Source organism: Sceloporus occidentalis, unplaced genomic scaffold, assembly GCF_023333645.1.
Source record: "Sceloporus occidentalis isolate IW3139 unplaced genomic scaffold, rSceOcc1.0.p SCAF_3, whole genome shotgun sequence".
Classification (NCBI taxonomy): Eukaryota; Metazoa; Chordata; class Lepidosauria; order Squamata; family Phrynosomatidae; genus Sceloporus; species Sceloporus occidentalis.
Genome location: NW_028316983.1, coordinates 53,439,315 through 54,592,747, shown reverse-complemented (window position 1 = coordinate 54,592,747; position 1,153,433 = coordinate 53,439,315). Strand labels below are relative to the sequence as shown.

Genomic DNA, 1,153,433 nt, shown 5'->3' with positions numbered 1-1,153,433 from the left:
GCTCTGCCATTAAGGACAATGGGACTTGAGCATCCACAGATTTGGGTATCTGCAGAAAGGTGTGTGTGTCTGGAACAGATTCCCCATGGATACTAGGGGCCAACTGAGCTGTTTGCACTCTGGACTTCAAGAAAAGCTGATTTTGGTAAGCTTAGGGAAATAGTGGGTGAGATCTCATGGTCAGAATGCTCAAAGGTAAGGTAGTTCATGTGCATGGGGATGTTTTAAAGGCAAGATACTGAAGGCACAGTTGCAAACAATTCCAAAGAGGATGAAAAGTGGGAGGTGTCTTTAAGGAGAACTTTAAGATGAGATGAGATTTAAATGAGACATGCATCAGAAATGGAAGAAGGAGGGAAATGCCAGTACCTACAAGGGAGATGTTAGAAAAGTTAAAGCTTAGAATGACTTCAGGCTTGCCAGAGAGGTTAAAAATAATAAAAAGAGTTTGTTTTTTTGTTCAAGAGGAACAACAAATAAATGGTAAGTCACCGCATAGTGAATATGGTGAAATGCTAATGGGACAGAGCGAAGGTTGAACTGTTTAATACCTTCTTTGCCTCTGTCTTTTCTCAAAAGGAAAACAGTGCTCTAACTGGTGAAAATGGAACAAATCATGTAGTAAAGGGACTCGAGATGAAAACAGGTAAAGAGGTCGTAAATGAATATCTAGCTATTCTAAATGAATTCAAGTCTCCAGGGCGAGATGTGCTGCATCCAAGAATACTAAAGGAACTTGCAGCTGTATTCTCAGAGCTACTGTCAATCATATTTGAGAATTCATGGAGGACAGAAGAAATACCAACACATTGGAGGGCAAATGTTGTCCTCATCTTCAGAAAGGACAAAAAGTAGGACTCAAGCAAGTATTGACCTATCAGCTTGATATCAGTACTGGGAAATACTCTGGAAATGATCATTAAACAGTCAGTCTGAGCACACCTAGAAAGGAATGCTGTGATTATTAAGAACCAGCATGGGGTTCCAAAAATAAGTCATGTCAAACTAATGTTACTTCTTTTTTTAAATGGAGTTACAAACTTGATAGATTGGAAAATGCTGTGGAAATAGTATATCTTGATTTCAGAAAGGCTTTTGTCAATGTCCCCCATGATATTCTTTCAAGTAAGTTAGTGAAGTGGGATACAATTAAGTGGGCCTGTAACTAGTTGACAGACCAAACCGAAGGAGTACTCACCAATGGTTGCTATCCTGAAGAGAAGTGGCTAGTGGGAGGTGGGGACGTGCCTTAGGTTTTTGTTCTAGGCCTCGTGTTGTTTAACATCTTTATAATTGATTTAGATGATGGAATGGAAAGCATGCTTAACAAATTTGCAGGTAACATCAAATGTGAGGGTGGGGGTAACTAATACTCCAGAAGAGAGGAACAGGAGTATTCTCTTCTGGGGAACTGGGCCAAAACTAACAAAATAAATTTCATCAGGAATAAATGAAAGATACTATATTTAGTCAGGAAAAATAAGATGCACAAGTACAAAAGGGGTACACTTGGTTTGAAAGCAGTATATGTGAAAAGGATCTAGTGGTCTTGGTAGACCACGATCGAAACATGGGTCAACAGTGTGTTGTAGATGTCAAAAAAGCCAATGCAATTCTGGGTTGCATCAACAGGAGCATTATGTCCCAATCAAGAGAAGTATTAATACCACTGTGTTCTGCTTTGGTGAGACCTCATAAGAAATACTGTGTCCAATTCTGGGCATCACAGTTCCAGTAGGATATTGACAAGATGGAATGTGTCCAGAGAAGGAAAACCAAGATCATCAAAGGTCTGGAAAGCAAGCATTATGAGGAACAGCTCAGGTAGCTTTGTTTATTTAGCCTGGAGAAAAGAAGATTAAGAGATGGCATTACAGCTATCTTTAAATATCTTGAGGGGATGTCAAGTAAAAGGTAGAGCAAGTTTGTTTTCTGCTGCTCCAGAGACTCAAACCCAAAACCAATGGATTCAAATTACAGGAAAATAAATTCTAACTTAATATTAGGAAGAGATTTTTTTTATTTTAAGAGTTATTCAAAAGTGGAACAGATTGCCTATGAGGGTGATAGTCTCTCCTTCATTGAAAGTCTTTAAACAGGCTGGATGGGCATCTTTTGAAATTACTTTAGTTGTGTATCCTTGCCTGGCAGGTGGTTGAATTACATGTTCCTTGTGGTCCCTTCCAGCTCCATGAACCTATATAATATTTTCACAGACAGTAGTGGCAGAGGTGGATCAAGCACAGGCCCCTATAGATATCTCTCCAGCAAACTTCAACTTCCAAGTATCTATGGAAGCATAACTGTGGGTCTATATGTATGTGTCATGAAGAATCCTCCAGCTAGATGTGGCAGTGTTTCCAGCTAGAAGAGAAGAATGTGTTCTGTACATCACAAATGTTCACTTTCTCCAAAAGCATGGGTTATACAATGTAAGAAAGCACAAGCCTATGCATGTTTACTCATTTAGTCCCACTAGATTCAAGAGGAACTTGAACTCATATTTAAGTGTGTTTGTGACTGCAGATAAATTGCACTCACTTGCTGAAGTTCTGGAATCCAGAAAGGCCATACTACTAATTTAACTGTAATTCTAACTGGAAATTTCTCTTATTCCAACTACCCTTTTATATATCCAGTTCGAAAATATTGGGTCACTATTTACACCAAGAATTTCAATAAAAATATTATAACCTCAAATGTACAATATTAAAAACAATATTTTACATTATTACTTTTTTAAAATGAGGAGAGTAGAACATTCTTATTGGAATACCTTGAATTAAGTGGAGATCTAATTCTATATCAGCAATCACCCAACTCAGGGCTATGTACAGTGGTTTCAGGCCAGACACAGTCTTGCTTAGAGCAGGTCCATTGAAATTAATGGGACATGTTAACTATGGTTAACTTAAGTCATACTGATTTCAAACTGGTCCTTTCTTAACATGACTAAATGTGAGTACAGCCCAACAGAAACAGACCTTTGTACATGTATACACGTAGATAAGAAACTATGCCCCTAATCATCCTTCTTTTCCTCCTATCTTGTCTTGGGGAACAGAGGGGTGTGGATCTTCCAAGGGGGTAAGGCAGTTGATCTTGGACTGATTGCCACCAAAAAATGGAGCTCACTTCCTGACTTTGTAGATGGATTTCTGATTTATCCTATAGCCCTAGGATGCTATCTCTAGGACTACAAGTTCAACTAATTCTTCTGCATGGATTCTTCTGCAAGATTCACTGGATTGCTTTCTATCAAAAAGGCCTCATTTATATGCTCAAATGCTCCGTGTTCTTGTACTCCTAAGTTTTACTAATGTTATCACTTCAAACATTATTTCATATTAACAGAGATACCAAATGAATGTAACCAAAATTTACCATTGGTGACAACTGTGCTGTTGCTTCTAGATCTCCACATCATGTGCTGTAATTCTTGCTCCTAGAACACTGATTTCAAATGGTGCTAGATACAAAGATGGAAAAATCTAAGCCACCATGTGAAACCAGCTTCCAGAGGAAGACAAACACTTGCATTGGTAACATCTTCACAATCCATGTGTTTAAAAGGAAGCTGTCCTTCGTGTATCCTGGAAGGAAATGTTTGATATTGGTTTAGCACTATTTTTATTACAACGAAGAAAGGAACATTGAAGCTATGTACGTCTATGCTAACATTACATTCTAGATAAAACCTGAAAAATTCAGAACATTAGAAAAGATTAACATGCTAGTTTAAGAAAGTTAAATAAAATAAATGCATGCACAGGTTTGCCTCTATTAATAGGAAAAGTTTGCAAGTTCCTCCTTTAGCTATTTATACGGCGAGCACATAAATAAAAGTTAGTTGACAGTCCAAGCAAGTCTCTTATTTTGTATTACCACCTTACCATCAGGGACTGAGCACGCTCACCTTGATCTGTCACCCCTTTCTCTCCAGAACCCTTCTGAGGAACTGTTGTTTTGAAGGAGATTGCCTTTGAGCAGATACTGACAAAGATGGCCAGTAGTTCTTTGGAAGTACAGTACTCTCCTGCAGCCAACTAAATGTAAGTACTAAATGTAGGTTTAGGAACAATTTTCGGCTCTTAATGGGACTCAGCCTCTCACTGAATATAGACTGAAGAATTGTGCAGTGTCTCAGACTTGCAAAGGATACAACTGTGGATTTCTTTGCCCATCTTCCCTATTGGGAAGAGGTCTGTACTGTTCTAATAAAGAGGAAGTGAAGCTTTCCTTATTGCTTTTTTATAGCTCCCTATTTGTGCTAGTGCATTTCAAGGACATGGGCATTACCTAGGCAATTGTTAACCATAGTGCGTGGCAGTCATTTTAATATGTTTTTGGGGGGTGTGGGTGTGCGTGCTCATTTTATAGTTTTATATTTTGGTTTATGTGCAGTTGCTTATTTTCTGCCACATTCTATAACTTGTTGGGTGATCATCTGTTTTACTTTTTTGCTGCTAATGACATTGTGCTTATCTCCAGTCTATTAATTTTCTCCCTCAGTGTTGCTTCAGTTCCACATCATTTACTGACATCTTTTAGTATATTCTGCTGTCACTGATTAAGTAAGGCAAGTGTTTTACCCCACCTTTTTCTAGCCCGGTTTCTTTCATTTATTTTTTTTACTTTGTTAAGACGTGGAATTCTTCATGTGAGTTACTTCCACCATGCCTTTGTTTAGGCCTCTTTTCCCACTTAACCATGTTTTCTTTTCTCTTCCTCTTATCAATTTCATGTTACTTTTCTTCCTTGAATATCTTTGTTTGAAGTACTCATCCTTTATAATCTTTTCATCTTTGCATTATTGATGTTTGCTACTCTCCCTGCTCTTGTTCTTTGTTTTTGGACACAATTTTGAGTCCAGTTCTGATGCAGATGCAGAGAAAAATTAATTCCATCCCCATTTTTCTTGGTCATTTTCATCTTCATGTAGATTATTTAGAGGATTCTCTTGATAAATGTTGCTCAGTTTTGCTGCTAGTTCTTTATGCCTGTTTCTTCATGATGTTAATGTTCCCATACCAGTACAACTCATTGGGGAGAAAATGTAGGAATCTTGATTCCTGCCTTACTGTTGAAGAAACGCAGTTCTTTGGGATGTAACTGGCCTGCTATACTACATAGTGGCAGAGCTCGTAACTGGAGCCAAAGAGGCAAAAGGGATGGAGGCTTGATCATGAGGGAACATAAGCTCCCTTCCCTTTCTGTCTGCCCAAGCACATTCTGTTCTCATTGTGGGTCAAAAGGCATGGAAAACCAGCTGCGAAATGAACAGGGATTCTCATGGCCTGAAAAAACCTTTGGGACCGTCTTTTTATTCTTTGAACCAAGAACAACTGACAAAAAGAGGAAACTGCCAAGGTAAAGCATAAAGATATCAATGGGGGAACTGGTTTTCACCAACTTTTTTTGGTTATTTCTCTCCCATGATTATTGTTTTCCCAGAGTAACTAAGATTTTTATTTAGCTGAAAGAATGGGTGAATCCTTAAAGAACTCCCCTTTTACCAAAGTTCCTATAAGTATCCTCTCATCATCCATTCTCTTACTCATTCCTTGATGGAACTGCAAACACCCAGCTAAATGTGCTCTATGACAATACTTTCTTGATGATGATTTCTTCGTTGGTAATTTCATTTAAATACTAAATGTTTTATGGTCAAATATTTATTCTATTTTTAGTACAGCTGACCTCACAATTCCTCCTCTTGACTGTCTCCCATTTTGGTTTTCCACTCTTCGTTTCTCAATTGTTTGTAATTTTTAATTTGCATTGTTCATTTCTTTGTTAAAATCCTTTTAAAAATCATCTAGATCTTTCTGTTCTTAAGAAACATTTTCCCCCTTAAACACGACCATATTTGGATCCTATCTTCTCTTTTCACTTCTCATGTTTCTCTTACAATTACTTGAGACAGGCTGGTCATTCTCACTTCAAACCATGTTGGAAAAGAATTTAAGACTTCTGAAACCTTTTCTGCTTGCTTCCTATCCTCTTCATTTTTTGGAAACCATACTTTGTACACATTATTATTATGTATCTCCAAGTTGACTCTGACTAATGGTTACCCTATCACAGGGTTTTCTTGGCAAGAGGATTACCAATGTTTTCCTTTTAGGTTGAGAGGGTGATTCACCCAAGGTCACCCAGTGGATTTCCATGGCTGTGCAAGGATTCAACCCTTTCTGGAATTCTAGTTCAACTCTCTAACCATTAAACCATGCTGGAATGTTGTAAAAATATGCACGACTTACCTTAACATTATGTTGTCCCTCCTCTCTGTTCTTATTATTGGTTCTTTATAGTGTATTTGACCCCACAAATCATTTCATCCTTAGCTGTCTCTTCATTCATTTTCTTTAGTTCTGTCATTTCTTGTTTTCAGACTTAGCTTACTTGTATCTTTTTTTGTTAATAATTTGTTGGTTGTTGGTATATCTCAAGATTTTGTTTTGGTTTTCTTTTTTTAATGCAGCAACTTTTTTTTATACAGATGACATTAAATTGCCTCATCCGTTCAGCCTATGTCTTATTCTTCAACACATTCAGACTGATATTGTCTTAGGAATACCTAGCTCTTATGGAATTAATTAACCTCCTAAATCTTCTCTATGTTGGTCTTCCTAACTCATTTTGCACCAAGGACCACAGTATTGGGAATTATTTTGACATTTGTTGTTCCTCAGTGATATGATTATGCTATAACAGGAGAGGGCAAATTGCAACATCTTTTAAATATATCACATCCCCTGTGTAACATGAACCCCCTTTTTTCCAAAACCAAAAGTGAATTTCCATTTACTTCAGGTTTTAAAAAAAATTATTTTCAAAATTTGCAGTTTACGACATGTCTCAGGACAGAAAATTGTTCAGGCCCGTCAAAATTGTCCACTCTCATGCTCAGACATGTTGATTTTCCTGTTTCCTTTCCTACAGTTTTGTTAATTCTTTCATTCCCAGCTTTAATCTCATTTGATGAGCTGACTACTCTGTCATCTCCATCTAACCTCCATCTTCTTCATCAACACTCCACCTCAAAACCCATCTTTTATATAAAATTTCTGGCACCAATCCTAATATACTATTGATACTAAGACTATACATATACAGTCTTGTCCATAGCTACTCAGAGGTAAATCCCACTTAGCTCACTCATGGTTTACAGCCAGATGTAAGTAGATTGTAGGCTAATTTAAAGGAACCAGTTGTTTGTATTTTTCTTGTTCATACTTCTCTCTATCTTTCATTCTTTCTTCTATTAGCTTTGCAAGAAAAAAATTACCTTATGAGCTTCTTGAACCACTGGTTGCTCTTCTTGTTACCTGGTAAAGTGCCCCGAACACAGACTGTACTGCATTAATAATATTGCATCGTAAAATAATATTACTTCCTTCACAGTATTTCAACATCTGTCCATTATGAACCCTTGATAATTATTTTAATAATCCTTTTTCTGATTCCTCTATTTCCTTTATTTAGGCATTAGTAGCTGTCTTGAATTCATTCTTCATCTTTCTTAACTCTCATTTGACCTTTCCTTTTTTTTGCATTGGCTTTCTCTTCTTCACTGGATTAAATTTAGGTATCTGTTATTTGTCTGGAATTGTCTTCATGGTGCCTTTATCTTTCATCCCGACATCCTCTTTAGCAGTTTTTCCATTCTTCATATGGTCATTTTCTTCTTTGACTTCATTTTTCAGGCATTGTGTTTCAACTACTTATCTCTCTGCTGCATATGCCTATAAAGTTTCTTCACCATCAGTGTAAACGGTTTCTTCAATTCCTAATTTTAAGAAATTATTAAAAACAAAAACAATTATTATTAATTAACAAAGTTATTTTCAGTTCTTGCCTTTTCAGAATGACTGTTCTCAATATTTTCCTTGACACTGATTACACCATTCCCTCTTCATTCTCTCTTGTGTATTATATTTTTACAAGGTTGGACAAGCTAGTAAATCTTTATAGTAGTTATATTGTATGGAAGCATATGAAATTCTGTTCAGCTAAATTCCTGCTTTGACTCTGATCTTCAGAATTACGTGATTATATTCACTGAGTGGCACTGATAACTTGACGAACTAGTGTTGTTTCACCCCAGATCACTGCACATGTAACATTTACATCAGTTCTCAATGGTGTTTCTTCCCTTCCCAAGGTGCACGAATGCCATAAATAATGATGATAAGACCTTGCAAAAAGCAATCTTGATATAATGACAATATGTATTTGGAGGGAACAGAAACTCCCATCTCGTGCAATTACTCTATGCAGGTGATCTGAGTTGTGTGTAACTACTGAACTCCAGATCTAAACCCAAGTAGACATCTGTCTTAGACAAAATGATTTACAGCATCTATAAGCCTTTGAAAAAATAGACCTATTTACTTTAATCATAAGCTTGTTTTCTGCTGCTCCAGAGACCATAACAAGAACCAATGGATTCAGATAACAAGAAAAGAGATTCCACCTAAACGTTAGGAACAACCTCTTTACTGTAAGAAGTGTTTGACAGTGGAATAGACTGCTTCAGTCAGTGGTAGACTCTGCTTATTTGGGAGGGGGGTTCTAAAGAGGTTGGATGGGCATCTTTCACGAGTGCTTTAGTTGTGTATTCCTGAATGCCAGGGGATTTGATTAGGTGGCCCTTCCAGCCGCTTTGAACTGAGGAGTCTGTGATTCTGTGAGAATGCTATATTGGGATACAGGAAATTGGCAATTAAAGCATATGATTTTTACAAGATAAAAGTAACAGCTCACTTCCAGAGATTCAAACTATAGAGTCTGTGTTGAGGTGTAGCCAGGACAAGGGGAAATTGCCAGTGTATAAGCTGATGTATGTCTTCAGTTCATTTGAATGGCCATCTCTTTACCAGATCTCTTATTTTAGCTTGATAAAATTCATGGGGTCACCATAAGTCAACAGGCACACACAGTTCTTTCACCCCATGTTCTTACTCAGAAACACAAACCCAGTCTGAGGTAGCATGCATCAACATGTGGGGTAGCTAGGATTTGATATAAGATGAGGCAGGCTTTTCTGTCAGCTACTCACCAGTACATTCATCTTTCTGTGTTAAATGTTCATTGAAAAAGGATGACTTCCAAGTACACCATTCACAAACAGAAACCAACTAACTCTACAAAAGATTGCATCTGCTTTCAGTTTTGGGTATAGGTGGTTACATGAATGCCCCATACATAGATGGCTTTAGGTTCTTGATCAAAATGTGCTACTGAGTTCTTTTAAAATCTCACTTCTCTGTATTATTATTATTATTATTATTATTATTATTATTATGCTTCATTTATATAGCGCTGTAGATTTACACAGCACTGTACATACCAACAATAAAATAGATAAAGTAAATCTGCCCATGGCATACAGTCTAAGAAGTAATAGCATAATACATATAAATAATACATAACAGCGCTGTGTAAATTTACAGCGCTTTATAAATAAAGGTTAATAATAATAATAATAACACAGGAAAGGGTACAGTAAAGTAAAGCAGGCAACAAATTAAAAAGTCAAATAACAAATAATAGTCACTATTTAGGCTATGTCTCAATGCTATGGAATTCTGGGATCTGAAGTTTTGTGAGATATTTAGACATTTCCGGCAGAGAGCTCTGGTTACATATCCCAGGATACCATTGCACTGAGCTGTGGCACTTAAAGCACGGTCAAACTGCATTATTTCTGCAGTGCAGAGGTAGGCTTAGACTGTTGCTGCAGCTAGGCTCTATCATTTGTGCTTTCTGGATACAGATCAAGCAACAGCCCTTTGTTGAAGAAGACAATATTATATTTTTCCCTTCAGTTATGCTTATAGCATGTGCACAAAGAGTTCTTTAAGTAGAAAACAGCAGATAAATAAAGGAACTAATTCACTTATTTACTGAATAATTATGAAGAGACTTCCCTGAGCTGGCTGTAATTTGGTTGCCTTTAGGAACATTAGCTTCTTTTGGAGTTAAGAAACTTTAATAATTTCTTATAAATTTACCACAGGGCTATATGTCTCAATTTTTGTGTGGCATCTTGATCAATGCATCTGAGGAATTAGACTAGCCACAGACTAACATAGCTATATATTTGGAATCTTGTTCTAATGAAAGACAAATGGTAAGTGTGATAAAGAGAATTCAAGTATTTTATGACCAATTGTTCTGATCTTATCCTCTGAACAAGTGTTTTTCTTCATAACCGAAAGATACATTCTCTTCTCCTACTTGGTTATTTTAATATTCTCAACTAAAATATCTACAAGCTATATGGTCTCACTTAAGTGGAGATATGCTATCTAATTCTTTGTCAATTCTACTGTGTGTGTGTGTGTGTGTGTGTATTGCAAAATTGTGAACACCAATTTGATACTTACTGCTGGAGAAAGAAAACATCCTTGTATATCAAGGAAATATCTATAACCTACATGAAAGTGGAAGAGCAAAATTGACATGCAGTCCAAGATGTCTTCTTGTTTATACACTTCAGCAAAACGTCCTAATGATAACTTTCCATCAGAGGTCATCCGTGATATATAGGAGCAAGGTGTAACCACTCTGTGGAGTAACAAAGAATCATGGCTATTATGACTTTTGCTAAACAGCACTATCAAAAATGATATCTGAAAAAAAGCAATAATAATTGATAACTGAGCAAATGCTGCCTGGTTTGGTTTCAGTTTCAGAAAAGGAAAGAATTCAGTCCTAGAGAAAAGCACAGGATTACAAACAAAAGAAAGCACCACAGGTCAGCCTTGGCCAGAGGTACCTCTGAGCCTGACATGGAGGTAAATTGATCTATTTATATATATGGATACTTTTACTGAACAGTCCAAACTGTTATGTACTGGATATACTCTGGTATCAATTGACTTCAATTGATAATCAAGGACAGATTTGGGGGTCAAAATTATGGATTTTGATATGCCCATAGACACATTGAATATAAAATCTAGAAGCACATAACAAAGGATGTTAAGGACAAAGCAAAAAAAGAAAAAAGATCCCAAAGAACTTACAAAATTCTGGCAGGCTTAACTATGTTCACCCTCATGGCTGGGTGGATGAGGAGGAAACTACAGTAAATGATGGCTGTGTGCAATGTGTGGGGGAGACAGCATGGCATGGATGGGGTTAAGAAAATGCACACATGTCTAAAAGGATGTAAAGATGAAGCAAAGAAAATGGTGGCTATGTTAGCAGTAATTATAGTCTTTAACTTTGATGTGATAACTTTGCCTGATTTTAACCCAGAAAAGCAGACAAACATACATAAATGTTTTATTCAAATCCTTCAAAGCCCGATTCCTCTAGGATCTCCTTTGAGGGGAAGTACCAAAGAGCCCCAGTGTCCTGTCCAGGCATTCAAAAAGGCCAAAAGTGGTCTCACAGTGGAGAGAATAGAGGGGGTTGGTGCTTCTTTTAGGTTCTCCCAAGATGGACTATACTCTCAACTTTTGCCTCTCTACTCCAAAGAAGGGGATGGTTCCTTTTATGGTAAGAGTTAGGGTGCAGTACTTACATTGGCCCATGGATAGGTCGACCAGGTTTTTGGGGTCAATTTTTTGAATAAAATTTCTCTGACTTATACTTGAGTATATATGGCTATCTACCATCCTTAGGAAAATAATAATAAAAAACCTACAAAGACTTTTTTAGATTATCTATGAAAATAGAATCTTACCAAATGGGTAAAACACTGGAAAACTTATGTTTCTTCTATATATCCAAGAGACATAGGTATACCAATTCTGTACTGCCCTCAAATTATTATTTTTAGAAGTTGCTGAATTGCAGCCTTCTAAGAATATATATAAATAATCCATCCCATTAATGATTGCACTGTATTTCAAAAGTCACACATGCTATTATGGGAACCCAGCTTTTTCAAGGTCCTTAGACTCATGTATCTGAGAATGCAAAAGTACTGTATGTGCAGAAAGCATATCCACTTCTTTGGATGGTGTTGTGGAAAACAATATTTTAAGCACATTTTTCCAGCAACAATAATGTGAAGAATGAAGAATGGTTGATATTTTAGCTACCTGGAAAATGGAGGATAGAACATTCATTGGAAGAATTATAGAACTCTGCATGAAAACAGTTCAAAAACAGAAAGAAGCAGCCCAATGAAAAGCAATATAAACACAGTAATAATTTGTACTCTTGGGGAAAGAATAAAATGAGATTTTTTTTAATCTCGTGGATTTAAAGCCAGAGGACTGACAGGTCAAGATGTGTTTGGCTTTATGCAGCATAATAAAAGTTATGGAGAAGAGATGCTTTACAGAAGTATATTAAGCCTAGTACGCGGACTTGAGCTTACACGCTCAAGCCGCTGGGCGCACGCGGGGTGGAAGGGGCAGCACGTCCCATTCAATTGAATGGGTGCACACCCATTGCTCACCGCTGTGCCGCTGTGCATGAGCCCCATTGTTTCCAATGGGGCTTGAGCATAGGCAGAATTTGCCTTACGCGGAGGGATCCGGAACGGATCCCCGCGTAAGGCGAGGGCCGACTGTAATTGCTTTCCTATAGCTGTCTTGAACAAGCTAACATTGAAAGGTAATTTATAAATATAGAAAACAAACAAATAAATAATAAGTGTATTAAGAAAGGTAACCTGAAACTCAAGGAGGATTGCAAGAATTAAAACAAAAGTTCTAACAAAGAGATAAGTAAATATGTATGTACAAGTTAAGTTAAATTGCAATTAAGCTATCTACAGAATTAAAAATGTTTGAAACAAATTGATTAATCTTTAAACCTCTTGTCATGAAACACCCCTCTGGCATAATATGTTTTATCAGGCTTCTCATCATTACTGGACATAGCATATAAGGCATTTATTAGCTGGGGAAAAAAACCTATTGTTTAGATAGATGGTGTTTTAAATGAACCAAATAATATGTCCAGTTTCATGTTGTCAGCTACAGTTGTGAGCTAATGGCCTTATTTCTTACTTTTCAATAAATAGAGCAAACACCCTGTTCTGTCTCCTCCCCACATCCTTTTAAGGCCATGTAAAAAAAATGTCAAAAAGAAGGAGGCACTGGTGCCTTCCTGGACTCCTACAACATATGCAAATCATCATGCTGCCACGTAAGATGTTTTGCAACAGCTAATCTGTAGTACTGTACTTCATTTTTCCTCTAATTGAAATAGGACCAGCTGAAAAGGTTACGAAACACAAGCAGTGTGTGCTCTGTTCATTTGTTTGTGACTGGAAGCCACCAGGAAAAAAGAAGTCAAAGTAGCTATGCATCCATGCTTGCCTCCTGTCATTCCTAGAAAAAAAAAAACACTGTTCTGTGGCATGGAAATGCTGAATAATAAACAACCTTTTAAATTTTTTTTTTAGTGTTCACAGAGACAACGCCTGGTTAAATCCAAATGTCCCTCAATTATGAACTTAGTATTCAGAATTCAGTTCTAAAGCCAAACTGCTTTCTCTCATTGGGTTTTAAAACAAAACAAAACAAAACAAAACAGGTTGTCTTTTAACATTTCCCCACTCCATGCTCCATAGAGTTTGTTCATGAGTTATCTAGACGAGTTATGACTTTCCTGTGGCCGCATCCTGTATTGTTCCAGTAATGCAAGTCATGGGAAGACCGTAATGGGAGAGACATAACATGTGGTTATTTCCTATGCCAACACTATCCCATTTCTAAGGTTGGAGGCCAAAGTGTGGGAAGTTAAACATACAATACTTGCCTTCCCTCCAGTGGTGCTGGAGAAGAGTGCTAAGGATTCTGTGGACAGCCAAAAAGACAAACAAATGGGTCCTAGACAGATGAACCCAAAAATCTCCCTGGAAGGCAAGATGACTAAACTGGGTCTATCATACTTTGGTCACATCATGAGAAGGCATGACTCACTGGAAAAAAAATAATTATACTAGGAAAGGTGGAAAGAAGTAGAAAGAGAGGAAGGTCACATGCTAGATGGATGGGCTCTATTAATGAGGCCACAGATATGAAGTTACAGGAACTAAGCAGAGGAGGATGGGGATTCTTGGAGATGTCTCATTCATGGGGTCGTCATGGATTGAGATCGACTCAAGAGCAGTCAACAACAATAATAAACTCCTCTCACATATTATTCTCCTTGTGACAATAATTTATTTGTAAAAATGTATATATTGTATTCACCCAAATTCCTCCTGATTGCTGCACAGATGCCTGACAAAATTTAGTGGCATCACTAGCAGGCTGCAGAGCACATGCCCTGCACTGGGTGACACCCTAGAATAGGGGTGACACCCAGACAGGCCCTCCCCCTGTACCATACTTCTCCTCACAAGGAAAACGATGGGGCAGCCATGAGGGAGGCTATGTAAGCTCCCCTCCATGCCATCATGTCCATTTCTGCACATGAAGACCGATGGGGCAGTGTGGGGAGAGGCTATGTGCACCATCCCTGGAAGCCCTGCCCCTCCCCCCCCCCCACTGGATGACACCAGGAACGGGGACTCCACTGAGCAAATTAACACAGTCAAATAGTTGGGAGGGAGGAATGTTACCCTCACTACATTCTGTTTTAATATTATGTATCAGACTAACCTTGTGATAGGTTTGCCGTAGTGATGGGATAGGTTGGAAATGCCTCGAAGGAACAACAACAACGGAAATAGGCCAGGTGGGGAAAAGCTGTGGAATAATAACTACCAAAATAGATGGCTTCACTTTCTTTAGTCTTTAGAAACTTCTTGTGGATCAGCTAATGCCTGCTAGTTGCTTGTCCCTGGCTAGGTTCCTGGATTAGGTGGACCTTGAGCTTGATATGATCGAGTAAGGATTTTATCGTATATACTTGACTATAAGGCGATCTCATGTATAAGTCGAGGGCAGGTTTTGGGGCCAAAATTATGGACTTTGCTATGACCCGTGGATAAGTCGAGGGTAAAACTTAGGGGCATATAGCAAAGGATCTAAAGGATGAAGCAAAGCAAAACAATGTCAAAGAACTTATAAACTCTATGTGCTGACTCTTAAGGCTGGATGGATGAGAAAGTAGAGGAGGTCAGTGCTTCACATATTATACTCTTGCTTTTCATCAGGAGATGGTTCCTTCTTTTAAATAAGAGTTAAGATACAGTATTTACATTGACCCGTGGATAAATCGAGTCAGTTTTTTTGGGTCAATTTTTTGACCTAAATTTCTAGACTTATACATGAATATATACAGTATACTCAGGAACATATAACACAGATTAATTTCTGTTTCACAAATTTAATACACAGGGATGTAGCTTACTGATTGTAGTAATGATTTTTAGTGTATACAGAACTAAATAAATAGGAGCCCTGGAGGCACAGTGGTTAAATGCCTGTACTGCAGCCACTCACTCACAAACCATAAGGTTTCAGGTTCAATACCAGCAAAAGGGCTCAAGCTTGACTCAGACTTGCATCCTTCCTAGGTCACTAAAATGAGTACCCAGATTGTTGGGGGCAATTAGCTTACACTTTGTAAACCACTTAGGGAGTGCTTAAGTGCACTGATAAGTGGTATAGAAATGTACTTGCTATTGCTATAAGTCTGATTGACATCATTCTCTCAAGGAAAAGGAGGACACCATACTTAACAGAGAGGTGGCATAGTTTTTGCCTCTTATCTTATAGGTCATAAAGTGCATTCCACCCCATTTGCTGAGTCCAAAGAAATAGAGGTTATTCAATCACTTTGCAGCTGTTCTTCCAGCTATAATTTACTAAACATGTCATGGGATGCTCTACACAGGCTTCTACCTGTAGGTCAGTTCATGTTTGTTCCTACTTATAGCAGGATAATGAATTCAAGGTCATTACCTTTGCCTAAACCTAAGAAATAGTTCACTTTTAAAAAATTTATAGTTTACAGTTGAATAAAAAAATTCTTTCACAATAAAATATTTCATAATGAGCAGCCAAAACATAGCACTCTTCTAACTTAGTACCTTTCAACTGGTGAAACAGAATGACTTACCAAAACCTTGCTAAAAGGTCATCATCAGATAATAAAGGGTGAACTCAAAAGGACTCGTTCAACCAAAACAGGATTTAACTCATGGACCCTATTTCATAGTGCAATGCTGGGAAATAGCTGATAGAACTGTTATAATGTATGAATATTTTTCTAAGTTGGTTTTTATTTTATTTTTATTTTTTTATTTTTTTTGCTAATTGTAGTCTTGCTTCTATTCCATCTAAAAGTGATCTCCAAATATTGCATTCTACTGCATCTAAAAACTGTATGTAAATAAAGCAACAAAAATGTAAACAAGGTCAAATGGATGCAAGGCTTTAGAAAGCAGCCAGATTTTGTATTGTGTGTAATATCTGCATGTGTGCCTTTTTCTTTGTAATGGTATAACTAAAGTTCCTTCCCACACACTCAAAAAATAAAATAAAATTACAGAACTATAGAAGAAGGCAGGAGTTGCCTTTGTAGTTTCCTAGCAATCGTCCTTGTATTACAGTTGTTCTCAGCACTTGGGGAAAAAATTGAATTTCTTAGAATACAGATCAGTACCAATTCAAGGTGTGGGAAGTACTGTTTGAGCACTCATGATTAATTCTCTCTGTTTTGCTTTAATACCTCTTGTTTTCCCTACCACTCTATCCTATCTTGATTTTCCTGGGGTGGCCACAATCAGACTGGGTACCAGGTAGCACACACTGACATTAAAAGGCAAACAAAATCAATACTGGACTACCTTGTATTTATTCTTAACTTTAATGCCATGTAGCCCAGTAATTGCAGCATTATTATTTTATTTAAATATAAGTGTAGCAGTTAATGAAAGTAACGAAATCCTTCTCATAACTGCATCTACCTGAAAAGGCATCTATCTGTACAGATGCTGTTCAAGAACAGACTTTGGGAAGCCCCCCCATTATTTACCCAGAGATCAAGTCATTTTAGGCTAGAACTGTATCAGCCATTTTGCCCAGGATATAACCTCCAGCATAATACAAATAACTGGTGCAATCTGCATCACATTTTACATAAAGTCCCTTATGAGTGCCAGTTATGGTTATAGCTCTAAGGGGTGCCTCACCCCAAATTGTAAGATAAGCCTGGAGGTACTACATTTTCCCTCTTTGGAACAGACAAACAAAATGTAACAAATGCAGTTTCCTCTCTTCATAACTTTTTGTTGTTATTGTGTGCGTTCAACTCTAAGGTAAACCTATCATGGGGTTTTCGTGGCAAGAGTTTTTCAGGGCTACTTCTATAATTCATAAATATACCAGTCTACCCAAGATAAAAACACAAAACAATAGATAGACAGAGCAGCAGAATAGGAAAAGATCCATTTAGTTTGTGACTCATTGCTCCCCACGGATCCTGTATTTTTGGAGAGTGTAGTCAAACTTATACTATAGTTACTATAATAAACTATACTGGATTACTGTAATAAATAATGCAGAGAAATAGATGACAACAACAACAACAACAAAGGAAGAACAACAGACCTCTTTCATAAGATCTGCTAACTCAATGGAGAATTAAAACCAAGGGTGGGGATGATCTATGATCAGAAGAAGAATATGCTGAATGATCCAGATGAAATAAAAAGATGATGGAAGCAATACACAGAAGAGCTATATAAAAGAAACAAAAAATGAATGATACATGGAATGAAGAACCACATGAACCCTGAATTTTGGAAAGCAAGGTGGAAGCAGCACTTAGAAAAATGGGAAAGAATAAATCACCAGCAACAGATGATATCCCAATTGAACTGCTACACATAACACAAACAGAATCAATTCCTGTGCTAACCAAAATATGCCAACAAATATGGAAAACAAAACAGTGGTCGACAGACTGGAAACAATCAATATACATTCCCATCCACAAAAGAGACAGAAAAGGCTTCAGCAATTATACGACTGTTGTATTAATTTCCCATGCAAGCACAATTATGCTCAAATTTCTGTAGCATAGCCTCCAATCATATCTGGAGAGAAAATTGCCAAACGTCCAAGCGGGATTCAGGGAAGGGAAAGGCACTAGGGATCACATTGCAAACATACAATAGATAATAGAGCAAGCTAAAGAATTTTAGAAGAAAATTACTGTGTATACTCAACTAGAAGTATAAGTCGAGGACAGATTTGTGGGCCACAATTATGGATTTTGCCATGACCCATGGATAAGTCAAGGATAAAACTTGGGGGTTCCTTCAGTGTGTGTATGTGTGCACACAGCAAGGGGGACTCATGAGGCTTTTTGCTTCCACGTTTAAACTTTGGTTTCACCCTTGGCTCCCCAGACAGCAGCGGCCAGTGTAACAGCATTCAGTCACCAATCTCTCTCCCAACCACATGGGGAAATCTGAAAGAGCTGCTATCGCATTACCATACTGACTCATAAATAAGCTGACCAGGGTTTTTGAGGTCAATTTTTGGGCATACATTTTTAGACTTATAGATGAGTATATATGGTAGCATGGGCTTTATAGACTATAACGAGGCCTTTGATTGCATAGATCATGAAAAGCTATGGAATGCTCTTAAAGAAAAGGAAGTGCCACTACATCTGATAGTCCTAATGAGGAATCTGTACTTAGGACAAGAGATTACTGTAAGAACAGAAAACAGAGAAACATAATGGTTTCCAATTGGCAAAAGGGACAGGCAAGGATGCATCAACTTGTATGCAGAAAATATACTTTTATGCCAAAGTAGCAAGGACTGGTACTATATTTCTGGCTACAATTGTTTCTTCCCTTTCTGAAAACCTGCCTAGGGACTGGCAAGCCACTGGCTCAGAGATTAGCACTGGTCCAGGGACCACCACTTTGAGTAGCACTAGTACAGTGTGTCTCTGCCCTGCTTATTTTACTGCCTTTCTTTTGATTATAATGTTTTTATTGTGCTTTATGGTGTGGAGAAAGTCAATGAAGAGGCAGCCTAATTTTAAAAGCCCTGTGGCAAGAGTGATCTGTCTTTGGTCTGCCAGCCTGCTGGGCAGAAAATTAGGGGTTGAAAAGAGAATGCTGACCTCCATTCCAATTCAGCTCCACCCATCACCATCATGTAATCAACAGGTTACTCCTGAGGGAATATAGCCTTCAAGAGTAAGAAGGATCCCCACCCTTACTATAGAGGACTGGATGATTTCAGGGTTTTCAGGAAATGTATACAACATGTTTTTTTAATAATAAGTATTTTAACATGTTGTGCCCAATGGCTCTGCACAGTATGTTCATTGATGGCTCTCCCCCAAATTACACCTGAAGCCCAAATGTGAACTGTTCAAAAATGATTAGAAATAAAGATTCTTTTCTAAAAGTATCCTACTTTTGAGAAAGACACACCAGTTAATACAAAGTGAGAATGATTCATGCATTACAGATTACAAGAGGTATTATTGAAAGGAATCTGCCTCCACAGGATTCCATTTTTCTTGCAGGAAAGTCTGCCAAATTCTGCTCAGCAAGTAGCGGGAAAATATATTCCATTGTTTCATTGGCAGCACTTCCCCAACCCAGCAAGAAATATTTAAGTATGCCTGCTAGACAAGATAGTTTTTCCTTGTTAACCTCCTGTGAGCATTGCTGGAGGTATTGGCTACATAAAATTTGGATCTCACATTGCACAAACAAAATGGTTGTCATGCTAGTCTATATGCAACTGTTTGACCAGAGTAATATGGACGAAATACAGTAATTCTAGTAACAAATATAATAATAATAATAATAATAATAATAATAATAATAATAATAGGATTTATTTATATACTGCCCAATCACTGGGAATCCGAGCGGTTTACAACAGAGGGGATAATAGACAGTTCCCTGCCCTCAGGCTTACAATCTAAAAAGACACGACACAAAAGGAGAAGGGGATGGGGGGGGGGGGAGGAGGAGATCAGGTCCAGTATTCTCTCCCTCTGAGGCCTGGACCAAGGCAGATGGACTGGAGGGAGGGCTCTTCTTCTTCCAGGCAGGCCTGTTGGAGCTAGCCTGCCTCTCTCTCACTTAAGATGGAGGATGAAGGGAGGGCTTGTCTTCTTCCAGGCAGTCCTGTTGGAGCTAGCCTGCCTCTCTCTCCCTCAAGATGGAGGATGAAGAGAGGGCTTGTTTTCTTCCAGGCAGGCCTGGTGGAGCTAGCCTGCCTCCCTCTTGCGTAAGATGGAGGATGAAGGGAGGGCTTGTTTTCTTCCAGGCAGGCCTGTGGGAGCTAGCCTGCCTCTCTCTCTCCCTCAAATAGCCAACATGGTATACTGGTTTGAGCATTGGCCTAGGACACTGGGAGACCAGGGTTTGAATCCCAGCTCAGCCATGGAAGCCCATTGGGTGAACTTGGGCAAGTCACACAGTCTCAGCTTTAGAGGATGGCAATGACACACCTTTGAAGAAACCTGCAAAGAAAACCCCATGATAGGTTCAGTTCGCCTTAGGGTCTCCGTAAATCAGAAACAACTTGAAGGCACACAACAATAAACATATACCTCTATTAGTTACTTGTGCCCTGAGATCTTTATTAGAGGCTCTACTCAAGAATGTCACTGTGTTCCAAGATGCAAAGAATGGCTATTCACTGAGTAGATATTCCCAGTGAGCAGCCCCATTATAAAATAATTCCTCACACAGAAATCAGCTTGACACCTATCTTAGTATTTTCAGTGCCAGTCAAAGACTTTTTTTATTCTTTCAAGCTTTCAAGATTGTATACTCTACTTGGCTAGGTGCATCTTACAATGCTTTTATTTGTGTGAAACGTTTTAGATCTTCTTGTGTTTGTTGCCTGTAATGGAAAATCTCTACTGATGTGAAATAGTTTATTGTGCTGCTTTTGAGGTTAAACTTGTATGTATGTTGATATTTGTCTTATAGCTGTTTTTATGTAAGTTGTCATGAGAACAATTTGTTATACGATGACTAGTGAACTGAAGAATGAATGAATGAATAAATAAATAAATGGGTCACAGAAAGATAGCAATACTGGTCAACGGCTTTCTAATTTCCTTATGATACTATGCTCCTAATGTTATGTAAGAGAAAAATCAAGCAATTAACTCTTCTTCTTGCTCAGAAAGAAAGCAAAATTGATGTCACACATAACCATTTCTGTTTTGTTTTTATTTACATCTACTTTGAGATATTATTTGAAACATGACAATCCATATATAAATTTATTTAAAAGATAGATAGATAAATAATTTAAATATTTAGTATCTTGTTTATACAATGAAAGATGCCTCCTACCAAGGAAGAGATCCTAGAACGCAACTATTTTAATAAATTTATATTCAAGACTGAAACTGATATTGACTTTCTGTCATGTGAGCTATATGTCAAATCATAGAGCTTGGATCAGCTTCTGCACTTATCTAACTTGTGCACATGTATGTAATTTTGTGGAGGAAGGCTGGCTATTAGTCTATTAAAATATACATATGGAAATTTGTCTTCTCCTGATTGAATTTGCACACCTTCTTTAGGAAAAATAATATGTTGAATTACTTCCTGTCTGAGAACATCTTCCCCCATCTCAGTTGCCATGGGGAACAGCTGTGGATAAAAGTGAAAAGAGGTATCACACCCACATGCTCTGATACTTATCCAGTCATCCCAGAAGTAGAGCTTGTAGAAATATATGATAGGGATCATGGCATAGCTCCCTCTACTAGGGAATTAAGATGATAAATGCCAACAGAAATAGAAAAAAATATGGTTGCTGGGAAATAAGCAGCTATCAGAATGTGAAGTCGAAGGCTTTCATGGCCAGCATCCATAGTTTTTTGTGGGTTTATCGGGCTATGTGATCATGTTCAAGAAGAGTTTCTTCCTGACGTTTCACCAGCATCTGTAAAATTCCAGTCACAGATGCTGGCGAAACGTCAGGAAGAAACTCTTCCAGAACATGGTCACATAGCCCGAAAAACCCACAAAAAACTATAGCTATCAGAATGTTTAGGGAAATCCCAAACATACAGAAATGGAAAAGAATGCCAGAATCCTAGGGCACATTCACACTACAAAATAACCTGGTTTGGAAACCAGGTTATTTGTGTGGTGTTCATACTCACCCTGACTGCACTCTGTGCAGTTTGTGGGGGAAGCGAGAAAAAACACGTAACCCTGTGCAAAAGGTCCTTTACCATGTCTTTTTTTGGTGCCACAATGATCCAGATCTTCAGTAGTGAGAACATGCTACTGGATCAATCCAAATAGTGTGGAATCATTTCCAGAAATGGAGGCACCTCCATTTGGAAACGATTCAACGCCAGTGGGAATGCCAAACTGGGATTAAATGCCATGGAGAGATCCAAGCATTTAAATTGTAGTGGGAATGGTGACAAAGTATTGTGTCATGGAGGAGATCCAGATCTCCCCAAGGCAAAAAGGCAAGTGTGAATGTGCCCCTAGATCAGCTACTTCATTATATCTGCATAACTAAATAACATCTCCTGGCCCAGCCCGCAGCCCACCTTACAAGCCAGTAACTGGATTGGGCAAAGGAGGTCCAATTCATCTTCTGATCAGGATATGAGGGTGTTTCCACTCTTTTCCTGACAGCAAGTGAAGCTGTAACAAGACCATGCATGTGACAGGGTCCTGCTTCCTCCTCAGTGGGAGTGGGGTGGAAATATCCTCCTCCTTCTGCCCTGATTGGAAGCAGAACTGGCCTCCTCTGCCCAATCTAGCAGCTGATTCTTAAGGTAGGATGGGGTGGCTTTTATAAGACTACACAGTCTTACTGAATACAGATCAGTTATGGATCCATTATTTTAGGTTATGAATCCATAACTGCAATATTGAATAACAGCCAAAGTCTCGTATCCAGAGTCATAGTCTAACCAGTACACCATGCTAACTCACACAGCTGAGTCATCCAGCTTCAGAAAAACTGCAATTAATCTTAATAATGGTGAGATGAAATACACTAACTCCAAAAGTAACCATAGTTAATATTAACTACACTTCATCTAAAATGGATAAGTTTATCACACCAGTACCTGTAACATTCCCATAGAGTCCCTATAACGTTCCGTGGAGAAACAATATGGGAATGGGTGTTACTGCATTCATTATTTTGTAACATAATTGTAACAGTATGAGAACACATTTTATTGCACTGCATATACTGTGTTTCCGTTCCAAGCAGTTCTTCATTTGCAGATGGGTACTGTTCTAGTGAGGATTTTAGTAAGTGATGTCATCACTCTATGATCTTATCGCTTCATGGGTCTGATGAGATCGGGCATGTTCAGGGTGGTATGGCCATCTGACACACACACCCCTGGCTCTCTGGAGCCACCCATAAAGACAGACAGACAGTGAAAGGAAGGGAAGATGGAGCCAAAGTGAAAGTTGCGGCGGCGGCAGCAGTGGAGGAGGAGGAGGAGGAGGAGGAAGAAGAAGAGAGCTGGCCAGGGGACACCTCTGTTTTTGGGGGGAACCTCGCTCACCCTGCTTTTTGGGGGAGCTGGTCCAAGGTGCCGAGGTTGGAGGGAGAGAAGGGCTGTGACTCGGAAAGTTTGGAAAGCGGGAGGCTGCAGGGAAACACACACAGGGAGAGGCCTGCCTGCTTGCCTACCTGCCACACACACACACACACACACACACACACACACACACACACCTGCTTGCCCTAATGGGCTGTTCCCTTTCCCTGGCTTCTCTCTTGTCTATTAGATGCTCAGTGTACGAGGGAAAAAACGTTCTCCATCCAAAAATATGCTACGGAGATGTTTACATCCTAATCATTCTTTTTCTCAGAAAAAAAGTATTAAATGAATAAAAATACAATTAAATTTTAACACTACTTTTGGTGCCCTTCTGTCAAGGAACAATAGAGACTGTAGAATTTATTTCCTTTGCCTTTTTCTTCTCTTTTTTTCCTCATTGTTTCTTTTTTCTGTATGCATTTTTTAATGTATATCATTTTCAATCAATCAATAAATTACCAGAGAAGAAATAAAATGTTTTAAGTCACTGAGAGGTTCAGAAGAACCAACAAGTTGAAATTCCTTCTGTAAAGCTCTCAAAGAATACAAAATCTACAAAGACAATCAAGACTGTTTCTTTCTCAAATCAAACCTGAAGCTAGATTGAAATACATAGTTCTAGATAATCAGTACTTAATGGTCAGTTACCATTACATGCTCAAGCTCCTTATTCCCCAAACTCTGGAATCCAAAGATGGCAAACTGTTGGTTTTCTTAGGCAGGATGGAATAAAGTCTTCACATAAAAAATAGTTGACAATATTCACCATCAATCAGTTAGCCTTTCATTAGATTTACAAGACAGAATGGGCAACCAACTCCAAAGTGTGCCCAGCCTGATAAATGGGGCATGCCACACTTGATTCGGTGACTCCTGATTTCACCCACCCCATGTAGAGAGATCTTGTAGTACCTTTGAGACTAACTGAAAGAAATTTCAGCTAGTCTCAAAAGTGCTGCAAGATCTCTCTACATACTAATTCCATAGTCTTAGCACAGCTATATCTTTGAATTCACCTACCCCATGACCCTGTGGACAGTAGTCCCCTAGCACTAATATCCCAGGAATCTCCAAAACCTTGTCAGAAATTAACCTGCCCAGATTTGATGTAGAGACTGTTAGGCAACAAAGTGGACTATATACTAATAGAGTCAATGTCTTGGATAACCAACATCATTAGTGGCAATCAAAATCTGATAACTAAAAAGCAGAGGACCCAGATAGGTGGATGAGTTTACAGTAAATTATTATAACCTCTCCTTCTTAAGCCTCTGCTGATAGATTTTGAAAGTTTTTGGCAAAGCTGAAAAAGGTCTTTGCTATCTGGCCTATTCAACCAGGTGTCTCTAATATATATCAGAGTGGCTTCCCCATTGGTATTACATCTTGAATAACCATGGTCTTGTTATTAACTGATCTAGAATTAATCAGAAACACCTTCAAACTGAAGGGATAGCAAACCAATACCAATCTCATCAGGGCACTAAGAAGGATCAGAAAAAATAGGCAATCACACTATCTTCTTCCAGTCACCAACTGAAATAGCAGCACCCTAAACCACCCCATCTCTTTCTGTTAACTTGTCCTGGTAGCCCACTAGCAATTGTCACTAATGTCAGTAATACCACCAACCAAGAAAACAAAACACACTCATGCAAAACAGTGATACAGTTCTTCATCTCTGCTCTCAGGCCTACAGGCAGCTACACGTTATTGAGGAATGAAGGTTAACGCGAAAAACCAACCCTCTTCAGGGTTGTAACTTTTGTTAATTTGCTGCTATTATCACTGTTTCCTCCACAAACCAGTGCAGTCCATTCCACATGGATTTCCACAGGCCTTGAGCCACAGAACAAAAGCCCTTTGGCTCTCGACCTTCAGCTTCCACTGTAGGCTTCCTTCTTCAGCACACTAGCATCTTTACATTACTTGTAGACCTAATATCTATGGAATCTTAATAGCTTAAACAAACAATAGTTCTGATGCAATGTGCCATCTTAGCTCGGTAGCAGTATTAGAGCTACTGTATACTGGTCCAGTACCAGCTTCCCTACCAGTTTTTATGGCCCTGATATTCTCCAAACTGGAGACAAAGGGCCAAATCAGATGGCCCAGAAGGAGCAGCCAGAGGATGCTCCAGCCCTGATTGGTCTGGGACTGTGGCAACTGCATGGCCTGCTCCTGAAGTAGGCCGCAGTGGCGGTCCTGAATGAGTTGCCAATAGGAGTGGATTAAACCTGCTCCTGAAAAGTATGGCTCCTACTGCCTCAGCACAGGTTTGGAGCAGCTGCCAGCTGTTTTGGGGTGTGTGTGTCATCTGAACACCATGTCCCCAAAGTGGCTGGAAGCTGCTGCTTTTGGCCCGTCTGTTTTGGGCCACAGTTAGGCCAGCCCTGAAGCTGGTGTTCATTTCTGTCATATTGGAACTGATGAGGGAAGGAAAGGATGCCCAAAGAAGAAACAGGAAGTGGGGGGTTGTAAAAGGGCATGCCATCCATACATTCTGAGTCCACCTGGGTAAAGGAAAAGTAGTTTGTCTTCCTCAGACTTTTACTCTCTTCTCTACAGAATTACTTAATGCAGAAACTTTAGGTTACAGTCCTATGCACATTTTCCTGTAAGGTCCACTGAATCTAGTAGGCATTACTTCTGTATGATGGATTGCACTGTTAATAAATTACTCATGAGCAATTTTGCTGAATAATCTAGCAATTACATTTGCATAACAATAACAGTATTTTTGAAGTGCACTTTCTCTGTTTTTAGATGATGCTCTGATTTTAGAAGAGATATTCTCTTATATGAGAGAGAAAGGAAGAAAGAAAGGGAACTGCTTCTATGTAAAATGGTGCTTTTCATCTGCAGCTTTTTACAAGGACTTGTATGTAAAATAATGTATTTAATACATCTGCTACCTGGTTAAACATAGAATCTTTTTAGTAAATTAGAACGGGATATAGACGGCCTTTGGGGCGGCCTGCAGCCGCTCCATTGAAGCACAGATTGGGGACAGGGCAGCCACAGCGGCAGCCCAAAGGCCCCAATCTGGCACTTTTTGGGTCCCAAAAAGGGGTGTCCTTGGGGCTTCATGCCCCAGGACACCCAGGAGCTGCTCAGGAGCAGTGGGAATGAGGTGTTCCCCCAGAAGGAGCTCCGTTTCAGAGCTCCTAGCACCATGCCTAGGCCACCGTAAGCAGCCTGGAACGGCACAAGGGCATCACACGCGTGCTGCTCCGTTTGGAGGTGGTGCGTGTGTGACGTAATCATGGTGGCCCTCGTGTGGACAGGAGGCCGCCATGATTGCGCTCTCGTCATGTGCTAGTGTTAGGCCTCATGTGGGCGGAGCGCCCTGAGGCAACCCTAGTATGTGACGAGGACATCATGTAAGGCTCATCTGGAGAGGGCCTAGGAGTATTTTTAAGTAATAGTTGGTGAACCCTGGGACATCTGTCACTTAGGTCATTCCCATTATATGTGACATACACTATGGATCTGATTTTTCAAATATTATGTAATTTTACTATAGAAATGACAGATATTTTACTTACACTAAGAAGTGAGAACGGCCATAGCTTTGGTCTGTCTTTACCATATATCCAAGATGGTGAAACCCTGGCCTCTTACAATCGGAATGAACCTCTTACAATAGTAAGTGGACCCTGAGGATGTACACCACAGGATTATTTGGTTTTATTAAGGGATTGGTTTTAGAGAATTTAAGTTTGCCTGTAAAGTGCCATGCCATCTTCACTCACTAACGGTAGAATTCCCTAAGCATCAGAGAGGAAGCTGATGACAAACATTTCATATTTATTTCTCCAGAAGGCCTAGACAATTTCATGTGGCTCAGAGGCACAGTAAGGAAAACAGTATGCTGGTTGTGAATGCTGCTTCCCTCTTCAGGGCCCTCAAACACTTGAAAAAACTAAATGAGAGAGAGCAAGCAATGCTGTCTGGTGAAAGGGCATGAAGAGAGTGAGCAGTGGGAAAGGCTAACTGGACAACAGGATAGAAGGAGACAAAGACCCAGCAAAAAAGGGCAAAGAGAAGTGAAGTAGAAGGGAAAAGAAAAGGAAAGACCACCGAGGAGACACAGAAAGAGCACCTGGTGGATGAGGGAAGTGAAAGAAAAAACCATCTAGATGGGAAGGGAGAGAAAAGGAGCACTTAGCTCTGTGTCAAGATGAGCATTGGTATGAATGGGTGGGTGATGGGAAAGGAAGACTGCCTGAATGACTGGATGAGTGGGAAGAAAATGCAAGCAGCTGGGTGGAAGGAGCACTGTAGCAGAGAGTAAGAGGTTTCCAATCTATGCAAAACTGGATGCTTATGCTAGTTTGCAATAAATACATAAAATGTTAATAGGTTAACATAACCTATAAACTTATGGAAAGTCTAGCTGGCTTGGACTACATTCCAAAGCCAAAAATGTACCTGCTTCTGGTTCATACCTTTACTCCTCTCTTCACTTCCTCCTCACAATCTTACTTTTACATTCTCAAACTCCTAAAACTATTCCAAAATTACACCTTTCAAATTAAATTAAGGAAATAACTATTACTGACATGATTTATTCATAGAGCAGATTTTCAGAGCATCTTACTTAAGGAATATAACTTCAAAATTTAATGTGATTAAAAAATGAAATAAAACAAGGTGATCTACAATAGCAACATACATTGCAACATCCAGAACAGAAAGCTGCTAAAATATATGAAAGACAAATGGAACAAATGGAGTAATATTCACAGTGAATGAATGGAAGCCTTAACCACAAAATGTACAATTCATCCTTCCACTTCTGCTCAGATGAAAACTACTTGTAGTGTTTAAAAAGAGGTTACAACTATTTCTTCAATCATTTGTGGGCGAGTAATTTGTAACTTAAACCAGAGCTTCTCATGATGCACAGCTCCTACTCTGAGAGCTCTTTATAAACTTTATTCACTTCTGTACTCAGATGAATGCCACTAAAGTTCAAATCACCTAACTGCTGCAAAGAAAAGCTCAGAAAATAGCTCAAATTTCCAGTTGCTATTGGAACACCAGCGAAACTACTTGTCCTACTCTTCTTGTGCAATTCTGCACTTGTTAAAAATCTGTTCCACCAAATTTGAGGATGTTGCTGAGTCAGTTTGCTAAATGCAGTCTCAGAGGTGGAATAGATAGTGGAAACGTTTTTATTGCAGTAAAGTTAAACAGAAGCACATAATGGCGTCATCTGATTTTGACCTCTGGAAAGAGCTAAAACATATTTAAATGAATGAAAAATGCAAGAAGAACCTATTTCTCATTTTTATAACTTGCATCTGTCTGAATTAACCTATCCAGCATCAATTCAGGGTGCAAGGTAAGTAGCAGCAGGTAACAGAAGAATTGAGGGGGGGGGGGAGAAGAGATAGGACAAATGATTAGAGCAGCTGAAATACAGGAGAAAAAGATCTGATGCAGCAAGAATAGAGCACTGAAAACATCAAAAGCTAATCATTTCTTTCCATATTTTATTCTGAATGTAAAGCACAACATGCCTAAATGCTGAAGTAATAGTTTCAGCAGTCCAGTCTTATGCAAGATTACTCAACATCTCAGTGAGTGCTATGCAATTTACATCCCAAACTGAAAGAGCTGCATTGCCGTAACACTCTTCCTTGAAACTAGGATCAAAATATGTGTCTTTCTGTATCCTGGTACATTCTGATCCCATTCCCACAACTATGAAACTGTATTTAAATACCTGGACTGTACAACTGTACTCCGTCAGAGCACCTGAAGATGTGAATTCATAGAAGGTCATGCTGAAATAAACCAGTTAGTCTCAAAGGTCCTACTATAATCTTTCTTCCCACCCCCCCACCCCCCCATTTTCTCTTTTATGCTACAACAGACTAATATGGACATCCCTTTGGAAACTATCCCAATTATATTTTTGCAGACAATGGGAGTCTTGCAATAAATAAATTTAATATTAACAGATATAAAGAACAGATTGTCTTACAAGATTCTTACGTCTAATAATTGAACACATTTTCACAGCAGACAAGAGAGGAAATTTTTCACATGTAGATTTGTTCTTCAGTCTCACTCAATTCTGACAGACTTGACTCTAGGTAAATGTTCATACCACTACAGCTTGAGAAAAGTAGGAATATGTATACACACACACACACACACACACCGCCGCCATTGGGGACATTGGGACTGAAGCCAAGCCGAAGCCTTGGAGGGGAAGGGAGGGGGAAGGAAGGAAGGAGGACTTCAGTCCAATTATTCCCAATGGCAACGTGGCTGCATGGCCGTGCCACCATAGGGGTCAGTTGGACTTGAGCATCCACAGATTTTGGTATCAGTAGGGTGGTGGTGTCCGAAATGGACCCCCCATGGATACTGAAGGCCAACTGTTTCTTACACTAGGCAGAGCTGATGAGTCATATTGAAGATGACTGCTTATAAGGGCAGCTGCTCTGTATGTAGTTTATATGAGCTGAATACGCTTATGAACTTCTACTAAAATACCACAAAAACATCCTGTTGAATTAAATTTTAGTCAATTATGAACATCTATTTCACAAATTAATTATATGATTCTTACTGCATTCTTTAAATGATAAGGAATTACTTGTATACTCCATTCCTTCTCCCAACCCACAACAGATAGGGATTCCAGGTGCACCTAACCTGTAGAAATAATGCAGTTTGACATCTCTTTAAGACAGTGCTGTAGCTCAATGGAATCCTCAGATATGTAGCTTTACAAGATCTTTAGCCTTCTCTGCCAAAGAGTGCTGGTACCAAACTACAAATGCCAGGATTCTGTAGGATGGAGCCATGGCAGTTATAGTGGTGTCAAACTATATAGTGTACAGTGTAGACGCACTCAAAGATAATCAGGACAAAGGCTGTCTCCAGTGAATCTTGTGAGATAAATCTAAATTTTAAGTCATGTATGTGCTTAGTAAATTGTGGTTTCATATCAATTTCTTTGGTTATTTTTGGCATAATACTGTGGCTTTTTCTTAGCCAATTCATAGACAATCTTCAGAGGACTTAGCTTGAAATAAGTACAGGGAAATGAGGACAGGGATGCAGACATTAACAGCAAGTATACAGAAAAAGACACAAGATTATTTTCTTGCCACTTTGAGGTCAACTAATATAAAGTATGTGCTGAGAATATTGAGAGAGCCTGTCCTTTCCAGTTAAGTTTTTTACACAAGTATTTTGCAAACCACTCTTTTCCAAAATTAGTTTGATGCTGTGGGATGTGGGATGTAAACACACTGCCAGACCAAGCATCTAATACTAATGCACACAGCTTAGTCACAATGGAACAAAGAAGCAGTTTGTTGTTCGCTGCCTTCGAGTCAATTCCGGCTCATGGTGACCCTGTGGATGAGACATCTCCAAGAATCCCTATCTTCCACTGCCTTGCCCAGATCCTGCAAGCAGTAGTACTTATATTTTATAGAGGCTCAAGTGATAGGACAGGAGTCCAAAGCAAGATTATGCCACATTAAATTAATAAACCATTTCAAATCTTTTCACTGGTGGTATGGAAATATTCTGTTGTCATAATTCTTCACAAAGAAAAGCTAAATAGTATTCTGTGGTTGGAGTTGTCATAGGAAACTGTGGCAAAATGATTATGTAGATAACTTGAAATCTGCATGTGTAATTTTCAGTTATTAATTAATGGCCCTATTTTCAGCATCTCATGTTGGAACAACAGGCTTCTTTCTAGTGGCTGACTGTCTAATAGCTATAGACCTCTCCTTCAAAATTTAGGCCAGTCTAAGATTAAGAATGTAATTTTTCACTAATTTCATTCTCAAGGAAAGCAGTATGTAATTTTAGCAGTTTTGTTCCGCCTGTGAGAAAGGCTTCAAAAATTGTGCACTTTCTGGTGACTGTTTGCAATATATGATTTATTCTGCACAAAAGCCACACATTATTTTGTACAGATAGCATTTTCTACAGAGAAAATAGTATTTCATAACAGAAATATTATTTTTCGGGCAGGAAATCTTGTTTTCTGGGTAGAAAATGTGATGATTGAGGATTTATTCTGCACAAAATTCACCTTTTTTGCAGACAAAATAGTATTTTCTGTGCAACAGCACTTTCTACTCAGAAATTAATACAGAAACATGATTTTCTACATATAGAAAATTGTGTTTCCTGTGCAAAAATACCATGTGCAAATTTTGCATGGAATAAGCCCCAAATTTATCAGTTCAGGAGTCTTCTCATCAGGTTTTCTGACACTTGAGAAATATATTTTTGACCATTTTAAAAACATTCTTTCCATCCCTATGTAGTTGTTGTGTGCCTTCAAGTATGGCAAACCTAAGGTGAACCTATCATGTTTTTTGTTTGTTCAGAGGAGGTTTGCCATTGCCTTCCCCTGGGGCTGAGAGCATGTGACTTGCTCAAGGTCACCCAGAAGGTTTTATGGCTAAGCAGAGAATTGAAACCTGGTCTCCAGAATTGCAGTCCTATATTTGAACCACTATGCCATGCTGGCTCTCTATGTAAGACACTTTTAAACCACAAAAATCAAAAGTCACTGATCTAAAGTCTTTTGGTTTGATTTCTCTAGTCCCTTTCAGAGTAGATTCATTAAAGCAGCTGTTGAATGGTGAGTGAACATAAAGACAAATCACACTGATTCAATAAGTCTACTCTAGTCATAACAAATAATAGGATTCAGGCTCATCTGACATACATTCTCAATTAAGAGGACCAGGGGATAAATAAGACATACATCAACTTCTTGCCTGCTTCCAGTGGACATCATTCCAGATGGTGTTACTGATGGTATATTTTCACAATGACCTGATTTCTTAATAATGGTAGGAATGATTATCTCCAGCTTTTGGCTTCATTTGTAGCTCTATGTACCACTTTTCTACAGTTAGCTTCCAAAATTGGGCCAGCCCTACTATTAGGGAGTAATATAACTGCTTCAGGCAACAGAAATAGGAGAGCACTAGCAGAAGTGCCTTCTTTTTCTCCCAAACCCCTGTTCATTCCTCTTTGTTTGAGGGCAGAGTTGTGTGTTCCACACAGACTGCACTGAACCTCTAACTTGTCTTAACTCTAGCAGAGGACAGTGTGCAGTCATCAGAGTTGTCTTGTCAGCTTCTATACATGGAACATCTTATTCCAAGACAGAGCTTGGTTGCTAGGCGTCCCTGATTTTTTTTCACCCATCTGTAGATGTGAAAAAATGCATCTCCTTTCATTTAAAGTGCCATTTTGTTTCTAAAGAAGATATATGCTTCCCATCTGCCTTAGTAGTAGGTTCTTGGCAACAGCAGCAGCAGCAGCAGAGTACAACCTGCTGTGGGTTGTAGGAGGCAGGGAAAAGGCCCAGAACCCATGACATTTCTGTTTCCAGAATGTGAACAGTGACTCCCCAGCTTCAGGGGAGGGTTACTATTGGCCATTCCACCACATTTGATACACTTATCATACTCCTCACCTTTTTTTAAGCCCAAGGAGACTATAAAGGATATAACTACTGGTGTGCAAGGTCTGAAATGACAACAGGATCAAGGTTTACAAATAGAAAATATACAGCACAGTCTTATGCATAGTTCAGTTTAACTGCTAATTATTTGCGAGAATTAAATATTTTTGTATTTAAGAGGTTTAGTTTCAGGTAAGCAAGTAAATAAGATTTTGCTTATTAACGTGTAATTTACAGACTGGATTGTATCATTAAAGGTCCTTTCACTATCTATTCTGATGTACTTGTTTCTCATTGTAAATAGTGTTCCTTCCTATCCTCCTCTCAAAAAAAAAAAAAAAAAAAAGAAGGTTCAGTGTTGTGTTGAGAAAAATTAATGAAATCTGTGCTTACTAATGTGTTATTTTAATGGTTTGTATTTTTAACATTATACAGTGGACCCTTGTTATATGCTGGGGTTTGGTTCCAAGATGCCCCGTGAATAACAAAATCCGTGGATGCTCAGGTCCCATTAAATATAAAGGCATAGCAAAATGGTGTCTCTTATAAAAAATGGAAAATCAAGGTTTGATATTTGAAATTTATACTTTTTTTGGAACATTTTCAAACTGTGGTTGCTTGAATTCGTGTACAGTAGAGTCTTGATTATCCATCCTTTGGTCATCCGACATTCCGGATTATCTGATGTTGCAGCTGCTTGGGGATGTGGCTGTAGGCATTTCCATGCCCCCAGACATGCCCCCAAACATGGCGGCTGTGATGGGCAAGGAGAGAAGGGTGAGTGAAGCCTCGCCCCAAAACATGGTTCCAAATGCGGCGGCAGCGAGCAGGGTGAGTTTGCAATTCATAGTGATTTCAAGGCTTTTCTTGGACCCTCCGGATTATCCAATATTTTCGGCTATCTGACTATCAGCCCGCCTATTTATGTCAGATAATCGAGACTCTACTGTATAAGAAGGGCCGACTGTATTTTAATTTATAACTGCTTCAACTCTTAAAATTGTTTAATTGGTTTTTAAATTTTAAATTTATATATTTTAATATTGTTGTACTGTTTTTAAATTGTATTGTTTTTACTTGTTGTTCACTGCCTTGAGTCCCTATATTTTATTTATTTATCTATCTATAGAGTCCCTATATTGGGAGAAAGGCGGGATATAAAATAATAATAGTAATAGTAATAGTAATAGTAATATTTATTTATTTATTTATTTATTTATTTATTTATTTATTTATTTATCTATAGCCTGCTTTTATCTCATGCAGGACCCAGGGTGGCTTACAGCTTGGGAACATTCCACTCTGGAAAATAAATAACCTATTTCCTTCAGTTCTGAAAACATGACTGTGAGTTGTAATGGACTGCAATTTATCAAAAGTGGGGTACATTTCTTGTGTTTATTTGGGTGGACTGTGAACATATCCATGTCCAGAATTTGTTTTAGGGGACTATATACAGTATGTGGCCTGAATTCCCTTACTTTTTTATGAGAACAGCTTTACCACCCTGACTCTGGTTTTACACCAGAAGGAATAAAAAAACCAGGAGCACATCTCTTTTGTATACTTGTGTATAGGTTAAAGCACCAGAAGATTCCATTGATGTAGAGTGGGACCTTATTATCCACTGGGTCTTGGTTCCAGGATCCTCTGTGGATAACAAAACCTGTGGATGCTCAAGTCCCATTAAATATAATGGCATAGCAAAATGGTGTCCCTTATGTCAAATGGCAAAATCAAGGTTTGCTTTTTGGAATTTATACTTTTTGCGGATACTTTCAAGCTGTGGATGCTTCAATCCGTGAATAAAAAAATCCTTTGATAAATGAGGGCCGACTGTACTCATGGTATGGAATTGTCTGTGGGCAATATTTCCTCACTTAGGCGTTCAGATCCAACTGAAGGATTCTTTTCGCTTTGTAAATTTTCCTCCTTTTTAAAGGTAGGAAGGTACAAATAAAAGGTTATTCTTAATAGTCTGCACCGTGCACTTGGTCAAAGCACATACAGAGACTTTGAGTTTTCAGAAGGTGGCCTCAGCAGAAATGGAATGGTTCCCAGTCTCTTCCACTTTGAAAACATGGGGAAACCTGTTAGGTATTACTCATGAAAGATCCCACATGGAGTGGGGGAAGAACTGGATGAAATCCTGAAGTGTAAAGATATATAATTGAATACTGAAGTTAGGATTGTCTAGGCAATCATATTGCCCATTTCTGTGTATGGTTGTGTAAGCTGGACAGTGAAGAAAGCTGGTACGAAGAAAATAAACTCATTTGAGATGTGGTACTAGAATTGTGTTGATACTGTGGATGAAATGAGTCCCTATGAGTCCTTGAGCAAATCAAATATGAACTTTTTCTAGATGCCAATGACTAAACTGAGACTGCAGTACTTTGGGCAGTATCATGAGAAGACATGGCTCACTAGAAAAGACAATAAAGCTTGTGAAGGTAGAATGCAGTAGGAAAAGAGGACCACATTCCAGATGGTTAGATGCAATCAAGAAAGCCATGGTCCTGACTCTGCAAGGCCTGAGCAGGGCAGCTGATGATGGGGAGACTTGGAGGTCTCTCATTCACAGGGTTGCCTTAAGTCAAAGTCAGTTTGACAGCAGTTAACAACAAAGGGAGATGGTGTCCTGCTCAAAACTTCCTTCCAAGGTCAGAGGTTTTCTACTCCTACTTGACAATTCTGCCTAGTTTTTTAGAAAACTGTAAGTTTTACCCTATAATTGCTAGTCCACAATGTCCATTTGGTTAAAAGCACAAGTAAAGATTTCTGGTTCTCAGAAGGTGGCAGGAGTGAGAAAGTCTAGCATTCATAAATAAAATACTAAATAAAAGGCTTACCAAATAGGAAAACACTTTTATGGGGAAATAACAATGAAAACCCTATCTATAACTATGCAATGGCTAGAGTGTATAAACCGTTGAAGTTGTAATATATACAGATTTACATAGGAATTAAGTCTGACCAAAGTCAGTGGGATATGTCTTCGGGATGGGAGAATGGGATGGGAAAATATCTCTGTTCCACTTCCTCTCACCTTCAGTTTTTTTTTTAATGTCAGGTTCCTTCTGCCCAGAATAGGAATAACTTTACAAATTTTATTGAAATATAGAAATGAAATTTTCTTCCATTTGCATAGGCAGATATAGCCTTGTTTAAATATTTGAAGGGATGTCATATTGAGGATAGAGCAAGCTTGTTTTCTGCTGTTCCAGAGAATAGGACCCGGAACAATGGATGCAAGCTAAAGGAAAATAGATTTCACGTCAACATTAAGAAGAACTTCCTGACAGTGAAAGCTATTCAACAGTGGAATACACTCCCTCGAATGTGGTGGAGTTTCCTTTCTTGGAGGAAGGAATACTTTGATTGTGATTTCCTGCATGGCAGGGGGGTTGGACTGGATGGCCCTTGCGGTCTCTTCCAACTCTATGATTCTATTATTCTGTAGGTCAAGTTCAACAGATACACTGAATTCAAGTGTGGGGACAACTATTTTATTTCTAACTGCTATAAAGGCATGCTAAGATGAGGACCCTTTGAGGAAAAAGAGATCAGAATTCTAATTTAGCACTAGCAAGATTGAATACATATAGATTCAAGCCCAGATTATTAAAAATTAAGCACTCTGACCCCTGGGCCTGGGTGGATGGATCTGTCAGTTTTAGTTTCTCCTGCATTTTAAAATCCGAAGTTCTTTTCACCCTGAACATAATGGCATTAGTGAATTTTGGTTAATTCTTCTCAAAAAAGGCAGAAACTTTACACATTTCTATTGAAGCCAAGATGATAAAATTGCTGTTGTACTTTGGCCACATAATGAGAAGGTATAGATCACTATAAAAAACAATAATGCTAGGAAAGGCAGAAGGTAGAAGGGGTCACAGGCATGGGTTTGCAGGAACTGAGCAGAGTAGAGGAAGAAAGGGGGTCTTGGAGATGTCTCATCCATAGGATCACCATGAGTTGGAACCGACTTGAGGCCACGCTGTTTTTGGGTCATCTGTCTCGGCCCTATGTTCCTAATCACTTGTTCTGTTGGTGAGCTGGTGATGCTGCCTCCTCCTCTTCCACAGAGATACTTGTGCCTCATTACAGTATTAGCTACAGTTACACCTAGTAACCATTTTCTTTACAACAGTTAGCCTTATCACATTATTGTTTTTTTACCCTCCCTCCTGCCTTTTTAGAGAGGCATATCTTACTTACAAATTGCATTGAGACATAAAAGAAATGGTTCTGGGCAAAGATGTGATCTAGCATGTTGAAATGTCACACACCATTCACAAACCAAGTACAGACTAGAAGCATCAACATTCTAAAATAGAAATAAGGTAATAGACCCAGTGAACTAATAATACAACAGCATAATTAAACTGGGATGAGGGAGGAGAGGAGAAAGGAAAAGAGATTGTGACTCTGTAACAAAGGACATTTCAACTTTCCATAGCAACCAATAAAATCACCTTCCTCTGCCACTTCTAAATGCCATCTGACTAAAACAGGAGCATCCACATACATTTCAAAAACCAAACGGGAGAATACCGCACAGCGTTCTGAGAATGTTCTGGGAACCTGATGGGAATGGAATGCATTTAAGTATACCGCACGTATGTGTTCCCATTGGGTTCCCAGAACGTTCCCAATGTGTTCCACATGTGTTCCAGGGAGGGGACAGATTAGATGTGTTCCCAGCGAGCTGTAACGTTCTCAGAACGTTCCAAAAGAGGTCTGTGCAGTATTCTTATCTGTTCCCAAATCCGTTCTCTCATTCCTCTGTCGCCTGATTGGCTGAAAGAATGCCCTTCTCTTTAGTCCTCCAAAGTCCTAGAGCATGCAAATATGTTTATTGCTCTCCCAGGTATGATGCGGCACCCTCTTTGACAAAAGTAACATAGCTTTTATCCTATTTTCTACAAACATATGTCAGCATATCATGCCCCAACATTTTATAGGGGCTTGCCTTCCTTCCCTCCCAAGGGAATCTTCGGACTCCCTTCGGAGGGAAGACAAGCTCCGGCGGGGTCAGTGAGGCTGAGAAGCACTCTCCCGGCCTGAGTCCCTAGGCTTACTGAAATCCCCCACCTCCCTTCCCCATAGGAATCAATCCAAAAATGGACTTTAAAAGGAGCAGAGGAGAGCCCTATGGGTCTGCATCTGGGAGAGATTTTAAACTGTGTTTTTGGATTGATTCCTATGGGGAAAGAGGAGAGAGAGAGAGAGAGAGAGAGAGAGAGAGAGAGATGGCAGGGCATCCCCATAGCCAAGCAACCTCTGCCTCCCCAGATGCAGACCCATAGGGCTCTCCTCTGCTCCTTTTAAACTCCGTTTTTGGATTGATTTCTATGGGGAGAGAGAGAGAGAGAGAGAGAGAGAGAGAGAGAGAGGATGGCAGGGCATCCCCATAGCCAAGGAACCTCTGCCTCCCCAGATGCAGACCCATAGGACTCTCCTCTGCTCCTTTTAAACTCCGTTTTTGGATTGATTTCTATGGGAAAGGGAGGTGGGGGATTTCAGTAAGCCAAGGGACTCAGGAGAGGTGAGCTCCAAGCCCCAAGTCTCCCTTTTTTCTGTTTCCTGGGAGTAGCGCCAAAGTTATATGGAGTCAAAACAACCACAGAGTGGAGATGTCATCAGTACACAGCCCACAAAACGGAATACGCATGCGCTACAGCAAAACGTTCTGGGAACGTTCTCAAGAAAAAGGGACGCACTGTGCGGTAAAATGCGTTCCCATCACTTTCCACTTTCCTCAATGCGGTAATATCCATTCCCAGAACGTTCCGTCTATGCATCACCATTTAAAAACTGTACATTTTTTCTCAGTGTAGTTGTGGGTAAAACAGAATAGTAATACAGTGGATCCTTGTTATACGCTGGGGTTTGGTTCCAAGATCCCCCGTGTATAACAAAATCTGTGTATGCTCAAGTCCCATTAAGTATAATGACATAGCAAAATGGTGTCCCTAATAAAAAATGGAACATCAAGGTAAATTTATACTTTTTTGGAACATTTTCAAACCGTGTATGCTTAAATCAGTGTATAAAAAATCCGTGTATAAGAAGGACCAACTGTACCTGTAATAATAAAACCAAAAACAAATAGTGCCAAGAGGAATCTGGCTTTGAAGGATGTGATTAAGACATTTGCATATGTTTGCCAGCTTTTCTTGGTTAAAATCAGGCAAAGTGATCCCATTTAAGTTAAAAGTTATAATCACTCCTAACACAGTCACCACTTTCTCTGCTTTGCCTTTTCATCCTTTTTGAAATGTTTGCATTTTCTTAGCGCCAACCATGCCTGGTCACCTCCCACACATGTTGCATAGCCACCATTTACCATAATTCCTTCCTCATGCATACAGACAGTTATGCCTGTTGGAATTTTGTAAGTTCTTTGGCACTGGTTTCCTTTGTTTTGCCCTTTATATCCTTTGTTACATGCCCCTCTGTTTTACCTTTGACTTATCCACAAGTCATATTAAAATTCATAATTTTTGGCCCTAAAACCTATCCTTGAATTATACATAAGATGAAATGATACATGAGTATATACAATACATAATGGTTTTGGCCAAACACCTGCCCTCAACCTATACATAAGGTCAATTTATAGTTGAGTATTACAGTATTTTTGCTCATCTTCAGTCCAACCAAAGTCCTTCCTGCATGGTTAAGGCTGGAACAGGCTGCATTTAATAAAGGCAACCCCAGCGCCTGAACAAATCAATACTCCATGGTTACTAAATATTGCACATTCACCAGTCCACATGTAGTAATCTTGATAGAAAAGGAAAGAATAGGGCCTGGCCATCATTGCTGTTGCAAACTATTCAGTTTATGGGATCATGTGTGGCTGTCAGGTCCGGGGATAAGGGACAGATAAAGCAAGGATGAAATGTCTTCTGCTTCCCTCTGTTTCATTCCCCTTACTACCCTATTTCCCCACATCTTTTAAAAGTCTCATAGTTAAGACAATTCTAACAGAAAGGCTGCAATCCCAGGCACACTCATTTACTGGAAATAAGCTCTACTGAATGCATAGTTCTTATTTCTAGTAAATATGCACAGAACTGCACTGTGAGTCCTACATTTGAAGCCTAATAAAGATAATCAGAATAAACAGGAGTTTAGTTCAAAGCTTTATTAAGGCAGAAGCACAATCACATGGAAAATAAGACTGGAAAGATCATGTCATTTATGGGACGCTTGGGCTACAGGTTCTCCAAGTAGTGGGTGGTGAGTGGGAGATTTATGTTATCAGGAGGCCTTATAGTCTTGGACTGGTCTCTTACTAGCGAGGAAGTAGTTGGAAGCTTATGCTACCAATGTCTTTCTCTCAGTTAGTTTCAAAGGTGCTACAAGATCCCTTTGTATACTGACCTAGACTAATATAGTGATGTCCTTGAAGCCTTTTTCAAGGCATTCCACTGTCTCATTCACTTCTCTGGGGCTTCAGTCAATAAGAAACTTTGGAAATCAAATTGTTTTCTTCCATCAACAGGAGTAAAGGCAAAAAGTTCAGCTGGAGCTACACATTAATCATTTAGAAACTAGGAATCTCAGAAACTCTTGCAGTGAATCAAAATTAAGATGCCAGCCTGATGTCAAAATTCAACTACTTTCACTTTTTTTAATTTAAAGAAAAATATTCTGCTGTAATTAAAAATAACCCCAAACATCTACAGTCCAAAGTAGCAAATACAACATAGTAAATCCCATGAAGAATGTGCCCAGGATATAGTTGGGAGACATGTAGCGTAACCTAACGGACAAGCGATCCAACAATTGTTAACAATTAACGTAGTCATCAACAGATAATTTTTGATTGCTATGTGCCCTCCAGTGAACTCCCAACTTATGGCAACACTATCATACCTTTTTCTTGGCAAGATTTATTCAGAAGCAGCTTGCCACTGCCTTCCTCTTAGCCTGAAAGTGTGTGACATGCCCACAGTCTCCATGGCTGTGCTGGAATTTGAATGCCAGTCTCCCAGAGACTTAGTGCAACACTCAAACCACTGACTCCAAGATTATGCATTTGTTCTTCCTTTCATAACTGAATTCATTTTTCTACTGGTTCTGTCCAGGATCAGTAAGAATCTATAGCGTACTCTTAAAAAGCAGATCTAATTTCATAAGAAGCAAGTAAGATGGTTATATACCCATCTGTGCCTTACCACATCAGTTTTCAATGGTGCCAGTGACTGCCAAATGTCATTTTACATCAGAAGATACAAGGTTCCAGCTATCAAAAGTAATTATCTCCAAACCCCATGTCCTATTTGAGTGATTATCCATTAGGTAAGATGCTGCTGGGAGAGGAAAATAAAACTAGGTTAGTATTTATTCAGAAAACTTTGAGACATGGATTTATACCACCTGCAAGTGAAAACCAAAACCACAGATTTCTATCTCTTGTCTTAAATTGCTGTCTTAATTTGCCAGATTCTTGAATTCCTGAGTCATTATTTTCAAAAATTCCTCTCTATCATTAAAGGGCCAAATTATTTTGAAATAAAAGGAAGTTACCATCAGTTAGTGTCAAACAGTTTCTGATAAAGAATAGAGGTGGCCTTTTACAATAATTGAGATTTCTAATCACACTTGGGGCTGGGGCTGGACATTTAGCAAATCTCTCAGTTTCCCTTTACTTCCATTGCACTATTCAAGGTTCTCCAAAGGTAGCAGCCTGGAATTTCTGATGCATTGTGGAGTGTGGCTAGTTAGTTTACTTAGGGGCAAAACAGATGGGCAGGAAAAAGTGGCTTGAAGCTGCCTTTTCTGAACCCCACCAACTGCACCACTGGCTCCCAAGGCAGCTGCAGTGCTCATGTCATGACCACATGATATGGCTTCAAGCCAGGAAGAAGTGGAAAAAAGCTGCTTCTTTTTGAATTGGCTTTTCTCTGCATAAGGCGCCTAGAGGGCACTTTCCTGCTGGCTTCAAGGCATGTCTCATCTAAATGCCACACCGTCAAGTCAGCCTGAAAGCACCTCTTTTTGCCTGTCTGTTTAGCCCCTTAGTATTTGTAAAAGGATTCTTTGCAGAAACTCATCTCCACATTTTCTGGAACTAGAGAATGAATTGCAACAGCCTTTTTGTAAAGCATGGTAGGAATTGAGGGAAAAAAGAAAGGAAAAATAAAGGAGCAGAACTGGTTCTCAGAAAGGTACGGCCAGTGTGTAGTGGTGTGTGTGTGTGCACGTTTAGGATAAAACATGCCAATTCTTCACCTCCAGTAACTTTTTTTTTTAGTATTACATGGTTTCTTTTTACATGGATTCTGAAAGCCACTGAACTTACTCAGTCCTTGTCAGACTGGTATACAGCTCATGTAAGGTGATGGTTAAATTTACAGGATGCACAACCCTGGTCTCTATCCCCCCCCCCCCCCCGCCCTGTGTGGATGGATCTTGGTCTAGCTCGTTCTGATAATTGTTGTTTGCCTTCAAGTCATTTCTGATTTATGATGACTCCAAGGCAACCCTATCATGGGGGTGTCTTGGCAAGATTTGTTCTGAGAGGGTTTGCCATTGCCTTCCCCTGAGGCTGAGAATATGATTTGCCCAAGCTCATCCAGTGGGTTTCCATGGATGAGGAGGGATTTTAACACTGGTCATCAGAGTCATGGTCTAGAGCTCAAACAACTACAGTGGACCCTCAACATTTGCTGAGGTTAGTGGGGCAGACCCCTGTGGAAGTGGAAAAATCACAAATAAAAAAACCCTTCTTTTTTTTAACCTCAGAGAATACCTCTAGAAACTTTTAGATCATCCAGTGCAATTCTGTGGTCAACATCTGGCAAAAATTAACCAAAGAATAGTGCTGGGAGACCTAAAAATGCCTAGAGAAGTGTTATCTATAGGAACCTCTAGGTCCTTCCAGCAGATATTGACCATAGAATCATGCTGGAGACATAAACATTCCTAGAGGGATCATTAATCAGATCAGCAAATAATCAAAACAGCAAAAGTCAAAGCTGGAAATGTGGAGGGCCAACTGTACACCATGCTGGCTCTCCAGTTATTATTCTGATAACATCAACCTTGATAGTTTGGGATCTTTTTTTTATTTTATTTTATTTTTTTTGAAATTTGTCTCAAATTTATTAATATCAAGTCATTCTCATATCTTCCATATGACAATGACAAATTGAGTTTTCACATTACAAAATGGCAAAATAAATTGTACGCTGAATTTTAAACCATCATAAGAATATAAGAAGACTCATGTTGGATCAATCTAGATCAACATTTCATTTCCCATAGAGCCTTTCCCCCTCTAAAGACTGCACTTCTGCATACTCCCATATTTACCTAAAGCTGACATATTTTTGAGCATGCATTGTTCTGTTTTGGCTGCATTAGATAGGTACTTGAAGAATAAGCTCGTTGTCATGATATGGGATTTAAAAGTTGTATAGATTTAAGTTGTATAGTATGTGAGAGACCAAGTCTATGAAGGCTTATGCTACAACTTCTTTTGCACAGTTAAATCTCAAAGGTGCTGCAAGACTGCTTTGCATAGTGGGATCTTTCTGTCTGACAGTAAAACAGAGTTGTGCACTCTGCATTTGTAAACATTCACATTTGTATTTTTTTTAAAAGTCCCCCCTCCATAAAACCAGCTTGATGAGGACTGAGCAAGTTCAGTGGCTTTCAGAAACCATGTTATTAAAAGACATTGTTCCTGGCAGTGCAGGATTGGCATACTTTACCTTGAGTCGCAATATTCTGAAGCTGTGGGGTGGAGGAGGAGGTCAGGAGGATGCATGACATGAGATTGTAAACAATAACTGAAACAACATTCCTATTCTTATACGAGTAGATTTCAGTCAAGGAGAAAAAAACATCTTTTCCCTCTCCAGTCTTTCAGAAAGCTCTCTCCCATCTCTCATTTAGGGATGGGGTAGAATTTCTGTTCAGTTCATTCTTTATCAGAATTTTCCAAAGTGCACAAACATCTACATATTTGGAATGGAAAGAACTTAAAAGTAACAAAGAACCAAGTGAACACAAAGAAGTTAAAACTGACCAATTTGCCTTTCCAGGGCTTGGATTGCTTAATTCTTAAAAGTCTAGATTTCAACCCCTGTGTGTTCAAAGATTTTCATACTGAACTAGGGTTGCCACATCTTTCTGAATTAATGAAGGATGAGAATTTCATTCCAGTACATATTTGAAGAATTTACCAAAATTCACAAATCACATTCAGAACAGAAGGAATGTGGGGTTTTAACAGAATTCAAGTGCAAGAGAAAGCAAACCTTTCATATTCCAACCCCATCTAGTGTTGAAACTTGGCTTTAAGATTGGGGAAGGTTTCACATGGCAAGCAAGTGTCCTCCCCCACTGCTCTTTGGAAGCCAGGACAGCACTACCAATCTTCTGTTCAGAGTCTTGTCTGTGCTCCCTGTAAGGCATGCCACGATGTTGAAGGTTCTTGCATGTCTTATTTTCACTGCAGGTCCCTGTTTCCTTTTTATGATAGTAATGCCAAAAACAGTTCTCTTGGAGAATATTCTAAATGAGCCATGTTCTAGTAGGGGTGGGAAACCTAAGGGCCTCCAGATTCTGGCAAACTACCATTCCCATCATTTCTCATCACCAGCCAAACTGAAGGAAGTTTTAGCCAGGCTCATAAGTGCTTGATTGTAGCTCCTCTCCTTCTGGTGACTCTACATGTAACATCATCAAAGCTTCCTTCAGCTTGGCTGGTGGTGCGGGATGATGGGAATTGTAATTTGTCAGAACCTGGAGGACCATAGCTTCCTCATTCCTGTTCTAGAACAAAGGACTTACTGACAAGAACAGTCACGTGTCATTAAATCACTTATGACCCCCCCCCCCCCTTGAGCTGGATTGCTTTTTTTACACTATCCAACGTCCTGCATAACGGAGGTATGTAAATCCAGACTTAAACTGGAGCCCTGGTTGTGCAGTGGTTAAATGCCAGTACTGCAGCCACAACAATGTGAGTTTGATCCCAGAAGACTCTGAGTTGACTCAGCCATTCATCCTTTTGTAGGTCAATAAAATGAATACCGAGTTTGTTGGGGGCAATTGACTTACAGATTATAAACTGCTTAGAGAGTGCTGAGTTCATTATGAAGTGGTATAGAAAGGTAAATGCTATTGCTAAATCCACACCGAGTCCCAGTTTCAAGCCATGGTTAAAATGATACTCCCAGTTTAGTGCTTGATCATGATGACAGCTGGTGTTCAGCATTAGTTCCAGATTTCAGGGTCCACCGTAATCCATCCATTCACTTGCCCTCCTCCTTTTAGCAAATCTGCATCTGGTGGAAACACCTACTCTTCCTCTTCAAATTGAGGAATTTGAAGCATGAGGGGATAGGGAGGCTTTCTGAAGTACCAACAGCAAGGAATATGTATGTATTGTACATACAATACATGCCCCAAATGCTAGAAGGTACAGAAATCCGATCGCCCTCTAACTGTCACACCGAAACTTTCACTGCATCAAATGCTATTATATGCCACTAGAGATACTAAGGCAGCGACAAGTACTTTCATACTGGAAAATAAAGACAAGAAAGTCCTTCTTTATATGGGGCACCAAGAAGAAACGAGTGGCATGGACTACAGTGGTACAAACCAGACAGTATGTGGCAAAAGACCTGCTATTACTGATTTAAAGAAGAACAAAGCAAGACTAGGGGTTTATACCCCTCCTTTACTCTGGCCTGCTACAGTACATATGTATACTCTTAGGCATCATCTACAATCTAAATTTAAAATATAATACATGGACAATTTGCAACAAGCCAATTATATTTAATAATGACAAGAAACAATGAGCTAGGAAGGCTACAAAAACTGTTTAGGCATGCACAGGTGCTTGGGCACATATTGTATAGGGTTTCTTCTTCCATGTTAAAGAAGATTTTTTAAAGTTGTCTTCATTTCAAAAACCATTTGCCACATGGAATTCAAAGTCTACTTTTCACAAAAAACAAACAATCAAAAATGAAGTTCTGAATCCCCTGGGACACATAGGCGGGTTATAAACCACTGCTTTGCGGCGATCTGCCGCCGCCGCTGTTTGCTCCGTAAGGGAGCCACTGCAGCCAAACCGCGCGGCTCCGTTACGGAGCAAAAACGAAGCTCCAAAATGGAGCTTCTTTAAGCGGCGCCTCTATGATGTCGTGAGGCGCCAGGGGCGGACTCGCGACGTCATAGACGCCGCGACACGTGCGGACGCACAGCGTCCGATACATAAATATGGCGGCGGCCGTGTGGAATGGCCGCCGCCATATTGTACGTACAGAATACGTACTAGGGTTAGGGGGGTGCGGAAGCACCGCCCCTTCCTAACCCTAGTACGTATTCATTACGTACTAAATGGCGGTCTGTAACCTGCCATAGAATGTTGACTTTCAACCTGATAATTATGAAAGAAGTCTACTTCATTTATTTTCTAATGGACTGAAAATTTTAAAATGCAAGCCTGCTACGTCCCCAAAAGTCTTGTACTGTCACTATAAATCTTATACTGTCACTATAAATAAAAAAGCAGTTTAGGCCCTAAGGCTGTGATCTGCAAAGGAAAAGTATTCAGACCCCCCTCCCCTATTTTGCCAAATGGATAACATGCAAGAGAGAATATCATGAAACACTTCAACCCATGGGAAAAGAGACTTGAGAGAAGCTCAAGCTAGATACTCTCTTGCTATAGCCATGGGTGTCTGGACCAGGGCCAGAACCGCATGCACAGTGAATACGCCCTAGTTGGAATGATGCAACGGACTTCATCACTAGGCCATCTACAAAACACACAGTGCTGAAGTGAATGCAGTTTTTTTAAAAAAATATTACTTCTTTCAACTAGAGCTGACTTTCACCTCTAGCTGTGAATAATTAGCAGGAGTGGTTTATCCAGCTCCCTGAACAAATAAAAAATGCACCAAGAAAACAAGTAGTAAATATTTGAATAATATGCATCATCCTGGTCAGCACTAAACAGGGGTAGCTATGTTGGCCATAATGTAAAGTACAATAACATCCACAATCCACAAAACAGCAATACAAAATCTGGGCCAACCAAAATGCACAAAATACATGATGCAAACTTTTGAAGCTCTACTGGCTTCTTCATCAGGCAAAGGTGTTAAAAATCATACCGGGGGGGGGGGGGGGGAGGATATGACAAGTTTAGAGTCACAGGCCTACATTTTCTCAAGATGCTATTTTTGTAAGTTAAGATGGTATGGAGGGATATTCATGCATTTTGGTCGGCCCAATAAAGGTATACCTGTTTTGTGGATTTTAGAACAAACATTATACTTTATGTTTCTCATTCAATTCAGTAGAACTGAAATTAGCTACAGTCAAATACAAGCCCAACAGTGGCTAGACAGGACTTCTCCAAAACACGGATACTCAGGCAAGATGCTGTGACGCATTTAGATTAGAGATTTTCATCTACTAGTGCTCTGCAGAGTCAAGCAACAATAAAACTAATAAAGCAGTTTTGCCACCAAGAGCATCAATGGACTGGTGTAGGGGCAAGAGATCCAGTCATTTCACAAAACTATGAAAAACAGTAGTGGAACTAAGTTGAAAGGATGAAAAAATTATAAGATGTAGGGGCATCTCTGTTCTTTGGCAGGGGAACTATGAGGAAACAAAAGAAAATCAAATGATGGAGAGGGCTCTGTCCTTAAAAAGAGCATAAAATAAATAAAAATAAATAAATATGATAATGGCAATCATGAAGGAAAGCACCTTCAGATTCATAACATCTATGTAAGAATACAGATATAAGTAAAAATCGGCCCATAGCTACAGTAGTTGCTATTTGAAAAGTCTGAGAGACTTTCTGCTTGTGAGTAGAAAGTTCAGCCGTTTGGAGATCTAACTTTGGGACTTCTATTTAATTTTTTGAGAGACTCAAACATCCCCCCTCCCCATACTTACTTTCTTCTGTTTGCATCAAAATGTTAGCCCTGAAATCCTTAAACTCTCTGCTATTCCCAGTGTCATTTCATGCAGACTACCAATTTCTGTTATTCCTTGGGGAGTCCTGCTCCCCCACCTTGGATTTATTATTGTACAATCTAGATCAAGGAGAATGTTTTAATGTGACGCAGGTAAATAAGTTGAGAGAGAACACTGCACATGATTACATCTGGAATAAAACTATGGTCCTTCTGAGCTCCCTATCTATTTAATACCCGGCAAAGTAAACATGCAAAATTGCAGAAGAAAGTACAAGAAACTGCACAATGTAGATAAACAGTTATTCAAGGTTAATCTGATTAATTCAGGCTCAGGCAATGATTACATTTTTGTAAGACACAGACTAGAGTCTAACCATAATATGACTTTATAATATCCACATGGTTCTGAATTCATGCTTGGGTTCAATCTTCTACAGAAGGGAGAGTTCATAATAAAATCAAGGCACTGCTCCTGGGCGTATGTTTCTGAATCACAAGTAAATATAATCTGGGGTTCTGGAATACGCTAGTGGTAGATGGTGATGCAGCAAAATGGCTACCCAAGCAACTGCGTGGGATCACTCTTATCGTAACAAGCAGTTGTGTCAGAAGAAGCACTAGTTCTAGGATTTTGTTGTTAAATCAAATTAATCTACTTATTTTTTTATTTTTAAATGTTGATCAACCTAACCTACAAAGAAACAATTCTCCATTGCCATTCACCTTCCAAAAACACCAGTGATATGCAGCTCCTCTAAACAAACATTTAATGTTCACTCCCACCCATGTATAATAACCATAACAGATTCTCTTTTCTTATTCCTTGCTGTTTGCATTTGTGTGTGTGGGGATGGATAATGGCAGACAGAGGCCACACCCAAACCAACAAAAAACTACCGGATATCAGTATAAACTCTCTCAGAGAGATTGCGTTGTAGGGTTGTTGTTGTTGTCTTTGGCTAGTGGGCTCGAGACAAGGGATCAAGTTTTTTACGCAGAAGGGTTTCGTGGGTTTGGGGTTTTTTTTTGGGGGGGGGGACAGACTATAGAAAAGAAAGGTGGGAAGGGAGATCTCAAAGCTATTCGCCTTCCAACATCAGAAAAAGCTAACCCAAAATCCACTGTTGGGTTTTTAAAAAATATGACATGGAAATCAACAGCAGCAGTGCTGCAAGCTCTGAATCTACTCTGCCAAGAACAAAATGGCCAGAGGTGCCATTGCATCCATCTATATTCTTCGGCTGTTAGCTGGGGTGAAAATAACATACACAGACACTACAACCGTGCTTCACATGTTGTTTTTAACAAGGACTTTTTTAATACTGATCTCTTCCGCCCCCAATACCCCTCTGTTTTTGTTCCCGTCTTCCACCTCCTCAAGGAAACAACATAGTCAAACCCAGCTGCGTCACAACCCAAAACTGGTGGGGGGACCAAAATGAGGAATCATGTCCATCTGCTTCTTTAGACAGTACCAACAAAATCATATAAACAAAAATTGATTCTGACTCATGTGGGGCTCAGTATACTTCATCCAAACTGTGGAGAATTGATGCAGTGGAATGATCCCAGGGCTAATAGGGAGAATTTTGGCCCGAGAAAAGATGGTAGTGCTTCTTCGTAAAATAAATAAATTAATAAAATACCCTACAGTTCTCAACCTCCCTCTGACGCAGATCTTATCACACCCACTTTGCGGAAGAGAAAACAGAGGCAAGCAAAAATCAACAAATTAGCACAAGGTCACAAAGCTGAGCCAAAAACTGGAGCCACACAAATTCTGTTGGTTTCAATCCCACTTTTAGCCAAGCTCATTTCTCGCTGATGCCATTGTATTAATAACTCCATCTGGACAAGCTGGGCAATCTTGTTTCTCACATGAAACAAAAGAAAGGTCATACCTCTCTTATTCCTCATAGTTTCCCCATTCCAAAGATTCAGATATCCCTGCACAGGTAGCCACTGCTCGAGGTAGTAAGTGTTAATGAGAACTAATCCGGTTTTTAAAAAGCATCAACAGGACTGGCAAGCAAAACAGAAACCAGGAATAAATCTGCAAACCCTTTCCTAGGCATTCAGAAAGTTACTTACTCCGTAGACTCAAGAAAGGCAAAGTAATGCTTCATCTGTATTCCTTGTTTACAAATCCAGACCACCACCCCTCCAAATATAATAAGGTACGCCATTACGAAGCACCAGGTGTTAAGCAGCAGATATGCAACCCCTAGTGGCCATATCTAGAAGACACAAAGATATTTGACTAGATGGCGTCGGTTAAAATGAATTTTAACCCAGAGCACTGCCAACCTACCCAGCTGCGTTGCATTTTCCATGTTCCATCCATAAGCAAGCATGATCTCAGCATGAGTCCCTCGTAGCCATTATGGTTGTGTCTCCTGCGTGTCCTCCTCTGCGGAACTTGCACTGCAAAATGCAAGACTGCTTTGGGAGGAGAGAGATCTGCAGAGCAAGGGCTCACAGTGGCAGTGGGGGAAGGAAGCCATTGCACCTAAAATGAGAGAATTTCAAATTAAGACAAAATGCTCAGCTATGGAGAGGAGGAAAGAAACATGGAGGCATGTATGAAAAGAAAGAATGGGAAGAGTCTATCTACCGTATCTCTTTGCCTTCATCACGTCTGTCTCTAGAAATGGCTTCCTGGTTCTTACTCCTTCCCTGTTTGAGCTGGTACACGAGAGCAACAAGCTATGCGCATTCACTTTTCTTGGGGCTTTGAAAGCCTGCTAGCAAATACACATCTTATAGCAACACTTGAGAAGGCAGAGTACTCTTGGAGAAATCAAGATGGAGAATCAAAATGCATCTGATCTGGTTCCAAAGCCAGCAAACTGCTGCCGAACGACTGGCTCCATACTTGACTCTCTCGATGCCGGTGAGTCACCCACATGAATCCTTATACCATCATAAACCTTTCAGCTCATTGGAGCATTTTATGAGAAAACATCACAAGAAATGCATCCCTCCCATGGTATGAAATAACCAAAGTTATTTTCAATTTCAATGTAGGTTCCAAAGAGAACATAGACCCTAGCTTCTAGAACAGACTCATTTCTTCTGTCTTTTTCCCTACTGAAATTGGCTTTGGGAAGGGCCAGAATAAAGAGGGGGGGGGGGCATGATTAATCAAATGGTTAAAAGAAACACCAAGTCTCTTTTCGACTTTCCTCCTGCATGCCAAATGCCTCCTACCTCCTTCCCACCTGATCTCATTTTATTCTATTGAAATGTCCAGCTATCTTTTGCCAGCCATCTTAGAAATCTTTGTTGCCTCATTAAAAACAAAAATGCTAAAACAGAGAAGACAATCCCAAAATATCTTACCACTAAATTCTGTTGCCATTCGGTCCAGTAACAGCTCTGACTCTGAATTTAAACGGATGTAAAGTAGGACACATTGCAGTGTACAGCTCTGTCTGGATGTTTACAGATACACCGGTGACAGGCACTCTCCCTACCCCAAAGAGTTTGAAATAGGAATATATTGCTTGAGTTTCTCCACTCACAGACAGAGGTAGACACCCACCGAAGTCTCTTTCTGTTGTCTCCCCTGAAGCCTATAATAATGTCACGTCATCGTGGCTTGTCTCACAGCAGCCGGAAACACGCCTGTCACTGATGCAACTTGAGTCACAGAATATTTGTTTTTCCTCCTGCGTCACTTGCACCAGTAATAAACTAAACTAATCCACAATAGTCAAGTTCCTGCTATATATTTGTGTGTATGTGTATGTGTATGTGTGCTTTCCTTTTTAAATGGCCAGCTCTAAGAACACAGACACACATTCCAAAATGCCTGCTTTGAGAGAAAAGCAAGGGTGGGGTGGGGGGCAGAAATAGCAAAGAGACAATTTTTTTTAAAGTCACAAACTGTTCTGAACCCCTTTTAAAGCAAGAGCAATGGAACATTTAGATTTGATAGCCTGACCCCAGCCAATCTGAGGCAGCATTTCACCTGCCAGGGGCTCTTCCTCCAATAGAAACGTGTGTTTAAGAAGGAGAGCCCTCCCCAGCCAATCATGTGCAGGCTCAGGCACTCAGTTAATGATGCAGCAGTACAGGGAAGACTATCACATGTGAGCTGGAAGGCTGCCAACATGGAGACACGGAGAGAGCAAGGTAAACAACTTTCCAACGCCAAAAGGATGACATTTAATTCCTAAAGGCTATCTCCACTGCTTAACCCAAGGCTGTCTCAGCTGCTCTAGGGATCCACAGGGTACCTGTCTCCTCTGATGATTTCAAAACCCAGAGAACAGACTAGGAAAGGATCACTGCGTCATCATTTGCCACTTTCTGAACTATGCAGATACAGGCTCCCCAGATTGGAAAATTCAAACTTGCCTGGTTAAACCTCCTGCCCCACTCCTTGTTGTTCCCAGTGTTAAAAGTGGGCAAAAGGGATGAAAGGGGTAGTGATGGTCTCAGATGGCAGCCACAGCAAACTCCTGTCCTCCTTGCCTTCTCTCCCCAAATCTGCATTACAGCTACGCAGTGGCATTTTGCAACCTGTGCCTTCATTCCATTGGTCTGACGCAGGACGTAGCAACAATGTTTAGACAGAGAAAACAATAATTGGAGAGAAAGTTTGGGTGACAGGGAACCAAAAAGAGAAAAAAAGAAAGAAAAAGGAACCCCCCCCCAAAAAAAACCCCCCCACACATACACACAACGAGACAATCAGTCCAACCCTCGATTCAAAAGATACATACGTAAGGGACAAGGAACCATAAGCTCTGTTCTTCTACACCTGGGCAGTCCTCAACCCTCTGCTTGCTCCGCCGCAGCCCAGAACATTCGAGAATTTTCCTCCTATTAACCCTTCCTACATCTGCACCCCCCTTCTGCCCGCGGGATTAACTGCGTTGCATCTTTCCGGTATCGTCAGTGGACGGAATCCGGCAGTATCGAACAAGCTTCCAAATAAGACTTCTTCTCTCTTTTTTTGTCTTTTGCAAAATAAAAGAGAAAAAGAAATAGGTAAAGGAACCATGCTTCCCAATGTTGTTATTACTTCTCTGTGCTGATTTCTCTCTCTCCCTCTTGCTGCAGCAGGGCTGTTGCTGGTAGTCCTATCGACAGAGCTTGCTCTCCTTCACTCACTCACTCTCTCTCTCCCCCCCCCCCCCCCCCGAGCTGTGTGACGCAGCTCAAAATTCTCCAGGCTGCTCCTTGTGTTTTAACAGCAGAATTGCAGCTTTCCCCAGAGAGCCGATGCCAGCAGTACCAAGGCTGGACAAACCAAGAGAGAAAGTCACTCCCAGGCTAAGCACCCAAGTTATTTATATCTCTGTGTTCCCTTCCTCACCTTGGCTTCTTTGCTTCAGTTCCAAGCTTCCTTTTCCCCCCTCTCATGTTCACCTCATCAGTTTCTTGCAGCTTCCCAATTGTTAACACTTACTATGTTAACTCTTTTAGGGTTGGCAGACAAATGGTACAATCATTGGGGAGGCACAGCTTTAAAACAGATAACAAATATGTGTGTCATTTTCCCTTCATCCACTTATACAAGCAAACAACATGAAGGATTTGTGTTTTCCCCATTTCAGACCTCAAGGAAAGAGAATATGCTGTGCAGCATGAAAGAGAGGTGGGGGAAAAGGCACTTTAGTTCTGAAAAAACAGTGGCTCTCTCTCACACACTTTTTACTTTTCCATTACTTGTGTAACCTGCAAATATCTGGAAACTTCCCTATTCTGCTCAGGCTCATTTTGAAAAAAGCAGTCACAAAGGGGAACGGATGAAATGTATCTCTTCCCAGGGAGGAAGCAAAACTAGAATGTTGAGGCCTGTGACTCTGCAGGTCTAGGGCATTGGCAGTGCTGTGGTAGCCTTGGGAGATTTTTTTTTAAAGAAACCCAACTAATAGTCACTTAAACCAACGTGGCAGGACCTGAGAGCGGCAAATGCTTTTCCCTCCAAAATGTTCCCAAAGCTTTGGATATTCTACCCCCTGAGAGAGCAAGAAAGCTATATGTTAACTCTTTCTTGCCCATTGGTAAATGTACTATGAGGTTAAAAGGGCTGCCTAAAATTAAAAAAGAAACCATTAGGAACACTTTAAAGAGACTGATCGTGACAAAAGGATGTAATTTGAGGAAGAATGAATGAGAACCATGACACAAAAGACCACATACTTTGCTCTGTAAGTAACAAGTGAGAGAATGAAAATACCCCCCCCCCATTAATATGTATTTTTACTTTGTTTACAAATTTTGTTATTGTATATAGTATCTTGTATGCTGTATTTTGTTGTTCTTATGCAGACCATATTTATTATAACTATAAAAATATTTATCCTCTCATCCCGCACCCTGTGAAGATCACCCTTAAACAAAAACACAGGACAGTCTTAAATTTGCAGTGGAAGTCTTTGACAATTCTTTGAGGATGATCTTTGTTGTTGTTTGACAGAGCTGAAATATCTAGTGATTCTCCCCCATTCCCTCCCCCCATCATTTACAGAACTATTTTAGAATATTTCACTGCCTGAAAATGGCATCTGTTGGGCACAGATGCATGTAAGAACAATTTCAAAACTTCCAAATACTAAATCAGTGTGCAGAGAGGCAGAGCTCAAAATGCATGGGAGGAAAAGGGAAACAAGAACTGGTCAGGGATACAGTACATGGCACTTCCAAGACTGTAAGGATTTTGGTGGAACTTTCTTGAAGTCTTTGTTTAACCAGCATTTCTTACTGGTTGTTCTTTTTTTCAAATTTCACTCACTGCAATTCATGTGGTTCTGCCTTCGTTGTGCCAAATAGAATGCCTAATGAGTTCAGGTAAGGTATTACTACATTTGGATGTCTAGGAGTCTGTATTTTGCTAGGGAAACTTGTATTAATAGCATTTTACAGCACCAATAAACCAGAACAGCAAATAAAATGTAATAAGAATTATTAATGCTACCAAAAAACAACAACAACAAACCAACCCGTAGAAAACAAAATAGCAATGCAAACAAAACCTTGAGGAAAAAGAGCTGAAGTACACAAGACACCTCTTGAATAGAACTTGGATCCACAAACTTTCAGCAAATATGGATCGCTCCAATACTGATCTCAGAGAGAACAGCTCTTTTTAAGAATTAGAACGTCACAAGTTTCCTGGATCCACCATTTGAGGACTAGAGCACGTCTACGCAAGAAGAAAATGACTGCCGTGCCTTCACATGTCTTACAAGCACAAACTGTTCCCAAAATTGAAATGTGCCCACATATTTCTTTATTCATAACTACAGTGCAACCTGTAATGTACAAATTATAGGGTAAAAGGTACTACAGCGTTCCCTTGAGCTGTAACATGGGAGAATGCCAGTAACTGTATTGGTGGAACAGTATTTAGAAAGAGGAATCTAAATAAATATGTTGTGCTCATCTATGACCAGAATTATTTCAGGCATTCAAATAAAGACAAATTTGCACTTGGCCACAGAATGTACATCCATGTACTTCTCAGTCGCTATTGGAGAGGCTCCTATCTCTGACAAGGTTCACATCAAACTGAAGCAGTTTGGTACTAAATTACCACTGGGAAGTCCAGAAATAGTTTATTATTGTTTCCTTTTCGAAATCTAAAAGGAGACAGTGCAGACAGTTGTGCAGTATAATTGCTTTTGTTCTCCTGGGCAGAAACAGTTGGGTAGAGTGCTGTTTTAAAAGAGTATCTTCCACACACCCTTACTCAGTGTTATAGAATGTCTACTTTTCTTCCCAGCATGGAAGCAAAGTCAAGAGGAACAGCAGTAGTTTAATGCCAAAAGTGCAAGCATTACAGAAGTGGAGTACTTTATTGCTGAAGTTAAACAGAGAAAATGAACCACTATTGTTTTAAAAAAGAAGACAAGGATATATGAAAATTTCGCACAAAAGCTATCTCTCCGAACTTTTTTCAATTTTTGGTCTTCATCACTGTCAGACAGGTATGGAAACCACCACAGTATGACCTGTTCAGCCACAAGACCCAGTAGCTTCAGAAAGGACAGAAGGCAAACAATAAACAAAAATGTTTATTGGGAGCAAAAATAAATGCATCCCAATCTTTTTGTTGTTTGTTATATGCCTTCAAGTCATTTCCAACTTATAGTGATGCTAAGGTGAACCTCTATCATGGGGTTTTCTTGGCAAAATTTGTTCAGAGGAGGTTTGCCATTGCCTTCCCTGAGGCTGAGAGCATGTGACTTACCCAAGGTCACTCAGTAGGTTTCATGACTGAACAGGGAACTGAACCCTGGTCTCCAGAGTCACAGTCCAACACTCAAACCAATATGCTATGCTGGTTCTCTCCAAATCTTGACACTGGTTAAATAGTGAAACTAGGCAATACAAGAAGCCACATGCTAACACAGAAGCTCTTTGCTGCATGAGCCACACTGACACAAGGTTTTGACTGCTTCTTCTTCTGTGATCATAGAGCAGAACTGGTTAGTTGGCAAATAAAATCAGATAATGATTCAATATCGTGTATGTTGGGCCAAATTCAAAACAGTATCAATTCTACAAGTGGCACAATTACCTAGCAGTATGCTTACAAAAAACAGCTTAATAACCATAGGGATGCAGAAGAGGACTGCCTACTTCTCAAACACTAGTGCAAGCTTCAGTTTACATAGTCTCCACCACAAGTTCCTTGTAGGTACAGGAAATGACAGTGGTTAACATCATGCTGAGGCCCATCTTTAAACTGAACTTAAAGCTCAAACAATATCAAGGGTATGTACAACATCAAACAAGTTCCTTCCTGGGAATAACTGATTTATGCACAACCTCCATGGCATTTTGGTCTGGGACATCACTAGTTACAGGTGTAAAGCATACGGAGGCTAAGAAGGATGTTTTATAGATTTTTTTTTAAAAAAATTAACCATTATACAACTACTTTAATCTACAGCACCGTATATTTTATTTTAAAAAACTTTTAAGAGAGTGCCACTCCAAGTTATGATCCATGGGCTGGTGACAGTCTAAGAGCCATCAGCTGCCATTCCCTGAAGATTTTCCAATGTACCCAATGTAATGTAACCAATGGAGATAAAAGATTATTCCTGCCCCTGTACTATTTGGGAAAAATGCTAGACCCCCACATCAGATAATTTAAAAAGTACTGTTTTAAGATATGTTCTAGTTAACTGTTACTGGTGTTGCAGGTAGGGTTATCAGTTTCTTAAAGAACTCATAACATGGAAAATGACTAGTTTCTAAAAAAAAAAAATCTGTGATGTATGCAAATCCATGGATTTCTTTTGTACCCATCCAATCCAGGGCCGGCTCTAGATAGTTGGCTACCCTAGGCAAGAAATATTTTGCCCCCTCCCCCTGTAGCCCCTCAAAGTGTAGGAAAATGTAGGACATGATGTAGGACAAAATGTAGGACATATTGCAGGATGTTCAAAAAATGGAGGACACAACCAACTACTAAAAGCCAAAAACATTAATAAAAAACAATATAAATTCATGTTTCTCAGTCATGTTCAAAATGGAGGACATGGGATGTAGTACTCTGGAGACCAGGGTTCACTTCCCTGCCTATTGGGTGACCTCAAGCAAGTCACACACTCTCAGCCTCCTCAGGGGAAGGCCATGGCAAACCTCTTCTGAACAAATCTTGCTAAGCAAACCCCAGAAAAGGTTTGCTTTAGGGTCTCCATAAGGTGGTGAAACAACTTGGAGGTATACAACAACAAATAATAACTGAGTACTGTACCTTTAAGTGCAGTGGAGGGTCCAGCATGGTGTAGTGGCCTGAGTATTGGACTAGGACAATGGGAGACCAGGGTTCAAATTCTAGCTTGGCCATGCAAGCCTATTGGGTGACTTTGGGTAAGTCACACTCTCTCAGCCTCTCAGGGCTTCCCTTTCCTCCCTTTCTCCTCTCTCTTTTCTCATTCACCCTGCCTTTTTCTTTCCTCCCACCTTCTTCCCTTCCCTTCTTCCTTCCTTTCTCTTCCTCTTCCTCTCCTTCCTCTCTTCCTTCATTCTCTAGTTTCTCCTGCCTTCTTCACCTTCTCCTCCCTCCCTCCCTCCCTCCCTCCCTCCCTCCCTGTTTTGGTCCAGGGCTGCCCACCCGCCACTCTCCACATGCTCAGAGGCCCTCTTGATCACTCATTCCATGACCGAGGAGGAGGGTAAGTTTCCTGGGAAGGGGAGGGGGGACCCCAGAGGAGGCATCTGTGATAAAGCGGTGAGTGGGCAGCCCTGGACCAAGGCAGGAAGGAAGGGAAAAGAGGAGGAAGGCAGGAGAGGAGAGGAGGAAGGAAAGGGCTGCCCACCGGCCTCGTTGCCACAGGAGCCTCCTCTGGGGTCCCTTCTCTCCTCCCTTCCTTTCCCCTCCCCAAGAGACTTACCCTCCTCCTCAGCCATAGAAAGAGTGAGCAGGAGGAAAAAGGGAAGGGAGACAGAAGAAAGAAAGAAAGAAAGAAAGAGAGAGAGAGAGAGAGAGAGAGGAGAAGGAAGTAAACCGAGAGCTGCTCTTCTCGCCTCGTCCTCCGCTCCAGCCACTCTCTCTCTGGCCTCCCAGCTCCCTTGCCACCCTGCCGAGCCAACACCCCCTACAGTTTGCCGCCCCTAGGCAGCCACCTAGCTCGCCTATATGGGCGGGCCGGCCCTGATCCAATCTAATCTCAGAAGATCTGTATCCAGTGTTTGAAAATTTGATTGGTCTAGGACAGACGTATGTAAGCATTTTTTGGTGGTGAAAGCTATGGAACCCCTTTCCAGAAAAATACATACAAACAAACAGTGTGCACAAAATGTTACATTTTTAAAAGCTGTACTGGAAACTGATTTCCTTCACATAGATTGGAATGAAAAAGCTACAATGAACAGTTGGAAAGACTAAATTTATGCCTCCAAATTCACTATGACCACATTTGCACTGCAAAAACAATTCAGTTTGACAGCACTCTAACTGCCATTGCTCAATTCTATGGAGCTGTGGGAACTATAGTTTTTTGAGACATTTAGCCTTCTGTCAGAGAGCTCTGGTGCCACAACAAACTGCAGTTCCCAGAATCCTATAGCACTGAACCATGGCAGTTAAAATGGTGTCAAACTGGATTATTTCTGCAGTGCAGATGCAGCGTATGATAGGAAAAAAATAGAAGTTAACAGGAAAGAAATGGAAGGGAAAATATTTTCTACACTTTTTTTTGCACAGACTTCATATAGGGACTTCCTAATGATCTTTGGATCCCATGTTGAGAGCCAGCTAGTTCCAGTTGGTTTTAGTGTTCATTTTGAACTTTTAAATCCTCAGTCCTATCCTATGTGGTCCCAAAGTTTCCCATGTGAAATTATCAAACAATGAAATCTGCAGAGGTTGTTCTCCACATGCTCCTGCTATCTGAAATCTGATAGTGGCCATGTGGAATAGGGCCTTTCCAACAGTAGCACCAGTCACAGAATTTTTTTATTGCTGGATTGCTACTTTGTCATTGCTCCCCAGCCTTTTTGCCATAAGGCCAAGGTTTTTTTTTTTCACTGCCTTTTGACTGTAAAATATGGATGCTGTTTTATTTTACAAGTCTGTTGGCTTTTTATAGCCACTTTTGAAAAACTTTGCTATACGTCAGCCAAGAGTAAACAGCCATAGTGGATGGAAAGGCAGGATACCAGTATTTTGAATAAATAAACACAATGTCATTGGTCAATTGTTCATTAACTCCATTCAGTAGTTGTATCAGAGCTATGGAAAATTATTTTTCTACTACAATTCCCAGAACCTTCAAGTCAGCTTGGCCAGGGCTATTCCAGGAGCTGTCGTTTAACAAGAAACCTTTCTGAGTTAGGACGGTACCCTCCGTATGGAACTCTTTACTCAAGGACTTTTCAGAAGCTCATTAAGAGTTTCTAGTCAGAACTTCTTTCCTGCTTTTTCAATTGCTCTGTTATTGCTGTTGTTTTTATGTAGCTTCAGGTTGTTTCCAACTTATGGAAATCCTAATTGCTCTACTACATAAAAAACTTTCAGCAAATGTATCTTGTTGTACATTGGGACCTCAGTACCCATGGACTTGCCATTCACGGATTTGAGCATCTGCGGATGGCAGGCCTGCATTGTCCCCAGTGGCGGTGCAGGTACGTAGCTGTGCCACTATTGGGGACAACCGCACTGAAGCCCTCTCTTCTTCCCTCTTCCTATTTTCCTTCCTTCCTTCCTTCCTTCCTTCCTCTCTCCCCCACCCTCCTCTTCCAAGGCTTCTGCCCCAGGCTTGGCTTCAGGGGTGGTTAGGAGGCAGAGGCTGGATCTTCGTCAGCCAGAGAGAGCTGGGGCTGGAGCTTGGGTCTGGAGGTTCTGTCCCAGGTGTTGGGCCTGGGCTCTGAGACCCAAGTCATGACTCCAGCCCCAGCTCCCTCTAGTTTACAAGGCTCCAGCCTCTGACTCCAAACCACCCTCGAAGCCAAGCCCAGGGCAGAAGCCTCAGAGGGGGAGGCAGGGGGGAAGGAAGGAAGGAAGGAAGGAAGGAAGGAAGGAAGGAAGGAAGGAAGGAAGGAGAGAGAGAGAGAGAGAACAAAAGGAAGGAAACAAGGGAGGGGACTTGAGTGCTTTTGTCCATATTGGCGGAGTGGCTATATAGCCGCACCGCCATAAGGACAATAGGACTTGAGCATCTGCAGATTTTGGTATCTGTGGGGTGTGTGCATTTGGAACAGATCCCCTGCAGATACTGAGGGCCGACTGTACTGTTTTGACAGCTCTTCTAATGCTAGGAAGCAGAACTTAGGTATTTTTATTTACAAATGCCTATATAGATAGCCGACATAAATACCCTAAAGGCACCAAATCCCGTCTGATCCTGGAAACTAACCAGGGTCAGGTCTGGTTAGCATCTGGGTGGGACACCTTTAATGACTACCACTGAGAATTGAGAAAGCCACTTCTGAGTATTCCTTGCCTAAGAAGCCCTATGGAATTTGTGGGATTGCCATAGATTGATAGGTAACTTGAGGGCACATAGACATATATACATAGAAACAGAGACTTATAGACATACAGTTAGCACTCTGTATCCACAGATTCACAAATAATCAAATCTGCAAAAGTCAAAGCTGCAAATGTGGAGGGACAACTGTACAAGAAAAAATATATACTCTGCTAATAAATTACTGTAACAAAATCTTTATTTTGATGTCTTCACTATCAATTTTAATGTTATTTAAATAATCTCTGATTGTTATTTTTTCTTCTTCAAAGCTTTAACAGCTTTTGCATGGTCTTCCTTGATTTTCCTCCAAAGATGTGAGCCTTTGCTGTTTCCTGCTATTAATATTGTATCATCTACATATCTTAAATGTATCTGAATGTCTGTTTTTATTTACTTTAACTTAAAAATTGCTAATAGGTGATCCTTCATATGACAGTCAGAAGACTGATACCTTAATGAGATTCAACTCCAGTATAGTAGAAGCTATCTTTCTATATTAAATTAAGCATTTGTAAATGCTGATACTTACTGTTCAAGATACATAAGCTTGAGTCGCTTGGCAGTATCAAAATAGTTTTCAGCATGCAGACAGTGTGTTTTATAAAGCGTGTAGATTGGATGGCTACAAAAATGCTTGCACACTTATTTTAGCAAGTACAAATAATTGCACACACAGGAACAAACTGTGATAAAACTGAGGAGAAGAACTAAACAGCAGGCATTAATACAAAGAACATGAAGTTCTAACAATGCTCAGACAATGCAACTCTTCAGCCCTCCATTTTAAAGAGGGAACTATACAACTGAATGCTAGAATTAACTGAGGGTTTTTAGTTGTATCCTGTGGCATCATAGTATGCTGTTGCTCTTCATTTCATTTTAGATATACAATATAAACAAACTGTAAGTACCTGCGTATGATGGCTTTTACAGTATCAGTAATGGGAGCTGCTTTAAGATACTGGCATGAACAGTGACATGATAGCTGCTCACTCTGCAGGAATGTGAATGACAGGAAGCTGATAGCCTCCATAAGCACTGAGCTTCTGAATCTGAGAAGCCAGGAAGGCTGAAAAAAATTGTTTCCATGATTAGATGCTAAGAACATAGAGCACAGGGGCGCTCACAGGCATACCATGGAGGTCCCCTTGACAGCATAACTGAAGGCACCCAAAACTGACTTAGTGACCCTGAAACAGCTTTCCTCTGTTCTTGGCTCCCTGTTCATCATGAGTCATGGGAGTAAGACAAGAGGAAAAGTTATCAAGAGACAAGCACATGTTACTAGGCATGTCTCCAGAGGAGCATAGAAAGGGCCATTTAATATTTAATTTATTGATTAAATATTATTCAAAAATTTCCCAGAGTATAGTAACAGTTTCTCAAACACCAGGACCCCAGTAAAATCACTATCAAAACAAAAAATAGAAACAGTCTTCAAAAATAGGGATGCCAGCCACAATCACTAAGTCTCCCATTTTATTGAGGTTCTCCAAATCCCACATGCATTTCCTTCCCATTTTTGTTTGTGTCATATTGAAAGATATTCTGTATCTTGGGCGGGAATTCAACAATTGAAATGCTTCTTGAAAAACTATCCTCTTGGGTATCTGCCAAAAAATACTTCCCAGAGTGATGAGACATAGGTCCTCCAATGAAGATCTAATTTCATGCAAGCCCATATGATATTAGGCAGTCTTTCAAACTACCCGGCCCCAACCTGTTAAGTACTTTATAAGGGAAAAACATCACCGCGAACTGAGTTTGAAAGCAAAGTAGAAGCCAATATAGTTATTTCATAACCTGTGATATGAGGTCTTTAAAGTACCTTTTGGCAGATCTTATCAACTAGGATGGATAACAGTCTAAAGAATAGGCAGTTGGCCTCATTCCACATTATGCTAAGTGCAGTAATTTAAGAAGTACATATAAAATCTTAAGTAATGTTCATAGAATCATAGAATTGTAGAGCTGGAAGAGACCACAAGGGCCATCCAGTCCAACATGCAGGAACTCTCAAAGTATACCTGACAGATCTTCATCCAGCCTCTGATTAATGATCTCCAAGGAAGGAAACTCCATTACACTCCGAGGGAGTGTGTTCCACTATCCAACAGCTCTTACTGTCAGGAAGTTCCTCCTAATGTTGAGGTGGAATCTCTTTTCCTGTAGCTTGCAGCCATTGTTCCAGGTCCTAGTCTCTGGAGCAGCAAAAAACAAGCTAGCTTCCTCTTCAATATGACATCCCTTCAAGTATTTAAACAGGGCTATCCTATCACCTCTTAACCTTCTTTTCTCCAGGCTAAACATCCCCAGCTCCCTAAGTCATTCCTCATGGGGCATGCTTTTCCAGACCCTTCACCATTTTAGTCGCCCTCCTTTGGACATGCTCCAGTTTCTCAATGTCCTTTTCAAATTGTGGTGCCCAGAACTGGACACAATATTCCAGGTGGGGCCTGACCAAACCAGAATACAGTGGCACTATTACTTTTCTTGATCTAGACACTATACTTTTATTGATGCAGCCTAAAATTGCATTGGCCTTTTTAGCTGCCGCATCACATTGTTGACTCATGTTCAACATGTGGCCTACTTGGATTCCTAGATCCCTTTCTAGCCAGGTGTCCCCCATCCTATATCTATGCATTTCATTTTTCTACCCTAAGTGCAGTACCTTACATTTCTCCGTGTTGAAATTCATTTTGTTAGCTTTGGTCCAGCTTTCTAGTCTATTCAGGTCGTTTTGAATTTTGATCCTGTCCTCTGGAGTATTAGCTATTCCTCCTAATTTGGTGTCATCTGCAAATTTGATAAGTATGCCCCCAATTCTGTCATCCAAGTCATTGATAAAGATGTTGAATAACACTGGCCCCAGGACAGCACACTGTGGGACCCCACTGGTCACTTCTTTCCAGGATGAAAACGAGCCATTATTGAGCACCCTTTGGGTTCGGCCAGTCAACCAATTACAAATCCATGTAACAGTTACCTTGTCTAACCCACATTCTACAAGCTTGTTTTCAAGAACATCATGGGGAACTTTGTCAAAGGCCTTACTGAAATCAAGATATACTATATCCACAGCATTCCCTTCATCTAACATGCTGGTCATTTTATAAAAGAAAGAGATAGGATTTGTCTGGCGTGATTTGTTTCTCTGAAACCCATGTTGACTCTTTGTGATTATGGAATTGCCATCTAGATGTTCACAAACTCTCTTTAATGATCTGCTCTTGAATCTTTCCTGGTATAGATGTCAGACTAACTGGACGATAATTGTTGGGATCCTCTTTTTTCCCCTTTCTGAAGATGGGGACAATGTTTGCCCTCCTCCAGTCTGCTGGGACTTCTGTTCTTCAGGAGTTCTCAAGGATTATTGCCAATGGCTCCAATATTACATTTGCCAATTCTTTTAATACTCTTGGATGTAGTTCATCTGGTCCTGGAGACTTATATTCATTTAGATTAACAAGGTATTCCTGTACTATCTCTTTACTTATTCTGTGCTGAAATTCCCCTATTCTGTCCTTTATTCTCAGGTTGAGCACCCTTTTCCTTTTCCTTTTCTGAGAAGACTGAAGCAAAGAAGGTGTTGAGTAATTCTCCCTTTTCTCGGTCTTCTGTTAGCATTTTGCCATCTTCTCCACGTAGTGGCCCTACCATTTCCTTCTTCTGCCTTTTGCTGTGGACATATCAAAAAAAGCCCTTTTTATTGTTCTTAACCTCTCTAGGAAGCCTGAGTTCACTCTGCATTTTAGCTTTTCTGACTTTACTCCTACATGTGCTTGGTATTTGTTTGAATTCCTCTTTGGTGATTTCTCCATTTTTCCATTTCTTATACATGTTCCGTTTAAAACTTAGCTCAGTTCTTAGTCATCCATCCTGGGTTCTTGCGACACCTCCCGTTTTTCTTTCTCACTGGAACTGTTTTAATTTGTGCCTTCAGTATCTCCCTTTTGAGAAACTCCCAGCCATCCTGAACTCCCTTCTCTTTTAGTATTCCTGACCATGGGATCACCCCCAGTATTTCTCTAAGTTTACTGAAATCAGTTCTCCTAAAGTCTAGAATGCGTGTTTGACTATGCCTGGCTTCTCCTTTCCACTGTATAATAAACTCCAGGAGAACATGGTCACTTCCACCTAATGATCCCACCACTTGCACCCCATTAACCAGGTCATCCTTGTTGGTTAGGATCAGATCTAAAATAGCTGACCCCCTTGTTGCCCCTTCCACCTTTTGGAAAATGAAATTGTTTTCGAGGCAAGTGAGGAATTTGCTAGGCCTTGAGGATTTGGCCGAGTCTGAATTCCAGCAAATATCAGGATAGTTGAAGTCACCCATCACTAGGACATCTCTCCTTTCTGAGTGTGTAGTCATCTGTTCTAGAAAGGTGTCATCAAATTCCTCCATCTGACTGGGGGGGGGGGGTCTTTAGTAGACTCCCCCTATAACATCCTTGTTGTTTCCCTCCCCTTTAATTTTTATCCAGGTGCTCTCCACCTGGCTTCTATGATTGATGTCCTGGATCTCTTCACTGGTTTAAATATCTCTGATATAGTGCTATTCCTCCTTCTTTCCTGTTTAGCTTATTTCTCTTAAAACGGTTATACCCCTCTATTTCTATATTCCAGTTCTCAGACTCATCCCACCAGGTTTCAATGATGCCTGTTATATCATATTTGCTTTGTTGTACCCACTTTGGTTAGACGCAGCTCAATCCCATGTATCTTGTGAATCTTATATACTCAGATTCTGCTGTGTCCACTAAAATTTAAACCCAGATAAACATGTACAAGTCTGTGGCCTTGTATTTCTCATTACATCCTGAATCACAATAAGAATTCTACGGTCCTACTTCATTTGGCGATGAAGTGGGCAGTCTGTGATTTCTCATATCTGTCCCATACCTAACCATTCTTACCAGATCTGTGAAGTCCATTTTTATAGTATACTGGAACTATTTACATCTGTTCTTATGCTGTCACTCATGCAACTGCATAAATTGCCTGTTTCATGTAAAGGACTCACATTGTCCCCCCCCCCCCACCTACTTTCCTTAAAGGTGTTCTGCAAGTATAAACACAAGAGAAAATGAAAATTTAGTGGATTTAATGCACAATTAGACAAAATTACATGATGCAATTTGATATGATGGACAAGCAAAGCAAAACAAAACAAAAATGAAGATGCAGTAAAATTATTTTATTCTTGTCACAGAACAAAAATATCTTAAAAGTTACAACTAACTAAGAAAATCAGGAAATATTCCATCTCTATCAAAAACATTCTGTTGTAGCAAAATTGAAAATTTCAGTGCCCATCAGCAACTCACCATCCACTGTCCATTTTAAACAAAGTTAAGTTTCCTTAGCACTGAACAAGTGACAGCATTGAGCAAGTGATTACATTAATTGACAAGCTGTAACAGTAGTTCTTACTAAATATGCCACACAAGTTTCTTGGACACTTCTTGCAAAATATGGAACTTGCCTACCCCTGAAAGTCTCCTTCTTTGCCTACCAGCTTTGTACATACACAGCACTAACCTACCATAAATAATTTGGGGGGGGGGGAGAGGGGATATGACATATTCACTCACCCCATCCAGAGCTTCAACTAGATCCTGACACTTAAATCTTATTGCTAGTGCTAGTCCCACCTTAAGTAGAATAGTTGAATTATTTATAGAATAATAAATCCACATTAGGTAAATTTCATGGATTCAGTGGATTTACTTCTGCTGGGAGCACAATTATGAGCAAAGTGTCACTTTCTAAACGCCCCTGACCTTTCTAGATTCTACAAACAGACTTTTTTCTGATTGCCAACAAATGATTAATCTCCTCTGCTAGAAGCTAGCAGAACAGCATCTCACCTTGCAACGGGTTGCAGCCCCCTCCCCCGCTCCGTACTATTTAATATAACCTTCTTCTTTTTTTCAAAACTAGAAGTTGACTTTTGGCCTTTTCTAGTTTTTTTATTTACCTCTGGAGGATTTCAGGGGAAGACCCTCCCCAAAGGCACACCCCTGGCTTACAAAGCCATGCTTCTTAAACTTTTCTATGTGAATCAGCATCCCTTCCTTGGTTTCCCTTTCTTCTTACTGCTACTTAGTTAACTCAGGCCTGTTACAGACAGCCAAAATAAAGCTGCTTCGAGCCACAGTGGAGGTATGGTGTTTCAATGATGCAAGAGTCCAGAAGCCACACCAAAGCCATGCTCCAGTCCTTAGGGCTGGAGCGTGGCTTTGGTGCGATTTCTGGACTCTTAGGACGCATGCATCATTGAAACACCATACCTCCACTGTGACTCGAAGCAGCTTTATTTTGGCTGTCTGTAACAGGCCATAGTGTTACAGTAAAAAAGACACCCAGGGAGGTGGGGCTCAACTCATTCACATCTATTCCCCTACTCTGGAAAATAGTCAGGCTATGAGTACCCACCTTATTGAGACTCACATATTAACCCAGAAGAAACCCAGAAACTGACTTTGGCATTTAATTGTCTGCTATGCTTTTATAGGTGGCATTACTAGTCTCAACAAGTTACAGCCATCTTATTTTGGTAGCAATACACTATCCAGTGTTCCTGAACTTCTTACCAGTTAATTTGCTCTACTCACCACATCTACAAAAATAATAAAAAATATAAATGAATGAATTACTTGATTGTTATCTATTCAGAAATTTTCCAGTGCAGATATGGACTACTGTAAAGGTAGTGTGTAACATTCCTGTTACTTAAAAGCTAAGATAGTACAGGCTTTTAAGAAGAAAGAAAAGTTAAAAGGAAAGGAGAAGTTAGTGCAGTGACAGATAGAGAGGGTTAAGTCAGAATTATGTAACACTTCAGCTGGGACATGGACAGGGCAGCAGACAGCTTGCTGATGGACTAAAAATAGAATAATCCCAATTACAGCCACACTTCTACTTTTTCAAGGTTTCCTGTTTCATGTGCTGAGAGAAAGCTCATGAATGGAGCGGGTGGGAAGAAAGAGACATATATCCCAAGAGCCTGTTTTATTTTTCTTTTAACTGAAAGAACACAAACTTTTGACAAAACTAAACAATAGAACATACCCCCCTCTTCCCTACCCAGCCTTTGAGTCATCAAGTTCCCACTCTGGCTGACAAAATTCAGATGAAATACTTTCAAACCCTGTACGACCCTGAAACAAATTACGGGCACGAAATGCAGTATACAAGGAAACGGAGGACCCATAATTCAGGTGTTAAGTCTTCTGCTAGTTAGTCATTCAGTTATATGCAGATACTAAATATCCTTCTTTTCCAAAGAACTCTATAAAATTTAATGGAGAAGTAAAACCTGTTCCAGAAGGTGGACAAACTATAAAACAAGTCTTGTCCACTATTGCATTTTACAGGTCAGGTCCAGAAAATGTCTACAAAGAAGTCTGCTTATTTTTAGTATGCTAGATTTTCATTCACATATCTTTCCAGCATCTGTTTTATATAGAGTTTGCTCTTGGACCTTGTGGGGGATCCATTCTGGACCACCCACGAGTTCCAAAATGCACGCATATTCAAGCCCCATAGGCTTGAAGGGGGCGCATGCATGTGGGGTGCATGCCATGGACATGCGCCCTATTCACGTTAATAATAATAATAATACAATTTATTTATATTCCACCTTTTCCTTATGGAATCAAGGTGGATTACAAAACAAAAGCATCAAAAATACAAAATACACCTCTCATCAATAACATCAAAGCAATATTATAACAATAAAGTAATTATACAAAAAAAATAAAATAAAGAATACAGAGTACAAAATCCAAAATACATAGCACAATACATAGCATAATAATGATGGTCACCCCTCTGCGAATTTATTCAGCACAAGTGTGAACAGGATACGGATTGGAATCAATTTCAATTTGCCCTTTAAATTTGCCAGCTGGCTGAAGAGGGTCCATTTTGAATTTATTCATTAGTCAATGTGAACAACAAGTGGGTTATTTTACAGCAAGAAAATACGATTGGGGCATTATCTAGTGAGTTTAGGCTTGCTGGGACTCAGAACCTCTGCAGGTATGGGAGACTGATTATGATGATCTGCCCCAGGAGGTTAAAGGATTTAAATGGCTTTCTGTTGCATCAGTGTCCTTGTGGACCTCAGGAATGGGAATTGGCCGGGCAGGGGTAATGGACATATTTCATCCTGAGTGTCTTTTCTCATGGAGTGGAGGCAAACCAGCCCTTGGTTTCCACGAGTGACACATGCTATCTGGAGGCCTGCTTTATGGCAGTAAAGACAGTTAAAAGCTCTGGCACCATTGCATCTGTATAGAGCTGGCCAGCAGAGCTGTTTCAAGTGGTTAGGGGTCTTTTACACAAGACAAGAATCCAAATCACTCAACAACCTGCTGTGAACAACTTCCCCGGCACTTTGTATATAAAATTGCTCAGATCCACTCTGACCTAGATGCAACTGATCCCTTGGGTAAAATCTTGGCCTCAGCTTGGCCAGTGAAAATTGATACTTTTTAATTTGTTGAGCCAAAGGTTGTGGATTGTTTGAGAGGTGAGAGCTACCATGTATGTGTTAGACTGCTGTCTTATTTAAAAAGCTAGAATGGGACTGGCTGATTGGGTAGAAGGAGGAATCAATCAATGCTTCACTAAAACAAGGCAGAGTTCTATAATTCCTAAAGGAGGTTATAAGACCATTGTTGAAGAGCCCACCCTCGATCTCACTATACTGGTTCTGCTGGACCTTTTAGTACCATCAGCCATGGTGTTCTTCTACTGGGAAGGGGCTTGGGAATGTTTTAGAATGGCTCTGTTCCTTCCTGGAGAGGCAAACCCAGAAAGTTGTTGAGGGCACACCTGCTTGTCTCCTTGGCCTCTGGGAATCACTCAGGGTTTGGTTCTGTCCACCACACTATTTAACATATACATGAAACTGCTTGGAGTGGTTGCTTGAACTCTAGTCTCCTTCACTCCTACTCCAGCACTCAGTCAGCACACCACACTGGCTCATCCAAGTTATCCAGCTACTTATTGGGGGGGGGGGGGTGTAGATCTCTTTTGAAAACCAGGTTTGCCCATCAGAAACATATGAGTACTTATACTTCACAGTTATTACTATTGATATTATTACAGAAGACATTTTTGGAAATTTACAGGCAATGGTTGCATCATCCTAATTTGTAGGTGAGCAATGCGTTTATGGCTTGGAAATAATATTGTTTGACATTTTGGAAACAGTATTTTAAACAGATCTTGTTCTTGTAGCTGATATGGAAGCCAAGGCTTAGGCACCTCCTCTTACAATAGCAAAATAACAGAAGAAGATAGAAATTCTTGTAAGATGTAGTTATTAATAAAAACTGAGCATTAAGAATTAAGATTGTAATTCCAGACATAGAAAGCAGAGCGGAATAAGCTAAGCTTAGCAAAAATAATAGCCAACTTGTATACTAAATATTTATAATTTCCAAAAAAGGCTTCTGTAATAATATCAACAGTAATAACTGAGAAGTCTGAGTACTCATATATTTCTTTGGAAGTTTTTAAGTGGAGGCTGGATGATCATCTGTCGGGGTTGATTTGACTGTGTGTTCCTGCATGGCAGGGGGTTGGACTGGTTCTTGAAGTCTCTTGAAACTCTACGATTCTATCATTCTAAGCTCTGGGAAAACATATGTGCATCATCTAGATTAAAAATAGTTACTTTTACTTAAATTATCTCTGCATTTGTCTAAAAGATATATATCTACTCCCTTTGGTACTTTCAGATGAAGGCCAACCTGTATATTTGTTCAATTTCTGTTTACCTGTTACAGCTTTTAAACTGAATGGTGAAAAGTTCCTATGTAAAAGGAATCCAATTACACAATAATTATATTTTTCAGGACTGCAGAAAAAGACATACAGATGCAGACATGTATCAAATATCACTAACTGCTGGAAGAAACTAATAATGTGTATGCCAGAAGTCAGACCCCCAAGATTCTGATTAATTAAACAGATTAAATCAAAATCCATAAATCAAACCACAAATTTCAGAGGCATATGCAGAATATTCATAAATCGCACCACAAATTTCAGAGTTATACACAAGTTTTGCAGCTCATTATTTTCCTCACAAGGGGGATACCTAGTGCAAAACTGAACTTAAAAATAGGATGAAAGACAAGTTCAATATGATCTGTCTTTTGTAGACAACCCCACAACACAGTATACCTTGGTATGGTATACTGAAGTACAAACATAGATTTGAAAATTATTTGATATTAACAAGTTCACTTCAAAGATACCCCCTCCCCATTTTAAAAACATTTTGATCACTGCCTTTTGTTATTTTCAGATAGGTATGGGTAAAATGTTCCTCTATCAAGGTCAGCAAGGAAAGTGGACACACCATAATCAACTGCACCTTCTTATGTTCTGCTGGGTAGTTATTGAAAATGTTAGAATTAGCTTTATTTCTGAGCTGTTGAAAATTCTACCACCAATAAAAATAAGTGCCTCTGTGAATCTTTATCTTAACTTCATTAAGACACAACTTCATTTTGTTGATGTTCATGTACTTGATCCAGTTGACTATATAACAGCAATTAACTTGGATTTGCCTAGTTACTCTTATGCTGCTCACTTGATAGAGTCACACTTTTAATTACCTGACTCTTCATTTCTTCTTGTGATCTTATGTCACAATGCTTTTGTAATTATGCTATGGTCCATGGCTGAGATAAATAAACATGACATATTGAAATCCAGCACTTTTAATACTATATGAAAGCCTATTTTATACTCAGTTCTATGGCACCTTGCCAAATAAAACCTGTTTAACATATTTATTTTAAGTTAACTGATTAATGAGGAACATGTTCAAATCCAGCACTTGAGTTACCAAGTTTTTTATATTCTTTAAACTAATCACAGATTGATTTGTCACCCCCCTGCTCCACTTTTATTTATACCTGCTTAAAATGTATATTTTGTTCCTCTCATATATATATATATATATATATATGTGTGTGTGTGTGTGTGTGTGTGTGTGTGTGTCCCCTATATCTGAGTCTGAAGATACATGAACTCCATCCGGGAAGAGATTGATTACAGTATAGACATTAAACAGTCAGAATAGTTCTGGTTCTATGAGAAAAGGTGGGAAATAAATACAAATAAAGATTGTGGTGGTAAGTATGTATAGCTAAAGAAAAGGGAATGTATGGTATGGTATGGTTTTAAGATTTGCAGCTCTTTAATGCCTCTTTTGTTTGTTTGTTTTTTAGCTAGGTTGATATAATCTGTTCTCAGACCCATTCTTTTACATGAATACAGAATACATATGATTAATTCTATACAGTATGTTCTAGGAAGTCATCCTACAACTGAAGTACGGTAGGAACTCGAAATATAGAGGCAACGGCACGTTATCTCAGCTGGTGGAGAGAGACGTGAGATACTGAGCTTCCTGCTTCCATGTCCTCAGTTAACCCAAAGTCCTAGTTTCTATAGGTAACCGTAGCAACCTGAATTCTCATAGCAAGGGGCCTGTTTAGCTGGTTACAATGCAAACACGTATCCCTTAGAAGCATATCCTTAGTCATCTATTGTCTTCTGAGCAAGAATCTCCATATTCCGTGTTCCCAAACGGAAAGCTGTCTGCTTTTGCTTTATAAATCAGATTAATTAAGGCAAGAAACAGAAAATGGAGTAGAGAGCCAGGAAGAGTAATGAGGATGCCATAGCAATATGGATTCTTAGCAATATGATGGGTTACTTGGCAACCACAAAGAGGTGTGTCAGGGGGAAAAAGGGGGGTTGCAATTATGCAAGTGGCGGCTTTGGCAGCCCTCGGAGTAGGCTGGAGAGCAGAGTTTCAACAAACGTTATCTCAGCCTGTCCCTAGGGAGGTCGGCAGCAAATATCTAGATATGGACTGCCTCCTTACCTGCCTAAATGAGGTCCTGTGAGGCTTTAATACCTACATATGGGTATGAAAGTAAGAAGCCACCACTGCCTCCTCCTCCCCAAGTGATCAGAGGAGCCCTTCTCAACCTGGTATGGGGGACTGGCAATTACGGTCTTCCACTGTGCCAGCATCCAGAACAAAATGTGTGCCTATTGGGTACAATTGTTTCTTCCTTTTCTGGAAATTTGCCAGGGGCCAGCAGCCAATGGTTTGAGAACCAACACCAGTCCAGGGACCATCACTTTGAGTAGCACTGTACTAGAGCAGCCTTTGAATGTGGTCATGGCAGGTACAGTGAGCCCTTGGTATTTGCTGGGGTTTGGTCTCAGGATCCCCCATAGAAACTAAAATCTGAGGATGCTCAAGTCTCACTAAATACAGTGGCAGAGTACAATTATGTCATATTAAGTGGCAAAATCAAAGGTTTGCTTTTTGAAATGCATTTTTAAAGTATATATTTTCAAACTGTGGATGGATAAATCTGTGGATAAAGAATCTATGGGTATGGAGGGCCAACTGTATACCTTGACTTTTAACCAGGGTTGGGGAAAGTTTAAAAAACCCCACAAAACCTTGGTTTTGGGGTTTAAACCAGGTGTTTTTGCATTATTGTGTAGGACTATATGAATATAGGGCTAAATCCGAAAATTAAGCAACAAAATTCAGTTCAGATGTCATGGCCAGTAGGCTAAACAATAATTGTTCATTTTAAAAGTGCTCTTTTAAAGCAAGCTGTTTTGGTTGAATGTATGTTAATTGAAGGATATTTGTCTAAATGACATTTCTTGCACTATATAATAAATGATTTTAAAAAAACCCACTGACACTGGATACTGGTCTAACAATGAACCACTACTAATAAACTGTTAAAGCTAAAATTCTGAAATTCAAATAACCATTGTTGTTCCAATAAGAGGGCTAGAAAATAGTAATAACAACTAGACTTTTAAGAAAAATATGAATAATCAATTTAAAAAACATGAGTTTTTATAAAGGTGTTTTGTTTAAACCACTCCTGCCAACCCTGCTTTTAACCTCTCTTTGTTTTATCTTCATTTAAGATTATCTTCATTTAAGAGGTAAGAGGCATCCAGACATTAGCACAATTATCACAGTCAAGACAAATGTGTATTTTTACACCAAGAAAGTTAGGGTTTCTGTGCACACTTGTGCAGAAAGTTGGAAATTTTGATATGCATAGCTTCCTTTGTTGTGACACTGGAATATTAAAAAAGCTAACATTCAGTCATTATAATATCCAGGTTTTCCATGTTCATTACACAGACATTTGGTTTGATTGTAGGCTGTATTCTTCTACATGTTAGAGATGTTTGACTGGAGTAGAATCTATCTTGGAGCAGGAACCTTCTTGTCTGAGTATCTTCTGCTCTTGAATGTTTCAAAGAGTGCTACGTAATCTTAATTTCACAAACACTTTTCTTAAATAACTCTGGCGTTTATCACACTGAGGTTATTGGAGCTAAGATCGGGGTGACTGCGGATTGAACGATGTGAATTGACGTTATAACGTGAGTGTTTTATCACACCTGGTTGCTCTTCCGTTGTCCTTCTGAATCGAGGGGGAATCGAATCCAAGGCAAGTCACGTGATGTGGATTCAGGCAAAGCAGAGTGAGTGCAAATTGTATTACCACACGGTAATACATACCATGCATACCATGCGGATTCAACGATTCGAATTGGGACCCTTGCGCATGCTCAGTGGGGCTCTGGACGCATCCTGAACCTTTGCACTTGCAGGGTGAAGAAGGGAGCCTGCTTCCACTTTCATGTGAATGACAGCTTCACCTTTCTTCCTCCCTTCTATTTTCCCATCCCTGGCAGTCAAATTCAAAGGGGTCCTCCGTGTCAGAACCCCCATCCATTTCAGCCACGTGAATGATAGGGAATGTCACCTATCTCTATATGCCCTCTGCTTCATCCAAATGTATCATCCACCAGCAAAATTACTGTTGTTGTTGCTGTTATTATTATTATTATTATTATGCTGCATTGAAAGAATTTTATTATTAAAATAATAATAATAATCAGTGTAGAAACTGCAGTTCTACTTGGAAGTAAATCCTGCCTCCACCTTGCCCCCACTTTGGAGGATGTCCTGCCCCCCCACCCCCAAAGAGTCCTTTAGAAACTTTACTAACCCCACTCTCTCTCTTTGCCCCCTTTTCCCTCTCTCTCTCTCTCCCCCGATCTCCCCCCTCCTCACCAGCATGTCTCCTGTCCACGTTAAAACGTGAATGAATTCATTCAGGGGGAAGCAACGGAAGCAAATGGGGCAAAATTGCAGCATGGCATCATGGGAAATTTGCAACCCGGAGGTTTTGCAGTGGTGTTCCAGAGCACAAGCAAAGTGTCTTTCCACACCAGACCAATTCGCAGTGAATTCAAAGCGAGCCTCAATGCGAATCCTGTCAACTCACTTATTTAGCGAATTCTCCCAAATGAGGAGCCAGTAAGGATTCTGTCCAGAAGCACTGCGGAAGCCCCACGGGAGGAGCTCCCATTGAAAGGAACCAGGTGTGAAAATACATTAATGTTATAATGTGAATTTGCATTGCTCGATTTGCAATCACCCTGGATCTGAGCTGGAAAACCCCTATTTGATAAACGCCTCTGTTGCTTTCACTGTTTTTAATACCCGTACTGAGAGGCTGAATAGATTGAAAATAAGAAGTATATGTAAATCTTGCCTAAACAAAGTTCTTTTAAGAAAAGGGGGATCATGCCCCCATTGGCAAATAAATTCACTTCCTTCTGATTCTTCTAGGTACAAAACACACTGCAGAAATAATCCAGTTTGAGACAGCTTTAATTGCACTGGCTCAGTGCTAGGGAATCCTGGGAATTGTAATTTATTGTGGTACCAGAACTCTCTGACAGAGAAGGCTAAATGTCTCACAGAACTACAGTTTCCAGAATTTCCTAGCATTGAGCCAGGACAGTTAAAGCAGTCTCAAACTAGACTATTTATGCAGTGTGTTTTGGACCTAAGATTTATCTGTAACACATATGTGTTACAAGTTCATATTGTAAAATCCATTTTCATTGGCATTTCAAGTAGTAGATTCCAACTACTATTTATTTTACAATCAATACAAAATATTAATTTAACATTAAAAACACCTATAAGAGAAACTTTTTAAAAAAACAACCACAGGGTAATATGCTTTGTAGCTGGCATATGGCCAAGAGTAAAATTGTGCACATTGTCCTGATTCAATTCTGAGCACAATACGATCCAGATCAGTCCAAACACAATGCAATATAGGCCCCAAATCCAAACCCAAATTCAGCAATCTTGATAACCAATAATCCTGCATTAACATACACTGAAAAACCAAAAACAGCTATTTTTGTCAATTTTTTCATTTAAAAAACAACAACAACAACAAAATCCAACAACTTTTTTTAAAGGAGACTGCTCAAACTTGGCAATTCGTGCTGTTTTTGTCCTAGCACTGTTCCACTGAACTAACAATTAACTAAAACTATTAATATAATAGCACGACAACTCATCTGAGGAGAAGTTTGTTTTGCTTTACACTTTTTGAGGGGAGAGAAGCAGGCAAGAAACAACAGGCCTCTGCCTGCCAAGAAGAAGAGCCCTCCTCCCGACCATCATCTTGAGGGGAGAGAAGCAGAGTCATGATGTGTTATGTATTGTTAATCTGATATTGGAAACCGCTTTGATCGTCCACGGAAAAGCGGTATACAAATAAAGCTTATTATTATTATTATTATTGTAGTCCCACTGATGAGATTCAGAACATACTGTAATAAGAGCGGAGAATGAAAAGAATCTCCTTGTTCCACCTTAAGGCATTTGGCAATCTGTCATGGTACTGGTGGAAACTTTCCTCTCATGGTCCAATAGTTAACCAACCTCCATCTCTTTCGGCACTATCTACCTAGGATAGGGATGGGAGACCTTGGACTCCTGCTGTAAGGGGATTCATTGTCCTATATTCTACTCTGTGGATGTTGTCTTGCTCCCAAGTTGTTGGGACTTTCTTCAAGACCACTTCTTTTTAACACTTAAGATATTGGAGGGATGCTAGAAATTCACCCCTCATCCTTTGCCACCTATAGTGAAAGTAAATAGCAATACTGAGGTCCCGTCTAACCATCTTTTCTGTGTTGGTTATTCAGACTACATTTTTTTGAGCTAGCATCTAGATGAGAACAACTAGGGTCAATGGTAGGGTGCTCATGTTCAAATCACAAATAAGACATATGGGAGATTGAACTGAACTATTCAACAAGACAAAAGGAAATTAACAACAGAAAGACTAAGAACGACCAATTTAGATGGCGATCAACAAATGCCCACTCCTCACTATGGCTGTTTCATGATCTGTTACTAACACAGCTAAATTTATCGAATGAAGAAATGTCAGGGAGATAACTGATATAACTTTAATTACTTTGCATCATCCCCCTCCATAAGAACAACAATTAAAGAGTGTTGTTAAAATTCTTCCCCCAGATTACATCACAGAGTTGTTAATGAGTAAAACTCTTTTCCTCTCTCTCAACATCTCCCCTCCTTGATTTTTTCTTTATATGTCATGTTTGAGATACACTGCCTGGTTTTTCCCCTGCTTATTTTTAAAGTCCAGATTGCTAGATCAACCCCAAGCACTTTGGATTGTGATTTTCTGCAGCAGAACTGAACTGGGCCAATCTGATCCAACCTGGAGTTGGTACAAATTGGTCCAGATCATCCTGATTCACTTCAGTGCTTGGGATTTAAATCAGTTGCATAGCCCTAGCCAAGACCATGACAAGCTTTATCATTCAAAATATTAGGCAAATACAATGACAATAAGTTCTGTAAACATCAATTAAATCTATCATCAAAATAAATAACAAAATTTAGGTTCAGGATAACAACATCAAGATTGTATCCTCTCTGCATCTGTAAGTGTCTTCAAGTTACCTTTCAACTTATCGTGACCCCATAAATTTCATAGGGTTTTCTTAGGCAAGAAATACTCAGTGGTGGTTTTGCCAGTTCCTTCCTCTGAAATATAACCTACAGCATCTGGTACTACTTGGTAGTCTCCCATCCAACTACAAACCAGGGCTTGTCTTCCTTAGCTTCCAAGGTCAGATGTAATTTGCTGCCTTTTTGGTATTTAGGCAGTGTGTTCTAAATAAACTGTGTCCTGAATTATAACCAATTCTTTTCCCACATGGATCACATAGCCAAAACAACACCATTCACCTACAAGAAGGTTTCAGCAAGCTCAAAGAAAACACACATTTGGTGGAAGTATATCATAACGCCCAAAATTGGGGGTGGGGAGATGGATACCAGTAAAACAGCCCAATGAGTATGGAACATGCTCTGTGTTCACAGAATGCCTGCTAAACTGTGAGTTATCAGAAAATAGGGATCTCAAGAGGAAGGATTCTGAAAAAGGGCTTGGCTGACTCCAACCTGAAACAGGAGGTCCATTGATAAGAATTATTAAGAAAATTATCTTGTTGTCCCTTAGGCATAATATGAAGATTTTTAAAATCACATAATTCAGAGATATTTTCACTGTTATGAAAAGTATTATGAACAAATCATTCTGAAAACTGAGAACATTCTAGCACACAGTAGTTTATTATAGACTCCAGAACCTATATTTTTAAATTAGGGTTCTTTGCAGACAAGTAGACACTTTTACAATTATTAGAGTGAACAGCAAGCAATCATTCCCAAAACCAAAGAGTCAAAAAGTTTTGAGAATTAAAATGTGTCACTTAATGACTGATAGTGTATTTTTTATTTTATGGGGTGGGAATGTTTCATTCTCTCATAATATATGCTGATAGCAGCAAAGCAAAAAATCACAATTTTTTTTAAAAGAAGTCAAAAAGACTAATAATGAAGGTAAAAAATTCATACACATTTTTGCAGATTCTTCAACATGTGGCTCGCAAAATTGCTTATCTTTTCTGAAAAACCACCACAACCTAGAATCATTAGCAAGGGGTATTTTTTTTTAAGTAAGTGTGGAATTTGCCAACATACATACTTTTCTTTATAATCAGGAAATACAAATCCATGTACTAATTGCAACAGGAATAATACTCCATATATTCCAACATGGTATAATGGTTTGGGTGTTGGACTAGGACACTAGTGATTAGGGTCTGAATCCCCCACTCAGCCATGGAAACCCACTGGGCAAGCATAGGCAAGTCACACTCTCTCAGCCTCAGAGGAAGGCAAAGACAACTCCCTCTGAACAAATCTTGCCAATAAAACCCTGTAATAGTATCACAGTGACCCAAAGGCACACAGCAACAGCAGTATTTTGGAAAATCAGTAGGCAATATGATATTCATCCTGTCTGTATAAAATGGAAAAGATGGCAAAACATTCTAACATTTTCCACAGAGAAAAGAAACGTGTTAATGGAGCAAAGAAGGCTTGATGGGGCATCTGAAGAGGCACTACATCATCCTTGAAGAGCTAATGCTTTAACAACACTCTGATCATCATCATCAGGTGAAATCTACATTCTACAAGAGCTCATACCACAATCAACAATATAGTCTCTTTAGTATAATATGGGCTACTTTTGTCCTTCCATATTATGGCTTGCACAGTTCCGGTGGCAACACAGGCATAAGTAACATCTTGCCTGCCTGTCTTTTTGGTTGCTGCAGAGATTGCTCTCTTATTTCCTCCACAATAACCACTTCCCTCTTCCTAAGTCTTGTTGTTTAGCCACTGCAGCCCCCCTCCAAGCTGGTGAAGAGCAGGAGGGAATCAAGGGTAACTGGCTATGTCCCTGTAGTCAAATGCAGAATCTTCTGCTGAGGCCTCTAGGGCAGGTATTCCCAACCTTTTTGACTCACAGAGCCCTAAGGGCTCCATGGAGCACAGGTTGGGAACCGCTGCTCTAGAGGACTCCCATGGATATTAGTGGGTGAGGTAACCATTCTTCATCTGGGTACAGGGACATAAATTGTGGATTTTAAATTGTGGATTAGGGATTGTGTTATTATTTTACTGTTTTAATTTTGATTGTAACCCGCCCTGATCCTATGATAATAATAATAATAATAACCATAGCATCAGTATGTATAGAAATCTTGTAGTGCCTTTCAGACCAACTGAAAGAAAGAAGTTGGTAGCACGAGCTTTCCTAGACTTAAGTTTACTTCCTCAGATGCATTTACTTAAGTCTAGGAAAGCTCATGCTGCCAGCTTTTCTTTCACTAAGGGGTTTATCACACTGGGGCTGATTTTGACATTAAAGAGAGATTAAAGCGCATTATTTCTGCAGCATGTGGATGCACACAACATACTGCAACTCCAAGAATCCCACAGCATGGAGCCAGAGCAGTTAAAGTAGGGTCAAACCACATTATTTCTGCAGTGTGGCTGCACAACACACTACAGTTTCCAGAATACCATAGTATGGAGCCAGGGCAGTTAAAGTGGAGTCAGAATGGATTATTTCTGCAGTGTGGCTGCACACAACACACTACGACTCTATGGCAAATTTATCATGGGGTTTTCTTGGCAATTTTCTTCAGTGGGGCTTTGCCATTGCATCCTCTGAGGCTGAGAGCATGCAACTCTCCTAGTGAGTTTCATGGCTGAGTGGGGAATTGAACCCTGATCTCCAGAGTCACAGTCCAGTACTTAGACCGCTATGTCATACAATGTACACAGTCAGATGATGTGTGTAGGCCAGATCTGCCTGCAGAAAGGCAAACAAGAATGGACCTTGGGACTAAATGTTTGGGTCCTCTCGACTAGCTCTCACAGATGAGTGGCACAGAACCAAACAGGCCCAGTGCCAGGACCTAGGCCAGTATGGATGTGCTTGGGTAGTGCTATTCATTGCAGCATCCCTTCTTTAAATATAAAAAAAGTAGGGGCTGGTTTACAGTGTACAAGCTTACAGCTGCTCATTTTATATATTATCTGTTTCTACAACAAAGTAACACTTTATTAAATGTGTTTAGCTAATTCCATTTTACTCCATGACAGTGCTATGATACCAGTGACTTTAAAATGCAAAACTGTGCATGCTGCGAATATTTGTTTCTTTTCAATATCAATGTTGTCAGCCAAGGCTTCCTCCCCTCTCCCCCGCAGCTCTAATATATAGTGAATGGGGGGGAAGGTGTAAAGCATACAGTGCCTGAACTAAGACAACACAGCCTTCCAAGGGCAGGGTGACCAGATGTCATAACCATAAAGGAGGACAAAGCACTGCAAAATGTAAGACATTAAAGAAAAATGTAGGACATGGCAAAACAACAGCTCAAAACACTAATATAAATATAAATCAATTTCATATTGTTTATTTACAAACTATATTACAAGTACTGTATTTTATTATCTACACAACCAATCATAATATGGATATGCCAAAGGCACACCAAAGAAATGGGCAGTTTCTTTGATGGTGGTGGGGATGTGTTAAAAATAATTGCACTGGGTGTAAAAAATGCTGAAAATGGAGGACATGTTGGAATTCCTCCTGGAAAGAAGGTTCAAATGGAGGACATGTCTGTGAAAAGGAGGACATCTGATCAACCTGATTAAAAGGCCTTTCCATTAAAATTACTTATAGGTCTGCCCGGCAGATTTCACACTCTTAGGTCCAAAATCCAGTTTGAGACCGCTTTACTTACATTGACTTAGTGCTAGGGAATCCTGGGAATTGTAGGTTATTGTAGCACCAGAGCTCTCTTGTAGAGAAGGCTAAATGTCTCACAAAACTACAGTTCCCAGAATTCCTTATTGAGCCAGGGCAGTTGAACCAGTCTCAAGATGGATTATTTCTGCAGTGGGTTTTGGACTTACGACTTATCTGTAACACATATGAGAATTAATAGACTGGAAATGATCCTAGCAGATAATACAGCTCAACCATCAAGTTCACACTATTATTTTTGTTAATATTATTGCTGTTTTATGGCACATGGTCTTTTCCTGTTGTCTTATTTTAGCTTTATTTGAAAATAAAATTTCATGTTTAAAGTAAATAGATGTCTGATGTATTCTGTTCTGCCTTCTGTCTTTCAATAAAGATCTTCATCAGATGCCCTTCTCCAGGTTTCAACCTCCTGAGTTTAGCTAGAGACTAAACGTCCTGCATCCACACTGTAGAAGTGGTGTCAAAGCAGTTTGACACCACTTTTATTGCCCTGGCTCAATGTTATGGGTTTCTGGGAACTGTAGATTTGTGAGACATTTAACCTTCTTTATCAGTGTTCCAGTGCCACAACAAACTACAATTCCCAAAATCTCATTGCATTAAGCCATGGCAGTTAAAGTGGTGTCAAACTGGGTTATTTCTGCAGTGCAGATGCAGACCAGAAGGGGGGATTTGCAGTGATAGCAACTAAACTGAAGAATTTTGTTCTTAAACACATGTGCATAAAGCCATGTGATTTTGGGTTGCTAACAGAGGCCTTTTTTGTTCTCTCAACTTTTAATGGTATTAACATTTAAAAGACAAAGTATCTATTTCTTCTGGTTTATACTTGATTTTTTAAAATCTGAATTTGTTGATTTTATATACTATCTATGACTGCTCATAATTCATTTTAATGTTTTGATTTTTTAAATTCATTTATATGTATTCAGTGTCTTTTTATACTCTCTCATCATAAGTGTCTGTGAAACATCTATAAATATAAGAAAAGATCAATATCCATAAACAATTTTCCCTCTAAAAATTACAATTATATGTTCTTCAGGCTGCAGAAACTGATACATGAAAATCAAGCCCTGAAAGCTTTTGAAATGAAAAGTAATTTAATGAAATATGGACCTATTTATTGGCTGTCAACAGTGTATGAAGAGCCAGCCTGTTACACACTCTAGTTTTTGGAAAGATGCGCTTTGTCGTTAATGCCAGTCTGTGAGTTTTTATTCCAAAGTTGGAAACTACTTGAAGGCGCACAACACACGCTCACACATATTTTAAAAAGTGCAATTACAGTCACCCCTCCGTTTTCATGGGAGATCTGTTCTGGATCGCCTTGCAAAAATGGACAATTGCCAATTTTCTAGCCCCATTGGCTTGAGTATTGGGGTGCACCCCATTTTGTCCCCCTCTATTTGCCACCCACAAATGAACAAGGGATGTGGACTCCAAGTCCGCGAAAATGGAGGGGCGACTGTATTTAGTAATAGTAATCTGAATATCTCTAATAGTTTGTATGTATAAATTATTTTATTATTAATATTTCTTACCTACCTTTTCCTACAGATTGAGGTGGGGACCAACAGATGAAAATAGAATCATAGAATCATAGAGTTGGAAGAGACCACAAGGACCATCCAGTCCAACTCCTTGCCATGCAGAAACTCTCAATCAAAGCATACCCAACAAATGTCCACCCAGCCTCTGTTTAAAGACCTCCATGGAGGGAAACTCTGAAGGAGCGTGTTCCCTTACTTTCAGGAAGTTCCAACAACAGATGGACACATAATGTCATTATTATTATTATTATTATTATTATTATTAACATATCCCACCTTTCTCAAGGTGGCTAACAACAAATTTAAAACTGTTCAGTTTAAAAACAATACAAAAGCAATTAAAGTATAAATATAAAGTTTAAAAAGCAATTAGCAGATTTAAAGAGTTAAAACAATTATGCATTAAAATATTAAAATGTATTAAAAACTATATACAAACATCAGTTAAAAACATGTAACACCAGTTAAGATGTGTAAAAGCATAACATCAGTTAAAATAGCATACATATTAAAAATAATCAATTTGGAATTTAAAAACTCATAATTTTAAAATCATCTGGATATCCATCTTATCCAGCTGTCTAATCTCTTCTGGCAAGCCATTCCACGGCTTGCTATATTATGTACTAACTTTTTCATATTTCTTTAAAAAAAGAAAGATCCTATTGGTAAAAATTATACTTAAGGTTTGTTTTTTATTTGGATGTGAAATATCAATACATTGTTTTTCATTTTCAGCAGAATCAGTGAATATAGTCACTGATCTGGAAGGGGCTGGCAGGAGAGAAGGTTTTAGTTTGTATTCTGAAATTACACTAAATGGTGTGTCCTGTAGTATCTTGTGAACATCAGGACATTTTTAGACTTTTGCATACTTGGAACAAGTGAGACTGTCAGTGCTAAGATGTCTGTATCAGAGCTGTAAGTTACAGTTCCATAACAAAACAAAATAGATTTAAAAGAAAGGAAAACCATGCTACATACAATCTGATAGTAGTGAAGATGCTATTGCATTATGTAAGGAGGTTCTCTCTCTTAAATTTATAAGCTGACCTTCTGATTATGCTATAAATAAGCCTTTTTGCTCTGAATGAGTAGCACTTCCTTGCTCTAGCCTACTGGAGATATTTCTGCTGCTGCTGCTGCAAAAAAATGTACACTGCTATTCATTTGCTTTTTACAAAAATTGTATTACTGACAAAACTAAACTGACAACATACCTTCAAGCATGCAAATGAACCAATAAACCAATCAACTATACATTATATTGCACAACAAGAGGAAAATGTCGCTTAATTATGCTTTCTGTAATAAGCCATTAAGACTGTTGTACAACTAATTCATCTATTAATTAGACACCTTATCATCCCTTCACAGGATAGTATATTATCAAAGAGGGAAAATGCCTCTGGGTTTTTAGAGGATATAAACAATCAAAAGGAAAACAGGACTGAAAGTTAAAGAAAATCACAAGGAGAAGGCAGGGTAAAGTAATATGCTCTGTTGCATGATTCTTGTAGTAACATTCAGATAAAAGAAAGGCATTTCTTAGAAAACAAACCATTAAAAAGAATAGGCTAATGCAAAAACCACATATTTAAAGAATTTCCCCCACAACATTCACAGTTGGCTCCTTCTTGGAGTTTGCAGGGAGAAGGAAGGAGGAAAAATAGAAGGGAAAAAAGGATTGAAATGCAAATATTACCAATTCCAGAGCAAAGAGAATAAAAGGGGGAGTTTTTCTTTGATGTTTGACATGATCCAAGAGTTTGTTTTCATGACTAAAACACTAGAATTTAAGGGACCATTAATATTTATTTCTTTGCTTTGAAATATTTATCTATAATTTTGCTGCCTGCTAGATTGAGATAAAATGCAGATCAAAACAAAATACAACTAATAGTATGATTATGAGATCACTAATAACTGTGGACTAGGTTCACTAGGTTTCCTCTTCCTCAAAGTAAGTTCTGAGAGGCAGAGGCATCACTAATGGATATGGGGGATGTGGGCCGCACTAGATGACAACCTGCAAGTATGCCTGGGGGTGCTCCTTGACTCGTCGCTCCACCTTACATCTCAAGTGGATGCAACAGTCAGGAGCACCTGTTATCAGCTTCGGCGGATACGCCAGCTGCGTCCCTACCTGGGCCGGAGGGACCTTGAAACTGTTGTACATGCTCTGGTAACCTCTCACTTGGACTTCTGCAACGCGCTCTACATGGGGCAACCGTTGTACCATACCCGGAAGCTGCAATTAGTGCAGAATATGGCAGCCCGACTGGTCACTAATACATCTAGGGCCAGTCACATAACACCAGTGCTTAAAGAGCTGCACTGGCTGCCTATTCGCTTCCGAGCGCAATACAAGGTGTTGGTCGTTACCTATAAAGCCCTAAATGGCTTGGGCCCAGGGTATCTGATGGACCGCCTCTCCCCATATAATCCGCCCCGCACTCTCAGATCATCTGGGCAGCAACTTTTAAGAGTTCCGGAGGCCAGGTTAGTTTCCACCTCCAGGAGGGCCTTTACGATCTCAGCCCCCAGCCTCTGGAACTCGCTGCCCACAGAGTTCCGCGCAGCCACCTCCCTATCCCAATTTAAGAAGGGGTTGAAAACCTATTTATTCGAGCAGGCCTACCCCTGAATACTTCCCCCCAGAATGTTTACTCACCTCCCCCCCTCCCTCTGCCAGCATCATAGACTGGCATGAGTTTGTAATGTTTTTAATATGTCTAGGCTTTTTTACTTGTGATATGGTCTTCTGTATTTTGTATTTGCTTTGGTGTATATTGTATTGTATAATTTTGTTGTGCACCGCCCTGATTTGAAGAAGGGCGGTATAAAAATAAAACTTTTATTATTTATTATAATGTGTGACACCACTGCTCCCCAAACATCTGCTTTTTGGCAGAAATGAGCTATGGCATTCACTTCTGTCCCTTTAAAATACTGAAGAAATACATGGGGAAAGACTCAGTGGGAGGAGAAATGAGAGGCCCAAGGCTTAAAAATTTAAAATTTTAAAATGGTTATTTTTTTAAAAAAGTAATTTTTAAAAAATGTATTTTAAAAATACTTTTAAAAATTATTTCAAATCTATTATGATTGAACCCTGAAAATGTTTACCTCCTAGGGATGATGTGCACATAGATTGTAATAATAATTTTATATTGTTTTATAATTAACCAGTAATCAATATATGTATGAAATTGTGAGTTGTGATATTTATGCACTGTAAAGCTGATTTTAGCTGTTGTGCTCCCACCTCGATCCATGGGGAGAGGTGGGAAATATAAATATAGATTTTATTATTTCTTTTATTATACCAAATCATCACTTTAACCACATGTTAACTACATTTAGGCTGTATATATAATGTTGTAATTTAAAGGTATAATTTTAATTTTGGTCGTTGTTATGTCACAACTATTACCACTAAATTCAGTGACATATGGGAATTACAATTTATGAGCAACATTAGTACAAAAAACATTACTAAGGATTCTGAATGGTGTGGTATGGGAGGAGGTCAATGGCAGTGTGTGTGTGTGAACCATGAGTTTTGGATGATGCCAGCCCTAGTGACGCCACTGCTGAAAGAGGCACAGAAAAGTGATAATGAGGAACTGAAAGCTCATAATGCTTTTTAGGTCCTCTGATTCTCACCTCTCTGAGCACAAAATAATAAAAGGAGTGAGCAAGAAAGAGGCATGGTAGGGATCTGGCAGGGTGACCAACTTTCCATAGGGACAAGAGGCCCTTTCACACTATGGATTCCTCTTTGTTGTTATGTACCTTCACTCTGACCCTTACTTATAGCAACCCTATTGTGGGGTTTTCTTGCAACATTTATTCAGAAGAGGTTTGTCATTGCTTTCCTCTGAGGCTGTGGGAGCATGACAAAGTCACCAAGTGGGTTTCCATATAAGATTTCAACATTGTTCTTCCAAATTCCTAGTCCAGCATTCAAGCTACACCTCCACATTGGCGATAATCTGCCAACTCTTCATTTTGCCCACCCCTGGCACAGAAAATGTTTAGATTTTCTGTGCCAAGGGTGGACAAAGTGCAGCACCACATTCTTATACTTAAATCTCTTTCTTCAAGGCACCTCATATACTTCATTGCAATAATAACTTCATTCTCTTCTCTGCCAAACAATTATTTGAGAAATTAGATTTGCAATAAGTAGTGATTCAACCAAAAATTTGTGGAACTAACCTTGTACAATGATAAACTGTTTAATGTACCTCCTCCCTCAATGCCCCCTTATTCATTTAATTATTTAGATGCAAATTTATTTGGAAGTATCATTTAATTCAGTAGGCCTTAGAGATACACAGAATTTTACTGTTAGATTGTAATGTTCTCCACCCTCCCCATAGTATAAGAAGCCTTTTAAACCCTTGGGTTTACTTTCAATTAAAGCATGTTTATTTTTCAGAGGGAATTCTCATTTATTCTTATCCATTTTCCCTCAAAATTACCAAAGCAGTCCATTTTGATGTGAGTCAAATGCTTTGAAATGCTCAGTGTTTTAAAGCTCTAATAGAAACTTTTCTGCCAATTTCACTTCAATCATATTAGGGCTCTCTCTAGGACAGCCACAGAAGCAGGTGTGCTGTGTCATTTCCACAAGTATTGTTGCACAAACATCATCTTTCAACATCTCCCCCTCCTTTCATGCCCTTTGAATCTTAACTGGGAGCCAAGTTTTACAGATGGTGCAAAGGCAATTTTCATTGCAACACAAGTCCTCTCAAAGATATGTAAATCTTCAAAAATTTTGTTCTCACAGGCAAGAACCAATAATTATGATTTTTTTTTACCGTGAGACATTTGTCAAAAACAGCACAGTTTTCTAAGACAATCTAGAGTCTGGAAATTATTCAATGCAGAGAGAGAGAGAGAGATGCAATGTGGATTTGTGTGTGTGCGCGCGCACACACAGAAAACAGATTTTCCTTGCCAATGTTCAGGGAAATCCATCTTCAACAATTTCTTTAAAAAGCGAATATTCTTTCAATTGCTACCTCTCACAGAAACAAGTAGTGAACTTTGTTGTTATTAACTGTATTGATTCCAGCAAGTTTAGAATGGAGAGGGTGATAGCATAGGTAAGAAGATAAAAAGATATCCTTCTAGACCACATTAAAGACTTAACTAGTACATTTTGCTCAAGCATTGGCCAAACAGTTGTCTGTGGGAAGCCCACAGGCAGGACATGAACCCAACTTTTCCCAAACAACTGATATTCCAACACTTACAGCCACTGATAATGGGGGTGTGGGGAGGTAGCATATAGCTATTACAGCCTACAGCTACTGCTAGCCTTATCCTCCATGAGTTTGTCTAATCCCATTTTAAAGCTACCAGAGTTTATAATGATGCTCCCTACAATTTGTACTACATGAAGATGTTAGATCTCCAATTATTCAGCAAATTTGGAATTTTAGAAGTTCTGTCCTGCTCTCATGCTCTAACAGAATGGTGAGTGCCATCAGTGCAGTAGATGAAAAAACAAGCAGTATCCAATGAGATACAGTGTAGGGTCAGAAGCTGTGTATCTAAGAAAAGTCCATGAGTAGCAAGATAATAGTAGTCAAGAAATAGTCTAGGGTTGTAAATCACAGAGTCATATCTCACAGTAGACACAGGCTGAGAGAGAAGCCAAGTTTGTTTTCAGCAACTGAAAGAGGGAAAGACACTTGACTTATAAAGACCCCTGATTCAGCCCCACCCAACTTGCAGACCATATTTTAAGAGGGTGATTCCCAGCTGGTGTGTGCAGCCTTTCATATCACCTGCAGGAGAGAGACTGGGTTGTGCCAGATGTCAAAGCCTTCACCTTCCCTGAGCACTTGGAGCTATCTCTCCTACCTCCTCCTCCTGTGGCATACTCAGGTGGCTGTCAGGCTGAGCTGGAAGGCACACCCATGGCAGGTCCATTTTGTCTTCAGAACCTGAATTCTCAATGGTAGGGGCTGGGGACATGACAAGTTCTAATATTTTGAGAGAGGGAATATGCATACTATGTATACCACTGTAAGGCAGAACTCTTTAACATATTTATTGTAAGCACCAAATCAGACTTTCAATAATTTTCTGCATCTTTTCCAACAGTAAAGCATCATTTTTGAGGTGCAATGATTAGAAACTGTCAAAGTATTCCAAGCGTGATTGCACCAAAGATTTGTGTAATAACAGTATAGTATTAGCAGTTTTATTTTCAATTCCTTTCCTAATGATCCTTTAAATTAAATTTGCTTTCTCCCCATAGCAGCTGCACACTACATCCACACTTTCATTGATTCACCAATTCATTTTCCACTGTCTTTTTCCTGGTCACTTACCTCCAGATCTGACTCTTTTATTATGTAAGATACAAGATTTCCCCACCCACCCCACAAGTGTATGTCATTTCATACTAGTTTATGGTGAATTACATTTGCAATTTTAATGGGCATTTTCTCCAGTTTGGAGAGATCCTTCTGGGGCTTTTTACCATTTCTTTACCATTTCTCTTGACATTTGGTGTTGTCATTAAACATAAATCTTGCTGCTCACCCCAACTCCAGATAAGCACATAATTCCCAATAGACCACTGAGAGATCCCATTGCTCGCTTATTCCCACAATGGGAACTGTCTATTTATTTCTGCTTTCTCATTTTCTATAACCAGTTACTGATCCATAAGAAGACCTCTCTTATTTGAAATCTGGTGCTGGAGAAGAGTTCTATGGATACCGCGGACAGCTAAAAAGATCAATAAAGGCATCCTACACCAAATCAAGCCTCAACTGTCCCTAGAAGCAGTGGTGTAGCTTGCGCTGGTGTCACCCAGTGTGTGTGTGGGGAAAATTGCCTTGCCGCCCCCCAGCCAGGGTGAAGCAGCCACCCCCAGCCTCAGCAGTCCCACATGGCTCTGGTCACATTGGGCTTCAAAGGGTGCTTCTCCCTCCAGGCCTCCAGAGTCCTGCGTGGCTTTTGCTGAACGGGCCTCCAAAGGCCGTTCCTCTCCCCAACCTCTGATGTCCCATGTGGCTTCGAAGGCTTTCATGGCTGGCATCCATAGTTTTTTGTGGGTTTTTCGGGCTATGTGGCCATGTTCTAGAAGATTTTCTTCCTGACGTTTCACCAGCATCTGTGGCTGGCATCTTCAGATAATGCTTGCCTGGAAAAAAGTGGGTATATATATATATATATATATACTGTGTGAGCCTGGGAATGCAGGAGTGATTTGCATGTGTATTGTTCTGTGCTGATGGCTGGTCTCAGGCTGGGAGGCTAATGCAAAAGAGGAGGACAAAGGCATCTTACCACTACTTTGTGATGGTAATCAAGGACTCAGATGCTCTTCACGTTTTGTATTGAAAAGGCATGGCCTGCTACTTAACCATTACTGATATGCAGTTGTCCCTCTTAACTCGCAAGGGATCCATTCTGGACACCCCGCCACCACGAGTTAGGAGATAATCATGCCCCACTGAAACGAATAGGGCATGCTCCTGCACATGAGCATAGGGTCACCCCTCTGTGGGTCATCAGATTTCAAGTCCATGGACTTGGAGGGGTGACTGTAGACTCTCCAGTCTGTATGTAGTGTATTCAGAATTATATATACATCTATGTCTTCATCCACACTTCAGAAATAATCCAGTTTGACACCATTTTAACTGCTATGGCTTAATGCTTTAACTCAGTGTTTTAACTATAGAATTCTGGGAACTGTAGTTTTGTGAGACCTTTAGTCTTCTCTGTCAGGGAGAACAGATTACAGTTCCCAGAATTCTATAGCACTGAGCCATAGAATTTTTAAATGGTGTCAAATTGGATTATTTCTGCAGTGTGAATGCAGTGTACGTGCAGTTGGCAAACGAGAATCTGGGCCTTATCACAAGTGGGGTTTTGCAGCTCAGATCCAGAGTCACTGTGGGTCCAGCCATGCGTATTCATGTTATAACATGATGTATTATCAGACATGATTGCTTTCTATGGGGGGTCATTCTGAGGCGGATCCACAGTCAATTCGGAATGATTCCTCATTTTTGTGAATTCAGTAACAAGCAAATTCACAAAAAGTGTTTCCAAGTTCACTTCGAATTGGTCTGGTGTGGAAGATCACTCCGATCTCACCCCCAGTGACCCCCTGCAACCTGTCCCATCATCCCCTGCCTGCTCCTTCACCCTGATCTCATCCCCTGTGACCTGTCCCATCACCCTCTGCCTGCTCCTTCACCCCGATCTCGCCCCCAGTGACCCCCTGCGACCTGTCCCATCATCCCCTGCCTGCTCCTTCACCCCGATCTCACCCCCAGTGACCCCCTGTGACCTGTCCAATCATCCCCTGCCTGCTCCTTCTCCCTGATCTCGCCCCAGTGACCCCCTGTGACCTGTCCCATCATCCCCTGCCTGCTCCTTCACCCCGATCTCACCCCCAGTGACCCCCTGTGACCTGTCCAATCATCCCCTGCCTGCTCCTTCTCCCTGATCTCGCCCCAGTGACCCCCTGCGACCTGTCCCATCATCCCCTGCCTGCTCCTTCACCCCGATCTCACCCCCAGGGAACCCCTGAGACCTGTCCCTGTTAAGAAATGACATGTATGTGACCACAAGATGGAGCTGTAGCGGAACCTATTACAGTTCCAGTGACAGTTGACACTTGCATTATGGAATATTGATGCAGTCAGTGTTCTTCTGTGTGAGAGAGTGTCAGTTATGACAGTTGGTGTAAGAGTAACTGCCTCTCTGTTTTTGTTGTTATGGTTGTTTGGTTGGCAAAGTATTTTATTTATTAAAGTAACTTTATTATTAAAGCCCTCGTGTAGAGTGAAGGCTTGAAGTGCTCTTGTCGTTATTTCTCAAGCTGGGAGCTCAAGGCCGTTTGCAGTGGTGAAGGAATATTTTCCTTCTTGGCCTGAATACCTTTGCAGACATCTCTTCAGATTCCTTCTCCTTGGCATCCTGTCGACATGGTTCAACTCTGCAGGTGGTTGTGGTGGACACAGCACGTCTTTCTATGCCCCAACAGTCCCATCATCCCCTGCCTGCTCCTTCACCCCAATCTCACCCCCTCTGGCAGCCTACCACCTGTCCCATCATCCCCTGTCTGCTCCTTCACCCCGATCTCACCCTCAGTGACCCCCGGCAACCTGTCCCACCATCCTCTGCCTGCTCCTTCACCCCGATCTCATCCCCAGTGACCCCCTGCGACCTGTCCCATCATCCCCTGCCTACTCCTTCATCCCGATCTCACCCCCAGTGACCCCCTGCCACCTGTCCCATCATCTCCTGCCTGCTCCTTCACCCCGATCTTGCCCCCTCTGGCACCCTGCCACCTGTCCCATCATCCCCTGCCTGCTCCTTCACCCCGATGAAGGATGACAGCTAAGGAGGGGGCAGGGAAGGATGACAGCATCCAGAGCCCCACTGAGCATGTGCAAGGGTGCCAATTCAAATTGTTGAATCCATCTGGTGTGGTAATACAATGTGCACTTGCTCCGTTTTGCCCAAGCACAGACCACAATTTCGTTCCTCAGGTATGATAATACATCACATGAATTGCCTTGGCTCTGAAGTGACTCCTCTCTCCCCTCGCTTCGAATTGGAGTGCCTGTTTCATGTGTGATAAGGCTCTCTGAAAGAGAATTGAAATAGTGTACAGCTAGTGCCTAGGCTTCCAGCCCAAAGGACCCAAACCAATCGCCCTTGAGACAGCATTTCAGCCTTGAGTAGCACTTCTTGCTGACTTGGCTCTTTCCATTTTCTTTTGCAATAATTACTGTAATCTGGATAATTGTAAATTTTACTAACTTATTGGAAATTTTACTCACTTATCTTAGGGATCTTTTGATTCTGGGAAGAACCCTTTCTTAATGCCTAAATGACCATCAGCTCCTAATGGCCAAACAGTATTTTAAACTTGAGTTATGTTATGTACCTAAATTATCTATAGTTAACAGCATTCATACATCACATTTCCTTAAATGCATTTCTTCCCTTCTGTGGTAGAATCAAATAAAAATACAATTTGCTATATCACATTAATGAAAATATTGCATTTCAGAATTAAATTAAAACACCAAGCAGGAATAATTCTTAATGTGTTAAAATTGTTAACGTGCAATGATGTATATTTTTGATGATGAACTGTTTCAGTAAATAGTGCAGGCAGTTCCTTGTGGTCATCAGTGCAGGTATAGGCAACCTGACATCCTTCAGATGTTCTGAATTCCAGCTTACATAATGAAAGCCCTTTGGCTGTGCTGAGTAGCAGTGATGGGAATTACAATCCAGGACATTGCAGGAAAGAAGGACCAAGCTACGGTCCTAGTTAAAGAATTTGGTCTTTGAGTCACTAAACAAGCTCGAGAAGTTAAGTTAGACAACCCATCAGCTGAAGAAGGCCCACTAATGGCAAGTACTTCATCAATCCTTTTTCATGCTAGTAGAAAAAAATAGTGGGCTCATAACTTAGAGCAGCACATATGTGGCATGTTAGGCAAATAAAGAAATTGGGTGCTGTTGCCCATTTTATTGAGAGTTGAAATCTAAAGTAAGCATCAATTTTTAATGCATATTTACTAATGTAACCAATTGCTCATTTTCCTACAATTACCTTCCTCCAAACAAACCATCTGTGCAAAATAGGGGTTGGCAATTCCTCAGGGCTAATTTCTCTCACCATGGACCTAAACCACCTGACAGCTCACTGACATAACTCCTCTGTCCGTATGCCAGCCAAAATGGGAACCAGAAGTAACACTGGGTCACCTCTGGTCACCACTTTAGGTGAGATGTGCATCAAGAAAGACGTATTGAGGAGGCTTTATGGTGGGATTTGATCTGTGTGAGGGAGGATGTTTTTATGTGTGTGGTGGGGCTTTTGGGTGATTTTCTCCTGAATATTTCATTGAACATTATTGAGGTTACGAGGGTTGGAGGACTGGAAAAATCCTTCAGAGACCACAGAAGTGGAGCCCAGGAGTTTCATCTAGGTGATGGACCACACATTCTCCACTCCTAGTGTGAAACGTTGTTGTTGTTGTTGTTTTATATCTCGCCCTTCTCCCAAGACTGGGACTCAGAGCAGCTTACAACATTAAAAAAAACAGTACAATTAAAGACATACAAAATAGTACATTAAAATAGAATTAAAGTACTACAATAATTAAAACAAATTACATATTAATAAAAATGTTTAAAATACATTAACACAATATAGCACCACAGGCCATTCTTTAAAAGCTTTCTGTTTTGAAAGCCTGTCTGAAGAAGAAGGTCTTCATCTGTTGGCGGAAGGGCATCAAGGAAGGGGCCATTCTGATCTCCCTGGGGAGGGAGTTCCAAAGTCCAGAGGCAGCCACAGAAAAGGTCAATCAACTTTTAGTAAAGTTAATTTAGCTCACAGTAAAGTTTAGTAACGTTAATTTAACTCACAGTTGGATGATTTTGATCTTTCCTATTACTGGGGGAGAGAGAGAGAGTATTTCACCTGTAGAAGTTTTCAGTGGACAATGATGGTTCCTTCTATTACACTGGTCATCAGCTGGTAAGACCAAATACAGGATTGTTGGGTGGGGATATCAGGGTCAACGGGGAATCCACAGTATCCAAGGTCTTCTGATTCCTCTGAAAACCCTTTCTCACAAACTATGCCATCACATGGCTGGAGAGGGAAATCTATCTTCTTACCTAGTTGGTGTGATGGCAAGGAGTAGGAAGTGGCAAATCCTCCACCATAGACATTCCCCTCATCATCACCTTAGGATAAGCCTGCCTACTGTTTTCTTCCTCCTTTCAAAAATTGAAACAGCCATGTGTTACCCAAACACACCCAGAAGATGGCAGCATTATTCCATGCAGCAGCTGGTTTTCATTTCTTAAAGTTGTTTCAAGCAAATCCATGCATACCTCTGGAAAAAATGATGCTGATTATGAGTGACTAAATCTAATATTCTGCTAAGGCTCTATGGGAATAAAGAATGTATCTCATGTCGCTTTTAATGGATTATCTATACATTTAAATCATTTATTAGAATGCCTGAAAATATGGCATTTAATTTACTATGATTATAATTGTTTTGTTTTAATAACTGACAATTTGTTTTCTTCTATCATCCAATCTTGGAAGTTAAGCTAGGTCAGTTCAGTCCTAGTTAGTATTTGGATGGGAGACTACCAATGAATAGCAATTGTTGTAAGGGGGCACAGGAGTTTATTGCATACATTTTCAAGCCCGATCCATGCACAGGATGGGATCAGGCTAGAACGGAGAGAAATGGGTTTTACTGCATACAAAATTGCTGCTGTGCTGCCATTTGACCAAGATCCATCTCCAAGCATGCACACTGCTTACTGCACACAATTTTGGTACTGTGAAAGCTTCCCATCTTACCAAAATCAGCCTCCACAGCACTGCTTGGGGATGGATCTTGGTCAGATGACAGTGCAGCAGCAACTTTGTGTGCAGTAAAACCCGTTTCTCCTGTTCCAGCCCAATTTTGTCCAGTGCATGGATCAGGCTGGAAAATGCATGTGAAAAACTCCACAGAGGCAAAAACTGGTCCCACTGCAATTTCACCCTAGGTACAAAGAAAACATATCCTTTGATTGTCCTGATTTTATAGGGGAAATCATGATCAATTCTCTGTTGTCTCACTTTTTCACTTTCCCGCCTCATCCCTGATTTACTTCATTTGCTGCAAACAGCGTTCAAAGTGCAAAGGTAAATTCAGTGGGAGAGAGGAGAGGAGAAGAGGAGGAAGAAGCTTCCCCTTCCCAGTAGCCTCAAGCAAAAGCAAACTGCTACTAGCTTCTGTGTTCTTCTGCAGTAATAATTTTTTGTCATTTTGATCACATTCTGATGTTCGTTGGCTACATCTGTCCTGGGTTTTATCTGCAAAATGTTGAAGCATATGAGAAAACCAACTGTAGTTTAAAATAAAATGATAGTGAAAATGCAAGAAAGATCCACTGATGCCTTATTCCTTAACAGTTATTACTGTTTCAAATTCAGGTCAAAGTGGGAAACAACAGGGATGAATATTTAGACAATGCATATGGCAATTCATTTTGGTCCATAGACTTTTGATGAACTGTGGGCATTAAAGCTTTTTCAGATTGCTTTGTCACTCCTCTAGGTGGGGACTATTTTTGCCAAGACATGGGCATTGTAATAATAATTTATTTGTAGAGGACGATTAGTATTGCAGAAATGGTATAAGGATGATAAAACATTGAATGAGGTGGCAGTAAGTATTAATGATGGCTAGAACTGCCAGGTGGCCAAGAAAAACAACAACAAATACTGCTTGACCTGCACCTGCCTCTATAACAAGTGGTTTGATCTGCAGAAATCAGCAGGTGAAGACTTTAACGGCATGGAGCTAAGCATTATTACCTGATAATTGTTGCAATTCAAATTGTTGCTGAAGGCACAGCAGCAGGAGCCTGTTCAAGAACGGGCAACCCTCAGTGTGTAGTATATTTGATGCATACAAGACATGTTTATCAGTTAGAAGCTTTAGGGCACTGTTTTCTGTTTTTCCAGTCCTAAATTAATTTGGGGGAGAAAAAGTCATTCAAATGGGAAACATAAAGAAAGATCTTTTTGCTGATACTCTGTTCTTCATCCTGACTTTCACCCCATGATCAAACTGAACTGAGTTCTTTGCATTTGTCACACCAAAGGCCTGGCAGTTTTAAAGAACAGCAATTTAATTAAAAGTTATGGTTGCCATATTCCAGATTCTGAAATCTGGACTTCCCATTTGCATACTAAGCAAATATGAATAATGTGTAAATTAAGCATCTGGATTATTGCATTATTTTCCTACCAGAGTATTCCAGGCTTGATATGGTTTTTATAATAAGCTTTGACCTCAGAGAGTCAACATAGTATAATGGTTTGTTAGTATACCTGACAACCCCATGCTGTATATGGGGCCTCATATTTTCATATTTTTCATATCTGGAGCCAGGTCTGTTTTAAGAGGTCACAATGGCCTTTAGAACACCAGGAGGTTTTCCATAGGAAGGACATGTTGACCCAAAGGACCCAGGTAATACCAAAATAAAAGTTAAATGAGTTTGCTGATTGCTCTTTTTCTTCCCAGGCTTTCTGCACATGCTCTTGCCCTGGAGACAAAACCAGTCCCATTGCATTAAGGGATGCAAAACCATATCTCCTACCTACCCCCACCATGTTTCCAACCAACTTCCCTATCTATGTATTTTGGAATCGTCATAAATCCAATCATTTTTTTTGTTAATCTGGAGTTAAAACCATTAACTGGGATTGCCCTTTTTGTCAAATCTATGAGAAAGCACTCAGACTCTTTGTATTTCATGTAAGAATGTTAAGTATCCCAAACGTGCTCAGGGCCCCAAACATGTCCAGTTTGCAATTGTGGTGAGGAGCCATCCAGAGCTACTGTTTCCTGTATTGCCCTTAGATGCCCTATGAGCCACATTTTCCATGGATTTCTCTTCGGGACTGGTAAATATCACCCTCTCTACAATCCTAAGCTTCTGCTGTCCAACATCTATACCTCTGTTTCAGCTAGCTTTGTATGGTGCTTTGAACCGAATTGCTATTGTGTATTTGGTTGAACTCCTGCAATTTCTAAATAAAAATCTTCTTTATTAATTAAACTTGGAGTCCTGCATTTACTGCTGGTATACATAGGTGAAAATAGTCCCTTAGATCACCCTGCCTCTTGCAGGCCTCCTTGAGCTAAGCAATTTCCCCAACATTTCTATCAGGTATCTAATGGCCCGGGACAGACAGACTGCCGGCGATCTATTTTCCTCCACAGGGACGACACAGCTCCCAAATGGCGTGCTGTCACTGCAGAGGAAAAAGAACCTGGTATTTCCAGGTTCTATTTTGGGTGCCACAAGGACGCGCTGTGCGGTGCCGTGCAGATGCTGTGCAGCGCTTATGTCACAATGGCAGCGCCCGTATGGATGGGCTGCTGCCATTGTTACAACACCACTGCATACTAGGGTTAGGGACCATGTGGTTGCCATGCGGTCCCTAACCCTAGTATCGGTGCCAGTACACCGCTTGTTGGCGGTATATACCGGGCCAATATTTGTCTCCTCCTTAAAATGATGTTACTTACCGTGTGGTGGCTATGAGATGATAGACTACTATAACTATAATACATCCTCTTTATAAGGGATATAAAAGGATTGAGATTTATAACAGAATGAATAAGAGTTGAAGTTATTTCCCTTTTCAAAGTTTTAAAGTATTGCTTCGAGCTGCTTCCCCATCTTCCTGGTACATAATGCCAATTCCACTTTTTTCTTGCAATACATCAGCTACAACGGAGGTTCATTGTGTCTGGATCTGTGTGGGCTGCAAAGATCTGAAATTCTAAATCTGACACATCCATTGTAAATTGTGAGTTAATGTTAGGGATGCAAGTGATGTTGTGCTTGAGCTGGTATCAAAGTTCAGGAGATCAAAAAACCTGCCTCAAAGGAAAAAGATAAGCTTTTCAAGCAATCAAACTCTTCTCAAACTCAAAATATAGTCCAGAGAAGCATATTTTGGACACTGACAAGAGTGACTTGAATGCACTCTTTTCCCAGAAGATGTGTCTTATTGTTCTGCTTCTTAGAGCCTTTCACAAACACAGAGATCACAAGAATCGCTCACAGCTTTACTACCTCCAACACATTGGGTCGTTTGATAACACCTTCTGCAACGCAGCCACAGTCCTTTTTCTCTGACTTTGGCCCACGGGCCGACAGAAGTTAGTGCTTCTGAGGTTTTTAGGCAAACAGGAAAGTTCAGAGGAGACCCAAGGTAACTGAATTTTGTGCTCAGCCCACAATGTTTCCATTCAGCAAGAGAATGGAAAAATGTAGACTACCTCAGGCACATGAATCTTTTGATTTGAACATACAAATTGGTAATACTAATTCAGGGTGAGTATCCAATATTGGGCTTGGAAGCAGTTATGAATCTCCCAACCAGCATGGCCCCTGGGGATATTGGGAACAAGGTAACTTTCTCCAAGCTCTGAATGAGTATTAAAAAGACCCTGAATGAGAAGATAAAGTGTGTGTTCCCCAGAATCCTAAACCACATATGTGGCTCTCCAGATAAATCTAATGATTAATCCCAAATGGAGTAGATCCACTGAATCAATGGAACTTCCATAAACATTGACTTAACAAGATCCGATCACTATTGTGATCAGGTTTGGACTAACCATTGGATATACTATGTGGTTAGCTGTATTTATAAAGCCACTCAGTTCCACCTGATAATAATTCTGCTAGGGAAACCCTTCTAAATGACTATAGCTAAATGGTATTTTAAAAGTTGATGCAAGTAGGCTGCTAATCACATGGCAGGATACTGATGTAACAATGGCGCGGGACAGACCATCCAAAAATGACAGTCTCCTGGCGCCTAGCTTTGGTATGTGGATCATAATGGCGCTGTAATGTGCGGACGCTAGGCATCCATCACGTAATGATGGTGGCACCCATGTGTACAGGGCACCACCATTTTGGCGCCTTCATCACATGTGAGGGGCGAGGGGTGTCTAAAAGCGCCGCCCCTCCCAAGTGATGAGAGCATCCTATTGCACCTGTCTGGACCAGGCCAATATTGGCTCCCAAAGGCCTGGTACACACTGCCAGGAAGTGGTGTCCTGGCAGTGATAGTAGGGCTTGGGATCGCACACCAACTGCATGATCATGAGCTCTATTACGTGTGGGTGGTGCCATAATTGCATGGCACCACCCACATGGGGGGCATGTATATGACATGTGGGTGTCTGAGCACCTACATGTCTTCTACAGGAAGTGCTGTCATAGGGCTGCATTGCAGCCCTTAGGAAGGTGCAAAAAAGGAGCCGCTTTAGGCGGCTCCTTTTTTGCTACACAGCGGTACCATGCCATTTGGTTGCTGCGGTAACACTGAAGAGCCATCTGTCTCGGTCCATAGCTGCCACGTGAATATATGTGGTTGGTAAATAAACATAGTAATATAGCACACCACATACATAAACTATAACATGTTATGAAGGGATGAGTGCAAGTTCAAAGCTGCCCTAATTTCCTCTAGATTGTCTGTGCTTGGACCACTGTAGTCCTCATATTTATGAATTGCATGACTTGAAACTAGCACAGAGACTTCAACTAGCCAGTCCTCCCAGCCTAATCACATTTTGTTCTCATCTACATCTGTTAAGAAAACCTCTTGACTCCAAACGTGCTCTTTATCACTGTGCAGATGTTGTTCTAGAGCAGTGGTTCCCAGCCTGTGGGTCGGGACCCCTTTGGGAGTCGAACAACCCTTTCACAGGGGTCGCCTAAGACCATCGGAAAACACATATTTGCATGTAGCGATGAAAAACAATTGTATGGTTGGGGATCATCACAATATGAGGAACTGTATTAAAGGGTTGCGGCATTAGGAAGGTTGGGAACCACTGTTCTAGAGATACAGCCCTCTTTGTGGCTGGTTCAGGCTTCCTTTTCCAAAAGGAAAAATAGACTCACATGCTCCTTAATGAAAAGCTGAATTTCTCCAATATTCCCTATTTTAATATGTGAAGGTGGAGAAAGCTGGGACACGAGTAACTTAGTAGCTGCCCACAGAAAAAAACCAAGGGCCAACCAGACAGGAAAAAGCCTTTGGTATGACATGTTGTTGTGTGCTGTCAAGTCATTTCTGAATCATGGTGACACCAAGATGAACTTATCACAGGGTTTTCTTGACAGAATTTCCTTTGAGGCTGAGAAAGTGTTAGGTTTATCGCACAGGGCTCCTGGCACACAAATGGAACGGTACAAAAGGGACTGGGAAGGGAATGGAATGGGTGGGGGATGCAAATCCCCATTCTATTCCGTTCCATTCCCTATCCGTCTCAGAGGAGGCAATTTTTGAGAACTATTTTGAACAGTTCTCAAAAATCACCTCCTCTGGGACAGATGGGGAACACAACAGCGGTGGCATTCTGGTGTGCAGTAAAATGCGTCCCCACCCATTCCGTTCCCTTCCTGGCCCCTTTTGTACCATTCCATTTGCATGCCAGGAGCCCTGTGTGATAAACTTATGTGACTTGCACAAGTTCACCCAGTGGGTTTCCATGGCCAAGTCGGGACTTGAACCCTTGTCCTTCAAGTGTAAATATTTTTTCAAACCACTACACCACACTGACTCTGATTTCTGTTTCTATTTTTAATGAGCTTCTGTTTTCTCTTCTTTTCCTCTATTGTACATCCCACCATCATGATAGCAATTAAATATTTACAGCTTGATTGGTCCCTAAACTATGAACTTACCTTTATCAGCACCCCCCCCAAAACAGGGCTACTGCTTCATTAATAATTTCTGTGTTTATAAAATCAAGTGAAGACTATATTATTATGAGTTGATTAAAAAAAAAGCAGCACTTCAGTTCCTCTGAGTTAGGTAGCTGCTAAAAATATGGGAGGCCCACCAGGACAATTTTTCTTTGGGGGGGGGAGGGGCTCTATTCAGACTTCCCAAATAATAAGCAAAGTGAAACATTGGATCTTCAGCACATTTATTGGACCACAATTACTAGAAAGCAACTAGAGAGCAAATTTTATCAATCTGGCACTTGGAGTAAACATGCCGAGGGGCCACTTTATAGATTGGAGACCAGTGGGCCCAGATGTTCTTGAATGTTATCTCCCATCATTCTTTGACAGCTGTCTGTCTGGGGCTGATGGGTGCTGAAGTCCAACAACTACAGGTGTTCCGCTCTTGCTGTACTCCTACCATAGCATCAAAATGATTTCATGCTGTGGTGAAATGATGAGAGTAAAAATTATCACAGCAAATGAGGGGACGGGGTGACACAAAACCTATGCAACTTTGAAGACACATTGCATCTTCTTGCTAGCAGCTGTCATATAATGGCAAATTCTGACATAAAGAAGGTCATCATGGGAGTCCCCATGGTCAAACCACTAAGGAGAGTCCAGAAATATAGGCAGATATGTTGAACCATATTACCAAACCAGTTTTATTATCTTTCACTTCCATTCAACTCAAAGCAACTATGGTAGGGATGATTATAATATTCAGAGGAAAGAGTCAGTGTGGTATAGTGTATTGAATGTTGCATTAGGACTCTGGGAGATGAGGGTTCAAATCCCCACTTAGGCTGCATCTACACTGCAGAAATAATCCAGGTAGACATGTCTTTAACTATCATGGCTCAGTGCTATGGAATTCTGGGCATGGTAGTTTGTGGTGGCACCAGAATCTCTGACAGAGATGCCTAAATAGCTCGCAAAACCACAGTTCCCAAAATTTCATGGCATTGAGCCATGGCAGTTAAAGTGGTGTCAGCCTGGATTATTTCTGCAGTGTGGATGCAGCCTTAGTAATGGAAACTGGGGTGAATTAGGTCAAATCACTCTCTCTCAGCCTTTGAAGAGGTTGTGAGAAACTTTCTCTGGAATTGCTTGAAGGCACATAAAAATAATGATGATCTGCTGTCCACATGACAGCAGATTCAAAGCCATCATGGCTAAGAGTCCAGCTTTTATAGGCCCAATGGGTCTTAACTATCCATTCAAGAAACATGCACATTTATTAGGGGTTAAGTTCTAGTATTATCAATGGGACTTTCTTGTAAGTAAACTTGAAAACGGTCTGTGCCATTCTAACAAGAAAAGTAACAAGGGCAAAACTCAGAAAGTTACTTTTAAAAAATAATAATAATAATGTGTTCCAAGTTCCCAAGACATAAACCTGTTACAGGTCTTATTGTGATAACCTATCACATTATTTAAAGTTACAATACTCATTATTTTAAACATTATTTTTTTGACTTAAAACTTAGGGGGAAGTCCCTCAAAGTACCTCTTTTAGCAATCCAAAAATTATGAGAGTTTTAAAAATGGGAAAAAAGTAATGAAATTATGTTGCTTTTCAAAAAGCAGTCTGTAATTACATTCTTGCTACTGACTCATCCTTCAAACAGATAACGTTATTACTAGTTATACATCACTTCCAAGTTCTGGCTAAGGCTAAACAAAATGGCATTTGCAGCTTTATGAGCCTGTCTTATGGAAACACTGGAAATCAGCTTGTTATTTTCATATGAGAATCCCAGCCAGACTCACTGTTCACACCAGCAAGGGGTGGAGTGCAAGTGAACTGCCAAAAACCACAGTATATTAATGAATTTCAGACTGAAAATGGTTCCTTACACTGTGTTATTAGCAGCTTCTCACAGACATTCAGTTACACCCAGCTGGGAAAATCCTAATAGTTTTCAATCTCACCCATAGGAAGGATTATTAAGCGTTTCCAAAGAACAAGAAAATCAACTCATTTTTTTTAAGAAAAGGAGATTTGAGTTAAGCTCTTTTAATTGTTATTGTGACTTAAATCCATCTGTAAATATTGACCATTTATTATGAAAGTTTTCCAAGGTTAGAGAGGCGGGTTATTTGCCATCGTCTTTCAAATTCTACTGTACCTTGACTTTGGTTGATGAGGAGGAGGGTCAGGGTGCATTTACACTGTAAAAATAATTCAGTTTGACACCACTTTAGCTGCCATGGTTCCATCCTACAGAAATCTGGGATTTATAGTTTCATGTGGCACTAGCACTCTTTGGCAGGGAAAGTTAAAGACCTTGTAAAACTACAAATCTCAGGATTCCATAAAATAGATTTACAGCACTTAAAGTGGTGTCAAACTACATTATTTCTACATGTTGATGCACCTTGTTTGCTGTTCTGCCTCACTCATCATTTGTTTAAATTTTATTAATCTATATAGTACAAAATACACTCACTTAAAATCATTTGTTGATCTGCCAAAGACAGAGAAAACTCCATCTCTCCACTCTGCTGCTTAAGATTCCTTGACTGGAAAGACATGGATTGAATCTGGAATTCTCTACCTTTATGATCTCTCTAACTTGAAATGTTACTTGTATAAAATGGGATGACAATCAAATCTGACTAAAACCACCCGATTAGAACAATACTTAGGTAAATGTGTTTCATGCATGCAGCAACAGGTTTGCACAACATTATTCTTCCCAGTTCCTTTAAATGAGGAACCAACCTCTTGTCCTTAAATACACACACACACACACACACGAGGGAGTGTGTCTAAATCCATATGGGATAAAACACTGAATTGCTTCTGTTATGTTCTCATGGAAATAGAGAAACAATTAGGGATTGAACAGGGTTAAATTGTTATCACCATGACTTTCAAAAGCCAGAGATTAAGCTGGAATTTTTACAAGGAAGAAATGAATGTAGGTTGATAAGAAAAGAGTAATAGGGCCTTCAGTGTTGCCTTTGCCAAATTGCACTGTGTTTACACACTTGGGAAAAACTTCCTGCAGCTAGGAGCACAGCCTTTCCGGACTGGAGTTCTCTTATGTTTTGCACCTCTGCTGGCACGATGTCTTGTATTTCCTTTGGCTTCTGACAGTTTGGGAACAGCCTTTGTTTTCTTACCCTGTTATAGATCAGGGCGTGCGCATATATATATATATATATTCTGGTCTAGAAAGTAGCCAGAGGAGGGACAATGTTGTGTCAAAAGGTTCACTAACTAGGAACTATATTTATCTTCCCACAATTACCTTATTTTCAGCCTTAATTTCTGGAACATGTTAATTTGTTCAATAGCAGTTCCTAAATGCCTTTCATTAAGATTTGCATTAGGGTCAGCATAAATCAGAAAAGACTTGACGGCACACAACAACAAATTATTTAGGGATGTTGTCTTCTCTAATTCCCCCATTAGCAATATGGATAGCAAGTAAGTGGATGGGTTGGACAAGTAAATGTGTGGAGGAAAAGTGAAGAAGTATATCCTACAATCCCAGGAATCCCAGGGGCAATGCAACACAGGAAAATTCTGCATTTTTGCAGTAACTCAAATGGAACGAGGGCTGGAAAGAGCACCATAGCTGCACTGCTATAGCTTGGCGGCTTCCCTTTTGGTTTCGGTGGACCTCTCAGCAGTTTTCAATACTATTGGCCATGGCATTGTGAGTTGCCTCTCTGGCATAGGGCTTGGAGGTACTGTTCTATGGTGGATCCATTCCCTCTTGGAGGAGCACTTTCAAAGGATAGTGTGTGGGGGGGGATTCCTGTTCGACTCTTTGGCTAACTGCCTGTGGAACCCCACAGGGTTCACTCTTGTTCCCTATGCTATTTAACATGTGCATGAAATGTAATTTTTTTCTTACACCTGGAGGGTGTGGAGCCTCCAAATGTAGTGGAAGCACAATCCCTGCTCCCTAGAGGCTATTTTGAGGCATTTTTGAGCAATAAAAATGCAAAGAAATTTGTAAAAATATATAAATTTTTGACCCAGGAAGACGTACTGACACAAAAATGACCCCGGGGGCCCTATCTGGCCCACACATTGCCATGCCTTTTCTATATCTTAGGATCTGACACTACAGCCAAAGGACCCTGCATTGCAACACATGCATTGAGGCGAAGCTCCAGATATTTGATAAAACACGGATAATGATTTAATGGAGCCCTGGTGGCACAGTGGTGAAATGCTAGTACTGCAGCCACAAGGTTGTGCATTCAATCTCAGACAGGGCTCCAAGGTCCACTCAGCCTTCCATTCTTTCATAGTTTGGTAAAATGAGTACTCAGCTCGTTGGGGGCAATTAGTTTACAGATTGTAAATTGCTTAGAGAGTGCTGAGTTCACTGATAAGTGGTATAGAAATATACATGCTGGTTAATAATGGTTAAGTATTGATATAGGGAGGGATGAAGATAATGAAAGGTTTAATCAACTGTAAACTATAGGGGTTGGAAGTTTAAGAGTTTTTTGGTTTCTTTTCTACAAAAGCTATGTTTAACAATGGTGGTGGGTGGGTGGGGTGGTGGTGCTTTGTATTTTTTTCTTTTTCCTCTCTTTTTTCCCTTTCTTTTCTTTTTGTTTTAATATGTGGATGTAGTTTCACTAATGTTATTATTGTTAGTTAAAAGTGTGTTTATTCATTAATAAAATTATTAAAAAAGAAATATACATGCTGTTGCTATTGTTATAATGCTATAATGACTGGAAATAAATGGGGCAAACTGTTAGAATTAGCAACCTTTGCATACTTGTACTAATTGCTGGTTTGCATGCTTGCTAATTTCCTGTTAGTTTGCTTTTCCTGCATCACTGTAAACTGCACCAGTTTCCCTCTCTTCTCTTTCCTCCACTGCATCATGTACAGTGGGCCTGCTGTCTTGGTGGGCTATCCATCCATGGACTCAAGTGTCCACGGATGGCCCAGCCTGATTATTAACAATGGTGGCATGTCCACATGGCTGCACTGACACAGCTGCATACACATCACTGCACACTGATTATAATGGGGCTTGGGCATTGATGTTTTTTTTCTTACCTGAGGAGGACTGAAACCCTATGGACAGGAAGGGCGTACTGTACAGTAGTTGATTATGAATAATCATTGTAAGTAAAACTACTCTGGTATGTTTCATAAAGAAGATCACACTTTTTTGTGGTAGAGCCCGTATGAACAGGTTGTTCTTTAGCTTTTGCTTTGTCAAACTGATCATTGTGCTTGAGAGATCCACTGTTATCTAATTATTTCTCAACACAAACAAGGATGGAAAAACACAATCAATTCCATATTATAAGATGTACTACTCAGCAGCATGTATAGCCTTTATTCTTCTTTTGCATCACTTATCCATGTATCCTTTATCATTACTATAGTTGTGTATTCCTGCATGGTGGGGGGTTCAATTTGAACTCTATGATTCTATAATGATTCATTTTGAAGCCTATTCCTATTTGTGTGTTCTGTATTCTAAAACAACAAATCCCAGATTGGCATTGCACACTAGGGTGGGGAACATACTTTTTAGGATTGAGAAAGAAAGGGGGCAATGGCTATATGAGGTTCAATTGATCCATAGAAATTGAAACACCAGACATGCTTTAAACCTAAAACTTGGGTTATATTTTTAAATGTTTTGAAAGAAATTCAGAAGCTTTAATCCAAAAACAGTTTATTTTATTTACAACATGATTCTATGGAGTTCCTAGGGAGTTCCCCATGGAGTTCAAATACCAGGTAATTAGCTATAGGACTGCACTCTTAGGAGACTTAACAAGCCAATTAATTTAATGTTGACTGATTTGTCCACTGAATTTAATAGAACTAATTTCATTTGGACTGAAGAGAACAGTCTTAAGTCTTTCAGCTTACTTTATATCTAACATCCGGGTGCTCCATAATAGTACTCCCCATTGCTTGTTTTTATATAAACAATAAATTGAAAACAAACCCCCTGGTGAGAAATGTTGAACTGTCAGAGCAAATGAGCAACAACAGTAGTTTCAGGCCGGTTGTTCACTGCAGTCTCATGTTGTTTATGAAGGCTTGCCCTCCATATTCAATAATGTTTTTCAAGTGAAAGTCCACCTCGTCTTTCTGTGCAAAAGCAAATCTATGTTGTTCAGGGACTGCTAAATGGTATTTCAGAATGTTTTTGAGTGTAATGCAGACATGAATGCATTTATAGAACAACATACCACAAAAAGAAAGTTTGAGTAGGATGTAATAATGACAAAGGAAACCCTTACCTCCATGCCAATCTCCCCAAACAGCACTAGTGAACCTCCTGAACTCTGACAAGCAAAGCTTCTTTTCCTACTTGGTTTACCTTTTCCGTCTTTTTAGTATAGTGAACTGGTCTAATATATGTAAGAAATGCACCACCATGTACCCAAATGGCAATTCTGATATCCTGAAACCTTAAAAATGTTACTTGAACTAGTATGGGGAACTAGGATGGGTGCATTCTATATGGTCACATATTGGAGCATTCACAGAACTGATTGCTTTGTACATGAATCAGCACTTAGACTCTCCATCAACATCCCATTGTTCATTAAAATCAGGGATGCTTACACTGAAGAGAATTTCCCTTCACCTAAAAGCATTGGAGCCTTTAAGCAAGTTCCTAAGAATAAAAAATAATAAATCTACTCTAACTTTCCATGTAATATTCCTGTTGGGGACTATTACATTTCATTTTGGTCTGAGACAGAGAGACCCTCCCCCCAAAAGAGTAAAAACATTCCAATCCCATTCAAGTAGCTTGCTAAACAAACAAAAGCACACAGTTAAGTTCTTTGGCAGCTCTTGAAAACGTGTGCCTTAGAATGGGATGTTTTAGCTCACTGCAGAAAATAAAATGATTATGAATCTGTTTATGACATTCTTGCACCCTAATTCTTCTGTATTTCCAATCTGGTCTTTCAAGCCACATTTACAAGGCTTTGGACCAGAGACTTTTCACAGTTCAGTATCTGCAACAACATGTGGCCTGGTTGAGTGTCCATTTTTTGAAGTTGGCTGGCTGGTCCCATTTTCCCGAGCCCCTCCGTTGAGATTTGGCTTATCCTGCAGATCAGACTGTTCATGAGAAGCCACAGATATCGCAGGATTGCCATGGCTACCACTTTCTGTGTAATATGGATCTTCACCCTAAATGAAGGGGGCATAAATAATAACAAAATGCAGAGTTAGGCAAGAGCATCTGATGGACAGCACTTTGGTTTAAAATTCACACAGAATGGGATCAATTATCCTTTTAGTTAGACACTCTCCAGTTAGGGAAATAGGTATGTGATACTGATTTCTGTGAAGAAGAAGACTCACAAACCTGGCTTCTGTGCTATGGGCTCCTAAACTGAATGTAAAATTTGTACTAAGTTTTGGACTACATATTTGGTATCTAATATACAAAGAACTAAGTTTAGAACATAGGAAGCTGCCTTGTGGTGAATTAGTTTATTTGTTCATCTCACTCAATATTGTCTGCTCTGAGTGGTATCAGTTTTCTAAGGCCGAGATTTTCCCCATCAGCCAATCTTATTAACTGGAAATGCCAACATTGAAATTGGAGCTATCTACATGCAAAATGTGTACTTTATCACTGAGTTATGCTATCTCCCCTTGGACTGTCTTGCTTTTAACCTTTTAATCTTATGACATGATTTGTGTACAATACTATATGCATCTATGTTTGCTGTCCATAGTATTGTATTGCCGATAGTATTGTTTCTCCCCATATGTTGCAGTGGAAGGATAAATGCATTAAATTTCTTAAAGCTGACCAATTCTTTATAAGGGCTTTATATGAGAGGCTTCATTTGAGGCTTTCAAGGAGTTTAATACATTAGAGAACAGGTATTTTTGCCCTTCCACTGGGAATGTATTTTCTCCAAAGTGTGATTTTATTCATTTATATAACTTATGTGAATGGAAAAAGAAAAGTGGATAATCATTTGGCGAAACCCCCCTTCTGTTTTGTAGCCCAACTAAAGCACATTCCAGTAATTGAGAAATGGAGCAATTGGCCATTTCCTAGGCGGGATACAGACCGCCGCTTTGCGACAGTCTCCTGCCGGCGCCATTTGCTCTGTGCGGGAGCTGCAGCAGCCAAACCGCGCGGCTCCCGCGCGGAGCAAAAAAGAAGCTCTATTTCGGAGCTTCTTTTTGCGGTGCCTTTATGACGTCGCGAGGCGCCGCTGGCGCTATGCGTCCAGTACGTAAACATGGCGGCCCCCAGGTGGAAGGGGCGCCGCCATGTTGTATGTATTCTATACGTACTAGGGTTAGGGGGGTGCGGAAGAATACGTACTATATGGCGGTTTGTATCCCGCCCTAGTTACATTTGGGGTAGTAATGCTATCTCAGTTTCAAAAGAAAATCAGCCTGAGCTTTACAGATTATAGCAAAGCAATAGCAATAAAAATGGATCACTTTTTTTTAAAAAAAATGTGTGTGCCACAGCATTTGGTTGTCCTGATGCATAACCTGTACTCAGGACAAGAGCCTACTGGTGGAGAGAATACAGAGACAGAATAGTTTTCAATTGGCAAGGGGGTCAGGCAAGGCTGCATCTTATCACCCTATCCATTTAACCTGTATGCCAAAAATATATGTAAAGAGGACTGGACTTGGAGGAAGGAACATGAACAATTTAAGATATGCAGATAACATCATACTACTAGCAGAAAATAGCGAAGACCTGGAATGATTACTGAAGAAGGTCAAGGAAGAATGTGCAAAGGCAGGTATAATGACCACAGATGGTTTATATAACTTTAAAATAAACTATAGGACATTGAAATAGTTCAAGAGTTTCCATATCTTGGCTCAGTCAGTAATCAGAATGGAGACTGCAGTCAAGAAATCAGTAGAAGACTATGACTTGTAAGGGCAGCTATGAAAGAACTAGATAAAATCCTCAAGTGTAAAGATTTATCATTAAATACTAAAGTTAGGATGGTCCATGCCATTGCATTTCCCATATCAATGTATGATTGTGAAAGTTGGACAGTGAAGAAAGATGATAGGAAGAAAATCAATTAATTTGAGATATGATGCTGGAGAAGTTTTGCGGACACATGGACTGCTAAAATGACAAAAAACAAACAAACAAAAAACAACAACAAAGAGTCCTAGAGCAAATCAGGCCTGAACTCTACCTTGAAACCAAGAGGACTAAACTGAGGCTGTCTTACTTTGGCCATATCATTGGAAAACATGACTCACTGGTAAAGAGAACAATCCTTAGGGAAACAACAGCAGGAAAAGAGGAAGACCACATTCCAGATAGATAGATAGACTCAATCAAAGAAGCCATGGCCCTGATTCTGCAAGATTTGAGTAGGGTGGTTGATGACAGCATATTTGGAGGTCTCTTATACACTGGGTCACCGTGACTTGACAGCAGTTAACAACACCCACTTTCTCAGCCTCAGAAGAAGGCAAAGGCAAACATCTTCTGAAAAAAATCTTGTGCAGAAAACCCTAGGATAGGTTCACCTTAGGGTCGCCATAATTTGGAAATGACTTGAAGGCACATAACAACAACAATGCTTTCCAATTAATTGATGCTATATAGAAAGAGTTTTTACCCGAGGTTTGCGGAAATATTATGTAATGAGTGTAGGGGCCCTTGTTCAGATAGAAAAATACTTTGGGGCTCTACAGATTGCCCCTAAGGGGTGGCAGGAGGCCTCCTCTTTCCTAGCCAGATTGGGGCTGCAACAACCTCATGCTGCAGCCCCAATCCAGCCTCTGGAGGGTACAAAAGGGAGCCGCAAAAAGCGACTCCTTTTTGCGCCCTGCAAAGGATGCCATAGCCACAGCAGTGTGGCTGTATGGTGCTCATCTGGTGCGATATCATCTGGATGCAGTGCTGGAGGCGCACCGTGATGCCCTGGAGTGGAGTCAGGATGTCCATTGTCAGGATGCTGCACCCTGACTCTGGCCACAGGCCAGCATTTCTGGCCTGTCTGTATAGGGCCTTTGTCCTTAAATACAGAAAGCATGAGAGTAAGCTTTCAAAAATACACTGGGTTAGAAGCTCTTCCTAGACTGTATTCACTATACTATTTATCAAAACAGAAGTCATTTCTGACAGGCCTTTGTTCATGCATAGGGCTCATGTTCACAACAACTCAAGTTTTTCACTCACTATCTGACAATGTGAAAGAAATGCAAGAAACTCAATTACTGCCCTATCTCTGTGGGAGAGGTGGTTTTTTTTGTTGTTGTTGAAAATTAAAGGGCAAACTCAGCAGGGATTTTTTTTAAAAAAAATGGGATGGGGAAGGGAACTGAAGTAAAAAAGCAGCAGGTGGGGAAAGAAGGAAGTACGTACTCTCCCCTGTCACTTCCCCACTCCATGTTGCTTGATCCTGAAAGCACTTTGTCTTAAAATGGGAAGCCTTCAGGGTAATGTGTAGTTAAGCCAGTTTGTGAGGAATATTTGTATACATGAAAATATTAAATTGTAACAACAGCTAGAGTTGCAGCTGGAACTAACTGAAAAAATGTAAATTTGACATTTCAGAAGGGTTCAAAACAAACAAAAACAGGGAATAAATAGAAAGTGGACAAACAATTCTATCAAGGAAAAAAAGGATTGTTTTTCTTCACATCCTTTATTGTTAAAATTTGTCTGAATCACAGTACAGCAGAAATACAAGGTGAGTGTATAAACTTGGATTTAAAGCATAATGAGGTGGATGAAATATGATTCCTTATTGAAGAGTATTTAAGTTACACATGTATATGGCTAAGTAAACAGTAATGAAACTGGAAATAGTAGTGACATATTTTCAGTAAATGAATAACCTATGTTAACCTGGAAAAAAAAAGGAGGATTGCATCTCATTTATTCCACATCTAGGATGTAGGAGATTATCACACAGCAATTCACCCACAGGATAGATGCAGGATTTCTCCACGTTTGAAAAATTGCATGAGAATCCTGGAGAAGCTCGAATTGCATATGGGTTGCATATTGCTTGTCTACAGGACAGGACAGTAAAATCCATCTTTGACTTTTAAATTCAATGTCTATCTTATGGGCAAATTGCTGTGTGATAATCTCCATAGCTTGGTTGTCTCTCAATCACTGGCTCTTCAACTTCCCTGGCTTAACAAGATGGATTTATTGTCATAAAATTAGACTTTTCTTTCCATTTCCCCTGAATCCCATGAGCAGACACTGTATTTGGAAGCATTAGGCTACCGGGATTTATAGAAAGTTTCTGTCATTGTCTTTCACATTTCTATCAATCTTGGGCATCTCTCCACTTGTTTTGCCATCTATAAGCACTGACCAGCCTCTCTCCCATGGGGCTCCAGTTCCGTCGTTTCATAAGGTGGTATCCAGCCAATCCCAGAAATGCCAGCAGCAATCCAGAGGTGACCAAGGCAATAAGAGTCTTCCGAGAATAGTCCTTGTGACTCTCAATGGTCTCCTGTTTGTGGGCTTTTATCCCCGCCTGGAAAAATAGAAATCAGAACCAAAATAGCATTAAACAGGAAACATAGGCTGTTCTGTTTTTACCCAAGATATTTAATTCAGTTTCTTTTTCAGTTTTCATCTGAGGAAGGATGGAGGCAGAGAGGGGACAGACAAATGTGGATAATGTTTCCAGGTCCAAAATTCAAACTCACCATTAAGGTAATAACTTTTTGTTTGCTTTGTTTGTTTCTTTGTAATAACTTTTTATTCTGCTATCTCTTCCTCCAGATCCCTTCACTAGAGAAGACCTCGAAAAAAGTACAGGGAAAGAAGCAGTGGCTGGGAAAAACAGAAAGTCTGTTCCTCCTTGCAAAAGACTTGTTCTTAAAGCCTTTATGTTTCCATCATCCGTTGAAGTTTTCATCTGTGAAATGTTGAGGGGCTGGGGGCGTCAACTGTGACTTGCTCAGGCACATGCACTCTGGAGGCAGCACTTACCCTCTTCCTGATTTATGCTTTCCATTGCTCAATGCACTTGGTCTGACACCAGTGCTCTCCAGTAGAGAAATCTAAATAGTTCATGAACTTGCAACCCTCAGGATTCTGAAGGACCCATGACAGTTAAAGTCCTGTATCAGAGTGCTATATAGGGGTAATTTGAAAGAAGTCCAGAGTGCTATATTGTGGTAGTTGGAAAGGCGTGTTATTAGGATAAACTTATTTTTAAAGATATGAGTCACAAACATATGGACACAAAGAGGAGAATGAGACACTGGAGAGCCATGGTGGTATTTAAACATTTTGCTTTGTGTTATTTTTTGATGAAAACTGATTAACTGAAATGGCATTTAACCAGTCAGAGAAGATTTCCTTAGATGTGAATAAGGGCCACATGTGAATGCTTTTTACAAAAATTATAAGAGGCCAGTTTAATTTAAAGGTATCCAGTGTCTTATTTAATTTGGTTTGTAAGTAATGGAGACTGAGAATATCAGGATCCAGCTACAAAGATAGGTAACAGTAGGGTATCCTTCCTTTTGGGGCAAATTTCAGTTTTGAGGATGGAGGGCTGAAATTAAACCTGGAATATATCACATGGGAATTGGTGAAATCTTAATCCTCTGCACTGTACTTGATCCCTTCACCTGCTTCCTTTGATTTTAAAAACAACATAAGGCAATACTGATCATAGGTTTCCACTGACATGTTTAATTTGACCTCCACCAGACGTGAGCCAATGCTGAAAATTTTACAGTGCTTCACCCATAATCTGTGCTAGATTATTTTTAACTGTAAAAAAGTCTCCCAAGAACCTTTCCACATAATCTGCAAGAATCAGTATGGAATTAGAAAGTGGGCACTGCTAAATGCTTTGTTTTGGTGTTTGTTTGTTTTTAAAATAACCATCCAGATCTCTGTTTTGGGATTTTTAATTTCCCTTGCTAAACTGACACCCTTGTGTGTAAAAGACCTTTAGGGCTCACAATTTCCAATTTCCTGCACCACACCCAATTTTTCATGATCCCCAACAGTTTCTTTTAACCCTTGACAAGAGCCTTGCTTCTCTGAGATTTACTGCATGACAACCCCAATAGCCATGGGCCCATTTAGCTTTTCAGTGCTATTTTTACAGGTGCCTGGAGTCCAGTTTTACAGGCAGAGAGCTGCATCACTGGAGACTAGTGAGGAGTAATTAATTAATGTATGATCATGCTTTGAGGATGTAAAGTGCCAAAAAGTGATGTAAATTTCAACTGGGGACCCTTATTAGAAATACAGTACTACAGGCCTAGAAACATAATTGGCCAATCTGCTATAGCATGCACTATTACATTTTGAAAATAATTCTGAATTTAGAGGTGATAACTGCAGAATACTGTAGCATAGCCATTGAATATATTTATATATGTTTCATTTATGTAATAGGATATGTATAAAAAAATGCAACCTCCCTCCCTCCCCTTTTCCAACTCTCACACACTCTATATTGCATGTATATGCAAATTATATGTAGATGCCAGAGACATGGCTATGTTAGTATGGAATATCAGCATACAAGGGGATCTTGTAGCACTTTTGAGACTGAGTTGTAGCACTGGCTTTTGTAGATTTCCATCTGAGGATATACACTTGGGCTGCATCCGCACTGCAGAAATAATCCAGTTTGACACAACTTTAATTGCCGTAGCTCAGTGCTATAGAATTCTAGGAACTGAAGTTTGTTGTAGCATCAGAGCATTCTGACAGAGAAGGCTAAATGTCTCATAAATCTACAATTCCCAGAATTCCATAGCACTGAGCCATGGCAGTTAAAATATTGTCAAACTGGATTATTTCTGCAGTGTGTATGCAACCTAAGTCTAAGAAAACTCCTTTTGCTCAGTTAGTCTCAAAGTTGCTACAAGATCCCTTTATATATATATAGATGTACAATGTCTTGTACATGAGTGTACGAAAGAGGAGAAAGCAAAGAAAACATAGATAGGTTTCCTGTGTTTTGAATGCCCAGCCAGAGGGTGAACTGGAAAAACCTGATTTTCAAGTTTCTCTAAATTACCTTCTGCAAATCATGGCTCTTCTCTTCTAGAACCTTATCCAATGTGTCTGTGCCTGCAGTTTCCAAAACAACCAGAAGATGGAATAATTAAACAACAAAACTGGTATCCATTTTTTTCTTTGTTATCATTTATTACAAAAACTGAAAGAGGCTATGAGGCCATCCTATCTGAAACTTTTCTACATGAAACATTTTTGTACCTGTTTTTTTTCATGCAAAAGATTGGCTTTTATATTACAAATTGATATTCTGGGCAACTGAAACCAAATGAAGCAAGAACTGCTTTAAGCTGCATGTTTGAAAATGCCCATAGTCTTTTTTTTCCAGAAGGACATGTAAAATTCATGATGAATTATCAAGGTACTTATAAAAAACAACTGGAAGGGAGTATAGAGGGACGAAACTGCTTGCTCATAACATTCACAGCCATCAGCCAATTTTAAATGAATATTAGGATTTGTTGTACTCTGTGCTAGGCATGAGATATTGGTTGGGAAACATGATTGAGGCAATTCAGTGCCTCATTTTGTAGGATGTTATGTTTCAAGACAGGTGATGCCACTGAGAAGTTACAAATATGGAGAAAAACTAATATACTCTGGGATTATTTATTTTTAATAATTCATTTGAAGTAGTTATTTATTCAAAGTACTTTACTTTAAGCCCTTCTAAGGCAGCTTACCACAGATAATTAGTATCATATATATAGTGAGAACATTGTATTACAGTGGATTGAGTAATAAATTTTGATGATGTTGATGATAGTAAGAGTATTACGTCTCTAAAAGATTTATATTTATTTGCAATACTTCCAGTGCAGGCCTGAATTATCGTTCTTTTACCCACCAGCATCTAATCCATTGTATTTTGTCTTTCCACAGAAGTCAAACTGAAACCATATGTCCCCCATCCTAGGTCAACTTTGGATGGACCAGCATCTCAGGACATGAAACGTTGTTGCAGGGATGAAAATATTTTGAATTTGAACAGCATGTTGTTGATGGATCTCAAAGCTTAGCCTTTTGTTTCCAGTATTCGTGATGAAGAGAAAGGATCTCAGGATGAGAACTCTTCCTTGAAAGTATATTTCCTGTGTCTTGTGTTCTTATGTCAAGGAAGTAAGTGTCGTCCTTGAAAATGTATATTTCTTATTTATAAGATTTTTTTTTAAAAAAATGATGTATTCTTTGCAATTGCGGTTGATGTATTGTGGTTAATTACATCACCTGCACTGTTCCTCATAACATCACCCTTGTAATATCGCTAGTGCTCACCCCCCAGTGCCAACATGAGGAGTCCTCCTTTATGGCTCATGTTTTGGCTCTGAAATCTTAGGGTCTGTGATAGCTTCAACTGTCTTGACATTCTCTTTCTCCAAATCCTTCTCATCTGCATGGCAGGCAGTTATTAAACATGGTGCTGGATTAAGGCAGAATGGAAGGGCATCTTCTTCTTTTACTAATAGCTTCAGCAATGGCAGCTGGTAGCTGGAAGGAAGGCTCTCAGCAGGAATTCTATGCAGGCTCAATGGAGGGATGCCTGACTGCTGCTTCCTCTGGTAGCCTCAGCAATATTACTTTCTTAGCACCTTGACTCAACACTCACCCACAGTGTTGGCACTCACAAAGGCACACAGACACACAACACTAACCACTCCAAAGGTAGAGAATCATGTAGAGTCAAAGCACATTCAAACATGAAACACCCAAACTGAAAAAAACCACTCAGCCAGAACTATCTGTACAAAAAATCAGGATCTTTTAAAAACAAAACAAAACACCTTATTTGTTATAAAAGTTATATAAATTGTCTCAACTGACCTTTATCACTAACACGAACCAAGAGTATGCACTTTTTATTCACATCGGATTTTGCCAGTTGGATGTGGCACGTATCATTTGTTGCACAAAGCGCCTTTCCCAGTGGCTCTCTTTTCTGCTTTATAAACTGTTCCTGCAAGAAGCCAGAAAAAAAGGGGGGGGGGGGAATCAAACAAATTTTATCTTCAGATCTCATTTATTATATCTGTATCAATATCAGTTAGGAAATTGACTAGCACAGGTTTCTCTGTAGCTCAAAATCTTTCTGAAGTGAAGCAGCTTAATTCTTTCTTACAGCTGTCAGTTGTATGTCTGCCTGATGACCAGAAAATGATACAGTACTGTGTCTGGGAAACTATTATCATTTAGAAAAGTTTGATAAGAAATTGAAGAGCCAGGGACAACAGCTCAGTCACCAGAGGCTATGGTCCTGACTATGAATGCCACGGATATGCATTCTGTGTTTCATTCAGTGGTATGATTTGCCTTAAGTGTGAAAAGGAATATTGCATAATTTTGCATTCTTGGTGTGTGTTGTATCTGGTGCATGCCATTTTTATTATTAATAGCAAATGAGAGGGAATGGCATGGCTTAGATCTTAGGGGAGACTATGCTTTAGACCAGTGAGTCCCAAATTTTGGTCCTCCTGATGTCTTGGCCTTCACCTCCCAGAATTTCTGACCATTGGTCAAACTGACTAGGGTTTCTGGGAATAGAAGTTCAAACCTAAGTTTGAGAAACTGTGACTTTTGAATATTTTTTTACTACAAGCCCATGTAACCTCACTACTGATTATGTTGTTTAGGGAGTTCTGGACCAAAAAACTTCTGCAGGGCCACAGGCACCCACCACTGTTTTAGAATCTGTTTTATTTGTGTCAGGTAAAAGGCAGTAATAAAAGAGGAAGACTACATTCCAGATGGATAGACTCAATCAAGGAAGCCAAGGACTTAAGACTACAAATCCTGAGGGTGATGATGAGTGTGGTGATGATAGTGTGATCTGGAGGTCTCTCATTCTTGGGGTCTCTATAAGTTGAAGTTGACTTAATGGCAGTTAACAACTACAAAGTTTCAGTTGATGTACTGAATCAGGGATCCAGTTATTGATAAAATACATGCAAAAAAAAAGAGAGGAATGTTTGTTGGCAAATTAATGTCTCTGAATGTCAACAGATATTCTGGGATGAAACACTGATAGGAATGGGGGCTGCAACCAGGAAATCAGAAGAAAATTAAGAATGAGGAGGGTGGCTATGAAAGAACTAGAAAAGATCCTAAAATGAGCATAAAAGTTACAATCATACAAGCCATTGCATTCACTATTACCATGTATGGATGTGAGAACTGGACAGTTAAGAAAGAAGATAGGAAGAAAATTCATCTGAGATGTGGTGCTGGAGAAGAGTGCTGAGGATTCTGTGGCTAGCCCAAAAGACAAACAAATGAGTCCTACAGCAGACCAAGCCAAAAATCTCCATGGAAGCCAAGAAGACAAAACTGAGACTGTCGTACTTTGGACACATCACGAGAAGGCACAATTCATTAGGAAAAGCAACAATGCTAAGAAAGGTGGAGGGAAGTCGAAAAAGAGGAAGGCTGCACACTAGTTAGATGGACTCTATTAAGGTGGTCATGGGTATGAGTTTATAGGAACTAAGAACAGTGGAGGACAGAGAGTCTTGGAAATGTCCCATCCACAGGGTGCATGGGTTGAGAATGACTCAAGGGCAGTTAACAACAACAAATATCAACAGCATTTTTTAAAAAAAATGGAGTGAAATTTTCTTAGCCGTGTCCTCTTTAAGAAGTGAAGAGTGAAACAATACAAAGCAGCTTTTATTGTTTTGCAGTCATAAGCACCATCTCCTTTTTCATTGTCACTGAGAAGGAGATGAGGGAAATAACAAACAAATGCTTGACCTTCCTGTTTAGGAAATGCCTTGAGTATTTCTGACAGTTCTTTCAGTGCACGTTTCGCAAGGGATAAAATCTTCCCACACAGAACCTGAAATAAAACTATCCCTTTGCTTCCAACAATTGTGACTTTGGGGTGGGAGGAGATGGGGGAGAAAGTTTGGGGTACTGCAGCTTTTTCCTCCTTTTGGTCAGTTTGTGCGTCAAAAAAGTCAAAGAGGATGCAGCTTCTGGAATCCACTATATATAATTCCTGTTGATTGGGGTCAGGGCCAGACTTTGGTAAAACACAACTAAAAATATACTGGATATTCAAAAGGCACACAGTGCTTTGCTATAGACTTAATTATTCTCATGGAAGGCAGAGTTTATATGCCTAGTATTACTGGTTGAAAACACCTTTAAAAAAAAAAACTACTGGTAAAAATTCATTTAATGAATTAAGACCTCTCTATGTTGTGTGGGCATTTCTGGGGTTTCTTCAGAAAGTCTTTGTTCCTAGATAAATGTTATATCTGAAATAACTTGTTATAACCATCTCTTGATCAAGAAAGTTCCTTGGAATAATTTTAGCCAATTCCTTAAAAGTGGTTGTTCCAAAGCAAACAGGTAATTTGGACTGATATGAAATATAATGAGAAGAACACAGCTAGATAATAACAATAGTGGGATACAGACTGCCCAGAAAGGGTGGTCTGCCGCCGCCCCCATTTCCACTGGCAGGCAGCCTCAGCTGCCAAATGGCGAGGCTTCCCGGTGGCGGAAAAAGAACCCGCAAAAAGTGGGTTCTTTTTGCGTTGTGCTTGCGACATCCGAGTGCTCAAATGGTGCACTCATGACGTCGCCAGTGCGACGAGACTTGCGGACACTATGCGTCTGTCACGTCAAAATGGCGGCGACCATGTGTACAGGGTGCCACCATTTTGACACCCCTGTCATGTGCTAGGGGTGAGGCCAGTATGGACGCTGTGTCCTTGGCCAATCCCTAGCACGTGATGGAGACAGTGCAAAGGCCTGTTTAAATTGGGCCAATATTCCCCTATTTCATTGTTAAATACAGTGAATAGTCCTGTTCATTCCATTGCAAAACTTAGAAAACTGTACAGAGAAAATAGGTACCATATATGAAAATGATGTTATATATTTTTACTGAAAAAAACAGAACAGGTTACTGTCTGAGGTATGTTGTTTTGCTACACAGGTGGTATAGATAATTTGATGTCTGCTGAAGGCTATTCATTTTTGTAGCCCACCCCCCCCCCCCAACTTTCATCTAACAGAGTTCATCTTGGGGATACTCTCAGGAAATTCTGGTGGTCAGAATTAGTGATGGTCAAAAGTCTGGTCTTATCCAATAAAATATTCTACACAGAATGGAGTCTATGTATGTTTAACCTCATAACTTATATTTAAACTCAGATGATAGTATGCCTGCTTAAAAATATGTCAGAGACAGATATTATCTTCATTTGCTAATCATATAAAACTTGTTAAACATAAGTGAGACCTTGCTGTCATGAAAGTTAGTGATGAGAAATCAAACCATCCACAATGTAAGAGGTGAGAGGAACACTAAATATGAAGTTATGTAATTTGTCTGGCATGTCAAAGAGATTCTAATTAATAGCATAGGTGGCATTAAGAACTGATATATCTCAAAATCCAAATGTACCCAATGCTGGAAGTCTTGTCAGTCACATACTTTAGGCTCCCCAGAAGGTATATAAAAGCCTAGAAATTATGCTAGAACTCCTTTCATAGCTTGAAAAAACTATGTATTGCACCTATGTGCTAAGGAAGATCTGGTAAAAGGAAAGGAAGATATTGCTTTTGGTGTATCCTTTATAGGGCCTTAACTACTGATGTAGTTTCCATATATCCTTGTTTTATTTACTGAATCTTTCTACTTTATGAGTGTTGACTGTATAACAAAATAGCAGTTTTAGCACCTTCCTGGAAGCAATGATGGATAAAACAGTGTCCTGATGAAGTTTTACATTCTTTTATAAGATCCAGGGCCCAAGTCGCAGAATCCAAGGGAGCTCTTTTGCAAATATCAGGAAAAAGTACCTCTTGACGCAAAAGTAGCATTCACTTATTCAGATCCAGAACCCACCTCTAATTCTAATCTACCATGTGAGCATCATCCCCCATCTCAAACCCATTTACAACATATGCCCAGTCCTTTTACTTTTTAAATTTCCTTGTTCCATGGCTCCCAACCTTCTGCTTTACTTTCTACCTTTTCACCAAGTAATATGTTAAAGAAAGATGCTTGTGACACACTTGAATTTAGCTGAAGACCAATGGTGTAATTACATTGCCACCATCTGGAAGGGGAGAGAGAGGCAGGAGAGTTCCAACTGCCTTCCTCAAAGAGGACCAGCCCTCCCTTCAACCACCATCTGGAAGGGGAGAGAGAGGCAGGAGAGCTCCAACTGGAGTTTGTTGGACATGGCTTGTAATCGGCTTGGTGAGTGAGAGGGGGGTGCGACTGTGTCAAGTGGGGCTCCCATTGGAGTAGTGTGGGGCAAGGGGAGATATAGCGGTAGGAGAGTGGAGTTATGTCGTAAGGGAAGGCGGGATCGATGTGTAATATCTATCTCACCTTCCATCCACTCTTCTAGCCAAAGAGGTCTGAGGGTCAGCCCAACTATACCACAAACCCTCTCTCTGCTCCTGTGCAATGCCAGGTCAGTTAAGAACAAGTCCCACATAATATATGATCTTGTGGAGGATAAGAACTGCAACCTGGCTTGCATTACTGAGACCTGGCTTGGGCCTGAGAGCGAAGCGGTGTGGGCACAGGCCCTCCCTGCCCGGTACTCAGTGAAGAATCAGATCAGGGCAAGTGGGCGGGGGGGAGGAGTTGCCTTGATCTATAAGAACACCCTTTCCTTGACCAGAAACCATGTCCACCGGACAGACCATATCGAATGTTTATACCTGACCCTAAAGGCCAGGGACAGTATAGGGATTCTGTTGGTATACAGGCCACCCCGTGCGTTAACAGACTCCCTGGCCGAGCTGACACAGCTGGTCTCGGAGCTGGTGTTGGAGTCCCCTAGGCTTCTTGTCCTGGGGGACCTCAACATCCCCTCTGAGGCCGGTGTCGTTCCAACGGGTGCGGCTCGGGAGTTCATGGCTACCATGACTGCCATGGGCCTGTCCCAACTGGTCACAGGGCCCACGCATTCCGCTGGTAGGACACTCGATGTTGTCTTCTGTACAGACATGGAGTCTCTGTGGGCTGAGGTAACCAATATCTCTACCCTGTCATGGACAGATCATTTCCTGGTTGAGGCTAGTATCAAGGCTACTGTCCAGATCCCCCCCGGGGGTGGCGGACCTATTAGAATGGTCCACCCTCGAAGGCTGATGGAACCCAATAGGTTCCAGGAAGCCTTAGAGGGCTATCTGATTGGAGCTGACGGCGATTCTGTTGATGCCCTGACTAACACCTGGGATACTGATCTCTCCAGGGCTATACACAGTATCTCTCCCAAGTGTCCTTTCCGGTCTGCTTCCAATAAAAAGCCCTGGTATACGGAAGATCTCAGGGCGATGAAGCGGGCTGTGCAACGACTAGAGCGAAAATGGCGGAGACATCGGCGCTTATCCGACAAGACACTCCTCGAGTCTCTTTTGAAGGATTATGAAGTGGCAATTGGTGCAGCTAAGAATTCGTTCTATGCTGCACGAATTGCATCTGCGGAGTCGCGTCCGGCAGAGCTATTCAGGGTTGTGAGAGAGCTTACTCAATCGGCTCCCCCCCTGAACCCACTATTGGTATCATCTAAAGCCTGCTGTGACGAGTTTAACAACTTCTTCGCGGATAAAATCTCTCGGCTAAGAGCCGATCTCGACGCTGTTATTAGTTCAGAATCGAGAGTAGAGGCGTCCAGAGCTTCCGTGGACTCAGTTGTACTGGATCAGTTTGAGTCTGTTAGTACCGAGGATGTGGACAGGATCCTTAGTAGCGTTAGGAAGACGACCTGCTCTCTCGATCCCTGTCCTTCATGGCTGGCAGTTCAAGGGGGAACAGCGACAACAGAAATGTTGCGTCGTATTATCAATTCATCCTTCAGGGAGGGCCTTTTTCCATCTAATCTCAAAACGACCATCGTAAAACCTTTACTAAAGAAGCCCTCCCTTGACCCCCTAATTCGAAACAATTATCGGCCTGTATCTCTGCTGCCATTTTTAGGGAAGGTGATCGAGAGAGCGGTTGCCTCCCACCTACAGAGGGTCTTGGAAGATACGGATTATCTGGACCCATTTCAAACCGGCTTCCGGACGGGCTTTGGGGTTGAGACTGCCATGGTCGCCTTAGTCGATGACCTCCGTCTGGGCATGGACAGGGGTAGCGTGTCCCTGTTAGTGCTCTTGGACATCTCTGCGGCCTTCGATACCATCGACCATGGTATCCTTCTGGATCGCCTGGGGGAGTTGGGCATCGGAGGCACTGCTTTGCAGTGGTTCCGTTCCTACCTCTCAGGCAGATTCCAGATGGTGGAGCTGGGGGACTGTCGCTCCGATAGGAGGGCCCTTACATCTGGGGTCCCTCAGGGAGCGATTTTGTCCCCTATGCTATTTAACATTTACATGAAGCCACTGGGAGAGATCATCCGGAAACACGGGGCGCGATGTTATCAATACGCTGATGACACCCAAATAGTCTTCTCTATGTCTCCGACTGATGCAGTGACTAAGGATGGCATCTCTCCGCTCAATGCCTGTCTGGAGTCGGTAATGGGCTGGATGAGGGAAAACAGACTCAGCCTGAATCCAGAGAAAACGGAAGTACTTGTGATAGGTTCTCCTGGTCCTGGGACGGAGGTTTGTCCACCAGTCCTGAATGGGGTCACGCTCCCTGTGAAGGACTCAGTTCGCAGTTTGGGGGTGCTTCTTGACTCCTTGCTTCACCTGACTCCTCAGGTGGATGCGACAGTTAGGAGCACCTGTTATCAGCTTCGGCTGATACGCCAGCTGCGTCCCTACCTGGACCGGGGGGACCTTGAAACAGTAGTACACGCACTGGTAACCTCTCGACTCGATTTCTGTAATGCGCTCTACATGGGGCAACCCTTGTACCAAACTCGGAAGCTGCAGTTGGTTCAAAATATGGCTGCCAGACTGGTCACTGGTAGCTCCAGGGCCAGCCACATAACACCTGTACTAGCAGATCTGCACTGGCTGCCAATTCGCTTCCGGGCACAATACAAGGTGTTGGTTGTTACCTATAAAGCCCTAAATGGCTTGGGCCCAGAGTACTTGAAGGACCGACTCTCCCCATACAATCAGCCCCGCACTCTCAGATCTCGTGGGGAAAAACTTTTGAGTGTTCCCAAGACAAGATACGCAGCGACTGCGCAAAGGGCTTTTTCTGTGGTGGCCCCGCAGTCTTGGAACGCTCTCCCTGAGGAGCTCCGCTTAGCCCCCTCCCTGGAGTCATTTAAGAGAAACCTTAAGACTCATTTATTTCGTCGAGCCTTCCCTCACATGTCCTGACTGTTTTGCTCCTGCATACTATTTATTGTATTTTTATATTGTTTTATTATTTTGATTGATTAATGATGGATTTTAATAAATAATAATAATAATAATAATAAAATCTTTATTTATATCCCGCCCTTCCAAAAAGATCAGGGCGGCTTACAAATGCAACAAGTGCAACAGATACAGGTTAAAAACACATCAACATCAATACCAATACAAATTTAAAAATAACAATAAGAGCCCCGTTAGCCCATCCTCATGGCCACGGAAGAGGAGGGAGGCCCACAGGATGTTTAGTCGGGGAATGCCTGCTTGAATAGGAAGGTCTTAAGATCCTTCCTAAATTGGGCCAGGGTAGTAGATGAGCGGAGCTCGGTGGGCAGCGTGTTCCAGAGGGCAGGGGCAGCTGTGGAAAAGGCTCTTCTAGAGGTAGAAGCTAGCCTGGCCCCTGGCACCTTCAGCAATTGCTGCCCAGATGTTCTGAGGGTGCGAGGCGGATTGTACGGGGAGAGGCGGTCCTTCAGAAATCCTGGGCCCAAGCCATTTAGGGCTTTATAGGTAATAACCAACACCTTATATTGAGCTCGGAAGCGGATAGGCAGCCAGTGAAGATCTTTAAGTACAGGTGTTATATGGCTGGTCCTGGTAGCACCAGTGACCAGCCGGGCTGCCATATTCTGTACCAATTGAAGCTTCCGAGTTTGGTATAAGGGTTGCCCCATGTAGAGTACATTGCAGAAGTCCAATCTCGAAGTTACCAGGGCATGTACAACAGTTTCTAGGTCCCTCCGGTCCAGGTATGGGCGCAGCTGGCGGATCAGCCGAAGCTGATAACAGGTGCTCTTGACCGTCGCATTCACCTGAGCAGTTAGATGAAGCGACGAATCAAGAAGCACTCCCAAACTGCGCACGGAGTCCTTCACAGGGAGCGTGACCCCGTTCAGGACAGGTGGAACCACCGCCATTCCCGGACCGGGGGAACCTATCACTAGTACCTCCGTTTTCTCTGGATTCAGTTTGAGTCGGTTTTTCCTCATCCAGTCCATTACTGACTCCAGACAGGCCACGAGAGGAGAGACGCCATCCCCAGTCACTGCATCAGTCGGAGACATAGAGAAAATGATCTGGGTGTCATCAGCGTACTGATAACCCCGCGCCCCATGTCTCCGGATGATCTCTCCCAGCGGTTTCATGTAAATGTTAAATAGCATGGGAGACAGAATGGCTCCTTGAGGGACCCCAGTTTTAAGGGCCCGCTCGCTGGAGCACACGTCTCCCAGCTGCACCATCTGGGACCTCCCAGAGAGGTAGGACCGGAACCACTGAAGCGCAGTGCCCCCGATCCCCACCTCCGCCAGGCGCCCCAGAAGGATACCATGGTCTATGGTATCGAAAGCCGCTGAGATGTCCAAGAGCACCAACAGGGACACGCTTCCCCCGTCGATGCTCAGACGGAGATCATCGACCAAGGCGACCATGGCCGTCTCAACCCCGTGACCAGCCCGGAAGCCAGTTTGAAATGGATCCAGATAATCAGTTTCATCCAAGACCGCCTGAAGCTGGATCGCAACCGCCCTCTCGATCACCTTCCCCAAAAATGGTAGCAGCGAAACAGGCCGATAATTATTATGTACCAGGGGGTCGAGGGAGGGCTTTTTTAGGATCGGTCTTACGATGGCCAATTTAAGATCCGATGGAAACTGCCCATCCCTCAAAGAGGTGTTAATTATCCGGTGTAGCAATGTCGTTACTACCGGTCCCCCCTGGGCCGCTAACCACGAGGGGCAGGGATCAAGAGAGCAGGTCGTTTTCCGAACACTTCCGAGGATCTTGTCCACATCCTCGGTACTCACCAACTCAAACTGATCCAGTGTAACGCAGTCCACGGAGGCTCTGGACACTTCTACCCTAGGCTCTGCATTAACATCGGCGTTCAGACCTTCGCTTATGCGAGAAGTTTTATCCACGAAAAAGTCATTAAAAAGGTCACAGCAGGCCTTAGAAGGTTCAAGGATCTGGTTCGGGGCAGGAGGGAGCTGAGTTAGCTCCCTGACCACCCTGAACAACTCTGCCGGACGTGACTCAGCGGACGCAATACGAGCACCATAGAACGAATTCTTTGTTGCTCGTATTGCCTCTCCATAGTCCTTTAACAGCCGGTCTAGGAGAGTCTTGTCGTTTAAGCAAAGGTGTTTCCGCCAACGGTACTCTAGTCGTCGCAGAACCCGCTTCCTCGCCCGGAGATCTTCCGTATACCAGGGCTTACGATTGGAAGCGGGCCTGAGAGGACGCTTGGGAGCGATTCTGTGTATAGCCCCGGAGAGACCGGTATTCCAGATACCGGTAAGGGCATCAACAGAGTCGCCGTCATTTCCAACCGTGAGCCCCTCTAAGGCTTCTTGGAACCTCTGAGGTTCCATTAGCCTTCGAGGGTGGACCATCCTAACTGGTCCACCACCCCCGGGGGGGATCTGGGTAGAAGCCTTGATTTCCACCTCTACCAGGAAATGATCCGTCCATGACAAGGGGGAAATCTTAGCAATTTCCACCCACGGATTTTCCGCCTCCGTACAGAAGACCAAATCGAGAGTATTACCCGCACAATGCGTAGGACCCTGTATCAGCTGGGACAGGCCCATGGCCGCCATGGTCTCCATGAATTCCCGAGCCGCACCGGGTGGAACATAGCTGGCCGTGAGGGAGATGTTGAAGTCGCCCAGGACAAGAAGCCTGGGCGTCTCCAACATCAGCTCAACGACCAGCTGTGTCAGCTCGTTAAGGGAGTCCGCTAATGCACGGGGTGGCCGATACACCAACAGAATCCCTAGACTGTCCCTAGCCTTTAGGGTCAAGTAAATACACTCGATATAGGTGGTCTGTCGGATGTGGTTCCTGGTGAGGGACATGGTGTTCCTATGTACCAAGGCCACACCCCCCCCGCCCACCTAACCTGCGCTGGTCCTTCACCGAGTACCCGGCAGGCAGGGCCTGAGCCCACACAGCATCCCCTTCAGGCCCCAGCCAGGTCTCGGTAATGCAAGCCAGGTCACACTTAGAGTCCTCCAGGAGGTCATGGAGGATGTGGGACTTGTTGTTAATAGACCTGGCATTGCACAGGAGCAGCGACAGGGTTTGTGGCACGGTTGGAGAGACCCTCAGGTCCTTTAGGTTGGGAGGGGGACAGGAAGGCGGGATAGATATAATGCATCTATCTCGCCTTCCCCTGGAACGCAAGTCCCTTCTCCCACCGCCATACCTCCCCCTGCCCCACACTACCTCGATAGGAGCTCCGCTCTCCCAGATGTCATCCCTGGCCCTGGCATCCCCCGCGTCCCTAACCTCCCCCCAACCCTCTATGGCGGCTAGTGGAGCAGAGGGCAGCCACTATAGGCATCCTCATGCTCCCCGGGCTAAAACAACCCTCCCACGCCCTGATCGGAACTGCGCAGTTGCGCAGTTCCGCAGCTGCGATGTTCCCCAAGTCCAAGGGCGGCACTCCCGGGGGCGGTGCGCAGCTGCGCACCTCGGAAAACCCCGGGAGGAGGCCGCCCGGCAAAGGGGTGCAGTCCAGCGGTGGCGAGGCGACGGCGGCGTCCGGCGTGAAGGCAGAGGGGGCGTGTCGGGAGGGTCCGGTTCCCCGGCTTTTATCCCCGCCGCTCTCACCAGCGGGGCTCCTCCCAAACTTCCCCCCAGATGGTCCTTAAAGGGCCCTCACGCCCAGCTGGCCGCCAAACGCCAAAGCCAGACAGTCCCGGTCTCCAAAGGGGATGTTCCCCAAGTCCAAAGGCGGCACTATATATAATGATATATAGTAGTATACGATTTTTTTTTTATGAAGGACTTTAGCTGTTAATTTTGGTTTTTAAACTCTGATTTTTATTGTATTATATTTATAACCTGTATCGTATTGTATCTTATTCTGTTTGTAAACTGCCGTGATCATAGGAACAGCGGTATATAAATAAAATTTCAATCAATCAATCAAAACATTGGGGGATTCACTACCACATAATCCAGTGATGGCCTCTACTTCAATCCTCATATGCACAAAGTGGGTGAACAAGTAACCTATTTTACTTCAGGCTGCACTAGTCAGCAGCAATGACTTTTTTTTCCGGGGGGGGGGGTTCCCCATAATATAAAGCAACCAAAACCTCCCTTTAAGTACAGAATAAAACTTTTGTATATCAGGGAGAAATGTCCTAGTCTACCTCATTCCATGTGAATTTATTGTCTGAATGTAGGTAGGCAACACAAGATAGACAAAAGATTTCCAAACATCATATGATTTAATGCTATCTTCAGCTACACCTGGCTTCTGCAAAATCTTTGTCATAACTTTTTCAACTGTAAAAAATTCAGAATGTTATCTATCACAGAAAATCTTATGCCTGGGAAAATGGAAGGTTCAAAATAAAAATCCAATCAAATATTTCCATAGACATTTGTTTGGTTGGAAGAAAAACACTGTTAAGTAGATTTCCCTTCACTGTGGAAAAAACTCTTGAGAGAATGTCAGAGTTTCCTTTGTACTGAACAGAGATATAAAATGCTTTACTGGAAAAGCCCAACAGGAAAATCAAGAAGGCACTCTTGTCCTTTCTGTCTGCTCACAACTCAGACACAGTTATCAGTTCTTTTGAAAACAACAACTGAGACACAATGAACAGCAGTTTGTTTCCCCCAAATAAAGAATAGTGTAGAGAGACGTTTGTAACTCTCATTGACTTACAGCAAATATTTTTAATTACTGAGAGACTTCAGAGTGATAAAGGATGGTAAAGGCATTTCAGTTTATGCCCAAAGTGAGAAAGATAATATGCACTCACACAAAGGCATCAATTAAAAATATTCGTACATGTAGGATGGCCCAATAGGATGAAGTAGAATGATCCCAATGTAAATTAACTTAAGTAAGCCCCACTGAGTTCAGTGTGATACATTTGCAAGCGGTTTGAACACAGTTTCAACATTTAAGTTTGGGAAAGAATATCCATATATTGCCATAAATTTGTGTTTAAAAATATAGACCAAATTTAATTCTGCTTTAAATTGTTTTGAATGATAATTTGTTCTTGAATTTCCCAGCTTCCAGTTAGAAAATGTTGGAAATACGATTAAAAGGAGAATATGTTGTCCTATCAATTTACATGATCAAGCCATCATCAAGAACATACTCATGGTCAGCACATACTGTCCGATTTAATTAAATATAATGAACATGGATGGTTTACATAATTTTAAAGTACATAATGAAGACATTGAAATAGTTCAAGATCTTCCATACCTTGTCTCAGTCATTAATTAGACTGGAGACTGCAGTCAAGAAATAAGAAGAAGACAAAGGGGCAAAACAGACCACCTCAAAGGGGCGGCTTCAAGCTGCCCCTTTCAAAGACAGATTGGGGCCACAGCAACCTCATCTTTGAAAAGCCTCTGGATAAGCGTGGCTGGGATCTGGGCTGCATACCTGTTGCATTTGCCTGGACTCCAGCGAGTGCAATAACAACTGGTTTTAAAATTAAATGTGCCTTTATCCTATCAGGTATATGCTGGTTTAAAAACAATGTGATAATCTTAAAAGGGCAACTATGAAGGAACTAGGCAAGATCCTGAAGTATAAAGATTTATAACTGAATACTAAAGTTAGGATAGTCCATACCATTGTATTTCCCACATCTATGTATAGTTGTGAAAGCTGAATAGTGAAGAAAGTTGATAGGAAGAAAATCTACTAATTTGAAATATGGTGCTGGCAAAGAGTTCTACAGGCACAGTGAACTGCTAAAAAGACAAAGAAATGGGTCCTAGAGCAAATCAAGACTGAATTCTTCCTAGAAGCCAAGATGACTAGTTGTACTTTGGCCATATCACAAGAAGGCATGACTCACTAGAAAATGTGATAATGTTTGACAAGACAGAAGGCAGTAGGGAAAGAAAAAGACCAAATTTGAGATGGATAGGCTCAATGAAGAAAGCCACAGCCCTGAATCTGTAAGATCTAAGCAGGGTGGTTGATGACAGAGTAACTTGTAGGTCTCTCACTCATAGGGCTGTCATAAGTCAAAGATGACTTGATGGCAGTTAACAACAGCAACAACAACAACTGTGTTATACATGTAATGCACAAAGTTTCCTATTCGTAATGGGACTGTGTGTTTCTAGAGATAAGCAGATACAAACAAATATTTAATGTTCAGAAATAAAATTTGACTGGCACAATTAGTGACTACCACCTTCCCACACACCTTCATATGTATATGTCAATGTAAATTCATTTAAGAATTTCAGAACAAACTCAGAATTAGTTACTGAATTCAAGCTTGTTTTCTGCTGCTCCTGAGAATAGGACCCGGAACAATGGATGCAAGCTACAGGAAAAGAGATTCCACCTCAACATTAGGAGGAACTTTCTGACAGTAAGAGCTGTTCAACAGGGGGAAATGCTCCCTCAGAGTGTGGTGGAGTCTTTGGAGGTCTTTAAGCAGAGGCTGGATGGCCAGTATTTGAAAACTGTATGTCTTTTTTTAGACCCTGTGAAGGACATGTTCCATATCTCCTTGTACCACATTTGACTCTCGTTTTGCACATGGAGGTTCTGTGGAACCTCCACACTCTAGGGAAACCGCTATGGCCAGTTACTGACCAAGCAGGAAGAATGGTAGGATGGATGACCTGGCCACCTGGGAGAAGTGAGCTGATGTTACCACCCTACCACTCCTGGGAGCCCAGGAGAACTAAATTTGAAGACACAAAGATTTCTATTGTGGAATGTAAACAAAAACAAAAATTTTCTCTCAAACCACGAAACAGTCTCAGATTAGCACTACCTTTCCCAAACAGCATCAGACTTCTAGAGCAATAGGTTATCTCCTAAATCCCTTTTCATGTTTCCCACCGTAGCAGGTCCCTTGGTGTTACTTTTGTCTGCCTTGCTTTTTACTTACACATGTGGTGGTTCCATTGAGCTCCAAGCATATGACTTTCGTGTTTGTCACTTCCTTGATATTCATACATGTGAACTGGAAAAGAATTGAAAGAAGAACAAAGTCATGTTGCTAAGAAGAACAGATGCTTCTCTATAACTAATTCTTTTTTTTACTAGACTTTACCACCTCATTTGTATGCCCCCCCATCAACATGCTTTATGCTCTCTGTGCAGTTGACAGACTCACTCGCAAAAGCACTAATTAAAATGCAACAACAAAGGCAAATAGACACAGAATATTTCTCCTTTTCCAATAGAGGAAAATAAAAATAAATGTATAAACCAGATTATTAGAAATACAGTACAAATCAACTTCTGAAGCAGGAAATATTTACCCAAGCCCACTACTTTCCTAATCACTTTGCAACAATTCAAAATGCTTCATAATTGTAACTGGCAGCTGTTGTAGTTCTTCCCCCCCCCCTTTTAAAGATCACTTTTGTCCCCAAGGAAGTTGCTATGTTGCCATTCAGATATGGATAAAGGATATATAGCTAAATATCACTGAAGGCAGACAATACAGATTTATAGTTTGATGAGGGTTATTTTTTTTGGCAGTTTTGAGACTTATTCTACCCAAAATCATACATGGTTTGTTTTGTTTTTTTGCACAGAAAACAGCATTTACTGTGTATGAAATGTCCCTAGGTGAAATCAAGTTAAAGCAGGAAACCACACTCTATGTGGTTTCCTGCATAGAAAGTCCTGTTTTCTGTGCAAAAATGTCACATGCAAATTTTGCAAAAAATAAATCCTTAGTAGTATTTGAAAACTACACATATTCTGAAGACTTTCTCATAGTGGCGAGCAAGCTGCTGAAAATAAAATAAATTCTGGCTTCCTTTAAGAATGAAATTAGTCAAGTATTACAGCCCTAGAAGACTGGAGGACAGGCAGCACTGTATCACCCCTTGAATACAGTGGAACACAGTGGAAATATGACAATGAGAAGAGGAGCCAAACAGCATGGTTGAACAGACATGCTTTTAAGACTTAAGCATTACTTGAGGAGGGAGGATCCTCTCAGTCTAGAAACAGGATCATAATTTCAGTTGACAGAGACAATAACAAGGTTGATAGAGAAAACGACTATGGCACTGCACTTTACAGGCATTTCCCCAAGATGGAAATAGTGTACTACTTAATTAGTAGTTAGGATGGATTATAGGGCTAATCACAGATCTAAAACAATTGGGTGCAATGAAACTCCCTTTCATTGCACCTGAACTAGCTGATGAAATTCTTCACCATTCTTACCATCACATGACTATCCTCAGCTCTGGTTGTGTTAGGTGATGTGGTGACCTCAGATTTTGTCCTCACAGTAGGAACAGATGTTAGAGGTCTTACTGTAGTCAAAGTTTCAGTTGTTTCATTGCTGGTACCATGTGACATATTATGCTGTGTTGGAGATGTCTGCGCTATTCTAACTGTAGGACTGAGTGCTGGTGTGGATGCAGGGCTGCTGTTGCTGTTCTTTTCGGATGGAGTGGAATTTTCCAGTACTAGAGGTACTATAAAGATAAAAAAGAGCACAGAAACATATATGAACAACAGAGATCTCCCAGAACCAAACCATATCCCTTCTGTTACTGCCAGGCAATAAGAACTTGTCTTAGGCTGCTGCCACACTGCAGAATTAATGCAGTTTGACACTGTTTTAACAGGCATGGCTCCATCCTATGGAATCCTGGGGTGTGTATATCACTAAAAGGATTCTGGCCAAATAGTGTTTAATGCTTCCTTAAGAGCATAGAAGTGCTTAATTGGGTGTGTGTGTGCGCTAAAAATAATGTGGTTTCAAAACAACAACAACCATATTTTAAAAAGGCAAAATTAATTTTTATTACAGTACTATAATTCTCTTTCATAAATGCACTATTTCAGTTATTCACAAAATAGTCTGAAAAACATTTTGGCAGTCATTAGAACATTTATTTTTAAATGGAGTGATAAATGATGTCCACCGGAAAGGTTACACACTTGGGCCTCAATCCAATACCCCCTTAACATACATAAGCATACACATAATTTCATGTGATTAATGTGAAAATTTGATAAAATGTGATGTTTTTAAAGAAAATTTTTATTTAGGGCTTCTCCTTTCTCCTACCACTAAGACTTACCCCACTTGCACCATCTCTTCAGCATTTTAAAGTCTATTTCTGCCCAAAGGCAGATGTTTTAGGATCAGTGGTATCACCCCCCCTTAGGGTGTCACCTGGTGCAATTCGCACCCCCCTCCACTGACTGAACAATATACCCGTCTGATCTACTGTGAAGTCTGAAGCCACCTCACATACTTTGCAGCTATTAGTCAGGATTTCCCATAGCCAGATGCACAATTATGACATCAGTGCTGAGATCTATGGGAGTCTTCAGGGACCTTAGTGTTTCTGTGAGTATTGCATCATTCCCCAAAAAGAAGATCTACACTCATAAGAGTGGATTAAACATGTGGATGTCTCTAAGTGGATTTTGACCTGAAAGAATGTTGAGTGATGATAGGTTCTCCACTCCACCCTATCTACCATTGCTAACATGGATACCATGTCTCTTTGCTGCTTCCAGATGGAAAGATACTCATGCTAACATTTAGATGGCCCTGTGCAACTATTCCATTTCTTTCTCCTTAACAGATTTTCCATTATAATTCATTGCACCTATTAGAATTCAGGGAATGAGGCAAGGCAAAAGAGCAACTCATATAGTGTAAAGTGAGCTACAGTTCCATTTCCATTTCTGGTACTGGGAAAACAATTGGATAGCAATTGGATGATGGCATCGTATGGATCCCATTTTAGGAATAGACGGGACAACCATACTACTGTGGGAGCACTGTAGGTATGAAGCCAATGGCAATGCCTTTTACCTGATGTTGTTGTAGTGGTAGTTGTAAGGGGGTCTCCAGTTGATATTTTTGTGGTGGGTTTCACAGAGGTGGGTTTCATAGTGGTGGGTGTGTTCGGTAAAGTTCCTGAAATTGTTGTTTCAGCCGCAGAAACATGATTTTCTAAAAGAAAGAAAAAGAGAGAGAATTTACATCTCAAAACACAGTGAAACATTGTATGAGTCTCTGAAGGGAGTCATCTTAGCAATTATCTAGTGAAGAAAATTCAATTCATAAATGCATTTTAGTTACTTTAAGTGAGTGATAATTTGCATGTGTGGAAGAACTGCCTGGCTGGTCTGAGGTGAAGCATTAAAACAGCATACAAATGCAGATCAGATTCAAGGAGACTATAGTAATCAAGGAGAGAGATGACCTAAGCCATCTCTAAAATGGACTAGAGTTTTCTTGGAGAAATAGAAAAAAAGAGTTGTATTGATGAGGGTAGAGGATTTTTTTTTTTTTTGCTGAGGGCCACATGCTGCAATACAGGAGTGCTTGTGGTTTGCATGTGAGGATGAGCCAATGAACTATGAACCAGAGCCAGTGATGGGCATCGGGTGGACATGCCCACTCACTTACACACAAACACACACCATTTGTGCTCTCTCTCTCTCTCTCTAGTGGGTTACAGACCGCCATTAGGGACGTCCTGAGGACGTCCCAGTTTGAAAAAGGGGCGTCTCTTCCAGACGCCCCAACCCTATCACGGACAGAGTCCGTGGCAAATGGCAGCGGCCGTTCCACACAGCCGCCGCCATATTGACGTAGCAGATGCTGTGCGTCCGCATGTCGCGCCCTGGAAGTGACACCACGAGTGCGCGACTAGTGCCTCGCGGCGTCTCTTCCGGGGCCCAGGAAGGAGCGCGATTTCCATGCTGAAAGCGGAGGTGGAGCCAGACCGCTGCAATCTGGCAGTCTGTAACATGCCTCTCTCTCTCTCTCATTCTCTCTCTCTCTCTTACACACAACAAACAGAGTTCCTCCAGATGAGAGGGAAAAAATCTCTTAAAGTTTCAGTTTATGTTCCTGTGCAAACCAATTTTATTCTGAAGCTCCACATTACATTCTTTTCATATCAAATAATTTCCTGGGAACTCCTGGCATTATTAAGGACTTTTCATTTCTTTTTCCCAGGTCAGTTTTACACAGCATTTTCCAAAGTGACATGTATTGAACCTTTGCAGCCTTATTTATATTATTCTGGAACTAACTAAGATGGCTACCACCAGTAGTTTCCAGGACATAGATTCAACGGAGAGCAAGTGAAGAGAAAGAGGAATGTTTTTATCAAAACACAATTATTCTAATGCTTAATTAGTTTAATAGTGCTACAATGTTTTAGCACTTTGACTGTTGTTACTGTTGATAACTGCCTTCAAGTCAAGTAAAGATTCATTGCGACTTCATGAATGAGATACCTCCAAGCCCCTCTGTCCTCATCTGTTCTCCTCAGGTTACGCAGGCTCAGCATCATGGTCTCTTTGATTGAGTCTATCAAGGGTTCTGTCTTGGGTCCAGTGCTATTCAACATCTTTATCAATGACTTGGATGAAAGAATAGGGGGCATGCTTATCAAATTTGCAGATGACACCAAATTAGGAGGAATAGCTAATACCCCAGAGAACAGGATCAAAATTCAAATTAACCTTAATAGATCAGAAAGCTGGGTCAAAACTACCAAAATGAAGTTCAACATGGAGAAATGTAAGGTACTGCACTTAGGACAAAAAATGAAATGCATAGATATATGACGGAGGACACCTGGCTTAATGAGACTATTTTCACATGGCATTGTTATATTGTTCCTTTATCGTCCCAAAGTGTAGTGGAATCGTGTTAACAGATAGATGATTCCAAAAGATTTTCACATGAGGCTGTTAGTGTTCTTAAATCATTGCTAAATCATTGCTGTGTCCAGTGTGTGAATGTAACTGTTTTGAAATTGTTTTGTAATCATTTATTGCTGAATTCTGATATATCAAGGATTAAAGAACACTAACAGCCTCATGTGAAAATCTGTTGGAATCGTCTGTCTGTTAAGATGAGTTCACTACACTTTGGGACGATAAAGGAACGATATAACAATGCCGTGTGAAAATCTTCTATGTGCGAAAGGGATCTAGGAATCTTAGTAGATCACTAGTTGAACATGAGTCAGCAGTGTGATGTGGCAGGTAAAAAGGCCAATGTAATTCTAGGCTGCATCAGTAGAAGTATCGTGTCTAGATCAAGGGAAGTAACAGTGCCTTCTCATGATGTGTCCAAAGTATGACAGCATCAGTTTACTCCTCTTAGCTTCTGGGAAGAGTTCAGGCTTCATCTGTTCAAGGACCCATTTCTTTGTCTTTTGGCTGTCCATGCTATCCTTAGCACTCTTCTTCAGCGCTATATCTCAAATGAGTTGATTTTCTTTCTGTCAGCTTTCTTCACTATCCATTGTCTCATCTGTACATGGCGATGAGAAATATGATGGCTTGGATGGTCCTAACTTTGGTCTTCAGTTTTATACCTTCACAGATTGACATCTTTTCTAGTTTTTTCACAGCTGTCCTTCCCAATCCTAGTCTTCTGATTTCTTGACTGCAGTCTCCATTCTGATCAATAGGAAATCCTTAACTATTTGAATTCCTTCATCATCTAGATTGAATTTCTGAAACTACTCTGTGGTCCTTGCTTTTATTTTCTTAATATTTAACAATATTCAGCTTGCTTTGGCACTTTCCTTTCTGACTTTCTTTAGTAATTGGTTCAAGTCTTTGATATTTTCTATTCGTAGCATGGAGTCATTTGCACATCTTAGATTGTTGTTATTTCTACTTCCTTTCTTCACTCCTCTTTCCTCTACGTCTAAACTTGTTCTGCATATATTTTCTCTGTACAAGTTGAACAGGTAGGGTACACAATGATTAGTGCACAAGGTCAAAGAAGTCATTCTGTCACTTTGGCTGTAACTCCTGAATGAGAAAAAGAAGGCTATGTGGAAATTGCTGAAAATAAATTTCTGGAATATTGCCTGAGTCTAAGGAGATTATCAGATGGAGGGATAAGGATGGGAGCAAAGTGGATTGCTCCTGTCTCATTCGTGCAATTATCACACACAGTACACTTTTCCTGTCCTTCTGCCATCAGTGAAGTGTAATAGCCTTCATTGATGGCAGAAAGATGGGAGAAATGCGCTGTGTGTGATAATCTTTGCCCTGATTGCACGAATGGGATGGGAGCAATCTGCTTTGCTCCTGTCCTTATCCCTCCATCTGATAATTTCCTATACATGACAGATGATGGATGGAAGGAGTAAAAACAGAGGCAACATGGTTGGTGATAGGCTGGATGGGTGGGGAATGTGTGTGGAAAGGAGAAAGAAGAATCAAGGGTAAAAACTGGATTTGTGCTTTATTGACTATGATGTGGTCAGTGGGTAAGGAGAGAAATTCTTGGGAGGAAAGTTCAGAACTTCATTTTTGTATGCACTGAGCTTGAGACAATAATGAAGCATCCAAGCAGAAGCAAAGAGCACCATCTAGAGATGCAGTCTTGAATAAAGGCAGAGATTCATATCATTTGTGCAGGTAATACTGAAAGCAGTGGTATACGATGATGTTATGTCACAAAACTGTGCTGTTACCTAATTTCTCTCTCTCTCTCTCTGTGCATGTGTGCAATTATAGGAACCAAAACATTCAAAGAAATTATTAATTAAATTGGAAAAGAGCAACTGCAGACCTTTCCAGGTTGATTTAAAGAAGTGTGAGTTCCCATAATATATTTTTTTGGACTTTTTTTGTGGTTTTGTTGATTGCTGTCACCTCTGCCTCCACTCATTACATGCCTTTTTGGGCAACAAAGCAAAGCAAAACCAACCTGGGGCATAGTTTACTGAGGTGTGTCCTAAGTTTGGAATGACAAATTTTATCTCCTATTTTTTTAAAGTGTTTTTTGTAGTATCATTGAGTTGCAGTTCAAAAGCACTATTTCACTGTTACACATTATCCCTATATTGCTAATGTAAAAATATAAATGTGAAGAAGAGATGAGAACGGCGGGATACAAACCGCCATATAGTACGTATAGAATACGTACAACATGGCGGCACCCCTTCCACATGGGGGCCACCATGTTTACGTACTGGACGCATAGCGTCCAGACGTGTCGCGGCGCCTATGACGTCGCGAATGCGCCAGCGGCGCCTATGACGTCGCGAATGCGCCAGCGGCGCCTTGCGACGTCATAAAGGCACCGCAAAAAGAAGCTCCGAAATGGAGCTTCTTTTTTGCTCCGCGTGGGAGCCGCGCAGTTTGGCTGCTGCAGCTCCCGCGCGGAGCAAATGGCGCCGGCGAGAGACCGTCACAAAGCGGCGGTCTGTATCCCGCCATTATATTCTTCCAATATATCTGAGAATTAAAAAGGAACTCATCTGAGAGTGGAAATAAAGCATTGTAGCTGATGCCAGGGTATGGCAGAAAATAATCTGGGACAACAGAAACATTGCTTAACAATTTGTCAAGCTCTTAGGAATGCATAAGAGCGTCTTACACATCCATAACAGATCCATATTCATGGTCCCTGGTGTAGTGGTTTGATCATCGAACTACAGCTTTGAAGACTAGAGTTCAAATCCCTGGCTAGCCATGTAAACTCACAAGGTGACCTTGGCAAAGTCATACTATCTTTCCAAAGAAAGTTGGAAAGATAGTGTGACTTTGCCAAGGTTACCTTGTGAGTTTACATGGCTAACCAGGACTTTGAACTCTGGTCTTCAAAGCTGTAGTCCAAAGAAAGTTGGAAAGGGGCAAAGACCAAGCTCCTCTGAACAAATATTGCCAAGAAAACCCCATGATATGGTCACCTTAGCATCACCATAAGATGGAAACAGTTTGAAGGCACTGAACAACAACATAGTAATGATCATGGCATTGTTGACTTGCCACTATAGCCCTCACACTCCAACTTTACTGGGCATCAGCTATGTGGAGAGAAAGGGCTCCATTCTGCTGACAATCATAGCATGGTTGGATGATGTTTCCACCTTCTCTTGCTAGGCATCAAGGCTGCAACAGTGAGAAGCAAGAGCTGTTGCACTTACTTGTCAAAACTTCACTGGCTGGCAGGAGGGGGATGGAAATGATCTGATCACCAGCAGAATGGATACCCTTTTCTTCACATGTCTGATGACAAGTAGTGTTGGAATGGTCAAGCCAGGAGCTGTTACTTAGCTATGCAACTAAGGCAGTTATGTAACTAAGTACTGTGTGTAGAATTCTAGCCATTGCTTGGATAGTTTAAAAATATCCCTGCACTATTTTGTCATAACTCCTTGTTACACTGTGGCTTGACAGAGGGAGGGGACCAGATGTGTCATTCTTCAGCAACCTACTCATTAAAGCTGCAGAACTCCTTTGGTTGCTGTTAAGGTTGGTTTTAGGGGGCCTTTGTGATCTGGGCATTGGTGCCATGATCATAAATGTGAATACCAAAATTTATAAGGCCATTAGTCTAGCTTACAACTATGAAAGTACTGAATAGGATGTCACACTGCTGACTTAGCAATGCTTTGCAGAGGTAGCAGGCAATGTGCCCTAGTCCTGGGAAGATACCCACCCTTGTTATAGGCACTTGCTATTCAATTGCTTCTCAAACCTGAATATTGTTACTCAAAACTGACATATTTGGCAGATATGAGTTTTATTTTGTCCCTTAAACAAGACTTATACGTTGTGCTAGATTTTCTTTTAAAGCAGGAACAGGTTTCTCTTGGATACAGTGAGCTGCTCATTTTGGAGACTGGACAAAAAAAATAAAATTTACTTTTCATTTCAGAAATGCTGCTTTTTTGATATTTTAAATGAAAAGGTGAACATTCCAGAAGTACCTTACATTGTGCTCAACCTACATCATAGTGATTGTGATGTATGCCATGCTTTGTCTATCTTAAATATAAATTTTGTATATTCTGTAGCAATTTTGTTTTAAAGGTGAAGATAGTTTTGAAAGAAATTTTAATTAAGAATTATCCCCCCCTGCTTTTTCAGGGTAGAAAGAGAATAAGAAATCAATTATTTCCCAGTGTTTGGGTGACTTGTTTTTTTATACCCACCACTTTATTAAAAGAACATTCCGTTGTGCAGGATGATATGCTTTCTCTGCCAAGAATCCTGGATTATCTTAAAATTAATCTAGAACAAATATTCAAAACCAACTGTCTGAAATAGCTGATTGATGTCTCATATGACATTACCCAGGATGTGTATATTTCATATGGATGTAGTAGCAACTTCACCACAGAAGTGGGCACACCTTGGTTTTTCTCCACAACGTGAATATTCACACACATATAGAACTGGTTACAGCAATGACTGTTCATACAGTGGGATCTGGGTATCTGCTAGGGTTTGGTTCTAGGACTCCCCCTGGATACAAAAATCCATGGATGCTCAAGTCCCATTAAATGCAATGGCACAGAAATGTTGTTGTTAACTGCCCTCGAATTGGCCCCAACTCATGGTAACATTGTGGATGAGACATCTCCAAGCCCCCCTATTCTCCACTACTTTGCTCAGGTCTTGCTGATTCATGCCTGTGACTTCCCTAATTGAGCCTAGTCATCTGGTTTGTGGTCTTCCTCTTTTTCTGCTGCCCTCCAACTTTCCTAGCATTATTGTCTTTTCTAGTGAGTCATACATTCTCATGATGTGGCCAAAGTACAACAGCCACAGTTTTGTCATTTTGGCTTCCAGGGAATGGTCTGGCTTGATTTATTGTAGGACCCATTTGTTTTGGCTGTTCTTGGAATCCTCAAGACGCTTCTCCAGCATCACATCTCCAATGAGTTGATTTTTTTCTTGTACATCACAGAAATGGTGCCCCTTATACAGAATGATAAAATCAAGGTTTCCTTTTTTCAATTTATATACATATCTATTTAATATTTTCAAACTGTGGATAGTTGAATCAGTGTTTAAGGAATCGGTGGATACAGAGGGCTGACTGTACACCTACATCTTAAGTATCCAACATATGAGAGCATCTGAATAAGTCCAGGGTGGTGATCACACATTTGCTTGTATGCTCATTCACTGTATTATTTATATAGACATGGTTGTATGAACTGTAGGATGTGTGATAATTATAGACTCATTTACAGTTGTTTCTGGTATTATATCTGACATCAGGCGCATCCTGAAAATGTTTTCATGTTTTCTAAACAGACAAATTTGTAATTATGATAATTTGACTGATGCATATTCAAAGTCCTCTTTTTCTCTCAAGCATCTTGTTGTCAGTCTCAAAAAACATTAAAACATTAAGGGGGGGTTGTATATATTGTATTTTTTAAAGGTTGTACGCCACTTTGATTGTGGAAACAAAAAGCAGGATATAAATTTAAAAATTTAAAAATTATTTTTTAAACCAAACCTTTCATTTTCTGGGATACAAGAAGACATAGGCCCTTATCACAAAGAGGCACTTACATGGGTAAAACATTGTTGAACTGTTGCAGAAGTGCAAAGGTGGGATTGTCTGTCATGCTTCTAAAATGTAATTGAGACTTCCCGCTTTTCTTCCATCGATGAAGCACTTCTGCAACAGTTCAGCACCGTTTTACCCACGTAAGTGCTTGTGTGCGCTAAGGTCCATATTTTCCCAGTCTACCATGCTATATCCATTAAACAAATGTACTATTTATCAAGCACTTTGAGAAAGAAGCTATGGGCCAAATTAGATTCTGTGATCAGATCTCCTATGATTGCTTAAAGGCAAACATAGCAGGCAAACCTCCAAGACATATTAGAACCACAATAGCGAGAAAAGTAGAGCTAACCCTTTCTTGTTGAATTGTTTCCTGAATCCAGTTGCTCCTCTGCAGCTGCTGTTTATTTTGCAAGACAAATCATACCAATACTTATAAATCTCACATCACCACCATGGAACACATAGCAGTTTGGGAGAAAATGTTTAAACATTTACAAAACACCAGGAGAGAAAATGGTCAACTCTCAGCAAGGTGGAATCAGACCTAGTCACATTGTATTTGCACTTTTTAAAAGAGTCATTTGAGCTGTGATTTTGGTTCTCTTGCCATTTTATCAAGTTGCGCCCTATAAAACAATATTATTATGTGCTACATGCTGAAAGGAAAATAAACTTGCACAGAATCTAGCCACCATAGCTCACAGGGCTTTTCTCCAGGAAAAATAATGTGTAATTGATAGGAGGATTTGCTCCAAGAAGAGCTGCCATGTTTTCTTTAGGGAGCAATGACTTCATCCTGAAACTTTGAAAATGGGCCATTTGTTCTGTCTTATTGTGAACAAAACTGGCACAGGTATGGCTAGAGATGACACCTCATTTCATCATCCACTAATAAGAGAAATGCCATTAAGCACTATTAGGGCTGCTTAACATGCAAAGCAGGTGAATTACTCTTGACCAAATGAAATCTGTGTGGAAATGGTCCCTCAATTGCCAATCCTGGGTTCTAGAGGAAGTGGCAGCTATATCAATAGGATTCGACCCATTCATAGGAGCTATGGAACAGAATTATTGGAGTAATGTTTCACAGTTTCTTAAAGAAGAAGAAAAAAGAATGCCAGGAATATTATAGTATAGACTAAGGCCAGAGTAAGACCTGGTACCCACCTCTGATCTATATTTAGGTTCAGATTTAAAATAGCACCCTGAGAACTCTATCCTGTCTTAAGTACAGAGTAGAAGAAAGCCTCAATGAATGAGGTGTTGCTGCAAGAAAGACATTATTTAAAATAACTTTTGACAATAACAGGAGTGTAGTAAATGTTGGATGAAATAGGACTTTAATCACAAGTCTGTGATGGAGTGGCTATTCCTGACTTTGTTCACATAGCACTGCTGTATATTCAGGTTTCATTCACCACCCATTTGGGGAGGGGGTGGTGCAGCTTCTGGTGAATTTCAGGGGCAATGAATTGATCCTCAGCCCCCAGTGCTTTCCCATTCTTGGTATAGATGAACAAGAACATAAAGGAGAAGAAGAAATATTGTGTCACCCAATAGGCCAAACACTAGTGTCACAATAATTTCCTAGTGCCACCTTCTAGAACCAGACTTTGTTCCATGAACAAAATTATTAAAATATTATGTATAAAATTACCTCTGGGCTATCTATATAAGGTGAATAGGAATCATAAATGAATTTCATGTTTAGATTTGGGTCCCATCTCCAAGATATCTCATTATGGATATACAGTTGTCCCTTCTTATACACGGAATTTTTATACATGGATTCAAGCATCCACGGTATGAAAATGTTCCAAAAAAGTATAAATTTCAAATATCAAACCTTAATTTTCCATTTTTTATAAGGGACACCATTTTGCTATGTCATTATATTTAATGGGACTTGAGCATTCATGAATTTTGTTATACACGGGAGATCTTGGGACCAAACCTCAGTGTATAACAAGGATCCACTGTACAGTACAAATATTTTCAGATCCTTAAAACACTTTAGGTCTCTAGGATTTTAGATAAAGGAGACTCAACCTTTACTCTAATGGTCCTGTAGGAATAGTAATAATAATAATAGTAGTAGTACTAATATATTTTTGCAAGACATGGCACTATATAGTCTAGATTAATTTACTTGAGGTTGTCACTTTATGGAGGATGATTTAAGATATTCCTCATGTGGTTATCTCAACATGGTACCATTCCACACCTAGTCTGCTACTCCCCAGTTCCTTTTTTTTTTTTTTAAATAAAAAAAGATATGGTAGATTGTAAGACTTCTGAGGAGGAATTATTGGAGCAGGGAGTGTTGAAAGAGGAAAAATCTCTCACTTATATGTATAAGTGAGGGAATTTTTTGTCTTGCAATACTCCCTACTCTAGTAAACCCCCCTCAGAAGTCTTACAATCTACCATATCTTTTTTAAAAAATAGATACTGGGGAGCAGCAGACTAGGTGTTGGGAACATATTATGAGAGGCTGGGGCATACACTTCCTTGGGTCTGAGTCTGGCTGTGCTGAATACCTGCTGAATATGAACTAGAGTTCAGTCAAAACTGTAATGGAATGAAAAATGACCACATGGTTTTAATTCGCTCCAAAGCAAGCAGTGAAGAAAATATCCAGATTTTTTCCAATAGTTCCTAAAACTACACAATACAGATATTAAGTGAATCAAGATTATGCGTTCTGGTCCTAAACTGTTCCTTTGCATATAAAGCACATGGCCAAACTTTTCTTTCAAAATGTCGGGTACAGAGCTGTACAATCTATATCTGTTTGTTCTGTGTACAAAATAATGATCTATGATCCTGTTGAGACCCTATGCCAGTATTACTCCTTACAAGCTTGTATAAAGAAGTATCCACTCCTGCCCAATGTAATCATTCCTACTCACAGCAGATCATGGACCATTCTCTTGCAGCAGAGATAATGTAGCTGAATTAGCACATGGGATTGGCACATGGGGATAGCTGTATTTCCCCAAAGCCATAATTTCCACTGTGTAGCTATGGGGCACACTGGAAACCCACTTACCAAATTGCGTCTTTGACCACCCTTCCCCAAGTAGTCTGCCTTTATTTTTTTCCTGTTCTCGATTTACTGTTTTTAAATTGAATTCTGGGCAACTTTATGGTGGTGAAAGCCAGAATCTGACACCACAACCTTGGTGAATCTGCCACGACAACCTCCCCTACATGAGTTGATTTCATGCAGTTTTAGAGGGTCTGAAAAGGATACAGAATGCATTATACAAGTGTTGCATCTTATCAACAATATCATCTTAGTCTGCAGATTTTGTAACCTTGCTAAGAATATTCTCTAAGTAAATCTAATTCTTCTTCTTATTGCAAACGTGTTTTTTAAACATTGGTTGCTTAAAAAGTATTGTAAAGCAGTTTAACTTCAACCATATCCCCAAGGAGAATGAGCACAGATAATGGTAGGAGTAACAGCAGAACAGCTGTGTGTGTAGCTGCCATAAAACTTCATGCAAGAAAAAAAGCAATTCATATTTATTTGTTAGCCAGTACACAAAGCTATTGTAAAAAAATAATTTGGAAAAACTAAGCCAAATCCACTGGATATGTTAATTTAAACTAAATTAAGGCAACATGTATATTCCTGTTTAATTAAAAGTAAGTGATTTCTCTATCATGTATAGTTGTCTCATTTGGTTTTAGCTGTGCTGCTCTAGATGGTTTTTGGAAGAGAATGATGGTCTGGACCATTTCATTCTGGTTTCAGGACTTATGTCTGTCATTCCTGGTTGACCAGACAGGAGTCCAATGTTGGGAGAATTACAGAAGGAGTGTGATCTGGCTATTTCTCCTGGACATATCAGTAATATGTTACCTTTCTTTTTTTAGTATTTCCTGGAAACTTTGCTCTTGAGAACAAACAAACAACTTAGAAATAAGCCCACTGAATTGAATGGGCTGTTGTTGTTATTGTTATGACATGCCTTCAAGTCATTTCTGACTCATGGTGACTCTAAAGTGAACCTATCACCGCGGTTTCAGAAGCAGACAGTGTATGACTTGCCCAAGGTCACCCAGTGGATTTCCATAGCTGAGCAGAGATTCAAATTCTGGTCTCCAGAGTCATAGTCCAATGCACAAACCCATGTTGGGCCTTAATGCCAAGTAAATTGATACAGAATTGTAGTCAAAAGCCAAAATCCTATTTGATGCTGGTAGAGTGTAAATATCTACTTATGTACTTAGGATAATGGATATCTGGGAGGACAAAGGCTGCTCCTTTTTCCCTGTCTCTGCAAGAGCTGCCAAAGGGTCAAACATTTTATGAGTAATTGATGCAATTATCCATTATTTTGTCATGATATTCTCATGTTATGTCTTTTATTTGCTTTAAACCTTTTACATTATATAGTTGTTTGGTTATTAGCAACTTTTGGTATGTGTTATTACTTTGTGCTATCAAGTCAGGTTTGAGTTATGGTGACCCTATGACTGAGAGACCTCCAACAGACTACATTCTTAACAGTCCTGCTCAATTCTTGCAAACTCAGGATCATAGCTTCCTTGATTGACTCAATCCACTTGTATTGTCGCCTATCATTATCTCCCCCCCCCAAAAAAATTAGTCACGTTGTCTCACAATATATCCACAGTAAAATAACTTACATTTACTAAGTTATATAAAAATAAATTAATTAAATCTAACAAAAACCTCAGTGCCTGGAAACTATTTTATAAAGTGCGCCCACTCCAAGTGTGGGCTTGCCATCCATGATTTGAGCTTCCGCGGATAGCAAGTCCTGGTTATTTGAATGGGCGCATGTGCATGCAGTGGTGAAAACAGGAGCACGCACCCATTGACAAGAATGGAACTTAAGGGCCCATGTTTTTTTACTATCTGCAGGGGCGGGATAAGGAATGAATCCCCCATGAATAGCAAAGGCACACCATAACTTGCTTATTATTTCACCGTTTTAAAAATTAACGTAAGAATTATTGAAATGGGTAGAGGGACAATTTTAAAATTCAATTGTTTTTAAGGCAACTTGAAAATGCAGTTATTCAGCTGATAATTCAGTTAAAAATATCTGAAAATTCAGGTTGTAGCAGACAAATGTAGGCTGTTTCCTGTTCATAAACCCTAAACCTAATCAATATGCAGCCAGGTTTTGCAAAACAATAAGTACCTTATGGTAGCTTGCAGAAAACCCCAAAGTTTGCATAAGACTCATTTCATACAAACCTTATCTTTCTTCTCTTCTCTTAAAAAACATAAATTAGTACTAAGATCCTCAGTGGAGAACTGTAAGGGGGTGTTCCCACTTGGCAGATAAAATGGATTATATTGGCGCGATTCTGATTCGGATTATGTTCTGGGAATAATTCGAATTTTTTCCATCGTTTCCATTACGAAAAGGGGCAAATTACCTCGATTCATTTAGACCCTGTTTTCATTCCCATTTATTTTAAATCGCTTTATTTTAAAGCGGATTAACTTGCTTCCCGTTCCCATTTGTGTCTGCAAGCTGTCAATCAAGCGCGTAGGCTTCAGACGTCACAAGTCTTGGGTTTTTTTGTTTTTTTGGTGGGGCAGCTGATGAAAATCGGCTGCATCCAAGACTCTTCTGTTGTGTCTCCCCAAACTAGAAGGAGCCTCTATTCATCCTAAACCCCTTGCTCTTCTGTGTCTCCCCATATTAACTGCCATAACTCAGTGCTAGGGAATCCTGGGAATGGTAGTTTATTATGGCACCAGCACTCTCTGGCAGAAGAGGATAAATGTCTCACACAGTTCCCATAATTCCTTAGTATTGAGCCAGGGCAGATTAATAGGTCTCAAACTGTATTATTTCTATAGTGGGTTTTGAACTACAGATGAATTTTTTTCATAAATTAAAAAAGTTGTTACTTTATCATTTAATACACACACACACACACACACACACACACACACACATATAAAACCTACTGTTTCAGTGGAGAGAAATTCTGCATCCAAAGCCCAGAGTTGGAATACACACACACACACACACACACACACACACACACAAAACCTACTGTTTCAGTGGAGAGAGATTCTGCATCCAAAGCCCAGAGTTGGAATAGACACACACACACACACACACACAGAAATATAAAACCTACTGTTTCAGTGGAGAGACTCTGCATTCAAAGCCCAGGCTTGGCAAATCGGATCAAGGGGGAAAGGCAGTGGGCTTCAGTGGGGAGAGACTCTTTGGGGAAGAGAGAAAAGAAGGCTCGATCCCCTCCCCCCTCAGATCCCTGGGTGTCCAGGCTCTCCTGTGTCTTCCCATAGTTCCTTTGGGAAAGAGAGAAGGAACCTCCATTCCCCCAAATCCCTTTGCCTCCCCCATTGCTCCCTGGGCTGTCTGGGGGGCGATCAAGCAAGGATGTCCTGCAAAGCTCGTCTGCTGCTCAGGGGCTAAGGCAGAGGCAAAAAAAGAAAAAAATAATAGTTTAAAATGATGTTCAATGGCTCTCCTCACACATCGGTCTATGAATGAGGAGCAGAGGGGAGGTTGCAATCCACCGGGGCAAAGGCTATGCGAATGGAAGAAAATGGTGCTGGCGATGCAGAAAGAGAACAAAAAGGGTGACACCCCCAGGCCAGCCCCTTGAGCGCTGCTCCTCCCATCTCCAGGTTCCCAAATCAGACACCCTTGTCGTTCCCATTCGGATACCGCGAATCGGACCCCGGGAGCAAAAATAATCCGCTTTAAAACCTACTGTTTCTTTTAAGCAGTTTATAGGCATAAAATCCTGATTATACAATAAAACCTGAATCAGATTCGAAACGGAATGGGAATGATTCTGGGGCAATGGGGATCAGATTCGGGGTTAAATGAGAACGATGCCCCCTTAATTTGCATCCTAATCCACGTTTTAGGCCAGTGGGAACGTCACCTAAGAAATACTTAAAATCTTAAAGTGAAGTTTATTAGAATGAAATGAAATTGGAAAGGAAGGAGGTAGGATTACAGAGAATACAGTACATAAAGAAAATCTAACAATGGTATTATATTTCTGAAAGAAATGGTGACAAATATGTTTGAATATAAAATTATTAAAATAGCACGAACTGGAAAAAAACCTCACCAAAACATACTATGAATCCAGGTTACATTGAGATGAACAATGTTACAAAAAATTATGGATGGCCACCATCAGATATAAAACATTAATACAAGTCTTCTTGTTTCAAGACCTTTTCAGTATGCTGCATGATAAGACATGAGAATTCTTTAACCTACCAATAACTCCTTAGTTATGCATACAGTTGTCAGGATGCTAGAAGCGAGACTTAACTTGTAACGTTTATTTGGTGTGAACCTGAAGTGCTCCAGCGAAGGAAGCTATTTTTTTCTGATGCATACCTAAACAAATTACAATGCATTCTGCAAAGTATTTATTAAAAAATGAATTGCTAAGACTTTGTTCTCCAGTTACAAATTTGTTCAAATCAACAACAGGAGACATGATTTTATCGTAAAGGAAAAGTGAGGAAGTCATTGCTTCCATTAGTGTTATGTGTGTAGTTGTTTATGTGGGCAGAAACAGAAAACCTTGCCAGATTACAATGGCCTAATTCCTCTTACTTGCTTTCCACCAGTGCACAACTACCCAAACCATTTGTTTTTGAACTTTCCAGATTGTTTTAAACAGAACTCACTGGCAAAAATTCTCATCCTAGTGTACACTGATCATTTCTTCATGGTCTTGATCCTTCCTACTTCCCCCATCATGTCCCTACATATATTTTTATAAATACTGTTGGAGTATAGCCCAAGGGGATCCCTAATAATCTGTTCAAATAATCTGTGACATACTGGTTTGTATGTTGTTTGCTCAAATGTGCACAGTTTTCTACATGGCTTGTTTTTATTTGTTTTGGAAACTGAAAGAATACATTAGCTCTGAGTTTGCATGCTGTCATTGGAGCCAAATGGATACAACAAGCATGATGTAACTGGTGTCTGGGAAGACAATTCATGGGAGAGTTACATTTAAAACACCCTATTTTAAATTCACTGATTGTTAGAGAGGTGAAAAGAATGGGTCAATTTTTTTTGCCATTTTAATGCTACATTCATCCCACCAGCTCTTATCAAAATATCATTCATTTATAGCACTGGGCCTCTTTGGCTTCCTGAAGGCAAATAACTACTTGACAGAACTATTTGTCCCAAGTCAATTAGCTGGTGAGTAACATACAGATCTCTTAAGGGATTTGTCCTTAACACAGTCAAAGAAAATCCTACATCATTACCTTTCCTACTCAAATAACAGATTGATCAGAGGCAAATGGAAAGACTTTAACCTTTTCTGGGTAAAATTGTAAGCCTTGAGGCTAACAAAGGAGCTAACAAAGGGAAAGTATTTAGCTTTCTCTTTATAATCAGTTGTGAGTTCACCATTCTTAATACTCCCTGTGAGAATAACAGCCTCCATAACTGACAGTGCAATCCCATATATTTCTGCTTAGATGTAAGTCACATTGAGTTTAATCAAGGTTACTCCCAGGCAGGTGGGGAGTAGGATTGCTGCCTTAACATAGCATTTCTCAGTTGTAATATGCTGTATAAACATGGCTAAAAGATGCAAACATGCACAAAACTATACACTTCCCCATTAAAATCTTCCAGGCAAGTGCATCATCGATTGGCATTATGGGGGGATTCGGAATAATAATAATTATATACCTTGCAGAGTTGTTGCCAGCTTATGACACTTTGAACACTATAAATGTGCTACATAAATGTTAAGAGCTATTATTCGCTGTTAATAAAACAATTCACCTTTTAAACTATGTACAGTGTCTAAACCTTAGTGCTTAATAAAGAATAATACTCAACTTATATTTATTACTGCCTCTTATACTGCCAAGCATCTTCTTTTGGTGACAGTAAAGTGGCATGGGCCAAAAGGCCTGCTCCCTCTATTCTGGTTGGACATAACCTAAGCCCTGGTTCTGGTGTGGCACGTCAGGCACCAGAACTGGGGCCTAATTCTCGGAAGATCCAGAGACATTTCCATGCCATAGTGGTTGTCTGCATAGGAATCCCACTGAGTCGCTCAGTGCATCTGCCATCATGGTAGGTTGCTTGTTATGAGGTCAAAACAAGGTGCCCAGGATATGACCATTGCCAGACAGCTGCATGGCATGAAAACAGAGGCCAAGGTAACAGGAGTAGGTCAGTGAAGCATGTTAAAATACAAAACAAAATTAAAAACACATAAACCCACAGTTAAGATACAGTACTATAAAACCATTTAAATACAGCCATAAGAGCTCATATACAGATTAAAAAGGCATGATTTAAAAGTGACTGGGTAGGCCTGCTGGAAGAGATATGTCTTTAATGCGGTTTTAAATTTAGTCAGCATTTTCAGCTGTCATCTCTCTTCCGGTAGGTCATTCCACAGTCTGGGGGCAGCAGACAAAAAAGTCATTTAGGAATCCTTTGCCAGTCTAGTCTTGGTTAGTTGGAGCAAAAATTTCCCAGAGGACCTGAGTGCACAGAAGACTGTATAGGAGAAAGTGATCCTGTAGGCAACCTGGACTCAAGCCATGTAGGATTTAAAGGATACAATGGGCTTCCCCTCAAGTAGCCTGGCCAGCGCGGACAAGCATGGAGACAGATAATGAATAGAATGCATTCACAACCTTTGTTATATTCAGCTGAATAAACATCAGTTTGGACCAGGGATAAACTATGTATGTGTGTCCCTTAAGCGCTAGGAGTACAAAATATCTACCTGAAACTATCACACACTTTAGGGATCTTTAGGGATCTTCAGGGATTTTCCTCTTTTCTCCACTATTTCTCTTCTGCTTGTAGGATGAAAAGTTACAGGTGAAACAGCACAATTTGCATAGTATTACCATCTTGGAGTCTAGAAATAACTAATTATGATTAACTAGTTACATGTTATCAATTCTTTCCCCAGTAACAATGGTGTCATTATGGTACATAAAACTGTATACTGGTAAGGGTTAACGTCACTCCTCTTTCAGTACAATCTATTTCTTTCTTTCTTTATTAAAATAGCTCTTTATCAAAAGATTAAGAAAAATCAATGTCAACAAAATAAAATAATTTAAAATAATAAACATAGTTTAAATACACATTAAATATTAAATGTAACTTTGAAAGGCGCGGTACAGACCACCCCTTTGGGGCGATCTGCAGCTGCCGCTTTTATCTCCAGGTTGGGGAGAGAGCAGCCTCACTGGCAGCCCTGTAGCCCCAATCTAGAGTTTTTCTGAATCACGCTACTCCGTGGTGCAAAAAAGAGGTGTCCTTGGTTGCTGCGTTTGGTTCCTGCGGGAACGATGCAGCTCCCAAAAGGAGCTCCATTTTAGAGCTCCTTCCCACGCTGTGCCCAGGCCGCCATAAATGGCCTGGGGCAGCATGGAGACGTCACACATGCGCCACGCTGTTTGGACGTGGCACATGCGTGACATAATCATGGTGGCCCCAGTGTAGATGGGAGGCCGCCATGATGATGCCGCTGCCACGTACTAGGGTTGTGGGGTGTGCGGATGCTCCACCCCAGGGCAACCCTAGTACATGACCAGGCTAGTGCAAAGCGCTGGACTGAATTGGGCCAAAGTTTCTTTTATTGTTAGAGAGATATGGGGTCACTAAATGATCGAGGAGGAATAGCTCATGTTTCAAGTGCTGGCTCATGCTGTGCCTCATGCTACTGTCTCATGTTCTGTTGTGGGTGTTGAGGTATCAGTGAAGTGGATGGAAGTATGTTGTGTACTTTAGGGCCAGTGGCTTGTGGAAAACAGCTTTTAAAAATAACTAAGGCTGCATCTGCACTGCAGATTTCCCACACTAAAGAAATAGTGCAGTTTGACACCACTTTAACTGCTATGGCTCAGTGTTATGGTATTCTGGGAACTATAGTTTGCTGGAACACCAGAGTGGTGCTCTGGTGTTACAACAAACTACAATTCCCAGAATTCCATAGCATTGAGCCATGACAGTTAGTGCTGTCAAACTGCATTATTTCTGCAGTGTGGATGCAACCCAGGGCTTCCAATTTTAGTTATATTTGAGGAACAGGAAAGTAAATAAACAATTACAATAGACTTGTAAAGAAAGACTATCAACTTTTTTCAACATTATTTTTATTAATATAATAAAATAACAAAATCAAGTACCAGCTAATATCAACACAGTTCACACCTCAAATCTCAAATCTGAGCATCACGTACAGTACAATAACATACTGTATCAGAAACAATAGTATTAATAATAAATACTAATATTCACACTATACAGCAGTTGATGTGTTAGTTAACTATGTTCATAAGAATAGCTAACAACTTTAAAGCTCTTGACATTATAGCTGTAATGAAGCAATTTTAAAATAATTTTCTAAACTCTGTACCATCTCTTTTCCCAACAGTCATTTAGAGAAATTGCCTTGTGAAGAAGAGGAGAAAGAAAAGAAGTGTGTAAGGTGACTATCTGAGAGTTTGGAACAATTATGGTTTTGGACTACAAATCCCAGTGGCCATGCTGGGTGGGGAATTCTAGGAATCAACATTGCTAAGTTGTACTATGACCACTGTTGTTGCTTCCGCATTTGATTCTTCCCCTCCTATAAACCCCTGAAAAATAAGAGAGACTGGTTTCCCCCTTCTTATACCAGTTTTTTGTTTGTAGTCTGAAAGTGTTTGGTGGTGGTCATGGATTACAAACAACTGGCATGTTTATCAAAGATCCATGCATTAGCAGAAAGGAAGTAAAAACAGACAAGAAAGAACAGAACAGTTTTCTCTTCCTGAGTAGAAACACTTATCATTTTTTGAAGTTTGTCCATATTCTCACATTAAATAGAGTTGGTCCTGTCTGCAGACAGTGATACAGAAGTTTTTGGTAAAATTGTTCTAAACTGCCCAAAGTCCATGGAACATAGAGGGATAGGTGTGTGTGTGTGTGTGTATGCACATTATAGTGTTAAAATGTGGGAACACAACGTGTATACGAACAAACCAGACTCCACTGTTTATGCCATAAACCATACCGTTTTGTAACAGCACAAGAACAAAATAAGACACAAATCATACAGTTGTATAGCAAAGAAAAATAAGCACAAACATAAATCCTCCTTGTCTGAGAAGGCTCATCCATAAATACAGCTTAATATTTATGATCTTCTATGCATGGATATATTTGTGGGAGTTACCCCAGTGCTTAATGACATAAAGAGAAAATGTATCCCAAGAAATATTGTAGACACATCTGTTTTTGAGAGAAGATCTATGAACTCTGGAATCACTTTCTGAGGCTTGCTGTTCACAAGTCGTCATCCAATAATGGTGCTTCACATTATTTTTTTATGGACATTGTCATGGCTTTTAGAATAGGTACTTGAAACTTTGCAATGCAATGTGAAAAATAGACCCCAGTCCCTGACTTCTGAAACAGGAGAGCCTTCTACATGATTGCATAATTATAACCAAACAGTATAGTGACAAAGCAACAGAGAACGCATTAAAATGTGAGGCAATGGAGAGCATGTTGACTGGTCCATCACCTCATGCTGCCAAAATAATATTACATAAATACTATAGTATGCTGGGAACAGTGAAGCTCTGGTCTAGATTTTCATGTGCTTGATGAAATGGGGAAACAATTGCTCTGCCAGCAGTTATAATGAACACCACCTTTGGGGACTCTGAGTTCCTCATGAATCTTTAGCTTTGCTCTTCTGTAGCCATGTGGCAGGAATTCAGAAGGGTGGAGTTCTCTTCCCTCTGGAAATATCTGATAAAATTCTACTCCTTCCCCCTCCCAGGCCCTTTTTCCTCTTCCACATGGCCCCAGACAGGATAAGGGTGTGGGCTTCTGCAGTCACGAAGGATGCAAAGAAGAAGGCGAAGAGAATGTGGGAAGGAGAGAGGATGGCAGCACAAACCATTACATCATCCTGTTAAGCAATAAGCACATTCACCTAATCACCATTCAGCCCTGCTTGGACACAAGTGATAAAAGGGATTTTTTTGCTCTGGCTGAAAGCCTGCTGCATCAATAGTTCATCTTTCTGCCAATGGATTACACATAAGAAAATCTGAGTTTTTGCAACATTTAGAGTTTTTGCAAACTTTGAAATGTGACTGTGAAAGAAAATAGGATGTAGTTGATCAAATAATAATAATAATAATAATAATAATAAAATTTATTTGTATACCGCTATTCCTATACAGATCACAGTGGTTTCCAACATTAAAATTCAACAAAACAATGAATTACAACAATATCCCAACAGTGTACAAACCCACCCTCCATACAATCAAAGAAAAACAACATGAACAAGCCAAAACTGTACAACAACCACAACAGATTAAAACCATAAAAAACCATGCAATAGCTGGATTGACAGTATACATCATCGAAGGGGGATTAGAATAACATCAGAGCTCATGGGGGGAAAGCCTGGCTGAATAGGAAGGTCTTCAAATTCCTCTTAAACACATCTAGGGAGGTGACAGTGCGGAGCTCATTGGGCAAAGAGTTCCAGAGCTGTGGGGCTGTGATCGAGAAAGCCCTCTGAGATGACATGTATCTAAATTTAGGAACTCTAAGTAGATGTTTCTCGCCCAATCTGAGAGTGCGGGGTGGATTATATGGGGAGAGGCGGTCCTCCAAGTACCCTGGGCCCAAGCCATTTAGGGCTTTATAGGTTATAACCAACACCTTGTATTGTGCCTGGAAGTGCATCGGCAGCCAGTGTAGATCTTGTAAGATAGGTGTTATATGACTGGTCCTGGAACATCCAGTGACCAGCCTTGCTGCCATATTTTGAACCAATTGTAGCTTCCGAGTTTGGTACAAGGGTTGCCCCATGTAGTGCGCATTACAGAAATCCAGCCGAAAGGTTACCAGAACATGTATTACCGTTTCAAGGTCCCCCTGGTCCAGGTAGGGCTGCAACTGGCGTATCAGCCGAAGCTGATAACAGGCGCCTCTGACTGTCGCATCCACCTAGGATGTTAGGTGGAGTGACGAATCCAGAAGCACCCCCAGACTGCGAACTGAGTCCTTCACGAGGAGTGTGACCCCATTCAGGACAGGTGGAAAAATCTCCTTCCCCAGGCCTGGAGAACCTATCACGAGTACTTCCGTTTTCTCTGGATTCAAATTGAGTCTGTTTTCCCTCATCCAGCCCATTACTGACTCCAGACAGGCATTTAGAGGAGAGATGCTGTCCCTAGTCACTGCAGCAGTCGGAGACACAGAGAAACATATTTGGGTGTCATCAGCGTACTGATAACACTGCGCCCCGTGTCTTCGGGTGATCTCGCCCAGTGGCTTTATGTAAATGTTAAATAGCATGGGGGACAGAATGAATCCTTGAGGGACACCAGATGTAAGTGCCCTCTTATGTGCACATGTCCCCCAGCTGCACCATCTGGAATCTACCTGAGAGGTAGGACCGGAACCACTGGAGCGCAGTGCCCCCGATTCCCAACTCTCTCAGGCGTTCCAGAAGGATACCATGGCCAATGGTATCAAAGGCCGCTGAGATTTCCAAAAGCACTAGCAGGGACACCCAGATGGAGATCATCGACTAAGGCGACCATGGCAGTCTCAACTCCATAGCCCGCCCGGAAGCCAGTTTGAAATGGGTCCAGAAAATCCGTCTCATCCAAGATCCCTTGAAGCTGGATGGCAACCGCCCTCTCGATCACCTTCCCTAAAAATGGCAGCAGTGAGACAGGCCAATAATTATTCCGAATTAGGGGGTCTAGCGAGGGCTTTTTTAACAAAGGTTTTACGACGGCCGTTTTTAAACTAGGTGGAAACTGCCTTTCCCTGAAAGATGAATTAATTATGCGACGTAACATATCTGCTACAGTCGCTCCCCCCTGAAGTCTAGATGTTTGTTGTTGTTGTGTGCCTCCAAGCCATTCCCAATTTACGGCCATCCTTACGTGAACCTACCTCAGGGTTTTCTTGACAAGATTTGGTCAGAGGGAGTTTGCCATTGCCTTCCTCTCAGCCTCAGTAAGTGTGACTTACCCAAAGTCAACCAATGGTGTTTCATGGCTGAATGAGGATTCAAATCCTGATCTTCAGAGCTGTAGTCCAGCATTCAAACTACTACATCATGCTGACTCTTCTAATGTTTATTAACTATTAAATCTCTAATACCTGATGGCATTATGAATTTTCTGCTCCAGGCTGAATTTAATGAATATACCATCAGGTTCACACATTTCAAATAAAACTAATTTTTATATCTCAGAATCAAATCTAGGATACACATTCTATATTCTGTTGGGAATTTCAGGAACTGACTAATTATCCAAGTAGGCACTGAATCTTACTTGCCATAGTCATTTTAACTTCTTTTGGCAATATTAAGACCACATCAGAAATATATCACAACCTAAAAGGTAAATCTACCTTGCATATTAATTTTCTAATAATGTAATGATCTTTATTTAGTATGATTATAACAATTGTTAATCTCAGCTAGAACAAACCCATTGAATTAATGGGTCACATGTAAATCTTTAATTACCAACTACCCATCAATTCAGTAGGTGTGATCAGATCTGAGCCATTAAAAAAAAGTTTCCACAAATGCAATGAACAACTAGAAAATCTGGACTGAATTCCTGAAAGTTAGCCCCATGCAAAATGTCAGTCTTTCTATATAAATAGTACCCTGTAGTTTTCTCTTGTAAGATCAAACATGCAAATGATGTATAGATGTTTGTTAGATTATCACATGTCACAGCCTACACTCAGTTTGGCCTCAAGGCAATATGACGTTCTGTCAGAAGTAGACCTGTAGAATCAATAGCCTAATAGTCAATCAAATGAAATGTAAATCCCATAGTTTCAGTGAGTCTACTTTGTGGGACTAGCAACTGGATTTAGGCATTTGTATGGAGGGATGCGGTAGCTTAGTGGTTAAGACACCAGTTCTGACAATTGGAAGATTGGAAAGTTTACAGTTCAAGGCCCAAGTGCTGAATGATGGGGTGAGCTCCTGTCACTTGTCCTGGCTTCTGCCAACCTAGCAGTTCCAAAGTGTGCAAATAAAAGTAGATAAATAGGTACACTTTGGTGGGAAGGTAACAGCGTTTGGTGCAGTCATGCTGGCCACAGGACTACCTGAGCAGTCTTTGGACAATGCTGGCTCTTTGGTTTAGTAACAGAGATGAACACTACCCCCTACAGCCGGTTACAACTAGACATACCTTTACCTTTATTACCTTTACCTGATGTCCTCCTACCTCAGCTGATTTCTCATATTTGGAAACTCTCTTGGGTCTGCTTTATACATTATGCAAGACAAAATGTGCCCACATGCCGATATTAGGGCTGGGCGCCCTATGTGGACACCCAGCCCTACAGAACCCTAATTTTGGCCCCTTGCTGGTACACCAGGTTCTGTATCAGGCCTTAATTAAAATAGAGTGAGTAAAGTGCCTCTTAAAGAACATTAATTTGGTTTTCCTGTGATTTGCTTCTTTGTGTTCCCAATCTAGTATTCTATCAGCCCATTTCTCCTTCAGTTTTGGAGACAGGAATGTATGTAAAAGTGCACATGCATGTGCACCCATGCACATATTTATCTAAATGAGATTCTCAGCATTTGTGCAAGATTATCTGTATCACACATCATCCAATCTGTAGTGTCATCTTTGAAATTTGACATAAGTAAGATGCTTTCACAGCATATTTCTTCTTCACAGCTTGGGAATTGTCACCCCCAGTGAAGATTTTATTCTTACGCAAATCAGTGGGAGATTATAATCTTGGCATATCACCTATATGTTTAGCAGGACCAGATCAGTATATGACTGAATGTGGAAGATGTTTCCACAATTAAAAAATACCTGCCTAAATTAAAAACAATCACATCAAGACTATGAAGAACAAGAAAACTTGAAGTTGCTTTCCATGTGATAAGCATCTATGTTCAGAAAGCTGAAGATATGCTGGGAACATGTGCCAGAATGATGTGACTGGAAGCAATCTTGCAAATGCACGTCTACTGTATGTTTGGAGGTACATAGCTCTCTATTATGCACTTTATGCCAAGAAAGACATACTTGATTTTGAAAGCAAATAGATAAAATTCAGAGTGGAATTTAGTAAAAGGTTTACTGCTTTCCCAAAGTTGCCATCAAGGTTACATCTTTTTAACCATTTTAAAATCAGACCTTATTTCATATCCTACATTGCCTCCCACAGGGCTGTCCGCAGTCGCTCCATCCTATCTGGCAATATGCATGTGTTTTCTGTGTCAGTACCAACAGAAAATACGCTCAAACATTAAGTGCCAGCTCTCATTTTTGCCTAGACAAGAATATAAGCTTAGCACCAAGATAAGGAACAAGTAATATTTTAGATGTTGTTGGACTGCATCTCCTATAATCCCTCACGATTCTGTCTTCCAGCCAAGGTTGATAGGGATACTACAGTATTAGGGTCATTTGTTCTGTACCCAGCTTCATAGTAATGCATAGAAATACTTGAGCCACTTCTAATCCACCCTCAGCTGCATTGGTATCTTTCTCAGATGTAGTAACAATGTACTGATCTTTCCCAGCCAAATAAAAGCATTAGGCATGTGGTTAACATGCTGGAATGCTTCCATGATAAACCAGCAGCTGATCATTTACACTTGTTTTCATTGCTTCAGTTAGAAAGATTTGGCATGCATGCGTTTATCAAAATAAAACCAACTAACCAACCCTCCTGACATAGAAATCCAACGTTAACTGATGAAGATGCATCTAAGAAGCTAAGCAGACATCCTTTTAAAGTCTGCATTCCAATACTGCTTTAGCTATGATACAGTGCTTCTCACGTTCATATTTGTAGACAATAGGCCAAAGAAGGTAACATATCATTAACATATGGGAGAAGACAACAAGGCATGCAAGTATTACAAAAACGTCATTGAAAACAATTGCCAGGTGTGGACAAGAGTTCAAAACAACATATTTCGTACTATTTCCAAATGGTAAGAAACTGACTTGTTGGAAGATCTCTTTAACCTTTGCATTTTAAAAAGGATGTGGAGAAACTGGAGTGTGTCCAAAGGAAGACGACTAAAATGATGAAGGGTCTAGAAACCATGCCCTATGAGGAACGACTTAGGGAGCTGGAGATGTTTAGCCTGGAGAAGAGAAGGTTAAGAGGTGATATGATAGCCCTTTTTAAATATTTGAAGGGATGTCATATTTAAGACTAGGACCCAGAACAATGGATGAAAGCTCCAGGAGAGGAGATTCCACCTCAACATTAGGAGGAACTTCCTGACAGTAAGGGCTGTTCGACAGTGGAACACAGTCCCTGGGAGGGTAGTGGAGTCTCCTTCCTTAGAGGTCTTTAAACAGAGGCTTGATGGCCATCTGTTGGAAATGCTTTGATTGAGAGTTCCTGCATGGCTGGGGGTTGGACTGGATGGCCCTTGTGGTCTCTTCCAACTCTATGATTCTATGATCTAGCTCTAGGTAAGTATTTAGTAGCCCTGGGTAAACATTCTCATATGCAATAGAATCTGCGTCCAGTGTAATATGAATGAAAATTAAAATCGAGATACAAATGAACATCCAGCTGCAGTGCAGCCACACACTTATAAATTTTCTTCTCCCTCTCTGAATCAAAGGCAATTGTATGGACTGAAGCATGCATTCAGGTGAACATTTTAGATGGCTGGAGAATTAAGTTGCTCTTAGCATTGAATGGAGAAATTTCAAAATATTCTGATACCTTTCCATACAGTGTTTGTGAACAATGCACAACAGTTCTAATTCCACAAATGATGGAGAAAATGAGGGGGGAAACCCTGTGTAGTTAGGATGACTGTTTGCATGTCATATACTGGCAATAATTTCTTTTTCCTCAATATTTCCTTCAGAGATATTAGAAAGTACACATTATCTCTCTATGTAAATGCTCTTGGCATTAAAAATAGTGTGTTAGTTTGGGATTGGTGCTACATATTCCCACACAGTATATAGCATGTTCAACTTTAAAAATGACAACCTAACATTTCCTGTTGATCATTATACATTTCATGCAATTGTCTCTAGAAAGACAAAAACCAATGACTTTTTAAAAAAAGTAATTTGCATATATTAATGGTTTGTATATATGATTAATCCTTTAAAAATAAACAAGCGAACAAACAAACAAATAACACCATGAAATAAAACCAGACAACTTTATTTGTTATTATAGAGTTGTCAAACACTAGATTGTATTGACCCCCTGCTGTGGCAAGATTACTTATATAAACTTATTAAATAACTTTACTGTTAGCTACATAGACTGGGATTTTATGAGTCATAAAAAGAGTGCACACTAAACTTAGGAATCTTGAGGGATGCTCCAACTTTGGAGATCTCTGGTATGTATCACTGCAAAGCAATGTACAAACTGTGCATATCTCACATGCTTCTCTACCCCATATCTGTATGGCAGTGGCTGTATAACACTAAAAATTTGAGAATTTACTTCTAAATACAATTGACTTGGAATTGGTTGGTAGTGTGTATGTATTCTCCTCCCTTCTTTCATTATAAGCTATTGTTGCTTCAAATATTCCAGCAAACATGAATTACAAAATGTAAAACTTTCCTTAATATTTCAAGGATTATATCATAGGCAGGATTAGATAAACAATTTTCTTCAACCCCCCCCCCCCCCCCCCGGGGTCTGTGTAGAACAGCAGGGTTTTTTTTTTATTCTTTTCATAGACTACTCACCCAGCAGGCTTAACATACAAAATGCTGTCCAGAAAAGCTGCCTCTCCTTCACTGCTTGAAAAGTCCACAGTAACATCATTCCCAGTGGTGACCTCTTGAGTGCCTATGATAAAATTGAATGTCTTTCTGAGTTCCTCTTGCCTGTTAGTTTTTCTGCAGCACTGTTGAAGCTTCAGTGTTACTTCCTTTTAGCTCAAGCCTTTTGAGGTCAGTATATTGTGGGATAGGATTCCCTTCTAAAATACGTGTTTGTGGCTCAAGTTTGGAAGGTGGAGTTTTCAAAAGTCTGATCTCATAGCTTTATATAGTTCAGAGCAGTCTCTCAACATCACATTGTTAAAGTTCCCCCCTGCTGTATCACATCATCTTAACTCTTTCCTGGAAGTTGCTTTGTTTCACTGTAGAAAGGTCATCCCTGGAATTTAAAACTACATAAAAATGTGAGAAGCAGCTCCTCTAATGTAATTTTCTCTATGGTGCATACAGACTTCTTGTATGCAGTAGCAGCATGGTTCATGCCAACAATGTAAAAGCTGAAAACAGACAACCACCACTGGACAGCAATGCAGCAGTGAGAAAACTATGATATAATATACAACTGAGATTCCAGTTCTGACTTCCAGTATTACAGAATCAGCAATGAGAGTGTGACAATAACTTCATGTACATTTGAATCAGTTTACTTTAGGATGGAATGCTGCCTGCAGTGGGAAGCAGTCTACAATTTAAGGTCAATACTTCAAATGAGTAACTTACAAGCAAAATATCATTTGTAAAACCAATGGCACAAGCCTTATTTGTTTGAGGTTCAGGACAGGTAACAATTTCTCATAAAACAGATAGCTCACTGTACCTGTATTTCTCATATTCTTATTCAAGCAAGATAAAGGGCACTCAAAATATTTGAGTGCTAGCTCCTTTCTAATGTTGTTAGCTTTTTATAATATGATGTTAGGTCATGTTTTGCGTGTTCTTTATGCCTGCTACCATTCTGCATGTTAACTTGTACATTTATTTGTGATCTATTATGACCTTTAACACAAGTCCAGTTTTAGAATATATTTATACCTACCCTGAAACAGTGTGTGAAGATTAGGAATAAAGGCGGGGTACAGACGGGCAGGGGAAGACGTCTTGGAGGTGTATTCTGCTGAATACGGAGCCTCCAGACCGCCCGCCCCGGGGGCGTGGCTCAGGTGTATGGGGCTTCCACATGGGGGGCAGTGAAGACGCCTCACCTGGGGCCGTTTCTGACCCGCAGTTTCCATACCGCCACCTCGGAGGACGCTGCAAAGAGAGAGGCAGCTTCTGCATGGGCGGCCAAAAACGGGGCTTTTTTTTTTACTTTGCCGGCTGGCGGATGCGCAGCTGCGCAGCTGCGGTGCACAGCACCGGCGGCAGAAAGCCTATGTGCACATTTAAAGCGCCCAGGCCCCTTTAAACTTTTTCCCTCGCCCTGCCCAAGAACAATGGTGGTCTCCTGCCAGCTGGTGATCAGCTGGTGTTGGCATCCTTGTCCTCTTGCACTTTGCCAGTGTCACCAGCATCATGGATGCCTCCTCTCCTTTGGTCCCCACGCTCTTGCTGAATCTGCAATGCACAGCCACAGCTGTCGCCGCTGCCACTGCTGTCCCCCTGCCATCCCCCATCACCTCCCTTGTACTAATGTAAATATTTAAAGTTTTAGGGTTTTTTTATTGTTAGGTGAAAATGGCACAGGAATGTGTGTAGGGGTTCACTTTAAATTCCAAACTTTCCCCAATTCTAGCAGCGCATGCGTACATGTTGCTCTAGGGTTAGGGTTAGGGTTAGGGTTACGAGCATTAAAATAGAGTGCAGCTGTACTGCAGCTTCCACATCTGCATGGCATCTGACGCTCTAATTAGAGCCTTGGTGCAAACTGCGCATGTTCCAGGACCCCGACTCATTATGCGATGCAGCAGACACGGAGCTTTTAAATGGGCAACTTAAATTAGCGGCGTAACAATTCTGGCGTACCGGTGCAGCAGCTTATAGACGGAGATGCACAGCTGCGCAGTATATAGAAAAGAAGCGGGGAAAAGCAGCACCTTTTTAATGCCGCTTCTTCATGCTTGGGGCATGCGGGCGGTGTGTTCATGGCGGCATTCAGGTAAGGGCCGTCTGAAGGCTATACCTTTATGACGTCATGAACACACCCCTTTTTGCCCGTCTGTATTCCGCCAAAGTCTAGTCTGCATGTTTAAAATACTTTGCATTCCAGTCAAATAGATTGTGATCTGGCTACACAAAATTCACAGGAGTTTGGGCATTTTGTGCCCTCCTTGAGAAACTCTTTAAATTCCATGGGAAAAGGTATTGTGGTCTTTATCAGAGTATTCACTGAAATTTTCAGAAATGTGCATTATCACATATGTGGCTGTTTGTCTGCTTTGTATGCATTCAGATGGCTAGGCATTTTCAGCAAAGAGAGAGTGTGAATAGATGTGAATTTGCACAGCAAACAAAGGTCAATTAACCATTAATGCGAATGTGTGAAAATTCATTCCAGTTTGCATAATACACTTACATGTAGACTAGTCCTAGGTTAACCCACATGAGCATATGAAGTGGCTTTATCCATTGGCCTATCTATCCAGTGTAACAGTTGAGGTGGCTTACAATTAACAGGAAGACATACAATATCCAATACCCCAATTGTTCCCTCCCTCCCCTAAAACATTATTAAACACAAATACATTAAAATAGTCAGAGATAGATGTGTGGGGCTGCAGAGCACTGAGAGAGATGGTGGATTCAATTCAGTTGGTGGCCGAGTTGTTCTTAAGGAAAGGCCTGCCAGAAGAGATCCGTCTTGACAACCATTTTAAAACTGTCCAAGCTGGTAATATGAAGGATCTCCTCCGGCAGGTCATTCCATAATCTGGGAGCAGCTGAAGAAAAGGTCTTTTGGGTAGTAGCAGTTAATCTGGTCTTTATAAATTGCAGTAAATTCTTCCCAGAGGACCTAAGTGCGTGGAGTGGATTATATGGAAGGAGGCGATCCCATAGATAGGTTGGACCCAAGCCATGTGGGGCTTTAAAGGTCATTGCCAATACCTTGTACTGTGCCCGGAAACTAATAGGCAGCCAGTCAAGTGATTTTAAGATAAGTGTTATGTGGTTTTTTGGGTTTTCCCTTGACTAACCTGGCTGCCATGTTTTGGACTAAATGAAGTTTCTGGACTAGGCACAAGGGTAGCCCCATGTAGAGGGCATTGCAGAAGTCGAGTCGTGAGGTTACCAGCACATGTACCACAGTTTGCAGGTCCCCTGGTTCCAGGAAAGGACGCAGCTGGCGTATCAGCCGAAGCTGATAATAAGCACTCCTGACCGTTGCATTTATCTGATTTGTCATCAGGAGCAACGAGTCTAGGAGCACTCCCAGACTGCAGACACAGTCCTTTAAGGGGGTGTGTGACCTCGTCTAGGACTGGTGGGTGTATCTCAATACCTGGAATAGGGGCCCCCACTGTGAGTACCTGCATTTTGTCTTGAATCAGTTTTCGTCTGTTTTTCCTCATCCAGTCCATTACCACTTTACAGAGTACATAAAAAAGTGGGTTTATATCCACAAAACAGGCCATCTATGTATTTTCAGATTTGGGAATCATCTAGCTGTGAAGCTGCCATCTTGTTGGGATTTGACCCATATCCTACCCACCACTGATTCCAGACCTCAGCTCAGTACTTGCCCAACCTTTCCTGATTCAGATGGGACACAGACATAGAACTTGATTGTCACCAGCATAAAGATGACATCATGTTCCAAATCCTTGAATAATGGTTACAGAGGCCCTTCCCTTATTCGTTTCCGTTGAGAAAATAATCCCATGTGGACAATGCATTGAGTGTGGAGACCTAGTCTTGAACTGGAATGAATGATTATGTGCCTTGAATGGGGAAGCTTCCACACCTGCAGTGAATCACAGGCTTAGTGTATAGATTTTTCCAGGTTTTCTTTACTTTACAAAGCACAATGATCTGAAACATAAATACAAATCAAAAAAATGAAACTACGGTACTAACATTGTAACCCTAAGCAAATTAACTGAATTAACTAAATTAACTATAATTAAAGGTCTATTGATGTTATTTGTATATAACAATATTTAGAATTGGGTTGTAAATATTTCCCTGTACCAGTTACCACAACATAGGAATAACAAACTAATTCAATTAAATGAATATGAAGTCATAAAATGCCCAGAATAATTATAGAAATTTTGTTAATGTTTGTCACTTTTTCGTGCTTGTTAACATATTTATGCAATAGATGAATCAGAATTTCACTGTGCCATAGCTTTTTATGGGGGTAAGCATGTAGAAAACCAGAAACTTTTATTCACCAAAAAACTTTTTAAATTTATTGAAAATGACATGTTGGTTGCTGTGGGGAATCCCCCCTCCCATTCATAGCAAAATGATGTAAAGTAGCATTACACTTCCCAAGGAAAGTCAGTCCTTAGCAAAATAATGTAACACCTGCAGCAGATGCAAGAAGACTATGCTGCCAAACTTCCTCAGTATCTAACCAAAAAACCCTCTAACTCACTGAACACACAGAGGATGTGAATAATTCAAGAAAAGTATACAAAACTCATCTGATAAAGCAGCCTGTTTCCTGTGAAAGGAACCAGTTACATCCTAATCCAACAATCTCTCTGGTTATGCATCGTGATCCCTTATTGGAACTTCTGCACTAGGGTGTGAGAATTAATTTACTGTGTGTGTACAAAGGAATGCAAATCTAGATTGGCTCCGTTAAATATAATGATTAGGATTTCCTGTATCAAACAACAGTTGGATCAGCGTATTAGTCTTGAAGCCACAGAGGCAAGAGAGGGCAATGTGGTTGTTTTTGCAGTCCTTAACCTGTGCAGGCTTCCTGGATTGCCCTTCTTTGGGGGAAGAAAAAGGAGGGAGTATCTGGCTCTTGTGGAAACTTCCAAGTGTGACAGTTCACCTTTTCAGCAGTTTGGAAAGGTCCCATTTTAAAAACTACTAATTAGAGCTTCCAGGTAAAATAAGGGACAGGGCTCCTGTACCTTTAATAGTTGTGCAGAACAGAGAATCACAGCAGGTGTTCTTGTCATGGAAGGAAACCCTGCTTTTGCACAATTAAAAGAAATTTATGCTTCTGAATTTGTCTGCTTTTGTTGGGGGGGGGGGATTATTTCTTGTCATTTTGGATCTGACTCTGAAGTGTCTCTAAGGTCAGAAAAACTGCCCCCATGGGCAGTGGAGTTACTAAGGGAGGGGGTGCAGGGAGTGAGGGCTGCACCAGGTCATACCCTAAGGGGGGTGACCCCACTGCTCCCCAAACAACTGCCTTTTGGCAGACACAAGCTGTGGCATCTACCTGTCTCCTTTCAAAATGCTGAAGAGATGGTGTGAGTGGGGCAAGGCTCAGTGGGAGGAGTAAGGAGTTTTTTTAAATTAAATTAATTATAAAAATGTTTTTTAAAATTAAATTCAAAATTTGTAAAACTTTAATTTTAATTTTAAAAAAATTTCTTTAAAACATCACTTTTTACAAAATTTTCACTTCAAACACATGAAACTATGCATATGTAAGTGAATTTAAGCTGTGCATATGATACTGCAATTTAATTTTTAATTTTGCTAGTTGTCTATGTTATAATGATGACTGTTAAACTCAGTGATATACAGACATTATGATTAATGAGTAACATTAGTACAAGAAAAATTTACTAAGAATTATATATGGTGTGGTTTTGAAGGAGGTCAATAGGAGTGTGACACCATGAGTTACTGCACCAGGTGACTTTGGTCCTAATGACACCACTGCCCCAGGTCTGGCATGGTTGACTACCCTGGTCTATTTATGTTACTTTTAAAATATTTAATATCCCACTTTTCTCCTAATTTGAGACTCCAAGCACTTACAGTGCAAGTTAAAAGAGAATGTAGTTAAGCAAGTCATAATACAACGGTGGGCATCCTGTTAGTGAATTATGATAGCATAATTTAACAACATATCTGTGTGAGTCTGGAGTATCAGTATACAAATGGATGTTATAACACCTTTGAGACTAACTGAGCAAAAGAGGTTGTAGCATAAGCTTTTGTAGACTGAAGGCTGAAACAGACGGCTTTGAAGGGGTGACTTGAAGGCACCCCCACCCGAGACACCACAGGACTGTGTCAAGCATACGCCACAGTCCCAAAGGTGCTTTCTACCCCTAACCCAAATTGGAGCTGAAAAGATTTGCTCCTTTTTTGCCTGGGTTTGGGCAGTCTGGAAGCAGCTTCAGTGCAGTTTCCATGCATCTTGAGGGTGTGCATTGTCTAATGGTAACACCCAAAACCCAAAGCCACGTGGAAGCCAGCTTTTTCTGTTTGGGCCCTGAGTCTACTTGCTCAGATGCATGGAATGGACATGGACTAAGGCATTGAGCAGATGGAGGAGAAACGCTGGCCCACCTCCAGATTTTCCCAATTTGCTGGGAGAATCAACTGACCATGCCACCAGCTTCAACAATGGGCTGAACACCCACAGCAGCCCACACTGTGTTTAGAGATGCTACAGCATTCTTTGTCCTTCTTAGAGCAGGGGTAGGCAATCTTTTTGAGCCGGGGGCCGGGTTGCTGTCCCTCAGACAACTGGGGGGGCTGAAGCCAAAAAATAAATAATTAAATAATTTTTTAAAAAAATTAAATATATAAATAAACCAGGACAAATGTAGGACAAAAATTTCAAATGGAAGACATTTTTTTTAAAAAATGGAGGACACGCAAAAAAATTGCTGATTTTTTTAAAAAATGTTAATATAAATGCATGTTTCTGAGGCTTCTATAGACAATTGCTCCCCAAAGGCCCCGGCGGCAATCGGCGGCAGGACCGGGCTGGGGCCGGTCCCAAGGCCTCGCCGGGCCGCAGGTTGCCTACCCCTGTTCTTAGAGTGATTCAGAAATAAATTGCTAAAGAGCAAATTAAACAAGCTCTAATATATACTCTATTGTCATTTAAAATATTTGAGGTCACATTCAGACATTATTGAGATTTCTGGTTGACCATTTGCCCTGCCCAATTAACTCTGCTTGGCTCTGCCGGGGCAATCATACACTATGCTCTAGCTCACAGCTCCCAAATGATGAAAATCTAATTGTGACTATTCAATATATCTGAATATGTATCTGGATATGTATATCTGCATATATAAATTTGTTCACCTATTTTCACAGCTGCAACTGACCAGGACCAATTTCTTTCAAAACCATGGGATTTCAGTTGGCTATGATTAATTTTTCCTCTAGGTGTAATGGGACGTAATCACATTACCTGAATTGGGTTACATAGTATTGAGACAATTAAAGGAAAATTGAATGGAAATAATTTCTTACATACAGACAATGAAAAAAATGTAAAGCTGTATCTGAATTATGGCTATGAACAATTTATCAACATCAGATACCTATTTTAATACTGCTGCTTTGACATAAATCCAAAAGTTCCATTGGAACCTGGTGACAATCTCTGTATTGCTATAAAATTAATATGAAGATCCAGACAAGTTTCTTTATGATTATGATTTGAAATGGATGTCAAATGGTGATTGTATAAATTTAATCCAGTTAAAGAAAAATTACATGAAACACTCTTTCCTACAATAAAATTTATACCTTAACTGGGATTCCCATATATTTCTTCATTATCTAGAAATGTATCCTCATACTCTTCTGAAACTGAGAACATTGCATTATCATGGTATATGAACATTAACATTAAAAACCATCACATGTTTCATAGAAACATAGTAAACAATTACATTCCTAACTAGATTTTTAAATTTATATTCATTTACTGGCAAATGTAGCTTATTTTCGCTTAGAACCGGAAACTAGCACTTCAGGGGAAACATCTGTTGCTATGCTGCTTTGTCCCAGCTTTTTTTATATATAGAATCATTTATACTGTCCTGTATTTTTAAAAATTAGCTGGCCTGGAACTACAGGCATAAAAGTCCCAAAATAAAGTTCTTTAAAAAAATCTGTTATAAACAAAAAAGTGAAACCTTTGTCTTCAGGATGTGTTTCAAATGTTTGTCAAGTGTGTTTGGGAAATGCTAAGTCTTATGCCACTTGTTTTGAAAAACAAACAAACCCAACACTGTTTATTTTAAATAAATCAGAAGAAGGGTCCTGAGTACTACATTTAAATCTTAATTCATGTGGATCAGAAACAAAATATTATTGTGGCTTTAAAACTAGTGGAACTTTGAATGTCCAGGTCTTCCACTTATAATTCTGTTTAAATAAATCCAAAGTTGCCCTGAATTTCCCCATTATGTGCATATTCCAGAGTGAAACCTGGCAATTGTCTGTTCAGAATCCACCTGTGCCACTGCCACTGCTGTCACTGGTGCAAGTCAGAGGCCAGCAACAAGGCTGGGCACCTGCTTCTTGTTGGGAAAATATGCAGAGATAAACGCAGAGTGATCTTGGAAGCTTGTGAGTAGATAGACAAACTGGTAGACTGAAGCTTTGCCAGGAAAAACAGCTGCTAGATTAAAACACTGTAGGCTGGCTTTTCTCCAAAGAGGCACTGTTTATTCCTGTTGCAAACACACATGTGAGAACAAAGCTACACAGACAAACTCCTCCTACTAAAACCCACACTTTACAATGATGATTTGAGCTTATATACACTTTTGCCATGTGGCAATCAAGCTCAACCCCTTCCTGTACAATTTCCTGTGTTACCTAGATTACTGTCCACCATTCCAGATGATACAGCATATTTACATAAGTGCTACATGCTGCTCTCTGGCACACTCTGCAACCTTGGACAATCACCTGCTATCTAGATCCACAGCTGCAACCAATATCTGGTTAAGGACAGTGAGTGTCCATTAGCTTCTCTGCCACATCTGAACATTTTCAATGCTGCTCCATACCTCAACAGTTCTGACCTCAGAGGAGTGACTCATGCAACTATTGGTGGTGGCACAGTGGGACATTGTGTGGATGGCTTCCGGCATCACTTTGGGATGCTCCAGATTTGCTGGTTAGATTCAGACCAAAAAGTTTGGTCTGAATCTAAAAAACTGCATTAAGGGATACATGGCCCAGATTTGCTGTGGGACAGCCCTTCCTATGTGTGGACAGTCTGCAGCTGAAGTGGGCCTTTGGCCCTGCACCATCTCAACAGAGTGACATAAGGGCAGGGGAGAAACTGGGTCATTTGCCCTTGGTATCTAAGTGAATGGAAAAGCCTGTTTTTGCTACCTATGCCCTTTTCAGCGATGCCTGATTTTTGAAAATGAAATTAATTTCCAGTCAGTTTTATTTTGATTTTTTGGCACATTTGGCAGTCAGTGTGGCCCAAAGAGTGATTCAATTGGCTTACACATTGTAAACTGCTTAGGAAGTGTTTGTTCACTGATAAGTGGTATAGAAATGTACTTGCTATTGCTATTGTACTTGCTATTCAAGACCAAAGAATTGATTCCCCCAGATCCTCCCAAAGTTGCCGAACTTTAACATAGGAGGCAGTTTTCAGATGTTTGCAACTGGGAGCACAGTTCTCCTTTGAGGCATCCAATGCTTAACTGGTTGGGGCAGAAGGATCTTTTTAATGGAATGTGCTCTATTTTTTACTATGGGTTGGAACAGAGGGGCACAAAAGAGCAGCCCAAGTCCTCTCCAGCTGGAAGTGGGTTGCAGCCCTGGTGCCCACATGGCTCATTCCCCTGGGCTGACTGGCACCACCAGGAGTCAGACTATCCCAGCTCCTTTTTGTTCTGGTGCTGAGGCATGGCTCTGGCATGGGTTCTGGCCACTTTGAAGGCATGCATTTAATCAGCATACCTCCAAAGCAGCCAAAAGCTGCTTCATTTGGCCCATCTGTTCAGGCCCTATATTTTGAATGTGTTTTTAACAGTTTTACATTAATGCCTTAACTGGATTGTTTTTCATGGTTTTTAAGTTTTGTATTATATATTATTTTGTTGCTATTTTAATCCAGTTTATATTTTAAACTGTCTAGGGTCCTATATTGAAAAAAGGGCGGGTTATAAATTAATTAAATGAATAAATAATGAAAACCTTTTATTGAAATATATAAAGCCCCAAAGGAAGAGATGCACCCATATCATAAGGGGAAAATAATGATCTCATGGTAGCAGAAAGTATATCCTTGACAGCGACATAATGCATCCTGTTGATTTAGTAAATGTCAAACACTGTGTTTGATACTTTTTTTTTTTGTATCTTTCATAAAATATCTGCTGGAGCTACCCATCTATTCATTCATTCATTCAAAGTACTCCTATTTATATTGCATAGGTTATATTATAAAAGCACCACCATCATTTCAAACCACCCACAGCATGAATTTAAGACACTGGTTTTGCTATAAGCACTTTATAGATTTCCTGTTTTTGTACTGTAGGATCAGTGAATGGGAGTGGGGGGGGGGGGGGTTGGGTAAAACTATTAGATCTCTCTTTCCCACAGTCTCCCTGTGTACATAACACAAATGTTCATGATTTGGTGTGGTACATGCCAATAGACGGCTCGCCCTCCACATTATCAAGTGACACCCTCTGACATCAGTTTCCCCACATAAAACTTGAAGCCAGCTATAGCTCATGAATTTAGATCAGTTTATTAACACAACATTAGAGCTGTTGGGGTCAGCCAACAAAACCCGGTCTATGGATTCTTAAAAGCCATTTTGGTGTTAATCCATGTCTTTTTCCTGCTTGGCTCTGCACAGTGCCTAGGATGATAAAACTTTCACCATGTGATTAGTGGTTTTAGGTATTTGCAGCATATATATTTTATTACAGTCTAGTACAATTTTAAAACATAGCTAAGAAAGAAAGAAAGATACAGTTTGTTTATATCTATGAAATATTCTGGATTACTTTAGGGAAATATCACACCTTCTCCCTTGGGCAGGGGAAAATCTCTGCCCAATTGGACATGCCTGACAGCTAGAATTCACAGCTCCAGACCTCGGATTTCTATCATAATAGAGTCTACAACTTTAGTGTAGAGTAAGTCAAAATGTATACGAGACTAACTGTTGGTGTTCAGGAGCCCTGTTGGCCTGAGTACTTCGCATACTGCATCATGCTTGGGTGGGAAGAAAACCACAATCAGAGTCCAGAAATTACTTAAAGAAGGGAAACTAAGGCACGAGACAGACCGTCCGAAAAGGACTGTCTCCTGGCGCCTAGTTTTGGTCCACGGGGAAGCCGCAGCCTCCAGACCACGGGACTTCCCCACGGACCAAAAATAACCCGTGAAAAGTGGGTTCTTCTTGTGATACCATTATGACATCGCAGTGTGCCAATGGTGCACTGGCAACATATTGGTGCTGCAATGTGCGGATGCTATGCGTCCAGCACGTAACAATGGTGATGCCCATCTGTACAGGGCGGTGCCATTTTGATGCCCTCATCACGTGCGAGGGGTGTCTAGAAGTGCTGCCCCTCGCACGTGACGAGGGCATCCTATCCCGTCTGTCTGGACCGGGCCTAAATTTACTGGCCTGTGTGGACACAGAGACACTCACAACTGTCAATGGCTGGAACATTTAATGTATCAGATATAGAAATGAGTAGAGGACCAAAGTGAGAGCCAGTGTAATGTAGACATCAAAAGAAAAAGAAAAAAACCTTTGAAATTTTGAAAGGATTTGGAACTAAGGAATGGAGCAGATATCTCCCCATATCTCCTCTTTCCCTTGCTATTCCCAAGTAGCCTGATTCCCTTTATATTTTTTCTATTTCTTTTTTTTTATTTCAAAAAATCAAATTGCAGTAGCAAGGTTTCAGAATTCCATGAAAAAATGAAAATAAAAATAAATGAAAACAGAATATAAAACCTGAAAGGTATGCTGGGTAGGGCATAGGGAAAGGAGGCAGGTTAAGGGTGAGACCGAAAGAGAATGTGATTGCAGAAATAGCCCCAGTCACAGATTTATACAGACATGTGATTATGGCTGCTCACAAGAAAGTGCAATTCTTTAACAAGTGTGATTGTGGCAAGAATGAGGGTCATGTCCCTAGAGTAAATTAAGCCTGACTTCTCCCTAGAATCCAAAATGGCTAAACTGAGGCTTTCGTGGACATATCATGAGAAGAAATGACTCACTAGAAAATACAACAATGCTTGGCAAGGTGGAAGGCAGTAGGAAATGAGGAAGATCCTATTATAGATGGATAGGCTCAGTCAGGCCACAGCCCTGAGACTGCAAGACCTGAGCAGAGCTGCTGATGACAAGGTGACTTGGAAGTCTCACATTCGTCGGATCACCATAAGTCAAAGTCAATTTGACAGCAATTAACAACCAAAAGGATTTTACTAAAGGACAGTGTTGGGACTGGCACTTACTAACATTGGTAATAAATGACCCAGTGATGGGTGTGAACTAAGAGATAGTCACATTTTCTAACAAAAATGTTCTGGGGGGAAAAAAGAGGTGTGCAGAGTTGTAATACAATAACAATTTTGGATTGGTACAAGCAAGTACCCACCTCCCAAATTCACATATATTACTGGGGTCTCGTCTGGTGATGATTGACTAGAAACGGTGATAGAATGTTGGTGATTCAGTGTGAAGTAGTTTCTGAACAAAAAACAAATCCAAAAAGCAAAGTCTTCAGAACCTAATGATGTAAACCAGTGTATACACATATATGATCTTATATTGTTTTAACCAATATGGTGTTGGAAATGACTTGAAGGCAAGCAACAACAATCATTTGACCTCAACTTTTTAAACAACTTAATCGTTAAATAGGTTTTTCAAATGTTGAAATTATTTTTATTGTTTTAAATGTTATTGTCCAACATTTTGAATTGACCTGCTGGAGGAAATTCATTAACTGGATACAATGAAAGCAGCAATAAAGACCAATCTCTTTTGGCAGGTCTATCCAGACTATTTTAAATTGTGAATTTTAAAATATTTATCAATTAATTTTAAAATGCATTGGCTTTATATGCTCTTTTAACTGATGTTATGTGCTTAAGATGTCAGACAGTGCTGGATTTTTCTCTGTTGTAAAGGAGTGGCATTCTCTCAATGCCCAATTTCTTCAGTGGAACCTGTGGTTGAGCAAGAAGGTTCTGCTGCACTCACAATTTACAGAGCTATTGCACATATGTTTGTGGAAAATTTTATGTTACTTTTGTTAACACAATATGTTAATAAAGGAGAAAGGAGAATAAGCACAATTTGCAAATATTTTGTACAACAATATGTTTTATTTTAGTTGTTTTCCATTCAACGTCTTCTGGTGTGGTGAAGAAATCTGGAAAGATGTCTTTTTGGACAACCAAGTTGGCAAGAGAACCTGACCTGCTGAAATACATGGGGGACAGATGATATTGAATATATATTCATCCATCAATTATGAATATAAAGTTTCCCTGCACAGGTCCTTGGCCTTATTTCAGCTGACAGAGGACTATGGTTCACCGTCTGAATTCCTTGAAGGTATGGCTAGCCAGGCATATGCTGATCCTTCTGATGGAGGCCAGGATAGATTTTTTTTTTAAAAAAAACCCCAACTGTTGGCACAAGAGTTGGCTTGTTTTTCACCTTCCTCCCAGATTGTCTTTATATATATCTCTGTGGTTTAGTGCATATTCATTGTGGTCAAAACGTTTCAGCTACCTCCTTCTGTGAAACAAGGAAGCACTTCTTCACACAGCATATAAACTGTTGAATTAACTAGGTAATGCAAGATGGGGTGATGGCCACCAACACAGATGGCTTTAAAACGGGATTAGACAAATTCATTGAGGAGAGGATTGCCAGTGTCTACTAATTATTATGGCTATATGCTGCTTTAAAGATCAGCACCAACCTGTTTTTAAGTATCAGTTGCAGAAGAACAACAGATGAAGAAAATGACATGTTTGTGGGCTTCCCATAGGTATTGGGTTGGTCACTTTGGTGAACAGGATGCTGGACTTGAAAGTCACTGGGTCTGATTCATCTGGGCTCTTTCTATATTCTTGGGAGGAGAGATTATATAAATTGATGTTTTGGGGTGGGACATTATGCTGAACATTTTTACTAGTGTTGTAATCTTCTTTTGCTCTTCATATATTACATTTTGGGCAATTCCACTTTTAACTATATTATATTCCTACCCCCCTCAGTTAATTATGTATGAGTGGAAGCCAAATGTGAGCAGTGAGTTCTGTCAGGGCAACAGATGCAAGATTATTATTATTATTATTATTATTATTATTATTATTATTATTGCAATGTTTTCATTGACATGTTGACAGGATTAAAAAATATGCAATACTGAATTTGTTAGAAGAGAAAGCTAGTGACTTTTGTGTCAGCAGGGCAGTAAGGGGCTGTACAAACAGCCCCGAAGGGGTGGCCTCCAGCCGGTCCTTCTTCAGCTGGATCGGGTCTGTGGCAAATGTACACCGTGGCTCCAATCTGGCATTTCCAGGGAGCAAAAAAGAATGGCAAAAAGTGGCTCCTTTTTGCACCCTGGAAAGGGCATGATAGCCATGGCGCTGCAGCTATATGGTGCTCCTTTGGTGTTGCATCATGCAGATGCAGTGCCAGAGGTGCGCCAGTATGCCACACATCATGTGGAGCATTACGCGGCATCAGAGCACCCTGGGGTGTGTGTGGAGTTGGAGCGTGCATCATGTGGATGTGATGCCCCAACTCCATCCCTAGGCTGGCCTTTCAGGCCAGTCTGAACAGGGCCTAAGTGTGTTTTGTTTTTTTAGTTTGAATTGTTAAGGACATACTGAAGGGTTTAAATTCTATTTACACCTGTGGCTAGCCCCTTTAAAGTCTGATGTAAATCCTGGAAAAGAATCGCCAACCCACTGACATGGAAGTCACCAGCCACCTCTCTTCATTAGTCATTAGGGTGCTACAGGAAACCTTCCAATAGGGACTACATATACAATATGACCCTCATATCCATGAGGCATCTGTTCCCATTGTTATTGTGGATAAGTTAAATTGTGGTTAACAGTGAATGCTATATTTCCAGCAGAGAGACCTTCAGGTGCCCTTTCTTCCCAGGCATGAGTATGTTATACTGTAGTTAATGATCCCACAAACAGGGAGGCCATATACTGTATATTCTACATCTAAATATTAGTGGCTTCCATATGTATATAACATATTATTAGTTCACTTTATCTCCCTCTCTCTTTCTTTCTCTCTCTCTTTTAGTGATTTGCTACTTATTCTACCTCACACATCAGCTAGAAAGCAACTCCAGGTAAATATTTCATTTCTGTGGAAACACAGAGGATCAATATCTATTGGTGTACCTCTGTTCTTGCTAAGATTTTCACTTAAACTATTTTATCTGACCATTTTCCAGCTCACTGGCTGGCAGCTGTTATTAACCCACAGGTAATGAGGAAAAGCCAGGGAATTATCATCTGTTTGCTGTTGTGTTTGTGGAATTGCTACTCATGCAACTTACTGTAAATTTCTCCTTGAGAAATTATTAGATGTTTGTGCAGAGTGAAAATCAATTCATTTTCAGAAGAACAGTCAGGTCTTAGGAAAGGTGACTGCACAAGTAGGTTTTAGGGAAGGATGATTATTGTTTCATCTTTCACATTTAATTGCTAACAGTCTTTAACTCAGAAAGTTCACATTGATTGGAGGGTATGTTCCTCATAAATACAGACCATCTCTAGAAGAAAGAATATTTCACTGGTATTGATCTGCACGTTATTGCTGCTGTCACAAGCTGGAAAATGGGATAAAGGTGAAGTAGTCAGTCTTGCTGGTGAAGAAAAAGGAAGTCATAAAAATAACAAGGAACACACCACAGTGCATTCTAGGTTGATTCCTAGGTGAAAATGTGGACGGACAGATCTTCCTCTAGCACTTCACCAGTATTGGATGATAGCACTACCCTTGCTCTGTTTTCTGTCCTCTGTTAAGGACCAGGACCAGGCCAGCCTTGCCAGAAAACACACTCTTTACAAACAGAAAGAGCTTTTAAAAGATTTTTTAAAATTAATAAACAGACATATATTTCCAAAGGATGAATAATTTAAAATGATGTAACTACTAGTTAACTCCAATCTCCCACCTCACACAAAAGTGTACTTTCTTGGGATGTGTCATTTTAGCAAATGCAAGGAAAGTGACTATAGCTTTAGATTCAGACCAAGGTACAACCAAAATTTCTTGAAATTACGATGTATTCCATCCAATAAAATTCTCACCATTCCAATATACTCCAGTAAAAGCTACCAAACCAACAGTAAAAAATACACAACATGGCACATAATAAAATTAATGCATAGACATTATCATTACAGTTGTTTTGGAAAGTATCTTACTGACATTTTGATGAAATCATATTTGTTGCTCATGATGTAGTACTTAGGTGGCTCAAAGCTTCAGATGATAAATGCAGTAAGAAGGCAGATTCATGTAGCAAGAGGCAGTCCTTCATATAACTTCACCCAAGACCATTTAAGGCATTATGGGTAATCACCAGCACTTTGAAATGCGCTCAATACACTCATATACCCTCCAAGTGGACAGTAGAATAACAGGTTTTTCTGGAGAGTTTATCAGACAAGGGGAATTGGAAGCATTCTGAACACAATCATGGGGTTTCACGTTATTGCATGATAGACTGCCACATGCAAATTTGGGCAATGGCATGCTATTTTTGGGCAATGGGGAACCAGTTTGAATGCAATGCATATTCACGTAATTGCGCGAAACTAGCAACTTCAAGTGAATGCATTCTGGCCTCACTTTCTTTTCATTCGAATTTAAAAGAAATTCCTCCCATTTGAAAAACTCCTAAGAGTCTAGCTCATCTCTGGCTTTGGCAACTTTAACATTTTCATGTGAATTTGATTGGCAAGATTTAGCTTATTTTAGAAAATTGGTTGCTGAATGTTATGGCCCATTTTGCATGGTACCTGGTGTGAAACTTTTAGCTTGTTTTAGAAAATTGGTAGCTGAACATTTTGGTCCATTTTGTGTGGTACACGATGTGAAATAAAATCTAATAAATGTAGATAGTGCTAGTGAAGATTTTGTTCCATACATATCCTAAGTAAAATCATAAACTTGGACTATGTCATCTAAATTTTGTGGTCCCCCCTCTCTCTCTCACACACACAATAAATATGGGATGATCATTGTAGAAAGGAAGGAGATTTAATCTGTTTGATGCAAATAAGGTTAAAAGTTCATTTTGTAAAGGATGTATCAACTGTGTAGGAGGATAAAAATGTCCATGCTAAGTAAGCATGGGTTTGATTATCTTTTTTTCTTAGCTGGACTCCTTCCTTGCTTGGATGAGATACTTATTTTCAAGTGAAATGTGCATGTCAGGTAAATCATTTTTCATTCATATTGACTCCTGTTTTCAATTTGGAATTTTGAACTACAGCTTTATGTGTTATATCCAAGTATGCTAGAGGCTATTTTCCCACATGATGTTTTATATCAAATTGTTTTTAAAGGTATCCTGTGATCCTTTACATGTGGAACCACTACAACAAGGACTATTCTGTTCACATAGCTTTTTGACAACATTGGGCAGGAGCCTAACCACATCAGAAAAAAAGGTGCAGTTCCCATACAGTGTTCACCATAATGTTGGTGCTCATAGAATTACTTCAGAATAAAATCTCAGGGAATACAATAGTATATCAGAATGACCTCTACATTTTTAAAATAGGGCGTGTGTGGTGGATATGGGAACTCTGAAAGGTGCTTAATTCTGATTTCTCTCTCATCAACTCCAAACAACTTTACAACTCTAGCATCCATCCACAACTCCTTCCAAAGGTCTTCCAAACATCCACATTCCCATGTACTAGGGATGCATACAGGGATGAAAAATTACTGTAATTCCCCCCCCCCCCAATATGGTTAGAAAACCAAGTATTTCTCCACACCATTCTCCCTGCATCCAAACTTCCTGAAGTATTACAGAGGAACTATCCTGCTGAGAAATACACATTTTTGCACACAAAAAACACATTTTCTGAATACAGAAACATGCTTCCTGCATTGGAAGCAGCGTTTTCTGTGAAAGAAACCTGTTCAGCTGCTGATCAAAACATAAAGAGGAGGATGTTTACACTCCCCTCCCACCAGTGCATGAAGTTGTGGGGCTGTCTGCATGAGCCAAAAGGGGCTGTTTGGATGACACAGGACAAACTCTGGGGCCAGTATTGGGCTGGATACTGTCAGACCAGATGTGGACCCAGTGGATCCAGCCTGATCCTGGGGTAAACAAGCCTTAACATGGGTCAAATTGACCTGCCATTTGCTGTCCAGTTTCCTGAAAACTCCATGGCAAATTCTGGCTGATTAGATGGCCCTCCACACTCCTTACATTCCATCTGGTAATGAGTGCAGCCAGGCACTCCATTTGTGCATCAGATATCATAGTAGGAGGGCTTCTCAGTAGGCGCGACAGCACAGGCAGTTAAGGAACACGCACTAGTAGTGGGATGGGTGTGTAAACACCTACTTATTGCACACTGGCAGGGACAGATCTGGGTCATCACTTGGGCCACTGCTTTCCTGGCCTGTCTGTGACAAGAAATTGTAATAGGGTTCCTGCTTCTGATTGTTGCCATCTTGCTTACTGGTGGGATGGATACAGAAAAGTCATCCTCCTTGGAGGCTGATCAGCAGCTGAACAGATCTCCTTGTTCCAAAGGGACTGCTGGAAGTTAAAGTGGGGATTTACAAATCTGTGACTTCAGTACAGAATACCAGTCAATGTATGTATTTAATGAATTTTAAAATTACAAACAAACAAGTTTCATTGTAGGTAATTATAATTGCTATTTTAATAATGTGGAATGTTTTTAGCCAATATTTGTGGAATTAATGGGTATTGATGTGTATTTTTAATATGTCATTTGTTTTGTATTGTATTTACCTCTATACTGTACACTGCTTTGATCCTGGGAAAAGCGGTTTATAAATAAACAATTTATTATTATTATTATTATTATTATTATTATTATTATTATTATTTATATACCACTTCATACTGCTTTAGACTAACTTTCTTCCCATGGAGGACCAAAAGCAAAATGTAAATTAAAACAAAAAAGCTAAAAAACAGCATGTGGTCCAAAAGTTTTAAAGCGTTAAAGAATCAATCCAGTTAAGACAATAATTAAATTTTTAAGAAGACACTGAATACTTACTTTAAATAAAAACAACACAGCCATTGCACATCCACCTACACCAACCAATTAAAAGCTAAAGATCTTTTTCAATTTGGAAGGTCTTTGTCTGGTGGTGAAAAGAGACCAAAGACCAGATCAAGTATGGCATCTAAAGCCACTGTTCTAATTGTCTAATTTCTTTGAGTTTTATTGTTTGTTTTTTGTCTTTTGTCATTGATACAACTGCCCTTTGGCACAAACTAGCCACAGAAAATAAAGCCTCCACCTACTTTTGGTCACACAGAGCTGCCAGTTGCTTTTCCTGAGCAAGTCATTATCATCAGAAGCACCCTTACATTACCTCTCCTGTCTTCTGCCAGGCACACACTGCAGCTGGACTTTCAGCCAATTCCTTCTTTGATCCAATCTGCTTCTGTCCTCTCCAGTACTGATTCTGGGGTGACAACATTGGACCTTATCACACAGAGGTTTTTGCAGCTTTTTGCAGCTCAGATCCGATGTGACTGCGGGTCGAACGATGCAAATTCATGTTATAATGTGAACGTGTTATCAGACGAGATTCCTTTCTATGGGAGCTCCTTCTGTGGTGCTTCCGCAGTGAATCTAAAGTGACTCCTCATTTTGGTGAATTCGGTAAAAAGTGAATTCACAGAATTCGCATTCAAGCTCACTTTGGTCTGGTGCGGAATGCAACTTTGCTTCCGTCCCGGTATACCCTCCCAAACCTCCAAGGTCCCATATTTCCCATGATGCTGTGCTGCAATTTTTCCCCATTTGCTTCTGGTACTCCATCTGCTTCCATTGCTGCCAAGGGGGAAATGCCGCTGAGGAAAGGGCAGAGAGCTACTGGGGAATGAATGTATTCACGTTTTAATGTGGACAGAGCTGAGGGTGGGCAGTGGGTGATGGTTTGAATGCAAAAACGGACTCCAAAACCCATAGAAAAGGGTGCTCTTATAGATGCCAAAATGGATTCCAAAGCCCAGAAAAAGAGTGCTAGTTTGAGTGCCAAAACGGACTCTAAGGCCTGTTACAGACTGCCAAAATAAAGCTGCTTCGGGTCTCTTTGGAGGTATGCTATTTAAATGATGCATGGGTCCTATGAGTCCGGAGGTCGCGCCAAAGCCACACTCCATTCCTAATCACTGGAGTGCAGCTTTGGTGCAGCTTTATTTTGGCAGTCTGTAACAGGCCTAAAACCCATAGAAAAGGGTGCTGTCATTCACGTGAGGCTAGCATTCACGTGAAAGTGGAACCAGGCTCCCTTCTTCATTCCAGAAGTGCAAAGGTTCAGGCACCAGAGCTCTCTGGCAGAGAAGGCTCAATGTCTCATGACACTACAGTTCCCAGAATTCCATACCACTGAGCCAGGACAGTTAAAGTGGAGTCAAACTGGATTACTTCACAGTGCAGATGTAACCTCCTTCAGATCCAAAGGATTTACTTCCAAGTAGACCTGCAGCTTCTACACTGATTATTTTGCAGTGAAAGAAATGTTTTATTATTATTTTTAATAATAAAAAATATTTCACTGCAAAATAATAATAATAATAATAATAATTATTATTATTATTATTTTGCTGGTGATACATTCGGATGAAGCAGAGAGCATTTAGAGATAGGTGACACATTCGGATGAAGCAGAGGGCATTTAGGGATAGGTGACATTCCCTATTATTCATGTGACGCTAGCATTCACGTGAAACTGGAAAGGGATGGAGGGAATGAAACCAAGGGTTTCTAGATGACAGGTGAGAAGGGAATGAAACAGGAGGCTGGAGGGAGATGGGAGCAAAGGAGGGTGCCACCGGAGGCTGGGACAGACACTCCAACTCCCAGAATTCCATAGCCTCGAGCCAAGGACCCCACAACAAACTCCAACTCCCATAATAATAATAATTTATTATTTTTAAATAATATTAACAATAATGTATTATTTTAAAATAATAATAATGATATTAATAATAATTAATTTTTAAAATAATAATAATAATAAGTTATTAGTTTGCTGAGGCACCAGAGCTCTCTGGCAGACAAGGCTCAATGTCTCATGACACTACACTTCCCAGAATTCCATAGCACTGAGCCTGCACAGTTAAAGTGGAGTTAAACCGGATTATCTCCCCAGTGCAGATGGGTAACCAGGTGTGATAAAACGTTCACATTATGACGTGAATTCACATAGCTGAACCAGGAGACACCCTGGATCTGACCTGCAAAAACCTCCGTGTGATAAATGCCATTGACTCTTCTGTAAATAAATAAGGGAAAGCATGAGAGCAGGAGGAGGGAACTGTTGACTCTGCATTTGAGGATGGGGAGCTGCAGGGGGGCAAAATGAAGACATTGTTTTCTAAACAAGAATCCATTTCACCAGAGATTAATTTTTCTTTCATTCCTTAAACTTCTAGCATTCCAGAGAGTGATACACTGAAAACCGGTCCTACTTACTATGCCAAGAAAGAGCTCTCTCTTTCAAAAAACAAAACACAGACTCAGGTGAGGAGGGATGATGGCCAAATAATTTTCCCTTTACACACCACCAGTCAGGGTATTTGCTTACTCTTTGGAGTCTGTTTTCATGAGTGACTGTGAAAAGCTAGATAAGAGAAGACTACAATTTGCATATGCCAGTTTGAGCAACTTCCACTTTAAAAGAGAAGGGAGATTGTATAATTGTGATGGAAAATCTGTTTCTTTTATTTTCTTTCTCATTTGAATTCTGTCAGGTTTGGAAAATTCTAGAGACCTTTGCCCATGTAATAAAATTCTTACCCATCTCTAGAGGGCAGTAAAATCTCAGGGCTTCCCCCCACTCCACCATCTAAATTTTGCAAGATTTTTCTAAATTCAAATTAAATAAATAAACTGATATCAATTTTCCATCTACTTCTGCAAGCAGTGCAAAGTTTAAATTCCCCTGAAGATGACAATTTGCCTGCAGCATATTTATTGTTCATGGCTGTTCATCTAAACTAACTCATGAAATTAACTTTCTGTTTCCTTTCCTGTTCTTAGATTGCTCTAAGTCACCAGAAATTTTATCAGGTACTCACAAAACTGGAAAGCATCTCAAGATTCATCTGGTTCAACTTTCTGAGAATTCCAGAAATCAACTACTGTAACAACCTGATAGGCAGACAGCCATTTTCTACTTAAAAGCCTCTAAGTAAAGGGATTCTAAGAGTCAGCATGGTGGTTTGAGTGTTGGACTATGACTCTGGAGATCAGGGTTCAAATTTCTGTCTCAGATTCCTTCTGATGCAATGGCTTTCACAGCTTGTATGTTTAAAAAGTTCTAAACCCATTTTTCTTGTGACATTTTCTGCACTGGTTTGGGCCCTAGCCTTTTAAGCAACACAAAAAATAATATGCACTATCACCTATGTATCAGCACTTGAAATATATATTTTCATATCACTTCATAGTGTTTTTATTTCAGGCTGGGTTGGAGGCATCTGCATTCGCCAAATGGTATGTGACACTCGTCTAGGACATTGTACTTTTGTTGTGGATACAGTGTAAAACAGAAATCGTTCAGTGTTCCTACTCAGTTTAAGGTGTGGTAAAATGTCTGGCTATTTTCATTCATTTATTCATTCACTCATTCATTCATTGAGAGCCAGCATGGTTTAGTGATTGGACTGTTGGACTATGACTGGGGAGACCAGGGTTTGATTCCTGTTTGGCCGTAAAACCCATTTGGTGACCTTCACCAAGTCACACTCTCTCAGCCTCAGGGGAAGGCAATGGCAAATCTCCTCTGAATAAATCTTGTGAAGAAAATTGGATGATAGGTTGCAAGTTCAAGACCAGCAAAAGGGCCCAAGCTCGACTCAGGCTTGCATCCTTCCAAGGTCGCTAAAATGAGTACCCAGACTGTTGGGGGCAAATTAGCTTACTTGCTAATTAGCTTACTTGTTGTTCACTGCTATGATCTTTGGAATAGCGGTATATAAATAAAACAAATTATTAAATTATTATTATTAGGTTCGCCTTAGGGTTGCCTTAAATTGGAAATGATTTGAAGGCACAACAACAACAAGAAATTTTCATTCAAACCTAGAAGAACAAGTTCTGAAATTGTAAGAATAGTTTTGCATGTTACATTTCTTTTCTAAACACTGTATTGAAGAACTATATAGTATCTGAGCAATAGGGCCTTGCCAGTTGCATGTGCTCCAGATGTAATCAGATGACATCAATTTATTTGGACCAAATGGGAGCAAGTCAATTTGTACAGCAAAATGCTTCTGGCCCAGGCACTATTGTCTTTGAAAGTCAGTTATTCTGGAGTAGGTAAGCAAAGAACTTATTTTCCTGTTTGGAATCAAGAGAGAAATTGTAGCTAAAGGAGCTATTCCCAGTTCAAGGTGAAATGAGAGGATCATTATAGAATTAGGCAGATGGGATAAAGACCACTTAATCTGTTTTACCTACTTCAAGTCAGATGTTGGATGTAGAACAAAAGGAGTACCACAATGACTAGGAGGAAAGAATGAAAATTACTGAATATATAGACCCCCTACAAAGTCTTTTCAAGTTGCAGCAAGAGATCAATCCTTGGTAATTTTAGGCGGGATACAAACCGCCGCTTTGCGGCACTTCCCCGCCGCCGCCGTTTGCTCCGCGCGGGAGCTGCAGCAGCCAAACCGCGCGGCTCCTGCGCGGAGCAAAAAAGAAGCTCCATTTCGGAGCTTCTTCTTGCAGCGCACTGATGACGTCGCGAAGCGCCGCTGGCACATTCGCGACGTCATAGGTGCCGCGACACGTCTGGACGCTATGCGTCCAGTACGTAAAGATGGCGGCGCCCATGTGGAAGGGGCGCCGCCATCTTGTACGTATAGGATACGTACTAGGGTTAGGGGTGTGTGGAAGCACCGCCCCTTCCTAACCCTAGTACGTATCCTATACGTACTATATGGCGGTTTGTATCCCGCCTCCATTTCGGAGCTTCTTCTTGCGGCGCACTGATGACGTCGCGAAGCGCCGCTGGCGCATTCGCGACGTCATAGGTGCTGCGACACGTCTGGACGCTATGCGTCCAGTACGTAAAGATGGCGGCGCCCATGTGGAAGGGGCGCCGCCATCTTGTACGTATAGGATACGTACTAGGGTTAGGGGGGTGCGGAAGCACCGCCCCTTCCTAACCCTAGTACGTATCCTATACGTACTATATGGCGGTTTGTATCCCGCCTTGGCAAACCTAGGTGAGCTGGAGATTTGAACATACCCTTTTTCTCTTAGCCTGGAATGGAGATAATCAAAACTACAAAATTTGCACCCTTGTCTCTCACCTGATGACCCATGAAAACTGGAGACTCAGGGCCAAGTCCTGAGATCTGGCAATTTTGTTCTAACTATAAATGAAGTCCCACCCTTTCCACATCCTGTCTGTACAGAAAACAGAGGGTTGAGCTGCAATAGTTAAAGCAGTATCTCCTCCCTCAGAATTGAAGCAGAGCCATGGCAGCAGTATAAAATATTTCTGTGTTGTCAGTCAAAGTCAGGGTGTCGGCCATTTAAACATAAAGTTGCATTCCACAAAGCAGATGCAACTTCCTGTCTTTAGCAACAAGAATAAAGATGACTACTCCATGTTACTGTCATCTTGTCTCTTTTTCCTGGCTAACCTCCCCAGTTACTGAGATTTTTCTCCTGTCCATACTGCCCAGTTTCCTGCTATTCTCTCTCATTACGTTGACGTGTGGGCTTGAATGAAAGAAAAGAGTATGCCCATCCGGACTGTGGCTACTGACCTTGACTCGCCTTTCCTAAAAATAAAAAAAAAGTGGGGAGGACTAAAAATAGTGCATCATACTAAAATAGGCTAGCATTCTACCTACAGGGCTTTTGGGTGTGGGAACCTGAAAAGTTTTTCATTGCTAGTGGAGATTGAATTCAGATGTAATATTCTTGACAAAATTAATATATGAATAAATGAACAAGAGCTGGTGTTCACTTGTTAGAGCATGGGGCTTAGAAGCTACCAATGGGAGGAAGGTGCCAAGGTCTCTGCACAGAACAATTACGCTCTGCATGCACCATCTAAGATCTTAACTTTAAATTTAGACCATAGCATTTTGCAATTAGGAGACGAAAAGGTTTCTGTTCATTCTTTCTATGATTTCAAAACCTTCTAATGCTTGGTTTCTCTTCTTTCTAAATATAAAAAGCCCCCAATTAAGGCTCAATATTTTCCAGCAGAAATATGGCCAAGGAACATCCAAATTTTTCTAGGAAGTGATTATATGCTTTTAACACTAGGAGACAGTCCACAAGAGTATTTGCAGGAGGTAAAATTGAATGCCCATGCCTTTGTGAGTAATATTCCTTCAAACACATTAGGATTTTGTCCAACTATCTAAAAGTCTATTTGATTTCACAGTGAATGATGCAATGGACATATGGTTAGGAACATATCTGCCAGAAAACATGTTTTGTAGAAGTATCATTGCTGAATTCAGCAAGACAGATGGTGGATAATAGTTCTGGACCAATCATTTCCCCATGTGAAAAAAAGGTCACTGCTTTGGAGACATTAGCTCTTCCCATACTCCCTAGGCCTGGGAGTTATTAGTTTTCAGATGGAGATTGTAAAGCACTGAACGGGGGAAAAGAACAATAGATATTGTCCTATTTCAAGAAGATTAACCATATGTTTTTATGTCATTCGTATGTGAATTAGCTGAAAGGTATTTTATTTGGCAAATGGAATTGGAGCAGGTGGATTTTTCCAAATGAATCTATACATACATTCCTCTGGCCACAATACAACTTTCTAAAGATTTCTCTTCTAAAAATCTGTGACTAAAACTAAGTGCAGGAAGACATAAGGCAGGGACTGAGAAGGTAGCAACATCTTTCTGAGAGACTGAGGAGGTGTGAATTCCTCAGCTTTGCAACAAGACTTCTTCAAACACACTGAAAAACTCAAACTGGTGTTAAAAGGGAAAAGGTGGTCACAGAGAAGGAATGTCCCTGGTGAATTCTTCCCTCTTATGTTGAAGGAAAAAAAAGCTGTTTATGAATTCAACTTGAATTACCTGCAAGCTAACCAATTAAAATCTCAGGCAGCAGTTGCTGCCTTGGTTTATCACACAAACCTGATCCCCACCCCACTGACTAACACTAATACAGTTACCTATATACACAAGAACCAACACTCTATTGAAATAGATACAGGTCTGCTACTGCACCCTGTGGCATTCAGGAATGTAACCACTACACCCAAGTGTAGTCATATTTCACTGACTCTTTAAAGAAACAACACTCTGCACTGGCTGCCTATTTGGTTTGAAGCCCACTTCAAGATCATGGTGCTTTTCTTTAAAGACTTAAGAGGAATGATGCAGATATTTGTTTATTTTGTCCTTGAATGCAACAGAACATGAAGATTTCAGAGTTTTCAACTTCCATTTACATTTCAAAAAGTCTTTTGGGCATTTTGTGTGTGTGTGTGTGTGTGTGTGTGTGTGTACGTGCAGAAATGCATATCACCTTTTTCTAAAGAAAAACATGGAAGATTTTCACATGACATCGCTATATCATTCCTTTAACGTCCCAAAGTGTAGTGGAATCATCATAATAGATAGACAATTCCAAAAGATTTTCACATGAGGCTGTTAGTGTTCTTAAATCGTTGAAACATTACTGTGTCCAGTGTGTGAATGTAACTGTTTTGAAATTGTTTTGTAATCATTTATTGCTGAATTCTGATATATCAATGTTTTAAGAACACTAACAGCCTCATGTGAAAATCTTTTGGAATTGTCTATCAGTTATGATGATTCCACTACACTTTGGGACGTTAAAGGAACGATATAGCGATGTCGTGTGAAAATCTTCATGAGGGTGGGGGGCTTTGCCAGAAAACAGCATATTTTGCCCTCAGAGACTTTGGAGCTTATCAATGAACTTTAAAACCATCTCAAGCATCCCAGGCTTCAGCCAGGACACAGAATGAAGTTGTGGATTATCGCTATGCTAAATCGCCACCCGCCATCAGCCCGGGTCCCAGCTGCGCTGGAAAGCTTCTGGCCTGGCTTGGACCCAGGCTGATGGCAGGCTGCAATTAGGCAGCGACTTAGCATGTGATAATCCCCACCTCCATCCCACGTCCTGACTACAGTCCGGGACGCTTGAGCTGGTTTTAAAGTTCAAGCAGTAAGTTCCTTCCTGAAAAATGAATAATCTTGTGGGTGTTCTGGTCTCCTCAATGGAGTCTCTGGAGTGTCAGAAAACCTTTCTTTCAGTTGTGAATGAATACAAATGAAGATTTTCTCCATTCCTACTTGGGACCTAAATAACCAAAAGAGCATCTCTTCCTGTACTTAGCCTGGAGGCTTGTCTCCAGGTTAAATGACATGGGACACAGCTGTATGTCTTACTGCAACCTCACTTGTGGAACACTCTTTCCATGGAGGAATAACCACATCACTATATTCTATTTATTTGACCTTGCATTTTACTAAGCTGGCTAGTGTACAATGTATATTTTATGTATTTTAAAATTTAATAAAGTTCTTAAAAAGTATTTTCTATAAGTGTAGCTGATGTTTTTTGTATTGTCTTTGTATTGTCGTGTCGTATTAGATGTCATCAGTTACTCCAGGCATTGTAAGATGAAGGGTGAAATGCAAATATTTTAATTAATAAATCCAGCACTTCCAAACAGCCTATTAAGATAGCCTGAAAAGCCTTGATTACTGCAAAGATCCCATTGCAGCACACACACACACACACACACACACCCCACAATGTTCAAAAGCAGGGATTTAAAGTGTACCCCAAAATGATTATGCTATTATCACATTAACTGGTAAGCTGAAATCTGCTACACAGATTTCATGCAAGTTCTAAATATGGTGATTCTTAGAAAGATGAAAATAAATATGGGAATTTTGGAAAGCATTTCTCCAAATCAGAAAACATGGATGGCACTGCTGAATGATTAACCAATCTCTTCTGAAGTGGAGTATGTACATTGTCTGAGATAACTTACTTTATATACTCAACAATAAGTCAATCTCATGGATAGGTCAAGGGTACAAAGTCATGGATAAGGTTTGCATCCAACATCATATAATTTTCTATGAAACATGGATAAGTCATGTGAAAAAATTAGGGGCATAAAGGAAGAAGCAAAGAAAGTGGTGACTATATTAGCAGTGATTCCAGCCTTTCAGAGTAAATTTTTAGACTAAAATTTCTCAACTTAAAGTTGAATACATAGGTAACTACCAGGAAAATCTGAAAACTAGGTGAAATAGCACAGAACACATAACCTCAACTGTTCCAGTTTAAGGTATTGCCCTCTCACTGTTTCTGTTGCTTTAAAAACGTCCCAGTTTCTCTGTCCTCCTTCCACTTCCCCCTTTGTCTTCAGCCTAGTTCAGCTGGTGCAATCTGAGTATACTGGGAAGGGCAAGATTTCACCCCCTTTCTCTTCTCCCTCAGCAGTTGATTCACTGCAAAATACTTTTACAGTACAATTTAAACTCAATTTACTACTAATTGAAGTAAGGTTAGGACAAATAGGAAAAGTGAGAAGATGAGAGGGAAACTGGAATATTTTAAAAGCAACTGAAAAAGCTGAATGACAGAGGATTAATTGGACAGTCTCTTTCAAATTAGGACAGTTGGAGGACATTGAGTGTTATGCAGATTTTGAGGAATATATACAATACACTAGTTGAGGTCGGAATTATAGGCAGGCAGGTATGCCTGACTTCATTCTGTATGATCTCATCCTCAATCAATTGATTAGAAGGATTTCATTATAGATGGACCTAAGTCTGCAGTCTGAAGTGGTACAGACCTGAAAACCATTTCATCTGCTGTTTCTTTAGCCACATGATGTAAATCTGTTTCACAGTTTTACCATTTTCATGTCAGACTATGAGTATACACTCTTCAGCCAGTATTTTTTAAAAAAACATTTCTTGTTTGAGACAAGAACAAGGAGTCTCAAATAGTAAAATTCATCTTGATTCTGTGGTCTCAGCTAGCTATATAAATGTGCAAATAATGACATTTCATAGATTTGTGCTCATGTCATTTTATTCTCATTGTGCCCTTTACAGGGTCCTCTCTTCTTTCAAGTAAATGAGCATGACTGCACATGTTGTATAGGGCAGTTGGAAGATTGCGTGGGATGGACTGATGTAGAAAGTAGCACAGTCAGGTGGCTTTGAACAGAGGCATCTAAAGAGGTTCTGGAACTTTTTCTGTATCCTCTTTCATTCCACCCACTAAAAACAGGTGGCTGACAGGACAGCAACAGGAACTGCTTAGATGAATTAAAATTCTCATAAGGGATTTTAAAGCATAATTTCCTCCGGAGTCCATCTCTTAAGATAATCCAACTATATCTTAAAGAATTTGGTTTTCCTTGCTATTCATAACCCCAGACTCCAGTCCTTCTGGCAAGACTAGAATCACTGTAGGCTTCTCCTTCTCTCTCTTCTATAAAACCCAAAACAAGTGATGAAGGGAGAAGAGCAATAGGCTGAACCAGCAACTAAGCAAATGATAGGTGGACGAACTGGGTTTGTATACTGATTTTCTTGAAATTCAAACTGCTTCTGAGACAGGGCTGCAATTATGTGAATACTAAGTTGAACATGAATCAACAGTGTGATGCGGCAGCTAAAAAGGCCAATGCAATTTTGGGTTGCATCAATAAAAGTATAGTGTCTGGATCAAGGGAAGTAATAGTGCCACTGTATTCTGCTCTTGAGTAGATAATGTGCAGTGACTTCCAGGCATACAAAACTCAGCAATGCATCTTTACCAATGCTTTTCAATGCTAAAGGTATTTAAAGAGTAGTTAAAGTTTAAATTCTCTTAAAGACCCTCTTATATCCAGACACCAAGGAATACCATTATACATTCAGTTTCTGTAAATCAAAGGTAGCAATTATATAGCCCATAGGCCAGGTAGGCTGTGCAGCCTTAGGGATTTCCAGTGAACAACAAAACCTAACTCACAAAATTCCCAGGATAAAACAGGAAGAACAAATAAAAGCACTTAATTATTTAAAAAAAGAAAGAAAAAAAGAAAACCAGGAAGAAAACAGGATATTCTTCAGCCAGAAAAAAAAAAAAATCTCACTACAAAGTATGCTGAAACATGCCCCACCCCTTGAGCACATATACACACAGAAATAGGACTACAAGCAACTGGAAATGATACTTCACTTCCTGTAACATGAAATGCTGGGCATATCATCACATTGCAGCCCTCTTGAGGCAGCCAAAAGGAGGTGAATCATGGAATCATAGAGTTGGAAGAGACCACAAGGGACAGCCAGCTCTGCCATGTAGGAACACATAGTCAAAGCACTCCTGACAGATGGCCATCCAACCTCTGTTTAAAAACCTCCAAAGAAGAAGACTCCACCACGCTCCAAGGCAGCATATCCCACTAGTGAACAGCTCTTATTGTCAGGAAGGTCCTCCTAACGTTTAGGTGGAATCTCTTTTCCTGTGGTTTGCATCCATTGCTCTGTGTCCTATTCTCTGGAGCAGCAGAAAACAAGCTTGCTCCACCCTCAATATGACATCACTTCAAGTAATTAAACAGGGCTATCATATCTCCTCTTAACCTTCTCTTCTCCAGGCTAAACATAGCCAGCTCCTTCAGTTGCTCCTTGTAGGGCATGGTTCCAGACCTTTCACCATTTCAGTCATCCTCCTCAAGACATGCTCCAGCTTGTCAAGATCCTTGAATTGTGGTGCCCAGAACCGGACACAGTATTCCAGATGAGGCAAGTAGTATTCCAGGTGGTGCAGCTTTAGGCTCTAGATGGTGCCCACCCCTGCACTAAATCAATATATTATGTCCAGAGTGTTCTTCATATCTTAAACTTCCTACATATTGTATCTTCCAGATTTTTAAATCTCAGTATGAACTAAAGGCATACCTCAGTTGACAAAGCCTTTGTCAAAGCAGCTCCCTTTTAGAAATTCTTTTTATGGTCACCTGATCCTCACCATTTTCTCATTGTCCTCTGTGTAGTTGGGTATTTTTAAAAGCAGTATCAGCATTGGTGAAGGGTAGAGAAACAAAGATTTTGGGTTATCACATTGCAGCAGTGTAAGTAACAATAAACAGTACAATAAAGCTTAAGCTGGGAAAGAACAGTATTCTCCTTTAGCTGAAAGCTGCCTCCAAAAGGCAAGATAAACAGCTGCCTCCAGAATCCCATACTGAGAATGTGTAAAACAGAGACAAAAAGGAAAGTAGAGACGCCTGCCTCAGAAGTTACTTTCGGCATTTTTTTAAAAAAAACAAACCCAAACACCTTAGATCTAGAAGTTTTACTAACAAAATAGAAATCATAAGAAAAGTAGAGGCTGGTGAAAGGAAGAAAAAAATTATCCCTGAATACCCTTTGGAAGAAACTTTCAGGCAGTCTTTAGAAGGCTCAAAATGTTTTTGTTTACTTACACAAAACTGATCCGCCCTGGTTGTTTCATTTCACATATGTATCATGTTAGTTTTACACAAAATGTATGCTGAAGTAGAGTGAATGGTTCTTATTTTTTGAGGTGCAGTATCCTATCTCTATTCTTTCCATGTTATTTTTTCCCCTGGTACCAATTTTTTTTTGTTAAAGAATTAATGAACAGGAATATATTTGCTTCATTAATTGAGGTATACAAATGTGGTGAGCTATGGGTACTGAAATCAAGAAACTCAACCAATCTGACTTCCAAGAGATGTATTTCAAGGCCATGTTCTAATATGAAATACAAATTAGGCAGACAACCATAACATAACATTGTGAGGGAATAGTCACAGAGCTTTTTAAATTGTGAAAGTACAAAAATACACCCTACACATGCTATAAAACTATGTTTTATAATTTTAGCATGAACATTCATGAAAGGTCAGTGGTTAAGGTCCTCTAGGGACAACAGCTCCAATTGCTCCAATGCTGCAGCTGGACAGATTTTAGAATTCCCTCAGAAAGAAGGATTATGGGGCAGCCATTGTTTTTCCAGTGACACCAATTTCCTATTTCTCGGGCCGCAATGGTTTGTCTGTTTGCTCCTGTTCACTATTTGCAATTTGATTTCACCCAATCCAAGTTAATGAAGATGACAAAAATGCTGAAAGTCCAGTTTCCCAGGTCCATTAAATAGCCCCATAGAATTTGCTTATGTTTTCTCCCTCTCACAATACCATTTTGTAGGGAAGGAATAGGCAGGAGGGGGGAACTCCTGACAATAAAACACATTCCCCTTTGTGCATTTAACACCAGAAAGGCAATTGCTTCAAGATGATTTTATATATGGCCAAAGCTGGCCTTTATGTTTCCAAAGCAACAGGAAGTGGACCTTTGAACAATAACTAATCACCGGAGGTTTCTTGCCTCCCAAACAGATGCTTATCTCCTTCTCCCAGGCTACCAGATGAGGCTTCCGGAGTTGGTAGAACATTCAGACAGATTTGTTCCTTTGTGTGTGTGTACACACACACACCAGACTTGCCCTGTGACAGTTGTTCAACTGGCGAATATTTTTAGAACTATTTATAAGAGTTTCTTTAAAATCCACAGGGAAAGCTGGAGATTTTGGAAATGTTACTATTTTAGACTATAATTCCCGGGAAAGTCCAGAGGTGCAACCCATGCCCCTGGAAACTTCTCCAAGCTGTTTCTTGGCTGCAAAAGGAACAAAGATAATAGGCATCTCAGATACGAAGGGTCTTACTGTACCATGACCTACTGCATGTCGTCACTTGGGTTGTGGTGTTGTCCCATATTAATGCCATTATTAAACGTGCATTTTTGCATGCTAGAAATATTTCATTAATGATCACCTTTTGCATCACCAAACAGTAGCTTTTTTGCTGCAAGATGTCTATTCTGCTTCCTTCTGCGACAACTCTGTTACTAGGTAGCTTGCATCCATTGTTGCATGTTCTAATCTCTGGAACAGCAGAAAACAGGCTCACTCCATCCTCAATATGATGTTCCTTCAAATATGTAAACAGAGTTATTATATCATTCTCTTCTCCAGGCTAAACATTCCCAACAACCTAAGTTGCTCCTCATAGGACATGGTTTGCAGACCTTTCACCATTTTAGTGGCCCTCCTTTGGACATGCTCCAGCTTGTCAACATCCTTCTTCAATTGTGGTGACCAGAACTGGACACAATATTCCAGGTGAGGCCTGACCAAAGCAGAATAGAATGGTACTATTACTTCCTTTGATCTAGAAGATACTTCTATTGATGCAGTCTAGAATTTTATTGGCTTTTTAAATTGTTGTATCACACTGTTGACTCATATTCAACTTGTGGTCTACTAGGATTCAAAAGATTCCTTTCACATGTACTGTTGTCAAGTCAGGTGTCGGCATGAGCTGCTAGTGTTCTGTATGATGTTCCCCTTGTGGTAAAGCACTGAACAGCATGTGGTAGCTGTACAGTATCTGCAGCAGGCCCTAAATTGACTCTGCCCACCCAAAAAAGCAACGGGATCCACTAGGACATAGGAGAACCAAAGGATCTGCAAAGAAAAGTGGGATACAAATAAACAGTTTATTATTATTATTATAAAGTGCTGCAGCCTTGTATGTTCTTTTTCATTAATTACTCTTGACATGTGGACCACATTCTGATGTTGCTTGGCTGCACATGTTCCAGTTTTAATCTGTTAAAGGTTGGAAGTTATGGGCTATAGTTGATGAAAATTCATAATATAATACATTTGTTAGTTTTCCATATGATTTCCTTGTTGTTTGCAACCCAAAGGCCTTTGTTATGATCCACTCTCTGATGCATCTCAGCTGGGACTTATTTTTATTAAAAGGTTTTTCATCCATACATAACTGCACAAAACAAAACAATGCTTAAACATCTAAACTGACATGATACATTATATTCTTATTAACTAACTACACATAAAACATATGTACAAATACAATGACTTCCTTTCCCTTACTGCTGAGTATTTTCAAACAAATTTTTCTCTACAACTTTCTTATTTTTACTAAATTGTTTTACTAAATTGTTTTCCTCTAACATTTCAAATTATACAGGTTCTAATTGTGCCTCCCTCTGTTATTAATATTTCTTTTCCTGACATTTCTTCTTCTTCTCAGATTCTCTATTAATATAACATATCACATACCTTCATACCAACTCTTTCTATTCTATAATGTTGTATCTTATGTCTTATTCTATTAAACCAATTACACTTTTCTCTTCATTGTGTTATGATATTTATGTAATGCTGTCCATTCTTTCTCGTGTTTTTGTGTTTTGTGTTTCTTCCCTTAATAAAGAGGTCGGTCTATTTCCATAATGTCATATAATCTGATTAACCATTCTTTCATGGTTGGTTATTACTCTTCCATTTTTTTGCAAATCTTATCCTTGCTGCTATTATCATGTAAAAGATGATTTTCCATGTTTTCTTTCTATCACTTCATTGATCATTCCCAATAAATAAGTTGGTGGTCTAACTTCATCTTTGCGTCCAGTATCTTCTCCATTTCAGTATGTATTTGCTTCCAGTATTTTTAGCTCTTTTACATTCCCACCGCATGTGGAAGAAGATACCGTTTAAAGGCTGCACCAGCGATGCAAATCCTAGAAGGAGCTCCGTTTCGGAACTCCTTCCTGCGCTGTGAAAAGGGCGCCCTAGGCACCCTTGCACGGCATGAGGATATCACATCCACGCCGCCCCGTTTTGAGGTGGTGCGTTTGTGACGTCCTAATGGCGGCGCCCATCTAGAATGGGTACCACCATTTTGTACGTACTGTGTACGTACTAGGGTTGGGGGCATCTGGAAGAGACGTGCCTGTGCAACCCTAGTATGTACACGGTACATACTTTAGGCGTGTCTGTAACGTGTCATAGTTTTCTTTTATATCATACACTTAGGGTGTATTTTGGTCTTTTTCTCCATGTTCTCCCTCATTTTTTAAAACTGGGATTTTTCAAAACTGAAAAATGCTTAATTTGTTTTGCTCTTGTAGGCTTCTAAGAATGGTTGTTTTGCCCCAAAAAGGGTCATGCTGCACCCAACCTACCAAGAAATGAAACAGGGAGTACACCTCCAACTTCATCAAAGCTGCTTGTTTTTGCCCTCCATTTTTCTTGCAATTTTGTGGCTTGTTAGGCCACAAAGGTAGGCACTAGGGTGAAATCTGGCCCTCAGTCCACTGAATGCTGTCCAGTCCTACTTTTGCATACCAGGGAAGCTGCAATGTCTAGACTATGTAAGAGTCATCAACTGGAATCCTCTCTGTTTCAGTATGGCTATGTCTCATTATCTCATTACTCTGTGAGCTACTGGAAAAAGTCAAAGTATGTGACACAGATAAAAAAATTTGTGAGAACAATAGCACCAATTCATCCTTTCCAGTCCTAGCTGTGGCTATCACTGATGACTTTAGCTCTGGAAAATAAAGGAAATATTTAATGTGTGAATCATTCCCAGAAGTTAATAACTAAGTTGAGGAGCTACAGCGTATAGTAATACCAAAACAAAAATTAAATTTATCTAGATTTGGATCAGCAACTACCTGGGGCCCAAGGCTGCATATGCCCTTCATTGAATCTTGGAGGTTCACTTGCTTGCACGATGCTCCCCACTTCCAAATTCTTTTAAACATTCTCTCTCTCTCTCTCTCTTTTATACTCAGAATGTCCTTTGCATCTTCTAAGATATGAGAGAACAATTTCACTATGGTTTGGGGCACCCAAAGGCTTAAAAAACAGATGGTTTATGCAAATCTGAATCAATCAATCAATCAGAATTAAACAGAAGAGGAGGAAATGATATCAAGAATGCTTCTCTGCAATATTGATCTATTTTAAGGAACTAGAGTTAGAATGGAATGTGTGTATCTAAGAGAAAGCAATGAAAGAACATTTGGTGCACAATTCTGGGGATGTTGTAATTTGGTAGGGATATTTCTATGGAAATCCTGTCTTTACTGGCAGGGATCTCACGTTCTCCTACTTGTTACAAGGGCCTGTTACAGACAGCCAAAATAAAGCTGCTTCAAGTCACAGTGGAGGTATGGTGTTTCAATGATGCATGTGTCCTAAGAGTCCAGAAGTCACACCAAAGCCATGCTCCAGCCCTAAGAACTGGAGCGTGGCTTTGGTGTGGCTTCTGGACTCTTAGGATGCATGCATCATTGAAACACCATACCTCCACTGTGACTCGAAGCAGCTTTATTTTGGCTGTCTGTAACAGGCCTTTGATTTACAGAAACTGAATGTATAATGGTATTCCTTGGTGTCTGGATATAAGAGGGTCTTTAAGAGAATTTAAACTTTAACTACTCTTTAAATACCTTTAGCATTGAAAAGCATCAGTTTGCAGCAATGAAAGTAAACCAAGGAGTAAGGTGAAAGTGGAAGGAGAAAAAAAACCTGGGAAATTTTAAAAGCAAATGAGAAACTGGGATGATAGTGGATTACTGGGACTGCTTCTGCTAAATTGAGACAGTGGATGGTATATAATCCAGGTAAATTCATCACTCTGTTTACAGTAATTAAATATCTAGGTTTATTTACAACTAATAATGCCAGATGTAATGTCCTCAGTATCAGTCATGGATTTTTCTCTTGTTATTTTTTAAATTTGTTTGCAGACTGACCAAGGCATACTAAATTGACAGCTAGAAGATTCAGCTGTGATACGGGCTTATGCACAACAGCACACAATTTTTCCTTTAGACTTCAAGGCAAGATCTATGGTGCCATGCTTATTATGTGCACATTTATAACTGAGTTTTAACCTGACAAGTCATGAAATGGTCATGGGAATCCATGACAGGGATTCATACAAATAAGATTTGTATGGCTTTCTTCTCCAGTTATGTTAACAGAAGCTGTCCCCAAATCAAGATACTTGGGGATTTAAACACTTTATGAATTTGAGATCTCCCACACAGTTGCATGTTTTTGTGCACTCACTTTGCTGTACCCACAGCACAAATAAGCAACGTATTTTACTTATTTGTTGTGTGTTCTGAGTGCTGCTCATCTGGGGCCTGAAAGAACGCAACTGAGATCCTGTCTCAGTACTAGAGAATGTCCATGAAATGACTACTATATTCCTATCAGTGTTTGCTTTCCAAGTTAGTAGTGAAGGATTTTGGCACTGTCTTCCAGTGTTGCCAACAAGCCTTGAAGATATTCTCCAGAATGTTTTACTAAAATCCAAAATCCACGGAATTCTCCAGTATTTATTATTATTATTCAGTCAAAATCCCTTGAAAGAAATTAATTAAATTCCCTGGATTCTGGGGAATTCCCCAGAAATTGGAAACACTGCTGTCTTCTGATATGAAACATTCAAGCTCAGTTTGGCTTACTTACTTCCCACACCCTGTGCCCAATTTAAAGTGATAACTATAAGTCAGAAATAATGTTTTCCCCATTAATCAGTATTTTATTAATCAATAATGGATTCTAAAACTCAGTTCACAAATTACTAATCTGCACAGAAAATTTGTAGCTTTATTCTCAACAAATATATGAAACAGTTCCCAGAAATGGTGTCCAATGGCGCCCTCTGGAACCCGATGGGAACGCGATGGGAACGCGATGGGAACGCTTGACGGTGGCGGCATTCCCTGTGTGGTAAAGTCGCATTCTGGGCCCCATCGGGTTCCCATCACGCTCCGTGTGCGCCCGCGCTCGTGCTCATTGTAACGCATTGGGGAATGTTTTATCCCCCGTGCAGTAAACTTCTTAGTGTTTAGCCTATAGCAGTTTCCACCCTAGCATGATGTTACAGACTTTCGTATAATCAGCTGACCATCTCATATGACCAAGATATGATGAGTTATTTACTGTGGCTCCTCATTTGTGCCTAAGCAATGAAGAGAAAAGCATGATAGATCCCATAATGGCATGGTGTGCTTGGGAGCTTCCAGGGAGCTTTTGCATTTACATGGGCTCCCAAGAATGGTGTGAACAGCCTGTCAATCAGGAGCAAAATGATTCTGCTGTCTGAAGGTGGGGCTGAGCAGGCCAACCTGAAATTCTAAGGTTTCAATCTGGACCCCTTGCTCAGCATGAAACCATACTGGGCTAGTTGCTTCATTCAGTTTTGGAATGGCCTCCTTAACATGCACCCCCCCTTCCCTCCCTTGGTGCTTACATCAGATCTGGTTGGGTTTTCAAGGGGAGGATCATCATTATGATTTTGTCATAACTTTGATGGGTTGGTCATGGGGCCAAATAAAACTGGAGAGAATGGGCTGGGGCCAGATAAAATTATCCATACCCATAGTATGCTTTTCCCCGCCTGGCTTGCCTCCAACAGTCAGCCTTGTGGGATGTTTGCTGGACCAAAGGACAGGTGTTTTGCCCAAACTCAGTATCAATACTCAATGCCAAGCCAACCTTTCTCAGCTGCAATCAGTAAATGTTGTGGCTCATTTAAATCAAATTCATTGTGTTGGTCTTTGGCATGTTTGATCATCCATCGCTGTTGAAGGCCACAATTCACTCACTATCTATCTTATGAGAGCCAGAGAGTCAGTCATGCCTCATTTTCTGTCTTTCAAGGGCCAGTTAAAAATGTATTTGTATGTACATGCCTTTGGGGAACAAGCATGTACTTGATATGTCTTCCACTTGCTTGTATTGCTTTTAGCCTATATTTTAAATGTATTTCTGCAGACATTTGTCATTTTTTCCTGATAGCTGTAATTTGTGATGTTTAATGTAGATCGTTAGCCATCCTGAGTTCCCATGAGGAAAGGCTGAATATAAGCAGTAACATTTTATTCATTTAATTTTACCTCACCTTTCTCTTATAATATAGGACCCAACACTGCTTACAACATTTTAAAAAATGCAGCTAAACCCCATAAATTATAGCATTAAAGTGCAATGAAAAACCCATGGAGTTAAAAAGCTCTGGCTCATTTTAAACATATAACAAAGAATTAACTCCCCCAGCCCCAAACACTCTTACATAGCAACCAGTTAGTAGCCAAAGTCCTATCTGAATTGAAATGTCTTTCCACAGGACTGCACTACTCTTATAGTGCTACTATTCCACTTTAACAGCTCTCACTGCCTCCTGTTGCAGTGAATGGATTCAATAAAGCAGTGGTATTACTGTACTAGGCTTGGTGCCATCCCAGTGTGGGAACTCGTGCTGTCACCCCCAGGGTCATAGTCATGAAGCCAATGGACCTTCAGGAGTAGACCAGGACTTTTTATGAAGGAGAAAGACTCCAGTTTACTTGCTGCCACCAACTGGTGGACTGGGACACCTGAAGGGACTGCCTGTGTCTCATGCCATTCCAGTCTACCTGTCTTCTTTGCAAATCCCAAAGGGGTCCAGGCACCAATTAGCAAAGGGAGAGGTCTCCAGGAGTTAACTGTGGCATGCTGACAGTGTTCTGGCCAGCCTCTTTGCCACCTCCAGATGGGTGGACTGGGTACTTCCCAGGACCTTCAGGCTCCAGGAGTACCAGTCTACATGAAGAGAGGCATGGTGGTACACTCTATACTGGAAGGCAGACATTCCCCTCTGAGGTGTCAACAAGTGTGGTCTGCATAATCCCTGAACCCCCATGAAACGCCCCTACAACAAAGTGGTTTTTTAACACTGTTGAGACTACAGCCTTTGTCCTATGTGGCTCTCAATCATTTAACTCATAAAGGCATAATATTTTTTGTTCTTTCAGATGAATAGAAAAAGGCGTAATTAATGGGGGGAGGAAGGCTTCACCTCCAGGACTTATCTGGCTGCAGGGGTGCACCCAGGTGCTGTCTATCTCCCCTTGCACACGCAGAGAAGGAGGAATAGTTTTCCCCCTCCCCTAGGTGAGGACAAAGGCTGTTCTTCCTCTTCTGGGTATACAGGGCAGCCAGACAGTGCCCAGGTACACCATTATAGCCAATCAGTGGTGGTGGTGGAAGATGGCCCAGGAACTATCTATGTTCTCCTAATACCTAACTAATACCTCCTTGTAGAAAAAAATTAAATTGCTTTAACTCTGCACTGTGACTCTAGAGATCAGGGTTATCCTGGCTTGGCCATGTAAACCCACTGAATGACCTTTGGCAATTGACACTCTCTCAGCCTTAGAGTAAGGCAATGGCAAACTGCCCTCTGAAGAAACTTGCAAAGAAAACTCTATGATAGGTTCACCTTAGGGTCACCATATACTGCAACTGACTTAAAGGAATGCAACAACAACAATGAAGCTACATAAGTCACCAATAGGAATTTGGTCTGGGTACATATGCCAAATAAGAGGATGGCATTTGGGTTTTTTTGGGGGAGGAGGCAGCAACAACGGTTTAAAAATATCCATGTTCCTGGACTAAAGAGGCTTATTTTTTATTATTGCTGAGTATTTATACCCTTCTCTTCGGCCACAAAGGCTCTCCAAGTGTCTTACAAATTCTTAATTTAACAGTTCCCTGCCCTCAGGCTTACAACCTAAATAAGATAGGACACATAAGGGAAAGGGTATGGCAGTGGGAAAATGGGATTTAGTCCAGCAAATACAGCCAAAAGCCCCCTGTAGATTTTGAGAACTGGGCACAGCATCAACTTGAATATCTGGTATCTATGTTCTGAGTAAAACTCTTGGGGTGAAAAATTTGGGATTGTGGGACAGCTAGAACAAAAGACCTCTCCAAAAATGAAGAGCAGAGAGGTCAGATTTAGTCAAAGCATGCCCACAAAAGGTCAATATTGAAGGTAGAGAAGCCAAGAAGAAAAGAAGGGCAACTAGAGATGGGGGAAGACAAAGATTAACTGGTCAGAGAAAGTTTCCTAATAATTTATTGGTACATTTAGAAGGTGTCACAGCCCCATTAACCTGGTTGGTTTCATTGACTGCTCTCCAATGCCTCACTGTCCAAAGTACTTAACTATAATAAACAGCAGCACAACAAAACACCAATAAAAATCATTAAAGCATAAGCTTCATAATTTAGCACGCTGCTTACCCACTCCATACTTGATGTGCAGATTGCTGATTGCGATTTATTCCACCCGTTTATGGTTGTCTCTATGAAGGCATGCACTAGATTTATTACTGAGATATTTCATCCATCAATAGTCTGACTGGCATAAATGGGCAGTTACTACCAGAGATAGATGCTGAGTGTTTAATGTAATCTTAATTTTCAATAAATGGGTTGTTTGCCACTACATATATTTTAAGTATTTTTTTAAAACTGGCAATTTTAATCAAGATTTAAACCATAGCATATTGACACATATCTTGCACTTGACAAGCAACAGATTTGGATTCAAATATATGAATTGCAAATGTCATAGTTAATATGAAACTACTAAAGATGTACATATATAAATGTCATATATTATAGCATGGAGAAAAATATTTTGCATTGGAATAGAAAGAAATGACACTCCAAAACTCTAGGTCCAGGACTAGGATAAGAAAAAGTGAAACAGAGCACAAAAAGAATCAATAAAACTAGTACAAAATAACTATAAATTAGGACATACCTTAGAAGATGCTTTGGAAAGGGTGAATGTTAACAATACTAAGGTGGTTTACATCTGACATTCATAACTGTTCAATTCCCAGCAATTAAAAAGCTCAATTATCTTTTACCATAATCACTCATTACTTTAAACACTTATCCCTTGTTTGAACAGACTATGTAGCTTATCACATGAACTTTAAAAGTGTTTCAAGCCTCCCAGGCTGGAGCCGGGGTGCAGGATCGAGGCAGGGATTACTGCATGCTAAACCACCTTCTAATTGCTGTCCATCATCAGCTTGGGTCTAAGCTGGGTCCCAGTTGCACACCACCTGTGGAGCATGGTTGGGTCCTGGACTGATGGCCCGGGAGGCTTGAAATGCTTTTAAATTTCATGTGATAAGCTCCTATACTGTATGTTGATATTTGAAATTGTTACAGTGGATTGTATTCAATGACTCAAGAGGCTGATCTATTTTTATATTCCCCATCCTCTTTGTCATGTAATTTTGTCTCTGACCTGGAACAGATGGGACAAAAGAAACGGCTTCTGGCTGCTTCGGGGGCATGGCATTTACATGATGTATGCCCCCAAAGCAGCTTGATGCCACTCTGGCCTAATGCCACACTCTGGTTCTTTGGTCCAGAGCAAAAAGGAGCCAGGATAATCTGGCTCCTGGTGGCATGGGTTGGGACCTGCAGTAGAGGCATGAGGCTGCTCCTTCCTGCCCATCTGCTCCGGGATCATCATTTAAGTCACCACTGAAATAAGTTGCTTTATTTTATAACATATTTTTTTCATAGATATTTACAATTCCTGTCCCAGGAAGTGTGTGTATGTGTATCAGCTGGTATGATCTAAAGGTCCGCTGTAAATTAAAACTCCTTATCTTGCATATTTTTCTTTGTATAAACTTCCAATGTATAGTTCTTTATTTCACACTTACTAGTTATCTGCTCTACTAACCAACTCTGATAATAATTTCCAATAATTTCTGTAAACCAGATTTAAATCGCCAGCATTTCATTACCTGCTACTTAGCAAGAAATGCATAAATGTGATGTACTGTAACAGAAATGGATGTGACAGGGTTGGCATAAAGACATCGATTCTATCTCATATAATGGGGGGGGGGGGGGTGAGGAACTTCAGACCTTGCAAACAAATCTCCCCTCTCGTGGTCCCAGTCCAACCTCCCGGGTTTCCCCAGATAATCCAACCTCCTTAACTGTAACACCATTATTTGGTAGCTTGGTTTGTTCAGTTTTTTTCTCATTCTAAAAAGTGGAAATGTAAATTAAGGTTCAGTTATTGGCAATAAGAACATAAAGTTAAAGTATGCTTCTATTTCCCCCCCTTTGATTTGGTCTGCAACTGGGTTGAGGCCCCTCAGCACCTCTTTGAAACTGAATTTGGCACTTGGGCTGAAAAAGATTCTCCCTTCTTTGTATAAATAAAGAGTGAATTCAATCTCAGTTATGATTCCTAAGTAACCAAAATGGCAGCTTCTGTAACAAAAGGGGAGCTAACAGCTAGCTTGGAAGATTCCCAGGGTTTGAACAAGTGCCATAAACTTTAGGTATGGAACCACCAAAGTTGCCCAATGAGGCCTGAATATACTAACTGGCCAATAAATCCTGATATGAGGTGTGGAGGGACTGAGTATCTTTGAAAAGGTTTATGGCTGGCTGAACTCCTGAAGCAACACTCCACAGTGCAATATTTTGTTTCATGGCCTACTCCTCTCCCCCTCTCAACTGCTCAAGTTATACTCTCAACCTGCAAGACAGACTTTTCTTGGGGTGAAACAACAAGTGATGTTAAGTTAGTCACTTGCTGTTGCCTTTATGAATAGTTACTGCCTCCTTTCACTTTTCAGTGGGACTGCAGTTCCCTGTGTTTCAAAAGGTTTCTTTTACACTCCCAGACTTCTCAGACAGCAAGAGAATTCAGTGTCCAGTAGTATTAAAAGTAACATTCCCAAGCTCTTTTAAAATATGTTTATATAAGTTATAATTATTTTCTCCTGAGAAATGAGACTGTGGATAGATATCAAATAATGTGACAGATGTCAAGTTTAACTACTGATTGAAAATGGTTGCCCTTTCATCCCTCCCCGATGAGACAGTATCCTCTGCATTTTTCAAACTTAAGATCGGGGAATAGCAATATATTTTCTGACGGTTAATTTATTGCAACAAAATAAGCACAACCACACGTTCTTTCCTATAGAAATGTTTACTTTCACTAATGAATTTCCACATGAACAATGAACTTGGATGCACACTGAAACAGGAAACATGCTGTACCAACCATCTTCATTTTCAAGGCTCTTTCATCTGCTTGGTATCTTTTAGAATGAGAATTATGTGGTGCAATACTTCCCTCTTGTGGCAGGTGTTGCTATTATTTCAGTGTTCACTATAAAAAGGTGTATTATTTATTAGCTTTCCACAAGTGGTCATAAGAAGACACAGTAAATAACCAGAACACCAAATAATCATGAGACTATTGTGTCAGTCAGATGGGATTAATTTTGTGCTGGCTTTGTCCAGTCTCATGTTCTCACTTTTGGAAGGCTTTTCATGTTCAATCATGACTACACATGCTTTCCTTGATAGAAAGTAATTTTTTAACATGGAGTGGTGAAGTCAAAGATAAGGGGAGGAGGGAGTGGAATGCCCTTGATGATATTGGCAGTAATAACATCTGATATTTAGCAGCACATAGCCCTCATAACATGTTAGTGCCTATTAATGACATAAATGGAAGGCATATGCAGCAAACCAAACAGGGCAATACAGCAAATCACCCAATGTTGTATATTTGCCATACTGTCTCCAACACCCTGCAGTTCAAGGTTAGTGGTAGTGACAGGTATAATACCATCATCCTAGTCTTCTACTGCATGTATTGCTGCTGCTTTAAACAATGAGCAAGTGTTGAAGGAGGCAATGACAACCATGAAAAATTGCTACAAGGTCTAGGACGTCTTTAGGAGAGGGAGTTAACCTGATATACCACCACAACAATCTGGGTTTTACATGTAAGAACGCACATTGGCTTGAATCCTATAGTTATTCCCAGTTAGAAGAGCTCTAAGGTATCACTGGGATTCACCTATGGACTTTAGCACACAAGGCCTGAAAAGTGAAATTAGAACAGGACAGTAGTGTCTGTGGCCATATCTTATCACATAATGCTGCGTCTGTCCAGTGGCTGGTCTGTAATCCATCTGTTGCTCCTTTTCATTGATGGGCAAAACCTGTCAATGCCTCCCAATCATGCTGCTTCTCCACTGTAGTTTACATTTGATAAGTTCTCCCAAAGCAGTTCTGATACGCAAACAATTATGTGGTGCGGTTGGGATTGATTCTACTCCCCTTCCCCCTTTCATTTCCAAGCAGGCTGGGTTTTTAAACATAATTAATTTCTTTTTATCTTTTTTGTTACTTAATTTATTGCCATGATTACACAACTGTACTAAAAAATAAAATTAATTTAAAAAAAATATAAACTGAAAGGCATGCTGGGAAGGTAATAGGGCAGGGAGGCAGGACTATGGATGCTGATGTGCAGGAAACTGAGGCTGAGACAGAACCATTGCGATTTTGGAAGAGCTATGTGAAAATGACTGTCCCTATCCTGAAATGTTTGCCTCTCTTACACTAATGTGATTGTGGTGCCTTATGAGCCTGGTGCGATAAAGTCCTATATATTACTTACAATTCAACAATTGATTCATTGGACCTAAACTAGTTGATGCTAACTAATAGTATTCAGGTCATTGTCTTACAAGCCCTGTCCCTGATGCGCATCCAGATGTTCAGCATACATTCGTAGAATACTAAAAATAAATAAAAGATGAATATAAATGAATTATTTAATTGATTTAATTAAAAGGGAAATTAAATATTAATTTTAAATGCCTATACTTCCTTCTGCCTGGTTTCAGATGGTGGTTATGGAAATGTTTGGAGCAAAGAATTCGAGCTGTTTCATGAGCAATGCCTGCTCCTTCTCAAATGCTGGGGAAGCAGAACATATTTTCTAGGAGGCAAAGTTAAGATACCATTTAGTTTAATTTTGTTTTAAAAGCTGTATCTGTTTTAAATGTTGCATGCTGCCTTGAATAGCAGATTGGGAAAGAAGTAGAAAATTAACAAATGCTATCATTATCACCTATATGAGGCACACAATGAATTCAGTACTATCAGTGTTACAAGACACCAACATGTACTTCACAGGGTCAGCCATTGCAACAGGGGAGTTGGCTAGTTAGGAAGAACCACAGTAATTGGAGAATGCTTGTCTTTCCTTAATTGTGTGTCCCAGAGGGCAGACCACTGATCACTACTTAAATCACAGAACAGAAACACAGAACCATATGGCAGATGGCAACAGAAAAATGAAAAGGCAGATGCCTGAAGTTGTTGCTCATCTGCTCCCCATTGATATCCTCACTCTTTTCCAGTCTCTGTAATCTAATTTGAATAATCTCTGAGTCCCTAACACTGGGAAATCCCTTTTACATCATAGGGAAACCATGGGAAAACTTTTCACAAAACTTCCATTTAATTCCTGCTGTTTTTTGTACCACACAGAAACCCTCTAATCTCTTTATTCCTCTTGTAGGTGCTATAGCAATCCCTTAAACCATGCTCCCCACTTCTAAGCACATTTTAGGTCTTCTATATATGGAACCATAAATAAGCAAAATGAATGGACTTTTTCCCCACAAGATTCTCATTTTTAGTGATCAGGTAACATGTACCCTCTGACATTTCACAGATGAAAACTGGGATTTATGTGGTCAAGCAACATCAGAGTAGCATCAAGATGGCAAAGGTTATTAATAAGGAAGAAAACACAAGATAGGAGAGTCTGCAACATTTCGCTTTTGCTTTCTACTGGGAAGGGCAGGATTCTGCTCTACCTTTCCTTTCCTGCACTGAATTAATTGAGTTCAAATTATGAACTCAGTTTGGAGCAACTGAAGTAAGTTTAGGACAAAGGAGAAAAATGAGAGAAAGCGAAAGAAACAGGGACATTTTAAAAGCATCTGAAAATGTTGGATTTCAGAGGACTATCCCTGCTAAATCAGGTCAATTGAAGTGTATGGGTAGAAGAAGATACACGAGACTGACCCTTATGTTTCCCACTTGATTTTGCTATTCACATTGGCATCACAGCAATATCAAATCATTCTCATACTGTTGCACTTGAAGGAGGATTAATTCTTTTCTTTATTTATTTCCTCCCACCATCTGCTACTAAAGTATCTCCCTCCATAAAACATCCCAGGTGAGATGAGATTAACAGACTTAAAAGGAAAGCATGTTGTCACTAAGTAGGCCCCAAAATGATTCCTAAAACATGGAGCCCTTAAATGAAAGTCAAAAATCTGGCCATAGTGAATGATTAAGTGATTAGCATAATTTTAAAAGTAAGTTTTACCCTCCTTTTAGCTGAGACTAGAAACCTTGAACACACCAGATCCTGTATGATCTTGAAAGCTTGTAAGGATGACTGCTAAGGAATACCAGGTCATTGAATCATTGAATCACAGTGTTGGAAGAGACCACAAGGGCCATCCTGCCATGCAGGAAATCCAAATCAAAGCATCCCTGACAGATGGCCATCCAGCCTCCATTTGGAGACGTCCAAGGAGGGAGACTCCACTACACTCCGAGGAAGTGTGTTGCACTGTCGAACAGCCCTTACTGTCAGGAGGTTCCTCCTAATGTTGAAGTGGAATCTCTTTTCCTGCAGCTTGCATCCATTGCTCCGGGTCCTAGTCTCTGGAGCAGCAGAAAACAAACTTGCTCCCTCTTCAATATGACATCCCTTCAAATATTTAAACAGAGCTATCATATCACCTCTTAACCTTCTCTTCTCCAGGCTAAACATCCTCAGCTCCCTAAGGCGTTCCTCATAGAGCAAGGTTTCCAGACCTTTCACCATTTTAGTCGCCCTCCTTTGGACATGCTCCAAAGGTGCTGTAGGCCATGTTCAGTGGAAGGCAATAGAAACCCATCTCTCAATATTCACTGTCTAAGAAAATGCTATGAGTTGTGAGGTCACCATAAGTCAATATGTAACTTGAAAACACCTACTACTACTACTAGTGCTACTGCAATATCTTGCCCACCCTCTTCCAGAGTATATTATTACAATGAACACACAGGCTATTCTGCCAGTAGGTAGAGTGACCAGGATGCCACAGGGGTAGGTACTGAGAGTTGGCTGAAAAATGTTGAAAAAGAAAACCTCTGTGTCATGCATCCTGCTCTGTGCTCCTTAAGCTAACTTTGCTGCTTTCAGGTGCAGTAGAGCAGGTGCTTGTTCCTTTACCAGTGATGAAGGAGCTTATCCCATGGGGAAATAAGCCGGCTTACCTCTTCTGGCTTCAGTTCTGGATCCAGGATGCCCCCAGATGTTATCATAACTAACTCGCCACTGATCTAGCTGCGATGCCACTGCCCGGATGCATCCCAGATCAAAGCCTTACTCAGCTGGCCAATTTTTGAAGTCAGACGCTCTCCAACTTTGAAAAAGTGCGGGCTGAGTGAAACTTCAACCTGAGATGCATCCAGGCAGTGGCACTGCAGCTAGATCAGTGGCAATTTGGTTATGATAACATCCAGGGGCATCCTGGATCCAGAATTGAAGCCAAAAGAGGCAAGCCGGCTTATTTCCCCATGGGATAAGCTCCAAACTAAGATTCAGCTTTCAATACAGTTTGCTTTTGTATATGAAAAATAAAAGGTAGCAATCTTATTTTTTTCCCCAGGCAGCCAAATGTCTTGGAGAACAACCCTAGGTTGTCCCAGGTTTAATAAGAGAAAGGACCTTAGGGCTGACAAGCAACACCTACTGAAATTCTCTGTTTTACAGAGACATTGAATGGACAGGAGCCCTGTCCGTTATTAAACTTGACACACATAGGCAACACTGGCAATTATGAGCAGCAACAGCATATATGAGCATAAGCATTGCTATTATGGATAAATACCTCATAAAATAAACTAAAATCTGAATTTCAGTTGTTGCAAGCTCTGTCTGTTGGAATATCTCGCAACATGAGCTGTCTAATCTTTGATGAAAAGGAAGGTGTACAACAGCTGGAACCACATAATGTTGGAGTAATAAAATACTACCAAAATAAAGATGATGCCCAGGAAGGGGTTAGCCTGTTCTGCCATGGATATTAGGTAGCTTGTCCTTGATCTTCCAATATTGCAATCTGCCAGTATTAGGGTGATTTTAAAGCAAATATCATCAACTACTGATTAAAAAAGGAACTGTAGAGGGTGCTAGAATCCCATCTCAAATAACTGGTGCTTTCTCTTGTTAGAGTTGGGATTATCAAAATTATTTGTGAAAGCATATGTTAGCTCTAGTAGTCTTGTTCATAATATGTAGAGGATTTAGAGTGCTATCAGTGCTGAGAAAAATTTATTAAAGGGAGCAAAACCACCTCTTCATTTATCTTCTGTGTTTGAAATTGTTTTGTTATGACAAGCAATAAGAAATGGAAAGGTAAATTTCCAGAACAAAGGGGTTGCCTTAAATCAGTTAAGAGGATGGCTGAATTCTGTTGGTGTCCTATCCATATACACGTTCCCCTACACAAGCAGTGGGATATTTTTGTTTGATACAGAACATCCATGTTTAGTTCAAGACTGTGTAAGGCTGAGTTGTATGTGCAGTCCCATTGTCTATATAGATGTACATTTGGCTGAGCATTCAGTCAAGCAATGTTGCCATTCAGTACAAGAGTTTCCAAGCACAATTACTTCACAATCCTGCCATGCTGAAATTTATGTTACATAATGTAGGATCTTAGTGTGTTTGTCTATCTAGTCCTCTGTTGTTAGCTTTGACTGGTGGCAATGGTTTCCAGTTTCTCAGTAGGGTGGCCGGATAGAAAAATGGAGAGACTTCTTGTACCTTTAATATTTATGTTGAAGAAGGCCCTCCGTTCTGGTAGTCAAGGTCTGCTGTCTCAGCCCAGGATTTCCTCTGCCCCATCCCGTATTCGCCCCCTTTTCACTTGCTGCCCCCCACTCCTGGAACCTTCTTCCCCCACAAGCAAGAGCCATCACTTCTTTAACCAGCTTCAAAACGGAGTTGAAAACCATCCTGTTCAGAGTAGCCTTCCCAGGCATTGCATAATTGTTGCTTGCTATTTGGTGTTCTTTTGTTGTCTGTTTATCAAACTATCTCCTGTATTGCTATGTACTGTATATGCATTATCCTACTTGAGAGTATGTATTTTCCCTGGAAAATGATTAACCATCCATTAAGAACCCAAGCACTCCCTCCAATCCATCTGCCTTGGTCCAGGCCTTGGAGGTGGAGAGGAACTGCTGGACCTCTTACCCTTTCCCTCCACCACTCTCTTCTCCTTATGTGTCATGTCTTTTTAGATTGTAAGCCCGAGGGCAGGGAACCGTCTAACTAAAAAGATTGTATGTACAGCGCTGTGTAAATTTACAGCGCTTCATAAATAAAGGTTAATAATAATAATAATAATAAGGAATTCCAGCAGGTATTTATGTTATCTAGTTGTATGACAAATAACACTTGCTGAAATTCTTCTATCCAACCTTTAAAGGTGTAGAAAGTAGTTCCAGTTTTCAGTCCTAGTTCTCAGGTACCTAAGGGGCTTTCACATCATCTGCTGTTTCATCCTTTCAACTGGGAATGGTGGGATTGAATTCGAAGCCTTCTACATATAGAACCCTGCTCAAGGCAAATGGCTTTAGGGTGTTTAGGTGCAAAAGAAGACATGCATCTGTCTGCAGGGATGGTTTTGAAGCAGCATAAGAGGCCCCTATTGACAATATTAAATTTTCAGCACAAGAGTTCCTGTAGTACAACTTCTTCCATTGTGGCTTATACCGGTTTTCGGTCTTCCCCCACATACATAGTTTTGTTCTTTTGATCACAGCCATAACACTGGAAGAGAGTATACATTATTATTCATCACACCAGCCCCTCCAAAGATCAGTCTATATAACCCAAGATACAGGATGCTACAGCTGAGATCTGTCACAGTGCTAAAGTGCCTGTAAATCAAACAGCTTCACTGAAACAGAGGAGACCAGTCATATGTAGTAGGGGTGTGTGTTTGGTTTTGAGAATTGAAATCTAACCAGCATTTATAATCAGTTTCACCTTAAGTGTAGCAATCAATGAGCTTTTGAATGTAGATAAAGAAATAAATCTTCATGATATATTAGGATAGCAATAATCTTGTCTTTACATATTAATGTTCCCAGTGCCAATCAACAGAACTTGGGAATGTGTGGGCCTTGGATTGTAACTTCTGACAGCCTGATCAGCATAACAAGTGGAAAGTCAAATGTCCCCATTCTTGCCATAAAGAAATGGCAGGGAAATGGTGAATATGTGTACACATGTACATGCACACATGCACATGTGCACAGATGTTCAGGTGTGACCTCTTAGAGTTGCCCTCCCTCATTGTTTTTAAGAAGGGGATCTTTTCAAATTGTCCTTTTAAACTGTTAATTAGTTCCTAATTTTAATGATTTGATTCTTCAGTTGCTTTAAGTTATTGATTCATGGTTTCATTGGCACTGGATAGACGGGCCCTACGGGGTGCCATCATGACATGCGAGGGGCAGAGCTTCCAAACGCGACTCGCCCCTTGCATGTGACAAGGGCGTCAAAATGGCGGCACCCTGTACATATGGGTGCTGCCATTTTGACATGAGGGACACGTAGCATCTGCATGTCCTGGCACCTTTGTGATGCCGCAAGTGCTCCATTGGCACCTTGCGGCATCATAACGGCACCGCAAAAAGAACCCACCTTTGCGGGTTCTTTTTGCTGCGCGAGGGAGCCATGTGGTTTGTCCGTTGTGGGTCTCTTGCGTAGCAAACCAGGACGGCGGCAGACCGCCCTTTTTGGGGGATCTGTATCCCGCCATTGTTTATGTTTTTGTTCATGATATTGTTAGCTGCCTTGAGTGCTTTTCTTAGTGGAAAGACAGGATAGAATTTAAATAATCAATCAATCTGACTACTGCAAAATAAAAGATCGCAGTAGAAAACAGTAAGCCATCCTTCTTAATACATCCCATTCAGTTTTGAAAGCCCTAAATTGTTTTGCTTTCATATTGTTTTGTTTTGCTTTCATATTTATACCCCTCAAAGAGCTTTTGTTTTCTTGATGTAACATCTGGCTGAGATTCTGCATTGGGAGATGTAGCTATGGCAATATACTTATGTCTTGTACCTACATCTCCTAGTCCTACTCCTTAAAACTTACCTTTAAATACATATGTCTTGTAGCTACATCTCCTGGTGCTATTCCCACAAGCTACCTTTAAATTTGCCTCCCTCCCCCCATAATGCACCCAGGTGCATTTGCAGGAAAAGGCCTGAATGTGTCATTGTTTCCCCCTGTTCATAGCAACCTGGAAACAGCCATGCTGTGTTCGTGAGAGAGGGCTGAGGGGCTTTAATGGTAAGTGAGAGGTCTTTGGGTTGTTGTGTATGCAATGACCCATACACATGAACTATGGTGTTATTAGGCAGACTTATAACATTGTAATTACTGAACAAAATGCCAGCCATGTCTGATTACCATCAGAAAGCAAGAATATCAAGAAGAAAGTTTTAATCTAATCGTACTGTACTTGTATCTCTCTTTTTGATTGCTATTGTCTTAAACCAGTGCTGGAAACTGTGCAGACTGTGGGCTGCTTGTGACCTGCTAAAATCTCATATACTCTTCCCAAACATTCCCATTCTAAAAAATATTATTTGCAGCACTAATATGACCAATTATACCCCCAAAGTCTTCAGGGTGTGCATTTGACCATTCAGAATTTACACCTTCCCTTCCTGGGGCCTGTTGTAGGTTTGAAATATCCCTTTTCATAGCAGAATATTACATAATGTTTAGGGCAGATTCTTGCTGGTTCTGAAAAAACATAAAAACTATTGGTTTTGGTTCTGAGATGGGTATAACTCGTTCAGAGCCAGGACATGAAAAAGGGAGTACATTCCCTTGACCCTCAGTATCCACCTACCCCTGTCTTAAATGTTATGTACTTCTTTGCATATAGTGTTATGTGCTTGACTTGAAAAATACATGAATATTATTCATTCATTTTAGGAAGAAGATACAAGTCAGATCTAGTTATTCTGCATGAATTTGCAGCATTTTATTAAGATATACCCCAAATTTGCCACCAAATGCAAGTTTATATTCTTCTTGGTGTATGCTAGAGGTCACGGATTGAATACAGGCCAGTACTGACATGGCAGAAAAATAATTGAACCAGGGCATGGATCCGCAGGGCTCTTCATGACTTTTACATGAGTTGCCAACAAAACCCATATCAAGTCACAGGTTTGATTTGGACACAGAGGTGATCAAAGATCTGATAATTATCAAGATGCATGCCAAAGACATATATTCTTGCAACTGATAGCCCTTGTGGTTCATGTATTATCTTATGGTTAAAACCACTTTATGATGCTGACAGTAACACACACACACACACACCCCTATTGGAGGATGTTGTATACAAAAATGCATATCTAAGTCATGACTTAAAGCTACTTGAAGCTTCAGGATGGCCCATTTTACAGTATCCCTGCTTTCTCACACACACACACACACACACACAGTGAAGCAGCCTGATTGGGTTTTGGATTCAGGATTCATCACTAACATATACACACCACTAACATATACACATACAGCTCACCTTTTCTAGGCACAGGGATATGCACATCCCATACAGGCTTCTGACCCAGAAATAAGTCCAATTTCATTTGGATTTACAGTGCAACTCTGTACAGCTCTACTGCAAAGTAAGTCCTCTAGTATTCAGTAACCTTTGTTGTTTGCTGTTGTATGTCTTCAAGTCATTTTTGACTAATGACAAAATTTGTCCAGATGAGATTTGCAATGGCCCTCCCCTGGGTCTGAGAGCATGTGAATTATTCCCAGGTAAATATGTTAGGTTTGCACACACTTTATTTTCTAATATTTACTATTGCAAATTATCATATAGGTATAAGATCCCTATTCAGGGATTGACTCCATAAGTAAGCCTACTACCCAGGACACCAATATGGTAGCTAAGTCCAATTTATTCAGTGAACATCAAATATAATTAGCACTAGGTTTTGCAGGTTTAGGACCATAGACTCTAAGAAACTGACACTCATAACGGAATTTTCTTTCTTGAGATTCATTAGAAAACTCAGGAAATAGAAGAGATTGGCTAATCTCACCAGTATAGCAAACACAGTGGAATATAAGTGAGCAGGAAACTAGCTCTTCTTTATCTCCCAGCCCCATGTGTCCCCAAATTAAAACAGAATCTCTAGTTAGAGTGAAATAAAACAAGTTTACTTATAAAAATCATGTGTATGAAGACACAAGTCTAACTTCATGTTGCAAAGAAAATGAGGTAGAAAAAGTTGACTGTATGCTTCTGAAGAAAGTTCATTTCAGCATGCAAGGGAGGGCATGCTTCTCTAGACAAGAACCAAGAGAGAAGAGAGTTATCTGAAAGGACAAATTGTAAAGTGTGCTCTTAGTAAACAGGATATGAGGGGAGGCTGTTAGTAAGCAATAAAACTCCCGTAGACATGCATATATATTTGTAGAAGGTCTCGGCATGTGAAGTTGCTATATATCCCAACACATAAAATCTCTATACAAAGATAAAGCAAGTGTCACATTTGCAAACAAATATATAACAAATACTCACTCTCCCAGATATACACAGTCACACCCACAGAATACTACTACTCTGTACAGATTATATAGTGAGGAGAAGGGATGCTTTAAAAAGGAAGGAATGTTTTAAGATCCAGTTTTACCTTGTGGTGATACTCACTATGAAGTATACTGGCATCTGCACAGCATTAGCACAATGTTTCCTCATCTTCTTTGTTTATATCATGGCACACTGTCAAGAAAAGTCTTGCAAATTTTGTATGTTTTCCATCCTATCACTGGTGAGAGCCATGAAAAAGATGATTGTCCTGCCAAAATTTATAGTCCATGGAGGTCTATTCACTGTGGACCACCCATAGCATTGTGGGATATGATCCAATAATCTTTGTGTAGCTGGAAATTCTCTTTCTCAACTGTACAATAGCCTTCTGTGCTTTGGATTCAGCTGTGGAAACTGTGGTGTTACACCAGGGGCACACTGACCTTGGCGTGGAGATCTCCTTGTGCTTATGCATTTGAATCTTGTATATGGAACCTGTGGTACTACTTGTGATGATGATGGTGGGATGGGAATCCATAGGTCACTGGCAGAGTACATATTTTGTGTATATTATTATTATTATTATTATTATTATTATTATTATTATTATTATTATTATTATTATTATCTGTTTCTCCCCCAAATTGAGACTCAAAGTGCCATGCAATTTAAAAGAACAAGACAATGAAAAGCATAAAAATAGAATTAAGCTATTCATACTATTTAAACAATTCAACCTTCAAGTTAAAAGAATAAAACGCAACTTAAAAAGATAAAGATATTAAAAACAGTTCTGTTGAAAACAATATACCACTCCCTATCCATTGCTTAAAAACTTTCTGTTTTAAAAGCCTGTCGAAATAAAAAAGTTTTAGCCTGCCAACAGAAGGATGGGAAGGAAACCATTCTGTAAGTTTCAGAGTCTAGGGGCAGCCATTGAGAATGCCCTCTTTTGTGTCCTACCCCTCAACCACGCTTGATGGTCTCTGGATCATCAGGAGAGGCCACTCTCTTAGTCCCACCACTACTGGCTCATACAGATACAATCTGCCAGATAGCCTGGACCTGAGCCATAGAGGGCTTTATAGGTCATAACAGCATTTGAACTGTGCCCAGAAACAAACTGGCAGCCACTGGAGCTGTTTCAACAGGGTCATTGTGTGGTCTCTGTAATCTGCCCCAGTTAACAGTCTGGCTGTTTCCGAACACTATTCGTCCAAAGCACGGCACAGTCCAAATGTGACGTAAACAAGGCATGTAGCACCATGGCCAGATCTGATGTCTCAAGGAATGGGCATCGTTGGTGCACCAGCACTCCTGGCCTCTGCAGAAACCTGGACCTCCAGGTTCAAAGTTGATTTCAGGAGTATACACAAACCGTGAACCTGTATCTTCATGGGGAGTGTAACTGCACATAACACAAACTGAATCCCTATTTCTAGATCTTTCTTGCCACAGACCAGGAGTACCTCTGTCTTGTCTGGATTAATTTTCAATTTGTTCTCCCTTACCCAGTCTATTACTCAGGACAAGCACTGGTTCAGAACCAAGACTGGATTGGAATAAAAAGTAGTAGTGGAATTTCTGTCATCTGCATATTGATGGCACCACACCCCCAAACTCCAGATTACCTCTCCCAATGGTTTTGGGTATTGGTTAAATAGCACAGGGAACAAAACAGATCCCAAGGGACCTCACAGGCTGACAGCCAGGGAGTCAAACAGGATTCTCCAGCACCACATTCTGGATTCACCCATCCAGGAAGGAAGGGAGCTACTGTGATATGGTACCTCCAATGCCCATCTTTGTGAGGCGGCTCAGTAGGATACTGTAGTTGATGGTATCAAAAGCTGCTCAGAAGTCCAGCAGAACCAACAGAGATACACTTTCCTTGTCCAGTTCTCTGCATACGTAAGTCATCCACCAAGGCATCCACCAAGGCATCCAAAGCTGTCTCCATTCAACCTGTAACCAGATTGAAATGGATCTAGAAATCCATTTCATCCAGTAACCCCTGGAGCTGGGAGACCATCACATACTCCAATTGTTGTTGTTAAATGACTTCAGGTTGACTTAGATTTATGGTGACCCTATGAATGAGAGATCTCCAAGTCACCCTTTCATCAACAGTCCTGCTTAGTTCTTGTGCATTCAAGGCCATGGCTTCTCTGATAGGGTCTATTAATCTGGAATGCAGTCTTCCTCTTTTCCTATTTCCTTACATCTTGCCAAGCATTATTGCACCATATGTTCTAGTGAGTCATATGTTCTCATGATGTGACCAGAGTAGGCCAGCCTCAGTTTAGTCATCTAACTTCTAGGGAGAGTTCAGACCAGATTTGCTCTAGGAACAATTTATTTGTCTTTCTATCCATCCACGGTATCCACAGAACTCTTCTCCAGAACTACATCTCAAATGAGTTGATTTTCTTCCTATCAGCTTTCTTCACTGTTCAGTTTTCACAGTCATACTTAGTAATAGGAAATATGGTTACATGGAACATCCTAACTTTGGTATTCATCTTCTTTATACTTCAAAATATAGTCTAGTTCCTTCATAGCTGCCCTTCCAAGTTCTAATCTTCCAATTTCTTGACTGCAGTCTCCACTCTGATTAATGACTGAGCCAAGGTATGAAAAATCTTGAACTATATCAATGTTTCCATTCTGTACTTCAAAATTATGTAAATCATCTGTAGTCATTATTTTAGTTTTCTTTATGTTCAACTGTAAAGCTGCTGTTGTACTTTCTGCCTTGACTTTCTTCAATAACCATTCCAATAATGATTTTCTGCTAGTAGTATGGTGTCACCAGCATATCTTAAATTCTTGATGTTCCTTCTTCCAGTTTTAACACCTACTTGCTCTAGATGTAATCCTATTTTTGTATGATATTTCAGCATACAAGTTATGGTGATAAAATGTAGACCTATCTCACCCCCTTGCCAGTTGGAAGCCATTCAGTTTCTCCATATTCAGTCTTAACAGTAGGCTTTTGTCCTGAGTGCTGGTTATGCATCAGGACAATGACATACTCATTTCCTTAAGAGTGATTTCTAACTTTTTGTAATCTATACAGTCAAAGGCTTTGTTATAGTCTATAAAGCAAAGAGATCTTGTAGCACCTTTGAGAATAACTGGGGGGAAAAGAAATTGGAAGCATGAGCTTTTGTAGACTTCAGTCTACTTCCTCTGATTTTCTTTTGAAATTCTTTAGTGAGTTCCATTATCCAGCATATGTTTGCAATATGATACCCAGTGCCTCCTTGTTTCTGGAACCCAGTTTGGACATCTGGTGTTTCTTGCTCCATATATGATAAAACTCTTTTTACTGCTCTCCAATGCCTTGCCTAAAAATGGTATGTTGGACACTAGCTGACAATTATAGAGGGATTCAAGGATGGCTTTTTCAAGAAAGGCCTCACAATTGCCTCCTTTAAGATTCTTCTTCTTTTACCTTCTTTAGGCTTCTTCTTCTTCTTTTAAACTGTGAGGATCTTTGATTCCCACGTTTGATTCTGACTTTTGAAAGGAAAACACAATGATAACAATAATAATAACAACCTGTATTCATGTTTCTTTGCCTGCAGTAATCTTTTAGATGTTCAGGATTGTAGCTAAATTAGTCACTGCAGACTCACCATCCTTTCTGAACAACATTTAGGGTTCACAAGAGCAAAGAAAGCTTTGGATATGGTAAGCTACTTGTATTGTTGCACAACTACAACTCATATATGAATATAATTTTTGACAGTGTGGATTGCAGTGTGGAAACAAAGAACAGTGCAACACCAGCATCTATTAATGTGGAGTCAAGGGTAGAAATGCAAACTCTTTTCTTTTTTTTTTTTTTTAAAAAGTGCCAAGCTATCCATCTCTATGCTGATGTGTTTTTATTACATTCATTAAATTGAGGTTTTAGTCAGAAGTATAAAGGAGCTGTCCAAGATGTGAAACTTGTTTTGGAGCTAGAGTTCAAAACCTTAGGCTTGCACTAATATTCAGAGTGTATTTACCACCTCACTGACCAGAATCTGTTTATTAAATTCAACTTAAAAGAATGCCTGAATATTAACTGCAGTGCAAATTACAGTGTAGCTACAATCTGAGCAATAACTGCAAGACCACCTTACTGTCTTTCCTTTCATTTTATTATGAGGTACCTGTAAAGGTACAAAAGCATCTTTAAGAAGATATGTCATCCACTCAGTACCAGCAGCAAACACCCTGTACACTGACTGCCCTTTGTGACTGACCTTTCTCAGATCCAATTGCTGAATAAAAATCATTTTTTGAATAACCTTCTGAAAGTCAAGGGGCATATGACTCTCTTGCTTCTGATGAAGCATGGTGGTGAAAGAGTGCAGGCTGTTCATTTAGCTTGCAAATGCTTGCTGCAGACTGCAAAACAGTTAATTTAATACTGCATGTGCATTAAAAAAGGGAAGAAAATGGCTGAAAAAACCCAAGCACTTGAATGTGCTATTGCTTGTAACTGATCATTAGGCCTAATTGGATCGTCTAAGGCATAGTCAGAAAAGTAACATTAACAAGGATTAGGGGGTGAAAAATACCCCTCGAATTCCGTTGCTCAAAAGGGGAAAATCCCCTCCAGCTGTAGTTTATTTAAAGTAAGCAGAGTCTAAAGGCAGAAGCAATATCTTTCAACAGGAAAGAAAGTATGGTTGTTCTACAACAGATTTACTGTCTGGAATAGCTTCACTGTGAAGTCACGAACATTTAGAGTACAACAAATTGGTGTTTATGTAGCTGCACTACAATGAATGACAGTCTTTATGAACCTTGCAAGCAAAACCTAGTAGAAGCTGACAGTACTTGAAAGGAGAGAAATGCAAAGTTATTGGCACTGGCAGCTCTGTAGGAAGCAGGACACCATGTTGCCTCTTAGTGCCAGACTGAGCCTAATGCCAATACAAAATTATTAAATTGGTTGTCTTTTCACCATGCCAAATTTCCACTGGTATCCAATTTTTAAACTAGCCCAGCAACTCCAGAGCTTCTGTACTCTTACAAGAAGTAGCCTAACTGAGAAACAATAAATAAATAAATAAATAAATAACAAATCTATGTATTACGTTGCAGCCTAAGAATATGGAATCAATATGGGAACTGCAGTCTGTGGTAAGAGAGCTGATGAAAGCCAATGATCACCTTTATTGCAGTATCACGAATCCTACCTTATACATTTTTTGGTGTATGTGTCTTTTGTCATCATGATGCTGTCAAGAGAATTGGAATTACAAGGAACTTAGATTTGCTATCTGTGGCACCAGATGGCTGCCATAATAGTCTACAGTTTGGGGAGACTTAATCATTCCTAATTAGTGCAAGCTAGAAACTTACATCTTTGTAGTCATTTAAAGTATGCAGGGCAGGGCAGAGACATTTTGTTGACTCAAGCAGAGGACAAGATGGCACCTCCCAAATCCAGGAGACTCTTACTTCAACACTGGTGAGGGGACAGTTGTGATTGAGGGTGGCAGGCCAATTTTGAGTATGCAGGACAGGCAGCCAGGCATACACAGCTCAGTCCTTCAACACCTCAGTGCCCATTTTTGCCCCACAGCATCTGCTGCCTGAAGTGGCTGCCTCACTCTGCTTAGGACCAGCTCTGTAAATATGGCAGCTGTTTTAACAGCCTGGGTCTGTTCTCTGTCACAGAGCAGGGTGAATGGATAGGTGTGTGTGTGGCACAAAGTTATTAGTTGTTACTATGCACAGACATTGCTTCCAGACCTTGTTGTTCCAACATAGCTTGCATAATGACAGAGCTCGGAATGTTAGCTTTGAAAATTAATGTGATAATATTAAATGTAAAAAAAAGGGAAATGGATTCATATCCATCAGCGCTAGTAACTGATATGGGCTGGCACCTTATTAGGTAGTTATGATGTAGTAAGTGTTAGGGCGTGGAAAGACGCGCTGTGTCCACCACGACCACCTACAGAGTTGAACCACGTCGACAGGATGCCAGGGAGAATGAATCTGAAGAGATATCTGCAAAAGTATTCAGGCCAAGAAGGAAAATACTCCTTCACCACTGCAAACGGCCTTAAGCTCCCGGCTTGAGAAATAATGACAAGAGCACTTCAAGCCTTCACTCTACATGAGGGTTTTAATAAATAAGTTACTTTAATAAATAAGTTATTTTGCCAACCAAACAACCATAACAACAAAACAGAGAGGCAGTTACTCTAACACCAACTGTCATAACTGACACTCTCTCTCAGAAGGACTGACAGCATCAACATTCCATAATTCAAGTGTCAACTGTCAACTGCCACTGGAACTGTAATAGGTTCCGCTACAGCTCTATCTTGTGGTCACATACATGTCATTTCCTAACAGTAAGCTAGTCTTATGACCTCATGGCTGTTTTGCGGTGACTGCAAATACCTCTATAGCCCACCTTAAAAGCCAAGCAGTAGTACCAAGTGAAGCAGTTCTGTGGCGCTAGTGAGCAGTGTGCTGAAGGATGACATGCCCAGCCCCCTGTCACCACTGAGCCATAGTGTGATGAGTTGCAACAGGACTCTATAGAGGTCCCTGCTTCTGCTTATCTTGCCACGGCTTGCTAGTAGGAGGGGGCTGGACTTGTCATCCTTCAGTGGCCAACTTGAAAGCACTGCTGAACTCCTTCCTTTGTACAGCTACCTGGCTTTGAGAATGGGTTTTCAATGTGGCATAGTGGTTTGAGTGCTGGACTAGGACTCTGGGTTCAAATCTAGGCTTGTCCATGGAAGCCCACTGGGTGATCTCCTTGGGCAAGTCTCACTCTCTCAGCCTCAAGGAAAGGCAATGGCAAACCCCCTCTTAAGAAACTGGCCAAGAAAACCCCATGATAGGCAAACTTCAGGAGAAGGATTAAGAGATACAGTGTAGCTATGACATTGCAGCCCTGTGTCCCATGTAGGTTCTTGAACTAGGTTTGAATAATTAAATTATTATTAGTAAACACATTGATTAAGCTGTTGTCCTGGGACACACCATTCCATTTTGCTTTTTACCCCCTTCTTCTTTTTACTCATACTGCTTTAAATATACAATATGGGTAAGTTGTATGCAGAGAACAGTGAGTATGTTAGATACCTGAACAGCTAAACTGAATTTGAGATCCTTGGCTTGTCCCTGCAAAGTATGTCTCTCTGGAGTCCACACTTCTTGACTGGGAATGGGAAGCAGGGAAGATCCACTGATTCAGTTCTGTATATACTCAGAGTCTGTCAAAATATTTCTGATAAAGAATTCTCCAGCCTTAAATCACTACCCAATATCTCTGTAGACCTCTCTTTATTGTTGCATTTGTTGTTAGGATTGCCAGGTTAAATACAGGACAGGGCTTCTACATCTTTAATAGTTAGCACATCCTGGAGCAGGAAGACAAAATGTACATTTCTGCTAGGTGTAACTATGTAACATCCCCCCCTTACTTTCTCAAACCATCCTTACAGCTTCTAATCCTCCCCCAAACACTATGACATTGGTGCTGTGTGCCCAAATAAAGGAATCTAGGTGGATGCATCTCTGGCACTCCCTCTTCTCAGTAAGACACATCAAGTAGCGGAAATTAGACCTTCCATGAAAAACAAAGGATGAGGAACAGTATACAGACAACACAGAAGAAAAACTAGTACTACTAACATCTGACATTCATTATAACACTCATTGCTTGCTGGTATTATTATTCTCTATCAATGTTGTCAAGATACTCAACTTACTTTAACGGACTTTCTGCACTTAAAAAAAATCAATCAGCTCACTCTGCTTTGATTATAGAAGTGAGAAACGTGAAAGCATTCAAGCCCTCTGTTGGATGACCTGAAAAAAAATGTATGTGGCTGCAGTAGCAATTATGAGTGTGTTATTAAATTCAGTTGCTGCTTATTTATTGATGTGCTTGTATATCAGAGGCAGCTAGCCTCTAGTATACTTTCTGACTGCTAAAAACACACACAAATAAATGGGTCCTAGAGCAAATTAGAGCTAAACTCTCCTTAGAAGCCAGTTCTCAAACTGCAGTTCTCAAACTGTGTGTGTGTCTGTGTGTGTAGACTTGTTCAAGGGGAGTGTGAGAGATGGAGGCCCTGATCTCTTTTCCTTCTCTTCCCAAACCTTTTATGTGTAAATTTTTCATATGTGTTGAGTTAAATTTTGAATTTATTTAAATAAAATTGTTCTAATTTGAACAATTTTCATTATAAAATGTTAAAATAAGAATATGCATGAATGTGTGAATGAAAATACATACACTAAATAAATAAAATAATGCATGGTAAGGTAGAAAGTAGTAGGAAAAGAGGAAGATTGCATTCCAGATGGATTGATGAAGGAGCTGTACAGACTGGCTTGAAGCAGTGGCATGGGGGTGTGGCATTTGGATGACACATGTCTAGATGCCACCCCCACACTGGTGACATACTGCATGCCTGTCAGCCCGGCAGGTGGCATCACAGCCCTCCTTTGTCACGGCATTTATATGACACTCTGAAAGGAGCGCCGAAAAGTGCTGCCGCGGCGGCAAGGGTGCCTTTTTGCCAGCTCTAAAAGGAGCAGCATTTTGACATTTCTTTTAGAGCCGACAAGGCGCTGGATTAGAGCTGCAATGTGAAGTTGCCCTCACCCCAATCCGCTGCTGAAAGGCACGGTGGGACACTGTTCTATTGGGGTAGTCTGTAGAGCCCCTAAATCAAGGAAGCCGTGGCTCTGAGACTGCATGAACTGAGCAGGGCTCTTATTAACCTGGGAGATTAGTACACCTTTTTTAAAGCACCTTATCCCCAATGGGATAGAGGCGCATTTAAACTTACAAACGGGTTTTATTATATTCACCCAGTGGCTGGGCGAATGCAGCCTATCTATAGTCTGGATGCCAGCCAGGCTTATTCTGATGCTTTTCAAGAACGGGAAAATTAATTTTTTGAAAAGCCACAGAAAAAGCCTGGCTGGCATCCAGGCTGTATATGGGCTTCATTTGCCTGGCCGTGGGTGAATGCAATGAAACCGATTTGTAAATTTAAACATGCCTCTATCACATTGGGGATAAGGCACTTTAAAAAGGGTGTGCACTAGGCGGTCTGCCACCACCTCCATTTCTGCCGGCTGGAAGCCTATGATAGCCCTGTTTAAATATTTGAAGGGATGTCATATTGAGGAGGGAGCAAGCTTGTTTTCTGCTGCTCCAGTGACTAGGACCCGGAGCAATGGATGCAAGCTCCAGGAAAAGAGATTCCACCTCAACATTAGGAGGAACTTGCCGACAGTAAGGGCTGTTCGACAGTGGAACAAACTCCCTCGGAGTGTAGTGGAGTCTCCCTCCTTGGAGGTCTTCAAACGGAGGCTGGATGGCTGTCTGTCGGGGATGCTTTGATCTGGATTTCCTGCATGGCAGGGGGTTGGACTGGATGGCCCTTGCGGTCTCTTCTAGCTCTATGATTCTATGATTCTATGAAAAAGAACCCGTAAAAAGCAGGTTCTTTTTGTGTTAATAATAATAATAATAATAATAATAATAATATTTATTTATGTTTCCCCTCCTCTCCTGGTGGATCGAAGCAGGGTTACAGACTAAAAAAGCACAAAGTGTTTACATAAAAAATCAATTAAAAGCAGCTAAAAATAATAAAATATACAACATCATACAGTAACAATAGCATCAACAAACAAGGCAGGGATCATACACAGATAGGGCAAGTCATTCATATCAGGGGGGTATTCATATCAGGTGGGGTATGCTTGGCTAAAAAGCTCAGTTTTAATCGCTTTTCTGAATGTTTCTAACGAGGTCGCTGAGCGGATCTCCTCATGGAGACTGTTCCAGATTCTCGGAGCTGTTGTTGAAAATGCTCTTTGCAAAGTAGCAACATACTTAGAGGTTGCATACTTAGAGTGTTGCGCTTGCTACGCCTGAGTGTGCAAATGGCACACTCATGACGTTGCAAGTGCGACAGGATGTGCAGATGCTATGTGTCACGTCAAAATGGCGGCACCCGTGTGTACAGGGCACCACCATTTTGACGCCCCTGTCACATGCTAGGGGTGAGGCCGGTATGGATGGTGCTTCCTTGGCCAACCCCTAGCACGTGACAGGAGCGGTGCAAAGGTCCATCTAAATCGGGCCCTAATCTCCCAGGTTAATAAGAGTCCTGCTCAGGTCATGTAGTCTTTAAAAAGAATGCACTAATCTCCCTGGTGTCTTGGACCATAAGGATTGCAATAAGTCAAAGTTGACTCGAAGGCAGTTAACAACAGTAAAGTATAGACACCTTTCTGATGACACATAGTCCAAATTCTGACAATAATTGATAGGGAAAAAGCATGCATGTGTCTGCATCTGTGTACATCTACACATACACCCACAGAAGGTTCGGTGGTAAATAAAACGAACAACCCTCCTGCAACAATCAACCAAAATGCAGAAAGATAAATAAAAAAAAACATTTAAAGAGAAGAACAAGATGCAGGACTTCCTAGCAAAGGCAGCTGTTGGTGCAAGGGGGTGAACATAAACCTGAGACTTTGAGAAGGAAAACAGAGACTTAAATGCTTTATTGCATTTTTATTGATTTGTTTGTTGCTTCCTTTTTTTATTCATTCAGTTTATGAGTCACCCTCTAGCAATAGTTCTCTGAGTGGCTTTTTGTTGTTCCATTTTTCTATATACTAGTTGTGAACTCTCTGCAATCCTCCATCTCTTAATCCACTCTTTTTGACCAATGGATCCCCTTCCCTATCTGTCTCACTTCGTAGATCTTTCCTTCATTATAAACTGACAGGATTTCCAGACAGGTCCTTTTAATATTACCCGTTTATTGGCAGTTTTTTGCTTCCCTGTTTTTTCCCTTCCTTCCCAAGAAACTCTTGACCTTCGTTTTAGGGATGCTATCTGCTGCCTTTCATGCCTTCCTCAAATCTAAATGCTGCCTGCCCTTACATTTTTTAAACAACTCCTCCCTTTAATATCCCCCTCTCCTTCTGTTCATCTAAAATAGGTTTTAAGAGTTCTATGCATGAGCTATGTATTTTTGTCCATTATACAATGGCTAGCATAGTGATGGCACTAGCTAAATGTTAAGATATAAAATATAAAAGTAAAACAGTGTCTTTATCAAGAAAAATGGCACACCAGGAACAGGCAAATATTAAATGAAAACAAAGCCATTCCAGACTACTATAATTACTAGATCACCATTCACATCTGGGACCATAGCACCAATAATTACATCAGGGACAACAGCACTAATAAAGCCATCAGAGTGATGGAGGAGCCTTTCATTCCAAAGACACATCTTTTTAAGAACTGGAAAACTGTAGCATTCATTCACTTCCACTAGGCAGAGTTAGCTTTGCATTTGTATACACCAGATGAAAACCAAGGCCCCAGTGAAGTTAATACAGTTTGGACAAGGGGTGGCCAATTGTCCAAAGGACCATTTTCTGGCCCTGTGGCTCTCCCACACTCCCAGCTGCACAGGGTGCCAAATGTCCCCAAATGTTAAAGAAAAAATATTAATGGTTGGAGGTCCATTTCTGGTTTTAGAAGATAACATACAAAACTCCAGTATTTATTTAATGTTAACTGTGTAGGAGACTGCTGACATGGGTTTAAAAGGAGTGTTAATTCAGGAGTGGAGATTCACCCTTTTTCACCAGGAGAGTCAGGGCTGCCAGTTTTATATATATATACCCTGTTTTTCTCCCTATATAAGATCCAGTGAGGCTTTGGGTTCAGCTGAGGTCTGTAGGCCATATCCCCCCCCCCCCACCCATCTTAGATGGGAAGACCCAGCACTATCTTGGGAATACAGGAAAAAGGGTATTTGCAGGTGCAAACTGCAGTTTTGTATTCACAAAACTTGTTAAAAAGAAGTCTCCCCATCTTCAAAACTGCATTTTTGCAATTTAGATTTTATCCACATCACTCAAGTGATAAGAGTTTTCAGCAGGGGTTTAGCCATAGGGTTGTGTTTGTGCAAAATGAGGACAAAACAAAAAACAAAAAACCAAAAACAAACGAACAGTTACCCTCTCCAGATAAAAATTCTGCTGCCCCCCCCCCCCCCCGGAAATTTTCCTTCACTCCTCAATTTTCTAGTATTCCAGAGAGAAAGATACTGATAATCTTTTACAACGAGATCTATTTTATTTACTGTGTTTGTATGCCCTTGGTAATTTTGTCTGCCTCTTTTCTTTGACTGCTTAAACTGCATTTCTAAATGTTCAGTTGAAGCTTTAAATTACCGCAAGGCTTGACACTCGGGGAACAAAGGATAAATCCAATTCAACGATAATGCTCCTAGGCTTAGGTTTCCTTTTCGAGAATAGAGAAGATTATGATGTTTTGTAATCTTTATTTATAAATTTGCAAATAGAGGGTGTAAAAAACAAACCAGGATAAGCACTTGCAGCATATCCTCTGTCCCACATCAGACTTGGCTGCATGAGCTTTCATAGACTTAAGTCTACTTCATCAGATGCATCCAGTCACCAGTTCCTAGACAGAGTTACCTGCACTGAGTGCACAGTCAGAAGACACCTTGCTCTGACTCTATGGACTCTATGATGAAAGATGATGGCTTTTAATTGCTGTGCTTGAAATGTTTATTCCACTCTCATTCATCGCCATGAATTTTCATGAGGAAAGGTCTGTAATAAATAAATAATTGTTGTTGTCACGTCACAATATTTTATTTCTTAGCTGAACAATGCATCATCCTTTCATGTTTAATTTGAAAATCTGGGTGCCACTGTGAAGAAGGCTATGATTTGCATAGCCACCCATCTATCAGATGATGAAGAAATATGGAGCAGACTGTCTCACTGATCCAAGAGTGTTTCCAGGCAAAGGTTATATTGTGCAATTGCCTTATTTCAGTCCTGAAGTTCATGGAAGAAATTCATCTTCCTCTGATAACACTCTTATGTTTTTCTCATTGCTTCACCCATTCTCTTTACCCTCAACACCTCCTTAGCACACACACACAAAAATCTTCTGAGGGGAGAAAGACAGAATTGGTAACATCTGGAGTTGTCTTCCTGGAAACATTGTGAATGGGTAAGTTGTATGGGTGAAGGTGTCTTGAAATCATTCTGACCTTTGATCCAGAGCTTGGAAAACTTACTTTTCACACTACAGCTCTGAACTCCCCAAGCCAGCATGGTCACTGATTCAGGATTCTGGCTGTTATAGTCTAAGAGTAACATTTGAAGCTCTGATTAGACAACTAGAGCATGGGTGGGAGGCAGGTAAACTTCTAGAAGTTTTGGACTGCAAGTCCCAGAAGCCCTAGTTTAGCATAACAAATGAGGATTGCAGTCTAGGAACATTTGGAAGCCACATGATTCCCCACCCCTGATAGAGAGCTTTAAAAGTTGAACCCAGCACATTTATTTATACCAAAGTAAAAGACAGTTTAGTTAATGTAAAATTAATATAAGCTACACTGTGAAGAAATACACACAATACTACAATGTTTTGGACCATCTGCAATTTCTAAACAGTTTTCAAAGAATTTTCCATGTTCCATGCTACATGCACCACAATACTCTAATGTGGATATTTATCAGGGCATCAGTAACTGTGACCACTACTTGTCATGATACAAGTAATATACTCTAATACTATGCATATGTTATTTACTGTATATACAAGCAACTAATTTGTTCTGAATGTATGCATAAGAGCTTAGGGCTAATCCAAATATGCATGCACATCACTTTGTATCTCATCAGTCTGTGTTTGATTGCTTGATGACTCTCAGATCTGGCATAAATTCCTCAGAGAAAAGTGTAAAACTGAAATGCACTGTGTGATAGCATGAGACCATGTGAAGTGGTGTAAAGTTCTGTCTTTGATGTTTGATATGTGATCACTATTTTACAAATTCCTGTTATTGCTTGATCTTATTAGTGAGAATCAAAACTGATTATATCTTTATCTCATGTCTTGAAGTGGTCTGTTTGTAAATGATGAAAGACATCTGATTGTCCTGGCACATGCTTTCCTTCAACTTTGTATCTTGCACTTTAGGTGCTTTGTTTGATGTCTGGTCATTGGAAGATAAACAGAAGCTTAATTTGCAAGTATGACTGCTGAGAAATGTAGCCTGAGGAACACATATTAGTAGAAGGAAATATGTGCGAACTGCTGAAAATACACATTTCCCTTAATGTCTAGGTTGATCCTGACTGAAGAACACAATATAAACTGAATTTGATACTTTAAAATTTACATCCTTTTTAGTTTATGTCTTTCTATTAAAGGATATTTAAATCTATAATATAGATATTAGATATACTCCAATATATCCACTCTTTCAAAAAAAATTAGTACACAGAATTCCAGAGTGTTCAGAGCCTGAGTATATAAGAGGCTGACATAGGAGTAAAGATCCCACTGCACTTTGTCTTATTTCTGTTTACTAAATTTTTGAAAGAATGGATATATTACAATAGCTTATCTGTTGTCAGGGACAGCATTTCCACTGCAGAATTAATGAAGTTCAACACCAATTTTAACTGCCAAGGCTCAATGCTATGGAATTCTGGGATTTATAGAATTTTTAAAGATATTTATCTTTCTCTGTCAGAGAGCTCTGGGGCCACAATAAATGACAAATCCCAAGATTCCATAGGATGTGTTACCCAAAGCAAAATCTTCTGAATTTTAGTGTGTGTACATTCTCCCTATGGCCCCAAATGGACTCTATACTCTGGGCAGCCAAGATCTCTGCGGCAAGTGGCCCACATTACCCCATAAACACATTGAACAGAAGAGTTTGAGAGTTGCAAATAAGAAACTTTGGCCCTTTCCAAATGGGCCTTTTAGTACGTACTGTGTACGTACTAGGGTTGCCCGGGGGCATCTCTTTCAGATGCCCCCACCCCTAGTATGTACATAGTACGTACAAAATGGCGGCGCCCATTCTACATGGGCACCGCTATTAGGACTGCACCGCCCCCAAACAGAGTGGCGTGGATGTGATGTACTGGTGCTGCAGAAGGGTGCCAGTGGCACCCTTTCCGTGGCGCAGGAAGGAGCTCCATTTTGGAGCTCCTTCTGAGTTTTGTGTCGCTGGCACAGCCTTTACACGGCTGTGCCAGCGACACAGAAGACAAAGGGGCCAAGCTGCCCCTTTCTTTTTACCCCCGCCGCTGTTTGGGTGTCCTTGGGGCTTGAAGCCCCAAGGACACCCCTTTCCAGTCCACGAGAAGCAGCCTTTTGCTGCTTCTTGCAGCCTGGAAAAGTGGCGGATCGGGGCCTCAGGGCTGCCGCTGTAGCAGCTGAGTCCCCGATCCGCTGGGGAAAAGGGCGGGTACAGGCCACCCCAAAGGGGCGGTCTGTAAACTGCCTTTGACACCTCTGAAGTAAGGAAGATAAGTGATTTAGACAGGATGTCCCTTAGCTCCTGTGTAAGTGTGCATATATGTGTGTACTTGCATTAATGAATCTTTCCCTAAAAAGCCTAGTTTGTGAAAGAATTCAAAGCTATAGCCATGTTAGTCTGTACAATCAATACGTAGAGAGATCTTGTGGCACCTTTGGGTTGTAGTTGTAGAATGGGTTGTAGTTCATTGATGATGCACCTGTTGGGAGCTGTATGTAATGGCTAGTGGGGTTCTGTCATTTTCCCTCTTCAAATTGTTCTATAATAGATCAGTTCTAGGTACACGTCTTGCCCGGTTTATTTTTTTTCTTCGCTTCATGTGCTAGGTGCTGTAGTTTGAGAAATGCTTGTTGTAATTCCTTGAGTTTGGCATCCCGTTCTGGACAATAATGCCACTCTTTCAAGGGCTCTTGGTGGTGGACTTTTACTTACCTACAGACAGCCTCCAAACCTCAAATAGGTACTCAGCTACAGGACAACACACGACACAGATGGTGACACAGGTACTAAGCCTTGCCACAAACCAAGATGATTATTCTGTTCACCCATTTATCCAGGAAATGTCATCACAAGACCTAATGGTATCACCCACAATATCAGGGGGGCCTTCATGTACTCATCCTCTAATGTGATCTATTCTATACTGTGTCAGCAATGCCCTTCAGCACTCTACCTTGGGCACACAGGCCAGTTCCTGCACCAGAGGATAAATGGACATAAATCAGACATTAGGAGTGAGGATACACAAAAACCAGTGGAAGAATATTTCAATCTCCCTGGCCATTCCATCTCAGACCTCAGAACAGTGGTCATTGAACAAAAGAACTACAAAGGTAGATTGGAAAGAGAAACAACAGAACTGGAATTCATGCACAAACTACAGTCCCTCAGCAATGGATTGAACATAGACAATGGTTTTCTGACTCACTACACACACTTCAACACTATCCTTATTCTCCTCTCCACAGGCTAGTCCCATTGCAAAGCTAGAGCTGCCAGTTCATCTCCATGCACAAAAACCAATTTCCTACGTCTTTGTGCACTAATGACCACAGTTAAAACTGGATCTGCAACTTCATTTCCATACACAAAGGATTGTAATTTGAATTGACATCCTCACATACCAATGGCATATATATGTCTGTCCCTGGTTTCAATTCCATGAAATGCATCTGAGGAAGTAGACGGAAGTCTACGAAAGCGCATGCTACCAATTTCTTTCTTTCAGTTAGTCTCAAAGGTGCTACAAGCTCTCCCTATAGCCTAAAATGTGTATGTGTGTGTCTTCACATTGATGCCCCTCTAAATAAAAGTACAGTGCATTGGAAGAATTTTGTCTCTGCTAATTCCATCATCCTCCATAAAAAAAAATACGGATGTATCTTGGGCTGAAGTGACCCAGCCAAATTAATTGAGCTAATTAAAATTCCCCAAGGCCAGTGTAATAGATGGAACCACGACATTTAAAGTGGTGTCAAATTGCAATAATTTAGCTTTGCAATAGCAGCGTACATGATAGACTTAAACCACTTTTAATAGTAATCTCACGCCCCAGGGGAGAATGTTAGAAATGGCAGTTCTATAAAAGGGGTTAGGGATTTCAGGAACTGTAATAATAATAATAAATATAATAAAATCTTTATTTCTATACCGCTTTTCCAATGATATCAAAGTGGTTCACAAATTCGAGGAAAAAGTATACAACACATCATATTACAATACAGTTACACTCACAAATATATTTCCATAAAACATCGAATAAAAACAGTTGAAAAATCAAAATCGCAGGTTAAACATCTTGAGGTACAATTCGATAAGGGATAACTTTCTCTATAAAGGGTCAGGAGGGTATGCTAGGCGGAAAAGATAGGTTTTCAACGCTTTCTTGAAAGCATTCAGAGAGGAACTGAGTCAAATCTCTTCAGGGAGTTTATTCCAGCACATCGGAGCTATTGCTGTGAATGCTTGTTGGTGAGTTACAGCCAATCTCACCCTGGAGTACTCAAGTAAGTACTTTCCTGTTGTTCTGAGAGTGTGGGGCGGATTGTGTAAGAAGAGGCGTTCCGTCAAGTAACTCGGGCCCAAGCCATATAGGGCTTTATAGGTGATAACCAACACTATTGAGCCCGGAAGCTAATTGGCAGCCAGTGAAGAGATCTTAATACAGGTGTTATATGGTCCGACCTTGGAGTTCCAGTGACCAATCTGGCTGCAGCGTTTTGAACTAGTTGAAGCTTCCGAACCTGATACATAGGTAACCCCATGTAGAGCGCATTACAGAAATCCAAACAAGAGGTTACCAGTGCATGTACTACTGTTTCAAGGTCCTTTCGGTCCAGACAGGGACGCAGCTGGCGTATCAGCCGAAGCTGGTATCAAGCACTCCTGGCCATCGCATCTACTTGGGATGATAACTGTAGGGATGAGTCCAGGAGTACTCCCAAACTGTGAACGTTGTCCTTTAGGGGAAGTGTGACCCCATCCAGGACTGGATGACAAATTTCTCTGTCTGGATCTGGGGTACCTATTACAAGTACCTCTGTTTTCTCTGGATTCAGCTTGAGTTTGTTTTCTCTCATCCAGCCCATTACTGACTCCAGACAGGTATCCAGAGGAGAGATGCCATCCTTAGTCACTGTGTCAGTCAGAGACATGGAGAGATAGATCTGGGTGTCATCAGCGTACTGATAACACCGTGCTCCATGTCTCCAGACGATCTCTCCCAGCGGCTTCATGTAAATATTAAACAGCATGGGGGACAGAATGGCACCCTGGGGGACACCAGATGTCAGTTCTCTTTTCCAAGAGCAACTGTTCCCCAGCCCCACCATCTGGAATCTTCCCGAGAGGTAGGAACGGAGCCACTGGAGCACAGTGCACCCGATACCCAACTCTTTCAGGCGTTCCAGAAGGATACCATGGTGTATGGTATCGAAGGCCGCTGAGATGTCCAAGAGCACCACCAGGGTGCTCTTCCCCCATCAATGCTCACACGGAGATCATCGACTAAGGCGATCATGGCAGTCTCAACTTCGTATCCCACCCTGAAGCCAGTTTGAAATGGGTCCAGATAATCGGTTTCATCCAATACAGCTTGGAGTTGAAAGGCGACTGCCCTCTCAATCTGTCAGGGATGATGGGAGTTGTAGCTCTTCACCTCTGGCTCTAACTCACCACCTTGTTATGCAGCGGAGCTGACCAGCTTTGGTCAATAGTTAATGTTTTTCCTCCAAAGCAGCAGAGTTTCAGAGAATAGGCTGAAGACCCTGACAAACTCTCCAAGCCTTCTCACTCTTCTTACTCTTCTTCTTCAGATGTCTCCAAACTTCTCCAGGATTCTGCTGGCTCTTGTATCTTCACTCAAGACACCAGACAACTCAGTAGTCTTATATAAAAGATCTACTTTATTCTACTATATACAAATACTATATGCCCTCACAATCTCCAATATCTCCAAACAACTCCAACTACCCAGCAAAAAACATTGGCAAACATTGCAATTATTATAGCCATTGTTAATCACCACCCACTAGTCAGTTTCCACCCAGTGGGTGTGTACATTCATTTTGATTGGTTCACATAGTTCAACCCACACTTAAGACCAACCCAAGTATTTCATCATTTCACCTTGTACACTTAATGAATCTCAGGTGTTTCCAATTGTACATTCTATAATTCTGTCCTTGACATTCAAGACTTCTAAATTACATTAGCTTTTTCACCTGTGTAGCTTCTTAATTGCTCTTGCTTAGTCATTGTGACTTTCACATACATATTTTATTTCTATTACTGTATGTCCCATGTTGCACTTTCCTTAACACCTTGCCCAAGAAAGGTAATAAAGAGACCGGTCTATAATTACTCATCTGCAGGGATCAAGGGAGGGTTTCTTCAGAATTGGTTTCACTTTGACCTGTTTTAAGGCAGATGGAAATATATCTTCCTGAAGGGATGTGTTAATTATAAGGAGTAATGAAGTTGTTATTACATCCCCTCCCTGAACGGTCAACCAAGATGGGCAAGGGTCGAGAGGGCAGGTTGTCCTTTTTACACAGCCAAGGAGCTTGTCCAGGTCCTCGGTATTCACAAACTCAAAGTGATCCAGTATAATCTTGTTTCCAGAGGCACTGGATACCTCTTCTCGTGGTTCTGCCAAAAGACCAGCGTTCGAGATCAGCCCTTATCTGAGAGATTTGATCGGCAAAGAAGTCATTAAAAGTGTCACAGTAAGCTATAGCTGGCTCTAATAAGGGGTTCAGGGTGGCCGGTGGTTGGATTAATTCCCCGTAGATATATTGTCATGTTGATTTTAGAATGTACAGGTGAACTCTCACAAAAATAATTTGCATAATGTTAAAATAGTGTCTGGCATCCTGTTGGGAATATATGACAGTTCAGAATCTGCACAGTTTAGAATTGTGGTGTTGTGCAACAGTCATATTTATCCCAAACGTGTGTGTGTGTGGGGGGAGGTTGTCTTAACTGTTCCATCTGAACCATTGCACAAGAAGAGTGAGCAGCATGACTGTCACACAGTGATCACAGTATACAACAGTATGTACTTTATGGCACAGTCTGCCCATGTGCAATGACAGCACAAGGGGAGGGGGGAGCTTTTGTTGGCTCACAACAAAACCATGAGGCACTGACAATCCATAAAGAGGGGCAGTGGAATGTTATGGATGTAATATTTATTGTTTTTGTGGCTGCTGTGTACCTTCAAGTCTTTTCTGAGTTATGGCAACCCTAAGGCAGACCTATCATGGGTCTTTCTTGAGGTGAGAGTGTGATACTCATCCAAGGACACCCAGTGGGTTTCCATGGCTGAACAGTGATTCAGGGTATAAATTATTATTATTATTATTATTATTATTATTATTATTATTATTATTAAACCCTGGTCTCCAAAAGTCCTAGTCCAATGCTCAAACTACTACACCATGCTGGCTATCTAGAAAAATATTTCCCCTTTTGTAGTGCCTCATTGTGTGGTGGGAGTGTCCATTCCACAACAGAATGTCTTGCATGGTGCCCATTGTGCATTGAAGCAATTTTCTAACATGATTGCATATTATATCAGCAATGTAACTCCATCATTGTAAAGCTGCCCACCACAGCTCATGGTGCAGAATCCTGACCAGAGTTAAAAGTGGTTTGCATGGTAATGTTCAGATGGTATTAAGCAAGCATTGGTTTATTTTTGTCTGGCAGACGTTGAGGCGTATGTGGCCAAGCATCTTAGCAAAAGCCTTCCCCAACATGCCTTCCCATTTCACACACCTTGCCTTCTTGAGCTAGATGAACTACATTCTTCTCTGACAAGTATAAATACTTACAAAAAATCTAGTCACAAGAGGGGAAAGGAAGGAGATGTGGGAGAGAGCCTTGCCTTGTTTACACCTCAGAATAAAAGAAAGCTATTTCGATAATGGCAAAATGGAGTAATTTGAACTGGTGTCAGTAAGTGAAGTGCAAAAGTATGGGAGACCAAGAGTTAAATTTAGTAAGTGGCGGAATTGCTTTTACAATGTAGGCTTTTAAGTAGGACATTATCACAAAATCTAGGCACAAAAGGACTGTGACTCTTGCCTAGTCAGTCTCCTCTTAAATAGTAATCTGCATACATAAAATCCATTTTGCTGGAGTCTTTTGAATCATTCTCTGGTCCAGCAGCTTCTAGGTTAAGTGAGACCATCACAGTGTGCCAAATATTTTATTATAACAGGATATGGAATTTGTGAATGCTGGAATAATTTTGCAATAAAACAAAACATTCAGGGCCTGTGCTCTATAATGAGACATATGAAGTACCATTAACTTGTCCTGTTCATCTGGCTGCCATCTATCTTGATGTCCCATGGCCTTGAGGTTAACTATATTTGCAGTGGGTGAATATAATAGGCACATTAGGAATACCCAAGGTAGAATAAGGCTCCCCAGCATAATGAAGAATTAATGACTCCTAATTTGTCCAGAGATACAGGATGGATGTCAGATCTGATAGATGCTGGCTGGGTGAAACAAATTTGTCCTTCCTTTGCTCACATTGGCACCTTGTCAGCAGCTAAACAAGATTAAAATCAGACTGGTACCAAGCACCCATGGCAAAACAGGATATATTTTATTGATGTTAGTATTCTGCGTTCAGTACAGGTTACAGCGATGAATAGATATCGGCAAGGCATAGCTTCCTACAGGGAAAAGGTTAATTGTTTTGCTATATAACCTGACTCAAGGGAATTTTATTCTTGACTCATTTGGAAGTGCCACATCTCATGATGCAGCTGAAGGCTAGCCAGATGTTTCTTATTTGATAGGACTGCTATTGATTCTAGAACCCTGTAGTTCCTTAAATAAATGACCCTCTGTTCAAAAACTACAGCTTGGTGGGGTCAATGTCAGAGATGTCTAAATGTTCATATCTTTTGAAATAGTGAACAAGCATTCCAGGCATGTCAGCAACTTGGAAATGTTAGTATTTTAAATTTATAACTCGCAGAATCCTTGAGTCTGCATAGATATTGGGGATTCTTGGTGCTGTTGTCAAAACTTCTAGAAGTCCTACTCATGACAGTGGACTAGCTGGGGCCCATCAAGCTAATGGGAATTCTCTCGCTATATATGCCAGTTGATGGCTTTGACAAGCCTGCCAAGACCTGTGAAAACAGGAAAACATCAGGCTTGTGGAACACTAGCTCACAACTTGTACATGTCTGCAATAGATAGTTGCTTGACTAATGCAACTATGTCAAAAAGGACTTCCATCACTACTCATACTTGCTTGTTACTCACTTGTTTTCATGTGTGCAGAGTGGTTCTATATGATACTGTGTTCACAGCCAGTGATAAAAGTAGGCCCCTTCTTCAGATGAAGGCTAAGCAGAGGCATTGTCTAAACCAGAAAGTAAACAAGAAAGGTGGAGGAATCTTAGTTTTCCCCACCCCCCTCTAATTTTGTTGGGTATTGAAAAACTGGGTGGGGGGACTCAAAATGGGCTTTATTGGGCTGCACTTTGCCCACCCCCAATTAAAGAGGAGATAGAAGGAATTTGAGGAGTATACATAGGGCTAAATCCAATTACACTCCACCTACAGTAGACCCATTGAAACAAGTCCTTGAAAGGTAACTCAGGTGGTTTACAGACCGCCCTGGATTGGGGCCTCAGCTGCCACAGCGGCAGCCTCTGAGGCCCCAATCCTCCGCTTTCCAGACCATGGGGAAGCAGCAAAAGGCCGCTTCTCTGCGGCCTGGAAAGGGGTGTCCTTGGGGCTTCATGCCCCAAGGACACCCAATGGCTGCGGGAACAAAGAGAAAGGGGCCACTTGGCCCCTTTCTACTTTGCGTCGCAGATGCAGCTGTTTAAAGGCTGCGCCAGCGACGCAAAGCTGGAAGGAGCTCCGAAATGGAGCTCGTTCCGGTGCCGCAGAAAGGGCGCCCCAGGCGCTGCCATTTTGAACGTGCTCGGCACGTATGAGGGTTAGGGCATCTGGAAGGGATGTGGAATGCGCCTCAGTATTGCCTAAATCTGATTGATTCACTTGGTCTATTCTAATTGGGTCTTGGATTTAGACCATGGGTCTTGTAATGGAATTTAGAACATACTTTGTGGTTTTGTGGGTGAAAGCAGAAAGGAAGATGTAGACTGTTACTCATCAAAAGGCTCTGATCCTCCAGATCTAAGGCCTGAGAAGGAATCCACTTAAAGCCACGCAAATACTGATGGAGGAATAGAGGAACAGCAGGAGATTTTGGAAGGTGAGATGGAAAGTTGTTAGGGATCTGAGAGGCCGTGCCCTGGGCTCCTGACATACTTTGTGTACCTTATTATAATAATGAGGAAACATGAGACAGTTTAAAATGTAATAAACAAAAGCCATGGTTCCTGATTAGAAGGAAATCTGGTATTTAATATTTATCTTCTGTTTCCTATTAGAGTAGCATGCGTAGAGCAAACAAATGTGCCCTTAATTTTCAGCCTCACTGGATAAAATTTGACTTGATTGTTGACCTACCAATTAAACTAGTCAAAATTAGCCGTTCTATGAAGGACCACTAAGGCTTTGTGTGTAAACTTCTCAACAGCATCACACTATACTGATGAAAAATAATGTCAGATCTACATTTTGTAAAAGGTTAATAACAGTAAGAATGGTTGAGAGTGAGAACTGTCTGAAACAGAATTTGGAAATAATGCATAGAAGTAACAGCTTACATATTAGTTACATATTAGTTTGTGGGGGCTAACAAGGGGACACTTCTATGCAAAATAATATAATGACTGGTGACATCATTAGTGTGTGAATGTGTGACAAGCAATGTTTTCTGTATTTTCTGGTGTATAAGACTACTTTTTAACCCAAGAAAATCTTCTCAAAAGTTGGGGGTCGTCTTATACACCGGGTATACGCTTATACACTGTCTTATAGGGCAGGTGCTGAAACCTCCAAGCCAGACTGGAGAATCTGCGGTTGCTGCATATGGTGGTGCGAGCTCAAAATGGCTGTGGCTGCATCCCCACCGTATGTGGTGACTCACCAGGATTCGTGGAAAGAAGTGACTTAACGCAGTCCTGATGACAAGGTGAGGGGTGCCTCACCGGGAAGGTGTAAATGAAGGGCGGAGCAAGCTGCAGGCGTCCAGGACGCCCAGAGTATGGAAAAAAGAGCTGTGTTTGCACTACTGCTCTGATAGTCTTAGAGACAGGGAGGGCTAGGCAGGCAGGGAGAGCTGACCAAACCAAGCAGGCTTCGTATACAACAAGTTTTCCTGCTAAGTACCTGCATGTCATAAACATTTCAATTAAAATTACTATATTGAAATCAAATCTCATGTTTTTTTAATTTTTATTTGGTGTGCATTGGAAGAGGGGTAGTCTTATACGGCGAGTATATCCCAAACTCTATATTTTAAGTGGAAAAGTTGGGGGTTTGGGGGTTGTCTTATACTCCCAGTCGTTTTATACGCTGGAAAATACGGTATATATTACTTTTAAAGTGCTGGTTTGGGGACTATGTTGGAGGGCTTGTGGTTTTTTTTGCAGGCTTTTTTGGCAGTTTTTAGGTATTTGTTTTTAAAACGAAATGGAGAAAACAAATGCTAGTTATTTTTTAAAAAGCAAGAGTAACATGCTCCTAACATGTTCCTAACATCTGTGTTGCGGAGCACCAACTCCCAATACCCAATATAGAAAATCAGGAGTAATGCTTGAGATGTTAGTTTTTTTTTAAAATAATGTCCCAAGTTCTAATATGGCAAGTGGAAAGTTGAAGTGATTGACATGTATGACTCACTGGCTCAATGGCTTTAAGCAAGCCACTGTTTCTTATTGCTGTGTCTTTTCCATAAATGTGGAAATGGGAACCTGCTTCAGAGTTATTGTACATGCAACCAGAATATAGATACACTACAAATGTAAAGTAGCACATTTTTACAATGTCCTTTCACACACACGCACACAGAAATACACACGAAAGGACATGTAAGTGCTCAGCATAAAGGAATGCCTCTTATAATTTTCAAAATGTATGACATCTGTCCCTGAAGGCCAACTACAAAAAAAGCTCACTCAGGTTATGGGCCTTATTGTTATTCTTCCTTGCTTTAAAACAGAGATGGAGACTTGCTGTTGGATTATAGTTCCCATGAATCACAGGGAGGATGACCAATAGTCAGGAATGATGGGTCCCCCTCAGTGTTGCTTTTTAAAAGTACAACTGTGGATGCAACAAAATCAAAACAGGGAGGTCAGCAAACACAAAATGTGCTGACATTAATCTCAGAATCATGCCTCTACTTGATTTATGTTTAGTATGAGAAAAGAGATGTATACCTGTCTTTTATTTGCTGGGCAAAAAACAGCTTGGAGATGTTATAGCAGCGAAATTTGCACAAGTGGAAAAGGCTAAGTACTTTTTCTCAACTACACACTCATCTTCTACTTTTAATTTTTAGCCCCAGTAAGTGTAGTTAGTAAAACAAAATAAAACAAAAAAGACCAGAAACTAAACAACACCATACTAAGTGTCAGGAACCCAGAGTTAGTTACTTTAAAAGCCCTGGGCTATTTCTTCCTTGCTTCTTGATTTTATTGAAAAAGATGAAGCATATGGCTAGGGGGGTTCCAGTTGTTCACTTGAAAGAAAATAACGGTTCTCTGTTCTAGGAGACCACAAAGGATGAAAATGATACAAAAACAAACAAATGTGCATTAAAAACATATTGCTGCTTTACCTCCTTTTTCACTTTGCTTGCCAAAAACACCCACCTGAGCATGTTAGCCTGTTCATTTTCATGTACCACTTCATGTTAAAATAAGTACAAGCATGGATGTGGTACGCTCTACTGCACAGGGACCTGGAGTCCATTTCTACAAACCTCTGACCTGTTGTTGTAAGCTATCAACCTCCAGTGAGACTCAGGCTACACATATTGTTGCTGCATAGAAAGAAGAGGGGAAACCCAGAACACATGTATATTTCTCCATGGGGACTTATGGATGGTTTGCCCCAATGCCACTCTAAATAGTAATCACAATCCATTCCCTTCCATCCTCTGTCCATCTCCACCCAGGTTGGGCGCATTTCTTCTCTCTCTCAATACAACACCCCTTGTTACTTCTGGCAGGGCTGTGAACTAATTGGCTAGATGGCTACTGATGTGACTGGGAAGGGGATGGGAGAGTGCCAAAGAGTGTTTTTCTTTTTTTGGTGGAGCAGCAAAACATCAAGCTATGCCTGTGTTTTGTGGGCATTTGTAAGTACTACTTAATAATGTAATTTTAAGTTTCTTACTTTCTGCATTTGATTGACCTTCCAGTCTACAGACTCGCCTTCCCCCCCCCTCTCTCTCTCTATATATATATATATATCTCAGAGAATGAGACAGAGTATGAAAATGAGAATGAAATACTGGATGGCACTTCATGCATCTGATGCTACAGTCCACAAAATTTAGTGCTGTAATAAATGTGTTATTTAAAAAGGCTTTCTTTTGCATTGTGTAGTGGTTTGGGAGTTGGACTGCAACTCAGGAGACCAGGGTTTGATTCCTAGCTTGGCCATGAAACCTACTGGGTGACCTTGGGCAAGTCACACTCTCTCAGCCTCAGAGAAAGGCAATGGCAAACCGCCTCTGAACAAATCTTGCCAAGAAAATCCCATTATAGGTTTGTTTTAGGCTCACCACAAGCTGGAAACTATCTGAAGGCACAGAACAACAAAAATACACAGGGAATGGAAGAGAATTGTCAGCAATCTTAATTGCTTTTGGTTGAAACAAGAGCCTTTCCACACCACCCAGATTCCACTTTAACTGACATAGTTCCATACTATGGAATCCTGAGGTTTGTAGTTTGATAAGCCAGTAGAGCAATCTGGCTGAGAATTCTAAATATACCCCCCTAAACTACAAATTCCAGGATTGCATAGCATGTTGCATTGGCAGTTGAAGTGGAATCACAGTGCTGTAACTGTGTAGTGTGAAAGACTCCAGGATTACAAACAAAAATAACATCAATTGCCTTCTTTCAAGTGAATTTGAAACAGTCGCTTTCATGGGCCCCATATATTTAATCAAACCACAACCAAAGATAATAACAGGCAGTCTTTTGCTTGGATGATAATCAGGTTGTGTATTTGCTACAAGAGGAAGAGAGTCTCTCTGATGTTGATGAGAAAAATTTGAGAGTGAGTGAGATGTGCCACATATTGACCACTGTGGCTTGCCTAGATATCAAGGGATTTCCTGTTTTGCACATCACAAACATCTGGAAGTGTAGAGGGAATATTTCTCATCTTCAAAAGATACAGAAGAGAGAAATGTCAAAAGGTAATCTGGAAGGGGAGCATATTTTAATTCAAACAGGAACAAATGGCACAAAAGCTGCCTTCTTCAAAAACAATAATATACTATTTCCACCATGGCCTCCAGTAAATTCATTAAGAAACTTTAATAGCAAGCAAGGGACAAACAAACTCAGTGGCTTGAACACACTATAATGATTGCTGCCATTCGTCATTTTCCTTCCCCATTGGTTGAAACATACTCTGGATCAACTGATTTACAAATCCATCAGAAGAAATCTGCTCTCTCTTTTTAGTTATAAGTAAAAGTAAATTAAAAGTTTAACACCGAGTGTAATCTTGGAATATTTTGGAAACAATACATTCAAATTCTGTTCAAACCAAAGCTCAGGCTTAAAATAAACGTATTAGCATTCAGGGTATTAGACTTCTTTGTTGTTGCTGTTATGCTAAAACAGACTAACAAAGCTATCCCTCCAAACTGTTCTTTTTAAAAATCAGAATCCTGTTGGGGTGTTATGCCAATGGGTGTACTTTTTTATACATTTGCATAAGCCCATGCCACCAAAATCAGCAGGCAGAGCATGCCCAGGGGATGGTTGGGTGGCAGTGCAACAGCAATTTTCTGTGTGATAACACCCATTTTTCCCCGTTCCACCCGATTTTGTCCTGTGCATGGCCAGAGCAAAAATAGCCATGCAATAATCTCCCCAGCCTTACTCAAAGGAGGTAAAACATATTAAAATGTAAATACAGGAGCGTTACAGACCGCCGCTGCTGTTTGCTCCGTGAGGGAGCCAAACCGCGCAACTCCCTCGCGGAGCAAAAAGAAGCTCCAAAATGGAGCTTCTTCCTGCTGCGCGGTTATGATGCCACGAGGCGCCAATGGCGCACCCGCGACATCATAAGCGCTGCGTGAAATGCGGACGCACAGCATCCGCTACATCAATATGGTGGCGGCCGTGTGGAACGGCTGCTGCCATATTATACGTATTGACTACGTACTAGGGTTAGGGGGGTGCGGAAGCACCGCCCCTTCCTAACCCTAATACGTAGTCAATACGTATTTTATGGTAAATAATAAATAATAATAAAAATTTTATTTATATACCGCCCTTCTATAAAACCAGGGCAGTGTACAGCATTCATAAAACACATACAGTTATCAAATATATAACACGATAAAATACAATAAAAACATTCTAGCCAGCGTGTCGCTGCTGACGTAGAGGGGAGGGAGGGGTTAATCGGGGCTTGCATCTGGGAATGCTTGTTTAAATAAGAAGGTCTTCAGCCCCTTTTTGAACTGGGCCAGGGAGGTGGCCAAGCGGAGCTCAATGGGCAGGGAATTCCAGAGGGTAGGGGCCGAGATGGAGAAAGTCCTTTTTGAGGTAGAGGCTAGTCTGGCCCCTGGAACCCTCAATAGCTGCTGCCTGGATGTTCTGAGAGTGTGGGGTGGATTGTATGGGGAGATGCGGTCCTCGAGGTATCCTGGGCCCAAGCCATTTAGGGCTTTATAGGTAATAACCAACACTTTGTATTGCGCACGGAAGCGAATAGGCAGCCAGTGCAAATCCTTAAGCACTGGTGTTATGTGACTGGCTCTGGGTATGCCAGTAACCGGTCGGGCTGCCATATTCTGCACTAATTGAAGCTTCTGGGTATGGTACAAGGGTTGCCCCATGTAGAGCGCATTGCAGAAATCCAAGCGAGAGGTTACCAGAGCATGTACTACCGTTTCAAGGTCCCTCCAGCCCAGGTAGGGGTGCAGCTGGCGTATCAGCCGAAGCTGATAGCAGGTACTCCTGACCGTCGCATCCACCTGTGATGTAAGGTGGAGCGACGAATCAAGAAGCACCCCCAGACTGCGCACTGAGTCCTTCACGGGAAGCGTGATCCTGTTCAGGACAGGCGGAGCCACCGCCATCCCTGGGCCAGGAGAACCTATCACGAGCACCTCCGTTTTCTCTGGATTCAGACTGAATCGGTTTTCCCTCATCCAGCTCATTAACGACTCCAGACAGGCCACGAGAGGAGAGATGCCATCCCCGGTCACTGCATCAGTCGGAGACATAGAGAAAACTATTTGGGTGTCATCAGCGTACTGATAACCCCGCACCCCATGTCTCCGGATGATCTCTCCCAGCGGTTTCATGTAAATGTTGAAAAGCATGGGAGACAGAATGGCTCCTTGAGGGACCCCAGATGTAAGGGCCCTCTTATCGGAGCACACGTCTCCCAGCTGCACCATCTGGAACCTCCCGGAGAGGTAGGATCGGAACCACTGGAGCGCAGTGCCCCCGATTCCCACCTCTGCCAGGCGCTCCAGAAGGATACCATGGTCTATGGTATCGAAAGCCGCTGAGATGTCCAAGAGCACCAACAGGGACACGCTTCCCCTGTCAATGCCCAGACGGAGATCATCGACCAAGGCGACCATGGCAGTCTCAACCCCGTAGCCCGCCCGAAAGCCGGTTTGAAATGGGTCCAGATAATCCGTTTCATCCAAGATCGATTGAAGCTGGATTGCAACCGCCCTCTCGATCACCTTCCCCAAAAATGGCAGTAGCGAAACAGGCCGATAATTATTATGCATCAGGGGGTCGAGGGAGGGCTTTTTAAGCAATGGTTTTACTATGGCCAATTTTAAGCTTGATGGAAATTGCCCGTCCCTCAAAGATATATTAATGATCCGGTGTAACAATGAAGTTACCACCGGTCCCCCCTGAGCCGCTAGCCATGAGGGACAGGGATCGAGAGAGCAGGTTGTCTTCTAAGGATCTTGTCCACATCATCGGTACTAACAGACTCAAACTGATCCAGTTTAATAGAGTCCACGGAGGCTCTGGATACCTCTACTCTAGGTTCTGCCCTAATGCCGGCGTTAAGACCTTCGCTTATCCGAGAGGTTTTATCTGCGAAGAAGTTGTTAAATTGGTCACAGCAGGCCTTAGAAGGTTCAAGGATCTGGTTCGGGGCAGGAGGGAGCTGAGTTAGCTCCCTGACCACCCTGAACAACTCTGCTGGACGCGACTCCGCGGACGCAACACGAGCACCATAGAATGAATTCTTAGCTGCTCGTATCGCCTCTCCATAGTCTTCCAAAAGGCGGTCTAGGAGAGCCTTGTCAGCTAAGCATAGGTGTTTCCGCCAGCGATGCTCTAGCCGTCGCAGAACCCGCTTCCTCGCCCGGAGATCTTCCGTATACCAGGGCTTTTGTTTGGAAGCAGGCCTGAGAGGGCGCTTGGGACCGATACTTTGTATAGCCCTAGAAAGACCGGTATCCCAGATACCAGTCAGGGCATCAACAGAGTCGCCGTCATTTCCAACCATGTGCCCCTCTAAGGCTTCCTGGAACCTTTTGGGTTCCATCAGCCTTCGAGGGTGGACCATCCTAATAGGTCCACCACCCCCGGGGGGGGATCTGGGTAGTAGCCTTGATTTTCGCCTCCACCAGAAAATGATCTGTCCATGACAGGGCGGAAATATTAGTTATTTCCGCCTATGGATTTTCCGCATCCGTACAAAAGACCAGATCGAGTGTATTACCTGCAAAATGCATTGGACCCGAGACCAATTGAGACAGTCCCATGGCCGCCATGGTATCCATGAATTCCCGAGCCGCACCGGATGGAATGTAGTTGGCCAGGAAGGGGATGTTGAAGTCACCCAGGACAAGTAGCCTGGGTGTTTCCAGCATCAGCTCCGAGACCAACTGTGTCAGCTCGTTAAGGGAGTCTGTTAGCGCACGGGGTGGCCGATACACAACAAAATCCCTAGACTGTCCCTGGCCTTCAGGGTCAAGTAAATACACTCAATGAAGGAAGTTTGACGGATGTGGTTCCTGGTGAGAGACAAGGTGTTCTTATGAACCAAGGCAACAATCCCCCCCCGCCCACCTAACCTGGGCTGGTCCTTCACTGAAAACCCAGCCAGAAGGGCCTGAGCCCACACAGCATCCCCCTCAGGCCCAAGCCAGGTTTCAGTAATGCAAGCCAGGTCACAATTACTATCTGCAAGCAGATCATGGACGATGTGGGTTTTGTTGTTAATGGACCTGGCATTGCACAGAAGCAGAGACAGGGTTTGTGGCACAGTTGGAATGACCCTCAGGTCCTTTTGGTTAGGAGGGGGACCGGAAGGAGAGATAGATATTAAGCATCGATCTCGCCTTCCTCTGTAACGCAAGTCCCCACTCCTACCGCCATACCTCCCCCTGCCCCACACCACCTCAATAGGAGCTCCGCTCATGCAAGAATTACCCTCTACCTCCCCAGCCAAAGCATTCCCCACATCCATATCCTCCCCCTCCCCCTACCGAACAACAATAAAAAGGGAGATATGGCACTTCAGTCATTCTCTGTTTAAGTGCTGGCGAGGACACGTTCCTCCTGCTCTTGCGCCGCTGCAAAAATGCGCAGCTGCGCAGTTGCGGAGCTGCGAAGGTCCCAAAAGCAGTCCGTGGGCGGCCTCCCCTGGCCGGTGCGCAGATGCGCACCTCCGACAACCCGGGAAGAGCCACCCGGCAGCAACGCAGCTCTCAGCAGAGTCCGGTGGCAAGGGGAGGCGTGACAGAGGAGGAGACCAGACAGGCTGGCTTTGTGCGTGCCGCTGCCCCGACACGCCCCTCTCTCCGCCTTCCCCCCAGGTGTCCCAAATTCAGCTCACCAGAGCCGCCGCCGAGATGCTGAGAAGGTAGGGAGTCCCAAAAACAGTCCGTGGGTGGCCTCCCCGGGCCGGTGCGCAGATGCGCACCTCTGACAACCTGGGAAGAGCCGCCCGGCAGAAACGCAGCTCTCAGCAGAGTCCGGTGGCAAGGGGAGGCGTGGTTTGTAACCCGCCACAGTGTCCTTTCCACGCAGAAGATGAAACAGAAAGAGTTGTTGTTTTAAATATACGTAGAGGGCACACAGTGCAGAAGATAGAGACGTCGTACCAGTGTACTCTTGGCCAGAATGTTCATTTTAAAACCAATAGCTACAAAAATTATTTTAACAGTGTTCAATGATGTTCAACATGAACCTAACAGCATTCAACAACATGCAACAAAAGTACCAGGAGTAATCAATTGTGATTGAAGCAAATACATATTAAATAGATAAATAAATACATAAACCCCATTAGCTGACTAAAATATTTCATGAATATGCACATGTTTGCATATCTAAACACACACTAAATATTATTGATTACTGATATAAATAAAATTGTAGTACCCAATTTACTGTAGATGATATTGGCATTTTAATAACTAACATGAGAAATTATTTTAAATGCATATGATTCCTCTATAATCAATTTCACCATTTTATTAAAGAACCTACGAAGTGCAACATGCATTTCTGAAATCTCTGAGTATGATACTGTTGGTCTGATTACATGTTGTCTTCGTTATATAGTGTGCAACTAACTGAAAGCTTCATGAAATCTAAAATAATTGTGCACATTCCTAGTGCATGTTGAAACCCATACACATGGGTGAGGAGATTTAATCCTTCTTTCCAAGTATGGGAGAAGAAATTTGGCAGTAGAGCCAGTTTATTAAAGATACTGGACTGCTCCATGTTGGTGATGCTCTCATAGTTCCGAATCTTCTGCACTGATGGAAACAATTCTTAAAATATTCAAAAAACTGATTGAAAAGCAGATTTTTCTGTGTTGGGAAATCCTGATGGGAAGAATCCTATATGGGTAAGAATATTTGCAGCTCAGGACTTATTCTGCACAAAACATGCATGTGGATGTTTTTATGTAGAAAATAGCATTTTCTGTACAGAAAACAACATTTGTGCAGATAAAACAATATTTCTGCATAGAAAACAAATTTCTTGACTAGAAAATAGCAATTCCTGTACAGAAAATACAGTTTTCTTTGCTCCCATGCATTCCTTTGCACAGAATAAGTCCTAAAACTGTATTTTCAAATGACTTTCTTATAGCTAAAAGAAAAATGGTAAAATTATTCATTCCTGACTAGGAGAACGAAATTTACAAAGATTAACATCCCTAATTTTTAACACTGAAAAAGATATTTGGCTACATGGACAACAAGACTTTCTCAACCTGTATGATTCCATGATATTAAATAGATCATTTTCATAGGAAAGAAGCTACTGAGTACAAAAATGTTAGAAGCAGCAGAATCTTTTCAGTTAGGAGCCTACAGAAGACACAGGGAAATCAGTAATTAGATTTAAGTCCTGGGTTTGTATTGAATGCTTCTAGAGCAGATATATAGACTGCACGTATGAGAGGTCAATGGCTGCCCTCCCGCCCACAGCAAAATGGCAGCCATATGCTTCTGACATTCATCCCTATGGCCAAGCGGTGGTGAAGTGGTCTGGATGGCAGAGATACTCATACTCAAAACACCCTCCCCCCATTTCTGTGTATCAATTATGTATGTATGTATACATCTATGGTTTTCCATGTTCATGGGTCTCTCTGATCAATTATGGAGATGACTTGTTTGCCTGCAGTTTAAAATGTGATTAGGATTAAACTGCCCACAAACAGATAATCTGTCATCATTTTGATATACTGGAAACCCTGGAGATTTACTAGGTTGCTAAAACATCTGCTTTATTGGAATTATTTATAAATCGAATGTGTGAATTATATAGTGGGATTTAGGAACAGATAGGATGATGTGCCCCCCTCAAAAAAAATTAAAATGTAAATTATTCCAAATTGCCACATTGGAAGTTTATGCAAAAAGGAAAATGTGAGACTAATAATTAAAATTTACTCTTCATAGGTCCAGAAATTAATAAAGAGCCTTCCGTTATAAGACTAAAGAAACAGAAATAGTTTCAGTGATTATAGCTAGACAAAGCCAATCCTTCTGAAAGCCTGCTTTAAACTAACCTCTTAATCCTAATCCCTAAAGAAAACATTGAGGACGGACATGCCAGTGAGGACAGGTTCAAGAGCAGAACAGCGATATTAATGTCCCTTCAGTCCCACTGTTCTCTACTAAATAATAGCAGAATTTAGAAAAATTACTTTTTTGTATTGGAGCTCCTAGCACTCCCCAGCTAATATGGCCCATGATTATGTGGCCACAGCAGAACTGTTTGGCAGGGGGATTCTGAGCGTTGCAATTAATAGTGACCACATATTGTAAGAGAATGGAAGAGGCCAGAAGAAACACTAATTTATCTTTTTATACCCAGAGAGAAGATGCCAATTCAGGATGTTTGCTTACTTCTGGATGTAGCTAGTTTTCTCCCATTGGAAGAAAATAAATATATCTGGCTTCCTCCATGCCTTGTTTTTCCTTTTCATCTTCTTTTTCTCTCTTCTTTTCCCTTCCACATATCAATTCAATTTTGTGGAACTCTTGCCACTTTGGACATTTATCATTCTTGTCCATTCCTGATGCAAGACGTCATGATGTCATGTCTCTCTTTGCTATAAACAAGCATAAATTATTCAGTTTTTCAGTGTCATGGGCTCTGGCACATTGACTTGCATTTAGATCTGAGGGGGCAAAAAAAGATAAGTTGTATTTCATCCACTGTTCATTCTGACCAATTAAGTGGGGTTTCAAGAAGTTAAACTGAGCTGTATATATGTTAATCCATACCTTTATTTTCTTCATGGCCAGCCTGTCCATTGGACAAGTTACATATTTATTGTTCATCCTGGCATTTCATCCTGGCATTAGTATATACCCATGTATGCACACATACATACACACATACACATTCCATCATTGAAAGAACATGCAATGGTAGAGTAAGTGAACATGATGTGTAAATTGAGGCAGAGAAGAAAAACTGGAGTAGAACTGAGCCATCAGGAAGGCTCAGTTCTAGATAAACAGTAATTAAGTTATATTATCCTATCTTTTGCTTGCATGTGATTCAGCACTGTTTTCAAAGAGTGTTGTCATGAAGAGATTTGAGGAAGCAGTGGAAGTGCCAACACTACATGAAACCAGTATATGAGACATTTGTTGCTCAAATGAAAAAGGATAGGGAAAACAATAGATTGCATTTTGTCCAGGATTGCTCCATTTTCATGGAGGAATTGTTGGGAGCTTCTTTTTAAAACAGACAGAGATCTGGTATGTTTACTTTGGGCTGAATTCATAAAACATGAAGTGAGAAGGTGGTTTTGTGGATCCCTGAAGATTTTTATACTTTGTTAAAATGTAAAATTCATGGACAATTTGGAATGGGATTTGTTTCTATTTCTTTGTATCTAGAACTGCAACTCCTGCACTTTGGAATGGTGTAACAGTTCTGTTTTTAACTAGCTCGAAGACCATTAAGATGAAAAATTAAAAACAGAAAAAAATTACTGATCCAATTAGAACATCCAGCTACTTAACAGTACATTTTTCACAGTAGTCTAACACTAGAAGAACACACACACACACACACACACACACACAAACACACACAGAGAGAGAGAGAGAGAGAGAGAAGATATGGAAGGGAATGAGCTGCCCTCACTTCTTTTTGCTCACAACATAGACTGGTGATGATTTTGAAATGAAGAGCCTCTGCTATTTGTGGATGCTCTCCAAATATGCCAGAACCCTGGAAACTAGACAGGGTCTATACAGAAGACATTCATTAAAGACTTACCACTCTCTGCTCATAGGACAACTAGGGAAGGAGGGGGCTAGGATTGATACGCCCTATGGTTAGCACTTTCTTCAATGTCCCTTTAATGTCCTTGAATGATCACCAATGCTCAACCATCTCATTAGCTGACAAAAAACAAAACAAAAAACCCTTAGTTTTATTCTACAGGAAATAATGCCTGACTTCCTGTTCGTAATGGATGCATGTATACCTTTTGGGTCATGTTGAATGGAGGAATTCAGCACCTCCATCCTCCATAACTTTCTTCCTAATCGCCTTGTCTATTGTCATGTAGCACTCCCCATATGGTTGTTGGCCATGAGGAGGGAATGTTGGGAGAGTGGTCCACCACCATGGGGACATATTCAAACCTCACAGTACACTTTGCGTTGTGTGCCTTTGAATTATATTTGACATATGGTGACCCTACTGTGAATCTATGGAGATTATCACACAGATGAGGCAAGCATCCTTCTCCCTTCAAACTGTGTTAATTGCGTGATCAGGGGGGAAATTATCACATCCCGCACACTTCTCCCATTCTTCTCCCATCCGTAAACAGTAATGGACCGGTCATTTGGTATTAATGGAAGTTTCTGTAAATATCAAATGACACATCCATTACTGTTTATGGATAGAAGAAGAATGGGATAAGCATGCAGGGGTGTGATAATCTTCCCCCTGATAGCACAATTATTATAGTTTAACAACAGGAGAAGGACGCTTGCCCCCCGTGTGATAATCTCCTATTACAGGGTTTTCTTGGCTGTATTTGTTCAGTGGAGGTTTGCCATTGTTCTCCTTTGAGATTGAGAGAGAGAGAGTGGCTTGCCTGAGATCATCTAATAGGTTTTGCATGGCTGAGTAGAGATTCAAAGTCTGGTCTCTTGGTGCCCTAGTCCAACACTCACACGGTTACACAATGCAGGCGCAGTGAAGGGAAGTGAAATGTAACATGAATGCACTATCAAAAATCCTTTTGAGATGAGGAACCCACTTCCATGAAAACAATTGATCAAGTTGTCTGGGCACCAGTGCTCAGCACTGCACACACTGTTACTTTTAAGGTTTAGAACAAACTCCAAACCCTCTTTCCTAGTTTTTTGTTGTCACCATCTAAACCTTGCAGCTGTGAAATATTAATCGTCTCATTTGAGGCCTGTCATAGCTGTCAGAAAACATCAAGCTGGCATTCACTGGGAGCAAAGCCATTTCCAAACATGATGCTGAGATCACCTTTTGCATCAAGGGAGGAAAATTGCGGCTTTGTTTAGAAACCTTCATTTCCTCCGCTTGTGCCTATATGCAGCTGAACTGGCCTGGGAAAAACATGAGTGAAAGGGGGCATTTAATCATGGCTGCGGTCAAAAACTGTATGAGGCCAGTTATGATGCTACAGTAGGAATCCAGCCCAGAAGGCTTTGCCTTCTGGGCAGCTTCCAGAGAGCAAAGGGTCCTATTTATTCTGTTTGTTGCTCTCTCCAGCCACCTTGCTGTGAGCACAGCCGAGCATGACAATGACGGCTGATGAGCCCTGACTGCTACAGAGATTGTCAAGAGCCAGGTACAGGGATACCAGTGAGATATTTCTGGGCAAAGTCAAGAGTGACAGGGACAACTTGCCGATCTAACCTGACCTTGCAGTGATGCCAAATGACATTTGTATGTCAGAGATGTGCCATCCGGGAAAGGCACTGAAGCAGAATAGCTTTTGCTTACAAAACTCCTGTGGATTGTGGATTGCCTCTCTTCTTTTCTGCTCTCAGCTCTGTGTAGAGCATAGTAATAAACCAAAAACTGTTGATACTGATACAGAAAATTTGGGCATGGGAGAAATGGCTCCTTAACAAATACGTGTACTTTAAAATAACAGAGCATGCAAATAGTGTTTGAATTACAAAAGAAGCATAGGGAGAGGCTTAATGAATTCCACAGATTTTATGCCCCGAGTCTCCACAATTTTAATCAAGCTACCATGTCCAAGTTAACTTCCTTAAATAGCAGTTAAGGTATTCTTAAAAGGCTTCTAATTTACTCTCCACCCATGAATCATAGATTCAGAGCTGGTCCAAGATGTTTCACTATCTAGGGCAAAGAACAGGATACTCCGAACCCTTCCCCTCAAGACAAGCAGCTGAGTCTTACTTTGGAGTTGGTGATGGAACACCATCTTCCACTGCTTCATGAAGACTGGTAGATAGATTTGTGTGAATAGAGCAGGAGTACTTTAGAAATTTGGGAGGAATGGTAATGTGGGACTGGCATTTCCAGTATTTGCTGCCTGAGTCAGCCACCTAATTTTTGTCATGGAAGGGCCAGTCCTATACTGTCTGCAAAGGCATTTTCAGATGTCTTGCATTTTCCAGGCTTCAAGAGTAAATATGTATTAAATATGAATACAGTCAGCCCTTCTTATACACGACACGGATTCAAGCATCCACAGTTTGAAAATGTTCAAAAAAAGTATAAATTTCAAATATCAAACCTTGATTTTCCATTTTTATAAGGGACACTATTTTGCTATGTCATTATATTTAATGGGACTTGAGCAACTACGGATTTTGTTATCTCCGGGGGATCTTGGAACCAAACCCCAGCATATAACAAGGGTCCACTGTATGTACTTTACAGCCTGAACAAAGCAATAAAGATGAGGGAACACACTTTCTCTTCACCATGCGTGTACTAAGCCTAATAAATCTCTACTTATACTTTGCTGACCAACTCAATGAATAATGAGACCAGACACAGAGAACTGGGTTATAAAATGGGAAACTTTATTTAACTCAACTTATTTAAACTTATTTCTTTGAGAACTGCAAAAAACCAGGGGGGAGAACCTTGTGTAAGAACAGCTGGCGGATGGTCTGCTCCAAGACCAATTCCCCAGCTTCCAAAGGGCGAAAATACCTGAGCCCCAAGGGCAATCCGTAATTGGATTGCTCCCCGGCCGGCATCCGGAAGGCCAACCCAAGACTCCCCCACTTAACTTGCAAGACTTAAATGAGGGTTTAAATCTCAAGCCAGCCCCAAGGCAAGTCTCTTTCCCTTCATGTTTACTTGCAAGACCTAAACGTTAAGTTCCAGAGACTTACCTTCACCCTTTAGGAGGGTGTTGAGGTGTTCACCAAAATGTCTATCTCCTCCTGCCTATGCGTGGAACCTATTTATGACCACACCCATGCCAATTGTCAAAGTCCTCAACCAACAGTGTGGGGTAGGCAAAAAATAAAATAAAATAAAATAAAATAAAAATAAATAAATAAATAAACAAACAAACCCTTGGAAAGGGGAGAAAATTCCTGCCCGGCCCCGAAGCAACCAGAATTAATTTTCACACTGATGTCGCATCGGGAGGGTGGGCCAGCGTTTGAAGCCAAGTGAGAGGAGTTTGGGCAGGCAAGCCTCAAGCAGACTAAACCCCTCCTCTTCCTCTCCCAACAGCCGGCAGAGCATGCTGTTTTCCTTTAAAATGCTGGTCTCCCCAATGAGAGGCCAGCAAAATCTCCTCCCCAGCCCAGAAGGTCAGGGAGAAGCATTCTTCCCACATGCAAGAACAAATAATTTCAAAAATTCTCCACCTGTGAAGATTTTTGTGCAAATCTGAAAACTGCACATAACCTTTTGATTATTTTTTCATATTTGGGGATATTTTTCATGAAAAACTTGAGTTGGCAGAATTTAGTTTTGCACAGAAAATTAAATATTTTGTGCCCAAAAGATTTTTCGCAGATAGATTTTTCACAAAATTCAAAATAAATAAATTTACACCCCATGGAATTTGGCCATTTTCTAAACATGGTGTCTCAATGTGTTAAGACACTTGTTTTTATTTGGAAATGTTTCTTGCACAATCAACAGTACATCAGAAAACATCTACTCAAAGATAGCGAAAACGAATCCTTGTTATTTCTTAAACAAAATTTCTCTGGGATTTTCAAAATGGTCCTATCCCAACATTCATATTCAAGAGTACATGAAAGTTAGGATCTTGCTAGATCTCACCCTCCTTCAGAATGGCTACCTACTTCTAGTCTCAGAGGAGAGCATCCAGGTGACATTTGAACCAGACAGACAGATGGAGGAGGGTTCATTTTCTCATGCTCCTGCTAAATTGCTGAGCACACAGATGGGATTAAAATCTGACTTCATTGAATTAGGAAGAAAAACAAAAATCAAATTAAAACAAACTATCCCCCCCCCCAAAAAAAAAAAAAAAAAAAAAAAAAACTTGGTGTGGATAGCAAAGCTTTTCCATGACTTTTGTGCTGGTAGGAGGAGGTCATGAAATAACCACTTATGCAGAAAATTTCTCTCCCATGGGAAAAAAGGGACATAGTACAGAAAACTGAGAATCCTATCATTGGAAGCTGTGGAATGAAGAAGCATGTTGGGAATGTGTGCTGGTTACAGCTGATCTTCGTATGCACCAATTTCAGCCTTAGCTGAAGGAAACCAATAGGCCAATGACTTCTTCCTTCCATTTATCTGGTAGCCATTTGTACAACAGCACCACTAAGCACAGGCTAGGTTATAAAAATTAAACCAGCAGTGACTTGATATATCTCATCTGACTGATATTGAGATAAAGAAAAAGAATATGGTTTTAGAACATGCAGCATGAAGCTTTTAGAATGTGAACATGAAACAACAAGCTTTTACAACAAGAGACGTGCTTTGTTCCTACAGTACAAGATAGGAAAACCTGAGTTCATTTCCCTACTGTGTCATTCAAATAGGGATGCAGGAAATTGATTCATGTTTCTGAACCAATACATCAGAGTGGTAAGGTGTCAAACCACAGAAGTAACATTTCTGGTGGTTGGAAGTAACTTTTTAAAACTCTTTCATGATGCTCCCTCCAACAGTATTTACAGCCCAAACCCCACCACCAGATGCTGTTTGCAGTTGGAAAGATTAAAGATTCATTTTCATACAAAAGAACTGTTCTTGTGATGGGGAAAAGTTCTAGTTGATATGGATCAACACAGGAGACTGCATTTTTCCTTGAAGAGTACTGCTGAGACCATCCTGCACAAGCACATCAAATTTTACTACTAAACCATTGTTGCTGTTGTGTACCTTCAAGTCATTTCCAACTTATGGCGAGCCTAAGGCAAATCTATCACATGGTTTTCTTGGCAAATTTCTTTGGGGTGGTGGTGGTTCCATTGCCAACCTCTGAGGCTGAGAGAGTGAGACTTGCCCACAGTTTCCCACTGGGTTTTATGGCCAAGTGGGGATTCAAACCCTGTTCTCTAGAGTTGTAGTCCAGTGCTCAAACCACTATACCGTACTAGTCCTCTATTTTACCTTCCTGCATACTATAGCAGTGATGGTGAACCTTTTAGGAAATGAATGCCCAAACTCAAAGGCGTTCTGGCACCAGGTGTTACCTGGTGTTGGGGTTGGGACTTCCACCTTCAGGGAGTGGGACTTCCTTGAAGACAGCTAAAGCCCCAAGAGAGTGGGGAGGAAGAAGAAGAGGAATAGGCGCGTGCCTGTTCTGCCTCTTCCCCCCACCCTTCCGAGCCTTCAGCTGTCTCTGGAGAGGCAGCTAAATATACGAGAGTGCAGGGAAAGAGGAGGAACAGGCACGTGACTGTTCCTTCTCTTCCCCCACCCTCCCATCTCTCTGCATGCCCTCCAAAATGGCATGTCAGAGAGGGCACACATGCTGTAGGTTCGCCACCAGGATACTGTAGCATATAGCTTCCTCTGTTTTGAAAGGATAGCAGTTTCATTTACCTGTTTTCACTATTTTCTTTGGTTACATTGTTGGCTATACTCCCCCTGTGTGATCTTGATAGGGCAAGCATTCTACCTATTCTGTTTCATGGCAATAGAATGCTGAACATAATTAAATTATATAGGATGCCTTATGAAAGCAGATTAAACACTATGTGATATTTGGATCCTAAGATGATGAGATCTACCCAAACAGATTTACCTAAACAGCTCAGATATTAGCTGGATGCTCTTCCTATCTGAAAATATTAGGACTTCATCCATATATGCTAATGAACATTAGCAGTTAGCAGTGTACAGTTCTACAGACATGCTTGTGTGCTATAATCCCTCCTATTACTTGTTCATGGAACTGGAGGATATTTCCATAAGATGAGCCTTCTTAGTCTCACCTGCTTTCAAGGATATTTAAACCCTAAAACTGCCTTGATATGGTTGCTTGTTTCTTTAAAGTCTCATTTAAAGCTAGACAGCAAGAGTGGGACCACTCTTTCACTTTTCAGGGACTTTTCATGTGCCAGATTTTTTTCTACGTTAAGATGACCTCTTTATAGGATAAATAGTATGTACTTATAGGCACGAGCAAAGTAAAGGGATGTCATATTGAGGAGGGAACAAACTTGTTTTCTGCTGCGCCAGAGAACAGGACCCAGAACAATGGATGCAAATGACAGGAAAAGAGATTCCACCTCATTAGGAGGAACTTCCTGACAGTAAGGGCTGTTCGACAGTGGAACACACTCCCTCGGAGTGTAGTGGAGTCTCCTTCCTTGGAGGTCTTTAAGCAGAGGCTGGATGGCTATCTGTTGGGGATGCTTTGATTGAGAGTTCCTGCATGGCAGGGGGTTGGGCTGGATGGCCCTTGTGGTGTCTTCCAACTCTATGATTCTATGACTCCCCTTAATGTCTATTTGACCCTCAGTGATTTCTGAGACCAAGAAAGATGTTGTTATTTACAACATTCTCCAGTGTTAGAGTGCATGCCCCATCACATCCACAACAAAACAGAAGGCAGCAACAATAAGAAACACAAGCCAGACAAATACTAATTGATATTTATCCTCTGTCATTTGTGAGGGTACACTCCATAACTACAAAAGTAATTAAAATTACAGTGCAATTATCCCTTGTTAAGTTACTACTGAAAACCAGTGTGAAGTAGTGGTTTGAGTGTTGGGTTATGACTCTGGAGTCAAGAGTTTGATTCAGAAGTCATGCCAGACAAATCTACTCCTTTTTTTTTTTGATAAAACTACCAGCTTGTTAGATGAAGGGAATGATGTGGATATAGTATATCTTGATTTCAGTAAGGCTTTTGACAGGGTTCCCCATGGCAAATGTGGGCTAGTGAAATGTGGGCTAGACAAGGTAACTGTTACATGGATTTGTAATTGGTTGACTGGCTGAACCCAAAGGGTTCACTCCCTCCATGATAACTGTCATCCTTTGGCCTGAGAGGGAGTGACCAGGCAGGCCCAGCTCCACCAAGGCTAGCCTGAAGAAGAAGAGCCCTCCCTCCATGATAGCTGTCATCCTTCGGTCTGTGAGGGAGTAAACAGGCAGGCCCAGCTCCACCAGGGCTAGCCTGAAGATAGAGAGCCCTCCCTCCATGATAACTGTCATCCTTCAGCCTGTGAGGGAGTGAACAGGCAGGCCCAGCTCCACCAGGGCTAGCCTGAAGATAGTGAGCCTTCCCTCCATGATAACTGTCATCCTTCGGCCTGTGAGGGAGTGAACAGGCAGGCCCAGCTCCACCAGGGATAGCCTGAAAAAGAAGAGCCCTCCCTGCAGTCCATCTGCCTTGGTCCAGACCTCAGAGGGAGAGAATAACCACTGGACCTCATTCCCTTTCCCACCACCGTTCCCTTCTCCTTTTGTGTCATTTCTTTTAGATTGTAAGCCTGAGGGCAGGGAACTGTCTAATGAAAAATAATAATTGTAAGTCGCTCTGATAGCCATTAGGGCTGAAGGGCGGGGTATAAATACCATAAATAATAACAACAACAACAACAACAATGGCTGCTTTTTATCCTAGAGAGAAGTGACTAGTAGGGTCCCAAGGGGTTCTGTCCTGGGCCCAGTGCTATTCAACATCTTTATCAATGGCTTGGATGACAGAAATGGGGGTATACTTATCAAATTTGCAGATGACACCAAATTAGGAGGAGTAGCTAATACCCTGAGGACAGAATCAAACTTCAGAATGACCTGAATAGATTAGAAAGCTGGGCCAAAGCTAACAAAATGAATTTCAACACAGAGAAATGTAAGGTACTGCACTTAGGGCAGAAAAATGAAATGCACAGATATAGGATGGGTGACACCTGACTGAACAAGACTAAGTGTGAAAGGGATCTAGGAGTCCAAGTAGGTCACAAATTGAACATGAATCAACAGTGTGATGCGCCAGCTAACAAGGCCAATGCGATTTTAGGCCGCATCAACAGAAGTACAGTGTCTAGCTCAAGGAAAGTAATAGTGCCACTCTATTCTGCTCTGGTCAGGCCCAACCTGGAATATTGTGTCCAGTTCTGGGCACCACAATTTAAAAAGGATGTTGAGAAACTGGAGCATGTCCAAAGAAGGGTGACCAAAATGGTGAAGGGTCTGGAAACCATGTCCTGTGAGGAATGACTTAGGGAGCTGGGGCTGTTTAGCCTGGAGAAGAGAAGGTTAAGAGGTGATAGTTAAAGTTAACGTTTATTGTACTAGCCAAAGGCCATGACAAAATGAGCTTATCAAAAAGCACAAAACATTTAAAACAAAAGGCAGAGAATACAAAGGACAAAAACTGTCCCAGCATTTAGTGTGCAGTTAATACAGTTAGCTGTTAAAAAGGACAAAAGGAAAAAGAGACATCTTTCCTGGATATTAGTAAACATATACAATATAATCATGAAATCTAATTAATACTTGTTGTCTCCATGGCAATTTATGGCAATTTTATTTAACTCTCTGTTTCTAATCTTTTTTGCAGCAAAAAGAGCCACTCTCTGTGTTACATAGGCGGGGTACATACCGCCACTTTGCGCCGCTCTGCCGCCGCCGCCAGTAGGTCCGCGGGGGAGCCGGAGCCTTCACACGGCCCGACTCCCGCGCGGACCGAAAAAGAAGCTCCAAAATGGAGCTTCTTTTTTCGTCGCGTTTGCGACGTAGCGAGGCGCCAGGGGCGCGCTCGCTACGTCACAAGCGGCGCGACACGTCTGGACGCTGTGCGTCCAGTACGTCAAGATGGCGGCGCCCATGTGGAAGGGGCGCCGCCATCTTGTACGTATTCTATACGTACTAGGGTTAGGGGGGTGCGGAAGCACCGCCCCTTCCTAACCCTAGTACGTATAGAAGACGTACTAAATGGCGGTATGTATCCCGCCATAGTCATTTGTATCACTCAAAAGGAATTGGACCGAATCAGCAGTAGAGCTCCCACTTTTGTTTATCAGCAAGTGTGTTAAAAATTTCTTTCTAGGATCGCTGTATAATGGACAAATTAGCAAGTAGTGAACAATATCCTTCACCTGAGGCTGACTGCAGATACATAGTCTGTTCTCAAAAGGCACTTTGTTGTAGCGTCCGTCTAGAACTGCAGTAGGCATTACTTGAAGTCGTAACTCAGTGAAGGCAATTCTTAAAGTAGGTGACTTGAGTTTAGTCAAATATCTGGCTCTAAAATGTTCAGTCTTCAAAAAGGAGAACCAAAAGGAAAATTGTGAGGTCCTAATTGACTGCAGATCTTTTCTTGAATCAGTCCATAAAAGGAATTCTCTTAATTGCCTCTTATTCATGTCAATAACAGCGTCCATCTCAGAAAAGTTATATTTTTGTAAAAGAATTTGAAAACTTGGTTTCCAGAACTGGTTGTCGCACATTTCCAAGTAACACAATGCTGGGAGACGATTAGTTGGTAGGGTAGCAATACGTTTAAAATATCTTATCTGTGTAAAATCTATTCTTGTTTTAACTGAGGGGCAGCCAAATTCAGTGCGCAAAAAAGGTGCAGGAGTTCAATTTGGTAAAGTGCAGAGTTTTCGGAGAAATTTGTTTTGTAATATTTCCAAGGCTTTGCCAGTGTTGATATCTGATCCCCATATTTCTGCACCATAAAGCATCTGGGCAATGACTTTGCTGTTGAAAATTGTTAAGGCAGGTTCAATCAACTGGCCTCCCTGGTTGTAATAGAATTTCAACAGGGCTCTGACTGTTTTGTCAGCTTTCAGTTTTACTGCCTCCCTTTGGTTTTTCCAAGAAAGGGACTCACTGAAAAAAGAGGTGATGTAATAGCCCTGTTTAAATACTTGAAGGGATGTCATATTGAGGAGGGAGCTAGCTTGTTTTCTGCTCCTCCAGAGACTAGGACCCGGAACTATGGATGCAAGCTACAGGAAAAGAGATTCCACCTCAACATTAGTAGGAACTTTCTGATAATAAAGGCTGTTCAACAGTGGAACAAACTTCCTCTGAGTGTGGTGGAGTCTCCTTCCTTAGAGGTCTTTAAGCAGAGGCTTGATGGCCATCTGTCGAGGATGCTTTGATTGAGAGTTCCTGCATGGCAGGGTGTTGGACTGGATGGCCCTTGCAGTCTCTTCCGATTCTATGATTCTATGAAACCCACTGGGTGACTTTGGGCAAGTCCCATGCTCTCAGCCTCAGTGGAAAGGCAATGGCAAACCTTTTCTGAAAAAATCCTGCCAGGAAATCCCTATGATACCTTTGCCTTAGGGTTGCCGTAAGTCAGAAATTTCTTGACGGCACACAACAACTTTAACTACTGGAAAGAAATGCGCTTATAGTTATGTTTTGGGATAAATATTTAATTACTAATCATTAGTTATTTTTAACGTGATACCTCCAAGCTCTGTGTAGGACACTTAGCTGCATACAATGTAATTGACATACAACCGAGGATATACAAAATGCATAGTGTGCGAGGCATATTGAACTATGCCACTATGAGGAAGGAAGGGAGAAAGAGAGAAAGATCTCCTATGTTTTAATACAAACATGTTGAGGTAGGCAGTGAGTGTGGGGAAAATGGTGCTTGCATTTTAACAAAAAATTTCAACAGGGTAAGATAAAACAGTGAAGAACCTCCAGGAATAGATAGATTCTCTAGTTTGAGAGACGCCTCTATAGACATGAAAACGTTTTCTGGTGCAAGCCAGCCAAGATGAAGCCAGATGTTTTTGTTGGAAGATAATTTCCTTGTGCTTGGCAGCTAGTATCCTCTCCTGCTGGTGGACTTGGTTGCTGGAGAGACCAGTGAATTGAGTAAGAAGATGGTCTTCTCATAGGGTTTTTATTATTTAGAGACATGAAATATTCAGTATCCCAACATTACCTGGGGAAAAATTGTTGCCTTAGTAACAACAGGAATTATGAAGGAATTGTATTTTTATCAGCTGGGAGGTTACAGCATGGCTCATGCCTATTGTGTCTTCAGAGTTCACAGGCTATGGAAGTTATTAGTTGAAGGAGTTTAGAGTTTTCCTCTCTGGGCCAGGGGCTACACCCTGATCAGAAAACATGCAGAGAGACACAGGTTTTGTCCAGTTGTTTTTGTCTGTTATGAATCTCTCTGTCTCTTTCAGTATAGCTGTTTACAATTTTGTTTTTCAACCCAGTTGCCCCTTCTATGCTATCTCACTTCACAGGTTCATTTGCAGAAACTATTTATATTTTGGCCTGTATAAAAGAAGTCTCAGGGAGCATATAATAAAATCAGCTTCATCCATTAAAATACAATTTAAATAATAATAAAAAATTTATACAGCCTAGAAACACATTAAAAAGTTAAAATTTAGAATAAGCTTTATTTTATTTTTTTTAAATCTGATGTTATCATGGATTGGCTAAATTACAGGTAAGTTATAACTGTTACATGTAAATTTATAAATACTCCTGTCACAAAACAGGATGGCTAGCAGGTGAAGTAGTAATAGATACATGCTTCTATACAGTGACCACTCCCATATACTATGGACAGATTATGGACTATATTTGGTTCTGCCCATTGTTAATGTGTTTTTAATTGTTTAGTCATGTAATTTTAAGTCTTAATTAGTTTAATTCTTTTTAAAGGGGATATTATGTATATATTATTGTATGTTTTTAATATGCTATACGCTGCTTTGATTGTTTTCACAAAAAGCGGGATATGAATAAAAGTGGTGGCAGTGGCCATGTGCCTTCAAGTCGTTTCTAACTTATCATATGGCTTTCTTGGTAAGTTTCTTCAGAGAGGGTTTGTCATTGCCACCCTCTGGGGCTGAGAGAGTGTGACTTGCCCAAGGTCATCCAGTGGGTTTCCAAGGTTGAGTTGGGATTTGAACCCTGCTCTCAAAGTGTCCTAGACTCAAACCACTACACCACACTGGCTCGAACATAAACACGAACACAACAGGCTATAACTGGCCATTACAGACGTAGCCTTGGGACAACAAAGGGAGGGGAAGCCAGTACAAATGGCTAGAGCTTGCAGATCAGCCCCAAATCACATTTTTAAAATATCTGGTGAGTGGTGAGGCCCTTCTGTCATGAAGATGACTTGTGCTCATTCTTCTTGCTGTCCACTTTACAGGTCCAGCTGACTATTGCACATAGCCCATTAGGCAGGTCTTGTGAGAGGAGGTGTTGTGAGAGGAGTATCTCCTGTGAGAGTTCCAGATTTGCATTAAGTCTCTAATATTTTGGGAGCCGGGGACTCTGGAGAGAGACCCCCTTTTGCCAGATTTGAGGGAGGCTTTATATGATACTGTCTTATATGTGCTGGCCAGTCTTGAGCTGGCCTGGCAATAGCGAAAGCTTTCCTGCACTGTGGTTTCAAAACTTGGCAACCTTAAGTAGTAGTAGTAGTTGTTGTTATGGTGACCCTAAGGCAAACCTATCATGAGGTTTTCTTGGCAAGATTTCTTCAGAGGGGGTTTGCTATTGCCTTCCCCTGAGACTGAGCACATGTGATTTGCCCAAGGTCCCCCAGTGGGTTTCGTGGCCAAGTGGGGAATTGAACTCTGGCCTTCAGAATCATACTCCAATGCTCAAACCACTACACCATACTGGATCTTTATGGCTCTCACTTTCTTAGGTAAATGACCTGGGGGAAACAATTCACCAGGCTCTGGATCTTGCCTTGGTAACCTGGCCTTAATGTATATCTTTTTTCTTTCATTTTTGTACAGGATAAGCTAAAGAAACCCATGTACATATGCTTTAAATAATATGAACCAGAACAACACAAGATAGGTGTCATGTAACCTGGAATGTAGCCATGGAATTAGAATGTCATTACGGACCTGTCGATGTGGACCATTTTTGTGTGTTCCCTTCCTCACTCCACTCTGCCTGAAACCTAAGTTCTCCAATGGCTTGTACAAATGCTCATAGGTGAAATGTGCATGTAGTGGCTCTAAAAATTTGATCCTAGAAGTGTTTTGAACTTAGCTCCCAAAACCTCTGACCATTGTCCCAGATGTCTGGGGCTTATGGGAACTGAAGTCCAGAGCCAATGTTTGAAAACCATACTTCAAATATACATCACACACTATGAGACAATGAAATGCCTGCATTTTGGGGTTATGGCAGTCTAGGACAAGACTGTTATTCAAATCCTAAGAGAAATTTGACAACATGGTAAAATGGAGCAAGTGACCATGGGGGACTCCAGTGTGTGCACTATGCAGTTCTTTTTATTGATCCTGAAACCCACTTTCAGGAGGTTTTTCATTTCATTTCAGAGCTGATATTCTTTTTGATCCTCATAGGTGCTGCAGCTCACTTGCTATATGCTCCCAAATCATTATTTCACAGATGTACTATTTTTTATAAAGCCTCCCTCTTGCTATCTGCATTTCAGTAACAATGGTATCACCTCACTGTTCGCTGTGGGGCAAAAAGGCATTTTGTTTTTTCTGGTTTTACTCTTTTAAAAAAACCTTGTTCAACCCTTGTGATTCAACCTCTCCATTTCGGTGCTATTCCCCTCTCCCCTTCTGCCTCTGGTTTGCTTAGCAGGTGTGAAATATTAATTGCTACACCAGGGACTGGGCACAAAATCTTCGGCATCTGACTTAAATATCATTCTCCATTGCTAGTATAATTATTGGGAGAAGGAAGAGAAAGGCCTTTGCATTTTTTTAAAAAAAATCTTCCTGCCTGCCTCTTAATTAAGAGCCATGCTTTGCTTCATACTGAGATATTTTGGCTAATTGTGAAAGGAAGGGGGTGTCCAATTTGTCACCTCTTTTGTTTTCATTCTGCCAAGTCTCTCAGGGACAGTATCACTGAGATGTGATATATTGTTCAGCTGACAGATCCAGATGCTCCCTCACAAATCAGGAGAAAGCTGGCATTCAAAATTCAAAATTATGGGTTTTTTTGAAGAAAAAAAAGAATTTATATATTTTTATACACAATACCTAAAATCTGCTTCCATTTGTCTGAAACCCCCCCCCCCCCCAACACCGAGTGTCCTGAATAATGCAAAGCAGGGTATCACTATACTTTCAACATGCTTGATCTCTCCTGGGCACTGTTTCCTTTAGGGAACTTATGAAAATTCTTGAGAAAACGTGGCTATAAACCATCAAACATTTCATCTGTTAAAGCAGGCTTTAAGTAAGATGATACAATTTTTTAAAATCACAATTGGCATTGCTGCAGAAGTCTGGTGTCTTGAAAACATTAACCATTTTTTTCTGGTTGTTTAATTGTTTTAACTTTTGTATCTTGTGGTTTTAAACAATTTTTTTATTTAATTGTTTAAAGTTGCACTGAGTCCCAATACGGTTTGTCAAGAAACTACCCAGAACACATAGTGTCAGATGAAAACAATGAGAAAAGTATTTATTTCAGCAAATTTTTGAGCAAGGAGAGGATGGGCCTTGATATCGCTACTTAACTTTCTGATCTCTTCATGGAATCCCTTCCCTTTGATGCTTTAATTCAAGTTCCTGTTTACTGATATTCTTATCCTAGTTGTCCTTTCTTCACAAAGCTCTCTATTTCTTGGGGGGCGAGGAGGAATCAAAGATGTTTCCAGACAAGGCTTTTTATAGCACTTGTTAGTGCCTGCTTATGTGACTCTTTCCCTACCTCTTTCTGGGTTCTATGGGGCCAACTATCATTGAATATTGCAAAAACAATAACATTACATATTTCTATAACAATGCAATGCAATGCAATGAATTGTCTATTGAATCGAACACATATGCACATTGCACAGTCCAAAAAGTTCAGAGCATTCAATGAAGTGCCAATGAAGAACTTCACAGCAGGACCTTTTGGTGTGTGTTGCTCAACTTGTTGCAACATTTGGATGTAAATCTTAAAGCCCTAAATGAAAAACAGAAAATAGAAGCAAATGCAATATAGCAACTACATTTTGTTCCCTCCTAAATACACAACAAAAATACCACTAGTGAAAAGTGCAAAGCACCTTAGCCCTAGCAACTTCAGCTCCAGCTGTTCCTCTCCATCTGAACTTAGCCAGCAAGTACAAGCCCTTCCTTAAGGTTTCCCTACCCACTAGGCCAAAACAATGCTCATAGGGGTTATATTTACTTACACCAACTCCTTCAAGGAATGTTACATCATGGTCAGATACTAATATCTTTTACAGCCCTCTTATGTTTTTGCAACTGCATCCTCAATTTTTTTTAAAAAAGATAAAACAGATGGACAATGTCTTTTCCATCTTAGTGGAAGCACCACAGAACAGAGCTTGGGAAAGTTACTTTTTCAAGTGGCCAGACAAAATAAAGGTTATGCTGGCTGGAGGATTCTGGGAATTATAGTCCACAAAAGGAACATTTCCAAGGTCTGTCCCAGACGACTTGAAACAGAACCTAAGGAAAACTTTTGGCAGAAAGGTGTGTCATAAATTCACTCACTTGATAAAACATCACTTAATGAGATCCAGTCAATACTAAATACTAAGTGTATGCAATATCAGCATATAATAATCACAGGTATAAAATTATCCAACTTGCTGACTTTGGCAAATCCTGAGGACTTTGTTTTGTCCTCTATACAAATCTTTGCATCATAAATTATCAGGGCATGTTTGGGTCAAAACCACGAACATTTTTAGTAACTCATTATCACAGTACCATAGAATCAGAAGGGGCCCCAACAGCCATCTAATTCAACCCCTTACAGTGCAGGAATCCATTGCTAAAGAACCTCTAGGAGATGGCCATCAACTTAAAACCCTCTAATGAAAGAGAATTTGGCACCCTTGAATCTGTCTATTCCATTACCATACAGCTTTTATTATTCATACGTTGGTTAAGGCTACTAAAATGGCAATTGCTTGCTAGGAAGTCCATGAAGAGATACCTTGTGATAGGGTTGCTACTTGACTGATTACTGGCTGAGCTACTCAGGTTTTCAGTTTCTGGCTGGCTCCCTGACAAGGGAAGGTTCACTTAAAGGGGAAATATGTTTTACCTTCTGCATTGGTCTTCCTGCATGAGCAAAACTTGGACACTCCTAGGCTAACCAAATGGGAATAAGGAATCTGGTTGATGGATGGAGCTGCTTGTCCATGCCTGTCTTTCATAAAGCAGTGGGGTGGCAGGGGTGGTGGTGATAGTGGATGAATAGCATTAGAAATTCTGATCAGGCTTTGTTACAGCACTTGCATTTATCAGGGGGAGACTGGAAGACTGGATATCTCACACCAGCCCATAATGAAGGTGCAGGTGACTGGAGCAAAACTTGCCATCCTTGTCAGTGGGGCAATGAATCTAGCTGGGTTTTTACCATGAATCAAGGGAACTATTCAAACTGCTGAAACTATTGGGTTCAGCACTTTGGACAACTCCTCCAAAGCTTGAATGAAAGCCCAGAGCAAATTTATCATTTCCATTGACTTAGAAGCCACCATATGCTACAGACTACTTGGGATGGCTCTTGAGATTTTTTGCTCTGTCTCCCCATCATTTATGCACTGATTGATTAATTATATTTCTTTCCCCTTAAAAACTGCCCTTCATTCCCTTAGGTCTCATCCACATTATGGGTGGCCTGCTGTGGCTGTGCAGTACATAGCACCTATCAAAAGGAAGATAGTTAAGAACCTGGGAAAAGTTACTTCTTTGGACTACAACTCTGAGCCTTCCCCAGCCAAAATCTGAGATATCCACTCACTCCATTTTACTTGGCATATCAAGCATGCAATAACTTTAAAATGCATAGAAAAGAAAGTCAAAATCTTCCACTGTGAAAACCATATTCAGAGGCAACATTATCACAAACTACTAGGTTACATTATCTTCAGACTAGCAGGAGGTTGTATATCACCAGTTACTAGATAAGGAATGTTGGCCTATGACAGAGCAATTCCTCCCAGCATAGTCCTGAACATATCATCACTTCTTACCAGTAGCTTCAGGCTTTAGCAGTTAATGCAATGGATAAGAAAGTATCATTTTGGGATACACAGGGTGGTGAGTATTAATGATTTGATAAAAAAATATATCTGAAGGCATCAGAAGGCAAGCGTACTGATAATATACTATCTACAAAAAATATTATATTATATATTTCTTGCTACAGCCATGCTCTACATTAGAGTCAGGTGTTACCCTTAGCTTAATAAGCTAAAATGAGTTATATGAAGTTGTTTGCACCAGTCCAAATATTAAGATAGAGAAGATTAGGTCAATTGCTCTACAAAGAACAAGCTCTCCCTAAACAAAGAAAGCAGGCTTAACTCAAGTTATACTGGACACTTCCTGGCTGGATTACTACTATTCTTTTTTCTCCCTCTTTGGAGCTACCCTTAAAGACAACTAGTAGATTAGGGTTAGGGATTCACCTTGTTCCAGATGGAGTTACATTCCCATTGAAGTGTCAGGTTTGGGCAGTAGCCAGGAGTGCCTATGGATAGTTAAAATTAGTATGCCAGCTGTATTTGTTCCTGGAAATGTCTATAGTGATGTGGCTATAGTGACACATGCCTTGATTACATCCAGTTGGAATACTGTAACACACTCCATAGGCAACTGCCTCTGGAACCTGTTTGGAAAATTTCTTATGTCCAAAATGTTGTGGCCAGGCTGTTGACCATGGGTGAACTCTCCTCTTGAATTACCTCCTGGTAGATTTCTGGGCACAAATGAAAGTGCTGGTTATGACTTATAAAGACATATATGTATGGCTTAAGTCCAAAATATCTGAAAGATTGTATCTCCCAATTGCAACCTGTCTAAGTTCTGAGATCCCCAGAAGATGGCTTTCTTTTGGTCGAAGCAGCATCACAGGTATGTTTTAGTGAGAACCTGGTAAAAAGCCTTCTCAGTGGCTGCTCCCAGGTTGTGGACTTTCCTTCCACAAGAGTTCCAGTTGCCCCCCTTTCTGCCCTCTTCCCACAAGCAGGGAAAGACCTTTTTGTTTTAGGGAGGCATTTATTCTTAAATCATATGGTAGAAAGTTTGAAAGTGGTGTGTTGCACTGTCATGTTTTAAATTATTTTAATGTGTTTGAAACTGATGTGTTTTAAACTTCTTTTATATATATAATTGTATAATTAGTTTTTAACTTTTGTAAAAAATCCTATATTGCATTTTTATTTTACATGATTGTAAGCCACTTTGGGTCCTATGCAAGGAAAAATAGATATATTAATTAAGCTGAGAAATGGCCACTGGTTCAAAATGCATCTATTTGTATGTCTGTACATGCAAAGCAGTATGGATCATGCAACATATTTCCTACACCAATTAGACTGTTTCTCAGTTTGTTTTTGAGATTGGCTTACAGTATTGGTTTGAAATGTTATACAGTCTGGATCCTAGTTATCCAAAGGACAGCTTCTGCCCATGTCATATCCCCCAATATTTCACAGATGAAAACCAGAACATGTGTGACCAAGCAATATTGGAGTGTTCTGAGGATGGCAAAAGTCATCACTGAGGAAAAAGTAACAAACTAGGGAGTTTATCACACAAAAGAGATTGGGAGTTTATCCTGTGAATATCCCAGAAAAATTGCATAATTACAATAACAATTTCATATGATGTTGCACAAAACCAACCATTAAAGTGGTCACAGGAAAGCATTAATGTACATCTCTTTACTTTTGGGATTTCAGCATCAATGCATTTTCGGTATCACTTTATTTGCGCAATTGCATGTGATAATCATTTGTGCAATTACTCACCATTTTTGCTTCATTTGCGGGATGCTTTAAATGCGCTTTAATCTCTCTTTACTGTTGAAATCAGGCCCAGTGTGATAAACTCCTAGGGTAGACTGCAGCAGTTTGTGTTAACCCCAGCCTATATGGAATGGCAAGATTCTGCCCCCTGACTTCTCCTCTCTGCTGAGTTGAGTTCAAACTATTTTTGCACTTTGAACACAGTTTGAAGCCACCGAAACAAGCCAGGAATGAGAAGTAAAGTGGGAGGAGGAAAAAAAATCTGGAACAGTTTAAAAACTGTTGAAAAAGTGGGATGCAGAGGGTTAATTGTGACTGTCCCTAACTGGCAAACTGGGACAGCTGAAGAGTACATCATATGGATATACCCGTTCTTTAAGATCCTACTTCCTGCTCTCGCTTGTCCTATTGAAACATGTTGATTTCTTGAGTACTGCATCCATAACCTTTTTGTAGAAGCACCCAGATTGTGAAACTCCTCAAGGAAATCTGGGAAGCCCATTAACTCTGCTTTTTACAAAAAATGTCTTTATTTAGGCAGATCTTTTATGGCCAGCTTTATTCTGGATACATTACCATGGTTCTTAAGACTTAAGACTTAAAACTAAGGTGTTTTATGTTTTCTACATTGTATTTTGTTAAATACTGAGGTCTTACTGTACAGTTTTTATTGTTGCACTATTATTTCAATGCAGGAGTAGGGAAATGTGTGGCTCTCCAGATATTACTGAACTCCTGGTTGCCATTCAGCCCAACCAACATGGCCAATGGATAGCAACAACGAGGGCTGTAGTGTGGAGGACCAGAGTTTTCTCACCCCTGATTTATTTCTTGAAAGACTTTGTAATGTATTTTCCTAAAAGGAATTACCCTAAACACCATGTTTATGAAACAGACAAAGAAATAAATCACTCTCAGATTGAAATGGTTAGTTGGAACTACATTTTCAAAACTTTAAAAAAATGTACAAGTATATCAATACAACTTATTCTATTCTGTCTACTGTAAAGTGCCATGTAGTTTCCACTAAAAATAGCTAATAAAAGGTCACTATGAATGTGAGTGCCTTGGATAAAGTGGCTTATCCATTGAAGTCAGAGCAACCAACCATAAAAAAGTGTATTTTTAAAAACCTTCGAGACAAAGATGATCTCAGCTGGATCGCAGTAATGCTCCAGGCAAACCATAATATAAAAATCTGTGTACTGAGAAACAAGGCAATAGGCTTTAGTTTAAGGTCTGGTGCTTCCTTTCTCTCAGTAGCTGGATTTGCGTGTAGTAGAAGGTGGACTTGCTCTGTCTCTATTGTGCCACCCACAGCCCTTCTTCATTTCAGAAACCTAATTGTTTTTTCTCCCCATGTTTGTGAATAAAAAAAGGATTAGCAACAGTGTTTTGCATTAAGGTGCCGTTTTGTATAAGGCTTGATAATTATTTATGAAATTATCCTGCATTTCATAGTTTCCCGATAACAACTCAAATTGATGTATTAAACAGGCACAGTAATTATTTTAACAATATTAAATGTCTCTGTCAAATAATCATTTCATAAATATGAAGAAAGCAATTCTAAGTGGCGCCATCATTTAAGACGTTACTGGATTAGTGACACAAAAATCCTGTATCCTTTTTCTTCAAGACAGATGGAGCTCCTTATCTGGCTGTGAGCTTCCTATTTTTTTAAAAAAATGAAAATGAATTTCTAAATTAAAAAAAATTATATATTATAGAGGCAATTTTGGCAGCGAACCGGAAAAATAGAAAGGAAGATAAAAGGAGGTATTTCTTTATCCAGGAATAAATTGTGCAAACCTTGTTCTATTACAGACAGGCCTCCAGGGTCTAAAGGAATAATTCATTTTCTTTCGTCTGTTTAAGACTCACAGTTCAGACTGGGTGTATTAGCTAGAGGTGTCTGAACCAAAAAACAAACCAAAGAACTCCAAAACCCATGAATTTAAATAGCCCCATTCTTTGGGTGAAACATAAATGGTAATGCTGCCTATAGCCTGAGGATACTCTAGTCCAGATGTTCACAACCGGAACAGATATAGAGTTTAGAGGTTTCTCACCTCCCTCTTGCTCCCCCACCCCATGCCTTACATTAAAAAACAAGAACTCAGTCATTCTCCCTATCTCTTACCATTACTTTTACTGGAGAATATACAATTACTTACTTAGAGGTGGGTATATGGAATTTATTGTTTGAAACAGTCCTTCTTGTCATTGCAAGGTTTTACTTTCAGCAACATTGCAAGGGCATACACTTTGTCTTACAGCACTTAAAATATAGTGTTTTACTAAATTAGGATGGCTACATATCCTACATTGAATAGGGAAGTCCTTTACCCGAAAAGCTATCAAGAGGACACTATACAATTTCCCATCATTTTCCCACTTTAACTGCCATGGCAGCATCCTATGGAATTCTGGGGTTTGTGGTTTGTTGTGATACTAGAGCTCTTTGGCTTAATGACCCTCCCTTAACTGCAGTGCCATGATTCCTTAGATTGGAACCATGGCAGTTAAAGTGGAATAATAATGCTATCATTCTTCACTGTGAATGGGCCCCTGGCCAAGCCTTTCCTTTGGCAGTACTAATATGCCACAGCCATATTATTTTCAGTTATAGTAATTCTATATTTTCAGTTTAGCTTATAAAATGTTTATGCAAATATGTGTCTATTATTATTTTAAATGCATTGTTGTCTTTTGTGGTGACCACCTTCTACCAGATACTTCCATTTAAGCACTGGAGGTTTGCAAAGTATAGGGATATTGAAAACTACTGAGTCACAACATTGAGCCATCATGCTCAGTATTGTTTAAGCTCTTCAGGGTTTTAGGAGGAATTTCTGGAAGTGAATTCTCACCATGGAAATGTCAGGGACTGGAATTGAGATTATTGATTTGGAAACCACGTACTTTAGACTCCACCATCACTGTGCAACATCAGTTTCTGTGTCTGGGGTGTCATCCATGGCTTTCACAACACCTGCAAAGACTTCACGCCCAACCTTACAGCAGCCAACCTGCACTAGAATATGAACTGTGGATTTTTTTTTTAAAATAGGCCAAACCTTGCTTGCCATCATTATCTTTCTGTCCACTTCCCAAGCAATTTTTAGAGGAAAGGCATGAACTTTACAATCTCTTTGCAGCAATGAGACATTTTTTAAAAAAATCTTTCTGAAATATTGAAGCTGTAGCTCATTATCAGGGAAGAAGTGACTCTTTATTTTCAGTTAAGTGGCATGAGCGTGGGGTAAAAATGTCAGCATAATGATGTTAGGTGGATCAATTATTTCATCGTGATGGGGTAGTATAAAGTCTAGTACTTTGATAACCGCCCAGGATTTTTGATGGCTTTTTCTCCCTCAGATTAGAGAGTAATAAATCTTTGCTGAGAGGATTTCAAGGCTTGTGTTTTGTTCTTTTTCCAGCTGAGAATGGCTCCATGCTGTATGCCAAAGGATCATGGTGACTATATAGATATCTAATGGTGGTTCTAAAAAAATAAATATGAAAGTAATTCATAAAAGCTGACATGTTCTGTCTGGTTCTAACTTTGGTTACAAATGCTCAGCAAACCACTGGTCAATAGGAAAGTCAGCAGAAAGGAATGAAAATATCCCCATGGCTATTTTAAAAAACTAACAGTATCAAGTCTGACTTTGTTCAACACACTCATCCTTTCCAATGAGTATGTTTCTATTCTTAGAGGAGTAGTGGAGGAAGAAATACCACCAACAAAAACACCTCAAAGCAACTTTATAGCTTAGGCCCTAAGGACAAATGATCCCCTTTTGCCAAGTGACTAAAAGAAAACAGCCTCATTTGTTTTGATGTAGCTGTTTTTCCTTCAAGTCAGGTATGAAAAAAACAAAGGGATACTTGCCTGTCCATAAACACGGACTTCAGCTACTTCACAATTTTTGTGACTAGATAGTCTTTGTGCTAGGATTAGATTTCCCAGCTCTCCTAAAAACCTTCATTGTGATTATTACTGTATGCTGCCCTTTCCCCACTAACAGGACTCAAGGAGGCTTACAACATATTAAAACCAATGCAGATTAAAAGCTGTACAAAAATTTCAATAAAAAGTGCAAGTATAAAAATTAACTGAAAGACAAACAAACAATTCATAAAGTTAAAAAATAAAATGTATTAAAAGAATGTCTATAAACCATAAAACAGTGCAGCACACAATTAAAGCACATCCCAGTCAGTTTCTAAACACCTGATGGCAAAAGAATGTTTAGACTTGCTAGTGGAAGGAGAAACTCATCTTAGCCTCCATAGGGAGGGCGTTCCAAAGTCTGGGAGCAGTCATCGAGAAGGCCCTTAAATTGTTCCCACCATATGAGCCTAAGAATGTGATAAGAGAAGGGCATCTCCAGAAGATCTTAAAATTCTAATGGGCTCATAAAGAGAGATACGATCCTTCAAATAGCCTGGGCGCAAGCCATTTTGGAGCACATTCCTTTTTCATTTTCATGAAAGACAAGGGAGGTGGCAATACTAGATTTCTCACCCCACTGGATCAAACTTTTCATAATGTAATAGTAGTTTAATTTCAACATGTGCCAAGTCTCCTATTTTCTTTAATGTGAGGGTAAATTCACTGTGCAGAATTATGAAACATATCAGCAGGAGAAAGGGAAAGGTAGAGTTCCCCCTCTTCCTTTTGTGCAAAATAAGAAGAGTAACCATTCAAAAATATGTTCAGTTAGAAAATGGTTAGTTAATTAGTTAGACTATTTGGTCAGGTGGCACACCTAATCCTAACACTAAAACTGTCTATTCACCTAAACTGGGACTAGCTAAATGGTGAACAAATGGTAGGTTGGATCCAGACCTCCCTTCTGCTAATGGAAGGGCTCTGCTGGCAGGAGTTTCCTACTCCCCACACCAATGGGGTGTTCACTTATCTCCCAGCTACTCACCATATTTAGTATTTTAAGGCACTAAAAGGGCTGCTGGAGAAGGATTGAGTGAGAAATCTGTTTCCTCCAGCTCAATTACATTCACCTAAATCTGGATTCTGGTCTAAAATAAAACATTGTCTGAGTATGTGTTTGCCTGAGGGGGAAAAGTCAAGGGATAATTTTTACCGAGGGCTGCGTTGGCTGGAAATACTTGGGTTGTAGTTTAACAACCATCACTATAGGCCCTTTCATGTTACACAGTCATGGCACTATGATTTCACTATACAGTCGCCCCTTGAAATTCACGGGGGAAATCAGTTCCGGATCCCCCCGGAAGTTCCAAAACTCATGAATATTCAAGACCCATAGGCTTGAATGGGGCATGTGCCCCATTGGGGTTAATGGCGGTCGCCCCTCCGCAAATATTCAAGTCTCTGCACTTGAAAGGGTGACTGTATTTGCTACAAACATTCTGTGGAATCCAAAGCAGTTGCAATCTGGTGAGGCACTAAAGCTCTCTGGCTTAGAAATCTACACACCCATCCCTAAACTGCAAATCCCAGGATTCCACATGATGAAACCTGTGGAGTTAGAGTGGAATCATAGTACTATAACTATTTAGTATGAAATGGCCCTAGTTTGGGGGAAAGGGTGGGCTAAGCAGATGTTATGTTAAATACATCTTTGCATTTAACTCCTGTCATCCGGGGTGGAGGATTTACAATTATTGCCAGCAAAAACATTGGGAGACTGGGGACTGAACCTTTTCCTCTTCTGCTACACTCCTGGAAAAAATCACCCATTTGAAGCTCTATTTGGCATTGATAGGAAAACTTCCATTGCTGTCCATAGTGGGATCTCCATTTTAGGCAGACAGGACCTCAGAGAAGGGATTTTCTTCAGGACCATTGTAAGGCAGAAACAGGTTAAATTCCTCATCCTTCCTTGCAGTGATTCCTTTCATTGTGATCCCCTCCACCTTACTGACATAATCTCCATTTTGCCCTCAGTTAAATCAAGCCATATTTAAAAGATTACAAATGCGGTTTTCTAGAGCAAACAAGAACTCGTAAAACATTTTTTTCCTGAACTGTAGCTCATGTAGGACATTCAGCAACCAGATTTTTTTATGTTGAGACTTTTGTTGTTGTTATTGTTGTGTGCCTTCAAGTAATTTCTGACTTATTTCTGATTTTCTTGGCAAGAATTGTTCAGAGGGGGCTTGTCATTGTCTTCTTCTGAGGCTGAGAGATCATGACTTGCCCAAGGTCACCAAGTGGGTTTTTGTGGCTGAGTGGATATTCAAATCCTGGTTACCCAGTATCCTAGTTGGTTTCCTAGTGCAACACTCAAACCACTACACCACACTGTCTCTTACCCAACTATATTCAATAAGCATATTACATCACAACATGCTTGCTGAGAGAAATGAGTATTAACTGGCAATAAGATTACCTGATAACCAATCTGAGCTGTATTTTGGAGATAATGGGCCTTTCCACACTCTACAATTATAACATTTTGATTCCATTTTAACTGTCATGGCTACCATACTATGGAATTTTGGGGCTTGAATCATAGAGTTGGAAGAGACTTTCTGGCCAACAATTCTAAATACCCCTCCCTAAACTTCAAATCCCAAGATTTCATAGGATGTTACCATGGCAGTTAAAGTGGAATCATAGCGCTATAATTGTGTGGTACCCAATCTCTGATCTGTCTGTGAGCCAGTAAGGATTACAGATATGTGGTGTTCCAGCCTCAAGATTAAAACTTCTGCACTATACCTTCTGTCTTACTGTCTTTTGAAGTTCCTCAGCTCATCATGAAGGCTCTGTATTGATGTTAACTGTATATGCTATTACAGCTATAGGCAATATATTTAAAAACAGTTTTTTTTAAAAAAAACCTATTAAAATAAGACAATATGGCTGCTTAATTTTCAGATGGAAAAACAGAGATTAAGACCTCGTACCTTGTTCAATGAATCCATAGATGAACAGTCACTTTAATCTACTTTTACTATGAGTCACTGCTACAGAATTCTGTCTGCCATCTATCTGATTTGTTTCATCTGCTCACCTACAGTTCTAGAGTCTTTTCCCAAGAGGAGGCAGTTATGCCACATGAAAAAACAACAAGTAGAAAGTTAACTGCTTTTCACAAACATAGGTTATCAGTCTAGGTAAGAGAAGATCTCATTTCAAACTATACACATTTTAGCATGAACGAGAAATCCTACACTTTGCAGCAAAGAATTCTTTTAATGATGAGACAGGAGCATGCCTCTTAGACGGTGATACATTTAAAAGCAGAGGTTGAGTTATCATTCTCTGTTACCTTGTGTCAACAGAAAAGCTCCCCCTTTTTAATACTGCCGTTCCTGCCCTCCTTTAGGTTTGTGTGCATGCCACTTTGCCCACATTATATGTCATCATGAAGCACTTTGCAAGAGTGACAGAACTTTCATCTGGGGAAAATTTAAGCTTTAAGTGCTTCAGAAATGAGTGTGCCACTCATCTCAAATGTTAGCACTTCCAAGAGACCTTTTCTTTCCAATTTGTGAAATATTATTGTAAGCTTTTTCCATTGTTCACTCTTTTAAAAATGTTATCCACCCATTAGATACTCCCCGCCTTTCATTGCTATGAAATATTATTGTAGGTTCTTCCCATTGTCATTGGTTTTTTAAAAATCTTTATTCTGTTGGCAGCTTTGCAGAAGCCACATACAGCTTTCCACTTCTGTCCTTCACAAGACACCTCTACTGTATTGACTGCAATTGTATTCATAATGGGTTCACCCTCTGCCACAAAAATCGCAAAGCAGAAGAGCAATAATGCACAACTGGATGTAGAAAATATTGAAACAAGAAGTAACACTGCACAACAATTTAGACACAAGAATCAAGAACAGATATGCTATTCTTTGAATTGCTACATACTTCTTTTTCTTTTCTGATGAGACCCCTAAATCAGCTGTTAGGCAGCAGCCACAGTATAATACCCTGTTTTGCAGTTCTACAAGCAACTACATCTTTGCTTAGATCTACACATGTATACATCTCAATTGGAGATGGCAATACAGAGGAATCTGCCCAATTTCTTGACAATTTCTACTCTGTCATCATGATGATTTGTCCCCCCTGCCCCCTTCTCCTTTCTCTTCTGCTTAACTTAGGGGCAAAACAGACAGGCAAGAAAAACCGGTTTGAAACTGTCTTTTCCAGAAGTGATCCAAGTCCCCACCAAATGCACCACTGGCTCCCAAGGTGGCTGGAGTGTGCATGTCCTGACCACACAGCATGGCTTCAAGCCGCGTTGCTGAGTACTTTTTTTTTTACTGTTCCCTGTACACATTGGTAGGAGCAAACTGCTGACAACTGTCAACCCATTGGATGGCCATCCCTGTGAACCTGCACATGCAGATGCCAGCAAGGTACAATTATGCCCCCCTTCACCCCATGCCCCTTCTTTGACTGTCTGGTTTGTGCATGAGAGGTGCCATGCTTTCTCTTTTGGGCATTGCCATCACAACCGCTTGGGTACGGCAGCTCTGTCCCTTCTAAATGCACTCCTGCGATGGGGCGTTTATATACACAATTAGGGTTAGGGTTTGGAAAGAGCACCCCTTTAGAACCACCTTGGCATCAATGCATTTATCCAGCTTTAATCTGGCTTTCCTCCCTTTACTTCAGCTTAAGAATGGTTTCTGGTTGGCTTTGAAACATATGTCATCTAAACTCCCCACCTCAAAGCTGGCTGGAAACCTGTTTATTTTAACTGTCATTGGCGGGTTACAAACCACCATATAGTATGCGATGAGCGCGTACTAGGGTTAGGAAGGGGCGGTGCTTCCACACCCCCTAACCCTAGTATGCGCTCGGCGCGCACAAAATGGCGGCAGCCGTTCCACATGGCCGCCGCCATATTGAAGTAGCAGACACTCTGCGTCTGCACGTCGTGCCCTGGAAGTGACATCACGAGTGCGCCCTTTGGCACTCGCGGCGCTTCTTCCGGGGCCTGAGAAGGAGCATGATTTCCACACTCCTTCTCTGCAGCGTCCGGGAGCCACGCCATTTAAAGGCTGCGGTTCCCGGACGCTGCAAGCGGAGGTGGAGCCAGACCGCCGCTTCTCGGTGGTCTGTAACCCACCATTGTTTCAGTTCTTGATTGCATTTGGCTCTCTACTCATGGTCCAATGAATGTGCCTAAAAGCAGACAATGGGAAAATCTTTCAGTTCCATTTTTTCCTTTCAATCACATATTCCTTTTCATCTTGAGTATGAAGAAATGTGTGAATTTTGGCAAATTCTTCAAAAACTAATTGAAATGAAATTCTCCCATTCGCATAGTCCTGATTCAACAGCTGTTCCAAGCATGGGACCTTTTGTACGACCTAGTGAGAAGAGAACCCTCTTAGGGGAAAAATGGATTTTTAAAGCCTGAAGATTTTTTTCCAAAAAGAAAATGAAGACTTTGCATTAAAAATCATCCTAAATTACATTCTTAGTCAACTGTTGTAGGGGGTCTCTTCAGTCCTTTCTTTTCAGTGGACAAAGTTGAGGGTTTCATTAGACAGGAGTAAACACATGGGAGATGGGGTTGGTGCCTGTTTGTTGCATACATATTCCTTACTTACTAAAAGGTAAGGGGCTACTAGTGATTCTCTGGGAATAATACAAAGAGACGGAGGTGTGGGAAGCCCGCCCCTAACTGAAATGGTTGCTTATTTGTCCCCAGTGAGCTTTTATTCCACTGATTTTTGATTGTCTCTTCTGATGCTTCAGCAAAGACTTCTTGTAAAGCCATGGCTGCCATCCAGAGAAGCTTTCATTAAGTACTGAGTGGAGTTTATCTGTCACACTGGTGAAATATTTATGCTTAGGCCCATTTACTAGTTGATTTGCTAAAATATTGATACCACAGCATAATGACATGGGTTAGGTCCAAAAATATCTGGATAATTATAAGGACAGGCCTCAAAGTTTCCAAAGCAATGTGCCTTCTAACTGGCATTGGAGAGCCTGCTGATCACTTATGCATGAAATGTGTAAACTTACTGGGACAAATCATAATAAACCGATCTCTGTAGTAAACAGAATAAGGTGTTTTTTTTTGTTCCAAATATTCCAGATAAAGACACATGCCCTGTTCAGTCTTTCTTTAACTGCATTAAAGTTATTATTTGTTTTTCAAAAATGGTTGCTTTTATTTAATGAATCAGATAGAACAATGTCCCTTTCAGACCCCCCCTTTAAACATTAATTTTAATTTTTTTCTGTTTACTTGCAATACCAGCACAAAGAGATAAACACAAAACAAAAAGATAAACACGAATACACCACCATAATAAAAAAACAGATTATATTTAAAAGGAACCCTTTCAAAGATAGAGTTTTCCAGCAGAGTAAAAATGTATTTTTATATATTTTAAGCATACCCTTTTCAAGCTAAAGATATTACAAAAGATAGTAGAGGTAGACATATATTTATAAAGTGCTTTCTAGCTAACAGTCCTATTATAATTACAATTCTGGTCAAAACATATTCATGAAACCTCTATTGAGTGAGTTATTTGAGTTTGCTATGGGTCATATCATTCTTTCTAGTGACACTAATACAATATTTGAAATAAATTTAGATAGATCTTCAGGGTCTCCCAAGCCTTCTACATCTATGAACAGTGTCCTGATGCAGCTTAGATCTTGTAATATTGAAGATGTTGGAGACTTAAATTTCCAAGTATTAAAGATTTTACATTCTATTCAGGTTGCATCACACACACACACACACACACACACACACACACACACATGTGTGTGTATTGAGTAACTATTTGTTTCAAATCAGCTTTTAAATCATGTTAATACAATAGATATTCTTCCTTGTATTATTTCTGAACATTTACCACTTATTATGACTTTAAATATAAATATCACTATTCCTATAATACTCTATATAGCAATAGCAAAGCAAGTACATTTCTATACCACTTATCAGCGTACTTAAGCACTCCTTAAGCCGTTTACAAAGTGTAAGCTAATTGTCCCCAACAATCTGGGTACTCATTTTAGTGACCTCAGAAGGATGCAAGCCTGAGTCGAGCTTGAGCCCTTTTGCTAGTATTGAACTCGCAACCTTATGATTTGTGAGTGGCTGCAGTACAGGCATTTAACCACTGCGGCACCATGGAGACTTAACCCATCTGTTCTATTAAAATGCCATTCCAGGAGGAATGTAAATCAAATATTTTGGAACTTTTGCAGAGAAAATTCTGCTCCAGGTGGTCCTGAAACCACTGCATGATATGGACTGAAGGCTGTACTTTGTGGCTATTTTTATAAAAGAGGCTAGCCATGTTTTTATTTTTTTAAACAAACAAACAAACAAACAAACACTAGAGAAAAAAGAGGTTATCAATGATATTGGATCTCTGACAAAAGAGCACCAAAAATTAGGGACAAGGAGTCTAAAAACAACTTAAATTAAAGAAAGTGGTTAGTGGCTGTTGATTTGGCTCATAGTCAAGAATCCCATGTGTTTCTGAGAGAAAGAGATCATGCATTTACAGTGCACCCATGCTATACATGGACATGCCTTATACATGGTGCTAGACGCCAACGCGCTGTCACTAGCACGAGTCCCATTGGCTTTAATGGGGCTTGAGCTTATGCAGAATTTCCCATGGGGGGGGGGGATCCAGAACAGATCCCCTGCATAAGGTAAGGGACTACTGTAGTAATAAAAAAGTCTCATCTTTTGTCTAGATTAATTTTTTTAAAAATCTAATGAATCAAAATCTTAAATGTATGATTTAGAGCAGGAGAGGCCTGATCTTAAGCTTTCCTAAAGATATTAATTGGGTATTTAAATTATTTTACAGTAAATTATATTATTCTAATTCTCAATCAAAGGACTTTTTTAAACAAAATTGACATCTGTGTGTCAGTCTTGCTATCCATAAGTCTATCCATCACAATACGTCTGAGTACAAAAAAGGCTCACTCAACTCTAGATTCAGAATTAATAATATGCTTTTTTTTTTTTTAAAAAAAATCACTTTTGACACCAGTTTTTCTCTGACTCATTCCTAAGTATATATCATTAACCTACATCCACTTATCAGACAGATAGTTTTACTGAGCACAGTGAGATTTACTTCTGAATAAAAATACTTAGGATCATAACCAGACCTGGAGGAGGCACTTACTATAAGCAGTGATTGCAACATAGCTTCTTTCTTTCTTTATACCTTTTTCTTCTGCTACTATCACTGCAACCAAGCCACTATTTTCTATTCTCCACAGTGCCCCAGACACAGTATTGTACCTGGTCATTACATGTGAGGAGAAAAACATTGCATACAGACATTGTGGAGAAAATCCTGCAAAGTGCTCTTCTTACTCTTCTTTAGTCCAAATAACACTAGTTTAACTCACTTTTTTTTTAAAAAAAAATATTTTTAATGTCTTTATTCAAGAAACAATACACCACAAATACATTTACACAGTACAATTAATCACAGAGATAGCATTTTCAAATTAGAGATAATTCTTTCACACTTCTTTTCCTTACTCTTTCATTCTGTTCTTTATTCTCTGTCACTCCTCATTCTCTAACTTAACTTTTTATCTCTCGCTTCCTCCTTTCTTCCCTCTATTTCTGCCACACCTCTTTTTTCTAATTCCTTTCCATTCTTTTCTCCCCCATTCCTTCTAATCCTCTTCCACTCTTCTATTCCTACCTTATCTATCCTTTCTCCATGTCTTCTCCTTTCACACTTCCCCTTATTGTCTAACACTTCCTCTTATCATCTTCCACCTGCACATATCTTCTATTACTTCCCATTCTTTGCCTCTCCTGATTTTCCCATTTTTACTCTGACTTCCTTGTCTTTTCTACGATTTTCTTTACTATCGCTTTACTATATTATCTTTACTATGAAGTTGTCCCTCATCAGCACTTGAACTGTGGACTGGGCAGCTGGACAGTTCACTTGGTCACAGCCTACCCACAATGGAGAGAAGTGTTCATTTTATTCATTTAAATTAATAGTAATTATTTTCTCAATTGCAGCTATATTATAAATAAGCACATGCCTTTTTTTTTTTGCAAATTTGTATCACATTTAGCTTCTTCTTTTTTTTTTTTTTGAATGGCAAGGCATGGGTTCTCTCTTTTGACAATATATAAGCAACCAAACTAACCTTCGTTGACTCATGCCTGGAAGGGTTTATGCGGTTCTTGAGAACTGGAGTGTAGTTGCAATTATAAGAAAGACTTCAGGGTTCAAGATTCATTTTGTGAAACAGAGTATCAAGATCTCAAATGCTGGTAATCTGTTTGGAGGCTTTGCCCCCCAACATCCACCTCTGGCTTTGAGGAGAAAATTCAGAACTCTGTACACATTCAGTGAATTTTGATATTCCTACTGTCTCTGGTTTTATTTGGGCAGAAACTTAACAATCATTGGAGGAATGCATAAATGATCTCCATAATCTCTTTGTGGATGAGCTGTACTGTATTAATCACTACAGCGTGCCAATTATCCCTCCCCCCATAGCTTATGAAGGGGAGTTGCTACTGCCAATCAGCCCCATTGCTAGTGAATTAGCTATTTCTTTTTCCCTGCCCTATGTTTCTATTCAGAATTTGTTTGGAAGCAGGATTGGGCAGTGCTGTGCAAAATGGCAGTAATTAACCCAGCTGTAGAATGCAGCAAGCTGAGAAAATCCCTATCATTTTCTGGAATGGGGGCGTTGGTGGGAGCAGCCTCCTCCTTGCAGCCCTTTTCGTATTGTAATTGCAATAACAGATGCTGAAGGAGAGTTAATTTCCCCCCCAGTCTTGGGCCTCTCTCTCCTTGTTACCACCTGTGAGGACAGCCACTTTCACCCCTCAAAAGCTAGTGTTTAATAAGCCTTTCTCAGTGGCACGTATCAATTATTACTCAAGTACCTTGGCTCAGGCTGGGTAACTGTAAAGCTATTGAGTTAAAGAAATAATAAGTGGGAAGCCAACCCTCGCCATGGGGCAGCCACAACAAACCAGGGGATCTGTTGTTAAGTGAAATTTGCCTTTTTCACGCTGGGCTTTCAGATCTGAAACCTGTAGATGCTTCCCCTCCTCCCCTTTCTCAGCCATCTGCAGCATTTCAGATGGCTTCTTTATAAAATGTGTGGTGAGAAGGAAATTAAAAGCCCAACTGTATGTAAATAGGAACCTGAGCAAATGCGCTCAGCAGCTCTGGGGAGTGAGCAGCTGTGATTTGCCAAGCCAACCAGAAAATTAAAAAGATTGTTTTACAAACAGGCAAAGGAGGTGTGTCGGAACATGAAACTCTAGGAGCACACACAGCTTACTGAAGGAAGCTTTGTGAGGATTTCCTGTGATTTAAACTCACTTTCTCAGCCTCTTGGCATGAGCCAAACCACTGTGAGAGCAAGATTTACCAGGGGCTTATCCCCTTGAAGAACCCTCCCTCCCCACCACATTCATTTGTGCTTTATCTTCTATACTGTGAGAAGAAATGCTGCCAAGTTCTTCTGGTTCCAAAGACGGTGGCTATCTAAGCCTTAGGCAAAGAACTACACAGCAGGTTGGGTATATGGCAGGTTGGGCCTATCACAACTCATCTCAGCCATAGGTTTCCACTTGGATTTCCAAGGAGACTTCTCAGACCTTTTTTGCAATGTTGAATCTCTTGTTGATAAATCTTCTGCTTGTAGAACCATTTGCTTGGGTGCATTGAGGGCTGTATTTTTTTTTTTTGGGGGGGGGGGAATAATGTGTTCATACCCTCCAACATTGCACATATGAAAACTAGTATATATGTGCACAAGCAACATCAGAATGTGGCCAAGATTATTAATGGGGAAAAGTTATTAATGGGGAAGAACACACAAGCCAGGAGAGGCTGCAGAAGGTTGCTTTTGCTTGAGTTCACTAAGAAAAGCAAGATTCTGCCCTCTCCTTTCCACTCTCCTTGCTGAGTTAACTGAGTGCAAACTACTTTTGCACTTTGAACTTAGTTTTCAGCAGTTGAAGTAAACTGAGGTCAAAGAAGGAAAGTGGGAGGAAGAGGGCCTTTTAGAACCAGGACCAGGACATTTTAAAAGCAGGCGAACAAAGCAGGATGACAAAAGATTATCTCGGACTATCTCTGACAAATCAGGTCAATTGGAGGGTATGTCTGTTTGAAGAATGCATGTTAGCTTTAGGCAGGGCAAAACCAAGTGTCAGGGTAGACCACAGCCAGAATTGGTAATGGTGATCTTTTTATTTCTCTTCCACATCTTCTCCTGAAGTCACTGTCTATCTCTGATACACCCTTTATGCCCCCCTCTCCCTCCCCATGCAATAAGGTGCCTACATCAGGCTTGCTAGATGTCTGAATGTCTCACTTGAACAAGACTTAGAAATTAGGCCATGAGAGATATGTGGCCTTTGATAAATAGCCTAAGGGCTGCAATTTGTCCACTCCTGTGATAAATAAATGCTGTTAGAACAAATGCCCAGTGGGGATGTCATATTTCCCACATTGTCATTGGTGGGAAGGCCAATGAAAGATTTCTAACTTACTCCTTTCCAATATATAAGAAATCAGCTAGCAATGTTTGGTGCTTCACAGATTAGAAGCTAGAGTTATAGAAAACAGAATGGAAATACAGTAACATTAAAGAGATGTCACAAATTTAATAACTAACTCTGGAATTAAAAGGTGAGGTGGCTAAAACGTATTGTATAAATACTACAAGTAAGCTCTAATGCAAGAGCCCTACAGTTAACCCCAAGACACATGCTAGATCAGGAAGCTGAAAATGGTGCCAAGGTAAAATGCAGTTCAGCCAAACACTTGTACAGAACAAACACTTGTTGATGACTCTGACATAAACTTAAATGCACATTGGGAATTCATAGTACAGAATCAAAACACACAGGCTCTATGGAAGGATAAGAAAGTGGGACTAGCAAAACCCTTAGTCAGTAAAAGCATCCCATAATGACAGCCAAGCAGGCACCTGCCAGATGAGGCATAAAGCCAAGATCATACTGTATAGAATTCTCAAAGTAACATCTGTATGTTTGTGTATGTGTGTGTGTCCAAAACATGCTTTGTATGACACAAAGGAACATTATAACTACAACTGCTACAACTAATGATAATGATAATGATTATTATTATTTCTGATATTGTCAAGAAAAGAGGGGCCTTCAGCTTTACAAGTTCTGGAGAGGATAGATTCTTCTGATAACAAAGCTCTACAATAAAAAGGTTCGGAAACAGGAACCAAGGTCAGAATTTTTCTAATTAGAAATCTCCATGGGGCTTGTGCTATTGGGTATGATAAGAGGTGTTGTTGTGCTTATACAAAAATATATTGCGTGTGTAACTCTGCTTATTCTTGTTGTGCTATGACTGAATCACTGCATTTTAAACTCAGTGTTGAATTTTGTTTCACACTCTAAGTTACTTTATAATAAAGAAAATAATGAAGAGTGGTTTTACTCAGTTTAAAAATAATTTATGGTACATGTATACTCTGGTAGGCCATAACATCTGTCCAGGAGTGACATTAGGAGGTGGAAGCTTCCACATGCTAAGTTGACTGCCTAGCATGGGGCTTGCAAAGTACAGAAGGCATGTTTTGCAGAGAATCTACACAAAGAGGGGTTCAAAAATATCCCAAACAAATACATGCATCAACCACAGTTTAGAAAAACCACCTTTGGGGACTGTATCATCTGCCTGGTAGTGATATTTGATGATGGGATAGTCCGACTCCCAATTGAATCACCCAGTTTAGGATTAACAAAGTTCACACGTCATGTTTTTGTGTATCAACCACATCTTGGAAAAATATGTCTTTGGGACTATAACACCCAAGATCCCTCAGGGCTGGGACATTCTGATAACTTGTCTAAAAAATGGTACTTGCTGTATATCCTGATGTCAGCCTGGGCAAAAGAAGACTACCACAGCACCACAAATAGAAAGTGGCTCAAGCATGTCTCTGAGAATTCCTCTGTTCACTGTAATACTAATTGGTTATTGACATGGACCTGGAAAGGGGAGCTCAACTCCCTCTAATATTTAGGGACAACTGGACTACCAAGACTACTATTTAATTTTCATCGGAAGTGTACTAAATGATCAAGAAAACACACAGATATGGTAAAGACGGTTATTGTAACAGAAGCATCTCAGGAATTCCAAAGGCTGCATTATTATTATTATTATTATTATTATTATTATTATTATTAACCTTTATTTATGAAGCACTGTAAATTTACACAGCGCTGTACATACAATCTTTTTCGTTAGACGGTTCCCTGCAGGCAGCCTATCCTGTGTGCATTTACCTGGGAGTAAGCTACATTGGACAATGGAGAGGACTTGTACTCCATACACTGTGTTGTAAGAATCTTGATACCTAGATATAATTGAATGATAATGGATAGAAGTAATTTTCCCTCTTCCTGACTATGATACCTTTTGGGATGGCCCAACTGGAGAATCCAGGGGCCCATCAATACTACACAATTATAGTGGCATATTCAATTTGAACTGCCATGGCAACATTCTAGGGAATCCTTAGTTTTACATTTGAGAGAGGGTTTCTTACAACCCTACTACCTCCTCCAACTACAAGAACTCTACTACCTCCTCCAACTTCAAGCCTTATAATTCTGTAGGATGTTGTTATGGCAGTAAAAGTGGAATATAGCACAATAATTGTTTTTATAGCACAACAGGCCCAGTATTTGCTACCCTCAATGGCTGTTAGGCATCATCTGATCTCTCTTGAAGATTTGGTTTGCTGAATTGAAGGTGGGCCTATCTCCTGAAGAAGGAAAATAGGGCCAAGAAGTGATTGTTTTGTTTTGTTTTACTTTGTGCTTGATAAAAATCTGAAGAAAAATCACCTACTACAGTATTGTGACTCAGCCATCCTTAAGTATATGGCATCCACTAAGTATGGTTTTCTTGGTAATTTATTTTGGTACAGTACATACAGTCCTAGAAAGGAGTGGGAAGTCCATCTTCAGCAGCTCACTAACTAGATCAGGAAGAAATCTACACGACTTCCCAAAGCTTTGCTTCTGCATAAGCTATATTTTTCTACATTCTTGATTATTAAATTTAGTTTTGGGCTGATATAGGAACATAAGAAGACCCATGCTAGATAAGATTGATGAACTATCTAGTCCAAAGTTTTTTGTGGGGTTTTCGGGCTATGTGGCCATGTTCTGAAAGAGCTTATTCCTGATGTTTTGCCAGCATCTGTGGGTGGCATCTTCAGAGAATTCTGGCATGGAAGTGAGTGGGGTATGTATATACTGCGTGACTCTTGGTTGAGAGGTAGTGTTTTACATGTTAATTTCGGTGTTGATCTGTTGTTGAATGGCAAGGCGTCAGGGTGTCCATCTAATTAATGATCCATTGTCTGCAGGGAAACCCCCTTATCCTGGGTAGTTTTTATTTGCATGGGCTTGGTCTTGATTTTGGTGTTTCTCAGGACTGGCAGCCAAACTTTGTTTACTTGAAGGCTTTCTTCTTTCCTGGTGAAGTTGTCCAGGTGTTTATGAATTTCAATGACTTCCTTGTGTATTCTGACCTGATAGTTGTTGGCATGGTCCAGAATTTCAGTGTTTTCAAATAGCATTTTATGCCCTGGATGGTTTATAATGTGTTCCCTTACTGCTGATTTTTCTGGCTCGCCCAGTCTGCAGTGTCTCTTGGATGCTGTGTTTGGTAATTGCTATGTAGACCCATCCGCAGCTGCACAGTATGTGGTGGTTGTGTTGTGGGTGGTTGTTTGTCTTCACTCTTATAGGTTTTTCTGGGTCTGGCAGCCCTTCTGATGTCTGAGATAGAGTAACCATTAGCCTGTGGAGCCCAATGTAGGTGCTTCAATTCATCTTCCACTCAGGGGCTGTTCAGATAGCCCCTAAGGGGCAGCTTGCAGCCAGCTTCAGCTGTGCCGGATCAGAGCCATGGCAATCGGATGCCATGATTCTGATCAGGCCTGTCCAGGGCGCAATAGCCATGGCACTATGGCTTTAAGGAGCTCCTTTGGCACTGCGTCATGCGGACGCAGCACCAGAGAAATGCCATGATGTCACGCTGCCCTGGAGACAGAATTGGGGTGTGCATCATGTGGATGCCACACCTCGACTCTGCCCCCAGGCAGGTTGTAATGGCCATGTGCACTGCCCCTCAGCCTTTCATTCAAATGAATACCAACCTTGTTGGGGGCAAACCTTACATGTTGTAAATCACTTAGGGAGTTCTTAGTTCACTGATAAGCAGTATGGAAATGTACTTGCTATTGCTATTTTGGGAGTCTTGTGTGTGATCCTGTATCTTCTAACATATTCCCACAGCTGTTTCTTTTAAAGTGATGTAGTGAAGAAGAAAATGTGTAAGGAGGTTACAGCTACTTTTGCATTCACTTAATAAGGTCTTACACTTTTCACTCCTTTGTTTGACATATTTTGTTTCTTCCATTTTTAAAGTTACATTTTATATTTCATGCATTATTTTGCTATAGCTTTCATGGTAGTCATATTTTTATGTGCTTTTATGAGTTGGTTGTCATCTTAAAGTCATGGCTGAGGTCTTGCATCATCAGATATAAATACAATGGACCCTTGGTATCTGCTAGGGTTTGGTTCCAGGACCATTTGTGGATACCAAAATCTGAGGATGCTCAAGTCCTGTCAAATACAATAGCATAGTAAATGGTGTCCCTTATGTAAAAACACCAAAATCAAGTTTTGCTTTCTGGAATTTATTGAGTATTTTGAAGCCAACTGTATTATGATGTAACTCCACTATCATAATTAATGTGTCAAAATGACATCTTCAAAAAACCTACCTTTCTAGTCTGGCAGCACCACAGTTGAAAGGGTTTTGAAACACTGCAGATTAGGATGCTGGGAAATTATCTCCGTGGTGCTCTCCTGGTCATGAAGAACATTAGGGATCTAACTTTTCACTTAATTCAGTCTAATTGCTTTTGAAATATATGAAATATATTATAACTTTTGCATTTTGTATTTATTATTATATATTTGTTTTACATAGCTTTGTTCTGGTGCCATGACAGTAACATTGAGCCATGACAGTTAAACTGGTGTCAGACCAGATTACTTCTGCAGCGTGGATGAAGCCTAATCCTACATATAGAATTTCACACTGAGTATACATCCACACTAATGGGTATGGCACAGTTTAGTGGACACAGACCAAAGAATTCACATGAGCTTGGTATTCCCCCCCCCCCCAAAAAATATTTTAAATAATTTATAAACATATACCAATGAATTTTAAGTGCATTTTATTACTTTAATAATGCAAAAATGTAGAAGAAAATATGAAGTAACTTCCTTCTCCCTCTTTCAAGAAACCTATGGAGATACAATGATGGTGATCAAGAACACTGGAAAGAAATATTTAAAGAAATATTTTAAAATTGTACTGAAATATTTTTCATTTATTTTATGTAGATTTTGATTTTTTAAAAAGAGGTAAAAAGCTTTAAGTAAAAGATTGCTCTAAAAACAAAGCTGAAATGGTGTGAACTAGAAAGATGATAGTGGAGGTGAACCTCTCCAGATGTGGTTCAGAGGCTTACTCAGCTGATATGCTGCCAAATACATCAAAGGAACGTCTTCTTAAAAAGAAAGAGAAGAGTAGTGCTAGGAATGAGAAGTTGATTGGGTCTAGTTTGACCTTTCTGCTTCATTAGGAAATCCAATTTATCCTGTTTATCAAGAGTGTTGATTCTACTTTAGTTTAGTCTTTCATCAGAATATCCTAAAATATCACATACAGCTGGGAGGTGGAGAATTTGCCCTGAGGAATGCAATGTTCCACAGCCCCAGGGATCCTCTGTCAACCTCCACTTCTTGGAACAAACAGCCTAAGATCCCAGAAAACCTCACATTTCCTCCCTGGATCTGTCTGTGATGCTCATTTGTTCTTGTAAATGACAAGGATAGTGCTCTCTCTGCCACAGCCCCTCTGACCTATACCTGCCTGCCAAAGGCTAAAGTGCCATTTGAGAGTACTTGTAAAATATGCATTGGGATTCTTGACCTAGATGATAAGCTCCTGTACTGCCGGAGGCAATGCCTCTATGGTGAGTGCAGGTTGACTGTGGGTTCCAGTTGCAAAAATCAAATGACTCTCTCAAAAGAATGTTTAAAAATCTAATTCAGGAGCATTCCCCATTTAACTCTTCTCCCCAGCCACCACCCCCTCCCATCCCTTTGGAGAAGCTGAACAAGGCTTGGGGAAAAAAGAAAGAAAAAGTGAACCTAAGCGTTTTATATCTTCCCTTCAAAGCCAGATCTAATTGAGATCTAACGAGGGAGAAAATGCTTTCCTCTTTCTTTCAGAAACCAGCAGCTGGACCAGAATTGCAATTTGGAGAGCATTAAGGAAACAGCCTCACCTGAAAGAAGGAAGGAGGTTTCATACATGAGGCTTAAATAACCTTTGTGGGTTTTTTTTATTTTTTTTTTAAAAAGCAAATTGAGAATAAAAACATTTGCAATTCTGATGTGCCGACCACAAGTTTCTAAAATTGTTCTAGGTCACCTGTTCTATAGCAGAGTAAGCCCCAAAGTCAGAAGCAAGTTTCACAAAACTTAAAAGGTTTCTGAGTTAGTAATGACAGAAAGGCATTATTGTCCAAAACTATAAATATGCAGGAGGTCACAATAAGTTCCCCCAAAGCCTAAGGAAGAAAACATTGGAGATGCTGAGAAAATAGCACCTTCCTCAACCTAGCTGCCATGAGAACAGGGCCTAACAAACCCTGTGGTTAAGGGGGAGGGGGATGAAGGATAAGAGGAACAGAAACACACAATGCAATGCAATGCTGGAATTACAGATTGCCACAACTTCATTAGTGGTAGCATTTAGAGCCTTGGTAAAGCATAAGACAGAGGGCCAAGCATTGGATGATTTGCTTTTTGGGCAATGAAACCTCTCAGCCCAGTTCACCTGTTGGGGGAAACCATGATATAGCAGAATATTGGGTTCCACATGGGTGTAAACCACTGAATGATTTCTGCATTGGATGTGAAAGCCTGAAAGCTTCCAAGCTGGGCTTGCCCTGATAGCTTTCACCTCAGGCTCCTATAAGGGGATCCCCAAAGAGGAGAAGTCAAACATATGGGCCACATCTCCAATTTCCCCCAAATCTCCCACAGCAGCAACTAAGGGAAGAGTTCATCGCATATCTCATGAAGTTAAATGTTGTTGTGTGTCTTCAAGTCACTTTCAACTTCTGGTGACCATAAGGGGGTCCTATTACAGGGTTTTCTTGGCAGGATTTGGCCAGAGGGCTTTCCTGGAACCTGAGAGAGTATGACTTGCCCAAGGTTTCCAGTGGGTTTCCATGGCTTGGTGGGAATTCGAACCGTGGTCTCCAGAGTCATTGTCCAATCAAACCCTGGTCTCCAGAGGACTGTCCAATGCTCAAACACCATGCTGGCTCACATAAATGTGCCTGTAGTCTAAAAGAGGGATTCTATTTGGACTGAGAGAACACCTCCAATCTGTATTGGGTGACACAGACCACACTTCTGTTATAAAACGTCCCATAGCACTCCTGACCTTCTTTCTGCCCTAGTTAATCCTTGCCTTTTTGGTGAGACGGGTAGGGGCAAAGGAGAAACAAGTTCTATTTTTGTTGCTGAATGCACAGCAATAAGTGATGTGCATCCAGGGAGTAAACAGAACTGGGCTCCCCTCCATGCCCCTCCCCTTACTCTCTATAGGCAAGGAAATGTATCTGCAAATAGCAAAGGTGGAGATGAGGGAAGACAGGTATCTTCTTTCAACTTGACAGAGCTTTACAGTACTTCATCCTGCTCCACATTCTGTTAAGGATGAAAGTTCCAGGAACTCTGGCCTGGATTCAGTCTGGCAACCTTACTTTAGTCTTGGACTTACAGATGATCAGTTCAGACCCTGACACAGCCCTCAGGCATGTTCTTACTTAGTGCCCCAATTGAAAGATTTTGATGAATGTGAACTGCTTCAATGATGGATCCAACAGCTATACCTTGAAACTGAGAAGGTCTCACCAAGCTGCCTCACTATGAAATGTTTCATCATGTCCAGTGGCCACAGTGTCCTCCAGGACTTGAGCACATGTCATAGGAAGTTGGGCAGGCTCTAGTCTCACTTGGGAGAGGTTAACCAGATCATCTCAATAAAAAAAGTGGGTCCAGCAAAGCAGTTTTTGAATATGTACTCCACTTCAGAGATGATCAAATCTCCCCAAGAGACTATTGAAAAAAATAGCTTCAAGGCCAGAACAGATCTGCTCCTCCAACCCTATTCCTCAGGTTGCAATTAGGTAGAGCTAAAATGTAAATGACCTCCAACCAACAATCTTCAGATGCCTCACCAGATTCCTCATTCAAAGAGAACTCATCTGAGGCTTCCTCACTCTCTGATTTTTCTCTGCCATCTAGACTCCTATCATTATCTTCCAACATTTCACAGATAAAAACTAAGATATGTGTGGGCAAGCAACTTCAAAATGTGGTCAAGATGTCAAATGTTATTAATGGGGAGGAAAATACAAGCTAGGAGCTGCATCAGTCTGTTTTTGCCTGAGTCTAATGAAAAGAGCCAGATTCTGCCCTCTCGTCTCCACTCTCCCCTGCTAGGTTAATTGCATTCAAACTACTTTTACACTTTGAATTCAGTATGCAACAGTTGAAGGAAACTGAGGACAAAGGGGGAAAGTGGGAGGATGAGAGGGATCTGATGTTTTTATAACAGCCGGGAAAGTGAGATGACAGAGTATTTCTTAATGATGACTGTTGCTGCCAAGTTGGGACAGCTGGTGATACATCGTATATTACATTCACCCTCCCTTTCAGATCAGATAAGTGTCTGGACTGTTCCTATTCCTTGATTTCCAATGACTCCATTCATTTGATTTGTAGGTCTTAGCTGAAGCTTTTCACAACATTAAAAAATGGATATGACAGGCATTAGAGCCAGATTTAGAGAAGTGCAACTCTACTCTTGCCCTCTACTCCTTGTATTAGTCCATCCAGTTTCCTGGCAGTTCTTCAAAATTTCCTGGAAGTAAGAGCCCTTTAACTTAATGGGTTGTTCCTGTGTTGGGAAGTATGTATAAAACATTAACAATCTTGGTCTAGCAGTACAGGGAAAAACGTTTATTTCAGTGGGGTTAGTCACTTCTAACTCTGTTTAGGACTGGGCTTTGAATGAAAGAATATGAAATTTTACAAGTTAGATGAAGAGCTTGTGTGTATGTTAGTTGTGTGTATGTTGTGTGTATGCTGTATCACTCACATGTTTTTAAATGTGTTATAAAAAAAACAGAAGGTGGCTATTTAAAAAAATAAACATGCCTTTTAATCAATACAGATATATCTGAGGCCCGATACAGACTGGTGCAAAGTGCCATGCTGGGACCGATTTTAGGGTTTGGTAGGGCTGGGCGTCCATATACGCTTAGTCCTACCAGTGGTGCCTGTGTGCCATCTTGCTGTGGCCCCACCCACAAGTGTGCATTCGTGCGCCCAAACGGGTCTTGCTGGAAGTGATTGCGTCAATGCACAAGATTGCCATCATGGCGCTCCTAAAAAGAAGCCGCTCTAGGCGGCTTCTTTTTAGGGTGCACATTGGTGCTGTGCACAGCACTGACGAGGGGCAGAAACGGGCGCCATGGAGCCGCCTGTCTATATTCCCCTTGAGTTAATGATGCAGATATATTCTTGGGATTTACTTCTTTAACAGAAATGTAGGTACCAGAGCTCTTTGGACTGGAAGTCAGTCTGAAGAAAACGGAAGTTCTTTACCAGCCAGCACCTCAGGAAGAACACTACCATCCCCACATCACTGTAGGCACATCTGTGCTTAAGTCCGTCTAGCAGTTCACCTACCTGGGAAGCATCATCTCCTCAGACGCCAAGATTGATAAAGAGATCGATCACAGACTGGCAAAGGCATATAGTGCATTCGGAAGGCTTCACAAAAGAGTCTGGAGTAACAAACACTTGCGGCGAAGCACAAAAATCAGTGTATATAGAGCCATTGTACTGTCTATTCTCTTCTATGGGTCTGAAACATGGGTCACCTATCGCCAACACCTACGACTCCTTAACGCTTTCATCAGCGCTGTTTACACACAATTCTAAGTATACACTGGACTGACTATGTGACAAATGTTGCTGTCCTTGAGCAAGCAGGGATCACCAGCATTGATGCCATGCTATTGAGGATGCAGCTGCGCTGAGCAGGACATGTTTCTAGGATGAAGGACCATCGCCTCCCAAAAATAGTATTCTATGGTGAACTCGCCATGGGTCAGCGTAAGAGGGGCGCCCCAAAGAAGAGATACAAGGACTCCTTGAAACAACATCTCAGGCTTGGCCAAATTGATTACCAATAATGGTCTGCCCTGGCCTCACATCGGGAGGCATGGAGACGCACTATCCACGATGCTGCAGCCTTTTTCGAAAGCTCACGGCGAATGAGTCTCGAAGAGAAATGACAACGCAGAAAGAACCACAACCTGGAAACATCACCCAAGGAGACTTTCCACTGTGCTTTCTGTAACCGGACCTGTTTATCCCGGATTGGCCTTTTCAGTCACCAACACGCTTGTACAAAGCGCGGGATGAGTCCTTCCTGAATCTTTGTTCGCGAAGCAAAGCCAGAGAGAGAGAGGTACCAGAGGTAGGAATAACACAGGAAGAACAGGGATAGGTCCCTACCCCGCAAAAAAGAGGAGCAGTTCAACATGTTTCAGGTCAAAAAGCAAACTTTATTCAAAACTAACATTATGCACATGAGAAATGAAACAACCAGGTCAGGTAAACCTTGCATAGGTAAACAAAAACATTTTGAATTTTCTATAGACCACCTGAAATCATCTTCCTAAATGCAGGATTTTTTTTATTATTATTTTTAAATATTTCCATTTTGGTGGTGAAATTTAATAGATTTATGCTTTTTCAACTTTCCCGAGTAACTGGTGAGGCAAGCTTATCTGCTTCTCCCTTTTCTTTCTGTGTTGCTCTTCACACATGCTGTCATGCCCAGCCTGGAGGATGGCTTGAAGGACTCAGAGGATGAGCTAGAGCCCCTGGGACCTGAACCTGTAATGGAGGAGCCAGAGCCCCTGGGGCTTGAACCTGTAATGGAGGAGCCAGAGGCTGGCCCTAGTTCTGCTGGAGCAGAGTCTATGGCCCCTCCAGAGATTCAGCAGTCAAGTTTGCCTGGTGCCGAGGCTGTGGACACGGAGGAGGATCTGGGCAGTGTGCCTACCTTCAATGAGTGTCGAGCAGAAAGAGAGGGCCTTCGAAGATCTCGGAGGCTTTATCAGAAGCGTCTTCGCAATCAGACACAGCTGAAGGCCGGCTCCTTGCCTTCTTAAGCACCTAGAGCATGTGTGGTTCTTTGCCAGTGGATATCTGACTCTTTTAGAGGAAAGACTCTGTCTCTGGCTCCTTTGGCTTCTTGTCTTGACTACCCGGAAACCTTGACCTTGGACTGCTTTATCGACCTGCCTATCTGTTGCCCTGAACCTCGGACTGTCTGACAATTCTCTTGGTAATCCCTTTTGGTAGAACTACTGTGAATCTCCAGGACTGTGTAGCTTACACTGACTTTGCTGTGCTGGGAGGGGGTTTGTTTGTTTGGGAACTAGCTGCCTTATCAGCCCTTTGGCTGCTTTCCCGGACACATGCTCAGTAAGTGATTCTGGAGGAACTTGTCTACCTTGCCTATTGTACATAAGCACATAAATCAACAGTGAATCTAATTCCCCCCCCCCCCCCAGCTCGCTTTATTGCATTTTTTAAAACCACAGACATACTGCTGCTAACCAACACTAAAAGTCTGACTTGCTCCAGCCCTCCCTCACATTTCCCACATGCCAATGCTGGGGAGAAAACACCCACTCATACCCACACATCCCCTAAAACCTCAAAGCCCCTCCAGCTAGACAGCTATAATTGGAAACATGGGTCTGGACTTGGCTCCCATAAAATGACTTTGTAAAAAGGAGATTATTTATCAGAGATTTTATTAATTGAGGTATGTCTGTATAGTGTTCTCAATCATTTTAAATGCTGTTATCTCATCTCCTGCATCTCTTTGGAAAATACACTCAAGAATTTTGCTTGACACTCCAGACTGATTGCCTCATTCTAAAACTTAAAACAAACTAGCTTCACAGGAGCACCTGTAATCTATCCAATGGGTCAAAAGTGGAGTTTGGTATTTCAGATCTCAGTGATTTAGCTATGTAACTACTTTAGGAGATTATCGCATGTGAAATCCACGCTGGGTTACATGTGGGATTTTTCCATTCTTGAAAATATGCCAGAGAAAACTGGGTTGGATATGGGCTGCCTACTACGTGGGCATGGAGCAATGTGATAAGATCCATCACTGACAGTTACAATCCATGTGTAAGCCAGCACGGATTTCGCATGTGATAATCTCCTTAGTTATGTAGCTAAGTAGCAATTCCTGGCCCAACCTTCCCCTGATCTTGACTTACTGGGCAGCAGCCACTACAAGTGATGAGGGGAGGAGGGTCTGTATCCCTAGTGATTGGGATGGAGCAGACTGACATTCCCACTATCCAGCTATCTCTGGCGCAAGAGCCAGAAGCTGTATCCCTTTTGCAATTTCCCCCCACATGAGAGATCACTGAAGGCAGCGATGTGGGAATGTCAGCCTGATGTATCCTGATCATCAAGGAGAACAGATCCCTGTTGCTTGCACTGGCTGCTTCCTGATTAAAACAAGATTGGGTAGTCATGTCCCACACTGAGCTGTCACCTGGTGCAGTGGGGGGGGGGGGGCTGGGCCAAAAGGGCAAGCCCTCATCTCCCTGCCCGGCACAACCTTACCACAAGTAAAGCCATGCTGGGCAGGGAGGAAGGGGTGTCCTGGGCCTTTCTTTCCCTCCCCAGTATGGCTTTACACACGAATAAACCTTCCCCAGGCAGGGAGGAAGGGGTGTCTTGGGCCTCTGCGAGCCACAGGGAGGTGTGCCCCCCCCCCGCTCAGCCGAGTGTCACCCCTCTTCTGGAGTGTCACCCAGTGCGGTCTGCACTCCCGCTCTGCCCCCCCCTCCCCCATGATACCACTGGGACTGTGGGATGTTTATGATTCCTATGTATTCCCTACACTATTGGATAGGCAAGGATGAATACTAATCAGTTAATAATAATAACATCTATTCATAACTTCAGTTGTGAATGCCAGCTGTAGTTTTTGGTGAGTTGATTATAATCAAATACATTTTCATATCAGCAGGGCTTAAATATAGGGCTTATTTTTTCCCTTTGCGGGGATAATAAAAGGATGGCATAGTTCTTTCCACAAAATATCTTATAATTAAGTAAAGAGGGATGTCCATTCATTAGAAAGAAAGCTAATCTCAATATCTCCCCACCACATTTGAAAATTTGGAATACAAAACATTTCTTAGTATAATGAAAACAACAAAACTTTGGAATGCAGCTGGTGTTGGTGGATACAACTTACAACAATTCTGCAGGTGTCCTCATTTGGAAATGTAGCCTACTGCTTGGCTCCTGAATTCAGAGGCCATACAGAGGCTTTCTTTTGCTGTGTTGGACTAACTGCCTGCTATGGCAGTGTAGTGCACTTTTTGCTTAGTGATGCAAGAAAAAATTGCCATTGCCCTAGAGACAAGAAGGTGCCAGCTCCTCAGCAGCCTATTTCTGCATGTCCAGCTTCCAGGTGGGGTCTTATGGCCAGGATATTCTGGGAAGGATGAGTGGAAAAATCATCTGTCCTACACAGAACAGGTGATTTTCCAAGCCAGCCCTCCCAGATTGTCCTGGCATTGAGTATCTATCTTGAAACCAGATATTAAAGAAATATACTGTCTGAAGAATGGAGATGGCTTTTGACCCCCACAAAAGCTGCACTCACAAAAAAATGGTCTTCTTAATCTTGCTGTCACTTATATAGGATAATTGTTGGCATAAGGCACCTAAAGGATCTCAGCCAGAGGCATTTTTATGCTGGCACCTCATCTATGGAATTCTGTTTCCATCCAGAAATGCTGGTCTGATGGTAGGCTGTTTTAGGTTAAGGTCAGGGTGGGAATTTTTTTTTTTGGGGGGGGGGTTGACCCACTCAGCAGAAATTGTTGCATTATACCCCAATTTTTTGTGAAAAAATATAATTGTTTCCCCAATGTCCCCAGGGTGCATGGGGCATAATCACCAGGTTTTTGATACCCTGTGCTCCGTCCCAGGCAGTGGAGAAGCTTTTTTTCAACTGGAAGTGACTCAGAAGTCAGATTTCATGCCACTTCCTGTTGTCTGGTGTCCTGATTTCTGTAACCCAGACAGTACCAAAATGTGCCAAAAGATTTTTCTATGACCCACCCCCTAGCAGGCATTTGTTGGCACAACATTTTTCTCTATTCCTCCACCCCATTTTGGACCTTGCAAAGGCTCCCAGGGACTAAATGCTTCCCACAGGCCTCACTTTTCCCATCCCTGCTTTTAAGTATTAGGTTGAAATTATTTTATAACCCGCACTTCAACAGAGTGATAATTTATTTTTACTGTTGCCTTTAAGTTTTATTGTGGTTCCTTATATTTTATGTTTGTTTTTCCCTGTCTTCTGCATTTTAGTGTTTTATTCTGTAGATTGATTTTAGGTTGTTTTTAATAATTCCTGACTTTTGTAAGCTGCTTTAATGTTATCAAATTGAGAGGATAGAGGCTTGTGAAATAAATAATCCCACACAAGCCTCATTGACCTCAATGGGTACATACAAGAGTAATTAAAACGTGTCTCCATCTACAAATTAAAATCAATTAATGCTTACAGCTTTGAAAATACCTTTGGAGAATGAGAACATTGATTTTTCTTTTTTAAAAAAATCCAGATAGTGGGAGACCTACATTTAACTTTATTACCATTAAAACAGAAATATTTTGTAGTCACTCATGGAATTCATTCTAAAAAAATTCTCATGTACATATAATTGCATAACTACAAACAGTCTCATATAATATATAGAGCTAACCAAAATAGCATTTTTTCCCAATAAAAACTTATAATGGATGCCTCATTGAGAGTTATCAATATTAACCCTCTCTGTTCAGCATGTAGTCATGGAAAAAACACAATTTTCAAGAGCAACAAGGGCAAAATAGCACCCATTAAAATCCAGTGACCAAATGCAAAAATAATAGCCCAGTTCATGAACACAATGACAAGCTAATGGGGATGTCTGTCTTAATTATCAGAAGGAACCATGAATTTAATTTTAATGCAATGTTGTTTGGGCTGGTCATGCCTTCTAAGTTATAGTCATTTTGCTTTGGGGTAACTTTGTGAGTAACTGAAACTAAATTCTATCATTAAGGTTAATTATAAGGGCACAATACACTGTTGACAGCTTTCTGTAATGCTTCTATTAAACTATAAAGTATCCATTACTTTATGGGGAAATTCCTTAGATAAGGAAGGGCGGCTTTTAATTTTAACATATCACCATTGTGAATGATTCCATTTTTCATACATGCTCTACAAAGGGAGCAGCACACTTACAGAACAAGCCTGTGCGTATTTACTTGGAATAAGTAAGTCTCATTTGGTTCAAAGGGGCTTGGTGCTGTTGTGTGCCTTCAAGTTGTTTCCAATGTATGGGGACCCAAAGCAAGGCTATCATGGAGTTTTCTTAGCAAGATTTGTTCAGGGGTCATTGCCATTGACTTCCTCTGAGGCTGAGAGAGTTTGGCCTGTTACAGACTGCCAAAATAAAGCTGCTTCGGGTCTCTTTGGAGGTATGCTATTTAAATGATGCATGAGTCCTAAGAGTCCGGATGTTGCGCCAAAGCCACACTCCATTCCTAAGCACTGGAGTGCAGCTTCCGGATTTTTAGGATGCATGCATCATTTAAATAGCATACCTCCAAAGAGACCCGAAGCAGCTTTATTTTGGCAGTCTGTAACAGGCCTTTGATTTGCTCAGATACCCAGGGGTTTCCATGGCTGAGTGAGGATGTGGACCCTGGTCTTCCAGAGTCCTAGTCCATCACTCAAACTACTATACTATGCTTGCTTTCCAAGAGTGCCTTCAAGTTGCCCACTGACTTATGGTGTCCCCATGAATATCATAGGGTTTCCTTAGTATACTCAGGAATACTCAGAGGTAGTTTTGCCAGTTCCTTCTCTCATGTAAATTTGCACATGTTTTTCAGTATTTGTGTTAGTGGGTTTTTCCTGAGTTCAACTTCCACCAGTCTAGAACCTAGTGAGTAAATCCCATCACATTGTCCAGCCCACATTTTACCAGCTTTTTTGCAAGGATATCATGGTGGACTTTGTCAAAGGCCTTATTGAAATCAAGATATGCTAGATCCACAGAATTCCCTTCATCTACCAAGCTTGTGACTCTGCCAAAAGAAAAAAAGAAAAAGAGAGATAAGTTTAGTCTGAATCTATTAGCTTAACAAAAGAGGTGAAAGCTACTAGAAATGGTTTGTTGATAAGAATTAGTGCTGCTGCCTGCAATTCTGGGTTATGCTTAGAGGTGTGGTTATGGGTGCCACCATTATGAGTGCTTGCATTTCCAAATTTACCACTAAAAGATAGAGTACTGGGACCTTTCCCCTTATACAGATGTTTATGCATTATTTTACCAGTATAATTCTAAAGCCAATCATTATATACAGAACAGTATGGGAATATATCCCAGAAGATGAAGAAAATTGCATGAACTGATGGTAATGTTCCCAGGCTCTAGTGTCCTACAAGTCTTTACTTACACAGCTAGAGACAATCCTGCTCCTGCTTCAAAGAGGAAACAGACAACATATTTTCCAGGATGTCAAAGGCAATTTTAGGGTGTTAAAGACAATGTTAAAGGATTGCTTTTCATGTATTTGTCTAGTTATCTCACATTTGATTCTGTTAATTCTATTAAGCTTGGAGGGCTGTTCAGAAACTGACCAATTCTGTCTGACCAGAAATGAAATTGGGACGAAAGTAATAATAATAATAATAATAATAATAATAATAATAATAATAATAATATATTTATTTATATTTCCCACCTCTCCCTGTGGATCGATACAGAATTACATCCAATAATGTATTTATATACCATGAGTAATGAGCAAGTAATTTCCAACTCTTTAAAAGACTGTGGCTAACGTGACTAACTTCATCTCATCATTATTATAAAATGAGTTTGAGCTCCAATGCCTTGTCTGTGTCTACTTTACATTTCAAATGAATGTATTATATTCCATTTTTGTCCAGATATACAGCTCTGTGGTTTGGGAGAGCTTCTTTACGTGAAATCTCTCTTCCCCCACCCTAATACTCCTAGCAAACAACAATACATGAACCAAGATTTTGTCGGTCATGTTATAAACATATATAAAGGCCAAATTATATATATACTGTCTTCAAAGTTACAAGAGATCAAATTTAGTATAACTCTAAGAGATAATATACAGTGTGCCCGTGCCATACACGGGTGCACTATATGCGGCTTCCTGCTTATGCAGAAGCCACGCAACAATAAAAACAATGGTGTGCACACCTGTGCGTGTGTGCCACACCACCGCTGCATGCACATGCCTCATTGTTTCATATGGGGCATGAGCCTACATGGATTTTCCCTTATGCAGGGGGGGGGAACAGATCCCCCGCATAAGGGGAGGGCCCACTGTATTACATTACCCATTTGTATTCTTTCCTTTGCAAACAATGGCTGGACTCCTGTTGGGTACTTAAGTCTTTGTAAGTGGACTTAAATTTGCAGGAATTAGAATTGGACAGTTCCATAATATCCATATTCAGTAAAGAGCTACTGTGAGCCTTATTGCATGAGAAAACAAAGCTGAAATGGAGCCAGAGAGTAGTGGCTGTAAAAGCATGTCTTTTGTTTAGATGGAAAAATCCATTCAACAAAAGACACGCTTTTACAATTATTTCCCATGGGAAGAGAACTGAAACACTACGGTGTAATGTGATAAGACACGAAAAAAGCTGCTACTCTCTGGCTCTGGTTCACTTTCTTTTCTTGTGTGACAAGGCTTTTTATTACATGGGGAAGTCAGTAAAGTGATCAATGCACATTGGGAACAGTGGTGCATTGGGACTTAGCTGGGGATGTTCTTGCTGGTGTTCTATTATACATTTTTGCAATTCACTGGCAGGGTTTTTTTAATACCTCTGCTATGTAGATAGGTATATGTAAAGTTGGACAATGTACACTGTGATAGAAGACTCTGGCCTTTAGTTGTTTATGTCATTACTCTATAGTCCCTCCTTACTGGTTCAGAGCTGAGGATGTACATGGATTTTATTTCAGTTCATTTTTGGAAATAAAGTACCAAAATTTGCAAATCTCTTCATGTTTGGGATGGAAAGAACTTCAGATTTAAAAAACAAAAACAAATGTGAGACAAACTGACAGATTCATACATTCTGGTCCAGGGATGTTCATGCTCAGCTCTTTGAAAGTTTGGATTTGAATCAGGTTTATTTAACCATGTTATTGCTAAACTAAAGTTGCAATTTTTGAGAGGTCTCTAATTTAAACACCAAAAAGGAACACAGGTTCAACATGGTCCTTTGAATGTTGGAAACATTTGTTTTACTAAATGTGGTGGAGGAAGCATTTTTTCCTTGAGTTCAGTGTTGAAGAATTTGTCACCATTTATAAAATTAGGAGGAAAGAATTTGAGGTTGTTTTTTTTAAAAAAATGATGCAGCAGAAAACAATTATGAAAGAATTATCCATTGTTATAAAGACAACATCCTGTCTAGCTAACAGGAACAGCTTGGAAATGTTATAGTTTGGATTGCAACTCCCAGAACACTCCAGCCACCTTGGCCACTGACCATGCTCACTGGCAGACTCCTGGGAGCTGTAATCCCCAAAAGTAATTATTCTTAGTTCTGCCCAGGCTTGGGAAAAGTTGTAAAGAAATCTCTTTTCCATCCTTCCAACCTACAAGGTAAAAAGGCATCCAATCCTTACCTGAAATACACAGTTGGAACAGTGCAGTCAAAACTATTTCCAGTTATAGGGACTCCCCCCCCCCCTCCGCCCCATGCATTCATATCATAGAAAAAAATATTCTGCTCCTTCTGTTAGGCAAGACTGCATATGAAAACTCCCCTCCCCAATTCCTGGAAAGAGACTTGCAAGAGTGAAAGGAAAATCATGCAGGGTAAGTAGGCTTTTCCTCTTTTATTGCAAAGTAATCCCTTCATATTCTGAGAAAGTATTTCTTCTGATATTGTCTTAAAGCCTAGTGTTTCCTGGGTGACAGATATCGTATTAAGCAGCCAAATGCCATAATCTTCTGCCACAAAACCTCTGCAGATGCAACACGCTTTGATGTACATGGGAAAGTGGGAACATCTGTTCAGTGCTATGTAGAGAGAAGCAATCACCTGTTCTGAGTCACAGAGGGGTGTGTCTCTGTGTGTGATTTTCCCAAAGTCCAAGAGAAAGCTTCATCTATGAGAAGATATGCTAAGTAGAAGAGCTATATGTGTAGTTTTCATGATTCCATCAAGCTTAGGCTCATGCTTTCAGCAGGAAAAATACTTGAGACTTCCTTATGCCTGAAAGAGATATCAGTGTTAATTGAAGGACAATCATTTCTAGAGCTGAACTGAAACCAGGGTTTGGAAAGTTACTTTAAAAAGTAATTTGTTCATGTTATTGCATACCATGTTACTTTGTTGCATGGAAATTAGCCATACGCTTAATTTTACTAAAGTTGGTACTACTGGTCTGTCCTTCTGCATTTATCTATATGTTATGAAGAATGTTTTGAGACCATGTTCAAGAGACTGTGGTCTATCTGCACTGTAGAAATAATGCAGTTTGACATTACTTTAACTGCCAAGATTCCATCCTACAGAATCTTGGGATTTAAAGCTTTGAGAAAAAGGAGCATTCTTTGTCAGATAAGGCTAAAGACCTTACAAAACTATAAACCTCAGGATTTCATATGATGGAGCTACAGCAGGTAAAGTGGTATCTAACTGCATTATTTATACACATAGATCATCCACATTTTTTTTGTCTAAAAGACTGAGAGAAACCTATACAAAGGTGCTGTTTGTAAAAAAACAAACAAGGTGCCTCTTTATTGGCATGCCTGTGTTGTAGAAACCTGTGAGAGGAAAGCAGATGACACTCCTAAAATGACAAAATTCAATTTTATCTCGGCTTGGAGTGTCATGTCTCTCATTGGTGGGTGGAGAGAAGAGGCTTGGACTTCCTTGGAAAATGAATCCAAAGACAGCTAAAGACCAGCCAGTTGTGAATTCACCATCTAAACTATTTACAAGTAATTAGAATTACATGACAGTGATGACACAGGGGGCCTCCCCTACTTGAAGGATTCAGAGCAGGATTTTAAGGATGCCACATAAGGAAGCCAGCATACCCATCATACCTAATGCTGCAAACAGAACAACATCCAGTGGGAAACAGCAAAGTCAGAGAGGACCAATTTGAAAATAGGGAGTAGACTGATTTTGCTGACCTTATGGATGGTTGAATCCACCACTGGGTCCTTGTATGCTATCAGAGCGATGCACGTAATTAGCTGAGTGCTGCAACCAGATGAAGATGATTGGACTGGTTTTCTTACAAACTCTCTGTGGGATAAACAAAAGCACATTCCCATCATCTGACTCTCTTGTTAATGATGTCCTCAGTTGCTGAATCAGTCTGGGATTGCTCATCTGGGGAATACAAATAATCAAATTCCATGAAAAAGTCATTTTAGCTTGAGTTGGAGAATTCATTCATTATGTCTCAGGAGAGGCTCACATGTTGGCCCAAAAGCTAAACCCATGATTAGGAGAATAAAATATTCTACTTGTGAACCTTTTCCAGCAGAAGAAGGTAAGCTCTGAAGATCAGTGGAATAAAATGGAATACATTGAGCTGCCTGTCACTACTAGTCCATGGTAAATTTAAATTTCAAATGCACAAACCAGCTATACATGTTGGCTCAAAGGAATATTTATAGGCCAAAAAAAAAAGCCATTGGACTTTTGTGTTTATTATCATCAATTTAAAACAACCATCTGTGATTAAATCCAATTACATTATCTTCTCTAGTGAAGTGTTTGTAGAGGTGGAAAGATGCTGGGATTTCAAGAACGTCAGGTCAAAATTAACATAGTGATTGTGTTTGATCATTACAAATGCCATATGCATGTCCATATCCAGGCAGGAAGAAACACAGAAATGTTTGTGATATAATGTGATTTAGAACTAAGACAAATAAAAGCTGAGATTGGAAACACAGATACCAACTGAGATACTTAAGGGGTAAATTTAGATGATATCAGATGTAATGAGAACACAAAGTCTCATGGCATCTTTAACAATAACTAGCTTTTATGGTATATGAATGTTATTCGCCTAGTGTCTACACCTCTAGGCTATGAAAACACATGCCTCCATAAGTCTTTAAGGTCTTACAGGATTCTGCTTCTGTGCCAAAATTTAGTAAACGTATTTAGTAGCACAAATTTCAGGTTGGTAGTATTTTATAGAATGCATGAGCATGTAAATGAGCATCATCACACATGCCACCAAAACAATTTGTTTTTGTGTATTTGTAGATAGGCAGCAAAGCTTAGAAGGAGATGGATGCAAATTGAGATGATGCAAGATGGTAGCTGGGTCAGTGGTGAAACATTACATGGGATATCATACATTATTGTATTCAAACCTCTTATCCATGTTGTCACATCAAATTTCTGTCACACTTTACACTAGAAGTGTAGTAAAATAGAGGAGATGTATCAAATCCATGGAATTCAGAAAACTGCTGATTCAGCAATTACCCATTAAATCAATGGATCAACTCAAGTCAGGCCAACAAACCAGATTTAGGCCAGAGAAATTAGATCATCAAGCAAAGCAATCATCTGAGCCCGAACAGACAGGCCAAAATAAAGCTGTTTCGGGTCACTTTGAAGGTATGCTGTTTAAATGATGCATGCGTCCTAAGAGGCCAGAAGCCACACCAATGGACTGGAGCGCAGCTTTGGCACAGCTTTTGGCCTCTTAAGATGCATGTGTCATTTAAGCAGCATACCTCCAAAGTGACCCAAAGCAGCTTTATTTTGGCTTGTCTGTATGCTCCTATCTGTTACAATAAACCTTTTCCTTGAGGGGGTCTACAAAATCACATTTGAAAACACATTATTTATATAGGTAGGTTATAAGAAAGATGGTGGGAAAAAAAATGGAAAGGAAGGCCAGATTGAAAATTAATATTTTCTATATCTTGGATTCTTCAGAATTCTTGTGTGGGCTCCTCTATATAATTATATAATATCTGTACACTTTAAAAGAAGAAATATGATCTTGTTCAATCAGAATTAACCATACTCCTTAAATATGAAGAAAAAGTTAATTTCCATAGGTGCCATTTCATGTTCCTTCAGAAGCCCTCTGGATGCAGGGCCTGGGCTGGCCATGTTAGACAGAAGAGCCTGATAGGGCGAGGGTTTTGAGCAGAGTGTGCTATCTGCATTTTATATTAACTTTCCTAAGCATCGTTTGACCTTGTCAGTGCAGATAAAGCCCTGTGAAGTGCATACCAGACAAAATGTAATTTTAATTAAGTATAGTTATATGCGGCCAAGGTGGCATGGAATACAAATGACCCTGCCACCACTGAATCTTTCCCATTCAGATTGAAATTTCTTTTGTAACCCATAAAGCTGAAAGAGACAACAGTTTCCCTAAGGAAGGTTTTGGAAAAGGAATTCTTCGTCTTATGGTATCTGATTGCCTGAACTACTGAGATGTCCCTGAAACCCACTGCAATGTCTTACTTTCTCCATAGCATTGGACTACAGATGCTTCCATTCAATTTTCTTCACTTTTATCTCCTTTTCAGAAAGACACTCCACTTTCCAAATTTGTTTGGCTACAATGCAGCCTGTAGAAGGCCTTGTGTAACAATGGATTGCACATTCTTACACTGTGGTGTCTGTGTCTTGCCCAAAGAGAAGTCTGTGTGGGGAGGGGAGATGGGGTCAAATGTTGGGGAAATTTGATTTGTAAGAGGCTTGGGTAACTGTTGAACTGTTTGCACCTGCTTATTCCAGTACTCACTGAGGAAACACCAGGTTTCGGGCGAATTGAAAGAGTTTTATTTAGAAAATATTCAGGGGGCAATCACACACATACAATAGCAATCCGCACAGATACAGCCTACAGAGCTAACCAAAATGGAAATATGGAACTGAGATAGTGGAATTTGCTGGATTTTCAGTGAACAGATAATTACCTGTCAAATGAGTATACTATGGAGTAGAAGCTGGAGTGATTCAGATTGGGAAGTCTGAGGATGACCCAGAATATACAGAGTGTGGAGGTTTATGGCAACTGTGTGTGCAGAGATTATTTTGTTTGTTTTTTATTTATATACTGCTATTCCAAAGATCATAGCGGTGAACAGCAAGTAAACTAATTAGCAAGTAAGCTAATTTGCCCCCAACAGTCTGGGTACACATTTTAGCAACCTCGGAAGGATGCAAGCCTGAGTTGAGCTTGGGCCCTTTTGCTGGTCTTGAACTCGCAACCTTGTGGTTTTGAGTGAATGGCTGCAGTACAGGCATTTAACCACTGCGCCATCAGGGGTCCAACACTGTACTGGAACCAAATTTATACCTAAAATGTAGCCCCAAACAGTGAGCCAGGTAACAAAGGCTGCATGTCCTTTCCAAGGAATTGACAAAGGGATTCAAGACTGGTTGATGGCTTTAATTTTATTGTGACAAAAACAGTGATAGAATCAGGATATTCACAGGATAGATGAACAGGGAAGTTTGACTAGGAACACAACAGGGAATAGGCAGGGAGATTGGCTTACTGCTTTGGGTACAAGGAGATCCTTTGTTTCAAGTTGCAAGAGGAAATACAGATGACTTTAGGGAAGTAAGAAGCAATTGATACACCCATCTGGATTGTCTCGTTTACCTGGATGTGCACATGCCATCCTGGGACATATTCCTTTTGTCCTAGGAACCTGACCTAGTGTTCCTGAAACGTCATCCTCTAAAAACATGCTATCTCCAGATATGAGATATGAAATATGGGAACCCAAAAATACAACATGGGCTATGCAGGTTGTACTAACTGGAGATGGGGCAGCCATACCCTGCATGATCCAAAATAAGAACTATCTGTAAAGTTAAAGTAGTAAAATCAACAAATATAAACCCTGGTGATGCTTTGGAAGATTTGTTTGCTGTCACCAGATGACTCTTGATTATGCCTGAAATTTTCTTAGAAGACTGGTACTAAAGGGCATTTTACTAAGGGGTACCAAGAACTGTGGTTTTGCAATCTACTATGATTGTAAAAAGAATAGAAAGCCACATTGATCAAAATGTACATTTTGTTTTTAAAAATGGCTCTCTTCTGCTCTCTGTACTTCACCACTAACAGGATATTTTATGCTTGAGGTTTGTAAGCCAGAGATTTCCAAGACTTGTAGAAGTATTTAAGATGAATCCATGGGTACCTCAGATTCCATTTCACATGGATCAGCCTAGAAAATTCCTGTGCTAGGCATGGCATCTAAACTCACAGGGACGGATTGTATTGCACAGCTCCATCCTGTACTCAACCAGGGCTTCTCCCAGACCTTTTAAAGAATGGGAAACCCTATTCCTTAAAAGGTCTGGGGGAAGCCTGGGTGAGGTATGGGATGAGTACTGCCCAGGGATGGAGCTGTGCAATACAGGAGATTATTGCATGTCATTTCTGTCCTGATCTGGGCATGGGTTGGGAACAGGCTGGAACAGGTGAGGTGTTACTGTACAGGAAAAAAAAAACAACGCTGCTGCTGGAAGTCCCCAGGCTATCCCCCAGCTGCACTTTGCCTGCTGATTTTAAAGGAAAGAAATAGCAGCACCAGGAATGAGAACATAGGAAATATAAGAGTGCTAGTTATGAAAGATTTTCAACATTTCACTTTCTTCAGTGCTAGAAATTTGGGGAGCCAGAAGCTTCTTTCAGTTAGCCTCAAAGGTGCTACAAGATCCCTTTGTATCTTGATACAGACTAATGTGGCTATGTCTTTGAGCAACTTAGGGAGTGAAGGAAAATTTCATTGAGGAAGGGAACAGCTTTCTCATTTTGAGTGCAATGGCTTCATCCCCCCCGCAAACACCCCAGAGTTAAACCCCTGGATCAGCATCTGAAGAGGGACTGAGAAGTTAGGCTGTAGTATAAAGTCACATGTGGACCTCCCTCGCTGTGTCAGGCAGTTCCCTGACTACTCTTTTTATCCTTGGCACTGTCACATGCAGTCCACAGCATTAGAGATACTGGGTGGTGGTTGACAGAAGAAGAGAGACCTCTTAGATATCTATCCTCATTGTGAAGGGAACAGAAAGAGTTGTTGATAGAGTAGCCTTTGGGTGGGATTGCTGGGTTTATGACATGGACCTGACAATTACAAATACATTTATAGAATTGGGGTAACCCCCTTTTTCTGGCCATTTTTCTACTTCTTGTTTTTCCTCAATAGTTACTGCTGCTTCCAATCTGAATTGGCCCAAGTGGTTACCATCTCCTGATGCTGGACTGCTTGTAGGCTTTAAAGTTTATTTTCCAGACAAAGTCATTTCTACACTGTGTACACTGAACCATATCTTTCAATAAAAGTAGTGTTCCGATCCAGCAAGGCCACTATCTTTGCACTGTTTTCCACAGTCCAAGGAGATGTTTTCCTGTTTAACATATAGGGCTCTCTGCATTCCTGAAAAAAGTCAGAGTTTCTTTTGGAGCTGAACAAATGACCCCACCCCCTCCATCCTTCTCTTGGATTATCATATTTCCTTTCTGTAGTCCCCAAAGGGTCTCCATTTCTCTGTCTCTTCTCATCACCCAGAGTAATTTGGGGCTGTTAGGGAAAGTTCATTGCTGTAATTGCAACCAGATTGGTAGTTAAAGTTGATAGACAGCTGTTGAGAAAGTTGCTCATTGATTCCTGCCACTCAGCTGCTGCTCCCAGGGCAATCTCTGAATGGCTGGAAAAAGCAAAGCACAGCCCTTTAACTTTCAGGCTGAAATCATTTCTGGAAGGAGAGAGTGCTCAGAACTGCATTCTTTGTATGTAAACAAGGGTCATGGGCACCTTCTCTAAATCAAGCCAGACTATTCTGCAAATGAAAGAGTACCCTGCAGCTCTCTCTTATGGCTCACAGGTGGTAATACATTTTAGAGAGATAACACTTTACCCTTGCAGCTAAAACAACCATGTAACATGCGGGAACTTTAGGAACATAGGAATACTCTGCTGTGTGTGCAAGTTCTGAGACTTCTGGTTGACTTTCCTTTTGCCCTATAACTACTTAAAAACTTGCTCCTGTTTAGCAAGATGGAAATAGTGTGCTCATGCCTTGCCTTCTCCTTTCCAGTGACACTGAGGTTTGCAAACAGCAGATTAATGATGCATTTTTCATTGTTTTATGGCTTTGGAAGTTATGGCTTTAACATGATAATAAATGGCCTGGAGTCAGGTGGCTGTGTTTATCCATGCCACCAAGTTAAGTCTAAATTTTAAAAAAAAAGGAAGAGAAGGGGAAAGATGGTTCCAATATGTCACAGAATTAAAAAGAAACCCTTTTGAACATGGGAATAAAATGCTGCAACTGATGCCAGGAATTACTACAAAATAGTCAAGAACAACAAAAACATCATTTGGATATTTACCTGCCCCCTAATGTGCAGAAACACATATCAGAACCTTAGATACTCTTGATCCATCTGGAGGAGTCAAAAATTATAGATTGTATGGAGGAAGTAATGCTAGAGGCCAGATTCACCCACTGAATTTGAATTAAGGGAGATTAAGAACAGATAAGAAATGTGTTTTCACATAGCATATAGTTAAGAGGCTGAATTCTACATCACAAGATGTAGTGACAACTGTCAACTTGGAAGGCTTTGAAAGGGAATTAGACAAGTTATGTATCTTTTTCATTGTGTTCTACCAGGGAGGAGTTCCTCTCTGTCTCATCACTGGGGGTAGCACCTCTTTGGAGAATGTTATACCCTTGGAAGCCTGAAATATTCGCCTCATTTTGATGCTGTATTAACACTTGACTGTTCACCCACATCTTAGGAACTTAGAGATCATAGGCCTGTTACAGACTGCCAAAATAAAGCTGCTTCGGGTCTCTTTGGAGGTATGCTGTTTAAATGATGCATGCATCCTAAGAATCCGGAGGCTGCACCAAAGCTGCACTCCAATGCTTAGGAATGGAGTGTGGCTTTGGCGTGACATCCGGACTCTTAGGACCCATGCATCGTTTAAACAGCATACTTCCAAAGAGACCCGAAGCAGCTTTATTTTGGCAGTCTGTAACAGGCAATAGTTTGGTTTTTGATCCATTGGGCTGTTTTCTGTTTTGATTTTGTTTTAAATTGTATAAAGTAGTGTTTCAAATTGCACTGCACCCTGATATCTTTAGATGGAGGATAGGCTAAGAATGTTTTACTAAATAAATATATGAAAAGTGAGGCTGTCAATGGCTACATGTCAGAGGTTGTACCAAAGTTTGGGGCAGGATACCTCTGAATGCCAATTTTGAAGGAACATGAGTAGGAGGGTATACTCAGGTCCTGCCTATGTGGCACGAATAGTTAGCTGGCTTTTGATCCAATTCAAGAGAGCTCTTCTTATGATGTCAACAAATTAAACTACTAAAAAGCAGTGATAGAGCCTAGGCTTGGATACGGACTTATTTGAGTCACCCATGGGTTCCCTATTCTGTTCACTATAACAGCTAGGAATTTTTCTCCTCCCCCACTGAAAAACTTCTTCTGAGCAGGGGAAACTGGATGTTGCTGCAGTTCGCAGGGCTCAACTCTGGAATACTATTGCCACTTTGGGAGGAGCACCAGTTGCCATAGATGTTTGAAAACATAAGCGTTCCTGTTATAAAAACAAGTTCACATTCTTCAAACATAGGCTATCATGTCCAAAGGAAAATTCCGCCTTTCCCCCAGTCTCAGGTGGAATGGAACAATTTTGGAGTAAAGCACCATGATAGGTGTTGTTATGTAGGTTAAACATATTTTGTAGCAAATTTAAAATTGTAGCTTAAAAACTGAAGTTCAAGGTAATGACACAATCAAGCACATTGTTGTTTTCTGTCTATGTCAGAAATAGCACCTGTGCCCATGTAAAGGGCTGCAGTTATGAAAATTGGCTGAAAATGGTCCTGAATGTAATTGGAGGATACTTCTGGTTTATACTACCAGATTTTTTAAACTGAAAATTGGTTGGTTTTCTATTGGGCTAAATAAATAATGTCACTTCAGCTGGTGTTTCATGGGTAACTGGAATGGGAAGAGGGGATAGGAAAAGATGGTTGGGAGCCACATAAGGACAGTGACCACACCTTTCCCACCCCTAGCATGTACCGTCTATTGACAGCAGGAAAGCATGGAGTAAGATCTTGCTGGATAGATCCTTCCCTTAAAATGCTACAGCAGATTTCCAGGAGCCACTTTTCTACTTATCCATCTCATAACAATTGTACTATCCATTAGTCTAATTGTTGGGCCACCTACCAAACAGTTATGCCAACTAGTGCAAAAGGGCCTTTTAGATTAGTCTTGTCGTAAAATATTATACTAACACCATGGGAGAACACCACAAAATTTATGACTGAAAAACTAGTGCTATAATAACTAAGTGCATTGTGGTATTTGTGAAATGGAGAAAAAGCGTGGCAAAGTGTCAGGTATAGTTTTAAGAAACACGTTAAAATTGTGACATATTTTATGGAAAGTGATGGGTCATGGTTAGGTGTGGTGCATTTTGTGGTGGGTGGGTGGCAGGGTGGGTGCTTAATTTTGAACATAACCTAAAACCAAAGCTTGCCAAAATTCATGCTCCATCTGGGAGACTTTGTTGAAGTCCATATAGCTAGTGGATGCTTGCTTGGCTAAAGATTAAAAGGTTATGTAGAAAAATGTTTAGTAGAAAAATGGTAAGCTAGATGAATATGTCTTACAACTTTCCTGAGAAATTGGTGGAGGGAGCAGCCACTAAAGTTCTTTGCAATTCTTTCTTTCTTTCTTTAAACAAAACCAAATGTATAGAACATAAAATCCAATGGCAGTATGCAAAACACTTAACTGCAAGAACATATTTTGCAATCACTGCTGGCCATCTTACAGGCCAGAATTTTAGTTCTGAAAACACTGCTTTACATGTTATGTCAATTGGCTAGAGACCATTTGAAACAGCCCAGTGTTTCCCATGCAATGTATATTGTTGTACTACCTTTTTTTTTTGTCATTCTGACTCACTGGGTTGACAGTTTTCATGCCACCATTATAGATATTCTTTGGGATACTGGAATGGCATCATACTGTTGTGACATGTTTTGTATGCTGGATGTAGCATAGGGACTAGTCCTTAAAAGAGAATGTCCATTGAATTTAAAGCAAATTCATTATACAAGAAATTTCTGCAGAGTTTTCATTTGGTGGGGGAAACTAAGGGGTGAAACAGATGGCTTCTGGACACTTGGGAAGTATGTCAATTAAATGATGCACATCTCCAAAGCAACTGGAAACTGCACTGAAGCTGCACTTTGATCCTTAAGACTGGAGCAAAAAGGAGCTAGGATAATTTGAGTCCTGGCAGTGCCAGTTGGTCCCTGTGTCCACTGCCTGCCTTGGCAGCAGCCCGTGTGACCAGTGGGCTTCCAACCCACTTCTGCTGGAGCAAACTTGGGCTGATCCTTTGTGCCCATCTGCTCCAGCTCTAATTCAGCTTCTCAATTTTTGGCTGTAGAGCTTCGGAAGCTTGCATCGTGTTTTTTGTTCATTTGGTTGTCTGAATAAAGGTATTTTTACTGTTTTGTGGATTTTGAATGTCATTGTACTTTGCTGTATGGCCAGCACGGCTACCCCTGAATATGTTTTCTAGGAAATCATATTGGATCAGAGCAAAAGAGAATGTCCATAGAATGTTCAAGTCCCATTAACTACAGTGGCAAAGTAAAATTGTTTCCCTTATGTAAAATGTAAAACAGCACAATAAGGTTTGCTTTTATATATATTTTTGGAATATTTTCAAGCAGTGGATGCTTGCGTCTGTGGATAAAGAATCCATAGAGTTGGAGGGATGACTATTACTTGGCCAATTTGGTGGCAACAAAAGAGGACAAGATTCTTGCACCTGGAGTATTTGTGTGGAAGAGGAAAGTTCACCAGCATACCGCTGCTGTTGAAATTTCGTCTTCCCCATACCTATCAAAGGTACAGGAACCTGTTCTTCCCCCCCCCCCCCCCCCATAATGCCATGGTAATAGCCTGTGGAATCTTGCCTGCTGTTTGATGAGGTAGTATATCTCTCTGGCATAAATATCCTCCCCCAAACTTCAAATACCTGGATTTTACAGGATGGAACCAGAGCAGTTAAAGTGGAATATGGCAGTACAGTCAGCCCTCCATGAACACAGATTCTTTCACCATAGATTCAACCATCCACAACTTGCAAATATTACACACACACACACATATTCTAAAATGCAAACCTTGATTTTGCCCTTTTATATAAGGGTCACCATTTTACTATGCTATTGTATTTAACTGGACTTGAACATTCACATTATTTTATAATGCCCTACATTGTGAGGTGCCTTGCATCCCTTTGCAGTTATGACATCTGGTCACCTGGAATGGGGAGGTCCTGGAACCAAATCCCAGCAGAAACTGCAAACTGCAAATATATAATATTTGGATCATGTATCATTCTCCAAATTGAACATTAATTTTCTCTCATTCACTCACTTAATAGATTTTTAAAGTAAAAAACAAACAAACAAAAAACTCTCGCACAACTTATTGCTGTGAAAAAAATCTTCTTTGTAAACTCTCTGTCTGGCTTTATTAGTCCCTAAAGCTAGATGGCAGTGTTTAACCTTCTTCATTCTTGGCATGTTACAAAAATTAATTGGGGATTAAACGTTTTTGAGGGATCTTCTATTACTGATTTATTACCAGTGCAATTTTGCAAATAAATATTCCTCACTGGTTTAGGAAATGCATGCAGTAGTAAATCCCACCTATTAAAAGCCAGGCCCACTCAGGCACTAGATAGTAATATTTTTTTTTATCCAGTAAACTTTATTTATATATAACAACAGTACAAAGTGAGTCCTTGGATTGCAAAATAGGAGTGTTTCATATTTACAATAGGTACACAATAATATATTAGAATAATAACCAAAAAAACCCTTTCCCCCCATGGAACATTTTTAAATACTTTAACTTTCTTACATTCCCCCCTCCCCACAACACTTGTAAAAACAACAAAATCCAGACAACCATCTTAAAAAAAATATAATACAGAACTCCAGTGTGTCAAGTATAAAGGAGAAGGAAGATGAGAAAAACGTTCAGGGTAATCAGGAGAGTTTAAATGGAGACCTTGCTAGCCTCCTGAAGCAATTCAGTTCCTGGATAGGGACAAATTAAGGGGAGGGGGAGCCCTTTCTCACGCCCTTCAAATCTTCTTCAACTAGATCATTATTTAAAAATCCCAAAAGATTTGGGTCTTATTATTATTATCATCATCATCATTATTATTGATATTAGTGAACCTGCAGAAGCAAACACTGAATAAGAATTTGTCATATTACTGCACTAGGAAGAAATCCACTGGACACTACTTCTTCAAGGTTTCCATCCATTTCCACAAGACATGATGGCAACTGCTTAGTGGATTCCACCCTAGTAGTCTCAGAACACATTAGGTGGTGTGAATAAGTCTCAGTATATTACCAGGCTCAATGAACACTTATGGACAAGACCAGTGTCATGAGTACAATAAATCTGGAAAGTATTTTGACAAGTTCAAAACAAAAGAACCCATTCAGAAAGTGTGCAAAGTTTATTTCCTGTAAACATTGTGAAATCATCTATTGGTGTTACCAGGACATTACATAAGCAGAATGTTGACACCAATTTTGAAATGTCAACTACTTCCACTTTTTAGACATGGTAAATCAAATCTGGAAATAAAAACTGGCAGACACCAAAGTCCCCTCCCACTTTAATTTATGAACGGGTTCTAGAGTCTATCTTTGCATCTCCTTCCCCTCTCCCATTTTGTAGCTCAATCCACAAAAAAATCCTTCACTCTTGGGTCAAGAGTTTTTAAAAAATTGTATGAAAAGCTGTTTTTAAAATGTTGCTGACCTCTCTGGAGCACCATTTATTTTGTACACAAGACAAACAAACAAACAAAGAAACTGATATGGAACGTTTTGTGAGTCTACACCTCTGCTTGCTCATTGGGGTACCTATTTTTCCTCATGATTTTTCTGTGAAGGGACAGGTGGCTGGGAATACAGAGAGAAAAAGGCAATATAGACACAACATAAGGGAGATTCTGGTCAAAACCAACAGACAAACACAAGACACCTAAACACTAACAACATTCAAAGCAAACGGTACCTCATTTCAGTTAAGTGACTTGTTTTAATTCATAGAATATGTTGAGAAATAATGCCAATCTCAAATGACCATACAAGGCGAACTGCCACTTGTTTAACAGTGCCCCATCCCACCCTGATGCTCCATTTGTTGTTGAACAGGTCTGTAAATTCACTCCCTGCCTTACACTTGGAGTAGGGCACACACGTATTGTACAAAAAAAGGCTTCACATTTGACAGCGAAGCCTTTTTGTGCTGTTTCCTTGTAAAAGCTTTTTCTACAGGGTCACCATATATGAATAATTGTTTCTGGAGACAAATAAAATTATCCCATGGGCTTCTGGTGTTGTGTTGTAGCCTAATTTCCCTGGAACTAATCTTCCACTGTCATGATTGTTAGGATGGCTTTGTGGTAGGTGGAAGCATTGTAAAGGGGGGGGGGTGTCTCTTTGTGCTTTTGGTATAACTGGGGTTGTCAGACTGAAAATTGGAGATACCTTCTGTACCTCTAACCATTGCACAGGAGCAGGAATTTCAGATGATGTTGCTTGTAAACTTTTTGCACAACAAGCAACACCCACTGGTATTCCCTCTTCTACACAACCAAGATTCTGGAGCCCTCTCCACTTTTCAGTCTCGCAACCCTAAATGTAACATATGAAGGGGACTTTGTGTTCATTCCTCTGGGGATGTACTTATGTTCCAGACATATAAAGAACCATTTTTTCTTATTGCAGGGCAGTTTGAAAAGGTTCCCATTTTCATGTTATATAGGGAGTGCAAAAAGAGTGATGATGGTTCACTTGTGTTTCCTCTTTCCATACTCCTTTGTACTGCCAGATAAAATATTTGGAGTGGGAGAGAAGAGTGAACCTACAGAAAGTATAAAAAACAATGTTGCAAAACACCTCGAAATCCTTCAATGATACATTTACTAGAAATTAAAAAGAAATATTTCCCCTTCTTAGGAAATCTTTCAAAAGAAAATACATTCAAAGGAATTTTTTAAAAAATAAAAAAAACCTCATTATAGTTCTGAAACTGCAATTTCTAAGGCTAGTTTGTGTTTTGAACAAAAGTAAAATCCTTTGATTCACACTATTATCTAAATAAGGCATTTGCATTACACTGGCATGGAATGGCTTCAACAGTTGTCTTACATTGGCCGGCTCTACACTGCCAAAAAAGTACATGCTCAGCATGTACTAGGGTTAGAAAGGGGCATCCTAGTACATGCCAAGCACGTACAAAATGGTGGCACCCATTCTACATGGGCGCTGCCATTTTGACGTAGTGGACGCTTAGTGTCCGCACGTCTCGGCACCATTGTGATGCCGCAAGTGCGCCAATGGCACTTTGCGGCGTCATAATGGCGCCGCAAAAAGCCACTTTTTGCGGCTTCTTTTTGCTGCACGGAGGAGTCACACAGTTTGGCCACTGAGGCTCCTCCGTGCAGCAAATGAGGGCGCTGGCAGACTGCCCTTTTCAGTGGTCTGTAAAGCGGCATAGATACGCTGGCAAGGGTGTGTAGTTTTGCTGAGAGATCTAGAAAATTCCAGCAGATATAATGAAAGAGGAAAGGTCTGTTGGGTCTTTAGCCATTTAACCTCCAATGCAGAGTTCATTGGTGAGTCTGGGGCAAATGGGGAAAAAGCCAGTGGGACACAGGATGGAGAGGTAAAGAAATTGCCTCTGGAGGCACATTCTCTATACTTAGAAACTCAGACTGCTCACCTAGTTCTAACTAGCAAGTAAAAAAAAAAAAATACATATTCAGGTTAACCTCTCTCTGTGTTATTACTGCTGTGTGGTCTATAATATAAATGGAATACTGAAATCTGATAAACTCTAGCTGGACTGGAGTTTAAATGTTTCTTTCATCTTGGTTCTTTATCTTTCTCCCACTGTTTCTGTCATTGTCGCCCTTTTCTCCAAGCGTCTGTCTACACTCAGCTTCTCTTCTCTCCCCCAAAGCTTATTCAGGGTGGGTTTTTTTTTTTTTGGTTTCATCTTGAATCCCCCTGACAGGTGAATGTAGATAACACTGAAGCCTAAAAGGAGAACTGTTGAGGAAATCATGGCACCTAAGTGCTGGTAATAGGAAATGGGAAATGCTCTCATTCCAACATCACATTGAAAAGAGAGCCCATTCCCTCTCCAGCTGCTATAGCATATGAAATAGCTTAACAAACATTGTCTTTCTGCTATGTTTTCACATGGTGAGCCTGAATTTAAATGTAGATTGTTCCTGCTTGAGAAGAAACTAGCTCTTCAGTATTGAGTTTTTGCTCTCTGTACAATAAAACAGTATTGAAGACAATAAAACAGATCTTGTTATTTTCTAATGCTTACTTTAAAAAAATCCAAAGTGCTGCTGCAGGCAGTCATTCTGGTAGGTTTCCTATGGCTCCAGTTTTTCCTTACTGCATCAATTACATATCGGGAGCATCCAGTCATAGGAGTTATTAGGCATAGTCCATTCAGGCACTATGCAGATGACCAACATGGGCCAGCTATGCAGGAATGAAGCTGAATATAGGTGACACTAAAGTAGTTCTTGTGTGTGAAGGAGGTCTTCTGAAGAAGAGAGAGGCTTTGACTACCAGGCACATTTCTAGTGAAAATGGAATGCACTGAGATTTTAGAAAGCAAACCTTTGTTTGGTTAGTATAATTTTGGGAAATTCCTTCACAAGATACAATTTAAAACAATTAAACTGTATTGAACTCAGGTGAGCTAGTCAGATATTAGTGAATTTTAACTGAGTAGCTCTTGCTGAAAAGACATTGCATCTCTTCTACCATTCTGGTAGAGACCAGAGAATAGTTGTCCACATGGGCAGTTTTCTAGCTCGATAATTTAAATAAATAATTTAATTTATAGCAGCATAAAATGGGAGGATACTTTGATAAAAATACTTACTTTGTGGTGTGAAAATGTAACACAGGTCCAAAACACACTGCAGAAATAATCCAGTTTGAGACCACTTTAACTGTCCTGTCTCAGTGCTAGGGATTCCTGGGAACTGTAGTTTTGTGAGACATTTGGCTGCCTCTGTCAGAGAGCTCTGCTGCCACAATTAACTACAGTACCCAGGATTTCCCAGCACTGAGCCAGGGCAGATAATTCAGTATCAAACTGGATTATTTATGCAGTGTGTTTTGGTGACCATAGATGCTACACATAACACTGGATTTCCTGACAGGGCATCCTATAATGACAGGGACATATTGGGAGTTTGCTAATCCACATCTATGATTTCCTGGGTAAAACTAAGACCTTCACCATTCTGAGTGATGCAGAAAGATTGCAAGTGTCCCAAAGGTATTTTCAACCAGAAAAAATAAAGCATTTTAATTTATGACAGTTTTTTTAAAATAATTTTTGTTAGTTTAGCTAGGTCACTTAAATTTGATCAGTGGGGGTTTAGCTATTTATCCCTTCCACTACTTTCCAAGTGTTCATGGAACTTGTTTGAAGAGAAGTTACATAGACAGTGAGGCCACTTTCTCTGGTGACTGAAGTGGCTGCAGAATTTTAGTTCTAAGAGGAGAAAAAGTACAGCAGAAGCAGGCAAGCATGCTAACAAGATAGAATTTTTGAAATAAAGGCCTTCAAAGGAAAGAAGCATTTGATTAGCACATCACTACCCCTTGCAGTGGGCTCTTTGATGGCTCTGGATAGCACTCATCAGTGGAAGATTAAATGGAATTATTCAAACAGTGGTGCCAGGCACAGAAATTCCAGAAATGACGTCTCTCGCTTTGATGTGAAAGCACCTGAAACATAACAGGCTGGGACTCAGACATCAGGGGAAAGAGGTACTGACATGGAGGGAGAATGTCACTTAAGGCAATCACCACAATGACTTCTAAATGTTCAAATCCTTCTGGTATCCAGAGAAACTAGGCTCATAACACTTAAGGGTGTCATCGGGTGTATTCAGCCACAACTGGGTTGTTTGGTTTAAAAACAACAACAACAACAACAACAACAAAACAAAACCCACAACCCTCCCCATGGATCAGTAATTGTAACATAACTTCAATACCTGGTTTATCTTATTGTAAGATCTATTAACAAGAGTGCAGAAAATACTACATATTGATAAGAAGAGTGAATCAGTTGCCTCCTGGAATGCTATAGGGGTTCAATAAGAACATAGAGAACTGCCATCTGAATGCAAGGGGATCTTGTAGCACCTTTGAGGCTGAGAGAAAGAAATTTGTAGCATGAGTCTTTATAGACTGTTTCTATTTTGTCAAATTGTCTTAGTTAGGAAGGCTGAAGCTATAGCCATATAGTCCATCTCACACAGCATTAAAAATTTAAAAGAAAGAAGGAAAGAAAGAAAGAAAGAGAAAATGAGTGCTAAAGGAGACCTAACACAGTCCAATTGTGAAGTGCCTGTGAAGTGGAAATTCCTTTAACAAAAATTGGTTGTTAAACTTACCACCCACATCAATTAGGTTTAGGAACAGAGGAGACAAAACTGCCTTTGCAATCAAACTCACTACATAGCTGAAGGGTATAGAGGTAATTCTCCTGAAACTGGGCTGCCCTTCTTAGATGCTTCCTGCATTTGGTTTTTGGTCCCTGCCTCTGCCAAGTCAATGTAAATCAGAACCTTCTGGCTGCAAAGCTTTGGCTGCTGTGAATGTCAAAGGCTTTGGCTTATTGTGCAAGGTCAGTCATTAGTATTTCTTTCAGGCTATTAATAGGGCCCAGGGAAACTTATGAAAGTGAATTATCAGGGGGAAAGTGGGTTTGGCACAGCTTTAAATGAATTATAATTAAAGCAGCAACTTGCTCCTTTCCTTTATCCTTTTGCTTGCAGCATTAAGGATAATGATTCAAAAAGTAAAAGATGCTCACAGAGTAGGTAATTTAATGTACAACCTACTCACCCATGGCCTTTTGTGGAAACAGTCCCCTCTTTTGTTTGAGGGAAATAGAAATGGTGTGTACTGGAAGTGAAGAATGTGGGATTATGGTTGGTACCATAATGGCTGCACAAACCATTAGTGCCAGGAAATCCTCTCTGCTAGATAAGTAACCTCACCACTAGTTCTTTCTCTGAGGTTGTAAACTACTTTGTTTTTCAACAATATCTGAAGAGGGAAGCTTATAAAATGTAGAACTTTGCCCACATTGCCTTTCAAGTGGTCCAGAATTCTAATTGTGTCTGGTTTCAGATGTCAAACATCCACACTCAGTGCAGTGGCACTGTGATAGGATCCCAGATGTAGAGTTTGGAATGTGGAGTCTGCAACACAGAATTACTTCCTGTTAATCACATGGAGTCCTCTTCATGCATATAATGTGTGAAAGAGACAGTGGAAAATGGCCTCTAGGCTACCTTTTAAATGTGAACCCTTTAGGTTGATGTCTCTGAATATCTGAAGGATACATAGGTGCTGGAGATGCAAGGCAGGAGCAAATGCTATCGTTCTCCTCATTCCTGAGACTTCCCTCTCCTTCCGTCCAGTTATAGAATACTAAATAATGTCTATCCTAAACAATATCTATCCTCAAATATCTTTAGTTTTTCTGATAATTTATACTCAAGAGATGATAGAATTCACTAATTTCATTCAGAACATACAGATAATTGAAAATGTTATACACTCCAGGTAAACTGTGCCACAGTCTGAATCATCATTCAACTAATGGTCTAACCATCCCCTTCCTAAGCCTCATTTTTTTTTTTTTAAAAAAAGACCAGTCTGCTTCTGTTAAATCTGACTTAGATTCCAGTCATGGGATCTAAAATCATCTGGTCGATAGCCTGTCTTCCATTAAGCCTAATCACCTTGCCCCTTCATCGCCCCTCTTAACCGAAGTCTGCACAAATATCAATATTTATTACTGAGAGAAATATTTACAGAATCCCACCTGCTACTTGGCACTCTTGAAAGGGACAAGGAAGCTTTGGTCTTTTTCTTTTGTAAAAGAACAACTCACAGACAACAGCCTTCCACTGATCACTAGAAAATGGGTTGCTAGGGTCAGCTAAGAAACCTAGCCCAAGACAAGACACATGGACAAAGACAAAGACAACAACCATTAACAGGCATGTAGAGCATGCCATTTTCCTTTTGTCCAGAGAGAAAGTCCCCCTCAGCTGACTCTCCCAAAGGACATAGAAGTTTTATGCTTGACCTTTGTAGGACCTTGCATATGGTGTGAGAAAAATGCAAATGCCATTTGCGCTGATCACATAAGCATCACTGAATCTAAAGAAGGAAAGTAATAAATATCTTGCCTTGCTAGGTCTACACTGTTCAAGTATTGCCTTGCTGTAAACACTTTTTTTAAGCTGCAAGAAATCACATAGTGACTAGGAAAGAAATGAAAAGAACCCAAAAGCTAACCTGCCCACATACCAAGGAACTAAGAAAGCCAATCAGCTTTTACACAAATTGCGCACAATACACTAGTTTCAATTTAACCCACCATACAACCTCCTTAGCTTCAAAAGGACAGGACTTTTCTTAGGAACATGGTTGTCAAAAACAGGGAAGAATCTTTGAAATGGGGGTGGGGAGAGTTTTGTGTCAAAGTAGAAGAGGAATGAAGGACTTCCATATAACCATAGTAACCCTTCAATTGTAAATAAAGAGTATTAAAAAAATATCTGCACTCTATGAATACATTGCTGAATTTGGATTTCAAGACAGATGGGTTGAATGACAGGATGACTTTTCCACTCCCATACATTTCTCTTAAGTGCCTTTTGCAGACTGCTGGGCTTTCCCCCCAACTTCACTGTAAAAAAGGTTTGGTGCAAATCCGTGCTTGTGGGGTTTTCTGTATGTTCCCAGGAAAAGGAATAATGGAATTTTTCAAACAGTCCCAAAGGCATGAGAGTCCACTTACAAACCATCCATCTGAGCCACAAACAATGGGGACCTCATGAGATGGGAGGGGCAGTGTGTGCAGTGGAATCTTTTCAATGGGATATTTGATGTGGCCACTGTGGTGTTTGTTACATTTCATTTTTTCTTCTTTTCTTTTTCTTTTTTTAAAAAAGAAAAATTTAAATAGTATTTTGTTATCTCCTAATATACATCAAACAACTTTCATGCAAAGCAGCAGTCATGGAGGAAATCTAGGTTTCCCAGGATCTTTCTAGGTTGCAACTTCAGGAGTAGAACTTCTTGGCAAATCCAGCTGGTTTTTGAGATGCACTGCTATTGGTTTTCTCCCATACTTTCAACTCGAATCTGATGAGAGAGTTTTGAGCTAAATAGTTGGACTAACGTTCACTTCTTTTTGGAGGTTGTCACAGTACTTTGGGTATGTTCCCTGTCACCTCCTTTCTGGTTTTACTCTTAATTCCAAGAAGTCTTTGCAATAACCACTTCCTATTGTTCTAGGAGTTCCTGCTCCTTTCTTCAACTCTCCATGGACATGGCACCAATAAGCTGTTCTACTTTGTATGCCAAGCGCTGCCGGCGCGCCTGCTCGTCCTGCTCCAGAGCCCCAATGATCTGGAACCAAAAGCAATACCAACATCTTAGAAAGAGCAGACAATAAAATGAGTTAACAAAGTGATGAGGAATGGTGAGAGGAATGGTAATTTCTGTGTCTCCACTAGGGATAAAAGGATATTCACTTTTTTTGTCCTTGAAAAGAAAAGATCAAGACATAATATCAAAAATGGTCACGTATTGCAAGATTTAAAAACTCTGTATGACAGTGAATTAAACAATCCATTGATCATCATCACAGCAGCAGCAACAGCATCAATCCCCAAAAATGTATTTTAGCCCCAAATCATTGGCCAGCATCCTAAGTGTATGCAAGTGTCCTTTTTTGAATGGGGTGCCCCCTGTAGTTGCCAAGTCCTGTATGACTGTTGATCTGGAGGGAGTGGAAAGGAAGGAGGAAACTAGACAGTTGGAACTCCCCATCTGTTCTCCTGCAGTTTGCATGTAAGAGAGGCAGGGAAAGGACAGCATAGTTGTTCCTCTGCCTTGTCTCTGTTACAAACTACAGGAAAATTGAGAGGAAGGCCCAGTCATCTCCCTCCTCCTTTCTCCACAGCTTTTTAATGGCAGCAGCAGTGCCATTTTGGGGTTAGTTACTGGAGAGGGGGAGGGAAGGCATGGAACTATGTGCACTAAAATTAAGCTCCACATGTGCTATGTAGGATCTCAGCCATTGTATTCTGCACCAAAAATTGTGAGGTCCCCCCCCCAAAAAAAAGAAATATTTTGTGAAATTTTCACAAAACAGATTCTGGAATATGAAAAATACTTTAAAAATATCCTAAAGCTCTTGTAATCTTTCCCAGTGGGATGAAAACTTTAGAATTTTTCTTCTTCACATTTGTGAACAAAATAGGTGTTACATTCTCAGCTTCACATATAGTGTTAATGATAAAATATGAAACCTATTCCACTGCTCTGATAGTTAGGCCTTGTTTTGTTAATACAGTGGACCTTCGATTTATGTGGGGATCCATTCTGGCCCCCCTCAGGTAAAAGAAATACTGTGGGACATCAAATCCCATTGTTTTCAATGGCGGTGTGCTCCTGCGTGCCATGCTGTGCACATGCCATGGGTGTGCACAGCATTCATTTAATGGAGATCACCATCTGTGTGATATCACGTTCGCATATGGTGAGCCCACATATCGTGGGTGCACTGTATAGTTCTGGTAAACCTGTAAAATCTTTTCTAGACTGAATGCTTACGCAGAGATTGTTAGCTTAATCCTTAAGTGCGTGTTCTTAGGAAAAATCTTAAGGGATAAAAGGAAGGCAAAGCAGAAGTGCCATTGCATTCATGAGTCCATAACTATTTCTGTGTTATTGTATTGGTGTACATTACTAGCAAAAAACACAGTCATATTCTGGATTCTGCATTTCCTGTATCATTTAGCAGGGAAGTAATGAGGATTTCATGTCTAATCGGCAAACGGCTGTTGCACAGTGTCATACGCTCATACACACAATTAAATGACAAAAGCCTTGGCTTTAATGGTTGTAATTGCAAAATAGGCTTTTCTTGCACTGCAAATTAAAGGGCTGAACAGATGGTGTGAACTTGGTTTCAAGTGATGCATCCATCAGAAGAGCTCATGCTGCCAGCAACACTTTACAAAATAGATCGTGTTTCAGTTTTGACATGCTATTTGTTTCTGGAGAGACAGAGGATAGTGGGACAGCTTTACAGGTCAAGACGGTTTCTAAAAGCATTCAGAGAGGACTGCAGCTCTTCAAGAATTGACGAAACACACATCCTGTTTTCTCTGAAGGCTATGATCTAATTACATAAAGATGAGTAGTCATCAGTAAGTCACTAATTCAATTCTATTTGAAATAAATTTCAGAGAATGTTAATGGTAATGGGTTGGATACAAGATTTTCCTCCAACTGGCAGAAGGGTTCCCCACATGGTAGCTGCCTGATTTTCAGAGAAAACATGTGTTTTTTTCTTTTTAAAAAAAATCTCAGAGGGGTGCTGATGTCAGGTCTATCTCAAGCACATGAATTGAGGAGATAGTACCTCCGTCATACATGTAAGTAGGCTCTACCACCATAATCTCAGCTATTTTGAAGTCTCCAAAGGTTTGCTCTGTGAAAGAATAGCTTCATATGTGTGATGTACTGAGACCACAACGAAAAATAACTATCAGTTACTAGGATAAGGCTTTCATGGGAGTAAAAAATATGGATTTCACGGTTCCACTGGCATATAAAGAACCAACTGCCATTGATAAAATATAAGTGTAATAAAGCCACAATATCCTTTCTACCAATGGGGGTGGGGGGGATGATAATATTTGATAGCATTTGAAAAAATGGTCAAAATGTGTATCTTGAGTGTTGGAAAATCCTGACAAGTAAACTCTTGAAATGATAACAGTCTTTGCAATGTGGGATGTTTACACACAGTTCTCACTTTTTTGCTTTTATCAATGTGCATTGGCATCCCTAACTAGTGCCCCGATGCTCAATGGGACTGATGCACATCAGGAATGATGCACATTGGTCCCATTGTTCATTGGTCCTGTTTTCTATCAGTCCCAATGTGCACCAGTCATTTTCTTGATTCCATCATATAGTAATGCAATAGCTGCCCCTTGCTGAATACAGACCTTAGGGAACTTGCCCATTTTAATTTTTATAGACCTTAGTTTACTTGCAAAGACATAAATAACCAACAGGATTCAAGCCAAGATGCAAATTTTGCGCAGAAAAGGTTTCCAAATACAGCAATTTCAGTGTGGGAGACAGCATTTTCTCCACAAAAATATTGTCTTTTTTCATGCAGAAAATCCTGGGGTTTTATTCTTGTGCAGAAAAAAACAACAGGTGTACAGAAATAAGTCCTGAACTGTGAAAATTGCAGTTTTCAAACTTTTTCACAGCAAGAAAAAAAATGGTTAGAATTACCTGATCATTCCTTTGGCAATAAAATTACATCTCTTTCCCTACCAAGATACTGTGTTTCTCTGAAACCTTGTTATGGTGGCAATACTCAAAGAAATATGAGAAAAATGGTCCAAAGTATCCCTCACCTCCTCACTGTATTTGCTGACATAGGAATAGATTTCATTGAGAGCACTCAACATGTTGAAATCAACAGAGTGCAGACGCGACTGTTCTGCGAGGTAGGCATTCATGTCCTGGTCACTGATGGCTGAGAGTTTTGCAATGTCTGCATAATACCTGCAAAACAAATGGAGAGAAATATATGGTGTGGGTTGGATCCAGTTTTAGGCATGTAGAACTTGGTTAGTTGAATGGACTTCCCTGCCCTTCTCTACTTGGCAATTCCTCCAGGAAATGTTATGCAGAAGGGTGGAGAATCCAGCCGAATGCAGTGAGCTGTGGTGCAGATGGGGAGAAGTCTTGAAAATCTATGAGATTTGTCCATGGATGGCAGATACTAGATCTGACACGTGTATAATGCTAATGTTAAATAGGAAAGAAAAATAGAAGGCAAGTATGAATCATGCTAGTCATGTTCTGTAGAGAAGGTGTGACACAAAAAGAGTTGAAGAACTAAAGAAATGTCAGGCAATTCTTGTAAGAAACATCATGATCCTTAAAACAATGTATATTTTCCCCTAGTGATATAGGTATATAGGTATCACCACATACTATCTTACAGCCATTATGTGCTTAACTGGCAACAATTATGTAACACAAAAAGGCAAAGAAAACAAGGAATTTCACTTGTAAAAATGCTTTTGGAGTTGGAGAACAGGAAGAAATCTCTAATGGTCAAATACTGAAGGATCACTAAAACAAAACCACTAAACATAATTAGATTTAGATTTTACAACTACAGCAAGAAAACAGAATGACTATCTTTCTGTCTCTGCCATAGCTTCAATACTGTGAAACCTAGATCACTGAAATTTGGCATAGATTTTAGGGGGACCCTAGGAGTGTGCATCTTGTAAATGGTTGGTTTTAAAAACGGGTTTCTAAATTCTGCAAAGCTGGAAATGTCTGCTAGTTAGAAAATAAAACAAGACCTAACTACTGATAAAATGTGGTATAAAATTGTAGTGTTGTTATGTAATACTAGGTCAGCCTGAAATAAGTTTTCTATAATTTACAATTTAATAGTGGATGATAAAGCTGCTCTGACATGCATCACTGAGAAGTGGGTAGCACTGACCTCACAGAACTGTGCCCACCTGGGTATTTGGCACAGAACCAACACAGGTAGGGTTGCCATAATTCTCTACTAAAAACCGGGACAAAATGTAGGACAAAATTTACACCTCCATTTTTATTAAATGTCCTACATTTTGGGCTAAATTTTATCCTACAATTGCCTTATATTTTGGGCTAAATTTTGTCCTACATTTTGTCCCGGTTTTTAGTAGAGAATTATGGCAACCCTAAACACAGGCCTGAGGATCAAGGGCTGGAAGTCACTGTGAAACAAAATATCTTGTTCCTTATCAGGAAAACTCTCCCTTCTGACTGGCTATGAGGCAACTATAAGTCACCAAGAAGAATTGTTTAGCCTTCAAGACAACTTCAGCTATTCCAATCAGGTATGCTTTTGGGTAATATGAGAGGCTGTACATATATTGGAACTAGATCAAGGTTGGGATTGAATACAGTGACAGAGAAGGGCTAATAAGCTGAAGCTAAATACAGAGTTATCCAAAACATAACCCTGGCTAAATATCATAAAGGCTCCAGATCTGATCTTGGAAGGTAAGCAGGCTTAGCCCTGATAACTTGGATGGGACACTCTTGTTAATGAACACCAGGTGCTGTAGGTGAATTTTCAGAGGAAGAAATTAGCAGACTACCTCTGAGTATTCCTTGCCTAATAAAATCCTATTAAATTTATTGGATTACCCTAAATGGACAGGTAAACCTAAGATAGATACACATATACACACAAATCTTTACGACAGAGGCACTTTAGACAAATGGTTCACTGGCTCAAAAATTAAAAGAATAAAGATGTCTAGAGAGGAGGCACTACCTCAGAAGGAACAAATTTGCAGTTTGGGGAATGCCCCTGGGTCTATTGCTGTAACTGAAGTTTCACACAGCCTCCATGGGTAGGAGCACCAGAGCAAATATAATCTGACACTATGATCTATGCATCGGTAGCCTCAAGACTGGATTACTTTAGTGCCATTTATGGAGGAGCTAAAGCCTGGATTAGAAATTGTGGTTAGGGCAAAGTGCAGTGATACTAGTCTGTCTTATCATGCCCACATTACGCTTCTGTTAATGGATCAACACTAGACCTGTGCTAAAAGATCTGCCACTCTGCTTGTGAGCTAGATTTAAAGGGTGATCTTAATATCCAAAGTCTCATAAAACTGCCATATACCAATTTTCAAGGCCACTACGATCTTCTGGAGAGGCTCTATTTTCTGTGCTATGGACTACAGACTTTATGTTTAACAGGTACATGGATACAAGACTTCTCTGTAATGCCCTGTAAAATGATCTCAGTTCTGTGGTATGTAAGGCCTTCATGTTGGCTGCTGTGGGCATGTACTGAAATGTAGCTTTTAAATTTACTGTATTTGCCCTTTGTTTAATGGTCCAATTCTTTGGAGAGTGTCTTATACAAATTCATAAATTTTGATCTGAAGTGTGGCCCCTGAGAAAAGGACAATTTTGATAAAGGGTGAAATGTGTTGAGCTTTTTAAAGTAACAAGAAAATAAAGGTGTGACCACCTATCAGTATGTGGATCTATCAGTATGTGTATCAGTATTCTGTTTTTACTTTTGTTGGAATAAATGCTTATCATTTCTCTCCTTTGGATAATAATTTCCCCAGTCATGACCTGTTCTAAATTGCCTTGAAAATTGTATTGTGTTATACTTCTTGTTTTATTGTCTTATGGTATTGTTGTAAGAGAGCACACAAGGCATAATGGTTTGAGTGTTGGTTTATGCTTCTGGAAACCAAGGGTTTGATCCCCAACTCAATCATGAAACCCACAAGCCATGAAAATCGCATGCTCTCTGTCTCAGGGGAAACCTCCTCTGAACAATGGCAAACTTCCTCTGAGCAAATGTTGTCAAGAGAACCCCATGATGAGTTCAATCTTAGAGTCATCATAAGTCTGAAGTAACTTGAAAGTACACAACAACAATTGATGTAAACCACTTCAGGAACTGTGCATAAAAATTACAACTGTGCAATCCCTTGATTCCCTAGGGTAAAAATATTGTTTATTTTAATTTTGTTCTTCTAAAAGAACAACACACAGAGAAACACACACATAAATTAAAGACGACACCGGGGCCAACATTTTTCCAGTTTGTTCAAATGTAAACAATTATAGATATAGCAATGGGGGTAGGGAAACATACTTTCCTATTTATTTTAATTCAACCCAGTTTCTCTCAGTTCTTATATTGAATAAGTACAGTAGCTTAAAATTTAGGGAAGCTTTGAAGGAAGGACAGGATCCAAAAGTGGCTTATTAATCTCCATACTGACCTTTCCACCCAGCTCTTATAGCTAGGTATGTCCTTGGCATACAGCAGCTTATTGGAGGGGGAGTCCTTGCCTAGTCGGTGCTCTGAAGTAGAACATGAATCCATAAAGGTCTGGGCTACGACTGATAGGCAGGCGTCTGTGATACTTCCTTTGTGGATGTCGAAGACAAACTGTGGGTTTTTAATTACATTCACCCAGAAGCGAAGAGGAAGACTACAGAAAAGGATGTAAAACATACATTAGAAATCTAAGAAAGAAATGGCTATCATTATTGTCCACTTAACTGTGTTTGCGTTCTTTTCACAAAATGCCATTAAATGGTCAGAATATTCATAATAGTAATACTATGTGTTTGATTTTTTTAAAGCTGCAAGTGGAGCAATCATAAAAGAATGAGAGTCAGATTGTACTTATTACCCAACTGCAACCAAACGAAATATTCTTTCTCTCAGTGATATTAGGATAGATACATAGAATATATGTGGAACATAGAACATAAAACATGTGGCACACAGAATCTATGTGGTTTATGCTGGATTTTAACTGGAGTGAAAATATCTTAAAGTCAGTTTTATTAACTTCATATTATTTGATTTCTTTCCATATTGATGTATTTTTCTGTTTAACATGTTGATGAGCATCTGTTATGTGCAGTGTGCAAACAGAATCTTTCCATGGGGGCAACAGTATTATGTTTCAACCTACAATAGACAACTATTTAAATCTGAATCTGTTTTACTGTCTAGAGTTCTCTTTAATCTTAGGAGAGCCAGTGCTGTTCTGTTACAAGGCAGTCAGTCACTAGGTGCCACTGTTTGTTGCTTTTGATTGTAAAGGACAATGTTATGTTCTGAGAACAGAAAGAACAATAAACACTAACAAGCAAAAATGCCACCTTTTGTAACTCAATATATGAACGTGTGAAATCCAGACAGTAAGTGACAAAAAGAGAACCAGGCATATTGATTATGTAAATCAGGTGTGGATCACAGTGGCTCTCTCCAGATACTGCCGAATTAAAACTCCCATAAACCTTCACCACTGGCTGTGCTGTGCTGTACTGTTATGAGTTGCAGAGCAACAAAAACTGATGAAGAAGCCAGTGGAGCTTTGAATGCTTGCATCATGTATTTTGTGCATTTTAGTTGGCTGACTAAAGGCATCACTGTTTTGTGGCTTTTGGATGTTAGAACTTTGATCTAAATGTACTTGTCTGAAATGTGAAAAACATGGTTGTTTCTGGTAATTTCTACTGCTATTTGTATTCATGGATGAGTGGATAAAATTATAGCCAATAGCTGTGAAATAAATGCAGACAGTTTTCTTAAAGCCCTGTATGATTTGGGTCTAATTTACCTGAAAGACCTATATGACTTCCTGGGAGAGACAGGACTGTAGTGTAAGGCTGACTAGGAACCAGAAAGGAGATGTGATAGACCAGTCAAGACTGTCCTCATGAGGCTGCAGTGTTAACTAGTGTAGTGCACTGAGCCAAGAAACCTTTGTGTTAGTGGATTGGAGTTTGTGGATATATTCCAATTCTATATTAACTTTGGCCAACTGAGTCCCAGGGCTGAGGAAAATGAAAAAAAAAAAGTAAATCATGTTAATAATGGTGGTGATGGTGATTTTTCCCTTTGCATGCATAATCAGATTCCACACTCAGACATGTTTCTGGCGCATTGTACATAAAACATTGCTCTTGTCCATGCATCTCAAGATTTGCCCCATCCATTTGTATATCACAAAGTTATAGGCACATCTTGTTATAGGCACACATCTTGCTGTTTCCCACACATCTTTCACAGAAAGAACAGGTTGCTCACCTGTAACTGTGTTTCTTCGAGTGGTCATCTGCGAATTCACACAAATGGGTTTATTCTGCGCCTGCACAGCAATCCTCAGAAACTTCTAGAATCTCCAGGCAGAAAGCGATGTATCTTTCTGCAACTTTTTGGCGGTAGCCCCGCCCACCCATATATAAGGCCCCTGGTGGCCCGCTCCTCTTTAGTTCCGAATGAGCCGCTAACAGTGCGGCAACAAGCATTGTCAAATGAGCAGACACTGAGGGGATGGATGGGCGGGTTTGTGTGAATTCGCAGATGACCACTCGAAGAAACAGTTACAGGTGAGCAACCTGTTCTTCTTCGTGGTCTCTGCGAATCACACAAATGGGTTTAGACTAGCGAGCTGTAGTCTGTGGAGGATGGTATTGGCCACCCGGGGGCACTCTCTGTCCCGTGCTGTCGGTTGTGGCCTTCTCTCTGGGGAAGGAGAACGAGACCTGGATCTGTGTCTCTGCAGAGACAAGGGGACATCAGAGTCATGGAGTTCCCCTTCAGACTCAGAGTCTATGTCCACAATCTGCAAGGCGTCCGCCAGTGCAGACAGATGGGTGGTGAGAAGGACTCTGGGCTCGAGAGGCACCATCCGGGAGGCAGCCGGTACAGGAGTCGGGGTCTTCACCGGCTCGGTGACCGGGGTGTAGACGGTACTGGCCTCGACTCAGGCGGAGGCACTGAGACCGTACTTGGAGGGCCCTTCCAACGGCTCTTGGCGGGCGGCGATGACAAGCGAGCCCGCTTCTTATCGCGGTCGGAGAGCTTGTCCCTTTTCCTCTTGGGGGCTTTGGGGGCATCCGCATCCCCAGAGGCTCCAGAACCGCCAGGCTGGCTCAAGACCTTTTCATAGAGCGCAGCCTTAAGTGTCCAGTCCCTATTCTTGAGGGCCTGGGCGGACATCGCCTTGCAGTGGGGGCAGTTGCACGGAACGTGGGACTCCCCCAGGCAAAGGACACATCTGTCGTGGCCGTTGGCCTTGGGATTTTCACCCCGCACTTAGTGCACTGCTTGAAGGAGGCCATGGTAAGAGAGATCCGTTACCAGTCCGTACGTCAAGCCAAAGGTCAGAAGAATGGTCAAGCTGATTAGGGATAGTCCGAAAGAATGGTCAAGTGAAAGTCCGAAGGTCAAAGCCAGAGATTCCAATACACAAGAGCAAGCGAAATGCTAGTGAAGTTCCTCGAGCTGCTTAGCGCGGCGGAATGAAGGAACTAAAGAGGAGCGGGCCACCAGGGGCCTTATATATGGGTGGGCGGGGCTACAGCCAAAAAGTTGCAGAAAGATACATCGCTTTCTGCCTGGAGATTCTAGAAGTTTCTGAGGATTGCTGCGCAGGCGCAGAATAAACCCATTTGTGTGATTCGCAGAGACCACGAAGAAGAAACAGGGTATTGGCTGCCTATTACCTATCAATTTGGAAGTTGCATCTTAAGGTTTCCTCCTAAATCTCAGGCATCTGCAGTCAAAGAACAATTATGATTCACTTTTCTCTATGATGGGATCAAAAAAGTACTGCATCTTTCAAATGTGTGACAAGACATCCAGCCTTAATATGGAATTAATTCATACTTTTAAAAAAATGAACTGCTGGTATAACAGAAGATCTCTCCTCCATTGTTCCAGTTCATCTGGCTATTGTAACATGCTTTCCCTCATATGGTTCCCATCACAGTAACCAGCCTTCTTCTCAGTCTCTTCTAAGCCACTTCTCTTGACTGACCATAAAGCATCAGAAAAATGCCTGTAATTTTACTCATAGGAACTCCACGAAGCTTAAATTTTTCAATGTCATTGAGGGGTAAAAGTAATCCCTTCTACACTGTATTGACAGTTGCTGGTCAAATATGCAGAGAGAAAGGATGGTGTAAAGTTAAAGCAAGATATTGGTGCTTTGGAGCAACCACTGTAGCTTATGCCATGTATGCCCTTTAATCTTGGTAAGTGGAAATTCCCATTTATTGCATGGAGATAACAGTGCCATCCTACCATGCTACATATTTGTTGGACTTAAGTGGATTTAAGAAAGGTGTATTGTCAAATCCTACAGAAACGATAAGGAAGAACTAAGTTAATTTTTCTGACCACCCTTGGAGAAAGTGCTTTTCTTTCTATAGCAATTAGATTTTATCTGTTTTAACTTTCTACTCATATTATATATTTTTATTTCAGCTACTATCTAGCTCCACAGTTCTGAGCAACAACTGCTCACCCATTCTCTTGCTTCAAGGACTCATCTAGGAACTAATTCAAGTAGTAATGCCTGAGGAAGTATTAATTTTAAAATTTTATCCTGATTTCATCTCTTGGGTAAATGTACAGATTTGAATTTTGCTACTTAAAAGATAATGCACACCACTGAATGTGGTAATGCCATTTAAACATATGAAATATGCATTTTCAAAGGTACAGATACTAAAATTGTGGAAAATATGGAGATTGAGCAAACTAAAAATATTTCAGATTAATGTGGAACTGGATTAAATTTATGGATATGCATAACATGCAAAAATAAGTGTCATGGGTTGAAGGGAATACAATTGGCCCTCCATAGCCACAGATTCTTTATCCATGGATTAAAAATATTCAAACAAATATAAATTCCGAAAAGCAGACTTTGATTTTGCAATTTTATATAAGGAACTCCATTTTACTAAGCCATTGTATTAAATGAGGCTTGAGCATCCATGGATTTTGGTATCTACTGGGGGGTCCTGGAATGAAACCCCAGTTGGAGATGAAGGGCCCACTGTAGAGTCTATAAGGTTGCATTCAGACAAATTCAACTAAATTTAGTTCCCACTGAAAATCAACAGGCCAAATATGAATTTGATTGGACTTGGTTTAAGATCAATTGATTTCAACAGGAATTAAGTTTTATTACCTTAGTTTGGAGCCAACCCAAAAGAAAGAGGAGGAAGATGTTGCTGAGATTGATGGACAAATGATATGACTTACTACAGGACAGCTTTGTGTGTTTCTATTATTAGAACTAAACAGGAAAGACTGCGTGTAAAGGCTTGGGTATCTGTCTCTTCTTTTAGGATTCTTTTTTGGCATTTGTGTATAGACATCAGCAACAGTTGGGAGATCTCTGTGCAAAAAAACCCATGTTGGTTGAATGAAATTGGTCAGTGACCAATACAAAAAGACAACAGTAAGGAAATACCTCAGATGAGGGTTATCACATATCACGAAGAGTAATATTATACATCAAATTTTATCAATAATTCAAAACCTAGATAAATTCTAAAAACTGCATAGTAGAAAACCATTCAAATAATAAAATCATTAAAATTAAGATTAAGACACCATCCTGCATCAGTAAGCTATTGCACCAATGCAAAAACTTGCTACCATGGCATGTTGGTTGGATAGCCACAGGTGGCAAAACTCTTTCCTGATAGGCACTTCTTGGCAGCTTTAACAAGTGTCATTTTATTTAGGACTGCAGTATTTTATCTTAATAAGTCTGCCTCTAAAGCTTCTGTTAAATTGTTTTTAGCTTTCTGCAGCCTTAGCAGGGAATCTGGCTTTGGAAGACAGGATGATTAGAGGCTTTTCAAACCACAAGGGATTCAAGAATGAATGAATGAACGAACGAACAGATACACGCACATGCACACACACACACACTCACATACAGAGGCTGGAGTTAGTAATTTGTGTATGTATGAGGTTTTATTCTTCATTCCGTGGTAAATTTTAAACCCAGGGAACTATTAATCTTAAAATAACAGCCAAGAAAAAGATGTAACAAACGCAATTGGTCTGAAAAGTTAGAAAATGATCTGCTCTGTGTGACAACTGTATGTGTTTGAGGGATAACCACTTTTCATCAGTCTCTTCTATGCATGATTATTGCTACAACTAAGGACACAGTCCTCTCAATCCAAGTCTTGTTTTCTTTTTGTTATAGAATTGTAGAGTTGGAAGAGACCACAAGGGCCATCCAGTCCAACCCCCTACGATGCAGGAAATCTTAATCAAAGCATCCCCGACAGATAGCCATCCAGCCTCTGCTTAAAGACCTCCAAGGAGGGAGACTCCATCACACTCTGAGGGAGTGTGTTCCACTGTCAAACAACCCTTACTGTCAGGAAGTTCCTCCTAATGTTGAGGTGGAATCTCCTCTCCTGGAGCTTGCATCCATTCATCCAGGTCCTGTTCTCTGGAGCAACAGAAAACAAGCTTGGTCCCTCCTCAATATGACATCCCTTCAAATATTTAAACAGGGCTATCATATCACTTCTTAAACTTCTCTTCTCCAGGCTAAACATTCCCAGCTCCCTTAGTCATTCCTCATAGGTCATGGTTTCAAGGCCCTTCACCATTTTAGTCGCTCTCCTTTGGATACGCTCCAGTTTCTCAATATCCTTTTTAAATTGTGGTGCCCAGAACTGGACACAATATTCCAGGTGAGGCTTGACCAAAGCAGAATAGAGTGGAACTGTTACTTCCCCTGATCTAGACAATATACTTTTATTGATGCAACCTAAAATTGCATTGGCCATTTTAGCTGCTTCATCACACTGTTGACTCATGTTCAACTTGTGGTTTACTTGGACTCCTTGATCCCTTTCACACGTAGTTTCATTCAGTCAGGTGTCCCCCATCCTGTATCTGTGCATTTCATTTTTCCACCCTAAGAGCACTACCTTACAGTTCTCCGTGTTGAATTTCATTTGGCCCAGCTTTCTAGTCTATTCAGGTCATTTTGAATTTTGATCCTGTCCTCTGGGGTATTTGCTACTCTTAATTTGGTGTCATCTGGACCAAATTAGGATATTAGGATATCACATACTATATATATGTAAAATTTGTTTAGGGAACCTTGGATTCTTGCTTTTTTAATAAAAGTTTTTGAGCATTTGGGATGTCATAGCCCAAGCTACGAGAAGGTCACAAAATCAGCCAAGTGGATAGTCTAATATATAGTTGATATTGTTTATGAAAGCCCTGCCCTAGCCTCTGTAAGCAGTGGCAAGTTATCACAGCTTGTCTCTCAATTACAGTTACAGGTACATAAAGAGTGGTTATATGATCAAGAAATATTTGGCTAAATCCTAGTTACAACTATATTTGTATATTGCCTTCAAGTTTCCCAAGCAGTTTCAAGAAACATGAATTGCATTCTTGGTTGTACCGACTGAATGCATCACTCAGTCAGCTCTAGATGTGATAACACTATCAAGTAACAGAATAATGAATAAGGCTGGAATAATTAATGAGAGAGCAGTATGAATAAGTTGCAAGGCACCGTCCAGAAAATACGTGGTTATAACACAAGGGAATCTGAGGTCAAATAATACTACACATACCTAATGCAAATCTTGTTCTTTCCTTGAAGTGTTAGATTTTATCACTGTCAAATTCAGTTACAGTGAAACAGGCCCATTTGCTGGATAGAAAAAAATCAGTGTGTCCTATAGAATTGGGATTGTCTCTTCTCATTAGTTCAAACAGTGACACACTTCCCTAACTCAACTGCTCCTCCATTTCCAGATTTTCCACATAGGTTGCAGTACAAGATGGTCACTGTAGTTTCAGATGTACTGAGCTGCTACCAGATTGAATCTTTGCCAGTCTCCCCTTCAACCAGAATATGGCACTGAGACAGTGGAGTGTGGCCATGTGAGCAGTATAGCATAACATCAATAAAGTGAAATTGTACCCTACTATCCTAAAAGGGCTGTCCTGTAGCTTTCATAGCACTGATAATAAGATGTTGGTGATGTGACAGGAAAATATGACTAGTGTTTATAGGACTGCTCTTGAGTAAATCTGATCCATTCAAGTTGATGGAACAGTTTTAAACATGCCACACAAGAATCTTCACAGGACTGCACAACCATAAATTTGTGTTACTATCTAAGGAAAGCAGGTAGTGCTAAACTGTAAAACTGACTAGTCAGGAAATATTACTGAAAAAAGTTGAACAGCACCAGCAAATATCACCCTAGAAAGGAAGCTAGACACAATAAAATCCACTTTTTATAAAGGAATAACTGAAAAAATATTTTCAGGAATACTTAATATAATAATACTTAATATAATTTTCAGTAATAATTATTTATTTTGTTTTGCTAACAAAGCCTTTTAGAAAATACAGACTAGAGGACAGGAACTGGCATCTTTGGAATCTCTCATGGCTGAGGTCTGTTCTCCTGCACTAAGACATTAAATAATGCATTTTCATGCCACTCAGGTTCATTAAGAATTGTCCAGCTATATCTGGCAGAGCAAATTCTGCCTCAGTTTATCTTCTTATCTCAAACAAACACCAGAGGCAGTCAGCAGCTTCCCTGATGCTACACACTTAGAAAGTAACCAGATGTTAAGAGATTATGATTTTAAATAAGAAGGGAGAAAAGCTTTATGGAATGCTGTGCTATAGGGATATCCACTGTGGCAGTGTGTATGCTTTTGCAAGCTGCTGTGCAGCTGTACTGGCATAGCTATCGCCATGTCACTGAAACTGGGGGGAAAAACAGTGCTGAAGTACTGCAACTTAAAGCAGGACTGAACTTACATACGGATGACAGAGCCTATGATTTAAGGAATACATAGGACATAGGGGGATAGGAAAGCAGAAACCGCATAATATGGCCAGGTCAAAAGCTGAATGATAGTCAAAGCAACTACATGGAATCTTCATGAGTCTCAAAGCAAAGGCTGTTAAGATTGCAGAAGTCAGATATTTATAGCAGAGTTGACCCAGTGGATGCACTGTAAATGTAAAAGGTTCATTGAATTTAAAACATCATATAGTACTTCTAATTTTTTTAAAATAAAATTGACTGCATCAGAGTGCATTTATTTATTTACCTATCAAAAGCCAACTGGAAGCCTTCCTGAATGTTTCACACTAGGCTCAGTCGGACGTAATTTATACAAACTCCATTTTGACTACAAGACCTTCAAGACACATTCCCTCATTCAGCTCTTTTTCCACACCCATAAACCCTGACCCCTCTCACCAGTTGCTCTTCCATGTGTGCCTCACGTCAGTGTCATGGATGCCATGCTTATCTGCTTGTTCATCCAAGAAATCAAACATATATTTGATAGCCAGTGGGAGAGCACTGCCTCGGTGCACAGTGCTGAACAAAGTCTCAAACAAGTCATCCACAAACTTTTGCAGTGTACCCTAAAGGAAGCAAGAAATGAAAGTGTGAGTATACATGGCTACAAAATCCCTGTAGTGGGAGGGATTGCACCATTTGATTACAAACAGAGTGGAGAATAGGCTTCATATCATCACAACTGCATTTGCAAGCTCTGACATTGGTCTTCTTTTGTTGATACTTTGAGGAGGAGGAAGGAGATAAACTAAACAAAGTTCACACACTGCAGAGCAAAGGAAAAAGTGTCCCTGACATCTTGAATTCCTTTCTGGTGGAAAGGTGGAGTTTCAAAGACTTAATACATTCATGAGGGTAACATTCCTCCCTGATCATGCTGCCATTGTTGTTAGTGTGGGGCAGGTAACTCTTCTCAGCTCTATTCAACTTCTGTTATTACCTCACTTGTAGAATGATCTTCTTATTTTAAATTGTTGAGTTTATTATTTCCATACAAATAATATAGAGCAATAGTAAATGTTGGTGTGGTCATTGTTATCTACTACTTTGAGCAGATGAAAGTAGTAGATCAAAGCCCTAACATTACCTTTGTAGCTAGTAGCCTTGTTAGATAGATCTCTGACACCATCTTACTGCCCCGGTCACCTTCTTTCTGGTCACCATGATCATGGTTCTTTACTAAATGCCAGACTTTCACCCCACTCTCTAGGTCTGGAGTAATCATAGGTGCTCTGGAACGTAGGCTGTCTGGGCTTCCTGTGTACCGAAATGTTGAGTCTGTTCAAGAGGAAAAAGAACGCACAAAATGAAAATAGGATTGGTTATACCTTTTCTCACTTCATCCACTAGCTCTCTAATGGTAAACACATCTGGAACATCATCATCATCATCATCATCATCATCATCATCATCATCATCGTCGTCGTCGTCATCATCATCATTTATTTATAGAGTGCTGTAAGGTTTGCACAATGCTTTACACAGTAGGGGTAAAAAAAAAAAAGATTTAAAACCTGCCAAATGGCATGTAATCTAAAACAACATTACATGATTAAAATATTTCTAAAATAATACTAATTAGTAGTCAATAAAAACAAAGTAAGCAGCAGATTAATAACCAGTAATTTTGGATGCCTCCCTGAACAAGAGTGTCTTCAACTCGACCTTAAAATGAGCCAAGGAAGTAATACTCCTTAATTGTGTGGGGAGGAGATTCCAGACATGAAGAGCAGCACAGGAGAAGGGGCAGATTCGACCAGGGGAGGAGGAGAGCCTTGGCTGGGTCAGGAGACTGGTGTCATAGGATCCCAGTGCGAGTTTATTCCTGATGTTTCACTGGCATCTGTGGCTGGCATATTCAGAGACATGCAGCCACATAGCCTGAAAAACCCACAAAAAACTATGGATGCTGGCCATGAGAGCCTTCAACTTCACATTGTTTAAGAACTTGCCAGCCTAGACACTGGCACATGAAGCCTTTTATAGAAGGGAAAAAGTACATGATGGGTAATTTACAAAGAACTGTTAAGTAAGAAGGATAAAAACCAGAGAAGAATTAGAGATGGAAGTGATTAAATGCTCCTGGTACTTACATATGCATTTATATGAAAGATATAGGATGGATAAAAAATTAGGTAAAACAGACTTGGAATTCACAGAATTTGAATGAATAATGTGTGAAGATACTGATCACACAATTGAGAAAATATAGAAATTGTTGTTAAACCATGTGATAGAAGAGGAAACTATAAAAGACAATATGGTTAAATGCACCCAGAACTGTGGTCATACAATCCAGATAGAGAAGGGGGAAAGAACATTCAATAAAAGCTTGAAATTTACAATAAGTAATAGGTTAAAAGAAAATTGGTACAAAATGTTTTACTGATGGCATTTGACACTGGCCAAATTAGCGAAGATGTAAAAAGGGCAAAACAATACAGTGTGCCTGCATCACACAAGGGCACATTATAAACGACTTTCAGCATATGCTGAAAGCCGCGATGGAAGAAGTGGCGCTGTGTGCCAGAAATAGTAATGACACGTGCGCCCATGGTGTGCGTTTTTTGCTGCGCCGCCACACCACTGTGGGCACAACCCCCTTTGCTTTAAGTGGTGCTTGAGGATATGCGGAATTTCCCTTATGCGGCAGGGTCCAGAATGGATCCCCTGCAAAAGGGAAGGGCCAACTGTACATGTTGGAAATGTAGGAAAGAAGTGGGGTCGTTTTACCTTGCATGGTGGACTTGCCAAAAAGCAAAACAGTTCTGGATAGAAATGCATAAGATAATGGTTGAAACAGTACAAAACAATTTTAAATTAAAAGCAGAAATATTTTTATTGAATATGTTGGAAGGCAAGATGTAAAAAAGTAAGGAAAGAATAACACACCATATGATTACAGTTGCCAGATTGATATATGGACAATATTGGAAGAGGATGTAGACTTGAAGAATGGAGGAATGGTTGACCAAACCCCTTGAGTTAGAAGAGATGGACAAATGAGGATGTTGAAAAAGTAAAAGATAAGCAATTATGTAAAAGAGTGGGAAACAGTAATGAACGGTATAAATAAGAAATGGGGAAATATTTTTCCATTGGTGTTCAGTGGTTAAAAGGCTTAAAGATAAGTAATGGTGAAAAGAGACAACAAAAAGGATTATAAAGAGAAAGTCTGAGAAGTTTGTTTTTGATCAAGATGGTACAAATGTAAATGGTGTGTTAATGTAATAATTAAACCAAGTGGTTAAACAGTGAGAAATTAAGAAAGATTTGAAAGCAGGAGAACAAAAATTATATAATGGAAAATTTGCAGAAGCCAGTAATAGCGGAGAGTTCAAATTCCAATTCCTCTGAAAGTGGGAAGAAACAAGGGGTAAAATGTATAGCAAGTAGAATCAAGATAGGAAAATTACATTTTTATTTTAATAAGAAGGGTTATGTCTATGGTTGTATGTTAGTATGTTTTTTTAAAATATAATAAATAAAGATAATAAAGATAATTTTAAAAAGATGTTACTTGGAAGTAGTTACAAAGTTACAAAAACAGTCTGGGGGGGTTACAGACCACCCCAAGGGGCCGGCCTGCAGCCACCCCTTTTCGCGTCAGATCGGGGCCGTGGTAACCTCATGCCGTGGTCCAATCTGGCCTTTTGAGGGCACAAAAAGAAGCCATTGTAGCTCCTTTTTGCAACCTTGAAAGAGTGCCATAGCCGCGGTGGCACAGCTATATGGTGCCCCTTTGGCGCTGTGTCATCTGGATGCAGTGCCGGAGGCTCGCCATGATGCCATGCACCATCTGGAGCAGCGTGCGGCATCAGGATGCCCTGGGGGGCAGAGTTGGGCATGCATCATCAGGATGTTGTGCCCTGATTCTGACCCCAGGCTGGCCTTTTAGGCCAGTCTGTAAAGGACCTCAGTCACATTCAGCAGAGATTGAAGAAACATAAGCCTTAATGTGACTAGCTGAACATTCCTATTTTACTTACAATACAGATGGTGTTCTGAGTTTTTGGATTTTCATGGGAAGCTGGGAGTCTGGACCCCTTTGTCCAGCCTGTGACCAAGCTTCCCTAGGAATGGTGAGGCAGGTGGCACATTTCCATCAGTACCAAAGTCTCTCATTCTCTTGTGCCTTGTGGTACAATGTTTTATAACCTCTCATCTTGGAAGCATTTCAAAGTTCCACACTTGTCCCCAAACTGGTCATTATCACTGAACAATTCTCTCTTGTGATCTATGTTGCTCCTATTTGATGCTGACCCCCAATAAATGTAACTTAAACCATCACATCATTAACCTTTTGTTCACCTGGAAGAAAGATGATGCCTCTTAGCTGTGTTAGCCAGATAATGAGGGAGCCCATTATCATAACATCTTTAGTAGAGAGTAATGGCATAGGACACACACAATCAAGTCATAGATTATCTCAGAATGTTTCTTTCTAGTCCAATGATTTAATTTTGGGAATGATGCAAAATAGGCCAGGCATTTTATATACTTTATGATTAATTACTGTGTGATATTTACAATACTATCCGTAAGTATCCTTGATCTTCAAGACACAATAGTTCTTGGATCAAAGAATCGGTCCTGTAGAACACAGCTGACCATCAATTTAGAATGGACAATGTGACATAGAAATTAAAAAGAAAGACCATTTTGTCCAGTGACTGCCTACGCAAGGTCAGTAGCTTGGTATTACCCACCGGGGAACTTGAGCAATTCTTCTTTTAGCAAAGTCATACTTGTGATACACTTTCCCTTTATTTGATCCTTCAGCCTTCCCATTCTCAAGCAAATGCTTGTTTTTCTGTGACCACCTCAGACTGGTTTTTTAATTTGCCACTCTTCCCTTCTGGGTGACAGTAGGATTAAGGGGATCCCCATAAATTAGTAAGGGAATGAGTGAATCATTACCATTTTTTCCACAGCTTCACTCTTGATTAATACTTAGATAAATATGAATATTCCTGTGGATGTAATTAAGGGGTGAGAGCACTGAATTATTCTATTTTTAAACCAAGCTCTACCCTGATATATAATGCAAATGTAGAGAGTAAATATGCAGCTTCATTTACATGTCATCTACACAATCAGAGATATCAATATCAATGTTAGCAATAACTGTGTAGACACACTGCTGGGAAATGCTCTTTTGTCAACTTCTTCCTATTCTGAATAGAACTACACAGAAAGTGCCTGTTAAAACAGCTGTTTTCTATGTGGAAAATGGGTCTTTGCTTGCAAGAACTTTCAAGGTGGGATGATTACTAGTTAGTTTGCAAACAAAGAGCTGTTGTTGCAGAAAACTATAATAGAAGTCTCTCTACAAAGTAAAAGTTATTCTTTGGTGCTTTGACAGAGATGCTTTGAGAACTACAGGAACAGAGTTGGATTGTATATAGATTTCCTTCCCTCACAAACTAGCCTGCATAGTGAAAATGTTAAAAATTCATTCTGCTTGGAACTTCAGCAAAACATATTGGTGTGTTATTACCAGACATATGGTACAACATTTCTTCTGACTTAATACATTTTTTTACTAATAATAAAACATAAAAGCAAACAATTCCCATTTCTCAAATTTAATATTTGATTTTAATCCCAGTTTGTTTTGCGATAAATTAATTTTACCCCAGCATAGTCTTTTCCTAATTATTATTTGTTTTTAATATTCAAACATCATGAAATAGGAAAAAGGAAATACATGATAACAAATGACTAAATTCTACCATCAATCAAAATGAAAATTAATTACTTTGCAAGGATGATACAATTTTCATGAAGAAAAGAAGGGATAATAATGGTAATTTAAAACCAGCAATTTTACAAAAATGGGTATGGCAGTCCCATTTTTACTGTAAAATATCTTTGCGACTTTCGATAACATATCTATTTGCAAACCAGTTTTCAGACTGGTCCACTAGTTTTTGTATAATGCTTTAGTGATTTAGGTTTAAGTGGAGAAGCCATAGACAGCCTTGGGGTGACACAATTACTTTTCAGCAGGTTTGTGAAGTAGAGATCAGAAGCTTCCACCTGTATTTTAATTTAATTGTTTTAGATAAAGTTTTCTACATTTATGTCTCCTCAGACTAGGGGAGGAAAGTATATTAGCTGTTATTTGCTCTTTGCCACCATCCCATCAACATTTGGTCTGGAAATTTAAGACAGAAAAAAGAATTTTGCATAGTTTTCATTCAGTATTCACACATCCTGGAGTGTTTCAAAAAACTATTCTCTGAAGAGAAACATGTGGTAATTTTGCACAAAAATTACAGTTTCTGTGCAAAAAAAAAAGTTATTCACACACAAAAAAAATACTGTTTCTAGAAATAAGTTTTTGTGAATAATTGCTGTCTTTATACAAAAAACAAACACTAGTTCGGCACCAAAAAGTGTGTTTCTAGAAATAATGGCAGGCATCTTTGTCCTGAATTATGATGGCAGAGATTGGATTTACAGCACTGCAATCCACTTTTTCCTTATTACAACGGCTGCAATTTTACACTGAGCACACAAATAGCCAAAATACACTCAAAACCTGAACTTGTAAGGAGGGCAGCTGTATTGTCAAAGAATGGTGGGATTAGTCTGCTAGCCAAAACTGCTGGACATAATTATTAGAATAGTTGATTAATCTGGAAAGAGAAGGAATTAGAATCTTTAGTTTGTACAGTACAACTTTATTTCTTACCATATCTACTTATTGAGGTCCTTGATATGCTGGCAGAGGCAGGAATGTTGTAGGAAGAGGTCTGCTTGGGAACAAGGGCCACTACAGAACGATCAGACACCTGGTGGAAGAAAAAAGATCCCCCCCCCAAGTAATTAAATGGAACATCAGAAAGAAATCCTATACTTAAATATATTCATAAAGCAGAGCTAACTAAAAATACTGAATGTTTTAAACAGAACAATCCTGTTTGGCAGAAACAAATGGAATGATATGTAGTTCCAGAAGGCCATGTAAAATAAAGGGAATATTTCTCTGTTGGCTTGTTCTGTCCCAGAAACAAAGGACTGGCAAATGAAAAGACATATTGAAAGCATTCTCAGTCATTTTGATTTAGGATAACTTTTGATCCAATAAAAACGGAGATTCCCAAGAATTGTAGCAACCCAATTAAAGTAATAACACACTGGGAATAAAACAGCTATAATAATGTTATGGACCATAAAGCATTCCTATTAAACATTTTTTATTTTAACCATTTTTATGAACTTTAAAAGTTTGATTTACAGCAGAACAAGTCATAAAATCATCTTTCAGGATTTTAAATGCCCAATCCCACAATTGCACCAAAAAAGAGGGAGGGGGATTAAATCTGGGGAACTCAAACTATAAATGAACATTAACACTAACGAGATTTTGTTATAGCAGATTTTAGTGGTAGCGTTTAATTTTACCCTCCCTATAAATCTAAGAGTCACAAAGTTTTTAACTTATCTTCATTAACAGACCTTTATATCGCTGAGATTTTTTATTAACAACCTCCTAGTATAAAATAGTTGAGGGAATTGTAATGGCAAACTCTTCTGGCTGAGAAAACTCTCTGACTTGTGTTTTACTTAATTGACTTTGCATGGGTGCTAACCCCTTCAAATCATTCATTGCTGGTGTTAAATTCTTAACAAGCTGTTCATTTTGTAGGTGCACAATATTTAAACCCAGTCTAGTAAAGCAGATAAGTGTGCACATAATGTTGGAGGCACAAGTCCCTTCCTTGAAATTAACAAGCCTAGGGATAAATTCACATTTTATGGGATCAGGCCAGAACATACATCTTCTGGAATGAAACATGCCTTCCAAGTTTACCTCCCAGGGGAATTGTGTCATCAATCCAACAGGTACATCAACTAGAGTTAAAATTGTTGCCTAGGATTTCTTGTTCACTTTACTGAATCTTAATGCAATTTGTATAAAAACAAACAGTGGGTGTGAGGGAGTGATTTTTTTTTTTTTTAGCAGTAGACTAATGGGATCTTGCTAAAAAAAAGTGCTCTTTCAGAAAGTCAAAACCTTTAGGCTACTTAGGCCAGAAAAGCAGATTCTCCCTAACATGGGCTGATAGGAAGGTATCTCTGTCATTTAGTGCATGCTGATAGATTGTGACTCTTCTGTAATTTCTTCTCTATTGACTGTTTCTTGCAGTTAGTTCTATGTATATACTGTAGTTGTATAACTTAATTATTATAAAATATTATTTGGGATGAACCCCCCTGCACTTCTTTAATGTGTTACACAGTGCTAAGCACCTGAATTATTAAGCAAAAAGGTCTCCATATTTCCTTTTCTCTTGGCTTTTCACTCCTTTTTCCTAATCCTTCCCATTCCTCTTTTTTATCCTCTTCACCCATCACTAGACCTGGTCACTTCAGGGGATTTGGTAAGGTTAGAGCTTGGAGCAAAAGGATAGGAGTATCAAAATTCATGACATACATGTCTTTCATTTTAAAAATATATTCTCATGTAAGTTTTCTAAGGTAAGGATAGGATTACTCTGTTCATTTATAATAAACCCAGTTCCCCCTGATAATCCAACAGATAAATTTTTAGGTTTTTATGGTATACTCATGCCTTTGCATAGTTTAGTCAGACTAGTTCTTAGAGCCAGGACTCATTAATTCAAAAAGTCTTAAAGTATGTTGTGTGTAAGGAACAATAGGGCTTGTTAGCTTTGTGATTTTTTTAAACTAGAGGGGCCAGAAACTGAATTTGGGATTCCTGGTTTCTGCATGAAAAAATGTACTCTCCTAATGATCTTAGCTTCTTGATGGAGAATAGGGAGACAGAAAATATGCACTTGTGCAGAAAAAAAATCTGCATATGCTCTGAGACTTGCAAATCATTCCTGATTAAGGCTGCATCCACACTATAGAAATAATGTAATTTGACACTGCTTTAACTGTCATGGCGTCCTGAAATGTGTAGTTTGTTGTGGAACTAGAGCTCTCTGAGAGAGAAGGTTAGATATCTCACTGAACTACAAACCTAGAATTCCATAGCATGAAGCCATGACAGTGGAACACACTCCCTCAGAGTATGGTGGAATCTCCTTCTTTGGAGGTTTTTAAACAGAGGCTGGATGGCCATCTGTCAGGGGTGCTTTGATTGTGTATTCCTGCATGACAGAGGGTTGGACTGGATGACCCTTGTGGTCTCTTCCAACTCTATGATTCTACGATTCTAATTTTTGAACTGTGCACCATAAAGCATTTAAAAATGAAACCCAAAGCAGAAAATCTATTTGCAGTCCGCCCACCAGCTTCTGAAATTTCAAATATACACATGTATTTAAAAAATCATGGACAAATATTTAAAATCTTTGCCACCAAAGTCTGATTTCTCACTTCCTGGACAACCAAGCACTCAGAGGTTTCTCTGGCACCATTTCCACCTGAGGCTTAGGTAGAATGTGTTTTCTTGTCAGCTAAAGTAATTTCTGATGTAAAACACATTTTTCTTCATTCAGATTCACACATATTACATTAGGACTAAACATGTAGGAGTATCGGGTAGATATCTTTTTAATTTGATCTGCATAGCTTAGCAAACTCCAAATATTTTGATTCAATGAGATAAATTTATCCCAGCTGGACTACACAGTGCATCCCTGCTTCTGACTTGAGCAATATAAAATTACAACACATTAAGAGGAATGTCTAAAGTAATGTCTCCTAAACTTTTGCTTAACAGTATCCCATTAATGGATGGTGTCCATTTCATATGCCACATGCATTAACAATTCTATGGAACTTGTTTGCTATTGTTACACATCTAAGCATTTCCCAAGCTTATTAGCCCATTATATTTCAGAGTTATATGAAACAATTCACACAAAAGGCCCCAGTTATTCACTGCTAAAGTTTTCTGCTGATTCATAAATTCTGATCTTTCTTGTAATCCAAGGTATTTTAAAACTGTTTTATATTGTTTTCATTATGTTTCCAATGTTCCTTGAAAGGCAACAGATATATTTCTTAAGCAAGTAAGCAAGCAAACAAACAAAAACAGAAACTGAAGATGATTTTTTATTTAATTCATATGAATAGAACAATGATAATTGGGTGCTAGACAAGGCAAGAAAACTGTTTTCATTTGTATTCCTTATTCTTCTCTACTCCTAATTTTTAATTGGAAGTAGACTCTAATCTCTCATTCCTTGGCTCTTTCAGCTTTCCCATGGCTTGATTTGCTGCCTTAAAATTAACTTTATAAATGTAATTATACATTGTTCCTTGTTAAGTTGAAGGTAGGGCATACATGCAAAAGCTATATATTCCCCCTTCAGTTTTCTTAAACCTTTAAATCTGTTTTCACAGCACTCATATTTTCAGTTTTGTTTATTCCAAATTGGTAATAAATGGTGTAGGTTTTAAAGGGATGCCAATCTGAAAATTAAATTAGTAGGCATGCTGGGAATGGATGGCTTTTGGGAACATCACTCCCTCAGAGAGTGGTGGAGTCTCCCTCCTTGGAGGTCTTTAAGCAGAGGCTGGATGGCCATCTATCAGGGTGCTTTGATTGTGAGTTCCTGCATGGCAGCGGGTTGGACTGGATGGCCCTTGTGGTCTCTTCCAACTCTCCAATTCTATGATTCTATGATCAAATGGGAATGTAGTAGTGTTTATTATGTGACTCAACAACATGTTAGCATATTTGGGTACACATGTATTTAAGGAAGCTGCTCAATTAGAGACATATTCCATTCTGGGTTATTCCATGCTGTAAAATGTTTTATTTCAGCTGGACAAAGGTCATTCAGCTGCATTATAGACTGCATCCTATCCTTCTGTTAGTTACAAAGCTGGCCATTGACTGTAATAAGAGAACCAAAAGTGAAGAGATACAGTAGCCTTGTGAGCATCTAAACAACTCTCAGTTTTGATTATGCCCTGTTGTCCTCCTAACAAAATCCCAGCCAGCCTTACAAGTGAGCAGTGCAGTCAGAATCTTTGGCCCGGTACAGACTGCCCCAAAGGGGCGGCCTGCACCCACCCCTTTTCGCGCTGGATTGGGGCCAGGGCAACCTCACTGGCAGCCCTGTGGCCCCAATCTGGCGTTTTTCCAGGCTGCAAAATGCCGCTTCTCTTTGGCCTGGAAAAGGGGTGCCCTTGCACCTTAGGTGCCCACTGCACCCCAGCACTAAAGAGGATCCTTGGTGCAGCCGTGTAGTGGCTGCGCCAATGATCCACTGCTAGGAAGAAGCTGCTTAGAACAGCTTCTTTTTTGCGGCATCATAAGAGCTGCAATGCAGCCCTATGATGCTGCTTCCTCTGTGCAACTAGGTTGGATATAAAATACGTACATGCAAACATATATACAGAGTGTTAGTTTGTGGGAAAGCTAACTTGAAGTTGGGATTGCAACCTGTCCTGGATATTATTGTACTGTGGGGATGAAAATGGTATTCAAAAATATTCATAAAATTTTCCAAAATGTGTGTCAGAAAACTGTGATGAAGAGAAAGCTGGACTGATGAGAATCTTCAAAGTGTGGGACTTATTCTGATCAGTTTGTTGAAGTACCATTCAACAAATTCAAAAGCTGACCTTTGTGTATTATTGCTGCAATAGCAATTAACAATAGCAGCTTCATTTATATTTAGTTATTTTATTTATTTCTAGGATTTATATCCTGCCTTTCTCCCACAGTGGGATTCCAAGTGGGTTATATACTGCTTCATACCACCCTAAGCAGTCTCTAAGCAGTTTACAACTGTAAGCTAATTGCCCCCAACAAGCTGGGTACTCATTTTGATGACCTTGGAAAACATGCTAATCTGAGTTGACCCTGAGCCCCTGGCTGGGATTGAATTTATAACCTTGTGGTTTGTGAGTGAGTGGCTGCAGTACAGGCATTTAAACCCTGGATGACTGTGGGCAAGTCACACTCTGCATCACCAGGGGTCCTGCTGCAGAGGTTACTAATATGAAGGTTATCACACCATGTATCATGGTGATCGGGTAGCCTGTTCTAATCTAATTCTGATATCTAAAAATGTTCCCGGGGCATTTAAAAAGAAAATGTGTTGGACAAAACCCCTGCAAACCTCTGACTAATGTGTGGTAAAGTGTCTCTTAGATGAGAATTGTGTTGAGGAAGGCCAGATGCTCTCTGCAGCTTAAACAATCTTGAGCTGGGCTTCTAAACAATCTGGTACATACTAGGAAAGGATTGTGCACATTTGGCAGCAAATTATTTCTTTTTCAGGCTCATGTAATAGAAACAGCTATTACTGTCAGTTGGAGCAAGAACAGTTGGAAAGAACAAATGAAAAGCACAGCTAAACACTAGCATCCCTGAAATACATGTTCTAGGCAGTTGCTCCTGAATACATGTATATAACATTACACATTACCCCACATAGGGGTGGGTATCACATGGGAAAAGAAAAAAAGGCAGTTAAACTCTTTATATGGTACTGGCAGTATTGGTGATAAGCCTCAGATATAGACTAACACAAACACTTTTCACATTACCAAAAGGATTTGGATATTCTTATTTCCAATCATTTTAAATGGAAGCTGGGATTTTTGAAGTGAAGGGAATTTGTGTGTTTTAGTCATTTAGCTACTTGTGAAAATCCTCACTTCTCCACTCCCTTTAATAACAGTTGAGATGGATTTGCAAACCTTAGCCTGCATATGTATTATATTATACCAGTCTGTAAACCCAGGGCCACATGTCTGCATTTTGATCTGTAGGCAAAACCTGGGTTTAGACAGACAGATAAAAGCCCAAACCCTGCTTAGCTGTGAAGATCAAAGAGTGAATGCAGGAAAGTCATGATCTTTCAGCTTTACCCACTTTGTAGAGTAGTTGCAATGATAAATGGGAAAACGCTTCGCATCTTGAAATGTAAAGCACTTTGTGTTTTGAACAAAATGCTAGATTTTTTTTTGTCTCCTCAGAAGAATTATATGATGGGACTGCTTCCAACAGTATGATTTTTATACCTGAAAATGCTTCCAGCATAGAAAGACTTTCCCTAGTTATATCAAGAATCTTGGAAGTATCTCAAAACAGTTACATCTGACTTAAGGTTATCAAAAGTGGAAGTCAGAAATGACTTGTGGTGGCATTCCTGCTGGTGGTGGTAGTAGGAAAGCTTATACTATGGACAGGAATTCTTAGGCCATATTTGTACAGTGGACCCTTGTTATACGCTGGGGTTTGGTTCCAAGATCTCCCGTGTATAACAAAATCCGTGTATGCTCAAGTCCCATTAAATATAATGACATAGCAAAATGGTGTCCCTAATAAAAAATGGAGAATCAAGGTAAATTTATACGTTTTTGGAACATTTTCAAACCGTGTATGCTTGAATCCGTGTATAAAAAATCCGTGTATAAGAAGGGCCGACTGTATAGTAGCATCAACTGGCAAACCAAGAGCATATCTAGCTTGAACAACCTGTATCTAGGTTTCCATGCTGTTCATCCAGGATAAAACATCTGTAGTATTACAGGACTTGTCATCAGTCATTGCATTCTTTCTACTCTCACCCCAAATGCACAAATTATTCTTCCTCGTACTTCATCCAAAACAGAAATGTGACAAAGTACAAAGTAAGAGAACATTATACATATAGAATAAGGTGACTTTTACCATGATCTCATAGTAACCCGAGATCAAATAACCATCAATGAAATTTTCTAACTGAACAGAAGTTAATGGGATTAGCTTATGCTAGCGATTTGTGTCAAACTAGAACAAAGATTACCCTACTGACAAAGGATCTGTTCCAGTTTATCAAATAGTGGCAGTCTTCATATATGGGGGTGAGTGAGCCTGAACATATCACATCTTTCTTAGAAGCATCCTTGTTGCAAAGAGGAAACATTTTTTTTCTCTTGATAATAATTGCAACACTTTTATTCCTAGGAAAATAGGACCCATTTGCTGCATACTGAGTTCTCTGTGGTAATTATAGGCACCAACTGGAAAATGGTGATGAATACTTTCTTACTGTTTGGTGACCTTTTATAAATGGTTCCTTTTTAATACATCTGAACCCCGTGCTGATTAAAAGACTGGTACCCTCCACTGTGCCATACAAATGTGGAGGGCTCAGTGAGCTCATGACAACAAATCAAATAGTGAAAAACAGTACAGTTGTGCCCTTATCTACAGAACTGTCCGCCACTGGGTAAGTCGTTCAACTATTTTTTCCCAATATTGATTCTATCCCTCCACTCCACATCTCTAACTGCCTTAAAATTTCAAGAACTGTGAACCACTTTTGTTTTCAAAAGTGTGAGAGTATTCAGTTTCCCTGTGGGGTCAAAAACAGTTACCTGTTTATGATGTTCTATTTATGGATGCTCATTGTACAACCCCCCCCCCCAAGATGGCTTACAGAAACCCCTTGGGAGGGCTTAAAGAATCTATAAAACATCAATAATGCACAATTAAAAGTCAATTAACAATTCAATAACTAATAAAATCCAAATAGTAGGACTAAAACTAATCAAATTCAAACATGAAAATCAATCACACACTAAAACAAGTTCCATTAAATAGCCCCACAAAAGTGTCACAAAAAGCCAATGTGTTTAGGGCTCTTCTGAAGCACTTGTAAAGCATTGGCCTGATTTAACCCACCTGATAACTGGCCTTGGAATTAAGAGTCATATGAAGATGAACTCCAAATTCTAAAAAGTGAGGTGGAAGCTGCAATTAGAGAAATAGCAAAAAACAAGTCTCTGGGAACAGATGATATTCCCATCAAACTGCTGCAGTCCACATTGACAGAGTCAACTCTAGTGCTAACCAACATACATATGTCAACAGAAAAAGAAAACAAAATGCTGACCAACAGTTTGGAAACAATCAATATACATCCCCATCCACTATAAACAGGAGACACAAAAGACTGTAGCAACTATAGGATCCATAGCACTGATCTCCCACGCAAGTAAAATTATGCTCAAAATTCTGCAACATAGGCTCCAACCATACATGGAGAGAGAAATCCCAGAGGTCCAAGCAGGGTTCAGGAAAGGAAGAGACATTAGGGACCACACTGCAAACATACAATGGTGGGAGCAAACCAAGGAATTCCAAAAGAAAATCAGCATGTGATTTATAGACAACAGGAAAGCCTTTGACTGCATAGATCATGAAAGTCTATGGAACGCCCTTAAAGACATGGGAGTGCCATCACATCTGACAGACTTAATGACGAATCTGTACTCAGGACAAAAGGCTACTGTGAGAATAGAGCAGGGAGAAACAGAATGGTTCTTAATTGGCAAAGGGGTCAGACAAAGCCTACCTGTTATCACCCTACCTGTTCAACTTATATGCAGAACATATTATAAGAAAAGCAGACTTGGACACAGAAGAAGGAGAAGCAAAAATAGAAGGAAAGAATACCAACAATCTGAGATATACTGACAACACCATAATACTAGCAGAAAGCCTCACAGGCCTTGAACAATTATTAACGAAGATCAAGGAAGAAAGTGCAAAGGCAGCCTTATTGTTGAATATAAAGAAAACAAAAATAATGACCATGGAGAACTTACATAAATTCAAACTAGACAATGAGGAAATAGAAATAGTAAAAGAGTTCTTATATCTGGGATCAAACATTGATAGGAATGGGGACTGCAGCCAGGCAATCAGAAAAAGATTGAGAATGGGGAGGGTAGTTATGAAAGAACTGAAAAAGATTTTAAAATGCAAAGATATACAACTCAGCACAAAAGTTAGACTCATACAAACCATTGTATCCCCTATTACCATTTATGGATGTGAGAACTGGACAGTTAAAAAAGAAGATAGGAAGAAAAACAATTCATCTGAGATGTGGGGCTGGAGAAGAGTGCTGAGGATTCCATGGATAGCCAAAAAGACAAACAAGTGGGTCATAGAGCAGATCAGGCCAGAAATCTCCCTAAAAGCCAAGATGACAAAACTTAAAATGCTGTACTTTGGACACATCATAAGACATAAATCACTGGAAAAAAACAATAATGCTTAGAAAGGTGGAGGGAAGTAGAAAGAGAGGAAGGTTGCATGCTAGATGGATGGGTCCTATTAAAAAGATTATGAGCATGAGTTTGCAGGTGTTTGGCGGAACAGTGGAGGACAGGGAATCTTGGGAATGCCTCATCAGCAGGGTTGCCATGGGTCGAGATCGACATGAAGGCAATTCAACAACAACAACAACTAGGGTTTTTTAACTGCGATGCAGCCACTTAAAAAGCCCTGCTCCTTATGCATGTAAGTTATATTGTTCTGAAAGGCACAGAAATCAGTAAGGCTTTGGCCAATAACCTCAGTGTATTGACAGAATGATGGAGGTACAAATAGTTCTTCAGAGAGCTTGTTTCTGAACTGTTTAAAGATTAAAAGTTAACAATACCACTCTAAATTAACTTGGAAGCATAATGGCAATCACTGCAACTAGTGAAATAAAGGTGTCACATCATTTGACCACTTTGCACCAACTTGGTCTTGCGTGACCATATTCTGTACTAGCTGAAGTTCCTGAACCATTTCTAATAGGCAACTGACATAGCATCACTGACATTGTATCATTTGAACATATCTGATTATTGATTTCCAATTTCTGCCTGCTCCCAGTTGAACTATGAACTGAGAGACAAGGGTTGGAGCCTCCTCAGTGGTGTTGCCTAGGCTCTGGAACTCCCTAAGGATGCTTTATTTGCTCTTTCTTGATGATTTTCTACTCCGGGGTGGGGGGAGGGGGGATGTGTACAACCCTGATATTGTTGGACTATAATTCCCAGCATCTGTAGCCAGCATAGTCAATGGTGGGGACTATAAGAGTTGCAGTTCAACATTATCCAGTTCTGGGCGCCACAATTCAGAAAGGACATTGAGAAACTGGAGCGTGTCCAAAGGAGGGCGACAAAAATGGTGAAGGGTCTGGAAACCATGTCCTATGAGGAACGACTTAGGGAGCTGGGGATGTTTAGCCTGGAGAAAAGAAGGTTAAGAGGTGATATGATAGCACTATTTAAATATTTGAAGGGATGTCATATTGAGGAGGGAACAAGCTTGTTTTCTTCTGCTCCAGAGAACAGAACCCGGAACAATGGATGCAAGCTACAGGAAAAGAGATTCCACCTCAACATTAGGAGGAACTTCCTGACAGTAAGGGCTGTTCGACAGTGGAATGCACTCCCTCGGAGGGTGATGGAGTCTCCTTCTTTGGAGGTCTTTAAGCAGAGGCTGGATGGCCATCTGTCAGGGATGCTTTGATTTGGATTTCCTGCATGGCAGGGGGTTGGACTGGATGGTCCTAGTGGTCTCTTCCAACTCTATGATTCTATGATTCTATGAATATCTGTAGGGTAGTACAATTTCCATCTATTCTTTAGTTTGTTTTTTCTGTAGATGTACCACAAAAGTACATTGTTTCCCATGCTAGCATTTACATATACTAGCCCTGGTATGTAAGTGTATATGTATTCATAAATGTATTTATGTCCTTGCTTTTCATCTAAACTAAAAGACACAAAGAAGTGCTTGAAAACTGATCAATAACTTGAATACCCAAGCTTCTGCAGCTGGGACAGAAGAAACATTTCCTTTTAATTTAAATGAAAACCATGGAAAATAGCAAGTAGCAGTAGCAGCCGTAGCAGCCGTAGCAGCCGTAGCAGCAGTAGCAGCAGTAGCAATAATAATAATAATAATAATAATAATAATAATAAGCCAGCAACTTATATCAACTCAGCCAGGATAATTTAGCATGGATTTTTTTTAACAACAACAAGGTAAATGATCTTGGCTGAGTCAATATATGTTGCTGGCTGAAACTGCAAACAGCATTTAAATTTGGTTTTATGAGTGGATGGGAATCAGTAAAAAGGTCTGCTGGGGAAATTTCCAAGAAGAGTTCTGAGCTAAGTGGGTGGCTAAATGAGGGTCTCCTGCAAGTCTATGCCAGCAGCAATAGATGTGAATGAAGAATGCTAGATTTCTAAAGCAGACATTTGCTTCAAAATAAAGGGGGAATGCTGAATGTATTGTGTGTTTTGTTTAGCATACAGACTCTGCCTCACAATGGTAATGTTATGGGGCATATTTTCAGAGACTTTGGGAAACAGCGTTGAGCAGAATGTTCAACAGAGATAGGCTGAAACAGGTATAAAGCCACAGTATAAGGGATTTTCTAACAATACAGCACCAGTGTTCCTAAGTCCAAACCTTATAGTATTTTAATAATAATAATAATAATTTGTTTTATTTATATACCGCTATTCCAAAGATCATAGCGGTGAACAGCAAGTAAGCTAATTAGCAAGTAAGCTAATTAGCCCCCAACAGTCTGGGTACTCATTTTAGCGACCTCGGAAGGATGCAAGCCTGAGTCGAGCTTGGGCCCTTTTGCTGGTCTTGAACTCGCAACCTTGTGGTTTTGAGTGAATGGCTGCAGTACAGGCATTTAACCACTGCGCCACCAGGGCTTGACAAAAGAAGGCGTGTACTGATGCTCTTACTGAGAAGGACAGGTTGGGTAGGAGTGAAATAAGTCTAGTTGGTGGAAAGGGGGGAAGACATCGCCAGAAGGAAACACAGAGAAGGTTATCGCATGGGGGAAAAAACGTTCCCCGATGCGTTCTAACGAGCACGAGTGCAGGCGCGCAAGGAGTGTGATGGGAACCCGATGGGCCCCAGAATGCTAGTTTACCGCACGGAATGCCGCCATCGCCGCCGGGCGTTCCCATCGGGTTCCCAATGTGTTCCAGGAGGCGCCATTCTGGGAAAGCTTTTGAAACTGACCCCAGAAATGGCGCTTCCTGGAGGACATTGGGAACCCGGTGGGAACGCCCGGCGGTGATGGCGGCGTTCCGCCGTGCGGTAAACTAGCATTCTGGGACCCATCAGGTTCCCATCACGCTCCGTGCGTGCCTGCGCTCGTGCTCGTTAGAACGCATCGGGGAACGTTTTTTCCCCCATGCGATAACCTTCCAAGACACATAATTGGAAGAAAAAGCCACAACTTTATTGAATACAGCTGACAAGTAGGGTTGGTCCACATGCATGGGTCTGGATATGGCATCAATCAACCCACCTGTTGCTCGATGAACCATGTTGCCCATCACGGCCAGGCCCTGGGATGACAGAAGGGGTTAACCGACATGTCCGCATCTTTGCCCCTTTGTCACCGAGGGACGCTGATCAGGAGATGCCCCCATAATGGCAACACCTTCTCACTCCTAGCACCTCTAAGTCCCTGTGGGACTCCCAGTCCAGTGCTCTGCAGCACTGGAAACCATACCCTCCAGATTCACAGCCCATGCTACCACCCCTGGAAAGTTGTGACAGCAATCACAAACCTCAAACCAAGTAAAGGGTGGGAGTGTGGGGAGAACCAGGCTGGAATGGCAACCGCCCAAGCCACGTTGCCTTAAATAGGCCAAATAACGAATAGCAAGAGGGGAGGGCAGAAGTCCCGCCTTCCCCTGGCCTCCCAATCAATCAGGGAGGCCCCTGACCATGCCTGGGGGAGAGACTTCTGGCTGCAGAGGCTGCTGGTACATGTAGTCTCCCAGCAGCCACCGGATGTCCTGCCCACAAAGGCCCGGAAGACCAATCCTGGCCCAGGAATGGCCCCAGTGCTCAGCCGGAGGAGGAAGCTGCCACAGACAGGACACCTCCCTCCCCTCGCCAACTGGGCTGGCCTGATGAATCGGGCTGTCCCATTTAGTGGATAGAAAAATGCAGTTACAAGACAATGAATGGATCTGACTGAAAACAAGTCAGATATCTGGACTAGTACTTCATAGCCCATGTCTGGCAAAGTTCCTGGTACTATTACTCTTGGATTACAGCCACTAATTTGCAGTGAGAGGGAGGGGAATGAAAATGGGTTCTTCAAGATTAAATCCCTAAGAAATTCCAATATCTCTTCTGGAAGGCAATAACAAGTAATTAGGGACCTGTGGAAAATGAGTATGTGTTTGAGTGAACTTTCAATCAGTTAAATGAAACTAAGTAGAAAACAAAACAACAAACAATATAATGCACATAGCTAGATTTCAGGGCCTTTGGGTGGAACAGTAAAATATTCCCATTCTCTTAGGGATGAAACAGATGGGCAAAGTAAAGTGTTTTCCAGCTGCTCTTAAGGCAGGCTGTTTAGATGAAAGCCATGCTCCGAGTTAAAACCAGAGCAAAAAGAAGATGGGATAGTCTGACTCAAGGCTGAAAATATGCATTTTTACAGCTGCAAATAAACACCATGACATGAGTACAGGACTTCAACAATGCAAAGAAATGAAAGTATGACAACTCCAATGGATGTAATTATACAAACCAGACAGTCCAACAGGGGGGTATGTAGGGAGGCCTCCATGATTGTGCTTTGCCAGTTCATTATTCACACACCAATGTGCCGATGCCTAGTATGGGTGGAGCATCACAAATGTTACTATGTGGCTGATCAAATGGGCAGTCATGCAATGGGATTGCATCTGAGCAGGATATGAGAGGTACTTGGAGGTCACAGGTGGTGTGTTTGTGTGACAGTGCACATATATGGTGGGGAGGTAACAAAAAAGTTTTAGCCAGTGGCACAGCTTGATGCTGCACTATGCAGCTGGCCTGTGCTTATTTGGACTGCCTTGGAAGAAGGCTGTGTAGGCTCAACCCACATTTGGAAAATGTGGGTTGCCTGCTTGTCTGTTCCAGCCCTTAGAGACAGCCCAGGCTGGAATTAAAGGCAAAACAATTTTAAGTATTTGTTTGCCTCATTTGCATCTTCCCCTTTCTCTGAGGAACTCATGACAACATACATGGAGTTTCTCAGTCTTCTCTCCCTAATGCTGGAAAAATCAAATCCTGCTTAGCTTTATGAAATATAGTTGTACCAACAACCATTACAGCACTCTTCCACATTATTGGGACAGTCTGAAACCAATCTAGTAGAGAAACTGGCTAAAGCCAGATGAGAGAGACTCATCAACAGATTCCTTTGTAAGAACATCTTTCTTTTTTCACAAGAAAACTTGAAGCAGTTGTGAAATGTTCAACTACCCTCGGGTTTAATCCACCCCTCACCTGTCAAATATTCCAAACCATTGGTTCACTGGTGGTAAGCGAGCCCTATCTTGACAAGGGTTAAGTATACTCTCAGTCTGATGCATTCTCTATTTCACCCTAATCAGCACCTGCAATTGAAAATTCATTGAATTCCTCTGCCATGCAATTCTTGTCTGGACAATGTCATTTGCACACATTACAAGGCTCAGTCCTTTGGGGAAATGGGGTTATTGTATTGCCAAGGGTTGCAGAGGATGCCAGGAGCTGTATCTAAGAGCCTGGCTGACTTGTTTGCTGACTGAAGATAAATAAATGGTTTTTATATATGACATTGATAGTATCTGTGGCCCCAGGTATACCTGCAATGGACAGAGAATTAGCACTAAAAGCAAGTAAGAATAGTTTACCTGTAGTAGTAGAATAGTTTACCTAAAGTAGGAAAAGCACACATAGGACTACAATGTAAGGAAGTGTCTCATTTAGCTAAATTGAGCTTATTACTTCTGAGAGAAAGATACTTCTGAGCAAAACATACTTAAAATTGCACTGGATTCATGCATGTACCTTTGAACCACAACACAGTACAGTGAGCCCTTGGTATCCACAGGGGATCTATTCTGGATACCCCCGTGGATGCCAAAATCTATGGATGCTCAAGTCCTATTGACCTCAATGGTGGCGCGGCCATGCAGCCACAGCACCACTGGGGACAATGGCACTTCACTATTCTGGCCACCCAAAGCCTACCTCGCTGCTTCACTGGAGGAGGATGGAGGAAGGAGGAAGAGCAAGACAGAAGTATTGGCAGGGAAAAGGAGGAGGAGGGGGTGGTGGTGGAGTTGCTCCTGGGCAAGAAGAGGAGGATGGAGGAAGAGGAGGATGAAGGTGCAGTCAGGGTAGAGGAGGAGGGAGGAGGAAGAGGTGGTGGGTGAACAGGAAGAGGAGGAAGGGGCAACCTCTTGCCTTCTGATGCGGTGAAACAGTGAGGTGGGCTTTGGGTGGCCAGGGTGGCAAAGTGCCATTGTCCTCAATCTCCGCTCCTGCCTCTTCCTCCTCTATCCTTCTTTTCCTCCTCTGCCATCCCCTCCACCCATAGACTTGCCATCTGTGGATGCTGGAATCCACGGATGGCAAGTCCACAGATATGGAGGGCCTACTGTACTTTACATGGACAAATCCACATGGACCATGGGTAAAGAATTAAATATACATTCAACACTTGGACTACACAAATTTGGCAAAATTAATAATAAATGTTGTTGAATATTGCAGAGTAGCATGTTCCTGCCAGGCCTTTTGTATTACCCAAGTTTAAATCTACATGCATATAAGCCAGTTGCCATATTTAAGTGAACAATACTCCTGTTGAAAGGAATGTGTTAGCAACTTCATTTATGATCTCCCATAAATCTGCCATGTGCTCATCTGTCTGGTTTTTAGGGCACATGGTTATCTCAGAAGCACAGTGTACTATGGCACATAATGTCCAATAGTAATAAGAATTAATAGGAAGACTAGTGCCAACACAAAGCAAGATGGTAATCCAAGGAAGATGTATAACTTCACTATGAAAAAGGAGATGTTTGGGGGTTTTGCTTGTTCTCAGAAATTGTTCAGAAATAGCAATAATGATAGCCTTTACAAATTATACGAGCTTAGGGAAGGGGCAGTGGGGCACCTGGTGTGTGTGTTGCTTGCCTTCAAGTTAATAATAATAATAATAATAATAATAATAATACTGTTTATTTATAGCCTGCTTTTCCAAAGGAAATCAAAGCGGGTTACAACAAGGATATAAAGCATTATAGAATTTGGACAACAGTATATAAACATCATAAAAACATTCCAAAATTAAAAACACAATAAAACCACAGAGAATAAAAACCATAGCCAAAAGACAGAACTAGCTGGAAAGCAGCATATATGATGGGGAACAGATGTCAAGACACATGGGGGAAAGCCTGTTGGAAGAGATAGGTCTTAAGTTTCTTCCTAAACAGGTCAAGGGAGGTAACAGAGTGGAGCTCGTCGGGAAGAGAGTTTCAAATCTGCGGGGCCGAGACAGAGCATGCACCACAGTTTCAAGGTCCTCCCAGCCCAGGTAGGGTCGCAGCTGGCGTATCAGCTGAAGCTGGTAACAGGTGCTCCTGACTGTCGCATCCACCTGAGATGTAAGGTGGAGCGATGAGTCCAGAAGCACCCCCAGACTGTGAACTGAGTCCTTCAGGGGGAGCGTGACCCCATTCAGGACAGGTGGGTAAATCTCCTTTCCCGGGCCTGGAGAACCTATCACGAGTACTTCCGTTTTCTCTGGATTCAGACTGAGTCTGTTTTCCCTCATCCAGCCCATTACCAACTCCAGACAGGCATTTAGAGGAGAGATGCTGTCCCTAGTCACTGCATCAGTCGGAGACACAGAGAAACATATTTGGGTGTCATCAGCGTACTGATAACACCGCGCCCCGTGTCTCCGGATGATCTCTCCTAGCGGTTTCATGTAAATGTTAAATAGCATGGGGGACAAAATTGCTCCTTGAAGGACGCCAGATGTAAGTGACCTCCTATTGGAACAACAGTCCCCCAGCTGCACCATCTGGAATCTACCCGAGAGGTAGAAATGGAACCACTGGAGCGCAGTGCCCCCGATACCTAACTCCCTCAGGCATTCCAGAAGGATACCATGGTCAGTGGTATCGAAAGCCACTGAGATGTCCAAAAGCACTAACAGGGACACGCTACTCCTGTCCATGCCCAGATGGAGATCATCGACTAGGGCGACCATGGCAGTCTCAACTCCATAGCCCGCCCGGAAGCCAGTTTGAAATGGGTCTAGAAAATCCGTTTCATCCAAGATCGCTTGAAGCTGGAAGGCAACCGCCCTCTCGACCACCTTCCCTAAAAAAGGCAGCAGTGAGACAGGCTGATAGTTATTTCGAATCAGGGGGTCTAGGGAGGGCTTTTTTAACAAAGGTTTTACAGTGGCCAATTTTAGACTGGATGGAAACCGCCCTTCCCTGAAAGATAAATTAATTATACGGCGTAACATAATAGTTACAGCTGTTCCCCCCTGAGCTGCTAGCCATGAAGGACAGGGATCGAGTTGTTGCCAATTTATGGCGACCCTAAGGCAAACCTATCACAGGGGTTTGTTGGCATGTTTCTTCAAAGGGCATTTGCCATTGCCATCATCTGAGGATGAAAAAGTGTGACTTGCCCAAGGTCACCTAATGTGTTTTCATGGTTGAGTGTGGATTCAAACCCTGCTCTCCAGAGTCATAGTCCAATGCTTAATCCCTGCTCATTGTGCTGAAGACCATTTCCTGCAGCTAAAAAACACTTCTGATGTTTAAAATTTGGGCTCTCTTTTCTCTTCTTTACACCCATGTTTTCATGTGCATAAACATAATTGTACACCCCTGCTACCTGATAAAATAAGTGATGTGATGGTGTTTACAATGTAGATACCAGATAACTATCACTGCCTGACTTATTCCAATGCATAGTTGTGTGGTTAACTAAATTTAACAGAAAGTGATAGGATGGGTGTGGGGGAATCCAAAAGACACAATGATGAGAAAATCTTTTCTACTCCAGAAGATACTGCATCCAAAAATTTTGTAAGAATCATATAATTTTGGACCACAAGGGACTAATAATAATTCCATTAAATCTCTCACATAATGCAAACCTGATAAAAATCAAGATGCTTTTCCTGAATTAAATTCCAAGCATCTGGCTATGCCACTGTCAATTTTTCATTAGTTTCTGGTGAATAATTAGAATAATTAGAAAAAAGGGCCAGGCTGAGAATTCATTGTGTTGCATCTCCAACTGATAGATCTGCAATTCATACTGGTAGATCTGTTACCTCTTTAAAAAAAAACAGGTGAAGCCTTTGGTTGCATGGTATAGCAAATGGACTACAGTGTAATACTTTCTTCATTGCCTCTTTGGCAGACTGTTTCTGTGGTATAGAATTGAGGTCAGATAGTCACAATATGAATGGATGTGATCAATGGCATACAAAATGGGGCAGTTTTCCTAAAAGTGGCTGTAATATAGGTTTGTATTTGAACTGGTAGAAAAAAAAATGCCCATACAGCCTGATATTCTGGTTATGGCTATGACTCCAGCTGCATAATCTTCAGCCTACAGCCTCTTCTTTGACAACACACTCCTCTGTTGCACTCCAGACCTAGGTTTCTAGCATGCCAATTACTATATTGGCCCCTTAGTGCTGAGAGCTCAGCAATATGCTGTCTGTCTTATGAGCACAGCTGACATTTTTAATTTAGTCAATTTTCAGCTCTGCTTGTTGCTGTGAGATGTATGTCAAGGCTATTTTCTCCTTTAATATCTGAACACATTGAACTATCTGTTTTATCAAAAGACTGTGACTCTTCCTGCCTGTCTTGTTAAGAAGAGATGCTGAAGAATTACATTTCTGGGCTTTTAGTGAGGTTTCCCCCACTGTCTTCCATTTAGTTGGCTTCTGTGGGCTTCATGCTAGGTTTTGCTCACTCACCTGATAATGAATCAAGGTGTTTAGTCGCTTCCAGTCACCTTCAATCTTGGTAGTTATGTCTTCATCCTGAAGAACCACACGTGCTATTCGGCCCTGGCGCCACTCTGCAAGGGAAAAAAAGCATGTAAGACAGTCAGTGTCAAAAGCACAAATATTAGCACTTCTCTGAAATGCTGATTTTTAAGGAAGAAATAACGGATTAAAATATTATTCTCCTAATTCCTGAGCAAACCCAATGGCTGATGCTAATGCAGATTGGTTCCTTATACAGTGGATCCTTGATATCCATGGGCTTGCCCTCCATGGATTTAAGCATCTACGGATGGCAAGCCCTGTTGCTTTCAATGGGGTTGTGTGCACTTCACATGTCACATCTGCTATTGAGGACAATGAGAATCAAGGTCACATATTTTTCCTTATTCGTGTGTCTGTGTATGTGTGGAATGGATCCCCTGTAGATACGAAAGGTGGACAGTAGGTGAGGTGAAACTAATCCCAAGAGTTTGGGGCCATATTGCTTGAGCTGCCTTTTCTAACCTATGCAAAGTGCTTACTAAGGGGGGTCTAGAAGATAAGGCAACCTAATGAGTTAATATCCAAAGGCCACACTGTTTAGGAGTGGTGGAGGAAGGAGGACCTGATATCACATTCACTGAGAACATTGCAAAGGACTGGACCAGCCTTGGGCTACAGTAATAACATCCCTAGAATTATATATATCACAATACAAATAGATACAAGCTCTTTTTGTATAAAATATTGAGTTCCCATGTTACTGCTTTACACAGGAAATGTGGTAAGGAAGAATACTGCAGGTATATAAAACTAAAAAAGTTTGCTCTGGGCATCTAACATTTTATACTATGCATCTGATGAAATGGATTATACTCCACAAAAAGCCTTGTTATAATAAATTTGTTAGCCTTAAAGGTGGTACATAACTCGATGTCATTTTTGCAGTCAAAAATTATTCTCTTTGACTATGATAAACTTCTGAAAGGCACATGTCAAGGCCATCTACAAATCTCTCTAAACAAGGATGTTCCTACCCAGGTCCATGTCGACAGCTCGTGGCCTTTGTGAGTATGGAACATTTTTATATACTGCATCCAGAATCTTCTCTTTGACTTGAGTGATGGTGTCACAGTTCAGCACCTTCACAGGAATCTCAGGACTGTTCTCATTGTCAGGATTCACACAATTCAAGATCTATAAAGAAAAATGAATGTGAATATTAAACTGAATTCAGAAAATATCATGAAGGAAACTATCTGTGTGTAGCCATAATACTTTGCACCATAAACTGGATATGTTATTAACAATGTTGTTCCCATAAATATCTCGTTCCTGAACCTTAATATATTTTAAAATGGGAGAATAATTTTGGACAACACAGAAAGGATGTAGAGATGCAGACCTGGCAGTATCAGGGGATATTTTCAGAACAGTTCAACACATATACATGCACAAATCTTATAGGTGTGGTTATAACTTACACAAGTGGATAAAGCCAGTAAACATGAATCAACTCACATAAAGAGCCAATAAATCATGGAACCAAAGCAGCCACAGTACTTAAAGTAAAGTTATGAACTAACTGGTACAGCTAAAAGTTATTTCCACTAATATTTATTATCCTTTTCAGTGTGTGCATGGGTATGTGTGTTAGTAACAGAGAAGACAGGAGGAGAGCCAGGCAGTAGTATGTAATGATTATAATGTTGGTCAGGGATTTGGCAGATCCATGTTCTAGAATCATAGAATCATAGAGTTGGAAGAGACTGCAGTTCAACCCCATGCCATGGAGGAACCTCACAATCAAAGCATCCCTGACAGATGCCATCCAGCCTCTGTTTAACAACCTCCAAGGAGGGAGACTAAACCACACTCCAAGGGAGTGTGTTCCACTTTTGAACAACCCTTACTGCCAGGAAATTCCTCTTAATGTTGAGGTGGAATCTCTTTTCCTGGAGCTTGCATCCATTGTTCCGGGTCCTGTTCTCTGGAGCATCAGAAAACAAGCTTGTTCCCTCCTCAATATGACATCCCTTCAAATATTTAAACAGGGTTATGAGCCTGTCTTTTTCTCACAGGGTTAATTTGAGCATTGGTGGGGGGAAAGAGCCATGTTTGCCACCTTGATCTTAGGAATATTTGGAAATAATTGTAAACCACAACAATACTAATTTGTGGAGCATATCAGAGCCCTATTCTATCTCCAATAGGTAGGGCAGATCTGGGATTATTGGGACATTCCTTCCACAGGTGGAAATGGAGTAGAACATTGGGCACTGTATACTGATCCAAGGAGGAGGCAACCAGAAATGTTCCAGGAGTCCTGGTAAATCTGTACTGCAAGCCAGCTAATGTAATGGACAGGGAAAGACCTACCAATGAAATTCATGTATCAACTAAAATATTATAAAAACCAATTCTCTATTTTTATTTCTCCCCAGCAAGGCATTCCTGTCAGCTGGCCCCCTCATTGTTTCCCAGGAGGCCTCTCTGGCTGTATACATGCTCAGAATTTTCATTATACAATGATTATCTTTGAGAAGATCCACCATTATACAGAGGGACTCACAGAGGATAAAACATTTCACATAACTTTCCAGTTTAATCCATGCCCAGCCCTGGTTGACAAGTACTTTGCATGTTCCCCATGACAGCTAATGGCTGTTTAGAGAAGGCACCCACTCACTAGAGTTTTGTACTCAATCTGCTGCCGGATCAACTTGTCCTCACTTAGGGAATAACGGGCCTCCCCTGTAATAGCATCAATTGGCCCTTTCTCCATCTGTTGCTTGATGGCACAGTACAACATGAAGAGTGGCTCTCCAGCACATTCCTGTTGGATGCAGAACACAGGACAATTCCCACATTAATAAAGACAGAAGTTCTCCAAGACAGACAATAGGTGGCAAACATGCTCAGTTTTAAAATGTCTACACAACTCTGCTGATCTTTAATTAATCTACCCTCATAAATGATGTGGGTTGAGCTGAGCTGACACATTTTTGGTACCTACAGATTATGTAATGTGATATAGAAACAGCCACAGTTTCTAGATGAATGTAAGTTTGTTTTTTGCAACATTTTGTGAGGAGAAAAAGCAACATAATAATAATAATAATAATAATAATAATAATAATAATAATAAGTTTATTTGTATTTTCCCGCTTCTCCCAAAAGATTGAAGTGGGATTACAACCAAAAATCTCCATACAGATAACCATGTCTAAAATACATATCATAAAAATATCACAAAGTATAAAAATTTCAATTACAGTAATCGCAGGGCAGCGCTCAGTTATGCTGTTATGACCGGAAGTGGGGTTTCCTAAAGTTCTTTATAGAAGGTCAGGTGGGTATGCCCGCTGGAAGAGATCTGTCTTTAGTGCCTTCTTAAAGGCATCTAGGGTTGGGATGAGACGGATCTCCTCCGGCAGATTGTTCCATAACCTGGGGGCCCTAGCTGTATATGCTCTTTCGGAAGTAACTGTTAGTCTGACCTTTGGGTAGTCTAACAGATTCTTCCCTGTTGTCCTGAGGGTGCGGGGCGGATTGTGTAGGGAGAGGCGTTTCCTCAAGTAACTCGGGCCCAAGCCATGTAGGGCTTTAAAGGTAACAACCAACACTTTGTATTGCGCCCAGAAGCGAATTGGCAGCCAGTGTAAGGATTTTAGGACAGGTGTTATATGATCTGACCTGGAAGTTCCAGTGATCAGTCTGGCTGCTTCATTTTGAATTAATTGAAGCTTCTGAACCTGGTACAAAGGTAGCCCCATGTAGAGCGCATTACAGAAGTCTATGTGAGAGATTACTAGTGCGTGTACCACCATTTCAAGGTCCTTTCGGTCCAGGTAGGGACGCAGTTGGCGTATCAGCTAAAGCTGGTACCAAGCACTCCTGACCATTGCATCCACTTGAGATGATAACTATAGGGATGGGTCCAGGAGTACTCCCAAGCTGCGAACTTTGTCCTTAGGGGTAAGCGTGACCCCATCCAGGACTGGGTGACAAATCTCCATCCCTGGACTTGGGGTGCCTATCACGAGTACCTCCGTTTTTACTGGATTCAGCCTGAGTTACTTTTCCCTCATCCAGCCCATTACTGACCCCAGGCAGGCTTCCAGAGGAGAGATGCCAACTTTAGTCACTGTATCAGTTGGAGACATAGAGAGATAGATCTGGGTGTCATCAGGATACTGATAACACCGTGCTCCATGACTCCGGTGATCTCTCCCAGCAGCTTCATGTAAATGTTATATAGCATGGGGGACAGAATGGCACCTTGAGGGACACCAGATGTCATATCTCTCTTTGAGGAGCAGCTGTCTCCCAGCATCACCATCTGGAATCTGCCTGAGAGGTAGGAACGGAACCACTGTAGCGCAGTGCCCCCAATACCTAACTCCCTCAGGCATTCCAGAAGGATACCGTGGTCAATGGTATCGAAGGCCGCTGAGATGTCCAAGAGCACCAACAGGGTCACACTTCCCCTGTCGATGCCCAGATGGAAATCATCGACTAAGGCAACCATGGCCGTCTCAACTCTGTATCTCGCTCTGAAGCCAGTTTGAAATGGGTCCAGATAATCAGCTTCGTCCAAGGCTGCTTGGAGTTGGGCGGTGACTGCCCTCTTGATCACCTTGCCCAAGAATGGTAAAAGGGAGACAGGTCTGTAATTGTTTCTCAACTGGGGATCTAGGGAGAGCTTTTTCAATATCGGTTTCACTATAGCTTGTTTTAGTGAAGATGGAAAGATCCCATCCTGAAAGGATGTATTTATTATGAGTTGTAATGACATTTTCATTGCATCACCTCCCTGAACGGTCAGCCAGTTAAAATGCAACATAACATAGCATTAAATATTAAACATTTACAGAGACTGTATTCCTCTAAACAACTATGAAATTCAAGAAAAAATAAGCCATTATAGCAAATATAGAATCTTTGATTTTTCTGTTTTCTTTGCTGCTCACATTTAAACAACCCCAAAGCTGTGATACACTGTATTCTGTGATATTACAAATATTCACCATTTCCTTCTGAACTCTCTGAATATAACACTGGTTACAGTGAGGTGGCTAATGTGATTGCTGCATTCTTCTTCTTGATCTTCTTCTTTTACTTGTCATTCTTCTTCCATATCTATAAAACTCTCTTGACAAAATTATTTATCGATCTAAGAACTCAGAACACGTTATAACCCTTCCATAGCCCTCCACTGCCTTCCTGTTTTATTCCGTATCTAGCGTAAGCTATTTGTCCTCCCCTTTAAAGGTTTCCATGGCCTTGCCCCATCCTACTATAGGCCTTTCTTCCTTGTTCTCTTCTTTTCCATAAATTTTCCACCTTCAGACCACCTTCACCTAACAAAAGGTCTTTTGCCTTCCAACATGACTCCACACATTTTCTCTTGTTTCCTGTGCATGCATAGAGCCCCTTTTCTGATCATGTATCTCTGCTGCATCAACACACTCCTCAAAATTTGTCTTTTTCACAAGGCCTTTGGTTTTTCCCCTTAATCCATGTTTCAGATTTCAAGCATATTGCACTTTTTTCATATTTATCCTTTCCTACTGTTGTCTTCTTCTTTTTTCTGTTTCCCACATTTTTTAAAGTTTAGATTGTGTGCTCCTTGAAGACAGACTATTTTCTATTTTTACACCCGGGGAGCTCTGAAAAGCATAATGTACAGTGAAGAGGCCACATAAGCAATAATTACAACACATATTATAGAAAGGGTATAAAAGTCTTTCAGCATTGTAGAATGCCACAAAATCAAATGGGTTGACACTAGGGTTCCCAGCTCAGGATTGTCCCAGGCCTTGAGATTTCTAGGCCAAAATCTGAGTCCTAGGTATGACCTCCTGTTATATCATTAATAATTATGCATTAAGTACCAACCACAGTCATTCACAGATTTTCATTCAGAGAAAGTACAAAAGAAAGAGACTGAGAACAAGAGAAATTGAACGCATTTTCCTGTTCGGAAATTGTGAAAGAAATCTTTCCAGATCAAGGTGAAATGAAGAGATCATACCTCCTCACATCCTTACGTAGATGGAACAAGGAACAGTTAATCTAGCCTACTCGCTCCTAGTCAAAAGGTGGATGAAGAACAGAACAGAGGGTAAGCACTGGCACCACAATGATTAAGAAGGGAGGAGGATGCAGACTAAATAAAAACACAAACTTCCTGGAGAGTCTTTGTGAGTTGCAATAACCAATCCATTAAGCCTTGCAAACACTACTAGAGTGGCATGCTGCTGGTCTACTAGTGGAGTTTGCACAGAGATGAGGCCACCCAAACTGGTGAATTTACAGACCTTACCGTATTACCCCCTGGGACATTATGAGGGCGTGATGAAAGGGAGTGGAATGAAAACAGAATGGGTGTTATCACCCATTCTACCGCACAACAGAATGCTGCCACCGCTGCCGGAAGTTCCTATTGTGTTCCGGACCCATCCCAGAGGAGGCGATTTTCAGGAACTGTTTAGAAGCTTTCCTGAAAATCGCCTCTTCTGGGATGGATCCAGAACACAAAGGGAACTTCGGGTGTCGGCGTTCTGCTGTGCAGTAGAATGGATGATAGCACCCATTCTGTTCTCATCCCACTCTCTTTCATCACACCCCCATCATGTCCCAGGGGGCAATGCGGTAAAGTCCTACATCTGTTTCTTCTGCCTGGAAACGGCCATGAAAACCAGAGACTTAGGACTGGGCCCTGAGATCTGCCAACCCTAACTGACACATATCTTCCAAAATTTCAAAAATGAAAAGTAGGACATGTGTGGGCTAGCAACATCAGAGTGTGATCAAGATGGCAAAAGTTATTAATGAGGAAGAACATATGTTAGGAGAGGTTGCTTTTCTCTGAGCCTACTGAAAAGGGCAAGACTGTTCTTTCTTGTACTTTCCCTCCTGCTGAATTAATTGAGTGCAAACTACTTTTTTTTTTTACTTTGAACTCAGTTTGCAGCAATTGAAGTAATTTGAGGATAAAGGGGGGCAGGGTTCACCGCCTTCAGAGCCCTTGTGGGCTGGGAGGTGATACAAATTTATAACAAACAAACAGATAAATGAGACATTTTAAAAGAAGCTTAAAAATGGGACTTGAGAAGACTGAAACTGTCCCTGCCAAACTGGGACAACTGTTGACAATTAGAATGGGCATTTGTATTCTCCATCCATCTGAATTAACCATAGAACTGCACCCAACTGTTAGTCTCAACTACAGTAGACCCACTGATTCAACCATTATGTAAATTGTACTGATTCAGTGGATCCACCTAAGTGAGACTAACCATTTGACTGAGGTCATAAATAACACCTTATGTCCAAATGTAAGAGAAATATTTAGCTGTGCAGAATGCATTGCAAAGTACATGAGGTATGAATTTAACTCAGCAGGCTTGGGAAAACTAGTATACTATTTTTCCTCTTCTCTTGTCCACTTGTAATCTTTTATATCTGTTTCCCTTGATGCTGCTTTGTTTACTACTGTATGAAATTTACTACTGTCTGAAATTTTAGATTTATAACGTAATCTAGAAGACCAAATGCTAATGGAATAATTGTTCAGTAATCTTAAATCATCCTAGTTCCTCATAAAGAAGTCCTGACAGAGTATTAATATTATTTTACAGAATTCTGACCACCACCATCAATAAGCCAGAATCCATGGCTGCAGAACAGTCAGGAGAGACTCACACTTCAAAATCTCAGACAGGCAAAAAATTAAAGCTGCATCTGTTCACGCTGTTGTGATCTGGCCTCTCTTCATACTCCCCTGGCCAGTAGTGTTCCTGCACTGGGTGGGACTTCTGTGGGTGGGGCTTCTTGGGACAGTGCAGAATCCCTCTTGCCTGCAGGTGCGAAGGAGTGGTGCCCATGGGGGGGAAGGAGAGGCAGATGCGTGCGGGGCACCAGGAGGTGCATGGGGGGAGGGAGAGATGAACGTGGCATGTGCATGGGACAAGGAGTGGTGCATGCACACCCAGACAGTGTGAGATAGTGCAGAAGGACCTGACTGGGTCTCACCCCACCCCCTTTCTGGAGTGCCACCTGGTGTGGTCTACACACTCCGTATCCCCCCAGTGACACTACTTCCCCTGGCTGATATTCCTTATCTGTTGATTTGGCTTGCAGCAGCAACTTAATAAGTCAAAATAGAGTTCAAACCAGAACCCAGGAACATGGAACAAAGGAAATGGGCTGAGGGATGAAGTAAGTGGTTGGCCCTTTACCTTTAGGAATTTATGGAGAAGAAAAGCAAACCAATTAGTCAGCATCTTCTCAGCCACTGATTCGGTCCTGCAAAGAGATTAAAATGTGTTTTAGAGATTAAGTCAGCATTAAGCATATCAGAGATTTACTCTCTCCTCAGTTTTCACTACAGATTAATAATAATAATAATTTGTTTTATTTATATACCGCTATTCCAAAGCTCATAGCGGTGAACAGCAAGTAAGCTAATTAGCAAGTAAGCTAAAAACAATGTGAACAAGGAGTAAAAATAGAGGTTTATTTCTGCAGCAGGAAAAGGTACATACGTTGTGAAGTCCAAGAACAACAAAAATAAAAGATGAGAGCAATTCTAAAATAATCATCCCACACTGACTAGTTTAATGTCTCTGTCTTGCATAAATTGATAAAAAATATCTGATTGCCAAGAGTTTGTACCTTTCACATTGGTTGTCAGGGCACAATGCAATGCTAAATAAGTATAACATGAAGAGAAGTAAGATGACATGGCATTCCATCATACTGAATGTTTGTGCATCTTTTGTCTTTTTATCAACCAAGAACAACAACAACAACAACAAAAATCAAACCACAGTTTGGCTTCTTGAGACAACCAACAAGAACTAGAGCAGCAGACAATGTACTAAGAGAACGCCATCTGTTTCACAAAAATAGTTTACACAAAAATAAATATATCCCCCACCAGGTAGAATCATAGAATCATAGAATTGGAAGAGACCTCAAGGCACAACCAGTCCATCCACCTGTCATGTAGGAACACATAATCAGAGGACCATCGACTGATGGCCATCCAGCCTCTGTTTGAAAACCTCGAAAGAAGGAGATTCTACTACATTCTGAGGGATTGTGTTCTACTGTCAAACAGCTCTTACTGTCAGAAAGTTCTTCCTAATATTGAGGCGGAATCTCTTTTCCTGTAGTTTGCACCCACTGCTCCATGTCCTAGTCTCTGGAGAAGCAGAAAACAAGCTTCCTCCATCCTCAATATGGCATCTGTTCAAATATGTAAACAAGGCTATCATATCACCTCTTAACCTTCTCTTCTCCAAGCTAAACCTACTTAGCTCCCTAAATTGCTTCTGACAGGGCATGGTTTCTAAACTTTCACCATTTTGGTCATCCTCCTTTGGACACACTCCAGCTTGTCAACATCCTATTTGAATTGTGGTGCCCAGAACTGGATGTGGTAATGTGAGGGCAAAACCAAATGTGAGCTACAATGGGAATCTTATTGCAAAACCTATAGCATATCTATAACATATGTGCTATTCCCTAGCAAGATGCACATTTCAGGCCAAAATCCAATCACTAATCACTGCCAAAATAGATCCACTACATCAGTAGCTGAACTGTACAGCAACACATAGTCCCTCTGCTTCAATAGCTTTTCTGTAGTTTGCACAGGATTGCACCATCAGTCAGTGAATCAGCTGGACATGCTTATATAGCATGTTCTTATATAAGCTAGTGCCTTGCTGCTGTCCAGAAGATAGCCTAGTTGGGTGTGCTACTACTGGCTCCTTGGATGGTTAGCTAATGTCTGAAAATCTGATAAAGCCCTGCATCATGTTATAAATAGGAAAATAGTATGTTTCCTGTTTCCAGCAGTTCCTCAAAATCTGCTGTGTGATCTCCAAGTTTCTCCCTCCTCCCCCCACTTTCCCCCTTTTCCCTCAGCTTACTTTAACTAATGCAAAATGAGTTCAAAGTGCAAAAGTAGTTTGCAATGTTAATTCAGTGTAAGCAGCAGACAGGAGGGGGCAGAATCTTACCCCTCCTGGTAGGCTCGAACAAAAGCAAGGTGTTGTAGCCTCTCCTTGCTTGTTTATCCTCATTGATAACTTCTGCCATATTCATCACACTCTAATGTTGCTTGGCCACATGTGCCCTGGTTTTTATCTATGAAATGATGGAGGGTATGTTATTTTGTGCGCATGGGAGCAGGGAAGCTTGCAGTTTTAATCTAATTTTAACTGGATGAGTGACAACATGTACATCTAATACCTGATATATAAAAAGTAAAGATAAAGGTAGTCCCTTGACATGAATGTCTAGTTGTAGCCAACTGTAGGGGGTGGTGGTCATCTCCGTTACTAAGCTGAAGAGCCATTGTTGTCGAGGACTGATCTGGTGGCCATGTGGCCAGCATGACTGCACCAAATGCTATTACCTTCCCACTGAGAAGTGGTACCTATTTATCTACTTGCAATTGCATGCTTTCAAACTGCTAGGTTGGCAGAAGCTGGGACTAGTGACAGGAGCTCATCCTGTCATGTGGCACCCAGGCCTCAAACTGCCAGCCTTCCAGTCTTCCAATTGTCAGAATTGGTGTCTTAACCGCTAAGCCACCACAACCCTACTGATATATACACAGTTCAATTTCTCTTACTAATATTTGGATATGGAAAAACTGTATACCAAAGAATGATAAGCCTCAGGGCATTTTGTGAATCTGGAATGATTTTTCTTAAGGGCTAATGCTTAAAATAGATGTGTCTGTGTGTATTCATTCACTATTCAGTATCAAAAATGATGCAAAGAATATTCATAATGGTTTTCTACTCTTGATGAGAAAGCACTTTTCCACACAATGAAGAAATGGTTAATCCCAAAAAGTGCTTCCAGAGTTCTAGTATTTTTTTTAAAAAAAATCTTATGTGCTGTAAACCGTACGGTTGGCACAAAATGCAATATTTTTTGTAGAGACAACAGCATGTTTTGTGCACAACATATTTTCATATAAACCGGAGTGTGTGTGTGTGTTACCAAACAAAATTTTCATAATAAATCCTGAAAAGTGAAAAATGTACCCAGAAGCAAGAAAACTTTTGAAATTTGGTGATGGAAAAAGAAAGCAATGATTAATATCCCTAGTAGCAAGCAGCAGCTATTATGTTCCAGGGGCTCAATCTACAGCAAGCCAGACTCAGATTTCTGTTCAGCTGAGTTGCCTTTGGACAAATTTTCTCAAGCTACCCTAACCTACAAGGGCTGCTGTAATGCTAAAATGCCACAATGAATTCCTTGGGAGACAAACAGAATATATCATCATAATAATTGTTAGGAAATGTCTATTTCCTGCCCTCTCAGAGTCTCTGAAAGTGTAGCTGCAATGTATTCTAAAAAGGACAAAATAGTTTTAATGCTATAGCTAGTGAATACTGGATGGACACACTCTTGATTTTTGATCAACTAGAATTAGGAAGTCAATCTGGTGCTTTTGGCCCCTGCCCTGCTCCTCCCACATTTTCAAGGAAAGAAGCAAATATGATTGTTCATGAACTGAAAGTAACAAAGCCCAGCTGACAGCCCATCACCAGCCCCTCTGAGGGGGGATGCTTGGTGGAGCTGTAACTCCCCACACGTGGTGCAAATTATACCCTGTGGTTCAGTAAATCACTGGAATTTGTGGCTGGTGGCAATCAAGGACAGCAGAGTGACAATGGTAGAGGAAATTACAGCTTTTCTCAAGGGCCACACCCAGAGCCAGCTCCCCCATTGTACCCAAGATTATCTCTAATTTAAATACAATGGTTCTTAATCATAGTTTTTAATGCCTGCTCTGCTGGATTGTTGATTTCTCCCTAAGAGGGACACAGCTTCATTCCCAGGAAGTGAGGAAGATTTTGAAAAATATATCAATGAAAGGCGTACAGCTCTTGTTCGTATTCAGTGCAGAGCAGCTGCAGCATTGAGCCAGCCAAAAACAAATGAACCTTTCACAAGGTCCACTGATGATATTCTCTATACTGTAACTTCTATAGACTTTCTCCCAAAGAAGACTGGTCAGCAGCAGTGCTTTCCCCATTTCTTTCTTCCACCACATTAGCCCATCCCGCACCCATACTGTTATGCATCATTCAGCTGCACACTGTTTTGAGATGCACATTGAAATGGTATGTTAGGACACATTTTTCTCAAATGACAAGAAAGGATGCAGTGATGTACTAGGAATCTTTTCTGTTAGATTAACTGGTCACCAGAGATCCAAACCACCAATCTCTTTTCCCAAGCTGATTTTATATAATTTACAATGATATATGCATTTTTTCCAAGCTGTTTCATGTAAAGTTCCTTGTTACATGGCTGAATATTTGAAGGAGACTATTTATTTAGAGAATATTTAGAAACGTGTCTTATTTATTTTAGAAAATGTTAACATGCTTTTAAAAATTGGGAAAGCAGTTTGCAAAAATAAAATACAGCACAATAAATTAGTAAAAGACAACAATAACATGGTAAAATAAATAATTTAAAATGACAGGGGGATGCTGGCAGTGCTATCAGATAGGGAAAGGTTTCATTAGACATGTTTTCACTTGCTGACTGAAGCATTTCACATTACGAGTCAGCCTGGAGACTTTCAGTCTACACAATTATAGTGTAGGTGTCTCTACTTTGGTATCTGCCTACCTATATCATAAGATTATTTTTAGGAGTCCTTTCATATTACAGTAACAGCACTATACGTCCTCTTTAACTGCCATGGCTGTGTCCTATAGAATCCTGGGGTTGTACTTTGGGGATGCACTAAAGCTATCTGGTGAAGATTCTAAATAACCTTCCCTACATAGCAAATCCCAGGATTCCACAGGATGAAATTGTGGCACTTAAGGTGGATTCATAGCACTATAATTGTGTACTGTAAAAGGACTCTTGGTCTTAAGAGGAAGATCATTCAACTGTATACATATCACAGTGGAGAAGGACCACTTCCACAACCAAACAAGCATCAAAAGGCCATGATACAACAATCAAGCCAAATTCACCATGATTGTAAAGAGTGTAAAAGTCAGATAGGTTTATAAAGTGAAAATACCTGGGATTTTATCAGATAAGGGAAATTGGAAGTATAATCCAATGGCAATCCGAACGCAATCATGGGGTTTCATGTTATTGCGTGATAGACTACCACATGCAATGTCGGACAATGGGAAGTCAGTCCGAATGCAATCATGGGGTTTCACGTTATTGTGTGATAGACTACCACATGCAATTTCGGGAAATGGCAAGCTATTTTCGGGCAATAGGAAGTCAGTTCAAACGCAATTTGAATTCACGTAAATTTGCTGAACTAGCGAATTCACATGAATGCGTTCTGGCCCCACTTTCTTTTCATTCGAAATTAAGAGAAATTCCTCCCGTGTGCTAAACTCCCTGGTTTCATACTGATTTGCTGATTTAGCAAGGAAAGTTCTGGTTAATTCTCTCTGCACTTTTTCAGCTGCTCTTAAGCTGCCTTTCTCCCAAATCCCCTTTCATCTTCTGTTTACTTAAATCAGTGCAAAGTGAGCTCAAACTGCAAAAGTAGTTTGTTCTCAATTAGCTTAGTTGTGGGAGAGGAAGGATGAAGGTGGAATCTTGCTCATCTCAATAGGCTCCAGCAAAACCAAACTGCTGCAGATTCTCCTAGGCCTGGTCCAGATGGGCCCTTTAGCATGTCCTGCTGACGTGTTAGGGTTGCCTTGGGGTGTCGCTTACAGACGCCCCGCAATCCTAGCACGTATTCCGTGTGTCAAAATGGCGGCACCCTGTACAGATGGGTGTCACCATTTTGACGTCATAATGGCACTGCGAGAAGAACCCACTTTTTGCGGGTTCTTTTTGCTCCGCGGGGAAGTCCTGCAGTCTGGAGGCTGCAGCTTCCCCGCGGAGCAAAACCAGGCACCGGCAGACCGCCCTTTTTGGGCAGTCTGTACCAGGCCCTAGTTTGCTGCAGACTCTCCTAGTTCTACCTCATCAATAACTTTTGACATCTTGACCACACTATGATCTTGTCTTGCCATGTGTCTTGGTTTTCATCTGTGATATCTTGAAGGTTATGTGATTCTTAATGAGCCACTGTGGTTTAGTGGTTTGAGCACTGGACTATGACTCTGGGGACCAGGGTTTAAATCCCTGCTCTTGGAACCTCAGTGGGTGACCTTGGTTGAGTAACAGTCTCTTAGCCTCAGAAGACAGCAAAGGCAATCCCTCCACTCCCCAAATGAAGCTTGCCTAGAAAACCCTGTGATAGATTTGCCTTAGGGTCACTGTAAGCCAGAAACTACCTGAAGGCATACAACAACATATGTGATTCCAAACTCTTTAGGACCTTGGAAATTAATAATAACATTAATAATAATAGTGAGGTCCTAAAGAGTTCAGAATAACATTTGGTGCTGTGTACCTTCATGATGTTTCTAATTTATAATGAATTTGAACATGGCTGATGGTGAATTAAGAACAGGGCTGGGCAAAACAAGGCTTGTTGGTTGCATTTCCTCTGGTCTGTTTCTATGGCCCCATTTTAGAAGATACTTATTATGAAATCACTGCCTTTGCTGGACAGTGAGGGGGTCTTAACCATTCCTTGAATTCCTCACTCATAACAATCAGTGTGTGTGTGTGTGTGTGCGCGTGTGTGTGTGTGTATTCTATTTATATATACAGTGATGTGTGTGTGTGTGTGGGGGGGGAAGGAACCACCCTACATCCAAGTGTAATTATCCTTCTATGATTCCTGCATTCATGGCTATAACTGTTGCATATTCTTGTATGATAGCATGCTTGATATGTATCTTCTCTGTTCACCCCTCTGTCCAGGACTGTCATAGCTACATGGATTATGCTGTAGGTTCTCTTTGCCAGCAACTACAGACCTGCAAAATAATTCCTATAGCTTTTCACTGCCACATGGGACAAACATTTGTAAAATTTATGGAACTGTGGACACAGAAGACTCTCTGAAATGAAGCAGCTCTTACTGAAAAGTTCCTTGTGTGAATACATCTTCCTCACTTCTTCTCTGTTTAAATCTATTTCTATCATCCAATCAACAAAGGAAGTAAAAAGCAACATAAAATTTAAGTAGTGATACATCATGAAAGAAGAACTAACAATTAAACATGCCCATAAAAGAAAGTTTATTTATCCAGAACCCTGGACAAGGGCTTTAAAAACACGTTAAGAAACAGCTGGACTCAACCTGCCAATGGTTTGATTCATGTAGGCCAAAATTAATTGATGTCTCGAGCCAGCGAGGATAAAACAATATGAAAGAGAATGAAAATTGGTTATCATCCGGGAAAGAATCAGGAACTGGTTGGATATGCAGGGGAGGGCTACCTCTGCATGTGCTCCCAGGCACTTGTGTTTAAAAAAAAAAGATAAAATATATCAGTATCTTTTCCTTCATAAGTTTTTTTTTAAATCAGGTGGAGCAAGAGAGAGTGGCAAAATGTCCATGAGCGTAAAAGATTCCTTTGTTCAATTTTACAAAGCCTTTTCAGGCTACTATTGGTTTCAAACACTGGCAAGAGATCCACATGATTTCACTTAATTTGGACCTAAGAAAAGTGCTAGCTGCCAAACACCTAAAAGCTCAGATCACTTCCAATCAAGTTTTCAAGTGTTCTTCAATAAATATTGATGTTTTCCTCACAGTCAACAGGAAGTAACCATGCAGGTATGTGACAGACTCCTAGCTGTTCATCTTTGCAGAACATGCTGTCATACTTGCTGACTCTGAACCATCAAAAAGGAATGTTTCTTTAAGTATTGCAAGTCTGCATACCTGCTATAACTGTAATGTGTGACTTGCTGAAAACTTGTTGATGATGAGCAAAGTTGAGCTCTGGAGCTGGGGTTTACACATTACAATACGTTAGACTGTGCAAGGAAAAAAGTGACAAGTTTTAAGTTTCAAGCTTTCTTGATCTCATCATATGACATAGTTATGGCTCATCCTTCTCTCCCTCCCAGTACTATTGACATAGATATGGTTCATCCTTCTCCCCCTCCCAGTACTATTGACATAGATAGGATTCATCCTTCTCCCCCTCCCAGTATACAGGATGTTGTCATTTTGTCCTTTCAAGTCATTTCTTGACTCTATGGTCAGGTTTATGGTGACCCTAAACTGACCCTGTCATGAAATTTTCTTAGTAAAATTTGTTCAAAGGGTATTTGCTATTGCTGCCTTCTGAGGCTGAGAAAGGGTAAGTGGGTAAAGTTACCTAGCAAGTTTTCATTGTCGAGCACTGATTTGAACCCTGATCTCCAAGAGTTGTAGTCCAAGATTCAAACCACAACACCACACTGGCTTTTCCAGTATACAGGAGTCCCCCCCCCCCATATTTTCTTATGTGGCACCTCCTTGCATTATGTTTGAATGTTGTCTGGCTGAGTTGTAAAGCTGGATGTAAATGGGTTGTTACTGAACATTCTTGGTAGCTGTGTCATGTCAGAATGTCTCACTGGCTGGACACATTGGTCCATTTACCTTAGTGAGGGACAAGATGTCACTGTAAACTCTTCTGCCTGAGCATGACCATGATTCAGTCTCTTGCACACAGCACACCATTTAATTTTGGGAAATAGCCCAAAGTACTAAAGCAGTTTTTTTTTAAAAAAATGCATGGCACTACCTGTTTACTCAGGCCTTTGGATTTTAACTGTCTGTTGTAGAAAGTCTTTTAATTGGAATGTGTTGTAATTTGCATTTGTATTATAATTATATTTCAACTGCTTTTGAAAGATTACTTTTTAATAATTTTTTAACACAAACAATCTAATTTTCAAACAAAATGATATACAATAAAGATAAAGAAACCTGAGTAAGGGGGGAGGGGGGGAGAAGAAGAAAAGAAAGAAAAGAAAGAGAAAATACAAGAGGGAGGGGGGAAAAGACATACAACTAATACATAGTAGGGCTTTCTCATATACACCCCATCCTGACTGTGATGAAATGAAAATAAAAAAGATTAAAAAATATTATTTTACCTTTACAGTTCCAACTAAATAATCCTACTAAAATTATTAATGGCCACAGATTATTGCATCATTGGATTTCTTATTGCTCCAAAAGTCCATAAACAGTTTCTAAATCTTTCAAAACTTCTTCAGTTGATTTATTCTTTAGAATGCACATTAAATTTGATCATTTGGGCTAACCCAGCAACCTTAACAATTCATTCTTCCATTGTCAGTGCTTCATTTTAACTGGCTTTTAAAATTATTTAAAATTAAATGTTTTAATATGATTTAACTGAAGTGTGAGCTGCTTGGGTCCCCTATTGGGAGGAGGACATTGTAAATAAATAAAGACATAAAATGCCTGCATTTCTGCTTTTGCATCCTACCCTAGACTCACTTCAGGAAACCACCTGAGCCTGCTTACCTACTTTATTTCCTTGCTTAAGACTTTCTCTGCTCCTGGGGATGTATGTGCTTTTGTGCCAGACTGGGTTTGGTCACCTTTCTGTCAGAACTCCTCCAAGTCCAACTATGTACATGTGGAGTTTGGATTTCTCCCCCAGATCAGTGGGTATGGGGCAAGGGTTAAGCAGATCCCTAAGCCAAGCTTCAGGGTTTCAACACACTATGCCTTCTGTTCTAGGTGGATGAACAGGCCTGAAAATGAGCAAAATCTGTATGGACTTGAGACATGGGAAGAAGCTTTACCATTGGTAGTGAACTCTCTTTCACTGCCTCTAAAAGAGAAGGAGGAGGAAAACAATAGCAATGTTAACTATTCTCAGAAGCTAATTTCCTTCGCCCCGGTTGTCATCCTGCCAGACTAATCAACATACTTTGGCTATTCTTTTTTTAAAAAAGTAAAATCTATCCTGCTTTTCAGCAGGATTGAAAGACATATTAAAGACCAATCTATTCAATATACTGTGGCTATTTTAAATAAAAAAAAATCCCCCAAAACTATCCTGCTTTTCAGCAGGATTTAAAGACATATTGGGCAGGTCCATGCAAGTGCAGGATTCAGCACACTGACTCTTTTTCCCATTTTGTATTCAGCATGAATTCTCTTGTCTTTTAGATTATAATTCTAAAAGCAGTGTCTGTCTTTACTTTAAATGTATAGTCTATGCAGCTTGGTCGTATTTAACTTTACTCAGAAGTAAATCCCTGCTGTGTCCAATGAGGCTTATTTAGTGAACATAGGGGCTCTACAAACTGGCATTTTGTGCTGGTGTAGCATCCACATGCTGGATGCCATAACTACACCCCATCACATCATGATGGCACGCGGCATCATGGCATGGCCCTGGCACTGCATCTAGAATGCGGCTGCTGTGGCACAAATCCAGCCATTAAAGGGGTGGCTGGATGCTGCCCATCTGTCCAGCCCCATAGTTTCAGTTGCATATGGGATAGCAATTTAGAAACTATCAATATTAGCAACCCACCAACCCATGAAATATATTTTGTGAATTAATGGAGCCTTTCTCGTACATCCCCTCCCCCACTCTGCAAAAGCAAACTGCTTTGGTAAAGAGTTTCTAAAACAGCATGTTTGTTGGGTGGGTGGGGGGAAGAGTGTCAACCATCCAAAATATAATAAACAGCCACCCTGAGTCCCAGTTCTGGGAAAAGAATGTGATACTACTACTAATAATAAATTTGATTGGGTAACACAAGCTTCTTGAGTAGGTTTAAGCTGATCTCTGAGGACAGGACTTCTGAACAGACAGATAGGCAGAGAAACATGTTTGTGCTTATTATCATCAATAACTTTTAAAAAGCACCACTCAAATTTGTGCTCTTTCTCTAGTTCAAGCACGGTATATATAACCATCATTCAACACAGCCCCATCCCTTTACACTCAGTTCTTGTGGCATGTTTTAATCCACTGTGTATCATTTTGCCACCCACATATCGTTGTGGTTAACTGTCTCTGAAATTGCGCCTGCATGGGAGGTCCCATAAGTCGCATCTTAACACTTGCCTGCCGCGTTCCCAAGGGACCTCTGCTATTCTTTCCTCTGCTAAAGAGGGCTTTCTGATCTGCAAAGATAGCTCCTTCACGACACAGCATTGAGCTCCACAGCAGGTATGCTTTTTGCTCCAGAGATGCTGAAAAGACTGCTATAGATTTGCCTCTAAAAATATTAAGTAAGCTCCCAAAGATTAAAGCAGCAGGGGACCATCCCCAGACTCAGTGAAAATCCTTTTCATATTGACCACATAATGAGGGCAAAGCACACTCCAGAGATGAGCCAACTTTCCAGAGAGAGAGAGAGAGAGAGAGAGAGGAACAGGAGGCCTGACGCCAGAAACCAAAGCCTTCTGGCTGGATAGATGCAAGGGGAATAAAACTAAGCCAAACAAAGGGGTTTAGGAGATCCCTGGAAAAAAACAATATGTATTTTATTAATTTTTCTTGGGGCTTGTCTGTAGCTCTGAACAGCCTGTCTGATTCTTGTTCTATTGAGAGCCATGGCAATTTCATTTAATATCAACTTTCCCCCAGATTCCCAAAAAGGAAAGTGTAAGATGAGAGACAGAAGGGAGGAAAGAGAGTGCCAACTAAAAAGCATTTCCATGTGAGATCTCAAAAATAAAATAAAATAATCTTTCTCTTTGTGGCTGCTCATTCATTATTAACTTAGAACAAAATGTTCCACCTCACAATATTTTGCATATTAAATAAAACTCAAGGAGTCTGCTGATCCACAGAGTTGGAACAGACCTTTATTTGTAGCTTTCTGTCTAAAATGTTTGATCTTCACACAGAGAATCAGGCTTTCAAGTTGTTTTGCTCTTCTCTCGGGTTCTCTCCTTGCGTCTTTGCCTTGCCTTATGAATAAATGCTACTTCTTATTAACCCTTCTAAGGCTACTACTGTGGTTTGATCACCCCACATAGTTCCCTCCTTTCAATTTCTGCAGCATAGCCAGTATCAGTAGTTCCTACTATCAGTAATAAGTAGTTACATGGGGAAGAGAGCAAGTGCTGCATTTTGGCAGCAGAGCACAGGATCAGAAGTGTAAAATGCAATATATTGTGCTCTGGAGTGCAGGGGAAGGAGGACTATAAGGAATGTACATTAATTTGAAAACGAGACCTTCAAGAATCACCTAGGGCTGGCGTATTGAGGAATCCGCTTTCTTCATGGACACTGAATTCTACATCAGATGAAACCCTAGCAATAGAACACTTTTCTAGCACAATGAAAATTATACTCTACTTGCATGCAAGACTGGAATCCACTGCAAAGGTCAAATGCCACATATTTGCCCCCAGGGAAGAAAATACCAAGTTCTTAATAACAAAGGTTCATATTAGAACCTTACATTCTTGGTGGTATTCTGGTTCTGCTGAATGCATGCAAAGCAAAAGAATGTACAATGATAACTTTCAGCACAAAACTACTTGAATCTAAGTTAAATTGCAGATCTCTATGTTATCACATGAACACCTCCAGTGCAAAACGGTGAGAATTGTAGACACACAACTTAAGATAAAGAAGATGGTTTTTTTAAAAAAATTATTATTTGGACTTTTGTCTGGTCCTTTATTTTTGGACTATTAAATCTTATAAGATATATTTTTAAAACTGAAACTTGCATAGCAAAAGGAAATAGATGAGAAATTGGAGGGATTGGGGCCTAAGAAATGCATTGTGTAGGCTTGACCTCCTGTCTCTCAATCTGTTTTCAAATGAAAACAGATGTCTGAGGACTAGCAGAGGGGTTTAAAACTCAACTGAGACCCTGGTTTCCTGATATTAACTTCTTGCTCAATCTTTTTAAATGTTAGAGGTTTCACACATATCTTAAGAGGAAACTGCACACTGTGATAAACTATGAAAGACTTGCATTACATTTGCTCACCAATGACATTTAGTATAATTTACCTGTGTCCTGACATAGGGTGTGAGGGTTCTCTGGGTCCCCCTCCCTTCTCTTGCCTGAGCTGGATGGGACCCCATGAGATCACTTTATATCTAAAGAACTTGCCCCCCCCCCCCGATGATTGGACTCCTCCCTCTTTAGCAATGGACTGGGTTGTTGCTGGAGATTCCCAGGCACTTTCATTGAAGAGATGCTTCCCTCTCTCTTTCCACTTTTGGAGAAGAACTAGATCTTGCCGTGCTAAGGCACGTGAACGAGGCCGTGTGAGAGTAACAGAGTACTTTTAAAGAAAAGCTTTATTCTAGATAAGGAAGTTCTACAGCAAAAGGATGTTGTTCTTCATGAAGAACAATCTTGTTCTTCAGGCACAGATAGAAATTGCAAGTTACAGAATAGAATAGATACTTTCAGCCAAATCAAGAAAAGAATCAAAATATCCTAACACAGCTGGCTAGTACATTCCCTTAATCTTATTCATGGAACTGTTGGGATTTGTAGTCATTGATGCTCATAGGATATCTGGGAGCCAGGACACCATTTTCCGGCTTCCAGTTCTCCATGGTCTGTTTTGGGAGGGCCCGAGACAAAGAGCCCTTCGGCTCTTTATAACCTTTGCTCAGAATGATCTTGAAGGTTCATGCTTCTACCCAACAGCTCTTCTCATTGGAAAACTGCTATCTTATCAACTCTAAAATGTCCTTCCACATTTAGCCCTTTGTTATCAGAGAAGACAACTCCTAATATCTTGCATCTTGCATTTTGATACTCCAGCACCATATTTTTACATATCACCAGCAGAGAAGCAAACATACATAATGGAGCAATACTGAGTGGCAGTTGTATCATAATTATTAGTTTTTGACAACTTTCTTATACACCACATCACCTATTCCTAGCACTGGTTACATCAGGAGGGCTAAACTGCTTATAGCAGCTTTTTCAAAGGTGGTATTTTACACCTAATATTTTTTATGTAAATGAACAACAAATACCAACTACAGTACACAATATATGTTTGCTATCCATGCAAACAATTCTGACCATCATAGACCACAGAAGGGTATTTCTTTGTTAGGTTGAGGACTATTGCTCTGTCCCAATATAGCAGTTCTTATTTGAGCTGCAGTAGTTCTGTTCTCTATAGTATAAATCTGAGTTTGGTTTCCTAGTATCTGACTCAGCCACAAAAAAGGCTGTCAAGAATCACCCCCCCCCCCCTTTGCTGTACACATTCTCAGGCCAGCAAAACATCTGCTTCTGGCTTAATTCCTCTCTCCTTTCAGCTCAAAGACGCCTTCCCAGATCATAACTGGATTCACTAAAAATTCTGGGTTTGGCAAAGAAAAGTAAAATAAAATATGTCATGTACACTTAAAGCAAGAAAGAGAAAACAAGAACAGCACTACAGCTTGCCACACACAGCTTCTGTGGGTCCCCCCCACCCGCGCTTTTGCCTCTTGCTCCCTCTTTCTAGGAATCAGGCTGTGGTACTGCCAGAGTAGCTCTGATGTGGTGCACTGGATTATGCAGAAAATCGAGTGCTGCTGCTGCTGGTAAAACACAGGGAAATAGTAAGATCATGTTTTCTATGTTCCTTTCTCTGGCCCTGCAGACATTAGTTTCAAACTGTGACATGAGATCCTTTTTGGCAGCCTAAATAAAATAAAATAAAATAAAATAAAATAATTGTACATAATAACAGAGTAATTGGATTTTGGGGCGGAGTTTGTGCCTCTAAGAAAATTACCAGATATATACCAGTTTCATGCCAAGTTTATTGCCTGTTCCTATTTAGACAATCATCTGCCTAGATAGGTAATTAGGTGGGAATGAACAATAAGAAGACTTGGGCTTGAATACTTTTCCTACCTTCTTATCTCTGTTTGCATGCAAGAGTGAAAGTGAAAGTGTCCTGTCATATAAAAAATCCACTGATATGTTTATTGGCCAACCAAAATGCACAATATACATGTTCCAAGCTTTCTAAGCTTCATGTATATTGTGCATTTTGGTTGGCTAATAAAGGTATCACTGTTTGGTGGATTTTTGATTGGATTTGCTAAATGGCCAACACGACTACCCCTGGATGTCTCCTGTCATACACAGAGTAGCATCATCCTCTCATATGCAGAGCTGATGTACCTAACCATGATACAGGTTATGTCTCTACAACCTAGTGCCTTCTATATATTTTGGATTAATGAAACCATGTCAGCATCTGCCTGCAAGTCTAATGGTTAAGAAATTATTGGGATGGTAGCCCAAAACATCGTAGCAGTTTGGGAAAAGCTGGCTTAGGTAATAGTTTTTAAAAGGCCACTGAGAGTCTAGATAAGCTAAAAACAATGGGAGTTTCTAACAATGACCTCAGTGAATTGCTATCTGGATATCTTAGTTACTAAAGTTTAGAATAAAGTGAACCCCAAATATTTTAATGAGTTGGCTGCTACTCATCATCATCCCTTGACTTTTTGATCTGGTGTTTCAGACATTCTGTATTGTTGAATGTTCTTCATAACACTTTTATTATGGTGAGCCAGCCCATTATACCTTATACTGGAGTATAATCATATTATATTCATATCGAAGTAGGTTTCTGAATAGAAACAGTTCATTTTTCAGGGAGGTTTAAAAATGATGTTGCTGTCTTCAATTGAATCATTTAGAACATTCTTAATCTACAATTAAAAAAAACCACTTATGTAAACTGGCCTTTGGTAACCATGAGCAGAGAGCAAAAGAGATAATGACTTCCCTCACATACAGAGCAATTGCAGACAGAATCATTCAATTCCAGATGCATAGATTCCCACATCTATAGGAAATTCGTCCTGTAAAACTTGCAACATCAATCACAGTTACCTATAGATGGATAACATTATTGGAGTTATGCACTAGGTACAGCAGGAGTGGGAATTATTTCTCAGTTACAGGAGCCACTGAGGATCAAACAAAATTCTTTGAGCTTGTCTAGTTATATACCAACGTCAAGCACTAACACAGTCTAGTATTGTGCTCTACCACTAAAAATTAAACCTGCCTGATTGTTTATGCTATTTCATCTCTTTATTGTTTGAGCAGGAAGCTTGCAGTGCCAGAGAAAGGAACACAAGAAAACAGATTTTAAATACCCAAAGTTATGTGTGCTGGTCCATACATTTATTTCTGCTCTGTGTCATTTCAGGAACCTGTGTGTTTTGCCCAAGGCGAGAGAGAGATCTGAGCAGTGGCCAGCCGTTATGTATTCAGAATGCATGCTATGTGTAACTTAACACATTCAACACCAGCCAATGGCCAATTCATTCAGTTTTTAAATCTGTGATGAGGTGGAGTTGCATCTCCACTGAACCTGATACCAGTTTAGTTGCCGTGGCTCCATCCTATGAAATCCTGAGGTTTGAAGCACAATTTCTGCAAAGCACAATTTCTGCTGGAGAGTTCTAGCCAGTCATCTGAATGACAACGCTTTAGCTCTCTGGCAGAGAATTCTAAACACTTAACCAAACTGAACATTCCAGGATTCTACAGGATGAAGTTATGGTAATTAAAGTGGTACATAACTGCTATAACTGTGTAGTGTGGGTACCACCCTGGTCATGGCTTATTTTTCTTCCTCAACTATATCTTTAAATGCTACCTAGCCTAGAGAATGGAAAAGCTTGCAGAGTTTTGTAATATTTTAGATAGTTTTAATAAAAATACTGCCTAGAGACAGAAAGAAATCAAGCATCTTGAAATATGATTATCCAAGTCAAAGACACAGAAGGAACCTGAGCTTCAGGGATTGATCTAAAACTGTCTCACTTTGCTGACTTTGGCATTTAAAATCCAAACAAATGTGAATTCAAGGGCTTCCATATTCTGCTTTGAAATGGATGGATGGTATTAGGAATGGTTTTACTGAAAAACTGAAACAACTACTGTTAAGGCAACCAGTCTGCACTGCAGCAAGAGCACAGGTCACTTGCTCTTAAAATTAATGTCACTCCTTTTAAAACAATTATGCCATGTGGATATAGTGGCTGGAATTCTAAAGCCTACATCCAGTTCTTTGTTCCAACTAATATCATGCTCCAGCTTGGTATATTGAATCAATTGGAATTTGGTAAATCAACACTTACATTGATTCAATTGTTGTATTCAAGGTAGGGATTAACAAGTAGCTTTGGACCAAAATATATAACACCCAAGTTACTCTGTTTGGGTTCTTGCATAATGTATAGTTCTTTGGGAACATCAGAACAGAATTTGCTTTGCACTCATTTTGTGTATCCATTACAGGCCATTTACACTTCGATTAATGGTCTGTTTTTGTCTCCTATGCATTCACATACAGTTGAGTGAACAGAAAATGGCAGAAGGACATAGAGCAGGAGTAATGCCAGGGTGGAACTTCCTAACTTGACTACACTGGTATCTTTTTTCTCAGGGACTATCTTTACAATATTAGTTTTAGTATAAAGTACAAAATCTTATTGAAGAAGCACTTGTGTAAAGCACAGTATAAAGTATCCATATCTCCAAAAGGAAAGCTAAACAGAATGTAGTCTCCGATTTAAATTCTGATGCACAGCTTTTTTTGTAATATGCACAATACTTATCTTTAAAACTGCTGTTCAGATCTGCATAGTCTAACTGAAAAAATAATATTCTCCAATCTTACCCAAATTCTGGTTGTTCAAAGTTGTATCTGTAGTCCACAAATCAACAGTTCTTTGGCAATGTAGCAACACTGCAAAGATTAGGAAGGGGGATAGAACTGACCTTTCCTCATTTAGGGATTTTTGCATTTGTCATGATACTGGGTAAACATAACTTAAAGGATTCCTATTTGAGGAAAATATGAAGGGCAACATGCCTCTTAGAAATCTTGCTGTCTTAGAGCAGTTGCCATGGAGAAAATGGAAATATATTCATCGAAGGCCCTTTTAACTCTGTGAAAGCTCTCTTGTACTAAACTATATTAATATATTATTGCATAATATTATTAAATGGCATAAAACAAAGCTTGTTTTTGAAGCTGTTATATGTGGATAGATTGATATAAGATGATTGCTGAAGGGGAAAATTAGCCATGTGCTACAGTTCTATGTTAAGCAGGCCAAGGAAACATAATACCAGCTAGCTTTGTCATAATGTCTATGTTCCTTCAGAGATTCAGCTAAATTTGGTGCATTGAATCCCTGACCTGTCTGTCCCCTCAGATTAATCTTCTCTCTGTGTCTAACTTCCTGTATACTTGCCCTCCATCTTGTTTCTTTCCTTTTGACACTTACTCCCTCACCAGTCCAAAAGAAGATGAAATTGGTTGGAGAAAGGTGGAGACGGCAGTACAAGGCAGAATATGATTAAATATCTGACACCCTAGGCTCTGTATAACTTCATGACACCAGTGAGAATGATGGTTCTGTAGTGATTGCAGACCATGGAAATAAAGTCCTGTATATTCGAAAGCACAGAGCTCATTGAGTTAAGTCTGACTGCCCCCCTTCGCAAATATATCATTAACCTCTTTAAAGCTCAGCAGCTGGTGCACTACAATGTCCTGGTTGTACCTTACAAGGCTGGTGGTAAAGCAAAATACCATTCCACATCAGGGGCTGTGATCAGATAATTTATTTCTCTTTTCTGACTCCAGTAACATGAATTTAATTCTATCATATCATTTCATGGGTGGCTGTGCAAGGCCTTAAATTGGATAGAAGAGAATGTCTGCCTACAGCAATCCTCTGTCATGACATAGGAAGCTGCCTTATACTGAGTGTTCCATCTAGGCCTGCATTGTGAACACTGACTGGCAGGATTGTCAGCTTTCAGACAGGATTCCTTCCTGGATACACTAGCATTCCCTGGTAGCCTCCAGCCCCATAATAATGTGGTCCAACTTTCTCCATTTCCAAAATTAAAGGAGATCAGGTGTGCTTGGGGTGATATGGTGGTTTCACATTATTTATTTAAATATTTCTACCCACCCTATATCAAAACAAACAAACAAACAAACAAAAAACCTCAGAGCAGCTTAAAATAACATTTAAAAAACAGGTTAAGCAATTTAAAACAATAAAAAAATTCAAGTAATTAAAAATGTATTAAACATTTAAACATAACTGTCATCCTTCAGCTTGGGAGGGAGAGAATAGGCTGGCCCAGCTCCATCAAGGGCTAGCCTGAAGATAGAAGCTCCTCCCTACATAACTGTCATCCTTTGGCCTGGGAGGGAGAGAATAGGCTGGCCCAGCTCCACCAGGGCTAGCCTGAAGAAAGAGACTCCTCCCTCCATAACTTTCATCTTCTGGCCTATGAGGGAGTTGACTAGGCAGGCCCACCTCCACCAAGGGCTAGCCTGAAGAAGAAGAGCCCTCCCTCCGGTCCATCTGCCTTGGTCCAGGCCTCTGAGGGAGAGAAGAATGCTGGACCTGATCCCCTCCCCCCCCCTCACCATTCCCTTCTCCTTTTGTGTCATGTCTTTTAGATTGTAAGCCTGAGGGCAGGGAACCGTCTATTATCCCCTCTGTTGTAAACCGCTCGGATTCCCAATGATTGGGCGGTATATAAATAAATCCTATTATTATTATTATTATTATTATTATTATTAGTTTAAAACATTTTAAAAGATTTAAACATTTTCAAAACTATTTACATCAGTTTTGAGATGAACAGACATGTTTCTCTTGGCATCTAAATGAAATGAGTGTTGATGCCAATGAGGACTCCGAGGAGAGGGCATGCTACAATTGCAATATCACATCTGAGAAGGGCCAAAATTAACATCCAACACAATGCATTGATCTCCCTACATATTGATCTCACTGTGGGACAAAAGGTGGGCTCCCTCAGTAGACCTCAATCCTCAGGCTGCCTCAGTTTTCAGGGTCCCAAAATGTTTAGGGCTTTGTGTCATCACAAGGACCTTGATTTCAGGCCGGAAGGGCACTGATATCTGGTTGAATTCTCTTAAGACTGGCTGCTTATATGGCATTCCAGTCAGTTGACTGCTGCATTTTACACTGCCTATAGCTTCTGAATCGTCTTCAAAAGCAGTGCCACATAGAATGCATTTGTTGTTGTGTGCCTTCAAATCATTTTTTACTCATGGTGACCATAAGGCAATCCTATTATAAGGTTTTCTTGGCAAGATTTATTCAGAGGGAGTTAGCCTGTGCCTTTTCCTGAGACTGAGAGCATGTGACTTTTCTAAGGTCATCCATTTCCATGGCTGATTGGAGATTTCAACCCTTGTCTACAGTCATAATCCAATACTGAATTTACTACATTATGGTGGGTCTATTAGAGTGCATTACAGTAGTCTAATTGGGAACTCTGGTGCTTCATGGAATGCAACCTTATAGCAGTTAAAATAGAACCATAGTGCTATAATTGTGTGCATGGATGACTGAGGCTAGGTTATCTCTGTCCAGGAAAAGCTGTAGCTGGTGCACCAGGCAAAGCTGGCACAAGACACTCTGAGCCACAGAGTCCTCTTGAGCCTCCACTGACAGGGTAAGAGTACTCCCAAGCTACACACCTGCTCCTGCAGGGTGGGTGTAATTCCATCCAGGACAGGGTGCTTATCTAATTCCTGGACTTGAGATGGACTTAAGAATCAGTAGTCCACAGAGGCTCCATCTTATCAGGCTCTCAGCCACCCCATCACAACATCCAAGAACTAGTCCAGCACCTGCACAAGGAAAAATAGCATACTGATGACACTCCACCCTAAATCTACTTATGACCTCACCCAGCAGCTTCATATAGATGTTGAACATCTTGCAGGATAAATTCAGAGATGTAGGAGCTGTTCTTACAGCCCCGAAGGGGTGGTATGGAGCCGCCCCTGTTTCAGCCAGATCGGGGCTGCAGCAACTGCACGCTGCACTTCCAAGGAGCAGAAAGAAGCCGCAAAAAGCAGGTCCTTTTTGCTCCCTGGAAAGGGCGCCATAACTACATTGCTGTGGCTTGGCAGCACTCCTTTGGTGCTGCATCATATGGACACAGTGCCAGAGGAGTGCCATGACATTGTGCACTGTATGGAGCAGCAGCTGTGTGGTGCTCTGGGGGGCAGAGTTGGGGCATGTGTCATGTGGACGCAACACCTCGACTCTGACTCCAGGCCAGCCTTAATGGCCGGTCTGAACCAGGCTATAGCTATGTTAGTCTAGAATATCAGTATGCAGAGGGATCTTGTAGCACCTTTGAGACTAACTGTGTGAAATAAGTTGTACCATAAGCTTTTGTAGACTTTATCCCCATTCAGACAGGGCAAAACAAAACTGCTTTGGGTCACTTTGGAGGTATGCTGTTTAAATGACTGGAGTGCAGCTTTGGCGCGGCTTCCAGATGCATGCAACACTTAAACAGCATACCTCCAAAGTGACCCGAAGCAGCTTTATTTTGGCCTGTCTGTATGGGCCCTTTGCTTACTTCCTCAGTGCATGGAATGAATTGGTGCCCAAGAAAGACTGGATGGATAATATGGAATCCTGTGGCACTCCACAGCTTCATAACCATGCAGCTGAACAGGTATCCCCAATATTCTGGAACTGAACCTCTAGACAAGAGTAGAAATGCTGAAGGACAGTGTCTTCTACTCCAATCCCACAAAATTGGTCCAGTAAGATATCATGGTAAAAAGCCCCTGAAAGATCCAGGAAGATCAACAGGGTGGAGGCCATCAATCAGATCAACTAAGGTCATTCCAGGACATATCCTGGCCTGAAACTAGACTGAAGTAAATCCAGATAATTTGCTTCCTCCAAGAATGTGTGAAGTTGCCCAGCCACCACACACTAAAGCATCTATATGACTATATTGTTTAGAGAAGCATTCCCAGAGGCGAGCCCCTCTCTGACCCAGGAAGCCTCCTTTTAACCATCCATTAAGAAGCCAAGCCCTTCCTTCAGTCCATCTGCCTTGGTCCAGGCCTCGGAGGTGGAGAAGATCTGCTGGACCTGATCCTATTCCCCACCACCACTCCCTTCTCCTTTTGTGTCATGTCTTTTTAGATTGTAAGCCTGAGGGCAGGGAACTGTCTGACTAAAAGATTGTATGTACAGCGCTGTGTAAATTTACAGCGCTTTATAAATAAAGGTTAATAATAATAATAATCTTGTCCCAGAAAGGGATATTTCTAATGAGTCTGTAGTTCTGATAAATCTCTGGATCCATTGAGGTCTTCTTCAGGAACAGGTCTACTATTGCCTTCTTCAAGGTGTACCTCTGATGTAATAATGTATTTATTTATTAGAGTACTTATGCCCCACCCTTCAGCCCTAAAGGCTATCAGAGTGGCTTACAATTATTATTTTTAATTAGACAGTTGCCTGCCCTCAAGCTTACAATCTAAAATAAGGCATTTACCGCCCCATGGACCTATCCGGTCAAACCATCTCTGTTAGAATTTAACAGTCAAGACATGTACAGGTCAAGCTGACATGTGGTGGGCCAAAGTGCTGGGTCTTCTCCATATTATGAAGCCTCAGCAGGAGCCAGAGCAGGCAGCCCTTAAAAGCTGTCCTCCAAACCACCTGAACTCCAAAGCATCGGAGGAGGAGCCAGAGCAGGCAGCCCTTAAAAGCTGTCCTCCAAACCACCTGAACTCCAAAGCATCGGAGGAGGAGCCAGAGCAGGCAGCCCTTAAAAGCTGTCCTCCAAACCACCAGCACCCCAAAGCAGCAGAGGAGGCAACCCTTAAATCCATCTCTCCCCCTGCCAGAGGCCAGAGGACACTGGCCAGGAATGCTTCCCTTCTCCCATCTAACGGCTCCTGAGGCGAGTGAGCATGATGGGAACTGTTGGGCGTGGCTGGGGGCGCCATCTTCTTAAGGACGCTCCAGCCCCACCCACCCCCTGACCATCTCTCCCTCCACCAGAGGTCAGAGGATGCCTGTTAGGGAAGCTATCCTCTTTTCACCATCTCTGGCTTACCAACAGTACGACGGAGATGTTAAATTAAGATCTTTTTTCACTTTTATAAGACAGTTATTAGTAGGGCTACTATTGTCTTTTTCTGTCTTATTTTTAGATAGATCTATGGCAGGGCTCTCTGAGGTAATTAGATATGATCAAGATGGAATTAATTTAGACGGAGAACTGGGGGAGGCAGGATATACTGATTATGGAGCAGCTATAAAAGTAGTGAGGGGGAATGGGAGATATGGCTCGAACAGGGTGAAATGTCATTACAGAGGAAGGAGAGATCGGTGTTTATTATCCATCTCCCCTTCCATTCACCCTGTTATCCCAATACAGCTGGAGAGCACTCCAGTCCAACCACGGAATCTTACTCTGCTCTTGTACAATGCCAGGTCAGTCAAAAACAAGACCCAGAAAATGTACGATCTCTTAGAGAATGAAAAGGCTGACCTGGCTTGTTTTATAGAGACCTGGCTGGGTGATGATCGCTCATCTGTCTGGGCTCGGACTTTACCAGCCGGGTACTTTGTCAATTAGCAGGTAAGATGGCGTGGGTGAGGGGGAGAGTGGCCTTGGTCCACAAAGATAATCTTGCCTTGACCAGGATACCTCTCCGTGAGATGACCCACATCGAGTGTATTTACCTTGGCCTTAAGACTAGGGAAAGTTTGGGGATTCTGTTGGTCTACCGTCTACCCTGTTGCCTAACAGACTCCCTAGCCGAGCTGACACAACTGGTCTCTGAGCTGCTGCTGGAGTTGCCTAGGCTTCTGGTCCTGGGCGGCCTCAACACCCCCTTCAAGACCGGTTTGACAAATCTTTCAGGTGCAGCTTGGGAGTTCTTGGTTACCATGACAAACATGGGCCTTTCCCAGATAGTCTCTGAGCCCATGCATTGTGCAGATCATACCCTCGATGCGGTCTTCTGTACGGAGCAGGCACATCCATGGGTGGAGGTAGTTAACATCTCCGCATTGTCATGGATGGATCATTTCCTGGTGAAGGTTGGGCTGAAGACCACTATTCCACCCATCTGGGGTGGAGGACCTATTCGTATGGTCTGCCCTCAAAGGCTGATGGAACCCACTAGGTTCCAAGAGGCCCTGGAGGGTTCAATGGCTGGCACTGTGGGCGATATTGTTGAAGCCCTGGTTAATACTTGGAACAATGACCTCACCAGGGCTATAGACACTATCGCCCCCAAGCATCCTTTCCAGCCTGCTTCTAATCGTAACCCCTAGTATACCAAAGATTTTAGGAGAATGAAGCGGGTTGGACAACGACTTGAGCATGACTAGCAAAGATCTCGACTCATATCTGACAGGACACATCATAGGATTTATCTTAAATCCTATGGTGTGGCAATAGATGCAGCGAAGAAGTCTTTCTATTCTGGATCTATTGCATCTGTGAAGTCTCGTCCGGCAGAGCTATTCAGGGTGGTTAGGGATTTAACTCAGTTACCCCCACTCTGAATCTTTTGTTAGAACCTAGAACAGCCTGCTGTGATGCTTTTAATAGTCACTTCGCAGACAAAATCTCTCAGATAAGAGCCGACTTGGATGCCGGCTTTAAAACTGAATCATTAGGAGAGGTATCCAGCACCTCCGCCTATACTGTTATTCTGGATCAGTTTAAATTGGTTATTAGCGAGGATGTGGAAAAGCTTCTTGGTTGTGTGAAAAAGACAACTTGCTCTCTCAATTCTTGCCCATCTTGGCTGGCCATCTGGGGGAGGGGGTGACACATAATCAATGCATCTTTTAGGGAAGGCTACCTCCCACCCTGCCTTAAGGAGGCAGTGGTTAAACCATTTTAAAAGAAGCCTTCCCTTAATCCCCTTGACAGAAACAACTAAAGGCCTGTTTCATCGTTACCATTTTTAGGCAAGGTAATTGAGAGGGCAGTCGTCATTCAACTCCAAGCAGTCTTGGAAGAAACAGATTTTCTAGATCCATTTCAAACCGGTTTTAGGGTGGGCTACAGAGTTGAGACGGCCTTGGTCGCCTTAGTCGATGATCTCCATCTGGGCATCGACAGGGGAAGTGTGACCCAGTTGGTGCTCTTGGACCTCTCAGTGGCCTTCAATACCTTTGACCACAGTAACCTTCTGGAATGCCTGAGAGAGTTGGGAATCGGAGGATCTGCTTTGCAGTGGTTCTGATCCTACTTCTTGGGCAGATTCCAGATGGTGTTGCTTCTGGACAGTTATTTGACCAAGAGGGAGCTTGGGTCAACCGTCCCTCAAGGTGCGATTCTGTCTACAATGCTGTTTAACATTTACATGAAGCCGCTGGGTGAGATCATCCAGAGACATGGGGTGGGGTATTATCAGTACGCTGATGACACCCAGATATATTTCTCTATGTCGCAGACTGACACAGTGACTAAGGATGGCATCTCTCCTCTGAATGCCTGTTTTAATGCAGTAATGGACTGGATGAGGAAAACCAAACTCAAGTTGAATCCAGGTAAGACAGAGATACTTGTAATAGGAACTACCAATCCAGGAATGGAGTTATGCCAGCCAGTTCTGGACGGGGTCTCACTTCCCCTGAAGGACTCTGTTCGCAGTCTGGGGGTGCTCCTAAACTCATCTCTCCATCTGATGGCTCAGGTGGATGTGACGGTCAGGAGCACTTGCTATCAGCTTCGGCTGATATGCCAGCTGCGTCCCTTCCTGGAGCGGGAAGACCTTGAAACATTGGTACATGCGCTTGTAACCTCTCAGCTCGACTTCTGTGACGTGCTCTACTTGGGGCTACCTTTGTGTCAAGTTTGGAAACTTCCATTGGTACAGAATATGGCAGCCAAGCTGGTTACTGGCATACCTAAATCTGCCCACATCACACCTGTTTTAAAATCCCTTCACCGGCTGCCTATTAGCTTCTGGGCAAGATACAAAGTGTTGGTTTTTAACCTTTAAGGCCCTACATGGCCTGGGTCCTGACTTCTTGTGGGAGCGCCTTCTCCCATATCATCCTCCTCGCACTCTCTGCTCAGCTGGGAAGAATCTGCTTCAATCAACCAAAGAGGGCTAGACTCTCTGCAATGACCCAGCGTTCCTTTTCGGCAGCTGCTCCTAGACTCTGAATGACCTGCCAGACGAGATCCATCAGATTACCAACTTGGAAATCTTTAAGAAGGCTAGTAAGATGGATCTCTTCCGGCAGGCCTTTCCAGACTAAAGAATCCTTGCTGACCTGCCTCCCCCCTCCTTTTTCTCCCATTATCCCCCATCTTTATCTTTATTCTACCCAGACCCCACTTGAAACTCTTATTTCATTTTAATTGTAATTGTGTATTAATGTTTTTAACTTCTTTTCTTGGCTTAATCTCCTTTTAGCATTTATTTATGTTTTTATGACTGGGGGGAGGGATGGGATCTTGGAATTTTTAATGTATTCTCTTTTAACTGTATTTTGCTTTACTGTTGTAATCCGTTTGGATTCCCAGAGATTAAGCAGAATATAAATAAATATTATTATTGTTATTGTTATTAAAACTGATCCCTCGAAAATTGGACAGCTCCCTCAGCTCTGTAATAAGTGTGGTGTCAGGTTCTGAATGAATGTGAGGAACTCCTTCCTCAAAGTATCAAGCAGGTTTTTCACAGTAGGTAGCTATGGGTTCCGTATTTGGTCTCTGGGTATATATCCAAAAGAACCCTCACCACTTGAAATAACCCTACTGGGAGAGATTGAGGATGCAATTCTAGTTGTGTGATATGTTTTTTTTTTTTTTTTTTTTTTGGCCTGCCACACTGCTAGTAGACTAATATTTCCTGTTCTTTCTGCTTTAACAGAGACGACAACACATTCATAGCATTTGCTATCTTCTTATCAGGAAAAACAAACAAACCTGGGTGTGGATTTAAGTAAGACTTTGGAGAAAGCCAACATTATCAAGAATGATGATTCCCTAAAGGGAAACTAGCAGTGAGTTTGAAACTCCCCTGCTCAGTATGTTCAGAGAGAAAGTAGGGAAATTTTCCGGCAGAAACATAGTATGCCAATGCAGACACTGCACCTTTTGCCACATACAGTTTACAATTCGCAGTATTTCAATTTACCTTTTTCAATAATTTGGACAAAAAGGGAATCTGCCCTAAGGCCTCTTTCATGTTACACAATTATAGCACTATGGTTCTACTTGAACTGCTATACATTTGCACCTCATGGAATCCTGGGCTTTATAGTCTGGTGAAGCACCAAAGTTATCTGGCAGAGAATTCTAAATACCCTAAACTCCATGACTCTATAGGATGGAATCATAAAGTGAAATGATAACACTATAATTGTGAAAGGCCTCAAACTTTAGAACAGTTGCTCAGATGCTTGCAATAACTGTCTGTGTTAACACAGAGACATCTGAGCCCACATAAAACATGACTTATATGGCTTAATCAAATAATTAGATTTTTATGGGGTGGGGGAGAGAAATTAGGTACATAGGGTAGAAGTGGTGTGAACCTACCCCCCCCCCAAAAAAAAAACAAACCCTGACAGCTAGAAAATGTAGAAAAACTGGCTAATGTCCCTGTAGGTCAGGGTCAGGTTGCTGGTGCTGAGCAATGCATTTAAACTGTCAAGCTGTCAAAACCTCCATGCCATATTCTTACTTATTACTGTCACCTAGGGTCACCCCGCATGGAGTTGCTCCTTGACAATACATAGACCTCCAAGCACTCTTGGTGCAGGTCAGGTGAAAAGCTTGGGTAAGGATCTCTAGCTCAGTTTCACAGAAACTAAAGGCAGCATGAAAACGTAATTAGCAGAAGATTCAAAAAGTTTCATGGCATCTTGCTCTGGTTTTGATACCTCTTAGCAGGCTGGGAGTTCCCTGCTCTTTAATGCTGGATCCCAGATACATGGGAATGCATTCAGTTGGTGGACATATGTAACAGCTAAAGTTCCAAATTCATAGGCCACTGGTGTCAACTTCTCTATATGCTACTCTTCAAGCAGCCATCTGGAAAGAACAGTGACAAGAAGCTGGGATATTAGACATTCTAACTTCTAATTGGTTCTTCCAAAACTTAGTTCTATTCAAAAGCCCAGTGAATTAATCTGGTGAACTCAACAGCACTAGGAGCCTAACATATTTTTATCTACTTCTCACATTTGCCCAGCTGGGAAATTTCATTCTTGAACCACATACAAAGTGCCAGACTCCATTAAACCACTTTTTCTCTCCAATCCTACCTGCGCAAAAGGAGTTTGGGGTGATTTTTGTTTTCCAGGTTCTTTTCAATCAGATCTGACAACAGCTGCTTCAGAACATCAGTGGCATATTCCAGCTTGCCTTGAAGACCTGTCATAATGAGAGAAGCCACATTGCCCCGATCACGCATGGAGAAACTTCGCTGCATCTCAAGGGTACGGATGAATGTCAGCAGAAAGACCTTGTTGTTTATCAGCTGGGCAAAGAGTTTCAGGGCCTTTTCAACATTCTGCTGTCCATTCCCTTGGACCTGTAAGAAGCAAAGAATATCCAAATAAAAAATCCAGTAACAATATCTAGATGGGAAACATCCAGATGATTAGGTAATGTAGAAAAGATATTCTAAGGTATTTCAGATGGAATGTTGTATCACTGAAGTGTGATACAACTGATACTTTTTGATCTTTCATACACTGAGCCTTGTAACATTTTTGTGAACATGGAGAATGGAATTTTCCCCATCTGGATGAAGAATGAAACTCAGAAACCAATAATCACTAAAACTTAGTCTGCCTTATGCACTAACAATAGGAAATATTTTGAACCTCAGGCCTTAAAAATTTCAGACAGCATGGCCAATGATAATGGGTTATGGGCTTTGTAGTCAAAAACATCAGAGGGACCAAAGTTCCCCCATATCTGTTTTGAATTATGAATGGAAATATGCAGTCTATGAGCCTTACGTGAGACAGCTAGTGTTTTTTTTAAAAAGATATATGAATCTGGATAAGGCATGTATGTAGTAGGCCTGCACTCCTGCCAGCCTCTTCAAAATTACATTATTGTCTTGTTCTGTACTCAGAAGACTATAAGCAAAATGACATCAAGTTACTGAGAGCTTTTCATATAATACTGTGTATTATTGCATACACAGAACAATGTTTGCATTGATAAAGAATACAAATGAAATCACATACAAAATTGCCCATATTAGTCTAACTTTTGCTTAGGTGAGTCTGCGATCAGCCTGCTTCACCTCTGTGCATGTTTTTGACATTTTATACTAGTTTGAAACTCTACTCCTGCATGGTGAGAAGATTGGTATGTATGTAGCTTGACTGACAAGTAAAACAAGAAGTATGGTATATTATCCTTCAAGAACATTTCCTAGAGGCAGGCCCACCAAAATGAAAGGGAAGTTACACAAAACAGCATTTTGATATTCTCAGGCATTGCAAAAATGTTTGTTGGTAACAGCAACATTGAAAATGATCCCAAAAATATACAGAACACAAAATTCTTTCACTTAAGTTAGATTTGGCCTTCCAGCCCTGGCATCTAAAGTACATCTACTTGAGCTTCAAACAGTAGCTGCCAGGTTTGTTTTAATTAGAGCCCTAGAGAAGAAACCCAAATCTTGATCAATAAATTACATAGCTATTGGCAGAATATTACAGTTGTGTATACTATGCAGCAGGATAGAAACGTTTTTAGTCCACCCTGTAGGCAGACCTTGGCTTCTTTCTGCCATCATGTGCCACATCTTTGCAAGCTGCATGGTGGAAAGAGGCATGGATTGCAGTTTTTTACCTTTTACAGCAGGAGATTATTAGAAAGAAAATCGAAAAAGACAAATGTTTGCACATTAGCCACCAGGGACTAAAAATGGAATTCAAACTATATCAGAGAGGGCATCTCTGTGGCTTGCTGAGCCACAGATATGTCCACATTATTACTCCCACACTGACAGGATATATAAATAATGCACAGACATGCCACTGATGGTGTAACCCTCTCTTATGTTTTTGTTTGGTGAAATTCCAACAACAGCATTTTCATACTGGAGAATGTGTCACATCTGTTCCTGTTGTTGTTTGAACTATATGAGAGCTACCTCAAAAATGAGATGGCACAGTTGGTAAGCTCAGCAGGCAGTGCAGACGAAGCTGAAGTGATGTGACCAAGGTCTCTCTCACACAAAAGCTTTGCCAAGCAGAGGAAAAGATGAAGACTACTTGGCAAGCTTCCTTGCAAAATGAGAGGCTTGTTCCCCTTGGGGCAGCTGAGTGCAATTTTCTCAATTCTACCCCCCTCCCCTTTCTCCAAGCGGTTTTCTTTTTCACAAAGAGAGAATTCAAGGCACATTTTAACAGTTGCTAGTAGCAAATGCAGCTGCTTTGTTGCTGGACATGCAGGCCCTGTCACAGAGTGTTAGCAAGAGAGAGGGGGGTTAAAAATGGTAAACAGCAGCATACAGAAGAAATCAAGAGGAGGCAAACTACATGTAAAATACATAAAATACAAGACTTTTGTTATAATGAACTTCAGCGTTCATTGTGCTTAGCCCAGCACTTCTAATAAGATTCAGCGTGGGAGGCAGAAAGGTACTTTCACAGCTGTGTGGGTTTTAATCTCAGCTTCCCAGAGGGGACCTGGGAAACAACAGCCGCAGCTACCTGATGAGACAGAGATGGAGAGAAGGTGCAGCTACCCTTTTACCTCTAGTTCACGTAGGACAGGGTGATCTTCAATGCCAGGAAAGAGGACCCTCATTGCATATGTGCGATAATCAAGGTATGGGATCCCAGAGCGATCCAGGTCACTGGTTAACTCATTGATGTCTGTCTGGAGTTCTGCAAAAGCTATTAGAGAAAAGGAGGGTGAAAGACAGACAATCAGAGAAAAGCACAGGAAACAGAGGTGGTGGTACAAGCAATCAAGGACTGCAAATGAGCCAACTCGGGGAAGCTCATTTACTCTAAACCTTGCTGTGTCACTCAGATGTGCCCTCAAGCTGGGAGCCACTTCCCCAGCATCCTAGAGAGAGAGAGAGAGAGAGAGGCGTGAGAGAGAAAGAGCACACACAATGCAAAGAACAGATGCTAAGAACAAAACACACTTGCTAATTTGTATGCTGTTCACACCTTGTGTGTAAGCACTGAAAATGCCTTGAAAGGCAATAGATAAAAATAAAGATCCTATTTTTAAATCACTGTGCCATGCAGCTTTTTCTCTCTCACACTAATTCTACCCCCTCCACTCCCTGTGCTCTTTTTCTGTGGCTGGTACAATTAATCTCATCTAGTGTTTCTTGATTTAAATGGCATTATCTAAGGTCCAGGAAAACAATGATGCTTTCAAGGTAGGGGTACAGAATTTCATCAAGATGCATGTGTCCACCAGAATGGACTCTGGATGTACATGGTGGGTGAGGATAAAACTCACAGAACCCACCATAGTTGTTAACAAGCACTGTACGGAGCACTGTATAGATGACAGACCATTTGTCACCTTTTGCATTGAGAAAGGATTCCATGAACACTGAAGTCATACAGCAGCATCTTATGTCATGTCTCCAGCACACTGTGTTAGAGGCATTGTGGCACAATACAGTTGTTCATGCTACATAACATACATACTGGAGATTTGTTCTTATGAATGCACAAATTGACAATAGGACACCTCACCATGCATTTGTTTGTAAACGCACCAGTTAGTCTAGATTAGATTTGTGGGATCTAGCTCTCCATATGGCACTTATACATGAGCCCCACTTTCTGCTCTAGCAACATTCTAGCAATTTATATACCCAATAAAATAAAATTAATGTTAAAAAATCTAGAGCTGAAATCCTGATGCTTGTCAGTTTCAGGACTCAGAAGTTACTTGACTCCAGTTCCAGGAAATTCCTACTCAGCATGTGGCCATTTTGATTAGAGGATTCTGGGAGTTGTTTGCAAAGTAATCTTTACAAGTTCCTGTCAGTTTTTAGCCAAGTGCCTTTGCACTCACTGTAACCCTGCAAGATAGAAGATAGGATCTCCACTGCCCTATCTCGGATTTGTCCCGTTTCACTTGCTGCCCCTAACTCTTGGAACCTTCTTCCCCACAAACACAGATCATCACTTCATTGACGACTTTTAAATCTGAGTTGAAGACCACCCTGTTCAGGGAAGCATTCCCAGGCACTGTGTGACTATTTATCTGATATTTGATTAGATAATAGATGTTGATGTTTTAATTGTAGCCTGTTTTTTTAACTAATTCTATTTTATATTACTGCCTACTGTTTATATGTATTTTGTAGATTGTACACCATTGGCAGGTTTTATATTTGTATTGATTTGATTATCTGTATGTACAGTGCTGTGTACATTTACAGCACTATAGAAATAAACTGTAGTACTACTACTACTACTAATAATAATAGAAGTAGGAGCTTATGTTTCTGTTAAGTCTCTATAACCCTGCTTTGGAGAACATCCTCATATTATAGTGAGAAGTCAGTGGATGATTACACAAACAAGTTTTCATAATCCAAGGTCCCAAAGGTATTTTAGAGAAAGGTGTCTAGGTCGTGCCTTAATCATAACTACTACAGAGAAAATTTAATTTCTGATCTGCTGTTGCACTGCCAGGAGAAAAATGTCTTGATTCTTAATTGTGCTTTTTATCCAACATGATTGCTATGGTTCTGAGCCCTTTTTGCTTTTACTGTTTTTGATCCCACAACCTCCAAAAGCAAGTCACACATTTTACAACTTTGGAGTGTGACATTCTCAGATGTATGTGTGTCCTGAGTACATAGTTACAATAATTCCTTTATTCCTAAGGATGCAAAATCATGCTGCTGCTCACCTTGAAAGGGGTCAAGTCTTCAAACAACACTCTTAAAAGCTTGAACTATTTTAAATGTCTGTAGCAATGGTTGAGAGGGGATAGCTCTCTGGGGTTTACAAAGCAACTTCTGTCACTGCCCTCTGTTCTATTGATCATCAGCATTAACTTTCATGGATTAGCATAGAATAGGAGAAGGTGGCCAGAGGGGGAATGCCTATTCACTAAATACCTGCCATTAACATTTCCCCTTCCCCTTATCCATGCCATTTTAACACAGCTACCCTTAAAACAAGTGCAACATATAGCTATATACTCCAACCATTTTCCCTTCACCTAGGATATAAACATTTAACATTTATTAATTACTTCTTTATATACTTCAAGCACTTCGGTATGCTCACACAATGAGTAGATACAAATTTATATGGTAAATTTTCCTTGGAAGGCATTCAAGAGCCACTGTAGTGTAGTGCTTTTAGCACTGGACTACAATTCTGGAGACCAGGGTTAGAATTCTGATCATGTAAATTCACTGAGTGACCTTGGGCAAGTCTCACTCTCTCAACCTCAGAGGAAGGCAAAAGCAAGTCCCCCTTGAACAAGTCTTGCCAAGAAAACACCATGATATGACCTTAGGGTCATAATACTCAGAAAATTGCTTGAAGGCACATAACAGAAATTGCTTGAAGGTACGTAACAAAAAGAAGAAGAAGAAATCATTCAGCTGTGAACAGTGATCATATCTTATGCAGCATCTGTCTAGAACCCCTTTCATGCCACACCATTATATCATTATGCTTTCAATTTTACTGCCGAAATATTGTATGGAATCATGGGGTTTGTACTAGAGGTATTATAGCTCTCTGGCTGAGAATTCCAAATTGTTGTTGTTAATTGCCCTTGAGTGAGCCATGACTCATATTGGCCCTGTGAATGACAAACTTCCAAGGCTCCCTGTTCTCAACAGCCCTGCAAAGGCCTTGCAGGCTCATGGCCATGGCCTCATTGACTGAGTCTATCAATCTGGTATGTGGTCTTCCTCTCTTTCTACTGCCCTCCACCTTTCCTAGCATTACTTTTCCAGTGAGTCATCTTTTCTTATGGTGTGCCCAAAATACAACAGCTTCAATTTAATCATCTTGGCCTACAGGCAAAGTTCGGACTTGATCTGTTCTAAGTGGTATTTTTTGGGGTGGGCATCCACAGTATCCTTAACACTTTTCTTCAACATTATATTACAAATGAATTAATTTTCTTCCTGTCCACTTTTTTTACTGTCCGGCTCTCACATCCATACATGGTGATGGGAAATATGATGGCTTGGATGATCCTAACTTTGGTATTCAGCTTAATATAAATATAAATATAAAAATAAATAAAAAATAAATATCTGTGCACTTTAATATCTTATCTAGTTCTTTCATAGCTGCCCTTTCCAATGCTAGTCTTCTTCTTGTTTCTTGACTACAATCCCCATTTTGATCCCTGATTGACTCAAGGTATAGGAAATCTTTAACTATTTCAATTTCCTCTTCATCTGTATTTAATTTTTGGTTACCCTTCCCTAAATTTCATAGGCTGTTGCCATGGTAGTTAAAGTAGAATCATAGCACTAATGTTGTATATTGTGAAATGGCCCCAAGGGGTAAAGAGTTTACCACGTTGTAACTTATACAAATACTTGACAGAATTTATGTGGGAAGCCTTTTACTACATAAGATATCATCTTAGATTACTCATATCACATGCTGGATCTATTTACTATGAAATAGTTATTATCTGGCAAATGTTAAATTTTTATTTACTTAATAAAATGCTTAAACAAGAGTCTATGGAGTTTATCACACAGAAGCAAATTGCTGAAATCCCATGCAGAAACAGGATTTAAAAGTATAAAAAAATACCCACAAAAGCAGGTTGTTTTTCAGACGTGTTTGTGTAAAGGTGATATAACACGACATTAACCCAAACGGAAAGTCACCAAAACCCACTCTTTTTTACTTTCGAAAGTTCCCAAAAGTACAAAGGAGTGGATTTTGGTGACTTTACATTTGGGTTAATGTCACGTTATTTCACTTTTGCACAAACGTCATCTGAAAATCTACCCGTTTTTGCAGGTTTTTCTCATGTTTTGTTCAGGTTAACGACCAACATTGTTTACAAATATACCCGCTTTTGTGGGTTTTTTCCAGTTTAAATTCAGTTTCTGCACTTGATCTGTCCTGTGTGATAAACTCCCATGCGTCGTTTTTCCTCAATATTTTGCTAAGGGATAAACTGAGAATATATAATAATGTGTGGGGTGTGAGAGTGTGAAAGTGTGTTTATTTTTATTTTTTAAAAAAAGAAGGCAAAAAATCAGTTATCACCAGGTTGTGAGATCGGTTTAGTTTTGTTTTTTATTAGAACTCAAGAGCCATCAACTGGAGTCAGGTGCAATTGGAAAGAGAGAGACAGACAGATGATGTAGAAAGAAAAAAAAATATGGACGTATATTTCAGTATAAAGGCGCAGAATATCTCCCCCCCCCCCCGCATTTAAAAACTGAGTCTGCAGTTCTTTCACATAAAAAGCTATCTCTGTTCTTCCTAATCTTTCTATTTTAGCAGAACACGTTCTGTGTTGTTGCTTTCCTTAAATGATTGGGAGGCAGTAATCCTTGCTGATCTATTGCAAAATCACTCAGATATGCACTGATATATTCTGCCTGCCTTCATTCTCTGCTTTGCCATACTACATTCAGAGCTGGGTGGTCTGTGACACTACTCAATGTTCTAAGGTTTATAATGGACAAACACTCCAAACTTACAACCATTAAGCAAGGGATGCACATTTTCTACCTGGGTCTGACTCACACCATGCAGCACATGGATCTCCTAAACATCCACATGAAAACATTTCCCAAAAAAGGTCAGTCGACAGCTAGGCTTAATGACCTGGCACCGACAAATTCGATACATGTCGTTTAAATAGGATCAAGTGCTAATCCTGTTCTCCACACGCTAGTCAGAGAAAGGATACTTCTTGTATCTAATACATTTGTTACGGTCTTCCCTCACTCACAGGCTCTCATGGGAGAGAGTTCTCAGCCTCTTCTGTCTCAAAGGAGGACATTTATGAGCATGTGTGTTCGAAAGAGAGTGACCAAATTTTTATTTGACAGCTGTACGTGGGCTAAGGCCCTGTTAAATTCATAACCGATCAAAGGCAACAGGGTAAGCAGGAGGCGGTTACCACGGAAACAAGACTTGGCATTGCTAGTACTAGAGATCTGTTCCATCAACAGGGAAAAGTTATATTAGGCTAGCCAGGTGTGCACTTAGGTGTATGTGCGTATATATGAAACTGATCAGTTCTGGATGAAATGGTCATTTGTAGCTCTTGCATTCTGATTCTATGAGTATTCGTATTTACTTAGAAGTAAATTCCACTATGTTTCGTGGACTTTGCTCCCCGTGTACTGTGATTGCCACTTCAATGCATTATTTTGACTGTCTTTCTTCTGTTCCTATGTTGTTCAAACCAAATTCTCTGAATTAAAGGCTTTGCAGTAAAAGTTGCAGTGATGCAGACTCAAGTCAGTTGAGTTATACTGGACTCAAGTGGCTTCAATGACTCAACTCGGATTCAACTCAGCAATAAATGATGCACTGACTCGATTCAAGACTTGTATATTTTTAGTGATCAACCTGTTGGCATCATTCATTTCAAGCAGTAAGCAAGACCTGCCTCCAGAGTGCGGCATGCATTTCTCAGAGGGGAAAAAGCATCTCAAAGCTTTTGAAATGATTTAGAGGGCTCCTCTGATATGCAGCAGGAAGGGACAAGCTGCCAAGCAGACCTCAAGCCCCACCACATCCATTGCCTAACATGTTTGCTGCTCCCCTCTAAGAAATGTGCCCTGGGGTTTTTTTCCTATTCAAGTGGGCTCCCAGACTTCAGACTTGACTTGAAAGTATCTGGCAGGGACTTGAGACTCAACTTGAGACTTCAAACTTGACTTGAGACTTAGAATAAAAGACTTGACTACATCACTGAAAATTTGCACATGGTGTCAAGTGAGAGAGAAGTGGGTTTAAGAAATGTGTTTGATGAAGCCCGCCTGGGTGAAATAAGAGGCATAGTGTTAATATTGTCATGAAATGGAATACATTTCTTTATGGCCTCCCCGCTCTTGTGTTCATCAGCAAGTAGCCTCTGCTGTAGATATGCTTCATTCAAACTAACTCCCTGTGTGGGGTAATGCAATTTTTACCATTGTGATATTGAACAATATGAAAGTTTTCAAAATACAGAAGGTTTTAAAGGAAAGGATTTTCACAGGGTGCTGTGCTGTTTTAAATTGTATTGCTTTCTATTCTTTTTTTAACTTTAAGTGCATATGTTCAGTTGTTTTAATCCTTTTTCAGAGTGAAAGCCACTCTCAGTGCTCTGGAACTGGTTGGGAATTGGCACACACAAAGGGTCTGGCAAAGACCTTGAATCAGAACAAAGAAGGCAGGGCTACCATACTTCTTAGTGGCTGCTCCCAAGCTTTGGAACTCCCTCCCTAGAGAGGCCAGTATGGCTCATCCCTATTGTCCTTTCAATGCCAGGTAAAGATGTTTTTTTGTGCAGCCAGGCCTTTTAAGTGGATAAGGGCGGGTTACAAACCGCCACTTGGGATGTCCGCAGGACGTCCCATTTTAAAAAAGGGGCGTCTCTTCTAGACGCCCCTGGCTCTAGTACGGACTCTGTCCGTACAATATGGCGTTGGCCGTTCCACACGGCCGGCGCCATCTTTACATATCGGACGCTGTGCGTCCGAATGTGTTGCAGCGTCTGTGACGTCGCGAATGCGCCCCTGGCGCCTCGCGACATCACAGAGGCACCGCAAGAAGAAGCTCCATTTTGGAGCTTCTTTTTTGGTCCGTGCGGGAGCCGCGCGGTGTGGCTGCTGCGGCTCCCGCACGGAGCAAACAGCGGCGGCGGCAGACCGCCTCAAAGCGGCGGTTTATAACCCGCCAAGGATTGGGTTTTTAATGCTGTGCTATATAAATTTTAATAGTTTGTATTTTAAACATGTTATATTTTAACTTATAACTGTTTTAACTCTTAAAATTGTTTTTTTTTAAATTTATATTTATAAATACAATATAACTTTTCCCTGTTGATTGCATTGTTTTGTACTTATTTGCTGCCTTGAGTTCCTATATTGGGAGAAAGGCAGGATATAAGATGATGATGATGATGATGATGATGATATATAAATGTATTTATCATTGTTTTCTGAGCCATCATTTCTCTTTCAGTTATTTTCTTACCTAACAACAGCTACAATTTTATTCTTTTATTTTTCATTTATTTTCTGATCCATCATAATTTTCTGAACCATCATTAGTACTCTCAAATTACCACCCATTGTAAAAGAGCAGGTAAACTTTTCTTTGGTCCAAAACACACTACAGAAACAATCCAGTTTGAGACTTCATAGCTGCCTCCTCCCTCCCTCCCATGTCTGCTGGATGTATATGATCAGTGATGCTTTGCTCTGACCACAACTGAGTATCTCCACAAGGCCACCTTTTTAAAATGGGTGTGAATGGAGGTGTTGGTTTACATCTTGGCTATCACACCACCTTTTTCATGGCTGTTCACAGGAAAAAAGAATAAATAACAGTCATGGCTATAAAGCAGACTTTTCTAAGGGAAAGAGCTGAGCAAACTGAGCAGCAACTCAAAGGCTCCAGTGTAGGATTTGCAGAATGAAAACTGGAGACAATTCCTGTGCCTTCAAAGGATATGTAGATGAGGGAATTTCAGCAGGTGTTGCTTGTTATCTTGTGTGACATGCTGAAATTGCTTCTTTTACACAGCCTTGAAGGATTCAGGAACACTCCCATTTTCACTCTGGCAACCTTCCTTTAAAGGCTTCTCCTCACTAGAATGCAGTGGTCGTGACACAGAAAATCTGTTGAGATGTTTTTTGATGGCAAATTTTCAGCAGGGCAGAACACTTTGCAAACAACGCCTTGGTGGGAGAAATTTGTGGCTCACAAATCTCTGCCTTACACAGTGTAGACCATTTACAGGCTTGTGTTAATGCAATAAGAAAAATCCCCACATATTTCATAGCTAAAAAAATAGCAATCTATCCTAAATCCATGGTGCTCTAATCAGTTATATACAAAGTACTGGGAATAAACTTTTTGAAGGCTATATGCATACACTGTTGATTCAGTGGTCCTCTCCTTGAAAAGATCTTATGCCTTGTTTTACATTTCCATACCAGTAGCCCCAGCCTCCATAGATAGTTGGACTGACCTTCCTTGCATTCAAGGGCCACTCGAGACTCCAAGTTGTCCATCTGCATCTGTAGCCTCTTGAGGGTGAGGTCATTTTCACGAGACTTGCGCTTGTAGGCAATGAGGACAATGATGACTATGATGAGAAGAAGGCTACCTCCTGCTGCAATGCTGACAATAGCTGGCAAGGTCAACAGGCTATCTGAGATCACATTTACTGAGCCAGGTGAGAAGACAATGCCACCCACGTGCACCTATCCAAACAAAAGACATGGGGTTTAGTCATCAGAATTCACTGCAACACCCACAAAGACTGAAACACCTGGTACAATCAACCAAAAAGAAAGACCAGTACTAGAATTGGGACTACCATTGAAGAGACAATGTGTATATTCCTAATACAGGCTCTAACTGTCTCTCTCTCTCTTTGGTTGCATTCCCATGTCAATCCATGAAAACAAAGCAAAATTAAACCACACCTGCTATTTCTCCTCCAGCAGTTTTCTTAGCAGGATTTTTTTAAAAGCAATTTATGACTTCAAGGGCTGGTGCATGACAGGGATCTCTTGCTCATGTCACTACTGTTCTGGAAATCATTCCCCAAGTATCAGAGTGTCTTTCAGAAGACACAGCATGCCGTTTGACTGCCAAGTCATAGACAAGACCATGCAAACAGTGTCTGTCTTCAGAAAGAAAGGGAACAGCCTACTTGAAACACAGGAAAGCTTCAAGTTGTGACAAATACGTCATTCCAGCACTATCTCTGGCTTTGTTCTGATTATCTGATGGCTCCATTTGACTTTCATTTCACAGCTTCCTTTTGTAAACCATGGACATTAGAGACAGAATGACAATTTCATTGACACAGACGTTTAAACTGGAAGTAGAAAAGAAGAGAGAAAAACAAAAGAAGCTATAGAATGGCAGGACCAAGGGGAGACCTTGGTATTGCCATGGAATAAATTGACAGACAGCTAATGACAGACTAAGATTTTTCTATACATTTAATAGTCTATGCTAAATGCAAATATTAATACAGAGAAACTAGTGAAACAGGGAATCGTTATCTCTAAATACCAGATAGCATGGCATCCATGTAAAGCAATAACTTTTACCAAATTCCCAAGAAAACAGACTTTGAAAAGAAAGTTTAATCAACTTCTTCAGAGGAAAGAAGTGTAGGCACTCAAGCTTCATTGGGTTCTCTTTTAAATATACCGTTAGCCTGCCACATTTGCAGTTTTTCCTTTTGCATATGATTTGCAGATATGATTAATATGTTCTTTCTTGGAATCTCTAAGTCCTCCAGAGCAATCCTATGGTCATTGTCTACCACAGAGTCATGCTGGAGGACCTAGAGATTCCTAGAGAAGTGTTCTCTCAGGTGAAAAAAATTAGCATTCACAATTGTTATTTATATTTATTTATATTCACAGGTTTTTCACTTTCAGAGGGGGGTGATAGGGGTTGCCCCAAAACCTGTGGATGTGGCGGTCTGACTGTAATGACAAACAGACATAAAAAAACCTGATCCAATAAGACACCTTTCTTCAAGGTTCAATTCTCTTCAACAAGTAAGTTTTGAAAAAGGGATCAGCAGCTAAAGCATCATCCAAGTTTGACTGAGGCTCTTCAGAAATTGTCCTTCTGAACTCCAAACATACTGTATGCATCTAAGAAAGTGTAATCTATGAAAGCTTGCACTAATCTTTTTTATAAGTGACACAAGACTCTTCTTTATTCTCCCCCCCTCCATTCTTTGTATGTTGTTCACAGAAGAAAGTCTTTTAAATGGAGTGTTTGCAACAGTACTATTTCCGCAGTATCTCCTGGCTTACTTACTTTAGGCATAAAAGTGTACTTTATAAAAGCACACAAGGAACTTTACAAAACTACCATTAAAGCTTAGGAGGGGGAAAAACCCTTCTGTAACCCTTCTATAAACTGCCAGCTAAAACCTCCTGGATGCACATTAACTTACAATGGATTATAAAAAATGACACATCTTTTCCTAAAAAGTGACAGGGTGACAGGCATAGAAGCAGACAGCTCACTGATGTGAAGAAGTGATTCACCTGCAGCAGAGTAATAGGAGGCACACTACCACAAGGATACACTCAGCCACACAACAAACCACAATACTTCATCTACACTGTGGTAACATTATCATGGGAACTAATAAGTCCATTCAATGTGTTAACTTTCACTTGTGTGAAAGTTAATAACACACTTTCTCATTTGTAAGTAATAACCTGTGGTGATATAAATTACTTAAAAGTGACATTCCCCTAAAAAAAAAAAAGAGGAACTAGAGCTTGCAAATTATTTGTTTTTTTAAAGTAACACATTAATATTAGTTTTTTAAATTGTTATTTTCCTTTTTGAAACCATGTTACCCCATTACTTATTTCTTTATAAGTAATGTGTTCGCAATACATTAATTCCTTTTTTTAAAAAAAAAAATGGTTAAAAATAAGGAAGTGACAGCCAATTCCCTAAGATGACCCTTCCAAAGCAACTTTTTTAAAAGTTCTAATTAAATATTATTCACTAATTTAGTTCATTATCTACTTATTCCATTTATAGCTGCCTTTCTTCCAGAGTGGGACCCAAGGCAGCTCACAAAGCTAATAACAAGATCAGCTAAAAACCTGATAATAAAAATTAAAATGCAATTAAAAATAATCACATTAAAACCATTATCACACACACACACACACACACACACACAGAACCATAACAGAGTTAAAAACAGAGCACACACATCCCATAAAATGATTGCCTGCAAGATATATTCTATTTGTTACATTAAAACAATTCTGATATTGCAGTTCATGATGTTACTTCATAAAAATACTCTCTTTATGTCCTTGTTACTTCCAAAGTAATGTGTTACAGTTAACACCATTACATGTTACACATTCCAAGTAAGCTCCAAGAATAAGTAACCCTAAACTGAATGTGAAGATAAGGGAGCATTTCAGACCTTTAGAGCAATACACCTCTAATACTTAAACAGAATGTAAAAATATAGTTGTCCCCCACATTTCAACAGGTTAGGGAGCAGAGCACTGTTGATAACTAGAAAACATCAAAATGTACAACCCTGTGTTTAAGATGGCTGGGGTGGTGGCAAGGTTGCTATGGGCATGACAATCTGCATGAGTGGTTAGAACATATGGGAAGGGAAAAGAGGAGGAGTGAGGGCAAGCAGGATAAGGAGGAAAAAAGCTCCAGAATGAAGTACACCTGCATGAATCTCACAACAACAATCCATCCCCTTTTCCATGAGGACATTTCTGATTAGGGGAGGTTTTGAGAGGGACGGGCTGGATGGAGTAGAGGACAAAAGGAAAGCAGAAGACACCTATACATAGAAGAATTAACCTGTGTGTCCACACTTCTTTCCTTGTAATAATTTTCTTTACTTGTCTCTCATAATATTTCATTTATTCTGGAATGTATCTTGGGTAGATCTACCTTTATATAGCTGAGATGTATAAAATCTGACAGAGAGCCTTATCCTGCTTTCAGCTGTAGCTTTCACTACTACAAACTGAGACAAGGTGTCTGCTTCCAACTGTGCTGAGAGTCTTCCACAGCTACTTACATTTTCTACCATCTAGAAGAACTCTTGCTACAATAAATTAGTTAAGCTCAGAGGTGTGACAGCACTTTTTGTCTTTTGACAACTGAGGATTTTTCCCCTTTCCAACGAATAATTTAATCTGCTTTAGCTGCTGCTACTAAATAGTCTCATGCAAAATTCATGCTGGGCTAATGTGTGCTTGTGAAAATGCACAATTATAGACAGATGTTAGCGACAAATGTTCGATAAATATATTACTTGTCTAAATCATTCAGTGGTGAGCTCTATATGCTTTTATGTGTTTACACGTATATGTGAATAAAGCATTTTTTGTTCTATCAATTTATTAAATGCATCTATTTATTTAGAAAATATCTCAGTAAACACTGAAGATTATGAAGACATTCACTTGGATTTCTTGCATTTCTAGAAAGTCTGGGGAACTGATTCTCCTAGATTTATAGTCCCTTTACACCAGAATCCTGACTACTCATCCTAGTTTCCATCTTACAAATTAGAATGGGAACAAGTGCAAAGAAGGGGTGTAAATTTTCATTTATTTCATTCTCGTACACAAAAAAGTTTTCTCCTGTGTGATAAGATTCCAAGACTTTTGGCTCATTTTCAATAAAAAAAAATTTGCTACATTTCAAGTCATTTGCACAAAAACAGTTTCTCTTATGCATAATAATGCGCTTTTTAAAAAAATGTTTTTACACAAGTGTTTTCCCCCCACAAAAAATTCTCAAAATAAAATAAATATATAAAGGCAAGCCAACAACAAGCAGTGGCTGACTATCCTTTCTCTTCAAGGATAAGAAATTTGTGAATATTCTTTACATCCCTAATGTAAAGAGGAATAGTAGTCCAATGCTTCAGCATCAGGAAATAGAAAAGATGGATCAAGAAAAGTCTGATACTTTGGCCTTACCAGTACTTTGTGTTGCCCGGTGAGGTTTGGAGGCTCACACAGCAGTTGGGTCTCAGAGACGGTGACAGCACAAGGAGTTTCTCCAATCAGAACAGTGTAATTCAGCTTTGCTCCACCAGAGGCAGGAGGGCACAGATTTTTACCCTGCAGGAAACAGGGAGAAAAGGCTCTAATAAGATATACTATACAGAGTTCTTGGCTTTTTCCTTGAGCAAAAATTCAGCATATCACAGGGGTCAGTGAGGTTTAGCGGTTTGAGTCTTGAACTCTGGAACCGGGGTTCAAATCCCAGTTTGGCCATGTAAACCCACTAGGTGACCTTGGGCAAATCACATTCTCTCAGACTCAGAGATGGCAATGGTAAATCCCCTCTGAAGAAACATGCCAAGAAAATTCTACCATAAGTTTGCCTTAGGGTTGCCATACATTGGAAATGACTTGAAGGCACACAACAACAACAACAACAACAACAACAATACTTAAATGAAACATTGTCACAAACATCTCTGTATTATTTATTCCCAACAGCTAGTCCCAATAGGCATTACTTGTACAGGCAACTGCTCAATATGATGAATGTAAGATCCATGAGCTGGTGCTGTTTCAAGGAATGCATCTGCTACATTTAGGAGTGTATATTTATATCCCCATATGGCTAACCATGTAGCATTGCCAATGGTAATGTGTCTTCTGTACCTTCAATCTCATCTTTGCTATTAGCCACTTCTGCAAATGTAGGACAAGACCAGCAGGATTCTCAGCAATTTATGGTTTATTTACTCAAGAGCCAGGGAATCCAGTAATTGCTCTTTTGGCTTAGAATTTCACACCGCTCCTTATTCCATTAAATTATAGTTGGGAATATAATGCAAATAGTCTAGGTGGCATAGAAGGAAATCAAATACTAATATAACACTACACTAGAGGCACGAATTTTACCACCTTTCAGACGTTGCTGAAAACTGCAACTCTGAGAAACTCTAGCTGACATAGCCAATAGTAAAGGAGGCTGGAAACTGAAGTTCAACCACACCTGGGGGGCTGCAAATTTCCCATTCCCGCACTAAAATGAACTACTGGTTTACCAAATAGTATACTAAATAGTCTAAGGCTGCATCCACACTGCAGAAATAATCCAGATTGATACGACTTGAACTTCCATGGCTCAATGGTATGAAATTCTGGGTATGAAATAGTATGAAATTCTCATATAAATGTCTGTCTAGTCAGCAAGCAAAAATAGGTACCTGCCACAACTCATTGGGAAATCATGGTAGTTGTAATCCAAATTCCAGTGACCATTTCAAGCTGAAATTCCAAAGAGTTGGCATCCTAGAACCAAATAGGGGTGACCCCACAACTCACTGGGATTGTTTTTGTTTTGTTGTTGTTGTTGTGTTGTTGGTTTTTTAAAAGGGGGCTAGAAAATAAAATAAGGCTTTCTGGTATCAAAGGAAAGTGGTACTGCTGCTAGGGTTGCCATAAGTCAGGACCTCCAAACCGGGACAAATGTAGGACAACATTTTCAAATGTAGGACACATTTTTTAAAATGGAGGACATGCGAAAAAGCATTAAAAGCACCAAAAAAACACAAAAAAGACACTTTGAGGGAAAGGGAAATAAATGGGCACCCACCTCCTCCTCTTCTTCCTCTTATTTCTTCCTCCTCCTCCTCCTCCTCATCATCATCACTTGAATTTCACGCCTGGAAATGGCGCTTTTCCCTCTACCTGGCCAGATGCCTTGGTCCTCCTCCTCCTCCTCCTCCTCCTCCTCCTCCTCCAAAGCTCACTGGCCAATGGCAGACTGGGGCTGGAAACAGGCCAGCCCCCGCTCTTCTGCCATTGGCCAGACAGCTTCGGGGATGCGCATTCCTTTTTAAGCCCTGTGCGCGGGTGCGCAAGAGGGGCTAGCGCGCGCTGCTGCCAGCCGCTGCCCGGGCAAGTTCTGCAGGTGGCGCAGCAGCTGCGCAGAAGAAGGAGGAGGAGGAGTGGAGGAGGAGGGCGGCACGGCCAAGGAGGAGGAGGAGGAGGAGGAGGTGGGTGGCTGGCCAGCGCCAGCCGCATTAGTGGCCGCAGCAATGGCCGCATGAGCGGGCCCGGCCCGGAGGCCGGGCCCAAACCCAGGATCTAGGGGAAACTGGGCTGGGGTGGGCCCGGTTCCTCGATTACCCCGGGAGTCGCCGGGATATGGCATCCCTAACTGCTGCTAACATGGTGTGTGTCTGGATAGACAGGCTATCAATAATTCAAAATTCTCTAAATGGTTTAGATTATATAAACTGGACCATCAGATGGCCATCTATCTAGGAAAGCTTACATTTCCAAAGCTTAGGCAGGCTTTTACAGCTCTCCGTTTTCAAACAATGCCATCAGCCATGATTGATGGCAGATATTTACACACACCTAAGGCCTCCCGCTTATGTATCTGCGGGGCACCAGAAATCGAGGACCTGCCCCATTATCTGCTTTTCTGCTCTCTTTATATTGACCCAAGGACTAAATTTTTGGGATCTATCTTGTCCAATTTACAGTCTAATACTATTACTGAAAAGATTTTTTATCTCCTGTCGGATATTGATACCAAGGTAACCTATAAGGTGTCATTGTTTACCTCAGCAGCAATCAAAATTCGGGCTAGAGTCATAGCAGACATTGCAGTTGATTGCCATGGGGACGATCTTATCTAATCCATCAAGTTGTTTTTAATGATGTTTTAGCTAATCGTTCGGAATTGTTTTTTTAAATCTAAAGTATAAGATTCGGATGTTAATTATTTAATTAACTGATGTAGTATTTTGTAATACTGAAATTTTGTGATTGGTTTTAAATATATGTTATGCGAATGGCCTTTGGCTTAAGCATTAATAAACTTATATATATAACTGCTGCTAACATTCCTGAGGGAGGGAAATTTTCAGGTAAACAAAAGAGGGATAAGATAGTACTGATCTGATTTCTGAAGTGGAAAAATGGTAGTGGACTGAGGTACTGCTCCTGCAGTAGTTGGTTTTGTTTTCAAAATGGTAGGAAAACTGGAGAGCCTGTGCCATGTATGAAGTACTGACCTGGGCAATATCAGGTACAATTTTCTAAGACAACAAAAAACCAGGGACTCTCTGAGGAACTGCTGGTAAGATTGTTGAGGAGATGGAGGTGGCCAGAAGAGGAAAACAGGAGAGATCTTTTCTGAAGTACTACTGGTAAGATGTCCAAGATTTTTAAAAAAGTGGGGAGTGGAAAAACAGGATGCTTCATGGATCCCTTTTGTCATATTATGTACGGACCAAGGAAACACCAGATGCACTTCAGGTAGTATGTGTATTTTCATCAGACTGTATCCACTGGATCTCATACTTAGTAATTAAAAAATAAACACTAAGCATCTTAGTACCACCTTCCAGTATGTTAAACATCACACTTAAAAGGACACTGTGCTAGCAGGAACAATTGTGATAACAGGCAATGTGGGAGGAGAGAAGTAACACTGATGCAGTGACTGAAACATTGTGCTCATACAACATTAGAAATTATTCTGAGTGTGGGTTTAGATGAAATTCACATGTCAGGTTCTTAAAGTGGAGTGTTCTTCAGAGGCAGAAAGCAACAGTTCATGCTAGGCAAGTTTATTTATACAAGGAGGGGACACAAATATTCAGTGATAGAAAATTTCTAAGCCCTGAGTATTTAAAACTTTTCTGAGCCATATTTAGATAGAAGTACAAATACATCAAGAATTTTGTACCTTTGGGTAGCTCAGAATGCTATTCTGACTATAATAATTATCATAATGATAATGATAATAATGCCCATTTCACACACCAAGTAGAGGAAAATCTGGATATATTCAATAGTGATGCATAGGATTTCTGCAGGCATGGATTATTGTGTTATAGAAATACATGTGTGAGGTAAGGATGGAGGAAAACCTGTGGTTATAATGATGGAGACAAATGTGCAGTTAGGGTTGCAATCTTATGCTCATTAATTGTATAAAAATATAAAATTTATAAAATATAAATTAATTAATATCCTTCCTTTCTTCTGGTATCAAAAAATTATTGCTACTTATCAGGCAAGCCCCATAGAACTTTATGCAACTTATTGATGAGTAGAACTGCACTGTAAAAAGTTTTGAAATCCCATCATGTCAAGTTCTGATGTTCTCATTAATTTCAAATCTGGACCAGGCTCTAGGACATCTAGTGGAATGTGTTGCCTTTCAAATATTGCTGCAATGCAACTCCTACGGTACATACCCAATTGTTAGGATGCTGAACATTGGCCCAGGATCCTATATAGGGAAATCTCTCATGGAACAGATTATTCTAGGAATGGTTTGACATTTTTGCTGATTTCTTGTACAGGAGAGTATCCAAATAAACAAACATAGGAACAGCAATGAATGACTTGGTAGCAACAATGGCAATGCCTCAGAGAAGATGGCCCTATGGTCCATGCCTCTCCACATATGCTACCTTATTTACAGGTGCTTCCTTTCTCAAACTTGGAAGGGTGGCGTCAGAAATCATTTGTTGAAAAGGCACAGGTCATTTTTCAGGCCAGCCCATATTACTCACATTGCCTTGTCTGCAGAGCCAGACACTGAGGGAAAAAGTAGTCATAGATACAGCCAGGCCAGTCCAGGAGGCAAGCACTGGCAACATGGTGGTATAACATTGGCAGATCATTCTGCATGACAAACAAGGGACAGAATCCTGGCTTGAAGTCAAACAATATTTGGAAAGCTGCAGATTTACCACTCCAGCTCTATGAGAAATACTTACAATTAAAAAGTATCCCACAAGTCTTTCTATTGTTGCTTACCCTCTGTCCCTTTTGAAAGGTACAGTAATTGATTTTAGCCTTGAAAAGAAGTGGGACGTAGCAAAGGCTAACGACAGGGGAGTGTTTCATCTAATTGGTCTTTTCAAAGAATGTATCCACATTGGAGAATTAAATGAGTTCAACACCACTTTAACTGCCACAACTCTATCCTGTACAATCCTGGGATTCATAGTTTCGTGAGGTATTCAGCCTAGTCTGTCAGAGAGCTCTGTTGTTTCCCAAAACAAATCCCAGGATTTCACATAACAGAATAATGGCAATACAAGTGGTGTCAAACTGCTTTAGTATTGCAGTACTTCATCCAAACTTTTCCTAAGGATGTTTTTTAAAAAAAACCATACCAACATGCCTACTTTTTTTAAAAAAAGAATTTTATGGTAAACTTTTAAAAAAATCAGACTTCTAGAAAGGAACGTGTAAATATCTATTTTTTGAATTAATATTTTACCATTTTGAATGTACACTTAAAACCTTCTGGGTCTTCCTCTTTAAAAACATTAGACACAGGAACGTTTTTCTAATGAGCCCAAATTTTTCTAATGAGCAAGTTTTCTGCTGCTCCAGAGACTAGAACACGGAACAATGGATGCAAATGATAGGAAAAGAGATTCCACCTCATTAGGAGGAACTTCCTGACAGTAAGGGCTGTTTGACAGTGGAACAAACTCCCTCGGAGTGTAGTGGAGTCTCCTTCCTTGGAGGTCTTCAAGCAGAGGCTGGATGGCCATCTGTCGGGGATGCTTTGATTGTGATTTCCTGCATGGCAGGGGGTTGGACTGGATGGCCCTGTGGTCTCTTCCAACTCTACGATTCTATGATTCTAAGACTTTACATAGATTACAGTGCTGTCCCAGAAGATAATTATTCCAAATAAACTGGGTTTATGAACTCAAAAAAATTACTTGCTCTTACCTTCAGGATAATGGGTGAGCCTGGTTTCTGATCCAAGATACCACTAGCACTGAGAAGCTCAAAGGTTGGGTTTGGATAGTAGATAAACTTGGTGTCATTATAAATCAGCAAGGACTGAACATTATTAAAGATGAAGCCAAACTCATCAGGTCGTTCAACAGCATCCAAGCCAGGTCGGTATTCTGGTGTGAGAGAGGGAGCCAGGCAAGTCAAGGTGGTTGCGTTCACAACTTTACAGACCTGGAAGCAGGCAAAGAAGGGTTATACTTTCAATAAAATGTATATTTCTGTGGGAATAACACAGGTGTCCATTCAGTCCTTCATCCAAGGTCATTGAGTTTGGGAATATCAAAGTAATGAGACCATTTCCCAATGGATGTACTGCCCTGCACTGATAGTCTTTAGATGCAAATGATGTATGTGTATGTGCATGTGACTGGGTGAATCTAGCTAGAAAAGTAAACCATTTTCATTTCTAGATTTGTTAGCAGTTTTTTTAAATGTCTCTGAAAGGCCTGAAAAGCTAACAGAAGTGTGTGATGCTGGAAAATTTGGCATAGCTTCAGCATATAGGAAATAGTGCAAAAAGTAGTTTCTGTATCACATACCTGGTTTATGTCTATCCCTTTCTCCATTCTATTATGCAAGGGATTTAGCAAAATAATCTAATATCAATTTAGTTCTCTTCATACAAAGATACAAAAATATGAGATAGATAAGAGAATATACTATAAAAATAAAATGCATGTTAGACTCCATGGAAGCTGGTAAAACTGAAGCATAGCATCTTTTTGCATTCCACACACTGGTCACTCAAGAAAGAGAAAGAAACAAGCAAGCAAACAAAAAACTTAATGAAATTATTTAAAAATTATAACATATTTTGAAGCTTATAACTCCCTCCTCCCACTAACAATTCCTAACACCTTTCTTCTTTTTCTTAAATGTGCACACAACTGCATTTCATTTAGGACATAGCATTTTGCTAGCATGTACTTCACTTTGATATTTAAAAGTTCTAACATAAAAGACATAATCTGATGAGCTGAGAGTTTGCAAAGCATTTTTGATAGATGCATTGTATATACTTGGTATGGAATAAAGGCTGAAGCAAAACAACAATAGGTTAAACCCGTAATTAGCAAGTGCAATTTTTTTAAATAGATGTCCATAGCATCCTAGAAAATGTGTAAAAAAAAGTCTTAAGTTGTTGAAGCAAAACTGTTTGCAATACGTTAAAAATGCTAGTTCAGATGTGCATCATTCTAGTTTATTCTCTCAAGCATCAGGGCATTAGACAGTACCCCAAATAGAAAATAACAACAGAATTTGAATTCTTAACCAGATCCTCATATAGCTGTAATCTACACTCATGCTTTGTTATTGTCTGCCAAATATACCTTAATGTCTGGTTCTTATGACAAATCTACGCCATTTCCCCATTCCAGTAGTATAAAATAATCAGTTGGTCACAAGAGATCTGGGGTAAAATGAAGGGTACATGCTACTGGTAAAAAGTTGGCTGTCCAGCTTCTTTATCTCCTGCGAGAAGAATTAGGGGCTATACATACCCCCCCTTTCCCTTTCCTGGCCAGATTGGGGCCATGGTAACATCACTCAGGGGCCCCAATCTGGCCTCTGGAGGGTGCAAAAAGGAGCTGCAAAATGTGACTCCTTTTTGTGCCGTCCAAAGGGTGCCATATGTGCATCATGATGGCGCACGCTGTCTGGACATCATGGTGCCATGGGGCAGAGATAGGGCCCGTGTCATCAGGACACTGCACCCTGACTCCACCCACAGGCCAGCCTTTCAGGCTGGTCTGGATAGTCCGTTAGTTAGAAAGCATAGTAAGGCTTCTACTGATGGAGTTTTATTTAGAAACAAGGTCCTATTAACCACCATGAGACATTTAATTTGGCCTCACTTTGCAAATGGGAAATTTAATTTTCACACACATTTGTGCATTAATAACATTAAAAATTATTTGTAAATCAGAAAAATGAAAAGTGACAGCAAGAATACAACTGCAAGGTGCTGATGCCCTTCAAAGGCAGGTTTATAAGGGGCATGCATCTTCAGAATGGGACTTTTGAATTTACTATTTAAAAAACAAAAGCAAAACAACCAATAGCCTTCTACCATAAAATGTGCACTGAAACTATGTGCCTATCTAATTTAATGGCAATAGTAACCTATCAGAATGAAAATGGGACTCAGATTTACAAATGAGAGCTCACTCACAGAAAATAAGAAATCTATTGCTTAAATACAATTGCCATTCCTCAAATAAAGCAGATTTATTGAATCAATGAAAATGATATAACTGTTGATTTACCAAGTTTCAATGATTCTACTCTGATATGGACTAACAATTAGATTTAGCTGCATAACTCCCGCTTCTTTATCTACTGAACCATGGGGTAGAAACTGGACACTAGTGAAGCTGTGAGTAGAGTAAAGAGACACGAGGCTGCAGCACTTCTTACTCCAGTGCTCCAATACATTTCCCCTCCCTTTCCCCCTACATCCTATGACAATTACACAGCAGATTGACTCACTCCTTCACAGCTATAAAACCCAGAGACACAAACCACAGAGATAAACTACTTGCCTAGCTAATTCATACTTGCTGGTTATGGTATTAGCAGGGAATATTTACGCAACATATCACTTAAGGAGGGTCTGGTCAGTGCCAAGCAGAAAGGCAACAGCTATCCAGCTTAATCTATTAAGCATAGGCTGTATTCTGGGTTATTTCCTGATTTTGGTTGTATGGGACAAAGCATCATTTTTAACTTCTTGATTGGGATTTCCACCTTGTGTAGTTTCAGAGTCATTCTCAAACTGTGTGTGAGAAGCAGTGTGTGCATGCATGTACATTTGTGCTACAGCCTTTGACTACAGAACTCTACATATGTTGGGCAGAATCCTGTATGATCCACTGTAGTGTGGTAGTTCTGCATGTGGAACTATGCTACAACTGGCCACTGATTGATCCCTGGGCTCACTGTGGAGCTGCTTAAGCCCCATCCCATGCCTGGTGGAATGCCATTCCATGCCTAGTGCAATCCTCTGGTGGTTTTGTGAATAATGTAATCTATTAATATCTAGCTATGTGGATATAGCCAGGTACATCTCATCCCTAGCTTTTCCCCATGCCTGGAAAGGCTATGGAAGGGGCTGCAGTGGATCTACAGTAACTGGGGGCAGAGTTGGTTGCTACAGAGAGGAGAAGGGGAATACCAGCCACCACATTGACCAAAACAACAACAACAACATAGGTTTGTGCATGCAATTAACAAGATGCCAACCATATTGTCCAGCTGGAATATTGAAAAGACAACAGCATTCCCTATAAAGCTGAGGACATCTGAAGTGTTCTGTTCCCACCTGGACCTTTAACTGTGGCTGAAGCTGGTATTACAGGTTAAAGAAGGGTGGTAATCAAGCAGCCCTCCATATACTGCTGGACTCTTAAGTTCCATTGGTTTTAACCAGCAATGTTGAGGAAAGATGGGAGCTGCAGTTCAACAATATCTAGAGGGCTTCATGACTCCTACCCCTTGGTTCGATTATTTGATCAAAATAAGATGTACAGTATTTCTAATGCTGGTTTTTTTTTTTTTTTTGCAAGTTAACAGCAATGGAGAGGGCTTGGGAGAAGGAATCATGCCAATTCTGCTTGCCTGTTTGTATTCAGAAGTATTCATACTGAGAACTTTTTTGACCTTTCACAGCATCCCTAATGAGAACAAATGAGGAAGAAAGAAAGCTCTGCCAGCAAACATCAAACCATTTCAGAATATTGCTCTGTAGCTGCCATTTGTCTTAAATCTGCACCAATTGGAGTCATGAGAATTTCAGCTGCAATGTTGTGTACAGTTAAATGCACTTAAATTTCATTTATATTAATGGGATTTGAGTGCAAATAACTGTGTGCAGGAATTCAGCCATCAGTTTTATGGTTCAGAATCCTAACAGTTTCAGAGGATTGCCTCAATAGTGAATTTTAAAAGGGAAGTAATCAGAAGCTACATTTTCTCAGATTTATGTGGTTCCTCCCTGCAAAATGGCAGGCATCATAAAAGCACACAGCTCATCTATATAGTATCCCAGGAATGTGTATCTACACGCCCTTCGTCAATCTGACAGTTTGCTTAGACTTTCCCCTGACCTCCATAGTCAATATCCAATCCTATCTGAAGATCTTTTTTTATCAGCTCCAAACTCAGAGTGCTGCACAACAAACTCATGTAGCCATGCTGTAAAACGACAGTGTTTCCATGCAGAACAGCTCGTGAAAGTCACTAAAAGGCACTTATAAATTTGATTGGTGTATGTTATTTCAGGGTCCTTGCAAAACAACAATATTCAACAACGTAAAACATCCAACAGAATCACAATTTAGGGAGGTAGAAGGTGTGTGTATATGAACTAGTGAGGGATAGAGATAGACAGATGGGGACAGAGAGACACAAAGACAGAACACAGATCTCAGATGAATGCTTGGTGCTAGTCAATTTCTGCATTCTTTGTATTAGGCTTTTGACAGCATCAACAGAAGATTAATATTAGTTTTGGGATTGAAACTTCTGAGTGTAAAGACAAAACAAGCATGTGTAAAAACTGCATCCCAGTGGACAGTATCTATGCCATAGTGTAATAATAATAATTAATAATAATTTGTTTTATTTATATACCGCTATTCCAAAGATCATAGCGGTGAACAGCAAGTAAGCTAATTAGCAAGTCAGCTAATTTGCCCCCAACAGTCTGGGTACTCATTTTAGCGACCTTGGAAGGATGCAAGCCTGAGTCGAGCTTGGGCCCTTTTGCTGGTCTTGAACTCGCAACCTTGTGGTTTTGAGTGAATGGCTGCAGTACAGGCATTTAACCACTGCGCCACCAGGGCTCCAGTGTACTGAGTGATCATGTTCCATGCCAACTTCTTTAAGCTGTTGTGAGCCTTAAAGTCATTTCTGACTTATGGTTACCCTAAAGTGATCCTAACATAGGGTTTTCTGGGTCTGAGAGTGGTTGACTCAACCAAGGTCATCCAGAGTCACAGTTCAATGCTCAAACCACTACACCATCCTGCCTTCTTGTATTACTCTTCAATGCTCCCTCCCCCAATATTATAAAACACAAACACTAAAGTATTTTTTTTTAAAAAAAAACAGGTTAAAAGCAACATATGGAAGTAAAATTGTATCCAAGAGGTTTAGAAAATCCTTTCCCTGGTACTTAAGGGAAAAGAATGTAGGAGTTTATAAAACAGGAGAAATTTCTCTTAAATTCGAATGAAAAGAAAGTGGGGCCAGAACACATTCACTTAAAGTCACTAGTTTCGCGCAATTACGTGAATACACATTGCATTCGAACTGGCTCCCCACTGCCCGAAAATAGCATGCCATTGCCCGAATTTGTGTGTGGCAGTCTATCACGCAATAACGTGAAACTACATGATTGCATTCGGACTGACTTCCCATTGCCTGAATTTGTGTGTAGTGGGTTATCAAGCAATAATGTTAAACCCAATGATTGCATTCAGATTGCCATTGGATTATACTTCCAATTCCCCTTGTCTGATAAACTCCGTAGGTGCCAGGCAAATTCTGGAGTAGGCATTCCATAATTGGGTGCCATCACTGAGAAGGGCCTCCCCCACAAGACACTCATCTTGTCTTAGTCTGGTAAAGAGCAACAGCAGAAAGCCATACACTGAAGATTTTAATGTATAAGGACATCATGTATCAGTGAAGTTCTAAGTCATAAAAACTTGTGGAAGTTAAAAACAGTTTTAATTGATTCCTGGAAATGGATCAGGAAAAAGTGCAACAAGTGTAATACCACCAGTATAACTGGATTGTAATGTCCCATTCCAATCAGTCATCTATCTTCTCCATTTTGCACTACAATCTAATCCTAATCCTAATCTAATCTAATCTATCAAATCTATTTAGTTGTTGTTGAATCAAACTTCATCTTTGACAGTCTGAAGTTTTTCACACGACATCATTATATCATTATATCATTCAGCAATTCACCTGTTTTGAAATTGTTTTGTAATCATTTATTGCTAAATTCTTATATATCAATGATTTAAGAACACTAACTGCCTCATGTGAAAATCTTTTGGAATCGTCTATCTGTTATGACGATTCCACTACACTTTGGGATGATAAAGGAATGATATAACAATGTTGTGTGAAAATTTTCACTATCTGGAGTCAAATATCATCTGTACATCATCATATAATTTTCAAACTCCAATTATTGTGGAGTCATAGTCTAACACACAAACTGCTACACCACACTGGCTCTCAACTCTATTTTTTTAATTATTTGTGGTTATTTATAAAATGAAGATTGATTATTATATTGTTTTTTGTGGGTTTTTCGGGCTCTTCTAGAACATGGCCACATAACCCGAAAAACCCACAAAAAACTATGGATGCCGGCCATGAAAGCCTTCGACTTCACATATTATTATATTGATGGGTGGGAGGTCTTTGGGAGACTGGCAGGGTCTGGGACCATGTGCAGGCCACATTTCTCCACCTCTGAATTAGACAAACAAACAAACGATGTTCTCTTTATCTAGGTCTCCAAGTTCCAGAGAGTGAGAAAGAGAGCTCTTTTGAGAAATCTGTTAACTGGATCAATACATATTTCACTAAATGAATAAGCTGAATGAATGTAATAAGAAATCCAGAGTTACTTGGATACATTAAGTCAGATGGACAACTTCTTTTCTTATTACAAATGTGCATATCTGGGCATTATACATAACAAAAGCACTGTTTCTGGGTGTCCTGACTGAGATAAATCATTTAAACCATCTGGCAAGCATACACAGCCACTGAGGTCAGAAAGCAATGGTAGACTTATAATAGCATCATAGAGGCTTCCTCAAGCTGGCACAGTTCACATGTGTTGGACTACAACTTGCATAATATATAGTCAATATGGCTTAGCTGTTATGACTGGGGTTGTTACCAAATACCTGAGGAAACTAGTGAGCATTAGACTGCCTCTGTGTACAGGCCATTGTCTTGTTTTACTTTCTTTGCAGGCTTTCCTCTTTGAATCAGTGTGTGAATACTATTCAGAGGTGCTTACATAAATTATTCACTTTCTTATAGGATGGTCATAAACACCAGGGGGTTTTATAATTAGAGGCAGCTTCGTTTCTTTTGTCTCACAGAGATACTTTTTGTTATTGGTGCTTCAATACCAATCATGTTTAAAATTTTGCCTGGTTTTAACCAAAGCAACTCAATACTACACTGGGAACAATAATTGAACAAAAGTGGAAACTTTGGGGAACTTTTCTAGAAGTTGTCCATAGCCAAAGGATAAGAGAGAGCTTGAACCTAAGGAATTATTATGAGTTTACAGATACAAATGAAAGCACACCTCCAGTCAATGATCTGCCAGAGCTGAGAGTATGCTAGTAGCAAGCAAGTCACACTCCTTCAGCCTTGTCAGTCAGAGGAAGGCAAAGGAGGAAAAAAAAAACCTCTTTGAATTAATCTTGCGAAGAAAAACCGCATAACAGGTTCACTTTAGGATTGCCTAAATTGAAAACTTGGAGGCACACAACATCAACAAGAGATAAAAGGGGAAATATAAACCTCTAAGCATACACTTGTAAGGCCCATGGGCTTTTTCCACACTGACCTGGGGCAGCGCAATGCTTTTATGAGGCATTGATAGTTTAACACTGGCCTCAGGACAGCCCCATTGTCATGAAACAGGTGCTCAGGGAGTAGACTCAGTGAAGACATCAGTTCCATTATGTTTTTGTCAAGCTTTCTTTGACTGTTTATTTAGCACACCTCTCCCTTCTGCTGAGTCTTTTGTGTGTGTGCCTTGGATGATATATAGTAGGGCTTCACAATGACACAAGTGCCATATGCTTCCATTGTCCTTGCTAAATGAAGTGCTTCCAGATAACAGAGTTCCTGAGGTTCTAAAGTGGATTAACATGGGACTGGAAAGAGGCTACTCTTTAACACTATGCACTTTAACATTATGCTGAAGATTCAGAGAAGGCAATCTTGTACAGTGGACCCTTGTTATACGCTGGGGTTTGGTTCCAAGATCCCCCGTGTATAACAAAATCTGTGTATGCTCAAGTCCCATTAAATATAATGACATAGCAAAATGGTGTCCCTAATAAAAAATGGAACATCAAGGTAAATTTATACTTTTTTGGAACATTTTCAAACCGTGTATGCTTAAATCTGTGTATAAAAAATCCGTGTATAAGAAGGGCCGACTGTAGCATGGTTATAGCTCCCAATCTTTGGGGGTCCATTTGTTTTCAACTTCAGATCCAAGAAACCTCAGCCAACTTGGCCAATCGTCAGTAATTATGGGAGCTGAAGTCCAAAACATCTGGAGGATCAAAGCTTCGGAAGTACTGCTCGAGCACCATAATGAAACAGGTATGATGTCAAGTAATTTCCCCCCAAGACACACAACTCTGCTTACATAGACCTCAGAATTCTAGATGATGCAGCATCCACCATTTTGCTTGAGCCACTTTTCTTTCTTTTTACAATTTGTGATTTGAAAAGACTCTCCAGCCTTTCTTGGAGAGATGCTGAGTGGGTGCATATTATCCTGGAAGAAGGCCACATGTATAGATAGATTCCCCTCAAGCAGTTGTCTGCATAGAACCTCTAGGTCCTCCATCAATTCAAGAAAAAGTGGCCTTGTGCAATGTACAAGGGAATTTTGTTATAGCTAATTCTTTCCTCTTCTTTCAGAAACATCAGCTAGTGCAACATATGATGGCTAGCCTGTTTCCTGCCATGCATTTTAAAGACTATACATGTTTCCATCTAGAGAAGTGTTTTTGACTTCATCTCCCAGATTCCCTCAACCTTGGCCATGCTGGCAAAGGCTTCTGGGTGCTGAAGTCTAAAACAGCTGGAGGATCAAAGCCAGTTCACGGCTTTGACGTATAACATCCTAAATTTCTTGTGCCCAAGATATTTGACTAACTGCATCCTCTCATATCAGCCTGCTTGTTATCAGAGTCCTGATATATGACCTACCACAGAGGAACTTGGTTGGCAGGCACATGAGAACTTCATTGAGAACTTGGTTGGCAGGCACTTTTCAATAGCAGCACCCTCAGTGTAAAATTTTCTCCCAAGGAAAGTCAGAATGGCTCCATCCTTAATCATATACAATATAAACTACTTTGCTTCACCAGATCTATATTTTTAAAAATGACTTTGATCTGTTTTTTTCATATATCTTTTTGTTGTTATCTTACTAGATTTTCTGCAATAAAACATCATATTTCAGAACTCCAATGAGCAGGAAAATATAAATATTTTAAAGAAATAAATCTTGTGAACAGTTAATTTTTTTGCTCCAAGTGTATTCCAACCACCCACTGAAATGATCAGAAGATTTTTTGATTTGCATCATTTGAGCTTCCAGAATGTGGTCACACTGAAGTGCAATAACCATGGTGACAGAAAGGGTGCTCTGTGATAGAAACATATACTGTATGTTTACAAATGTGGCCAGTAAACCTGTACATTTTTGATCATCTTAATAAATGTAGAATCACAAAATGACCTTTAGTCATCATGTTGGTGATCCTGCCCCCGCTCCACAAGAATGTGAGGTGAAATTATCAATGACTGTTCATACTGTTTGACTTTGTTCACGAAAATTCATTTTCCAAAAATAAATTTGGAGTTTCTGTGTAGAAAGTGCATTTTTTGGAAACTCTGGCGGGTTACAGACCGCCATGAAAGTACGGACTCAGTCCGCACTAGGGTTAGGAAGGTGCGGTGCTTCCACACACCCCTAACCCTAGTACGGACTGAGTCTGTACAAAATGGCAGCTCCCCTTCCACATGGGGGCCGCCATGACAACGTCACGACCACACCGCCTCTATACGGGGCGGTGCGGACGTGACCTCGTCGTTCCGCGCCAGGGCACTTAGTGGCGCTGCTTTGCGTCACTGGGCGCAGCCTTCAGACGGCAGTGCCCAGCGAAGCAAGGGAGAAAGGGGCCAAGTGGCCCCTTTCTCCTCCTCCCTGCCGCCGTGGGGTGTCATTGGGGCTTGAAGCCCCAAGGACACCCCTTTTCAGGCTGCGGGGAAGCAGCCTTTTGCCGCTTCTCCGCAGCCTGCAAAGCGGCGGATCGGGGCCTCGGAGGCTGCCGGTCTGGCAGCTGAGGCCCCGATACACCGGGGAAAGGGGTGGGTACAGCCCACCCCAAACAGGCGGTCTGTAACCCGCCACTATGTTTCTGCACAAAAAGCAGTATTTTTGCTCAAGAGACAATGGATTTTGTGCAAAATGCACTGATTCCTGTGCAGAGAACATGCTTTCTGAACAAAAAAGCCAGGATCAAATTTTCACAATTTTTCTTTTACCAACAAGAATGAATAACTCATGCAGTTTTCTCTGTAAATGAAGAAGACACCCTGAAAACTAAAGTGGTATTTTCAAGATGGTACTTATTCTGCACAAATAACATGTTTATTTCATGCATAAATTGGATTTTCTATCTAGGAAACCTATTTTTATGCATGAATAAAGGGCTTTTCCTGCACGGAAAACCAATTTCAGTGCAAAACTCAAATGTGATGAATTCTTCACAGGCAACATAATTTCATACAATGCATTTCATTGTATCCAGGATGATCCTTGTTGGGGTATCCCAATGTTCAGGAAACACCCTTTTTCAACAATGGGTCGAATATTTTTATGATTCTTTCCATTCCTGGGGTGGGTGAACATATTTTTCCACAAAAGACTCCTTTTTCTGTAGAAAGCATCTTTTCACCCTGACAAATCACATTTTTAATATAGAAAAAAAAATCACATGTATTTTGCACAAACAATTTTTTCTCTGTGAACTCCTGAAATGTAAAAACTCTCATGGCTTTCTTCTTTTTCTGAGCAGGGTATCTTAGACTTTGGGGTACTCTTCTTTTATCAAAGATGTGAATATTAACCTGTATTATTCACATTCCTAACACGGGGAAACATTGCATTTATGAAGGTGTAGGATTCACCCCCATGGATCTGTAAAGGCTGCTGGACTGAGTAAGTCAGCAGCAGCATATGGAGTTCGTAAATGGTTAAAACAACCAAAACAAAATGGACTGCACCATATTATGCTTCTGTTAACAAAAGGTTAAAGGTTACCTAAGTTAATAGCCTGTCCTGTCGATCCCTTTTATTAAAACAGCAATCTATCAACAAGCACAATAAATAATGCCTTTTCTCTCTGGCATTGATGTGAACAAGCTTACCATCTCTACACTTTGGAATGCTGTCAACTGAGACCTGAGTGTTCTTTTTTAAACATCCAGTTTTAACAAATAAATCAATGCAAGTTTACGCCTTTGGCCACTGAGGCATTTTTATTCAAAGGGCCATGCAAGTCTGCAGTTCTTAAGTGAGTTCAGTTTAGTTTAGAATATAAAATCAGAAAATAATGAGAAGCTTTTTCTTGCATTACCAGAAAAAACTGCATCACTTTTGGAGAAAATAAGAGTGAATTGTTAGGTTAATGGTGTGTTTGAAAAGGTTTGCTTATATATGTTCAGAAAAAAGAAGAAAGACAGGAAGTATTTAAGAAAAAGGGCATCCATTGCTCTGGTGACATCCAGATCTCACTGCTCAACTCCACTTTGCTTCTCACATACAGACAGCATTAAGATTTACAGGCCGTGGTATTGAATTAAGGATTACATCATTACAACCAGCTTTGCTTTAAACAGAAAACAACCCAGTCATGCCCTCAATGTGTGTGTGTATGTGTGTGTGGAGAGAGAGAGAGAGAGAGAGAGAGAGAGGGAGAGGGAGAGGGAGGGAGAGGGAGAGGGAGAGGGAGAGGGAGAGGGAGAGGGAGAGGGAGAAGAGGGGGCATCCAGTGTGAGGTAGTGAGGTAGAGCACAACCAGCTTTGCTTTAAACAGAAAACAACCCAGTCATGCCCTCAATGTGTGTGTGTATGTGTGTGTGGAGAGAGAGAGAGAGAGAGAGAGAGAGGGAGAGGGAGAGGGAGAGAGAGAGGGAGAGGGAGAGGGAGAGGGAGAAGAGGGGGCATCCAGTGTGAGGTAGTGAGGTAGAGCATTATATTGCAACTTTGGAGACTAGCGTTCAAATCCCTGCTTGGCCATGGATACCTACCAGGACACAAAGGCAAACTCTCTCTGAAAACATCTTTCCAAGAAAATCCCATGATAAGTTTATCTTAGAGTTGCCATAAATCAGAAATGACTTGAAAGCACACAATAAGAACAAATAAATATATGTGTTTGTGTATATTTATATACTTATTTTTTATTTGTATTCAAAAAGACAACAGTCTGTATGAAAAGTCTATCATAAAATAGATATCTTGGAAAGACACAAACAGGCAAACCATTATCATGATGAAGTTTAGTGGGCATGACTGCATAGTTATCTATGAGTAAGCCCATGGAACTGTGTTGAAATGCATTGTGCACACAGGATTGTCTGTGGTGCTTTCACATGCTGTTGTTTATGGAAAGCAAAAGTGAATGTGTTAAGTGATTTGTTACCGTCATGATAAGAACATTTTTAATTACTTCATTGTCAGTGTTCTAGGAATGTAATTCTTCCCTAAGCTCTAAGGAAACAATATGTAATTTCAACAGTTTTCTTCCTACTGTGAGAAAGTATTTGAAAACCATGCAGTTTTCAAGTCTAATGAAATGTCATTGTTTTGCACAGATAGCAGCATTGCATATACAGGAAAGAACATATTCTGCAGAGACATTAATATTTTTATGCAGAAATATTCTCTCCTATAAAGAAAATGCTGTTTCCAGCACAGAAAAATGTTTTCTATGTAAATCAACTACATGAGAATTTTTGCACAAAATAAACCCCAAATTATAGTGTTTTCTGCATAGGAAATAATATTTGTTTGTAGAAATAATATTTTCTGAACAGTTTTCTGCACAGAATAACCATGTACAAATTTTGTGCAAAACAAATTTGAAACAGTGAAGATTTTTTTGTCATTCTCAGATTCTTCTTGTCAGGATTTCTCAACACTAAAAAAAGAGAAAGTTTTCTAACTCTATTTTTGAATATTCTTTCCATTCCAACAGTGTTCTTATGTATACAATGGATATATGCAGAAGGTGGACCAGTATCTGCCGAATACCCTTTGTTTTGAAAACAAAGTCTTTAAGGATCTGAGCACACTTTCATAAGGGGAGAATAAACAACCAATTTCATACTTGCTCATGAATCTAGTAATAATGCTCTCATAGTTTTTTTGTGTTTGGTTTTTTTTTTGGTGGTTTTTTTTTTTTTTTTTGGCTGTGTGGCCGTGTTCTGAAAGAGTGGCTGGCATCTTCAGAGAATGCTGGCATGGAAGTGAGGTATATATACTGGGTGGTCCTTGGTTAAGAGGAGGTGATTTACATGTTAATTGGTGTGCTGCTTTGTTGTTGAATGGCAAGATCTCAGAGTGTCTATTTAATTAGTGATCCATTGTCTTCTGGGAAAACCCCTGACCCTGGGTCTTAATTTTGGTGTTTTTCAGGACTGGTGGCCAAACTTGTTTACTTTAAGGTTTTCTTCTTTCCTGTTGAAGTTGGCTAGGTGTTTGATGATTTCAATGGCTTCCCTGTGCATTCTGACCTGACAGTTGCTGGCATGGTCCAGAATTTCAATTTTTTCAAATAACATTTTACGCCCAAGATGGGTTATAACATGTTCTTCTACTGCTGATTTTTCTGGCTGACCCAGTCTCCAGTGTCACTCATGTTCCTTGATTCATGTTCATAGAATCATAGAGTTAGAAGAGATCGCAAGGGCAATCCAGTCCAACCCCCTGCTATGCAGGAAATCTAAATCAAAGCATCACCGATAGATGGCCATCCAGCCTCTGTTTAAAAACCTCTAAGGAAGGAGATTTGTTCCACTGTCGAACAGCCCTTACTGTCAGGAAGTTCCTCCTAATGTTAAGGTTTGAACACTGCGTTTGGTGGTCCCTATGTAGACTTGTCTGCAATTGCACCGTATATGGTAATGCCAGCCACAGATGCTGGGGAAATGCCAGGAATAAACTCTTTCAGAACATGGCCACATAGCCCCAACAACCCACAAAAAACTATTGATGCTGGCCATGAAAACCTTCGACTTCACAATGCTCTCCTACTTTATGCTTTAACAAATATTATTTTTCTGCACTACACTGCATATCCCCCCCTCCCCAAATAATTATAATAGAGACATTATGGCAAGGAAATAGTTTCCTGCATACTATGTCTCCAGTTATGAATACACCAGTAACAACTTGTCCAAACTGATTATCAGATCATTACAGCAGAACATGGACCATATCTTCAGTAGTAATTATCAACCTTGATAACCATCTTATTGAATGCTCCTTCAATTCATAAATCTATGAACACAGAGAGTAACAGAGAGAATGACCAGCAATGTCATTTCACTAAAATGACCACCAGCAGCTCCTTCTACTACAAGAGTTAATTCTCCCTCATACCCCTAGTAGCCTCGATTGGAGTTTCAGAATCCTAAAAGTTGGTGGTTACAGCTCTGGGTCTTCCCACCTGAGATAGAATTAGGTATCTTTTTTTGGGATGAGGAGGTGCATATCCTCCTCCCAGGTTAGTGAAACGAAAGTAGTGGCATATAGGCTGTCAAAGTAGAACAAATGGCAACAACATAGGGAAGGGCCATTTTCAAAAAAGCACTATTAATTATAAACAACATCTATTTTTCTTTCTTTCTCTATATCTTAATTATCTTATTACATTAAACCATTTTTAAAATATAGATTCTCAGGATTGTCCTAAAAGTAGACAAATGGCATCAGTTGCATCCAAATGGTCTGCTATAGAATTTTTTTTGTTATAATTTCTTTTGCTTTTTTAGTACTACAAATGGAAGCATATGAAAAGGAAGGTTATACTTTGAAATGTGAGTATGACATAAGTCAGCTCTGTGGGCTGGCAACATGAGCCAGATAGATATTTCTGACCCCTTAAACATAAAAGGTCTAAGAAGCTTGAACATAACATGCCTATCCTGTTAAAGTTTACTGGGAAATATTTTGTAGAGGATGTTTGTTTTTCCAAGAAAATAAAAACACTTTGAACAAAATCAGACCCCTCAGAGTCATACTTTATGATGGACACTGATATCCAGAAAGAAACTGTTCTCAGAGTGTCTGGACTTTTTATGATGTCCAATTGATTTTGGAATTTGGGCTATTTTGTTATTGAACACAACCAGGTTTTAAAAAAGCAGGTGCAAAAATAAATACAGCAAAATATACTTTTGCTGAATAGATTTTACAGCATAATATATTCATTACAGAAAAGAAGTATGTCTGTAGATGCCTTGTGGTATAAGAAAAATGCTTTGCTGTAGACCTGTACATACTCCAAAACATTTTAATGTGTTTTGTTTATGAGTTAACATTTTCACACACTTGGAATCTTAGAAAGTCTTGAATCAAAATTTTGGAGAGAAGTGAACACAATAAGTAATTCAGGCACTCTGGGAACTCTTTCTTTCTATCTACCTTTCTTGGTAGTTATCAAGTGCCTTGCCTTTTTCCTACTTTCATATCCACACAGAAACTTGTACAATTGGGTTAAGGTAGGACGAAATCTTTAGCAAAATCAGTAACTTACATTGACAGATTCCTTGCCATTGTACTTCACTCGTATCCTGGGTTCTTGTATGACATCCAGGTTCGACCCTGTGATAGTCAGAGGTGTGTGGCCACTGAAGGGAAACAGAAGACTTTGGGTTAATGAGGTTTGGCAAGGGGAACTGGGGCAGAGCCCAGTGCCTATGTTTCTGGCAAATACAAATGCTTGTTGAATTCAGCAAGATGTTTTCCACAGGCTGTATTGGAATGAGGTGACAGAGTGGATTAATATACCAACACCCTGACTCTGGCTAGACCTGTCTCACAAGTTAATTGGATTTTCTGGTCTCATCTGTCCCCCTAGTGGGCAGTTATGTCTTTCATGTAACATTTCCTGGAGCTGGCAGGAGAAAAAAAATAAGACCCAGGCCAAAATAAATAAAGACAATAAATTAGTCATGGTGCTTGATGGTTTACATAATGATGCATGCTCCTAAGTAAGGGAATCTGGGAATTATGTAGATTTTACAGGGAACAGACTACCATTTTGTAAACCTCCTAAAATTATTACATATGGGGCAGAGATTTAAACAGAAAAATGGATGCCAAGGTAATGAAAAGAGAGGGATAATGGACCAAAGCAAGTAACAGTGAAGTTGATCATCATAGAACTTGCAGTCATTTCATTCTTACTATCTCAAGATAGAAAAATTCATTTGAAAATACAGTTTCTTTCTTACCTTCAAAGTGGCAGATGTCAGAAAGGGGTATAGGATTGTGGTTATTTAAGAATTGGAGTGGAAAAGAGTATAAGGCCTACCCAGTTGGCTGGGGAAGTGGACCAAGAATGTACATCAGAGAGAGCAAAGTTCCTGTTGTAGTCTATAGTGACTGCCTGAAAGTGATGTTAAAGCACTCCAAAAATATCAACAGCTGTCCTGTTGCATTACATTCTTAACACTTCAGGAGTTCTTTGGATTATTTCTGATGTTCACTCCAACCAAATTTGTAAGTGTCATGCCACCAACAGAATACTCTTCTGGAAGGACAAGTCAAAGACTCTTGAATCTGAGGATGGAATGAACTAATTTCCCCTGTGGACTCAAGACTATTTGGAAAGCTACAGCCCTGGAGCAGTTGTGGACAAGGAATCACATGAAGAGAACCCTGCCAATTCACATGAGTGATATGGAGTGAAGGCAGGGCCTTGGGTTCAGGTAAACAGGAGTACTCAGCTCCAGGGGAGGTTTCCTCAAAATATCAAGTGAAGAGTTCCCCTTCCAGGTAGATTTAAATCTGAAATGTCTAGAAGGGAGCTCAGGATCAGGGAATCTGATAAAGACTGCATTTTTAGCTGCACTTTGTCAGCTATTCCTGCATTTCTTGCATATATGCACTCTGTATATGCAAAGCTTTCAAAATCAAGGGGTTCAACAGACTGCCCCAGAGGGGCGGCCTGCAACTGTCCCTTTTAGTGCCAGACTGGAGACACAGCAACTACATGCCACAGCCCCGATGTCACTTTGCCACAGCACAAAAAGGAGCTACAAAAAACAGCTCATTTTTGTGCCCTGGAAAGGGTGCCATAGTCTCTGGTGTGCAGTTTTTCCACACTCCTTTGTCACTGTGTCATGTAGCTGCAGTGCCAGAGGAGTGCCGTGATGCTGCGTTCTGTGTGGTGTGGTGCATGGCATCATGCTGGCCTGGGGGCAGAGTTGGCCATGCATCATGTGGACAACATGCCCTGACTCAGTCCCCAGGCCAGCCTTAATCACCAGTTTGTACAGCTCCTAAGGGTCTGAGCTTGGACTGTGTTTGACTTGGCATATAGAACCCTGTCTGGGTTGTTGTTTTGTACCTGAGTGGCTTCAGACCCTGGATTCTGACGTTTGATCTCCCTCAACAGATTTACCCAACATGCTGAAAGGTTTTCTTGGTCTGACCTCTGCTTTGTTCACTAGTCCTACTTTTGGATTCTCTTTGCCTTGCTTATTTGCTTGTGGTGTAGGATCATATCTGAATTATCCTTGGAGAATTAGAAAGATATGAGTGACTCTATAATTTCACATATATCTTGGATGTCTTCATTGGATCACTTCCCCTAAATCATTGTTATTCTGGTTTTGCCCTTTGGTAAATCTGAAACGTGTCAGAAATCTGCATAGTCCAAATCCCAAATATCTTTCCACATTCTCACTCTGGCATCCATGGAGTATCTGATTCAAATCAGTGAGAAAGGGAATAACGGAAGATGGCTGAATGGAATGTCCATAAATGGAAGGAGAAATTAATGCATGAATGTGTTTGTGTGAAGATGGAAGAGTGTAAGGATACTGCCTTACACTGGTATGTATTCCCAAAATATTAACCCCAAGCTGAGGGGGACATATTATCCTATCTATAACTTCACTTTCTACCAAACACACACACACACACACACAATTTTGTTGTACTTGAATCCAGGAAACAAGAAAAATCGACATGATCTACAGAAGCACACTGAGATACAAAGTGGGCAGCCTAGAAAAACAGGACTAACAAACTACTGAGCACAAAAAATAAAGAGCTTTGATGCCAAAGATAGCAGGAACTGTGTTCTCAGGCTCCATTCCCACTCCCTCAGTATCTTGTGCCAGTCAGTCTGAATACAATACCTTCAGGGATTTTTACAGCCATGTCATAATCTTGTTTTAAAAGTTTACCTCTGTCCAATTTTGTTAGAAGCCTTTTCATCTCCCAGCGGTCAATTTGTTTGCAGCATGTGGAATTACTGCACAATTTTGTCTTTTGTATGTAACTTTATAAGAGTCCAAACAGTTACAGTGGTGAAGACACTGGTCCAGCATTTTAGACAGTAGTCAATCAAAACCTGTACTTTAGAACACACATGGGGAAGTACACCTTGGGTGAATAGATTATCTTGATGAGCATCGGCTTTTTAATGCATTGGTTGTCACTGTTTTTGTTCTATTCCTGATTCTCTGATGCTCTTAAGAGGAAGTCTTTTAATGAGCAATTGTGCATTTCTTCAGCAGATGGGAGTGATCACAGGGCTTCATTTGCTCTCCCGGAATCTCGTCAGAGGTTGCCATATTTGTAATTGCCTCAGTAATTACAACTGAGTTAATAAGTCTGATTTTCCAACTCAGGGAACAGAGATGCTCTAGCTGACTAGCAATGATGAATTTGGATGGGCAGCATGCTATAGTTTTCCCTTTTACAATATACTGAAAGGGATTGAGATGTTTAAGAGGGGTTCCTTAACTTGCACAGCTATTATTCACAGGCCAAACAAATTCAAACGATTACTGCCAGTAGGTAGGGATTTCTTCAACACTTCTGAACCTAGAAAATCTACAGGAATAGAAGTCCCAAACTGTGCGTTATGACTTATCCATAAATCTCCGGTATTTACACAGGTGAAATGACTCTTCAAGGACCTTAGAAGATAGGTGTTGACAACAGAACAAAGTAACAGAATTACAGATAATAGCTCTTTCTCCCACAGAGAAGACTTGGCTCTCCAGTGATGAGTCACAAACTATGCTGTCATAATTTCAAAATGCATTTCTAGAATTTGTGTTTTTAAAGACATTACTTTCATCAGAAACTTTCATTCAACTCTTTTTATCTTTCAAATTTTTAGGAAGTAGCAGTTATGGAAGAAATGGATACAGTTTTTCTTTCAGTGGTGGTTGTGGAATTGGCCTGTCTATAATTCAAGTTAACACCTATCACAAAGTATTTCAATTGTTCTAACAAGATGAAAGATTTTCAGCTGTTTCTAAAAAATGTGTAAAGAATTCAGCAAAATGGCTTTTTAGCTGAGTAATATCTATCTTTACTGCATCTACAGTTTTATTGGTGTGGACAGGTATTAGTTGTGCCTTTTATGTGTAACTGAGAGAGCAGACACTGTAATACCAATTCTTCTCCACCACATGCCTTGTTTTTAAGCTTCATGTGCTTTTGGAGTAAGAACAGGCAATAACCTAACTAGAGTTAAATAATAATAATAATAATAAAGTTTTTATTTATATCCCGCACCTTCCTTCGATCAGGGCGGCTTACAGTATAAAATTTCTTTTTTTTTTTATTATACAAACATATAACATACAAACATACAAGTAACACAAATCGATTACAGACATTATTTTAAAATTACAATTAACATAAATTGCACTTCCAACTGTGGGAATCTCTATTTAAATGTATAATTTTCCATTTGTATTATCTAACATGTCTTTTCAGGTGTTTCCTTCACATAAGGAGAGGATGTTTTCATTGACTATATCTATATATATATGTTATCATTTTCTCTACGCATTTATTTACCTTAGTCTTTTGTCTTAATGAGTAAATTTTCCCCTTATTTTCAATTAAATCAAAGTAATCATTAGCATCAAAAAAGTGTACAATTATCTTAATTAAATTTAATTAACTATAGCAATTTGAATTTCCTGTTTTACAGTCATCCATCCCTTTTTTCCATTTACACTCTCTCTTAGAAATACTATCTTATCCAAATGTTTCAAGCAGATTGTTACTTAGATCTACATTTTCACAGTATAAAATTTCAAACAACAATATATACAATAAAATCCAAAATACATCACATATAAACAATAATAAAAAATACAGGCAAAAAAGCCCCAAAGCCCTTCCTCTTGGCCACGAAAGAGGAGGGAGGCCCACAGGATTTTTAATCGGGGAATGCCTGTTGGAACAGGAAGGTCTTCAAATCCTTCCTGAATTGGGCCAGGGTGGTAGTCGAGCGGAGCTCAGTGGGCAGCGTATTCCAAAGGGCTGGGGCAGCAGTGGAAAATGTCCTCCTTGTGGTGGAGGACAATCTAGCCCCAGGCACCTTCAGTAGCTGCTGCCCAGATGTCCTGAGGGTGCGAGGCGGAATGTACGGGGAGAGGCGGTCCTTTAGGTAACCTGGACCCAAGCCATTTAGGGCTTTATAGGTAATAACCAACGCCTTATATTGGGCCCGGAAGCGGATAGGCAACCAATGGAGATCTTTCAATACCGGTGTTATATGGCTGGTCCTGGGAGCACCAGTGACCAGCCGGGCTGCCATGTTCTGAACCATTTGCAGCTTCTGAGTTTGATATAAGGGTTGCCCCATGTAGAGTACATTGCAGAAATCCAATCTCGAGGTTACCAGAGCATGTACAACAGTTTCTAGGTCCCTCTGGGCCAGGTATGGGCACAGCTGGCGAATCAGCCGAAGCTGATAACAGGTTGTGATGACTGGTCCTTCAGTCATCTGGGAACTTCTTCTGAACCATAAGGGGTTAATCTGGGAGGAGGAACATGCTAATGAGAGATGACATCACATGCTAATGAGCTGTAGCATCATAGCTGATGTAAGGTCTACCTGACCAATCAGAGAGTAGGACCGCGAGATTCAAGAACTTTCTATGGGGAATCTTTAAAAGGCCCTTTGATGCCATGCGCTCCTTTGTCTCTCCCTGGATCCTCTCCTGAGGGGGAACCAGATGATGTCTCTTGGAGTCTGGGAGACACAGACTCAGGGATGCAGGTAGAGTTGGCAAGGAGCCAGCTCCCTGCATCCAGGAACTCAAAAGGACTACAAATCCTATCTTCCGTGAGTAGTTAGGAATGTGTTAGCTAGTGCGTTTAGGCTTTTTGTTATTTTCAACAATGGCTTGTCTGGAATGAACTCTGTAACTATGTTCTTTGACCTGCAAGGCAAGGAGGCTTTGCAAGAGAGATATAAATTCTTTCTATCCTATTCTATCCCTTTTTAAAATAAACTTCTTTCTTAAAAAGCATCTGCTATCTCTCTGCTCCTGTACACGCGCCTTAACTCGGCTACTGGTTGTTCTGGGTTGGCAAGAAAGGAAACTAGATCTCTCTATTCCTCACAAGTCCCAGTGTGTGTGAGGAAGGGGTAGCTGTGGAGCTACAATATAAATATAAATCTGATTCATTCACTGGGTGGTGGCAGCGAAAAGGTCTTTTTTTTGTAAAGGGATCCCCTGAGAGTAATAGTCACGCACAGGGCTTTGCCCCCAGGGATCATCACATGGTTGGCAGCGGTGGTTTTTTTTCGGACTGTTGGAAACATTGCTTGCGGGGGCAAGAGTGTATTCCGCTTTTGGAGATGAGATGGCTTTCAGTTTGATGCTCTGAAGAAGTTCTCTTCTCTCTTTCTCTCTATCTCTCCCCACACTATCTCACTTGTGCTCTACTGCCGAAGGGCTAAGGAAATAGTGCTGGCTCTTTCACTTGACGTTCCTCTGTTCTTTGCTCTGGGATGAGGGAGCCTTTTCAAACTCAACAGAGGCTTGAGTTTTGTTTTCTTTCCTGCTCTCTTTCCTTGGTGATAGGAGGGGGTAGGGTCGGGTGGCTCCTGTTGCCTGTGTGTGTGTTTGAGCTGTTTGCAGAAAGGGGGGGTGGCTCTGCCCACAGCATCCCTTTAAACCTTCCAGGCAGGGACCAAGCTTGCTAAAAAGCTGTGAGCTGATCACTTGCTAAAGGTGTGCTGGAGACAAAGACTTTGCGAAGTCGCCAGTGATTTTTTTTTTTTCTCTCTCTTCCTTTTCTCTTTCTTTTCTCTCTCTCCAAGGAAGGGGAGGAGGGAGTCACGGAGGAGTTGCTAGGGGCAACACAGAGATCCCTTTGATCCTCTTGCCTGGCTGGCAAAGGGCAATAAAAGGTGCCATTAAGTGCTTGGCCTCTTCGCAGGACCAAATGGTGAATTTCCTGTTCTGTGGTCTTTCTCTTTCTTTCTGGCTAAGGAAAGGGGAGGGGGACTTTTAGCCTACTCAAGGAGGGGCTGCTTCTTTTCTCAGTGGGCTTCAAACAGGCCAGTTTTTTCCTGTGGCTACTGATGCCAGGGAACAGCATCTAGTGGCTGAGTCGGAGAACTGCAGGGGGGAAGCTAGCCTGAACTGCTTGTGTCCTTATCCCTCTTCTCTCTCTGACTCACAGCAGACCAGTTGTTCTGCATGCTCAATCCATGCAAGCCATTGTGTTTGTTGTTTTTATTAGTGGCCTTTCGCGTTATACTTCATAGTTAGTTGTTTAGTCTATGCACCTACGCTCTGGCAAGGTCACTACCATGGCTGATGAAACCCAACACGCCTCAAGGGAGGACGAGACAGCTGCTTCTCCGTCTCCGGGCCCACCATCCCCAACCCATGTGGATGGGTGGGCGCACATGCTGAAAATTTTCACAGACATGCAGCAGAAAATGTTCTCCGAGATGCGACGCGACGCTGAACAGCGCCGCCAAGAGGTGGCTGAACAGCAGCGTCAAATGGCCGAGCAAAATAGGCAGTTGGCTGAACGTACTGACGCTCTGCAGCGCCAAATGGTTGACCTCCTCGCTAATCGCAGCCAGGACCAACCTGCACCGGCTCCAGTGACGGTTCAACTTCAGGAGCCTCGGAAGTTTCCCGTTTACAAGACTGGTGATGATTTTGAATGTTTCCTGGAAAGTTTTCAGCGGGCGTGTAACACCCACGACGTCCCCGAAGATCAATACGTGAATATACTCCGCTCACAGATTTCGGGAGTTCTCCGAGAGGTTGAAACCAGTATGTCACAGGAAGAGATGCATGACTTTCAGCTCTTCGTGCGGAGGGCACGCCAACGCCTGGGCGTCACTCCTGAGGCAGCTAGGAGGCGATACAGGGAGACATGCAAAAAACCAAACTCTTCCTGCGTGGAACTGGCTTACTATGTGCAGCGCAACAGGGAGATTTGGCTCCAAGTAGCCAATGCGACGTCTGTAAAGGAGATCTGCTTCCGCTTCGATTTGGAACAATTCTTAGCCCATTTTCCTCCTGATCTAGTCCACTATGTGTTGGAGAAGAATCCCAACACGTTACAGGAAGCTGCAGAACTGGCGGATAGCTACCTGGATCTCAGGAAGGAAAAACCTGCCTTGCCCAGTGCAGGATACTACAAGAAATCACAGCCTGCTCATCACCCTCCACGCAAGGACAACTCTCAGTCTCAACATCCCAAAGCTGCTACGCCGAATCCGCCTCAACTGCCCCGTCAGTCTCAGGCTTCTCAACCACAAGTGTCTCAACAACCCTCGTCGTCTTCACAGGGAAGGCCCAAGAACAAGGAACCGACCAAATGCTATTCTTGTGGACAAGTAGGCCATATTAGGGCCCAATGCCCACAAAACCCTACAACAATAAATGTTCTGGCTCAGGCCGAGGTTCAAGAGGCTGAGTCTGGTGCAACGGTAGATCCTGATCCCTCCATGATTCCTGTTCACCTCAGACGTACCCTGTGGGTGGGTGACAAGGAGGTGGTAGCTTACAGGGATTCAGGGGCACAGCTTTCAGCCCTGCATCGATCCTTTGTGGACCCTGACCTCATCGACAACAACTCCAAGGTTCTACTAAAAGGCTTCAGGGCACCACCGAGTCTGCTGCCAACGGCGAGAGTCCCAATTAAATACAAAGGATGGACGGGACTCTGGACTTTTGCAATATACAGTGACTATGAATGCCCTGCCTTTGTGGGGGAGGACCTGCACCGCCATGTCCAGGAGGCGCAGCGAAGTTCCACGCGCCGCCCGAGGCCGGGACAACGCCACAGAGGACCCAGGCAGCCCAGTCATGCCAGTGCACCACGGGAGGCTCCTCGGGCAGATGTGGTCCGCCAGGGCGAACATGGTATGTCCATGCCAGTCTCTCCTGCCCCAACAACCCTACCTGAGGGAGGGGAGAGGGCTGTGGCCCCAGCAGCCGTGGCCGCTACACAGCAACCACAACCACTGGGGGCCCCTGAACCACAGCGGGATATGTCGCCACCAGCGGACGCTGTGGCGCCAACTCCTGTCCCAACTGGGGACAACACTTCCCCTACAACTGGAGTACTCTCAGCTCTACCCTCTGTGGAGGACCAGCCGGTTCCGGTCTCAAGGGACCAGTTCCAGAAGGAACAACAATCGGATTCAACTTTGCAGGCAGCGTGGTCCCTGGCGAGGGGTGAGGCACACAACACTTCTCCAAGTGACCGCAGCAAGTTCGTGGTGGTAGATGGCCTCCTCTACCGGGAATTTTGGCCTAAGGACTTTCGGGAAGGCTGGTCACCTCTGAGGCAATTACTGGTCCCAGCTGCATACAGGGCCAAACTTCTCAGCCTGGCACACGACCATCCTAGTGGACATTCAGGAGTTACACGAACAAAGGACAGACTTAAGAAGGCTTTCTTCTGGGACGGGATGAACAAGGATGTGGCCATCTTTGTCCGATCCTGCCTGGTCTGCCAACAGGTGGGAAATTCCAAAGATCAGACGAAGGCGCCTCTACAACCACTTCCCATTATAGAGGTACCTTTTCAGAGAGTGGCAGTGGACATTTTGGGACCCCTTCCCCGAAAAACTGCCAGAGGAAAGCAGTATATCCTCACATTGGTGGACTTTTGCACACGGTGGCCAGAAGCCGTGCCACTGGGTGCCATCTCAGCCAAGGCTGTAGCCCAAGCATTGACGGACATCTTTGCTAGAGTGGGTTGGCCTTTGGAGATTCTGACAGATGCCGGAACTAACTTCATGTCCAAGGCCATGAACCGTCTCTGGGAGTCCCATGGGGTGAAGCACCTCACTTCAGTCCCGTATCATCATCAAACTAATGGCCTGGTGGAACGTTTTCATTCTACCTTGGGGACAATGATACGAAAGTTTGTAGAGGAACACTCTAATGATTGGGACTTGGCTCTGCAACAGTTCCTCTTTGCCTATAGATCTGTCCCACATCCCAGCTTGGGCTTCTCACCTTTTGAGCTGGTCTATGGTCACGAGGTGAAAGGCCCACTGCAGTTAGTGCGCAGACAATGGGAAGGCAACCAAACTTCACAGCAAGCAAATGTTGTGGATTTCGTCACCAAGCTGCAAAACACTCTCAGGACAGCGTGGCAAGAAGCTCACGACAATCTCCGACAGGCGCAACAAGACCAAAAGGCTTGGTACGACCAGTTTGCCAGGGAGCGATGCTTCCAACCTGGTGACCAGGTCATGGTCTTGAAGGCATCGCGGACTAATAAACTGGAAACGTCCTGGGTAGGTCCTGCCACAGTGCTTGAGCGAATGGGCACTGTGAACTACCTCATCCAACTACCAGACGCTAGTCTCAAGCCTCGGGTCTATCATGTCAATTCACTTAAGCCCTTTCACGAAAGGCCGCATTATCTTCTTGCCCTTGAGGATCCAGAGGCAGATGAGGAAGAGTGGCCAGCAGGTGCGTTCTACGATAAGGAGGAAGGAGGCAACCTGGAGGACATTCAAATTCCCACGAGACTCGACTCAACTCAACGCAAAGAGTTTTTACATCTAACATCCAGGTTTGCTTCCCTGTTTTCTCCAGTACCTGGCTTGACCATGGATCCTCAACATGTAGTAGCAGCGGATGACACCCGACCTTCGGCCGAACAGCCTCGACGAGTGTCTCCAGTGGCAAAACAAGCAATTGAAAAAGAGATCAACGAAATGCTCGAGATGGGGATCATCCGACCCTCCCGGAGCAATTGGGCATCACCTGTTGTATTGGTGCCTAAGAAAGGAGGTAAAGAGATCCGGTTCTGTGTGGACTACAGGAAACTCAACTCTGTGACACGTCCTGAGCAGTACCCTATGCCTAGGGTGGACGAACTCCTAGAAAAGCTGGGACGTGCCAAGTATCTGTCCTCTATAGACTTGACCAAAGGCTACTGGCAGGTTGCTCTAGCTGAAGAATCCAAACACCGCACTGCGTTCATCACCCATATGGGCTTGTTCGAGTTCAATGTGCTTCCATTTGGACTTCGCAACGCTCCAGCGACTTTCCAGAGGCTAGTCGACTCCCTGTTGAGGGGCTATGGAGACTTTGCTGTGGCCTACCTAGATGACATTGCGATCTTCTCTGACTCCTGGGAAGACCATCTGAAACATTTAGAGACTGTCTTTCAGCGCATTCAGGAGGCTGGCCTTACAATCAAGACCAAGAAGTGCCAGTTTGTGCTGGAGAGGGTGACCTACCTCGGTCATGAGGTAGGCCAAGGAACTATCACACCTTTGCAAGCGAAGGTCGAGGTGATTCAGGACTGGCCAAGACCAAAGTCCCGAAAACAAGTCCAATCCTTCCTTGGCTTGTCGGGATACTACAGGAGGTTTGTACCACACTACAGCCAGATTGCAGCTCCTCTGACAGACCTCACGGGTTCAAAGAAACCCAAGATAGTAAAATGGACTGAAGGGTGCCAGGAGGCTTTCGACACCCTGAAGAGAGCTCTGACATCTGATCCAGTTCTGATGGCGCCAGATTTTGATAAACCCTTTACAATAGCCACTGATGCTTCAGACAGGGGCATTGGAGCTGTCCTGATGCAAGAGGGCCCAGATGGCTTCTTACATCCTGTGCTGTTCCTCAGCAAGAAGCTGTCTGTCAGAGAATCCAACTGGTCCATACCAGAGAAGGAGTGCTACGCCATTGTCTATGCCCTGGACAAGCTGAAGCCTTATGTATGGGGCCGCCAATTCACTCTCCAGACCGACCATGCAGCATTGCGATGGCTTCACTCAGTGCAGGGAGCAAATAAGAAACTGCTCCGCTGGAGTGTATCCCTGCAAGACTTTGACTTTGAAATTCAACATGTGGCTGGAGCCTCTAATGTTGTGGCTGACTGTCTCTCCCGCAGAGGGCTAGTGGGCCACTGAGGCCAATGTAGCCGCACATCTTTGGACTACCTGAACTTGCTATATTGTTGAACTGCCTCTCATTTGAGTTGTTATACTGTGCATTATGTGTCTGTTTACATTTCTTTCTCAGGTATCAAGATGACAGCCTAGCCAGGGTGGCTCTGATCCAGTGTTCCAGGCCAAGTGGACCTTGGGGGGCGTGTCACATTTATGCTTATGTGCTTTCTCTTTGACAGGTTGAAATCTCAGCCAGTTTGGTCTCAACTTGCAGTTTCTTCCAAACCGGCCGAGATTTGGGGGGCGTGTGATGACTGGTCCTTCAGTCATCTGGGAACTTCTTCTGAACCATAAGGGGTTAATCTGGGAGGAGGAACATGCTAATGAGAGATGACATCACATGCTAATGAGCTGTAGCATCATAGCTGATGTAAGGTCTACCTGACCAATCAGAGAGTAGGACCGCGAGATTCAAGAACTTTCTATGGGGAATCTTTAAAAGGCCCTTTGATGCCATGCGCTCCTTTGTCTCTCCCTGGATCCTCTCCTGAGGGGGAACCAGATGATGTCTCTTGGAGTCTGGGAGACACAGACTCAGGGATGCAGGTAGAGTTGGCAAGGAGCCAGCTCCCTGCATCCAGGAACTCAAAAGGACTACAAATCCTATCTTCCGTGAGTAGTTAGGAATGTGTTAGCTAGTGCGTTTAGGCTTTTTGTTATTTTCAACAATGGCTTGTCTGGAATGAACTCTGTAACTATGTTCTTTGACCTGCAAGGCAAGGAGGCTTTGCAAGAGAGATATAAATTCTTTCTATCCTATTCTATCCCTTTTTAAAATAAACTTCTTTCTTAAAAAGCATCTGCTATCTCTCTGCTCCTGTACACGCGCCTTAACTCGGCTACTGGTTGTTCTGGGTTGGCAAGAAAGGAAACTAGATCTCTCTATTCCTCACAAGTCCCAGTGTGTGTGAGGAAGGGGTAGCTGTGGAGCTACAATATAAATATAAATCTGATTCATTCACTGGGTGGTGGCAGCGAAAAGGTCTTTTTTTTGTAAAGGGATCCCCTGAGAGTAATAGTCACGCACAGGGCTTTGCCCCCAGGGATCATCACACAGGTGCTCTTGACCGTCGCATTCACCTGAGCAGTCAGTTGAAGCGACGAGTCAAGAAGCACCCCCAGACTGCGCACGGAGTCCTTCACAGGGAGCGTGACCCCGTTCAGGACAGGTGGAACCACCGCCATTCCTGGACCAGGGGAACCTATAACTAGTACCTCCGTTTTCTCTGGATTCATATTATATTCTGAATATATTCTGAGTTATATTCTGAGCAGAACACTAGCACCAAGAAGATTGAGGGGGGGCAAAACAGATATCCTATTATTTAACATCTCTGCTTTTCAAACACTTCCAAATCAAAACTACCTCTACAAATCTGTCAAATGCATGAAACTATTCTGTCTCTGGGCATTTTCCTCCCAGAAAGGCTGGGTGCTTACAGAGATGAATAGAGTTCCATAAGGAAAAGATACTTTTCATTTTGCTATGGATCAAGAGTTACAGTAAGATAGATAAGGAGAACATTTGATCCACAAGCAGGATGCAAACTGCAGATGCATTCCCATGCAGCCTGCAAGACTTTTCTTTCCTTCACTCCTTCCTCAAACCAACCTAATTGCAGAAGAGAAGTAGATTTCTCCACAAATTTCAGGTACAGTGGCACCAATCTGGATCAAGACCTTGGTATGGGAGTGGAAAGTTAGGGGTTTTAACCCTTTACCCATATGTTGTAGTCTAGATCCATATTGAATCACCTGTGCTTTTTATTTGCATAAGGAGAACAATTCCAAACACTCCACCTTTCCTCTCCCTCACACCAGCACACCAATCTGGATAGGACTCTGCACCTCCAGCTTTCATCAGAAGGGGAAAGAATACCCTCCTATTGGAGTGAGTGGGAGCTTTTATGGTAATGTATACTGGAGGTGCTCCTTCCCATGGGGATGTAGCCCCATGACCTGCAATTTGCCAGTAGATCTGTGTAGGAGGAGAAGGAGGAAGGATGTGGGGTCAAAGAAGAATGGACATGCAGTCTAGATGGCAATTTACAGTATGTGGAGAGAGAGAAGAGGATATGCTAACCTGCCAAGTCTTGGTACTGATTAAAATTATTTAGGGTGGTTTTAAATCAGAAGGAACTAATCCAAAGCCACACGTTTTTTCAAAGCCTGTACTTTGTTTTCACTGGGGTTTTAGAAGGAGGTGAAGTTCTATATATTGAGATATATACGGTGAATCTCTCTCTCCCCCGCACTTAATTTCCTTGAGGTTGATATTTTTGGGGCAAATACCAGTGGAAGACAGGACCAGAGCCTATCCATCCTCATACTCTGTCCATCCTCATACAAGCATGCAGTCTATTCATCCACCTTCCTTCTCATTTACACATACTCCATTCATCCATCTTCTATTATTCTCTTTTTTGCATGGCCTGATTTAAATCAGATATTCTTTGGTTACATTCCAGTTATAATCACAATTACCTGGCTATGCTCCACTCAGGCTCAATACGTTGAACTCTGGGGTCATCGATGTATTCAAACTGCAGCATGCGGTCTAACTGAGCACGGTCCACACTGACAGAGACATGCACAGGGCCTAGACCATGGGTTGATGGTGCAGAGACACATACAATCTCATTGATAGACCTCCTGTAAGGAAGAGGGAACAAAGAGATATACTCTCAGCAAGCAGGAATATAAACAAAGCATTTTACTCTTGAGATTCTTACAATGTTTGTCTGATTTTATTACACATGAATTGAATTCTTTCAGTTCATTCTCTTAAATGGGAGCAACAAATGCTACAAGGAGACATGCCTACATAATAGATATGGTAGCTGCTTGTCCAGGACAATTAATGTTACAGTATATCTTTCCACATTTCACAAAGAAAACCATGTAGCCAAGCAACATCAGAGTGTGGCTAAGATGGTAAAAGCTATTAAGGGGGAAAAATACACAAGTTAGTAGAGGCTGCAGCTGTTTGCTTTTGCCTGGGCTTATTGGGAAGTGCAAGATATTCCTCTTCTCTCCCTCTCTTGAGTTATTTGAGTGCAAACTTCTTTTGCACTTTAAACTCAATTTCCATCCCCTGAAGTAAGCTGAGGACAAAAGGGGGAAGTAGGGAAAGAGAAACTAGGGACCTTATCAGACACATTTCCCCCCGTTATGGGCATGGGAAGGAGATGCTTGGGGCTGTGCAAGTCTGAGAAAAAACGTATTTTACCACACCCCAAAGTGTCCTCAAAATGGCCCCATCCCATTTCCCGGTGCCAAGCCGTTCCCTTTCAGTGCTGAGGTGTTTCCTTTTGTATGACAGAAGTCTTCCGACCAAGCCAAAGGATGCACCTCAGCACTGAATGGGAATGGCTTGGTACCGGGCGACGGACTAGGGCAATTTTGAGGACACTTTGGGTGCAATAAAATGCGTTTTTTCTTGGACTCACGTGGCCCAGAGCTTTCCCCTTCCTGTGCCCATAATGGGGGAAATGAGTCCAATAAAGTCCTAGGACATTTTAAAAACAGCTAAAAAAGCAGGGTGACAAAGATTAAACAGGACTGTCTTGCCAAATTGGAAAAATTGGAGGGTATGCCGCAGCATGGACCCAAATGGTTATCATGTGAAAGGTTAGCAGCTCTCCCACTCAACTAAAACAACTATTTGTGATATTTAGGGTGGAACTGGCTTAGAGTTTTAAATCTGATGTTGAGATTCAAACATTCAGGAGCATGTGATGGAGTCTTGATTATACAACATGGGAGACATTTGTATACACAGTATCTTTGTGTCGATATTTCCCTCCTAGGCAATGAAATGACTAACACAATGTCTCAATGAAAATGATCTGTGTGTAGAAAAGAGAGAGTGTGGTAAGGCTTATATGTGTGTGTTTTAGGGAGAAAAAACTGGAAATGAAATGCACGCTGGTTTTGTATGTCTGTTTGGCCTGGTGACTTATTCTTTTTAATAGAAGTATAATTGAATGGCTGTGTGCCCCCCCCCCCTTTAAGACCCAAACTCTGAAAAATCATTTTAATCATGTGCAAAAATTCTTGCAGTCTCTTCCAACAGGGGGAAAACTTTTGAAAATTTCCTTTCTTATACATATGAATAAAGCAAATACTGTCTTTGCAGTGAGAAAAGCACAAAGGTGGTCTCCAACAAAAAGTTGCAGTGCAGAGCGCTCCAGCCACTCAGATATGGCTTCTTCCAAAAAACTTCATTCCATTTCATGCTTTAAGGGATTGGTCTACTCTGCCCCACTCTTATCAATTAGCATTCAATGCTTTCTCAGCTTGCTTAGTTTCACTAAGTTGTTTTTGGATTAGTCCCACACCCAAAATATATTTTATATTCCTGCATAAGTTTGTATTTCTCAGATTCTACTAATACTCGTATGCCTGTATATGAATGGTGCCATTTTGATAACATACAGAACATACAGAAAAAGAGTTTGACATTAAGATACAGAATTTTTATTGTTCCTTCCCAAAGTATTAAATGACCTACTCTTTGTTTTTCATTAGAAGGGAGTTGGGATTGATATATGAAATAATTAAGGAAAGGAAGTGATTATTTTATATCCCTTATACTGTAATCTGATGCAAACTCTTTTGATCTGTTTTTCCCCAAAAGAGCGAAGGAAAAGTTCATCTCCCAAGGAGCTTACAATTGGGGAAGGCAGCTTAAAAGATGGTATGTACAGCGCTGTGTAAATTTACAGCGTTTTATAAATAAAGGTTGATAATAATAATAATAATAATAATAATAATAATAATAATAATTAAAGGCCAAAGGCCAAGGGAAGGATAATAGGAGGAGGGGATGGAAGATGCAAAAATAACAGAAGAAGAATAACAACAAATAGAGATGTGTAGAGCTACAGGTTTTCTGCAGCCAATTCTTCTTAGAGCAGAATGATTCCCAGCCTTTCCCTGCCATGCCCTTCTTATAACCGCCAGTGGCCTCATGTGAGCGTAGGCATTTCTGCATGCCAGAGACCAGACTTCAGAGAAGCCTGCTTAGCCCTTGTGTGAGATCCAAAGCGACACATCACTGCTGGCAAAGAGTTACTGCAAGCTCCCTGTGATCAGTTAATTAGGTTTCTGCGCTATTACCATGTCGTCATGGTGAATCTCCCCACTCCTCCGATCAGAGGCAAGAGAATAGAGGGAAGCTGTAATTATAGTGAATCTCATTAGAAACTGCTTCATCTAATCAGCCTCCCTGCACATCATGAGTACATGCCAAGTTCATCACCTACAAACCATGCACTAAAAGAGAAAGAGAGAAAGACGAGAAACCAGGAATAAGCTGTGTTACGACCTTGTATGGAAAGGCAGGGATAAACACTGTATTACTAGATTATTGGCAATATTGCTCTAATGGTTTGTATGGGGTAATTAGATAATATGGTGAATTAGGTGCAGTATCTAAATGTAACCATACAATTATCAAGATTATTTTTTTGGACTAAGCCTGTCTGTAATAACTGGTTCCCAAATTTGTTCTGGCTCTGTACATTGAAAAAATGTTCTTAAAAATCAAATAAAAAACTCTACCAACCATTATAAAATAAGAGTTTTTATCACTAGGAAAGCTATATAGCAGTGCTGTGCACTCAGTTTAATGTAAGGAGCCTTGATGTATTAAAATAGTCAGAAGATAGGAACCTTCAACATTTCAGATTTCTGATTGGTTGGAAGTACAGAACGTTGATAATTTCATTTCAGCTTGTTTCTTCCCCTAGAACTTAACAAAATTTTCAAAAATTTATCAGTGATATGAAATAAAGCAGAAATATTTGCCATCCCCTAAACGTAAGATTAACAAAATATCTCCTTTCTGCATCCTAATGCCAGAAGTTCCCAACAGAGGACAGAAAGTATCATAAGGGAGGGAGAACAGTAAGGAATGCTTCACAAGAGTACCTTCACTACTTCTGTTTAATACCTTTCCCTAATGGTTCTTGCAGTATACACTCTGTCAGAATGCTCAAAACTTCTTAGATATTTTTAGGAAATAAATATAAATCTTTTTTTAAAAAAAAAAAAACTTTGACAGGGCTTGAGTTCTTATCATCTGAAGATAAGGTAATAATTAGCAGAAATGTGGCCAACTTTAGTGTCATTGATTTAAGAGTGCCTGTGCCACAGCCTGGACATTTTGCTTTTTGAACTACAGCTCCTACAGTCCCTCAGCCAGCATGGCTAAAGTAACTTTTCCATATGACTATACAGATTGAGTCTCTTTTTCCAAAAATGTTTGGAACCAGAAGTGTTTTGGATTTCAGATATTTTAAGATTTTGGAATACTTGTATTTGCATATACATACATAATGGGATATCCTGGAGATGGGACTCAAATCTAAATGGAAAATTCATTTTATGTTTCATATATAATTTATACCTTATAATCACTGTGGAGGATCTACATAAATTTAACCTGCATAATGCAGAAATCAAAATAGTCAAAGATTTCGCATACCTTGGATCAAATATTGACCAGAATGGAGACTGCAAGAAATCAGAAGAAGACCAGGAATAGGAAGAGCAGCTATGAAAGAACTAGACAAGATCTTAAAGTGCAAAGATATACAACTGAGTACTAAAGTTAGAATCATCCAAGTCATTGTATTCTCCATCACCACGGGAGAGCTGGACAAAAAGATAAATAGATCCTAGAACAGATCAAACCAGATCTACCCCTGGAAGCCAAGATGACAGCACTAAGGCTGTCTGTCGTACTTTGGTTACATCATGGGAAGGCATCAGAAAAGACAATAATGCTAGGAAAAGCAGTAGAAAGAAAGGTAGACCACATGACAGATGCATGGGCTCAATCAAGGAGGCCATAGGCCTGAATCTGCAGGTCCTAAGCAGTGCAGTGGAACATAGAGGGTCTCGGAGATGTCTCATCCATAGAGTTGCCATGAGTTGTGAACAACTCAAGGGCAGTTAATAACAGCATACCTTATACACACAGCCTGAAGGTACTTTTTTACACAGTATAAAACATTTTGCACATACAACAAAGTTTATTTGCATTGCACCATCAGAAAGGAAAGGTATCACTGTCTTAACCACCCATGAAAAATGTTTTGTTTTTTGGAATATCTTGGATTTCAGAATTCTGAATAAGGGAGACTCAACCTGTATTTGAATTCATCCCACAGTATTGTCATCACTTGAAGTTCTGCCAAGTTATTATTTTACAATGAATATTATTCTACAGCTGTTGTATGTTTTTATAGTTTGTTTAAAATCGCATGTTTGGATATTGAATTTATATCTCGCCTTTCTCCCAAGATGGAATTCAAGACAGGATTCAGTTGTTGTATTGGGTTTTTTAAAATAGCTTGTTAAACCCTTTGGGGTGGGATGAGCTTTTTCAAAGTAAAAGAGAACATAAGAAATAATATCTGGCCTGGGAACTCCCCCTAACATGGGAAGAAAATGAAAAGTGCATCCACTACCAATCATGGGCTCTTTCCAGATGTTTATATCATAAAACATCATAAGAATAATTATGTCTGTTATCAAAAGCAACAGTATAAACTTTGCCACCCAAAGATAGTTTTTATTTAAAGCCACCAAATTAGATGGCTCAGCTATTAATTTTTGTCATGCTGTTGACCAATGGAGCTAACTACAGGCATTCAAAGTAGCAAAATGCAGAGCTCTGTATAGGTCAGTGCTGCTGCTTGACACCAATTTCTGAGATAGCTCCTACATAAGTCCAGGCCTAAAAGGACATCTGAAAAGCAAAGGCTGTGAAGAAGAGATCTCATCTAAAGATATGAAATGAAAAGGGTGGTAGGCATAGTCTGTTTCCCTTTTTATCTGTTCCAGAGGTATAAATGAACTCTTTATTGAATGAGATGTGGAAATACTAAGTCTGTAAAATCTTATCCACTCATTAACATGCCATCCCTAATCTACGTCTTCCCAGTCCAAGTATAAAATGGGTGCTAGGCTGTTTTATTTCTTCAGAGGCTGCAGAGAGCAGTGATTCTGATACACAATGTCTTCATAATGCAGCTTTAGAAAAGCTGGCTTTACAGCAGGTAAAAGGCCAAAATAGAAAAGGCAAGTGGTTTGCTAGTTTCCCATTTCACTAAATTCCCTATACGTGACTAACAGTCAATAGATTAAGTGAGTAGAGCTGCTCAAATGGTGCATCCTAACTTCATCCTACAGGGTACTAAAATCTCCTGTACCTCTTCTAGATCAAACTGTAAACACCTTAACACTTTTCTGTAATTAATTATATTTATATCCCACTTTTCTTTCCTCATGCAGCTCAAGTCTGCTTATACAAGATTCCCAGACCTTACAGACACATTATATGGAAATATTTCTTTTCTGGAACTCAGTTCCCAGAACCTGCAACCACAGCCATATTGATGGGGATTGTTTCAATGTGACAATTTCCATTGTTTTCCATGAGATTACTGAAGGCTTGGCAAGTCTGGATCCAACACAGCTGACCATGTCAAGCAGACATGCATGTATCCACAATACTTTCTTGTGGGCATCACTATAGTATATCCTTTATATGATTACATATAATCAAGATGCATAGAGGTAAAACAAGTTGAAAATATAAATGCTGAACACTGAAACACATCTTTTTAAAGAAAAAGATTGCAGCAGAGAAAAAGATGTAGAGCTTTTTTTGGAGAGGGGGAATTAATTATATAAATTAAAATAGAGATTCAAAGCTACTCAGATCTGAAGACAAAATAATGTAAAGCTTTGTCTTTGTCACTCAAGCCTCCTCCCTCCCCAAATCATGCCACAGGTCAGAAGAAGACACACACATTTCTATCACTACATCTCTATACAGATTCTTAAAAAAAGATGATAATGAATGCTGTTTTCCAAGGATTACATTTTATCCCAAGAGCAAGGTGATGGAGAATACTTCGAGGGAGTTTTACAGAACAGGATGTGGTTAGGATTTAGGAAGGAGACAGTATTTTTATCATATGAAAATAATGCAATAGATATAAATTAATAAACATCAATTTAGATCTTTACCATGTAACACTCATCTCTGTCAGTGACACATTGGCTTAAGTTGATTAATGAGAGGTTGGACATTTCTAGCTAAAGTAGCTTAAACACTGGCAGAAGAAGCACAAAAGTGATTTTCATAATGTGACCACACATATACAGAGAGAGAGAGAGACACACACACACAGAGAGAGAGAGAGTTGCTTCTGCCCTCTTACCCATAAAACTCGCAGGTCTGGTTACCCAGCAACACCGACACACTGCTGCCAGCTCCCAGAAAATGGCCAGTGATGGTCACCATAGTCCCTCCTGACTCTGGCCCACGGCTGGGACTCAGAGAGCTCACCGCAGGATTCTTTGGAAGAAAAAGAAAAAGATCATCTGCTTTCGTTGGATGCTGTTCCAACACTAAGACACACTGTTATAGGTGGAGATAGGCCAAGAAGGATCTTGAGCCAAAGGTCACAATCCATGGTTAAATAGTAAGGGTGTCATGCTTAGTGGAGTCAGACCTGAGAAACCAAGACAGCATTGATAGTGTGAAAATACTACAGCTTTATTTAGGCTTTCTTGACAGAAGTTCACCACAGACTCGGCAGTGTCAAATCTGAGTTTTCCTCAAATGGAATATCCTTTATCTTACAGTTGAAAACTACTTAGAGACTGCTTAGGTGGTATGAAGTGGTATATAAATGAAGCTGCAATTGCTGTTTAAGAGTTCCCTCTTCCCAACCTCTCCTTCCCAGCCCGCGGTCCCCGGCTTTGAACCAGATCAAAGCGTCCTTTGAAGATTCATCCTTTCCTCAATTTTCCCATCTTCATTATCATATCATGTGTCCCAGGAAGGAAGGTGTCCTCTATTCTGTATCAGTGTTCCACCTCAGGAAATAAACAAGGCGATAAAGTTGTGGCTCACAGCAATCCATTTACTTCCAAGCATTCTCCTCCAATTACCTCCTTCCGCCCTTCACTCTTTCTTTTGTTAGCCATAGCGCTATTTCACCTTATCAAATTATTCCTATAATACCATATCCCCTTATTATGACAGATCCATAACCTTTGGGTATGACATAGAGTTTGCATGCAATTGTGTCCTCCCTTTTTTTTCTTTTGTGTAAAGAATTTCACCAATTTAGTCTTCAGATATGAGACGAGACACTGGAGTCATTGCTAATTAGAAACTTCTTGGGTAAGTTTGGGACAGTCACCCAGCTTAACCCATCCCACACTAGTGTTGTGATGCTAAAACACTGCCTTGAACTATTTGGGGGAAGTCAGTGTAACAAACATACCCATTAATGCCACTGAACATTGAACATATGCTAAGTAGTTTCTGAGAGCCAGCATGGTGTAGGGGTTTGAGAGTGGGACTAGGACTCTGGGGGTCGGGGTTTGATTCCCCACTCATCCACGGAAACTTGCTGGATGACCTTGGGCAGGTCACAACCTCTAAGCTCCACAAAACCCCTTTCAGGTTGCGATAGGTTGGAAACAACATGAAGGCACATAACAACAACAACGTAGTTTCCACTTGCTTTTTGTTGCTGTGCTTTTTTTTAGTCACAGTCAGGGCTGAAATGTGAAATGGAATTCCTTTTTTAAAAAAATTAATTAGTTTTCATTCAAGGAAAAGAACATCATACAGGCAAAGAAAATAAGAACATGAATCAGTAACACAAGGGGAATGAATCAAGGACACTTGCTAAAATATGTTGATATAAGTTCTAGCGAGTGTAGAGCAAGTCACTTATTGGGACTAGAGATCCTCAGAGCATGCCTTAGTCCCCAAAACTAACCTTTTCAAGCACTAGTGCATCATCAACAAAATCTCCTATATAGATATCCATGAGATGCTATTGTGTTGTCTTGAAAACAACAACAACCCCCACAAACACTCACCATTTTAATAAATAAAACTACAGAAAAGTTCAATGAAGTTGTCAGCATCTTTATTTTGAGTTTTTGCTGCTCTTAATTGTTCAGTTAAATTTTCTACCAGAATAGTGGTCCATAGAGATGATTATTCCATGAGTCAGTTTTACCATATGTTCATGGCTTTGCAGAATATTTTATCTGTAGACATAGTTATAAATGCATATGCAAATTCTCTCAACGTGTGTAGGATTGTGCAGGATTTGAAATTATGTTGTTTTGGAGAAAGTGTTTCTCCACTGCTGTGCTATAAGAATTTAGTCCAACTGGTGTGCTCACAGTTATAATTGCTATTTATTCTTTTTAAAAAACACCCAGAAAAATCAGACACTTCAAAATTGTTTTCACTGATGTAATCAAATCGTTTTACTAATTCTTCTTCTTTTACAGCTTTCATCTGTTGTCCAGCAATATCCCAGATGCATTCCCTGGACACTGCCATCTTGGACACTCAAAATCACAGTGAACATGAGAGACTTCTTCATTTTTTTCCAGATCATTCCAGTTCCCAGAAGGCATCCAACAAACTGCCATGTAAAATTAATTCAGTGGTCAAATTGAAACAGTGTCCTGTTTCTGAAAAGTGACCACTGCTAAATGCCTTAGAGATATTTTTCCCAGCTTCAGGGGGTTAGGAAGGCATTCTGAGTGGCAATATCTGCAACAATCAGAGGGACAGGATTTTCTCACAAATGAGACTGTCATATATTGGAGCCTGGGTTTTAGGCTACATAATGATGCTCTAATGGCAGCACTATAACCTAGGTAGGTGATTGAACTCAGCATAAATAGGTGCTTTTTCAGGTTTCTGTCTGGCCTACTGAATGGCTCTTCTGTGCCATAATTTCTCTCCTATCTACAATGGAGATAATGATACTGACTTCTGGGGCAAAATGCCTTGAAGTGTATGAATGAAGAGAACATTGGTATTAATATTAAACAGTGCTTAATACTGGGTGGTTACAGCCCCAAAGCCTACAAAATATAAAAGACATAATTCTAAACAATTTTAAGGAACAATTGACAAACTGCCCATTGTAGATTCAGACAGACTTTAGGTCTTGTATGATTTCCAGGACTTTTTTCTTTTGTTGGGCAGGAGCTTGAGCTTTCATAATAGGGTATCGTGTTCTGGTTTTTAAGATTCCACACCTCATGGCTGTGAATATATCAAAGGAAAACCAAATGACCTAAAAGTGAAGGGATAATAAATAATAACCTTGAATTTGTGTGTGTATGTGTTTAGCATGTCATGATTTCCTCAACAAGGCAAAATTTTCAAGGCTTCCCACTATTAATGTAAATACTATTGATTAAATCCATGAAAGTGAATAACCCATGCCTCTTAACTCTTTGAATTTAATGTATAAAATAGATTAATTCCATGTAACAAAGTATTCCAATTAGTGAATAGTCTTCTTGTGCTAAACAAGTTATCTTTCTTTAGTCAGCAGTATTCCCACCCCACCCCACCCTGTTTTGGCTAGTGCATAGTGCCCTAATATTGCTGACATGTTACTTGATTCTGATGCTGTGTATACAGCAACTTCTTTCTATACAAATAAAGATTTTTAGGGTGTCTCAGTCAGACACCTTTACAGAGCCTTTTAAATCACTATTTGCTCTATGAAATGTGAACATTCATCACAAGTCACAAGCATTCTGCTGTTCACATATTTATATAACCAGGGATGAATATTATCTTGTATATTCAGGGATGACTTTACCTTGCCAGGGTTAGTGACTTTTACCTAACTTCAGTCAGCAAGTCACCTCCTGAATGTGTATACAAATCAAATGGATTTTAATTAATTAATTTTATAAACTGGTCAATAAGATGGCTGAACTTCTTGGGCATTGTATAAGCAAATTAAAAGCATAAAATATAAAAGAAAAAATTAAAAACAACACACAATAAAACCAAGCTAGTTTTCTGGTGAAAGGAGTTGAATAGCTTCTCCTGGAAGCCTTCGGTAGTAGCAACTCAACTTTCAAATATGCTGCACCCCCTCCTTCACTATTTAACATCAAAGAAATATTATTTTTTTCAAAATCAGAAGTGGACTTCCATCCAGTTCAAACGGTGGGGGGGGGGGAGGTCTGCATAGGCCCAAGGGGAAAAACTGTCCCCTGACCCACCTCAGTAGTTTCCCTAGCTTCAGAGAAATAAGGTACAACCCACTCCAATTATCTGAACAGCCAAATGACCCACTACCATTATCTCTGTCTTGCTTACATTAGATTTCAGTTTACTGAGTCTCTTCCAGTTCATTACTCTGCCCCAAGTAGTGGTTCAGAACATCAGATGTGTCACCTTTATTAGACGAGAAGTAGGGGAAGAGCTGGGCATCAGGCACATATTGATGACACCTCAACTCACATCTCCAGGCTATTTCTCCCAAGAATTTTATATATAGAATGGAGTACTCTGTAGCACAGTTGTCATAGGGTGGAATAATAATCACCCAATATTGCCATCTAGAGGAAACCATCCAAGTAAGAGAAGAACCACTGTCACATAGCGCCTCCACATTGCAACCCAGATAGTCTACTTGCAACTGATATTTCAGATTTTTAAAACCCTTTGAGTTCAGGTTAGATTCCTCTGGGAGAGCCCAGCTATGAGCTCTTTTAAAGAAGTTGATACCACTCCCTCTATCAAAGAGGAGTTTAGAACTTCTTGGTACTAGCTGAACAGACAAGAAGGTCAACGGGCATGCATACAGATAGTTGGTTGAACATGATCAAGCCTCTGTAAGGGACCAGCTGTGTAAATAGTTCCAGGGTGGGCTTTCTGGTTGCTGGAGTCCTGTTGCCAAAGTCTTTGCAGGATTAGCCTGAGCTGTCAGAGTCATGGAAGGATCAGAAGCAGTGGAAAGAAGCTGTTTCTTTTCCTTCAGCATTAGGTCCCTAGCCAATGAAAAGGCTGGAGCAACTATACCATTGGGCCATTATTAATCCAGCCCTGCTCACTGCCCAGAAAAGCTCCAGTGGACAAGAATCTGATTATTCAGTGGAAGTGGAAAGAGAATGCTACTTTGCCATTCCTAGCTCCACAGAGTAGGCTCAATAATGAGCTCAGAAGTACCTATTTTTCTCCATCTGCATTCTAACTAGTATGTATCAATTGTTTCATTGCCTTCTGTTGAGATGGATGTGAAGGTGCTTAATGGCTCTGCAAAGAGGAGGATGGTGCTTTGGGGCAATTATCTCAGCTACTGTATATTAAACATTTCTGTGTTCCCATGAATAATCCAGGGAAATTACATGAGTACCACCTTTACTAAAAAATTTCTAGAATTTATCAGAATCTGCTTTTCACTGGGATGTGAACCATTTTATTAGTTCCCTCAGCTATGTAGATAAGAAAAAATGGAGATGAGAAAAAGTCTTATTTTCTACAGCAAAAAGGAATTTGTTGAAGGAACTGAACTCTCTCCTTTTCTGTGTTCCTCTTCTCCCCATGGTCTATTACCCAATCTCCCTTTCTGTCATTCCAGAAGGGATCCAGACTAGAGGAATTCTGGCAGGGATGATAACAACAGAGAAGTATGGCAGAAGAAGCAGAATTTAATAATGATAATAAAATAATAATAAAATTTATTTATATCCCACCTCTCTACAAAATGCAATCGGGACAGCTTACAAAATTAAAATATACAGTCCGAACCCTCAAAACCCCCCCCCCCCCAATACAATTTAAAAATGTGGGATTAAAAACACAAAACATACTTAAAAACAATTCAATAAACTGTGGTGGAAGTCAGAGGTCAGCAATTAGATTTTTCTTCTGATGGCCGGAGAACTATTCAGGAAAGAGATCCGTCTTTATAGCTTTTTAAAAGCTGTTTAGGGTGGTAATATGATGGATCTCGTCCGGCAGGCCATTCCACAATCTGGAGGCAATGGCTGAAAAGGTACTCTGGGAGGTCATGGACAGCCTTGTAACAAGAGGAAGATTATATGGAAGGAGGCGGTCCCAAAGATAGGTTGGACCCATGCTATTTAGGGTTTTAAAGGTAATAACCAACACCTTGTACTGGGCCCAGAAACTGATGAGCAGCCAGTGGAGTGATCTTAAGATCGGTGTTATATGGTCTCTTCTGGATGTACTAGAGACCAGTAGGGCTGCCATGTTCTGGACTAATTGAAGTTTCCAGACCAAGCACGAGAGTAGCCCCATGTAGAGTGCATTTCAGAAAGCAAGGCATGTGGTTATCAGTGCATGTACTACACTCTCAAGGTCCCTGATTTCCAGGAAATGGCACAGCTGGCGTATGAGCCGAAGCTGATAACAGGCACTCCTGACTGTCGCATTCACCTGATTTGTCATGTGAAGCAATGAATCTAGGAGCACCCCCAGATTGCGAACACAGTCCTTTGAGGAGTGTGTGACCCCTTCTAGGACTGGAGGTTGTATCCTGATGGCTGGGTTCAGAGCCGATACCGTAAGTACCTTCATTTTGTCTGGATTCAGCTTCAATTTGTTTTCCCTCATCCAATTCATTACTTCTTTAAGCAAATAATTGAGAGGTGAGACGCCATCTGAAGTCAAAGCTGAAGACTGAGATATGGAGAAATATATCTGGGTGTCATCAGCATACTGATAACACCCCGCCCCATGCTTCCGGATGATCTATCCCAGTGGCTTCATGTAAATGTTGAAAAGCATCAGGGACAAGATGGCGCCTTGTGGAATGCCACAATTAAGCTCTTTCCTTGCTGAGCAACTGCCCCCAAGCACTCTGGAATCTGCCCGAGAGGAAGGAACGGAACTACTAATTTAAAGTAGAGAAGAATTCCTCTATACTCATCCACACTTCTCTTTTAAATCAAACAACTCCATCTACTATATAAAAAAATAAACTTGAAAGATGTGATGCTTGCCATCTTGATATTCTGTTTAACTAGAATGAGGACTAGCAGAACTTGTTTTGTGTCCAAGACTGGAAGGGAGTGCTGATACTGGGGCTGGGTCACAAGATCCCCTGAGAACAAGGGAGAAATTGTTCATTATGGTGCCTCTCATTTCATTACAGTATTTAGAGAACACCAATGTGCTTTTATGATGTCTGGCAGGAGGTGCCAATAAAGAAGCAAAAACTGTCCAAGCAACAGGAGGAAATTATATGCTAGTCACTTTTTCCAGTCATAAAGAAGGTGCAGCAATGCAAAGAATGATAATATTCAACATATGTTTAATGATTTGCTGCAAGGTGTTACTCTGAGATTCATCTTCACAACTGCTTTCACCCAGGCACTGGTTATTACTTAACACAGTCCACTTTAATGGTCGCAGCTTGAGAAAGACCAATAAGACACACTATGCCTATGGCACTACCAACATAGCTTCTTGTTTGCCAGAAAGTTTGAACACAAAGGCAGCTCCAAGAGAAGTGAGGGAGCCTGATGTTCAGCTTGCCAGATCAGACTCTTCAGTTTCCATTACAGAATAGAGTCCCTCCAATTTGACTCTTTAGTGACCACATCTAAAAGGATGTGGGTGGTCTCACTAACTTTTCTAACAAGGGAACTGAGCTGAAGCCTATCTCCACTTCTAAGTCACTATATTTACACAGTCAAGCTTTGTTTTCCCTTTTTATGCTCCCCGCAACCCCCCCCCTTCTTCAGCAAACCCTTTAAAAGCCAATCTAAAGTCATCATGGCTTCATATTTTTTTGTTAAATATTTATTTCAAATAAAAGTAGCAATATACCAAAATAACAATATTTTTAAAAAAACTTTTCTAATTTGCCCAGCAAAGAATATGCATTCTTTATTCTTGCATGCCAGAATAAAATAATGAAATATATACATCTCTGCCTTTTTACTAACCCAGGGCAAGTGATTGAACTTCTATGGTAAACCAATTTTAGTAACACGGGAAAAGACACTTAGAACATAGCGGAAGATGCCATAGCATCACATTACATTGACTCCCTTATTTAAAATAGCAAATTGCTCTGGAGCTATATCATGATATTTGAAACCACTTACACTTGCCCCAAGGGCCCCTAGTGTGGGAGGCTGGAGTCTAACCCCCCCCCCTTGATTTTTAAGCACAGCATCTTTTTTCCCCTCACACTTCCTAAATGCACAGAGAAAATGACCCACTCGCTTTGAAAAAGAGAGAAATAACTTGGTGGGCACCTTATTTGGGCTTGTAGACCAGTTGCACCCACAGACACTGTATTGGGGAGCCCCACACAGTAACTCTGGAATAAGGGAATACCAATTGTTATATGTTTATTAAATGGAAAAAGCTTTCACTTGTCCAAAAAGATGCTTCAAATCATCTTCAAAAACTCATTAAATTGTGGTTATTAGAAAAGAGTGTTACTTGGTTTCGTTTTATATGTCAAAACAACCAGCTGTACATATTATTAACAGAGCACTGCCCCCCTCAGTCGAGCAGGATTTATTTCAGCCTACATAAGGCTTAGCATGCTTGTTCAGTCTCTCTCTCTAAGTTCCATGTCGTGTGCAACTCTGATGTAACCCTGAGTTTAAAAAGCACAATGTGTCCCTAGATGCTTCCACCAGCAAAATCCCACCGCTGCCTTTGGCATTTTAGAAATACAACGAACAGGTGGGATTTACAAACACGCAGAGAAATAAATAAAAAATGAGAAAAGGAAGTGGTTTCTGGCATCTTTACCTCCTGTAAATAAGTTTCCCATTGCAGCACGTTGCTCATAACAGTGATGAGAAGGCAGGTGCAATCTGTCTGATTTATCTATCAATTACTATACAAATTGTGGGCAATTGGAAGCCACTAAAATGTAGTCAGCACAAAATCAATGAAGCCAGATAATCTTGTATGGACAAAAATGGAGATGCAGAAAAGCCCCAGGTGTGACTTGCAAGTGTAGGTTCATAATTAATGACAGAAGGGTGCAATGATTGCTTCAGGAATGAAAGAGAAGAGGAACTCTGGATTAAGCAGATAAATGGAATGTCTATCGAATTAGAATCTATTTGTTACATAAATGTAGAAATGCACTTGCACATCAAGGAACGATACCTGAGGGGGGACAGAAAAAGAGAGAGAGAGAGAGAGAGAGAGAGAGAGTGCAGGGACTTTGTTTGATTGGCAGATATATTTACTCTTTAGAAGTGAAAAATAATGGCATTTCTTTAGTAGTCAGATTAAAAAAATCATAGTGTTTGGAAAATATGTATAGCAGAATGGAAAGAAGCAGCACCATAGATTAATTCATGTTAATTAAATTTCAGAGTAATAAGGTCTCTTTTTAATCTTTCTATTGTGAAAAAGGATGTAGGAAGAAGATATTATGGCCAGTAGGATACCTTTCCTTGCTAAGATAGCACAGCAAGAGATACCAAACATACGGCAAACTTGCAGTTGAAGCCACACTTAGAAATTTATTACATGGGGGAAATAGGGGGTTTAAACAGGCATTTTCCAGGGACAGTCGCATGATCATGGCAAAGATTTTCACACACATCATGCTTAGAGAGGACGTATCCTTGGAAAAACCAGGAATGCTCCAGAAACAAATTATTAATGGCATTTCCCCATGAATGATTTGTTGCTGGAGCATTCCTGGTTCTTCCTTGGACAAGTCCTCTCTAACTGCGATGTCATGTGAAAATCTTCACTGCAATCGTGTGACTGTTCCTGGAAAATACCTGTTTAAATCTCTGATTTTCCCCATATGATAAACTCCACAGATGAGTGGAGGAAGTAGGTGATACCTATAAGCATCTCTACCATCGTGATCTTAAAGACCAACACATTTCATTCTTGTCAGGCAAAAGTACGTAGGCACACCATGTACATTGCTAACACTAATTATAGGCTCTTTGGACAGTTAGGAGTATACTTTTATATAAGGCTCTAATATGCAAACCAGATTCCTAGATGTTATCAAGGATGTTGTTGTTGTTGTTGTTAACTGCCCTCGAGTCAATCTCGACCCATGGCAACCCTGCTGATGAGACATCTCCAAGACCCTCTGTCCTCCACTGCTCTGCTCAATTCATGTAAACTCATTCTCATGATCTCTTTAATAAAGTCCATCCATCTTGCATGTGGCCTTGCTCTTTTTCTACTTCCCTCCACCTTTCCTAGCATTACTGTTTTTCCAATGATTAATGCCTTCTCATGATGTGTCCAAAGTACGACAAGTCTTTATATCAAAAAATCTTTATATTAAAAAGTCTTTATTTCAAGGATATAAAGACTAGTTAATATTAAGAAACACGTTATTTGTTAGAGCTGTATTAATTGCAAACCATCTTTATTTTAAATCATGTATATCTGGTGTTTGCGCCTAGGTTATTACAGCCTTTGGCTTTTGTTTGTACATAAGTCTGGTTTAACTGAATGTTCCATAGACAACTCCACTGACACACTTTGCTAGTAAGGAGCACATACACGTATCCTTTCTATAATACAGAGTGTATAAGATACTTGATCTAGCTTATGCCTATTATTATTATTATTATTATTATTATTATTATTATATAAATAGAATGTCATTTAACAATAATGTAGTTTCATGTCCTCTTTTGATATGCCTCAAAATACATGTTTCTGCAATGCATTTTTATTAATCCACCAATAATTATTTAATTGTTTTCTCTTGAGTTCTACAAAATATGCTTAACCCCAAAGCCTTGCAGGAACACTACTGCACAGTATGTATCATTTACTATTTATTTTATTTATTTAAACACTGTTGTTGTTGTATGCCTTCAAGCCATTTCTGATTTATGGCGACCCTAATGCATAACATATCATGAGGTTTTCTTGGCAAAATTTGTTCAGAGGGGGTTTGCCTTTACTTCCTCTGAGGCTGAGAGAGTGTGACAATGGGTTGCCATAGCCAAGTAGGGATTTGAACTATGGTTTCCAGAGTTGTAGCCCAATGTTCAAACTACTACACCTGTATACTACTCTTTATCATGGGCTCTCAAGGCAACATGTCCAGATTAAAACATAAGTCAAGAAGATAAAAACATATTAAACAAATAAACAGTTAAAACTACTTCAAAAACTACAATAAAATATGGTTTTTATTAAAGCCTTTTCAAACTACTTTAAATAAAATAGTTTCCAATGGTCCTCCACAGGGATGGCATCCAACAATTGGGGGACCAAAGCTGAGCAGGCCCTCTGTCTGTAGCAAAATGTTATTTCAATTATCTTATGGTCACAGGAAGCAGTATCATTTTATCTCGACAGATAGTCCTATCTGTCTGAGTGATAAAAGAAAAAAAAATGCAGTGGTCAGAAAAAATTTCCGGAAACATAGTCATATTAATATATAGCCCTCTTAGCCACCTTGATTCCCTGTATCAGAACAAAGGTGAGATACTACTACTACTACCACCAATAATAATGGGATGTATCAAAGCTGTTGGTATTTATGACTTCTGTACAGTAGCCCTCTCACACAGAAGAAGGACAAATAATCAATCACATGGATAGAGATAGTCATACTAAGTTTGGAATAGACATAGGCCAGATGTGGAACCATGCCAAATTGTTTAGTCACAGTCAAGGGTCCTACTGAAAAGGTAATATAACAAAACAAATGTTATGGAAGAAGAGACAGCAAACCCAAGCTGGCAATGTGACTTCAAAGCACACACAGCCACAACTTGATAGATGTGTACTACACTACATGATCTAAACTTGGAACTTGGAAAAGTTACTCCTAGAATCCTTCAGACACCATGGCCAGTGCGCATGTTAGCTCCGGAATGCTGAAACACTGCTTTTCCAAGCTCTGAATAAATGTTTACTTTCATATAAAAGCACAAATAATAAACCATTTCATGACTCTGAAAATGTTTTGGATCGTCTACTAAACATTTGTTCACCAGAACTGGAAGTGACTCTTTGGTTTATTATTTCTTTGGTGTGTTTGCCAAATCAAATGACAACGCTGACTGCACTGGAACTTACCACAAATGTGTAATGCTGTGCGGACTTGGCCACAAATTCTGGCTTGCATTCTCCAATGCAGAGGAGTGCAGGACCGGAAGTGATATCAGGCTCAGCCTGGCCCATCTCACACACAATCCTGAAAATATAAAATATGCAGTGAGTTCTATAAAATGAAGTCATGTTGCTGTATGAGATCTGCATTCCCTATCTCACATTTTCATGCCTGATTCTCTCATCTTCTGAATGAGCTAATTATGAAGGGTTTTTTTTTAACCATACATTAATTTAAAGGGGAGAAAGTGAAAATTAGATATAATTATTGCAAGCTGTAAACTGAAGTGCTAAGCAAAGCACAAATGGAAAATATATTAGACTATACAGAAGGGAGTGTAAAATCCTTGAAGTAACAAATGGATGTATTCAATAACAGAACTGTTCTCATTGTGGTCACTCTGCCATAACCAACAGACACACATCTTCCAGTGGGATATGAGAAAATAGGTAAGTTTGGCCACAAGGTAGAATATTGTGCTCAAGAGAATCAAGAGATGAGCGAATGAGACAAGTGGAACCTTATAGACACAATAATGTAATATTCAGTGATAAAATAGCTGATATCTAGCTATGTGGAAAAGCGAATTTACAGGCCTAGGGCATGCATAGCTACATTCTACCCAATCAGCAGATATTGGGATGAGGAGCTGAAAGACCTGAAAAGGTGAAGTGTGGCCATCAGTCATGATCACTGAATTACTGAGTGGCAACCTGTCTTGCTCTCTCTTAGAGATGGGAAGGAATTTCATCTAATTCAACTATTTTGGCAATACTGTAGTAGCCCCTTTCTTGCACTTTTGTGAGACTGTGTGCAGAAACACACCTCAACTGAGTATCTGTGCCTCTGACAGGCCTATGTGAGTCTTTCGAGAAATAAAGTATACAAACAGTGCACACTTTCCAAAATCTGAATGGCAGTAACCAGAGAGCTTGAAAAAGTATTACAAATTTGTCTTATTCAATGGGGAAATTGTGTGCATTAGACAAATGCACATATTAGGAAAATGTATAAAATATTCACAAATTTCCACATGGAAAAAAAATCCACATTGTTGTATTGCTGTACTCTTAAATGAAACAAAGAATCACAGAAAATGGGATGTAGACAAGCCTAAAATTTGTGCTGGTGTAGGAAATGACAAAACAAGGGTTCAGTGAAGGCAAAAGAACTATCAACAGGCAAGCTACAATTGTTTCTTGCATAATTCAGCTAAGTGGTTGATCTAGCAGCTAAAATTGGAAGTGATTATAAGGCAAATATAATACTACTCACTATAGCAAATATCGAAAGATGCATTTAAAAAAATGCTTGAGGGAGCCTAATTAGGGCCAGTCCTATCACTGGAAAAACAGAGGCAGCTGTCCATAGAGGGGCGACCTCCACTATTTTCAATGGCGCATGTGCCCAGCGCCATGCCCCATCCAACCCTATGGGGCTTGAATATGCATGAACCTCCATTTTTGCAGGGGGGTCCGGAACGGATCCCCCATGAAAATGGAGGGCCAACTGTTGTCTGAGTTTTCTGCCTCATGTGCCAAAATAACATGGCTAGCTTTAAGTACATACACACACACACACACACACACACACAGAATAGGTACAATTTACCTTCATTTGTCTTGTGATAAGATATGTGTGTGGGGCAGGGGGGACAGGGTGGCATTTGCTGTGCTTTCTGAAGCAGTGAAGTAACTTTGGCCAAATCTGAGCCAAGATTCCCCCCCCCCCAACACATCTTGGTCCTAATTGGGAACCAGGTTGTAGTAGCTGGAGGTGGTTCTGATACCATGTAAAAAAGACACTAATACCATAAGGATGCTGCAAACATCCTTGTCCCTTTGGAAAATGTATAGTATAGGAAGGAGTAGGAGAGGTCTTTCTTTATTTGATCCACTGCTACAGCTGATGCTATCCACTTCACCAGAAGTTCTTTCTCCCCTTCTGGGCATCATGTTCAGGGCCCTTTCACACAATGCAGTTGCACAGTTATGATTCCAGTTCAATGTCATGGTTCCATCTTATGGAATTCTGGGATCTGCACTACCCTTTTATAGTTCTGCTTTTCCACTTTAACTGCTCTGGCTGCCTTCTGTTGCATTCTGGGGTTTGAGTTCAATGAGGCCTAAGAGCTCTCTGGCTGAAAATTCTAAATGCCCCTCCCTAAACTTAAATCCCACAATGCAACAGAAGGCAGCCAGAGCAGTTAAAGTGGAATAGCAATGCTATAAGAGTGCAGTGTGGTAATCTTCTTATTATTTAGAATTCTCTACCAGAGGGGCCCTTAGTGCCTTATCAAACTACAAACCTCAGATTTCCATGGAATAAAACTTAAAAGTGGAATCATAGCACTGTAATTCTATAGTGTGAAAGGACTCTAGGTGTGCTTATATGTGTGTGTTGTGTGTAGAAGGAGAGCTCAGTAATCAGAACAAGCAGAGCAGGTCAGTTGAGGTGGAATGTATATTGGCAGCCTCAGTTCTGCTCACGGGAACTGAACAAAGCTTTTTGCCCAGGTGGCAACCTCTGTACTGATGGAGACTCATCTATTCTCTGAGAACAGCAATACCCCCATGGTCTTTCCCATTTCTGCAGCTTTCCTCGAATCTACTCCCATACAGAAACTTAAATCAACAAAACAACACTGTAGACCGAATGCTTAAAAGAGGCTTAACATTAAACGTATTAATGCTACCAAATGTGAGATCTACTACCACTGTAAATCAACACAAGCTCCCCGTAGAGATGCTGCCCTTGGAGAATCATAGCAATTCTTTGCAATGCTTAAATCCTTTGTATGATTCTCTCTATCATATCATCATCTTAATCATGGATTATGTGTGCGTCTTTTTCTTATTTTGATCAAAACTGTTCTTCTTTCCTAAAATGCTAAACACAGTGGGAGTAGTGATTCATTTTTTGTCAGAACACATTGCAGGTATATAAACACGCTAGAAAATATACTGGGGGTGATGAAGAAAATTTCTCATAAATCCTGACTCCTCTCCAATATATTTGAATGGGGTTTTGCTTTAGTTTGACCTCAATACAGAATACTAACATTCTCCACTTAAAAAACCAACAAAAGACAAACACTAAATGTGATATTATAACATCCTCCTGTGAGAGTTATATATGTCAGGGACACTTCTATGATTGCTTATCCATACATTTAGTTTGTAACATTTTCTAAATTTACTGAAATTTGCTGAAATTGAGATGAATGCTCATGTAGAAAATAAGCTAGGCCAAGATGTAGTTTCAGGCTGTGGCCAAACTCCTATATGGCACAACATACAGCATACTGCATTCTGTTAAAATAACACAATTTTAAACAGTATTAAAGGATTTTAAAAACAATAGTAGTAAGAACGTGTGTCCCATTAAAAGATTCTTCTGCACAACCAGCTGTGACCTAATGCCTGCATGTACAAAAGGGTCTTTAAGTGAAGAAGTGGACTGTGTATGTGAAGTGTCTCTCCTCCAGTGGAAGAGGAAGGCTCTCTCATGTGTCCTAACCAGACTGACCTGTGACAACTGTGGAACCAAGATAAGGTTTTCCCCTGGGGTTCTTAACCATATGGACAGCTCATATAGGGAGACACATTCTTTCATATAGTCAAGACCTAAGCCATATAAAGCTTTCTAGGTCACAAAATCATGTCCAGAATCAAACACATAGCGAATAAAGCTGTTTTAAGAGTGGAGTTTAGGTTTCCTGTAACAAAAGGATGGGAAACTGTGGCAGATCTGGGCTCCTCCAGGGGGTACTCCTGGAACGTTCCCCCCCTTTTTTTAATTTGGCCAGAAAAAGAGTGAAGTGGTCAAGAACCACAGAAACAGCCAGGATTATTCATTGTCCACTCCAGTATAAGAATGTTCAAACCAGGCCAATGTGACTTGCATTGCAAGCTGGGTATATTGTGAACAGTTATATGGCCACTTTTAAACAACAACAACTATAACAACAACACAGCAAAACTAAATTTCTCTCTGTTAGAACTGGGTTCATCCTGGAAACAGATCAAAAGACACCCTCTGCTAGCCTGCTCTTGATAAGACTTTGTCATTTCTCACTACTGCCTAGTCTCATCCTAATCAAATTTACTCCGAAATAAATTCCATTGATTTCAAAACCACATGAGAAATCGTTGCTATTTAGTAACTCCCAAAAACGAATAATGTACATTTTTGTAGAATGAGAATGTGCTCTTTTTAGAGGTGTCTTGCTACATCTGCTTTTTCATCCTTCCATCACTAGAAAACTGCTTGCCTTGGATAAAAACACGAATGTATGACATCCACAGACAAGTAGGAAATGAAAGATAGGACATTAATTGCCATGGTCAAGCTGATCTGAGATGGAAGTACTAATCCATTCCAGGCCAAAACCACAGGTGCCCTTTTACAATATGATGCTCTTGGAAGCACTATAGGGGGTTGATTACTGGGTTAAGTGGCCCTTTAACCAATATTAACCTAATTGCTAGCTGATAGATAGCATGACTAGAACATGGTAAATCATTACTGTCTTAGAATCCAGTCTGCTCACAGAACCCTTAAGAGAATCCTTTTATCTGGATTCATCTTGAAAAAAGCAGCTAACACTTGCTGTTATCTGCCCAGGATAAATGTTTTAATGATGTTAACAATCTTTGAAAGCTTGAGAGCTCTAATTAGAGTTGTGATTATAAAATCAAGGTTTCATACTATCATCAAAAGAGGATAATTTGAATAATCCCCCATCTCTTTTTCTAAAAATAAAATGAAACACTACAGTGCATAAAGTATAATGGCTGTGCAAACCTATTCATACTATACCTTGTGCCGGCATTAGTGCACGGCCTCAAGCTATTACTATAATAATAATATTACTTTGTTCTTCTATAGAATCTTTTATCCAAGGATCTCAAGGTATTTTACAACCACTAGGCCACCCACCGCACTCCAGGCAAGAACAATAGATAAATACAGCTATGCTCGGTTTTGAGTGGAGGCAGCTGAGGCACTTAGCAATTTAGTCATTTGCCTAAGGTGTGATAAAGCTAGGAGCAGAGTCTCCTACTGCAACCAATTGAATGGACTGCCCTCCCCAAATCAGAAATCACATGCTCTTTCCTTGTACTGTGAGTGTTTCTTATCCCTGTCAAATCCATTGTTTCCACCCACTCCACTGAAATATTAAGGCACTGTACCGGGGGGGGGGGGGGATACCCAAGCAGGATTTCCCCGCCCCTGCCAACTCTCATGTAATCACCAGCATTCAACAGTGATATTTTTCTTTAACATGGAATTGTTACAGCATGAAGTCCATTCTCTCTTGCTGCCTCAGAATAAGGTGGGAATGGGCTAGTTTAAAGTTGGAGGTGACAGCAACAGAATGGACTGTACCATTTCACACTGTAGGTAGACAATCACATATTTGAACTTTTCTTGCCTCTCCACGTTAAACAATATGACAAGTGTAAACAGAAAATAAGCATAGTAAGGAGAGGGTTAGGTTAGTTTAGCAATAGCATTTACATTTCTATATCATTTAATAGTGAACCCAGCACTCTCTAAGCTGCTTACAATCTGTAAATCAATTGCTTCCAACAAGCTGGGTAATCATTTTACTGATCTATGAAAGGATAGAAGGCTGAGTCAGCCTTGGAGTCATGGGATCGAATTCACAACATTGTGGCTGCAGTACTGACATTTAACAACTGTGCAAGCAGGGCTCCCCTAGAACAGTTCTAACAACTATTAGAACAATTCTCCCTGAGATATTTCCTCCTTGAGATGTTTCGTCCTGGAAAAATTCCTCTCGATATTTTTGTAATCTGAATATTAGACGGGAAACATTCCAAGATAAGGTACAGTGACCACCTTAATCCATTGGTTGTGTAGGCCAAAGCTAAGTCATTACAGGAGCTGAATATGTGAGCACTGTTGATCTGAACTGTGACTGAGTGAGATGGCTCTAACCATAAACCAGAAAAAATAATCATCTTGAGTATCATAATTCAAGGAAAAACCAAGCTGAGGAATCATAGAGTTGGAAGAGGCCTCAAAGGCCATCACATCCAAACCTCTAACATGCAGGAATACACAATTAAAGAACCCCCAAGAGATGGTCATCCAGCCTCTGTTTAAAAAGCTCCAAAGAAGGAGACTCTACCACACTCTGAGGGACTGTGTTCCACTGTCAAAAAGCTCTTACTGTCAGGTACTTCTTCCTAATGTTGAGGTGGAATTTCTTTTCCTGTAGTTTGAATCCACTGTTCCATGTCCTAGTCTTTGGAGCAGTAGAAAACAAGCTTGCTCTATATGACATCCCCTCAGATATTTAAATATGTCTGTCATAGCACTTATTAAGGCATAGTCTTGATGTGTTCACACAGTGTGTTCACACACACAGAGAAGGGCTTGGGCCTTTAATAAGAAAGAGCTTAAGAATGTCTAGTAGTTTGTAATTTGTATGTGTCAGGTTTTTTTTTTAAAAAAGCTACACTCCAAATAATGACCACAGATGACTTACATAACTTTAAAGGAGACAATGAAATAGTTCAAGATTTTCTATACTGTACCTTACCTCTGTCTAATCAGAATGGAGATTGCTGTCAAGAAATCAGAAGATTAGGACTTGTAAGGGCAGCTATGAAGGAACTAGATGAGATCCTGAAGTGTGAAGATATATAACTGAATACTAGAGTTAGGATTGTCTGTCATTGTAGTTCACATTTCTGTGTATAGTTGTGAAAGCTGAATAATGAAGAACATTGATAGGAGTAAAAATCAACTAATTTAAAATGTGATGCTAAGAGTTAAGAGAGAGTAGAGTTAAGAGGTAGAGTTAAGAAACAACGATTTCCAAGGAAGTAGCTCTCAAGAATGCTTTAGCAGTGTATTCTCACATGGGAAAAGATTCAATTACAGTAGATGGTTTCTGGGATCCTTTAAAACTCTCTAATTCTATAACTGTCACTTACATTGATCTGCTTCTGAAATGTTGGTGTATCTGCACAATCCTCAGAAAGAGGCAAGTACCGTTGATACCCAAGTTGATTTATGTTCTTTAACTCTGTAACACTGTGGGAGGAACATGCCAAATTCTGCACTATAATTTTTTTAAACTTTGCTTTTGGCAAAAGCAGCAAAAAGTTATTCCAGAATTATTTTACTGAACACATTTCCTCAGTATTCTATGATGGTCATTGGTATAGGCCAAGTATCCCTTATCCAGAATTCCAAATATTGAAATCCTCCAAAATCCAAAACTTTTTGAGCTATATTCATGTACTATATTTGCAAGGCTGGAGAGAGAGGTGCAAGTGGAGAGAGATGTGAAGAATTTCACAGAACTATTGCATATTGTAGTTTGTGCATTTCATTGTCATCCAACCCATGTTTCATCTAATACATTTCAGTGGAATACAGTCCAAGAAGCTAATGTTATAATAATGCTGTTAGTCTTTAAGCTCCCAAAATACTATCAGCCATTTCTTATTGTTGCAGACTTAACATGGCTACCCTTCTGGAAATATTTTTAGCTCAGGGGTGGTGGCAGTGGCAACTTAATGTATTCTTTCTTACCTAGTCTTACATGGGATTTAATGGCATGTCCCTCCTTTCGGCATATGAGCTCCCCCAACCCACCCTGAAAAATAGTAACTCAACAAAAACAAACAAATAAGCAGTCGACACAGGGACATGTGTCACTGGGGAAGGGTTGTTCGCCTGTCTTTGTTACATGCCTATTTTCTAATTTTCAGCTGACATTTTTCTTAGTGAAATAAATGAATTGACTCCAGCAGAGGCCTATTCGGATTAAACTGCTGTCACTGCCTCACACGCTTAACAAATGGCTGCCTGCATCCAGCTGCATGGTGGGGCGCATTCCAATTGGAGCAGGGAGGAGGCTGAGTATAAACTGCAAGGTGCACATCAGGAAAGTTGCTTAGCAAAGCAGGAGCCTAGACTTGAAGAGGAACAAAATGCTTAATAAAAGTTTTAAAGGGTTGCTTAATCCCCAAGATAAAAATCCAGCCCCTGAGTTCTTAGTTGGTACAAGCTTGCTTAAATCATTGAAGTGCTGCTGATTTATACTAGCTGAGAACCTGGCCTGACAGGTACAGGGTTTTCATTTGTGCAGCATTGTGGAACAGGAAAGAAGGAAATGACAAAGATATAGAGTCATGAAAGTTATTGTGCTAGAAGGTAACTCCAGAAGCCATCTTGGCATTGAGACAGGATTAATTAAGCACAAACTATTAACAGCACATATATACTTTTTTCTCAAGAGTGAGACATTTAGGTCACAGTGGCCCTAAGAAAAGTAGAATGATTTTGCATTAGAATGTCCCCAGGAATCTAGTTATACACTGAGAAAGTGTATGTGGGATCATTCCATCTCACAATGCCTGTGGAGGAAAGATGGTATGAAAGCCTCTCATTCTCTAACAAATGAACTCTCATTCCCTAACAAAATGGATATGATATCTTCTATTCTTTAGAAACAAGAGCATTCTAGTGGAAAACTAGGGCAATATAGGTCTTGAGGCAGTTGATGCAAGGGCAACATATTTCTGTTCAACATGGTTTGTCAAAGAGAATAACAGCCTACCATATTGTATCAAATTATAGCTGCCATAATCTCTCATCATTGGCCAGGATGATGGCGTCTGAAGTGGCATTCCGTTAGTGGCATATGCAAGTGTGCAAGTGTGAGTCCACCTTATACGTGTGTGTGTGTGTGTGTGTGTGTGTATTGTGGAGATTGGAATTCCTTCCTTCCTGCTACAATAGGCCACTTCCCACTACCATTCAATGCCTGGTGGATGGTGTGGGGGTGGAGAATCTTCTATGTTCTCATAGTGAGATGCAAAATGTGATCATTTGGTAAGAACCTTTAAGGACCACAGTGGACCCCAGCAGATGATGTAATTATTGCATGTCATGTCATGTGCATCTCTGCCTTTCCTCCACTCTCCACCAATCAATGGCATCACTAGAGTTGGTGTCACCCCCAGTGCTGTAACTCATGTTGTCACCCTCAGGCAGGCAGCCAACGTAAGGGAGAAAACATAGGGAAAGAGGAGGGGATGGTAGAAGGATAAGTGGCAGCAGGCAGGGAGGGATGCTCATTGAAGTCCCCCACATCCCCACTGCCTTGTTGTCCTCTCAGTCCTGCCCAAGATGCCTGTCATCAGCCAGGGAGCCTCTGTTGTCTGCTGCTACTTATGTTGGGCGTGTTATACTGTGACCACATGGCAGCCCCCTTCCAGGCCTGCTGGCTAGACAGGAAAGGGAGACGAGAGTGGCAGGAAGGGAAGAAGTAATTGGCTGCCACTGTCTCATGCCCCCACCAGCCCATCTCTCCCCATCCTTGCTGCCAACTGCCTCCCCCCTCACTATGTGCAGCAGCCAGCTAGCCAACAGCATGTGCCCCTGCTGTGTTCACTTCTCTGCCTCCTCCTCTACCTCGTGCTTTGCCACTGCATTGCACCTTCTTAGCCAAGGTCAAGAGAGACCAAGCCAGCAGAGAAGCATTAACTGGAAGCAGCAAAGGTGAGCTTTTGCTGTCTCCCAGCAGCCCCTTCCCACACCCCATCCTTGGTTGCCCTAGGCTTGCTGTCACCTCCTGTGCTTCATGATTCTCCACAGCCTTGGGTTCTCTTATTTGAGCTTGAGAGTTTCTAAGGCAGTAGAGAAGCCTAAATTGGACGTGAGCTGCTGCTGCTACCCTTCTAGATCTGACAGGGCTGCTGGTCTAGCGTGAAAGGAAGGTGATGATGATAGAATGGGAAGGAATTCATGGCTGCCACTGCTACCGCCTCCAGCACCTCCTTTTACCAGCCTGGTCAACAGCCCTGCCAGACCCTGAAGGAGCTGATGGGTGGCAGCAGCAGCACCCCACCCCTCCAGCAGTCACATTAGACAGAGGGCAGAGGCACCCTGGGTGATGAAGGGGGTGTTGGTGTGTGTGTCTTGGACTGCAAGCAACCACTCCACTAGCAGTTCACCCCACACTGAAGTGTCACCCAGTGCCTTCTTAACCCCTCACACTCCCTAGTGATGCCCCTGCCACCAGTTATTGAATAGTCATGGGGGTTGCAGGGGGCAGTGGCAAATCTAGCTATAGCTAATTCTACAATGTTGCATCACAGAGGATTCAGGCCTATGGGTGTTGTGGTCCAAGAGATCTGACAGGCACTAGATTTCTTGTTCCTGCACCTGGGGGACCGTGGAGATCTTGGATTCAAATGAAAGTTTTAGAGGGGAAAAATAAATAAATATGGCAAGCTCAACATTAGGAATAAAAGTTCTAAATCAGTCATCCTCAAACATTTGTCTTCCAGATGTTTTTGATTTAAACTTCAACTCTCTGAAGTCCAGGCTAGCAGATCAGGAATTCTGGGAGGTGAAGTCCCAAATATCCAGAAAACTAACATTTGAGAACAGTCTAAATCAAGGTGGGAAAACCTTTATTTATTTATTTATTTATTTATTTATTTATTTATTGGATTTATATCCCACTTTTATCTCAAACTGGACTGGGATTCATGTGGCCCTGTGACATACCTAAAGCCTGCCTGGAGTCTCCCCAAAACCCTAGACCGCTTCTAATTTTTTTATAAGATCTGTCCTTTTCAGCCCTCAAACATCCCCAGAAATCCTAAAACTCCTAAAAAATGGCCCCACTGCTCTCAAATCCTGGAAAACTGAGGGAAAACAGACATTTTTCAGCCAAACCCAGAACCAGAATTTTTTTGTGGGTTTTTCGGGCTATGTGGCCATGTTTTATAGAACATGGCCACATAGCCCAAAAAACCCACAAAAAACTATGGATGCTGCCCATGAAAGCCTTTGACTTCACACTAGAACCAGAAGTGAGGCCATGCCATTTTCAGCCATGTTATGGCCTGCAAAGAGGTCCTGAAAGTGGGAATAGCCCCTGCAATCTTCACAGCTGTCTAACCTGATCTATATGATTCTATCTAATATTGCATTAACAATATAATACAGAGACATTATTAGAGTAGCAGTAAAGATAAGGCATTTACCTTTCAGTTTCCTCACATTTTCATGTATTAGAGACACTTCAAGTTGAAACAACAAGTGCATGAGTAGATCACCACCAATGCTCAGTGCAATGCTATCAGTTGTCAGCTAGATCCCATTACAACAAACAATGGGGATTACTAAAAATAGCAGATCCTACCAGTACAAAGATTCTGAATTACTATCTTTCTCCAAGGCAAAGTTGGGCAAAGTACAGTCCTGGGGCCACATGCATTTGTGTGACATGTGACCACTCTAGAATCCAAATGTTGGCCTAGCTGAATTTCCTCTCCTGGAAGTCTCCAGGAATTGCATTTCACTGTGTTGCAGAATATGCTGTTAATGCCTGTGCTGTTTAACGTTTTGATAGACCTCTTATGCATAAGTAGCACCCCCCCCCCAAATTTTTGACGTTTTGAGCAATCTGTACAACCCTCTTCTGATTGTCCCAGGAACAGAAAATTGGCCTGCAGAGCCTACCCCTGCAATAGCAATAGCAATAGCATTTACATTTCTATTCCTCTTAATAGTGAAACCAGCAACCTCTGAGTGGCTTACAATCTGTAAGCCAATTCCCCAACAAGCTAGGTACTAGTTTTGCCAGCCTATGAAAGGATGGAAGACTGAGTCAACCTTGGGCCCTCTGGGTTTGAACTCACAACGCTGTGGCTGCAGTACTGGCATTTTAATAATAATAATAATAATAATTTTTTTATTTATAGACTGCTTTTCCACATTGATCAAAGTGGTGTACATAACTTGAGAATACAACAATAAAGTCCACCAGGACTCTACCTGAACACAATACAATAATCCTTAATAAAAGTCCATATTTTTACACTAAACTGAAATGCATATTGCTGTTTGTAAAAACAATGAATTAACTAGAATCATAGAATCGTAGAGTTGGAAGAGACCACAAGGGCCATCCAGTCCACCCCCTGCCATGCAGGAACTCTCAATCAAAGCATCCCTGACAGATGGCCATCCAGCCTCTGCTTAAAGACCTCCAAAGAAGGAGACTCCACCACACTCCGAGGAAGGAGTGTGTTCCACTGTCGAACAGCCCTTACTGTCAGGAAGTTCCTCCTAACGTTGAGGCAGAATCTCTTTTCCTGCAGCTTGCATCCATTGCTCCGGGTCCTGTTCTCTAGAGCAGCAGAAAACAAGCTTGGTCCCTCCTCAATATGACATCCCTTCAAATGTTTAAATAGAGCTATATCACCTCTTAACCTTCTTTTCTCCAGGCTAAACATCCCCAGCTCTCTAAGACGTTCCTCATAGGACAAGGTTTCCAGGCCCTTCACCATTTTAGTCGCCCTCCTTTGGACACGCTCCAGTTTCTCAATGTCCTTTTTGAATTATGGTGCCCAGAACTGGACACAATATTCCAGGTGGGGCCTGACCAAAGCAGAATAGAGTGGCACTATTACATCTCTTGATCTAGACACTATACTTTTATTGATGTGGCCTAAAATTGCATTGGCCTTTTTAGCTGCCACATCACACTATTGACTCATGTTCAACTTGTGGTCTACTTGGACTCCCAGATCCCTTTCACACGTAGTCTCCTTCAGCTAGGTTTCCCCCATCCTATATCTGTGCATTTCATTTTTCTGCCCTTAGTGTAGTACCTTACGTTTCTCCGTGCTGAATTTCATTTTGTTAGCTTTGGCCCAGTTTTCTAGTCTAATCAGGTCATTTTTAACTTTAATCCTGTCCTCTGGGGTATTAGCTATTCCTCCTAATTTGCTGTCATCTGCAAATTTGATGAGTGTGCCCCCAATTCTGTCATCCATAAAGATGTTGAATAGCAATGGGCCCAGGACTGACCCCTGTGGGACCCGACTGGTCACTTCTCTCCAGGATGAAAAGGAGCCATTGTTGAGCACTGGCTTGGGTCAGTCAACCAATTACAAATCCATGTAACAGTTACCTTGTCTAACCCACATTTTACAAGCTTGTTTGCAAGAATTTCATGGGAAAACTTGTCAAAAGCCTTACTGAAATCAAGATATACTATATCCACAGCATTCCCTTCATCTACCAAGCTGGTAATTTTATCAAAGAAAGAGATAAGATTTGTCTGGCATGACTTCTTTCTCTGAAACCCATGTTGACATTTTGTGATTATGGCATTGCTTTATAGATGTTCACAGACTCTCTGTTTAATGATCTGCTCCAAAATCTTTCCTGGTACTGATGTCAGACTAACTGGACAATAATTGTTGGGATCCTCTTTTTTCCCCTTTTTGAAGATGGGGACAATGTTTGCCCTCCTCCAGTTTGCTGGGACTTCTCCTGTTCTCCAGGAGTTTTCAAAGATTATTGCCAATGGCTCCGATATTACATCTGCCAGTTCTTTTAATATCCTTGGATGTAGTTCATCTGGTCCTGGAGACTTACATTCATTTAGATAAACAAGGTATTCCTGTACTATCTCCTTACTTATTCTGTGCTGAAATTACCCTATTCTGTACTTTGCTCCATTATCCTCAGGTTGAGCACCCTTTTCCTTTTCTGAGAAGACTGAGGCAAAGAAAGTGTTGAGTAATTCTGCCTTTTCTCTGTCCCCCGGCGTTCCACTGTGCAGAAAAATAGTGTTCTGGGCTCCATCGGGTTCCCACCACGCTCCGTGCACGGCCCCGCGCGTGCACGTTAGAATGCACCGGGGAATGGTTTAACTTTGGTGCAATAAACTTATGACTATGCCTGGCTTCTCCTTTCCACTGTATGATAAACTCCAGGAGAACATGGTCACTTCCACCTAATGATCCCACCACTTGCACCCCATTAACCAAGTCATCCTTGTTGGTTAGGATCAGATCTAAAATAGCTGACCTCCTTGTTGCCTCTTCCACCTTTTGGACAATGAAATTGTTTTCCAGGCAAGTGAGGAATTTGCGAGACCTTGAGGATTTTGCTGAGCTTGAATTCCAGGAAATATCAGTTGAAGTCACCCATCACTACTACATCTCTCCTTTCTGAGTGTGTAGTCATCTGTTCTAGAAAGGAATCATCCAATTCCTCCATCTGACTGGGGGGTCGGTAGTAGACTCCCACCATAACATCCTTGTTGTTTCCCTCACCTTTAATTTTTATCCAGATGCTCTTCACCTGGCTTCCAGTATTGATGTCCTGGATCTCTTCACTGCTGTAAATATCTCTGACATATACTCTAATTGATGCTAATATCCAAAAATGTTAACATATGTAGGAGGGTTACACTGGATCCTACATTGATTACAGTTCTAAAGATGTGGATATTATAGTATGCAGGCTTTTTTGCACTAATTGTTCAAGCAGTGTCACAGCATTTATACTGAATGTTGTAAATGGTGTTTATTCTTTGGTGAAGCCACAGAAACTTACTGCTCAGCAATTATGTACTGGTCCTCCAGTGGAGTGCATTCCACCCCAGCCACCTGCACATTATGGGCTATCTCAGAGAAATCCAGTCCCAGGTTAATTCCACGAATTGTCACACGTGTTCCTCCTTCTGGTGGGCCTGAGACAGTTAAGATCTGGGGAGGGAAAGAAAAACATATTGTTCATCAAAAAAAGAAAGTAAGAAAGAAAAGAATGGACAATTCTTCCTAGCAAGGCAGGTATTGTTTGATCAGAAGAAACCACAGGTTTCAATTTGTCTCTATTGTAAATATAGTTTCAATTACTTTGGGAAATAATTAAATAAGTCAATTGGCCCATCTAGAAAATGAGAATGACATTTTTGTTCTTAAGGACTGTGTGTGAATAACCACAATGGAAAACTAGGACAATGCAGGACTTTACAGCAGAAACTGGTAAAGTATGGTACTCTAGATGTTGTTGAGTTGCAGCTTTCATTACCCCTGGCTATCATAGCCAATAATGAAGAATGCTAGGAACTTCAGACTAATAACATGTTTGGCCACCTCACTCTAAAGGCAGATGAGGCAAAGACACGTTCAAAATGTAGCTCCGGCCCATGTGTCTTGATGAAATAAGAAATCCAAATTCAATTATGGCTTTTCAAGCTGGGTTGTTATATACAGTGTTGCAGTGACAGATTTTGAAATCCAGGAGTACACACACAAATACACATTAGAGAGAGAGAGAGAGAGAGAGAGAGAGAGAGAGAGAGAGAGAGAGAGAGTCATCTCCAAGAGAGCAGCAGTATATAGCATAATATCCAATTCATTGGGATTAGTGTGATTTAGTTACATGAGAATAATCTCTCTAAGTCAGTAGTGCTTACTTCTTTTAAACAATGCCAAACATTCAGAATCTATGCTTGTCCTGCTCCTGATAATTTTGATCTGGTATACTAAAAAGATGGGAGGAGGAGGTCCAGTGATTATGCAGTAGCTGGGCTTGTGCTGATCAAAAACAATTAATCCTGCACTCCCATGACACTTATAGAAAGCAATATAATGAAAGAAGAATTGTATTAGTTACCTACAGCATATATGAATATATGCGCAAAACAAAACAGAAAACCAGGGAAAAAGTACAGCTACTATGAGAAGCACAGGGAACCTGTGTCTAAATATAATGAAGATCCAGAGTAACAGATAATTTTTTAAAAATGCTTTTTCAGGCATTTTACCTCTGGTGCAGAATGTGCCAGCTGTCATTCAGACTGCTCACACCACAATTGAGGATTGAGATATGTGTAGTCCAAACATGATGTTGTCAGAACATGTGGGGAGAACAGGACTTTTGGCCCATGCAGACAAGGCCTTGTATCTCTAGTACCACAGGTTAGCCTCCAAGTATAGGGTGCAGTGCATTTTCCCTTTACAGTCTACTCCTTCTGTTCTGTCACAATTATTGGACCATTTTAAATTTGCATTTGCATAAACTGAATTGTTCTGAGGGAATGATGCTTTGTGTGTGTGTATGTGTCTCTGTGTGTATGTGCAGATGCACTTATCTTTAATCTGCCCAGAGCATCAAGCATTTGTAATGAATGCATGTTGACTTGTGCATTAATATGGAAGAGTGCTGTGGTATAATCAGGAACGAACACACACACACAGTCTACTATCTAAATTTCAACAGAAGAGGAGACAATATGAAGTAAAGAAATGGAAGAAAAGGGTAGGCAGGGACTTTCCATGTGTCCTCATACAGATGTGATGGCAGAAGCTTAAGGATTAACTTGCTATTTTGTTGCACTTTCTATCTTGATATTAATCTGACCTCACTGCAATTGATCATCACTTCAATATGGGTTTAACCACAGTACTCCAACAGCTGTGCCAAATGCCACCTGCTTCTTGGGCAGATGTCACAGACCAGATGTGAGCTAAATTCATACCAATGTGAGATTAATGCACAACATATTGTTCAGAAGCATTTCCAACAATTCCATCACCTTTCATAGTCTACACTCAACCCCATATTGTATTTCATTTGGCAATTTGCACATGTGTTCTAAGCACTGGGAAGTAAATAATGGAGTCCAGCTCTAGGCTGCATCATTTTCTGTAATCACTACCAGCCCAGCATGTTTGTTTCACCTTCTCAGCTGCTGAATCATGCCCTGACAACTGAATAGTTGTGGGAGGCTGATCCTGTGCTTATTCCAGTGGAACACAAGAAATCTAGTGGGAGGCTGCAGCTGGTTGTTAGTAGCAGAAACTTCTACTGGGAGACTACTTCTTTTTTATAGACTTTATAATAGCTAGTAACCTTAAAAGGTTTAACAGTTACTTTGGAGAACTTCATTAAGCTCCACTTTGGACAAGCTTTGAATGTTAAATACCACATTTTATTAGGGAGCAAGGCATTTGCACCTCCTTAAATGTCTTTTTGAAATACTAAAAGGTGGGAGTTTATTTCATAAGCTGCCTATTTATAGTATGCCTCTGTCATAACTGCTTCAGCTCCCAGTCTACGAAAAGGTATTCTCTCAACCACCATCTTCAAGTGGAATATTCAGTAATTCATTACAAACTTTATAACTGATGGGCACCAGTCAGGAAAACATATGGTATCAATTTCTGGCTTCTGTTAGTGGTTTGCAGTACTAGATGGTAAACCCCTTGTTCATTAAATGTGTCTTTAAAATGTAGGGGCAATTCCCAGAACCATTTCAACAGCTGTTTTCTCATGTTTTGGGCCATAGTAAGTCATTATGTTGGCACAGCATGCTCTGACGCATCACTATTCTAGCTTCTCATGGTTTGGAAATATTTCGTAATATGACACAAGTTGCAATCTTGTCTGTTGGAGCAAGACAACCTCGAAAAGTGTCATTTCATTTAAAAAAACACAAAACAATGGTTGGTAGATGGATGCCTGTAATGCATTGTACATTGGGCTACCTCCCTACCAAGTCCAGAAATGTCAGTTAGTTCCAAACATGGCGGCCAGATTGGCCACTTCTAGGAGTGATCATATCACATCAATATAAAAGTCACCCCACTGGCAGCGAATTAGTTTTGGGGCAAAGTATAAAATGTTATTATTTTTCAGGCCTGACATGATTTGGGTTCAGGTTAACAACAGGATTGGCTTCTCCTGTTTAATTTACCTCATTTACTCAGGTCCTGTGGAGAAATCTACTCAAGTTCAAAGTAGGCTGACTGTTACATATAGGATATTTTCTTTGGCCACCCCCAGATTATAGAATGACCTGCTGGAAGAGTTTTGTTAGCTGGAGATCTTGTCTGCATTAAAAAAAAAAAAAAGCCCCGTAAAGACCAGTCTCTTTCAGCAGGAGTATGCAAATTATTTCTAAATTGATGGATTTCAACAATGAACAGTTTACTCTTGTAACTGATCTTATGTTTTATGTTATTTGTTGTTTCTTGCTTCAATCCATACGAGAACTGGATAAGAAATAATAATAATAATAATAATAATAATAATAATAATAATAATAATGGCAAAAGGAATAAAATTAACCGTTCCTACCCTTGCTTTGGACATTTCTGTGCAACACATAATATGGGGTAGTGGGGGCAATAAATGTCTGGTAGAACACACTTTCATAATCTTAGATTATACTCAAGCAAACTATAATCTTTTTATTTCAAATGATGTCCTCTAATTCAGCTTAAGAATAGAAAGTAAGAAATTATTTGCAAGAAAATGATCCACCAATGTTTTGACTTTGGTGTCTATTGTTATTAATTTTGATTCCATTTTCCTTGTTAGGTTCCATTTTTTGTTTTCCAATTCAAATTTGTTCCTCACATGTGTGGGACCCCCGCTCACTGATTACATGCAGAGCAAACTTCTCTTACTACTAAGAAACCATACCCCATTCCACACACTAGAAATTAGGTGAGAGTGTACCTGAAGTGTTCACAAGGTAGGACTTTAAGTTTGAAATTCAGGTCCCAATGCTACAAAATGGGCAGGGAGGACATAAAATGCAACAGTGTTGGCTTACCCACATTTTGAAATAAGCAAAGTAATACCTATTACCATCTAAAGAAGGTCATTAAGACCATTAAGTCCAGAGTCTAAAATTATCTAACCGTACCAATGAAGGATTCATCATGCCCTCTTAAATGTCAGCATTTTTCTCTCTTAGCCTCTGACTCTTTGCCTAAACTTATGTCACATATAACTAAATGAAAAACTGCTTCCTCTGTGTCCTTCCTCTCTACTTCCACCTCAGACTCTGAAAGAAGAGATTCTTCTAGACAGTCTCAATGCCTTCTTGTAATGTAAGCCTTCCTTAGCCCGAAAAACCCACAAAAAACCTTCCTTATCAGTTTCCTCCTTTCATTCTTTCCTTTTTTGTTGTACTTCTTAATTTTTCTCACTTCACTTCTGCATCTGTTTATTCTGTAACTCTAAAGCCATGGTATTTGAATTAGAGGAAATAGTTAACCATACTGGTACCATTAACTCCGGTATTAAGATCTCTCCACTGGCTGCCTATCAGCTTCCAGGCTCAATACAAAGTGTTGGTTATTACCTATAAAGCCCTACATGGCTTGGGCCCGTGTTACTTGAGGGAACGCCTCTCCCCATACAATACGCCTTGATCATTGTGGAAAGGCGGTATATAAATAAAGTTATTATTATTATTATTATATTATTATTATTGGAGGATGGCATTGTTCTCTAAAGGCACTTACTTTGTTCTCTTGCCTTAACCTCAATTCCCAGCTTTCACCATGCTCTCAGCTCCTGGACTAAAAGCTTTAATCTATTCACTGTGTAGCGTCTGTTACACTCTGCTTTCTGAAACTCACACTCTGTAGTGTGTCTTGTATCATTTCCCTTTGCAAAGCATCATGTGTCTAAAAAAGACATGATACGAAAATCAAACTGCATTATATTATACTAAACACTGTTGAAGGTCTGCTTCTGCTAATGTTTACAAGTCACCCATATACAACGGTTCACAATTCTTGACAGTTATTTCCCTTACAATTGTATATTATTTTTAAAAATGCATTTGCTGCAGCATTTGCATTGACAAGCTGAGGCACTTTGCCCCTCCCAGTAAAACCCACTGCTTGCCATTTTATATTTTTGCCATGCTGATAACATTTCTTACCTAACTTGAGTCAATGAAAGCTGACTACAATGTCAAACAAGGCAATCTTGCCTCTTTATTTTCCAAATGTTCTGACCTGGAAAATACCCAAACCAGACTTCCAATTCGACCTAGATTTTAGTGGCCACTAATTGAACAGTTTTGAAGGAACTGTGTCACAAAGCCGCCGCAGGGTCAGAACAGATGCATTCAATTAATTACAGCTGGGAAAATTCAGTTATAATCACACAAGGCAGCAAAGACTGAAAAGATCCAGTTATCTGGGCCCCTATAAATAGAACTGGACTGGGCCAAAACCACCTATCATGTTAATGGAGTCTAAAACAGTACCTTACAAAAAAAGCATCCACCTTTTACATTGATCCCAGGTAAATGATACAATGTATAGTTCTACAGCCCAATCTCAAACTTCTGTTGATGTTATGGTATCGGCAGAATGCCTACTACTCTTACAGCTGCCATCTTCTTATTAGACTGTCTACAATAACAGCCTGTCATAAAGAAATTTAACAGGTAAAGATTTTCCTACAGTAGAGATAAGTGATGTGAAAAGGGGAAATTCCATGTGGCATTTTACCACTGAAGGCCCAAGAAAAGTAATATCAGAAAATGGTTATGAAATGTGTCATATAAATGTTTGATTTGTTTGATGGTATGGGGCAGGTGTCAGCATCAGCCATAGAATCACAGCCAACATTGCAATCATAATCTGTCTTGTATCATTTCCCTTTGCAAAACATCATCTTTCTACAAATCTACAAATGTCTAATTCTCTTTCCAAGACAGCATGTATGCAGCAATACAATTATTCCAATTGAGGGCATCCACAGGGATTTTTTCAAGATGGGAAAAATTGCATACTGATCATATAGAGAGCAACTATGCTGCTACAGCATGCCTTTTACTTGAGCATTTGTGCATACATATTGATGCTTAGCATCACAGTTGCTATCATGGAGAATACTTCTAACGGGGGAGGAAAATCCTCAAAACTTGGACTTGAGTAGCATTTAATTCAGAGTGCAAGAAGCATGATGCTCAACAACAGAAGTTAATGAGGAGTAAGTACTAAGTATTTTCTGGCATCACCACCTTTAACATTGGCACCTTCACAAGACTTGTGAAAAAGAGGATTCTCATGTTTTCAAAGAGAAACGGCTAAGATAGATCAGGGTGGGTGGTTCTGAAGGAGCCTGGATTGTTCCTTTTATTTTTCACATTGTTATAGCTACTTTTTACATCATTTCACATATAATGACAGATATTGGGGTAATTGAAGTCTCCCATTACTACTCTATCTTGTCTTTGAAAAACAGGTGATCTGATCCGGGAAGGCATCACCCAAGCCTTCTGCCTGCTCCCTGCTCCCTGCAGCCTGTAACTATTTCCTATCATGATAACACTGTTATTTCCCTCTCCTTTTATTTTTTTTTCTGCCCAAATGCTGTCCTGAAGCTGCAATAATATTTAAGCATCATAGTATCTCAGTGAAAATGGGAATTATCTTATTTGTTTCCCCATCCCCATAATCTAAATGTGATTTCTTTAAAAACGTCTCCCCTGTCACACACTAACAGAGATGGATCTAAAAAGCAAGGATCCCATTATGGTCTTGTAATACTTGCATCCCATCATGGGTTTTAATGGTTCAATTCTATTGCATGCTCCGCAAAACAAAAGAAAATGGATAGCACTGGGCCAGCACAGTCTTGCAGGTCATGAAGCAGTAATTGTGTGAAAACACATTTTAGAATTTTTTTTGTGGGTTTTTCGAGCTATATGGCCATGTTCTAGAAGAGTTTCTTCCTGCTGTTTTGCCAGCATCTGTGGCTGGCCTTTGACTTCACAATTTAGGAAGTTGCAACAGTGCACCATTTGAGGACAGTGCAAACAAACAATTCTGAATCCCTGGACAAGCAACATGGTAACTACTGAACCATTTTCCCCCAAGGAGAGAGCTGAGTGTGGGACTATGACTCTGGTTACAAGGGTTTGAATCCCCATTCAACTGTGAAACCCCCAGGGGGACCTTGGGCAAGCCATACCTTCTCAGCCTCAGAGGAAGGCAAAGGCAAATCCCCTCTGAACCAATCTTGCCAGGAAACTCCTGTGATAGGTTCACAGTATGTCAGAAGTGACTTGAAGGCACATAACAACAAATTCCTTCAAGATGAATAGGAAGATCCACAAGTTGAACACCAACTCCCCAGCGAAAGACTTGACAGACATATTGCCCTGACCATAGACCTAGCACTACACTGACAAAGACCCTTCTTGGCAGTCATTCATAGTCTAGAATGTCATTCTTCTGTTTCACTTTGAGTATCTTATAATTTAAATCCAATCATGCCTGCCCAAGCCTGTGCTACAAGACTTCTTGGCTTCAAGGCTTAAAGCATAATATGATTTCAACAGAGAAAATAGAAGGATGTCACCACTACACCTGAGACAATAGTCTAGTTCAAGGGCCCCAGGACAAGTTGTGTGGTGTACAAAGTTCTGCTCTCAAATAGAGGAAAACAGCCAGGGAGTTCAGGAGGAACAGCAAGATGGTTCATTGGCTGCCTAAGGAGGACTGACTCAGTCTATCTGATAACAGGGTCTGCTGGGAATAAACTAAACCAATACAGGAGAGAAATCCATCAAGTCTAGTAAGGTAGACCATTTGAAACCAATAGCACCATATCTAAGAAGGGGAGAAATGGATTATTTGTGGCCTTACAAAAGCTATACCAAAACATATCCTTTTCATTCCATGGTAATATTTATAACTGGCTACATCCCAGTCTGCAAGCCCAGCAGGGGCTCAGCTCATCCACAGTGCTAGTTCATCAGCCTGGCAGGATCACTCCTTGTCTCTGTCGCAACTGATAGTACATTCCAAACCTAATTGTTATCTCAGCAGAGCAACTCCATTATTCAGGCTGACAGTGCTCCCCCCTGCAACCCCCGTTAGCTGTTTGTTGCAGTGATGTTATATTAATGAGGCCTGCAAATAAATGAATAGGAGATCAGAGCACTGCTTGTTCATAAGGAAGCCAATTTTTTATTTATTTAATTACTGAGGCTGCTGGCAGCAGGGGAAGATTTATGCTATCAAGGGGAACATAGGGTGGATTCCAATGATGTGTTCTATGAATGGGAAAGATTTCATGTTAACATGTACGTTATTATTGATTTTTCTTTTATGTCAACAAGTAAAGATCCCTATAATCTCCAGTCCCTGTTGGCTCATTGCAATTTTAAAAGCTTGCCTCTCCACTGAACTGTTTAAACTTTTCAAAGGAAAAAAAATCTACTGCTGACAATTTTACCCTCTTTCCCAGGATGCCTCCCTGCCTGCCTGCCTGCCTTTCTTGAGATAGTGCAGAGACGTAGTTTCTAAATTTGCAAAATTGTTTATGTAATCAGGTGTGGACCATGGAATTACTTCTGTTTTGCAATGTAAGCATCCCTTTGTGCTGGTTTTACTTGTGATATAACATCTGCATTCCTGTTATTTATTGTTAGAGCTAACTAATAACTAATTTTTCAGGATATGAAAAAAAACAACCAAACCTTTAAACCAGGGATGGGCAGCTACAAGGAGTCCAGAAGCCACACCTGCTCCATTTTCAGCTCACTGCCCCTCACAGGATTTATCCAGTCAATTTTACAAAACCAAAAATACTGGTTACTTCCACTCTCTTAACATTTGCTGTTATCCATCTTTCTAAAGTGTGCAGTATTTGTGAATAGAGAGAGAATTATACCTCTTGATGGATGCTGAAAGTGTACTTTTCTATTTTTACTCCACCCATGAATGAGGCCTCCAGGTACCACAGTTCCATCCCTGCTTTAAACTGTGGGTTTGAAACCTGAATTAAATGGTATTTCTAGTTAGTTGTAACCAAGGCTGCTGCTGCTGCTGTGGATATAATTGGGTTAGACAAGGAGGTGCAATGTAAGCTCCAGAATTCAGAAGATGGGGAGAACAAGTTTATAATCAACCATACTTAAATAATTCATAATTTTATGTCTGCATGATATGGAATGATATGTCCTGCTGCTCTCAATGCTGCTAATTCCAAATATCTGTGCAGAGATATCTGGCCTAAATTGTGATCCTGCACACAGTTAGGTTGTTGCAATTCACTAGATGAGTTAGAGTTTAAGACAAGATCTTTTGCCAAAGGGCCAAATTCAGTTTCAGAAAAATCTGTATAGTACTTCTGCCAGGAAAACCCTGTATATTTTAGCTAAATGAAAACTTTATGCCATCAACTCAAAACAGCCCCCATCCCTCCACTTCATTTGGCTTTCCATTTTCCTGGATGAAGAATCCTAAAGCATTCTAAAGCTTGCTCATGATTTTGGGATATTGAGGTTAGTTCTAATAAAGTGATTCTGACAGTGGATTTTGAAATAGTAGTTTCCATGACTGCCCCAAGGATGACAAGAGGGAGACCCCTGCCCGGCATTTGTTCTGAGACGTTGCTATCTTGGGTGAAGGAATTATTTCCCTCTCCATTTAGCTCAAGGAAGAAAAAGAAACCTCTTGCTTTCTGGAAATGTTACATCTGTCTGAACAATTTACTGGAAAGGGAGGTTTGCTTGCAGGCCATTTTGCTTCTGGTGACTTACAGACCTCCAGCTCTTTGCATATGAAGCACAGATCTCTGTGAAAAGAATAACCTTAAAATGCTGAGAAAGCAAGTTTGTTTATTTATGGAAAGGCTCTAGGTTTGGATTAAAAATGAAAAATGGAAACAAAACCCCTTGAGATGAAAATAAAACCCACTGAACCCATCAGGTTGGCAGAGTGGGTGGGTCTCAGTGTCACATAGAATGAGGTTGAAAGTGAGAAGTGCTTTTCTGTTTCTAGTGGCAGTAGTAAGAGAGGGAAAATTCAGTCCTGGGCAGAAAGCCAGCATAATGCCTGTGATTTACTTACATTCTGTTGAAAATGAAAGCCATCAGAAAACAAGTGTACATTGGATACCAGAGTTGTCTAAATAAACTTTGAGGCTTGCTTGTGTGTTGCAGTTTGGGAAAGTTATTGTGATAACTGGTAATTAACTATTTTTCAGCTGGTTGCCTGCCCATTTGTTTTGCTACTGATTAGAGATCACCGGCAGTTATATCCAACAATGTGTAAGACACCCTTATGATGTAAATTGACATGATTTCTCTGATTCAGCAATGTGTTTTCTATTTCTTTTTTACTGCCTTTCCTCTGAGGACCTTAGAACAATACAGTGGGGTCAGAATCTGTTGATGACATGCTGGAGGATAGAACAAGTTATTTGGGGTGTGTGTGTGTGTGGGGGGGGGGAGGAATGCACTTCAGTAATGAGAAGCTGCCTTTCACAGGGGGAGAGAAGGAAAGCCCTGTGGATATAAGCAGTGGGAGTATTATTTCTGCCAAACATGAACTATAGTATCATAAGTTTGGATTGGATGCAAGAGTCATCTAATTCAATGCCTTGCCATGCTGGAATCCATAGTTAAAGCTCCTGAGAAGTTGATATCCAATTCCTATTTAAAAATCTGCAAAGAAGAAGAGTCACCCCCTTCTCAGATAACCTATTTCACTGCTGAATTATTCTTACCATTGGACTGTTCTTCCTAATGTTTAGGTGGAATCTTTTTCTCTGTAATTTAAATCCATTGTGTTGTATCCTAGCCTCTAGAGCAGCAGAAAACTCACTTGTTCCATCTTGTTCGTGGTATTATTATTATTATTATTATTATTATTAACCTTTATTTATAAAGCGCTGTAAATTTACGCAGCGCTGTACATATAATCTTTTTAATCAGACGGTTCCCTGCCCTCAGGCTTACAATCTAAAAGACACGACACAAAAGGAGAAGGGAGTGGTGGTAGGGAAGGGGATGAGGTCCAGCAGTTCTTCTCTACCTCCAAGGCCTGGACCAAGGCAGATGGACTGGAGGGAGGACTTGGCTTCTCGGAGCTAGCCTGCCTCTCTCTCCCTCAAGATGGTGGCTGAAGGGAGGGCTTGTCTTCTTCCAATATCACTACAGATATTTAACAATGGCTATCTTAACATCTCTTTATCTTCTCCAAATTAAATGATGTTGAAATTGTGGCCATTGCACAATCTGACTCTAGGTGAATCTCACAATAATGAGAATAGGCCTGGTCAAGAGATGGTGAGCTTCATGGCTGAGCAGAGCATGGCTGATTTGTAAATTACTGAAGACAGTCTTTGTTGTACAGAAAGTATTTGTACCTGATGTAGAGGAGGTATTAAGAAAAAACCTACTACATCAGGTATGGGTAGGAAACCTAGGCTTGAGTGACCTGTTCTAAGAAGATACAAGCCCAACAGGAGGACCACAACCTTGTTCCATTTTCACAGTGCCTTAGTCTTGGGATCCTGCTTAGCTACTCATAAAGATGAGATTCATAACACTAGGGGCAAGAATCCTGTTGGTGTACTATGGTAGCCATAGATCTTTTTCCAGGGTCACTGGAAGGCACTCAAAACCGGCTATCTCTATTTCTACAATACCTTACTTCCATCATAGCAGCTGCACCCATGGTCTTTCCCTCTTTCTGCCACCGTGTATGTCAATCTAGTTACATTAGAATGCTATGTCAATTAGAATCCAATCTAGGGTTTTGATCTTTGCAGTAAGATTTAGCTTTGTGTTTAAAAAGTTCCAAAGAAGGAGGCAACACCACACTCCAAGGCAGTGCTTTCCACTGTCAAACAGCTCTTACTGTCAGGAAGTTCTTCCTAATGTGGAATCTCTTTTCCTGTAGTTTTAATCTATTGTTCTGGGTGCTGATCTCTGGAGCTGCAGAAAATAAGCTCCATCTTTGGCATGACATCCTTCCAAATATTTAAACAGGGCTATAATATAACCTCTTAACCTTCTCTTCTCCAGGCCCGGCTCTTTAAGTTACTCCTTATAGTTCATGGCTACCAAACCTTTTACTCTGCAGCTTCTTTGCTGGGTGCATGAGAGGGCTTTGCAATACCAAGGTAATTGAGATGAAGTTTAATTTTTATATTTATTTCATTTTTATGGTATCTTTTTCAAAAAGGGACCCAAAGTGGCTCACACAATAAAACCCCTTAAAAACAATAAAAAACGAATTTAAGATAACACAATTAGTACAGTATAAAATTAAGATTAAAAACATACAGTACAAAAGTTAAAACCCACAATCTAATACAACTACCCCATATAAAAGCTACCCTGTCATGAATTTAAAAAGCCTGCCTGAATAAAAATGCATTTACTTGTCAGTGAAAGGCCAGCAGGGAGGGGGCCAGTCTAGCCTCCTGTGGAATGGAGTTCCAGAGGGTGGGGGCAGCTATCATTGCTTATAGTGGGCAGACATTCCTCCACTACAATGGTGCAAACAGCTAATCTCCAGGTGCAAACCTCCCAAGCCTAGGAATAAGCAAACCTTTTATGTATTGGCAAATAAATAGAAGCAACTATAGTTAAATCCTTTCCCCTATTTCTCACAACCTGACCTGGGATGGGATGGGGTGGGAGACAAAATCTCACTAATTTCTGCTATAAGTGTGTAAATATAATTAGTTTCCACATTTCCCTATTTCTTGGAATAGCATGCTAGGAGTTAATGTGTTGACTGTTTAATGTGCACACCCTTTTTATGCCCAGTCCTGTAGAACATCTAGGAACAGTTTGTCAGTTACATGTTTGTCAGTTACATCCAATGGAATCTTTAAAATGCATGCCTTGGATGTGATCATGCTCCCTCCCAAGTGATTCATAGTCTTGAATCTTTATTTAATTTATTTATTTTATTTCAAGGATTTATAGCCTGCATTTCTCCCACCTTCTGAACAGCTAAGCTAAAGCAGTGGCTAGAGCATGTTCTGTCAGCTTTAGCTTATCTAACAACTAACCCACTTCCTAAGGGAATAAGGGACCCACATGTGGTGCTAAATGGCATGGTAACTGTTTGCTTTTGCTGCTGTAATGTACTTGATGGTGCTACCCTTGGAGAAAATTCAGAAACGTCACCTGGTCCAGAGTGTGGCATGCTGGTTAGCATTGGGTGTTAAATTCAAGCAGCTCATAATATCAGTTCATTATGGTTACCAATCAATTTCCAGGCCAAATTAAAATGGATGGAAGTTAGTTTTGTAGTCCTTTAAGGTCTGGGCTCAGGTTGTTTGAAACACAATAAAGTAAAATAAACTCTCTCTCTCTCTCTCTCTCTCTCTCTCTCTCTCTCTCTCTCTCTGTGTGTGTGTGTGTTTATGTATTTGTGGGTATGGCTTGTTCTTGATGTTCTTTCCTACATGTTGAGAACTTTGAAGACCTCTTGGAAGTCACACTATAAATAAGGATTTCAAGAGACTGGCCTTTTTAAACAAGCTGTCATCACTTCTTTCCTCTGGCAAGCCTTTTACATCCAAGAAGTTGTATTAATAATATCTATTTGGTTTTTTATCTATAACTACTTTAATTTTATTTTTTATCACTCAAATTTTATTGGTACTTTATTTTTGTTTTATTATAAACTGCTGCTTCAAGCACCAATGGGTCAGAAATGAACTATGGACTTGCCAAAGAAAGAAAAGGGGGAAAAAAGAAACAAGAAAATGTATAAACAAAGATTAACTTTTTTTTTTGCATAAAAGACTGACAAATATATCAGCTTAATTCTGCCAATGAGAAAGCCCTGAGTCACCAATTGTAGCAATTGCATAAGAACTCAAAAATCTCCATAGAACTAATTTTACACTGATTCAGTGTAGCACTCCTGAGTTTGATCTATAGCCTACAGTAATGTGGGTCTATAAAAAGGAGAAAGAAAGGGGGAAAAAATCTAGTAGCACCTTTTTATGGACATCCATCTACTTCTTCAGATGCAAAACAGACGTATTAAAAGCTCAGGTTATTAAGCATATTTATACAGTTGTGGGATGGGATAAACTGGATAAATGGGATCCAGTAATACAGTATGCAAATTGTGACCCTTACACTAAATCTTGAAAAGGTTATGTGAGGTGATACAGGTTTTCACAGTGATCACTTAGTATTGATGTCTGAAAGCAATGAATCTGCTTACCAAAAGTCAGTTTTTTGGGGGGTCAAAACCTCCTCTAAGGAGATTCCTTCTGCCATATGTGCAGTACTGATGACTCAATATATTAATTAATATATATGTGGTATGCTAAGAAATCATTATCTTTATTCCATTATTTTATCTCTATGAATGGAATGCAATTTGTTAATTCAATCTGGCTTTTTCTCTAGCCCTGCACTGTAATGTCCTTGTTCGAGGACTGTGACCTGTAAATCCCATATTTTCTAACCAGGAAGGTTGAAATGAACTACAACTGGATTTGAAGTATTGCCATTTCTAATGTTAGACATGTGACCTCTCACATAGAGACTGTCCTGTTTGTCCAATGTAGATAGGGTTGCCATAACCCACCTGGGGGCGGGACTTTCCCGGTTTGGGGCAGGTCCACATGGTCCCGCCTTGGTTTGCCCCCGCTCCCGGGACTTCCCTCACCCCCCGGCGACGGATGCCAGGCAGGCAAAGGAGCCTCGCCTCAGCGAGGCCCGTTCCCTGCCTGGCCTCCTCCACTGGTGATGGAGGTGCCCAGGCAGGGCCAAAGGGCCTCACCTCAGCGAGGCCCCTTTCCCCTGCCTTGCCGCCTCCTCCGCCGGTGACAGAGGTGGCCTGACAGGGCCAAAGGGCCTCGCCTCAGCGAGGCCCCTTTCTCCTGCCTTGCCACCTCCTCCGCCGGCGACGGAGGCGGTCCGGCAGGGGAAAGAGCCTTTCCTCTTCTTTCTCCTCCTCCTCCTCCTCCTCCTCCTCCTCCTCCTCCTCCTCCTCCTCCTCCTCCTCTTCTTCTTCTTCTTCTTCTTCATCTTCTTCCTCCTTCTCTTCTTACTCTCCTCCTCCTCCTCTTCTTCTTCCTCCTCCTCTTCTTCTTCCTCCTCTCCTCCTCCTCCTCCTCTTCCTCCCCTTCTTCTTCATCTTCTTCCTCCTCCTCTTCTTCTCCACCTCATCCTCTTCTTCCCCTCTTCCTCCCCTTTTTCTTCCTCTCTACTTCTTCTTCTTCTTCCTCCTCCTTTTCCCCTCTTCCTCCTCCTCTTCTTTCTCCTTTTCTTCTTCTCCTCTTCCTCCTCCTCTGCTTCTTCCACTCTTCCTCCTCTTCTTCTGGTTTTTGGCTAGAAAGGGAAGCACATTTCTGCCATCTGTCTAGGAATAATACCAAATGTCCTCCATTTTGATCATGCCTAAGAAACATGCATTTATATTAACATTTTTAAAAAAACATCAAATTTTTTGCGTGTCCTCCATTTAAAAAAATGTGTCCTACATTTGAAAATTTTATCCTACATTTATCCTACATTTGTCTCGGTTTGGAGGTCCTGACTTATGGCAACCCTAAATGTAGATTATAGCAGGGCTCACATAGGACGGGGTATACCTCATTGGAGGATAAACAAGTAAATGACCTTTGACGTTGTGGGTGCTGTTGTATTGTTATACTGTTGTAATATTTCTCCCGAACCCATTCTTTTTTTGTGCTGCAACAGATCAGCATTGCTACATCTTTGAAAATGACTACTTTGGATCTTTTGACACCTCTTTCTGCCCAAATTTTTGCTTTTTGAAATTTAAAATTCATAATTTCAAGGTGAATCATAATATATTATTTGTTTTGATACACTCCTCTCTTTTTTGAATCCTTAGCACATGTGTTTTTGTTCCATGCAGAGATATGAGCTTTTACAAGTATTTTTTTTCCTTTGGAATGTAAAATCTTGCATCTGATGAAGGCTTATGCTAGTAATTCTCTTCTTCCAATTAGTCTTGACAATGCTATTGTATTCTTTTATGCCATCCCGATCTTTTTGAAGGGGCAAAATAGACATAATAATAATAATAACAATAATAATAAATTTATGTCTTTTAATGCTAAAACAGATATTGTTATTTCTTTGAATATGGACAAACCAAGCCATCCAGGGGGGTGGGGTGGGGTGGGGGAGTCAACCACTATGAGATTATCTTCTCTCTACATGAGAGCATTTTAAAAAATAGAATTTTCTTCTTTTTATCTTTTCTGTTGCTATAGACACTGGATTTGTGTGTGTGTGTGTTTGGCACACAGCACAAGTTTTTTTGTGCAAAAATCTGATAGGCCCAAAACACTCTCACAAAGCACAAAAACTGTAATCTCAGGGATAAAACTTCTGATTTTTTACATTCTTGCACGTATGAGACATTTAAAAGCAAAGATTTACATCCCTGTCTGTACCACTGATAAAAATAAAATGGACCATAGTTATCAAACTGAAGCTTACTTTGATGGGGCTTTTGAGCATGGACTGGTATCTCTGTGTACCACCTACTCACAGCTTGCTTTTACAACAGAAAGTTGTGAAAAAGAACATCTCATACAGACAGTGAGGGCCATTCCATCACCAAGTAAGAACAAAGTTGTTTATTAAAGCCTTTGGGGTCTAATAATTTCATGCTGTTTGCACTCATACCATAGGCCCTTCACATTCACTGGGGTTAGGGACATATGATCCCCATGAAAGTGGAAAAAACACAAATAAAAACCCACTCTTTTTTATCTGAGAAAACACCTCTCTGGGAATCTCTAGATCCTCCAGCATAACATTATGGTCAACATCCATGAGAGGCTGACCATAGAACTGCACTGGAGAACCTACAAATAAATGCCTAGAAAAATGTTTTGTCTAAGAATTTCTAGGTCCTACAGCATGACTCTATAGCTTCCAGTAGAGTTATGTTGGAGGTCCAAGAAAGAACATATTAATCAAATCCACAAATAATCAAATCCACAAAAGTCAAAGCCACAAATGTGGGGGGCCAACAGTACATTGGTTATTACCTTTAAATCCCTATGTGGCTTGGGCCCAAGTTACTTAAGGGAATGCCTCTCCCTACACAATCCGCCCCACACTCTTAGAACATCGAGGAAGAAACTATTGGAACATATGAAAACTAGACTAACTACAACTTCCCATAAAGCATTTACAGCCGTGGCCCTAAATGATGGAACAACTTACCGGAAGAGATCCATCTCATTACCACCTTAGAAGCCTTTAAAAAGGCACTTAAGACGGATCTCTTCTGGTGGGCCTATCTGATTTGATAGCACTAAAAATTGACGACAATTTGGCCTTTTTAGTGATTGGTAGTAATATGGCTGTTGTTTTACTGACTGTATTTTTAGATAATATTGTATTTTATATTGTATTGTGGTTTTTATTCTTTGCTGTAATCCCGCCTCGATCCGGAGGGAGAGGCAGGAAATAAAAATAAATTATTATTATTATTATTATTATTATTACATAGTTTCAAACTATTCTAAAATCTTTCAAATTATTGTATTGTTGAATATGTTTTAGATTGTTTAAATTATCATCTCCCGCTTTAAATTTTTGAAAATTTAAAGCTAACTGATTTTATGGTATGCTGCTTTGCGATCTTTGATATAGGCAGGATATAAATATTTTAAGAAATAAAAATTAAATTTTGTTATGGGCAATGTAATCAGCTACTGCACATGGAGTCATGGGATGTTTTGTACGACTCACTGAGAACTCACTACAAGCATTCCTTCTGAAGTCGAATCTCAATAATCAGTAGCTTTTGTCTGCATAAAGACTGAGTTCCTGAACCATCTCCTTCAATTCTGAATACACACTCCTTCTCTCTCACTCCCACTGTCTTTCCTTCTTTGTCTTTAAACTTTGGGCAAGGAAGGGTCTCTCTACTCATTTATCTCAGCACACTGTGCAGTAAACTAATGTCACAATCAAGAAGCACCATAATAAATACAATATGCAGATCACACACCCCAAGCCCTTAATTTCCAAAGATACATAATAGCAAAGCATTAAATACAAAATAATATAATATAATATCTGTAATGATGATCTTTAGAAAAAAAAACACACACACAAGCTCCATTAAGGGGACATCTGGCACAGCTAGTATAAGTGGCTATATCAGGACCATATTTGTGAATTTCAATAAAAATAGAGGCCTGCTGCCAACACAGAAAATCCTGACCTTTGCATCAGACCATAACTTAATTATTTGGTTAATAACCCTGGAATAACCTCTCATCTCTCATGTTCAGCCACCTCCACCTCCCTTATCTCTTTGGCTACATATGTTATAAAAATTCTGTGTATAGGATCTGCCTTTGGGGGGGGGGGAGTATCATCTACTCAGGAGAGTTGCTAAACACAGATCTTTCATCAAATCTATTTTTCCTCTGCCTACTCTTGCCACTGCTCCCATCTTCTGAATACCTATTTTCTGCTGTTAGCCATGTTTGATAAAGATCACCACCATTAAACCACACTGGTTTTACACATTCTCTGTCCCTTAAATATTGTGGGTTTTTTTTTTTTTTGGTTTTTTTTTTGCCTTTCAATAAATTTTAATTCTTTTTTAAAAATTCACAATAATTGAAACCTCAAAATGGATTCCCTCCAAATTACTGAAGAAGACCCCCTGTAATATCTATGATTTTTGGTCATAACATTGTCATAATTTTGTTATAAACCCTGAAAAAGGGAAATGAAAGATAAATTTCTAGTGGGTATTATAGAGGAAGTTTCCACATATAACTCTTGGACCTCAACACAAAAACTGTTATCTTTGAGACATTCTTCACCAGTTCTTTCTCTATAGTGTGAAGTGTGCCAAGATTATTGAGACACCAAACTGTCTAAATTTTTGCTGAGTTGAAATTGCATGTTTTATTTAAAAAAACAAACCATATATATATATATATATATATATATATATATATGAACTGAACCAAAACACCTTAGATCAGGTTTTCCTAACCTAAACCTTCAGATGTGTTGAATTACAAAACTCAAATGGAAACTTTAAACTAACACATTTGGAGGTCACCAGATTGGGGAAAGTTGCCATAGGATATGGAGCTACTCACATAGTTTCATAACGATGACAACACTGTATCTCGCTCTCTATTGCTTAGTATGTTTAATGAGAAAAATCTCTGGTGCCTAATTTTATATGTTCTCTGGCCAGAAGTTAAATAGAAATTGTTCAGTCTCCATTATATGTTGAATTTGAATTAAAAAGAGCATTAAAATGCTTACCGGGCAAGGTATTTTTTAAATGGGCCTTTTACAAATTTGTGATTTTTATATAGTGACAAGTTCTGGCACTGCTTTTAAGTATGCACTTAGGACAATGTGAAGTGATACCAATTGGGTACTTGCATCCAAACTATAAACCAGCATAATGGATAAAGCAAATGCAGAGCTGGGATTCAACAATATAAGAGGCTATTGATTGTTGTTTTTTTCTGATCCCCCCCCCCCCCCCCCCGTCTTAACGCTGTAATAGCTGCTGCTAGCACTGCTACTTTCTACTAGCTTTCAAGTGAGGAAAGTTTTCATAAGACTATTGCCCTGTATTGGCCTACAATCCAGAGAAATCAATTACAGACTAATTACTTCCCTGTTTTAATTAATATGCTTGCCGAAGGGCAGAAGGGACACCCCCAAATTGATGGCTAAGCTTGACAACTGAGAGTGGGTGGTCAAGGCTAATAAAAATGCATGTAAGCAATGCATAAAAAATGCTAGGCCTAAATTTAACTCAATGTTGGCACTACAGTACCATCACAACTGAATTTCCCTTCCCTCCTACCTTTCTGAGCTGCCTGAAAACAGGCTCTAGGAAAGGTGAGTGTTATTCATAGCCCCTCATAAGAGGTTTTTGGGATGCACAGGATGTACAGTAATGGTAAAGGAAAACCACACTTCCTGCTTCTACTAGATTTCTCTGTACATCTAGTAAAAGTCTAGCATTAGATCCTGCCCTAATTTAATAAGTTACATGCTGCTTTATCTGCTCCTCTTTGTTTCTTCTATAATGAGCTAGACAAAATGAGTTGGAAACAGGTACAAACAAAAAGGAGGGAGTAAGGGGAAGAAGAAAAAGAAATTTAGCAGCACCTTTAAGACTAACTGGTTTTTATTTTCACATGAGTTTTTGTGGATACAAACCTCAGATGCTGTGCAGAGAGATAGTAAATGCTCTGGTATAAAACATACTTAAACCATGTGTAAACCAAACACGGTTGGAGTGGGACAGAATGTAATAGGACCCCAAAAGATGCTAAGCATCTTCAAAGGGAAGTGTAATGTGATAGAGGTCTTTGGTAATTGAGTGTTGATGTGTGAAAGCAATAAATCTGTTTTACAAAAGTCAGTTTCTCTAGGTTCAAAAGAAGATTCCTTTTCTTATATGTTCTGCAGCAAGGACTCTTATATTAATAAATGCAGTGGGTCATGAAATCATTGTTTTTGTTTCTACCTCTGCTGAAGGATTGGAATTTGTAAATACAATTCAGTTTCTCTTTCTAGTCTTCCTTTGTAGTTTCCTTGTTCAGGGACTGCAATCTGTAAATCACTTAGTGTTTGTTCTAAGAAGGTTGAAATGTTCTGCATTTATATACCTGAGCATTTATTACTCCACTGCACAGCATCAAAAGTAGTATGGTTATATCTAGGGTGGCCAGGCATTCTCCTTTTCCTGAAATGTCCTACAGATCAGCTTTCTGTCCAGGAGGAATTTCAATATGTCCTCCATTTTGAGAATTACTAAGAAGCACATTGAATAGTACCATGTTTATTGTTACCCTTTGAGAAATATTTCTAATTGACATCCTGTCCTTGCTGCAAATAGGGGAAAAGGATGTACCTTCTAATGTTCTTTTTTCCTAGGATCAACAATAGCAAAGACTTGTCCCAGAGCTTGAGGCACATTTGTTTGAGGTGATAATGCAAATATTGAAAGAGTTTTTTCTTAATTTCCTCACAATGGACAAATGAAAGGGATGATTTAAAAGTAGATTCAGTCAGTCAATCATGAGGTATCATGCATATATAATCGTGAGTTCACCCATATGTAAGATCTAAAGAACAAGGCCTAAAACAGACGAGCCAAGAAAAGTGGCTTTTGGACACTTTGAGGGCATGACATTCAGATGATGCACACCCCCAAAGTGTCTGGAAACTGCTTTGAGGTTGCTCTGAGGTGGGAAGAGCTAGCCCAAAAAGGTGCAGAAAAAATGTACTTCTGCCAGTGGCCCATTGGGGACCGTGGGAACAGCCTACTTCAGAAGTGGGCCATGCTGTCACCATGGTCTCTAGTTGATCATGGCCTCAGGCTGTTCCTTTTGGACCATCTGCTTCGCCTCTAAGATTTAATGAATGGCCCTGGTATTTACATATCACAAAGTCAGTGCAACAAGCTTCTGAGATGGCTGAGTTTTGTGACAAAGAGATCTAAAAAATGGAAAGAATACTGCAGGAAAGAAAGGGAGAATTGTCATTATAATAAACTAAGATCAATGCAATATTTATTTTTACCAATATCCAAGTCTTCCTCAGATTTAAAGAACTCCAACTTTGCATGTGTTGAAGAATGCAGGAGCAGTAGCATTTCAGAATCAGTGTAAATGACCATCTGGTTAATAACAAATCTATTTACTTATTTAATTATTTTAAATATTTCAAAAGAATTCCAAAGTTGGCTAACATAATCAAGTCAACAGATGAAGAATATTTAAGTTTTTTTTTAAAAAAATCGATAAAATGTTATGGGTGAAGCAAAAACATTTTTGAGTTGAAAAATAAAACAAATTAAAAGATCGGCTAAAGAAAAGTTTGATTGCTTGAATCCAGGATTTGCTTTCTGTTAGCAGAAGTCTGCTAATGAGTGGCCCCTTCTTTTGACTTTCAGAGGCCAAGGGACCATGTCATGGGGTGGGGAGGTCACTTGAATTCCTTTGACTATGTATAGGGATTCAAACGTTTGCCTAGTTTTAAAAAAGTCAAAGAAACAATGAGATAGAATATCTTTGAGGAGCAGATACCATGGTCAGGATCATATTGTAGGTCAGCCCCTTGACACCATACCTTCATCACAGATGTCACTGACAGAAAGAGAGTGAAGGCTTCTGAGTCCATCCCCTACTGAAATAGTCTGTTTAGCTATTCAATAGCTCTTACCATCAAGAAATTCTTCCTAATATTTAGATAGAATCTCTTTTCTTATAATTAGAATCTATTTGTTTCTGGTCTAGCCTATGGAATAGCAGAAACCAAGCTTGTTTCACCTTTTACATGATGTCCCTTCAGATAAATAAAAAATGGCTGTTGTAAAATCTCTCAGTCTTCTCTCAGTCCCCAGAGCGATAAGCTGTTTTCCTTTGGGCTTGGTTTCCAGATATGTGCAGATAATAATGTCTAATATCATATGCATATTAAGAGAGTTTTAGGATACCACAAATTGGTTTTCAATACAAAAGGAAATTCAGGTAAGTAAGCAAACAAGCAAGCAAAGAACTGAACAAAAGTGGGAGAAAATTAATTTCATTACCTCAGTGATACGTGGGTTGGAGCATTTGACATTCCTGCTTGACCAGTCAAGCCATCTTCCCCAGCCACCAACAGGTGAAGGACAGTGCTGACGCAAAGTGCATTTTCCCTCTCCAGTGCACCAGCCACACTCAAATTTCTGATCTGCTTTCAGGCACAACCCACAGCTTTCCCTCTGGGCTGCACATTTGTACAGATGAACTGTGGGGACAGAAAATAGGAGGATGAGTGACAGGCAGCATGCTCCTGACAAACCAAATGACATACATTTTGCTAGAAGGCATAAACTGAAGTTTCTATGGACTCCTGTATGAACCTCCCACTAATTTTTGTCTTAGTCCATTTACTGTGTAGCCTGACTTACCAAGATTGTATGCATGCTTGTTATCTAGCCATGAACACAATCTGTCATTAGGCTGGCTAAGGAAGCTTCTTTGTTTGGGTCATGCAGTGAACCCTCTTCAAAGATAATGTTATAGTTTAGTAAAACTAGCTTTTCCATGTTTAAAATAATCTGGGTTTGAAAACTATTGCAGTCATAATCTGTTATGCTATGAAGCTTGGTGAACCTTCATTTTCCAAGATGGGACATCCTTGTGCCCTCCTCACCCTCAGAGTCATATTTTGTGACAGAATCCACACAAAACCAAACTGAAAATGCAGGCATTCTGTGATATTGCTACATAGAACATTCTAAACAATGTTTTCAAATTCCATCCACATGCAACACACATTTTTTCCCCATACAAAATATAGCTGAAACAAAAATGTTACAAACAAATCTGTTCCTTTTTAGTCTGAACCCATCAGCCCAATAATGTCCATTGTAATTTTTAGTTAACCATGATGCTGAGAAGCAGAAATTACATGCACAGGTTGTCAGCAGGCTTGCCCTGATTTGGCAAGTGAGGAAAAAAATGTTCAGAATGGGTTCAGGAATAAAAGGCATACAAAAGCTCAGTCCAGATGGGCCAAATGTACCATGCTGGTGGCATACTAGGGTTAAGGGACTGCACGGCAACCATATGGCAGCACCCCATGTAGAGAGGCGCCGCCATTGTGATGTGACGGATGCATAGCATCCGCATGTCGCACCGTGCCAGTTATGTCACGAGTGCACCATTGGCGCACTCAGGCATAACTGGCACAGCACAAAAAGAACCCGCTTTTTGCGGGTTCTTTTTTCTCCGCAGATAAGCTGCGCAGTTTGGCGGCTGCGGGTTCCCTACGGGGGGGGGTGTGTGTGTGCCAGCAGGCCTCTCTTTTGGAGAGGTTTGTACTGGGCCAAAGTTAGCCTTTCCGCTAACCATACTGCTAACTGCTGTACTCTGGCAATCCAATGAGATCAGAATCCCTCCATCCAGTGCAGTGCAATGCTAAAATAAAATATGAACTTTTAAAATTCATACATAGGAGGATTAAGTAAAAAAGTGTTTTACTCTTTCACTATCTAATAGTTTCCAGTGAGGATCTTCAGGTGTGAGGATCAAGATACCTAGCTAAGCTTTTACACAGATGTTGAGTAAACTGCTCCTTCACCCTGTTTTAGTGGTTCCCTCACTAGTTATCTGTAAACTGTATTAGCCAGTGGAGAAACAAAAGCATAATTCAAGAACTAACTATGTGCTTGGCTATTCAAGGTCTCTGCTTGCACACAAGAGTTTGTACACTGTGGGTATATAAACTCCTCTCCTTCCTGTTGAACCTTTCCACAGATGTTCTTAGGTATTATTTCTTCCATGCCTGATTTGGATGTCAGGCTTCAAAACCTCTTTGTTTAGTTTGCTCCACTGATTTCAAGCAAGAAAGACCTTATTGAAAACAATGTCTCCATTCCCAGGGAGCCTGGCAGGACTTCCAATATATCAGGTTCCACAGTAAACTTCAAAAGCACGCAAAAGCAAAATATAGTTCAGATGGGAACAAACAGGACCCATTAAATGGATGTCCTTGCTGCCATAAAAATGAAATTCTTTAATGGGTATTCATTTCAGGGAGCAATTCTGCTGTTTTCTCAAGGTTTGTTTTGATTTGAACTGCCACAGCTTTAGTCTTATAACAATTGACTTGGATACCATGTGTATTTTTCTAGGCATTCCACCTGTAGCAGCAGTCACTGTCCAACAGCTTTTCTTGTATATTAAGTATAGATTTACCCAACTGAACCAGACTCTTTTATCCAACTATACATACTGTTTGTAACTGAGCTGAGTCAAAAATACATGGCTGCAGATGTAGTTCATTCTCAGTGTAATGATAACCAGCATTTGCAGCTTGCTTTCTTTTCTTTTTAAAAAAAAAAGGTCTGTCAAAATGTGGATTGGTTTGATATAAAGTTCTTATACTAAGACTATGCTGCAGTATGAAATCACAAGAAGGGAGGAGGGGCCATAGTTTAGTTTTTGTGTTCTATATCAAACTTTACTTTCCCCAAAGTAAATTCAATGTCTGTTTTCTACAATTGATAATGTCATGAGTGAAATACTGTGCAGTCTAAATACATTAGTAGATGCAGATGCTCAGCTACATAATCAGCAGAATCATGTCTGAACTTGGATTCACATCAATGAAGAGAAAATGGGTATGAGAAATGCTATAGCAAAAAAACAGCCAATATCATTACAGAGCAAAAGTATGAAAGCAATACTTTGAAATAAAGCAGAATACAGTATATGGATGTTCTCTATAGCACAAGGTAGATTCCTGCATTACTTTTATGGGATTACTCTTCCGTTTTCGTCAGTCAAACACAGTTTTTAGGATGTTAATTGTTAAATTAACACATCCTACCACAGGCCCCTTACCTTCCACCACTGCTGTGTTCCCTCTAAAGCCGCTGTCACAGCCTGTAAGAGCAGAAATGGGACACCTCCCTCCACCACATGACCAGGCATCTCCTTCCAACATTCCAGGCTGGGACTTTCAGAGGGAACACAGAAATGGTGGCAGGTAAGGGGGTGCGCAGCCATGCGATCTGCTGGATATTGCAACAGAGTTTCTAGGAAACTTCACCATAACCAGCCAGTGTTTTTAGACCATGGTAAGGACCTTTTAGACTGAGTTGGGCCAGAATCACTTTACTGGTGTCTGGTCTGGCCAGTTCTGGCCTGGGGCTATTGGGCTGCATTGTCCGGAAAGGGTGACACCAGATTGCAGGGAACATGGTCTTTTTGTCCTGTGCATTCTGCATGTAACAGGGCTACTGTCACTAAAAACAGGTGTTGTTTCCAGGAGACAGATTTAACAGAGGTCAAGAGAGGGAAAGAAGAAAGTATGTGCCAAAAAACAAAATTATACTAATATTTTAGTAGTTTTATCAACCAATAAAAATATTTCAAATGGCTGAGAACAGATTCTCAAAATTTATTCTGGGATAAAGACATCAAAATAAACAAACAAATCTTTACCTTTCAAATCTTCTGGGTTGTCGATAATGAAGTTCCCATTCCATACCACAGCAAAATCTACTGCTAAGTTACTTATGTCCATTCCATCATAGAGATACTATAGAATAGGGAAATTAAACACATTTATGAAAACTTTCTGTGACAAAAGAAGAGGAAGATCTATCCAAACAGTTTTTAAAGTGACAATACACAGGTCAGAAAACTGTGGCAAGATCTGTCTGATTGCCAATTTTAACATATATTTCCACCATCTGAATGAAGAGAGACACTTCATGCCATAGCAAGATAATTTAATCAGCTGACAAACCTGGAGATAGGTAATAGATTAATTATCCAGTTCATGTAGACTGTTTTCACCACTCAATCCTTGCTTTGCCAATAAAGCACCATTACCAACAAAATAATTAATGAGAGGAAAAAGAAAATTTTAACATTCCAAAGGAGAGCCACATTGGCCTCAGAATGGAGTATCTAGAAAAGAGGGCATACTTGGCTGGCTAGCACCCTTATAATTTTGTTGCTGGCCCCACTTTCAAGAATTCTAATAGCTTTCATTCTGAGGTCTGACTAACAGAAGCATTAGGAGTTGGTTTGTCTGGTATCTTCTGGTTGTATCTTAATGGGTGTGTGTGTGTGTGTGTGTGTGTGTGAGAGAGAGAGAGAGAGAGAGAGAGAGAGCTTGTAATCCACCTCACAAGTGTCTCTCTTTTCTGGCCTAATGAGGTCGGTTTTACACAATACTTTTCCCAGTAAGAAAGTTAAGCTCATTATCACTTAACTTGTGCATTTTATAACAGACTATGACACGGGTGTCATTTGGGCTGCATAGATTGTGCAAAGGAATTTGTTTAAGTAACAGTGAGGTGTTAGGGGCAAAATGCCACAGAAAAAGGGAGTTAGGCAATTATAAAACAGCTTTACCATACCAGAGGACAAAAATGACAGATTGCTGTAGCTCTTCGTGTATATCATCCTTTTCACATTGTACCTTCCAGCTCTTTCTAAGGTGCAACCTAAGCAATGTCTTTCAGAGAGCACTAAAATGTCCTATATCTTTTGCTGAAGGCATCACCAAATTCACTCACCAGTTTTTTAAAAAAGCATCATCACAAAACCAACTTGAGTTACAAGGTTGCCATCAGCATGGAATCGGGCTGTGCTCACAAACTCAGGGAGGACTTAATAATTACTTATTTGGAATTTTTATTAATTTTTGTTTTTGCACATGTTGAACTTGAAAAGGAACCAAAGCTCTGGATTATTTTACAGTATGTACAAGCAACTATACATACAGAAAACTGTACAGAGGCAGCAGCATGATGGAGAGAAATCCAGCATTGTGTAGCAGTTTGAATGTTGGTCTAGGGCTGCTGCCACATTGCAGAATTAATGCAGTATGACACCATTTTAACTGTTATGGCTCCATCCTATGGAATCCCAGGATCTGTAGTTTGTTGTGACACCAGAGCTCTGTAAGTCTAAATATCTCAGAAAACTACCAACCTCAGAATTCCACAGCCTATTTTCTATTTCATTTTTGTTCTGAATTTCCATGTCCCAAAGAACCATTGTTTATGATTTCAGCATCTGCAGTACTGTTAAGTAAATGGATGTGTAATTTCTAGGATTTATTATTACTTTTTTTTAAAAAAGAGGCTGTTGAATTGTGGTTTCTGGCATCACACAAAAACAAAGTTCTGATGGCCTTGATTGATGTGGTTCCTTCCAATGTCATATTTGTGGGCTTGGATACTCCTGTGGAACAAAAAATATTGCTGCCTCACAGCCAAGACCTGCCCTATCATTAGGCACAGTGAGACAACTGCTTCAGGCAGCAGATTGTGTGACATCAAAGGGCAGAATCTTGTGAGTCAATCAGTTTATTATGATTGCATTTTTATTGCCAGGAAAATACTTGAGAACTGTTTGTGATAGGTAATCTGACCAGCCTAGGATATTACGTGTCTTTACTTTCAAGGGAGCAGGACCATTTGCTACTCTGTTTTGGGCAGCAAAATGCCTTGGGCTTATCCTGTTCTCAACAATAAAGTGTGCAGTGGCCTCCTAGGCTATGCTTATTTAAGAGAGATTATTTTTCATGCCTTTCTTCCCTCTCCTTTCACATCCCTTCTCCTTCTACCTCTTTTCCCAGCAACAGGCAGCTTTCCAGTATTACACATTCTATCAAGCTGCTGTGGCCTGGAATTTGACAGCTCCCTGATAAGAAGGCCTGCAATTCTCTTTATCTCTCCTGTGTGAATTAGCTTTGCCTTAACACCTTTGTCACATCCCCGCCCCAACCCCCCTTTTCCTGACCCCCCACAGTCACAGACGGAGAAGCTGACAGATAAAAGATCTTCTCTGGGGCCAGGATTCTAATTAAACACCTCACTTGCCTGTGGCACATTCCCATCCGGAATTCAGGATTAGTTTAACTCCCTTTCCCCCCTCTCTCTTTTTTTTAAATTGTCTTCCAGAATAATTTTCTCTGGCACATTTTTCTTGTACCATCTACATTTGCATCATTCTTGGCTTCCACAGCTAAGATGGCAGAGTCTTTGATACTCCGAGCACCAGTAAATGTGAGTATGATATTCCTTGAGTTATCAAGGATCTCAAAAATAATTTTTTTACTTAGAAAAAGAAGTTATAATGGGGGGAAATCCAAAGTATATAGCACACTAGGCACAGAAAGCTAGCACTGTGCCATGTAACAGCCTGCTGTGGCATTAAGGAATAAGCAGTCATGATGAATAGAAAGAAGAGGTAAGTATCCCATACTTGGAGGTTTGTATGTTCACTCCTGGGAGACTGCAGAGTTTCTAAATATTTGTCCAGTTCTTCAGTAATAACAACCATGCACTAGGTAGAATTACTTTTTCCTATTGCATTGGAACTCACTCTACAATCCACATGACACCAGTTCTCCATTTATTTATTTATTTGTAACAGGACAGAAAGAAGGATGCACAAGTCTCACAGAACAGAGCAAATGTCCTTGTGGATTTGTATCAAAGAATTAACTATGATCCTGTGAAAATCTATCAAGTTGCCTCTATCTCTTATATAATCAAAGTTTTGTTAATAACTGTTAGGATGTGGAGAGTAAAGAACATAATTCTGGTATAATTGTGGACAGAAATGAGGCTGTTGATCCATTTCTGTTGGGATTAATTATTATATAACAACTAGCAAGGCTGTTTTTTGCCACCACTGTCAGCCTAGACATTAGCCATTAGCAATAATTGCTCAGACATCTGCCTAAGTCCTGAAAGGACATCAACAGGAACAATGCTAGATTTCTAAACCTACAGAGGTCTAATCAGTAGAGCAGATATAATGCAGTTTGACACCAGTTTAACTGCCATGACTCCATTCTATGGAATACTAGGATTTGTCATTTGTTGTGGCTCAGAGCTCTCTGTCAGAGGTCCAAAACACTACAGAAATAATCCAGTTTGAGACCACTTCCACTACTCTGGCTCAGTGCTCAGGGAATCTTATTGTAGAACCAGAGCTCTCTGACAGAGAAGGCTAGGGCCCCATTCCCACTGGGCGATAAAGCAACAAATCTTGCTGTGAGTCAGATTTGGAGCGAGTTACCGAGTCATATTTGAATCACATCCATCGTTCTCATTACAAAAGGGAGCAAACAAACTCGTTTTTTCTTGACTCATGTTCTCGGTCCCATTGATATTTCTCTGTTGTATTTTGACATGGACTTTTTTGTTCCCTGTTCCCTGTCTGGAACCGGTTTAAGATGTTTTAAGTTTCCTTTTTTAAGCTGCCAATCAAGCGCTTAGGCGATTAGACATCACAGTGACATCAGTTGCTTCAATGCATTCTGATGTGGCTATTTTTGTTCCCCGTTTGTGTTTGCATCTTTCGAACCTGTTTTTCGGGGGGGGGGGGGGGAGGTTGTGGTCAGTGGATCACTAAAGCGCCTGAGTGCTTAGGCAGCTAGGCATCATTGTGATTGCTGCCCAGATGCTAGAATGCTGAGGCGCTTATGCGCTCAGCAAAAACAGAAAAAGGAAAAAGAAGAAATAATAGTTATAAAAAGGCATGTAGTGGTCTCCTCACACATCGATCTATGTGGAGCGGGGGTGGTGGTGGCAGGGGGCGTCATGCGCTTATCACGTTTGGAGGCAAATGGAGCAATTTATAATGATCGACACCCTACAGAATGCCTGGGTGATTGAAAGCTTAATTTTTTTAAAAAAAATAAATTTGTCTACACATGTGATTGCCTTGCTCTGCTTCCTGCTCCACTGGGGCAAAGGCTACGCAAACAGGGGGAAATGGTGCTGGGAATGCAGGTGACACCCCTGGGACAGCCCCTTGAACATTGCTTCTCCCCTCCTAAAATACTGATTCAGACACCCATAGTTCCCATTAGTTTGCCCCGGATCCGACACGGCATCTGCTAAAAAAACCTCTGGAAAAGTGCAGTCAGGATAACTCAGGTTATCCACCACTGATTTGGGTTTTCACTGGAGAAATCAATCAAAGTAGGATCGAACGCCAGTTCAAATGGGAATGATGTCCCTATAATCCGATTCTTGATTTGATTTATAGCCCAGTGAGAATGGGGCCCACATGTATCACAAAACTACAGTTCCAAAGATTCTTTAGCATTGAGCCAGGGCAGTTAAAGCAGTCTCAAACTGGATTATTTCTGCAGTGTGTTGTGAACTATTTTTGTATGTTTTTAATTGTATTGTATTGCTTTTAATGTTTAACTACCCTGAGTCTCAGTCCTGGGAGAAGGGTGGGATATAAATAAATATAATAATAATAATAATAACAACAACAAGAGAAGGCAAGATACAATGTGTTGGTTTTAACCTTTAAAGCCCTACATGGCTTGGGTCCTGACTTCTTGCGGGAGCACCTTCTCCCATATCATCCTCCCCACACTCTTCGTTCCGCTGGGAAGAATCTGCTTCAACCGAAGAGGACTAGACTTTCTGCAGTGACCCAGCAATGCTTTTCAGCAGCCACTCCTAGACTCTGGAACGACCTGCCAGATGAGATCCATCAGATTACCACTTTGGAAACCTTTAAGAAGGCTATTAAGACGGATCTCTTCTGGCAGGCCTTACCAGACTACAGCATCTTTGTTGACCTGCCTCCCCCCCACCTCTTTCCCCCCACCATTACCTTCCATCTTTATCTTTTACTCTACCTGGACTCTGCTTGAATTTTTTTTACTTCATTTTATATACTAATTTTTTTTTAACCTTTCTTCATGGTTTAATCTCTTTTTAGTGTTTATTTGTGTTTTTATGACGGGGGGAGGCATGGGGATCTTGGAATTTTTTTTAATGCATTTCTCTTTTAACTGTATCTTGTTTTACTCCTGTAATCTGCTTGGATTCCTTGAGATTAAGCGGAATACAATTTATTATTATTATTGTTGTTGTTGTTGTTGTTGTTGTTGTTGTATTAGAAATCCACAAATCCCAGAATTCCATAGCACTGAGCCATAACAGTTAATGCAGTGTCAAACTGAATTATTTCTACAGTGCAGTTTAGATCAAAGTCTGTGATACTTGCATCTTGATAATGTCATTTAACTATTTCACATCACTTGGATATATAGAATTTGTATTCTCTTACATTCTGATTTTTGTATAGCCTTTTCAGACAAAATGAATTACATGTTAATCTAATGCGACTGGTGAGTAAGGCCAGGGTTCAAGACATATGTACAGTGTGCACAGATTTTAAAGCAGAGGAAGCTTCCTTCTCACTTGGTGTGAAAATCATTTATTTCGTTCCCATATTGATTTTCCTTTGAAATTATATCCCACAAGTGATTTAAAAAAAAAAAAAGCCCTGCCACTGAGACTCAACTTCTGGTTTTATCTTTTCAGGGATATCAAGAACAGGAGCCTTTCTAGAGTGGCCCCAAAGTTCTACAACACTCACCACCAAAAGGAAGATTTATTTTTAGGCTTTGGGGAATTAGCTGAAAATCTATGCTGTTGTTGCAAAGTGTAATTAAATGATCACCATACATTAATTTAGTTGGACTGAATTTCTACTTTGAAGTTTAAACATTTTTGGAAGACCAGTTGGTACTGCCTTTTCTGAAAGGCAATCTAGAAATACTGCAAATAAATATACCCACAACTCTTTCCACACATAATTCTGTTCTCCTCCAGCGATTCCCTTTTACCCCTTCTCCCCAGCTCCAAATCCCTTCACTTTACCGAGCTGTTCTGGCACTGGACGCTTGAGCTGTTGAAACGAAGAGCAGGTACACGATGAATCACTCCTTGGATGTTGAGGACACACTCATAGCCACGCTGGCCAGATTGAGGCTGAGGTAAATTTCTAGCTTTCAGTGTAATGGGTTTCACCTCACCAACAGGGATCAAAATCTCTTCTGTGGGGAAAAGCTGTGGACAGTCCTGGAAAATATATGCAAAAAAGGGGTATTCAGGAAAATATATGTTCTTCATACTCTGAACAGCTTTGGGTCTTGGAGACATATGCAGAGTTACATATTGTTGCCATGTTCCCTGAAGCAAGGACCTGATCTTACTTATGGCTGTCCTAAAAATGTGTTCCACATTCATAATATAAATGATTAGCTAGAGGTGACCTGAATGTCAATGATGTGTATGTGTGTGTGTGTTTGAAACTGTAGGATTCCAGGGGGAGAGAGGGGATTTGCAAAACTGCATCCTGCTCTATAATCAGATCAAACCAAATGAAGTAATCAATCCATATTTTTATGGTTCTAGTGGTAAAACACATTTGCCCCTGAGCTTATCCTACCACAAAGGCAGAGTAGGTGAATACTTTAGACAACAAATTTTGGGTGTTATGAACGGGCTTCAAATTGCTATTTATTTGACCCGATACTGTTAGGAGGAAGGAAAGGTATCTGTGGGATCTTATGCCACACGTGACAAAATAATATGGCTGGCTTTGACTTGGATAAGAGGGGAAACATCATTTGCTGCTCTATTATAAGCAGTCTCTATTTACTGGTAGGTGCAAAGGCATTTTGTAGCACCTTTGAGACAAACTGAAATAAAGGCACTTATGCTAATGGCTTCTTTCTTTCAATTCATCTCAAAGATGCTCCAAGATCCCTTTGCATACGGATATGGCTATGACTTTGAATTTTCTCACAGGTGTCATTGTTTATCCAGAGTTCTGTATTGTTATTGGCTTCATGGCAATGACATTCCCATGCAGCCATTTGACATGGTTATAACGTTTCCTGACCTCATTCTGGGGCAAGCATGGGAAACATGCAACCCTAAGGGTGTTTCTTCATCTTCAGGCCTTTACTGGACCTCCCACTCCACAAAATATTTGAAAAAAGAGAACAATTGTTTTGTAAACCTCCAGGAACTCTGATTCCCTTTTAAAACTCAGATATAGCACCTGCCCATTTTAGACTCCTGACCACTTCCAGTTTCTGTTTTGTTTTTCAAACTATGTGGTAGACCGCACTCAGTCAGTGTTGGGGTAGGAAATTGGTCCCTGGGTGCTCTAAAATTTGCACATTTTGTTCAAGAGTGTGCTAAGAAAAATGGCACTCATCAATACCTGGACTCTTGAGGACACCATTGCTGCCTGAGATAAATTTACTACTTGCCTTGCTCCGCTTTCCTGTGGAGTGGAAGCCAGAATATTTCCCACAACTATGCAAGATGAAAGTATGGCATTTGGAAGAGGGGTTTGGACTCCTTTAAAACTGTAGCTTGTTTTAGAGAGCATAAGCCTTTAGGAGTGGGCAATGGATGGCTCTCCAGTAGTTTGACTGCAAATGCAACCAACTCTACCCAGCATAGCCAATAATGAGGAATGTTGGGCTACTCTAGTGACATCAAGAACCCTGCAATCTCCTCTCCTCTGATCAGCCTGAAAGGCTAAGAGAAGACAGAACTTTATTTAGAAATTATTTTCTATTTTCTAAGGCTAGCTTGACAACAAAGAGCCATGAGAAAGGATAAACAAGAGCCTTGAGATTCACATCATCAATTGACATTTAGAAGAATGAGCAGGCACACAGGTTATTTGGGCACACTCTTCCCTCCTTTGGTGAGATGTATTTTATTTTCATATTAGTTATAGTAATTACAACTAAACTCTATCTATACATATAAATTAGCATATGTAAATATTACATAATTATCTGTCATCTTTGGGGGGAGGGCAATGGCTAAACTCTGCCCTACAGCAATTTCTCGTTTAGTCAATAAACAAACAAACCAAACTGTCATCATATAAAAATGTTTCATTTAGACAGGTAAGCCATCAAATTGAGACATAGGAAGAAGCACACTCTTCTAGAATAATTTATGAATAAACAAATCAGTGACAGGTAAGTAAGTCAAGTATCTACTGACATTCTCAACAAAATTGGGGCAACAGCATTTCATAGCATTTTCTTAGGCAAGAAATGCTCAGAGATGATTTTACCAGTTCCTTCCTTTGAAATATAGCCTAGAGCACCTGGTATTCATTGGCTTTCTCCCACCCAAGTACTAACCAGGGTTGGTTCTGCTTAGCTTCCACATTCAGATGGGGTCTGGTGCCTTTAGAGTATTTAGAACACAGGTCTCACCGTTACACAGGGAAAATGTTTTAAAGCAAGTTTTAAAAAGAAAGATTCATTCAATTTAGGGCTAAAATGGAGCACAATTTTCACACCAATAAATGTAAACTTTTGAGAAATACATTGGTATGGCATATTAATTTGCTTTGAGAGCTTCTTTTCATTTGTAATAATTTATTTCATTTAGCCAGCTTCAGCAACAAGAAAGCTGAAATATATAATTCACAGCACTCACAACTTACAGAATAAATCACTCATCCAATTACACAGTGTGCCCTGAAGCATGATTTGTTAACAGCAAATACTAGTACTTACATTTGCTAATTAACAAATGGAAAATTTCAGTTTATGACATCACAGTTTATGTAATACTCTGTTTACCCAATGTTCCATTTTTCATAAAGAATCTATAGATTTTTTTTTATAAAAAAGTTACATATTAAGGCAGCTTTTTGGTCCAGATCATTATCAGCAATCAACAAGATTCATTAGATGCAAACAGAACAGAAAACAGTCAGTTCAGATTTATTTTCCATTTCTCTTTTGGTTCTTGGGTCTTTATGATATTGTGAACCCATTTATAAGCATTTCTCAGAGGAGCTATCAGTCCTAGGAACTCAATATTTTTGATTTCAGTAACCACTGAGAGCTCACAGTTGTAAACTTGAAAATAGCTACAACTGTAAATTGTGAGATAATAATCCAAGATCAAGTGATCAATAGGACCTATAGAGACAATACTGCTATGTATCTATGACCATTATAGAGCTATAGGAGTTTATCATACCTGAGCGGTACCACTCTGCTCCCATCGCCCCAGCGTCATCCATCCGCGACGGGAGCCTCCTGGTGGGATTGCTCCTGGTGCTATTAAAGAGGAACACTTCCGTTTTTGTCGTGGAAACGTTCTCGTAACTGTTTAAAAAGGGGGGCTTTTTTAATAATAATTTAATCCGTTATTGAAAAAGCCCCCTTTTAAAAACAATTACGAGAACGCTTCCATGATGAAAACGGAAGCGTTCCCCTTTAATAGTGCCAGGAGTGATCCCACCAGGAGGCTCCCGTCGCTGTTTGGTAACATATGGGCAGTGGGAGAAGAATGGGACCCGTCAGATAATAATAATAATAATAATAATAATAATAATAATAATAGTGCCCCGCCTCTCCCTACGGATCAAGGCGGGGTTACAACCTGATAAAAAGCATACAGTACAATCATAAAATCCAACAATTCCAATAAATACATCAGTGGTTATTTACAGTGGTTATTTACAGAGAATCATCCTCAAGGATTAAAGGGTGAATATCCTAAGTGAATTCAGGAGGGTAGACCTGCCAGCAGAGCTCCGTCTTGACTGCCTTCTTAAAGGTGTCCAAGGTAGTGATAAGACGGATCTCTTTCGGCAGACTGTTCCACAGTTTAGGGGAAGTGGCAATAAAAGTTCTTTGGGAAGTCATGTGCAGTCTGGTAGTTTGTATTTCCAGTAGATTTTTCCCAGATGTTCTGAGAGTGCAGCTTGGATTGTGTACGGAGAGGTGTTCCTACAAGTAACTTGGGCCCAAGCCATATAGGGCTTTAAAGGTAATAACCAACACCTTGTACTGCACCTGGCAGCCAGTGAAGTGATTTTTAATACAGGTGTTATATGGTCAAATCTAGGAGTTTTAGTGACCAATCTGGCTGCCACGTTTTGAACCAATTGGAGCTTCCGAACTTGGCACAAGGGTAGCCCCATGTAAAGCACATTACAGAAATCAAGATTAGCGGTTACCAGTGTGTGTACCACTGCTTCAAGGTCCCTTGAAGGTCCCACAAAACCACAGAGTTAGAAGAGACCACAAGGGTCATCCAGTCCAACCCCTGCCATGCAGGAACTCTCAATCAAAGCATCCCCGACAGATGGCCATCCAGCTTCTGCTTAAAGACCTCCAAGGAAGGAGACTCCACTGAATTCCAAAGGAGTGTGTTCCACTGTCGAACAGCCCTTACTGTCAGGAAGTTCCTCCTAATGTTGAGGTGGAATCTCTTTTCCTGTAGCTTGCATCCATTGTTCCGGGTCTTAGTCTCTGGAGCAGCAGAAAACAAGCTTGCTCCCTCCTCAATATGACATCCCTTCACATATTTAAACAGGGCTATCATATCACCTCTTAACCTTCTCTTCTCCAGGCTAAACATTGTTCCTCATAGGGCATGGTTTCCAGGCCCTTCACCATTTTAGTCACCCTGCTTTGGACACGCTCCAGTTTCTCAATGTTCTTTTTGAATTGTGGTGCCCAGAACTGGGCACAATATTCCAGGTGGGGCCTGACCAAAACAGAATATAGTGGCACTATTACCTCTCTTGATCTAGACACTATACTTTTATTGATGCAGCCTAAAATCGTATTGGCCTTGTTAGCTGCCGCATCGCATTGTTGACTCATGTTCAACTTGTGGTCTACTTGGACTCCTAAATCCCTTTCACATGTAGTTTCATTCAGCCAGGTGTCCCCTGTCCTATATCTGTGCATTTCATTTTTCTGCCCTAAGTGCAGTACCTTACATTTCTCCGTGTTGAATTTCATTTTGTTTGCTTTGGCCCAGTTTTCTATTCTGTTCAAGTCATTTTGAATTTTGATCCTGTCCTCGGGGGGTATTAGCTATTCCTCCTAATTTGGTGTCAACTGTAAATTTGATAACTATGTCCCCAATTCTGTCATCCAAGTCATTGATAAAGATGTTGAATAGCACTGGGCCCAGAACAGAACCCTGTGGGACCCCACTGGTCCCTTCTGTCCAGGATGAAAAGAAGCCATTGCATTGAACATGAATTTAAATTGTTGGCATGACAGTAATAATTATGCCCAATTATCAAGAACTGAGCATACCAGCAACTTCAACTATTTTAAATGTGTGTGTGTGCGTGTTTAAGTTAGAAGTGGACATATGGACAATGCATCTTCCCCAACTATCTCCTTTATTTTCCCAATATGTTCTGAGATATCCTGATTTAAGAAGAAAAAAAGAAAAGAAATACACTCTCTGACAAATCAATTAATCATAAGTTTATAACATGGATCTTCAAACAATGATGTCTATTTCTACAGTAAGTGGGCATTGAATTGTGAATGTTCTTTGCCCATTCCTTGTTCATAGAGAATATATTGAAAGAAGATTTCCTCAGTTATAAATCTATTTGTTGAGAAACAGCTTCAATTACCTATCATTATAAATAGAAAGATATCTCATGTCGGTTGGTTTATCAGTGGACAAAATCTGGGCATTTAAGTGGTTAAAATTAGTTTATTGTAGTTGCTATCATCCTCCTCTTCATCCTCCTCATCGTCACCACCATCACCATCCCATGTTTTCCTCAGTCTACGATTCAAGGCAGCTTACAAATGTTAAAACAGATATGGATTTTTTTATCAGCATTAAGTTGTCGATTTTTATATATACTGCATCTGTTTTAGAATACCTCTGTCCTATTTCACAATGATGTGATGTTTCAAATTTGGCACTTGGTGTCACTGTCTTATTGTCGGCATATCAAACAGAACTACAGGAGCAACAAGTTAAAAAAAAACACAGCACTTGCTCATAGACCAAACAAAATGTTGTTCCTAAAAATGTATTGTAGACTGAAAAGTGCTCCACTGAAGGCAATTGGAATACGTTTTCTACCAGAACTGAGCAAAGGGAGCTCATAGGGACAAACAAAACAAAACACCATACTTTTTGGTTTTTTGTTTTGTTTTGTTTGTTTTTGCTTTTTTACTGTTTGTGCTGGAACAAAAAAAAATATCACTGTAGTTGGCCATTTTAAACAGTCACAAGATGCCTTTTTGCACACATATTGAGAAAACATGAACATGTACAGTCTACTATCAGTTTATATTTTAATTTGTTATTGTCATATTGATATGTTGCTTGTGTGATTTGTTTTTATACTGGTCAATGACCGAATAAATTTTATTACTATAAATCAGTGTTATATCCATATATATATATATATATATATATATATATACTCTTTACGGTACACTACCCTTGCCTAATAGTAAGGCTGGTCTGAGATAGATCAAATCTAGCAGTGGAAAATGAGAGCACAAGTAAAGTTGAGCTGGATAGATGTGTAGTTCCTTAGCTTCTACAATGGAGCGGGGGTGGCGAATGTGGTCCTTCAGATTTTGGTGGATCTAACATTCTTCGTCATTGGCAGTGTGTGTTAGTTAGGGATGCTGGTTTTCCAGTGCAATTATTAATAACATCTGGAGGGCTGCAGACTGGCAACCTTTTCCCTACTTCACTATCAATGAACAGGAAACACTGTGATGCTTTTCTTCTTTGTCTACTTCTTATTATAGTTAGTTGGAACAGCAATTCCCTGACTTCTCATTAGTCATTTCAGAGGTCCTGATCTTGGGAAGACTGATGATAAAGAGTTGTAACCTCTTCACCATTTTGTCCCTCCAGGTCTCCCTTTTACTCCTGGCTCTGTGACTGGAACACCACCAATGAAAAGATGAGAGATTCCAACAGTTCACTGTCTTCTTTACTGCTCAATAACTACTATTGCTGTGACAAACTGCACAGGAATTTGTTTCCCACGGAAGGAAGAGAAAGATTTCTAACAAGCTTTGCTGTGCAAATAGCCAGCAGATATTGGCAATGAACCAAAAGAATGAGATGAGGCAGAAGCAGATGAGATCGACACCTCATTTATATAGGCTTAATACCCTAGTTGATGCAGATGATTTTCAAGAATTTTCTTTTGTTAATGGTGGATATTATATGTTCTCCTAATTTATTATATTTTAAATGACTTTTAATTTAATGCTTTTTAAAAATAAGATCAGTTAATTGTTTTTGAAAATTATGATTTCAACTATATTGTATTTTACAACCTTGGGTCCCATATTGGGAAAGATAAAAAAACAACAAAGTAAATATGAGAGAACTAGATTTTTCTTAGGTTACTGTAGTGAGGGATCAGGCTCAAAACTTTTTATATGTCTATCCTGCCCTTTTTTTATTGAGCATTTGCCCTTTGTAGCAAATTGGGAGAAGGGGGCATGTCACAAAATGGGCGCTAGTAGGCAACTCAGACTAGGCCCTTATGAGGCTATAAAGACTCTAGTTGCGGTCCTCTCTGAACTAGTTCTATGGTTATGGAGGTATGGCATGGGTTTTGAATGCCAGTCATATTACCTTTCCATTTTTTCATTGCATTGTCATTAAAGCGACTTTTGCATTGTCACTAAAATAACTAAATCTTATGTTTTGCCTTTGAGAGCTTACATTTCCATTTTGTAGGTGTTGAAACTGAATCCTAAAGCTCTCACCTAACAGTTGTTGTTGTTGTTGTTAACTGCCCTTAAGTCAACTCTGACATCTGGTGACCCTGTGAATGAGGCATTTCCAAGACGTCTTGCTGTGGGTTTTTCATAAGTGCACACTTCTGAACTGTGTCTCAGTTGAGGCTAGTCTCTGCAATGTCAACATGGCACCCAGCCATCACCTCATGAGAGCTTGGAAGTAGCATATTAAAATAACAAACAACATCATTTTCCTTTCTGTTTCTTTCTGGGGTAATAAGAGCATTACAATGATAATGCACTATTCTAACAGTAATTTTTAAGTAACAGGTAACACTAATGTGTTACTTCTTTAAAATGCATTTCCAGCTCTTTACCTCATCCATCACCTTCTCTGCATGACCACTATGGAATCACTTCAGTGAATGATATTGCCAGAAGCCCTATATAGGCATCATTCACTTTTTGGCTTTGTTAACTTTGTTGTTGTTAGCTGCCCTTGAGTCCATTCTGGCTCATGGCGACTCTGTGGATGAGATATCCCCAAGAATGTCTATCCTCCACTACCTTGCCCAGATCCTGCAAGCCCGTGCTCATAACCTCCCAGATTGAGTCTATCCATCTGGTTTGTGGTCTTCCTCTCTTTCTTCTACCCTCAACCTTTCCTAGCATTATTGTTTTTTCTAGTGATCCGTGCCTTCTCGTTATGTGGCCAAAGTACAATAGTCTCAACTTGATCATCTTAGCTACAGTCCTGCAAATTTGTAGTGCCCTCCAAACCTGTGCCAAAGATTTGCAATTTTTTCACAATTGTTAAACAATGGAAACCTCACATTTTGCAATGCTCTCCAGAACTGAGAAACAGAACATCAACTTGGGGTGCCTAGTAAACACCAAAATGCACCATTGTCCAATTTGCCAAGAAATTGTGCCAAAGTTTTGCACTCTCTTTGCACTCTTTTGCAACAATAACATCAGCAGCAGCAGCAACATCCTGAAAGTGGAATAAATGGTATCTCAAACCAGCGGTCCTAGTTAACCTCCCCAGACTCCAACACTGCCTAGTTCTATCCAGATCTGTGCCAAAGTTTTGTAGTGTGTTGCAATGGGAATGCTACATTTTGCAATGCCTCCCAAAGTGAGAGACACCTCAAATTGCAGTTTGTTTATTCGGAATCTTCAATATTGGATTTGGGGACATTAAATTGGAATTCTGTGTTGAGGTGTCCATTTCTCAGTTTTGGGAGTGTTTCAAAATGTAGGTTTTTCATTGCAAAATATTGTCAAATGACTACAAAACTTTGGTTTGAAGGATATTCCAGATTTGAGGGTTCATACTTTAAAAAGCTCTTTCTTGAATGGACACAGAAGATCATCTAGCCCTACTCACCTCCATCATCAACTATCTTTATATGGGTGCATCTCAAAAGGAGAGGTTCCCATTCATGTGAAGGTTGTTCAAACCAAGAAATTGCTTGAATATCAAGGTTCTTGAGGTAAAAACATTTAAACACGGATGCTACCATGGAAAGCCTCATCTGAGATGAGAGAAGGAAAGATGCAGGGGGTGGGAGTGGCTGGGTGATAAGAGACTGCATTGCTGATCTGTTATTATGCCCTTTTATTGTCCATGCTGCTAATTATATCTTTCATTTCCTTTTAAAGACTGTAGTACACAAAAGCAGATTATTGCAAGATAGACACCAAAATTACAGGTCTCTAATTATCCTTTGATCTTTTTAAAATTCACAATATGAAATTTGATATTCTGTGCTATTTTGTAGAAATAGTTTCATTATTCTTATTGTCATCACACAAAACCCCCTATGTTCATTGCAGTACTCTCAGAGTTGAGATCTTTACAAGGAACTATGTTGTGGTCCATTATCTTCCTGGCTTGCTCTTTTAACAGAACCGTGGAATGATGGAGGCAAAGACCAAAAGCTTTTATCTAGGGCAGAAGGGGTGATTCCCCCCTTCCTTCCTCCTCATATCATATCTGTAGATTACAGGATTGGAAATTCTGGCAGTGAAATAATTTCTCTTATTTTTAAATGCAAGGAGGTTATAATGTAGTTTCCCCCCCCAAAGGTTTTATTGTTAGAAAAATGTCACATCACAACTGTAGCAAAAGTAAAGAGTCAGTCAGATTGTGAGCATACTTCACTCTAGGGACAATGGGGAAATTGTACAATCTTTTTGCTGTTTGACAGCTTCAGTGATTGCATTAATAAAGGGATCTAAAAATAAGGAGGAATAAGCTACATGATGCCATATCACCAACTACACCAACTGCAGTACCCTAGCAATGGTTTCTGCATTGCTACTGGCCATTTTTACTGAATTTTTCAGTTGAGTGAATAAAATCAAACAAACTTTAGGGGCTTATGGAAAAGCACTAGGTTTTGCTTAAGAGAGACATACATTATGGAGAGCACTATGGGGTGTTTCTGCTATGCTCTCCTATATCTTTTAAATATTGGCTTCTCTTCTCATTTTGGGTTATTTTTGTCTTATCAATTTGGAAGTTGCTCAGTTACATGGGGACTAATTCACTATATTTACATAAAACAGTGTTGTATGTAAATGGTTAGGAAATACAGAAGTGATGCATCACAATTATCCGTGCAAAAAAAGGTTGCACTGCACTAAGACATCATCCATATGTATGTTTTCTTTTTTGATTTCCCAGCTGAAATAAGTGGCTTGGCCATATGAATAACATCCTTTGCAATTGGAAATATATCTGTAATAACACCTTTAAAATATTAATATGATGTGCTAACTAGAGGTAATGAAATCCCAAGTGTGTTATAGTGTTTGAGCATTGGACTATGGCTCTGGAGACCAGAGTTCAGACCACTGCTTTGCCATGTAAACCCACTTGGTGACCTTGGGCAAGTCACACCCTCTCAGCCACAGGTGGGCAATTGCAAATCCCAGCTGAACATGTGAAGTCAAAGGCTTTCATGGCCGGCATCCATAGTTTTTTGTGGGTTTTTTGGGCTATGTGGCCATGTTCTAGAAGAGTTTCTTCCTGACGTTTCACCAGCATCTGTGGCTGGCATCTTCAGAGAACAAATCTTGCCAAAGAATTTGTGATAGGTTTGCCTTAGTGTTGCCATAAGTCAGAAATGACTCAAAGGCACACAACAACAAAAACAACCACATCACTGTATTTTATTTATCAAACTTAAACTAGCATGAAATTGGACATAAGGACTACACATTTAAAAAGTGAGAAATGTATTAGAAATGCCAGAATTTGACAGTCCAAATTATTTTGCACCTCAGCACCTACATTTTTATGAAATATTGGTCATTTGTACTAATCCTTATAATGTTCTTTTGACAGGTTGGCTGGTGTGGACTATTACATCCATATTATATTACATCCATCCTGGAGTCACCTTTTAGGTTTGGCAAGTCCGGATGGACCATATTTAGTTTTTGTTTTTTCCTTTGTTTATATATCAGTGCACTACTTTTTTCTGTTGCACTACCCCAGTTTAGTAAACTTTGCACACACAGGCTTAAAGGTTATTGTTATTCCTGACTAGAGTAGACCCATTAAATCAATGGGATTTTTCTTCATGCTAATGCACTAGTCAGCCACTAATTACGTAAATAGTTGAGATTAACCAATAGGATGTAGGTCAAAATCTCCTTTTAATTTTATCCCTAATTCTATGCTATCCTGTTTTTTTGCAGGGAAACAAAAGCAGGCAAAGGGAACCATAGCATGAAAGAGGGGAGGGAAAGGGGAGCTCTAACACACTTCAAGTCCCTGTTGGTTCTGGCAATAACAACAAAGCTTCCATGGTGAATGGTCAGGAGCACTTGTTATCAGCTTCGGCTGATACGCCAGCTGCGCCCTTACTTGGGCCGGGCGGACCTTGAAACCGTGGTACACGCTCTGGTAACCTCTCGTTTGGATTTCTGCAATGCGCTCTACATGGGGCAACCCTTGTACCAAACTCGGAAGCTACAATTGGTGCAAAATATGGCTGCCAGACTGGTCACTGGATGTTCCAGGGCCAGCCACATAACACCTGTTCTGAAAGATCTCCATTGGCTGCCCATTCACTTCCGAGCCCAATACAAGGTGTTGGTGATCACCTATAAAGCCCTAAATGGCTTGGGCCCAGGGTACTTGGAGGACCGCCTCTCCCCATACAATCCGCCCCGCACTCTCAGGTCGGGTGGGAAACATCTCTTAATCATTCCAGACGCACGTTACAGTGCAACTCAGAGGGCATTTTCCACCTCAGCCCCTCGACTCTGGAACACCCTGCCCGACCAGCTCTGCACAGCCACCTCCCTTGATGTATTTAAAAGGACTCTAAAAACTTTCCTTTTCTGCCAGGCTTTCCCCCCATGAGTTTGAGTTTGTTATGGTTTGTTATATTGTCATTTTGTGTATTGGGGTTTGTATATTGGGATTTTATGCTGGTTTATGATGTTTTAAGATGCTAATATTGATGTTTTTAACTATTCTTATAGTACTCTGGGGGTTGGAGGGTTTTTGCTGTTTTTATACTGTTTTTGCTGTTTATATTGTTTTTAATGTCTATGTACACCGCTATGATCTAAAAAGGAATAGCGGTATATAAATAATAATAATAATAATTATTATTATTATTAAGTATGGTACAAAAATAAGAGATAAAAATAACTCCCTGTCAGGAAAAAGGAAGAGGACATAAAGAAGGATCAGGAGGATGTGGTGTCACTCATCTCACACACACTCAGAAGAGGTGAAGGCAACAACACACCTAAGTTGCTACCAGAAGCTGGTTTTGCTGTACAGGTTGATTCTCACTTATCCAAAATGCCTGGAGCCAGAAGTGTTTTGGATTTTGACATTCTTTTGGATTTTGGAATACTTGTATCTGCATATATTGTTATATATTGGAGATGGGAGCCAAGTCTAAACATAAAACTAATTTATGTTTCATATACACTTTATACACATAGCCCGAAGAAATTTTTTACAATATTTTTCATAATAATTTTTCATGAGAGCCATTAGGGCTGAAGGGCGGGATATAAATACCTAAATAAATAAATAAATAAATAAATAAATAAATAATGTTGTGCATGTAACAAAGTATGTCTACACAGAACTATCAGAAAGCACTATCTCAGTCACCCATGAAAATGTTTTGGTTTTTGGAATACAGTCAGCCCTCCTCTTTCATGGCCCTCCACACAAGACCCACACAAAAGTGGAAAAACTGCAAATAAGTGGCGGAAGGCAGGAGGGGCATGCACACACACTCTTTTCCCCCTCCCCATGTACACACCCCTTCAGCCTTCCTCTGTGCTTTAACTGGCTTCCCTGAGTCAGCAAAGAAAAGGAGTGTGCACGCATGCCCCTCAGCCTTCCCCTATACTTTAACTGGCTTCCCTCAGCTGGCTGAAGGACGGAGGGAGGAGGAAAGTCTAAAGGAAGAGGAGTGCATGTGCATGCAGACAAACATCACAAATGATCAATACTGTGAATACAAAAGTGGAGGGTTGATTGTATTTTGTATTTCAGAATTCTGCATAAGGGAGACTCAACCTATATAAATTGTTCTACCTCTGAAATCACACATAGTGTCTCTGAAGACCCAAAAGAGAGCAATCAGAAAACATCTGAGTCTATACCGGAAGAAGTATGGATCTTCTTCATCATTACCTCCATTACCTTCAAGAGCAGGTTGTCTGGTCACCATGGTTCCCAGCCAATTTGGGGCTGATCAGGGCTGGAGTGGCCAGAGGCTGCTCCACGCTGCCAGTCTGCTTCTCCCCTTTTGTGAAATAGATTTTTCCACCCTGACAAAAGAAACACCTTTACAACGGTCTCCCTTGGGAAGATAATGGAAGTGCTATAACATTTTGAGGAGAGGTATGGAGAAAAATACTACTCTCCCACTTCATATAGGAGCCCTGGTGGCGCAGTAGTTAAATGCCTGAACTGCAGCCACTCACTCAAAACCATAAAGTTGCGAGTTCAAGACCAGCAAAAGGGCTCAAGCTTGACTCAGGCTTGCATCCTTCTGAGGTGGCTAAAATGAGTACCCAGATTGTTGGGGGCAAATTAGCTTACAGTTGTAAACAGCTTAGACATTGCTTAGGTGGTATGTAGCAGTATATAAATGAAACTTGTTTTGTTTGTTCATTTTGGCTTTCTTTTCTCATGTGATAAGGTTCCAAAACTTGATGCTCTTTCACACTGCACTTAAAACAATTATTTTCCAATTCATAAGAAAGACTTTAACTTCTTCAGTGCTATAGCTTAGGGTAGGCTAAGTGCAACCCACATGCCACTAATATCACCCTGCCAGGCCTTTTGTACAGTTCATTAGGGATAGAAACAATATTAAAAATGTGTTTCTCAAGTGTCAGAAAACCTAGACTGGCAAGAATCTTCACAATTCAGGACTTTGTGGAAAATTCACAGGCAGGAAGATTGCACAGAAAGAAACATTTTCTGCTAAGTAAACAGAATTGTGTGCACTGAAAATAGTATTTTTGGATAGAAATAACATTTTCTGTGAAGAAAAAGGCTGTTTTCTATGCAAAAAAAGAAAGAAAATGCATGTGAATTTTGCACAAAGTTCCAACTACATAATTTTTTGGATGCAGTGTTTTCTGTGCTGAAAATATTTCTGTACAAACATATTATTTTATGTGCAGAAGATACTCTTTACTGTACAGAAATATTGTTTTCTGGGGAAAACATCACATCTCAGTATTGCACAGAGGAAGTCCTGAACTGTAAAGATTCTTTGCAGTTCTGGGTTCTTCACAATTATTTGAAGATTTTCTCTCAGTAGGAAGAAAAAATGCTGAAATTACTAGTTGCTTCCTTCGAGAACAACATTAGCGAAGAATGACATTTCCACGCCCAAATAAATTATAACCAATTTTGGTTTTGTTTTATACTGAAGTCCTCCCCCCGCCTTGTTCAGGAATATATATATGATTGTGATTCATTGTTTGAAAAGAGAGTTTGAGCTTGTGTTTCTAAACAAAGTGAAATGATGTAGAACCTGAGGAACTTCAGCACAGTTCCTTATTTACAGCACGCCTTCTTCCAAGCATCTTTGAAAGCACTGGCTAATGCTCTACACTGATAAATATTAATCTAATTGGCATGTGATCTGAAACTCTGTTCTCTTTGTACATTGTGGATGACTCTGTTGATTCCACTAATCTACTTGTACTAGATGAATCCAAAGAAGAATGGAATCTGTTGGAAACTTGGCACAAAATAACCCAAAATCCAGTAACAGCCAGAGAATTTAGAAACTGCTACTTTCTATTCTTGAATGTAATCTCATAGGGTTTATTTTTTAACATTAAAAATTCAGTTGCTGACTGCATGTTGTTTTCTGGCCTTTGCTTTGCACACAGACAAGCATGTGTTCACCATGGTGATTAAATTACTAATAATTTAAAATGCAGGTTATGTCAGCCAATTTGTTTTGCGTAAATATGCCCCTTTCAAACTGCATCCTCAGGTTTATCTCATTAATGCCTGCAGTTCTAGTCAATATTTTGCCCTAAAATATAACCCACCCTCTGTGTTTTCGCCCCCAAACACAGTGATGCCTATTTCTCATATCATATTGCAATTCTCCCTGTTGTCAGCAATTATTGCAAATCCCACTGACCACAATTTGTTTAGAAAATCAGACTCACAGCTGTTGCAAGGCCCTTGAATAGACAGTTGGAAAGAAATGATGAAACAATGAGAAAGTGTATTAAAAATGAAAACTTTAAAAGGCCCTGATCCCAATTCAGTGAGGATGAAGACATGTGCAGATGGAACTACATAGCAAACATTATGGAAGCACAGGATTTACAGGCAGAAGATCAGATGTTCAGTGCTAGTTTGGGTAACTGGGCTAGGAAATATCTATGGGGAATTTTGTGTAGTATTTACAGTGCTGGTCTTTTTTTTTTACTGGGCCTAGGCCACTCTCAAGACTTATGACAATATAGCATGTCATAAGTAACAAGGTTACTTTAAATATGTTACTTTTCAGGGCAACAAGGTGATACACATTTTAATGCAATGACTGCTAAGTACAGCTTTCTAAATACAATGTGTTATGTTTACTTGTTAACACAAAAAGGTTGTATGTGTGAAGTGGGAGGCAAATGCATTTGTAATTGTACTTTAGTATTTCAAATATTAATTAAAATAGGAAAATTGTAATTACTAATGAATAATCTAAATCATGGATATACAGTCACCCCTCCTTTTTCACGGGGGATCCATTCTGGACCCCCTCATGAAAGCCCATTGGCTTGAATATAGGTGTGGGTGTCAGGTGCGTGCAGGTGCATGCCATGGGCACTCACCCCATTCATTCTCCTTTCATTCATCCCTTGCACATGTCACCTCTCAATAATAGGTTCTCAAACATAATTTGGTGATTTGCTGTTGGTTTAACTTAATAAACCTTCCAAGGATAACACAAATCCGATAATACAAATTTAGGGAAGTACTTTATTCTAATCCCAATCCTTAAACTGATTTCAATTTAGGGAAATAAATAACTTTCTCATATGGGGCGAGGAGAGATACCTACAGTAAATAAGTATCTCAGAAATATATTTCAGAGAAAAATAAATAAATGAGTGGACAACCAAATAAATATACGTGCACACACACACATTCAGAATCCATCTTTTTGTACAGCAGCCTTCCATGCCCTTTGATTAATGTATATTACCAATAGTCCAACATCTCTTTTAGATGTCCATCCAACATTACAGTAAAAAAGTTTCCTTCCTGAGCAGTCTGTGAATGTTTCCTTAACAATTATGTCTTGCTGAACTACCAGAAACACTGAAACAGGAGGCTGAAAATACACCCATACTAAAAAAAAGATACAACTTGCTTCAACTCTAGCCCCTTAGTTTCAAACCTTGAAAGCTATTCTCCAGCTCTGTCACTGGTATGCTTTTCACCTTAACAACAGTTTCCTAAACAGGGTGAATGGCTGTTAAGATACATGTTCCAATAACTAAGATTTTTCAGATCTAGACAAAGTATTTTGTAATACAGCTCAGCTATCTGACAAACCTATTGTTAGTTTGCTTTCTATGCGGGAGTACAGATAGCCAAGAAACAGTGGTCTGCAGGTGCCTGTTTTTATTCCAGAGGGACAGCGCAACCCCCAAAATGCCGGAGTAAAAAGAATCTGGAAAAACTGGGTTCTTTTTGCACTGCCATTGTTACATTGCGAGTGCGACAATGGCGCACTGGTGATGTAACAGATGCACCATGACATGCAGACTCTATGCGTCTGTTACATCAAAATGTGGTGCCTGTGTACACAGGCTATTATTGCGCCGCCAGCACATACTAGGTTTAGGAACTGTGCGGTTGGTGCGCAGTCCCTAACCATAAAATTGGCACCAGCACGGCGCATTTGAATCGTCTGTTCCAGGCCTATGTCTTTATTTCTTGGAATTATTAATTAGAAGCTGAGCCATATTGTAAAAATACGCAGCTGTGAAGAAGCAAGCCCATTTCTTATTCATACTATATTTGCACCTGGTAGAAATAAGTGGTTAGGTCTTCCAGGGATGTAAATACTAACCTGTGCAGTAAATAATACATTTTTTTTTTAAATCCCTAAAGCAAACTGCCATGAGACAATTGGGGTTTTGCTGGGGGGAGGGGTTGACCCCTGAGAAAAATTGTGCATTTTCATGAGTTAGTTTTGTACATTTCTCTAAAATGTGCAGAACTGCAAAATGTGATGACTGTTGCTTTATAATGAACTACTAGCACTGCTTGGGTTGCCTCTGTCTTTGATCAGTCAGCCTATTCTGTTTTGCTTCCTGTCTGTGTATACTTAGCTTTAGGATGGGGAAGGATACTAGATATATACAGAATCAGAGGTTTTCACTGCAAATTGGAGAAACTGACAAAACCAGATATTTGCTATTTTTCTATTCTGCCAGAGGTGAGATTGGGAGGGAAGCTGGAGAATACTCAAGGTGCTGTTGCACCACATTGGCATGGTTGGTTAAGCTGACATTCAGCAAAACTCTCTACAATGGTGAGATTTGTTCAAATGCCTACTTGTGGATGTTCTGTTATATGTTTAACATTACATAAAATTTACATGTTTCACACATTGCCAAATTATGACAGCAAAATGCTAAAGAAGAAGCTGGCAATCATTACTTAGCTTTGGGCTCTAGGCTGTAGCAACATAAGTTCCAGACATTTAAAGGTCAGACAGATGCCTCAGTTTTTGTTGGTGCTGCTGCTGACAATGATTATAATTATAGGAAACTTTAAACCAGGCTGAAAACACAATCAGGTATGGCGATTTTCCAGGTGAGAATATTATCTAAACATTCTCGCTGAAATGAAACAGAATGTGCCTCCAGCGTGACCTTTGAAAGTCTCTGAATATTCCATCTGCCTGGTTCAGTACCACATATGTGGGCACAAAATTATCAATACAAAGAAGACATTGAAGATGACAGAGGATTTCTCAGATTTGGGAGAATAATGGAATTTATTTCTTGATTCCTCCCCCACTGGAGTGATCTCACAAAAATATTGCAGTATCATGTTGTATTGTCACTTGATACTGAGCTCCATGTTAACTTTGAATTTGCAATAAGAATATGTTACTTCTGATTTACTTTCTAAGCCTGTGTTTATATGTCTGCAGTTGTCCATATCGCACACCCTTTTTATTGCATAGTATCTTTTCTTTCACTTTTCCTTTCAGCTGTGGAGAATAACCAAATTGAAATGCATTCACATGTGAAAGTTAACACATGATGATTGAATATTGACTAGGCACATAAATTAAAGGTACATCTTTGTTGCATATTGATGGGGATGTCCAAAAGTATTGGACAAAATATTCAGGTATCCACAGTGCCATGCTATCTAAGAAGAAAAGCAAGTTAGATAACCATGGGACATAAGAAGAAGCAGAGTATGTTTACCTTCAAAGAGCATGGTGGAGAAATAATAATAATAATAATAATAATAATAATAATTTGTTTTATTTATATACCGCTGTTCCAAAGATCATAGCGGTGAACAGCAAGTAAGCTAATTAGCAAGTAAGATAATTTGCCCCCAACAGTCTGGGTACTCATTTTAGCGACCTCGGAAGGATGCAAACCTGAGTCAAGCTTGGGCCCTTTTGCTGGTCTTGAACTCGCAACCTTGTGGTTTTGAGTAAGTGGCTGCAGTACAGGCATTTAACCACTGCGCCACCAGGGCTCCTTAAAGAAAGCATAACTTTAGTGTCAAGCTTTGTGTAAGGTGTATTTTGTGTATATTTCAGAGGCATTGTTGTGTTCAACATTCCGTTTGAGGGACATAAGCAAAATAGTACTCTCACATTCATGTTCCCAATAAACAGATATAAAGAACCATATTGCTTTTGATGTACTAGAATCTGGCAGTGGTATAGAACCTCCACTAAATTGTCTAATCTCCTTTGCACACTGCTCACATTGGTGGCCATCACTAGATCTCATGCAGGTGAATTCCAGTTTAACTGTGCTGTGTATCTTTTCATCTGTTCTGAATTTCCCACTATTCATTATACAATAGATGATCCCAGGCCCTATAACTATGATGAGGAAGACTTATTGTATAGACTCATCTATAAGTCTACAAATTTTAGTAAAAAAAACAAAACAAAACAAAACAAAACAAAACAAAACAAAATGACCCCCCCCAAAAAAAAACAAAAAAAAAACCCTGGGTCAACTTATCCATGGGTGAATGAAAGTACTGTACTTTAACTCATATCAGAAAAGAAGTCTCTGAGTCAAGTGGCAAAAGGTAAGAGCTCAGTCTGTTCCAGAAGCACATAAAAGAAGCACTAACCACCTCTACTCTCTGTGCTGTTGCGCCACTTCTGACTTTTTTGAATGCCTGGATAGGAAAATAGGGGCAGTGGCAGTGGCAGCTTTTTGGTGCTTCTCCTCAAAGGAATGCAGATAAATTGGGTTTTGAAGGATTTGAATAAGATATTTGTGTATGTTTGTCAGCTTTTCTGGGTTAAAATCAGGCAAAATTATCACATCAAAGCCTCATTCCCACTTACCAGTAAATTGCTGCTGAACTGGTTCCTGGATTCAATCCAGAAACTGGTTCAGCAGTGAGCATAGCTCCCACTATGTTTGCACTGGAAGAAGGCTGGTGCCGGGGAGGCCGCAGGATGGAGGTGAAGGAGGCTGGGAGCAGAGAAGGGATGGCCAGAAAGGATGCAACGAGGCTGGTGGCATAGAAGGCAGGCCGGGCAGTGGAAAAAGATCTTCCAGCGCAAGCCCCTTTCTTCTGTCATGCAGGAGCTCTGGGTCCAAGGGGCCCAAGGGAAGGAATTCCTCTTCCTTCTCCTCCTGGTGTTGGTAGTGGGGTCTTTCCGGAGGCCTTGGGGGCAGCTGAGACTGCCTGTCCCTTCATCCCCTGCTCCCTGTGAGCTTCGGGGTGGAGCAAGGGAGTGATGGATGGGCATTGCTATTGGCGTGGGCCTTCCCCTGGTGCCGCATGCCACTGACGATGCCCATGCATCGCTCCCTCACTCCGTCCTGAGGCTCACAGGCAGCAGGGGATGATGGGACAGGCAGTCCCAGCTGCCCCCAAGGCCTCTAGAGGGACCCCAGCAGCAACACCAAGAGGAGGAGAAGGAGGAACACACACGGGTGTCCTTCCCTTGGGCCCCTTGGACCCAGAGCTCCTGCATGTCAGAAGAATGGGGCTTGCATTGGAGGGCCTTCTCCGCCACCGGCCTTCTCTGTCATTGACGTGCCTGGAGTGATTGACAGGTAGGCAGCAGTGGAAGGAGGCTGGGGGCAGAGAAGGGATACCGGGCGGTGGATTTGAATCCACCTGGTTCCCACTTGAGCTGAACTGCTTTGTTTCTAAATAAAGTGATTCAGCCCAAAAGACATGGAAAAAAATCAGCATCTTTTTGATGCAGGTTAAGCGGGTCTAGAGCATGCCCCCCCTTTCTGAATTGCTTCAGCGAATTGGATTGAGTGGGAACCATGCTTATTTAAACCAGATTGGACCGAATCACGATTCCGTTTAAATCATAGTGGGAATGAGGCCTAAAGTTAAAGGCTATAATCACTTTAACCTAGTTGCCATTTTCTTTGCTTTGCCTTTTCATCTTTTGTGACATATGCACATTTTCTTAAACCTGCTTGCACCTGGTCAGCTCCTCCACACACCACACAGCCACATTTATTACAGATCCCTCCCCATCCAGCCAGCCTTTAGGGTGAGCACAAACAGTTATGCCTGCTGGAATTTTGTAAGTTATTTAGCAACATTTTCTTTTTCTTTGTCTTTTGCAACATTTGTTACATGCCCCTATGTTCCACCCCTAACTTATCCATGGGGTATATGATAACTTTGGCCCCCAAACCTGCCTTCAATTATACATGAAGTTCACTTATAGTCGAGTATATATGGTAACCTGAGAGTGTAAGCTAAGGAAGTTAACACAGGCCCGGTACAGATAGCCCAAAAAGGGTGGTCTGCCGGTGCCTTGTTTTGCTCTGCGAGGAAGCTGCAGCGGACAAACTGCACGGTTTCCTTGCACTGCAAAAAGAACCCACAAAAAGCGGGTTCTTTTTGCAGCGCAATACTGATGTCGCAGTGCACCAATGGCGCACTCACAATGTCAGTATTACACCGTGATGTGTGGATGCTAAGTGTCTGTTACGTCAAAATGGCAGCACCCATCTGTACAGGGCACTGTCATTTTGACGTACGGAATATGTGCTGGGTTTGCGGGGCATCTGTAAGTGACACCCCGAGGCAACCCTAGCACGTCATCAAGACGTGCGTCGATGCCCGTCTGTACCGAGCCATACTAACTGCCTGCTTTGACAGGAGCCTGCTCAGATGTTATATTCGAAGGAGGTCATTTTGATTGTCCACTGCCACATACAAAGATGGTAAAATATCATCCTGGGGGGCATGTATGGCTATATTGCTGCCTACCTTTGGGTACTGAATAATGTTATTTGTTGGTATTTTAAAATGTAGTGGGGAGAGACCTATTGGTTTTCTATTGTGGCTGTTTTATGCCCTTAGCATTTAAATTTATATTATAATCAGCCTGGAGGTGTTTTGATGGAAAGGTTGAAATATTTTAACAAACCAATTTTGCTTGTTAAAATACTTCTCCCTTATCTTTTAGAACAGGTGAATCATACAATCTTCAGTGAATCCCTCAGACCATATTTATGACACACACATCTTGACTGCTTTAGTAGGATGGTTTGCCATAGCATTAGTGTAGTGCTGTTTAATCATGTTAAAGAAAAATTCTACTAAACTGAAACGAGGGAAAGAAATCAAGTTGTGCAAATTTACTTGAATGACTAGAGCACTGATCTGCCGCTAACCATTAATGGAACAAAGTGATGAAACATGAAAGTACCATTTTCCAGTCATGTTGCAAAGCATAACCTTCATTTAAAGGCTTCAGTTTGCTGTCACTCCAACATAAACAAGCAATTGCTAGCAATGTGTCATGATTCATACCATGGGTTAACATTTGATACAGGCTATGTGCTTTTAACCTTTCAGAAAATATGTGTTAACTACTGAATCAGAAAGATTGTGGGAGGAAAGCTTGCATGTTTACAGCATAGTACTGAGCTGCTTGCCAACCAACTGTGAGTGGTTTCATGTGAAATTCTTTGACAGAAACTAGCTTGCCAGCATGGTATGGTGGTCTAAGTGTTGGAATAGGACACAAAGGTTTGAATCCCCACTGTGACATGGAAACCTACTGGATGACCTTGGGCAAATCACACTCTCACAGCCTCTGAGGGAGGCAAAGGCAAACCCCATCTGAACAAACGCTACCAAGAAAACCCCATGATAGGTTCACCTTAGGGTCACCATGTCAGCAATGACTTGAAAGTACACTACAACAAAAGAGGTTTGCTTGAAATATTATCATTTTTAGTTTGCTTCCAAATGGAATGCATCCTCTATTAACAAAGTGAATTTTGTGCATAAGTATTCTACTAATATATTCAGTTGATTGGTGAAAAAACAGCATTGCAAGCAGGCTGAAGGAGAAAGTAGAATTTCTTACAGAAATATTTTGAGACCTCTAGCATTACTGTCTGCAAAATGCATATCAAAAAATAAACTGAATTACAACACTTTATTTTCTTTAGAAGGACTAGACAAATTAGCCTGTGGGACTATATGGGTGTGAGCACATATGCATGTGAAGTAAAGGTGGACAATGTTACATTCGTGGCTATGCTTAGCAAGAGTGATCCCTCAAAGTGGCACAATACATTTTATTCAACAAAAGCTAATGAGAGAAAGCCTAACGGAAGCTCTTCTAGCTCCAGGAGATTGTCAGGGAGAGATAGCAAGATAAGGCAGATTTTCCAAACACTGCATTCCCCTCAGATCATGTCCCAAAGAAGTCTTTCTTCAGGTGATTAAAAGATTATATATAGATATAAGTGCAGGATTTTCCTATAGCTCTCAGCCCCTTTCATGTGGTCGAATCTTTAGCAGAACTCAGCAAATGGGGGAAGAGTCCTTTTGAATTTTGTGCCCAGAACCATGAAGAGGTTTTTAAATAGTAATTAGATCAGACACAGAGCCAGGATTCCCTCTGGACTTGGATTCCTTGCTGTGTTACTCATTCACTTCCTTATTCTGGTCTAGACAAATCATTCTCTCCACTCACCCTGCCCCACTTTCCTGGTCAGTAGTTTCCATTTCCTACTGGGGCAGTAAGAGCAGTCTACAACAATGGAATGGAGGGTAACTTTACCATTATTGCTTTCAAACTGTAAACCTGAATCTGAACATTGAGCAAAGGGAATGCAGTCAACCTTGCAGGACAAGCAGACAAATCCATCACTAAAACATAAGGAACATGAAAGATTATTGCTCTCTTGAGTCATTTTGAAAACTTGCATCCTAGTTTTGTTATCAAACTATTTTTTTTTCACTGCTGAGAACTCTCCTTGGGCATCTTTTTAAACTTCTAAGTGAAATGTTTTGATGCTCTGACAGGCCAAGCCACCCGGTGTCACTTTTGATCAAAGGTATTAACAAGCCAGTGGCTTTTGCCAAGCTCTAGAATATACACATATATGCATGTGTAACTCTTCTTAGGTGCATTTCCTCTGGGCATCATTTTTCAGCAGGAAGACATGTTATGTTATTTTGACTAGATATTTCTTATGGATTTAGTGAGCAGGACAATCCCTTCATAAGGGGGAAAAGAATTATTACTGAGCATTTTATTCTTTTCAATCTCCTTTCCTTTCAGGTCAGGCTTTTTTTTTTTTATGACACTGAATGACAACCACTTATTCCTGCTTGCAACCTGAAATACAAGTGATGTTTTCACCCAAATGCAGGCACCCCACAGCTCCTATTGTTTCACAGTGTTGTTGGCGTAATGGACTTATTGTCATGGAGGAACATGAATGCCTTCTCTTGATCTCATGGACAGCTTTTTGTCTCACCTTGGCCTGTTACAGACTGCCAAAATAAAGCTGCTTCGGGTCTCTTTGGAGGTATGCTGTTTAAATGATGCATGCATCTGAAGAATCTGGAAGCTGCGCCAAAGCTGCACTCCAGTGCTTAGGAATGGAGTGTGGCTTTGGCGCGACCTCCGGACTCTTAGGACCCATGCATCATTTAAATAGCATACCTCCAAAGAGACCCGAAGCAGCTTTATTTTGGCAGTCTGTAACAGGCCCTTCTTTCCCCAAGTACACTTCTTCTTTTCACCTGAAAGGGCTCTTGACTCGCTATGCCTTCTTCAGCAGGGCACACAAATGAACTCTTCCTACAATCATTTCTAATATCCAAAGCAATTTGTACACTCAGGGTCCCAGATCCACACCAATGGGCAAAACATTAAGTTTCCCTGTCTGCCATGCTACAGTCATGATGCACTGGAAGGGCACCACTAATTTGTGAATGAAAAAGTTTTCACTAATAGGCAAACTACAAAATTAATATTATGTCTAGTTTGGCTCTCAAGTAAGACATTCTGCATGGACATTTTCCTCAATAGAAACTTGTCTCAGTTAACTGGCTTAGAAAGCATTTTTCTAACATGGTTATGGATAGATCTAGGAATTTCAGTGCTCTGTGAAGAGTGCTCCCACAAAGTCATGTTTGTAGTATAACGTTAGCAAGTAGCAGGGTATGGGGTATGTCCTGAAAAGATGGCTTGTCTCATTGAAGTGGTGAGGCTGTCAGTTTCTGGGCCTTTAAAAGACATTCGGTGATATTATATCAAAGAGAAAACTCTATAAACAGCACATGCACTACCGTGGTTATTACAATTCATATAAAGCAACAGAATCCTGCCAGCTATGCATGAAGCTACCCCATTTATTTCTCTGGGGCTTATGCTTGAGTAAATAGATGGTACATAACAGCCTAAAGATGTAGAACCCAATTTTTGCTAGAACAGAGGATGATTGGAATCATTATCTTTTGCATCAATCAAATAGCTACTATTTACTATCCACCCAACAAAGAATTTTTCACAGATTTTCTGCTTACAAATATATTTCCACCTCTGATTTGAATTGTGCTGTTCAGTGATATGGTTCCACACTCTCCATTTACGTTTTCCCCATCTATCTCCAATTCTGAAAACAGGTCATCAACCAAACTATTCACTTTTGCTTTCCACTTGGTGTAGGTGATTTTGTTAGGCTAGGATAGGAAGAGGAGAGAAAGGAACTCAGGTAGTATCATGAAATGAACACCTGATAAATGAATACTTGGTAAAGGATTCTGGTAGATCAGGGCTTGAATCTCTGCTCTACCATGAAAATCCATTGGCATTGCCTTCCTCTGAGGCTGGGAGAGTGTGACTTGTCCAAGGTGACCACAGAGAAAAGCAATGGTAATTCCCCTCTGAACAAATCTTGCCAAGAAAACCCCATGATAGGCTTGCCTTAGGGTGACCATAAATCAGAAATGACTTGAAGATACACAAAGGTAAACAACAACAACAACAACAACAACAACAACAGATGTTGTTGAACCTCTACATCAAGTATTATCCATACCTCAGAAACATTGATCCGTCCCTCCTGAAAGGAGCATGTTGTGGGATCATGAGTGCAGAGGTTCCGATATTTACACCAGTGGCAACGAAAAGCGCTGTTTACACAAGAGAGGCATCTGCCAAGGAAGGAATTAAACACCATGTTAGAAGGTCAAAAAGATGGTTTCCAGCCTTGAATCTGGGGAAATATGAAATTGATTATGTTTGATTATTACTGCCTAGCCAATATAGATAATGATAGGAAAGTGAATGTCAACAGAGGTACATCATAAAAGACTAATTAAAACATGTACACATTTGTTTGAAAAGAACAAACACTTAAAAGATGGTTACTGGGTAGATATTTGATGTATTCTTACTTAATGATACTGGCAGTTATGCTGTTTAGCTTTTAATGTCAGCCTTCACTGACATTAAAAGTAATTGCCAAATTACTTTCTTCTTTACTGCATTAGAATGAAAAACCAAGAAACAGTTAATCACTGGTTTATATAATAAATCTGAAGAAAAACATTGTCATAATTAAGAAAAAATCAATGTTTTTACATACAGGTTCATTTCAAGGAAAATGGGCAGGCTGTGCTGATTATAAGATAATAAATATAACATTTCTTTACATTTGTAGTTCACTTGCTGAATGTTCCAAGTGCTTCCCATTTGTCTCAGAAAAAGCTTACAACCACCCTGCGAAGTCAGTCACTATTATGAGCCCCATGTTGCAGATGTAGGAATGAGGCTAGTAGAATAATACCTTGCCTCAGCAACCCAATAAAATTGTGGCAGGCATGAAATTTGAATCAAGGATTCCTTTGTTCCCAGATCAGGCTCTCAACACTCTGTTATATTACTTATATGTAAGAATATAGGCTGAGGGTTTGAAATAAATGATCTTGGGAGTACTTCCACCAGTACATTAATCTATGTACGACACTTCATCTTCCTTTCAACAAAACCTAGGAGTCTTGTGGCACCTTAAGGACTAAGAAAAATTATTTGGCATAGTTTTTTGTGGACTGCAGCCTACTGGACTACGCACAGTGGACAGCTTAGGTCCAGGTTATCTGATAGACTATATTCTTCTCTATGAAGTTGCCTGTGTTTTGAGATATTCTCTTTGTCACACCATCGTCACATGTTAACCTGGTGGGAACATGAGAGAGGGCCTTCTCCATGTGCATTCCCAGACTCTGAACTCCCTTCTCAGAGAAGTTAGACTGGCACCCTCCTTACTATTTTTCTGCACTCAAGTGAAGACTTTCTATTTCAGCAGGCCTTTGAGAACTGATTTTTATGGGATTTGGGCCTTGCATAATATGCTAGATTTTTATTTGTTGTTTTTCATATTTTTTATTTTAAATGGTTTTAATTATATTTTTTAAACATAATTATTTTTTTAACTTCTATATGCTGGGAAGTTTTACCTATGGTCTCAATTTAGATTATACTAGCTACACAAAAGTCTAACATATCTGGTGTCCAATGCAGAGTAAAATGTAAGATTGGCTATTTTTGGTTTGGGACAATGCATATGCTTACTCCTAGTATCAAATCTCCACTTTTAAAGAATATTGGGTTAGGTAGAGAGGCAGGGCATTAAGACTATAGAAGGAATGTTAAAATGCCTGGTATTGTGCCACCAGAGGGAGGCAGGCAGCAGTCATGCCTTCTGCCTCATGCTTGGATAGATCCAGCTGAGATCACAATTCCCATAACAGCATTTTATATAGTATTTTAATAGCAATAGTTCCCTTTGGGAGCCAACCATAGGCTGAAAAATTCAATAAAAAGTTAACCAATAGAAAAATAAACTTTTGATCCATGTTAATCAGTGCTGTGTGGCAAAGTGGGATTGTGTGACTTGGTACAACTGCATGTACACAGAAAGCCATGCCAAAATATTATGTGATAAAGGACTTTGGTTTCCTGAAAACTATCTGTCTGTTCCTTCATGTTGCAGAGCTTAAGACTGCACAACTAAACAGATTACTAAGGTTCATTTAATTATTTGTAGACAGTGAATTTTGCACTGCTGCAGGTCTATCAAGTGGCTATTTTTCTTCCTGCTCAGGATTTTTTGTCTAATCAGACAAAAACAAAATAAAACAACGAACTACTGAATGTTTTCGGAAAAACAACACTATTCTGTCACAGGACTTGCATAAGATGTATGCTAGTGACTGACATTTGGCATAATTTCCCTTCTCTGCTTTTCGTAAGGGTTTCTGGTTTCACACAGATCCAGGTGAGTACAGTGCTGGTCACTGACTTAGAGACAGAAAATTTCAAGAGTCCAGGTATTCAATAGCATTCAATAGCAGCATCATGAGATTAATGCCATCTAGTGGGTCAGCCAGAGCTCAAGTAAAGACAGCTCCAGATTCAGCCCAAGGCTTTGGTCTGCCTCTGCAGTGCATGCAGTCCCTCCCCCCCCCCCGTCATTAAGATGGTGTTTTCTTTTAGTCCTTTCTTTCTTTTCTTCTTCTTCTTTTTTTTGCCTTGGGATATTTGGAGAGCAGCTGCTCCCAAAGGGACAAACCTCTGAACAGCCTTTGAATCATGAACATTTCTGGGTTTTCCTGCAAAGAAGAGGCTTTTCCTTCTATTTCTAATAATAGAGAATGTGGGAGGAAAGAGGGGATGTTTGTTATTTTTAGAGGTCAACAGCATCCATATGGCAAAAGAGTGCAATTCCTTGTGCTGCTTTCCTTGTTTAAAGGCTTAAAATTATCTGATTTTGTTTTCCCACAGCAAGTCAAGATAAGTCAGTAAACAGTCCAAGATTTCAAGGGTCAATACTGATCACTCTAGCCTCTAGCACCACTGGGGGGGGGGGATTTCTAATCTAAAAACAACAACCTGTAACTCAATACAAATTAAACAATAATTTCCCTGCATTATAAGCAGAAGATACTTCTACGCCAAACTAGAGAGTCTGGACAGCTCCCTCCCAATCCACCCCTTGCTATGCTAAAACACACATTAACTATCTTCTCCAATCTTAAATCCTCAATTGTAATTTCCTTTTGATTCTTCTATAATGACCTTAATAGCTAGGGAAGCTTATTCTAATCATACAAATGCAAATCTAAGTGGGGTAGGAATATTAAGCAGTATGAACATATTTAATTACTCATTTATTTGACCCATTTCTCTCTCCTTTTCTCCCTCCAGTTCACAGGGATATGAGAGGCAACTACATTCTAGCAATGAAAACGGTCCATCCTTACATAGCAAAGCAGCTTGTAGAGTAGGAAGAGAGTTCCCACTGTCAAGAATAAATATGTCATTGTTAACATGGGACTTACCAAATGCCATTTACTGTTTGTCCCAGTTTGGGAATTACCTTCTTCTAAGTTTCTTTGGTTTAGGGGTCACAGATGTTTCACAGAATTCCTACTTTTTTGCAATTTTGTCAAATCTTGTCTTCATCAAAAACAAATATGCTGATATTTTGGTATTTTGTGACTGATGAAGCTTGACATGTCATTATCCCCTTATCGCTGACACACTCAGTTTGAGGAACTGCCTGCCTTTTTGGGGAAAGATGGTTGAACGTCAAGCCCATGGATATTTAGAAAATATAAAATGTGGCTTTAAAACAGGTATGGGGAATATGTAGCTTTTGATTTGTTGTAAGGACTACAGCTCCCATCATTTGTCACTATTGCTAGTGACGATAAGATTTGCAGTCCAATAGCATCAAGAAAACCACCCAACAATATCTGAAGAGTCACATGTTTCTCATCCTTGCTTTTAACTCTGCAAAAATAAAGCTAACACTATCTTCCTAAGGTTTGAACTACCAGTACACTAGGGATTAGCAGGTCACATATGGTTGCTCTTCAAGCAACAGTACCATGAAACATGATGTATCATTTTTACTTATTTATTTCACCCATACAACTCAAAACACGTTGGAGGCATCTTACAACAGTTAAGTTAACATTGTAATATCATGATGGTGTTATAGTAGCATATCTTTGGCATCTTATCATCTTGATTCCATATTTTGTGACAAGATGAATAAACTATGCTCATAATATAAAGTGACACTTTAAAAATAGATATACACACAACAGTTATTTCAACAAATATGAGAAATAGCTGTTCTGCCTGGAAAATAAGTTTATAAATAGTGGTCCTAGAGCCCTGGCTTTGGTTTGTTTATCCACATTAGCTTGTTTTTCAGACTATTATTTGATATAAAACTTTCCTGAAATGAGAAACATTTATACATATCTTGCATATGTATTACTAAAGCTTTTCGGGGTAGGAAGAACAGGAATGGATGTCTTACAGTTGGTGGGCACTGCAGTTGTAGAACTTGAATTCTGTGCTGACAAACATCTTGCCTGTCTCTCTAGATTTCAGCAGCAATTCTATGCCAAACCAGTCTGGAGAAGAGAAAGAAAGAGATGATCAAAACAACAAGAGAAGGCACAACAGTGGAATTTTTCATATTCCTTGTAAAGTCTCATTTTCCAAGACTCTTGCAGGTAGGTATACTTTTCCATATGTAAAGTACAAATGTTGCTAACTTTTCTTTTATACATAAATGTGACAAAAGTAATTCAAATGTTGTGCTCTCCACCAAGCTGTTTTGCACAGTTGGGACAGTATAGGGTGAGCAATACTTCCTGTTTCAAGATGTCCACTGGGTCACAGCCCTGTTTTTTTTAACATGGATCCATATGTACTTTCACACACACACACACACACACACACACACACACACACGAACTGTAAAATCCTAAAGGGACTGGACTATATATATCCAAAAAGTCATATCTTCTCTTATGTTCTGTCACAGTCTCTAAGATTGTGTACTCACATCATGGTAGCATCTACAAAAACTCTACTCCTTCCCATAGCCCCAAGAACACGAAGCAGGCTACATCCCTTTATTAAGCTGACATCTCCAGATTTTTAGGGCTGATGGCAACACTGGAAGCTGCAGTGTCATTCATCTTATATGATCCAGGATGTCTCATGTGACATCAATGATGTAAGGAAAATATGACATTACTGGCATTTGCACATCACTGGTATATAATAAATATTGGTTATAAGATTGATAAATATTGCTTTCTTGATTTTCCAAAATATGTTGGCATCTCTAAGGCGGCAGAAGGAAACATACATGTAATAGCTGTTGCATATTAAAGGTGTGCATTTCTCTGAAGACATTAAATCAGTATTAATGGGTGAGAGATTTTAAAAAATTGGAAAGGGATTAAATAGCCAGAAAGCAAAAGCACATATTGACCTGTGACAGGAATTTATACACATTCCACATTTAAGTTCTGTTGAGATCTTCCAAGCTTGAACCTATGTGAAATGTTTGTTAAGTATTTTTTGCACATAAAACAGTTAGCAGGATAGTGTGCATACTGGGAAATGAGCCAATGAGAAAACAAGGTTAAAACAATGCATTATTTGGTAATGGCATGTGTAAGAGAATTGATAGCAGTGATATTAGTGAAGCAGCAGCCCAAAAATTAGAAAACATCTCCACCCACTCAGGATGAGTAAGTCAGACTTCACAGTACGAGAAACACCCACTCTGCCTCCTTCCTGGTCTGCTTCAAATAATAAAAAACTTGAGACTCCCAATGGAACATATGACCAGCAAGCAGATGGCTTGAAGACAAATTTTTAAATGTGTGGAAATGCATATAGTTTGGTACAAACTGATTACAGCCACTACAGCAAGGACGGGCAATTTGTGATCCTCCAGGTATTGAACTATTTCTATTACCAATGGCTATTCTGGTAGAAGAGTCAGTGTGGTGTAGTGGTCTGAGCATTGGACTATGACTCTGGAGACTAGGGTTCAACTCGCCACTCAGCCATGGAACCCTACTGGGGTTCTAAGTCTCAGAGGATGGCAATGGCAAACCCCCTCTGAAGAAAACTTGCCAAGAAAGCCCTGTGATTCATGTTTGGGTCACAATAAGTCAGAAATGACTTGAAGGCAACAACAACAACAACAACAAATTCTGATTTAGGACTGAGGGGGGGTTAGTAGTGTTACAGAAAAGCCATAGTTTTATATGACATGGCTTTTTTTCTCCTACTCTTCAGACTAAATGGCTATCCAATGGATAAATTCTATAGCCAAGGCATATGTCCTAAGCATGCCTATTCACAAACTGTATACCCATCCAATAAAGTAATGAAATAGATGGATAGGGCTAGACCAGTAGCGATATAGTGCTCACTCCAGGACAGGAACAAGAACTCAAGAGTCAAAACACTGCCATAGCACACATCTCCAAAGTAACAACTCATCCTGGATAATTCTACCTCAAGTGAGAGGCTCATCCTCTATTATGGACAGTACCTCGAACTAAACCAGCTATTTACCGGGGTGGGGGAGGTGGGGGTGGGGGGACAGAATACCAAACAGAAATACAAATCCAGGCACTAGGCCCAAGCTAGCTCAAAACATTTTACTTCCTGAGATAAAGTACAAGATGACATCCCATTCCATAACTTGTATCAATGGTCATTGAATAATATAAAATGTCAATATTCAGAAAATGTGTCTGGGGGGTGGAAGGATTGCATTTTTTCAGGACACTCTGCTGTTGATAGAGAAGTAATAGTGCCACTGTATTCTGCTTTGGTCAGGCCCCACCTAGAATACTGTGTCCAGTTCTGGTCGCCACAATTCAGAAAGGACATTGAGAAACTGGAGTGTGTCCAAAGGAGGGCGACAAAAATGGTGAAGGGTCTGGAAACCATGCCCTATGAGGAACGACTTAGGGAGCTGGGGATGTTTAGCCTGGAGAAAAGAAGGTTAAGAGGTGATATGATAGCCCTGTTTAAATATTTGAAGGGATGTCATATTGAGGAGGGAACAAGCTTGTTTTCTTCTGCTCCAGAGAACAGAACCCGGAACAATGGATGCAAGCTACAGGAAAAGAGATTCCACCTCAACATTAGGAGGAACTTCCTGACAGTAAGGGCTGTTCGACAGTGGAATGCACTCCCTCGGAGGGTGATAGAGTCTCCTTCCTTGGAGGTCTTTAAGCAGAGGCTGGATGGCCATCTGTCAGGGATGCTTTGATTTGGATTTCCTGCATGGCAGGGGGTTGGAATGGATGGCCCTAGTGGTCTCTTCCAACTCTACGATTCTATGATTCTATGATTCTATGATCTCAGAGACATCATAGTCAGCAGCAATACTGCTAATGTAAGTAAATAAAAAAATCAACTTTGGTTTGATTCAAGTCAGAATCTGTATCTCTCCCCCCCCCCCCCCCACTGCAGGGGTTAAATCCAAACAGAAGCCTATAGCCCTGAGAACCACATGTGCACTTGTCTTGGGATGAGAAGCCACAAATATTCCTCTTTTCCTTGCTGTGAGTAACCTTCTTCTTCACTCCCTTCCCAACATGGAAAAAGCAATCCCTGGGAAAGGTATGAAGACAAGGCTTTCCATTCTCTCCTCAAATATAGGGTTTTCCTTTCTTTGTGCCAGCAGAGCTGGAAAGGAGTACATTTATATGAAAGTGGTAAAAAAAATACACAGCTGAAATTTCCTGCTAGTACCACTGATTGACTGTATATGGTATATTCCAACTGACAACTCACCCTGGTCCACAGGTATAGCAGGGACATCCTTAGATGCTGGTGAAATACATACAATCTGGTTGCCCAAAACCTGGCCTTCCACTTCAGTGAGGTTTCCAAATACACAAGTGATACCAGTTGACAGGTCAGGTGCATCATTCACCAACAAGCTGAGCTAGTGAAAAAAATTTGAAAAGGATAGGAAAAGAAAGATCACCACCTGACATTGTATATGGAAAATGAAATAGAAATGTGCAATATTTATTTTCTCATTTTTCTGCAAAGGAGCAGCAGTGAAAAGCTTGCTTCTATATAGCAGCAGCAGTTGCTCCACTGACCTGAAGAGTAATAATACCAGTAGGCAGAAGTGGAGTTGACAATTCTCTCACAGCCTGACAGTACAAGCCTTTTAATAAGACTGCAGGAATCTCAGCTTTCAACCTGGGGAGTTCCTTTTCTCTGCCGCTTGAAAAATATAATGGATTTATATTTTCCATTAAAACTCTAAAAACTCAGAGGTGGCTCCGGAAAAAAAACCACACATCACCAGCCTTTGGGTCTCTATTCACAAACCTCTTGGATAACTATACACACGAGTCAATTTTTGATGACTTCCACAGTGATGCATGCTGAGGAGATAGAATGGATGCCAATGCCACATGCAGACCTCAGCATGGATTGGCTGGTTGTCAACCAATGAGAATGCTGCAAATGCTATACCCACAGCAGCACGCAAAAAAACCCAGTTACCATTGAGTTGTATGTACTGCCTCAGAGTGTGGCACCCACAGGTGAAGGTTAGCACAAAATGATTCATGCTGCCACAATAGAACAGGCCCTTAACTCTGAGCTAGGCTTGTAACTGTCGAGTCAACAGTCTTTAAAACTAATTTTATAAAGATGTAGGATTTGCTTTATTTATTTATTTATTTATTTATTTATTTATTTATTTATTTATTTATTTTTGTCATGCAGAGCCAGCAACATTGCAGTGACCATCATCCACAACTCTTATGCATATAAGATTCCCCCCTCCCTGGCAAGCAGCTCCAAGAAAATAAGTCACACCATAGGATTTTGAAAAGGGGACATTTCCTCCTCACAACACTCCTTTTTAGTCTAGTGTGGAGGATAAAATTCTTCTTGTGCCATTACTTGAGATAATAGCACATCATATTCATATGCTCAGAAGATGAGCACAGGAAACACAGTTAAGGCAAATAACCTTCCCTCACATTTACCTACCGAAAGGCTGTGCTCAGAAACTGGGATGCTGCTGGGTTGAACGATGATACTCATGCACTGGCTGATGCTGGCTGCAAATCGGAATGGTTCATCTGCTCTCTCACACTTGTCCCTCCGGGAACACCTGATACCAAGAGCACAGAATAGCATAAACAAGACAAGTAGTACTCCCAAAGTAGTTCATGTGGCCCAGTTGACCTCTAACAGCAGCCAAAAGCAGATGATACTGAACTGTACAAAGCTCGCAGCTGTGGAACAATTCATTCTCCACCAGAAATCTGCATAAGGAATTTAAGAGTATCTTATTGCACACTGACCATTTGCCTACATTTCTAATTTGAATGCTTGACTTTAGGAAGCAACAGGCAGAATATATTCAGTTACAATCTTTGCAATGTCCTATTTCTAATGCCATCCGGTGGTTTACTATGGGAGAAAAATATTTTTGTTTCATGTACAATCTTCTTATTAATTTAGATCCATACTGAGGATCTAACTTACATTCACTTTCTGTAACTTAGGCTGCTGCCACACTGCAGAACTAATGCAGTTTGACACTGCTTTAACTCTCATGGCTTTAACCCATGGGATCTTGGGATTTGTAGTTTGTTGTGGCACCAGAACTGAGTAACAGAGAAGTCTAAATATCTCTCAAAACTACAAATCCCAGAATTCCACAGCACTTAGCCATGGCAATTAAAGCAGTATCAAACTGTATTAATTCTGCAGTGTAGATGTAGCCTTAAACAGAGGGCTTTAAACAGATTTGCTATATCCTGCCTTAGTTTCAAACAGCAGGACAAGGTGTTATCAGTCAAGAAAGAGATGCCTCACCTCTGATGAGACCAAGTTGTAAATCCTATGTTTCCACTAATCTTGGGGTTGGTTTTTTTTTAATCCAATAGAAAAATACACACTAAAAATACATATAATTTTTCTATTATTAAAAATAGAAATCCACACCAAACTTGCAATGAAGAAGTCCACATAAATGTTCTTGACAGGTCTGCTGACTTGGTAGGCTTTGCTTTTAAAGATAGGTCCTCAGTTATGAAGACTGAATGGTAGGTTTTGTGGTTAGCTGTTGCTTTTCATCTTCCTTACCCCTTCATTTACCAGCCAAAATTTCAATAAGCAGACATTCAGACTCAAAAAAATGAATACCCATGGAAGGCAATAACAAGGTAACATGTACACTATAATAAAAAAGAAAGTATGTGGCTAATTATTTCTTCCTCAAAAAAGTGAAGGTCTTGAAACTTGGATTTTTCTCTCTCCATGCTGGGGATACAAGAGTTAAGGTTTGCTATCATGCTCGAATCTCCCAGGTGCTCTTTCCCCCACCTTCTTCCTTGAACAGAAGCCATTACGTGTCACCAGCTGAGTTATGAGCACTGCAGCTGGCATGTGTTGGACACCTGGCTCATCACCAAAGTCATTTCATTTGAGAAGGGCCCCAGAGTGGGCTGAAACTCTTGAGCGTCTATCAAAATGAAGAAAAATGGACAGAAAAAGCTAATCACCCCTCTGTCTTTCCATTTCCTTCATCATGAGAGGCTAAGAGGTCACTGAGCAACCAAGAGACAGCTCTGAAAGGTACAGTAGAAGAAGGAATACTCCCAAATAAGCACAGTGGATGTTGTTCTGCCTGCAGCACTCAATCTACAGGCTAGGTGATTAGGCACAGGATGATGCTAGGCAAGAAAACCGAGAACAAAACCCAGATCTCATGGTTAATGGCATTGTCCTAAAGAGCTAAGCAAAGCATATCTATTTTCTAGATTGCAAAGAGACACTTGAAGAATGTGGTTTTCTCAAACTATCACTTTTTCTTTTGTGGGATTGGGTGTTTGATGAGGAGACGTGCTCTCCTAGATCAGAGTGGAATGTAAGATTTTCTTTATTTTGTCCCAACATTTGACTTATCTGGGAGTGTTTTAGCCCTTGTAAGCACATCTGGCAGACTAAATCTTGCTTGTGCATGTTCTCACCTGTGGCAGTACACCTTTGCATTCTTAACGATACAAACCAGTCTCTTAACATTGATAAAAGAGCCTGGATAAGATTATTATGAGGGCTGTTTCAACCATATAGTTTTACCATTCCAAGACAAACTGTATAATTTTAAAAGTGTGCATAAACTATCACTATTATGTTCTACCTGATAGTTGTTAGCCTGTCCTTTCAGCAAGACCTATTGCTTTAAATCAATTGCTTAAGAAAGTACTGCTTAAAATGAATGAATTAATGAATGAATAGTTATTTAGTTATTTATTCCATTTATATATCCCATCTTTCTCCCAAGAATGGGACTCAAGGAAGTTTACGATTACATACAAAAATATCATGAAAATGTAATGAAGAAAAGGACAGAAAAATCAAAACAGCTTAGTAGTAGAAGGACCCCTATATCTGTGGGACCACTAGCCATGGTTTCACTTGCTCACGTCCCTCCCAAAAACAACAACAAAACAAAACAAAACCAAACAAATGTTCTTTCTAGGCATTTCCTAGGTCTTCCAGCATGATTCTATGGTATGCTTTTGGAGGAGGTTGACCATAGAAGAAGAATCTAGAATTGCCTAGAAAGGTGTTTCCTCCAAGAACTGCTAGGGAGATTATCACATGGGGGGAAAGGGGGAAGAGAGGCATAATCCTGGATAAATCTCATGATCGCATGGAAGATTTTCGCATGATGTGGTGCTTATCCCAGACTTCGCCCATGAATAACCCAGCATGCTCCTGCAACCAATCATTCATAGGGAACTCCCGTGAATGGTTTTCTTAATAGTGTAATTGAAGTGTGATTGAGAGAGTGCAAAAGTCAAACAATAGTGCTTCATCAGTGCCATTGCAGAAGCAAATAGGGATACCCAGAATGTATTGTACTGGAGGCAATCCATTCTCATTACCAGGATCGGTTTTGCAGAGGATTTCATTCTTCTTTCAAGGGGGCACAATTTCATCTACTCTGGAAAAAAACAATGTGCTGAAATAATAACTTTTATTTTGCTGTCTTTATTCTGTGCAGCTTGGGAAAATGATTTGCAGACATGTGCCATTGCGTCAAAATGGCACATATGTGAAACAATCACTTACAATGTACTAACTATGGATGTGTATGAAACACGATTGCAATATTAAATGCTAATTGTGCAAATGTGCAAAACTAATGAGTGCTATACAGCTAGAATTGCTTTTTATTTACATTGCCATGATTATTACTGAATTGGCTGTCATGTGATCATCTCTTAGGTCATCCAGCATGACTCTAGAGTCATCGAAAATCACTAATTTCACATTCTTATTCCCCACTAGACATACCTCACTAGCTCCGCCCTTTTTATCAATTCCTATTAGATATGCTAAACATCTGATACCTCTAGAGAAAGTTCTCTTCTAAACATCTCAAAGCTTAGAGAGACTTGTGCAGAATAATTCAGATCCTTCAAGTAGCACCAACTCATATAAAGCTTTACAGGTCACAACTAGCTCACCTAAAAAAGCAGTAGCTTGCTACAATTTTGAAAGGCTTCACTGATTTTTTGCTGCACCATGCAAAGACTCTCTAGGGCCCTATTCCTACTGGGCTATAAATCAAATCATGAATCAGATTATAGGAACATCGTTCCCATTTGAACTCGCATTCGATCGTTGTTTAAGGAAAATTGTTCCCATTTGAATCCATGTTCAATCCAAGTTTGATTGATCCTCCTGAGGCAGGAATGCTGGACCTGAGGCTCTTGCTTGTGAGGAGCCCCATTGGGTTGCAAATGGATACCTCTTTCTGCCTTGGAAAACCCTGAGGCTCCCAACTGTAACAAAAGGTCCTTAGGCTGCCTAAGCATCCCCCCCAAAAATTAAAGGGAGGAACACAAAGAAATACAACCCCCTCTCTTTTTATGTACCTATCCAACCCCTCAACCTTTTTTCTCTTCAAATTCCCCACAGAGACACCTTTCTCTCCCTCTCTTTGCAAATAATAATAATAATAATAATAAATATTTGAGTGTGTAAAACTTTTTTTTAAATAAGAAAGCTAAACTGGTTTTTTTTTTTTTTTTTGAGAGGGAGGGGAAAAGAAAGGAAAGAGGAGAAGGGATATGGAGAAAGGGAGGCTGGCGAAAACTTTTTGTGAGCAGAAAGGAAAAAAAAGAGAGAGAAAAAACCCCAAACCCTGAATGTGGCTCCTGCATCCAGCCTTGTTTCCTTTTTTGAGACAGAAAAGGAGTGGCTGGCTGCTGCATATTGAGGTGGTTTGAAGAAGGAGGGGGGGGGAGATAAGAAGAAGACGGGGGTATTAGACGTCACTGTGACGTCTAATCACCTAAGCGCTTGATTGACACCTTTAAAAAAAATGGTTCCAGAAAGGCAATGGGAACGGGGAACAAAAAACCCGCATCAAAATACAATGAAGAAATATCAATGAGAACGAGAACATGGGTCAAGAAAACCCGAGTCTGTTTGCTCCCTTTTGTAATGGGAATGATGAACCTGATTCGAATACGACTTGGAAACTTGATCCGATCCAGACTTGCAGTGATATACGTCACTTTATATGTCCAGTGGGAATGGGGCCCAGGAGGACTATCTGTTTACATAATTAGCTTCTGCCTTTCTTCCCAGTCACTATGACACCAGGGCTCATCTTCTGTTCTGCCTCCATCTTCTTGTGAGAAGGAGGTATGCTAGATTAAGTGTTCTTTATCCCATCTCCCAAAGGAAGTGAGAAGAAAATAACCCCCTCATTTCACTTTGATTTGGAAACAGCCCCTTTCTTTTTTAGTTTCCAGATAGGAAGCTGTTATTTCTCTGTGTATATATTTGAATGGCAAGATGTGAGCAACTACGGTTGGTACTTTATGCATAAAGTGGAACATCACCTGGTGCTTTCCCTAGGTCTTAAGTTTTGGCCTGAAAACCGCAAGGCCTGTGATATCCTGAACTGGCGACCTGACCTTGTACAGACTGTTTTTTCAGACTTGTTTTGGAAGCATTATTCTAAGAGGTACATAAGAATTTTGTGTTTCTTCTACCATTGAAACCTGAGATAATAGAAAGGATGCTACTTGCAGTTTTCTCTTCTGTGTGCTATGACTCAATTTAGTTCTAGGTAAAATGTCTATATTAGTAGACATCTTGATTGCTTAATCTTCCCATGAAAAACTTCCTCTAGATGAGGTGAAAAAAATGGCTTGCAAATCTAGGAGTCTGCATTACTGCAAAAGCCATTTGCTTCTAAGAAATTGCACTCAGAGATGTGTGCGCAACTCCGTATGTGTTCACACATGCACGGATGGGACGGGAGAGCTAATGGTAGGGGAGAGACGCACTAACCATTTCCCCCTTAAAAACAGCTACAGTGATACATGACAATTGATACAGCTATTTTCTCACAGCACCCTCCTCCTTTAGTACAATATAATGGACCAAAAAATATGAATGCTGCCAAAGAAAAGAATTATTCTGTTTTAAGTGAATCTGTGAGATTGCTCTAAAGTGAGCTCTTGACTTGGAGGCTTTATCTCATTGACTTGCTGGAGTGGCTCTTTTTTTTATCATACTATTTATGGCAACAGCCGAACAGAGATAAATAGGTCTGGAGGCAATAACATACTAGCAAACAGCAGCATATGGAGGAGTCCTGCAAGTTACAGATCTCACTGCACCAAGGATTCTCTTTTGCAGACTCCTTGTGGGCTCTGTTTGCTGCCTGAACAACAGAGTGGCTAATGGAAAAGAAGGAGCAAAACCTCCTTCCTTCCTAATTTTAGTACAGAGACTTACATCATAAGCTGGCACACCAGGTGTTCAAGACACTGCACACAGAGCCAAGATTCCTTCTTTCTGTTTTAACCTAGGAGTCTACATTTCCCCAGGTGAATAAAGGATTTTATCAAAGAAGCAACCTTCCCCAGGGTTTATCTTAAAGCTTTCTGAACTGCAGCTTGCAAGGTTATAAACTGCACTGTGAGCAAAGTTCTTACAGAATACTGTTCAAGGCAACTTCCGCCACAAGTCTGTTGGGTCCTGCTCAGGTAGTACAGTGAAAATCTACAAGTTATTACAACATTAGCAAACTTTCACCTTCAAGCATCATTACAATCACTGAATCTTGAGGAACATTTGGAGGATTTTGCTCAGGAAACATTTCCCAGGCAATTAAAAGAACTTTATCAAAACTAGGGGGAAAAGTCACACAATTTGATCTGAAATGCTGATGGGAGATAAATTGCACCAGACTCTGTGTGTTTCTACAATGCAGAAATACTGCAGTCTGACACCACTTCAAGTGCTGCAGCTCCATCCTATGAAATTCTGGAATTTGTAGTTTTACAATGTTTTTAGCCTTCTCTGCCAGGGTGCTTGTACCTTACAAAACTACAAACCCGGGATTCTGCAGGATGAAGCCATGCAGTTAAAGTAGTGTCACATAGCCTTATTTCTACAGTGTAGATGCATTCTTAGTCTCAACATTCAAGTCTCAACAAAAGTAGTATTTTCAAAACTCCAGAGACTTGTGAGAAAATGCATACTGCACCTTGAGCTTTTGTCTATCTGTGAGACTTGGAGGCATTTCTTTTAAAGAAATAAAATACAGCACTGTCCATGAGAAACTATGTATATATTTTGAAGTGTGAATGGCTAAAATGTCCATAACTGAAAAAAAGTGGAAACATGCTTTATTTTATTATGTGAGTAGCATATATTGTGCAAATTAGGTAAAATACATAAATTTCCGATTGGTAAAGTTGCCAAAATTAGGGGCTTTGTGCAAAATATGTAAATTAAAGTTATGCATGAAAATATGCATGCAGTGCAGTGTAGAAAACACACACTAAAACTTTTTCCAGGCAAGCATTTTCTGAAGATGCCAGCCACAGATGCTGGTGAAATGTCAGGAAGAAACTCTTCTAGAACATGGCCACATAGCCCGAAAAACCCACAAAAATCTATAGATGCCGGCCATTAAAGCCTTCGACTTCACACACACTAAAAGAACTGAAAATATTTCTGAATATTTTTTTTCATATCCTTAGAACAGAGCAGAGAAAAGCAAAGTGCATTAATGCTCCACTGTTAAATCATACATGAAATCTCATAGGCTATAAATGAAGATAATGGTGTCTGGAGTGCCTAGCACCAGAATGCTCAGTAATGACGAAAAAGAAAGTGATGACCTGCAGAGCTGCTTGATGTTTGCAAGCAAGAGGTCATTGCAAACAAGCACAAACATGAAGAAATTGGCTATTGCATGATCTCACACCCCCCCCCCCCCCCAAAGTTGCACTCTCATCTCTCTTTATCAGTTCCTTAACAAACCTACTCAAGATAGCTGGCCCATTTGGCAGATGCAACATAACAATTAGAGGCAAAATCTGACACATGAAATACAAACACTCATGCACTGGAAGACTCCATACAAATATGAGAGCCGCTTTGGGAACAGCAAGATTAACACAGTTATTCACAGGTTCAAGGCAGAGCTTAAAAATGATTGCTGCTCAAAAAAGACATTGGTGAAGCAGGGGAAATTCTAAGAAGATGCTGATAAAATATCAGTCAGCTGAACAGAGCCACTACTGCATGTTCTGTACACATTGGCACTGTATATATGCCATGCTGCAACTGACTGCCTTGGGACCACTCAATTTTTCTTCCAATCTATAAACCTACAAAATATCACACCTTGCATTTTTTTTCAAGTGTTGCTTGAAATACTTGATATTGGAGTTATGATGAGGAAAAACAGCAAGATCTCAGAGTCTGGAGGAAGGGCAACAGGTGCTGAAATATTCCTGTTTTACTGACTCTGTGATGTAGAATGAGTTGCTGTCACCATCATTATTATCATTATTATAGTGCTTTCAGACCAATTGTGATCTGTGACAGATACTTGCAAATGTCACAATTTCATTTTGGAATTTTTTTTCAAGTAGGTCTTTCAAGCTGGTTTTTTGCCTTTAGAATAACATTGAAAAACCATGCCTAGATTTTTGAAGTTTTTAGATGTTCTATTGTTATTTTTACATGCAGATTGTGCATGTGCATTTCTTTCCTTGAGCTCAAGGGAGTTGGGAGGTGTATGGTCCTCCTCTCCTCCACTTTATTCTCACAACAACCCTGTGAGGTAGGTTAATGAGACAGTGGCTGGACCAAGGTCACACAGTGAGTTCCACTGTTTAGTTTGCGACTAGAGGTGAAAAGAATTTTCACTATTATTTGTTTCTCAGTCAAAAAACAAACACAACACAACACAAAAATAGGGTTTCCTAACATTCTGGAAACCTGGTTGGGCACAGTTGATTTTCTTTCTTTTGACAAACATGTTGTTTCACAAAGAAATTATCAGGGGAGGTTCTTATCTTAGTCCCATCAGTTTCCTAGGCACATATGGTGGGAACACAGGAGAGGGCCTTCTGGATGGTTGCACTTAGACTCTGGAGCTGTATTCCTAAGGAAGCTATATTGTGTGCCTCCTCACTGTCCTTCCTTCCTTTTCTGTTCGCATAGGTTTTTAGGAATTCACTGCCAAGACTATTAAATGCTGGTTATGATCTTTAAAGCCCTGGATCAACACTGTCTGAAAGACCATGACTGCTCTCACATTGCAGAAAGAAAGCAGTTTGACAGCACTTTAACTTCCATGTCTCCATCCTACGGAATGATGTGATTTGCAGTTTATTGGGGGACCAGAACTCTCTGATAGGGAAGGCTAAAAATCCCACAAGACTACAGCTCCTAGGATTCCGTAGCACTGAGTCATGGCAGTTAAAGTGTTGTCAAACTGTTTGATTTCTGCAATGTGGATACACCCTATATCTCCCTATCCATGTTTTAAGATCTTCAAGGAAAGGCCTTTTCTCAGTCCCACCACCATCATAGTCAAATTTGGTGAGGATCTGGGAAAGAGCCTTTTCAGTGGCTGTGCCCAGATTGTAGAATTCTCTCCTACAGTGGTAGAATTCAAAGATATAGCCATATTGGTATGTAGAATCAGTATGTAGAGAGTTCTTGTAGCACCTTTGAGACTAACTAAAGAAAAAAGTTGGCAGCATGAGCTTTTGTAGACTCAAGTCTACTTCAGATGCATTTGGTGGAGTGGTAAGCCAGGGACAAACTTATATATGCCCTAGATGTGTGAGAAATTCAATTTGAATTCAAAATCCTTTGTGTATGGAAATGAAGTGGGTTCAGTTGCCTCCCCCTTTCCTTTCACCAGCAACCTAAGACCTTTTTATTCAGGCAGACCTTAGGCTGAAAATCTATGTGACATAAAGGGTTTGTGGTGAAGTTGTGTGTATGTTTTAAATGATTAGAGTATTTATAATGTTTTAATCTTTTTAATTGTACTCTTACTTGATTCCTTAAAAATCTTTGTATAAATGTTTTAACTATATCTTGTATTTTTTTTAATGCTGCATGCTGCATCAGGATAAGAAGAAAGGCGGGATAGATACCAAATAAATCAATAATACACTGCTTTGTTGAACTTTTATCTTTTAACAAATGTTTTAAATAAATTGACTTTGATGGATAATTAAATTGCATTTTAACAACATTTTTTAAAACAAAACATAATATATGTGTACTACTTTTAAATGTATTAGTTTTAATTTTTGTAAGCCACCTTATGTCATAGTGTTCAGGAAAATTTTGGAGATGTGGTATGTGTAATGATATCCCCAGTCCACATAATCTCAGACACTTTTAAAAAAATATTTTCCTTCTTTCCCATTGCATATCGAGAGGAAAGAATAATGGAAATTATTGTTCCATAGATTCTTATTTGTATATCATTAGGGCTTACTTTGTAGTAAATGCATTTAAGACTGCAGGTGCCTGTAGCAGAGGCATCATCCAGTTAGCTAAGATGCAATTATCTCTAATCAAGTTCTGGCATGAAGCAGGCAGAATATTTTAAGATAGCTATAGGATAAAACTGTGGTGTTTAGCACAACAGTTTATAGATTAAAGGTCCTGTAAAAATAGGTAGTTCCCAGTAACAGACAAAGAAAGAACAAAAACAAACCTGTTTTGGTTGCATTGATAGAAAGATGAAGAGAGGATATAGCAAAATGGGCAATCAATATATATATTAGCTTGATAGAGGAGTATATCGCATGAATTTCACACCGACCTGGGCATGGGACAGGATCGGGTTGGAATGGCTTAAAATCGCTGCTGCGCTGCTGTCCGACCATTACCTGTCCTCCAGCAGTACTCTGCTGGCCAATTTTGGTACTAAAGAAACCCAAGTCGGCGTGAAAATTACATGCGATAAACTCCAGAGATGCATAAAAAATTAGGATGATAGAACTAAAAGTTCCTCTGGTAAACTATGGCACTTTCTTAACAACGTCTTAGGGAGTTCTCATATCTTGAGAAATATGGCAATAGGAATGTTGCAATATGTGATCTCAAAAAGATTCAGCTCCAACTATACAGGCTCTAGTGTACTGATTTTAGTTGCCCAATACATGTAAAGGAGCCTTTGTACCTTTAAGAGCTGCCCTGGTGGGTGGTAGGCAGGGGGAATTCAGTGGGCACAGTTGCTCTTATTGCTCTGTAAACGTGATGGGAAAAGCCTTTGCTAGGAGGCTTCATGCAAGCAGAGCTGCTCAGAAATTTGGAAAACCCAGGCCTTATTTCTGTGCCAAAACGGAAGTTGAGCTTTATGGGAAAAAATGGTCTGCCTGTATTTTAATTTGATTTTAAGGTGGTGATGGGAGTAGCACAAGAATTAGGTTAGAACGAATAGACTTAATTAAAAAAAAAATCTAACGTGGCAACAAGCTTTGGGAATTAAATGGTTTTTTGGGGCAGTTTTTTTTTGAGATTGAGAGAGAGAGAGAGAGAGAGAGAGAGATCGAAATGAGCCAGCAATATGCAGGTCTCTGACCCAATCAGAATATTGCAAGCCAGGCTTCCACCACTCTGTCACTCTCACAACACCTGCTGCATAGGCAGAGTGCCAGCTGCTATTGTGTGGGTACCCTATGCTTCTGCCCCAACTGCTAAACATTTAATGGGAGATCTGGCATCACGCCCAAAGGGGGTTTTGGACTCCTTTTTGTAAGTGAACTCCAGGCCTCTCCCTCCTTTAGACTTTGGGCTCCCCTTCCGCTTAAGGAAGCACTGCCATTGTTGAAAAGAAAAGGATGTCAAACACCTCAGTCATTCAGAAGCACAGCTTCCTCAGCTTTTCCCAGGATGTTGCCTAGAAAACCTTTATCTTTTGTCCCATCAGACATCTTCAAGCTCAGCATAGAATGGCTTGGCTAGTAAGCCTGGACAATTTCATTACATTTCAGGGCTTAAGCCAGAAAGTGAAGTACACAGGCTTTCTGAAATTTCTAAGTGGCATTTAAACAGTGATTCTATTAGGTTACAGTTTACAGGAAAAGACTGATGCCAGGGAAGGATTCTTGGCAGGTGTGTGTAGCTTGTTTTGTGGTGTGAGGAAAACAAGGTATATGGGGAAGACAGTGCAATAACATTAGCTACACTTACTCTAAGATAAATAGATTTTAGAGGGAATTTTGTCCATATCTGGAGTTTAATGTAATACAATGTCTCATGAGTACATTCAGTTGAGATCGCCCCTTTCCAATTATTCAGTTAGCCAAATTCTGCAGTCATATCATATTACAAACCCAACTGGTGAAAAAATAAAAATGCTGTGAATGTGGAGATAGTTCTGCTTAGAGGGTATTTATAAACAATGTCATAATCTTTTATAAAAAATAAAATAAAAAATCTTTTAAAAGATCAACTGGCCAGAAGCCACACACCTAGTGATGCTATCTTCCACATTTGCATTATTGTCTTCATTATAAAATGGAAGTGCTGCATCTAGCAGCCTAATGATATTCATATTATAAAGCTAAATAATCCCTAAAGGGGTGGTGGAATTCTAGGGTTTTGGTTTTTTTAGTAATAATAATGGCACCACATATGGAATGAATTAGCAGGTGTTTGGTTTGGTCTTAAGATAATAATCGCCAGTTACTGCTGAACTTACGTGTGATGGAGAGCACACCAACCACAGTGAGGGTCTCCTGAGCTTAGACATTCTCCACAAGTTGTGTACTGTTCACATGACTCAACGGGAACCTGGGATACCTAGGAAAAGACAGGGAATAAAGTAAGCATTCAGTACAATCTTACTCATTTTGTTTGCACAGCAAATCGAGGATGCAAGCCATGCATAGCTAAATTTTCTGTTCTGTGGTAAGCGTGTGCGGATTTTAATTAAGACCCACAACATTCCTGGAAAGAAAGGTAAAAAGTTTCTCTCTATCTCTCATTTCTGTAACTGCAATGATGGGGACAAGTGAAGCATAGAAAGGCAAATACAGGGTAAGCGCCAACAGTGGCTTCCTTTCAACTGTGGTTATCAAATTATGGACCGGCTTTGGACCAAATAACATTTTCTTCCTATGTATCTTTTCCTCTCTGGAGAGACTCTACCCATGCTTACACCTTGATGGTTTTAAGTGATAAGCAGTGTGTGGATATTATACCGCAAAATAAATAGTATAAACTCAATAGCTGAAACCAAATTCATCTCAGATTCTTCTAAAAATGAAATACTGTTTAATTTTCAACACAATTAAAGGTGGCCTCTGACATTTCTCTTATGATAGATAAGGCAGAAGCAGAGTGAAAGGAGAGGATGTTAGTAAGGGGCTCTTATTTATATTTTGAAAGTATGTCTGAAATGTGACGATGACTTATATGTATGTATGTATGTATGTATGTTTTTTTTTTCTAAAAAAAAAAAAAAAGTAAGGGGCCAGGTCTCAGTTTGTCAGCTATGGTTCATTGTTATTGTTGTGTGCCTTCAAGCCATTTCTAAAGTGAACATATCATGGGGTCTTCTGGGGCTGAGAGTGTGTGATTCACCCCTGGTTACCCAGTGCCTTTCCATAGCCTAGCAGGGAATCAAACCCTGATCTCTAAAATTTTAATCCAATGCTCAAACCCCAACAGCTATGGCTCTCAGCTATTTTGCACAGGCAGCTTATTTTAGATACACAACAGTACAGCATGACTCGTGGAACACAATAAATACCGTGTTTTACATTAGAGTCCACACACAGCCATATTGTGCTTTATTACAACCTGGAAATGGATTTAATTGGCACTGTTGTCATTTGACATACATAACATACTCAAGACTGCAAAATGTTTTATTGCGGCACAAAATTAAGTTAATAATAACAAATTGTCACTTGGTTGATTCCTGTTTTATGACATACCAATAAGATCTGGTGCAATCTACTGCTTTTTGTTGAATAGAACCCACTTGTGTGCAATCCCAGTGCCACAAGATATGACAGTAAGCACATCTGTTTCTGTATTACGTACAGATGTGAGGATTCATGCATGATTCACAATCAGAACAGATGAAATTTTGGAACAGTCCATTTTGATTGGCCAGAATGTTGCACTGTAGTCTTCTAGGTGAATACTTGAACTGTCCGGCAATGAAATATTAACAAAGCTGCACTGAACTGGAAATACAGACTGTGGTATTTTAATAACCTCACTGTTCCCTTTCTATAGTCTACTTAATCAACATTTATTTTTCATATACCATAAAATTATTTTTAAAAGGGTGCTGTAGCCTCAATTACAAACAATTCACATAATGACTTGAATTTTTTAAAAATCAGTACTTATGTAAGCCCTTTCCATTTAATGTCTGTGCCCAAGTGGGAACTAACAGTTGGGGTTTGCCCAATGTATTTTCAACTTGCAAAACATATTAGAACAGTAATGGAGAAAATGTAGTGTGAAGGCCACCTTTAACAATGGTATAGGTTATTTGGTATAGGGGGAGATCAGATGAGAACACTAAGTGTAGCTACATCATATGCATGTGTTCCAAGCAGGATCTTAGATGTATTGACATTTTAGCCATTCACTTTTTAAAAATATTCACAATGTTTTGACTTATTGGAAATGCCATATAATCCCTTAAAATGTTGAATGCATAGAATCATACGGTGGGTAGAGACCACAAGGACCATCCAGTCCAACCCCCCTGCCATGCAGAAATTCACAATCAAAGCAGCTCCAACAGATGGCCATCCAGCCTCTGCTTAAAGACCCCCCAAAGAAGAAGATGTCACCACACACTGAAGAAGTCTGTTCCATGGTCAAACAGCTCTGTCAGGATATTCCTCCTAATGTTAAGGTGGAATCTAATACCCTATAGCTTGCATCCATTGTTCTGTGTTCTAGTCTCTGGAGCAGCAGAAAACAAACTTGTTCCATCCTCAATGTGACATGCTGTACCTTCAAATACTTAAACAGGGCTATAATATCACCTCTTAACTGTATTTTTCCCAGGGTAAACATACCCAGCTTCCTAAGTCTTTCCTCATAAGGCATGGTTTCCAGGCTGTTCAACATTTTGGTAGCCCTCCTTTGGGCACGTTCCAATTTGTCAACATCCTTTTTGAATTGTGGTGCCTAGAACTGGACACAGTATTCCAGGTGAGGCCTGACCAAGGCAGAATAGAGTGATACTATTACGTCCTCAGGAAACTCCTATGAATAGATACCGCCTCTCCCATTGATTATTGTTACGTTGTTTGACCCTTGGGTCAGCTTTAACTTGTACGGTTTAAATTCTCTATTAGATTTAATACCTTTTTAAGGGGGTGAGGGTACTAGGGATTTGATATGTTTTGCATTTTTAACTTGTTAGCTGCTCCAATTGTTCTCAGAGGGGCAGGATACAAATAAATTATTATTATTATTATTATTATTATTATTATTTTATGTCCCTTGATCTAGACACTATACTTCTATTAATGCAGCTTGAGGTAAGGTATGTATTTTCTCAGACGTATCAGTAGGTACAAAATGCTACTTTCATCAAGGCTGTCCCATCCAAAATATTTCTCTGTATCCCTAGTAGACTGTGCTCAAAAAATTAGAAACATACAAGTACTAGACAAAAAACTGAGTGAATGGAAAGGGCTTTGAGCTACTGTAATGACTCTTTCAATGGTTTCCCATCCTGCCAGCTTGTTGCTTTTCAGACATCTTATTTACATAACTGTACCCATGTTACCCATCTTTTTAACTTCTTCTCCAGTTGAAGCAAAATAGGTCTTATTCCTATTTTGGTCAGGGATCTGTTACAATCTGGTTCTGGGGAGAATTTAAGCCACTCAACAGCTCACTGTGAAGAATTTGCCCACCATTTTGCTGATAATATCACTTGGATTTGCTCTGACTTAAGATGCCAGAGTTGATACAGTTTCGTTGGATGTAACCTTGGCTCCTGCTTGTCCAGTATTGATGGATACTTTTCAGTTTTTGCAGCCTGATAATGTGGACAGGATCCTTGGGGAGGTGAGAGCCACCATAGGTATTCTAGACCCTTGTCCTTCTTGGCTTATTAAACAGGCCAGAGGAGAACTGGTGGAATAGGTAAGGGAAGTGATTAATGCTGCTTTACAGCAAGACAGAGTTCCAACATGCCTAAAAGAGGCTGTGGTAAGACCTCTTTTGAAGAAAAAACAAACAAACCTTCCCTGGATCCTATTGTATTAGAGAATTACAGATCTGTCTTCAATCTTCCATTTCTGGGCAAGGTACTAGAGCATGTGGTGGCCTCTCAACTCCAGGTGTCCCTGGATGAGACGGATTATCTAGATAACCCTAGCTATGGGACAGAAACTGCTTTGGTCACCTTTGTGGATGACCTACACAGGGAACTGGACAGGGGGAGTGTGTCCTGTTGGTTCTACTGGATCTCTCAGTGGCTTTCGATACCATCAACCATTTTATCCTTCTGAGTTGCCTCTCTGGGATGGGGCTTGGAGGTACTGTTCTACAGTGTCTCCGTTCTTTCTTGGCGGGGCGCTCTCAGAGGGTGGTGCTGGGGGATGCCTGTTCGATTCCTTGGCCATTGGCCTGTGGAGCCCCTCAGGGCTCAGTCCTGTCCCCTGTCCTTTTTAACATCTACATGAAACTGCTGGGAGAGGTAATCCAGAGTTTTGGAGTAAAGTGTCACCTGTACGCTGATGATAACCAGCTCTATCACTCCTTTCCATCCAGTTTCAAGGAAACTGTTTCTGTTCTAAACCGGTGTCTGGCTGCTGAAATAGACTGGATGAGGCAAACAAATTAAAGCTTAATCCAGACAAGACAGAGGTGCTCCTGGGCAGTCAAAAGACAGACCCGAGAATAGGGATTCAGACTATGCTAGATGTGATTACACTCCCCCTGAAAAATCTGATTTGTAGTTTGGGGGTAATTTTGGATTCAGTACTGAGCCTGGAAGCCCACATATCAGCGGTGACCAGGAGTGCTTTCACACAGTTAAAACCTGTGCGCCAGCTCTACTCCTTCCTTGAGAAGTCAGATCTGGCCACGGTGGTACATGCCTTGGTTACATCTATCTGGATTACTTTAATGTGCTTTACATGGGGCTGCCTTTGAAAAGTGCTCAGAAACTTGTTGCAACAGCTCCATTGGCTGTCAGTCTGTTTCCAGACACAATCCACAGTGCTGGTTTTGATCTATAAAGCTTGGGTCCAGGCTGTTTGAAGGACTGTATCTCTCTGTATGAGCCCACCAGAGTAATGAGATCATTTGGAGAGGCCCTTCCCTCTGTCCCACCACCCTCTCAGGTGCATTTGGTGGGAACAAGTGAGAGGGCCTTCTCAGTGGCTGCTCCCAAGTTTGGAACCCCATCACCAGAGAAGCCAGGATGGCATCATCCTTACTATCCTTCTGACGCCAGGTAAAGACATTCCTATGAAGCTGAGAAGGACTTGGTTTTTAATGCTGGGCTATACAAATTTTAATGGTTTATATTTTAATATATTATACAATTGGCCCTTCTTATACACAGATTTTTTATACACGGATTCAAGCATCCATGGTTTGAAAATGTTCAAAAAAAGTATACATTTCAAATATCAAGCCTTGATTTTCCCTTTTTTATAAGGGACACCATTTTGCTATGTCATTATATTTAATGGGACTTGAGCATCCACAAATTTTGTTATACATGGGGGATTTTGGAACCAAAGCCCAGCATATAACAAGGGTGAGCTGTATTTTAATTTATAACTGTTTTAATCCTTAAAATTGGTTAACTGTTTTTTAATTTATATTTTAATATTTTGTATTGTTTTTAAATTGTATTGTTTTATACTTGTTTGCCGCCTTGAGTCCCTATATTGGGAGAAAGGTGGGATATAAGAAAATAAAACAATAACAATAATAATTCACAGACTAGTTCACGGCAGTTCAGACCCAACTGTTAAATATACATGGAAGACAGTTGCCCTTGAATTTAATTTTCCAAGTTTGTTCAAATGTCTGAAGATCACATATAGAAAGCAGATTTTTTTTTAGTTGTGGTAGTTCTGGCACTATATAATCAGCTATAATAAAAAAAGAAAAGGGGGAGAAAGTGGAGAGAACTGGAAGGAGAAAGCACCCCTGGGAATGGGATGAAAGTGATGAGAAAAAATAATGTTTTATGTCCATCCCATTCCCCAAAAAAGCTCTTCATGCTCTAGTAGTTCTGAGAAGAAATTTCTGGTTCCTGCTCCAGTTCACCTCCCCTCTACATAAGCACAAGTTGTTGTATCTATTACACTCACCAGTCAGCTCTCTTTCTCCCCTCCTAGCCAAGAGCAGTTCAAAAGCAAAGAATCCAGACTCTTTCTTTTCTCTTAATTTTTTTCTGGCCCTTGTGAGTGATGTCGGCAACTGGCTGAGAATTAAAACAACTGTCTGCATTGCATTTGCTCTGTCCGTCAAAACACTGCCCAGCTCTGAGCAGCTGGAGAGTCAGAAGCAGAAAGGAATCAGTGTGTCCTGAAACAAAGGCCACTTTCACGCCAAATACTGTTGATACAGTGAGAACTCAGTTCCTCTCTACATTTGAAACTAATAAGCCCCCTATTTTAAATTTTTGTTTTGTTTTGTTTCCTGGGCCCTACTTAACAGATTTTTTTTCTAGAGCCGGGTGAAATGTATGCTTTTCAGTGAGTTAACTCAAGAGGATCTGAAGGCTGACGTGCCCATTTATTTTATTTTAATTAAGTAATATCCCACCTTTCTCCCAGCATGAGACACAAGGTGGCTCACAATAATTTAAAACAAAGTAAAGTTAAAATCCTATTAATACAAAAGTTGGAAAAAACAATTAAATATTCTATTAAAAACAATTTTAAAAAATAAGGTTTTGTGGAACAGGTGTGTAAGTGTACTTATTGTAAGAGTGTTCACTGTATTCCAATCAAATGGTGTAAAATCACTCATTTAGGTGAAGTTATATTCTTATTCAACATCTGCGAACTGTGTAAACCCATGTCCATTGTGATAATACAGACTGGGATGATGGTGATTAAAGTATAGCCAATAGTATGACCTGAAAAGGGTGCATAAAAGAGCCAGAAAAAAAAAATCAAAATCCACAAAAAAGCAATAGTTTTATTGGCCAACCAAAATGCATCATACAAGTTTTGAAGCTCCACTGGCTTCTTCATCAGGCCTGATCTGAAAAATATACTAATAATTGACTAATTATGCAAATGAAACACTTATTTTTCCTGAAAAGGTAACTATTTGTTTTCATTTTAAATATTTTAAAATACAACATATTGACATGCCAATCAGCAGAGAATTTATGCATGCCCCTGAGTAGTGGATTTGAGTTGGGACAAGAGGAAAATGGGCAACTAAACTTATATCACATCTTTCTATTTCATGAAGCCGGTTACATCTATAAGTTTCACTTACCCCCCACATTTGAATTGTGGCAAATTCTGACAAAGGAATACCACCACTCAACATAAAGTTCTGACCCCCATCCCTAGTTGAACCATGTTGCTTGTTGTTGTAAAATGAAACTTGTTTTTTATGGAAATTTTCTGTCTGAAAGTCCACAATTAATATTAACTGGGCTATATTACAGGACCTTTGTAAGCCACTCTCTTCTCAGTTTCCCTGCACAACCTGTAATATGTAGATGATAACTGCAACAGCAGGACAACTGTATATGTTTAAAAAAGAAAAGAAAAATATCACAGTTTCTCACAAGATTTGAGTTTGAAAGACAAGCACTTGGTGCTTATCCAGTCACAGGTGTGTCAACATCACAGATTTCATAATTGCTTTCTATTATCACTTCTCTCTCTTTCTCTTTTTTATAAAACTTCAAAACAATTCAGGATGTTTCATCTCAAGACAATTGCACTGTGACTCTAAAATTGATTTCTCCCATCCCTGGCTTCACTGATTTTCTTTGCTATCAGTCCTCAGTGTTACTTTCCACATTGGATATGACAATAAAAGGCAGAAGTCACACACATACACAAACAGTGCCTTAACATTTTGTCTTGTGTCCCTCACGCTGTGAGGACTAGCTATTTGTGGTTGGTTAAACAAAACAATGCAAGAAAATTCAGAACCCAGGCCAACTAATGTTGTCAGGCTGCATCAGCACTACAGAAATAATCCAGTTTAACACTAACTGTCATGGCTCAATGCTGTGAAATTCTGGGAACTGTAGTTTTGTTTGACCTTTTTTGTCAGAGAGCTCTAGTATCACAGCAAACGACAATTCCCAGAATTCCAAATCACTGAGCCATGGCAGTGGTGTCAAACTGGATTATTTTTGCAGTGCAGATGCAACCAGCATTGCATCTCTCAAGTCTGGGCAATATGGCAATTCTATAACACAGGTACTAAGTAGGCTCACAGTCTATTCTCATACTGCTTTACTACATGTTGATGTATGCCTGATGTATGATAATGGCATCATTAGCAAGCAGTTCGTGGGCTTTAAAAAAAATAAATACCAGGCACAACTCCTCACACTATTTCTACAGTATGCTCCCCAAAGGATAGCTACCTTGGCTTTTAGTTCTTTGCCAGCATTCTTAGAGTTGTTTCCTTTGATGCACAACCAAAAATCCATCAGTGATACCTTTATTGGCCAACCAAAATGCACAATATACTTGTTGCAAGCTTTTGAAGCTCCATGGGCAAGTATATTGTGCATTTCGATTGGCCAATAAAAGTATCACTGATGGATTTTTGTTTGTATTTGTTAAATGGCCAGCACAACTACCCCTGAATGTTGCTTGTACAACACTTTAGTTCTTACCAGCATTACACTTAAAAAAAAAATACCAATATTTATCAATATCTAACACTTTCCCCTTGTCATTCTCCCTCTTGATGTAATCACATTTACAGGTCCAAAAGCTTCTCTGAAAACTCAATGGCACTTTGGTCTACAGTTGTTGCATTTGTTCTGTCTTGTTCTGTCTTGAGACTCTAGCTTGTCTTATATTTGATGTAGGTATGTCTACTTTCTCAGTTGTTTCATCCATCACTGGCTCAAGACTTTTAATGCTCCACATATCTCTTCTGCTCTTTCTGGAGACAGCTGCATCATCGCTCTGAAGCAAATATTATCTTGGGAACATATGTTGCTCAGTCACTTTTGCAGGTTTCTACACTCCATTTTGAGAGGGGATAGCTGGCACTTACTGCGATTTCATGAATCAACAGTGGTTTTTTCCCCTGTTTTTTTATTTCTGAATGTTTGACAATCAGTATGTGACTGTACCAATGCTTGTATTTTTGCACATATGTCTGGCCAATAAAACCCTTTCTAGAACTCTTTTTTACATAACTCAGTTCCTTGAAGACTGGTGTATATGACATTCAGCATTTATTAGCTTAGAGCACATCTTCTTATGATTCTTCAACTTAAAAAAGAAGAAGAACAAAACATGAAAATGAGTCCCTACAGTAAAAAAAAAAAAAAATCAGCTTTGTGGTTTGAATTAGTAGGAATATCCTCTGCAATTTTTCCACTTTGATATTGCAACTCCTACCAAACCACAGCCTTATCCAGTGCCATATCATTTCCACAGTTTCTGGAGGGACAGACATGTGGCCATGAGGAGTCTTTGGTAGCCTGGCAGCCACTACTTCAGAAAATGGGGGGAGGGTTAACTTTAACCTCAAGCATGAAAATCAGAGCAAGAAGGTTGGAGAGAGAATTCACACAGCCTTTCAAACAACACGGAATCATTTAGGGAGAAATGAGAGATATAAATTCAATACATAAAAATACAAATATTCTGGGCAGTAGCAGTAGTGGGTAGAGATCTCCCAGAAACAACTGTAATGACATTTTTACCAAACTCTTGTTAGCACTTCACACACACCCTTCCTGCATGCACAACCAGCTTCCTTGCTGATGAGGTGACCATATGACCATTTTGTGGTTGGGAGAGTACAGGATAGACTATGCAGTATCCACCTGTGTCTGTACAAATGGTCACATGAAGATAATGTCATTCCTCTTTCCCTTTGGAGGACTGCCAGAAGCTCTAGGAGGATGCCATCATCTTCATATGTTCAGCTGCAGAAACACAACTGGATGCTGCATGGTGGATTTCTCTGCCACCTCCCCCCCCCCCCCCCCCCAATACTAAATGGCCATTGGGGATAACTCAGGTTAGGGGCTAATGTTGTACAGGCAGAGTATTGCAAATTTTTGTACTGGATGCCTCCCATCCATAAAAGGAAATATGTAGGCATAATGTGATATTATACCTGCACATGTCAGTCACTAATAAAGCTGTGATCACTTACTTCAAACTCCCTTGTTCTTATGTCTCGGATCCAAATACTGTACAGCCTTATCTGGTTGGACAGGCTTGTCTACAAATCATCTGTTGGACTGAGCCATTTGGTACATTTTTCTACTTTGGTATATTATATTTAGTTTTTCAATTTCATTCACTTGCTTTTGAAGGTTAAGTCTCAGTGCCAATAGAATCTTCTGAGATGCTTGAATTACAAGGGCTAACTTTGGATTTATTTTTATAGATTATGGCAATAGAGTAAGCAACTGAGGTCTTGAAACACTCTTTGCAATGTGTATCATAATTTCATCAATCTTCTGAATCTCCATCTATTAAATCAGCTCTTTATAACAAATTTAAATTAGCCATGGTCCTTAGACCCAGTACACCTAATGCATCAAAATCCACAACTGGAGTCTCAACTCAGCTACCTTGGCTTTATACCAGCGGTTCATACTGTATATTCCATACACATGCAGTCTTTTCCAAGATTATGGCGGGTTATAGACCGCCGCTTTGAGGCGGTCTGCCGCCGCCGCCATTTGCTCCGTAAGGGAGCCGTCGCAGCCACACTGCGCGGCTCCCTTGCGGAGCAAAAAAGAAGCTCCAAAATGGAGCTTCTTTCTGCGGTGCCCTAATGATGTCGCGAGGCGCCGCTGGCGCACTCGCGACGTCATTAGCACCGCGACACGTTCGGACGCACAGCGTCCGATACTTAAAGATGGCGCCGGCCGTGTGGAACGGCCGGCACCATATTGTATGGACAGAGTCCGTATTAGAGCCAGGGGCGTCTAGAAGAGACGCCCCTTTTTTAAAATGGGACGTCCTGTGGACGTCCCAAGTGCCGGTCTGTAACCGGCCATAGTTACTAATCTGGTATTTGAATGTTTAAGTATTTCCATTTGAATGCTCTGTAAAATTTTAAAGACATTCCATAAGTTTCTGCCCTTAGTTTTAAAACACACTGTTCTGTCATCATTTACAAGAAGATTAACATACTGCTCATTGTCCACAGCTGAAAAACACAAGGTATCATTGGGTTTTATTTTTATAGTATATTAAAAATATTTCCTGTTTTGCTTTACAAAGTTCGGCAAAACAAAAATATTTGCCACATTTTTTGAATTTGTTTCGCTATATGTTTGCTAGTAACTTATGTGACAGTTCACTACACAAGTTATAGCAGGCCCTTTTTATAGCTTTGTGAATCTTTAACGGTAGAGCTCGGTTTACTCTATTGCCAGCACGATTTTCCCCCTTCTTAAAAGTCCTTTGATCTCCATTTGTTCTCCTGGTGCTTTATCCATTATTTGTTATAAATATTTCTGTACTGTTCTTCAATCATATTTCCAGTGTGATTTATGAAAAGAATATAAAATATAAATACAAAATGCTCCTGCTGCTATTCCTAAACATAATCTGAAGGCCAGAAAATCATAGAAGCTGTATAAATCCATAATCAAACCATAATCAAAATGACAATAATGTAGATGGGAGACAAACCTCTCCCAAAAAAACCTTCTGCTATTGAGAAGGTCTTCCTTTTCTTAACCAGTCCCCTCACCAGATGGAAAGGGCACCTGCAGGAAACCCTCCACTATACTATTTTAACCTGCAACTGTTTCATTGCTGCCATATTTTTCATAACTTTGTTCCTCTAAATGTCCAAGTTATCAGAAGTGATTATCTCCCTCTGTCTCTTTTCTTTCATGCTATTTGTGTTGATGGAATCTAAGGGGTGGAACAGAAGGGCAGGAAAAAGTGTCTTGAACCTACTTTTTCTGAAAGCTTTTTGAACACCCACTGACTGCACGGGCTGCACCCAAGGCGGCCCAAATGCACTTAACCTGATAACATGGTGGAGCATCATGCTGCACCACTGGTGGATTTTTTGTCACCCCCCCCATCCATGTGCACCGTCACACAAACACCCCCCCCCAGTGACCACCTGCTGCCTAGATGCCATCCTATTGGATGGCTACCCCTTTGATCAGCCACACAGTCACATCTGTGATCCTATATCGAGACAGGGAATCAGTGTGCCCAGAAAACACTGGCAAAACACAATCATGGAGATCCCCCCTCTACATGACCCTTCACCCCCTTTTACCCCATGCCCCCTCTTGAACTGTCTGGTTTGTGTATGTTGTAATTACATCCATTGGAGGGGTCACACTTTCACTTTTTAGCATTGCCACCCCGACCACTTGGATACACTGGCTCTGCCCTTTTTAAATGCAGACCTGCACTGGTGCATCCATATGCAGGGTTAGTCTTAGTGTTAGGGTTAGCATGGATCGCTCTGAACTGTTCTGGCATTGGGGCATTTATATGCAGGGTTGAAGGTGCACATTTTCTGGGCTAAGTCAGAATATCTTGGGTTCTTTTTGCTCTGGCTTTTAGCCCCAGGAGTTTCCACCCACTTTGGAATTGTGCGTCATCTAAATGCCACACCTTCAAAGTGGTTTGAAACCGCTGTATTTGGCCCATGTGTTTTACCTCTAAGATGGAAGCAGAGAATAGAAATCAGCAATACTACTGAATAATGATTGCCAAAACTCCTTTCTACTTTGTAAGGTGGTGAATATGACATCAGGCTGTTATGTGATTTTATTCCACAGGCATTTAAAAAACAACAACGGTGTGTGAGTTTGCATACAGAAACTTATTAATGGAATAGCAGCAGACTTTTCTCCGCTTGTATTACAAATACCAAGAAGCAGAATCTTGTACATGGCTGGCCACAGGATTCCTTAGATGCAGCATTGTTCAGACCATTCAGATGGGGAAGTAGGGACGTGATGATTGCCATTAGGGGGGGAAAGGTGATAGTTACCACATAATATCCCTGAAGGCTCTGTGGAATGCTTGACGGATTTTGGGGGGCTGTCACCAGTCAGCTACAAGAGGAGATCCTCATTCTCCCCCCTCCCTTGAAATACACAGTTGTTCTGTCAGCAACAATAAGCCCACTTTAGATTTGCTATTCTGTGACTGCAAATTATTTCTGATTTATGGCGACCCAAAGGCAATGCTATCAAAAGATTTTCGTGGCAAGATTTGTTAAGAGAGAGTTTGCCTTTGCCTTCCTCTGATGCTGAGAGTGTGTGACTTGCCCAGGGTGAACCAGTGGATTTCCATGGCTGAGTCGGGATTTGAACCCTGGTCTTCAGAATTATAGTCCAACTCTCAAACCACTACACCATCCTAGCTCTCCATAAACTATGATAGCACCATTAAAATATTTGCTCAGTTTCCTTACAAGAAAAAGAATGTATATAAAATTTCACCTATTTCATTTCTGCATACAAAAGCAAAAACAAAAAACAAATGTCAAAAGCTTTCTCCTACGGGACATGGTTATGAAAGGTTGTGCACATTTATTTATTTATTTTAATTTCAGGAGTTTTCACAGATATTTTTCAAAGGTTTTCACCATGAAATATATTTGGGGGCAAAACCAATTTTCTGCACACAATACAATTTGCACAAAATTTGTTTTGAGAACACATGTTTTTGCACCAAAACCCCATTTCTCTCCTATTATTCCTGTTGACAAAAATAGTGCTGGTCATCCTACTCTTACTCAAGGACAAAAAACCTTGTGGTTTTGAAAAAAAATTTTTTTAGTGGTTTCAACAGGGAAGAAAATAATTGTGAATACCGTGCATATCATATCTCAACTGAAACGTCATCCTATGTTGGGACTGATTTCTGCCTCACTCCTGATTCTCTCTTTAGAACTGTCTTCCTGCTAAGTACTATCTTAGAATGTAGGATGTAGTCAGTAGATAGCCAGAAAGAAACACATATGTCAAAGCACACTTCAGGCTACAGATCTCTGCAGAAACTGGAGTACATTAATAAAGAATTAGAGTGAAGAATATGACAGATAGTTTGGGGGGGAATGAGAAGAGAAACTAAACCTGCAATTCTACCTACATTTAATCAGGAATTAACTCCACCATATACCATACACATAAGTGGAGCTGTACATATATAGATCTATGAAAACTTAGTAGGGAGTGAGTTGCATTGCAATTCAAGTAAACATGTTTATTACTGGGATGTCAGACTTGTCTCATGGCAGCCTTTTCTTAATCTTTTATATGAGGAAAGTACAGAACTGATCTCAAAAGAATGAATAAAACAAGATAAGTAAGTTTGTGGAAACGTATAGAACCTTCTGCCAGATGGGCTTGGCTGTTGTAAACAACTGATCAATCTCAGGTCATTTTTTAAAAAGTAACTGACTCCTAAAAGTTTGGTGGCATAAAAAATAATTATACTTCCAAAAAGAGAAAAACAAAGCACATAGTTCAATGTCAGACCACTGCTGTATTTTCTTTTAAGTATATGGCTGTATTGTTGCAGTGTTTGGGTTTATAAGTCCTCAATTTCAAAGATAACATTCATCTAAAGGTCAAATAAATGGGGTAGTGGTGGTAGTGATGTTTTATAGCTATAACTGGAAAAGCCAAACTCTCCCCTTAAGTATTATTGTCCTTCCTTCCTCCCACATTCTGACCACAACACTGTCACTTTTCTCACATGCTATTTTATCTTCTTTGGCTGATGAAGAAGCCTGTGAAGCTTAAAAAGCTAGTATGATAAATTTTGTACCTTTTGGTTGTCCTAATAAAGATACCATTATAGAATAGATTTGGGATTTTCTTATTTTTAGACTAAAAATCAGTGCTTTGAACAAACATTTTCAACTATTAGGCACATTAGAATTGATATGGCTAGTATCATTAGCAACCTGCAAGTTTTGGCCAAACCCATTCATGAACTTGTGTGCATACATACAAGTATTTATTTGTGTGTGCATGTGTATAACTCTTCATTTAATTCACTGTGTGTTATTCTGTTTCAAGTGTACCATACGAAACCTCTAGATGGCTTCTGATGATTGCCATTTCTGGGTATGTTTACGATTTTCTTTACTCCCTTCTTCATTCTCTACTGACCCTTTTCCCCTTAGGAAATCTGATTATTGTGTTTGAAAAAAAACGTTGCAGTGGCCCAAGGGTTACAGATCAGGTGGGGTGGTGAAAGAGGTGGAATTTAGATCTGGAGATTTCCAAAAGAATGGAAAACAACCAGAAACAAAGAACTTAATCCCATCTCCAATCTGGAATCTGACTCCCTCCCTATGCCTCCTCAGAAAGAGTTTGGATTAGACACCTGTTTTTTACAAACACCATCTCTCTGAAAATGAACATATGCGTTGCAAAGAAAACTCCTAAATTTGACTATATAGGAAAGCACAGCTGTCCCTGCATATAAAATGTGTTGCCCTTACTCTTGGAAATTTTTACAGACCTTCAGAGCGAAGAAAGAAAGGTAGATCTATGATTCAAGCCACCCTCCCCTTCTTTCTGGAATTGTCACCCCTTGTGCTGTTCAATCTCTGCGTCGGAATTCCTGTCACTCGGCAACATCATGCTTGCTGACATCCTATGGTGTTTTAATTAAGACAATTGTCACGGGACACTATGCAAGATGTGAATATTTCTTTCTTCAGAAAGGCAGGAAAGCAAATGTCTGAGCCCATCACATGAAACGCCTGCCAGAGGCCACTGGAGGTTTTATAACTCTGGCTTTTTTGCATGATGAAACACTTTGCAGTCCTGTCACGCCTTTCATCAAGGATCTCAAAGCACAATAAATTAGATCTTGCAGTCCTTGCTGGGAGAATGTTCCCTGCACACCACTGCTGGACAATGCCATTTGACATAGTTACAGCTAGGATAGGGGTAGACAGGTTGTCCCAGTGTGGAACATAGCATTGAGACTGAATTAGTCAACATTACCTAATTCCCTTTTTGCAGAGTTTATGCACTCTTCATGGTGTGTTCAACCTTTTCTTTCCTGCACCTTCCTCCTTCTTTCCCCCTTTACTGGACAAATCACCAGCACAATAGTGAATACGAGTGATTTTTTAAAACTGAGTAACATCATTTGGTGAAGATAGGCCAATAAATGTTAATACAGTCAGCCCTTCTTATACATGGATTTCTTATACATGGATTCAAGCATCCACAGTTTGAAAATGTTAAAAAAAAGTGTAAATTTCAAATATCAAACCTTGATTTTCCATTTTTTATAAGGGACACCATTTTGCTATGTCATTATATTTAATGGGACTTGAGCATACACAGATTTTGTTATCCATGAGGGATCTTAGAACCAAACCCCAGCATATAACAAGGATCCACTGTATTAGCGCATAAAGTACAAGGTCTGGACTTTTAAGACTTTTGGAAGAGCGAGGCAACCTGCCTTGTTATTACATCTAGTTCTAGGTATGGGGTTGGTATCAGCATATGAAACTATGAAGACACCTTGTATTCTGAATATTTTCTGGTATAGTATTAAGAAACAGGCCTCTTCTATAGGTTCTGCCCAACCAGCAAGCACTGTGTTCTTATACAGCAGATTGTCTCTTGTCTTTTCTTGCCTTCTCTTCACCACAGTTTCTCTTTGTTCACCATCTCCTGCTACCCACATCTCATTTTATTTTATTATTTGTTGGATTTATATCACCCCCTCCCCCAGGGTACTGTCTCAGGGTGACTGTAAATTGCTTTTAAAATCTACCGAGGGGAAAGGATATATAGAAATATATGACTGAAATTGATTCATTTCACCAGCAAGGGAGCATTTCCCAGTCCATCCCTTTACTTTATTTGCAGTAGTGGGTTTTGCAATCCACAATACAAATATAGCATTTCCTAGTATTTTTATTCCATCACAAAATTTGGATGATTGAGGACAGAACTGCCACTGTATTTACATATTATCATTTAATTCTATCTCACCACTCATGGTTCTGAAACCCCAAAGGGAAAAATAGTTTGTGTGTTCTTGCTCTTTACAAAGCAGAATGGAAGCACGCTTATTTGTGTCTTCATTGTTTTTAAACTATTTGCATCCACTGTAATTATCATTCTGAGATCAAAGAAGTTTTGCATGTGAAATGCCACATGATGGAGAAAAACAACAACTGTGACTGAAATACAACTGTGGGACTGACTGTGGGACAAACGAAATGGATAATTGTTGACTTAAAGCAATGAAATTAGACAGACAAGGAAGGAATTGAATCAGTGTAAAATGGGGGGGGGGGGGGATCATGGGATGTAGAAACTGGCAGGAACCAAAATGAACTTGGAAGTGCAATCATGGCCAGTCTCTTCCACGTTTTTCCACGGGGATGTAGGGAAATCAGTTCTTGAGTGTAAACAGCAGTATTTCCCAAACTGTTTTACATCTAAACATCTTGGACAAGATCCTGCTTCAGGAGAGGCACATGTATCAGATAGCTATGTCTCTATAGCTATGCCTGCCAATGCTACTTCTAAAACCCACCATGCATGCAATGAACCCCACCCCAGCACAGTCATTTCCATTTTGTTGGAGTGTGTTGCTTACAAGTTGGGTTTGTGGGGAGGGGGGGTTGGTCACTGTGTGGTCAGAACAAAATGCCAACTTCTGCAATCACAAAGAGAGAGAGAGAGAGAGAGAGAGAGTTGTGATGGCATACTTCTGAGTCACACCATGATAATTCACTAATAGGATAATAGTGAATTATTATTATTATTATTATTATTATTATTATTATTATTATTATTTCATTGCAGAAGGTCAAAACAAAATCTTCTCAAGTTTAATTTATGATTATAGGGAGGTAGTCATGCTTCTTTCCCAAAAATCCTGACCATATGAAGTTTAATACATCAGAGGAATACTGGGTGTGACTGGTGAACATTAATGGCAGCATCTCTTTCTACTGTGTTCATCTCCCTGTGAATCTTGCTTATCCTTTTCAGGGGTAGAGATAACTTTAAAAGGCAAGAGATAATTAAGAGATAAGCAAGAAAGTGACAGGCCAACAAGAGAGGGGAAGGGAAAATTAAAAACTGAATCAACAAAACAACAGAGAGAGAGAGAGGCAGGTGAGCTCCAACTGCCTTCCTTGAAGAGGACCAGCCCTCCCTTCAGCCACCATCTTGAAGGGGAGAGAGGCAGGCGAGCTCCAACTGCCTTCCTCAAAGAGGACCAGCCCTCCCTTCAGCCACCATCTTGAAGGGGAGAGAGGCAGGCGAGCTCCACCAGGCCTGCCTGGAAGAAGCAGAGCCCTTCCTCCAGTCCATCTGCCTTGGTCCAGGCCTCAGAGGGAGAGAAGAATGCTGGACCTGATCCCCTGCCCCCTCACCATTCCCTTCTCCTTTTGTGTCGTGTCTTTTAGATTGTAAGCCTGCGGGCAGGGAACTGTCTAGTTAAAAATAATAATAAATGTAAGCCACCCTGATAGCCATTAGGGCTGAAGGGCGGGATATAAATACCTAAAATAATAATAATAACAGTTGATAAAAGATCAGAAGAGAAAATAAGAAAAACTACAGTCACTCCTCTGTTTCTGTGGACTTGAGATCTGTGTCCCTTGCATATACGTGAATGGGAAACGGAGGGGGAAACAAAGGGGTACACACCCATAGTGCACTCCCGCAGCCCCTGTGGAAGTGTGTCCTCATTCAAGCCAATGGGGCTTGAATATACACACATTTCCAGTTTTGCGGGTGATCCAGAATGGATCCACCATGAAAATGGAGGGGTGAGGGTAGCTGAGACTAGAAAAGCAAATAGCAAACTGTACTTGACAAACAATTCTTCTCCAGCTATAAACTCTGAAGCATTTGTGCAAATATCTTTTCCAGATATGTAACTGCTTGGGTCTCTGGCAGTCAGATATATTTTTGATACAGAGAGATAGTTTTATGGTAAGTGTAGGAAGAAGTCTCGTTGTTATGCTTGATGGAGTCATCTCATTAGTGTACCCATCTCTACCTGCTTCCGCCTGAAGTTTCCAAGCTCTCTAGCAGAGATGGACAACAGGAGACACCTGATCATGCAGCAAAAGCTGGGGCTAGAGAGGAAAAGATGCAGAAATAAAAAGAAAATTTCCATATGTATCTTCTGTCAAACCCCATTTTTATGCTGCAGTATGTACAGATAGACTCTCTCTCTCTCTTTCTCTCATACACACATGTGGTAACAGAGAAATTATTTTATTCTGGGGTTGGCCTCTATCTTTGCAAAGTAGCAGGGAAGCTGACTGACTGAGCCTCAGAAAATGAAAGGAGAGCGGCTGAGGAAAGGCAGAACATCCCCCTATGCAAACAGCTTGAAAGATACTAAACTGCTACAATAGTAGCATTTTGCTTTTCCATATGCCTCCTAATCCCAAGGTTTTTACCTGACACACAGACACAGTAGGATCTATTTCCAGGCTCATCCTCCTGTCTCAGTTAGCAGCTGCTCCAGTTATCAGTTATGTGATTACCACCATAAAATTGTGTAGTCCTGATGTAATGTATGGCCACACACTCTTTCATTGGTATTTTTCCTTCACTCCACCCACCAGCCCACTGTAGTCCTATACATCTTCCAGACTGCTCTGAGCAGCTCCATACATGGTGCCATTATGATTTATTTTTTCCAACACCTTCTGAAATAGCAGGGCAGGGCACATCCAAAAAATTTGCAGAGCCAATCCAGTCAACTGGCTCACCATTTCATGAAGTTTCAGGAGAAAACCCTCCCTACCATCCTTTGGTGTTTCCTGGCTTCTGGCAGGGGCCTAATGTGCCTTTTGGTTTAAAATTCATTTTAAATCTGTATGTAGAGAGATCTTATAACACCTTTGAGGCTAATTGAAAGAAAGAAATTGGCAGCATGAGCTTTCATAGACTTCAGTCTATTTCCTCAGATGCATTTGGACTACAAAATCTCTCTACATACTGATTCTACTGACTAACACAGCTATATCTTTGAATTCTATCATTTTAAATCTGTTTTAAAAGAACACTTTTTAGGCAGAAATTCTGTTGGTTAGTCCAAGTAGAATAGAACTAATGGACCAGCTATTCACTAGGGACTAAACACACATGTAAATCCATTTGATTCAATGGACCTAATCTAGTGGAGACTAACAATAGGTTTTAAGCCTCATTTTTTTAAAAAAGGTACACCATTTTGGGAACCCTGGTAAACAGAAAAGCAGTATTTTAAAATACAAAATGCTTTCAATGGAAAATAAATAAATAAATAATCTAAACTGTCTTGCAGAATCTTTAAATAACTCAAGCACTGTGACATAGAGGAGGAGAGAAATTTTTTGTTGTTGCAGAGGTTAGGACCAGGTCTAATGATATGAAGCTGCAAGAGGGTACATTTTTATTTGACATTAGAAGGAATTTCTTGACAATAAGAACAGTTTGGCAATGGAACCAGTGGTGTTACTGGGGGGGTGCAGACAGCACTGGATGACACCCCAGAGGGGGGTGACATCCTGTTGGGCCCTCTACCCTGTCCTTCCTTGTCATGGCTCAGTTTTCCTCAAGAGAACTGATTGGGCTGCGGCAAGGAGCTGGGCTCAGTCCCACGCTGCCTTGTCACAGCCTGGTTCTCCCCTGAGGAAAACTGAGGTGTGGCAAGGAGGTGCAGGGGTTGCGTGCGCTCATGCTGGCTCCTTCATGCAGTCTGGTTCTCCCAAGGAAAACCGAGCCATGGCAAGGAGGGATGGGGGCACATGCTTGGCCTGGCTCCTTGCCGTGGCCCGGCTCTCCTGAGGAAAACCAAGCCATCGCAAGGAGGGGTGGGTGCGTGCACCCATGTGCTTACCCTGGCTCAGCCTGCCCTCACCTCCTTGTGGAAGCCTTGCCCATTCCGGTTCTGAAGCTCCACCCCTGACCAGTAACCCTATCCCCCACATGAGGTGACACCACAGTCAAGGATGCCACTGAATGGAGTGGCAAGACTAGAGAGGTGATGTGGTCACCTTCTTTGGAAATCTTCAGAAAAAGAATGGAGAGCTTCTTGCTTGTGATGCTCTAGTTTAGCAATTCTCAAGGTGGGTGGTATGCCTCCCCTGGGGCAGTGGAAAGATCCAGAGGGTGGTGAGGAAAAAGGGATGTTAGGGGGCAGTGAAGAAAGGAGGTTGACAGGTACCAGTGTGGGTGAGAGGCTTCTCAGTCTCTGCTCAGTCAGCTGCTCGGTTACTGCTCTTGAAGTGACCAGTGCCTGATTGCTGCTCCTTTGAACACTGGGAGCAGCAACTGTACAGCAGGCCAGCTGGCTTTCCTTCTGTTGTGATGTTGAATGGGTGAAAATGAAGAATAAATTTTTTCACTAGCTTGTTGGCATCTCAAACTATTCTGACTCAGATTGCAGTGAACAGTGATGCCAGCCTCACATTTCCTCCAGTCTGAGCAGATCACGACAGTTCTGGATCAAGAATGAGGGCATGGCTGAAAGAAATCAAAGGTTGCTGTTGGCTGATGTTCTACAGATTTGTAGAAAAATTCTACGTATGAATTTCTAATTAAAGATTCAATTAGGGGCTGGAAATAAGTACTATAATATAAATAGAAGTACAACACATGTCATTGAAGTGGTCAATACATGTTACTCAAGTGAAGGAGCCTGACTAGATGATTTGTATGCTTTCCTATCCACATGCTCACTGGTGAAGGACGGCTTCAAGGACCCTGCTCTCCCTCATGATTCTTTATCTTAAACACAGATTTAGGCTGGACAGAGCATCAAATAGAGGACACCTTCAAATGGGGTGCTGTTTTGTGAGAGACTCTTTAATAGAGGATTGTAAATTTGGATATAAGACTATCCTATACTGAACCACTGCTGAAAGGAGAATTCAAGGCTGCTCAGACATGAAATGGGGAACTCAAGTTTACAAGACACTATGCACCATTCTGAAGAGACAATTGCATGTGCTGAACTGTGTCAATCAACTTTTTAAGCTCTAGTACAGCTTTACAAAAGACTGCAGATGATTGCCAAAACAAATCTATGTTTGGTACAGCCCATGGGATCAGCTGACTATATTGACTATAATGACTTTGTGGCATCATGGCTGAAAGCCAACGTAGGCTGATGTTGGATGTTGGTTGACTGGCTAAATCAGTGAAAGTTAATGAGATTAACACAAACCCCATATCCACCACATATTCAAATATACATGTCAATAAACCTGTTAAAATGGGACATTTCATCTTTAAGATTGACACATTTTCAGACATACAACTGAATAAATTATTAGTAATCCATCTATCATTAGTCATTCTTTTTTTAAAGCTGAGTAAACTAGTGTGGTGCAGTGGTTTGAGCATTCGACTCTGACTGAAGACCAGGGTTCAAATCCCTGCTTGGCCCAGTGAGTGACCTCGGGCAAGTCACACTCTCTCACCTTCAGGGGAATGCAATGACAAACCCACTCTGAACAAATCTTGCCAAGAAAGCCCTATGATACATTCACCTAGGCATTGCCATAAAGTCAGAAACAACTCAAACGCACACAACAATAAACACACATGAAAAGAACAAGTAGGGAACAGGGTCTGCCCTGTAATACTGTATGTGTCAGAGCTTTAAACATCATTTACACTGTTTTCATTTTTAGACAAATCAAATTCAAATCATCTTTTGCTGCCAGCAAGGAGATGTCAGCATTCACCTGTTATTTCTTCCTCCCACTTTTCCACCAGGAACACCAGAGCATGGCAACCTTTTTGTTTGTTTAGTTGACAGAGCAGCTTTGGGGCTCACTTTTCACTTCCCTAATTACAGAACTTCCTACCCAGTAATTAAATGATAAAGACTCATTACTGTTTTCCTTGATTGCCTGATTGGTTCTGTTTTACCAGACCTTTAGGGACATTCCACAAGCTCTTACCTTTAGAATCACTGGTTTCCCCTTGACTAGCCACAAGAGCTACAAAACAAATACACTGAACAATATGGCACTACAAATAATTAAATAAAAGCTCTCTCTCTCTCTCTCTCTCTCTCTCTCTCTCTCGCTCTCTGTGCGGGAAAGGGAAATAATCCTTGATTCCTCCTATGTCTATATTCCTGCCTTTGTGATTGCTACCAAAACAAGCTGCTGACCTCTCTGACTAGGAGCCAGCCCAAGGGGCATCCCGTCAGCACACTGCCTTAGAGACCTGTCGTGGTGAGAGGAGTTCAAACAGAAAATCTATTTTTAATGACTTTGGGGAGTACTGGGGAGATGCTGAGTAATTCAATGTAATTAAAGCTATCTATCACTCAGTGAGCAGGAGCTGAAAGTTGATGAACTTTTCTGTGATATTTTCTTTCATTCATTTTTTTCTTAAAAATACAACAATGTGTCATACAATCAGGTTATATTGGCACAACTCACATTTTGTGGCAGTTAGTGTTTTATACAGCATGAGCTCAGAGAAAATAAAAACAACAGCACATGTAATGCTTTCAGATTTATGAAGGTTTGGCTAAAGAGAAATTAAGTGTAGGAGTCCTTGTAGTTCGATTAGACAAAAACTGGTAAATTTGAATCTGTGAGGCCTGAATTTGAGTCTCTGTCTTTTAAAGTAACAACAACAACAACAACAACAAAAGAGTTTCCATACATATACACAAATAACCATTTTATATATTAAAAAATTACAAATACTATATCTTAGCACCACTATACCTTAGTGTCCCTTCTTTAATGGTGTTTCAGGACCTTGTTCCCTCTGGTGACAATCAGGAAATCCAAAAGACATCATAGGGACTTATAGCTAGAACATGTGGGCTGCCCTTGGTACCCCTTTATGACCCTTGCCCTTCACCACATTGCAAGGGTGAAGTCCCACTCCTCCTTGTCCTCATTGTACTAGCTTCAGGAGAACTCTGAGAACTTTCAAGGACATCACACTTGTGGAAATAAGCCCTTGTATTCCTCCCAAAGGTGGCCAGGTGCTGTTTGTCCTTGGTCTGTTGATTTTGAAGTGTTCGAAGTGCCCATTGGTATCCCTTGGTACTCAGCACAACTGTAGAAGTTAGTTCATCCATCTCCAGCTCTGATCTGTGAAGCAGGTCATGACATGGTTATTCCTTATGTGCTAATGCAGGGCTGTGTCAGAAACAGCCTCCATCTATATCCATAACTTGGACAAGGGCAGGGTCTCAAGGTCAAAGGAAAAGTCTTCCTACTTCTTTCAAAAGCCTTTGAAGATTAGTGCAAGGAGAGCCTTACCAAACCAGATTTAAACATGTGTTCACCAGTGCTGAACTGCCTATCAGAATTCTAGATCCCTTTTTACAGATGCAGTGCCTGTTTGGGCACAATAGCAACAAAGATATTAATTCTATTTGTACATCTGGACTAGCAGCAGATTGTATGGAGGTATTCACCGTATACATAAAAATGACTTTTACTCTGATTTACAATGTAAATCAACTGTAAAATCTCTCGTCTTGTCTCGTCTCGTCCGTCCATCCGTCCGTCCGTCCATCCATCCAGCATTATCATTATGTACGCTATCATTACATCGCAGACCATTACCCCTCCCCCCCAGTAATGTACTCATACAAGGAATAAAAACAATTTGTAAAAAAACCCAACCAACCAACCAAAAAAAAAAAAAATGCAAAACCAGACTATGGATGCTTCTTAAATAATGTAAAATCCGACATGTAAAACAGCCAGCACAATGTCCAGGTCCTAAAACTATGCAAAACAGAACAATATTAATTGCTTGCTGGATATTCAAAAGGGATGGGGCTGCCATGACGTCCCTTGGGATGATTTAACAGAAATTGGGTGTTGCTATAGAGAAAGTCCTGTGATGTGTACCCATCATGAGGTGGCAGGATATACAACAGTGAGGATCTCAGGTTTGGTCAGTTTCATGAAAGGAGTTCTGTACAAGGCAAAGATGTGGTCAGTCCTAACATATGGTGCAGAAATTTGGGGCTTTTCTGATTCTTAGAACTTAGAAAGAATCCAAAATCAGTTTTTGCATATTATCTTGGGAGTGCTCCCATCTTGTCCAGCCTATGCACTTCAATCTGATATAGAAATTTTGGCAGTTTCAAACCAAATTCAGTTATGATTATATAAGTACTGGTTCAGGCTAGCATCATTGACTGATAATAGGCTTCCAAAGCAGTGTTTAGAAGAACAACTGGTTAACAGGATGGAATCATCCTGGTTATATAAATTTACAAGGATGCTGTCTAAACATGGATTCAGCTTGACTATTGCTGATATTGCAGTTTTATCTATCTCTAGGGCTCTAAATTGGCTAGCTATATCCAAGACACAATTCAAAGGAGAGATATGTTTGTTCCTTGAGAGGAGAAGCTGCCAATACATTGCTTTTACTCATCTCTGGTTTGAGATGATGGATTCAATGCTCCTCCAGTGAAAATTTAAAGGTGTTCCACTTCTAGATAGGGTATGTGTATGTGGTGCTCAAGTAATAGAGGACCTAGCACATTATCTACTCGAATGCCATCTTTATTCAAGCTGTAGGGAACATCATCTGGGTCCCTTTCTGTCCAGTATGAGCAACAGACCTATGTCGAAAAAACTTTTCTTTCTTTCTTTCTGAGTGAGTCTAATCATTCTGTGTCTCAGAAGGTGGACCTTTTTACATCTAAGGCTGCTAACTTAAGAAAAAATGTGGTTCAAAGAGGGAAGTGTGCCTAAACCAGTTTTACTCTGGTCGGCTGTTATTTTAATACAAGCTGTCATTGTAATTATTTTTACATAGATTTGTAACAAATTGAAATGGTATGTAGATTAATTCAATAAATCACTCATAATCAAAATGAAAGGAATTCATATATCGGATCCCAACCTGTTTAGCAGGTTGCAGACAGCTCACAATCCTTCTCTTCATCTTGAGTCCACCCTAGAACCTATCTGTGAAATTGAACCTAGTTATTACTCGTTGAACTCCAAACAGTTTATATTTCTGTGTATGTGGCTAGAACTCATTCAGTGCCTATGCATGCAATATCACCAATGTTTGGTTTAGGACTTGGATAAAGAGAGTGTTTATTTAGTAAAACATTCTCAGTGAAGGACTACACGAGCCTTAGGACATGCTATACTTGTTTCTGCATCAGTATTTGATTTAAAAAAACACACAGATCATCAAGCTATAGTGGTTTATCTATCTTTCTTTGACGGGTCCTCATGGAATTAAGACTACTGGGCTGCCAAAGGCAGTTATTTCAGCTTTGCAACCAACAATCTTTTGACTGGTCCTTAAAGGTCAATGCATCGCATAGCTGACAGTAATTGTATGATAGCTGGAATTGACATGATGGCAGCTGCTAAATATGCATATTTATGCTAACTTAATAGAGCTGGATTACCTTTTAAACATAGCATATGATTTCTGATTTGACAATTCCACTGTGGCTCATTAGGGTCAAAACAGGATTCCCTTTCTTCTAGGTCATCAAGAAGTGTCACTGAAACATCATACTTTAGGCTAATGTGTGCTTATAGCTCCAAAATAGCTTTGCAATTGCTTTGTGGATGACATTTTATCACTTTCAACATCTGATGACTTTTTTCATATGGCTTAGGTAACAGAACTAAACTAGTTGAAATTAGGAACATAACAACTGAGAAAGGCTTGCAAAAAAGTATACATGAAAATCTTTTAAGAACATGGGCATTAATTAGTAGTAGTGAGATCTATGGAGGTTAAGAAATCTGCATGGAGAATATGTTGCCAGACAGCTCTCTAAATTTCCATTGGATATTCACAAGTTTCTGGGGTTTTTCCCCAACCACAGTTGTTAGCATGGAAGCTACTTCTGGTGGTTTAAAGGATCTAGAATGCCCTAATTCCTGATTATCAAGTGTTTGGGTCATTAAAATATAGAATTCATCTGTAAATGTTCATCTCCAAGTGCTTGCCCTTCAGGCTTCCATCTTCCTCACCCTTTAGTGGGCAAATTTCAGATTACCAGATGGGTAGACACTCTAACAATCCTATCTGATCTTTTGGATTACCTCTTTGGATTGGATACCACATGATGGTAACTGAACTGTTTTCTTCCTCCCTATAGCTTCTTCTTGCAGACATATCTTGCCAGTTTGGGCCTGCTATGTTTGTTAGACAAAGGGCTCTCTTTCTCTCTCACACTCTCACAAAAAACTAGATAAGCCTTCTGCCTTACCTGCCCCGTTTCTCTTAAACCTTAAGTGCCACTTCAAGTGTAATGCTTAAACTGGCACATGATCACCCTAGTACTGGGAACCAAAGTTAGTATTTGGGACATTTCCTTGGCAGGGAGGGGGGGATGCTGTTGGGTAAATTTTGTTCTTCTCCTAATAACCCAATTATTTTTAAGTGAATATATTTTAAGAGTGGTAAATTTGTGCATATTGTTTCCACACAAAATAAAACAAAAAACCCTGTCAGATGTTTTTGTGTATAAATCACATGGAAATTTTTGGTCTGCTGTAACTTTATGCAGTGTGCTTTCTCTTTAAGGTGTGGAACAGACCACCCCAAATGAGTAGCTTCAAGCTGCCCCTGTGAAATTTGGGTTGGGGCCATGGCAACCACACACTGTGACCCCAGTCTGGCTTTTTACCAGTCCAAAAAGAAGTGGCAAATTGCCGCTCCTTTTTGAGCTGGCAAAATCCATCTTTTCCTATGCTGTCATGGCTTTATGGTGCCCCTGCAATGTGAAGCATATAAACACCACACCTCCAGAGTACTGTGAAGCCGGCCCACATATGGGCAGGAAGGTGGCATGACGCCAGCTTCTGGGAGGCTTCAGAGCATGGAGCATCAAAACACCACACTCTGGAGCCACCTGGAAGCTGGCACAAAGGGGTGGTCTGTTTTGCCCCTAACTATAGCCTGGGCCTGAGTTGACTGAAATCTCTCTATATTGGTGATTGCTGTTGCATTGCAAATGGTAGTGATCATCTTTACAAATGGAGGATATCTTGACTAAATGGCATTTTTGTCCCTATGGAAGTCAAATCAGAAACCATATTCCAGTCTCATGTGAATAAAATCATATAAGTATTTAAAGCATTTTACTTTATGGAATATGTAGATTACTGTCTCCAGATGGTGAAGAGACATATCAAATTCGATTGGGTCAAAGAATCAAAGGCATCTGGACTTGCTTTTATGCATAGTATGAACTACTGGCAAGTCTTAATCACACCAACTAGTGGGGCTATATTTGCATTTCAAATAGATTTCCCTACATGTACTAACACCTGCAGGCACATTCCAAGCCACTGTCTATTGGCTTTTTCTGCATCTGTCTGACAAAGATATTGAAATTGTTATGTTGACTAATTTCAAAATTTGCATGTGCAGAGATAGTGAAGCTTGATGAAGCAACAAAGGGAGCAGCAGGTGGAAACTGAGCCCTGTGGGCTTTAGGGTAATAAAAGCATTGTTTGAAACTAATGCCATGTATTATTATTAATCTGTAGATCTGGAATCATGTGACAAAGGAGATCAAAACAGGTTTTTTGCAAAGGCACAAAGACATACAAATAAATTACCCATGGTTGTCTAACAGGTGAAGAGGATGAGTCAAGGACCTCATTTTGGTGGTTGTATAAAATCTCTATGGGTAGTTTTATAGCATCATGGTCTATGTATGTCATTTATTTGTTTGTTTATTTATTGGATACTGGAAAAAGCATAGTGCAGATATCAAACAAGAGACGGTCTTGGAAATCTGCAGGCTTTCTTTTTTTATAGGGGCTTAAATAGAGATCAAATGCTCACTTCTCAGAGATACTTCAGTTGTGGATTCCTGCACTAGCAAAAGGTTGCGTTAAATAGTCCTTGGGATGCCTTCCATCTATTCTATAATACTTGATGCAACTGGAAAGCAATTACTGAATGAACTTTCTAGCAGAAAAATTGATTCTTTAGAAGACCCATTCAATAATCTGAACAAATTAAGTTCAGTTTTTCCACCTCTGTGGTTTCTTCAACCAGATGTGCTAACCACCATTATCCCCAGCCAGCATGGTCAATGGTTAATGGTGACGGGACTGGTAGTGCAACACATCTGCAGGTCATCATAGTAAGGAATGTTGAGCGCTTCATAAATAAAGGTTTATTATTATTATTATTATTATTATTATTATTATTACTTTGTCTTCCTAGGCTGCATCCACACTGCAGAAATAATCCAGTTTAACAACACTTAAACTGTCATGGCTCAATGCTATGGAATTCTGGGAATTGTAGTTTTGTGAGATATTTAGCCTTCTCTGTCAAAGAACTCTCATGCCATAACAAACTATAATTCCCAGGATTCCAAAGCATTGAGCCATGGCAGTTAAAGTGGTGTCAAACTGGATTATTTCTGCAGTGCAGATGCCGCTCTAGAGAAAGTACTCAAGTGACTTAACTACATAAGAAGAGATATACTGGATCGAACCAATGGTCTATGTTTTTCAGAATAAATATATATATATATATATATATATATATATATATATATATATAAAATCTCCCTCAGTAGTGGCCAGTTAAATATGTTGGGGAAAACAAGAAGAAATGTATCAGGGCAACAATGCTCTTTCCCCTTTCCCTTCCAGCAACTGGCATTCAGAAGAACATTGCCTCAGAACTTGGGCAGTCTGTTTAGTTATCATGGTTAATATCTAGTGACAGACTTGCCCATCATAGATTTATCTAATTCCATTTTAAGGACATTTAAACATGTGATACCTTGTGGCAAAGAATTCCATAAATTAATTCAACTGCCTCCTGTACATTATTTTACCTTATGGTAACTCTTATTCCCCAAAGGGAAAGCACAAAAAGACTAAGGAAAGAATGATTAAGAAATAATTCAGAACACAAAGTAAGCATTCTAATTTAGCAGAATGATCTCAGGGAAAACCAGTGCCTGCCTGTGGTTCACAGCTTCTGTGAATCATCCACATTGCTTTAGGACCCGTGATGAAACATGCTGAAATAACAGAGAAAGAGGTAGAGGCTGAGTGCCTGAAGTGTAAAAGGAATAATAATTTTTACTAACAAGTGGCCTCAGTTCACTGGTTTTTTTTCTAAGTAATACACCAGCTCCTCTTATTCTTCAAGCAACCTGCATCTAAACACAAGACCTAGACAACTGGCAGACAATGACACCAATCTTTAGTTGTTCTGTTGTCTGCTCTGATCAGGAATAAACCAGGAACAGAAGGGCTGAGATGTAAATTTAACCAAAGTTTGGTAGTAACTATTTGTATATGATGAATTTGTAATTAACTTGTTTTCCCCGTAATGAAGGGGCAACATCACATCTTCTGAAGTACATGTGTGTAAGTGTGAATGTAACTTCAAGTCACTTGTCAACTTATGAAGTACAGTGGATCCTTGGTCTATGCTGAGGTTTGGTTTCAGGACTGCCCATGGATATTACAATCCATGGCTGTTTAAGTCCCATTATATACAGTGGCATAGTAAAATTGTGTCCCTAAATAAAATGGCAAAATCAAAGTTTGCTTTTGGGATTTTAAAAAATATTTTAAAGCCATGGATGGTTGAATCTGTGGATGCAGAATTCATGGATAAGGCTGACTGTTAATGTAACTTTTAATTATTTTTGTAGCTATGGGGTGTGACCTCACTAAATGTTACAGAAAGAAAAGAATACAATTCAAGAGTTGGCTCATGTTGTGCATTATGTTTTGTTTAGGAACATAATTGATTTTTCACTAATTTTCTTCCCAAAGAAAGCAATGGGTAATTTCAGCAATTTTCTGCCCACCATGAGAAAATTCCAAAATTGCAGTTTTCACGACTCATTCAGAATAAAATTTGCACATGGTTGTTTTTTTGTGCAGAAAACAGCACTTTCTTCACAACACTTTTTCCACATTATTCAACATTATTATTCTGTCCGCCCCCCAAAAAATGGGATAAAAAGTACCTTATAAATTAAAAAGGAATACAATTAAAATATACAAAAGTGACTATTAAAAGTGTGTTAAATTAGTACAGTATTAAAACCCATCACTTATTGAAAGAATAAAATACAATTTAAAATGATAAAAGTGATTAAAACAGTACCTATTTAAACAGGTAAGAATACTAAATCACATTAAAACAATAAAAATAAAACTATATATAGACTCTTAAAACCTTCAAAAATGTTTTTGCTTGCTGCTGGAAGGACAGAAAGGACGAGGCTGTCCTGGTCTTTCTGGGAAGGAAGTACAAAAGTCTGAGAGCAGCCACCAAGAAGGCCTCCTGTCTTGTTCCCACCAAATGAGCCTTAGAGAGTGGTGGGACATAGAGGAAGGCATCTCCGGATTATCTTAAAACTCTAATGATCTCATACTGGGAGATGCACTTATGTAGGAGTGTAACTCCATCTAACAGAGGCTGAATCCTTATTCCCAGATCTGTCTTTCAACTGACTAGGGACTTCTCTATCTTGTCTAGATCAAGTTTCAATTTGTTTGCCCCCATCCAGTCCATCACTGCTGCCAGGCACTGGTTTAGCACAGGAACAGCTTCTGTGGAATTAGGTGGTAAGCAGTAGTACAGCTGGGTAGCATCAGCATAGTGATGACACCTGAACCTAAAACTCTGGACAATGTCTCCCAGAGGTTTCACATAGATAGTAAATAGCATAGGAGATAGTACTGAATCCTGAGGGACCTCATAAGCCAATGGTCAGGAAGCTGAACAGGAATCCCTCAGCACCACTCTCTGAGAATGCCACTCCAGGAAAGAATACAGCCATGTAGAACAGAACTTTCAAGCCCTATCCCAGAAAGGCAGTTCAGAAGGATACCATGCTTGATGGTATCAAAACCACTGAGAGGTCCAGTAGAACTAATAGAGACACACTGTCTCTGTCCAGTTCCTAGCACAGTTAGTCCACCAAGTTGGCCAAAACTGTCTCTGTCCCATAACTGTTTCCTTTCTTCCCAAAACAATCATGTGTGAATTTTGAGTAGAATATGTCCCCAGCTACAATGTTTTCTGAGCAGAAAATATTTACAAACAAAACCAGAAATATTTATTTTACAAAGAAAATGATGGTTCCTGATGCAAAACAACTACATACAAATTTTGACAAAATACATCCTGAACCACAAAGATTTTCATCAGTCCAGGATACTCCTGGTCAGATTTTCTCAAAATTCAAGAAATATGTTTGTTTGTTTTTTAAAAAATAAAAAAAATATTCTTTGCATTCCTAATTTAGCTGTAGGCGTTCAGACAACAACAGAAATGTTAGGAGGAGAGTCAGTTTTGTTATGAAGCCAACAGCTTGTAGCACTGAGGGTTTTTTTATATGACTAAAAACAATTTTAATTAGTATTTTGTGGGTTTTGGGGGCTATGTGGCCATATTCTAGAAGAGTTTATTCCTGAAGTTTCGCCAGCATCTGTGGCTGGCATCTTCAGAGAATGCTGACCTGGAAGAGAGTGGGTATATATATATATACTGTGTGACCCTGGATCAGGAGGAGTGATTCTTTAGTCTTAACACAGCCACAGATGCCAGCCACAGATGCTGGTGAAACGTCAGGAATAAATTCTTAGAACATGGTCACATAGCCCCAAAAACCCACAAAAAACTATGGATGCTGGCCATGAAAGCCTTCAGCTTCACAACTATTTTAATTGCTTGTATGAAAATGCAAAGTAAAAAAAATGTTTTTTTTTTAATTTTAACTAATTTTGCAGGATATATATATATATATATAGAGAGAGAGAGAGAGAGAAAGAGAGAGAGAGAGAGGATAGGTGATGTAAGGAAGTGTTTACCTTTTACATTGGAAGTTAGATTGTCCCCTTTAGGGTTTAATTTGGCCAAAATAAAATTCTCAGGAATTGTGGGTGAAAAATAGAAGTCCTCACAGACTCAGGTGGGCCTGGCAATTTGGTTCATGACAATTTTATGCAATGCAATTCCTCAATCACTGCCCTCTCCTTTTGCCAACTACTTCTGCCCATGATTTACAATTACAATGAATCTTATATAATACACTGCAGAATTCTGTTTCATTATCCAGCACGTGTTTGACAAGGCAGCATGTTGAACCCTAAGGATCAATCAAATTCATTTCTGTTTTGCCACATTTTAATTTGAACTGGGGGGATGGGGAGTAAAGCCCCTTCATTTGTGCAAGTCACTAAAAATAGCCAGGACTACACTTTCTTCTATTATGATAGGAGATACATAGGAAAATATTATACTCCAAAACCTCATGATCCTTCTTTTATGATGACTATACAACATTGTATAATAGAAGAACTCCTCTAGGTCTAAAGCAATTCCTGCCCTAACTCAGGGGAAGGTATGTAAAACACCATCTTACTGTAGTTCTGCTATCAAATATAGCAGGGCCAACAGATTCTGATCTGTACAAAGGCAGCTATCAGCATTAGTGTCAGGAGTCCACCGGAAAAAGAAAAACTATCCTCCTACTCTTACTGCTAAATATTTTTATTTGAAGTAATATATAAGCACACAACTCCTGCAAGAGAGTGTGAGAGGAAAACTGAGAATATAACTGGCACCCAACTGTGCACTTCAAGTAAGCCTTTCTTCTTTTCCGTACCAACCATTACAGGTCTCACCTTTTCCTCTTCTAAGCATTCACTGTGTAAGAGAAATGAAAATAGGAGAAAAAGAGCAACAGCTCTGCAGCAGATTAGTACTGCTAGTTTCAGCACCAGGAAGCTGGTGTCGTATGAAAAGGCACATTTTTTTGGGAAGGATCAGTGTGTGCGTGCGCATGTGCACACACATACTCAAACACAAACATACATACATGTGTACATGTGGAGATAACAAGACTGCCTAGAAACTCAGAGCCAGCTTAAAAGATATCCACCATACACCTACCTAATTCCAAAATGTGAATACCCTTTTGATCAGTAGGGGGGCAGTTTATCAGTTTACATTTTGAGCCCAGAGTAGCTCACATGGCTCTGACATATGTTCATGAAAGTGCTGTTGTTGCTGTGTGCCTTCAAGTCATTTCCTACTTATGGCAACCATAAAGAGAACCCATCAAGGGGGTTTCTTGGCAAGATTGGTTCAAAGGGGTTTTGTAATTGCATACCCCTGAGGCTGAAAGCATGTGACTTGCTCAAGGCCAACTGGGGATTTGAACCCTGGTCTCCAGAGTCATAGTCCAACTCTCCAACCACCATGCCATACTGGCTGTCCTTCAGGAATGTACCAGCAGGAAACTGGGTATAAGCCATTACAAAGGCAAGGGATATATATTTCACTAAAAAGACCAGACAGAAGATGGGACCTATAGTGACACTCTGATAGGGCCCTCCAGTAATTGATTATGAAAGCAGTGGTATATCCATATTATACAGTTGGAGCATTTTGCTGTTTCTTTAACTGCCAAGGCTACATCCTATGGAGTCCTGGAATTTGTAGTTTTATAAGGGGTTTAGAATTCTCTGCCAGAGAACTCCTGTGATCTCACCTGAACTAAAACACTGGTGCTTTCTGACAGATAATTTGAAGAATGGAATCAACTTTCTATGGCTAAATATAGTGTGGATACACCCCAGGTAAATTTTTTTTTTCATGTTTGCTTTAGTCAGTAAGAACAATTGTTTCTTATACTAAACTAAAGTATGGTTGAGACACCAAAAATCTACAGACATGTTGAAGGGAAGGACAACTGTGGAGAGGATCATATATGGAATGTAGACTAGCCCCTCCTTTCTTGCCATTTAGGGATGGAATAGAAATTCATATTAATCTACCATTTAACAAATAGCTGGGAGGGGGAGTTACTTGTATAAAGGAAGATATCTATGTCAGTGGTATCAACATAGTGGAATGAACCAACAAGGAGAATTTAGGAAACTGTGGAAGTAGCCAGGAGATTGTGAGGGAAGAATGTCAAATTCCAGTCAAAACTTATATAAACCACTTCTCTATAATTATTATTGCTGTCTTGGCTTAAACCTAATGCATAGTTAATATACATGCCCCATTGGCTAAAATTTCATATAAATATCAAGTAAAGTTAATATTTTCTGCAGTAATTCCCATTGCACCACCCATGAGTTCATTTTCAGAAAAGCTCCATAAACTGAATAAACTCTGGCCTTATATATAAACACATGACTACTTCCAGACACATCACTCAGACAACTTGAATAAGCTGCTGAAATCTTTATAGTATCCTGGCTCTGCCATAGGGGTTGTTAAGCAATCCTGTGCATGCACATGGCACAGATAAAGCCTAGTGCTATGTTAGACTGAAGTAACCAGAAAGTGTGATCTCCATTTAGGACTGCTCTGTCTGAGGCCACAAAGCTTCTGTTGATTTTGAATCTGGTCAGGATATATCAAGAGACAATCATCTGTAGTGCCAAACTTTCCAACCATGAATGTTGGAATGCTGAATCTCAGCATGCCTACAGTCAGAGGATTTTTTATTTTCCTAACAGAAAAAGAAAAACAAAGCCCCCTCCCCACAAATAGCTTGGAGCAAGATGCTACAGTAAGCAATGCATTTCAAAAATAAATGCTGTTTTTGCAAATTACCTACTAGTGGGACCACAGGAACCACAAAGTTTATTTTTGTTTTTCACTGCATTACCCCCTGCATATCTTTCTCATCCCCCCCCCCCCCCCCCCAATCACAGTTAGTTGCTTCCTTTGTTTGGGAACAGCCAGTCTGACTCAGTCCAGTGTTCCTTGTAAAAAGAGATAATTTCTCTTCTAAAAAAATGGCTGATTACAGATTCCAAAATTGTCTGTATAACAATGGCCAGTATTATATAGCAGACTAGGGGGAAAAAATAAGAGCGCAAGATAATCACATAGACCTTCCCCTATTGCACATAAAGGCAACTTTCCTAACAAAAGGATGGCATCTCCTGTTCCCTTAACACCATATAATCAATGGTTTAACTCAGACAACCAGAATCAGAAATAAACTGTAGGCTTGCACAAATCCTCTTACCCTTGTGTACTTCTGCTTCTTGTTCAATGGCAGCCTTAGCTTCTATTGAGACTTCAGTTGCTTTAGTTAGCATTTGTCCATCAACCACGAATAAACATCACAGTTTAAAGGAGATTTCTGATTCTAGCTTGGAAATCAGTTTGTGAGTTTGGATATCATGGCTAACTATTGCCAGCAATGGAAAATTAGGTAGAACCATGGGAGATAAGTTTATGTGAACTTGTAGTTCATTTCAGGATCTTCTAAATCATGGCTTGAAAAAAAAGAGCACATTAATAACATGCAAAAAGTAATACATTATTTCAGGGGGTAGCAAGGCAATAGGAATGACCCTTCTGCAAGACATTATAATGGCTAGTGCTGCTGTTACTTTATCCTCCATATGCATACAAGATTTGCTTTTCTGAGTACTTTTTTCTTTAACTAAAAATGCTTTGAGAGGGCTTTGAGAGGATTTCCCTATGAACTTCCCACTTCTTTTAGACAGTTTTTAAGAAGATAAAGGTATTCCCCATTGACAAGGTTGTCAAAATAGTGTCCAACCATAGGGGGCAGTGCTCATCTTCGTTACTAAGCCAAAAAGCCAGCGTTGTCAGAGACTACTCTGTGATCACGTGGCCAGCATGATTGCACAGATGCTGTTTACCTTCCCAGCAGAGTGGTACCTATTTATCTACTTGCATTTGCATGCTTTTGAACTGCTATGTTGGCAGAAGCTGGGACTAGTGATGGGAGCTCACCCCATCATGCGTCACCCAGGCCTTGAACTGCCAACCTGTTGATCTTGCAATCAACAGAGACAGCATCTTAACCACTTGAGCCACTGCATCCAATAGTTTTTAACAAGAGGAAATATTGATTAATACAATAAGCACGGCATAGATACCCCACTTTTTAAAAAATAACATTACCATGTTACTTTGGGGTGGGGTTCTATAATGCATTACAAAAATTATTTTCTTTCCAAGCCCTGATTGGGAAGTTTGTATAAATCGAATCAGTTTGCCTTTTGTGCACCTAAGCCTTATAATATAGCCCTAAAAGTATAGGCACAGCTTTTCGTCCTATGAGATTCCTGAATGGGTAAAGACACATCTTTGAAATGCTGCATTTACAATGAGTTTTTGTTAGGCCTTAGCCATGTTGTTAGATAAATTATACATGGAAGTTCACTTTGGGCAGAGGAATTCCCCAGCTCAACTGGTCAGAGGCAGAAGACAGGAGGTTAAGTGTAGGTTCCAGATCACAGAAATAAGAATCAAAGGACTAGAGGCAAAAGAAACAGCTGGTGATCCAGGTCAAGTAGTCAAGACAAGCTAAGAGAGTTTGCATGGACAGTTAGTGGAACAAATTTCTCATACTGAGGAACCAAGGCTGAAGCAGCAGATAGAGTGGACCCTTCCCAACCATAGGTGTTCAGCTTTTCCATCCTGCAGATGTGGAAAAAAACAAGGATGGCTGTGCCCCATATTATTTGGAGGGGGGGACATGTGTAAGTCCATGTCAAAGCATGTGCCATCATTGAACATTATGAGACTTGGCAAACCATAGATGCTTGAAATCACAGCTCATTAGCCCACTGAATACTTGAGTGATCTGATAAGCTATTATAAAGGTGATGCTAAGGCACACAAACATCCAGGCTAGTAACTTTTTCAGGCTGTAAAGTAACTCATTTCCCCATGTAATAAGCTTCGTAGGCACTACTAATTCAAGTTCCTTAGCACATTTCCTCCTCCTCCTTCTTTATCCCAGTTTTTTCCACTTCTGCAGGAGGGAAAGACTGAACCCCACAAATGGGAAAGGTCCTCCTCCTCGTTCTTTATTTATATCCCACCTTCTCTCCAATTTTGGACTTAAGCAGGCTTTTAGAAAAACATTATTTATTTCACTTATATGCTGCCCTTCTCCCAGAGTAAGACCCAATGCAGCTTCCAATGAGAATCGGTTTAAGAACTTTCACAACAGTTAAAACAAACATAGCTAAAAGTTCAGAGCATACAAAAGTTAAAAAGTAATTAAATCATAATAAAATTAAAACCAGTTTAAAAAATAAACCATTAAGCAACAACAATAAATAAAAGTCCAACAAGACTTGTTTCCCATTTTTTTTTTAAAAAAAAAATCTCAAAAGTCTTCCAGAATAAAGAGTTTTTTTACATGCTTGTTGAAATATAATTGTTGACCAACCATGAAATGAGACCAGATAACAGAAATTGTGTTAAACAAGGGCCAATTTTATTGACCTAAAACCTATTTAATTGTTTGAGGATTGGATGCAGGTCCAGCTGAGGCCTAAATGTCAACATATGACATCTCCCCAGCCTACCTTTGGGTGAAACACCAGACCCCAAGGGCAATCCAAAGAAATTGGTTGCTATCTTGGCTTCTCATATTTGAAAGGCCAACCATGGAGCCACATGACTTTGTAAGAGAGAGTAGACCCCCATATCAGCCCTAAGACCTGACTCCTTCATAAATCACCTGGTCCTGTGCCTCATGGAGGCAGTTCCAGAGCCCAAGTCTCCTCCACAATGTGCTGCCAAGGTGTAATGTCAATGGTTAATGGGTGATATGATAGCCCTGTTTAACTATTTGAAGGGGTGTCACATTGAGGATGGAGCAAGCTTGTTTTCTGCTCCTCCAGAGACTAAAAACTGAACAATGGATGCAAGCTCTGAAAAAAGAGATTCCACCTCAACATTAGAAACCTCTTGACAGTAAGAGCTGTTCAGCAGTGAAACACACTCCTTCAGAGAGTGGTGGAGTTTCCTTCCTTGGAGGTCTTTAAACAGAAGCTGGATGACCATCTGTCGGGTACGCTTTGATTGAGAGTTTCTGCATGACAGGGGGTTGGACTGGATGGTCCTTGTGGTCTCTCTCTTCCAACTCTATGATTCTCCCCCTGCTATCAACCAATGAAAGCCTTTTTATCGACACCACCTCCTGCCAATTGTCAAAGTCTCAACAGATACATGTGGGCTATGAAAAAAAAAATCCTGTCAAAAAGGGGGACATTCCTACCCAACCCAGAAGCAACCAGCAAAGCTCACAATGCACTGAAGGTGAATGGCTGGCATGCACGAAAGAGCAAGAAAAACATGTGAGGGTGCCCTCACCTGATGCCCCTGCACATGATAACTCTTGACTTCACGGGCCAAGCACAAAGCATCCTGGTCTCAAATTATGGAGACTAAAAAAGAGCCTCTTCATCTACAGTGGTGGCTGCTACATGGCGTGGGGATGGCTAAGAAGGGTGCCAGTCTAGCCTTTCTGGGATGGGAGCTCCAGAACTTGAGAACAACCACTGAAAAGGCCCTCTTCTATGTTTCCACCAAATGTACCTATGAGGGTGATGGGACTTGTCAGGGAAAGAATTCAACTAGTCAATGATTTCACATATCTAGCAGTTCTCAATTTGTTCCATATCAGGGCTTTAATGGATACAGTTTCTTCCTTCAAGCATCTATCTTAGGACTTACCACTTTGGCCCAAAACAGATGGGCAGAAAAAGTGGTTTTTAACTGCTTTTTTTTAATAATAGTCTTTATTAAATTTTAGTAATAGCATAAAAAACATACAACAGTACAACATAATATACATCATTACATATGACAGTTACAAACATACAAAGCAGATAAACCCCATCCAACCCACAATCTTCAAACATACCCACACAAATAAAAAATGACTTCCCTCGGAGGGACAGAAGCGATCTTTTGCTCCGCAAAGTTCCTTAGTAAAAAAAAAAACCCTAAAAGAAGAAAATATCCCTTTCTTATGAAATAATACAGCAATACAAATAAGCATTAATTTTAAACTCGGTGGTACTTTCCAGAGTTGCATTCATACATTTATAACTTATGTTCTTGTTTTTAGTTTAACAGTTCCACAATTAATGACAACAATCAGCATCGCTTAACTATGCATCAAAAAAAAAAGAAGAAAAAAGAAAAACGTCAAATGATAATTATTTAGTTACCAAATAAAATTGTGGGTCTTGTTTTCAGACTCTAAAAAGACTACCAAGGGCTGCCAATTCATTTTCCTCTTAACCCAACTCAGGTTGTTTTCAGCTGCTTTCGAGGTGGGGTGTGCACATGACACATGCCTTGAAAGCAGCCAGAAGCCACGCAGGGAGTGCCCCAAGAGCACTCAAACATGGAAGAGCTGGCACAAAAAGGAGCAGCAAAAGGCTGCTCCTGCTGGTGGCTAGGTTGGAGTCCATGGCAGCAGCCCGGATCAGGTTCAGACCCGCGTGGTGACCACAGTCCTGTGCTCATCGGGGGGCTGACTGACACCAGAGTGGCCAGAGATCACTCCAAGCTGCTGGTCTGCAGTTCCCCTAAGGCAACGTATTTTGGATCAGGATTTAGGTACTAAACATAGTGAGAAAACACTTCAAGTCTGCAAACTGACCAGGAATAACTCCCCCCCCCCCACACACACATACCAGTTACACTTTTCTCTGTGATCTTCCCTCTTATAATCATCATTACTTTGGGAACAAAATGTCAATTTTGTTTTATTAAAGTTTCCATCCAGAACCAGAATTGGAAAATATTGTTTTTTCAGGCTGAAACAAAAAGGCTTCACTTAAAGAGTTGTAAAATATTTCATTTCATGTTAAAGTAACAAATGTTCATCTTAATTCCTTCTTTCTACTGACTTAGGTATCATTGACATTTTGCTGCAGGGGAAGAAATGTTGATGCTTTGATTTTCATACATAATCCAAGAGAAAAAAGAGAAAAGGAAAAAGGAAGGAAGAAACAGTAAAAGGGCAGACTGTTGGCTGTCCTGGCATCCTACTTAATGTCTTTTCTCAAGGTGTACATTGCCTTCACCTTTGCAAATAAGGTGTTCTTTTAAAACCTGGCAAGAGATTCAGAGTCACGTAGCACATTTATACATCTTGATATATCTGCCTGCCAATCTCACTAGTCAGACCTCAGGGGAAAATAATTATTAAGGATAAAAAGGGAGCAGCCTTTTAAAATATCTCAGTTCAGATGGGGGAAGTGTCCAGTTCGGTTGGACTCTGATCCAACTTTGACTAGCGGCTTTACCCATGGCTGTTTTTCCTGCTTAGCCATAATACCTGACAGTGACTTCAGGGAAGAAAATTAATTAGAATAATCACTGGGCAGGCATTCTTCCTTCACTAGATATAAATGGCAAAAAAAAAAAAAAAAAAAAAAAAGGATTTTAAATAATTTTGGAGTTATAACCACTGTAATTAGATGTTCAGTGAGCGCTTAACAATTGAACTATGCTTATTAAAATTAGTGTTTTAATCAGAATGTTGCCAGAGAATCTTTAATAGCACAATGGTTTGATTCCCTAGAACTCTAATTAGGCCCAGACTTCTTGCCACCTGGAGAATTAAATCCTGCTTTAGTGTTACAGGTAATGCATTATCATCTCCTCCCTCATCTCTGTGGGGAAAAGAAAGGGATGTTGCTTTGTCAGAACCTCACCAAACATTCCTTTTCAAATTATAGCTACAGGTGGCCAACATTTGCTGTGAAGGCTTCTCAAAAATCAGAAAAGTAAGGCTGGAAAAGGCTTTTCTGAAATGCTAAAAATTCTCACACTACTGCCTCCAGGAGTGAGAATCAAAGATCAGCTGTTTATTTTAGTTTGAAGAATTGGTTTCTTTGGTCAGACTGCAAAGGTCACCCAAAGACAAGTGGATCTGTAACTCTGTTGTCTCCTAATGTAACCAGGGAAAATCTCTTGACTCCTTTGTACTAATGCCTTTAATGCTTCTCCTCTGTACTTCATATAGCTCTAGGCAGGAAAGTCTGTGCTTTACTTAATTCCATCTTCTGGCATTTTTGGCCTTGTGCCACTAATAGCTGCTCTTTCAAGCCAAAATTCAGCACCTTACTTTAAACACAAGACCATCAGGGAAAAAAAGATCAGACATGTGGCCAGAAACATGTGTTTAAACATGTGTTTAACATGCTAAACTGTATAGTTATAGTTTTACAAATGATATGCCCAATCACATTTTAAAATTCTCAAAACACACATACACATACACACTGAGTAGAGTTAGGAATTGATCTGCCTTCCAGATATACCAATAATTCTTTGTGTTGTTGTTCCTGTCATCATCATATTGGGTCATATTGTGCTCATGTGGTATCAACTGCTTGTACATATTATACAGTATTTTCTTTAGCCTCACTGTAGTGCTCAGAGGCTTGGACTCTTGGGAACAATCATCTTGATTCATACCAAACACAAACAATTGTGATTTTTATCTTCTATTTCCTTCCTTTCACGCAGCCAGAGGCTTAGTTGTTACTGCACTGGACTGTTTTTAGCTGAGGACATTCAGAAAATTTGGAATGGATCAATGAATGGATAAACAGACAGACACATACACCTCTATATGAAAGTATGTGGATGGGAATTTTTAGTGGGCTTCCACCCCATTCGCCCATAATTCAAAACAATCTTAAATATCAGTTCTTGCCAGGGTTGCTCCTCCTTTCTTCCCTGTACCAGCCATTTTCATGAGACTGATTTTGACACTCTCCATGTGAGCTCTGATCCTGCAACTAATACTCTTAGGGGGAAAGTCTCTGTTTATACTTATACAGTGGGGTTTGGTTCCAAGATCCCCCGTGGATAACAAAATCTGTGGATGCTCAAGTCCCATTAAATATAATGACATAGCAAAATGGTTTCCCTTTTAAAAAATGGGAAATCAAGGTTTGATATTTGAAATTTATACTTTTTTTTTAACATTTTCAAACCGTGAATGCTTGAATCCGTGTATAAGGAGGGCCCACTGTAGCAGACTTTTTTTATACAGTGATTTTAAAATTCAGACTGTTCCTTAACTTTATCATACAAAAATTAACCAAATCTTAAATCATGACCTTCAAGTTCCAAGATTTTCTCATCTCTAAACAATATCCATTGTTTCAACCATGCAAAACAACAGGCCTCATAATACAGTTTAATACTAGGAATTTCCAAGCCACCCCTTTCCTTCCCATCATGCAACGTTTTAAATTTTGTTATGGGTTTCTTTGCCTGCCATTGTACAAAGGGTATTCCATTTCTTACAACAGGGGTCATTTGAAAGAAAAATAAAGATCTTGGAGTCTTGGCAATTTATAACACACATGCCTGGTGGTTTGTAGTTTTGCATACAACCTCTGTTTTTGGATCATCTGCACCTTCAAAGGAATAGGCTCTACATTTGCATACCATCCATCTACAATATTTTTGGGCATATTATAAACAAGAGTGAATGTATTCAAAACTTTGGCTGGAGTGTATTCACTGTATCTAGAATGTCCTACAGCTTCCACAAAGATCAACAACAAAAAATGAAGTAGGCATCTTTTTCATTCAATGTTAATAAGTGGAATCATGGAATGGTAAAACTGTATAGTTGGAAAGGTCCCCAAAGACCCATCTAGTTCAGTGGTTCTCAAGGGACACATGCAACTTGGAGGCCCCGATCCCTCCTTCTCCCCCCACCCCACCTCCTTTTCTTAAACCTTTTCTATTCTGGATGGGAAGAGAAAGACAAGAAGAGTGCTTGGAGCATCCACTTCTGAGGGGGAAGGAGGAGCATAGCAGGGAAGTTAACTGAATAATGGTCTCTTATACTTTCAAACTGTTATTTTTATCAGGAAGCTTTTCCTAATGTTCACTAGGACAGATCCACTGGCTTGGGTTATACTTTCGGGAGCAAAAGGGGAAACCCCTGCTCTTTCTGTCTCTATCGCTTTCCTTCTCTACGCTAAATATATACAGCTATACTTCCTCATTGTGGAAATGTGGAAACTCCATCTTGTTTGCCTTCCTCTGGACATGTTCTAGCTTGCCAATATTCTTCTCCAACAGTCCTCATGCAGAACCAATACTTCAAGTGATGTCTAGTACAATTACTTGTTTGCTCTGGATACTATTGTTTTGTTGATGCAACATATAACTTCATTACCATTTTTGTGGCAATGCATTGTCAGGAAAAAGCAACATGGGATATATAGTCACAAGAAATATAATATGTATATGAATGTATTTGAAAGTAGCACGACACAGCAAAAGCAATTGAAATGGCACATAGGTGTTGCATATAATGTAATTAGAAGTTCCTAAAAGCCAAGGACATATGTGGCAAGGACAAAGTGAAAAGATGCAAATTGATATCACCTGAAAGTCATTGAGTGGACAGGAATGTATGATGCAATGTGAGGTAAAGATTGAGCCAACAAGTATGATATGTCAATCATAATGTATGTACACGCCCAGGAGGTGGCAACTGTATAATGAATGGAGAGACAAATGCCTATATAAGCAATAATGTATGGCAATTTTTTTGTGGGTATTGAGGAGTATAGTAGTGTGGGTATTGAGGAGTATAGTAGTGTGAGTTTTGTGAGTAGTGAATTGTTTTGTGCATAGTGTATATATTAGAATAAAAGTAGATCTTTTATAGAAGACTACTGTGTTGACTGGTGTCTTGAGAGCTGCACAAGAACCAGCAGACTCCAGAGAAGATTGGAAGACATCTTCAGCCAATTCTCAGAGCTACTGGTCAAACTGGTTGTTCTTCCGCTGACCAGGGGGGTGAGAGTGAAAGCCAGAAGAAGAGCTGTAACTCCCATCATCCCTAACTTGCATCACACTATTGACTAATGTTAAGCCTTTTATGACCCTCAGTTAATTTCGATATGTATTACTCTCAACGCCAGGTGTGACCCATTCTATATATATTACTCTTTATTTTGTGCTTATTAGAATTAATAATAAGCATAACTATAAATTATTACATCATTAGATATTGTAATGCTCAATAAATCCATAAATGATTTTCAATGTTTCCAAATAAATAAATAAATATTTAACCCTGCTGAAATTCATTTTGTTTGTTCTGGGCCCATCCTCCAACTCGCTAAAATAATCTTAGATTCCTAATTTTATTTTTGAAGGTATTGGCTATATCATCCAGTTTGAACATTCCCTCTTCATCTTCATCGGTAAAGATTTTGGATCTAGCACAGATATCTGCAGCACCCCCCTGAGAATGATAAGAAATCATGGTGAATATGTTTTGGTATGATTTATCAACCAGTGACATATTTCCCTAACTATATTGTTATCTAGTGCACATTTTCCCTCCTTATTTACAAGAGCGTCTTGGAGGACCTTGCTGAAAGGATTCTGAAGTGAAGATATACAGTCGGCCCTTCTTATACACAGATTTTTTATACACGGATTTAAGCATACACGGTTTGAAAATGTTCCAAAAAAGTATAAATTTACCTTGATGTTCCATTTTTTATTAGGGACACCATTTTGCTATGTCATTATACTTAATGGGACTTGAGCATACACAGATTTTGTTATACACGGGGGATCTTGGAACCAAACCCCAGCGTATAACAAGGATCCACTGTATTACATGTCCAGCATTCCCCTTAGCTGCCAAGCTTTTAACTAACAAAAAACAGAAATTAGGATGACATTATTTATTTCTTAGTCAGCAAAGGAGACATGCAATAGAAACACAATGGGGAATATCTGTAATTGGCCAAATGAAAGTATAATAGAAATGAAGGGAAACTGGTACTTCTATATCTCCATCCATGCATGTGGTAGGAGATTTTGAAAAAACAAAAAGCAGTCGCCCCGCTGCTGGGGCAGACTGCTTTGCCGCTGTGGAGCGGCAAAACTACAAGCCCCAGAGTGCTCTGGGGCTTGCCCGGCTCCCTATTGGTGGATGGGGCCGGAAGGGGCGGCCCTTCCAGCCCGAGACGCTCTGGGAGCCGGACTCGCTGGTGTGGGGCTTCCGGTCCTCCAAGGCTGCCCATTGGTGGGCTTAGCCTTGGAGGCGGGGCCCCGCAATCGCACGCAGAGGGGAGGGGCCGAGCAGTATATAAGGCTGCTCGGAGGCCTCTCCTCTCAGTCGGCGCTTCGCTCCGAACAGGCACGGAGCGAAGCTTGGAAGGGAGGGAGCCTTGACCTTCCCCCTTCCATCGGGCTGACTGGGCCAGGGTTGGCAGGGTGGTGTGGTTCGGGGAGGCTTCCTCCCCGGATCCCCCATTCTGTCGGGCGCATTTGCCTTGGCCCGTGGCCCTTCGCCGACTTGCCCTCGGCCTGGTGGCCACCCGGGTGAGTGGCTCTTAGCCCCGTTGGCCTGCTTTGGCGCCAGGCGTCTGTTCAGGGACATCACTGGTAAGTAGGCCGGTGTTGTCTGGGCCTCAGTTTTGGTGGGAGCCACCATTTTGTTTTTCGTTTTTGGCGGGTGCGCCATTTTTTGGGTGTATTTTGGCGGGAGCGCCATTTTATAGCTCCAATTTTGGCGGGAATCGCCATTTGGTGTGTGTTTGGAGCTTTTTCCCTCCCTTATCCAAGGCTTTTGGGGTTTGGAGTCACTTGCTTGCTCTTCCTCCACCCCCTTTTGTACACTAATTTTGCTTTGGACTTTTGTTTAGCTGGTGTCAGCTATTATTGTCCACCCTGCGGGTTAGGTTTTTGCTTGCTGGGCCATAAAATTTTGGATGTGCTTTCCGGCCTATTGCTGTTAATTCAGTTCTTTGAACAAACAAAAATGCCTCCTAAGAGGTCCAAGAGGATTGAGGGATGAAAAGCCAGGTCTGGCAAGGACTCTTATGTTTTGCCGGGCTCGTCTCAGGCTTCTAGTCGAGGGTCTTCCCTTCACACATCTGGCAGCGCTACAGAATTGGGCCTGCACAGTTACTGCAGTCCTCCGGAACCTGGTCTGGCTCAGCATCCAGTTCCTGCCGCAATGAATCCTGAGGCTGTTGCCAATTTATCCAGATCAATCACGGAGTTTATCCAGCAAGCTGTTGGTGCTGGTCTGATGCCCTGCGCGTCGACGCCTGCGGTTCTTGTACTTCAAACAAGACATCAGGGTTCCAGAGCATCCGAGCAGCCTTCCACTACTTCGGCTATTCAAGATCCCCAGTCGTCGGTTGCTGTGTCCCGTCAACGTGATATTCAGCTTTCAAGTTCGTCCAGCTCCTCCAGTTCCAGTTCATCGTCATCATCATCGGTTGAAGATGACCCTTCTGGTGTTTCAGCGGCTCAACGGCACAGAGAGAAGAAGAGGAAGCGCAAGGCCAAGAAGAAACATCGCAGAGCGCGAAAGGCTGGTTCTGCGCAATCTTCTTCTTCAGGTGGTTTGCATCCTGATGTGCCAGTGGGGAGGGATGGTTTTTGGGTTGAGCATGCCATGGTCCCTGGTTTGCCACGGTGGGCCATGAACAAGGGGGCTTGGCGACCTGGCTTGCAAGGGGTTTGGGTTGACCCCCTTGCAGCGGAGTTCCCGGTTTGCTCTCCGGGAGAGCACCCTCCTGGGGCTCATCTGTCTAAAAAGGTGCGGAAGAACATTTTGAGAGGTTGCTACGTGGATGTTCTCACCTTATTGCAACCAAGAGGAAAGGAGGCTGTTGCTGTCACTTCAACCAAAAACAATAAACATGAGCCCAAGGTTGCTACGGCTGAGCCTACTTTTGAAAATTGGTTGGAGGACTATACCATCTTTGCAGCTGTGGTCTCCATGGCGTTCCCCGAGCGTGCTTGGCACCTTCTCAGCCATCTTTTGAATGTTCAGCGGGCCAGGGCTTTCGCCGGAGATGCAGCAGCAATTGCCTATGATGCTGCATTTCGCCAACATGCCTCTCAGAACTCTTGTGAGCATTGGGACCTGCTCCATCACGAGATTTGGCTTTTGGAAGTAGGCACGTCGGCGAGGCTCAAGGGCCCTCAAAAAGGGCCTGTCAAAAAGGACTCAAAGTTTTTGTCTTGCTGGGATTTTAATTCTAGTCGTTGTACGCGTTTACATTGTAAATATGAGCATTGTTGTTCCTTTTGCAAGGGGTCGCACCCAAAAACTTCCTGTCCTCGTTCTGTACAAACACCTCAGCCCTTTCGAGGGGGGCGCCCTGCTTCTTCAACCACTGGAAAGGGCGATGGGGCTGGAGGGCCAGGTGCCGGTCAAGCAGGGAGCCAAAAATGATCTGGTTGTCCCTCCTCCAGTTTTTCCTTTAGCCTTTTCACCAGTTAAACCTAAGGCCCTGATTCCTCTGCTGGCAGCATACCCTAATAGGCAAGCTGCCTCTTATTTGGCCAACGGTTTTTTATTTGGATTTAGAATTCCTGTTTCTGGCCAATTGTCACATCAGTTCCCTAGGAACTTGTTATCGGCCAGGTCCATGCCGGAGGTTCTCCGTTTAAAGATCGATAAGGAGATCCAGGCGGGGCGTGTTGCTGGCCCATTCCCTCACCCTCCTTTTGATAATTTGCATATCTCTCCTTTGGGTGTTGTACCCAAAAAAGCTCCTGGTGAGTTTAGGATCATTCATCACCTTTCTCACCCCCCTGGTTCCTCAGTCAATGATGCCATCCCTGATGAGCTTTGCTCGGTTAAATATGCTTCCTTTGATCATGCTGTTCGTTTGGTCAGGGCTTGTGGCACCGGTGCATTCATGGCCAAGTGCGATATTCAGTCAGCCTTTAGGCTTCTTCCGGTTCATCCGGATGATTTTCATTTCCTGGGTTTCCAATTTGAAGGTCAATTTCACTTTGACCAGGCTATGCCAATGGGCTGTTCCATCAGTTGCTCAGCCTTTGAGACCTTCAGTACTTTTTTGGAGTGGGAATTAAAGCGCAGGGCTTCTTCCTCTTTGGTCACACATTATCTGGATGATTTTATGTTTGTTGGCCCTGCAAATTCTACCAAGTGTATGGATTTATTAAATACTTTTTCTTCCCTAGCTACGGAAATTGGGGTTCCGCTTGCTGCTGACAAGACTGAGGGTCCAGCTACTTCCATGTCTTTCTTAGGCATCCAGTTAGATTCTGTTCAAGGTCATTCCTCTTTACCCCAGTCTAAAATTGTGGCCTTATGTGAGCTTTTGGAACATGCTCTACAGGCTCCCAAGCTTACACTCAAGCAGGTTCAGTCCCTGTTGGGCCATCTTAATTTCGCCTGCAAGGTGGTGGCTCCTGGCAGAGCCTTTTGCGCTAGATTAGCCAGGTCCTTAGCAGGTCCTAGGCTGTTGCACCATCACATTCGGATTTCAAAAGGCGTTAAGGATGACCTTCGCATTTGGCTCCAATTTCTTAAAAGTTTCAATGGTATTGCCATTTGGCAGAGGACTTGGCACATTAAGGATTCTTTGCAGGTCCATTTAGACGCAGCTGGGAGCATAGGATTTGGTTTATTTTTCAAGGGACATTGGTGTGCTGAGCGTTGGCCTGACACTTGTCAAGGGTCAGACATTCTCAGAGACTTGACATTCCTAGAACTTTTCCCCATTGTTGTGGCTGTTCGTATTTGGTGCTCGGAATTTGCAAACATGAGAGTCCAATTCTGGTGTGACAACCAAGCGGTGGTGTCAATTATTAATAAGCAGTCAGCAAAATCTCCGAGGGTTGTGGGATTGTTAAGGAAGTTTGTGTTGTGTTGTTTGATTAACAATATTTCCTTCTTAGCTCAACATGTTCCTGGCGTAGATAATGGTATTGCTGACGCAATTTCTCGTTTTCAGTTTCAGCGATTTCGACAGTTAGCCCCAGAGGCAGACCTTCAGCCTACCCATTGTCCTGCTTCCATGTGGGAGGTTGGCTGTCTGAAATAATGGACGGGATTCTTGGATCCATTGCTCCTTCCACTCTAAAGACTTACAAAAATGCCATGAAAAAGCTTGCAGATTATTTTCAGGAATCTAGAACTCACAATGTTTGGCCTTTGACCACCGAGGTGGTTTTGCATTTCTTAGTTTGGTTACGCCACAATAATGTAGCTTCTAAGACGATGTCCATCCATTTGGCTGGTATTTCATTTTTCTCTAAGGCTGGGCGATTTGCTGATCCATGTGCCTCCTTTTTGGTAAAAAGGGCTGTTGAAGGTTGGAAACATACATATGCTTGTAATAAGGACACTAGACGCCCTATATGTTTCCAATTGCTTTGTAAAATCTGTGCTATTCTCCCTGCTATTTGTTCTTCTAATTATGAAGTTCTGCTGTTTTGTGCTGGATTTTCAGTTGCCTTTTTTGGCGCCTTTCGTTTAGGGGAGATAGTTGCTGGGTCCAAGAGCGATTTATCTGGCAGGGCACTGTGTGCTTCTGACGTAACATTTATAAAACATGGTGTCTCTTTAACTTTGCGTCGCTCCAAGTGCGACCAGTTGGGGGTGGGTCAGAATGTGGTGCTACGTTGCTTCCGTGGCTCCCCGGTCTGTCCAGTTAAAGCTCTTCGACTCTTTTGGGATGTTCGGCCTTTGTTGGCTGATTTTCTTTTTATTCATGTGGATGGTTCTCCCCTTATGAGATACCAATTTGTTTCTGTGCTCAGAATGACCATTTCACGTTTAGGTCTCCCTGCCAGGGATTTTGGAGGTCATTCTTTCCGGATTGGGGCGGCCACTGCTGCTTCCAGGGCTGGTTTGCCCGTGCATGATATCAAAAATGTTGGTCGCTGGAGATCTAAGGCCTTTGCTGGGTATGTTCGCCCACATTTGGACCAATGTGGCGGACACTAAATCACTCTTGGCAGGGTTGGTGGCAGGCCTTCTGCGCAGGCCTTTGTGGCGGCAGCATAGGCCAGGATCTGAACGTTGGTGGTACCAGGGCTATGGAGTTCTGGTTTGGGAGTCACAAGGTACCCGGGGGCGATGAGCGAAGGTGTTTGGCCATTGCGGGGGCCAGAACGCAGGTGCGCCTCCCGGTGACTAGGGGCTTTGGAAATTGGTGAACGCAAGACATGGTTTGCGCTCAAGTGGTGTTCCTTAGCCCCTAGGTCATCCCATGCACCGGGTGGGTGCCTGGTTTTGGATAATCAAACAACATCGGGTTGTTTGATTGCACAGATCCTGACCTTATGCTTTGTGCCAACCCTACCAATGGTTAATAAAGTTGTGGACTTTCTCCCAAGTTGGTGTACTGTGGTTCTTTTGACAGCACATACAAGGCAAAAAGCAGTCGCCCCACTGCCGGGGCAGACTGCTTTGCCGCTGTGGAGCGGCAAAACTACAAGCCCCAGAGTGCTCTGGGGCTTGCCCGGCTCCCTATTGGTGGATGGGGCCGGAAGGGGCGGCCCTTCCGGCCCGAGATGCTCTGGGAGCCGGACTCGCTGGTGCGGGGCTTCCGGTCCTGCAAGGCTGCCCATTGGTGGGCTCGGCCTTGGAGGGGGGGGCCCACAATCGCACGCAGAGGGGAGGGGCCGAGCAGTATATAAGGCTGCTCGGAGGCCTCTCCTCTCAGTCGGCGCTTCGCTCCGAACAGGCACGGAGTGAAGCTTGGAAGGGAGGGAGCCTTGAGCTTCTCCCGCCCGCCCACCGCTGTTTCAGGTGGTTTTTTGTCACAACTGTTCGGCAGCATAGGCCAGGATCTGAACGTTGGTGGTACCAGGGCTATGGAGTTCTGGTTTGGGAGTCACAAGGTACCCAGGGGCGATGAGCGAAGGCGTTTGGCCATTGCGGGGGCCAGAACGCAGGTGCGCCTCCCGGTGACTAGGGGCTTTGGAAATTGGTGAACGCAAGACATGGTTTGCGCTCAAGTGGTGTTCCTTAGCCCCTAGGTCATCCCATGCACCAGGTGGGTGCCCAGTTTTGGATAATCAAACAACATCAGGTTGTTTGATTGCACAAATCCTGACCTTATGCTTTGTGCCAACCCTACCAATGGTTAATAAAGTTGTGGCCTTTCTCCCAAGTTGGTGTACTGTGGTTCTTTTGACAGCACATACAAGGCAAAGAAACACAGAACTTCATTAAGATCCAGGATATTGCCAGAGTTCATCTTGGTTGTACTACACAATGCCACTCAAACAGACATCACTCCATTTGAGACCACAAGTTAATGGATACTGAACTCCTCCTCCTCCTCCTCCTCCTCCTCCTGAAGTTCAATGTGACTGAAAATGACTGTGGAAGAGATAATTTGTTACCTCAATGGACTAATGTTTTTATCCATACTCATCAAGTAGCTGTACTTTCTGGGATATGCAGACAGTGTCTTGTTCAGCCTTACAGTGTCAAGCTATTCAAAAGGTTGAGTTCAGTTTGAATATGAACAACAAACTTAGGTTTGTAAAGAGTCATGATGCCCACACCTCTCTTTTATTAGGACAGTTCCTCATGACTGTGTTCACTATGTCTAAATTTTTAGAACAGCTACTGTCTGTGTTCACTATGTCTAAACTTTTAGAACAGCTAAGTTAAAAGATCCTGAACTCCTCTGTCAACTTGGTCCACTGCTTTTAATTACAAATGCCCATCCGTTCATAAGAGACCTGCCATTACTAAAGCACCATATGCTGGAAAACAGTGACTCCCTCCCCCATGTCTGTGGCTGCCAAAAACTTCTAAGTTCAGCTGTGCTGTTAAAAAAGGATTAGGACAGGGTGCGATTAAACAGTGGAGTTTAAAATGACAAACAAGCCTGTAAATGGGATTAGAGTCTTAATGAAAGCAGTAATGAATGAAAGAGGCACTGCAATATTACCCATAAATATCCAGCAGATAGATTAGATCTCTAGATACTGCATTAGCAGACTCTATAAAATTATTTCAATTACTCTTCATCGATAAATAACAAGGCCATATTCCATGTAAAAGAAAATTATTCTCCACTGCTATTTGAAGCCATTGAAAGAGTTTGGGTGGTTTTATCCCATGAAAAAACTGAAAAAGAGGCAAGATAGAGACATGCCAATAAAGACAGCAAAATATGACAAACATGTGTTCGAACTATATATTTTACAGCATATTATTACACACTGCTTGTGTTCTGTTGTACATATAAGAAATTATATGAACATTCAGACTAAGGATAGGCAATCATTGTTTATTAAGTAAGTAAATGCTTGAGCTGATGACATGCACCAGTGAAAATTTACTACCAGTGGTCCCTTGGTTTCCACTGGGTTTGGTTCCTGGAGTCCCATGGATACGAAAATCCATGGATGCTCAAGACTCATGATATACAATGCTATAGTAAAATGGTGTACATATAAAATGTCAAAATCAACACTTGCTTACATTTAAAAAAATGTTTTCATTCATTTTTGAATGAATTCAAGGTTGAATTCATGGATACAGAATCCATAGATATGACTATACTCCGCTAACTAGGCAAGATCCCTTGACTCCAAGTATTATTTTTGTTGTGATTTGAACCTGTATTGAGGGACTGGGGAAAGAGTTAATTATGAATTTTATTAGATTGTAATGTTTTTATTTTCTTTGTTTGATTGCTATTGTATTTCCCCACTGCTGTTAGCCGCCCGGATTCCCTGTGATTGGGCGGGATCCAAATAAATTATTATTATTATTATTATTATTATTATTATTTACATGAGATCTCACCAATCCATACTGCCAACAGTTCTGTAATTGGAAAGAACCTTTCACTCACAATCCAAGGTTGCTCTGTAGGCCAGAGCAAGTTAGAGCCACAGGACTCCCAGATGAAGCTGTGGTGTTCATTAGAAAAGAGTGAACTGTCATCTCTATATAAGTCCATTGGAAGGAGGAGACCCACCATGAATGGAGCTGTGGAGATGAAATTCGTGTTATTAGAAAATATAAATTAACTTCCCACTGCCTCTGATTTTCTACTCTATCCAACTGTTCAAGAAGGCAGGAGAGTCACGTGCACTATTATTCTTGCAGCAAAGGGGACAGATGACCTTTCCGATATAGTACCTTTATAAATCTTAAATAATGAAATTTCTTACAAAAGAAATGAATAAGTTCAAGTTAAATCATTTTATGTGGCTGATTTATGCTGAGAGCTTGGAGTATGCAGACAGAAGGATAGGTCATACAATAGACCTCCCCCATTCTCTGCCTTCAAACTTCAGGCACTCCTAAACCAATGAATACATGGCAGGAGCCTGGAAGAATGGTCTAGTTTCCCAAATGAAAGTGAGAGGGGACAGAGAAGTTCAATTGTATGCAGTCATGGCAGGTGGTTCCTATCTCAGTGGGGAGGGGTATAAATCTGATCTGGCTTTGAATCCAGACTTTAAAAGGGATATCCAAGATGCTGAATCTTATCCTTAAAATAGGTTTAATATCTTGTATGGTTTTTCTAAAGTTCAGACCAAACCTGGAGTGAATTCCATCTCACTGAATCATCATCCACCACTGGGTATGGGTGATTTTCATCCTAGATGCATTATTATGACAGCCAGTTAGTCTTAACAGTAAGGATACATACAGACAAACAGACATTGTGGTCTATTGTACTAGGACTCTGGAAAACAGTGTTTGATCTGTCTTAGCTATGGAAATCATGCAGATCACATTTCCTCATCCTAAACAGAGGCTTCTCTTGCATATCTCTTGTTTTCTTCTGTAACTGGAAAGAACCTTTTACTCACAATCCAAGGTTGCTCTCTAGGCCAGAGCAAGTTAGATCCACAGGACTCCCAGATGAAGCTGTGGTGTTCTTTTGAAAAGAACTTGCCAAGGAAACCCTAGGGCAGTGTCAACTTGAAGGCAAACAATAATAGGAAAAACATTTTAATTCTGAGTGTTCCTCACTTTGCTGAGAAATAATAAGTTGTTCCTGGGCTGTAGTAAGGAGTAGATCATGACACACCAAAGCCTTGAGCTATGCCACATTCAAGAGACCCAATTTTTAATATACATTTTGAAAAAGTATATTCTGAACATTAAAAGAAATTAAAATTAAACTTGATTTTATGGACCCTTATAATTCAGGGTCCTGAACATTAACTTTGTGAATAACTCTGGCACTGACAGCAGTGCTACCTGACAGTGACCTGGCCTGAAATAAGACAGCGCCTTGTTTGCCTTTGTAATATTTGCTTCATTCATGACTATACAAGTAGAACATAAGCAGAAGAACATAAATAAACATATCAAGCAGAAAACTCAGAGAAACAGAGGCTCTGCAACCAAAGACGTGTTCAGCTAATGCTTATTCTTTTTTTTTTTTTTTTTTGTCTCCATCTCTTCTAACACTTCTTTTAAATGGGTGAGCACACCCAATGCAATCTTGGGGACAGGGACACCTCCTCCAGTGTTACAGAGACCATTACACTTAGCTCCTCTGAAGAGACATATTTGGCTAGGAGTGTAACATTAGAGGATGGGGCTGCTTCATTTGATGACAGTATATTCCCTTTGCTATTAGGGGCTGTATGCCTACGTATGCCTGCTGCTATGGAGAATGAATGGAATAGTATTGTTACATTTATGTTCTGCTGGGGCCTGGGGGATATCTCATACACAACTGGATAGTAGACTGGATGGATCTGAACTATCATGGCACCTCTTATATTCTTAGTGTCTTGCCTGAATATGGTTACTACAACAGCATCCCATCAAAACTTAGTATTCTTCATAATTCCCGGTTTTCTCCTGGGGCTGGCTGCTCTCAGTTCCACTATCTGGTCAAGTACATTAAGCTCCTTGTTTCTGCTTAATTCTCCTGCACACAGCAAGACAAATACTAGTGTTTGTGGTTTAGAAAGTACCCCGGGGAACTAGGGGAAAGAACACACAAGAAACTCCCATTAGCTTATTTAAAAATAGAAGCAACTGCCTGAGCCACAGGAGGTTTGGTCAAGGAGCTCAGCCATGAGATGGTCAAATAAGGTTAGTGTTTTGGTCTCAAAGAGCATCACATTATCATGTAGATGACAGAGTCTGTGTTAATGGTTTATTTTTGTGAGGAGTTATTAACAGAGCATTACTGCAGGAAATTGCTGCAGGAAAGTACACAAATCTATATGAGTTTCCCCCGTTCTGCCATGGCATGTACTCCTGCTTAAATGAGACTTCATAACTTGATCTTATGTTATTTGGTGAGGCATAGAGGAAGAGGATTCCAATGCCCAATTGCTCCTTAAATGGAGAAAGTCCATGTACTTCTGGCAACTGTTCCAGACTTAAGATTACCATGAGCTAATAAAATACTACAATGTTCAAGCAACCATGTATTTTGGGTATACTACAGTAAACTGCCTGACCAAAAAGAAATTATATCATGTTAAATATAAAATGTGTGAATAAGCCATCAAATTTCAGGGCTACTGAAAGAACTCTGTGAAGCACACCACAAGCCATTTTGCTGCCTCAACCTCAGTCATTACTTCTGTTCCATGTGCCACTAACTCTGTGTGTGTGTGTGTGTGTGTGTGTGTGTGTGTGTGTGTGTGTGTATTTCTGTGTGTGTAAGAGAGAGGGGGCGGGGGGACAGGTTCCCATCCCTGCTTTAAACAGTACATTGCAATGTTGCAAAGGAGCCTCAGTAACAGAACACTGTAATTTCAGAGCTTCTAGTGTATCTAAGGTTCACAGGCACCCCATTTTACAGGGGGAATCCCTTATTTAGGGACCAAAGAACCTACCACATATCCATGATACACCCAAAGACTCTCTATTTAGGCACAACTGTAGTATGAGCAGAAAGAGTGGGTACCAGCTGCACTCAACAGCTTCCTCACTATTTGGTAGGCAGCAACAGCCACAAGCACACCCCAAAGGCTGGAGAGGAGGGGTTGTCTGCGCAACTCTGGCTGGCAACAGCTTTGCCTCATCTCTCATTCTTCTTCTTCCTTACTTCACATTGGCCTTCTTTAGAAGGGCTGCCTCCTACCATCTTTGACTGCCATCTATCCTTTGCCTACATTCATTTCATTGCCTCTCTTTTCCCTGACCCCCCTCCCTTGCTAACAGTTCAGTCTGTTGCCATTATGTCCTTCTCAACTATGTTATTTTACTTTATTTTAATTCTGTTCTCTCCTTCCTCCCACATTTTCTCCCCCTATTTACATTTTTTCCTCAAACACTTCCCCCTCAGTGCCATTTTGATCTATTTTTTGCTTCACTACCCCCCCCCCCCCATATCTCACACTGGGCACATTCTCCTTGCAAGCCACCACCACCTCTTCTTCCTCTCCTCCCACTCTTCCTCCTCTTCCATTGTCCCATCTCTCCCTTGCTCCATCCCTTCATTCCCTGATTCATTTCACTCACCTCCTTCTGCCTGTGTCCCTCCTCCTTTCTCGGCCCTAGTGCTCTCTTCCTCCCCTCTCTTGTGCTCTACCAATGGACTACTATGCCATTCATTTTCTGTCCCCTCCTTGCCTTAAGACTGTCTCCCTAATTCTTATCTCCCTTTCCAGCCTTTAAAAGCCCCCAAAGAAGGAGACCCCACCATATTCTGAGGCAGCATATTCCACTGTCAAACAGCTCTTACTGTCAGGAAGCTCTCCCTTATGTTTAGGTGGAGTCTCTTTTCCTGTAGTGTGAATCTATTGCTTGATGTCCTAGTCTCTAGAGAAGCAGAAATTAAGCTTGCTCTATCTACACTCGGTATGATATCCCTTCAAATATTTAAACATTTCTATCATGTCACTTAACCATCTCTTCCCCAGGCTAAACATATCCTGCTCCTTAAGACGCTCCTTGTAGGATAAGGCTTCCCAACTTTTCCCATCATTTTGGTCACCCACCTGAGGACATATTCCAGTTTTTCAACATCCTTCTTGAACTGTAATGCTCAGAACTCGGCACAGTATTCAAGCTGACGTCTGACCAAAGCAGAATAAAGTGGTACTATTACTTCCCTTAATCTAGAAATTATACTGCTATTGATACAGCCTAGAATCACAATGGCTTTTCTAGCTGCTGCATCACCCTGCTCTTCAGGATTGTGGAGAGTTGAGCTGGGGGTCACAAGGAAGTAGAAAAGAATTGTATCTGGCAAGGAGAATTTCCATAGGGTGAAAGTTTCATAAATGCATACTTTGAGATTCCTGGGACAATGCTAAGTAGTCTGATGTAGGGATGAGAAATGGGTTGCAGAAACCCTTCCCAGGGGACTTAGTGACACACCTGCAACACTTTGCCATCACAAGAAAGCGTCCTGGTCCTTGAAAGTTGCCACCCACAGTGATTGCCTCTTCTTCTCCCCATGCAGTGAGGAGGAGCTGGAATTTCCATAGACAGAATTTCCATAGGCAGATTTATATTTATTTAGGTTTGAATCATGGATTGTAAATATAAGCAAGGTTCAAATTACAGTACTGGGAAAAAATAGTTTATTTTTTAAAGAGGGGACTGTTATATGTTTAAGAGGGGATTGTTGCAAAGTAATATTTTTATTTGGTAGCAATACAAAATTGTTAATGGCTGCTTCCTAATTGTCATCCAACATGGTGTAGTGTTTTCAGTATTGGACTGCAACACTGGAGATCAGGGTTCAATTCCCTGCTCAAGCATAAAAACCCACTGGGTGACCATGGACAAGGAATACTCTCTTAGCCTCAGAGGATGGCAATGGCACCCCCCCCCCCCGAAGAAACATGCTAAGAAAACCCTATGATAGGTTCACCTTAGGTTTGCCATAAGTAAAAAAAACAAAAAACAAAAAACAAAAACATCGGAAGGCACACAACAAAATTGCCAGCCCTGCAACAGCCACTGTACTTCATGACTTTTGTTTAATTATTTCTGGCGCGGCAGAAGAAACCTCCGAGGTAGCTGCTTCCTTCCTCTCCTCACTGGGATATTTTGCTGTTGTTAATATGACAACTAATTCCCTCCATTGTGGAGGGAGGAGATTAACTCAAGATTAGAGTTGGTTTTTGAGACTAGTTTAGAACCATCAGACTTTGGAACCCATTTTGTAACTTTTCAGACTTTAACCAACATCTGTTAGATTTATTTATTCTGATTAAGTGTGCAAAAGGACAAAAGCAGAATAGCAAACTGTGAAAGATGTTTGGAACTGTGTTTCAACAAAACTGAAGGTTGCTAATGTGCATTATGATAGCCTGAATCTGGTTTAATAAACTTGATGGCTCTTTTTTCAGTGTTAATTAATATTATTTTTTACCTTGTTAAATATCAGATATTTAACAATAAATACATGAAATTGTAACAGGTAACAGTAGCAAATTAAAAATGAATTGGCTGGTTAAATAATGACTAAATGATATAACACTATCAGAAAGTGTCCTGTTGACACTCAAATACATAGATAAGGCAGAAGAACCTGGAAAGAGGCCAAAGATAGATATAATGAAAACTGAGCTCTAAATTAATTTTGAAGCAGGACTAATGATACAATAGCAGTTCTTCCAGAATAATGAAAGCTGCATTCTGTGAAGCATTTTAGTTACAGTTCCAAGCTCATCAGCAAAAGTAGTCAGTATAATAGTTGTATTTTGAAGAAGTAACTCTTGAGCTCCTCTTTATTTAGATAGTGTTGATCTGTGAAATAATTAAATCTGCTTACCAAATGTTAGTTTCTTTGGGTTAAAGATCTTATCTGAGAAGATTCCTTTTGTTACAGTAACAAGAACTCTTCAATATCTGCCATTGCTTTCACACGTCAGAACTACAGACCACTATAAAGATATGAAAGACCTATATCACTTGATGCAGCTCTTAAAATTTAGGGCAGGGCTCTTGATTTCAATCCTTCTGGATCCTATTCCATTTGACTCCCACAACTGTGCAAGTATGTTTTATATCTGTTTATTATCATGTATAGCATCTGAAGAAGTGGGTTTATAGCTATAAAAGCTCCTCCAAAAGTAAGCACCAGCTAGTCTCAAAGCTGCTACCACAGCCCTCCCCCACGTCATCCTTTTTATGCTGCAAGAGACTAATGCAGCTACTTCTTTCAAATATCTATAGTAGAGTAATTAAAGCCAATTTCACTTACAAAAGGATTAAAGTGATTCCCTTTTATGTTACAACTGCAATGTAACTTAATTAAAATATGCCTTACATACTGGGGAGGAAACTCAGTTACATATGGCTCATAATTTGCAACAGGTTAGTTCCAAGCTCCGAGAAGAAGTGAGTAGCTCAAGTAGTGCCCAGTCTGAGAGCACATTCTAGTTCACCTTTGCTGGTTGTCTTTTCTTCTGTAGAGGAGAGCAAGAACTGAAGCACTGACTTCCCTCCCTTCACCTTCCCATCAAAGCTGAATGAAAACTCCCTGGTAGAGAGAGGTTTCTCTGTAGGACAATCAGCCAGGGATGAGGTTAATAGGCCTGCCCTATATGTGACCTCCTCTTTCTCACTCTGAAACCTCTAATTATCAGGCAAAGGAAGAAAAGATATCCTATGGTGAGGGTCCACCCTGCCAAGCTAAGTTCTTCCTTCACCAATTGATTGGTAGCCACCTGCTGGGTTGAATGTAGGAATTTCCCTCCAGGTAGAGCATGGAGAGACCACAAAATCAGCTTTTCAAGTCTTACTGGGCAACTAATCAAGGCCAAGCTGGCCCTTGAAGGTGGGAACAAATCAGCAAGAGTCCTCAGTAGCTCATGGAGGGCATAAATAAATAACACTACTAATGAAAAAAGAATGGTTACAACAAAGTGGGGGGAAATCAGACAGATGAGCCCATTGGTAATGCATCAACAGAATAATAATAGGCAAATGAGCAATTCATACATCTCTCTTGTGAGCAAGATGCAAGCAGCAGGAAAGAAGGTTATGAAAAATGAGCAGCATATATATCTGAAACAAATGGGGGCAGTGGAGGGAGGGAGAGGTGTGAAATGAAGGCACCTGGCAGCTTCTCTCACATTTTCATAGCATATTCAGGAAGAGTACAAAGATGTAAAACCAAGTAGAAGGGAGGGGGGAATCTAAACTAAAATTAAAGGAAAACTGGAAATTCAGGTCTGCTTTGGAATTTTTTCTTTCTGTTGCTCTGTTTATCTGCCTGTCTGTAGGTCACTCTTTCTCTTTCTCACACACATGCATAAGGGGGGGGGGGGGGAATATTTCTATAGTGTCCAGTATTTCCTTCAGTTCCCTTCCATCTATATACAGTAAACACAAAGTCTGTGCAAAAGACACCTGATTCAGTTCAGGGCTTAATTTGGCCCTGGTTTGGTTCAGGCTGATTCAGATCTGGAGTGACTAAAATTCAGACGTGTTACAGACCGCTGAAAAGCGGTGGCCTGCACCCGTCCCTTTCCCCGCCGGATCGGGGCCTCAGCGGCCAGAGCGGCAGCCACTGAGGCCCCAATCCACCGCTTTCCAGGCTGCGGGGAAGCGGCAAAAGGCCCCTTCCCCGAGGCCTGGAAAGGGGTGTCCTTGGGGCTTCAAGCCCTAAGGACACCCCGCGGCAGCGGGGAGGAGGAGGAGAAAGGGGCCGCTTGGCCCCTTTCTCCCTTGCGTCGCTGGCCGTAGCCATCTAAAGGCTGCGCCCAGCGACGCAAGACCAGGAAGGAGCTCCATTTCAGAGCTTCTTCCTGCTCCAACAAAAGGGCACACTCAGCGCCCTCGCGCAGAGCGTCGGCGTCACATCCGTGCCTCCTCGTTTGGAGGTGGCGCGTTTGTGATGCCATCATGGCGGCCCCCATGTAGATGGGGCACTGCCATCTTGTACGTCCTCAGGATGTATTAGGCTTGGGGGTGTCAAGAAGGACGTGCCTTATGGCAGTTTGTAATGCGCCTCCAATTCAGAGATCTAGTTTTTTGTGCTGCAGAATATTGCTATGTCAATTAAAGTGGAATAATAGTACTGCAATCATGTAGTGTCAATGGGCCCTTATTCTCTAGCTGTAATTAATTCAAACATACAATAGAGAGACAAGAAAGTAAGCAGAAAAGAACAAACACGGAAAACAAGAAGTACAAATCTAGGGCCAAAATGGGGTTAAGACCCAGAATAGGTTGCACTAAAACCCATAGTGGATTCATACACACAACTCACACACTTATGTGGAGGCCACACAAATCCAAATCCAATCCCCCCCAGTCCCATCTGTTTCACTACAGATGCTATGTGGCTTTCGTTTATTGTTTGGATTCACAATCTTATCTGATTCAACTCATGTTGGTCAAATTGGTCTAAACTAGCTCACTCAGCCTGAGGCTCCAAATATAGCTGAATTATTTGTACAGCTTTTGTAAACAACCTATGAAGAAGTCTTGTACAGTCTCCATGACTGGAAGAAAGACTCAAAAACTATACTTTTAGCTCCATACTACTTGTCAGTTACCCTAATGGAATCCCCAGCCCCCAGTTTAAATCTGCAAACTAAAAGCAAGAAATTCTAGTTCAATTAGATACTCTTTGCCTTCAAATTCCAGCATCAGCTTCAAGCCAAGTATTACATCAGCAAATAATTAATTAACTGATCAATGGTTTTCAAACTATGTCGAGTAATTCTAAAAGGAAAAGGAATCCTGGCTGTGCAGTGGCTAAATGCCGGTACTGCAGGTGCTCACACACAGCCACAAGGTTATGAATTCAATACCAGCCAGGGGCTTCACAGTCAACTCAGCCTGCCATCCTTTCGAGGTCACTAAAATGAGTACACATTGTAAACCACTTAGGAAATGCTTAAGTGCACTAATAAGCAGTATAAAAATGTACTTGCTATTGCTGTTGCTACAATTCTAGGGTTCACTGGAAGCATACAAGCTAATGGCAAACACTGGTCCCCAGAAATCAGCTTTCTTTCTACTTCCAAATTACCCCTTAAATGTGCAGCTGAAAAGAAGTCTTGGAAGTGCAGAGCTATGGAATAACTAGTTAAGTTTTTGTAGTAGTTATGCCTTCCCCCAAACAAGATTAACTAACAGCACTCACTATTCCTGTAGTACAACTAATAAGAGGTTTTGCCTTTCTCTTAGTTATACTACTTGGTCTGAAGAGAAGATCACATGCTTCAGTGCTTGCATTTCAGTGTTGTCTAATTGGACTGAACATGCCATTTCTTATACATGTTTTCCAATACAAACAACCGTGGTGTTTAAAGGATAGGTAGATGTCATGTTGGTACGTAAGAATATGGTTAGAAAAAAAGAGAAGAGAGAGATATGGATAACTGACAAAAGTCTCCATACTTTAGGTCAGCCTCTCCACACCTTGGCAGTTTCCAAATTGTTGTGGTACAAGTCTCATCATCCTTAGTTATCACTGTGGGATCTGTAGTTCAATGCATCTGAAAAATACCAGGCTGGGGAAGAGAACTTTAAAAATGGCAAGAAGAGCATTTTTGAAGGAGCTGATAACAAAATGTTATTGGGCGGGTGACAACCAAGTGCTACATATTCCATCTCTTAACACAAACCGTGTAATATGTAAATAATATTTAAAAACAATTTATTTATTTATTTATGCTACTACTTAAATTTCTGTTACCCCAACATTAAGGAACAAATTACTTTCCCCCTTTCCAATGATCTACTGTATGCTAACAAATATTTTTTTTAAAACCTGACATTCCGAGGTCTTGTTGTAGGGCACAGTACCATTTGGGAAGGCAACTGCAAGGCCTAATGCTTCGAGGGGGGAAAAAGAGGAAGTGTTCGCAAATATGACCAGAATTATCTGTAATGCATCGAAACACCAATTTATTTGGTGTTACAAATCCTTACGGAAATCAGTCCCTAATGGAGAAATTAATTATTTGTCATCATTGAGATAACCTTTAATTAATATATACCCACATATAGATACACATATAGATATTTGTTGTTGCGCCAGCCTACTTGACTCATGACAATCAGTTGCATGAGCCTAGCTTGACTCATGACAATCAGTTGCGTGAAACATTTCCAGTATCCCCTGTCCTCAGCTGTTCTGCTCAGTTCCTTCAGGCTCATGGATGTAGCCTCCTTGACAGAGTCTATCCATCTGGTATGCGGTCTATGATAGCATCGACTCTGGCCTGAAACAAATGGGCCAAATAAAGTGGCTTCCAGCTACTAGGGGATGTTTCGATGACGCATGCCCCTGAAGCAGCCAGAAACCACTCTGAGAAAAAAGCTGCTCCTGCCACAAGACTGTTTGGGACTGTGGCCTGCTTCAGGAGTGGGTCGTCTGGTCGCCATGGTCCCAGAGCGATTTGGAGCAGAGTGGCCTCTGCCTGTTCCTTTTGGTCCATCTGCTTTACTCCTATGTCATCATGGCTTCAAGAGAGCCCTCAGGCTTGATCTGTTCCAGTACCCATTTGTTTGTCTTTTTGGCCATCCATGGTATCTTCAGCACTCTTCTCCAGCACCATATCTCAAATGAACTGATTTTCTTTCTATCATCTTTGTTCACTGTCCAGCTCTTGCATTCATACATGGAGATGGGAAATACAATGGTTTGCATGATCCTTATTTTTGTGTTCAACTTTGATCCTGTCTAGTTCTTTCAGATTGGAAGCTATGAAAGAACTTTGTTTTTTTCTTAGTCTTCTTCTGATTTCTGGATTGCATTCTCTATGCTGATCAATGATTGATCCAAGGTATGGAAAATCTTTAAGTATTTCAATTTCATCATCCTTTAGATTGAATTTATATAAGTCTTCCATGGTCTCTGTCTCTCCCTGCACCATTGCTTTGACTAGCTAGGCTTAACTATCTTTCATTAATTAACTGGCTTGGGGTGGGAGAGCAAGCACCATAGTCCCTACCAAGATGGAAGAGTGCCAAATTTTCCAAACTCATTGCCCTATCATTTGAGGTGATTATTTCATCATGTCTAATGCAGTTCTGGCCCTGATCATTATTTATGTGATAACATGATGGTTGAGAAATGAAGAAAAAAAGGCCACTAAAGGCACAGATCTGGTCTAAGACATTTTGTAGTCTTGAGAAGAAATTATTCTAGTCCTCAGTCCATGTCTGGTATTTAACTGGAGTGAAATAAAACTGTTTAGAAGATATTTAGGGGCTATGTGGCACACACAACTCCTTCAACACAGGGGAATGGCTGGAGGTGGAGGCTCAGGAGAAACGTCCAGAGAACTAATGTTGCAAAACAGGAAAAGAGATTCCACCTCAACATTAGGAGGAACTTCCTGACAGTAAGGGCTGTTCGACAGTGGAACAAACTCCCTTGGAGTGTAGTGGAGTCTCCTTCCTTGGAGGTCTTCAAGCAGAGGCTGGATGGCCATCTGTCGGGGATGCTTTGATTGGGATTTCCTGCATGGCAGGGGGTTGGACTGGATGGCCCTTGTGGTCTCTTCCAACTCTATGATTCTATGATTCTATAAATCCCACCCCACCCCACAAAACAAATATGCTGCTTGGCATGCTGGCACATGCTACTTAACAGTAGGGTTGGTGCTGGTCTTCAGAGAGTTTGCCATAATCTTTAAAATGAGGAGAACCTGCGACATAAAAGATACATACATAGCCCCAAACATACATTGATATAGTAATCATTCCACTGTATGTTATCAATAAATCATTCCCAGTGATACTTAGAATTATGATACTGTAAGAATTTACACTAGTAGAGAATTCATAACTTGGCCATCTGTCCTTTGGTCTAATTGAACCCCTGACACACTACTATTGTAGATAACTGTTTGGTGTCATTTTCTAACTACCTTCTCTTGTCCTTCCTGCTCAAGCACATTTTTTTTTCCTTTTGGTTTGTCATTCTGCCCAGTTCTATATATCAGATCGTCTAGCTGTCAAAAGCAATTTAGGAACCTGACCACCATTGTGAAAAATGAACCTTCTCCGGATATCCTCACAGAAAATACTAGTGCTGCAGTAGCTGGCCACTGCACAGAAGCTGCCTAGAAAGCAGACTGCTCGATGTTTGATTACCTTACATGGAAGATTAATGTTGTGGTAGGGGGCAGGCACAGATCTCCACAGAAAATACTGTATTTCAAGTGGATTTTTAACTGAGAAATACAAGGCTCATCCTGACAAATAGGAGTAATGTTTGTAAACAATGCTAGGGGACTCCTTCAAGACTATGAAAGCTTCCAAAACATAATATATGTGGGAAAACACCTTATTTCTCTGTCATGGAGATCCTGTATGCTGCTGCATTGAGAAAACAATCCATTTAAAAGAAGTATATTCAGGAACTGGAAGCAAATCATATCATATCTTCATGCCTACACAATGTCTATTGTTGTAATTATATTATTTCACTTGTACTTTAATTCCTCAGATCCTCTGAAATTCAAGCCCTTGAAAAAAATCACCCTAGAAAAAAAATCTAAAAAATATCTCAATGAAAATGCGTTAACCTTAAGAGTGAGACTGCTACAGGTTTAGTATGATCTTCACGTTTATATTTTATCAAAGGCTGTAGCTATAAACTAGTGGGCTGATCAGAAGCAACTTAGGACATCACTATGGAGGGATACCAGGGGGATTATCACATGTGGGTTATCCCATCCATGTCCCATTCATATCTCCTCCTTCCTGATGTGATTGCGATAAGGACCATCAGATGACGTTCCACAGATCCCATCATTAATCTGTCTGAAAAGCACAAATGACGGAGATCATGCAAAAGACTTTCAGTAGACAAAACACCGATCCCGTCATTAACCCATCATTTAAGAAAAGGTAAAGGTATTCTGCGTTGACAACATTGTCAAGTCGTGTCTGACCATAGGGAGTAGTGTTCATCTCCGTTAATAAGCTGAAAAGCCAGCATTGTCAAAGACTACTCTGTGATCATGTGGCCAGCATGACTGCACAGAATGCTATTTACCTTCCCAATGGAGTGGTACCTATTTATTTACTTGCATTTGAACTGCTAGATTGGCAGAAGCTGGGTCTAGTGACGGGAGCTCACTTCCATCATGCAGCACTCAGGCCTCAAACTGCAAACCTGACAATCTTGCAATCAACAGAGTCAACGTCTTAACTACCTGAGCAACTGCCTTCTATCATTAATCTATCATTAGTCCATCCTTAAAGTGACATTGGCTGGCATTTTGCATTAATGGACATTCGAGTTATTGCAATGTCACTTTAATGACGGGTTAATGGCGGGCTTGTCACTACGATTTAAAAGCCTTTCGTGCTATCACAGTCATGATGGGATCCCATCCCTATCCTGTCTGTGTTTGATAATCTCCCATGCCTACAGCACAGTTAACAAGATCGACTGGATGCAGCACCCTTGTGTGTGTATGTAACTTTCAGTTGCCTATTGATATATGGTGACCTCATGAATTTCATATGGTTTCCCTAGGCAAGGAATACTCATTGGTGGTTTTACCAGTTCCTTCTTCTGAAATACAGCCTACAGCACCTGGTTTTCTTTGGCAGTCTTCCATGCAAGTATTAACCAGGGCAGATCCTGCTTAGCTTCCAAATTCAGATAGGATCTAGTGCCAAAAGAATAACTTATTCCTAACCTTATCTCCCTCAAGACAGCACATTTTTGAATTAGGGTTACACTGAGCATCTCTCACAGTTTATCACCTTTCATGCATTGCCATAAGCAACTATCAGCTGGAGAAATTCTAAAACAGTTTTCACATTATTTCTCAGTTTGATTGTTTTAATGCTCATAAACGTCGAGCTGTAGCCTGACATTTTGTGTTCACTTGAATTCAGCCAAATACGGTATAACCTTTGCACTATCAATTCATTAGCAGTTGCAATAATATCCCAAAACACAGATAGGAAAACTAGGTCTCATTGTGTCAACAGACATAGAAGGTCACACCTGTATCAGTCTTGTCTCTTCTTTCTACGCAACTGCAATTTCTTTCTAGGAATTTGGGCAGTGAACCAAACTCATCCCTGGGTTAAACTTCCATTTCCTTCTGTAGGATAGGCCCATAAAATCTGTTTGGCTCTGTGTCATCCCATTTTATCAGCTCCCTTAGTAATCAGCTCTGAAAATAATTTGCTGTTTGCATTCTCTGATGTTTCCCTCTTTTGTGCATATCGAAACGACAAAGCAATCAGACCCTCAAAGTCCAATTGAAAAATAATTGGAAATCCAAAGTGCCACTAAATGTTATTTTCTAAATAAAACACATTCAATTACAGAACATGCAACTGTGGAACATTAAGAAAGATTAGTTAGCATTTTAAAAAATGTATTAAACATTCAAAGCACTCATTATATGCAAAGGACAACATATACTCATTGGGCCAGGCAAGAGATGAAGAGAATGCAAAACAATAAAAGCTCCATGTCCTTTAAACAAACTGGAATTTTTTTCCTTAGACTGCATTTGTATCTTCTCCACCACATGCATTTTTATTTGTTATTTGTGGAGTTTATACGACATAATCCTTTGCTGTACATCACAGCTAAATGTCATCAGTCTTATCTCTATTATCCACCTTTCATTAGACAGAAACACTTCTGGGTTAATAGGGGTGGAGACAATTGCTTTCATTTTGTTTTTTTAAAAAAAGATACCACAGAATCATATACAAGTAGCATAAGGTTCTGTAGAAACTATGTCATAGGCTGATTATTATTGTAGATGCATACCCTCCAACTGTCTTGACTTGTCAGGGATGGTCTCAATTAATCTTCCACTGTCCTATTTACCTACAGTCAGCTTTTAATGGACTACAGATAGCCTCCCAATTTCAAACAGTTACTACAGAAGGGCATACAACATGGATGGGGAGATATGTACAAGACCTTGCCACAGTTCCAGATGCCAACTCTGCCCACACATTACTCAGGAAATGTCATCATAGGACCTAATCACATCACCTACACTATTAGATGTACTTTAACTTGCTCATACTCTAAGGTGATATATGCCATCCTCTGTCAACAATGCCCTTCAGCAGTCTACATTGGGCAAACAGGACTGTCACTGCACCAGTGCAAAAATTGACATAAATCAAACATTAGGAATAGGAATAAACAAAACTAGTTGCAACACACTTTGACCTTCCTGGACATTCCATCTTGGGCCTCAGAACAGTAGTCCTTGAACAAAAAACTTCAAGAAGAGAGTGGAAAGAGAAATAGCAGAGCTAGGAGAGAACCACAAACCCCATTCCTTGTCAGTGCTTTCAATAGGGAGAATGGTTTCCTGGCATGCTACACATGCTACACATACTCTAGCCTAGTGGTCCCAAAGCTCTTTCGAGCTACCACCCCCTTTCCTCTTCTGCAACAACCCCAGTCCTCCCCCCCCCCGGGAATTTTTTTGATATTAGGTCTACTGTTCTACTGCAAATTCAAAACAGCCAATCTCAGTCGCTGCTCCATTTGCCTTGGGAGCAGCTGGCTGAGCAGTGACTGCGAAACTTCTTCCTCGAGCTGGTCTTGCAGCAAAGGCTGGAACAGGCAAGAGTCTTAGGCGGGTTACAGACCGCCCATTTGGGGCGGGCTGTACCCGCCCCTTTCCCCGGTGTATCGGGGCCTCAGCTGCTAGAATGGCAGCCGCTGAGGCCCCGATCCGCCACTTTTCAGGCTGTGGGGAAGCGGCAAAATGCCGCTTCCCCACAGCCTGGAAAGGGGTGTCCTTGGGGCTTCAAGCCCCAAGGACACCCTGCGGCAGCGGGGAGAAGGAGAAAGGGGCCACTTGGCCCCTTTCTCCCTTGCTTCACTGGGCACAGCCATCTGAAGGCTGCGCCCAGCGAGGCAAAGAGGCGCTGTGAACCAGGAAGGAGCTCCGAAACGGAGCTCCTTCCTGGTCCGCAGAAAGGGCACACTAAGCGCCCTGGCGCGGACCGACAATGTCACGTCCGCGCCGCCCCCTATAGAGGGGGCGCGGTCGTGACGTCATCATGGCGGCCCCCTTGTGGAAGGGGAGCCGCCATTTTGTACGGACTCAGTCCGTACTAGGGTTAGGGGGGTGCGGAAGCACCGCACCTTCCTAACCCTAGTATGGACTGACTCCGTACTTTAATGGCAGTGTGTAACCCGCCTTAGTTGCTGCTCAGTTGCTGCTCCCAATGTGACCAGGTGCAAACAAGAAGCTTCACCTTAGAGAGGAGGGATTCTCAATCTTTCATTGGGGCACAGAAGGGCACTGCTGGTGCATATGTAGGGACTTAAAGAGGCTCTGGACTGGTTTGGACTGAGAAAAGGAGAGATTTTAACTAAAGGAGCCACTCCAAGACAAAGGACTCTTTCCAATAACTGAACACCGATACTCTTTCCCCAGAGACGCTGTTGTTGTTGTATTTAAACCTCACTCTTTAGAAATGCTTTCAGAGTGGAAGACATGTCTTCCCACACAGCTTCAAGTGTCCACACTACCACAAAAAAAAAAAAAAAAAAAAAATGGTTTCTTCTGTTACCTCTTCTTCCACCACCACCCCCATCATCATCCCCACCATAGGCCTAAAGGCCATTGGTTCCCCTTGCACACCAGTACTTTGACTGAAGGCCCCCCTGCCACCCCCTTTCCCCTTCACTGTGTCCTATTTGCCTCTACTGAGAGCAGCAGAGCAGGGGAATATGCAAAGGAGTAGTCCAGATTCCAGTCCAAGGGTCACACAATACCCGTTAGTCAGTCACAGCAAAGGGCAGAGGCAAGAGCCTAGTCACAACACAAGTCCAGAAGTCAAATAACTTGAATCCAAGAGCAAGGGATACAGGAACAACAAGGCTGCAAGACTGGTTCTTGGCTGCAAAGAACCTCTGCAGCTGAAGGTATTTTAAAAGGCCTCTGCTTCTCTCAGCTGCAAGCTATTAGCTCTCTTCTTGGCTTCCAACCTGGAAGACCTCCTCAAAGACTCCTTGATCTGTTTTCTCTCCACAGGTTCTAGTACCTGCAATCTAAAGTCCTTAGAGACTGTTTCTCCCTCAGCAGCTTCCTGAGTCTGCTTTGAAACTGCTGATGCAGGCAGCCCCAGATCTGCCTCTGTCTCAGCCTCCTCCACGTCTTCAGAGTCTGAGTCCTTTTGACTGTGCCTCTAGGTCAGGCCCAAGGCATGACACACAGCCCCCTGGAACCTTCCACCCTCCCTCAGGTTTCTAAATTTCTATGGGGTGGAATTTCATGCTTCTGTGAGGCAAGAGGCTATGCTTACTGTAACAGTGCTATGGGTAGAGTCTCCAGTTTTAGACAGGTTTTTGCTGAATAGCAAGTTTAAATGTGCCAAACTGGGCAGCAGCAGTAGTATGTGTGAGTTTGTATGGGTATGAAACTGGTGAACGATCTCTGAGAGAGAACGGCACTGGCATTGTTGCTAACACTTGTTAGTACTGTGCAGAACAAGGCACAGCAAACCCTTTTAGAGTATCTTTTACCACAAAAACCATATGATGAGACAATCCAAAGGAGAACAAGAGATAATGCCAGAAGATGAAACTCCCAGGTCAGAGGTCACTGAAAACAACTGGGGCACAGAAAAAGACAACAACATCTAGTGGTGTGGCTAATGATGTAACTGCACACAAGATGAAACAATGTTCAGCTATTGATGTGCTCAGAGGTGAAAGGAAAGTCTGAAGCTACACAACACATATTATAGGAATGTGGAATGTGGGAAGCATGGATCAGGGAGAGCTGGAAATAAAACAGGAAATTGAATGTGTGAGCATTACAATAATTGAGGTGAGTGAGCAAAACCAGACAGGAATGGGGCATCTTGAATAAGATAATTAGACAGTCCTGAGTAAATTACATATTTACTCAGTAAATGAAAAATCTAAAAAGAACAACGGTGACATTAATAGCAAAGAGAGATGTAGCAAAATCAGTCAAAAGCATGTTTATAGTTGAACATTAAGAAAACAAAAAATAATGACCACAGATGAGTTACATAACTTTAAAGTAGATGATAAAGGAATTGAAATTGTTCAAGGTTTTCCATACCTTAGCTCTGAGTGCATCTACACTGACAGGAAAATATAGCTTAGCTTCAAGTTAAACTTATTTGTGGTGACCATGGGCTTGTCTACACAGGCCAAGGTGGTTTGACAGAAGTATCCATACCCTTTCAAACTCACTCCAGTCTGATAAATCACAGTATGTGTGGCCACATGGTTGTGGCATTTCCATCCCCCCCCCCCCCCACATCACACATGCAAATGTACATATTTCTCCCTGGCATCACACTGATGTCACTAGGGAGCATAGTCCACATACATGCTCAAATCTCTGGATTTTCTGCTCAAATCTGGAATAAATCCCATTTTTTCCTCTGAATTAAAGCCCTGATGTGATAAAAAGGCCTAGATTTGGCCCCAATAGTCCCGTATATAGTTTGGACAGTTTGCCCTGAGACCATTTTATTTGGCCTGTGTAACATGTCCTCAATTGGTAAAGAAATCAGAAGGACCTTAGGACCTGGAAGGGCATCTAGGAAAGAACTAGGCAAGCTCTTGAAGTGCCAAGATATATAATTGAATATAATTTCTATGTATGGTTATGAAAGCTAAACAGTGAAGAATATAATTTCTATGTATGGTTATGAAAGCTAAACAGTGAAGAAAGCTGACAGGGAAAAAAAATCAACTCATTTGAAATGTGGTGCTGGAGAAGAGTTCTATTGATATCATGGATGGTATAAAGACAAATAAATGGGTCCCAGAACAAATCAAGCCTGAACTCTCCTTAGAAGCCAAGATGACTAAACTGAAACTGTTGACTTTGGACATACCATGAGAAGATATGACTCACTAGAAAAGACAATAGTGCTTGGTAAAGCAGAAGGCAGTAGAAAAAGAGGAAGACCACATTCCAGTTGGGACTCAATCAAGGAAACCACAGCCCTGAGACTGCAAGACCTGAGTAAAGCTATTGATAAGGTGACTTGGAGGTCTCTTATTCATATGGTCATCATATGTTGATGTTAACTTAATGGTAGTTAACTCACCTTAGCTTGAAGCAATATCTTTTCTCCCACTCCATTCCCCCTATGATGGTCATGAACTTGTTACCCCATCATCATCCCCAGAGGAGTTGCATTTCTGTTACTATTCACACACACAACCTGATTGTTCATTAGTATAAATGGCCATCCATAGGCACTTCACTCCATTCATCTGATGAAACAGACTCAGGCCCGGTCCAGACGGGCCCTTTAGCACATCCTGGTGACGTGCTAGGGTGGCCTCAGGGAGCCGTTTCCAGACGCCCTGCAACCCTAGCACGTCACCAGGATGTCATCGCTGTGCGGTGCTGTATACACGGCGTGCACAGCTGTGACGTCACTGTTGCGTGCCATCCAGATAGAACCGTGCAGCAACGATGTGCTCGCGCCACTGCCAGCAGTTTGCGGCAGCGCTAAAAGGAGCTGCTTTCAGAGCTCCTTTGTTTTCTGCGTAGCCACACCATGCAATTGCGTTGCTGCGGCGTGGCTATGCAGAAAAGAGAGGCAGCTCCCGGCCACCTCTTTCTGGCGGTCTGTACCCTGCCATAGTCTACAAAACTAAAATAATAATAATAATAATAATAATAATAATAATAATAATCCTACCAATGAGATCCATATGGGACAAGATTATCATCTTGTGAATATTGTATGAATTTGTTTGTCTGAATCGGACTCTATTTTAAAATAACAAATGTAGCAGGTACTGAGTGAATTACACAGAATATCAGTCTGAAGGTATGCCTGTTCTAAAGATCAATATTTAGTCAGACAAAGGTCATGTTTAAATTGGCAGTGGATAAGACAAGGCATGGCAGAATTTGGGAGGCTAATTCACAAGGCAGCAAACATGGTATGCGTACCTATGAGCAATTGTTCTTTGATCACTTAGTATAGTCTAGGAGCTGTCTTAAGAAATTCCCATCCCTGAACAGTTAGTAGCTGACAAAGAAAGGGCTGCCAATTACCATTACCAGGATACACCAATCTGCCCTTCTGTAGAGGTGTACCTGTACTACATGGCTATAGCAGCATGACCAATTCAATGGACATGGCTCCATCCTATAGAATCCTGGGATTTGTGGTTTCTGGTAGAGAGCTCTGGTGGTATAGTTTAGGGTGAAGGAATAGAGCTCTCTAGCACAGAATTCCTAGTCTATCACCAAGCTACAAATCCCAAGAGTCTATAGGATGAAAGCCATGACAGTTAAAGCAATATCAAAAAGCTATAATTCTGTAATGTAAGCACACACCTAGTCATGCCACCAGGACAGATGACCAGGATCCTATCCAGTAGAATAAGCAGGAGGGCCTCCAATGCAGCAGTGTAAGCTCACTATTTGATATAAGTAGAATAATACCCGTTTCCACTTAATGAGTCCCACTTAAGACCATTAAATCCAGAATTTAAAAAATCTTCAAAACTCAAGGACCTTTAATTCAGGTTTCCCTAGAGGTATGATTCTTGACAGGTTGTTTCTAGAATGAGGGATATGGTTATAACTATTATTATTTTTGTTTACAATGTCTGCAATTATTAGTTTAGCCTTTAGTATTGGTGTTAAATCTTATAATGAAATCCTTATAACAAATGGAACAGCTAGAAAAGCAGAGTAACTCCATACACCTTGTATGAAGTAAAGTGAGTCATTCTGGCTTCCTATCTCCTTTGTTTACAAAATTGAGAGTGGATGATATGATAGCCATTGAGAAATGTCTTGTGCTGCCTCTATATCAGTAAGAATATTTAATAAGGGAGAAAAAGAACCCAGGATCACAGCAATGCTAACACGATGCAATTATTATATTTCTAGTACTATTGACACTAGGTTTTCCAACTTTTCTAAAGTCCACAATCTCTAGAAAAAACAGCAGTGACTGTGTGTGGTCTGGATCTGAAAGCAAGCCTTTGTGCACACAACTATTTATTAGGAATTATTCCAATAAGTCCACCAATGCAGCAGATGCACACATAAACTTCAGCAAACATAATGGACTCCAAACAAGAAAGGGCCAAGATAATCCTGTTTCACACAACAGGAGCTGGCACATCACTAATTAAACAGCAAATGAGGGCCTAACCAAACATGACTCTGAATGGGATCTAATTCCTCAGCATGGACAATCCCAGCCAATGGAGAAAATGTCAAATAACACACCGTTCTCTTAGATGTTACTTCAGACAATTTGTTTAAGGGCACCGTTCCTCCATATTATACACAGAAGGAGGCTGAAAGGGCAAGCAATACACAGCTGAATTGACTTATTTTGCTTGCTGTTTTCTGGTCTTGCTTTGTATGCATTTTATTAATTGCAATTTTCACAGGAGTTTACTTTAAAAAAAAACCTGCATAGTTTTTTTTAACACAAGATCATAGGATCATATTCAAGACTAATAGCACAATCAGCTCCTCCAACAAATACAATACTACATGCCATCAAAATCACGAGAAACACACAAATAGAATGCAATAAACTGGAATGAATTCACCTCAAATTCTCCTAGAAGGCTTCAGAATGGGAAGGTAAATCCTCCTTTCCCTAGGTTTTATTATCCGGGAATGGTTTTCTACCTATATTTACACATTCCTGCCTAGGGCCTACATATCTTGTTCCAGAGACAGTAACAACAAGGACCAGAAGGAAATGCTGCTTTCTTCTACATTGCCAATAATTCAAGTGCGTTATGCCACTGCCATCAATGTAATTACACACAGACTGCACAATGAAATAAAGCCTGGCCTTCTATGGAATTACAGCTTGATTTCGGCTGACCCTCAGAGTTACAGGAAGCCACTCCATCTTCAAGCCAGGCCATTAAGGATGAGTGTAAAATCACAAATCAGCATTGGGAAAGTTAAATGACATTTGCCATTCCCCTCACATTACTACAGAATCTGATCATAGTTGAGATGTATCGTTCATATGGAGCCAGTGGCCGAGGGCCATTTCACACAAGGCTGATCCCGTGCTGAGAAGTCAGTTCTATTCTTTTTTTAAATTATCACACATGTAATGCATCTTATGTGATAACCCTACTAGATAATGACCCTATTATGATTTTTAATGTGCACGTGCACACACATGGACACGCACCTCTGTTTTTATCAGGGGTGTACACACAGAATCTCTTCAATGCTCTGTATAAAAGTGATTTCTAAGTGGCAAAATTTGTATGAAATGCAACAACTTTTCCACCAAGTACAGGGACTCAACAGTATTTTGTCTGGATGATCTAATAGAACTAAGAAAATAATTTTTATATTTTGTTTTCCTAATGCATAAAAACATATGCTGGCAGATCTTGTACCACAGGTATATTGGCACTATGCTACTGTGATATACACAAGCTACTCTCCTATCAACTCCTAACACACAGCACAGAAGGAAGAACAAAACTATTAAGATTCCTGATGTTACACAGCAGTACTAATAGGCACACCCAAAGCATGGCTAATTGTTATGACACTGAATGTTGTGCCATGGTACTATGTCACTCCCACAGTGTCAAGAGACCCTACTAAATGACTCAGAGGGAGTCATCAGGCAGACCCAGCAACATCAGGGACTGCCTGAAGGAAGAGGCCCCTCCCTCCTTTAACTGTCATCTTGGCCTCAGAGGGAGCGACCAGGCAGACCCAGCAACATCAGGGACAGCCTGAAGGAAGAGGCCCCTCCCTCCTCAACTGTCATCTTGGCCTCAGAGGGAGTCATCAGGCAGACCCAGCAACATCAGGGACTGCCTGAAGGACGAGACTTCTCCCTCCTTTGTCACCTTGTATTTTGTATAGCATTATGATTTTTACTGTGCACCGCTATGATCATTGCGGAATAGCGGTCTATAAATAAAACATATTATTATTATTATTATTAAATGTGTGGGAGTAGCAGGGACTCAATGCATGAATATGCTTATAGGAGTAGTGCACAATGTCTCAGCCATAAAACTCTGCTCTAGGTTAAGGTCTAGGAGACAGCTGCAGTCAGAAAATGCAGTTGTTCTACATCAACATTAATTTTCCATGGTTCTTAGCATTTCTGGATGCTTCTGTTGGTGGCGACTGGTAGCTCCACTGTCATGGAGTGGTGAATTTGCTTCAGATTTTAGTTTGAATATTAAATGAAATAAATTAAATGAAGATGCTGAACTTACTTTTAGGGATAGGGTTCATTAGAGATTGCTTCATTAAATTCATTAAATTGTGTGATAAAGCCTCCAATGGAGTCACTGCCCTACTACAATCACAACCACCAGCTGCCACTAGCTGCTGCATATGCTCGCTACTTACAGTGCTATTCAGATCTTGAAAGCAGAGTTGCCATGAGCTTTCCTTTCTACCCCATGTTTTACAAATGTGAAGGACAGTGGACAATGTAAAAATCAGATCAATTTGAACTCATAAATATGTGTGTGTGTGTGTGTGTGTGTGTGTTGTGTTTGTGTCTTTACCCAGTCTGAAATGGATCTAGTGGAGGACCACACATGACCACTCAAAATTCAGCCTACTATGCTTCAAATACTTTTTGTGAAACATACAGTAGTTTCCTTATTCCTAAAACTCCCCACAATCTTGACTTGCTGATGTTTCAGAGGATAGTGTTTCCCAAAAAGGGAGGCACTGCCAAAAAGCCTCTGCTCTCCCTGGATACCAATTTAATTCCCCAGAATGAACAAACAAACAAACTACTAAATATTTTAGCATATAGGGATGATTACATGAGAAAGAAATCCTGACAGTAATACTGTATATTCATGGCAGTGTTCTAATTGATGTTAGAATCATAAGCTTCATAGGGTATTTGGGGAGATGCAGAAATTACAGTAGCTAGACTTTTCCAAATCCTAAACATTACCGTAATAATTGTCCAATATTTTTCAATGTATCACAACAGTGCAGTTTCTAGAAGTGGTATCAGATCTGATGTCAAAAAGTATTGACATTGGAAAGAATAGAGAAGCTACAAATGCTTGCTGAAGTTTGACTTGATTGTCATTATAAAGAAAAAGTTATACTAAGAAAAAAAATTGAAAGAATACATAAGAAAAGATATAAACTTATAGAAAAACTGGATTGGCAAACTGTGTCCACAGTATATATTTATCCATGCCTTTGATGGCAGACTTTATCAGCAGAACCTTATTATCTTCTCTCAGAATGTACATAAACCAGCCAGCCCAGTTTCAAAGTCTGTGTGACTTTACATGAAAGATTGTATTTTGACTTCCTCTTATGCCTGCCTATCTTCCACCCCCTCTTTTGTGACACACACCACTGCCTCGGTGTCAGCAACATAAATATGGAATAATATTTCCCTTCTGCTGAAGACCATGTAAAGCAGCCTTTCATGCTCCAGCTCCCAGCTTATTCTAAAATGCTAGTAGTGACTCCTCTGCAGTTGAGTGCCCTGACAAATTCTCTTTTGGGCTGACATTCCTCAGAGTTGGAAGATAACCATAATCTGACGCATAATCTCTTTCCTGCTGTCTTTGGGGTGTACGGAAATAGCACAATTTTGTCCAACAAGGGGAGACGAGCAATCGCGGCAGGAAGATTGGATTTTAGATGGTAGCCTTGCCCAATTGCATAACTTTCCATGAGCACAAGAGAATCAAATTTGCTGGTACAAAATGGCTCATGCCGTGAGAGAGTTACGTCTACGTGAGGAAAGAACTGCCAGATCTGTTCTGACTATGAGAGTGTTGGCCCACACACACACACACACACTAAACATTTCATAAAGCTTTGCAAAATATGAACTAAGCAAGACCAATCTCTACATTTGAGAGGAGCTTAAATAAAGATATGACACAGATGTGATGGAGAGAAGCAGTGCTTTTCAAGGAAACACTAGATTCAGAGCCAGTAAACAATTAGAATGGTAGTAATTGTTGAATAGTAGATAGCATAGTAGAGGACGGCCATAAGAACAGGTGGGAGAAGAAAACACTAATTTGAAAATTTATCTCAGGGGTGCAAAAAGTACAGTCCCAGGCCTGCATATGGTTTCCCACAGCTATTTTTACCCCCTTGAACATGTTTTAGCACATATTATCAGTTACAAGGAGATTAGGAATTGACACAGAATAAGATAGCCATTTGTGACAGGAATTACTTTCTCAGACATCCCACCCCATAAATGTAGCAGTATGCACACTGCCTGGGCCACTTCTATTTCCAATCCTGGCATAGTTTTGTTTGGCAGTAGAGTTTTATCCAATGACTGCAATCCCAAGTATGGGGACTAGGGAAAAAAACCTAACTGGATAAAGCGGAATTAACTTCGGAGTAAAACACCCATAAAACTCAATTCTTTTTTCTTTCCAGTGTAATGTACGGTTTTGTTTGTTTTTGTCAGCCCCATAAAATCATCACCACCACCACCATCATCATTGTCACTGCCCTTCCTTTTTCCCAATCCAAGACTCAAAGTGTCTTGCAAAAGTTAAAACAGATTAAACTATCAATAGTGCTAAATGCAACTAAAAACATGACCATTAAAAAGAAAAATCACAAATATAGAAAATATATAACGTTATTAATGACCCTTTCTCTATGAGCAAGCAGTCTTGAAAGGCCTGCTAAAAATAAAACAAAAATCTTCACTTGCCTATGCAAGGATAGCAGGAGGATGTCAATCTAACTTGTCTGGTAAGGGAGTTCCAGAGCCTGGGATCAGTCACCAAGCATTCTCACCGGCTATACTTGTGAGTTGTGGGACAGAAAGAAGGGCCTTCTCAGAAGATCTCTAAACACAGAGACTCAGTTAGGAGAATAGAGTACAGATACCCTGGACCTGAGCTGTGCAGGGCTTTGTAAGTCATATCTACTTTTGTATATTATACAATCTATAGAATTTTCATTTTAATGTACAGGTACTTTGATAAATACCAACTGTCATGAGTAAGGTTGTTCTGCTGACTAATTCTAAATGTCTCATAGATAGTGGTGTAAATAACACAATTTCTAAATTGTTTCACACTGATTACACATTCCTTTCTAAATCTCTCATCACCAAAAGAGTATTTCCCTTTTAAAGCAATGGCACTGGCACAGGATACTCTAGTTGATGAAATTATTGTTTATTTGTTGGGAGAGGGATTATTACAAGTATGAATGTTATCCATAAAGGTGTTTAAAAAATCAAATCAGTGAGAATTATCTAACAACAGAAGCTTGCTCCTAGGGACAGATCAAAACAGAGACAGGATTTTTTTGAAACCCTTTCTGTGCATGGCATTTTGTTTGGGATATGTACAAGAAAAGCAAATGGTTTTTTAAAATTCTCTGTATATAAATTGTACACACACTTAAAACACCATGCAGAAATTCGAATGGGCCTAGGAGAGCAATCTTGGCATGCTGGAAAAGTATCATAATTAATCACTTGTCATGATAAATGCGAAACATCATGTCCTGCTCTCTGTACAAAGCTCTTGTGGGCTGCATAAAATGCAGTATACTAGAAAGGTTCTGTCTGATTTAGACTAGGACTGCTCTTCAACCATTTTTCCTGCAACCTTGTTTCAAGGAGACACTTGATTTGCCCCATCCACTTTATTCTGTGGGATGAATTGCTCTGACTTGCCCAAAGTTACTCAGCTGAGCTTTATATCTGAGTAGAGCTCTGAACTTCGATCTCCCTGGTCTGTTGTAGTTACTTACATATAATTGAAAAAGAGTAAGTGTATTCCCCCCCCCAAAAAAAAAAGGGGGGGAAAGAGAAAAATGGCCTGATTTTTCATAACATCTGCATATGCAAATTTATATGCATAAACACAAACTGATAAACTACTACTATAGTTTAAATAGAAATACAAATATCTCCCATCCTAGTGGGAAAGAATGTCCAGGTGATCTGTGCACCTGCTTGCTTCTCAGTTCTCCCAACTAATGGTCCTATATGTTGAAGCTAGTATCGGAATGGAAAGTCTTTCAAATGTAGGATGTCTTCAGCTTGAGTAATATACGCCATTACTCATGTATCAATAATATCCAGGCTAGATTTCTCCAACAGGTTATATGGAACTCTCGCCTTCTGGATGACAGAAGATGGTTGTCAGGCTGTTAAATTATAACAGGCACCTTGGGAAATATTGCTCCAGCACTTAAAGGTCTTTACTGGTTACTTTTTGGGTTTCCAGACACAATTCAAAGTGGTACTTTTAGCATTTCAGATCTTACCCAGAGTAGTGTATCTAAAGGGATCTTACTTCCCACATAAACATCTCTACTAGTTGAACTCTTCTGAGATCCCTCACCAGGACCTTTGAGTTCAGAGCTTATATGTGGTAGCACTAGGACTGTAGAATTCTTGCCACTGATCAACTGTCCAGGCAATATGGGCCTGGAACAGACAGTTATGAAAGTGCGGGCTAAGTCCACTCTGGCCGGAGGTGGGTTGGAATCCCACTGTCCACTCCTAATGTGGTCCATGGATGCAGGGGCTGACTGTTGCTGCCAGGAGACGGATTATCCCGGCCCCTTTTTGCTCAGGCCATAAGGACAGGAGCACAGATTTGGCATGGCTTCCAGCCACTTTCAAGGTGAGCATCATTTAACTGGCACACCTTCAAAGCGGCTGGAAGCCACTTCATTTGGTTTGTCTGTTTCACCCTATAATTACTTATTTAAATGTTGAGGTAAACTGTATGGTGTTTTCTTGGGCTTTCCATTGTGTTTAAGATCTCTGTTGTAACTGCTTTTAATTCTGGTCTTTTATTTTGGAAACTGTTATGTTATTCTTCCTTTATATTATTTTTTATGGATTTTCAAAGCCACATTGAAGTGGAAATTTTGCAGAATGCCACAGGAAGAATTTCTTAGTAAATAATGAAATAAACTATAGCATTAAACTAAGACACTGTCAGCATTCCTTAGCTGTGCCATGATATGATTGAATTATGTAACCTTAGACCCAATGTCAGCACCCATCATAACTGGGTCTTGACTTACTGGCTCACTGGGACTCACAGGTCTTGAAAGGTCCACTAGGGCTGACACCAGGTGTGTTTCTCTCTCTCTCTCTCCCTCTGCATATATTTAAAATGTTTAAGTATCTTGCTAGTAAGAAGAGCTTAAGTCTGATAGTATCAACAGCTGTCACTTCTTTTCTCCTAAAATGGCCTTAGCTCCTGCCCCCAGCATAGTGACATCAGTGCACCCCAGAAGTAACTTTGGTTAAATGGGACTTGCTCTCACACAAGACTGACTGTCTGATAGTCCAGAGTGAGGCAACTGCCTCAGGCATCAGTTATGAGGCTACTGCCCTTGGGTGCAGTGCCCACGGCTGAAGTAAGATGTAATGGTAGTGGCTTCTAGCTTCTCTACAAGAAAAAGCAGGAAGCACAACCTTCTCCATTGCCTCAAGAAGCAAAAATTCTAGGGCTAGCCCTGTTTTTGGGTACCATGTGTATAGGATTCAGCCTATGTTACAATAACATTTGTCATTTTTAATTCAAATATTGCAGTCTCAGACACCTTTGATTATTCCCAAAGACTTCATGAGTTCTTAGCGTTCACCTCACCCAAACAGGCTTAGAAGTCTGTAAAATGCCTGTAATCCATAGCTTGCAGGAAAAAGTCAATTCCTTACTACATAAATTAGCAATGTGGCTCAATCTGCTAATATCCAACCAGGGGGTAAAAAGTGGCTTTCTTTGCTCCTTTCTCTAATTGTTGCAGGCTTTGGGAGCAAACTTACTAATACAGCCACATGTTTTCCAGCATGAATGTCATAAAGGGATTTTTTTTTTTTTTTTGGAATTCATAGCAATGCAGTACTAATCACACACACATCTTATATTATTTGACATAAAGGGAAGTTTATGGGAAATAATAGCAATGCAAGAATAGCCATGCATACATTCAGTGCTATTTGATATCTGGAGGCAACCTCTGACAAACCTTCCAATGCATGTCTTACAGACCAATATCCTAAAAACTGCTGTAATCCCACCTCGATCCGCAGGGAGAGACAGGAAATAGAAATAAATTATTATTGTTATTATTTTATTATTATAAATATGCATATGGTCATTGCCAAGTACCATAACACATTTGTGAAGTGGCTGACTGCTACCTTTGGGAGAAAATGAAGCTCAAAGCTTATGCAACTAATGGCAAATGCTGCCAACCAAAGTGCTTCCCTGCCCTTCCCAACCAAAGTGGAAATCTAAACTTGTGTGTCTAAGACCCCAAAAGATTCTCACGGTACTACTATTCATACCCTATCTGACATCCACTATATAAAGGCTGGTGAGTGCTACATTCCACTCTCAGCAGGGACACTAGTAACTTGGCAGATTTAAAGTTGCAGGCTTAGCAGTGGGCACTGTTGATGCTGGCACCCTGCCTTCCTCACTTCCTTACTCCTATGGCTTTGAGGTGGAGGGGGGAAGCCAGAATGTTTAGTCTGCCTGGCACATTCCCGGACTGCTAAAATAAATAGAAGATTATTAATGGAGCTGCTTTTCTTCAGCACAGTCGCCAAGAGATGCCAAAGTTATCAAGCGGCTCCTGAAGAATGTCCAAGGTTCTGTGGTGAATAGACTAGGGTCACTCTTTACATAAGCCAACCATCTCCCCCTGTCCCTACCCCCACCCCTGCTCCCTGAGGAGTGAATATAGATTGGACCAGCTAACCGCATTTTAGCTTTAGACATGTAATCTCAGCTCTGAAAACTTCCAAAAAATGAAAGCTAACTTGGTGTTAAGGAAACAGACTGAGAAGTACATGTAGTCTGTCTGGGGCTGGCCCTCCTATTAGTCAAAGTGAAACAGTCATCTCCAGTGGTAGAAGTTAGGATGTTTCAGGAAAGTCTTGGAGGAGAGGAGAACGTACCATGTGGCCAGCACCATGATTCCTAAGGTGCAGGACAGACCATCCAAAAAGGATGGTCTCCTGGCGCCTAGCTTTCGTCCGCGGGGAAGTCGCAGCCTCCAGACCGTGGGACTTCCCCATGGACTAAAAAGAACCCGCAAAAAGCGAGTTCTTCTTGCAGCGCAATTATGATGCCGCAGTGCACCAATGGCGCACTTGTGATGTCATAATGGCGCTGTGAGATGTGGACACTAGGCGTCCATCATGTAATGATGGTGGCACCCATCTGTACAGGGCACCGCCATTTTGATGCCTTCGTCACATGTAAGGGGCAAGGGGCATCTAGAAGCACCGCCCCTCGCACGTGACGAGGGCGTCCTATCGCACCCATCTGAACCGGGCCTATGATAGGGGCTGTACATACTTGCCATTAAGACCAGTCTGGGGATGGAGTCAGGGCATGGCATCCACACTCTGACTCCACCCCTAGGCCAGCATGGCCACATGGCATATAGCATCTACATGATGCAGCATGAAAGGAGCACAAAAAAGCTTTGCGCTGGCAACTATGGTGCCCTTTCCGGGGTGCAAAAAGGAGCTGCTTTTTGTGGCTCCTTTTTGTGCCCTGGAAAGGCAAGATCGGGGCCATGGCATGTAGTTGGTGCAGCCCCAATCCAGCACTAAAAGGTGTGACTTCAAGCCACCCCTTAGGACTGGTCTGTCAAGCCCCTTAGTCTGCTGCTGTCAGGTGCAGTGAAGGATGCTGTCTCACTGCCAGTAGTAAATAAAAAAAAAATATTTAACTATCAGTGTAGATGAACAAGAAAGTGTCCACTGTCTTGTTCTTTGCCTCAGGTAGAAAAATATCTTGAACTAGTCTTGTATCTGCCACAAATTCCAACATGCCATTGAGTAAGTAAGTCAGTGCTTCTTTACTCTTTTGCATATATTATATTAAATAAATTAAATCTAAATGGTAAGACAATTGTTTTGTGTGCCTTCAAGTCATTTATGGCTTATAGAAACACTAAGGTGAACCTAGGATAGAGTCTTCTTGGCAAAATTTGTTTTGAGTGGGTTTGCCTTTGCCTTCCTCGAGGCTGAAGAGAGTATGACTTGCTCAAGGTCAGCCAGTGGGTTGCAATGGTTGAATGGGGATTTGAACCCTCATCTCCCAGTTTCCTAGTCCAACATTCAAAACAGTATACCATGCTGGCTCTCTGTAGAACAATCCTGCCTCCCAAATGTGTCTGTCAGGGATGTGAATCACATAGCACTCTAGATTTTTAAAGACTACAACTCCCAGCATTCTGCTTCACTGGCTATGTTGTCTAGGGCTCCAGGTAGTTGAATTCCAACATCTGGAGACCTACATGATTCACATCCTGGTATAGGATACATATATGGCAAGCAATACTGAAGGAGAAAAATAATTGGAAAAATCTCACATAAATTACAATAAACAACCACTATTTCAAAAACGTTATTAGCTACAACTACTTCAGAATCTTCTTATATTTTAGAGAGGATTCTGAAGTAGATGTAGATTTTGCATTTAAAGTGTTTAAAATCTGAAGATTATTGTCTAAGATCCACTAAATCTTTATAGGTATACTTGTCTTGTAAATTTGTTGCTGCTATTTGACATAAAGTCGGTTTTAGCTTATGCTAACCCAATGAATAAGAGACTTCCACAATTCTGCCAGGTCTTGCAAACCCCGAACTATATCTTCCTTTATTGAATTAATTCATCTGTAATCAAGCCTACAAAGTACCATCCTCCATATTTGAAGAACCTACTTGTTTAAGTGTATAAATTTCTTATCCTAAACAGAGATGAGTGAAGGTTCATGTATTTGCTATTCTGTGTTAAACTGATTATTTTTGTAAAAATGAATAAACAAGCACAAACCCTGATATCATTGGCATATTTCTTTTTTCTTGCTGCCTTCTTACTTCTTACTCCACTTTCTTTTTCTCTCTCCACTGAATGCTAGTGTTCTACAATGGCATTTGGATGCTACCCCTTCAAAAAACATTCCATCTGGAATAGCTTTCTTGGGAACATGCCAGTAATGTCAACATGATTTAATGGACCCTGTTAAAAAAATATTTTGCTCTCAGTGGAGAAAAAAAGAACTTCCAGGTAACAAGTGATCCTTTGTCCTCTGTGAACCAGTGAGCAGATCTGCCTAGGACAACTTTCTGCACTTCCCTATTGCATCTTCATGAATCAGCTGGATGAGAGACTCAACAGCCAAGAGGGTGTGCATGTCTCTTATATTCACTCCCTGCAAACTTCATAATAATAAAGTGATACACCATACCATATCCCTTTTCCCATTTCACCCTTCACTGGATCATTTTATGCACCTATTCCCATTGCTAATTCAAACTAATTAAAATATAAAATGGAATAATTTGTGCAATTTCAAAGCTCGCTTCTCCATATTGTGAGTTATGTTTCTTTTCAGTTAGTGCCCAGTGTGAACAATTCCCCTTCCTCGCCGGCTGACTAGCCGCCAAACTCATTTACTGAAAAGCCTCTAACAGAAACAGTCACACTGAAAAAGAACAGAAAAAGAAGTGCTGATAGAGAAAGAACAACGAATCTGAGATTTGCTTTTAAATTACATAGTTGAGCACTTTTTGTATTGGGCAATGGGATATTTCAGTTTTGTCCTTTAAGTAATTACCTGATTGGTGAATATAGTTTCCTACTTATTCCTGTGAAAAGGGAGGAACAGTGTCAACCAAACATGGATTACTTTATCACTTGGCAAAATGTCAGCTCCTTGTCACTGTGCATTTGTATAGACCTCAGCACACATGTTTGGCATATGTTTTTCCTTAATGTAATGGCACATACGTTTCACATGGGTAAATGCACATTTCCCACCAGAAAGGCACCTTTATGTGATAAACTTTTCAGCTATGACTGCTGTTGCCATTTTTTTAAGGGTGAACCTTAACCGAACAGCAACAGCCCCATGGGTTAACACTGAACAACTCCAATCAGTTATAGGATATAGGATGGGGGACACCTGAATGAACGTGTGAAAGAGATCTAGAAGTCCAAGTAGACCATCAGTTGAACATGAGTCAACAGTGCAATGCAGCAGCTAAAAAGGCCAATGCAATTTTAGGCTGCATCAATAGAAGTATAGTGTCTAGATCAAGGGAAGTAATAGTGCCACTGTATTCTGCTTTGGTCAGGCCCCACTTAGAATACTGTGTCCAGTTCTGGGCACCACAATTCAAAAAAGATGTTGAGAAACTGGAGCGTGTCCAAAGGAGGGTGACCAAAACGGTGAAGGGTCTGGAAACCATGCTTTATGAGCAACAACTTAGGAAACTCCTATTATTACCCAATGACATGTCCATTACAGTTTATGTATGGGACACGAAAGGGAGAAGCATGCAGGGGTGTGATAATCTTCTCCCCGATCGTGTTATTATCTCAGTTTAATTACATTTTAATTATGCTTGCCTCCTGTGTGTGAAAGAGCCCTCTGTTGCACTTTCTGATTTTCAGGGGTGTTCTATAATTATTTACATTAGTTCTTGTTACTACCAGTGGTAAAGTGGGAATCCACTTTGGTGAAACCATTTGTATCTTTCTCCCAATATAGATTGTTAACATTTTTTTTTCCAGAGAAAAAGAGCAGCATTAAAGTACTTCCATCCTAAAGACCTCATGCTAGAGATAACCTCAGGTGACAATAGTGAACAGTTATTTAGTTGTGGATTTAAAATATTATATATTCATAAAAGGCAGTGCCATTTCATTACTTCTTCTCCACTGACATATAGTAGATACCACACTTTCCTTTTGAGAATGCTAGAAATCTCATAAAAGTGCCTACTGTTCTGAAAAATTAAACAGGAATATGATAAAAATGGAAATGGAACCTAAAGTCAAGACATGTTCACACTGGGAATTTTGGGATTTATACAAGCAGGTGGGAAAAGATTCAGAGAAAAATTAAACTAAGTGATTCTAAATGATATACCAAAAGTATGGGATTTTTATGGTTCTTCTTACAGTTTTTTAAACTACTTTTTAAAAATTTGATTAGATACTTATGCAACTATAGGGAAAGAATTATGATCATCATTACCTGACCAAGAAAAGGGTTTTCTGATAGTCAAGAAGTTGTGCTGGGAAGATCAACATACCAGCAAGATTTTAACATATTTCTCCTGATGTTTGCTCAATCCTATCTTGGGAAATTATTTTGCACAGAAATACAGATGGTTTGATATCCACCCCCTCCCAATTTTGCATATGAAACAAATTTTCTGTACAGGGAAAAGTGAATCTTGTGTATCTAAGCAGAATGTTTTAAAACAATAATAGCAACAATAGCAATATCAAAATGAGATTCAATATACTATTTTAACACATTGCATTTTCTGTAAAATTAGCTGACTTTGAGCAAAGACATTAACAATAACTTCTGCCGGGAAGAAATTTGTACTTGGTTTTCCCCATTTAAAAGGAAAAAAGTAGCTTCAATCTTTATTCCTAAAAGTTGTTTGTAAATTATGAGGTTTGAAATACATACAAAGATACGTGGCATGAAGGACATAAAGAGCTTACCTAAATACTTTTTGAAATACCTATTGTGAATAGTCACAAACACTCAATAAATTTTCGCAAATTGAACAACTATTCAGAAATGCCCTAAAACTAACCCAGACAAAGACAAGTGCTTGAGCAGGTACTGACAAACTGTCTACTAGGAAAAGAAAAAGTGAAACAGCATGTGGGGACCTGCTTACCCTCTCTTTTAGATCAATTAAAAGTAATTAACACAAGCTGCTTGTCCGACAGCTTTTCATAAATGACCTCAAGACTAATTTTAGCTAAATTTCTCTACTGCTGCTAAATGATTACAGGAAAAAGAGAACATAGATGTTAAATATAAAGTTGAATGTCATAATGAGAGGGGAAAGGGAAGTAATGAGCCAAGATGACCATTCCTCTTTGCTAATCCTCCTAGCCATATATTTTCTCAGCAAGCATCCATATGGTCCAGTTGTCATCCTTATATGGCAAAAGGAACATCCTTATCACCACTGAACTATACTTCAAAACTGACAACAGAAATTATACCATTTCTGCTAAACCTATTCCTTTTTTTTTACTATTAGATACACTCAATTATAAGGGGCTTTGTGACATAAAGGTAGCACAGATATTCACACTGCTCTTAAGTGGATCTGCTCATACTATAAAATCTGTCTTTTGGCATCCCTAGAAAGATCCATCTTGTTTCTTCTTTGGTCCACTATGTGAAATGTGCGGCTTTGCTAATGAAACAAGTGATATCTATGGGACTGATGAGCCTTCTTCAAATAACTGGGTCATTTCAAAATAGCAAGGGAGACTGAATGATATCCTGAACATTCCTCCACCAAAACATTCCATAGGCTCTATGCTTACTTGAAGGGCCTGGCAGAATGAAACAATTGCCTCCAAAACTATTACATGGTCTCTAGTGTCACTGTTCAATAGAAATCACACAGCAGCCATCAGATGACTGTGGGAAATCCACCAGCAGAATATGAGTGCAATGTAGGGATGGAAAGAATATTTTAAAATATTTGTGTGTGTGTGTGTGTGATTTCTGAATATTGAGAAACCCTGACAAAAAGAATCCTAGCCTGATGAGAACTTCAGGACTTATTCTGGACAAAATTTGCACATCATTATTTTGCACAAGAAACAGTATTTTCTTCACAAGAAATGTTTTCTATATGAAAATAACATTTCAGTGTAGTGATATTAATTTCTACAGAGAAAATACTGTTTCCTGCACAAAAAATGCTTTAATTGGGAATTTGTTCTGTATAAAATTTGCACATGGTAGATTTGCATAGAAAATGGCATTTTATGCACAGAAAACTACATTTTTTTCATGTAAAATAATATTTCTGAATTGAAGTCGTATTTTCCACACAGAAAATGTTGTTTTCTGAGCCAAAAATGTTGTTTTCTATCCAAAATAACAACATGTTAATTTTCTGCAATAAATTGCTAATGATCTTCAAAAACTTTCTTACAGTGGAAAGAAAATTGGTGAAATTGCTTATCACTGCCATCAAGATTAAAACCAGGGCCCTACCCAGTAAAATCTTGATAGTGTGGGATATGTAAAACAGCCTCTGATTTCGTGGTTTAAGAGAAATATATGTAATACAGATCTAGACCCATTTTCCCCACTACTACACAGAATGCCTATTTATTTAAGCTCTTAATTGTCTATACAAGACTTATAAGTGCTTGAAAACGCATGTTTTTCAAGCACATATAAGTCTTGTATAGACAATTAAGAGCTTAAATAAATAGGCATTCTGTGTAGTTGTGGGGAGGAAATGGGACTTGGCAGGACTAGAAATGGTTGATATAGCTATTTCGATTTTTTAAAAAAATGTCTTGAATTCTATTAAATATTAGCAAGACTGTAGCTTCAAACTTGAATTGCTCAAGGCTCAGCTGAAACCTGACTCAAACAATTTATTCCAAATGTGACCAGTCCCAAAGTTAGATATTACCTACATAGTAGGAGATTTCAGATGAAATCTCTGCAAGGTAAAAGTGTAGATATTGGGCAGAATATATTTGATTAACCTACTAAAAGAAGGTCTTTCTGTTTCATTGCAACCTATATATTCAGGAGCATGTTCAGAAACTCACCAAGAAAAAATGATGAACTTCATTTTTTTATTTTACACGCACACACACAGAGAACTATTTTATCATCCTAGGCTCACTTTTTTTCAGGACACCAGCAACATTTACAGCTTTTTTACTCCATGACTGATTAACCTTTTTTTTTTTTTTTTTTACTTTTGTAAGTTCTCTGTCCATTCCTAACCCTTTGTAAATCATCTGGGCATGTAGCAATGGCTTCTTATTCCACCTTCCCAGTCCCTGGTCAGACTCTCACACAAAGCTATTTTCAAGAGATTTACACATCTTAGGGTTACGGGGCACAGAGTTTCAGTGCAATTCATTCCTAAAGACATTGCTTCTAGGGCTCTTGACACAGGAATATTTGCTAGGCACTTAGTTCAAAACCAAAAAAGGCCAGTGGGAGAGAAGGGGGAGAGTGGCAAACAAATAGCAACAGCTTTCTTTCCAAGAGTTTTGGTAGTATTGTGTAGAATATAATTGGGCTAACTCAAAGGTGGGTTAAGTGCTGCTCAGCAGATCTTTCACCATTTTAGTCTCCCTGCTCTGGACATGTTCCAGCTTGTCAATATCCTTTTTGAACAGCCAGTGATAAGGAATTCTGGGAGATGTAGTCCAACAATATCTGGAGGGCCACACTTTGCCCATTCTTGAGCTAACCAAAAGAGGAAGTATGAGTTCTTGTCTAATTTGTGACCCTTACTAAGATGTTGGCTTTACACCCGTGGTGGTTATATCCAAAAGAATACCATTTTAGTCAGCTGTAATAAAAACTAGCAGAATGCAACTTCTTAAACTATAACAGGAGTGGTGTCAGTCTGGGCTGCCACTAGTGCCTGCTCTATTAAAAAGAGCTGGTTGCTTCATGATGACCCGACTTTGTGCGTCTTCAGAGCAGCTATGTGGCAGGGGCAAAAGCTGACAAAGAAAATTGCCTTTGTTGAAGCACAGATGATTCCTTAGCCCACTCTTGCCTCTGCCACACGGTCTGCTCTAAAAACTCTCAGAGACCAACCATCCGAGTTATGAGGCAGGCAGGAAAGGAAGGGGAGAGGAACAATCATGCTTCTTTCTTTCTTTCTTTCTTTCTTTCTTTCTTTCTTTCTTTCTTTCTTTCTCTCTTGCTTCTGATGGTCACAGCAACTGCTTTTTACTCGCCTCTTCCAAAGAAGAGGGAGAGTCGAAGTTGGGATGAAACCATCCAAGGTCTCATGGGGGTCAGTGCAACTCTACAACAACTGGTAGTTGTCCACCCCTGCTCTGTACAATATAGAGGGAGAGGCTACCCCTTCCATTTAGATTCTGATGGTCAAAAGATTAAGAATCCCTGAATCCATGGTGTTTCAAAAGCTAATGGAAACAGTGAAGGAACAGCCATGAATTTATTATGAGAAATTCTCCCTTGGGCCAATTCTACCACCTCACTGAGCTCTTTCATCGGTCCCTCAGAATTGTACACAGAGCTTACAGAACTCCAAGAGTTGCTCTATAATTAATAAATGGCATGTTCTCTGTTAACACTTGTACAATTACTAATATCTTGTAAATTAAGAAGACATCTTCTATAAAATTAGGTTTAAAAGGTTCTCTAGGCAAGAGAGATAAACATCTTGAACATCAAAGAAACTAGTAGAAAGATGACAGATGGATGCTTAAACATTGAAGGGAAGTGAATTTTATCATCTCATGCTGATACTAGGCATGCAAAGACCTCTTGAAATTTTTCAAAATTCCAAAGAGAAAGGAACACATAGAAAGATCCCACTGGGGTGGAAATGCATTTTTTTTTCTTATTTGGGGATATTTTAGGAAAATGAATGAAATTTCTGCAAAAATTTGCAAAATATGAAAAATCATTACAAATGATGCAAGAAGGAAATAAATAAAGATTCACATCCATAGCCCATAGAAGCCTTACTTATACAACAGGACTCAATGGAGAATGTATAAATCTGTCATCATCTTACTGTTAAACAATAACAACCAATCTCCTCTACAGTGCAGTGAAAAGGAAGCTGGGTGTTAATTTATGTCTTTCAAGTGGCTTCCAGCATGGAGTATATAAAGAAAGAAAATCAGATGGTTTGAAAGAATAAGCACAGTGGAACATTAGTCTACCAAACAATAACATTTAACAACTCATGTTCTAGGAGATGCTAACTACAAAAATATCTCAAGTACCTACATCCTTCAGACTAGTGCTAAGCCTTAAAAATACACAATACACATTTTTAAACAAAACTTTAAAGGCCAGAGATTCTGTAGATATTGTCTTATCACTAAAAAACATTTAATTAGGTCAGAGTCTTGCTTTGTGGAATCAATATACAAATGTTTATTTGGCTTAGTTAATTCACAAATATTGTATCTCTGTTCTTCAGAGACCAATCAACATTTATTTTGTGGGAGAGCAACTCCTTAAATAGCTGGCCCAATCAGGGAAAGAAAGAAAATCAACCTTTCCAAAGAACAACCAGACTATAAGAGCTCCTCTTCAACAACATGAATTAAAATTACAGTGAGACTTGGTGACAGGACACTGGGTGCAACTTATTAATGGCTCTTGGACCTAGCATACCTATGCAGCATTTCATGTAGGCTTGACAGAACTGGATTTTATTGGTAAATATCAGTTCCCTGTATTGCTACATACACTTCTGGAAAAGACTACACAAGTTTATTACACCAATTACTAAAATATAATTATCAAAAGAAAGGTTTTAAAAGATTAATTTAAGATCATTTGGAAGAAATACCTGCTAGTAAGGATTGTTTGCAAGCGGAATCCTCTATCTCAGAAGGTGGTGGACTCCTCTTTACTGAAGGGCTTTGAACAGAGATTGGATTGCAGTCTGTTAGTGATGCTTTAGCTGAGGATTCCTGCACTGACAGTGGCTTGGACTAGATGTCCCATTATTATTATTATTATTATTATTATTATTATTATTATTATTATTAACCTTTATTTATGATAGGCTCTTTCAAATCTACAATCCACATATCTATGAAATATAATTATTTTTTGAATTTGGATATGTGATAACTATAGATATGATTTCATCTTAACATTTTTATTCACACAAACACTTTTGAAATGAATCACAGTTGTGTGAAATCATTAGATATTAGGAGAACTGCCATCAAAGTGCTGAAAGAAGTATTACATGACATCCATGGGGGAAAAAACCCTCAAAGGTAAGGGAGTTCAGGGAGCTTCTTAAAAACAAGATATTGATGGCACAATTGCAGACAATTCCAATGAGGAAGAAAAGTGGGAGGTGTCTGAAGAAACCAAAGTGGATGAATAAAGAACTTTCAGATGAGCTGAGATACAAAAGAGATGTGTACAAGAAATGGAAGAAGGGGGCAATCACCAAAGATAATGGTGTTGGCCATAACTGCACACTTGAACTTTTAAACTTCATCCCTTACAGTGAATTAAAAATAACTGTTCACTACTGTGAGACTTTACATAGATAAAAATTGGGCAAAATGCTTAAGATACTTGTAAGCGTTGTTACATAGTACTTAGTCAAATTGCTGAGGCATCGAATATTCTTCTCCACTTGACTGGGCTTTGCCATTGATCTTGTGAGTCTTAAAAAACTGTCTCCTATTTAGGTTTTTTGTCTGACGTAACATTATTTGGGGAATCTTAGTTTAGTGTCAGTGTTCAGCAGTCCCCTGTGAGAGATATGGCAATCCTAGGTACATCTTGATTAGTATGCCTAGTTTCACTCAGGATAACAATGAGATATCCTGCAGCTGTACAAGAATAAATTTTACACCAAACTTCTCTGTTGGGTAATGAGCAGAAAAGCCACCGATTCCCTTGTGACTTCCCTTTTACCAATTCTTGGAAGGGCTTCTCTATAGCAAATGCTAATTGTGTGGACCAGTGAAACTTCCTGGAATTGGCCTGAGGGGATCTATCCTTTTCATAAACCCTAACAATTTATGTAAAGTTTTTCATGCCAATACGGTTTCCCTGAACTCAACTATGTATGCAACCTTTGCTTGCCTCTTCTTCAGCTTCAGTTTAAAAAAAATGAAGGAAAACAACTTCCCTCCTCCCCTTTTATTTAAATAACCTTCAACATTCAGTGTCCCCATCTCTTCCATATAGAGTTCACCTACATGCTCTAGGCCTGGAGTAAGAAGCCCTTTCATTTGTGGAGATGAGGGCCCTGTCTTCCTTGTGCTTTGACTCTCTTGCCCTTCTTGTTGTAACGTGAGGAGAATCTTTAGGACACACTATTAATCTTTCCCCACCTCCCACAAAAAGACAGACACGAGTGCAGCTCTGTTCATAATATTCTGCATAAGGGTCTCTAAACTACATCAAACCAGTGCAAAAATGTCACATAAGCCATGAGAAATTGTTTCAGGTGCTGTATTGTTCACTTGTTCTTTCTCTCTTTCAGGAATTATATCCGCAGGTGAAAACAAGGAATAGAAAACACCTACATTTTCTAAAGAAAGCATTTGACATGATTTGGGAGCAGCAGGATCCTCAGTTTATGCCACAGCCTTTTTCTGCAACTTTGGCAAAGGAAAAGGGCCATTGTGCAATGTAAAGCCACAGAGGAGATGAAGTGATGTAGAGGGGTTTCACTTGAAAAGGAAATGTAAATGCAAGGTATATAGGAGAAAAACGTTGAGTTGAAAAAGAAGTGATTCAAATCACAACTTGGAAATGCTACTTTTTGAACTACAGTTCTCAGAATTCTCAGCATACGTGGTGGCAAGGGGATTTCTGGAGTTGTAGTAACTTTTCTGAATTCTGTAATCCCAAGGTATTAGGTATTAGAAATAACATCTCTGGTGTGGGGTGTGTTTGTGCATGCGCATGCACACATATCCATCAACACATTAACCCTCAGCTGCTGGGGTATATACATGACAAAAAATTAAAATGCTTCAAATATATGCACCAAGCAGACTTGCTACATCTTTAAATGTTTTGTCAGAATGTCAGATCTTTTCACCAAGAAAGCATCCACATGCTAATCAACAATTCAAAGTTGTAATTATCATGCAATCATGAGAGATAAGGAAGCCATCTCAGAACACAACTCATAAGGTTCACCTGGGTTATTTACACTTCCATCTGTCTGAAGGACTGGTTTGAGACAGAGAAGAATTGGCAATAAACTTGAGTTAAATGCAGCACTTGCTTTGCTTTTGAGGTTGGTCAGTTATCTAAGGACACCTAGACCTGAAGATTTCCTGATCATGTCCCTTAAATGAACCTGTTAAAGAAATTAATTATGAACCTTATCTTAACATATAATCTACTGCAATTTACATTCTCAGAAACAATGCAGTGTAGAGTCAGCAAACACTTTCAAATTATCATTGAAAAAAATGGAAATGCCTGAGTTTTGGTTGCTTGTTTGCTCATAAGATTTTAAAACGTAGAGTGTTCGGGCTCTGAAGCATAATATGTACCTTTGAGCCTTTCCCTTGAAGGTTGTTCATGAGGGACAGAATGCAAAACAAACATTAGAATGACCAGTTACCTTGGTTTATAGTCATATTACAAACCATTTTAAGTCAAACACATTTACCGTATATACTCAACTGTTATACATGAAGTTGACTAACTCAAGGGCAGGTTTGGGGGCCAAAATTATGGATTTTGATATGACCCATGGATAGGTCGAGGGCAAAACCTAGGGCCATGTAAGAAAGGATACAAAGTGGATGAAGTAAAGGAAAACAATGCCAAAGAACTTACAAAATTCCAGCAGGCATAACTATTTGTGCTCATACTAAAGGCTGTATGGATGAGAGACTAGAAGGGGGTCAGTGCTTCCAGGACAGATTAAACCCTTTCCTTTCACTATATATGAGAGTATATGAGAGTATATGAGAGTCAAAATACAGTACTTACATTGGCCCATGGATAAATCGACTCAGTTTTTTGGGTTCAATTTTTCACCTAAATGTCTAGACTTATAATGAGTATATACAGTAAATTTCATTATGTAAAAACTGCCTTACAGACTGGTTCTTTCTTGTTTATTTATTTATTTATGGTATTTATACCCCGCCCTTCACACATATAAAGGTATCAAATCCAACCTGACCCTGTTTGCTTTTAAGAAATCCATTCCAAAGGGATATACTTCCAAGTATGTGTGTTGAGGACTGCAGAAAAATGAACCTTTCTCCAGCCTGTGGACCGGTAGCAACCCCTGGACATTTACAAGTGTTCTGAAGTTGCATTCTCTTTAACCCCTCAACTATAGTTTAATCACTTGTGAGATCAAGTCCAGGTGCAACATGCCTGCTTGTGTATACTCATGGCTCATTAATTTCTGCAGAAGCAAGCAAAAAATAAAAATAAATCTCCAGCATGAGCAGCAGTAAGGACTCAGGGCTGCATTTTCTTTAGAAAGCACATAAATAAAAACATGATAATTGAATTTGGTTGTTTTTGAGAAAAGCGAGGTGGCTCATGCTGGGAAGGGAGCTAAAAATTGCTCTTTGCAAATTCTTTCAGTGCAGATGTGCCGATTGCAGATCTTCAATTTGCCAGCAAAAGCCACTCTTATTTCTAACAACACAGATGGAGCATATCACCCTGTCTGTGCACCTTTATCTATGATCCGCAGAATCACCTGCTGTTATTCCACAAAGGTGACAAGAGAAATTGGAAACAAACATCTATCTGCCAGATATAATCTCTAGAACTCAGTGGTAAAATCAGATGCCATAAAATAACTTCCCAAGTATAAAAGGTAAAGTAAAGGTTTCCCCTTTGACAGGTTTGTTTAGTCATGTCCAACTGTAGGGAGCGGTGCTCATTACTGTTACTAAGCCAAGGGAGCCAGCATTGTCAAAGGCGACTCCATGGTCATGTGGCTGGCATGACTGTACAAATGCTGTTACTATCCCACCAAAGTGGTACCTATTTATCTACTTGCACTTTTTACATGCTTTCGGACTGCTACATTGTCAGAAGCTGGGACTAGTGATAAGGAGCTTGCTCCATCACATGGCGCCGAGGTCTTGAATTGCCAATCTGCTGACTTTGCATTTGTCAGAGTCAGCATCTTAACAACTAAGCCTGTATCCCAAGTATAACAGGCTCCAAAAGCTATAAAATTTGTAGTATGTGAGCCTCTGAATCATGAGTGGGACATAATTCCTGGTCCAGAGCCTGCACACATCCCTCACTGAAGCTCAGGGGGCTGCATATCTCTGCAGTAGGGTTGCCAGATATCAGGGCCTTGGTCTGGTTTTCAGTTTTTCTGGGTCATGTCCCAGTGGGAGTAAGGGTCTCCTATTTTGGACTCAGCTCCAGGCAAGAGAAAAGGGGTCAGTTTGTAGAGCAACAGCGTACCATCGATTGGTTTCAGCATCTTGCAAGGGCTGCATCTTCACTGCAACAATAATGTAGTTTGATACCACTTAAGTGCCAGGGCTCAGTGCTATGGAGTTCTGGGATTTGCAGTTTTGTGAAATATTTAAGTGGCTTATACATTAAAAGTTATACAGAATGTACCCATATGTAGCTAAAAGCATACAAATCAAGATTAAAATATTATTAAATGATCTATAAAATTAAACAATTGAAAACATTAATAAGCATAGAGGCAAAGCAGTACAGCATACCACAAGAGTCACTATTAGTTTTGAAAAAAGAAAAAGCCTCTCCTGAACAGCCTGGGCAAAATTACCTGCAGAGGCTGTGGATGGCATTTTGATTATTTTATTCTCCACTTCTTTCTGGGACCTCCAGGCATACTTATGGTGAGCAGGTACACAGAAAACAGTGACAGAACTGGATTTTACTTTAACATTAGCAGTGGGACAGCATCAACTAAGCACACCAGGGTTATCTTAGAGGCCATGAGGGGCCATTCAGACGTTATAAATGGGTTTCCAAACCAGTTTAAAAGGGGGTCATTTACACTAGTGCCGTTTTTTCCTGACCCGAATTCTGGACAGCGCCATCGTTGTAAATCCCCCTTAACCCAGTGCTTTTGGAACTGGGGATTTCAGCACATCTTTTTTATCAGTTGCAAATGAGAACTTGCTGCAATTCAATTTGGAGCACAGGAAGGGAGGGGTTGATGTGCAGAGGGAAGATCATGCCCACTCCTTTGCTCTCTCCCAGGGGTGACACTATAAGTTTACTGCTCAAGGACGTAAAACCAGCAATAACCTTAACAGTTTCCATGTAAACCTATTTCCAAAAGGGCTGCATTAGATCTGCCATGGAACAATTCCAGAAAGTTTTGCAACAAACTGTCCCCTAAAATTACTGTACAATAGTGCCAACACCTCTTGAAACATAATCTCTGGTGAAAGGTAATGCTTGAAAATCTTTCCATTATCACGCAGTGCAGAACATTGATCACTGCAAAGAAAATAAATGTTCGCCTCTACTTAGAAACTGAGAGCCAGTGAGGAATAGTGGCTTGAGCATTGGACTATGACTCTGAAAACCAGGGTTCAAATCCCCATTCATCCATGGAAACCCACTTGGTGATCTTGAGGAAGTCACACTCTCTCAGCCTCAGAAGAAGGCAAAAGCAGACCTGGACAAATCATACCAAGAGAACTTCATGATAGTTTTGCTTTGCAGTCTCCATATGTTGGAAACAACTTGGAGGTAAACAAAAAACATAGAAACTGACCAGATACTCAAATATAAATTATATTCATTACTGGAGGAAGCATTTCATCCTAAAACTCTGATGAAGCAGGACTAATTAAAATAATTTTTAAAAACAGACCACTGGTGTGTTTAGGAAGACTGATCCTCATATCATGTATGTAAAAAGGTTGTAGCTGAGTGGTAGAGTACCTGCTTTGTGTACCAAAAGTCACACATTCAACCCAGGCAACTTCATGTTTTAAAAGGATCATAGAGCTGATGAAGGGATAATTCATGTGCCTGAGGTTCTGGAAAGTTGGCTGTCCAGTTGGTCTGTCTTGATGGATAATGCTGGGCTAGATGGGCCATGATCAGAATCAATGTCAGGTAGTTTTAAGTGCTCATGATCACCAAAAAAACTTCTAGAAGGAGATAGAGATGCACGGTCAAGGGGTATAGAAGCTGAGGGAGAAACAAAGGCCTCATTCCCACTACCTTTTAAATCAGATTGTAAATCAATTTGAACTGGTTTAAATGACTATGGTTAGCCTTGAACCGAATCACTGAAACAATTCTGATGCTGATTTTTTCCTGTCTTTTTGGATAAATCAATTCCATGTAAGTGTGAACCAGATGTGGATCAGAATCAATTTAAATTTCCCCTTTGGCCAGCTGGAGCGGGTCCATTTTGAATTGATTCATTCATCAATGTGAACCACAAGTGGGTTATTTTATTTTATTTTGCAGTAAGAAAATGCAATCGGGGCAAATGTAGTGTGAACCACACTCCACTTCTGAACTGATCCATCGATTTAGATTGCAAAGCAATTTTTTGTAAGTAGAAATGTGGCCAAAGGGAAGTTTGTGTAAAAAAATTCAAAATAACGTACTAGTGAAACACCCTTTGTTTGGATGACAGGGAAGGTTGTGGAAGAAGGGCTTGTAAACTACAAAGACCACTTGTATTCACTTCATCATGGAACCATTGTTAGTGAAGGCTTCACTAGTGTAAAGACTACTTGGGACAGTGATATATCTTTCATAGGCCCACGAGCAGAATTGTAATCTTCTTACAGAATGAAGTGAGCAATACTCAATTATACAGAAAAAATCAAAAGAATCTAACTGAAATACATGTATTAAATACTGGGGAAAGTTTACATTTGTTTACATGAAAGGACAGTGCTGGGTAAAGATTTATTTTTGACCTCAGCCTTTCAGAACCAACTTATGTTACATTGCTCTATGCAGTTTTCATAGCAGCTTTTACAGATAAAGATGGTGCCCATAGTTTATCCTGATACAATCAAAGCTGAAATTACTCCTCTTTATAACATGTGATTTATGGACACACCTCAAGTTCAGAACTAGCAACTTCTGACTCTGAATGAGAGAGATGTGCAGTGAACGAAAATTATAATGCTATAGTACATATTGCAGGAAAAATGAATTCTAATCTGACCATGAATGCCATAATATGTGAAAACAAGGACACTTCTGTATGTTGTTTTGTTGCTGTTTAGGTACCAAATAAAAACAAGGTTGGTTTTGAAAGCTTTGGGGGATTAATAGATTTTTTTTTAAAAAACCCTCCTAAATGCATGGTTACAATTCATTTTAAACAATTTAAAACTGTTTCAATACTTTTGATCTGTCTTTTAATGTGTTAATTGTTTAATATGTATTAGACTTTTAAAAGTACTTTAATGATTTATATTATTTATTTATTTTAAGATTTGTTTTCTTATATGCCACCCTGAGATCTTTGGATAAGAAGCAGGATATAAATATTCTAATAAATAAATAAATAAATCATAAAACTTTCTCTAATGCACCTCCCATACATCCATGGAGGCATGAGTCACTGCAGAAAAGACAAGTCTGCCTTGTAGGATAGGATGAGATTACATTTTTACTGAAAGAAGTTAGGTTCCGTTTGCAAGGTAAAAGCAGGGAAAACAATTTATGTTATTCAGGACAATTAGCTGAAGAATATAATATTGTTTACAGAAATGTGTTGGTATTATTAGACTATTAGATTATTAGACTACATAGGGACGACCAAACGCAGTGTGCAAACAAGAATCAAGGAACATGAGAGGCACTGCAGACTGGGCCAGCCAGAAAAATCAGCAGTAGCAGAACATGCCACAAACCATCCTGGGCATAAAATACTGTTTGAAAACACTGAAGATCTGGACCATGCCAACCACTACCATGTCAGGATGCACAGGGAAGCCATTGAAATCCACAAACACCTGGACAATTTCAACCGGAAAGAAGAAACCCTTAAAGTGAACAAAATTTGGCTACCAGTCCTGAGGATTAGCAAAATAAGGACTCAGCAAATGCAAATGGGAAACCATTCAGAGTCAGGGGGTTCCCAGCAGATAATGATCACCAATTAGCAGACATTAATCCTCTTTTGCATTAGCCTCCCAGCCTGAGGCCAGCCATCAGCACAGAACAATACACATGCAAATCACTCCTGCATTCCCAGGCTCACACAGTATATATACACTCAACTGTTTCCAGGCAAAGCATTCTCTGAAGATGCCAGCCACAGATGCTGGCAAAATGTCAGGAAGAAACTCTTCTGGAACATAGCCACAAAGCCCGAAAAACCCACAAAAAACTATTATTAGACTTTCTTTCCCTCTCCTGATTTAAGACTTCAGTGATGTATCAATGCCTCACTAAAGTAATAAATTTAGATTTAAATTTGATGGACTTGACTACCTTCCTCTATTTTGTCCCTTTTAAAATAATGCAGTATATTTTCCTGCTCATTGTTAAAATGTAGTCTGTACCAAGATACCATGATACTTTTTATTGGCGACTATTCCTTATCTGGGAGCAAGCGTAGTACAGAAGCAATTAGGAACATGTTAACAGCAACAGAGACATGTAAAACACTTTACCAACAAGCTAAACACAGCTCTTAATGGAACTATGCTTTGGGTGTGTTTCATTATTTAGAAATTCTCTCCAATTCACAATTAACAGAATTAGCAGCTCTGATGAATATTTAGGCCCTTACACCCCATGTATGATGAATCAGAGACATCTCTCTTGGAACTCTATGGAATGCTTCGTGTGCAGTTCTGTTTTCATTCCAAACTTTCTCTCTAAGCTGGATGTAGCCCCCTTGCAAAAATGATAACCCTGTCTAAATGTTTAATAGCTCATTATGTTTGAGAAAAGTCACTTTGTGCTCTTCACAACTGCATCCACCTCCATTCTCCATCTTAACAAACAAGCAAAAAGGTAGGAAGCTGTGTTGGTTCATGGAAAAGAATTACCGGAAGCAGTATCGTAATACCTTTATTTTTAAAAATACCCTTAGTATTTAGATTTTATTATTATTTATATATTCAAACCAGCCAAAATCTGTGAAGTGATGAATTAACATTCAAGAATCATAGAAGTGTCATAGAAGAATCATAGAAGTTCCTATGCAGAAAATACTGTTTTCTGCACAAAGAAAACCAAGATAGGAATTTTATGCAGAATAAGTCTTGATGTCCTTTTCTCACACTACACCAGAAGGCAAGGGAGCAAGCAATATCACATAACCAAACAATCTAAGGTCAGGAATCATAAATATTTAGCAAAGTCCAGAAGTTGCTGATAGCCAGGTCAAGAAACAGTTCAAAGTCATAAATCACAGAATCAGATCTTGCAGTACATGCAGGCTTCAGAAAGAAATCAAGTTTGTTTCCAGCAAATGAAAAGGGGAAAGCCCTCAACTTATAAGGCATGCTGACTCAGTTTCACTGAACTTGTAACCTGTATTTCAGGAGGACATTCCCAGCTGTGTGTATGAAGCCTCTCACTGCCTGGAGTGAGGGGACTGGGTTTATGCCAGATGGCAAAGCAGCCTCCGTTCCTTAGGACTTAGAAGTATCTCTCTTCCCTCCTCTTTCTCTGGTGCATTCAAGTGAAATAGTGAGCTGGAGGAGAGCACAGCTGTGGTAAGTCTGCTTCATCTTCAGAAGCTGAAGAGTGTATCTGATGGGCAGGTCTGCTTCATCTTCAGAAGCTGAATTCTCAAGTAGGGAGGCACATGACACCTGAACTGTGAATAGTTCTGAAAATGGCACATTTTTGAAGCCTTTCTTGCATTAAGAAGAAAATAGCTAAAACCACTCGTAGCTTCCTTCAAGAAAGAAACCAAAATAAAACAACCTCTTGATCCCTATCCTGGTATCCACTCCACTTTACAATAAATATGTAAAGCATAAATGCAATTATCAGTCCCAAATAAGGCAGACTCTAAATCCATGATCACTCAGTAAGTAAACATTTATATATGTTCCATTAATTCAGTGGGTCTACTCTGACTGGAATTAGCACTTAGATTTAGGCTTAGAAATTAGTTTCTGAAAACAGCTGCAAAAAATATTAAGAAATGCCATTGGGAGACAAATGTGCAAAAGAGCTGTAACTTCCATTCTTATCATAGTGTGCTTATCTTAGAAGCAGAAATAATGAGAACTGCTCTGAGCTTAGCCCTTTTAAAGATGTGGTCTTTCTTTGGTCACTTTATGCTAACCTGGACTTGGAAAATCAAATCCTTGGATAATGACTTTTGAAAATCCATTTCCAAAGAATTCTCTATTCCACCAAGAAATATGCAGTACAATCCAGACTCATCTCCTGACATCCACACAACACTAGACAAATTATCCAGTATTACAGAGTCATGAGCGATAGCCACTAAAATGTTTAATAGAATTGGTGAACTCAAGAGCAAGGTTTCATAGCTCAGGCCGCTTGCATTTTCTCATCTTCGACAGGAGTGGGATACAGTTGATCTCTTACAGTTGCAATTCTGGATTATTTACATGGTGTTGGCTCCCATAAGCAACAGACTCTAGTGGGCTGCAAAGGCTATAAGTTTTCATCATAATCATTTTGGTGTTGCTGGATACAATCTGGTGCCCTTTTTCAGAAGGACAGCTTATCACACTCATAAATGGGGTCAGAGCAAGTGCTGTGAAGATGGTAAAAATTAAGGAATCAAAGATTTCACACAACATGGGATATAATGACTCAGCTACTAACTCTCTAGTTTAGAAATAGTTCACCATTTTTGTATTTCCTTCACTCATAATTGAAAGGAGTATCAACCATCATGAGCATTTCCGAGGAACAGTTGCCCAGAGTGGGAATAAGAAGATTGAAAAGTAAGTAAAGTATGCTAGCTGAAGTGCTATGTGGATTATTCAAGTCCATTCCTAGTGGCTGTAGGATAAATGTGGGTTACCACAAATGTACTTTATGGATTAGAACAAAGAGAATGGGTTGAAATAGCAACTACCAGCATTCTTCGCAGTTGTATGTAGCTAGAGCTACCTACTGGAAGTTCAGTCCAACAATATCTGGAGGCCACATCATTCTCATCCTGACAGGCAGGGACCACTGCCTGTTATAAGAGAGTTATAAGAGAGTCTTCATAGAAAGCAACACAGGAATATGCTCAATAAGACAATAATGGAATTGCACTAAGAAGTAAATTGCTGCCATGACAATAATTATACAGAATGTACAATTCCATTTCTATAAAAGCCATGCTCAGTTTATCACAGGCTTTGATCAAATGAAGATAAGCCCAATACAGGAAAAAAATTGGGCTCTTCTTTCCAAACCTAAACAATTCTTGTGCAGTTTAGTAATAGTAGATCAACTCTAAGACCAGCTGAAACTGCATCCTAATGCAATTACTATGCATAACTATTGAAAGAGCTTTTCTTTTCCACTTCTTGGTATAGCACAAAACAAACTCTATCCATTTTTAGAATTCATCTTGGGAGAAAGGCAGGATACAAACAATGACAACATTAACTGCATGTGTGAGAGGGATTTATTTTAAAGAAGTGAAAGTCTGTATAATACATAGAATCATGGAATCATAGAATTGGAAGAGACCACAAGTGCCATCCAGTCCAACCCCCTGCCATTGCCTCCAGGTATTTTGAAGGCCATCTTGTTAAATTCTTAAATATCTTTGGGAGCCAACACTAGAGTATTCTAACATGTTGCCAGACTGATAGTTAACACAAAGTTCGATATTTAGAGGTTTTTTTTTAAACCTATACCAAATTTTTTTTGTTTTCAAAATAGCTTCTTTCTGCTTTCTGTGATACATTAACAACATCTGATCAGCAACATTCAGAAGTGACCCATGGACAGCAGAACCTTAACCATATCTAACTTTTCTAATATCAAAGAAGGGGAGGTCAGGATTTCATTATGTTATCTTTGCCCAATATATCTGAATGAATAGAACACATGTAGTATTTTGAACTTCATTGAACACCACTTCCTTGCAGTGTCCAATTTTCACTTTACAATCTTGACCTTTTCAAGAAAACAGTTTTATTGCCTACAGTTTCGTAGCCTTTTTGTACATGTGCGTGCACACACACAGACACACACAGACACACACATGTGCACATAGACACTTGAGATTCAGAAAAGCAAAACAAGAAAAGATTCTCTTTTTTGTTTGTTTGCAAAGGCAGTGTTGTGCAGCCAAACATATGGAGAGTAATTAATGGATGAGGCACCTGTTCAATGAGATGGGCTGTGCTAATAGACTTAAGACCAAATCCCAAACCATGTTTCATTCATAGTTGCACCATCCAATTCCATTTGTTAAAGACAATAGCGTGCTGATGAGAAGGAAAACCCCTCTTCCCCTGGTACACAGACAGCTGTCTCTGGCCAAACCCAGATAAAAATTAAAACCTCCATTGGTATTATCTATACATGGTACAAATGTGAAGAATCCTTTTGGGTGCACGGTACTTTCCCATTACAGTAGAATTAAATATAATACCTACTGTAGAATGAACAAGCAAGCCTTACCTGTCTTTCTGACATGACATAGAGGTAATTATGATCTGTAGAGAAAGCCATGTCACGAAGAATAGGGCTCCCATCCTTGAAAATTGGTATCATTTCATATTGAATACCACCATGAGGAGGTCCATCTGCTCGAATCTGGAATAAAGACGGACATAGTACAGGTTAAACCACTGTTATCAAATGTGAGGAGAAATACTGCAAGACAGTAATTTAGTAGCTACAGTGAGTAGATTTGTGAAGAATTAAAGAGCAAGGGAATTTTCACAATAGATGTTTGGAATATTGTCTTCAGTGGAGCCTTTTTCATATTGAATATTCAGCATGTGCACATAATATCAACTTTAAGTCAGAATTACACTCACGGTGACCATCTTCATATCCATGGATGCATTGGCTTAGAATACATAGGGCCGAAACAGATGGCTCTGAAGGGGCGGCTTGATGCTGTCCCCTTTAACACTGGGTTAGGGCCATGGCAACTGCACACTACAGCTCTGATCCAGCTATTTCCCAGCTCAAAAAGAAGCGGCAGAAAGCCACTCCTTTTTGAGCCAAAAGCAAGCTTTTCCACTCTGGCAACAGCTTTTTGGCACTTCTGTAACATGCAGCATATAAACTCCATGCTGCTGGAGCACTGCAATGCTGCCTACCATGTTGTTGGGTGGGTGGCGTGACGCTGGCTTGGGGGTGGTGTCAGGGTGTGCATCATCTAAATGCTATGCCCCCACACTACCCCAAGGCTGGCATATTGTGCCAGTCTGCTTTGCCCCATAGAAGCTAATTCATTCCAGTTCTTCTATATGTATAGATCTCAGTCCTACTCTTCTGGTCCAAGTCAACCGTATATAAATGTGAATTCTATGGATACATAACCAATGGATATGTTGAGACAGCTGTTGCTAACTCAGTTCTCTCACTGTAATCTGACCAAAGGAGAAAGCTAAGACATCACTCTTAAATATTAACGGAAAGCTACAGAATGTATTCTTGGATTAAATTAGAATATTTAAATTCAAAGTTCTTTTCATTATTTGCGAAGACACCTTTAATTTTACAAGCTCAAATGAATAGAAGAGTAATCAACTTGCAGGGGTTGTGAAGCACTAGGAAGAAAGTGTTGTTGGAGAGAAACCCCGCCTTATGTAGCACAACATTTTAACCTCTAAACAGTGACTCTCAGTTTTGCAACATGTGCTTTCCTTACATTTTATTGTTTCATAATGTGTGAGCACTTTGTTTCTGAAATCATTTTTAAAAGTTACAGTAACTTTTCCTGTTAAGGCTAGAAAGGTCTAGGATATTTAATAATATACATATTCTTTTAAACTATTTGTCCATGTCTTGGATCCTAATACATGGACAGCAGAAATGGATCTTGCATGCCCTGTTGACTGCTAAAAGACTGATAGTTTAGTACTAGAGGGATAGCTTTTCCCCACCTGTGATACAATGGATAGGAGATTTAATAATGCCTGCAACATTTGAAAGAGTGATAGAATAGTATTTAAAGGATTCCATCACATACTCTCCAAATGTCCCAATTAGGCAGGGACAGTTCTGGTTAATCCTGTCATCCCACTTTTTCAGTCACTTTTAAAGTGTCCCAGTTTCTCTCTACTCCCTGCATTTCCCCCTTTTGTCCTCTGTTTACTTCAGTTGCTGCAAACTGAGTTGAAAGAGCAAAAGGAGTTTGCATTCATCTCAGTAGGAGGGAGAGGATAGGCAATGAGAAGAACTCTTGCCTTTCTCACTAGACACAGGGAAAACAAACTGCCTCAGCCTCTTCTCGTTTGTGTTTTTGCTCATTAATAACTTTCGCCATCTTGACCATATTCTGATATTTCTTGGCTACATGTATCCTGGTTTTCATCTGTAATGTAGTATGTCATCAGTTACAAAAATATGTATGATTGGCATTAACAGTGCTCAAGCTTGGCTGCTCTGTCTCTGAAGATTTCTACACCAGTGCTTACCATGGGGTAAGTTCTGGTAAAATGCCAGAAAAACATTTAGGAAGCGTGTGTGTGTGAAAGCCTGACACACTTCCTAAAGGTCAGGGAATTAACTTGCGTTGATGGGAAATGGCTGCTTCCCAAATGATTCAGGGTTGCTGGATGTGAGGGAAAGATTCTCTGACGTTTAGGAAGTGCATCAGGCTTTCACACACACATGCTTCCTAAATGTTTTTCTGGCATTTTATCAGTGCTTACTCCATGGTAAGTGCTGGTGTGGAAATCTTCTCTCTCTCTCTCTCTCTCACACACACACACAGAGAGAGAGCATCCTGGATTGATAATAGTGACTACTGTGAAGAATTACTTTTCAAACATAGCTAGTAGAAATCAGAATTCCATTGTTTAATAAAAGGACCCACTTTTCACTGTAAGTGAATAAACTCATATCTGTTCTGACACTACTAGATATGGTTAATTACACATTATGAAAAAGAGGACAAAAGAGGGTATGGGTTTTATGTAAAATTTGCAAGTGGGATAACCATATGACTGAATGTTCAGCCAGATGAAAATTTCCTTCCAAAATGCAGAAGTAGTGTTATCAGGGAGAAAGGTGATAGCTTAGCTTTCACAAGATCCTTTCATATGTCATAAAAAAAGAAAAGGGCAAGATTGGAGTGGGGGAAGAGAAATCAATCAGTACTGTTAAAGGTAATTTATTTATCTCAGATTTTTAAAGATGCAGACATGTTAGTCTCTTGCAGCATAAAAACAAAGAAGAGATGGTGAGAAAAAGAAAGGAACGTGGCAGCACCTTTAAGACTAACAGGTTGTTGACTTCTGGGTTAGGACTGATGGTGGACTGAGACCAGAATTTAGCACCAATCATTTGTGAATCTGTGAAGATATCACAGCTTTCTGGAGATAATTTTTAATGCAAGGTTATTACAGGTAGAAAATTATTACTTGTTTAGATTAGATTATTGTCATTATGAGAGCTGTCTAGGACTGCTCAAATACCAGATCAAATCACTTATCTGATGTGGATTCGAATATGAAACAAATCATTATCAGTCCACCCCACAAGCAGCATGGGCATCTCATCTCATCCTAAAATTTGCTGATTCCAGCAAAGCAAACATAGCTCTCAGCAGATAAACACATGAAGTGGGTATTTGGCTAGTTCTGAATGAAGGCCTCCTGGCTTGCTGGTACTGGTGGTATTTTAGGCTTGATTATGCAAATCTCTCTCCCTGCAGGAAAATACAGCTCAGAATGCAACATACCCCACTGTACTCAGTGGGAACACACCCGCTCAAGCACATCCTCGTCTCTTTCAAAATGTTAATAATTGATGGCCTTAGGGAAGGATGGGGGAAGGCTAAACAAACAATTTACATTGTATTTTTCCCTACTAGGATTTGCATATTTGAGTAGCCAGTCGATTACAACATGGTGTCTACATAACACCAAGCTGCAAATATTGGCAACCATCAAGCTGAGAGATTAGACCAGCCATGTGAACTAATGGCTCTGTGAAGCCTCCTGGTGGCCCAGTGGCATTCGTTGACAGAGATTCTGTTACTTGGTGCCCAGAAAACTGTTGTGTGTGAAGGAGTGCCTCAAAGCACATGCATGTGCTGCCACGCTAGGAGGATGAGGTAGGATGTGGGGCTTGTGGGGGGAGGGAGTGTAAAGAAAAACTTGTCACAAAGGGACTGTTTGCTCCAGACATATACCTGGCTGTCTCATTGTCCCATCTTGCTGCCCAGTGACTCAGTGCTAAATCTCAAGCCTAGCTCAGTGATTCATGCTAGGCTTCAAGCATGCAGAGTATTTTAGTGAAGTCTGAAGTTGAGCTTCCAGGAAAGATAGAAGAGAAGTGGACAAAGGTTGAGGAGAATCAGAAGACTTACAAGGGCGGGGGGGGGGGGCATCTTTTCCAGAAATGGCTAGAAAATATCACACACACAATATGATAACATCCAAAAGGAAAATATGTTTCAAAGTTCATAATGAGCAAGAAAAGGCTGGACTCATTCCAAAAGCTCTTCAACATCTCTGCTCTGTTAGCCACTTGTAAGGAAGCAGACTGCTCTGTCCCTCAGCCCAGCTCTTCTAGCAGTTCCCTTCTCCGCCCATCATTAAACCAGCTGTTTAAAACCGTTGCCAAGACAACAGCCTCTAGAGTCCTTCCATTAAAATGTCTGATTGTAATTTAATTAATCCTCACAGGCCAGCAGGCAATGCATTGCTAGGCCTGGTATGGTGGCATTACTTGATCACTGAGACATGACTGAGTTGGAGTTTCTGGCAAGGGCAAATTGTCTTTTTTTTTTGACAAGTGAATAATCAATAATTCCTCATCAAACTGGAAAACCCCATCCCAACAAATCAGAACCAAACCTCTGTCCCTAGGGACACTGCTGTTCCACACTACTGAGTCTCTGTAGAACATCAACAATGTCACCTAACTGTGTGAGAATGTCCCATTTAAAAATGGGTGTGGGAATTCTGCATGATCTAGAGCTACTTTCTTCAGTCTGACATTTAGAACTTCCACCTTGTCCTCTGCTATCATAGCTTTCTGAAGATAATGACAATTATGTTCCAATGTATCTAGAGCATGTGAGATTGAGTGAGGATGATCCAGAAGACAGGTGGGGTTTATGCAGTGCTCTAGATATTGCTGATCTGCAACTTTCAGCTAACTCAGCTATCTTGGTTAGGGGTGCAGGGAGTTGCCATTCAAAATCTCAAGGGCTGCACGATTCTCAGCTCTGACCTAGAGCCATAAGCTGGACACATATTTCCAAGGAAGGCTTTCCATGCATTTTAGCAACTACAAGTCCATAGAGACCCCGCTGAACTCTGTCAGCAGCAAGTACTTCTATGCATCAAGCCATTTGTCATCCTCACTTTACTTCACACAGACCTGCATGTCAATGCAGCTTTAATACCGTCTGACAAGAACTCATGCTTTGTGTATAACGTAATAACTCCAGGGAAGGAATATTGGGTGTGTGGGTGTGTGTACACCTTTATGTTTACAGCATTTATTTGTTACTTCAAGGAGCTCAAGACAGCATATATTTTATCATCACACCAACCTTGTGAGGATGATCAGGCAGAGAGAGAATGACTTTCACAAACAGGAAGAGATTTGAAGCTGGACCATATGGTACAATTTATAAAAGGTTTTCCTTTTATATAACTGGTTTTCCATTAAAAATATACATTAGGGAACACATAAAATGTGTAGTGAATCAGTGTATAATTGCAATGTACTGTATATAGAGAAAAACTCTCATTAAAACCATACATTACCATCTGTGTATGAACTTCACAGAAGTTCCTACCATCTGAAAATGTTTTCTATATACCGTGTTGTTTTTAGTTAGGAACAAGGACTGAGAGGCAGGCTAGACCAGTGAAACACATTAATAAGTACAGAGTGTTTGATATTCATGACAGAGCTCCAATGGAATATGGTGGTCTCTATGTCAGTTGGGTGGTAAACTTGTTCCAAGTTTTAACCTGAACTTTAAAGGATTTATGCAAGGTATTAAATCCTATCCCTCAAATAGGATCAGCACATTGGATAGCTCCTTTAAAGTTTGGACCAAAACCCACACAGATTCATTGCCTCACTGACATGGGAGCCATCATTTCCACAGTAAAGCTGTCCTCCATATAGTCACTAACCCCACACCAACTCATGCAATGAATCTAATAAAACAAATTTAATTGTGAAAAGAAAAGACAAAACACATGAAAGTCTATCTTGAATTATTCTGAGTTACTGAATCAGAATAAGCAAAGTATCCATAAGAACATTGCTGGGTGTTGAACCTGTCCTAGGTAAAGGGCAGTTGATTTTATAGGTGTCATAAGGCATCAGTAGTTGCCAGAATAACATGACTTGGCATTACAGAACATAACTGTTTTGTTGCACCATAGCAAAGGACTATTGACCTGTGAGTGGTAGAATGGGTTCTTAGGCATTTGAGTTTCAAAGAGGAATAACAGCTTGATGGATATGATTGATTTGTGTTCCCTGCCATGCTCCCATGAGGATGTAATTGCTGGGAAGGTACAGCAACACCTCCTAGCCATTGGTCTATCTTCCAACTGAATACATTGTTCATTGCTGCCCTGAAACATGGTACAATTGGCACATATCTGTGATTCTTTATTCAAGGATTCAACCATACACGGCTTGAAAAATAATTTTAAAAATATAAACTTCAAACAGCAAACCTTGATTTTGTCATTTGATATAACGGACACCATTTTACTATGCCAATATATTTAATGGAACTTAAATAACCACAGATGTTGGTATCTACACAGGATCCTGGAACTAAACCTCAGTGGATATCAAGGGCCCACTGTAATTTGTTTGTGTTTCAGATGGAACAGAAGTGAAGTTAACCATGAAGCTATGGAACTCAATGGCCGCAGGAAAGAGGAGTGAATGCAATATTCTACATGAAAGTATATGAAGAAAAATAAATGTAAGGGTAAGCATTACCCATACCATCCAGATGATTAGGATTACAATGCTCATGAGACTCAGAAAGCATAGACAAAGAACAGGGAAAATAAGAGTTAGAATCTAATCTCCCTGGTTTAGAAAGACATAATATTCTAAATTATGTATGATTACTATAGATATCCAGTGGTTGCCGGTGTCTTCCATTTCAGTGGTGGTGACATGATGGCTTCCATATCAGTGTAGTGATGGAGTCACTCTAGGTTTTAATCTGAATTTAGGAGTTCTCCAAGGAGCTGAACCTTAACTCTTAGAAAGGTTCAGAACCTTGGATAGTTCTCCAGTGATTCCCAAACTGTAGTCCTCCAGGTGTTTTGGATCATCTCCTAGAAGCCCCATCCACCTTGGCCACCAGTTAGGAATGCTGGGAGTAGAAGTCCAAAATACCTGGAGGACCAAAGTAGGTGAACCTAGACCCTTTATAGATTTCCACTAAAACTAATTCAATGCTCTACTGACATAGAAGACAGCATCTGTTAGTATAGATACCTTTAATTAGTTAAATAAATATGACCCAAGGCTCTCTTTTATGCATTTATTGGCTTCATGTGAATTCTGAAAGAGCTAAACTCTGATCAGATGGCTGAATTGTTGAATATCAGGCAAGATACACAGAAAATATCACAAGCTTTGTGGGCAGAAATTAAGACCCCCTAGGATGGTTCACAGTACAGAAGATACAGTAACATCCAAAATCTACAAAACAGTGATACTTTTATTGGGACAACCAAAATGCACAAAATACTTGATACATGCTTTGTAGATTTTGGGTGTTATTGTACTTTGCTGTGTGGCCAACATGGTTACCCCTGGATATGTAATACAGAAGATGTAGACTACCTTAGGACCTCACTGCAATTGCTAAACAGTCTCCTGGAATGGAAGGAGCTTGTTTCTTCAATCAGTGATGATGTGTGTTTACAAATACAGCTTGAAAAGAGCCTAACAACATAATCTGCAAATCCAAATATCAGTCCCAGCTCAGAGCATTCAAGGCCAGCAAAACATTTACACGTGACCAAGCAGAATACATTCCGATTTGGAAATTTCAGTTCTTCAAAGGCATTGTGGAGATTTGTCTGGCTAATACCACTACAATGCAGACTGCAGGCATAAGCTCTGCATTATCTTAAGAGATTAGCAAAATACCATATTGTTTCATGTATATGTTGCAGAGTAGCACCCCCGGTGATGGTGTCTGATCTATTCAAGACTCTGATACAACACAGAAGCCCCCACTCTCCATTGTACTGAGACTTCTGCAGACTATTTTACTCACCATCACAACTGTCATTGTGACTAAGCTATGACAGGTCTGCATCTTCCTCCAGTTCCTCTCCGCAGGCTCTCATTACAGGGTGTTAAAGACTCTTTGTGGGAACTTTCCATGATTAAATTACCTGTCTTTTTTCATTATGAATTTTTCAGTGAGACAGAATTTCATGACAAAGTGTTCGGTGCTAGAAAATTAGCTGAATAAGGGCATGCATTCCAAGCTTCATATCTTGAAAAGTAGCCATGCCTATTTGTTTAGCTCAAAAAGAACAATGTGCACAGCAGTACGGAGTACAGGAAAAGAAGATGGACCAGAAATTATGGTCCTATCCTGGTCCTGTCCTAAGATCATTTAAAGAACTGCATTCATAACATGATCTGCTGCAACTCACCGCAGCAGCCCCCAGACCACCCCACTAGCTCTTGATAGTCTTCACCCACGTAACTAGGAATGGGGAAGGAATTCACTTCTTCCCCATTCTAGTATGGTCTGATTTACCTAACTCACCCACCCCAATGTATTGAGCCGTGGCAGTTAAAGTGGAAGCAAACTGGATTATTTCTGCATTGTGGAGGCAGCCAATGAATGGTCTGGCTCTCATTGTGATGGTGTTTTTCCTAGACAGTTAGCAATCCTAATAGAGTCACAGATTTGGAAGGACCAGACAGACATCAGATTTAATCTCCTGCTTCTAGACATGAACATCCACCCATTAGTTCATTGCACCCTTCACCACCCAGATAATCAGGATGCAGATGGTTGAAAGAGATGAGCCGGGGCATTTGCAATCCAATATGACCTAGTCCTAGGGAAAAATCACCCACCTCTCTGCAGTGGTAATCAGTCAGACCCTGCAGCATGTACAACTTGAAACATTACCATGGTGCAGCACCTTCATATTTTTAGCTTCCACATTGATCGACACCAAAGAATATGAGGAAACACAAGATCACACCTCTGAGAAGAAAAAAATGCCTGATCTTGACCACAGGATGCCATTACTGTGGCACAAGGACAAGAATCACACACATTTTAAATATATTTATATCACAACATCTTAGTTATTTAATAAAGAAGAACAGTATACAAACCTGGTTTCTTCAGTACTGATTGAGGTTGAGGAGGGTTCTTTCTTTTGGTATCTACTTTAGCATCTACTGTGACTACCATCTAAAGGGTATCTGTATCACAAAGACAGTGGAAACACCCAGCTCTACAAATGGCTGCAAATGAGGCTCAGTTTCGTCACCCCCTCACCTTGTGTTCTGGTACATTAAGGAGAAAAACTGATGTGATTTAGTATTCTGTCTTGTGTGTGAGAAGCTTCCCCTTTCAAATTAAAGTGAAATACTAATCCTATTAAAAATCTTCCCCTTAAATCATAGATATGTCCACAAGGAAATTAATGACAACTCTTTACACTCATATTCAATTCAAATCAGCATATCCAATTAACCATGTTACCTGCAGGCCCCTTCATCTAAAGATCTCTGCCACATTTCCACCATTTAGCCCTAAATTATGGTAGAATAAAGTCATTCTGAGTGGACATCATCTCCATTTGCTGTTGTGAGGGCATCGGTGAATGAGTTCATTTTTAAAGGGCGCCCAAAAGGTCACATGAGAATGGTTACTGAGAATATGCTGTACATGAAAGTTAGGAAAGAGTACAGTATGCAGCAATGCTGTCTCTAAAGCACAAGCAAATCCATGAGCACAAAAGCTGTTTCAGTTTAATAGTGATTAAATCCCACCCCAGGCACTATGAACTTGCCTTAACAGTGCACAACTTGGAAAAGTGACTTTTTACAAACTGGATTTAGTACCTTGGATAAATTCTTTAAAGTCTTGAATAAAACTCAGAATGAATTGCAACACTATGACACAGAAACCACGGTTCACTACTGATGCCAGCAGAACTGCTTTCTGGTACATTATAGCTGCTCTGCATTAAGGCAGGAGCAAAGATCCAAGCCAATCCTACATTCTTGGCTGGGCAGAAAAAAAAAGTCCTTGTTTGGTCTTTTACTGCTTGCTATGTTGAACTCCAAAAGTTAAGTATCTCATGCCCTGAAGAGAGAAGTATTTTTTCCTGCAAATTGCTGCAGATCAAATTAGTGTTAAACAGGGGGTAGTTCAAAAGTTTTTAATCCCATTTGGCCTCCCCACAATGGGATTACTGATTCCAGTTTGAGCCTAGTTACTGCTTTTCTCCTCAATTCCAATTCAGCTTTTTTGGATGAAATTATTACATCCCTGATTCCAGGATGCTTCTTCCAATATGTTTTGTACTTGAATATAGATTCCCAGGGGCAAAACCATGTATGTGTTGTGTTAATAATGCATGCAGATATATGTATTTTCTGTCTGCAGCACAAGCAGGGGCAATCCACTTTTTATTTATAATTTAAATAATTTATACATATGTGCACCATCCATAATAGACATGATATACATGAGTTTTGTACCCATATGTTTGAAATGAAATGCAGAATGCAAACAGCCTTCAGCAGTTTATATTTTCTTTCTCACCCTTCCTCCAACAAAGTGTACAGGATATCTCTGTTTTTATACTCACAATAATGCTGTGAGGTAGGTTAGGCTGAGATGCAGCAACTGGCTTGTGGGGTCACCTAGCTAGCTTCAAAGCTGATTGGGAACTGAATTTTCTCATATTGCTCTGAAATTCCAAAATCTACACTGGTATCTCTCATGGACCTTCCAAGAATTTTGGTGCTAAAAGACATACGGTAACTTTACCAAGATGTATGACAAACTCTTAGAGGCATACCTTACCAATTTGCCAAGACTTTTATGATGATGAGTATTTGGAAAATGAGATAGCTGAGGACAAAATGGAACAGAGGAGGCCATAGTCAGGAACCTGATGGGATGATTGAAGAAGGTAAAGCAGAATGGTGGAAAAGGCACCACTTGAGTAAATTGAGTAAATGAAGGTGTTGAAGGGATGTCCTTCTTCCCTGGCCTTGGGAAAGATTGGAAAAAATATATTTGGGCTACAGTTCCCAGATTTCCCCAACCTTCATGAGATTCTGAGGGATTCAGGGAGGTGTAGAATTTGTAGGTACCAAATTCTAATGGTACCTGATGTCCTTGCTAAGATGGATCCTGAGGGGGACAGTGAGCTCACTGGCAAGGGTGAGCAAAACTTCCAAGAGCCATTATCTGATGCTACACTGCTGCACGGCTTCTTCACTTTCCTCCTATCTGAGTATTAGTCCACCCTTGTACAATTATGACAGCAAAAGCCCTGAAAACAAAGGCTTTATTTGATTAGTATGCAAGCTGAGGTGGTTGTAATCTTAGACGATGAGGCAAAAAACAAAACAAACACAGTCCAAACAAAACCCATTGAATTTGCTTGTCCTACATGCATATTGTGTAGTAGTGTGGTGCAGTTTGAACTGTAGTAAACTGTTAAAAGCCACAATGATCAACAACCATGAATATTAACATGCAATTGGGGACTACAACTAAAAACAGACAATTGAGCTTAGACTGCAAATCCCGATTGACATCCTGGCCTTTTTCTCACACTGCTGGGCATAAGATAAACAAAGCAATAAACCAGCATGAAGCCAGGCAAGCCTGTCTGCTCTGATTTTCAGGCCTAGCTTTTTTCTGACATGCTTTCCTTTTCATTCTTGTTCTCTCATGGGTTTTTGTTTTGTTTTGTTTAAAGAGCCTATTACTTGCAGAAATACAACTGGTTTCTCAGAGCTTTACCAAATATATACTTCTTCCCATCCCAAGACTCCATAGATCCATGTGCATGTTGGTGTGAAGAAACACATGTGAGATGTGTGGATATCTTTTCTGCTTCTCAAAGCGAGCCAATGATGGCATTTTTTTTTAAAGGATTGCTGAGAATCAGATCTTGGAAGCCAGCGAGTGAACTAATGAGGTAGAATTGAGAGGCTTGTAGCACCACAATTCAGTACTGAGAGCAAATGAAAATGAGCCAAAGGGTTTATTTTTATAAGGCTTTATAAAAGTATTTATAGTCAAGCCTTTTGTAAGTTCAAAACTCATGTCAAAATGTATAGTTGTGTATTTCTTTTTCTCTTTCTGGTGAGCATACACACACACACACACATCTCCCAAACCCAGTCTTTGGAAATGTTAACTAAATGTTCAAAGTCTCTACTCAATAGCCTGAAGCTCCCTTGAGAAAGGCTTGCAGTTTGACCCTAAATGCCATGATAATTATAGAGGAGGATAGAAAACCTAAACTATCTTTCCCCACACTGCTCCTTTGCCTGCTTGTGTGGGAGTGTGTATGGCTTCCTTATTACTCCTAACTTTAAAAAAAAAAAATACAGCCCAAGAAGATTGATTCATTTATTATTCATTACTGATGAAATCTTAGTTAAGTCCTTTCCTCCCAAACAAGCATGTATTTCTTCCAATAGGCAAACCAAAGGCAATATTTAAGAACAAATCAGCATTATGAGAACACAGACTATTATTGGGGCTCAAATGTGCTTGTAATTGAGCTTGTAAAAGTTACTTTTTGGACTCCAATTCCCATAATTCCTTAGCCAGCATGGGAAAGTACCCCCCACCCCATAACCATTCTATGTCCTGTAGTAAAGTGGCCATGTGGTCACAACACTCCATGCACTAAATAATGTGACCAACAAGCCGCGCACTCATTTTACTGACCTTCAAAAGGATAGAAGGCTGAGTCAACCATGGAGCCTTCGAGATTGAACTCATAACCTTGTACTGGCATTTAGCCACTGCGCTCACAGCGATCCCTTTGATCACACTGCAAGTGGATAGACTTGATCAAGGAAGTCACCGTTTTAAGTTTGCTTGAGCATGGCAGTTAATAACAGGATGTCTTAAAAGTCTCTCATCCATAGGGTCAATATAAGGTGAAGTTAATTTGATGGTGAATAACAACAACCATTTCAAAGGCATAGTTGTGTTAGTCTAGAAAATCAGTATGCAAAGGGATCTTGTAGCCCCTTTGAGACTAACTGAAAGAAGAAAGCTGGTGGCATGAGGTTTCATAGCCTTCAACCATAAATTTGAAATGCAAAATGTGTGGGTATGGAGATGAGGTGACAAGGTCAGTTTTAATTATGGTTCTTGAGGGACAAAGGGAGGAAGAAGGTGAGTCAAGCCAAGGTGAGTAGATAACCACAGGAATGTTGGTGGGAATATTGGAATGTAGTTGAGAACCAGAAAAAAAGATGCAATGAACTGGCTAAGAGAGCCCCCATGAGGGTGGGAGGTTAGCTAGTATTATGATGTGGGTAGTGTGCCAGGAAACCATTGTCTCTGTTACGTCCACTGTAGATGCAGTGTAAATTCTGGATATATTCCAATTCTCCTATTTCTCTTTCCAGTCTTTCTTTGTAAATTTTTTGTTCATGGACCACTGTTGGCTGTCCAATGTGTGTGTCTATGTGTTTATGACATGTATCCTGTTGGGAATTTACAGCATCATAAAGTGACTTTAAATTGTGCAATTTATAATTTTTGCACTTTGGGATGGTTGTATCCCCAGGAGAGCATTGTCATAGCTGCACAATTGGGATCTGTGCACAAAGGGAACAAAAACATGACCTTTGTGCAATGGTAATAATGCACAGCAGTACAGCATTTTCTGGGATAGGCTGTCTTTGGATAATGACAATGCTAGGAGGGGACAACAGCCCCCATGGAAGGCAGGGTGGGACAAATGTCCCCATCATTTGTGATGCCCTGTTTTACAGTGGAAGCACCCATTATACAATAGGACATCTTGCCTGGTGACCCATTGTGTTTCATAACAATTATTGGTCGCATTCCATGTCATCAGCATAGCTCCATCATTGTAAAGCTACTCATCACAGCCCATAATGCTGGAACTATTCCTATTTCTTTTATTGGTGTTTATGGATTTTTCTGAGTTTTCTTTCCTTATCTTCTCTAAATGTGTATACAAAACTGCCACCCTGTTTGATTTGGTAATATTTCCTAAGGTGTAAGAAATCAAGATACACCAAATTCCATTACTGTACAGTACCCCCATGTATAGCCAAATAACTGTATAGTAATATATGTCTGTATTTTCTTCCTCATGGGTCAATGCATTTAATCTGCAACACACAGCAGTAAAAATACAGTTGTCAAGATATATAGAAGATAACTGAAACACTTCCTCACACCACTATCTCACACAAGACTGAATACTAGTATTATTAATACTAATATACTGTTTGCATCACAGCACACAGTACAATCACATGATTATACATGAAAGAACTTGTCCACCATTGGATAGTGTTTGTATACACTATATCAACCACAATGGCATAATTCCAACAAGTCTAACTATTCTAATCTTTGTATGTTGAGAATTTGTACATTTAAATGAGGCACACCTTAATCAATTCTCCAATTCTCCTGTTTTTGTAAAGCAGAGATACAATATGCCTTTCTTCTGAGCTATTAAAATAGATCAGTCCATTAAAATTTAAAGGACTTAGGTTGTTTGAAGCTCCTTCTCATTGCTCTGGCCAAATCCCTTCAAGGGCATGCTGGTGTGGGCAAAGAGTGAGACAACACTACCTCTCCCAGGTCCAGTGCTGGACAAACGACAAACAGACAGATGCTGCAACAAGGCTAGCACAGATGGCTTTTATTCTAGCAAAAGTCCTGTGGTGCATGACAGCCTGAACTAGTTACACTATAGGTACATATAGGTACTCTTGGCCCACACAGAAGCTTGAAAAGTATCTAGCATATGAAGTATTTCCTGTTTTGCAAATGGAAATATTTTAATTGGATGCAAACTGGAAACTAGCATTGCTTTAAGTTCAAAAAGGTGTCTTCCACCACTTACTGAACACATGCATGCAAGTGTATGTGTACACTCACACAGGTACTTTACTGTATACACTTTCTTGCATGCTGCAAAGCTGTTGCTATGCACTTTGTGAGAGGAAATTACTATGTACTGTTTGTTATGGGGAATTGTCAGGGCACTTGGTGCTTTGCATAACAAATAGCTTGCTGCCCTAAAGGGGTGGGGGTTCCATGTTTGCTGTGATGGGGATGCTTATGAATTACTGAAGCTCAGTAGACAGAGTTGTTAATCCAAGACTGCAGCAAAATCAACAGAATGACATATGCGACTGGATTACTGTGGGGTCTGCTGATCACCAACTCGGAAATCCTCAATGAGTATGAAGCAAATATTTCATCCCTCCCCTTGTCTCTGCCCCCCCCCCCCCCATTTTCTCACACACAGCTGAGATAGTTGGCATTTTTTCAAAGAAAAAAGCTAGTTGCAAAATACAGAGATGAATACACATCCAACACATGGCATGCTAAGAGGGCTTCCAATATTTTTAATTTGGCGTGCCAATGAAATAAACTGGAAATACTGGAACAGAACAGAATGCTTTGTTTTTGCTATGTTTATGTTGTTTTTATTGTAAACTCCTTTGGAGTCATCTTGGCTGAAAAGTGGCATATAAATGACAGATAAGAAACATAAAGAGAGGTTAAAGCAGTTCCTCCCACACTGATAGTTGGCCCCCAGTAGCAGCATGCAGAACAGAAGCAATATGAACTGTCCCATCCACACCTTGATCTGCAATTTCTCATTCAGCCCCAGAGGCCATCGCTATACTTGGTTTAAGGCAGTGATTCCCAGTGGGTAATATGTTGGGGAGAAAAGTGGAAAGTCAGCTGTGCAATGGCAAGGAAGGATTGAGAGTCATTTCTCAGTGGGAAGAAGCTTCTCTCTTTGCACCTAGACACCTTGGAACCAGCAATTGAATAGCCTGTCGAGCAGTGACCAAGAAGCATCACATCAATGCCACAGGCTGCTTGGCAGCTGCCACACATATGCTAGAAATAGTTATTCGGGGGTGCTAGGGTTGTCACTAAAGAGGAAATGGGTTCATAGAGTGAAAAGTTTTGGAGACCACTGGTTTAAGGTTTGCCAAGTCATAACTATACCAGACCTGAGATTTCAATGCCAAAACCTAAGATCTACGGTGGATACCATGTGATGTTACTGAATGAGGGTCCTGGTAAAGTTTTTAAGCATGACACCTTAAGCATCAACCACAGCTGCACAGAATATTCCATTCAAACAAACAGATATACATACTTTTCCTGAGATTCCCTTTCCTCACCCTGAGGACTGGAGAAGGCAACACAGGCCTTAAGACTCAGGGTCAGGCATGTGACATTTTCCTTTAATTCTGGACTTTATCTCCCCACTTGTCATATCCTTCATGAACTTGCTGGTCCCAGTCATGTAAGATTTCATATTGGGGTCATTCTGATCTTGAATAAGCCATACACGCAGGACAAGGGGGTTGGAATTTGATATTCTACTCCCATCTAACCTGAAAACACAAAGAGCCTTGGCTCTCTCATATTAGGAGAGAAGTACAAGTGGACCCTGTATAATGCAATCTCATAGTGTGCAGTTTCACTCTAGGTGTTTTCTAGGTTCCTTCAGTGTGATTCTATGGTATACGTCTGCTGGAGGTTGATGTTAGAATCACATTGGAGGGCCTAGAGAGAACATCTCTGTAGGCATTTGCAGCTTCTCCAGTGGTCAACCGCTGGTGGAAGCATACCATAGAATTGCACTCAAGGACCTAGAAAATACCTAGACAGAAAATGTTGTCATTCATTTCAGGTAAAAATAAATAAATAACATTATACACAAATTTCCTGGAATGGATCACTCACATAATACAGGGTCTGACTATGGTAAAAAGAGAAGAAACTGAAATCATCATAGATTTCAGATCCTTTTCATCCTACTTGTTCCCAGTGCAGCATTCTATTCTATCTTCTTCCTGTTTTCATTCAAAGAGTATCTTCCAAGATGAAAAAAGGGGAAAAGGTAAGGAATGCCACACCAAAAATAATCAGCTGCCCGAACATCTTTAATTTATTACCGCATGAAAAATCTTGTTGAGAACAAAGCCGGCAGTTCAGGAAGATCATTCCTTTAAAAAGATTTTTTATTTGAAAAGCTGTCAGCGTGCACCTTGTCATATTCCCTCTTGCAGGAGAGGAACTTTAATAATGTGCCACCTCCATGCAAATGAGTTCCTAATTAATTAAGTACTATTCTTCTGGGGATAAATTTATTAGAATCAAATTTGGGGAGCTGGGCTGACAAGGTTGGTTTTTCTTTTATCCATGATCAGGTATTTTATTTCTACCACAAACCTGGACTCTAGGGAGTTTCTGTTGATTGGAATGGTTTGGCCCTCTATCTCATTTCTTTGCTCAAGAAAGTAATGGTTTGTTGGGCTAGTCCTCCCATTGCAGAGTAAGGCAGCTTCCAGATTTTTTGTATCATAAAAGGACAACAAATTTATAGCAGGGTTTTGATCTTTTTTGTTGTTAGATTTTTTACATTGTTGTTTGGTGGGCCAAGTGTCGACTGGGCAATGCATATGCTCTTGTTTTAGTCTTTAAAAGAAAAGTTTATTCCTTTAAAATTTGGACTAAACCCCAAGTGGATTAATTCCTTCATTGGCATCAGCCACAACTGCTCGTGGGAATTGCTGCCTTATTTTCTGCCTTTAAGTACTACATACCTTGGCTTGTGAAGGGGAAGCAGCCAATATTTGCTAATCTGCCTCAGGCAGCAAAATATCTTGGGTCAACCCTGATGGTATGAAATGCTTTATCCCACTAGCAGGCAAATGGGATTTAAATGAGAGTTAAACTAGAGAAAACCAGGAAATGTATGATAAGCGGCAGGCATTTCCTGGTTTTCTCTAGTTTAACTCTCGTTTAAATCCTGTTTGCCTGCTAGTGTGATAAAGCAGTTAGAAGGTTATCAGATGAACTTTAAAATGGAATCTAGCCTCCCGAGCTGGAGCCGGGATGCTCGATGGAGGCAGGGATTATCGCATGCTAAATCGCCACCTGCATCATCCTGGGTCCAAGCCAGGTCCCAGCCAGGTTTCCAGCTTCTAAAAGGTGCTGGTGGAGCATGGCTGGGGCACAGGCTGATGGCAGGTGATTAGTCAGCAGTTTAGCATCCAATAATCCCCACCTCCATCCCGCATCCTGGCTGCAGCCCGGGACACTTGATCCAGTTTTATTCATCTGATAAGCTCCTTAGCAGTTCCAGCCCCATGTATGGATGACTGTGTGCAAAAGTAGGTGCTCCCCTCCCCAAATTAAAAAAACAAAACAATTCACTGTATGAATCCAAACTGACTAGCAAATCCAACTAGTCAGCAAGAGGTTTTGAATGATCTCTGAGAGCACTCCTGTTGTGAGTCCAGCTGCCAGACGCAAGACTTTCAGCACCATTCTGGAGGAGAGACTGCCTAGACCAGCAGGAAGCTCAGGTGAATGCAACTTGGTTTGATCAGCTACTGCTGCTTCTGCAAAATTTGGGCAGAACAGAAATAAAATTATAATATAAACCCAGGGGGATATTAGTCTGCATAAGTAAGATCATGTGTGTGTGTGTAAAATCCATCATTAAACTCAAATTGAGGAGATGGGGTTACGGTTTAGAGAGTAGTTTATGCCAGGTTTACAGAATAATCCGTTGGTATTATACCCATTTTGTTGTTGGCTATTGTAGTTGTGTGGCCCACTATAGTCCTGTACAGTAGTCTACTGTGTTGTCATTCACTTTTGTAGTGAGCTGGCTTTCAGTAGGGGTAGTTTGGAACTATAAAACTGACTGTAGCAGCTAGTGGATCTTATTAAGAGATGGAGGAATTAGGCAATCAATTGAGGGTATAGCTGCAGATAGAAAGACAGAAGATCTACTCATTGGGAAACTACTGAGAAGTAAAGTTTGTATAGATTTCTTAGAGACCAGGTTTACCTGTCTTAGTAAATGTGCTACCTAAGGTGCTAGATCTCACAGAAATGGCAGACATGTTCCAAAAGAATACATGTACAGTTCAAATTACAGTTCAAATTTCAAGCCTTCATTGATAAAAACATAGTTTCCAAGACAATGGAAAAAGCAGTCCCACTATATTCTGTGGTAGTCAAGCTACCACAAAACTGAATGCACTACTCCAGTCACTTAGGGTAGTGCATTCAGTTTTGGGTGCCTCATTTTAAGAAGTAACCTGTTTTGATTTTACATCCACATTCCCAAGTTTGCATCCAAACTCTTCTTTTAAATTTCCCAGGTTTAACTCCCCCCCGCCCCAGCATTCTTCCTTCTCCCACTGATCATGTGTCTCATCTAGAGTCATGCAACATTTCAAGAATAGATTTTCACCAATTTCTACTGAACATTCTTTATTATTATTATTCAGGAGTTACAGTCAAACTGTTAAATTGTTTTATCAATGTTAACCTGAGTTATACATTAGAATAATTTTGTTTTGGTTAATTTAAATTGATCTGGGAAGTGTGAATTATTATTATTATTATTATTATTATTATTATTATTATTATTGGTAATATCAAGAGTTTCCAGGAAATACTCTGGGGCAAAGAAGATGTCATGGGGATTGCCAAAATAAAATCAGTTTGTACTGGAACAAAACCTGGGATTTTCAGATTTTTCTTCTTGTCAAGAAGGGGTCTCAAGAGTGTCAAGAGCTGTGCTATCATTCCTATACAAAATGACCATGAACTGAGTGGTTTGTCTGAAATGAAAACTTTGGTACTCTTATTTAGAGCAGTGAAACAACAGAAACTTGTCTCTTTGAGCCTGGATTGGTATGCATTTTGGTTCTTGCTTTAGGTAGGAAGTCCCTAGAAAACCCCACATGCATTGTCCATTTATGCTTCCCCAAGTCTATCAACATGAATAAATACTCTGACCTTCAGTGTCAAGCTTTCTCCCAAAAGATCACTGTTTCACAGGAACAAGTTTCACAGTTGAGAAGACAGCAACACAGCCTGATCTAGCTCTGTCTGGTTGAATGACCAGGCAACATAGAATAAATAGCCACACACAATATTATTTGACAATAGACCAAGTGTGAATCTTATGCTCAGGACAATTTATTGCCATGGGAAATTGTAAGAAAAGTTATCATCAAGAATCAAAACATATTTTTGGAAATCCTCAAATGCAAAATGACATTAGGCCATATTTTCAAGGATGGTCCTTGAGAAATGTGCTTTCTCTTATCTCTGCAATGTGGCTGGTAAAGCCTGATAAGGAATCTTGATGAATACCTGCCAGATATACACCAGCACTTATATACAGCATAATTCACTCTTGACTTAAAGAGAGTTATAATTTTTCTTACTTGATTTCCATTTCTACAAGTATGGGGAAAATGTACTCTATACACCCTTGTATTTTATATCTTTGTACTGTTATCCCCCATCTGGGATTTAATTTGGGCTTTTAATATACTGATTTTTTTTCTCTGCTAAATGTTTCATATTCTGCTTCTTCACTCTTTGTTTTAATGTATTATTGCTGCACCTTAAGGTATTTTATATTTACAGATGATTTTAAAGACCCAAAGAACCGTGCTTAACAATTTTTCTTATATTTATGAAACATGCGTATTGTATTGCTATGAACATATGAATGGCATGCATTTTTTTTTTTTAAAAAAATGGTTCCTGAGAGTCTCTTACTGGAATTAAACCATTAAAGGGTTTCTTTGAAATGCTAAATTTGTTTTCTTGTTTTCATGTAAAAGCTATTGCAGAGAGGACTAAGTGGTAATTGCTGATGCAACCAGACCCCCTGTTGCTAAGGCCCTACATTAAGGGTAATAGCTGGAAATAGTATTAATGTTATTATAATTAATATTTGTGCAGAAGCTTACCCTAATTGATCATTATCCAATCTTGAATGCCCTTAACTTCCTCATTTGTGAAATATCTGGTGTGTCAGCAGGAAGAAAGGTTTCACACCTCTTTCTCCACCTCCCCTCCCCGCCACATTTGCAGAAGAGTATATCGTTCAATAGACTCTTGGGAGCTGCTAAGGTAAAAGAGTTAAAATGAATAAGGTATACAAGCTAGATAAAGACTAATGAAGAATCAGATGAAGAAAGGTATAAGGAAGTAATGAATGCTGATGGGTGGATAAATAGTTTGTATTATTTGTAATATTTGTGATATGTATAGATGTTTTATGTTCAATGTTATATGTTGTAGGTTTTATGTTGTATGTTGTTTAATGTTGAAAGAATGAGATCATTGTCATTTGTAATAAATAAGAATAAAAATATAAATTAAAAAAAAAGATTCACATGCCATCATGATGAGTAAGACTATCACCCTGGCTGTTGGAGCCAAGACCTTTACCTGAAAATGTATCAGGCCACTCCAAAGTCATTACAGTGCTTAAGTTTATTGGCCTTTCCATATTCATAAAATGCCTTAAAAGAGTATCTTTAAAATTAATATTTCTTTACTATTAAAAGTCTATTTCCTGAAGGTGAGAAGATTAAATCTACACCTTTCACATGGTGACACACTCATTTCTGAGAAATGCAATTACAAAATTTATCTGAAAAATCTTGCCAAGGAAACCTTATTGTAGGGTCACCGTAAGTGGGAATTGACTTGAATGCACACAACAAAAAGAATCAAGTCTTCCTGAATTCATTCCATGATTGGATCCTTTTTCTTGTGATAACTGCAATTATTTTCCTTTATTTTCCCTCTCCCTTCCCTTTTTTCCTCCCTTCCACCCTCCCTTTTCTGGTATGCCCCAGAATGATGGAACACTTCAGGGATATCAGGGGAGGAGGAGGAGAGAGAGATTTTTTTTCTCATAAGAAAAACAAAAGGAATACTGCAAGAGATTTTTTTCTTTCTCATCTATTTGAACATGATGTTGATAAATGCTTAGTTTTGTAAATACATTGTTCAAGGAAACTCTTTATAAAATCTGGTTATAAACCAAGTCAATGTATAAAATTCTCTCTATATATATAAAAAACCCCATACAGATACCATAATGTAAGGGATTCTCCACTGTTTTCTTATGCATATTGTGCTATATTTGGACTTAATGGTTATTTTTATTTTGTTTGTCCTAGTATATATGTTGTTAATCAGTTATTCTATTACCTGACCATGTTTTGGATAAAGATGTATCTTGGCTGCACCTTTTCAACATTCTCCAGAGTCATGTGTTCAGCTAAGGAAATGTGACTATGGTCTGAAACATATGGTCTTAAAAAAATGGCTTCTCTGTGGCTTGGGGTCAAATCAATTACACAATGCATGTCCCCAACTTGTGTGGAACCTGTGCTGAGGCTGTGCCAGGGCTGCCTAAGGCAGCCCCAAAACAAGCAAAATAACTTCCCCTTCTTGCCACAGTCCATTTGGGACCATGGCCCTGAGGTGATTGGGCCAGGAGCAGCTTCTTGCTGTTCCTGCCTTCCTGGCTGTCTCACCCCTATAATGAGAAATAAGAATAGAAGTCCTATAGCTCAGTAACAAAGTATATACATTGCATCCCAGATTCCATTCCCAGAACCTTCAGGTAGGATTTGGAAAGAATCCTGCCTGAAAAACCTGGATAGTTAATGCTACTCATTGTTGACAAAATACATATTATTCTATTGCACTGTTCTTCAAATCCTACTATTTCTATTTCCCTCCAATATTTTCTTATAAAATTGTGCCGTTAACCCTCTAGTGAACAGGATTTTCCTGTTCGTAAAAAACAGTGGCAGAACTTAGCATGGATTGACTACAGGATACCTACTGTCTACCCATGAAGTAGTGATTATAGTCACAATTCCATTTCTATCCATTATTTAAGAACCATGTGAAAATCTCCACAGTTGGAGCTCCACATTTGCAGTTTTGACTTCTGTGGTTTTGATTATTCATAGACTTGATTAATATTTTCTCTAGGAATCTCTAGCTTATCCAGCTCATCCAGCATGACTCTATGGCCAACTTTTGCCAGAAGTTGCACTGTAGAAATTCCTAGAGAGAAGACTTCTCTGGGCATTTGTAGGTCCTCCAGCAATATCATCAGCCTCTTGTGGATAATGATCACAAAGTTGCACTGGATAATCTAGAGATTCCTAGAGAGGTGTTCTCTCCAATTTTTTTTAAAAAAGTGTATGTTTGCATTTGTACAGGGATCCTGCACCTCTAACCTCAACAAATGTGGAGGGCTCACTGTACCATAATTTTAGTTTTCGTTCTGAAACCAAATCCCAAAATCACACAGAACGTCCAGATTTACTTAGATCATTTTTTTGAAGAAGTAACATTTGCAGTCTGCATGTCAGCTAACAGAGGATGTCAGTAGCACGCCTGGGTGCAAATTGGTCAGTCAGAGTAAGAGCTGACAATTCAAGTCACAGAAAATCCTCCCTTATCAAAGGAAGGGACTCTTTGAAGTAGATGACATCACACACCCATGTAGGCAAGGAACTCTCTTTTGAAGTATCCATGTAAAAACTGGCAATTAACTGAAAACTTCTGTCTGGCAGGAACAGAGGGAAAGAACACTGCATGTTGGAACTCCCATTAGCACAGTTAGTTAGTGCTGTTATTGGGATATTGATTTAGATCTGGCACCAGGAAAGCTTAGATTTGATGTAAAGAGAAGGGAGAGAATACGTGGGAATTGCTCCAACACATACTGAGGCACAAAGTATAGCAGGGTTTGGAAAGCTAAGCCTTTGACCCAAGAAAGCTATTATATTTATCACATTACAAAATTAATGTGAACTATGGGCACATTTGTCTTTCTGTCAGAGCAGCATATTCCTTGAAGTGCAGAGCCTGTCAGAATGTCAGCTCATGCAGAAAGACCTGAGACCTCAAATAGCAGAGGTAGATGCCCAGAAGATTATGTCTAAGAGTGTTGCAATTTAGCATTGTGGAGGCTTTGCTACCTCTGTGAATTGAGGAAACTCATTCAGCTGGCTCCTCTCTCTGTCCATAGTAGCCGTCAGATTTAGAACCAGTCCCTGGTTGGAAGGCAAAGCAATGAAAGACATTGACAGAACAAACTTCAGCTGAGAGCTATGCTGCTCCACCCTTCTCTCACCCTCATATGGTTTTTACATCAGGTGATGGAGAAACAGAACCCTGAGAGCTAGAAACTTGATTTTTTAGTAAATGAAACTGCAATTCCAAAAATGCCAATGAAACCTTACAGTCCTTACATAGGGAGCTTGTGGGCTTTGCAGGGGATTTCTGCAATGAAGGTAGGGGTGGGGAGAATATTTAGTTCCAATTTTAATGCAAACTCACCAAATTCACACCCACTAAGGCAACTGAAACACAAAGTACTTTTGTATGCTTTGATGTGCACTCTCAGTTAAATTTCCTGATGCAGTTCTCCAAAGAAAGGAGCATACTAGAATGCACAAAAATACATTATATATGGCAAAATTCAATCAATACTTTGAAAATGTGTATAATAGAAAAAATGCATACAAAAATGTGTAGACTAATAGACATGTTCCTCTGGGAGGTGATGTAGAAGGGGGAGGTTGTACACCAGCCACCTCTGACACTGAATCTGGCCTTAAGCTGAAACTTGGTCAACTCCTCTCCCATCAGAAAAAAACCAGAATGAACAGTAGATTTGTATGATATAGTCTAATACTAGTGAGAATTCTGCTCAAGGTTTTCTGGATGGAGAGATCTGGGCCTGCGGCACAGAATTCATATCATGCTTGCATTCATTTTATATCCTTCCCCAAAGGAAACCAATGTGACTAGCACAGGCACTGGACAGAACTAGGTCAAGCTAAAAGCAGACAAGCTGGACAAATGGGTAAGGCTAGAGGGGCAAACAATCAGGTTGGCTTCCTTCTGCTCCTGTCATCCAGGTTTCAGATGTCCAGGTCAGAAGGTCAGGTTCAAAGACTGCTTGGGGAGGAGAGCAAAATTATATCCGATAGCTTTTCTCTTCCCAGCTCAAGGCCAGTGACCTCAAATGGCTCACTTTAGCAAATAGGAATTATACTGGCTTTTCAGACTTTCAAAACAGGAAGGAACAAAAGCCCAGTAGAGCTCTTACATGAGCAGAAATAGCCCCCAGCCAGAGAAAATATGCTTTAGTGGAGCATTCACTACCATTTTGATCATCTGAACTCATGATAGAATAAAAATATGATAATGTTGGAGTATTAGCATCAATGTTTATTTTGTAGATCTATGTTTTCTTTCCTTGAGAAGGGGGGTGTCTTCTAGCAGGAACACTGATGTATGTCCCTATGGTCATTTGGTCAGTGTTGTTTGTGAAGAGGTCACTTCCGATACCCATCCCTTTTCTAGGTGCCAATAAAGTTTATTGCCCTTTGTTTTCTGTCCTCTTCATCTCGCTGCTCTCACCAAGCATGGATGCAGAAAGCAGGTTGTGCTACTAAACATGTTTTTTCTTCTTCTTACACACATGAGAGTCAGCTCTAGGGATTCTTCTATGAAGTAGTTTTCTCTACTGACTAGTTATATTTGTAGAACCTAGGTGTAGCAATAAAGCAAGTTTCTTTTTTACCTACCAATGCATCCTGTTTATTTACCAGGAGTTCAGATCTAGTTGTTTTTACCAAATACCTATGGAGTACATGCTTGTTGCTGTGCTGCTGCTAAATTTTCTTAACTACAAATAACCAAAACCATAATCAGTTTTCTAACAGATAATACCCAAGCTATGATATCTAAGTGGTTTGGACTTTTTTTCTCATATGCACCAGCCAGCATAGCCAATGGTCAGGAATTCTAAGAATTCTTGTCCAGAATCTTTTGAATAGTATTAGATTGCCTTAAGGAATGGTCTGCCTCTAAACACATTATATTTGACAGCTCTGAAATCTTCAACCCAGTTGTCTAAATTTATTTTCTTTTACTGGGATCATAAATGCTCAGATTTATGCTCCATCCTCTCAACTTGCCCTCAGCTAGTTTTACTTCTTCTAGTTTAGCTTAAAGTGCTGACTGTATCTAAACCTTGGACATCAACAATCAAACTATTTTTTAAGGGAAAAAAGGGTGGTGAGTATTTTTTACTAGTAATATCAATACTGTATTGTATTTTTTTTTACTAGTAATATCAGAATGAGAAGATTCAACAAATTCACCTTTTCTCATCCTTGCATGACAAAGTTCATTCAAGTCATTGCCAATTTATGGTGACCCTAAAGTATCATGGATTTCCTTGGCAAGATTTACTCAGAGGTTTGCTTTTTTCCTAAGACAGGCCTGAAGCAGATGGGCCAAATAAAGTGTCTTCTGCGTGCTTTGGGGGCATGGCACTCAAATGACAAAGGCCGCTGAAGCAGCAGGAAGCTAATGTGACCCAAAGCTGGTCTGAAAAGAGCGACAAATAGCTGCTTCGGCTGGCGGCCTATTTGGGGCCATGGTAGTGGGTGGCTTTGGGACTGCACAGCATCTGGTCATCATGGTCCTAGAGTGATCATGCCCAGAATGGCTGCAGATCTCTCCATTTGGCCTGTCTGCTTTGCCTCTAAGAGAGTGCAACTGGCCCAAGTACATTCAGTGGGTTTCCATGACTGAGCAGGGAACTGAATTGTCCTAGACCAATATCCAAACCACTGCACTATGATGACTCTAATTCCAAAATCCCACTTCTACCTAGTTAGTTAAAACATGGGCATAAATCCAATTGTGAGTCCTACCACTGAAGTCTACTGCTAGAGTGGTGCCACCCAGCCTGGCAGGAGATGCTGGGGGGCAGGGCAGTGACAGCCTGCTCTACCCTGCCCCTGCCCTCCTGTGTCTTGTTCACCTGCTCCCCTCCCTGGCTACCTGGCCACCTGGTGCTGAGTCAGGCCCAGAAAGGGCTGCAAGATGGTGGCAGTGGGCTACCCTGTCTTCCTTTCTCTGCCCTATTCCTCCCCTCACTCACTCAAATGCCCTCTGCTTGCCACCCACACAGAGGCCCATCCAGGGATACCAAGAGCCAGATGGGTTGCCAGGCAAATGAGGCAGCAGGACCATATGGAAGAGTTGTGCACTGCCTCTCCTTCTCCTGTGCCTTCGCTCCCTCCCCTGAGAGAGGCACAGCACCAGATAAGCTGGGAGGGTGTTAGACCCATGGGGGAGTCTTGGCTAAGTTATCCAGACACTAGGTATTACTACCTTTGAGCTAAAATATACTTTGGTCTTTGAGTGTCCTTTTCGGACAGCTATACAGCCAGGGTAACAAGGGGTGCTTACTTGCTCACCCCCTCCTTCTCCAGCACCTTGCCATCTGAGAGAGGAATGGCACCAAAGAAGGTGGGACGGGTGCTCGCTCACTCACCCCCTCCTTTTCCAGCACCTTGGCTCCCTCCTCCATGGGAGAAACGGCTCTGGAAAAGTTGGGAGGAGGGCCTGACTGGATGTCACCCCTCCTTGCAGGTGTCACCTGGTGTGGTACACACACACACACACCCCTCGTGATGCCACTGGCCTACTGAACCAATGGGAACTTGGTAAATTTTCATTTATATAAATTCCCTTATATAAATCTCCAGTTGAGATTAACAATTGGATTTAGATATGGGTGGGGAAAGTTTAGCCCATGGGCCACATACAACCTTGTCCGCACAGCTCCCTTTCCACCTGAGCCCCTAAAATTGCTCAAAATTTCTGCAAAACACAGTGGTTTCATCTCCACCCCAAGCTTCCCACATACTTGAACCTTCCAACAGCAAAGAAAAGGGGAATAAATTGGCCAAAAACAAAACTGAAAGTAACATAATACTACTTCCAGTCATGTTGGGCATGCCGATGCAACTCACGGGTCGGGAAGAATGGATTGCCCCTGTAGCAGAAAAGCGGGGTATAAATAAGAGTTTTATTTATTTATTGTTTATACAAATTGTCCTCCCTCCTTGCAGTTGCCTACTCCTGATTTATACCATGGGTAGCTTATCTTTTGTATATTAACATCCTATCTGATCAACCAGTACATATACAGGACATTCCTTTAATCTCACTGTAGTCTCTTGATTGTTAGCTGGACTACATTCTTCATATAATTAAACAGAAAACACTAATCCAGTATAATTAGCTCCCTTATTGCCAACGTCAGGCAGAAAAACACTGTTTTAATAGTCTTTCAGGTCTAGTTGGCTAGAAAATACAAGTGTGCGGTTCAGTAGTTTAAAAAAGAAAACAGATTCTATCCCCTTCCCCTCCCCTTCCCACTATGCTTCCAGATTTGTTTTCCTAAACAGTGCTGAAGGATTTCCTAAGTGCAATAGGCCTGACATAATACTTTGTTGCTTGTCTCATCTAGACAAAAAGTCTGCCACTGCATCCCTGTTGGGGTAGCAAAAAGAACTGGCAGAATAAACATCAGTAGCAGTGGGTGCCAGTTTGGACAACTTTCTTTCCCCATCTGCACCTCTAACTTTGCAAATTAACACACTCCAGCCACAAGAGATGAGCACCAATTTTTTTGGGCCAATTCCTCCCCATTGATTCCCCCCTTCAACCTGTCTGTTTAAAACTGGGCTCCAGAATCTACATTTAGGTCTGTGAATAAAAGTGGCCTGATTCCCAGATCTTCAGAGCCTAGGCAGCTCTGACTGATTTCAGGCAGTGAGAGTGACAGATGCTCAACACTTTAGAGAATTTAGCCACTTTAATTGGAAGCCCAGCTGTGAATTTTGGAACCCCTGTTTTTCAAAGGAAGCAGGTTTGAAAAATGTCAGGCTGAACAAATGGAAAATGAAATCACACTGTTGTATTGTTGCTCAGATTTCTTCATGTTGTCTTTCAGGTTATAAAGGACACAAACAAAGATGGGCAGGAGTCAGCTGGATATGTTTTAAAGGTGGAAGGAATATACATATTAGCTGTCCAGATAAACACACATTTTAGCATTTGTTTCATTGTGAACATTGACTGGAGTGTGCAGAAAGAGACATTTGCATTCACTAATATTCAGCCTAATACCTTAATTCAAACCTCTACAGGGTCAGAAGGAAATAGTATACTATTCTTATTCTGTTCTGCCTTAATTTATACACAGGAATCTATAATACACACAAACACAGAATTATTATTGTTCTGGGATGTGCTTTATGGTCTTTGTGTCAACTCCTGTTCTGAACAGGATCATCCATACCCCGCAGTACAGAGTAGCTCCATTGTATCACAAAGAATGAAAATAGCAAGTGGGAGACCCTCATAATAGATCTTAACATCTTTTAATAGTTTAATTAAGAGAACATCTGCTGAATGTGCAATCATGATTTTTTAAAAATAATTATTATTTAAAAAAAGGAGTGATCTATGATCACTGCATAATTCTTGCATAGATTCTCTATCCCAGAGTAGGGGAAATACACTCCACAGGCCACAGACAGTCACCAGAGCCAGTTTTGTGGCCCCCAGGGCCTCCCAATTTATTATTATTATTTTTTCTCAAAATATTTTTTGTGCCCTTGGAAGGTATGGGAGACAATTCAGGTACATTTTGCCATCTGAGCCTTTTTTTTTTCTTCTTTTTTTTTTGCAGGGCCATTTCCTATTGGAAATGGGGCCATTTCCTGAAATAGCAGGTGCCAGCATTCAAGGTCACCTGGAGGCCAATGAGGCCCCTGACAGGCATCCAACCTTACTCTATTTGGCTATATTTAGTCTGCTTACAATATTATGGATCAACATCTAGAGACAGTGGCAGTGGGAAGCAGCCATGTTGAGCATTGTATCCTGTCTAAGGTTCTGAACTTTACATGCTATCTACAGTTTGAACCTAATCTGGGGTGAGGATTCCACACTGTACATAGTTCAGTTTAGGGCCGGAACAGACAGGCAAAAAAATCCGGCTTTCTGGCAACTTGGGAGCATGGTGTATGCACAATGCATGGCCTTTTCTGGCAGGAAGCCACTGTGAAGTCGCCCAGCCATTTACATGGCAGCAGCTTTACAACACTCCAACACACATGGTGTTTAGATGCTGCATGTCACAGGAGTGTTGCAAGGCTGCGACAGCAGCAGGAAAGCCGGCTTTTTGCTGTCTCAAAAAGGAGTGGCTTTCTGCTGCTTCTTTTTGTGCTGGCAAATAGCCAGATTGGGGCTATGGCATGTGGTTGCCATGATGTGTGGCTCTGCTACAGCCCCAATCCGGCATTTCTGGGCAGTCTGTTTCACCCCTTAGATACTATAAAGTTTGGAGTAAAACCCAGAGTGAAATCACTGCCCCCTGACATACCAGCCATAGTCTAATTTGCGCAAACAGGGTAAATAAAATGATAAATAATAAAACTTTTATTTCTATCCCGCTTTTCTGTGACAAGACAATCAAAGCGGCTAACAATTTCATGAAATTTCATTGATAATATAACATCCCCCCTTAAAAAAGAATTAAATCTATTACAATTAAAATCAAAGTTTTAAAATATCACTTTGAAATAAAACAGAACATGGACAACATGACAGTATAGTATCTGATGTGAGGGTGTGATTGTTCTTTCTTTGGCAGATCTTTCATTTGACAGATCTTGTCTGGCAGACTGTTCCAAAGTTTGGGGGTAGAGTATCTTGGAGTAGAGTATCTTAAGTTTAAATTAAATCCCGGAGTGGATTCACTGCCCATAATATGGGAGCCACCACCCAAAAGTGGCAAGAAAATATTGCATTTATACATTCATTCTGATAAGACACTCCATGAGAACTTGTTACGTTCCTACGGAGTGGCAATCGATGCAGCAAGGAATTCATTCTGTGCTGCTCGGATTGCATCGGCAGATTCTCATCCAGCTGAGCTGTTCAGGGTGGTTAGGGAATTAATCCAACCATCGGCCACCCTGAACCCCTTATTAGAGCCAACTATAGCCTGCTGTGACGCTTTTAACGACTTCTTTGCCGATCAAATCTCTCAGATAAGGGCTGATCTTGATGCCAATCTTTTGGCAGAACCACGAGAAGATGTATCCAGTGCCTCTGGAAACAAGGTTATACTGGATCGCTTTGAGTACCAAGGATGTGGACAAGCTCCTTGGCTGTGTAAAAAGGACGACCTGCCCTCTCGACCCTTGCCCATCTTGGTTGACCGTTCAGGGAGGGGATGTAATAACAATTTCATTACTCCTTATAATTATCACATCACTTCGGGAAGGTATATTTCCATCTGCCTTAAAACAGGCCATAGTGAAACCAATTCTGAAGAAACCCTCCCTTGACCCCCTGCAGATGACTAATTATAGACCGGTCTCTTTACTACCTTTCTTGGGCAAGGTGATTGAGAGGGCAGTCGCTTTTCAACTCCAAGCTGTCTTGGATGAAACCGATTATCTGGACCCATTTCAAACTGGCTTCAGGGCAGGATACGGAGTGGAGACTGCCATGGTCACCTTAGTCGATGATCTCCGTCTGAGCATCGACGGTGGAAGTGTGACCCTGTTGGTGCTCTTGGACATTTCAGTGGCCTTCAATACCATAGACCATGGTATCCTTCTGGAACGGCTGAGAGAGTTGGGTATCGGGAGCACTGCGCTCCAGTGGCTCCGTTCCTACCTCTCGGGAAGATTCCAGATGGTGGGGCTGGGGAACAGTTGCTCTCGGAAAACAGAGCTGACATCTGGTGTCCCCCAGGGCGCCATTCTGTCCCCCATGCTGTTTAATATTTACATGAAGCCACTGGGAGAGATCATCTGGAGACTCAGTTCCTCTCTGGATGCTTTCAAGAAGGCGTTGAAAACCTATCTTTTCCGCCTAGCATACCCTCCTGACTCTTTATAGAGAAAGTTATCCCCTAATCAAATTGTACCTCAAGATGTTTAACCTGCGATTGTGATTTTTAAACTGTTTTTATTTGATGTTTTATGGAAATATATTTGTAATTGTAACTGTATTGTAATATGATGTGCTGTATACTTTTTCCTCGAATTTGTGAACCACTTTGATCTCATTGGAAAAGCAGTATAGAAATAAAGTTTTTATTATTTTATTATTATTATTCTTTCGTAGCTCACAATCCACAGATTAAACTGACAGGTAGCAGTGGGGAATATCCTATGCTGAAAAGGTTGTAGTATGCCTAAATCTGGGGAATAATGCCCTAATACCCCTTTGCCGGATGTTAGATCCTATTTTTGATGGCTAAAGGTGACACATTAGAATGGATGAGAAAGAACTGGATCTGGAACATGAATATAAAGAATGTGCCAACAAATGAGTCATGCCAAATGCATGAAGAAACAGAAACTATGTTTCTATGAGAGGTAGCTGGGGAAAACAATCTTTTCCAACTTGTGGCATTCACTGAATCTTCCCCAAGCACATTTATTATAGTTCTTTAACTTATTTTCTGATAGTGAACTTCCAGATTTAGGACTATACTGGATTTGCTACAAAACAGTGAATTTTTCTTAGTTAAAAACTGTACATCTGACATTAATGGCCAAGTTATCTTGTTCTATGTTAACTTAGGGTGCATCCGCACTGCAGAATTAAAGCAGTTTGACACCACTTTAACTGCCATAATTCTATCCTCTAGAATACTAAGATCTGTAGTTGGCTGAGGTATTCAGCCTGTTCTATCAGAGAGCTATGATGTCCCACCAAACTTCAAATCGCATGATTATGTAGGGTAGAGTCATGGCAATTACATGTCAAAATGCATTATTTCTTCAGTGTGGATGCATTCCCAGATTAACTTGTTATCAGTTTGTCTGTGTTAACCTTGAGTATATTCTTTTACATACTCATGCCCAGCCAAAATCATGTTCAAAGCTCTGTCTCTTAATTTTGATGCAAGTTCCCTTTGAAAGGCAGGCTGACTGAATGTTACATGCAAAAAGTGTTTTGGCTTTGATAGGTTTATTTTTGATTTTATGGGCCTAGATTTCTCTATAATTTTTCTTCCTTATTCTACTGAAGTCTATAGCCAGAATCATCCATTACATTAAACCATACAATAATTGGGCATCTCACAAAAATGCAGTCCTTTCACCCCTGCAAAAGTTCTGCTTACATGTGAACTGCCAGCTGACACTCATCATTGCCCTGAACAAGGTAAACCAATCTCTCCCTTGAAGCTCAGTTTTCCCACACTGGGGAGGCCTCAAGAACAAGACATTGATTGCAACTGGAGACTTCTGGCTTGATGACAGGATTTCAATAATAGGGGCATTAGCCTGCAATAACAAATATGTAACAACTCCTCCCATGCCACCAGCATATCAGACCTAAAGTCAAACATGCTATCCCAAAGGACTTCTGGTAGATCATCTTGTAAAGCAAGAAGTCCCAGGGGTGTGATGTTGAATCTGGGATGACATCAAGTCTGTTGAGTTTTCTTGTTCTGCAATCTTTAGGCACCAACAAGAGGCATATCTGCCTGCTAGATACAAAAGAGCAGCCTAGTCTCACAGTTCCATCTGTTTTCTTTCTCCTGCTGGCATTGATCAATCTCACCTCACCTTGTCTGTCAAAGGTCCGTTTATTTGTTTGTTTTATTCATTTATATCCTACCTTTTCCCCCAATAATGGGACTCAAGGAAGTTTGAAACTTATCAAAAACAATACAGGTTGAAAACTATACAAAAAGATAATTTAAAAAGTATCCTTAAAAAAAGACACAAGTAAACACTTCATATAATTAAAATGCATTAAAAGACTGTTTGCAAACCAACAAAACATGACAGCACAGCACACCATTAAAAGCCTATCCCCCCCAGTTTCTGGCATAAGACTATTTTAATTTGCTGGCAGAAGAAGAACACAGGGAGGAAATTATAAAGTCTGGGAACAGCCATTGAGTCCCATTCATGGGAACTAGGCAGCACCTAGAACCAATTGCCAGGGTGGGAACCCTGTCCATAGAGGAAGGGAAGCAGAAAGTGCCCCAAGCCACTGAGGGGGGTGAGGCCACCATTGGCCCTTCATGGCCACCGACTCTGTAGAGCCACAAAAACAGTCCAGACCCAGAAAGGGACCGATTTGAAGAAGGCATTGCTAAAGAACAACAGAGCGGTTCCACCACTGCCACAAAGATGTGTAATTATCCACATTTGTAGCTTAATACTAACCATAATAATATTAATTCCTGGATCTTATTTGTTGCAAAGCTCAGAGGCACCTTTTCTAGGCTTGTATTCTGTTAGGATTCAGGATTCGTCACTGTCTGAGCAAAAAGAGTCTGAGGGTTTCCTTGCAGGTTGCTGGGATTGGGGAATTGTTGGATATTTGGAGAAGGAAGAGGAAGCCAGTAAATCCAACCAGGCTCAGGATAATGGCTTCCAGTTTGTACAGCCAGCCTTGGAGCGTTTTTCCCCCATCATCCCCAGGAGGCCCAAAAAGTAGGGCAGGAGGTCTGACTAGGCATTCCTCGGCTCCAGAGCCCTTTGGGGCCTTGCTGGACCCTTCCTATCATCCTTAGACAAGGCAGAAGGCAGGGGTGGCCTTTCTAAACTCAGGAGCCCCTCAAATATTTTGCAATAAAATTCTCATCATCCTCTAGCCCTCAGGGGAAATGTCCCTTGTTCCTACCAAATGAGCCTGAGAAGGTAGTGAGACAGAAATATGGGCCTGATTCCCACTACCTTTTAAACCAGATCACAAATCAGTTTGAACTGGTTCAAATGACTCTGGCTCCCACTTCAGTGGTTCACTGAAGCAATTTGGAGATGGGGGCCACACACTAGACACCTTTAACTTGCGTCTTTTTTTATGCTGATGTTTTCTGTGTCTTTTTGGATAAATCGATTCTGCACAAGTGTGAACCATATGCGGATTGGAATCGATTTAAATTTGCCCTTCTGCCAGCTGGAGTGGGTCCATTTTGAACTGATTCATTTGCGAATGTGAACCACAAGTGGATTATTTTACATGGGAAAAATATGATTGGAGCAAATGTAGCGGGAACCACACTCCGCTGTCAAATCAATTCATCGATTCAGATTGCAAATCACCTTTTTTGTAAGTAGGAATGAGGCCTTTGGCGGGATACAGACGGGCAAAAAGGGGTGTATTCATGACGTCATGAAGGTAGAGCCTTCAGACGGCCCTTACCTGAATGCCGTCATGAACGCGCTGCCCGCCCGCCCCAAGCGGGAAGAAGCGGCATTAAAAAGGTGCTGCTTTTTTCCGCTTCTTTTTGATTTGCGGCGTACGTGTGCAGCTCCGTATGTAAGCTGCTGCACCGATATGTCAGAATTGCTACGCCGCAAATATAAGTTGCCTGTTTAAAAGCTCCGTGTCAGCTGCGTCGCATAATGGGTCGGGATCCGGGACATGCGTGGTTTGCAGTCAAGCTTTAATTGCAACGTCCGCTGCCATGCAGCTGTGGAAGCTGCGGCACAGCTGCGGCGCATTTTAAGACTCGTAACCCTAACCCTAGAGCCACTTGTGCGCATGCGTTGCTAGAATCGCGGGAAGTTGTAAGTTTTGCCAGCGGATGTTTTGGTTGTAGAAAGTGATAAGGGAACGTTTGGAATTTAAAGTGACCCCCTACACACAATCCTGTGCCATTTTCACCTAACAATAAAAAACGCTAAAACTGTAAATATTTACATATATACAAGGGAGGTGATGGGGGATGGCAGGGGGACAGCGGTGGCAGCGGCGACAGCTGTGTCTGTGCATTGCAGATTCAGCAGGAGCGCGGGGACCAAAGGAGAGGAGGCATCTATGATGCTGGTGACACTGGCAAAGTGCAAGCGGACAAGGATGCCAACACCAGCTGGCAGGAGACCACCTTTGTTCTTGGGCAGAGCGGGGGGGAAAGTTTTAAAGGGGCTTGGGCACTTTAAATGTGCCCATAGGCTTTCTGCCGCCGCTGCTTAGCACTGCAGCTGCGCAGCTGCGCATCCGCCAGCCGGCAAAGGAAAAAAAAAGCCGCGGTTTGGGCCGCCCGTGAGGAAGCTGCCTCTCTCTTTGCAGCGTCCTGCAAGGCGGCGGTTTGGAAACTCCGGGTCTGAAACGGACCCAGGTGAGGCGTCTTCACTGCCCCCCATGTGGAAGCCCCAACACCTGAAGCACGTCCCCGGGGCAGGCGGTCTGGAGGCTCTGTATTCAGTAGAATACACCTCCAAGACGTCTTCCCCTGCCCGTCTGTAGCCCGCCTTTGTCTCTCTCAGAGATCTCCTAACTCTAATGAACTCATAAAGGGAGATCCAGTCCATAAGATAGGTTCATGCACAGAAGGCAATTGGCTATTCAACACTTACAATATGCCATTATCAATATACCTACCGCCACTCCTGGCATTATGTGGCTTCCACATTAGGCAGTGTAACCTTATCTCCCAAATAGGTCCAGTGCTAACAGTTTCAGACTTTAAAGGGCACACTAAATCCTAGAGTGCATCCAAAGCCCCTCAGCATGGAAGGCATCAGCTGCCACCAGTATCAACCACTACAACTACTACTACAGTTTACTTTTCTGTTGCTAATAGAGTTAAAATATTATTGCCTGTCATTTACTGCCCTTTGTCCCCACAGTCCATGAAAGAGCCTCTTCCTGCACTGAGATTCTTCCAGGCCATCTGAAGTGAGTACAAAAGTAACATCAGCCAAAATAGAGCCTGTGATGTGACATCATCACTTTTCTTATTCTATATAGTTTTTGACACCTTTTCTTGACAAAGAAGCCAGTAAAACTTTGAAAGCTTGCATTATGTATTTTGTGCATTTTGGTTGGCCAATAAAAGTATTGCTGTTTTCTAGATTTTAGATTTTATTGTAGTAGTCTACTATTAGCCCTCTCAGCCATAGAAGCCCAGTTGGTCTAATCACATTTTCTCGACCTTAGAGGAGAGCAAAGACAAACTCACTGTTCACAAATCTTGCCAAGAAACCCATGAATTACATTTATCTTAGGTTTGCCATATGTCAGAAATGACTTGAAAGCATAAAACAACATACTATTACAACTACAATTTACTATTAATATTATTACTGTGCATTTACCTAACATGTTATGTGTACATTGAGCTTTACAGAGGAAATTACAAACTGAAACAGGCAGCTGCAAAAACTGCAGAGGTAGGCAGAAGATGTTAACGTGTAGAGTCCAGGACCACTCCCAGTGGCCATTATCAAACTTTTAAAAATATACAGAATTATAAATTAAAAATTCACAGAATTATGTATGGTGCTAATTACAGACACTGACATAGACACAAAGTTTTTAAACATCCCTTCCGAAAATCTATCAGGGTGGCCAATAGCATCAAAAGCCAATATAAAAAAAATCACAGTCTAAAACATAAAACAGAGACAAGAACAGCAGCACAATAAATGGGATAAAATACAAAGAGTGCATAAACACTGGAATCATCCTATGTGCTAGAATGTTTGGGGGAAATATGATTTTATGAGAGCTTGGAAAAATTAATTTTTGGAAAACAGTTCCCAGAATCATCCAGCCATCATGAAATGCTGGAAGCTGTTGTCAAAAAGTAACTTTTCTATATAACAATTTTAATATATTTTTCAACCCCAAAACACAGTTGGTCAGTGTGTAAGAAATGTGATACTAGAAAAAAAGGAGGAGGGGATACATGTAAAGAATAGCAGCAGCACTGAAATAATACCTTTTCTCTGTAACACAACAGTATAACTGGCAGGAAGTCAATGTGGGCAAACTATGCAGTCAGCATTGGTTTCCCACTGTACAAGCTGTCAAGTATATATCACCGTGATCAACAGTGCTTATTCCCACATACATGAGGATAAGATTGGTCATATTTGTCAGTAGCATTAAGTGCTGGGGAAGAAACACCGTCCCCATGTGTTCTTGGGTGACCAAGGAGGCTGAAACATCTATGAAATAAATTTGTCCCTGAAACCTTAAGGGTTAGCTGCAGTTTTAGATCTATAGGTCAAGTGGGTTCCTATCAAATGGAGTTAGAAGATACCTACAGCTCTGTCTCAAGAGAACTCCAGAAGTCTGATCTCAGACCCATTTATGCCATTGCAGTCCTTCACTCAGCCTGGAAATGTATTCAATGAAGTTTATGATGTGTCATATCCTGAAGACTAGAGGTAACAAATAAAAAGGATCATATAAACCCCCCTAAATATATAATAAAACAGAGTTAAAATATATTAAAGTCCCCTGGCTTAATGCTAACTTCCAAGAGCCAGCCCAAACAGCAATTTCTCACAAAACTTCCAAAAGATGCAGAGTCACAGAGAGTAATGAGTTTCCAAGTAGAGCTGTGGGAGTTCATAAGAATGTAGGTAGCCACATATGACCCCCTTTGATCCATAACCATTTACTTTTCCTTGGAATTATAAATCTTTCTGCTTAGACTAATGTGTGGAGAGAGTCTTTGCATTTCCCTGTATTTGCCAAAAAGTAAATTTTAAAAAGCGGAGAAGAAAAAGAAAGAAAGAAAGAAAGGGTTCAGAGCAAGCTGCTTCCCAGCAGATCGGGTATTTCAGGGGCAGACAGTGGAAGAAACATACAAGCAATTCATTCTCTCCACAACCCAAACTAAAACTTGATAAATATCACCTCTTTTCTTCTCTAGCCACAAGTGCCATGCTAAGCTAAACACACTATGGGGGGATTGAATTGCTAATGAATTCCAGCTGGGATACCAAGTTTACACACTGTGGTTGCAGCAGGGTAGGTTTGTTTCAGAAGAGATCCCCCCCCCCACCTTTATGCCTTTTTTTTTTTTTTTTTTTTTTTGGTCCCTTTGCCGTTATTCCTTCTTTTATTCAGCAGCTGGGAAATTGCGCCTGCCAAAAATATCCCACCATGGAATACCAATGTAACATGAGTCTCCCTCAACTAGTTTGTGGTCTGTACTTCAGAGCTGTCCTGCATAGTTCCCCTCCCAATCTTTACCTCACATGTTTCACAGAAAACAACAGAGACAGAGATCTAAGATTTGCAGAAGGCAGCTTCCATTGGTGACCACAATTTTTTTCACAAGCTTGCATGGGGAGCAAATTCCCTCTGCAGCCTCTGAATCATAAAGGTCTCAGTTGCTGATTAGCCAGGAAAAAACAGACCATGAGCCAGATGGCTGGAGTCTGAGGGAGAGTGGATCAGACTTAGGTAACTGGCTGTGACCTCTCTCCAGTGTATTGTGCTGCCACTTGGCAGGTGATAAAGCAGCAAGCACAATCAAATCACTTCAATAATTTTTCAGCAGCCTTTTTACAACATCTAGAGAATGGTGGAGATGTCTCAAACACACAACCGGGAGTTGACTTGTGCTTGATTTATGAGCCAAGTGGAGCTGTATCTAAAGTCAAGTCCTGAGGATGACAAAACAACAGATTGTGGCTGCTTTTCAAATTGCACTTCAAAAGCCATAAGGTTAGCGACTGCCACACAACTATCTTAACCTGCGACTATTTAAACATTAAATAGCAAGCAGTTGCTGAGAGAATGTAGCTGACAGAGGCTCTTGCTTGTCAGCTCTTTTCTAGATTCAAAGTCCACTTGATCTGTCAAGATACCAGCCTGTGAATGGTGATGCATTCACGGTGTTAGTTTTGTCTCCTTAAAAGATAGACCCATCCCTTTAATTTCTGTAAATATAAACTTAATAAAACAGCATGTGAAACTTTTTTCTACAATTCAAAGAAAGCATTTTCAAGAATGGGGATGGAGAAAAAACACAGGTTGTACTACCTCAGATCAGAAAACTCACTGAGCCATCACAAACTTTTGCAAACATAGGAGCCACCCTCATAATAATATAGTTTGCAGCCCATCTATTATTTTCCAATGTATCTTCTCAGATGGTAATTTCCCATAGTCTTTGGCAAAGATCTTTCCGAGAAGTGCAGCCTGAGATTTCCTTACTTAAAATGCCCTACTGGTGACAGAATGTTTTTCCACCAACAGATCTCAGTGATCTGCTGACACAGATAATTGCCAGAAGAACTGTTGTGGTGACAAAGATCTGCCAGCAGAAGAGCAAAAAGTGAGTGCAGGAAGGGTGGGATGAGCTATGTCTGATCCAAATACTACCTAGCCTAGGAAAACAGCCACAATACTGGCACAAAGTTACAACAGGCCAGGACACTTGGAATCAATGCTTTTCAAGATCCTTAGAGCTAAGAGGGGTTTGGATTTAGCATATCTTCAATGTCCTAGTGTCAGTTTAGCAATCCTTTGGCCATCTTTGCCTTTGAGGACACAGCTCAAATTTAATAGATATAATAGATAACTCCTGGAAGAGATTCGCCAATTATCCTCATTGGAGGCTTTTAAAAAGCGACAAAACCCTTTCTCTTCCGGGCGGCCTTCCCTGAGTGATAACCGCCCAGAACCAATTCTATCCATCCTTCCTACTACATCTCCTTGTCATTCATGAATTGTAAAATCTTGTGATATTGTATTGCATTGTTATATATTTTAATTATGTTAGGTCAGGGTTTTGTGAGTTTTATTGTTTTTATATTGTATCATAAACTCTGTTGTTACCCGCCTCGATCCCCAAATGGAAGAGGCAGGATATAAATAAATATTTTATTATTATTATTATATACAATTTAGCCAACTTGGCAAACTGATATTGAATTCATAACTACTCATTTTCAGATAGCTACATTAACCCCTTTTATCCTTCTGTGTCATGTCATTGTGATAAATGAATTTAGCTTAGCAAATCACTATTATATTGTAAAAATAATCATGATGAAAATATGATAGCCAAAAATATAGTTTAACTGTAAGAACAAAGCACTTAACGTTGTCTGGTGTTTTGTTGACATAAATAGGGAGTTACGATACTAAGAGTACAGTCCTAGCTAAACCGAAACTAGGCTAGCTGAAGCTATACAAACTCAGTCTAGGACTGTTGAAAATTATTTGGGATTACCCCAGATCTGGCCTAACCTTTTACTTGTATCAGAGCCATGTCCTCTGGCTGAAGAAAATTTGGATTGGGCATAACTTGTCTCTTCCCTAAAACTGTATCTTCTTTGTCCTTGCTCCTTCATATCTGGCAAGAGACTACTCTGATCAGATGTCAGAAGAAGGTCATATGACCAGTGTTGCCAATTTCAAGGATTTTCCCCTGAAATAGGGATTTTTGAAAGCTTTCAGGGCCATTTGGGGGATTTGCCACATTTCAGGGAAGATTCTGGGAATTCAAGCCTTCTGCCAAATATAATTATGGGGAGTCCAAACCTAATACTTTCCTGGAAGTTCCTGCACCCCAAAATACCTCCCACCCCAGAAACCCCACCCCTGACCTGAAACCCCCATTGATCTGGAAGTCCCCACTGACCCAGAAGTCCCACCCCCATTCAGGGACTTTTGGAGAAATTCAGGGACTTGCATTCAGGGAGTATTGACTAGGGTGATCTGGTAACACTACATGTAAGAGAACAACATTTGTGCTGGAAGAAGATTTCCTCTAGCAGAAAAGGTCTGTTTGTAATATTAATTGCCAGTCTATCATACCTCTGAGTTATTGTAAAATACACAGGAAAGATGTGAACAGAGTCACAAACTAAATTAATTTATACAAACTTTCTAAACTCTTGGCTCTACTAGCAAAGGGACAGGATACTAGGAAATTAAAACTACATTCATTTTATTTCATTTTATTTCAACTTTTCTCATTTTCCATGTGGTCACCTGTGCTTAAACCCCTGCTATGTCAGACCAAAAACTTACTATTGTACTGCCCTGTTTTCCACTTAGGAGTTTATCACACGGGAGGAATTTCTCTTAATTTCAAATGAAAAGAAAGTGAGGCCAGAACACATTCACGGGAATTTGCCAGTTCAGCGAATTTACGTGAATTCGAATTGCATTTGAACTGACTTCCCATTGCCTGAAAATAGCTTCCCATTGCCTGAAATTGTGTGTGGTAGTCTATTACTCAATAACGTGAAACACCATGATTGTGTTCAGACTGACTTCCCATTGCCCGAAATTGCGTGTGGTAGTCTATCTCGCAATAACGTTAAACCGCATGATTGCATTCAGATTGCCATTGGATTATACTTCCAATTTCCCTTGTCTGATAACGTCCATAGTCCCTTTGCCTTGTTCCCCACTCAATTATTTCAGTTCTCTGTCATGCCTAAAACAGTGTTTTCCCAATCTATTTGGCAAGTCACTTCCCTTTCAGATTCCAGTAGACTCCCCTCTTCTGCAAAGTTTTTTTTTCACCATCTAGGACTCTTTCACATGCTGAAATTTGGAAGCTTAAATTGACCTCAGTGCGGGGGCATCGAATGGGTTGAGCGTAATTTTACAGATCATCATACGATATCGCAGAGAAGCCAAATCCGATTTGCACACAATCCCTAGTCATACCAGCATTAGGAAATCCGCTGAACAATTGAATTTACAAATCCTGGCCCCCTACAAATCTGCAGTCAATTCACAATTGACAGGGGTGGAAAGTATTTGTAGATCGCCATGGGATTGCGTTCAATAGAAACAACTACAATCCCCACGATGCTTTGCTGCGATTTCCTGTCCCTGCCTGCCGGCTGAGGAAAAGGCAGCTGTTGCAGAGGAAAGCTCGTAGGAGGGAGGAAGGCAAGCCCCCTTTGCAGAAATCTTGCCCCCCAAAAAACCATGTTAGAGTCATCCCTACTGCACAGTCCCCCCCAGCTCAGTCTTAGTATTAGGCACAGTGAAGCAGCCACTTGAGGCAGTGCTAGACTACAACCCCCATGTTCCTTTGCTGGGATTCTCCCTCTCTAGCAGCTGGGACACTAGATATAAAAGGGGGAGGCAAACCCCATCTGAAGAAAACTTGGCCACAAAAACTCCACATTAGAGTATGACAGGAGTCTTACATGACTTGAGAGCACATAACAACATTGCAACCCTATATAACACTCTGGCAGGAAGTGCTAGACGCAGACTACAACCCCCATGATGCTTTGTTGGGATTTCCCCAGACGCGAGCCTGTCCTCTCTGCACTAGTGCAAAATTTGAATTCGCTATAGAAAGCCTATAGGTAAATACAGCGCACCCGTGTTTTACGCAGGTGCACCATATGCAGCTTACAGTATATGCTGAAAGCCACACCGGAAGAGCCCATAACGCATCCTGGAAGAAGTAATGGGGTGTGCATCCATGGCGCGCGTGTGCCCGCTGCACCACTGTGCACTGCGGGCACAAGACTCATTACTTCCAGTAGGGCTTCAGCTCACACAGAATTCCCCTTATGTGGAGGGATCTAGAATGGATCCCCGTGTAAGGGAAGGGCGCACTGTACGCGTGTGATCAATTTTTTCATATCGGCACTGCATTCTCTTTTGTATGGTTGCTGTTCTCATCTTGTGTGTGATGAGTATTTGTGTGTGTATGTGCATTTCCAAATTGACCCCACTTTCTTCTTCATTTGGAATTGAGGTTCTTTCCCTCATGTGAAAGAGTTTCTAGTTTCACTTGACTAGCACTTCTACACTGGCACTTTATCCCCAATCTTTACACTGCTAACCTCTTTCCCATTAATTACATTTCTGGCCTCTGTTCCATTATCTAGGTGCTGTAAATTTGTAACTCCTGTGGGCGCAGACTACATCAGATTTATACTTAACTATCATAAATGATGAATATGAGTACTCACAGTGATAGTAGTAGGTTACCACTGACTTCTTTGCACTACTAAATTCACTGAAATCAACATTGCTGATCAGTGTTTTCTTGAAGGTGTTGAGTAAAGCTGTTTTTTAAAGTACAATGTGTCCTTACTTTACACGGGGGATCTGTTCTGGACTCCCTCGCGTAAAGTAAATACCGCCTATGCTCGAGCCCCATTTAAATGAATGGGGCTCATGCACATGGCAGTGCGGCAGCATGTGCACACCCCATTGGTCCCTATGGGACGCACTGCCCATTTTCCCAGTGCAGCTTTTAGCGTATGCTGAAAGCTGCATAAAGCGCACCCGTGTATATGCAGGCGCACTATATGTATTTAATGTGACCAATCTTGCTACAAAAGTATAATTGATAAGTGCAATGGTAGTTTATTGCTGAAAATAAAATAGTGTAATGTGTGTGTTACTCAAGAGTTGGAGAGATACAGACAAAGCTGGTGCTTAATGAAACTGTTTGTCTGTGTTTCACTGCTTACCTATGACTCTATTGTGTGACTTTCAGAAAGTTGTGATTAGCTTTGTACTTGCAAAGCAAGGATAGAAGTCTTGAGTCACAGGAGATAGTGCAGATTAATAAGTACAGATGGTGTTGTGTTGCTCTAATGAAGGTTAGAAAAATGTAATAGCTTAGATAGGTTTGTTAAATGAAAAATGATGTCTCCTTCTTGTTTATGAAATAACTTTCCTGTGGCATTCTTAAACACTCTCTGTTCATCACCAGATTTGGCCAATGTTTGCTAACTCACTGCTGTTATTATTTCTTCTTGAAACGCAATGATTTTTGATAACTTATTTGTATCCACACTATAGAAATGATGTGGAATTGTGTGGTTTCTTATAGAATAAATTTATTTGACATAAATTATCTGCAGCATAAGAAACAGACTGGCCTCCATGAAAACTTATGCCAAATAAAATTTGCTAGTCCTCAAGATTCTGCAATGCTCTGTGTTGTTTTTGCCAAAAAAGACAGATATAGCTCCCCCCCCCCCTCGAGTTTAACTCACAGAGCTCTTTAGATATCCCTCCCCACATTCTCAGTGATGCATCAACCCCATGGCTGCTGGTTCCCACCATATGTCCAATAATAACAACAACAACAACAACAACAATAATAATAATAATCCACTTTTTCTCAAAGGAATCAAAGCAGATTACAGTAATAAAATAACATACAATTTAAGAAATACAATTAAAACCACATAGACATATTCAAATGTCCATTCAAATGTATGAAAGAAACCTATGCACATATAGTCCTTCCATTTGCCTGGGAGCTCTGCCAGTGCCTAACTAGAGTCTAGCACCACCAGAACGCCCATTAAACATGGAGCAACTGAAGCAGAAGCATAAGGAATATCCATAGCAGATTCAACGTCTTTGCAGTTCATAATCCACCAACCACTTGTGGTATATATGTAGGGGGAGAACATTTGCACAGGGCTTACACTGCTGTTTTTCAAAATTAAAACTTTATCTGTTGCTCTTATTTTATTTTTTCCAAATGTATCCCTAAAAACTGACATTTACTGTTTGTTTTAAAAATACATTCTACAAGTCTTTCCTTCAACATCTTTGCACACACTGATCAGGACTGGCCTGGTGTGTACAGCCAAAAATCCCATATCACCTCAGCCTACATCTTTCCAATCAGAGCAGCCTACTGATATTTTTGTCGGGACATCCAGATTGGTTATTGCTGTTTCTCATAAGACTTTTCCTTCAATTTCTCCTTTATTATTTATTTTTACAAGCCTACACATATTCAAATCAACCATGTTGTTTTGAGGCAGATACATTCCTGCAGTGTCACATTTCATTAGGCATGCTGTGGTTTGCATTCAAGCTTCAGGGAACACAGTTGGTGAGCAAAACTACAGGATTCCAGCCCATCTAATGTATAGAAGAAATTGCCCAGGAACAGAGAACTGAAGCCTACAAATGGCTTGTTGACAAATTACGTTGTGGGGTCCAATGCTCTGTGGTTTTAAATGTAGTGAAAGCACAAGGTTGAAAACTTTAATTCTCCTATAGTGTGTGCAAACTATTACAAATGTTTATCACATGGATTCCACTTGAAAAGCAGCTGTGTATTATACCTATTTTTTTTAAAAAAGGCAAAGAATGTTATTTTTATTGTATTTGTGGAACAGTAGAAATAATCCAAGAGCCCACTGCTTAACAAGGCAATATTTACTATCACAAAACTTATGGGAAGATTCAGGGTAAAATTTGAGACCGGTGAGTAATCAAAGTAATCATTTAGTTTATCTTCCAGCTTAGCTGCACCCAACTTGTCCTCAGTTTAACTTCTGTCTGAAAGCAGTGTGTACATTAAATGAATGAATCCTAACATTGCAAAACTGCTGTGAAACTGTCTGAATGCAGTCATGCTGGCATGGAGCTTCTGCCATAAGGCATTATTGCTGAAGTATGCTGCAAGATGCACCACATTTTGTATGGTATATTATCAGCCATAGTAACGTAAGCTGTTTCTCTTTTCCTTACCATTTAACCAAATGATATTACAAGTTGGCTGCTTTAAAAAAAAGCAACTCCACCAGATCATTCACTCTGGAGCTGCAGGAAGTCTTGTGCACTGTAATTTAACAATAGAATGATAGAGAATAATATAAAATGTATGCTGTATGCATGAAGATGTTTTGCGTGCAAGAGGAATTGAATGTGAGTTTCTTAGAAGAATACTCTTAATTATGTATCTTCCTTTGTAGGTGATCTGTGGCTTATCCAGGTGTTGTTGAATTTCAACTCCCATCAACTTTAGGCAGTATAGCCAGAGGTGAAGGATGATGGATGTTACAGAACAACAACATATGTAAGACCAGATGTTATCTACCTCTGCTTTGGAATCTTTTCACATCTTGGTGAAGCTGCAGTAGCTCTGAACCATGTTTTCAAAATATAATCCCTATTCTTTCAAATAATATGGGAATAGCATAAATATTGTCTACTATAAAATAAGAGCAATAAAAAAGCAACACATTCTCCTCTACAACCAAACTCTTTGGTACAGAATATATTACAGAAGCTATTTGCAAGATTAGGGTCTAGCCAAGAAATATTTTGAGCTCTCCCTAAAATCCAGTGATGCTCAAGGAGTGTGACTGATCAAACAATAAACATCAGTTTTCATAATGATTGGATTTAATGTCATCAAACTGCCTCCTTACAATTCCAAGTGATTTGAAAGTTGTGTGTGTACTTATAGTACATGCCTGATTACCGTTTTTTTCCAAGAAAGCAAACCTACTAGCTGTGTAAAAATTTCTGAGCTCATCCCAGATGTGTGAGGAGCAAGAAAATACTGTGTTTCTTTTAAATTGCCACAACCATTACAAAACCCTAGAGAAAATACCTCAAGCAATGAACCAGCACTGATGGGAATACTGCTGGACATAGTGTGCACCTCAGGTTAATGTCTGGAGAAAAATATCATCTTGAGACTTTGTGGGTTTCCAAAAGAATGGTGGTAAACTGAGCGGTTGACTTAACCAAGCAGACGGCTCTCCCTCTATTAGCAAGCTACTCTGGGCAATGATTTCAAATGAAAGTCTGTATTTTATTAATTATGAGTCTGCTTTGCTGCTGAACTCTTTAATGAGTTCCCCAGCTGTATCAATCCATAGCCATTAAGTCTAAATGGCTTGTGCGCACACATGGATAACAGTTAGCCTAAAATGCATTCATCACCTAGAAATTAAGCATGTAGGTTTACAATGCACAGTTCATCAGCTGCATGGGGCTCACATGAAGACATTTTTCTCATTCATCTATAGGGACTTGTGCTAAAATCACAAAATTTTAGCTTTCAAGCTTTGTAGAACAACCAAAGCTTAGAACCTTTACTGTTGTAAGAAAGTGCTCAAAACATAACTACAATGGATATGTTATAGACTCTTCTGAAAGAAAGCAAATACTAAGTTGTACAATATTATTTTACATGAACAAGATATACATTTAAATGAGCAAAATGGGTGACATTATGTGACAGGACCTGCATATAATGTACATGTACATTATGTGCACATGCATGCATCTGTATTCATGTACACAGGCAGATTGTGGATGGATTGACAGACTGCTATTCTTCCACTCTAGAGTGATTTTCCCAAACATCTTGTAGTGAACCTATGAAACGATACAAAGAACATTGGACTTCTTTCCAATACAGAAGGATGAGCAAACATCAAACCGCATGGAGAAAAATTATTCAATGATGGTTTTTTTCTGTAAGAAAAGGGAGGAGTGATACTAGATTACCACACTACACTCTTAGAGTACTGCTATTCCACTTTAACTGCTCTGGCTGCCACCTGTTGCATTCTGGGATTTGCAGTTTAAGGAGGGGGATTTAGAATTTTCAGTCAGAGAGCTCTTATGCCTCACTGAACTACAAACTCCAGCAAGCAACAGAGGCACCCAGAGCAGTAAATGTGCAATAGCAGCACTATAAGATTGTAGTGCGGTAATGTGGATAATTTCTGTCTTGGTAGAGCCTTTAAATGATGTAACAAACAGGAATATTTACTGAACATTTTGGGATAAGTAATCCAGGGAATGGAAGGATACAGTTTTCCAGAGAGAGCCTGTGTTGTTGTTGTTGTTGTTATTTCTTACAGAGAAACAGCATCCTGTTGCTGAGTAGAAATTCCAATATTAATTGTGATTGAAATATATTCCACAATAATTAGAACCCAGAGACAGTGATAAGAGAGCATCCTGCTCAAGCACTGATTTTCTCCAACTACAAGGTATCCCTGTCTTACACAGACTTCAAACCAACACCAATAATTCTTTTACACAATGTTGACAATTCTTCTCCGCCTGGTGGGTTGAAAATGAATTACAAGCTGGGAATCAGTGTCAAAGGATGCAGTGGCCTGACAAACCCATCAGGATTGTTAATGATTAGAAAGCAAGGTCCATCTGGTGACTCCGCCGGGTTCTTCCATCCTTCAAGCAGGTTGGCAGGAAATGCAAAGAGCTATCTAAGTCACTGCTGGGCTACAAAATAATGCATTGCCAAGTGATGTCAAGGAGATAAGATGATAAGAGGAGCTAGGATCATTTGCATTGTTTCCTGGTCTCATTTACAAACTCCGCTATACCAGCCAATGCTGCTGGCCATACTAATTCTCTCAGATTCTAGGCTCTCTTTGCAAGCAACGTCAACTAATCTTCTTTCTCTCTCCCCCCCCCCCACATCCACCTTTTCTAACCACACAGACAAATTAGCAAGATTTGCTGTCATGCAACTGAAGATTCATCTGCGAAGTCTGTTGATTTTTGATGGACACACTGAAATGTATGGCTGTGTTTACAAACACTTTGGCATGAGAACATGCAAAGTTGCTCATTTCAAAGATGGTGTGACAAGGAATTGTGTGGCTTTTTAAAGCTGAGATTTCACAGCTAAGATTTCACTCAGCACCATAATGAACCCAGGTCTCTTTCTGTGCACATCTTATTAACTGTAATGAGTTTAAAGTTTTGGCTGTTGAGATGATGATCCACTGCTGTAAAGTTACACATGGGATGAAAAGTCTCTGGATGACAGCAGCTGAGCTGCTTCAGCCAGTAAAAAGCAGGCAGTGAAACTAGTAGTAGTAGAGGTAAAGGTAGTCCCTTGACATGAGTGTTTAGTCATAACCAACTGTTGAGGGTGGTGCTCATCTTCGTTCCCAAGCTGAAGAGCCAGTTTTGTCTGAGGACTGCTCTGGTGGTCATGTGGCCAGCATGACTCCACCGAATGCTGTTACTTTCCCTCTTATGTGGTACCTATCTGTCTACTTGCATTTGCATGCCTTCAAACTGCTAGGCTGGCAGAAGTTGGGACTAGTGACAGGAGCTCACCCCATCATGCAGCACTCTGGGATCAAACTGCCAACCTTCTGATCTTCTGATCATCAGAATTGGAGTCTTAACCACTAAGCCAAGAAAAACAGAACAGAACAGAACAACAACAACCCCACTGAGAGACAAAACAAGACAAAACAAAACAAAACAAAAAACAAAACTACACATGACCAGCTTCAGATCGGGAAAGGCTACAATTCACATCTTACTGAAATTACCCTTCATATTCTTAGGTGCAGGCACATATAAGCACCACTAAAAGGGGAGTGGGAAACTAGCAAAAATTTAAAAGAAAAATATTTGCTGGGTGGTTGGTCTAGTCTCAGCAAATTATCAAATGTAGTGATCAGCTGTCTGTTTTTGGTACTCATAGCCTTTTCCAGTTTAACTGGATTTATCACATCGGTTGAGGGTTGTACATTGCTGTTTGTCAAGGCTAAAGCCCAATGTGGGCAACACCAGAATAAAAATGGGCAGAAACACTCTATTTCTCCTTTTCATTCTAAGAGTTCTTTTTCTCACCCTCCCTGCTTTCATCCCAGAGGTCTGAAGTGATCACTTGCAGAAGAGTCATGAAATTAGATGAGGGATTCTATATCGTCCTAGGGCTACAGTTGCCAACCCACTTTAAAGGCATGCTGCTCAGGTTCTGAATCTATACAGAACCTTTGGTGCAGTGGGTTTTGGTCCTCCATAAATTTTGGATTAAATTCCCCCGCTCCCTGGCCACTAGATATACTGTCTGTGTCTTCTGAAGTCTAAAACATCTGCAGAGCCAAAAGCTAAGAATCAACACGTTAGTGTTTTAAAGACTGGGTAGAGGCTTGTGTGACAGCTACCTGCTTTGTGCCAGAAATACAATTGCTTCACAATTGCTCAGTAGACATGGACAATGCAGGCAACATACACACAGTCTTTAGATACTCAGATATATGTATATGGATGTTTAAAGATGTGCATCTGTCTACACTTGATGGGTTTCCTGTAGAAAACAGCAGTTGTAGTGCAACAATTGTGATTGCCACAGGAAGTATAGAACTGTCCTTTAAAGGAAGGAAGGAAGGAAGGAAGGAAGGAAGGAAGGAAGAAAGAGAGAGAGAGAGAGAAATCCAACAACTTTTACTATAGTCTTCCTGCTAGATAAATGTAGCAGAGTTTGCTTGAACTCATGTTCTTTTCCAGAAAAAGATACAGAAAGAAACAGCAGTGGATGTCCTTTCTTGTTTGGATGGACATCTCTTCTCTCTTGGCAGAGGACAAAGGAGACAAAGAGGAAATGTGATGATAGTGATCACATCCTTGCATAGAAGCAATCCTTGGGATTTTTTTTTTAACTACATCTTCTAAAGTCCCCTAGGCAGCAAGATGGCTAGGGAATTCTAGGAATTGTGGAATTTCCAAGCTCTACCTAGAGCCATCTTTATCTCACAATAGGTCACTAGAGGAGCAGAAAGAATGAGCCTGTTCCTTATGCTGGTGCTAACTAACAACAATAAAATGCTCTTGCTATTGGATTTGCCAAATATGTCTACTCAAAAATGTTCCATTGGTTTCAAAGGGACTTATTCCCTGGTAAAGGTGTATAGGAACTTGCAATCTGTTTCCTGCATCTCCATGACTATCAACTCAACCACTTTCGCCAATGGGTGATTCATTTAAGAAAAACAAATTACAGTTGCTAGTTCTTTAACAACTTCTCTGTAATCCTAGCAGCACTAATGGGTTTTGCCGTCTTATTTCTGCTCTCTTTTAAATCTTATAAAGCTGCACAAGAAAGACAGTGGATTAAAACAACACTATCTTCCCACCCTAACCACATCATTTTGGGTATGTCTCAGAGAAAGTAAGGCAAGAAAAAGGTCCTGGATTTATTTGTGTGTCATGTAACTGAAAGATATGTTCAGTGTGGTACATGTCCATTTGAGGGGTTTGTGTCATACTTTTGATTTTAGCAGCAGTTGTGATGAGCAGACAACAAGGGTGACGTACACGTGCCAAAGTGCATGGAAAAGCCAACAGCTGCCTGACAACACTCTTCCTTTTATGAATACTGTACATCTATTCATATAAGAAATTATACTGATGCTACTGAGGCATGCTCTTGTTGTACCCAGCATGAAATTAAAATTCCTCCTCAGTATCACATTGCAAGCTAGAATTGTTCCACAGAGCCGACAGAAAATGTATCCATTGGCTTCATCAGCTTTGGGATTGGAAGCCAGTGGGGTGAGGGAAACAGGTCTATTGCCTGAGGTGAAAATATTCCATTTCCAGAATAAATCCCATTGAAATATTGCTAGCCTAGAGCATGTCTCTCAGTATTAATTTCACAGTATGGATTCATGCATAACTTTTCCAACAGCACTCCCTTCTTCTGCTCTTGCTCCTTTCCCTCTTATCTCTCCAGAACAAACACAACATGTAAGTTAAGTCTAGTAGCCTTCCACCCAGATTCAATATGCTGGAAATGCAAATAAAGCAAATAAAGAAGACTAATGAAAGAAATAAAAAGATAACAAAAAGGTGTGTGAGTGTGAATAAAGTCTGCTCATGTTCTGAAGTCTTTGCTATGGCCATTCAATAAAGAGTTATGTCTACAACACACTCCACAGAAGAGTCACTTCATTCCTTATTACTGGGTCCAGTTCAAAGATTACATGCTTGATACCAGGGATCCCAATAGCACACTCCCCAGTTAGCACTTTTTCTGTGAAGCATATTCAAATGATAGAAGAGATGGCTATATAGGAAGAATTTCACACATGTAGCTATATGCAAAATGCTGTACAATATTTTTCTTAACTCTCACAAACCTTCACATATCTGAGGTGACTACAACAGTAAATCAAGCCTTTAGCTCTCCAGATGTTTTGGATTGCAACTCTCATAATCCTAACCCAGCACAGAAAACAAGAAGAGCTCATGGGAACTGGAGTTCAAACATCTGAAGGACTAACGTTTCCTTGCTTTGGTCCTGCAGAAGTGTCCTTTATTGCACAGTAGAAAGTAATAAAACCTTGCCTTGCTTAAGCATTGAATAACAGTTTCATAAATTTTCAATTGTAGGCCACTGCTTTCATTGTACAGAATAGAAACTGGGGCTGAAAAGATGATGGCATACACAAGACCATCCACTGAGGCCATCGTTGTGTTGAGCTAGAGCTTCAGTTCACAACAGTGGCTCCTAAAATGCAAAGAGAGTTATACTGCATGTCAGACAGTTAATCTATCTGGCCTATAAAGTTAATTCTTCCCAACAAAGGGTCCAACTAAATGTAAATGGGTCTGTGCCCTCCCTGCTATTACTATATCTTTCCTTCTGACAACTGGCCTTCCTCAGAGCTGCATGCCTCAACAAATAGACTTGTAAATTACACCCATGTTTATCTTCTAATGACCAATAACAAAGCAAAGCACATTTTTTTCAAGAAGTTGAGCTGAGAAAAAGCAGTAGCCTTTAATCACTTAAGGGAACATCACTTATAAATAGCAAATATATTGCCTTCTTTTATCCTGAGATTCTCCAGGTCTCATACAGAGATAACTTGCGGCCCCTTTTAACTAGTTTGGTTTTTGTCGTTGTTAACTGCCCTTGGGTTCATCTTAACCTATGGTGACCCTCTGGATGATACATCTCCAAGACTCCCTATCCTCCACTACTTTGCTTATGTCCTGCAAAGTCATATCCATCACTTCTTAATAGAGTCCATCCATTCAGCATGTGACCTTCCACTTTTTCTACTTCCCTCCACCTTTCCTAGCATTATTGTTTTTTCCAATGAGTTGTGACTTCTGATGTGTCCAAAGTACAATAGCTTCAGTTTTGTCATCTTTGCTTCCAGGGAGATTTCTGCCTTGGTCTAGGTCCCATTTGTTTGTCTTTTGGGCTGTCCGTGGAATCCTCAGCACTATTCTTCAGCACCACATCTCAAACAAAATGATTTTCCTTCTATCTCCTTTCTGAACTGTCCAGCTCACATCCATACATAGTAATTTGGATTACAATGGTTTATATGATTCTAATCCTTGTGCTCAGTTGTATTTCTTTGCATTTTAGGATCTTTTCTAGTTCTTTCATAACTGCCCTTCCCACCCTTAATCTTCTTCTGATTCTTGGCTGCAGTCCCCATTCCCATCAATGTTTGATCTTAGGTATGAGAACTCTTTTACTATTTCTATTTCTAGGTTAACTTTATGTAAATTCTCCATGGTCATTATTTTTGTTTTCTTTAAGTTCAATGGCAAGTTTACTTCTGCACTTTTTTCCTTGATCTTCCTTAGTAGTTGCACTGCTTTTCTCACAATATATTCTGCATATAAATTGAACAGGTAGGGTGATAAGATGCACTCTTGTCTGACCCCTTTGCCAGTAAGGAACCATTTTCTTTCTCCATGTTCTATTCTGACAGTAGCCTCTTAAGTACAGATTCCTCATCAGGAATGCCAAATGTATTGGCACTCCCATGTCTTTAAGAGCATTCCATAGCCTTTCATGGTCTATGTAGTCAAAAGCTTTGCTATAGTCTATAAAGTACATGCTGGTTTTCTTTTGGAATTCCCTTGTGCACTCCATGAGTCATCATATGTTTGCAATGTGGTTCCTAGTGCCTCTTCCTATCCTGAACCCTGCTTGGATCTCTGGGATTTCTCTCTCCACGTATGGCTGGAGTCTATGTTGTAGAATTTTGAACATAATTTTGCTTGTGTGGGAGATTAGTACTATGGTCCTATAGTTGCTGCAGTATTTTCTGTCACCTTTTTTGTAGATAGGGATGTATATTGATCATTTCCAATCTGTTATCCATCATTTTGTTTTCAATATCTGTTGACATATGTGGTTAGCACTAGAGTTGATTCTGCGGTAGTTCAACTGTAATATCATCAGTTCCTAGTGATTTTTTCCCCATCATTTTGCCCTCAACTAGGTTGGTATAGGCGTGTTAATCTTTGTAAATATCTTTCTCATGTGCAAGAAGGAATAATTTAATATTTTCCCCTCAACTATGAGAAAATCATTGAAAACTGAACAGTTTTTGAGGAATATTCTGTCTTTACTGATGAAAAAAATCCACACATGTTGTTGTTGTTGTTGTTGTTATATGTATGTGTGTTGTATTTTCTCCACACAAAATCATGTTTTGTCTGCAGAAAACATGCTTTTGGTGCAGAAACTAATACTTCTGTACATTTTTTGCATGTAAACTCCATATAGGTTATCCATCCATAATATGTCCTGAAGATCCTCATCTGTCTAGGATTTAGCCTCTTTTTCTAATCTAACATTTGAATATTTATTAATATTATTTTTATTCCTTGTTGACAGATAGGACCTTACACAGTTTTGCCATCACTGAACTATAATAATAGTTCATTATATCATTATCATCTCCTATTTTCAGGTCTAGGCATTGGTTATGATTGTGTTAATGTGATTATGTATATGAAACATCTGAGCAAATTTACTCCAATCCAAATTGCTGGCTGATTCCACATCTAAAGCAATTGTGCTTTATGCTTCCAAAACACATACACTAGGAAAGCTAAGCATAAGAATGAGATTATCTACCCCAGGTCCCACTGAGATAGAATTTTCTTTCCTAATGCTTAATTATTTTTATACATTAGAATGAGAAGCATATGAACTTGCAGAAACTAGACTCTGAGGATCCATATCATAGTCATCTGATTTAGCCCTTAAGAGGGATCCCTGATGAGTAACAATTACATCCTTCTGCATGAAAGGCATTTTTGTGCACACCTTTATGTATACAAATGACTCAGAAAAGCACAAGAGGCTGGACAAATTGTTGCTTTTAGCCAAGGCTTGTACCAACACAAAAACTACTCATATAAAGGGCTATGTCTCAAAAGCTGAAGAGGAGGTGCATGAGAGCATGAGGTGAGTGAGATGCCCCTCTTGGAGGAATCATGCTAGCCCTTGTGAACTTTGAAATGGTTGTAAACAAAAATCTCCTAGAGCACTATATTCCCTCCTCCTTCACCCTACAAAAGAGGCCTAGACAGCGCTCAAGATGGATGGTAAGCAGCTGCATAACCTTTAAGAGCTCAACATGAGAAAGGTAGATTCTGCTCAGAAATACACATGGCACATAGATAGTCCATTTGTCCATTTACATGAGTATCACCTCCTCGAGTCCATACTTGCTGTGCTGAATATTTGGAATTGTCTAGGACAATACCTGAACCCACAGCTTCAAAAAGTTAATTTTTTGGACTATTACTACCACCACCATCAACAGCAACCCATTAGTGTGACTGTAATCATACCAACCAAGAGGCTCTGGGGAAAAGAATCCAGAAAAGTTACTTTTCCAGGTTCTAAACTCATTTTTTGTCTCTCCATTAAATTTATTTTCAAAATAAATTCTGAAATAAACACTTTTTCTATGAAAAGTTGGTTCATCTCTCAAGTCCTCCTTCCCTGGAGTAACATGGTATACAAGTAAGCCTATGCACTTGAGTCTGTTTTCTCCCCCCCCCCCCCCGCTTCACCTGTTCTTTTCCTCTTACCTAACTGTAAGATGTAATTTTAAATTGTAAGCTCTTTCAGACAGGATAGGGACCAGTCCTCTTTTATTCTGTAAAGCATCATGCACACTGACAGTATGACATACTTAACAATGATTTTTCTTTGAGTGGCAGCAGCTCTCTAACTCAACCTGATGGTTGATATCTCTTAACCAGAGATGGCAGGCCCTGAATCTGGGATTTTAATGATAGCAGATCAGGAAAAAAGAAAAGAAAAAAGTAAGAAATGGATTGAGCTCATATCTCCTCTGCTAGACAATCGATATGGTCTAAACTAGCTCCAAAAAGGCTGTTTCCAGAATGATCCTGGCCCAGGTGAATACAGAAGATAACTGATGTATTCACAAAGAAGAAAGTTGTGCTGATATTCTCTGTCCAGATTTACAATTTTAGATTTGACAAAAGAACAAATTCACTAGTGTTATTTCAAACCAAGTTTTTTTAAAAAAAACAACAACAAACCTTTGAGATGATGCTAACAGAACACAAGACACCAACAAAGATATTACATACACAAGGTGCAACCTGTTTTGAATAAAGTAAAAACTGAAGAGGGAGGGACAATTCTGTGCTTCAATTATTTCTAACCCCAATGCTGATTCCATATTTTGTGATTTCTACAAGTTGACTACCAGTGCCCTACTTGGACATAATTTTTTCTGCTTATGAAGTCCACATGCTCTACCTAAGATACATTGGGTTGGCCTTATTTTAAATATTTTATAATCTGGTGATTTCCAAATAAAGAATCACAAAACATCAGCTATAGTGGTCCCTTGGTATCTGCTGGGGTTTAGTTCCAGTCCCCCCTCTCCCGATAACAAAATCTGTGGATGCTCAAGTCCCATTTTACACTGGCATAGTAAAATAGTCTCTCTTATATAAAATGGCAAAATGATGGTTTGTTATTTGAAATGTATACATTTTAAAAATATTTTCAAACCATGTATGCTTGAATCCAGAGATAAAAAAATCCGTGGCTATGGAGGGCTGGCTGTATTTTCATTCCTGAAAGATAGCTATAATAAGACTCATGATGGAGTCATTTCCAAGATAAAAGAGGAGAAATCACAATGTACTAAACATCCTTCAGTAAAGTATAGTGACTTAATATGATCTAGTAGCACTTCCTAAAAATGAGAAACTATTTGTAAGACACTGAGTTAGTGACTAATACTGTGAAAGGAAGAGGGAGGAAGTAATGCTCTCAATAATGTCTTCTCGATAACATCTTGTCAGTAACATCTACGGCTTCATTGTAGATTTGAGTAGGGTCAGTTATGCCTTTCTACAGCCAGTTCCACAGAGTTGCAGTCAGAGGCAAAAGACAACACGGTGCCCCTTCCATTCCATGCATGAGATAGCACTCTCTCCCAACACATGAACAACAGACTAGTTTAGAGGCCATGTGGCACACACAGTCATCTCCTCTGAGAAGCAAGAATGTGGAAGACTGCCACCACTGCATCCTGGCACTTGCCATCAAAGCTTTAAAAAGTTATTTTTGAAACACAGCTCCAAGACAGCTCCAGTAAGATAGCCAGTTGTGAAAATAATAATCAAGTTTCCAATATCTGTTATGGCCTGAGGGATTTGCCTCACTTTTGTCTCATGGGAGGTCTGGCTCTGAAATCCTGTAACAAGATGCTGGCCCCATATCTGTTTGTGCTGTTTGTGCTCTCTTTTTGCATTCTAAAATTTCAGTATTTTCAGCAAGCAGGTGGTATGTGGGCAGAATGGGGAAGGAAGGACCCTAATAGCTTGTGAAGAACAAGACCTTGGCACATAACAGTCCTTGCCTTACTGTATCACGTGGATAAACTTAAGAAGGTTAGCTTATTAATGCATGCAGGGAAATCAGCAAGCAAAAGCAGGGAAATCTATATTGTGCTGTAACACGATATAGAATTAATCCCTCTAGGTAGCAGAATCCCTCATAAATAGCAAATGGGGGAGATATCCACAGCATTATATTTTATCATACTTTCTGTCAAAATATCCCCCGCAGGGACTTTTTCTCCTGATGATATCACCAGTAGAGCTTTACTTGGGGAAGATGATTTTTAACCAAGCAACAGCCAACCATCAATATATTTCTTAGTGAGATGACTATGTAAGGAGACACCTTATAGTCATATCAAGTCAGTTATTCCTCTCCCTTATGGAGTGTAACTACTTTATTTTTATGGGTCTATATACACTGCACATATTACACCATTTATTGTTAATATAAGGCTGACTTATATTGACATCGCACTTCCCATTTTGCGGAGGGAACCTTTATGGATTTAAAGGACTGAGAATAAACTCATAATGTGCTGCTGCTATCCCCAGGGCAATGAGTGTGAGGTATTTTAAGCAAAGAAGCTACAGAGAACACACTATGAGAAGAAAACCCAAAGAAGATGACTGAAAAAGAAGACATTGGGTGCCCCAAAACATATACTGGGAAAAACAGGAAGCTTACCATACCAAAAGGTCTAGCAGGGGTTTTTTGCAGATCTTTAGCTTAACGTGCCAAAAGATCTAGAGGTGCACAGACTTTGCAGTAGTCATTCGGATGTCATTTTTTCCTTGCATGAATTGTAGAAAAATTGAATGTCAACACACTTTTGAACTATTGAGTTGCTTGCAGAATGTGGTCATTTCTGGAGATCAAATTTAGCATCAGAAGACTAGAGTAAACTACTGGGCTTGCAGGAGGAAGGAAAACACTGGGCATAAGTCATGCAAGTGGTAAGGGAAGTGTTTCCAAGCTTAGACTAAATAAAGTGGGAGGTTTACACTGAATGATGTTTTATCAAATGAAAACATCATTGGCTAGCCTTTGCATATTTCAGGCATTTATAATTCTATAGCTGCTATAGATGGATGTGTGTGTATATATATCATCATGAGAACTCTGTCTCCTCATACAGGGTGACCATTTGCAGTAGAAACCCTCCTTCATCTAAGCAGAGCCAGCCTGAGGCTAAGCAGCCCAAGGGCTAGGTATACATTCAATAGCTCTCACTCTCTCAATCTCTCTCTCTGTTGTTTTTATGCCTTCAAGTCATTTCCAAGTTATGGCAACCTTAAGGTTACACTGGGGTCTTTTTTGTCATAAGATTTGTTCAGAGGGGGTTTGGCATTGCCTTCCTCTGAGGTTCAGAGAGTGTAACTTTCTCAAGGTCACCCACTGGGTTTCATGGCTGGGCAGGGATTTGAACCCTGATCAGAAAATCCAATGATAGATTTGCCTTAGGGTCACCACCATAAGTTGGAAACAACTTGAAGGCACACAACAACTCCCAAACCATTACACCATGCTAGCTGTCTCTCACACACATACACATATATCCAGAATGGCAAAACTTTATCAAAATGAACTTATGTTCCATCCTCCCCCCCACCCCCCACAAACAAATGTTATTCCAACTGTAAGCTAAAACTACAACATGCTTCAAAGCTACTTGAGAAGTCCATTTTAGGGATTTAAAACTTGGCTTGTCTCATCCACAATGAAAACGAGGACACAAAACTGTTCTTCTCACCCCATGAGAGAGCAAGGTATTTTGTGGTGTTCTGAAGAAAAGAACAGCAATAAGAATTATTTTTGTCTTTTGCACAATTGAAACTAAATTGTGCAATTACACAAAATAACAATGGCTGCTTTGCTGGAAGCTCTTTTAAGGGTTTGAACTAGAGGCTTGGCTGTTAGCAACTTTTAAAGCAATCAGCCATTTGTTCTGAGAGAATACCAGTTCTGCACAGAAACAATTTGTGCAAAGAATGGAAATTTTGATGAGAAATATAGCCTTCTGTATCTTCCTCCTGCCTGAAGAACCTCATGGGGCTTAAAAATTCCTTGTTGAGATATCTCACTGAGGTGAGACATCATAAATCAATAAGAATGAGTCATCTTAAAGAGACGTAAATCAATAATCATCAAGTATTCTTTCTACGACTATTCTATTTTCTCAGTTATTAACCATATCATGAAATGCCTGAGGAAGTAGACAAGTCTACGCAAACTCATGCTGCCAACTTCTTTCTGTAGTTTATCTCAAAGGTGCTACAAGATCTCTCTATGTACTGATTCTACAGAATAACACAGCTGTATCTTTGAATACTAACAACATCACTGGTTGGATTTAATCATACGTATCCTGTTCCTTGAAAACTTCAGCTAAGCACCTAAGGCAAACACCTAGTTTACCCACTCCTAAACCTGGTACTGCATGGGTGCTTTCTGAGATAATCAGAGCTTGGGAAAACCTGGGTTCCAAATTTTGTAAGTGTTTCTATGGACAGAGGAAGTTCTGTGCTGCAGACAGTTCCTCTGCATACCTGGTGGGCAACAAGATTGACAATGGAGGGAGTGGAGGTAACCTGCTTGTTTCCACTTCATCACCTCACATGTAGAGACAAAATGTATTTGAATGCATTTCAGTTGAAAGTAGAAAGAAAAAGAAATAGCATCCTTTTCAAAGAATGGACTAAGCTTAAGGCACTCTCCTACTACTTGTGTGTGTGTGTGCATGTGTGTACCTTCAAGTTGCCTGTTGACATATGGTGACCGCATGAATTTCATACAGTTTTCATCCTGTTGTGTGCCTTCAAGTCATTTCTGATTTATGGCAACCCTATCATAGGGTTTTCTTGTCAAGTTTTGTTCAGAGGGGGCATTTGCCTTTATCTCTCTCTGATGATTGCCTGATCATTCAATGGGTTTTTATGGTCAAGAATGGATTTGAACCCTGGACTCCAGAGATGCAATTCAAGTACTAAGAGGTAGCTTGCCAATTCCTTTTTTCTGAAATATAGCCTACAGCACCTGGTAGTCATTGGCAATTAAAGTATTATCCAGAGCTGATCCTGCATAACTTCCAAGATCACATGGGATCTGATGCCTTTAGGGTATTTAGGCTGTCACCTACTGTACAAATATTTAACATTGCTCTAGTGTGTTGGTTCATTAGTTCAGTTTTTGATGTTAGTACAGTTTAACTATTCTCAAAATTGAAATTGCTGTATAAGAGAAAGCTTGTTTTTATTTTATTAAAATAGGCATGAATAAACATATTTCCAGATCCATGCATACAAATCATAATCTTACATGACAGGGACAAACCATGCATACAGATAGTGCAAAATTGGGAAATGGTCTACAAGTGTAATAAAAAGAAGTATTTTAAAAACTGAAGAAATGGAGTGAGTACCAAAGATAACGCTTGCCTAGGGTAGCATCAAGTTGAGAGCAACTATGTCTCTCCAAACCCTAAATACCTCCACCACAATTTTTCTGATTATCAATACAAGATTATGGTTGTTACCATGAATCAGGAAGACAGTAAAGCATTCATTTGTTCAGAAGGTATGTGAATACCTAGAAAGCTTAAGAAGGTAATTTTCATTTCTTAGGTTTGCATCTGAGAAGGATAAAGGCTCTGTGCAGTCTTCTGACAATGGCAAAGGCTATGTAACTGTCCAAAACAAACACAGACAATCCTATGCTCTGTAATAAGACTAAATATTTGAGGTCACACAGGGGGTTCTGCTCATCCTTGACTGATTTTCCATCAGCTGGCGTTAGGGCAGCTATCTAACCATTTATTTCCACATACAGATAAGAATTTTTCCTTTTGTTTGGAAATATTTTTCTAATTCATTCATTGCCAAACCAGTCCTTTGAAGTAATGGATTTCAAGTAATGATTTTATCTGTAACCCAATGATGTGGAGGATAATAAGGACAAGCATTCTTTTTGCAAACAAGGCAATGACAAGTTTTATTGTTATTTTTTAAAAATGTAAAAATAGTGTATGCTCATTATTTACAGTAGGCTAAAGTGCTTTATGGTCTTTTTTTTAAAAAAAAATGAAGCATCATTGTCTTACTTTTTGATGAATTATTTTTCTTAAAGAGAATCTAAAATCAAAACAAAAGTAATAGGAGAAAAAGTTGCTCATTTAAAACAAAACAATAACAACAACAACATAGCAGTAACAGGTTATCTTTGGGGGCTGTGACCAGTCCTTTAGTCAATTACATAATGAATTACCTTCCAAGCTCTGCTTCAGTGTATATCACAAGAAGGCAATCTGGAAAGGGCAAAGCAATATATTCAGATATAACTGAAGATCCCAGATATGGAGAAGGAACAATTATTTTCCTCTAGTCACATTTTTTTCTGTCCTAAAGAAACACAGCTTTCCTTTAAATACAGATGACACAAGTAGCCTACATGCCCCATTGAGTTCAGCCGTGGGCCCTTCTGCCTTAGTAAATTTGGTTTTGTGGCTGATGCTGCAAGGCACTCACCTGGAAGGAAGAGGGTCTGCTTATTATCTCTCCTTTTTCCTTGATGCCCCAGATCAGTGACCCCTAAACTGTCACTCTGCATTTGGCCTGCATGTTTTACACATGGCAGGGTCAAAACCATTACAATTGATCTAAGCCAAGCCTCTGCACTTAATCTTCACTGCAGTAGGCTAGACATTTTCTTTATATCAACAGCTATAGCATCATCTCCGTCTTCAGACTTATCAAGCTTTGGCTATAGGACTGAATTTGAGAAGTTATGGTGGTTGTTATTGATTCTAGGGTTAACTTAAAACCTGCAGGCTGGTTATTTATCCAGCAAGTGTCAGTTCTTGAGTACTTGAAGCTTAACTCATTCTTCAGGAAAGTCATATTTCTCTAATTTCATGGAAACTTCCTAATTTATAAATGTAAGATATAAATGAAATCTAGCCCTTGAATCAACTGTAACTTTTTTTTGGTAAAATTAATTAAATTACATTTGCAAATATATTACTTATACTCTTTCAAATTTCAGAGAGATAGGAGCAAGTTGTTTCATGCAAGAAGCCCTGAAAATGTGAGGATGTATTTTTGTAATTGGACACTTACACACAGACCCTTTTTGTGCAAAACTAGATAAAATTTGCTGTGTAACAAGCAATGCAAATCTCTCTGTTTATAAAACAATTAACATGGCCATGTGTGATTTCCCCCCAGGTGGAGGAAAGCTGCCTGAAGCTCATGGCTCTTTTTTTCCAGCACATAAAATCATAGAATCATAGAGTTGGAAGAGACCACAAGGACCATCCAATCCAACCCACATGTACAGGTATACAGGGAGACAATTGTTAAAATAGTGAATAAGGACTTTTGGAATCCAGTGGAGTACCACATGCCCTCATACCTGAATGGGGAGTTGGAGTTAGTCATAGGTAGCAGTGGCATATCCATTTGTGGTAGTTCTCAAGCCATTCCTAAAAATAAATTAGGAGGATATACTGTGTGTGTTTGTGTGCCTGTCAACCTATGATGACCCCATGAATTTTATAGGATTTTCTTAGGCAAGAATTTCCAGAGGTGGTTTTGCCAGTTCCTTCCTCTAAAATATAGCCTACAACAGCTGGTATTCATTGGCAGATGCCCAGGACTGATGTTACTGAGCTTCTAAGAGATAGGAATGGTTTATTCATTAGAAGGCATGTGAAATAGTGGATGAGCCACATAGCTGTGTTACTATCAGGTTAGACATTGGCAACACTCTACCTCACCTTTATCTCACGACACGGAAATTTAGCACCTGCCAAAGTACCCATTTCCATACTGTGGGAATTGCTGATGGCAAAGCAGCAAAACCAGTGATAGTGAAGGGGATGGGATGTGGGCCCCAATGGGTTTGGCAATGGCAATATATTCCCCTGAACTAGAAAAAATCAAGCATTCAGACCTGCAGCACAATATATGGAATGATGCTTTACAGATGTTCCAAAGTTTAGAGTATCTGTAGAGCATCATTATAGATCCTCTTCTCACTCGCAGTGGGTCTAACAAGTCAAAGCCATTTGCTATTGTTTTGTAAACAAACTCAGTAGTGTCAAGACAATCATTCCATGCTCAGTCTAATATGTAATATTGTCCCTTGAATGAGAGGTTTTTAGAGTTTCTGAGACATTGATCAAAACCATGATCAATTAGAGGGTACTAACTTCCTCTAACACAGCACAGGGGAAAGAGCTCTCCATACCCCACAACAAGTGTTAATTATTTACATCCCCTGGACTTTTTCAATTATCTCTCCAACAGCAAGGGATTGCATTCTGTTCTTTAGAGATATTGATTGCCCAGGGAAGAGAATAAGGGCATTTAGCTCAATGCACCATTTGTTTCTGCAAGAGTTTATTGACATAGAAACACTATGGGAGATGCAAGGTATGATCAGACCCTCGGTCACCCTGGTTTAGTATTGTGCCTTCGTAGTAAGCCTCCAGCACTGGAAAAATCACACTGCATAACCTATAGCTCAGAAAAGAGGGCCAGCTCTATTGTTAGACAGAATGAGACAAGCACCTCAAGGCAGCAGAAACTGAGGCAGATGGAACGGACATAGGTGTATGTGCCCCTTAACTTCTTACAGGTGTAACAAACAAAATGGCACTGTAACTAGCAGTGAAATAAGATCTAAATATCACTCTGGTTAGCTTTGGTACATAACGTTTTAGAATGGGAGTGTGGAGCTGCCATTTTGTCCTTTGCTTCAGGCTTTAAATATTTTGGGCTGGCTGTCCAGGAACACATGAAATAATCTACCCATATAAGGATCCCATAAAGATCCATTTTGTCTACTTCTTTTTAAAAATCTTAAAACTGAAATTATTATAAATTAAGAGTGTTGCAGAGTTTAAAATAGATATAAGATGTGATAGTTGTGCCAAGCAGAATCTGTTTGATTCCTGGATCCAAACCACCTAATCTCCTGCTGACACAGAACCATTCAGAAACCAGTTTACTGCAGCAATTCTGTGCAGCCCAGTTGAGAGCATTCTAGAAAGCTGGTGTACCAAACAAGAACAGTTAACTTGTAATGTAAATAGCTCTAGACCACACAGACATGGCACTCAAAAATGCAGAGAAGGAGAAGTATCCAAAGTACACAAAACCTCCGATCAAGGGGAACATGACTTTTCAACCACAAATGAAATCAATGTTAGTCTGCCCATTTTTTATTTCCTCCTGTCTGTATGGAGACTTAGTTTTTAGCATTTATATATTCTTTCTAAAATGTTATCTTTTGGATTCTGTTTCTTCTGGTGTTTTCTAAGGTGCATACACAGTATACTACAGTCCCTGAAAATGCATGATGTAATAAGTTTACTGTTCTTAAAACTGCCATATTTTTTTCTGTATTAACACTGGCTACATCCAGAAATAATTTGGTGTGACACCACTTTAATGGCCATGGTTCCCATGTGATGGAATTCTAGGAAATGTAGCTTATTGTGGCGGAGCTCTGGTGCCACAACAAACTACAATTTCCAGAGTTTCATTGCACTGGCCGTTAAAGCAGTGCCAAACTGCATTATTTCTGCACTGTGGATTCAGCCAGTGTTAGAATGTTTGAAGCTTCTTTCCATGGAAGCAAAGCTGTTTAGAACTCCGGAAGTTTCAGGTCTTCATTTGGCAAGCCTCAGACAGCAGCTTTTAGTGACATGAAAAGGTAAAAATTCATTCATTATTAGAGCCCTCTGATAAGAATGTGGAGCTCTATTCAGTGCAATGGATCAATATACACTTTAGCTGGAGGGCAATGTGATGTAAGGATCAATACCTTATATCTCTGATCTAGTACAGATATGGGCTTCAAGGTCAAAGTTAAAGCATCAGTTACTTTGACTTAAAAGACCTACATACTCTAAAGGCACCAGATCCTATCTGGTCTTGTAAGTTAAGCAGAGTCAGCCCTGGTTAGTATTTGGGTGAGAAACTGTCATTAAATAGCAGGTTCTATAGGCTGTGTTTCAGATGAAGGAACTGGCAAAGCCACCTCTAACTATTCCTTAATTAAGGAATTTGTGAAATTCAAGGGGTCATCATAGGTGAAGGCACAGACACAGAGAGAGTGTGATTTGTGTTGCAGCATAAAAACTATGATCACCATATAAGTGTCTTCTCTCACAGTTTCAAAAATTCTGACTTTTGCACTCATAAAACAAGTAATATAAACAAAAGTTGCTTTCATAAAATAACACTTAGCGCCCCCCTTTAATCTATGAATGCACAAATATTAACATTTCATACTTTCAGAAATGTCACTGTGATCTGTTTCAAACATATATGCCCCAGAAGGAGAGTCTTAGTGCTGTTTTGTTTAAGTCCAACATGATGATCAGTCATTGATAGATAATGTGCATCTTAAAGAGCACATCTGTTCACAGGACTGTGAAAACACATTCCCACTGGATCATTGGATTTACATAGTTAAATTTTCAGAAAGAAACATTCTAAGCAAAAAATAGTCATTTCCTTTGTTTTATGACACACTAATCATATTCACATTTTTTAAAAAAATATTGGGACAAAAAAGTGAATGATTTTTAGCATAATTTGGGAAAATTCCTCTATCACTTCATTTTGTAGTGATGTTGAGGAAGAGATGAAATGGTAAGAATACTTAGACAAACTGCAGTCTTGGATAGGTTAAAATAGAAATTATTGACTTACCACAGAATCCTATGCAATTTTACTCAAGCATAAGGTATAACTATGTTTAATGTAGTTCATTTCTTAGAAAGTGCGTAGAGGACTCTGCCTGCGGTTCAGCATTTTGAATATTATGAAAATTCTCATTACAGGGCCAAACGAGAAAATTCAATGGCCCTGCCAGGCTAATCACACTGAATTTAATTCATACCAGAATGCAGAAAATTACTGGTTTTGACTACAGCTCCCATAATCCCCCAGTCAGAATGTCCACTGACTAAGTTCCAAAAAAGAAACTTTGTCAAGTGCTTACTTGCATTACCTGCTATTAACCACATTTTAAAAAAACAATGTTTTTTGACTATTAAAATGACTCATTCTCCTCTTGTACAAATCTAGGGAAAACTTTCTCACTAGACACTCAACATGGAGAATATAGGTGGCTAACCAACCCAGCAGTACAATTACTCAGTTCTATGGCTCAATTTTATTCAGTTTTCTGCATCGGAATCTGACAATAGTAAGTTTTTAAAATTATTACAGGAATTCCCCCCTAAAAAAACCCTTTCAATCCATCTTACATTTCCTACTATCTTTGTTCCCAAGGGCAACCATAATAGACTTGGGTTTTGTTATATAATTAAATGCTAACACATGTATCCTTTGCTTAGCACCGTTTCCATATTTGCTTGTGTTAATTAGGATGTGAGCCTAAGAATCCCCCAACAGTATTTTAAACATGCTTTTATGCTTGCTCTCCCCTTTTTCCTTTAAACACAAAGATCTGGACAGCAAATCCCAGATCCACCTGCTTGGAGGCAGGGTTGTGCACCACATGTTTTAAACATTCTTCCAACACCAACATTCCCAACACTTAATGCCGTTCATTCCAGAAAGACTCCATCCCACCAGTCCAATCATGTGCTGATATTCTTGTGTGTACAACACTGAATTTGTGGCAGGCTAGACAAAAACCAAAACAAACCAAACAGAGAAAGGTTGTTTTCTGGTCTTTGGACTGTAAAATCCAAACCAGTGGATGGAAATTTAATTGAAGGGAAATTTCATATTTCAAATGGAACATTAGGAAGAACCTATTGACAGTACAAGCTTACTGGCCATGGAAGAGATTGCTTGAAAGAGGGTGTGCTCTACCATCAGTCAAGATTTTTTTCCACAGATGACCATGTGTCAAGGACACTTTAGCTGCAGACTTTCTGCACTGGCAAGAAATTAGATTAGATGACCAAGTTCTTACTGGCTCTCTGGTTCTATGTTTCAATGGCTTTATGGAATCTTACATCCATATGTATATTTTTCTCCCACCCTGAAGAGCCACTACCAGATACCCTATCACATTAAGGCTGCGAGCCAACATGAATGGATACTAACTTTAATCACTGGTCCAAAATATACTGCAGAAATTATCCAGTTTGAGAGCACTTTAACTGCACTGACTCAGTGCTAGGGAATCCTGTGAATTGAAGTTTATTGTGGCATCAGAGTTCTCAGACAGGGAAGGCTAAATGTCAGTTCCCAGAATTCCCTAGCATTGAGCTAAGGCAATTAAGGCAGTCTCAAACTGGATTATTTCTGCAGTGTGTTATGGATCAATGTTGAACTACCATGGATGCTAGAATGAGAGAGGAACAAAGACTGGGCGGCTGACGGAGCCTCCCTCTGAGTCCCTATATTGGGAGAAAGGTGGAATATAAGAAAATAAAATAATAAAATAATAATAATGATCTGGCAAAACCAAGACTACTGTGCAGTTAAGGATTTTGTGCATATCAATCAGAAATGTACTAAATAATTAGTCAGTATGAAATATTAAGCCAATGATTGTCGTTTGGTTCCCCAAAGAATAAAAAGGCTGCTTGCAATTATTTTCTGCCCATTTAGAATCATAGAGTTGGAAGAGACCGCAAGGGCCATCCAGTCCAACCCCCTGCCATGCAGGAAATCTTAATCAAAGCATCCCCGACAGATGGCCATCCTGCCTCTGTTTAAAGACCTCTAAGAAAGGAGACTCCACTACACTCTGAGGAAGTGTGACCAAAGCAGGCATTAATACTTCCCTCGATCTAGGCACTATACTTCTATTGATGCAGCCTAAAATTGCATTGGCCTTTTTAGCTGCCACTTACTGTATTTGAAAGTAAGCTACACTGAACACATGGAGGGCACTTCTCCATGTGCAATGTGCTTGCAAGTGTCTTCTGGGACCAAAACATAACAGAAAACATTCTTGAATGGCTATGCTTGTCACTTAATACTAATTGGCAAGAACACTAGTCAAATGGCTATTTTTAATAACAGGTCACCATTTCTGATGCACTTACTATTCATAGGCTTTCAATTGCTTTCAAACATTTTTTAATCTAGTGTTATATTTTATATGATAGTGTGATTGTTTCTTTTTTTAATGCTATGAATTATTTCAGCTGTATTATGACACTCTATGATGTAAGTTTTCTTGGTTATTTTTTAATAACAGGAAAGGTGGGATATAAAAATGAATACATGGATGAAGAAATAAAATAAAATCTCCCAGAGGAAAAAGGATAATAAAACTGAAATAAACATAGCAGTGGTAATTATGACAGCCAGTGGGGTGTAGTGATTATAGCTGGAGAATGACTCTGGAGACCAAGGTTCATAGCACTACTCAGCCACTGAAACCCATTGGTGACCTTGGGCAAGTCTCAGACGAAGGTTATGGCATACCCCCTCTGAACAAATCTTGCCAAGAAAACCCAATGATAGATTCACTTTAGGGTGGCCATAAGTCAGAAATGACTTGAAGGTACACAAGAGGCATTTATGTTACATTCTAACACTTGGAAGCCTGTGGTCTCCAGGTATTCTTGGGCTTTCCATCAGCCTTGGATGTGATGGCTTCACAACAAGGGCAGTGGTGTCGTACCTAGTAGAAAGTTGGCTGTAAAAGGTCATCACTTCTGAAGAGTAGGACCACAGACGTTATGGACCAAAGAACTGGGAATGGCAGAACAACCCTAAACCTCAATTGTTACTCTCGGTTTATAAAGAGAACAATAATGGAGGCTTGCAGAATAACCTTCTCTAACCTAGACTCTTTCTGGTGTACTGGATGGCCCTGCTGGTTTGTTATTATGAGAATTGTAGTCTAATACATCTGGACAGTGCTCCATTGTGGATTAGGGATGGGAAGAATATTCAAATACATTTTAACAATTGTCAGACTATTTATTTATTTATTTAGTGTTCAGAAACCCTAATGAGAAGAATTTTGAACTGATGAGAATATTCACAGGTCAGAACGCATTTTGCACAAAATTCACACATAGCTGTTTTGCATAGAAAATTGCATTTTCTTCTCAGAAAATAGTATTTCTATAAAGGAATATTATTTTATGCCCAGAAAGTGATGCTTTCTATGCATAGCAATTGGGTGCACATTTCAAACAGAATAAGTGCTGTATTGCAAATAGGCTTTGAAAATTACACATTTTTTAACATTTTGTCATAGCGGGAAGAAAACTGCTAAACTTACTTATTGTTTCCTTTGAGATGAAACTTAGTGATGAATTGCATTTTTATTGTGGAGAACTGTGCCCCATTTAGGATCAGTACAGCAGAAACAGCAGTGCACACGGTAGGAGATGAATAAAAACTGCAGAAATTTTACTGCCCCCAAAATCAATCTGCTATAATATTATTCTTATTTGATATAAGCTAGTTGGTACAACATACATCCCATAATTAGATATAGAAGATGGAGCATTTTCTAAAATAATCCTGGCAATAGGGCTGCCCTACCATGTCAGAGCTCTAATGTTAATTGGAGTTGGAACCAATTTTATACCCATTCCCATGCAAGAATGAGTCCTAGATATGCTAGACTATATCTAGGTGTCATTCTATGGTCTAGAATGACATTCAAGAGAGAAAATAAGCCAGCTGAAGCATAGTTATGCTGGCAGCACACGCCTATGTTCATATGAGGAGCAGTTGTGCAGATGTGGGTAAGGGGCACTGTGGATAGCTTCATCAATTTAAAAGAAAAATAATCAAATATAATACAAAAACCACAAGTGGAGGGAAAGCGAGGTCATTTATCCTGGTTAAATTAGCATGCTATTGGTTCCTAAAATAACTCATTACTATTTAAATAATAATAATTTACATACTGTTTTAGATGGGATGTTTATGAACAGTAATTCTTCTTACTTTTGCTTCTTAACAACAGCTGCGGCCTGGGGGGAATCCTTCTAGAATGCAACAACTTGAATATGCATCTGCAGCACAGCTGGGAAACAGCTGGGAAGGCAAACTAAAGAGTCCACCCTTTGTGTCTACATATCCCAGATGTGAATCAATGTTCTGGGGTTGTGTACATGGGGCACTGAACTCTCTAACATTCTTCTACAGCTGCAGCAAGACAAATGTAAAAGTCTGTCATGCATCTAAAGAATTCGCTAGCACAAAACATAGTGATGGCCACCATCTTAGAGGAAGATTAGAGAGATTATAATAGAGGATCAAGCTATTGGTGGCTGCTAGTCATGATGGTCATTACCTCAAGGACAGAGGCAAAAAGAAAACCAGTTGCTGGAGGGAGCATAGTGGAAGGTTGCTATTGCTTCTTGTTTTACTTTGGGGTTTCTTCTTAGCATCAGGGTGGCCATCATGAGAACAGAATTCTGGAAAAGAAAAGCTTTTGATCTGATGCAGAACATCTGTTCTTATATTCTTATTTATGTGAGGATTATCTCAGACACAAGCAAATTTTGGAACAAGATATTTCACAAAAGAATTCAGTAAATCTTTACTACTACAGTGACAACAAAAGTGAAAGCAACTCCTCTTTTACGGCTATTGACAGATCAGGGAGGATACCATCTGACTGGGGTCTTGCAACCATAGTCCCAATTTACAAAAAAGGGAAAAGAAACGACCCTGCAAATTTTAGACCTATTAGTCTTCTCAGCCAGATTAGCAAACTATATGCAAAACACCTGCAAGACAAATTAATGGTCTGGTTGGAAACAGAGGGGATCCTGAAGGATGAGCAGGCAGGGTTCAGGGCTGGAATGTCAATACTAGATCATGCCTTGGTTTTGCAACACCTAATTGAGAAATATTCCAGTAAAGGACAACCATTATATGTAGCATTTATAGATTTCAAACTGGCTTTTGACACCGTTTCCAGAGCTAAATTGTGGGATAAACTAATGAACAGCACGATTGATAAACGCCTTCTTTTGCTGCTTGTTAAGCTGCACGAAAATAATCGTCTGAGGGTTAGATGTAGTTATCAAGGACACGTATCCAAGGAAGTACAAGTCAAGAATGGAGTTAGGCAGGGGTGTGTCCTGGCACCAATATTGTTCAATTATTATATAAACTCTTTAATACCATTTTTGAGCAACCCCTCTTACCACCCCCCCAAGATTGCAAACAGACACACAAATGTACTTTTATATGCCGACGACACAGTGATTTTATCCCTGACCCCAATTGGCCTTAAAAGAGCTTTAAAGTCCTTAGCTACCTATTGTATGGAAGAAAACCTAACTATAAACTACACCAAAACCAAAATTCTTTCTTTCGCTAAACATCCAAAAATGAGAAAATGGAAGTTAGGAGAGCAATCTATTGAACAGGTCAAGTTCTTTAAATACCTAGGCATTGTGTTCCAATCCACAGGGAGCAGAAAAGCTCACCTGGATTATGTAACCCGAAATGCCCAAGGATCGATAAATGCCATCCAAAGGTACTTCTTCTCTAAGGGAGCCCAGTTTATCCCAGCCGCAATTAAACTTTTTTTGGCTAAAGTAAAACCACAATTACTCTTCGGAGTGCAAATAGGACCCTATAAAGACCCTACCTTATTAGAACAAACTCAATCGAAGTTTCTAAGGAAAATATTCCAAGTAGCTCGCAGTACACCAAATGCAGTTATTAGAAGGGAAGCGGGAGTTAGTAAGCTGGAGACAAGTATGTGGATTAATACTCTCACATATTGGCTCAAATTGAATAAAAATCCAGGAGGGCTGATCAAATTTGTCCTGGCTGATCCCTTTAAAGCTTCCTGGGAAACAGAAATAAACAAGAAACTGAACACATTGGGGTTTTCCAGGGATACTATTTTGAACCTGAATCTAGATATTGCAAAATTGACTATCAAACAAAGATTGCTGGACATTGAAGGCCAGTTAGAGACTGCTGCCTTCCCTAAATATATTGTAGCCAACAAACAAATTCAGGTCACTTCACCTGCTGTGTATTTGTTCCAAATTACTCTCCCTAAATTTAGGAGAGCTTTCTCCCTGGCCCGATTCAATGCTTTACCTACAGCAGTATTGGAAGGCAGGTTTAGAAAAGTGCCTTATAAATCCCGTCTCTGCCCGTGCGATACGGGCGCGATTGAAACCATTGAACATGTTTTTTTTATATTGTCAATTTTACAAAGATACCCGTCTCCAGTTGATTGCCCCCCTTTTGGGAAAATACCCCGGTCACCCGGATGCTTTTTACATCAGCAATTTATTAAATAGCCAGATACCCGAAGTGATATTCAGGGTAGCAAAGTTCTGTTATATTATATGTAAACTCCGATCCCAAATGGTAAATGGGACCTAATATAGGCAAGTCTGCAAATCTGTTAGATTAAGACACTCAGGTAAAGAACCCGGGAGGCTTTGAAATTCGGCCTGGACTTGCCCGAGTTTAACGACTATTAACAAAGAGTGGGAATATAATATTTCAGATTATGGCTATACTCGCCGTATGCCAAAAAGGTTGCTATTTTATTTTGTTTATGTCTTAAAATCTGTGTATGTTATAGACATAAAGATTAATGTAAGACCATTGGAAATCCATGAAGATAATCATGTGTAGTTGTATGATTTTAGGAGAATTCCAGGAGAGATGGTGATTAGCACCAGATTTGCCTGTTTTATTTTTGAAGTGGCATGAGTTTTGTATTATGATTTTAAATGGTTGGATAAGTGTGTATGATGTGACTGTTTATAACCATGTACAGACACCCGCAAATTTCTACTGTGATTTTCTGTAATTATATTTTGTGACTACTGGTCAATGACCGAATAAATTTTACTACTTAAGCAACTCCTCACTTATTCATTTATTCATGTAGATATATACATACTTTTAATGTTATATAAAGTTTCCTTCATCCTCAAGGGCTCCCAGGGTAGTGTGTGCAACATTTTAAAGTATTAAACAAAAATGCTCAGTTACCAATTGAGAGGCATAATTCTTCTTTGAGCCACAAAAAACACAATCAATGAAACAAAAAATGTAAATGTTAAACAAAACCCCCTTTTTTAAAATGCCTTGGAAAAGAGAAATGCTTTCATTTGTACCAAAATCAAAACAAAATCAAAACAAGACTACTGCCAATCATACCTCTTATTTGAGGAAATTCCATGGTTAGGGTGACACCACAAATTAGACCCTTTCTTTTGTAAATGTGTAATGCATTTCTCTCACTCATAGTGCTCTGATGACATCCAAAAAAGATCTTAATGCATGGATGCAATGACAATTGAGGATTCAAATATTTGTGGCCTTAGGTTTATCTGAGCCCAGAAGTCACTTATCACCTTAAAGGTGATAACTAGTCCCCTAAACTGGACTTGCTAACCCCTAAGAGCTACAAAAGACCATCCTCCCCTTGGCCACATGTGGTATTATCAATCCAATACTACTCTAATTTTTAAGGAAAAATTTAGAGGTGTAAGGATATTATATCACCATGACGCATGCCCCAGCCCCACCCTCAGGGCACCATGATGCTGTGTACCTCTCCAGATTGTGCATGGTGTCATGGCGCTCCTCCAGCGCTGCATCTTGACAATGCAGTACTGAAGGAGCATCATATAGATGTGTTGCTGTGGCTATTGAGCCCTTTCCTGGGTGCAAGGAAGAACTGCTTGCACCCTAGAAAGGTCAGATCAGGGCTGCGGTGTGTGGTTGCTGTGGCCCTGATCTGGCTAGGAAAGGGGTGGCATAGCACCACACCTTAGGGGCCTGTCTGAAGAGCCCCTTTTTTCAAAAGCACCACATTGTTGTGTAGTATGTGTACTGTGTAGGGACTACAAACCTATAATATGATATATATCTACAAACCTATACTAGCTTAATATCACTTCACCCCCTACAGCTTACCAGCAAAGAACAATATGGTGAGAGAAATTTCTGCCAGAGATTTCTAGTACTTTCTCCACTTGCTAAGATTCCTAGTGAGAAAAAAATTAATCCAGATGTTATTTTTGGTTTGAACACATTTACAAAATCCCCAAACTCAACATACCCCAAGGACCTAATCCTTGAAGTTTTCCATCCTTCTGCACAGTTGTGAAGCAGAACATGTAGACCAGTCCAGGCATGTTGTTAGAACTCTCATGTAGTACTGTATTATTACTGTTATAAGAAAATAATCTTATCTTTAAAAAAAACAAAGGGGGGGGGGGAGGAAGAAATGTATGTACACAATCTAAGGATGATGATGGACTCCAGAATGCTACCTGTTTGTTGCTGTCTTCTGACATGTGTAGTTCTCAGGCACCAGTAGTTATAGATTTCTGTCAAGGTCAATTGAATCAGCCATCACCTTGCTACAACTCACATAGCCCCTAGACACAATAATAGCAAAAGAAAAAAAAAGGACTTCTATGCTGAAAGGTTGGGTAACAACAGGTCAATATTCAGGCATACCAGAGAAAGAGCTGTGTGTGTGTGTGTGTGTGTGTGAGAGAGAGAGAGAGAGAGAGAGAAAGAGAGAGAATTTTGCTTGAATAGTTTACAAACAGGAAGAGACAAGAAGACAACCTGAATCATATTATCCTCTGGAAATTCCAGCTCCTTAGTTAGCAAATCTATGATTTCATATTAAAAATTCTGATGTAGGTAATTGTCTCCAAATAGTTAGACATTTGGGCATCAATAATTTATAGGTATCCATTTCAAGCTAAAAATTAGTTTGAAAATACCAGTATGACTTTTGGTTGGCCAGTGAAGGTATCATTGATGGATTTTTGTTTGTATTTGTTAAATGGCCAACACAGCTACCCCTGCACATTTTTCTTTTAGAAATTTTTTTAGTAACACCACCATACTGAAAGGATAACCAAATTTAACAAACAATCAGACACTGAACTAGGATTTATTCTGAACTTTTCCCCCCTATTGTACAAGAAGCCAAAGTCTGAGTACAATTAAGATCCTTCTCCCTGATCTGCCAGCAGCATATCTCATTTGTATGAGTCTGCTGTGCATCATAAAATGTGACAGAGGCTGAGAGGGGAAAAGTCATCTTACTCCTGGATTTTCCAGTCTGTGGGGGGAACCTGTTGACTGCACTGCCAGGTCCCACAATGAACCAACAACTGATGGACTGTCTACATTGCCCTCCTCCCTCTATGAGAAAGGACCCACCAAAACAGAGCATTTTTAGTAACAAGCTGTATCATGTCATTTTTTTTTCTGTTCCATTCCAAACACATGCACACGAGTGCACGGATATTTGACCAGCAGCTGGTAATCATCCCCCATCCTGCCCAGCCACCAGTCCCTTTGGATACCCTGTGAAACTGGCTGCTTGACTGCATCAATGACTGCCCATATGGCACATCAATGTGCCCAGCAACACATTGGCACAGGGAGCATAATCATGGTGCCCCCCCCTCCCATACATAACTCCTTTCTCACCCTTCCCCCATGGCCCTATTGGACAGACCAGTTTGTTTGTTTTCTCATTAAATCCATTATATTGTTGGTAACCTGACATGTTTGTTGCCATTTGGCTCCATGGGGTGTTCAATGGGTCAGTGGAGCATCTGCCAATTGTGAGCTTGTGTGATCAATTCACGGGTGGGTAACAAAAATAAAAAATATATACTGCCAGCAGTGATGCTGGGGGCTCTCTCAGCCCAAGATACCTTCTCCTGACCACTTCCACACCAGTGCACAGTCCATGCACTGGTGTGAAGTTCACATTCTCTGGGTTGGAGTGAAGTAAACTGTGATGTTTTTTCTTTCAGTGTTTAGCTCCAGAGTGTGGCTTTGATGCGTTGTCTTCTCCTTTTGGCCATGTGTGACATCTGAACATGTAGGTTTCGAAATGGGGTGGAGCCCAGAGACAAGCTCACTGACCTAATACACTGATGCTGTTCCTGAAGTATGATGGAATTGTGAACTGAATCAAAATTCATAAAATTTATGTAATGGTCAAAGTTATTATAAAATCTATTGATGAAAAGTGGGGCTTTCTAGGTGCCAGTGAATCCTGCAGATATACTGGGTGCAGTTGACAATTCCTGACACAAGATAGTTGGATTGAAAATAGTTAGACATATTTTCATGCATCTCTCCTCCTTGGTCACAGATATAGCAGTCAGATAACTGGTCCCAATAACATACTATTAATTGTTGTCATGTGCTTTCAAATCAACTCCAACTTATGGCTACACTACTGGTGGGTCTCTTGGCAAGATTTATTTAGAGGAAGCTTGCCATTGCCTTTTTCTAAGGCTGAGAGAGTGTGACTTCCTCCAGGTAATTAAGTGCATTTCCATAGCTAGGTGGGGATTTTAGCTATAGTCTCTCAGTATCCTATACCAACATTCAAATTATTGTACAACACTGATTCATATTATTAGTATAAGGCTGTAAGAAAGTAACAGAAATAATTTTAATTTTCTTTTTATTTCTTTGTTTTTTTATCTACTTGTTTTAGGAAATAACTTTGTTCCTTGTTAGAACCCATATTGCTAACTTCACAAAACTGTATCTCCTACTGTACATATTATTATATCACTGCACAAAAGGGGTCCAGCTGCACATTAAAAGGATTCCTATAATGAATATTTGCCAACAAAGTCAAATTCTATTCAGAACTGTGGCTCTGATTTACAGTTCCAGTCCTGGGAGGTAAGACAACTGAGTACATACCAGCAAAGCGTATACACACAAACTGAGAAAATACTTCAGAACTATTATTTCCTTATATTATGATAGGAGTTATGCTCTTGATGCACGAGCCACCCTTGGCCTTTTCTAATGGTACAGGAACAACAGAATTGATTTTGCTTTGAACATTGGGTGGGAGATTTCCTTAGCTAGAGCAGCAGTGAGATATTTTTAGCCCCAGTGGTTAATCAAGCCTAGACTTGTTCATGGATTTTTTACTGCCTCTCCTCTTTGTTATTTGATTGGGTTGGAGTCAGGGACTTCTCTCTGAGGCCAAAGGAGTAATAAGTCACGTCACTTGCATTTCAGGATAGTTTGCTCCTTAGTTAGATATGCCAGAAAGGAGCTGGCATTAATTATCATAAGACACCTGTTGTTTGCATTGAGCTGAGCGGAAGCAAAAGAAGATACCAGTACTTACAGGTTGCTGGCAGTATCTCACCTGTGAATTGTGAGGTCAACATGTCTTTTATGAGGGGCAAGGCTCCGTAATTCAGCAGAGATACAGCACTGCTCACTTATGAAGGTTCCTTTAATGGCTGAAATACTCTTGTATTTTATGAGGCTTTATTTGTGGCAGTTTTAATTTTTCATTCTTAAAGAGATTCAGCATGCTATTTTGGGTGCATGAACCCTCCAAAAGCCGGCCATTTCAAACCAGCCAGCCAGCCAGCCAGTCAGCCAGAGAAATGCTGGAGGGAACATCTAGATGGATTATTAGATAGATTTGCTGTACTCAGCAGAGAAGGGGAGAGATGGATAGACTGCAGTGTGAGGAGGAGTAGAAATTGAAAAAGCAACAAAGGAAGGCGGAGGGGGCAAGAGGAAGGATAGTGAGAGGATGAGAGAACAAAAATACAGTGATCTGGACACAAACTGTGGGGCTCACCCTACACATCAAACTCTCAGTGTGTGTGCTTGAGCTAATCTTTTAGGTATAGGTTTTCCAATATATTTGTCTTGAATTTCCTCAGGCAAGAGACACTATTCTGAGTACCAGGCTACAAGCAGTATAAGGCAAACAGGAGCAAGTGTAGTGGGCCTTGGTATTCACTGGAGTTTGGTTCTTGGGTTCCCCATGGATACCAAATTTCATGGATATTCAAGTCCTAATCAATGCAATGGCATAGTAAAATAGTACCCTTTATATAAAATGGGGGGGGTCAAAGTTTGCTTTTGGAATTTATACATTTTTTGAAGATTTTCAAAATGTGGATGGTTGAATCTGTGGATACAGAGGGCTGACTGTATTACTGAACAGGAAGGGCTTGAAACTTTATGGCCCAATTTTCCTCCATTTCTTGCCTCCCCCCCTTCAACAGTGCTTCCCCCCCTTCAACATCACATCTCTGACAAAAAATGAGTCATAGAAAGATTTACAGAAGTTCCCCTCCAAGACATACCAAAGCCACTAGGGAATACAGTGCAACTCTCATCAGCAATTCACCTTTTCCTCTTCCAATGTGTATGCAATCTTTCCAGCCCCCACTTTTCTCTACACAGTTGGGTATTCTTCTTCTAGTTTCCCCTTTCCTGATGGCTGCTGACAGGTAAATTGTTCTCAGACAGCACCACCAGATTGCCAGAGGCTGATAGTCAAAATTATTTTTCCCCTCCTAACAACATGGAAGTTCTTCTGCTCTGTTTCTCCACCTGTTCTCCCCCATCTCCTGATTAACCTTCCCTCTGTCTCTCTCAACACTTATGCTCCTTGCAGCATTTGTTCTTCAAGCAAAAATCTTCTTCTTGTTTCGGTGTTTTTATTTTTAAAAAAACAGAAAAGGAACTGTAATGAGAGCTGAAGTGCCTTGAAGCCATTATTATCAACCTGAGAGATGCAGCAATGGAGTGGGCAGATTCATTTAGAAGACCAACAAAGAGCAGCTGATGTGTAACAATATTTATTTAAATCTGGAGCAAGTTCAAGATGAATGATAAAACAACAGCCACCCGCAACATACAATATTTACGGAACAAGAGACTATTTGTTCTGAAGAAGACACACAGTGAAGTTCAGTTGATGGGAGTTTCAGCTGTAACTGCCTTCTGGAGGCCATAGGTTCTCAACCCCATCTTTATCCCTTTCTTTCAAAGCAAGGTGACTTAAAAAACTGCCAGACTAACAACCAACCAACCAACCAGTAAAGCAATTAGAAACACCATACAACACAAAACACACCACTAACCAAGCCAAACCAAAAGCAAAGAGAAGCAAGTAAGAGTATGGGAAAATCATGCACATCCACTGCTTAAAATAAGGACAGACAAAAGTGCCAAATATCTTTAATTTTTTTTTTTACTTTCCTATTGTCTTTAAAGAAGGGAAGTGATAATTCTACCAGACAATGCAGAGCATCTGTCAGGGTCTCTAGGGCAGGCCTGCACAACCTATGATCTACCATGCCAAGCACAGTTCACCTTCCATACATAGCAGTCAGGAGCCTCAATAAATCTCTTCTTTTTGTTGCTTGCTTGGGATCACCACAATAAGATTTCCAAGCACTCATCTATTCACCCTTTACAATTAGTAGTGTCTGAAGCCATGTAGGACCATCTAGTGATTAAATATGTATATTGTAGGGGATGCATACAAACACAATTGTTGTGTGAGCAACTTGGATTATAGCCATGGCAAATATTTACTAACTGAAAGAAAAAAATGGGGGGGGGGGGCTTTCCCTGGTTTACATTGAGTTCCCTCAGAATAAACCAATATCTTCAAAAGGCAGAAAAAAAGCTTGGCACATTTCCAAAGCAGCAGCAAATTGGCCTCAGCTATTCCTCTCATAAAACACTTAACTCCTTGGTGCTTCTCAACCACCTTCTGATTTCCTGAATATCCACCTCTCTGAATCCCACTTATGTGTCTAGCATTCTAGGAAAAAATAACAGTGAAAGACAAGACATGTTCTCAATGGGACAGGAGGCACCATTAGACCATGAGAAAGCTGTGCCCAAGGGATATCAGGGACTTGTGTTTGGGCATGAAACTGGGCAGCAGACTGCTTGGTGCTACTGGTTATACCAGCCACGTATGGGGCAGTTTAAAGAGACAGGAAAAGCAATTTAAATGGATTGGTTGAAGGGCTAAGATGGGTTTGGATTGAATTAATTCAGTTCTGAATGAATGCTGTAAATGAATCCAAGGCTTTTCATTTAGGCAAGCTTTCTACATCTCTGGAACATATATTTGGGACTTGGAAGTATCGGTTTCACTGACTGCTCCATAGTAAATCTGAATAATTCACCACCTCACTCTTTGCAGCTCTTTGATAAAGATCTGATTTCTCAGATGTGGGTATGCTGCCAAATGTGTACTTTCAACCTAAAAAGCTCATTGAATTTGGATCTGTAAGCAACTGTCACAACTTTAGGTTCTGGCATCTCTATAAAATGTACTTTTGAAAGATTTGCTTAACTGATCCTGACTGACTGCCATATTTCATAAAGGGAAGGCATTTTCCCCATAGGTCATGTTGGCTGTCTTCCTAAGCAGCATGTTGGCTCCCTTGCTTTTATCATTTGAAATTGCATTTCTCTGGTATTCTTGGTTTGTTGCCTGGTGTGGTTTGTCTTGCATAGGCTAACTGGCAGTGGAGCTATGGATAAAAGGTCCTGTTTCACAGAAGAGTGCTGGAACAGCATTTTGGTTCAGTCTAACCAAATGATTCACAGGCATGCTGGTGCTAATCTTACATGACAGTAACTTAGGCAGTCCTCTTAGTGCTAAAATTATGAAAAGCTTTTCATAATGTATTTCTACTTGCAGTTGCTAATCTTGGGCCCTTTAATTATAATTCAACTTGAACTGCCATGGTTCCAACATATGGAATCCTGAAATTTGCAATTTGGAGAGAGATATTTAAAATCCTCATATGCCTAACTACTTTAAAAGCCCCTAGATATCATCTGATCTTGAAAGCTAAGCAGAATCAGCTCTAGTTAGTACTTGGACGGGAGACTGCCTGGGAGACAGCTGTAGGCCATGTTTCAGAGAAAGGGATTGGCAAAACCACTACTGAGATTTCCTTACCTAAGAAAATCCTATGAAATCTATGGGTTGCCATACAAAAACAGGCACATATAATATTCTTAGCCAGAGAAATCTAGTGCCTCACCAGCTAAAAACCCAGGATTCTCTAGGATGCAGTCATAGCAGATAAAGTAGAATATTGTGCAATTACTGTGTAGTATGAAAGGATGTTTCCTCATTTGAGAGTTGCCGCTGTGTGAGATTGATGATGGTCCATGGTGTTTGAGTGGCAACTCTCAAATGAGGAAACATCCATCCTGGCCAAAGGAGGTAACTTGGCAGTAACCACCACCAGAATCCCTGTTGAATACATCATTGCCCAGGTGGAATCTGCCCTCCACCATCTCCCAGAGGAGGAAGCAGAAGAGATAAGAGGGGAAACAGCAAGGATTCTGCGCAAGGTAAAACCACCTCCCAGCAACATAACCAAAAAAGGAAAGGAAAGCCATCAAGGACCTCAATTCGGATCCAGAAATAATCATTCTCCCAGCGGACAAAGGCAATGCCACAGTAATTATGGATACAGAACAATACAAAACAAAAAATCATCAGCCTACCAGCCTACAATATACAAAAAGCTGAAACAAGACCAACCAGCAAAATCACCAGAAAAACTAACACCCTGATCAAAAACTCCTCAATTCAGCTAACCACAAGACAAGGTTTGTGCAAATCTGAGACTCTCCCACCAAGACTCTATGGACTTCCCAAGATCCACAAGGATTCCATTCCACTCCGACTCATAGTGAGTGCTATTGGATACCCCACATATGACTTGGCCAAGTTTCTGGCCACATAATTACAAACCCATATAGGGCAGACCCCCCACTACATCAAGGATTCAGCTCACTTCATAGGAAAAATCAAGAACCTGGAACTAAAACCCGGAGACATTTTAATCAGCTTTGATGTGGTCTCCCTGTTCACCAAAGTCCCCATAATGGACACCATGACACTCATCCAACCAATTTTTCCAGAAGACATCACAGCCCTGTTCGAACATTTCCTCACCACAAGCTATTTCCAGTGGGACAATGGATTCTACGAACAAAGAGATGGAGTAGCAATGGGAAGCCCTCTAAACCCAGTGATAGCAAACTTTTACATGGAACACTTTGGAAAGCAAGCCCTGGAAACAGCACCGAAAAAGCCCACAACTTGGTTCCGATACGTAGATGACACCTTCACCATCTGGAACCATGGAGAAGAAGACCTGGCTGTATTCCTGAACCATCTGAACAACATCCACCCCAACATCCAATTTACTATGGAAAAAGAAAATGAAGGAACACTGCCATTTTTTGATGTCCTAGTTACCCATAAACTGAACCTACATTTGGGTCACACAGTATACCATAAACCCACACATACTGACCGATACCTGCACAAGAACTCCAACCATCACCCAGGACAAAAAAGAAGCACAATCAAAACACTGGTAGACCGAGCAAAACGCATCTGCGAACCCCACTTCTTGGAAGATGAACTGAAGCATCTGGATCGGCCAATGGTTATTCCAGCTCAGACATCAGAAGAGCCGCCAGGCCCAGGAAAACCCAGAGGAGTGAAGAAAGCAGCCGCCCAAAGGGAAGGTATTTTTACCATACTTCACAGGAGTCATAGACAGAATAGGCAAAGTGGCAAGGAAGCACAACCTTCAAATGGTTTACAAACTGATGAAGAAAATCCAGCAAATGCTTTGCTCAGCCAAGGACCAGAGAGACCCGCTCGCAGCCGCAGGAGTTTACCGCATACCATGCAGCTGCCGACAAGTCTACATAGGGACCACCAAACGCAGTGTGCAAACCAGAATCAAGGAACACGAAAGGCACTGCAGACTGGGACAGCCAAAAAAATCAGCAGTAGCAGAACATGCCACAAACCATCCTGGGCATGAAATACTGTTTGAAAACACTGAAGTTCTGGACCATGCCAGCCACTACCATGTCAGGATGCACAGGGAAGCCATTGAAATCCACAAACACCTGGACAATTTCAACCAGAAAGAAGAAACCCTGAAAGTGAACAAAATTTGGCTACCAGTCCTGAGGAACAGCAAAATGCAAATGCAAATGGGAAACCACTCAGAGTCAGGGGCTTTCCCAGCAGATAATGATCACCAATTAGCAGACGTTTGCAGTAGCCTCCCAGCCTGAGGCCAGCCATCAGCACAGACATGCAAATCGCTCCTGCATTCCCAGGCTCACACAGTATATATACACCCAATTGTTCCAGGCAAAGCATTCTCTGAAGATGCCAGCCACAGATGCTGGTGAAACGTCAGAAAGAAACTTTTCTGGAACATGGCCACATAGCCCGAAAAACCCACAAAAAACTATGAATGCCGGCCATGAAAGCCTGTGCATACAACTACAGTATGGTGGGTGAACATCATAATGCACCAGCTATGACAAATACTGTCTTTACATCATATGAATAAAGCACTGGTAAGAAAAAGCAGCAGAAGATGATGTTATAGAAGATGGTTTGATTGTGCCACTCAACTTTAATGGAATATTATTCTTTTTCTTCTCTCCCACCACTCAATGGCCTGGACTCTTTAATCCTAAATCTCCTATCCAGAAGATGCTGTCATAGATTTAACTAAAAGTGCAATAGGCATAGGATGCCCACTATGAGCCTTTTATATGTACTCTCTTCCTCAAAATGCAACTACTGGTTACTTCTTATGCAAATGAAATTAAATTATGCCCTTCCAAGCTTTCTGGATGTTATTATCATGAAGAGACTTTCCCATGTGAGAGAGAATGAAAGAAATTCACAGAAAATTTTCTGACAGTCTCATGTCCCTGAGCTGCCTAGAGCATTTAATCTGAAATCTGGAGAAGCCAAACCCCACAAAACACAAACCTGCTGTTTATCTATTTCTAGGTCTGTGTTCCTCTCATGAAATCAGTGCCTCTTGAGCAAGCATAAGCTCAGTGCCATCTGGATCTTGCTTCCAAATAACCCAAAACAGGATGTTGGCTGAGATTTGCTGCCCTCCTTCACTGTTGGTACCAACAAGCAAGGCAGAAAAAGAGAAAAAATGGAAAGAGAAGAAGCGAAAGTATGCCCATGTGTCGACCAAATGATAGATATAGGGGTTGCCAACTCTTCCAGCTGCTGTATTAGTCATCAATATAATTTGAGAACTATAGATAAATGCTTTTGTTGTAAAGGTCTAGCACAAAACATATTCCCAATTTAGAAATGTATCTCTGCTGAAAGGTCTTAAAGTGTGATGTCACACCACTACATCTTGTTGATACTGGAAGGCGAATGTAGGGTGCACAGCTCCAATACATCATCTGCCATAGTGTCAGGGTAATGAGGCCCAAGATCCCATTTAAAACCTGGCAGAGCATTAAGTTCCAGCAGTATATTTAGGTGGAGATATGGTACTGGAGAGTGAAGACAACGGCAGCCAGCTGGGAAGCAATGCAAAAGACTGGTTGCACACTTCTACTTAAACCTTGGATATGCTAGCATAAAACAACAACAACAAGGTGAACAGGGTGGTAACAAGGCTTTCAAAGTCTACTCTTCCAGTGATGGATTAACACAAAGTATTATAAATGTGAAAAATAAGCAGAGGCTAGGTACATCTTTCATTTTCTCTGATGATATTCCTAATGTAAACAACAGTTTAAATCAGGGCTGGACAAATTACATCTAATGGGCTGCATATGGCCCCCAGGTGTCATTTTGTTTTACAACTCTGCCCATAGCATTGTTGTTGTTGTTGTTGTTGTTCATTTTCCAGAACATTCCCAAAGGCACTCTAGAGAGCACAGAGGGCATTTCCACTGCATTTGGAAGCCCTCTGCCCCCTGGGATCAAAAGCAAGTTTTGCAATCAATCAATCAATCAATCAATCAATCTAATGCCCCAAGCTGCTCCAAAATGTTCACTAGGGCTTTGGGATGCATTTCGATCATATTTTGCTAGTCCCTGAGCTAATTTTATCCCAGGAGAGGCCTTTTTTGAAACCCAAAATATGGCAAAAATCCCCACAAAAGGGATATTTGGCAGAATTTCTTTTTCTTTCTTTCTTTTTTTAAACAGGACCAGATATGACCCTTTCATAGTTGTCCTTCCCTGGTTTAAACAATAACATTATTTGCAAGAATGTCTGCATTTCTAGTTACAAGCTAAATGGTTCATTTCAAGTGACTAAGAGGCCATACAGACAGGCAGGAAGGGGTAGTGAGACGTCACCCCTTTCTGCCCCGCATCGTTGCTGCAGCAACCACACAGTGATGGCAATGATGCACTCCAAGGATCTGTGAAATATGGCTCCTTTCTGCACCACTGCCAAGGTGCCATTAGCCCCCTGGAGTGGCATGGTGATGTCTCTTGTGTCCCAGGCCATTTGGATGTGGTGCACAAAGCACGTCATCGGCTCACATGCCATCTGAATGCGTGAATGCATTCAAAATGGCACCAGGAGAGTGCAGAGTGTGCAGACACTCCGCTCTACCAAGCTTTAATTTTAGTCTCAGGCCGCCACAAGACTGCAGTCTGTACCAGGTCTAAGTATGTATCTGCACTGCTCAATTACAGCAGTTTGATCATCCTTTAATTGTCATAGCTCTGGTGTAGAGAATTTTGTGATTTGTCATTTGGGGAGGGAATTCTCTGAACTCCCCTGAATTAGAGCACTAGAATTGTCTGCCAGACAAATCTAGCTAGCTAAAAAACTACAATTCTGTAGCATTAATTAAAGATAGCTTAGTTTAAATGCAATGGCTGGAATTTTCTGTCAGCTACGTAGCTATGTAACCAGCATAGTTACATAGCTACATAGCTAACGGAGAATTCCAGCCACTGAGTTTTAACAGAAGTCCAAAACACACTGCAGTAATAATCCAACTTGAGACTGCTTTAATTGGTCATTCTGGAAGCAGCTGCTTGATGGTCCCATCCCCTTCCGTGAGCAAACTCCATTGTGACAGGCAAATAGGGTCCTTGTTGCAATCCCCCCTCCTGTGCACTGGAAATCTCTCATACAATCCTCAGTGTCAGTCAGTTGCTTCACAGTCAACAGGGGAAGAGAGCACTATTGCTCAGAGTGGTTGCTACTGAGAAAGAAACTTATGCGTTTCTTAACACAGTGAATTTGTAGGGCTTGTGAATATGTACCTGTCACAAAAGTGTACCTCTAGGTTATGCATTTGTAACTGTCTTACTGAATTCCAGCTATTGTGTTTTACAGGTTGAACCTGTATACTCAAAAATAAATATCACTGTGTTTAAAGGAGCTTACTCCAACATCTCTTTGAAACATGACTATAGCTCCTTCTAGGGATGGTGGTGGTTATGCAGGAAGTCATAACGAGTTCCTGAACTTCAAAAACTATCCTCATGGCATGCCACTGACTCCCTATAGGGAAAAAAAGACTCCTAACTGAGACAGGACAAACTTTTATGATGCAAGTTTTTGTTTTTAAGAATTTAAAAGTAAGAACCATATTACTGCATTATGGCTGTAATCTTCAACACACTCACTTGGGAACAAATATTACTCAGTATGATATTACTGGAGGGTTTGCCTTAGAGAAGGTTCCTTTTTGGAGGGGTTATAGAAGGATCCCATCAGTGGCAGAGCCCATATTTCACATACAAAAAGTACTAGCACATTGCTAGGTTTGAAGGTGGCCTGAAAAATGTTTCTGAAAGGAGATTCCATACATTACTGGCTGAAATCTCTACAACTTGAAAAATAATAAAGAACATAAATAAGAGACCCATATTTTCCTTTCCTAGTAAATGTGGGGAAGAGGGAACAAATGTTTGCTCCCAAATCCAGTCCTCACTCTCTACCAGGTGGTGGGAAAGGGAACTAATGGGTCTCTTTTATTATTTTCAAAATGGTTTGCAAATAGTGTTAGAAAGAAGAAAAAACAGATCTGCTTGATCAATTCTATGGCATCACATGGTCATCCATCCGTAGCACAAATGAAGTTGCTGCAACATTTTTGCTTAAAACAAACAAACAAACAAAAATGTTTCACTGTATTGATGCTCTGCCTGATGTAAACCAAAACTTTAGCTAGTCAGCTCTACTATCTTAACAGTCCTCTGGTCATGCGCTGGACTCCACTGACTGAAGCTTCACTCCAAAGTGACACATCCACTCTTAAAAAAGTTAACAACATAGAAAAGAAAGAGACAGTGTTGTATGATGGCTGCCTACAATGTGGTGGTATGTAGTGACCCCTTGGGCTATAGGTCCCCAGGGTGCTGCTGGATGTTTGTTCATAGCTACCCCAATGGGTCTCCAGTTCAGTTCTTAGTAACTCTTGTTGTGAAGATCAGTTAGCAGGTAATGTGACAAATCTCTACCCAAGGCCCTGTAGAGTTGCTTCTGGTCAGAATAAACTAAGACTAAAATAGTTGTTTCTGAGTAATTTTGAATAGGATTGCACCATATGCTGCTGGAAAAGTGTGTGTTCTCTCCAATATTTTCTTTGTGGAAGTCAAAATGTTTCATAAAAGTCTTTTGAAAGAGTTGTGGAGCCACCATGGTTGCAGGTAATGAATGGTGCCATAAAAGCAATATCCTAGTAACACATGTGTGGATTTCAAAGGCTTCTGTCTTTGCACAAAATAGACAACTGACATTCACACCATTAATCGGAATGGGGTTTTATGTACATAGCATATTCTTGTCGTAATGCAAAGTTTAAAGTAATTACTGAAGGAATGACATTAACTGCTCTACTAATAAAAGCAATAAAGCTTGGGGAAAAGTGACAAGATGGTTTCCCAGTATATGTTTCATTTCAGGTAAACCCAGACAAAAAGAGGCAATCCTGCTTCCCTTTTCAGTATCTCAGAGAATCCCCATTGCACAGCTGAATTAGGTATTTCAGAAGCACAAGTTTTACAAAACCAATAGCCTACACACATCTCTAAGAAAAAAGAAAGATTATGCATACAATATTCAGAATCAAAGCCAAAGCCCTAGAATCCAAGTGCCCTTAAAACAGCAGTTCAGTTTCCACCTTTAAAAAATAAAAAAAATAAAAATGTATTTTTGAAGGCATATTTTAAAAGACTATACTTACAGTACATATAAATATCTGGGCAGTTTTTTTTAAGTAAAATAAAAATGAAAACAATACCATTCAGCTTATAGATAAACACATCAAGGTGACATGAGCCAGAAACAACTTGATTCATCAATCTCAACAGGACCCTTATAATAATTTGTCTTTTTTTTTTAATTTTATGCACTTTCAGGCCAACTAGCTGTTCACTACTGTTTTAGTGAGCCACCTGTGACTACAAAAGAACTCTAATCAGGCAAATAAAGGCTTTTGTGGATTCACTGCTCCCAACCCCAATCATTAAAGATACCAACATTGGGGCTGAAAAGGCAAGGCAGAAAGCAACCAGATATGCTGTGGAAACTTCAGAAAACAACTGGAATTTCAGTGCTAGGGATTTAATTTTTTAATAATCATCTTCTTGGAGGAACCAACAAATAATTTTAACCATTTTCTTCCTACTGTAAGATCGTCTTTGAAAATTGTGCAGTGAAGACTATTTGCATTTGAGATTTAATTTTTGCACAAGAATTTTCTATGCAGGAAACAGCATTTTTGCACAAGAAATAATATTTATGGCACAGGAAAATGTTGTTTTCTTTACAAAACAACCATGTGTGGATGTTGTGTAGAATAAGTTCCAAACTGAGAAGAGTCTCTTCAGGATTCTTTGTATCGGGGTTCTTGACACTCAAGAAACAGTCATCAGTATCCTAGCTCAGCTGCATAGTCAAGGTTCCTTGGTATATTATTATTTTATTTATTTATTTATGGTCTTTATACCCCGCCATTCAGCCCTATAGGCTATCAGAGCGGCTTACAATTACTATTTTTATTTAGATAGTTCCCTGTCCTCAGGCTTATAGTCTAAAAGACACGACACAAAAGGAGAAGGGAATGGTGGTGGGAAAGGGTATGAAGTCCAGTGGTTATTCTCTCCCTCTGCGGCCTGGATCAAGGCAGATGGACTGCAGGGAGGGCTCTCCTTCTTCAGGCTAGCCCTGATGGAGCTGGGCCTGCCTGTTCACTCCCTCACAGGCCGAAGGATGACAGTTATCATGGAGTTATCATAGCCAGTTCAAAGTGGAACAGTACTTCTATAACTTAATCTTTGTCACACTTAGAAAAGCCTTTACTGCCCTTTGCTTTCAGACAATGCCAACAGCCTACCTAGTTTACACCTGATATAAAGGGATTCCTCTCACACAGCAGTTTTGCATCTGTAGCTTAGGGTAGGTGGAAAATCTAGTCCATTATCTTTTATATTGCCTTCTATATGAGGATCCTAGTGGAGCTTTTGAAAGCAAGGGCAGGCTGGTTGCAGCATTACATTATTTGTGATCTGCTGGCAGATATCCCTAAACTCTACTCTTAAGGTTGCTACCTTTGCTGTGGCTATTCAGATCCATAGTAATTTTCTAAAAACAATAATGGTGAACTGTAAAGGAGATGAGAAGCTGTAGATGGAATGGTCCATCACTTTATTTTGCTACTGACTTTCTTCTGCCTGACCTACTAAGATTTTCAAGGTAACAAGTTGTTGTCCACTGAAAAGTATGGTTGTTTTTTGTAATACAGTAGTCCCTTCCCTTATGGGGGGGATCCATTCTGGACTCCCCCCCCCCCCATGTAAGCGAAATTCTGCATATGCTCAAGCCCCATTAAATACAATGGGGCTCATGCCCATGGCAGTGTGCAGTGTGTGCACTATTACTGTTTCCAGTGCACGGCGGCACTTCTTCCGGCATGGCTCTAAGTGTATGCTGGCTTCTGGCTCTTAAGGTTGACAGGGGCTGCAAGATATTAAGGTGATCTGTAACTGTATAGGATTAGTGAATAGAGAATAGATATGGATCCATATCTCTAGCTTATGAATCCATAACTACAATACTGAAGAACAGCCATTTTTTCAACTTTTTGGGAATATTTTTAATAATCTGTTATCCCTATTCTGTCCTCAGTTTCATTCAACACAAAGACTCCTTTCATGTTCTTGTTTGTGAATTGCTTATGGTCCAGTTCTAGAGAAAAAAATAGCAGTTAGAAGGACTTTCTAGGAAGGGGAAACTTCCAATAGTTCTTACTTACCCATCATGTCAAGTCTGAAAATGCTTATACCCATCTTCCTGAAGGCTGCATTCAAGCAAGAATGGTAATAGAACTGTCATAACAAACTAGAGATATTTTGATTCCACATGCTCCAAAACATTTAGTGAAAAATGGTTTATGCCAATAAAAACACCAGCAGCTGAACTTCATGGACCAGCTGCATGAGAAGCTCAGAGTAAAGGCGGGTCTGTGTGTGTGTGTGTGAGAGAGAGAGAGAGAGAGAGAGAGAATTAAATTAATCCCTTCAGTATCAGTTTGACCCCTTAAAATGGAAGGAATGGGTATGAAGATTCACTGTCATGAAGTAAAGCCAAGGGGATCAGGTAACAGCAACATCTGCTAGTCCTGGCGGGTTCTGCTGTAATCTCCACCATCCCAGCTGGGGCCAGAAACAAAAGATGGTCCAAAAAAAACCAACAACAGTCATTCAAAAGAAGCAGCAAGTCCATGTACTGAAATCATGTACTTAAGAGAAGTACCAGGTAGGTGTGAAAATAAGAGGCAGGCAATTTGCTCCTTAGGAAGACACAGCCATTCCCCAGATGAAAGAAAAAAATTACAAATGCATTTTTAATGTACACTCCTGTTATGCACATGTCTAATTCAGCACCAGTTCCATGTTGTTTTCTCCATATACTGACTATTAGGTAATGACATGATTACTAACAAGAAAGCAACCATAATCATGTATGTTTTTCCCCCCAAGGCTTTCCAGCAAAAGCTTTTACCTGGCCAGGAGTGTACAATCAACAAGAAAATTGTAATAATTTAAAGAAAATCTCAAAGGAAAAGCTCTGAAAATTATGTGAAAATACCTCTGTGGAAAATCTTAGCACCTGGAGATGGCTCTAACACAAACTGGGCTAGTAATGTTCAAGTTCTGTTGAAATGAATGGACTATTTGTAATTAGTGGAAATTAAATGCACCTATAGTTGCAGAGAGCCAGTGTGGTTAAGTGATTTGAGTGTTAGACCAAACACCTGAGACCAGGGTTCAAATCTCTCCTTGGCCATGGAAACCCACTGAGTATCTTGGGGAAGTCAAACTCTCTTGGCCTCAGTGGAAGGCAAAGGCAACCTTCCTCTGAACTAATCTTGACAAAAAAAAACGTGAAAAGTTCACCTTAAGGTAACGATAAATTGGAAATTATTTGAAGGCACACAACAATACAAACTATAGTTGCATCATATCCTTTTACTTAAGCCAAGGGGACAATATCATAAGCACTAGAATGGAAGCCTTATTACTAAGTACTCTGAAGGGAACGGATCCCATCTGGTTGTAGAAGCTAAGCAGGGTTGGAACTTGTTAGCATTTTGAAGGGAGACTGCCAAGGATTTCCAAATACTATAGCCTTTCTTCAGAGCAAGTCAATTCCAAACCTTCTTTGAATAAACTTGAAGGTACATCACCACTCCCACCACAACAAGCATTAAGGAACAGCATTAATTAAAAAATAAAATAAAGCTAATGGTTGTGTATTAGCATGAATTGTCTCTGTGTCAGTACACAGCAGCTGAAGAATCCCGTGAAGAATACTCACGGAACGAACTAAACTAGTACATCATATATCAGGGTTGGGATACTGGAAGGCTAGGACATCACAATACCCTTGAGAAGACTTTGGAGGGCTGCACCTCTTCTCTACACTCTCCCACCAAAAGATTTTTAAAAATTGCTCTCAAATGCCCAATAGGGAACAGGAGTGAGGTCCCCAGGCCATTTTAGGCCCAGAATAGGGCTCTTTGAACAAAAGGAACTTAATGGAAACCACTTCCCTGCCTGTTTCAAAGAAAGGTCTCTCCTTGATCTAAAATGGACCAGGTGGAGCCCAAACCTGGTGAAAAAATACTTCACACACTCCCCAGAGGGCATCTGGGACATTTTGGCACTTTTTTTAAAAAAAAAGAATACTATATACACACACATTCTACAAGGGAGCCAGCAAAGCAGCCATGGGGAGGGTGCACATGAGGTCTACAAGCCACAGTTTCCTCACCCCTGTCATATATTATAATGATGTAGAAGGTATATCAAAAGAAGGTATGTAGAAGGACATATCAAATGCCTAGGTATGCCTACAAGGGATATACCAAAGAAGTAAAAAACAAAACAAAACAAAACAAAACCAGCAGGCATATATGACTAAAAATATTAAAAATGGAATCCTTGGAGGAAACCCTAAAGGAATCTGAGAACAAATTCAGTGTTGAGCTGCTACCCAAAGTATCATCCCAGAAGAAATGCACCTCAGTTTCACCCAAGAAGAAATAGATAAGACTAGCAGTAGTCAGTCAGTCCTTTATTAGGCATACAATAACAACATACATTTATAATAAAACTTCAGGATCGTTATTAAAATTTAAGCCATAATCTTGTTGCCTCCAACAGAAAATTGGCCATTAGCCTTGTAATATGCGGGTTCTGATCTTCCAATAAATATTCCACTGATAATCCATCCAAGCAGATATTCATTTCCAATAACTTTCTTAATAATTTTCCCCTCAGAATTATATACAATGGACAAAGCAATACAATATGATGGAGAACATCTGAAACTTGATCACAGTGACATACATGATTCAAAAAATGGGGTCTGCAAATATCTGCCCCTGGTCACATTTGAGGGCCGTACATTCAATCTTGCAAACAAAAAGGCCTTGCTTGACACCAGCTGTGAAAGGATTTGAAAATAATCCAGAATCCTACCCTGCAAGGGGGGGAGGATACTGAGCATCGCTGGAGAACACACTCTAGGAGGAGTTGGATATGTCAGTTGATGTTCTATCTCCGCAAGGCAGACCGTAATAGATTCAAGACACTCCTTTTCGATTAGTAAAAGGAGAGAATCAAAATTTAAACCCACAGAAATTACTTTACTTTCATAAAATTTAGCCCAAGTGGCATAGTAATCATCAGATAGTAGGAACCATAACAGACTGGATCTACTAGGCCTGAAATGTATCTTAAACAGTGTTGCCAACAAGCCTCGAAGATAATTCCCCAAAATGTTTGTCCAAAACACACTGAATCCCCCCACATCACACGGAATATTCAGTCACAATTCCCGGAAAATTCCCATAATGTTAAAATGGCGGATGTTTTGCAAATAAACGTAAACATAATTGAATAAAAATAATTGTAACTTATTTCAACTCTCAAAACCACCATTGAACCAAACAAAGAATCTTTTAGTCCTTTTAAGATATTTATTTTGACATGAAGGGGGTTCAGGAAGCTTTGTGCCAAATAGAAATGTGTTCGGCTGCAACCACACTGCAGAAATAAATCCAGTTTGACACCCTTTTAATTGCCATGGCTCAGTGCTAGGGAATCCTAGGAATTCTAGTTTTCGGAGACATTTAACCTTCTCTCTCAGCAAGCTCTGGTGTGACAACAAACTACAATTCCCAGGATTTCATAGCACTGGGCCATGGCAGTAAAAACGGTATGAAACTGGATTGTCTCTGGAGTCTGGAGTGAAGATACAGCCTGAGTTGGGTCCAAGACACACTGCAGAAATAATCCAGTTTGAGACTTCTTTAACTGCCCTGGCTCAGTGCTAGGGAACCCTGGGAAGTGTAGTTTTGTGAGACATTGAGCCTTCTTTATCAAAAAGAGCTCTGGTGCCACAACAAACTACAATTCCCAGGATTCCCTAGCACTGACCCAGGAGAGTTAAAGCGGTCACAAACTGGATTATTTCTGCAGTGTTTTGGATCTTCATTATTAAAAATGCTCAAGGTCCAATCCATACTGCAGAAATAATCCAGTTTGAGACCGCTTTAACTGCCCTGGCTCAGTGCTAAGGAACCCTGGAAATTGTGGTTTTGTGAGAAAGAGCTCTGGTGCCACAATGAACTACAGTTCCCATGCATCTGAGGAAGTATACTTAAGTCTAAGAAAGCTAGACTTAAGAGGGAGTTGGGGGCTGAGAGAGAAAGAGAGAGAGCGCTTCCTGAGGGCAGAGGCGGTGACCACTCTCCAGTCCTCTCTCTGATTGGCTGAAAACTGTTAATGTGTGACACTCCAAAGGGTTGGTAGCCAGCCTCACTCTCACAGTCAGGGCTGTAGCTGAAATAGGCAAAAGTCACCAAAAATGCACTGAAATAGAGCCAGGCACCAAAATCACACGAAAAGCTCTGAAAAGTCCTTGTTTTCGTGTGAAAGTCACGACATTGGCAACACTGAAAACCAAAAGTATAAGTGGAGCAGGCTGAAGAGCAAAAGAAACATGAAAACTCTCCATCTAATTGAAAAAGAAAAGAAACTAAAACACCAGGATGTGATTGCTCACTTAGATCTTCATTATCAGACTTGTGATGCAGAAGCAAATCTGTTTCTGAAACATCTGCTGCACAGAGGTCTGCATTGTGCCTTCATTCCAGATTTAACTGTCAGGTGAAGGTCATCTCATTCTCAGAACTGATTAGGTTTGTGCTGATTAGATTTTTCATGTCTAATTGTGGCAAGTCTTTAAAAAAAGGCAACCAAAAATGTCTCAATAAATTTTACCAAAAGCCTATTTAGTTCAGCATCTGTTTCTCATGAAGGCCACCCAGATGCTGATGGGAAGTCTAAAGCATGGCATAACTGCAAGGGCCCATCCTGCTATTGGCATTCATAGGTATATATAGCATATAGCCAATGGCCATAGCTATTGATTTTGTTTGTGAATTTTTAACTTATTTTACTTATACGGTCAGAGCTTCTTTTAAAATTCCATCTTGTGAACTTCCCTGTGTACACATTTGAAAAAGTTAAGCAGAAATGCTTTTTTTTAAACAAACAGTAGCACCAATCTAAAATGCATAGGATGGTTGTGGGTATTAGGAAAATGCTAGAACTACAGAACATTTCTGCAGACAGAAGGGGGAAATCTGGTTTCAGTCTCATAACTAGAATTCTCCAGCTAAATCAATTTCTTTGAATGAATTTACAGCACTAAACCAGGAATATATAGAAAGATGTACAGCACTACACCAGTTATTTTGCCTATAGCCACATATCATTTTTTGGTACTAAAACTGAAATGGATATATTTATTTGTGGGTATGTATAAACACTAGTTAAGAGCCTAAAGTATAAAGATATACAACTGAGCACTAAAGTTAGAATCATCCAAGCCACTGTATCTTCCATCACCATGTATGAATAGGAGAGAAGGAGAATAAAGAAAGCAGATAAAAAGAAAATTAACTTATTTGAGATGTGGTGCTGGAGAAGAGTGATGAGGATACTGTGGATGGCAAAAAGACAAGGAAATGGATCATTGAACTCTCCCTGGAAGCCAGGATGACTAAATTGAGGTTGCCATACTTTGGACACACCATGAGAAGGAAAGACTTATTAGAAAAAGCAATGAAGCTAGGAAAAGTGGATGACAGCAGAAAGAGAGGAAGACTGCAAGCCAGATGGCTAGACTCAATCAGGGAGACCATGGGCCTGAGCCTGCAGGGCCTGAGCAGAGAAGCAAAGGGCAGGGGGATTCAGAAATGTCTCATACACAGGTTCACCATGAGTCGGGGGTGACTTGAGGGCAGTTAACAACAAGAAGTGTATAAAAACATTGATGAGTTTTTTAAAAAATGACAGAACAGATTAATTTATAATTTAAAAAGGGTGACATCAGCCTTGTATTATGTGAAAACGGGGAAAATCTGTAAAACTGAACTGTAAAATTCAATACAAACTGGTATAGACTGGGGGGGGGGGGGGAGAGAAAATAGCCTTACTGCACAATTATAAAGGGGTTGTTCCCACTACGGTTTAAACTGGATCTCAATCTGGTTTAAACCATGATGGTGCCCACATAATTTGAATCCCTGAAGCGATTCAGAAAGGGGAGAGGCATGGTATTTGCCCATTTTTACCCATTGCACCCACATCAAAAAGACACTGCTAAAATGGGGTGTTTTTTTGGGCTGAATGAATTTATTTGGAAATAAATTGATTCAGCCAAATTGGGAACCAAGCGGAATCAAATCAGATTCAAATCTGCCTTGGTTCCTACTCGCAGCAGCTTTCCCGGCTATAGATGCTCCATCTTTGGTCCTCGGTCCTCCCAGGCTGCCTCTCTCCTTCCACCCCAGCTTGCCTCAGTCCTCCCAGCCTGCCTCTCTCCTTTCGCCTCGCCCTCTCCTCTCTGCCCCCAGGATGGCCAGGAAGGATGGAGGGAGACATGGTGGGGAAGCTGCGGCTGCCATTTCCTGCACTGATTCCTGAAACTGACATAAACATAGTGGGAACCACGCTGTTTGCTGAACCGGTTTCAGGAATTGGTGCAGGAAGTGAATCAAGAGGTATGTGGAAATGAGGCAAATTTTGATGCCATATTAACTGCCATAGCTCCATTCTATGGAATTCTGGAATTTGTAGTTTAATGAGGTACTTAGAATCTCTATTGTACTGTAGCAGTAGGGCTATGTGATAAAGAATTCTAATCCCTAGATGCCATGGAGTGATGACAGCATGGAAGTTAAAGTTGTATCAAAGTGTTTTAATTCTATAGTGTGAACACAGCCCAAGAGAGATCTGGATTGTAATGATTTATACTATGACCCCCATTATTATGGCATTTATTTTACTGTATACTTTAATTGTTTTAAACTAACTTTTTCTCAGTCAATATGTCCTCATTTCTATAATTCAGCTGAGGCAGCAATTATACCAGTAAGGAAAGAGATAGCTTTCATGAGTCTCTGATGACATGAATGTACCTTTGGGTTACTATATCTCACACAGTCAATGTAAAATACAATACACAAATGTATTATAGATAATGTTGCCAGCATGCAGGTCTTAAGCTGGAGTTCCAGAGGGCACCAGTTCAGTGGCCACCTGGTCAGCTAAAATGGAAACCATCCCATGGACATCTGTCCACATAGGGTTTCAACTTAGACCCAGGGGCTCATTCTTCACACTGGAGTGAACAGCAAGCTGACAGTAATGACTTTTGACAACTTCTCTGACCTGGACAAGGGTCAAACCGGTGACCCAAAACAGAGTAGTTTCTCTAGTCTTTCAGCACCCCCCCTCCAAAAAAAAAAAAAAAAAAAAAGAACTGTGCACAATTTGTCATTGCTTCTGAAAAGGCAGCCCTACAAAGAAAACCTAAACAGGTCCTGAACTGCATCTCAGCAGTAACCTTATCAGCATGCACTCCAGATAAAGGCTCACTTTTCCCTGCGAGGAATCAAAGCCTTATTGATACGTGAATTATGAATGAAACCTTAAGCTTTTAAACTTTTAACCTGTGTGTTTCTAAGAAAAAAATTTCTACAATGGATCCAAAGTGGGTAGCTCTTAGTCTTACTGCTTCTGAGAAGAAGCATTTTTCAGTTGAAATTGTTTATTCCAGTTTTAAGTATGTCAGTTGCAAAACAGAAACTTTTCAAGGTACTCTTGAAACTCAGATCTGTGAGCGTGAATGTAATAATTTTTATTTCCTTCATTTCTTTCATAGTAAATTCTTTAAAAAATATATTTTCCAATTTTTCCTCTATTCCTGTTGTTTCCATCTCTAACCAATCTAATTCCCCTTTCTCTATAATTCCATCTATAATATATCTTATTTGGTTTGCATTATAGTACAGTTTTAAATTTGGGAGACCCAAACCTTCTTTTTGGGGTTTATACCAATATCTTTTATTAATCCTTACTTTTTTATTCCCGTTACAATAATTATTCACTAATACTTGCCAATTTTTAATTTCAATACCTGATATTTGTGTTGGCAACATCCTGAACAAAAAGTTGATCTTAGGCAGAATTTTCATTTTTATTAATGCAATTCTACCAAACCATGATAGTTTGATGAATGTAATAATTTTTAAAAGGCCCTGATATGATATGGGATGAGATCTCATTTGCTTATATTTTATCTTGAACTCTTGCTAGCACTTTTGCTTTTTGTAGACAAGCAAGACTAATTCTACTTCTTATTTGATTTAACTGAATCAAACAAATTTAACTGAACTTTTAAGAATCTTTCCTCCACCAGAACATCACCTGGTACATCTAGGGCAACTGAGTTCCTTGGCATTTTTCTAAACATTCTTAAGGATGAACCCAGTTCTAAAATTCACAAGACAGTTGTAAAATAATTCATAAGCCTGACATTATAATTCCAACATTTTATGAATTCATAATCTTGTTGAGACGTGGCATCAGGAGTTGGTATCCATCAGCAACATCTGAGGTTCCACAGATGCCAATAGATGCTCTCTTACCCACCCACTACATAGTCACAGATCTGGTACAAGATCTTCAACTGATAGCACCAAACCAAAATCTAACAATTAATGCATAAAAGTGACTGTGAAATCTGATCTCTATTTTATCTATCTGTATAACCTGAAAAGCAAGAGAAACTACTTGCACTTGCTAATTTTAAGGAAATGGATAGCTAGACAGATAGACAAAAAAACCCATCATACTGCCCATCACACACTGAGTGCAAATTGCAAAACTGGAGAGCTCAGCACAAGTCAAGTCAGCAAAACTGTTGGTGTTTTTTAAAAGAGGAGAGGAAAAAAAATAAATCAATCAAGTCTTTTTTTTTTTTTTTTTTTTAGATTTTAACAATCGCTCTGAAAACCAGGCATTGTGCTCGGAGGACAACAACATTTAATTTATATTTAAATTGGTTCAAAATTGAAGACTTGAAGACCTGTCCACAATTTGACCCTGATAAGGACAAATGGTAAAACCACAAACACACCACACACACACCAGCAGTAATTATAATCACTGACCAGTTTACTTCTATGACATTAGGCATAACTTATGAAAAAGCTGTTGATATACAGTACATACAATTGGTAAGTGTGCAGATTCTGTTTGATTCCTCCAAGAATAAGGTATGTTCTCATACAAACACTTTGCACACTTGTAGTCTTCTATACAATTTATGCTGAATATAAGGGTGCATTCGCATGCTCACTGTAAATCATGCATCTGCACATTCTACTATACAACCTAGACTTAGGAACTGGCTGCAAGTGCAGAGGACAAAGACTCATTTGTTGCATGTAAAGGACAGTTTTATTTACTGGTATTTATTTTACTTATTTTATTTAATTTTATTTGATAGAGCAAAAGCACTTTCACTTCATAGACACAGGAGAGCTGAGGGAGATTGAATAGTGTCTTGGAGAGTTCTTCAGCTGAATCAGATTTCACCCTAAAAATGGTAAGTGGGATTGTTACTATCCTATTATCTATGACAATTGACTTGTTTGCATTCAGCAATACTTTCTCTATTTATACTAAGTAGAATAATAGAATCATAGAGTTGGAAGAGACCACAAGGGCCATCCAGTCCAACCCCCTGCCATGAAGGAAATCTCAATCAAAGCATACCTGACAGATGGCCATCCAGCCTTTCTTTAAAGACCTCCAAGAAGGAGACTCCACCACACTCCGAGGGAGTTTGTTCCACTATAGAACAGCCCTTACTGTCAGGAAGTTCCTCCTAATGTTGAGGTGGAATCTCTTTTTCTGCAGCTTGCATCCATTGTTCCGTGTCCTAGTCTCTGGAGCAGCAGAAAAAAGCTTGCTCCCTCCTGAATATGACATCCCTTCAAATATTTAAACAGGGCTATCATATCACCTCTTAACCTTCTTTTCCCAGGCTAAACATCCCCAGCTCCCTAAGTTGTTCCTCATAGGACATGGTTTCCAGACCCTTCACCATTTTAGTCGCCCTCCTTTGGACATGCTCCAGTTTCTCAATGTCCTTTTTGAATTGTGGTGCCCAGAACTGGACACAATATTCCAGGTGGGGCCTGACCAAAGCAGAATAGAGTGGCACTATTACTTCTCTTGATCTAGACACTATACTTTTATTGATGCAGCCCAAAATTGCATTGACCTTTTTTAGCTGCCGCAGCGCACTGTTCACTCATGTTCAACTTGTGGTCTACTTGGACTCCTAGATCCCTTTTGCATGTAGTCTCTTTAAGCCAGGTGTCCCCCATCCTATATCTGTGCATTTTATTTTTCTGCCCTAAGTACAGTACCTTACATTTCTCCATGTTGATTTTCATTTTGTTTCTTTGGCCCAGTTTTCTAGTCTATTCAGGTCATTTTGATTTTTGATTCTGTCCTCTGGAATATTAACTATTCCTCCTAATTTGGTGTCATCTGCAAATTTGATGAGTATGCCCCCAATTCTGTCATCCAAATCATTGATGAAGATGTTGAATAGCACTGGGCCCAGGACACAGCCCTGTGGGACCCGACTGGTCACTTCTCTCCAGGATGAAAAGGAGCCACTGTTGAGCACCCTTTGGGTTCGGCCAGTCAACCAATTACAAATCCATGTAACAGTTACCTTGTCTAACCTACATTCTACAAGCTTGTTTTCAAGAACGTCATGGGGAACTTTGTCAAAGGCCTTACTGAAATCAAGATATACTATATCCACAGCATTCCCTTCATCTACCAAGCTGGTAATTTTATCAAAGAAAGAGATCAGATTTGTCTGGCATGACTTCTTTCTCTGAAACCCATGTTGACTTTTTGTGATTATGGAATTGCCATCTAGATGTTCACAGACTCTCTGTTTAATGATCTGCTCTAGAATCTTTCCTGGTATTGATGTCAGACTAACTGGATGATAATTGATTGGATCCTCTTTTTTCCCCTTTTTGAAGATGGGGACGTTTGCCCTCCTCCAGTCTGCTGGGACTTCTCCTGATCTCTGGAAGTTTTCAAAGATTATTGCCAATTGTTCCGATATTACATTTGCCAGTTCTTTTAATACCCTTGGATATAGTTCATCTGGTCCTGGAGACTTAAATTCATTTAGATTAACAAGGTATTCCTCTACTATCTCTTTACTTATTCTGTGCTGAAATTCCCCTATTCTGTCCTCTGCTCCATTATCCTCAGGTTGAGCACCCTTTGCCTTTTCTGAGAAGACTGAGGCAAAGAAGGTGTTGAGTAATTCTGCCTTTTCTCTGTCCCGTTAGCATTTTGCCATCTTCTCCACGCAGTGGCCCTACCATTTCCTTCTTCTTCCTTTTGCTGCGGACATATCCAAAAAAGGCCTTTTTATTGTTTTTAACCTCTCTAGCAAGCCTGAGTTCATTTTGCACTTTAGCTTTTCTGACTTTACCCCTAAACATGCCTGCTATTTCTTTGAATTCCTTTTTTGTGATTTCCCCCTTTTTCCATTTCCTATACATGTTCCGTTTAAAACTTAACTCAGTTGAAAGTTCCTTATTCATCCATCCTGGTTTCTTGAGACACCTCCCATTTTTCTTTCTCAATGGAACTGTTTGAAATTGTGCCTTCAGTATCTCCCTTTTCAGAAATTCCCATCTGTCCTGGACTCCCTTCTCTTTTAGTATTTCTGACCACGGGATCACCCTCAATACTTTACTGAAATCCGTTCTCTTAAAGTCTATAATGCGTGACTGACTATGCCTGGCTTCTCCTTTCCACTTTATAACAAACTCCAGGAGAACATGGTCACTTCCACCTAATGATCTCACCACTTGCACCCCATTTACCAAGTCATCCTTGTTGGTTAGGATCAGATCTGAAATAGCTGACCCCCTTGTTGCCTCTTCCACCTTTTGGATAATGAAATTGTCTTCGAGGCAAGTGAGGAATTTGCTAGACCTTGAGGATTTGGCTGAGTTTGAATTCCAGCAAATATCAGGATAGTTAACTACTACTACATCACAAGTAATAGATGGAGAACCAGTGGCACCTTCAGATGTTGTTGGACTTCATATCCCATGAGCCCTCACTTATTGGCAATACTGGCTAGGACTGAAGGGAGCTGTCCTCAAACATCTGGAGGATCACACATTGCTAACACGTGTATGAACTGGATAACAGCAGAATAAAAAGGGATACTGCATTCTGCCATGGTCTCCTTAGCTGATGATCTTTGTCTGGGCATCGACAGGGGTAGTGTGACCCTTTTGGTGCTACTGGACCTGTCAGCGGTGTTTGATATTATAGATCATGACATCCTCTTCAATCGCCTGAGAACTTAGGAATAGGAGGCACTGTGCTTCAGAGGTTCCATTCCTTCCTCTTGGGTAGATTCCAGAGGATGGTGCTCAGGGACAGTTGCTCGGCAAGGAAGGAGCTTAATTGTGGCATCTCACAAGGCACCATCCTGTCCCCGATGCTTTTCAACATTTACATGAAGCCGCTGGGAGAGATCATCCGGAGGCATGGGGCGGGGTGCTATCAGTACCCAGTTATATTTCTCCATGTCTTGGTCTTCAGCTTTGACTTCAGATGGCATCTTGCCTCTCAATGATTGTCTTAAAAGCGGTAATGGATTGAATGAGGGAAAACAAATTGAAGCTGAATCCAGACAAAATGGAGGAACTTACGGTATCGGCTCCGAAACCAGGCACCGGGATACAACCTTCAGTCCTAAAAGGTGTCACACTCTCCTCAAAGGACTGTGCTTGCAGTCTGGGGGTGCTCCTAGATTAATTGCTTCACATGGCAAATCAGGTGAATGCGACGGTCAGGAGTGTCTGTTATCAGCTTCGGCTAATATGCCCACTGCGCCCGTTCCTGGAAATCAGGGACCTTAAGACTGTAGTACATGCACTGGTAACCTCATGCCTTGACATCTGCAATGCACTCTACATGGGGCTACCCTCATGCTTGGTCCAGAAACTTCAATTATTTCAGAACATGTCAGCCAGATTGGTCTCTGGTACATCCAGAAGAGATCATATAACACTGATCTTAAGATCACTCCATTGACTATCCATCAGTTTCTGGGCACAGTACAAGGTGCTGGTTATTACCTTTAAAGCCCTAAATGGCTTGGGTCCAACCTATCTCCGGGACCACCTCCTTCCATATAATCCTCCCTGCATACTTAGATCCTTGGGGGAAAATTTGTTACAGCCTTGTAAAACAAGGCTGTCCACGACCTCACAGAGGACCTTTTGAGATCTGTCATATTACCACCCTAAACAGCTTTAAAAAAAAGCTGTAGAGATGGATTTCTTCTGGCAGGCCTTTCCAGAATAGTTCTCCAGCCATCAGAAGGAAAATCTAATTGCTGACCTCATACTTCTCCACAGTTTATTGAATTGTTTTTAAGTATGTTTGTGTTTTAAATTCCACATTGTTTAATTGTATTTTAAGGGGGGGGGGGTGGTGTTGAGGGTTTGGACTGTATATTTTAACCTTGTAAGCCGCCCCGGTTGCATTTTGAAGAGAGGCAGGATATAAATAAATTTTATTATTATTATATTATTATTATGTAGTAGAAGGCACACCACAAATAAGAACGTCAGAAACCTTTGCTTCCAAAAACACTTTTCTTTATCTAAAATCACATTTATATGTTTAGCAAAGAAAAATCTTTATATTTTCCACACTGTCATGCATATCAACTTCACAATCAGTTCCAGCATATCAAAACTCTGTATACCTGCAGAGTTCTTAGCCTCTAGTATTGGGTATGAATTCAGCTCACACCAATAACTTGTACAGATAATGGAAAAAAACAGAAACAGTAGCAATGAATAAAGTGTGTAACTAGTGGAGAGGTGCTCACTGGTGATAGCTTTTAGGCCCCTCTTGACACAGAGAGCATGCAAGTTGCTCTCTCAAGTGATAATAATGCTTTTCGTTGTCACACACAGAGGGGAAAGAAATCAATCACTTATAAATTATAAATAGAAATGATGCAAGTTAAAAGTTTTTTTTATATGTTAAAAACCCAGCAAATTCCCAAATGATTTAGTGCCTAAGGCAACTTTGACTAATTTTAGTTTCCCTGTTGGCTCTTGTTCTCTTTGGTTCAATGGTTGCTCTTGCTGTTCAGCTGGTGGGAGTTCAGTTGCAATGCTGAATTTTGTGTATGTTTGTCTAAAGAAAACAATACACCAAAAGGCTCTAGAACAGAGGAAATGATCGTATGCAAGGGGATAAAAGATAGAAAATTGGTGTTAGCTGAGGTTTTCTGCATGGGTGGTTGGAACTGCAACTGGGAGGACTGCCTATCCTGCCTTTTGCTAGCAAGCTATACCAAATTAAAGGCTGATAGGCAGTTTTAAAAATATGGCTGTTTCATTTCCATGCCAGTTACAAAGTTAGCCACAACTCTACTGCTCCTTCACTCTGGTTGGTTTTTAAAAAGGTAAAAGTAGTCCCTTGACATGGATGTCTAGTCATAACCGACTGTAGGGGGTGGTTTCTAAGCCAAAAAGCCAGTGTTGTCCGAGGACTGCCTGGTGGTCATGTGGTCAGCATGACTGCACCAAACACTGTTACCTTCCCACCAAAGTGGTACCTATTTATTTACCTACATTTGCATGCTTTCAAACTGCTAGGTTGGCAGAAACTGGGACAAGTGACAGGAGCTCACCCCATCATGTGGCACTTGGGCCTTGAACTGCCAACCTTCCCTTCCCATCTTCTGATCATCAGAACTGGCATCTTAGCCACTAAACCACCACATCTCCTGTTGGTTTTTAAGTGACCTGGATATCACCAGATTCCTAAATCTGTGTGAGTTTGTGATCCATCCTGGATAGGAACACAAGAACCCTATTAATATGCCCCAAAGATTATCCTAGTTTCCCACAGCTGGCAGGCGGTTATTCCAGAGAACCCTGATGTTGAGCATGAATGCAGTCTATCTTTCCATGGAAATAGCATGACATAAATGACTGAAAGCTGGTGCTTTTGATAGAGTGAACAACACTGAGGTTGGACCAATAGTCTGAGAGTATTCATATTGTTCCCTAAGGGGGGAAACAGATGGGAAGGAAGGGCGGATTGGAACCAACCCTTCTGAAGACAGATTGGGGCCACAGCAACCACACACTGTGGCCCCAATCTGCCTTGAACCTGGCCCAAAAGGGAGCAGCAAAGATCTGATACCTTTTGGCCATGGAAAATCCATTTTTAGTGGTTGCACCATGGCCCCATGGCAGCTTCAAGATGCTCCACAGTCATGTGGTATCTAAACGCCATGCAGCTGGAGGGTCTTGAAGCCACCCATGGCTTCCAGGCAGCTTCGGGGCATCATCAGAGCATGTGGCATGCAAACACCATGCTCTGATAATGCCCTGAAAGTGTCTTTTAAGGGCTCTTTGTTCCAGCCTTTAGGAAATCTTCTCCAATGTGGTATCCTCCAGATCCAGTAGTACACTGAAACTTACATTAAAACTGACCATTCTAAAACCAAAGGAAGGCAATAGTTTGAGGAAGGCTGCCCTAAATGACCAAGGACTCTCCCAGGGATCTCAGATTAGCACAGGGATGAGGAAATGTTCTTGGGTGAAAAAAACACTCCCAGAGCTCAATGATCATTCTTGGAGGCCTCCAGGAATGACAGCACCTGCAGCCACAACTGCTCCCATCCCAACAAATGTAGGAGTCTCAAATAGAAGTTGCAATTTTCATCTGGCTTTGTCCCCCACAAACATTACAGCAGATGCATAAGGGGCAAAAACTGTCTCCAAGTCCTACCATACAGAGTCATAAGCACAGGACTGTCAATTGTTATAAAGCATGTGAACCATTTGCCCTCAAGAATGACATACAAGAGAACATTTTCATAGGTGCAACATTTTCTCCTGCTGAAGAAGTAAATACTGGGAGTTGATATACCTGTAAAATTTCTCTTCCTGATGCCCTTCCCTGATCATAGAAAGCCTGCATGCTTTCCCAAAATAAATCTCCTTTTCTCCTTGTTACTTTGTGCCAGCAGAAAATCCCAAGAAGATGTGTTATGTGCTGTTTGTTATCGGAGATGTAGCCCCAGTATTTATTCTGCAGGGGAAAGAAAATGCTGCAGCTTTATAGAGGTCTCTCCTATACAGTAGAATTTATTTAAATTACTAATGAAGGAATAAATCTAGGAGAAGGAGACATTTACTGCATCCTTATTCACAGAGGGCTTTTGTGTACAAGGGGTGAAGAGGGGGAGGTGAAGCTTTGTGCTTTACTAAACCTTGCTTCGCCAGTATAATGGATACGGCATGATTCTATTACAGGAAAAACCTACCTGTCAGTGAGGAAATTGAATGCTCCCCATGACTGTATGCATTCCAGGAGCATCACCTCAGTTGCAATCACACCTGTCAGAGAGAGAGAGAGAGCTTCTTGTGGCAGCAGGATGGCAGACAGGCACTTGTCTGTACAGCAGGAAAGACACATGCAGACAGGTTTGTGCCAACTCAAACCCATTGAGGCCATATAGCATTTGGAAGTCCTGCTACACTCTCCCTGGGCAATGTTCCCAGAACTGAGATGAGCTGATTGCACCTGAGATGACAGAGGGGATGGGTGTTTGCAGAGAGCAACCTACTGCTTGCTGTGTCAGAGTATGTCAAACACAGTAAAGCTCTGCAGCACTGCCAAATTTGTCTGTTGCAATGATGCCATGGTGGTGGGTAAGCTGAGGACTGCAACTGTACAATCCTCAAAACTGTTGGAGGAAAATACTGATATACAATAGCAGTCATACAATTAAACTATCCTTATATGATAGTGTGAGAAGCAAGATTATGTACTTTACTAGGTCACTGAGATCTATCTACTAGAGCCAGCAATAGTGTGTGGGTGTGTAAGTAAGTAAAACACAATGATGGGCAACATGTACCTCTTGGCCTGATTTTATGCAGTCCTTGGTCTAAATTCTAAAGTCTTTTTCAAACAATGAGTTCAGGACCCTGAAGGACTGAGTTGAATGTCCTAAAGCAGCTCAATAGGTGAAGAGTGGTAAGAGGAAGGAAGAGAAAGAAGAGTGTTCCAGAGAGAGAGAACAAGAAAGAGTGACAGAAACTGAGAAGGAAGGTGAGTGTGAGAGTAGGGCTGGACTTGACCCCCTTTTCCCCTGTCCACCTAGCGGTGGTACCCAGATATTTCAGCAATCAAGATAATCTGCTCTAGATTTTAGTCTGAATCTTAGAGAAGCTATTCAGGGTGCAGAACCTATTTTGGGGATAGGGTATAGCATCGTTAAAGTTCAGAGTAAAGTGAAGTGCAGATTTACTGTGTAGCTGAGGTTTTGAATTCATCTCTACTTCCTGCCCAAGTGAAAAATGGTTGGCCAATTTTGGTATAACTACATGAGAAATTGTGTCTAAAGGATGAAACCAATGGTCTGTTACAGTTCCATGATCCAAATACTGGAAATGATTAATATATAACTCCATAGATCACATAACCACCGAGACCTGCTCCTTTGTCCTCACACAAAATTATGCCACCTTTGATGATAATATTATCACGTTAATGGTACTACCATTGGCTTGCATATGGCACCACAATATGTCAACATCTTCATGGCTAAACTAGAAAATGCTTCCTTAACTCCTGCAGCCAGAAACTACTCCTCTACCTGAGGTACAATGATAATATTTTCACAATTTGGACCCATGGAGAAGACATTCCACCAGAGTTTCAATTACTTTTACCTCACCATCAGTCTCAACCTGAAACGATCAACAGAATAAGTTCACTTTCTAGACACCAGGGTATAGCTACAAAACAGTTATCTAAGCAACATCCTATATCACAGCCCACAAACCTCCAGGTATTTATATGCCTCCAGTTTCCACTGTGAACACACTACCAGAACCATAGTCTACAGTCAAGCCCTCCGATACACACAAGACAGAAAGGCCAAACTTATGGAATTACAACAAGCATCTCCCAACCAACAGTACTCAACATAGGAAGTAAACTAACTAACTAAATAAATAAATACAAGGCAAGACTTGTACCCAGGACTAATCTATTACAGAACACACTGAAGATAGAAAACGACAGAAAACAACTGGTAGTCAAATACAGCTCCCAGGTGAGACCACTCAGCTGTATCATCAATGAACTACAGTACAACCTATTCTGGACAATAATTCTCTCCTCCCAAAGACTCTTCGTGACAGGCCTTTGCTTGCCTATAGACAGCCTCCAAACTTCAAACAGTTACTAACCAACAGGAGGACACACAACAAAGATGTGGACACAGGCACAAAACCTTGCCAAAAACCCAGATGCCAACTGTGCCCACATATCTACTCAAGAAATGTCATCCCAGGGCCTAATGAAATCACCCACAATATTAGAGAGACATTCACTTGCTCATCCTCAAATGTAATTTATGCTATACTATGTCAGCAATGCCCTTCAGCACTCTACACTGGGCAAACAGGCCAGTCCCTGTGCCAGAGGATAAAGGTTATGCATCAGATTGCAAAGAAGGATAGTTTCTGCTGCTTTTTTTAAAAAAGAAAACACTGCAGCCCTTAGGAGAAGGTCATTTAAGTGAACTGAATATTTGCCGCTATCCCTTGTATGAGATACCACAACCTGGAAAGAAAACAATGATGAAAAAATAAATGGAGTAATAGGGGAAAAGGAAAGAGCATCATGGGGAATAGAAGCCTCCCAGGAAGTATTTCATTAGCCACAACAACACAGTGAATTGGAATTCATGTAGGAATGGAGAAATAACCAGAGTGACCTCTCATGGTGGAGGGAAGGGGGTAAAGGAAAATAAGACTTGAGAGAATTTCCACTGTCAGTAGTTCTTGTGTTGGGTATAAAAAGAACTTACACATATACATACATTCCTTCTGCAGGTGGTTTCACCTTGAGGCAAGATCTGGGTATTACCAACTGTAGATCAGCAATAGATCTCAGTCATAGGCACGACTAGTCAAGTGTAGTAGCTAGTCAGCCTTCCCCATATGGATACCTCTAGACAGTTTAGGCTAAGTATCTCTGCTAATTGTTCATGCTGGATACCTAAAATACCTGTAAGGATCAAGGTTAGGAATGAGTATGTTTAGCACTACAGGGCTTAAATACCTTAAAGGCACTAGATCCGGTCTGATCTTAGAAGCTAAGCAGGGCAACTGAGGTTAGTACTTGGATGGAAAAACCACCAATGAATACCAGGTGTTTTAGGCTATATTTCAGAGGAAGGCAATAGCAAAGCCACACCTGAGTATTCCTTGCCTTAAAAAACCCTATGAAATTCATAGTCACCATAAGTCAACAGGCAATTTGAAGGCACAAATACAGTCGGCCCTTCTTATACATGGTTTTTTTATACACGGATTCAAGCATCCATGGTTTGAAAATGTTAAGAAAAAGTATAAATTTCAAATATCAAACTTTGATTTTCCATTTTTTATAAGGGATACCATTTTGCTATGTTATTATATTTAATGGGACTTGAGCATCTACAGATTTTGTTATCCACGGGGGATCTTGGAATCAAACCCAGGTGTATAACAAGGGTCCACTGGACACACTGAGAAACTTGACATAAAATTTCTGCTCACATAGAAAACTCATTGGGTAACCTTGATGAGTCATTATCTTTCAATCAGACTTTCATGAAAGAGTAGTTCTCTTTCTCATTAATGGGGCTTCTGAAAGAGAACTCCTGGCAAATTGGGGCCTTGTGCTAATTTGCTAATGCAGTGTTCTGGAAAAGTTTGTTCTGCAGTAGCAGCATTTTAGTCTTAAAGCCATCAAACATGCTCCAAAAGACCAGACGGTTGTCCTCCTATAACTCCTATAACTATATGGTGGGTTATTTCTTGCTTCATAGCAGAGAGCTCTAGCCTTGTTAAAGACTGCACGTGTTAAAAACATTAAGACTGTGGACTGAAGATAAAAAGGCTGGGATTGGGTGGGGAGTAGCTTTGTCTCTGAGCTCTCAACAAGGGAACTCAGGCTGGAGGAGAGAAAGTGATAGATTTGTGGCCCCTCTATGACCCGAAGCTGCTGACATTTCTAGGTAAACAATGAACTCTTTAGCATCTGTGAAACACTCCTCCTGTTAATGCTCAGTATGTGTATATACACATGCATGTGTATGTGTATACACATGCTTAAAGCAATGCTTCCCAGGCTATCAGATGTAGACATTTTTTTCTAATGTGCTAGGGACTGATACTAGATTTGTGCCCATTGTCTACCACTGTTTCTTTCTTCTGTTAGCAAACAGGTTATGTTTTACTACTGATCCAGGGACCACCACCACTGGCTTAAAGGAGACTCTCACAGATGCCAGTATTTCAGTTAGATTTAGGAATGAAGTAAACACCTGCGTGCCATGCAGAGCCACACTAGTACTTCACAAATTTTCCTGCCAGTGAAGAAGAAAGTATCTGCATTTCCTCCCCCATCTCAACTTTTGCAAACTACAACCAAATGAGAAAGGGGAACAGGCCCTGTAACTATTTTTTGTCAAGGCTGCTGGCATCCCTTACAAATCGGTCAAATTTGGTAAGCCTCCATTTGTACTATAGCAGAGAGTCAATCATATCCTCTCTTCCTGCCTCTGGCTATGTGTGACAATGTAAGTCAGCAATCTCTGAAATGACAAGCCAGCTATGTACTCTGATTATTTCAAGGCTCTTTCCCATGGCCCAACCTGCTTCAGCTTTGATAAAACTATTGATTGTACACAGCCTATGGAGCTGCTATCTTGGAACAAGTGATAACATAAAACATTTCTTCAGAAATTGGTGTGTGTGTGTTTGCTAGAAATAACTCAATAACTGGGATGCATCAAGGCAAAAGGTTAGGAAAAGTAAAAGCCATTTAGCAAATATGCACAACAAAAGAAAACATCTTGTGTGCAACTAGTGTTTTCTCTTGGGGCTTAAGTTGGCAAACTCCTTCTTTCCCTGGGAAGATTAGTGTAGCCAACCTGCCTGGGCAGTGAATTCTTGAGAATTATTTAAAGGAGGAGTCCTGAGAAAGTAGAAGTGCAGAGAAATAATGGCAAAAGCTGAAGTGCACAGAAATAACACCTTTCCATAGTATGGATCTCCATCTGTTTTGCTATCTGTATTAGAGACTGGGAGATTATTTTTCTTTGCCATTTCTTTGTTTTTAAAGCCCATCTTGGACTTTATCAGTGCCAGAGAATATTAGAAGTAATTTGGGAACTCTAGGGCAGTAGAGCGTCAGAAAAAAGAATTCTGGGTGGTGTTAATTTGAATCAACAGTCAATATTTTAAAAAAATAAACACATGTATCAGCATATTAAAAAAAAATCAATGGAGCCTGATGGAGATTTCCCAGCTGTGGCCAGTGACTCTACCACACACAAGGAGCCTTGATTGCAAACTCAGCCTATTCTCAGCATTACTGCCTTCTGTTCCAGGCTGCTGGTGTGTTGAAACAGCTCCTTTGGTTGACCCTGGATCACCCCATTGCTCCTTCCATAGAAAGGTCATCTCTCAAATCCTGAGGTCATCAAGGACTAATGTAATAGAGTCACAAGAGAAGAATTTTCACCCATGCACCAAAGCAATTGTATGAACACTACAAATACCACCTGGCGAGACTTGCTCTCCACCCAGGCTTAAATTACTGAGGGTCAGAAGAACCTTCTTACCCTTCACAATGCACCCTAGTTACATTTTTTAGAAAGCAACAGGAGTGTTATTTGGCTTGAAATACATGTACAGGTAGACTGAATTAAGGTTGGAGCGGTGTAATATCATAAAGCTGTGAACACCACTATCCTTAAATATTTGTGAACTTCTCTGAGATGACACAGGATATCTGCAAGTCATAACATCTCACATTAAACTAAGTTAGCAAGGAAAACTTGTCCAAAATTACAGAATGATGTAAATGCAAGATCCAGAAGAGCTCAGGTTACCAGATGTCCACTGTTTTGAGGCAACAGCCTTGAATTTTTATGACTTTAAGTGAACACTCCCCAGTTTAAAAAAAATACTGCCTGACACATTGGATGACCCTTCATTTCAAGTTTTGATCTGCAGTCTTTGTGGGACAAGCTCTTTCTGTATATTGGTGCAGAGTCTGGACTGATTCTCCACCCATTTGCAGAGCAGATGCAAAATATGGATGCTGTGCACAGCCCACACCCTCTACATGAGGAAGAAGCAGGGTTGGTGTTCAAGCCTGCTGACCTTCTGGCTTCTTTTCTCAAGCACTGCATCTGACTGCCACTGTTGTAATTAAACTAACTATTTATTGTAGCATAAATTTTCCTGGATTACCATTCACTTCATCAGAAATGATGTAAACTGTAGTTGGAAAATATTTTCTGTCTGTCTGTCTGTCTCTGTCTGTGTCTCTGTCTCACTCTCTCTTTCTCTCACACACACACACTCACTCATATGCATAGTGAAGAAAATGGTAAACAGTAGGTTCAAATGGTGATGAACTATAAAGTATTCATCCTTTCACAATCCAATTAAATGCTCAAAGACAGATAAAGTAAATACAGTGACCATTCATAACAGCAGTAATTTGTTGTTAACACAATCATTCTCTAAGTGGTATTGTATCTTGTTTGTGGTATGAATGGCAACATGAAGCACATCTGCTCTACCCCACTGTCTGTGCCATCGTGTGGCTTTTTAAATGCTTGTTTGTTTTCTTATTTTAAATACTAGAAGCAAAGTGCCCTTCTGTCATAGCATTTCATTGTAACTGAATTCACATTAGATTTTTTTTAAAACAACAACAGCAAGAAACACCTCTGACAATGTTCCCCTGCCATTACTATGCTTCTCCCACCTGCTGCCCAAATGTTCTGGGTCCATATTTGTCTTAAAATTTCCACTGTGCATTTCCAACTTCAAATAAAATGCTTGAGGCAGTTGAAACAATGGGATTAAAACAAATAGAACAACAATTGAAAATACCACAGAGAAAATAATAATAATACCAGCATGTCTAAAACACAACATAACCCAGCAGACAGAATCAAACAATTGCAGGGCTAAAGGCCTGCTGAAACAAATTAAATAGACATCAGAGGAAGACTAGATATGTAGGTTTAACACTACCCACTGTGGGGTAGCTATGGTGCGTTACAGACCGCTCCTTTGGGGCGGCCTGTAGGCGCACCTTTCCCCGGTGTATCGGGGCCTCAGCTGCCAGACCAGCAGCCTCTGAGGCCCCGATCCACCGCTTTGCAGGCTGCGGGGAAGCGGCAAAAGACCGCTTCCCCACAGCCTGGAAAGGGGTGTCCTTGGGGCTTCAAGCCCCAAGGACACCCCACGGCGGTGGGGAGGAGGAGAAAGAGGCCGCTTGGTCCCTTTCTCCCTTGCGTTGCTGGGTGCAGGCATCTGAAGGCTGCGCCCAGCGACGCAAACCAGGGAGGAGCTCCGAAACGGAGCTCCTTCCTGCACCGTGCAAAGGGCGCATTAAGCGCCCTTGCGCAGAGCGATGGTGTCACGTCCACGCCGCCTTGTTTGGAGGTGGCGCGTTCGTCATGCCATCATGGCGGCAGCTGTGTGGAACGGCCGCCGCCATTTTGTACGCGCAGAGCACGTACTAGGGTTGGGGGGGTGCGGAAGCACCGCCCCTTCCTAACCCTAGTATGTGCTCTGCGCGTACTTTCATGGCAGTCTGTAACCCGCCAAAGTAACATTTACAGTGCAACACATACTCTCCTCTAGTGAGATTGGTTTTAAACAGGGGTGGGCATGGATTTGGGCCCTTTGGCAGCTGCATGGACTGCCAAAAATGGTCCTCGTACAAATACAAAACAAAACTGGAAGAGGCTAGATATTTTTAATGCTAAAAACTAAAATGAAGGAGGAATTTGCAACCAATGTGAAAGGTAAATTCCATTCCTGGAGGCTTCAACATGAATCGGTTCATCCTTGGGAGCAGGGAAATGTCACTCTATGGGGTTTATTGCATGCAGTTTTAATGCCGACCTGGGCACTGGACGGAATCGAGCTGGAACAGGTTAAAACTGATTTTACCATATGCAAAATTGCTGCTGCACTGCCACCCAACCATCACCTAGCATTTCTCAATGAAGCATAAGCTTTGTAACAGATGAGAAATCCTCCAGAATATAATTGATGTAAAATATTTTATAATGTAGGTGCAATGTATTTTTCACCATGAGACAGGACTAGAAATGTGAAGAAATCTTAATAAATCATCCATTCTCTAGAAGAAAATGACTTGGATGACAGAATTGGGGGCATATTTATCAAATTTGCAGATGACACCAAATCAGGGGGAGTAGCTAATACCCCAGAGGACAGGATCAAAATTCAAAATGACCTGAATAGACTAGAAAGCTGGCCCAAAGCTAACAAAATGAAATTCAACATGGAGAAATGTAAGGTACTGCACTTTGTGTAGAAAAATGAAATGCACAGATATAGCATGGGGGGCACCTGGCTGAATGAAACTACGTGTGAAAGGGATCTAGGAATCCAAGTAGACCACAAGTTGAACATGAGTCAACAGTGTGATGTGGCAGCTAAAAAGGCCAATGCAATTTTAGGCTGCATCAATAAAAGTATAGTGTCTAGATCAAGAGAAGTAATAGTGCCACTGTATTCTGCTTTGGTCAGGCCCCACCTGGAATATTGTGTCCAGTTCTGGGCGCCACAATTCAAAAAGGACATTGAGAAGCTGGAGCGTGTCCAAAGGAGGGTGACTAAAATGGTGAAGGGTCTGGAAACCATGAGGAATGACTTAGGGAGCTGGGGATGTTTAGCCTGGAGAAGAGAAGGCTAAGAGGTGATATGATAGCCCTGTTTAAATATTTGAAGGGGTGTCACACTGAGGAGGGACCAAGCTTGTTTTCTGCTGCTCCAGAGAACAGGACCCAGAACAATGGATGCAAGCTAGAGGAAAAGAGATTCCACCTCAACATTAGGAGGAACTTCCTGACAGTAAGGGCTGTTCGACAGTAGAACACACTCCCTCGGAGGGTGATAGAGTCTCCTTCCTTGGAGGTCTTTAAATAGAGGCTGGATGGCCATCTGTCAGGGATGCTTTGATTGAGATTTCCTGCATGGCAGGGGGTTGGACTGGATGGCCCTTGTGGTCTCTTCTAACTCTATGATTCTATGATTCTAAGAACATCAAGAATTGATTAACCTCTGTGTAGCATGAGAAGGGTTTTTTTTTTTCATTTTGAGGTTTGTTCAATTTGTACAAACTGTCTCTGTACAAAACAAGCATCTTTTCTATTTGTGAAACAAGGCACATACACAACAAGCACAGAAAGACTGGACACTTGGTCAGAAAGGTCACAAAGAATTCATCTGATGCTTGTAATTTTTAAATGGTCCATGCAACAAGGGAGAAGCTAGTTGTGCCAGGTAATTTGTATGTAGCGGGGAATTATTGCAAAGAATTATTGCAAATTCAAGAACTACTGAGATTGATAGAAACAGCTCAACTCACAGGGAAGAAGAAACTTTTTGTATTTTCTTGTTCCTAATGTGTGAATGAGACAAGGGAACATTTACAGCCCAAGATAGACCTTGCTGGACTTCATATCTTCAAGATACCTCAAATCTTGCAAACACTCTTTTTTTTAATTAAACCTTCCAGTTGAACTATAACCGTCCCATGCTGGCTAAATATGGATTGTAAATATTAAACAGTCATGAGTGTGTAACTCTAGGTTAAACATTGCTCAACAGGATTCCATCTTATATCACAATTTTGTACTACCAGAATTGACCTTGGCAACCCCTGTTCCTATTCTCTATTCCCTATAAATCCCCTGGAACAGTTAAGAAAAGGAAATAACAATATTTCACTTCAATTAACCTTAGTTGTACATAATGAACAAAGCACTGCATGTAATGTAAAGAAATAAGCCAGGACATTAAACGATGGTTTTATTCCCTAAAACAGGGTTCAGACTAGACACAGTTTAGGGTGGACATGCAGGGCTAGTTGAAAACTGGAGGAAAAACTTCTACTCTCCCTGCGGTTTCAATATACAGTATGGCTAAGCATAAGATGGAGAAAATGTAACCTTGTGATTGCATGTGGTTCCCAAAGGCTGTTTTTATGGTCCTGAATCCCTCCATGCTTCTGGACAGCCCTTTTTCTATCGGAAATGATGAACTGTCACTCCTGGAACCTCTAGGTTTGCAGTTCACCTTTGAAATAAATTTCAGCCACCATCTAGCACAATTTAACATCAAAACACCACCAACTTTCAAAAGCAGAAGTGGACTTCCGGTTATTTCTGTTCCCCCCCCCCCCCCCCTTTCACATTTTGCAATGTCAGTGTTGCCTTGTGATGCTTCTCAGGCAGAAAATCATCTCTCAGACATGTTGCAGTTGCCCAAACCTATGCTAAACCATAGATTAGCATTGGATGTAAACCAGGCCAGGGTGTCATACTGCAGAAAAAAGATACAACATAAGCATCAATGAAAAGTATAACTACAAATAATAATCTTACAAATAGTTGAGAAATGTCCCACTGTGCTGCAGAGGGCTTATTCCCTACAGGGATATTTAGGGGGTTATTTTTTTTGTGTGTGTGGTTGTGCAAGATATTTAGGACTTGGATTCTGGTAAATCAGATGTCAGTTAGTACAGAGACAAAGCCCTGCTATCCTTTTCAGGCTGCTGCAACTTGTTTCTACTGCAGCTACTGTATGTCAGCTACTACTGTCAGATTTGAAATTCTCCACAGGAAAACCAAATATTAGAAATAGAGCCCAAAATAGTGCTCCCTTCTTTCCCTGTGTCTGGCACCATCAAAGTCCCAGACAGTTCTGACCTCAAGCACAAGGGAATGAGTAGAATCCCAGCATGCTGCTTATCTATCACTGCTTAATAGACTAACTGCTCAGCTAGCCCCCACTAAAATGCCCTGAAGCTCCTGTAAAAACTGTGTGTTTGTTTATGCTTATGTGTGTATGTGTGTGAGAGGGTGAGTGAGTGAAATAGAGAGAGAGAGAGAGAGAGAGAGAGAGAGATCTACAAAAATGCAACAGCTGGAGTAACTCTGTAACTGAGCTCATAAAATGTTTCCCAGTATCATAAACAAGAACATAGCAAACAAGTCAACAAAAAAGGAACAATTATACTTTCTACTTGTCTAGCTCACAGGCTGCTTTTCCTTCTGGGCTGCCATGATAAAACAAGATGCAAATACCCAGCTGCAGAGAGGGGACAGTGTTTTAATCACTAAACTCTGGATATGCATATATAAAATATATAAAATTGCAATGCACAGTGACATTTTAACTGGAGATTATTCTATCGCCATCTCAGTGGTTTCATGTCAGAAGAATGTGAATCCACTTCAGATTTTACTCTAAAATAGTTTAAAGGAGCAGTCCTAGAAATAGAACCTATTTGGTGAATGGGATTTAGCACCTGGGATAGCTCAGGTACAGTTCAGATTAAAACCCAGAGCATATTTACTGCCACCAGGGGGTCATGAAAGTTATCAGAAAGCAACCACCACTGACCCATCTCAATATATTTCTTAGAGTGGATCCGAGAATAATACAAGTTGTATCATACAAATTACAATATCCCTGAGTTAAATTTCTTCATCTACAGACTGCACTGTAAAGTGTGTGTCTCTGTGTCTGTGTACAACAGAGAAAGGGAAGTGATTATCCTTCATATTCACAAGTTTTAAAACTTTATCATGTTGGCAGGATATGCCAAATAGCAGAGGAAAAAGACAGATTACTGGGATGCCTTAAAGCCTACCACATCTACCATCCATAAGCTTTTGTGAATGAGAGTCTATGTTTGTAGATGCAACAGTGGATCTAGTCCATGAAAGCTTGCACCATAATAAATATGTTGATCATTAAGGTGCCATAAGGTTCTGTTGCTTTTGCTGTAACACAGACCAGCACAGCTACTCTACTGGAAACTTTTCCAAGCAGTTCTTACAGTGAGCTCAGAAAGCCTGGATGTAGCACATTTCAAACACGTTCACAACAGATGCTTGTCAAGTCCTGCTTACTCATCATTTGGCTAAGCAAGCCATATTTCATCTTCAGTAGCTAATTCCAGCCCCTTCAACATTTTTACTGCTTGCTTGAATCCTCTCCAACTTGGAACATCTCACTGACTCTGAGGTGTCTAGAAATGAATATATAATAATAATGCATCTTATATTGGAAAAGGTGTAGCCTCCCAGCTTTTTCATAGTCTGATGTTCTTCAGGTGCTACCAAATCACCAGTAGGATTTATATGTGTTCAAACTGATCATCCTCAATAATAGCAATACATTCTGGTATATATCAGAAGAGTAGGAATTTTTTGGCCATACTATGTTTGGCCGTTGGACATATTTTAAAACTGTCTACCTCATATTATATGATGCTGGAGCCTTTCGGCTACAGTTTTTTTATATTTGGTTAGCTGGGTAATTGCTGCAGATACTGTATGTCACAATGTTTGGAATATAGTTTTGATTTTTCTTTTTGAAGGCTTCGATTGGTATTGCAAGGTAAAATAATGCAATCATTTCCCTACCATTGCTGACTGGCTTGAAAGGAAGTAGGTAGGTTTTTGTCCCAAGGTAGGGAGATCCAGCCCAACCCCTGTCATGCAGGAATATACAATCAGAGCACTCCTAGCAGATGGCCACCCAGTCTGTATTTATGAACCTCCAAAGGAGCAGATTCCACCACACTCTGTCAAATAGCTCTTACTGTCTGGAAGTTCTTTGTATGGTTTAGGTGGAATCTCCTTTCCTATAGTTTGAATGGATTGCTCTGTGCTTAGTCTCTGGAACAGAAGAAAACAAGCTTGCTCCATCCTCAGTCTGACATTCCTTCAAATATTTAAACATGGATGTCACCTATTTACCTTCTCTTCACCAGGCTAAATACGCTGAACTCTCTAAGCCACTCCTCATGGGTGATGGTTTCCAGACTTTCAACACTTGGGTCCCCTTCTTCTGGACACACATCACATTTGTGAGGGGGGGGGGGGCAATATTTAAAATGTAACTTCCGGAATGTCCTTTTTTCCTCATTCTTTCTTAACAAATATGTATGTCTGCTGCCCAACTAAAAATGTGCTTGGCATCCTACTGAACCCTTGGTATTCTATAGAGGAGAGCTCAGAATGCCTAGTCAGCATATACCTCATATACCTGCCTGTCTGGAAGCTGAAGTAGTGATTGAAGGCTATACTGTGCTTGCTATTTCTTTCTCTTACTTTAATAAGAAATCTTGGCAGGTCTTTCCCAAACTAGGAAAGTAGAAAGCATTATCTTTTTTTCTCTCTGACAAGTTAACACAAAAAGATGCAAACAAACAAACAAAAATAACTTTTACCTGAACATTGTTGTTGACCTTTCCCTTTGATTCCTTGGAACTTATCTTTTTTATCCGCGTCTCTGCAGGCACATTGTCTTGAACATGTTTACTTGGTACCTCTTTCCTCTCTTGGGGTACATAATGAATTCCTGTTATGCAACTCCATATCTTCTTCTGATATACAAGTTGCAGTGATTTCTTTCTATTGTCACAGCACTATCAAAACATATTACTGCAATCCTGAAATCATTAGAAAAGTGTGTGATGGACCTCTGGTTCACAACAGGCTTTCCTCTAGCAATCAAGAGCATGGATATGCACATGAACAAATATGTCAAGAAGAAGACATGGAGGGGGGGAAATAGCATCTTTATAGAACCAGAGCCTAGGTATTTGAAAGAGCACCTTTCTTTCTCTCTCTCTCTTCATCCATCCTTAGGATCTGTTGGAGCACATTGCTGTTCTGTGTCCCATCACTGGGGACAGTGTACTAAGGTCCCAAACACACTGCAGAAATAATCCAGTGTGAGACCGCTTTAACTGCCTTGGCTTAATGCTGGGAAATTCTGGGAACTGTAGTTTTGTGAGACATTTAGCTTTCTCTGTCAGAGAACTCTGGGGCCACAACAAACTACTATTCCCACCATTCCCTAGCACTGAGCCAGGGCTGTTAAAGTGGTCTCAAAGTGGATTATTTCTGCAGTGTGTTTTGGACCCTAACATTCTGAAAGCTAATTATGGTGGGGGATACAGACCGTCCAAAAAGGGCGGTCTGCCCCCCCTTGTTTTGCTGCGTGAGGGAGCCGCAGTGGACAAACCGCGTGGCTCCCTTGAGCAGCAAAAAGGACCCATAAAAAGCGGGTCCTTCTTGCGGCTCCATAAGGACATTGCAGTGCACCAGTGGCACACTCATGACTCCTTATGACACCAGGGCTTGTGGACACTAAGCTCATGTGTACAGGGCGCCACCATTTTGACACCCCCATCATGTGCTGGGGTGAGGCCAATATGGGTGGTGCACCCTCAGCCAACCCCTAGTACATGATGGGGGTGCTGCAAAGGCTTGTCTAGATCGGGCCAAAGTTACAGAGTTTTAAGATGACTGAATTAGAGGGGACTTTAACCTGAAATCTTCTAGTATAGGGTAGGTTAGAAATATATATTTTAAAATAAATAAAAATCAATAAAATAATAAATTATTAAAACTGTACAGGAAATCCCCCCTCACTTCCTTTGTCTTGAGGCAGAAATATTTCTGATCTAACATGGAGGCCAAAGATTAGCCTAGTGGACTGCAAGGTTGTAGCCCACAGATAGTAGTCTTTGGGTGACTCTTAGAGGGTTTAGTGTGTGCAAACAAATTTTGGATAATTCTGTACATTACAAAGGATTCCAGTCACCTTTCTCAGCTATCCATTCTCAGTTCTTGTGAAGTATCTGTCAACGAGTTTTGGCTTCACTGATGATCCACAAAAGATGATAGCAGACTCTACAAAAGGACTATGGAACATGTGCCCATCCAGATGTTGTTGCTGCTTCCATAAGGTTTAGCCAACATAGCCAATGTTGAGAGCTGATGAAAATTCCTGTACAACAACTGGAGGGTCACATGTTCCCTGGAAATGCTCCAGAACAGTGTTCCCAAACTTTGAGACTTTGTTTTGGACTTCAGCTCCCAGAAGCCCCTGCTAATGGTCAGGAATTATGGGAACTGAAATCCCAAACAAACAGATGACCAAAAGTTGGGAACCATTGCTTTAGAACATGCCCAATTTTTCTTTCTTGCTTTTCAAGAGAAGAGGAACTCTTAAAGAATCTCAAGCTTCCTATGACCATAATTTGCAAACTTTGGCCCGTTACAAACGGGCACCCAGTCCGTACAAAATGGCGATGCCCTATACAGATGGGTGCCGCCATGACTACGTCACCACCGCACCGCCTCCAAACGAGGCGGCGCGGTTGTGACGTCGTCGCGCCGCATGAGGGCGCCTAGAATGCCCTTTCTGCAGTGTAAGAAGGAGCTCCGAAACGGATCTCCTTCTAGGATTTGCATCGCTGGTGCAGCCTTTAGATGGCTGCGCCAGCGACGCAATGGAGAAAGGGGCCGAGCGGCCCCTTTCTCCTCCTCCCCGCCGCCATCAGGTGTCCTTGGGGCATGAAGCCCCAAGGACACCCTTTTCCAGGCTGCGGGGAAGTGGCCTTTTGCCGCTTCCCCGCGGCCTGGAAAGTGGTGGATCACGCCCTCAGAGGCTGCCGTTGTGGCAGCTGAGGCCCCGATACAGCAGGGAAAGGGCCGGTTACAGGTCTGTAACCCGCCTTTGTAAGAGAAAAGAAACTTTTAAAGAATCTCAAGCCTTCTGGGACCAGAATTTGGGAACTACTGTTCCAAATTCTGATATCTTAATTATTGTGCAAGATGTACAGTATCAAACACACTTGGAAAAAAATAGCATACAACAAATGTACTTTGTTGGCTCAAGAAACGTAGCCAAAATTGAAGCTGAAATAGTTATTGACACCAGATCTTGAATAAGCAGCACATCAAAATCTTATCCATCAGACTGAAGGACAACTTTGTTCCAGATTGAAGTTATTTGCAGAATAGCATATCTAAAAAATAGTGTCATGACACTGGGAAGTCTCTCTCTAGGCAGAAGAGATCTGGTGAACTATTTACTCACTTTCTTATCTCCAAAATGCATGCAAAACGGGGACAAACATCATAGTCATGCTTCCAAGGATAAAAATGGAGGGAAACTGAAGATTTACTTCTGGCCGAGTAAGAACATTTGTAATATAACATATACTGTACACAGAGAAGGGATTTTGTAGCACCTTTGAGACTAACTGTGTGAAATAAGTTGTAGCATAAGCTTTTGTGGAAATCTACTTTTTCAGATGCAAGTTTATGAAAGCTTACTCAACAACTTCTTTCTCACAGTTGATCTCAAAGGTTCTACAAGGAGCGGCCGCCCACCTCACCAGGCAGGCTGCTTTGCCGCTGGGAGCCGCTGGGAGTTTTCACCCCAGCATGCATTGCTGAGGTGAGCCCTGCACGCTTATTGGAGGCGCGGAGTGAAAGGGGTGGTCCTTCCGCTCCGTGCCGCTCTAGGGCATGGAGGAATGCTCTATGGCAGTCGGTTCTGGTCCTCCAAGGCAGCCTATTGGTTGGGCTGCCTGGGAGGAGGGACTGACGCCATTTTGTTTTGGCCGGGGCCTGGGCCTTCAAATAGGCCATGCGGCAAGGCCCTGGTGCCATTTGCTTCTCGGCTCTTCCACCCTCCCTCCCTTGGGTTGGTGGTTTAAGTCACAACTATGGGGCGGCAGCATAGGCCATGGATCTGGTTTGTGTGGTACCAGGGCTACGGAGCACTGGTTTGGGAGTCATTCGGGACCTGGGGGCGAGCAGGGCATGCGTTGTGGCCATTGCAGGGGCCACAATGAGGGTGCTCCTCCCGGTGACTAGGGGCTTAGAGAACAAGCGAGCGGCTGGTTAGTGGCTGCCAGTCAGTGTTCCTTAGCCCCTATATCATCCCAATGCCTGGTGGTTACCAGGCAAGCAGTTTATCAATCAACCAAGGGGTTTTTCGATATTTCAGATCCTGACCGTATGCTTTTGGCCAACCCTACCATTTGTTTGCTGTTTAATAAAGTTGTGGCCTTTCTTCCAACTTTGGCTTGCGTGATTCTGGGTGTCGGCCTCCCAAGCAAAATCCCTTTTTATTCTGATATGCCAGACTAACACAGCTATGTCTCTGAATTCTACAAAGAGAGATGCACAGAGGTAGTAAGGGAAGGAGAGACAGAAAGACAGGTATCTAGAGGGCTATTGGCACTCATTTTGTCCAATCTTTTGATAGTTGTCCCCTTCCTGAAGGTAACCCACATTGCCTTACGGACATGGAAAGGTAATAATACAACTTCTGTCTCTAATGTCCCTTTGAATACAACTTCTGATCCATTATCACACTTCATTTGCAAAGCATCAGCAGCCACAAGCTTAATTCTTTCCTTTTGAATGCCCTCTAAAGCTGAGCTAAACTTCTTTTTACAAAGAATGGCCAGGCTTGAGCTGGAGGGGTGGGGGAGAGGTGGGGCAGTGTACAGATGAAAGAAAGATTTGATGGCAGAAAAACTGTTAATTCCTTTATTGCTGGGACACTGACAAAATCTTGCAATGGGGAAGGGAGTTTTATCTACTTTCATGGTAATTATATTCCCCTAACTCACTGCAAATCCAGACCTCCTGGGAAAGCTAAGCAAACCCTAATCCAGCTGAGGGATCTTAACAGATGCAATTTTATCCAGGTTTCTCCCTGCTCCAGCTCCTCTCTGGGTCCTTATCAGCTGCCCAAATCAAAGCTCCTATTTTTAACTTAGTCTTTGGATTAATAGGAGCCTTTTATCCATTCTGATTTAAAATAAAGGAAGAGGAAAAGAAAACAAAACCCAGAGAACTACCCATCCAGAACACTGAGCAGTCTATTTCTATTGCTGTCACACAGAAAAAAATGCATTTGTTCTGCTTTCTAATGATCGTGTGTATTCTGATGTTTGTTTTTGTTCACTGCTGTGTTAAAGTAAAATAAAAAGTTACTGGGCAGGTTTATTATGAAGCTAAATTTTGGAAAAAAAGGATTTGAAAGTTTAGAATGTGCAGCACTTAACCTCTTTTTGTTCAGTCTGTGGAAACTTCTCTTCATCATTTACTATAGCTAACCAATGGGTTCTCCAGTCTGTGAAGGCTCAGAATGGTTTGGGCAAGGAGCCCAATGGTACCCTTCCTATCTGTGCATGACCCATCATGAAGCATGGTGAATCCTGGCTAGGAACAACTTCTAACCAGCACTATCAAAAAGAAAGATGATGCATTTGTTATTACTCCACTGTGCGTAAACAGCTAGTTCACGTTATCATAACAGACTCTCTTGATCTTGCCCTCAGTATAGGTATGCAAAATCACCACCTGGTGAATTTGCTCTACTGCATCCATGAAATACTAGGCAAATAAATTGGTAAAAGCTCTGGAAACCAAGCTTTATGAAGAACAGTTAAAGGTACAGGGATTGTTTTAGCCAGGACAAGAGAAGACTGAGGGTGTATCCACACTGCAGAATTAAAACAGTCTAATGGTTGGAGTACACACAACACATGCCCCCAAGATGCCTGGAAACCAGCTTTACGCAGCCTGGCTGCCCACATGTGGGCTGGCTTCTGGGCACTCCAGCAGTGTGGTGATTAGATGCCACATACCACTGGAGCACCTTAAAGCTGGCTTCCAGCTGTGGCAGGGCCAAAAATCTGACTTTTTGCTGGCACAAAAAGGAACAGCTGTTTGCTGCTTTGTTTTCAGCCGGCAAACAGGAGGATTGGGGCCGTGGTGTGCAGTTGCCATGGCCACAATCTGACTTTCTTGTGGTGGCTTCAAGCCCCTTTGGGGTGGCCTCTTTCACTCTTAACACCACCTTAAATGCCATGACTATCCTACAGAATCCTGGAATTTGTGGTATTATGAGGCACCAAAGTTCTCTGATAGACTAGTTTGAATGCTTCACCAAATACAAATCCCAGGATTCTGTAGAATAGAGTTATGACAGTTAAAGTGGTGTCAAAACTGCTTTAATTTTACAGTATGGATACACACTGAGATACCTTAATATTATGCAAAAGATAGAGAACATTTGTTTGTTGCAGCACTAGAGGGTATGATCTGAATCAATGGATTCATGTTAGGAGATTTTGACTGAACCCTAACAACAGTTTCTGATTGTAAAAGCTCTTTGAATGTGAAAGAAAGTACCCCAGAAGATGGTTGAGTCTCCTTCATTAAAGGTTTTTAAAACAGAGATTGTACAGCTCTTTGTCAGGGATAATATAGCTGTGAATTTCCTTTGAAATCTCTCCCATTTTTATGGTTCTTTGATCCTATAGCACCAACTCTAGCCAGATCAAATCTAGACTGAAGAGTTTAGCGCACAGCAAAATAAAGTGACTTACAACTCCTGAATTTAAGCCAAATCTGGACTGCTCCCTGGTGTTATAGCATGGCTTTTGTCCCCAAAACTGTCATCTGGGCACAGCCCAGCTCCGCTACTAGTCCCTGAATTCGCTTCGGCTGCCATTTTTCAAAGTTGGGAGCTTTCCAACTTTGAAAAATGGCCGTGAGTTCAGGGCCCAGTATTGGAGCCGGGCTGTACCCAGATGACAGTTTTGGGTACAAAAGCCATGCTATATCACCAGAGGCAGCCCGAATTTGGCTTGAATTTGGGAGCAGTAAGTTACTTTATTTTGCTATGCCTTAAGCTCTTGATATACTGCCTGCCATTGTTCAAAGTTCATGGTATCAGAACTTCAAAACAGTGTAATTAATTGGTTAGGATCATTAAATTATTTGTGGAAAGGGATAAGAGGTAAGGAGGCCAACTGCAAACAGATGAAAGAAGATAGCCAAACAAGACTAGTTCTAAGAGTCCAATCAAAGAATGATGCTAGAACCAAAAGGCATGTAAACCTCACTCCTAATCAGAAAGAATAACATAGGCGCTTTACAGACCGCCCAAAGGGGTGGTCTGCTGGCGCTGGTGTTTGCTGTGCGAAGGAGCCACAGCGGACAAACTGCATGGCTCCTCCACACAGCAAAAAGTGGCTTCTTTTTTGTGGCGCCATTATGACGCTGCAAAGCACCATTGGCGCATTTGCGGCATCATAATGGCGCCGAGACGTGCGGACACTAAGCGTCCACTATGTCAAAATGGCAGCACCCATGTAGAATGGGCGCCGCCATTTTGTACGTGCTCGGCATGTACTAGGGTTAGGGGCATCTGGAAAGGACGCCCCTTCCTAACCCTAGTACATGCCGAGCACGTACTTTTTGGCGGTGTGGAACCCGCCATAGTTTTCTGTGAGGTTTTTTGGGCTATGTGGCCATGTTCTAGAAGAGTTTATTCCTGATGTTTGGCCAGCATCTGTCAGGAATAAACTCTGAAAAACCCACAGAAAACTATGGATGCCGGCCATGAAAGCCTTCAACTTCATATCAGAAACAATAACAGACTGTGCAAGGTTGGAACAGTACTGGAGTTAGGATAATATTGTCCTCTTCCTCTCTGCTGTACAGACTGAAATGGCTTACCAGAATGGACACCAGAATGTAGACAAAAGATTTCCTGTTTTAGTCCCAGCTGACTCTAGCAACTCTCATATCTGAAATAGTTCTTTATTGCACTAATTTAGCTACTTGGCTTAAAGCCTAACTACACTTGAATTGGTGCTTTCAGTCACACTGTTGTTGTTTTCCTTTCTTTAATTATAGCCACAAGAGGCTGAAATTTTATCTAAAGCATGGTGCATGGGGCTACAACATTTTATCCTCAATTTCACCACCATGATCATAAGAAAACGCCAGACACATGTACTTAACCAAAGGAAAAATGGAATTCCTGTTGATGCCAATGAGTGCTCCAACTCCCAAGTTAGTGAATATGAGTGGTGGAGCTGTTGTGGTTATGGTTGGGAAGTAAATATCTAAATCTCCCTTCTGATGTGCTGCAGTCCTGTTGTTTGTTTGTTTGTTTAAAAACTAGGGTTCTTGCAACCATAATTGAACATCAACAATATTTTCAGAAAATCATGGCAGAAGGGATGGCAATTGATGAGAACTATTTAAGCTTTCTGGCTGGGATGACACTACAAAATAAGTCAGAAATTTGTGGGCTATTCACTTGGTTCCTAATCTACGTGGAATACAAGACAGCACAAGAATTTTCCGTACTCCTAAGAGATAAGAAATTCTGTGCATCTTTGAGACTGATGCTTGTATATTTCTGTAAGTGTTCAAAATTCCATAGAATGATAACTGCTATCTCACTGCATAGGCTGCTAAGAAGTAGTACCACTGAGAGGGGTGTTTATATTTTTTTGGATAATTCATCCTGTCTTGTTGGGCTTGCTATATGCACTTAACTTCACGAAGGTAAAGGATATAACTTTTATACATGTATTTATTAATTTAAAATGTTTCTGTATCACTTTGCAGTCCATAAGGGCTCTTGAGGTGATGATCAGATAGAAACCAGACAATTATTTGTTGTTGCACAAACTGAAGAAACCATGTGGAGTGAAAAAGAGATGGTGTCTCAGTTTTGTACTGGAAATGAGACTTCTGTTGGAGCTGAGAGAATCCTCAACTAGACTGCTTACCATGTAGAGACAGTGAGACCAAAATCTTATGAGATTTCCCCTTGCATCCCTAGCAGGAACTGTACCTTATTAACCAGAATCAGCATGCTGGTGAAACTGGAGCAGCTAATGTGTCACTAGAAAGGTGGGCACAGTTGCTGCAGCCTATTTGCACCCTAACAAGACAAACAAAGATTCCAGGAGCTATTTTAAAGTTTCTTTGTCTGGTTTGTTGGAGAGGTGGGGAATGAGGTAGAATGGCAGCTGTGCTTGTATTCAGACAACAGGAAAAACAAACCAAGGAGTAATGGCCCTGCTGCTGCTGTTATAGCAAACAAGAGTGATTGAACAGCATATAGCAGCACACTGCTCAAAGAAAATAAGACATGGTTCCCATAGATCTCTGGAACACTGTGTCATTCAAGAGTCCCAACTGTGTGCGGCCTTGTTCTCTAACATACTTCCATATCCTCCAGTTTCTGCAAATGCAACCTACTCATTAGTCAGGCTTGATCCCAAGCTCCCTACATTCTTATAGCAGATCACTTTTTAATATTTCCATGCCAAGCAGTGCCAACAAATTCAGAAAACTATTGCTGACAAGCATTCACTGTTTGTTGTACAGGTAGTAGCCACACACATCTCTGAGAATACTCACACTTAACTGTGAGACCAGGGATATCCCAAGCTTAGAATACTGCATGTGAACAAGTCATATCAAAATTTTTCTTAGTTACACAAGCAGCTGCTTCCTCTGAAGTTACATCTGGCAGCAGCATGTACCTCCCCTGAGATCTCAATTTGAAGATTAGGATGTCAGCTTTCCAAGAATTAATAAGGTGCAAAAAATCTTCAGTCTTCCATGAGCTGGACAAGCCCGGCAAGCTTTGGCATCATCTGTAGGGGTGGGAAAGAATTTTTTCCCTCCCTTTTCCCTTTGGGTTTTTTCTTGAGCTGAAATAGACTCCATCTGTCCCCTCCTGTTCAGACATAACAGGAACAGAGTTTGAGGAGTGTAAATCTCCTTGTGCTCACTTTATTTCTTATGAGCATAATTAGAAGAGCCGTGTTGACAATGATGGGGAATTGCTCTCCCCAGGGGCTCTGAATTCCAGCCAGCAAACTATTAAACAAAGGAAATGCCTGCTGATCAGGAGCTCACCACTGATGTAATGCTTCCCTGTCCCTATAGCCATGCTGGCAAGTGCAGTAAACCTGTCAACAAGCCAGGCAGGAATGGGAGATGTCCTAAAGTGGTGGATCAAGATAGAAAGCCTTCTTTCTAAGAAACTAAATTCAGTGGGAGGGGACACTTTCTCCTCTTTATGGCCAGTAAAGTCTCCAAACTGTCACCTCTTGGAAAAATATCCCACTCAGACCTTTATATTGTGCTGCCCTTGCCAAAAGAAAGAAAGAAAGAAGAAAGGAAGGAAAGAAAGAAAGAAAAAAGACCATTCTGGTAACAGCAAAACAAAACACCCTCATCACTTGTAAATGCACTTCATGGATTGGTTAAAAGAAAAAACCAACAGCTCACACTTATGCACTGACCATTTGTCATGGTGCAATGTGTTAATTTTCACTATTTTATCCTCTGTAAGCCATAAGGTGTCTGGATCATGAAGCTTGAATCAAATGGCCACTTGGTTCTTCAGCTTTCTGAGATGTTCCCTCTGGTCAGACTACATCTTGAGACATACGTTAGCTGACCTGAAGCAGGCAGTTTTTGATGCTATGTTACAGGATGTTTCAGATGGAATTGGTGGCTCCCTTATTGGTGCAGCAGTTTAACCTTGATGGGTTTAAGTCTGAATGGTAAAGGAGCTATCTAAGGTGATATTTGCAAAATATGGCTCAGGACAAAATAAATTCAGGATAGCTCCTTTAAAGTTTAGAATACCGTTTAGAATAAAGAATAAAGTTGTGGCATTTCATAAAATCATGGAATCATAGAATTGGAAGAGACCTCAAGGGCCATCAAGTCAAACCCCTGACATGCAGGAGTAAACAATCAAAGCACCTCCATCCAGCCTCTGTTTAAAGACTTCCAAAGAAGGAGACTCCACCACTCTCTGAGAGAGTGTGTTCCACCATCAAACAGTTCTTAATGTTGGGAAGTTCCTCCTAATGTTTAAGTGAAATCTCTTTTCCTGTAGTTCATAAAATCATAGAAACATAGAGTTGGAAGAGACCACAAGGGCCATCCAGTCCAACCCCTGCCTGCAGGAAAGCACAGACAAAGCAACCCCAAATCCATTGCTCTATGTCCTAGTCTCTGGAGCAGCAGAGAACAAGCTTGCTTCATACTCAATGAGCCCTGGTGGCACAGTGGTGAAATGCCTGGGCTGCAGCCACTCACTCACAAGCCACAAGGTTGTGAGTTCACCACCCAAGGGATCTGGGTTAACTCAGCCTGGCATCCTTCTGTAGATCACTAAGATGAGAACCCAGCTTGTTGGGGGAAATTCGCTTATACTTTGTAAACTGCTTAGTACATCAGTAAGCAGCATAGAATTATACTTGCTATTACTATTAATAAATAATAAATAAATAAAATTTTTATTTTTATACCGCCCTTCCATAGATCAGGGCGGTTGACAGCAAAATATCAAACAACATATACATCAGGGTTAAAAACAATTACACACAAACAGAATAAAACCCCCGTTAGCCAGTCCTCTTTGCCACAGAAGAGGAAGGGAGGCCCACTGGACTTTAATCGGGGAATGCAAGCTGAAATAGAAAGGTTTTTAGGTCCTTTCTAAATTGGGCCAGGGAGGTGGCCGAGCGGAGCTCTGTGGGCAGCGTGTTCCAAAGGGCCGGGGCGGCGATGGAAAATGTCTTCCTCGCGGTGGAGGTCAACCTAGCCCCTGGCACCTTAAGTAGTTGCTGCCCAGTTATTCTGAGGGTGCGGGACGGAATGTACGGGGAGAGGCGGTCCTTCAGGTATTCTGGGCCCAAGCCATTTAGGGCTTTATAGGTCATCACCAACACCTTATATTGTGCCCGGAAGCGAATAGGCAGCCAATGCAGATCTTTAAGCACCGGTGTAATATGGCTGGCCCTGGAAGTTCCAGTGACCAGCCTGGCTGCCATATTCTGTACCATTTGTAGCTTCCGGGTTTGGTATAAGGGTTGCCCCATGTAGAGTGCGTTGCAGAAATCCAATCTCAAGGTTACCAGAGCATGTACTACCATTTCAAGGTCCCTCTGGGCCAGGTATGGGCGCAGCTGGCGAATAAGCCGAAGCTGATAACAGGTGTTCTTGACCGTCGCATTCACCTGAGCAGTCAGGTGAAGCGACGAGTCAAGAAACACCCCCAGACTGCGCACAGAGTCCTTCACAGGGAGCGTGACCCCGTTCAGGACAGGTGGAACTACCACCATTCCTGGACCAGGGGAACCTATCACAAGTACCTCCGTTTTCTCTGGATTCAGCTTGAGTCGGTTTTCCCTCATCCAGCCCATTACTGACTCCAGACAGGCCACGAGAGGAGAGACACCATCCCCGGTCACTGCATCAGTCGGAGACATAGAGAAAATTATTTGGGTGTCATCAGCGTATTGATAACCCCGCGCCCCATGTCTCCAGATGATCTCTCCCAGCGGTTTCATGTAAATGTTAAATAGCATGGGAGACAGAATGGCTCCTTGAGGGACCCCAGTTATAAGGGCCCTCTCATCGGAGCACACGTCTCCCAGCTGCACCATCTGGGACCTCCCAGAGAGGTAGGACCGGAACCACTGGAGCGCAGTGCCCCCGATTCCCACCTCTGCCAGGCGTCCCAGAAGGATACCATGGTCTATGGTATCGAAAGCCGCTGAGATGTCCAAGAGCACCAACAGGGACACGCTTCCCCTGTCGAGGCCCAGACGGAGATCATCGACCAAGGCGACCATGGCCGTCTCAACCCCGTAACCCGCCCGGAAGCCAGTTTGAAATGGGTCCAGATAATCCGTTTCATCCAAGACCGCCTGAAGCTGGATTGCAACCGCCCTCTCGATCACCTTCCCCAAAAATGGCAGCAGCGAAACTGGCCGATAATTGTTATGTACCAGGGGGTCGAGGGAGGGCTTTTTTAATAAAGGTTTTACTATGGCCAATTTTAGTTCAGATGGAAATTGCCCTTCCCTCAAAGATGTGTTAATAATCCGGCGTAGCAATAAAGTTACCGCCGGTCCCCCCTGGGCCGCTAGCCATGAGGGACAGGGATCGAGAGAGCAAGTTGTCTTCCGAACACTTCCGAGGATCTTGTCCACATCATCGGTACTTACCAACTCAAACCGATCCAGTTTAATGGAGTCCACGGAGGCTCTGGACGCCTCTACTCTAGGATCTGCTTGAATGTTGGCGTTAAGACCTTCGCTTATCCGAGAGGTTTTATCCACGAAGAAGTTATTAAATTGGTTGCAGCAGGCCTTAGAAGGTTCAAGGATCTGGTTCGGGGCAGGAGGGAGCTGAGTTAGCTCCCTCACCACCCTGAACAACTCCGCTGGACGCGACTCCGCGGACGCGACACGAGCACCATAGAACACTATTGCTATTGCTCAGTATGACATCCCTTCAAATATTTAAACAGGGCCATCATAATTAATTAATTAATTAATTACTTTTATTTCTATGCCACTTTTCTCCCAAAAAGGGACCCAAGGAGGCTCACAATATAAAAACACATTAAAACTAATTCTAAAAAGAGAATTAAAATAACCAAATTAAAACACTACAAAGATAAAATTTAAAACATACCAAAGTTTTAAAAAATCATTTAAAAAACCTTTCCCCAATAAAGCCACTCTTGCATGATTTTAAAAAGCCTACTTGCATAAAAATGTCTTTATCTGTTGGTGAAAGACCAGCCAGGAGGGGGCCAGCCTAGCCTCCTGCGGAAGGGAGTTCCAGAGTGTGGGAGCAGCCACTGAGAAGGCTCTTACCAAGTGAGTCTGGGATGGTTGTGGGACCAAGAGAAGGCCTTCTCCAGCTCTAACTGGTTCATATGGGGAGATACAGTCTCTCAAATAGTCTAGACCCAAGCTGTGTAGGGGTTTATAGATCATGATCAGCACTTTAAATTGTGAACAGAAACAAACCAATAGCCAGTGAAGCTGTTTCAATAAGGGAGCCATATGCTCCCTATAACTGGCTCCAGTCAGCATTCTGGCTGTGGTACTTTGAACCCACTGAAGTTTCCAAACAGTTTTCAAAGGCAGCACTATGTAGAGTGCAGTCCGATTGGGATATAATCAAGGCATGTGTCATTTTGGTCACTAGCACTTGCTTATCCTGTTATGCAGATCAAATAAGGTATCAGTGAATTTAGTGTTGCTGAATGGGCAAAGAATACATCTCTCTTTTCTGGTAGGTCTGTTGGCTGAACAGTGGAGACACATGGAGACCATGTCTATAAAGATAGGTAAGCCTAGCTGACCCCTGAATCATTTCGCAACAAATATATTGCTTGTACATCAGCATGCAGAGCTGCTGTCCTTATGACATCTTTCCACCCATAACTGAATCCTTAATTCACTTCTTGGTTCCTTTACCTCTTTAGTTCTTCATTACTTCAATTAATTTTCCCTTTATTAATTTGCCATGCACTGATCTGGCTCCAAGTTCAAATCAATTTTCTTTCAATTAATTACTCCATTTATCATTTCTCTGAAAATGATACATTGATCTTCAATAAATAAAATCATTTTCAATTAATGAATTCTCCCTAACAAATGCCCTATCCAAAGATCAACACAAATCATCTGATTCCAAGATTCAGTTCCCACTGAGATCTAGAAATGGCGTATGATGTCTGGAAGGAGAGGGGGAAGGTATGAAGGGGTAACATTTGACTTGCACCTTACCTTTCCTCCTCATATTTATTATTATTTTATTAAAATACTTCTAACCTATACTGTAACTAAAGATATCAGGGTGGTATACAATAAAATTAATTTAAAGGAATAAATAACAACAGCTGTAATTTAACAAACTAAAATATACATTCCATTATTTATCATTTAAAAGCCATACAATTTAAGACCATTTAATTTATTTTAAATAGTGTGGACCATAGCAAACATACAAACTGGATAAAACCAGTCAGGCCCCAAAGGCTTGAATTTTAAAAAAAATCTTTTGACTTGGCACTAACATGACATGAGTGTTGGCTCCAATCAGGCCTCAGAGGCTAGTCCACAACTTGAGTGGGACAACAGAGAAGTTTCTATTTCCTCTGTGTGCTATCTCTTCTGTTTCCTTATCCTCCTTTGTCTATATGTAGCAGCTGCCCAGTTAGCTTCTCCCTTGCCTTTCCTACTCTGCCGTCAGGTAGCTTCTGGCTCTCATTTTCATCATTGTCACCACCTTCACTGCTTCCTCCCATAAGGGAGGAAGGTATTGACATGGCTGACAGGGAAGTACCTAGTTTTCTTGGGCAAGAGCAGGCAAGAAACAGTAATGGGTAGACCCAATAATGGTTCATTTGAGAAGATAGCAACTGCCCCCTTTAACCTCCTCATGAAAACCTAGATTAAGAAGCTACTGCTTTGCATCCAGGCCATGCAAACAAGCTAGATTTTTTGAAATGAAAGCAGGTAGTTCAGCACACTTCGTAAATAAAAGTAACTGGATGCAAAACAGAAGGCAAATGTAAACATCCAGTTATACTGCTGAAGCTGGGTTGAACAGGATATCGGCAAGGACACGCAACTGTAGCCTGATCTTTGCAGTAAAATGAAGAAGGTCCATTCTACTAGCATTAATGAAGCAACCTACTACTGGCATTAATGAAGAAGAACACACAAACTATGAGAGGCTGCAGTGGTTTGTTTTGCCTGAGCCAACTGGGAATGGCAATGTTCTGTCCCTTTCTCTCTGCTACTCCTCACTGAGTTAATTGTGCTGCAACTGGAGCAGTTTGAGAATGAAAGGGGAAAGTGGGAGGACGAGAGAGAAACTGGGATATTTTAAAAGCATCAGAAAAAGTTGATTAATTTTAACTGTTCCTGCCAAAGCAGAATAGTTGGAGGCTATGTATACTCTATCTGAGGATAATGGGGATGCAATCCAACATATCTGCATATGGCTAAGGGTTGATATCAGCTGCCTTAGTGAATGCTCATACTGGAATGGAGATGGCCTGCAGGCAGCAGGTTTATAAGATTGTAATCTGATTTACAATAAATAATTCAGTCTTTCCTTCTTTCTAATAGCACAGTGTCTACATATATTTTGAATGCTCACTACTTTCATCCACATGTGCCTTTTTGATGCAAAAGCATGTAAATGAAACAATAGAAGAACTGGAACAAAAATAGAAAAGATAAAGAAAAAGGCATAGCGATGATAGCATGGGGCACAGTCAGCTCATACACTAATTATTTTGAACTTGATATCCTGCTGCTATTTTGAGCAGCTATTTCTTACTTTTTTGCTGTTTGCTGATGTTCATGTAGGAAAAATCTTAAATCCTCATTTGGCCAAATTATTCATTCAGATTTTTTTCCCCACCCTCTTTAAATTGACGATGCTTATCGAATGAACCAAGCTGGCTTCAATCACACTTTGCTCACTCACCTGTCTTACAAGGATTATCAACTGAATGCTAAGTAAGCCTAACTTAAGGCCTGCTTTTCATATAAAACAACCTAATTCATTTATTATTGTGAACACTTTGCATCTGATATTATTTATTTATAGAATGCAACTATCTGGAGGCCTTAAATGGGGTCAGACACCCATTTGTGAGAGATGTTACAGTTAAAACAGGCTTTAACCAAGGAGGCTATTATCTAGAGCTGAAAAAGGCAAGCTGAATGGAGTATCAGCATTTTAATGTTGCCAACTAGGCGGTTTCCTCCAAACACACACACACACATACACCACTACACACCACACACCATGGGGGAGAATAATCAAATGGGGTTAAAGGGTTGAAAGCCCTCTCTACCAATCCAAAGCTTCATTCTCCACAGCTGCTATTTCATGTTTTTAAATAAACAAATAAAAGTGTGTTTTTAACTAAGTGCGATCCATGCATTTAACCAGCTGCTTTTTCTTTTAAAAATGATTACACTTAAAGGTCAAGGAAGAAAATGAAGTTAGTCAGCAATATGGCTGCATTTTTTAAAAAAGTAACTCTTGCTGAATTTTCAAAAGTAGCTAGAACAACAATAGCTGCATTCTGCAAGTTGCTATCCTGCTTTCCTCCCATCTACCTTGTACCTCAGCACAAACAGCAGCATGCAGCACAGCATGAGCCAGTGCTTAAACCCATGCTATTCCTTAATGAGACTACAATCCTATCTTTATAAGTAGCTATAATTATTGTTACTCTGAAAAAGGATAGTGTTTCCTTTTAAGTTACTATCTTTAGAAATAGAATGCAATTTAACCATACCATCAATATTGGGGAAAGAAAGTAATTATGCATAACATTATTTGTAACTAGTTACTTCCAAGCTCTGCATTTAACATTAGCTATAGGATGAATCTAAAAGAATAAGGTTTGAAAACAATTCATAAGTCTACTAAAATACCAATAGCAAGATCATGTGCTCCTGTTTATTGTTGTGTGCCTTCAAGGCATTTCTCTAAGGCAAACCTATCAGGGGGTTCTCTTGGCAAGAGTTGTTCTGAGGAGGTTGCTGTTGCCTTCTCCTGAGACTGAGAGCATGTGACTTGCCTAAGATCACCCAGTGGGTTTCAAGGAATTGATTCAGGTCTCCAGAGTCGTAGTCCAGCAATCAAATCACTACATCATGGTGGCAGTCACCAATATACTTCTGCATTTTTACACATATTCCAGTGATAGGAATACCCATAAAAATACTGTTGTAATCTTTAGAAATAGTAAGTTTCAGCATTTGATCTCAGTTCAGATCCCATCTCAGTCATCACAAGGTGGCAATCCTAATATTTACTTGGAATTAAATCTAATTGGAATCCAAGAGATGGTTAGGACTTAGCAGATCTGGATAATGTTTCTACCTTTTATACTGAACCTGTAAAATGGAAAGCATGACATATCTTACAAGACTGTAGAAAGGATAATATTATTAAAGACTGTGACAGCAGTTAAAAATATTACATAAACTAATACTACAGTGTCTAACAAGAAGCCATAAAATTGCAAGAAAAATGGATAAATATGTTTTGAGGGTTCTTACAATCAGCAAGCAAAGAAGAGACAAGCTGCATGTGCTCTAAGATGGTCAACTGTTTATTCAGTATTTAAAAAGCCCAACACATTTCAGGCCTTCTTCAGGAGCTGAAAACAAATCTAAATACTCTTAAGATATAATATGAAAAAAATAGGACAACACTCCTCAAACTGTGATACAAAAATATCTGTATAGTTCTAAACAAAGTTATACATAGTCAAAGGCTTTCATGGCTGGCATCCATAGTTTTTTGTGGATTTCTCGGGCTATGTGGCCATGTTCTAGAAGAGTTTCTTCCTGATGTTTCACCAGCATCTGTGGCTGGCATCTTCAGAGAATGCTTGCCTGGAAAGGAGTTGGGTATATATATTGTGTGACCTGGAAAGGCAGGAGTGATTTGCATGTGTATTGTTCTGTTGCTAATGGCAGGCCTCAGGGTAGGAGGGTCTGCAAAGGAGGATTAGTGTCTGATTAGTGCTCATTGTCTGCTGGGAAACCCCTGACCCTTGGAGATTTCTCATTTGCATTTGTTGAGTCTTCATCTTGCTATTTTTCAGGACTGGTAGCCAAACCTTTTTTACTTTAAGGGTTTCCTCTTTCCTGTTGAAATTGTCCAGGTGTTTATGGATTTCAGTGGCTTCCCTGTGCATCCTGACATGGTAGTTGTTGGCATGGTCCAGAATTCCAGTGTTTTCAAACAATATTTTATGCCCAGGATGGTTTGTAACATGTTCTGCTACTGCTGATTTTTCTGGCTGACCCAGTCTGCAGTGTCTCTCGTGTTCCTTGATTTTTGTTTGCACCCAACTCCTTTCCAGGCAAGTGTTCTCTGAAGATGCCAGCCACAGATGCTAGCAAAACATCAGGAATAAACTCTTCTAGAACATGGCCACATAGCCCGAAGAACTCACAAAAAACTAAAGTTATACATACTTTGTATAACTAGAATTGTGAACACTCCAAAATACAGGAACATAGAAATAAAGGGAACAGACACTGCAGCATTTCTGTATATATACATATTCCAGATGACCTTGGGAAGGCATAACTTCCCAAGGTTCTTACAATCAACTAGAATTTGCTACCAGTTTTATTTACATATGACATATAATTGAAAATCTATGTGTGACATATGCTTGAAAAAAAGTGGAGTAAACAAGTTGTCATTTCAGTGTTTAATATTGGAACTATGACCAACAATTGTGAAACTATGGCCCGAGACAGACGGGCGGGAAGCAGCATGCCGGTGCCGATTCTAGGGTTTGGGGGCCACCATAATGACACAAGCGTGGTGCCATCTCTGTACGTCAGGATGACACACTTGCGTCATTGATGCGCCACCGTGTGCTAATGGTGCACTGATGGTGGCGCCCATAAGAACCCGCTTTTAGCAGTATCTTTTTGGTGTGGAGGGAGCCCGTACAGTTTGGCTGCTGTGGGCTCCCTTGGGAGCAAAAACAGGCGGCTCCAGCTCCCCCTTTTGGGGCAGTCTGTTGAGCCCCTATCTCATGAATCTCGGGCCCTTACTTATCAGCAAGAAATTGTTATACCAATATGGAAAAAAGGAGGAATTATGGAGAGATTGCAGTAATTAACATGGTGTACTCTGATTCTCAAGCTATCTGATATGGGAGACTGGCAATCGCCACCACTACCACCACCACCACCACCACATGCCCAGCATGCCAGGGAATAGATATGATATTTGTACTTACTGGATACAACTGTTTCTTTCTTTCCTGAAAATATGTCATAGCTAGCAGCTGATGGACCACCATTTTGAGTAGAACTGCTCTACATAGGATTGCTTCAATCCCAGAAAGCCATATAGTGACAGCATAATATTTGGCTGATTCTAGTGGATGGAAGACATCCCCACTTGTGTTAAAAGTTGACTCACTACAGCAGGAGGAATATGTATATAATATGTGAGTTGGGGTTCAATCAGTGCACACCAAATTCAGTCTTGGGTGCTGATGAGGGAACTCTTGCATCCCTTTTAGTCTTTCATAACGTATCTTATGTTTATGTTATCCCACTGGGTCTTCTGGAATTCCATGGTAAAACAAGGATTTCTAAAGCAGAGCTCCTATTCCTATGCTTGCATCTTTCTCCATCTAGGACAGTTTGTGTTACAAACCATCTTTTATTATCTTTTGCTTATTACCTAACCCAAGCTTGAGAAACAGGGCATCTGCTTTTCTATTCATCCATTTCCAGAAATGAAAAGGGCAGTCATAAACAAAAGGAGGGGAAGAGAATATACATCAAAAGGGATGCAATATATAAATAAATATGTACCAATATACATATTGACTGTGTGCAGCTTGTGCCATTTAATATGCCCATAAATATGCAGCAGAAGCTTTTGCAAAGAATCTGCATGTTCAGTACATGTAATAATTTAAGTTTAGGATTTTATATTTCCATGTTGCCGGGGCAGTATTGGCTAGCAGCATAAAGCAGTGATAATTATAATCTGCTGTATACTCAGTCAGAAAACTAAACAATTAAAGGAGGCAATCCCTTTTGCTTAATAGCCTTGGAAGTAAGATCTGCCTACCTCCTGGGTGGTACCTTACCTTATATTATATGAATATAATTTCAGCTTCCAGTTTGAATGCTCCTGTTTCAGAGTGAGACTGTTGCACCAGGCAGAAGATTCTTGGTGTCATAAGTCAGCAAATTGTCATTTAATTTGCATTTACTGTTATCTTTAATACTAGAAATAAGATGATTCTCTGATTTCCTGCATGAATGCCAACATAATTAGATTGGCATTGGCTTCAAATACTATTCACGCTGTACTTTGATTTGAATGGGTATGGGGTGATCTTATATGCTGTCTTGTATCAGACAGCAAAATGTCTTGGGCCAGAAGAACTGCACTACCCCTATAATTTTTTCCTGTGCAGAACTACATTCCAGTTGTAATCAGTAAAAAGCAGCTGGACATTATTAGTGCCTTTATTAATTTACAGATCTACAGCATTAATACAGTGGCTGCAACTGGACAACCATGTCTCAGTTTAGTAAGCAAAAATATGAAGCAGTGTTGTGCACAGAAGCACTCTGCTTCTTCATTTTTACAAACAAGCTAAGATGTCTTCACTTATAGGTAGGTTTGGACATAACTAAGGCAGAATTTTAAACAGCCATTCTCAGACTTTGGCCCTCTGGATGCCATCTCCCAGAATCACTGAACATTGGTTGGGGCTTCTGGGAGTTCAAGTTCAAAGGTGTTCAAAAGTATTCTGGCTTATCGTAAATGGCGCAGCATGCTGAGATTTAGAATTATAGAGTTGGAAGAGACTGCACGGGCCATCCAGTCCAACCCCCTGCCATGCAGGAAATCTAAATCAAAGCATCCCCAGCAGATGGCCATCTAGCTTCTGCTTAAAGACCTCCAAGGAAGGAGACTCCACTACACTCTGAGGGAGTGTGTTCCACTGTCGAACAGCCCTTACTGTGAGGAAGTTCTTCCTAATGTTGAGGTGGAATCTCTTTTCCTGTAGCTTGCATCCATTGTTCCGGATCCTGTTCTCTGGAGCAGCAGAAAACAAGCTTGCTCCCCCCTCAATATGATATCCTTTCAAATATTTAAACAGGGCTATCATATCACCTCTTAACCTTCTCTTCTCCAGGCTAAACATCCCCAGCTCCCTGAGTCTTTCCTCATAGGGCAAGGTTTCCAGACCTTTCACCATTTTAGTCACCCTCCTCTGGACGTGCTCCAGTTTCTCAATGTCCTTTTTGAATTGTGGTGCCCAGAACTGGACACAATATTCCAGGTGGGGCCTGACCAAAGCAGAATACAGTGGCACTATTACTTCTCTTGATCTAGACACTATACTTTTATTGATGCAGCCGAAAATTGCATTGGCCTTTTTAGCTGCCGCATCACACTGTTGACTCATGTTCAACTTGTGGTCTACTTGGACTCCTAGATCCCTTTCACATGTAGTTTCATTCAGCCAGGTGTCCCCCATCCTATATTTGTGCATTTCATTTTTCTGCCCTAAGTGCAGTACCTTACATTTCTCTGTGTTGAATTTCATTTTGTTAGCTTTGGCCCAGCTTTCTAATCTATTCAGATCATTTTGAATCTTGATCCTGTCCTCTGGAGTATTAGCTATTCCTCCTAATTTGGTGTCATCTGCAAATTTGATAAGTATGCTCCCAATTCTGTCATCCAGGTCATTGATAAAGATGTTGAATAACACTGGGCCCAGGACAGAGCCCTGTGGGACCCCATTGGTCACTTCTCTCCAGGCTGAAAAAGAGCCATTGTTGAGCATCCTTTGGGTTTGGCCGGTCAACCAATTACAGATCCATTTAACAGTTACTTTGTCTAGCCCACATTTTACAAGCTTGTTTGCAAGAATGTCATGGGAAACCTTGTCAAAGGCCTTACTGAAATCAAGATATACTATATCTACAGCATTCCCTTCATCTACCAAGCTAGTAATTTTATCAAAGAAAGAGTTCAGATTTGTCTGGCATGACTTGTTTCTCTGAAACCCATGTTGACTTTTTGTGATTATGGCATTGCTTTATAGATGTTCACAGACTCTCTGTTTAATGATCTGCTCTAGAATCTTTCCTGGTATTGATGTCAGACTAACTGGAGGATAATTGTTGGGAACCTCTTTTTTCCCCTTTTTGAAGATGGGAACAACGTTTGCCCTCCTCCAGTCTGCTGGGATTTCTCCTTTTTTTCCAGGAGTTTTCAAATATGATTGCCAATGGCTCCGATATTACATTTGCAAGTTCTTTTAGTACCCTTGGGTGTAATTCATCTGGTCCTGGAGACTTAAATTCATTTAGATTAACAAGGTATTCCTCTACTATCTCTTTACTTATTCTGTGCTGAAATTCCCCTATTCTGTCCTCTGCTCCATTATCCTCAGGTTGAGCAACCTTTTCCTTTTCTGAGAAGACTAAGGCAAAGAAAGTGTTGAGTAATTCTGCCTTTTCTCTGTCCCCTGTTAGTATTTTGCCATCTTTTCCATGCAGTGGCCCTACCATTTCCTTCTTCTTCCTTTTGCTGCGGACATATCCAAAAAATCCCTTTTTATTCTTTTTAACCTCTCTAGCACGCCTGAGTTCATTCTGCGCTTTAGCTTTTCTGACTTTACCCCTACAAATGCCTGCTATTTCTTTGAATTCCTTTTTTGTGATTTCCCCCTTTTTACATTTCTTATACATGTTCCGTTTCAAACTTAGCTCAGTTGCAAGTTCCTTAGTCATCCATCCTGGTCTCTTGAGACACCTCCGATTTTTCTTTCTCACTGGAAGTGTTTGAGATTGTGCCTTCAGTATCTCTCTTTTGAGAAACTCCCATTCGTCCTAAACTCCCTTCCCTTTTAATATTTCTGACCACGGGATCACCCTCAATACTTCTCTAAGTTTACTGAAATCCGCTCTCCTAAAGTCTAGAATGCATGTCTGACTATGCTTGGCTTCTCCTTTCCATTGTATAACAAACTCCAGGAGAACATGGTCACTTCCACCTAAGGATCCCACCACTTGTACCCCATTAACCAAGTCATCCTTGTTGGTTAGGATCAGATCCAATATAGCTGATCCCGTTGTTGCCTCTTCCACCTTTTGGACCATGAAATAGTCTTCCAGGCAAGTGAGGAATGTGCAAGACCTTGAGGATTTTGCTGAGTTTGACTTCCAGCAAATATCAGGATAGTTGAAGTCGCCCATCACTACTGCATCTCTCTTTTCTGACTGTGTGGTAATCTGTTCTAGACAGATCTCATCCAATTCCTCAGTCTGATTTGGGGGTCTGTAGTAGACTCCTACCATAATATCCTTGTTGTTTCCCTCCCCTTTAATTTTTATCCACATGCTCTCCACCTGGCTTCCATGATTGATGTCCTGGATCTCTTCACTGGTGTAAATATCTCTGACATATAGTGCTATTCCTCCTCCTTTCCTGTTTGGCCTATTTCTCTTAAAAAGGTTATACCCTTCTATTTCCACATTCCAATCATGAGACTCATCCCACCAGGTTTCAGTGATGCCTATTATATCATATTTGCTTTGCTGTACTAGGAGTTCAAGTTCATCTTGCTTATTTCCCATGCTCTGTGCATTAGTGTAGAGACATCGCAGACCACGGGTTCCATTTACTTGCTGCTTGTGCAAGTTTTTTTGCCTCCCACTGTTGGGTCCTTGCACTTTTTTTCTTGTTTCCTCTATGTCTGTTTGACTATTTTCTCCAGCCCTTTCGCCTTCCTTAATATTGTCTCCCTCCCCCACGGAACTCAGTTTAAAGCCCTCCTGAGCAAGTTCTTGAGACTGTTGGCAAAAACATTTAGTTATTCATGCTGCAAGCTGTAAATGGTCTATGGTTTGTTTATCATGAAATTTGAACTTGTCACTAACATTGTCATAGTTCTTTTCCCTCTTGTATGATTTTTAACATCTTTGCCCGATAAAGAACCCAGTTGAGTTTTGAAAGACTGGAACATGGGTTTTTTTACATTTTGGTGGGCCCATTAATGGTATCACTGTTGAGTAGATTTTGGATGTTATTATACATTGCATATGGGCTTGTAAGTCTCTCACAAGTGATTGACATTTTCCTTTGATATAGCTGAAATCTTTTTACAGGTGCAAAACATGAATACTAGGCTGTTCAGATTTTACAGCTCTTTGGTAAGCACTTGTTTGCTTTTACCTGTATTAGTTTAATAAGTTACTTAATTTACCTGTGAATTAGCCAGAACAGACAGTATCAGGATGAAGCCACCACCAGATTTAGGTGCTGCTGTTGTTGCTTTGAGCCTTGATTATCATCTCCAATTTATGGTGACCCTAATGCTACCAAATCCATTTTATTTGGGTGTCTTAGGAGTGTTAGATAAGTTTTTATATTTTTTAAAGATAATTTGGACATTGTTTGGAGACTGAAAGAAGGAATGTTCTACATTTTTATTGTAGCAGATCTTATGTTTACATCTTAATTTTATAAATTTCATCCTAGAATCTTTGGAAAATTTCTTAAGGACTGAGAATTTTAAGAGATTTTGACAGCCCCATTAAGGTGTAACCTAATCCTAGTTTTTTTATTCTAGACTAAGAAGTGGTATAGTTTCATCCCCACCCTCCCCCAAAATTAGGATTTTTTTTTTCATTTTAAAAGGACAAGATCTCACAAATGATGCTGGAGGAGTCTCTCAACTTTAGAATCTATATTGGGCATTTAAGGATGAATGGAATTATGAGAGAGAAAAGGACAACATAAATCTTTATTCTTGTGGACCCTTTTATGGGTCCCTGTGAAATGTTAACTTTGGCTATAATGAGAGATATGATGCTAAAAACTAAGTCACACTTACATGGGAATAAGACCCTCTGAACTGAATGTGGTTTACCGCTGAATAGATATGCATTGCATTATACAGATTACTTTAAAAAAAACCAGAATTAATCTTTTCCAGTTTTCCACTTTTGTAGTTTTTTTTTAAGATACATCTAATTCTACATTAACTAATTTATCACAACCAATGGGGTGCATGTGTGTTTTATATACAGGCTTCTGATATCTTTCAAAAAAGAAATAATAATAGAGAATTAAATGATAATATATGGAATATGGAACACATTCAATCTGGCAATTACTTTCTTAAGGACTAGGAAAATCTTTAACGTGCCTTGCACTTCAGCAGGCTTTGCTCCAAATGATATATATATCTGATGTATATTTTGAACTTTCATGGACTGCTTCAAAACAGCAAAAATAAGTATCCATTCCAAGAAAAACACATGGAAAGTGGAGGGGGGGATACTTCTCAGCAATAGCCAAATGAATATGGAGAGAGGAATGAGAGGCAAAGAGAATAATTTAAACATTATGAAGTACACTTTGGCAACCATTATTTTAATTACATTAGTGCTAATCTCTTTTCATTGTGATAGGATGCATACACATGGCTGAAATAATCTGCCAAAGATGTAGTAATTCTGGTTTGTTCTCTTGCACAATATATTAGCCACATGGGAAATGTGTAGGATACACAGGCAAGCATAATATGGTGCCCATTTAGAAGAACACCAGTAAGGAACTCAAGAAAAATCTACTCTGTTTTGTATTGAATTTGGATGGGAGTTTATATTTATGCCTTTCAGTTCTGATAATGCAGAAAGACAACCAGCATGGACTGAAGGGCTTTATGCTTCAAGACAGACTATTTAATTGAATACAGAAGCCTACTAAAACCTCTGGTAGCAAAATACATATACCAGGTAAAGGAGCAATAACTTGTCTATTGCCCAAATTCTTGCAAACTACCCAACATTACTACAGACACAGTGGGTTCCCCTGTAGTATACATTGCAGTGCAGCTGGGGTCATCTAAGTGGATTGCAGTTGCCATAATTACTCACCACTGGCTATCTGGAGTGAAGTATTTGCCCACTCCTAATTTACAGGATCATGTGGTACAGCCCACATGATTATAAGTTCTGCAGTACATGACAAAAATCATGTCTTGTTTCTGTTAATTATGGCGGGTTACAGACCGCCATAAAGTACGTATTCAGTACGTACTAGGGTTAGGAAGGGGCGGTGCTTCCGCACCCCCCTAACCCTAGTACAGACTGAGTCCGTACAAAATGGCGGCAGCCGTTCCACATGGCCACTGCCATGATGGCGTGACAAACGCGCTGCCTCCAAACGAGGCGGCACAGACGTGACGCCATCGCTCCATGCGAGGGCGCTTAATGCGCCCTTTGCCTGGAGCAGGAAGGAGCTCCGAAATGGTTTGCATTGCTGGGCACAGCCTTCAGACGGCTGCGCCCAGCAACACAAGGGAGAAAGGGGCCAAGCGGCCCCTTTCTCCTCCTCCCCACCGCCGCGGGGTGTCCTTGGGGCTTGAAGCCCCAAGGACACCCCTTTCCAGGCTGCGGGGATCAGGGCCTGGGAGGCTGCTGGTGTGGCAGCTGAGGCCCCGATACACCGGGGAAAGGCATGCCTACAGGCCACCCCAAAGAGGCGGTCTGTAACGTGCCTATGTTTCATTAAAAGAGTTCCACACACATACTCTTTTTACACAGTAAGTGTGCTGCCTACTCATTCTACCTTCTGCCTATTGTATGAGAGAAGAATACATTATTAGAAGTTCTGGACTTAGAATGTTTCTATCTCAAAGATTCTAAAGGACAGCCTGAGGAAACTCTAAATCTTTGTTACCCACTAATCCCCAATTAATAGATTTTTTCTTTCATTCTTCCACTTTCTTCCCCCCCCCCCCCCCATTACTGTTTACTTTTCTTATTAAACTATCAGTTCATCTTTACACTTGGATTCCATTGAAAACTCAACATTTTTGAACAAATCTTACAATGTTTAATCTATTTTAAACATTTCATTTCCAGGTTTTAATGGGTGCTACCCAGCTGTATTAAAATCTATGATAGCTTTGCCATCAAAGCAAATAGAGTGTGGATTAAACTCATAATTTTGTGAGAATCACAGAGGCTTAAACACAAGCAAGCAAGAAAACAAAGAAATGAGCCAGTTCCTTCTCTCACTATCTTTGTGAGGAAATGAATGGAAAAGTGAACTATATCTTGCTTGACCTTGAACATTTTAGAAAGCAGAGAAAATTAAACAGCCAAATAAATAAAGAATCATAACTCACTTGTTAATTCTCCATGTTGGCGATACCTGATTCTCTGTCCATATGGGTTTGTCCAGACTAATGGGCTTGGAGGAATATTTCAATTCAGGGGGATTGTTTTCCATTTCTTCTGCCATGTGAAATATATTGGCATCCATGTGGGAATTTATTGCACAGTGATTGCTATGAAATTTTCACTCAATATAGAGGGTTTGCAATCTTCAGTAGCAAGGCAAGGCTTAATATGCATTACACCCATTGAAGTTAAGCACTTTTCAGTCAAATTCCTCTCACTGGAAGGATTACAATTTATTGAAATCAATAAAACATGAGCCACAGTAGAAGTAACTTATCTATCCATCCACACCTATGGCATCACTCCTTTGTCCAATCCTGATACGACTGAACCTAAGGAGGTGTTTAGTACAGAAGTTTTAAAAATATTCACACATATTTTTATCATTGATGGGGAAAAGGGTGTCCCAGCACAAGGCAGCTTACTGAGTAAATGCACAGTTTTGGACAACTGTTTGCCCTTGGGATTCCCCCTCCCCCCCCCCTTGGAAAATTACTTTACTAAACATGATTATCTTGTGCCAAAAAGTGAATTTTGCTCAGAAAACTTTCCTGCAGAAGAGCATTTTTATTTAAAAACACAGTTTTCCGTGACAAAAAATGTTGCTGTTTACACAGAAAGATTCTGTGCAAAGATCTCACATTTTGCACAAAATAAGCCAATTTTTTTTCCCTGTAGATGTTAATTTTTCAAAAAAATCTCAGTAGCCATTGAAAACTACACAAAAAGCCTTGAATTCTTGTGCAAGAGGGAGAAAGATACTGGATGTATTAGTTCTTGCATGGGAGAACAAAAGAAGATTTATATCCTTGCTTTGGAGAACAATGGAGACCTAGGTTTGTCTGTCCACTCAAAAGTTGATAGCAGAACCAGGTAACAAGGGTGGTTAGAGAGGTCCTTCAGTACCTTGGACAGTTCTCAAGAAGTAGACAGTTAGTTAAGACAATGTGCATCTGGTAATACACTCGTCCCCCGGGATACGAACGCGCCGCGTTGCGAATTTTTCGGGTTACGAAGAAAAAAACATTAATTAATTATTTCCGGGTTACGAACGTTTCCCCGGCTTGCGAAAAAAGTTTTGGTGCTTTTCGGCGCTATTTCGCACCAAAACGCGGCTTTCCCCATTAGCGCCTATGGGGATTCGGCTAACGAAAGACTTCCGGGTTACGAAAATGGCGCCGGAACGAATTAATTTCGTAACCCGGGGGACGAGTGTATATAAGATATATTGGCCTGATACAGACAGCCAAAATAAAGCTGCTTTAAGTCACTTTGGAGGTATGGTGTTTCAATGATACATGCGTCCTAAGAGTCCAGAAACCGCACCAAAGCCGCGGTCCAGTCCTAAGGACTGGAGTGCAGCTTCGGTGCAGCTTCCGGACTCTTAGGATGCATGCATCATGTAAACACCATACCTCCAAAGTGACTCGAAGCAGCTTTATTTTGGCTGTCTGTATAGGGCCATTGTCTATGTGACTGAATGGCCTGCCCTGCCCTGTCTTTCTCTAGCCTTGCTGAAGTATCGCATATTAGGAGAATCTTAAAGTTGTGAAACCTCTTGCTTTGGCCCTCTCCATTATTTCTACACAGGCACTTGTAGCAAGTAGGCTTGGTGGTACTTGAGGCTTGGGGCAAGAATATTTAGCTCAGTGGCCAAAGGCTCCATATCAGCAGTCTCTGGCATGGGAAGTTTCTATTGCTAGACTAAAGCTTTACCCAGAGGGTCTTATCCAGCACTTCTGAAAACTCCAATACTGATCTTTTAAAATCAACCACTTCTCTCCCTCCAAGTCGGCGTTTAACTTGTTGTATATCTTCATTTGTATTTTTCATTTGCTTATATTTACATACTCCCTTTTCACAGAAACAACCAAAGTGCTGTACAACCAACAACAATAATTTAAAGCAGTAAAATAAAACAAATTAAACAAATTAAAATCCAGTTTAACAAGATGTATTTCAAAACTTTTCAGGAAATATTGCAGTTCCAAAGTTTGGGACTGACATGAAAGAAAGCTCTCTCCTGCATAACCATCAAGCAGGCCTTTGTAGATAATGATATCCCCAATAGAGCATATTTTTGTACAACTGAATGACTACACAATTTTATATCAAACTGAGGTTGTTCCTCAGATAAACAGGCCTTATGCCATATAGGGATTTGAAAAGTTAAGTCCAACACCTTGAACTGAATGTGGTAAACAATCGGCAATGAATGGGTGTTCCCTAGTAACAGAACACTAGAATCCCAATACTGTGTGCCAGTTAACCTTTGCATTTTACCAATGTATAAGGCATTCAGAATGTATATTAGCCAAAAGGTATTTAATAAGATGGTCACTCCAGATGGTAGATTATACAGTCATTGATATGAGTACACTGCACATGGTCAAAAGGGTTAGAAGACTATCAGCATGAAATTTTCCTTGGCACACATTTTCTTCTCTAACACACACATATAAAACATCAGAACAGCATACATAGAGAAGTTCTATAAGAATACAAAGAACTGTGTCCCTATATAAAAACAATCTTGGCAATGCAAAGTCAAACACTGACATTTAACTAAAGAGTGATTTTTCTATATAAAAAGCTTTTCTATCCAATGATCAAGATCCAACTAATATCATGTGAGTTTGTTGTTATGCACCTTTGAGTTGATTCCAGTTTATGCCAACCATGACATAAGGCTTTCTTGGCAAGACTTATTCAGAGAAGGTTTGCCATTGCCTTCATCTAAGCCTGAGTGAGTGTGATCTGCCCAAAGTACCCAGCAGTTTCCATGGCCAAGTGGGGATTTGAACCCTGGTCTCCAAGAGTTCTACTTTAATGGGCCTACTAAACTATCTGGCTCAATCATGGCAAATAATAATAATAATAATAATAATAATAATAATCGGTTTTATTTATATACCGCCCAATCACTGGGAATCCGAGTGGTTTACAACAGAGGGGATAATAGCTGGTTCCCTGCCCTCAGGCTTACAATCTAAAAGACATGACACAAAAGGAGAAGGGAATGGTGAGGGGGGAGGGGATCAGGTCCAGCATTCTTCTCTCCCTCTGAAGCCTGGACCAAGGCAGATGGACCGGAGGGAGGGCTCTTCTTCTTCAGGCTAGCCCTGGTGGAACTGGAACTAGTCACAGATATATAACAGTAGTCCTGGATAAGGAAGAGTATCCCCTCTCACACCTCAAGCCAGTATAGTACAACTTAAATCAATTCTCAACTAAAATTGAAATGTGTCTCTAAATCAGTGATATGGAATGTGTGGCCCTGAAAAACTGCAATGCCAAAGACTTTACACCATTGGTTATGCTGATCAGGTTATGTTGATGGGAACTGCAGTCCATCAGTATTCTCAGAGCCACATTTCCCATTGTTCTAAATGTGTGAGAAGGCTCAATCTATGTATGTACCTGTCTTGCTGGATTTTCCTCTATTTCATACTCTTTGCTACATGAAAACAAGAGGGTTTTTTAAAAAAAAACAAAAAAAAAACCCTAAAACTTATGCATGCAATTAAGAATTAATATAATAGGTACAGTCAAGAAATATGAGATAATTCAGTATAAGGCATGAATTCATATGTATATTTCATTTTCAAAAATCAAATTAATGCCCGTAAATGGGACAAGGTATACCTAGTTGAGCTGCATAAAAATTCACCACATTGAAGTGAAAGCCACCAAAGTTACTCAGTCAGGAGAGAAAGGCAAATATGATCACTTACCGCTATTATTTAGTTGTGAGTGGAGAGCTATTGTCCATTGCCTGCCTGACTTATGAATATAGATAGCATTATGCATTGTGTATTGAAATATTCAATAGTTACATAAAGCTAACTGCACAGAGTCTTGGAGTTGTAATAATACAAATGTCCCAATGCAATCACATTTTAAAGGCCTCATGTATGGGAAAATTACTTCAAGCAAACAGCAATGAAAGGCAGTCAGAGACAAGGGCATAAAAAAACTTCCCTACCCTAGCAGGAAGCAGAGCCTCATCTTCATAGTAATAAGTCTCACACCAAACCCTTTTTGTCCATCTGTGTATTGTCTCATTCTCCCTTGCCCCCATATCTAAAGGGAGTTGCACAGCAAATGCGATGCTTTGCAAAAAGTGTGTGTGTGGCAGGGAGCACTAGTCTGCTCATCATACTTTGTAACAATCCTATCTGCTTAAGGCTGTCAGATGTTAATCTCAGTCAGGCAGTGGAAAACAAACATTATGCCTATGGAGAGGCAAAGCTGACTGGGAAATCTTCCAGCCATGGACCACTAACACGAGGTAGCTGTGTTAGCCATGTAGCAAAATACAAAAATACCCCAAATCCACAAAACTGTGATACCTTTATTTGGAAAACCAAAATGCATTTTGATTGGTCCAATAAAAGTATCACTGTTTTGTGGATTCTGGATGGTATTGTACTGTGTATTCAGCCATGAAACCCACAGGATGACCTTGGGCCAGTCACGTGCTCTCAGAGTAAGGCAATGGCAAACCTCCTCTGAACAAATCTTGCCAAGAAAACTCCATGATAGGTTTGCCTTAGGGTTGCCATAAGTTGGAAACAACTTGAAGGCACACACAACAACAACATGAGAGAGTCAGTGAAATATGGTAATTAGACTGTGCAACCTTTTCCAACCCCATGCCCTCCAAATGTTTTAGATTTCAGTGTCCATTATCTCCACCTAACATATCCAATGGTTGACGAAGGTGGAAGTCACTAGGTAGGGAAAGACTAATAGCAGAACTTAAGGAGCCCCAGGGTTCAACTCTCCAATGAACTTAAAAGCTCACTAGGAGTTTTGGGGCAAGTCACTATCTCTCAGTCTAACTTACACACAGAGCTGTTATGAAAGTGATGGTGGTGATGGTGGTGAGAAGAAACTTTGTTTGACTCCTGAAGTTGCTTAGAATGAAGAAAGGAAGTGTGAACAGACATTTTTTAAAGTTGCCAAGACTGTCATTACAAAGGGTTTAGCACTTTAGCAGCACAAGTAAGAATAGTGGTGCCCAGTATCCCTGATTATAACAGATGTCCCTTATTTCAGGGCTGTAAAAGTTGACCTTTATAGTGCAGACAGGAATCCTTTATTATAAGGAGATGTTCCCTATTTGAGGGCTGGAAAGCCTTTCCTTTTATACAGACTGAACAAGATGCCCCCCCAAACCCACCTTAAAATAAAATAAATAAATATACTTTAAAGATCTTGTATTTTTGAATATAAGCCCTTCAGTGAGATATAGATGTGTGCATCATGTAATATATGAATTTCGACAAACTGTTAATTTCACCTAGAAATATATTGCTAAGATAACTTAAATCAATACTTTCATTTGGTATTTCAGTACAATACAGACTTGATTGTCAACCTTATATGTCATGAACTTTGACTGTCTTTTATTGGTATTTTGAAAAGCTAGCAACACTAAGTAAGAGAGCTGGGAGAAGCTATACAGAGATTTACATTGGAAAATGAAGAAGACTGTTTCTGATCCAAATTGCAGGGATTTGTAATGGAAGAGATACATTTTTCAGACTGACATTGCAGAAGAACAACACAATTATTCTGTTAAACTCTCTTGGCAACTGGCCACATTCCAAACCTCATATCATTGTTTGTTTTATGGCACACAAATGCATATTTCATGGCAGAATGTTTAAGAAATGAAGTAACTCCTCAGTTAAACAAAACATTTACTAATGTCCAGAAGGGATTTCAAGGAAATATGGTTGAATCCTGCCTGAAAAGGATTTCACTAGCCTCTAAACTCTGAGTAGAAAACAAATCCAGATTTATTTTTTTAAAAAATGAAATGTGCAGATTAGTCAGCTTTGCATAACTTACTGTTAATTACAACCTTTTGGTTTTTAGCAAAATTTGGGTGTTTTTTTAAATTGGCCATGACTAGGTTGGGATGAGGCAGGGTGCCATGTGTGGGATTAGCATGGAGGATTTTAACTGTGTATAGTTAGCAGTGCTGACAGCCATCAAGGGTGACCATGTGTTGTAAGAAGCATTGACATAATCAGTGTGAGTCACTATGAACAAGTGAAATGTGCTATGTAAATGTTGACAAAGCTAGTTATTTATATGATATCATCAAGGTTGCCAAGTATCCCTAGCTTTAAGAGCAACAATTATATGGCAAAATTCTGCCTCCAAGGAGCTTACAATTTTAAATTGTATGTTTTGACATCCAAATGTGCTTCTCATGAGACAAATGAGGCACTGGAAATATTGGATGGAGGTGGCAATGGTAGGTTCACCTTAAGATTGCCATAAGTCTGAAATAACTTGAAGACACACCACCACCACCACAAAAAGCTCCTGCAACAGTACACATCCCAGCAAGATTCCAGTTTAAAAGTCCCATGTGAAAAAAAGACACCCAGAAACTACAGTTACTTTTGACTACAGCTGTAGTGAGCTGTGTCTGGCTATTATTACTTCTAGAATAAAAGACAACATAACTTTCAATATCAGGGACATTGGTTCTAACAATGTGATACCACTATAACTATGGTGTATCCATCCTATGGAATCCTGGGATTCATAATCTGGTGGGGTACTTAGAATTTATAGTTAGAAAGCTTCAGTAGCCTTCTGCAAATTACAGTTCTCTAGACCATTTCTCCTCTAGAAAAGTGCTATAAGAAGAGGACAGGAGCCTTCAAGCAAATAATTCAAAGTACATTACCTCCAAACTACAAACTCTAGGATTTTGTAGAATGGATCCGTGGCAGTTAAAGTGGTACAGTTGGCCCTTCTTATACACAGATATTTTACATACGGATTCAAGCATCCATGGTTTGAAAATGTTCAAAAAAAGTATAAATTTCAAATATCAAACCTTGATTTTCCATTTTTTATAAGGGACACCATTTTGCTATGTCATTATATTTAATGGGACTTGAGCATCCACGGATTTTGTTATCCACGGGGGATCTTGGAACCAAACCCCAGCGTATAACAAGGGTTCACTGTATAAACTGCTATAAATATCCAATGAGCATACCACCCCCCAGTTGTTCAGACATTTGAACAGGAGTGATTTGCACTCTCTGTCTTACTCTGATTTACTGTCAATAATGGCAGGAGAATTTTGTGTTTTCCCACTGCTTTTAATAGGTAGATAAACAGCAGTGCAGGGGTATAATGGGGAACACTCAATCTCGAAACAAAACAAAAAATAAAACTGCACACAGAATGATTGGATAATAAAACTATGTTATGTAACAGAATGAGCTGTGGCTTTTTCAAATTATGGATGCTATTCATTTCAAAAATCCTTAAAAGGTGTTTTTAATCAAAACGTCTGAGAAACAGAAAGTCTGCACTCATCAGAAAACAGTGCTCATATGACTTATCTGGTGCAAAGCACTTGTTTGTTTCCATTAGAATATGAACATGCTATGGCATCAATTATTGCACTATCAAGAAAGAAAAGCTATCAGCAAAGCTACATACGCAACTTTTCTTGGATATCTGTAACCCCAGCCTGCTTATGATCAAACACTCTTGCAGCATGGCTCTAAGTTATCCTAGAAAACTCATTTTTCTTACGATAACAGGTATAAATGGCATGATGGCAAAATTATACATATACTTCTCTATGCCTGACAGCACTCTGGCCTTCATTTATTCTCAATCACACAAACACTGTTCTCCATTGACAAGCTGGATGAAGGGTACTTCACTGATTTATTAGCTATAATAAGATACACCACTTCTTGGCATGAAAGGCAAGATTGATTTTTCACCCATGAGCCATGCAATCTACCCTAGTCATTCAGTTTGCCCTGCTGTGACACAACAGGGGACATGACCCCAACATAAGAATGCAAAGCATGTGGGAGCTGGTGTGTTGCATACAGGGAACAACTAGGATACATGTAAAATCTACATTCTAATGTAAGGTTCATTGCAACATTATCTGCAAAACTAAAATTTGTATTAGTTCAGCTCTCACATGTAATATGATCTCATTCAATAAATTATTTCTAAGGCACTAAGACAGAAGAGAAAGGCTACCACCTGCATGATCATCCAGATGTATTTGTTGCTATTGGTCCCAGATGAGCACCAAGTAAGTCAGTCTTAAATTAAGGTTTCCCTTCATTACTTTGAGCTGCAACTAGAACAAAGCATTTCCCAATAGAATTTCTACATTCTGTACTCTAACAATAGAATTCTTTATTCTAATAAAGCCCATCACACTGCACTTTAGGCAAGGGTATACCTAACAAGCGAATATGGTTTGAAAGCACTAGAGCTAACAAAATGTCATTTGAAATCCAGATACAGCAGGATTAAATTAGTTAGGCTCAGATCATGCCCAGTCCTTTAAATATTTGTTCCCATGACTCATACTTGCAAAAGAGCAACTTTTAATGCTGACCTTTACTGGTGTGATACAGTCAACTCAGCCATTTGGTGCTTTTAGTAAAGCAATGCATTATTCTCCAGACAGAGAGACATTATAGCTCTAAACACATAACCAGCAACACATTTTCTTTCCTTTCCTTTCCTTTTAATAATATAAAAGAACATTTCTTGGCACCATGCCACTGGTAAATAAAACAATCAGCACACCAGAATTCAAGTTTTGGCTTTAGAAATTTTCATGCTCCCCAAAATGTCCTATTAAAGAATTAACCAAACCACAAGACTTCCTCTAATGTAGTTAGATGTATACCTATTTCTTAGTGAAATAATAATGGTCTACTCAGTGACATGTCACTTATGTGTACAATGGTAAAGGTGGTAGGATAGAATGCAAGGGTTGAACATAAATGTAGGACACAGACACATTGCTGGAGCTGAAAACAGCCACAACCTTCTTGGTTACAGCTGACAGAGCCTTGTCAGAGCACACATAGATCCAGGCATTTGGCAACCCATCTGATGACTGATGGGACCCCTTTGCGGGAGAAAACCATGGGGTGATAGAAAGTGGGATTCCATATGGGCATGTACACTGTGCGCTTCCTCTGAAAACTGGGAGCGAGGCAAGTTCAACAGCCCTCAACTGGACATGCCTTTAACATCTTTATCCTTAAAATCTCTTATGAGGATCCTAAAGTGGGGAATATGAGCATCCAGACACTGTTCCTCCAGTCGGTCTAACCCAAAAAACAAAGTAAGTTTTATGGGATTATAACAATCAACAGGTAAGTATCAATGGCCATCCGATCCCTACCATTACTAAGCAAAAGGAATTTCAACCCAGCAAACCAGAAATGAAAAAAAGAGGAGAATGGGGAAAACTGGAGCTGACTGAGTGCTGTCTGGGTGCATCCAAGAGCAGTTTGATGCTTCCAAGACAGATCAGAGAGGTACCATCATCATTAATACAGTATCTACCTTGGAACGTCCATTCTCTGGCTGGTACACCTCAGCTTCTTATTGGCTATGCATTGGCTTACACTAGTGTTGTGGCTCCCAGGAACAAGCTGTGCCACCAGATTTGGGGGGGGGGGGGGGAGAAGAAAAAGATAGGCTTTTTTTCTCTGTGTCCCGTCTCACCCAGTGCTGCAGGGAAGACCAAGGTCAGATTGGGACACATGCTTTTGTTTAACAACACTAGCAATGTACAGAATTTGCTCCTTGATTTTGAAGAGATTTCTTGCTCTTCCACCTTATGTTGTCCAACAATTATAAAAAATTCTTCAGTCTCAGATGTCATTAAAAAGTCTCTGTATATTTGTATGTGTTTTCTCTCCATCCTGATAATGTTAGACTTTCTTTCCCTGGTTCCTTGCTGGATGCACCCAGCTCTTGGTTCTGGGAAATTTGGGACTAATTTGCTGGCATGCCATGTTACTTCCATGCCTGTAAGTGCAGCTTATACATGGGCAAGTCCCTTTCTGGATGTGATGCCTTTGCATTCATCCCAGCAGCTGCCAAGCCCCAGTGGAGAGCCCGTTGCTCCTGTTTACTTGGGGAAGGGAAACAAGAGAAGGGAGGTGATTCAGGCCATGCCAATCTGGTTGCTCTGAGTCATGGGAGAAGGAAAAGATAGGTGCAGACCATTTTATAGCAAATCTTTATTTCTTACCTCCTGGCCATAGTAACACCAGATGCTTCTCTGTGTTCTAGGGTTGCCAGGTGTCTCTTATTATAAGATGTGTCCCCTACTTAAAGAGTGGAAAACTTTTTTCTTTTATCTGGGCTGAATAAGATGCCAAAACCTTCTATATTTTGAGTTGTGAGCTCTTAATGAAGAAAGAAATATGAATTTCATGTAATTTAATGAATATAGACAATGTGTTAATTTTACACAGAAACACGTGGCTTAGTTCACTGAAAACAATACTGCCATCTAGTATTTGGGTAGAACACAGAATTGTTAATAGCTACTTCCTGATTGTCAGTCCTGCCTGTCATGAATTTTGACTGTTTTTCATTGCTGTCTTGAAAAGTTGGTGTTGATACTGTGGTCTGAATTCTCTACTCCCTTGCCAACTGGGAAAGGATAGCAACAGGGGCCCCATCTGAGGTTGTACAGCTGCCAAGCAATTGAAACATGCAGAACTGTGCATGTGGAGCTACAGATACATGTAGGATCTTGGCCACTGTGCATTATCCAGCTCTTTTTCAAGAGCTACTAATAACATTAGTAAAAACCGACACAGGAAAGAAAAGAAGTCCTTTCACTATAGAAGTGAAATTCACAGTTTAAAATATCTTGTTAGTTTCCCTTCTAAAGTGAAAGAGCATCTCCCAAACCAAGCTTTTTTGCCTCTCTTTGCAGTCTTTGTGGTGGGAACTTCATAATATTCAATATTTTTTCTTAAACTCTTGGGTTATGGGCAAATGCTACGAAGAGTGAAGAAATGGAAAAGCTTTTATCTGGCACCTCTACAACAAGTTGGCAAACCTCTTCAACTAATAAGTGGAACAGACAATGGCTTTGTATAGAAATCCTTTGTTGCCTGTAGCTCTACAGTAAAGTAGCTTCTGAAAAAGTATTGCAGAGGTAGTTTGTCTGTGCTGGTATGATCTCATCAGTTTTTACCCCTGCTGTTTACAACAACCACACAAAATTTTCAGAGTGTAAAGCAAGAGGGTGTGCATACAGCTCTCACTCTTTCCCTCAACCTACCTTAGCAGAAAGTTAACACACCCACATATAGGCATTGTTCTCTTCATGGAAATTTCTTGTTGTTATTATGTGCCTTTAAGTCAATTCCAGCTGGTGACCCTGTCATAGGATTTTCTTGGCAGGATTTATTGAGAGGTTTGCCATTGCCTGCTTCTCAAGCTGAAAGAGTGTGACTTAGGCGGGTTACAGACCGCCCATTTGGGGTGGGCTGTACCCGCCCCTTTCCCCGGTGTATCGGGGCCTCAGTGGCCAGAACGGCAGCCGCTGAGGCCCCGATCCGCCACTTTTCAGGCTGCGGGGAAGCGGCAAAATGCCGCTTCCCCGCAGCCTGAAAAGGGGTGTCCCTGGGGCTTCAAGCCCCAAGGACACCCCGCGGCGGTAGGGAGGAGGAGAAAGGGGCCGCTTGGCCTCTTTCTCCTTTGGTCCGCTGGGTGCAGCTGTGTGAAGGCTGTGCCCAGCGGACCAAACCAGGAAGGAGCTCTGAAACGGAGCTCCTTCCTGCTCTGCGCTAAGGGCGCATGGGGTGATGTCCGCGCCGCCCCGTATAGAGGCGGCGCGGTCGTGACGTCCTCATGGTGGCGGCCATGTGGAACAGCTGCCGCCATTTTGTGCGTGCGGAGCGCGCACTAGGGTTAGAGGGTGCGGAAGCACCGCCCCTTTCTAACCCTAGTGTGCGCTCCGCATGCACAAAACGGCCCGTTTGTAACGGGCCCATGCTAAGATCCCTTAGTGGGTTTACATGGCTATGCAGGGATTTGAACTTTGGTCTCTCAGGGTCCTAGTCAAACCATAATTGTTGCACCCATGGAAACTACATAGGGCCAGTCAGATGGAGGGAGACATGTGTAAGGGACATGATGAATGATCACATCCATATTAGAAAAGCAAACAACCAATGTGGTTACAGAGTGGAATAAGATTTAGGAAATCCAGTTTCAAGCCAGAAGTAAGCTATGAAACTCCTGGGGGACCTTGGGTCTGTTGTTTTCTCTCAGTGAGATCTACCTCGCTGGGTCATTTTGAATATTAAGTGGGGATATGATAGGAAAGTTGGATTTAAATGTGTGTGTTTTTAAAAAAACCAACTAGATGGACTATAGCAGCATTTATACATCACTATGATTCAAAACAAATGATCAGCTCTCCCTTTCCCTCTTCAAAAGTTCATTACATAGGCAGACAAGATTGCAAATGAATCAGTGAGTTTTTTCCTACCCCAATACCCATTGCACTTTAAGACAGAGAGCACATGGTAGTGATTGGGCTAACGCAATGTAAATCAAGAAGACAAGGGGTTCAATACAGACTGGGATGGAGAAGTAAAAAGGAAGGCAAGCCTCACATGGGCTGGGACCCAATTTTGTTTTCCACATCATGTAAAATGCCTAGTGCATTTGAATTAAAACAAACACAGCACTTTTTCTGAAGCCTAATTTCTTTTGTCCTTATCAAGTGAAACAATTTCCTCATGATTCCTTCTCTAGGGAGCTGTCTGGGACTTGGCATCACTCAAAACCAACCCTTCCTTGCCTTGCCCACAATTACAAAAGTTTTCCACTGGCAGAGTTTTCTCAGAACCCCCTGATTTTTTCACCTCCTGAAAAGCTGATGCCATTCCATTAGAATGTAAAGGTTTTTTTTAAAAAAAAAAATCACCAGGGGTACCATTTTCCAAAGAACTTAAGTGGTTTAAGAGTCTTAAATCTGACTAAAATTCCCCATGGACTTAAAATAAGTGCCTACCATCACTTTTCAAGCTAAGAGTTGGCCACTTTTGCACATTTATGCCATGCATAAAACTCAGCTGAAACTGCCTGACTTAAAGTGTGCATGTGGAGCTATGCCAAGAGAATGACTGCTGTCCTTGGTCAGAGAGAGCAGACATCCTAACAAATATCAGGGAGTGTTCAAAGATGACACTTTCCAAAACTAATAATAATAAGCTGAATCACATTGATATCATTGTGACTTATTCTAAACAGCACAACAAATCTTGCATCCACTTGCCAGATACTTAGCCTCATCCACTTTAGTCCTTGCTTCAGGATAGCCAAATAGACTTCTGGCATTTGAAATGGATAACATTTGGCCTGGTCCCTTGAGGGTCCAGCATTCTCTAGACTTGTCACAAAAATAAAGCTCCCCCATAGGCTGGTTGTAAACTGTAAATAAACTGCGGACACTGGCCTTGCCCAGCTTCCAAAAGCCCAGTTTGCTTGGCCCTCTGGGGCTCATAAAACAACAAAACAAACAGCAAGCTCACTAGCAGGAGTCTGGGAAACCAGCCAATCTCATTATAGGGGAAACAGCATTAAGCTCTTGCTCTTTTAGTGCAGACAACCCCCCCTCCTTTCCAAAAGTCTGTTACAGACAAGACTGGCTGGCTACTGGGGCGAAGTAGTGTGTGGAGTGAGGGGAAAAACAGGGGTGGGGGTTCGAAAGGAGTGGTTTTGAAACAAAATGGAGAGAGACACTGAGTGACAGCTCTTCTAACACATATGCACAAAGAGGCAGAGAGGATGAATTGTGATTTGTGACTTGAAGCATCACAAGGTTCAGGTTTGAATCAGGTTTGAATCAACATGACCAATTTCAATCTGCAAAACAAATCTGGATGAACCATAACCCATCCCTTGCTTTTCTGTCTTAAACATAATTTTCTTTGATTTGTTGAAAAGTAATAAGTGATCCAATGCCAGCAAGTTAAATATGTTCAGTGTGATTTTCACAACACAGTAGCTGCTGGAAACAAAGGTTTGCCAGCTATCACAGATGATACACATGAGGGAAATAATCAAAGACTTTCTCTCTTTCTTTTTGGCATTGTAAGATATAATCCACAGAAGTGATCCATTGCACTCATCAGAGGTCCACATAGTTTGGCTGGCTTTGTTCACTAGCTCAATGCTTTCTCACTGATCTTAATGTTTCTTTAAGGAAGGCTAGCCAGGATCTTGTCTATGATGGTATATCAAGCCTGGAAGATGCCTCTAAACCCCAGCATGATTTCCTTCCTTCCCAGGAGATTTTCTCCCCTTACTCGCCTCTATACTCCAAAACCTCTAAGTGGTTGAAAAGAGGTGTCATGGAGAGCATTTGAGACACCCTGAAAGAACACAGTAAATGTGGGTATGATACCTTCTGCACCTTTTCAACTCTTAGCTAGGCTTGCTGGTTATATCAGTCATATTCAGTGAAGTAATGCCTTTGATGATAAAAGTACAGTGCTGTATATATTTTTAAGTGAATTAATTCATGAGTCACATCCTCTGCTCAACTTGGGGTGATAAGTAATAAGTAATAAAAACATTACTAACAGATTCATATAATAAAATAATGAACATAGGAACAGAGTAATTAATCAAATTGAAAAATTAAAATTAGGTAGTGAGGGAGAAAATGTAACAACACTAAAAAAAATCTAAAGAAGAAAAGCATTTTTAAACTGCTCATTTAAAAAAAAAACACCAGTATGAGGGGAATCAATTTCACCTCCCACATGGTGAGGTTACCAGTCAGGGTGCTGCAACCCAAAATACTTTGTTCATATAGTCCATCAGTCTAAGCAGTAAGTGGTAAGATGTATAACAGTACCTTCAATGATTATCATAAATTATGGACCTGTTCATTGTGAAGACATAGTCCTTTGGAACATTTAAAGATTTGTATGTCACCATTAGTACCAAGAACTGTGACTAGAAACAAACTGGAGGCCAATAAACTAGATCCAGGACCTGTATAGTGTGATCTCCAAACCATAATCCTGAAAGAAGTCTAGCACATTTTGCACTCATTTTAGTTTCTGATAAGGATATAAATCCTGACTTTGATTTGTCCTTGTGCAGTAAAGTGAAATAACAGGGGGGGGGGGGGATATATCCTTGTCATGTTGGTGATATTTGCTGTTGCTATCTGAGAGATTTTGTTCATTTTTGTGCATCTCTGTAAATTTGTCTGTAAATTTTAAACTGTGATTACAAAATCATAGCACTAGATGGATTGTTTGCATCTTTTTGATCAATCAGTCTGACCTATGGTGCTTGCTGTGTGTGAGAGCTTAGCTACAGAGTAAAGTCACTAATTCTGCATAAAGACATTTTGTGCAAATTGCAGAAAGCGTGACAGGAAAAAGAGTAGTATTTAATTCTAATGCCAGAGGCAACAACCTTCTTGGAGAATCTGTGACAAGCTTTCTCATCAGGGCAAAATTTCCCTCCATCTGTAAGCTTTTTTCATGTCTCTAGTTCATGAACACTTTTCAAGGGCAACCTCTTGTTCAGTCACCTAATCAATGGGGGAACAAGACACGGATGACTGTGACAAGATCTTCCTTCTCTAAGAAGAGGCACAGTGTGCTAGCCAGTCACATTCCTTATTCACACTGCTCCCTGATCTTTGAGGTTAATTTTATTGGTGGAATACATAGTATGGATGCAGCAAATCATATCAGACCCCAAACAATTCTGAAGAACAATTCATCAGCTATGCAACTATTCCTCCAGCACTGTGAAGACTGTCATAACTAGGAAATGTATGGATTTGGATACTGTTTGATATGCAGTTTCTGAATTTTGCTCATTATATCCATCTTCTTGCATTTTCAGCATAATCGTTTGTACTTGAGGTTGGAGGAATGTGTGAAAACCCATAGAGGTCCAATCAGTTTGTAATGTAACAACTGCTAAAAAAATCCTTGTAGCTTTCTCCCAGTTATGAGGTCTTTTACAATATTATTGTTCTGTACCTTCCAGTCGTTTCTGACTTATGGTGACTCTAAAGCAAATTTATCATAAGGCTTTCTTGGGAAGAGTTGTTCAGAGGGGGTTTGCCCTTGCCATCCTCTGAGTCTGAGAGTATGTGACTTGCTCAAGGTTGCCAAGGGAGTTTCCATGGCTGAGCAAGGACTCTAACCCTGGTCTCCAGAGTCATTGTCAAATGCCTATTTATAAGGCTGAAACCACTATACCACATTATCTCTTCTTTCACAACATGCAGGCCTACAAAGAAGCCAACTACTCCCAAGATTTCACAGAAACTGGCTGATTAGCTAATAGCAGTAGCAATAGCAGTTACATTTCTGTACAGCTTATCCGTGAACTAGCACTCCCTAAGCCGTTTACAATGTGTAAGCCAATTGCCCCTAACAAGCTGGGTACTGGTTTTATCCACCTATTTTAGGATGGCAGGCTGAGTGGACCTTGGAGCCCTCCTCTAAGATCGAACTTTCAATGTTGCAGTTGCAGTAAAGGTAAAAGGTAAAGGTATTCCACGTTGACAAGGTGGTCAAGTTGTGTGTGACCATAGGGGGCGGTGCTCATCTCTGTTACTAAGCCGAAGAGCCAGCATTGTCAGAGACTCCTCTGTGATCATGTGGCCAGCATGATTGCACAGAACGCTGCAGTACTGGCATTTAACCACTGTGCCACCAGAGTTCCTAATATAGGAAATTAGAACATCACTAAAGGCATGTTTCTAGTGATGACTCTTTAGAGCACATGCAGATAAATTCAGAAAATGATGCACTCAGTCTCAGTCCTTTTCAGCAGGGAAATCTTTTAGAAGGCAAAAAGAGATGCGGGGGAATCAATTCAACAGGGAAACACAGTTAATAGTGACAGAGGTGGCTTTTTCTGGCAGGCAAGATCCCTCATTGCCTCAAGCTGATAATCAAAGTGGTGACCTTGTAAACTGGTGTTTAGATTTTACAATCCACTTCTCTGCCATAATGTTTTAGGACAGGCAGGCAACTGTGTTACTGGCCCTATTTACAGTATCCAGGAAACTGAGGCAGGGAGCTTCAAATCACCAGAATGTTGCCACAGTGCTATTGCTTTTAGTAGCAGGTTTGTATCACATTCATTTTTAACAGGCCACCTTCCCCTCCACAACCCCGCATAAACAAAATTCAAGAAACAAGCATTTCATGAAAGCATTTTATATTTTCCTAAATTGCTGCTGGCAACCCTGGTAGGAGGATTCTTCCCCCTGAAGAGGAATAACTAGTATCTGAGGGGAAAAGAAAAACAGCAACAAATGATTAGAAGCACAGAGAAGCCTTCAATGTTAATAAACATGCACAGCACTGCAATAAAATATGAGCAGCAGAACCTATTTATAAGGCTGAGATAGGGACTTAAAAAGGTTTTCTGAAGGGAGGAGTGATTGCTCATCATTAGCAATTAATAGAGGAATGGCAGTCTGAATTTTTTAAGGGTTCCTTTGCCTTTCATGCTGCTGCTAGATAATATTGCTAAAGACTTGCAGCCAAGGGTGTAGAGGCTGCTGGTAAGGATATTCGAGCCTGCTTCATAGGGACATAGAGCATTTATGTTCTGTTCCAGAGACAAGATCAAGAACCAGTGGATTCAAACGACAAGAAAAGAGATTCCAGCTGAACATTAGGAAAAGTTTCTTAAATTTAGGAGATGTTTGATAATGAAATAGACATCCTTGGAGTTTTGAGATGCTCCTTCTTGTATTTTTAGTGAAACAGCAAAGCAGTAAGGTCAGAACAGCCATGCATATTATACCATACTACAGTGGGCTCTTAGTATCTGCTAGGGTTTGGTATCCTCCGTGGACACCAAAATCTGTGGATGCTGAAGTCCTATTATATTCAATTGTATAGTAAAAATTGTTTCCTTTATATAAAATGACAAAATTAAGGTTTGCTTTTTAAATTTTTAAAAATATATATTTATTTTCAAACCATGTATGGTTGAATTTGTGGATGCAGAATCCATTGATATAGAGGACTGACTGTACATTGGCTGTTTGTTGTTGTGTGCCTTCAAGACATAAACCTAGTATTTATTGTAACCATAGCCTGGTTGAGATATCCAGTACTACATAAGGAACATTAATATTAATAATATCTTGAAAATGACATTAGATGTTGTTTTCATTATATGTCTGGGACAAACTCACTAGATATTTAAATGTAAAATTTTCTAACAAATCTTTGCTAGCTGGGAGACATAAATGTAGAAGCCCATTTCCTTTCTTTATGCTACCCAGTCAATGCAGTAAAGCAAGCCAACAGTTATAGATCTATTCTGCCTCAGAAATGTAGCCATTTAAAAAGCTTCCATTATATAAATGTCATCAGGGATTAAACCAACCCAGAAAGAGCATTCCTTTAGTAATCCTACATAATTAATGGGAGACAATTCTACTTGGTATATTAAATAGCCAACATGCAAGCACAAGCTGCTTGTTTTAAGAGCTTTTAAAGGAAGGTTGTCCCCAACCACTCACACGAACACAGACATGCATCAACGCTACAGCCTCTGCTGATATAGTGGGATTTTGAGATATACTATCCTGGGTAATGCTTGGAAAAGATACTTTCTGAAGTCCAGTTTCCAGACTCTTCCAGCTGGCATGGCCAGGGGCTATGCTCGCTGAGGAATTCTGCAAGTTGTACTCCAAAAAAGTAACTTTTTCAAGCTCTGTTCATGGGATGGTGGTGGAGGTACAGAAATAAATAGAAAACAACAACAATATATGGCTCAAGACCATGGCTATCTGGGTATGTTACCAGTAGTCAATTGTAATGGAGTATTGGAAGCATAGATAAGGAGCAATATTAAATTATCTCATTCTTTAGTTTGAAGCAAAAACTTATCAGCCCAAGGTTACACAATGGGGTTAGGAAAGTGTGACTGTGGCTGCACATAACTTACAAGGTTGTTTTTACATCATCCCAAACCCATCCAAACTTTACTGACTTCCCCTTTTCTGGCAAAAAAAAAAAAAAGCTGTTTTTTCTCCTCCCTGTGAACCTTCTAGGAGTCGAAGTTTTCATTAGATTGCAGGGATCCCTACAATCATGCCCAGTTTTGTTTTGGGGGATTTTGGCATTGTTAGCAGCTGTATGTCCATTGGAGAGTCCATGAAGAAAATTAATTTATGGACTTTCAAAATTCCTCACTCCATTGCATAACAATGCTTCGAAGAAAGTACTATCAAGGCATTAGGATTTATTCACAGTTTATCATCAATAGGATTGCAGTCTAACTGATCACAGTAAACACAAAGGATTACACTCATTTGCATGCAGGGTTTATTATATTACATAATGCAATGTGGGATTGGTCTCATGTGTCATGTAAATATTCCCTTTGCTTGGGATGTTTTTAAAGATCTTAAACATGTGACTGAGACAAGATTTTGGAAGGATGACATAGCACCTGTTTCTTCTTCAGAGCTCCTCTGACATCTGCTTAGGGCGTCATCATATTTGATTAGAGAGTCTAAAGTCCTGAAATCTTTGAAGGTGTGGAGTAAAAAAAAAAAGAAAATGGGGAAATGTGATAGTAGCATCCTTTACAGATTAAAGATCACAGGGTTACTTCAGGAATATAGACTGTACAATTATATGATGTTGTTTGCTATAAAATTGTCATGTTTTGTATATTAAAGGGTGTTCCTTTTTGGAGAACAATTGCAAATTATTATTATTATTATTATTATTATTATTATTATTATTATTATTATGTTACAAATGGAGCTAGAAGATCATGAGCTGTTAAGTACCTTTTTGGTTTTGCCATCTTATTAAGTTCCGGCAAAAAACAACAGAAACAGAAGAAAACATAAACATTACTTTGTGGCCTTTACTTCTCCGTGGTATTAAGCAGACATAAAGCATCGATTCCCAAAAAAGAACTGAGAAAATGAAACCAAGGCCAGGAATTGCAATGATCAGATACTACACATTGTACTTTATCAAAGTCTTCCTATTGCATAGTTTTTAGAAATAATTTTGAAAGCATAAAGGCACGAAATGCACCTTGTTCTATTCATTATTCTAAAACATAATATTTCAAAATCCATGATGTTGGTGTTTTCATTTTCATTTTTTCTAATTTGTCCAGTGAAAGAGGCTTTTGCAAAAAGAAGGAGGGGGGAATCTCTTCCCGCCAAACCTTCATATTGTTTCTTTGTTGTTGTTGTTGTTAGCTGCCCCTGTCCTCTATCCTCTCTGCTCAGGTCCTGTAGGGTCAGACTTATGGTTTCCTGACTGAATCTATCCATTTGGCATGTGGTCTTCTTCTCTGCTGCCCTCTACCTTTCCCAGCATCATTGTCTTTTCTAATGAGTCATGTCTTCTTACGATGTGGCCAAAGTATGACAACCTCAATTTACTCATCTTGGCTTCTAGAGAGATTTCAGGCTTGATTTGTTCTAGGACCCATTTGTTTGCCTTTTTTGCCATTCACCATATCTTCAGGACTCTTCTCCAGCATCACATCTCAAATGAGTTGATTTTCTTCCCATCTATTTTCTTCACTGTCCATCTCTCACATCCATACACGGTCATGTCACCAACTACATATGCCAGGACTGTTTAGGATGGAGGCATGAGAATAAAAATGGTATGACACTGATATAAGTGTGGCTAAATCTAAGTAAATAAATATGACTCATACTTTAATGCACCCAAGTGAGGTGAATTATTTCACGTAATATAGGAAACACACAGAGTTGTCTAGACATTCCCCTTTGAGAAAAGATAGCTCTTTCCATTCGTGTGTGTTGGGGGAAAACAGGATGTAGTAAAGGCTAACTGCTGAAGGAACACTGTACAGTGATCATTGATCCCTCCCTGCTGCATTGCTGCCTCCTATGAAATTCTAGAAGGCATCCACCATTTCAATGAAACTTTTTCAGGGGCTGAACCAAAAAGGATTAATTGCTGGTGATTGTCAATCTGTCCCTTTCTTCCAGCACCAAAAGAACTTTTTGGTTCACATCAATCCCACTGGAAGCATGTTGAGCAATACAGTCCGTCCTCACCTTACGCGGGGGATCCGTTCCGGATCCCTCCGCGTAAGGCGAATTCCGCCTATGCTCAAGCCCCATTGGAAACAATGGGGCTCGTGCATGGTGGCGCGGTGCCGCGGTGCCGCGGGCGTGCGCGGGGCGCAACGGGCGCACGCACCCATTCAATTGAATGGGATGCGCCGCCCCTTCTGCCCCGCGCGCGCCCCGCGGCTTGAGCGCGTATGCTCAAGGCTGCGTATGGCGCGGGCGCGCTGTATTGCTTTTTGTGAACTGGGATATTTCTATATTCTCAGAGTCAAATGAAGAATGGCATTCTCCATTAAGAGCATGCCTATGAAAGAAGAACACAGAAGAGCTATATAAAAGAGATGAAGGACATATGGAACAAAGAGCCATATGAAGATGAACCCCAAATTTAAAAAAAATGAGGTGGAAGCTGCAATAAGAGAAATAGTAAAAAACAAGTCTCTAGGAACTGATGATATTCGAATCGAACTGTTTCCATCCGCATTAGCAGAGTCAACTCTAGTGCTAACCAACATATGTGAACAGATATGGAAAACAAAACAATGGCCAACAGATGGGGGGGGGGGAATCAATATATATCCCCATCCATAAAAAAGGAGACTAAAGAGACTGCAGAACCACAGCACTAATCTCCCATGCAAACAAAATTATGCTCAAAATTCTGCAACATAGACTCCAACCATACATGGAGAGAGAAATCCCAGATCTCCAAGCAGGTTTCAGGAAAGAAAGAGGTACTAGGGATCACATCGCAAACATATGATGGCTAATAGAGTGCACGAAGGAATTTCAAAAGAAAATCAGCATGTGCTTTATAGACTATAGCAAAGCTTTTGACTGCATAGATCATGAAAGGCTGTGGAATGCTCTTAAAGACATGGGAGTGCTAACACAACTGATAGTCTTAATGAGGAAGCTGTACTCAGGACAAGAGGCTACTGTCAGAACAGAACAAAGAGAAACGGAATGGTTTCCAGTTGACAAAGATGTCAGAAAAGGCAGCATCTTATCACTCTACCTATTCGACTTATATACAGAACATATTGTAAAAATAGCAGGCTTGGACACAGAAGAGGGAGGAATGAAAATAGGTGGAAGAAATATCAACAATGCGTGATATGCTGGCAACACCATAGTGCTAGCAGAAAAGCTCACAGACCTGGAACACCTACTAAGGAAGATCAAGGAAGAAAGTGCAAAGGCAGGCCTACTGTTGAACATAAAAAAGAAGAAAAAATGACCAGGAGAACCTACACAAATTCAAACTAGACAATGAGGAAATAGAAATAGAAAAAGAGTTCTCATATCTGGGAAGAAACATTGATAGAATGGGGACTGCAGCCAGGAAATCAAAAGAAGATTAAGAATGGGGAAGGCAGCTATGAAAGAACTAGAAAAGATCCTAAAATGCAAAGATATAGAACTGGGCACAAAAAGTTGGAATCATACGAGCCATTCTATTCCCTATTATTATGCATGGATGTGAGAGCTGGACAATTAAGAAAGAAGATAGGAAGAAAATCAATTCATTTGAGATCTGGTGCTGGAGAAGAGTGCTGAAGATTCCACGGACAGCCAAGAAGACAAACAAATAGATCCTAGAGCAGATCAAGCCAGAAATCTCCCTGAAAGCCAAGATGACAAAACTTAGATTGGTGTACTTTGGACACATCATGAGAAGGCATGAATCTTGGGGGGGGGGGGGGGATAATGCTAGGAAAGGTGGAAGGAAGTAGAAAGAGAGGAAGGCCATATGTTAGATGGATGGACTGTATTAAAGAGACCACAAATATGAGTTTGCAGGAGCTGGACAGAACAGTAGAGGATGGGGAGTCTGGAGACGTCTCATCAGCACGGTCGTCATGGGTCAAGATCAACAGGAAGGCAGTTAACAACAACAAAAATGAAAGACATAATTGCCTAAACTAAAGCTCTGCTTTTATTAAGTGGAAAGGAATGGAGGAACACTACTAGTCTCTAATTTTGTACTGGACTGCTATGTATATAAAAAGAAAGAAAGGCCCAATTTAGTCATGGATTACCAGGTCCCACAGAACAAGGCCCCTCTATAAGAGCAAAAGAATGTGGAAAATGTCTTTGCCTCTGGCAAGTAGCTTTTCTTTTGTAATGCAAAGAATGTTATCTCATGTAGCCAATCAATCACACAAAAGGGCATAAGAAGGATGGAAGGTGAGAGACAAGAGGACAGTATGGAAAAGCAGTTCTTACCCCAAGGCTGTGGCTACCCATAAGGCTATACTGTTAGTTAACCCTTCTACCTGTTTTCAGAGCTGGAAGAGGAGATGTTGCAGACACAAGCACTTTTACTGCCAAGAAGCAAAAGTGCAATCATGAATGCTTGTTCACCAGGCTTTGGCAAGCATGTATAGATGATATTATAGAAGAGATTAATGATTAGTACTCAATGCACTGTGGCCATGAATAAAAGGATGAGGATCCCCAAAGACAGCACAACACATTAATTCTGGGTAGTGAGTGACATGACTGTGAGAGTACCCAAGTGTGATTTTAATACTGAAGACCTTGAAACTTCAAGTGCTTTCACAGTGTGCCAGATTCTTTTTTGATGTAAATGCCCACTAAATGATCTGAATACACAGATTTACACCATTTACTCATTTTTCTTCTTCCCTTTCTGTTAGAGCTTCCTAGATTTTTAGTTATAATAAGCAGACACAATACTAAGAAAAGTATTTTTCATTCTTTGATCATTTTTGCCATTTTCCTCACACTCTGTGCAAGAAAGCAATCAGACAAACTGAACAATATACCCTGAGATCTAACTGTGTGATCCAGTACTGGCCAGAGGACTATGCACATTTGGATTACAAGACTGTAGAGGCTAGTGGTATCGATGTCAGTGGGGAGAGAGAACCAACTGTATTCTAACCTGAACTTTAAAGTACTTATGAAAGATTCTGAGAGGGGCTATACAAACCACCTTGAAGCACCAGCATGGCAGCGGTGTGGGGGCATGGTGTAAATAATAATAATAATAATAATAATGAAAACTTTAATTTGTATCCCGCTTTTCTGTGATGAGACAAACAAAGCAGCTCACAACACATTAAAATCCACATTTACAAAATTATGTCCCAAATTCCTCCCCTTAAAACAGGATTAAACATGTTACAATTAAAATATCTATTAAAAACACAATAAAAAATACAATGAGGACAGAGCGGTGGGCTAATACATGATGTGGGGGGCAGTCATTCTGTGGCTGGGCACTTTTATTCAGGAAAGGCCTGCTGGAAGAGATCCGTCTTGACAGCTTTTTTAAAGCTGTCTAAGCTGGCAATTTGATGGATCTTGTCCAGCAGGCTGTTCCATAGTTTGGGAGCAATTGCAGCGAAGGCCCTCTGGAAGGTAGCAATTAGTCTGGTTTTTAAAGGCTGCAATAGATTCTTCCTAGAGGACCTGAGTGTGCGGGGCGGATTATGTGGGAGTAGGCGATCCTTCAAATAGGTTGGGCAGAAGCCATGTAGGGCTTTAAAGGTTATAACCAACACCTTGTACTGTGCCCGGAAACTAATAGGCAGCCAGTGAAGTGTTTGGTGTTTGGACAATGCACACCCTAACGCTGCTCCCACACCGGTGTCATGCTGACCTCCCGACTGCACAGGAGATTGTGACATTTTTTACAATCGGTCCTCCATATGTGTGGAGGATTTGTTCCAAACACTCCCACACATACCAAAATTCATGCATGCTCAAATTGTGTTTTCTCAATGGCACAATGGCATACACACACCCACTGGTGCAGCCACGTGCACGCATTGTCATTAAATAAAACAGGGGGTTGCCCTCTGTGGATGGTTAAATCTGTGGATGACAAGTTCCCTGATATGGAGGGCAGGCTGTATTCTCCTTTTGACTGTCTCATAATTTGTTGTTGTGATGGATCCATAAAGTCTCTTCAGTGAAAATAAAAAATCAAGGTGTGGATGAACAACACTGAGAGTTCAAGGCAGCCCCTCAAGAAAATGATAAAATTTTTCACATTTGTGAACTCTTTTTGTGAAAAAAAATCATTTGTATTTTTTGCAAACATTATTATTAATTTTTGTGTTAAAAAACTAATGCTTATTTCACACAGCTTACTCAGTACAAAACACTTTTTGTGTGTGAAGAACCACTGTTTATGGTGCCAAACCAGGTTTTTTGTACAAATGAAATGGTGGCTATTCTAAGGGTGGGAACAACAAAATTGAAATTTGCCAATACTTATTTTTCAAAGAAAGTCTAATATCTGAGTTTGTCATGAACAACCAGTGAAAGACTGTAAATGATGGGTACTGTCTAGTACCATGAAAATATACTGATATAGAATCACTGGATTGCTACAAAAATAAAAATCACTATTGGAATTTCTAACATCAAGCATCTGCCATAAGTTGCCAAGTACACTTGACCCTCTTTTTTTCATGGACTTGGAGTCTGCAATGTCGCTCTTCACGGGGTGGACAAGTGGGGAGAGACAAAATGGCAGCACCCACCTGCGAGCAGCTCTGCATACATGCTTTGGGCATGCATAATAATAATAATAATAATAATAATAATAATAATAATAATAAATTTTATTTATATACCGCCCTGTGGCGAACCAATCCAGGTGGTTTACAACATTAAAATAACATACAGCATAAAAACAATATATTTACCTCCCCCCTTAAAAAGTTATTAAACTGCATATCTAAATTAAAACCACAATAACTAGTTAGAACAACAATAAATTAAACAAAATAATACCAACTGATAAACCACTGCAACTTCAGTTCTAAAGAAAAGAAAAGGGGGCTTTGGAGACATTACTGAGGAGGGGGGAGATCCTGAGATCCTGAGGCCGGGATATTTTAGTCTGGGAAGGCCTGCCTGAAGAGATCCGTCTTGACAGCCTTTTTGAAGCTGTCCAAAGATGTTAATTGACGGATCTCGTCCGGCAGGTTGTTCCAGAGCCTGGGGGTGACAGCAGAAAAAGCCCTCCGGGAGGTCGCCACAAGCTGCAACAAGTTCCTCCCAGAGGAGTGGAGGGCGCGGGGAGGATTGTATGGGAAGAGGCGGTTCTCTGAGATAGCTTGGACCCAAGCCATTTAGGGCTTTAAAGGTAATAACCAACACCTTGTACTGGGCCCGGAAACCAATAGGCAGCCAGTGGAGGGACCTCAGAACCGGAGTGATGTGGTCCCTTCTAGATGTTCCTGACACAAGTCTGGCTGCCATGTTTTGAACCAGCTGTAGTTTCCGAACCAGGCACAAGGGTAGCCCCATGTAGAGTGCATTACAGAAGTCAAGGTGTGAGGTTACCAGCGCGTGCACAACAGTCTCGAGATCCCTTACTTCCAGAAAAGGGCGCAGCTGGCGTATCAGCCGAAGCTGATAACAGGCGCTCCTGACCGTCGCATTCACCTGGAGCGATGAGTCAAGGAGCACCCCCAGACTGCAAACACAGTCACTGGAGGAGAGTGTGATCCCATCCAGGACTGGTGGTTGCAACCCAATTCTTGGTTTCGGGGCCGCTACCGGGAGCACCTCCATCTTGTTCGGATTCAGCTTCAATCTGTTTTTCCTCATCCAGCCCATTACTGCCCGAAGACATTGACTGAGAGAAGAGACGCCATTAGAATTCGAGGCCGACGAACGAGACTTTATTTTCAATTGGACTCAAAAATTTGCAAGTCACCATTCTGGGGGTGGGGGGGGGGTGGTGGGATGGATCTCCCATGGATTGGGTGGGGCTACAGTACTTCCTTAATACAGGATATGGCATTAATCATTTCTTAAGCATCTAGATTTAGATAGTCTCTGTAGCTTCCTACCAAGAAACTTTGAAATACAAACAGATAGATAGACAGACAGATGCACACACTGCAAATAAACATGATGTAGTTTTAAATTTGTATTTAGGTGCATTCCATGGGCAAAAGACAAAAACATTATTATTATTGTACAATTTAAAATATTATCTTGAGAATTTTATGATGACAAGTTTTATTTCTGTTTGCTTGTTCAAAGGAGTATTATGATGCTATTCCAGTACAGGCCAGTAATGATGGTGAGACCACAATAAAAAGACTCCTGAGAACACCTGAACACTCCAACTCTCACTTTTATCAACAGTCAATGAATACAGGACCTCTTCTCCCTTACACCAATTACAGCTTCTTCTTGAGCAGTTGCTTCCTTCTCAAGCATCAGTTAAAGAATTAGATCAACATAAAGCTCTTGAAATAGCATGTCTCTTCAAACTAATAAGTGCAAATAATTTTGGAAGTTGGGAATATACTGTAAGTATGGCAAAAATGGAAATCAAATTTTCAGTCAAGTGAAATGTATACAGAAAACAGTTGGATGCCTCTTTCAAAATCATAGTATGGAATCATGAAAATTGCTAGTTAGAAGATATGACAGTCTCAGATATATTGAATCTGCATCACCCCAGTAGCAACAAATACTCCACAAGAATTTAAGCACACAATTCCAGCACACCCCACTCTTTATATTTCTTGTCCGTTTTGTAGCATTCTCTTTTGTTCTTCATTTTGTAGCTTTCCAGTGTTCACAATTACTGGAGTTTTAGATAGCAATTGGCTGCAGCTATAAATTCCACTTACTTTTCTGAATGTGTCAGATTTGTCCCCTTTCTCTTACTGCTTTTATACTTAGTTATCAGTAAATAGGTCTCCACAGCTATTAGAAGCTGGTTGCATTTTTGCAAAACCAGCAATTCATGTAGGTTCAGACTTCCTAGGTAAAAAAACCAAAAAAACAGCAGACTTACCTTCTTCAGTTTGCCACTCTTGGTACCAACGAACACCACATTGTAGCCATTGTAGACATAAGAAGTGACAGCAGTCATCCGATCACGGCTGGATGTGTAAAGGGTGACCCCTTCTACTGGTACAGAACCTCCCAGTGGCTGGTTAATATCCAACCCACAGAAGTTATCATCTATTGGGACTGGCTGAAAGGGAGAAAGCATTTTGGTGAGTGTGAGTGACCAATAAATGAAGGAAGGGGGAAAGCAAACTGTAGACATTCCTTTTGTTCAGCTGAGCCTGAGATGGTTTGTTCAAGCTCAAAGACTAGTTTCTGTATCCCTATTTCTGTTCTAGTCTTCTTCAAGCATCACTTCAATGATTCAGTGCAATATGTTATTTTATGCACATAATTTACAAAGCTATTTGAAGACAGGTTAATATATAAATGCACAAATGTATATATGCATGCACACATTCCACTGTGAACAATGGCATTTCTTCTCTATAACACATTTGTGGCATAGAGCCCCTTGGATTTTCTAGGCTAGGACTTCATGATCTTCTGTGTTTTTTTTAATGGTTCCCCTACTACTTCTAAGAAGGAAAGACTTTGTCCACACCTTTAATGCTCAGACTGATCCTAACATGCCCATGATGTGCCACATTATTAGAAAGTCTTGCTTTATTATTTTCTGGGTTAATCACCCAATCAGTCATTAGGACTTGTATATCCTATCCTCCTTTTATGTGACCGAGTCTGAAAGATTACAGTAACACAATGTCCAGTTTCTCAAATATCTGCACTGGGAATGTAAAATGGTTGTGTGGGAATAACACTGATTTTGGGGGAGGAAAAAGAATGTGGGAAAGAAACAACTTAGATTAGTAAGTCTGGGGACAGCCACACCATCAACACTTTAATTGGTAATCTTGATACCAAGCTAATAGTCAGGAAACAGGGTCTTCTCATACAAAAACATGAACTCCCCTAATATCTCAGTAGAACTGTCTCAGTGCCCCATCAATTTTTCTTTTGTGGTATTCAGTAAAAAAAACCCTCTATATTCCCTGCCATTTAGAAGATGAGGAGATTTCAAGTGAATACCGTGAAAGTATAGGCCACAGGGCTTTGTTGTGGAAATCTGCATAAAATTACAGAAAGCCAATAATTTGGTGGATCCCATATCTGAATTTCCTACCATCTGTTTTGATTACCATAAAACCGAATCCTGTATATGTTACTTAAAAGCTAGTCCCACTGAGACCAGTAACTTTGATTCTCTTGTAAATGTATGTAAGAAAGAAATATGAGAATGATATTCTGAAACTCTGTGATACGGAAGGGATATGAAATCTGTGTGTGTGTGTGTGTGTGTGTGTGGGTACATGCATTCTTTAGAGATACTATGTGGGCTAGATACAGTAGATTCCAAAGTCAAATTGCTAAATTGTTTAAATATCCCCTACTATTTACTGAAGTGTATATAGACCTCTGCAGAATGCCATTCAAGGTCTTTTTGAGGAAAAAAAATAAGGGTGCATTTCATCATCACTTCATTTTAAAACAAACCACTCCCATCCTTTGATTTGTTTCCATAATTTAACAGACCAATGAAGCCAGCCATGCACAGAAATACTTCCTAAGCCATTTTTGGAACCTGAGATTAACTTTCTACCATCCTGGCTAGATTGATGTAGACTTTCCTGCTTCAGATCTAATTTTCTTTCTACTCTTCCTCTGCAGACAAGCTGGCAGAGACATGGTGATTGAAATCAGCTACGTCATTGTTCCTACTTGTTTGGTTTTGTGTGTGTGCGCGCGTGCGTGCATGCGTGCGCGCGCGCGCGCACACACACACACACACTCACATCTGATTCAACTCTTATTAGCATGGGATCAGGAATGACCGGGGGAAGTGCAGGTGTCTGCATTCCGAAGGGAGAAAGGAAATGGTGGCTTCCTCCTTGGAACTGTTCCCACCTTTCAGGGAAATGGCTACCTCCCTCCTTCATAACAGTCTGAGTGCAAGAGAACAGCTAACACTTCACAGTCTCAGAGAGCTTTCCCACAGGGATCCAAGGTCATGTCAGCTGAATATACAGTGACAAAAATGGTTCTCTATTCCACCAAAATATTCTAGTTAGCCCATGCAGCATCTTCTCTTCTTCGGCTTCTTGTAGACATTAATACCCCAAATCAAGGCCCCAGCTCTGGATTTTTCAGCAACCATGGATTAGTAACTTCCTGTCAATCCACGCTTTCCTTTTGTTCCATCTGGCAGTCAGTGTGAGAGAATAAATGATAACATCCTCCCTCTGTAAGCACTCAGGGTGCATTCAGAAATAAAATGCCTGAACAACAAGTGACTTGTTATTGTTGTCTAATGTGACTTGGCCCAAGCAAACAACATGAGTTTGCAAATTAAGTAGCAGACAGACAAAGGATTCTAAGTTCATAAAACATGAGAAGAACCTACTGGACCAAAGACTGATCAGTTCAAGTTTCCTGCAGTGGCAAGCCAGATACCTAAAGGAAACTCACAAGCAGGACATGAGAGTTATAGCTCTGTTAAGAGTTACTGACCACTACAGTGCAATAATGTGCACCTCTAATAGCCACATCACATTTTCATTTCTTTCCTATTGCCATGAAGCTACAGATCAAATTGATTTCATTGTAGGGATCTTTTACATTGAAAAAAGTGGGGTGACTTCTTAGTCAATGTCATTGGGGGCAGGAAAATTCAACTAATTTAGTCATTATCGTTGACTATTGCTCACAGAAAACCTTCCTGCTCAAAGATAATGCTTTTTAGTACCAGATTACAAAAAGCGATGTAATCCTTCAAATCATCTACCTCTGTTCCAATAATATAAAACAGAAAAAGTCTGGGCCATTAAAAACAACAACATCAACTTTCCATCATGATTGCATTTCTCAGTTGAATACTGAAAAAATAAAGACAGAAATAGCTTGGTACCACTTCTACTTTACACAGCACTTATATAAATGGGACTTGTTTTGAAAACATTTCCTATAAATAATTATTCCTCACTGAGGCTGATGTATGTGGTGGTGTTTTTATTTTCCACATTATGAGAAAACAGAACTAGCTCAAGGTCACAAACCTGTAGCTGACAGAAAAGTCAATGCTCCTTCTTCAAAATAAATACTGAGCCCTATCTATTAGAAAATAACAAGCTGTTCAAGGGATGTGCTCTAGATTGTTTGAGCCAATGCCAACAAAGAAGCTCATAGGTCTTAGAATTTCTGTTACTGTTCCTATGATGCTACAACTAGGATATGCCCAATATCTTCCTCCAAATAAAACTAGTTAATATGTGGTGAATATTCTTACCGCCTTGGTACATTGAACATCTTTCCCTAGCAGCCAGTTGAGTTCCAGGTTGCCCTCACCCTGGTAGCAAGATTGTAGGCGATCCTTAATTTGGGCATTGATAGCACGGATGGGAAACATGCACAGAGCTGAGTCATCAGGTGGCTGATGATACTGCTTTTGCCCCTTGGAGAAAATGGCAAAAAGGACATCATCCTGGACTGTAATATTGAGGGATCGAGCCAATACCTCTCCTGGTTTGGAAAGATAGGCTGCCTGGAGGAGTCGATATTCCACATCACCTTTGACACATCCAAAAGGCAGAGAAACATAGGAGTGAAACTTGGGGTCATCCTTGCACAGACGCACAATTCGGGATGTGTAGAATAGGTCACTGGCTGCATTGATAGATACTCCCTCAGGTGTCTCTGGCTGAACAGTCAGAAAGTAGACAAAATTGCCACTGGCAAATCCATAGATATAAAAGATATCAAAGTGAGAGACCAAGGCCAGTGTGTCTGAAGGGATTTTGATGAGGGATGAAACAAAGTCGCTGTGGAGTTCATAATCCAACATGGCTGATGACTCTGGATCACGTGGCAGTTTCCTGCTGGAGAGAGTGGGGAAGTAATCCTGCTTGCCATCCACTGCAGTACCTATGAAAAGCTTTCCATCTTCCCCCTCAGATCGAACTATAACTCCATACATAGTGCCAGTCTTGTTAACACTGGAAAGATAATGCTCCTTCTTATGTGAAGGTTCCACTAGGATGAAGAGGTCATCCAATCTCAGCAGCTTGCAGACTCCTTGGTAAAGGCTGCCACATGCCAACAGCCTATTTTCTGAGTAATCAATAATCAGCAGCTTGTTGACGTTGTTAGTTAGAGTCAAGATCTCAGTACAGGGTTGAACAATGAGCGGTGGATAACAAGACTTGTTGTCTTCCTCAGGTCCTGTCTTGTGAGCTACTAATATGGTCAAGTTTCCAGACAGTTTATAAACCCGATTGATGGCTCCCACATAGACTGCTCCAGTGGCCTGATGGACACTCAAGTGGTTGAATGTCCAGTCACGGTTCTCAGAGTGGAAGGTATTATAAATGGGAGTGCCGGTAGCATTCTGTGAAAAGAAAACCAAAAGAAGAAGCACCAAGGCCACTGGCCAGCCATCGGAGTCCCATATCCGAGGCCAGAACTTTCTCTGTTCCATCCTGTGGTGGAGTGTGAAGAGGAAGGGGAGTGTGAACCTCAGAACTCCCTGTGTGTATCTCCCACTGCAGCACTGTTCCTCACATGGTTCTACAGACATAAAATGTAAAACAAAACAAAAATATATATGAAAAAACCAGATGCAAAGATCAAACAATCAGACCTAAAATGTCCTGTAAACAGAGACAAGTGAAGCAGGCTTTTTCATTAAAGAATCTTTGAAATAAAATGAAGACACTTCTGAATCCCTGAGCCAGGTTTCCATTTGGGTAAACCAGGCAGGCTTTAGCACTCTGTTCCGCCTCTGTGCATTAATTGTTACACAATTTAAATGCTCATAATATGCTCTGAGTCATGAGTTCATTCATCTGCAGGAGAGAATAATCAATCTCAGCCCCAAAGACAAGTATGTTTTGCAGGCAGTTCACCTACCCAGTCATCAGATCTAACAACCCAGGCAGGAGTGGTGGTGTTTTTCCATGTGCTTCTGTAAGGTAAGTAAGAAGGTTTCTTTCTGTCCACAAAATCCACAAAGATTACAATTTAATTAAAGGGAAAGATATATCCGGCAGCAGTAGCTTATGTGTCTGCAACATCTCCTGTTTTGTTTCTACATACCTCAGATACACTGCCTTCTTGGTGCCTTAGGCTATGCCTGTACTCTCTGTAATTGGCAGGTCCATTGACTGTTTGCTTAATGCCAATGGGATGCATTCTGTGCCTCAGGTAGCAGGTGAGATAAGCAACACTCATTCATTAATCTGAAACTATAAAGGGAATCTTGAACCACCACATCTCACCCTGCTAAAGACAAAGAATCCTGACACATTTAAAATACCATGAAATTATTGCAATGAGAGCTTGGAAAAATTCTTTCTGGATTAAAACCTCCCAGAATATTGCAAAGTAACATTTCCAAGTTATGACAGAATCATAGAATCATAGAGTTTCAAGGGCCATCCAGTCCAACCCCTCCTGCCATGCAGGAACTCACAATCAAAGCATCCCTGTCAGATGGCCATCCAGCCTCTATTTAAAGACCTCCAAGGAAGGAGACTCTATCACCCTCCGAGGGAGTGTGTTCTACTGTCGAACAGCCCTTACTGTCAGGAAGTTCCTCCTAATGTTGAGGTGGAATCTATTTTCCTGTAGCTTGCATCCATTGCTGTGAGTCCTGTTTTCTGGAGCAGCAGAAAACAAGATCGCACCATCCTCAACATGACATCCCTTCAAATATTTAAACAAGGCTATCATATCATCTCTTAACCTTCTCTTCTCCAGGCTAAACATCCCCATCTCCCTAGGTCTCTCCTCAAAAGGCATGGCTTCTAGACCCTTCACAATTTTAGTTGCCCTCCTCTGTACACACTGCAGTTTCTCAACATCCTTTTTGAATTGTGGTGCCCAGAACTGTACACAGTATTCTAGGTGAGGCCTGACCAAGGCAGAATAGAGTGGCACTATTACTTCCCTTGAACTAGACACTATACTTTTATTGATGTAGCCTAAAACTGCATTGGCCTTTTTAGTTGCTGCATCACACTGTTGACTCATGTTCAACTTGTGGTCTAGTAGGACTCCTAGATCCCTTTCACATGTAGTCTCATTAAGCCAGATGTCCCCCATCCTATATCTATGTATTCCATTTTTTTTGCCCTAAGTGCAGTACTTTAGCACTCTTGGAAGAAACAGATTTTCTAGATCCAATTCAAACTGGATATAAGGCAGGCTATAGAGTTGAGATGGCCTTGGTCGCCTTAGTCAATGATCTCTGTCTGGGCACTGGCAGGGGAAGTGTGACCCTGCTGGTGCTCTTAGACATCTCAGCGGCCTTCAATACCATTGACCATGGTGTCCATCTGGAACCCCTGAGTGAGTTGGGAATCGGAGGCTCTGCTTTGCAGCGGTTCCGATCCTACCTCTCAGGAAGATTCCAGATGGTGTTGCTTGGGGACAGTTATTCGGCCAAGAGGGAGTTCAGATTGGACGTCCCCCAAGGCACGATTCTGTCCCCAATGCTATTCAACATTTACATGAAGCTGCTGGCTGAGATCATATGGAGACATGGGGCGGGGTGTTATCAGTACGTTGATGACACCCAAATATATTTCTCTATTTCTCAGACTGATGCAGTGACTAAGGATGGCATCTCTCCTCTGAATGCTTGTCTTAATGCAGACTGGATGAGGGAAAATAAACTCAAGTTGAATCCAGGTAAGACGGAGGTACTTGTAATAGAGACTACCAATTCTGGAATGGAGTTATGCCAGCCAGTTCTGGATGGGGTCACACCTCCCCTGAAGGACTCTGTTCACAGTCTGGGGGTGCTCCTAGACTCGTCTCTCCATCTGATGGCTCAGGTGGATGTGATGGTCAGGTGCACTTGCTATCAGCTTTGGCTGATACGCCAGCTGTGCCCCTTTCTGGAGTGGGAAGACCTTGAAATACTGGTATAGGCACTGGTAACCTCTCGGCTCAACTTCTGTAACACGCTCTACATGGGGCTACCTTTGTGTAAAGTTCGGAAACTTCAATTGGTACAGAATATGGCAGCCAGGCTGGTTACTGGCAAACCTAGATCTGCCCATATCACTCCTGTTTTAAGATCCCTTCACTGGCTGCCTATTAGTTTCCGGGCAAGATACAAAGTGTTTTCTTCAGAAAACAAGTCTTCATTTTGTACACCTACAAAAATGTCTGGTTTACATGTAGGTAGAAGAACATTATCTTGTGAGCTTATTTGGGTCCCTTTTGGGAGAAAAATAGCATAAAAATGAAATAAAGTAACATAATAAATTTCTTGGATGCTAGGGCCTGTGGGAGCCAAGTTTCATCCATGCACAACTCTTGCTCACCCATCAAAATAAGAATTTTCTTTTACAAAGAACAGAGTTTGGTACATGTAGCCCAGCACTCTGTATTCTGATTGGCAGCATCCTTCCAAGGCTATATCCTTTCTTCTACCTGGGCTTCTTCAGCTGGAGATGTTTGGTAATGAATATGGGAATCTTCTACATGACCTATACTGCTTTCATACAGAAAGGGCACATGAAAAGAAATATTGAAAAAGGCTAAGATGTTGCCTTCTCTCAATACACTCATTCATTCTCTTCCTTGCCAGACAGCTTACTCTCTCTCCCTATTATCTTTTCCCATCCCTGCTCAACCTTTGGTTCTCCCAGTACTTGTGGACAATGTTCAACATCAGTTTGGCATTTTCCCCTCATTGGTCAGACCCAAAGAACTGAAAATTCAGAAAATGAATGAAACACCTCATCAGTACCAGCACAATTACAAAAGATCACAAATCCCTTTCAGGTGTGGAAAAATATTCTTTTCATCTAATAGATAAAGTATCCACATTGGTAATTATTGAGTTAGTGCAAGTCTAGAAAATCAGTATGCAGAAGAAAAGTGTAGCAGCTTTGAGACTAACTGAAAGAAAGAAGCTGGTAGCATGAGTTTTCCTGTACTTGAACCTACTTCCTCAGATGCATGAGGTGGATTAGAGGCAGACCAAAATAAGCTGGTTATGTTTGAGGATCATTTTAAATTCAAAACCTTGTGGGCATGGAGATGAGGTGACAAGTTCAACTTTAGATCTGTCTCTGAGCTTTCCAGTCCACCTCATGCATCTGAGGAAGTAAGCTGAAGCCTACCAAAGCCCATCTTTCTTTTAGATAATCTGAAAGGTGCTACAAGATCATTTTGCATACAGAGATCCTTAAGTGTGCTTTCAAGTTACCTGATGATTTATAGTGAGCCCATTAATTTCATAGGGTTTCCTTAGGCAAGGAAATCTCAGATGAGTTGGCCGGTTCTTTCCTCTGAAATATAGCCTACAGCATCCCCTGGAAAAACTTCAGAAAGGTCTTCCTGCCACAACACAGACATGACTGACATACTTTGTTCAAAAGCCATGTAACCTTATTGTAAACAGTTTCCCAGGGCTCCTCTTACTTACACTCTGCATTGCATTGAACGCAGTAGTGACACTTGCAGGCTCTCTTGTTCCACTGCCCCTTTTCTTTTCTGACTGCTATCTGAAGCTCATTCTGACTAGGAATGGCTCAACCCCTACTCTTTGCTGTCACAGCAGGGCAGTCCTTGATTGGCTCTGTCATGAACTAGCTGTAGCTTCTTTTCAATGTAAGCTTGTATCCTTTTCTTTTTCTTATTTTTTGATCTGTACACTGGCCATCAACTGTGCCAAATACCTGTTTGAAAGAACATTCCTTGTAAGAGGGTCAGGTTTAGCCAGTGTACTCTTCCTTTACAATGAAACTATTATCTGAATCCAGGCAAGAAAGAATGTTATTTAGACAAGGCCTGGGATTGCTATAGCTCCTTCTTAAGCAGTTTTAGACACATGCTTCCAACACTAAAGCCTCTGATTTTTAGTATACATAGTGTTCACATCACAGGAGCTATTTCTGGAAACTGGCACATGGATCTGAACTATTTGTTATGATCATTGCAAGAAACACCAATATCATACCAATGTTTATATAGCAAATGTATAAAGTAACACATCCATTTTTAAGTGTCCATATACACATGTCTTAGAAATATGGTCAACCCTGTTTTTCGTGCATATATAAGTGATTATTTTAAAATGTAAGTATAAGCAACTTTTAATTCCACTTGCTATGATGTTTTCTGGAGAAACATAGAAGTGTTTCTTTTATGAATGGTAATATGAAATATTACCTTGCTACAGTGCACAGACCTAGACCAGCCATTAGGAATTTTGAACATCAAGAAAGTATAGAGAATTGTTAGCTGTTTAACAAATTTCTTCTGCCCAGGTGAACATCAAACATGTTCCTTAGATTGTCTCTGTAGCCATCAAAATAACTTATTTGCCTCGGATACTATCCACCATGATTTGAGTGAGAAGGCAGACCTTAGGCAAATGCTTTGAGCAAATCCTGTATTATTCCAATTTGCTTCATTGAAGGCAGATAAGATATTCTGGTAGTGACCAAGATTAAATAGATAAATCGATGAATTCTGATGTGGTTGGTTGATGAGTGAGAGTCTCCTTTCAGATAATTTTTATCAGAATTTTGAAAAAAAAATGCAAAATTAAAATGCAGGAGTAAGGAAATTGACAGTTGTGCCCATCGAATTGTATTTCAGCACTACTCTACGAGAGTGATGGCTTTTCCTTTGTTAGTGGAAAGGTGATTCCTGTCCAGGATTTTTGCTAGCAGTTCAGGACTGTCTAAGGTACTGAAGCTATTTAGGAATAGGATCGGTACCTAGGAGTGGATTCACTGCCCCATTGACATAGGAGCCACCATTCGACACTGCTCTAGCATTCGGTGGAATGAAATAAATGTCATCATAGTTTCTGATATAAAACTGTAGGCCTCACCAAACATACAGCTTCCTCTTCTAAGCAACTTCTTACACCGATAAAGGGAACTAACATCACAGAACCATAGTGGCACAGGAAGTTGTGCATATGCCTAATGAGGCCTGTTTATACCTCAGAAACTTTCCCAATTCACCATACTCTGAAAGGTTTCCCATGTAGCCTCCTGAAGAGATATGTAGAACCTAAAAAGTTCACATTTTGGTGACATTTTATAGGGTTATTAATAAAGCTAATAAAGCTACTGTCCAATAGAGAATTCCCCCTCTCTCCCCGAGGCCAATCTGGATGATTTTGCTTTTTAAAATTTCCAGAGTTATTTTTGGCATCTTCACAAAATAGTTTAAAATCCCAATATAGGCATGTGTTTAAAAGGATGAAGACCTGAATCCATATAATTTGAATTTAGTTGCCTCTTCCAAGCTAATGATGTCTGAAGGGTTTGAAGTTTACTACTTACACAAAAATGATCTCAATGTACAGATGAGCAGGTTGCATATTTTACAAGAGCATTAGAAATACATGTTGCTTGGCCCCCATTCTGTGTTTCGGTATTTGCATATGCACCAAACCATACTTTCCTGCAGAAGTGATGAATCAAATTATATCAGTCCCATTTCATTTGGGTCCAAATCCAGGAGCCAATTCCACCTGGAGCAGACCCACTGAATCAGTGAGAACTTGGTAAATCAACATGTACATATGTTCCCTTGACTGAATGAGTTTACTCTATCTTGAATTAACAATTGGATATATTCTTAATCCTTACCCCCACTATTTTTACAAACATTAATTTCCCCAGATACTCAGTGCCTATTCACAGAATCATCTGTTCTTGTTGCAGTTACCAGAATACAGCTTACCAGCTGTCTGTATGGCCGACATCAACAAGATTTCATTTTCTGCGTGGTAACAAAGATTTTCCTAGTGTTTGCCAGCAAATCAGGCTGCAATAGGAAAATAAAAAGTGGCACCTCCAGAAGCTGACTGGATCAGCAGTTGGTTCCATTTGATTCTTGTTTCAAGACTAGTAACAGGTCAATACTTTCTACTGTGCCTGGGAGTAGTGATATCATAGCAGCCACAAAAGAGATCACATACAATTCTTTCCTTCTGTCACACCTCAGTATCTGCTACCTAAGGTTTTCACATCAATAATTCTAATGGTAGGGATGGCTCCGTCATTGTATGCTGAAATCTGGATCCTGAAATTCTGTTTGTTAGCCTGATGGAGAGGGTACCATATGTACACTTTTCAATCAATAACTTCTGACAGTTGTTTTTGAATTCAGTGAATGTAAGTCAACTACACTGGTACTAAATAGACCAAAATAAATGAGATAGGTGTTGAAAGAGTTGGAACAAGACATTTTGGAAATGCCTTCTACCAATCTGCTTTTCCTCTTATTCAAACTGAGGCAACTGTTGAGCAGAATTAAGACTCATAAGACTGAGATTTCCATAGGAAATGAGAAGCTTGTCTTATAAAAATACTGTTGTGTGATACAGGCTTACATCAGAGAGCCTTTTATCCACCCTTCCGGGATCTGAAGTTATTAAAAGCCATCTCTCTCTCTCTCTCTCTCTCTCTCTCTCTGTGTGTGTGTGTGTGTGTGTGCGTGTGAGTGATTTCCCTCCTGCAAAACAATCACCCCCTTCCTCAAGCAATAGAAGGAAAAACAACAACAACCTCCACAAGGATGAGCAATATGAGATGAAATGCTTTATGCTCCTTAATCCCTTTTCCACCTAAAATGTCCCCACTTACCTGAAAGACTGTGGAATATAGCTACACAATGTATTTACAGAATAATAGCTGCAAAGCAAGAATCAGATCTTCTTTAACTTAATCCTGTGAAACCGCTTAAATGAAACAGCTTCAAAAAGCTTGTTATCCAAGTGACAGTTCCAATACGAATTCAAACACCTGAGGCTTCAGGTTTGTAATGCGATAAAGTTCTAGCAAATCATATGGTCAAAAGAGCACCAGAAATTAGAAGCATTTGTTCTATGATTTTGGCCATGATAACCATCCAGTCTTTGATATGTGTAATACTTCATGTGGAGAAAATTTGTTCTGTTTGTATTTCCACTCTTCTGTGTTAGTTATGGAACACTATTCTGCCTTGTGTACTTTATACTCCCAGTCTTCTATATGCTATGCCTTACAGATGGGAGAATAAATTCAGTTGCTGGAATCCTAACAGATACCCCACCCTGTCACACTTTCTAAGTATTGTATGGATCTTTCTGCAGTCAAAATGGCATTACACATGTCCACAAGGGAAATACTAACAAGTTTGGCAGAAACAGGGCAAGGTTTTCACATGGACATAGCTGGCTGGAGCCTTGAGTAACAGGGCACTGTACTGCAAAATTTTGTTGCAAGTCCAACTCAAGGTTTCCATAAATATAAATAAACATCTCTGTGCTTTTTATGGCCTGTCATTGCCAGGTTCTCCTTCTGAAGAAAAAGCTGCTTTTTCTATTACTATTTACTACAAAAGAGAGGAAATGTCATTCCTAATACCTCATCCAAGAGACTCATCTAGCCCAGCTTTCTTTTTAAAGAATGGACCATGTCCAGTTGTGAATTGGAATTCACAATCAAGGCAAGAACATTTGCTCCCTCCTTGTTGTTTAACCATATTGACTAGTAGACAGAAATGCTAAATGTAGTACAAAACATAGAAGTTCCATTTAGCCATCATGTTTGATAGCATATTGATAGGCAATAAAGTTATGATTGGGTAGTTAGACCAGGAGCTTGCCCTTGCCCAAGGAGACTTCCTCAAAGAAGAGGCATGGAAATATAACCCACTATGGTTCCAGAAGTGCCTTGGGGGCTGGTCAGACAGGGAAAAAGGGGCACACAGAGGCTCCTCCTTTATTGTTGTGGCAACGATGTGGTCAGAAAAAGGAGCTGCAAAACATGGCTCCTTTTTCTGCCGCTGCAAAGGCGCCATTAGCATCCTGGACTGGCGCAGTGACATTTGTTGTGTGCCGTGCCATTTGGACGCACTCGCCAAAATGGTGCTATGAGAGTGTGATAGGGCTCAGGAGTGAGAGGACACTCCGCTGTTCCAAGCCCTTAAATCAGCCCCAGGACGGCGCTTTTGTCTGTCTGTATCAGGCCTTGTTTGACTTATCTGGCTCTGACAGAACCTCAACTCACATCTTAATCCCTGCTTGAATCACTAATTCTGCCCTCTTTCATACACATGAAAAGTGAAAACAGCAGCAAAGCTGTTCTGAAGCCCAGAATTAATGTAGGAGGGCCCTTTCACACTACACAAGTATAGCATTATAATTCCACTAACTGCTATGGTTCCATCCCATGGAATTCTGGGATCTATACTTTAGGGTGGGGCATTTAGAATTCTCAACCAGTGACTTCCAGTACCTCCCCAAACTACAAACCCCAGGATTCCATAGGATAAAGCTATGACATTTAAAGTGAAATAATTGTGCAGTGTGAAATTACAGTGGAGGTACCCATTTAGGATGGTGAGTTTAATGATGTTATTACACGGGCGGGCCTCATTCTCACTACAGTCGTGTTAGTAAAAGGAAATGGATGCACACTGGTTTGGGACCATTTACTATTACATGTCTTTTCAATAGCATAACTGGGGCTGTTTCTGTCACTGATGGTCCCTCATGCTCTCTTCCACACTCCTCCTTAATCCCCATTAAGTGTGCCTTTCATTTAAAAAAAAAAAAAACTTTGCAACATAATTTAGTAATTATGGCAATGTGATTTAGTAAACAAGAAAAGAAAAGTGAAAATGAGAAAGAAAGAAAGAAAAAACACCTTGCTGTGGAATAGTAAAGGGAAGGGAGGAGAGGAGGAGATTGATAGCATGTGACTGCCCAATATCAACACTACAGCTGGAGGAAATTATCACATCTGACTAATAGGACAGCAGCACAATTGACAAGTTCTCTCCAACAATGAAAAGGGAAATGACTTGAAGGCACACAACACATACACAAAAACAACAATATCTCAGAGGCAAAGCAGCAATGCAAAGCAGCAGAGGGAGATGACGTCATGTGCTAAGTATTGCCAAAGGTGATATTCTCTGACTTTAATATCAGTTATAAAGCCTCGTGGGATAATCTTCTGAAAGAATGAAAATGCAGGTAGAAAAATAAGTTTACCATCATCAACAGGAGGAACATTTATTAAAGAAATAAATTATTGGATAGAAATAGCCTTTTCCTTTCTAAACTTATCTAAAAGAGAAAAGGATGGGAGAGAGACATGTGGCAGCATGTCCTCCTTCATCAATGAACAGGCAGGAAAACTGGCACCCCCACCCCCACCACCCCTTTTACAACACTCACTCAATTAACCCTGGCTGAACTACACAATGCTATCTACCCACAACACTTCTGGGATAGGTGGTTGACATAGGAAGGAAAAGCAAGCAGGAAGGCAGAAGATTCTAATCCCTTGCTGTCTAAGACATCACATCCCTAGTGGACAAGAGAGCAGAAAGAACAAGTGTAGAAGCTCCTGTTTCCTCCAACATTATGAAAATTGAATGATCAAATTTCAGGAAGGGGAGAGGCTAACAATAAACTCTCAGTCTCTTCTGGATTTTAACTGGATTAAGAGCTCCTTACTGATCTCTCTCCTCCTTTATTTAGCATACATTTTGGCACTCACTGTTGCTCATGGATCATCATATTGGAGTGGGCAATCTATAGCATCCAAACTGATTGTGGTCTTTGTCTTTTCCTGGTATGGTTCACAAAGCTACTGCCCACCTGCTCACCCAGTTTGGCTGTTAGCAGTGTTGTGATAACAATCTCAGTGTGGAGAAATGGGGAGATGGGAGATCTGAAAGTATCTTCCAAAACCTAATGTTTCGGTTTCATTGATCATTTTCCCTCCTAGTGGAAAGTGATCCCTGGAGGTCAGAAGAAACTTTCATTTCCACCCCAGGAACAATTATAACATCTCAATGGACAGGGATGGGTGATTTATGTCTGCCTCTGTGTACATGGGCCTTCAGGTCACCTGTTGACTTATGACATTCTCAAGAATTTCATAGGGTTTCCTTAGGCAAGGAATAGCCAGAGGTGCTTTTGCCAGTTCCTTCCGCTGAAATATAGCCTTCTATACCTGGTATTCATCAATGGTCTCCCATTCAAGTACTAACCAGGGCTGACCCTGCTTAGCCTCAAAGATCAGACAGGGTCTGGTGCCTTGGGAGTATTTTCACTGCATAAAAAACCCAGTTTTTGAGACCCATTACTGGACTAAGAATATGGGAGACCAGGGTTCAAATTTCCACTCAATCATGGAAATCCACTAGGCAACCTTGGGCAAATCACATTATCCTCTGAATAAATCTTGTCAAGAAAACCCAACTGTAAGTCAGAATTGACTTGAAGGAACATAACTACAACAATCCCTACATGGCAAGGCTTTTGTGTGTATATGTGGCTACCCAGATGATGCCACATATGACTTGTGGTTTTGAAAAGGTTGTCTACTCTAGGATTACCAAAATAATACCTGTGGAGAACAAGTGAATGCACTCCCATACAAAGAAAAAGAAATTCCTCCACATAAAAAACAAGCATGGCTAGGAGAAGCCTAGGCTAAAGCACAGATATTCAACATCTCTCTTTATTAGCCATAGACTTCTTGGATGTGTGGGCAAAGACAAGTCCATATCCAAGTTTGAGGAACACTTGACAAAAGTGGCCGCCTCACTTACTGGAGGCCCTGCACCACATACTTCCATCCTGCAGGCCCGGCCGCACCCCAGCATGCCTTGCAAGGGCAGGTGAGACTGCAGTTGGCTTGCCAGAGAGGAAAGGGAGGAACTTCTGCCTCTGGCTGGGAATTTCATTTCCCAGCATGCTCGGGAAGCGAGCGGTCCCTTCTCATTGGATCCTTTGGGCAGCCAATTGGTTGGCTGGACCTGGAGGCAGAGCTCCCTCCCTCTCTCAGCACCTCCCTTAAACTGGGGACTATTTAATAATAATAATAATAATAATAATAATAATAATTTTTTTATTTCTATTTCCCACCTCTCCCTATGGATCGAGGCGGGATCACATCAATATCGACAATACAAATTGTAAAGTGCACAACAGATTAAAAACAACATTATATAACAATAGTATACTATACAATACTAATCAGCCAGCAGTGTTGCGACAGGGGAATTAAAGCATCTGAATGTCTGTTTTCCATATTATCAAATCAGAGTGGGAGTATTCAACTATAGCAGGTCGAGTGGATATGCCCACCGGAAGAGATCTGTCTTTAATGCCTTCTTAAAGGCTTCTAGTGTGGTAATAAGACGGATCTCTTCCAGTAAGTTGTTCCATAATTTTGGGTCCACGGCTGTAAATGCTTTATGGGAAGTAGTGACCAGTCTAGTTTTTGTGTATTCTAGCAGTTTCTTCCCTGAGGTTCTAAGAGAGCGGGGCGGATTGTGTAGGGAGAGGTGTTCCCTTAAGTAACTCGGGCTCGAGCCATGAGTTTAAGGCCACGTGGCGTACATTGTAGACACCATTATTGTTCGGCTCTCCCACCCTCCCTCCCTGGTTTTAGGGTGTATCTTGTCACAACTTTTAGGGGCAGTAGCATAGGTCATGGATCTGGTGGTTGTGGTTTGATTGGGACTCCTTCAGGACCTGGGAACACTGGGGGCATGCACTGTGCCCATTGAGGAAGCTACATCGTGGTAGCGCCTACCAATGACTAGGGGCTTACCTGAGAACATGCGATCGGCCGGTTGCATGTCTGTGAGATGGCATTTTTCATAGCCCCATGCCATCCCGAAGCCTGGCCGTGACCAGGCATTTCGGTTCATCGAACAACTGGAGGATTGATCGATGCTCCAGATCCAGACCTCATTATTTGGGACAACCCTAGTTTTGTTGCTGTTTGTTTAATAAAGTTGTGGCCTTTCCTCCATTTCCAGATCCTGGTCTTCTTTGGCGGCTTCCCTCCACAGCAAGTAGGTTCCTATGTCTATGTTTTCTCTCAGCAGAGCTTGGAAGAAACACACTACTAGGAACAGGACTGCCTGTAACATGCCACTTTTTTCAGGACAATAAGTACTATAATAGGAAATAATTGTTTATTTCATGTAATGAGTACTTATTGCATCACATTATTGGTCTCATGGTACAAAAAATGCTTTTGAGGGACATTTCAAGCAGTAGAAGCTTCCTCAATTCAACTTACCTTGTGGAGGACCCCATAGCAGGCATCAGCACCAGTGGATACTAATACCAAACCTGGAAAACCCTTGTACTTAAAGGTTGCTTATGTGAGAAATGATATAAACCACCACATCATGTTTTACTCAATTATCACTTGCCCTTGGGAAGCAAAGAACTAAAGAGATGGTATAATGCTGTGAGTTAAGAAACCACTGATGCAGAAATTGACATATTGTTAAGCTACACACTCTTAGACTAAGCTCCTATCTGCAATGTGGGGGAAATGATGGTGATCTGCCTTTGAAGAACTGTGACAAGGATTACTGAGAAAATACATGTGGAGTACTTTCAATAAGCACATATACTGCCCCTGCTAAGATTTTAATAGATCTCAGAAACTTCTGCTGGAGTTCTTGGATATATCTTTTAATCTTCTATTCTTCCACTCTGTCCTTCACCTTCAAATCAGAGGTGATATTCTCCCAACTCACAAGGCTAAAATCTGTAAATGAACATGACCAACTCAGCTGCTTCTGAAATTATAGTACTTGAGTAGCAAAACATCCAAAGACATAGAAGATTGTTTCAGCAGGTATTCCAAAATCTCTGTCCTAAAATAAGCTATATTTGAGGGTCAGCTAAAACATTAACTGTAAAATGTTGCTGTTCCCCTTTGTTGGTATTTTACTCCAGGGATAGTAACTACATGGATGGTGGGACCACTTTTCTCCCATCCACTGCCTTTCCTGTGTCCCTCACATCCCTGACAGTAGACAGAAATGCCTGGTTTTTTTGGCTGTATCCCAGTGAATTTGTGTCATTTTGGCCAGGATACAATGAGAAAAGCAGATATAAGAGACCTTTGGGAGTGTGATATGGAAGAGCTTTGTTTTGGTATGATTTTTCAGGTGAATATTGCTTGAAAGATGTGCCAAAAATAGATTGGCATGGGCTTCAGGAGCTGCAAAATGGGGTCTGAGGCTGCATGAGCCCTAAGGGCTACAGTTTCCCCACTCCTGTTTTATTTATATGGTGCTGGAGAAGAGTGCTGAGGATACTGTGGACACCAAAAAAGACAAATAAATGGGTCCTAGAAAAGTTAGAGCCTAAAATCTCCTTGGAAGCCATGATAACTAAACTGATGTTGTTATACTTTGGTCACATCATGAGAAGGCCCAGCTCATTGGGAAAAAAAACATAATGCTAGGAAAGGCTGAAGACAGTAGAAGGAGAGGAAGACTACACACTAATGGATGGACTCTATTAAGGAGATCATGGGTATGAATTTACAGGGCCTAAGCAGAGCAGTGGAGGATAGGGAGTCTTGGAGATGTCTCATCTATAGGGTCACCATGAGTCGAGATTGACTTGAAGGTGGTTAACAACAATAAATTAAGGGAACTTGAGTCGGGACCAGATAGTGGAAAAGATATTGCAGGAACAACCCTGTGAATACCCCAACCTGGCCATGCTATAATCCAAAAATGTTAATTTTCCAAGATTGCATTTGGATCACCATCCTTGAAGAAAGTTTAATCCTTCCCACCACCACTACCAGACATGGGCTAGGAGCCTATTGGTTAAGTGTGTTAACATTTCTTCTAGAAAGAGACAGGTTTTTAGAAGTAACTAAGACATTCCTTGGGGTCATTAGCAAAGCTGTGGGGCTGGCTCGGTGGGAAGACAGTAATAACAGGCAGCAATTCATCTGAGTGTTTACTCCTTCTCGTCTTGGAGATTTTTTCATTTGTAGCCATTGTTATCTGACCCAGTGTTAATGAAAGGAAAACTACAATTCCTATTATGAGAAGGAAAGCTGCAGCAGCAGAGCTGGAGACAGTTACTGTGAGGTGAACATGAATTAGAGTGTAGAAACTGAACAGGGCTGGAATGCAAGGTTACTGACTCACCTTTCAGCTCAACCTCACTCATATTTCCTCTCATTAATTTCTCAAGTCAACTTTTACAAAATAAAAATCTCCATCCTTCTTTCTGGAAAGAAGATCATTTCCAAAGGGCAAAATTAAGTGGCTTAGGTACTTGTGCTCCAAAGATAACACTCAAGGCTGCTAACTGCTTTTCAAGTGAACAAAAGGAGTCTGATAACCTGTAATAGACACCAGTGACCAGAACATGAGAACAACACTTTCATAGTAGCTTTGTTCCTTGACAAAATGACAGTACAGTCTGGAAGCAGATGTCAAAGTAGGATTGTGTGTATGTGTGTGTGTGTGTCCACATGTGCACTCACGCACAACTGAAAAAGGAAGAACATTAGAATGAAAAATATACATCATTTGTGTTTAGTTGTGTAAAAGATTTCTGACTACAGGTATATCTTAGTTAACAAGGTAGATGTGTTCCTGGGCATTATTTCTTTAATAGAAAAATTGGTACCAGAGGCAGAAATGGCATGGAAAGTATAGGGATAGTGTCCTACACCACAAAAAGGAAGAGCAGTTCAACATGTTTCAGTAAACATTTTGTTCAAAATTAAGAATATGCATGTGAAATGAAATGACAGATTAGGTTAATATTGTGAACCTTTTAGAGACCCACTGGAGACTATTTGAATATATCCAGGGGTAATTTTTGTTGTTGTTGTATGCCGCTTTGATTGCCTGGCAAAAAGCAGGATAGAAATTAAAAATATATATTATTATTTATTTATTTACTTTATTTCATCAGCATCCACTTTTGTTTTGATTTCCATTTGATGACCAGATTGGTTCTTCCATGACCAGACATTGTTAAAATGTCTGAGATAAAAGTAGTCAATACATGCTTCAGGATATTTATCAGAAAAGAAAGCTCCTTTAAACTCCACAAAAATGTATTAAAATTAAAATTACCCTTCTAAAATTGTAATTGGTTGTCTTTAATATTTTTCTATATTAGTTATTTATCAGTAGTCCACAGAACTAATGGAAATGCACTCCTAGAACATTGAAGAGGCAATAACTGGTCAAGGGATCTAGGTTATGTACTGAAAATCAAATAGTTTAATGGGATAGGGCTTTGCTTATTGAGCTTTACTTTGCCTATAAAATACTTTCATTAAAAGAGCATTCTGTCATACTGCTGCACCTCTCTATAATTTGTCCACCTGTCTATATCTAGTACAGATAATATATAACCCCATACAAGGCAATATTACTATTTAATACAAAGATATAAAATATTATTTGGAGAACTGATTATAACAAGTGATTTAGATCCCACTGTGTAATAACTATACAAATCTCTTTTGCAGATAAATGAAAGTGAGAGACTACACTTTGAAGCAGCTAGCCCATAGTATTCAACACAAGTATATCACAACCCAGCCTCAAAGTGATTCCTAGCAGTGAATGTTTTCTTTCTTTGGTTTTTTTTCCCCCTTTGTTTTTTTGTTTTTGTTTAAGATACTTCTAAAAGAGACAGAGAAAGGATGACCAGATGCCAAAGGGAACAAAACTCCCTTCCCTTTAATAGTCTTACAGAAGGGGGAATTTCAGCAACTACAGTTTCCTTCAGCCCTGTGTGATAACTTTCATCTGTCAAAATATCTTCTTCCATGTCAGTATTAATGGTACCGGAGTGCTCTCAAGCCCTTACATCTTGGTGCTTGAAAGACAAAAGAAGGAGGAAAAACATGGTTGGTGACAGTTATTATTAAATGTAGGTTCAATGCACAGTTCCACTGGGCAGATTGGAATAAAAGCTGGCTTCTGTACCTGGAAAGGATGGGGACTACAAAGATCCACAGTACTTCCAGTTCTTTTATGTTGAATCTAGTATCCAGATCTAGTATCATGCACAAGTTATGCTCAGCCCAAGCAACTTGGGAAGCCTTACACTTGGTATCAGCATTGGGATACCTTTTTTAAAAAAATACAAAGTACTGTATATACTCAACTATAAGTTATGCTCATGTATAAGTCTAGGGCAGGTTTTGGGGGGGAAATTATGGATTTTGATAGGACCCTTGGGTAAGTTGAGGGGAAAACTTAGGGAAATGCAACAAAGGATCCAAATGATAAAGCAAATACTAAAGAACCTACAAAATTGTGGCAAGTATAACGGTTTTGGCTTCCACTAAAGTTTGGATGGAAAAGAGAGCAGAGGGAGGTCAGTGCTTCCAGGACAGATTATATTCTTGCCTTTCACCAGAGGATGGTTCCTTTTTTAATAAGAGTAAAAGTATAGTATTTACATTGACTCATTGATAAGTCAACCTAGGTTTTTGGGGTCAATTTTTTGACTAAAATTTCTAAAGGAGGTAAAATGCAAGTGTTTGATTTGAGAGTGAGTCCATCAAGTGGTGGAGAACTTTTGGGTCTCTAGATGTTTTGGGCTTCACCTCCCAGTATCTCCAATCAGTTTAGCCCGTGGTCATGAATTATGGCATTGCTGTCCAAAATATCCAATGGGTCAAGGGTTCCTCTCCTGTTTTATATCCTCTTCTATCTCTCTGTACTTTTTTTTTTATCACACTGCCCTCTTAACTTTCCACTGGATGAGTTGTCACTGTGCAGCTTCACTTCTGAAACCATGCCATTTTTAAAACATCTTTGTAACTGGAGGCCCAAGTGGATTTCGTGGCTCAGGGTGCTCTGTACCACCTTTGACTGGTCTGCTAGATTTTGGTTCCTACAAAGACATGCATAACTTAGCTACAGTAATCAATGGAATTGTAACTTTTTTATTACTGTTGTAATACACTCCATGGTCTTGCTCCCTGCTGACCTGTCCCAAATCAAGCCGGCTTTCTGGCCCCTCTCCATGGCCAGCAAAAAGAGTTCTGGGCAGGAACAGGCAGATGAGGCCTCCTTCCTGCACCAGCGATCAAGGCAAGTGACACAGAGATCAGGCGGGAGAGCCTTAAGCAGGCTAAGCCCTGCCCACTCCCTGCTAACAGCCGCAGAAGCGCACCGTTTTTATTTAAATTTCTAGTCTCTCCAATGAGAGGCCAGCAAAGCCTTCTCCCAGGACCAATAGGTCGGGAGAAGTATTCTGTTGCAATGTGATTGAATCCTGTCATAATAAAGCAAGCCAAAGGGGGGGAAAAACACCAGTTTTTCCAGAGAGTAGTTTATATGCAGTTCTTTTCAGAAGAATCGATTCTGAAGCGAGTTCAATAAGTGGGAACGACAGATCAGAATCTATTCATTCTGGAGGGGAGGGACAAATGGCAAAGGGGTGTTTAGCATCCCTCCTCAGTTTTTGATAGATCCACCCCTCAGGGCTGCCATTGTACTTGGTTGTTTTTTAAATTAAATTGATAGAATATTCACTTAATTGATTTTGCAACTATTCGCAAAAGCATGTAGTTGTAAAAGCAATCAAATATGTGTTAAATTTTTTGTTTTAAAAAAAAAACATTCACTTCCCCTTCATCCTCCTGCCTTGTTCCCCAGCTATCTCCTCCTCTGTCCCTGACCACTCCGTTCCTGTCTTCCCCAGCTTTCTCTCATCCCCATCTGCTCTGTTCCTGTCTTCCCCGGTGTTCTCCCATCCCCGGCCGTTCCAATGATTGACAGCTTTTTTGAAGCAGCGCAAACTAATGGGGACAACAATTGTGCCAGAAAATAAGTGATTAGACTGAATAATGAAAAAATCTACTTTCATAGTGGGAGTGAGGGACCTTTCAGAATCGATTTTGGAATCGGAGTGGAGCCGAATCGGAAATCAGACTATATGGCATGTGGGAATGAGCTTCATGTGGGGCTGCCCTTGAAAATGACTTGGAGGCTACAGCACATGCAAAACACAGAAAGGAGACTGCTGATTACATTATTGTATAGACACCATGTCACTACTCTTAAAGGAATTTCACTGGCTGCCCAAACACTTCTGGTTTAAATTTAAAGTGCCAGTGATGGCATTCATGGCCCTAAATGGCTTAAGACCTCAGTATGTGAAGGAGCACTTCTTCCTATATATGCCTGCCCAAGGATTGAGATCTGTTTAAGAAAGGTGTGTCTCTCAGTAGGGGCAGTAATTTGCCAGAGGACATGAGAGGGGGTCTTCTTTGGTCAGGAGCCCCATTTGTGGAATGCTTTCCCTTTGGAAGTCTAATTGGTGCTCATGATTTTCCCCCTTCTACTGCCAAGTTAAAACATGGCATTTTATGAAACCATTGAAGCCTCATTTTCCTTTTCATTTGTCCATATACATTGTATTTTAACTTTTTAAGCTGTTTAACTTGGTAACTAGTTTAATAAGTTTTTATCCTGTTTAAATTATTTTATTGTTTAAATCTCAAATTGTTTTAAATTGTTTTTGTGGGTTTTTCAGTCTATGTGGCCATGTTCTATAAGAGTTTATTCCTGACTTTTCACCAGCATCTGTGGCTGGCATCTTCAGAGAATGCTCTGAAGATGCCAGCCACAGATGCTGGCAAAACATCAGGAATAAACTCTAATAGAACATGGCCACATAGACCGAAAAACCCACAAAACAATATGGATGATGGCCATGAAAGCCTTCGACTTCACATTGTTTTAAATTGTTTATATTGTTGGACTTATGCACTATCCTAAGCATCCATAGTAAAGGAAAAGATATAAATATTTTAATAAATAAGTAATAAATACATACCCTATTAAAATCAATACTCCAGTTTCTGTCTGTGTATATGAACCTTCAAGTCACGCGTTGGCATTTTGGAGACTCCATGAATGTCATAGGATTTTCTTAGGCAAAGAATACTTTGAGATGATTTTGCTATTCCCTTCCTCTGAAATATAGCCTACAGCATGTGGTATTCCTTGGCAGTCACCCATCTAAGGGTTGGCTTCCAGAATCAGAAGTGATCTGGTGCATTTACTATGGAATAATTAAGCAAGCCAACAAGAGAGGAATAAAACAATTCTCAGTAATAGCAACAAACTGTAATTAGAATCATCCAGTAAAAGAGATTTAAAAGGCTCTTCCAGCCACAGCAGCATAAAATCTTTGTAATTCTTCACCTTCCTTTTTCTGAACATGGGCTTACATCTGCCCCTAATTCCCACAATTTCAGCAAGGAGCAAATGTGTCCCCCCCACACACACACACACATTTGGACTACTGCACCCTATTTGTCCTGTCTTCCTCCTCCTCCCTTGGCTTATTTTGCAAACAGGAGATTACAAGCAAGTTAACTGGAATCATTCTACTGCTCAACCACTTTGTGGGGTAGATGGTGGGGGAGAAGAGTGCCATGTAATTTATGTAGCCTATAAATGCAACTTTAAAAGCAATTTGGAGCCATTTGGTAAAGGAAGTTGAGAGGGAGTAAATGCAGCAGTGCAATCGAATGCAGGCAGCTGAAAGGCCTCAATTAGTCTGAAAGGCGTTATCTGGTATTTAAATAATTATTAGATTGAAGGCATAATCACAGGGTTTGAGCTGATTTTTTCGCCACTGTCATCTTAATGGAGACCATAGTATTATTATTCAAATGCCTGTGATTCTCATTGAAGGAAAAGCAGGAATGGGGGTGTTGGCAGGGCTGGGGGGGAGGTGTCATTTAATCTCTATGCAGTGGCAGGAGGCAAGATTAGTCTTTTTGCTCATTTTTTGCTGTGAGAAGCAGACAGATGCTATGGACTACCATCAGTCTTGCATGCAGACAATTAGAAATATATATGAGCCTCTCTTGCAAAAAAATAACAATGGAAGTAGGAAGAACATTTAGACGTGCTTTAGCTGTGTACACTTCATTAAACTAGAGTATGCTTTCTTTCTTTCAAGAAAACAGATACATTTAGCTTCCTTGGGTGTAATTTACCAGCAAATTCTTTTTCTCTCTCTGAAAGTTCCTGCTGTTTGAGCTCCCTCCCTTCCCCACCTCACCTCCTCAGCAACTAAAATCAGATTCTTTTAGAACAGATCCTCATGATGCACTGCTAGCAGAAAAATATTAACTCTTAACTTCTTAGTTCAGGGTGTGCAGCTTCCCTAGATTCATGGGAGACTTTTCAGATTGGACAAGTCCTTTAAGGCTTCACTCCTCAGGGACTTGGTGTGAGGACCAGGGATGGAGCTTAGCAGACTTTTTGAATGAAAAATAAAATGACACATATTAAAACAGGCTATGTTTCCATTTCCATTTTATTTTTCTTATTGAAAATTCATGAACAAGAAATAAAATCCTCCCTTGTTATTAACAAATGCAACCCCTTCTCACTGATGGATTGCAAGACTAATTTCATTAACTGAGAAAACATCCCCATCTGTACTTGATTAATTTTAATTGACTATTAATATGGTATTGATTGTGATATCGATTATCATATTGACTGTTCCATTGGCTATAGTGCTAAATCATTTTCCCTCTGCATTTCACAGTTTGCTGCTGAATTTTGGTGGCAAGCCATGAAATCATTCCCCCTCCCCTAAAAAAAAGAAGTAATGTTGGAGAGAATTAATGGATTAGGCAGGGTGTGGGGTTTGGTGTTAAAAGGGCACAGGAAACAAGCATATTTCAAAGGCCACATTTTTCCCAACCCATCATAGAACAATGCAATGGGTCTATAGAAGGAATAGCAGATATCAGACTTGTGAGATCTACCCTCTGCCCCAATCCTAAAGTCCACCAATGGAGCTAAGGAGTAAACAGTGCCTCTTGAGGTAAAGCTTTCTGCTTGCTGTACCTCATAAACTATAAAATCTGTTTATATTTGTATTAGTTAATTTAGATCTCAGTTCAACCTAGTCAAAAGTGTTCTATGGATACTCATATATTTTACAAGTGTGAAACACTGAAGTTGCAAGAGAAGTCAGTAACATAAGATGGTCACAATTTTTGCCATTGTTAAAGCATTTGCTGACCAGGCAAACCAAACACCTATTGGTCTAGTAAACCTCACACAGAGATTGACCAATAGATCCTAAGGCAAGTCAGTGAGTTCAGGAAAACATACTTTCAAGTAATTGTACCTTAGCATACAGCATATTTGCATCGGTATAGTTATCTTTGTTAGTGGTAAACTGACATTAATGGTACCTGCATTTCACTATTCAAGTGTTCTGTTAATTTTTTTTAAAGAATTTTTTTTTAAAGGGAACATTCTACAGTTTGCAAACCTATGAACTCTGTTTTTTCTGACTGACCCATACTCAGCCAACACAACAAAATAGTTGGTATTTGGAATTTATACTTTTTTGGAATATTTTCACGCCATGGATGCTTGAATCCACGTATAAAAAAATCGGTGGATAAGGAGGGCCGACTGTAGTTATTTTTATGAATTCTTCCATGCACTAGAAAATTACTAAATTTAAGTTGCCCTGATGGAAGAAATACAAATTTACTTTGTCCTATATTCTATGCTGGAATACAAGATATTGGGAACTGCTCAACTAACCGTTGTTGGATAATTCCTATACAAGAGCCTACAGTGAGGAAATCTGGTAGTCTCCTGAGCTTCATGCTCTGCATTTTTGCATCACTTTGTTCTTGAAAGGCAAACCACTGCCCAGCCATCATGTTCTTCCTGAACTGTTGTCAGGAATCAGTGAAAATGATGCTTTTTAGTAGCCATGCTGCTTATATTCAGGTTCTCAGGAAAACTTTCTTTTTTCTCACAGTTTTACTATTCTCTGAAATGGGTTTTGTGACCAGTTCTGCTCACCACAGTAACCATTTTGTGAATATATCCAAGGGTAGCCATGTTGGGCATATAGCAAAGTACAACTCAATAACACTTAAAGTACACAAAACAATGATACCTTTAATGGGACAACAAAAATGCACAAAATGTATGTTGCAAGCTTTAAAAGCTTCCCTGGCTTCTTCATCAGACAAAGGGCTACATTTTTCAAGATGCTGTTGTTGTACATACTGTCTTAACTAAGAACAATAACAAGAACATCTTGAGAAAATGTAGGGCTATGAGTAACATTGCCGCATTTCTTCTTTCTCCTGTATGATTTTTAACACCTTTGCCTCACAAAGAAGCCAGCTTGCAACATATATTTTATACATTTAGGTAAGCCCAATAAAAATATCACTGCTTTGTGGACTTTGGACGTTACTGCATTTTGTGAACAGTTATTCTCCCATGGCACCATATTGTGACACCTTCTCCAATTTGCCCACCCATTTTCTTAGAAATACCCTGCGTGTTCTGGTTTAAAAGGCTCATCTCACCCCATGTTAGTGCTGTTCTTACTAACTAAGGTGTTCTGATCAAGTTACTAACAGTGCTAATAGGATGTGTTCATATTTAAAGTATAAGGCAGTGGCAGTTGGTGGCTTCCATTTCAGTGGGGTGGTGACTCATTTATCATCAGACTTTAAAAGAGCTATCCAAGGTGATGCATTCCCAAAAGAGGTTCAGCACCTGGATGGCTATTTAAACCTTGGCATAAAACTCAGATTAGAGCATGTTACTATCTCAGTGACAAGGAAGCCACTAACTACCATCAGTATAAGTTAGATTTTTGTTCTAGCTGTAAAACTAGAGCAGTGAGGCTAACATCAAATCTGTTTTACCGGGGGGGGGGGGGGGGGCAAGGATCACAGCATATGAAGAAGATCTTGGGATTTCATGTGGGCATTGCCTACTTCTTTTGTAAAAATGGCAGATGGGTTGTTGCCCTGAGACCAGTGGAAACAGAGCAGACAAATTAGCCCCAGGTGAGTTTTACTGAAGAAGGAGAAGAATAGGATTGAGGAGTGATTCCTGACACAGTTTAATGTGGAATAAGTCAAGTGAATGAGAGAGAAATGGTCTCATAAAGCAATTGCTAGCTTAATGAGGTGGGGAGAGGCAGGGTATGTCTCAGAATATATGGAAGAAGATGCATCTTGTCTGTCACAGGCTAGAATGGCCATTTGTTCCCATCTGTTATGGCAGCCATGATCACAAGTGTCAGCCATGGCTGTAGAATGAGGCAACAACAGCCAAGCTAGACAAGAGCCTTTTTCTCAAGCAGCCATAAGGCAAATAAAATAGCTTACATGCTAGTGACTGCCAGACTTTATACAGCTTGAGATAAGAAGAGGTAAGGGTGGAATAATGCTAACTATTATTTTTTTCCATTCTAAGTGTAGAGTGAGTGGACATGATTTGGCCAAAACACATTCAGGGCTCCCATTGATTTTGACAGGAGAGAGTAAACCAAGGCCATGCTTAATTCTCACATTGGAAATTAGGTATAAGGAAATGCTTGACTTTGGCAGGCTTATAGTTCATGTGGGGCAATTCACTGAAATGTATGCAGATGTAAAACTTTCCTGCATGTGGTGTTGAATCAGCAAGCAGTGAAAAGTAAACCGGGAGAAAGTAGGAGCGGTGGTGTATGAGACAAATTCAGGAATGGCTTCAGAGATAGGCTGACATTACTGGTCACTTTCTTCGGCCCACACAACCCCACAGGGTGCCCAAGGTTGATCCCACTATCCCCTAGCCTGACTCCACTTGTTGTTTCTGTCTGTGCATATGTCCTCTCCAAGCAAACAAGCAGGCAGGCAGGCAGGCAAGCAACCAAGCAAAGAGTAACAAGGAGCAGCAATTTCCATTTGCCTTGGCCTCTATTTCTGGATTGTTATCAGTATTCAACATATTACCTTTTGGACAATAACCCTCAGAATCCTCCAACAAATATGCTGACTGAAGGGTGTGTATGTGGGGGGGGGGGGTGTCTGGGAATTGTAGTCTAAAATGTAACTTTCCCAAACTTTGGCTGAAGTACATATTGAGCTCATGAACAGAGGGCAAGCAAATAGACTACACTAACAATGGGAAAGAGAATCTGGAATACAGATGATGCCAGTGAGCTCTGCAGAGTCTTATCCCATAAGATGATTGCCCCAAAGGCTCTCCAGAATCTGTAAAATGGCAATTATGTCTTCCCCAATTCCAACTGCAGCAGCAGACATAATTTCCAGAGGGTACTTACATGTCTGAGAAGATTAGTGACATGGATAGATAGTTAAACCACAGGAAGGACAAGACATGGAACAATAATGGGTGGTGGAGGTGATGTATCATACAGCCAGACCTCACTGCAGGGCACTGCAGCATCCAGCACCTAAAGACCCCCTCCTCCTCTCACCCTTTACTTTCACACCAGAATAGTATACTTTTTCAATCATATTCTCCCAAATCTGAGAAATAGCTGGGAGGGCCAAGTACAGCATTGTGATAATCACTTCCTGCAAAAATTCAGTGAGAGGAGGGGGTTCAAGGAGAGGAGAGCTGCAGGGAAAGAATAAAAACCAGCTGTGAAAAGGCATTTCCCTGATAACAAACATAATCACATGAATTATGGACTTAATTCTTGCTTATTGTCCCAGTTTCATATATTGTTTATCCAACAAGTGTACCGGATGAGCCTTCACACTTTCCTCCCCCACCTCTTACCCCATATCTCTGCCTTGCACACGTCAGCGTGTCTGGGGCGGGGGAGAGAAACCAAATGTGCCCATAAGCAAAACTGTGGGCAAATTACATGTTATGACAGCATTTAACTGCAGACAATGCAATTTGGAAGAATAGTGATTTTCAGCTGGGGGGAGAAGGTGTCTATTTTGCCAGTGGCTAAACAAACAACTCTGCATGGGTTACTTCTCTGTGATTCAGCTTCTCTTTATGGTGAACAGACACTTTATTGCAAGATGGGAAGGGGCAGCAGGGAAAACTTTTTGAGATTCACACAGGAAGTATATAGCCAATGAGGAAGTCACCTTCTTCTAAGTCAAACTCTTCTCCATGTAGGTCAGTATAACCACTGCCAGGAGCCTTCCAGGAAGCTTTTCCAGCCCTACCAGGAGATTCCAGGGGTTGAAGCTGGATATTTATACATTCAAGGTATGTGTTTTTCCCACAGAGCTTTAGCTCTTCTCCAAATAAGTGATCTTATTTCAAATCAGATTCCTGAGCCATCTGTCTTAGTATCTTCCATACCACTGTGATCATCCAGATGTTTTTCTACATATCTCATCAGCTCTAGCTAACAAGGACATGGCTGGAAGTTTGTGGAAATCACAATATAAAAACCTCTAAACAACCACAGGTCACCCATTCCCACTCTGCACTGTGGAGAATGAACCTAAGGTTTTCTGGATGTTAATGGACTACAACTCCCATTGGGCCTCATCACTGTTTACACTATTGCAGTTTAACTGTGATCGGAGGGTTACACATTTTCACCTTTATTCTACAGTGTCCAGCAGCAGCTTTACAAATTTTCAGACAGAACCCTTTCCAGCTCTACCTGGAGATACTGGGGACTAAATGTAGGGAACTGTACCAGCAAAACAACTACACTCCCTGTGACTTATAGACCTTCTGGCTAGCCAAAGAAGATAGTAAAAAGTATTGTGTAGGACAACATGTACACACTCATCACCATTATAATCACTTTCTTTTAATGCAGGGAGGATGTACAGTCTAACACTGAGGAACCCTATTGTGAAAATAATGGCGAGGACTCACTTGCCTCAGAATTTTCTCAAATTACAGAATACATAGAAAGAGTTCCATGACTCATAATGATTACTGTATCTTTCTGAGCCACAGGTTCCCATCCAAATATATTGTGTGACTTGTACTTAGGGTTATAATCTCTGTCTTGTGATCTGTATATATACAACATTTAGCACGGTGGGGATTTTCAGTAAACAATAATTTGAAGAAAGGCAGAACTAGCTCCATGAACTCTAGCCCAACAGTAATTATATATGCCACATCATGCCCATTGAGACCCTTTGAGACACATCTGAGAAACCAGACTGAAATTTCAGCCTTAATTCCCACATAGAACTCTCACTTCAGAAGCATCTGCTTCCAATTGACATTTTGATAAGCTCCATTCAGACTGACCTGGAAAGAGTACCACATAATTTTGAAGTCATTCTTGTATTTAGACAAACTTCTAAAAGATAGGATATGTAGGAGAACCAGGAGTGCTCTCTTTTCTTAAACATCTTTTACCTTAAACTGCAAAGTTAACCAGTTTTCTGAAACACTTAATGCAACTTTTATATCTCCCTGTTGTGGGGAAGATAATGTAAAAATATATCCAGAGACCAGGAGTGAATTTACTTTGGGTTGGCTCCAATGATTTCAATGAAACTAAGTATGACCCAGACTGCTTCCTGTTGAGGAATTTATTCTGCGATCATTGCACTTAGTTTATGGGTGCTTATGGGAGATCTATGGACAATTTCACACTACATTATTATAGCTCTGTTATTCCAGTTTAACTGCTATGGCTGTCTCTGGTAAAATCCTGGGATTTGCAGTTTAAGGAGGGGCATTTAGAATTCTCAGACAGAGAGGTCTTAGGCCTCACTAAACTACAAAATCCAGAATCCCACAGAAGGCAGACATAGCAGTTAAATGGAATAATAGTGTTGTAACAGTGTAGTCTGATATGTTAGTTTGTAGCTCTCCCATGTGTTTGCATTGTTTCATCCATCTTTTTTTTTGTTACTTGAGAATCTCTGTTACGGAATATAGATGGATAGATGCACAATGCATTTGAAGTGGAAGTAGGGTTGCCATTTCACGGTGGTGGGCGGGACTTTCCCACCCCCTGGGGGGCGTGCCCGGTCCCGTCCCGACCCCGCCCCCGCCCCCGCCCCCGGGTGGCTGCTCAACTCTGAGCTCCCAGGGCTGCTGCCTGCCTTCTATAGAGTGCTGCCTGTGAAGCATGCCTGGAGCAGCAGCAGGAGGACTGAAACCAGCAGGGGCGGGGTCTGCTGCACTGCCCTGCCTCTATTGGCCAGCCCTCTGCTTCCTTATTTGGGCAACATCCAAGCAGGGAGGAATTTACACTCAGGCAAGCTGCTTCCCCCTTTCTCTTTCCCCTCCTTCTCTTCTTCTTGTTACTCTGTTTTTTTTCTTCTCCTCCTCTTCCCCTCCTCTTCCTCCTCTCCTTTTTCTTCCTTTCTTCCCCCTCCTCATCTTCTTTTTCTCTTTCTTCCTCTCTCTAAGCCCCCCTCCTCTTCTTCTCAGGGGTCCAGGGCTTCTCAAGGCTTTGCCCCCATTAGAAAAGAAAAAAGGTTTTGGATCTGTCCCATAAATCCCTCCTAAGTTGAGACATACCTGGGAAAAAGAGGGGGCGAGGGGTTTGGGGGGGTTGGAGGGGGCAAGGAAAAGGAGGAAGGGGGGAATTGCTAAGAAGGCTTGGGAGTGAGAAATGTAGTTTGCAATGGCACAAGGGACTGCCTGTGATCTTGCAAATGCTATGGCTGCCTGGGGGTGGGAAATGTAGTTTGCAATGGCACAAGGGACTGCCTGTGATCTTGCAAATGCTATGGCTGCCTGGGGGTGGGAAATGTAGTTTGCAATGGCACAAGGGACTGCCTGTGATCTTGCAAATGCTATGGCTGCCTGGGGGTGGGAAATGTAGTTTGCAATGGCACAAGGGACTGCCTGTGATCTTGCAAATGCTATGGCTGCCTGGGGGTGGGAAATGTAGTTTGCAATGGCACAAAGGACTGCCTGTGGTCTTTAAATGCTATGCCTGCTTGGGAGTGGGAAATGTTCTTGTAGAATTGGCGGGGGGGTGTTTGGCCAGAAAGAGAAGTACATTTCAGCCTTCTGTCTAGGAATAATGCCAAAATGTCCTCCATTTTGAGCATGCCTAAGAAACATGCATTTATATTAACATGTTTAAAAAAATTATCAATTTTTTCATGTGTCCTCCATTTTTAAAAACGTGTCCTACATTTGAAAATGTGGCCCTACATTCGTCCTACATTTGTCCCAGTTTGGAGGTCCTGCCTTATGGCAACCCTAAGTGGAAGGAGCCTTTTGCCTTCAAGCATCCAAGCCCCTGGATGTTATTTCATAAGACATGAAATCAGAGAGGTTGCTACATCCAGAATTTGGCATACACTAATTCATGATGATGCACTCCTTACAGCTTTGGCTCAAAATAAGACCTGCCCTCTAATATGGAAAAATGTAGCTGTTACTCCAGGATTGGCTGTGTGTGAATAATTAGTGATGAGGATGATGCACATTATATGGAAAGTTGACTGGGTTTATATTGAAAATTTCCAGTTTCTGAAATAACAGTTTCTGTGTTTTCTTAACAGAAATCAATCATTATTATTTTATTTAAATCAATCATTGGATTACCTTTAGATTACCTGCTCATCACATATTTTTGGTACACCAGAGTGAGGGAACATCCAAACCTCCAGGTATTGTAGAACTGTAACCCCACCAGCCTTAGCCAGAAAAGCAATGGTCAGGGGTAATAGGAGTTGTAGTAGTATGCTTTGTTTGTTTCTATAAGGGTCCAGATTTAATTACCAATTAATTTTTTTAGAGGGACAGAGCCTTTAGTTGGGGCTAGAGAAAAACCAAAAAACCTTCTGCTACAGTCATGGAGAGCTTCCAAATTTAGAGCAGACATTACTGAGACAGATGGAACAATGACTGATTCAATACAAAATTGTCCCTGGTCTCTGTTTCACTGAAGCATTGCAGGAAAAAGTACTACTGAGTACAACTGAATTACAGAAGCAAGCAGAAATGCTTCACACACATTCAAACACATACAGAGACACTTTTATACTGCATTGTTTTTTGATTAAATCAAGCTTTCTGTCTGATATGTTAGGATTAAAGATTGTCTTCAACTGTACAATACAATAGGGCAGATGTTGGATCTTGACTACTGATTCACAGTCTACACAAGTGCTGGTAACATACATAGTGGGTTTATTAACAAGTTATATACAGCTCTCTGACAGGGCTTAAATATAGCACTGAGGTTTCTTCTAGGCCAAGGGGTGGCCTATATTTAAAAGACTAAAACTCAGGAGCTTATCGCATGGACAAAAAACCTAACCGCACTCTAATGGGATGCAGCCAGGTTGCGGGATGCAGGCGGAAATTATTGCATGTAATTTGCCGCTGATTTCACTGGGCGAGTGAAGCCCATCTGCATCCCGGGTCCCAGGCACATTTCAAAGGCTGCTTTTCAAAGTCAGAAAGCTCCTAGCTTCAAAAAGTGGCCTCCAAAGCGGGCCTGTGACCCGGGATGCCGCTGGGCTGCATTCACCCGGCAGAATCGGTGGCGAATTAGGTGCGATAATTCCCGCCTGCATCTTGCAACCCAGCTGCATCCCATTGGGGTGCAGTTGGGTTTTTTGTCCATGTGATAAGCTCCTTTGTTAATCCACTGTTCCTGAATACAACATGAATAACACTTGATACATAATTTAGACCATAGAGTTCTCACACGATAAGTCTGTTTGTATGCATGCACCTTTAAGTTGTCTATCGCTTTCTGGTGTCCCCATGAATTTCATAGGCAAGAAATACTCAGTACTATATCCTAAATGAACCCCAAACTCACTCCTATGACTCTCAATAGGTCAGATAAAGACCTCTTGACAGATCTGAAGGTTGGTATGTGTATGTGTGTGGCAGTATATTAGGACCAAAACAGACACAAAGTGTAGCGTAATCTTTCCCAAGGTCATACAGAGAATCTTTATCAAAAACTGACTTCAAATGAATTGAATTAAAGACTCCAGTGTCAAAGTTCAGCACACTAGCAGCATGTCTGCCATAAAGCATAGCAGAGAAGCAGGTCCAAGACAAGATTTGTTTTCTCCCAGCTGTACACTAGAAAAAGTAGTGGCAGCAGATAAGCTCGCCTAGCACCAAATTAAATGACTCTCCAGGCACCCCATTAAAAAAACACAAGCCCTTGGCTGTGCCAGCTCTTTAATAGAGCACACTGTTCGTTATCTTGAATGCTCCCCACGGTGGCTACACAGAAGCCACAGTACTTTTACCTAAGCAAACTAGGAAATTGTGCATTTGTTTAAATTAGGTTCTAAAATTCCGACTTCCCAACTGTGCAACTATAGATTTCACTCCACTGCCAGCATTGATATGATTAGGCACAGCCACAGCAAAAACCTGCACATACAAAAGCCCTGAAAGATTCTCTTTCTAGTTATTGGATAAATAATTCTATTCCAGGTGTGGGATTATCTTTGGAGCTTGTGAGCAGTAAGCACCGAGCAAAATCAACAGAAATGCAAACTCTTGCTGTCTGTCACCATGCTACTTCTTCCTATTTTCAAGGAGAGAAGAATGGTGTATCACCAATGAGGAGGGGTGGAGAAGCAGCAGCTGTTGCAACTGCCACCAGGGGTCAGAGGGGCACATTCACTCAAATGTGATTGAGGTTCATATGTACATTACGTTGAACCTGAAAAAACTATACATTCATCCATCCATATGCACAGATTATTTATCACGGTTTCAACCACCCATGGCTTGCAAATATTTTTAAAATACATAAATTCCAAAAAGCAAATCTTGATTTTGTTGTTTTATATAAGACACACCATTTTACTATGCCATTGTGTTTAATGAGACTTGAGCATCCATAGATTTTGGTATCCATGGTGGTACTGAAACCAAACCCCAGTGGATACCAAGGGTCCTCCACTGTGCTTCAATGAGAATTGGGGTTTCTTTTCCTAATTTGAATCATATTGTGTAACATCACAAATCATGTGGGAAAGCTTTTGATGCTTGTAAACCACTATACATACAAACTAGTTAGTATGGCCAGACTGAAAATACTTTTGGCCAATGCAAACAGCAACTTGATAGTTTAAAAAAAAACAAGAAAAATTTAATCTGCACAGTGTAGTGAGATGAGGGTATTTGATGGGCACTTATTGGGATATTAGTACAGAGAGAGGGAAGAAAGTAGGAAAGGGGGACAAATGGAAGTAAAAGACAAACAATATAATTTCTAATCCTTTAGCAAAATAACTTCCACAGGGATTCAGGCTATCTCTCCTATGCGAGGCTAACTGCTGTGTGTGTGTGTGTGTGTGTGTGTGTGTGTGTGTGTGTGTGTATTGTTGTGTGTCTTCAAGTAGTTTCTGACTTATGGCAACCCTAAGGTGAACCTATCATGGGTTTTTTTTTTAAGTAAGATTTGTTCAGAAAGGGTTTGCCATTGCATTCCTCTAAGGCTGAGAAAGTGTGCCTTGCACAATCACCTAGTGGGTTTCTGTGGCCAAGGAGGGATTAAAATTCTGGTCTCCAAAGTCCTAGTGCAACAATCAAACCATTGCATGATGCTCTCTCTCAGTCTTTTACTGAAATTGCATTTTAAATCTGTTTTGTTTTAGTGTTTTCACTATTTTTAATCATTGTTTTTAATAATTTAGATGTTTAATTCCTTTTAAACTTTTGTAAGTTTATGTTTTAGATGGAACTTTTAAAACATATTGTAAGCTGCCTTGAATCCCATTTAGAAAGAGAAACGCAGGATGTTAAATAAATAAATAACTGCCCTTTTCTTAGGCAGAGAAATTTTTTGAGATTCTGTTCTCAGAGAAAGGGGAAGTTAGCCTCACACTGGTCAGAGATAGTCTGGATCTCAATGTGGATTTGAAATTTTATTGTTTGTATTTTACTGTTCTTTGTCCTTGGTCCCCACATGGCCAAGAAGGGGAATGACCTCTGCCTGCAATTATATCCCTCCAGACCATCTGAACTGACAACGGAACTAACATCTAAAAAAATTATCTAACATTATCACTTTTCTTGTATGATTTTTAAAATCTTTGTCTTATGAAGCAGCTAGTGAAGCTTCAAAAGCTTACATGATGTATTTTGTGCTTTTTAGTTGGCCTGACAAAGGTATCAATTTTTTGTGGATTTTGTTGTATTTTGCAGCATGATAAACACAGCAACCCCTGAGTATGCATGCTAAAAATATGTGCTATATGATACAGATATTTTCCAGTTCAAAGGGGTCATTAACCATGTGTCTTTTGTACAAACAGCCCAGAGAGTTAATTATGTACATTTTGTATAATAATGAAAAATAGAAGTTGTTCATATATTGATAGCTTTGCTTTTGGAAGAAGTAAATATAACAAGCGTCATCTAGGCAGCAAACACATTAAAATATACTTGCAAAACCAGCATTTTTCTAAACTTGCTGAAAATATTTTCACAAATAGCATATAAATGGAAATCTGTATCTCCTTATGATTTTGATCTGTTCTATTGGACTTGTCCTTTATGTGAATCTAATGTGCCAACCCATCCATTCCTAAAATGATCACTCTGGATATTAACCACAGTGTAGTTCCTGCACCTAGAAGTGACATTGGTCCAAAACACACTGCAGATATAATCCAATTTGAGTCCACGTTAACTGCCCTGGCTCAGTGCTAGGGAATTCTGGGAACTGTAGTGTTTGTGAGACATTTAGCCTTTTCTGTCAGAGAGCTCTGGTGCCAGAATAAACTACAATTCCCAGGATTCCGTAGCACTGAGCCAGGGCAGGTCTCAAACTGGATTATTTCCACAGTGTGCTTTGGGCCAATGTCTCTGTCCAGACATCTGGAGTATAGTGATGTAAGATACTCTGACAAGATGGAAAAGTTGAATGTCAAATGCCAGTTATTTGCCATTCAGAGTGTAATGACATCAGGTTACATGATGTAATCAAGCTATTCCTGTGTTTTGTGTTTTGATTATTGTATTTTGTGCTGCTTCTATTTGATCTTCATCATGGGGGCTGGAGTGGAACCAGGTGGGAAGGCATGTTGGCTGGAGAATATGGGTGCCTTGTGCTCACATCAAGGATAATAGGGGGAAATGGGCTCAAGTGTTTTCTCTGCATCCTTCTGCTGAGGAGCAGAAGACTGAAGAGCATCTCCCCATTTAAGTAAAACATAATATGACCTCTTCAGCAGTCATTTAATGTAAATGCCTACCTGGGAAAGTGACTTCCTTCCCACTCAGTTCTTTTCACCCCACTTTTTGATTTTCAGAACAGTGGCAGATCACTGATTAATTCAAGCTTCTTTAATAACCTCTCTGTTTAGATGAAGCAAGTTGTCTTGTTTTCTTTATTCTTTACACTGACTCTTGCTTCTTTGCTAAGGATGTTACTGTCATTTAAAAACCATTTTCTTCCCCTAGCCATGCTAACTATGCAGGGAGAGCAGCTGATGAGAGTTCCACGTGACCGTGGTGGCAATGAGACATATGCTGGATGCATAAAGGGAAAGGACCAGACAGAGTGATGATATAATGAGGCCGTTAAACTTCATTCAGCTCTGAAAGGCTTCAGCATCTTGCAATGAAATCCCTTTCCTCCCCATCTTGCCAGATTTTGCTTTTGCTGCTTTGCTGTTGGTGTATACGATTCTACAAAAAGACACTGCCTGACCATCCTTTCTTGTCTAACACTATATCTAATATATTTTGTAACACTATAGCAGTGTAGATCTACACTGGTGATCATCATGCACCCTTTTCTCAACAGACAAGGGGCTTCCACCTGGATGGCTCCTACACTGCTGTTACAGTATGCAGCTATTCCGTTTTAGGGCCATAATAGATAGCCCCAATGGGGTGGCTTGGAGTCGCCTCATTTAGGCTGGATTTGAGCTGCAGCAAATAGACATGTGGCCACAATCCAGCCAGCTTCTGCCTCAAATAGGAGCAGAAAAAAGCCACCCCTTTGCCTCTAGAGCAGCTTTTTGCCAGCTCCAGGGTGAGTGGAGTCTAAATGCCATGTCCCCAAGCCACCCAGCATGTAATTACTAGGATGACTTCAGGGTGACTTTGGGGCATGACATGTCTAAACACCACACCCCCAAACTGGCTTGAAGTCAGTTGAAGCTGCTGGTCTGTTCTGGCTTTTTCTCTCCTTAATGAATATTCTGTGAGAAGGGGGCAGAGGGAGAGACAGAAGAAATGGTATGAAAACATGAGAGGATTACAAATGGAAGATGTTGCTATCTGGACCACCAGCTAAACTTCTTCAAATGAAGCTGGATAACTGAACAATATAAATCTCATTTGTTCATCATCTAAACAGGTCTACCTAGTTATGGTCTATTTCAGTTTCTATTCTACACCAGCCATTACTATAGTTTGATAGGCAACTTCTTGATGGTTGAAATATTTTTAGGAGTGCCCTATAGCATCCTTATTTTACATAGACACAACTATGACCAAATGAATCAGTGACACGGAAACATTACTGGTTTTGGATTACAACTCCTAGATTTCCCCAGCCCGCACAGTCATTAGCCATGCTATCTGGTGGATTCAGAGCCAGATGGTCCAGAAAAGTAACCTTCCCAGTTACTAAGTAAATGCTTGCAGAGGACATAGACCCAGGGTGGGTCTACATTGTCCATAACACTTCAGCATCCCCCTCCCTGAGTATCCTGGTCCCAAAGCTGCCCTGACTTCCCCCTGCTACCTGTGCATTCTGGAGCAATACTGGTGGCTGCCTACACAGCATCCCACCGTGCTGCCTGCTGCCATTACCACTGGTATGAGTCACTCTTGCTGAGGCCAGAAACAAAGTGATCAGTGTCAATCACATGACTGGGTATGTCTGTCCCAAACACAGAACTTTATCACACAGGGCTCCCAGGGACCACTCTCAGAATGGAACGGAAGGGGCCTGGAATGAGTGATGAGTGGGGGGCACATTTTATCGCACACACAAGTCCCTCACTCCTTCCATTCCATTCCCCATCCATTCCCCATCTGTTCCCGAGGAGGAGATTTTTGAGAACTGTTCAAAACAGTTCTCAAAAATCTCCTCCTCTCTGGAACGGACAGGGAACAGAAGGGCAGGGAAAGGAATGAGTGAGGGACTCTGTGTGCAGTAAAATGCATCCCCCACTCATTCTGTTCCCTTCCTGGCTCCTTTGGGACCGTTCTCGTCATGTCCCAGGAGCCTTATGCGATAAAGCCCACAGTCTGGGCAACCAACCAAATGCTGATTGCTACACGTCTGATACTAATGAGCAAGCAAAGCAATAGAGCAGCTTAACTTCAGCACTTACTTTACTTAAATAACTACAAGCCTCAAGTCCCAAACAGAATTTAGAAATATCCAAGTCAGGTAAATGGCATCCAGAGTCAACAAACACAATCCAAGTAAAGTACACAGTTCAGGAACACAGCAGAGAGCCAAGTAGGTCAGATAATCTCCAACAACTCCTGGAGTGAAGGGCTGGACATTTATAGATCAGCAACTCAACACAGCTGCTGCTTAATTAATTGCTGCTTCCTATAAATCCTCTGAGATTACCTCAAGCCCTCTCTTTGTTGTTTCTTCTTGGCAAATGTAGGTAAAGGTAAGTGGTCTTATATATCTGAATGGGCAGGACTCTCTGCCAGAACAGGTGGTGCACTCTGGTTGTCTCTGAGACTTGTGGCTCTGGAACTTCCTCCTGCTTTGGTTCAGCAGCAGGTCCACTGTCCATGTCCATGTTCTGGAAGCAAAGCATGACAATGTCTTTGTGGCCTCAGAAGAGTGACTTGTGCCAGCAGTGGATAGCACAGCAAGACACTGTGTAGACAGTTGCCCAGCATTGCTCCAGTGTGCTTCAGATTTTCTGTTAAAGCAGGGATGGCCCAGATTCACTGCAGGACTGTCTTTTCTATGTATAGATAGTCCACAGTTGAAATGGGCCTTTTGCCCTACATCATCTGGGCAGGGCAATGCAAGGGTGGGAGGAAACCATTGTAAATAGCCCATGTAGACATGCTCCAGTGATGAATCAGGATATCATAATGGGATGAGTGTTGTAATTATCTAAACCAGAGGTGGGCAACTGTGAAAGACTGGGGGAGGGGGGTGCATTAGCACTCCATGAGACCTTGGAGAGCACTTTCTGAAGCATCTCCTTTTTTTTTTTTTTTTTTTTTTTAAAAAATCCCAATCAGCTGTGGCCACCAAATGCTTTTCAGACTTCCTGGGCCCCTAGAAGGGGCCAAAAATATCTTTTTAAAATTTTTTATTTCTCAAAAGTTCATTTTGATCCATTACAGGACTGAACAGGAACAGAACACACTGCATGGTCCAATGAAAGCACCTTTCATTGAAAAGTGATATTCAGATATCTATTATAAACAAACAGGTAAAATAAATAAAAGCTCTTGGAAAACTGATCTGGGATAAGCCTAACACTATGCAATTTTAATTTGTTGTGTCATAAACAAAAACCAAGCATGTATTATCATCATCCAACATGCTATTTGCAAGAAATGATGGGAGCTGAAGTTCTGAAACATCTACAGGAGCAGAACAAAGGCTCCTGACTCCTTCTGCAGACAATGGCAGAACTTAAGTCTTACTTTTAATGGCTGGTAGCTTCTACATCAGCAGGGCACTAAATCCAGTTCAGACCAAACTTTAGAGAACCTGTCCAAGGTACAGAAGCTATTTTGGGGGACAGGGTTTAGCACTCTGGATCATACCTTTAAAATTCAAACTAAAATCTGGATTAGATTTAACCCCACTCACTCCCACACCCACACCCACACTATGATATGGAAGCACTGCTGAGTATGTCAACCATTTGTTATTTACACCTATCCTACTTTGTCATAGTTAGATTTCTATACTATTCATAGAACACCTCTCTTTATTAATTATGCTACTCTTCTCACTTAATGTAATAAGGCCACAGCCTGAATTGGGTTATTATATTAATGCAAACGTATAGGTCATGTCTTATGCCAGTAGCCATAGGTATATGCAGTTTTTCTGAGCAGCAGCTAATAGAACTATTCCTTCAGGGTCTTTATATGTCTGTTAACAACAAATAGGTAAACAAAATGCACACATACAGAATCTCTGTGATCATCCTAGGGATATGTATACTCCAAAGTATACACAAGGTAAAAATGAGCAATTCTGTAGCAGCATTCAGGTCTTGAGCCTGTATTCTTCCCTCTCAGTGTAATAAAGGGGTCTATGACCTTCCATTTTTGCAGGGGAGGGGGTTGTCTGCTCTGAGGTCTGTCCCTTGACATAAGCACTCCATTTCTAACTGGCAGCAACAGAATGTTCCTGATTCCAGCACAGAAAGAAGGAAATACAATTACACATTAGAGACCTGGGGACACCTACTGTGACAAAATTGAAACTCAAATAGAAAACATACTTTATTTTTTTTTCTTTTTTTTTTGTATCTGGCAGCATCTCTACCAGTAAATAATCCAAATTAGCTTTATACAAAACACTGAAACTGAAGGGCTAACCCTACATAGGTTTTTACTGGGGCAACGTAGAACTAAATTACATGAATCAGGACATCAGGACACTGCTTGAAGCTACATACAAAGCTAAACAGGACTGAACTGGATTGCTGCCTGGATGTAAGCAACCTCACTGTGCCGCTGCTCTTTATTCCATCATGAAAGAAAGGCAAAATATAAACAAAACAAAATAAAATTCTGTCCTGGGTTCTGTCTCTTTGTTCCATTCCAGAAGATCAAAAACATGAGGAGAGAACATCACTGTTTCTCACAGTTGGATCCTATTCTACAGTCTATACTCCAAGCCTAGAACTTTTCTGCCTCTTTTCTTGACTTCTTTAATATGAGGCTCTGTCCTGCTGCTAGTGACAGGATTTAGCAGAAAAGAGTTCTCAGCTTCTAGCTGAGGAGTAGCTAAAAGGAATGGGGTCACCAGGACAGTAGGGGCCAGTGGCCATTTTAAGAGTGTCTCTAAAAGCCCAAATTATTTTCTTTCATAGAAGTAAAGAGCTATTGCGATGGCTATTGAGCTTTTTCTAGTGAAGTTTGGGCAGAGAGGTGTGGCAAAAGAAGGGTTGAGGACACTGCCTCCAATAAGAATGAAGGAAGGAAATTGTCCTTCAGTCCCCAAATTTCTAGGATGACAGTAATTTAAAACTTCAATTAAGCATTTAGAAATACAGTTTAGCCATTCAAAGAAAAGGGGCAGGCAACATGACCAAGAGAATAGGAAGACTGCAATATGAGAATGGAAAGGAATCTTATGACACCTTTGAGGCACTGGGGCTGTGCAGACTGGCCATTAAGGCTGGCCTGGGGGCAGAGTCGGGGTATGGCATCCATATGATACACACCTCGACTCTGCCTCCATAGTGGCATGACACTGTGCACTGCTGCACATGGCATGCACCATCATGGCACTACTGTGGCACTGCGTTTACATGACACAATCTGGAAAGGCCAGACTGGGGCTGCAGTGTGCAGTTGCCGCAGCCCCAATCTGGCGCAGCTGGAGGCAGCTACAGGCTGCCCCTTAGGCACAATCTGCACAGCTGCCAACTGAAAGAAAGAAGCTGGTAGCATGAGCTTTTGTAGATTTGAGCCTACTTCCTCAGATGCATAGGGGTCTACCAGCTTCTTTCTTTCAGTTAGCCTCCAAGGTGCTACAAGATCCCTTTGCATATTACTTTTCCAGAGTAACATGGCTATGTCTTTGAATTCTACTGCAAATATGAAGGTAATGCTAGTACTTTAACAGCATTCCATATCACTGTCTGCAAAAGGTTCTGAGGTGTAGTGCAGCAATCTCAAAATGAAATGGGGACAAAGTGGGCAAAGTGTCTGGAGGCTGGATTATCTTTAAGGGGATAATGTACCTTTAATCCCCTGTGCCAGAATATAATACAGCTGCCTTTTATTCCTATGCAGTACCATTCCTACCATTAGGCAGAGCAACACAAATGCTGAGTGACAAACTAACAGAGGCTGAGGGACAAGGTGTTGGAGAGCTGTATGTGCCACAGCCTATGATACACACCACTAGCCTACTGCCCCTTGAGGGGAATGTTGTTGCATCCCTAATGCTAGTGTAATTTCCAGCCACTGTTGCAATTGACTTATATACAGGGGAATAGAAAGGCCTATCATTTCAACCTTTCTCTTGGGCAAAATAAGCAATTAAATAAATAAATAAATAAATAAATAAATGGAAGGGGGCAGACAAGCCTTTGTGCCAGCCCTGCTCCTGTCACACTCTTCCACTGAGAAGCACTATTCCATTGGAAGCCAAAACCCGACTTCCAGACCTGACTCTGAGCTGGTCCATGATTAACTACAATGGCATTGTAAGGAAACATGTTTTGGCATTTTAGCTCCACTATAGTCTTTTGTCCATTTCCAAGTTGCTTTGGACGGTACAGTATCTGAGTCACTTCCTTCCTGCATCCAGTCCTAGAAACTGAATCCAACACTCCCTGTAATGAAGATAAATCTTTCAGAGTTTGCATATTTGTACAGGGGACAGTTCTTCACAGGGACACAGGAAAACCTGCCCCATTCCAAAATTCCTAGAACATTTCCCCCTTCCTGTTGCTGAATCAGAAGTAGCTTGTTTTTTTTGCGACTGAAGCAGACCATTTTATGTAGTCTCCCTAGCCTAGGGCCTTTGCTGGGTACATCAAGAATAAAGGGTGGGTTAACAGAAAACTTTGAAATAAATAAATGATTTTTAAAAAAGGATAAAGGGTGGTGAAAATATGGCTTCATCCATACCAATCCTAAAAGCAATAGTGAAGGTGATGATCTCAAGCCAGTATCTGGCATGTTTGGAGAACCTCTATTTTTCATACAGACCTAGTCAGGCATTCAGTAATTTCCATCTACGTATATTTGTCAGCTATTATTACCAGTTTGGTCTTCATGTAGAGAAAAAATAAGTAAATAAATGTAATATAGGGAAACAAACTGAAGCATGAGAAAAATTAATATGATATCCTATTTAGCAACAAAGTAGCCAGATGATTAGAAAACGTTTTTCTTGCTGTTGTTTACAGCCGGTGATGCTCATCAGAGACTCAAAAAGGAGTCATTAACTATGACCACATCTATGAGTAAGTATTCAGCTAGTTTTCCTATTAATTTTTCATCATTAAAAACATATTTAAACAAACAGTGGAAGAAACTAGTGTCAGGCATGTTAGGGGATGTTTATTTTCAAACATACAGTCATTTACTGGCTAAATTAATGATGTAAAATATTTTTATCTACCGTGACTAATTGCTACAAAAAAATGGGCTGGCACAAAAACCTGCCTGGAAACTACACATTATGATCTTGAAGATCCTACTCTCAAATCATCATGCAGCTCTCCAGCTACTGTGAGACTGCACCTCCCAACAATCATGAACCATTGGCTATGCTGGATAAGGTTGCTGGCATGTCATACAATGACATCCAGAGGACATTGTGATCCATACCCCTCTTGTTATTCCTCAGCTACGGCTACTCAGCAGTAATGGAAATTTGTTCTGCATAGGGCCAGACTAGCTAACTTTTTATTATTGCATGGAATGTTGGAACTATGGTTACATCTGCACTGCAGAATTAATGCAGTTTGACAGTGCTTTAACTGCTATGGATTTGTAGTGGCACTAGTGCTCTCTGACAGAGAAGTCTAAATATCTCACAAAACTACAAATCCAGTGAGCCATGTCAGTTAAAGCAGTGCCAAACTGCATTATTTCTTCAGTACAGATACAGTCTATAAATAGTTTGTGAACCTTGTAGAAGCTAAGCAGGTGTTGGAATTTATTTGCCCGAACTTCAAACCTTCACAAAATGGTTTAATATAATGCAGCCTTTTGGGCTGCTAATTACACAAGACACACTAGTTGTCTTCTTGTGCCATTAGAGCAATATCTTTTCACATATAATACATTAAAGGAGAGAATCACCGTGAAGAACATACAGTGATACTTTAAAAAGTAATTCTTGCATTGAGTTCTCCTGTTCATATTCTTCACAGTAGTACACATCAAGTAAAATTAACACATGGAGAAGGTGAAACCTTATTTCCCTTTCACTCTAATTTTTGTGTGCATGACCTTCCAAAGACATTTAAAATGGCAATCCCCAAAAAGATAGTGAGTGGAAAGTGGTATGCTTATCACTAGTGACATTATGGATATTATCCAATAGTGGTACTCTGCACTTTTATTACTCTATGAACATGTAGCAGTGACAAGTACATTCAGCCCTCTGCAATAACAAGGTCCCTTTACCCTGGAAAGCAATCACACATGTTATTGACTTAGCAAATTAATAAAATCATTATTTATTATAGGAAATATATTGTGATATACAAAACTAGGAATTTCTTTCCACTTTCCTGTCTAAAGGAGAGATGCTGAAGCCCCTTCTTGCCAGCATCATCTCAGGTAGAAGCAGAGAAATCTTATCTTTAAGATCTAGAAAAGGGGAATGTGGGACCAACAACCTATTAAGAGAGGTAACTAATACCCCAGAGGACAAGATCAGAATGCAAAATGATCTTTGAAGATTGGAAAGGTGGGCCAAAACGAACAAAATGAATTTCAATAGGAAGAAATGTAAAGTACTGCACTTGGGCATTTTTAACATTTTATCTTTTTAATTGTATTTTATTCTTTTAATATGTAATTGTTTTAATATTGTAATAATTTAATCCTATTTTAATGCACTATTTTTAACGCTTTTAATTATACTTTTTTAATGTTGTGAGCTGTTCTGAGTCCCTGTTTTGGGAAAAAGCCAGGAAATAAATAAATAAATAAATAAATAAATAAATAAATACATACATACATACATACAAACAGTTTGGGGGGGTTTTCAGGCTATGTGGCCATGTTCTAGAAGAGTTTATTCCTGATGTTTCACCAGCATCTCTGAAAATGCCAGCCACAGATGCTGGTGAAACGTCAGGAATAAACATGGCCACATAGCCTGAGAAGCCCACAAAGAACTATGGATGCCGGCCATGAAAGCCCTTGATTTCACAATAATAATAATAATAATAATAATAATAATAATAAGGCAGTAAAATGAAACACATAAAGGATGGTGGATGCCTGCCTTGACAACAGTACATGTGATCTGGGAGGCTTAGCAGACCACAAGCTGAACATGAGTCAACAGTATGATATGGCTGTTGAAAATCTATTACGATTTTAGGATGTATCAATAGGAATATAGTGTCTAGATCAAGGGAAGTAACAGTACCACTCTATTCTGCTTTGGTCAGACTTTACCTGAAATACTTGTGCCAATTCTTGGCGCCTCAGTTCAAATAGGATGTTAACAAGCTGGAGTGTGTCCAGAGGAGAGCAACCAAAATGATGAAAGGTCTGGAATCCATGCCCTATGAAGAATGGCTTAGGGGCTGGGTATGTTTAGCCTGGGAAAAAGTGTTAAGAGGTGACATGATGGCCATGTTTAAATATTTGAAGGGATGCCATATTGAGGGTGGAGTGAGTTTGTTTTCTGCTGCTCCAGAGGCTAGGACATGGAGCAATGGATTCAAATTACAGGAAAATAGATTCCATTTCAACATTAGAGAGAACTTATTGACAGTAAGAGCTGTTTGACAGTGGAATGTGCTGCCTCAGATTGTGGTGGAGTCTTCTTTTTTGGAGATTTTTATACAGAGGCTGGATGGACATCTGTCAGAGATGCTATGATTATGTATTCCTACATGGCAAGATATTGGACTGGATGGGCCTTGTTGTCTCTTCCAACTCTATGATTCTAAACATTAGATGTACCAGCCAAGGATTGGTCAACCTAGGTCAGAGCAGGCAAAAGGCAGATTAAGAAAACTGAGGTCTCTCTCCATCTACTGTTCCCAGCATGCATCTTCAGTGCAAGATGAGTAGCATCTTTTTGTTTAAAACAGACACAACTTGATTCAGTGCAACACTTGCACTAGAAATGGGTGACGGGTAGAGGGAAACATTGTCATTTCCTAGTAACAAAATGTTGTTAAATGTGGGGAAATGCAAAAATAGTATTATGCTGAGGGAAGATATATTTTCTACTCTAGGTAGCAAATGAGTAATAGCTGATATTCACGTTCTTCAGATAACTATTATTTATTACACTTGATGTTGCTCTTCTTCTTTCACTTCAGAAGTCACAGGCATGGCTACATACTGTGGACTCCCAGGGCTGTCTCTTGTTCCAAATAATGACCAGCTGAAGACCTGTTAGATCTGTGACAGCCCAACAGGATCATGTGCCCTTTAACTTTCTCCTAGGATTCCATTTTGTCTGTTCTCTGTTGCAGGTTTATAGATGTGAAAGTTTCTGAAGGGTTTGCCTGCTGATTTGTTCTCATGTAGTCAAAATTTCAAAAGCACCCAGCAGAGCTTTTCCAAAATGTGGCTAGTACTTTAACGTGAGCAAGAGCTAAATTATAAGAAGATCTTCCACTGAAGAAAACAACAACAGAGAGTTATTTGGGGAAAAAAATTTTTAAACAAAAGTGCAAGTTCTTTTTTAAAGGAGGAATTTGGGATAAAGAAAAAAAAGAAAAGCTAAACCATTCTCTTTTCAAAACCAGCAGCAATGAAACCCATTCACAAAAATCAATCTAGATTTCTAAGGGTTTTGTTTGTTTGTTGTTAAGAAGAAACATCACACACAGCTTGCTTTTCATGTGGCATCTTCTATTTAATTATTTATTTTGAGTAAACAGCAAAACAGGCTTCCAAGTCCTTAAACAGCAGCTGTCTTTGCATCTTCCCCCAAATTGGTTCTAGTGCGTTATACCCTGGGTTGCCACAATCTGTGACCACCTCCAAGTCAGAGAATTTATTTGGTGGAACTGATGCACTAGAATTGTCCATGCTGTGTGATTTCTATGCTTTGAAAGCTGCATTGAACAAGCCCTTCTATCAGAACATTATTACACAGATGGCAGCCAAGCGCATAAGAACTCCTAGGCTGCTCCTTAACTGGGTTGCAAAGAATTTTCTGGCACTTCTTCATTGCTACACAACTTTAAAGCTGATACAGACTGGCTTTAGCATGCATAACCACATTGCAGGAGTATGCCAGCTGAGAAGTCTTTTGATTTCCAGAGACCTGCAGGTTTGTTCTGAGTTTAGGATAACGAGTTACAAAAGATTTTTGATAAATTTAGTCCCAGAGCATGGAAAAGTTACTTTTTTGGACAACAACTATTGGAACCCCCCAGCCATCACGATAAAATAATACTTCCAAGCCATATCTGTGATATTGGCCTGGCCAAGTTATGTACTCAATGTCTTCGCTTGGGCTTTTTCCACTGAAGAAGATGGTAATAAGGATGAGGGTGTGGATGTTTAGGGAAAGGGGGGAGGCAGTCTGCAAAAATATCAGTGAGTCATCTAGTGGTGGATACTGGTAAGTGCCTTTGTTGTTGTTGGGTGCTTTCCAGTCATTTCCTAAGGGGCTTTCTTCACAAATTTCTTCAGAGGGGGTTTGCCACTGCCTTTAGCTGTACCAAATTCAGGAACAAGTGGGCTTCTGTGTTGTATTATATATCATAGTTAGCTTGTCTGGTAGAACAGAATTTTGTTCCAAAATACATTTTGCTGCTTGAGGCAAAGGACAAGATGGCTGCATTCCATGTACAGATGACAGCTAGACTGGAAACTGAATTTTACTTCAACACTGGCAATGTGATAGGATTCTCCATGACACTGAGGGCAGTAGTTTAGTGTTGAAAGTGCACAGCACCCTGCACACATTGTGCAGACATTCAAATAGAAAAGATTGGCTAGGGTGCTCAGGAGGGACAACTGGGGATTTCTAGTGCTGCCCCCCCCCCCCCCCAGCATCTGCCAACTAAAGTGGTTGTCTCCCTATGTCTAAGAGTAGACCTGGCTCTTTATAAAGGTCCCAAGTCCCATGTGGGACAACATTCAACACTGACCTTTTAGGGCACAATGACACTCTTCCCTTTTGCAGTATAATTCTGCAATACTTATGAATCACTAAGCTGTTTGAAACTTACTGTCTAAATACTGCAACCCAATATGGGTTTGATAATATTACTTCCTGGTAGGGACAGTTAAAACTAGGATCTATTAAGTTACAATGTGGTGTGGTGGACATTTTGTTTTCTGGCTTACTTTGGTGCCAGTACAGAGGAGGTGTTTAATTGGTGGAAGTGTTGCATTAAAGATCCTTTGGCATAAGTCCCATCTTGATTCTACAACAGGGATAATATATCCACCATTAAGTTCTAATCAACAGTCTAGTGTTCCTTTACCAGAGCCATTAAAACATGCCCGGAATATTTCTACTACTCTATGGGTAAGGTAAAATTTATTAGGTTATCATGCTGAACAACACTAAAAATGAGAGCACTTAGACCATTGAAAGAATATGTCACAGCCATATAGAACCAGGAAAAAACAATACGAAGCATGAGAGACTTAGAACATAATCCAGTGCATGTTTACTTAAGACCAAGCCCCTGCCATATTGAGGATTACTTCTAGCTAAATGTTCACAGCCCTGCAGATTAGATGTATAGTGACAGACCATGGGACAATAAGTCCTTATGTTCAGTAACAGACTTGTTTTCCATATGTTTGTGTACAGAAATCACATGAGGGGCCAGTGCTGAAAGATAGACAGGAGTCTATTAGCTCACATCTTGTATATACCATGCCCCATTTCATTTGTGGACTATACAGTGATATTGTTCCTGATGCTTAAATTTCTATTATAGTGTGTTCCCACCTGAGAATGGAAGCAAGTGCCTTGTGCCCCAGGGTTTCAGAGTTTGATGTCAAATATAAAGCTATCACTTTCTTTTTGAGTTTTGCGCTTATGGTGGAATGGTGGAGGTGCTAACCCTACTTTCTTCTGGAAAATCACAATGGTGACTTGTGGAAAGCAGAAGATTTTATTTGGTAAATCTCCTTGAACTGATCTCAGCTTCAGGTTAAGCACATCTAACCACAATAGAGTTCAGATCAATGAGACCTACTGACTGTGTCTTCCAAAGCTCAGGATTTAGTAGGAAAGTAGTAGAATTGGTAGATATGGATAGTTACTTGCCCCTTTGTTGTTGTTGTTGTTGTTGTTAATTGCCTTCAAGTTGACTTTGACCTATGATGACCCTATGAATGAGAGACTTCCACATTACCCTATCCTCTTGCAGGCTAATGGCCATGATTGAATCTATCCATCTGGTATATTGTCCTTCTCTTTTTCTATTGCCTTCCACTTTACCAAGCATTATCTTTTGTGGTAAGTCCTTTTTATTATGATATGCCAAAGCCTCAGTTCAGTCATCTTTGCTTGAGGCTTGATTTGCTCCAGGATCCATTCACTTGTCTTTATGGCAGACCATGGCATTTTCTCCATTTGTAGGTCTCATTCAGGATGCCACACGAATTGTCTGTTTGCCTGTATCTTGGGTCAACATGGATGGAAAGGAAAGAATTTAAATATTGGAGAAACCTCTGTTTTCCAGTTAGGATACTATTGAAAGAAGAGGCAAGATATTGAATTTCATAGGCTCCCCACTGACAAAAAAGGGAACTGACCTGAAGCCAAATATACAGTATCTCCAGCAAGCATGAGAACCTCTCCTTGAGGCATTTCTTCCTGAAGAGATCATGCCTGAAAATAACCTGAATAAAGTATTCCGAAATGAGTCAGTGTCTTACAAAGGCCTGATATTTCTGAACATGTCAGCAGCGGTCAACTTCCCTGGGAGTCTCTTCACACAGAACAGTCTGTGACTACAAAACTACAAACTGTTCCCTAGAAGTTTCCTGTTTCCTGAAATCTGGTAATGAGCAGCAGCAGTTTGACCATTTTATGCTGATTAGTAGCTACAATGACAAGGGGCCATAAAAACTGCCTTCTGAACAGTTGATAAGAACTGCAAGGTAATGTTGTAGCAAAATGTTGGAAAATCACCAATTTAAATTTAACCCCAACTACAAACTCACCAAGTGGCCTTAAGCAAGCCCCCAAATCACAATGTCAATAAAATAATATCTGTTTTACAAAGTTGTTGCAGGATTCACTGAGACAATGATGGGGATTGCTTACATCCGTTTATTGCCAAGATTCTCTGTAAGAGATCAAAAGTTTGGAGTCATAGGATATAGTTTAGGAAGTGGAGAGTGGAATATCATCTTCAAGAAAAACAACTACAGCATCCAAGCAAGCATGATGAAATTAGCTATGTAGGAAGTAATGCAGGAGGTCTGTACCAAGAAAGAGTGGTCTGTATTCCATATTAGGTTGGCATTGACTTGTATGTGCTGTCAAAAATAACCACAGAACACCAACATGGGAGAAAGGCCACAACTTTATTAAACCATTGGTAGGTTTGGCACAAAGCATCAGGTCAGGATCTGTGCAATCAAACAACCTGCTGTTGTTTGATTATCCAAAGCCGGGTCCCTACACGATGACCTAGGGGCTAAGGAACACCGCTTGAGCGCAAACCATGCCTTGCATTCCCCCATTCACAAAGTCCCTAGTCACCGGGAGGCGCACCTGCGTTCTGGCCCCCGCAATGGCCAAACGCCCTCGCTCATCGCCCCCGGGTACCTTGTGACTCCCCAACCAGAACTCCATAGCCCTGGTACCACCAACATTCAGATCCTGGCCTATGCTGCCGAACAGTTGTGAGAAGAAACCACCTGAAACCAGCGGTGGGTGGGCGGGAGAAGCTCGAGGCTACCTCCCTTCCAAGTTTCGCTCCATGCCTGATTGGAGTGAAGCGCCGACTGAGGGGAGAGGCCTCCGAGCAGCAATATATACTGCTCGGCCCCTCCCCTCTGCGTAAGATTGCAGGGCCCCGCCCCCAAGGCCGAGCCCACCAATGGGCAGCCTTGGAGGACCAGAAGCCCTGCACCAGCAAGTCCGGCTCCCAGAGCGCCACCCCCGGACCGGAAGGGCCGCCCCTTCCAGCCCCATTGGCCAATAGGGAGCCGGACAAGCCCCAGGGAACGCAGGGGCTTGTAGTTTTTTGCCGCTTACTGCGGCAAAGCAGTCTGCCCCTGCAGTGTGGCGACTGCTTTTTGTAGAGCCAGAGTGATGGTTCATCTCTTTCTTCCTGCAAATCTCAGCAACACTCAGAAACTGACTCTGGAGGTTTCTTCAGCTCTTCCTAGCAGGATGGTGAAGAAACCCTCTCTTGATTCTGCTGAAGCAGAATCCCTTTCGACTATTTTGTTCAATATTTTTTTCCCATATTGACTAAACAGTTGTCCCAATGGGAAGTCCACAAGCAGAGCCTATAGTAGCACATTCCATGTTCTCCAGGAATGAGTACTGACAGGCATTATGCCTTTGATAATGATAGTAATATATAATAGTGCTACTCAAAGTGGTGGTCCCTGGACTGGTGCTAGTCTTGAAATGATAAGTTGCTGGTGTTTCCAGGGAAAAAGAAACAGTTATAACCAAAGGACACAAATATGATGCCACTCCATGACACACTGAAAAAAGCAATTGCTAGCCACTCACATGGGATAGTCTGAGAAGCACTGATATATAGCCATCATTAGTAGCCACCAATAGCCTTATCTTCCATCATTCTGTCTATTTCTGATCTTGATACAAAGGTTCCCTGTGCCTAAATATTCTTTGCTTCTCTGTCTTTGTTCTGGTTCTTTGATCTCCTGTTCCTAAACTATCCATCAGCTCCTATGTTTCTATTTTTATACCTATTCTCTCTGTCCAAGAATCCACAGTTATTCTTTGTGAAAAATCATCTGACATGTCACAGCAGAAATAATGCCTTCAGTATAGGTACCCAAATCTAGTGTTTATTTGTACTCTGGTCTGATCTTGGGCCATCTCATTCTCAGCCATGTTCACTTGTGTTGTCTTGTCTGAAATATCACGCTGTGGTGTAGGGTTAATATTGGACTGGGACCTGGGAGAGTTTGTGGTTCTCACTGAGCCATGAAATTCACTGGGTGACCCTTGGCCAGTCATTTTTTTTCATGCTGACCTACCTCACAAGGTTGTTCTGAGAGAAAGTGTGATGGACAACAGCCATGCATGTCACTCTGAACTTTCTGAATGAAAGGCAAATTCTAAAGGTAATAAACAAATATGTGTAACAAACTACATCTTTCAATATCATGACATTTAATCCTGGTGAAGCATATGGGTGAACCTGTATAAAACTCTCAGCACTCTAAGGAGCATGCACACTGAATCTAATATTGGAGCAATTCTGTCTGAACTAACATTCAAATATTTGGTGCATAAAGAGAAGGAGAGAAACAACAACAACAACAACACTATCACAAAATGACAGAGATTTTCCCAAGAGTGTAATTTGATAACCTCTTTATCCAGCTAGGAAGCACCGTCTGCCTTCTCCTCTACTATGGAATTGCCATCTTTGAGGTTGACGGAAAATGCTTATCTCACTCTTGCCCAGCTTCACAATCACTTGGGCATCTCAGAAGGAGGCTTTCCTTTCCTGTTTAGCTGTTTGGCTTTGAAAATCACAGGAGTTATGTTCAAAATTTGGAACTTTTCTTCCCATCACCCACCCACTGGGGGAACTGGAGCCAAGCATGACATGTACTTTGAGCAGGAGGAGTTATGTACACTCTTTCTTCCTTTCTCTTTCCCTCCCTCCTCTTGACACTCACACTTTGGATCCAACAATTGTTCAACTAAAGGAAGCAACTGAGAAAGAAACGGCAGCAGCAGGAGGAAGAGGTGAGAGGTCACTGTAATATTTACCCAGATGTCACCTTTCACTTTCTTGAAACAGAGGATGTTACTTCAAAGCAACAGAAGGACTGTGAGGCATAGTACTGCCTATTTCTGTGAGGGAAGGTAGACTTATGCTATTACAGCAGAGCGCTTTCCTGCTTTGGTTTCAATCAGCCGCACAAACACTTGCAGAGCTGACAGAAGTGAGGCCTTTGGGAACACAATGTTATAACATCGAGTCAGAGCAGAAGCACAGAAAATGCCACCTCAGGGTAAGTTGGGGAGATTCCACAGCACAGAGTCAGAAAGAGCAGGTGTGAGACATGTAGGAGAATTTAACGTCAGAGGAAGCAGGCAGGGAGAAAGATTCCATATGTCAGTCCAGCCCTATCTTTAGGTAGTGAGATGGCTGCCTCTGGTTGTAGATTTTGGGCATCATGAAAAGACAGCAGTTTGCTAGGTATGTGTTTCTTAATTATTGTATTTTGTCTGCCACAGAAGGAAAGAGGCACATGTGGGTTGATGGGCTGAAATAATAGGTAACTTGGCAGGGAGGGATGGGAGTGGGGAGAGATATTTGCTGCTTTGTGTTGGAGTACCCTGTTGAATAAGAGAGATCTGGAATGGTAATCTGCTTATCAGCATTGTTCATTCAGGAAGACATGATGGAAAACCTCTGAAAAACCAAGATACCAGAAACAGGAATTTGGCCTGGGTGCCATGTTAAGGGTAATGCCAACTTCTCTGGGCCTTTAGGGGCACCCTGTCATTTTGAGGTTTAAAATGTGGGTTTCCAAAAGGTTCATCCATTCATTCCTCTGAATTACTCCATCTAATAATATGCACAAAGATGTCTTCTCAGGACTCTGATACCCCTCGCTTTACCTCAAACTGGAATGTCACATTGAAAGCCCAATCTGTTAATGGTCCAAAACACACTGCAGAAATAAACCAGTTTGAGACTGCTTTAACTGCCCTGGCTCAGTGCTAAGGAATCCTGGGATCAGTAGTTTGGTGGGGCACCAGAATACTCTGACAGCATGTCTCTAAACATCTCACAAAACTACAGTTCCCAGAATTCCTTAGCATTGAGACATGGCAGTTAAAGCAGTCTCAAACTAGATGATTTCTGCAGTGTGTTTTGAAATTAACTTATAAATCAATCAATGTTGATCCACTTATTTCTATGAGAGTGGCCAGGACCAACTCATCTAAGGCTCACCTAAGCCTTATTCATCACTATCATCATCATCATCATCATCAATTAACTAATCATAGAATAGCTCCACCCACTGATAATATACACACTGCATTTTCCCCTACCTAATGTCTACATATACAGCGCTGACATTTGTAGGGAAGGGAGCTCTGTGTGTTCATCTGAAGATCCCTCTTTATAGATATACATGTTGATATATGCAGACATTAGGGGAGGGGCTATGTGTGCAATGTGACATAGCATGGATAGTGACTTTGCATGTTGAGTTACCCCTCCCACTTTTGACAACACCTGATGAAATGTCTGACTCTCTGAATTAGAAAATGGAAAAATACCATGTGAGCTACTCTGAAAATTGCAGTGAATCAAACTAAATTGTCCTCATTGGTGTGTCCTAGCAGATTCAATGGCAAACCTTATATGACCAAATTTTGCAAAACAACAACAATAACACCAAAATAGATTTACCTTATGGTCACTATAAGTTGGAAATGATTTGAAGGCACACAACAACAACAACAGCAAATGAAATGCACAGTGGTCGGATGGAAGATGTTTTCTTACCAGTAAGAGGTTTGCCATAGGTCAAAATCGATTTGAGAGCAATTAACAACAACAACAACAACAAAGAGAAGCATAGACGGTAAGTTAGCTTCCCTTTAACTAATAGCGTTCAGGTGCTTAGGACTGCAACTCCCACCACCATGAGCATGTTAGCTGGGCCTGGTGTGTTAGTAGTATAAAAATCTAGAGGTCATTGGTTTGGAAAAAACAATCAGGAGAACGACAGCACCTTCCCAAAGGTTTTACAATCTAAAAAGCACAACACAGACACACACAAAAGGGGGGATCAGTTGGCACAGGATAGGAAAAAGATAGCTCATCCTTTAAGTTCTTAGTTGTATCAGCTGCAACTATTTATAGGTGACCCAAAGAGAGCTCTGTTTAAATTACTTTGTCAACAATTGGTTTACCTTGAAAATGGGAGTGCCATGAATTTTTATATTCACTTCTGAAAAATGTCACCATCAACATTGACTTAAGACTACATGCCATGTTACTTTTATTTAGAGCAAATCCCTTAAAACAAATGGTATTTGTTAAGCACCAAATGATTTCACTAGATCTACTAATTAGGTGTAATAGTAGATTTAACCTATTCTAAACATTCAGTTTCCATATTGGTTAATAAGATATTAATAACAATGAAGAAGGATTTATTAAGTTCCATCTATCTCAAAAGGAGGTAAAACTCTAAAAGGACTCAAAACTCTGAAAGGATTCCATACATTTCCATTAAACAGAGCAAGAATGTATGAATTCAAGCTCTGTTGTCAATATAGTCCATCCCTTTGTTGTTGATCATGATGAATAATAAAGTTGGTGCCACCAGACAGTAAAAACAGCACTGGCCCAAAGCTTTTGACACCATGAGGGAAGAGAGACAAATGGGAGTCTCTGTCACCAAGTGAAGGTGCCCAAAGGCAAAACAAATTTCCCAGTCCTGACAATAAAAATACAATAATAAGTTAGATAACATAACACCTCTTTCCTGATATGGCTACTTCACTCTGCCTATAGCAGGTGGGTAACATGCAGGCCACAAACAACCTAAAAACCATTTTTATAGTTCACAAGCCCCCAGAGACGTCTCAGAAACTGGGCCATCCCCCCCCCCCCCAGGAAAAAAACCCCAATACAGTTGAAATATACTTCAAAATGTGGTGGTGCAGAAATAACATTTTCTGTGCAAATTCTATTTTCTACACAAAAATTACTGTTTTCTGTGATAAACAACCAAGTAGCAATTTTGCATAAAAATCTCAAGCTGGGACTTTCATGAACAATTTCTCGCAGTGGGATGAACACTGCACAAATGACTCATAACTTCATTTGAGAAGAAAATTAGTGAAGAATTACATTCCTAACTGTCAGACCTTTCCAGTGTTGAGCTTTCACTATACTTCCTTGTGCCTACTTACATCGGACTGCTTCCTTGAGCAGGATCACAGGTATAAGCTCAAACTTTACTATGCTCTGTGCTGGGCATCTTCAAGTTTCTTCAGCCTGGCTCATTCATTCAGAACTCTTTCCACTGTGTCTCTGCTGCTCAAAGTTCCCATAAGAGATGGCAGGGGGATTCTGAAAGCTTTAGTCCCTTCAAAGTAACTTTTCCAGGTTTTTGCTCCCACCAGTGGACCATTCTAGTGCTTTATTATGAAAATGACCAACAGTAACAGCTCATCCAGCCCTATGGAGGTGCTGAACCAAGCTCCATTTCTTTTCAAGCTGTAGTATGCCAGGAATATTAGGCAGGGGGAAAGAGGGGGAAAGAGGTAGCACACACCTCATTTGCTTCTCCTCTCCCTTCAAAATGCATCTGTGTGAGAGCACTGGAGTGATGGCCTGTCTAACTGAGCTTATATCACTCTGCCTTTTAAGATGAGCTGGCCTTTTGTAATATATATATATATATATATATATATATATATATATATATCTACTCTGATGCCTTTTATCTCCGGCTCTGAATGTAATTTTAGCCACAGCAAAGCAGGATTAAATGTTCATAACACGATACATTTATCTCTCTTTTCATATATCCAGCCTCTTCCCTCCCACCCAGCCACCCCACTCCCCAGTTCAATTTCTACTCAAAGAAAACAGAGATTAAACACAGAAACATGAGCTGGGCTAGATCAGATCAGAATAAGGGAAAGCCAACTCTTTCCCAGCACCCCTTCTCTGGCATGCACTATCCTGCAGAGATGCCAGTGGCAGCCTTATTTGTCAACATAGTAAAGCTGTGCTGTATTCTGCCAGCCAATGAAGCACAGGAATGGGACATAATTCAGGCAAAACAGCAAGAGGTGGATACAGTGCAAGGTTAGATTGTATTGGATTAGAGACAGAGAGAGGAGCCACTACTGACTTTGCTTTGCCAGGCCAATTTTTAGATTTTTGAGCCCTTTAATGCAATTTTACTGCCACCTGTGAGTATCCTCACAGCCACATTCCAGCCACAGCAGAAAAGCCAAAAGATGAAACCATACTGGGAAGGTTTCAAGAGCACATCTCTCCCTCCCTGATGAAATGAGCAGAGAAAGCATCAAGGCAATTCACCCACCTATGCTTACCCTGGTCTCAAAAATTACCTATTGCTCCCTCAAGCATCCTATTTCCACTCACAGCCAGGACTTTACAGAAAGGTTCTATGCTTTAAATACAAATGCATGCATGTGTATGTGTACATACAAACACGCACATACCTGAAATCTTGAGGGATGTATATAACCCCTATCTCCACCCCAGATACAATGTTTAGCAGATTCTGAAAATGGTTTTCCTTAAACTCCACACAAAAGCCACTCTTCAGTATATCCATCTGAATTCCCCCTCTAGTGGGAAAAGATGGCACTGCAAATTTCCCAACTCATCCACATTAAAAAGAAAAAGATGAAAGTCAGTGAAAAGCCTTTAGGTGTCCTAAGCAAGCAGAGGAGGGGCTGATACACACATTTAAATAAACAAATTGCTGTATATAAAATCCATTCCACTCTTAATCGGTTGCTCTGTTCGTGCCAAATTTTAGGATCCTCAGCACCCTGAAGGTTCTTAGTCATGCTTTATGTCCAAATTATATCAAGGGGTAGATGGATGGCAAGCCTGACAGAAACCATCTGCTTCAGAGTGGAAAACTTATTTTAAACCAATAAATACAATCACTCACTCCTGCGCAAGTACAAGCAGGCTGATTATTAAGACCACCATTAAGCCTTCTGGATCTGAAAAATGATACCAGTAGAATCTGAAGTACTTGGCTTTCTCTTCTTGTCATTCACATAACTCTGATCTCAGTGTAAAACTGACATGTTGGGGATAGGCCAAAGCATGCTGCATCTAACCACTTCTTGCTATCAGTACGTGTGTCCTAAGATTGTCTCCGAGAGACAAGAAGTCTGAGAACTTCACTGCACAAATTGGAAACAGATACAAAGAGGGCTGAATCATTTCACCAGCCTTGACAGGACACAAAGTTGGGATCAGCATCATTTCTTACCATTTAAGGTATCTCTGTGTATGCATGCACACACACAGTCACACACCTTCAATTTACTCATTGGTTTATGATGACTCTGTGAATTTCAGAGGTTTTTCTTAGGCAAAGAGTACTCAGAGGTGGTTTTGCTAGTTCCCTCCTATGAAATATAGCCTACAGCTCCTAGTATTCATTGGCAGTGTCCTGTTCAAGTACTCACCAAGGCTGATCCTACTTAGTTTCCAAGACCAAATGGGGTCTGGTGCCTCTTCATACAGGGTTTTCTTTAGTGTATTTGCATAGTCTATTTGGATGAATTTTCCAAATAGAAGGCCATATTAATCTCCCCTGAAGTCTTCCTGAAGTCTTCCCACACTGTTGAGCCACAACTCCTGGATGAACACTGGCAATGATCACTAGGAAAGATAAATACAACCTACAAGGCCACCAGATTGGGGGAGATGGCATTAGACAACAGTCCATACCTGACTGGGAGAGTAATTTGCCTTCATCCTAATTTCTGTTCTGATTTTTGTTACTTTGTTATTTAAACTTTCAAGCCTGGAACCCAAAGTAGCATATATGATACTCTCCCACCTCCCCTGTCATAACAATTCTGAAGATTTTCACACAGGCGCTGTAGTGTTATTATAGCGTTATTCTATTGCAATTGAGCAAGAATGATATAAAAGCAATTTCAAATCTCTGTGAGGTAGCTCAGGCTTAAAGAAGTGTCTGGCCAAAGGTCACCTGGTGAAGTTCATGACTGAGTGAGAATTTTAACTGGGTTTCCCCAATCCTAGTCCAAGATTCTGATGATGAGGCCACATTGGCTTATCATTGTTAGAAGAAATCATAATTGAAGTTTGAAAAAATTATTTTCTTTCCTTTGCTTCATGCCTTGAGACTATAAGTTTCCCAGGCACAGAGTTCAGAGCATAGGAGTGTAGGGTAATGGGATATGAAATTTTATCACAGTAGAAGAAAGTATCCTGACCTATGAAAGAATGCTTGGCTGAGATGAGCAGTGGGACTAAACTTAATCTTATCTAGGGCTGTTACTGGATAAATGGGCCCTTTTATCAATATTGATGGAAGGCTTAAGAAATAACACTCCCTTCCACTTCAGCATTCTCTTGCCATTGTAAGCTCTGTGGCCTGCAAGCCAAGCTGGTTAAGAGATTAACACTCTAAAAACCACATTTACCCTAATTAGCCATGAAATCTTTGTAACTAGGTGAAAAAATGTTTCCCTTGGGGGAGTTTTGTCCATTCACCACTGTCTGAATTGCCTGGGGGGGGGGGGATGAAGAAGGGAGAATACCAAGAGGGAGTGCAAGAAAGAAAGAAAGAAAGAAAGAAAGAAAGTTCAGATCTAATGAATTAATAGCAGAATGCCTAAGGGTGAATGCAGAAGTCAGTTGGAAAATACAAGCATCTGAAATGAAGAAAGAGGGTGGCAAAAAGTGTGTCTGTGGGGGGGGGGGGTTCTTTTGTGGATTTCTCCCCCCTTTCCATGACTAAATGGATGGTTGTGAATTATTTCTAGTTAACATACTGTAACACAATGCATGGGTTTCCATGATTTGAGTAGTCGCTTGGCTAGCAGTTCCTGGCTTTCCCATTTGTAGTGATGGACAGAAGTACATTGTACCCCCTGGCTATGCGTGTAGACAGCTGTGTGCAGCTACACAGAGAGACAGCTGGGGGGGGGGGAGTGTCAGATACAAGGGCCCCATGTTGAATTGTTTAAATATTATTTTACTGGGGGGGGGGAACAGTGGGAGGAAAATGGGAAAGCAAAGGGGGAATGGAGCGAGAACCTCCACCACAACTTAGAGCCATAAATATTTCATGTCAGCGGGAATAAGGATGATTATATTCCTGCCAGCGCCTTTCTTGTGTATTTTAAACGTGTCACCGCCTTCCACTCTCTCTTCCTCTGTTTGTGTGTTTCTTGTAACATGCCCATGAAATAAAGATTAGCTGAATAATCAGGAGTGTTTGGAAAAGGGAAAAAGCTCTGTCTCTCAAGAGCACCGCTGGCTCAGGTTAGGCAGAGCGAGGAAGAAAGAGAGTGAGCTTTTTTCTTATTACTGTTATTATTCTTTTAAAAGATGCCCAACAGGCAGAGGACTAAAATGTTCTAGGGACTGAACAGAAAGCAGAGGATAAAGCATTGCTTCCAGCATAGCTGTTTAAAAGTCAATGGATGGGAAGGCAGGCAAACTGTGATAGCAAAGGCTGGAAGAGCAATGAAATTAAGGTACATGTAGATCCAGGGTAAGATTTGAAAAAAAGTGTAACTGGAAATAGGGAGAGAGGTAACACTTCACACTATCTCTAGTGGAGCCTGGTACAATTTTGGATTGCTGCTGAGAAGGTCCACTTTTGAACAGCTGCAAAAGTGGGCAGAGACAGTCAGCCATGGTACATCAGCAGTAGTTACGGATGCCTCGGAAAAATAATTTACCCACATTAATGATTCTTTTTGGAATACTAGTATAACATTATGGGGAACTCTGGCAAAGCATGTACAATACTTTCCTTATTGCTTGTGAGTCTTTCATGTTGGCAGCCTAACAACAGCCCTACCATTCTTTCCACCATCTGTCAGCTTAAGTCCTAAATATTACCATGGGTTGTGTAAGATGCCAACTTCCTAAGACAGCAAAGTAAGCAAACTCACAGCTGGACTGAAAGTTTGTACCACTCCTTTCAGCAAAGTGGCTCTCAGATTATAGCAGACCCTATGGTCCATGGGTGCCCACCACATAACCATTGCAAACACTTTCCCCTTTATCTGTACTACAAGCCATATTGTTTCGTACTGAATGCAATTTGCTGAACATGCTTAAAGAGCCCAAGGAAGCTAGAGATATTTATTTTGTGATCTTGGAGTGTTTGGAACTGTTGGGTTTTGTTTCTAGCTTTCTTTGCTTGATTTTACATTTTAGGAAATCCAGATTCTTCAGATGAGAAGATGAGCTGACTACAGGGTTAAGAAAGAAGCATCACCAGAGAGAGAGAGAGGAGAGAGGAGAGAGGAGAAAGGAAGCATTTTTATCACCTTTGTGAAATCTTTCAGATCCCAAAACAGCATCTGTAACACGTTTCCACAGCAAAAACTAGCTTCAAGTTTGCCTAGGATGTGGGAGGCCTCACAAATCTATATGTTAGAATGATACGTGCCATAAAGAATAAATAGAGCGACTTCATATTTTTTGCAGTGAACATTGCATAGAGTTAAGTGGGGTGTTTACTTTGTGCTACATATATTCCATTTCAAGCCTCATATTCTGTACTGAACTTTTATCTTTCGCTGGCTGTTTTCATCTAGCCCTCTCAACGTTACCGAAAACGCTACTTTTACAGAGTCAGGGATACACAGAAGGAATGTGGAGCTGACCATGGGGAATACAAAGGAAAATTAATGGTTTAAGATATCGATGCTTTGGCTTTGAATGGCAATTGCTCTGTATAAAAGATGGTTATCATTCTCTTGGCCATAGAGGAGAAGTAGGTCATTGACTTAACTTGGTGAGACAGTGTCATCCAGTCGATAAAGTATGATCAGTCAGAGCTGCTAAACTGACCCATTTCACTGATGACTTACACAAATCTGGCAGGTATACTGGGAAACGGAAGGGGACCATAGGTGTATGTGCATGTGTGTGTGCACACACACAGAAGCACACACACACACAGACACAGCAATCTTGTCTAGTACTTTCTCTGGCTCGCATGCCAAACTCACACAACAGAAGGAGATCCCTCTTTCTCCTTCCTGCAATATCCATCTGTTCTCTATCACTCTATAGCCTTTCATCTCATGTCCCCATGAACACTTAAGCATCCACAAACTCCAGAAGCACAAAGTTTGGGAGTAACCTGGATGGCAAACAAGGCTCCTGGAGAAGCTGGTATCCCCTATTAAACTGGGCTGCCTTTAAGCTGTCTGTTTATCATGAAATAAACAGAAACGTCAAAGGGGTAGCATGGACTGCTACACTCAGAGCACACACATGCACACACCCTTTGGGGAGTAAATACTTTGTGTGGTACTTAGAGCTTTTTTTGCTATCATGTGCCTACAAGTCAACTCCAGCTTCTGGAGACCTGTCATAAGGCTCGCTTGGTAAGCTTTGGTCCAGGGAGGCTTGCATTTGAGGCTGCCCTGCTCCAAAGGCAAATGAACTCACTTCCTCCAGAAGATGCTCTGAGATCAAGAAGGATCTTTTTTCTCAGATCCCAGATTCAGTATCATTGAATCGGAGTGGAAGACTCGACCAGAGCAAGCCCACTTCTCTCTCAGTGGGAACTTTGAACCTGTTGGGTTCCTTGTTCCGGATGGCATCTGATCTGAGGCTGCATCCAAACTGGAGAAATAACCGTTCTGGGCCCACAACAAACTCCAAATCCCAGAATTCCATAGCCTTGAGCCAGAGAAGAGCTAAAGCGGTGCCAGAGCAGGTTATTTCTTCAGTGTGGAGAAATTGCATTAAAAAGAAAGAAAGAAGAGCATGCATGCACCACTGGTTAAACCTTTTTCTGGGATTTCAACACGACTTCAACGATCTCCAGTTCTGGTGCATCGAAGGAATGCTTCTCCTCCATCGGCCCCTGGCATCAAGCTAATGGAGGAGCCTTCAGGGGCGACGAGGGAGCCCAATGCAACCCCTGAATAAAGTGCCCAGAGAGGATGGTTGAGGGGAGGGAAAGGAGGGGGGCATAAGAACAACCACCACCACTACAAAAAGATAGCATGTGCCAATGGGAGGCAAAGCAAAATAGGGAGGAGAGGGGGGGGGGATCCCCGATCTCTGCCAGCCACCGCTGCCTGGGCATGCCGGAGAAGAAGCGGGCACCAGGCTTGGCACTAGGCACGGGCAGCCACTTACCCGAGCTGAGGAGCCAGCCTCGCCTCTTGCCTTGGGGGGCACCCAGCTTCCTTGCCCACACCTCCTCCTCCTCCTCCTCCTTTTCCTCCTCCTGGGAATCAGGGAGCAGTAATCCACAGGGAGCCCGCTTGCCTTGGCATCCCGCTGGGCATCGGTCTGTATTCCGAACGTGGGTCTGTCTCTCCTCGCTGCCGCCTCGCCTGTGCCCAGCCCTGGGGGAGAGAAGAGAGGGGCTGAGTGCCCTCCGCCTGGCATCCGCGCTTCCCTTAGGCGGGCATGGCCTGCGGTGATCGGGCTCCCGACGAAGCACACACGCCTTCTTCTGCCAGGGCTCTGGGTCTGTAGAGTCTCCCTCCTCTGTGTGTGTGTGTGTCTGTGTGTGTGATCCTGCCTGCCTGCCTCCGGCTCTAGACTGGCACCAAGCGCATCGCTTCCCCGCTCGGCGGCTCCAGCCAAAGCCGGCCTCCTCCTATTACCCGCTCCCTTATTAACATATAGACAGGCACACGGGGTTAACCCTTCCCCTGCCAGCCCTGCCAAGCCCAGACCGGCCCGCTTTGCTGCAGTAGTCTCGTCCTCGGCCCCCCTTTCCTTCCCTCCTCCTCCGATCTCCCTCCTCTTTTCTCCCCCCCCCCCGCAAAAGCGACGTCAGAGCAAAGCCAAAGCGAGGAGGGTTTGGCTGCGGATCGGTTTGGAAATAACCCGGTTTGGCCCCGCTTTAACTCTTTCTGGCTCAAGGCTATGGAATTCTGGGAGTTGGAGTTTGTTGTGGGCCCTCCGCAACCCTTGGTTCCCTCCCAAAAAAGAAGGGGCCTCCAGCCAAGGAGAGGAGCCAAGCCACCTCGGGTTCCCAATGGCACCCTCAGATCCAGAGAGGTCGAGCTTGAGGGGCACCTGCCACAGGTGGGATGGCACCCTGAAATACCTGGATGGCACGCTGAGATCCAGAGAGGCCAAGCTTGAGGAGCACCTACCGAAGCTGGGGTGGCATCCTGGGATCCTGGGAAGGGAGGCTTCAGAAAGGGTGAGGTGCCCCTGCCACAGGTGGGATGGCATCCTGGGATCCTGGGAAGGGAGGCTCCAGATGGGTTAAGTTTGAGGTGCACCTGCCACCGTTTGATGCCATCCTGGGATCTAGGGAAGGGATGCTCCAGAGAGTCCAAGCCCACGCAGGGAGGGAGGGGGGTTGATACTCTGGAGCATCCCTTCCTAGGATGGCATCCCTCCTGTGGCTGGTGCACCTCAAGCATGGAAAGGGAGGGGAGAGGAAAGACACTTCGATTCGAGCCCCCCGGGGTCCATGTGTTATCCCTCAGAGGCCCGATCCCCGGGTGTTTTACTCGGAAGCAAGGCCCCCGACTTAGCGAGGCTTCAGCCAGCGCAGGAGCAAAGGCGATCCCAGCGAAGTCCTTGATGAAAGTCTGCAGGAGGCCAGGATAGCCCTTCTTTCATTTAAGACCTTGAGGCTGCATCCACACTAGAGAAATAACCCGGTTTGGCCCCGGTTTAACTTTTTTCCTGGCTCAAGGCTATGGAATTTTGGGAGTTGGAGTTTGTTGTGGTGCCCAGAGCGGGTTATTTCTCCAGTGTGGATTCAGCCCCAGATTCTGTAGGATGGAGCCATGACAATTACAGCTGTGTCAAACAGCATTATTTCTACACCTCGATGCGCCTCGAATGGATCTGCTTCAGTATGCGCAGGAGTTTGCTTCCATTCCTAAGTGTTTCTCTCATTAAATCCACACCAAAGCTGCCTCTATGGGACGAAACCACAGAGCTAAAGGTATGGTGTTACCCAAGTCTTCACCATTTGGGCAATACAGTCTAAAGGGAGCATGTTATGTCCAAAGAGTGGCAATTCACGCCCATCTTTGTAACTTCTTCACATCCTCCAGGCACTGACATCTGACAGATACAAAACAGGAAGGCTGTTTTAGGGTAATCCAGCCTCAACACCAATATGATCGACACCAATGCTACTCAAAGTGGTGATCCCTGCATTGATGCCAGTTCCCAAGCCAGTGGCTGCCAATCCCTGGTGAGTTTCCAAGAAAGAGAGAAATAAGCATAACCAGTGGAAAGAAAAAATGGTGCTGGTTCCCTACATCAGTTTTATGATTAGTCAATCAATCAATTAATTAATATCCCACTGTTCTCCTTGTACTGGATCCAAGGAGGCTGAGAAACACTGATCTATATTGTACGTAGTACCCAGGCAGCTTATGTATGAACGCTACAGCTTACACTGGGTGTAAACACAGGAGACATGGTTTACCCATAAAGGTGTGTGCACAAAATTGTTGCTTTCAGTGGTCCAGTTCTGCTAGCTGTGTGTTCTTTTTAGTAGAACAAAGAGTTTGGAAAGATCCTCCTAAGATGAATGAATATAATGGCATGCTGAAGTCATCCATATAACAGAGCAGTGACAGGATGGTGCTCTGTTATGGATGGTTTCAGCATGCCATTATATTCCTCTTAAAAGTAACTTTCCAAGGTCACAAACTACAAAAAGTTTTTGTCTCCACCCTTGGCCTCTGTGTGTCCTGACTATAGAAACCAAGGTTAGAGCCCTTGGCACTCCAGAAATTTTTTGGATTGCAGCTCCTCCAATTCCTTGCCATTGGCTATGCTGGGGTTGATGGGAAATGGAAAGCAAAATATCTGAAGAGTCAAAAGTTTCTTTCATCTAAGTATCAAAAAGACTTCCAGGGTAGGGATAATGGGACATCCTTGTAGTTCTGATTTTTACTGTAGGTGAAACAATCCTAAAGCAGCATCCATTTTTACCTCACAACAACCCTGCAATGCAGAATAAATGGATTCTTAGGGTCATCTGGCAAGTTTCATGACACAGCAGAGTTCTCAGCAATCCCTTTCAACCGAGTCATCAATCTGCCATATCACGTGCCCTCTCTTGAAAACTACCACTGAAACCTTTTAAATCATCTTCTTAGCCAGAAGTTTGGGCTCAATTAGGGAGAGATTTAAGGACTACAGCATGTTCAGCAAACATTCAGTAGGAATCCCAGCAGTCCTGTTATTTATTATGGTTATAAAAGAGGCCACAGTATAGGGTCTGTCATAGCAGTCCTCACGCCAGAACGGTAATCTCCACTGCTGCTCCTACTCACATCCATTCTCCACATTAGCAGAGTCAACAACACTGGTTTGCTGTTTCAATAAAGTCCCTAATCTCAAATTTTCAATTATTCTTGCCCTTTTAAGACAAGAGGGAAGGGAGTGTTCCCTTTATTTTTAAATCCTGCATAGGTACAGTCAACCCTCTACATTTGTTGCTTTGACTTTTGCAGATTTGATTATTTATGGCTTTGATTAATACATTCTCTCTAGGAATCTCTAGGCCCTCCAGCACAACTCTATGCCCAACTTTCACCAGAAGTTGCACTTCTCTAGGCATGTGTAGGTCCTCCAGTACAATTCTATGGTCACCTTCTGATGGATGCTGAACATAGAATTGTGCTGGAGGACTTAGAGATTCCCTGAGAGATGTTCTCTCGGGTAGAAAAAAACAAAGGTAGCATGTTTTTTTATTTGCATTTCCTCCACTTTTACAGGGGTCTTTCTCCTTAATCCCAGTAAATGTGGAGGGCCTACTGTACTCCTTTGCTTCAAGGATGCAGCAAAGAAATGCTCAAAATATATGCAACCTATCCTGGTTGAGGGATTCTGCAAGTTGCAATCCGATGCATCTTGAGACCACCAGGTTTGGGAAGTCAGATGTACAGAATTTAAAATAATTTTAAAGGTTCAGAAAGTTGAACAGAATGGAGGCAGAGCTGTTCACCTCAACACCAATATGTGTGTTGTACAATATAATACATCATATATACCATGTATTGTATTGTACACAGAAATACCTTTAACAGATATCAAAACAAGAGGAAAGACTGCATTTTCTGTGGGAAAAATAAAATGGCACAAAAGTGTTCCCTCGTGAAATGATCTTAGCTCAGTTTATATTTATAACAAAAAAAAGTAAATAATCATATCAGTATGCAAAGGGGCTTAACAGTATTCTATTAGTAAGATAATACAGGCAGATAATCCTGGCTTGAAAAATGAAACATATTTTTATACATAAGAAAAATATCGATAAGTATAATATCAAACAGTACTGAACACAAATATGTAAGTCTTTGATAGCACAGACAGTCACAGGAAGGCCTCAGCATTTGGTGGCAATATTCAAAAACATTCAAAGGGAGAAATAATTCCCTAGACAAGGGATGGGGAAAGTGCAGCCCATGGCTTTCATGCAGTTCGAACCCCAGTTTTGTGGCCTCCAGCCTTGCTTAGTGACCCCCAAGTGCATCCTCCCATGAGTTCCATCCCATTTTTCATACTTATTTTCAGGTGGGTTTTTTTTTTCACCCCAAAAGTGACAAACCATGTGCAAAATGTAGCAGTTTGGGTCAATCCCCTGTTGTTGTTATTGTTGTTGTTGTGTGCCTTCAATTTGTTTCTTATTTATGGCAATTGTGTTACAAGGTTTTCTTGGCAAGATTTGTTCAGAGGAGGTTTGCCTTTGACTTTCTCTGAGACTGAGAGTGTGTGACTTGCTCAGTGTCACATAATAGGTTTACATGGCTGAGCCAAGATTCAATCCCTGGTCTCCACAGTCATGGTTTAGTGATCAGACCACAACACCACACTGGCTCACATGCCCAATCCACTATAGGCTAGTTAAGGCTTAGATGTACTGACTAAAATAGCATTCTCCTTATGGAAGAAGGCAAATGAAAAAGCCTTACATGAGTGTTACTTCTTTCAGATGCCATCTTTTCCAAATGGTCACTCAATATTATATAGCTGGGCCAAGTGGAATAGGGTAGTCTCTTCACATGTTATTCTCCCTTTTGCACATCTTCTTTCAACCTATATGATAAATCCACACTTCAGCATTTGCAGTACTCCACCCTTCTGTACTCCTACAAGGGTATACACAAAGAGACGTACAGTATCATCTTCAAAGCTTGGGAATACAAATAACTAATAATTAGTTCCTTGCTCCCATACCAATGATTGCATCAACAAGGATTTGACATGTGTAGCTACAGAATAAGGCTATCCAAACCATCTCCCAATAATCTGTGCCCATGCCCTAAAATTCCTGTGGGCAATGTCTTATTGTTTTGATTTGGATATGTCATGTATCCATTCATCCATCACTGATACAAGCCACCACTAACTACAAACATATTTAAGTAATGGTTTTTAAAAAAGGAAGCCATTCCACTTTGAAGGTTAACTACAAGATGTGAAGGCATGAAAGAGCCATGCGTTTCAGTCAAGACAGAGCTTGCTCTGACAGAGCTTGAAAACAATATGCCTGCAGGCCATTGTACAACACAACCACCAAAGGATCACTGCAGAGTAAGCATTTTTAGTAGGTGCCAACTTGTGTTGGATTTGAACTAGTGATTAAAAGTTAATAGCTCTAAAACAATGTCTTTCTGGTGAGCTATCCAATGCAATCTCCCAGAGCTGCTTAATTATTTTTAAAAATTCTCCAGTGAAAAATAATGTAATGATTCTCTGACATGTTTGTTTTCAGGACAGGCTGCATTTAAAAAAATATATTAGTGAGTCACCCTAAAGTAATAGAAAATCAGCTAAAATAATCTCTTCTTCCAAGAATAATAAAAAAGTAAAAATGATCCTGACAGGAGAAGAGTCATTTAATTGTTTGAGGCACTAAACCTTTCCACATTCTCTCTCTGTGTGTGTGTGTGTTGCCTTCAAATCACCTGACTTATGGTGACCTCTTGAATTTCATAGGGTTTTCTTAGACAAGGAATACTCAGAGGCATGTTTGCTAGTTCCTTCCTCTGAAATATAGCCTACAGCAATTGGTATTTGTTGGCCATCTCCCATCCAAGTACTAACCAGAGCTGATGGGGTCTGATATCTTTAGGGTATTTAGGCCTTGCATGCGTTGAATCTAAATTAGGATGTTTTGCAAAGTGAACTAGTATTTTGTTTCTCTCCTTCACCTAACCAAATTCTTAATGCATATGTATTAATAATTTTTGTTCAATCTTATAGTCTCCTTTGGATATACTGAAGTTCCAGTTCTCATCACCTCAACCAGCATGGCAAATGGCCAGGAATGATGGGACAACGTTAGAAGACACCAACTGGTGAAAGTGGTTTTACAGGCTCATTCATTGAAACTGATTGCCAACAGGTTTTGAAAAAATGCAAAGGAATGAGCTCTTCATATTGTCAAGTTAAATATTTATTTGTTGAAATATCTGATGGAGGTGTGAACTCTTGGGGAAAAGACTGGAATAGTTGGTATTTTTTTCTCTCTTTCTGAATTTTTCTGATATTTTTAAGCTTTCATGTTTCTCGCTTAGTCGCTATGTTAGTTGGATTTTTGGATGGATTAGACAAAATAAGGAGCCTATCAGTAGCATGAGCACAGATAGCTGAAATTGGCATTTTTACATTAGGGATCATATACATTATTAGATTTTGCAAACACAAAAAGGTTGTGACTATTGCCATCATGCCCTGCTTGTAAACTGTTTGGAAGCACTTTGGGAGGCACTGTTAGACAGAGAATATTGGCCTACATGAACCTTAGCTCTCATCAATAAGCACATACTTAGTTATTAATTTAGGACAGACTATTGACATATTAAATACTAACACAGGTATGGGAACAGTGTGGCCCTCTAGATGTTCTTAAGAATGCAACTCCCAGGATTCCTCTTCTCCAAGCTTGGTGGCTAGGGCATCTTGAAGTTGCACTCCAACAACAATTGGAGAAAAGTGCAATTCCAACACAGGAAGCAAAGTGAGTAACTTTGGTGAAGACACTCTTTCAGCTTAACTGTGCCTTCCCTAATGGCTTTCTTGTTGGCATGGACCCTCTGCTGTTATCAAGTTAATATGTTATGCTCTTTCCGGAAAATGAGATGCTGGCCCCCAAAATGCAACATTATTTTTTGCTCAAGAATGGGAAGAACAGTGGAGAATGATTAAGATGGGTGAGATAAGCCACAAGGGAGTGTGCTGACCTTTTTTTTTAACGACTGGATTTTGTCTGAAAGATTTGTGCGTTTTGTACAAAACTGTTTGTTTTCTCTCACACACCAAAGGACACAGAGACATAAGGAGAGTGGGAGGAAGATCTTCAGAATTTTATAACTAGTCATGCCCATCACACTAGCAAGATGGGGGAAAATAATATAGCTGGAGGGGAGAATGTACCCCAACACAGTCATCACTAATCAAGTAGCAAAATTATCCCTGGCAACAAAGATGACTTACACTTAAAAGTATGAAAAAGCTTAGGGGAAGGGGCTATGCTATGTTGTACACCCACATATGTATAAATAAGTTTAACTGTTGTGGGTATATTGTGGTGATCTATACCTTTAAAACAATAAAGCTATTTTCTCTCAATATGACTTAAAATAATAGATCTACTGGCTTTTAAACACCCACAAGATTCTTTGGTGGGGGCAGGGGTAAGCAAGAGATTAATACATTTGCCCATCTAGAGGTTCTTTAGTATTGTCAGTGCACAGAAATTGTTACATTTTGAGAATAGAAAAATACCTGCCTTTGCAGCAGCATACGATCTGAGCAGTGGGACATGTCAGAGAAGTGCTTCATTCTGCCACAGAGAGTTGCAACTGATGTACACAGACACTACTTGAACCATGAGTTGATGGTACAGTTTCCTTTTGCTCTCCAAGTTTCATGTGGTGGCAAGGGATGAAGTTCTAGGTCTTACAGGCAAGTGGAAAATAAAGAGTCAAATCTTAATGGTACATTGATGAGAGAGATCTTTAAAATGCAAGACTGATGATCTTCTAGCTAATACATAAAATACCTGTATGATGTGTCTCTATACTACAAGTCTGGAAAGTGAGCACTGTAAAAAACAAAACATTAAAACAACAACAACTGAACACTGAGATCTGAATTACTCTATCACACTTTATTCAGTTTAAGGCTGCAAACGTGTTTCTCACTCTTATGATAATAATGATAAGATGTTTTTCACTATAATTAATAATAATAACATTAAATACAATGCTTACCATTTATGCATCACAAGTGCTTTCCCATAAATTATTTCTGTAATTTGAACATTTCTTGTCCATGCTGTTATTATCCCACTTGGCAGACAGAAAACTGAGGCTGCAATAATAACAAGGAAGTGAATCTTCACTTATTTTGTTTTCATATGACAGAATGAAAAAAAAAATGGACACTTTCCTCCCCAATGAATGAGATGATGATGATGATGATGATGATGATGATGATGATGATGATGATGATTGGAAAAGACAGTGGGTTGTTTTGTCATTGCTCTTGCTAATAGAAGAGTGCTGGTCTTTGCCCCCTCTTGTACAGTGATGAAAGAATTCACAGCAGTTTACTGTTATATTAATGTCAAGTCATCCATTCTTGTCAAGGATGAGAAAATTTCTTAACAACAATAGTTGTGACTTAAGTCTGTCTTCTGAATTTGTAGCCAAGCAATGATTTGAATTAAGAACTTTCCAGCTCATATTCTTGGAATCCATGCTACTCCAGTGCTGCATACTGTAGTAATGCAATGTTCATATACATTGCCTACAGAAGAGGAAGGCAGCATACAGTGCTAGGGACACATGGTTCTCTCTGTTTAATTTTGTGCAGTCCTTGACTTGTTTTCAACAGCTGTCTACAAGTAGTCAGTTCAGACCTGTGGTAAGAGTGACCTCTACAATCCTCAGTAACTCACTGGACCAAGGTAGGGAAAGCAAAAGGGAATGACTAGAAGAGAGAGGAAGGACATGCCTTGGCCACTTTTGCTTTTGACCCACACAAGGCTTGCAACCTTTGATACAGTAAAAGTTTTTTTGTCCTCAACAGAAAAAAAAAGTTCCCCACTTTGTGGTCATATTGTGTGCTCAGCTTCCTGCTTTGAGAGGTGTTTGTAATGCAACCAGGTAGGAAGCAACATCTGCTGAAACTTCTTTTTCTACCCAGTCATAAAAGGCACAGGAGCCCTTGCCACTTTTCACTCTAGCAACTCTGCTCTGATAGGTCCTAGGGAGGAACCATCACAGCTCAGATTAGGACAGATTTTCCTGGCTCTGTTTTATGTTTTACTTCAATAAGTGGCTGGGGACTTATTTCCTTCTCTAGATATCATCTGGTAGTAGCTATGAGGCAACTTTTAGTTATGTGCACTCTGCTCTGTGTTTGTTTGTTTTTAAAGAAGAACTTAATAAAATGAAACAGCAGCAGCAAAGGGAAAAAGAAAGCTTGATGGGATAGAAAAAGAGTATTTATGAAGAGGAAGGAGGACAGGGTGAATTATTTCCACATGGATCCACATAAATATATATATTGAAGACTGATGGAATGAGACATGGGCATAACAAAAGGTCAACAGGGTCAGGAAAATACTAGGTCCTGTTTCTGGTTTGATCAGACACCCAGAGAAAAAGGAAGGCCTGTATTTGCCCAACATTATCTAGGGCATGAAGAAGAAAGATTCCACTCCCTTTATATGTTTTCCCTGCCACCTTCACTTAAGGGCATCTTCATTATTCATCTCTTGCCCAAGGACTCCTAATATTGTAGAGCCCCCAAGTCTGTGAAATGATCCAAGTGCAAGGTTATAAACCTACATGGCTTTTAGTTGGTGCTTCTTTCCTGCCAAATGGATAGTTGTATGAGTCTGTTCCAGCTAAAACAACAAGTTTTGTGACACTGTAAATACTATTGAATTTATTATTGCATGAGCTTTCAGAAACTGAAGAAATACACATGGTTGGGATTGTAAAGTCAGAGAGAAATTACATGCAAAAAGTGCTGATGGTGGCAATTATATTATTAACATTGGCCATTTACAAAGTTGTTGTTGATGGCACAATACTGACAATACGGCTTTTGCTTTTAATGTAAAATCTTGGGAATCAATAATCTTCTGGTTGTATTCAGAGAAGGGGACACATGTTTCTGTGTGGGTTATGTCCTTGCACAAGTCAGACCACACAGGCAAGACAATATTATGTCCAAAGAAGGCAATACAAAAATTCTGTTGTTCCTCTGAGCCTCATTGCTGAGTGGGGGATCCCAATGTGGTTTTCCCCAGTACAGAACTCTAAACTTTATACCTTGATGGCACTCAGCATGGCCTTCTTGAAATAAGACTAGATTAATATACAATGCTTGTGCAATGTTTACATTTTTAAGCTCTAAAGATGTTAATGGCAGGGGAAAATTCAGAAGCTTTCTGAGCAGGTTTATCTGTCTGCCTGCTGCATTTTCTGTACTTGGAATCTTTCTGTTGTTTGCAAGCAGACCAAAAGGGTGCTTTTAGACATAGAAGGGGTGATGTCAGCTGTTCAGTGTGAAACTACTCAACCCTGCCTCCACTGACTGAGCTGACCAATTCCAACCAGCTCCAAGGCAACATGCTGACATTGCCAGAGACCTCCCATGCACTGCGAGGGTTTTTCTGAAGCCGTCAAAGGGTCAAGTGGCATGGTGAGGCAGCGAGAGGTATGAGAGGAAAGATGAGCATTTGCAATGTCTGGTCTTCTATTCATCATAGTTATTTTAAGCGACTGGGAATATATGGCAGTGTCTCACTACAATTGTCACAAGTGGTATTATTGCAGCACTGAACAAAGGACAGTTCCCTTTGCAGAAACCTGATTCCAGATGTATTGCTGAACGAAACAAGCAAGCAAGCAAACAAAAATGCCTTGCAGAACTCAAGAGATTCGATTGATGTAAATAAATCTCTCATCTAGGAAAGCACAAAGAACACAAATTATGACAAAAGGCGAGCCATATGTGCAGGAGCAGCTGAGGGGTTTAGCAAACCAAGCCCTGGGGAAACTGCAGTAGGCCATTCTCTCTTTGATGATCTTTTTCTTACATCCACATTCTTCAGTATGCCTGTGGCAGAGAGCAGGTGCCAGTGGCTACAGTTTCTACATTCAGGTCAATTCTTGTAAGGAACTGCTAAAGTGAAGCACTCTTGTGCACAGGTAATGCTGTACTAAAACCCATTCTCTTCCTTGCTCTTGTTTTGATGGATATGGAATAAGTCGTGGCATGAATATGAATAAAGGAGCAGCTTCTAGTTTGCCATGGCAATGAGTGCGAATACTGTTTGTTGCTTGGAGAAGAGGTGAGTTCAGCCATAAAGGTGCATTAGACTCCCTCTAGTGGTAGGTTGCATGCCTATAGTAATAGAAAACATGCCTATTGAATGGGATCCTCCAGTTTATCTGCATAATGCATTTCAACTGGGTTAATACTAGAGCCAAGAAAAGATCTGTTTTTATTACAGTTTGCAGAATCCCCTAAAAAAAAAGGCTACTGGAAGTTGTAATCCAAAAATAACATTTCCAAGCTCTTGTTAATATGCATTTTCCCTCCAAGAGAAACTTGGAAACTAAACTTAGGACAGGTGGTGGTGGTAGGCGTAGGGATCCTTAACACACTCTCCCAATGGTTACCAGATGATATTTCAGAGGATACTTTGGAGGAAGCCAGACTAATAGAGATTTGTAGTGTAAACATACCCAGTTATTACCAATATGAGACTAATTGTATCATCTGTATCTATCAGCATGGTTTGGATCCAGCCCGGAACACTTACTGGAAGATGGGAAGCAGAGGTGTGTTTTAACAACCCTTCTGCAACCCCAGTGGCTCCCTGGGAAGCTGATTCAGAAGACTGGTATTCCCAGTCTGGAATAACGTGAGAGCAGGCTCAGAATACTGCCAAGTACAGGGGTATGCAGCCAAAATAATCTCCCTCCAGTCCACAAGAGGGAGAGTTTCTTGGATCTTAGTGCTTTCTTGAGTGAAAAGGAGCCACTGAAATTATAGTCTGGACCAATCAGTCACTATCATTAACAACAACAGTTGTTTCTGTCATTTGTTCATTTGTTTGTTTGTTTTTATGTCATATATTTCATCTTTATCCCTGCATAGGATGCAAGGTGGTTTACAGAAAATTAAAACAAAGTATCACCTACATACTCTAAAGGTAGATCCTGTCTGACCTTCAAAGGCCAGCACACGGCAAGCCCTAATTAGTACTTAGAGGGGACACTACCAATGAGTTCCAGGTGCTCTGGGCTATATTTCAGAGGAAGGTATTGGCAAAGCACTACGAAATTCATTGGGTCACCATAAATTGACAGGCGACTTGAAGGTACTCACTCACTCACTCATCCCCCCCATACACAGCTAAACAACTACAGATTGAGTCTCCCTTACCCAGAATTCCATAATCTGCAATATTCCACAATTCATTATTGTCCACATGGGTGGCTGAGATAGTGATATCTTTATTTTCTGATGGTCCTCCAGGCTGTGTGTATAGCAATAACACTTAGCAATAGTGCTTTACATTTCTATACTGCTTCATAGTGAACTAAACACTCTTTAAGCAGTTTACAATGTGTAAGCCAATTGCCCCCAACAAGCTGGGTATTCATTTTACCAGCCTATGAAATGATGGAAGGCAACCTAGAGCCCTGTGGAATCGAACTCACAATGTTGTGGCTGCAGTACCATATAAGGTGTATATGAAACATAAATGAATTTCATGTTTAGACCTGGGTCCCAAGCTATCTCATTGTGTATGTGCAAATATTCCAAAATCCAAAACACCAGAATCCAAAACACTTCTGGTCCCAAGTATTTTGGAGAAGGGAGACTCAAATATACTAGAAGAAAGTGGTTTTAAAAAAAAAAAAAAAAAAAAAGCAAATATTTCTATTAAAAGCACAACACAACAGATCAGAAAGATATAATATTTGTGACACAGATGTTTTGGTGCACTGCTTTAGTATAATGCAGAAATAGTTGTTCTCTTACCCAGGTTGTGCAGCTGCAGCCACAAAAGAAGTAAGGCAACTATCATCCTCATTGTTGAAAGAAGACTGTTGGCTCTGAGCAGCCTATGACTTCTACAGGGGTCCTTACAGAGTTGCACAGGCAGAATAATTGCCTGTTCTATGGCAAAGCAGAGGAATAGGCCACTCAGAGGTGTCATCCTTTTTCTCTCTAAAAGAGATAACAAATTTGTCCCCACCCACTTACAGTTGCTGATCCACAATCTTTCTTACCTTGGTATTGCCACACTGACATCCATTAGCTATACCAACATAGTAGCCGAGAAGATCTCAACCTAGATTTAATTCTAATAGCTCAACTGGTAACAAGGTGGAGATTCAGCTTATTACCAGTAACTTTTTTGTATTATATCTTCTTGAATTTTACTAACCAGAATGCTCAGTGACTATCCTATTAGTGCTGTTTGGCAGTGGAATAGACTACCTCAGAGGGTGGAAGAATCTCCATCTGTGGAGGTATGTAAATAGATGTTGAATGGCTATCTCCTGCGAGCGCTTTAATTGTGTATTCCTAGACTATAGGATTGGATGTGATGGCCCTTGAGGACTCTTCCAACTCTGTGTTTATAGATTTCTCTGGTTCTATCCTGATGGGGGATTCTGGGAGCAGTAATCCTTCAAAAAACCTTTTCAAAGCTGTGTTTATGATCAGGCTTGGGATAGGAGCATTCTGTGTACCATTTGTTCATGTTAGCAGAAATCTATCCTCTTTACCACTGCAGGTTTCAAAACAACTCATGCATGAAAAGCAGCTTGACATTAGGCTTTCAGTTTGTTACAATTAAACTTTTTAGCAGATATCATGTAGATTCCTTTAAGTTACTTCTAATCTTGGGAAGTGGTTTGGGAGAGGAAGATTTTTTTAAATTAAAAAAAAGAAGAAGTGAAACTATCAATCCCCATTACATGTTTACCCTTCAGAAAGTGTATGTAGAGGCAAATGCAGTTTTTCTGTTAGTAAATTAAATCTTTAATGTTATACAAAGTTAAATATTTATTGGAATGGCACATTTTTTCTTTCATTTAGTATATTTGCCATAACTCATAAACATTACCAGAAATGTAGAAACTCTACTATTACCTCTAAATTATGTTTAATATTTGCTTCATTTGTCTCTGTTTGTCTTGCTGCTCTGTGCCCAACATGTTCAGGATGCAAATTGAACTGACTTGCAATGAGATAGGAAGTGCATAAAACAGCATGAGAATTATATGGAAATTTGTTCTATTTTGCTGCTTAAAAAGAGTGGAAATAGCTTGCGATTATGATTCCCTTAAAATAATTGCTTTATTCTACACATTAACAATTCTCTAATGTATAGACTTCTATTGCCATATATTTGGGGCCAAAGGCAAGACCTTGTGTTTGATGTCAGTGACATGAGAATTGTGGGACAACCAAGAAAGACATAATAGGAAGCATTTCTTCAACCTATATATATATATATATAGTCACATGGTGGAATTTACCAGCTTGCACAGCTTTAAGAAGGATCTCTAAACTGGGCTAGGACAAAATGGAATCTGCAAGCAGTAAGTCCACTTTGAGGATTCCAACTTCCTATCAGCCCCAAACTGATTTTTAACTATAATGTCCCCAAGCCTTTTATGGGACATAGTAAACAATTTTGCCATACTTCTGCTATGGTTAAAATTTCATGGGTTTTTTGGATCCAGGCTATAAGGTCCATGGACAGAAGGTTTCCTTTTGGACAGGGATCCAGGAAAGATCTAGGGGGTGGCAATTATATACTCAGAGCAGTCTGGCAAATTACTTTAACAAAAATGCCCTTGAAAGTATTTTGTTACATTATATTTGCAATTTAAGAGTAATGATTTATTTTCCCAGGTAAAGTATCCATTTACCCAAAGCAACCAAAATAGTGTTTTTGTTACTTTGAGGGGGTGAATCACAATGTAATAAGCTACTTGCCTGTAGTAATAAAACACACTTTACTCCCTTTTGTCAGCGCTACTCCCGTTTTACTGTCATCTCAACACACAGAACAGATTGTGAGGCAGTAATATAAGAGAGCATTTCAACCACAATGAAATTTCTCAGTTTCGCTAGTCAGTGAGGCCATACTCCCATACCTAGAAAAGGAACTAAACAATTGCAGTTATATTGCAGAAAAGTGACATATCACATATTAACTTGCAATTGTAAAGTAATATTGATATGGGGAAAGCAATTAATTAAAAAAATTAGTTTCTCATAACTAGTTTCTTTCCAAGGCCTAGATCTATGTTCTTACTTTCTGACTAGTAAAACACTGTCCCCGTTTTCCTCCTTATTTTAATTTTATTTTACATGACTTTAACTTGCTAAAATGTTTTCTGTTTGACAAGTGGTTTATTGCCACTCTTCAAGGTTCATCTCCTTCCTTCAGTCTCTAGGAGATAAATCTTTTGAGTTGGGAATGTGAACATCTTACACAGCCCTTCTAGCAGATACAGTGAAGTGGCCTGCTCAGGCAGCTGATTTTGACTGTCATGAAAGTAAAGCAAATGGTTAGAAATTTCCTTTATTATTAATATTAGTGTATTTTGCTGCCAGTGATGAGAAGAAATATTTATGGAATTTTCTGCATTAGGCACCACAGTAATGTAATTAGCTTTGGGTGTGATGTACCTTGATTTGGGTGGGGAAACCATTTTCTATTGTACATCAGGCAGTAAAATGTTTTGAATTAGCTTTGATTTCTTGTTCCTAACTGAACAGCATGTAAATATGAACACCAGCAGCACAATTTCACATTTCAGGACTAGGGAAGATATACCTCTCCAAATGTTGTTGGTGTACAATTCCCATCAACATTAACCCGCATATGCAATGGCAAGGAAGTTGCAGTGTAACAGCCTCTAGATGGGTAGCTATTTTAACATTTTTATCTTTTTAATTGTGTTTTATTCTTTTAATATGTAACTTGTTTTAATATTGTAATTTTATTTTATTTTAATGTACTATTTTTGTATGCTTTTAATTGTACTATTGTTGTTCTTTTAAATGTTGTGTGCTGCCCTGAATCCCAGTTTTGGGGAAAGGGCAGGATATAAATAATAATAAAAATAATAATTCCTCATGCTTGCTAGATATGTCTATTCAGAACTGAATCTCACTGAGTTAAAAGATGCTTACTATTAGATGAGAAGACATAACATTGCAGCCCTGAGGCATATTGTAATGCACACCTTACTCTCTCATTTAATACACATACTGCAACTGCTGAGATATTTATTGGATAGTTGTAGCAATTCCAGACAGCTTGTTTCTACTCACTATCTCTAGAACCAGAAGCTGGACCAACAAGTACTTATAAAGGGTTGTCTTGTGCAGTAAGTCTAATAAAACAGAAAGGTAGAAATCAGAACCCCAAGAAAAGGCGATCAGATTCCAGCGGGATAGGAACATCTCAGAAGTGTGTGCCTGTGTTTTACACTGATGCACTATCCATTTCAGTCCATCTGAAATGCTTTGGTTAAGCATTATATACCACTAATGCAGTTTCTCCTTCTGTGGTGAGATATATCGTCAGGCTCCATCATTGCTGTTCTTGCATGATTGTCTGGATCCTATTATTTATTGATTGCAACTTTGCTGCTTCTTTTCCGGAACTCTTTCTTGGGCTTGTAAAAATGTGGCTTCCAAGAAGCCAGGCTGGTGCCTACTTTACAGACTGCTTAATGTTATATCAGGCTAGGACACAGATGGGGGGGCAGGGGGGAATTGCTCCAGGTAGTCTGTGATATTAAACCAATGGCATTAAGCAATGAATACAACAATTTATAAAAATGTTTGGCCTTCAAACCTGCAGTCTAGGTAGTTATGGGGATTCTGGGAATTTTTGGAAATTTGGACCACTCTCTGTTGGAAATCATGTTAGCACCTCCATCATGTTACCATCTTTCTTCCCTCCTCCACATTGGCAGTACTTCACAGCTGCTAGCTATTATGCATACTTCAAGCATATGTGATATGGAAATGTGGAGAAGTGGTATTGATCCAATCCTTATAGGCTCTGATTCCAGTCAGGGAAGGATGTAGCTACATTGGGGAAGGGAAATGGGGCATTGCCTCCTAGGTAAGAATTCTGCCTCATCCCAATGAAATTTTCCTTCACTCTCCAAATTTCTAGTACTGCAGTAACCAGATTTGTAGCTGCACCTGTTTTGGGTGCCATGTGGGAACAAAATGGGATATAAATTTAATAAATAAATAAATAAACAAACATCAGCTGAGCATTTAGAAATACAGCTTAGACACCCAAAGAAAAGGGGCAGGTAAAATTCCCAAAGGAATCCAAACAGAAAATGTAAGAGCTCTAGGTGTTTATGATTATAAATGTCTCACTCTCTGCAGTGCTAGAAATTTGGGGATTGAATGAAAATTGGGAAAGTGAAGAAGAATTTATAGTTGGGGGGGAAATGACCTCATTTCACTTGCCCAATAGGTACATCCTGCAGGGCTGTGTGACCATGTAGCACTACCAACAAATGAGCAACTGTGCATATTAGCTGCTCAGTGGGAAATAGGAGTGGAAGGGTAAATTTTTATTTTAGTTGACATTATTTGGTTTCCCCTCACCCCAAAATCTTCATTAAAGCATTTGGTTTCTAACATCAGTTTTACCATTGTGAGCCATGTTATCTGTCATTGTGAGCAAGGACTTGATGATGGAAAGGCAAGACAAAAAGATTGTAAATAAAGCAGAAAGCAAATGAGTGAAAAGGAAAAGATTCAAAGGCAAAAGACTTTCATTTTTCTGTCACATTCAGAATTGGCTGTGGCTCACTGGGAGGGCCGATTGTTAGCTTGCTTGAGGCCACTACTCATAAAAAATAAGGTTGAACATGTGTCTATTGAGAGACTTGATTCTAGTGTACAGATGGTGCCTTTGCTCAAACTGTCATCAGCAACAGGAAAAAGAAGATCCCCTTTTGCACATCCCATTAAATGCACACATGTAGGAAATACAAAAGGCCACATCTGACCATTTTACAGACCTTAAGTCAAACAAACCCAGTCACCGGCAGGTATGAATACCACCATAGTCTCTTAATCAATAACATCAGGCAATGGCACGGGCAATTTGAGTAGGCTCTAGACTTAGCTGCATTTAAAGTAGACCCATTGAAATCAAGGGAACAAATGAATCATCATGACTAATGTAAATCGTAGTGATTTCTACGGGTGGACCCTAAACATTAAAAGAGGCAGTATAGTGTAGTGGTTTGAGTGCTGGGCTATGATTTTAGGAGATCAGGGTTTGGATATCCACTCAGCTACAGAAACCCACTTGAGTTTGTAATACTCTCTTGTTCCAAGAGGAAGGCAACTGTAAACTTAATCTGAATAAGTCTTGTCAAGAAAACCCCAGGACAGGGTTACCATAAAGTGGAGTTGATGTTATGGCAAACAACAAGAACAAACCTAAGCAGTAAGAAAAATCTGGATTAAACTTAGATCCATGTCATGTATTGTTGGCTATCACATGGAGCAATTTTAAGCACCTCTTGGACTGGAAAGGATGGAGGCTGGCTCAATTAATAGTCATTCTTCTTGAACAGAACTTATAGAGAAAGGCACAGAATTGATATCCTTCTGAGAATATATCAATAAAACAAAAGAGGCAACATTCACATTATATATTTTAAAATGCTTACATTTAAATATACATTCTTGACATAAATTGGTATTATCTAAGTCCTAACAAACTAAGATAAACTTTCAGGCAGAGGAAGAACTCAACAGAAGAGTAAGTCACCATGTTGGGAGAAGAGAAGGATGGGAGATGGAGAGAGAGGGAGGAGTCCCTATTTGACTGCAAACACTTGGGACTTTCTGAGGTAACATGGCCCAATTAGTTAAATACATTGATTATTGATGACCATACATTGCAGCCTATCACCAAGCAAATGGAGAAAGCTTGAGATACTAAAATAGAAACATGCAGGAATTTTTCATCACATTCCCTCTCCTGTTTGCTCTAACAGCCCCCATTGTTCTTAGAGCAAATAGGAGAGGGAATGTGAAGAAAATGTTTGATTGGTGCAGTATTTTGCAACGGCACCTTGCGAATTAAAAGTGTAAGATGAATCCAGTTATTCTGGTTATGATTTTAATGTAATAATATCTTACAGGTTAGTTTGTCTTCTCTCTCAGTTCTTTATGACTCACAAATCTGTTTATCACCTAGTAGATTTGCAATTCATGTTACTTTGTAATAAATTTAGACTCAATAAAATCAACTATTAAAACAAATTAAGACCATATATAATAAAACACACACTTTCTTTCTTTTTGGCCAAGTTGCTCAGTAGATTGAGACAAAGAAAAGAGCCTGTGGATCCATTCCATCATCCTGAAATGGAAACATTGCTTAAAGTTCTGTTGACTCCATACACTTGGAAATACACATAACAAAAAAATATAGAGTACATATGGGGACCAACATATTGCTGAACAATATTATACTGAATACAAAACTGCATACTGATTCTTTTTGTTGTAAAATAAAATGCCATAAAGTGTGTCAAACCAAATTTATAACATGTCATGTGATATTTGTGATAAGAAATGCATGATTGAAAATATTAGGTGACATTTACATCTTCTTTTTGCACTGATATTCCTGCCAGTTTCATTTTGAATACTGAAGAGATGCTGTTAAATGGGATTTCTGGATTTTTGCACACCAGGTGTATTTCTAGTACTTAAGCTTTACCCAGCAGTTCATTTCCTCTAATATCAGTATAGCCATCCGGCTTTTAATAACAGCCGGATATAAGCACAGTGTTATGGTCTACGTATGGGTCTGATTTTCACACATATATTTTCTTGTGAATAATTTCCTACAAGTTTTAGTTATAAGCAGGCTAATGTGTGACCTGGTAAACCAGCTGCATTCTGCTTCTACAGCTTCAACATTTACACTCTGAACTAAACTTTTGAAGTAAAACAAGCTGCAAAGCAAATTTTTGACATTTCACAGTTCACACTTTGGGTAACTCCTCTATGACTAGACCACTATCATGTCCTGAAAGGCTGTGTGTGTGTGTGGGGGGGGGGGGGTGGAGGTGACAACATAACATCTGCTTTGACATTATTTCTCAGAAACATGATTATCTAGAGAAACATCAAAACACCTCTGCTGCACCTAGTATGTCATGCTACAGAAATATTTCATGCAGGGGAAGGAAGCAATGGATCACCAGCTATTGTTGTATCCCAAAACCTATTATTCATGGTGATCGAACCTGCTGGGAAATGCTGTCCAACATCATCTGGAGGGATTCAAAAAATTAAAAGCTCCTTGCTTGTTACATGAATGACCAGCCAGAATTTATTCATGTATGTGTGTATGTGCCTTCAAGTTGCCCTTTAACTTATGATGACACCATGAATTGCATAGGATTTTCTTAGGCAAGGAATATGCAGAGATGGTTTTGCTAGTCCCTTCCTCTGAAATATAGCCTAGAGCACTTGATACAGTATTCATTGGCAGTCTCCAATCCAAGTTCTAATCAGAGCTTAGCTTCCAGTATCAGATGGGATCTGGTGTCTTTAGGGAACACATTACAAATATAGTACTTCGAGACCTCTTCATTAGTCATGGCCCCACACTATAGAATCTTGAGATTGTTTGATTTGTTGGATATTTAGTTTCTGTGCTCAGGAACTGCTCTATTTTGGAAGACTATACTAGAAATTTCTGTATTGTCTTCATAGAACTACAAATCCAAAGATTCCACAAAATGAAGCCATGGCTAATAAAAGTATATAGTTTAAGTATGGAAGGTACATCCAGTAATATTTGGGAAATAGTCAGAAAACCTGTTTTTTAAGCCCTGGGAAGTCCTGCTGAGCGGAATCTAAGCCTCAAAAGAATCTTTATAGTTTGGGACTTAACTCTGTAAAATTCGCATTTTCTGCACAGGAGAGTTTTCTGTACAAAAATAATGCTACTTTCTCACAAAAAGTGCAATTTTTACTCAGAATAAGTCCCAAAATGTGAATGTGCTGTTTTTGAAGACTTCCTTGAGCCAGGAGAAAATTGCTAAAATTACTCAATGCTGCCTTTGAGAATGAAATCAATGAAATATTTAATCCATACAATAACTGTGCAGTGTGGATACACACCATACTTCAGTGTGGATAACAATATTTGGAAGCTTTCCTCTGAATACTCCCAAATTTTGATATAAGGCAGGTAGTGACTGGGAAGAAGCAACTGGCTTATTTGCTGATTGTTGTTTCATCCTTTCCTTTAGTCTTTCAATGTTGTTCCCTTTTTCCATTGTGACTCTTACTTTGTAAGCATTTTTGGGACATGTTTTGTGATGAAGAATGGGGTAGGAAATACTAAATTAAATACTAATAGATCTTACAGTACATATTTGCACTGTACTTTCCAGGTGGCAAAGCCCACAATTTTCATAGTGGATGAAGTGCTTTGGTGTAGTCAGAGAACCAGCTTTGCTTGGGATTAGAATTGCTCACTTCTTGTAAATAATAAGAAGAGAAAATAGCACCATCTATAGGTCCCTTAATGTACTAAACAAACACTTGGCCTATGATGGAAAGCTTTGCTCAGAGGCATGATAGCACTTTGAAGCAACATTCAAGGGAGGCAATAATTACTTAACAGTAGTCACTGCTATAGGAGAATCACAACCAATTATTTCACAATTATTAGTTCCATTCAACTATTGCTTTTGGCAGAACATGGAAACCCCAAGTAGGCAAATGCACACATAGAAAACAGAGCAGAAGAAAGAGAGCAACCTTTACTCTCTCTCTCTCTCTCTCTCTCTCTCTCTCTATATATATATATATATATATATATATGCTTTTCACAAGGGCTTGAAGCTAATTTTTATTTTATTTTGCTCTGTCCATATTGCTCACTGGTGAACAGAAGAGAGTCTTTCTTTTCCTTATCAGTTTGTTGTGATTCCCTGCTAAGATCCTGGCAATTGGAGTTTTTTCTTCTGTTCTCTGGCACCTTGCCATTTGAATGGAGCAAATAATTAACATGGATTTTCCCCCTAATTGAAATATGTTTTCATTAAGTTCATTGACAGGAGAACAGAATGCCTGAGACTCTTGAGTTGCAGAATGTCTTGGTACTATGAAAAACACAGTTGCCAACAATTTCTTCTGGGATACCAAAATCAGAAAATTCAGATTATGTGCTGTTTGTAATCTGCCTTCAGCATCTACTTAAGCAGTAGTATACGTTATAAAATGTTAAAATTACCTTAGAATTCAGCAAAATCCAAAACCATGTTTTCCAAGACACTTTAAGAGTAGGGCAAATGCTATGCCAGATATTTATGCAAATGGAATCTTAATTTGCATTATTTGTTCTCCACTCAATTAAAATTGAGGCAACAGTTGAGCAGATGGAATGTTTTCATTTGACATTTTCTCCTTACAGCGCTAGTAACTCATACCAATATATCAGTTGTTTCAATCTTTTGATGCATGGATTCCTGTTATGCTGAACAATACTGAAGATACAGAGTTTGGACATCTAAAAAAATGAAAGCTTTCCAGTGTACCTAATTTTGAAACTTGGAATAAAATGAAATATCAGTTAATAATCAGTTATTAATCAGTTAATAAAAAGAAAGGCATTGGATATATGGTAAAATGTCTTCTTCTATATCCTTCCAAGTTGCCTGTCGGTTTATGGCAATCCCATGAATTTCACAGGGTTTTCATAGGCAAGGAATACTCAGAGGTGGTTTTGTCAGTTCCTTCCTCTGAAATACAGTCTATAGCTGTCTCCCTGGCACTCTCCCATTGAAGTATTAACCAAGGCTGACATTGCTTCACTTCCAAGATCAGAGAAGATCATATACTTTTATGATAAATTCTAAGGACTTTATCACACAAGAGTCAAGCGCTCACATCCCGTGAATAAATGACCATTAAATCCTGTGAATATCCCATGAATATCCTGGGATTGTTTTCAAACAATGTCATGTGACATCACTGCTATCCCAGCATTATCCCATGAATAAAGCAGAAAAATCGCACTACTTTTCATTCATGGGAAGATCCCATGAATGAAAGTGGCATGATTTTGCTGCTTTATTTATGGGATAATGCCAGGATATTGGTGACACTTCTTGTGAGATATTCATGGATTTAATGGCCCTTTATTTATGAGATGCGGGTGCTTGCCTCCTGTGTGATAAAATCCATAGTCACTTTATCCAATTATTAATACCAGTGATAATACAACTACTAAATCAAGTGCTGAATGATCACTTGAAACAGGGGTAGGCAACCTGCGGCCCGCGGGCCGGATGCGGCCCCACGAGGCCTTGGGACCGGCCCCAGCCCGGTCCTGCCGCCGGGGCCGTTGGGGGACAATTGTCTATAGAAGCCTCAGAAACATGCATTTATATTAACATTTTTTTAAAAATCAGCAAATTTTCTCATGTGTCCTCCATTTTTTTTTTTAAAAAGTGTCTTCCGTTTGAAAATTTTGTCCTACATTTGTCCTGATTTATTTATATATTTAATTTTTAAAAAAATTATTTAATTTATTTTTTGGCTTCCGCCCCCCAGTTGTCTGAGGGACAGCAACCCGGCCCCCGGCTCAAAAGGGTTGCCTACCCCTGACTTGAAACTTATATAAATTCAACTGTTTTAAAGAGTTTATTTGGGACTAATAACTGGATTGATGTCTATATTATTCCATCTTTTACAAGGTCTTTCAGTACTTTGAGTAAATGCTGAGATTTTGGTGCATTTCCAAGGAATTTTAGTTATGGGGTTTCTCTGTGGTCTTACTACACAGACTTCACCTATTAATTCAACATATTTCATTGTCTAATTGTACCTGCTAGAGTTCCCTCTCACTTCCAGTTTTTCAAGATAGTTTTTATAGGGTTCAGTGAATACAGCACTAGGTCTGTAAAAACACTGAGTGGTTACCACAAATATTCCAACAGATGATCAAGGCAACATGTTCCTTTGAATGCCAGAATTAAAATGAGACTGGTAGATATGAAGAAACAAGATTATGAAGAACAGCACTAGGTCTTGGAGTTAAAGTAAAATATGCATGAGATTTTATTATGATTGTTACAGAGCAATGCCATTTCATACCCCTTTTGACATAGGCCCAGTACAGACTTGTGCTATGCACTGGCCTGGGGCTGAAATTAGGGCTCAGGAGAGTGGAGCATCCGCATACTCCCGAGCCCTACCATGCTGTCCTGGCACCATCTTGGTGCATACACATTCAGATGGCCCGCGTGCCAATGACATGCCTTGTGAGCTGTGTCCAAATGGCACAGCGCACAAGGGACATCACCGCACCATTCCAGGGTTCTAATGGCGCCTCAGCAGTCGCGGAGAAAGGAGCTGCGTTTTGTGGCTCCCTTTTCATGGTGCATCATTGCCGTGCCATTTGGTTGGCTCAGACACAATCCAGGGGAGCAAGGGGCAGCCTCTGTCCACCCCTTTCCCCCTGTCTGTACAGGCCCGTATTTACTGAAAGTCCAGAATGGGGAATGAGAGGAAGATTGTTGCTGCTGTCTCCATTTCCAGTCTTCATGTGCTAATCTAAAGGTATACATTGATTTTTAGATTTGGATAATCAGACCAGCGGCCAAGGGAAGGAACCCACTTTGTATGTGCACTCAGTATTTGTGATTAATTGTCATAAGTTCATTTGACCATGATGCAGGCTTGTGATGTGGACTTCTTACCATTGCTTATATTTTGATCAATGTGATTTTGGCATGGTGAGACAGCCTGTAAATGATACTTGACTTGCTAACAATATTATTCTGTGTTAATTTTATTCCTGAAGGAAGCACTGAGTAAGTTATTTTCTCCTTGCTTTGAGAAAGTTTTCAGAACTATAGTTTAAGAAGACTATTTATCTTGTGCAAAATTCTCCCCCCTTTTTTTCACAGAAAACAGCATTTTCTAAATAGAAAATTTTGCAGGTCTGGTGTTTCAGGCATAGTGGAGAAATCACAAAACATACACGTCACAGGAGCTGGGGGGAAAAAAATGTCCACAATTGTTGGATAGAGCTGGGGAGTGTTGCATGACATGAGTGACAGATCCAAGAATCAAATAACCCACATGTCATTCAATAAACTCACTCTTCCACCCATCTGCCAGGAAGGGTTCACTTGGGATGATACACTGGAATCCACATGGGCACAAGGATTCTGTGGGGTTCCCTGCCATCTAGGAGTCAAGCTGTTCCGCAGGACAAATGCCTGAGTTAGGTCTGCTCCCTTGTGCCTGCACTGCCATGGTCTCTTAAAGGAATCTCCCAGAGAGAAAGAAAAAGGGAGTGTTGTAGCCTCCATTCCTCCCATAACTGGATCTTGCACCATGCTAGACATACCTTCCCCAAAAAGTTATGAAAATCAATATATAATCCAACAGTGCAACAATAAATCTGAGAATGTGTGAGTTATTGAGCAAATCAGCAAGGGTCTGATTATATGCTCCCTCAGCAGACTGGAATGAATGAACTTCCTGCTTCCAGCGGCATCATTAAGAAGGTGTGTGGGGTATGGAGTGCACCAGATGACACCCCAGAAGAGTGCCCACACATCTCCTTGCCATGTACTGTTCTATTTGCAAGTAGAGCAGTGCGGGGCAGTGAAAGAAAGGGCAGAGCACCCCCCTCCCTTGTCATCTATTCACAAGTAGAATGGCATGGGGCAGTGAGAGAGAGGGCAGAGCACCCTTGCGAATAGATAGGCGAGCAAGCTGGTGGGAGGTCTTTAAGCCCTGCCCCTGGAAGACCCCCAGCACAGGGTGACACTTTGGGCATGAACGCCACTGCCTGCCCCCTCTGGCTACTGATGGATTTTTCTTCCCCTAAGTGGCAGAAAGCCACATGTGCCATTGGGAAAGAAAATGAGTTCTTTGTGCTTAAGATGGAGATTTCACTGGCCTGGTCCATGCCACAGCCTGCAAATGGACTTACTGGAGTGAGGGCCCTAGCTTTTTATCTTCTGGGCAACCTCTTTCCCCATGTGCAACTTTCGCTCAGACTGTAGAGATTATTGTCAGCCCAGAATTCTCCTTATCAGGATATCCTGACACTGCAGAAATACATATTTTTCCTAACATGATTCAAATATTCTTTATATTCCTACCATCTGCTGTGAGAGATCACACCTCCAGCAGGGATCTGAGATACCAAGCTTTTATTTTCTTACTGTGTTTTCTGCATTTTGCACAAGATGTCCCCATGTAAAACCTACTGCTTTTATTCTTTATGAAGCCAACTGAATTTTTTTGCACATGTGTACACATACACAGTAAGGATAAAAACAGGCTAATTGATCACAAAGACACAACCCATCCAATATTTCTGCTTCTACTAGTCCGTGCAACAAAGCAACGGTTACTGCATTTTTTTAGTCTCCTGCATTTTACAGAAATGTGCAAAAAACAGACTCAAAAATACCTCCCCTCCAAATGCTGAAGATTGAGCAAAGGAATCTGACTTTTTCAAAAAAAGAGAAAAAAGAAAAAGAGGAGCTATTTAGGGTGTGTATTGTTCTACCTGTGTCATCCTGTTTGACAATGAGAAAACAGGGGGGCGGGGGGAATCTCAGGATACAAAAAATATGGTATTTTATTTTCCAGACAATGTTCCAGTTTGTAAATACTTTAAAGATCTTCTTCAGGGAACAACTTCATATCAGAGTTACAGAAATTTATGAGATGTGAACTCCAAAACCCACTTACTGACAAAATGAAAACTTTCTGATAGTAAATGACTTTGGAGTTCTTGGCTCAATAATTTCTGTACCTTTAAAGTGTCCTGCAGGAGATCTTAAAGAGCATGCCAAAACATGTCTCTTGTTTCTTCCTGTGGATTTCATTTGACACTTCCCAGTTTTAGCTCTTTTGTGTGCTGGTGAACTAAGTCAGCATGAAGGAGGGTTTTCTCCATTGTAGTACCTACCATGTGGAATGATATCCACATTGAAATTAGGTGGGCTTCGAGTATTTAATGATATAGGTATTTATTATTTGATTTATATCTTGCTTTTCTCCTGCATGGGACTCTATTTTAATGAATTCTCTATTACTTTTATTGTTTTATTACTTCTTTGTCATTTTTAACAATTTTATAATTTTTTGTGAACCATTTCGGGATTTATTTAGAAATAAAAAAGGACATATAAATGTTGTTAAATGGTTTTTAAAAAACTACTGTCAGGCAGCTATTTTAATTCAGTTAAGTGCAAATATAAAATATTCACTAACATCTAGTATCATATAGTAAAACGATATGATTTCATCCTTAAGGTTTGATATTCCATTCCATTGCCATGTCCTATCCCACTGTGTCCCAGTCAAAGCCCAAAGGACTAAAGCAATTGATTTATCCCGACATTTCTCTTTTTCCAGGGGAAGCTTTGCTAGGCTTGTCTTATTGATGCTGGAATCCTTAGTTATATTTCTCCTTTACCAATGCTTTCCTAGCAACAAATCTCTGAGGTTCACTTGACAAGAACTATTTCCTTATGTGTGAAGTAGATTAAGTGTCATGATTACCATCATTATCACTAATGCTGGTTTTGTTCTATAATACTCATTGACCAATATCATACTGTAATGCCACTAAATCTGCATAGAACAGCTTCCAGTTTGGCTAGATACTGAAGGTAACACAGCAAGGAAGTTGTCTGCCAAGCTTTATTGCAGTTGTACGCAAATCCACATCATTCCTAGCAGGAACAATAATAAAAAAAGAGAGATAATCTTGCAACCCATATACCAGAATGAGAGTTAAAATACTGGTTCATGAAAATAGACATACTCTAAGAATTATGTAATGCGAAGTATATGATGAGCCCAGGAATTTGTGAATAGAAGAGTCCGTGTGGTATGGTGGTTTGACTGTTGGATTATGACTCTGGAGAACAAGGTTTGAATCCCCACATGACTATGGAAACCCACTGGATGATATTGGACAAGTCACACTTTCTCAGCCTCAGAGAAAGGCAAAGGCAACCCTCTCCCAAACAAATCTTACCAGGAAAATTCCATGATGGTTTAACGTTAGGATCATCATAACATGGAAATGACCTAAAGGCACAAAACAACAACAAGAAAGAAGAGGCAATCCTTCCAGTGTGAGAGTACAGTGCACCATCTTTTCTAAGATGACAGATTCCATTTCCAGCTGTTACATTTTAAAATTACATTTTAAAAGAATGTGTTGAATGGTGAATTCTAGGCAACCGCATAAGCAATCCATTATTTTTCAATCAATGAACTGAACCAAGAAACCAAAACAAACAAACAAACAAACAAACAAACCCTGTGATCCTAACCTTAACCTAGTATGCACAGTTGTGATCATAGGTCGTCTTCAGATGCCCTCTACCAAGCACCCATCTGTATATGAACAGAAGAACATTAGAAAAGCCATTCTAAATCAGAGCAAAGGCAAATATAATATAATACACAATTCTGTTCACAGCACCTAGGCAGTTGCCAGTTAGAAATGCCATAAGCAGGGCATGAATGTGACAGTATCTTCCCACTTTTGTTTCACTGCAACTAGTACTCGGAAACATGCAGCATTTATACATGGTTGTAGTGTGCCCTCAAGTTGTTTCCTATTTAGGGCAACTCTAATGCAAACCTATCACAGGGTATTCTGAGGGAAGAGAACATGTGACTTGCCCAGGGTTACCCAGTGGATTTTTATAGTGGAGTGGGCATTCAAACCCTGGTTTCAAGAACCACAGTTCAACACTCAAACCACTCCTATCTTCCACTTTTCTAAACTATCTTGAAATGGGAAGAAATCGGAAGGATACTAGCAATCAAATTTATGAGAACGGGGCAGGAATTTCCCATATCTCAGCAAGTTCCCAGAATTCTTTCATACTGTCCACCTTCAAGATTGTTTTGAAGATTACTGTGTGGTGGCTGGTGCTTGTGGGACAGCAATGAATGATATGAAGCATGTGTCGGAAATGAAAAATAAATTCTGAACCAGTACTAAACGATGTGTACATTATTTTATTTATATTGTTTAATTTTAATTATATAGTCACAGGCATACGTGATATGTGAAGAAGTAACCAAATCAGTTTTAAAGAGGAAAGGCTGGGGGACTAATTAAAATACATAATCAGACACATTGTGTGCTTAAGTTACAAAATTACCTATTTTTCAAATGGTCTAATAAACTGAAGAAGATATATGCACATACTGTAATATTCCATTTCAAAGTTGTCAAGGCTAAAAAAGGGCTTCTTCAGTCTTTCTGGGCCTCAGAGAGCTTGCTTGCTTTGTTTCTCAGGTTCTGTTCTAGAACAGGCTATGTTGGTGCATTCTATATCCTCTTCCTGAAAGTCCATTTACCATTGACAATGGTGGATAAAAGCTTTCATGGCTGGCATCCATAGTTTTTTGTCGGGTTTTCAGGCTATGGGGCCATGTTCTAGAAGAGTTTTCTTCCCGACATTTCGCCAGCATCTGTGGCTGGCATCTTCAGAGAAAGATGCCAGCCACAGATGCTGGCGAAACATCAGGAAGAAAACTCTTCTAGAACATGGCCACATAGCCTGAAAACCCCACAAAAACAGTTGTGGATAAAACTCATTGGCATCCCCATCCCTTGTGTTACCTGTTGGGGGGCGGGGGCGGGGGAGGGGATGTGCTGGACCTTCTTCTTTGCTGTATTGATAGAAATCTCCATGTGAGAAAGCTTCTCCTGTGAAGGTGATGGTCTTCTCATGAGGAGGCCACCATGGCAAACTGTGAAGGGCACAGTGGGATGAAGGCCTGACTGGGTGCCATCCCTCTTTTGTGGTGTCACCCCTTTTCTGTGGTGTCAACCAGTGCAGATCACAACTCGTGCCATCCTATTGACACTGCTGATAACACTTATCCCCCAAATAGGTTGGCTGGACATTTCAGAGAAAGATACACTTCAATGCATAGTTGTGTCCTTCCTGCCTTCCTGTCCTCTAATTGCAAACCCTTAGCTTGCCCAATTCCTCCTCATACATCAAAATTTGTGTCTAAACCTGATCATTTGAATGGCCCCAGTTCCTATTTTATCTGTGCATTGCCTGCTTTTCTGTAATAGTCATACTCTTTATTTTTATTCCTGTTTTGGGTGCATGGATTAATTGCATTTATCTGACCAGATTTATTCATACATCCTTTTACTATTACCAGACTTCTAAATTTTATGGTGTTGTAAAGGCCATTTGATACAGATACCAAATATGTTGTCCCCTGTTATCACCAAATAGGGTACTAATATGCTTAACAGGTACACAACCCTCATCCACAAGGCAGCACCAACAAGGATGTGATGGAAGCAATATTTTGACTTTGCAATTTAATTTTTTGGCTCATATTTCTTATTTTGTCAGGGAACTAGATGTGTATTGCATTTTTAAAACAGGGTTTCTGTTAACATACTTCTAGACGGAGTGTGTGTAATACATCCAGCACAAAAGCCTCATAATGTCTTTTATTTCAATGTTTATTGATTATATTTTGATGCTGCCTAATAGCTGAAGCTCTCTGGGAAGTTAGGATTGTCATTTCAAGTTGTATATTTGTAGTGCCTCCACATGCTTACTTAGAAGAAGAAGAAGAAGAAGAAGAAGAAGAAGAAGAAGAAGAAGAAGAAGAAGAGAGGAAAGGTCCACCACTGTAACTATCCATGGCCAATATTAGGAACTGGTATTCTGAAGAACCTGCTCATTCTGCCTGAAAACCCTGGATCACTGTAACTCTGGTGTTGACTACTCTCCTGTACTAGTGTCATTGACTTTCCATCTATCTTCTCTGAGTGCACAAATAATGATGAAAGTGCTGAGATGGAATAACATAAGCATCCTCTGCCTGCCTCCTACTTGAACTCCCATGAGACTGTGTGAATGAGATGCAGAGGCCAGGTGAGTGAGCACTGAGGAAAGTGGTGAGCTGCTCAAAGAAGAGGAAGCACCAATACTCTCATTCCCTAGGCCCATTCCCCTCATCCATTCTGGCAATCCAAGTTCTGGTGCCAGCACTCTGGACAGGTGATTAGTCAACACCAGAGTCAACGTGTTCCAGGACTTGCAGGGAGAGAGCAGGTTCCTCAGAATGCCAGTTCCTAATATGGATAGTTCCATGGATAGTTACAATGGTCAACCTTTCTCTGCTCCCTCTTCCTCCTCCTCCTCCTCCTCCTCCTTAAAAAGAAAGCATGTGGAGATGCTACAGATTTTGAAGGGGATGAAATGTCTTTTCCTGTTCTTTTCTCATTCTCACAGTGCAATTGTAAGAAGATTTTAATAAGACATTGTGCTTATCTAGACATTACTCGTCCAGAAAGCACGATTGACTGTCATGCATGAAAGACTTTCAAATGACGTCACACAGATCCTGACATTTCCCCATCCCTGAAGTGGCACTGCCTAGCATTTTGCATTAATGAGAGTTTGTGTTAATGCAATGCTGCTTCAATGATGGGACAATAGCGCTGCAATATGAAAGCCTTTCACAGGATTGCAGTCAAAAACAGGGGAGCGATCCTGCCCTTACCCCATCTATGTGTGATAATCTCCATACAACTTGCATGCGAAAGCCAACATTCTTTAAGGAAATTAAACTTGTAAAAAGTCTAACTTCCTAGAGAGCCTCAGCACATTCCACACTAGAGCCAGGGCATAAGAAAGTAAACTGAAGTTTAAAAAAAGACAAAAAAAGACCCTTACCTGTTGCTCTGGATCTTCTGGGAAGACCTGGAGACCTCCATTCTTGCTCCATACTGGTTGTCTGCACAGATGTCTCACTAGACCACCTGGTGCAACTGCTGTCATTGTGAGTCACTTGTTCTGAGTCAGAATGAAGTTCCCAGCCATGTTATCATCATTGGGCATCATCACATTCTGACTTCAGATGCAAGTGAACCAAGGCAGTGGTGGATGCACTAGATAGTCCAGTAGGATATGCATACAGAAAAATGCAGCAGTGTGGGAACAGAGGCCAAGGTAACGGGGGGAGATCAGGGCAACTGCAGGGTCATGATACTCAGGGCTGCCCCTGGAGTATCCTGAGTAGTACAGAAAAGGCCTTATTCGCCCATCCTATCTCAGGCTGGCACCACCACAGTCAGTGTAAGTGAAGAAGTGAAAAATAATCTAGAAATTGCATGGGAAATAAGCAAGATGAACTTGAACTCCTAGTACAAAAAAAGAAATATAATATAATAAGCATCACTTAAACCTGGTGGGATGAGTCTCATGATTGGAATGTAGTAATAGAGGAGTATAACCTTTTAAAGAGAAATAGGCCAAACAGGAAAGGAGGAGGAGTAGCATTATATGCCAGGGAAGTCTACATTTGTGAAGAGATCCAGGATTTAAATCATGTAAGCCAGGTGGAGAGAATCTGGATAAAAATTAAAGGGGAGGGAAACAACAACTATGTTATTCTAGGAGGCTACTACAGACCCCCAGGTCAGACAGAGGATTTGGATGATGCCTTTCTAGAACAGATGGCCACTCTTTCAGATAGGAGCAATGTAGTTGTGATGGGACATTTCATCTATCCTGAAAATTGTTGGAAATCAAACAGCCAAAACATTAAGGTCTAGCCTGGAAGACAGTTTCATTGTCCAAAAAGTGGAAGAGGAAACAAGGGAGTCAGCTATTTTAGACCTAATCCTAACCAACAGGGATGACCTGATTAATGGGGTGCAAGTGGTGGGATCCTTAGGTGGGAGTAATCATGTTCTCCTGAAGTTTGTTATACAGTGGAAAGGAGAAACCAGGCATAGTCAGACACACATTTTAGACTTTAGGAAAGCTGATTTCAATAAACTCATGGGAATACTGAGGGTAATCCTACGGTCAGGGATAATAAAAGAGAAAGGAGTTCAGGATGGATGGGAGCTTTTCAAAAGGGAGATACTGAAGGCACAATTTCAAACAGTTACAATGAAGAGGAAAAATGAGAGATGTCTCAAGAAACCAGGATGGATGACAGGAACTTTCAGCTGAGCTAAGTTTTAAATGGGACATATATAAGAAATGGAAAATGGGGGAAATCACCAAGGAGAAATTCAAACAAATAGCTAGCATATGTTGGGGTAAAGTCAGAAAAGCAAAAGCACAGAATGAGCTCAGGCTTGCTAGAGAGGTTAAGAACAACAAAAAGGGCATTTTTGGGTATGTCAGTAGCAAAAGGAAGAAGAAGGATATGGTAGGGCCACTGCATTGAGAAGATGGTGAAATGCTAAGGTTGGCAGAAACTGGGACTAGTGGCTCACGCCATCAGAGTTTGGGTCTTGAATGGCTGAACCATGTGATCATCAGAATCAGCTTCTTAACTGCTGAGCCAACCACATCCAGGGTCTTAGGGTCATCATAAGTCAGAAATGACTTGAAGGCACACAGCACACAGACACACTGGAACAGGAAGTGCACAGGTGAAGCATGATGCTCTACCCATATGATGTTGGATTCAGACACAGGCATTAAAGCCTTTCAGAATATGTTTATTTTCAGCATTCAAGGCAGAGGTAGTATTATTCCAGTGCTCAGGTGCTGTGATGTGGATACAGAGCTCTCCGTTTCTATAACAATTCTTTATAATAAAAGAGTGAGCCAAACAGAGCTTCTTTAAGATTTGCCTGAATGCACATGGAGTCTAGCAGGGAAAGAAGGCAACTTTAAAAGGTGTAACTATTTCCATCAGGTAAGGAAAGGTGCCAAACAGTGTTTTTCAAAGCATTTGAAATGGAAATGATAAACATCTGCCTTAGTGGTTTGGGGCACAGTTTGTCATCAAAGGAAATAGATTTTCTCAGAGTTTTGAAAATTATTTTTAGAAGTAGCAACTTACAATTACTGTTCTAAGCCCCCATTAGTTAGTGTTATAGTTACATTTTAAGAGTAATATTTTGCTTACTGTTTATAAAAGGTAAGTGCAATAGTTCAATAATAGATTCTATTGTAGTTACCTTTCAGAAACTGTTAAGTAAAAGCATTCTCTGAAGATGCCAGCCACAGATGCTGGCGAAACGTCAGAAAGAAACTCTGCTAGAACATGGCCACATAGCCCGAAAAACCCACAAAAAGCTATGTTAAGTAAAATATTACTTTCAATATGTAACCATAACATCTATTACTGGGGGGCTTAGAACAGTAACTGTAAGTTGTTACTTCTAAAAATACATGTCTGAATGTTATATAAGCCACTGATGTATGATAAAAAAAAACCTTGTCTCAGCACTCACAAGAGAGCACAAGAAGCATGTGCTATTCCTTCTCTGCCATGTCATGAAACCACACTTGTATCTATAAAAGGCTCGATACAGACGGGTGCTTTGTGGCATGCCGGCACCATCCCTGAGCACCTTCACAGGAGCAAACCACCACTGACTGCCATCCCATTGCATGGCTGTCCATGTGAACCTGCACCCGTTTATATGTACAGCACTTCACCCGGACAGGACATCAGAGCAGAGGTGTGCCTATGCAGATGCCAGAAAGGTACAATCATGCCCCCTCTTTGACTGTCTGTTTTGTGTATAATGTACTTTTGGGCATGACCACCCTCACTGCTTGGGTATGGCAGCTCCATCTCTTTTAAATGCACTCCTGTGATAGGGCATTTACATGCACAATTAGGGTTAGGGTTTGGAAAGAGTGCCCCTTTAGAACTGCTCTGGCATTGGTGCATTTATACGTACATGCAAAGTTGCACATTTTCTGGGAAGAAGGAGAAAAATCTGGCTCCTTTTTAGTCTGGCTTTTCTCCCTGTAGCATGGCTTCATTGTGTTTTTTGACTGACTTCAAGGTGTGTGTTCTCTAAATGCCCCACCTCAAAGATAGCCAGAAACCTGCTTATTTTGGCCATCTGTTTCACCCCTCAGTTGTGAGGGAAATAAATTAGTAACAAGTATCTAGGTTTTTTTCCTCCCTTCTACTTCTAGATTTTCCATAACTTAACAAAGAATCTGAACTGATGATTCCATCCTTTCCAGCCATTGGATAACACTCACAACCAGGGGATTTTTTACACCATACAGTTATAGTGCTCTATTCAACCTTAACTGCCATGTCTACAGCCCATGGAATCCTGAGATATGTAGTCTGGTGATGCACTAGAGTTCTTTTACTGAGAATTCCAAATGCCCTAAAGTACACATCCCAGGAATCTGTAGGATGGAAACATTATAGTTCAAGTGGCATCATGGAGCTGTGATTGTTGATTGTTAAAGAGTTCTAGGCTTCACTTGACATTTGAACCTATTGTACCACCTAACATTTAATTTCTAGCGTTCCTGTCCTGTTTATTTCTACTTCTGCTCTGTATCCTGTTTCCCCATAAGATTTTCCTGTTTCTGTATCTCTTGTTTCTCTGTGTCCCTACTCAGGAACCTGTATGTTTTGCCCAATGCAAAGGGCAGTTTTCTAAGTTGCAGCCAGTCTTGTATGGCAAGTATCATTTACTGGGTGTTACCTGATGGCTGCATGCTTAACAGTGCCTCATTTAGTTTGCAGTCTCCATCTTGGGACTGACTCTATCTGAACACTACATTGCTCTAATATCTTAATTAATCTTTGGACATTACTGTTTCTTCCCTCATCCTCTACCTTTTTTAAAAAAGGTGGTATCATTTTAGTGTTGTTTTTTTAAAGGTATTGTCTAGTCATGGGTTTTGCTTTATTTTTTTCCTCCCTCATGGGCAAGCAGGGCTTAGCTTTATCATTTGCCAATATCCTACATCTTCAAATTTGTTACTTTTAAAAAATTATTTTAATTAATTTTTAACAACATGATTTTACAAATATATTTGTTCTTCTGTCTTAACATTCACTGTCTATCTCTTCCTTAGTTATGAGTGTGCAATTGAAGGGGAATACAGATGGGTGGCTTCATGCAGCCAGTCTTTACCCTTCATTGGCGCCGTGGCAATTGCACCACATGGCACCGACACGCTCCCTAAAAAGAAGCCACCTAGAAGAAGAAGCTTCTTTTTAGGAGCGCCATAATGGCACTTGCGTGCCTTGACACCACTGCTTCTGGCGAGCACCGTTTGGGCACACAGATGCCCGTGCATCATTGTCGCATGCCCTGAGTGGGTGGGGCTATGGCAAGATGGCACACAGGTACCACAAGTAGGGCTGGGCACATAATGATGCCAGCCCCACTGAGCCCTAAAAATTGGCCCCAGCATGACACTTTGTGCCAGTCTGTATCAGACCAAAGTAACATCTTCTGGATCACGTGGAGAGCTTCCACACTAAAGACTGGAAATGTTATTTTTTGGAGTACAACTACCAGCATTTCCCAGCCAAAAGAATTAATCCTTGTAGGATAATTCTAGGAGCTGGAAGTTAGTGAAGAAAAAGTAATTTCACTAAGCTCTGGCTAACATGCCTCCTCTTCCAAGGCTTATTCTCCATAATAATAATAATCAATAATAATAATTTGTTTTATTTATATACCACTATTCCAAAGATCATAGCGGTGAACAGCAAGTAAGCTAATTAGCAAGTAAGCTAATTTGCCCCCAACAGTCTGGGTACTCATTTTAGCGACCTCAGAAGGATGCAAGCCTGAGTCAAGCTTGGGCCCCATGGCAGGAGAGTGATGATGGAGGAAGAGGGGAAGGTGTGCTCCCTCTCTTCCTGTTTATTTTAGCTAGTTTTGGAGGTCTGAAAAATACTTGCCATTTTAGAAATCAATTTTCTCTTCATGCTGTTTCTGCTTTCTGTTACTCTTTTATGTTAAATCATTAAATAAGCATTCTAAAATTACTCTCAAATTAGAAGTCTGGCATGGATTAATGAGCTTTGACTTGCAAAGTCTCACCCCTATACATCAGTTTCCAGACCTAACAACTAAAAGGAGAGTTAGGCCCGGTACAAATGAGAAGAAAGGGATGGCCAGAGGCTGTCCCTTTTTTCTCTGGATTGTTGCCGCAACAACCGCATGGCTGCAGCAACGATCTGTTGCCAAAAGGAGCTCCGAAATGGAGCTCCTTCCTGCAATGCTGCGCTGTTTGGATGCATCGCACAAGGCACATCATTGGTGCACACGTTGTCTAAACATGTGTGCACCAAAATGGCAGTGCCCATATGTACTAGGGCTCGGGAGCATGTGGTTGCTGCATGCTCCCGAGCCCTAGTATCGGTGCAGCCACGCCACTTTTGGCCCATCTGTACCGGGCCTTAGAGAAGCCTACTAAGAATGGCCTTCCCTCCATAAATCATTATTGCAGGCCTGAGTTCTCACATGTTCACATCCAGAGGAATAAATGGGTGGTGATAGCTGTTGGCTATTTATAAAGGCAGTAAATATCAGTATATTATCTCCTCTAAGGCAGACTGTTTGTGCCACTAGTGCTATTAGTGAAAAGGTTCTGTCTCTTCTATATTCTGACTTATAAATTCTCTCCCAGCAATATGCTTTCTGCCACTTGTCTGAGGGCCTGGGCATGTTTAAACAAAAGAAGACAGTTCTTGAGTAATCCCTTTCCAAGGCCTCCTCATTTCTGAGTCTTCTCCACAAAATCAAATTTAGATCTAAAGTAAAGCAATTGTACTAAATTTGTATGATTGTGCATGAGCAGAGGACCTATAAAAATGCTAGCATGTAATTTGCTGAACATTTGTCCACTGGACTATATCTGATCAGAATGAGCCATTATGGAACACTGAGTCAATTATTGATTAACCAACAATTGTATTTCCCACATAGCCCTTGAGGTGAAACAGACAAGAAGAGGTATTCTAGTTCCTTTACAGTTTAATCATCTTCTTATGTCCAAATCAAGCATTCATCTGGGAACTTTCTCCATCATCAGAATGCATATTCACATTGTGTGTGTGTATCACAGTTGCCAGATGTCCCTTATTTTAAAAGAACACCCCTTATTCCAGAAAGTGACAGCTTCATTGAGAATAATGGATGCTCCTTTCAGAACATTATTGCTTGACAGCAGTTCTGTGTAACCCCTTTTTGAAGCTTATTAGGAAAGGACATCTGTGGTTTCTCAGTGCATGAATTTCAGTAAAAAGCAGACTGTTGTGCCCTCTCTTTCTCTCTCCACACACCCACCCACACCCTCTATATCTGCTCTATAGAAACAACATTCAAAATACAGGGATGCTAAAAAGGTTTCATCCTTTTTCTTTTGGGAAATCTAGTTTTTGGAGGACTGCAGGAGGTCCATGATTTGATCAGAACTGGAGAGAACCAAGAAGTGTGGCTTGTAGGTATCATTAATGGCTCCTTTTTTTTCTCCTCCATTTTGAAATAGAGCATGGGGGAGTTATATGTGTGTGAATGACCCATACCCTGGATTTTGGAGAGTGGCATCCTTTTTTCAGTCTGAATTTCTATGTGGGGAAAGCAAGTTTATGTGAATGTATGTGTAATGCTTAATACTTGTGAAATTGTGAAAAAGATAAAATTGTATTTGTATCATTTTGCATCATCTGGAATTTTAAAATCATATATATGTTAGGCTGCAATTGAATGTATTAAGCTAGAGCACATACTATGCCAGACTTTCTCTGGGATCAAATGCATCAAATGGATTGTAAATGCCAACCCATGAAAGTCTATGGGGAAAAAAATCTCAGACACACATGTAAAATTATAGTGGTTCTCTCACTGAATTTCAACTTTTATAGACAAATAATAATAATAATAATAATAATTTTATTTATATCCCACCTCTCTGTCCAAGACAACTGGGGTGGCTTACAAGTTAAAACTGTACAATTCCAGATCCTCTTTGAATTCTCTTATCTTGTGGAAGGGATCTCTCATTCTTCCTTTTCTGTTTTTGTTATTTGTTATTGTTATTTTGTTATTTGCTTTGGGCATACTGGCAGAATTCAACTCATCCACTCTAGTGACTCAGTAATGACCAAATGATGAAAGATCTGGAAACCATTCCTTATGAGGGATTGTTTAGAGAGCTGGGTATGTTTAGCATGGAGAAGATAAGGTTAACAGCAGTAGCAATAGCAGCTTCATACCACTCAAGCAGTCTCTAAACAGTTTACAGTTGTAAGCTAATTACCCTCAACAAGCTGGGTACTCATTTAGTGACCTCAGAAGGATGCAAGTCTGAGTCAGGTTTGAGCCCCTTTAGCTGGGACTGAACTTGCAACCTTATGGTTTGTGAGGGAGTGGTTGCAGTACAGACATTTAACCACTGGCTTAAGAGGTGACATGCCACCAGGCTTAAGAGGTGACATGATTGCCTTGTTTAAATATCTAATGGGATGTCATATTAAGGATGGAGTAACCATATGTTCTACCGTTCCAGAGAACAGAACCTGGAGCAGTGGATTCAAACCATAGGAAAAGAGAATTCCCTTTAACATTAGGAAGAACTTCCTGGTCATATAAGCTGTTCAGTAGTGGAATATGCAGCCTCAGAGTTTGGTGGAATCTCCTACTTTGAAATTTTTTTAACAGAGGCTGGATAGCCATCTGATGGGAGTGCTTTGATTTTCCTGCAGAGTAGGAGGTTGTCCTGGATTGCTCTTGTGGTTGCATCCAACTCTATGAATTGACAGATCAGGACAAGCTTGGTGTGAATCAAATGTACTTTATATTGTAAAGGAAACATGCCAAATGTTTAAAGCATACATTAAGATGACATAGTCCTTTGGGATGTAAATGTACAATATGTAATCTATTTTTATGGAACAGGTCATTGTAAAGCAGGAATGGGAATCATAGGCCATCCAGGTGCTGTTAGATTGCAACTCCCAGTGTGCCTCACTATTGGCTATCCTGGATAGGGCAGTAAGGATTTACAGTTCAATAACATTTGGAGGATCACATGATTCCCACTCCTGTTGTAAAGGGTATTTCTTGATGGGCTGTTGGAATGGAAGGATATTTGATTGGAGGTAGGGAGAAAATGAGAAGAGGAAAGCATTGTGAAAAGCCTGGGAATAAAACAAGAGAACTGCAATGAACAATATCTATTCTCTAAAAAAATAAAAATAAAAATGAAACAAAATTAAAAAAAAAAACTATATTTGCAAATAGAAATTCAGGAGCCCTGGAAGTTTCAGTGCCCCTCCTGTTGGTTTGCCATTCCAGAGAGTGGTTGGTGGTCCTTCAATATTTTGTTGGTGTGGAAGTGATAGCTACAAAAATAAACGTTCTCTGAGAGAAGATCTGTTTCTTTGTTTTTAACATTTATTGTGCAAATTCTGATTAAGGGCACAGCACCCCTTTTATGTTTAAATGAACAGGGACAGCACAAGAGTGCTGGGAGCATATGCAGGTTGATTAGGCTCAAAGGTTCAAGGATGTGAACTTCTGTGTTGAAAGTACATTCGTACGAAATTTAATATAACGTGAATGTACTGTTTCTAGGCATATGCCTTCTAAAGCCATCCTTTGATTTGGTGTGCATGTGGAGTAGTGGCTAGTTGAAATATTTGATATCAAAACAGACAGTCCAGTTTGTGTGACAGAATAATTATTTCTTCTTTTTCAGCAAGCTAACACTGACACACATACATCCTATATGCAAAAGAGTCTGTTGTGAGGAGAAAAGAAATGATCGCTGAAAGAGATTTATTGTGTGCCTTAGTGATTATTGAAGAAAGGTCTGTCGGGTCTAATTGATGTATTGTGTTATTGTATGATAAAGGTACCCAGGGAGCTTTAACATTATGGCCAGATGTATAAGGAAAGATCGCCACCAGTTCTTTTCTTTGGCTGAATACTCAGTGAGGGGCCCCTGGATGTTGCAGGATTAATCCTACAGAAAAGGTTATAAAACTCAGTCATTTGATATGTTTTAAGATTTTATTTCACCAGGACACCAATTAAACACTGCCCTTTTTTGAGAGTCTGGGGAAAAAAGGTAATAGCTTTCTAGTCAAACATTGTCCCTATGGAGCCTTGGCCATACAGCTGGTCTTTTCACTCTTTCCCATGGAAATCAAGAAAAAAATGCCAATGACACTGAAATGATATTTAAAAAGCAAGTTTGGGGATGGGACTGCTACCCTTCCTGGTCTAGATTTCAGATTCAAAATGTAATTATCTGATAAAGTCATTTTATATTGGCCTTATAGGAACCTCCCATACACTGTGTGCCTCGCTGGAGGTGTGGTAAGTTTGCAGCTTCCATTTCTTCAGTTTCAGAACACTCAGATTCTCAAAGGACTCACTTTTCCTTCATAGCAAAATTGGGATATGTTTAATTTTATGACTGGATGATTTTAAGTTATAATGGTCATCTTAATATTATGTTTCTGTGCTGTAACCTATGTGTGTAAATGGTTTCCTGTCATTAATTATATATTGTATATTAATCTATGTTGCATTCTGCCTCGAGACTTGGGGAACAGTGGGCATGATGGTGGTGGTGGTGGTGGTGGTGGTGGTGGTGGTAATATAGTCTCATCCTTGGTTGCCTGGGCAGTCAATAGCAACTGGTAGCTTCCATGTCAGAGGAATGGTGAATCTGTTCCACATTTTATTTTGAACTTTAAAGACATTATCCAAGCATCTGAAAACTATCCAAAAGGTTCTGAACCTGCTCGGGGGTTGGGGTTCAGACAATTCAGACTAAACTTCAAACTAAAACCTGGAGTGGATTTACCACCTTACTGATAAGTAAACAGCCACCACTGCAGCTAACTCCAAGTTGTTTCATACATTATTGATTTGAATAATATGTACAAATAGCCACTCACATTGATGTTCTACTCCTATGGATAGTGAAATAAGTTCCTTGGAGGAGATATTTATAATTGAATTCTGAGTCTGTTAGCTGGAAAATGTCCAAGACTGAGGGCAGGAGATTGTGAAAGAACCTATCAATTGCCATACTTATCATAGCAAGAGGAACTTGAGTTGCCTCTGATTTTCTGGCTGTTCAATGGAGAGGGGGCAGCAAAAAAAACCTTAGAATGCAGATGGACACACACAAATATAGATTAGTGGAACAAAATATTTACCTATTAACAGTGGCAGTATAAAACAGAGTTCCTTATTCTGTCTAGTCCAGTGGCTTCTAACCTTTTGGGGTTTGCAAACCCCTTTTGAGAATCTGATAAAAGCTATGGACTTTTTAGCGAGAAAAAAGAATACATGTACACCATTTTCAAGGAACAGAAGGAAATTGAAGGGGTAAAAATCATATTGATTTTGATTAATTGATTGACTTATTTGATTGACACACAGAAATGAGTCTCCTTTAGTCTAGTTGTTCGCTGAGGCGGGTCAAAACCCACAAGCCTTTGGACTTATTAAATACTCTAAAATGCTGACTTTAGATCTGTTTGTACGTTTGTGTCCATGCATGCATGTGCACATACTCTCACACACTTGCCCACTGAGGATTACATTTCTTGTGCCTACCAGACTGAATTCTCACTTACAAAAGCTTATGCTATAATGAATGTGATTCTTTAAGAGTCCATAAGGCTTTTTCTTGTTTTTGCTGCCATCTCTCTGGAATCATCAGGACCTGAATTCTCTTCTTTCTCTTTCACAGTACAAAATTATACCCCGTGGTACCACTTTAATTACTATACCTGCATTCTATGAATCTTGGGATTTGTAGTTTGGTATGGCATGATACTTCAAACTCCATGATTCCATTGGGCTTTCTTGGCAAGCCCTATGGAATAAGAGAAGGTTTGCTATTGTCTTCCTCTACAGGTGAAAGAGTATGGCCTCCTCAAAGTATTCCTATGGTTTTCCACAGCTGAGTAGGGATTCGAACCCTGGTCTCCCAGGCTCCTAGTCAAGCACTGAGACTGATATATCACGCTGGCTCAGAAAGTAGTACATTGTGAATGAGAACTTTAGCTAGATATTACAGGGCAAGAATGAGGAGGAAACACAGGACTACTGTTTTTGCATGTATCCTCTTCTACGCTAACCATAGTTTTCTCCCACAGAAATGTAAAAAAGAAAAAAAAAAGAACTAGGCAAGAGAAAGAAAGTATACAGTGTAAACATCCTCAGCTTTCAAATGTTTCCAAGAAACAAAATTAGACACAGTAACAGTCTTTTAAGCAAACATTTTAATAAATAACGTGATTCCCTAAACACTTACAAATATTTTGTTGAAACTAGAAAAAACCTCAAACATCTGTTAATTGATCTCTGGGGATAAGCAAGCATCTTTAGACTTGACATTCCTCCAGGAAAAATGGCTCACAACTCTGTATTGTCTTTGCTTTAGGTGTTTTCCTGTTGATCAAAAGTAAAATAAATTAAAATAAGGAGCACAAGACTATCAAAGTGAAAGAACTTATTGCTTATCGGCAATAGTTTTTTTGTTTTTACCATATCAGAGTCAGGCCCCAGTGATGATGATCAGACTTGATAGAGCCAAACTAGACATTACAAGTAGATGCATCTTATATTGCCTCAGTGTCCTCTTTAAAATGGGAAAAAACACAGCTGGAGAAGGGTTAGGTAACAAAATTACATCAACCCTAACTGCATCTCTAGAAACAGGGTTTCTTGTTTTAAAAAGTTTGGCTGAAGAAAAGCTAGATTCACCTGCAAGTAATATTTATATGAGATCATGTTTTAAGTGATCAATTAGTGGGAATCAATTAGCATAGGCATACTAGAGTACTAGCAGATTTTGTGTATTAGATTTTAGCCACATTATGAGGAAAAGGAATGATTAGAAAAGATGATGATGCTAGGAAAAATGGAGGGCAGCAGAAAAAGAGGAAACCTGCATGGTAGGTGGATAGACTCAATAGCGAGGAAAGGCATGATCCTGCAGGACCTGAGCAGAGAGGTTGAAGACAGGGGGTCTTGAAGATCCACAGGGTCACCATAGGTCAAGCTTGACTTAGGGCAGCCAACAACAACAACAATAGTAGAGTATGGCATGTTACTAATGATTGTGTTGGTTTAAAGAAAAGTAAACAGTACACGGTGTTGGTTATTATTATTATTATTATTATTATTATTATTATTATTATTAACCTTTATTTATAAAGTGCTGTAAATTTATACAGTGCTGTACATACAATCTTTTTAATTAGACAGTTCCCTGCCCTCAGGCTTACAAAAAAGACATGACATAAAAGGAGAAGGGAAAGGTGGTGGGGTAGTAGGCTAATACATATAAAGTACATAGCAATACAGAAAATGGTTCGATAAAACAGGCATCAAAAGAATATCAAATAGCAAGTGACAATTATGCAATGCCTGGGAAGGCTTCTCTGAACAGGATGGTCTTCAACTCTGTTTTGAAGCTGGTTAAAGAAGTGATGGCCCTTGCTCGCAGGGGAAGAAGGTTCCAGGAGTGAGGGGCAGCAAGTGAAAAGGGGCGAATCCGAGATGGGGCAGAGGAAATCCTGGGCTGGGACAGCAGACCTTGACTACCAGAACAGAGGGCCCTGGTGGGAAGGTGAGGAGAAAGAAGGTCTGATAAGTAAGGAGGGGCCAGTCCATGGAGGGCTTTAAACGTCAACAGCAGGAGCTTGTACTGAATACGGAAAGGGAGGGGGACCCAGTGAAGGGATGCCAACACAGGAGAGATGTGGTCAGAGCGGTGGGCGGATGTGATAATGCGTGCAGCTGAATGCTGGACAGAGATTAAAGGATGGAGGTGAGAAAGAGGAAGCCCTGCCAGAAGGATGTTACAGTAATCAAGTCGTGAGATCACTAGGGCATGGACCAGGATCTTGGCAGTAGAGGCAGAGAGATATGGTCAGATTTTAGCAATATTGTACAAAAGGAATCTATAAGCCTTGGCTGTGGTTTGGATCTGAGGGATACACGACAAAGAAGAATCAAAGATGAAACCAAGACTGAGGGCTTGCTGGACTGGTTGAATAGAAATGTTGTCCACAGAGACAGAAAATGAGTGTTGAAGGGTGGACTTAGGAGGAAAGACAAGAAGCTCCGTCTTGGACATGTTGAGCCTCAAACGCCGATGGCGCATCCACTGCGAGACAGCTGTGAGACATGATGAAACTTGCTGTTCAAGACTTGGAGAAAGGACAGGAGTGGAAAGATACAACTGGGTGTCATCGGCATACAGATGGTAGGAAAAACCAAAAGAGCGAATGAGTTTACCTAAGGACAGTGTGTAGAGAGAAAACAGCAAAAAAAAAAAAAAAAAAAAAAAAAAAAAAAAAAAGCCCTACATGGCTTGGGCCCGAGTTACTTACGGGACCGCATCTCCCTATATAATCCACCCCGCACTCTTAGAACATCAGGTAAGAACCTATTGGAAATAGCAACCTTTAGATATGTTGCTACTTCACAAAGAGCATTCTCATCAACGGCTCTGAGACTTTGGAATAGTCTTCCTGAGGAGATCCGCTCGGCGGCCTTGTTAGAAACATTTAGAAAAGCAGTTAAAACCGAGCTTTTTAGCCGAGCATACTCCCACCTGATATGAATACCCCCCTGATATGATATGAATGATATGCCCCCGTCTGTGTATGATCCCTGTTTTGCATGTTGATGCTATTGTCTGATGTTGGATATTTTATTGTTTTTAGCTGCTTTTAATTGAATTTTGATGTACACACTGTGTGCTGTTATTTAGTCTGTAACCCCGCTTCGATCCACTGGGAGATGCAGGGAAACATAAATAATAATAATAATAATAATTATTATTATTATTATTATTATTTTATTATTATTAAATTTACCTACATCAATAAAGTACGTAAGGGAAATGTGTATCCTTTGCTATCTTTTACATTTGTAGATGCTATATAATCCTTGTTGTCTTCTTCCCATGGCTAAACTTTCACTTCCAGACGTAAGACTTAAGATTTCTTTGATTGTACTTTACACCAGGGGTGGCTAAACTGAAGCTCAAGTTTGTTTTTGTTGCTCTTGATTGCTCCATACCTCCCTGGCCTGTCCTTTTAGTAGCAAAATAGAGTGAGTTGCTGCTCCTGGAAGCCTTTAAGAATCACAATTCATCTTTTAAATAACTTCCGGGGCACCCTGTGGAGATGAACAGAAAATGTACCCATTTTTACAAACCGGAAGTGGATTTCTGGCCATTTTTAGATTTGCTTGCTTTCCTTTTTAAAAACAAACAAACAAACAAACAAACAACAACAAAACAACAACAAAACTTCTTTTGGCATTTTTGCAGCCCCTGGGGCTCCCAAAATAAAACATTAGCCCCCAGCCCCCTGCAGTTACCTACACCTGCTTTACACAATTATACACATTCACAAGGGATAAACTTAGAAATTACACAAACACATTCATACGTTATATGTTTTGTTCTCTACTTGTTTCTTTGCTTTTGACCATAAACAATCTTGTACTGAAAACCATCAAAGGGTCATTGTGCTGTAAAGCCAATTCAATATGAGTTTAAAATGAAAGGAAAAAAAAACAATCCAAGGACCTACTTTCTGGGCAGAAAGTTGATAGTTCAGATCCTTGTATCTGATTCCTGGGATTTCTAGTGAAATGATTATAGGTAGCCATTCTGGAAAATATATTGCTCTGAGTCTGTTGTCAATCAAAGAAGATACAAGTGGGATAGACAGATCAATGATCTTTAATCAATATAAGACAGTTTCCTGTAAAAAATTGTTTAACCTGTATGAAAAAATAAAAATGCTTGTTTATGAACAAGAACATCAGCACATACATATTGGACATATTTTGCCAAAGCCTTTCCCCCTTCTTCAAAGATGGAAACTTCTAGTAGTAAAGTGAACATCAAATCAATGTTTACACAAGAAAGTTATTATGGCTGCTCCAGAATTAGTCACTGTGTGAAAACAAAGTTATTTTTCTAATAAGGGAACACGGGTGCTAGCAGATATTAATGCATGTGGGACGATCAAAACTAGAAGAAAAATGAATCTGCCATGAAGACAAGGGTGAACATGAAGTAGAAGCATAGTAGATGTTGGAACAGTATTCAGGCTTTCTGGAACCATAAAATGTAAATGCAATTCTAGGCTATCTTTCAACACAGAATTGTGGTTGTTTTTAACTGCCCTCCAGTCATCCCTGACTCATGCTGACCTTGAGGCTGAGACATCTCCATGACTGTCCTATTCTGCATTGCTCTGCTTGTAGGTTTGTAGTCTTGTAGGTTCATGCCCATGACTTCCCTGATGGAGTCTATCCATCTGGCATGTGATCTCTCTCTCTCTCTTGTTATTACCCTCCAACTTTCCTAGCATTATTGTCTTTTCTAATGAGTCATGATTTGTCATGATGTGGCCAAAGTATGATGGCCTTAGTTTAGTCAGCTCAGCTTCTAAGGAAATTTCTGGCTTTATTTGCTCAAGAATCCACTTGTTTGTCTTTTTTGGATGTCCATGACATCCTGAATACTCTTTTCCAGCACCACATCTCAAAAGAATTAATTTTCTTCTTGTCCGCATTCTCCACTGTTCAGCTCTTGCATCAGTACATGGTGATGGGGAATACAATAGATTGGATGATTCTAACTTTATTGTTCAGTTTAATATCTTTACACTTCAGGATCTTGTCTAGTTCTTCCATAGCTGCCCTTCCTATCCCCAGTCTTCTGATATCTTGACTGTGGTCTCCATTCTGGTCAATGTTTTGTCCAAGATATTATTATTATTTATTTATATACCACTGTAGATTTGCACAGCACTGTACATACAAACAATAGATAAAAGTAAACCTGCCTATGGCATACAATATAAGAAATAATAGGATAATACATATAAAATACATAGCAATACAGGAAATGGTTCAATAAAACAGGCAACAAAAAAGAACATCAAATAGCAAATGATAATCACACAATGCCTGGGAACACTTCTCTGAACAGGATGGTCTTCAACTCTGTTTTGAAGCTGGTTAGAGAAGTGATGGCCCTTGCTCGTGGGGGAAGAAGGTTCCAGGAGTGAGGGGCAGCAAGTGAAAAGGGGCAAATCCAAGATGGGGCAAAGAAAATCCTGGGCTGCGACAGCCAACCTTGTCTACCAGAATGGAGGGCCCAAGTGAGAAGGTGAGGAGAAAGAAGGTCTCATAAATAAGGAGGGGCCAAACCATGGAGGGCTTTAAACGTCAACAGCAGGACCTTATACTGAATACAGAAAGGGAGGGGGAGCCAGTGAAGGGATGCCAACACAGGAGAGATATGGTCAGAGTGGTGGGAAGATACGATAATGTGTGCAGCTGAATGCTGGATAGAAATTAAAGGACAGAGGTGAGAAAGAGGAAGCCAAGCCAGGAGGATGTTACAGAAATCAAGTTGTGATACCACTAGGGCATGGACCAGAATCTTGGCAGTAGAGGCAGAGAGAAATGGTCGGATTTTGGCAATATTGTATAAAAAGAATCTACAAGCCTTGGCTGTGGTCTGGATCTGAGGGATACACGACAGAGAAGAATCCAAGATAGAACCAAGACTAAGGACTTGCTGGACTGGTTGAATAGAAATGTTGTCCACACAGACGGAAAAGGAGTGTTGGAGGGTGGACTTAGGAGAAAAGATAAGAAGCTCCGTCTTGGACATGTTGAGTTTCCAGTGCCGATGGTGCATCCACTGTGAGACAGCTGTGAGACAAGATGAAACTTGCTGTTCAAGCCTTGGAGAAAGATCGGGGGTGGAAAGATACAACTGGGTGTCATCGGCATACAGGTGGTAGGAAAAAACAAAAGAGCTAATGAGTTTTCCTAAGGACAGTGTGTAGAGAGAAAACAGAAGGGGACCCAGAACAGAGCCCTGGGGAACTCCAATAGATAAGGGAACAGAGGGTGAAGTCTGACCACCTGTGACCACTGCAACAGATCTGTCTCACAAATAAGATCTAAACCAGTCAAGAAGAGAGTCTGAGAACCCAAAGTCAGAAAGTATATCAACTAGAAGACCGTGATCAATGGTGTCAAAGGCTGCAGACAAATCAAGAAGGATGAGAACAGAGTAAAGGCCATTAGCCTTGGCCTGTAAAAGGTAATTTGAGATCTTAGTGAGAGCTGTCTCTGTAGAATGCCTTGGGCGGAAACCAGACTGAAAGGGATCGAGGATGGAGTTGGCTTCAAGAAACTCAAGACAGTGAGAATGAACAACCTGTTGCAAAACCTTAGAAAGAAAAGGAAGAAGAGAAATCGGACGATAGCTAGACAAAGAGGAGAGGTCAAGAGAAGTTTTTTCAGAATTGGGGAAATGAGAGCATGTTTAAACTCTGAAGGGAAGGAGCCTGTAGAGAGAGAGAGACTGAAGATATGGAGAAGCGAGGGCAGAAAAGAGGAAGCTATTGAAATTAGAAGATGAGTAGGAATTGAATCGAGAGAACAAGTTGCAGGTTTGGAAGAGTTCAGAAGTGTAGAGAGCTCATCCAAAGAAGCAGGAGGAAACACAGATAATTTTTTAGGCAAGGGCGATAGAAGATTATGACTAGAAGAAGAATTGGGAGGGACTATCTCAGAGCGAATAGTGGTAATCTTTGAGATGAAATAATTAGCGAAGTCGTTAGGAGAGAGTGATGAAGAGACAGGAGGAGAGAGAGGTTTAAGCAAAGTGTTGAAGGTGGAGAACAACGCTGCGGGCACCTCTCATTGGTAGAGATCAATGATTTGTAATAATTCTGTTTTGTTATAGACAGGGCGTGTGTTTGGACTTTCTCCAAAGACATTCGGCCACTCTAGAACAGGACCGGAGAAACTTAACGATGGGAGTAAGCCAGGGCTGAGGCCTAGTCATAGAGAAAGAAGTGCGTACAGAGACAGGGGCAAAGGTGTCAAGAGTCGAGGAAAGAGTGGAGTTAAATAAAGACATTGCTGAATTAGCAGAATCCCCAAGATTTAGGGAAGAGAGAGATGAATCCAGGGTCTGACCAAGATGGTTAAAGTTAACAGATTGTAGATGACGAAAACAGCATTGAACAGTGTGATGAGGAGGTGGAGTATAAGTAAGAGCAAAGGAGATTAAATGATCAGATAATGGAAAGTCAAGTGCCAGGTAATCAGAAATGACACAGTTTGCAGTAAGAATTAGGTCAAGACAGTGACTGAGAGAATGAGTTGAAGAGTTGGAATGTGGTTGGAGGCCAAAAAAAGCTAGAAGAGAGTTCAAGCGAGATGTTGTAAGGTTATTGGAATCATCAACGTGGATATTAAAGTCACCTAGGATCAAAGTGGGGACTGAATCTGAAAGAAAAAATGTCATCCATGATTCAAAGTCTGAGAGGAACTGGGTAGCAGAACCAGGAGGGTGATATAGAACACCTTTTAACTGTTTTAATTTCTTCATTGTCTAGGTTGAATTTATGTAGTTCCCTTGTGATAATTATTTTTGTTTTGTTTATGTTTGGCATTAAACCTGCCTTTTCACTTTCTTCTTTTACCTTGTTTAGTAATTGTTCCACATCTAAAATGTTTTCTGCTAGTAGTATGGTGTTATACACATAGCTTAGCTTATTGATGTTCCTTCCTTCACTTTTCCTTCTTCTGTATCTAAACCTGCTCTTCTTTTGATATTCTCTCATACAAGTTGAACAAATTGGGTGATAGAGGGCCAGAGCAGACGGACAGGGAAAAGCAGGCTGATGTTGGTTTTTCCCAAACTGGTTGGAAACCCTGCTGTTCACACGGCCCACTCCAAAGGCAGGCTGAGTTCCCATGGGCAGTCAGCACCATGAGGCATCAAGCCACATCTCTTAGACTGTTTTTTTTTTTTTTTTTGCCTCCCCACCACAATTGCATCATGACACAAACATGTCACCTGAGACTGGCATTACCTCCCTCTTCCCACCCAGCTGCCATCCCTTTGGATGCGCTGTGTGACAAAGTCGCATGAGTGATACTCCACCCATATAATGCAACAGTGTGCCCAGTGGCACATTGGCAAAGCACAATCATGGAGGCCCCCCATATATGCCCAGTTACCCCCTTTCATCCCATGCCTCCCCTGTTGGACTACCTGGTTTATATATGTTTTAATTACGTCCATTGCATGTACTTTTGCATAATGAGGTGTGTGACAGCTCAATTGTGTCATGATGCAGCTGGCCACTCATGTGCCTATAAGCTCAAATGAAAAAAATGTATGGTTAACAATGGTACTGGTGGCTGTGCCTCACTAATCCCAGGACACATTCTCCAAACCTCTTTTGCATGCTGCTTCGATGTTCCTGCATTCCTGCACTTATACCATGCTGTTTATATGCCTGTGCAATGATGCATAGTTTTCTCATTAAAACTGAGTCCTTGATGTAGTGGGGGATTTGTCCTATATGGGTTTGTAATTGTGTGGCCAGAAACTTGACCAAGTCATATGTGGGGGATCCAATGGTGCTCACTATGGGTCAGAGTGGAATGGAATCCTTGTGGATCTTGGGAAGTCCATACAGTCTTGATGAGGGAGCCTCAGATTTGCATAGACGTTGGTGTGTGGTTGGCTGAATTGAGTCTTGATCAAGGTGTTCATTTTCCTGGTGATTTTGTTGGTCAGGTCTTGTTTCAGTTTTTCGTATATTGCAGGATCCAGAAGTTCCTTGATTTTTTGTTTGTACTGTTCTGTTTCCATGATTACTGCAGACTGGGCCAGCCAGAAAAACCAGCAGTAGCAGAACATGTTATAAACTAACCTGGGCATAAAATCCTATTTGAAAACACTGAAATTCAGGACAATGCCAACAACTATCAGGTCAGAATAAACAGGGAAGCCATTGAAATCCACAAATCAACAGGAAAGAAGAAACCCTGAGGGTAAACATAGTTTGGCTACCAGTCCTGAAAAAAACAAAATCAAGACTCACCACATGCAAATGAACATCAGCCAGAGTCAGGGAGTTTTCCAGCAGACGATGGATCACTAATTAAATAGACACAATCTTCCTTCCTTCCTTCCTTCCTTCCTTCCTTCCTTCCTTCCTTCCTTCCTCCAACCCTTGCCTTGCCATTCAACAACAGACCAACATAGATATTAACATGTAAATCACTTCCTCTCAATCAAGGGTCACACTGCATATATATCCCCCCCCCACACACACACACACCTCCATGCCATCATTCTCTGAAGATGCCAGCCACAGATGCAGGCGAAACATCAGGAATAAATTCTTCCAGAACACGGCCACATAGCCCAAAAAACCCACAAAAATTTATGGATGTCAGCTATGAAAGCCTTCAACTTCACATAGTGGGAACGTTTAGCTTTAGGACATAGTCTTATATATGCCCATAATGTGCATAGTGTGGATGAAGAGAAGCATGCAAGCATAAGTGTTCTCAGTATTTTATAGTAGCCATTCCATTTACAAGCAGATGAAAGGAACCCTGGTGCCGCAGTGAATAAATGCCTGTACTGCAGCCACTCACTCACTAACCACAAGGTTGTGAGTTCAATCCCAGCCAGGGATTCAGGGTTGACTCAGCCTGGCATCCATCCGAGGTCACTAAAATTAGTACCCAGCTTGTTGGGGGCAATTAGCTTACACACTGTAAACTGCTTAGGGAGTGTTTAATTGCAATGATAAGTGGTATATAAATATACTTGCTGCTGCTATTGCTATGACTGGGAGTAATTTTTTTTTTTTTTAAAAATATAAGACTTGTGGCTGCATGAATATTTCTCCCCTGCATGAGTTTTGCCTGTTTATGTCTTTGCCCTAGTTCTTTAGCTCATGGCTATCCAGTGGCATTTCTTTTTCTAGTCCTTATAATAATCATGCTCTCCTGCATAATGGAACAATTCCTAATGAAAGGTGGTTTTTGATACCAAAAGTACAATCAAACCTGTCAACAATAAATGTCCAGTTTATAAATTCTTAAAGGTCAACATTGCACACAGCTAAAAAATAGATGTGTTGTTATTGTGTTATGGTCACTGGCACTGCAAGACAGACCCTGTAATCCTTGTGTTGTATGTTCTGCTGGACATATGGCCGAATAAGCCAAGCAACTATTTCAATCAAAATTATAAACATGAACAGGATCAAAGTTAGAAGTTTAACTCCCACCCAAATAAAATCCTATGAGTAAAGCTAGTGAGTTTCTGCCAAGTCCCATTTCCAGACCCTCTCTGTGTTTAGATAAGGACAAGGATTAAACAAGAACATTTTCCTTGGCAAATATTAGCTGGCTTCAGCATCCAGTGAGCTAGCTATACCAGCCCTGATGAAAAGAAAGGACTGCTTTTAATTACAGATACTTGGACATTTTTGTTCCATGCCTCTTGATGTTATCTAGACTGAGAGAAAAAAATGGATTGGCAACAGGGAAAACCAAAGAGTTGCTTGCCAAAACTTGATGAACTTTCAAGTGCCTGAAGAATTTTGGCACAAGAAATTCTTGGGTTACTAGTACCACAGATTCCCAGCTTTGTAAATAATTTCCCAAGTATCTCTGGTGGTTCTGAAGACCAAGGCCAAAATATTTGTCACTACTCTGTTTACTTATTTCTTATTTGGACAATATCCTGTAGACTGGGTCAAGGTGGATGAGATTGTATTGACTGCTGAAAGCATTGTGTATGTAGTGGTTGTCACTAGTGAAGCTGAGGCTTCTGCTTGTGCAACAAGATTCACAGTACCTTGCTGTGTGAGAGGTGAATTGTCAAACTGTTCATGCTGTGGTCTTTGAATATGTGATTTGACCTAATAGGTTTCTGACCTAAGATTGAAAAGATTGTTAGAAGCACCATAGTAAACATTATGAAACTGTTCAAAACATCAGGCAACCTGATTCTCTATGGCATGCTATGCTCAGCTAGTCTCCGTGGATGAACCCACCCACATACACATGATTGCATATTGTTGGAGGCACTGTGTTTCAGAGCTGAAACCTAAGACATGATGTAAACTGGACATGCCTATATTAACTAGCTGGCACCTTACTTTTCCAATTCAGTGTGGACTCAATGTGCTATTGCTGAGTAGGAAAGATGTAGTGAGCGTCCTAATTGTATTTGTCTTTTAGTGACAGGCAGGCATGGTAACAGCTGCTAAGCAGGGAGAGCAGGGACTTGAGGTCTGGTCATTGCTGAACACTTGGTAGTACTTTTAAAGTAGTAGAGGGAGTCCTAGCATCTGCTACACAGTGGCAAGGAAGGGAAGACACCACTTTGAGATCTAAGAGAGTTAACAAATTTATAGTGGGGAAGATGAGAAGGTTTTAGAATGATACCTTTCAGCCCCTCAAGGTTGCATACAGAGCATGCGGATAAACAGGGGGTTGTCCCTCTCCTATGGAACATGTCAGGCTCATCCTTCTTAGTCTAGTACGACCTGTACAAGTTTATACCAATGGGAGATCTCACTCAATTAATACAATTGTATGACCCCATTTTACCTAGTCTTCTGCAATTTACTTTGCAATTTCTGGGGATCCAACTGCAAATCCTACAAATGTAATTCTATGACAAAAGAAAGGGAAAATATCCAACATTGCTACTGAGAACTAATCACAGAAGCATAGGGGTTGAAGGGACTGCATGAGCCATGCAGTCCAACTCTTTTAGTTTTATTCTAAAAGAGAGTTTATACATTCTGAGCTTTACTGTCCCTACAGACATCTTTTGCAGATGTTTGAAATAACCTATCTACAGACAGGTTGAATATAAGCTATGTTTGGATTACTGCAGTCAGGTGAAGTATAATGGCTCCCTGGACTTGCTAAGTTAAAATTAGTCATGGGCAACATGTAGCCCTTCAAATGTTGCTGGACTGCAGCTCCCACCAACTTCATCCTAGCCAATGGTGAGGGATGATGGAAGTTCAAATTTAATAATAACTGGATGGCCACAAGTTGCTCAAGCCTGGCTAGTATGTAAGTTGGGACTCAGTGGCTTAGCAGTTAAGATGCTGACTGTGACAACCATAAGGTCATCAGAATGGCAGTTCAAGACACTGTGTGATGGGGTGAGCTCCCATCACTATTTCGAGCTTCTGCCAACCTAGCAGTTCAAAAGCAAGGAAATCATGCAAGTAGATAAACAGGTACCATTTTGGTGGGAAGGTAATAGATTTCCATGCACCTGAGCATTTAGTCATACTGAGCACATGACCACGGACCCATCTGTGAAGTGCTGGGTCCTTTGGCTTAGTAACAGTGATGATTACTGACCCCTAAAGTTGGACACGACTAGACAAACACATCAAAGGGGAAACCTTTACCTTTAATATGTAAGTTCAAGTCTCATAGCAGGGTTTATATTTCTTCTCAGGTGAAATCACCTGTTTTGGGTGTAAAAAGATGTGAATTATTAGTTATAAGAAATTCATATGCACACTTCTCTCTTGTTGTATAGTGTTGAGAATATTAGACTGGGAGCCATAGATGCTGCCAAAATAATCTGGTTTGACACCACTTTAACTGTCATGGATCCATGCTATGTGGCATACTCATCAAACTCACTGGGTGAAATGTGGTTAGTCATCTTTTCTGAAACTGAGGTTGTAGTGAGGATAAAGTGGGGATGAGAATAGCCATGTATCCTGCATTGGATGAAAGGTGGGGTATAAATGTAACTAGCCAATTAATATTTTTTTCTCATATATAATTAAGATGCTATAATGTGAATAAATCAAGGGTGTGTAAATGTGCAGGGCAAAGTATCCACACTCCACCATGCTGGCTGCACCCTCCTCCACAGTGCATCATATACATTTGTTTCTGTCCATTCCTCAACATTAAAAACAACCAGAACTAACCTTGTGTCACTTTTTTCCACCATTTGGAAAGAAACCAGAAGGAAATGGAAGTATTTCTGTTCTGTCGGATATTCTTGGGGAGTGTTGTTGGGTTTAGAGGGCTTTTTTGTATGTTTACGAGGATTTGGTGTAATTTTCAGGAACCACACTGATTCCCCCCCCCCCCCTTTAAATTGCAGTTTTGGAATGCTCTGATAAACTGATGTGGGACTTTAGGCATTGCAGAAGTTTGGTCTGGGTACCATATGTGACTCATGGGCCACACTGTCCCCATCTTGGAGAAAAGCATTCAAAAGGTTGTATTACAACCATTCTTCTGTGAGCACTTACTAGAAAGCCCTTACTAGAAAGGTTCTGACACAGAGCAGCATTTCTGATGATGGAAACGGGTAGGAGGCAGTCTTTGTCAATCCCCTTCAGCAGTCCCAAATCCCCACTCTGGAGATTTTTTTTTTTTTGGGGGGGGGACTTTCTGGTACAATGTGTGAATTGATCAAGATAACACCTTCCTTTCCACCGGCATGTTTCTGCCTTTGGTCTGAAACAAGGAATGTTTCATCCTGATACTGTGGCAAGAGTCTCCTCCCTCACTTAGACTGTGGGTTATCACTGCATAATTGGAGTATTCTGACATTCTTGCCCTAGTAAAACCATGGGTCCAAGCCCATGGGTCATGACTGAAAGTAAGATGGGACAAGCATTAATCTTTACTTATTTCTTCCCTTCCCTCCACAACACTTCAGTCAGACTGGACTTTCTTCTTGGTTTGATAACCACTTAACTTTTCCATTTCTTGGAATGTTATCTCCTTTTTTTCTAACATCATGACTCATATGCTAGATACATCCTTTCACTACCAAAGTAATCAATTTTAGAGCTGCAAAATGAACTCAAATGCTATTTGAATGAAATATTCAGTAGCATGGGTTAATACTCACAGCATTGGTCTATCCAATGACACAAATAAGAAACAAAAGAAAGGGAGTGTGACAATAGTTGTGCAATAGGTAGCACACCAAGGGCCACAACACTGATCTACTACACTAAAAGGAAAGGAAAGGAAAATACCAATCAAGTGTTGTGTTATCCCAGTGTATATATAAACATATAGTTCAGTAATTATGCTGTAAAAGAATCCATTTACCTTTGTCCTGGTAAACTTCTGTCTATTTCTGGTCTCTGGGGTGAGAAGGGAAGAAATCAGCATTATTATTCTTTGTTCCACCATGATTAATAATCAAGTACAGACCACTTCATTTGCTTTTAGAAGAGGAGGAAAAAAAGGCTAAGGAAAGATGTCACAACTCATTAAAAGAAATCTGAATGTGCTTCAAAAACTGCAACCATTTGTTACCTAACAAAGGAACTAGCAAAGGAACTCTTTGATGTTAAGGGAGGATGATTTATCCTCATGGGCCAATGAGCATCCAAATATTTACAAGCTGTTCTCAGCAGCCTGATTGCAGCAAAGGCCTGATGCTATTGTACAGCATGGGGAGGAGTGAGGAGAGGAAAGAAAGAAAGAAATGAGAGTCAGTGTAGAGAGGTACTTCAAACCCAGCACAGGGTCTGTTCATTAGTACAGATTATTTCAGTGGAATCTTTTTCTCTCGCTCTCCTCTTTAGTCGCTTGTTTTCTCTTATGATAATTTTGTGCCAGCTTAAAGTTGAAATCCTTGATCTGCAACATCTTTAGCTTTAATTTTCTCTCTCTCTCTCTTAGCAGGGAAATGAATTCAAATCATTTGCATTTATTGCCAAGAATATATTGCCTTGTCTGTAGCCTTTAGTCTGACTGAATTGCTTTTCTGCTTCATGAGACACATAGCATGGGGGCAGAGCATGGCCCCTCTGCCTCTGTGCTTTGGTGGGAAATAATGCATTTTTGCCATGCAAGTTTTTTTTTAAAAGAAGAAGAAAAATATTTATCAAATTCATCACATTAAAAAGACAGCACCTATAAGCACAATTGTTTTACAGAGTACAATGATCTGATTCTCTATATGGATCAGATCAATCACATGGCAGGCAGCACTGGGAAAAAAAGATTTTTTTCAATGATTTCCAAAGTTGATTTTCTTTGCAAATAGAATACCTATCAACTGAAACACTGAGGAGAGCAAGCTTGCATTTTCTTCAGTTTCATTCTCTTACCCAACTTGTTTTGTAGGCAGATATCTATTTTTATAAAATGCAATAGCTGGAAACATATTTTCATACTTATGATTAAGTATATTGCAAATTTATGAAATAGAAATGGACACAATGTATCAAAGCACTTGACTGCACAGGTGCTGACACCAAAGTATTCCATGGCATTCTACAGCATGGTTACTGGATTCCTACTTAGTTGATGATTAGTCACTGGGTGTGTGGATAACTTACCTAAATTGAAATACTCTGAAGGCATTAGGTTTTTATGACCATGGAAACTAAGTAGGATCTGCTCTCCTTAGTACCTGATTGGGTATGGGTGTCATGAAAGAATACCAGGTGCTGTAGGCTACATTTCCAAGAAAAGCAATGGCAAATCACCTCTGAGTATTCTTTGCCTATAAAAACCTCATGAAATTCATGGGGTTTCTGTAGGACAGCTAGCAACCTGAAGGTACACACACAAACACACACATGCAATTATGTGGATAACTTACACCAGAGTTAAATTTTGTTTCTGGTAGATGTATCCACAGACATGGACATATAGTAAATACAGTGAGACCTCCATACCCATAGATTCTATATCCACAGATTCAACTATTCACGTGCTGAAAATGTTCCAGAAAGATATAAATTCCAAAAAAGTAAACCATGATTTTTTTGCTGTTCTATATGTCTCTCAAACTGTAAAGCAGAAGCAGGTCACTGTGAGGCCACACTTTCAACAGAAATTGCTCTTTGGTGGACTGTTGTGAAGGTGCCAGGATGAAAACTCATCACTGCTGCAGTAGTTCATTCCTGATTTAGACCTAAATGCTGTGTGATGCTTGTAGCAGTGTTGAAATGTTGTTCTCTTCCCTATAAGTCTTCTCTGGTACCAAAACCTTAATTCCCATTCAGACATTTTGGGTGTTCAAAGGGGGAAGTGGACAGGGGAGATCATTCCCTCCCACCAACACTTAAGCTTGATTCCACCATTCTTCCAATAGTCTATCCCTTAGAAAGTAATCACCTTGGGGCAGGAACGTGCTTCTTTTCTACTCTATAAAGAACCTTGCACACCACTATCAGCCAAGAAACAAATTCTATGTGTGTGGTGCCAGTCAGAAAACAGGTATTTGAGCATGCAGGGTGACGGGACAACACATAGATATGCCTGCCAGAGTTTTGGGATCCTGTAACGATGACCCTGGTTAATTGTCTCATATTCCTGTTACAGTTTTGCTATCTGTTCCTTCTCTTACGGGATATATAGAATATTCTTGAGCTGAAGATTCTCTGTGTCCAGTATGATAGTCCAAAATGAAGAACATACTACAATGCCTAGTCTGAGGTACTTGGAGGATGCATTTTTAGCTGAGCTGTAAAAGATTAAAATGGAAATGAAGAGTTTGTGTAAAGTTTTTTTTTGTGCAAGCCAAAAACACACACATAAACACTAAAAAGCAAGACAGTTGGTTTCTCCCACACATGCTATGTCATTGTGCTTGCCAAAGGAACATGGTGACATATTGCTATCTGCTCCATTTCCACCTAGCAACTGTATCCAAGATAGAAATCAATGCAAGATTATAAGCACCAATAGTGACCAGGTCATAATACATTCTTTAGAAATTATTTAAAAATAGTTGCATTGTTTAGACTACAATTATAAAGTAAGTAGCCAGAGAAAGAAGAGGGAGAAGAAAAAGCAGCAATTTCCTGTTGGATTATTCAGCTGAATTCGAATTGACACTTTAGCTTTTCTGAACAAGGTGCTAGAGAAAGCTCATGTGGAGTCACACCAAATTTAATTGAATTATTCTGTTCAAATGAGCTGGTTAAGATTAAATAATCACTACAAGTTTACAGAATCAAGGCAGGAATCCTTACTGGCATTTTAAGCCTTTCTGCAAATATTACCAAATTACCTTATTATGAACAAGCCAATGAGTTGAGATTGGGTGAGGACGCCTTTCTGTCTGTCCCACCATTCTCACAGCTGCATCTGATGGGAACATGGGGGAGGACCTTCTTAGTGGCTGCCCCCAGGCTCTGGAATTCACTTCCCAGATAATTTAGACTTGTACTTTGCTACTTTCTTTTCACAGGCAAGCAAAGACTTTAAAAAAAATTTTTTTAACAGGCACTTGAAGTGATGATATAAGGCCTATCTTACACAGAGTGCTGAATATTGATAATAGCTATGCATTTGTGTGTGTGTGTTTTAATATATATTGTAACCTGCTCTTAATTGTTTCTGACTGTTTAGAAGTTTTTAAATGTTTGCATTTTATGGATTTTTAATAACGTTTTTAAATTATTGCAAGCCACATTGACTCCAATCTGGGGAAAATGGGATAGAAGAAATTACTACTACGGTTACTACTAGTAGTAGTTCACTGTTAATAAGAATTTTAAAGTCAAAAGTGGTGCAATTAAAACAGAGATTTACAGAAATGTTTAGAAATTAATCAGTTTGATGACTACATATAACTGAAAGGACTCATGACAACAATCTAAGAGGAGAATTTAACAGAAGGATGAAATAGATGAGGAAGAAGAAAAGAGTGTGAAGAGAAAGAAGGGAAGAGATAAAAGGAGAAAGATGAAGAAGACAAAAAGAATCAGAATAATTCCTTTAACTGATAGAGATATTACTGCACAGAAAGCTTCTAAGCTTAATCAAAATGGCCAAGACAAACTACCTTTGACTCTTTTACCCATTGGTTTCTTAGGGGAAAGGGAGAATAGTTTGCTTTCAGGGTTTCTAATGGCACTAAGAAATCTCTGCCACATATGTACATCATCAGATAAATAACTTGTCAAAGTGAGATCTTCTTTACTGATGAATGATCATCAGCATTCTAGCTTTGTGTCTACAGAACAGTTGTATCTCTATCATTTTTATCCAGCATAGATTTGTTTGGAAAAGTGCTCTTGATGAGATCTGAGCCCTGAATCATACATTGTTATTCAAGCTCTGTGTGTATGATTCTAAGCTGTGTGATAGCCTGTTTGACCCAAGTTCCCCAAAATAGATTTGTATGTTCCTTTCACTGCATTTGGCACACCAAGAGAGACAACCATGGTTTAGTGATTGATTCTGTACTGAAGTGAAATATGCTGTAATTGTTGGATTGTAATCTGTCATGCAGAGAGACAGCATGGTGTAGTGGTTTGGACTAAGTGTTGGACTGGAACTCTGGAGAACAGGGTTCAAATCACTGCTTATCCATGAAGCCCACTGGGTGACCTTGGGCAAATCACACTCTCTCAGCCTCAGAGGAAGGCAAAGCCAAGCCTCCTCTAAATAAATCTTTCTAAGAGCCCCTGTGATAGGTTTGCCTTAGTGTCACTATAAATTGGAAATGACTAGAAGGCACACCACAACAATCTGTAATGTACTACATTAGAGAACCAACCTTGTGTAAAACATGATGAGACCTGCTACTTGGGACAACTTAAACTTATTATGTGGAAAGCTGAGTACTGAATGAATGGTGAACCCATCTCTTCTTGAACCATAATTGGTTTGCAAATAGTGTTAATGGACTTTTTCACATGGGAGGCAAGCATCATTAAAATGTGATTAAATCATGGTAATAGTGCAATCAAGGAAAAAATTATTACACCTCCATGCCCTTCTCCCCTTCGTGTCTTGTGCGTAAACTGTAATGGTCGTGTCTTTGGGTAGTTTCCATTATTATCCAATGAAGCGTCCATTACAGTTTATACACTGGACATGAACAGAAAGGGCACGGGGTTGTGATCATCTCCCCCCCCCCCGCCATTGCACTATTACCACAATTTAATCATGTTTTCATGATGCTTGCCTCCTCCATGTGATAGAGCCCAAGTGCTATGATAATGATGATGATATCATTTTCAGAAAGACAGCATCATTTTCATAACCATCATAATCACCATCACCACCAGTTACCAGCATCAGCATCACCATCAGCATCTATAATGGTTTATAATGGTGTGTTTATGTGTGTTGTGTTCCTTCAGGACTTATGGTAGCCCTAAGGCGAACCTATGACTGGGTTTCCTGGCAAGTTTCCTCAGAAGAGGTTTGCTTTTGCCATCCTCTGAGGCTGAGAGAATGTGACTTGCCCAAGGTCACCTCTTGGGTTTTTGTGGGCAAGCAGGGATTCGAACCCTGGCCCGAGTCCTAGTCCAATGCTCAAACCACTACACTATGCTGGGTCTTGCTGGTCCGAGTCCAGGGTCCTTTAAAATTCTACAATTCTCACACTATATTCTACTTTAACTGTCTTGGCAACATCCAAAGAAGTTCTGATATTTGCAGTTTAAGGAGGAAAATTTAGTATTCTTAGCCACAGAGCTCTGGTGCCTCACCGCACTACAAACCCCAGGATTCAAATGGATCTTGTCATGGCAACTATAATTGTGTAGTGTAAAAGGGCACAGGTCTAGGAAGATTTCAGCCTCCTTTCTCCTACCCTGCATAGAAATAAAACACATGAGAATCTCTGGAGTTTATCAGACAAGGGAAATTGGAAGTATAATCCAATGGCAATCCGAACGCAATCAAGGGGTTTCACGTTATTGCGTGATAGACTACCACACACAATTTCAGGCAATGGGAAGTCAGTCTGAGCACAATCATAGAGTTTCACATTATTGCGTGATAGACTACCACAAGCAATTTCGAGCAATGGGAAGTCAGTTCGAACACAATTCGAATTCACATAAATTTGCTGAACTAGAGAATTCACGTGAATGCGTTCTGGCTCCACTTTCTTTTCATTCGAAATTAAGAGAAATTCCTCCAGTGTGATATACTCCTCTCTGATAGTCTCCATGGAAACCTATCAACACCAGAATAGACGCAACAGTGTGGAGTAACATGGGAGTATGGGTTCTGGCTTTGCTTTCTCTCTCTCTTCCTTTCAAACATAGTATATGACATTCCCCAAGTGACTCAATTGCTCAGGAACCAAGCCTAAAATGACTTTTGTGAATACATCAAAGTGCCTTGTGAGAACACACGTGAGATGGCAGTAACTTTGTATGAATTCCAAATCCAGATCTGAGGGAGGCCTCTTCAAACATTTAGTAGTGATCTGAACCAAAGGATCTAAAATGAATTCGAGTCCTTCTGAAACTTTGTGAATGCTTTCAGTATTCAAAGGTAAATGAAGGTTCAGCCTTTCTTTCTCCATAGAAAGAACACACCAGGATGGGGAGAATGTAGGACATGGATATGTGTAATTTTGTAAATTGTGTAATTTTGTGGTTGACTGCTCTAGCTTCCAACCAGAGAATAACTTTACCAGTAGTCTTTAATTACAGTGTTTTGTGAGAGAGAGACAGAAAGATTGGCGAAAGGGCTTCTGCAATGTGAACTTCCAGATATTTTTCAATACTATGTCATCTATGCATTCACTTTTCAAGAAGAAAGGACTTGAGGTTTCTGTGATGCTGCCAATAGAAAAGACCCTTCTTCACTTTGTTTTTATTTATCACAACTCCCTAACCCTTGATCTTGTTTATTCTTCTGAAATTTTTGCAGGCTTCCCTCCTTAGGAGAATGTTGTGTTATGTAAATGAAAATTACCCATGAGACTGAGATGGGATGAAGACAGAGAAGGAAATCTCTTTAATCTGTAACAAAATATTTTCTCTTTGTGCAAACCACCAGCAATAATTCTGAAATTTTGCTACATTATTTAATAAATAAATAAAACTTTTATTTCTATCCCGTATTTTTGTTAAATACAATCAAAGTGGCTTACAAGAGTTAAAATGCATCCATATATACAAAATATCCCCCCCTTAAAAGACAAACAGTATAGAATTTAAAATTACATAACAATTAAAACCAATAAAGTGGCAGAGTCTATACACACACACACACACGGGAAGGGGCAATCACCACATGACTGAGTAGTTTATTCTGGAAAGGCCTGCTGGAAGAGATCCGTCTTGGCAGCTTTCTTGAAGCTGTCTAAGTTGGTGATTTGATGGCTCTTGTCCGGCAGGTCATTCCACAGGCTGGGAGCGGTTGCAGAAAAGGCCTTCTGGGAAGTTGCAGTCAGCCTAGTTTTTATAGGTTGCAATAAATTCTTCCCAGAGGACCTGAGAGTACATAGAGCTAGGGATATAATTCTTTACTAATTTTCTTATTGAAGGAAACAATGAGTAATTTTAATATTTTTCTTCTTGTTGCAAAAAAAATCTTCAAAAACTGCACAGTTTTCCAAGTCTGTTCACAATTCAGGACTTATTCTACACCAAGTTTGTACAAGTTTTTTTATTTTATTTTATTTTTTGGAACAGAAAACAGCTTCTTCTGAGTAGGAAACAGCACTTACGTGCAGAAAACAGTATTTTTCTATGCAAAAATGTAATTTCCCAGACACAAACTGTTATTATCTCATGCAAAAAAATGTTGTTGTCTATTTAAATCAACTACATATACATTTTTCACATAATCAAATCCACTATTGAACAGCTCTTACTGTCAGGAAACCCCTCCTAATGTTGAGGTGGAATCTTTTTTCTTGTATCTTGTAGGCATGGTTTCCAGACCTTTCACCATTTTGATTGCACTCCTCTGGATATACTCTAGCTTGTCAACATCATTTTTGAACTGTGGTGCCCAACTTGGTCACAGTATTTCAGGTGAGGCCTGACCATAGCAGAATAGAATGGGATAATAAGTTTTGGCACTGATTTTAGTTACAAAGAGAGCATAAATTTCTGGGCATTCTAAAGTACTGTGATGAGTTTGAAAGGTCTGTCCTGCAAATCTATTGTTTTTAAACTTTAGTAGCAGCATCAGCAGCATTCATCTTTGGATAAATACTGTAGAAAGAGGTTGTCTTGATTCTGGCTATTCTGTTGAAAGTGAAGTTTAAAGTCTTGCTTTTGGTTTGTTTTCATTTTCTGGACATATTAGGCCTCAATCTTAGACCGATACTATTTTTCACTATCCTCACTATGCTTTGTTCTACATGTCAGCTGTCTTTGAACATTCTGTACACTTGTAAGTATTGTGGGAGGGAGAATGTGAAATTCTAGTGAAATTCTGCACCAAAGAAAACTTACACTAGAAAGCTGTTCTGAACCTCTTCCGAATTGCTCCATGCTTCTAAGACCCATCCTGGTTTTAGGCGATAAAGAAATTTATGGGGGTGGGGAGTTAATATGCTTCTTAGCCTAAATGGCATGATTTAAAACACCAAATGGTTCAGCCCATCAAGAGGGCAATGCACAGATTAAAACTGGCTGTAGTTTTGCCATTGTTGACAGATGCTGCTGTAGCCAAGTGGAAATAACCCAGGGAACTTTCCACATGGCGTCTAGCCAAAGAGGAAAATAAGGAAGTCAGCTAGAGACAGTCCAGTTGTGCTGAAAGAAATGGAACACAAACACACATTTGGAGATAGGTGTTCCAAAACTGCTTAGATCTTACCTGACACTTTTCAGTCATGGATAATGAAGCTGCACGCAAAATATACACCATAATCTTTCTGTGATATCAAGTTCCAACATGATCAGATACTTTGAAGAGGTGATATATGTCATAGGCTGGAATCCTGCTTGTATTATGCATGCCACTCACAGAAGATCTAAGAGGACAATTTTAGCTTTTTTCCTCCTAGCTGGAGAAGTGCTGCTAGGTGCTGCCTAGGTGACTGCTGTCCTCCTACCTTCTCTTCCTCCCTCCTAGGAGCACAACCCAGGAATGCCTACTACTATCCATCAATCCTAGCTAGTCAATGGCTATAGTAGTGTTTCTGAAGGATGAAAGGGATGCAGAACTGCACAGGTGGAGCTTTACGTTCCAACTGCACAATACAGGATCTGAGCCACTAAGACATTGGACTAAATGTAGTTACAAAACTTCATAGAGATAAATGGAAAAGCAAATAGTTCCAAAAATATGGCCCTATGTATTGACCATTGTGTATTTCTGCATTGGCAAGATGATTCTTCTTTAGAATGGGGATAAGCCAATATTGTTTTTATGAAGATGTCCCAAACAGCTGAAACATATACTTCAAGAAATTATAGTAGAGGAGGCTGAACAGGGCTGCTCCCCCAGACAATCCCCTTCCATATGGAAATTCTTAACTTTTTCTCATACAGAATTCTACACCTGTCACTCAATCTTCACACATGTGCCCTATTATGCTTGCTTTTTATTATCACCACAGCAATGTCCAGTATGGTCCCAAACTATATTTACAAGTTGTCTGGCATCACAGGAATGTGGATCTAGCCTATAACAGCTATGAAAGAACTAGAAAAGATTCTAAAATGCAAGGGTATACAACTGAGCACAAATGTTAGAGTCAAAGAAGCCATTGTAGTACCTATTACCATGTATGGATGTGAGAACTGGACAGTTAAGAAAGATGATAGGAAGAAAATCAGTTCATCTGAGATGTGGAACTAGAGGAGAGTGCTGAGGATCCCATGGACAGCCAAAATGACAAACAAATGGGTCCTAGAACAGATCAAGCCAAAAATCTCCCTGGAAGCCAAGATGACCAAACTGAGGCTATCATACTTCGGACACATCATGAGAAGGAAATACTGATTGGAAAAGACAAGAATGCTGGTAAAAGTGGAGGGAAGTGAGAAGAGAGGAAGGCCACATGCCAGATGGATGGACTCTATTAAGGAGGTTACGGGTTTTATGAAGTTGCAGGAATTAAGCAGAGCAGTGGAAGACAGAGGGTCTTGGAGATGTCTCATCCATAGTGTCACCATGAGTCGAGATCAACTCAAGGGCAGTTAACAACAACAAAATACAAAATTTTCACAGATATTCCTTTTGCTTGCTGCTATATCTCAGTGGAGCTCTAAGAAAGTGGAAACATAAACTCTTGAGGACCTAAAACTACCACTGCCCTTCACAGAGTCATTTTTGTGTTCACAGGACCATTTAATAGTATACATAATAGAGCTTGTTTGCCTAAAGGTAGAAGTAAAGGTTTTCCCTAGACAAGATTGTCTGATTGTGACCAACTGTAAGGGGCAGTGCTCATCTCCATTACTAACCCAAAGAGCCTGACTCTGTGATCACATGGCCAGCATGCTCCTATAGTTCCCCATCCAGCTTAGTCATTAACCATGCTAACTGGAGGATTCTGGGAGTTGCACTTCAAAAAACTTCACTTTTCTATGTATTAAATATTGTGGTATCTCTCAGGCAAGCTATGACATTTGGAGTCTCTTATTTATAAGAATAATAATAGATCCTTTACCAGTAAACATAACCTGTTTCTATTTGGTGAAAGTTAATTGGGGGAAAAGTCAACATTCTCCAAATGCTATATTATAAAGAATAAGGAACACAGAATTCGTTCCACTAGCATTTTAAACAACTGTTTACAAAATGATTTGATATGGCTCAGTTTGTCAACATATGCATTTTTCCACTATGAAGAAGTATTCGTATGACACTCCTGAGAATGATATTTCCTTAATGAAATGCACACCATTGATCTTACAAAGTCTAATTGCTTAAAGAATGAGTGTCAGATTTCTTTATTCTACTAGTGGCACTGAAAGCATTCCAACTCACATGACAAGCAAAGAGGTTAATGGGGCTGTTATTAAAAAGGGGTTCTGTAGCCAAGTTACATTAAAAAACAGAGGCAAGAGCAGGCACTTCTGACTTGAGAAAGTGTCTGAAATTACTGGAGGGGATTGTCATGGGAGAGGCATGTTATTGTGAGCTCTCCATATGATGCTTGTACCACTAGTTATTGATCCCTGCTTCACCATGGCCACTGGAACAGAAAAGGAGAGGAAGAGAAGGCAGGACAAAATTAACAAAAACTCAGAGTGGTTTACAGAACTGTGAATTCTTGCAATATACATCCTTATGTTTTGCTGGGTTTTGCCAGTTTTTGTTGCCTCCATGTTGAAAGAAGAAGAGAAAGTGACAGTTTTGCTCCAATATATTTCAGAATGAAAAAGAAATATTGCTTGAAGGGGGGGATAAAATGTTGCCACTGTTGTTGAGAATTTCCAAGAAATAGTCTGGGACAATAGAAATAGTAACTGGTGTCCTGTTCAGTATTCATGAGGTTGCAATCCAAACTTAAGGATTCACATTTACAGCCATTATTGATCCAATGTGACTCCAAAAAGGACCTCTTCAGCCAGGCAGCATCCCATCCTAAGGGTATCCAAGGTGATTCAGAACAGAGTGTGGGAAATGATGACTCTCTCAGTCATGAAGTACATTGAGAGAAGCAGCTGTGGCAGGAGCCAAAGGAGTCTCTCCAGCTACCCATTTCAATGTGTCTGTGACTGAGAGAATATTGCAGTTGTCATTTCCCAGTGCTCAGTGTGCAGCCTCTCAAAAATCCTTTGGTTACATTGTTGTGTGACTTAAGAGGTCGGGCTTTTTTGGATGGCACTGGCAGAAGTGGCTACAACAACAGAGCTCTGTTATTGTAGCCATATCTGTGTCAGAGCCACACAGTTCACTCCCATGGTTTATCTTTGATGGGCTCTGCATTGTTGCCAGCAGCTACTACTGCACAAAGTGCTAAAGAAATGCTCAGAGTCTCCAAGTTCTATTTACAGAACTTTACTACTAAGTATAAACAGCACTATATACACAGCAACCAACCATCCACTACTCAGTAATAATCCACTACCAATAACCCAGACGGTCCATAGGTCATGCCCATATTTATACACACCGAATCATAGAATCATAGAATCATAGAGTTGGAAGAGACCACAAGGGACATCCAGTCCAACTCCCTGCCATGCAGGAAATCTCAATCAAAGCATCCCTGACAGATGGCCATCCAGCCTCTGCTTAAAGACCTCCAAGGAGGGAGACTCCACTACACTTTGAGGGAGTGTGTTCCATTGTCGAACAGCCCTTACTGTCAGGAAGTTCCTCCTAATGTCGAGGTGGAATCTCTTTTCCTGTAGCTTGCATCCATTGTTCCAGGTCCTAGTCTCTGGAGCAGCAGAAAACAAGCTTACTCCCTCCTCAATATGCTATCCCTTCAAATATTTAAAGAGGGTTATCATATCACCTCTTAACCTTCTCTTCTCCAGACTAAACATCCCCAGCTCCCTGAGTCTTTCTTCTTAGGGCATGGTTTCAAGACTCTTCACCATTTTAGTCGCCCACCTTTGGACACTCTCTAGTTTCTCAATGTCCTTTTTGAATTGTGGCACCCAGAACTAGACACAATATTCCAGGTGGGGCCTGACCAGAGCAGAATACAGTGGCACTATTACTTCCCTTGATCTAGACACTATATTTCTATTGATGCAGCCTAAAATCGCATTGGCCTTGTTAGGTGCCGCATCGCACTGTTGACTCATGTTCAACCTGTGGTCAACTTGGACTCCTAGATCCCTTTCACATGTAGTCTCCTTAAGCCAGGTGTCCTCCATCCTATATCCGTGCATTTCATTTTTCCGCCCTAAGTGCAGTACCTTACATTTCTCCCTGTTGAAGTTCATTTGTTAGCTGTGGCCCAGGATTCTAGTCTATTCAGGTCATGTTGAATTTTAATCCTGTCCTCTGGTGTGTTAGCTACTCCTCCTAATTTGGTGTCATTTGCAAATTTGATAAATATGCTCCCAATTCTGTCATCCAAGTCATTGATAAAGATGTTGAATAACACTGGTCCCAGGACAGAGCCCTGTGGGACTGACTGGTCACTTCTCTCCAGGATGAAAAGGAGCCATTGTTGAGTGCCCTTTGGGTTCAGCCTTGTCTAGCCCACATTTCACTAGCTTGTTTGCAAGAATGTCATGGGAAACCTTGTCAAAGGCCTTACTGAAATCAAGATATACTATATCCACAGCAATCCCTTCATCTACCAAGCTGGTAATTTTATCAAAGAAAGAGATCAGATTTGTCTGGCATGACTTCTTTCTCTGAAACCCATGTTGACTTTTTGTGATTATGGAATTGCCTTCTAGATGTTCACATACTCTCTGTTTAATGATCTGCTCCAGAATCTTTCCTAGAACTGATGTCAGACTAAGTGGACGATAATTGTTGGGATCCTCTTTTCCACCCTTTTTGAAGATGGGAACAAGGTTTGCCCTCCTCCAGTCTGCTGGGACTTCTCCTGTTCTCCAGGAGTTCTCAAAGATTATTCCCAATGGTTCCGATATTACATTAGCCAGCTCTTTTAATACCCTTGGATGTAGTTCATCAGGACATGGTGACTTAAATTCATTTAGATTAACAAGGTATTCCTCTACTATCTCTTTGCTTATTCTGTGCTGAAATTCCTCTTTTCTGTCCTCTGCTCCATTATTCTCAGGTTGAGCACCCTTTTCCTTTTCTGAGAAGACTGAGGCAAAGAAGGTGTTGAGTAATTCTGCCTTTTCTCTGTCTTCTGTTAGCATTTTGCCATCTTCTCCATTTCCTTCTTCTTCCTTTTACTGCAGACATATCCAAGAAAACCCTTTTTATTGTTTTTAACCTCTCTAGCAAGCCTGAGTTCATTCTGCGCTTTAGCTTTTCTGACTTTACCCCTACATGTGCTTGCTATTTCTTTGAATTCCTCTTTGGTGATTTCCTCATTTTTCCATTTCTTATACATGTTCCATTTAAAATTTACCTCAGTTAAAAGTTCCTTAGTCATCCATCCTGGTTTCTTGAGGCAACTCCCATTTTTCTTCCTCACTGAAACTGTTTTAAATTGTGCCTTCAGTATCTCCTTTTTGAGAAACTCCCATCCGTCCTGGATTCCCTTCTCTTTTAGTATTTCTGACCATGGGATCGCCCTCAGTACTTCTCTAAATTTACTGAAATCCACTCTCCTAAAGTGTAGAATGCATGTCTGACTATGACTGGCTTCTCTTTTCCATTGTATAACAAACTCCAGGAGAACATGGTCACTTCCACCTAAGGATCCCACCACTTGCACCCCATTAACCAAGTCGTCTGTCCATGGCATGATCTTTCTTCACAGCTGCCTGCAACTGTCCCTTGCATCAGCCTGTGGAGTCATCCTAGGCATGTCCTCCAAATGATGTGACACCACCATGGTGCAACCTCACCAGAGACTGCATCATCCAGCTGCTTCCTCAGCCTCCATATTCTGTCCTGTGAAATTCCTAATTCAATGGTATATATACATACATACACTGACAATCTGCCAATGTAAGATCTTATCCATCAGTTGGATATTTTTTTAAGAAGGGGAAAAAAAACCCTGAGAAATATACAGTGGACCCTTGTTATACACTGTGGTTTGGTTCCAAGATCCCCTGTGGATAACAAAATCCATGGATGCTCAAGTCCCATTAACTATAATGGCATAGCAAAATGGTGCCCTTTATAAAAATGGAAACTCAAGGTTTGATATTTGAAATTTATACTTTTTTTGAACATTTTCAAACCGTGGATGCTTGAATCCATGTATAAAAAATTCGTGTATAAGAAGGGCAGACTGTAGTGGCAAATACCAGATCCTCCAGCAACCTCCCAACGCATTTGCCCCTGCTGGGGAAACCCACTGGCTACCTTTTACATCAGGGTTGTGAAATGTGTATCTGCATGAGAAGCTGTGTGCTGATTGTCATATGCAAGCCTTATAGTGAATGACACATGTTAATGCAACCAAAGATGCAAATGGATGCAGAACTGAATGCACAATAGGATCTGTTATCAGATGCATGGTGGATTACTCACAGGCATACACAACCAAGTGGAAATGGAAGACTCAGAGGAATGCGCAGTAGAATGTACAACATAATGTTCATCTGCATGGTCTGGAAAATTACTTTTAAAAAAGAATTAGTTTGCTGTTACAGTCCCACCAATGGAAGTTAGGCCTGGGACAGACCATGTGAAAAGGGTGGCCTGCCGACGGCCTACTTTCCTCTGGAGGGAAGCCGCAACCGCCAAACCGTGCAGCTTCCCTCCAGAAGAAAAAGAACCCAGGAAAAGCAGGGGGTTTCTGCCTCAGGGTGGACGTAACAAGTGCATCAATGGCGCAAGCAATGTAAGCAATGTGCAGCGATGTGTGGACACTGTGTGGTGCTTATGTCACAATGGCAGCTCCCGTGTACACTGGGGGCTGCCATTGTTATGCCGCCATGGCGCATTAGGCTTAGGGACCATGCAGTTGCTGCATGGTCCCTAACCCTAAAATTGACGCCGGTACGCCCCTTGTTGGCAGTATGTACCATGTCTAAATTACTCCTTTACAGCTACAATTTTAAAAAATAACTTTAATTTACTGATTCTCAATATATCAAAACTGTTACTTTAAGTTACTTGGAAAATAACAATATACTACATTTAAGTTGCTTTGTACTACTGGTTTGTGGCACAAATACCTTCTCGTCTACCTTTAATTTACTTTAGCACCTACAACAGAGCATGGGGTAGCACTTGAACTATAAAATTAACTTTAAAAATCACACTGCCAAAGCCTGAAGTTTTCCCTAATTAAGTTACAATCACAAAATAATATAAATATACCTTTCTTATATTGGAGAAAGGAATTAGTTTCCAGTTATTTAGACCTAATTACTTCCAAGCTCAAAGAACAGAGATGTAAACTGGTTTTTGAAATGGCAGTTAATCCTTTGCTTCCTATTTCTGAAAATTGATTATCTGGGGAAGCTATGTCCCCTCACTTCTATTGTTCATGTTACATGTTTTGGCAGGCTTCTTGACTTAAATTTATGCAAACTGTTTGTAGCAGACTGAGAAAGTAACCAGATGATTATGCTCTGAAAGAAATTGGGTGTGGGGAAAAGCAGTCATTCCTATTAGTGGAAACAGCTAAGCATCTTCTATATTACAATCCAGTACTATGTTTACTCACTGATTTCAGTTGGACTTACTTCTAAGTAGTTATGTTTTGGACCCTTTTATAACACAGGATAATATAAGAACCCTAAAAATAATTACTTGACCTGTTCATATGCAGAATTAAATGTGTTCTTAGATTTTGTTCTAGAAAGATTTTGTTCTAGTGAGGTTGTCTTGCTATAGAATCTGCATTACTGATAATGACACTCAGCTGTATTTTTCCACCCCTGATCTTTCTCTGGGTCTCAAACAGCAAGTTTCATCTTGTCTTACAGCTGTTTCTCAGTGGATGCGGCACCGGCAATGGCTATCTCAGTAATTATGTCCAGAATCTAAAATTACATGACTGCAACACTGCACACTTGCTTAAAATTCTAGGATTTGATGGGTGTTTTTAGAATTGTTGAACTCTGAAGTCAAGATATATTTGTGGCTGGGACAAGGTGGTTTTCACAATTATTCTCACCTCACCAGGTTCCTGAAAATCCTCCCTGGAATTGTGGGACATGATATTTGGTGACTCAGGGTGTTGCAAGAGGAAGGATGAAAATGGATGCATTTTCCTCCATTGTAGAAGGTCTTGCAGCCAATGGAAGAAGCCTTTTTAGTTGCAGTTAATCACCTCTGGGCCTCCATTTATCTTTGTCTGGCCACTAGATTTTCTCTCTCTCTCTCTCTCTCTTCCCACATGCATGAATGTGGTGTACATATATGATAATGATGCTTCACAATGGAAGGGGCTGTAGTCCATAAAAGCTTAAACAATAATCATTTTTTTAGTATTTAAGGTTCCAATAGACTTCATTGCTTTTACTGCAAAAGAATAAAATGACTACTCCTCAGAAAATTAACATAATTTCAGTTATTCTTCAGCATTTTTAGCTAGAGTTAATGCACATTTTTAGCTAGAGTTAATGCACAAGAGATTGGCCACTGTTTGAAAAAGTTACACCTAAAGCCAGTCATTAGGGAAAGACAATTAAAGGAAGAAATACACGATGTAGGCATCTTGCACCATCCTTTATTTTAGGAAAAGCAAGAGATCATTGGAAATTGTTAGAAAGATGCAACAGCAAACATTTCAAATGTTAATACAGTTAGAAATCAAAGGGAAAAAGACAGGGCAACATTGAAAAAGGACTTCACTATAAGGACAAGATGTTTTTATTGAATGTGAAAGGTCAAAGATAGCCTATGGAGATAACTGCAGAGGTCTGATATCATCTGGGAAGCAGACAAGATGAATAATCCTAGCAGGGGACCTTCAAACAAAGGTAAGCATGAATATATAATAAAAGACAATAATGTCTAAATAGGTCAATACTCAGACACTATGTCTTTAGGAAAGCCAAAGATGACTTTTCTCTTCATCATGTTTGTGGCTAAAGATTTCAAGCAGGTAGGAGATTGTCAAACATTTTCATTACAACTGTGAAAAATTTAAATGAATGCTAAAAAACAGCTTGTTCAACAAAGCTTCTTGTGCAAACTCACAGCACCTGTACAACTCTATGTTGTATGCATAGACGTGGTACGTAGAGTAACATGCAATCAATTGCTTGTGTTGTTCATATTGAAGTTGCACATGACTAATGTATTTGTTATATATTAATTTAGAACAAGAGTTCTCTGAGCAGATTTGTGATATTAATTATATTAATAATGTGTACAATGGTGTCTGCCTATATTTCAGCAAGCATCATTTTAGAATAGGCATTCCTTCCAGTATGAAACCATGCTACACTATCTTGTCTAAGTTGTCATGCTTTAAAATAACACTGTGTTTTCTTTTAAAATATAGTGTGTTGACTGGTGAATTCTAGTCAACTGTATAAGCAATTCATTTTTTTTAATGAACTGAACCAAGAAATCAAAGAAAGGCTGTAATCCTTACCTTAACCAAGTATACATAGTTTTGCTCCTAGGTCATTTTCAGATACCTTCTTCCAGGCACTCCTCTGTATGTGAACATAAGAACATTAGAAAAGCCATTAGAAAAGTCATGCTAGATCAGAGCAAAGTCTGATAAAATAATAATAATAATAATAATAATAATAATAATAATAATAGGATTTATTTATATGCCACCCAATCACTGGGAATCTGGGAGGCTTACAACAGAGGGGATAACAGATGGTTCCCTGCCCTCAGGCTTACAATCTAAAAAGACACGACACAAAAGGAGAAGGGAATGGTGGGGGTGAGGGGATCAGGACCAGCATTCTTCTCCCCCTCTGAGGCCTGGACCAAGGCAGATGGACTGGAGGGAGGGCTCTTCTTCTTCAGGCTAGCCCTGATGGAGCTGGGCCAGCCTATTCTCTCCCTCATAGGCTGAAAGATGACAGTTAAGGAGGGAGGAGCCTCTTTCTTCAGGCTAGCCCTGATGGAGCTGGGCCAGCCTATTCTCTCCTTCACAGGCCGAAAGATGACTGTTATAATATAATAAAGTGTTCTGTTCACAGTGCCCAACAAGTTGCCAATTGGAAATGCCACAAGCAAAACATGAATGTGACAGTATCTTCCCACTTTTGTTTCCTTAAGACTGGTCTTTGGAAGTTTACAACTTTTAAGTAATTGTTGTGTGCCTTCAAGTAATTTCTGACTTATGGCTGCCCTAAGATGACCCTATCAGGGGTTTCTAGGCAAGATTTGTTTTGGGGGACTTCACTTCCCCTGAGGCTGAGAAAATGTGACTTGCCCAAAGTCACGTAGAGGGTTTCTGTGGCTGAGCAGAGATTTGAACCCTGGTCTCCAGAGTCCAACACTCAAACAGCTATACCAGTTTGGCCTGTTTAGTACATGGGTGAATGCATATCTGTCATGAATTTGTTTAGTCTACTTTAAGAAACATTTATGTTAGTGGCCACCTCTACATCTTTGTCCACCTTCCCTACCTTTTTCCCTGGAGATCAGACCCAGCCACAACACATTCACTGGGCTTGCCTTCCCTCTCTGTTGCTAGCAAAGGGAGAATACATGGAAGTGCATGGATGGAGTGTTACATTCTGCCTGATTCGTGTGAAATTTCAGCTGTGTTCTACTAACAGTGTTCTTCAGGTGGACTGGGAAGACTAAGGCATGCACAAACTGTGTTGTACTGAGTGCAGAGACAACCTATGCTGTTAGAAGGGATGGATGGTAAGAAATTATTATTGGAATAAAAGGCCTGCTACAGTCTTTACTCCCATCACAGTGAAGGTGCCACCATTGGAACAAATCAAATTATAGATGGAAAAATAAGTTTAGAATCTTCAACAGGAGGAACATTTATTAAGAAAATACATTCTTGGATTGAAACAGCCTGTTCTTTTCTAAACTAATTTAAAAGAGAAAAACACGGGAGGGAGAAATTTTGTGGCATATCTTTCAATACCATGGAGCAGACAGAAAGAGAGCAGGGGATTCAGTCTGAACCAGTTCTTTTTGTTTTACAACAAAGGCCCATTCTGCAGAAAGTACGTGCCGCTCACGTTCTAGGGTTAGAAAGGGGCGTCCTTTCCGGACACCCCTAACCCTAGTACACACTCAGCGCATACAAAATGGCGGTGCCCATTCTACATGGGGTGCCGTAATCGATGTCGCAGACGCCTAGCATCCGCACGTCGCGTGGCGGAAATGACGCAGCAAGTGCGCCATTGGCGCTTTGTGGCATCATTTCCACGGCGCAAAAAGAAGCTGCTTTTAGTGGCTTCTTTTTGCTCTGCGAGGGAGCCCCACGGTATGGTAGCTGTGGCTCCCTCGCGGAGCAAGCGGAGGCGCTGGCAGACCGCCCTTTTTGGGTGGTCTGTAAAGGGCCAAAGAGAAGTTACTTAATTAACACTGACTGAAAAACACTATGTTGTCTGCCCATAACACTTTGTGGACAGGTGTCTGACAAAGAAAGCAAAAGCAAGCAGGAAAGGAAGACAAAAGATCCTAATCCCTTTCTGTCTAAGGCAAGCCATCCCTGGTGGACAAGAGTGCAGCAAGAACAAGTATAGAAGTTGTGGTGTATCTTCACATCAGACCTACTGTATCTCACAACATCTGAAACCAATCTTTGGATAGTGGCTCAGTCAGCAAGTCTGCAAACATCTGTTCCATAACTCAGCTTGACAGGCCTATGATTTAATATTAAGGTGGTATCTCTTTTCTTGCCATTTTGAACCCAGTGGTTTGTTTTCTACTCTCTGGAGCAAAGAAAACAAGCTTATGCCATCTTCTATCTGTGCCATGACCAGCTAGAAGAGATCCAGATTTGCCAACCTGTCCTGGACGGGGTCACACTTCCCCTGAAGGACGAAGTTCGCAGTTTAGGAGTACTTCTGGATTCGTCCCTGCAATTGACATCTCAGGTAGATGCGACGACCAGAAGTGCTTGCTATCAACTTCGGTTGATACGGCAACTGCAACCCTACCTAGACCGGAGGGACCTTGAAATGGTGGTACACACTCTGGTAACCTCTCGTCTAGATTTCTGTAATGCGCTTTACATGGGGCTACCCTTGTACCAAGTTTGGAAGCTTCAGTTAGTGCAAAATATGGCAGCCAGATTGGTCACCAATCAAGGTTTGACCATATTACACCTATCTTAAAAGATCACCACTGGCTCCCTATTTGCTTCCGGGCACAGTACAAGGTGTTGGTTATTACCTATAAAGCCCTACATGGCTTGGGCCCAAGTTACTTACAGGACCACATCTCCCCACACAATCCACCCCGCACTCTCAGAACTTCAGGTAAGAACTTATTAGAAATAGCAACTTCCAAGTACGTTACTACTTCGCAAAGAGCCTTTTCAACAACGACTCCGAGACTTTGGAACAGTCTCCCTGAGGAGATCTGCTCGGCGACCTCGTTAGAGACATTTAGAAAAGCTGTTAAAACCGAGCTTTTTAGCCAAGCATACCCCACCTGATATGAATAGGCCCTGATACCAATGACATGCTTCTGTCTGTGTATGATCCCTGCCTTGCTTGATGATGCTACTGCTATTGTCTGATTGTTTTTAGCTAATTTGTAATGGAATTTTGATGTAAACACTTTGTGCATTTAATTAGTCTGTAACCCCGCTTCGATCCATTGGGAGAGATGGCTATCCTTAGGAAAGTCAAAAGTTAAAGCAACTACACAAAGGGTGAGGATAGGAAATCATTTTATTAAGAGGAAATGCACAAATATAGGAAGGAAAAAAACTAAAAAAAGTATGAGAAAAAGTTCTAGGGCTGACCACAAGCAAAGTAGTGAGATGGAACAATAACAACAGAAAGCCAATGCAGTTCTAGGCTGCATCAATAGGAGTATAGTATCCAGATGGAGGGACGGAATACTATTACAGTCAGCCTTTCTTATACACAGATTTTTTTATACATGGATTCAAGCATCCTTGGTTTGAAAATGTTCAAAAAAAGTATACATTTTAAATATCAAACCTTGATTTTCCATTTTTTATAAGGGACACCATTTTGCTGTGTCATTAAATTTAATGGGACTTGAGCATACACGGATTTTGTTATCCACAGGGGATCTTGGAACCAAACCCCAGAGTATAACAAGGGTCCACTGTACTCCATTCTGTCTCACTTGGAATATTCCATTCAGTTCTGGGGCTCACCATTCAGTAAGGATATTGACAAGATGGAATGTATCCAGAGGAGGATGAGTGAAAAGGTTCTGAAAACCAAGCCCTGGGAGGGACAGCTTAGGAAGCTGGTTATATTTGGCTTTGAGAATAATGGGAGGTGAAAGGATAGCTATATTTTTTACATTATTTTTTTATTAAAGTTTTATTAAAGTTAAAAAGACAAATAGAAAACATTGAATTACACACAATCCCTTACTTTACATCCCTTATATTTAAATACAATCATTTAAATTCCATATGACTTACATGCACACACAACATTCAATCTTAATAAAATGATTTCCTATCTCTCACCCTTTGTGCAGTTGTTCTAACTTGACTTTCCTAAGGATATATAATTTGCCTCTATACACCCAAATAAAGTAAACAGAGTTTGATATTGAGTTGATTTCCTTTCACTGTAACAATTATTTTCTCACCCCCCCCCCCCGAGAGTTGGTGTGGAAAGTGTCAAACCTTTGAAAGGAATTATCAGTGTGGAGGATATTGCCAGTGAGATATCATGTTGCAAATGGAAAACTGCTCATTTCTCCAGTCTTTTCATGTCTGAAATGTGAGGATATGGACAGAATGGTTATGAAACATATGACACCAGTGCACAATGCATGCTACAGCATCAAATATAAGATTTAGCAGGCGAGTCCAACGCAAGAGATACATGCTGCAAAGTTGTTTTTCTTTTACACTCTCCCTCTCAGTTAATAGGATCCAAAGTGTTTAGTCTGCAGTTCTTTCTAAATATGTGCTCAATAAATGGCATAGTTCTTAAGGAGAAGAAAAAAGACCAATATGAGGGTGAAATCATTATCTTTAGAGTAACTTTAAAAAAAAAAAGCTCCCATTGCCATTCCTCTTTGTGTAAACATAGTACATTTTGGTTTGCATATACCCTACTTTAGCTAAGGTAAAATGTGAAATGATTATGAACATATCCAATCTTTTAATGTGCTTGGGAATGATAAAAGAAACTGTAGATATGTTAATTTTCATTTTCATGAAGGGGATGACGCTGCAAATGAAAATGATTTAAAAATATAAAATAAAAAGAATAAGGCTGCATTCCTGTGTACATTTATTTGGAGATCAGCACTCTTGAAGATTCATACTGCTACAATAAGGGGCATGAGGGAAATAAAATGAAATGTGACATATATGCTGTCCTAGACATCTCCAAAAAAAGGGCCCTTCCTCAGAGGTAAAGACAGATTGTAAAGCATTTTGTACACTACAAATGCAATATAGATGATTAATAAGAAAAGAGGGGAAAATGAGAATTAGATTTTTTTTAAAAAAGTGCTCCAGAGGCTATTTGGCTCAGGCAAAAGGATAACTGTCAAACCCTTAATGCTGGGACAGATGCTAGTTGCTCTGCCCCTTTGGAATGACTTGTATAAACAGGCATGCTATTTTCTGGCTTGCCTTTTTGGCTCCCTGCCACACCCAGACTGAGCTACTGCACATAAAGTCTGGTTAAAGTCACAGATTTAGGTACCAGCTTGATTGAGAGGAACAAGCAGGAGGGGAGTTTGGGGGCTGCCATCCCAGCAGTCCATCTGCACTCTTCAGTCAGCACAGATTGGAGCTCATTGCTGTATGTGACTTTCATGGCAACCAAATTGTCCCCAAATACTCTGCTGGAATTTTGGTTGCAACATTAATAAAACAGTAAATTAAAAAGTAAAGGGAAGGGAGAAAACAAACTTATGCCTAGTTTGAGTGGTAAACATCACTTATAGCCTGATCCCTATTGGCTAGTCCCAGAAACAGCAGACCCACTGAATTAAAGGTTGAATGATGATTCAACACACACATAAATCCTGTTAATTCAGTACTCTGCTCCAGATGCTCTACTCTAGCCTGATCTACTCTCTCTCACTATATTACAGCACATGACAAGGACATTATTCCTTATCATTTAACCTAGAGAGAGGAGATAACCTAGATCAAATTTGCTTCTCTTATTTCCAGTTGCTATCACAGGCTGCATCTACACTGTAGAACTATACTGCATCTGCACTGCAGATTGACACCACTTTAAGTGCTGTAGCTCCATCCTAGGGATATGTTCTTTTATAAAGTCTTTAGCCTTCTCTGCCAAAGTCTTTAGCCTTCTGCTGCCTTAAGAAACTACAAATCCTGGATGGAGGCATGGCAAATATAGTGGAGTGAAACTGCACTATTTCTTGTGTAGATGCATCCACAGAGATTACTCAGGTGTGTCTAGAGAACTGCAGTTGGAGGGGAGAGGTAACTTAAATAACCTTTCATCACATTTGTATTTAGAAGTAATACAAATATTAACCAGAATTTTAGAGCAACTGCTCAACCAGCGGTGAGTGAAATTCTCCTGAGAGGTAACTTCAGGTAATTTCAGTCAAATTCTAGTAATGAAGTTATGTTCAAACTGAATACGTGTGGGTCAAAAGGCAAATTTTGGCACGTGTTTTCCAAGATGGCTAATCTTGTTTCTTTTCTTTTCCTACTATGGATGTGTGGGTATGGGAATTGTTGTTGTTGAGTTTCTGTCTTGCTATTTTATCACTCTTCTTGAGAGATCCACTCAATACTTCTCAACACTTGCTTTAGTTCCCCCACTGCCCGTGGTGCCTATACCTTGCTAGTTGTGATGGTAGAAACAGGATTTGTGGGGGTGGGAAGCAAATACATTTTCCTTATCTTCCACCTTCCCTAGGTGCTGACACAAGTATGCATGATGCTTGCATGGCAAACCCGGAAAGTGCCTCAGGTATTTAGGCTTTAGAGAAGATTTCAAAGGCAGCTTTTTCCAACACAAGGTAATTCAGGAAAAGGAAAGGACAAGGTTTGGAAATGTTACTTTTACATTACAGAGTTCTCCAGACCAGTATGGGCAGGATTCAGAAATGGTTCAAAAAACTAAAATTTCCAAGCCCTGAGAAAGAGATTATGGTAATTCCCACCTTGGGAAAATAAGTAGATACTTCCTAAATTTAATTATTAAAGTCAACACTGTATAGGAGGTTGTGATTATGGCTTTGCACAGACTAATATTTTCTTCTCCTCGATTTTTTTTTTAATTTCCTGCTGGTCTTCATTACTAAATCTTATGGCAGCATATGAATTATTTCCCAAATTGAGCAATTTTTTTGGTCATTGTGTCTTTTTATCTGGATGTGACAAACAGAGTCATGTAACAAATGACTCTGATGATTGGCAAGCTAGCTGGTTAGGGACAATATTATCCAGAATGGAATGTGTGTACTGCACATTATCAGGGGCATCCACTGCACTTACCTGTACAATGCTATCCATTTTGTTAAAAAAAATCTGCATAATGTACAAAAGACATACTATAAACACAACAGTGCTCAATCAAATGAGCCTTTGGGAACCATTTTGGGCCGGAATACTGTCAGTTTGACCAAATCAGAGAAGGCCTATTGAAGTAATGATTGAATGGTGAGCCAATGCACAGGTAAATATAGTTGATTCAATGGGTCTACCCTAGTCAGGGCTAAAAAGGGGTTTTAGCCCATGTTTGCAAGAGAATTATTAATTTGTCCAGACAATACTTCCTTCACAGAAAGTTGTTTTGGAATGGAAACAAATGCTCAAGATCCTTAAGGGAAAGGACCTTGCTGAATATTTCCCACATAATGACCACACTGTCCACTCATAAGCTAAGAATGGCAACCATCTTGTTTTACCATTCTTTCAAAGATAGCATAAAGCATTAACTCCACCTGCTGGCACAATGCACTTTTCATGTATTATGTTAGCGTGTGTGTGTGTGTTTGTGTGTGTGTGTGTGTGTGTGTGTGTGTGTGTGTGGTTGCATAGAAAGAGAAAGAGGAGAAACAGCAAGGATTGTGGTAATAAGATGTTCATAGTTCTGGTGAAGTAATGAATTGCAAATAAATTTGTTTACTCCTAATAAAAAAAAAAGTTTGGATGTCTTCAACAGATACATCCAAAAGATAAGTCTAGTAAGCACTGTACCTTTTTTTCAAGCACTACAGAAGCAACATTTTTCATGCAGCTAATAAAGATCTCACTACACAATTTCAGCAGCTGTTGCATGACAAGCAAGTTTGGTATATATGGTAGGATTGCCTAGTAATCAGAAATGTTTTGGAAGCTGATTCTATGTATCATTGACTAAATTAGCCAAGAGAAATATAATTATTGATTCTATTGTCATTTTGCTTGGATACTTGGATCAGTCTGCTGAAAGAAAACATCAAGGGATGTTATAGAGAGTGTTGGATGTTGCAACAATGTTGATGCCAAGGAAATGGGGTAACCCTGGGCCCTATCCTAAGGGAACAGCTAATTAAATTATGGAAAGTGCAAGGGATTATGAAATTGATTGGATTTCTTCACATTAGAGTGGGAACTGAAGGTTTTTGCATTAAGTGGTTTCCTTTTATTGAGTTTATGAGAAAAAGGTTCAGTCTTGTTTTGTTAAAACACAGCAGCTTTTCTATGATAAAATTCTAGGTGCTGAACACTGTAGTAAGCAATATAATTAAAATACCAATGCATACATTTATTGTTCTTAAATCATAGATATACTCTAAATTATACTGAGTAGGAATACTTAATTATTATTTTTTTAAAAATATATCAATGACCAATATCCTGCATCATCAAAAATAACAATGATGACATAACTCTGTTGTCATAATTACGTCTGACACCGACACTGTCTTTTCAGCCTGGCAGCACCTGCAAATGAAGGTTTTCTAAATCACTGTAGCTTGCGGTGCTGGGAAATGATACCTGAGATCCTGCATCAGACATGTAGCCACAACATTGTGGCTATGGTTTGTCTTACCTTTAGTCAAGCTCGCCTTAAAATCTAGTCAGTCACACTGAGGGACAGAGTTCTGTGCTGCTGGCAAGAGGAACACTGAGGGATGGCGTGTCCAGCTGTCTCCCACTAGTGAGCATTGGTGTGATGAGTACAAGCATGTGGGATTCCATCATAACTTCTTATTGCACTGCCACTTGCTGGTGGGAGGTCTTGATGCATCTTCATGTTCCACTTCCTAGGACTGTAGAACTTCATCCTACAAGGCAACTGCCTAGAGCCTATGGTGAATTTTGGGGGTATTTATTATCATACCAGTGGAGCCATAATTTTAAATGTGAATACTGAACAGTTATGAGAACATAACCTTAGTTAACTCTGCAGTTCTCTCCTGGTTGTGGGGCATTTAAAATGGAGGCATCCAGAGAGACCATTCAGGTCCTATTGAAACTGCTTCTATCAATGTGCCTGTGACCAAGAGAGCCCTAAAGAAAATGTTTCCCAGCATCCCAGTCTGTAGCAGCTAAGAAAAGCTTCAGCTGGGACTCCACCAGTGTGAAAAAGTTAAAGTTTGAGGATCACATTTGATCCTTCATTATCATAAATGTGAATCTCCAGCAGATAGAAATCCAATTTATAATCTCATAATTACTGATCAGGATGCCAGCCAGTATATACATATATGTGTGTGTGTGTGTGTGTGTGTGTGTGTGTATGTTAAAAAAGTTAAAAGAAGATCTTTGAAATCATTATTGCCCAAGAGGAGGACATCCCATGAGAGGTGCCATAGCAGAGAAAATGCTTTTCAATATCATAAGATAATAAGTTGCTCCTACTGGTATAATGTTCGTCTGAGGACACTGAAAATGTTATTCTCTGCTGTGGCACCTATCACAGAATGCCCTTCCCTTGAGTAGCACAGTTGGTGTCAATGTTGGCCTTATTTCCAAGCCAAGTTAAAACTTGTCTCTTCACCCAAGTTGTTGGGACTAATGACCATGGGTTTTTGTTGTTGTTGTTGTTGTTGTTGTTGTTGTTCTGATCTATTAAGTTGTGGATTTCTGCCCATTCTATCCTATTTAATTGTTTTATATTGTTTAAATGGTTAAATATAAACTTCTGATTTTTAAAACCAATTATTTAACTTGGTTTATGGTCTGCACCGTAACCCCAGATCTTGTCCCAACACATGATCACTAAGAAAATTCTGCAAGTTTTAAACAAATAGTAGGATATTTTATGGGGTTTATTAAATTGTAGAATTAAGTGTTTATAACGCAAAACAGCGAATTCAAGAAAGCAAAATTAGAAAATAAGCAATCTCTACCAACCAAAAATATGTATTTAATTAACTTGTTTTCTAAGTCTTCTCTGCTTGGTTTCAATATACTTTCCCCCCTTGGCTTACTTATGCTGACATTTCAAGAAATTATCTGAGAGTTGTTTAATTTGCATTTACTAAAGTGTTCTGCTCATTCAGTATTTCAGTTATCTTCACTAATCTTCTGACTTGACCTCTGTGGACTCTTGGAAAAATGCAGTCCTCGCTCTGATTTGAATGGAAGCAGCTTGAGGCTGCCCAAAACAGGCGGTCTCGTGCCAAAACAGGCGGTCTCGCACCACTGCCGGTTGCAGCGCTGAGAAGTCGCAGCAGCCAAACCGTGTGACTCCTCCGCACTGCAAAGAAGAAGTGCCAAAATGGTGCTTCTCTTTGCGGCGCAGTTATGACGCCATGAGGCGCCAATGGCGCACTCGCAGCGTCATATGCACTACGCGACATGCGGACGGGTGCTGCCATTTTGTACGAACTGGGTCCGTATTAGGGTTAGGGGCGTCGGGAAGGGACATCCCTTTCTAACCCTAATACGGACCCAGTCTGCACTTTATGCCCGTCTGTAACGGGCCTTAGTTTGAAGAGTGGAATTTCTTTTGTGGAATTTCCACTGATCACAGAAAAATAGGAGATTTGCATTCTCACAAGTTCCTCCCTTTCCTCAGTGCTATCTCTTCCCATTGCTTACCAATAAAATATCAGAGGGAAGCTGAAATTGAGGGGGAGGGGGATACTTTTTGTATTTCAACTCCTAGAATCCCACAAACAACAAGGCAGCTGTTCACACTAAACTCTGGGTCATAGTTCAAAGCACCATGTTAAATGCCTAGCATGCCACTTAAAACCTCTTACTTTTTTACTCACAAGTAAGTGTGCTCTCCTAGTTTGGATTGGGTACCGAGCTCATGGACAGGAGGAAATCAAACTTCCTCAACCCCATAACTTGAAAGCTAAAAACACTACAATGGAGTTCCTCTGTTTATTTTTTGTTTTAAGCTCAGAGGGGCCAAATTATGTGGTTCTGGAGTTTAAGAGTGTGGGCACAGCCTTGTGTTTTAGGGGAGCAGTTATTAGCATACATAATATTAGGACTTGATGATAAGGTCTAGACTGTTACATCACAGGAGATTACCGTATGTTTATTTTCACCCGATCCAGACACAGGCTGGGCATAGGCCAGGCACTGGCATGGGCTGGGCACAATCTTGAATGGGTGAAAATGGATCTTATTGCATGCCTTTTTGCCCAACTCAGCCACATTGATACCCAATCCAGACTCCTGGCATACTTTCTGAAGGACGAGAAAGTATTATAGGTTTGAAAAGTATGCCAGGAGTCTGGATCGGGTATGTCACGCAGTTGAGTTGGGCAAAAAGGTGTGCGATAAGGTCCATTTTCACCCATTCAAGACTGTGCCCAGACCATGCCCAGATCGGGTGAAAATAGATGTGAGATAATCTCCACTGAGAAATAAGCAGCAGGAATTGCTTTATATTAATGACCTTGGCTGAATCTCTTTATTTCCAAGGTCACTGTCAAAACATTTTTTTTTTAAATCTGCTGGGAAAGGCATCATTTTTCTTTCTGTACATGCATAGATACAAATATATGACTAGAATCTACATTTGAACCAACCAAATTTATGAGCAAAGAGGCTGATCATGGTCATTTTGACAAACTATAATTATGGAAGCGATTTGCCTTTCTCGTTAATCTCAGGCAGACATTCAGTTGTGTATCATGCATCACTATTTTTGCAACTCACATTTCTGGCAGATAACAAGATACTTCATCATAAAGAGTAAAAAGAAAAAGAGAGCAAGAGAATTCATTTCTCACTCATGTAATGAGTTAGATTAATCTATTATCTTTTCAGTTCAGGTATCTCAGTTGAAACCTGTTCCTGTTCAGCTTGAACAAGAAAGTTTCCAACCTGGCCTTTCCTGCAGAAATTAATATACTCCACGATCATGTTATTAAGTATTAATTTTATTTCATGGTTCACAAAACCAAAGCAAGTATATGGAAGTAAGGGAAGTGAAAATCTTATACTGCAGATAATATTGCTCATCTAAAGCTGGGGAAAAGAAAGAAAACCATAGCTGATAGACAATCTGTCTGATTCTGTCTATCTCTTTGAGGAATCCTAGGCATGGATAGAGAGCCAATGTGGCATAATGTTTTGAGTGTTGGATTATGTCTCTGGAGATAAGGGTTCAACTCTCTTCTTAGCCATGGAAACCCAGCAGGTGATCTTGATCAAGTCATACTCTCTCAGCCTCAGACGAAGGAAAATGCAAACCTCTTCTGAACAAATCTTGCCAAGAAAACCCTATGATAGGTTTGCCTTAGAGTAGCCATAATTTGGAAATGACTTGGACACACAACAACAACAAGGCATGGATGCCAAGGTCAGTAATTCAGCAATTAATATTATCAATTCAGTTGATGATTTATTTTCTTCAGTGCTGCTGCTCCATCTTCCAGGTACCATACAATGAAGATATTCCAATCAGCAAACATTTTGGTATTCCTGGCTGGCTCCAATCAGAAATATGTTAGCATGTCCTCCATAATGAATTCTTTATATATCTCATAAATATTGTTACTTTGCACATAATGCTAAGTTTTAGACAATCACATTTCTTTAATGGACTCCACTTCTCTGCTAAGTATTTTTGCAATAGGACTCACAACCATTGTCAGACAGCTTCCAGACTAGATAATGGCTGATGTACACTGCACCCTCGGCTGATGTAGACTGCACCCTCTACCTCAGCTGTGAGAGAAGTACTCCCCTCCAACTCAAGAGGCGTACTCTCACAGCCTACTCAGGTGTCAAGCATATGTGGATTGGGATTTGAAGCTGATAGAATAATCAGTCAGTTCTGGAAGCACTGTTTATTTAGAATAAAAAGATAAAAAGGAAAACAGATATACAATCACAAAGAAAGAGAAAGCAAAGGAAAGCAAGCACACACTAAGCTTACTTCTCTTTAGTTTAGCAAGAACATGTTGAAAAGGAAGGAATCAAACTGCCCAGCTGTGGGCAAAGACCCCCCCCCCCCCATATGCATACACACATGCACACATGTCCAAGAAGGATTGCAAGCTTCCCTGTGAGGCCAGACACACATGCACATGGTGTCCACACAGGGCTATATGTTTGTCTGTGAGGCAAAAATCCTTTGTCTGCTAGCATCTTATATATTGTTGTCATTTCCACGTATACTATGTCATCATGTTCCTACAGAGTCTGCACCAAGGGAAAGTGGGGGGGGGGGGGGATGAAAATATTCCCATACCACCTGAGGAAGTTGTTTACCCCATCCCAGGTGTCGGGGGGGGGGGGGCAAGGAACTGCTTATCTTTGCTCTGGAATGTCATCCCTCCTCCCCTCAGTCCCATCACAGCCAGGGAGAACTTTCAATGACTCATTCTCACAACAAGGCCTATGCATTTTAACGCTAACTGCAGCCTAAACCGAAGTGTTGCTAAAGCTATAAATCCCAGAACTATACACTTAAATAGTTAGAGAGTTTCTTCTCCATTGGGGTTCACAACGAGTCATGAAAAAGTGGTGCTTTTCTGGTATTACGCCTTTTGTAGGATTCAGTTTCTCTTGAGTTTAATGTTGTTATTTGTTATTTATTTATTTGTTATAAATCTTTCTGACTCTGCTGAGGCTTGTGCTTCCGAACTGAAGTTAGCCAGTATGTGACAGCTACATTAGTTTTGACTATAGATTGGGCTGTGCTACCAATCTGAATACAGACTCTCACATGGAATACACAGCTCTGGCATCCAATGGAGGGGCAAGAGGACTGCCCCAATCCTCTGCAATGTCAATCTTATGCCATGCAAAAACAGTGTTTTACTCAGCCTAATGATAAGGCTAGCATTATCTTTATTCATTTTGGAAGCACACACACACACACACACACACACACACACACACACACACACTCTTCTTCATTTTTAAACATCATCACATTAGTTGGGTAGAATAGCTGTATGTCTTTCTTGTTAAGGTTTGCTATAAGCTTGCTATCTTAAGATGCTGATTCCTGAGACTGACAAGAGGACCACTGCTAAGAAAGAGGCTATGAAGCAAAGATGCTATATTCCTTAACCATATGAAGGCTACAGAATGATACAGTTCTATTTGGCCCAACAGTGACAGGTTTATTATTATTATTAATTGAAATTCCAATTAATAATTCATTCTAAAATGCTTTTCTTCCTGGTATTCCCTTTTACTGATCTTTTTTGAAAACATTGCTGTATATATATATTTAATTGGTTAAATGTGAAAGAGGTTCTGTGTTTCAAGGTGAACTGGCTTGAAAGCAGAGAGGTCAAGGAAGTGGAAACTGGAAGAGAACTTCACAGCATTCACCCAAGTAAAACAAGCAAATGTCATGGCAAGATAGTGGTAAAATCAATTTATCCTGTCTAAAATAGCAACTGTATCTGAAAGAGAAAAAGGTTAAGTAGATAAAGCAAAGTTGGTGGAAGCATTTGTAAATGGCAGCTTTTTTGTGGGAGTTCACATCAGTTCTCATTGTGCACCATTCTCTAGCGTCAGCCCTGTTTCAAATGTGACCCTCTGGGTTAGGAGTCTTCTTTGCACAGAAGGCATTCTAGGTAGCAAAAAGCATAAAATCAGTGCTTTCACTGCTGGGACAGAGTTGCAGAGGAGGTTATGTATGTGGGTGTGTTTAACAGAACAAATGGATGAATCACACTGAAGTGCCAAACAGGTTGCAGAGGCTATATTACAGTTAAGAATAAGAGCTAGAAATAAACATTCAGGGATTTGAAAGATTGAAAGACTGCACTATGATTACATAAATGTGGTGCCTCTAAATGAGATGAGCCATCTAGCTGGGCAAAGATCGGTTTGGACTTGGCTCGTATTTTATCAATACCAACTACTTGTGCTTGTTTTTATGAAAGTTGTCATAGGCCCAAAACAGACAGGCCAAATAGAGTGACTTCTGGCCACTTTGGGGGCGTGGCATTTTGATGACGCATGGTCCTGAAGTGGCGGAACCCACTCTGAGACTGACTAAAGTGGCCTGAAGCTACCAGAAAAAAAGGAGTAGTAAATAAGTGCTCCAGCCAGTGGCCCATTTGTAACTGCAGCAACAGCCTGCTTTAGGAGTGAGCCATCTGGTTACTGTGGACCCAGAACAATGCGGCCTGGAAGTGAAGCCTATCTGCTTCACCCCCCCCCCCCCCGAAAAAAAAGGATGCTATTGAACAGCAGGATTCCACATCAGTTTTTTGGTGTCCTCTCCCAAAAGCATGGAAGGTTTTATATCACCTGACTATAATTAGAAATGATCTAGTATCACAGAATCTGTAGGGAGAGGCAGGATATAAATAAATTTTATTATTTATTATTATTATACATCAAACAGAATGTTGCAGTCATGACATGGAGAGAGCATGATACCTCTAGAGATCCTCCTCCAATTCTCATCCATCCAAGCTTTACCAACCATGAAGATTTAGCAGCTAATGATTATGTGCATTTTAATGGCAATTTTTAAAATTAAAGCCATAAATCTGAATGTTTATTTCTAGAATCCATTCTTAATCACCATATAAACTTAGGGATGTCTTCAGAACTGTTGCATTATTTAGATGACTAATATTTCTGGAATCTTCTTTCAGAAGTACAGTTGCCCTTTGGTATATGTGGACTTGCCATCTCCAGATTTAAGCATCCACAGATGACATATGGTCGCACCACCATTAGGAACAACAGGACTTCCTACCTACCTTCCCTGAGGGCTTAGAAGGCCAGAGAAGCATGGAACATAAAAAACCCCATCGAGCTGCCTCTGTCCTTCCTCTGCTTATCCATGGGTCATATCAAAATCCATAATTTTGGCCCTAAAACCTGCCCTTGACTTATATATGAGGTTGATTTATAGTCAAGTATATACGGTAACTATTTAACTGTTTATTATCTCCTTTGCATTACTCCCTGGGAAACAAAAACAAAAACAGGAAGGCCAGTTCTGGAGTCTTGGTAAGATGCTGGCCAGTAATATTATTTATTTCAAAGGAAAATGCATTCTATAATTTCACTGTGTACTCATTTTGCTGTTCTTAGGTAAGAATCCCCCCCCCCCCCAATATTACATGTACTGTCTTGCAAGTCAGTTTGTAAATTTTACTGGTATAAGGTATAGAAGGGCTTTGAGAACTTTTAAAAAGTGCTATATATAAGTGTCTATTATTATATCTACATATATTGTCATGCCAGAATCTCAGCACTAGTAGCTCATGCTTACAATAAAACCCTGAAACTAAGTAATATACATCCAAATATCAGGGCAGAGGAATAACTGAAAATAACATCATATTAGAATGAGTACAATATGCCAAGATCACAAACAAATCTTTCACAGTATTGAAGCCAGTCTGGAGTTTTACATAATTCAGTAATGCTGAGCAAAAAAATCAACTGCATATAAAATTAAAAATGATCTTAGTATCAGATGTAGACCAAGCATACTTCAATTAGGATGGCAAATACTCCCAAATGTAGTCTGAAATATTTCCAAGTGTTTGGCTCAATTTGAGAGCAGAAAGAAAATAAATAGCCTAATGATTTATCTGTTCGTTTATTGAATGAATCTTTTTTTTTAAAGTATGGGTATCTCGGTAGTTTAGAAGTTTCTCTAATGATATATCTCAAGTTCAATATAAATCCTGAGGTTTGATATACAACTTGACTGCACCACAACTATATGTCATATAATCTGAAAGTTCTCTCCAAATTATTTTAATTTTGTTGAGGATGAGCTGTTGAAATCTGAGATTAGAAATAGAAATGATACAAACTGAAAAAGAATGAAAAATACAGAAAAGGGGAGAGCAATTCTTTACAAAATCTGCAGCTGAGGTGATGTGGGAAAGCAGTTACATGGGCATAATTTAAATTTGTTGTCATTTGCTGTGAAGTAAAGTTCAACTCATAGCATATGAATGCAAGATCACCAGGACCTCTGGCTATCAACTGCCCTGTTGGAGTCTTGCAAAATCAGGCTGTGTCTTCCTTGGCTGAATTGCGACACCTGTAGTGTGATCTCCCTTATTTCATACTGCATTCCATTTTACCAATCATTATCATCTTTCCCAGACAGTTATATTATCATTTGTTATGTCCAAAGGACAACAGCCCCAGTTTAGTCATTTTCACTTTTAGTGAGAGTTCAGACCTCATTTGCTGTAAGACCCTATCATTTATCTTTTTAGCAGTCTGTGGTATCCATAGAACTCTTCTCCAACTCCACTTTCAAATCAATTGAGTTTCTTCCTGTCACATTTCTCCACTGTCCAGTTGTCACAATTATACATAATAATCTGAAATACTACAGTCTGGATGATTATTGTTTGTTATTTCTACTTGTTGCCACAACCACTATAATGTGTTGTTTGGACCTATAGGCACATGTCTCCCACAAGATTTCAGCGGTGTGGTAAGTGGAAGAGTATTGTTAGGTTTATTTCCCCATGGAAGGAAGCTCTGGACAGGGAGAGAAAGGCCAACTACTCTCCCTTTCTTAAGGATGTTAGCATTAGCCAGTAACAGTAACCAGTAACAATTGGCCTGTAGCAATTCTGGCAGAGCATCTCTCTTGTTTTTCCTCCTGTAATCTCAACTTTTTCTTCTCTTAGGGTAGGGTAAACTGTGATCTTCCTGGGTCTGTGTAAATGCAAACACTGTAGTTTCTGAATCAGTTGGCTCCACTCCATGCTTTAGTTCAAACTTTAAAAGGACTATCCAAACTGCTGAAGCTGTACCCCAGAGAGGTTTAGCCCCTTGGATAGGTCCTTTAAAATTCAAGATCTTTTGAAGTTTAACTCATGAGCAGTGCCACAAATAGGGCCTCTTAAGGTGCTGGCTCCATCTTTACCAAACCTCGTTCTATGCTGCGCGTATCGCGTCCGCGGAGTCGCATCCGGCAGAGCTGTTCAGGGTAGTGAGGGAGCTTACTCAGCTTCCCTCCTCCCTGAACTCTATTTTGGAACCATCCAAGGTCTGCTGTGACGAATTTAACAACTTCTTCGTGGATAAAACCTCTCGGATAAGGGCTGACCTCGACGCCAGTATTTGTTCAGAAACCAGAGTAGAGGTTTCCAGAGCTTCCGTGGACTCACTTGTACTGGATCACTTTGAGTCTGTAAGTACTGAGGACAAGATCCTTAGAAGTGTTAGGAAGACAACTTGCTCTCTCGATCCCTGTCCCTCGTGGATAGCGGCTCATGGGGGGGGGGGCGGTAGTAACTTCCTTGTTACACTGCATAATACATCATTCAGGGAAGGGCAATTTCCATCCAGCTTAAAATTGGCCATAGTAAAACTGCTGTTAAAAAAGCCCTCCCTAGACCCCCTGATGCATAATAATTATCTGCCTGTATTGCTATTGCCTTTTTTTGGGGAAGGTGATCTAGAGGGCAGTTGCAATCCAACTTCAATTGGTCTTGGATGATACTGATTATCTAGACCCATTTCAAACCGGCTTCCGGGCGGGCTATGGAGTTGAGACTGCCATGGTCGCCCTGGTCAATGATCTTTATCTGGGCATGGACGGGGGTAGCGTGTCCCTGTTAGTGCTCTTAGACATCTCAGCGGCTTTCGATACCATTGACCATGGTATCCTTCTGGAACGCCTGAGGGAGTTAGGAATCGGGGGCACTGCGCTCCAGTGGTTCCATTCCTACCTCTTGGGCAGATTCCAGAGGGCACTTACATCTGGTGTCCCTCAAGGGGCCATTCTGTCCCCCATGCTATTTAACATTTACATGAAACCGCTGGGAGAGATCATCCGGAGACACGGGGCACGGTGTTATCAGTACACTGATGACACCCAAATATATTTCTCTGTGTCTCCAACTGATGCAGTGACCAGGGATGGCATCTCTCCTCTGGATGCCTGTCGAGTCGGTAATAGGCTGGATGAGGGAAAACAGACTCAGTTTGAATCTAGAGAAAACAGAAGTGCTCGTGATAGGTTCCCCGGGCCCGGGGATGGTTATTTGTCCACCTGTCCTGAACGAGATCACGCTCCCCGTGAAGGACTCAGTTCGCAGTCTGGGGGTGCTCCTTGACTTGTCGCTCCACCTTACATCTCAGGTGGATGCAACGGTCAGGAGCACCTGTTATCAGCTTCGGCTGATACGCCAGCTGCGCCCCTACCTGGACCGGGGGGACCTTGAAATGGTGGTACACGCTCTAGTGACCTCTCGGTTGGATTTCTGTAATGCGCTCTACATGGGGCAACCCTTGTACCACTCTCGGAAGCTACAACTGGTTCAGAACATGGCAGCCAGACTGGTCTCTGGATCCTCCAGGGCCAGCCATATAACACCTGTGCTTAAAGATCTTCATTGGCTGCCCATTCGCTTCCGGGCGCAATACAAGGTGTTGGTTATTACCTATAAAGGCCTAAATGGCTTGGGCCCAGGGTACCTCTCTCCATACAATCCGCCCCGCACACTCAGGTCGGCCGGGAAGCAACTGCTGAGAGTTCCAGAAGCTAGATATTCTACCACTGTACAGAGGGCCTTTTCCATCTCGGCCCCTAAGCTCTGGAACTTGCTTCCCGGTGAGCTCTGCTTGGCCTCCTCCCTTGACCAATTTAAAAAGGGGCTAAAAACATATCTTTTTCAGCAGGCATACCCTAATGCCCCGATGTAGCTCCTGCTCTCCCCTTCTGCTGCTTTACTGGTGCTAGTTGCTATGTGTATTTTTAACTGTATAATTGTACTTTGATTGCTGCTTTTATTATGTGTTATGTGACTGCACAATTTATTTATTGGAACCCGCCTTGATCCTTGGAAAGGCAGGCTAGAAATAAAGTTTTTATTTATTATTATTTAAACCTAATGTGGGAGCATCACAGTTTAGTTTAAGATGTGAAATTCCATCTGTGTTCATTTTAAGTGGTCAGCTTAGGGTGTAGGCATACTGCAGAATCAAATAAGTTTGACATCACTTTAACTGTCACAACTCTGTTCTATAGCATCTTGGGGTTTGTAGTCTGGTGAGGCACCAGAGCTCTCTGACAGATTATGGTGAATACCTCACCAAACCGAAAATCCCAGGATTCTCTAGGATAGAGTCATGGCAGTTAAAGTGGTATCAAAGTGTGTTAATTCAGTGTGGCTACACTCTTAGTTCAAACTGTGAATTAATGTACTCAGCCTGTATATTTGTACAGTATGATCCCTACATCCACGAACTTGGTATCTGTGGTTTCACTTAAACGAATCTGAAAAAATCTGTTTTCTCTAGGCATTTTTAGATCCTCCAATGTGATTCTATGGTTAACATCCAGCCCATCCATACCATAGAATCCTACTGGATGACCTAGAAATACCAAGATAAATGTTTTCTCTAGGCATTTCTAGGTCCTCCAGTGTGATTCTCTAATATGCTTGGGCCCAAAGTTGTTCATCTCATTGAAAATAATAAGGTTCCCTATCATCCATGGTTTCAGGTATTCTCAAGATGCTTGGAATGTAGCCCCTGCAGATATGGGAGCTGTACTGCAATTAGGAACATGGAAAACTTCAGTAATGCTCTGGTGACTTTATTCTAAAGGAAACTCAGGGGTGAAACAGATGGCCCCAAAGGGGCAGTGTGACACTGCCCCTGAGAAAGCCGGATTGGGGCCACAGCAACTGCATGCCACAGCCCCAATCCGGCCAGCTTCTTCCCCAAATAGGAGCAGAAAAAGTTTGCTCCTATTTGGGGTGGAAAGAGCTGCCCTTTCTGCATAAATAACAGGAACTTACATTATTGCCAAATGGTGGCTCCATGCATGCTTTACTAATGGGACAAAAAAGCAAGGATACCTCCATAATGCTTTACAGATGGGAGAAGCGCATGTCACTGTGAATGCCAATCACAGGTTTTACATGATTTTGCACTATTTAATGGTGATTTACACATGGTAAGCCTCCCGTGTGATAAACTCCATGGTCTCTCAATCATGGGGGTCACTATAAGCAGAAGCTTGACAGTGGTTAATAACAACAAAAACAACTTAAGCAGAAAGTATAAATTCTCTGTTTCAAGAATTTTATTTGAAAATCTATACAGATTTTTATTCCCCATTTTATCTTTTTGTGTTGCTATTTGTTTCGCATGTGTTCTTTCTCAAATATTGGGGAGGGAGTATGATATCAAATTATCCCAAAAGAAAACCTCTTCAATATCATAGGCACTTGAAAAAAATCATTTTGAACTAGTTGTGAATTGAGATCCCTGAATTATTAGTGAACTGACATTTGTTATATGTTTATGTGACAGGGTTTGAGATATATATTAGGCTTAGGTCTAGACTATCTGAAAGATCACATCTGCCTTTATAAACCTTTCAGTTCCACCCACCATCACTGGCTTGCTTTATGAGGACATGGGAGAAAGGCTTCTTAGTGCCTACTCCTAGTCTGTGGAATTCCCTTCCATAAAAGGCTAGGGTGGCTTCTTTTCTGCAGTCCATCATCAGCAGACAAATACCTTTTTGTTCAAACAGGATTTTAATTACTGGTTGGTTACAGGGAGACTTTAATGGGCTTTGTGTGCTCAATTTTAACTTTATTGTCATGTTTTAGAAAATGATTTTTTAAAAAAAATTAATGAAAAGTAATGTATTGATTTAAATCTTTAATTGTGATTTAAATATTTTTAGTATCAGGTTTTTAGCTGATATTATTTTTAGTCTTGGGTCCTATGTCAGGAGAAAGGTGGCATTAATTAAATTCAATTAAATTTATTATGCATATATATTTATATGTCATTCTTGATTCTTTCAGATTGTCCTGATTTCCTATGAGATGGCAGAGAATCTCAGGGTTTGAAAAGATTAGAGGTGTATAGTGTGGGCTATTTTCAGCTTTTGGCCCCTATAAAGATGTAGTTATCAGAAGTGAGGAAGCTTGCCGAGACTTTTTCCCCCTTGGAAGCCTATTCTGCATATGACTAGCAGCATTCAGCCATAAGTACAAAATATAAATCTGACTTGCCCAGTTGAAGAGCTTAATGCACCTTTTCAAGTAAGTGCTACAACTTTTTACAACCCACAACAAATGTTACCCAGACTGCATATACCAGCCTAGCACCAGAAATGCAAATCTGATCTGCCAAGTCATTTCTCAGAAGGAACTGTTATCCTGTGCATGAGGGTAAGTGACAGCATAAAGACAGCTGCTAAACTCTGTGAAAATGGTTGTGGGGGATCATCATCCTTTCAGATTACAAACATACACAATATTCTTATTCCACAAGCAACGAAAATCTTTTCATATCCACTAATCATGAATATGTTTTTCTTCAGAGACTTCTCAAGTGAAGAAACATTTGGTATCAGATTTTGGTCTCAGATAAATGAATAATGGAATAAATGAGGTGTGTGTGGGGGGGGGGGGGGAGGGAGGCAGTTGTTCCAAATCGCTTCACTATACTGTGCAGAAAAGGAGCAGAGTGATCCCTAGACACTGATGTTTTTAAAAGGCAGCTGGTTTCTGAAAAGTTTTACAGACTGCAGCTGCCTTTCTAACTGCATATAGAACAAAATAAGCACCAAAGCAAACACACAGAAACACATGCACGCAATGCAAAAATATTCTCTTCCAAGAAACTGCATGCAACATCAACAAGAAGCCAGAGAATCTAATTCCATTCATCTCAGCCCATTATCATACTGACCCATTTGATGGTGATGTTGTAATGAGTAACTTCTGAATCGAAGAGGATGACTGTCAGTTTGAGGCAAGGCTGATGGGAAAAACAGCTGAAGCATTGACATGTATTCCTGTCAACAAGTCTAATTGAGTCTTGATCATTTCCCATCTAAAGACTTTAGCTAGGGCTATTCTGCAGTGAGTATTTGTAGATCTTTAATCCTGGGTCGATGAAGTGCAATCCTTCAAGTGTACTTGGATTGCAACTCCTTTCACCTCAAAGCAGCACAGTAAATGGCGAAGGATGATGTGAATTACAGCCTTGTAACATCTGGAAGGCCATATTTAATCCACCTTGCTTTAAACTGAATAGAGAACATGTGGATGCAAACATTTGCCCTCTTGTTTTTTGCTAGCCTCTTTCTCATGAGATGTAATGAAGGAATGAACTTTTCTGAGATCCTAATGTATGAATATTCTGTGTTACTTTCTGGGCTTCCAAGTCCCAGAAAAATCTGGTTGCCATTAGCCTTCCTTCATTTCTCACTGAAGTAGAACTGCTTTTTGTCCCCCAGATGTCTTGAGTAATGTATCTGAAAAATCAGAATATCACCGTATTAGTGAATTGAAAAGATGCATATGAAGATACCAGCAAGAGTGTTTTGATGTACATCAGGTTCTCCTGATGAGCACATACTTCTGATGCTCATTGGAAATTATTGGCTACCATCATGCAATGGATGCCCATATATTGTAACAAAGGGCCTCCAAATGTGATGGAATTCCTCTCCATGGCTTTGGGGTATTTTGGAGGGGAAATGGCAATTTCTTAATGCTAAAGGGAGTCCTGGGGGTCAGAAGGATTGTCATGGGGGGACCATGTGGCCTGCAGGCTGAACTTTGCCTACCCACCATGTAGGGAATGTGCAAGGATAATATTCATGATCCTTCCTTTGTAGAGTTTATTGATGGCTTTAACATAAAAAGCCCTCCCTCGACCCCCTGGTGTATAATAATTATCGGCCTGTTTCACTGCTGCCATTTTTAGGGAAGGTGATCGAGAGGGCGGTTGCAATCCAGCTTCAGGGGGTCTTGGATGATACGGATTATCTGGACCCATTTCAAACTGGCTTTCGGGCAGGTTATGGGGTTGAGACGGCCATGGTCGCCTTGGTCGATGATCTCCGTCTGGGCATCGACAGGGGAAGCGTGTCCCTGTTGGTGCTCTTGGACATCTCAGCGGCTTTCGATACCATAGACCATGGTATCCTTCTGGGACGCCTGGCAGAGGTGGGAATCGGGGGCACTGCGCTCCAGTGGTTCCGGTCCTACCTCTCCGGGAGGTCCCAGATGGTGCAGCTGGGAGACGTGTGCTCCGATGAGAGGGCCCTTAAAACTGGGGTCCCTCAGGGAGCCATTCTGTCTCCCATGCTATTTAACATTTACATGAAACCGCTGGGAGAGATCATCCGGAGACATGGGGCGCGGGGTTATCAGTACGCTGATGACACCCAGATCATTTTCTCTATGTCTCCGACTGATGCAGTGACCGAGGATGGTGTCTCTCCTCTCGTGGCCTGTTTGGAGTCAGTAATGGGCTGGATGAGGGAAAACCGACTAAAGCTGAATCCAGAGAAAACGGAGGTACTCGTGATAGGTTCCCCTGGTCCAGGAATGGCGGTGGTTCCACCTGTCCTGAACGGGGTCACGCTCCCTGTGAAGGACTCTGTGCGCAGTCTGGGGGTGCTTCTTGACTCGTCCCTTCACCTGACTGCTCAGGTGAATGTGACGGTCAAGAGCACCTGTTATCAGCTTCGGCTTCTTCGCCAGCTGCGCCCATACCTGGCCCAGAGGGACCTTGAAACTGTGGTACATGCCCTGGTAACCTCGAGATTGGATTTCTGCAACGGACTCTACATGGGACAGCCCTTGTACCTAACCCGGAAGCTCCAATTGGTGCAGAACATGGCTGCAAGGCTGGTCACTGGCACGTCCAGGGCCAGCCATATAACACCGGTTTTAAAAAACCTCCATTGGCTGCCCATTTGCTTCCGGGCGCAATACAAGGTGCTGGTAATGACCTATAAAGTCCTAAATGGCTTGGGCCCAGGTTACCTGAAGGACCGCCTCTCCCCATACATTCCGCCTCGCACCCTCAGAACATCTGGGCAGCAACTCCTTAGGGTTCCCGGGGCGAGGTTATCCTCCACTTCTAGGAGGTCTTTCTCCATCGCCGCCCCGGCCCTTTGGAACACGCTGCCCATAGAGCTCCGCTCAGTCACCTCCCTGGCCCAATTTAAACGGGAGCTGAAGACCCACCTGTTTAATATCGCATTCCCCGATTAGTCCTCATAGACCCCCCCGCCATAAGGCCGCACAGGCAATGGTTCGCTAACCCGGGGGCATCTGTTGTTGTTTTTTGCTTTTGTACTGTTTGTATTTTAATATTGTATAATGGAATTTTATGTAATTTTAACTATTGTGAACCGCCCTGATCTTTGGAAGGGCGGTATACAAATAAACCATTTATTATTATTTATTATAATACTTTTACAGGAGACTTGGTTGAGGGAAAAGATAGTTTTAAATGGTTTTACAACACACTCAATTGAAGCATCTGTTTCCACTGATGGTGGTTGTCCTAGAGGTGGTTTGCCTATTTTGGTCTCTACTAGAATCAAATATGTTTATTCCCTATTTCCCCTTTGACAGATTTGGCCATTACCTTACTGGTTAAATTTAAAGAAATCTGGCTATTAATTATTAATGATTATATTCCTCTTTTACGATACAAGAACATAAGAGATGCGTGGTTCAGTTTAGAAAACTACATTGCTAATCTAAGAGCCCTCTACCCCAAAGCCAGTGGACTGTAATGCTTAGGTTTGCTATAATTCTCTACTAAAAACCAGGACAAAATGTAGGACAGAATTTAGACCAAAATATAGGACAATTGTAGGATAAAATTTAGCCCAAAATGTAGGACATTTAAGAAAAATGGAAGACCTTAAATATCCTACATTTTGGGCTAAATTTTATCCTACAATTGTCCTATATTTTGGTCTAAATTCTGTCCTATATTTTGTCCCGGTTATTAGTAGAGAATTATGGCAACCCTAGTAACGCTAGAATTGGCCTGAATGAATCAGACCTATATGCGCAAGGATAATAAAAGACCCCAATCCTGCATTACTGCTCTGATAGACATTCCCATCCCTTCAGCAGATGATGTCTGGTGCGAGAAGGCATTGCAACAGAAGTGGCAGGACAAAGAAATCCCAAGGATCTTGGCTGGGTTCTTCTGCTTTCTCCTCTAAGTCTCCAGTTTCTTCACAGGGCATGACAATTCTGTATGTTTGAAAGAACTCAATATTGTTTGTTAAATTTATTTTATTGTTTATATATGTAAAAATAAATAATAAAAAAGAAGGAATTGCAAGGATCCTGCTTCTGACTGATACATCAGTGTGCTCTATCCCAATCAACAGGAGAACAGACCCTACATCATTCACAGCTTCTGCTGCCTGGTAAGTCAAAATTTGGGTGGGGAGTAGGATCCAGATAGGGCAATGTTGCTTAGCTACATAGCTAAAGTAAGAACATAGTTCAGTAGCTGGTCTAGAATATTGGCCACAGCATTTTATTCTGAAAATGACAATCTGAGAAAAATGGAGTGGCATTAATAGTAAAGAGGGATATGGCAAAAGAAGTCAGGAATATGATGCCAAATCTGACTGAATAATATGAATGACTTAACAGTTATACCTATCAGTATAACCACAGTCCAAGTTTAGGCTACAGCTACAGAGGAAAGAGAAGAAGAAATTGAAACATTTTGTACAGGTTTCCAGGGCGTATGATCGCACACCCCAACAGCATGTGTTGATTATCATAGGCGGCATGAATTCATAGGTAGGAAGCAGAATAGAACGAAATATTGTTGGAGCATTTGGCACAGGATCAATAAATAAAGGAGAAGAGTGAATTGCTCCATTTTGTGAAGACTATAGCTTGTTCACTGCAAGCATATTCTCCAAGTAACAAAAAATATAATTGTGAAGTCGAAGGCCTTCATGGCCGGCATCCATAGTTTTTTGTGAGTTTTTCAGGGTATGTGGCCATGTTCGAGAAGATTTTCTTCCTGATGTTTCACCAGCATCTGTGGCTGGCATCTTCAGAGAATGTGATATGGTGTTTGTGTCTCTGCAGCATAGCAGGAAAGTTAGTGAGCAGAGTAGATGTGCTTTCCTGGTCCGGTGTTTGTCCAGTCCCTGAGTGTCTTGGAACAATTTCTCTGTGTCTCCGACTGATGCAGTGACTAGGGATGGCATCTCTCCGCTCAATGCCTGTCTGGAGTCGGTAATGGGCTGGATGAGGGAAAATAGACTCAGCCTGAATCCAGAGAAAACGGAAGTACTTGTGATAGGTTCCCCTGGTCCGGGGATGGAAATTTTTCCACCTGTCCTAAATGGGGTCACGCTCCCCGTGAAGGACACAGTTCGCAGTCTGGGGGTGCTTCTGGACTTGTCGCTTCACCTGACTTCTCAGGTGGATGCGACAGTTAGAAGTGCCTGTTATTAGCTTTGGCTGATATGCCAGCTGCGACCCTTCCTGGGCCGGGGGGACCTTGAAACAGTGGTACATGCACTGGTAACCTCTCAACTCGACTTCTGTAATGCACTCTACATGGGGCAACCCTTGTACCAAACTCGGAAGCTACAATTGGTCCAGAATATGGCAGCTAGGCTGGTCACTGGCAACTCCAGAGCCAGCCATATAACACCGGTATTGAAAGATCTTCATTGGCTGCCAATCCACTTCCGGGCGCAATACAAGGTGTTGGTTTTTACCTATAAAGCCCTAAATGGCTTGGGCCCAGGGTACTTGGAGGTCCGCCTCTCTCCATATAATCCGCCCCGCACTCTCAGGTCAGGCGGGAAACAACTTTTGAGAGTCCCTGATATGAGATATGTGGTGTCTGCACATAGGGCTTTTTCTGCTTCAGCCCCGCAGACCTGGAACTCTCTGCCTGACGAGCTCTGCTCAGCCCCCTCCCTAGAGTCTTTCAGGAAAAATCTAAAGACTCACTGTCCGGGATTGCTGCCAGCAATCTCTGACTTGAGCTGATAACGAAGCCTTCAACCAACATGTGCAAGCAAAACAAACCTTGTGGAGAAGCAGTCTAAGAGCAGGCCGAGGAAGCAAGCCGATGTCAGGGTTCCAGAAAGTCAAGCGTACCGAAAGACGAGCTGAAGTCAGGAAGCCAGAAAGCAGCGTGGTCAAAACAGTCCAAGGTCACAATAGCCAAGAGATAACAGAGGTCCGGTCCGAGGTCAAGATAACAAGGTAGCAAGGTAACAAGATGTCAGGAGCTAGAGCGACAGCAATCACACCGAGGGCTCATGCAATAAACTCTAGAAACAAACTCAAGCCTCTCTCCCACTTAAATCAGGGAAGCTCTCCCTCGAGCCACCTGAGGCTGGTTTGCCGATTGTCTTTCTGCAATCCTCCTGGATCTGCGCCTGCAAGCACTCTCGGCCCTTCTCTCTTGATAAGAAGGCACTTGCAGGCACGCCTCGTCTCCTGAATCACTACTAGGCTGTGGCACCATAGAAGGCCTTTCCTCAGCACTAGGACCTGGTTGGACCTCCTGCTCTGGGGCTGGGGAAGCACAGCTGGGACCTGGCAGAACAGAACTAACACCTGGCATAGCCTCAATCAGCCCTTGCTCTGGAGGAGGCTCATCCTCCTCCTCCTCCTCCGAGAGCTCATCTTGGCTGGCCATGACACTCACCTCTTTCGTCAAGCTTTCCCCCATGTTCCCTAATTCCATTCTTCTCCCCTTGTGTTGCTGTATTGTATTGGATGTAATTGGTGCTTTGGTTTTTAACTGTTTTAACTGTGATTGAATGATGGATATTTTATTGCTGTACTGTATTGTTTAATGTGGGGGGATTTCTTTCTATTGGATTTTGTAGTTTCGGTATGTTTTTATTACTGCTGTAAACTGCTGTGATCATGGGAATAGCGGTATACAAATAAAGATTCATTCATTCATTCATTCATAGAGATTTCCAATATGAAGTCGAAGGCTTTCATGGCCAGCATCCATAGTTTTTTGAGGGTTTTTCGGACTATGTGGCCATGTTCTAGAAGATTTTCTACCTGATGTTTCACCAGCATCTGTGGCTGGCATCTTCAGAGAGAAGATTCTCTGAAGATGCCAGCCACAGATGCTGGCAAAACATCAGGAAGAAAATCTTCTAGAACATGGCCACATAGCCCGAAAAACCCACAAAAAAATACTATAAAAAACCATAATTGTGTATATGGACATCACTAGATGGCCAAAATATAGAAATCAAACAAAAATGGAAGCAGAGGATGGAGCAACTCTACTCCCTTTGCAAAAACAAAGCCAGGAACAGAACTGCTAATATCAAAAATTAGAGTAAAACTAAGAAGTAGACTAAAGAAATTATAGTTACAAAATATAACAAAAAGAATATCCTTGTAGAATTTTAAGAGTCTGTCAAGTACATATTTGCTCTACTTAGCTTAACTGACCATGAAGCAGGGACTGGAACCAGGGACACTATCAGGGAAGAATGCAAAAAGAGTTACTGGAATTGTCTTGAGTAGTTATGAATATGTTACACATTCATAACTACAACAAATTCATGATTCCTACATAACTACTATTTTAAGGGCTATGTAGCAACTGTGAAAGTTCCTCAAACCTCACTTACCAGTAAGCAGTCAATGGGATCAAGGGGTCCATTCCCCTATTGATTGAGAAGCATCTGATTGATGTTCCTAATTCCCTTGTATGGTCTGCCTCTGGCACAAGGGGATTTGTGACAGGAGTCTTTTTATTGCCTTGCATGCCAGATATTGCTCATAGGAGTAGGGAAAGGGACATCAGGTAGCCACTTTTCAATCATTAAGGGCTACATAATATGTAATGATTATATAGGGTTCTGCTGACTATATGTAGTGAAAAGAAACAAAAGTCTCATTGGATGTCGGGTGGGACTCTTCAAAACTTAAAGATATATAAAAACAAATGCGTGATAGAAACAAGTGCTGCATCCTTTACATTGGGATAAAGAAAACAATAAAAATAGTTGATGCAAGGAAGTTGAAGAAGACAGAGACCTCTTCCTTAAAATCCAAGTAATAGTGGAAAAATTTAAACCAAGAGTAGGGATGCTGAATGCTCAAAAGGTAAACACATTATGTAATCAGGACAAATTAAAAGATGATGGAAGCGATACACTGAAGATATATACAAAAGAGATGAAAAAATGACATATTCCTTCAATGTAGAAACTGTTGATAAAGAATTTACTGTTTTAAAAAGTGAACTGAAAACTGGGTTCCAAAGCACTTGGAAGAAATAATCAGGAACAGTATACCTAGCAAAATATTTCAAGTTATAAGAGACAGAATCCATTCAAAATTTAACAAAAAAATTGCCAAATGTGGAAAACAAAACAATAGTCCATAGAGTGGGAAATCATTCCACTCATATATATTCCATTCATCAGAAAAGAAGGCACCAGTTACAATAGTTGTTTTAGCCTTGTGCTTAATTGTGTATTACACTTCTGTTTGATTTTTGTTGAGTGTGTGTGTATAGGAGCTACACAGAAGTCTTGGTGGTCTAATTTTGCCTGATAATTTAAGGGGTGCAGCTTAGTCTTGGGATGGGATTTCAAGTTCCCCGTCTTCTCCACGCCACCCAGCTGTGGGGTCCATATCAGTCCAACATCTTGGATGACAAATGCTGCTTTTCCCTGTCCATTTACAGCCTTCTGGGTTACTTTCAATTCATTTCCTGGTAATGGCCCTTCAAATACAAGCAGAGTTGCTGAACTCACCTGTTTCTCTACAAGGTAGACAGCAATGCGCATTGTTAAACACCATCATATTATTTCAGAATATCAAGTGAATTGTATTAATGTAGCATAGTCTGTTTTCTTAGAAAGACCTTTCTATTTTATGACTATTGGAGAAAATTCAATAAGCAGATTATTATAGCAACAAAAGAAGCTGTGTAGGAAGAAACCTTGGTTTCTGTAACAGATGTCTATAGATGCATAAACTGAATGCCAGATTAAATTACTAATGCTGAAGAGAAGCACGAACTAGTGGCTGGTGTAGCAGAACTGCTTTATTGTTCTTTAGAAATGTTTCTACATGATGGGATGGGGGAAGATTTTCAAGGTTTTTTTTTTACATTTTAGTTATGAGAAATATTTAGTTCAAAAACAATGCCGAAGTATTTGTTTTCTCTTAATTCTCTAACATCCTGAACATTTCCTAATAATAATAATAATAATAATAATAATAATAATAAATACAGATTAGATTCATAGTAGGAAAAGAGTATTTGATAAGGAAGAGGGAGAGATCAGTCTTGCGATTACAATTTGCCCCCAAATTTATAAATCAAAAGCTTCATAAAAGAGGTTTAAAGTGTAAGTGTTTAGGGAGGGATTTGGAGACCATTGATCCTGTTCTCTATTAGCTTGGTGTGTGTAGTGGTTAAAGATCCTGCTGTTAGGAGAAAATACACCAATGGCTTAGAAAACAAACTAAAGTCTTTATTACAGGAACTCTATGCTTCCATAGGAAAGTTATTCAGGGAGCTATTCTAATCTAGCTACATTCTAGAGAAGAGCTGAGAGAGGGTAGGAGGAGGGGAAACATCCCTATGAGGGTGTTCTCACTTAAGATTTGAAATGATTTAAAATACAACGTTTTTAATAAAACCGATTCAAAATAACCCTGGTCTTATCTCGCGTTCCAAATCGCATCAATCTTCGTTCCCATCTGGTTATTTAAATCGAAGTTTTTACCTGGTAGCGTTCCTACTTGTCATGAATTCGGTGTTTAAATAAAGCGATTCTTCTCCTCCATACCTTATTTGGAGCTGTCAATCAATAGTACATCAGAATGACGTAACGTTAATCCGGAATATTTGGAAGCGATTTAACTTTTGGCATCGTTTCCATTTCATTGACAGTTTGTGAATCGATGTATTTTTGGCGTTTTTTTTTTCCCAAATGGACCAATGAAGGCGCTTCATCGCTCAAACGTCCTCTTCTGCGTCTCCCCATATTAACTGCCATAACTCAGTGCTAGGGAATCCTGGGAATGGTAGTTTATTATGGCACCAGCACTCTCTGGCAGAGGAGGATAAATGTCTCACAAACACAACAGTTCCCATAATTCCTTAGTACTGAGCCAGGGCAGGTTAAGGGGTCTCAAACTGTATTATTTCTACAGTGGGTTTGGAACTACAGATGAGGGTTTTTTTCATAAATTCAAAAACTTGTTACTTTATAATTACCTTACACACACACACACACACACACACACACACACACTCATATGCATATATATATATACATGTGTGCAAACACACACACAAATATATATGTGTATATATACCTATGTTTGTGTGTGTATGCATTTATATATATATGCATGTGTGTGTGTGAGTATTCATATATAATCGTGTGTGTCTGTCTGTCTGTCTGTCTGTCTGTCTGTCTGTCTGTCTGTAGTGTGTGTGTGTGTTTGCCAAATCGGATTAAGGAGGAGAAGGCAGTGTGTTTCAGTGGGTAGAGACTCAAAGCCCAGGGTTGGAAAATGGGATCAAGGAGGAGAAGGCAGTCAGTTTAAGTGGGATAGAGACACAAGACAGAAAAGGGGAAAAGAGAACGATCCCAGCGTCAAGAGGTTGCAGACCTAAGAGAGAGGAGAGAGTGAAAGCCAAATAAAGCAAGAGCAAGAGACGTCCCAAGACAGCCAGGGAGAATCCCTTCAGAGAGCACAGAGATCAATGGCAGAGGCTTCTGGCAAAGCGAATTTGGGGAACCCAAGCTGTTTCCAGAGGAACTATGGGATGGGTTTTGCAGGACAGCATCCCCTCTTCATGTCTCCCAAGACAGCCAGGGAGAATCCCTTCAGAGAGCACAGAGATCAATGAAGGAGGCTGCTGGAAAAGCAGGGAGGGAGCACTCTTCCCAAAGATTCTCTTTCCAGGGTTGGAGGAGAAGGCAGATTCCATTTGAGAAAGAGAGGGAGAAAGGCTCTATCCCCCCCCCCCCATTGATCAGAGCCCTTCCCTGCCTGGGCGAGATCAGATGCCTCCTTGCGAGGAGCCTTCCCTTCCCTGCCTGGGCGAGATCAGAGCCCAAGCGGGCAGGGAATGCCTCTTCGAGAGGAGGCTTGCCTTCCTGCCTCTCCTCCGTTAGAAATGGGCTCTCCCCACACAGAGGGGAGGTTGCAATCCACCGGGGGAAGCCTTGTAGTCCTTTGGCAGATGCAGGCGCTTGAGCAGCCGGGACTTCAGGCGCTTAAAGCGCTGAAGAGATTAAGCGCCTGTAAACCATTAAAATAAAAAATAAAAATAATCCTTATCTCTTATTGAAAGACCACAGCGGACAAAGGGGTGAGGGAAGCAAAAATGGCGACAGCCACAACGGATGGGGACAGAAAGGGCAATTCCCCCAAGGCCAGCCCCATCGCACTCCGCTCCTCCCATCCAGCTAACCCAATTTCAAAGGCTGTCGTTCCTATTTAAATGCTCCGGTTCCTAACTCGAATCAAGGGAAAAATGAAGGTCAGACCCTAGTATTTTTTTAACGCGCGTTAAATGACGTAAACTCAATTCAAAATTTTATACTGCTCTACGATTCGATTTGTAGTGGGGACGATTGCGGGTTGCTCTAGAACCGTTCTAGGTTTAAATCGGATCCTAATAGGAACGCCACTCCTTGGATTCGATTCAGAACGCGGGGTTTCACCTAGTGGGAACATCCCCCAAGAGTATCAGTTTACATGAGAGAGGGGTCAGGATAGGCAGATAGACAGAGAGCTCACTGCCGATTACTCAAACTATCTAAACCTATTGCTACTGCCCACTCTGAAGTATCGGCTTTTTCACTGCTAAACGTTGTTTGCATTTCCAACTTATTTAGTTCAGGCCTGGCTCTCTATATCACATTTGTTCTCCAGATAGTTATGCTCATACCTGAGCCATCTGTCTTGGTGCAGCCATCAGTATCAACAGCAACCCACACCCGAGGATTTCAGGGCCAAAACTTGAGATTCTTCTGGGTCTTCAGGAAAGGACTGATAAAACAACTGGAACTATTTCTGTGCCAACTGATTATGTAAATGGCATGAGGGAAAGCTGAATGAATGGGCCTGGATTTTGTATGCTAACTGGGTGCAACAACTGAGAACCAGGAAGAAAACATCCATTTGTCAAGAGATAGAGTGCTGGCAAAATCTGGCTAGTAGATGCAATTCTTGCCACTATACTCACTACATCTCACCTCCCACAGAGCCTTAGCTGATGCAAATGGGAGAATTTCCCCCTACTTTCTTTGCTGCTGCTGGGACGTGTGAAAGGCTCACTGCTAGGTTACAAAGATGTTCTTCCCTGACTCTGTGCTATGGTTGCTAGAAGGCTCACAAGTTCACATTACCATTCCCTTCCATCAAATAGCATGATGGGGCACTCATAATCATTCTTCCCAGTCTTCTCCCCTTGCTTCTCACTTTGAAATGTACCAGTGTGCATAGAAACACAGTTTGCATGCAGACACTCTTTGTGCTGAACCTGCAAGCAATGGTACCATTTAGGAAAGGGGAGAGATGGATGCCTAGGCTTTAAAGCCACTTCACAGATAAAAATGAAATGTTCTTCTCCAACTCTGTTTATCCTGATAAACATCAAAATTTCATGGGACTTCATTAAGCAGCCTGAAAAATCCCCTTTTGCAATACACAATTAGAGCACTGTGATTCCACATTAACTGCTTCAGTTTTATCCTTCGGAGTCCTGGGATTTGCAGTTTAGGGAAGGATGTTTAGTACTCTCAGACAGAAAACTCTAGTGTTTCACCAAATTACATGTCCCAGGATTCCACAGAATGGTGTCAAGGCATTTCAAATAGAATCATTGCACTATAACTGTGCTATAACTGTGTAGTCTAAAAGGACTTTAGGTAACCCTTAGCCGTTATTAGACATAAAATATCAAAGGCAGATCCAGGACTAGAAAATGTTCGTTTTGTGGTCCATAATGCCCAGAACCTGGGAGCTGTAGTCTCAAAAAGAACATTTCCAGTTTCCAGGTGAATTTACCATGGTTTAGTTTCCACAGGAGCTGCTCAGAATCTGTTATGTGATCACAAACCAACTCCAAAATTTCTGTGTAATTTATCTTTCATTAACCCTGGATTTCAGTTTCTCCATTACCTTCATTCCACACCCATCAACATTCTGATGATTATAAACAACAGCAAGATAACAAGTAGTTTGCATGTTTGCCCCAAGATGATAACCTTAAAGAGGCAATGTCTCTAATAATAATAATAATAATAATAATAATAATAATAATAATATATCCTGCCTCTTCCCTTTTGGGAGGCAGGTAACAGCAGAGTTTTAAAATACAAAGTACAGTGGACCCTTGTTATAAGCTGGGGTTTGGTTCCAAGATCTCCCGTGTATAACAAAATCTGTGTATGCTCAAATCCCATTAAATATAATGACATAGCAAAATGGTGTCTCTTATAAAAAATGGAAAATCAAGGTTTGATATTTGAAATTTATACTTTTTTTGAACATTTTCAAACCATGTATGCTTGAATCCGTGTATAAAAAATCAGTAAATAAGAAGGGCTGACTGTAATAAGCAACAAAATCCCCCAGCCCCCTATTCCACCTGCCCTAAAATACAAATTTATAAAAAAAAACATAGATAATTACAAGCATCACAATAATATGTTGTTCGTTCAGCAGTGACAACTAATAGGAGCATAATATGGACAGATTTCTTCATTCAGGACCTAGTCAGTCTGGGTAGGCCAGCCCGAAGAGGGTCGTTTTTACCGCCTTCTTAAAAGCCTCAATTGAGGGTATTTGGCGGATTTCTTTGGGCAGGTTATTCCAGACTTTTGGAGCAGCAATAGAAAAAGTCCTCTGGGAAATTATCACTAATCTGGTTCTTCTTGACTGTAAGAGATTCTTCCCAGAGGGCCTGAGTGTGCAGGGAGGATTGTATGGGAGGAGGTGTTCCTTCAAGTAAGCTGAACCCAAGCCATGTAGTGCTTTATAGGTAATAACCAACACCTTGTACTGTGCCTGGAAGCTAATGGGCAGCCAGTGTCATGACTTTAGAATCAGTGTGATATGGTCAAATTTAGATTTTCCAGTGACCAGTCTGGTTGCTATATTTTGTACCAATTGAAGCTTCTGGATATGGCACAGGGGTTGCCCCATGTAGAGTGCATTACAGAAGTTGAGACCAGAGGTTACCAGTGTGTGTACAACTGTTTCTAGGTTCCGCTGCTCTAGGTAGGGTAGCAGCTGGCATATCAGCCAAAGCTGATAACAGGCACTCCTGGCCGTCACATCAACTTGGGATGACAGTTGAAGCGATGAGTCCAGGAGTATCCCCAAGCTGTGAACACAGTCTTTTAGGGGACGTCTGACTTTGTTCAGGACAGGTGGACTTATCTCCATACCCAAGAGGGGTTACCTATCACGAGTACCTCCATTTTATTTGGATTCAGCTTAAGTCTATTTTCCCTCATTCAATCCATTACTGATCTCAGACAGTCATTCAGAGGGGAGACTGCCCTGGTCTCCTTGCTTGATGATCTCCATCTGTACATCGACAGGGGAAGTGTGGCCCTGTTGGTGCTCTTGGACCTCTCAGTGGCCTTCGATACCATAGACCATGGTATACTTCTGGAACGCCTGAGAGAGTTAGGAATTGGAGGCTCGGTTTTGCAGTGGCAGTCTCTGGTTAGTCTACAAAATAAAATTAAACAAAATAAAATAAATCCACCCCAGCCCTTGAAAGAACAAGGAGCAACATCCCTGGGGTAGCCTAGTAAGAAAAGGGAAAGTGGGTGGTTCACAGTGCTGCCCTGATCAAATTAAGATCAGGACACATGGACAGGCTTTATAATGATGTAGTCCAAATTTCATGTCACATGGCATGCTTCCTACTTGATATGGACCATTTGAAATATCACAGACATTGGAATTACCAACCACTGTGAGATTTTCCATCACTTTCTGCCCTGGGCCATTTATCTCTTACCACAACCACTCCCCAGAGGCATCACCAGGAGAGTTCAGGGTGTGAGGTGTGGTGTAGATTGCACCAGGTGACACCCCAGTGGGGTGGTAAATCTGGAAGGACTGACATAACTACTGGGTGAGTGAGAAAGGGTGTCACTTCCCTTTCCTACTCACCCAACAGTCATGCAGAACCCTAAATGGGCCCTCTGGAGGCTACAGAACTGCCTTCATCATCATCATCAGCTGCTACAGAGTGTGGGGTGAGGGTAACTTCAGAGTCTGGTGCAGTTGCTCTTTCAGCAGGCATGCCAGGCTCTGAAAGCATTTTCTGGGTGGTTGGGTTTACCATCAAAGTCTCACAAACCATGACAGACTTTGAACAGGCACTCTGGAGACCACAGTGTTGCCCCATCAGCAGTGGTCTGGGCAGGTGAGCAGCAAAGGAGGAAGGGAGGGCAGGGCAATTTGCTTACTACCACCATACCAGGTAAGACCAACTACAGCGATACCACTGCCTTCCCCCCACTAGAAAGGAATCATAGATAGTCATAGGGCCTTTTATAGCCATCTCCCAAACGAAACCATATTGGATTTTATGTATTTTTCTTTGTTTATATCCCACTTTTCTAGGAATAGAGGAAATAACAATACAAAGAGACCATGAGTTTCAGTATAATATGGGAATGTAAATCTTCACAATGTTTCCTTTCGCATGCAAGGTTGAATAGTTTTCATAGTCTTCTCCTTGCTGTAGAACAATATATAGATTTCTGTGCAGTATTATTCCAGTATTCACACTTGGAGAAGTCTCTCATGGAATTATTCTGCATAGAAATAAATTTAGCTTTTCTGCACACAAAAACCCTCACACTTCTATTGTGCAGGATGTGAAGTTGTCTGCACAGAACACGTTCTGTTCAATATAGGAAGAACTTTTTTTTTTGGTATGTATAAAAAAATGTTTGTTTTTTTATCCAGAGAGGGCATGCATATTTTTCTCTTATAATAGCATATTGAAAGACTTAACTATGAAGAATCTTCACCTCTGCTGTATTGTTCTCAGTTTCACAAGCCTTCAAAAGCCAAATTCTGCAGAGAAAGAAATAGTAACAAATATTTGTTTCATCCTCAGTATAACATTTTAAGGCACAGGAAAGCTTTGGTGTGCATGTACATAAACATTTATACAGCCCTGCCCAAAAGCTTGAGCTTTCTGGATAGTTCACAAAATAATGGATTTTGTAAGGCAATTTATATGAAAAACATCACATTGTACTGGAATACTCACATGGATTAGTGAGAAGGATCTCTGCCCTGCTCATTTCTGTGCAATCAGTAATAAATTTTTAATATTCATCTTTAATTTCCTAAGTGTATTTTTCAAGCAGAGATGATTTTATTTGAGAGATAGAGAGAGAAGGAAAGAGATGCAAAAGAAGGGAAAAGATAAATGTAGCCCAGAGAATTGGGAAGGGAAGGGGGAAACAAAAGGGATGAAATAGAAGGCATTCAACAGAGTTTGGAGAAGGAGCAGAAGGAGAACAACAAACACAGAAAGAGAGTGGAGGGGATGAAGAAGAAGATTGTGCAAAACATAGTGTCTGAGAGTGTGAGAAGGAGAAAGAGGACAAAAGACAAAAGCAAGGAGGGGAGAGGGAAAGGAGGAAACATAATGCTATAATGGAAGGAGTTGCAGGAGACGGGAGATAAAGAGCAAGAGGAGAAAAATGAAATCAACACTTAAAAGATAAAGAAATCAGTGCTGAAAAGGAAAGACTTTCCAAACATACTATTTACTAATGACAGTGCAATCTATGTGTATTTCAGGCCTAGACCATAAATTGTAATGTAGCTACAACCATTTAGAGGTTGAGTGGAGGAAGGTGATAACAGGTGTGAAAAGTCACAGCTAGCTGCAGTATCAGATTCAGTGATTCCTAAGGCAATGAGGAAGTGTGGTATTTTCCTCATACTACATAGTCCTGAGGCTGGCTGTGGTTTGAGAAATTTTGAGAGGGGAAGTCAAGTATATTTCCTGAAGAGGCTACTCAGAAATTGTCTGCAGCAGTAAAGACCAAAAATTCTCAGTAATCTATATAACTTCCTTTCAAGACAGCACTCTTGCTCTAAGATTCCTTCCTTCAACCTGAAGACTGCTGGAGACATGATTGAAGAAGATGGGACCTGACTAACTACTTGGATCCCCTAATGTCAGGATTGATCCAGATGCCAGCCTTGCCCTTTTATTTATACAATGAGTTTCCATGTTGCACAGTTTTATATAAGAAAACCAGAGATTGGCAAAGTTTTTTGCATTACAGTTCCCAGAATCTAGCATGATCATTGGGAGCTGAAGGTCAAAAAACATTTTTCCCATGGGACTTTTTCACATGGAGAAAATTGGAAAGTTAAACTGGTCATGCAGGGTCATCCAGGGCATTAGGACAATTTAACAATTGCTTTTCAGATGATGCTGTGCACAAACTGGTCAGAATCCAGACAGAAAGTTAGGTGAATTGGGGAATAATCATTGTTTTCATGTCCAGTTCATTCATGAATTTGCTCTCTTCACATAAGTGCAGCAATCTGAAAACCATGTCCCTGATTCTTCCTGTTCCCAGATTTCCTAGGTGTGCTGGGGAGGGGGGGGGGAAGCCAAGTGATACACACACACACACCTCTTTCCCTCATGTAGATGGTCTCTTCCTCCTGCAGCAGGGAACAGCTGGTGGGGGAGCAAGAGAGAGGACATTTTAGAATTCCTCCTATACAGAAGGGAGACATAAAGGATATGTCCTGGAAAAGGAGGGCATCTGGAAGTTTCAGTTCTTGCTGAAATCAGACTACCTTCCTTTTCTTTCTAGTGTGTGTATGTGTGTGGTTCTATGGGAGATTGCAATGGGAAACCTCAGCCTTCCTTCCTCTGAAACAGCTTCTGAGGCAAAGAGGATTTTCCTCCCTGGTTTCCCTTCCTTCTCTGGAGCATGTGTGTGTATGCACTTGTGCAAATGACAGTTTTGAGCATGTGTAAAAAAGTTATTTCCAAGCTAGCAATGCTATTTGTCCTCATCCATCTGAAACCCAAATTCTCTTTCAACCCAATTTCTTTCCTAAGTAATGTGCTTTTAACCTCTTGTTGTGCTCTCTGTGTGATAAGAATTACCGAATTTGCTTGCTTTTCCGGGATGCCAACACTTTAACCATTTTCGGGATGGAAGCACATATGTCCCTGTGTGAAAAAGTCCATGGTCTGGCAAGATCTCAGCTTGGGATTAATTCCCATTCCATTACAGTGACTATCAATATCACTATTAGAGCATAAATATGTTATGTAGCCACCAGACCTCTGGCACAAGTAAGTTTCTTCTGTAGTAGTGATCCTGTAAAGGATCAGGAATTAATAGGCCACTTGGCTCTTGTACCCATTATAGCACCACTTACAATGAGGACGTGTCTGCATAAAGGAGCCTCCCATGGGAAGAGGGCAGGAGGGCATTAGACTAGCATTAATCACGATGGGCATATCAGGAAACCAGTTGTTTGGAGTATGCTGATGTCAAGCCTTATCTTCACCTAACTCAAAGATGACAGAATTTCCAAGATACATTGGGCTAAACTGTTAGTGACATTAGCTTTCTGTTTTTTCTTTTTCTTTTAACAAATGGAGCTACCAAGGCTATATTTAAACAGATGGTCAATGCAGCTAGAAGGAAACTTTTGAACCTTTCCCCTGCTCACATTGTCCCCCTCCCCTTGCTAGAAATAACTACTAGCAATTTTGAATTATTGAATTATTGATACGCAGTATCTTCAGTCTCATGTGTTGTCGGGCCATTATCTACAATTGCAAATAGGAAACCTCTACACTTAATATGGGTAGTTTTTAAAAAAATTATTTAACAAGGTAATCTTTGATCCTAACATTATTGTGTATTGTTTTCCATAAATGGTTTTAGGTTTCACTATTATGATTGTTTGCTTCTTAAATATACATGCATATATTCATGTGCTCCTGTGATGGGTGGGTCCATGCATGTGTACAGAGAGATTTGGAAGGTATCAGGCTATTTTACAGCTTCATCCCCAATTCAAACTACTAATTGATGGGGAAAATATTATGCTGTATGCATGACTGTAGAGCCAGGGTGGTGTAGTGGTATGACTTTGGAAGAAAGAGTTCAATTTCCTACTTCAGCATGGAAACCCACTAGATGATTTTGGGTAGACACACTTTCTAAGCCTTAGAGGAAAGCAAAGGCAAACTTCCTCTGAACAAACTATCCAAGAAAACCCTGTGACAGATTTGTCTTAGGGTCTCTCTAAGTCAGAAATGACTTGAAGGCATACAACAACAAATGTTTGACAGTTATTCTTCACCATCCCTTATTCAAGACATGGAGATACCAGTTCCATAAGCAGTATGTTTGCTGGATTCTGTAGGGTGTAAAATGGCAAAAGGTATTAATGAAGAAGAGAACAATGCTAGAAAAGGCTGAAGAACTTTTTTCCGCTTGAGTCTAGTGGGAAGCGCAACATTCTTTCCTCGCTCTCTTGTTGCCAAGTGCAAACTACTTTTACACCTTGAATTGAGTTTGTAGCAACTGAAGTAAGCTGAGGATAAAATGGAAAAGTGAGAGGAGGGGGGAGAAACAGGGGCATTTTAAAAGCAGCTGAAAGATGGCAGGACATATGAAAATTTAGGCTGTTCCTGCCAAATAGGGATAGTTGGAACATATAATATATAATGTAATGTAATGTTTAATATAAGATAAGATGACTTCTGCACCTACTGTATACTGAACATCATGCAAGGCATAATGTTTGTAATGTACTGTATATTCTCATGTATAAATCTAGAAGTTTAGGTCAAAAAATTGACCCCAAAAAACTGAGTTGACTTACACATGGGTCAATGTAAGTAGTGTATTTTAACTCTTATTTTAAAAAAGGAACTATCCCGTAGTGAAAGGCAAGAGTATAATCTGTCCTGGAAGCACCAACCCCCTCTCTCATCCATTCAGCCTTAAGAGTGAGCACAAAGAGTTATGTCGGCTGGAATTTTGTAAGTTCTTCAACATTATTTTGCTTTGCTTCATCCTTTAGATCCTTTGTTATATGCTCCTAAGTTTACCCTCATCTTATGCAAAGCCATAACAAAACCCACAATTGTGGCCCCAAAACTTGCCTTCAATTTATACATGAGGTCGATTTATAGTCGAGTATATACTCAAGGGTTTGGAACTATGGGGGGAGAACTGAAGTAATGCAAGTTTTACCTCTGTTTACTCCAATCTTATATATTCTTATGCTTTTCTTTTCTCTTTCCTGTTTTAAAATTTTATATTGTAAACATTCTATTATATATACTCTCTCTCCATCCATCCATCCAGCCATCCTTCTAGATGGATCTATCCATCCATCCACTTATATATTGTAAAGTTACATAATAAAGTTATTATACACATTAATAGTGATAAAATAGAGAAAATAATATAACAAAATTTAAAAATAAACAATAACTGTATTTCAGAGTTCCATCAGAGTTTATTAAAACTTGGAGAAAGTCTATTTAAAATTAGGAATTAGCCATAACTAACTTCAGAACTGTTGATTCCAGTGTGTCTCCTCTAAATATGACTAAACCTATGTCCAGCCCATATGTGAAAAGAGAGAGGGAGTCCAAGAATAGGTCACAGCAACTATTCAGCCAAAAAAGCTCATGCATAACTTGAATTATGCTTTTGTTGGAGCATGGAAAATGGACAAGTTCATGGACAGAAACATGTGGATAAGATGTAGTGTGACAGAAGACCCAAAAATGGAGGATCCATAATTTCCAAAGCCCCGCTGGTTATGTATTGGTGGAGAGGAGGACAGAGGACCCCCCTCTCTCTTACTTTCTGTCCTTGTTAAAATCATTTATGATGGAAATGTGAATTTTAAAATAATCTAAAATATTAATATTAAGGACAGAGATAGAAAACAAGTTTCTTTTTATAGCAAACATGTTACAGCACCAAATGCATAGTTAATCTGATTAAGTGTTCAGTTTTAATTATTTACAGTAGCACTTGGTACAATGTTAGTAAATGTTCTACTGTTTATATAAAAAAGGATGATATGTATGCTAAAGCTTGCAATTCATTCTACTACAAACTAGAAGTGTATCTACGCTGTAGAAATAAAGCAATTTGACACCAGATGGAATGTTGTAGCTCTGTCCTATGGAATGCTGGGATTTGTAGTTTTATAAGTCTTTATTCTTTTCTGCCAAAGCATGCTGGTGCCTCAGAAAACTACAAATAACTGGATTTTGTAGGATGGAGTCACAGCAGTTAAAGTGGTGTCAAACTGAATTATTTCTACAGTATAGAGTATGGATAGATTACCTTTTAGACTACAATTTCCATAATCCTCCAGTGGAATTCTTGGAATTATAATATTTTTTCTGAATTTTGACTGTTACTGACCAGGATGCATTGTTCTCTCTTTGAGTTTGAATCATGATTACCACATAATACCACACTATGGGCACTGACACTGCCATATGTACATGTCTATGCATATCCATTGTGTGTAACTGACCTCCAGTTTTGACAAACCATTAGTATGCCTAGGTAGGACCTTCCTAAAACTTCAACTCATTGTTTTAACTTTAATCTGGAAGTACAGGAAACTATACCTGAAAAAAAAAAAAGGAAGGTGCTGTACTGTGCAAAGTTTAGTGAAATAGCCTACCACAGGATTGTGGTCTACAGATCTCCTCATCCAATATGGATTATCTGGCACATTTCATGGATCAGTTTAACATATCTCTTTGGATTTAGCACATCTGGCTGACTATTAGAAACCACAATATCTCCACTGAAGCTAAAGTATGAAGTCTGCCAGATGTGCTAAAGCCAAATAGATTTGTTAAATTGATGCACCTTCATCTTTTTTCAGACATCATTATTGTTTGAATGAACTCTTAGAGCTGAATGTAGCTGCTTTAGAATACATTCCATCAAATGTATGCCAACACACAATTTTCTGACTGATGACACCTAATACAAGATAATGAAATTTTGACTCCTATGGCTAAACCATAAGCAAAGAAGAGGACTTAACATTGTGATAGTTTACAAACACAGCATTAAGCCATTGCCTACAGCCTTCTGCTAACCTAAAAAGTCGTGTGATGTCATGCCACAGCTCATTTTTCAAGCTGCATGATGTAGTTATCACAACCCAGGGATGCTATGTATTATATTTTACATTAATATGGTCTAAAAAGTCAGATGGACACAAGCATTCTTAAACTTCTCCAGCTGTGTATCTAACTAATATGAGTGGGAGAGAAGCAGAAGAAAGAAGGAAAAGAATGGAAGAACTAAGCATATCTTTTTTGCCGGGCAATAGATACCTTTGGATTTCTAGCTGAAATCCAAAGATATCAGTTTGTTTCCTTTGAGAAGCACCCAGCTTTCTGAACTTCATCAGTGCAATGCACTAAGGCCCTGCACCCCCTTTTTTCTGTGCTCCCCCAACATCTTTTCAACTGCCTCCATTTAATTTGCAAGCTGATTTCATGACGGAGCAGAACTGCCAATCAATTGTACAGCCATCAGCAGGAGAGCATCACCAATCTGCATTAGCCAGCTGGGCTGCTTTCCAGAGCATCATCTACAACACATGAATTATTACTGAAACATTACTGCTGTCAGCACATTCCTCTCCATACAACTTCCTATTATTATTTTTTTGGCGGACAACCCTGAAATTTTAAACAGCTCAATCTTTCTAAGCTAATGCAACTGCTATATGCCTTCAGGATGAACTTTCCATAAAACCAACAACCATCCTACTGGAGGAGAATAAACACACGCACACACAAATAAACACACACTCTCACACACACAATTTTCTAGTTGTTTTTTCCTTTGTTTTTGCTTGTAGTCACTTTAATGATCTCACATTCTATAATTTGTCAGAATAGCACTTCCTTTTTCTTTTGTCTTCTCGTTTTCTCTTTGAAAAGGGCTTCTTAATCTCAAGTGACAAGAATGCATGATGTAGTATATAAATCAGACTTGTGGAAGTTAGCCTGTGCAGTTCAGCTCATAAAAAATAATGTGCACTGGTTGTTCTTATGTAAAACCAGCTGCTCCTATACTCTGTCCAAAGCACTGCAAACATCTGGGATGTGAGGATAATGTAGACAAAGACTTTGTTCAAATGCTACTTCAGATTACTTCTAATCATTGCAAATCCTGACTTGATAATTTATGCTGACTTGGAAGGGATATAGTATAGCTTAAAAAGAGAAGGCTGAAAGTTTATAAACACTTAACTGAGAATAAGTCCCAATGAAAACCATGGTATGTTGCATGCCATGGAACCAAAAACAGACACTAAAGCATGACACAAATATTATTCAATTTATGTCTGAGTAACTGTAATGAACCGGGCTTCTGCCACTAGGCAGATGGGTTTTAGAGTGCTTCTTGGTAGCATGGCCAAATGTACCAGTGGTACTGGAAGGGGTTATTTGTCTTAGTGACTTTTTGTTTACTACTTTTAAAATTAATTTGGCAGTTTGAGCCTGGGAAAAGATATAAGGCACAGAAGAGACTGGGGAAACAAATTTTGCTCTGTTACTAACTACACAGTTGTCTTAGCTAGGGGGAATGGGTAAATGTATCATACTTACACACTTTGACTTTCTTTGCACACTTCTGCTCTACATAACTATTGGCCTTATGCAGTGGAGGGTTGCACACCAGCCCAGGAGCCCTATATAGCGAGCTATAGGGAACTGTATTACCAGGCAGAAAGTAGAATTAATTATTTGGGGTCCAGTTCTACCACTGACTGCATAGGGATGAAGATCTCTTAAGTGAAAGGGCTGGGATATTTCTCTGCTTTATAGTATCTGCTGTATTACTAACCATCAAAAAATCTGATTTTATAGAGGTAATGTGTGCCAGTATTCATGGCTGGAAAAGTGTTTGGGATGCCTGGAACTACATCTAGTTCCAGAACAGAAGGATGACTATAGTGACTATGGTCAGACATAGAACAATGGCATCAGCATATAGGACTTCTAGAGGACCCTTGGGAGGTCATACAATCATACAGTTATTGTTGGGAAATGTAGTTCTTTCTTGAGGATCGTTAGAAACTCAGGAAAGTAAGCAAGATTGTTTAATCTTACTAGCAGAGTTCACACAGCGGAATATAAGGCAAGCAGGAAAAACTCAACTAGCTCCACTTTTCTCTCCCAGCCACATGTCCCCAATAAAAAACACAGTCACTTGGTTAAAAGTGAATAAGAAATAAGTTTACTTACAAAATCATGTGTATGAAGAGATATACAGATCTAACTTCATGTTGCAAGAAAAATGAGGTAGAAATGTAGTCTACATGCATCTCAGGAAAGGACGCTGCCTGAGCATCCTTCATCAGCTCCGGACACAGGCAAGGAGATTAGTAGGTAAGTAGATAGTAATGGCGACTCATCCTTGCTTTCTTCTTCTTGGGAACAAAAGGTTAGGTGTCCTCATGGGTAAACAGGAAATGAGGAGGGGCAATGAGTAGGGGTTGTTAGTAGGCAATAAAATACCATAGACATGCATTACTAGAAGGTCTCAGCATGCAAAGTTGCTATATCCCAACAGTTATAGAGCTGGAAGAGACTTCAAATGCCATCTTGTCCAGCCCTCTGTCATACAGGAATACACAATCAAAGCACCCCTGACAGATGGCCATCCAGCTTCTGTTTAAAAACTCCCAAAGAAGGAGACTCCACCACACTCTGAGGGAATGTGTTTCACTGTCAAATAGCTCTTACTATCAGGATGTTCTTCCTAATGTTGAGGTAGAATCTCTTTCACTGTGGTTTAAATCCATTGCTCAGGCTCTATTCTTTGAGCTGTAGAAAACAAACCTACTCCATCCTCAATATGACATTCGTTCACATATTTAAATATTACCTCTTAACCTTCTCTTCTCTAGGCTAAACATACCCATCTCTCTTAGTTGCTCCTCATAGACCCTTCACCATTCTGGTTGCTCTTCTCTGGACATGCTCTATCTTGTCAACATCCTTTTTAAATTGTGGTGTCCAGTACTAGAAGCAGTATTTCAGGTGAGGCCTAACCAAAGCAGAATTTATTTCAGTTTTGTCCTTCCATCATTCTCAATAAGTAAAATTCAGGTCTTTTCTGGAACTTTATTTTTAAAATGTCCCCCCAAATTACATGGATCTGAGTCCAAAATGTATGGGCTTTTTTTTTTTTTTGCTTTACTACCACATGTGATAAAATGCCCCAACCTTTCTATTACATTTCCAGGAATTGTTAATCAGACTTAAGTTAGTTGTGACTCCTTTGTCACACCAAATTTTGTAGATCTATTCTAATAATAATAATAAATAATAAAATTTTATTTATATACCGCTTTTCCACTGATCAAAGCAGTTTAACAACATATAAAACTTACAATAAAAACCATCAATACATTAAAAACACAATAAACAATACATAACTCATGCCAGCTGTACAGTGCTGTCGGGGCGGGGGGGAGAGCATTCAGGAGTCAGGAGTCAGGGGTATGCCTGCTTGAAGAGGTGCGTTTTCAACCCCTTCTTAAATTGGACTAACGAGGTGGCCGAGCGGAGCTCGCCAGGGAGCAAGTTCCAGAGTTTGGGGGCCGAGATAGAAAAGGCCCTCCTGGTGGTGACAGACAATCTAGCTTCCGGAACTCTTAACATATGCTTCCCGGCTGATCTGAGTGTGTGGGGCTGATTATATGGAGAGAGGCAGTCCTCCAAGTACCCTGGGCCCAAGCCATTTAGGGCTTTATAGGTAGTAACCAACACCTTGTATTGCGCCCGGAAGCGAATAGGCAGCCAATGAAGGTCTTTTCAGACCGGTGTTATGTGACTGGTCTTAGGTGTGTTAGTGACCAGTCTTGCTGCCATATTCTGCACCAATTGCAGCTTCCGGTTATGGTACAAGGGTTGCCCCATGTAGAGCGCATTGCAGAAATCCAAACGAGAGGTTACCAGAGCATGCACTACTGTTTCTAGGTCCCCCCGGCTCAGGTAGGGACGCAGCTGGCGTATCAGCCAAAGCTGATAACAGGTGCTCCTGACCGTCGCATCCACCTGTGACGTAAAGTGGAGCGACGAGTCAAGAAGCACCCCCAGACTGCGTACTGAGTCCTTCACGGGAAGCGTGATCCCATTCAGGACAGGTGGAAATACCGCCATCCCTGGGCCTGGAGAACCTATCACAAGCACTTCCGTTTTCTCTGGATTCAGGCGGAGTCTGTTTTCCCTCATCCAGCCCATTACCGACTCCAGACAGGCAACGAGAGGAGAGATGCCATCCTTGGTCACTGAATCAGTCGGAGACATAGAGAAGACTATTTGGGTGTCATCAGCATACTGATAACCCCGCGCCCCATGCCTCCGGATGATCTCTCCCAGCGGTTTCATGTAAATGTTAAAGAGCATGGGGGACAGAATGGCTCCTTGAGGGACCCCAGATGTAAGGGCCCTCTTGTCGGAGCACACGTCCCCCAGCTGCACCATCTGGAACCTCCCGGAGAGGTAGGATCGGAACCACTGGAGCACAGTGCCCCCGATTCCCAACTCTGCCAGGCGCTCCAGAAGGATACCATGGTCTATGGTATCGAAAGCCGCTGAGATGTCAGTGAGATGTATTCTAGACATCACTCAGTCTGGATGCAAGCTATGCTATGCAGTTAAAAAGAAATACAGTCCACTATGATAAAGAGGCCCTTGGGCTGCAGCCCTATGCACTATTTCATAAATGTTAGCACCATGGAATCATCTGAAATTTACTTCCAGGTAACCAGGCATAGATGGGTTTTAGAGTCTGAAGTCTTTTGAGTTGTAGTTGGCCTTTCTGACTTCATTTACTTTGGGGAGAGACCGCGTAGATGAAAATAAGTAAACTGGATTATAAATAAACTTTTAATTAAAGCAATAATTTTGGTAGAGTGTTCTATTTAAAAATTACTTGCTTTTAAATGAAGCCTGTATTCAATACTAACATATTAAACTCCACTTTTAAAATCTTGTGAAACTGAATCTATGATCTCTTTTTGCACATATTAAATAGTTATGTGTCTTCTAAGGCAGCTTCTAAAGGAGACAGAGTTTTGTGAAGATCTCTCCAATACCTGCAGAAAGATAGATACAGTATGTGAGCAGTAGTTTTACTGGCCAGGACTATCCCAGCACTGAGATTTCAATATCAAAACCTAAGACTAAAGGATGACCCCTTTGATATCACATGTGGAATAAGATCTGATGACAATCTTCTAGTGTTGTGATTAAGTACGATACATTAAGCATCAATCAAGCTGCACAAAGAGTGTCATTCAACAAGAACAACATGTAATAAATAAATACATCAATAAATACAAAAATAAATTTCATACCCAAGTAAAATAGCACAGTTAACCCAGTGATTGAGAAGCAGGAGTGATGAAGAAGTGCCCTTCCTGGCTACTCCATTTCAGTTCTGCCTCCCTATAAAAGTTCAGTGATGGGGGATCAGGAGGGGTGAATGCACCCATTCTATCCTGCCCTGGTGCCTCACTTGTACAGCAAGGGAGACATAGTGGCTGGGGAGGCAACATGGTCTGGTATTCTTTCAAGGTCTGGCCAGGTGGCAGGCAGCACGGTGACCAGGGAGGTAAGCAAGTTAGTGGGGGTGCAGCAAATCACACTCCCATGACAACACGGCTAGTGACTTCACTGGCTGATGCTACTTTTAAAGGTATGGAGGAGTGTACAGTATTTGGGTCTCATCAGCTTATTCATAACACCCTGCCGCATGCCTCTGAATGATCTCTCTTGGTCGTTTCACATAGCTGTTAAACAGTAGTGGGCATAAAATGGCACCTTGTGGTATGCTTATAACAGCTCCTTTTTTGAGGACCAAGCACCACCATCTTGAACCTATCCGAGAGTTAGGACCAGAACTACTGAAGTACAGTGCCCCCAATCCCCAAATCTCTCAGGTGTTCCAGAGGTGTACTGTGGTACTGAATACTGCTGAGAAGTCCAAGAGCACCAGCAGGGAGATATTCCCCTTGTGAATGCTTAGGAGAAGATCATTCACGAAGGCAACCATAGTTTGCCAGTTTGAAATAGATCTAGAAAAGCTGCAACATCCAAGAATGCCTGGAGTTGGAAGGCAACTGCCCTCTCAATCACCTTAACCCAAAAAGGAAGATTTGATACTAATCTATAGTTGTTAAAGACAAGAAGGTCCAGGGAGAGTAGTGATGTGCTTTGTGCACACAATATGCATATTGAAGTATTATTCATTACATGAAGACACATACTGTGCACTGATGAGTATCAGTCCCAATGCACATTGGATGTTCTTGCTGGTATCCCATTACACATCTTCAGAAGGGGTTTCTTAGTGCCTCTGCTACATACCAATAGCCCGGTACATACCTGTATTTTTTCTGGAGCAGTGGCAGCCTTTTTTCCTCCAGAGGGAAGCTGCAGATGCCAAACCGCCCAGCTTCCCCCAGCAGGAAAAAGAACCCGCAAAAAGCAGGTTCTTTTTCCGCCACGCCAGTTACATCCGAGTGCACCAATGGCGCATCCATGACCTAACTGGTGTGATGTGATGTGTGGATGCTATGCATCCGTTATATCGTAATGGCGGTGCCCATGTACATGGGGCGCGCCATTACAGTGCCTCCAGTATGTGCTAGGGTTAGGGACCGTGTGGTTGCCACACAGTCCCTAACCCTAGCTATGCTGCTGCCATGCCACAAAAGGGCAGTCTGTTCGGGGCCAATGTGTGCATAAAGTTACACATAAAGTTAACAGGTCATATAGGGTTCTGGCAAGCACTCCCCCTCCCTCTGGATATCCAGTAACATAGCAAATAACTAGTTTTGCTTCTGAAACTAACACTTGTTTCTTCTGGAAAAGTCAGGGAAATTGCAATTAAATGGACATGGTGTGTAGTTCTGATCTCTTTTATCTAAATTAGTAGTGATTGTGTACACTACCGAAAGAGGAGGTTTTTTTAAAATTTATTTTGTATTTTTTTCATAGTCTAAAGCATATTTCTTGAGCTCTTTTAGCAAATGCTGGTGAATATTTAATAAACGATTTCTAAAAACAGCTGCTTAATACAGAATTGCAAAGCTTGTTTTTACCTCAATGAATGGTGCTGCCTGTCCCTGTCAGCCTCAAAGGTTTCATATCACATTCTGGACATATGATGCTGCAGCAAGTTGCTGCATTGAAAAAGTTTTCTTTGTAAGAGAGAAATGTTATTAGCAACACATGGTCTTTTCTTTTTTGATGCTGTGCCAAAAAGAGCTTCCGTTACCATTCAGACTAATTAAATTTGCACAGAAAAAAAACAACAACCCCAGACTCTGCTACTGGAAGTTGTATTTGTTCTTGAAGAGAGATTAGTGACCGGAGGAGCATCCACACACACACATAGTAGCTAAGCTTGAAAAAAAAATATTTTTCTTGGTCTTTAGCCAAACTAGATGGGGATTTTGGAAGTTGTAGTCCAAAAAAGTAATGTTTGTAAGCTCTGGGTAGTTGAACCAGTACATTATAAATTTGTCTTGGCTGCTTAAGAAGTGATACAGTTCTAAATATAGAATTCAGAGGCATAGTAAAAAAAATCAAAGGGATACATACTGAGGAAGTAGGCTCAAGTCTATGAAAGCTCATGCTATCAGCTTTTCTTTCATTTAATCTCAAAGGTGCTACTAGATCCCTTTGCATAAAAGCATTAAAATGTGTGTACCTACACGTCCAACTATGTACTTGCCTCACTCCCTCACATCTGCTTGTTTTCTCCACACTGTAAATCTATGTAACAGCAGAAAAAACAGGAGTAGCAGCTACGCCTCTTTAACACAGTAAGAACGGAGCATATACCAAGGCCGAATGAAATATATTTTCTAAGGGTTGACATGTTTTTCCTCACATGGGACTGTAACATATAACTGTAACAAATGTGATTTGGTGCCTTTATGGATGGTTGTAAAATGACAGCATCAAAAATTAGAACTTGGTGAAACTCCTGTTTAATAATCTTTTTAGCTACAAAAAAAGTAATGCAGCACGGTCTGTCCTGAATGGTTTCACTGATGGTATTTGTCATATAATTCAATATTATATATGACTGAATAGCTGAATTATCATATTTTTGAAACATATGAAGAACTCCCTCCACTGACATTTGATAAAATGATGGAACAAATAGTATGTTGAACCTGGGTCTTTCTAGCTTAGTCTTCTCTAATCTAATGTCCTCAAGACCACAGCTTCCATCACGTTCCACTCACACAGTCAAAGAACCATCTTGACTAGGAAGAATGGTGGCTGACACATCTCATTCACTGGGCTGAAGAAGTGATTAGGTTGCTCATCAGTTGTTGGACAGGAGCATCTTCCTACTCTATTGGTTATCCCCATCATCTGACAGTTAGAGAAAAGCTTCCAGTGGTACATGAGCTCATGGTGCTAAGTCTTCCTCCATTTCACCACAATTATTTTCTTTATTGTTCCCAATCACTATCTTCTTTCCCTGATGCCATTTTCTCTCAGCCTAATGGAAGTGAACCTAATTGGCTGTGGGAAGCATTCACATGCATTGGAGGGAGGAACAGTAACACTGCACCTCCGTCCACCCAACAGTCAATCCCTGCTGCTCTTAAAACTGGTTCCTTATATTTGCATGATATAGCCATTTACCATTGTTACATCTACATTGCTCCTCAGCTATTATGCTTTAGGTGAGCAACAGCATGTGCATGCAGCGAATTTTCACCCCATGCCCCCCTACAGGGCACATCACCCCATTGCAATGTGTTGGAAGCAATATCATATCACTCCAATAACATTTTTCAGTCACTTCTTGGCCAAAAAAAACTGGGAGGCATATGAAGGAGGAGATGGGGTGGGGAAAATCAAACCATTGTGTCTACAAGTTATTTCTTTACCTTTTATTTCATTATGGGGAGAAAAGTCCCATGAAAATTCCACCCTACTAAAGACTGGAAGAATTGCAAGGCGATTCAGGGTTTGGAAATATGAATTTTGAGGCTGCATGCAGCCTATTGGACAGACCTTCCTCATTTCTTCTTTGGATGAATCAAGCCCCCACTTCACACTTCAAAATTATAGCACTGTGATTCCACTTTGACCCAATATGTGATTACTATTTTGTGGATTTTATTTGTCAGACAGATCTTTTGCAGTGGTTGCAGGTGGTCAGACTTCTTCTCCTGTTCCCTTATCTGTTGGAGTTCCCCAGGGCTCTGTTCTGGGTCCCCTTCTGTTTTCTCTCTACACACTGTCCTTAGGTAAACTCATCAGCTCTTTTGGTTTTTCCTACCATCTGTATGCCGATGACACCCAGTTGTATCTTTCCGCCCCTGACCTTTCTCCAAGGCTTGAACAGCAAGTCTCATCTTGCCTCACAGCTGTCTCGCAGTGGATGCGCCATCGGTGTTTGAAGCTCAACATGTCCAAGATGGAGCTTCTTGTCTTTCCTCCTAAGTCCACCCTTCAACACTCATTTTCTGTCTCTGTGGACAACATTTCTGTTCAACCAGTCCAGCAATCTTTGATTCTTCTCTGTCGTGTATCCCTCAGATTCAGACCACAGCCAAGGCTTGTAGATGCTTTTTGTACAATATTGCTAAAATCCGACCTTATCTTTCCGCCTCTACTGCCAAGATCCTGGTCCATGACCTAGTGATCTCCCAACTTGATTACTGTAACATCCTTCTGGTAGGGCTTCCTCTTTCCCACCTCCATCCTTTAATTTCTGTCCAGCATTCAGCTGCACGCATTATCACATCCGCCCACCTCTGTGACCATATCTCTCCTGTGTTGGCATCCCTTCACTGGCTCCCCCTCTCTTTCCGCATTCAGTATAAGCGCCTGCTGTCGACATTTAAAGCCCTCCATGGACTGGCCCCTCCTTACTTATCAGACTTTCTTTCTCCTCACCTTCCCACCAGGGCCCTCCGTTCTGGTAGTCAAGGTCTGCTGTCTCAGCCCAGGATTTCCTCTGCCCCATCCTGGATTCGCCCTTTTTCACTCACTGCCCCTCACTCCTGAAACCTTCTTCCCCCACAAGCAAGAGCCATCACTTCTTTAACCAGCTTCAAAATGGAGTTGAAGACCATCCTGTTCAGAGAAGCCTTCCCAGGCATTGCATAATTGTCATTTACTATTTGATGTTCTTTTGGTGCCTGTTTCATTGAATCATTTCCTATATTGCTATGTATTTTATATATGTATTATCCTACTAGAAAGGCCCCTTCCCCACCACCACTCCCTTTGTGTCGTGTCTTTTTTAGATTGTAAGCCTGAGGGCAGGGAGCCGTCCATTTAAAAGGATTGTATGTACAGTGCTGTGTAATAATAATAATAATAATAATGGATTTTTGATTCCACTTTAACTCCCAAGGTTGCATCTTATGGACTGCTGGGATTTGTACACTCTGCTTGATAATTCTAAGTGTCCCTCCCTAGACTACAGATCCCAGGACTCCATAGGCTGGAACCATGGCAGTTATGTCATAGTTCTACTTGTGTAGTGTGAAAGGGCCCATGATCTCTTCACCTAAGCTACTACACAGGGTTGCTATAGTAAGCTAACATGACCAGAACTTGGAATGTTACTTTTAAAATGCAACTCATTCATTTTATGCATTATATTGTTTGAAAAATAACAACTGCCAGTACTTATTACAATGTTGAAAATATAGACCATTATACTGTGTGCTGCACTACTCCTTCCTTTTACATTGTATTGTTTTTTGAAGACTAAAACCATAGGACTGATATAGCTGTGGTTAGTTGTGCCCATGTCAGTGGGACAGGGAGGCCACTCAGAATTTTAAAGGGGTGAACCACAGAGCTGAACCCTATCCCCCAAACAGGTTATCAACATGAATACCACTGTTAAAGTTTAGCTGAGCAAATAAAGCAGTTTAATGACTTGAGTGATAACAGGATGGTATAATACTTGAAAAAGTCCCATCCAAACATTTTTAAAATGTCCACTTTAAAATAAGTTTTCAATGAGACATAAGGTGTAAAGTGACTACTTTCCATCAATATGTGTCATCACACTTCGTCATTGTTCTGCTTTTGCAATGTGACTTCACTATACCTTGTTACCAAGAAGTAATTATAGGACATGCTTACTTTTAAATTCTTCATATGACTTCCTGAGCTCCTCAGGAGAAAATAGTCCAAATGTAACTAAAAAGAAAAAGGAAAAAAAAAAAAGAATTATGACCATCTGGAATCAAGATCTATTTAATTCAATAGGACCTAACTTCCCAAATAAATGAGCAAAAGATGAGAATATGCCAGGAACCTAAATATCTCAGTAGCATATGGGGGAGGGGAATATCTTGTCACCATTTACTGTGACTGCTCTCTTGTGTACAACCATCTCTGGGACTCAATATTTTATTAATGCATTAGAATGAAGTGCCTGAAGCTAAAAAACAAACAGAAAAGTTTTGCTGAGTTTGGAAGACAGAATAAAGGTCATACTTCTAAGTTGCATGAAACCAACAAAGATTGCACTAAGAGCTATAAAGACAATTATGCTGATTACACATCTCCCAGCCATTAAATACAGATTTGTTTAGCTTTCATAAAATTATAGTGGAGAATTGTCTATTTAACATATTACTAGAACATGATCAATGTATACCTTTATAAATGAGGATTTAATTGTACACCTACATGACCAAAGCATTTTTATTATTTATTAAGCAGAAATTATTCTTCAAAGCTTTTCAAACTTGGTAACATAGGAATACTTCCATTAATATGAAATATTTAATTTCTTTGCTACTAAGGCTTGATAAATGTTCCTTCAATTAATTTTAAATTAAAAATATATGCAGTGGGAAACTCCTAATTGTTTTTTTTTAAATACAAAGTTCTTTGCTGAGTTTTTTGGGTGTGTGTGTGTTACATATTAATGTTAAATGGGTGGTCTGTAACCCGCCACAGTTTTTGCTTTAAATTTTCAGCACAACACAAGAACAAATATTCTGACCATTTTATTCAAATGGAGGCAGAAGAATGCATCTTAAATTGTTAGGAGATTTTCCCATTCTTAAAAAGGTGCTGGAAAAGCCCAGGTTGGATACGGTCATGAGGCAGTGCGATAATATCTGTCAGTGACGGTTACAACTCACATCTATCCTGGTGGGGATTTTTCATGTAATAATCTCCCTAGTTTCATGTGGTTTACTAGCAGTTATCAATACACTTTTCATGTAGTAACTCTGAGACTATGAACTCATACACATACTGTGTATGAAAGGTAGGCTGGACTTTTGAATTGTTTGTTTTTGTTAGTAAATCAGAGGAGGCACACAAGCTGTACATACGAAAGGAACATTTCAGTTCTAATGAACATGGGTGGAGGCTGGATGTGTCTGAAAAGGTTTTGTATACAGGCATCACATTTATAAAACTGAGTGAAAAGCATGTATAAGTTGTTAACCAACCATGCATATATAGTCTAAAATCTTGAAAATAGAGAAAACATTTTTTGCAGTTACAACTTTATGAATAACTAAGTCATGGAAGACCTTTATAAAAGAACCCATAGTGTCATTTTCTTTATTCATCAGGAGAGATTATTTTTTTATGAGAGACAGATAGGTGCAGTGTTAACTGTACATCTTTCTACTCAGGAACAAGCCAAAAGAGTTGATGGCACTTACTCCCAAGTAAGAGTGCATAGGATAGCAGCCTGTCTTATACACTAAATTGATTTATGTTATATGACATTTGAATCACCTTGCTTTACAGAATATTCATATTGGTTAATTACAAATCTGTTCCTGTTGCTTTGATATCTCTAAAACTCTCTTCCCTTTTTTCCCTTAAAAATATATATCCAAATTCTGTTAAACAGAACCATGCTATATCCATCAAATGAATTGGCTGTAATAACTGGAACAGCTGCACACATACATCTACTACAAAGGTGTCTGGGTTTGTTGTTTGTCACATAGCCAAGTGATGGTAGGGCTGCATTGTGGAATTCATTTACATTTTATTTCAAGACTGTCACGATGGATGAGAATGCTTTAGACAACAAATCCATTCATAACATCTTTCTATACTCATTGAATGTGTGGTGAAATGCAACTGGCAGATGCCAAATCTAGGATGTTTACCTTTGCAGAAAGTGATGGGACTATGATCAACAACTGCATGGGTCTGTATAAGGTGATCTGGAATGATCTATACCATGACTGGTCTTAATCATTATGCTTTGGAAACATCAAAACAGGTCCCTATTTCCCTTGCTCATACAATGATCAATATGAAGATGATTTTGTTGTTACTGTTGTTAACTTCAAGTGAACACTGACTTTCTCTGCTGCTACCTTAAATTTTCCCACCATTTATCCCTGGTGAATGACATTGGATTCCACTATAATGAGTGAGGGAGACAACTCCTTATCCATGTTCTTTATACCATTGTTGTTGGTGCTGTGTGCCTTCACATTTTTAAATTTTTAAGTTTTAATAATGTAATGTTTTTAATTGTTTGAATAGTTTAATTGTTTTTAATCTTTGTATTTTTAATCTTTTATATTGTTTTAACTTAGTCTGTTTTACATTTGTTAGCCACCTTGAGACCCTATACAGAGAGGAAGGTGGGATATAAATAAACATCATCATCATCATCATAGTTGACTCCAACTTACTGCAACCCAATCATAGGGTTTTCTTTGCAAGATTTATTCAGAGGAGGTGTGACATTGCCTTCCTCTCAGTCTGATAGAATGTGACTTGCTAAAGGTCCCCTAGTTGTTTTCCATGGCTGAGCAGGGATTCAGACCTTGATCTCCTAGACTCCTAGTCCAGTGCTAAAACCACTACATCAAACTGCCTCTTGGTTATCATGAAGAAGATATCTAGGGTTTTAAATCTTTTTTAGCTGGATTTCAATCAATACCTGTGTGACATAAAGAGGTTCCAGAAGTGGAAGATTCCTGCTCACTGGATTTCTATGCTTTGGGGAAAAGTCACCTGCCTGTTATGCAGCCATCCCTAACACTAGCAACCATCAAAATTGGGACTTGGATTTGAGCAGAGAACTCTGCAAGAGAGTGCCAGAGTTAGTCATAAAGAGTGCATAAGAGTTACTCAGCTGGAACCTCAGAGATCCAGATCTGAGCCCCCACTGAGCTATGAATTTCACTATGTAGTTTTGTCCCAGTCACTTCTTGTCAGACCTAAGTCATGGAGTTGTTTAAGGATTGAGAGTGGAGAAGAGAGTCATTGAAGCCACATTAAGATCAGTGGAGGAAAGGCATAAGGAAAATGCAACAGAAAAATAAATGTGTCCTGTCTCTGGTGCCTGATGAGAATTATGTCCTCATAGCTACTGTTTTCACTACTGTTCAATTCAGTGAAGACAACAAGTTCAGACTATTAACATATTAGACATTGAAACATCTCTCTTTTTTTGTCTTGAGTCAACAGCAACAATGAGTGATCAGATATAAGTTAGAAAAAAAGTATTTCTGGCTTAATTTTTTTTTAAAAAAAAATTGTATGTACTAGAACCCTGATTGCTTAGGGTTTCCATTTACACAGAAGAGTAGAATAAAAACTACCAGCACAGGAAACCAAGGATGGGGGAAAGGGGACCTTGTGCCTGTCCTTACACCCCATCCACAACTTTGGTTTACAAGTGGTTGAATAGAATTCTGGTCCAGAAATATTCTAAGTAAAGTGTGGTAGTTCATGTAATATAATGCAGTGTTTGGATCTTTTTAGATATATAAAAAAGGTGAATAATGGGAAATATTCTATTGACTAGCATTTTTTTTTTTTTTTTGTGAAACCCAATTATAATAGACCCATTAAATCAACTGTTGAATGGTGAGTCAATGACTGGTTAAATGATAAGCAAATCAAATTAATCCCATGGGTCTATTCTAGTCAAGAATAACAATGATCAGGCCACCATGCTTTTAATGAATTTCTGGTATTATTATTGTTATTATTATTATTAGTAGTAGTAGTAAAATAATAATTGTTGTTAGCTAACTTGAACAGCAGATATTTATTTATTTGTTTGTTTGTTTGTTTGTTTTTGCAGAAGGGTAGACTAAAAATCATTAGATCCTATTGCATACAAGTGGAGCCCGGCACTTACATTGGAGGTCCAGAGGGCAAAGACTAATCCTTTTTCTCTAGCTGAACAAGAGCAGCAGGAAGGTGGCAGAACAGATGCCCATGACCAATCAATTGGGGATCCAAGTTTAATACTATAACCACTAAATTATGCTGGATCTCACTTCCAGTCTAGGAAGTATTATTTTGTCTAGGTGATGGTGTGAATAGTGATGATAATTATGATTTTAATAGAAGAAAGCCTGATAATACCACCTACATGCTACAATATTTATCATGTTCGATAAAATTATTTCAGTATCTGTCCCCCGCCCCCCGTTTGTAATGACCCTTCACCAGCATGAAATAGCTATCCTCAACTTAGTAAGAAATTGGTTTTTGTTGAGCCAAGTGTGGGATCCCCTGAAGTTTACAAATATGTTCAGAATTTATAAGATCTTGATCTCTCTCTCCCTCTCCCTGCTTTTCCCTCCCTCTCCTCATCTTGTTTTTTTTTTTAATCCCTACTATCCAGCTGGCATAAGTTTGATGGCTGAATCCTTCTTTCTTTCTGTTATGAAAGGGACCATCTGGCATGTGATGTTGCAGTCATCAGAAAGTGGCTATGTATATGACCATTAGTAGTTTCACAGAAGCTTTACAGATAGAATTTCCAAGTCTCTCAGTGCTTAAGTATGAATGGAGCAATGACATTCCAGGGATGGTTTTGCTTCTAGACAGTCACACCAGGTGGAGCCACAGCAGCGCCTGCCAATCAGATATTTGAGAAGGTCCACACATTGCATTGTACCACTTTCTCTGCCAGATGGGGTCCTTTGTTCTTGTAGCACCAACTTCTCATCTTCAAACCCATATGACCCTCCAGCCATCAATGAAAGACCACTATGAGGCAAACAAATGTATGTGAAGCATAAATCTAATTTCCATAGAAGAATGAATAATATATTATCAGATACTGTTACTAAACAGTATATATGGGGGAGGAGCAGATGAATCTTTCCATAAGGTTCTCTATAATTAGTTTTCCCTAGAATTGAAATATTGGAAAACAAAATCAATTTTTTTACTCTGAGAAGGCTGGTGTGGGGTGGAATTTTCATGTCTGATCCATAATGGCACAATTATTGTCTCTCCATTAGGGTTTCTTAGCATTCACAAGTCAAGAAATGCAAACTCTGTAGAGATGCAACATATTCAGAGTACTGAATTCAATGAGATAGTGTCATCATTGCTCTTAATATGTTAGATCATCTTTCCATTTCACTGTGGCCTAGGAAATTTTGTAGGTTTGGGGCATTCATCATGTTGAATCTAATCCATCATCCCAGAAGAATGATAAGGGGAAGTAAGACCATACATGCTTATGAATGTTGGTGGAAACCTGCTTATTACCCATGACTTAGGTCTTGTCTGCACTGGCCTGGATACTTCAGGGGCAGCCCAGAGTATGCTGGCCCCACAGCTGTACTGATCTGTCCCTCTTTCCTCAGCCCCCCCCCCAAAAAAAAAATAGCTGTCCGCATAGGCATCTCATTGTGCCATCTGGCACATCTGCTGCCATCATAGGTCACTTGCTTCTGAGGTCAGAATGATACATCCAACAATGGTCACATGCTGGGCATCTAGTTCTGACTCAGAGCAAGTAAATGGTAGCAACTGGACACCCGTGCAGACAGCCACTGTAACACAGAAACAGAGGGCTCCAGATCTTTTAGTAAGTCATTTTAATTTGTTTTAACTTAATTTTGTTCCATTTCTGGTGTGAGATGTTCCAAATGTTGTTTGGACTGCTCATACCAAAAGTAGGGTTAGGGCTGTGCAGTGATTGACCGGGCTGATGCAAGAATTTGGGAGGGGATGGCCAGCAAGGTTGCTGCAGAACTAAATGCACACTTATTCTAGAACAACTTTGCAACTGTTTTAAACATTAAACCCCAATTTTTTTTTTAGTAAAATGAAGAATTAGCACGGTAAAAATTTTTTCTAAGCCATATAAATGACTTTAAAAATCAGTTCATGGCTACTTAATGTGAAAGTACCACTACTCACAATATCTTTAATCTACCTTCTATTTCCTATCTCTGACAAGTATATATTTTTATTGAGATCTAGCATCTTGTTCCGCATATGTTAACTGTACATTGATCGCCCTCTACCCCCACTCCATGTACCACCTACTACCTTTTAGTGCACAGAAATGATGTTTGCTCCAGTATTGAATGTTTTCTTCTCTTCTAACACTGATTTTCTGATATGCTGCTGAGCATCACATCCACTAGCCATTACGTTTCTGTCAGGCAAACAACTTGGATGATTCATATTTCTTTTCAGAAATATAATGCTTCTCTCCCCAAGAAGTGTCTCTGAATTATAATATCCTTTATTTATCACCAGAGTTTTTATAGCAATGATGGTAAGGCTCTTATCCTTTATCTTTCCTTTCTTTTGGTTTTGTTTGTTATGAATGTCACATTTTATTTATCAAGATTGGCCTCTGATTCCTCTGTAGACACAGCAAAGAATGGCTTTATGATTTCCAATCTGCCAAGATGGAGTCTCTGTAGAATGCCATTCCCTTCCCATATTCAAGAGTGAGAACATTCATACCAAATTTCCATTTTGCTCAAAGAATAAAAAAGTCAGTTTAAACTCAGAGTGACTTTTTTTCCTGATGGCTAAACATTTAAGCACTGAGTTTTGAAGGGGAAAAAAACAAACAAACAAAAAAATACAAACAATTTGTTAAATATGCTGAGGCAACCTTGGTTCAGGGTCTGGCATATCTGCATTTAGTGGTGGCATGTTGACTGTAATTTGATTCCTCACCTGTGGTGGCCTACAACAAACTACTATACTGGTTTATTATCTATAGCTGATCTCTCACAATTGAGGTGTGTGTCTGCTTCTCTTGTCTGAAGATATGAGTAACAGTAGATCACAAAGCACAACACTGTGACCTTATGCAAATGTATTCTACTTAAAGAGGAGTAACATATGAAGAAGGACAGATGTTTGAATTGGCCACTTGATGATCCTAGATTCGGATCACCGTACTCATGCAATACTAGATCATTGCTCCCATTACATTTTTGGCTTGCAAAAATCTCCAAGACATTTTAACCCTATGTGTTATTCACACATGCATGAGCAGCCCTGGGCATCCCTCCTCACCATGGCAACCACCAGTATCTCCTGGAGAGTGGCTGGCAGCCTTGGGAGCCCTTCCAGTACTCCCTTTCTCCCTCCTCATTCCCCCACCTCTGGAAAAGGCTCAGAATGGCCAGAGGGGGATCAGTCAGGTGATCTGGGTCGATTTGGTAGTGTATTCACATTGCTGAAGATGGAGATCAATGTGAATCTTCCAAGAAAACTCAGGGGGGAAAAAACAGTATCGAATAGCCTGGGTTTTGGTGCATTTGGAGTGTGTGTGAACATCAAGAAAATAACCCAGGTTTACCATGGAGTTATTTTTATAGTGTGAATGTGTTAGCCCACATTTGGATCCTAAGATATATTTAATATAACTTCATATCAAAAAGGGACTCTGATGAAGGGTGACCTATGAATAACCTAATAATAATAATAATAATAATAATAATAATAATGATAATGATAATACTGTTTATTTATAGCCCGCTTTTCCAAGGAGATCAAAGGGGGTTACAACAAGAGTACTAAACAATGTTCAATTTACAACAGTATCTACATTATAAAATCTCATAACAAATACATCAAATTTTTAAAAACAAGATAAAAATTACAAACATTAAAAACCTCAACAATAACTAGCTTAAAAGTGCTAGTGTAATGGGGAGAGAGCAGATATCACAACGCCTAGGGGAAGGCCTGTTGGAAGAGGAAGGTCTTCAGCTTCTTCCTGAACAGGTCAAGGGAGGTAACCGAACGGAGCTCGCCGGGAAGAGAGTTCCAAAGCTGCGGGGCCGAGTTGGAAAATGCCCTCTGTGCAGTCACGGTGTACTTCGTATCAGGAACCCTCAACAATTGCTTCCCGGCCGATCTGAGAGCACGGGGCGGATTATATGGGGAGAGGCGGTCCTCCAAGTACCCTGGGCCCAAGGACTGCTCCCAAATAGGTAGGTTCCCCTCCAGACCAACCAGAGCCAGCCAGAGGGTGATTTGGATGCACCTCACAATAGATCACCCAGAAACATCATAATTCCTTTGATCAACAGATGAGTTGATCGGGAGTCTGGCAATAATAATAATAATAATAATATAGTTTATTTGTATCCCACTTTTCCAAAACCTGATCAAAGCGGCGAACAACAGCATATAAAAACATTCCAATAAAATCAGTTAAAAACAGTATTAAAAACAATACAACAACACTAACAGCAAAGGGCCAGAAAAAAGGGGGAAGTCAATATATACAGTCCAGGGTCGTCAATGAAAAGGGGTAAGGGAAAGAATGATTTTTCATGGTGGGAAGGCTTGGGAAAAGAAATATGTTTTCAAGTTCTTTTTAAAAAGACCTAAAGATGTGGTGGAGCAGAGCTCGTCTGGGAGACTATTCCAGAATTTTAGGGCCATGACAGAAAATGCCCTCTGTGAGGTCCTCACATAGCGTGTCGCTGGGACCTCCAACAATTTCATCCCTGTTGACCGGAGTGTGCGGGGCGGATTATATGGCAAGAGGAGATGATGGCATTTGTAAAGACAAGAATCTCTCTAAGGCGGGATACAGACCACCCAAAAAGGGTGGTCTCCCGCCGCCCTGGTTTGCTGCGCGAGGGAGCTGCAGTGGACAAACCATGCGGCTTCCTCACACAGCAAAAAGAACCCACAAAAAGCAGGTTCTTTCTGCGGCGCGGTTGTGACCCCGCAAGACGCCAATGGCACCCTTGCAGCATCACAAGGGCGCCAAGACGTGTGGACACTAGGCATCCGTATGTACAGGGCGCCGTCATTTTGACACCCTCGTCACATGTGAGGGGCATCTGAAAGCGCCGCACCTCACACATCATGCCGGCGCTCCATAGGGCCCGTCTATCCAGCACCAAACCACACTACTCTCAGCTCTTGGTTTGAGAACATTTACCGAAGCCTTTATTCTTTTGTCCAGATAGTTATTGACATATGTACTTGCAATTCCCATCTTAACATTCCTTCCTGGAAAACCATTGGTTTAGTTAATTACTCCAAGTCTTTGGTTTTTGCCATCAAGGTGGTTTCACTGTATAAATGTTGATCTCTAGCATCCAGTTCTTTGGGTTTTAGTTGATTTCAGACTGGCATTCTGTTGGTCATCCTCTAAATTACCATCAGTAGTTAGCCGACCCCGCTGTTGCAGGTAACTACTTGAGTTCATTTCACTCCTTTCCATTTAAAGTAAGCCTCATCATTTGTAAGTATTGTCTTTAGCCAGGCCTGTCTATTCACCTATCACAGGTTTGATTTCTTAGCTCTCATATGTGTATGTGAATGCATGTGTTTTTGTGTGTATGTTGTTCATTCCCTTAATAAACTAAAACTAATTTGGATTTGCCTCTGGGGTTCTGTGTGATTTGGACTTGGTATACAATTGGGTTGCTATCCCAGGCTGCCTGTTACCACAGCTGTACTACGTCTCTCATTGAGCTATTATTAAAGTTCTTTTATAAACATATTAATTTGTGAGTGTCCTCATGGGACCTTAACATTTTTGGTAACAAATGAGGCCATAGTCACAATTGCAGCCTAGTGTAGGTTAAAGGACTAAAGGAAAGCTAAAATTCTGGATGGGTTTTGGAAATAACATGCAATCTCTACCCCAGAATTCCCAGGTGTTCAGATTCTTTGAAATGCATTCACAAGTGTAATGGTAAAGTCTGAGATGGGGAGGTTGTTGCTGTTGTTGTATTTCACATCTCATTGAAAGTGGCCTTTCCATGCCACCCAAGGCTCATTATGAGAAGAAATGTACCCTTGTTTGAGAATTTGAACTTTCAAGAGGCTGCCATAGAGATTTGGATGAATGATGTGGCACAAAGCAATGCATGCTTTTTGAAACACCAATGACTATGAGTAATGTGGGCAATTTAAAAAATTCTGATTCTAGTTTTGAAATATGGCTTCACTACACACTTTGTTTTCCCCCCACCCATAATAACCTACCACAGGAAACTGTGGCTGCATCTGCATAGCACAAATAATACACTTTGACACTGCTTTAACTGCCATTACTCCATCCTATGAATTCTGGGGTTTGTAGTTTGTTGCAGTACTAGAGCTCTCTGTCAGAGAAAGCTAAATTTCTCACAAAACCACTAAAAAAAGAGGAACTTCAGAAAAAATAAATAAATAAGGAAATGAAATTACTATTTCTCACAAAAACTTACCAGAATTCCATAGTACAGAGCCATGGCAGTTAAAGCAATGAAAATTTGCCTTTGGACCACCACACACTCAGTTTGAACATAAATTCATCACTAAAGAGTGATTGAAGTTACCTGAAGTTACCTTTGAGGAGAATTTCACTCACCACTGTTTGAACAGACACTTTAAAATTCTGGTTTATATGAAGAAGTGTTATTTGTTAAATTACAACTCCTCTCCAGCTGCAGTTCTCTAGCAACACTTCAGTACTTTCTATGGGTGCATCTACATTGTAGAAATAATGCAGTTTGGCACCACTTTGTCTGCCATCGTTCTGTCCTATAGAATCCTGGGATTTGTAATTATGTAAGGCAGCAACACTTGCTGCCCCTCACTCCTGAAGCCTCCTTCCCCCATGAACATAGGTCATCACTTCTTTAACTAGTTTCAAAACTGAGTTGAAGACCATCCTGTTCAGAGAAGCGTTCCCAGGCATTGCATGACTATTATTTGCTATTTGACTTTTTAATTTATTGCCTGTTTTACTGAATCATTTCCTGTATTTTTATGTATTATTTATATGTATTATACCATTATTTCTTAGATTGTACGCCATGGTCAGGTTTACTCTTATCTATTTTATTGTTTGTATGTACAGCGCTATGCAAATCTACAGCACTATATAAATAAAGCATAATAATAATAATAACACTCTTTGGCAGAGAAGGCTAAAGATCTTGCCAAAGTACATATCTCAGGACTCCATAGGATGGAGCTACAGCAGTTAAAGTGGTATGAAACTACATTATTTCTGCAGTGCAGATGCAGCCTGTGTTACTCAGGGGCTCGACAGACAGCACATTTAGGGGTAGCTCAGTGCTACCTTCTTCAGCCCTACTGCGCATGGAGGCTGGTGTAAACTGCCGGTCTGTATTCCTCCTCAAAAACCTTCCTCTGACTGAGCACCCAATGTTCTTAGAAAACCACTTCAAACATGAGTTCTACATGAACAAAATTGTTAGAATATCAGGGTATATAAGAACATCAAGATGGAGTTTGCATGTTCCTTCATGGTTTTAGCTCTCACTTCAGCAACCTCAGTGTCTCCATAAGGCTGTACTCCACTTTAGTCCAACCATACATTATTTTGAACTTAGCCAAAATTAAGAGATCTGCAGAAAGATTTCATAGATCTTTGTAGCATGGCATTTCCCTTCCTTGACATTTAAAGAATCCAATTAGCCATTTGAGGCTGCACTATATAGTCCTTTTAATTCTATTGAAAAATTAAGTAGGTTATGAGAAGCAAGTGGAAAAGATGAAACTGCTTATCACTACCTAAAGCTATTATTTCAAGGCTTAAATAAATGTTATAGGGCAGCTATGTTTGTTGTTTTAACTATATGCCCTGAAATATCTATTTCCTTCCCCCTCTCAAGCAACAACTCCCCCATCTTGCAATCTTCCATAAACAGTTTTCACTGATTAAAAACCACATAAACCACTGTTTAATTTGGCCCATAGAATTTGGCCAAATTAATTATAACATTTTAATCTAGGACTATTTATTTATTTATTTATTTTATGCCACCTTTCTCCAAACAAACAAATTTACTGAATAGCCCGAGGGCCGTTTCAAAATACTCAAAACATAGTAATACAAGCAATGCCACACACACATATATAAAATGTTAATATAGTGCACTAAGTGCAATAAACCACAATACAATATATATATGTATGAATAGCCTAAATATGCACAGCATATATACAGACTATACAAATCTAAAAATATACAATATGTACTGAAAGATATACAAATAAACAGGTAAGAATAAAGGTGTTTCTCCAAAAAAGGGACCCAAGGTGGCTCACAATATAAAAGCACATTAAAACAAAAAACAAAACAAAACAATTAAAAACAATTGAAATGACCTAATTTAAACACTACAACGTTAAAACTGAAAACATGCAAAAGTTAAAAACATAATCTAAATATGTAAAACAACTCTCAAATAAAACCAGCTGCATAGGAATGTTTTACCTGCTGGCAAAGGCCAGCAGGGAGAGAGCCAGTCTAGCCTCTTTTTGAAGGGAGTTCCACAGGGTGGGAACAACCATCTAGAAGACTCTCTCTCATGTCCTCACCAAGCAAGTCTGTGATGGTGGTGGGACCAAGAGAAAGCCTTGTCCTGAAGAACTTACTGCTTTAACTGGTTCGTATGGGGAGATATGGTTTCACAAATAGTCTGGACCTAAACTGTATAGGGCTTTATAGTAATGACCAGCACTTTGAATTGTGCTCAGAAATGAACCGATAGCCAGTGAAGCTGTTTCAGTACGGGGGTTATATGCTCCCTATAAGTGGCTCCCAGTTAGCATTCTGGGTGCAGTGTTTTAAGCCCACTGAAGTTTCCAAACAGTTTTCAAAGGCAGCCCCACACAGAGTGCATTACAGTAGTCCAAATGGGATGTAATCAAGGCATGTGTCACTGTAGCCAGATCTGATGTCTCAAGAAATGAGCACAGCTGGCACTCTAGATTTAACTATGCAAATCCATTCCTGGGCACTGCTGAGACCTGGGCAACCAAGCTGTGAGCCTGAGATTTCAGGGGGAGTATAACCTCATCCAGCACAGCAATGTCCTCATTCCCTGATCTGCCTTATGACTGACCAGGAGCACCTCTGTCTTGCCTAGATTAAGCTTCAATTTGTTTGCCATCATCCAGTCCATTAATGACAGAAGACACTGGTTCAGCACAGAGACAGCTTCATTGGAGTCAGATGGAAAGGAGAGATAGAATTGGATGTCCTCCGCATACTGATGACACCACACCAGAAAACTCTGGATGTCTTCTCCCAGCAGTTTCATGTAGATGTGAAATAACATGGGAGACAACACAGAACCCTGTGGGATCCCACAGACCAGCAGCCAAGGAATCGAACAGGACTCCTCCAATACCACCTTCTGGGTTTACCCCTCCAAGAAAGACAAGAACCACTACATAAGTCCCAATCCAAAAAGGTTGATCAGAAGGATACCATGGTCACCTTGGTGTTGAAAGCCGCTGAAAGATCAAGCAGGACCAACAGGGCACACTCCCCCTGTCAAGTTCACTGTGTAGGTCATCCACCAAGGTGACCAAAGCTGTCTCTGTGCAATAGCTAGGTCTGAAGCCAGATTGAAATGGATCTAGATAATCCATTTCATCCCGAAACCCCTGGAGCTGAGAGGCCATCACTCACTCCAGAACCTTGACCAAGAATGGAATGTTAGAGACTGGCTGATAGTTATCCAAAATGGTGAGATCCAGGGAAGTCTTTTTCAGTAATAGCCTCACCACAGCCTCCTTTAGGCAGGATGGAAATCTGCCTTGTTGCAGTGAAGAATTCACCACTCCCTTTATCACTCAGCCAGTCCCTCTCTAGAGAAGGACTTCAAAATTGTTTTTTTTTTTGGAGCATATTCTCCCATACTTTTATTTTGTGAATAGTATTTCTTCATAAATACAAATGTGTCTGTGAGCTCCACAGCTATAAACCCATCTGCCTTTATCCATTGTCTCGAGCGGATGTAGACCACCACTTGATTCCAGATGGCTTCTGCTGAATATGAGAAAGCTTTTTCTGCCATTAATACATCACCATGACTTACAAGCGGAAAATTCTTTGTTCATTTTATTCTTCCTTTGTATTTCAAATGCACCCAAACACCACTGCAGACAAAATGAGTCTGTTAATGCTTCCTAAATGCTTCTGTAATCATTCATGCCAGTCTTTTGATGCAGCCATGTTCTGGCTGAAAGCCCAAATGTTTAATGGAGTCTCAGATGGAGCTTTGATGGACATTTGCATGACTTAGGATGCTTCTGCATGAAAACAGAACCAGCATGGTATCCCTGCCTACATACACATACATCAGCATATGAGTCCAGGAAAGAAATCTTAAATTTGACTTGTGTAAGTTAAGTAAGGAGGGCTGCGATGAGAAGATTCTTACAGTTAGTGAGACAGATTTGATTCCCCTCCCCACAATCATTCCCCCCCTTCTCTATCTGATCAGGGCAGTTGAGAAGAATACAGGTGGAGGCAACCTTCCGAAGACTTAGGGGACATTTATATACATAGTAGGGGGTTCTCTAATTTAAGTGCTGTACAATTCAGCAAAAAGCAATTCATCTAGCTTGCAATTAGATGGCTTTCAGAAAACTTTATATGCTTATTAGAATTATGATGAAAAAAGGGTAAAAGACATTCTCATGTAACAGACAAAGAAGCCATTTCACTCTGAACTGATGCTGCATTGAGCCTTGCAGTTTGCAATGTACCAAATTACTGCACTACACTCTTATATTGCTGCTATTCCACTTTTTCTGCTTGGCTGCCTCCTGTGGCATTCTGGGATTTGCAGTTTAGGGAGGGGCACTTAGAATTCTCAGCCAGAGAGGGCTTAGGCCTCACTGAACTACAAGCCTCAGAATGCAATAGGAGGCAGCCAGAGCATATATTGAAGCAATATAAGAGTGTACTGCAGAAATGTGGTGAAAAACACCTTCTAGGGACTTCTTGTTTGTGAAAGAGAGACAAATGAATGCAGTCTTATTGTTTGTAAAAGCGTGGCCCCTGTGTACGTGATGAGAATGATGAAAGAAAGAATAATCTTCCCATTCTAGTTTAAAAATCATATTTTTGTTTATTTTATTTAGGTTATGTTGAATATTTCGATTCCATTCTTCAACATCATGCCCCGGCCATGAATAATAACAACAAAAAGGAACCATTTAAAATACAAGATATGTGTTGTGCAGAGCTTGGACCAGCCCTATCATAAGGCACAACGAGGCCGTCACCTCAGGCAACAGATGCTGGAATGGCACAAGCAGCTACTCAAAGAGGTCATTCCCACTGGCCTGTAACGCGGGTCGGGATGCGAATCATGGGTGCATTGTTTCCATTTAAGCGCGAATTCGACCTGCATTGCTCCTATATCGTTCCCATTGAGATTTGAATCTGAATCGATTTATCTAGGAAAACCCGAATTATAGGTCGATAAATCAGTTTAAAAAAACAGTGGTTTTAAAGTGAGTTTTCTTTTGCCTCCAGAGTCTGAGTTGCAACATCTGAATGGGAACGACAAGGGTGTCTGATTTGGGAACCTGGAGATAGGAGGAGCAACGATCAAGGGGCTGGCCTGGGGCTGTCACCCTCTTTGTTCTCTTTCTGCATCGCCGGCACCATTTTCTTCCGTTCACATTTGCCCTGCTTCCCAATCCACCTTTCCCCCGGTGGATTGGGAAGCAGGGTAAGGCAATTGAATTACATTGAGCTCCAAATGCAGTAAACACATTACTCCCCCTATAACCTCCCCTCTGCTCCACATTCATAGACCGATGTGTGAGGAGAGCCACTGAACACCATTTTTAACTATTATTATTATTATTTTCTTTTTTGCCTCTGCCTGAGCACCTGAGAGCCTCAGCAGCAGATGGGCTTTGCAGTACATGCCTGTGTGGGGTGATTAGAGGCTCCTCTCTTTCCCAAAGGAACTATGGGAAGACACAGAAGAGCCTGGATGCCAAGGGATTTGAGGGGAATAGAGGCTCCTCTTTTCCTTTTCCTAGAGGGAGTCTGGGGAGACACAGAAGAGCCTTGGATGCAAGGGGTTTAGGACAAATAGAGGCTCCTTCTCTCTTTCCCAGAGGGAGTCTGGGGAGACACAGAAGAGGCTGGACGCCAAGGGATTGGGGGCAAAGAGAGGCTCCTCTTCTCTCTTTCCCACAGGGAATTTGGGGAGACACAGAAGAGGCTGGACACCAAGGGATTGGGGGCAAAGAGAGGCTCCCTTTTCCCTTTCCCGGAGGGGAAAAGTGCCTCAGCGACTGATTGGCCATGACGTCAAGTGCTTAAGCACTTGATTGACAGCTGCTTTTAAAAAAAAGAGGTTCCAAAAGGGCAATGGGAATGGGGAGCAAAATAACCCGCTTCAAATTACCACAGGGAAAATACCAATGGGAACGAAAACAGGGCTAAAAAACACTAGGTCTGTTTACACCCATTTTTAATGGGAACGATGGGTCAGATTTGAGTCAGAATCCAAATCAGAATCTGAGTCAGAATCACAGAGAAATAAGCCACTTTTTTTGCCCAGTGGGAATGGGCCATTGCGTTTCTCCTCTGCCCCCTGGCCATTTTCTTCTCATGGAGGAAAGAGTTGTGTGTACCACATAGCCTGTCCTGAGCATCAAACTTTCTTGCTGTCCCAGGTGCTGTGGAGGACGTCACATTGCAAGTGTTACATTAAGATTCATCTATCAATCTGGTCACTTTCTGTACTTGATACAGATAATCTTGTCTTTCAGGCAGTCAAATAAGCAAGGCAATCTTAGCTCAGGTGCGGAGGGAGACAAGTAGGCCATGAAAACCATTCATCCAAAGTCTGGATGCTGTTACACAGGTAAGGGAAGAAAGGAAGGAGAAGCAGAGACTAAGGTTTCCCTTTTCACTTTTGTTTTGCTTTAACTAGTTCAGTCTCATTGTTTGTAGGGCAGAAAAATTATGTACACCCAGCTCCAATGCAGGAGAACAATCCCTTTTATTCTGGGACTTATTGAGGAGAATGGGAAGGATTAGGGTAAATGCTTCAACCACCTCTAGATTGTGGAATGACCTGCTAGAAGAGATGAGGCAGCTGAATACACTGTCCAAATTTAAAAGAGCATTAAACTCCTGTCTCTGCTGGCAGGCTTATTGTCCGGGATTGCTGCCAGCAATCTCTGACTTATGCTGATAACCAAGCCTGCAACCAACACGTGTAGGCAAAACAAACCTTGTGGAGAAGCAGTCAAGGAGCAAGCCGAGAAAACAAGCCGGTGTCAGGGTTGCAGAAAGTCAAGCGTGCCAAAAGACGAGCCGAAGTCAGGAAGCCAGAAAGCAGCGTGGTCAAAACAGTCCGAGGTCACAATAGCCAAGAGATAACAAAGGTCCGGTCCGAGGTCAAGGTAGCAAGATAACAAGATGTCAGGAGCTAGAGCGCCAGCAATCACACCAAGGGCTCATGCAATAAACTCTAGCAACAAACTCAAGCCTCTCTCCCACTTAAATCAGGGAAGCTCTCCCTCGAGCCACCTGAGGCTGGTTTGCCGATTGTCTTTCTGCAATCCTCCTGGATCTGCGCCTGCAAGCACTCTCGGCCCTTCTCTCTTGATAAGAAGGCACTTGCAGGCACGCCTTGTCTCCTGAATCACCACTAGGCTGTGGCACCATAGAAGGCCTTTCCTCAGCACTAGGACCTGGTTGGACCTCCTGCTCTGGGGCTGGGGAAACACAGCTGGGACCTGGCAGAGCAGAACACCTGGCGTAGCCTCAATCAGCCCTTGCTCTGGAGGAGGCTCATCCTCCTCCTCATCCTCCGAGAGCTCATCTTGGCTGGCCATGACACTTATCTAGATAATTTTTAAATTGTGAATTTTAAGTGATAAATTTTAAATGTGGATTGTTTTAATATGTGTATATCTTATTTGTCCTTTTAAATTATGTGTAGTTTAACTGATTTTTTTTTAAACTGTTGTTGTTTCCCACGTTATGATGCCACTTCCTGTGCACCACGTTTGGGTGCTCAGTAGCTGCGCTGGCATCATGGTGGCCCCCATATAGATGGGAGGCCGCCATAATGACACCGCTGACCCATAGTAGGGTTGTGGGGCGTGCGGATGCTCTGCCCCTGGGCAACCCTACTACATGTCCAGGCTGGCGCAAAGTACGGTCTGGACTGGCCCTAAATTTGGGTACTTTGAGTAAAAAGGGTCAAGACTTTTTTATGGCCTTTTCATATGGTGATATGTGTAGGACTAGCAGGTATTGTAATTGTTTTGCACTCCACACAGCAGTTGCAGTAGAGAAGCTGACTATAATGAAAATTGAAGACTGTGATCCTATACTGATTTACCAAGGAATAAGCTTCATTGAATTCAGTAGGATTTACTTCTGAGAAAAAATGTAGAGGATTGCACAGCTGATCTTCAAATTATATATTTAGATATTTTGGTCAAAATATATACTTTCTAATGGAATATTTCTATTAGGTTAGGTTAAATTCTTAAAGAAACAGGTTTTCTTTTGGGGGGAAACCCACAAAAACATTTTCTACATTTGTCTCACAAATTCTGTTAATTAGAATTCATGGCCTCCCAGGAAAATAGAAATCTATAAAGGAATGCTGAGGTGTATTCTTACAAGGCCTCTGGAGGGAAAACACCAACTGTTCAGGTGCTCAAGATCTCCTATATCCTTGGTAATGAAATAAGTCCTCTTGTCCAGCAATCTGCCATTAATGGGGTTACTATTGCAGAGGTAAAGCATTTTATATGGAACCAGGTTTACATTAGCCCTGCTATTGGAGATCTAGTTTGCAAGGCAGTTCAAATCCTTTAATCCATAAATAGGATTGAAGCCAAAGCTGGGCTGCCTTCCAAAACTGTAATCTCCAGTATATGAATTATTACAAAAAGATTAGGGTGTTTCAAATAAATCAGCTTTTTTGGAGAAACAGAAAACTAATATTTGAAATAACAATAGAAAGGTATATATACCCACTGCTTACTAATACATCTCACCTAAATGGGAAAGATTTGCCTTTCCTCTCCATCTAGGCACCCTTACTGCATGATTGTTAGCTCCTCATAGTTTTTTTCTCTCTTCCCATGTTTTCTTGTTTTTATCTATGGTACTAACTATGAATCCATCAGAAATGTTCTCTATTAGCCCATGCAGTTCTGTGCTTATTGTGAGGAGAATTAGTAACTCCTCTTTCTTCACAAAAAGTACTAGAATTGTGTTGGTGCTTTTACTTATTCTAACTTTATTTACATTACTACCCTTCTTGCCACAGCTCAGAAGCATGGCATAAGTAATAAAATGCAACTTAAAAATGGCAATATTGCAATAAATAAATAAATAAATACACATGCACCACATTCAGTGCTTAGAGAGCAGCTGCTGAGCAGATTAAAAAGTGTTCATTTATGGCTATGTTGAACTTTTCTGCAGTCCATTTCCTCTCTAAAGGCTATAATGGTGCCCAAGGCCCGAGACAGATGGGTGCAAAGCACTGGTCTTGGGACAAAATTAGAGTTCGGGAGCGCTCAGTGTCCGCATGCTCCTGAACCCTAGTGTGCAGCAGCAGCACCATTATGGCAGCCTCCTGTCCATACAGGGGCCATGATGACGCAAGCATGGTGCAGCATCCGCATATCACGGCACCACGCTTGTGTCATTGATGCGCCACAGTACGCCATGTGCCACAAATAGAACCTGCATTCAGTGGATTCTTTTTGCGGCAGAGAGCCCATGCAGTTTGGTTGATGCTGGCCCCCTGAGGAGCAAAAATGGGCAGCTCCAGCCCGCCCTTTCAGGGCGGTCTGTCAAGCCCCTAAGATGAGATTTCTAGACAATTATATATCCCGTTTTCAGATTACAATAGTAGCTGATATTTTTCCAGGTATTCACACATATTCCTATTTGGTGTATTCCCATGTGGAGGAGGGGATAACATCTGAATGGTTTGTAAATGACCTTGGACTGTCTTCTTTCAGCCTGACTTATACTTGAGGATAAAAGGACAAGAAGATCATCACATATGATACACTGAATACTTGTGTGATAGTTGGAATAAAAGTAATTATGGAAAACACCCTACATTCCCATTCAGCAATGCATTGCCATACAAACATTAAATGAGGGGTATGTGATATGCATTTGTTACACACAAACTGCTATCAGTCCTTACCAGAAAGTAGACATGGATTTGTGAAATATTGGACAGTGTGCTCAAAAGATATATTTATATTTCTGTGTGAGGACCAATCCCACTTGACCAGAGGAAACACTGTTAAATTTTGATAGTTGCTCAGAACAAGACCGAAGGGCGATGCTGTGGTACAGACTAGATTGAAGTGAATGCAAATGTGGATACATAGTAGTTCTTTTCATTTATTTCTTTGTCTCTAGTTGTAATCTCCATTTTACCACCTTGGTTTAATTTGCTCAGGAAGAAATTTAGCTTAGGAAGCAGGATGACTTCATGACCACTGAGCATCTGCTGGCTGTAAAGAAGAAGACCACATCTAGGTCTATAATAGTCTTAATCTGTCTCCTTTGAGAAACACTAATGTAACAGTGGCAGAACCCAGTTCCTTATTCATCTGTTTGTGGTGTGTAATGGCCAATTGAAATAATCATTAGTGAATTTTTATGGAGAAGGGCATGCTGACCTCTTCATTTATCCATACATCAAAAGAGAGATGTGACCATTTTAGCAGGGCAGAAGCTATTTTCTATATGACTCATATTAATAATATGTTTGTTTAAAACACCACCGAGAATAAAACAGAATGGGTTTAAGGTCACATATTTCATGCTTGGACCAAGGACAGTAAAGCTGAACACTGCAACATGTCTTATTTCATTTTATTATTATTTTTTCATATCCTTATCATGCCTCCCTTTGTTGTTTCTTTTTCCTTCTAATCTGAAAAAAAATCAGATAAGTCAGGCATCAGCAGATGCCATCCTTGGGCAGCTGTTGAGGGGCCGCAACTGTTGCTACTGAATCCTCTCTTTCTGTGATCCAATGAAAATTGTGTGCCTGCCTTCCATTCCCTGGAGGAACAGTTTGTCACTGCAATGCATTGTGGGTAATTACAATTGTAGCTACTGGACGAGAGCTGCTACTGCCCTCTGCCTCTGGTAGTAAGCCTACCCACCTGTCCCTTTGACTGGTAAGATTGGAGAAAGAGAGTCAGTTGCTTTAGGCAAAAGATTATTCAGAGCCATGAAAGAGCAACCAACCGTTATTGTTTAATCTATCCTTATTATAATCTCAGTTTACCAGCTGTTACTAACTGAATTTTTGGACCATCGTGATTTAGATTCTATCCAAGAATCTAGGAATGAATGAAGTATCTTCCAAACAGTGCCACTTTTGTAACTGGGCTGCTGTGATCCTATCCATGGTGATTTCATTCAGATATTTTGTCAGTCCATTTGGAATTACTCACAGTGCACCTGTCATCACTGTAATCACAGTTGTTGTTGTTGTTAAAGACCAAAAAAATAATAATGAAATATTAAGACCTGCAAACTGAGATTTACTACCTCTAGGATTTAAAAAAATAAGACTTGATGCTTCTGTTATTGTTATATATTATAATACAATATTGTATCTCCAAATTAGTAATAGTGCCACTCTATTCTGCCCCCCCCCCCCAGGAATACTGTGTGCAGTTCTGGACACCACAATTTAAAAAGGATGTTGAGAAATTGGAGCATGGCCAAAGGAGGATGACTAAAATGGTGAGGAACGACTTATGGAGCTGGGGATGTTTAGCCTGGAGAAGAGAAGGTTAAGAGGTGATATGATAGCCCTGTTTAAATATTTGAAGGGATGTCATATTGAGGAGGGAGCAAGCTTGTTTTCTGCTGCTCCAGAGCACAGGACCTGGCACAATGGATGCAAGCTACAGGAAAAGAGATTCCACCTCAACATTAGAGGAACTTCCTGACAGTAAGGGCTGTTCGGGAGTGGAACAAACTCCCTCGGAGTGTAGTGGAGTCTCCTTCCTTAGAGGTCTTTAAACAGAGGCTGGATGGCCATCTGTTGGGGATGCTTTGATTGAGATTTCCTGCATTGCAGGGGGGTTGGACTGGATGGCCTTTGTGGTCTCTTCCAACTCTATGATTTTATGATTCTATGAAATTCTATCACTGTCATTCTATCACTATCTACTTTATGGGACATGTAGGATAGTATGTCTCTAGAGGATATACCTTTAAGAGAATTCAATGCATCACTCTATCACCTGCAGCCTATTGCTGAGGCAAAGTATATTATGAGTTACTATTCCTGTGAACTTGTACCAGCATCCTTTGTATCAGTCAAGCCAAGCTGTTTAATATTGTGGGTAAGACATAATGATTCAATTTCGTTTGTTAATTATATTATATTTTGTATTATGTTGCTGATAGTAATTAATATATCTTTGATTGTCAACCTTGTGTATTTAGAAGTATGGAACACACAATGTACTATATTATTCCGGTTATGAAATTAATATGCTGATGAAGACCTTGGTGAGTCGAAACGGCCACACAGGACTCCGGAGGTAGCCGTCCATCTGAATTCAACTTATAAGGACCCTGCTACCAGCCAATATTATTAGTTCCAACTTCAGGTTGATTTGTTCTAAGCATCATCCATCATCATTGCTTTTTAGATTTTGGACTCTAATATTATGTTACAGCAGTAGAACCTCTTTCACTGCTAAAATCAGCAACATTGTGTACTTGGACTGTTACCACTTCACTCTCCAGATATATATTGGCTATTATTGATGTTTCTTGTAATTATGTATCTTGATATATATATCTTGTGAATAGACATATCTCTTGTTGTTCCCTTTTTGTTCAGTTTGTCTAAGTGTAAGCCTGCTGCTCGTTGGTTGGTATCTCCATCCCAGGACCAGCGCTTTACTGCCCAGACCAGCCATTCCAGATTGACCAGTACAATCCGTGCGCCTCTGGAAGTGTGGGCACTGGTGGCCATTCTATCACTGATGACAACCTATTTTTTCAATATGCATTTTGGATGATGATATGCTCACATATTTTAACAAGAAATTAAACAAATGTGCCAATCAAAACAATTATAAAGCCTTGTAGGCCAAAATTACTTCTATTTCCTAACAGAGGAATGCAAACAGACTTTAATCACATGAACTGCAGCTTTACTTCCTGACCTATAATTACAATGGCGGCTTACTAAGGTGGAGAACAACATGCTAGTTAAGGCCTCTGTCAGCATGTCCATTACCCAGCTGGGGTTATTTTACCCCTGGAATTCATCTCTCAGCCATTTCAAATCAAGCTGAAACTTTGAGCTGCCAGCTGTCAACTCACAAAGGAATAATTGTGATACTTACAGAATCTAATAAAACAAGTGGATGTTTACACCAACACTCCTGAAAAACAAAATACAGGGATTCCTCCCTCTACTGGTTTATAGTTACTTGGAAACAAGAGCAACAATGATTTACATTTGGAAAATGGACATAATAATTGAAATAACTGTAGACACAGTAGTTTGACACCATTTATGACAGTAAATCTAATTTATAATTAAGGTTAGCCACTGATTTGTGGCAGCCATGATATTGGTTGGAAGAACATTATGAGCAATAGGTCCATATACCTTTGTATTAACACTTGGGTTTATCTATTAGCCATGTAATGATCATTAAATGTGATAATAATAGAGATGGGAGGGGAACAGGAATGTGCCTCCCCTGATCTCATCTGATCTTCACACATTTATTGTTCTCTGTTTCAGTGCTTACTTGTGTCTTAGCTCTACATGCATTTTAGAGTGACCATGTGTCCAGCTTTAAAAAGGACAGTTCTCACTTTGCAAGCATCTTTTGTACCAAGGGCTACCTATTCCAAATCCAGTTTAAAAATAAAATACTGTAATAAAGGTCTTGGAATTGCTCTTTAATTGTTAGCACTTAAACTGTGAGAAGTCACACAAAAGGCTAGTTCCACATTGAATCTGGGCCACCATCACTTAAACCAGTTTAAAATAACTTACATTTTGCTCTGGATCTTCCATGAAAATCTAGATCACTTTGCAGAGATGCTGGGCAGCTGTTTACACAGTGTTCCACTGTGTCAACTGGTGCTGTTACCACCAGTGCATGTTGCTTCCTCTGAGATCACAGTGAGGTGTCCAGCCATGTGATCGACGTTGGGTGCTTTGTTTCAGCCCCAGAGGGACTGACTCACATCAAGTGACAGAGCGGGATGCAGGCAGTTTAAGAGCCAAAATACTCTAGAAGTAGCCTGGAGTATTCTGGCCAGTATTGATCCACCCTTCATCACAGTCATCCTCACTGTAATGAGACATCCAACATTTTCATTTTATTTGTAGTAATTAAGTTTCCCCAATGGAGAACAAGCGTGGTGTAGTGGTTTGAGCATTGGATTATGAGCCTGTGACCAGAGTTTGAATCCTGGCTAAGCCACTGAAACCCACTGGGTGGTCTTGGGGAAGTCATACTCTCTCAGCCTTAAAAGGAAGGCATTCCCTCACTTCTCGAGCTAGATAATCAGAACATTTAATACCAACCCATAACAGCTGCACTGGTTTCTAGAGCATTTTCAAGCCCAGTTTAAAGGTATGGCCACTTTTAATTTGCTTTGGACCAGGCTATTTATAGGACCACTTGCATGCTCAACAGCCACTAAGATTAGTCATAGGATACTTGTCTGCATACCTGCTGGTAAAGTCTATCAGGGTGGTGCCCTGAAAGTTGGAATCTTTTCTTTGGTGTATTTTCCATACCTCGGATCAAACATTGATCAGAATGGTGACAGCAGTCATGAAATTAGAAGGAGATTAGAATGGGAAGGGCAACTATGAAAGAACTAGACAAAATCCTAAAGTGTAAAAAATACAGCTGAATACTAAAGTTAGAATCATCCAAACCATTGTATTCCCTATAACAATGTACAGCTGTGAGAGCTGGATGGTGATGAAAGCAGATAGGAAGAAAAATAATTCAGTTGAGATGTGGTGCTGGAGAACAGTGCTAAAGATACTGCAGACAGACAAAAAGTCAAACGAATGAGTCTTAAAACAGATCAAGCCAGAACTCTCCCTGGAAGCCAAGATGACTAAAGTGAGGCCACAAAATGACATGGCATGACTCATTAGAAAAGGAAATGATGCTAGGGAAGGTGGAGGTAAGTAGAAAGAGAGGACTGCATGCCAGATGTAAGACTCAGTTAGGGCAACCATGGACCTGAGCCTGCAGGACCTGAGCAGGGAGGTAGAAGATGGAGGGGCTTGGAGATGTCTCATTCATAGGGTCACAATGACTCAAGATTGACTCAAAAGCAGCTAACAACAACAAATCCATTCTTATGAAATCCCTACCAAAGAATATGTGTATGGCAACTTTTCTGATTGATATGACCATAAACATCTGGCTGTTCTAGTCAGCCTTTAAATGAATGTATGCTAAACAGTAACAAGAACAACAACCATATGATATGATTTTGTCTGCTTCTTCAAACAAATGCATAAGATACATGCCAACTTCATTCTGGAAAAAAAGTGCAGGGAACGGATGCAGTGATGAGAGTCTAAATGTACAGTCTCTATATGCCATGTCTCAATACAGAGTGATTAATCATTTTTGGGTTCCTGTTTTTACATTCCTACACTGATTAACCTCATATATGAGCAAAGAAATTCAGTTGTCTTGTTAAAGTTTGATAAACGTCAGCTGCATGAAGAGGATGGTGTGAGTTAGATTGTTCTTAACTGCCTTTGAGTTGACCTCGACTCATGGTGACCCTGTAAGTGAGAAATCTCCAAGACCCTCTATACTCATCCACTTTGTTCAGCTCCTGGTGGCTCAGGCCATGATCTTTCTGTTATGCATTCTTCCTCTCTTTCTATTGTCTTCACCTTTTCATAGCATTATTGTTTTTTCTAATGAGTCATGGCTTCCTATGATGTGGCTAAAATATAACAGTCTCAGTTTAGTCATCTTGGTTTCCAGGGAGAATTCAGGCTTGATCTTAGACCCATTTTTTTTTTTTTTTTTTTTTTTTTGTCTTCTTGGCCATCCATGGTATCACTAGCATTCTTCTGCAGCACCACATCTCAAATGAGTAGATTTTCTTTTTATCCACTTTCTTCACTGTCCAGATTTCACATGTAGTGATTGGGAATATCATGGCTTGAATGAGCCTAACTTTGGTGTTTAGTATGATAGCTTTGCATTTTAGAATCTTGTCTAGTTCTTTCATAACTGCTCTTCCCATTCGCATTCTACTGATTTTTTTTTTTTACTACAGTCTTCATTCTGAATACTGTTTGATCCAAGGTATAGGAAATCTTTGACTATTTCAATTTCCTCATGTAGATTTTCTGTGATCATTAGATTTGTTTTCTTAATGTTCAGTATTAAGCCTACCTTAGCATTCCTTTGACTTCCTTTAAAATAATAATAATAATAATAATAATAATAATAATAATAACAATAATAGATTTATTTCTAGCTCGCCAGTCATGAAGAATCCGGGCTTGTTACAACAATAAAATACAACAAATTACAATAGAGTTAAAAAAACAAAGCCTAGACCTACCCCCCGCCCCTCTGAGAAGGATTGGGAATGGAACAGAAGGGAATGGAACGAGTGAGGGACTTTCTGTGTGCAGTAAAATGTGTTCTCCATTTGTTCCGTTTCCTTTCCGGCCCCTTTTGGACCATTCTCATCCTGTGCCTGATGCCTGAGTGGTAAGGTCCAGTGTTTTCCACTGTCAAAAACCCTTTAATGTCAGAAGTTCTACCTAATATTTAGGTGGAATCTATTTTCCTGCAGTTGGAGAAAGCATAATTTAACAAGATGTTGCCTTCATCCAGTTCTTCATGGTGATTCTATCTGCTTCTTTTTAAGGACAAGATGGTTCCTCCAAAACCCTTCTAATGACAGGTTTGGGAGGGAGGAGCTATCAGGGAAATCTGGATGGCAGAGGCTTTACCTGTTGTGTCTCCTTTATTTCCCAAGTTTTCAGGACATGGTCATTCCCCAGAATTTCTGGTAACATTGCAAGATTCACCATGAAGAACTGGATGAAGGCAACATTTTGCTAAATTATGCTTTCTCTTTTGCTCATCCCCTCAGGGAAAGAACTAATGATCTTTCAGTATACAGAACTGTGTGGAAAGCCTCCACCAGTACAGTAGGCTCTACTGTTTAGAAAGTCACTTTTCATGTGTGGAGTGTTGGAAATGACTAAGGAGGAAGCTTCTCTTCCTTGTGTGTTTACAGTACACACAACCAGTATACAACATTTAATACATTCCTTGTAGATCCTGCAACCTCACTGCACAGCTATTCTTTCCTTCTCAGGAAGAGAATACACAAACTTCAGCCTGTGTACTGTCTATTTAGCCCCATTATACCTTGCTAAGCATTGTTACTTCAGGGCCAACTATAGCTTATTCATTATTTGTGTGCACCAGCTGAATGCTGCAGGCAACATTTCATCCATTGTGCACTGTACATAAAGAAAAAAACAGCTGCTCTTGAACAGAACCATCAGTCAAAATAGAACAGTGCCTGTATGTTGACAGCATTGTAATGGAAGCATCTCTCCAATCTATGTATAAGGCAAACACGCTCTTCACAGCTCTTGCTTTCATGTCATGGTGTCATTATCAGGATTTGTAAGTGGGTAATTCAGAATTAGCAAAGTACATTGATAAGTGTTCTTTATTATTGTTGCTATCCTCTAGAAATGTAAAGAAAATTCACAAGTTTTCTCATCTTCAACAGGTAAGGGTATCTTGACATGTTGAGACAACCTGTCAAAAAAGGGAAAAACGCCAACTAATATGTTTGGCTCTTGCACAAGAGCAAACATGATGACATTTTTGTCTGGCAGCAGCAATAGCAAATAGGAAACTGTATTTCACACATCGATGTAAAGCTTTGCTTATTTGTCCCTACATACAAAGACTGTAGCATATTTCTCCCCATTCTGTCAGAATATGAAAATTTATGTGCAATTTTCAAGTTCATACTTTGAGAAATCACTTCCAATCCCTCCGTTCTCATGGTCTTTGGACTCGCGTCCCTCGCTTATGCACAAGGGACGAATGAAGAAAGAATGGGGTGCATGCCCATGGCGTGCATCTGCTCATCCCCACGTACCTGCATCTATATTCAAGCCAATGGGACTTGAATATATGCAAAACTCCATTTTCACAAGGGAGTCTGGAACGGATTCCCCATGAAAAAGGAGAGTACACTGTATTTGCAGAAATTGTGTAAAGCTGCACCAACTGCATACATTTTGCAGTTTATAAATTCAGACTTCTGCACTGAAAAAGCTCATGCAGTTTTCCTTCATATATTTTCTGTGCAACCAGCACACCTCCCATTTTTGTGTAGGAATCAATGAGGTTTGTACAAAATAGGCATTTTCTGCACCAAAACTTTTTTTTCTTATGAAGGAAAACCATGTTTGCTTTTGTATAAATACATTTACCCCAGTAAAGACTCAAAGTGTAATGAAACTTGTTGCTGGTCTCATTTTCCTCTGTCGGGTAGGTCTCAAAGGACATTTTTTCCTGCCACCAGTTACCAATGGATTTTGGCTTCTGTACCCAAAAAACAATGAGCTGCCACCTTGTCCTTTGCTTGACACAGGCTGGGCACACCAGGTCAGAATACTCCAGGACAGGCAGAGTATTCTGGGCCTGAAGTTGCCCCAATGTCCCTCCATTACCTTGAACCCTCCATTGTGATGCTGGAAGGCTGGTCACATGTGCATCCCATTGTGCCATCTGGCACCAGTGCCACTGGTGTGAGCCATTCACTCTGAGGTTATGGCTGACCATATTGTTCTGGCCTCAGTTAGAGTTACTTTTTTTCCAGCTGTGCCAATGCTGTCTGTAAACAGCCTGCCACCCAGTGTTGTAGTGTAGGGATCCAGATCTTTAGGGAAAATTTGGAGCAAAAGGTGATTTATTTTAAGCTGTTGTAAAGGGAGTATATCTTAAGTTCAGTGCTGAACTGGCTGTATGTCCTCTGGGCGGTTTGCACCAGAATCATGAATTGGGCCTAGTCTACCCATTGAAATGACAAGGGGAAGATTTGAACAAACCCACAGAAAAATCTAAAAGTCTGATGTGTTTATACCAGGTCTTCACTCTATAGCCCTTCCTTTACAAACTGGTTCCAATTACTGAATTGGCACTGGCTGACAAATAGCCACTCATGCCAGAGGTCTACTTGTATGAGAGTGTAATAGGGGAGTGACTGTCTCACACAATTGTACTCCTCCCCTTCCATGACCAGATAATATTGTTTTGGCTGAAGTACTATTTTAGTGTCAGAAATACTAGAGGATCTTCAGGATAGACCTTTTGTGTGCAATCTATTACATACAGTAGGCTGATAGTTACACAAAACACTTTACTAGCTCTGCATCTTTATGGCCTTCCAGGAAACAAACTGGGTGCCAACCTCTTGTTCTTTTAACATTTAGGAAACCACTTTAGAAAACTACACTCTATGGTTTGATAGATTTTTAGCTGACTCATCACTGAACAATACCCTTAGTCAATTTAATTGATGAATTATGTTCCATGTGGTTTGCTTTTTTAAAAGCTTCTGTAGTTGTTTAAAATCTTGTCTATCACCTGGGAGTGCTTAAAAGGGAAAAAGTGGCATTGGAATTAACTAAAGAAACTACAGAGAAATAATATGTCCTTGTTTGGGGTTATCCAAAATTCATATGGCTGTTTCTTCTTTCCCATGAACAAAGCAAGGAAAGGATGGGCAGGAAGCAGTGAAATCATGGGCAGAATTTTTCACCTGTATTGTGATAAGTATTTTTAGTTCATTAGTGTAACATAAATTTAAATTGCAAGGTTTAATCAAGGCAATTAAAATAATACCTTTTAATGTAAATGTAAATAAATGTAGGTTTGGGGTTTTTTTTAGGTTTTAGAATAGCATTACATAGTGCAACTTTTTTCTCATTTCGGTATCTCTTAAAAAAATAGGAATTAAACTGGTAGGTCTGGTTGATTTGAAGTGGAATCAAAATATTCATTCAGGTCAGAAAAAGAACCCCTGACAGGATAGATAATGCCTCATATAGCAAAGCGCTATTACTGAATTACTGAATTACTGAATATTCTGTGTGTCTTCTTCTTCATCTTCTTTTTTTTTAGTGCTATTTTCTGAAAAGTACTTTCTGTGCTGAATTGTTTTGCAGTCATATTATTTCAAAAGCAGCATGGGTGCATTATAATATTTTCCCTCATAGGTTTCCCACATATTTGCATCAGTTTGTTACCACCTAACTGAGATAATTTACATTGTATTCAGAGAATGTACTTTTCTTGGATAGCCCCTTAGCCTTCTTGAAATGTGGAAGATGTGTCTCCAGGTAGGAGACAGGTTACTTTAGTCTGAATTAAACAGTTTCCTCCATTGTTAAAAGCTCCAAATACAATATAAATTCAGGTCTCAGGGCAATTGTCCAACATTGCCCTTGGTTTACCCTGTTAGTGTAAATAATCATTTTCCAGTGAATTCTAGTGACACTTTAATATCTACTATTATATACTGTTTTATCCAGATTAAATAAAAGCTACCTTGCCAAATTTCTTCTTTAGCTGTACTTTGTTTCTAACTTGTTTAAAAAGCACATAGTATCAAGGATGATTTTATGCAAATTGTTACATTTTGGATTGTACTCATAGTAATAATAATAATAATAATAATAACAAAATCTGTAAAAAATTATTTTATTAAATAGAAGATTGAGAAATCACTTAAGCTACTATATTTAGAAAATCCAGCAAACCCACTGGAAGCAGAAAAATAGCACTGATCATTGCGAAATTATTCATATGAATGCTGTATGTCATTTTCAACAATAACCAAAACCTCCACGTTTACATCAGTTCAACTTTAATAAGCAAGTGCTTTCTATAATATAACCATTACATTACATTACATTAAAAACCTTGATTTTTAAACTGGAAGAATTTAACCCAGCAGGTTACATGCTAAAATTTAGAGTTTTTGTCCAATAACCTCAAGACAATTACTTTAAATTAGGTGTGTACAAAGCAATAAACTTCAGATTTAAATATTGTGCTGTAGGAATCTGTACGATTTTTAAGCATGTTATAATTAGGGTAGATTTTTTTGAAAAAAATGTTGGGCTGAATGCCAGAAACCTGAATAAACGTTATACAGTTTATGCAGTTCCTTAGCCAGAGAGAGAGAGAGAGAGAGAGAGAGAACCGCACAAGGGACTTCATGAAAGAATACAGTTGAAAGAAATATATCTGAACATTTCAGAATCTCAATGAAATCAATCATGTCTCACTTGCCAGAATGCAAAGCTGCTGAAAAAAGTTCCATTCTAAGACATAACAGGACTAATTTAGTTCTGTAGAAGCTATATTTGAAACAAAACACCCAATACAAAATAGCAAGGGGTGGTGGAGGAGGCAAATTCAAATAACCAAACAAAAAGTGAATATGATAATAAATAATGTTGTGAAAAATATACAGAACACAGGATAAACAGCACATGAAGGCAATTAAATATGACGCAACCAAGTGTAGAACATAATACAAGTTGAGCTTCCCTTATTTGGAATTCCAATGTCTGAAAAACTCCAAAAACCAAAACTATTTTCATGTGTGGCTGAGATAGTAACATATTTCCTTTCTGATGGTTCAGTGTATACAAACATTATTTCATGCACAAAATTATTAAAAATACTATATAAAGTTACATTCTAGCAATAAAACATAAATGAATTTTACATTCAGACATGAGTTCTACCTAATTATGTAAATATTCCAAAATCTGAAAAATCCAGAACCCCAAATACTTCTAGTCCCAAGCATTTTGGATAAGGGGTATTCAACCTCTATAGAACAATACAAACACAAACAAACTCCATAATAAGACAAAGCAGAGTAATACCACATTATAACTAAGCACTACAAATTTATATACAGTATAAAAAGAGCAATCTAACACAAAGAACACAGACCAACTCAAGCCCATTCAGGCAATGAAATATAGCTTACATTCATACAATATAGCCAGGGCAGCTGCATAGTAAACAACAGATTAAACCTAAATGTGGAGGTCCATGATGAACAAAGGAGGCACAAACATATTACAGTCCATTCAACATTTGTATACAGAAAGGATGACTGTATACAGTCCACAAGCCATGTATAATTTGCAAAATGTGATGAAGAGTTGTACAGGTTGTAATGAAGAGCTGTAGTAAATTACTATTCCTGGAAATGTGGAACCTTTTCAATGAATTTTCGTCAGTAATTAGATGAAATTAGCATTTTCCATAATTATCCAATGGACATACATGGAATATTCCAGAAGACTCCAAAGATATTGAATGGCAGAGAAATTAATCATAGGCGCTTTACAGACCACCCAAAAGGGCGGACTGCCGGAGCACTCATTTGCTGTGCGGAGGAGCCTCAGCAGCCAAACCGTGCGACTCTTCCGCACAGCAAAAAGAAGCCGCAAAAAGCGGCTTCTTTTTGCGGCGCCATTATGATGCTGCAAAGTGCCATTGGTGCACTTGTGGCATTGTCATGGCACCAAGATGTGCGGATGCTAAGCGTCCGCTACGTCAAAATGGCGGCGCCCATGTAGAATGGGCACCACCATTTTGTACGTGCTCGACGCGTACTAGGCTTAGGGGCGCCCAGAAAGGACGCTTCTTCCTAACCCTAGTATGTGCCAAGCATGTACTTTTTGGCGGTCTGGAACCCGGCATAGTTTACAAACTATAACAAAAATTATAAAACAAAAAAACAGAGAGGTAGTAAATGTACACTTTTAAAGCTGCATATACAGTGTGCCTGCGTCATATATGGGCGCGTTATACATTGCTTTCAGCATACGCTGAAAAGAGCAGTGTGCACTGCTGCAAGCATGAGCCACATTACTTGTAATGGGGCTTGAGCATACATGCTTTTTGTTTTATGCGGTGTGGGGGGGTCCGGAACAGATCCCCTGTGTAAAACAAGGATGCACTGTACAACTGTGGGATTTATTCAGTTTTATACAAATAAATCCAAGTTACTGAGTAAACCTAACAGGTGGTTTGATAACAGAACTGCTGAGCTTTTAGGTGACTACTTAAAAGCTCGTCAGATAAATTGATGTACACACACGTAATGACAAAAACTGTGTAGGGGCATTTTTTCTTGAAAAATAACTGGCAGAAAGTAAAACTAGCCCATGGTAAGAGACTCTATGGACATGGCAAACAGGAGGTTTTATGAATAAACTGATAAATTGATTCAATCAATCATTTAGCCATTGTGTGAAATAGATTATAATATAGGTATCCAAAAGGCCTTGCTTTGGAGGTATCTATTCTGCAAGGAGGTCTACTCAAAAGGCTGAGGCTGGACCTGTTTGATACCATAAAACCTTAAGGATGCAAGAGAATGTTTATATTTTATGAAATGTTCAGTGAGTGGACTATCTACATTAAGATTTCTAAAGTTACTTTTATATTCAATAATTCTTGATTTAAGGGATTTTTATGTCTGGCCTACTTAAATTTATGAGCATGGTCACAGGATAATGTACACTACATGATCTGAGTTGCAACTGGTAAAAGATTTTCATTTATACCTTTCCTTAGTGACAGGATGTATGAACTGCTTAATCTGTAAACACTGCAGGCAACAAGAACAATGTCCATCCCTGTAGCAGACCATTGTGATAGAAGGTTTCTGGTTAAACTGAAGAAAGTCAGTATGTGCTAATATATCCTGCAAATTGGAAGGCCAGGAACAGTTGAGCAGAAAAAAGTAGCTTGATCCTGCTTACCCCCTGCCCACACGGCCTATTCCAAAGGTGGCCTGACAGCATGGCATGGCATGAAACTACCCCACTAGATATTTGTTGTTGTTGTTGTTGCTGCCTCCACATTATACATGCACACCATTGCAAAACACAGCACTGACAGCCCCAAATACCTTCCATGTCCACCAAGATGCCATCCCAATGCAATTTCTGCCACTTCAGGGCATCGGTGCATCAGTGTGCTAGTGATACATTACCAAAGCACAATCATGGAAGTCCCCCCACTTGCCCTCTTCACTCCCTCTTCACCCCTGCCCCCACTGGACTATCTGGTTCATATATGTTGTCATTACATCAATTGGAGTATCACACTTTCATTGCTTTGCTTTGCTGCAGCCCCGTACTCACATTGGTGCATTTATATGCAGGGAGAAGATACACATCTTCTGTGCTATGCTGATCTATCCTGGGTTCTCTTTGCTCTAGTTTTTAACTTAGAATTTGGCTTTGGTCCAGTTTCCACCCACATTGGAGGCATGCATCATCTAAACGCCTCGCCTTCAAAGCGGTGGAAACTTTTTTATTTTGTGCATCTGTTCCACCCCTTAAATAAACCAGTAATATGGAGTTGACCACATCCAAAGATATTTTGAATCAAATGTTAGTATTTGAAAATGATTTGTTTTATCATATGAGAAACATGATTAAAAGAAAGAGACCAAATAATTTTGTCTTGGGACTTTGAGCATTCCTGTTTTTAGCCTTGGAAACAATATGATTAGAAAAGCCTATATCTGCCTGTTCTTGTGAGAAATGATCAGCATTAGCCTTGCAATAGGTACGGATGGGGCAATTTCTTTTAGCCAATCCATATACGGCAGATTTAGAAGCATCTCGTATTCTCAATGACAGATGTAAACCCTTTTCATAATTATTTCAATTTTTATGGTCATTACATTGATGATGTTTTCATTATTTTTTTCTCAAGTTTCTTTAGTAAACCAGTTTTTCATTTGGATCAATTCAGTTAATCCCCACATAAAATTCATCTGTCATTTCAAATCAATGAAATTGCATTTCTTGATGTCCTGGTGTACATTCATGATTCCAGAATTTATGTGTGTAACTATTACAAACCTACTGATAGAAACAATCCTGTGTTATTTTAGTTGTTGCTCATTATTTAAAGGAAAAAAAAGGGGGGGGAGGGGGAACATGGCATATTCTCAATTTTTATTAATTAAAAGAAACTGGCAGGATATGAATCCTTCAAAGACAAAAACAATCCACACCTGCAAACAGTGGGAGAAAAGTTTGAAAAAATCATGGGTATTGTAGGATGGCAGAACAGATGAGTAGGGCATTCCTGTCCAGCATTGTGAACCTAGCAATGTGTCTGGCACTCTGTCTAGGTGACAGAAGCCACCCTGGAGAAATTGGGGGACCTTTAGCTCAGCAGCCCTCCCAAAGCATACACCTGTCTTTCCTACCACAAACCTAAAGCATGTATGTGGAGAAGCTTCTTCTATTCCTGGTCTTGCCATACCAAGTCACAAGTTGATATCTAATCTGATTCTGTGCATCATTCAAAATGTAGGTTTAGACTTTAAATGCCCTGGAAAGCTTGAAACCAGGATGCCTAAAAGATAACCCTTTTCCTGCATTGGCCTGCCTGAGGAATATGATTAGCCTCTTAGTTTTTTCTAAAAATGTCCTACCACCATTAGAAATTGAATGAGATAAAGTTTCACTACAGAAGAGGCCTTTCATTGTTGTCATAATACATCACCTTTGGACTTGTTTTCTTAGAACGGTGTTCATGGTACTTTTCCTATTCTTTTTCATTACCAAGTGAAAATGCACCATTTTGTATTTTAGGTTTAGCTATATTAATGAAGGGAAACATCATTATATATCTGATATACTTTTCCTTGTTATTTTATTTAAAGTGACTTCAGTGCCTTAAATGCTTATTTTCATAAACTATTCTGAGACAATTGGCTAAATAGCAGTTAATAAGCACTTTAATAAAAGAGTAATGACCATAAACTAAGTTTTTAAAAGTTTTGATTTTCAGCCTCTCTCTCTCTCTCTCTGAACTCTGGCACCCACACTACTTCCAATTCCCTTGGTTTATTAGGGGATCAGATCATATTTGGGTCAGCATAGATATCATATGCCTTGAAAATTACTGCATCTGAGATCAGGAAAACTTCTGTAAAAATGTGCCTTAGAAATAAATTCATCCAGCATTGTATCATTGATTTCCTTACTTTGCAAACTATTTGTACTCTGGAATTTAGAACAAAGTTACCTTCAAAACTGTTTATTTCTAGCACAGGAGTGCTTAGCACAAATATGTTCAGTTGGAAAACATTGTCCATTATAGCAACATCTGTTGTTTGTGACTTTTTCATGGCCAAATTTCTGAATTCCTCCATTGGAGAAGAACTGCTCTGTTATTGTAACATCTGTGAATGCTGCATTGAAAACAAATTTAGCATGATTTTTTTCACACTATTCCCCAAGTGTAGGTGATCTTGATGTGATGCATACTTACATACTTAAGGAAAAATTGCATGCAGCAGCAACTGTCTTATTTTTCAAATTGTCTTAATTTCAGTTGGAAATTTGCATTTTTATGCATGTTTCAGGGGTGATGAAAGATGGCTCAGTTTTTTTCTGGAAAAAATACCCATTTTATTGTTTCAAGATTCTACTGGTTTCCAATTAATAAATCAGCATTAGCAAGTTAGCTGAAAACATGTGGCCATGATGTGTGAGGCTACTTTGCAATCAGTTCTCCCCCCCCCCCCCAACACACACACCCTTTAAAAAAATTGAGACAGAGAAATTTGCCTGAAAGTAGAGGAAAAATGGGGAAGAGAGACAGGTTGACCTTTTTTGCTAAAGTTTTTAAATAAAAGACTGAAAGAAAACAGCAGTGGTTATAAAAATGAGAGTATTTCAACCAGTGTATAGATAAATAATTGCTCATTCTTCAAAAGCAGTGTGGATTCCTCTAAATATAATGAAATGTGACTAAAAGTAAGAATAACATTTTGGTTTACATCACCTCTTGCTGGAAAATGAAAGAAAGACAGTGTGTTGTGAGAGAGAGGAAAGGAAGGAAGGAAGGAAGGTACATCTGTTAATTTTACAGTAACGTTTGTTGCTTTAACATACAGTAGGCATAATGGGTCTTGTACATATAAGCTAGACATTTTTATACTTGAAACTTAAATTTTGTATACACACTGAGATTACTACCATATAAGGCACTACAAAACACACTTAAAGGGAGCATATATATATACACAACAGTTTTTACTTCATATATTCATATAAACAAGACATTGAATGTCATTGCAGTTAGATAAAATGCAGGATGAAATCTGGAATGTCTCCATTAACACCAGTGTCCCTGTTCCAGATTTATTTGAGAGCATTTTGGAAACAGAATCTTGCTTGCCAGCAACACTCTTTGTTTTTCTAGTCCACAAATCCTAGTCATTTGATTGCTAATTCTTCAGACATTTGGCTCTACTTGTGTTCAACATCTTAACATTTTAACACATTCCTTTACTGCTCGTAGGCAATGAGAATGTCCAGGAGAGAGAAGAGTCCTTTTACTATATATGGGAACAAAACAAAAGCTAACCCTCTCCCCCAAACAAACAGGGAAAGACAAGAGGTATTTTTGATCTCTTCTTTCTCCAGATGTATTGCATAAGAAACAAAGCTGTTTTCAGCTTCTGCTGTTTTATCTCCCTCTACTGGTGATCAAAGCACAAAATCATTAGATCTTTAGCTGTCCAGGCAGCAGGCACTATATGTATCATCACTGTCCCATTACCATCCCACAAATATTACCTAAATGTACTATAATAAATATACTACACTGAAACTGCTTACTGTACATGCTGTTGCATTTATATTCCCCATTTCAAAGGCAGGTAAACAAGGCACAAAGAATCCAAAAAACTATCTAACATCATAGAAGAAGACTATGGACAGCTATGCAACCTAGGACTTATATTTCTCATTTAGCACAAGGTCATTTTAATGCTAGGATTCACAAGTTTATAGATATAAGCACCACACTGGGATATATTGCTGCTTGAATGGGATAACAAGTTGGCGCCAGTTCTTGTTCCATGCACAAAATGAATGGCAGTTGAATGGTTGTTCCACAATTATGGTGGAGCAAATGCCCTCCCAAATACCTGAAGGCATCAGAGTAGGTTTCTGGCACATAGTTCCCTCCTTCAACACCTCAATGCCACCTCTCAGCATCTCTGTGCTTGAGACAGCTGCCACATCCTGCTGAATGGTGGGCTGGCCATGTTATCTAGTAAACTATATTAAGCAGTAACTTCCAGCAAAGTCAATTGCCTGGAACAAGCCTGTCACTGAGGTTGGAAGAGTTACTATTTTGAGGATTACAACTCAGATTCCTTACACAGCATTGCTATTGGCCATACAGTACTTTCCAGTTGGTACTGAAAGTTATACAGTGGGCCCTTGGTATCCACTGGGGTTTCGTTCCAGGATTCCCTGTGGATACCCAAATCTGTGGATGCTCAAGTCTCATTAAATAAAATGGTGTAGTAAAATCATGTCCTCCAGCTTGGTGTAATGGTTTGAGTGTAATATGACTCTAGAGACCAGGGTTTAAATCCTGGCTCAGCCATGTAAACCCACTGGGTGACCTTGGGCAAGTCACATTCACTCAGCCTCAGGGGATGGGAATGGCAAACCCCCTCTTAAGAAACTTGCCAAGAAAATCCCATGCCTAATGCTCACCATAAGTCAGAAATTACTTGAAGGCACACAAGAACAAAATATAAAATGGCAAAATCAAGGTTTACTTTTTGGAATTTATATTTTTTAAATATTTTCAAGCTGTGGATGGTTGAATGTGTGGATATGGAATCTATGGATATGGAGGATTGGCTGTATTCCCAGACAATAACTTTTCCAAGCTTTGACTTGAAGCTCCACCAAGTAAAGCCCTATACCAGGCAAAATCCTTAATTTACTTCATAACCTGTTCTCTAAGAATGGAAACCCTGGCAGGGAAAATACATTAAGAACTCAATATGATACAGTATAAGCATACTAGGGATGGGTAAAAATAACTACTAATATCACTTCCCTTTATCCCTCCTATTCTTTCATTCATTTCATTCATTTGTATCCTGCCCTTCTCAAAGGAATGGGGCATGAGGAACCATATTTGCATCTTTAAAAAAATAATAATTGTGCATAGCCAAAGGGATGGAATCATTCTCTGGCTGTATGGCTTTGCAATCGTATATGTATGTACACTCCATATGAATAGTTCCATAATGTTAGACACTCCAGTCTGATTTACAAAGGTTGCCTTTGTTTTCAGGTAGAAATTTTCTCAACTGCTTCTGAGGACCTTCCTATGCCTCACAGACCTTTGATTTTGGCCAAAATGCCAAACGATAGATATTGGGAATGGAATCTCTAAACCAGAGGTGAGCAACTGCACAGTGCCTATGCCCCCCCCCCCCCACTTTTAACCAACTCTCCCACTTGGGTGCACCAAATTACATCTATTCCCTTTTGTTTCTCCTCCAAAATAGCAAGTGGAAGTGACACTGCTTTACTTTCTGTTATCATACTGGAGGAGAAACAGGTATTGGGGACCTGGAGGGCTTATGGTGATCTCTCCCCGCCCCCCCCCCCCCTTTGCAGGTTTGTGCTATAGTGCCTTTGGATGCAAATTGTGGGAGAAAATTGCCTCAAAATTAAACTTAAATGAATTCATTCTTTAAAGAAAAAAAGGGGGGGGGGTTGTGTTGTAAAAAATCATGTACAGCAGCTACACCTTCCCCATCCCTAAATTAATTTTTCACACTCCAGCTTTCAGGGGCCATCAGTCTATGAGCCATACTGGCTAGAGATTCAACTCACTATTTGTTAACAGTGTATCCAAGGCAAGAAAGATATTTTGGTACATCAGACAGAAATTCCCAGAGGCACTTTTGCTCCTCTTTGGGAGTAAAAATATGCTTTGAATATTTCAAGATACTCCAGATGAGCTGCCCAAGGTGACTGCTTCATTTTGCGTAAGATGGGCGTGTTCCAGATGCGCAAAAAGTACGTACTAGGTATGTACTAGGGTTAGGAAAGGGTGTTCTTTCCAGACACCCTAACCCTAGTACATACCTAGTATGTACAAATTGCCGGCGCCCATTCTACATGGGCGCCGCCATTGGGATGTCATGACTGTGCCGCCTCCAAACGGAGCGGTGTGGAAGTGACGTCCTGGTGCTGTCCTTTCCGTGGCGCCGGAAGGAGCTCCAAAACGGAGCTCCTTCCAGGTTTGTGTCATTGGTGCAGCCTTTACACGGCTGCGCTAGTGACACAAATGAGAAAGGGGCTGAGCGGCCCTTTTCTCTTTTCCCCGCCGCTGTCGGAGTGTCCTTGGGGCTTGAAGCCCCAAGGACATCCCTTTCCATGCCGCGGGGAAGCAACCTTTTGCCACTTCCCCGCGGCCTGGAAAGTGGCGGATCGGGGCCTTAGGGCTGCCACTGTGGCAGTTGAGGCCCCGATCTGGTGAGGAAAGGGGTGGAAACAGGTTGCCCCAAAAGGGCGGTCTGTAGACCTCCAGAAGGTCCAACCTTGGTGCTGCACCTGAAAACAAAGAAGAGTACAGAAGTTCAGTAGAGTTCTTAGAATAAATACTCCAGGAGAAATAGCTTTGCTTACCATTACAATGCTGTGAAAGAAAACACTTTAGATACAGCTGGCAATCTTCCTCTGGAATATGACTGCCTTAAAGAGCAAATAGTCAGCAGTCTTGGAGGCTTATAGCCTAAGTGGTAGAATAAAGCACAGCTGAATGCTTTTCTTGACAGGAAACCAGACATGGGCTAATAGAAATGACAATGAAAATAAAACAGCACAATTAGTGGAATATTATCTAAACAGGGTAATCTACATGGATTCCTTTGTTAGATGCAGAGAATTCCCAGAAGCTGTTTTAAAAGAACTGAATGCAGAAGAGTTCTTGCCATATAGCTGTGCTATAATAATTCAGATGCATCTGTGAATGTACAGAGAAACCTGCACATCCAGAAATCAAAGCAGCCTGAGGACTGCTGCAATAAAAATCCTGCCAATGGCAAATGAAACTTAAATGCCCATTCTGTGCTTAAAATGCCTGCCAGAGTCTAATACCATTTTTATGTCCACTTTTGATAGAACACTCCTGATAGTTATAGCAGAGAACTTTATTCAAAAGTACTTCACTGATGTGTCCTCATCTTAACACTACAACTCTGATCATCAACTGTTCTGGTCCTCAAGGGCATTTCATATATTTCTTTAAAAGGTTTCTCTGTTCACAGTAGTTGCCATGTCCGTATTCTAAACACATGGATCTTGTGCAATGCCAGATGTCCTGGAACTAGCCATAAATTTGATTAGAAACTGAAGTTGAAACATAAATGAAATACTCTCACTTTTCAAATTCTCCCCACTTGGGACTTTCAATTCCTGCTTTGGCCATTGTTCTCTTATATGTTTTTTCTCTGTCATGTCAACTACAGAACCAATGGTGACTTTGTTTTTCTTTCTTCCAGCTAAATGAGACCACCAGTTCAGCATGATTTACCAAGGTTACTAGTGTCTAACAAAGATTATAGACATTGGTATACCCTCCAACAGTCCTGGTTAATCCTCTGTCATCCCACTTTTTCAGCTGCTTTTAAAATGTCAAAGGGCCAATACAGCCCGGCACTTTATGCTGGCCTGGGCCCATACTAGGTTTCAAATAGGGCTGAGTGTTCACACGCCGAAAGTCCTTCTGTTGGCATCCAGGCTCCATCTTGGCACGCACCCGTCCATACAGGGCACACCATGATGACGCACATGTAGCACAGTGCCCAAACAGCGCTGACCAGAAGGGGCATCATCATGGCACGTGAGTGCTCCTGTGACGCCCCTTCAAAGAAGCTGCTCAGAGTTGCTCTGGCACTGACCCGGGACATACAGGGAAGGCATTTAGCAGCCTGTCTGTACTGCCCCAAAGTGTCTCTTTCCTCCTTCCATTTTCCTTCTTTGTTCTCAGTTTACTTCAGCTGCTGTAAACTGAGTTCAAAGTGCAAAAGTAATTTGCACATAATTAACTCAGTGAAGGGAACAGATTGGGGGGGGGGGGCAGAATCTTGCTCTTACCAGTAGGCTCAGGCAAAAGCAAACTGCTACAGACTTTTCTAGGTTGTCTTTTCTTCCTCATTGATATCTTTTGCCAAAATGGCCACATTCTGATGTTGCATGGCCACATGTATCCCAATTTTCATTTGTGAAATGTTGGAGGACATGCATTAGCCTTTCCTAGCTCTGCTATCTGAGATTTATGCAATGTTCATGGGGAATCTTCAGTTCTCAAAATGTTGGATATACATCACCATTGGTTAGACCAGGGGTAGGCAATCTTTTTGAGCCGGGGGCCGGGTTGCTGTCCCTCAGACAACTGGGGGGCCGAAGCCAAAAAATAAATAATTAAATATTTTTTAAAAAAAATTAAATATATAAATAAACCAGGACAAATGTAGGACAAAATTTTCAAATGGAAGACACTTTTCTTAAAAAAATGGAGGACACGGGAAAAATTTTGCTGATTTTTTAAAAAAATGTTAATATAAATGCATGTTTCTGAGGCTTCTATAAACAATTGTCCCCCAAAGGCCCCGGCGGCAATTGGTGGCAGGACCGGGCTGGGGCCGGTCCCAAGGCCTCGCCGGGCCACATCCGGCCCGCGGGCCGCAGGTTGCCTACCCCTGGGTTAGACTGTCTAGAGACAATGAGAATGAGAAGAGGAGTTCAACAGCATCCAAAGGACTATGAGAGACACCAGGTACTACATTATGTTGCAAATAATATATACTATGCAAAAAGTAGTGTTCTATGGGCTATGTCCTCCCCTTCACTGAGGTCAGGGACAATGGAGAGAGAAGGAAGAAAATCCATGATACAACTTCTCCTTGGTGATAGAAGCATCTGCCTAGTTGGGCAAAGAAGTGAGGGACCATCTAAAAAAGATAATTTAGAATCCCGCAGACATCTTCTTAGTCTGATAGTACTTTTCATTAGAGTTTATAGATGTAAGTATTACTGTAGCTCAGACAATCTGCACATACACTTTCTCACCATCTTGTTAGTGTTGGTGTGCATATGTTGTATTAGCTATTCCGACGGTTGAAAACACTTGGACTTCCATCTACCTATATGAAATTTCACATGCTCCTGCAACTGTATTCTTTTGCTGTGATGGATGGGAAACATCAGAAAGCTGAAAGAGAGGAGAAGAGAATAGGTTGGGTTTGAGAAACATAGCAATGTACATCACTAAATGCTTCTTTCCACAACTAGGTTTGCATACTAAGCATGCCTCACTGCACTTGCAGTATTAACAGTCTCACCAAGTCCCTAGCTAAACTGCCTCAGGCAAAGAACATATTCCCATGGAGTGGTAGTTGAATTTTAGTTCAACAGAGAGGTTTATCACACAGAGATTTTTAGAGCTTTTGCAGCTCAGTTCCGATGTGACTGCAGGTCCAACGATGCGGATTCACATCATAACGTGAATATGTTATCAGACGTGATTATTTTCTATGGGAGCTCCTTCTGTGGCACTTCCACAGTGATTCCAAAGTGACTCCTTATTTTGATGAAATCGGGAAAAAAAGTGAATTCACAAAATTCACATTCAAGCTCACTGCGATTTCATTTCGAATTGGTCTGGTGTGGAAGATCACTCCGATGTCGCCCCCTTGCCCCCCTGTGTCCTGCTCCTTTATCTCCCTCCACCTCCTCCACCCCATCTTGTCCTCTCTGCCACCCTGCCACCCATCCCATCATCCCGACTGCTCCTGCATTCCCATCTCGTCCTCTCTGCCAACCTGCCACCTATCTCATCATCCCCTGCCTGCTCCTGCATCCCCATCTCATCCTCTCTGCTTCCCTGCCACCTATCCCATCATCCCCTGTCTGCTCCTGCATCCCTATCTCATCCTCTCTGCCACCCTTCCACCCTGCCACCCATCCCATCATCCCTTGATTGCTCCTGCATCCCCTTCTCATCCTCTCTGCCACCCTGCCACCTATCCCATCATCCCCTGACTGCTCCTTCATCCCGATGAAGGATGACAGCTAAGGAGGGGGCAGGGAAGGAGGACAGCATCCAGAGCCTCATTGAGCATTCGAATCGTTGAACCCTCCAGTGTGATAATACAATGTGTACTCACCCTGCTTTGCTTGAATCTACATCACGTGACTTGCTTGGAATCGAACTGACTCCGCTTCCCCCTCGATTCGGAAGGGCAACGGAAATGCAACCAGGTGTAGTAAAACATCACGTTTTAATGTGAATACACATTGCTAGACAGGAGTGACTCTGGATCTGGTGTGAAAAAACATCACTTTTCACATTGCTGGAACAGGAATGACTGCAGATCTGAGCTGCAAACCCCCAATGTCTGATAAGGGCCAGAGATGATGGAACAGCATACACCACCAAACTTGAAATCAGCAGGCTAGCTCAGGTGGTGAAAGGAGGTCCTGGAACACTTATCTCTTCTCCAATACCTTGCCACCACCTCCTGGTTTTGCAATCTAAAGTGGCCTTCTTACTTTGCATAATTTTAAGGCTCTGAAGAAGCAAAGCACAACAACAACAAAGCCAGAAAAAAGAGGAGTGAACAAAACAGAGAAAATAAAACAATGCAGCTGATAATCAAGATTGGCCAACGAGGCACTGATCTTTACTTTGAGCCTTTCCAAACAAGAAAAAAGTATCTGAAAGTACCAGGTCCCCCCCCCCCCCCCCCTGTACAAACTAGGTGATCTACATGTCATTTTCCCCATCCCAAAGTATTCTCAGGGAACTTCCAGCATTATCAAGAACTTTTCATTTCCACACCCCTGATCAGTTTAAATTAACTCAATATTTCCCAAAATGAAATTTACCTTTCTATTGGCTGTCTGTTTGTGTGCTATCACAACTAGCTAAGAAGGCCATCACCAAGAAACAGCAATTATTTCCAGGACCCAGAATCAACAGCAATCAAGTGAGGGAAAGAGGAACGCTAGCAATAACGGAAAATGATCCTAATTCTTAAGTAGTGTAATATTGCTAAAGCACTTTAATATTTTGACTATAACTCTTGAATAATAAAAATGGTGCAGTAGAAGTTGGTGAAAGTCAGTTTTTGAAATGTTGCCTGAGTCTAGATGTATATAGAAATAGCACAAGAGAGTGAGGAGTGAGAGAAACCCAGGATATTTCAAGAAACAGTTTGGATGCAAAACCATGAATATGCAGGTAAAATAAAAACAAAAAGAATTGGAAAGACTTGTGACTTCCAGACATTTTTTTCCTTCTTGAAAAACCCGCAATAATAATAATAATAATAATAATAATAATAATTATTATTATTATTATTATTATTTCTATTTCCCGCCTCTCCCTGCAGATCGAGGCGGGATTACAGCAGTCAGCAAATTTCAACAATAAAAACATATGAAATACAATGCATAAAAAAATATACAATACTATCAATACAATACAGTTGGTCAACTCTCCGTAAAAAACATCCAATACTAACAGAGGTGAGATATTTTACAGCAGGTTTGGTGGGTAGGTTCGCTGGAAGAGATCCGTCTTCAGTGCTTTCTTGAAAGCATCTATAGGGTGGTAATAAGACAGATCTCTTCCGGCAAATCATTCCACAACTTGAGGGTCATGGCAGAAAATGCTCTGTGGGAAGTGGTCACTAGCCTAGTTGTTACGTAGTCTAGTGATTTCTTCCCAGATATTCTGAGAATGCAGGATTGTGTAGGGAGAGGCGTTTCCTCAAGTAACTTGGTCCCAAGCCATTCAGGGCTTTAAAGGTAATAATCAACACTCTGTATTGTGCCCGGAAGCTAATCGGCAGCCAGTGCAGAGATTTTAATATTGGTGTTATATGATCAAACCTCGATGCTCCGATGACCAATCTAGCTGCTGCATTTTGAACTAACTGAAGCTTCTGAACTTGGGACAAAGGTAGCCCCATGTAGAGTGCATTACAGAAATCTAAATGAGAGATTACCAATGCAAGTACCACTGCTTCAAGGTCCTTTTGGTCCAGGTAAGGGTGCAATTTTTATGACAACTTTGTAATCCCTATTTATACAATATGCATTCACAAGCATAGTCAAGCCTAACATAGAAGAAATTACGTATCACAACACCTAATTTGTTTGTTTGCAAGCTAAGTAAGTGAAATATGGCAATATGATGGAGGATTGGATTGTAAAGTGTGTTAGTAACTGTGTGAGGCTGAAGGGTGGTCTACCTTAATTAATATGGAATATATACAAGAGTGTGATCTTGCATTTGTGCCCTTATCATTATCATAACCATTATCCACCTTCCCCTTGCTCAAAATGTTGACTAGTTTTGAGTCCAGGAAATTAAAGATAATTGAAAAGTTATCAGGTTTCTTTGTCCTTGTTTTTATAGCAGTATTGCATTGGCACAACAACCCATTTGCTTCAATCTTCCTCTCTCTGAATTGCTTCAAAGGTGATACACTCCAGTTTGGCACCATTGATTACTCAAGGAGGAATACATTTTACAATTTCAAGTTGTGCTCAATGTTAATTAGAATTATGCACACACAGCAAATGATGAATGACTCCTTCAATAATGTTTTGTTGACCAACACATGTACTATGTGTCAGGTGTCATAAAAGTAAGAGAAGTGCCATATGCAGCACAAAAATATCTCATTATTAATAACAGCTGCTACAATAATTTTCATCCCCCAAACATAGATGATGAGTCCCATGAATTGCTAATCCACCCACTCAAGTTATTGCTCCATCTGGTCAGTTTCGAATCAGCGACCAGCATATTTCCAGTCCCAAGCTGTCTCATTGCAGAATGATGCAACCTGATGTTTGCAGATAAATCCTGAATCCTGTGGCAGCATAAATGTTAAAAAAACAAAAAACTTTCCCACAGATTTTCAGAGAACCAAAGTGATACGTACCTTGGGTCACCTTGGGTCTTGCATAAGGAGAAAGATGGGATATAAATCAAATAAAGTCCTGATTCCACTCCTTCTCCTTGATAGCTCTGATGAATCACAATGCTCATAGAATGAGTATTAGAATCCTTAAAACTAACATAAATTATGATAATGCATGTTCTCATTTGCAGAGTTTTCAGGTTGCTATAGAATGAAGTCCTGCACAGACTGCAATGACTGGGCCTCCAGTCATTTGAGAACTCCTCTCAAACCACAAAGGGTTAATCTGGGGGGAGGTACATGCTAATGAGAGCTTACATCACATGCTAATGAGAAGTTACATCATAGCTGACCTAAGGTCCAACTGACCAATCAGCAGAGCCGGACCGGGTCTTTCAAGAACATTCCATCAGAGGGCTTTAAAAGGTCCCGAGGCCATGTGGTCTTTGGTCTTCATCTTTATCTTTGTGTTTTGTTTTGGAAGCGCTGTGCCAAAAGGCGGGCTTAAGGAATGCAAGTTGAACTAGGCAGTGAGAGCCAACTCCTTGCATCCAAAAACCCATAAGGACTGCAAATCCCATCTTTGTGAGAGTAGCTTAGGAAATGTGTTAGCTAGTGCGTTTAGGCTTTTTGTTATGTTTATCTAATAGCTTGCCTGAAATGAACATTTTGTAACTATGCATTCTGTACCTGCAAGGCAAGGAGGCCTTGCATGAATGATATCTTATTGCTCTATTCTGTCTATTTAAAATAAATACCTTTCTTTAAAAGTATCTGCTGTCTCTGTGCTCCTGTACACGTGTCTTACCTCGGTTACTGCTTGCTCAGGTTAGCAAGGGAAGGAACTTAAGTCCTTAGCAAATCCCAGTGTGTGCTAAGGGGAGTTCATTGGAGATTCACTGGATGGTAGCAGCTTCACTGGAGGATCTCAAGGGGTCTCAGTCAGCTCAGCAGGGAGCGGGAACAGAGACCTAGGAGACTAGGGGAAATTAAAGAACAGGGTGGCTGTGTGGCAGCTTGGACCCCAGGGATCATCACACAGACATAAAGTTTTTGGATCAAGTGGAGCTTCCATAGAATTTTGTTTTGTTTTTATAGTCAGAAGTAGTTGGTGCAGGAGCCATATAAACACAGAAATTACAACAGCACAGTAACATTAAATGTTATGCAATGTGTGATATGATGCTATTGTTGCATTTTTTCTCATTATTTCAAGTGATAGTAACAGTACATTGTGTGATTTGAAGTACAGTTGGCCCTCCACATTCATGGCTTTGACACTTGCATTTTTTGATTATTTGCTAGGAAAGAGCTCAGTAAGGAGAAGCTGGGAAACACACATGCACCAACCCCACATTTTTCCCAGTCAGATCGTTGCCTTCCCCAGGCACCGGTCTGCCCTGGAAGGGGATGGATTCAGCCCTTCCAAGCCTCTTTCTCAGGTAGATGGGTGCCCATCCCCTCCTCTTTCCTGGGTGGATGGCTGTCTGGGGAAGGCAGGCACCCATCCACCTGGGAAAGAGGTTTGGAGGAATGGATCCACACCTTTCTTGGGCATGTGGGTGTTTGGAGAAGACAGGAACCTGGGAAAAGGGTGGGGAACCAGTTAAAGGGATTGGAGAGTGGGGGGGGGGGGAAGAGGAGTGTGTGCACCTGGTCCTCTTGTCCTGCCCACCTACCCTTTAATTGGCTTCCATGTAGGAGGGAGTTATTCATGTTTTTTCCACATTCGTGGGGCTCTTGCACTCCTAACCCCCATGAATGTGGAGGGCCGACTATATTACATTTTACAGGAGAGAGGAAAGGATGCAAGACTGCATGGTTCACTATTACGTTTATTCCCCCACCAAATTCCCTTCTCCTATTGGATTCAGAATACCTGTTCTTTGTTCTGTTGCTATGGAACACTTGGTACACTGGCACACTAATCATAAACTTTTTGGTAGTGACTCCATTATTTTGAAATGTCTTTCCAAATGGCAGTTCCACCACCACCTCTTGAATATTTCAGAGCTGAAGCAGATGGCCCAAAAGGAATGGCCAGAGGCCACTCCAGTGCCAATCGCACCAGGACCATGGTGACCAGATGGCCCACCCCCAAAGTGGGCTGCCACCACAGCCCCCAAATGGGCTGCTGGCAGGAACAGATGTGCTGCTGGCAAGACCTCGGAGTGGCCTTAGAGTGGCTTCTGGCTGCTTTGGGGGCATGCATCTTCTGAATGCCACACTCCCAAAGTGCTTCTTTTGGCCCATCTGTTTTGGGTTTCAGAGACTCTCAAAAAGTATTGGTTCAGACTGATCTTAGTCTCTTGCTGGTACTTCAGCATTTTAATATGTTATTGTACATTTGTAATTTTGATATTTTTATTGATTCGTTGCTTTGTGTTTTTTCTTTCTTTCTGCAAGCCATCTTGGGGGCAGCCCTTTGTGAAGAAGTGGGTTATAAATTATTTGACTGATTGAACTGATTTTTGACCAACAGCATTTCTCTGTTTCTGATAGACAAATACCACACTTGTATCTGAGGAAGGTGCAATATAAATCAAATCAGTGGCACTTTCCTAAACCATCTAAGCACAGAAGTATACATCCAGAATACACCCTGAGCCAAAAAAGGAACCTCAGAGACAAATGGCATACTTCTTCCTGAATTACTGTCCCTGATCAGGACTGAGCATAGAACTCAGCTGAGAAATCTAAAAAGGTGGAAGTGGAAGACAGCTGAATTTTGGTCTTTCCTACACCTACTCTTGATGAACAGACCAGAATTACTCCAAGCCACCCTGGACACATATGACCTTGTCTGATTATGGAAGCTAATACCTAGAGATCTCCAGGTAGACCTAGAAAAGCTGATTTCCTGAAACCACAAAGAATTGCTGCCAATCAGTGGTGATGATACTGGGGTACATGGACCAGTTCTCTGATACAATCTAAGATATTTTCCTGCATATGTATTCCTTTCTGAAGGTTCCATGCATGCACTGTTGGACCAAGGCCATTATGCTTGGCTATTGATTCTTAGTGAGAAACTGGACTGCAGTTATCTAGGTCACATATTACCCTTTGGGCAGAATCCAGCTATGTATAAGTTAATCCTTGGTCAATAACTTGGCTGTGATTGCTAAAATTGCTCCTTCAGAATTTGATTCTTCCCTCCTACCTTCTTGCTGCTGAGTGTATCTCAGTTCATCAAGGCAGGTTGTAGCCTTGCCTCTTTACTATTAATCAAGGTGTTCTTTCACCAGTAATGAAAGACCAGACACCATTGACAGTGGCACTTTGATCTCATCCACCAAGCTCTCTGAGTAAAAATGACCTCATTTTCATCTCTTCTGACATTTTTCTTTCCTTTAATATCTTGGTCAGTGATAATTTGGCCAGGTGCTTGCTTTTTCCTTATCTTTTATATCCTCTGAATGAATCATTAAAAAATATAAAGAAATTTAGCCCATTCTGTCTGCTCCATAATAGCTGATTTAGATGAAGTTTTTATAGTACTATTGTGTTTATCCAGTTTTGTTCTCAATCCTGTGATTTACAGATAATTTAACCAGAATTTTTGCAGATCCCATTCCATTTTTAAAATGCTGGGGGCCATATTGTGTTTGCACATTGTTGTTTTATTTTGGGGGGGGGGTTGCCTTCCCCCCAAAAAAATTGTTACTAAGGTTTTAAAAATCAGCATATGCTTGATTGAAAATTGGTATTCATCTTGAAAAACATAAGCTGTTCCTTGTTGTGTCTGCCTTGAAGTAATGTTCATCCTTCTAATAAACATCTATTTCATCAACAAGTGCTTAGGAGCAATTATTACTTTGGGAATTATAACTCCAAGAAATTCCCAAAGACCATGACTATATTGGTTGTGGGCTTCTAGGAACCATCCCTTAGTGCAGTGGTTCTCAACCTTCCGAATGCTGCAACTCTTTAATACAGTTCCTCATGTTGTGGTGACCCCCCCAACCATAAAATTATTTTCATCTCAGTTCCTAAGATCATTGGAAATATGTGTTTTCCAATGGTCTTAGGTGGCCTCTGTAAAAGCACCATTCAACCCCCAAAGGGGTCGCGACCCACAGGTTGAGAACCACTGCCTTTGTGCAAAATTCAATTTGAGACTTGGAAGGAGCCCTCCTCATTATGTTATCTCCTATGTGGAGAAAATTTCTTCAGATAAGGAAGTGGAAGATGTAAGCCCAGATAAGAGGCTCCATTCAGATCCGAAGGATACTGACAGTCCTACTCTGGAAGTAGAGCCTGGCCTATCACATGATGGCCATGAAGAGAGAGTGGTTAGAGGCCAAGCTCCTTTCATGTTTAAGAGTGTCACAGACTAAAAAAAATCAAGGCAAGATTGTGGTCTATCTTAAAAGGGCACCCATTAAAAGGGCATACTTAGTCCAGCTGTGCTGTGTTAAAGTTGGCTATAAATTGTGAGCTGCAAAACAATAGCTCCATTATCTCTGGCATTGTGACAGTACTAGCTCTCTAGTTTTATGAAGTTTGGCCCACTGTTTGAACAGTTCTCTCCAGTAATTCCCTGACATTCAACCTTTTGTTCCACTTAGATTCCAGACTGTTCTGTTCTTACAGACCTCCTGTGTATGACCCTGGGTTGGCTTAGTTTCCTCATTGTTTTCTCCTTGGACTAAAGGTGTCCTTTCCTGGGTACTTCACATCTATAAACAAGACAAGTTGACTAAAAGAAGTTGGATAATAGAATAAAAATGGAGAACTGGTGCTAACACTTAAGAAAAACAAGATGGAAACTATGAACAGAAAGATAATGGATTTTGCCTACCCATTCAATTCAAGCCTATCTTTTTAGTAACATCTCACACTTTCAATAACTTTGATAAGCACTGTACTTCTTTTACCTATTGATTCAGGAAAAATGCCAAATATTTAACAGCTAAACAACAATAGGGACAGAATTGTCTACATAAAATATTCTAGCAGAGAAATGGATACAAATTTCAGAAGGATATACAGTCGGCCCTCCTTATACGTGGATTTGCCATGTGTGGATTTGAGCATATGCGCATGGTAAATCTGGGTAAATTGTCTCCAATGGCGGCACGCGTGCGTGTGCACGTGCACCACCACTGGGGACAAAAGTCCCTCTCCTCCCCTCCTCTTTCGCTCTCTCCTTCCCTCCTTTCTACCTATCTACCTACCCTCCCTCCGTCCCCCTTCTCCTCCCTGCTTACCTGCTCCGTCGCCGCGCTGCCTCCTCCTCCTCCTCCTCCTCCGCCACGGTTCAAGGGCCAGGTGCTGCTCGTGGAGGCCAAGAGGCCTCCAGGCTGCACCTGGCTCTTTTGCGGTGGCAGCGTTGAGGAGGATGAAGCTAGGCCCTGTCCTCCCCACCGCCACTGCAGAAGAAGGGCCGGGGGCAGCCTGGAGGCCTCTGGGCCTCCAAGCTGCAGCTGGTCCTTGAACCGCAGCGGTGGAGGAGGAGGAAGCTAGGCCCCGTCCTCCTTGCCGCCGCTGCGGAAGAAGGGCCAGGGGCAGCCTGGAGGCCTCTGAGCCTCCAAGCTGCAGCCAGTCCTTGAACCGTGGCAGCGGAGGAAGAGGATGAAGCTAGGCCCCGTCCTCCCTGTCGCTGCTGCGGAAGAAGGGCCTGGGGCAGCCTGGAGGCCTCTTGGCACCCAAGCTTCCCCAGCCCTTGAACCATGGTGGCGGCGAGGAGGACGAAGCTAGGCCCTGTCCTCCCCACCGACGCTGCGGAAGAAGGGCCAGGGGCAGCCTGGAGGCCTCTTGGTCTCAAAGCTGCCCCCGGCCCTTGAACCACTGTGGTGGTGGAGGAAGACGAAGCTAGGCCCTGTCCTCCCTGCCGCCGCTGCAGAAGAAGGGTCGGGGGCAGCGTGGAGGCCTCTTGGCCTCCAAGCTGCCCCTGGCCCTTGAACCGCGGAGGCGGCGAGGAGGACGAAGCTGGGCCTCATCCTCCTCGCTGCCGCCATGGAAAAAGAGCCAGCTGCAGCCTGGAGGCCTCTGGGCCTCCAAGCTGCAGCCGGCCCTTCTTCCATGGCAGCGGCGAGGAGGACGAGCCTTGGCCCCGTCCTCCTCGCCGCTGCCACGGAAGAAGGGCTGGGGGCAGCTTGGAGGCCTCTGGGCCTCCAAACTGCAGCTGGCCCTTGAACCGCGGCGGCAGTGAGGAGGACGAAGCTAGGCCCCGTCCTCGCCGCCGCCATGGAAGAAGGGCCGGGGGCAGCCTGGAGGCCTCTGGGCCTCCAAGCTGCCCCCGGCCCTTAAACCATGGAGGCGGCAAGGATGTAGGAGGCGGCGGCGCGGCGACAGAGCAGGTAAGCGGGAAGGGGGGGGAGGGAGGGAGGGTAGGTGGATAGATAGGTAGGTAGGAGGGAGGGATGGAGGGAGGGAGGGAGGGAAAGAGGAGGGGAGGAGAGGGACTTTTGTTCCCAATGGCAGCGAGCGTGCACGCACACCGCCATTGGGGACAAATGAAACTTGAGCATACGCAGATTTTGGCATACGCGGGGGGGGGGGGGGTGGTGGTGGTTCCGGAACGGATCCCTCACGTATACCAAGGGCCCACTGTACTGATGTTAGTTGAATGAGATGCCAGTGATTTTTTAACTAACTGGCTTTGTATCTATACCCAGTGTTTCTGGGTTTACTTTCAGATCTCACCAAGCCTGTTCCATTAGTGCTTCCATATATTAAAAACAGATAATAGCTGACTTGTCCTCTTACTTGACAGATGTACATTTAATTTCATGAAATAATGGAGACCTCACCCAGCCTTTAATACATATTTCTCTGCTTCTTCCTCTTTGACTTTACAAACCATCTCTGTTGTAGTGCCTCTCTCTATAATTATGCCATAGACAAATGATCCAGCTCAATATACTGTGCAGTGTTTACAGTAGTTATGTATTACCTTACATATTAATCAAAGATGGGGGTAAAAATGTATAATTGCCTGGAATCAAGCCTAATCTGTTCCATTTAATGCACTCATTGAGACTAAGACATTTTCTAAATTGCTTGTAATTAATTGTGCTTATTGTTACTAGAAACAAGAGATCTCTCAATTTCGATTCTGTTCTTAGAACAGAACCTCCTAAAAGGACCAGTTACCTATCTTTCATATAGCAATCACTCTGCAGCCTTCATTTGTTGCCGGTCCATTTCTGGTAATTATATTAAATGATATTAATTTAATGATATTAAATGAATGGTATTAAATCTTTAAATGGCTTGATTTTAGAATAGCCAAAATATTATGCCTCCCCATATGAACCTGACTGAATTTTGAGATTGTCAGTCACATCACCATTGCAGGCAAATCTGGCAAGGAAGAGGAAAGGGGCCTTTTCAGTGGCTGCTCCCAGGATGTGGCATTGCACCCCATAGAAAGCTAGGCTGGCCCCCATCTCTGTTCTCCTCAGCAGTCATTTTTATTCAGTCAAGTGTTATTAACTCCTTGTTGAACAAGGATCTTTAAGGCGGTTGGGACTGCTGCTGTACTTTTATTTACACTGCTATGCTTTAAATTATTTTTAATTAAAATTGTTCACAATGGAAGCATTAATTTTTTTAAAAAAAATGTATATTATAATGATTGGGTTATACTGTAGCTATTTTATTTCAATTTATATTTTAGGCCCCATACTAGGGGAAAAGGTGGGCTATCAATAAAATAAATCAGTAAATCTTATTTTCCCTACCCATCCTGCATTTATAGGATACCAGTTCTTGCTTGATGATTCGGCTGGGTTCCAGGAACCAAACAGCACAGTTTAACCAGAGCTGAAGAAATAATTTGGTCTGGTATTTTGCTCTGTGCAAATGTACTGAGTATTATATCTCTGAGATAGGCCAAAATTCCTTTAGGCTTAGGCTACGTAGTCTCCAGCAGACTAGTAAACTGCTAAAAGTATGGAAATCTAGAATACATAAAGCAAACTAAACATGTGTGGACAGCAAGATGAGCTAAGAACGTTAAGTAATTATTCAAAAGCTGTATGTATCCAAATGCAGGTAACATTTGTAACGCTCCTAATCAGACTCATCAGTCTTTATGTGAGGAGAATGATGGAACCAGAGATGGAGAGGGGTTATGTTGAACCCTCTTAGAAAAGACTGCATAGGGTTATGATCCATAGGACAAAAGGTCACACTATGTAATGACTGCTGTCATCTGCATGAATTAGTAAAATTAGCACAGTCTACAGGAACTTGTGCTCTAAAACCAAGGCAGTATCTCAAATCTTTGTGATTCATTCCAGAGAATAATTTCTTTTTGCTACAGGCTCAACTGATTTGGTTGCCAGCTTCAAGGCCTGGAAACAGACATACACAATACAGAGTATAAACCATATAATATTACATATAAAGTTCAGGATATAATGCAAAATTTTATGTGTATTAGAATGTGTGCATGTTTGTGTGTGTTACTGGGAACAAAGCAGCCACCTAATTCAAGGCAGAGCACCTACTCAACTGTAAATAAGATAAGAGAATGTCCAGCAGATTGGACTGCTAATAAACCTCCTGCTCCTAGTAAGTGCAGTGGCTGATGCAGTTATGATGGCAGGCCATGAAAGAATCCAACCAGACCTGGAGAGGTGTCATATCTAAGATGTGTTTTTTGATTAGATAATATAACTGAGGTATTGTTAGCACCTTTGTTTTGACTGGATTAGACAGGAGAGCTGATAGGTTGGGTGGAAGTTAAGGAGACATTAAAAGAAGGCAAGAGAAGATAGTAATAAGACTGCTTTGGCCAGTCTTCACATGAAGAGAAGGCTACAATGCTGCTTCCAAGCCATGCTGTTCCTGATAACTGATAAACTCCCCAGCTGCGGCTAGAGAGAACAAGATTCGGCATTGCTCAAGGAGAATAATCCTTGGAAGCCTCTGTGTTGACAAGTGTCTGTTTAGAGATATATAATTCCTTAACAAATAAAACAGCATTATTAATGGGCAACTTGCTAAGTGATATGGTTTATTATGGTAATGTTCCTCTATGGGATCATTATAGAGAAGCCTGCTAGAGAGATGCAGAGGTAAACGTTCAATTGTTATGAAACTGTAACATCTGACTTGTCAGCGCAACTGCTAGGGTCCAACAACCCTTGTCAGCAACTCAAACGAGTCCTGGGGTTAAATCAGACCCTTGGAGCAGAGCTGGCAAATTTCCAGAAGCCGAAGCGTGGCTCCCAGAGTCCAATTGGGATGACAACAACTGGATGTCTTCCAGGAACTACAGCAATGCAGGAACCTCCAGGGACACACAGCAAACCGATACTGTAGCTTCTTCTGATAAACGACCAGAGAAACAAAAGTCCCCAAAGTGCTCTTTATTCACAGTGCTATAATACAAAACTAGATCTCTACAACTCCAAAACATACCAATCCAACTCCTACTTCAAACCCACACAACACCCTTGCAACCCCTGGGTTTATATAGACTCCAGACCACGTGGTCTCCCAAACCCAGTGAGTTCAGGTGTGTAGCCATGTCATGTGTCTCCTGTGCAATCCAGACACATGTTTCATCATCCATGGCTACGTGCACTTGGACACTGAAGAGTTCCTGACACAATGAGCTTCAGCTGTGCTAGCTCAGCCTTGCCACTCTGCTGAAGGGTCATGGCCAAACACACACACATCAAGCATTTCCCTGTGTGCTGTGCTTTAACCCTTCAAATCCTGACATGACTTGCCATATCCTGTAATAACATGCAATGTACTGTAAAGTGATGAAAGAAATGTTTCGAGACATTGATGTGTCTGTGTTTTCTCCATATATATATGACTACACAAAATAGACTACCATACAGCTTGCTCATTTTTCTATATAGTTAGCCTTCCTTTTGGTGCATAGCCATCCATGGATTGAGGCATCCTCAGATAGTCCCACCCCAATATTGTCAATGGTGATGCATGAAGACAGCCATACTGATATGGCCATGGACACATCAGCATACACTGATGATAATGGGACTTGTGGTCCCATGATTTTTGATATCCATGGGGAAGTGGGTCCAGAAGAACCCCCCCCCCCCCTCAATATGGAAGGCCAGCTGTAAATATTTTCAAAGATATAGGCATGTTAGTATGAAGAATCAGTAGGTAGAGAGATCTTGTAACACCTTTGAGACTAACTAAAGAGGTTGACAGCATGAGCATTCATAGACTTAAGTCTACTTCCTCAAATGCATTCAAGTTCCAAGACTTGAAAACATATTGGTGGAATATTGAAGTAAACTCTGGTTGCATGGTTTTTGACACCATCACAAGTTGGATGCCTAAGTAGCTAGAAGGTGAAAAGAAGACCCCAGATAGTATTCACAATTTATAACTTTATAACCGCCCTTACACCATTGGCTCTCCATCAATAGCAGCGGCGCAGAAGCGGCCAGGCCTGGGCGAGGCTCCTTTCTGCCCCCTCCTTCTATCTTCCTGGTTGCCAGAGAAACGCAATGGAAGCGGAGGCCAAGGGTGAGGTTTCATAACCGCCCATACACCATCGGTTCTCCATCGACAGTGATGGCGCAGAAGCTGCCAGGTACGATATCTCAAGAAGAAGTGCCCTCCCTCCATTCCAACTGTCATCATCTGGCCTGGGAAGGAGTGAAAAGGCAGGCCTGACTCCATCAGGCCTAGCTGTGACTTACTGTGACTTACGTCGCTCTGTTGTACCTTATTTTATTGTATTGTATTCTCTTTGCATTTTTATTGCTGTAACCCACCTGGCTTCCATAATAAATTTCTATTCCACTTTTTTCTTGCAAAATCAAAGCAACTTACAACAAAAGCATTAGATACAACGTATACTCCCCACCCAAGGTGCTGTAAGATCTCTCTACGTATATTGCATAGGTTGATCATCAAGGTGATCCCTTGAGCAGATTCCTTTCTGTACCAGATTTCCTGTAGAGAGAGTTTCATCTCTGGCTCATGGAGCAAAAATTATTATTATTATTATTATTATTATTATTATTATTATTATTATTCAGACAAATGTCAACAATAATAATTCATGGCTCAATCTCTCCACATCATCTGTCATATACATTTTGCCTATAAATCAGATGCCGAACATGGGCCAGATTATCTGGTTCCCCGTCTAATGCTAGTTTAGGGAGTACAGAGCTCCTTTCAATGTTTTCTGAGTAATTGAAAGATGTGTTCTTCTGTATTTGATGGCACACTCTTTTAGAAAAAGCATTGCTTAAGATAGTACACTTCTCTCCTCACTACAAGGTAAAGCTCTGTCAGTCTAATGACTATCTTATTATCTTTTGCTAAGTTCATTATTGAATTCTAACTGTTCCTTATTATAATTTATTCACTGATAATGTCCGGGAGCCAGAGAGCTATATAATTAGCAGCATAGATAGGTTCCTGCTGAGTTGATTAATTATTTTCTGAAATAGGTGGTGTATGGGAACCACATCCCATGGTGTTGCATTTAGGGTCTGTAATGCATATGGGATTTCATTGTCTGTTCCTGAATAACTTCCATTGGAAATAAGTAGTATACAGTGTTTGAAATACCTCATTTCTCATTGCATCAAAATCTGTTTTGCATATCTCCCACTTTTGAAAATATGCAGTGATGTCAAGAAGGTGTTTAAACTGAAGAGCTCAAGGGAGAGAGAGCATTGTGATATCATCTACTGTATTCTTGGCTCCTTGAAGCTGAATGCAGAAGCTGAGTTTGGTTTTAAAGGAATTGTCATTTTAGAAAAAAGTCTGTACAAATAATTCTTTTACCTGTACCCTGTTTTTATTTGGATGTAAGTTACTTTTGATCCAGTATAAAGAGGATATTAATTAATTACCCATTAAATTCAGAATATGTTTCAGAGAATTGCCCCCAAAACACAATTAGCTGGTGGCTCTAATGTCAATGGGAGCTGTCACTCCATTTTTTATAACCTAGTTCTAAATGGAAAAAAGATCTAGCTTAGTAGGATTTGACCCTATTGGGAGTAGGGTTAGAATTAAGGACTTTGGTTAGCTCAAGATTTTAGTCTCAACTAACACATGGATAAGATTCACCACCTCATTGATATGGAAGCCATCGGCCATTAATCCTAAACTTGTTTTCACATTAAATATAGAATAGCTTCCTGAACATGAAATAACACTGTGTTTTTGAAATAGAGGTTAATAAATTGAAACACAGGGAAGAAAGTATTCTTAGTTGTACTGCATCTGATATCAAACCTCCATCTTCAAGGTAGTTATCATATTGTACTTTTCATCTTGAAAATTGCTTCAGGGATTGAAAGCAATTACATACAATACAATAATGGAACCATTTCCATGTTTCTATAGGGAATGAGAAATGTTTACCTATTTTTAGCCACTGACATTTGAAGCAGAGAATACTATCCTAAATTATGTTTTGATGCTTCAATCTTCAATGCAGATGGCTCATTGCCTGCATTTTTCTCTGTCCTTCAACATTCGGGGCAGGTCTCAAGCTAGTATTTCAACCTGATATGTTTAAATGGACCCTTAATGTGAATATTGAATTTTTTTTTTTACTATCTTGAAACTACTATGCTGCAAATTTAGAAAGATACGGCTAAGGCTTCATTTCATTCAATGAGAATTATAGAAACCAACAAAACCTGCATGCACAGACATTAATTACAATTCTTTCTTCCAAGAAGAGGGAATTATGTCTTTCTATTTTTTCTCCCTCTGGTTTAGTTGAAAATCTGAGACTGGAAACAAACAAACAAGCTTCATTTATATATTGCATCATACCGCCTAAGCAGTGTCTAAGCGGTTTACAGCTGTAAGCTAATTTGCTCCCAACAGTCTGGGTACTCATTTTTTCCACCTTGGAAGGATGTAAGCCTGAGTTAAGCTTGAGCCCTTTTGCTGGTCTTGAACTCGCAACCTTATGGTTTTGAGTGAGTGGCTGCAGTACAGGCATTTAACCACTGCGCCACCAGGGCTCCTGTTTAACTACATTCAAATGTTCAACATGCAAAGTCCAAACAGTCAGCTTTACTCAACCAAAAAAGGTCCTTCTGGGGTCTCCCCTGATCAGACCTTTTGGGAACAATCTGCTTCTAGGGATTTTTGGAATTTCAGACTCCACAGTTTCCCCAGCTGCAAATAACAGTTTTGTGCATCCAAGAAAACAGCTTCCACAGCAATTGGCTGTATTTGATATATTCACACAGCCATTAGAAACTCCAGCAGTAAGGTGCATTCATTTACAGGCAGCCATGGATCCTGATAGTTAACAAATGCTTCATTAACAGCAATGAAAACTCCTCTACCATAAGAAAGAAGGGGGTGCCCTGAAGGGAAGAAGCATTTGCTGCCTGCCGTCTTGCAACCTAATACCTGTAGCTTTCTTGAGCATAACCTGTCAAGTGCTCTCTGTAAACCACTTGATATAAAAGCCCAGTTTTTCAAAGTACGTTGAACTGACACAGAACAGGCATCATTTTGGTATCCTATCTCTTTTGGGGAGGGGGGAGATTTGCAAGTCTACTACCTTTTGACAGTTACTCTGTTTCTGTTAGTTTCTTGTAATCCAGCAGTTTGGTAATACATATAATATGTATTTTTTGTTGTTATGTGCCTTCAAGACATTTCTTTATTTTTAAATATAAATTTAATTGTTATAATACAAAATACATTAATCATACATAACATTGAATATATAACATTATACAACAAATGAATAAAAAAACAAAATGAACAAACTTAAGACATCTAATCATACATTCATTGACACTCATTACTTCCTTATACCTCCCACTGACCTACATTTTTCCTTCTTGTCTCTAACTTGTATACCTTGTTTTATTTTCACTTTTTCCATTTTTCTCTTTTCTGTCCTTCCTTATCCAAACATTATTAACTAATACATTAGAATGTATATAACCATTTCTTGATCTTACATTTATCACTTTGGGAGAATTGTTTCTTCATCATGACACTTTAAAGATATTATTTATAGTACAATACTACTCTTTATCAATGATTTTAATCTTCTAACAACAATCGAGTTTTCCCATTTTTTCCTTAGATATTCACATACTTTTTTCCCAGTTATCTATCACATTCTCAGTTTTTTGTTCATTAATTTTTTGGAATAAGATATCCATCTCCATCATATCTAGTAGGTTATTTTCCCATTCATCTATTTGTATATCTTTTTTTAAATTTTCTGATATTTTGCATAGGTTAATCTAGCTGTAACCAGCATATAATAGATGACTCTTCCATGTTTTTTCTCGTTACCATCATCTAACATACAAAGCAATAATGTTACTGGCCTAAATTGTATTTTTATTCTCAATATTTCATTTATGTCCATATATATCCTTTCCCAAAATCTTCTAGCTAGTGGACATGTTCACCAATAAGTGGAAAAAAGTGCCTTTTTCTTGATCACAGTTCCAACAGAGATCTTTACCTGTTTTATATATTCTATTTAATTTGTCTGGGGAAAGATGCCACCTATACATAATCTTGTAATAATTTTCTTTTACATCTTGGCTAACTGAATATTTCAATCTAATGTTCCAACATTTCTCCCATCGAGTCATTTCTAAAGATTTTCCACAGTTTTGCACCCAAACAATCACGTTATCATTCATTAGGTCTTCTTCGATATTTATTTCAAGTAGTTTTTTGTGTATTCTTCATAGAAAAGCTGTTTTTTTATAATAGTGTATCTTCTAACTCAGATTTTTTGTTATTCCTGTCGATTTCTTATCTATTTTATATCTCCTTCAAGACATTTCTGACTTATGGTAACCCTAGCACAGGCTTTTCAGGAGATGAGAGTGTGTGACTTGCCCAAGGTAATCCAGACACTGTTGACAAATTTGTGTACAAAAGGTTCAAAAATAATACATACACTTACTTTTCCAGAGTTAAAAGTAAATTTTTTCAAATGTTCAAAGAGTGCTTTAATCATGTATCTAATTAATTTGGCTATAACTGCAAGAGACATCTCACTGGTGTTTCATTTGTTAATGCTGGATTTGATCAGTTTTTAAAAGGACATGGCATTAGCATTTATACATTTCTTGATATGGGGCAGGGTATAAATGTTTTATTAAAATAAATAAATAAACACACATTTATACATATATACTCCTCTTGGGGAGAACATAGACATCTTAGTCTAGGCACATTGTTATCATAAACTTTACATGGCACACATGGAAACATTGCATGTCTTACATCATGTTGTAACATTGTATATTCATCTTGAGAAGTATCAGAGCCATATAGGTTTGCATTGTAATGAATTAAACATCCTTTACAGCCTCATAACAATGGTAAGGAAGTAAACATCTTAGGCAACATCATGACAGTCCTCCGGTGAAGAATTCTATACATGTCTAAAAGAAATATGTGGAAAAAACTGCACATTTTCACAGACATCTCAAAACAGGCTTCTGTTATAAATTTCTATAAAAGACATTTATCAAATAGCCAGTATTATCAGGTATGATTTTAATTTTAGGAATAATAAACTGCAGGAAGCTTTATAAGAAACAGCTATAACTGCAGTAGTAGAAGCAGCTGCAAATACTTACTTCTCTCTTTTTTGGGAATTGCTTGCATACTATCTCAAGTTGTCTTATCTGTTCATCTATAATAATAAGGAGTGGCTATTCACTGGTCTCATGTAAACAGCCAATTAGAGACAAAACCTGGCTTCTTTTACCTAGTCAATTAGATAAGACATGTAACAACCCATTTGTTTAAGGTCACCCATAGTCTGATTGAAAATGAGATTTCACTGGCCACTACTCATCCAATCACAAAAGACTTTAACCTTGTCTGCACGGGCCAGGATACTGTAGGAGCAGTTGCATGGACCTCCCCCTGTTACCTGGTCCTCCACATGTTGTGGTGGCTGTCTGTGTGAGCACCCCATTGAACTATTCAGCTTTATTTTGGAAGGTGCAAATGTCCGCCCTACAGTCTCCTAAGCCCATTAAAGATAACCAGGGATAAGGATTTCCTATCATTTTTCACCATACTTTTTTTTACAAGACCACCCATCCAAAATCTTACAAATGTGAAAGTCACCTGTAGCATCCTAGAAGGATGATAACTGAGTCCTAATGAACTGTGTAAACAGCCCCCTATAGTTGAAACAGAAGCAATACTGCAAAAGGTGAGGAACAGGCAAGGACCATTAATCACCCAAGCTCTCTTGAACCCTAAGAACTCTGAGAACTACTTTTCTGCCTTAATATAGCTCTTCCTGGTGTTAGGGGCTAAAAATAAGCTCATGGCCCTCACTACCTCAGCCTTCCAAGCATCCATGGGTCTGCTGGCATTGAGCCCAGCATACTAGCTGCATCCAGCACTAGCAATTTGAAGCGCTCCATCTGTGTGTGAGAGACATTATTGGCTATATGCCAGCCACATGGAGCACATGGAGCACTGTAAAGAGGATATTATAGCAAAATCGTTGAAGTGCAAACACCCTAGCCAACCACATAACATGAGAGACTTGAATAAATAATGACTTGTACTGCAGCCATGCTGTTGCACCAAAAAGACACAGAATCATAGAGTTGGAAGAGAAAAGCCAATAATGCCCTGCTATACAGAATACACAGTAAAAATACCCATGACAGACAGCCAATCAGCCTCTGTTTATAAACCTCCTAAGACGGAGACTTCTCGATACCTCAAGGCAGCATATCTCGCTGTCGAACAGCTTTTGCTGTCAGACAGCTCTTCTTAATGTTTAGATGGAATCTCATTTCATGTAGTTAGAATCCACTGCTTCATGTCTCTGGAGCTGCAGAAAGCAAACTTGGAAGAATTAGCTAAGTTTTCTACCCATATCCATATATTGACAAGTATAGGGAAGCATTCTAGAAAAGTATGTTCTGTTGTTAGTCAGACTTCAACCTAATTTACAAGCTAACAATGGGTACACCAGCAACCTCTAAAATAAACACCAAATCCAACTGGTCCTGCAGTATCAGAAGATACCTGGAGGCCATCTCTAAGGCCCAGTACAGACTGGTGGTTTGCAGCGGCCTGGGGCCAATTCTAGGGTTACAGAGCGTGCAGAATCTGTATGCTCTGGAACCCCAGCACATATGGATGGCACCATCTTTATGTTGTGCCATCCATACGGGGCATGCATGCATGACACAAGTGCCACACTTCTGTTATGGATGCATCAAAGTGCACCAATGGTGCACTGATGATGGTGTCCACACACGCCAAGAAGAACTCGGTTTTTCCAGGTTCCTTTTTGGTATGGAGGGACACCGCACGGTTTGGCTGCTGTGGTGTCCCTCCAGAGGAAAACCAGATGCCTAGAGCCTGGACTTTCAGGGAGGTATGTACTGAGCATAAGTTTCAATTTCTCCCACTGAAGCAAGGAATTCCTGCCATATGACATGATCCTGTCTGATCCCCTGTGTGATCCTACTCTTATGGTGTGGTTTATCAATGCCACCATTCTGTTTTCCAAGACACCTGATAAAAACCAGGAGATACTACATGAAAAGCAAAATTTAACACCCAATAAGGTATTGAAATTCCCCGAACATAGCTTTCCCCTGCATGAGAAATTAGAAAGTCTCATTTTCATACCCTGTAATTTCTCTATGGGCAATCTACAAAATTAATTGATTGTATAGATTTTGATGCCTAAAAATACCAGCTGGTGTACATGACCTTCACTTTTTTCTCAAGCCCGAGGAACCTCCAGCTCCTATGTCAAGGAAGATTACTCGGACAGAAGATAAGTCATCTAAACAACATGTTTGCCCTGTCCTCATCCTAACTGCCAATTCAAGAAAGGCACTGAAATTCTCAAATGCTGTACATTATGGGAAGCATCCCAAGGGAAGCATCCAATTCATGCAAAACATGTTGTCAGATGAGAAGCCAAGCAGCTCAAGGGGTGCAGTGGCAAAAAGCAAATTGCTGACTTGATGTCACACTCCTCCAATTCAGTCGCTATACTTTATCTGCAACCCTCTCTCATGATACACAGTTTTATGGGAATGGCATTATTAACCGATTTATTTTTTGGGATAGGGTTAATGATGAATAAGCCTGTATTCACCCAGAGTTTTATTCCTCACCACCCTGAGAAGAGACACCTTTAATTTAGAACGGGGGGTGAAAGGAAGGGGCCAATCACCCTCCTTTCATACACCTCCTGAAGCTTATCCCTAATTATATCTTCAAAACCCACAACTGATTGTAAATTCCTGGCCCTATAAATCTGATGGATTTTCAAAAATAGAGTCTGGAAGCTACATAAAACCCATTTAGAACAGTTTTTTAAAATTTAAAATTACTCACATGAGCAGATTTAGATGAAATCAATGAATGACAAAAGTTTTAGCAAAAATCCATATTTGTATTTTAGTACTAAAGTGACACCAGTGTTGTCACTGCATAGGCCTCTAAAAGAATAGTATTCCACCACTGAGGTTCCATGGGAAAAAAAGCACTCTCCCATACTTCATCCAATAATTTATTGCTCACAATGACGGGACACAAAGGATGGCCTCTCAGAACTCAGTCTTCAGGCAGGTGTATAGGAAGAGCAAACTCCTTCAAGTTTGCTAGTTGCAAGCTGTTTCAGTTCTTAAAAGTCATCACAAGCAACATGAATTTAGACCAGAAATACATTGACAGTCAATGAAAGTCCTTTAAAACTGGTGTTACAGCGGTTCCTTAAGGTACTCCTTTTGCAGTTTAGCTACTATATTTTTGTACTAGTTGTATCTTCCAGGTGGTCTTTAAGGGCAACTGCATGTAGTGTACATTACATCAGGATTTACCAGTGCATGGACTACTATGACTAAGGGGTGGTAGAGACCAGCACTTTGTGCCAGCCTGACCATGAACTAGGGCTGTGGTAGGGTGGAGTGTTCACATGCTCCCAAACCCTACCACCAGGTGCCATCTTGGCACGTGCCCATCCAGCGTCCAAACAGTGCTGCACACAAGGGGCATAATAAGAATGTGCCACAGCCCTTATGGCGCCCCTTCTATGGCACAAATAGGAGCCGCGGGTTGGGGGCGTGGTTTGGGGGCATGGCATGCGGCTGCCACGTCACCGACCCAGAGCCACTCCTGAACAGGCTGTTTGTACAGCCCCTTAATTATTCCTGTCCAGGAAAGGCCACAGCTGGCAGGACACTCAAAGAATCCAAGTATGCCAAGCCAGGCAATCCATCACCATAACATGGGGCATCCCTTGGGTTAAGAATACTTTATGTGTGTCACACATTCACCCCCAGACCTTTTCTGGAATGTATTCTTTTTACCTCTCTTCCCTTTCCATCTCCTTACAGCAGGTTACACTATGCACGTCACTTGGATTTAAAGATTTTTAGAAATGGAGATGAAAGGATGAAAGACAGGGAGAGAAGAACGTCTGGACCTCATCCCCTTTCCCACCACCATTCCCATCTCCTTTTGTGTCGTGTCGTTTAGATTGTAGGCCTGAGGGCAGGGAACCGTCTAATTAAAAATAATAATTGTAAGCCGCTCTGATAGCCTTTAGGACTGAAGGGTAGGGCATAAATACCATAAATATGTGTGTGTGTGTGTGTGTGTGTGTGTGTGTGTGTGTGTATGACAGTAGTGAGTGAGTGAGTGAGTGAGTGAGTGAGTGAAAAAGTTGTCTCTCATAGATAGTGCTTGGAACAGTTACCTTTGGAGACTCCAGGTTTCCTAGATATTATGGATATTGGGAGATGTAACCCATGGCTCTTATGCTGGGAGAAAGACGAAATGTGATCAGTAAATAAATAAAATAATACATTTTCCCCACCAAATTCTTTTCACAGGTTAGGGTTTTAGCCAAACTGGGCTAAATACCAATTACATTTTGCCCATTATGCAGGTAATCCAATGGGGGATAGTAATGGGAACCTCTCCCATTCTGAAAAGTATTATTTTCTTTTTCTTTTTTCCCCTAATGAAATAAGTATGTGGGAAGAGACTTCTAATTGCTGCACTTAATATATATATAAAAAGTATACCTATGGACTCCTAGTTGAATGACTGAGCAGTGCTCAAAGATGCTTAAAACATTTTCACAGTTCTTAACAGCAATATAGGTCATTTCTCTTTTTACTATATGCAGTTGTTACCAAGTCCAAAACCACAAGCACATTAAACTTTATAATCCATGACACACCAAGGAATCAATTCAAGCATTGCTCGTACTCTGCTCTAATTTTTCACTTGTGTTCTGTAAGTTCAAATGCTAGGATGTATGCTTTCTATTGTGCAAAGAATTATTCTCCAGCTTAAAGATGAAGGAAGCATAAGCAGTATGGAGTTCAAAAGCAATTAGCAATGGGGAAGACATGAAAAAAAGTTGTTAGAAAAGCTCAATGTGACAATTCATTCTATATTTCAATGACTGTAATGAAGGATCCGAAATACCTGGAAACAACATCCCCTTGATGTGGGATAAAACACTTTCCTAACAGCAAAGTGTTGGGAAAGCTATTATTCTTTATGGCATCTTTCCTTGAATTTAGGCTTACGCATTGTAATGTTGACATTGTTGTTGTTGTCATTATTTGTCATCAAGTCAATTTGTCATTACTTTTGTCATTCATTTGCCATAAATGAATGCTGCCATGAATAAGAGACCCCCAAGCCCTTCTGTTTTCAACATCCCTGCTCAAGTCATGGCTTCCTTCACTGAATCAATTTATCTGCAATGAGACCATACTCTGTGCCTTATACCTTCAACTATACTAGGCATTATCCATTTGTTCAATGACTAATGCCATCTCATGATATGTCCAAAGTATAATCACCTTGGTTTTATCATTTTGGCTTCTAGTCCAGGTCAGGCTTTAATTTGCTCTAGGAGTCTCACATAACTGTCTCCTCCAACTTGCAAGACAAAAAGGTAACTCTCCAGGAACAGATTGAGTTGGTGTATTAGTTTTAACTGGACAAATGGTCACTGCTGTAACATAGGCCTCCAGGATCAGGGCTGAATCCAGATATACCTCCCAAAGATATTGTTTTGTTTTAAAAATGAAAAAAAATGAGGAGGAGATGGAGAACATAACACATGCCAAGGGCATCATATTGGGGACCTAAGGAGTGTTTCAATAAAGATAGGTGTAGACTTTGGAACCCATTATCTGTTTCCCATCTTCTGCTGGTATGAAGTAGCTATCTTTCACCAGTGTCCAAAAATGAATTCTGGAACTTCTGAGTTCAGCTTAAATGTTCTTGTCAAAACATAAATTAGTTTGTCTGTCCATATACTGCAGCATTCACTTATTGATGAATAATAGCTGAATCTGCTGTTTTTTATCATTTTACAAAAAACATAGTACCAAACCATAGAATCATAGAATTGAAAGAGACCACAAGGGCCAGCCAGTCCAACCCCCTGTCATGCAGAAACTCTCATTCAAAGCATCCCTGACAGATGGCCATCAAGCCTCTGTTTAAAGACCTCCAAGGAAGGAGATTCCACTACACTCTGAGGGAGTGTGCTCCACTGTCAAACATCCCTTATTGTCAGAAAGGTCCTCTTAATGTTAAGGTGGAATCTTTTTTCCGTAGCTTGCACCATTGTTCGGGGTCCTGTTTTCTGAAGCAGCAGAAAACAAGCTTACTCCCTCCTCAATATGGCATCCCTTCAAATATATAAACAGGGCTATCATATCACCTTTTAACCTTCTCTAAACATTCCCAGCTCCCTAAGTCGTTCCTCATAGGACATGCTTTCCAGAGCCTTCACCATTTTAGTCGCCTTCCTTTGGACATGCTCCAGTTTCTCAATGTCCTTTTTGAATTGTGATACCCAGAAATGGACACAGTATTCCAGGTGGGGCCTGACCAGAGCAGAATAGAGTGGCACTATTACTTCCCTTGATCTAGACACCATACTTCTATTGATGTAGCCTAAAACTGTATTGGCCTTATTAACTGCCGCATTACGCTGTTGACTCATGTTCAACTTGTGGTCTACTTGGACTCCTTAACAAGGTGGATGGTTAAGGAGCCCTGGTGGCGCAGTGGTTAAATGCCTGTACTGCAGCCATTCACTCAAAACCACAAGGTTGCGAGTTCAAGACCAGCAAAAGGGCCCAAGCTCAACTCAGGCTTGCATTCTTCCGAGGTCGCTAAAATGAGTACCCAGACTGTTGGGGGCAAATTAGCTTACTTGCTAATTAGCTTACTTGCTGTTCACCGCTATGATCTTTGGAATAGCGGTATATAAATAAAACAAATTATTAATTATTAATTATTAATAAAATAATAATAAAATTTTATTTGTATACCGCTTTTCTGTCTGATCAAAGCGGTTCACATTATACCGGTTATGTGACATATGTCACAATACAATACAGTACAATACAAAGCAGTATTTTTCCCACAAACATTAAATAATAATAGCAAATGTAACTCTAATGGAATGCACTACAATATAATACAACTCTAATACAATACAACACAATACACATAATTCCCCTCCCCACTTCCTATATACAACAAAAACTCCAAATATAACAATGACAAAACAAAAAATAAATAATTAAAACCAATTAGTCAAACATTCAAACAATCAGCCTCCAGCTGAGTCCTCCGGTGCCTTTTGAGGCTCTGGGGTGGTGTTGGGTGGGGCAAGGCAATCCAGACTGCCTTTTAAGAGATCTACAAAACTATTCACCCGTCCAAACTTGCCCTTCTTAATATGAACACTCCAGTTTTAATGTTGTTGTAATGAATCTGATATTGTCGATTATATGATTTTATTGTTTTATCTTATGTGAGGGAGGGAGGTTTGGGGGTTGAGGAGATTAGGGAATGCTTTTGTTATTGTTTATGTAATTGTTATTTGGTTTGTTGTTACCCACCTCAATCTGCAAAAATGGAGAGGTAGTATACAAATAAATATTTGTTATTATTATTATTATTATTATTATTATTATTAGTTTTGTTAAAAAAAGCATTATTGAGGTTCATGTGTATGGCAGCAATGGGAAATTTATAGCCATGGTGGGCCACCATGGAAAAATCTGCCATATTTAACTGACTTATGCACCTAAAAGGCAGTACACCCATCTTTTATCCCTTTATATACTAGAGAGAGAAACTGAATTATCTAGCATCTATGGGTGCATCACAGATTATCTGGAGGGAGGACATCATGCATAGCCAGAGCCAGGCTAAGTTACCACTGCATGCATTGCAGCACACAGCATTTCATGGAGTATGGTTCCACTCATCAGGTAGCCTTCTTGTTGGTCACTGCACCCTCCTAGATTGCATGTTGGGGAATACCTGTGTAGTGGCAATGTACAGAACTGCCATTGTGTGTACTGAAATGATAATGCTTCCTGCCACCTGGGAGTGTGGCTGGCATGCCATCTGCTATACCAAGTAGGTGCATAGAGGCTACACTCAGTGTTCCCTATGCTCTCCCTTCAGATGTGCACATAATTCCTCCAAAAGGGAGGAATGCTTACCTACAGAAATGAACATGTCCCATTGCCTAGAATTCTCTTTGTGGTAAAGTTATTAGCAACAAAGTATGCAAGAAAATAAAAATAGACAACAAAGTATGCAAGAAAATAAAAATAGACACATGAATTGCTACAGGAAAGCATAAATCCTAGGAGGCTAATGTTCAGATGTACCCAAAGTAAATTCTTATCTGCCTTCCAAAGCAATTACTGCCCTAGATTCAAAGCAATCCTTAAAAATACCATAGGGGTATTGGTTAGGAGAAGACCTTCCCAGCAATGAGGCTGGCTATATGGCAACTCTAATTACATGTATTATCTAGGTGACTAGAGAACTGTCAGTCTGCTAATTCTAAGTCCCACTCTCTGAACTAGATAGCTCTGGACGTTATCAGACAAGGCAAATTGGAAGCATAATCCAATGGCAATCCGATCACAATCATGGGGTTTCATGTTATTGTGTGATAGACTACCACATGCAATTTCTGGCAATGGGAAATCAGTCCGAATGCAATCATGGGGTTCCACGTTATTGCGTGAGAGGTGATCACACACAATTTTGGGCAATGGCAAGCTATTTTCGGGTGAATTCAAAATTAAGAGAAATTCCTGCTGTGTGATAAACTCCTCTGTTAGTTGTTTCATGGCAAGAGAGAAAATTCTCAGCTGCCACAATGGCCATGCCATCGTGCCACAAAACTAGTGGGATCCAATGCCTCTCCCTTCACTGCATAGGTAAGCTCTTCAAAGAAAATGTGATAGGGCTGACAGAAGAATCTTATTGGTTTTAGGTTGCACACTTCCTGTCATATAGGAGTATTCAAGGAATATATTTATCCAGTGGTGGGAGGGAACAGAAATAAAGATTCAGGCTGACTCTTTCAAGGGATTCAGATTGTTTCCTTGAAAGTGGAGTAGGAGATTTTGTTGAAGATAAGGATTATAGCTTTTGACGGCTGTTTGCCAACTTTACAGAGTCTGAGCAAACCCCTTTCTAGTCAAATGTTTCTTTATCAGTACAAGCACATAAAATGTGCATGCATATATATATATATATATATATATATATATATATATATATATATATATATATATCACTATAACAATACCAGGATATTTCTTTTCCCAGGATAGCACTGTGAATTGTAAAAAGGTCAGTCTGTTTTTTACTAGCCTGAGAGAAAATGAATACATGGAGAAAATTGTTTTAGATGTTTATTTTCTTGACCACCTTCTTACGAATGCATTGTGCACACATCTACACTCTAAAGTAGTTCGGCATCTCATCGACCTGAAGTATTTTATTGAGGGATTGGTGCTGGAAAGCTGACAGATAGTGCTAATCCGAATGATGTTGGTGGCTTTCTGTTCTCCCCTCTATATGACATTTTCACTTACATTTGAAGGGTTTTTAAAGGGGGGGGGGGGGACTCTCTGGTTGAAGAAGATTGAAGTGGCAGAAGTTCCAAAGCTGTGTCTGCATTGTCGGTGACTTTTTTCCTTTTTCTCTTTTTTAGTGATGGTCTCACATTCTATCAAAAAATTGTCCACAGGAGAGCAAGTCATGTAATAGTTTCAAAACCAGGGACTTAGTCTGAGCCCAGGAGATTTTATTACATAGGATTCTTGGTAATATGCACAAGAGCTCTCCATATAGAATACACAATTTTTTTCTCTTATGTTATAATGATGTATTTATTTTCACTATGGTTGAGCCTAAATGAGTGGTGCTTATGTGCTACAAAGTATTCTGAACTGATGTATAAACTGACCTGATTAAAATTAAGGATCTATAATTCAGCCTACATCCCAGTTAGAAATGTAATGGCACAACCAAATGTCTTTCAAAGTCAGTCTTTTTTGGTGACATGATACACAATTTTCTACAATAACAACTGAAAACTGAAAAGCAAAAACCAGTGGGAGTCACATTTTTCATTTTTCTCTTTAAGAGGTATAGGGATGAAAGCAATGAGCGTGAATTCATGGATCTGCTAAACTCATTTCCAATACTGGCATAAATAAAGCCTTGAGGTGTGTGTCTCTCTGTGTGAGCATTTCTTTAATTTAACAGTCAGATAGCACTGGCTGGGTTAGTTGCCAATTTAGTTGGTCCACTAATGGCATGCCATTTTTGTTAGTAGTTACTAGTGTTACCATTCTTTAATTGGATTTTTTTTTTTTAAAAACCTGGAAATTATTTATCTGATAAGAATATCAGTTCTTTACTTGGAGATTTGAATATTTAATTTGTTTATTTTTTCCATTCAGGAATTCTTTGGGAATATGCAGGGGTCAATAAGCCTTTTTTGTATGTGTGTGCAAAGCCACTTCTACCTTTTAGTTTAACATTTGAACGAAAAGTGGAATTATACTTATGTAGTACTGGAACATTCATCCCTGATTATTATTTCTTTAAAATTCTTCCATATGTATATGTATCACTTTTTATAACCCACCTTCATCTAATTTATTCTAATTTATGTTTCCATATGTCCCATATGTATTTTGATTACTCTTACTTATTTTTCTGTTGTAGGACTACAACAGAAAAATGTATTTCACACCACTGATGAAGATTCAGATAGAAATGTGTTTGGCTGATTCATTATATATCTAATATGGTTTGGCTGTATTATATTAGTTTTAGCATTATGGTTGTGATAACCGCATTTTTACTGTGGCTGTTTGCATTATATTTCTCTTAGAGTTTTTTATTGCAAAGATTTCCACATTAATATACTTTTGTATTCATTTTTATTTTCTGACTCATTTTTTTTCAAATTTCATATCCATTTCTGTTTGTTTGTTTGTTTCAATCCACTTCTTTGCTGGGATACAATTCCCAGTTTGTTTCAGTCTATATCCAATGCATGCCATCTTTGCATTTATCCAATCAGCATCACATATACATTGTATCCAATTTCCACATCAGTCTCTGTGTGTGTGTGTGTGTGTGTGTGTGTGAGAGAGAGAGAGAGAGAGAGAGAGAGAGAAATGTATTTTTGTATGCCATGTTCATTAATACACACATTTTAATACCCCCCATACCTTTGTCAACATGTGGGAAAATATTTATTTAGTCTATAACCTCCAGAACCCCCTAAGCAGCATGTGAATTTCCCCAAGATATATACAAATTTCTGTAGGGAAATATACATACAATTTTATATGCTATTTTTGTGTATGTGGAAATTCCTTTAAAACACCACTTTGAGCTTTCATATTAGATATGAAAAGCTTGTTGTGGCCTGTGTGCTGCGCCCATAACCCTTGTTGGGACCTATGGAAATGACGCGCAGTGTCCACCACGACCACCTGCAGAGTTCAACCACATCGACAGGACACCAAGAAGAAGGAATCTGTGAAGATGTCTTCAACTAATAACGACTCTTACAAGTCTTCACTCTAAACGAGGGCTTTAATCTTCCTTTGCAGTATTTACAATATAGGTATAGACAGTGTATTGGACATCCGTCTCTAATACACACTATTTACACCAGCCAACAATAACACAACCTCTGAGGCAGCCACATTAATACACAACCGTCTCACTGCCTCTCAGTAACAGACACAGCCCACTCTCAGGCACCAACTGTCTCACTCTCCTCTCAGTGACAGTTGAGAACTGGCAGTTGACAGTTGCATCAACATTCCGATGATGCACTGTTTGAGTGCTGACACATTAGCTGCCACTGGAGCTGTAAATTATCTGCACAACAGCTCCCCCTAGTGGCCACACCAATGTCATTTCCTGACAAAGCTGTATATAAGTTAATAACATAAAATATTTACATTCTATTTTTGAGCTGAGAATGCATTGCTAAACTCAAAGAAGTGTAGAATTTAAGAGGATAACTGTGTTCCAATTTACACATTAATGTGGACATATGCATTGGAATTGCTCCATTTTAAGTGCCTTTTCTGCTATGTTTGTGTTCCTAATGTTGAGCTTTGGAACTATTCACTTTGATTCATCATTGCCATTTCCCTGAAATTTCTTATGAAACATAAACCAGTCATCATGGCCAGTGCCATAGTATTTCTAATTTCTATGTATGATTGTGAAAGCTGGACAGTGAAGAAAGCTGATTCGAAGAGAATTAACTCATTTGAAATGTGGTGCTAGAGGAGAGATCTATAGATACTATGGACTGCCAAAATATACAGGAGTAATAAATGGGTCTGAGAGTAAATCAAACTTGTATTCTTCCTAGAAGCCAGTCTTACTAAACCGAGCCTATTGGACTTTGGACATGTTATAAGATTAATGAAATGGAATTTGTTCTGGGTGGCTTGAACTATTAGAGTTATAATGCTTTTGCTCAATTGTAGAAATATTCTTATATTTCCTAAGTCAGATGCATGCATGTGTGCAGTATATGTATGTTGTGTGTGTGTGTGCATGCATGTGTATGTGTGCATATGCACACACATAGAGTAAATGTACATATGTGTTGATGCACAATTTATTTTATATCTCAGAAACAAAATCTATTTAATTGTTTGGCCTTGTGTGTAGGGGAGATCTCTAATGATATTTTCAACTGTAGTCATTGGAAGTCACCCTGTGTGGCACAGCAACTACACAGATCTGTCTGCATCTTCACAGTGTGAGTTATGGGGATTGTGTGAACTTGATTGGCTGGAAACTACCATGTGTCTGGCACTACTGTAATGGAGATCAAGACACAGAGATAAGCTCTGTGTCTCTGTCCCTTCCTTTAAGGCGCAATGTGATAATCATTAGAGGATTTCTTTTTCTGTTCCCTTTCTGATGCTAGCAACTTTCCCCATGTCCCATGGGTCATTAGATGACATAACACTCACATTGGCAAACTATATTATCTGAAGAGAGGGGGCTTAGAAATTGAAATGCTTACATGGTCATGAACCCTGTCTGCTGTTAAAAATAAATCCCTTTATCTCTGCTGCATTCTCAGGCTTGCATTCTTGTTCTTTTCCCCATGGAAAGCCCTTTAAAGTGCGGCAGACTCCAAGCTGAACAAGATCGAATGTGACTTTTTAAAAAAATAAAATGCCTGGTCTTATCCGCTTCCCTCTTCGGGACAACAATGGGAGATAAATTTGCTCCCCAGGAACCTTTCGTGGACCATGCTGCTGAGGCAATTTGCAGTTTGCTATGGGAAAAAGGCATCTTACGCTACATTTATCCCCTCCTGCCGCTGGCTACAATTCAACCCACTTTGAGCCACTGAGCAGAGGTGCTGAGCTGAACTCCTGCATTCCATATAATAATGGGTGTGCAAGGAAGCAAGAGGCGAGTCTGTAGCCTATTCCAGGAAGACTGGAGGGTAGAGAGAGAAAGGCCCAGGGGGAGGGCAGGAGGAGAGCAGGGAAGAGCAATTGCAAAATGCTTGAATAAAACATTTTAAAATGAGGTCATTTCATTTGTCTCCCAGGCTCTAAATAAGCATATGTGGCTTTTGTGTATTCAGAGTTGGGGCAAGGCTGATTGAAATGGTTATAACCAATGCAAATGAAGGGCTGTTTCAGAAAGTAATTGGTGGAAGGTGCTTGAGAGGACCTGTGGAAGTAGAGTGCCTATGCTGTACAATCAAGGATAACCTGCCTTTATTATACATGAGAGTATGGGATACAAAGACTTGGAGGAGCTGGAAACTGTATAAGGATGAGGTTGAATCAAGCAGTCACTGGAAAAATTAATATTTAACAGATATAGAAGCTTTACATTATATCCCAAATTGGGGCCATCAGAAAATGAAACACAATAGTGCAAGATGAATTGAGAAATCAAATGCAATAATTTCTCATGGATGCAGAAGTTTTGCATAAACCATACCTTCCAGGTTTTAAAGGTCCTGCTGTATTCCTGATACAGTCAGTGAACCTATGTGGATTGGCTTTCACTGATAGGAATTAAATATAGCAATCCACAGTAACAATAATTCCATATCTGCATGTGGTTCTGGACTGGTGAAAATGCCACTGCATCATAAAACAATGTCAAGCAAATAAAGGATGAATCAACTTATTCCATATTTGAGCAGGCTATGGATGTGGCCATACTGCAGACATTTAAAGATGATCAAGCCAGCACTTACCATGGCATAAATGGTGGTAAATAGCTGCTAAAAAGTTGAGAAAGCATTCATGTATGAAAGCCTGGCACACTTCCTAAACAGCAAGGAATTGTTGGCTCCACTCCAGCATCACTGAATCGTTCAGGGAGAGGCAGTTTCCTCTGAACAGAAACTTTGTGTTCAGAGGAAATTGCCTCTCCCTGAACTATTCAGTGATGCTGGAGAAGAGCCGATGATGTTTAGGAAGTGTGTCAGGTTTTCACACACATGCATTTCCTAAACGATTTAGCTGCACTTTGCCATTGCTTAACTGCTGGTCTGAAAATCTTCAAACTGGATTATTTCTGCAGTGCGGTTGTAGGCTAAAACAACACTTTATCAAAATAACAACCACAACAATAGCTGAGAGAGGATAGTTCAGCAGTTGCCATAATTACTGACATTTATAGTAAGAAGTTTCAGCAGAATGCTCACAAATGAAAGAAAAGTTCTCAAAGACAGCTATAATATTGGACCGGTACAGACAGGCCAAAATAAAGCTGCTTTGGGTCACTTTGGAGGTATGCTGTTTACATGACACACATGCACTCCAGTCCTTAGTGTAGCCAAGGGTCTGATTAGAGGAATTTATTATTATCTCAATATTGCGAGATGGGCCGGCTACAACTGCCCTGCGAGGTCGTCTCCCATTGTGTATATGGAGAAGACCAGGGAATCCAGAAATGGAGCTGAGACAGACTTTTCTAAGTAAAGTTCAATTAATTAATAAGAGAGAAACACATGCAATTCACTAACACACTCTCACTCATACAAGGCTCAGGAAAATCAGCTGTTAGAGTTGAATAGGATTTCAGGCATCACTGGGGTGATACATACCAGAATGTAGATTCCCTCCAGGGATCGATTGGGACAAGTAGCAATGGGACAAGTCCGTTCTGCAGTGTGAGTTTGAATGGAAATGCCAGTGTCAAAGGTCTGACTGACGTGGAGTGTAGAGACCTCTCTGATGGCACACATACTTGGAAAAGTCTGGGTTTTTTATAGGGGCAAAAGGCCCATCTCTGGCAAAGGTGTTTAATTACTTGTCTTACACCTGGATGACTAGGTCTTATTGTTTTATAGGCTTAATCTACTTGGACAACAGACCCGGGGGGGGGGGGGGGTAAACATCCCTAGAAGGACAAACATTGCACCTCTCAAAGATATAGGCTGAACGATAATCTCATCTGCGACTTCCTAGACCAGGGGTAGGCAATCTTTTTGAGCCGGGGGCCGGGTTGCTGTCCCTCAGACAACTGGGGGGCCGAAGCCAAAAAATAAATAATTAAATATTTTTTAAAAAAAATTAAATATATAAATAAACCAGGACAAATGTAGGACAAAATTTTCAAATGGAAGACACTTTTCTTAAAAAAATGGAGGACACGGGAAAAAAATTGCTGATTTTTTAAAAAATGTTAATATAAATGCATGTTTCTGAGGCTTCTATAAACAATTGTCCCCCAAAGGCCCCGGCGGCAATTGGTGGCAGGACCGGGCTGGGGCCGGTCCCAAGGCCTCGCTGGGCCACATCCGGCCCGCGGGCCGCAGGTTGCCTACCCCTGAAATAGATGATGGGTCTGAGGCGAGGTGTGTGGATGAGAAGACCCTCTTGATTTTAGCATTTTTGTGCATTTGCTCACCAGCTCCTACTGAGTAGCTAGACACAGAAAATATATACTAGACTAGACTATCTGGAAAGACAATATTTACTGAGGATGACTTCACCCTCTAGGTGTGTTGTCGCTTGACTCTTAATGGTGGACAGGCTGCCAGAGTTCATTTAGGGGTCATATATGGGATATCATGGAGCCCTGGTGGCGCAGTGGTTAAATGCCTGTATTGCAGCCATTCACTCAAAACCACAAGGTTGCGACTTCAAGACCAGCAAAAGGGCCCAAGCTCGACTCAGGCTTGCATCCTTCCGAGGTCGCTAAAATGAGTACCCAGACTGTTGGGGGCAAATTAGCTTACTTGCTAATTAGCTTACTTGCTGTTCACCGCTATGATCTTTGGAATAACAGTATATAAATAAAACAAATTATTATTATTATTATTATTTATGCCAAAATTTCATAAGGAGCAGTATGGGTAACATTAGGACTGGAGCATGGCTTAGGCATGGCTTCTGACCTCTTAGGACACATGCAGCATTTAAACAGCATATCTCCAAAGTTACCCCAAGCAGCTTTATTTTAGCCTGTCTGTATGGGCCCTTTGACAGAATCAAGGGGTACTGCAGGATTCGTCATGACTAGTAGGGCTTTGGTTTAGGGCAATAGTTCCCAATCTTGGTTCCCCCTTTGCTAATATACTGGACTGGTTGCTGAATCACAATTCAGCCCTGGTGATGAGACAGTATCCTGTATCACTCCTGAGGCTGTAGGTAGTTTTTGCTGGTGCAGGAGAGGATCTGTAGCGCAAATACCTCCAGAGCTTAAGGAAGTTACATTTAAAATGTCATTCATTTCTATTGCTTCTATTACAAAGTTTGAAAATTACTCCTAGGTTGTTAGTCACTGCAATATTGACAAAATAACTCTTTGTGTTACTTTTCTATTGCTTTTCTATTACTTTAAACCCCCAGGGGCTGTGGGTTTAACACTGATATGAGAATGACATAAAATGTGGAAGAAATCCTGTCAAATGGCTTCTATAAAGGTTGATATTATCTCTATCTATCTATCTATCTATCTATCTATCTATCTATCTATCTATCTTTCCATCTAGAGATTGTAATATGTAATAGAGCAAGCATGGTGTAGTGCATTGAGTGTTGGGTAATGACTCTGGAGACCAGGGTTTGAATCCTGACTCAACCATGTAAACCCACTGCATGATCTTGGACAAGTCACACTCTCTCAGATGCAAAAGGTTGCAATGGTAAACTGCCTCTGAAGAAACTTACCAAGAAAGCTTCATGGTATCTTTATGTCTGCTTTAGGGTTGCCATAAATCAGAAATGACTTGAAAGTATGCAACAACAACAAAAACAACAACAACAAACCCTTAAAAAGTAACTTTTAACTCATTACACCCACAAAGTAAACATTTTTGTTACATTACTTTTGAGATATTACTTTTTATACCATTATTATGCCTCCTAAGCAGGGTGAGCCTCCTTTTCCAGGACATGTCCTACATTTCAACCTTCTGTCCCAGGAGGAATTACAAAATATTCTCCATTTTGAGCATGACTAAGAAGCATGCATTTATATTTATATGTCCATTTTGTAATGTTCTACATTTTTCTTGAATGGCCTACATTTTGTGGTGCAATATAATATCTGGTCACCCTCCTCCCAAGTGACTAGTTGCAAGTAATTGTTATTTGTTACTTCCAAACTCCACATATCTGTGTCCTCCAAGAGAGGAGAAATAGCCAGGGGACTCTGGAGGAATGATTGGAGAGCAGCTATTGCTATCTTCTGCACCTGCTGCATAATATAGCTATCTCAACATGAACAATAGTGGCATTGGCCTAGATGTGTGTTTTCCACTGCCTCCCCCACCACCCATCAGAGCAGAGAAAGTGTGACCTCTAAGCTGTATGTAGTAACAAGGCCCCCCTAGGATCCCATTTTTTTTGGGAAGATGTAGGGGTCCTCAGGTGTCCAGGGGCACATATGACAGTTGCCAACTCTGATGCATGTCAAAAAAAAAAAAAAAAGGAAAGGAAAGGAAAAGAAAAGAAAAGAAAGGAAAGGAAAGGAAAGGAAAGGGGGGGGGGGGAGAGGGAGAGAGAAAGAACATGTAACACATCCAGTTGAACTTTTTGTTTCCCAGAAGTAGTTCTGCACAACATCTGACAAGCTATCATCAAATCTTAAGGGGATTTCTAGAAGTGACCTCAGCCTGCAAATGAAGCATTAGTGTTGAAGAAAAAGAAAAGCAATGGGCTCTGGTGCATGTGGGCAAGTCTCTGCTTGCTGCTGATGGGCTTCACTCAGCTGCATATCAACTCCTGTGGCAATACTTTTCATTGCCTACTTTTGTGGTAATGCCACCAATGGTTATTGTCTCAACCACTGGACAGCCCTTCTGTTTAGAAAAGGGCATATTTCTCTTTGTGTTGCTCAACCTACCACCTGAATTTCAATTGAGAAACACATCTGTGTCCTCTTGCGAGATAAAAAAAAAAAAAACAAGCAGTAAAACTGTCACAAGCTCCTGCAGGGGACTATTCAATAATGCCGTATCTTTTTATAAGGGATACTTTATAAAATAGAGTAGGAAATGGTTGCCAATACCTCAGAAGAAGAGGGAAAAACAAAAGAGAGGTGGGGGTGGGGAAAGGCTTTCATTAACTGCAGCTTGCAGGCAAACAGGCCTTTATGCTATAGACCTATCTGCTCACAATGCTGTGCTTTGTTGAAACATTCTGGCGTTCTGATTTACGCTAACAAGCATCACTTATGGAGACCCCCTGAGCATGTTAATTGTACGGATTCTTCACACAGAGACAAAAAACTACTTTCCTCTTATATTCCAGTGTTTTACCTAACTGTGAATTAAGAAAAGAAAAGAGAAAAGCCTACATTTGTGATCCTAACTGTGGATGTTGGCTGTGATTACTGTCTTTGGTCTTTTACACAATTTTCATTGCCCCTTTTTGGTACCTGTCATTATCATTTTGCTACACCATCAGCAATTTTTTTTCCTCATAGAGTATAATGGTAATGTCTGTCAGTCTGTCAGTGTGTCTGTCTGCCCATCAATCCCAAATAAGCTATAGATAGAATTGTAACCATTTAATTTGCAATTTTGAATTGTGCTTGTACATGTTGGGTATCTTTTTGTTTTCTCTAGGGATGGATGAGAAATTATTGGAGTTCAAACATTTATACAAGTTTACCCAATTTGTACCAGAACTGAACATAGATCTAAATATAATTTATGATTCAACATCTCATTTCCACACTTGGAAGATTGTGTAGAAGAAAATGCATTGGTAAAATGCATACCTTTGGGGTGAAAGTCCATGAAACCATGCACACAATTTTAAAATACATCCTGTACGCATTGAGAGAATTGTACAAATATGTATACAATTGAAAAATAATGAACAGACAAATTGAAATACAAAAATTTCCATGCAGTGGGGAAAAAAACTTGCAATTTGATTCATTCTAAATTTGGAATGACCTTTCAAGCAGAAACTGGAAAACAGGAATAAATTCAAACTTCATAGATTATTACATTCCTAGTTTCCATGACTAGCAACCCCAGAAGAGAAGCTTTGACTTAACTTAAAGAGAAAGATTATGTTTTGTGCTTGTATTTGGCATGGTAGTAAATCTATCTCTCAGACATTTTACCAACTATAAAGTAAAAATTTCTGTTTGTCCAAAGTGGATTTATTTTCATTGTGATTGGCTTCATATAAATGAACAGCACATTGATAAATACAGCATAAACTCCTTCCTGTTTGGAGCATTAACTATCTGCATAAGGGGAAAAATAATCTCAACCCAAAATACTTTGAAGATGCCAACATAAAAAGTGAAGGCTGATCCCCTTCAAAACATGCGTGAGGAAGGGCAAGGAAAATCTTGTCAGTTTTCTATTAGATGCTGGACAATAAAATGTAAAAGAACAAAACCCACAGAAGTTGATAAATCTGGGGTTTTGAAGCATGCAAAATTTCTCCCATGCTTTGAGAACCATTTTGCTGGCTTATTCAGCAGAGGCTTCATTTGTTTATCTTTTCAAACTGGCCTCAGCCTTTATCAGCACTCTATTTGGCTGCTTTCCTGCACATTATTGAGGTGAAGAGACCACGTGTTGTAGCTGTTTGAATGTAGGACTAGGTCTAGGGGGGATTTGGCTTCAAATCCCTGCTCAACCATGGGAACCCACTGGATGATCTTGGGCAAGTCACACATTCTCTACCTCAAAGGAAGGTAATGACAAACCCCCTGTGAACAAAAAAGTTCACCTTCAGGTTGGAAACAACCTGAAGGCACACAGTAACAAAATTGCAATACTGTAGAAGTTGTCCTGCATTAACAATGTCTAAATTATAGTCTGGTAATTATAATTTAATAAGTGAAATATCATTCAAATGTAAAAATAATAAAGATTTTCTAGTAGAGGCCAGTGACTGGTCAGGATATTATTGGCAAGTCCATGGCATATTGCCATAAAACGGGGGAAATTCAGTTTCATACAGGAAATTCAAATAACTCAGCATACAGGTTCAAATATTTTCTCCATTGCCACTAAAACATGGCAGTCTGGGCTAAGGCTGATAAATGATCTCTGAAGATGCTGAAGTTCCCAGAGCAATTATGCCAGTTATAGCCCAAGTGCTCATGTGATCAGGGGTCTGATACAAAGCAAGGTAGTGATTTGAAAACGTTAACTAGGCCCAGCATTTAGGGGGGAAATAGTTTTAGGACTACAGTTCTCGAATCTCCAAAGCAGTATGGCCATTTCCCCCCAACCACAGCCATAGGCTTATTGTGCATGATGGAGCATGCAAGTAAATTAGTAGAGATTACAAAAGTGATCAGTTTTATTGCTGCTGCAGTTAATTCCCATCATTTTGGCCTCAGTTTATGGTAACCCTATGAATGAGTGACCTTCAAGACACCCTGTTATTAACAGCCCTCCTGAGCTATTGTAAACTATGAAGAAACCATAGCTTCTTTGATTATATCTATCCATATTCAGTGAAGTTTTCCTCTTTACCTAGTGCTTTAAATTTTACCTAGCATTATAGAGGAGACTGTAGAAGAAAGTGAAAACTCTCTTCTAAGTAAGTAACTAAGTGTGGTGAAGTGTGCATATACTGACTTCAGTTCAGCAGGAACAAAGTGAAGGATGTGGTCTGTGTGTATGTGCCTTCAAGTTGCCTGTCAGCTCATGACAACCTCACAAATTTCCTAGGATTTGATTAGGCAAGGATTATTCAGAGGTGGTTCTGCCAGTTCCTTCCTCTGAAATCTAGCCTGCAGTATCTGGTATTTGTTCATGCTCTCCCATTCAAGTGCTAATCAAAGCTGAGTCTCCTTAGCAGCCAAAATCAGACAGGATCTGGTGCCTTTAGGATATTTAGTCCTGGTATGATATCAGAACACAGGTATGAATCCATGCATATTCTGAGCATATAAGCCCGGAACTAATCTTTTGGCATTGGCAATAGTTCACCTTAGAGACTGGACACAATAAATGACATCTACAGAGAGCTATAGATCTTTATTGAACACTCAGTAAACAAAATATGCATTGGGGAATAGCAAATAAAATAGTAGAAATTCATAACTGGCAAACAATACAAATACAGTTGTCCCTCCTTATCCATGGATTTTTTATACATGGATTCAAGCATCCACGGCTTGAAAATATTCAAAAAAAAGTATAAATTTCAAGTATCAAACCTGATTTTTCCATTTTATATTTTCCATTTAAAAACAGGCAGGCCCAGCTCCATCAGGGCTAGCCTGAAGAAGAAGAGCCCTCCCTCCAGTCCATCTGCCTTGGTCCAGGCCTCAGAAGGAGAGAATAACCACTGGACCTCATCCCCTTCCCCACCACCATTACCCTTCTCCTCTGTGCCATGTCTTTTAGATTGTAAGCCTGAGGGCAGGGAACCATCTAATTAAAAATAATAATTGTAAGCCACTCTGATAGCCTTTAGGGCTGAAGGGCGAAGTATAAATACCATAAATAATAATAATAGTAATAATATAAGGGACACCATTTTTCTATGCCATTGTATTTAATGGCACTTGAGCATACACAGATTTTGTTATTCATGGGGGTTCCTGGAACCAAACTCCAGCAGATAACAAGTGCCCACTGTATCTAGCTAATGCAGCACAGTTGCTGCAGGATGGAGAAATATTAATGCAAATTAAAAAAACTAGGCTGAAAAGATTGTAAAATATTGGCTTTCATTTTAACACTTGTATCAGGAGTTGCATGCATACCTTTTGTGCCATAATACGTTGGAAAGTTGGTGTAATGGACTATACTGTAGAAAAGGCATGGTAATCTCAGACACTCATACTGAGATAATAATGGAAGGCAGGTGAGCTTGATTCAAGATTGTTCAAGATTGTTTCTGTGGAAGAATCTAGCTATAACATCTACAAAGGCGTGGTAAGGGAATGAGAGGGACTACATGTGTTTGTAAAATATGACATATGAGAATTGAGTCTGGTGAAATTATACACAGTTGGATTAGGCACTGTTAATGCTTCCTATTCACTTCTCAAAATGAAGGTCTCTGGACTGGATCTATAGTTTCTTAATAAAGGTTTGTGAAAACTTGGCGCATCCTGAGAGGACTGGATTGGAGTGCAGGGAGTGGCAGAGATTATGACAGAGAAAGTTGGAGTTTAAAAGTTTCTGAGAAGGGGGAAATAGAGATACGTTCAGCATTTGAAGGAGAATAAATATATTTCCTTAATTTTCCCCACTCAAAGAAGGTGGTGGAGCTGAGAACATGCTCTATAAAAATAGATTTAGAGATGACAGAGATTTTGTTTCTTGAAATATTGCTAAGGAATGATAAAATTCTGGTATGAATAATGGTATAAGACATACCTTGGCAGATATCTCAAAGAAGGACAAGTTAGCCAAAGCCCCTCTATGTCAGAACAAGGACTTTAAAGTGAGAAATAAGATGTCAAAGTTACTTACTTAAAATTCTGTCAGAAGAAAGAGCCAGTGGTTTCAGGTAAGCCTGGGGTTTCAAATTTCAATTATTTCAGCTTACATGGAGCTAGAAAAAGCCTAGTATGTGATTTCAGCAATGTTTCAGAAAAGGATCATCAAAAACTAGGGGGAAGTATATTTCTCCCCAGGAATCAGAACTGTTTATCACAGATGGGAGTAGCATGAAGACTGAAAGATCTTGAAATCAATGGCACGTTACAGATCGCCCGTTTGAGGCAGCCTGTAACCGGCCCTTTCCCCGCCAGATCGGGGCCTCGGCTGTCACAACGGCAGCCTCCGAGGCCCCGATCCGCTGCTTTCCAGGCCGCAGGGAAGCTGCAAAAGGCTGCTTCCGCCGCGGCCTGGAAAGGGGTGTCCTTGGGGCTTCAAGCCCCAAGGACACCCGGCAGCAGCAGGGAGGAGGAGAAAGGGGCCGCTTGGCCCCTTTTCCCTCTGCGTCGCTGGTGCAGCCATGTAAAGGCTGTGCCCAGCGACACAAAGCTGGAAGGAGCTCCAAAATGGAGCTCCTTCCAGGGCCGCAGAAAGGGCGCCCTAGGCGCCCACGCGCGGCCCCACTATGTCACAACCACACCGCCCCATTTAGAGGCGGCGTGGTCGTGACGTAGTCATTTTGTACAGACTCGGTCCCTACTAGGGTTAGGGGCGTCAAGAAGTGACGCCCCTTCCTAATCCTAGTACGGACCCAGTCCGTACTTTTATGCCCGTTTGTAACGGGCCAAAGATAACTTTTATGAGGATTTTAGCTAGGAAAATCTGTTCTTCAGTGGAAGATTGAAAACGAACAGCTGATTTGGCTGTTACCAGATACTTCATTGTTGCCTTAGAATGAATCTGAGACATTACTGGGTACTTGATTTGAAAATCACCTTCTTGGGGCTAGTTCTGTCTCAGTGTGGCTATTTCCTTGATGCAGGACATTCATCTGAAAGTAAAGCTCATTGCATGGGAAGTATTCATGTTTAATGTGTGATTGATTACTTCCTAAGTCCCAGCATTATTCAGCATCAAATAGTTACTATTATTTAGCAGTTAATTTCTGTAATTTCCCATGGAAACTGATTTTAGAGCAATATTTTTGTTCAGTCAATGGATTAGGCCTTTGGTATTGAAAGGATCCTTCCTATCCCCAAAAGTTTCCATCTCAAATGGTAATTTCCTTGTACGATATACAGTGGGCTTGCCATATTAGCAGACTGGCCATTTGTGATCTTGAGTGTCTGTGGATCACCCTGCCCTGTTATTTTCATTGGCATGTCACCACCCATTGACTGTAATAGAGACTGTAATAGAGTCATTTTTTTTTCTCAACTCCATGGTGGCCTGGACCCAAATCCCTATGGATGGGAAGGGCACGCTGTACATACACACTCAAGTCTTGGCAAAGATGTTGCACCCTTACGTGAAACATGGGTAGAGATAGTCAGAGCAATAGGCTCTCAGCTAGAGATGGCAATATACAGTAACCAAAAGCTGATAAATAATATAAATTAATACATGTATAATAATGGATAGGGAGTATGGGAGAGTTGCCCCAGAGAGGAAAAACTACTGAGTGTGTGTATTCATTTCTGATGAGATTACTTATCAAATTCACTAATGTAACTGCTTGAAGTAACAAGTAGCTTGCAACCTGAAGGCTTAATTGTGTAACCACAATGAGTTGTGTTGTATGTGGATATGAATTGAGTATACCAAAGCAGTGACAGGAATACAGATAGGGAGACTGAGGAAGTTTCCAATAAAGGAAGAGCTCATCTTCTCACATGTATTGCTACAGAAAAGGTCAGGAAACAAGGTACCTAAAAGAACTGAGCTGGAAGGGGAAAAAACAATAGCCAAATTCGTCTTGATGTTTGTAAATGGAGATCACTTTAAAAGCTAAAGGTAAATCTTCTTTTACATTGGACTGAACAGCTATATAGTGCTATGAAACTAAGCTGTCAGAGAACCAACTGCAGATAACAATATATATATAATTGATTTATGTTCAGCTACTGTGTTGCATTGGAGATGGAATTGCTTGGATTTTCAGCAATAAAGAACAGTTTTTGCTATTATAACACCATAGATCATCAAGCAGCCTGTCATGACTAGAAGCAACTATGCTGTCATATAAGCAAAATAATCCAGACTTCAAATTCTCAATAAATGAAATAGCAAACACTGCTCTAAAACTGTGTGTCATTTAAATTGGATCTCAAGTATTAGGAGGGGGTGGTCAAAATGTCTAAAATTAAAATTTAAAAGAAAACAGTTTTACTGAGATCTGGTACTTAATAGACAATGGAAAAGGAAGCTAAGCAGTACTGACCTGGCTAGTACTTGGGTGGGAGACTGCCAACAAATGTCAGGTGCTGTAGGCTATATTTCATAGGAAGAAACTGACAAAACTGCCTCTGAGTATTCCTTGCCTAACAAAATCCTAGGAAATTAATGGGTTCACCATAAATCAACAGACAACTTGAACCCACATGCACATAAAGAGAGAAAAAATAGGGACGGAGATATTGTTTTGAGCTCAGCTATATGATCTATTGCAACCCCAGATCTAAGAGAAACTCACCCTCTGTTGGGATATAATCAGCTTGTAGGACCAGGAGAGTTACAAAGCTATTCTGAAGAATGAGGTGGTAACTTCTCCCCCCCAACGTGAGCTTTTTTTAAAAAATCACATCATGAAAAATAATGGAAAGTGACCATACAAGATTAAGAGGCTCCTGGTGCAAATATATTGGTTGATTTTGCAAGGTCTACCTAGGCATGTATGTGAAATCCTTTCTTTGTTACCTAAGCAAAATTTCCCATGCCAGCTAGCAATTCTGCTTGACAAATTTACTTCATTTATGAATCTCATTCTGGGTCCTGCCACTTTTGAAAATATTGTCAGTTTCTGAAGATGATAGCTAGATAGATAAGATTAATCAGTGCATGTACACAGAGGTTTCTAGCCACTGTGTTTGCAGTGCAACCCAAGCTTGCCTATTTGATTTACTGCAGGGCTTTGAAAGAAAACTTTCTGATTTGTATTTGTATTCAGTTTCTTTCATGCCTTTCCTAGACAGGCACATTCAGATATAAAAAGAGAAACATATGCAGGCTTGAAAGAAGCAGATGCTACACAATCAAGAGTAATTTTTTTTAAAAGGGAAGGTGGTAGAAGGATAAATAGCAACCACCGTCAAGATCTGTTTCTCTTGTTTCGTGCAGTTGTGTTTGCATCTTCTAGTCCCATGGTGAATACTTTGGCTGAATTCCAAGTCAGTGCCACCAATGCCACTTTGTTTTCCAGATGTCATCATTTCAATGCCAATCTCCTGGCACACTGCCCTGAATAGGATATTACTCATATATTGTCTCCTGCCATCCACCCACCCACCTACCCTTGTTCTTGCTGTAAACGTCATGATACTCATTGTATAGGGAAGTGGGTTTTTTCTTATTATTAAAAATGGTATATTCTATTCAACTGAGGTCTAGAATCCTTATTTTGTAAATTTTCATGAGTATGTGGCTTTTCTGAGCCATTCCTCCTATAGAACCTGGGCTCTGAAGAGCCCCAAAGCCAGGCATTCATGAAACAGAACTGGAGGCACCTATTCTGTAAATGCAGCTGCTGCTCTCTCACATACATGAGTGTGGAGACTGTCAAATATCATATAAAAACAGTTTCCCACCATACAGTCTTGACCGATGTGCTTACTTCTTAAAGGTCTGTCTGTGAATGTCCTACAATTTCAGACATGTTTGTTGTGCTGAATCACTATTCTCTCACTTTCTAACTAGTTGTAGCTCCTCAGCTGGGACAGTGTGGAATTTCAGTTTAATTTAGTTCAGTTTGTTTTTATAAAAACTTAACAGAAATTTCAAATTTCTTTGGAGGCTTGAGGGAAAAGACTTGCAATTTGTTGTTGTTGTTTTTTTTAATCTCAATGTGGAAAAACTGAAACAGAAAGTTTTGCCAATCCCTGCTTGAGTCCCTCCTATGAAAGTCCATGATAGATCAAGCATCTGAAAAGCAACATTAAAGGCCCCTACCAGAACAGATAACTATTTTTCTTTATAAAAATATAAGAGTAATACAACAAAACCAGAACTCATTCTATTAAAGCAATCAATTCATGTCTGTCATGTGAGGCTAGCTCCACAAATCTTCCAAACTCATTTTTCCAAAATCTCTGATGGCTCACAGAAAGATCATGCAGGGATGAATTCTCACTAGCAAACACAATAAAAGGAGGCCCTACTTCAAATATTTAATTGATCTATAGCTTGTTAACATTCTCATGTTAGGGCTGAGTTTTCCCCCTCAAAGAACATGTTTTCATGTTATGTTTGATTACCTGTTATTTGTGAAGGCACCAGGCCACAATTTCCACCCCAACTACACCTAAAAGATATGTAAAATTTTGTAATACAGGTGTTTTTTTTTTTAAATCATTCCCCTCAGACAGGTGTAATATTACTGGTATCTTGCTACTGCTAACAGTCTGGTTCATTATTTGCGATTTTAAAACAAAACCAAACAAAAACTCAACACTTACTACCAGAAAACAGAACAGAAAGACATAAGACCATTTAGCTGACATAACACACTAAAGCATGATTAGCAATAAAAAGACTCATGACTTCCCAAAGGCATTACTAGGTCTTTATTTAACAACAATGGAGACAATGGCGGGTTACAGACGGGAAAAAAGGGGTGTGCTCATGACGTCATGAAGGTATAGCCTTTAGACGGCCCTTACCTGAATGCCGCCATGAACGCGCCGCCTGCATGCCCCAAGCGGGAAGAAGCGGCATTAAAAAGGTGCCGCTTTTTTCCGCTTCTTTTTGATAAGCGGCGTACGTGCGCATCTCCGTATATAAGCTGCTGCACCGGTACGCCAGAATTGTTACGCCACTAATTTAAGTTGCCCATTTAAAAGCTCCGTGTCTGCTGCATCGCATAATGAGTCGGGTCCTGGAACATGCGCAGTTTGCACTGAGGCTCTAATTAGAGCGTCAGATGCCATGCAGATGTGGAAGCTGCAGCACAGCTGCACTCTATTTTAATGCTCGTAACCCTAACCCTAGAGCAACATGTACGCATGCGCTGCTAGAATTGTGGAAAGTTTGGAATTTAAAGTGAACCCCTACACACATTCCTGCGCCATTTTCACCTAACAATAAAAAAACGCTAAAACTTTAAATATTTACATATGTACAAGGGAGGTGATGGGGGATGGCAGGGGGACAGCAGTGGCAGCGGTGGCAGCGGTGACAGCTGTGGCTGTGCATTGCAGATTCAGCAAGAGCACAGGAACCAAAGGAGAGGAGGCATCCGTGATGCTGGTGAGACTGGCAACGTGCACGTGGACAAGGATGCCAACACCAGCTGATCACCAGCTGGCAGGAGGCCACTTTTGTTCTTGGGTAGGGCAGGGGGGAAAGTTTAAAAGGGCCTGGGCGCTTTAAATGTGCACATACGCTTTCTGCTGCCGGTGCTGACCGCCGCAGCTGCACAGCTGCGCATCCGCCAGCCGGCAAAAGAAAAAAAAGCCGCGTTTTTGGCCGCCCGTGTGGAAGCTGCCTCTCTCTTTGCAGCGTCCTGCAAGGCGGCGGTATGGAAGCTGCGGGTAAGAAACGGCCCCAGGTGAGGCGTCTTCACTACCCCCAGTGTGGAAGCCCCATCCACCTTAGCCACGCCCCCGGGGCGGGCGGTCTGGAGGCTCCGTATTCAGGGGGAAGACACCTTCAAGACGTCTTCCCCTGCCCATCTGTAACCCACCAAGGTTATTGCCTGCATAACAACATGTATTGAGTCGCAAAACAGTATGGCCTATCCATGAAATACATGAATCTTCTATGGCACATCTGCCTATAATTCAGGCCCTTTCAAATAGTGAAATTTAAATACAATAAGCACCAGCAGGCCTCCCACTGCTTCGCTGGGATTCACTGATGTTTAACTTTGTTGTTAACTGCCCATAAGTTGACCCTGACTCATGGCGACCCTGTGAATGAGACTTCTGCACTCCTCCCTGTCCTACACTGCTCTGCTTAGGTTCTATAAATTCATACTTGTGACCTCCCCAATCAAGCCTACCTGTCTATCTTGCAAATTTCCACTCTTTCTACTTCCTTCCACCTTTTCTAGCACTGTTGTCTTTTCTGATGAATTGTGCCTTCTCATGATGTGGACAAAGTGCAACATCCTCAGTTTGATTATCTTGGATTCCAGGGAGATTTCAGGCTTGATCTGTTTCACCTACTACATTCAAACTGCTTTTGAATTCCTATTCACTTTCTCTGAAGATGCCAGCCACAGATGCTGGCGAAACATCAGGAAGAAACTCTTCTAGAACATGGCCACATAGCTTGAAAAACCCACAAAAAACTATGGATGCCGGTCATGAAAGCCTTCGACTCCACATCCTATTCAGTTTGTTTGCCACAAAGCTACTGTTAGAAACACATTACTCCAAAACAGTTAAGGACACAGAGGATTAACTATGCATTTCTTTGGGGCTTGGCCATTATTTTTGAAAGGTTACAGTATTTTGTCAGATTTAAAACTTTCTGTTTTTGTTTTTGGAAAACAATCTGAGTCATGCTCTTGTCAAAAATGGATACAATTTCTTTAAAAAGAAAACAAAACAGTGGCTGGCATCCTATTAATGACTGATAGTGGTATAAACTGGACTTCAACCATTGTAAATCTTTATTGCTCATTGTGAAGATTGTAACTCTCTGACAACCTCACACAACAACCCAAATCCCCACATTTTAGCTTCTGCAGACCTCAATCCATGGGCTTTGAATGGTTAGTGGAGAGAAAGTATTGTTTAACATCTGAATGTGACCATATGTCAGACAGAGAATGATGATATCATTTGCTTGAAGGGCTTGAAAAAAATTGCCCCTTTGAACTACAACTCCTAGAATCTCCCAGGTAACATGTCTCCCAGCCAAAATTCTGTTTTAATGTTGCTTTTTTTATCTCTGTAGCCATTTCCCTTGCTTCTACATTCATTCATATTAAGAACCAGTGGCACTGTTAATTTGATGGTCTAATCTGAATTGAAATTTGTGTCATGCCTCCCTCAGAGATGGTGGTAGACAGCGGTGAGCTAAGTGTGAGCCTGTTTGGAAAAGGGCCCAGCACAAGGGCAAACTGAAGACATCTGCAATTTTTTGGAGTGACGCTGGCTGTCCATAGACAGCAATCAGCCTCTGTAGAAAAGGTACATTTCTGATCCAGTTCAGATGCAGGAAACAATATTGGTACTCTTAGATTGTGGAGACATCTTTGCCAGTTCAAAGAATCAGACTTGGTTCCATTGACACTTAGAGAACACTCCACATTTGCTGGTGTTAGGGGTGCAGAACCCCTGTGAATGTGGAAAACAGCAAATAACAAAAACACTATGTTTTTACCTGAGAGAACACCTCTCTAGGAATCTCTAGGTCCTCCAGTTGAACTCTGTTGTCATCATCTGCCAGACATCGACCAGAGAATTGCACTGGAGAACCTAGATATTCCTAGAGAGAACATATTAACAAAATTTGTGAACAATCAAATCCACAAAAGTCAAGGCCACAAATGTGGAGGGATGAATGTATTTCTTTATCTGGTTTCATTCCCTGTTTAGGAGTAATACAGAATTTTCACCTTCTTGACCTTGGCTTACTAATGACCAATGTGAGCTGCGGTTTATTGCCCCACACAGTAATGTCCAATAATTTCTACCTTTGCAACTCAGGGGGTGAGGGGTAAAGCACAACGAGTGTCACAAATTAACAGTTCCCACTGGTGCTTCCCCTCTGTCCTGGGGGATATTTGTTAGGGGAGCAGGGGGGAAACGGCTGCATACCATGACTTGTTTGGGGATTGGGAACAAGGTGGCATACACTGGCTTGCTTTTGGACAGGACTCTCTGGGACAGCAGCATGGTGGTTGGACTCACCATGGAAGTGCTCCCTCAGAGCAGCATGGAAGGAGAGGGATTACGAGTGAATTAGTGGTTCTGGAAGGCTAGGTAGCAGCATGCTTGCCAGAAAATGGTCTCTGGATTATTGCTTGGCAAGGTTTTGCTCTATGATAGTCACATTATTATTTTATTTTAATTTGATTGATAGTTGCAAAAATGGTCAGGTAGTGTCCTTCGCCTTTTTCTTTTCATGCCTTTTGTTTTGTGTGTGTGTGTGTGGGGGGATTAGACAGCATAGAGGGATTAGTATGATCCCCCCACACAATTTCAAACCCTGATGGTTGGATCATTGGGGCTAGAAAGATGTGGGCTTGAAACTGGAGGCCTTGAGGATTTCCTAGACTTTGGGCAGGCATGACCTTTTGATACTGTTGTCAATGTCTGTTTGTGATTTTGCATAATTATTGCCTACCAGAGTGCCCTGTTTCATAGGACTTAGGCTGTTAGGAGCCTCTTTTCTTAAAGCGGGGGGGGGGGGGGGGCATTCATATAAATCTAACAAGCTTTAGTCCTTTAATTTGGGATAGGCTGCTACCATACATCAATTTTGCTTCTGCTGATTGTGTACATAAGAATTCAATAAATGGTGGCCCTAGTTCAACCAAGCCTTAATGTCCACTTCTTTATTTGTTTTTTCTGTCTTGGCAATCAAGATTGAATGTGAAACAAATAATGTGGTGTATTGATACACAATTACCATAAATGTTATCTTCACATAGAAAATGAATCAAAAGACAGACCAGATAGCATTAATATTCAGAGAAAACTCATAAAGGGTCAGATAAAGGCATAAGAAAGTGAAAATAAAATAATCAAACAATTTATTTCAAGTTGTTTCCAGCTTACAGTAACCCTAAGTTGAACCTACCATGGGGTTTTCTTAACAATATTTGTTCAGGTCCCCCCCCCCCCTTGCCTTCTTCTTAGGTTTATTAGAGAGAGTGACCTGTCCAAGGTCACCCAATAGATTTCAATAGTGGAGTAGGGATTCAAATCCTCATCTTGAATCCTAGTCTCAGAGTCCTACTCAACCACTAGAGAGATTTGAGACTGGTACTAATATGTTGGTGACAAATCAATCAATCTGTGTAATCTGACTATGAATTTTTATTTTAGTACTTCTTACTCCAATTCGAGAACTGCCCCCATTCCAGTAGTATCACTTATCTAGCCCAAGAGCAAACAGAACACCAATGGAGTAAAAAGCCCTAGTGGATTTCAGATGGATCATTGGATCACTGCTCCTTGCCACTATTTTCTTTCTAAAAACATTTCAAATATATTAATGTCACAAACTACTTATTTACCATTACTGTGTGGCTCAATTGACTAATTATGTTTAACAGGTTGACGTGACAAGCAAAGAAAAGAGCATGTCTGCTATTCCTTCATTCTCTAGTTCTGTCCTCATATGAAAAGTTCAGGAAAGATACTCATGGATACCCTCCAAGCAACAAGAAATCAAAAGAGAAAAAGGTCACCAATCATGGGGAGAACATTCATGTATATCATCTATCAGTGACTGAAATAATATTTGAAAATATTCAAATAATAATCCTCACCTTGCTTGGGAAGGACATGGGATTCAGTCTTCTCAGTGGCTGCTCTCAACTTTTGGGACTCCTTCCTACAGAAAGCTAGGCTGGTCCCCTCCAGGTTCTCCTTTTGCTGACACGCAAAATATTTTCTTTTCAAGCAGGCTTTTAATATGTACCTTCACCCCATGAGCCTTCTCACTGGAGTGTTTACTTTTGTAAGTTTTTAATGATTTTATATTTTGCTTTATTAATGTGATGTTTTTAATTGTGTTTTTAAAATTATACTATTTTGAAAGTATTTTTTGTGAGCCATCTTGGGGTCAGTTTGGAAGAAAGGTAGCACATCAAATAAATAAATAAATAAATAAATAAATAAATAAATAAATAAATAAATCTTGCTTGTCTTGGCAAGGAAAATCCTAGAGCAGTGAGAATCTTTGCAGTTTAGAACTTATTCCAAAACAAGATTTGCATTTTTTTTGTCCAGCATTTGCTGAGAAAATGCTATGTTTTGTGCACACCCCCCAATTTTTTCAAAGAATAGATCATATGCTGCAAATAGTCTTGAAAAACTGCACAATTTTCAAAGATCTCTCACAGCCAGAAGAAAATCTAAATTGCTAAAAATTACTCATTACTTCTTTCAATAAGTAGTTTAGCAAAGAATCACATCCTTAATATTCATACAGACTCATCACTCTTCACGTAAGAAGAGTGGGAGAAAAAAGAGATGGAGAAGAATTGGACTAGTGTGCATCCTCCTTCATGGGTTGATTCAAAACATGTACATAATGGGTGAATAGGGCTTGAGCAAAAAGATACTAACTGGATAAATCAGTGGTAGAAGTGGTACTTCAGATGTTGTTGTTTTATACCTCTTATCATCACTGAACCTATTGATCATACTGGCTGGGACTGATGGGAACTGGAAGATAAAACAAAATCAGTGCTGGGGGGATGCTCACAAAAATACTCTGAGGTTACATTAGTATAGGTTTTTCTCCTTCTAATACTATATGTTTCTTATGATGTCTGTTTTGGAGAATAGATAGATGAAGCTAATTCTCCCATTTTTTCATAGGGTAAACTTTTGTCCTAATTAAAATCAGAGCAATATCCAACCTCACAAACCAAAATGAAACAACACACTGGCCATATGGTCCTGTCAGCTCTAATTCTATCAGAATTATCTGGCTGAAAGAGATGACCATTTGTACAACTTAAAATCAATTTAGGAACTGTTCCTCCTTTTATAGTTTGGTTGGTTGTCACAGAAAAGGCTCTGTGTTTCAAAATGTGCAGGAATGAGAACAATCCCTTTTTTTTTTTACTTTTTGCATTTGGGGCAATAAATATTTTCCAGTGTACAACAATTCTAAGGATCCTCTTCTAGGCTAATTTTATGGGATATTTGGATATACTAATGGACAAAACAGAGGAATAAAGTCATGTGTATGATTTTCAGATTGAATCAAGAGAGATACTCGAGGTTACCATACTACATTCTTGTACTGATGCTATTCCACTTTCATTGCTCTGGCTGCCTCCTGTTGCATTCTAGGATTTGCAGTTGAGGGAGGGGCATTCAGAATTCTCAGCCAGAGAGCTCTTAGGCCTCACTGAACTACAAACCCCAGAATCCAATAGGAGGCAGCCAGAGCAGTAACAGTGGAATAGCAGCACTATAAGAGTATAGTGCAGTAATGTGGACTGCCAAACAGGCAAGGATACCAAATAAAGGCATTAAAAGGTTTGGTGGATCTGTTATGCTTTCTTTGCTGGAAAATTATTTATTCTCAATAGTATAAATTGCATACTTAAACAGGGTATAAGTAAGAGCAAAAATGCTTGATATGAGTGATACTGTTCAACAGTCCATTGGAAATCTACTACAATCTCTATTTGGTTGGTGTATATTGAGACACTGACAATTTTGCTTCACATTTCACAAGCTTCCAACAAAAAGAAAGAAAGAAAGAAAGAAAGAAAGAAAGAAAGAAAGAAACCATATTTTTGTTGTAATTCACCACAATGCTAATCAACTGAGACAGGACCTAGAGAATATTTTCATGGTGCCAGTTGCTTAAAGGACATAGATGCCATAGCACTATTAAAGTAATAGGCAAGACAGCTCTCTGGGACATCATGAAGCAGTGTACTAAGTGTTGTTCAACTTGTTTGATGAAAAAAGGATTGGATCATTAACCTTAGCAATGTCAATGTGTTGTCAGTATCAAATTCAGCTAAATGAGTGTCCGAGGTAATAGTTAAGAGCACATTTTGCACCAAAGAATGCATTAATATATTACTGGCTACTAATAAAGAGAGAGAAAGAGACTCTGCGATGTAGTGAGATGAATACAGAATGGATACAAACCTTGAATATTAGGAAGCTCATGGTGTAGCTAATGCACACATTCATAGAGGCAAATGTGATATCATGCACACCATAAATATTTTCATGCTATTTTTTTACTGATTACAATCTGGATAGACTGTAACAATGAGAAACAGTTCAGAAATTGATAACAGAATATTAGAAGACAGACAGAAGCTTTCTTTCTTTCTTTCTTTCTTTCTTTCTTTCTTTCTTTCTTTCTTTCTTTCTTTTTCTTTCTATTCTTTTAGAAATTCCTGCAGTGTCTTTTAAAGGTATTTAGCTCATCCTAGTCTTAGTTGTTGTAATGGCACTTGGCCCAGCAAAGAACTTGGAGGATCAGCCTAATTATTTTTTCAAAGAGAAGGTTAAGATGTTATTTGATCTCCATGGGGAGGAGATTCCTAGAGGCAGATATCTTTACACCAGAAGATGAAGGGAACAAACCTTATTCTTTTGAAGTCAATAGCAAGCCATTTTGTCTTCAGTGCAAAGAGAATCTCAGCCATAAAATGCATAAAAGATTGCTAGAAACTGAATTAGAACAATTCTGATTTTAAAAATACAGCTGATATTACTGGTCTCAACTTTAATGTTTCATTCATGTTGATTGAATTGTGCAAATCTAATGACATCAACACATAATTATATGGTGGTATAATAATAGTTGGGTGTAAGAGTCTGTTATGATTCACTGCGATTTTATATCATTTTATGAAATGACCCTGAAGGATGCAAGCACCTCCCACACCCATTTTTCACATGCCATCGTATTGGCTGTACTGAGCCATATAATCATTTTGCAGATGGCATTGCTGAAATGGATCTGTGCATATGTTCTGAACATCATGACACAACTTACATATTTTAATAGACTCTGACACTGTGCAAAAAAGTAGCAAAATAATTCCTGTTGGAAATTATAGTATTTATTTAATTGCATATTATTTATTATAATTGTGGGTATGATGGCAAGTCTTACATTAAAAAAACCCTGTACCAAACATTTTTAAAACAAATGCCGCTCTGTTCAAAACCTTTCTGTACACTCCACTAGTGGTTGTCCAACTAATCAACCCCCCCCCCCCCACTCCAAAACTCAACTATTTCCATAACAGGCCAATGTTTCATATCTCAAATATGAACACTGAAAAAAAATTGGCTTAGTATCAGACACTGACTGACAATATGGGAAGTGAAAAATTGTAACCAGAAGTCCTTAAACGTGGATGACCAACAGTTGCATCTCTTTATTAGGTGCATGTCTTCTGACATACAGTTGTTTTGTTCCAAAGCTAGAGCCTGCAGGGAGAAACTGCAATAGCACAACATACATTGGATCTGGTCAGGACCATGGACAGCTCACTCAAAGAGTGGTTAGGTTATACAGTCAAGCTTAATGGAATAATAAATTGAAGTAGTCTTGCAGCAATTGTGTACCTCTGATTTGCTGCTTTCCAGAGAACAAACCACAGTGCCTTAAGCAGCTATGTCCTACCTTAAAAGCACCTGCTCTTGTAGGGCTGGGAAGTCTCTTGCTGTAGTTCCACAAATTTTAGATGTTTCTGCAATACATTGCCTGATTCAGAGGAGATAGTAGGTCTTCTTTGTTCCCTTCTTCTGACAGAATGGTATCTCAGACCGTTCTTATAACAACAGCCAAAAGGCCCCTCTCCCCAAAAAATACGGTTTTATTTTTCTGTTTTACTAATGATTCCATTCCTAAGCCACTGAGCTGCATTCAAGATCTGCCATATTTCCCTTGGAACTGCTTATGGCCTATCATATTCCCTCACAGTTCTACCTCTAGGCACCAAGTTCTGCCCTAACTTTGTAAGAGGTTCTCAGTTTTGTTCACAAATAGGTCACTAGTAGGTTCTGAAAACTATAATGATCATTCCTGTATACAATCAGACCTTGGTATCCACAGAGATCCATTCTGGATTCCCCACACCCCACGGATACTAAAAAAATGTTGACAGTCAAGTCCTGTTGTTCCTAATGGTGGCACAATGTGTGTGCACCCACTAGCCTGGCCATCTATACACACTGCCATCAGGAGAACAGGACTTACCATCCATGGATGCTTAAATCCACGAATGATACTGCATTATGGTTCTAGCCTCTACAATAGGAAACATACTGCATCTTATATTTTGCACTGGTGGGGAATGATGTTACATATTTCCATTTTGAAATTCAACCAGATAGTAAATTGACCATTCTCTATCTTCTAAGAATCTTTAGTTGACTCCATTCATTCTATTACATGAAAGAACATAATGAGATAAGGTTGCAGAGTGAATTCCAAACATGTGCATGACTTATGGCTTTTACTTTAGATTGATTTTCTGCTTATGTTCTTCATAGTGTGTTCATACAAATATGACTTCAGAATAGTTAGAATCATAGGGTTGCAAGAGACTACAAGGGCCATGCAGTCCAACCCCTTGGCATGCATGAATAAACAATTTAATCACTCTTGACAGATGGCCATCCGGCCTCTGTTTAAAAATACAGTGTGCCCACTCCATACGCAGGCACACCATACGTGGCTTCCACTTTATGCGGAAGCCGCACTGCAATACTATTGAATGGGGCTCAAGTTTATGCGGTATTTGACTTACACAGTGGGGGCCTTACGCAGGGATCCGTGCGTAAGGCATGGCTGTATCCAAAGAAGGAGGCTCTACTACACTCTTAGGCAGCATGTTCCACTGTTGGACAGCTCTTATCTTCAGGAAGTTCTTCCTAATGTTTAGGTGGATTCTATTTTCATGTAGTTTGAATCTACTGCTCCATGTCTTGGAGCAGCAGAAAACAAGCTCACTTCATCTTCAAATGTCATTCTTTTACATATTTAAAGATGACTATCATGTCACATCTTAACCTTCTTTTTTAAATTTTATTTTAATTATAAAATACATAAAACATTTATAAACTAACAGATTATAGACATACAAACTTACAAAACATTTAAAACAAGAAAAAAAATAAATTACATTTAAAAAATAACTTCCTGTCCTTTACTGTGATTATTTGTGTATGATTTATATGTCAGTTATGTGACTGTCAATTAATTGCTTCAACTCGATGATTTCTGCTGTTCATACATTTACACGATACACCATTATTGTTCTTTTTTTAAAAAAAAATACACATTTTAAAAATCTATTCCAATTATCCAATTTCTTCTTTTCTTTGTTTTCTCACAGATTTTCCTATTTTCTGTTCATAAAATCTATTGTTCCTTATGAATATATTAGGTTTTTTTATTTTCAGTCTCACCCCCCCCCCCCCTTATACGTCTTCAGTTACTTTTATCTTACTGTCTCAATTCATCCTCTGAACTTTATTATTACAGTATTATAAAGATTTTCCTTTTATTACATTGTAAAGGCAATTATGCTATTTTTCTCTATTCTTTTTGCTAGATACTCAGTCACCGGGAACCAATCTTTGTTAAATGTAATAGTATTCTCATTTCTCAAGCAACATGTGAGTTTGTCCATCTCCATAAATTCAAACATTTTTGTTATCCATTCTTGCATTATTGGGGCCTCTGGACTCTTCCATTTCTTTGCAAATGTTGACCTAGCTACAGCTATCATGTAGAATAGGATCTTGCCTGCTCTTTTTTCAAGCTCTACATTGGTCATTCCCAACAAATACAAAGTTGGGTCCATGTTAAATTTAATATCAATAATTTGTCAATTTCAGTATGGATTTTAAGCCAAAAAAATTTCACCTGCTTACAGTCCCACCATATATGCATCAATGTTCCTGTCTTATTAAGACAGCTCCAGCATTTGTTATTATTATTTTTATAAATTTTTGATGGTTTTTCTGGGGTAAGATACCAGCAATATTGAATTTTATAATAGTTCTCAATAATAATAATAATAATAATAATAATAATAGGATTTATTTATATGCCGCCCAGTCACTGGGAATCCGGGCGGCTTACAACAGATAGTTCAATAGAAGTATAGAGTCTAGATCAAGGGAATGTAATAGTGCCACTCTATTCTGCTCTGGTGAGGCCCTATCTGGAATATTGTATCTAGTTCTGGGCACCACAATTCAAAAAGGATGTTGAGAGACTGGAGCGTGTCCAAAGGAGAGCAACTAAAATGGTGAAGGGCCTGGAAACCATGCCCTTTGAATAATGCCTTAGGGAGCTGGGGATGTTTAGCCTGGAGAAGAGAAAGAGAAAGAGGTGATATGCCAGCCCTGTTTAAATATTTGAAGAGATGCCATATTGAGGAGGGAGCAAGCTTGTTTTCTGCTGCTGCAGAGATTAGGACCCAGAGCAATGGATGCAAGCTGCAGGACAAGAGATTCCACCTCAACATTAGGAGGAATTTCCTGACAGTAAGGGCTATTTGACAGTGAAACACACTCCCTCAGAGTGTAGTGGAGTCTCCCTCCTTGGAGGTCTTTAAACAGAGGCTGCATGGCCATCTGTGAGGGATGCTTTGACTGAGATTTCCTGCATGGCAGGGGGTTGGATGGCCATGGTGGTCTCTTCCAATTCTACAATTCTATGATTCTATTGCTTGCTTCTCCTAATGCTTGTTGGATGAAGGTCTCTTCATCTCAAATAGAGACATAATCAGGTCTTTGTTTATGCAGAGGGTGAATGGCAGTGCATGAATTGATTTCTTCATCCATTCAACCAATCTTCCCTAATAGTCAAACCCATCTTTGGAAGCAAGTAAATAATGCAATAATGCCACATCTGCATTTGTGGATTATGGTGCTCTTCTCTATCTTCATAAGCACCAAATACCAAACAGCTTGCGTGCTCTGAATCACTTGCAATCCAGTTTATTGATGCAGAAATAGTAAAAACACGAGGATAAACACGCATGACCTGTTTCATTTTGGAGTTCCCATTTAATTTCTTGATTAACAGCTTCAATGGCATGGTTTATAATGGTTAATTCCTTTCAGAGAGTCTTTGTGAGCTCAGGTGATGCCAGATGTGTCTGTCATAGGGAAGGTTAAATACTTAGAGTACTTGATAATTACCTAATCAACATTACCATCTCACGTTAATTCTACCCCAGGAAGTGGTTGATTATGACTGGCCTACATTATTCTAGCATGAGTTGGGATGAAACCCCCTGTTGCTTGCACTGATTTAAATTATAATAATAATAATGTTCCCATGCACCACAATCTGAATAGGCAAAAATAGACACTATCTTTTTTCTTTGAAAAGGCAAAAGAGAAAGTAGATACCGTTTCTACCCTTCCTCTTTCTCTGGCAAGAATCTTGTACCTTCAATAGCTGCATGATAGGCAGAAACTAAATAGATGTAGAATTTCCTAGCATTGAGATGCAGTGATGTGAACATTTTGCCTACTGAAACTGAATCTTTGCTTGTATTTGCACTGTTAAAGACACATGAAGGCAGAAGCTATGCTTTTTATCAAGCATAAAGGATTATGGTGATTTTAGAATGGCTCACATTGCATTTAAAAAAAAAAACTTAGCTCCTGCTTTTAATCAAACACTTTATTTATAACCTAACTTTCCCCCAAAACTGGGACTCTTCAAAAAATGAATTTTGATCTCACAGAAAAATCCAAGGGTCATTTCATAGTCACATAGCATCATGTGATGATATGCAGATGTGAAAGAGTGATGACAGACAGACTGTACTCCTCATTTTTAGGGGTGTCTAAATTCTGTGGCTGGCCTTGCCCTTGTGGCCCCTGTCCCTCATTTATTCATTGAACGCATTTATGTATCTACCATGAGCCAAAAGGTTTCCAAAAGAGGCTTGCAAAATAGAAATGAAAGAATTGCTGACCTCACACGTACAATCTAAATACCAAAAAAGTAACAAAGAACAAAGTATGTGAAGAAAGAAAAGGATGGCTGTAATTGTGGTCAGTTGAGGAAACAAATCTCTGACACAGCCAGATATACGAACTCAGCTAAGATTGGATGGAACCAAAAACTTAATTCCAGACACATCAAGTAACATTACCAAAAGAAGTGGCCTTCTAGATGATGTTCCTGTCAAAAGGACTTTCAAGCAGGGATGAAGAGCAGAGCAGGTGGAAAGTTCAGTCCCTGATGAATTCCAAAATATTTTGTCATCAGCACTTGTCACCAGCAGATAGTGGCTTCCACTGTTTTGATTTTTGTTTTGTTTTTTTAATGAATTTTTACAAATATAACACAAAGCTGGAGGGATAAAACTGTGGAGGAAAAAACAAGAAAAAAGATGGTAATGCATAGAATATGAAAATGGGATAGGGCATATTCATTAATATAAGTTGGCGTACGTGCAAAAATACTTTTTCTTGAAAGAAGAACAATAGGTTTACCTGCTAGTAAACAGAGGGAAAATATTGCCTTATATGGTGGGCCATGGGAAGACTTTTCCACATTCAGAACATTTATCAAGAGATATGATAGCTGAAGAGTAAGCCTAAATGCCCTGAAGGCACCAGATCCTGTATGATCTCTGAAGCTAAGCAAAATCAGTCCTGGTTAGTACTAGGATGGGAGACCAGTGCCAGGTGAAGTAGGTTATTATTTCAGAAGAAGGAACTGGCAAAACCACATCTGAGAATTCCTTGACTTTATATATATATATATATATATATATATATATATATATATATGCTTTAGAAGAAAGTTACCTTTGGGTCACCTTCTCCTGTAATTTGCTCTAATTGGCCAGGATTAGACTGGAACTGGTTTCCCAGAGGATTTTTTCTTATACTGCCCCCCAGACAGTGGCATGACCTGCCAGAGGAGACAGAATAGTTGAAAATGCTGACTGCTTCTAAAACAGCACTAAAGACTTATCTCTCCTGGCAGGCCTACCCAGTCAATTTTAAATCATGACTTTTTAATTGGTATATTTTAAAGAATGTATTTTAATGGTTTTACAGTATTTTATTGTATTTTAGCTGTTGGTTTTATGTGTTCTTAATTGTGTTTTGCATTTTAACATGCTGTACCCTGCCTTGAGCCTTGAGGAGAGTTGGCAAAGACATAACATTTACTATTGTTGTTGTTATTATTAAGCCAGCAGGGTACAGAAGATCAAATTTCTGCTACGTGCAACCAAAAGAGCACAGGAAGCACAAGCCTGTCATCTCTAAATGGCTTGCTTACTCCCAGGGCTCTTCAGAGCAAAGGGGATTGATGCACATATAGATTTCCCAGTCACCCTTATCAACCTTGACTACTGCATGACTCCTCCTCCTATTTTAAGCTAAACATGGATATTAGGACTTCTGCTCCTGCCTTTCTCTTCTTTCTCACTACCTTTCATGACAACTGAAAGGAAAACCAGAGATAAGAAAGTTAGCAAAAAATATTAGTGTGTGTAACTAATTACTAGTAAACTTTTTTAAAAACTAGGCCAAATGAAGATCTTCTATGCAGTGTCTCAAGCAGAAAACAGGAAGATCACCTGGATTAAAAGAAGATTGCTCCCTTCAGTATTGACCTTATTACTTGTTGAGTTAAAATCTCTTAACTTTAGAATTAATTACTATCACACTCCAATCATGTCCTAAAATAAGTAGCTTGTATCTTGTGTTCTACTCTGGAGGATTAACAAAGAACAAGAATCAGTTTTGCAAAAAATTCTACATAAGTAGGCTTTTGGTTGTTGTTTTTTTAAACTGGCTGGTAAATGTAAAGTGTGTGTTCTTTAGCGGTAGCTCTTAATTAATTAATAGATTAAGTAATTAAAAGCTGTGCCAGAAAGCTAACACAATTTACCTTTAATTAATAATTTAATCCTGGAATTACATTAATTTTAAAATTCCATCTTAAGTAAATTACTTTAGTTAAAATCTAAATTTAATTAAATTTTCTTTTATATTGGAAATTTCCAAGTTAATTGACAACTTATCGGCTGTGCATACCAGCAGGAAAAGCCAGGTTGGGGCCAGAGTCAATGTGTGACATTCATATGACATACGCCCCAGCTTGGCATGTTGCTGCATGCCACACCACACAGTGTGCGGCATCATGGCGCTCCTCTGGTGCTGCATCTGCGTGATGCAGTGCCGTAAAGCTGCAATGCTGTAGCTATCGTACCCTTTGAAAGGCACAAAAAGGAACCACTTTTTGTGGCTCCTTTTTGCATCCTGGAAAGGCCAGATCAGGTCCACAGTGAACAGTTGCCACGGCCCTGATCTGGATGTAAAAGTGGCAGCTGCAGGACGTCCCCTAGGAGCAGTCTGCACAGGCCCTTAGTTGGTTTTAACTAGTTAGTTCCTTTCTGTGAGGAGAGCCTTCCACAAAAGAAGGAAGATGGGCAAAAAGAGGAGGAGGAAAACCTGGAAGTTAATGCAAGGAAGTTACAGAAATGAGGCAGGAGCCCAACATGTGGACCTCTTGTGAGAGTAGCATTCTCACTGCAGTTTGCCACTGTAATTCAACAACAAGTGATAGTGTTTGAAAGGGGGTGATTACAATTGGCTTTCTTTTAAAAAAATTAAAAATCCAGTTTCACAAACAGAAACAAACAAAGAAACTAACAAAAATTCAAAAATTCAGGTTTATGATACATGTTAACAGAAAAGTATGCACAAGGGACACTTAGCAAGCTATTCCATTGGAGTAGTTATCCAGGTGTCATTGAGTGCTTCTGATTAGGATGAAGAAAAAAATCCCATGTTGTGGTTGAGATAAAACAGAAAGTATCCTTCCATAAGTCAGCAGTTTATAATGGTGGTTGGAACAAATGTGAGTTGGCAGTAACATGATCAATAAGAGTTGACCAGTCCTCATAAAAAGAGTGTGATTTCTTGTATCCATTACAAAAGTTGATGGTGTAGGAAAACTTTTCAAGTAACCATGTATTCTAAACTCTCATCCACCATTTTTCTAGAGTAAGATCATCCATCTCCCAACAGGCAGCTATTTCAAAAGTGTCCAATAGGAAGATGATAAGGTTTCTGTATTTTAGAACACTGCTTTCTTTGATATATAAATAGAATAATGAAAGTGCAGGACAAATATGGACCGTGTGTTTGGTAAAAAATGACCACCATCCAAAAGATTTGAGTTTAGGACATTCTATCCACATATAGAAATGGAGATGGGACATTTTTAGCTATTCTTGATAACAGGATGGAGATTAGATATCAGCTGTGAAACATTTTAAGTATTCATTCTTTTGCATTGGCCAGCCTAGATTTATAGGAAAGGGACAACCAAATGTGGAGCCAATTTGAATCAGTGATGCTCAATCCAAGTTCTGATCACCAAATTAATCTGGGGAAGGGGCCATATTCATAAATCATTTCCACTTATACATTCTATATGGTTGCAACTCACCTTTGCTTTGTAATTGATTTTCAGTACATAGTGACTTATAAAGAATTAATGGATATGGAATTTCCCTTTTGCTGCCACATGGGTGGCAAAAGAATAGACTTGATAGATTTGAAACAATGTAATTTTGAAATGTTATAACTGAGTGGAAAGAGATTCCTTAGTTTTAGGCTTTCAACTCATAAATAAGTTGAGTGTGATATAGTCCTTGGCTTTCCATTCTTTGAACTGATTAAATAATGGGATTCTTTAGTACTATGTGGATGACCTGGAGACAGTGGAGAGTTGCAAAAGGGACATGATGACACAGACTGAATGATTTCCATTCCTGCACTAATGAGAGGGGATGATGTGTTGGTTTCAGTACTTTAACAATGCTGTTTTATAACTGCACCTGGACCTGGTATTTAAATTTCAATAAAAATAAAGCTTAATAAGAGAGCCCTTTCCTTAAAGTATGAATGGTTATCATGTGGACCCTGAGATGTTATTGCACAGCAGTTCCTACTGGTCCTAGTCAGTGTAGAAGGTGGGCTGAAACAGACGGGTGGCTAAGAGTGGCCTCTAGTTGCTCCAGCCTCGATCAGGCCCTAATTGGGTCCTGATCAGCCTGGGGTCATGGCAATCAGATGGCCCGCTCAAGATGTGGGCCACCACTGCAATCCCAAACAAGATGCCAGCAGGAGCAGTTCTGTTCCTTTTGCTGGTGACTTCAGGCATCCTTAGGCAGCCTTGGAGTGGCTTCCAGCCACTTGGGAGTGTGTGGCATCTGCATGCTACACCCCTGAAATGGCCAGAAGCCACTCTATTTCAGATGATGAAACTGGCAATTCAACAACATCTAGATGGCTTCACATTCTTAAAGACAGTCACTGAATTTCCTGGACTACCATTCCCTGTACTACATCCCAAGAGTTTACCATTTGAACCTCAGATTGGTAAATGAACCTGCTCCACCCCCTGGTCCTTTTTGGTCGAACTCAGTGATCTCTCCACAATATCTGGTCACTATGATGCAGTGTTGTTTCCTTAGTGCAAGTACGCCTGACATGTTGATTGGAACATTTTATGAAGAATTCAATTAGGATTATTTTGATAGTACCCACTCACTACCCACCCCTCAGGAAAAACAAAAAATAAAACCCAAACCAATTTCAGCACTCTATAAACTCAGGACATAAATCTTGGCATGTTAAATATTATGCAGAGTGTACTAATACCTTTTTAAAGCCAAAGCAGCAGAAGGACATCAAAAGAATAACAAACAACAAAAAGGATTTGTTCTGCCAATTTCCAAGCACCTGAAATAAGTGACCTGCTTCAAAGATTCCATCAAGTTTTAGAGGATTCAGGGAGAAGATTTCCTCCATTTGGAGCAAGACTATACAGTCAGAAGGAGCCTTGAGTTGTGTGTGTCAAAGGACAGAAAGCAAGATGCCATGTTTATAGTTTGGACTCCGTCCATGTTGGATACCCCTCTCGACGAGCATTAGTTTTCAATTAAAAGTAAAGTCTTTCACTTGGATTAAACAACACCAGCCTTTGGGACGTTGGGGAGAGGAGAGAACTTGTATCACTTTTTCAGCTCAGATTGCCTTAACAATTTTTAGCTTGCAATACAATTGCAGTCTAGTATTATTGCTATGTTCCAGTACATTTAACTTCTCCTAAATGTGGGTAAATGAAAAATCACATCTATTACTCTGTTTTGCAAGCAAAATCTTCTTATGTTTTTTCCCTGTGCATACTGCAGTTTTAAAAGCTGCTCTATTTAAAAGAAACTGGAATAATATCAAACTGTTTTTGAAAGAAAAAAAATATGTATTTCTGTGACTTATTCCAATTCCTCCCTGCATATTAGCAGCTAAAAAAAGTACAGCATTACATTAGAATGAAATATTATTTAGGCTGAAAGCATTGCTTAATGAAGGCATAGACCAATCAGCTGAGGGAAATAAGAGGAGAAAACAGTTTCTAAAAGGTGTGTGTGTGTGAGAGAGAGAGATTATGCATGGAGAATGTAAAGATCTGTTTGTAGCCTGTAGCCCTATATGCACATTTATCTGGGAGTAAACTCTTCTGAATTCAGCAGCATTTACTTGTGGATTTGAAATAACATTCAGATATTTAAAAATCCACCTAACAATGATACCTTTATTGAGCCAACCAAAATGTGCAATTACATGTTGCAAGCTTTCAAAGTTCCACTGGCTTCTTCATCAGGCAAGGTGTTAAAAACCATGCAGGAGAAAAAAAAAAATCGAAGATGTTAGTCATGGGCCTGCATGTTGCTGTTTTTTGTTCTCGGTTCTGATGGTATGGAGGGGTATTATTTGCCCTCCATTACCTTCACCATTTTGTTCGCCCTTCTCTGGCCATGCTCCAACTTGCCAACATCCTTTTTGAATTGTGGTGCCCAGAACTGGACACAGTATTCCAGGTGAGGCCTGACCAAAGCAGAATACTTTCCTTGATTTAGGCACTATATTTCAATTAATGCAGCCTAAAGTCAAATTGGCCTCTTTAGCTGTCGTATCACACTGTTGACTCATGTTCAACCTGTAGTCTACTAGGAATCCTAGATATCTTTCACATGTAGTCTTCTTATGCCAAGTGTCCCCCATCCTATATCTATGCATTTCATTTTTTCTACCTAAGTGCAGTACCTACATTTCTCCCTGTTGAAATTCATTTTGTTAGTTTTTTGTGGGTTTTTCGGGCTATGTGGCCACAGTACACACACACACACACACACACACACACACACACACACACACACACTTTTTCCAGGCAAGCATTCTCTGAAGATGCCAGCCACAGATGCTGGCGAAACATCAGGAAGAAACTCTTCTAGAACATGGCCACATAGCCAGAAAAAACCCACAAAAACTATGGATGCCGGCCATGAAAGCCTTCGACCTCACATTCATTTTGTTAGTTTTGGCCCAGCTTTCTAATCTGTTAAGGTCATTTTGAATTTTGATCCTGTTCTTTGGGATATTAGCTACTCCTCCTAATTTGGTGTCATCTGCAAACTTGATAAGTATGCCCTAATCAAACCTATAAAAGTGAGCAGGGGATGGGACGAATATACATATAAAAAAACCGATAAATGCGTTTTAAAAATTCTCAGATGCCATGAGAAGCTAATGAGAAAAATCCTGGACTGATGAGAATTTTTTCAGTTCAAGATTTATTCTATACAAAATTCATATGTGGTTGTTTTGTATACAAAACACCATTTTCTGTGTGATAAATATTATTTTCAGTGCAGAAAACTCTGCTCAGAAAATGCTGTTTCCCACACAGAAAATGCTTTTCTGCACAAAAATAACTCATATTAATTTTGAATTAAAATCATAATGATATAATTGTGTGGTAATATATTTGATAACCAGCCCATGAAAGAATAAAACCACGCACAGAACTTGGGATGAAATATGAACCACTTTATTTAACCATCACCTATTTAAATTTATTTCTTGATACCTGCAAAAGGGGGAAGAGAAACCTAGTGCAGGATAAGCTGAAGCAGTTGGTCAGTCCTACTCCTCCACAGTTGCCCTTGGGTGAAGCACCTGAGCCTCAAGAAGAATACAAAGGCAGGTTATAAACCGCGGTCTGCCGCCACCGCCGTTTGCTCTGTGCGGGAGCCGCAGCAGCCACACCGCGCGGCTCCCGCACGGACCGAAAAAGAAGCTCCAAAATGGAGCTTCTTTAAGCGGCGCCTCTATGACGTTGCGAGGCGCCAGGGGCGGACTCGCGATGTCATAGACGCTGCGACACGTGCTGACGCACAGCGTCCGATACGTAAACATGGCGGCCCCCATGTGGAAGGGGTGCCACCATGTTGTACGTATGGAATACGTACTAGGGTTAGGGGGTGCGGAAGCACCGCCCCTTCCTAACCCTAATACGTATTCCATACGTAATTTTTGGCGGTTTGTAACCCGCCAAAAAGAGGATTGCTGCCTGACTGACCATCTGCTAGAAGACCAAGCAGAAGATCAATCAATCAAACCTCAAGCTGCATGATTTCTTGTGAGGGCAACCTTTTCTCAAACAGTATTTCACAACTCTTTGTTACTAATAAACCATATTCTCAAATATATTTATTGATTCCTCGAAGTATATTTATTATTACAAAACTCAGCTAATCCAATTATTGTATATTAGATGCATTTATTCCATTGTGATCTGCACCCTTTCTTGCCTATTCTTATAATATCTCATCATCGGGTCCCATTCTTCTTCTATTACTTCAGTGTCCTTATTAGCTAAACGGCCTGTCAAAATATCCATCTCATTTTGTAAATTTTCTCCCACCACACTTCCAAATTCGGTGTCTCCTGATTCTTCCAGAATTGTGCGATTGTGATTCTGGCAGCGGTTATTAAGTACAACAAAATTCTTTCTTATCTTTTTCTGATCTGTGTAGGAATCTTTTCCAGCATGTTAAGCAAGTATATTTCCGGTCTCATTTCAAAATTTACCTTTAGCATCAGCTCGATTTCTCTATGTATTTTTTTCCAACAAAGTTTTAACTTTGGGCATTTCCACCAAATATGCATCCATGTTCCCGGTGCGTTAACACATTTCCAGCATGTTCCTGGTCCTGTTTTATAAATTTTGGCAATTTTGTTGGGGATTAAATACCATCTATGTTCTATTTTCCAGTAATTTTCCCGAAAGTTTTAAGATTTTGTAAATTTCTTTGTTTTTTTTCTTGTGGAGGTCCAATTATCTATATCTATACTGTGGCCTAGATCTGTTGCCCATTTTATCATTTTATCAGTGACTGGTTCTTTTTCTTGCTCCAAATTTCTAAGAAACTTTTGTAATTTTGTAGTTTTTTTATTGCCTGTGTCCAATAAAATTTTTGAAAATTCAGATATCTCTTCTTCAATGAATTTTTTGATCTATTTTAAATTTTTCTCTTATCTGTAAGTAGAAAAACCAATGTACCTTTGAATCTAGTTGTTTCATAGACTCGATGGGTTTCAGTTTGTAGTTGTTATGTTCCAATTTATATAATAGATCTTTATAGGTCAGCCAAACATCAAGATCTTTCCATCTTCCAATAAATGCCTCCTGAGGGGATAACCAGAGGGGAATCTTCCAATAAGTTTTCCTTCTGATTTTTTCCCAAACCTTTAGTAGAGATTTTCTAATCGCATGGTATTGAAATTCCTTGTGAATACTCACTTTCCCGTACCACATGTACGCATGCCAACCAAATCTATTATTGAAGCCTTCTAAATTTAGGAGCTTTTCCCAGTTTTTCCTGGGACATTCACAGATTGGAGGGTCCAAAAAGTGTCACGACCTGGCTGAGCATTTTTGACTCTCCAATTCCAGATTCCTGCATTGTTCTAGGCCACATTTTGTCAAATTCCAGACGGACTGGAGATTGACCAAATGTTCCTGCCTGGTACAAGGCAGAATTGGCTCTTTCCCTCATGTGACCACCTGATTCATGTCTCTTCATCAGCCAGGGCCTTAGGACCACAGGCAGTGGCTAAGCTGGAGGCTGCTGTGGTGCCAGCTGGCCCTGAGTGCTGAGCTGGAGATGGCCATAGGAGAGGACTGACGGCAGGAGTTTTGTGGTGTGACAGCCTCCCATTCTTAAAGCCTGCCTCACCCCCAGTCATCCTCCTCCTCCTCCTCCTCTTCCTTGCTCACCAAGTGCCTCAACATTGCAGCAGAGGGAAGGGAAGGCACGCCATTGTGCACCAGGGACTCATTTAATTTTTTGGCTTTTTGGCTTTTTGGCTTTGGCCTGCCCTGCCCTGCCCTCCTTTCCTTTCCTTTCCTTTCCTTTCCTTTCCTTTTCTTTCTTTTCCTTTCCTTTTGGGCTTCTCTCTGGAGTTTATCAAATGGGAGGAATTTCTCTTAAATTTGAATGAAAAGAAAGTGGGGCCAAAACGCATTCACTTAAAGTCCCTAGTTTCGCGCAATTATGTGAATACGCATTTCATTCAAACTGGCTCCCCATTGCCCGAAAATAGCACACCAGTGCCCAAATTTGCGTGTGACAGTCTATCACACAATAATGTCAAACCACATGATTGCGTTCAGACTAACTTTCCATTGTCTGAATTTGTGTGTAATGAGTTATCATGCAATAATGTTAAACCCCATGATTGCGTTCAGATTGCCATCGGATTATACTTCCAATTCCCCTTGTCTGATAAACTCCTCTGATGGTGGCATGGTGCAGCAGCAGCTGTGGCCACTCCTGAGAGAGAACAGAAAAGGGCAAGAAGGAGGGGGGGAAGCCCCATGCTAGTCTGTCTCCTCCAAACATCTCTAATCACCAAGCCAGCCTCCTCTTCCTCCTCCTCTTCTGTTGTTGTTGTTGTTGTTGTTGTTGTTGTTGTGTGCCTTTAACTCCTTTCTAACTTATGGCAACCCTATAGAGTTTCCTTGGCAAGTTTCTTCGGGGGAGGGTTGCCTTTCCTTCCCCCTAAGAGGCTGAGAGAGTGTGACTTGCCCAAAGTCACCCAGTGGGTTTGCATGGCCAAGCTGGGATTTGAACCCTGCTCTGGGATTTGCTCTGGATGAGGCAGGCATATGCTAGTCAGGAGAAGAAACCTGTTTATTACTTGTCTGGAAGTGTTCATTAATTCAACATTACTACTAGATGCATAGGTGGTAGCTGAGAATAGCCAATTTGGATTGGTGAAATAATATTTCTTGTTCCCAAATATATCAAATCTGGCAATGGAAATATATGTCTTTAATTATGTCTTGCTTGGAATATCATAGCACACACTATATGGGGCTGTCATTAAAAACCAAATCAAAAAGCTGCCGCAAGTGTCCAGGATTCTCCTTAGCAGGGTTACCAGAACTAAATAAACAAATTATTGTCTTTAAAAAACAAAAACAAAAAACATATTTTCAAATAATCTTTCCATGCCTAATTAGCATCCTATATTGGATCTACTACTTTTTCTCCAAATAAGTAAAATATGAAAGACATATCATATAATCAAGATATTAAAAACAGTATTTAATAATTACAAAGTAGACAAATTTACTGGTATAATGGATTCAATTTCCCCCATCCATTCTGCAATATATATTTCAAGATACACACACTTCAGAAATGCATCACAATGAACATGCTCACAAGTGGGGATTATAAGAGGGGGGAAAAGGCAATCCCTCTCAACTGGATTTTCAAGATGGTCACAGCAGACAGAAATCCAAAGCCCCTGAGTAAATAACAACATATGCAGTTTTATGTTGTAAAGTCTAATCTAGTCCTTGGATTTTACAGTGCAGCTTGAAAGGAAATAGGTTTGGTACTTTGACATTACTCTACATGCCCCAGGAGCTGGCAGAGAAAGGGCAATAATAACGTAACAAATAATGAGAATAAGATTTTCAGCATTTATTCCTCAAGAGCATGAAGAAAAATACAAACTGGTAAATGTTAGGAAACCATTTGGAATCAATTCTCTATCAAGCTCTTTTGGCTAAACACTATAAATTCCTAATTATCCTGGGACCAAAGTATTTGACACAGGATGTGGACTGTGATAATTATGTTTTTGTGTGTGTATGCATGGGAACTGGACTTAGCTTACTGGGGGCTGAAACAAACATGAGGTGGAATATCTATAATTAAATCTTTTTTATTTATGGGTTGTGTATCATCCTAAGCTTCTCTGTATCATTCCAGTTTTAGTATATGTGCTGCCAAAGTGGTTCTATTTATATATCAGGCTCAACACAGAAGAAATGGGTCTCCTCCTCCCCAGATTTCCTCATAACAGCCTTGCAAGTTTGGTCATATTGAAAGAGTTCAGCAGAGACAAGAATAACCAGTGAGTTTCAGGGCTCACTAGTGACTACAACTCAAATCTCCAATGTTTATGTGTAGGGTAGGGGTTTGACTGAGCTGGAAGGGAAGCTTAGGTCTGTTTTCCTCATGCTGTATTCCCATCTAAACTCCCCCATTGTCAGTACTGCTGAGGAAAAATATATTGATGATATAGGCATGGTATGGTGGTGTTAGAAGCTGATTTTAATCAGAAAATGCTGGAGCGAGAGTTCTTTATCTCCTTGGTCCAGCCTTGGCATTGTTCTGATCTAATTTGGAGCCCATTGTAGTTGCTTTACAGTTTTTGATAGGAAATCCAATCATGGATGATCTGCATCATGCCCTGTTCATGCCTTGTGAGAGTGGCCTCATAAGCTTAGCATAAGCTTAGTTAGTACTGTCAGAGTACAGAGACTGAACATAAGAAGAGCCCTGCTGAATTAGATGAAAGTCCTATCTAGTTCTAGATTCTGTTCAGCTAGCAGTGCATACCCATTAGTTGCTTATGGGACTGACTATATACAAGCCAGACATGAGCACAACTGCATCAGTGATCCCACTCAAGTTACCCAGAAAATGAAACACAGAGCTGTATTGACCCATGTCCTGCAGAAAATGTACAGTCATCCTGAGTAGTATTGATTAAGTGATTGGTTAGTTGGCAGATTAAAAGTAATGGTGCTTGAAAGTGGGTCTCCCAGTGTTGTTGAACTACAGCTCCCAGAATCCTTGATTATGGCCATGGTGGCTGGAGCGCCAAGAAACTGAAGCCCAACAACACTGGGGGACCCAGGCTTTGAAACCATTGATTTAATTCTTTTTAAAATCTCAGTTGAAACAGAAAAACTCTTGGGAATGGCTTAGGTTAGAGTAATACAGTCCACCCTCCCTATATTCGGGAGATACGTTCTGGATCCCCCCCTCACACACATATGGGGAAAAGGGTGTATGCTCAAGCCCCATAGAAAATAATGAGAAGACAGATGAAAGTGGGAGGAGTCCATTGGGTGTTTTCTTCCATCACCACAGTGGGCATAGCTAGAAATTGATACATTTTAATAATTTATTTTGATAATTATTTACTTTTTGCAGTAACAACTTTGGGACTGTTATTATTTTGCTTGTAATAGCCAGGCTTCCAATTCACTAATATTCAGCAGAATATAAGTGGACTTTATCAGACTGGCAAAAAGACGGGAGAATAGCAGTATGCTCCTATCAGTATCGTGCAATAGCATGCAGATTATCACATGACATTGTGTGACGTTGCAATTATTGCGTGATTATCCCATAATAAAGAGGAATTCTAGCACCACTTTTTATTCACAGGATTTTCCCATAGATGAAAAGCTGTGCTAGAATCCCTATTTATTCATTGGATAATTGTGGAATAATAGC

General features: G+C 40.4%; 2 protein-coding genes and 5 long non-coding RNA genes across 12 annotated transcripts; 3 read left to right on the top strand and 4 right to left on the bottom strand.

Annotated features, from left to right (window-relative positions):
- Positions 1 to 10,445: 10,445 nt before the first annotated feature.
- Positions 10,446 to 52,560, bottom strand: LOC149315935 (uncharacterized). 3 transcript variants are annotated; one of them, XR_016280414.1, is made up of 4 exons: positions 52,279 to 52,560; positions 50,228 to 50,425; positions 41,131 to 41,265; positions 10,446 to 10,575 (listed from the first exon to the last, which is right to left on the bottom strand). It is a non-coding gene; the product is annotated as an uncharacterized LOC149315935 (long non-coding RNA). The 3 variants fall into 3 exon arrangements; XR_016280413.1 differs by lacking the exon at positions 10,446 to 10,575 and adding an exon at positions 19,708 to 20,376; XR_016280415.1 differs by lacking the exon at positions 10,446 to 10,575 and adding an exon at positions 19,708 to 20,376 and having other exon boundaries at positions 41,131 to 41,262.
- Positions 52,014 to 90,092, top strand: LOC149315934 (uncharacterized). 3 transcript variants are annotated; one of them, XR_016280417.1, is made up of 4 exons: positions 74,965 to 75,344; positions 79,222 to 79,332; positions 83,066 to 83,289; positions 89,744 to 90,092. It is a non-coding gene; the product is annotated as an uncharacterized LOC149315934 (long non-coding RNA). The 3 variants fall into 3 exon arrangements; XR_016280418.1 differs by lacking the exons at positions 74,965 to 75,344; positions 89,744 to 90,092 and adding an exon at positions 52,014 to 52,053 and having other exon boundaries at positions 83,066 to 87,448; XR_016280416.1 differs by lacking the exon at positions 89,744 to 90,092 and having other exon boundaries at positions 83,066 to 87,448.
- Positions 90,093 to 107,079: 16,987 nt separating this feature from the next.
- Positions 107,080 to 162,065, bottom strand: CD34 (CD34 molecule). The gene is made up of 8 exons (XM_089514443.1): positions 161,784 to 162,065; positions 134,519 to 134,659; positions 132,904 to 133,160; positions 131,606 to 131,680; positions 117,243 to 117,375; positions 115,423 to 115,475; positions 112,738 to 112,902; positions 107,080 to 108,580 (listed from the first exon to the last, which is right to left on the bottom strand). The coding sequence occupies exons 1-8, from the start codon at positions 161,860 to 161,862 to the stop codon at positions 108,389 to 108,391; spliced, it is 1,095 nt and encodes a 364-aa protein (XP_089370569.1). The 5' UTR covers positions 161,863 to 162,065; the 3' UTR covers positions 107,080 to 108,388.
- An 18,297-nt stretch (positions 162,066 to 180,362) lies between these two features.
- On the top strand, positions 180,363 to 184,394 carry LOC149315932 (uncharacterized). Its single transcript, XR_016280690.1, has 3 exons — positions 180,363 to 180,557; positions 183,386 to 183,473; positions 183,993 to 184,394. It is a non-coding gene; the product is annotated as an uncharacterized LOC149315932 (long non-coding RNA).
- Positions 184,395 to 301,899: 117,505 nt separating this feature from the next.
- On the bottom strand, positions 301,900 to 306,636 carry LOC149315931 (uncharacterized). Its single transcript, XR_016280412.1, has 3 exons — positions 306,446 to 306,636; positions 305,340 to 305,513; positions 301,900 to 302,320 (listed from the first exon to the last, which is right to left on the bottom strand). It is a non-coding gene; the product is annotated as an uncharacterized LOC149315931 (long non-coding RNA).
- A 15,878-nt stretch (positions 306,637 to 322,514) lies between these two features.
- On the bottom strand, positions 322,515 to 909,017 carry PLXNA2 (plexin A2). 2 transcript variants are annotated; one of them, XM_089514441.1, is made up of 32 exons: positions 908,623 to 909,017; positions 847,464 to 848,740; positions 844,125 to 844,307; positions 669,995 to 670,129; positions 565,016 to 565,116; positions 552,991 to 553,114; positions 551,767 to 551,920; positions 548,465 to 548,561; positions 544,169 to 544,283; positions 518,418 to 518,618; positions 512,200 to 512,296; positions 508,794 to 508,993; positions 486,229 to 486,380; positions 471,780 to 471,897; positions 460,129 to 460,265; positions 453,374 to 453,541; positions 439,202 to 439,295; positions 423,510 to 423,749; positions 417,750 to 417,893; positions 413,249 to 413,483; positions 404,825 to 404,967; positions 402,367 to 402,635; positions 374,599 to 374,665; positions 369,042 to 369,188; positions 367,390 to 367,549; positions 366,341 to 366,444; positions 347,482 to 347,581; positions 341,869 to 342,059; positions 341,178 to 341,347; positions 332,360 to 332,572; positions 328,937 to 329,087; positions 322,515 to 325,898 (listed from the first exon to the last, which is right to left on the bottom strand). In XM_089514441.1, exons 2-32 carry the CDS (start codon positions 848,649 to 848,651, stop codon positions 325,803 to 325,805), a joined length of 5,694 nt encoding a protein of 1,897 aa, XP_089370567.1. In that variant the 5' UTR covers positions 848,652 to 848,740; positions 908,623 to 909,017; the 3' UTR covers positions 322,515 to 325,802. The 2 variants fall into 2 exon arrangements, with proteins under 2 accessions (XP_089370567.1, XP_089370568.1); XM_089514442.1 differs by lacking the exon at positions 847,464 to 848,740 and having other exon boundaries at positions 908,623 to 908,936.
- LOC149315930 (uncharacterized) lies at positions 898,593 to 906,919 on the top strand. Its single transcript, XR_016280689.1, has 3 exons — positions 898,593 to 898,735; positions 900,084 to 900,325; positions 906,679 to 906,919. It is a non-coding gene; the product is annotated as an uncharacterized LOC149315930 (long non-coding RNA).
- Positions 909,018 to 1,153,433: the final 244,416 nt, after the last annotated feature.

What these genes read in the sequence shown, in the direction of transcription:
- CD34 (XM_089514443.1), bottom strand. Translation starts at nt 161,862, where the DNA reads ATGATGTTACTGTGGACTTTTCAAGCAGTGAAGGAGAGGCAGCTTTTC. An exon ending in GGTTCGTGTTAGTGATAAAG is followed by an intron (nt 115,476 to 117,242) that starts GTCAGTTGAGAC and finishes TGGAAACTGCAG; the next exon opens with GCACAGACACATTGGATAAG. An exon ending in GCCCCATGGGAGAGAGGCTG is followed by an intron (nt 108,581 to 112,737) that starts GTCAGTGCTTAT and finishes CCCTTCATTTAG; the next exon opens with GGTGAAGATCCATATTACAC.
- PLXNA2 (XM_089514441.1), bottom strand. Translation starts at nt 848,651, where the DNA reads ATGGAACAGAGAAAGTTCTGGCCTCGGATATGGGACTCCGATGGCTGG. An exon ending in TCCAGTGCCAGAACAGCTCG is followed by an intron (nt 512,297 to 518,417) that starts GTAAAGTGAAGG and finishes CCTATTCTATAG; the next exon opens with TATCTCTATGATGGAATGGA. An exon ending in CCAACCCACGTATCACTGAG is followed by an intron (nt 486,381 to 508,793) that starts GTAATGAAATTA and finishes TTCCCTCCCCAG; the next exon opens with ATCTTAACTGTCTCAGGCCC.